The 1,153,433-nt window shown below is 43.6% G+C and overlaps 2 protein-coding genes across 3 annotated transcripts; one reads left to right on the top strand and one right to left on the bottom strand.

Moving 5' to 3' along the window:
• Positions 1-97,849: 97,849 nt before the first annotated feature.
• On the top strand, positions 97,850-393,808 carry TSPAN5 (tetraspanin 5). Its single transcript, XM_069238298.1, has 8 exons — positions 97,850-98,185; positions 285,818-285,868; positions 331,670-331,816; positions 350,051-350,221; positions 382,656-382,781; positions 383,636-383,683; positions 383,773-383,889; positions 391,639-393,808. Exons 1-8 carry the CDS (start codon positions 98,105-98,107, stop codon positions 391,702-391,704), a joined length of 807 nt encoding a protein of 268 aa, XP_069094399.1. The 5' UTR covers positions 97,850-98,104; the 3' UTR covers positions 391,705-393,808.
• A 92,303-nt stretch (positions 393,809-486,111) lies between these two features.
• RAP1GDS1 (Rap1 GTPase-GDP dissociation stimulator 1) lies at positions 486,112-1,111,442 on the bottom strand. Of its 2 annotated transcripts, XM_069238277.1 has the most exons (15): positions 1,111,238-1,111,442; positions 932,937-933,044; positions 868,981-869,103; positions 817,284-817,409; positions 711,873-712,019; positions 697,900-698,028; positions 657,303-657,428; positions 626,079-626,222; positions 564,329-564,460; positions 560,584-560,718; positions 557,145-557,270; positions 546,163-546,302; positions 522,403-522,529; positions 513,244-513,372; positions 486,112-486,786 (listed from the first exon to the last, which is right to left on the bottom strand). In XM_069238277.1, exons 1-15 carry the CDS (start codon positions 1,111,239-1,111,241, stop codon positions 486,659-486,661), a joined length of 1,824 nt encoding a protein of 607 aa, XP_069094378.1. In that variant the 5' UTR covers positions 1,111,242-1,111,442; the 3' UTR covers positions 486,112-486,658. The 2 variants fall into 2 exon arrangements, with proteins under 2 accessions (XP_069094378.1, XP_069094387.1); XM_069238286.1 differs by lacking the exon at positions 711,873-712,019 and having other exon boundaries at positions 1,111,238-1,111,372.
• Positions 1,111,443-1,153,433: the final 41,991 nt, after the last annotated feature.

The raw sequence follows: 1,153,433 nt of genomic DNA, 5'->3' as shown, positions 1-1,153,433 counted from the left end.
CTGTCTATCTATCTATCTATCATGTAGAAAGGGTGCCAGTGGCCCTAGTGCAAGCAGGGAAAACAAACTCCCTGCATCACATTTGTTTTTAACAGAGACAGATATATTTGCAGTGCAGTGCAAATAGATCTGTCCTCATTACCCAAATGTGAGACAGTGAGTACATTTCGTGCTAGATACTGAGACAGACAAGTAGAGCCAGACTGAGATAATAGATAGGCATAGATAGGTAGAATGCTGGGTGGATATTCAGAGTCAGACAGCTGGGACTAAGGTATTAACCCCTTCGCTGTCAGGCCTTTTCCCCTCCTGTGCCAGCCTTTTTTTGGCTATTTGGGGCAGTTCGCGCTTAGGCCCTCATAACTTTTTGATCACATAAGCTACCCACGGAAAATTTGCGTCCTTTTTTCCAACATCCTAGGGATTCTAGAGGTACCCAGACTTTGTGGGTTCCCCTGAAGAAGACCAAGAAATTAGCCAAAATGCAGTGAATTATTATTATTATTTTTTTAAATGGGAAAAACAATGGCTGCAGAAGGCGGCTCGTGGTTTTTCCCCTGAAAGTGGCATCAACATAGGGTTTGCGGGGCAAGATCACCATCTTCCCAGCTTCCAGGAACAGGCAGACTTGAATTAGAAAACTACATTTTTCAATACATATTTTGACATTTTACTGGGACATACCCCATTTTTACTATTTTTTGTGCTTTCAGCCTCCTTCCAGTTAGTGACCGAAATGGGTGAGAAACCAATGCTGGATCCCAGAAAGATAAAATTTCTGAAAAGTAGAAAAAATTCTGAACTCAGCAAGGGGTCATTTGTGTAGATCCTACAAGTGTTTCCTACAGAAAATAACAGCTGAAATAAAAAAATATTGAAATTGAGGTGAAAAAAACAGCAATTTTTCTCCACGTTTTACTCTGTAACTTTTTCCTGCGATGTCAGTTGTTTGAAAGCAATATACCGTTACATCAGCTGGACTCTTCTGGTTGCAGAGATATATAGGGCTTGTAGGTTCATCAAGAATCCTAGGTACCCAGAGCTAATAAATGAGCTGCACCTTGCAATGGGTTTTTATTCTATACCGGGTATACAGCAATTAATTTGCTGAAATATAAAAAGTGAAAAATAGGTATCAAGAAAACCTTTGTATTTCCAAAATGGCCACAAGATAAGGTGTTGAGAAGCAGTGGTTAGTTGCACATCTCTGAATTCCGGGGTGCCCATACTAGCATGTGAATTACAGGGTGTTTCTCAAATACATGTCTTTTTTACACACTGTCTTACATTTGGAAGGAAAAAATGTAGAGAAAGACAAGGGGCAATAACACTTGTTTTGCTATTCTGCATTCCCCCACATCTCCCGATAAAAATTGTACCTCACTTGCGTGGATAGGCCTAGCACCCGCGTCAGGAAATGCCCCAAAACACAACGTGGACACATCACATTTTCACAAAGAAAACAGAGCTGTTTTTTGCAAAGTGCCTAGCTGTGGATTTCGGCCTCTAGCTCAGCCGGCACCTAGGGAAACCTAGCAAACCTGCGCAGTTTTGAAAATTAGAGACCTTGGGGAATCCAAGATGGGGGTGACTTGTGGGGCTCTGATCAGGTTCTGTTACCCAGAATCCTTTGCAAACCTCAAAATTTGGCCAAAAAAACACTTTTTCCTCTCATTCAGGTGACAGAAAGTTCTGGAATCTGAGAGGAGCCACAAATTTCCTTCGAGCCAGCGTTCCCCCAAGTCTCCCGATAAAAATGGTACCTCACTTGTGGGGGTATGCCTAGCGCCCACGAAAGGAAATGCCCCAAAACACAACGTGTACACATCAAATATTTCCACAGAAAACAGAGGTGTTTTTTTACAAACTGCCTACCTGTGGATTTTGGCCTCTAGCTCAGCCGGCACCTGGGGAAACCTAGCAAACCAGCGCAGTTTTGAAAACTAGACACCTAGGGGAATCCAAGATGGGGTGATTTGTGGGGTTTTGACCAGGTTCTATTACCCAGAATCCTTTGCAAACCTCAAAATGTGGCCCAAAAAACACTTTTTCCTCTCATTTCGGTGACAGAAAGTTCTGGAATCTGAGAGGAGCCACGAATTTCCTTCCTCCCAGCGTTCCCCCAAGTCTCCCGATAAAAATGGTACCTCACTTGTGTGGGTAGGCCTAGCGCCCATGAAAGGAAATGGCCCAAAACACAACGTGGACACATCTCATCTTTTCACAGTAAACAGAGGTGTTTTTTACAAAGTGCCTACCTGTGGATTTTGGCCTGTAGCTCAGCCGGAACCTGGGGAAACCTAGCAAACCAGCGCATTTTGAAAACTAGACACCTAGGGGAATCCAAGATGGGGTGACTTGTGGGGCTCTGACCAGGTTCTGTTACCCAGAATCCTTTGCAAACCTCACAATTTGGCCGAAAAAACACTTTTTCCTCTCACTTCGGTGACAGAAAGTTCTGGCATCTGAGAGGAGCCACAAATTTTCTTCCATCCAGCGTTCCCCCAAGTCTCCCGATAAAAATGGTACCTCACTTGTGTGGGTAGGCCTAGTGCCCGCAAAAGGAAATGCCCCAAAACACAACGTGGACACATACCATTTTCACAAAGAAAACAGAGCTGTTTTTTACAAAGTGCCTAGCTGTGGATTTTGGCCTGTAGCTCAGCCGGCACCTAGGGAAACCTAGCAAACCTGCGCAGTTTTGAAAACTAGACACCTAGGGGAATCCAAGATGGGGTGACTTGTGGGGCTCTGATCAGGTTCTGTTACCCAGAATCCTTTGCAAACCTCAAAATGTGGCCCAAGAACACTTTTTCTTCTCATTTCGGTGACAGAAAGTTCTGGAATCAGAGAAGAGCCACAAATTTCCTCCCACCCAGCGTTTCCCCAAGTCTCCCGATAAAAATGGTACCTCACTTTTGTGGGTAGGCCTACTGCCCGCAAAAGAAAATGCCCCAAAACACTATCTGGACACATCAAAATTATCAAAAACAAAACTACCTTTTTTTGCAGGGGCACCTGCATTTTTGGTCCTGGGCTCAGCAGCCATCTAGGGAAACCTACCAAACCCAGACATTTCTGAAAACAAGACACCCGAGGGAGTCCAGGGAGGTATGACTTGTGTGGATTACCCAGAATCCCCAGCAAACCTCAAATTTAGCTAAAAATTCAAATTTTTCCAAACTTTCTGTGTGGGATTACCGCACTGGGACAAATTTCATACCACTCAAAGCTCCCCTCAGTCTCCCGGTAAAAATGATACCTCACTTGTGTAGGTGGGCCAAGTGCTTGTGAAAGGGAGAGCCAAAAACATGTTGATATTGAGGGGGAACCAAAGTGGGTCCAAAAAGGGAAGTTTGCAAAAAAACATTTTTAGGCTGACAAGTGCAGCCGAATTATTATCAGTATAGATGAGACAATGCTGGGTGGTAGGAATTTTGTGGATTCCTGCAGATTCCAGAAGGTTCCATCACAAAAACGTGGGAAAAATGTGTGATTTCCCGCCAAGTTGGAGGTTTGCAGGGCATTGTGGGTATGAAAATGGTGCGGGTGCATGTGAAACACACAACCCTGGAATCATCCAGATGTTTAGTTTTCAGATGTGTCTTGTGGATTCATCTACATGGCAGCGTCCCAAAGTCCATAAAGTGCAGCCCTCACCATTCCAAGTGGGACGATTTTGAGAGTTAGCCAGGCTCTCATGGGCCAAATGTAAAACCAAAACCCAAAATAATCAAATGTCTTCTTGCTTGCTGTGGGATAAGATGTTTTAGAGTGTGGGGGATAGCTGAAAGACTGTTACCCCCTTCAGTTGGGATACTGGTTGGTAGCCACCACCCCAATATTTTTTGTTTTTTAAAATTCCCTGGCATCTAGTATACTTTCTGCCCCCCCGGGTGTGGATCAGGGGTAACTGCCCCATCTGCCCACTGGTGGGCAGAATAACTTTGCCCCCATTTATTTGGGGTGGGGGTATGGCCATACTCCCAACCCTCTTATTTTGGAAAAAAAAAGCTTCCCTGGCCTCTGGTGGGCTTTCTACCCACCCTTGGGGGCCGATGGGCCTTCAAAAAATAGACCCATCCAACAGTAATGTGCCCCCATGGGGAGCGATCCTTACCCAAGGGGCTGCCCCCCTAAAGAAAACACACGCATACACAGACCAATCCCTGGTGCCTAAGTGGTTTGGCCTAAAAAAAAAAAACGCCCAATCTGCCGTCAAGGGGGGCAGAAATGGTCTAAATATAAAATTGGCCCCACAGGGGAGCGACCCTTGCCTAAGGGGTCGCTCCCCACCACTAAAAGACAAAAACAAAAACAAAACTAAAAAAAATAGCCCTGGCGCCAAGAGGTTTCTGCCCCCCCTGGGGGCAGATCGGCCTAATAACAATAGGCCGATCTGCACCCGGGGGGGCAGAAATGGCCTAAAATAAAATTGCCCCCCCAACCCCCGGGGAGCGACCCTTGCCTAAGGGGTCACTCCCCTTGCGTGACATTGGTGCAGAAAAAAAGATCCCTGGTGCCTAGTGGTTTCTGCCCCCCTTGGGGGCAGATTGACCTAACAAAAATCGGCCGAGCTCCCCCTGAGGTCAGCAACCCCCAATCCAGGTCAGCACCCGGTGCGGCCGCAACATACACACCACCTTAAAGCCTGCCCTATGTACACCAATCCGTATGAGGCTTTTCTCACCACCGACCTATCCCAGCGTGGACCAAATTACATCACTCTCTCCACTCGACAGCTGCGACTCACTTCAGAGCCTCTAAATGCAAATATTGTGAGCACAAAATCAAACTTGTCTGCTCACTGCAGGTAGGGCTCAACGCTTTGAAACGTGTATGTAACTTTCAACTGTGGCCTTTCGCACAAAAAGCTACTTTTCTGGCTATTGCCTTCTCACAAACGCAAGTAAGACTTGACCCACCAATCTCACTCCGATTGATACGGATTCTCCCTGTGCACTCAGGATTCACCCAATATTAACCAACAACTCATACACTTAGGGAATCTACAGGTATTGTCAACGGAGCTCAATTGACCAACATCTCACTGCAAACAATAAATTAATCAAGTGTATCCATACACTCCGGAGTCTTAGGCCTTGCAGGATCCGTAAACAACGACAACCACCTGGGCAATTTTTAGCACCAAGCGCAACATTCACTTGGAGCACACTAACTCCCCAGTCTCATACTTGGAGTTTGCAAACTCCCTATTCAATTACCTGAGTACACAAACTCCATACTCACTTCATACACTACACTTCACCGCAGTTGAGCCAACAGCATTGCAAGCACAAACCCTACTCAAAACTCATACTGTACACTTGTAATGCAACGCTGGCATTTCTTCAATCCCTACACTTCTCCAAGAACAACTCTAAATGTGGGCAAAATCCAATTCCCCCCTCATAGGGCAAAACCATGACTCTGCTACCAAAAACTGCTGGAGTGCAAGCAGAGGTCTTCTCACCTCGTGTTGAGAAACCACAAGTGCTCTGGTGAGACACCATGCCTTATCCCACCATTAGAATTCAACTGGACCTTGGGACCTAGTGAGGAGTGTGGTAACTGGATTCATTCAATTTACACCAACAACGTGAAATGCATAAACAATTAAAACACCATGACCAACTTAACTATAAACAAAACTCCAAACTGAATTAAGTTTCAAAGCTTTATTACAATCCCAAAGTCAATGTAACTTATTTGGTGCGTAAGACTAAGGGCCTGCTGGTACACCCTGCGCACTACAGCATATCTGCCAGCTCTATTATGTGCCGGAGATAATGTTTTAGGCTGTTTCCTGCTGGGTCAGCGGGCCTGGCGGGGAGGCTGCCACACTGGCAACAAACCTACCCGTTGGAAATTTAGCCTACAGGCTTTTCCATCCGCCGAAGTCATAATAAGCCCCTACGTTATAAACATACATAAAAACCATAGGCTGACCAAAATGACTAAAGAGATTAAGGCCCTCATTATGACACTGGCGGTAAATCCCGCTTACTGCCACGCTGACGGCTGCCAACTTATCACTGCGGTGGCAGATATCCATTCACCATATTATGACACACACATACACCAATCTGACAGACTTCAGCCGCATACACAAATCCGCCAGCCCAAAGGACAGTGAAAAACAGGTGGTCTCAAAACCCACACCATTATGCCAACAGAACAAAGCCCACCACATTATTAGTGGCAAACCACTGGCGGTACAAACCGCCGCACTCACAATGGACACCCACAAAGAAAACAACATCACATTGGACAATTCCAACAACACACACCTGACACCCATACACACACCACACCCACACACCCACACCACTATAAAACATACACCCACAGTACCCACAACCCTTTACGAATACCAATAAGTGCCACCAAACTGACACCAAGACCACTGCGTAAACTAGACACACACACCACATATACCCATACATCCCTCACGTACCCCAATTCACACATTCCAACACATTACCCAACACACCCTCACCAACACACATCACAGAACACCCATGGCACCACAAAGGCACCCCCGTTTCACTGAGGAGGAATTAAGGGACGACATCAGGAAGAGGTGGAATGACCTATGGGGGAAGGTATGGTCCATAGCTGCAAGACGCCAGCTCGCTATCCAGAGGACTGGCGGTGGACCCCCATCTCCTCCCCCACAACTCACAGCATGGGAGGAGCAAGTCTTGGCAATACTGCATCCTCAACAGTCGGAGGAGGACTGGGCTCTGGTAAGTCAAATTACATCAATTATCACCCCCCATACCTGCATGCCATCACATACCCTCACCCTCACTCCCATCACTCCACTCCATCCTACACACTCCAACCTCACATCCCACTAATCCCTATGCCAAGCCCTGCATGCTGTACCAATGCATGGACACCCCTCACAGCCCTTCATGGACACTCATCACTAAAGCATGCACAGTACAGGGAAACTAATAATCCCAACATACGCAAGTAAAAGCTGGCAGGGCAACACCAACCATAAAAGGGAAGCCAGGGATGTACAATATGTCATACACATTAACCATAAGACATCATTTATAGAAGTGGCCCACAGTGATGACAGTAACTCTGGTCTTCAGGATCTGGATGATCTACCTGGCCCATCAGGGACCACTGGACAGTCGGTTACCCAAGCCCAGTCACAGACCACCACAGAGCCTCCCCCATCAGGAAACAACACCACAGCACCCACCCAGCGTACCCAAACCTATGTCCCCAGGACACGTCAATCAGCAGTGTACAGGGACCCCAGGCCACACCTTGCACCCAAGACAATCAGGGACCCGGGGTCAGTGGCAGTGGGCACACGGTTCAGGGGACAGAGGCACAGGCCAACAGGGAAACTGGGAGGAGTGCTGTGCGCCAGGGGGAGGACAGGACCATGGAACCTACTCTCCAGGAGGTGCTCTCTGAGATCCTGGGAGCCTATCAACATTCCCAGGACACGATGGGTCAGATCCTAGACAACATGCAGGAGAACAGGCAGCTGCGGAAGGGACAGTATCAGGGGATCAGAGACGGCTTGCAGGCCATCAACAACACCCTGATCTCCATAGCAGGGGTGCTGGCAGACATGGGCAACATTATGAGGCAGGCAGTGTCACACCAGCGGGCCCTGCAACTAGCCAGTCATCTGAACAGCCTTCCACTTCTGCTGCCGCTAGTGGCCAGGAGGCCCCGCCACAGGACCCACAGGCCACCAACACCCCTCCCCCTGCAGAAGGTGAACCACCCTGCAAACGTTCCCTGCGATCCAAACAGAAGCCAGAGACACGTGCCAAGACCCCCGCCAGGAAAGTAGACTCTCCTGATTGTCCCCCTTGTGTCCCACTCAGTCACCCTGTCCACCTTGAACTGCCATTGCTCCCCTTCCTATGTCCCCTTGAAAAATGCACCTGTGCTACGAACAGACTGGAACAATACCCTGGACTTTCCTCCATCATCACCCCATCCCATTGCACTTTCCCCAATATATATTAGCACTACAATAAACACCCTTTTATATTAAGCGATTTCGGGTATGTCATGTATTTCAAATATGTATTGATTGAAACAGGTACAACCATTGCAAATGAACTGTACATAGTGTAAATGGGTTCTAGGTCTATACAGGATTGATATTGGAATAACTATATAGGCACTGTGTTTGTTTGGTAATTTCTTTATTATTAACTTTGTTGCAGGTTCTTTCTTATCTCTTTCCTGGGTTTTCTTGTATGGTTCCTAGTGAGTTCACCAGTGTGATGTGATGTTTTTACTTCCTCTTGGCGTTCTGGTGGATGTCTGAACCTGGTACGTCCGATGGTGGAATAGGCTCTGGTCTTCGTCCCCGTGAAGATGGACCGGTTTCCTCAAAATAAAAAGAACGGGACAACAGGTAAGTGTAGATGTTGGTTTCAGGGGTTTTAAGTGGTTAGTAGGGGTGCAGGACTGTGGATGGGAATCTTTATCTGTAGTGGGTTCACCTCCCCGTGTATATTCTCTCTCTCTTTATAATTTTTTATAGCTGTATGGCTCTTTAAACCAGCTTGTCCGTGCGTTAATTGGTTTCTGTTTTCTCACAACACCTCTCCTTCCTTACAGCTTCTCTCCCCAGTCCTCCCTTCAGCCCCACTAGACTTTCTCCCTCCCGGTAGGAAATTTAACTTGAGGTACAATCGTACCTGAGAATGCCACGCCACTCCTGGGACGTGGCGGCTCCCTCCGTGTTTCCCTGCCGGCTCCCTGGAGCTCTTCGGCGCTCCGTACAGCTCTACTCCGGTCTCCCGTTTCCTCCGGTTCTCGTTGTCGGCTTCCTTTCCTCTGGATTCTCCGTCTCGCGACTCTTGTTGTTCTCCTTGCGTCTCCCTCTCCGCGGTCCTCGATCGCAGGACTGCTTCCGGCTTCTCGGACGCCTCAGCACTTAGTCCTGCTTCTATTTCAACCTCTCCTCTCTGGAACTCCTCGTCTGACATCAGTTCCTCTATGCCGGTCCTCTCCTGAGTACCCCGGGGGTATGTGCTTGTCGGCTCAGGAAGACGATGTGTAACCGTGGCAATAGACGCCAGGTTACACATAGAATGACCATAGAATCAATTACCTATAGCTGGCTGTTGTGATCACACCAGGAGTATTTGTCAAATCACCAACATCTGCAAAATGAATAGCCAGAGGTAACAGTAAGTGGGCATAGAAGTGGTAAATACTAGCATGCCAATGTTACATAGAATACAACCAAAGTCATGGAAATGTAAAGTTGCACTCTCTCACCTGTGTGTCATTTGAAGTACTGAGGGATCACAGATGTTCTGTTGTCCACATCCTCATCCTCTGCCTCCTCACCTTCACTGTCCACAGGGTCCACTGCTGCCACAGGGGCATCTCCAGTCTCCTCCTCCTGCAGAAAAGGCACATGTCATCTGAGGGCCAGGTTGTGCAGCATGCAGCATGCCACTACTATCTGGCAGACCTTCTTGGGTGAGTAGCACAGGGATCCACCTGTTAGATGGAGGCACCAGAACCTGGCCTTCAGGAGGCCAAAGGTCCTTTCAATGATCCTTCTGGTTCGCCCATGTGCCTCAATATAACATTCTTCTGCTCTTGTCCTGGCATTCCTCACAGGGGTCAGCAGCCATGATAGGTTTGGGTAACCAGAGTCAACTACAAATATTGAGGGACAACATTCAGCCTCACACTATCCTATATGGCCCACACTATAGGCATACACCAACATATGCTGGGTGGGAATCAAGGCTCACCTATTAGCCACACCCTGTGCCTCTGTATTTGGAACATCACATTTGGGATGCTGCTATTCTGTAGGACAAAGACATCATGCACCGGCCCACTAACTTAGCATTGACGTGGGAGATGTACTGGTCCGCCAAGCACACCATCTGCACATTCATGGAGTGGAAACTCTTACGATTCCAGAACACCTGTTCATTCTGGCGGGTGGGGACAAATGCTATATGTGTTCCGTCAATTGCCCCAGTTATATTGGGGATATGTCCCATTGCATGGAACCCGGCCTTCACAGTGGCCAAATCCTCAACCTGGGGAAATGCAATGTAGCTGCACATGTGTTTTATCAGGGCAGACAACACTCTTGTCAGCACTATTGAGAACATTGGCTGTGACATTCCTGCTGCCAAGCCCACTGTCACTTGGAATGAACCAGTTGCCAGGAAATGGAGCACTGATAGCACTTGCACAAGAGGGGGGATCCCAGTGGGATGGCGGATATCAAATATCAGATCAGGCTCCAATTGGGCACACAGCTCTGTGATTGTGGCCCTGTCTAGTCTATAGGTGAGGATAATGTGCCTGTCCTCCAGTGTAGCCAAGTCCACCAGAGGTCTGTACACGGGGTAGGTATCTAACGGACACAAGAGTGAGGAGTCTTTCACAAACTGAACAATGGAGCCACAACAGTAGTCTGAAAACTGTATACATGTAATGGGACAGTGCAATTTGTGATGTATGTGGTTATTTATCCTGTGACGCAGCATTATTCCATAAGCCTGTTCCCCCCGAAATGGTGTCCGCCTGTCCTGTGTGGAGGGACAGGTGGAAGTCAGGTAATGCCGCTGATGTGGTGCGCCGTGGCTGTAGGCTGTCGGGAACCGCCGTGCAACTTCTCATTGGTTATAATTGGGCCCTATGGGATACAGTGGCCAATGGTGATCTATGCCGGTGGTGACAGTATACACTGCCGCGGACGTGACCGCCATTTTCTACCATATTCCTCACTTGTTTCCTGACCTTCCATAGGAGAGGACCTACACTGCATGTGCTGCTGTGACCTGTGTCTGGAACCTACCAGGGCCCCTGTGACTGGGGAAAGGGCCCTAGCCTTCACTTCGGAGAAGTTAGAGAGACTGGTGGATGGGGTCCTACCCCAGTACGGGCTACTGTATGGGCCTCCAGACCAACAGGTGAGTACACTGTGGGCACAATGCATGCGGCATGAATGCATGGAGTTGTGTGTGAAGTAATCGTGTAACGGGGAGGAGTGTCCTCTTGGCTGGCTACACGTTGTGTGCTGGGCCTTGTGTGTGCCAGTGATTTTGGAAACGGGCATGGTGGGCCATGTGTTACTGGCTGGACTGTTTCTCTAATGGTGTTCTCCTGTCTGTATTGCCTCTGCAGGTCAGCGCCCATTAAAAGAAGGGGTATATGGTGTGCCATCGCCAAGGAGGTGCAGACCCTAGGGGTCTATGGCAGGCGGAGCACCCACTGTCACAAACGGTGGGAGGACCTGAGACACTGGGCACGGAAGACTGCGGAGGCCCAGCTGGGGATGGCCTACCAATGAGGAAGGGGTGCCCGTCGGACCCTGACCCCCTGATGGCCTGCATACTAGCGGTGGCCTATCCAGAGCTGGATGGGCGCTTGAAGGAATCACTGCAGCCACAAGGGGGTGAGTACAGTGGCCATCATTGAAGCTCATGACTGGAGGGGTGGTATCCGGTGGTGGTTGTGTGTCAGTGGGTGCCCCTAGGCCAGGCCAGACATAGCAGCATAGGTCCTCTTGTGGCTATGGGGCTGAAGGGGAAATACTGCCTACCTAGCTTGTTAGCATCCACTACTGGTCAGGGTTGCGTGGGTCCCAGGTGTGCTGCAGTTGGCGGTGTGTGCTCCTTCTCATGCCTTGGTGGCTAGCAATATCACTGGTAGTGCAATGCATAGTGCGCAGACCTGTACCCTCTGTGTGAGGGTGCTGTGTACATCAACGGTGGTGTTGGGGCAGTCATTGACTCAGTATATCCTTTGTCTCTCTCCCCCCTTTCTTGTTTTGTCATTCTGTCCTTATGTGCATTAGCATCATCTGGCAGAGGAGCAGAGGCACCAGTGACAGAGGGAGCTGCATCCCACAGGACCCTGGTGGCAGAGTCCACCGACGCTGAGGGTACCAGTGGGACGGAGGGCGAAAGGAGTACCACGGCGGAGACTGGAGGGGACAACACAGACTGATACCTCCTCTGATGGGAGCTCCCTGGTTGTGACGGATACTTCTGTCACCACCCCAGCTACAGGTACAGCCGCCACCCCCGTACCAGCACCACCCTCCCAGCAGCCCCTCAGAGAGTTGCACATGCCTGCTCACCCAGGAGGGTGGGCATCTCCTTTGCGCCAGGCACCTCAGGCCCTGCCCCAGTGAGCCCTGCTGCCCTGAGTGATGAGGCTATTGACCTCATGAGATCCATCTCTGTAGGGCAGTCAACCATTGTGAATGCCATCCAGGGGCTGGCAGCCCAGATGCAGCAATCTAATGCATTCCTGGAGGGCATTCACAGTGGATTGGCGGCCCAACAGAGATCGATTCAGGCTCTGGCCTTCTCTCTGATGGCAGCCATTGTTCCTCTTTCTACCGTCCCCCCTCCAACTACCACTTCCAAGTCCCATTCTCCTCAACCCCAACCCAACCCAAGCACACAGGCAGACGAGCATGCACACAAGACAACACCCAAGAGTGTCACAGGCAAACTCAAGCACCATACTTCTTCCCACAGGCACTTACAAAAACACCATGTAGTTGCACACACAACAACATCCACTATTTCCACTGTCTCCCCCTCCTCCTACTCCTCCACCTCCCACCCAGTTACGTCCACACTCACACATGCATGCACTACATCATCATCCACTACCAGCATCATCACCACACCAGGCAGAACACACACCTCACTTGCAGACACCGCCACAATCCATGCACATGTGCCCTGTGTCCTCTCCCACCATGTTGGTCCCCCCTCCTAAAGTACACAAACGCAAGCACTCAGACACCAAACAGCCATCCAGCTCACAACAGCATACAACCCATGCACCTGCACCAAAATCCAGCAGACAAACACCTCCAACAACCACTCCCTCATCCTCCACTCCCATTACTTCTCCCTCTTCCTGCCCCATTGTCCCTAAAAAGCTCTTCCTTTCCACCACTGACCTCTTCCCTACCCCTCCCTCCCGTCCTGCACGTATGGCCAGGGTATCAAGGACCCAGCCAAGCACCTCAGCCAAACAGTCAACGGGCCCAGTTTTAGCAGCACTTACTTGTGGTGGAAAGGATTCCAGGCCACAAATACTGAAGTGGAAGGAGCCTGCACCATCCACCAGGAAGGAGAAGGAGCCTTCACCAGCCACCCAGAAGGGAAAGGAGCCTGCAACAACCACCAAGAAGGGGAAGGAGCCTGCACCAGCCACCAGGAAGGGGAAAGAGCCTGCACCAGCCACCAGGAAGTGGAAAGAGCCTGCACCAGCCCCCAAGAAGGGGAAGGAGCCTGCACCAGCCACCAGGAAGGGGAAGGAGCCTGCACCAGCCAGCAAGAAGGGGAAGGAGCATGCGCCAACAGCTGTCACAGAGCCCCCACCTCCAGCCCTGGTTATGCAGCCATCAGAGAATGCAGGGGCTGAGAACGAGCCTCCCACAACCACCACCACAGTGCAGCCATAGGAGGGTGCAGGGGTTGAACAGGAGCCTCCCACAACCACTACCACAGTGCAGCCATCGGAGGGCGCAGGGGCTGAGCAGGAGCCTTCCACAACCACCACCACAGTGCAGCCATCGGAGGGTGCAGGGGCTGAGCAGGAGCCTTCCACAACCACCAACACAGTGCAGCCGTCACCGCCGGCGGATGCCATATAGTCCACCGTCCATGGGCTGCTGTGCAGCCTGCCACCACCAGAACAAGTGAGCAAGTCACCCACCTGAGAAACTGTGGCCTTGCACTCCCCAGGACAAAGAGCACAGGGCATGTTGCCCCCTCCAGAACCATTGGGCAAGTCACCGACTCAAGAAACTGTGGCCTTGCACTCCCCAGGACAAAGAGCACAGGGCATGTTGTCCCCTCCGGAACCAGTGGGCAAGTCACCCACTAGAGAAACTGTGGCCTTGCACTCCCCAGGACAAAGAGCACAGGGCATGTTGCCCCTTCCAGAACCAGTGGGCAAGTCACCCACTAGAGAAACTGTGTCCTTGCACTCCCCAGGATAAAGAGCACAGGGCATGTTGCCCCCTCCAGAACCCGTGGGCAAGTCACCCACTAGAGAAAATGTGGCCTTTCCCCCACCAGGACAAAGAGCACAGGGCATGTTGCCCCCTCCAGAAGCAGTGGTCTTGTTTCCACCTCCAGCTGAGGTGCCCCCCCCAGGTGCCTTCCTATTTGACAGCTGATGCCCCTGCAGTGTCCCTTTTTTGTACATTTGTACATATCTGTAGCATTGCCACATCAACTTATAATTTTTGAGGTTGATCTTTTTACAATCACCGTAGTCATTTCCTGTTGTCCTTGCATTATTTTGCCGATTATCGTGGACAAATTGATTATCTTGTGCAGCTGGCTGTGTGCATGGTGTGTGTGTGTGGGGTGTGTGTTGTGCGTGTGTGTGTCACTCTCTTTTTCCTCCCCCTCCCTTGTGTGCTAGGCGGTTGTACTCACCATCGTCTTCTTCACCGGCGTTGGTGTTCGTGGTGGAGCATGATGTAGAAGATCATCAGGAAAACATGCAGATCTGGTTCCATGGCGGTGTGGTTCTTCTCTGTGTCTCCAATGGTGAGTCCTTTGACTTTTGTGTTCTGTTTCGCCAGGCTTTTGATGGCATTGGTATTGCCCCGTAAAAGGTGGCGGTTTCCTGTGTCTTTATATGGTGGGCGGTACTTTGTCTTCCACCTGGCTGTAGACGGCTACCGCCTTGGTGCCTGTTGTTTCTGCCCTGGCGTTCGGTGTGGTACATTGGCTGTCTTTCGGAGATATCACCGCCATGGTCATAATTTGGTTGTAGTTACCACCAGCCTGTTGGTGGTATTACCGCCACTTTATCACCCACCGCCAGGGTCATAATGAGGGCCTACGTCTACTAAACATCAATACAGAGAAGCACACCTAAAGAATAACATAAATTAGCAAAACTACAGTATGCACATTTATTTCAGATTTAAATGCAGATGATGGTGACATCAGTAAATTATCAAAATTCAATTAATAGCATTCAGTTTCAGAGCTGGGCCACACTTAACTCAAACACAAATTTGGACCTGCATGTATGGGAATGGGCCACACATGAGGGCAAAACAAAAGAAGAGACAATATGAAAAATCATCTAACTATTGCAGCTCTCTATAAAAAATATGCTGGAGTAATTATCTAAGCTGAAAAAGAAACAAAAAACACCAAATGTAATTTATCCCTCTCCTCATGGGACAGCAGACAGGAAAGTTTTGCCAAGTAGAATGTTCACCATTCCACATCATCAGTAGACAGTCGCATCAGGACAGTGCAGAACATGGGCTGCACATAGGACAGGTCAGCACTTCAGAATTGATTGGACTTATTAGTAGTGAACAGCATAAACAAGTGGAGTAATTAGAATTGAAGGAAACTCATAATATGAAGATCAAATATGGCAGAAGGCTTAGAGAGGGACAGGAGGTGGAGATGACAGCAGGAGACGGGCAGATTGTAGTAGACTGACACACTCTCAGACTGACCAAAAGTTTCAAAGTCTCTCCCAAATATAAAATGGCCAAAGGCTTGTGATTGGTCTTCCAGGTGTGCTCATTGTACACACAAGGTTCAGCATCCAATGGTAGTCGCTGACACCATCAAGTTTGCAACTATTCCATATTTACTCAGAGAATATTAGATGATCATTTCAATGAATCCATACCGTTCCACCAAAATATTATTTTTCTAATTGATTGCAACAGCAGGATCTTCTCTCACGGTACATAAGATGAGCTAAACAATTTTCACATTAGATTATTTTTTCTTGTCTTGCTGGGGAGCTAGAACAAATATTGTTACTTTATAAACGTTGAAACATGTTCTCAGTCTTTAATACAATGTGACATTCAACATCACATCAGTAACCTACAAAATAATTCAGGTTAGAAGGAAACAGAACAATCAAGTAATTTACCTCTACTGCTGTAGAAAAATAACTTCAAGCCTAGTCAAACTAGGAAAGCTTACATACATTCTAATTCAGTTTAATACATACAAAACCTATTGCGCACCTTACAATTTAAATCAGAAATACAAAGCAAATTATTTTACTGTAGGATTATTTACGACATATTAGAACAGTTTCAACACAAATTTATTTTTCTGCACACATATAACTTCACGTCAATACATTCACTTAGATCAGTATAAGTACGATAAATTAATTTTCAGTTAATATTCCAAATTCTAATATTCCTCTAATAAAAATACTTATAATGTTAACTCATGTCAATACTTCATTTAATATAAATGCAAAATATCTCTCATGTTAAAACGCAATGTCAAATATTAATGGCGGCTACATTGTCCACCATAATTCAAACATGCACATTTTACATTTCCAGTTAGGTGTTTTAAATGAAGGTTAATCAGTCACCATATGCTAACTTCTATGCCACTAACATATTAATAAAATTTGATCTCTCTCAGTAACATAGATATGGGAACGAGGAAGCCGCCAGGTCTTGCTTGCCACATTAACTCCTGGTTGCAGCAGGAGGACTGGCCATCCCGACATCGGATGCTACTACTTAGCTGCAGAACTCCAGTGGGTAGCTCAATGGCTCTCTGGGCATTCCCCGTATGAGGCAGGACTCTCTCTCTATAGTGGATTTTCAGACCGGTCTTGTGAACTATCTTCCACTCACCTGGACTCTCGGGCTACTGGTCTAATTTGAGTGGCGAGGGCCTGTTTAGCCAGAACTAATAGAATAACGAGCCTGACGACACCCTTTGCTGCTGCAATCCCCTTATTGGGACTACAGACCATGACAGGGCAACTGAGAGTAGGGCACCTCTGTCTCTGTCATGCACCTAATATCTCCACCATTGGAGACTGGTCCTTAACACCTAATGTTATTGAGTAACCCAAGTATTATCCAACACAACTGGTCTTCCTGTGACTAGTGGCCCCGATTCTGTGCTCCTAGGACTATTCTCTGCCCCAAACTGGAGCGACCAGCACTTACGTTCCTAGATCTTGGTCTACTATTGGCAAAACTAACCATCTCTATACTCTGGAAACAATCATCTACCCTCATCTTGGTAGCCTGGCACAAGTGGGTTGTTTTATGGATCCCATTGGAAAGTACATTGTTACACAGAAAGGAGCGGACAGGCCAAAGAAAGTATTGTATTGCACTGATATGGGACATGATACTAGAGAAGTTCAAAGAAAATACCAAAGCCGATATTTACCCACCATGATACTTCCCTGACTCACAAATACAGACCTACGTACACAACAAGTAGATTGCTCTGGCCATTGACTGGATGGGAAGGGAAACAACATGAGGGGAACCCAAACCGGACCACTGCTAATCAATGTAGCACTCCAGTGCCTCACACGGTGACATCCTTGGATGATAGACTAACTGCAAATCATTCTAATAACTTAGATAGAGGGGGGAAAGGGGTGGGGGTTCTACAGAAGTTCACAATGTTTATTCTGCTATTGTTTATACAGAAAACTGTATAAGAGGAAAACTGCAGCCTTTACTAACTTAACCCAAGCAGACAATGGAATCCTAGTGTTAAAATTAGAATTTACACTCTGTCTATGGCCCTCATAATGACCCTGGCGGTCGGCGGAGAAGTGGCGGTATTACTGGCAACAGGCTGGCGGGAAACAAATTGGAATTATGACCATGGCAGTCACCGCCATGGTCATCCGCCACTTCTCCGATCCGACCGCCAGGGCGGAGACGACTGCTGGGTTGGAGACTTGGGTCTCCAGCCCGGCGGCCGTCACAAGACCGCCGGCAGTATCACAGACCGCTGGCGGTATCACGACCCAGCTGACCGCCATGGATTTCATGGGTTTGGGAACCGCCATGAATTCCATTGCGGTAAGCACTATCAGTGCCAGGGAATTCCTTCCCTGGCACTGATAGGGGTCTCCCCCACCCCCAAGTCCTCCCCCCACACCCCAACCCCCCTGGCACCCCCCAATGGTGGCAGGACCCCCCTCCCCACCCCTATCCCCAACATTGCTACACAGACACACACCGTGAACGCATGCATACACCACCAACACACATACCCGCACACATACCAACAAACATGCCTACAGAAACACACACAGTCATACACGCACACCCACATACAGACATACACGCACACATCCATACAGACATGCATACAGACAGACAGGCACACATTTCCGTACACACTACACCCCCGCATGCATTCACACACTCACACTCCCCCTCTACATACTCACGCAAACACCTCCATGCACGCACACAACACACAACACCCCTCCACCCCCCTCCCCTAACGGATGATCAACTTACCTGGTCCGTTGATCCTCCGGGAGGGGACGGGATCCATGGGGGCTGCTCTGCCGTCAGCACCCCGACCCCAGAACACCGCCACGCCGAATCACGAAACGTGATTCAGTGGGCGGTGTTCTGATGATGGGGAGGTGGAGGTGGAGCAACCTCCACTTCCCCGCCGACTGCCAGTATGGCTGCTGGCGGCTCTCCGTCCGAAAAAGGACGGAGGGCTGCCAGCAGTCATAATTCGCCGAGCGGAAAACCGCCTGCACTGGCAGTCTTCAGCACGGCGGTCTTTCAAAAAGACCGCCGAGGTTGTAATGACCACCTATGTCTGTCATTCATTTATGCCTACATGTACTCTATTGAAAACATTTTTTAAATGAGGACACTTGCAAGAATCCCCATGTCACTGCGTTATGAGCTAAACAGCTTCCCAACTTAACATGCAAGGTTTGCACATGAAAAAAGCAAAAACATATAAGTAATCATGATTCCCTTGCAAACAGCATCCCTTAGCCTTTTGACTATCATCTCATCATGTGCAGCTTTAAATGCTGCTTATGGGCCTAACTAGAAAGTGCCAACACCACTTTTGCCTGCAGTCTGGTGAAGCTAGTTGAAAAGGGTAACAGATGTTTTTTGGGTACCAGACGGGCCTAGGTTCTGCCTTACAGGGATCAAGGAGGTGATCAGTTTCCTAATAGGAACCTAACTGTATTGTTCACTGTTGCTTCTAGGTATTTCAAGACATATGCCAGGTTGCATATAGGCCAATAGTCTGCAAACTCATGTAATCAGCCTTAGGTTGTGCAGTGGCAAGGTGTAAGTGCTTATAGACATTCATTAAAGGCGCACACAGTGTTATACCAGCCTCATATATGTGCAATCGTTCTTCGTGCACAAAACTAAGGGTGCCTTGAAGGCAGACACTGCATTCCAAAACACTGCACATAGAGAAGAGAACCTGCTACTAGCCAGTTTCCCAAGTAAAGACACATGAAAAAGTGACGTCTGACATCAGTAATCTGTATAATAATTTATTTATAACACTTTGTAACCAACTTCAGTGGCATCTTCCATAACAGAAAATACAAAGTTGTCTTTTGTCAGCTAAGACATGAAGAATTTCATCTATGTCATCTATGATATCACATATGAAGTCATGAGCATTGCTCTTCAGGCACTTCTCTACTACAGGGATAGTTTCAATCACTGCCGAGATGAGAACTGTGAGGAAAGGAGTTTAATATAGGGTGTGATTTTGTGACCTGTAAAAGCTGACAAACCCATAATGGGTTCAGTTAGGTTTGTTTAAAAAAACCTTAGCTCAGCTCTAGGTAGTTGTGGCTCTGAGTGGTCAGGCTTTATCAAAGGAACAAGTGTAAAGGAGCAAATAGTTCAAAACAGTTGAATATGAAGAAAATGAAACACAATAAAAATCCTACAGCTTTTTATAAAAATAGGTTCTATTTTTATCTTTAAGGACACCTCAATGACTAGAATCCACTGGATGGTTTTGGAGATATGATCTTTTGAAATTAACAATAAATCAGAGCTTTTCTCAGCAAAGCAATAAATCATTGTACTGGACCATTATAGTGATAAACCTTCCAAACTTTTAAAAAGTTGCAAACAACTATTTTGGCACTCTAGGGATGACCAGCTCCGGGAGGGAGCTAGTCACAGGGACCAATAAGATTCAACTAAACAGTTATCGCTCAGTCAAAGCAGTCTCCAATCCAGTTCCATGCTCTGTGGCCGAACCACTGGAGACTTTAACAAAGTGGTCCTGATGCAAAGGATACAGGATGCTGAAGATGCTCAAGGATACTGAGAATGCCAAGCCAGTAACAAGGGTCTTCCTGGGGCAACCCCTCAGTCCACAAACACGGTGAGGTGACTTTGGACACAGGGGTTGATGTCCTCAAAGTCCAGGTGAAGTCCAGACAAAAACTTGTTTCCACTAGTCTCCAGTTACAGTAAAACCAGTGGTCCCCTTTAACTGGTGGTAACGTCTTTGCTGGGTGACCAAACTGCACTCTGGTGAGTCTCCTGGGTCCAGCAGATTTGAGTGCAACATTTCAGGGTTGGGACTCTGTCTTGCAAGCTGCACTCCGGTGGTCCATGGCATTCAGAAGTTCTTGGATACCAACTCGACATGGCAGGCTTTTTCAGTTTTTGTGGCAGTGTAGCTTTAACAGGAACTCAACCAATTGACTCTTAAAGTCACTTTCATCTAAGGCTTCGAAACGACTTTTCCTTGAACAGGGCACAACAGGGAAAGTCCTCTGTTTGCTAGCCCAAGACGCAGCAGGTGCATTCTAGACTTTGGTGCAGCCTCTCTTTGCTGAGAACTGGGAATATGCAGGCGAGGACCTTGTCAGTCCTCTCTCCAGTACAGATGTAATCTGAGGTCTGGTTGCCAAGGTAGCCACGTTTATGCCAAGGTTGAGCCCCCAGGTGATGCAGCAACTACTATCTAATGGGCTACCAGTTCCTGCCCTACTAATGACGACTTCCTGAAAAGTGTATCATCTAGATAGCCCAGAATGCACCATTCCACTCACTCCTAACGTGGCAGAACCCTTTTCTTACTGTGAGGGCTTTCCTAACCAATCCCAGAGTTGTGGCTAGCTAGGAGCAACATGCTCACGGAAAAAACAGTTTTGCAGCATCTTCCTGCTCTCTGTCTCTGATGCCAGTCTCAAAAACAAAAGAGCAGCCCCTCTCATGTGTGTGTCCACTGTTTCCCCTTCAAATGAGGCTTCCCCTTTGAGGTTCTTATTTTAGGGCCACACCCTGTTTGGCCTTCCTGCCAGGGAAAAGTCACCCCTCTACCAACAGTAGGCCCTTTGTGTTCCCTCCTGAGAGTCGTTCATATCTACCCAAAGAGGGCAGAAGGCTGTCTCTTGGCCAGAAAACATGAATGGTCACTGGAAAACTTTGGGCAATAAAAAGGTAACTTTCAAAAGTTACCATGTGTACATAAATTACATAAAAGTCGGGTTTAAAGCAAGGTTTATTTTAATACCTTGAAGTATCATGTTTAGTAGCCCCATTCAGAAGTTAGCACTGTAGAGTTGTCTGCATGAAACCCTGTACTCACCAATGGGGCTACTAGCCTTTCTACAGTAAAAACGATAATGTGTTTTTTTTACTGTGAGGACATCCTATTTTTTAATATACCGGACTCACCTTTGGGGCAAGTAAGGCCTACCTTTGAGGTGGCTTATATAAATTATACAGGAAGATTTGGGGTTTTCCACTACTTTAAATGGCAAAGTCAAATTAGCAGTGTAAAAAATCCCTACCAGTCTGCAGTGGCAGGCTGGGTGACATGCTTGGCTTTGTCACACTCGTGGTGGCACAATAAGTGCTACAGTCCACGAGGGACATTTTAACTTACTGGCCCAGGGTACCACTGGTACCATACACTAGGGGCTTATATGTAAGTTAACTAATGCCAATAGTAGGTGAGCAATTCAGACCCCATTTAAGGGTCAGAGCAATGGCACTGAAGCCTGTTTGGCGGGACTCAGTGCACCATCAGAGCCACAAAACTAACAGCATCAGTCCAAAACCTTTTGGGTGATCATGAAAAAGAGGCATTTTCTTACAAAAACATTCTTTACAATTGAGGAGAGAAGGAATAGGCATATTGAGTACACCATTCCTAATCAGGGAGGAGATATTGGCCCAAGGCGTTAGAAATCTTGGTGAACAACATACCTAATTGAGACGGTAATGACCGGATACGTGGGATACCCTTTGTCAACAACATTTCTAATCAATGAGGAGAGAAGGGAAGATGCTTTGAATTTCACAGTCAAGAACATTCCTAATTTGTAAAGAGATAAGGACCAGCCAAAATGGATACCCCCAACAAGAACATTCCTAATCAGTGAGGAGAGAAGGGCCCGATGTTTCAGCTACCCCAACAGAGAGCACAGATACATCGTGAGAAGAAAAAGAACAGGCTGCACAACTTATCTGGCAGTAGGAAAATGCTTAACAAAATGTAACCACAGTATGCACATTTTTAATGTGTTATTGAATATATAGTGACAAGAACAAAACCTTTGGGACATTGAGTCTCAATAGTCTTGGAGTGTAATCACATGTTTAAACAATGAAAAGTGGAGAGCTCCATTCATGTTTCTTGGTTTGGTAGCAATGTAATGCATAAAAGGAGTACCTTATACATTTATATGTGAACACTTATGTTGCTCATGAAAATGAAATAAATACATCTAATAACAACATAAACAACCAGTGTAACACCGGTTTACACTCAAAATGTATAATATGCCACTGTCTTCTCCATCATCATATGTTTAAGTGCCCCCATATACAATAAAATAGTTTATGTCAATGTTGTCTAAGACCTGATGTGTCAAATCCTCCCATTCGTGCTCCTGTCCAACCGCCTTCCAACATGTACACCATGTCCATGAGGGCGATGTGTTAAAACTGCTAGTTGGTGATTCTTTCAAATAATTCTGATTACATTTATGTAATACACACACTATTTTTGTGATTCGTCCTGGGAACAGGCCTATTGTAGTGGATCCTATTTAGTTTTATTGGGAACCAGGAGATAGCTTAGCATTCTGGCTTGCAGGCCTGTGCCCCCATCACCTAATGATTTTTAACCTACTTAGCCTGCTCTGTTTTAGCGCATTTATTTATTTATTCCAAAATGGCTGCTATGTTTATAGTTAGGAAGATGTTTTGATTACACGTTATCAGTGCCACTCTGTGAAGGCATCACTACAGCATCAAAGACAAGTTATATACATAGGTATTCACATCATGTCCCTTTCCCACTCACGTGTGACAGGAACCTAATGTACTTTTGAAGAGAATTGTTTATATGATTGCCGCCCCAAGCATGCCTTCTTATCTATTGTTTGGGTATCTCTGTCTCACACACAACAGGTACCCTAAGTACCATTATACACAGACATCCGTGGTCTTGGGGAAGATCCTCCTCACCTGAACAGGGAGCACCTAACTAGGATGTAGGTTGTTCGACATCAAACTCTTAAAAGGACTTTCTCCCCATTTGAAGTCCCATCTCTTTACCCATTTCAGAGAATGTCAGACATACATTAACACTACATCTGGTAGGGCATGGCTTAACAGATGAGGGCAGGGATGTCACATTCATTGTAGAAGCTCATGAAGCTTACCAAACAGAAACATTTAATTCCTGGGTCACCTTTTGGAGGAAGACCCTAGAACACACACCTACCTCACATACAGAATTGCAAACATACCACAACGGTACCAAGCATACCAGTATCTTGAAATACTGATTACTTATCAAGAACATCAGAACTGGTTTCCTAGTGCTCTGCCACATGTAGTACAACTGGTGGGATTAGGTCCTTTAGGTAATGATGGACTAACGAGGGCAGTATTTGCCACATATACACCATACCCTGGTGTACAAAACATGCAGGCAGCTGATCTGCGCAATCTTTACAATGAGCTAGTAACACTATATAGACAACTTGTTCAGTTCATAATGCGAACTTTGAACACAACTCCAGCGCATCCAGCACCACCTGCACCCACTGGATATCAATTGGCCACTACTGGGATTAATTCACAAACAGTGCATTCTATCATGGGCAAGGTGCCCAAGGACCCAGAGAAAATTCTGTTCTGGATAGCCCAGAAAACTAATCAGCTGGAAGCTGTGTTTCCCCATAGGATACCACAGGAAAAACACAGAGGTCTCTTAATGTCTTTGCCATTTGAAATGGTTCCATCAGTGGATAACTGTGCCACATGGAGTACAGTCTTCGCTGCAATTTACACTACCATACATGGTACTCCAACACTTGCCAATTTACCAGAAGTGTTAAAACAAATTGAGAACGAACACAGGGCTGCTCCAGCCCTAGATTTGGGGATGAAACTGATGTAACTTTGACAAAGACTCTTCAATAATACTCAGTAACATTAAAGGGGAAGCGGTAGCGTTGGCTATACACCAGTGGCTCTGAGAGGTTCCACACTTGGAACAGGGGAAACTCCTACCAAAAATGATTTCCGACACCTATACCAATATAGGACGGGATAGTATGGGAACCAAGCTAAAGAAGCCTGAAATATAGAGTACCACCCCTAAGGAAGGTACGAAACAAGCACAGGAGAGTTCTAAAAAGTGCTTGGATAAACAAAAGCAAATTAAAGACAGACGAAGCCAGGGAGCAGACTCTCCACACCCGGAAAGCTCAGAAAGGAGATATAGGCCCTCATTGCAACCCTGGCGGTCGGTGATAAAGTGGCGGTAATACCGCAAAAAGGCCGGCAGTAAAAAAATTGGAATCATGACCACGGCGGAAACCGCCAGCACAAACAGCCACTTTAACACTCCGACCGCCACAGCGGTAGCAACAAACACCGCAGCGGTAATCGCCAACAGCCAGGCAGAAGACAATGTACCACCCACTGCATTACAACACACCTATCCGTCAGCTTTTCCGGGGCGGTACCAACACCATCAAAAGCACAGCGGAAACAGAACACAGAAGGAAAACGACTCACCTCTCGACACTCAAGGAAGAACCACAACGCCATGGAGCCCGAAACTGCAGGTGTTCCACATGCTGGTGTACCTTCTCATACACCAGGAACATAAACGCCGGCGAAGACGACCACGGTGAGTACTGCACCTAGCACACAGGGGAGGGGGGAGGAAAAAGAGTGACACACACACGCAACACGCAACACCCCCACCCCCACACTCACCACCAACACCATACACACAAACACATGAAACAACATTACATATACACCCCGTAACCCTGAGGAATAACGTAAGGACAAAAGGAATGGAGTAAAATGAGTGTAATAGTACAGTTTTAGAAAAATACGTACTTAAATCAATAAACAATATGTACAATATATACAATCAGAGGGACAATGTCCACTCCAAAATGCCCGTGGCCCACTGGGCCAAAACACAGAGGCCAAGGCCACACTTGCCTCCTGCCTCAATACGTAGAGAACACTGCAGGGGCATCAGGCCGAAAACACACAGGCACCTCAGGGGGATGGGGAATGGTGGGCACCTCAGCCGGAAGATGGTACTACCCAGTGGCCTGGAGGGGGCTCCATGCCCACTGCTTTGTCTTGGGAAGTGCAAAGCCACAGTCTCTCAAGTGGGTGGTTTGCCCACTGCCTGATCCTGTGGAGTGCGAGGCCACAGTCTCTCAAGTGGGTGGTTTGCCCACTGCTTGGTCCTGGAGAGTGCAAGGCCACAGTCTCTCAAGTGGGTGGCTTGCCCACTGCTTTGTCCTGAAGAGTGCAAGGCCACAGTCTCTTAAGTGTGTGCCTGTTTTCCACTGGTTCTGGAGGGGGCCTTGTGCCCAGTGTGCTTCATCCTGGCAAGGAGGGGTTGAGTGGATGCCTTCTTCCACTGGTTCTGGAGGGGGCCGTGTGCCCAGTGTGCTTCATCCTGGCAAGGAGGGGCTGAGTGGATGGCTTCTTCCTTTGGTTCTGGAGGGGGCCTTGTGCCCAGTGTGCTTCATCCTGGCAAGGAGGGGCTGACTGGATGCCTTCTTCCACTGGTTCTGGAGGGGGCCCTGTGCCCAGGGTGCTTCATCCTGGCAAGGAGGGGCTGAGTGGATGCTTTCTTCCACTGGTTCTGGAGGGGGCCTTGTGCCCAGTGTGCTTCATCGTGGATGGGGCAAGGTCACAGTCTCTCACCTGTGTGTCACACCGACAGGTGTTGCAGGGTCCAGGATGCACTGCAGCCCATGTAGTCACCACTACACACTGCTCTCCGGCAGTGACGGCTGCTCAGTGGATGCCAGTTGCGCTGCAGGTGGTGGTGCAGGCAGTGGTGGTGGTAGCCTCCATGCCTTCACCTTCAGCCTCGGACGGCTGCCCACTGGGGTTGCTGCTGCTGGCAGTGGTGCTGCTGGCAGCGGGGCAGGTGGCGGTGCTGGCCGCTGTGCAGGTGGCGGTGCTGGCCCCGGCGCAGGTGGCAATGCTAGCTGCGGTGCAGGTGGCGGTGGTGGTAGCCTCCAGGCCTTCACATGCAGCCTCGGGCGGCTGCCCACTGGGGCTGCTGCTGCTGGCAGTGGTGCTGCTGGCGGCGGGGCAGGTGGCGGTGCTGCCCGCGGTGCAGGTGACAGTGCTGCCAGTGGTGGTGGTAGCCTCCAGGCCTTCACCTGCAGCCACGGACGGCTGCCCACTGGGGCTGCTGCTGATGGCAGTGGTGCTGCTGGCGGCGGGGCAGGTGGCGGTGCTGGCTGCAGTGCAGGTGGTGGTGCTGGCCGGGGTGAAGGTGGTGGTGCTGCCAGTGGTGGCGGTAGCCTCCAGGCCTTCGCCTGCAGCTTCGGACAGCTGAAGTGCCATTGCTGGTGTTCTGTGCCCCTTCCTGCCCTTGGCAGATGGTGGTGCCTCCTTGCTTCTGCGAGCTGGAGTATTTGTCTTGCCCTTGCTGGCTGGTTGTGCCTCCTTCCCTTGCTGGCTGGTGTCCCCTTCTTGCCCTTGACAGGTGTTGCTGGCACACTGGCTGGGCTGACGGGTGCCTCCTTGGAGCCTCTCAAAACCTGCAGTAGCTGCAGAAACCACAGTGGCCGTGGACTAGGTGGCTGAGGTGCTGGGCTGGGTTCTGGCCACCCTGGCCCAAGGTGAAGGACGGGGGTGGGAGAGGGGTAGAGAATAGGTCAATGTTGGCGAGGAAAAGCTTCTTAGGGACACTGAGGAGGAAAGAGGGTGAAGGTTTGGGAGTGGAGGAAGAGGGAGTGGTTGTAGGAGGTGTCAGTCTGCTGTGTTTGGGTGCAGGTTCATGGGCTGGTTGCTGTTGTGAGGTGGATGGCTGTTGGGTGTGTGTATGCTTGCGTTTGTGTACTTTGGGAGGAGGGGTCACAGACACAGTGGGAGAGGACACAGGGGACGTGTGCATGGATGTGGGGGTGGTGACTGCCAGTGAGGGGCGTGTAGTGATAGGCGTGATGGTGATGAAGGTAGTGGATGAGGATGTAGTGCATGCAGGTGTGAGTGGAGACGCTACTGGGAGGGAGGTGGACAAGCAGGAGGAGGGGGACACAGTGGAGGCAGTGGATCTTGGTGTGTCTGCATGTGGATGGTGCTTGGGTGAGTGCCTGTGAGATGCAGTGTGGTGCTTATGGTTGCCAGAACCGCTTCTGTGTGTTGATTTGGGTGATTGCTGATCTGAAGGTGTGCTTGGGATAGGCTGGGGTTGAGGGTATTGGGACTGGGTAGAAGAAGTTGGAGGGGGAGGCTGGAGACAGGGACAATGGCTGAAATCAGTGGGGCGGCCAGACCCTGGAATGCTCTCTGTTGGGCTGCCACGCCAGAGTAAATGCCCTTCAGGTATGCATTTGTTTGTTGCAAATGCCCTGCTATACACTGGATGGCATTCAGTATGGTTGACTGCCCAACAGAGAGGGATCTCAGGACGTCAGTAGCCTCCTCACTGAGGGCAGCAGGGCTGACTGGAACAGGGCCTGAGGTGCCTGGGGCGGAGGAGATGCCCACCCTCCTGGGTGAGCGGGCACGGGAAACACGCTGAGGGGCAGCTGGGAGGGTGGTGCTGGTACGGGGATGGCAGCTGTACCTGTTGTTGGGGTGGGCACAGAGGTGTCCGCCACCATCAGGGAGCTTTCATCGGAGAAGGAGTCACTGTCGGTAGTGTCCCCTCCTGTCTCCGTCGTGGTGCTCCCCTCGCCCTCTGTCCCACTGGTGCCCTCACCGTTGGTGGATTCGGCCTCCAGGCCCATGTGGGATGCAGCTCCCTCCATCGCCGGTGCCTCTGCTCCTCCACCAGATGATGCTAATGCACAAAAGGACAGGGTGACAAAACAAAAAGGGGGAGGAGAGACAGAGGATACACTTGGTCACTGCCAGCAACAACACTACCATTGGCGTACACAACACACAGGGAACAGCCCTATGCACTAGGCCATGCACTAACAGTTAGAATGCTAGTCACCAGCCCATGGGGTCAAGCCTAACGCCATTAGCTGCACACCTGAAACCCACAGGACCCAGACCAGTAGTAGATGACCACTATCACTATTGGGGTTGGAGTGCATCTGATCTTGTCCATCATTGAACATACCATGCCATGTTCGCCCTAGCCTATGGGCACCCAGAGCCCACATCCCCCACCCAGGTAATACCTTAACGCGCCCAAAGTCATGAGTCTGAATCTGTACTCACCCCCTTGTGGCTGTTGTGATACCTTTAAGCGCCCATCCTCATTGGGAGGCCAGCCCCAGCTGGGCCCCCTCCGTCTTCCTAGCCCAGCGGCGCAGGTCCTCCCACCGTTTGCGGCAGTGGGTGCTCCGCCTGTCAAAGACCCCCAGGGTCCGCACCTCCTTGGCGATGGCACGCCAAATACCCTTTTTCTGATGGGCGCTGACCTGCAGAAAAAATACAGCAGAAAAGGGATTAGTCATACCGCCCGGACTGTCATACTCATGGGCCACCATATCCCCCCCATCCACTTACGCACATACATTGTCCACCATATATGCCCAGGACCCCTGAGACCCCCCTACACAGGCCTTACACACACACATCAATCCCTACATTCATGGCCCACACATCATGCTCACAGTGTATTCACCTGTTTGTTTGGAGGACCATAGAGTAATTTGTACTGGGGTAGGACCCAATCCACTAGTCTTTCCAACTCCTTGGAAGTGAAGGCAGGGGCCCTTTCCCCAGACACTCGAGCCATTGTCGCTCCCAGACACAGGTCACAGCAGCACTTGCAGTATAGCTCCTCTCCTGTTGAAGGTCAGGTAGCAAGTGAGTGCACAGAAATAAAATAGCGGTCACGTCCGCGGTGGTGCGTACCGTCACCGCTGGCGTACATCGCCATTGGCTCCTGGAACCCATAGGGCTCACTGATAACCAATGCGATGTTGTGTGGTGGTCCTCGACCACCGACCGCAACGGCGCACAACGCCAGCGGAATTACCTCATTTCCACTTGTCTCTCCTCACAGGTCAGGCAGCCGCCATTTCAGGGGGGCACAGGCCATGGCACCTAACTGCATCACAGCAGACATAGGCACATCAACTGACTTACAGGTTCACATACTGTTTCTGTAAAACAAACATAGCATATTAATCTGAGTATATGTTTGAATATGACCTTCTGCTCACCGTTTTTCACCCTAGAGTTCAACCGCTGAGGATGAATAGGAGATGGAGACATCCCCTGTGTATAGACCCCTGGTGGACCTGGCGACAATGGAGGACAGGCACATTATCCTGACCTACAGACTTGATAGGGCCACAATCCAAGAACTGTGTACCCAATTGGAGCCAGACCTGATTTCAGCTATCTACCACCCCATAGGTATCCCCCCTCTAGTGCAGGTCCTGTCAGTGCTCCATTTCCTGGCAAGTGTTTCTTTCCAAGCGACAGTGGCCATGGCATCAGGGATGTCACAGCCTATGTACTCAAACGTGCCGAGTAGAGTATTGTCTGCCCTGCTGAAACACATGTGCAGCTACATCGTATTTCCTCAGGTGGAGGATTTTGCCACAGTGAAGGCTGACTTCTATGTACTGGGACATATTCCCAACATCATTGGTGCCATTGATGGTACACATATTGCATTTGTTCCCCCCCCCAGAGAAATGAACAAATGTTCAGAAATAGGAAAAGCTTTCAGTCTCTGAATGTGCAAATGGTGTGTTTGGCAGACCAGTACATCTCCCATGTCAATGGCAAGTATCCTGGCTCTGTGCATGATGCCTTTATCTTGAGGAATAGCAGCATCCCATATGTGATGTCTCCACTCCAGAGGCTCTGGGTGTGGCTAATAGGTGAGTCCATGGTCCCCACCCAGTTGATGTAGGTATATGGGTGTGGGGTTGGCCCTAAGGGTGAGTGTGTGGCTAGCAGGTATCCCTTGAATATTTGCAGGTGACTCTGGTTACCCCAACCTCTCATGGCTACTGACCCCAGTGAGGAATGCCAGGACAAGGGCAGAGGAACTTTACAATGAGGCACATGGGGGAACAAGGAGTATCATTGAGAGAACCTTTGTCCTCCCGAAGGCCAGATTTCTGTGCCTCCATCTGACAGGTGGATCCCTGTACTACTCACCCAAGAAGGTGTGCCCGATCATTGTTGCATGTTGCATGTTGCACAACCTGGCCTTGAGACGCCGGGTGCCTTTTCTGCAAGAGGATGAGCCTGGGGATGGTCGTGTGGCAGCGTTGGAGCCTGGGGACAGTGATGAAGAGGAGGCAGAGGAAGAAGATGTGGACAACAGAAGTACACTAATTCAACAGTACTTCCAGTGACACACAGGTAAGACAGTGTAACTTCACCTTCCATTGCAGTTTAGTGTTTGACATTGAACATGGCAGCCTGATTTCCCTATTTCTATGACTACTTACTGTACCCTTTGGCATCTGTATTTTCAGATCTCTGTGTCCCACTCTGACTCCTGGTGGGTTTACTGCTGCCTACTACAGGTCATACCTATGTAAATATTACAGTACATTTGAATTGCAATGTTTACAGTTTGTGAAACTAATACATTTGTCAAAGAATTCACAGACTCCATACTTGAATTTGTTCCAAGGGTGTTTATTTAGGTGCTAATAAGTGGAGGGGGTATTGCAATGGGCTGGGTTACTGATGGAGGAAAGTCCAGGGTAGAGTCCAGTCTATTTGTATCACAGGTACATTGTCCAAGGGGGCATAGGAAGTGGAACAATGGCAGTTCAAAGTGGACAGGGTGACAAAGTGGGACAGAAGGGTGACAATCAGGAGAGTCTTATTTCCTGGTGGGGGTCTTGGCAATATTCTCTGGCTTCTGCCTGGATCGCAGGGACCATTTGCGGGGTGGCTCTCCTTCTGCAGGGGGTGGGGTGCTGGTGGCCTGTTGGTCCTGTGGCAGAGCCTCCTGTCCACTAGCGCCGGCGGCGGTGGAGGGCTGTTTTTTGGTTTGGCTAGTGTCAGGGGCCCGTTGGTGTGCCACTGCCTCCCTCATGGTGTCGGCCATGTCTGCCAGCACCCTTGTAATGGTGACCAGGGTGGTGTGGATGTCCCTCAGGGCCTCCCTGATCCCCAGGTACTGTCCCTCCTGCAGCCGCAAGGTCTCCTGCAGCTTGGCCAGTATCTGGCCCATGATCTCCTGGGAACGGTGGCATGCTCCCAGGATGTTGGTGAGTCGGTTCCCTGGGCCTGTCCTCCCCCTGTCTCACAGCAGTCCTCCCAGCTTCCCTGTTGTCCTGTGCCTCTGTCCCCTGAACCGTGTGCTCACTGCCACTGACCCCAGGTCCCTGATCGTCCTGTGTTTGTGGGGTTGCCTGGGGTCCCTGTAGTGGTGGACACACTGTTGAATGAGGTGTTCTGGGGACAGAGGGATGGGCACGCTGGGTGGGTGCTGTGGTGGTGTTTCCTGAGGGGGAGGCTCTGTGGTGGGTTGGGACTGTGGCTGGGTCACCGACTGTCCAGAGGTCCCTGATGCGCCAGGTTGGTCATCGTAATCCAGGCATGCAGAGCTGCTGTCATCACTGTGGGCCTCTTCTGGGGGGACTGGATGTGGCTGGCACCTCCTCTCCGGTGACGTTGAGTGGGGGTCCTGTGGGGATGTAAATGCAGTGTTATTGTATCTGCGTGTGCCATCTTGCGCATGGATATGTTTCCCTCTATGGTTGTTATTAGCAAGGCAGCTTTGGCTTGTGTGAGTTGTGCTTGGTTTGGCTCAGTGATTGTCACTAGTGTGCATGCTGTGGTGATGCGTGTCCATGCAGGTCTGTGATGAGGGTCCATGCATTGGTGTTGCATGCAGGGCTTGGTATTGGGATGGGTGGGTTGTGATGGTGGGGTGTATGTGAGGTGGTGGGGTGATGGGGGTGAGGGTAGGGGTTGTTGTTTGTGATGGCATGCAGATCGGGTGGGGTGTAAAGTAGTAAAGATTTGACTTACCAGAGTCCAGTCCTCCTGCTACTCCTGCGAGGCCCTCAGGATGCATGATCACCAAGATTTGCTCCTCCCATGTTGTTAGTTGTGAGGGAGGAGGTGGGGGTCCACCGCCAGTCCTCTGTACAGCTACCTGGTGTCTTGCTACCACAGAACACACCTTCCCCCGTAGGTCATTCCATCTCTTCCTGATGTTCACCCTTGTTTTGGGTGCTGTCCCACGGCGTTGAACCTGTCCACGACTCTCAGCCATAGCTCCATCTTCTTTGCAATAGATGTCTGCTGCACCTGTGATCCAAATAGCTGTGGCTCTACCCGGATGATTTCCTCCACCATGATCCTTAGCTCCTCCTCTGAGAACCTGGGGTGTCTTTGTGGTGCCATGGTTGTAGTGTGAGTGGTTTGTGTGAGGGTGTGTGGGGTGATGTGTTGGGGTGTGTGCTGTGAGGTGCATGGATGGTGTATGGGTGATGGTGTTTTGTGGTTCTGATTCAGTGGGTGCTCCTGGCTTGTCTCTTTCTCTCACTAGCCAAAATGTTTGGGTCGTAAAGGGTTGTGGGTATTGTGGGTGAGTGTTTTATAGTGTTGTGGGTGTGGTGTGTGTATGTGTGTCAGGTGTGTATAGTTTGAATTGTCCAATGTGGTGTAGTTTTGTTAATGTGTGTGTATTTTGAGCGCTGCGGTCTGTACCGCCAATGGTTTACCGCGGTTGAATGTCCGCCGCAGTGATTTGTGGGTCATGATGCTGTGGGCGTATTTCTGTTGACGTATCGGTGTGGGTTTTGCTACCGCCAGTTTATCACTGACCTTTGGGCTGTCGGACTTGTGTGGGTGTCTGTATAGTGGCAGATTTCTATGTGTGGGTCATAATACCCGTAGCGGTATACCGCTGTGGTCAAGGTATGTTGGCTGCAGTCAGCATGGCGGATTAGCGGCATTTACCGCCAATGTTGTAATGAGGGCCATAATCTCAGAAATAGAGAAAATATGAAAGCTCCTGACAGATATACTTATTCAAGTCCTTCCTGTTCCTTTCAGGATGCACCGGATAGACGTAAAGAGAGAGTGGACCTGTCAGAGCAACGTCCTGCCTACGTGAAACAGAAGAAAGACTTACCAGACAAAAAAGAAAAGAAGTCCCCACAACAAAAGTCACAGTTTAAAAAGAAAAAGGTGGCAGCACTTTCAATTAAAAATGCCAGTAAACTTCAGAACATTGCTGAAGAACAAGATGTGGGCAGTGACACTGCTGGACAGCCCGGCAGAAGTCACGATATGCCGCCAAAGTCTGAGAGATCAACTGGATGCGACAGCAACTAGCGACTTTATTGAAGATGAGACTGCAGATGGGTGCGTTCTCCCTCCCGACAGGCTTTATGATTTCAATATCCAAATTGAGGGAGACATAGAGCGCACCATTAGTGTACTATTCTGGGATGAACTTAGCTGTGATATCTTACTGGTCGAAAGAGACCGGCCACCTGAGCACAAACGTAAGCTCCCACACTGGGAAGATGTCATTTTGTCTTCCTTTTCTGATCTTGTTCCAGAAGCGGTCAAACATGCCTACGCTGTCAATTGGGCTTTAGTGCAGGCACCTGCGCTATACTGCAACCATGATGGTTGGGATAAGGATTCTCCTTACTGTGTAATACCAATTAGGTCTACACCCCAGTCTCAGCCCTAATATCCTGTTAAACACAAAGCCAAAGCTCCAGTGAGGGAAATTCTCTCTAAGCTCGAGTACCAGGGTGTAATTCAGCCCTGTGTCTCAGCAATGGATAACCTTTATTTCCCATTGCAAAACCCGACCATTGATATAGAATAGTCTTAGACTACAGACAATTAAACAGTCACATATGCAATACAAAATTTACACAGGACAGCACTACTTAACAACATAGTACATAAAAGATACAAAACAACCTTGGATAAACTGTTTTTTTCTGCCAAAACTGAGCGCACGAAAGCCGGGACCTGAGTGCATTATCATTCTGCTCAAAAAAACTTTTCTGTCATTTGCCCTAGGGCTACAAGAACAGCCCAGGGCTGTTCTCAGTCCCTGTAGCATCAATATCGCATGATATTGATCCTGAGGCGTTGTCCTATGTGGATGACATCTATCTCACAGATGACGATCTCAACATTCATCTTGCCAGGGTCAATCGGATCGTTCTGGGATTCACAGCCCTTGGTTATAAACTTAATTTTAAGAAAACTAAAATAGCCTTTCTCAGTGTATTGTTCAAGCTATCAAACGAGGGCAAGAGCCTGGCCCGCACTTTTTTAGAAAAATGTTCTCGACTCCAGCCACCAAATACTATCAAGAAACTAGTCTTTATTTGGTTTCTTTAACTTTGGCAGAACATACATTCCTGACTATGCACAATGCATCAAGCCACTTGATGACTTGATACACCCAGTTTTTTCCAGCAGACACTGGACAGTTGAACATACGCGCATCCTTAGAGGATTGCAGCAAGATATGCTATAAGCAAAACACTTACATACCTGTGACAATAAAGAAAATGTGGTCATTAGAATAATTGCTGGTGCCATTGGGTTAACATATGTCACCTTTAATGAGGGCGACTCGGTGTCCATAGGATGTAAATCACATTTATACTCCAATGCAGAACAACGCTTTGCCCCAAAAGAAAAAAATTCTAACTGTAGTTCAGATGTCTGTCATCAAGGAGAGGCCACTTGCCCAAGGGAAACACATTATTGTTGTTATCCTGGTGCCAGCCTTAGAGGCTGTCACCAAAGCTAGTGTTCCTAGCGCTAAAGCATTAACATTGGATTCAGTGGGCAACCTCCCTGACTATCACCAATGTTGATTATATCTTTGACCAAAAACTTCAAACAAAAGAATTTCTCTAATACAAACAGGAGTACCTCACACCTCTTAACATCTTGCTGCTTGACAGATACCATACTGTCATTTACACTGATGGTTCAGCACAACCAGCTGTAGGTACTAAACATCAATACTCAGCCACTTGTGCAGGCATGAGCGGGGGGATGAAGTATGGTATATTCCACTCTCACAATACCTACACGCAGACCCTGGGGGAATGCACAGTTCATCTGGCTGAACTTAAAGCCCTTATCCTAGCACTAGAACATACAGGTCCAGGACAACTCACATCGACTGTCTGTAATTCGTACTACTGTGTCCAGTCTTACAATGATTACCTTAATCATTGGCGATTGAATGGATTCAGAGACTCAAAAGGGAGCACCATATAACACAGAACTCTGTGGGGGAGGGTAGCTGATCTTAGGGATAAGCTACCTAATGTTCATGTAGTCCATACATTGAGCCACCAACGTGTAGGAGTACACATTATTGGCAACACTTTGGCTGATGAAGCGGAGAGAGACACAGTATCTATGGCTTCTGTTGCTGCAGTGGCTCGTTCCCAGACGAGATTAGATAATTAAATACTGGCTGCTGTGAAAGCTTCGGCTGAAGGCAAGCCTCTCCCAAAAGCCTACCCTACAAAATATTCATACCACATCAGTGCACACAATGTTGCCTTTGCAGCAATTCCTGGGATTGGAGATCGAGTGATCCTCAACCAAGACCAGACATTAGATCTGTTAGACCTGGCAGCTTTTTGGCGTGTCTCACCTGTCTTTTTTGCCTTCTGACCTAATGTTTTTATGGTTTACTGGACTCTGTTTTTGCTGGTTTATTGTCTCTGAGCTCTTTACCACTGCTGATCAGTGCTATAGTGCAAGTGCTCCCTATGTAAATTGTACTGTTGATTGGTTTATCTGTGATTTGATTTAATGGTAAGTCCCTAGTAAAGTGCTCTAGAGGTGCCCAGGGCCTGTAAATCAAATGCTACTAGTGGGCCTGCAGCACTTGTTGCGCCACTCACAGTAGTAGCCCTGTAAACATAGCTCAGACACTGCCACTGCAGTGTCTGTGTGTGCAGTTTTAAACAGCTCATTGGACTTGATAAATGTACTCACTTGCCGGGCCCAAACCTTCCCTTTTGGTACATGTAAGGCACCTCTAAGAAAGGCCCTAGGTAGCTTTATGGGCAGGATGCAGTGTATTTAAAAGGTAGGACATGTACTGGTGTGTTTTACATGTCCTAACAGTGAAATACTGTGAAATTCGGGTTTCACTGTTGCAAGGCCTATCTCTCTCATTCGTTAACATGGGGCTGTCTTTAAATAACTTTAAAGCGCAGATTCTTTTTGAGAGCAGATAGAATTATGGAGTTTAGGGTCTCTGGACTCACAATTTAAAAATACATCTTTTAGTGAAGTTGTTTTTTGGGTTGTGAGTTTGAAAATGCCACTTTTAGAAAGTAGGCATTTTCTTGCTTAAACCATTCTGTGACTCTGCCTGTTTGAGGATTCCCCGTCTGGGTCAGAGCTGGGGTGTAGCCTGCATATCCAGATAAGCCATCTGAGCTAGAATGGAGGTAGGAGTGGTCACTTACAGCCGAAAGGACTGTACCTATCCTCACACAGTACAGTCTCCAACCCCCTGGTGTGTGTCTGGGGCCTGGCCTGGACAAGGAAGGATCTTGCAAACACTTGAGAATTTGCTTTGACGTTTGCCAACTTCAAAAGCAAAAAGGGGTATAAGTATTGGACCCAAAACCCCAGACTTTTAGAACATTTCTGGAATCAAGAGGAACCTCTGCCCAGGAGAAGAGCTGAAAGAGGAGTACTGTCCCTTGGCTGTGTTCCTTTGCTGAACTGGCCTGTAGTTGCTGCGTCTGCCTGAAAAGAGTGCAAAGGGTGACTTTTGCTGTGTGTCCTGCGTGAGAAAGTTCTCCAAGGGTTTGGAGTAGAGCTTGCCTCCTGTTGGAAGTCTCAGGGACACCAAAGACTTCAGTTTCCTTGACCTGCAGCACTGGGAACTGTCTCTTTTGTGCCGTTCAAGAGGAGAAACCACTGCAACACCGCCAACAACAACGCTGGCCTGCACCATGACCTGCCAATGCCGCACGGAGCTGCATGCCCCACTTCGCACTGCGACCCTGGTCTCTCCAACGCCCTTACCGGACAACTTCACTAAGCCACTGCTTGCACCGTGACCTGTGGGCCCCACACTCCGGCACCACCTTGCTCACACCGGAGCCTGGGCATCCCCGCCGCTCCTGCTGACACCGCTCATGAGGAGCACGAAGCACCGTCCCATCCCGCACCGCATCCAGGTCCACTGACGCTAGCACCATTGACTCCAGTGTCATCACCAGGAATCCCTACCTGCACCGTGGCTTGTGGACACCGCTTGTGAGGGTCACAAATCACCATCCCGTCCCGCAGAGCTGGCTTAGCCCTACCGGCAATAGTGCTTCAGCAATGACGATGCTGCTGCCTGCACGGTGACCTGGTGACACCGCACATCCCACCACTCGACCCGCCCCGCTTCACACCGTAGCCCTGGTCTCAACGTCGCCACTGGACGCCATCATGGAGCCGCTGCCTGCACCGTGGCCTGTGGGCATCGCACGTTGCATAGTCCTACTCCACACCGCAGCCCCGACGCCATCCACACCAGTGCTCCTGACTTCATCAGCCTGGAGTTCGATCTGCAACATGTGTGACTTCAAGGGCCCGACGACTCCCGCACCAATTCTGGAACCGACACCCTGATGTCGCTCTCCAGAGCTCAACGCGAGGATCATGACACCCTGCAATTCCAAAGATACTGTTTGCGGGTCTTCCCGACACCGTAGCTGGCCCACGACGCCGCAGCCGGCCTGAATTGTTGGTTTTGTTGATCATGACGCCGTGATAGCCCCTGGTCGAGCTGTCAACTTGTCGGGGTTCATAATACCCGGTAATGGAAGACAAATTTACGTGTTGGTCACTATACAGGTTTTATTCAGTTTTCTTTCTGGGTTGTCAGGGCAATCAAATGTGCTCAGTCTTTATGTGTGTTTTCCCTCTTGATCCTCTTTTCTTCTTTCGTCTGTGTTTCCTTTTCCTTACAGTTGAGTAATATTCTTTCTTCTCTTCTCTATTTTAGGCTTATCTTCCGTAGAAGTAGTCCACCGTCGTGGGGCCCAAGCAGAAGAACGAAACCGAAAAATAAAGGTAAGTGAACTTTTCCTTTTCTCTCTCTCTATATATATCATAAAGGGGTAGGGTGTGCGGGAAGGAAACACCAAGCGAGTGAAGATAGCTCCCGGTAACAGAAGGTGCAATAGAAAATCATAGGTAAGTAAGCCCTCCTGTGCATAACATAGAACGAGACAAAAAAAGAGAAAAAATATATAATTGTTCAAGAAAGTTTCATTTCTTTCATTAGGAGGTTCAATAGTCTTTTGTGGAGCCCAAGTGTCTTCACCGATATAATAAACCCGCTTTGCCCCTTCTTGATTTATTACTTTAGGAGAATGACCCCTCTCCTGTGGTGTTTGTTCCGCTTTCACCTCTCCTCCCTACCACCAGTACCCTAAGGGATTCAGTAAGCAGGCATGTACCTGCGTAAGGATGTGGCTGGCTCTATCATCCGTTCGGACCTTCCGCAGTGATGTTTCCCGAGGTAGCGACTGTAATGCTTCTGCTCCTTTCCTTTCCGGTGCCCCGCTGCCACTCTCTGTCACGTCGGCTCTCCTCCTCTCTGCTGTCCAGGACGCCCTATCTTCCTCGCGCTCCGCTTATTTAACCCCGATATCCAGGTTTTCGTCACTAGATGATACTTCCAGGTGTCTGATGGCACCCCTGGGGCACCGTTCCACGGGTCCCGGGGCATCGTTGCAGAACAGGGTTGTGCCGACCCTGTTACACGACTTCAAGGAACTGTATTTTTTTATAAATCTTGCAGAATTCATATTTTTACTACTGTATGTTAGATTTTTATCGTATGTGTTTTTGTTTTATAAAGGTAAATATTGGCTATTTTTCTAAAACTGGTGTGGTGTCCTTTTGTAGTGTTTTCACGTATTACTGTGTGTTATGTGCAAATGTTTTACACATTGCTTCTGAGATAAGCCTGACTGCTCGTGCCAAGCTACCAAGTGGGTGAGCAGGGGTTATCTGAGTGGGTATCTCCCTTATCCTGACTAGAGTGAGGGTACCTACATGGACCTGGTGCAAACTGACTGCCAGCTAGAGACCCCACTTCCAACAAGATCTAATCAAACAAGATCTAATCAAAGCAGCACATGAGGGTGTAGCCTCTGCACATGCTGTTGTTGCGGCAACAATAACGCTCTCACCGAAATGCTTTTGGTGGCCGTTTCTATACAAACAAACCAACCAATGTGTTCTTTGCTGTGACATTTGCCAGCAAATAAAGGGCTCAAACATCAAACGCCTTCTACAGACATCCTTCTGAGTGTCCAACAGGCCACTACAATGTGTGTACCTGGACCATTGTGGTCCCCTTCACCCTGATGGTGCATACAAATACATCTTAGTCGCTGTAGATTCTTGTTCTAGATTACTGTGGGTATGGCCTCAGCAGTTGACTGACGCTCGAACTGTTGTAAAAGACTTTCTGTACATATGTGGTTGCAGCATTCCATTTGGACCAGGGCCCTGCCTTTGCCTCTAAGGCACTCAGGGACACCATGAAGACGATGGGTTTTGAACTCCATTGTCCCTCACCCTACCATCTCGAGTGCAATTCGGTCATGGAGAGGAGGAATCGAGATCTAAAGCAGTCCTTAACAGCTAGAGTATTAGGCCGAGGCCGCAGTTGGCTTCATCACCAATATGGGGTCCAGAGAGCACTGAATAATCTGCCAAGACGGTCCTTGGGAGGACGCACTCCTTACAAGGTTCTCTTTGGGTTACCTATGTATGTCCCAGATCTAGATGGCCCTGGTTTGGTGGCAGTAGATACACTTTTTGACATATATGAATGTTTCATTATCTTACAGGATCTCCAGCAATTTGGTGATGATAATTCCTCTGTCAGTGCTGCCACCTTAGGAATAAGGGATTAGCCAACAACTTCTACAGGCTGGATTCCCAAAGTCGGGATAAGGTTTGTGAGACGATTGCTGTGAAGAAGGAATCCGGCCCATTCTACAGAGCACCGGTTCACGTCCTGGGACTACAAGGTACCAGAACTGTCATCCTACCACTGCTGCCTGGTTCCAAAGCAAACAGATTTGTCACCATTGACAACATCACACTACACCATGTGGCCTATCCTGCACAGTAGGCCCGGAGGTCCCTTGGGTAGTTCCCGGTCCCCTCTCACTACCCAACAGGACCTACCTCTTCGAAGAAGAAACAACAAGTCTTCTGACCACACCAGCATGTACAACGATTCTACATATGCCTCCTTGAGCATGGGAGAAGGCGGAAAATGAGCTTTTGCTTTTTCTTGTTACCACTTCACCGACCACAACTGTTCAAGATGTGGCTGTTTTCTACTCTAACTCAACACAAACAGATGACATTGTCTACTATGAACCTCCACCCAAAGTGGATCCATCCACCAGTAATGCACTGGCATTGCATTGCAGAGACTGCTTCTGGTTATTTAATCGACCTTCATGACTTTTCTTCAACTTTATCTGCACCTACAACTGAAACTGTTTCAAAGACACGTAAGCTGTACAGAAGGCTTAAAAATAACTATTCAGTTTATCCATGGAATTATCTGTGGATAATTCTGACATTGCTTGCCTTTCTATTATGGATAGGTTTTGTGACTGTTTTCTTTCTCTTGATAAATGGTCATTATCTTCCTGAACGCTCTTCTGTCGAGCCAGTGGATGAAGTCCTAACCCCATATCTATCCTCACATAAGGTCTGAAGAGACGTGTCTTTTGTGAACATTTCAGCAGTACCTATACCCGATGGGATTGTGTGGGATAAAGTTCCATTTGATATATAAAGGTCTTCTGAGGTCATTCAAATTCCATATGTATTCAAAATTTCAATGACTGCATTTTTCTGATGCCTGGGATGTTCAAACAGTTGACTCAATGCTTGCTGAACTCCAGGATTATACTGTATTAAACTGTATTTGAAATTTCAAAGAATTATGGGGAAATGTTCTGTTATAACAATTGGGGACGTTACTACCTGCACTGAGCAACTAGACACAGATCAGTATTTAATTACACACAGTGGGAACACTGCTCAACTCTGCCTCTGGGGAGCCTAAAGCATTATTCAGATAAATTCACATATTTCTCTTGGCATGACATTAAGAATGCAGAATCATACTACTTTAAGTTACCACCTCCTAAAAATAGGAAAATTTTCCTAACAAACACAAAATTGATTTATTCAGATTCATTTGTTTCTCGACTTGCAGTTGAAGGATACGTACACTGGAAGGACACTATTGATGTAAAAAGTGTATGGGGAACACAAGATTGGCAAAATCAGGGTAGGGAAGCTTTATCTAGAGTGTGCCTTATTCCTGTTCAAATGATCTTTTTGAATGACACAGTTCAACAGATATTCCGTCTGGGGTTAGCAAAAATAAAGGAAATGAATGCGTCCAGTATGCCCACACCAGCAAAATTAACCAATTGGCAGTCCTTCATCAACGTCACAGAGGAAGAATTAGATGCAAAGGTTCAGGCTGGTATCTATAATGCTTCACTTTCTAGTCCCGGCCGGTGGTTATTGTGGGCAATAGACACAAATGAGTGTCAGGCATGTTTTGTTAATTCCTCAGGGGGTTTCAAGATTAGCCAGTCGGACCCTGGCTTTGTCTCGGGTCAACACTTGGGTATAGTAACTACATAAAGTGTGGGTAAACTGTGCCAACAATGGTTACAGACTAACACCTTAGCAGCAGTTAGAGAACATCTTAAGACACTATCTGAAGACATAAACTTACCAGATTTATTGTTAGGTCCTAGAAAGACTCGTTCTAGAAGAATAATCTATGCCATATACAATAAGATGTGGAAGTTTCTCAAGTGGAAGCAGCTGCGCGTTTAAGGCAGATTGATAAGGAAAATTTGGAAAAGGCTTTAGCTGTTGTCGATAATGGCATGAACACTTTGTCCAACAGAATATACTCCCTTATTAACATAGTGTCATTTGTGATAGACATCAATCAGATTGGCATGTCCCTTGTACACCATGGACAAACTCAACTGCGTTCTACCATGCAGTTAGGTTGAACACTACAGATTCTGAAAAATGGCTGCGTTCCATGGAAATACATTGACACTAGTGATCTGTCTGTAGCTTTTAATTTATCCAGGGAACAATAGACAATGGCTAAGAGGGAAGCGAGTTTCACCATGCATCATATAGAAAAGTTAGAAAAGCTGCCTTTCACGGTAGCAGAAAGTCCATCAACAGAATTTATAAATCTGCCCATTTCCACCTTTCGTTTTTCAAAATGCTTGGAATATCTTGCCGTGGGCAGATACGAGTGGCTAGGCAATGGCTATATTAAAGAAGAGTGGGTGTTGCCCTTTGAATATAAATGTTTGAACGACGAAATAGAGGTGTTTCTCAGCAGAAGCGAATGTGAGACTACTGTTAGTCATTCAATGATTTGCAGACAGGTGTCTCTTCATGGCCTTTGCAATGCAGGGGTCGCAAACTTGGCCTGTTTTCTGAAGGGTACTCCCGTCCCTTTGATTCGTCCAGCATTTCGTATAATTTCCAATGGAAGTTATGTGGTCCTGAACGAACAAAGCTGTTGTGGTATGAGACTAGGAATTGCCTACGCAATTTCAGTCTCTAAGATTGCAACTTGTTGCGGACATGTTTTATTCCCCCCCAACACAAGAGATAAGAGTAGCAGAAATGAGGCCTCCATTGATACTACTAATGTAAATTATGACAAGCTGAGCCGACTAAACACGCTACTGTTCCAGAAACAAGTTGCATTGACATTGGCCAGAGAGATGTATGCTCTCCAGATTGCAAGATCATCAGCCGAGATACAATCCCTGTTAAATACCAACTTCCCCAAGCACTTTGGAGAGCTGGTATCCAGACTATTCAACGCTTCAAGCACTACAGGGATTGTGCACTTCTTTAAGGCTTTTGGCTCTGTATTCATGTCCATCTTCCAGAGTGTCCATCTTTCAGAGTGTCTTCTGAGTCATTCCTTCAGCCATCCATTCACTCTTTTTAAGTGTGTTTGGTGGATTTCCTGTGACTTTGGCATTGATCGGCGGGATACTGTTGCTGTTGTTCCTGATACGCAGTGGTTGTGCCTTCCCAGCTAAGGGGAGTAATGGAGTTACTACTACCAGCCCATCTGCCCCACGATTGCACGGTGCAGTTCTTTGGTGCTTCGTTGCTGGAAGAATTGGAGCATTATTGGTCACTGTCATTCCGACCAGTCTTATGGTGTGTGCAACCAGTCTTTCATTGCATCTGGTGCCTTTTCGAACATATACCATTGATGTGCCTCGCTGTTCCGCCAGTGCCTCCTGTGGACCAATAACTGCTAATGCTCCAGATGAGGGATCATTCACGGTCGTGCCCCATGAGAATCAGGCTAATTTGTGAGGCCACTTATGAGCCACCCTTGGTGGTCTATCTGGCTCTCTTAGTCACTTTGGTTGGTGCTGCTCTTGCGGGTAATTCTGCGCTTGAGGCTTCTGCGCACTACTGCTCTGTGGATATGTTTGCCAATCCTGTCATCGATCTAACATCTGACAATGTGGTTTCCTTCCTGGATGCCCTTCCTTTCGATGGCTTTGAAGACTTTCTTCAAGATCATGATTACTGTTAAATAAATTTGACCATTGGCTTGTTCTGAAGTTTTACCAAAATTGCCTTGAACTTTTGCCTGCTGTGATTGTCATGGCTGACATTTTGTCTCTGTATGTTTTAGCTATTTTTAACTCATTTTAATTAGGTTTTAGCTATATGTTTATGTGATTTTAGGTTGTTCTAGTCCAGAGCATTTAGCTTGGGTTCATGCACATTCTCTGGCATCAACATTATGGAGTCATACTTGTTCCTTCTGCCGGGACCAGGACAATGTATAACTTGAAACATAACATTCCCTCAGCTGGGAAGAAAGCACTGTAAACCAGTGCTTTGAATGGAAATATAGAAGTGTGTAGTGTATCCTATTTGGTTTTATTGGGAATCATGCGATAGCCTAGCCTTCTGGCTTCCAGGCCTGTGCCCTCAGCACCTAGTGACTTTTAACCTACTTAGCCTGCTCTGTTTTAGCACATTTATTTAATTATTTCTTCCAAAATGGCTGCTATGTTTATAATTAGGAAGATGTTTTGATTTCACATTATTAGTGCCACTCTGTGAAGGTGTCACTATCAGTATCAAAGACAAGTGATATACGTATGTTCCCACGTACATGTGACAGGAACATAGGCCCTCATTATTACATTGGCGGTAAGTCCCTCTTACCGTCATGGCGACCGCTGCCAACATACCGGCGCCGCGGCGGATTACCACTACCCATATTATAACACACACATACCAATCCGTCACTATACAGACACACACACAAGTCCACCAGCCCAAAGGTCAGTGATAAATTGGCAGTCCCAAACCCATACCGTTAAGCCAACAGAACTACGCCCACAGCATTTTGACCCACGAATCACCGCAGCGGACGTTCAACTGCGGTAAACCATTGGCGGTACATACCGCTGCGCTCAAAATACACACACACATACAAAACTACACCACATTGGACAATTCAAACTACACATACACCACACCCACACACCTACACCAATATGAAACACACAGCCACAATACCCACAACCCCTTACGATGAAAAAATATTGCCAACTGAGAGAGACAGACCAAGAGCACCCACAGAATCAGAGCCACAAAACACCATCACCCATACACCATCCACGCACCTTACAGCACACACCCCAACACATCACCCCACACATCCTCACACACACCATGCACACTACACCCATGGCACCAAAAAGACACCCCAGGTTCTCAGAGGAGGAGCTAAGGGTCATGGTGGAGGAAATCATCCGGGTAGAGCCACAGCTATTCGTATCACAGGTGCAGCAGACATCCATTGCTAGGAAGACGGAGCTATGGCGGAGAATCGTGGACAGGGTCAACGCCATGGGACAGTACCCAGGAACAAGGGATGAAATCAGGAAGAGGTGGAACAACCTACGGGGGAAGGTGCATTCCGTGGCAGCAAGACACCAGATAGCAGCACAGAGGACTGGCGGTGGACCCGCACCTCCTCCCCCACAACTAACAACATGGGAGGAGCAAGTCTTGGCAATCATGCATCCTGAGGGCCTGGCAGGAGTCGTAGGAGGACTGGACTCTGGTAAGTCAACTCTCTATTACTATCACCCCCCTACCTGCATGCCATCACATACCCCCGCCCTGCCCCTGCCCTCACCCCCATCACCCCACCACCACACATACACCGCTGCCAACATACCGGCGCCGCGGCGGATTACCACTACCTATATTATGACACACACATACCAATCCGTCACTATACAGACACACACACACAAGTCCGCCAGCCCAAAGGTCAGTGATAAAATGGCAGTACCAAAACCCATACAGTTACGCCAACAGAACTATGCCCACAGCATTATGACCCACGAATGACCGCGGCGGACGTTCAACTGCGTTAAACCATTGGCTGTACATACCGCTGCGCTCAAAATACACACACACATACAAAACTACACCACATTGGACAATTCAAACTACACACACCTGACACACATACACACACCACACCCACACACCTACACCAATATGAAACACACAGCCACAATACCCACAACCCCTTACGATGAAAAAATATTGCCAACTGAGAGAGACAGACCAAGAGCAGCCACAGAACCAGAGCCACAAAACACCATCACCCATACACCATCCACGCACCTTACAGACACACCACACACACTACACCCATGGCACCACAAAGACACCCCAGGTTCTCAGAGGAGGAGCTAAGGGTCATGTGGAGGAAATCATCCGGGTAGAGCCACAGCTATTCGGATCACAGGTGCAGCAGACATCCATTGCTAGGAAGATGGAGCTATGACGGAGAATCGTGGACAGGGTCAACGCCGTGGGACAGTACCCAAGAACAAGGGATGACATCAGGAAGAGGTGGAACGACCTACGGGGGAAGGTGCATTCCATGGCAGCAAGACACTAGATAGCAGTACAGAGGACTGGTGGTGGACTCCCACCTCCTCCCCCACAACTAACAACATGGGAGGAGCAAGTCTTGGCAATCATGCATCCTGAGGGTCTGGCAGGAGTCGTAGGAGGACTGGACTCTGGTAAGGCAACTCTCTATTACTATCACCCCCCTACCTGCATGCCATCACATACCCCCGCCCCTGCCCTCACCCCCATCACCCCACCACCACACATACACCGCACCATCACAACCCAGTCATCCCAATGCCAAACCCTGCATGTAACACCAATTCACTGACCCCCATCACAGACCTGCATGGACACACATCACTAAAGCATGCACACTTGAGACAATCACCTAGCCCACCAAATCACTACTCACACAAGGCTAAGCTGCCAGGGCAATAACAATAGAGGGCAACACGCCCATGCACAAGATGGCACACACAGAAACAATAGCACTGCATTTACATCCCCACTGCTCCCCCATCCAACGTCACCGGAGAGGAGGTGCCAGCAACATCCAGTCCCCCCTCAGAAGATGCCCACAGTGATGACAGCAGCTCTGGGCGCCAGGATCTGGATGACCAACCTGGCCCATCAGGGACCTCCTGACAGTCGGTTACCCAGGCACAGTCACACACCACCAAAGAGCCTTCCCTTCAGGAAACACCACCACAGCACCCACCCAGCGGGCCCATACCACTGTCCCCAGGACAAGTCAATCTGCAGTGTGTCCACCACTACAGGGACCCCAGGCCAACCCACAAACACAGGACGATCAGGGACCTGGGGTCAGTGGGCACAGGACAACAGGGAAGCTCAGAGGACCGCTGTGCAACAGGGGGAGGACAGGCCCAGGGAACTGACTCTCCAGGAGGCCAACATCCTGGGAGCATACCACCATTCCCAGGAGACGATGGGCCAGATACTGGACAAGTTGCAGGAGACCTAGCGGCTGCAGGAGGGACAGTACTTAGGGACCAGGGAGGACCAGAGGGACATCCACACCACCCTGGTCACCATTGCAGGCGTGATGGCAGACATGGGCAACATCTATATATATATATATATATATTATAAAGGAAAGCATGCAATTGAAGAAAGACGTATTAGCATTGCACTGAAAGAAAGTGATGTGATTGGAAACAGAAGTTGTGACTGTACAGGAAAAAATAAACAACATACCATTTTTAGTAAGTTGTGTTCCGGTAGCCAAAAACAGTCGATTATTTAAGTACTAGTTCAGCAGTTAGCCTGAAACATAAGTATATACATATAACACCATGTAGCTGTATAATTAAGTTAAACAAAAGTTGACAATCCTCTTTTTCTTTTTCTTTTTGAGCCAAGACTGCAACTTTAAATTGGTATGTTGTTTCTTTTTTCCTGTACAGTCACAACCTCTGTTTCCAATCACATCACTTTCTTTCAGTGCAATGCAATTACGTCTTTCTTCAATTGCATGCTTTCCTTTATAATTAGTCAGTCTTGGTAACTTTACAACTGTCTCTTGATCATCTTTATTCATTCTTAAAGACACTTGTAATAGTCGCTACTAACTAATATTCATTCATTAGCTTCTGTCCATCCCTATTCTACCACTTGCTTTTTCATCATCCGGCACAGGCCTCTTTCTGGCCTTTTTTGGATTTGATAACCATGTTTTTGGATTGCATGACCTTTTCCATGGACCTTTGGGTCCCTATTCTTTGGAATCTCTTGGGATTTCTCTGCATTTTTTGGCTTCTCTTCACCCTTTTTAACATAACTACACTTTATCTTACTATGTTCTCTAGTCTTATGACATCTCTTTTTCTTTCCCAGCCTTGAGAAAGCCCTGGCCTACGCGCCTGTGGGGGAAACACTTGTTTGGCTGGCCTAATTTTCATACACTCCTTCGAGCCTATGAGTGTCTACATTTCTACTGCGAGTCGTATGCTTTTCTAAAATAAAAAACTGGAATTGGAGCAACACTGACATTGATTATAGCCTTTTTGATGAATGCTACACGTCTTAAGACAAATTGACTTTGAGAAACAAAACTGTATTTACACAGTGGGACCTCACCATTTTTTGAATCACCCTTGGAACAAATACAAGTATGGAGTCTGTCAACTGATTGATTGAAATATGTATTTGTTTAACAAGCTGTAAACATTGCAAATCAACTGTACAGTAATGTATACATAGGTATGACCTGTAGTTGGCAACAGCCAACACACCAGGCGCCAGAGTGGGGCACAGATATCTGAAAATAGAGATGCCAAAGGGTACAGTAAGTGGCCATAGTAGTGGGAAAATCAGCCTGCCATGTACAATGTCCAACACAAAACTGTCAATGGAAGGTGAAGTTACAGTGTCTTACCTGTGTGTCACTGGAAGCACTGGCGTATGATTGCTATTCTGTTGTCCTCATCCTCATCCTCTGCCTCCTCTTCGTCACTGTCCACAGGGTCCACTACTGCCACACGCCCATCTCCAGCCTCATCCTCCTGCAGAAAAGGCACATGGCGTCTCAAGGCATGGTTATGCAACATACAGCAGGCCATGATGATCTGGCAGACCTTCTTGGGTGAGTAGCACAGGGAACAACCTGTTAGATGGAGGCAACGAAATCTGACCTTCAGGAGGCCGAATGCCCTCTCGATTATTCTTATTGTTCGCCCATGTGCCTCATTGTAACGTTCCTCTGCCCTTGTCCTGGGATTCCTCTCTGGGGTCAGTAGCCATGAGAGGTTGGGGTAACCAGAGTCACCTGCAAATATCAATGGATACCTGTTAGCCAAACACAAACCCTTATGGCCAACACCATACCCATACACCAACATATACTGCATTGGAATCATGGGCTCACCTATTAGCCACACCTGGCGCCTCTGGAGTTGAGCCATCACATATGGGATGCTGCTATTCCTCAGGATAAAGGCATCATGCACAGACCCATGATACTTTGCATTGATATGGGAGATGTACTGGTCTGTCAGGCACACTATCTGCACATTCATCGAGTGAAATCTCTTTTGATTTCTGAACACCTGTTCATTTCTCCAGGGAGGGACAAATGCAATATGTGTACCATCAGTAGCCCCAATAATGTTGGGCATATATCCCATTGCATAGAAGTCAGCTTTCACCGTGGCCAAATCCTCAACCTGGGGGAAAACAATGTAGCTGCGCATGTGTTTAATCGGGGAAGACAACACTCTGGTCAGCACTATTGAGAACATTGGCTGAGACATTCCGGCTGCCAAGCCCACTGACACTTGGAAAGAACAAGCTGCTAAGAAATGGAGCACAGATAGGACTTGCACAAGAGGGGTGATCCCAGTGGGGTGACGGATAGCAGATATCAGGTCTGGCTCCAATTGGGCACACAGCTCTGTGATTGTGGCCCTGTCAAGTCTGTAGGTGAGGATAATGTGCCTGTCCTCCATTGTTGCCAAGTCCACCAGGGGTCTGTACACGGGGGATGTCTCTATCTCCTATTCATCTGCAGCGGGGCAAAAGAGTGAGCAGCTGGTCAGTATTCCACTATTCTAAACTGTACACTGTATTGCATATTGTGACAGAAACAGTATGTTTTTGGATAGGCCCAAATGGTGCCTATGTGTACTGTGATGCAAATAGGTGCCATGCCTGCCCCTCCAGAAATGGCGCCCGCTTGTCCTGTGTGGATGGACATGTGAAAATGAGGTAATGCAACTGACGTTGTACGCCATTGCGGGAGGCGGTCAAGTACCACCGTACAACTCCTCATTGGCTGTCATTGGGCCCCATGGGTTACAGTGGCCAATGGTGAAGTACGCCAGTGGTGATGGTATGCACCGCCGCGGACGTGACCGCCATTTTCTATCTGTTCTCTCACTTGCTACCTGACATGCTGTGACCTGTGTCTGAAACCAACCATGGCTCGAGTCACTGGGGAAAGGGCCACTGCTTTCACCGCTGCTGAGTTGGAGAGGCTGGTGGATGGGGTCCTACCCCAGTACCGAATGCTGTATGGGCCTCCAGACCAACAGGTGAGTACACTGTGAACACGATGCATGGGGCATGAATGAATGTAGTGCTGTGTGTGAGGGCCTCGTGTAAGGGGGGAGTTGATGGAAGGGTCCTGGGCAGCGTGCTGCATGTATGGTGAGCAATGTCTGTGTGTCAGGGGATGTGAGGGCTATGGTGGGCCATAAGTGTAAGAGGCCAGATGGTATGGCTTATACATTTTTCTATGTTTTGTTGTCTGCAGGTAAGCGCCCATCAGAAAAAGGACTATCGCCAAAGACGTGCGGACCCTGGTGGTCTACGGCAGGCAGAGCACCCACTGTTGCATACGGTGGGAGGACCTGAGACGCTGGGCATGGAAGACGGCGGAGGCCCACCTGGGGATGGCCTCCCAGTGAGGAGGGGGTGCCTGTCAAACACTGACCCCCCCTGATGTTCTGCATACTGGCGGTGGCCTATCCGAAGCTGAATGGGCGCTTGAGGGCATCACAGCAGCCACAAGGGGGTGAGTACAGTTTCCAAATCTACTACTTGCGCATGGTGGGGTGGTCTACGGGTGGGGGATGTGGGACTGTGGGTGCCCCTAGGTCAGACCGGACATTGCAGGGTAGGTCCCATGTTGGGCAGGGGCTGATGAACACCACCTCCTACACAGCTAGTAGGCATCCACTACTGGGCAGGGGTCTGTGGGTGTCAGGTATGCTGTTATTGGCGTTAGGTATTCCTGTCCTTGGGCTGGTGACTAGCGTTGTGACTGGTAGTGCATAGGCCTGTTCCCTGTGTGAGGGTGCTGTGTACGCCAGCGGTGGTGGCGGGGCAGCCTTTGACCAAGTGTATCCTTCGTCTCCCCCCCCTTTTTGTTTTGTTACCCTGTCCTTATGTGCATTAGTATCATCTGGCGGAGGAGCTGAGGCACCGGCCACTGAGGGAGCTGCATCCCACATGGCCCATGAGGCCGAATCCACTGACAGTGAGAGGACCATTGGGACGGAGGGCGAAGGGAGCACCACGGCGGAGACAGGAGGAGACAGTTCGGACAGTGATACCTCCTCCGATGGAAGCTCCCTGAAGGTACAGCCCCCACCCCCTGTACCAGCACTGCCCTCCCAGCAGCCCCTCAGCAAGTTTCCTGTGCCCGCTCACCCAGGAGGGTGGGCATCTCCTTCGCCCCAGGCACCTCAAGCCCTGCCGCAGTCAGCCCTGCTGTGTCTGTGCCCCCTCCTCCCAAAGTACACAAACGCAAGCACTCAGACACCCAACAGCCATCCACCTCACAACATCATCCAGCCCATGCACCTACACCCAAACACAGCAGACAGACACCTCCTACAACCACTCCCTCTTCCTCCACTCCCAAACCTTCACCCTCTTCCCGCCCCAGTGTCCCTAAGAAGCTTTTCCTCTCTGCTGTTGACCTCTTTCCTACCCCTCCCCCCCCCGTCCTTCACTTTGGGCCAGGGCGGTCAGAACCCAGCCGAGCTCCTCAGCCACCCAGTCCACGGCTACAGTAGTGTTGGCAGCTACTGCAGGTGTGAGGGGCTCCAGGGAACCAGCCATCAGCACTGACAGAGTGCCTGCACCAGCTGCCAAGGGAAAAGGCAAGGAGGCACCACCAGCTGCCAAGGGGAAAGGGAAGGAGGCACCACCAGCTGCCAAAGGGAAGAGCAGGGAAGCACCACCAGCTGCCAAGGGGAAAGGCAAGGAGGCACCACCCGCTGCCAATGGGAAGGGCAAAGAGGCACCACCAGCTGCCAAGGGCAAGGAGGCACCACCAGCTGGGAAGGACAGGAGGCCTGGTGCTGGGACTGATTCTGAGCCCCCAACACCAACCATGGCGGTTCAGCTGTCCAAGGCTGCAGGGGAAGGGCTGGAGCCTCCCCCCACCACTGGCATTCCCAACACCAGCACCACTGCCTGCAGCACTGCCAGCAGCAGCCCCAGTGGGCAGCCGTCCGAGGCTGCAGGGGATGGGCTGGAGCCTCCCCCCACCACTGCCAGCACCGCCACCAGCACCACTGCCTGCAGCACTGCCAGCAGCAGCAGCCCCAGTGGGCAGCTGTCCGAGGCTGCAGGGGATGGGCTGGAGCCTCCCCCACCACTGCCAGCACCCACACCAGCACCGCCACTGCCACCACTGAGCAGCCGTCACCGCCGGCGGGCAGTGTGTAGTCTTGCCTCCATGGACTGTAGTGCGTCCTGGATCCTGCAAATCCTGTGGGTGTGACACCCAGGTGAGAGACTGTGACCTTGCAGTCCCCAAGTGCTGCATCAAAGGGCACAAAGCCCCCTCCAGAACCAGTGGAAGAAGCCATCCACTCACCCCATCCTTGCCAGGATGAAGCACACTGGGCACTATGCCCCCTCCAGAACCAGTGGAAGAAGCCATCCACTCACCCCCTCCTTGCCAGGATGAAGCACACTGGCCACAATGCCCCCTCCAGAACCAGTGGAGAAGCCATCCACTTAAGAGACTGTGGCTTTGCACTCCCTAGGACCAAGCGATGGGCAGACTACCCACTAGAGAGACTGTGGCTTTGCACTTCCCAGGACCAAGCAGTGGGCAGACCACCCACTTGAGAGACTGTGGCCTTGCACTCCCCAGGACATTGCACAGGGCATGTAGCCCCCTCCAGGACCAGTGGGGTTGTACCGGCTGAGGTGAGTGCCCCCCTGTTCCCTGTCCCCCTGAGGTGCCTGTGTATTTTCGACCTGATGCCCCTGCGGTGTTTTCTCCGTGTTGTTGCAGAAGTCAAGTGGGGCCTTGGCCTATGTGGTGTGGCCCTGTGGCCCACGGACATTGTGGACTGGGCTGTGTCCCTCCACTTGTATATATGTATATACTGTTTTGATTTTGAGGCACGCTTTTCTACAATTTTATATTATTACTCTCACTTTAAACAGTTCCTTTTGTCCTTGCATTGTTCCTGAGGGGTACTGGGTGAATATTTTTTATTGTTGCATCAGTTTATATGTATGGTGTTGGGAGTGGGGGTGTTGCGTGTTGTGTGTGTGTCAACCTCTTTTTCCTCTCCCCGCCCCTGTGTGCTAGGCAGAAGTACTCACTGTGGTCGTCATCGCCGGCGTTGGTGTTCATAGTGAAGAAGGAGATAGATGAGCATGGGGAACACCTGCAACTTTGGCTCCATGGCGGCGTAGTTCTTCCTTGTGTCTCCAGGAGTGAGTCCTTTGCCTTCTGTGTACTGTTTCAGCCATGCTTTTGATGTCATTGGTACCACCCCGGAAAAGGTGGCGGATAGGCCTTCCGCCTGGCTGTTGGCGGTTACTGCCATGGTGCTTGTTGCTACTGCCATGGTGGCCGGTGTGTTAAAGTGGCTGTCTGTCTGAGCGGTTTCTGCCGTGATCATAATTCCATTTTTGTTACCGCTGGCCTGTTGGCGGTATTACCGCCACTTTATCACCGACCACCAGGGTTGTAATGAGGGCCATAATGTACTTTTGGAGAGTATTGTTTATATAATTGCTGCCCAAGCATGCCTTCTTATCTATTGTTTGTGAACATACCTGCGTTAGGGGTCCTACAAGATCTGTATAAATACATCTCACGCAGACAAGGTAATCAGAGGGAGTCCTACCAGATGCAATCAATGCTATCTATGCTCCACGTCACCTTGATGCAGATCCAGCCTTCGGGTCCCCACGGAGTCTAATCTTGAGACCTCATTCCAAGGTAACAAGGGTTGGGGGGCTCTTCTCATGGACATGGTACTGGCAGATTAGGTGTACCACACCTAGCTCTCTTTAGGTTAGAGATTAGGTTAATCATGCTAGGACATGGTACTGGCAGATTAGGTGTACCACACCTAGCTCTCATTAGGTTAGAGATTAGGTTCATCATGCTAGGGTATTAGGGACTATTTCACATCTCATGTTATTGCAAGATGGTGGGGGTCTTCATATTCACGACTCTCGTTTTCACAGTCCTGTTTCTTGCATTGTTCATTATCCTAATCATTGCAGCCCATGTATTTTACAGTAGATTGCAGTCATGTTAATAAAACCTATTGAAAACTTTACTGCATCTCCTTCATTGCCTGTGTGTGACTGAGATTTGTTGCTCATGTGAGAAAAGGGTAATCTCCTTTTAACCACGACTCCCCTGAGATGTCGCACTCTTGAGTCCATGCGTAAAGGCTGCCAGAAATCACCTTTTACTATTTGGGTTTTTGGTGAGGTACTGTTATCGCTAAAACCAGCAGTCTTGCCTAGAGCCCTTGAGCAAGAGTCCAACTATGACGCTATTCTACCATAACCAAAAGAGGTTATCTTCCTCCGAAAGGGATGTGATAAAAAGAAATATGAAAAACTGGAAAACACTGTGCCTTCAAAATAGGAGGACTTTGCTCACAAGAGGCTTGGAACGAAAGCATGTGCATGTGCTAAACCTTGGCAGCCATGCTGGAAGGTGTTGATCTGCATTTTCAGCCAATCCTTGATCTTCAGGGAGATCTGGAAGGAATTGTCTAGAGACTCTGGATTGCCCTCTGCTGAATCCAAGCAGGAGACAGCTCAAACTCTGAGGATGCTACTCAAGGTCTTTGAAAACAAATCCGCAACAAAATACTCTCAATGTTCACAGACCATCTTCAAGACTGCTTCCCTATCAAAATGTATTAATTCAAAGCAGCATCAGAAAACTCAGATGGGCAAGAGCCATTTTTTCTGACACACTCCCCGCTAGCAAATTTTCAATGGGCTTTTTTTGTCACTTGCAAGACAATCACCACAGCAGAGTTTAGATACATACATTGAAACATTTGACATTCTTACAGCCAACCTCTCAGAGGAAACACGTGACTCTAGAACAATGAGTTGCAATACCAGAGATAGGCCAGTGCTTTGAGTTTTTCCAGAAGAAGAAATTGCATTTAGGAGTTAAAAAAGCATTTATTTAGCACCGAGGCATCTCCAGAACTAGCATTCTCTGACACTGCTAATGTTATATTCTTAAAATGTTTAGATGATCTCTGTCAACTTAATGAAGGATTCTCCTGAAGAACAAATTACCTGCCTTCAGTAATGCGGTTTGTGGTGGAAATTCCATCTAACAGCAAATTCTCATCTTTAGAATATCCCTAGATGCTGGGCTGGATTCGAAGCACTCTTCCTGCAATGGTCCTGTATGATGGTAAGTAGTGCTGTAGCCCCAGAAGTGACATAGCAGAGTCACATATAAGCACCACCCCTGTGCATTGACATTAATTTCTGTGACTTTCTCCTTTCCCAACCAGAGATGTGGAACGCAGAACAAACTGTCCATGACATTATGCTGATTCCTATTGTGGGGAACCTTTTTAGAAGGTAAAGAAGCCACGTGGGGGGAACCTTTTAGATGGTAAAGAGGCCACTCCACACGGTAAGGGGGTGGGTAGGCAGGGAGGAATTTGCAGAAAGAGGTTTACCAGAGGTAAGTAACTTGTACTTGTAATGGATACTTCAAACACAGAATCTCTACCTTTAGAATAGGCACCAAAGAAGTACCTTCCAAAAGTGAAGGGTGTAGGCAATGGAATCAGGTCAAAACATCCTGCAGAATGTAAGAGTTGAGATTTTCTTGATAAAATGTTTAGTCTTTACGTAATTATACTTACAGATTAATGTGTGAATTAATTTAATGATAATATTGTTTTTACGAGAATTCTTAACTATAACAAATGGTATAATTAAATGTGTATTTAGTGGCCTCTGCTGGTCTGAAATAGAAGCAGATGCAAGGTCACTGTGCAATGCAAGCTGTATAAAATGTTTCTAGTGTGTTCCGTAGTTTGACTGACTTCATTGTTTGAAGATATGTTTCTAACTTTTATGTCTTTCCTCAAGGGTAAAGAAATGTTGTAGTAACATATTTTGTAATTGTTCTTCCTGTGACTTTGTATTTCTGTGGAGTGAAAACAAAGGATCCACAGATGAGGCTGAAGAAGAGGAAGTACAGGATGCTAATGTACTAGTTTAGATTTCATCAATGGAATAATGGCAAATAGAAGAGCTTGGAGTAAACTAATTGGATAATTTTGATATCTGTTAATGTTCTGATTGGTCATAACATTCTCACCTCGTACTTTAGCTAATCATCTTCATTTAACAAGTTTAATATAATGTTCAGTCACCATTGTTTGTGAGTCATTGTCATTCTTCTTTGGGATTTTCGTGTATCCTGAGTCCTAAAAATTCTATTGCTTTATGATCCGTGACGTTGACATTTTACATTTTCCAGATAGTCTGTTGACATTCTGGTACATTATTAGTTTATGTCTGTTCAATACTGAACTTATGCTAGATGGTTTAGTGTATCTTATAGTCCAATTTATAAATCATTACCCTTACCCTTATTCCTGTTCCTGTCCTAATGTTCGTGCCTGATGATGCTGTCCTACTGACAAAGTAGACGTTGTTGCTGATTTTCGTAGCAATTTGGTAAATGTGTGAATGTAACTTGATATTTGTCTTTTGTTTTTCAGGTACCAGCTGCAATTGCTTATTTACTGCTGCTTATTTTTTAAAGTGCCATAGCTAAACGTTTTCTAAATTTGAGTTACTACAACTTTTACATGAAACCCAACATGTTAATGCTAAATAGTGGTTAGTGAGGTGTTACTCACATGCTCGTGAATTGTTGTCAATATTTTCTGTCTTATCATTATTCAGATGTATTCAATTTCACCTGCTCAGATTCTCTTGGTATAGTTTTGTATTATAACCATTGAGATAATTTGTCTTTTTGCATTGATTAAACTTAGATATATCCGGCGTTCAAATCAGCCTTTGTTGTTTCTCTATATGTATCATTTGTGTTTGAGAATTGTTTTGTGACTTTAGCGTTGTTAATATAGGGAAATAAATCATTAACTTCTTAATAAACTGGTGTGGTTATTGAGGTAGAATTGCTGATCATATGTTATATGTGATGTTTATGACGTATTTTGAACGACATTTATTAAAAACAGATTTGGTTCGGTTCATCGACCTAGTGTGTGAAATCCACTATCTAGTCTTTTGTGACTACAATTTAGCTGGGGTTTCTCCACGTTAACAGTTTTGGTAGCAGAGGATGGTTACATTTTTTTTTTTATGATGTCATTGCTTGCGTCATAGATTGTGAACATTAATTTGTGTGTTTTGATTATTTATTTTTGAAGATGTTGTTCAAATATGACAAAAGGAGTTGCTAAATGCTTAAAGTGACTTTCCCCAGTTTTTGGAGGTTCCCTAGGTGGATAGAACATATCCTATCAACATATTGTTTGATATGTTTTCAGTGTTCTGTTGTTAAATTGAGTGAGTACAATATGCGCTTGCACAGCTTTAACTAATTTGCAGTTCATTGAGTTGCTTGTGAGTTTTTTAGGAAGTTGGCGTACTCCAGAAGAAGAAAATAGTGTTAAAAAGAGAGTTGGCGTACTCTGAAGTATGTGAGTAGGGAAGTTGGCGAACTCCTCATGTGCGTGCCGCTTGGTGCTCGGGAAAAATTGTCCATGTGGTTGTTGATAAGATGGACCTGATGGAAGCGGTCTAAGACTCCAGAGTATATTGGAAAATGTAATGAGACACTTGTTTTTTGTTGTTGTAATTTGTCTATTTAGTAGACCAATCGGCGTGGTTGGTAAGTCAAGTTTGCATGTTAAATTGAGTGTCTGGGAATTTTCGACTGAGATTTGGTGAGTTCTATGTGCACCAGACAGTATCCATTGATAAATTGAGGGTGAAATTTGCAGGTCGAATTTTGTTTGCGAATCTGAGGAACTGTGAAAACGAATACGTGCAAGAGCGAAAGCCGACAGTGAAATTTAGAAGGTTCCTGAAGCGATTGTGTTACCCTACCTATAGCAAACAGACAATTATTTTTTCTTTGGTTTTGAAGAAGTGCGTGCAATTAATTTTGCATTAGGGTTTGAGGGTTTGAGTGTTTGAGTGTAGGAGGATAAGCCACAAGACTTTGTCAGCCGCTGTGTATAAGTGTGACGTCAGTTTTTGCCACCCTGGAATAGGTTGGTTAGTAAGAAGTGTTGCGCATGGATTGGTGGACAATGGTGAAGTGCGATTGGATGAGAAAGGTGTTCAAGAGGATTGTGGGATTGTAGTCACTTCCTGATCATTGATTTTTAATAGATTTTGTGAAAATTAGGTTTTTCAAAGCTTTAAAAAGTGTATATTCCGGCAAGGGAAGGAGAAATTTGGCCGCCAGAAGGTACTCCAGCATATATAGTAATCGAGGAGAAAGGTACCCGATCATGTCTTTGGTTAAAACACTGGATTAAGATCACAAAAAAGGAAGGTCGTTTAGCTTTTCCTGAAAATGGTACATTTAATTTGAGAATTTTGGAGAATTTGAGACAGAAGATATTTGGTCTGAGACCTCCACCAAAACCAGTTCAATTTAAAGACTAAGCGATTTGGGAGCTAGTAGCTAGACAGCAACAGTCTTGGAAATTTGGGAGAAGAAAAGTTGCTAGCGGAGGCTAGATGGGACAGTGAGCAGAGAGTGGAGACTCAATACCTTATGAGATGTTAGATTGTTTCCAGCAATGTCGAAAGACAATGAGAAAGAGACAAATAAGGTTTTAAAGAAGTCTAAAAAGAGTTCTTCAGCAGTCGAAGAGCAGACATTGAAAAGAGCCTAAAAGGGTTTTGTTCGATGACGATGAATCAGACGATGATGAGTTTATTACACAGATTTTGAGAAAGCGTCCACCACCATATGTGGCTCAAGAAGGTTCTGGTATTAGTGATATAAACCCTACTACACCAATACCAGCTGTAGTGTCACAGAGTTCAGTTCAGAGTGATCATAACACGACTGAGAGTTCTGTACAGGTTAATCTTAACTTGAACCAGAGTTCAGGACAGAGTTCACAGAACTCAGGACAGGCTAGTCCTTTAGGGCAAATACCGATGCAGAGTTGTTTCAATCATTCAACAGACAATAGACAGCTACCAGAGATGAATGTTCCTGAGATTTATCCAGATGTTCAGATTGTGAAGACAACTAGTAATTTAGTGTTATCTTCAAGTCAGAATCCACAAGAGCTGAGATTGATTCAGAAAGAGCCTACTCCTATATGATTACCACAGATGTTTAATATGGGAATAATGCAGCCTCGGAATTTAGAAACCAGAAGTCCAGATGTGATTTCAGTACCAATTACATTTGGTCCACCATGCCTTTATATGCCAGGGCAACAGGGGTGCTGCGAATCAAGGAGCTCAAAGTCAGATTGGAAACATTGGGTTAATGTCATCTATAGGACAGACCCTAAACAAGACAAGATCTTTAATAGATCTGTCTCCTGCTAGAAATACTGAAATAATTGGATCATGCAGTGGCCAGGAGAGGATATTATTGACTCCCCAATGTGTGAATCAAATGCAGCAGTTACCGAGTGTTCAGCCTGATAATGTTTCTTTAAAGGGTCTGACTGCACAAGAAATAACAAAATGGTTAGAAGATGTGAGTGTTTCAAAAGTCTCAGAGGATCAAAATAAGGAAAATTAAGTCATTAACAAAACAAGATTATCAATGGAAGCAGGTGAACATCTTGAAGGGACAATGGGAGTAAATAGACTTGAATCATATACTGAAGCCCAGTTGAGATACTTGTGTTGATGAATTATAGAGGGAGCAGCTGAAGTACATCAGCAATTACAGGAATTAGCAGACAAATATGATATAGATCTTACAAAAATGAAGAACCTGAAGAGAATTTATAGATTAAACTTCGAGGCTGAAGATTTTGAACACATGAGGTCTGCAGGGATGAAAACACATCTTAGAGAATTACTTGAAAGAGTACAAATTTGGAGAGCATTAGAAAAATGGGAAGGCAGATGGTTCAAGAAAAGAGAAAGGCCAAAGAAAGATTTAGATACTCTTCTTGTAGATATAACGCAGACAAGAGAACCAGTAAACATTTTGCCAATGATAGAAACTCCAGGAGGGAATTTTGTACACATACCTTGGAGCAGGAGTGATATTTTGTATTTTACAAATGATTACCCCAAGTTGAGAGAGAAACCAGTGGAATAGTATCAGCAGACAGATAGGTTTGTGAAACTTGCAAAGTGCCTGTGGGAGGACTTGGATACTCTCTCTGAGATTGTTGTTTCAGCAGATTTGTGGTCTGAGTGTAAAAGGATTGTGGATTTGCCTACAAGTGAACCGCAAAGAGAACAGAAAACAGGTGCACCATCTCCTGAAGTAATGAAATATTACTATAAGGTCAGTGAGTTCTTGAAGATGAGAATTTCACCGAAAACATTGATTGGTAACACATAGATAGAATAGCTCAAGAAGGGAAAGAATCAATTCATGCGTACTATGAAACGTTGTTAAAAGTGTTTAAACATTACAGTGGCACAGAAACAATCGAGCAGAAAGGCATGATTCATTTTGTGTTCAGGTTTGTTGAAGGACTGAGATCAGAGATTAGCCAGATGATTAAGAGTCATTTGATTTGTTGGCCGGCAAAACCAATTGATGAGGTGTTACAGTATGCAAAATACTGTAGTGATGAGAATTAATTCAAACAGATGAAGAATAAAGAGAAAGCAATGGTGATGCAGATTAAAGCTGCACAGACAGGGATTCAAGAAAATTTTCAGCAACAGCAGCAGGGAAATGGTATGTTTCAAAATCAAGGCAGAGATAGAGGATGTGCTGGAATGACACTTCCGGTTGTTAATCGAAGTGTCGATTTGAATTCTGTGATGATGCAAGGAGAGCAGCAGGGAAACATTATGTTACCTTGTCATGTTTGCGGGGCAATTGGACATTGGAAATGGCAGTGCCCAATGCTAAATCAAGGGGATATTACTCAGCAGACAAATGGTATTAATACTTTTCAGAGCATGAGAGGACCAAGAATGAGAGGTCAAATTCAAAATTTCCAGAATTATGTAAATCCGATGCAGGGTTTCCAAACTTTACAACCAATGCAGCATGTGCAAAATGTACAACCACAGGTACAACTACTACAAATGCCCCAAGTCCAGCAGATACAGCGACAAGTGCAGATGGTGGCTGCACAACAAATTCAAATGCCTAGACAATTGCAAGTACCACATAGTCCTACGGATCAGCAACAGGTGATGCTTTCTCAGGTGGTCACAAGTCAGAAATGAAACCAGAGTGACAATATAGTACATCAATTTCCTTTACATAGTGAGAATGAAATAAACGATATATGGATGTTGGATAGTTCAGATGAGTAGGAGTATGTGATGGCTGCATCATTAGAAGTGGATCAGAAGAGTCCCTATGTTTAAGGAAAAGTGCATTGTCACAAAGTTTCTTTTCTGATTAATACTGGAGCTACACACTCAACAGTAAGATCTGTAGAGGTTCCAGATTTACCCCTATCAGGGAAAAAAGTTCAGATTGTGGGAGTTGCAAACAAACATTTGACAAATCCTATTACGGAACCAGTTATTGTTAAAATTGGTAATTTTAAGGGTTTGCACAAGTTTGTGGTTTGTGGCCCAAGTCCAGTGTCACTCCTGGATCGAGATCTGTTGTGTAAAACAAGATGTTCAATTACTTGCACGGATAAGGGAACTGAAATTCAGACAAACAGTGATGATGTAGACACAACACTTACTGTCAACAATGAGTCGGTGTCTGGAGAATTTACTTTGATTATTTTCGATGAGCCAGAGGTCAAAGCAGCACCTTTGATAAGTTTCTTCGCAGTTTTTGAAATAAAAGATCTTCCAGTTGATTTGCAGAAGACTGTAAAATCTAGAGTTTGGGATCTTTCGGGAAAGGATATTGGGTTGATCAAAGGAGTAGAACCAGTCAGAATAGCAGTGAAACCGAATGTGGTTTTCCCTCAGATTCCACAATATCCAATGACAATTGAAGCAATTGAGGGTGTAAGACCTTTGATAGAGCAGTTCGTGGAGAAAGGAATTTTGAGAGAGGTGTTGCGTAGCCCATGCAATTAACCAATTATGGGTTTGAGAAAACCATGTGGGAAAATTCGTCTTGTACTGAATCTGAGGAAAATAAATTACATTATGATTAAGTGTTGTCCAATCCTTCCAAATCCAGCTTTGATTATGTTACAGATCCCATGTGATGCTGAATGGTTTACTGTGCTAGACCTGTGTCAAGCATTTTTCTCCATGCCTCTTCATGAGGACATTAGGTATTTCTTTTGTTTTAAATTCTTGAGTAAAGTCTACCGTTGGTGTAGAATGCCACAGGGGTTTTCAGAGTCATCATCTATTTTCAACCAGATCTTGAAAAAGAATCTAAAGTCATTGGTGATGCCTTACCAATCGACATTAGTGCAATACATTGATGATTTATTAATTGCATTGAAGACATAAGAAGGGTGTAAATATGATACAATTGCATTGTTGAATTTCCTGGGAGACAATGGTCATAAAGTGTCCCCTACTAAATTACGGTATTGTCAGAGAGAGGTGAAATATTTGGGTTATCTAATTGTGAAAGGAACTAGGAGAATTTCGAGGGAAAGAGTTGTGATAATTTTGCAAATGAAAGTACCAAGTACACAAAAAGATGTGAAAATGTTTTTGGGAATGGTTGGTTGTTGTCGCCAGTGGATTCTGAATTTCTCAGTTATTTCAAAGCCTTTACAGAGACTGACTGTTAAAGATGTTTCCGATCCTATAATAATGGGTGCAACTTGTATGAAAGCGTTCACTGATCTGAAAGAGTGTTTGTGTCAAGCTCCAGCTTTAGGTATGCCTGATTACACCAACAGTTTTCTGTTGTTTTGTCATGAACGTGATGCATGTTCTTTGTCTGTTTTGACTCAGACACATGGTGGTGTCAATCGTCCAGCAGCATATTTTTCAGCTACTTTGGATCCGGTTGCAGCAGCTTTACCAGGATGCTTGCTGTCTGTTGCAGCAGTAGGGGTGTGGAATTGAATACAATATCTACTTGTCCATGGGACAGGTTGCTTCTTAGAACTACTTGTCCTGTAAAACAATCTACTTGTCCCTTTGGTGCCATGTAGTGCGGCAACAAATTATGGCAGCACTCTCATTATGTAAGAGCTCTGATACCTCTCTGGTCATGCTAAGGCTAATTCTATAGTAGAGATTGAATACTTGCAATTTCAGACCCCACCACAACAATTTCCTTATTCTGCTACCTTTCCGCAGATATACGCACAGGTGCTGGAGAAAGCAGGAAGCAGTAGTTTCAGGGCTGGAATGCCTTTCAGTCTGCAAACCTACTAACTTGCATGTTTTAAGGATGCTCACTAGCTCTTCTCTAAACTTTTCTATAAACTGAGAAAGGTTGGAATTTCCTCCTGACAATGGCAGAAGTAAAGGTTCTTCCAGGATCAGGCAAAAAGTGGTTGGAGTCAACATGAACTTGTAAACGCTCAATAGATTTTCACAGGAGCAAATATACACATGCAAATATTTTCTAGGAGTACGATTTCCTGGTCTACTTCTATAAATTCTTGTGAATTCATGAAAGCCACTAATTCAAAGACATATAACATGGGTGCCCTTTTGTGACTTTTTTAAGAATTGGGTCCCTAATTAGGTCTGGTGTTAAACAAGACATTTTGGGCCTGATTACAACTTTGGCAGAGGACGTTAATCCGTCCCAAATGTGACGGATATCCCGCCCACTGTATTACGACTTCCATAGGATATAATGGACTCGTAATACGGCGGGCGGGATGTCCGCCACATTTGGGACAGATTAACCCTCTCCGCCAAGTTTGTAATCGGGCCCTTTGTTTTTATTAAAAATGCTATTTCGCTCTCTATCTATCGGCTGGCTTTAATGTGAGTGATCGCATTCTGCTGTTCTGCAAGGAGCATATTGGCACACAAAGTAGTTTTTTCTGTGCAAAGAGAACTACTGTGGCAATCAGTGGAGTAACAAAACTGGAGGGGGCCTCTGTGCAAAGGACATGGGGGGGGCTCCCCTCTCCAGACTCACTCATGGCAGCTGCTGTGCTGAGGGGGGCCCTTGAGGGATTCCCCACTTCAGGGGCTGTGAGGCCTTTGTTAAACCACTTGTGGCAATGTGTACTGTTTGAGACCAAACCTTTTTTTTGCTTTTTGCTTGTGTTCATTACAGTGTTGAGGGTTTGGCAGCTCCCACAACAGTAAAGTGTTACAAAAGTCATGTCAAAACAAGGCATGCATTGAGGAAACCAAAAGAGTCACATCAAATGTCGGATTAGTTGGCTTTGCCAGTGCTTGTTTATTTTCATGCTTCCATTAATCTTGTTGAAAATGGTTACACTGATTTTCCATTAGGAATATTTTTTGAAAATACTAGCATGCATCAACACATTTTACTGAATGACGCTTCAAAGAAATAGCACCTATTTACATAAAGTGAAACATTTATTTCCTACTTGCATTTTCTTTCTGAACATTTTCTTTTGAAAGCAAAGAATCATCACTATTGCTTACGAGCTTCTGCAAACATTTGCTTCTAATCAGAGAGCATTCTGGGAGCATTATACTTAGCCTCAAATTGCTAATCTTTTAAAATGTGTGTACACTTTTCTTTTTTATACTGGAACCACAGTCAGTAGTGCAGTGTAACCTTAAACTGTTTATTTACAGCGCTCACCTTAAGAATAAAGGCTTTTCAATAATGAACCGTAACTACAAGTTTGAACACCATTAACAATTGAACACACATATTACCTCAACTACAGATAGTCCCTTCTCTGTAAATTGGCAGCCAAAGGGCTTGTGCTACAGGGGTTGGCCCTACTTATCCCAAGTACAAAGTAAACATGAAAACTTGATGCCCTTGACCCCAAACAATATGTCGCGGGCAATAGGATTTCCACATCCCTGAGAGTATTGCCCAAAGTGAGAATATTGTTATGGGTCACCCTCTTACTGTGATGGTTCCCCATTTAATACAAATCCTGTTGACTCTTCAAAGACACAGTATCTGACCATTTCTAGACTGATAAATATGAGATCGCAATCTTGGGATCTCCAAACGTGACGATCAAGAGATGTACAGTGCTTAACCCAGCAACTTTACTTCCAATTGAAAATGTTGGTTCAGATAAATTGGATGATACTGAACATGACTGTTTGGAAATTACAGAGTTATGCACAAAACCCAGGCAGATAATAGAGACACCTGCCTGGAAGATAAGGATCAAATTATCTTTGTTGATGGTTCCTGCTTGAGAGATAATGTGGGCACTTTCAGAGCAGTATATGCAGTATGTACTATTACTGGCAGACTGGAAACTTCATGGCTTCAAGGAGTGCTTTCTGCACAAGTAGCAGAATTGGTGGCTCTTACTACAGCATGACAAATTTCGAGTCAGATGCAAGTGGCAATCTACACAAATAGTCAATATGGATTCAGCATTGTACATGAGTTTGGCCAGATATGGTCACAGAGAGGTTTCTTAACTTCATCTGGTTCACCAGTAAGGAATTGTAAGAAAATTCATGAGTTGTTACAAGCTGTTCAAAAACAAGAACAAATTGCTGTAGTGAAATGCAGTGCACATCAGAGATTGCAAGATTACGGGGGTCATTCTGACCCCGGCCAGCGGCGGTAGCCGCCGGCCTGGCTGGGACCGCTAGAAGACCGTCCCGCGGTCAAAAGACCGCGGCGGTCATTCTGGGTTTCCCACTGGGCTGGCGGGCGACCGCCAAAAGGCCGCCCACCAGCCCAGTGGGAAACACCCTTCCACGAGGAAGCCGGCTCCGAATGGAGCCGGCGGAGTGGAAGGTGTGCGACGGGTGCAGTAGCACCTGTCGCGAATTTCAGTGTCTGCTAAGCAGACACTGAAATTGAAAGTGGGGCCCTCTTACGGGGGCCCCTGCAGTGCCCATGCCATTGGCCATGCCATTGGCATGCCATTGGCATGGGCACTGCAGGGGCCCCCAGGGGCCCCACGACACCCCTCACCGCCATCCTGTTCCTGGCGGTCGAAACCGCCAGGAACAGGATGGCGGTGAGGGGGTCGGAATCCCCCATGGCGGCGCAGCAAGCTGCGCCGCCATGGGGGATTCCTCAGGGCAGCGGAAAACCGGCGGGACACCGCCGGTTTTCCCGTTCTGACCGCGGCCATACCGCCGCCGTCAGAATGCCCTCAGGAGCACCGCCAGCCTGTTGGCGGTGCTCCCGCCGACCCTGGCCCCGGCGGTCAAGGACCGCCGGGGTCGGAATGACCCCCTACGTGTCTTTGGAAAATGTATATGCACATCAGGTTGCAAAGTTTTGTGCCCTCAATGCCATATCTTTCAAAGGAAATTGGGAACTGTTACCTGAAAATGATGAAGTGTATGCAATTTTTACTATGCAAATTATTGATACTTTGGAAGAGCTGAAGGCTCCACAAGACAATGTTTCTAAAGAAGAGCGCAAGGACTGGATCAAACTTAAATGTGTTCAGAGGGAGGATGATGTCTGGGTGACAGCAGAAGGGGAGGTAGTACTGCCGAATAGTCTGCTGACTCAAATGGCTAGATACTATCATAGTCAAGCACACATAGAGAGAGATGCAATGGTTCGAAGTTTTAAGCATCACTGGTTTAATCCAAAGTTTAGACAAGTTGCCGAAGCAGTTTGCCATAGATGCATCGTTTGTCAGCAAATGAATGTTCGCAAAGGGACAGTAGTCAATATGGGGCATATTGGCATGGCAAGAGGACCATTTAGCAAATGGATTTAATTGAGATGCCTGCATGTGGTGGTTTGAAGTATGTGTTGGTGATTGTGTGCATTTTCAGTCACTCGGTCGAGGCATACCCTACAAGGAGAAATTATAGTCTCACAGTAGCAAATTACTGCTTAGAGAGTTAATTCTACGTTTCGGTTTCCCGGTCTCTTTGGAATCAGCTAGAGGTAGCAACTTCAACAATTAAGTGATGAAGTTGATATGTTCAGCTTTAAACATTGAGCAGAAACTCCATTGTAGTTACCGTCCAGAAGCTTCAGGACTCGTAGAGCAGATGAATGGAACTCTAAAGTCCAGACTGGCAAAGATGTGTGCATCCACAAACTTGAAATGGCCAGATGCTTTGCCGTTGGTTCTAATGTCAATGAGAAGTACTCCTGACAAGAAAACAGGATTGTCACCCAATGAAATTCTCGTGGGTACAGCTATGAAACTACCAGCAGTACCCGCAAATGCTCTTATAAATATTACAGAAAACATCGTGTTAGACTATTGCAAAGGCCTAGTTGATGTGGTTCGATCTTTTTCTCATCAGGTGGAAGCAACCACATTTCAACAATCTCAACCCCAAGGACACAACCTGAAGGCTGGTGATTGGGTCATAATTCGTAAGCATGTGAAGAAGTCGTGCTTAGAGCCAAGGTGGAAAGGTCCCTACCAGGTGATATTAATCACAAATACAGCCGTGAAGTGTGCAGGACTTTCGAACTGGATACATGCAAGCCACACTAGGAAAGTGAACAATCCAACAGAGCAAGAAGAAGAGCTGTTAAGATTACCTGCATCTTAACATATTCCAGGGCAAGAGACAGAAAAAAAGAGCTGGATATCGTACCTGGAACCGTTCCAATTGATTTACCCACTCCTGCATCAGACAAAGTGGCGAGTATCCTGGAAGAGGAGGGTAAATCATCTGCAAATTAAGTGGCAAAAGAACCAGTCCAAGGAGAACAAGAGAGAGTACCGGTCGAGAAAAATACTGCTCAGAGGAGGGTGTCTTCAGAAGTGGGTGGTCTGACGAACCAGACTGAACAGGTGACTAACCCCAATGGAAAGGGAGTTGAGACAGATCCAAGCCAAGAGGGTTTCACTCCTCCTGAAACAGTTGCAGGAACGTAGAAGGAGAAGAGTTCAATTCTAAAAAGTGTTAACAAGAAGACCTTTGAAAGGTGAAAACTGGCCAGAGAAAAGCTCAGAATCAGGAAAGATAAACGAGGTTCCACCAATTCTAGAAAACAAATTAAACAAAGGAGAAGAACTCAGTGAAGAAGAAGCTGGTAGTAGTCAAAGAGTAAAAAGAAAGAGAGTTGCAAATCGAAAATATTCTTGTCTTGAATGGGCATATATAACTACTAATAAATGGCAAGAAGAGTTTTTGAATTTTTGTTTCGACAGAGACATTCTGAGTTTATAATATGGCACATGAAGGAAGAAGAGAGAACAATTTATGCTGAATTTTTGAGAAATTAAATGAAAAGACTTTGATGAAGTCGTACCTAAAGAGACTTTGATAACCGGACTTGACCAACTGCTAAACTGATTTTACAAATTTTTGTCGAATTTTGACCAGAGCGAGAATCCTGATGGTGTGAATGAACTTTATAAAAAATAAAAAAATTAAAAAAAATTGGGAGGGATTGAAGATTGAAGTTGAAAGTTTTTTGTTTTTTTTTGTTTTTGTCTTTTTTTGGTTTAGATTTTTGCTGCATAGCAATAATTTTGTTTACTTCTACTTTTTAATTCTTTACAGACCATGGGAAACTTTAGCAATCAACACACTAAAAATAGTCATTGTAAATGTATAGGTATTGGTTTGGCAATTGTTTGTGTGATAGTGTGTTTGTTAATAATTGTGAGTGTGATTGTTTTTTTAGACGAATGGAACCAACCACACTGTAGAAACACTCACAACTGTTAGTCCTTTAGAGTCTACTACTACTCTTTCAGCTATAGATAGGTTTAAAATAGATGATAAATACTTACACCAAGAGAAAGAACTTTCTTCTAATGTTTTCTATCGCGTATTGTGAGTATGTTGATGTAATGGATGCGAAAGATTGTTATGTCTGTACGCAGATTCCAGCCTTTGTTGAGGAGGGGATTGCTTATCATAGTCTACTGCTTTCTTATTCTATATGTTGTAGTCTTTTACTAACACGATTCTATACCCAGGAATATATTCAATATTTCTTTTCAAATTATGATGTAGTGTTTTCTTGTGTACCTATGATTAGATATTTAAGTGGAGTAGCAAAGGAAAATTGTATAGTTTTAGTAAGGTTTTTTTTTTAGCCTACATTAACCTTTTGAACTACTTTTGCACACCGCAACAACCTCACCTGTTTACTTTCACCTGTAGAAAAGAAGTTTCTAGATAACACAGAAGACAGGAGAAGAGCAATCAAAGATAAAATAGATAAGGGAGTAGTTCACCGTAGACCTGGGATTGATCATGCTTACACTGACATCACAAAGCAAGGGAAGTTAGCATTAGATGCACAACATGTAGGAAAGCTTTGAATGTACAGGCCGCAAAGTTACTTTGACCAAGTATATGTGGGTACGAGTGAATGTAGACATGTGTTTTTGTTTCAGAGTACATGGAATTTTATTCTGAATGGGCAAAACCCTCCAGTGCCTGGAGTATATTATATTTGTGGGAAGAATGCTTATTATTCTCTTCCTAGAGAATGGTATGGCACATGTTATCTTTCTGAAAATATACCAGATGGAGGACTTGAGTAAGCTTCCCAAATTTACTGAAATTAAAGCGAGAATCAGTTTCTAGCATTGTGTGAGACATATTTGGAGCAATAATTCCTTCAGTGAGAGTTGGTCTGAATTCTATAAAAATACAGAAGTTGTCTACAGTTGTGGATAACATGTTTACGGATTATTCAGGAGCTATTCTCCTTTTAGATACCGGAGTGGCTGCTACAAGAGATATGGCTCTTCAGAACCACCTTGGGTTAGATATTCTTTTAGCAAAAGAGGGCAGAGTTTGCAAATTACTTGGTCCACCTCACTGTTGTTCATACATACCTGACAATACTAAGTTAGTTAGAGGTCTGATTACCAATTTAACAAAAGATAAAACCGAACTAAAAGAATGAACTAAACCTACTGTCTGGGAAAAAGCTTGCAAAGGAAACGCTTTAGTGTGAAATTGGCTTGGCAACTTGGGAGAAGATTCTATTAAAATTTTCAAATGGTTTTTGATTATTGTGTTTTGTCTAACTGAATTTTGGGGAATATATAAATTATTTCAAATAATTAAAAGAAAAAGATTTGAAAAGAATCAGAGGAGGGTAGATGTTCAAATGGAAATATTTTATGGGAGAAATTGAAGGAGAAAGAAAATTTATAAAAAGGTGAAAGAATAAAGATTCTAAATTTTGAAATGAAATAAATACATTTATTTGGGGTTTTTGTGTGATGACATATATAGTCATCAGAGGAGGGATTGTGAGAGCTGAGATTTAGTCTTTACATAGTTATACTTATAAATTAATGTGTGAATTAATTTAATGACAATATTTGGTTTACGAGAATTGTGACTAACTTAATGGCCACCATATTATGTAAGGTCTATATCGTGTCCATGCTAACTTAAGCTGATGAAATTACTCTGTTCTTACAAGAGAATGTGGTGGTCATTTTGACTTTGTTGGTAAAAAACGCATACCGCTGCGGTGACGGCCACCAACAAACCGCCACCGCAACTACCATCCGTCCACCATATTATGAGCACTGCCGGACTTCCGCCACAAGAAGAGCGGAAATACCAGTACCACTTTTGCTGGAAAGGAAATGTGGGGAGTTTGTACAGAGAGCACCTATAGGTCACTCTAATGGCATGTTGATGTAGCGAATGTATGTCGGAACAACGCAAGCCTGAGCAACGCGGTCGGAACAACAACCGCGTAGTTACCACTAATGCCTTTACCACGAATACCTTAACAACGATTTTTCGTTGTAAAGATATTCCTGGTAAAGGCATGCATGAAATGGCATGCATGGTTCCAGCATGCGACCACCCTGACCCCACTCCCCCACCCCTATAACTAACGGGACCCCCCACCACAGCCCCTAAAACCTAAAACTACCCGAACCCCACCCATAAAACCACCCCATACCCCACCCCATCCCTAAAACCTAAACTACCCCAAACCCCCACCCTTGCCCCTAAAACTACAGCAACCCCCCACCCCGCTCCTAAAACCTAAGAACCACACCAACACCGCCCCTAAAATTACTGCGTAAAACCTAAAAGTACCCCGACCCCCACCCTCGCCACCAAAACCACCCCAACCGCCCACCCCTGCCCCTAAAACTACTGTGACCCCCACCGCACCCCTAAAACAACGCTGCCCCCCCACAGCCATCCCTGTCTCTAAAATCTAAAATTACTCCTCTCATCCCTAAAACTACCCCCAACCCTACTCCAGCCCCACTTGCCTGACCACGTCCTCTCCGATTCGGAGTCTGTTTTCCTCTGCCTACACCACTCATGTGTATAGTCAGCGAGGCGCAGTAATTAGATGCTAAAACTGAAGTGAGGTTTACATACTATATTTATTGTTATAACCGATCAGTCTCGGTGTATGCAGCTAATACCCCGCTCCCGCCATTCTGTGTCCCTTTTAATATCTCTCCTTCTACGTCAAGCTGCCCCCACCATTTACCTGACATGGTGAGGGGTGTGACCTTAGCCGCCCCTGTCCAGGAGGGTACTTTTGGGTTCACCCAGAAATGGCGAACATTATATTCCTCCCTAAAGCAAAACAAACAAAAGAAAAACTCAAACATCAAATTTCTAGTGAGAAGAAAACACCATTGGAAATTGAGCGGCAGGGGAACTGCAGCGGGATAAAGATAAGTCTAGCTCAGTCTGTCACAAAGTCAGAGTACCTCCTGGATGGGTCCGGGTCGGACCTTAAGTGATAACGCCCGGCCCCTGCATGTCCAGGCAGCGGTAGGGAGTCACTGTTCTCGATGACACCCTCACTCGAGGGACATGCGTTCTCCCCGATGGTTGATGATCTGGGCTCTGACGGCGTCAACAGTCCTGCTGTCCTGCTGTTTCTCTGTGAGTGTCGACCTTGGATCAATGACTCCCATGACAAGGCGACATCTTCTGGGTCGCTTTGGATACCATCACTCAGAGAGTTGTTTTCTCCGCAGCCGTCGGGGAAGATTGGGTAAACTTCTTAAAGTGGGACACATTCCTCTTCACTTCTCACTGCCGTGATCATGGTCCCTTTTATGGCGGTCACTGTCCATGGGACAGCTTCGAATGGCAGCCTAAACTTCCCTCCTGGGTGGCGGTCCCGAATGAGCACAATGTTCCCCACCTGGATCGAGGCTTTTTGCCTCTGTGATGCGTAGCTGTCGTTGTGGGATCTTCGCTCCATAGATTGGTTCGGTGGATTTGACTGGGCAGCCCATTGAGGGTGGTGTGGGATGGCGTCAGTCACCACTCTTCTGAAACACAACCGGCTCGGGCAACCCCACTGGATGATTGGGTGTAACTCTGTATTCACGAAGGAACGTATACAGGGCGATTTCAATATTCTGTGACTCTGCGGTGGCACTGCGGATGGTCTTCTTCAGTGTCTTTACGAATCTGTCCATTTCCCCATTCGCTTGGGCCAGCGGGGAGTGATCTGGCGGTGTTTGGTGTTCCTTGATGCCAAGAAGTCAGAACACTCACGGCTGTTGAACGGGGGCCCGTTGTCTGTGCGGACCTCACAGAAGAGGCCGTAGGTGGCCATCATCTTCTCAACTTTGGGGATAAACACAGCTGCCGAGGTGGTCGGTACGACCTCCACCTCAGGGTATTGGGTGTAATCATCCATTATTATCAGCATGTATGATCCATTGGGTAGGCTCCCGAAGTCAGCGCTGACCCTCTGCCAATGGGTAGTAGGGCCGTCTTCAGTGATAACTGGCGCTGGAGGGTCCAGTGCCCCCTCACGCCTGACAGGCAATGCACCCTTTCAACACCTCCTCTACTAGTTGGTCCAGGCCAGGGAACCAGATTTTACTTCAGAGCCTGTTTTTGGACTTTACAATGCCTTGGTGGGTGCCTTGAGCCAGCAGTACGGCCGAGTCCTCAGGCAGGCAGGGATCACTAGCCAGGGGCCTCGCAGCAGGCATCCTTCCGCACTCACTGAAAGTTCCTGGCGGACGTGGAACTGGGCCTGTAGAGTGGTTTTGGCTTTGGGTGTCTGAAACATTGCCGGATATTGCAGTTGGCGCCAGTCACCAGATCGAGCCGCCTGCACAGCCATTTGTAGAGAGTCATCCTGGTTAGTGGCTTCCACCACTTCACAGAGTGGTATGGGTATTGGTCTAGCCCGGTCTACGACCAACCTGACGTACTCTTCTGTCTCAATGGCTTCCTTGGCCTCCTGGTGGGTGGTAGGCAGTGCATGATGAGAGAGAAAATCAGCAGGATTGCGGGTTCCTTGTTGGTACTCCACGGTGAAGTCGTATTCTTGAAGCTGCAGTATCCACTTCTCAGTCCGTGGCGGAGGCTTGATTGACGACCCTTTAAAAAGAGGGAGGAGTGGTTTGTGATCTGTAACTATGGTGAACGCCTTGCCGTAAAGGTACAGGTGAAAGTGTCGACACCCCCAGTGAATGGCCATAGCTTCTCGCTCGATCTGGGAGTAGCGTTTCTCTGCAGGTGTCAGAATCCGGCTGGCAAACGTGAATGGGGCACATTCAACGCAATCTTGCCTCTGGGTAAGGACTGCACCCAGGCCAGTGGGGCTGGCATCGACGGCCAACTGGGATTCCTGCTAGGGGTGGAAATACACCAGGGTGGTGTCTGCCAAGAGCGCTTTCTTGGTGTCTTGGAACGTGGTCTCTTGTTCACTGCCCCACACCCAGGGATGGTCAGTCTTGGTTATGTTCCTCAGGAGGCCAGTTATGTCTGATAGGTTTCTCATAAATGGCCCGCAGTACATGACCATTCCGAGGAAGCTTCTAACCCCAGAAACAGAGGTCGGTGCGGGTGTTTCTTAGATGTCTCTTACTTTTGCAGGATCTGGGCCAATGCCTTGCTCTGAGAATCTATACCCAAAGAAAGAAATGTCACTTTTCCGGAACTCAGAGTCTGTGTTCTTGCAGTCCCACAAACACTGCTTGGAGGCAGCCATGTGGCACACCCTGGCATCCAGGTAAGTCCCTTGTAACTGGTACCAAGGGCCCTGATGCCAGGGAAGGTCTCTAAGGGCTGCAGCATGTCTTATGCCACCCTAGGGACCCCTCACTCAGCACAGACACACTGCTTGCCAGCTTGTGTATGCTGGTGGGGAGAAAATGACTAAGTCGACATGGCACTCCCCTCAGGGTGCCATGCCAACCTCACACTGCCTATGGCATAGGTAAGTCACCCCTCTAAAAGGCCTTACAGCCCTAAGGCAGGGTGCACTATACCACAGGTGAGGGCATAGGTGCATGAGCACTATGCCCCTACAGTGTCTAAGCAAAGCCTTAGACATTGTAAGTGCAGGGTAGTCATAAGAGTATATGGTCTGGGAATCTGTCAAAAACGAACTCCACAGCTCCATAATGGCTACACTGAATACTGGGAAGTTTGGTACCAAACTTCTCAGAATAATAAACCCACACTGATGCCAGTGTTGGTTTTATTAAAAAATGCACACAGAGGGCATCTTAGAGATACCCCCTGTATTTTACCCAATTGTTCAGTGCAGGACTGACTGGTCTGTGCCAGCCTGCTGCTGAGAGACGAGTTTCTGACCCCATGCGGTGAGAGCCTTTGTGCTCTCTGAGGACAGAAACAAAGCATGCTCTGGGTGGAGGTGCTTCACACCTCCCCCTGCAGGAACTGTAACACCTAGCAGTGAGCTTCAAAGGCTCAAGCTTCGTGTTACAATGCCCCAGGGCACTCCAGCTAGTGGAGATGCCCGCCCCCTGGACACAGCCCCCACTTTTGGCAGCAAGTCCAGGAGAGATAATGAGAAAAACAAGGAGGAGTCACTGGCCAGTCAGGACAGCCCCTAAGGTGTCCTGAGCTGAGGTGACTCTGACTTTTAGAAATCCTCCATCTTGCAGATGGAGGATTCCCCCAATAGGGATAGAAATGTGACCCCCTCCCCTTGGGAGGAGGCACAAAGAGGGTGTACCCACCCTCAGGGCTAGTAGCCATTGGCTACTAACCCCCCAGACCTAAACATGCCCTTAAATTTAGTATTTAGGGGCTCCCCTGAACCTAGGAACTCAGATTCCTGCAATCTAAAGAAGAAGAGGACTGCTGAGCTGAAAAACCCTGCAGAGAAGACGGAGACACCAACTGCTTTGGCCCCAGCCCTACCGGCCTGTCTCCCCCCTTCGGAAGAAAACTGCTCCAGCGACGCTTTCCCCAGGACCAGCGACCTCTGAATCCTCAGAGGACTGCCCTGCTCTAAAAGGACCAAGAAACTCCAGAGAACAGCGGCCCTGTTCAACAAAGACTGCAACTTTGTTTCCAGAGGAGCAACTTTAAAGACCCCCCGCAATTCCCGCCAGAAGCGTGAGACTTGCAACCCTGCACCCGGCGACCCCGACTCGACTGGTGGAGGAACAACACTTCAGGGAGGACCCTCCGGCGACTCCGAGACTGTGAGTAACCAAAGTTGTCCCCCCTGAGCCCCCACAGCGACGCCTGCAGAGGGAATTGCGAGGCTCCCCCTGACCGCGACTGCCTGACTCCCAGATCCAGGCGCCTGGAAAAGACCCTGCACCCGCAGCCCCCAGGACCTGAAGGATCGGAACTCCAGTGCAGGAGTGACCCCCAGGAGGCCCTCTCCCTTGCCCAGGTGGTGGCTACCCCGAGGAGCCCCCCCCTTGCCTGCCTGCATCGCTGAAGAGACCCCTTGGTCTCCCATTGATTTACATTGGAAACCCGACGTGTGTTTGCACACTGCACCCGGCTGCCCCCGTGCTGCTGAGGGTGTACTTTCTGTGCTAACTTGTGTCCCCCCCGGTGCCCTACAAAACCCCCTGGTCTGCCCTCCGAAGACGCGGGTACTTACCTGCTGGCAGACTGAAACCGGGGCACTCCCTTCTCCATTGAAGTCTATGCGTTTTGGGCACCACTTTGAACTCTGCACCTGACCGGCCCTGAGCTGCTGGTGTGGTAACTTTGGGGTTGCTCTGAACCTCCAACGGTGGGCTACCTTGGACCCAAATCTGAACCCCGTAGGTGGTTTACTTACCTGCAAGAACTAACAATTACTTACCTCACCTAGGAACTGTGAAAATTGCACTAAGTGTCTAGTTTTAAAATAGCTATATGTGTTTTATTTGAAAAGTATATATGCTATTGTGATTATTCAAAGTTCCTAAAGTACTTACCTGCAATACCTTTCATGCAAAGTAATACATGTAGAATTTGAACCTGTGGTTCTTAAAATAAACTAAGAAAAGATATTTTTCTATACAAAAACCTATTGGCCTGGAATTGTCTCTGAGTGTGTGTTCCTCATTTATTGCCTGTGTGTATGTACAACAAATGCTTAACACTACTCCTTTGATAAGCCTACTGCTCGACCACACTACCACAAAATAGAGCATTAGTATTATCTCTTTTTGCCACTATCTTACCTCTAAGGGGAACCCTTGGACTCTGTGCATACTATTCCTTACTTTGAAATAGTGCATACAGAGCCAACTTCCTACAAACATTTTTTTTTTTTAATATATTTTTATTGCTTTATCAGCCAACTGGCAACATTCGAGAAAATATACAGGTGATTACATTATATTCCAGTGTACATATACAATGTAATTGTCTTTTTAGCCACCTCTTCGAGTCCTGTGAGGGCGCCCCATCTCCCAACGGGGGCATGAGAGAATGTACCTTTGAGATGCATAATTGGTTCACCATGTACAAAGAAGTTAGAGAAACTGAAAAATATAGAGGAAAGACCTAAAGAAAAGAGCTAGAGCGGGTCGAGCAAGCGCAGCCAGGGAGGGAGGGGAGGGGAAGGAGAGCAGACGGGGAGAACCGGGCGCAGGGAGGGGGGCCACCTCCATCCCCAGCACCAAAGCAAGCCCACATCTCAATCAGAGTAGCACCGCCACCCCCGCGCCCCAACGGGATTTCGTGGAAAGGGCAGGGCTCCAGCCCCCATTCGAGGAGAAGGTGACGATGCAGAGACTCCGGACCGAGAGGGGGAGACCAGTGGCCCCCAGACCCACCAGGATCCACCACATGGTTGCGCATTCCAGCCCCCCAGCGGTGCACCCGGGCCATACCCATAGGTCGTATTACAATGCTTACGTTAGTTTACAACCTGTCATGTTTATGTCAGTGAGTAGCTGTGTTGATGTCTTAGAGTTCCTACTCGAATATCAGGTATTATCTATTTCTTGCTGTTTTTAGGGAGGGCGCTCATCATCCTTGTTTTCTACAGCTGTCACAAACGAGTTCCAAGTATCTAGGCCTTTGACCAGGATACCTTTGTCCAATAAGTTCTGTAGAGTCTGTGCTTCCGCTTTAGCCCACCGTATCAGTTCTGTCCGCCATTGGGCAACGCTGGGGGCACACGGTGCTTTCCACTGCATGGCTATGAGGCGCCTGTACAGCACTAATGCTAGGGCAATACATTGAAATGTGTGCTTGCGTTTTTTGGGACAGGGTCCTATGCCCAATAGGCATAATTCAGGGTTGGGGGTTAGTGTAGTGTCTGTCCAGTCAGCTAGTAAAGTTATTATGTCGATCTATGCGTTTCGGATTGGGGGACAGTCCCATCTCATATGATAGAAAGTGGCCTCCTCTGTTCCACATCTGGGGCATGTCTGTGGCGACCGGGGAAACATGTGCGTTATGCGGTGCAGCGATAAGTATGTTTGATGCACGTAATTGAACTGCGTGTACCGGAAGCGAGGATTGCGGGATACTTTGTAAACCATATTCATAGCTTGTTCCCATGAGTGTAGTGTCAGTGGTTCAGGTAATACACAATCCCATCTATTTTTTGCTTGTTCCTGTTTGTGTTCGGTCTGAGTAGTGAGGGTGTTGTATATATTCGATATGCGTGTTGGAACGGTTATGCTCCCTAACAGCTCATGAAGCAAGGGGGAGATATCAGGTTCTGAGTTGCCACTCCTCCACCATGCTCGTATCGCCTGACGCACTGCTCCGTAAGCTATGAAGCCACCTTTACCCAGCGCATATTTGTCAGCCAGTGCCTCATATGTTTGGAGTTGGCCGTCATTATAAATGTCCCCAATTGTGTGTATGCCTCTGCTTCCCCATGTATTCAGACCCACCTTAGTCGCTATTTTTGCCAGTGTCGGTTGAGCCAACAGTGGAATCCTAGGGGAGTATTGTGGGTTTTTATCACCTAGTAGTGCAAATCGGCCCCAGGCCCAGTGCGCAGTAGTCAGTAGGATGTTGCGTGCGTGTGTAGGACCGACACGGTTCATGAGATAATGTAATACCTCGGTACCACTGAGATCCAATGACACCCTCTGTGCTTCTGCGCTGGTGGGATTCCCGATCCAAGTAGATATCCATTGTAACTGGGCGGCTGCGTAGTATAATTCAAATCTGGGGGCCCCTAGTCCCCCCAGTTTGAGCGGTTGGTATACTTTAGTTAGCGCAACGCATCTCCGGCCATTGCCCCATATTAGATCCGTTAGTAAACTGTTCAAGGGTTTGAAGAAGGAACCAGGCAGTACCAACGGCAGTACCATGAAGAAATAAAGGAGGCGTGGTAATACTATCATCTTTGCTACAGCCACTCTGCCCATTGGCGACAGTGGGAGTGAGCACCAGAAGGGCAGGGAGCCCCTTGTGGATCTGATCACTTGGCCAAGGTTGCCGTCTCTTAAATCACGACTATCGTGATATATATTTATACCTAGGTACTTAAATGTGGTGTGAGGAAAATCAACGCATCATCTGCATATAAAGATACTATCCGATGTGTTCGGCCGTCTAGGACGCCCCAGGCAGGAGCCATTGTGCGGAGACCGGCGGCCAGTGGCTCGATGGCTAGTGCGAACAAGAGCGGGGATAATGGGCATCCCTGCCTGGTACCTCTTTCTATGTTAAATGCCTCAGAAATCGTGTCACCTGTCCTGACCCTAGCCGTTGGATTAGAGTATAATACTTTCACCCAGCCAATATAAGTCTGTCCAAAGCCCATGCGACTAAGTGTTTCTGTCAGGAAAGGCCACCCTAGTGTATCAAACGTTTTTTCTATGTCTAGTGATACTGCTACACTGTGCCATTCACCTTCAGGGGAATTTTCCATCAGGCGCAGTAAATTCCTAATGTTACTGAAAGTATTGCGACCAGGGATGAAGCCCGATTGGTCTGGATGGACCAACTCTGATATGTATGGGAGCAGGCGGTTGGCTAGTATTTTGCCAAGTAGTTTGCAGTCTGTGTTTAGCAACTATAATGGCCTGTATGAGCGAACGTCTAATGGGTCGCAGCCTGCTTTAGGTAGTACTGCTATCAGTGCCTCGCGGCACGTATCAGGGAGCTGGCCCCGTTTTAGAGCTTCCATTAGCATTGCTAAGTATGGGGCTAGAGTCTGGGATGGGAACGTGCAATAGTATTCAATGGGTATACCATCACTGCCGGGTGCCTTGCCATGTGTTAATTGTTGCAGTGCTTGTTGGATTTCCGTGATATCTATCGGCCTGTCTAGGTCTATCATCTGTGTGGCCGTTAGGCGATTCAGAGTGATGCCACGGAAGAAATCGCTTAGTTGTGTATCAGTAGGTAGAGGTCACGCCTTGTATAGTGAGCTATAGTACTCTCTAAAGGCACTATTTATCTCTGCCTGTGTATTAACTATCACTCCTGTATCTAGACGAATGGCACCTATGGGGGGGTTCCGACGTTCATTATTTGTGAGCCATGCTAATAATTTACCGGATCTGTCGCCTTTTGCATGTGTACGGGCCATGTAATGTCGGTAGTCAAAGTGTCTGAGTCGGTTGTCTGTCTCGGTCCATTTAGAGCGTATACTGGAGAGCTTTGCTTGTGTTATCGTGCCTTTTGCGAATTCACGCTCGGAAGAGTGAATCTCTTGTTCGAACTTACGGAGCTCACACGTGAGTGTTTGATGTACCCCTACTGTCGTTGATATACATACCCCCCTTATAACTGTCTTGTGTGCATCCCACTTGATAGCTCTGGAGCTTGTTGTCCCATCATTTAGAGTGAAATATGATGGGGGGCGTGGCCACGGAGCCGAGCATGGCGCACGCTTAGCTGATCGACTCCGGAGGGGCCGACTTTAAATCGGTGCCTGGACGCGCTGAAGCGGGCGGTCCGGTGCCCAGAGTGGAGTGGGACGACTGCTGTGGACAGGGGAACCGCGGAGGTGCGGTCTCGCCCCCCTGGAGCGAGCCCCGAGTGACTGGGGCTGCTCGGAGCTGCGGGGAGGTCGCGGCCCGGCCGGCGGGCGGGGCCAAGACGCGCTGTGCCGGGGCGCTCCCCGTGTTGGAGCATTGCAGGTGAGCGGCCGACGCTGCCGGGGCGGCTTGAGTGCGGCCGCGGCCCCGGGGGCGGCCTCCGGCTGACTCGTGCGCCCCGGTGCGGGCCTGGACCCACGTGGGTCGCCGCCGGATTGCGGCCGCGGCCCCGGACCGAGCGGTACGCTGCGCCCGGCGCTGGCCTTGAATGCGGGCCCGCCCTGAAGGAGGGGTGCAGACCGGAGCGCCTGGTGGGGGCACCTGCCGGTGGCGAGTCGGCCTCCTGCTCGGGAGGCGGAGCCTGATGCTCCCTGACTGAGGGACTACGCACAGCGGAAAGACACGGAGGCGGGGGGCCCCCCGGGGCTTCCCGGTGAGGGGTCCGCTTTGGGTGCGCCCCCCTGGTGAACGCACGACCGGAGCTCTGGTGTTTGCTGCCCTGGAGCCCCCGAAAGCCGACGACGGGACTTACTACACCCAGAGCCGCACAAGATGAGTTCTGACTGTCCTTTGTGGGGCGAGACAGCGTGGAATCGCCTTGTGCCATCTGCCGTCATCTACCAGTGTTGGGGGCCGGATGCCCTTGTTCCCAGGTGCGGAGCCCCCTTTGATTGACCGGACCAACCCAGACCGGAAGGCCTTGCTACACCAATCGCTTATACGCACAACAACGCAAAGCTACGAAAGCATGCTATCCCCGGTTTAGCCCAAAACTGGTTTCTTGCCTATGGAGTAGATGTGACGAGACCGGGGGACGGAGCACGGCGTACTCACGATCGTTCGGTCCGCGGGGGGCCACTGGTGGACCTGAGCGCACTGGGCGCTAGCCTCATTGAGTCGCCCCTACCTGCCGAGCCAATGCCCCCCAAGGGCAAACATAAGAGTAAAACCATGGACCCTCTGGCACATACACTATTGGGGGAAAATGAATCGACCACGCAAAGCCAGTCGCAAAGCAAAGTGCAAGACACTCTAGACAAAATACTGGGTGCCATTGAGGACACCAAATCCACATTACAGCGCGATATCAATCAGGTGGCGATAGAGGTGGGCCTCCTTAGAGCTGATCATCACAAATTGGCTGACAGAGTAAAAGAAGCGGAGGCAACGCTAGCGGAAGTAGTCCCAAAACAAGATGATGTATCGGCGGAGGTGACCTCCTTGGCTGGCAGAGTGGCGAAGCTTGAACAGCGAGCTGAAGATGCAGAAGGCAGAAATAGGAGGAATAACATTCGCGTGGTGGGCCTCCCTGAAGGGGCCGAGGGGCCGAATATGGTGGAGTTTCTGGAGAAATGGCTAAGCACAGCTGTCGCACCAGGATGTCTGACCCCCTTCTACTCACTGGAGCGAGCTCACCGTGTACCGGCTAGACCACTAGCTCCTGGCAGGCCACCGCGGGCAGTAATAGCTAGACTCCTGCACTACAGGGACAGAGACATCCTCTTGCAGAAAGCCAGGGAAATGGGCCCATTTAAAGTAGCCAATGGCGAAGCGACATTGTTCCCTGACTTCACCTTAGAGGTCCAAAACAAGCGCGCCTCCTTCCTAGCCGTTAAAAGAACCTTGCGAGTAGAGGGGATACAGTACTCGCTGCTCTACCCAGCAAGACTACGAGTGATTGCGGAGGGGAAAACCACGTTCTTCCAAACCCCAGAGGAGGCATGGGAATGGCTTGAAAGATCGGGGACACGGCCGACGCGACCAGTACCGGAAAACCGCGGGGTGAGCGGGACCCGGCGGGCCTCGAAGGGGAAAAGACTCAGAGACCGCCAGAGATTAGCACCAACGCGGACACAGAGGGAAACTGGCAAGAGAGAGGCCCTGGAGGCTGCGGCCAAGGTGGGTGGAGAGTCGCCGCCCCGGGAGATCTCCGAAGAAGAATCGGACGATACGGTGGTGTCCTCGCCCGATGGCTCTGGGGACTCGACTTACGCACCAAGAGTGACCCTGCAGACCGCTGACGAACTTGCATAGATTGTACCCGCACCAGCGCTGAAAGGCAAGACAAGAAGCAAAATGGCCCCTCCGGACCTGGCCGCTCCCCCGGACCTGACTCTTGCCTGTCAGTCCTGACTGGCGAGTATTGCGGTGATGTGTTTGAATAATTTGCAGTGTTGCAGAACTTATTGGGCAGCCTACAGTTCCGGAGGTGCCCTGGGGATGGGGAGTTGGGGTTTGCGGTTACTAGTTATGTCGGCTACACGTGCGAAATGGTACGAGCATGAGGAAGGTACAAACTTGTGGGGGAATCGATCTGGGCCTTGGGCGTGCGGTTCCTTCATACAACAGGCCTTGAGAATAGGATGGCGGACTACAATATCATAACTTGGAATGTCAGGGGGATGGGTACTCCTGCTAAGAGACATAGAATCCTTTCCTTTCTAAAAAGGAGAGGGGTGCAGATAGCTATGCTACAGGAAACCCATCTCGCACCCGGAGAGGGAGAGAAACTAAGGCGGAGATGGAGGGGACAGGTGTTTGCCACAGAATATTCAGCTTTCGCAAGGGGAGTCCTGATTTGGATTAGGGCGGGGGTCCCCTTCACGATCGATTCCTCCAACATAGACAATGAGGGGAGGTTTGTCATATTGGAAGGGAAATTACAGGGACTCCAGTTGACCCTGAGTTGTATATACGCCCCCAACCAGGACCAAACAACATTTATGATGAACCTGTCTAGGCACCTTACACGGCAACGCACGGGGGAATTACTAGTAGGTGGAGACTTCAACGCAGTGCTCGACACTGACCTAGATAGATCTACCCCCCCACTACAGGGAGCCACATCAACCAAAACAGCAAAAAAATTAGTTGGGTGGCTAGACGCCTGGGGGCTGGTAGATGCTTGGCGGTTACAACACCCAGCGACCAGGGATTATTTGTTTTATTCGGGTCTTCACCAGGTACACACCAGAATCGATAGGATAGTTTGCACTGCGGGACTGGCTCGTAGAGTGACCCATGCTGAATACCTTGCCCGCACAATATCAGATCACAACCCTCTATTACTGACATTGAGAGTATCACAGGAAAGACCCCCCATACCGTCATGGAGAATGCTCCCGACAGCGCTTGAAGATCAGGCATACAGGGAGGAATTAAGATGCTTCCTAACAGAACATATAGAAACTAACCAGGGATCCACTTCCGCCAGAGGCATAGAGTGGGAGACTCTCAAAGTGGGGACGCGGGGTCACTGCCTTGGACAGTCAGTGGGGATAAAACGTACGCTTGAGAGAGAATTAAACGCGCTGGAGAGGGTCATACATGAGGGGGAGCTGAGACAGGGCCCTGCAGGGCAAGTGGATGAAGAGTACGATCGTGCACGTAGAGAGCACTCCCAAGCTGAAGAGCGACTTAGATGCCATAGTATGCAAAGATACTGGGCATCCATACAGTCAGAGGAGGGAAGATCTGGTTGACTATTGGCATGGTTGGTGCGACCGAACAGAGATAGTGACCCTATTGCAAGTGTACTAGACAGGGGGGGAACACGCAGACTTAGCCCAGAATCCATTAACGACGCATTTAGAGATTACTATACACACCTATATAGGAGGCCCACAGGCATGGAGAGGGGGACCCTTGACAATTTCCTAACTCGGATACCTTTACCGGTATTGAGCCCAGAGGACAGGGTCGGCTTGGGGGGCCCAGTGACTGCGGATGAGACGGTTGAGGCAATAGCACAGTTGGCCCCTGGGAAGACCCCCGGAACAGATGGTCTTCCTATGGACTTTTATAAAAAGTATAAAACCTTACTAGTCCCCAGGCTGATAGAAATGTATACGGAATCGGCAAAGAACGGAGAACTCCCACATACATTGCGTGAAGCACTGGTAGTGCCACTTCCTAAAACAAACAGCAAGGAGGCATCAGTGACAGACTATCGCCCACTATCAATGCTAAATAGTGACTTTAAGATCCTCAGTAAGATCCTGGCCAACCGGCTGTTGCCTCTTATGCCCACCTTGATACATCCTGACCAGAACGGCTTCATACCTGGTCGCAGTACCTCCCTAAACCTTAGGCGTATTTTCTCTATCATACATATGCCCAGTGAATCGAAGCCACCAACCGGGGCCCTGCTAGCAGTGGACTTTGAAAAGGCCTTCGACTCAATTAGGTGGGACTACCTGAGGGCGACAATGCTAAAGATGGGCCTGGGTGAGGGCTGGGTCGAATGGGTGGACCTGTTATATTCATCCCCACTGGCAAGGGTCAAGACAGGCAGGACAGTCTCTGGTGCCTACCCAGTACACCGAGGAACCAGACAGGGAAGCCCCCTATCCCCATTGTTGTTCGCTCTGGCGATGGAGCCCCTGGCGGCCTGGGTGCGAGGGGAGGGAGCAGACAGAGGGATTCAGTGGGGACCAACTGATCACATTATATCGCTATATGCAGATGACATCTTGATCTATCTTAGAGATGGGGCGAGTGGTCTCCCCTGGGCCCTGAACGCCCTGGAGGAATTTGGAGAAGTGTCAGGATTACGACTTAACCGCAATAAAACATATGTGTTCCCCCTGGTGCCTGGATATAGTTGTCCTGCAACATGCCCAACAGACCTGAAATGGGCCCCACGGACATTTAGATACCTGGGGATCCAGATCTATCATGACGTGGGAGACTTAAGAGAGGGCAACCTTGGTAACGCGCTCCGATCCCTGAGATCCTCTGTAGAATTTTGGCGCTCTCTGAGGCTGTCGGTGATGGCCAGGGTGGCGCTCTCCAAGATGATCATGCTCCCCCGACTTCTCTACTACTTTGCCAACTTGCCACTGCTAATACCCCGAACCTGGTTCCGCGATGTGAACGCATTACTCAGAGAACTAATATGGGACAATGGGCGCAGGCGAACTACACTTGCAACTATCTGCAGACCACCCAACGCGGGTGGCCTGGGAGCCCCCGACTTTGAGGCATACTATTTGGCATCCCAATTACAGTGGATACCTAGCTGGCTTGCGGGCCAGGGCCAACTGGATTTACATACAGCCCAAGGAGCAATAGACACGGCGTGGATTGCGACATGCATGACAAACAGAAAGATAACCCCCCCTGGGAACAATATAATGATAAAAGTGGTACTGGCATGCTGGAAAAGATGCATGAAGAGGGTGGGAGTGGGCCCTCCATATTCCCCAGCTTTGCCACTGGCGGTGCTTGCCATAGAACCCAGGGGGAAAGGGCCGGGAAATACCGGACTTGGCCCATGGTTGTCATCCGGAATAGAAGTAGTGGGAGGACTCTTCAAGGAGGGAGTGTTGAGGGAATTTACTGAATTAACTGAAGGGGGGGTTCCCGGGGGGCAGTTCCTGCTTTATGGGAAGCTAGTACATACTCTTAAGACCCACTGGGGCACGGTGAACGCGGAGCCTACCACACACGAGGTCCTGCACTCGCTGTTGACATTAGGGGAGGAATCACATCTGATCACTAAAATATATCGGGCCCAAGTTGAGGCAGCCTTGGATCCATTACGGCCGCTGAGAGGACGGTGGGAGGGCACAATTGGGCGGGAACTAACTGACTCAGAATGGAGGAGAACACTAGTCTACCCCCGAAAAATATCACGTAATACACGGTTAAGATACATTCAGTATAATTATTTGCACAGAACCTACCTCACGCCTCACAGACTGTTCCGTATATATGGAGGGGCTTTGGGGAATTGCCCGAGATGTGGAGGAGGAGGGGCAGATTTTGACCACATGGTTTGGACTTGCTCGGCGATCCAGACGGGCTGGAGGGAAATATTGCCCACCCTGTCTGAATTGTTTGAGTCTGAGTTGAGACCCACCCCTGAGCTGTGCCTGCTGGGCCTCAGACCAGCTGCGCTCTGCGGAAAAGTGGAGGGGCGCTTTCTGGACCTTTCCCTGGCTCTTTATAAGAGACTAATCTCGAGGGGCTGGAAGACCACAGATCACCCCCTACTGTCTGACTGGAAAAGGGATATATCGACATGGTCTAGAGCTGAACTACAGGTCCTAAAAGCAGAAGAAGCCAGAAATATTCGCCAGGTTCCTATAGCCCCGGGGTGGGAGAATTTAATGACGAGCTGGGAGAGTATAAATAAGAGGCTGGCAAGCCCAGTAGGAGAAACCAGTGCAACTCAATCCACACCGAGGATGGAACCAAATGGTGGAAGCACATAGACAGGCACCCAAAAACAGACCCTAACCACACATAGATCGCACCAAGATTAAAGGTGGGAGGACAGTTGGACCTCTGACTCCCGATCCACTGACAATAATAGTAAGCAACGTGAGTGACCCGCCACCTCCGCGGTGCGCCGGTGCGACCTGGATTGCCATCTTCCCTCACTCAAAAACGGGCACATTATAGTACCTTCAAGCTAGCAATCACAAAAGCCATTCGCACGAAGCCGTAAAGTTGACCGTTTGAGGTCCCTTGATTTTCTTTTTTCTCCCCTTCCTCCTTTCCCTACCTCCAACTAACTCAATACTATTGTCAATAGAAATTGTACATTGCATACCTCGGGTTCTCCCTCCCCCTCACCTTCCTCTTCCACCACCCTTACCTTCCTGTACCTAACCCCGAGCACCACTCTCCCAAGTTACAAGGAAGAAGGGGTCCAAGTTTGTTGTTTGATTGTTGATTACACAGAACAGCAAATTGCAGAAAGGAAATATACCTTAACAAGTAAATGTGCACAATTTATTGAATAATAAATGTTAAGACCAACGATAATAAAGAGTGCAAACAATGAGCAAAAAGAAGAATATAACAGCATAAGCAAAAAAATGCATGTAAAATGAACAAATATGAAACTGTGTAAAAACAAAATGTTAATAAAAATATATTTAAAAAAAAAAAATAGAGTGAAATATGATGAGATGTGCGTGGCTATCTCTTTTCTGAAAGGGGGGTCATGTAATAGTTTAGTTTGCAATCGCCAGGTTGGGATACAGGAGCGGAGCCTACCCCATCTGATTTGCGCTATAAGTGGGCAGTGATCTGAGATTACTTTGGCAGTGTAGTCTGCGCTCATTATTTTATGTGTTAGATTCTGTGAGGTAAGGATGAGGTCAATTTGGGTATGTAGAAGGTGTACTGGAGAGTAGTAGGAGTATTCTCTTTCATGTGGGTGTAAATGCCTCCATATATCAATCAGACGCCGTTCCTCTATCCATAAGCGTAACGACTGGGAGTTTTTCGCTATTGGGGCGGCCACCAATGGGGGGTGTGATCTATCCATATCTATTTGAGGGACACAATTCATGTCTCCGCCCCATACACAGGGTGTAGTTAGGTCATTTGTTAGTTGCGATATCGTTTTCTGTAGAAATTCGCCTTGTCTAATGTTCGGGAGATATAACCCATTTATCATAAGCTCCTCCCCATCTAACAGTCTCTTCAGTTGTATGAACCTGCAATCCTTATCTTTTATGCTGTGCTGCACTGTGTAAGGGACCCCCGGGGCTATCCAAATCAGCACGCCTCTGGCGAAGGACGAGTCGCCAGAGCTATGTATTGATCCAGCCCAGAACTTTTCTAGTCGAGCAATGTCTGCCGGTGTGATGTGTGTTTCCTGTAGTATTGCTATATGAATATGGTGGCGTTTTAGTTATGCATGTATCCTACTGCGTTTATTTATTCCGGCCATACCCTTCACATTCCAAGTTATTATATGATATATGGGTTCCTTCTTCATTGTATTGAGTGGCGTCATAAGGAACTATCTGATCCGTTCCCGAGTTACCATTTTTGTGTGCTTCCACTCGCCGCCGCCACGCCCCCGCGAGACCACCCCAGCCACCCGCCCACACACAACCAGCATTCTAAAGGAGGAAAAGAAAGCCCAGAGTGGGTATGAGGAGGAAAAGGAAAAGCAAAAATACAACAACCGAAAGGATATTCCGGACAATGTCTGATTTTTAAACAAAGTGGCACAACCGGTGCCTAGAGTAGCATCCAGGGAAATCAGTTCCATTCAGATACCGTTCGGGTGGTGGGGGACGTGGATTGATTGAGGTCGGGCCCTTGGTTGGCCCACCTCCAGGATGTTTTGTTGCCTGTGTGATCCCGTGTGAGCCGGTGTTATATTCAAAGAGACAGTTAATGCTTCCAATGCAGTTGGCGACTTCTTCCCCTCCGATAGCCACCACAGGTCTTGGAAAGGAGCCACCGAGGAGGGGGAACGCTCCGCCCCGGCCGCCGTAGCGCCCAGAGGAGGCGCAGCAGGCTTAAGCTACAAGCACCTAGAGTTTGTCTGCCGATCGCGGAGTGAGGTCCGGTCCCGCCAGCAGCGGGGAGGGGAATGGGCTGGAGTCTCCCCCATGTGAGGCGGTGTCATTGGTATCTGTTTCGCTTCTGGTGTCTAGTAATGAACGGGTGAATGAGTTGGTGTCCTTTAAGATTTGTGCTTGGTCCGCTGCCATTTGTGACTTTGTAGGTCAGGAGGAAGCTTTAGCTTTTTTCTTCTTTCTGGAGCTAGGGGTAGTCCATTCTTCGGTCACTGTGTCTTCTTTGGCTGGGTCTGTCAATCCTTTAGCATGGATCCATGTCCATGCATCTTCAGGTGTGGGAAACATTAGGGTTTTTTCATCCATGACTATGCGCAGGTGTGCCGGGAACATGAGAGAGTATGTGATGCCATGTTCTCGTAGTAGTTGTTTGATCTTAACATATGCGACTCTCTTGCACTGTACCTCCATCGTATAATCTGGGTAGGACGTTACCTTGCTATTTTCCAGAGTGATTTGGTTAGAGGTTCTAAAGTGTTGGAGGACCAGGTCTCTACCCTTGTAGTTTAGGAAACGTGCTATCAGCAGGCGGGGTGGCGCTCCGGGCCGCGGAGGTCTGCCCGGAATTCTGTGGGCTCTCTCTATCACTGGAGCTGAAACGGGATCCTGTACGTTAAGTGTATTTTTCAGCCAACGCTCTGTGAACTCCTCTGCTTTTGGGGTCTCAATTCGCTCTGGAATGCCGAGGAATCTGATGTTATTGCATCTGGATCGACCTTCAGCATCTTCGGCCCTGCGTTGCAGTTGAGCTATGTCCAATTCCATTCGTTGTATTTTGGTTCTCATGTCTGCTACTTCTGGTTGGACCGTTTTTAGTGACGTTTCTGTATTGTGCACCCTTTCTGTTAATTTGCGATGGTCAGCACGCAGCAGTGAAACTTCCAGTACCGCAGCGTCAATTTTCCCTTCCAGTGAGGATTTAGTGTCCATTATTGCTTGCATGATTTTGTCGAACTGGAGGGAATGCGCACGTAGTGTTTCATTCAGTTGAAGGAGTGTAGTTGATTGCATGTCCACCTGGCCAGTTGACGAGGGGGGGTCTCTATCCCTTAGAGTCCCCGTTCTGGGGTGTTTTGGTTTGACCATGCTTCTTCTCGGAGTCCGCTCCATAAGGGTAACAAGCCGGGGTTATTGTGGGGGTCTCCGCCCTGCAGGGAAGTTACACGGTGTAATCAGATAGGCCAATGCTTACTGCACAGATGATGCTGGTGGGTGCACTGTGTGATTGTGGGCCGAGAGTGTTGTCCCAGCAGTGTATTCGCCCAGAGCAGCGATCAGGCCTGTGTCCACTAACGCTGCAAGTTAAACAGCCCTAAGCCTAGCCCATCGCATTATACGCAAGTCAGCCCTTCTTGCTTCTTGTTGCCCGTTTCACGACTTTTCCGGGAGTAGAACCCTTTTGTCCCTTTTTTCAAACTGTGGTCTCCCCCTTTAAATGTTTTGCTCCTGGTGTTGGTATTCATACTACCGCTTAGTTAGGTGAAATATGAGGAGACCCGTTAATATGTCGAGCTGTGTCATTGTCGCCATTGTTTTTATTCATTTAAAATCTTTGATTTTTTTTTTTTTTTTCACCCTTCCTCTCCCTGTCCCTTTTGTTGTTGTCCCCTGTTGAGATTAGACCACTTTTGTGCCTGGTAATGAGGTAGTTCTATAGCTCGATTGTTCCATTATTACTGCTCATTTATTCCGTGTAACAGGGGGGCCTGTCTCCTTCCAGACCCCCCGCGTCCGGTCCAGCGTGTCTTCAAGCTCTCACCAGATGTGGGCCAGGGGGGCCACGTCTCATTCCGGCAGCGAGACCCGCACAGCTCCTCCAGGGTCGCACCGATCCAGCGGGCAGGGTCAGTATCCGGCTCCCAGGGGTCACTCACGCCGGCCGGACCGTCCCCCGGCCCGCTCAGCAGGGCCCGGTCGGGTTGGAGCGCAGCGCGCGGCACGGCTCACCGGGAGGGACACCCCCGGCGTTGCGGCCCGCACTCCCGTTCACCGCCCGGTGCACGGTGCAAGCAGGTAAAGGCCCGCCGCTCCAGGCACAGGCCGCGATATCGCCTTCTCGTCCTAGGCAATTCAATGGGCACCGCCTCCACCGGATCAAGGATTCTCTAGTGCGTGCTTCTGGATCTCGCCGATCCAGCGGGCGGGGTAGGCAGCCGGCTCCCAGGCGCCGCACACGCCCGCCCGCCCGCATCAGTCAGGCGCTCTCTCGGGTCGCCCAGCAGGGCTCGGCCGGGACGGAGCGCAGCGCGCAACTCACCTCCCCGGGGGGGAAAGCCTCCAGCACTGCGGCCCACGCACCCGGGTGCCCCAGTCACATCGGTCGGGAGGAGCTCCGGTGGGGGTCCAAGGGGACTGGGCAATCCCCGTGCTCCTTCTACCGCCCAGTGCGCGGTACGATCAAATAATGCCCACGGCCCCAGGCAAAGGCCGAGACGCCGCCTCCTAGTTCTTGGCTCCTCTGCGGGCGCCGTCTCCACCGGATCGAAGATCCTCCAATGCGTGTTCGGGTGGGAGCGAGATCTTTGCACTCGTCCATCACATTTTGGGATGAGGCATGGCACAGGATCTTGAATTATTGGTGGGCCGTGAGCGAAGCTCCTCGATTAAGCGTCCGCTCCGGCAGCCATCTTGGCCACGCCCCCCCTAGCTTCTCGCAGTTGAACATAAGTCATCAACTTGCAGGCAGGAGAAAGATGACGAGCAGTGATAGGCCCTACGGTGATGAATTTTGACTTTTATTCTTTGCTTTGAAGTTATGCTATAATATAATCACATGTGTTTGCTGTGTACATTGCAATTGAGAAGTACTTTGATATATTTTGCTTTCATTGCTGTGACTACTTTTAAACGTGTGCTTCCAACCTACTAATCTCGTCTTGCAGGAACCTCGTGGTGAAGTAATAATAAATGTCTTCTTTAAACTAAGAAGTGCATTCCAGAGAAGTTTTGTCAGCTCGGTCATAAGATAAGGAAAGCAAAATATTTTGGCGTGAGTCGGCAGTCTGGGAGTCGAATTAGAGATTGGAGGTGCACGATTTTAAAGTGTAATTGTGTAATTGTTTTTGTTGTTTAGAGAATTAAAGAAGCACGGCAGACCATGTTTGAAAATGCATGTGAAGTTAAACTGCCTTATAATGCTGTGAGAAACATGTTTTCTTGTTTATCAGGACTTTCTGAGTCTTGGGATGAATGCTTGGATAAAGCAAAAGTGTTTTCATATTTAGAAAATGTGCTTTTTGAAAGAAATGGTGTCCCTTTTGTTCTTGACAGAAGGGTTTGGATACTTTTGTCTGCATACAGAAAAATGCACGAGAGATGCAGGCAGTTAGAACATGAGAATAAGAATTTACGTGAGCAAATTAGCCAGAACAAATTGTTGCAAGATAAAACTGAAATCTATAAAGCTGTTGCAGGAGAATCTGCCTTTTTCCCATTCCAGTAATGAGGAGGTTAAAAAAGGTGGGTGCCAGTGTGAGCCTCTTGAGCAAAGCGTAGATCTCTGTGCGCAGAGCAGCCCACGGTTTTTGGCAGGAGTTCACTGCATTCCTTAAAAGATTACACTGAGCACGAAGTTGAGAATGTTATATTCAGACCGCTTTTGCAAAGTACGATGTGTAAAATTAATTCAGACAAGACAGAGATACTGTCGCAAAATGTGCAGTTTTTGGGAATTCAGTGGAATCCAGAAAATAGACAGATGTTGTCACAGGTACAACAAAAGATTGTAGAGTTTCTTACTATTTGCACTAAGCAAGAGACCCTGAGTTTCACAAGCTTGTTTGATTTTTGGTAACAGTATAGCCCTCATATGAGTAAAATCTTAACACTTTGGTACAAAGTAACTAGGAAAAACATGAGTTTAAATGGAGTGAGAAGCAGCTGTGTGCTTTTGATTTGGCAAATGAAATAATTCAACAGACTTTAGATTTGTGCGCAGTGCAAGAGGGAAACACTAATTTACATGTAAATCAGGAACAGGGGAGGACATGGGTGCCCCTGGAACTTTGGATTAGAAAACTATCTGACTTTGTGGAGCGATGTACTCCTTTTGAAAAACAGCTTTTGACTTGTTATTGGGCTATAGTGAATACTGAGCAAATTACATTAAATTATAATGTAATTCTGAAACATGAACTTTCAAACATGCAGTGGGTGATGAGTTCACCTAAATCTCACAGTATAGGACAGGCACAGGAGGCTAGTATCATACACTGGATCTGGTACATACAAAACAGGGCTCGAGTCACTGCAGCCCTACATGAACAGGTGTCACAAGCCCCTTTACAGGATGAGGAGAGGGTGCAAAAGGTACCACAGGTAAAAGAGTCACCAGTGAAATTGAGTGCACCATTTGAATTGTTGTCCCCTGAGGATAAAAAGCGTGTTTGTTTGACTAATGATTCATTGAAATGCATGAGTACTAAAAGACAATGGAAAGCAGTGTCATACAATCCAGTTACTGAAAAGTTGTGGTCTACCACGGGAGAAGGAAAAAGTAACCAATATGCAGAGTTGTACAATGTGTGTCAGACTTTAAAGCAAGAGCTGCTTGAGACGTGTCATTTTTACACTGATTCTTGGTTCACTGCCAACGGATTAGCCGTTTGGTTTTCCACATGGCTTGTACATAACTGGTTCAATTCCCTTGCAGGTGTTAAAGAGAAAAGTGCAGAGACAGAAGTGTCAACCCAGAATTCTGACTTGGTGGGGATGGCTAAGTGGGTGCACCAGAAATGTGGACCACAGGGAGAAAAAGACACTTAGAGGTGGGCAGAGATTAGAGAGATGTACATTCCCCTAGATTTGATAAAAACTGTGAATTTGCAATGTCCTATTTGTCAGCACACACAACGGAGAGCTGTCCCACAAACAGTCAAAGATCAGTTGGGGAGAGGAAAGTTACCAGGACAGATATGGCAAACTGATCAGGTTTTAGGGGGAGTGATTGCTGCAGATTACCAAGGAGAAATCCAAATGATGCTGATAACTGGAAGAAAATCTGATTCATTCATACAGATTGGAGACAGAATTGCCCAACTTGTCATAAGTGCAGTGAATGGACGTTTGGTAAGGACGGAGTCTGCCCCAGCCCTTCTGACAGTGCACGAAAAGGGAAGCTGTGGTGCAGCAGATAAAAACCTCAGTGCTAAGGTGTGGGTTGAATCCCCAAATGACCCTCCAGAACCTGCAAAAATCATAACAAAGGGCCCCAATAACGTCCTGCTGATTATAAAACCAGGACAGGAAAAACTGGAACATATTCCAGATGACAAAATGTTATTTGCAAGAAAAGTCATACTTTTTTCTTTTGCAGATCCTACTACGAGTCGCCACTGACTTTCGGTGTTTGCATGTGGGGTCGGGGGAGGGACCGCACCCCCAACCTGAACCTGATTGATTAAAGTACAAACCTCATGGATCCATTTTGCGCAACTGCCGCCTTCAGTTCAAGTTCTACATGGGATCAATATAAAGTTTGTCAACTTGTTTGATTACATTCTTCCACTGGGACTAAGTAACATTGCCAGTTAACTGTCTTTTTTTTCGTGTGGAAACCTGACATTCACTTACATTCCAGCAAACCTTTCAGGTGGACCGTGTACCTTTACATGAGTAGAACTCATGCTACATCAACTTGCTGTTTTAGAGAAACTATTCAATCAGTTATTATCCCAATCAGAGTATATAGGTTTCAGTCTTTTCAGTGTAGGTGTTTCTGATTTGAAAGGTTATGAGATCAATATGTTAATCCACTTCCATTGCTTTACAGTGATTGCTTTTATCATTCAAATCTGATTTGCTTATAATGTTTTTTTGTTTTTTTGTTTGTTTGAAATAAGAGGAATGTAAACAAAAGTCATTGGTCATAGGGTGGATATGTTATGCCGTTAATTGTGTTTGACCAATTACTTTGTGTTTCACCACTGTGCATATTAGTTGTTCAATGTTCATCAGTAGCACATTACATGTTGTATTCAGTTTAGCTGCCTATTGGCTTTAACGTGGCATTAGACATAACATTTGGTATTCAGTTTAGCTGCCTATTGGCTTTATCGTGGAGTTCGACATTGCAGTTTAGACATTGCAAATGAGCTGTGTTTTTCCACATGGTAGACCAAGCTGTGTTTTTTGTATTGTGTTCACACCGAACCCTAGCGTGATAAGAGAGCGTATATTTTGTGTTTTCATCTCTATCCAGCCTGGGAACTAGCGAGGTTTGGAGACTTGGCCACTCTCCAACACTTGTTCTGTTCCCACTCTGATGTACAGTTGACAGCATGTTTTGACTAAGGGGCCTGTTAGCAGGCTTTTTCATTATAAGACGGTGTCCATGGGCAGCAGCTAGGGGGAATTTTCCAAGAATTCAGTTAGGAGCGGATGTCAGCTGCCTGACCTCCCGTTTGGGGGGAAAATCTCTTTCTTACAGTTAAACAGGAGTCATCAACTTGCAGGCATGAGAAAGATGACGAGCAGTGATAGGCCCTACGGTGATGAATTTTGAATTTTATTCTTTGCTTTGAAGTTATGCTATAATATAATCACATGTATTTGCTGTGTACATTGCAATTGAGAAGTACTTTGATATATTTTGCTTTCATTGCTGTGACTACTTTTAAACGTGTGCTTCCAACCTACTAATCTCGTCTTTCAGGAACCTTGTGGTGAAGTAATAATAAATGTCTTCTTTAAACTAAGAAGTGCATTCCAGAGAAGTTTTGTCAGCTCGGTCATAAGATAAGGAAAGCAAAACAGCACTGCAAGTCTTTCCTCTGGCCGAGCAGCCGCCAGGGTGTGGCAAGGTGCCCCTGCACCATCTGCAGGCTTTGTCTCTCAGTTTCAACCTTGGGATCCCAGTCTTGGTCTTGGCAGCGTCTCTGCAAGTATCCCGTTGACGGGCTCTGACTTTACCTGGGCAGTTGGCAGGAGTTCCATATGCGCACCTTTGAGAGTTCCTTTGAGCGTCCTAGTGTAAGGGTGACCCTCATGCGCATGTTGGATTCTTGTAAGATGCGTTCGCTGAGCTTGGATGATGCACATCCTTGGATGAACTGAGCTCTGATTTTGTCATCCTCATCTGGTAAGGTGCAGGTGCTGGCCAAGTCCTTTAGGCGTGCGTAGAACACATCCACCAATTCATCGGAGCTCTGATGCGCTTGCTGCAGCAGGAACCGCACGAAGTCTAGGTTTGCCTAGGGCTCGAAGTGCGTGGTAATCGAGTTCTTCAGTGTGTCGTATGAGTGTGGGGTTGCTTCTGCCACTGACTTAAAGAATTTTTTGAATGTCTGCCCTCTCACCCCCCCCAGATGAAGCAGCAGCGGACGTCTTCTCTCCTCCTTAGCTTCAAGGGCCTTGAAGTAGGTTTCAAGGAGCTCCACCCATATCTTCCAGCGTGTGGCCTGAGTGGGAGGGTTCCCTGTGACTGTGAACGGCTCAAATGCAGAACCACAGAGGAGTAGAGGGGCCCGCAGTACCTTCAGAGATGCAGTCCTGGGAGCTGGCACAGCGGTGGGCACGTCGATGCTGGAGGCAGATCAAGGCAGCTGCTGAGAGCACGTGGTGTTGAGCACTGAACTGCAGCGCTTGGAGGAGACATGCGTGCGCCGAGCAGCGAGCGCAACATGTGGTGTGCAGATGGACGTCGGACCTGCAGAGATTTCTCTCTGCGCGGCCTCAGGAGACCACGTGTGTGCGTCGGAGCAGGGAGGACCTGCGGCATGCAGCGAGGCGTCGGGCTGCTGTGGCCTGTCCTTCCGTGGCCTCGGGCAGGGAGACTGTGCTGGGCACCATGGCGGCCTCTGGCATCCTTGGGGCTGTGCGCACGGGCGGTGCCGTGCAGGCAGAAACACGCACTCAGCTGTGAAGTGGGATGGCCCCTTTGTCGCCAATGGGAAGTTGGTAAGGGGCAGTAATGAGATGCTGAGACTGAGGTGACGTTTAATTACTATATTTATTGTTATAACCTCTCAGTGTTGGCCTATGCAGCTAATACCCTGCTCCTGCTGTTCTGTGGCCCTTTAATTAACTCTCCTTCTATGTCAAGATGCCCCACCATTTACCTGACATGGTGATGGGTGTGACCTAAGCCGCCCCTGTCCAGGAGTGTACTTTTGGGTTCGCCCAGAAATGGCGAACACTACATCATGTTCGTTGTTCCAGACATGAGTGGTTAAGGCAGAGGAAAACAGAGTCCTTGTTCAAGAACGCGTTGTTCCGCTTTCGTGGACAACGACCCTCGTTCTTCCCGCGTCCTTCTTCAGGCTGCTTCCCTGACGTAACTGCATCGAGTAATACGGCTTACCACATGGCGTCAAAAAGGACTGCTGTGCATGGGCTCGTAAGAGGTGCGTGCAAATTAGAAATGTGAAAACCAAGTTCAGGTCCCATTGAAACATAACAAACACACTCTGTTCCCATGTCTGTGGGGACAGAAGAGCGCACTAGGCACATTCTGGCCCCGCGGTGTCAGCCTTTCCCAAAACTTTCTAATGGCACCGAGAGTTCTGCAGGAATTTAAAGCCCCTACTTTGATGAACTCGTAAAATGTGCCACGACCGAAGTGAGCAAACTATTGCAGTTCGGTAGTTTTTTTTAGTTTCGTGTTTTTTTTTTGGGGGGGGGGGCTCTTGTACCAATATCCGCCGTTTAATGCAAAGAATAATACGTGTTCGTCATCTCTCACGTTTCACATCATTGCTAACGATTGTCTCCATGTCTTCAGAAAACAACATTCACGGTCCTGGTGTTTCTTAAGGGAAATAATTGTTTCCATGTGAATTAGCCCAGCTGATTAAATTCAGACTTACGTTTATAATTACCACAATGCATTGGTCTCTAGTACAAGAAATCCCGATCTGGAAACTAGGTGACTTGGAGTAATCCGTTGACGTGGTTGGATAGCTTGACATCGCTGCATTTTTTTTTGTTCCACGATCTATACCGACTGTTTCGTGGCTTTTCAGATGTGTCCCTGAAAACCCACACGTTTACTCAGAAAAGTATTTAGCAAATAATATTTTATAAGTGCTTCTCTCATCCCACTGCAGGTGGCAAGCCAGCGTCCCCGGATTGACCCCCTTTGAGGAGCTCGCCTGCTTTCCTCCCCCGTCCGTGACGAGCCCGCTCCTCCTTCGGCTCCTCCTGCCTCCGCTCGCCCTATCCCGGAGGAGGAGCGAGTTGTGAGCCGGGAGAATCCCGCCTCTGTGTGTCAGCAGCCGGATGGAGGAGTCGGGAGCTTCTCCGCTGTGATCACCCCTTCTCTCGTCATCTAGCGCCTCTGCCCCCACCCCCCGCCGGTCGCCCGGTGTGTGCGGGCGGGTCTGGGCCGGATGACCCGCCGCAAGGCCTCGACACCCCTTTCCCTCTCAGCCATTGATGCCAGCCCGGGGGCGGGAGCCCCCTGAGCCCGCAGCATGTCGGGCAAGCACTACAAGGGGCCCGAGGTTAGCTGCTGCATTAAGTATTTCATCTTTGGCTTCAACGTCATTTTTTGGGTAAGTTCGGTTTTCGGGGTGTTCACCCCCTGGTGTGCTGCAAGCATTCTATTTGGCCTCGTTAGTACCCCGGGGGTTCCAGACCCTGCCCTTCTCGAGGCTCAGCGGCTGCCTAGCAGTCAGAAGCAGTTCCCATCCTTTCCTCGTCCCCATTGCCCCTCCGGCTTTTATTGTGTCCCCGCAATGCGAATTCATTGTTTGCTGCTGGGCAGCCCTGTTTCAAAACGGTGACTCCGTTCATCATCTCGGGGGCCTGTGGGGGGCGCAGGAGGGGTCGGGCGGGGAGCGTGGAGAGTGGAAACAGCCAGGTGATACTAGCGCCAATCTAAAACTCCAGAGAACACCCAATTGCGTGAATTGTATGATGCTGTAGGTCTTAGAAATGACCTAAATGCTCAGCAGGCACAGTGAAATCAAGAACGGTCAAGTAGGTGGTGCTTTGGTGTAGGGCGCTGTGCTCGATGCTGTGGGGATGATGGGTCAGAGATTGCAATTCAGTTGTGTTATGTCCACAGGAACAACGGTTTAAAAGTTCTTAAAGCGCATGTAGCTGGTGTTATTAGCTTACTCAGGCCTTGTTTTTGTTTTTTGGGGGTCTTCCTTGACAGTCCATTTGTCTGGAATCAATTACTGCCAACCTTTAAACATGTACGTAGAGTGGGCTTTGGCTCCGCCCCAAGAGAGTACCACCCTCTCACCTCAGTGTTGTTCTTGTGTATTTCATTCCTCATCCTTGCTTGCGCTGTATTGCAGGAGAGATTATATTACATTTGAAAAGCACCCTTTTATCGTCACACATTACATTATTTATCTCCTAGATGCATTTAGTGGTGAGGGCAATCGTTTTTGTCTGTTCCTTGCAGCATTTAAAAAAAAAAACAATTTAGTCAGGATTCAAAATAAAAACCAGACGGTTCCTTTTCACGTTAAAATGCAGTTCAGTACCGACCAAGAAAAAAAAGATACAACTGGGAGAGCGGCTTACTCCAGAGATGGGTCATCCCAAGGACTCTGTTATTCTAGCACCCCCCACTTTTATGCACTGGCATGAGCTCTGTGCCCTAAACTCAAAGAGCTGACTGCTGGGGTGTCTTTGCAAAATCCATCCTCTCATCAACTTTTATTTGCAGCTCCCTTATGTTTGTTTACATGCAGACTAGATTTTTATTAAAACAAAAGCTTGTAATTTGGTAGAATAGAAAACCTATTTTATGATTTACGTAAAAAACGGAATAATAGAGCCTGTGTGTCGTGAGGAATTGCTCAGTAGTGGTGGTAGGGGCCTATGTGTGCCCTCAAGTGTTTGGATTACCACAGCTTAATCTGTGGTAGAGGAATGTATTCTTGCACGGTTACAGGGCCAAGGGAAACTGACAGCTCTAATTGGCAAGTTGTATACAGGAGACCTGATTGGGCGATTCCTCCATGTTGATTTGTGCTGTGGGGATGCTGCGTGTGCCAGCCTTTAATTAGCTCATATGGTGTGGAGAAGGGAGTTCATGACAGAGATAGGGCACACTGTAGGTGTCAGCTTTTAACTGGCACACTGTGCATGGGTGGCAGTCTTCTTGCGCTTTTCACCAACGCAAGGGCCCTCAGGTCTTGGAGAACCATATTTAAGACAGCAGCCACCTTGTCTTCTGCTTCGCACTGCATCACATAATACCTGTTAGAAACACTTGAACATTTCAGTTAAACAATAAAAGTCCAAACTTCATGCCTAAAAAGTTCATTGCAGCTCTTATTAATTGGGAAATTTATATTTTCTTTCCATTGTGGGGAATGCCTTATGTCTGTAATTTTAACATTGATATTTTCCAATTATGAACATAGTTCCATCTTCATATTTTTTATAGTTAAGCAGAATATCATCTCATTTAGTATATCACCGAGCAGATCTAATTACATAAGCGATCAGGATATCTTAACTTATTTCCCTCATTAATGATTTTATAGTCTGTGGGGGCATTTTCTACTGCCCCATAATTTTATCATGTAGAAATTATTCATTATTTGTTTAAGTCAAACGTTAATTCAAGAAAAAAAATCAATAAAAGTAGAACAAATATTGATGTCTCTTTTGTCCACGTTAAATTGCCTACACCGGTACTTTCGTCGTGTGTAGGCCACACTCAAAAGGGTTTAGAAAGGCTGAGCATTGAAAACAGTGTACGACATACAGCATCTCCAGGGGCGACCTTGCAAATTCCATAAAAAATGCACAGCTCGTGCATGGAAAGAAGATCACCACCAAGAAAATTTGAAAAGTTGTTCCCCGAGTAGCTCAACTGCAGAATCCACACAAGCTTCCAGCAAACATTCCTACAAATATATAATCCACTTTAGTTGAAATAGTGTTTTCCCACAAATTTTTAATTTTGGGGTGTCAGAAGAGCAGTTTGCCATCCAACGAGGGTACCAATGTAAGAAAATTTGATTTGACTTTATAATAATATCCTGTTTTTTCAGATATCCTCATTGGCTTTTGATATTTCTATTTCACAGCCCATCATTGACTGCAACGTTTACAAGCCCATGGACCTGCTTTTCGTTAGTTAATGAAGGGGTATCCCTAATAATATTGCTGTTCATGTGTTCCTCGGTGTAGTAATCTTCTGCAGCTTTCTAATCCTCTGAGCATACTCTAAGTCCAGTTGCAATAACCTTTGAGGTTAACATGACCGACTACATATCTCTACTTTTAGCGCCTACTTGGACGTGCATGCCAAAGAACTGGTGCTTGCAAAGCCTATGTTATACAGATGATAAATAAATAGTTTGGTTATATTAGACTACTACTACATGAGCACAATCAAGATGTGGGCCTGTTTTTTTCGTACGAGAGAGAACTAGGCGTAAGAATTGTAGGTCCAGCTTGGCAGAACCTCCACATTAAAGCTCTAGATTCTGAAACCTTTTCGATGTGCTTTCCGTGCTGCCAACATGTCTCTTAATCAGTGGAAGTAATCTGTTGGAAAGCTCATCTTAGTGTTTCTATTAGGACACACTGGCCCTTTTGAATGTGATCTCCCGTCTGCGTGCAGAGTAGGGGTGAACAAAAAAAAAGTTCATTCCTTTAGCAAAGATCAGCAGAGGATTTAAGTAGAGAAGCCTCTTTTACAGTGTTTGAAAGCATAATGTGTGTTTATATGTATATATATTTGTATATGTATTTATTTTTTAAAATACTTGCAAAGTGTATGTGTACATTAGCATTGCATGAAAAACAGTGTGCAGGTTTAGTGTTTTGGTGAAAGAGGTTTATACACTCTAAATTGGTGCAGATGACACATTTACCTGTTATTGATTGATCCTCAGCCAAGTTCTAAATATCACCCTAAGTAATCTTCTATCACATTTACCATTGATTAGGCTTTTCCCTTATGAAGCCGCCGCACGGGGGTTTTTCGAATAGTAAAAAGGAAAGAGAGACATGTTTACACAGTGATTTTCACTTTTTGCTCCATATATCTGAGGTTCATGTCCTCCATCCTCCCCATCATCTGTGTGTACAGAGCAATACTCTGTGAAACACCACGCACCAGTACACCCGTCAGCAAGTGGACATGTCTTATTAGTTAAAGATACTTAAGCAGCTGGCAAAGCCTTAAATTAAGGCCATAACCTTTAAGTGACAAAATCATGCACTGAATATTTAACGAACGAGTCATACCTTAGGGAGGAAATTACCAAAAGACAATACATTTAGCACAACATTAGAAGCTGAGACAGTCTCCAGTGGGTGATGCTAACCCAGAGTAAAGAGATGTACATTCTCATCATATGTTACTTTCATCTTGGCTGAATAACTAACTGAAGCCTCCATATTTCAATTTCATAACATTCTTATGTTTTGGAGCTTCTGCCTTTTCTGTCGGCTTTCTCCGCTCTGGTCGAGAAAGAAAACCCCTCTGACGATCTGTAGCTATAGGCTTCCTTTTTAGCTGTAATCTGTAATGTAGACTTTTTAACATGTTTTTTCACTTCCACATCGATGTACTGGTAGGGGTATGAAATTGAGATGAGTCTGCTTGCCATCAAACTTTGCGCTCATACAGTTGTTTGGCAAGAACATGACAACTGCTAAATTGTTGAACCTTCTCGATACATGTCTTGCCATCTATAGCTGTGGCCATTCCAACATTCTGATGTATGAGCTCTGACAGACTTTTCAGTCCTCTATGCATCTACATCTAAGTGTGCACAATGGTTGTCAACGGCACACTTCTGAAATTGCGAACCTCTGCTTTCATGCCTTCACTCCTTTGACTTTTAAAATTGTGGCCTCAGTCTTGTCACTGAATCACAGAAAACTCTGCTTCTACTGTTGCGATTTTGTCTTCCATGGTCTATGGGTGACAACTCTCACTTGACATGTCTTTTCCCACTATATGTTGCATTTTTTTTTTTTTAGATCTATAATTATGACTTTGGGCAACAATTCCTCTGACTTCATCTCACTTTCACCAAATGTTGACTCGCTTCTCAAATTTTAGAATCATCTGGCACACCAACCCAAGAAACTATCAGTCAAATCCGAATAGATGTGGCGCATCCCTCTGTACTGCATCAACTAAGTGATCATGCAGGTCTCTGAGATCCAACTCAAGTTGCACACAACCTTTGTCCAGCCTCACTGCAACAGCCGTCGCTGAGATGAATCCCTTTCATGTCTCAAGCACACTCTTTCTTGAGTACATTTCCCAGACTGTGGGTACAACTGTTTTTTTCCAGTTACAAACTTTTTTTTTTCCAGTCTTATGAGTGATCTATCTTCTCAACATCAGTTTTCCTCCTCAATGCCTCTCTGTCCTATTATTGGTCCACACCAGGGAAGTTCGCTGCTTCAGTTGCTGTGGTGGAGGGTGCGCCTCTCTCTCCAGGAGAGGATGTAGAAAAGCGGCCAACCAGGACATGCTGTAACCCTTCCTCTGTCTCTTGAGACCTAGAAACACTGAAAATTAAAAGTTCTAGGTTAATTCGGGACTGGCCCTGCCTTAAAATAGGCAGGACCTTTCTCTGAGCAACACATTTTCATCCACAATGGAGTTTACCTAAACGTTTATTCGCCCTTTTGGTATTTGCCCAAAAAGTGAGAAAGGGTGACTGGTATTTCTTTTCCAAAACATGCCACAAATATGACCCCACTTCAGAAGATGTATCTCTGCTTAATAATTATAATGACCTTAACTTAAGAAAACCCCTCCTCACTGAAAACGAACAAAGATTCTTGAAAAATACATGCTGTCAGTTTTTATTGTGGCCTGTTTGCCAGCAGAAATGCACTTCATGGTTAAACACTGGTTCTGGGGACCTCTCCCGTCTTTGCCCACTCCTCGGCCTCATTCCTGTTTTTTTGTTGAAACAACAACCTCTCCCTTTCTCATAAAAACATCTTATTTACAAAAAAAATGCTTTTTAATCTCTACAGAAACGAATGTCACCCCTAGTGTTAGCCAATAATAAACTAGGTCTCTGGGGCCTTTGGCACGGTGCTTTTCTTGTGACAAGTATTGCCAGCGTCCCTAGAAGAGAAAAGGGAAGCGTGGGCAAATCTTGAACTTAATTGTGTATGGCTGACTGTCCAAAGTCAGGTGCTTCCGAGAGGGAGTAAAGCAAAAGACTTCCACTCTAAATGATCATTTGCGACATTACTTTGCTTGATGTCTAATAAGTGGCAAGCAGAAGGCATTTATTAATTTCCTCTTCTGGCCCAAACAGCTGCCCTAACCTAAATTGTAGTACATTCGAAAGGATTCTTTGCCCTTGTCAATCGGTCTTGGTTCCAGCTCCCAGAACGTGTAGGATGCTCAGTGTGCCATTAGTAACTGTTAGGCTAGGGTCAATCCCTATGGCAGTGTCCACAGATCTGAGATAACTACCACCACAGCCGCAATGGGTCTCTTCTCAGTACTTAAAGGGAGCCTAGTTAAGCTGTTTGTTTCATGTGTGCCACTAGAAGAAACTGCTTGAAACCATTGTTATGCACCCAGTTTTCACTGCAGCATGCAGCAGTTTGGCTCATAAAGATTATTAGTTTCACGTCTGGCCCTCACATGCATAGCAAAGTGGACTCACTATTTTCCTTTCTGTCGGATTTGACAAAATAATCACCACTGTTTAATAGGATTTAATGTGAGGCAACAACATCACTTCAATTGTCATTTTTTTTAGAACAATTTCTGATCAAACGGTTTAGTTAAGTACTTTGCCCGCTTCTTCTCAGTGACAGGATGCCGCCAAGAGGGTAGCAGACAAGGTTTACTAATATGATATAACTTGATTGTGCTAAAACATTATACTAACATTATGTATGTAAACTGGCCCTGTGATCTGATCAGATGTTCACCACATAGACGGGAAACAATTACTTAATACTCAACAGTGACAAGACTGAGATCCTCTTTTTTAGCTGCTAGATTTCCATGTGGACTTCCTCCTGGTGGCTTGCTGATCTTGGCTTTCTTCCTTTACTCACTAACATGTACAAAACTTGGGCGTTTTCTTTGACTGAACTTTTTTTAAGCCGACAGGTTAACCATATTGCAGCATTCGTTTTTCTAACCCAGAGGAAAGGAAGCTTATTGCAATTCTCTTTTTTTACCTGTATCCTCACACACATCATTAGTCCTGACCTCATTTCTTTAGATGGGACTCTGGCAACTCCATTTGTTTGGCCTTGCTTGACTATATGGTACATTGGCTTCACGTCATTCAAAATGTCGCTGCTTGTCTGATTCTGCATCTACCTCTCCGTCAATCGGTCTCCCTGTTTTTGAAACAACTTCCCTGGCTTCCTATCGGGAAACAGGTTATTTTTAAAAGTCTCACTTATAAAGCTTACCATAAAACGGCTCCCAAGTATCTTAGTCTGAGATTTAAATTTCACCCTGCATCCTCTCAGCTTTCCTTCTTCAGATACCCAGCGTCAGAAGAAGCCTTCTAGGCAGTCGACGTTTTTTCTCTTTTTACAGACAAATCCTGGCATTCTCTTCCCATCTTTATTTGTGCTATTCCTGTACTTACTTTTCAGGAAACCGCTTAAGACTTGGCTGTTTCAGAAGCTCTAGCCTCGGCCTTCCTCATGATGACCCCCCCATTTTAGTGCCAAGAAGCCCTCCTGGGTGACCGTGCTCTATACACACACATTCTTTGATTTCATCCAAATGCTCAGATGGCTCTCTAGCTCCACAAGCTGCCAATTGTTCTCTTCTCCCACTGGCTATTATTTTGTAGTGCCACCCCGCCCCCCACCGGGGGAAGTATTAAACAGTGCTTCAATACCTCACTCCAAACTTAATATTGTGTTCTATCCTGAACGGAAGATTTTTGTAACCTTTGCCAGAACCTGGCTGATTTATTTTATTTTATTTTTTATATATTTTATTTTTTAGGTACTCACAATGTAGCAGAGACTGCAAATGGTTGTTTGTTCCCTCTTCCTGGTGAGGCATGGATGAAGACCCACCAATTCCCTACATATGTGGCAGTACTCGCTCAGGCAGATGTGCCCAAATGTCTGCATAATTAGATACTTCTAGAAGCAGGCACATGTGGCCAGAATCATTCACAGGCACAGCTGTAGGAGCTTGGGCAGCCGCACCTGTGGTGGCATGTGCAATTCATTCTGAGCCCAAAGGGAGGAGGGCTAAGGGTGGTGGTAGTGGTGAGCCAGTCAGCTCAAGATCGGGGGGGAAATAGACACTTTAAACATGGTCGCGAATAAGAGATGTTTGCAGCAAAATTCAGATTATAATCTCAAAATTCAACCTGCACCAAAATTCAGAGACCTCGGTGACAAAATCTTAAATTTACGCACACGTTTGTGTCTACTAAGTGAGTAGTAAAGTGTCTTTCTATGGGCTACTTTTGAGTACAGTGAAATAGCATTGATCATAAGGTAAAAGGCAGGAGTTTCTCTTGATTTAAGTGACATCATCTGTGACATGTTAGAGATTCTCATATCATCTCAGCAACTCTGTGTCCGGCCCCCCAAAAGCCCTCACAAGGCCTATTTAAAAGGCATTTAAGCAGTAGTTATCCGCGGGTGTATTTTCTTTTTTTAATTGGTTGAGCACAATATTGCGCGTACCGTTTGCTTCTTGATATGTAAACGTTAGTGCACCAAGGATATTAATCGAAATAGCATCCGTTTTATGGCTGTTCTTACTGGTTATTTCGTGATGACGTTGGCTTATTGTCAGTCCAGAGCCGTAGGATTTCAAGAGAAAGACAGTGTTTGTGGTTCAGAAGTTTAAAGGCAGATTCGTAAAACTCACATATTGTGTTACTTGGCCTTATTCTGAATACAACATGCTTGGCGTGAAGGCCCGGCAAGGAACCCCTCCCCCAGGCTAACGCACCATGTAATGAAAGGGCTGCGAGCAGTGTTCTTGTGCCTGGAGGCGAACAATGAACGGCTGCGGTTATTATTCTCCCTCCCTTCAATGGGATTTGGCCAGCGCTCTGCATACATTCAAAAGGCATTGTGTCCTTAGCCCCTGATGTCATGGCGCAGAGGATTGAAGACAAATGCCCCTATTCAGATTCGCAGAGGTGCAAATGTTCAAAACACAAAAGTAGTGCTTTATGCATAAATCAAGTGGGTATGTCTCAGTTGTTGTACACCTATAAAAAGTGACTGATAACAGAAAGCTACTGTATGTTCAGCTTGTTGCGGCGGCCTTTAAATGTGAAAACTTTTTCTAAGCGCCTTGTATACCAAATTGAAGGAAAGACGTGAGCGCGTTATCAAAGCCTAGGCTTTGTCTGGGATTCGTTCAAAATGATGGAATATTTGGCGGCGTCCAGTGATGTGTGCCTGGCTCTTCGATGGCATCTGCTTATTGGAGGCGAAGGCAGCCATCTGGCGCATGCCATTGTCCCGTGAATGAGGAAGATGTGACGTGAAATGAGATGCAGGGCGCGCGGAGACGTGGACGGCGGGCACTGGAGTGCCTGGGCCTCTGCCGAGGAGCGGTCGCTTTAGCTCGGTGACTTTGGCTCACTTTAACAGGAGCACGGGGGCGAGGGGGCGCCTAAAGACAGCGATGCTAGCTTCTCGCCCGCCCCTGTCGCGTGCCACTGCCCTCTGCACACCGAGGTGAAAAGAGGAAGGGAGGGGAGGCAGGGAAATCTATCCCACTCACGTGCTCACAATAATGTATGTCTGTATTCCTGTAGTCCCCATCATATGAAAATTGACTTTTTTTTTTTAAAAACAGTTTTATTAAGCATTCATAAATCATGGAACATTAACACATGCAGCACTCATGTAGGGTTATGGGATTTATTTTACACTGGGATGAACAGCTCGGTATGTCATAGGTGCTAGGGAATTGACGATGAAAACGGACTTTAATGCGTTTTCTCTACAAATGCATGGTTCTGTTGGCACACTTGCATGTACATGGTAATTGACTAGTTTGGTAGTTTATCTGTACATGGTCCCCATCAAAACTACCCTTTTATATTTTTTGGCTCACATTCGGTCCTCAGTTGCGATTCGTTATTTTCAGGAGGGTGGGTTGATGCAGATGTTTTTCACAATCACAAAATGTCAGTTTTGCTAGTACACAAAACAAGGAACATGAAATGAATAACTTAATACATTTGTGAGGGCTTGTGGTTTCCAAAATTAAACGAGAAACAATGGTAATTCAGTGCTAAAGTATTGTGGAGCTTATTTTTAGCATTTTAATGTGTGGTATTTTTGCGAGACTTTGTTTGCTTCCAAGAGATTGATAGCTATTTAGGACTTCCAGCAGATAATACTAGTTTTCTAAAACCTGTTGGTAAGGGTACATTTAAATCTAACAACCTCTATAGCTTGTTTAATGGTGAATTGCTGCAACATTTCCAAGTATCTTCTGAGGCATGCATATACCCCTAACACTAGTATGGTATGGACAGCTTCATTGTTCTGTATAATTTGTGTTTAACTTCTCTTTCTCCTTCAAATTAGGGTCAAAATTGTTTTCGAAGGGAACCGTGTGTGCTGCTTTAAAATCTTTCCCAAATGTTTGCAGGTTTGTTTCATGTCTTGCTCGTTAGTTAATAATACAAACCAACCAGTGCCCATTTTTTGACAGAATCCAAAATAAAAATGGAAGCATTGAGGTTGGTATTAACCCATATTTCGTATTCAATACAAATCGATCACAATAAAAATGTTGAAATTAAAGTAAAATAATACAGGAAAAGAACACATAGAAATGCGATTTTAAAGGCTTACAATGATGTCTCCCTTCACATAAATGTCTCAACAGCTGAGAATATATTTAAGGAATTGTTTGCACTTGAAAACAATACATTTCTAGTTGTCACTAAGAACACAACCCAAAGAAGAGTGCCGTTTCTTTGTTTCTAGTGTTAAAAATATCAGAGGCATAATCTTGGCTGGCAATACTGTCACATAGAACCGGGTTTAGTTTGATAATCATCAACACTGAAATTCGAATCTTGTACTGTAAGTTTTTTCCGTTGTCCCATTTTCTTCTTGTGGACATCATGGAGGTTGTGTTGAACTAGAACCCGACTTCATGGCTGTGTAATGCACTTTCTCCATCATAATTCTGTGAATTTATTTATTTATTATTATTTTTTTTTCTTTTGCCTTTGCGCTGTTCCAAGCGTCCCCCCCACCCACAGTAATAAAAACTACAGGTATCTTAAACATCTGCACAGATACAGTCCATTGCTAATATTTAGTCTTATTGACCTTGTTAAGAAGATATTTCCTTGAGGTGATAGACGTTTCATGGAGTTTATCCAGCCTAGAGAGCTGATTTCGAACCAGAAGCTACAGATACAGCCCTCATGGTTTGCCCTAGATTTGAATCTGCTTCTGTCGTCATTTATGTTGTCGCTAGTGCCATCTATGATGGAATCAAATTGATGCTGGGCAGGTCTTAAGCAGACTTTCTCCTGATCCCTCCCTCTATTGTTCAGCAGTCAGTATACACAACTATTCCATAATCGATAATGCTAGATGCAATCACATTTTTAGGTCCTTGACTTCCGTTAACTACAACGAGTATGAGCCAGATATGTCCTGTCTGAGTCATAATAACCGAATTTATAATCCTATCAAAGAAAAATTACTAGATGAACAGGGACCTTGGCCGATTATTCCAGTATCTGATTATTTGGCTGTACTGAACCATCTCAATTGTAAGACACATTATAGTGACTTTCTGAGCTTCTTGTTATCTAAAATGAATCCGAAGGTTTACCCTTTTCCTCACATATCATGATTCATTCAATATCACCAGAGCCTGCATAGGCTCAAAGTTTTATCACAGCAGTGCCCTTCATTGGGAACCTCCCACTACCGCATTACAGACTATGCGCAAAAACAACTAAGACAACTCTTGGAAAGGTGCCTAATTCAAATGTTTTGCACTGATGACCTTGGTTTCCTTTGTCAGAGATCAAATGTAATATTTTCTTCCTCTCACAGGAGAGTTTATAGCATTTTCAGAACGCTCTCACTTTAAAATGCAACCTACCAGAGCAGGAGAGGCATACGTTTTCTTTGTCCATGTGACTGCAAGATGGAGGAGCATCTTTCGATCTGCAGTAGGAAAAATAGGCAACTATTAAGACATTAAAGGATGAAGAAAACCCTTCAATCTAGCAGTATTTACTTGAGAAAACAGACTTTCTCAAAGTGGTTAATTGCCTTGTCTGGGTATGTATTGTGTCTAACGCCAGGGATACTTTGGCAAATATATTAAGTCGCTGAGACTGAGGAATAATAAGGGCTGTTCTGTTTCTTCTAAGCTTTTCATCAAATGTCTGTTTCAGTTGGGCAGCATTGAGGTCTTTCCTGAGCTTTCTGTAAAGTGGTGGGTACCACAGGGCTGTGCAGGTTCTTTTAGACTAGGTGCTTTTGTGGTCAGAGGCATATCGTTTCATGCTTGTTCAGCCTTATTTCATCACAGCAGGTCGATGTCTTGTTCCTTGTAGATCTGACATAGTGACAGCATGGGGAGTCCTGATCCTCGGATAGATTTTTAAGGTGGGAGACTACTTGATCATATTTGTTTTGATTAAGGCGCAACCTGGGTACCTTGGTCTGTATCTCCTCTAGCTTTTGAATCTAATGGTTTAGCTGGCACACATGTAGGCTGTTGCAGTAGTCTAATCTTAATATTATCAAGGACATGCTGGACTTCATGCAGTTGTTTGCCTGGAGCAGCAAACATGGTAACTGTGAAGTGAGTCTCTTTTATCTATTTACTGTATCTGAGTGCCAAGGATATCATTGCATCAAGCATGGCAACCAGAATTTAAGCTTGCTTAGGTATTGGAGCTTTGTCCAGGGAGCGGGGCTCCCTACAACTAACATCTTACTTTTTACTAGATTTATTCTTTCACTCATCCGGAAAAATGTCTTCTAGTAACTGAAACAAAGTATGCAATCCAATAAAAAGTGAATCTTGATGTCTTCTGCATGCATCTGGACAGAAGTTGCGTGTTAGGCAAATAGTGCATAAATGCATCAAATAGCTACAGTGGCTCCAGCAGGTGACCATTTTATATTGTTAGAGCAGTACAGGCCTACTTGTCAGCTTGATGTTTGGGAGTAGCAATGTGATCCACCCTACAGTGTATAGCTTGACAATTAAAAAATAATAGTTCATTGCAAGATTTGGTGATCCACTGTTATGTTCTGGAGACAAATTGAAGACCAATTTGGTTGGTTGCTGATACTCCTCCATCACAACGTAAGTGTGTTCACAAAGGTCTTGGGCATACATTCTGCTTGTTTTACATGTTTGGTGACTACTGATGGTTTCGGGTAGCAAGTTGGTCCCGGAAGTTGCTTTATGACTCGTACAGTGATAATTCTAGAGCAGAGAAGGTTCTGAATAGTGCCTTAGATGAACTCCTATTGGCCTGTAGTTGGTACTTTTCAAGACCATGTTGATTGTTCCTGGATTAGTGGAGTTTAACACTGCCCTAAAACAGGCGAGTGTTAACAAGGCCTGTGATGTCTGGTGCAAGGGTAGAGATGAATTGTTTTGAGCCTTGGCACAAAGCAATTTTCCACAAATAGTTAAGAACCTGTGATATTGGAAGCTGACACTGTGCTTTAATCTGGTTTGTTGGATTGAAAGTTGAACTGGAGACATGGGGCTGGGGCTTCTGGTGGTGGGTAGATAGCAGGTGGAACAGAGATGGTTTGGGGTTTATAATTTGGGGTTTTCCACCCCATTGGTCTTTTGGCTGTTGGCCTTGTGTGATGACTCTTAAGACCATCCCTCAGACTCGTACACGGTTTTTACTTGCCAAATTCAGATTAGCGAGATCTTGACTGAATTATTTGGTGGCTGATTCAGTGTTGATTAATGTTTTCAGCTTTTCACACTCTAAAAGGGTTTTGTCTCTTGGTGTTTACCCACCTTTTTTGTACATCCATGCCACCTAAGAGTTAAAAGTAATCAGTACAATTGCTGAGACTACAGGGTGGTGTGAATTTTGTATATTCGCTAAATACTCTTGAGAATCGCATAAACTTGAACAGTCTAAGGATTGTTTGCAGCCTATGGAGTTTTTTTTTTAGTGAAGATGTTATCATGACATTCATGGTAAAAGCTCTGTTCTCCAGAATCCCCTCGGTTCAGGTCTGGACATAACTACATCACGCAAGCCACAAGGCCTGCTGTTGTACTTCATGCAAACTTGTGGGTCCCAGTTCTCCACAAGGAAAGTTGTTGTAAATGCTTCTACTACACATGGTGACTACAACAAGCGGGCCAGTCCTAAGCTGATGCGTTAGCTGACCTTCCAGTGCTTTAATGCAGGTTCAAGGCAGCGCCTGTCACTAGGTTCTGCAGTTTGTTCCAGGTCAGGCGGAAAAAAATGGCTGTGCTCTTTTTAGATCTCTGATACACAGTAGACTAAATAGACAACAGAGACAAATCAAACGGGAGCTGTGGGTGGTAGAACACTTGTTTTTCTATTAAATCCTCATCTGTCAACAAGATTATTTTTTTCTTTGTGCTCGGTCTGGCACATTTGTTCAGATGAGCAAGCGGCTGCCATGTGCAGCCATGCTCTTCACGCACGCTTAAAATTGAGACCGAGGCATTACCTGTAACTAGTAAGAGGTTGTGGTGTAGGACTGAGCAGTGAGGTATCTGTCTGTTCCTGGTTCTTCATTGAGAGGGAACTTTGAGGGCAGATGTTCAGAAATCACCCCCTAAATTCTCTTCATTCTGCTAATGTCAATAAGTACCTATCCCTGTAAATCAGACCACACGTCTTCTGTCAGACTTGAAGGTTAGCAGTGTCTTGATTACTTTTTGTGACTCTTTCTTCCACCGCCCTTTTCATTCCTACTTTCTCCATTTGCCACTGTTTTAATAATTTTCTCTTCATCCTCCCTTTTTAGCCTTTCTCACTCCCTTTTTAGCCTTTCTCACTCGTGCTCTGGATCAGAAACTTGTGATGAAGAAGCGTGAGTTGGTCCCAAGAGCGAGTGCCCTTGCTCACCACCTGCAACCACTAACACATGAAGCACTAAAGCAGGCAACACCTTAGTCTAACTGTAGGTAACAGAACTATTTTGCCAATCTCTACCGCGTGGGCGTGCTCGCCAAAACCTTAATTCCTAGAAATGTAACTAGAAAAGCGAAGATGTCTTTTCCCATGTTAAACATATGTCCCTGATCTAGCTGGAGCCTGTTCCTGTTGTATTTCTTGGGGCACAAATCGTGCTGCACAGAGGCCCTCTCCTGATTCCAGTACAAGCATTAAAGGATATTGTCTCACAAAAGCACTGAGATGAAAACGCTCAATGTTGTGATTTTTTTTTTTCTTTTTTAATCAGGGACTGTGAAATCTTCTGCTGTGGCGAACTTTATCCCTGAGGTCTGAGTGGTAAGGCGAGACGTGGAATGTAACTGACACCCTTGAAGCGCTAGCAGGGAATAGAAAAGAGGGCTTTCCGTCTGAAAAGAGTGCCAGCTGTAATGGAACCCTGGCCGCCCCACCCTAGCCACTTCAGTGGGCCCGCAGAGGCTGCCGCAGAACCCTTGGATCCTTGTGACATTAACTTATTTGTTCCGAACGAGTATGCTGCACAATCTGCAGATGCATGTAGGAAACAAGGAATCTGACGTGGTTGTAATTCGCTACAACACACAGCAAAAAATCGCCCACGCCGAATTCCTTCTCCTCTCCCAAGATGGCCTCCACGGACCTTCATTGATGTTTATCAAGCCACAGGGAAAATACATTTTGTGCTTTAAGATTTAACTGGATATACAACTTGGATGATCCTGTTTTTCTGCTGTAAATTAGGCATGTGAAGTAAATGTTCACGAAACTTAGGTTTCTAGTCCGTAGTAGTGCTTCGCGTGGAAAACAAATAGTGCAGGTATTAACCAAATTTAGTCGAGTGGCCAGTTGAGGCGTTTAATTTGATATTTTTTTTGCTGTGCATGTGTGCACAATAATACAGGATCAGTTCTGCTATCTGACGAGCATTCTTTTTGTCTATATGTGTACAGAAGGGTACTTTTAAAAGTAATTTTCATGTGTGCTCTGAACATACGGCACACGAAAAATATTTGTTTTCACATTATGCCCAATTGTGTGTGTGATTTGTGAAAGAAACCTGCAAAATGATAAACCAAGAACCTTTTCTAGTTACTAAACGGGAAGATCTTACTCCGCAGACAAGTTGCCTCACTTCGAGTTTGTAGGAGTGATAGTTCAGAAGATGGAGAGAGGGAATACATACACGATTGTGAGGTTGGAGAATGTTTAGATAAATTTACTTTTTTATGCCATTCTGAAAGAGGTTAAGTAATTCTACCTAAGTGGGGCACGCTAAACAGGTCTTGTGAGACTCGGAAGCTCTCGACTGTTGAGGGTGGCCAATAGATTTAACTATCCTTGTTGACAGATTTGGATCTGGCCTCAAGCCGAAGCCCTACTCACCAGCGCAGTTATGTGCACAGTCATGAGCATGGAGACAGAGGCACAACGTAGAAGGAGTATGTATACTGAAGGGGCAGGCCAGTGTGCCATTGAAAGGCTCATGGCACAGGACTAGCTGTTGTGAAGGTTAAAAGCTCTGTCAGAGTTATTGACGAGAATAAGAATCCCTGAAAAAGTATGTCTTCCATTGCAACATATTTTATACTAACATTCATATCCTTTATATTTGTGCATAGAGCAACAATTCTCTAGGAGTATAATGTGCTTAGAATAGAATAGGTTGCTTGCATCCTTCCAACATTTTTGCAGGACTCCTATTCCAACAATGAATCGCTTAGCTGATATATTAAAGTAGTCAGAAGATCAAGCAAACAAAAAGAGCCTTTCTGACAGACTCCCCTTGTGACGCATTGCTACATGGTGTCTGCACATTTCCCCTCACTTTCTCCCTACCCTTAAAGCCCTCTCCTGCTGTTTCACCTCTCCCTACCCATGAAACTCCTCTTTTCTTTGCCCATTTATTCCCCCCTTCCGTCTCATGTCTTGCACCTGTTTATCCACAGTCCTAGTCAGAGGTGGGCAAGCCAACAAATTAACTGGAAGAGCAGAGCCAAAGTCAAGCTTAAGGTCTGGCTCAGATTGTCGAGCCCATGCTCGAGCCGAGCCCTGAAAATGTTTGCAATGTAAATCATACAACAAACATCATGTAAAATACAGAATATGGTGAAGAAAGGGAATGAAACAATAAAAGCGCAGAGGAAAAGCTAATTGACACGAGCCTGCCCAACGAGAAGACTGGTGTAAACCCTTGCATTTTGGGCGGCGGCATGGGTCTTTTCAACATCAGTGGGAAATCTTTTAAATAACTCATTAATTACATGCATTCTTCTTAAAGCAAGGGGGTGTTCGCCTTATGTCCTTTTAATATTGAAGACCAAACCCCACAATAACTAGCCACAATAACAATTAAGGAGGACTTTCTGGGAGGGAGATTAATGAAATCTATGTGAAGTGAAAGTAATAATGGCCTGTTGTAATCCAACAAATTACTTGATCCCGGATTGACTGATGGCTCATAGTCAGCGAACCGGATTGATTTCTTAGACCTGATGGCATGGAATTGGATCAAGAAAGATTGATGTGATCAGTGTGCTTTTACTGTTGTCCCTTCGAGCCTCTTCCAGACAAGACGAATGTAAACGCCTGCTGTACAGATCAGGCCAGGAGCTGGGTATTCGTCTGACTAAGTAATGCAAGCACTATTTGTTTTCAGTGTGTGTACCATTGTCATTTAGAAACTCCAAGTTAATCATTTTGTCTGATTGAAGTATGCTAGCCTATCAGCACTGGGAACCTGTGGGACGCTCTTGAACAGTTGTGGCACGATTGTCAATATGTAGTTCAGGATGGTGGGTTTGACTTTTACCTATCGGTTGTCAAAAAACCTCTTGTGGACCATATCAAAAACCTACAGTGGGCTTGGAGCCATCCTGTTGCTTACTATTTATTGGTTGGCTTTCTTGTCTCTCTTATTTGCTTGCTTATGTAATGGCTATCATTCCTCTTGTGTTTCTCTCTCCTCTGGAACATAACTTCTCCATCTTTTTGATTGGATGACTTATCCTTCCACTGCTCACATTCATTTAAGTATTTTTCATTTTTTTCTGCTCCCCATGAGAGTGCATGTGTGTTCTAGTTTTCTTCCTCATGTGCTACTTTCTTCCTTAAATACCAGCCACCCCAGGTTGCTCCATCCTCCTGCCTATTCCCAGCTTGTCAGTTTAACCTCCCACTCCACCTTTAGAACCTCACTTGCTTCCTCACCCACTGGCCATTGATTCCCCCAGCATTCACTTATTTACCAAACGATCCTCCTCTGATCATCACCCACTTCTCCTACAGTAGTATTTGCTGGCCCACTCCTTTTTAAGGTTGAGCCCGTGAGTGCATGCGCTAGAACTTGCGTCTCGCTTGCGAGACTCAGCTGTGTTCAGTAAAGGGCTTAGACCCCGCCTATTGCTCATCATGTTGTTGGTTTGCGTGGCACTCTTCTTTACAGCCTCGAAATTTGTCCGGGCATGTCTGGCATCATTTCAGTTTGTGTGGAGCAGGGATCAAGCACTAATTGATTCAACCTAATTAGTGCCTGTCTGCTGCTCTTGACGTGATTGAGGTACTATTTGTTTTTTCTTTTTAACTTCTAATGCCCCGCAAACAGAAGGGTTGTGACTGGCAAGAACGTGCCCAGTAGGACAAATAAAATTGCAAAGTTTAGTTTTTGAAGCTAACTTTCTTTTATTTTGCCAAGTCGTCTTTTCTCAGTTTCCATTCATGTTCTTTTATTTTTGCTCGTGGGCTCTGTTGTCAAAAGCTGACAACTTGATCTAAATACGCGAGACCTATCGCAAATGCTTACTTGAAATGCATACACTTTAGCTTAGGCTTAAATGCATTTATTTATTTATACTTATCTGTGATTTGTGGCTGCCATCTTGAAACTGTAACAAAAAAATGGCAGCTATGTTATGCGGTATTTACATGTACGTGCGTAGATTGTGTGCGCATAAGTGATCGCACTGGGCTGTCGTAGCTTTGTGATGCATACGTGCCCATGCAACATGCTGCATTGAGCGCGTTCGTCATCACAAATTTTTCTTACCACCCGCTTTTTAAATGCTGTACAGCATCTGCAGATAGCATGGACCAAGTCGATAGCTCAAAAAGAAAAGATCTATCGGCTTTATCACTTTTGGTCATTTAGCCGCTCCACACAGCTAGCAGCCATATACAAATCTGTCTCGGTTCTCGTCCAGTAGAAAGAGATGAGCCCGAAATGCCAGACTGTGTCCTTTCTAGATAAGCACGTAAGTCAATTTTGACCTGTTTCAGCCTTATTAGTGATATGCACCGTGGTGTGTCTGGCACATTGACATGGCACACTTTTCCCACTTAAGAGCGACAAAGTGATGTGTGCAATATTTTAAATAATCTCAGGCCAGTCCATCGTATTTTTCTTTGTTATTTTTGGTCACTGCGCCACCCTGGACAGGAAGCAACCATGAGCAAATCTGCTTTGGTCCTGTTTTGGAAGGGTTTTCTCGTGTTCCTGCTTGGAGGGCGTTCGGACTGGGTATTTCCCAATAGAGTAAGACCTGCACTTTTTCTGGATTGCCACTGTGGGCAGAAAAAACGGTGGACTGAAATGCAGCCCAAAGTAATTCCTAGCGACTGAGATTAATGAAGCATTCCGCCGTCTTTTTAGGGTCGAGCCTGTGTTCCATGCGCTCGCGCATGCGTATCGCAGCGAGACGCTTTAGTTATTAGTAAAGGGCTTAGACCCCTGTCAATGTCACGTCGGTGTGATTCATTGGTTCGTGGGCTTGCCTAGTAAAATCTGCTTGCTTTCATTAGTGGAAGGCATGTACACGTCATGCCTTTTCCGGTTGTTAGCCCTCCTCGAGCGCAGCGACCAAGTACAGAAAACATGCGAGGCTCGCTGTTTTCTGTCTGATCGTGGACTACTTTTCCCTATTTTCCTAGCGCACTTTCGCTTAGCAGAAGTCGAGCGCTTTACACAATTAATTTCACTTTTTCAGGTTACCTACATAAAAGCCCTTTTGCCAATAGATGAAAAGTCGGGTTAGGAGTTTACAACGCGATCAGCTCTAACATGAGCAAACGTGAGACCCGTTGCATTGTAAATGCTGGTTCTTATTTGTTACCTTGCTGCTTTCAGCAGTCGAAGACTGCAGCATAATTGAAGCTCTAGGAAGTTGTGCAGAATTCATGGTTCTCTATCTGGGGAAGGTTTACTGTTTGATACAGAACCACGTGGCAGATACCAGTGGGAATATTGCGAAGGAAAGCCTGTTACTGTTTCTCTTTGAATGTCACCAGCATGAGGTGTTGTGTTAAACGTTTTTCAACTGGAAAACATGAGTAAAGCTGAAATAATTACCCATGATTAAAAGTACTGCTGCCGACCTTGTACGATTCCGCTGTGGGCGTCTATTCTGTACATTTAGAGTTGTTGCATCTGAAATGCAGGTAGTTTCTGGGTATTCAAACTGTATTAATGTAGTATGCAAAAATTGGATTCGTTTGCTTTCCTGAACAGGTTACAGAATTTTCCTGTTTAAAAAAAAAAAAAAAAAAAATTGAGCCTTTTTACTGGAGAACTATAAAGCTGTGGCTGTTGCATATAGTCTAGGACACATACGAGAACCAGTTTGTGTGCCCCACAACAGAGATTGTAGAAGACCAATTAACTTCTGCTCAGCCGCATTTCTTGAGGGAAAAGGGTTATCACTTCTGCTGAATCCAAGTGAATACTTTTGCAGTGAAATTATGGAGAGAGCGCTTCAAACCCCTGAAATGTCCACTGTCGGAACAGGGACATCTAAATAAGTGTGTCCTGGCGCGGTTTTTGAGTTAACTTTTTTCCTTTTGCTGATTCTTGGCGACATACATCAGTTACCTCTGCATCAGCACACAACAGCTCCAAAGGAGATGTGAGGATGAGTAGCGCCTTGTAGGATACAATGAAGGGACCCGTGCTTATAAGGGGCCTGGTATGGCGCATGCATGGATCCCCTTCAATATATCTGTCAGGCTTCTGCAACGATTAGCTCAGGCACTTTAGGATCTTATCTGCTTATAGAGACGAGTGGAAATCTCAAGTCGTTTTTTCCAGGGAAGATATTTGGAGCACATTGAAAGTAAAGTAGAAAGTACATTTAGTAACCCTACTTCTGCCGAAAGATATTGCAGTATAGAGACATGAATGGGTTTGGTGCAAATGTTTTGAGGAAACTTAACTTCTGTGTATCCAACACTGTATTTCGCTCATGGAAATAGCCCGCGAGATGTTTTTCAAACACATTATCTAATTTGTGGATAATGGAATACACTACTATTAGGGAAACCTCACTAACAATGTGGTCAATGCAACACTATGCATTGACCACGCAGCCATTGCCGCGCATATGCGTTGAGCACGTATGGCTTTAACGCACATATGCGTTGTAACGGCAGAGAGCAGTCCGGGTGGAACAGGAAGTAGTAGCAACCAAAGGGGAGAGAGGTAAGTTGGGCCGGGATGGGAGGAGGACAGGGTGGGAGGTTGGGGTCGTTTTTAGGACAGGGTTGGGCTAGGTTTTAGGCTTCAGGGTGGGGCGTCTGAGTAGTTTATAGGACAGGATAGGTTTTAGGGCAGGGTGGTGGGGGGGCAGGTTAGTTTTTAGGACAGGGCGGGCTAGGTTTTAGGACAGTAGCTTTTTTAGGGTTTAGGGCAGGGGCGGAGGAGTTTTTAGGGTAGGGTTTGGGGCAGGGTTCGGGGTATTTTGTAGGGCAGGGTAGGTTTTATGACAGGGCAGAGTAGGTTTTAGGGTTCAGGGTGAGGGCAGGAGTTTGGGCTAGCTTTTAGGACAGGGTGGGGTAGTTTTTAGGGTTTTTAGAGCGGGGTTTCGACTTAGGTTTTAGGACTGGGCAGGGTAGATTTTAGGGCGGGGTAGTTTTTAGGGTTTAGAGCGGGGGTCGCAGTAGTTTTTAGGACAGGGTAGGCTTTAGAGTTTGTGGTCGGTCGTTGGTGTAGTGTTTAGGACAGGGTGGGGTAGCTTTTAGGGTTAAGGGTGAGGGCAGGGGTTTGGGCTAGTTTTTAGGACAGGGTAGGGTAGTTTTTAGAACCGGGTATTTTTTAGGGTTTAGAGTGGGGGTTCGAGGTAGGTTTTAGGACAGGGCAGGGAGGGTTTTAGGGCAGGGTCGTTTTTAGGGTTTAAAGCGGTGTCGTGGTAGTTTTTAGGACATGGTAGTTTTTAGGGTTTGGGGCATGGGTCGGTGTAGTGTTTAGGTCAGGGTGGGGTAGCTTTTAGGGTTAAGGGCAGGGGATTAGGGTAGTTTTTAGGACAGGGCATTGTATGTTTTAAGTTTCAGGGTGGGGGCCGGGGTAGTTTTTTAGGACGGGGGTAATATTAAGGACATGGTAGGGTTTAGGGTGGGGGTCTGGTAGTTTTTAGGACAGGGTGAGGTAATCTTTTGGGACAGTGTAGCTTTTAGGGTTTGGGGTGTGGGGGATCTGGATATTTTTTAGGAAAGGGCAGGGAAGGTTTTTGGACAGGGTAGATTTTAGAGTTTAGGGTGGGGTTTGGGGTAGTTTTTAAGGAAAGGGCGGGTTGGTTTTAGGACGGCATGGTAGCTTTTAGGATTTAGGGTGCGGGGCTGGGGGTCGGGAGGTTTTTAGGGCAGGGTGGGATAGTTTTCAGTGCAGGATATGTTTTAGGGTTTGGGGTGGAGGTAGGGTAGTTTATAGGAAAGGGGGGGTAGATTTTAGGGCAGGGCAGGGAGCTTTTAGGGTGGGGACAGAGGGTCATGGTAGTTTTTAGAAGAGGGCGGGATAGGTTTTAGGACAGGGCGGGGTCGCTTTTAGGGTTTAGGGTGGGAGCGGGGAGCCGGGCAGATTTTAGGATAGGGCAGTATAGGTTTTAGGGTGGGGAGTTGGGTTCGTTTTTAGGACAGGGTGGGTTCGTTTTTAGAACAGGGTAGGTTTTAGCGCTTAGGGCGGGGTAGTTTTTAGGGCAGGGTGAAATAGGTTTTAGGACAGGGCGGGTGGGGTTAGGGTTCAGGACAAGGGTGGAAGGGGCAGTTTTAAGGGCTTGGGCAGGTGCATTATGGTGTCGGGGAAGGGCTGGGGAGAATTTACCATGCGTGCTCCTTTACCAAACATGCTGTCACAACAAAATTTGTTGTAAAGGCATGCGTGGTAAAGACGCGGTCATTGTTGACACTGCGTTGTAAAGGCATGCGTGATATACGCATGCGTTCTTCCACCATGCATCCACACTATTCTGATTGGTTCACAAAAAGCATCAGCCTAGAGATATCTTTTGGGAAGTAACACTTGATGATCTTTACATTTCACCAAAGCCTCATTACAAGGCCATGGACATACGAACACTTCAGAATTACTTGCATAACACACACAGGCCTTGATAACTGTGATTCACTTTGTGTACAGACTTGATGTTAAATTTGTAACAGGCCTGTACCGCTTAAAACATGTTGTCACATTAGAGTATTGCTTGATTCTTACACATGCTGGCTCATTTGATAGTGTTTTTTTTTATTTAAGGCCCATACAAAAGAAGGGCCTGGTACATTATTGAGCATGCAAGTATTTTGATACTCTGCGTCAAAGCAGCGAGAGTGATTTAGTATTGTAGGTTGCTTCCCAGACGAAAATCATAGTTGTAAGTTCTGATTACCAAGTATTATTATACTCACAACGTAAGCCCGAAGAGGTTCCTCTGACTACCCAGTTGTATTTGGTGGTTTTAAGTTTTGAGTCCCACATCTTCCCATTTGTTATGCTCATCCTGTAACCAATCATTTGCCTGAAATCCAAGAGGAAGTGATTTGTCATTCCTGTGACGAGCTTTGCCTGTGCGTCCAAGCCACACCTCACCTATGTTTTTCTATCCTTTGAACTTTTTCATGAAAGTCAAAATGTAACTCCTTTAGGGTTCCGACCACTAAGCTCGATTTTCCTATTTTGACTAAGGAGAACACCCAATGTTTAGCCTTTATTAAAGGCTACTAGGGCAGACTGACTTTCTATGCCATTGAAGGTACAGTCTCTTACCCCTCCGGTTTTCTGTGTTATTGGAGCCGGTCACATATAATTTTTACGTCTCACCCGCAGCCAGTGTGCATGCAATTTCGCTTGGCGAGGATCTGTTGTTATAAAAAAAAATACCACACTCACAAACACTTATAAAGGGACTTTTAGCCCGTCCATTACTTACCATTGGTTGTCTTCATTGTCCTCTCATTGGTCAGCAGCAGTGTTGTTCTTTTGCTATAATTATGCACCCCTCTTTTCTAAGTAAAGTGCTGTAATAAGAGTCCCAGGTCTGGGACGGGCTGTAAAAACATACGCCGAATAACCAGCGATGGTGCCACATTGGAAATTAAGCGAAATCAAACCTACACTATGCCCTTATATTTCACTTTACAGATCAATTCATTTCTTGGAGCGCAGTTCGCACAAGCTTTTTTCTGTCCCTACACTACTTCTCTTTTGGGTGTGAATTACTCATGATTTTCCCGGAGGAATACAAGTGCATGAGTAAGAAGACTAACTTCTAGAAATCGATGAAAAAGTCACTCAGAGGTCAAGACTGAGCTATTCCCAAACAACGCTAGAGGAATCAGACCGGAGCTGTCAGAATGTATTCACACGAGTAAGGCACACCCATATAAAGAAAACGTCTTGTTAATCAGCCGCCGTGCTTCTGACAGATGAAAAACAATGACCGCGTTTGTCACACAGGTTGGTATTTCTGAATCCTGGATTAATAAATACTCTCGGTGTTTATTTTTTTATTTTTTATTTTTTTCATGGGCATCTCTCATCTGCAAGTGGACATCCTGCAAGTAAACTGAGGGAATTCTCTGCTTGGCCCAGTGCATGTTGGAAAAAATGAAGGATGGCCGACCATGAACACTCCGAAAAGCAGGGTTGGGCTTCAGTAAAGTCTCAACTCCTAGTTATGCTATACAGTAGTGCAGCAGCTATGGTGCATTCAGCACTGGCTGCATTATAGCGCTTTTTTCTTTACTTTCAGTTGTGCTGCTGTACAACATGGCTAAGCATAGCATTGACAAAGCCAGTATCTCTTGTGTAGGCGAGACCTATTGGTTTTGTCAATTCTTGTTTTGCTTCTAGTGTTTTCATACTCCTGAGATTTGGTAATGGTCTTGGGAAGGGTGTCGGCCCGTTTTAGGTCTTGCCTACACAGCGCTTGTGCGGCGCTGCGAGACACATCGTTTACTGTTCAGCCGGCGTATAACCCGCCAACAGCATACTGTTCATTTCGTTGTCACTCTTATATCCAATCTTTTGATTGCTTAGCTCCATTAGGCTTCCCTTCCTTTCTTGTGTAAGCTTCCCCTCTGGAACATGGACAAAGTGCACGTTTTCTTATTTCTGGACGTACAGTGTGCTTTTTTTGTACTTTTGAAACTTGTATATGGCTTCTTATTTATGTTGCGTCCACCCTCTTTGCTGTCTCTATTGATGCTTTAGTTATGTACACCCACAACTGTACTGCTTGATGCCTCTCTACTCCACTCTTAGCCAATTTGCTCCACTCCACTCCACACCACTGCTCGCCATGCCACTGTACTCCATTCCACTATGGATACATCGCCACTCTTTGCCACTCTACTCCATTCCACTGTGGTACACCACTCCAGTCTTTGCCACTCCACTCTCTGCCACTCTGCTTTACGCCATGTCTCACCATTCTGTGGCGCTCTACTCCATGACGCTTTAATCCACCCCACTCTAATCCACCCTGCTCCACCAAATGCTCCTCCACTCTGTGCCACTGTACTCTATGTAATTCTGCTTTATGCCACTCTACGCCACTGTACTCCAAACCACTCTACGCCTCGCTGCTCCAGGCCACTCTGTTCTACTGTACTCCATGTCACTCCTCGTACTCAATGCTGCTCCACTTTACGCCACTCTCCTCTTCTCTGTGCTGCTCTCCTCTGTGCCGCTCTCCTCTATTCCACACCACTAGCTTTTAGCCATGCTGAACGGCAGCAACGCTGCTGTAGAACATGGTTAAAAGACATTGGCATAGCCAATCACTTTTAGATGGCAAGACCTATTGGCTTTGCCAGTGCTTGTTTTGATTAGTTGTTCTAACCCTACCTCCCTATCCGTATGGTATGCTAATTTATGTCAGACTGAGCCACACAGTTTTGTTTTTTAACTCTGATTGCCCTAGTAGTCTACTTTCGACTTCCAGACAAAAGATTAATAAATTATCAAGGATCTCCTTAATGAAAACTACAAGTAGATCTAGATCTTGCTCATTGCAGAGATCTATATCCTTCTGTACAACTTATAGTCATAACAGTCATGACGTCTATAAAATCTTGTGTAAACACTGGAAGGTTTTACACACTGACCCAACCCTTTCTAAGATTTTACCTTCTAGACCGAAAATGATTCATAAAAGGGGAAGAACCATCAGAGATTTGGTATGCAGACACTTTTTACCTCCGATTAAGGATGAGATTGGACACAGTAATATGTGTGTTATAGCATCTAATAAAACAGAATTTAGCTTTAATGGGAGCAAACATTACAAGATTAAGACTTTCATAAATTGTAATACTAAATATGTTGTATACCTATTAGTATGTACATGCGGTGAAATATATGTGGGCAGTACCATCAGACCACTTAAAGAAAGGATACAGGAGCATATGCGGTCAACACGAAATAATGATCCAACGTCGCCCTTACTACGCCATATAAGCCACAAACATGACGCATTGGAAATCCCTGCTTTTAAGTATATGGGTATCAGTCATACTCCGGTACATCCCAGGGGAGGCAACAGAGTTTTGGATCTTAGGAGAAACAAAGCTAAATGGATTATTAGATTGCAATCTATTCAAAAGGGTATCAATACGGATGATGAAATGCATTACTTCTTATGAATACTGTATCTTAGTCTGTATGTTAGTGATGATGTGTATTTGGATATATAACTTAAAATAAACACCTGATAATTGATGATGTACTCTCTGAACAGAAATAGTGAAATTGTACCCTGTTCTTATCTCACTTAGCCTTACTTATACACCTTGGTGTTGGAGCACTAAAATACTAACTTAAGTTGCACTTATTATTAAATATATGATTATGCGCCATTTTTATTTTTGTTTATTTCCTTGGTTCGTTTCTTATCATCACTTTTGGTCTATCATCACTTAACACATTGCTATCTGTTTAAATTAAGGAAGTAAAAATGTATCGTTTCTTGAATACAAATATGATTATCTAGGTTTTAGGATACTGGATCCATAAACATTGCGCTAGTTTTCAATTTTACCATTACAAAATGGTTGCTGTGATATATGGTGTCTTTTTAAATGCACCCTTCATATTTCATAATTTATAACTATAGCCTAATGTTTAGCGCCTCCCTAATTCTGTACTGAACAACCATTTTATGATTTATTCCAAACTTTTAACTTAATGGTTGTTCCAGCTCATGGTGACTCAATCTTCTGAGAGTAGGCATCGCAATGGTTTGCCATTACAAAATGGCCACCGTAATAACAAAGACATCTTATGGTCTCTTCTTTTCACTAATTCTGTACTTAACAACTACTTTATGGTTTAGTCTAATTTTCTAACTCAATGGTTGTTCCAGTTCATGATATCTCACTAGTTTGAGGGTAGGCACTGCTATCGTTTGCCATTACAAAATGGCCGTCGTATTAGTAAAGATATCTTAGTCTTTTTTCCACACCTGGCAACCTCCAGACCGCTCATTGGATTAGCGTTTTTTAAATCTGCTCGTGTCTAGCAATAGTTTTTTGTTTACACACGAGTAACTTTCCATACAACACGGATTTGGCTGACTGAGCATACATGGGATAATTCTTACCCAGCCGTGGAAACACTGGGACGAAGAGGTAACGTTATCTGATCCACTATCACTTACCTTGTAGTCTTTTGTTTGTTACATATGTTCTCCTTTTCAAATACTAATTAATCATACAATGGGGTATTCATGCCCTATTTATATTAAATTGGTATAAAATCGTAGGCAGTTTGTTTTTAGTATTATATAACTCTTGTCAACAAATAGTTACTTAAATCTGGAATAGGTGTCGCATATTAAATAAATAGGCCATAGTTTTATCAGGTCTTACAATTTGACCGGGTAGCGAGTTTATTTATATAAAATATGTCCTTTTTTAAAAATATATAATATTCAGGATGCATATTATACTCAATTTCGGATCGCTTTGCAGAATCATTAAACAAGAAAAGTGGACTCTGGATCCATAATAAGTAATATATTGAAGCAAACAATCAGCGTCTTCCTTGGTACGTTTAATCATATATATATAATAACTCACCTTTCAATTATTCTCTATCTCCATTCGACAAGCATGCAGTTTACTCAATGAACTATGGATTTGTTGCCTTGTAGTCACTTATTTTCATGGTGAACTTAGGGGTGTTTATTTATGTCTAATGATTACTTCCTATTATGGTGATATGGTCTTACTCTTGGGGTCTCTGTTTCTGGACACCGCTTTTGGGATATACTGGACTACAGGGTGTTTGTTTAATGGTTATCACTTGTTAAGCACTAATTCCGTAGTGCTAATGCATGAGTCGAACTAACTAACATATATGGTTACCAGCCTTGATAATGTCCGGGTGAGGGGACGAAACACGTGTCGGCTGTAAGCATCATTTGATTTGAAGTTTATTACCCTTTATGGACAAAGGATTACAGATTGGACTATAAGAAGCGCACTCAAGAGGATTTGGAGTTACATCAATTGACTTACACTGTACAGATTGTGGACTTTGGGAGTCCCACTTTTGAATGGAGCTTTATAGGAATTGACACTAGTTTTTTGTATGTGAAGGAATTGAACAACCAATTTTTCTGAATATCCCATATTGTGTTTTCCTTTGGATGTTATAATGTAATTTTTGTTGAATCTTTATACATTTTCCAACTGTATTAAAGTTATTAATTTGATTGAATTGAACTTGGAACACCCGTATGTTTACGTATAACTGATGACATAGTTTTCCCTCCAATTTATTACTGTTTTTTTAAATATGTTTCTCAGAATGGTCCTATAAGGTACTACATTTGAACTTTGTAAATTTAATTTTTGAGTGCTCCACTATTTCCTAATGTTCATATTTACTGGGATTTCCAGTTCACACATGATGGCAATGGGTGTGTTAAAGTGTATTGAGCACCTCTGAATAGATTTTTTGGGTAGCTTGGATGTGTGGCCAGCTTATAGTCACTGTTGCCAAGTTATGTTTTCTTTACCCTATAACTAGAATCAACTACTCCATAAAACCAACATTTTCTTTAGTTTGGTAGGTGATTTTTTGGGAGAGAACCTATTTTGACAGCAGCCCTTTTCTTGTTGGCTCTTGATTCCTTTGCAGATAGGTCATCATACAAATGTGGCAGAGATTTATTGTGTGAATGAACATGATGGTAAACATTTAGCCATCATTTTGCCTTTTTATGAGACAGAGATCATGTCAGTGATTGTTATTATTGCTAGTTGGTCTTGTGGCTTTGGATCTGCTGGAAAGTCAGATGGATGTGTGCTCATAATTGTTCTCCGTATTACACCATTCCGTCACGCAGAAGGAAACCGGTTTGTGTCTGTGAGTCGACCTCTCTGACACAAAACTGGGTTGATTTGTTTTTAGGGTAAATTCCCTTCCCTATTTAACACCTACATATTACCCCTATCGTTTATGACTGTGGATACCATTGTCTACTATAAAGCAACAATACAGAGATATGGTTGATCCTCCGTAGGAGGCTGTCAAAGGCTGAGATTGCACTGTATCAGTTTTGAAAGCAACTTACTTAGTTATGCATTAATGGCAGAAAAGCAGAAGCGTTCTTTTGGTTCTGACATCAGAAGGTGACCTGGCGTTTACCTGGACATTCACAATGTGATGGTCACATGCCTCTGTGGTGGCAAAGGATAAGGACTTTGGGATTTTGTTGGTATGGTAGCCTTGTTTGAATCTCGGGTTATGCTGTGGTGAAGTAATTCGCTTTTTAGGTCAAGCCTACCAGACAGCTCAAGATGTCTGTGTGACAAAGACCTTTGTGGGCTTACGAAGGGCATGCAGAAAGAAGCTCGTGGTATTCTATTGCTCTTGTTTGGGTAACTATTTTTTACTTTTTGCTTGAACACTTCCTGAAAGTGCATTTGTTTTCCAGCTCTCTGTGTCCCTCTTCATTCATGTGCTTCCCCCTTCACCAAATACTTGCCCCCTCAGCACTCCATGCTGCTGTCACCCTCATGTTTCTTCACCCATTTTGCTCTCCCTTGTGTGCGGTTTCCCCCTTGCCCACTGTTTTTTTTTTTTCTTTACATTTTCCTTTTTATTGGTGAAGACCAGGCAGCATATTGCTCCTATACACTTCACTGTAAAAAAAAAAAAAAAAAAGAAAAGAAAAACATTGGCAAAGCCAATAGGTCGAGCCTATGCAAGAGCTATTGGCCATGCCAATATCTTTAGCCATATTGTACACCAATGTGACTGCTGTTCAGCATGGCTAAACGTTAATGGGGTAAAGGAGAGTGGATTGAAGTGGCATGGATTGGGGCCTCGTAATAGGAGTGGCCTAAAGTGGTATGGAATGGAGTGGCATAGAAAGGAGTGTGGTGGAGAGTGTTGTGGAGGTAGTAGAGTGTCATGGTGTGGAATGGTGTAGAGTGTTGTGGAGTGTCGGAGTGGAGTAGTGTGTCGTAGAAAGGAGTGGAGTGGCGTAGAAAGGAGTGGAGTGAGTGGAGTTAGAGCATTATAGAGTGAAATTGTGACGTGGAGTAGAGTTTAATGGAGCGGAGTTTCATAGAGTGGACAATAGTGAAGTAGCATAAAGCACACTATTGCAGAGTAGACTGCATTGGCTTTGAGAAAAGTGGCGAAGAGTGCAGTGACGTAGAGTGGTGCAGTGTAGACTGCAGTGGTGTAGAGGGTAATGGCGTAGAGTGGAGTGGTGCAGAGTGGAATAAAGTAGCATAGATTGTTTCAAAGTAAAATTAAGTGGCATGGAGTTGTGCAGGGTAGAGTGCAGAGGTGTAGAGTATACTGCAGTAACTTAGAGTAGAATGATGTAGAGTGCAGTGGAGCAGAATACATTAGAGTGGCTTAGAGTAGAATGATGCAGAGAAGAGTGATGTAAAGTGTAGTGTCATAGAGTGTAGTATTGAGTGGTGCAGAGTAAAGTGCAGTGTCAGAGTAGAGTGGTGTTGAGTTCAGTGGCAGGAATTGCAGTCTTGCATAGTAGAGAGTCATAGAGTTCAGTGACGGAGAGTGCACTGGCATAGATAGGTGTGTATCAGTGAGGGAGAGTGCACTGGTGCAGAGTAGAGCGGCAGAGTGCAGTGGTATAGAGTGCACTGGTGTAAAGTGCTAAGGAGTAGAGCAGTGTAAAGTGATGTAGTGCGCACTGGTGCAGAGGAGAGAGCAGTGGCATAGTGTGAAGTGTTGTAGAGTATAGAAGTGTACAATGCAGTGGTGCAGAGTACATTGACAGTACAGTGGGGTGGCGCAGCGTAGATTGCAGGGGCATAGAGTGGAGTGAAGAGAGGTAAGCCACAGAGTAGAATAGAGCAGCGTAGAGTAGGTTATTTCAGAGTAGAGTAATGTGGTGTAGAATGCAGTGGTGTAGAGTGGTGTAAAGTAGAGAGTAGAGTGCAGTGACAGTAGGAAGTGGTGCATAGTAGAGTGGTGTAGATTGGCATAGTGTGTTGTGGTGCAGAGTAGAGTGCAGTGTCTTGGAGTGGTGCATAGTAGAGAAGTTTGGTTAAGTGGAGTATGCATGGTATGGTAGCACACTGCAATTACAGACAACACATCTTAAATTGAAACAAACATTACATTTGCATAGGCATACAGTTTTACTGATGAAAGTCTACAGCACACAAATGATAATGTGTGGAAATGTCATCACATATTGTGTTGATTTGTTTTGATCATTTTAAAATAGTTGTTTCCATCACACTTCAGAATTACTAATAAATGTGCTTCATTTGTGCTTTCCATATTCTGAAATATCTGCACAGTTCATTAATAGACATTTATATTTCCTTTTGTGCAAAAAAAAATACCGTACAACACACCCTGATTAGACAGCTAAGACAAGAATTGCCAAAGCCAAAAGGTCTCGCCTTTGGGACCTATTGCCTTTGCCAATGGTTCTAAGCATTGTGTACAGCATCCCCAATACTGTGCAGTCTGGTTTAAAAAAAACAAACACAACATAATCAGCCTCCATGTTTTTTTTTTTTGTGTAGGCGCACACACTCCAAGAATACACCCACCTGGAAAATGATGCGAGTGCCGTTTTTTAGGTCTAGTGTAAGCGTTCAACCTCATGTATACTTTTAGTATACTTCTTAAAGCAATTTCATTTGTTGGTCGCAGTGTCCTTTAAAAATTCTTGCTCGCTAGTTGTCAGTTCTGCCTTTTTTCCCCTCCTTTTTCTGTTTCAGAGCAGTGACCAACTACTGTATTATTTCACTTTGGTTTCTTTTTCTGTTGCTGTGACGGACTACTTTTGTCATTTCTTGGTTGCTCACTTTTCACTGTGGGTGTTTTAGGCTGTTAGCTGCCTGCGTTTTATTGTCACATTCCGTTCCTCCCACCTCTTCCCATATCTGACATTTGTTTTAGCTATATTCCAGTGCTGTCCATGTTTACCTCTGGTTCCTAAAATAAGCTTAACAAAAGAAGAAAAGAAACGCCTACTGCCTAAACATTTAGCTCACTGCTCACGAAAGTCACAGTATGCCCTTTCTGATAGAATGTAGCTAAACCTAGAAGCACTGATGTGAACCTTGCAGAGCCTCATCTGGAGCCTCTCTCCAGGCCCCCTCCCGGTCAGCCCTCAAAGACATCCGCACACAGGGCATCTCCTTTATTGGGGCCATAAATCTTCTCAGGCTTAAATGCTTGCAAGACTTTTCATTCTTTTAACAGTAGCTGCCAGTGACCACCAAAACAAGGCAGATAAAGATGAAATTATGAGGCAGGGTTGAGCAATTTATATGGCAACAAAAGTCAAGTTCTGAATTTACATTGCCAATAGCTCTAACTCAAGAAAATGCGAGACCTGTTGCATTGCAAATGCTTGGTCTGTTTGTCGGTCCAACTCGTAAAGACTGCATACCATGAAATATATGACAGACAGTAGCACAAAGCCCAGCTGTAATTGCGCCCTGTCTACAAGCAATATTGACCTTACTCAATTCCTGAAAACAAATTTAAACTTGAAAAAGTTATTGAAACATGTTTAACAGCTGTAGTATAGTATTTAATAGAAGTAAAGAATATAGTCTTGTTTCAGTATGTTTGCTTTTTGTGTGAAAGTGATTTTATAGCCTTTTTCAAAGAATGCTTATCAGTCAGATTGTGAGGCTGTATGCAGAGTTATTCATTCATGCGGCTTAATCTGAAAATAATGTTGTTCTGTAGCCCATTGTAAATGAACTGCTAGAGACGCAGACAATTACTATACAAAAAGTGTTATTCTTGCCCCCACTCTTACATACATATTTATTGACATAACTAGCACGGTGACTTGCACAGCCCTCCCTGGCTTCAAACCTGTGGGCTGCTGCTGACAGGATCTTGAAGGCATGCGTAGCGAGAACTTACAGTGCTTCTGTATCAACCTGTTTATTTTACTCATGTTACTGTGTGAGAGGCAACATTTGCAAAGATGCTCTCTGTTAAGTAAAGGCTGTTTTGCTGTTAGTATCTAGCTGCTGAGACAGTACAGAGATGTTCTGCGTGAGATAATACTGCTTCCCCAAGAACTGGAGTTGTAACTTGACCATTTACAAGACTATGCTTTATTTTGTATCCTGAGTGGGGACAGACAGATTCATCTTAGGCTGAATTGACTGTAGGAAAAGAGAGTGGGGGGGGGAGAAATGAAGATGGGGGAGGGGAGGCAGCTAGAGTATTTAGTTGAAGCAAAGCAGAGGGAAGTGCCTGGGTGGGAGGGTCGGGTGTGGTTAGGGGTTAGCACAAGGGGATCAAAGTGGGGAGTCGCAACATGGAGGTCGGATGACAGAAGCTATCACAACAGATAGGGAAACGTAAACGAGGAAGACAATAGGAAAACACGTGCACTCTGAGTGCTTAAACAGAAAAATAACAAAGTAGTGCCTTGGAAACAGAGCAGTGGAAGGACACAAGTAATGGGTCAGTGCTCCAACCTAAGTAGAGTAAGTAAAGCCCTCAAGCGCTGCCAAATTAGAAGCAAGCAAATTAGTGCAACAGTGATGGCAATGTATGGTAAGTAATGGGTGGGCTTTAAGCCCACTGTAAGTATACAAAGTATCCGTAGAGATAGCACTTCCTCTGTCTTTGTGAGTCCTAAAAACAATCCTACAGCCTCTCTATCTCGCATGGGTACCTAGCAGGATTGCCATATATATCATCTCCCTGAAGTCAGAGAGCAAAAAGGAGCTCTCTGGAAGACACAGCCTGACATTTGATCTGTCTTTGAATACACAGCAAATGTGACCGGATAAGAACAATATTTTAAAGGCCTGCTTACAGAAATTCGGTACTGGTGCAAGATTACAGTAAGTAGAGTTTGGACAAGAGAAAGGACTAACTCAAGCTGGTCAGCCTAAAACAAATAAAGCCAGAACACAGAAAACAAACAAATGTGAGTTATAAACCCAGGGCAGAATGCACTCCCTGAGCAGTTTTCCAGATGTCCCCAAGATGCTATTAGAAAAACCAGACACCTGTGCTGTCTGGTAAGCTTCAACCGAAAAAAGGACTTTCATGGGCTAGCTACATGCTACTTTCACTTCTTAACATATCACAGTGACAGTAAGATTTGCATGATATTAATAGAGACCTTTCCAGTAGATCTCTCCACCACTTCTCCTTTTAACCTATGCCTGCTCAGGACCATAAACTCAAATAAATATCAGAATGGACAACATAGTGCAGTAACTAGCTAAGTGGAGTATGAACGTAAGAAATAACAAAAAAGAGACCCGCAGATCTGCTCAAAGCCACCAGCATACTAAAAACCATAAAGTGCATGCTGATGTCTCACTCTTCAGCCATTACACTGTTAAGTGCTGCATCCCATAACATGATAACTGCACCTCAGTGGTCCTCGTGCATAACATGGAAACACTTGCCCATAAAATCAAAACAAAGACAGCATGCTTCCAAACTCACATCATTCACAGTATAGCGTGCTGCTCATGTAAGCAAGTGCTTCAGTGTCACACATAGGGGTAGTAAGCACTATCTTAATCTTAAAATATAATACAATACTAGTTTTTCATTTTTTGTTTACTGATACGTCCTGGATCAGTAAATAAAAGAAATGTCTCCCGCACCATTTTGCAGGCACGCCTGTGTAATGGGGAAAATGTGTACCTACATAATGAAGCTGCCCCTTCATGAGGCTTTTTTAAATTAAATAAATAAATATTTATTTTAAAACTTTCAGCCATGCAGTGTTGCATCTTGCTGATGTTGTACAGCATCGCGAAAAGGAATTGAAAAAAGTTGTAGGTCCCAAAGGTCGCTTTGCCAATGCTTGTTCCCTTGGTTTGGCAGGAATGTTGCTTCAGCTTAGTCTCAGATTTTTTTTTTTTGTGCTGGTGATTATACATTTCAGCTTTATTTGTTGTAAATCTTGTTATGTTAAACAGCTCCGCCTCGCTTATCTGGAAAAAAGCTGTAACATTCTCCAGGACAATGTCCACGCTGTAGAAAAAAACAATACAACTAAGTACAAGGAAAGCTTACACTATGAAGATCTTAATCTGCTTTCAGAGGGTCGAATCTTGGAAGGCTAAGAAATGTTACTACTTGACCCTCAAATAGACGAGGTTGAAAATGGCTGACTGCTCAGCAAGCCTTTGGGTTTAAGGTATTGTGGCTGATGCAGAAACCAGCTTTTTATATTTTCCAAAACACGCAAAGATAGTAAAATGCATTAGCCCGCTGAGAGATCCAGCACATGTGGATTCCTTCGGCACTCTAGATTTAAAAACTAAAGCGACAGAGAGAAGTTTATTTGGACTTGTGAAGTTCAGTAGTTAAGTGCACAGAAATCCCCACCATTTAACTTTAACTGCTCAACGATATTTATTATGCCATTAAGTGCACGAAGAATACTCGGCCGCTTATGAACATACGTTTTTGACATTAAAATGCTATTATTATGGGCTGCGTTTTGTAATTTTGCTGTGTATTGCGTGCCTTCAATTAGTATTACTTATTACTCTTAGCGCCCTTCTTCTCAGTGTGGCATTGGCTGCAACTGTGCAAACAAACCAGAAACCAGTTCATGATAGTAGGTGGTCTGTTGTGTGTGTGTTTTTTTTTTTTTTTTTTTTTTTTTTTAGAGCATTCGAAAAGGAATTGGATTGATTATGCCTTTGTCGGAAACCTCTCATATCTTTCAGTGACATTGGTTTTTAGTACTGTTTGGCATGGCCTGCATCAGTTGGTGGTAGTTCAAACAAATTTGTTTTGTTTGTGTGTGTTTTGACCTTCTTTAAACTTGGACTTTCTGAAAAGGTATCAAAGTCAGTTACCCTAATCACTGGCATTGGTGGTGATTGGAAACGAGATTATATTTTTTCCACGTCTCAGCTCTTTTTAGGTCTGAGGAGACAGTGCATTCGCTGTCAACTGTAAGAGATTTTGTTAGCTGAAAAGTGGCTTAGAGCCCCCACCCATTGCTTACCATGGGTCGCTTCTGTTTATGTGCTTTTGTTTGGTTAGCATGTGCTGGTTTTATACATTATTTGTGCTTCCTGTGGTGCATGGCCAAAGTACTGCTTTCGTTTCCCCTGTGTGTCCTCCAACTGCTTGCGCTTTGACGGCTGCCATATATTTTTTGGGTCGAGCCTGCAAGTGCTTGTGCTAGCTCATGCATCTTGCTTGCGAGAGTATTGTGTACAGTAAAAGGCTTGTAGCCAGTCTGTCGTTTACCCTTTGTTGGCTTGCGTGGCACTCTGCTTTACAGCCTTGTAATTAGTCACTACAGACCTGGCATCATTTCTGCTCCTGTGTGTGGAGCAGGGACCAAGCACTGATTGATTCAACTTAATCAGTGCCCGTCTGCTACTCCCATCGTGATTGAGGTACGATTTTGTTCTTTTTAACTTCTAGTGCCCTGCAAACAGAACGCTAGTGACTATTAAAAACGCACCCAGCAGGACGAATAAAATTGCAAATTTTTTCTTTTTTATAACTAAGTTTATTTTGCCAAATCGTCTATTCTCACTTTGCACTCATTAGGTTGAGCGCGCAAGTGCTTTGACATGTTGTAAGTATTGTGGACTTTTCACCATGCCCACCTTATGCCCATCACTTTCACTTGTTTGTGGGCTTGCCTCCCAAATATTCCTTGATGTCATTGGTAATTGCTTTACATTTGTCTCACCTGGGGCGGTGGGGGGTTCATTACTGCCCCTGTTAAATGGATAATTGCCCAATTGCTGATATACTTCAGTGTGAGCAAAGCATTTTTTTTCTTTTCTTTTGTCTCTCCCCTTCGTACTGCATGGTGACCATGGCGCTCACAGCCACAACAGCGTGAACTCGATCGGCAGTGTTGAAGTGCTGGTCACATTTTTCACAGTTACCTAATCAGAGTAATTTCTTGTGGCTCTTCCCTTAAAATATTGGAAATTGTTAAATGCTTTACGTAAAATAGAAATCCTCAAAGCTAACGGGGCTCTCCTTGCACAGCGGGAGAGCAGATACTGCAATATTCACTGCACTCAAGAAATTCGCCCTATAATGCTTTGCAGGGCATTACTTTTACAAAGCATTTTTGCTCATAACTCAGCCTGTGGTGGCCCTAGGACAATGTGACCACCTTCAAAACATTGACCACAATGTGTTCTGTATGTCTACACCATCTCTGGGTCTCCACACTAATTTAGTGGGGACCCCAAAACAATAACCCCTCCCACCATTCTGTGTCTTTTTAAGCGTACTCATGGCTGGAAGTGTTGTTTTACAGCTGGGAGCAGTTTGTGTTTTAAGGCCCTTGTTTGTAATATCATTGCTATAGTTCTGCTACCCCTGAAAATGTGTAATGCACTATGCTCTCTAGAGGCTAAATACATGGTTACACTGCATTGTTTATTGCAATTTTCTTTTGGTTTGGATATGCCATCTAGAGGCTAACTGTATAGTTACATGACCATGTCTCTTCTGATGCTATTCTGATTGTGGTGTCCTCTAAGGGCTGTTCTAAGCATTACAATCATATCAACATACTAAAATATTTGTGGCACGGAAACTTGCCCCATAATGCTTTGCAGGGCATTACTTTTATAAAACATTTTGCTTATAACTCAGCCTGTGGTGGCCCTAGGACAATGTGACCACCTTCAAAACATTGACCACAATGTGCTCTTTATGTCTACATCATCTCTGGGACCCCACACTATGTTAATGGGGACTGCAAAATAATAACCCCTACCACAATTCAGTGTTTTTTCAAGCAGTCTTGTGGCTGGAACTTTTGTTTTGTACCTGAGAATATCTTGTGTTTTAAGGGCCTTGTTTGTAATATCAGTGCTATAGGTCTGCTACCCCTGAAAATGTGTAATGGACTATGCTCTCTAGGGGCTAAATACATGGTTACACTGCATTATTTATTGCCATTTTCTTTTTGTTTGGTTATCCCCTCTAGGGGCTAACTATATAGTTACATGACCCTCTTTTTTTTTTTTTTTTAAATACTATTTTCATTGTGGTGTCCTATGGTGGCTGTTGTAAACATTAGTCATATCAACATACTAAAATATTTGTGGTATGGAAACTTGCCCCATGATGCTTTGCAGGGCGTTACTCTTACAAAACATTTTGCTCATAACTCAGCCTGTGGTGGTCCTAGGATAATGGGACCACCACCAAAACGTTTACAACAACGTGCTCTTTCTGTCTACATACTCTCTGGGTCTGCACACTGTTAGTGGAGACCTCAAAATAATAACCCCTACCACCATTTATTGTCTTTAAGCTTTTGTCGTGGCTAGAACTTTTGTTTTACAGATGGGAGAAGTTTGTTTTAAATACCTCGTTTGCAATAGCATTCCAGTAGGCTTGCTAGTCCTAAAAAAACTTTTTTAGGGGCTTAGTGTATAGTTAAACTGCATTAATTTCTCCTGTTTTTCTCATGTGGTTATGTCATGTAGGGGCTAACAATATGATTACATGGCCATGTTTCCTACAAATTATATTTTAGTTATGGTGCCCTCCAGGGGCTGTTTTGAGCATCAAAGTCTAATGCCAAAAGTTTATTTCAGATAAAGTTTTATTTGATAATTGTATACATTTTAATACTCTCTTTATTAAAATTATAACCATGAATCAGGCCAACTAAACATCCTTATTACACTAAGACTGTTTAAACACTCTTGATATGTTCGGGTGACCCTCCTAGTTTATTTCTCTTGTTACTCCTCCGTGGCTGTCTTGTTTTGGGAACTGTTTTAGTCAGCCAACAACTCTAAATGCTAAATGGCAACATTTTTATTTTTGGCTGCAGATAGAGGAAGGCGATAAATGGAAGTACTTTAGTTATACGTCAAAAATATATAATACACTGTTCCAAATGTGTGAGAGAAGACTAGAGGATACCGTAGAGGGGGTCCTAAATTTTAGGAGCAAGGCACCTCACACATCCCAAGGGATGTCATGCTTAATCATCGGAGCTGCTCCTCGTCAGACCGGCTTTAGTTATATTCTGGGCCACTGGAATTATGTGGCAGAAAAAGACCAAATTATGAGACCGTGTTTACCAATTTATGTGGCAAGAAAAGTCCAGTTATGAATTTACAACACCAATAGCTGTAATTTAAGCTAATGCAAGACCCATTGCATTGCAAATGCTTGTGTTTTCTTTTGTTTTTGCTTGAGGGTGCTGTTTTCAAAAGATGACGATTATCTTGTTCTAAATATTGCAAAACAACAGTGTTTCTTTATTATGTGTAATTTTGGAAATTATGCTTTAACACATAATTTGTGCAATACACGCCAATCTACCCCACTCTGCCTACAGCAATCCACCCCATTTAATCTGCCCCACGCCAGTTCATCCGTCTACAATACAACAAATTGTATAGTTCTCCAAAACATTCTGCTGTACTCCAGTCTAAAACGATATGCTCTACTTCAATCCAAAACAGTATGCCCTGCTCCCATCTACTCCACTCCAATTCAAACCAGTCTGCCCCACTCCAGTCTGCTCAGTCCAAAACAATCTTGCCCATTGCAATCTGCTGCACTCAATCCAAAACAACCTGCCTCACTGCAATCCAAAACACTCTGCCTCACTCCAAATCAAAACAATATTTGTCACTGCAAACCGCCTTACTCCAATCCAAAACAATCTGTCCTACTCTAATCCGCCCCAATCCAACTCACCCCAATCTGACCCACCCCAATCCAATCTGCCCCACTCTCATCCAGTCCAGCATACTCCAATCCAATCCACCCCCTTCCAATCCATCCTAATGGAGTTGCCCCAGTCCAATCCAAAACAATCTTCCTCACTCAAATCCACAACAGTCTGTCCCACTCCCAACCGCCCACTCCAATCTGCCCCACTCCAACCTACCTCTCTACACCGTGGACTACTCCAGTCCTAAACAACCCACTCCAATCAAAACAATCTGCCCTACTGGAATTCGTCCCAATCCAATCCAGCCCACTCCATCCCAATTCACCCCACTCCAAAGCAGCACACTACAGTCTAGTCCAACCCACCCGAATCCAATCCAGCCTAATCCAATCTACCCCACTCAAATCCAGTACCTCTCACCCCACTCCGATCTACTCCACCCCATCCAATCTGACCAATCCACCCACTCCAATCAAGTCCACTGCTACCCAATCCACCTCACTCCATTCCAATCCACCTACACCACCCCAATACACCCCATTCCAATACAATCCACTTTAATCCACCCCTTCAATCCACTTTAATCCATCCTACTCCAGTCCAATCCACACCAATCCAAACCACCTTAATCTACTGCACTCCAATCCAGTCCACCCAACTCCAATCCTTCCCACTCCAGTCTAATCCACTCCACCCCACCCCAATCCAGTCCATCCCACCCCATCCAATCCACTTCAGTCCACCACACTCTATCCAGTCCACCACACTCTATCCAATCCACCCTACTCAATTCAGTCGGATCCACCCCAGTGTGATCCACCACACTCCAGTCCAATTCACCCCACACCATCCAATCCACTCTAATCCACCACCTCCAGTTCACCCCATTTAAATCCACACCACCACACACTAATCTATCCCAATCCACCGACTCTACTCCCATCCACCTGACTCTACTCCAATCCGCCCCACTCTACTCCAGTCCTCCCCAATCCATACCACTCCATCCCTATACAGTCTGCTGCACTCCAATCTGCCCCACACCAATCCAGTCCACTCCACGTTAATACATCCTACCCCAGTCCAATCCACCCCAATCAAAATCACCTTAATCTACCGCACACCAATCCAGTTCACCCCACTCCAATGAATCCACCCCACCCCAATCCACCCCAATCTATTCCAATCCAACCTACTCCAATCCTATCTACCATAACCCACCCCTCACCAATCCAATCCTCCCTATCCCAATTCAATCCATCTCACCCCTGTCCAGTCCACCCCAGTCCAATCCTCCACTCTCAATCCAATCCACCTCACTCAAATCCACCTCACCCCACCCTAATTCACCCAACTCCATCCAATCCGATGCATCCTGCTCATTCCAATTCACGCCATCCCACCCCAATCAAATTCATCCCCTCCAACGCACCCTACGCCTAATCCATCCAACCCCATTTAAATCCACTGCACCCCACTCCAATCCATCCCACTGTACCACAATCCATCCCACCCCCAGTTCACCGCACTCCAATCCACACCGTACCAATCCACCCCACTTCAATCTAAACCACAGCAATCCAATCCACCCAATGCCAGTCTGATCCGCTCCACTCCAATGCACCCCACTACCATCCACCCCACCCCATCCCAGTTCAGTTCATCCCTCTCCAGTCCAAACCATCCACCTCACCCCTCTCCAATTCACTCCACCTCAGTTCAAGCCACCCCAATCCAGTCCACCCAAATCCAGTCCAGCACACTCGAATCCACCCACCCCACTACAATCCAGTTGATCCCACTGCAGCCCACCACACCCCAATCCACTCCACCCCACTCTGCTCCCATCCACCCCACTCTGCTCCCATCCACCCCACTCTGCTCCCATCCACCCCACTCTGCTCCCATCCACCCCACTCTGCTCCCATCCACCCCACTCTGCTCCCATCCACCCCACTCTGCTCCCATCCACCACACTCTATCCCAGTCCAATCGACCCTACCCCAATTCAGTCCACTCCAATCCAATCCATCCAGCCCACCCCACCTCACTCCAGTCCACTAGTCCAGTCCAATCCACCTCACTCCAATCTAATCCACCCCACTTGAATCCATCCCAATCAAATCTACCCCACTCTACTCAATCCACCCCATTCTACTCAACCCACTCACTCTACCCCAGTCCAAACCACCCCACTCTACTCCAATCCAGTTCACCCCACTACCTCAATCTACTCCACTCTATTCCACCTCACTCTGAACACTGCCTCTGAGCCACCAAACTCTACTCTTACCTACTCAACCCTGACACACTACTCCCCCACTCCACTCTGACACTCCACACCACTGAATTTTAGACGTGCTGTACAGCAGCCTTACTGGTGTACAACATGGCAAAGCACATTGCCAAAGCCTATAGCTCTTGTATAGGTAAGATCTATTGCCTTTGCCAAAGCCTGTTTTTCTTTTGGAGATAGCACTACATAGTGTCTCACTTGTGAGGAAGCACTCCATAATACTTGCCTTGGTTTGTTGGCTGTCTATTTCTATCGCACCCCACCCCTGCTTAAAACAAGCTCCACAGTGGCAGAGAAAGTTTTTCAGACAGAGTGCATTGATTATGTTGTTCTGAATTTTGTTTTTTGTTTTATGACATATATCCCCTTCCATATAGCTCTTGTATCCTCATTGACTTCTTCCTGCTGTCCCTGTTGCCTTTGTACCCCTTCCCTCCTTCCCTGTGGCTTTTTACCCCTCTCTCTGTGTCTCCTTCTTTGTTACTGCTTCAAACATAAACACAGTACACCATGATTGAGAACATTTATTTTCGAAGTGCATGTGACTAATGTTGTTTTAATTGTATTGCAGACATGCTATTCCTTTGTGTTGCCCTCTCTCCCATATCAGTCCGTGTTGCATTTACCATCTTTCTTACTCCCACCCTTTGTCTGTGTGCCTTTGCCTCACTCCCCCCCATCACTGTGGTTTTTGACCCCTCTCCTCATTAGCATACCATAGCTTATGGTACCATATAATATCTTACTATACTATACAATGATCATACCATACTATACAATGATCATACCATATAATGACAGGTCATACCATACTATGACAGACTATTCCATGCTATAGTATGCCAGAACATGCCATACCATATTATACAATGACATGCCGTACCATAGCATACAATACCATAACAGGCGGCTATACGACACTATACAATGACAGCCTATAATATTTTATACAGTGACAGACCATACTATACATTGACATAACATACTTACCATAGCATACCATGCAATGAAAGACCATACAGTAACAGGCCATACCAACCCATACCGTATGATACATTGACGAGCCATACCATACAACAACTGGTCATACCATACTGTAATATGACAGGCCATACCATATCACACTACACAATTACAGATTTACACAAGAATTTACAGTAGTAGACCAGGAAATTGTACTCCTAAATAATATTTGTGAACTGTATTTTAGCATGAGCAAATAAGCATGTGTAGATTTTCTCATGCAAAAATATGTTGAGTGTTTACAAGTTCACTTTCCCTCCAACCACTTTTTTCCCCAACCCTGAAATAAGTTTTACTTCTCCCCTTGTCATGAATAAATATCCAACCTTCACCAGAATGGGAAAAGATTAGAGAAGAGCTGGTGAAAACTCAAAAAAACATGCAAGTTAGTAGGTTTGCACAGACTCAAAAGGGCATTCCAACAGTGGAACCTTTGTTTACCGCTATCTCTAGTCCCAGTATGTAGATCTGCGGAAAGGTGGCAAAATAAGGAATAAAACGATTTCTGCTAGAGTGACCCTTCGCGGGGAATGACGGATAATGCAGCGTTGGTCCTATGAGGGCCAGCCCGATAATGAAGCATGAAATCTCTTCTTGAGATGTGTGAGGGCACCAAAAATCAAGGGAGTAATTCCCATACTGCTTGATCTGTGTGGGTGTGTAGCCTTCTAGTATCTTCTCTGTTAGGAACAGTAGCCCTGTAGTTTTGATTTTCTAGCTCTACCCCTTGTGTCTGCTTCAGCCCTCGAATACCATGTTATTTATAGAGATTGAAAACACTGGATTGACTATAACTTTATAAGATACCATAAGATTTGTGTTTGCTTTGGCTCCACTATTTAGAAATGTTTTTTGTTTTACCTTTTTTAAGCAATACTTTACAGGAAAACCTTGTCAAAGCCAGTCGCTTGGCACACACTTATAAAGGTGAGGCATGTTGGCTTTGCCAGTGGTTATTTGTTTTTCTTTAAACACTTCATGGGAGTTTGTTTTTTCTTACTCTCTACCCTGTGTGTGCTGCCTTGCCCATTATATTACCCTGTGCTCTCTGTGTTAAACACCATAGCTCTGCCTCTTCCCTCCCTATCACTTGGCGTTAGGCATTCTTTTAATGTGTTTTTAGTTTTTATTTGCTGCTTCTTGCAAGCCGTTCACTTAACCTTGCGGCTACCCTTCTCTCACATTTTTCACTCCTTACCCTTTTCACCTGCACCACAATTGCTCCCCTGCCCATTGCATCAAATCTTTCAAATTTTTTTGGGTGGTTACCATGTTGTTGTGTTATTAAACCCTACCAGACCGTTCGTGCTACAATCATGAACACACTTTTTCATGACCTGCTTTTATGGACATTGAACTTTTTTTTTTTTTTTTAACTGCTCCAAGATTGGTGGCTCCCATTCTTGAAACAGTAAATAAAAATAAATAAAAAAGAATTGTGGTTTTTATAATGTACAAGCACACGTCTGGTGACACTTGTGCACATGTTTCTTCTTCATGACACATGGGCCGGTACACATTATTGCACTTGTTTATCTTTTTTTTGTTAGTTTTTGGCCGATGATGAGCAGCAGTGACAAAAACCACTGGCAAAAACTGGGTCTCCATTTGCAGCTAAAGAACAAGACATTTGTGCTTTGCTAGTGCTTGTTGTATCTGCATTGTGGCCCCTCAAAGGGGTGTGGAATTTATGAAAATATCTACTGTTCATGGGATAGGTTGATTTATAAATCTACTTGTCCTGTAACAAAAGTCACTTGTCTCTTTGGTGCCATGTAGTGCAGAGACAAATTATGGCACCAATCTCATCATATAAGGGCTCTGATAACAGCCTCTCTTATTATGTCAGGGCTCATACTATAGTAGGGTTTGAATACTAGCAAATTCCTTATTTTGTCACCTCTCCACAGATGTACATACTGGGGCTGTAGGTAGTAGCAAGCAATAGATTCAGGGTTGGAATGTCCTTTTGAGTCTGTGCAAACCTATGAGCTTGCATGTTTAGAGGTTTTTGCCAGTTCGTCTCTAATTTTTTCCCATACTGAGAAAGCAAAATGTATTCCTCACAGTTAAGAAAAAAGTAATTGGAGGGAAAGTGAACTTGTCAGTGTTCAACAGATTTCCGCACGAGCAAATCTACACATACATATTTGCTTGAGCGAAAATGCAGTTAACTAATATTTTCTAGAAATTTCCTGGCCTACTTCTGTAAATCTGCACTAATGCAAGAATATATAATACAAGTGCACTTTTGTGAGTTCCTTTAAGAATCGGGCCCCTAATTAGGGATGGCTTTAACCAAGACATCTTGTTTTTTATTAAAATTCTGTCTCGATCTGTCTATTTGCTGGCTTCAATATGAGTGACAGCATTGTGCTGTTTCACAAGGAGCATATTGGCGTACAAAGTAGTTTTGGTCAACTTTAGGAACTACTGTGGCAATGTGTGCTTTCCGAGACCATAAATATTTTAGCTTTTTGCTGGTGTTTGCTATAATAGTGAGGGCCCAGCAACTCCCACAGCAATAAAGTTTTACATAAAACATGACAAAATGAGATGCACATTGACAATACCAAAATGCTGACGACCAAGGTTGAACCTACTGGCTTTGCCAATGCTTGTTTATTTTCATGTTTCCCGTAATATTGTTGAAACTCGTTACACTGATTTTTCCCTTATGGATATATTTTTTGGAAATGCTAGCACCCATCAACACATTTTAATAAATGATACTTTAAAGAAATGGTACCTGAAATTTCACAGTCGTTTAGCAAAACTTTTCTTTCCTAGTGGCATTTTTTTTATTTTTATAAACATTAGTCTTTTGAATGCAAAGCAACCTCAATATTGCTTTCAAGCTTCAACAAATATTTGCATCTAATTAAAGAGCATTCTGGGAGCATTATACATAGCCGCATATTGGTAAAGTTTGCAAAGGTGTGTACACATTTTTATACTGGAACTACCTTAAGTAGTGCAGTCCGAGCTTACAGCATTTCCTTAGTCTACTCACCCTAATAATACAGGGAGTGCAGAATTATTAGGCAAATGAGTATTTTGACCACATCATCCTCTTTATGCATGTTGTCTTACTCCAAGCTGTATAGTCTCGAAAGCCTACTACCAATTAAGCATATTAGGTGATGTGCATCTCTGTAATGAGAAGGGGTGTGGTCTAATGACATCAACACCCTATATCAGGTGTGCATAATTATTAGGCAACTTCCTTTCCTTTGGCAAAATGGGTCAAAAGAAGGACTTGACAGGCTCAGAAAAGTCAAAAATAGTGAGATATCTTGCAGAGGGATGCAGCACTCTTAAAATTGCAAAGCTTCTGAAGCGTGATCATCGAACAATCAAGCGTTTCATTCAAAATAGTCAACAGGGTCGCAAGAAGCGTGTGGAAAAACAAAGGCGCAAAATAACTGCCCATGAACTGAGAAAAGTCAAGCGTGCAGCTGCCACGATGCCACTTGCCACCAGTTTGGCCATATTTCAGAGCTGCAACATCACTGGAGTGCCCAAAAGCACAAGGTGTGCAATACTCAGAGACATGGCCAAGGTAAGAAAGGCTGAAAGACGACCACCACTGAACAAGACACACAAGCTGAAACGTCAAGACTGGGCCAAGAAATATCTCAAGACTGATTTTTCTAAGGTTTTATGGACTGATGAAATGAGAGTGAGTCTTGATGGGCCAGATGGATGGGCCCGTGGCTGGATTGGTAAAGGGCAGAGAGCTCCAGTGCGACTCAGACGCCAGCAAGGTGGAGGTGGAGTACTGGTTTGGGCTGGTATCATCAAAGATGAGCTTGTGGGGCATTTTCGGGTTGAGGATGGAGTCAAGCTAAACTCCCAGTCCTACTGCCAGTTCCTGGAAGACACCTTCTTCAAGCAGTGGTACAGGAAGAAGTCTGCATCCTTCAAGAAAAACATGATTTTCATGCAGGACAATGCTCCATCACACGCGTCCAAGTACTCCACAGCGTGGCTGGCAAGAAAGGGTATAAAAGAAGGAAATCTAATGACATGGCCTCCTTGTTCACCTGATCTGAACCCCATTGAGAACCTGTGGTCCATCATCAAATGTGAGATTTACAAGGAGGGAAAACAGTACACCTCTCTGAACAGTGTCTGGGAGGCTGTGGTTGCTGCTGCACGCAATGTTGATGGTGAACAGATCAAAACACTGACAGAATCCATGGATGGCAGGCTTTTGAGTGTCCTTGCAAAGAAAGGTGGCTATATTGGTCACTGATTTTTTTTTGTTTTGTTTTTGAATGTCAGAAATGTATATTTGTGAATGTTGAGATGTTATATTGGTTTCACTGGTAATAATAAATAATTGAAATGGGTATATATATTTTTTTGTTGAGTTGCCTAATAATTATGCACAGTAATAGTCACCTGCACACACAGATATCCCCCTAACATAGCTAAAACTAAAAACAAACTAAAAACTACTTCCAAAAATATTCAGCTTTGATATTAATGAGTTTTTGGGGTTCATTGAGAACATGGTTGTTGTTCAATAATAAAATTAATCCTCAAAAATACAACTTGCCTAATAATTCTGCACTCCCTGTAAAGGCTTTACATTAATGAACCATAAATACAAATTCAAGCAGCATTAACATACAGACACAAATGTTACCTTTACTGTAGACAATGTCCTTCCCTGATCCATAATGTGGTACTCTAAACTGGCAGAAAAAGGGTTTGTCCTGCAGGGAGTTGGGTCTATTTGTCACAAGGACACAATAAATATGGAAACTAGTGGCCCTTGGCCTCAAACAATATGTCCTGGTATCAGGCTATAGGAATTCCACATCCTCGCTCTCAAGTCAACGAGTTGGGTAACTATGGTTATTGGATGATACGTTTTCATGCAATAGGTTAAAGTCACACATACATTTCAAGTCAGCTATTCAGATAAAACACATAGGATATGTCTCTCATACAGTTTTTTCACCTTGCTAATTTAAAGTAATTAAGTCATATTACAATAAAAGAAAATGTAATCATTGCAACTTACTCAGACCAGTGATTCACTATCGCAGCATACCTTCTTAACATTGGTTCATATCACAACTACATGTTGTGTTATCATGAATCAGGAGGAGCAATTTTGGCCCATCAGCAGTGTTGTCTGGAGTTGGAGGTAATTGATGGAGTCTTTAGTTACAGAGAACCTACCCCATGCTCGCATCCCACACTCCGATAGTACCCCATATCTTAAACTGAATTCCTTTGAATTGATGGTCTCTCTATGGTTTGTTCAGTGTTAGTTACATTTACACACATCTGTACCAGTTCCTCCCCCCACCAGAATAACTTCAGTTTTAACATTCCCTTTACATTTCTTTAACTTTGAGTACTGTTGCTACTGTCGCAGCTCCGTATGTGACCCCCTGTTAACCTATTATGTAAGTTCTGTGGAAATGGCTGATTTCCAAGCCATTGCTCTGCATCTCTTAGCAACAACTAATACCAGATCCATGAATCTGTTAGCCATTTCTTCTTTCTTAATCCAAGAATTAAGCCCAGGGGGCACACTTCTGGTTTAAGGCACTTGATTCTACCTGTCACTTCTTCCAGGTTTGTTTTCCAGAACTAAACACTAAACGGCCACACTAGCCCACATGATAGAAGTCTGCCTTGATTACTCCCTATCTAGTGCAAAAGCAGATGAGTCCAAGCATAGTTTGGTAGGCATCCAGGAAAAACATATGTCCAATGCAAGAAGCTGAAGTATAGGAGCTTGAACCTTGCATTTTAAGAAAGTTTAGGCATGTAACTCAAAATCATATGCCAGTCACCTTGACTTATTTCTGTATCTAAATCATCCCTGTCCTTTCTCCTGCACTTTGGACTGATCAGTTTTAGTCTTCTCAGTAACTGCTCCTTATCACTGCTTTCCTCCCATTACCCATAGATAGTAGTACCTTTAATAAATTCTGTGTTGGTGGCTCTGATGAAACTCCAACTTCCCACATGTAGAATCCCAGTTACTTTACCATACATCAAGAAAGACCCTTTGATAGCCCATAATCCTGTTTCATGTCCGAAAATGTTTGGATGGCTTATAGATTGTGAAGGTCGGCCACTGTGAAGACCAGAAACATAACCCAGTTCTCTAGGATATCACCCAGAACACTCTGTGGAACATGAACAGGGCTTGAAAAAATCTACTGACTCAGTGTTATTTTATGAGGTGGAGATATTTTTAGATTCCACTTTGGAGCAGACAAAGAACAGGTGTTATGTTCAGTCAAAAACTGAATTAGCAATTAAGATGCCTTTAAACCTTGTTCTTGTCACATTTGCTCCATGTTCAGGGACAGAGGGTCAAAAGTGAGTTTGTCTTCTTACAATGCAAATACTTTTCCTTGTGACTGCAGAGTTCCAGGAATTTGTAAGGTGAACTGTCTGACCTATGTGAAATGAAAGGCTTTTGGTATCAGGTTTTTCCTAACACATTTATATAACTTACTCAACTTTACAAACATTTCAAAATATATTTCAGTAGCTGGGAAAGGCCATTTTTTCTACTTGTGTGATGAAAAAAATATTTTGATAGAATGGAAAGAAAAAGTAATAACACTTGGTGATGTGCAAATGATAAATGTTTTCTTAAACCCAATTTTCACAGATTATTGTTAATACACTATATAGTTGTATCAGTAAAGCCACAAGTTAGTGTGAAGGTTTTTGGACATTTCTTGGAAATGTACTGTCTGTAAATGACAGTGAGCTACCACATCATGCTTTAGTAATATATTTATTAAGAGTGTGTTTAAACATAAACTGAGAAACACTCCTGGCCTGATGGCAAAGCTGTTAGTAAACGAAGAGGCAAGTCATGCATGGATCATGTGTACCCTATATGTGGGCTAGATTTATTATACATGGAGCAAATGTTTAGTGTATTTAGTCAAACAGAAGAGGATTTTTTTACAGCAGAAATGATGAACTCAAATATTTGAAGGTGCACTCATATATGAGAATGAAGAAAAAGGTGACTGTAAAATACAATATTTGCCTGGAATCACACAATTTGAGACCCGTTTCCGGGTCAAGTACATTACAGTTAGGTTGAGTAGATTATTCAAGCTACTCGACCTGCAGGTCTAGTTATATTTTTATTTTTATGATTTTTCGAGGCCTGGGGCATTTGGAGCATATGCTAACTTGCATTGTAGCGTCTATTGAGGTTTCTGCAATATCCGACTTCAGTATGGAGTTGGAGAGTGGATGCAGTGGCTGCCAGCTACTTGGCCCTCCTTTGTAGCTGTGCTGGTAGTAATAGATTTCAAAAACAGGAACTCCTGAGTCTCTTACTGAGGTTGGAAGCTGGAGACACTGCAAACACTACTGGGTTAAGGGCCAAAGACTGTGTCATCTTAGGAGCATGGAATAGCTGTATGATTTAGAGGAGATGTTACGGCCTTAAACAAGAGTGTCTGACATGAGTGATTAGGGGTAATAGTTTTTAAATAGGTGATTTGTAAGAAGAATTGTATAATATATGTTAAGCATTGATTCCAGTCTAAATAATGTTTGGTCATTGAGCCTCTGTCCAGTTTCGGAAACCAAGACTCTGAAGACCTGCTTTGTTGTAGCCAGGACTATCCCATCTCGTATGTGAGTGATTTTAAAATTATGCTGGGAATCCATCTGCCTCTGGCGTTTTCCCATGGCAAACCAGTGATTGCTTTCTTTAGCTGTTGTAATGTATGTTGGGGTCTCCATCTCTTCTACCTGACACAGCCTCGCCTTATCGAGTAACATTTCATAAATGCCTACTTGTGTTTACACCTCTAGACTTGCAACATCCTAGACATTGGGCTTTCCACAGTTCCTGTTCAAGACCAGGCCAATAATTCTCTAGCCTAATTGACCCTCATGATGCATGTTAGACATGAAATGTTTATAGTCTGGGTATCGTGCCCATTCCAGTAAATGAGTTAATGCGCACCTTCTGCAATTTAATTCTCACCACATCTCTGGAGGGAGAGGAGAACCTTTCTCTAGTTTACTGATGTTTTGTTCTAGGAATCCCATCTCATTCCATAGTGTCTTTCTATATCTCTACCACGTCCTAATGTGGTGTTGATAACCATTTTGAAAGCTTCCCGCCCTACGAAAAAAGCTGTGTGCAGTACCTTTGTGCTCCTCTAAATGGTGTCCAGATTATTTTTGTATGTTTGAATGTTGGATCCTCCTTTGCTGCTACCTTTGCTTTCTTGTATGAGATTGTGCTCAAACCTAATATATTATAATATGAAAGGGTTTGTTGGGGACGAGGCTGCCATTGTGATTCCAGTAACTTGGACCATAAGTCGTCCAGGCTGCGATTGAGTGATTTATTTATTTTTTTGCTTTGTTGTAAGCCTTTCAAGCAAATTTTGTTTTAAATAATAAAAAGCAGGATCCAGATTTTTCAAAAGCTATTTCGAAAGCATGGACCTTGAGCTTTCCTATGCACCCAGGTATTTACATCTGTCAATTTGAGCGGCTGAGAGGCACTGGAAACGAGTTACTGAATTGTGCAAGGTCTTCTAAATATGAAGTGGACGAGGGTAGTGTTTCACCATAAAAGTTTTGAACCAATTGAATATAGGCAGGTCCACTTGAATTATGCAGCGGGGGCACCAAATTATGTGGCAGGGTTAACTAAATTATGCAACAAGAAAAGGCAAATTTTGTGTCATAATGTGGTGCTTTTTTTATTGTGTTCATTAGGTTATCATTTTTAGACATGGTCATAGCGTCTGGGCACGGATTAAGCCTCATTAGTACCAGTTTAACAACATATACAGAAATAAGCAACTGAAAGATGACCTGTTAACCATTCCAAAGGGCTTTTCACTGCATGTGAACATTTTGCAACATTTTTAGTAACTTTTGGTTCATTTGAGGTAGAAAAAATATTTTTGTGTTAAAATATGCAGATTTTGTGGCAAATGTGGCAAAACCATAACTATGCGAAAAAAGCCACAGCTGCAAATTAGCATAATTCCAGTGGCTCTGGATATAGTGTGCCATCTTTGAAAGGATGTCATCAATAATGGCGGTGATGCTAGGTGTTCATTGTGGATGTGACATAATGCTGTCACAGTAACTATCGAGTGCGTTATGAGAGAACCTTGGTTTAGAGTTGTATTCATCTCTGATGTAGCTATATTCAAAGGTGTAGCTTAAGTTGTCTGGGGGAAGAATGACTAATGCTAGTGCAAGGAAGTAAAAGCAGTGTCTGGGCAGAGTGCGGTTATGTTGTTTTCCCTGCTACGAAATGTGGTCTTTTTTGACTTGCTGTGACTGCTGCAGTACAGGCTGGAGGTTGAATGTTTTTGTGCATACACTAACTCAGCTAGTGGTTAATGGACATAGTGTGTTAGAAATGGGGTCTCTAGTTGGCAGTGGTGTGCACCCTGTCCAAGTAGAGACCCTCACCCTACTCTTGGTAAGGAAGTCACACAGCTCAGATAACCCCTGCTCACTCGCTTGGTAGCTTGGCACAAGCAGTCAGGCTCATGTCAGAGGCAATATGTAAAGTATTTGTGTACACACACACACCACACACATGCACCACACGTGCGCACACACACACACACACACCACACACGTGAAAACACCACATAAGTACTCCGCATCAGTTTAGAAAAATAGCCAATATTTATCTGAGTAAAACAAGATCAAAACAACAGAAAATTCAACATACACAGGTGAAGATACACATTTTCAAAGATTAAATCTTAGTAAAGCTCATAGAAACACAATAGCTCCAACTTGGGCTATCGTGTTGTCTTGAGGAGTCTATCTAACAGCCTAACGCCACTCACGAGGGGGTGTGGGCCCGTCACCGAGTTGCATGGACCCCAGATACAGTACCTTGGAAAATGATAATGAAACAAAGCTTTTGCACGAAGTTAGGGAGGTGCTAGGCAGGAGAGGTGAGGCGTTGGTTCCTTAATGCTAGGCAGGAGAGGTGAGGGGTTTGTTCCTTGCGGTTATAGAGGGGGCAATACTGTATTAGTTCCTTACGACAAGGTGGGGGTCGAGGAATCCAGCAGGTCAAGATCTGAGGTGTCAAGTTTGTGGTGTTGTGATCACACCACGGGTCCACAGGTGATGCAGTGCAGTCTGAGCCTGGTGCCATGGACATCGGTGCCGCAGCTCTCCAGGCTTGTGCTGTGCAGGACTTCGGAGGCACTGCAGCAGCATCAGGCCTACAGTTTCTGTCGCGGTCATTGCACTCAGCGGGGACCATGGCTTCGGTGCAGGCTGCACGGAGTTGAACAGCGGTCCTGGTTTTGAAGTCGTTCTGGAGACGATGTGCTTGATTTCTTCTTGATTGCAGTAGAACTCACTCCCAAGAACTGGATTTGGCTTCACTTGGCAAGTCAAGGCTCTAAGCACGAGAACCCAGGTGCTGGCAGATTAAGTCTTTGATGTCCCTGAGACTTCTTACCAAGAGACAAGCTGAGTCCAAGCCTTTGGAGAACCTTTGGAAGCAGAATGCAGAGAGCTAAGTCCAGTCCTTTCACTCCCAGGAAAGAAGTAACAAGCAGCAGGCCAGTACAGCAAAGCAACAGACAGAGTAGCCGCCCCTCCTACAGCATTCAGCTCTTCTTCCTGGCAGAATGTCCTGAGTCCAGAAGGATTTATACTTTGTGGGGTTAGAAGTATACCCATTTCTGTTTTTGAAGTAGGCACACTTCAAAGAGAAGTCTTTGTAAGGCACAAGACATTGTCTTTCCCTTACCTGGCCCCAGACACACACACGGGGGTTGGAGATTGCTTTGTGTGAGAGCAGACACAGCCCTATTCAGCTGCAAGTGTCTACTCCTCCCACCACTCTAGCTCATATGCAAGGCACACTTAAGCTTTATTTTGTTACTGTATAGAGTGAATACACAAGCAGCCCAACTGTCATCCTGACCCAGGAGTGTATTCCACAGCCAAGCCGAGACACAGAATGGTTAAGCAAGAAAACGCCCACCTCCAAAAAGTGGCATTTTCAAACTTACAATTTAAAAACCAGCTTCACCAAAAGATGTATTTTTAAATTGTGAGTTCAGAGACCCCAAACTCCACATCTCTATCTGCTCCCAATGGAAAACTACACTTAAAAGATATTTCAAGGCAATCCCTGTATTACCCTATGGAAGACATAGGCCTTTCAGTAGTGAAAAGTGAAATTAGCAGTATTTCACTATCAGGACATGTAAAACACACCAGTACATGTCCTACCTTTGAAATACACTGTACCCTACCCATGGGGCTACCTTGGGCATACTGCAGGGGTGACTTACAGGTAATAAAAGGGAAGGTTTGGGCCTGGCAAGTGGGTACACTTGCCAGGTTGAAATGGTGATTTGAAACTGCACGCAGACACCGCAGTGGCAGGTCTGAGACATGTTTACATGGCTACTCATGTGGGTGGCACAATCAGTGATGCTGGCCCACTTGTAGCATTTGATTTACAGGCCCTGGGCACACACTGTGCACTGTACTAGGGACTTAATAGTAAATCAAATATGCCAATCATGGAGAAACCAATCACCAATACATTTTAGACAGAGAGCATATGCACTTTAGCACTGGTTAGCAGTGGTTAAGTGTCCAGAGTTCTAAAGCCACCAAAAACTGGAAACAAATAGGAGGAGGAAGGCAAAAGGTTTGGGGATAACCATGCAAAAAGGGCCAGGTCCAACATTCCTAAATTTACATTAGGAAACGCACATTACTTTTTATTAATGTATTGTGCACAGATACACATGGTACTGAACTGGCAGTAAATAACGTTTAATTGTAAGAGTAAAGGTATACCCTGGTGGACTAGAGAGCTGACGCTTGCTACTGTTGCTAGGGTGAGAAGGCCAGACACCTATGTGGGGAGTGTCCCCTATGCATATTCTGCACTACAAGGCTTTTTGTCCACAATACGTAACCCATTACGTGCCTAAATGTGTGGTTTACACTCTCTAGCATATGCGGGAAAAAGGGCTCACAGGTGCTTGAGCTCAAAGTATATGTACATGATTTGCATGCTATCCATATGCCATGCCAAACAACCAGTGCAGCTCATGAATGTGTATATTTTTGCCTCCATCTTGGTTACCTTATCCCGGAACTACAAGTATTTCAAAGAATAAATGCTTTCACTCATCTGCCTAGGCTTTGGCTCCCATCCATCCTTCTTTCAGAGAAACATGCTAGGCTGAGACTGCCTGCCTCTGTCAAGGGATTGCAAGTTGAAACTCAGCACCTCCAGTCTGCCCTCCCTGTTCTCACACACTTAAATATTTCCGCAAAGTGGCAGACACAGCTACACCTCAGAAAGTTTTCACCTAATCAAACCTATACAAGTGCAGTCCTTACACTAAACCCAGCTCACACACAATGTGCAGTGCTTACTCATGCGCTTACCACACTCATGCGGTCATGTAAACTTGAAACGTCGACCCAGAGTGTTCATATGCCTATAACAAGTGGGAACAACTTCCTACACAAAAGACAGATCTTCACTGTTTTTCCAGGTTGCTAAAAGGCTCAGTTGATATCTTTGCCTGGTTGAAAGAACCGGTTGGATAGCTCTCTAAGTAAGGTCTTAGACTCTACGTAGCTGGCTCCATTGTCTGAATGGCTGAAGTTTTGAGATGTAATTTGTAGTGGGCGTAGACCTCCTCCTCATTTGCTTTGACCAGGCTTCTTCCCATTCACACCACAAAGCCTTTGAGATCTTTAGAGGTGCGGATAACCTGATGTCAGGGTCCACTTATTTTCAGATAAAGGAGTGTTGTCGGTGTGTGCATGGAAGTAGAGGCCATAGTATCCAAGCATGGCCATAGAAAGAGGAGCATGTACATTTTACGTGGGATGAGGGAGAATGGGGCATTCTTGGGAGACTCGATCTGGGACTGGCATAGGCTTAAAAGGGGAGTGATTGAGATGTTGGTCAGGCAGCAGTGCTGAACCATAGGATTCTGAAGAAGAGTTATGGTCTCGGGAGAAGTCAGGGAGGAGGACCATGGTAACTAAGTTGGGTTTGGAACTGACAAGGACTTGGCCCCACCCTTGTTTAAGGGGGCATTTTTTTCAGGCGTGGCTAGTCCAGACGTCTGATTGGCATGGAGCTGAGGTGGGCTGCTAGCATCTGTTGTTGCTTGCCGAACCTAGCGTGTTTGTAAGTATTGTCAGGTGGTTGGCTTTGTGTGCCGAGCCTGACAAGAATGAGCCGTCGTTAGTGTTTGACTCTAGGGGTGAGTGGGGCTTGGGCGATTGGGGGTGGTGTAATTTAGATGCCGTAGTTAATCAGACGACTTGACGCGAGACTTTTAAAGACGCGAGAAGTGCTTCAGTCGCATATCGGGCAGCATAAGTGAACAAAATGTGGGTGTTATTGTCTTGTGTTTTGGGGATAGATGGCATGCGAATTGGTTAGTTGAGAGGCAGAGTTTTTGGACTATCAAGATATTTGCTACAAAGACACCGAGGTTATAGTATCTCGCTGCTTGGCAGACATGAATTTGATACTTATTTGGCATAGGATCGTCAAATGAATTGGCTCTGCCAGTGCTTGTTTATAAGTGAAATTTATCAGACCGTTCGATGTTGCACAATGTACTTCTAACATGTTCAGCTGCAGAGCTGAGTTAGGTGTCCAACGTTGGTACATATAGAGTTTGCAGATCTTCATCCAGTTATTGAAATTACCTTCGCCTTCACAGAAGGTTGTTACATCTCCACAGGTGTTGCTTCCGGTTTTCTTTGGTCTGAATGCGGTGTGTTTTACCCCTCTGTTTTGGGGTGGAACCGCCTGTCAGGGATGGAGGTAATGGCATGCACTTGATACACGTGTGAGACAGCTATTAAAACTGACAGCGGGCGACTCTATACTTCCTGGTCCTGTCACTTTGGATAACATCAAACAAGGCCGGGTTTTATGCCATCCTTGAATGTTTTACTTTAATATTGTTAGTCGTTATAGCAAAAATTGTTAATATATTGTGAAAGCAGAAGAAAATTCAACAGAGTACACGATTATAACTTAACACTTTGCGTCAATTAACGAGTTTGCCGTGCCGTAAGTGGATCACGTGGCTAGTAAAACAGTTTCTTCATTAGAAAGTATGGTTCAGTGATTGGGTGTCCGGATTCCTGACTTGGATAGTATAGTTTAGTATTGTGGAAATGTTACGTTGATTTGCAGCAGTTTAAAGGGAGCATCCACGGTATAGGGGGAAAAAGTCTTCCCCCAGCCTTGCATCTGTAATAATGGCCTCTAATTGACATTCTTGAATGTTCCTCTGATGTCAGTCGAGGTTTTGGGATGTATTGTGCAATTACCTTGCATCACCTAGCCCCTAATATTCTCATTCTGATTGACCCGTTATGTTTTCCTGTGTAGATGACCCATATTGGGCGTTTCCTCACCGGACATGCAAATGTTTTGAATCTTGCTCCCTGACCGAGTTTTACACTTTTAAATGATAAAAGCCCGCTCAAAATGTTACATTTTAGGTCTTCCCTAACAGGCAGCTGAAGCTGTATTTAACAGTGAGCTTTCGGACCTATCGTTACTTACCATTGATTGGCTTTATTCTCACTATAATTTCTTTGGTTCTTGTTCGATGGCTTGCCTTCTTCATTTGTTTGTCCCATACCGAAGCATGGTCTCTTGACCATTCTTTTGCTTGCCTAAATTGTATCCTTCCACGGCTAACTTTTAGGGAACTATTGCCTTTCTAGTTAAGCACTCTGTAAGAGTGCATGTGTTTTCCAGCTCTCTCCCTCCTGTGGTCACCCCCACACTAGGCATCTGCCCCCGTTTTGCTCTCTCACTTGCTTGCTTTTTCCCATGTTGCTCTTTGCTTCGTATGCTGCTCACCTCTGTGTTTATCCCCTGCCTAACTTCTCCTTACCTGGGCATCAAGTTCTCGCCTTGTGTACTTCTCTTCCTTCTCCTCTTTTGTGCTGTTTATTCTTTTGCCCTCCTATCCTCCATTTCCCCCACTTCTTAAGATTTTTATTTTTTAATTTACAGATCCAAATAGTGACTGCCAAGTACAGCAACTGGTACCCATGTCATTCAAATGGTGTGCCTATATGTCATCATACATGTGCATGCCTGAGGAATGAGAGGAAAAGCATTTTGCTTTTCCACAAAGCTTCACAGCATGGGCAAAAAGTATTGCTAATGCTAATAGTTCAGCAAGGCGAGACCTATTGGCTTTGCCATTACTTGTTTCATCATGGATGATTACTGTCCCCATGACCAGGTAACAACACAACTAATTGTGGGCAGCAGATGAGTCACATTTAGGGGTTAAAGGTTTTTTACCTTAGGCTCAAAATGGGTGGTACTTCCTTCTTGGCTCTCCCTGTTTCAGTTGGAGTAGTCTGTCAAACTGGTCCACATATCTCCCCGCTGGATGTAAGAGGTGTGCATGAGAGAGCGCTTGGACACATGGACCCCCATGCACTACATGCCCCGCCAACCACATCGCGTTGCTGCTATAACCCTCTCACCCCATCCCAGCCCTTGTAACCCAAGTGTTTGTGGTTTTGAATTGGGAATTGGGACCTTCTTCAGTGGAATAGAAGGTTTCTTTGTGTCAATCTCCACTGGACCAAGCCAGTTGCTGTCAGCCAACCTGGGGGATGAGACACCTGAATAAAGGACCGTGACCAAGGGCCTGGCCTCTGCAACATACCCTTCCAATTGACATGGACGGTCTGTGGCTGCATTTTGTGTCTTGATACTGTCAAGAACCAGAAGGCCAGTAAGAAATTCCTATTGATTGGAGGTCGTTTGGATCTGATACACATAGCAGTAGATATTGTAGGATGGCGTCCACCCCACGGGAAACCAAGTTAGCTGACCATGCACCCATTGGTTGGTGGGTTCTGTAGCATCTTCTTACTTGGACGTATTCTGCATGTACTTTTTTTTTTTTTTTTAAGTATCTACACATAGAGGAACTCCCCAAGAGGCTGAGAATTATACAGATACCAGCTACTCTTAAACCAGTGGAATCTGCGGCAGTTTAGAATATGTACATCTCTTCACATTGCATTCCACTATACAGCATGCCACCATCTCTGCCTCGCAGGCTTTCATTGAAATTCAGGTAGTCTGCGTCCATCGTTGTGCTTTAATTGGTTTCTCCAGTCACAAAGTCAGTTTTACATAGATTTACCTGCCACAACTTTCTCCTCTTCATAGCATGCTTCTTTAGTTTATGAAATATAGTGAATTTTAAGGCACACAGCTGTTTATTTTAAAAGTTGTTCTTTTAATAATTATCAAACTCTTCAGTACCAGCTGCCTCTTCCAGTCTAAAAACACACTTGCTGATTCGTCAGCGGTGTTTTTTTGATGGAGCTGAAATGTACAGTTTGATCCGTACATAAATACTCAAACTGGGTGGGATGATCTGGGCTCAAATGGATTAATCGGTTTATGCCTTTTTTGTGTGAAATTACAGTAAAATGCGTGTCCTGTTTTTATACACCTTGGTGTTTGCGACGTAATTTTCCGGTTTGGATTTAACCAAGTCCCTTGTGACTGATTCACCAGGCCCTTTTTGGAATGCTAAACTTGTCTGATCTTTGCACACCGCAAAATCAGCTTTAATGCAAGGATGCAGTTTTCCGAGGTATACTATTAAAAAGTGTGTTTGTGTCTGTCTTTGCCAAAATGCGTCTTGAGGATTCACTGAATAAAGAAGCACATTTTCACCCTCCCAGAGTGTGACTGCTTTTGTTGTTGAGATATATGTATATGTATATGTGTGTGTGTGTGTGTGTGTGTGTGTGTGTGTGTCTTGTCCGACATTTCTCCAGTCCTAACTGTGCCCCTTTCTCAACCGTCCTCTGTCTTTCCCTCAACAATCCAGCTTCCCTGTCTCTTAACCAACATGTATTTTTTCCCCTATCCCTAACCAACCCCCATCATCTCATTTTGTTGACTCTACTATGCTTTGCTGCTGTTTTTCTTTGTATTTAGCAATAAATAGTTCAATAATAGGCTGTGCATTTCCAAGCGATACCAGTATTTAATCTGATGAAACAGTGTTCAAGTTGTCACATTAGTCATCCTTTTTAGTTCCCAGTACAAGGTGCGAGGCATGTTCCTTATGATTTGAACCCAACCCAGTTAAACTCCCCATCCCCAGAGTAGATTGTTTAACCTCGAAAATACGTTTTTGCCCTCAAAACGTATTGATGGTTCCATGGACTAGGGGTATTCTTGAATACATACAATTTGGACATACTGCTACTATTGATCTCTTCACCTACAGCGATTCAAGTCAAACTACCTTAATGGCAACAGTATAAAGAATGGGAAAATGCATTAGCGAAGGCTAGAGGCTGGCGGCCAACACCAGAGTGATTGGCTTTTTTAGTGCAGGTGTTAATTTGACCTTCTGATTTCACATAAATTATGTGTAGAACATAGTCATATATAGGGAGGTTTCAGCCGGACATCATCCATAAGTAAGTCTGTTATTGTGTCATTCACAATTTTCTTCCACTGACTTCAGCCATTGTCTGACTTTACTGTGAGTTACAACGTGCTTCACCTTCACAAGGAGCACATCCACAAAGTATTTCCCTTTAGGGCCTGGGACTAGTATTGTAATGTGAGCTTCTTTTAGACAAAAAATATGTTTTCCATTGCTCAGTGGTTTTCAGATTGCCGAGAGACATGCAGCTTCCAAAACACTAACGTTTTGCAAAAACCATAACAGAACAAAACTAGGATTGCCAAAGGCGTAAAGTTAGTGGTTAGCACCAGACCTCTTGGCTTGGCCAATGCTCTTTTTCCTTCTTTTTATTTTTCTGCCATATACTGGCAATAAAAATATTAAAAGTAGCCATCACATATTCTTGCTGAGGGCAGACCTGTTGCCTTCTCCAGTGCTTGTTTATTCTTTTGTTTTAGATTCAAAATTGTAAAACGTTTTGCTATTGTCAAATGCTGATTCTCACATCTGAAATGCAGCCAGAACCTATCAGTATTGTTTTGTTTACAAGGATTTTGTTGTTACCAAGGTTGTTGTATTTCAGAATAACCGGAGATTGTTTGGAGAAGATTTTTATACACTGGTTTTTTAACCTATTCAAATTGCATAGGCGTAATTGTTCTTTTCCGTGCAGTACTGGTTGAATGCAGGAGTTGGTAACATTCCTATTGTTAAAACACCTCTAGGATATTTCCGGCCTGGCATGGATTTATTGCTCATGAAGGTGGAACATATAAATGCGGCCAGGAAAACTTTGGTTGTGCGTAACAAGACTAGCAGTTGAAAAAATGATTTAATTTAGCGTACGTTCTGGGCACTGCCATTATACTTCTATTAACACATAATTACTTGATTGCGAAAAAAATATGCCCCATCGCCTTGAAATGGTGTGTACCATTTTCCGATGAAAGTGGAATGTATTTTCATTTTTTTTGTGGGGAGTGGGGTTACAGACTTTTATTGAAAGTTGAACAACATAAGCTATATAATAACTGAGTTGTCAAAACTATTATTTAGCAGAAAAGCAGAGTGACAAATGTATCATGGTATCATCTAGGATGTTTTTTTTTTTTTTTTTTAACCATTTACACTCAAATCATCCCTCCCATCCTGCCTTTTACCCCTTGGGGTAATGTATACTATACTTCCAGTGAAATTTCTTGATTGAAAACTGACTTTTAAAATTTCTCTGCAACTGTTTTTCTGTGCCACCTCCTATTTTTTGTCTACTCTGTTGTGGAAAAAAAGAGAACTTTCAAACGTTAGGGACCTTCAGCAAGCCTGATATATTGACTTTGCCTATCCAAAGAGCTAACTTAATTATTTCCTAAGAATCTGGTTTGTTGTGAATGGAAGGAAGAATGGAAAGCTTTGGTATGTTCACTAAAGATACCCTTATGTTAGGAGTGAAATTGTAATTTCAAAAGAGCAACCTTATTAAGATTAATGAGCATTAGGAAAGTAATAAAAATGTTGGTCTGTTAATAAACCAGCACTATCCTACGTTTGATAGTTTCCAGGTGTGAATAGTGCTTGGATGTCTGTTCTTTGTTTTTTGGGGGTGGGGGGTGCAGCGATATTAATGAGTTAATGTCATCCCTCGCCTCAAAAAGGTAAATGTCGACTCTGACTCTTAAACAGATGTTAGACCTGTCTCCTTATTGCCTTATATGGTCTTGGAAAGATTGCTGAAACAGCTTGCCACTTTCTTGGACGAGAATAACCTGCTTCACCCCTCGCAATCGGGGTTTAGAGCCAGACACAGCACCGAGGCAGCTTTACTTGAGATCTCCTAGTCCATCAGATTCAGTCTGGACTCGGGCCATGTTGTCCTGGTTCTATGAGACCTATAGCCAGCATTTGACATGGTCGAACATAACATCCTACTGCACAGGCTTGAGCACTTGGGTGTGACTGACATGGCTCTTGGCTGGCTGAGCTCTTTTTTGGCTCAACGGGAACAGGTAGTTTGGATTAAGCCATTCGCATCTGAGGCGAAGGGTTTTAGGTGGGGAGTGCTGCAGGATTCCTCCCTTAGCCCCACTTTTTTAAATATCTATTTGGCACTCTTGGCAGTGTTGGTGGAATCTTTTAATATTAGAGTCACTTGTATGTGGATGACACCCAACGTCTGCTTACATACGATGGTGACTCTGCTGAGGCTAAAGAAGCTGTTGGAGGCTGCATGGTGGCGGTGTTAGATTGGCTGAAATCTAATAAACCACAATGCAATCCAGATAAGACGGAAGTTCTATTTGGTCGTGATGCTTCACCTGGATGGGTGGGAGCTTGGCCCAAGATGGCTCTCATCCCATCGTCTCCCACGTGGTGACCAGAAATTTAGGGGTCATTTTTGACACACAGTTCTCATTTGGGATTAAGGTAGCAGCTGTAGTGAAAGCCTGCTGCTGGATTCTGAGGATATTGAAAAAAATCCTATATTATCTCCTACATGTAGTCCAGGTGACAGTTGTGCGATCATTAATTCTCTCTAGACTGGACTGTGCCAATGCTTTGTGTTTGGGTTTGTCATATTACCTGATGAACCAATTGCAGAATACGGCGGTTTTGCTTTTTGTTTAAAATCCTTAAGTGCGCGAGAGTGTCATTTTCAAGAAAACATTAGTTGGCTGCCTGTGCGGCAATGCATTATCTTTAAGGCTTTAACGTTGGCTCATCAAGGTCTGTATAAGTGGGGGGCAAATTATCTGAATGAGATGATGATTGATTGCTGCCCCACACAAATGCTTTGTTCCAGTTATACTGGTTTACTGGTGTCCCTCGCTTTAAAAGACATCACCTTGGTGGTTCTTCCTTCACAGTTTTAGCCGCCAACGCATGGAACCAGCTTCCTGCTCATATTAGATCTATTAACTCTATTGTGAAATTTAGGAAAGAAGTGAAGACATTCCTGTTTAAGCAAGAGTATGCTGGGCCCTGGCTGTTATGCCTCTCCGTTACTCTTACCTTAAGCGCTGGGACACTCTTTCAGTAGCTGTGCACTGTATGAGCAAACCTCATTCATTCATTCTTTCATATACTGTAATATTTGAACTCGATCCTCATTTGGGAAAGAGAGTTCTAGATTGTCCTGTTCAAGTTAGTATATGATTGTAGTTTTTCTGTTGATTACAGAGCTAAACGTACTGCACAGTTTGATTTGCTGCTTATGTGGCTAGATGGATAGACCTTGTTTGGTCAATGCTGATACAGTGAATATGTTTCAGTGGGTGGGGTGAAGGGATTGTTCCTGCCCTTGACAAGAAACTATGAGCGAGTCGCTGATTGAATGCGAATGAACATTCTTACCAATTGTGTAAATTACCTTTGAATTTTTTGAATGTTTGTCCCTTGATGAACTCTCAAATATGGTCATCTGTAGATCTCAGTAAGTTCTTATGTGTAAATATCAGTGACAACTTATATTTTACACACAGTCCCACAGCTCCTAATGCATTGTGTGTTGTAAACTTTTACCACTTGGTGAACTCAGCGTCTTTTTTTTTTTTTTTTTTTTTTTTTTTACAGAAAGTTATGCCAGCTTGCCTTCAGTGAAGACTTTCCCTGCGTGATTAATCACTGACATTTTAATTCTTGAATTTGTTTAAAAATAAAGCTGCATTTCTGACCTTCCACTATCCCAGGAGTTATGTGAGGAACGCAGTATTCTGTAGGATGGGACGATATTTGTTATTACTTCGTTTTCTGCGGCAAATATGAGAAAACACGAGTTATTACATTGTGTGGTGCAGGTCCTTGTGCATTATGGTTATGGAAAGCTTGGAGCACAAGTACGAGTGACTACGCCTTAGATTCACAGTGATGTCTGCGTTTTAGAAATGCCTTGAGTTCAGCTTAACGTGGTAAAGGGCATGAACGTGCTTCTTATTACCAATCCGTGGTATGGTAGGAGACTGATGGAAGGATTGATGTTCTGTGTAATTAGTTGATTTCAGCAGTGTCAATTATCTTATTTCATGGGATGCAATAAACAATATGACTCATAAAAATGTAGCTAAGTTTTAGTGTTACTTCCCTTTCTGAATTATAGATAGGCCATTTATTAGTGTTTTTCTTTTTTTTTGCCACATTTTTTCGTGAGTTTTTAGGCTATAATTAAAGTCATTGACCACTGTTCTTTCTCCTCTCTCCTTGCGACCATTGATCGCTGTGAGGTGAAACAGGGAACTGGATGGGGAAAAGAAAATGTTCTGATGGATACTTCGCAGATTCCTCACTTTGTGACTATTCCCCAGGGGTCAGACTAGATCTGGAAACTTTAAAGCAGTACTCTTGTTTACCGTTAAGGAGTGTTGTGTGGCTCTGCACCAACTTCGTTCTAGTCCTGTAGTGACAAGTGGAGACCCTTATAAGGGCCAGCCATGCCAATGGATGCTGGGTCCTTCTTTTCCATGCCCACAGCTTCAGGTGGGGAGCTTCTTCTTCGTCTTGTAGACTCTTATTTTCATCTACATTTTCCAGTGTGCAAGGGACAGTATCACCTGATTTAGGGTTCAAGCCATGTATGGACTGTCTTAAGCAGATGTCTGTGACAGACCCTATTGAATTATGTCTTTGGTGCCTGGGTTGGAGTCCTATGCCAGGACTTGTAATGACTGCACCTAGATGAATATGAAGGCAGTATGATACTGTAAGGAAAAAATGTACATCATCAAACACCAGAAAACTCCATGCCGTGATTGGTCGGAGACAGAAGGCAGGTGCTGTTTCAGCGACATATGATCGCTGTTGATGTATTCTTGTACATCAGGCTTTTCCAATGAGTAGCTTATGAGCTACTGGTAGCTCTCTAGCTTACTGTGAGTAGCTCACGTGCGTGCAGCCAAGCTTACTAAATTAGAAGCTTTTGCTTCGTGGAATTAATGTGTATACCAAAATTAAAAAAGTGTGTATTTGAGGCAAAAATGAGTGTATTTTCAGAACACAAATTTCAAAAAATATATTTGAATTGTAAATCATGGAGCATTAGGTGACTTATTGCTGAAATTATTTCTCTTGTGCTGGGGGCATTGCAGCTGTGGCTCTTATGTATTACTCTTTAAGAGGTATTTCAAACTGATTCAACCTTTTTTTCATTAATGCCAACAATCCTGCACTGAGGTGATCATGGTTGGTAAACTTGCGTACTGTGGCCATTAATGTACTCTTGTCTGAAGTGTACAGGACTGTTAATTATGGTAGCTCGGCTAACTTCCGTTGAACAAAAGTAGCTCTCATTAGTCAAAAGGTTGGAGATCCCTGGAGTACATCCAAGAACAATTATGTCTTAGAAGGGGGACTTGGTCCCCTCCCGCCTCTTTCGGACACCCTTCGAAAGGGTGTCAGCGTGCCTCCGGATCTCCCTCCCAATCTCCATCAGATCAAATTGAGAGTCTAATCTCCATGAACTCTGAATTTCTAGCTCCGTCTGTGACAGGCGCAGCATGTTTAAACCTTTAAAGAGGCCATTCTGCAAATTTGTGAAACTTTACCATCTCCTTCTGGTGCAACTGCAGGCCCAAGGATATGCAGGGCCCTTCAGTCGGACTTCCACCAGTGAGTGTGCCCTTGGAGCCAGCTGTGCTCCTCAAACTTGCACCGGGTTCAGCTCCGGTGACACCTTTGGTCCAGCACCACCTTATGCGTGGATCCCTTTCCATCAACGCTTTCCACGATACTTATTCAGATGCTAGCCTTACTTCTTATCCTGGCCCTGCCACTGTGGAAAGCATCTCCTTCCCTTTGGTTATGCTTGAGACCTGGGTGGCAAAAGTATTAGACTTACAGCTTCCAACTATGGAAATGAAGAGTAATATTCTGAATGAGATACTCCAGTCTGGTCAAGCACATACACATTTAAAGAGGACCTTAAAGATTCTCTCTTGGGCACTTAGACAAAACCATGTTCAGTTCAGGACCACCAGTTAATAGGTAGTTATCTTGCCACCAGTGGCCAGCGCCAGGAGGGCGAGCCATTCTTACACAATACCCTACGCCGGCTTGGTGGTGCAGGTGTCTACCGGTAAGGTAAATCCCAGTGCTTTCCCTACCATCCCACCAATCACAAAACATAGAAACTTTTGGCAACCAGATTTTCTCCTCGAAGAGTCTTGCTCGGAGGTCAGTTAACAACAGATGTGTTCTCCACTGCTTCTCCCATGCCCTTTGGGACAAAGAGGCACAAGTTTTGCCAGCAGTTCTGGATGACCTTCGGGCATCCCTCACTTAAGCTATCCAAGATGGCAGTGATGCAGCAAAATTCATAATACATTCTGGCCTGGACTTGACCAACTGCTTAGGTTGTGCAGTGGGTACAGGTTTGACACTTTGGCTCCAAGCCTGGACGACCAAGCATCCCTACTGAGCAGGCCATTTGATGGCTTACAACTTTTTAGCAACAGGGTAGATTGGGTCCCCGAAAGTTTCAAAGAAAGCATGGCCACAGCACGTTATTTGTGTCTTTCTGCTCCTACCAGACAATTTCCCCTTGGTAACTATCGGTGGGGTTTTGAGTTTTCAGTTTTGCGACCAACAGACCCCTACAACTGGTCAGCAGGCATTTCAGCCTTTCAGGCTGGGGTTTCACAAAGACCAGGACAGCAGAGGCAACATGCAGCTTCGCCAAAAACAGCTTTAGTGTGTCCTTGCCAGCACACAGTCACCCTATTTGAGGGGAAAATCTGATCATTGCCTCCAATGGTTGCAGGTCATCACTTCAGACAAGTGGGTCCTCCAAACTGTATGTAAGAGCTATGCCTTCTTACTTTTTTCCAACCCTCCACACCTTCCACCACCACCAGGGCGGCTGATAGAGGATCATCTGTCCACCTTGCAGCCAGGAAATGCAGGGTATTTTGCCCAAAGGGTCCATAGAGTTTTAGACTCAGAAGTAGGAACTGGATCTTTTATCCTATTATTTTTTGTGCTGATCGAGTTTGGAGGCTTATATCCTAATTTAGATCATCATCTTCTCAACACATTCCTGTGGAAGGGCAAATTGAAGATGCCTACACTAGCACAGTTCCCCTGAACCCAGGAGATGGGATGCTGGTGTTGAAACTGCTGGATGCTTATTTCAATATCCCGGTCCAGTATGCACTGCCTGCGGTTCATGGTGGGCCAGCAGCATTTTCAGTTCACAATGCTCCCTTTTGGTCTCATCAGTGCCCCTTGTGTATTCACGAAAGAGATGGCAGAGTTTGCAGCACACCTTTGGAAGATGGTGGTAGCAGTCTTCTCGTACCTCTACAACTGGCTGCTGAACACAGATTTCCCATGCAGTCGTCAACCAAGTCCAGTTAGTGGGAATCCTCCTAGCATCATTGGGGTTAACTATCAACATGCCAGTAGTCATATCTGACTTCACAGACATTCCTATTTATGGGAGGAATTCTGGATAAGGTGTGGTTTTGTGCTGTCATCCCAAAAGCAGAGAGTCCACGACATTAACGTTGGAATCCCGATGTTTCAGCCTCTTTCCTTTGTTCTGATGACTCTGAGGCTCTGGGCTTGTTGGCCTACTGGATCCTGCTGGTAAAACATGCCAGATGGCTTAAGCGGGCTCTGCAGTAGGACCACAAGTTCTACTGAGCACAGCATCAGGGTAGCCAGTGGTATTGTATCCAGGTTTCAGAGGATAATGTAAAAGGTCTGCATGGGCGGCTCCTGTACTGCATTTTGGCTTGCTGCCCCACCCAGATTGGCAGTGGTGACATATTTGCCGCTTGTGGATTGGAAATGCCATTTGGAAGAGATGGAGATCAAATCAATCAATCAATCAATCAAATAATTTCTTAAGCGCACTACTCACCCGGTAGGGTCTCAAGGCGCTGGGAGGGGGGGTGGTTATTGCTCAAAAAGCCATGTTTTTAGGTGCTTTCTGAAGGATAGGAAGACCTGGGTCTTGCGTAGGTTGGTGGTGAGGGAGTTCCAGGTCTTGCCGGTGAGGTGGGAGAAGGATCTGCCACCGGAGGTGGTGCGTTGGATGTGGGGGACTTTAACGAGGTCGGCGGAGCAGAGCTGTCGAGTCGGTATGTAGAAGTTTACTCGTTTGTTGAGGTAGGCCGGTCCAGTGTCGTGGAGGGCATTGTAAGTGTGGACGAGGACTTTGAAAATTATCCTTTTGTTGATGGGCAACCAGTGTAGGGATCTGAGGTGGGTGGATATGTATTTGTGGCGAGGGAGGTTGAGGATGAGACGTGCGGCTGCGTTCTGGATTCGCTGGAGTTTTCTTTGAAGCTTTGCTGTGGTCCCTGCGTAGAGGGTGTTGCCGTAGTCCAGTCTGCTGCTAATGAGGGCGTGGGTGACTGTTCTTGTTTCTAAAGGAATCCATTTGAAAGTCTTGCGTAGCATGCTGAAGCAGGAGGGTGATATGGTGTGGATTTGCTGGGTCATGGTGATCAAAGGCCTCAGGTCTTCAGCTGTATCTCAAGTTCACATCAGTCTGTTGGAGTAGAGGGTGATTTGGTTGGCATTGAAGGCCTTCCTGCCCAGCATCGGAGAAAGGCTGGTGCATGCTGACAAAACCACTGCATGTGGTACTGCAACAAGCAGGATGCGTTGGAGTTCAAGGACCTGCCCCAGGAGGCTTTGCGCTTCTGGGAGAGGCTGGGCCACCAGGGAACTTCTTTGGTGTTGAAACTCCTGGTGAGATCTCTAAATGCCAGGGCAGACAAACTTGGCCGCCGATGCCTAGTGGCTCACAAATGGCAGCTGCATTCTGAGGTGGCATAGGGTGTTTTTTTTTTTTTAATCAGTGGGGAGAGCCCTGCCTAGATCTGTTTGTCACCACCAACAGCGCTCCGTTTCAATTCACTCATTCCGTCTAGAGTGGTGCTCAGATCTGCTGTATGCCTTTCTGTTGCTGCCTCTTCTGCCCAGAGTTTTGAAGAAGATCAGGAACAAATTGGCCTAAGTCATCTTTGTGTCACTAGATTGGGCCAGGAGATTGTGGTACCTGGAACTTCTGGGTGTGGGCATCCGTCCTCCTTCCGAAGCTGCAGCTTGGTTGGATTTTCTTTTGCTGCAGCAAGGTAGGGTACTGCACCCAGGCCTGCACATTTTGCATCACCATGCTTTGAGATTGAGTGGTGCTAGATGTCCTCCTTTGACGTTTCTCCTGAGGTCATAAGCATGATCTTAGCAGTGAGGCGTTCCTCAATAAAATTGTTGTACACCGGTTGTTGGTACAAATTTGTGGCTTGGTCAGGTAGCCTGACATATTGACCCACTACTTGTCAAGCTTACTGAAGTATTGTTTGTTTTATGTCTGGCCCAGCAAGAACTTGCTCTGGGCACTGTTAACTGATATTTATCAGCTCTTTCAGCGTATCTACAGTTGCCAGATCAGCCTTCTTTATTTAAATCAGCTGTTGTGATGAGATTTTAAAAAGTTTTAAAACCTCTGTTACCTCAGACACCCTTTGTGATGCAACAGTGGATCTTTAATTCAGTTTTCATCTTTTTGATGTGCATCCCTTTTTATCTGTTGCTCAGTTGTCCTCTGAGACTTTTTTCACCTCGAAAGCTGACTTTCTCATCGCCATAACATGGACTGAATGTGTGAGCAAGCTGCAGGAACTTTCTGTCAGCACGCCTTATACAACTTTATTCCCAAATAAGTTGCTATTGAGAACTTGTTTGTTTTCTGTTGCTAGAAGTCACTCCAAATCATGATGGGTAGGCTATTGCCTATCTGACTTTCTTTACTCCGCTTCCTCCCTCTAAGGAGGAGGAGAAACTCCATCTTTTGAACCCTAAAAAGGCATAACGCTTTTATATAGACAACACCAAAGAACATGTGAACAATCAGCTCTTTGCAGGCATTTCCGGGGCAAACAAGGGCAAGGCAGTGTAAAAACAGACAATATTCCAATGGATTGTTCTCTGCAGAAAGGTCTGTTACGTCCTGGCAAAGAAGCTGCCTCCATAGGGCTCATGGGCTTATTCCACCAGAGTGAAGTGCCTGTCTTGGACATTTATCAATTGGCTATGTGGGTGTCAGTTCAATATTTTATAAAGCACTATTGCCTTGACAGACAAGTTCATTAAGAGGGGCATTTTACTTGCTTTGTCCAGGAGGACATTTTAGTCTGAGCCAGTTCATAGATCCAGCACCTGGGGAGGTACTGGTATGGTATCCATTCATAAAATTAGGAATCTGTGAATAGAAGTATCTATCAGAAGAACAAGTAACTTACCTTTGGTAATGCTCTTTCTGGTCGATACTACAGATTCCACACTGACCCTCCCATCTCCCCTTCTGAGAACTGGACTCTTTCTGAACAAAAAGCTGTCACCCTGGAAATCTGCACACTGGCCATCCCAGTTTGCTGGTGGGCTCTGCGTCTGAGGGCGCAGACAGCCTAAGAAAGCAGCTGATGTCCGCCTGCATGGGTGTGAATACATGCGGCTCTGCTCATCACTTCTGGAGCTGAACGGCGTCAACATGATGCATCCTACTGCCGGGTGGGAGCACTGCTTTAAAGTTTCTGTTATCCAGTCTGATGCCTTGCACATAACAAGGTGGGGAATCTGCGCTTAGGTGGAATTTCCACCTGAAAGAGTGTTACCAAGAGTAAGTGACTTTTTCACTACAACTAGGTCTTAGTTCAGCAAGTGTGCTATAAGGTCTAACCCCACTCCTTGTGGAAGAGTTATGTAATCGATCAGCTGAGGAGGTTTTCTGATGATTCTGTAAGATCTTTCCTGTAACATCATGAGTTCCTCTTACAAGAGTTCCTCTCCAGACACTGGTGCACATGTAGCATGTTCAGTGTGATGTTTTCGGAAGTGCAATATGTTTTACATTATGATGCTACTGATGCCATACTTCCATTGATCTGTTACTTGTGTGGCTTGGAGTGAAGAGTTGTATGTTATCTGGTTTCTCTTATACCCCCACTGCAAAAGGTATGTTGGAATGTTGATAGTGCCTTTTTTCTGCATTCTACATCCGCTTTGTTTTGGTATTCTAATGTAGTTGTCGAAATCAAGTGGATATGATTATCTCCAACAGTTCTGAAAGGCTCTGCCTCATGGAGCTATTGGCATTAGTATTTGACAAAGTATCAACATCAGTTATCAGTGATCAGAACGTTCTTGCTGAGTAAATCACATGCTTAGTACATTTTGGAACTTCAAGTACTCGTGACTGTTGAGACCGAACCGATTATCTGTTTTATATGTCCCAGGTTGAGGGCATTTTGTCAATTCTGTTGCAACGGCTGAGCTTGCTAGTGAGGCCACTTCCACTTGTACTAGAAATGTATAACACTTGTCCATTAATACTTGTATGTATTTCCTGAAACCTGTGTCCCGTATACTTCCCTGGTCATCAAGTTACTTTTCCTTCCTGGTGCTTCGGACATTAGTAATGTGTGAAGATGATCATGGCTTGCACGTTGTTTAATTTAAGATTTTTTGCAAGTACGCAAGAAGCATCTTTATATATCAAGTCCCTTTGTGGTCTGACAAGAATCTTCCTCTTTTATCTCCACCTCCAGCTTTGGAAACCCCAGTTGACAACATTGTAGCAAGTCAGCAAACCTCTGGTTAGGGTGGGTAAGGCGGGAATAAAAAAGGGAAACTGAAACGAAAAAACAAAAGTAGTTAAAAAAAGAGATGCATCATAATGCATAACATAACATCCCTGGATGAGGTAACTTCTTGGTAGTCTAACAAAAGTGACGTGTTCCTAGATCCCTCTTGAGCGTGTTAGTTATAAAAGGAAGCCCAATCTTCTCCTCTGAGCATCTGTTTTGGTGATATGAATCATTAAATGAATTTAAGAAGATATAGAAATGATCTGCCTCAGTGTTGTGGGAACAACAGTTTACTATCCCCTTAGAGGCTATTCATCATTACAGCAAGGTAAAATTCTAAGAAATCTTAGGCATGTTTGGCAAAATTATGAAAATTGCAGGGTGCAATTTGCTTTCCCAATCTTGTGGCAAAATCATCCATTCATCCATTTATTCATTTTATGCCTGGTTATACCCATATTGTTTATAATCCGTGTTTTTGTAAATTTCAAACTGTTCCCTAATGCATTTCACCAAATCTTCATTTGTGGCACTATCATGGGGTGAGTGGGTCAAAATGTAACCGGCCAATTCTCACCATCTTCTGACAGCTTTTTGGCCTATTTCTTTTTGTCAGTGTTACTGTTCCATGTGGCGTGAAGGTAGCTGTGAAAGATCCTCATCCACTCCTCCCATCTCTAACCCACCTTTTGGAAGTCAGCCATTGCAGTGGGCCGGGTCGGCCAGCCCTTTTCATCTGTATGTTGTTGTTAGGGCCGTACCTTTAGGAGGGTATTTGGGGTGTTACATTGTCCCAATAAATGTATTTCCTAGTAAATAGTTGGGCACAGGTGCTTTTATTCGAGCATAGTAAGGTGTCTCGGATTTCACGAGGTTTAAATAAACATAGACAAAAATGCACACACACTCTCTCCCTTTCTGCTTAAAAGGTCTTTAAAAATGTTGGTTACTTTACAAATCATTGTGTTTTCTCTCACGTAGTACCCCTACTAATCCGCATTTTTCTCTTTCCACTGCCTCTTTAGCCTGTCTCATGTGCCCTGCTTTGTCGTATAACGTATTTTGACATTTTAGGCCAGCGTGTTGTTGGAAAAGCTGAAGCTCACACACCCCCAGTTGTACTGACCGAACTATGCCCTGGGCTGTCGTCATTTTATTCTAACCTCTACAGCAGACAGCATGGGGCAGTGCATCAGCCCACTTTAGCCATGGGCTAAATTTACTGTGAGTGATGCCATTCTAGTCTTTCACAGGGAGAGCATACACATAGAACATAGTTCCCTTCAGTGCCATAGAATGCTATGACGATGTGTCCTGTGACAAAAACATTTGCTTTTAGCAAATTATTATTTTATTTTGGTAGGGCTTGGCACTCCATTAACAACAAAGTTTTATAAAACCATGTCAACATAAACGAAGCACTGACAAAGTTAAAAGAACTCCATACCTATTGGCTTTGCCATTTTGTTATTTCTTATGCTGTCTACGGAACTGAACTTTTTTCTTCCTTTTCAGCTACTGGATGCTGAAAGAGGGGAAACCTGAAACTGAGAGGGATTAGAAAAAACGAGAACTAAGTTCAGCAAATGTGTTGCAGAGTGGGACAAGTATATTAACATGCACAGGAGGGATCGGTGTGTGTGAGTAGAACTAGAATGGAGATTAATAGCCTGATTTTAAGGTCACTGGTGACCGGCCTCTTACATTGACATCTTGCGCATGCTGCCAAGACTGGGGCCACCTACATCTGGACTGGCCCCTTCAAGCGCTGGGGTCAGTACTATACTATGATAGAGTTGGACATATGCATTCACCAGCAATGCCACCGCTAGTCGCTTATACCATATTCTACACATTTGGCCCCGTAAAAGGCAGGGCTTTTTTAGGACGTGCAATTTATGTATGACCTCCTTCCCCGTCCCGTCATTCAATCCCACCTGCAGTCCAAGGAACTACTAAACTAACAGTACTGTTTGCCTGTCGGGCTGCTGGCAGTGGGGCTCTGCCAGTAGTACAGTCGAGGGCAGTAATAAATGTTCACCTTCCAACTTCAGTGGTGCCACCACCTGGCAGTAGCCCCAAGTCTGGAGGGATCGCCCCGTTTTCTTGCTAGCTTGAAAGTGAACTCAAACAGACTGTGTTGCAGCAGGCAGGGAACTGGGCAGAACAGTTGGTCGTTTCTGTGAACACGCTATTTTTTTTTTTTTTTTTTTTTTTTAGAGTTCTCTAATATCATATATAGTAAATTCTTGTACCAACAATGCAAGTTACCCCTTTAGCTTGCTTCCCAAGATGCCTGCATTTCAGAAATATACAGTTACTCGATTGCCTTTGCCTTCAGGCTTCCCGCGGGCACGAATGTATTATATTATTCCACGTTTGGAATTTGTAGCAGCATGTTTTGTTGGGTATCATGTTTACCCTGTCTGTGATTTGGCCCTTCCCAAGAAATGTAATCTTTGTAAAGCCCTGTCCACTCCCAGCTTGGTACTGGGATCACAAACTTGCAAGGACGTACTTGCTAATCCTCGATTCTCAGAAATACTGGAGGTACTTTTGTTAGAAACTTTAAACGGAAGCGCTTTTTTCAATACAATGTAGCAAAACGGCGCGAACGTTTTGGCACTTCTAGTATTCGTGAACAATTTATGTGACATTAGTGGTATCAGTGTATGGTTTTAAGAGATGGTGTTGGATTCCCACGTATCTGTTTTTTCTTTGAGCCCAACAAAGAAGGAAGCTTTTTACAATTTTATGTGTGAATTATTTTGAGCATTTCTGATTTGTGAGAAATGGAAACACTTCCCAGTCTATAATGATATCTCACTTAAAAAAACAAAAACCTTTCTGTTTGAATTCTTGTTCCTATGTAGATGCGTGAAAACCTATACAAAGACGTAAAGGAGAGAAAAGGAGCACGCGACTGTTAAAAATAAAAAACTCAAGGGTGAGAATACACCTGTAAGCACTATGTTGTGACCGTTTTAAAATAGGTAAATTTGCATTAGAAAAAACTGTTTTCACAACAGCTTTAAAGATTTTTCTGATACTATGTACGACACACATTTTTTCACGACTCTGGTATAGTTCTTTTTTATTTTGTTAATGAGCGCACACTGTCTATTTTTTTAAACCGGTAAAGAAAGAGGTGCACCAGACACCAAATCTTAAATTCTCAAAATAATTCACACACACAATTGTAAAAAGCTTACTTACTTCTTTGTTTGGCACAGAGAAAATACAGATACGTGGGAATCCAATATCACCTCTTAAAAATATGCACCGAGATTAATAATGTTGCATGCTTTTGTCATTTTTTTAAACCAATTAAGAAAGAGGTGCAGCCGCTCAATATACTTAGTCAATGACTGTGGGGAAAAAAATTACTTTCTATATGGATTTTCCATGTAATAAACAGAATAAGATGTCGATATAATCAAAGGGAATAATAACAATTGACAAAGCCATTAGGCCCCACCTATGAGGTGGGACCACCTATTGGCTTAGCTAGTGTGGTTTTGTTATGTTGTATACCAGCGTGGCTGCTGTTTAGCATGGTTAAATGTTGGCGTCATGGAGTGGATTGCCGTGGAGTGTCGTAGATTGAAGTAGTGTAGAATGGAGTGGAATATCATAGATTGAAGTGATGTACAATGGAGTAAAGTAGCCTGGAGAGGTGTAGAGTGGAATAAATTAGGGTGGCATGGAGAAGAGTGACGTAGAGTGGAGTGGTGTAGAGTGGTATGGAGTGGCATAGCAAGGAATACAGTACCATGAACTAGAATGGCATGAAGTGGAGTAGAATGTCTTCAAGTGGAGTGGCATGGCGTGGAGCAAAGTAGTGTGGCGTTGTGTAGAGTGGAATGGCAGAGTGGAGGAGAGTATTATGGAGTTGAGTGAATAGAGTGTCCATTGAGTGACTTGGAGTGGCGTGCGTCTTAAAGCAGAGTAGTATGTCTTAGAGTAAAGTGGCACAGGGTGAGGTAGAGTGGCATGGAATAGTGTTGTTGAGTGTAGTAAAGTGGCATAGAGTAGTAGTGTGTGGAGTGATTCATGTGATATGTGCTAGCTCGAACTTGCTGTCTCTTTGTGTGTAATTGTAGTTGTATTTATATAGCGCTTACTACCCCAGATGAGGTGTCACAGCATGTTTCTGGTGAGTAGCACAGTACTCCAAAACCCAAAAGAATTAGTGGTGGATTAGTATAGGGAAATATGAGTTAATTTGAGTGGCGGTCTGTTAGTTGGATTGAATAGGATAATCGAGGGAGGGAAGAGAGTTTAAAGTGTTATTATGGTGATCATAGTAGTAAGATGAGGTTTGTGATGTGTAGAAGGAGAGATGGAGGAGGGAAGAGTCTGTAGAAAGGGATTAGGGAGATCATAGTAAAATAAGGTTTGGGATGAATCAAAGGAGGGATACATGAGGGATGAATTTAGAGAGGGTTGTTTGTGAGGTCCTAGTAAAAACTGGGGATTGAGGTGAGTCAGGAGGAATAGAGAAGGGAAGAGTCTAGAAAGGGTTATTTTGGAGATCAAAGTAGTAGAATGAGGTTTGGGATGAGTTGAGAGTGGGGATAGAGAATATATTGAGCGAGATATGGAGTGAGACAGTAGTGCAGTAGTTTTTTCTCTTTTCTACTGTAGGAATAAAGTAATAAATATAACAATACATGATTACATTGAAAGGGTATATATGTATAAGGAAGGTAATGGAACAGATTGCACTGTATAAAGAGTTTCAATTGGGGGTGGTCAGGCATCGAAAAGGAGAAAGGGGTTCTTAGAAATAATGGTGGCAGGAATGAAAGAAACAGAAAAGAAACCAGGATGCCCCTCAGATGGGGTAGTGACTGACAAGACGGACCAGGAAGACGCATGTGACCCCACAGGCCCAGGAGAGAAGCACTTGAAAAAGGGGGCACACCTGGGGTCACCAAGAGAGGCTGTTAGAAATGGGGTCTCTAGTTGGCAGTCGGTTTGCACCCTGCCCAAGTAGGGACCCTCACTCTAGTCAGGATAAAGGACATACCCGCTCAGAAAACCCCTGTGCCCTCGCTTGGTAGCTTGGCACAAGCAGTCAGGCTTATCTCAGAAACAATGTGTAAAGCATTTGCACATAACACACAGTAACATGGTGAACACACTTCAAAAGGACACCACACCAGTTTTAGAAGAAGAGCCAATATTTATCTGTGTAAAACCAGCCAAAACGAGACAATTCCAACATACAGTGCTAAAGATATAGATTTTGTAAGATTTAACGTAAAAATATAGTTCCTTGAAGTTGATAGCTCCACCTGGGGCTATCACTGATTTGTGATCAACAAAACCAACAGTTCAGACCGGCAGCGGCGTTGCAGCCAGCTACGGTGTCGAGAAGACCTGCAAACAGTACCCTTAGATTTGTAGGGCATCATGAGCCTTGCAGCGAGTTCCGTAGAGCGGCGTCGCTGGCGTCAGTTCTGGAGTCAGTGTGGGCGTAGCCGGACTCTTGAAGTCACACACGTTGCAGATCGAACTCCGGGCTGATGACGTCAGGAGCGCTGTCGTCGGGGCTGTGGTGCGAAGCCAGACAATGTGATGTGTGGTGCCCACAGGTCACGGTGCATACAGCGGCTCGGAGACGGTGTCCAACAGCCTCGGTGAGACCAGGGCTGCGGTGTGAAGCACGGTGGTGCAGTTTCACCAGGTCACGGCGCAGGCAGCGGCGTTGTTGTTCCTGAAGTGATGTCGTCGGTAGGCCCAAGTCGGCGTTGCGGTGCTGGACGGGCTCCTACGGCGTCCACTGGTCATGGTGCAAACAGGGATGTTTGTTGACGACACTGGAGTCTATGGTGCTGGTGTCGGTGGACCGGGGCTGTGGTACGGGACGGAGCTTCCTGTACCTCAAAAGCTGTGTACACAGGCCACGGTGCAGGCAGCGGCGCCGGTGTCCGCAGGAGCGTCGTCGTCGAGATGCTCAGCCTGCGGTGTGAGCAAGGCGATGCCGGAGTGTGGGGCCCACAGGTCGCTGTAAGCGAGGAGAGGCTCAGTAAAGTCGACGGATGACGACGTCGGTGAGACCAGGGTTGCGGTGCGAAGCGGGGCAGTGCAGCTCCGTGCATCGTCAGCAGGTCACGGTGCAGGCCAGCGGTGTCATTGATGGGGTCGCAGTGGGTTTTCTTCTTGAACAGCACAAAACACACAGTTTCCAGTGCTGTAGGCAGATGAAAGTCTTGGGCATCCGTGAGACTTCCATCAGGAGGCAAGCTCTACTCCAAGCCCTTGGAGAACTTTTTCCAGCAGGATACACAGCAAAGTTCACCCTTTGCTCTCATTTAAGGCAGAAGCAGCAACTGCAGGCACCACAAAATAACAGTATTCCTCCTCTAGCTCTTCAGCTCTTCTCCTTGGCAGACGTTCCTCTTGCTTCCAGAAAGATTCTAAAAGTCTGGGGTTTTGAGTCCAATTATTATACCTCTTTCTTCCTTTGAAATTGGTAAACTTCAAAGGAAAATCTCAGTTGGTGGCAAGATCCTTCCTTGGCCAGGCCAGGCCCCAGACACACACCATGGGTTGGAGACTGCATTGTGTGAAGGCAGGCACAGCCCACTCAGGTGTCAGTGACCACTCCTCCCTCCACTCTAGCTCAGATGGCTCATCAGGATATGCAGGCTACACCCCAGCTCCCTTTGTGTCACTGTCTAGAGGGAATTCACAACAGCCCAACTGTCAAACTGACCCAGATCGGTAATCCACAAACAGGCTGAGTCATAGAATGGTCTAAGCAAGAAAATGTCTACTTTCTAAAAGTGGGATTTGCAAACTAACAATCTAAAAATAAACTCCACTGAAAGATGTATTTTTAAATTGTGAGTCCAGAGACCCTAAACTCCAAGTTCTATCTGCTCTCAAGGGGAAGTTGCACTTTAAGAATATTAAAAGGCTGCCTCGATGTTAACCTATGAGAGAAATAGGCCTTGCAACAGTGAAAACCAAATTTGGCAGTAGTTAACTGTTAGTGCATGTAAAACACACTAGTACATGTCCCACCTTTAGCTACCTAGGGCCTACCTTAGGGGGTGCCTTACATGTATAAAAAGGGACAGTTAAGGCCTGGCAATTGGGTACACTTGCCAAGTCGAACTGGCAGCTTAAAACTGCACACACCGACACTGCAGTGGCAGGTCTGAGCCATGTTTACAAGGCTACTCATGTGGGTGGCACAATCAGTGCTGCAGGCGCACTAGTAGCATTTGATTTACAGGCCCTAAGCACCTCTAGTGCACTTTACTAGGGACATACCAGTAACTCAGATATGCCAATCATGGATGAACCAATCAACAGTACGATTTAGATAGGGAGCACTTGCACTTTAGCACAGATTAGCAGTGGTAAAGTGCGCAGAGACAATAAACCAGCAAGAACGGACCTCAAAAAATAGCAGGAAGAAGGCGAAGAGTTTGTGGTTAACCCTGCAAAAAGGGCCATTTGCAAAAGAGGCCCTGATAAAAGAAGACCTATCAAGGGCCACGGAGAGACGTTCACTGGAGGCCCAAGGCAGGCCCTAATAAAAGGAGATACACCAGGGGCTACTGGCAGATGGACACTGGGCGAAGAGAGGCCCTGATAAAAGGAGATGCACCAGATAAAAGAAGACGCTCCAGGGCCCATGAGAGAGACCCTGATAAAAGGAGACGCACCAGGGGACACTGAGAGACAGGCACCTTGCCCAATAGAGGAGTCCTGATAAAAGGAGACACACCAGGGACCACGGGGAGGCGGACACAGGGCCGAAAAGAGAAGACCTGATTAAAAGGAGACACACCTGGGGCCACTGAGAGACTGACATCGGACCCAGAAGGTCCTGATGAAAGCAAGACACCAGGGGCCACCTAGTTGTGTTGCAGTTTAGCACATTGCCGTTCTTTTTTTTTACCAGGAGCCAAAACAAATTAACAAGGTCTAGGTATCTCTTGAGACAGCAGCACACCCAATTTCCATTTTGTGTGTGTGTCAAATAAAAAAAAAGTAAAAGAGAAGAGTGTATGTGTGTGTGTATGTGTACACACCTGTACCTGAAGCTAGACCGAATGGCAAAATGAAACCGTCCTAGCTACCAATGAAGATGCAAAGTAATGAGTGGGCTCTAAGCTCTTTTTTTTAGGTTTGTTTAAGATGCACTATATCTCAAAGGAACAGCCCATGCTCACTGCCTTATGAGAGACCTAAAAATGGCAGGCAAGTTGCTATGTGGCTTCAGCTGGGACAATTTAATTAGAAGAGGATTCCGGGTAAGGTGAGAAATCACCTTGGACAGTTCTCTTCTAATCCCAGGACTTCTGCACATTTTTGTAGTCTCCAGGAGTTCATCCCTTCCAAACTCTGGATTGGCACAGCCTACCCTTGGACACGGAGCAGAGAATGTATGGGTGTGTTACCAAGGGGAAGGGACGAGATGACACACTGTAGGAGCATTTTCACTGCTAACCATCCCGCCATCTCTATGACCTCTTTGGGGGTGCCTTCTCCATTCAGGCAGAGGTGAGTTTACAAGAGAACTGTGTGGTTTTCATCCTTGTTTTCAGTAGTGAGCACATACGTGTGAGGTCATCCACTGCAATTCAAATATGTTTTTCATTTGCTTCTCACTCTCAGAACTGGGGACCATTTTAGTTGCTTGCTTGATGGCCCAGGGCACCCTTCCTGCACCACAGGTGCTTCCCCTGACCTAGGTGGTTTTAGTCCTGGCCTATAAACTACTATAGCTGTTTTACCAACATCATGTAATCAAAAAAGTAATAAATAAAAATGCATACACACTTACATAAAGTGTAGGCCTTTCAATCAGCCCTCTTCATCCATTGGTCTGTTACTTTCATTGACATTTTGCTTCTGCCTACTACAGCATGGGGCAATGGTGCAGCCCACTTTAGTCACTGCGGGTAATGGTATTTTGGCTGATGACGTATGCACATCTGCTTAAAAATGTGTACTTCATTGCTATTGTGCCAATAAGAGCCTTCGCCAATGCTTTTTTCTTTCCATCCTTTACCCTTTTTATGGACAGACTTGACAACACAGCTGTCGCCAGACAAATATGTGAACATTACTAAAGAGGTGCTTTGCGTCTGCCCACATGTTTGAAGTCAGGAAATTGGGAGGAAGATGTGTGCTATCCCCAAAAAATTGTATCCCCTCCACAGCTATTATCACTGTGTTGTTTTATCCATTTGCCTTACCTCGAAATTTCAGGGGCACAGACATGATATGGTAATGCTATTAGAGTGTCTTAGATAACTAGACAGTTTATGGTGTTTTTCCTCATGCAGCAGCACAGATAGGAGGAGGGCGGTCATTAACCTTTATGGATGTTTGGGTCTAGTTTGACAGGCAACTGTCACCTGATCGTTTAACCTACACTTTATTATTCTACAGTGCTTCCATAAAAAATAAATATCCATTCCCATGCTATTTAATGGTAATGCTTTACATCAGCATGCAACATTATTTTAAAGGCAGATCTATTAGCATACAGCATTCCATTAAAGCCAGACCCATTGGCATTGCCAGTCCTGGTTAACATTTTGTATTCATCCTTGTGCATGTTTTTAAATTATGGTGCCATGTTGCCGTGATTTAAAGCTGTTTATAATGTTTGTTTCTGTTTAGTACATTATATCTTAAAAGGAATTCTATACCTGTTTTAAGTCTGTATAGCAGCCTTAAAGGAAGCACTCACACTGTTATAATAAACTATATGTAATTTCCTTTTAAAGGCAAACACATGACCACAACATTTATACATCGAACTTTACTTTTTATTTTTATTGTATATTCTTTGCTATAAGAAATGTTAAAAAAATAAAATAAAATAAAAACTGTCTCAGCAGCTTGACAATGTCAGACCTGTTGAATTTACCATTGCTTCTTTTAAGGTCCTGTAGAGTTCACTTTTTGGCTGGGATCACCGTTTTTTTTAGTAGTAGTATGTGAAAGGGATGTGTTGAGCTAGTTAAAGCAGGTGCCTGTACTCGAACAGTGTTCTTTTGCAACATTTTTTCTTAAATGTATTGACTTTACCTGCGACCGTTCTTGGAATGCGAGAGTAATTTCATAATTTTATAGTCTGCATGCCACTCAAATGTGGAATAAATCTAAGGTACCGAGCGTGTGTTCTTCTGGCAGAGGTTGCTTGACCTCCTTTGGCTGCTGCACAGATGGTCGGGATGGGGTGGGGAGTACATCTGGTCTGAAGTCACGCAGGGCACATTTTCCGCGGCTTGCTCTTATTGTTAAAAAAAAAAAAAAAAAAAAACAGTTACAGTATTGTGCAGCTGTGAGCAGTTAGCACATTGAGGTGACTAGTGGTATGCAAACCCGTGTTGCATTGTTGCGTGTTCTGTGAAAGTGCAGTGCTTGTAACACAGGTTAACAGTACATTGCATGAGGAGAGTGGCAGCTCAGTGGTTTGATACTGTGTGACCGTTGAGTTGTTGCCAGTGTACCCGTTGTTTGAGGTCGAGTATAGGCAGCACGTAAGCGCTGTCTCTCAACATGTTGTAATCTACATCTGTGGGCTAGCAACAAGCGTATCTCACGCCCATCACTTTAATTTGTTCCTATGCCTGCCTTTCATAATTACCTTGATTTCGTAGGTAAATGCTTTAGATTTGTCCCGCCTTAAGGCTGTTTTGTTACCGCTTTGGAGACTGACCCTGTTACATGGATTATTGCACGATCGGCCATATAACTTTAATGTTGGACACTACTGTTTTCTTTTGCCTTGCTGGTTTGCGCTGCATGGCCGAACGATGTTTCTTCCCCTTCCTTGTTTTGGGCATGCCGCTGTGTCTTTCTGGTGTCTGCGCACAAAGGCTGCAAGCTGGAGAAGGGTTATTTTTAATTTATTATTAATTTCTTGTTAAAAAGGTTCATATAGCAGGACCTCGATCTGAGGAGCGCTTTACATAAGTACCACTTAACAAGTTTAGCAGTTGAAAAATATACAAACTGGAGCATTTAACACAAAAAAAACACAGAAATCCTCAAAGTGGCTCCTGGCACAGCGGGAGAGCTGATAACTGCAATTTTCACTGCACTCTGGAAACTCGCCCCATAATCCTTTAGGGGGCATTTCTTTTTCTAACCCTTTTTGGCCATAACTCAGGCTGTGGTGGTCCTACGACACTGAGACCGCCACCAAACCGTTCAGCACAACACGCTCTTTCTGTCTCTGGGTCCACGCACAGGTTTGTTTTGGGGGGGGGGGGCAAAATAGTAACCTCTACTATCATTCTATGTCTTTTTGAGCTCTCTCATGGCTGGAACTTTTTTTTTTTTATACAGCTGGTAGTAGTTTGTGTTGCAAGGGCCTTTTTGGTAATAGTATTGCAGTAGGCCTGAAAATGTCTAAGGAACTACACCTTCTAGGGGTTACATATATGGTTACACTGCATTACTTTCTGCCATTCTGTTTTTATGTTGTTATGCCCTCTAGGGCTAACTATATGGTTGCTAGACCATATTTCTTCCAAATGCTATTTTTATGATGGTGTCCTCTTGGGGCTGTTCTGATAATTAAAATCAAGATACTGCAATATTCGCTGCACTCAGAAACTTGCCCCATAATGCTTTCCAGTGTATTTCTTTTTCAAAACATGTTTGCCCATAACTCACCATGTGGTGGTCTTAGGACAATGGGACCACCATCAAAACGTTCAGCATGACACGCTCTTTCGGTCTAGGGTATCTCTGGGTCCCCCACACTAGGTTGGGGGAACCACAAAATAGTACACCTATCCCACCATTCATTGTCTTTTTAAACTCTCATGGCTTGGACCTTTATTTTACAGCTGGGAGTGTTTTTTTTATTTTTTTTAAACGCCTTGTTTGTAATACACTTTCATGCCTAGCGGGCCTGTTAAAAGAATAATGTGCTATGCCCTATAGGGGCTAAATCTATGGTTACACTGCATTAGGTTTTGCCATTCTATTTTCATGTGGTTATGCTTTGTTAGAGGCTGACTGTATGCTTACATGACCATGTTTCTTTCAAATGTTATTTTTATAGTGGTGCCTTCTAGGGGCTGTTCTCAGCATTACAATCAAGATAATAAAATATTCCCTGCACTAAAATAAAACATTTTTCCCATAACTCACCATGTGGTGGTCCTAGGACAATGGGACCACCATCAAAATGTTCAGTACGATGCACTCTTTCGGTCTATGTCATCTTTGGGTCTCCACACCAAGTTGGAGGGGACCAAAATAATAACCACCCCCACCATTCAGTGTCTTTTTAAGTTCTCTCATGGCTGGAACTTTTGTTTTACAGCTGGGAGTAGCTTGTGTTTTAAGGGCCTTGTTTGTAATAATATACTAGCAGGCCTGCTAGGCCTGAAAATGTGTAATGTACCACACCCTCTACAGGCTAAATATAGGGTTACTTTGCATAACATTCTGCCATTCTGTTTTCATGTGGCTATGCTCTCTAGCGGCTGACTATGTGCTTAGATGACCATGTTTCTTACAAATGCTATTTTTATAGTGGTGCCCTCTAGGGGTTGTTCTGAACATTACAGTCAATATATTACAGTATTCGCTGCACCTGGAAACTCACCCCATAATGCTTTGCGGGGTATTCATTTACAAAACATTTTTGCCCATAACTCACTTGGGACCTCAAAATAATAATAATAAAAAATATATAATAAAAATGGCAATATTTTGATTTTATGCTGCAGATAGAGGAGGAGGGTAAATCGAAGTGCTTTAGTTATGTGCAGGGCCACTGGAATTATATGGCAGACAGGCCCCAAATTATGCAGCAGGGTTGACCAATTTATGTGGCAAGAAAAGACCAATTCTGTATTTACAACACCAGTAGCTCTACCTCAAGCAAAGGCGAGATCTATTGCATTGGAAATGCTTGTTTTTTATACTGTACACCTATTCTCCAGACTTCACGACTTCGACACAATACCCAGAGAAGAATACTTAACGTATCGTAAAGGCAACCATGTAAATGAGGATTGTAACTGAGTCTATCCAGGCAGATCTTTTCCTCACTCTTACTCTACACCCCAGATCCATGAGATCTCCGAGTGGATGACCTCCTGCCACAGACCGCATTGAAAATCGGATTGAAAACATATAAGAGAATTTACCAACAAAATATAGGAACCTGCAGAGCTAATCGGAGATTTCAGCGTGCAGCAAACTGTCAAAATGTCTGCATCTCACACTTCCTCATCCATCAAGTACCGTGTCTCTTAACTTGATAACTGCACCTTCATGTCCATCACACATGACCTAGAAACACTTCCCACATAGGCTCAGAGCAGACAGCACACTTCCTACCACACACCCAAATGGTGTTACTTGCTATCCGTGTGGATAAGCGCTTCAGTGTCTCCTATAATGTTAATAAACACTATACAAATACCACAGTACAGTACCCTACACAAAAACTATGAAGCTGTTCTCTCCCTCACAATGACCCACCATACATCTTTGTTTATACTGCATTGATTGCTTTGATTGAACTGTGGGGTGCGAGTTTCTCAAAGCAGCAGCCATTATGGCTCAGTTTGATGTCAGGACTTCAGTGACTTTTGAGAGCGTTTAGTGTCATTGGTGGCTTTATCTATACTAACTATACAATTTCTAGGAGGGAGTTTACGGTATCTTGTTTGCAGTGAATATTTTGCTTTAGGCTTGCAAAAGGATGCTGCTTGCTTTTTATTTAGCCGTGGCTTGCTTGCAGAGGCAGGCAGTTTGTGTTGATTGTGGCATACCTTTTAATCGCACACAATGCAGCAGAACACCTTCATTACTTAGAGGCTGTTGGTTTGGGTTTCCCCAAATGAGGGACTGGTGCTCTCAGTTGGTCTTGATCGCCACAAAATAAGAACCCTTGTGTAACTGTTGGATGCCAAGGTCAGCATAGACTTTATTTAGCCTGATTGGGATGGAGCCACTTTCGAACCTTTCTTTGTGATGTTTGCAAATGCAAAGAACAGAGCTGATGCTACTTGGGCAGTATTGATCTATTCTGTGGGACAGGTGAGCCCGTGTTAGAGCAGACAGTTCTGATGCTATAAAGATCTGCAGATTGCTCACTTCAAGGAGTAAGAAAGGCAACTGAGAAACTAGAGCTGGTTTCAGGGTTCGAAGTCATTGCATGTGGAAAAATAATCCAATTCTGATAGACTAGGACTGTTAGCAGGCATACCAGTGCAGATCGCACAATTATTTTGGGGATCTCCCATTAAGATATTGGCATCTAGTGTACCAGGGTTTCCTGAAGAATTGAACTGAATATAATTAACAAGACTCAAGACTAGATTCTGGCTGTAGTGGGCAGCTAGTGCAGCATGATCAAAGAAAGAGAAAGGAATACTTTTGATGTACTCCTGGCTGCATGGAACTGTAGTCTCCATACAAGTCCCTCTGTCCTTATAAAAGTCTATAAATGCATGTAACTAAAACCACCCAATTATTTATCCTCCGATGAACTGTATACTTTAATAAATTCTTCATTTGCTCAAACTAAGACGACGGTATCAGTCCCAAGCTAACTACTTAGAATGACCATGTTTTTGCCGTCTCACAACGACAACCATGTATGGGATGATAGAAACAAAGTCCACCCCAACAGCTCTTCCCTCCCACCAAAATGTGCCTGCTCAGAACCATAAACATTCAATCTCAGGATGAACAACCCAGTTTAGTAACCAACCTAGTGGGCTGTGATAAGAAATACCGTAAGAATAAGGAGACACCACTGTGGGACAGTGACTTACTGCAAGAGGTCTGGTATCTACCTGGGTTCTGAAACTGGGACCTAACTAAGATAATCAAGCTGGGAGACATTTGGGTTGATAACAGACTAATCCATTTTGACACCCTTAAAGTGGCGTATGAATTAGCTGACATGCAGAAGTACAGCTATTCACAGCACTGGCATGCTCTAGCAACTCATTTCCCAAAGGGCATAAAGATATAATACTATTCCCCATTGGAAACTGGCTTCTCTCAGAACCGATTTTCAGAAAGGCAATATCCTGAACATATTAGAAAAGAATAAATAACTCACCTGACCCCTGGGACAAGTAGGGTGTGATGGACTAAAGGCCCGTAAGATCTACAGGATGTTAAATAGGAGGAAGCACTTCGAACCCCAAGAGAGCTAGCAATCAAGTCTGGTTTTAGAATTATACAATTTAGGATCCTCCACATGTCATATTATACTGGAGACTACCTATCTAGTAAATTGCATGGGATCAGATTGATCTAAAAGGGCATCAAGGCACTTTTATCACACTATATGGTTTTGCTCCCAACTAACATCTTTCTTGAAGGGAGTTTGAGTGTTTGGTGCCATCTCCTGGTGATTTCTTTAGAGCCCAAAGTGAATATATTACAGTTCGATATTTGGAATGAAGTGATAGCGTTGACAGAAGTGCACATTTTTGATAGGCGACTGCATGACGAAACATAGTCAGACTTTGAGGGAAAGTACTACTCCGGGATTAGAGAATGGTAAAACATATCTTGACTGGTGTATGGTTGTGAAAAAACAGATCTATGAACGGAGGGAATGCCCCAAGAAATTGTCAAATGTATTTTTTTTTTATTGTTTATTGGCATTTTGATACAAAAAACGACTGAAGCACTACTCATAATAGTGCACTCAAACATTGCCGCATAGGACATACCGTAAAATTAAACTTGTAATTTATGGAACAATTTGCAGCATTGGAGTATTATTGATGATAGCACCCTGCCCTGCTTGAGCATCTGTGTGTGTGTGTGTCTTGGGGGGGGGGGTTGGTATTCAGTCTATCAGCTGAGGAAGGCAGAGGGTCACAGGGTTATCCAGTCCAACCCGGTCTACTCCGTCTCACCCACATCCAATGGAGACTCATCATGTAATCCCCAGGGAGGATTGGCTACCACCACCTACCCATCCACACCAGGCAAGTCCACTATGGCACCCCAAATTTCCAAGTCTCTTTCTGCATTATCATCCGTTCGCACCTTGTGGAGCCTGCACTCCTCAGCCACTGCCCACTCAAACATATCCACCTTCCAATTGTCTTGTGTCGGTAGCAAGGGTGGGGGACTTGGCCAGTAAATGGCGATACGACTTCTGGCCAGGACTACCCCCAACTGAGAACCTGTATTTCATTTTACTGCCTTTCATATGAAGCGGCAGCAATCCCAACAGGCAATGCCTCACTGTTTAGTCAACTGTCACTGGTGTCACCCTACCAGTCTCTCGATTCATTTCCCCCCCAGAAGGGCCTTACCTTACTGCAAGTCCATACAACGTGCTTGAGATCGGCAGAGGACATCTCACATCTCACACATTCAGCTGATCTAGTTTGGTAAACGCTGTGTAGGTGTTGTGGTGTTAGGTATTCTCTGTGTAAATAGTTGAACTGTGTCAGCTCGATCCTGGCATTGCTGGCCACCTCCTGCATCTGTTCCCTGGCACATTTCCACTCTCCCTCTATAAGGGGGGGGGATTCCAAGTTCTTGTTCCAGCAATCACGAGCAAGAGTGATATTCTTCTGTGTATCGGACTTGAGGGCAGCGTATAGTCGTGAAATGGTGCCTCTAGTAGACTCTGGGTCTAGCATCACCTGTAGAACTTGCGATTCGCTCGGCTCGTTGGCAAAGGACGTCCATATTTTGCGTGACATCCTGGACCTCAACCTCTCCCAGTGACGTGAAGGTGTCATTCAGGGATAGATTTCCTGCCTTCTGGCAGCTGCCTTTCACCCATCTTGAAATGTCCATTAAGACACATATGTGTGCAAATGGGCTAGGCCACCAGATAGGAAGAAGCTTAGTGTAGGGAGCTCGCCTAAGAACCCGGACCACAGCTTTTTCCCATGCTAGAGGGGAGAAAATATGGTTGCCATGGAGAGACTATTCACCAGTGTTCCCCCAAAGATGCAAGCAGATTTTTGGTAGGTCAAAAATTCCAGCAAGAAAGATGCCTTAAAATTCTGTATTTATCATGTTACATTTGCTGCACTTCAGAGACAGAGGTCAAATGTTAGGCTATGTGTTCTGACAAGTTGCTGCTTATTTGTTTAACATGGGGCTTGGCATTTACAAACTCCTTTTGCTGTGCAGTCAGAAAAGTAAAGTGAATTATGTGACAATCTTGCTGGGTACAGGGATTGTGAAAGAAAAGGCTGTAGAATGACATTTTTTTGTAATACACAGCAAATTTCAAATACCTGTAAATGAACGGTGCACATTCAGCAGTTAGCAAAGTAAGAATGGAACCCATTTTTTATATTTTTGAAATGTGATGAAAACAAAGAATTTAATAGGATCAAAACAAATTCAGATACTTTACTTGGTGATGCACAAATGATAAATATGTACTGAAAGCTGATTTTCGCAAATTACCATTTGTGTGCAGTATAGTTTATTAGTAAAACTGTATGTATGTTCAAATTTATTGCCCATTTCAGTTGAAAATATGCTGTCTGTAAATGTCAGTGCGCTGACACCCAAAGCTTTAGTTGAATTTAAAAAAATTGCCCTCCTGTTAGGTGGGTCACGGATGTTTGTCATTCTAAAAAGTGGGCTGTGGTTCTAAGAAGATTGGAAATCTCTGCTATAGAGGACTGCTGTAAAATCGCCAATATGGAGAAATAAACATTGGGCTTACATTAATGTGAAATGTATAATGCTACCAACTACAGGAAATGTATTGGAAATATGCCTGGATCTGCTCACTATATTGGTTTAGAATTGTAAACTGTTTCCTGTATGTTTAAATATTTTCAGAAAAATTGAATAAAAAGGTTTAAAAGACGAGGAATACTGTAAAACGTCCTGCAGAGCTGCTTAAAGCTCCCAGTGTACTGAAAACCATAATACAATAACACACAACACTTTGGTGGACATCACACATGACATGGAAATACTTTCCACGTAGGATCAAAACAAAGACAACACCCATCCAGCCACACACCCTGCAATATGTAGCATACTACCTGGGCAGGCCAGAGCTTTCATGCCCTACATCCGAGTAGTGAGCAGAGCACTATATAAATGTTACAGCAGATTACAAATTAAGGGGACTGTAGATATGGTAGTTGTTTAGGCATAAGTTGTTGAGTTAGTCAACTCAAGTTTATCTTCGGTCGAGTCAACCTTGAGCTTTTTTAAGGAGGTATAAAAAGGTTACATTTTTTGTTGTACTTATAAAGTACATGTGAACAGTTAATCAAATAGTTGTGAAAGCATTGTCACTGTGATTCAAGTGATGCAGTTGTGCAGTGCTTAGCAGTCAAAGCTACGTGGCTCATGTAGTCATGGCTGCTTAAGGACCACACATGAACCGCAGTGACGCCACTTCCAAAAATAAAAAATGAACTTAAACTTATGGGCGAACAACTACCATAGCTACAGTAGTTTTAATCTGAGCAAATACACACACTGTTGACTAACTTGTTTTCCCCACAGTAAGCCATAAACTAAAGCAAAAAAAACAAGATTTTGACTTACAAGGACAGTTTGAGCACGACCACTCTGATGGCCATATGTTCTTATACTTCCCAAAATTCAACTATAACTCTTAGAACCAAAACCTGCACCATTTTTGTTTTTTTTCATATTCGAGTTGAAACAAACTATCTCTTCAAAAAAATTCTTGTACGTTGTCAGACTGCCTCCAGTCGCTGGGTATGTCCACACCCTCTTAGCTCAAATATCTAGAGGGGGTTGCAGTGTGTTATTTTCAACCCCACAGTCCACCCAAAGCAAGCATTTGCAATGCCATAGGTCTCACATTTGTGAGTTTTAGAGCTGTTAGCATTGTAAATGACAATGTCTTTTACCTGTGTGTTTAATTTTGGAGTGTAGTGGATGTATGAACAGAGACACAGCTGCAGCACTGTCTTGAGGACTAAGAATGAGGATTTTCCACTGTGACCAGAGACACAGCTGCAGCACTCCTCAGAGGACTTAGAATGAGGAATTGCCACTGGGACTACAGAAGCAGCTACAGCACTGTCTACAGGACTTGGAATGAGGAATTGCCACTGGGAACAGAGACACAGTTGCAGCACTGCCTAGAGGCCCTTAGAATGAAGGAGTTACTGACGGGAACAGAGAAGAAGCTGCAGCATTGTCTAGAGGACGTAGAATGAGGATTTTCCACAGTGACCAGAGACACAGCTGCAGTACTCCTGAGAGGACTTAGAACGAGGAAATAACACTGGGACCAGAGAAGCAGCTGCAGCACTGTCTCAGGGTGTAGAATGAGGAACTACCACTGAGGCCAGAGAAGTGCTAGCAATATTGCCTAGAGTACTTTGAATGTGGAATTACCGACGGGACCAGGGACGCAGCTTTCAGCATTATCTGGAGGAGTTAGAATGAGGAATTAGACGGACCTAGAGAAGCAACTAGCAGCACTTCCTAGAAGACTGAAAATTAGGAATTACCACTGGGACCAGAGAATCAGCTGCTGCACTGTCTGGAGAGCTTAGAATGAGGAATTGCCTCTGGGAACAGAGAGGCACAAGAACAAACAAAACCTGAAAACTTTGGTGCCTTTCTAAACACAGTGTTTTCACTGGTGTGGTGTGAACACATTGCTATGGACTACCAAAATAACACTAAGGGAGGAATAAGGAGGGGCCACTCTAACACCAGCGCTCTAACAGTAGGAAGTGTGAACGTACTGTGATGGCCAACAAAAATGTTCTCTTAGTGAAATTGTTTGGGAGGGAACTAAGCACACAGAGGAAGGACATTTAGAAAACTGCAACAAATAAAAAGGAAGCATTTTAAGACGAGCACAACTAAGAATGAATGGCAATAGTGGCCGTGGTTAAAGCTCATAGACTGAATATAGCATGTCTTTCAGGCAGCGCATGTGCACCGCATGGCTCTATCTAAAAGGAAACACTCCGGCTATCAAGTTTGTTGTAGTTCTTGAATTCAAAATCAGGCTTGATTTGAGCTGTTGCTGCAGAGATGTATAAAGTCTCCACTCTAAATTCTTTCTTTAGACAGCTGGTGCTTTAATAAAGTGGATCTGGACAACAGCCTTCTTTGATTTCAAAGTTTAAATGTTTCAGCTTTGTGTCGATATCGCTGAGGGCCTATTTCCATCTTTTTTTTTTTTAATTTGATCTAGTTTCATTCCAGAAGGTAACCCTAACCAACGAGGTGTAACACTGCCCACGCAAATCAGTAAAACAAAAATGCTTATGCTTTTGCCATTGGAATGCTTCTGTTTTTTTTTTTTTTTTTGATATTCTGAGAGATGAGAATTTGTCCTTAAATTTAACAGACCTCAAACTTGAACTGTCAAGGTTGTATTTTATTCCAGGCTGTAACTAACCCTTATCAAAATTTGTGATACTGCTGTATTGCTCCTTACACCATTGCAAGTTTACACCTCAAAATCCATTTTACTTATGTACTAGAATTTTCTGTGCACTGATATTGAGGTGATCATCACTGTTCCTACTCTTGCTTCTAGCAAATGCAGTTCAAGAGTAAGATGATTGTGAGTACGATTCACTCTGTAGCAGGAAGGTTATGGGAACAATACAGGCTCCATGCTTGAAAGGGGAAACATTTGATCAAAGTGATAGAACATAATAGAAACCTTTTCTCTATAGGAACCCAACAGTGCTCCTCTCATATACTTGGTCACTGTTTTTAGTGATTCAGCTGTACGTCAAGATCTGGCTGTTAAGTAGCCCAGACCTCCAAGCCAGAACTCAATTATAATCTTCTTTAAGATACGAATATGAATCTACTTGAAACCTTCACTAAATGTGCTGCTGTAATAAATGGTGCATGTTTTTATTACATTTAAAATATTGCAGAATTTACATTTCAGCATTTTTATGAAATAGCTGGTAATTTACAGCACTGTGTTAGATGGTGTCTTCAAAGCAATATGTTGATACGATTATTTTTCTTCTTTTTTTTCTTCTTTTTTTCTCCTTGGACACATTCACAACACAAGTTCCATCACTTCTTGTTTCTGGGCTGATTTTGGAAAACATTGAGCTACAAAGCTGGTTTGAAAGTGTTTCATGCAGGTTGTTCTGTTCCTGCGCATTCAGTAGCATTGGAACATGAAAATCAGGGGGTGGCAGGACTGCTGTAGTATGGCAGTAAGTACTAAAGGCTGCCCTCACATTGGAGGTTAGTGAATCCTGGCCTGTTGTAATTATCTAATTCATTTTTAGATCAAACCCACTTCACTCTTTCACCTACCGCCTTCAGCTGTGCTTTACTGCGGCCTTGGATGTATTCTGGGTGATGGTTTACCCACCTCCTATCATACCAATGTTTCTCAATCGACCCTCTTGCATTCCGGCCCTGTAAAAAACAAACACTTTTGCTAAAGCTTCAGTAATATTAGCCTCGTACGAACAGTGAAATGTTTATACATCCTTCTTTTACGTTTTTTTTTGTTTGTTTTTTTCATATTAGATGTACTCAAATGTTAAAAACATATTATTTCCTCTTTCCGTTGTTGTAAACGTATTTGAATGGGTAGATGCGGTTTCAGGCTGAAAACTAAGCAAAGAAACAGTTTTCTAGAGCCCAATCTGGAGCTAGGGCAAACACATTAACACCATCTGGGAAAGATTCTCACCTCTATAAAGTCTGAACGTAGCACTTAAAAGGTGGCCGGGGGGGGTAGCTAACCTGTTGAGCTTTCGCGTTCTCGTACCGCCTTGGCATTCTGAACTTTTGAGCTTTTATAGTAGATACACACTGGTCGCTGAATCCCGTAGAACCTGTGGCAGAAAACGTACTATGGGGCAAAAGTGGCAAATTCATAATTATGCAGCTGTTTACACAACTGCAAGTAGGCATTACCTTTTGGATAGACCCTGAACTTTGTTACCCGATTCCAAGTGATTCTGGAAGAATTACAAATGGGTCAATATGCCATAGAGATAGGCGATACTGCACATACATCCTTGGTATAGATGAGAGGTACTAAAAATTACTTTGTGACAATTCCTAACCAAATGTATGCTGTTTGCTAATTAATAAAGTACATGGATGGATTGGCATACAGTTGCAGAACAAGAGTGGGAGATCACAGGCGACAGAGGGTCTACACCTGCCCTAGGAAATCTAGTGCAAACAGTTCGTTTGGAAGACGCTCCTAGCATATGTGCTTTTTGGTACTTCCATCTTTAATGGCTACTGGGTTTTGATTGATAAAATTAGGGCTTTAAAGCCAGGATCATTGACTGCCTGAATCCGACCTTATTTAAGGGTGCTGGATTTTTTTTTCACTTAAAGCCTTTGAAAATAGAGATTTTGTGAGTATCCTGCAATACTACCATTTGAGTGGCCGCTAAATGCCTTGTTCTGCTTCAGCGCACAGTTAAAAGCCTGTTCATCCTCTTAAACACTGACCTATACTAAAAATCACAACCTAATGAGCTGGCCAAAAATGGCCAAAAATGTCACCTTTCAGCAATCGCTACTGAGAAATACTCAACTTCTCTTGAAAATGAATTTGTGCGTAAAAGTAGGGATGTCTTAATTGAATTATTACAACATAATGTACACTGGTGCACCTCAGTACTTTTAACCACAAGTCTGATATGCTGAGCCTTTATCTTTTAAAAATGAGAACACCAGAACTAAATTCCTTCCGAGGGTTCTCTGTGAGATTCAGAAATAACATCAAACTCTGTGCATTGGCCTAGGGTGTATTTGACCCAACGACATGGTTATCTTAGAAGAATAGCATCTCACAATATAACATCTGTAGCTCTCCATTAAAAAGATTCTCACACCAGAAAATGAGATGTGGCAGAGCATTGGGAATCCGGGTACTTTGGAATGCCCTCAACTCAGTGCAACCTGTGAGGAAAACCGTTGAAAAGGACCCGTTAGGAAAAGCTAGCAACTTAATGGAAACAATCTAGTCAAGATCAAATTGTGGCAGACAAACTCTGAGAAACCCCATAGGGCCTACAACAATTAAACAAGCATTTGCAATGCAATAGGTTTTGCATTTGTGAGAGTTGGAAATGACATGGTCTTTTACCTATGTATTTTGTTTTGGTGTGTAGTGGATGTATGCTAGGTGCCACAGCAACCTTCCCAGGTCTCATGAGAGCGGACACAACAAGGCTGCCATCTTGGAAGTGTTTTTGCCTCATTCCTACAAACTAGCTGTAATATTATACGCAGGAGTCCAGAGGGTGATGGGCAAGGGCCAGTGCTGCCAACTTTGGAGCTGGGGAACACGGTTCAAGTCTCGGCGCTGGCTCAACATCCTGTGAGTCTGGGCAAATCACTTAAATCTACCCTTGCTACCAAAATGAATGTGTTCTTGTGTAATGTAACCTGTGCTCATGGAAAATGCTGTAATACCTTTGTTTCGAGTTGCGCTATAGAAATATGCAAAAAAATAAAGCGCTCCAGTACCTTCATGTCCAGTTCTTCCTACATGAAACTACAACAAAAAAAAAAGGCAATACAAAATAAAATAGACCCTGCAGACATTGCACAGAAACAGCAAGATGCCCAAAAACAATGAAAAGGAAGAAACAACATATGGTCATGCTGTGTGAAGCAGTGATGCAAAAGAGAAAAATAGTGCTCCTCACTAAGTCACATGGTCTACCGTGCAATAATCCATGTAACTGGGTCAGTCTCCGAGGTGGTGAAAACCAGCCACAAGGCAGGACAAACATATAGCATTTACCAATTAAATTGAGGGATTTTTGAAAGGCAGTGAAAGTGAAGGGCGTGAGATGGTTGTGGTGAAAGCCCACAGAATAGATTACAACGTCAAGAAGAGCAGCGCTTGCGCGCTGCTATGCTCAACCTATTGATTACCCAAAAGTGTACACACATTACCCAGCCCTTAATGGGGAAAAAAAACATTTCTGAATAGATCATCAATCTCTTTGAAGCTATACCATATTCATAAGCTTTTGACCTGTACTGACTGAGAAACGCCAATTCGAACGTCCGCTTTTTTTCTTTAACTTTACTGGCCGCTTTGCATACTTAGGGGCATGACAGAAAACAGAAGTTTACAGCTGGTGACTGTTCCATGGTGCCATAACTCTGAAATGTCACACCTTCTATAATAGTGATGCAGCCAAAGAGCTTTTAAACTGTTGTATAGTGCTTCCAGAGATGATTTTCGAACTGGCTGCTTCTTCCATGTTTGGCTACTCCTGGAAAAGGGTAACTTTATTACTTGCCCTGGTGCTAGAGGGGGTTACAAACTTCTAATGAGGAAGTGAAAACAAGGGTGAGAATGTTAGATTAAAAGGGAGGTGGGCAAATTAAAAGGGGTGGGAGAGACAACCAAGAAAGATGGACTAGAGAGTGCCCAAAACAAAGTTGTGATGTGTCTATGGGCCAGAGCCTCAATGTGATGACAGTAGGAAGGTGGGAAAAGGAGAAAGTGGATGGGGGCAAAAATACGGATGTAAATAATTTTCGAGAGATGCCCCCCGTCCCATTGATTTATTTGCCACAATCACATGTGCCTCCATTATTTACTCTCTTTATGTCACCTTGCAGTTTGGTTCGATCTTGCAGTCTATCAGTTTGGTTGGTGCAGAGGAATACCTCCTCTGCTTCACAAGCCTCCTCCTGCCACAATCTTCCAGTGGGCCAGAATACCTTCATGACTGCTGAGGTCCCTCAAAAGAGGGTGCATAACCCTACTGTTCCGTAGTCAGGGTGCTTACATTTCTTCTTTTTAATTTGTTGTCTCTGAGGGCCCCTTTTGTGTCCCCCCCCCCTCCCCCCCAATTTATTCATTTTTATATATTTTTTTTATTTATTCCGTGCTCAGCACCAGCCACTCTCTTTCCTGGGCACGTTTCAATGGCGTGTGCAGTACCGATTGCTGTCTCGTGTGGATGCATTTCAAGTTTAGAAGGACAATTTCTCCCACTCCTTTTGGTGACAGCGTCATTTTTCCTTGATGGTCATGCACTGCCTCAAAGTTTGACAGTGATGCTGTGTTGTTGCATTTCCACATGCTGGATCCATTTTCCCTCTAGTTTGTTAAAAAACACTAACCTCTGGATGTTTGAACTTTGTGATCAGGTGGATAGTCCTTAAAGCTGTCAAGACTCTTCCAGTAAAGGTCAATTTCGACCACCTTCCCCATAACCATTAATACTAACCACATCCCACACTTACCCAGCCCCCACTCCCTATAGCTCTCTTCTTTTTTTAAAATAAGAGACCCATTATTAGGACCAGCAGGGGGTGTTCCCTGACAGGAATGTACTAACAGCATGGAAACTGATCCATCTGCAACAAATGCTCTGAAATGACAGGAAAGTGACATGTCAGCACCAAACAAAACCTGTGAAATTAATAAATACTGACTTTTAGAGTAACCTAATTACATAAGTGATGCCTTCCTTTTCTTTTAAAAAGAAATCGATTGTGATTAGTTAAGATTGGTTTTCAGTACTTTATTTTTTTTACCTTTTTGTATGGATCCCCACTAGAAAATATCCCACACAATGGCATTTAAAAGGACATTTGTTAGATTGACTACCTTGTTTTGAATTGGAGAACTACTTTTTCTCTCCAAAGTCATCCTTCCCGCCCATACAACTACCTCTCCACAATGTAATACAAGGACTTTTGGAGATACTTCCTTTGACAAGGTTCCTGTCTCATTTTCTTAGTCTTCTTTCTATTGTTGCTGTGTCCTTTCAGAACTTCGAATTGGCTGGAGAATGGCATAGAGCCCTTCACAAACAATCTGCACGGCACACTAGACGCGAGAGACATGCACACAACTCTAAAACTCAGACCGTTCTCACAAGCCCTCGGTAGCGTGCATATTCATGCTTTCTTGATGCATAGGTTTAATTCTTAGTGTGTATTCTGCTGGCTGCCTTCGAGCCAGATTATGGTCTACAGAGTGTTTTCTGTACAATAGCTGTTTTATTTTTACCTCCGGTATACTTATAGATCTCCTCCCGGCCTCCACCCTCCCACAGCCTGCACAGCGATTCTAGAGCTAAAAATACCTGTCCTTAATCTCTAAGAGCTTATAGAAGCGATCACCTCCTTCGTTGTACGTGTATACAGGAGTTGAAAGCTTACCCCTTAGTACGGGAAATGCACATAATCAGCACTTTTCCCATAGTAGATAGGTTAGTCGATTTATTGTGCCCCACCTAACCTAAAATAAATGAGATGTGTGCTTTCTTCTGCCAAAACATACTCCAGCTGGTGCATATCTGTGAGTAAGGAGTGACTGAGTTATAGATGACTAACCATTCAATCCAGGTGCTCCCTCAGATAATGATATAGACCTGCAAGCACCTTGTCTAGATGGGCCCATTCAGGGTTCTGAGGCCCAGTACTCCCAACCCCAATTTCACAGCAGCTTCTTACCCACCCACAGCATTCAACCTCAGTCATTCCGTGAAACACTGGACACTAGTGGCAGTTGCTAAGTATGTGTTGTACAGAACAGGCTTCATGCCAGATAGTGGTCACTTGGACTGATATGCCGCATTGTTGTTCCCTTGGAGCCACCCATCCAGTTAACCTATCCCCAGATGTCCTCCTTATCAACCCGATTCATCTATATTGGTCCCATGAATGCACATTGAGAGAGTCTTGTACAGAGTGTTGGTTTCCATCTAGCTCTGCAAGTTTTGATGTCTGGTAATGATACAACTCCAGCCTGTTCTCCGGTTGGAGTTGCTATTTTAGTGTGGCTGTATCTGATTCTTGCAATATCTTTGACCGTCATATCTTTCCAGCCCATCCCTCCACTTTATAACCCACAGTGCATTTTCTGTAGTTTGCAGTTCTACAAACTCTTCTTACTGGATAAAATCAAACTCTTTTCAGACGATTCTGATTTCAGAACCACGATCCAGGCCATTGTTCTCGGAGACCTGGAAGGTGGAAATGTAATTTCTGTTGGTTTACTTACTGTTGCGCCTTTGTTGAACTGGTTTTGTACGCTGTTTCTTATTTTGACGCCTGGCGCTAGCACATTTGATCATGTTACCCCCAAACCGTTTCATTTGAACTGGTTGCGCTCGCACTTCAGAATGTAGTTAAAGCTTTGCTGTGCAGTTTTCAAGGCCCTTCCTCGGAGTCAGCCTGCTCATCTTGCTGGTGTCTTAAATATTGCAGCAGTCTGCCAAAAAGTCTGAGTAAGGCGGTTTGCCCTTCAGAAATGTTTCAGGTTTCAATGTACCACTTTCTCAGGCGTTTAGTGCATCATCTTTACCTGCGGGATAATATCTTCCATTAAATATTTACCTTGAGAAGACTTTTTAAACCGGCTTCCTCAAACCGTGTTATCTACTACTGAAGTTTTTTTTTTTCTTCTATTAATTGTTTTTTTCTTTTTTTTAACTGATGTTTTTTATTGATGGTCTTGTGTCCTAATAATAATCTTATTATTATTATTATTATTATTATTATTATTATTTTTGGACAGAGCCTCGTCATCTTATGGCTATGGTGTGTTTAAATATTTAAAGGGAAAAAAGTAAGAACGCCATATAAAAAGGGATAGCCATTTATGTAACTGCAAACCCTTGCTCTTTGTGCTTTAGTTGTCGAAAACATTGGGTCTTAGAATATAATGAACTGGCTGTAGTTAATTGGTTGATGAGGCCTGGCCATCTTCCTGCCTGCAGAGGACTACCTCGGGACGTATAGGAGATCACTGTCCGCAGGTCACCCTCACTGAAGCACCGTTCAGGTATGCGTACAACAGAGTCAATTATTAAAGAACCTTACCCAAGACCAGAGGAAGTGGCAACCTCATTTTACGGTCCAGAATAATTCCACTTAGATGTAACTTTTCTTTTATTAATCATTTGCATTCCACTTTTAGCAGTTCCCTTGTTGACTTCCTGCCCTACATTACTGGCCGGTACCCATACAGGACGCCTTTATGACTTTTCCTGATGCCTGACCATTATGCCTTCAATTACTCTATGTCCTGCAGGGCCCGTAATTGTTACCTGACAGTGTACGGGGAATGGCAGACCCGCCATCACCACGTGTCCGAGTGTAGCCTGAGGGTCCACGCCCAAAGTTTCATCTAGAGTTTGATATCTGCATTAACTTGCCTCCCTGGATAAACTGCCCAAGGTCCTACAGCCTATTCCTCATTTCTTGTACATTACTTGTTCCCTTTTGCATAGTTAATTATGTAAAAACAACCACTCTACAATAACGTTATCCATCTTGGCTCAAGGGGGGGGGGGGGGGGGGGGGGGGGGGGGTTCTACACGCCCCCTCTGAAAACCCTGAATGAAAGTGAATAAGCAGCTGGGATCTTCATGGACCAGTCCCTGAATCTTCAGAACACTATCCAGAGAGGGTTGTTCACTTTTCTGACACTGCAAAATGTGAATTTGAGCGCTTTCCTATTGGGGCCCTTTTTAGGTCTTGCCTGCAGGCAGCGGGTATGTGCTGTTGCTTTGCGACAATCTAGTGTTCAGAGTTTTTTATTTTTTTATTTAAACAGGGGCTTTTAGCTCGTCCATTACTTACGAGGGCTATCCTCAAACTGTTCTCCTCAGACCTCCTGTTTTTGACTCTACTGCATTTTTTTTTGCTGGTTTTAGGACTCTTGGCACTTTACCACTGCTGACCATTGCTAAAGTGGAAGTGCTCCCTGTCTAAATTGCATTGGTGATTGGTTTATTCATGTTTGGCCAATTTGATTTACTTGTAAGTCACCAGTAAAGTGCATTCTGTGTGCACAGGGCCTGTAAATCAAATGCTACTATTGGGCCTGCAGCACTAATTGTGCCACCCACATGAGTAGCCCTGTGAATATGTCTCTGGCTTGCCACTGCAGTGTCTGTGCAGTTTTAAACTGCCATTACGTCCTGGCAAGTGCACCCACTTGTCAGGCCAAAACCTTCCCTTTTATTACCTGTAAGGTACCTCTAAGGTGGGCCTAAGGTAATCCCATGGGCAGGATACAGGTTATATAAGAGGTAGAACATGTAATGGTGTGTTTTACGTCTCCTGATAGTGAAATACTGTTAATTTCGGTTATCACTATTGCAAGGCCCATCTCTTTTAGAGGGTAACATGAGAATTACCTTGAAATATATTTTAAGTGTAGTTTGCCATTGGGAGCAGATAGAGGTTTGGAGTTTGGGGTCTCTGAACTCACAATTTAAAAAGACATCTTTTGGTTAAGTTGATTTTTGAATTGTAAGTTTGAAAATGCCATTTTTAGAAAGTGGGAATTTTCTTTAATAACCAATCTGTGCCTCGGCCTGCCCGTGGAATGCACGTCTAGGTCAGGATGACAGTTGGGCTGTTTGTGCATTCACTCTAGACAGTCACACAAAAAGAACTGAGGTGTGCCCTGCATATCCCGATGGCTCATCACCAGGTTGGTGGGTCTCCCTGAGCTACAGTGTTTGGAGGAGCTGACACCTGAACAGGGCTTTGCCTGTCCTCACACAGAGCAGTCTCCAACCCACTGTAGTGTGCCTGGGGCCAGGACATTGAAAGGCAGGGTCTTGTGCACTAAAAAGACTTGTCTTTGAAGTTTACCTACTTTAAGGACAGAAATGAGTATAAGTACTGGAACTCTGACACCACATAGGTGGAACACTTCTGGACTGAGGACATTCTGCGAGGATGAAGAGCTGAATGCTGTAGGAGGGACTGGTACTCTGCATGCTGCTTTGCTGTGCTGTCCTGCTGCTGCTGTCCTGGGAGTGAAAGGACTGAAAGTTGCTTTCTATGTCCTGTTTCCAAGGTTCTCCAAGGGCTGAAACCTAAACTTGCCACCTGTTAAGAAGTCTCAGGGCCATCAAAGACTTCACCTGCCAGCGCCTGGGCTCTCTTGCTGAGAGTCCTGACTTGCCAAGTGGCAGCAAATCCAGTTCTTGGACCCTTGGAAGTGAGCCCTGGTGCAACCAAGAAGAAACTAAGCACATCGCCTCCAGCATAACTTCGGAATTGGTGCTACTCTCTGACACAGCGCCTGCACCGGAGCCGTGGTCCCCGCTGAGTGCAACAGCTGTGATCTGCAACACAGGCCCGATGCCGCGGCAGCACCTCCAAAGTCCTGTCACAGCGTGAGTCCCAAGTGCCTCGTCACAAACGTCTGTGACATCCGACTCCGCCGCAGCACTTGTGGTCCCCGTTGTGTTATCATACCACAAAGTCAATGCCTGGCATCTTGACCTGCTGGATTTATCGACCCCTGCCTTGTTGTAAGGAACCATGCCTTGCCACCGACATCCCATCACCTCCCCTGCAACATTAAGAAACCGATGCAGCACTGGCTCCAGCGACGCCTCGACTCCGTGCAATGTCTTTGTTTCCTCATCGTTTTCCAAGGTACTGTACCCAGGGTCTGTGTGACTCAGTGACCGGCCCGCACTCCCTTGAGAGTGATGTCAGACTGTTGGAAGCGACTCCGTCAAGACACCGTGATAGCCCCAGTTGGAACTATTGTATTTCTAAGCACTATACCAGGATTTGATCTTTTAAAATTCTTACCTCTACTTGTGTATGTTGGATTTTTGTTGTTTAGGTCTTGTTTTACTCCGATAAATATTGGCTCTTATGCTAAACTGGTGTGGAGTACTTTTGTGGTGTGTTCACTGTGTTACTGTGTTTGTGTGCAATTACTTTACACATTGCCTCTGAGATAAGCCTAACTGCTTCAGCCAAGCTATCAAGGAGGTGAGCAGGGGTTATCTTAGCTGTGTGGCTCCCTTAACCTGACTAGAGTGAGGGTCCCTACTTTGACAGTGTGCAAACCACTGCCAACCCCATTTCTAACACTTACCATTGGTTGTCTTCAACATCACTCTCATTTTCTTGCTTCTTTTTGATCAATGCGTGCAGACCTCACTTACTGTTTGTGTGTTCGACCCTTCAGTGGAGCATGGACCATGATAAATGTCTTATTGGTGCCCTTAGCTGCTCGCGCTCAGATGGAGATTCTTTGTGGTTGCTTCTGTCACCTTTCTTCTTCTTTAATTCTTTGTTGCCTCGTCTCTTCCTCCTGTTTTGGTTTTGTTGTCCATCCTGCCCCTCTCCCCTTGTTGCTTGCTACAGTCTGCTTCAGTGGAACTTCTGAATTTTTGCTTTTATCCTTGAGTAGCCAGGAAAGGGCTGGTATTCATTAAAGGTATTTCGTTGTAATTAATATTGGTATCGGTCTCAAAATAAGCTTACTGCTGGGGTGGGGTAGCTTATCTAAAAGGGCAGCTATGTAAAGTCGCAGTTTGGGGATAATACCAGACCGTACTAGCTGGGTGTCAAGCTATCCAAACAACTTTTACTTTTCTCTCTTTATAATTGCTCTATTTCCATCCCTCTTGTCCCCCTTCCTCTCTTGAAACCCCTTGTACCTTCTGTAATTAATCTTGTGGCACTGGGGCACAGTCACCAGACTCAATCTTAGACTTTTAAAACCAGCTTCCATTCCCTTCAATCAATCAGTCAATCAGGAATTTGTAAAGCGCACTACTCACCCATGAGGGTCTCAAGGCGCTGAGGAGGGGGGGAGGTGCTGCTGCTGCTTGAACAGCCAGGTCTTGAGAAGTTTCCTGAAGGTAAGGAGGTCTTTGGTCTGGTGCAGGTGGGTGGGAAGAGTGTTCCATGTTTTGGTGGCGAGGTGCGAGAATGATCTACATCCGGTTGTAGTTCTGCGGATGCGTGGGACGGTTGCAAGGGCGAGGTCGGCGGAGCTTTGGCCCACCAGGACAATGCCAATGGAATAAAAGGCGATTTAGGCCCTGGCTGCCACGGACTCTCAAGGACACTTGCATACACACTGCGTGACAGGAATTTTTGGGTACACCTTCGGAAGTTGTGAGTGAAGGGAGCACCAAGCGGAGTGACTGTGATCCTTTCCTTTCAGCACGACTTTGGCTTAACGCAATAACAGAAGTGGTTCTGGTGGAGCGAGGGTACCTATAGACCAAAAGAGGAGTCCCTGCCCTGCCCGTGGCAAGCATTGTGACTTTTGCCTGCTTTTTAGGGGTATACACCCTGCTAGTCACTGCCTCTTCCTGGTAGGTTTTTTCTGGTTCAAGAGCAAACACGCATAATATTAATTCTTAACAGAGGTGTTCTGTTTTAGGCAGTGCTTTAAATGTATAGATATGCGGGTACTCACTTTTAGGAGTGCCTGCCCTGAGAAGTGCTATACTCTCCTATTAAATGTAGTACAGCAGCGGTGAGAAGTGCTCTCCCTTTCAAATTAATGAAGTGCGGGTACTTAGTACCGGGCAGTACCTGCCCATTTAAAGCACTAGTTTTCGGTGCACATGGCTCATTGAGAGCATCCTAAAATGCTCGTCAGCGTGCTGCGATTCTTTGTCAAAACCTCGTCTTGGCTCGGCTGCCTCGTCCTACTCCTCATCTCGCCTCCTGTTTTTGTTTTGAATTCCTTTTCCTATTAGCCGGGAGGGCCTTCAGGTCGCCACATTGTTGTCTTTTTGCCCAGTGCAAAGGTTAAACAGATCGCTCTCGAAAGCCCTCTCAAACGGGAGGGGCTCAAGGCGAAAATAAGTGCTCTGTACATAAGCGAATTAATGGTGCGTTGAAATTACTTGAAAAATTGGCGCAAATTTAGTGTAGCGCCTTTAGTGCTGGTGCGGTGCGTGCGTTGGTTCACGATGAAAAGTCACATAATTGCAACTCTGTGAATGTAGAGTGCTTCCCACGTTGAAGTTGATTGTGGCCTCATCGAAAGGTACCAAGTTGTCACCCCGACATGTCACCGTTTAGAAGGGCGCGAATAAGGGACTGGTGATGAAGTGTTGAGGTGCATTTCTGCTGTGCACATGCTTTCTCAACACGAGGCTTTAGAGCTTCACCTTGGAAGTAGGAGAAATCAGGCGATGAATTTGCTGAAAGGAAAAAAAAAACTACGAGATATTTCTTATGTCTTCAATATAGTGCGGGGTGATCATTCCCTTTGAGGGTGACGAGGCGCTACAACTCTGTGTGACTGAGGGACCCGGTGCCAATAGCTTTACCGATTTTGGTGCTCCCTGCTTAACCTGCGTCTCAATTTAAACCTTACTAGATGAGATTTCAGTTTAACACGTAGAACCCATTTGGTCCTACGAGAGGGGCAGACCGAGACGTCTTCAACCTTAAAGGATTTACTTTCAGGATTTGTTATGCAAATACGTTGAAATAGTCCACATCAGTTAGATCACTACATTAAGTGAGCAAAGCTTAGTTAAAGTACAGCAATGAATCAAACAACTTAGTCAAGTTCAGGCCAGTGAATTTCAGTGTCTAAAATAGGAGTGAAGTCTGGCATGGTTTCTTCTCCAAGGATCACTACGGGAAAGGCTCTCTCGCATGCAAAGAACACTGCTTTAAAGAGTTCTGAGCAAAGGATTTCATATATTTAACTACAGTTGTACATGGTTCTCAGAAACTAAACCAATCCGAATTGAATAGTGTGACACAGTCACAAATGAACACACATGGAAAATCTCTCATAATTCTCATATATGGAGTTTTCCACAAACTCCACCTGTGCTGGAACAAATGTGGTTACCTCATGTGGTAAGACAGCTAGGTGTACAACCTTGAATTAGTACACTTTCATCCAGACAACTTGTGAATGTTGCTGCCCTTAGCGATGTGTCACATTTAAACTTTACTCTACTGAGGCATGAATTACAAGTTTTATCCACATGGTGGAATTAAATGTTGGAAACCAGAGTTACAATTTTTCGTTTGTGCAAAATATTACATTTCAGAAAAGCTTCTTCAACAGTCAAGCTTGTATCATATGTTAAGATTTTAAGCAGAGTGTCACTGCAGGGGCGCACTTGGGTGAGCCAATGAAAGTTAAAAAAGAAAGCTCTCTCCGAGAGGTCAGTAGATAAGAGGTGTGGCAGGAGTGCGATCCTTCCAGATAGTGTGCATGAAATGCAACACAGAAGCTGGCAGATTTACCTGTGTGAAATGCATTGTATGCAGCAGTCATTGTACAGGGGAAGATCTCCCACACTCAGATCTTCTCCTCTGCTCAGTAGCTGAGGCTGCTTCCAAGTCTTAGCTGTAAGTAGAAGAGGGGGCGACCTGGGTGGGATATCAATAGCTGTCAACTGTGAGTTCCTCCTGCTTCTGCGCTGCCCCCTCTGTCCTCAACCAGAGCTGTGAGTGGAGGAGGACTTCCTTCAGCACCACCACTGTTAGAAGAGGAGCACAGAGACAGGAGATGTGAAGAGCCTATGTGTGTTTGTGTTCCTTTTTTGTGGTTGCACATCTCCAAGCATATGCATGGCTTTCAGTGAACGGTTGTTTGAACAATGTGTATGTTGGGATGGGAGCTGTCCTGTTCTTTACATATCATAGCCTTTCTCGACATTAATGTGGCCATCCCTGGCACAATGGTAAATAGAGCATTTTTCAATCTAATTTTGGCTATCATTCTCACAATGGTGGGCTGTCAGTGGTGTATTATCTCTTCCCTGCTGTTATGTTGGTGGGCTTCCGTGGCAAAATGGTGGGTTTGAGAAGGACGGAATGCTTGAATTATTCTCAGCCAGTTATGGTATTAGCATAATAGCACTTGTCTATTACGTATTGTGGGCATTTGTGATATAATTGTAATCCTTTGACATATTGTTGGTTTTCTTGGTAAACCGTAGCTATGCCTGGTATAACTGTGCCTTTGAGCTACAAGTGATATCTTTGATATAAGGTAGTCTTCACTGGCATATATGTGGCTATCCTCACCACGTTAATAAACATGTTTTTTTATAAGGCAGCTGCACCACATGGTATGAATGCACTTTACTTACTCAGTACAACAAAGCATGTGAACATTTATTGCATAAAATTCCAAGAAATTGATGAGTAACAGTTTGATGTCATATAAAAAAGAGTTGAACATACTGTTGTTGCTGGGAAAGTGTGACATAGGAAATTCCGACATAGCATGCAGAGGTGAATTTTTAATAAATTCCTGAAAGAAAGGAGGGTTGGCCGAGTTGTTTAATCTGTTGGGCGAGAGTTTCAAAATTAGGTAGATACATCTGAAATGGTTTGCTGTTGTGCTTAGGGGTGTTTGAACTTTTGCACTGCTAGGAGAAGTTACTCCTTACCTGTATGACTTCCTTGAGTTCTCGAGACAATGTGCAAATAAATTAGGTAGGACGGGTCATTTGGGTGAATGGCTTTGTGTGCCAGGCAGCCAGTCATAACTTTTAGTCTGTTTTTCAAGGCATTATGCTGCAGGTGGCTTAATGTTGCCACCCATTTTCATGTTGTGAGCGTTATCAACGATTTTTTGCCACCCCTGTCATAATGGAGAATATCCTTAGCATATTGGGGAAATTCAGAACATTAGTGTGCCTATCCCTTGACTAATGGTGTCCATCCTTGGCATATTGTTGTCCTTTGTGGCATAATTATGTCCATCCTTTTAATATGAATAACATGTTTTTTAGCCCTGCCTACAGTACTTATGATTTTTCTAAGCACTGTAAATAACATGTTACTGTTACCCAGTTTAATGGTACTCATGTTAACACTTTAAGATGAATGAAAGGCTGGGCTAGCATTGCTGGTTTTTGAAATTGTGGTCTGCAGACCACTGTGTATTTCAGGATTGAGTGTTTAATTCCGAGACAGTGTGTAAATGTTTAGATTGGGGCAGAATACACTCACCTTTCTTTAAATCTGGGAACACTCAAAGACCTGTTGGTAGCCTTCTTGGAGAGTTACTGGGGGCCTCAATACCTGTATGATTGGCAGGGTCTTAAAAATATATCCTTTTCGATACTTGTAGCACAAGTGCAACTGCCAAGTGATTGTTAGTGTTACTAAATTTTGGGTTCTGTGAAGGTGTATGTCTTCACACTAGTATTTGACTCTTAGAATGGTGGTGGTAGTCTTGTGCAGTGTTAGGGGTGGGTGAAGGTGGACATGGGTTGGGGTTGCCCTCTCACTGTTATTTTTTCTGTTGCTTAGTGGGAGCAATACACTTGTTGCCACAGATGTCCTCCTGGCTTCTCTTAACTTTACTTCTGGAATCCATCACCTCAAAAGCTGTCATTCCCTGCACAGATTCTTCTGCAGGTCCTTAAAGATGAGCCCTGTGGCTGCTCCCAGCACCTTCACTTCTATTGTCACAGGCGCTCTACATGCATTCCACCACCATCAGTCGTGCTCCTTGGGGCCCTCGCCACGAATGCAGATTCATTAAAATCTCTAACAGAATAGAGGGATGGAAGATGTGGTCTCAGAGTGGATGAGTTTTCTGGAAGCCCAACTTCACTTATGGACATCCCCTAGAGAACATATGGTTGGCTTGGCTAAATCTCAACAACATAATGGAATTGCAGACTGAGAGTCTGATCAGTACAGTGGAACTTCTGCCATGAGCTTAAAGAATCACACCCATATCCCAAATAGTTAAGCCCACAATCTTCATGCTGGAAGGAGCTTAACAGTAGCCAGGATTTTTTTTAAATAAACCGTTCACATAGGGAAAACCATGATTAATTGATTATTTTTTTAAGTCTGAAAACTTAGTTCATTTATGGCAACAATGATTTTGTTGAAATAAATATTTTCCAGTTTTTTAAATGCATGGTTAATTGAAATAAAAAATGACCAGTATGCTATCAAGGGTGTCTCAAAAATAAGAGGGGACATTTAATCTTACACACAAGGTTTGACATTTAGTTTCTGAAGAACTAAGTCAACACATTAAAGTGACATCCATTTTACAGGGAGTGTTGAAATATAAAATACGTTCTTTGTTACTGCCTGATTTCCATATGAATTTAATGTAATTTCGTGCAATATTCGTAAAAAATTTTATAAACTGCTTTCAAATGGTTTAACGTTCCAGGCATTCTCAAATTTGTAGAGGAAGACTAAATATTTAGTCCTAAATATGCAATATTTTCTATGAATTACCTTAATTGGATATCTATATTTGTTACCTTTTTGTGCAATCGAAGGTGGAAATAGGGTTGTATTCAGACCCAATTCGGTAAAAGATTTTGAGTACTGCTAATTTCTCATATTTTGTATGAAGATGGGATGCACCAGTATTTAAACGAGTCCGTTGGTTAATACTGATGTTCTCCTTCATAAATCTACATTGTTGTGTGAGGGAAATATGTGTGCACAATATTTTGTGTTTGTGTCATTTTCCCACATACTTTGTTTCAATTGTAATTGTGTGTATGGACAATGCTGGCAAACGATACAAAGGACCTCTTTGTGGATTTAGAACTTGGTGACTTTTGAGTTTAGTTTTCCAGGCTGCTGTATTTTTTAGTTCTTGCCTTAATACAGCTTTATCTGCTTGTTGTTGATTACTTGTTGTGGACAATGTAATATAGAGAATGGACTTTGGGTCAGCCCCTTGCTCATGATTTGGTGGCTTTCCTCCCAGTACTCGTATTTCTGCTGCTCGAGTATTATTTAGGTCTCACCATATTTTGATTTGTTAGCAAGTATCCTTCGATTGCTGTCAGAACATGTACAGCAGTGCCTGTGAAGGTCTACTCTAGCTCGCTCTCCTTGCGCTCTCCCTCCGTGCCCACCTCCCCAACCCACTCTTTTTAATAAACCCTTTCTCTACTGAAGTTTGCTTGCCCAGCCTCCTCGTGCTTGGAGCACCCTCTGCTTCTATATAGGCAAGCAGATACTGAAGCATGGCCCAAGCATTGCTTCCCTTTTGTGTCTGGTGTCCTTCCACTGCTCGCATGATTTTAGAGGTACATGCTGTGCAAAAAGTTAAAAAAAAAAAAAAAAAAAAAATCACTCTATTTATGAAAGCACCCAAGATTGCTATTTTGAACATTGAGATCTCATGCTACTGGAATTTAAGGAAAGGCACACTTTTTACACTGCTGCGTACCGGGAATACCACGGCTACTTCTGTCCTAGTTTTCGCCTTATTGAGGTTTGAAGATGAATATGAAACAACGTCTTTATCCGGCAGGTGGACCTGAAAAAACATTTAGCACGTTTAGGGGTTAAGAATCTTTGTTGGAAATCGATTTTAAGGCCGTTCCTCGGGTCATTTGTGTCAAGAAATGGAATGTTCATGGGAAAGGCGACCAAACACATAAAACAGAACTTTCTATTGAACATTTTCTTTTCCCCCCTCCCGAAAGGGCTTTGCGTGGGAGCACTTGAATGCATTCCTGATTCGTAATGCATCTGGAATTGTTTCGATACTCCAGACCTCGAATACTGTAAATAGCAGAAAAGTTTGTAAAAAGAAGCATGGAAGGATTTAACTGCGAATCTCCGCAATATGTCAACAGCAGCAACTTGCGTTACTCACACAGCCCTGGAGTAGCCGGGCTCCATCAGACTCCACGTGATATATATTTATTATTGGTTTGGCCAATGCGCCTTCGTTACTGTAATATGACAGCGACTTGAATGCGTTTCTGCCGGTTGCCTTAGAAACGGAAAAGTGCTATTAAGTGGTATGTAGCTGCCGGTGCACTATTGGAGAGGACAGCGGTGTTGATTTCCCCCCCCCCACAATCTTCACAGACTGAGATTTTCCTACACCGACTGAAAAGAACATTCTGCGTGTGTGCGCCCTCGCGCGCGTGTGTTTACATAATTTCAGTTGAAAGGACATTATGGTCAGAGTCCAAAACCTAGAAACCACTGTAGTTCCCTAGTGATGGTACGTTGTGAAACCCTATCAACCCTCTGCTCATTTCTGGGGGTGTGTGAAAATTGCATAATTTTCTTTTGCGTGATATTGCTTCAAATTTTTACGAAATTGTACAAAATTACCCTTTTGCGCAAAATGCAAAACTAGCACCTCGTACTGAATTTTAGCGCAAAATGCGTCCTTGCTTCAAAAATATATATATATTTTTAAACAGTCTGCAAACCACCGCTCACATTCTTTCATTCACGTTTTTCCTGTGGACGGCGTACTTGCAGTAAATTGTTTACCTCGAATGGCGTGTAATTACACAGTGTTTCGTAATAACTCAATTTCGGGAACATTGAAGTAACAAGAATAAAGCGAAATTACTTTAATTATGATGGCGTAACACTGAGTTTTCCCTGTCCTACTCATTACCTCAAACATGACATTGTAGATGACATTTGACATATCTGATGAGTTGATATATGATGGGCCCCTTAGCATCATCACATATACTTGGATGGCTGCAACTTCCCCAGGCTTTAGGGGTGTCCTCACAAAGATTAAATCGAGAAGGTGGTATACTGTCTCTTGTCGGTCAAGATTATTAAGTTTGCAAATTGGCTTTCAAGGTTCTTGAATATTATAATGGTTGGAGGTAATTTTTTGGGTCTATCAAATTTGGGCAATCTGATCTTGAGAAAGAAACCTTTGGCAGTATGTGAAGGTTGCAGTGTTCTGTGTAAGAGGCAACTCTGCAACCCTAAATCTGTAGCACATATGGCTCGATTTATTTGTTTGTCAGTTTTAAATGAATTAGTATTGTGAAAGCAAATTAACTGTTTTGGACTTAAAAAGCACACATTGCCACAGTACTACCTGGCTCTTAAGTGAACTACTTTGTGTGTGGATGTGCTCCTTGTGAGCAGTCAGAAAGCTTCCACTTACAATGAAGTAGGCCAATGGCTGAAGTGGGCAGATACATTTCCATATGCTGTGTGCTGTAGTGGGTGGAATAAAAATGTGAATGACACAATAGCGAACCAGTGGATGAAGAAGGCTGACAGAAACCCCCTACAAGTAAGTATAGTAAACATATAATTTTAGTAAAATCAAAAAGCCGTGGCTAATGCCAGAACTAAAAAGGTGAATCATTTAATAAATGCTTGCATAGGACACTCAAATTCTCGGCACTTACTTGAAAGATTGACTTCTCAAGGTGCCAATAGCTTGTGTGCATGAGTGCATGGGAAAGGTAGGAAAGTTTGACTACATAAAAAAATAAAAATATATATACACACACACACACTCGCACACACTCTCTCTCTTTGGTTGTTAATGATGACCGGAAAAACAGTGATATATTTTCGAGTCAAAACTTGGGGGTGAATAGTATTTTTTCCCCATCGAAAATATTGACTTGTTTATCAAGAATCTTGGAAAAGTGATTCTAAATAAAAGGTTCATATTATATGCCTGTTGGAGGAAATAAATGGCCCCAATTCATTTGTGCATTACATTCCATCCATCAATTTTCAACAGGCAAAGCCAGCCAACACGTGTTTCAGGGACCACCCCTTCATCAAAACAAACAAAATATTTAACTTCCTTTTGTAATTCATCCTTCCATATTCGACAACAAATGTGTATTTTAATGGCAATAAATTACCCTACGTTCAGCTGCATCAGGATTACAAGGTTTTCCCTCACAGCTTCTAGCGGCCATTAGTGGAGAATGAACCTTGAAAGTGGGGGGGATTTATTGCCTGCACGAATCACAGAAGGAAGTTAAAGGTTTGGCTTGCCTTGAAGGGGTGGGCCCTGAAACAGGTGTGGCCTGGTTGCACCTGTTGAAAAGTTATGGTTGCAATGTAATGCACGAAGGCAGGAGAAATGGAACAATACAAATAAAGCTCAAACATTGTCACCTATGAGTGGAGTACGCTTGAATACATGGATCTTGGTATATCATTACTTGACCTCCTGTGGAACATTTATGTAGGAGAGGGCATCTCTAGGGTTTTGGTGCTCTAGGTTGAGACGCTGGTAACTTTCTACTTCTGACCATGGCCTTTGGATAAGTATGAAGATATTTATGTTAGTTGTTTTATTTTTCCAAAATGAGGTACTACTCACTTGGGTTCTTTGACATATCTCATGGCTCTAAAATTATGGAAATATACAGCTGCGACTCAGAAATAATTGCCATTCAAGAACAAAGTTTTATATGATATTTCAAAAGCAGTACAAAAATATAATGTATGTTGGATTTAACATTAAAAACTAAAATTGCCGCTTTTGCTTGGAGTTTTGCATGAGACGTAAAACTTTGTGTTGTGATGTCTTCTATAGATAAGTGTCTTAATATAATGCCCAGCGTGAACTGTATTATCCTGAAAGGTGATCCAGATTTGAATGCTTAACATTAAATATAGCGGAGAGCCTTGCATTGTAAGTGACGCGCAGTGGTTCGAGCAATGCCTAGCGAAGACCTTCTACCTTCACAAGTCTTTTTATTTAGATTTATATTGCTCGATTTACATGCCACATTAATAGCTTTTTATAAGCTTTACCCAAACGAAGCAACCTTTTTATTTGTGTTTTGTAATGTATCAGTCGTTTAGCACTTCATGCACCTGTGTTGGGTACTGAAGCGCATGTTTGGCAAGCAACATTGTGGAGGAGTGCGTGGTTCATGGAGTGCTGCGGTTGTTGGAAACTTCTTTGGTGTTGTACGTGAGGACTGGTGCCCAGCGGCTAGCAGTGTGATGGAGAAGGAGAAATTAGAAATATGGGTAAGATTGCAGAATGCAGGCATTTACACAGCACAATCCCAGCTAGAGGGGCAAGGAAGTGTTGAGACCAAACTGGTGGGTGATCAGACAAGATCCAGTAATCCATATGACCTATGTAAGAACGAGATGTTGTTAAACAGGTAAAATCATGCCGAGTGGTAGTGGTTGACCTGAGCAGTCAACGTGCGCACCTATAGCAAAGATGGCGATACTGCCTACTGCTGTAGAAAAATCGGTCACGAACGTAGAAAGAAGTGAGTTGGCAATCAAGATTGCCACTTTGGGGAAAAAAACTACAGTTTCTAAAAAGTCCACAGTCCACCTACTCCTGTTAGATCAAAGGATGTCAGATGTTTAAGCATGGGTCTCTACCTCATGCCCCTCATTAATGACAACAGACTTAGGTTCATACAGTGCTTCATGCTGCATTTGTGCAGTTTCTAAACGCTGTGAATAGCATGTTACTATTGCCCAGTTATTGGCCTGTTCAGGCTGTTTTTTAAATAACTGAGACGTCACTTGCTGAACTGCCACTAAAAAGTCTTACTTTCTTAATCTTACAAATGTATTTCTGATCCTATCTAGGCATAAATATGTGAGTGGTTAACGTTACCACCCCTGACTTCACTTGGCCCTCTACCTACCACCCCTAGTTTCGAGTGTCCCCAAACAGCAGCACAAATAATAGGTGAACTGTGGCCTAGCTGCGGTGCTTATTTCCAGCATTTGCCTCATCTTGCCCATCCTGTAGCTCCTCAACAGCGTTTCTCATACAGACGAGCGGCTAATGGTGAGGCAAACACATTAAATGAACTTGTGATCTCATCTATGGGTGTGTGACGTCATTTTGCCACCCCCTGACATTCTGGTGATTATGCATCTACCATCTGTCTGTCTTAGTGGAGGTGGTTTCCTAAACTGTGGTGCCATCCGCCTTGGGCTATGTCATGGATTCTCAATGGACACATACTGCCAGAAGGGGTAACATGCCCATCATCAGTTCTTTAAGAGTGCAGGTGCTCTCTGGTACGGAGTACCTGCACTTCTTTTATTTGAAAGGGAGAGTACCTGCACTTCCCGGCACTGTTTCAATACATTTAATAGGAGAGTACTAGCACTTCTACAGACCGGTACTGTGCACAGTGGGTACAGTGGGCACTTCTATATTACCATTTGAAGCGCTGCCAATCATTACCTTGAATGTAAAATAAAATGGCTGCTTCTAATTTCTATATAAATCATTCTTCAGTACTCCGGGTGCCTTGGCACATTGTTGATGCAGTGCGCGGTGGTCCAGATTTTTACAACTGCTTTGAGGACTGTTTTCCAGGCGAGAGCGCGCGTTGTTGTAGAAAGTGGGAAAGTCAACGATGTGTATACGATTTTTGTTTCTGCCTATTGCTTCCATTGCTTTCATTTTTATTTAAGAACTTTCCCATTATTCACAGAGCATTTGGGAAACCAGCACTAGTTGAGCCAGCAAGTCCGGCCTTGATAAGCCAGTGTAATGGTTATTTTTATTTGTTTATTGCGAACACATCCTGCAAAAATAGTAAGGGGAAACAAACAAGAAAACATGCGGCTGCCTAAACGTGAATATGTACTTTACCGTTTTAAATTTGAAAAAAATTGCAAATAATTTTAGTTAACAGTACCAGTGCTTTTAAGCATGCAGGTGAAGTTAAAAGTGATGATGAAAATACTTTTTCAGAAATTATCTAAACCTAACGTGCTTCTCTATATCGGTCAACATGTTTCTGCATTCAAAATAACCCTTATCTAAGGTATCAGGCATTCTTCAAGATCTAATTAATTCACTACTGCTATCTAAAAAATAATGCCACTAAGTGCACACAAATAAAAACGTAGTTGTAAAGTGGTAATCAAAATCTCACCAGGAGATCCACGTCATCAGGACCCGCAAAAAGTGAGGCGTTATGTCCTAGCTCGAAGTGTCCCTGGCGAGAGTCTCGGGTGCACACTGTGTTGTGGCCGCCGTGAGAATCTGTGGCCCACCGAGTTCGAGGTCTTTTTGTCCTCGAACCTGGTGAGTCATGGATTCCTTAGATCCTGTTGAATGCCCTGACACCTTAAATAAGCGTTATTTGAGGGCATAAACATGTTGAGCGATCATCTGTTTTGGTACCTTGTTGCACCTTAGCACTTATTACACTCTGCATGACTCACCGCACGCTTTTCTCCACAGGGGCACATCAAGATATTCTGAAATATCCGAAGAGCTCCTTCCAATTAGTGTGGAAGTTGTAGCCCACACCGTGACTTGTTGTGAGGAGAAACCCCTATGACGAAGAATGCCGTCTTTGGTGGGTGAGGGTTTTCGTCCTAATAAGAGAATATCCCTTTTCATTTTACGATTCATTTGATCCCTTGTTCCTTTAGACCTGGGCATTTTGTTGTGTTTAGTATTTTGGGTGGGGAGTGAATACCTGCTCCTCTGGCCCGTTCTTTTGTGATTGGAATAGTGTTTTTGTTGCCAGTTCATAGCGCACTGCCTGGCCTTGAGGGAAGAAGGTTGGCTCTCTCAGTACTCATCTGTTTACAGTTAACTGTGTGCCCATTCTGTAGAGTTAGCATCAGTAAAATACTTGAAGCAAATCTGCCACTGTAGCCTGGGAGGGATGTTGGCTTCCCTGTGCCTGATGTGCTCTGCCCTCCTCAGTAATACATAAATAATATCCTTGACTGCTTTCATGGGTGTTGTTCCGATGAAGGGCATTGCAAGGATATGTTTACAACCCTTAACTGAACTACTATTGCAAATATTTTTTTTAAAACGTTTTATTAACTTTTCTTCATCAAATACATCGGGGCTTCGCAGCCTTCCACTGGCACAGGAAGCAACAGTATATGTAGCAGCATAAGCAATCCATGTCTGAATGTAGCATATATTAAAGATATACAGTAACACAAGAAGCACTTGAAGGGCCAAAGTCTTTTCCCATCCTCCCACCGAATAGGAAGTTCCTCTCGTCTCAGACACCATCCAGGGGAGGCCCACCATGGACATTAGTCGTCCAAGGTCTATCTGGAATCGGCTCCAGGAGAATCCCCCGTGCCTCAACCCTTCCGGTCCATATTTTGTTTATACTTCTTGGGACATCCCCTCGCTATATTTATATGGACCTTTCCACCCCCATGCAGAAATCCATACCTCGAGCCCATCCTTCGACCGAAGGAGACTACATCTTCCCAGGCCTTTGCGATAGCCCTTTTGGCGAGTGCCAGGCCCAACTACAAAAGCGTTTTTTGATATCTTGTGCCTTCTCACCCCTGGGAGACGTGTAAAAGGATCAGTTTGGGGTCCCCTGGGATATCCCTGCCCAAAACCTCCCCCAACCTGCCTAGAACTCCTTCCCAGAATCCAGAGAGAACAGAGCAGTACCAGAACGTATGTGTCAAATTCCCTGGTGCATTGCCAGAGCGCAAACAGGCACGATTAGTCAAATAGCCCATGCAATGTAGTCGCGCTCTGGTGTAATAAGTGCAATGTAGCAATTTCAGCCGAATGTACCTGAACGGGGAAGCTATGGCTGTCTCTTTGGGTGCTTCCAGTGCCTCCCTCCGTTCATCATTATCCAGGGCTCCCAAGTCTGCCTCTCAGGCCCTACACACCTCCTCCATAGGATCAGGCAAATTCCGGAGGAGCATTTTATATGTCAGTGATAGCTTATGTTCTGTCATGTTTGTCAACAGTAGCGTGGACTCCAGAGGCAAAAACTCCGGTATCTCTTGAAGCTTGGGTGTCAATGCGTGTTGAAGCTGTAGGTACCTATAGAACTTTGTGCGGGGAAGTGCCAATTCCTTTTGCAAGTCCTGAAAGGATTTCAGTATTCCATTCTTAAGTACGTCCCTTAAGTTCAAGATCCCAAGCAACAAAACCCCATAGCGACGCCATCCGCGGGAGGTAAGTCCCTTGCCATAGTGGTGTTTCTGAGTTCGTCTGTTTTTCCATCCTGTAGCCTTTTTTGCCTCCCCCCACATCACCAGCACCACCCTGGTCACTGGCGGCAGTTCCTCCCTGGAGACTCCTCCATAGAGCATGTGCGAAAACCCTTTTGGTCCTATAATCGATCCCTCGATCGCGTATGCTGAGAGCCCTGGTAAGGACAACGGGAGAGCCCTCCAGAACAATACATTCTTGGACATCCTCTCTAATTGGGGAGCCAAATTCCTCTCAAAGCAGAATTCTGCACGTCCTGTAACATACAGCCCTAGATACTTAAATACTCCAGGTTGAATTGATAGGCCAGATGTCCAAGGCATATCTGGCGGGCACAGATTTATCGGGTACATCACTGATTTTCGCCAGTTAATACAGAGTTCAGAGTATTCACCAAAGATCTCCAGGATTTGCAGTGCCCTTGGTCCAGACCTCTTGGGGTCTCCTAGACATAGAAGCACGTCATTGGTATATAGTGATATCCTGTCACTCACTGCATCCTCCTACTGTAATCCCCTATATAGTGGGTCCTCTCGCACCCAAGCGGCCAGCAGCTCTTTTACAACCGCAAACAGCAGGAGAGATGGTGGGCACCCCTGACGTGTGCCCTTTTCCACCGAGAACCAATCCAAGACCTGTCCCGCCATGTGCACTCTGACTCTGAGATCAGTATACAGGAGTCTTACATAGCTAATGAACCAGGGGCTGCAACCAGTCTTCTCCAGAAGGGCGAACGTGTATGCTCAGTCAACTGAATCAAAGGCCTTCTGAAAGTCTATAGATAATAAGGCCCTATGCTCATACCCCGACGCACTCGGGGCAATAGTACTATGCACACGCCTCAAATTGTGTCTTGTAGCTCGCGTTGGCATAAACCCGGACTTGTCTGGGTGGACTAGATGGCCAATAACTTTCCCCAGATGACTGGCCAGCACCTTCGCCCACTCCTTGACCTCCGTGTTCAACAGCAAATAGGTCGAAAGCCCTCACAGCGATGGCCAGGAGTGCCCGGTTTGGGTAGTACTACAATATCTGCCGCCCAGAGACAGTGCACCCTTTTCTAAGGCCTCCTGGAACATTTCCAGCATAGGCCGACCTGCATGCTGCCATACCCGATGCCAGTATTCGGGTTGGAAACCATTCGGTCCAGGCGCCTTCCCGGGGTTTAGCTGTCCTAACACTGTTCTCAATTATTCCACTGAAACGCCCATCTCTAAGGAGGCTCTGTCTTCTGCTGAGAGGCTCGGAACTGGCAGATCCTGTATAAACTGGAGGAGGTACAGACGTGGACCCTTTGGGTCTGCATGATAATAGTTGGCAAAAGCCTGAGCCATTGGCCCATGATCCATCACCCCTGACTCATCCCCCGTCTGTAAGTATGGGATGACGCCAGCCCCATCCTGGGAGTGCATAGCCAATGCAAGATTTTACTGGCCTTGTCTCCACATTGGTAGATTCTGCTATGAGTGGCCTTCCAGGCTGCTCGTTCATCTTGTGTTAGCTCCTGCCGCAACAGAGTCTGCGTGTATATTAAATCTTGCAGGAGGTCCTCCTGGACCTCTGATGCAAGGCGGCCCTCCAAATCTAAAAGACGCCCCTCTAGTTCCTGGGTCATCTGCTTACTTTTCTCTCTTTGACCTTTTACATAGCTGATGATCTCATCCCTTAAATAGGCCTTCTGCGCCTCCCAGACCACCTCCCTCGAGGCCACTGAGCCCCAATTTTCAGGGAAGTATTTCTCACTTCGTTGGTAGCACGTCTCTGAAATCATCTCATTGAAGGTGCCACCCGTCCAGTCTCCATGCCACCCTCGTCCCTTCCTCCCCCCAGGTCATGGTCGTCTCTGAGAGTGGTCAGCTAGGCCCCTCGTCAAGTGCCTTACCTCCATCACCCTATGGCACTCCTCTGAGGGCAAGAGGAAATTGTCCAGTGTAGAAAAGGTTTGGTGCACCCCAGAATAAAAGGTATATCTTCTCTCTTTCGGGTGGTGCACTCTCCAAACATCTGCTAAATTCAGGTTTTGCATAAATGTTGCCAGCGGTGTTGACCCACTGCCACTCACCCCAACTGAGGATCAGTCCAGCTGTAGATTGCACACCCCATTCATGTCACCCCCTATTATCCACGGGGCCTCAGGTAATTCCTTAAGTATTCCTCCCAGCTGAGCCAGGAACACCATCATGAGTGCCGGAGGAGGGTAGAAACTCAAGATCGATATGGGCCTACCCTGAAGAGTCCCAGTGACAACTACATACTGTCCCAGGTCATATGTCCATGTGTGTGACGACCAGCGGAGTGCGCTTTCTGATTAATATAGTGCCATAGCCCCCTTCCCTGCCTCCCCCGGAGCCCCTGTGAAATCCTGCATGATAAGCCTGTGAATGTCCCCTACGGACCAGGAGAGGGCACTTATTTCCCAGTGGAAGTGTCTTGTGAAGAAGCACAATGACCACCTTTGTTCTCAGTGTGGCTCTGAGAACTGCCCCACGTTTGATTTTGTCTAGAATTCCATTCACGTTCCAGGACAGTAGTTTGAGCGTTCCCGCTCCAGAGGGGGCCAGGTGTCTTCCTCCCATCCTGGTAATATCTGTCATAGAAAGGTGCATCGGGGCCCAGTGCTCGCCGTCCTTTGATAGATAATACTTTGACATGTTGCCATGATCTCAATAACCTACAACAATTTTACAAAAAGCCCTCTTCCCTCTCACCCCACCTTCCTAACTTCCACCCCATAGTTCCCAGTCCAGAAGTACCTGTTGTGTTGTGTCTAGGGACCTAGCCAACCGGGATAAACTGTGACCTGTAGCACTCCCTCCAACAACCCCCCCCCTCCCCTCTCTAACATGGGTAGACACGCTCCCCCTAGAAAAAAAAATAAAAAAAATGTTTATAGATCCCCGCCCATCCCCCCCCCCCCCCCCCCCCTTGTTCATACATACTGAACATATTTGGCCATTCACTAAAAATCAGTCTGCCTGTCACGCAGTCAACAGCGACCTCTGCATCAACTTCGCATCGTCCGCTGAAGTCCCGGGACTTGTCGGCGAAGTGGCAATGTCCTTTGTTTCTTGAGCCGTCCCATGTTGAAGGGAGCGGGTGCGACACCCCTTCCTCAGAACCCTCTGCTGCAGGACCGTGTGCCACTCTCGACCTGCTGTCTTAACACCTTCACTGTACAGACCAGTCTGGGAATTTATTGTCACAAGTTGTCGTTCCTCACTCCAGTTCCAGGCTGTCTCTGGTGTGTCGAAGAATAGGGATTTCCCTTGATGGATCACCTTTAGGTGGGCCGGGAATAAAAGCATATATGTGGGCCCCATCGCTCTCAGTTTAGACTTGGCTTCCAGGAACGATTGGCATGGCTGCTGCACCTTTAATGTATAGTTCGGAAGGATCATTACTGTGGCAGATTGAAATGTCAGGGGCTCCGCTCGTCTCGCTGCCCAGAGGATATAATCTGTCTGCATAGTTAAGAACCCGCACTATGAACGGCCGCAGCTGGGCCCCCATCAGGGGTCACGCTGTCAATGATCTGTGAGCGCTTTCCACAATAAACCATTGCGAGACCTCATCTTTGGGGACCCAACTTTGCAGCTAATCCCACATGAATTTAGTAGGGGTGGTACCTTCCACACCCTCAGGAAGTCCCACCACTCAGAGGTTATTCCGTCTAGACCTGCTGTCCGTGTCTTCTGCCCTGGCCTCAAGTTGAGTTACTAAATATTGCAGCTTCGTCAGGCGTGCTTCGTGCGTCTTGACTGCATTTTCTGTTTCCGAGAGTCGCTCCTCCACCTCCGTGACTGTGTGGTGTTGCAAAGGTCTTGCTTGATGAGGGCCAGATCAACCTTGAGTTCCCCAATTTTGCCTTCCATATTTACTTTCAGATTATTGACAGTCAGCAAGATAGCTGTTGCAGGAGCCACATTCCCAGGCTTTGGGGGTTCCACCAACTGCTTCTACTTTGCTCCCAGGGGGTACTCTGCTTGGCATATTTGTCTTTTTTTAGGGTCGAGCCTGCGTTGCATGCGTTCCCGCATGCGTATCGCAGCAAGACACTTTTGTATTTAGAAAAGGGCTCGGAGCCCTGTCCACTTCACGTCAGTGTTTTTTATTGGTTTGTGGGCTTGCCTAATAAAATCTGCTTGCTTTCATTAGTCGAAGGCATGCATAAGTCATGCCTTTTCCGGTGGCTAGCCCTCCTCGAGCGCAGCGACCAAGTACAGAAAACATGCGAGGCTCGCTGTTTTCCATCGGGCTCATGGACTTCTTTTTCTCTAATTTACAAGCGCGATCTCGCTTGGCAGAAGTCGAGTGCTTTACATAGTTAATTTCACTTTTCGGGTTATGTACATAAATGCACTTTTGCCCGATAGGTGAAAAGTCGGGTTAGGAGTTTACAACGTAATCAGCTCTAACATGAGCAAACGCGAGACCCGTTGCATTGTAAATGCTTGTTTTTTGTGTTGTTGTGCCGGTGTACTCACTGTTTTATTGCACTCCATCTTGGCAGCATCCTGGCCCCAATTTTCTCCATTCACTGTGTCCCACTGCGTCCCAATAAGGGGGAGCTCCCGGTCCGTCCTCAGGCCCCCCTCTGCGGCATTACCAGTTGTGCAAGTAGGGTTTTGTTCTACCCCCTGGCATTAAACAGACTCCCAAGAAGCTTGCCACTGGACCTCAAGTGTTCGCCGCGCCCACCCGCTGCAGCCTCTCTCCTGGGGCCCGCGAGCCCTCTAGAGATGGACCGATGCACCAAGTTTATGGGCGCCTCTGCTCCCGACTCTGTCCTAGGTCCTTCTCACGGTCCATTGGCCTACCAGGCCCCACTTGTCCTTCCACTATTTCACTTCCCAGCCGGTCCGCCGAGACGCCCCCTTCTCCTTCGTCTGACAGGGCTTCCCGGGCCTCATAACTTAATATAGGCCATGCGTGTTGCAGCCAATGCCCGCCGCCACATCCCTCTGTGGCCCGCAGAATGGTCCGCTCGTACAGGCCAGCCACGATAGGAGTGTTCTCCTGGCCCGCTCCCCTGCAGCCACCCGAGGCCCACCTCCCATGCTCGGTGCACCTCAGGTCCTCCGACGCGTAAGTTGGGGTGGAGGCCCCTGCGGCCAAGCACCACCGCAGGCTCACCTCAGCCGTTCTCGCTGCTCCCGACTAGGTCTCCGCTGTCTGCATTTGTCGTCCTCAGCAACTGCTACACAGCGCGGGGCGCGGCTCTGTGTACCTCCGGTTCCATCCACCACAGCGATCCTTCATTCCTCGGTAACCGCGTTAGGCCTCACCGCTTTCCTCCGTTTCCGCCCTCTCTCTCTGTCCGCGCTCGGCTGGTTCCCCGTCTTCCAGGGGGTCTGCCCGTTGCTGGGGCCTGCCATTCTGTGTCGGTGCGCGGATAGTTGAGCGGATAACGGGAGAGAGGGTGAGAAGGAGCACGGAGCGGCGCTAGGCTGTGGCCATCTTTGCTGGCTTCTAGCCATGCCCCCAAAAATATTTTACTTTTATAACTGTACATTTATGATATAACCTTATCTAGCTAGAGAAGTAAATTCTGAGACACACTTAGGATAACATCACCGTTTTCTCTACATATTGTTCAGCTTTAATTCCCTGTCACCCTCACCAGGAAATACTTTCATGTGTCTTGTGTGAAAATACTTGAGGTTCTTCTCACTGTAAATGTATGGGGAAGGATATCTTCTTCTATTGAGTTATTTTAGAGGGTATTGTAAACTTTTTCTGTATTCATGAAAGAACTTACTGGGCAGCATTACTGCGTATATGTTGCCAAGCCTTACTACGGACTAGTACCCGCCAGGTGCTTACCGAGCATTGGCAGAGAGCCAGCCTCGTAGCTTTGGGTAGAAGTGGTTGTGTACTTTGGAAATGTAGAGTCTTCTGGTGGCAAGATTTATGACAATTTCCAGAGGGGCAAATGTTTACCTATTGAGGCACATGAGCAAATAGAATGATCCTGTTTGCTGAGAACATGAAAATCAATAATTTGGCTTTGTGGAGTAGAATGTGTAGGATCCTATGCTTTTCTATATTTGGTATCGAACTGCTTTAGTAGTGGTGAATGATCCGAGTGGTACGGTAGGATTGAAAAGAACACCAAGATTTCTCAGTGTGCTGATGTGATTGTTGTGCAACTCTAGGGTGAATATCTGTGATTTAATATAATATGCATGATTGTAGAAGAGGTGTGACGATCATAAAATATATGGGTGTCATTAGTGTTAAGATGATAGGAGAATCCTAAGGAGGATAAGTCCGCAATTGAGAATGCCCACCCTTTAGCCTAGATGAACACAGATTGGTAGAGCAGTGGGTGAGGATAACTGGATTCCCAGGTTACTAAGAAAGATCTATGAGAAAAATACCAGGAGAACCAGTTGACGGCAGAGCAGGTGTCAGTGATGCTATGGAGTAGAGGAAAGCAAGTTAGGTAGAATGATCAACTATGTCAACTGCTGCAGAAAGATCAAGGTTTGTGAGGATGGATGACAGATGATGTGACTGCCTGCTCTGATGATGTTGCTATTATGAGTGTCTTAGTAGAATGGAGTGCAGGGAAACTGACTTTCTTCTGATACCTTATACAGTCCACTTCAGTCTAAAGAGTAAGGCCGTTAAAAAGAATATTATAGAGAACAGCTAAGTAGAGATAGTGGGCTGTAGTCGTGAAAGGTCTGCATAGTACATGGGCTGAAAGAATTGAACGGCATGCAAGAGGAAGTGGCTCATTTGTTTACTGTCATGATCATCAGTTCACCTGCAGAGCTCGAATCCAAGAGCAGACTTAGTGCGATGAGTGTAAAAGCGTTGTGGTGGTGATGCAACTTGAGTACCAAGTATTTCAGCAATAGGAATGATTTTAGTTAATGCAACTTCATCGGCCAAGAATGGAATTTGAGATTGCTAGATCAGTGTACATGAAGGGGAGAATTAGCTTTTCACTCTATGTGCAATTCGCTGTGGGTGTGGTTGAAATGAATTGAGGCTTTGGGAGTAGTTTGATATGCACGTTTTAGGGCCAAAGATAATTAGTGTAATGTGTGTTTAGAAGTCACTAAATTTTAAGTGAATTTTTTGAGCCATTTAAAGAAGGTTGGTTTTAACTGAGTGGATACTGTGGGTGGGAGGCTGTGGTGACGAATATGTGTAAGACGTTGTGCTTTTTATATTATTATTTCAGGGCACCATTAAATATTTCAAGACTGCAGAGTTGAGTGTTTATTGAAGAAATGCTGGGAGGGAGTCTGAAAAATGTTTCCCTTTAGTTATTTGGAAAAGGACATTGGAGGAGTGGGCGGATGGAATATTAACCAGAATATTCAAGGTGCAGTGGTCAGATGAGGATGGGATAATATTGGATGAGAAATTAATGTTTCACATTTCAAAGCTAAAACCAGTAGAATACCATGGGAATATGTGGATGAGGAGTATGTATTGAATTATTGGTCACATAGTAGCTGAGAGAACAAGTTGCTCTAAAGTTATTGCCTATTGACATGCATAGGTGGAGACCTAACCTTGATAAGTTTGGACATGAGACACTGTGCCTAAGGAATCCATTTCAGACCTTTCCAGTACCTACCTGCAGGATTGTCTTAGTCTCCCTCTTCTCACCCTCCATTTTCCCCTTTCTGTGGTCTTCATTATCCTTCTTGAGTTAACAAGGTGTTTACAATTTATTGCCATGATGAAGTTAAAATTCCAGAGTATGATGGTGGGAGTGTTTATGGGAACATATTTAAGGACATTATCAAGGTGTTCAAAAAATGTGCTGATGAAACATGGAGGACCACAGACCCCCATAGAGTTTGCTTTGAACAGGGCATAACTGATGGGGAGTGGTATCCAGGAAGAAATGGGTAGGATGATGTAGTAGCAAGGGTTATCAAGTCGGAGAACGTGTTGCACCCCGTGCAGAGCTGTTGGTGTGGCAGTTGTTCGGATCAACTGAGATGTGTGATAGCTAAGAAGTGAAGGCTTTACTTAAGTGCGGTGTATCAGTGCATCTATTTATTTGATTAATTCAGTTTTTTTAATTTATTCATTCTCCTTTGTTGCAGGGGACATGGGGGTATTTACAGTGCCTAAAAGTATTTTGTACGTAGTAATTATCAATATAATACATAAGATTGCAGGTTGCGGAAGTTGCAGGTGTAATATTACAGATTTTATAAAATGGAAGTTCTCTTATGGAAAATGACCTATTGTATAAGAGATGACGGGGAAGATACTTGAGGTCTATGAAGGGAAGAAATGGAAGTGAAAGGTTTTGTGGATGTAACCATGATTTGTAGTATTTATTCTTACAAATTGGAGCTGTATGAAGAGTCTTTTAGAGAATTCGTATTTATCATAATGAATGAAAAATGTAATTAGATTAGGCCTGTTGTGTCGAAGTCATCAAAGTAGGGAAAAGCTTATGCAACATAATTATTGACTTTAAATGCTAGTGAGTCTTGGGTTTGTTTTCACCACTAATAAGTGGTGCTCTCTCAACATATTTATGTTGTGCAAAAGGTTATGTCATATTTTCATTTCAGTCAGGTTATTGTTGTGCTGTTTTTATTTCTTAAGGCTACACACATACTCTTGAATGGCAACTCCATAAGCTGGGTGGATACATGGCTTAGAGCCAGTGTATTGTTATAAATAAAATCACAAGACTGCAGTCTGAATAGTGCAACAAGTCCCATACTTAAAGCAGTGTTTTTTTGTGAAAAAATAAGTGCTGGGCCCTTGTCACTATAACACTGCAGCTTGCACCACCCATTCCCCCTGCCAGCACCCCATTGACAATACCACACAGCTCCTAAACACCATACTCCTCCAAATTTGACAATTCAGACTATTGAAGCTAAAAGAATTGCTTGCAAGGCAGATATTAGACATTTTAGGGTATATTGAATTAACAATCAACTGTTGTAGTGCTGTCTGTAAATGAGACAGAGTGCCACCATGTGGAAGACTATCATAAATGCCGGGGTTGAGAAGTAATTGCTGGCGCTGAGCACTGGAAACCACTGGCTCAAATTAAGCACTGACTTAAAGTGAATTGTTCAGTGTTATTTGATTTATTCTTACACCGCTTGATTGTAGGCTTAAATCGAAAATGTTCTTCATGTGCAATCTACTCTGTGTATCTTTTTCACGTGGAACTAGCTGTGGTGATCGTAGAGAGTACAATAGACTGCGTGCCAGTACTGTAATATCTTCTTGATACAGACAGCCACCAGGGTCTGGTTTTAAAGGCAGATCTTTTTGATACAATTGATTAACCGTGCGTTACTCCTTCAAACTTACGATGCAACATTTACCTCGTAAAATAGTAAAATGTTGGTGTTCCTGAACCGTCCTGTAAGTTGCTGGCACGTGTGTTCTTCTAGTTCAGTGCAGAAAATGACTTCAACGAACTTGCATTTAGCACAGGGAGCCTGGCCGTTCTATGCGTCCTCAAACTATTTTCAAGCAAAACTTTTCTTAGCCTATTTAAAAAGTGTTCAGCTGTAGTAGCAACAGGCAGCTGTGGCAGTTTATTTTAGAATCCGCCTGTGTATGCCCTATGTTGGAAACGTGACATCTTAGTAGAGCACAAACACAAAAGACACAATAAAACGTGTGTACTTTTGCTTAAGGCAGCTGTGCACAGCATAGGCTTCTGTTACACAGGGGCTGTTATCAAATTAGTTTACCCCTTTTACAGCTGTTTGTCAGACCCAGGCCCAGAGCAATCACTGAGGAGGAGCAAGCAGAAATAACCATTTGTGGTGGAGTGAAAGGGGTTCATGGGAAAGAGCCTGTCTGTGGCAGGTAGCAGTGTGGGATTTACACACCATGGAAATGCATTCGGTGACGGACAGGCCTGTTGGTGCGCAGAGAGGACAAAGAGCGACGGCATGTTTCTAGAAGCTCCCCGGTCCTCTGCCCACACTCACACTTTTGTTGGATTTCGCATTTGCTTTTCCGATAAATATTCTGAAGTCGAAATCTGGTTTGATCACCATGTGTTTCAGTCCATGCGTGTCTCGTTCATGACGTGATGAATGAAACAAAGTAAAACGGAATTCGTTATTTCTCTATTACAAACAGATGTATTGAGAGCAAGTGTGGGACCGCATACGGTGAGAGATTGTGCTGGTAGGAGACTTCCCTTGGTATTTTATGGTGTAATGTGCTCGGCCTATGCTGATGGCTCTATAGACATTTACTCTGAATAGCAGACTTTTTGCGAAGGAAACCGTTTATAGATTGCATTTTGTTTTTACTTGTATTTTCTGAGTTGGTTGATATGTTGCGCATGCCACTCTTAGGGAAAGCTCACTGACAACGTTCAGGAGCGCCACTTCACATGCTTAGAAGCCTCAACTTCCAAGTTGTTAATTCTAAAACCAATAGAAAGGGTAAAAGAAAAACTAACATTGGCTTAGCCAGTGGTCCTACGCAAGAGCTATTGACTTTGTCAATGTGTTTTAGCCATGTTGTACACCAGCGTGGCTGCTGTCCATCCTGGCTAAATGAGAGTGGCGTGGAGTGTCGTGGAATAAAGTATTGTAGAGTGCTGTGGAGTGGCGTGGAGTGTCCTAGAATGGAGTAGAGTGGCATGGAGTGGAGTAGTGTTGCGGAGTGGATAAGGTGGAGTAGAATGTCAGAGTGGAGGTGAGTGGAGAAGTGTGTAGTGGAGTGGAGTGGAGTGGAGGGGCGTAGGCTACAGTGGAGTTAAGTGTCATGAAGTGAAGTAGAGTGGCCAAGTGCAAAGTGGTGTGGTGTGTCGTAGAGTGGAGGGGCTTGGAGTAGAGTGATGTATAGTGGAGTGGCGTAGGTTGGAGAATGCATGGTATGGTAGTGTACTGCTATTACAGACAACACATTTTTCAGTTGAAATGACAATTACATTTGCTCAAAAAATTTCACTGACAAAACTGTTAAGGGCACAAATGATAATGTGTGGCAATGGCATCGCCTAGTGTACTGATTTTGTTTTGATCATATTAAAATATTTGTTTCTGCCACACTTCCGAATTACAAAAAAAAGTGCCTAATTTGCTCTTTTGTAATTCTGATATATTCTGAAATATTTGCACAGTTCATTTATAGACATTTAAATTTAGTTGTGTGCTAGAGAAATCCTTTTCTTTCCTAGTGCTCGACAAGATTGTCACATAAATCCTCTCACTTTGAAGTCTGAGAAAGACAAGTAAATATGAAGCTCCCTCCGAAGACAGAGCCTGACATTTGACCTCTGCCTTTGAATGTACAGCAAATGTGACACGAGAAGTACAAAACTTAAAGACCTCATTACAGAAATTGAGGACTTGTAGAAGATTACAAGGAGCAATGGTGAACAAGGTTTGCCCCATGGGAGTGATGAAGAAATGCTGGGCAGCCTAAAACAAATAAAACCAGAAAATAGAAAGCCAGCAAATGTAAATTACAACCCCTAAATCCAAAAGTAAGCAAGGGGTGGAATGCATTCCTTGGGAAAGCTTTCAGAATGACCAGAAGATATATTTTTGCAGCCAAACAGCTGTGCTGTCTGGTAGGCTTTGAACTGTTCATGCCATTGCATAACAAGCATAGTTTCCGCCTTTGTTTTTTCTTTCTAACTGGATTCTAAAATATTAGAAAAATGTTATAATAATATTTGTTGGATAGAAAGAAGAAACAAAGGCGAAACCTATTGGCATGACGGCATCCAGCGAAGAAGAAAGAATATGGCAGTGAAGAAAGAAGTCAGAAAGAAAGAAGACAGCAATAAAGAAAAAAGACGAAGAAAGAAGATGGCTGTAAAGAAAGAAGACAATGCGGTGAAGAAGAAAGAAGACGGCTGTGAGGAAAGAAGACAAAGATGGCATGCAGTGAAAAAGAAGAAAGACTGCAGTGAAGAAAGAAGACAGAAGACAGCATGCGGTGAAGAAGATGGCAGTGAAGAAAAGATGGCATGCGGTGAAGAAGAAAGAAGACGGCATGCAGTGAAGAAGAAAGAAGATGGCAGTGTAGAAACAATACAGAAGACTGCATGCAGTGAAGAAGAAAGAAGGCATGTGGTGAATAAGAAAAGACGTTAGCGAAGAAAAAAGACAGAGAAGATGGTCGCAAAGAAAGAAGAAGGGCAGTGAAGAAAGAAGACAGAAAAGATGGCAGTGAAGAAAGACGACGTCCGAGAAGAAAGAAGACGGCATGCGGAAAAAAAAGAAGTTCCTTCAGTGTCCAAGCCAGAGGAAGGACACTGGCCAGTGTCCAATGGGAAGTGGCCAGAAAGAATACTTGGTCCAGAGGCAACCCAACAGCAAGAATGGCAAAGAAAATGAAGAAGACAACAGGAAGTAAAGCAGAACGGCATACAAACAATGTGCTGGCCAATCAGAAGCATGTAAATCAGAGTGATGTTGGACTAAACCAATGGTAAGTTCAGGCAAGTAAGGAGCTAGTTATAAGTCCCCCCCCCCCCCCCCCACTTTTTTTTTCTTTTTTTCCAGTAACAATAGATTTCGCAAGCACTTGTGAGTGGTTTTGTAATCACTGTGTTTACTACATTTTCAGTAAACTGTGCAGAGATTTAAATACTGACTCGCTCATTAGGTATTTGCAGGCAGTATGCACTAGTGCACTGACTCATAATCACAAACAACTTGCTAATTTAAACACAACTCTTCACTGTTATACTTCAGGTTGATTGTTCCTCCCCTCAGCACCTACTAGGAGTCTGGTTCACCTTTGTTCTCAGCCCGTGGACGTTAATATGAGGCCCGATCCCCCGATTTTATCTACTGCAGCACTTTTGTGGGAGTGCGGTTCCATCTGGTGGCGGTGTGTCACTGCCCACGTAATGTCAGCCAGGATCCGACTGGGCTGTAAGGTAATTGGTCAGTGCCCAATGGGCTGGTCTGACAGGTCTGTGTTTGGGCCGTTATCAGGTTGTTTGTGGGCCTGTTTTATGTTCTGGTGGGCTGGTTTTTATTGGCGATTTCCCTGATGTTAAAATAAGCATTGCCTGCAACAATATCAAATCCATACAGTGCTCCATACCTTGCCAAAAACACACACAGTGTGTCTTTATATGTTAAAAGCTGTCCAATTTGCAAACGATGGCCACTTTTTAGCTACTTCATTAACAAAAGCCACCTTTATTTTGGGGCATGGGCCTATTTTCTGTCCCAGTCTGACTCTGTGTCCAGCTCAAATGGTAGATGTACCCCCTCCTGCTTCTAAGTACAGAACTGTGTGTTTTGCTTGGCGTTGAAAGGCATGTGCAGCCACTCACTTTCAGCACAGAAGTGTCCACAGACTTAAATGTGCCTACTCTGATTGGGGTGCAGTAGACAGTACACTGTTGTGCATTCCTTTAGGCAAAAAGGTTTCATGAATAACATTAACAAGCATTTGCAATATAATAGGTCTCGCATATTTCAAACAAGTTGTCCTCTTTTGACAACAGCGTCCACGAACAAAAACAATAGAAAACATGAGAAGAAACTGAGAAAAGTTGACTTGGCAAAATAAAATAAAGTTGGCCTTAAAAAACAAAACTTTGCAATTTTGACCCTGCTGGGCATGTTTTTGGCAGTCCCAGCTTACTGTTTGCAGGACACTCGCAGTTAAAAACAACAAATAGTACCTCAGTCCCGTCTGATGCAGCGAACGGGCACTAATTAAGTTGCATCTATTTGTGCTTGATCCCTGCTCCACACAGAGAAATAGAAGTGACGCCAGACATGTCTTTGACGAATTACGAGGCTGTAAAGGAGAGTGCCACCCAAACCAACAAATGGTGAGTGACAGGCGGGCTCCAAGACCTGTACTGAACGCTGCAGAGTCTCGCAAGCAAGTGGCATGCGCTAGCACACCCATGCTCTAAGTTAATTGTACCTTTGAACATAAGGGCTTTAAATGGGATGAATAAAGTGGGTGGGTGTTCCTTTGTAAATAAGTATGTGACATAAATATGTAACCAAATTTCTGTGATTCCCATAGTTTTCCATCCGACCAGTATTTTGGTTCCTCTCTGAGCTTTGTTATTGATCCAGATTTATTTACACAACAACTGACATATACCCAAAACCAGCCAGGACTATTGGCTTTGTCAGTCGTTAGCTGTTAAGAGAAATGAGTAACCACAAAGATTTTGTTGTAAATAATTAATATTACAAAAATTTCAATTCTGAAATTGTGAGACTGAATTAAACCTTACCTGAGGCTTGTGAAAGGGGTAGTGGTCTTCAGTGTCTCAGTAACTCCTGTTATGTTCAATCTCTGTTAGACATGCTTGCTTTGTTTCTCTCCACACCTTGTTCATCTGTGTACAACTCGCGTGTTTCCTCTTCAGAACCCTCTTTGCTCTCTACCGATTGCACTTCACCAAGATTGCGAATCTGAATGGTGAACAGAAGTAAATGTGGGCTCCTAGCACCATAAAAGAAGCCGGAGAGCATTCCCAGGACTCTGTTAGTAGGAGCTGGAGGCCCTTGTCAACTCATTGGTAGGAGCCTAAGGTAAGCTTAAGGCTACTGCTGACACCTCGTTGTGTGCTCCACCCAAATGCTTAGGGACAAATATCTGGTATCCCTGGTGAGGGTGAGTCAACTGGTAATCCTGGCCAAAGTACCTACTTTGTCTGGCTAGGCTTAAGGGTTAAATTCAGAGTGAACTATCTTGGACATAAGACTGAATCTTAATGTCAAAAATAGAAGTTGGTTACTGAGGTGCAGAGGTTTTTAAAGAGATGTCATCCACTGAAAACAGAAATAATGCTGAGGACTGCTAAGCTCAAAGGCAGCCTTGGCAATAAATTAAGAATGTCTACGGTACCCTCCTGAATGGTACTGCAAATTTTATTTCATTTCTTCCTGCATCTGCGAGTCACAAGAGACAACTTCACCCTCCCTTAATTAGAAATTGTTGTGTTCTTGGGGGGGGGGGGGGGGGGGGGGGGGGGGGGGGGGGGGAGTGAATAACGTTTACGATTTGGAAAACGGGTGCTACAAAGCAGCTTGTGCCACAAGTTTATAGTAAATTAGTGGGAGGGAAAAGACTATTCCACCTGACACCCGTGGCACAGTTTGTGCTCTTGTTGGCAGGAATAAACTTTGAAATACCAGGCCACATATCTGAAGATGGGCACTCTTCAGATACAACAAAGACCAGTAGCATGTAGTTAATGTGCATCACATGGTTTCAGCTGAGAGGGAGATGCAGGCAAAAGTCTTAAAATGAAATACACTGTTTTGTGAGCTAAGGAAGCTGTGCTCCTGTTCGAATGACGTTTTGAAGTACTGTGAATGATGCGAGCGTAGTTATTGTTGAATATAGAAGCAAATACGGCAAGAGGGAATTTGAAACTGGAAAATAAATTGTCATACGTGTTGGTTTATTCAACAACGGACTCAAGCTTGGCAAATCATAAAATTTGGGAGAATGTCAAGTGCTGGAGGTAGTGCACGGGGAGGAGGGTCCACATTGATCTAAGAAGGATGCTTGTTCTCTAGTGATGGTCTCTGAGCGTAACTTTAGCTCCTGCACCCTGTTTTCCCCTTGGTAAATCCGGCAGACAACAACTAACAGCTGTGCACCACAGTGGGTTTCTTGAGCACCTCCCTAAACTACCCCCCCCCCCCCCAAGTCCTGCTCCAGTGTTGCTCTCATCCCTTACCCTAAAGTCAGCTTCCTCTGTGAGCACCCTCTCGGTTCTCTTCAGCCAGGCCTTAGTGTTTGGAGCCGCCCTGGTGTGCTAACATAGAAGGTGCACAACAACACAATGGCTGCTTTTGTGCTATGAGTCTGCTGCAGCTCTACATTCTGCAGTTGTTTCTATCACTATATCAGTGTCAATACTGACTGTGTTTCTGGCCCACAGATTAAGAAGTATATTCAAACTACGTGCAACCTTTCACAAAATGCTGTACAAAAACTCCTCTAAGTGTGTTCCGACTTTAAATCCTGTGGCGCAAGCCAACAAAACGTGTATGTCTTTTGTAAGACAATTAAACCTGTGCCTCTTCACCCTGGCTCCCAGGGCTCATGCCCTTTTCCAGGCTTTGTCATCGTGCTGGGGACATCCAGCGAGCATTGCCCAATGCTGAGGGGTGGTTGACTGGACCTCTACCACCAGTTTCTGGCATAAGCACTGTATTGCAGCTTGCTGCTCCCTCTCTAGGGACCCATATCCCAAAGTAGCCTGAGATCACCACAGAGTTGTCAGTAGGATTTTACGAAAATATCAAATAAAATGAAATTACTCAAATTATGTACCACACAAAATTGATGGACGAAGACAGAATTTTCCCGTGCCCAAAGTAATGAATTGCAGTACTGTGAAGCTGTGGCAGTCGAAAGTGCGGTTTCGTTTGCTACTGCACTGCTGAGCACCGAGCTCACCCTAACATATCGGCGAGCTAGTTGCAGCAGTCACTCTCCGCCCCACCCTATTGGTGGCCCGCTATCCGAGTGCCTTGAGGCTGTCTGCATATCTTGCCTAAGACATCATGCGTATGCGTCCCCGACAGCTTTTTGTGGTGGGTGGAGTAGAGCGTTGAGATAGGTGTGCAACCCAGATAAGCAGATCCTATGTATTGATCCCACTTAAATGAAGAGCCATGTTGCTTATTTGCGTATGTCTCTCCCACAGGCAAGCGGAACAGTAACCAGATTTAGGAATAGTGCGCCGTTTCTTCTACGCAAATCCGTTTTGTGGCTGGGTCGCCATTAAACTGTTTTAAATGTTCTACAATTTAAAAGTAGTAAATGTTTTCATTTTGTTACCTGCCGTGGATTAAACTACTTTATAAAATCGGACAACGAAGCAGTGGCCACAGGGCGGATCTCTGTTCATTGTAGAGAATTTTGCAATTACAGGTGACATCACTGGGGCAACGTTTGACAGATAAACTTGGCGGTGCGGTCAGTATGGGCTCATTTTGGATGCATCTCCTGCAAGTGCAGCACCAGAGACATCCATCTGTCAAGGTATCTTACATACAATCTGCCTGCCACAGGCACATGTGCAAAGTGTGACTGGAAAGTCTCTGTACTGCTTAGTGGGCACAACCTTTTAGAACTCATTGGCGAAGTGCTCTGGGATTCTCAAAAGGATAAAGAGGTTGTTACTTTTTATTCAAAGGGCAGTGGGATATGACTTAGTATTATTGGGTAGACGGTCAAAAGCAACAACTGTATTATAAGACAGACGGGGGATAACACAGCACCAGAGGCAGGAGTCAGCCTGCCTACGTGGAAGAAGAGGTGGCACAGGAAATATTTGGCCTAGCAAACGTAGCCGCGCATTGCATCCTCAAAATACCTTTCATTCCTTTGCCGCTTGTGCAACACATTCTGGTAATAAGCCTGAAGATATTAATGTGTGCTAGAAAGTAACGGGAATCAGTAACAAGAGACTGGGGCAAAAGTCGGATCTGTGGGTTCGAGCAGGCTGGTAATAAACCGAGAGGAAGGCCTGCGGCCATAGCCCGGGCAGTGAGTGAACAAACGCGGTGACCAGCTCAGCGCTGAAAAGACGCCCACCTGAGCCCAACGCCTCATGGGCGTAGGAAGTGTGTGGGAGGCGGGGGATGTATCCCCCCCCAGCTTTTGGAGGGTGGTGGACACAGGGGATGAGGGGGGGGGGGGGGAGGTGTCAAGGTGACAAAATAATTTACCCTCTCACTTCTATTATTCACAGGGCCATTAGCGTACAAAAGTGCCACTTCTAATGGCCCTGCACTTGAACTGCTGGCCTGCCTCCAGTCTGATGTTCACAGAATGAAGGTGAGTCAGAAAGCCCCCTGCGCCCTCTGCCCTTATGTTTGTCCTGTCTACAGCTGTGGGTATTAAGGGCCCATGAGAGCAAAGGGAGCGAGGAGGAGAAAAGAGTTTTTGATGATTGCTGTCTGCATCACCTGCAGCTTGAAGAGGAGCGCTGCAGGACGCCCTGAAGAGGAGCAATGCAGGACACCCTGAAGAGGAGCAATGCAGGACACCCTGAAGAGGAGCACTGCAGGACAATGAGGAAGATCTAAAGAGGAAACAGAGTCCCACTCAGCCTGACGCCTGCGACTAGAAAGAAGACTCTGTGAAACACACTATTTGTATTTGCCTAAGATCACACCAGTTGGTGAAACAGGGAAGTCGAGATTGAGCCCAGATTTTACCTTTTCACACTACACAATTTAGCTATTAAAAGGATATCTTTTTATAACATTTATGCTTAATGTTTTTTTTTTTTATCTAGGTAATGAAGAGTTTGATTACAGCGTGGCTAACCGGGAGAAGCCATATTTCATTTTGGGTCTATCGTTGTTAAAGTCGTTATTGTTACATACTTAAGTATAATGAATTATATTATCTTTTCTCTATCTTCACTCTACTCTGAAACAATCTACCCTATGCCACTGCACCCTACACCACTTTTTTCCACCTTGTGCTACTCTACGCAACTGCAATCTATGCTGTACCACTCCACTCTACACCACTCTACTCTTCAGCACTCTACACTATGCCACTGCAATCTATGTTATGCTGTTCTACTCTAACCAATGTACACTACAAACCTGCACTCTGTGCCAGTGCATTCTTAACCACTTTACTCAAAACAATGCACTCTATGCCACTGCACTCTATGCCCATCTACTCTGCACCACAGCACTCTAGGCCACTACTTTCTATGCCACTGTACTCTGCACCACAGCTCTTTAAGCCAATGCACTCTACAAAACACCACTGTACTATATGACCCTCTAATCTGCAAAATTGCACTCTCCCCCACCTAACTCTATACCACTCTACTCTGCAACACTGCACTCAGTGCCACTCTTCTCTGCCCCACTGCAGCACTCTATTCTGTACCACTACAATCCAATCTACTCTACACCACTCCACTCTAGGACACTTCACTCTACTTTGAAATCATCTACTCTACTCAACTCCACTCTATGCTATGCCAGTCCTATTTGCCCTGCACCACTCGAGTCTGCTCTTCACCACTCTGTGCTACTGCACTCTACATCACTATGCTGTATTCTGCAACACTCTACTCTTCACCGCTACACTCTGCTCTGCAGCAATCTACTCTGTGCCAGTGAACTCTATGCCATTCTATTCTACTCTGTACCACTGTACTCTGCCACTCTTCTCTACTCAGCATCACTCTGCGTCCCTGCACTCTACACCAGTGCATTCTATGCCACTTTCTTCTACAGCACCGCCCTTTATGACACACTACTCTGTAACACTGCACTCTGCCACTGAACTATACTCCTCTCTACTCTGTACCACAGCACTCCACTCTGCACCGCTCAACTTTATGCCACTCTGCTGCACTCTACACCAATGCTCTCAATGCCACTCTACTCTGCATCACTGCACTCCACTACTGCACTCTACACCAGTCTACTCTACCTTGCACCACTCCACTCTACCATGCACCGTATCATTCTGACACAGCACTCCGCACCACTGCAGTCTATGATATGCCACTCCACTCTGCGCCCTTCTACTCTTCACCACTGGACGGTACTGCACTCTACCCTAAACCAGTGCACTCTACACCACTTCAATCTACTCTGCACCACTGTACTCTGCCACTTCACTCTAGACTACTCATCTCCACTCTGACACTTCACTCTGACATTACACTCCATGATACTAGACTCTGACACTCTATTCCATTAAACTCTACTCTTCTCCATTCTGTAACTCCCTACACAACTCCCTATATGCCACTCCATTCCACTTTACTCCACTCCATGTCACACCACACCACTCTATGCCACTTCAATGTAAGATATTCTACTCCATGCCACTCCACAACCTTCTAGGCCACTCCACTATACAACAGTGTACTATGCTCAACAACACTACCCAACTCTCTATGCCACTTCACTCTTCTTTATGCCTTTCCTCTCTACGACACTCTACTGCACTCTGACACTACTCCACTCTACTACTACTTTATGGTATTGGCGCTTGGTTAGAGATTCAGATCTCCATTGATTGCCTTCTCACGCATGTGAGACTTGAGTCAGATTTATGTTGGCCTTTTTGATTACAAGCATTTGGTAACCCTGTTATCTCAGGCTTAATTAATGCTGTGGATGATCCTGATACTTGCCTAGGGGATGGAAACATAGTTGGCCAAAGTATGCTGACTTGAATTTGTGATATTGTATATAAGTTGGCATAAGCGTAGGTACTATGAGCTAATGACTTCTTGATTCACTATTTGAGTCATTCATGTAAAAGCCGGTGTATGAAACCTTGTAAATCATTATTGTGGATGCTAACCACTGTGCTACATGGGTTATTGTTTACATTTTTCTTGTAATTGGTGACATTGGGTCATCCAGATAACTTGTGTAAGTCTCCAAAGTCTTTCTCGATTTCCCACTATATTTGATCTTTTATATTTTGATTGAATAAATGCACAAAACCTTCCATTTGGATATTACTTTAATATCATTGTTTATTGGAGTGCATTTTACTCAAGGGACCACTGTTATTTTGATTTAGTTTACTACATTCTAGGACAGTCTACTTACTCCATGACACTATGCCACACCAATCAATGACGTTATTCCCCTTTTTGCCATTAACATTTAGCCATCCTGAAGACTAGTCTAACTAGTGTACAGCATGGCTAAAACACATTGGCAAAGGCAATATATCCTGCATAGGTGGGACCTATTGGCTTTGCCAATGCTTGTTTATAAGCTATGAACTTCAAGGTGACTTGCAATAGCTTTATGTACACAGGGGGTATTTTGCCCCATATAATACATGGTCACACCATCAACTTTCCCACAAACCACTTAAAACCTCAGTGCATAGCTTCTGTCACTGAAAGCTATTAAAATAGAGCAGAAGAAAGAAGAGCAACATTCCATTTGTTGCTTTAAACAGCTGCATTAATTATGCTATGTGACCTGATCTGCCTTTCACCTTGGCTGCTATCTCTGGCAGAAGGCAATGTGATGTCAGAACTTGACTGTAATAACCTTATAATAGTCATTTTCTGATGTCTTTTATTTATAATCAGTGAATGTCTTTTCTTTATACTCAGTGACGTGGTGCATCACAAATAGCCGATTCTAAAGAAATTAGTGACTGCAGTTTATACAGGGATGAAATAATCCCATGTTTATATAGCCTGTAAGTCCAAGAGCTTCTTCAGTTGAAATGCTTCTAGTTACGACTGACGTGGAGCTGAGCTGCCCAAGATCACACACAGGAGTAGAAGTGTTATCAGAACTATGGTTTCTGAGCACAGTTTACACTGTTGTACCTAATCACTTTTGATATCTCCATTGCTGTTCTAATTGGCATGAGGCATGATGGGTGTGGGGCGCAAAGGGTATGTTCTTCCTCTTTCCCCTCCGACCTTTATTTGCTTGGTCCACGTAGATGCAAGGTTAATCAACATGTTATTTTCACATTTGAGCTGATTACTTTGTGAATGTAAATAACAATAAAAGATACTTTCTGACACTGACAATATGCCTTCCTTTCTCCCTATTTCACTTCCAATATATATGATTGTTTACATTTATCAGAGCCTGCAGTTCGCAAACAATGAGCAATTTATAAAGGGTTGATTGAAAAGTCCCAAAGGCTGTCCCTGCTCCCCCAATTTTGAGGCAAGGAATGAATCACTGCTAGAGCAACAGGTCGATGTACTTAACTGAACAATTTAAGTGTGGCAGGATAATAAAACATTCACGCCCAGTTTTAACAAACCCAAGCATTACCAAAGTCAGTAGGCTTGATTTTAATTTGGCTTGCACAGGTATGCCTAATGCGGTATGATATTGAAACCAGATCCAAAGTTTGGTAGTGGCATTTGGTAGTGGCGATGGCAATAGCGTTGCTGGTGTGTGGAATTGACGGTGTCAGTATTAGTGGTTGTGCTGGGTCTCTACTGGTCTGGCGATATCGGTAGTGGTGATTGTGTGACGGCGGTGTCATTAATTTTTATGGTATTGCTACTGGTGTGTCATTGATGATGATGTTGGTTGTAGTGCTATTGGTTGTTCTTATAAAGTGCCCACATATTAACATATACATCCCATACACACAAGTCCTTTTTGTTTGTTCGAAGCAGCGCAAACCCAGAGTGGCCTTTAAAATCATTAGGGAAAAAACACAAGATACCGTGTTATGGCCAGGTTTATACTCTAACAAATACAACAAAGTACACTGTTCCAAAAATTCAACATTAGAAAGAGGAGGACCTTAATCCACAGAAGTCAGAGCCCTCAAGCATCACAATGGATGTCTGGTATCATCATCGGGACAGACTCCTCGCTAGGCCGGTGCTGCAATGCCTAACGGGCTCCCCGTGGGGGGCTCTTAGCCGTATTGCCGGTGGAATTAAGTATAGGTACTTATGCAATAATGGAGAGAGAATAATAAAATTGGTTATCCATCTAGTTTATTATAATCATGAATTTTAATCAATTATGCAAAGATGGAGACCAAGGTTAAAAACAAAGGGAGAGACCAAGGTGAGAAATAATGCTCACGTGCTCTCAATCTTTTAGACAAGAGGAACTAACTATTGTTGTCCTACTTGTTAGAAGGTCTACATGTTTCGCGTCTGTTGGCCCGACAGGGTCCACTGACGCTTCCTCAGGACCAAAAGTAACAAAAACTTCTCCAACAAAAATTAATATACCCTACTCGGGAAAAGGATAATAGAACAGTCACTTACTTTAGTGCGTCTGTTTAAGTCAAAAAAGGTCGCCCTACAAATAGAATCAATCATAAAGAATATAAACATAAATAAAGATAATACATCAAACTTGGTGAATAAAGTGATATAGTGCACCACTCGTGTCAAGACAAATTAAAAGAATTGAGCTTACCATCCCTAATTTTAGGAGAGAGCTCCTTAGGATCGCTAGTCAGAACCTGGAACTGACGTTCTAAACAGTGGTAGTCATAAATAACAGAAATAATCAATTAGACATTAGTTGAGAAAACATGTCGATGACGGATTCACATGTAAGTATTAAATAAGTCCATCAACAGAGTGGATTCAACAACAAAAAGGCATTCATTAATACAACTGTCGTAGGATGTTACATTGTATGTTCAAAGGACCATTGAATAAGTGGGAAGTATCCCTTAATTCAAAAACACGTTTAAAACGGCGAAATGGCCGAAAAAATCATTCAATTGATTAGTAGTGGTAAGGAATTGATAACCCCAAACGTCTAGCTCAATTTGCAAAGTAATGGAAATTGCCAGTGTGCGTTCGCTTATCTTTTCGGACAAATCATGTAAGAGCAATGTTATCTAAACGCTGCCCTATTCAGCCGAAATGGCTGCATCTAAGAGTCTTAGCAATGGTATAGCGTAAAATCGGATCGTAAGTGAACTGTTATTAGTCTGATTCGTAAGCAATCACTAGGGGATATGTTCCTGTGAACGGCTTTTACCGTTAAGTGGCGTCGTAGCCGCTCGTAATGTAAGGTGGAAGTAACAAGTTATGTTACAAAGAGACGAGTGGAAAAACGAGCGGAAAATGCTCGCGACAGGACCTACTCACGTGTGTGCGTCGTTATTAGGTATTAGTCCTACCCTTCTGACTGCGTCCTGGAAAACGGCATGTCCCGTCCGGGCAGCTCTTATCTAGCAGCGCGAGGCTATGCGCGTCTGGGAAGGGTAAAGGAAAGTGAGGAAGGACTAATCAGTGTTGCTAGTGTAAACACTGAAAACAGACTTCACTCCACATTTGTGGAGAGAGGGAGTCGTCCAAACCAAAAAGTATGATGTGATATATTAAAAGTAACGCGAAAACAGTGAAAAAAAGTGAAAAAAATGTATACTCGGTCCGCTGATTCGGTAGGCATTTAAAAATATGCATATCAAAAGGCTATAGTGATCTTTACAAAAAGGTCATATGGAAAGGAAAGTGAGGAGCCTGACTGCTTGTCGGCAAACCACATTTAATAGTACTAAAAAAGTCTCGAAATTACTGATTACAACGAGAGTGTAGTCCAGGGTATGTCATCGTTCAGTCCCCGTATAGAAGTGCCTAATCTAAAAATCCAACGTTGTTCCAATCTGAAGAGGTATTTTGTGTCATTAGGTCTCACTAAGGGGGCTTCCAATATCACCCACCATAGTTCATCTGGAGTATGGGGAGTGTCTATAAAGTGTGTTGATAATTTCGTGGTCAGTCTATGGCATCTAATGTTGCTCCTGTGTTCGTTAATTCTGATTTTTACTGGGCGTGTTGTCATCCCGACATAACGTAGTCCACAAGGGCATGTTATCATGTATATACAGTTCTTTGAGTTACAATTTGTGTGTTTTTTCAGATGCCAAATCCCTATAGGGTCTAGATCCAGTGATTTTATTTGTCTGGTTAGTGTGCATACGTTGCAATTACCACAGGGATAGTGTCCTTCGATTGGGGGGAGATCCCATAAGGTTCGTTGTGTGTGCTTTACAGGCACATCCCGGGGGCGTGTGTGTATCACTATATCTTTAATATTAGAGGTGCGTTTGAAGGCAAAAAGAGGTTTTGATATCCTGATACCTCCGCTCTCTAATATTGGCCATCGCCTATTAATCAATTTTTTAATATCGTTGGATAACGGAGTGAAAATGGAAACACAAGTAATCCTAGACTGTGGTACTTTATCTTTTGTCGATAAAAGCCATTCTCTCGGATTATTTTTTGCTCTTTTACGAGCTATGTTCACAATTTTTGATGGATAGTGGCGATCACACAATTTTTCTTGTAAAGTACTAGCTTGTTGGTCAAAGTCTCGGAGGGTACTACAGTTTCTTCTTAAGCGTAGAAACTGACCTACAGGAAGATTGTCTCTGAGAGCCTTTGGGTGATGGCTTTCATACAATAACAAGCTGTTTCGATCAGTGGGTTTGTGATATGTACTGGTCACTAGTCGGCCATTCTCATTGATTGAAATCATCAAATCTAAAAAGGGTAACTGGATCGATGATGCAGTGGATGTGAATTTCAGAAAGGGGTCTAAGGAGTTAACCCAAGTGGTGAATGGATCTACTCTAGTCAGAGGTCCTTGCCATATGACCAAAATATCGTCAATATAGCGTTTCCATAATTTGATTTCATTATGAAAAGGATTCGAAGGAGGTAAGATGTATTTTTTCTGAAAGTCAAACATGTATAAGCATGCTAAGCTAGGCGCAAATGTACTCCCCATCGATGTGCCTCGTATCTGGTGGAAAAATTGTTCTTCAAATTTGAAGTAGTTTTCGGTCAAGGCTAACGTCGCACATTGCATAATGAAAGATATAGGTGTAGTTATGGGCATGGCATCATTTAAAAGAGCCGATTCCACCACCTCTAGGGTAGCCTCTTGGGGGATATTTGTGTAGAGTGCTTCCACATCTAAAGTGATGATGCCTTGTACACTACCAGAGTTGTTAATGGAGTCAATCAAATTAAGGACATCTTTAGTGTCCTGTAAGTAGGTGGAAGAGTGTTTACTGTATACTCTAGTCAATGCAGTAGCAGTCAAGAATGCCTGCTACTGTTTAAAAAAAAAAAAAAAAAAAAAACTGAAATCAAAACTCTCCTTTCTGCTGAGTGTATTTCTGAGATAAATGTTTGAATGTAACAAAAAGTTGAGCTTGCTCTTTATATTTAAAATGGTCCTTCGTCCATGCGAGGCAGAATAATTCTACTGTATGACTCAGATGGAAATGCTTCTCTGGACTGAACTAAGATAAAATTCACAACATCTCAAGCTATAGCAGAAACAGGCTGTTCACAAAGATAAATGGCTTCCATGGCTTATGCTTTTTAAATGCTGATTGTTAGAAATGGGATCTTTGGTTGGCAGTCAGGTTGCCCCCTGTCCAAGCAAGGACCCTCACTCTAGTCAGGGTAAAAGAAAATTACCCTCAGCTAACCCCCCGCTCACCCTCTTGGTAGCTTGGCACGAGCAGGCATGCTTAACTGCAGAGTGCTAGGTGTAAAGTATTTGTACGAACACACACAGTAACTTAATGAAAACACTACAGAATGACACAACACAGGTTACAGGTTTAGAAAAATAGAGAATATTTATCTAAACAAAACAAGACCAAAACAATAAAAATCCACAATACACAAGTCAAGTTGTCAATTAAAAACCAAAAAGAGTCTTCAGGTGAATTTAAACACAATGCTAACGCTGTTAGCGTGGAAATTTACCTGGGTGTGTCAAAAATAACCCGCACGGGCGAGTGGGCATCAAAAAGGGCTTGCGATGTGTCGATTTCACTCACGAGCAAGACCGTGCATCGTTTCTCCTTCAGTCGAGCCGGCTTGCGTTGTTTCTTCTCTCCGCAGGATGCGATGCATCGATTCGAACCGCACTCTCGGGTCCCGGCAGGCCTTGCGTTGTTTTTACATGCCCAGCGATGATGTTTGTGTCGGAAATCCTGCTGCACGATGATTCGAAATCCATGCAGCTCGGGTTGTGATCTCACCAACCTCCGTCAGCGATGCTGCGCGTCGTTTCTACAGCCGCAGGTGTCGATCTTCCGGTCACGTTGCAGGCGAGCGTTGATTTTCAGCCGCGAAGCTGGCGGCATGTCGATTTTTCAGCCGCAGACCGGAGTTGCGTCGATATTTTTCCTGCACGGTGGCCAGTGCGTGGATTTCTCACTCTTGGCCTGCCAGCTTCTCCTTCCAGGGTCCCAGGAACTGGATTGGCACCACTTGGCAGAGTAGGAGTCTCAGCAGAGGCTCCAAGTCCTGGCAGAGAGAAGTCTTTGCTGTCCCTTACACTTCAAACAACAGGAGTTCTTCACAAGAAGGAAGGCAACACAAAGTCCAGTCTTTGTCCTCTAGCACAGGCAGAAGCAGCAACTGCTGGAGGGCTCCACAAAGCACAGACACAGGCAGGGCAGCTCTTCTTCCTCAGTTCTTCAGCTCTTCTCCAGGCAGAGGTTCCTCTTGATTTCCAGAAATGTTCCCAAGTCTGTGGTTTTGGGTCACCTTCTTATACCCATTTTGCCCTTTGAAGTAGGCTTACTTCAAAGGAAAGTCTCTCTTGTTTGTGAAATCCTGCCTTACCCAGGCCAGACCCCAGACACACACCAAGGGGTTGGAGACTGCATTGTGTGAGGGCAGGCACAGCCCTTTCAGGTGTGAGTGACCACTCTTCCCTCCCTCCTCACACAGATAGCTTATCAGGAAATGCAGACTACACCCCAGCTCCCTTTGTGTCACTGTTCAGTTAGAGGTGCAACCAGCTCAACTGTCAAAATGGCCCAGACAGGGAATCCACAAACAAGCAGAGTCACAGAAATGGTTTAAGCAAGAAAATGCTCACTTTCTAAAAGTGACATTTTCAAACACACAATCTTAAAATCAACTTTACTAAAAGATGTATTTTTAAATTGTGAGCTCAGAGACCCTAAACTCCACATGTCTATTCACTCCCAAAGGGAATCTTCACTTTAATCAGATTTAAAGGTAGCCCCCATGTTAACCTATGAGAGAGGCAGGCCTTGCAACAGTGAAAAACGAATTTAGCAGTATTTCACTGTCAGGACATATACGTCACATTACTATATGTCCTACCTTAACCATAAACTGCACCCTGCTCTTGGGGCTACCTAGGGCCTACCTTAGGGGTACCTTACATATAAGAAAAGGGTAGGTTTAGGCCTGACAAGTGGGTACACTTGCCAAGTTGAATTTACAGTTAAAACTGCACACATAGACACTGCAGTGGCAGGTCTGAGACATGGGCACCTCGAAGTGCACTGTACTAGGGACTTACTAGTAAATCAAATATGCCAATCATGGATGAACCAATTACATATATATTTTGTATAGGAGCACTTGCACTTTAGCACTGGTTAGCAGTGGTAAAGTGCGCAGAGTAACAAAATCAGAGTCCAGCACACATAAACAACCTGGGAAATAGAGGCAAAAAGTTAAGGGAGACCACGCCAAGGATGAAAAGTCTAACACTGATGATTTGGTAATAATGGGCATGACAGAGATAGATATGTAAAGGACATTGAATGTGTTTTATGATTACTACACCTGCATGAAGCTTCTTGTCAATATGGATTAAACCAAAGTACAAGTGTTTGGGGAATACCAATCGTTAAAAAGTATAAATATTTAGGGATGTGGTTTAGTGAGAACTTGAATTGGAAGGACCCTATAGAATCCCTAAAAGCAACTGCATTGTCCTCAGTTTGTGGATTAAGAAAGTTCAATAGAAACTATGCTGGTCCCTCTCTAGGTCCCATTCTTTCAGAGTCCCTTGCTCTGATACACCCCTAACTCCAATAAGGAGCAGAATTGCTGTGCTTAAATGAAAAATTAAATTGTAATGACGATTAATGAAGGTGTGTAAAGAGATTGTTATCCCTTCCCACGTTAACAATAGTATAGGTCTTAAGAGTGGAAACTCCTCTCCCAGCCTGGAGGTAATTAGCACATACTGTAGTGGTACAATTTTGCTCAAGAAGGATGAGGGAGGGAGAAGTAAAAATATCTGCCCTTCGTAAAAATGAAGTTAGAAACAGCAAATTGAGTTGGGCAAAATAGGCTAGAAAATGGTTAGGTGAAATATGTAGAAGATTAACCTTAAACCTAGTGTTTGGTACCTTTGTAATAAATCTCTGTAAAATTGAGCTACATATTTCGTCTAAAAGCTGTGCCAGAGAAGAAGAAATGTGGTACCTTAACTGCAGGATTTCAGTACAGTTTATGTAAAAGGCAAGGGAAAGGGATGATGGGTTTCCAAATGTCGAAGAATTGCCAAAACCTTCCTTAAAACATGCTCTACTGAAGTTTGGATCTGGCTTAAACCTTTTTTTTTTAAAGTTAATCTGGGAGGACTGTAGCCCTAGATGACAATGGAAAATAATATAAAATGTGATTAGTTGCATGTTTTAATAGATTGCTTAAGGTTTTTAGCAGCATGAAAAAAATAACAGTTTGAAAACAATATTTCTTAAATATGTGATTCCTGAACATAAATGAGCAGGGAGATTTAGACAGACATGGAATATTTAGATGTGACTTGTGCCGTTGGAAGGTTTTTGATCATGGTCATGAAAATTGTAAAGGAGAGAGATTCTAGTTAAACTCTTACAGCCCATGCAAACAGCATAATTCGGGAGCTGATTTTTAGATTTTTTTATGAACGGTGTTATTACATTTTCTGACATCTATTGGAAAATGTTTATTTCTATGAATGTTTGTTGTTTTACTCTTTTAAAGACTGACTACCTGTAGGCATAGAAAGGTTACTTGTGTGGGTGAGTGACATATTAGAAGATATATACAATTGTATTACTCTCAAATCCAGCACAACAAATCTAAGTGCTGCCAAGTATCCCCCTTACTCCGTGGACTGTGTCCAACATTGATCCACAACTGCGAGATCCCCTCAGAATCTCAGGATCTTTTTATTTAAAGTTAGTTTTATAGAAACACATCAAATAATTTTTCATCAAACCCCTGTATCAAAATATAAAATCCAAAACATAAAACATCAGTATCGTAATTTTAATTAATAACACCCCAAAATCTGAACTAAACCTATCCCTAAAACCTTCACAGTAATCAATGTTCCTATTTAATATCCGTCCATATGATTCATTACCTCCGTCATTGGTGATCTAGTATCACTAAAATCAAAGAGCAGAACATTTTTATAATATTTAGCCCCCAAAGTGTTTACAATTGAATGAAGGATGCACACTTGTTAATTGACCTCCTATACACAATATGCATGTCCTATCATGCAGTGCCACCTTATACCAGGGCACCCCAGCCTCGAAGAGGACTTTATGACCATATTTTAAATTACAGAATCTTTCTTGTCTTCTTTAATACTGTAGTCTTATGATCTTTAGTTAGGGGGTACTCCTATAAAATGAAAAGCATATGCCAAGTATGAAGATCTAAAAATTTACTTTCTATCAGCTTTGTTTTTAAACAGTATAATAGAGAGTTACATTTATTTTTACACTCAGTAAATGGAACCACTACTCCCAAAAACTGGTGTTTCTCCCCTCCCTTATTCAACAGGTCTCCCAGATCCAAAAGTCCCCTCAAAATATATTTACATGCACTGAATGTAAATGGCAATCATGAAGATAGTGGTTATACTTTTTTATAAGATCTTATTATTTGAAACATGTTAAGTTCATGGAAAACACAGAAGTCACATACCATCAAAGATTGATCTAGTATCAGTAGGGGACTCACAATATTGCTCAACATGCAAGCTGTGCTCACCCCTCCCACCTACCCCATCTGCCATAACAATCAGCCTTAATTGCCACCTGGACAGTTCGAAATGAGGGTGGTACAAGGATTCTTCCATCTTCCCCATATCTTCATTCATTATTGGGGGCAACCCCGGCTTTCATAAGTCACCTCCTCTGCTGTCATGCACCAATCAGTCGCGTTTCCAGTCTCCCATTTGCGGTGCTTGTGCCATCCACATAGACTTGCTGTGTTGCATTTGGCCACAGCCAGTCCTAGGATCATCCAGATTTTCTCCATTCTGTTGAGGTCTGCTGCATCCAATATATTCAGCAGACACCATTTTGCCGAGGTCTACATACCACTCCCACATACATCATTCATGCAAGCAACCACCGATTTCCAGTACTGCTGCACTGCCGGGCAGTTCGCTATTATGTGCATGAAGGATCCTTCTTGGCCACATTGTCTTAAGCAATCTGCTTTGGCTGTCTTATCCATTTTCACCCTGATGGTGCATGTAAAATAGGACCTATGAAGTGTTTAGGTTGCACCAGGCAGAACCCAGATTTAATTGACACTTCTTAAGATATATAGGGTTTCAAGTCATTTATCGTCTTCAAATCCCCCAGGTCATGTTCCCAGTGCGCCCCTAAGTGTTTCAGAATATCTGGTGAGTTGTTGCAGGAGGCTGGCCAGGTTTGTAGTGGGTAATAGTGTTCTAGCAGGTTACGCTGATAGAGGTAGCTATAGGAGAGCAGCTTAGGCTGAACTAGGAGACATGCAAAGCTCATGCAATACAACTTCTAGTTACACAGTACTTATACACAAGTAAAGACAATACTCAGTGTTACCAAAAATAAAGGTATTTATTTGGGTGACACAGTACCAAAAATATCTTAGAGACAATACTCCTTCTGGAGGTAAGTATTATACACAATATATACAATAGACACCAAAATTAGACAAGTAAATAGTCATAGAACAATGCAAACAGTAGGAAATCCTATAGAATGCAATGGGAGAAAATAGGTCTAGGGACAACACAAACCATATACTAAAAGTGGAATGCGAATCACCAGTTCCCCCCTAGACAAGTGTAGTGTGTGCAGAATCATTTGGAGAGTAAGAATACAGTAAAGTTAAGTAAATTACCCCACCCCAGAGCCCAGAAAAGCAGGAGTAAAGTACTGCACGTTTCCTTAGGACACATTACACCTCGTTTTTGGGATTTTGCAGCAGCCAACCAAGTCTGCAAAGAACAACTGCTGGATTATTAGACCTGAAGGCCTGCAAAGGAAGGGGACCAAGTCCAGAAGTCGAAAGAAGTTCAAGGAAGGACAGGAGCCCATGCCAACCCAGAAGAGGGTGCAAAAGAACAGTCCACAGTTAGTGGAAGGCTGAAGAAATGCACCCTAGGAAGATGCCAGCGGGTTCCTGTGTGATGCAAAAGATGCCCCACGGTGTGAAGATTGTTGCAGATGAGATTTCATGTTGGAAGGCACCAACAAGCCTTGGCTACGACAAAAGTGCACACTGCATCAAAATGGTGCTGGATGGGCCCAGGAGGGACCTGGGGGCCTCAACTCTGTGTGAGGAGGAAGAGGGGGCTCTCAGCAATTTAGAGAGCCCTCAGGATACCAGCCAGCACCCCCAGGAGTAGCAGGATCTGGGTTCAAAGGAGGTGCAAAATGTAGTTAATGCAGCACAACAAAAGAAGGTCCCATGCTGCCGGAGAACAACTCAGCGAGTTGTGCGTCGCAGGATGGAGTGCTGGGGACCTGGGCCAGGCTGTGCACGAGGGAATTTTGCAAAGAGTGCACAGAGGCCTCAGGAGGCGAGGAAGACGCAGTACACAGACGTACTGTTGCTCTCAGGGAAGGCAAGGTCTTACCTCCTCCAAATTGCATCAGCAGGACCTCAGGACAGTCTGTCGATGATGCCCCCCCCTCTGTGTCCTTAGGAGCACGCTCGTTGCTGTGAGGGGAGTCCCAGGGTACCGGTCGTCGTCTTCGAAGGTGCCTGCTTGGAGCAGGGGAGTGACTCCATCACTCCACTGGAGAGTTCTTCAGTCCTTCTGGTGCAGGATGAAGATAGGGAGTCCCCAGAGCGTGCACACCGTGGTAACTGTTGAAGTTGCTGACTTGGAGCTGAGGTTGCTGAAGAAATGTGCCTCTTGTAGACACTTTGTTGCAGTTACAGTGTTTCTTGGAGCAGGCTGCGGTTGATCCGAGGTCAGAAGAGTCTGAAGTTGTTGCAGAGGATTCCTGAAGGAAACGTGCAAGCAGAATCTGAAGAGAACCCAGAAGAGAGACCCTAAATAGCCCTGAGAGGGGGATTAGCTACCTTATCAGGTATGGACTTATCAGGAGGATTCTCTCACGTCATCTTCTGGCACTGGCCACTCAGAGCCCTCCAGAGTGCCCCCACACGTTGCAAAGCAAGATGGCTGAAGTCTGGGACACACTGGAGGAGCTCTGGGCACTGCCCCTGGGGTGGTGATAGACATGGGAGTGGTCACTCCCCTTTCCTTTGTCTAGTTTCCCGCCAGAACAGAAGAGAAGGGGTCCCTGAACCGGTGTAGACTGGTTTATGCAAGGAGGGCACCATCTGTGCCCTTCAAAGCATTTCCAGAGGCTGGAGAGGCTACCCCTCCCCAGCCTGTAACACCTATTTCCAAAGGGAGAGGGTGTAACACCCTGCTCTCAGACAAAATGCTTTGTTCTGCCTTCCTGGGACTGGGCTGCCCAGACCCCAGGAGGGTAGAACCCTGTCTGTGAGGTGGCAGCAGCTGTAGCTGCAGTGCAAGCCTCAGATCTTGTTTAGGGGTACTGGGGGTCCATGGTGGAGCTCCCAGGATGCATGGAATTGGATCCCCAATACCAGATTTGGAATGGGGGGGACAATTCCATGATCTTAGACATGTTACATGGCCATATTCGGAGTTACCATTGTGAAGCTAAATATAGGTATTGACCTATATGTAGTGCACGCGTGTAATGGCGTTCCCGCACTCTCAAATTCCGGGGAAATGGCCCTGAACTATGTGGGGCACCTTTGCTAGTCCAAGGGTGCCCTCACACTTAGTAACTTTGCACCTAAACTTCAGCAAGTGAAGGTTAGACATATAGGTGACTTATAAGTTACATAAGTGCAGTGAAAATGGCTGTGAAATAGTGCACACACTATTTCAGACAGGCTGCAATGGCAGTCCTGTGTAAGGCTTTGTCTGAGCTCCCTATGGGTGGCGAAAAATGCTGCAGCCCATATGGATCTCCTGGAACCCATATACTAGGGACTTATAAGGGGAGTCCAGTATGCCAATTGAAATTGGTAAATGAAGTCACTGGCCTACAGTGACAAATTTAAAAGCAGAGAGAGCATAAGCACTGAGGTTCTGATTAGCAGAGCCTCACTGACACAGGCATACACATTAGGCCACAAACTATGAGCACTGGGGTCCTGACTAGTAGGATCCCACTGAGACAGGCAAAACACACTGACATAGGTTTTTATCTGAGCAGTGGGGTCCTGGCTAGCAGGATCCCACTGAGACAGGCAAAACACACTGACATAGGTTTTTATCTGAGCAGTGGGGTCCTGGCTAGCAGGATCCCAGTGACACAGTAAAAACACACTGACACGCGCTCACAAACAGGCCAAAAGTGGGGTTAACCATGCTAGAAAGAGGCTACTTTCCTACAGTTGTTGATACATTTCTTATGGATAGTAGTTATAATTAGAGGTGTGTGAAGTTTATGTAATTTGCCTTTGCATAGTCACAAAAATTGTGTAGAATAGGTATGCAAAATGCAAATATTGTGTTTAGCATGGAATGTGCCCTCGTGCTCATGTTGTACTGGAAGATACATTTACCGTTTAAATATATGGGGAGCAAGAGCTGCTTGTGTTCTGGTCAGTCATATTGTACCTGCGCCCCCACACACTTCAATTTTGTTGTGAATGTGGTGAAATGACACAACGAGGTGTAATGATTTCATTTAAGAAAACAGGCCTAACACGAAATCCCCGAAATTAAACCAATTACAACAAAGTAATTGAAATTTGTCCTGGGCGTAGTTATATTGAAAACCTGTTATGGGTCCAGCCCCCAAGCACCAAGGTTGAACACTTTTGACCTTCACAATAAGCTCTTATGTCAATGGGGGCCCCTGCACGTCAACATCCCTCTTGTACTATACCCCGAGTCAACTAGAACTCTGTATCCTGAGCTGCCCACGCTGCTTATCCAACTATTTATTTCATTATATGCTGCTATGAAAAAAATCTCCATGGCGAACTGAGCTGCAATTAAACCCCTCAGATAGAAGCCTTATTGAAAAGGTATATGAGACTTGTTCGTGTTGTCGAGAAAGGACAAGATAGCGATGGAACAATATGTTGCCGCTTGCACACCGCGTCATCTGTCCTTCAGATTATTTTGCGTTGAAGGGAAGCGTGCAACCTGGGCTGCATTGTGAGGAGAACAGAAAGCCATTTCAGCAGGGGCGAACTTGTTTCAATTCCCCCAGCTCAAGAACGGTCGCTTTTCATTTTGCCTTGTGCTTTGCCCCCTTTCAGGTTAAAGCGGTGCACTCGCTCGTATGCTCTAGCTGCCGATACAATAAAGTGAAATTGTAATATTGTGTTTTATGTTGCAGGGCACAGAGCCACCTCGCCGTTCACTCCTTTGTAACTTGGATGAATACATCCTTTCAAATGTGTCCTGGGTGAAGGGGGTCACAACATCAGGCAGATTTCTACAGGAGAATCCAACTGCTGCTAATGTTATTTGAGTGAAAAAAATAAAAACCTGAGAGAAGAAAGCTCTGCGGGGTTGAAATTCACCGCCATTGCAGGTCATTAATTCTTTACGGTCCCGAGCGTATTCTGTGACCTCTGTTTTTATGTGCGCGTTGGTGTGCCCCGCCGAGGCACCCCCGGCAATGGCGGCGCGCTGAGGCCTAGAGCCCCGGAAGTCAACGCTTTTACCTGACGCTCTGGTTTAGCCAGCCTTATTTCCCCCCAAAAATACTGGATCCCGTAGTTAGTTATTACTGCTCCTCACAGATTTACTCGTTGTAGTAATAACCCTTTCCTCAGTTTTCTCCTGTATATTGCCGACTGTTGGGGTGACCTGGAAGAGAACCAGAAATTGCATCGATTTATTAACTCTTTATTGGTGGGCATCAAAATAAGCACCAACTTATTTGTGTTCACAAAGGTTTCACCACCGGCGTTCTTGTATAACTCATACATTTTTATACCACAGCGTGGAATAATCACAGGGTTCTCAAGCTTCTTGGGTCCAGACATTATTTATTTCTAAGCGCAGACAGGGCCTTCGTTATTATCTAGTGGAAGCTGGATGGCTTCACCACGCACCCCACACTTTATCACATTTCCATGGGCATCTGCTGCTTTTACAACTCACTTTTTCTCCCTCTGTAAGCTTGTCGAGATCCCAGCATCATTCCTCAATGGCTGGGCACACGGAACTACCCCATCTTTGAGCAACATTTCGTTAGGCTACCACTAAAGCAAAATCAGCCGTTTTTTGTTTTTAAATGTCTTATAGTCAAGGCCACTGGAATAATGCAGCAGTTACGGTCCAAATTATGTGGTAGGGCTAGATAAATTATGCCAGAGGAAAAGGCAAATCATGCAACCTAATGCAGCACATTTTGTGATGGTACGTCTTCATAAGTTTGTCATTCTTTCACATGTTAATACGGTCTCACCCCACTTGTACCAGTTTAGTACCCAAATACAGTAAAAAGCCACTGAAATATGCCCAGCCAATCTTTGCATATGGCCTTCAACTGTGCGGCAACCCAGATTGCCAAGATTTGCCACAATTTTAATAACTTCATTTGTTTGAACTCAAAAGAAATGTTGTTGTTAAATTCTGCAGATTATGCAGCAGGTGATAGGTTGTGTGGCTAAGGCTGATGCAGCCAATCCATAATGATGTGGAAATCCATGGCCATAGAATCTCTCTCATAATTCCACTGGCCCTGCTTCTAGTTTACCATATTGCCCTCAGTAGGAGATCATACACACCGTTTGTCTTCTGTGTTATTCATCCTGTCAGTTACTTTCTTCCCGAAGGTCTGCACTGGAGAGAATAACCAAAGAATGTGGTGAAAACTTACCTCTTCTGCACTTCATCCTGAAAGTGTAGTTAAGTTAATGTACCCAAACACCAGCATCTAAGATGTTGAGTAGTATGTTCTGTGCATGATCTTTAGTTGGATTAGGGAGAACCCAGCCATTTTGCCAGCTCCCTGAGATGCCCCAAACCTTCACTCTTGTCCTGTTATACAACTTGCCCCACATCTTTTCCTCAATTTAATTTCAGCCTGTCTAATGGGTGTAATCCATTGTTGGTTAACATTTGCGGTGTGATAAAGACTGCCTTCAATTTTAGTATTTATTTAAGAAGTCGGTTCTCCATTGGTGCATAATCAGCCATTTCCATCCTTGTTGACACAAGCATTTGTGGAGGCACCTAAAACAATGCAATATTTAGCTAGCTCATGTTCCTGCTTATATTGGCTGGTAGATGATACCATATCCACTCTCTAAATCTCCCTTCTTTCTCTGGAAACCTTCCCTCTCCAATCGGTCTCCTGATTTGCAATCTTCCACGCACTGGCCAACACCATTGTAGGCAATAGCAGATAGATTATATCTCCTCCCCCTGCCCCATACAATTACTGAAGATTTTTCATATTCCCGGTCTTGCATCTGTCCAGACTCAAAAGCGGTTCATCTCGTTGCCTAAACATCTATTATTTTATCACTACTAGTTGTTCCACCAGATAGTAACTCCATACATTTGAGAGTGTTGTGCCGTCTTTGTATTCCCCTATACAGAATGTAGATTGATGTTCTGAAGCTCCTTTGTCCCCACACGAACCTGTGCAAAATAGTCACTTGTGCCGAAAAACGACAGAAGGATCGAGAATGGTTTGTTTTGAAATACATATAATAATCTGTGAAATTTGATTTTTTTTTTTTTTTTTTTTTTTTTTTTTTTTTATAATGAGTGCTGCTCTGCCCAACAGTGCAACACTGACAACAGACGTTTACCTCAGTGGCGGTCTTACCTTCGAAGCCTGTTAATCAAAACAGCACCAAACCTCATTGATTTTTAGGTACCATGAAACTGCCCTTGCCAAACTTCCTTTCTCATATCCATTGACCCGCTTTTGATCTCACTTAAGCTAGGACAGTTGTAGCCATCCAGTGAACATAAATAAAATTTACCAGTGCAGCGTGAAGGAGAGAATCAGTTAGTTACTGCATGTAGTTAATTTACTCTTTCTTAACGCCGCTCTGGTTCATTAACCTCTCCATGATCATGCATGAAAGAGTTTTGGGAGTGGTGACTTTGTAGGTCACTGCTGGCTTCCAAGCAGACTGTTTACAAAAAAGACCCTTGCCCAAATGCACAGAGAGTTCTGGCTGGAACTCCTATCCAGGAGAAATGGAGTGTAGCCCACAATGCTGCCTGCAAGATCTCCCCTAAAGGATATAGGATGATTTGGTAAGGTACTATAGTCCTTTTAGAATATGAAAGGCCTTGTAAGCTGAATTGATGGGAGTTGCACAGAATCACCAAGCGGGCAAGGACTCTTGTTTGCATTTACCAAGATTATTGGGCATGCCAAACAGTCTGTAGAATTGTTTAAACCCCCACGGGGCCTTCGTAATCTGGAACCCTCCCTACAAAGTGATGGAGGGAAGATATGTATCAGAAGTATTGGTGGGAATGCCAGACATTCAGATCCGAAAGAACAGTAACTGTCTGGTGTAATATGGGTCACACTGCGTTTATGAACCACCCTAGTCTTTGAACTCCCAGCTGTCATCTGAGGTAGAGTTGAAGTTGCTTCTGGGGACCATTCATCTTTTTTGGGCAGGTATGCAGTGAAATCGGCATTGTAAAGTCCACATTGATGCCTCATGTTTCATGAGTTTTTAAAGCGTGACAAATGCCTGTGGGTGTCTTTACGCTAGCCCTGACAAAGGAATAAGGAAGGAAGCTCAGAGGAGCTTAGAATGGGGGAGAGGTGAAGAAATGAGTTGCTTCTTTTGTGTCAAACAGAGAGTTGAGACACCCACCTAAGGGCATATTTTCAGTAAAAACTAAAGAAAGATGTTCTTCTGGTGCATGATTGAAAGGAAAAACATTTTAGCATACAAAGGGAAGAGTTGGCTCCACGGCTTCAGGTAAGATCTTGAACTGCAATTGTTTTCACGGAGAAAGTGGATTTTGAATTATGTTGTGTTATTTAAAGTGTTGAGTCTAGTGCAACGAGTAGAAGACAACAGTGTTATATTAATGCATGGGTAATTGTGTTGTAAGCATGAACTCTCTGCAGCTAGTAATAAAGGAAATTACAAACACTTGTGCATCCCTTATAATGAATACCGTGGGTTGATAGTGTTTAGGAATGACGCTTGGGACAGTGGCCTGAACTGGGTAAGATGTGGTACCCAGAGATTACTAAATTGTAAGCATCATGACTAGTTAAGGATAAGGCACCCACCAGATGTTTTGGCTCCTGATTCTGTTGGTCTCAAGATGACGAACTTATAACATCTCTGACTTTTGCTCTGACTTGGAGGAGGAAGATGCTGGACAAGTGCAAGTAGCTATTTTTTATGATCTGGAGTGGACGTTTGGATGAAACAATCCAAACCAGTTTATTAAAGTAGCTCTTAAATTTTTCTACCATGCTCAATGGCAACAATATGACTGTGCATGATGGCTTCTGATCAAGTTATGTCTCCTGAACTACCCTTTTTATTTCCTATAAAATGGACCAGTAGAGCATATAATATTGACATTCCGTTGATTTACCTGAGGGTTAATTGCTGCAGGACTTTGGTTCTCCAAAAGCTACATTGTTTTTTGGGAGGAACGGGAAGAGTAAATAACTGTAGGAAGTTGGCTCTGTATGTGCTATTTCAAAGTAAGGAATAGCATGCACAGAGTCCAAGGGTTCCCCTTAGAGGTAAAATAGTGGTAAAAAGAGATAATACTAATGCTCTATTTTGTGGTAGTGTGGTCGAGCAGTAGGCTTATCCAAGGAGTAGTGTTAAGCATTTGTTGTACATACACATAGACAATAAATGAGGTACACACACTCAGAGACAAATCCAACCAATAGGTTTTGTTATAGAAAAATATCTTTTCTTAGTTTATTTTAAGAACCACAGGTTCAAATTTAACATGTAATATCTTGTTTGAAAGGTATTGCAGGTAAGTACATTAGGAACTTTGAATCATTTCAATTGCATGTATACTTTTCAAGTTATTGACAAATAGCTACTTTAAAAGTGGACACTTAGTGCAATTTTCACAGTTCCTGGGGGAGGTAAGTTTTTGTTAGTTTTACCAGGTAAGTAAGACACTTACAGGGTTCAGTTCTTGGTCCAAGGTAGCCCACCGTTGGGGGTTCAGAGCAACCCCAAAGTCACCACACCAGCAGCTCAGGGCCGGTCAGGTGCAGAGTTCAAAGTGGTGCCCAAAACGCATAGGCTAGAATGGAGAGAAGGGGGTGCCCCGGTTCCGGTCTGCTTGCAGGTAAGTACCCGCGTCTTCGGAGGGCAGACTAGGGGGGTTTTGTAGGGCACCGGGGGGGACACAAGCCCACACAGAAATTTCACCCTCAGCAGCGCGGGGGCGGCCGGGTGCAGTGTAGAAACAAGCGTCGGGTTTTCAATGTTAGTCTATGAGAGATCAAGGGATCTCTTCAGCGCTGCAGGCAGGCAAGGGGGGGCTTCCTCGGGGAAACCTCCACTTGGGCAAGGGAGAGGGACTCCTGGGGGTCACTTCTGCAGTGAAAGTCCGGTCCTTCAGGTCCTGGGGGCTGCGGGTGCAGGGTCTTTTCCAGGCGTCGGGACTTAGGTTTCAGAGAGTCGCGGTCAGGGGAAGCCTCGGGATTCCCTCTGCAGGCGGCGCTGTGGGGGCTCAGGGGGGACAGGTTTTGGTACTCACAGTCGTAGAGTAGTCCGGGGGTCCTCCCTGAGGTGTTGGTTCTCCACCAGCCGAGTCGGGGTCGCCGGGTGCAGTGTTGCAAGTCTCACGCTTCTTGCGGGGAGTTGCAGGGTTCTTTAAAGCTGCTTCTTGAAACAAAGTTGCAGTCTTTTTGGAGCAGGTCCGCTGTCCTCGGGAGTTTCTTGTCGTCGTCGAAGCAGGGCAGTCCTCAGAGGATTCAGAGGTCGCTGGTCCCTTTGGAAGGCGTCGCTGGAACAGAGTTCTTTGGAAGGCAGGAGACAGGCCGGTGAGTTTCTGGAGCCAAGGCAGTTGTTGTCTTCTGGTCTTCCTCTGCAGGGGTTTTCAGCTAGGCAGTCCTTCTTCTTGTTGTTGCAGGAATCTAATTTTCTAGGGTTCAGGGTAGCCCTTAAATACTAAATTTAAGGGCGTGTTTAGGTCTGGGGGGTTAGTAGCCAATGGCCACTAGCCCTGAGGGTGGGTACACCCTCTTTGTGCCTCCTCCCAAGGGGAGGGGGTCACATCCCTAATCCTATTGGGGGAATCCTCCATCTGCAAGATGGAGGATTTCTAAAAGTTAGTCACCTCAGCTCAGGACACCTTAGGGGCTGTCCTGACTGGCCAGTGACTCCTCCTTGTTGCTTTCTTTGTTCCCTCCAGCCTTGCCGCCAAAAGTGGGGGCCGTGGCCGGAGGGGGCGGGCAACTCCACTAAGCTGGAGTGCCCTGCTGGGCTGTGACAAAGGGGTGAGCCTTTGAGGCTCACCGCCAGGTGTTACAGCTCCTGCCTGGGGGAGGTGTTAGCATCTCCACCCAGTGCAGGCTTTGTTACTGGCCTCAGAGTGACAAAGGCACTCTCCCCATGGGGCCAGCAACATGTCTCTAGTGTGGCAGGCTGCTGGAACCAGTCAGCCTACACAGACAGTCGGTTAAGTTTCAGGGGGCACCTCTAAGGTGCCCTCTGGGGTGTATTTTGCAATAAAATGTACACTGCCATCAGTGTGCATTTATTGTGCTGAGAAGTTTGATACCAAACTTCCCAGTTTTCAGTGTAGCCATTATGGTGCTGTGGGGTTCGTGTAAAACAGACTCCCAGACCATATACTCTTATGGCTACCCTGCACTTACAATGTCTAAGGTTTGGCTTAGACACTGTAGGGGCACAGTGCTCATGCACTGGTGCCCTCACCTATGGTATAGTGCACCCTGCCTTAGGGCTGTAAGGCCTGCTAGAGGGGTGTCTTACCTATCCTGCATAGGCAGTGAGAGGCTGGCATGGCACCCTGAGGGGAGTGCCATGTCGACTCACTCATTTTGTTCTCACTAGCACACACAAGCTGGCAAGCAGTGTGTCTGTGCTGAGTGAGGGGTCCCTAGGGTGGCATAAGACATGCTGCCGCCCTTAGAGACCTTCCTTCGCATCAGGGCCCTTGGTACTAGAAGTACCAGTTACAAGGGACTTATCTGAATGCCAGGGTGTGCCAATTGTGGATACAATGGTACATTTTAGGTGAAAGAACACTGGTGCTGGGGCCTGGTTAGCAGGGTCCCAGCACACTTCTCAGTCAAGTCAGCATCAGTATCAGGCAAAAAGTGGGGGGTAACTGCAACAGGGAGCCATTTCTTTACAATAACCTTAATAAAAGTTGATAATTATTGAACCTGGAGCAAGATTGTTTTCTCAGGTTGTGACCAAATAGGGTGTTACACCCTCATTTTGGCCCCTGAAAAGGTACAAGTCCTGACAGACTAGACTAGTTCCCCAAGAAATGAGCTACAGCTGGAACACCAACACTAGACTGATCATCGTACCATCACTTAGAGAAGGAACACATTTTGTGAAAGAGCAGTTGCAGTACAAACATGGATTCATAATTTGTAGCCTTTCTTGGAATATCCTTTCTAAATGCTGAGCAGAAGCCTCTTGATTCCAGTTCCAAGAGGGACAGTGTGGGAGGAAAACTCCTTTTTGTTTCCTTAGTGTTTGGGAAGTACGCACACAGTCCCATGGCCGAGGCATGTCACCATGGTACAGCCAGAAGCATATTTTTAATTTTAGGTTGTGTCTAGTTATACATGTTTTTGTCCAGCCTGCCCCTGTTCTTTGATGCTGACCAAAATATCTTCTTTCTTATATCACAAATGTTCCATCCACCACTACCTCCTTGTTCTGCTCAGTTGAATTCATAACATGTGGTTACCCACAGATCATACCTAGAAGGCTGTGGGCATTGCCATGGCTGCAGACAGAACAGCAGAAACACCCAAAGTGTATACCATCAGGGAGCCAAAATAAAACCCTGTCAACTGTTTCAGTTGTCTCTAGTTGGTGGTCAAAGAGAGATGAAGAGGGACACTGACAAAATTGGCAGAAGAGCTGTGCAAACACATGTTTCCAGGTGCCTCTAAATGCAGAGCATCATGTGTGAGACTCTTTAAACTTGCGTTCGCCAGTGATTAGTTCTACCAAGTTAAGTTTTAGATCACCGCATGAGGTCTAGTAGCTATTCCTCGGACTATTACATTTTAACAGTAAATATATTTTCTTTAAAGATTTTTGCTGTACCATTATTAGCTACTGTTAGGTATCAAATAGGATTTATGAACTTGTTTACCATTTCTCGTTGTTGTACTCAACTAATGATGCAAATTGAACTAATTCATCCTTTGGAAAAGATGTCTTGGTTCTACCCAGTTTGAGCAGAATTCGACATCATAAGAATGCCACATTCTGAGCAGTCTTATTGGTGTGGACTTACACCACTGGAAATAGAACAGAACTGCAACTACGAGACATTATGATCTTTGCGTTTAAAATGAAAGCGTCGTCCTCATTTTGAATTTGTGTGATGTCGAGCAGCAGACTAAGAAAACTAACCCTCTGTATTAAACGCGGCATGTCGACGATCATGCAGCAATCTTGGACCTGTAATTAATTGCCACAAATCAATTTAACTGTTTAAATAGCAAAGCATTCTGTGATAAACCCATTTAACTCCAGTTTAATCCCGTTCGATTGAGTTGCTCCTGGGACACGTTTGTCAGTCTGTGTAGTGACTTTATACCTCGGTTGTCGGCCACTAGTGTACAAAGCCTGCTCTTCTAGGTTTTTTTTCTCACGCAGCACTTCACAAAAGAGCTCTGCTATATTTGGTGACACTAGTGTCTTGTTATAGTAGTTCAGTCTTGAACATGTGCAGGTAGTGACTGTGCGTTGATCTAATTTTTGAGACTGTTAATTTATTTTTTCGTCAGCGCATGCTGACCCAGAGCAAGAGAAGAAAAATTACAGGAGAAAAAAATGAGGTAGTGAATACAAGGAAAACCATTACAGAGGAAAAAAGCAGGGTTAAGTAAGTACCCGCAGAAGTGAAATAAAGTAACAGGAAGAGTAGGGTAGTGGTCTAAAAAAGTATTAGGGGAAATCAAGGTTGGAGAGCATTGGTATTCTACAAACATGCATTTGACAGCATTTATGGTGGCTGCTTTTGGGGGCCCCTGCCACTTAGTTTATATTTATATATATATATATATATATATATATATATATATATATATATATTTTGAGCATTTTGGATTCATAAATCACACGTTTTTCTTATGCCAACGTATGCTCTTAATTGTATTGGAACTTTTCACAAACCAACACCTGCCACCCCCTCCTCACACAGTTGGATTCAGAAAGTTGTTGATCACATATTTACTAATATAAGTTGGACATCTGTACTTTTCTAGTATTTATGCACTTTTACCTGAAGTATAATTATCGCTCAACAGGTGTGTTTTTAAGGCAGTTTTGTGAAAACCCTAATTATAGGAGATCATGTGTGACTTCCCTAAATGTTCTTAGCCAGTGATACAGGAGTAGACACACAATTACCCAAGCAAGGAGTTTGATAAACGTGGTCAGCAGTGTTTTATTTATTCTGATTTGTTCATGTAATGTGTAATCTAGACACTACGTAACCTGTTCTTTGAACGTACACTGTGCCAGTCTCATATGAGATCTAGACTCTTTAAAGACCACTTCCAGGAACACTCTGGTATAACTGGGAAGTCCTAGCCACTGTAATGTTCACCACTACTGACTAATTGTCATTGGATTGCAACTTGAAGAATCCTCTCCGGAAATCACTTTTGAGCAACACATAACACTTACCCTCTTCCAAGACACAATTTTCTTTGCTTCACAGTTCACAACCCCTGCACACATGGATCTTCAAGCCGCCAAATGAGAATTCCCCTCAATCTTAGTTCTACTTTGCCGCCTCTTGAGTTGCTGCTGCCTTTTATGTCACTCACTAGTCCTGGTCTTGAGCTAAACACTTTTGCTCTGATTCGTGGTAGATAATTCTGTTGATTACACAAGCAGCGGTAGCTTGATTGCTTAAGTGTAGTTTACATATTTATCCTATGAATTCATGTTGTGCTGTTCCTACTACTTCACTCGAGACCACAGCTCTGCAAGCTATCCTTGTTATTGCAAAGACGATGTGTTTAAGTGAGCAAGTGGGTCTAGTCTATTTCCACAGTGTGTGCATCTCCGTCACCAATGGCAGCTTGAGGTAGTCCATTCTGGATAGTTTAGAAATTCTCCTTCGTGTAAGGAACAACACCGGAGTCCTCTTTTCTGTCTCTGTCTGTCTAGAATCAAGGGTCTCATTTGAAAACAAAGCACCTGATGATAGTGTGGTGCACATCTCGAGCTTAGCAAGCCCAGCTGTTCAAAGCAATGGAGACCATTATTCTTAAAAGACCGCATTCTACACTTCAGCTTTTACTTACACCTTGAAGTTTTAGAGGCTGTACTCACATTTGTACTCAAGCACTGCAACAATGGCTACAGCACATCACTTGTGTACTCAAACTCGATGTCCTAAAGAAGGGAAACAGAAAGCGGTCCATATTTCTAGTGTTAGAAAAAACATTTGTTCACGTCTGTAATTCCTTGTATGGGTGTGGTCTGTGTTCGCTTTCATTTCTTAGCCCCTCTGGTTTTGGCTTCTGCAGCTGTGCAGGAGGAATGGGCTTTTTTACGTTGTCTTTCTTCACACCACGCAAAAAATGACAAGGTAATTTCTCGGGCTATTTTGATGAATGAGTACTTCACAATAGTCACCCCACGGTCCAACAAGCAAGTGCTTTCTGTGCGCCTTTGAAACCTGATGCGAATAGTGGAAGGGGATGTCCAAGTTTGTGGGTTTTCGTTGTTGGCCCCCGTCTGTCACAATGACCTTCACTAAGCTTTATAATAGTTTTACAAGATTCTTTATCATTCACCAGATAAAGATCTTTGTGAGTTATACTGCTCTCGCGTGTTCTCTTTCTCCCCATGCATAGCACCAGTTTACTGTCTGTGGAGGGCAACGTTAGTCTTGGTAAATTTAAGTTGGTAGGACTCCATGGGAACAGCTATATGTGTGACCTTTTTGGGGCTTGCACTAATTTATTAGTGAGTTAAGAGCAACTTTGTCCTAAGAGTTAGAATCCAGAACGGGTGCTCATCAATTTATTTATTTGATACTAGAGTAGTTGTGAAGCAATGAGGTAGCCTTTTTTGCTCCTTTGCTCCTTTTAAGGAATAGTGTGTGTGTATATATATATATATCTCATCGGGAAACACTGGTGTGTAAATAAAAATGTATATATTATTTAAATATTGCAATCGTACTGAAAAGTATAGAGTAACAATGGACACTGGAGCAAATAATTGCAGATATTAGAACTTGCACTGTCAAAATATTTTTCTAATGATTCCTTTAACATATTAATTAACTTGCTAGAAATAGCACTTATTTACGAGCTGCAATATTTTTACTGCGTTTTGACAACACAGAAGCTAATGTGTTACCTGCTTTTGTATAAGGATTTGTGTTTTAGAAAACAAGAGCTAACATGACTTATTAGAGTTACCTGGAGTTGGCTCAAATGATAAATTTAGAGTGAAGGAATAAGGGGTTGCAGAGATTCAGATCTGAAAATAAAAAATTTACTACAATCGTGGTCGTCCTGTGTGTGCACACACATTGTCATTACAGCTCTTTTGGCTGCTGCCGTTAGAGAATTCAGCAAGTTATTTCTGCTCGTTGAGCACACTTTTGGCCCAAATAAAGTTGTACAGTGAGATGAAGCAATGAGTGCATTCAAGCTCCTTGGTCGATTGACTTGTCCATATGTGTAGTGAATACTGGTTTGTGCTCCTTCTAAGAGTGCATAGATCTCCAGTACTCAATAGCTTTACAGGGAGGTGGTTCCAGTAGGGAGGTACAGAGAATCTAGCGATTGTTAAACCAATTATAAAAAAAAATTGAAAAATTACAAAAAAAGTCCAAATACATAGCATACCCCTATTCCTTAAATGATGATTTGAGAACAAGTGTGAACATTTAATATCAAGCATGCAACACAACAAATAACACTGTCAACTCTTTGTGGATACAGTTGTCACAAGTTTACTGATTGCACAGGTTGAGTTAGCCTAGGGACAATACAGGTGTCAGAACTAAGCTTATTGAACAGCTTTCAGCCTTCCTGAGAAAGCTAGAGCTGTCTTGTTGGCAATATCAATACCAATATGCTTAGAATATTTACATTTCATTTTCTTAAAGTGGTTTCCACTTTGTTTTTTCCTTTTGTCATGCTCGTGGCAAGACAGCGCAAGCCCATAAGCCAGTCTCCACAGTTACTTAGTATTCCAACTGTCTCCTAAGGGTTTAGGGAGAACTGTTACGTCATCCCAAGGCCCACCATAATGGCTCCAGGTGACCCGAGGAATTCCCCTTTTGGCTCTAAAAGCTTCTATCTCGGGGCCCTTTTTAGTTGTTTAAAACTGTAGAATTGCCCTGTAACTGCCAAGACTCGGAACTTGCACCTTGGGATACTCGAGGCCCCTTATCACAAATTAACAATTATCTGCCTCTGTTGTTGACATATAGAATATATGATGTGAAGGATTTCTAAACTGAATAACCAACATGTATGTGTTTAGCTAGCATACATGGACACACAAACCACCTCCACACCATTGCAGACGTCCTGCTAGCCCGCTCTTCATGATGTGTGACCAGTGACTCCATTTAACTGATTATATACTGCTTTAGGCTGTGCAAGAGCATTGTCTTGTAATGTATACATTGAGGACTTGTGCTCACTTTTAACGAACAATTGGAATTTTACCGATATAATCTTATGAGTCCGCTAGATCTGTGCAAGAACTTCACTTCTAAATGGGAAAGGTCTCCTGTCCAAGGCTAGTCTGTGGGAAATAACGGTCTGCCTGTTGATGGAAATGGCTGATGTGTAGTAGTCACGCTAATGTGATCGCTGCCTTTTCAAAGAGTCAGAATATTTGAACATTGTCTTTTCTATTTAAAAATATATTTCCAGCTTGTACTAGGTTTTTAGTGTGCATATATGGACTACAACCCAACAATGTTTTCAGCAGAGATACTCCAGAGGTTTGAATAAATACAACACCAACTTTATATTGAATTCTTTCTGCACAAACTTTTATATATTGAGCCCTGACCTCACAGGTCATCATACTCTCCAGTGAATATTTAACACCGACACCCCCATAGCTCTTGCAGTTTTAAGAACCTTGCATGTTTTGTTCCCCTGACACTTTTTAATTAATGAAGGGATTTGTACAGCTCAGCACCACTTACAGAACAACTAGATTTTTGTTTTTCTGAAGAGAAGGTAGATTTGAGGCTAAATATTTTGGCTGGATGGTGTTCCGTGGTTTAATCACCGATTATCTTGCCCTCTTATTTTGGTGGCAGCCGTCATTCGCGAATATAATGTGAATCTAAGAGTTGCTGTTTGGTGCTTGGTACTTGGTGATGGGGTGGCTGTCGTCAGTTGTTAACAGTAGTGAGGATAACGAGGAAGCCAGACCTGAATTTTCTGTTAAGGATCAACCATCAAGTACTGAAGTGACTGAGATTCAGCAAGGTCCTTCCCAGCTGTGATTTGACAGCACACAGGCTGTTTTAATCTGCCTGGATTCGTGTGTTGATATTGTGGCGGCAGAGTTGTGTAAGAGTGGTAAAGAGTGTTGTGACTGCTGCTGATTTCTAGGTGGCACTGAAAGCACAAGTTTAATATTAAAGACAGTCCTCAAAGGAGCTGTGCTTGTAACCGGTCATGAGGTTGAAACCCAATTTGTGCTGAGCAGTGAATTAGGAAGACTGTGGTCTCAGGTGCCCTGAGGGCTTCACCCCACTGGTGAAACTAGACTGCAGTGGACAGTTTTCTTTCTTCAGAAAAGCGCATCATGCGCTGAGAGCAATGCAAGATGCACTGTAGCTCATTTAAGAGGAGACTTTGGACCACAAAGAAGGGACAAACAATTTTCTATGTGAGCATTTCTGATTTATTGGAGCAGCAGTTGGCTCCCCACTCAAACCAGCCAAACCTGGGCCTCTGGGGTGTACAGGGAGTGCAGAATTATTAGGCAAGTTGTATTTTTGAGGATTAATTTTATTATTGAACAACAACCATGTTCTCAATGAACCCAAAAAACTCATTAATATCAAAGCTGAATATTTTTGGAAGTAGTTTTTAGTTTGTTTTTAGTTTTAGCTATGTTAGGGGGATATCTGTGTGTGCAGGTGACTATTACTGTGCATAATTATTAGGCAACTTAACAAAAAAATATATATACCCATTTCAATTATTTATTATTACCAGTGAAACCAATATAACATCTCAACATTCACAAATATACATTTCTGACATTCAAAAACAAAACAAAAACAAATCAGTGACCAATATAGCCACCTTTCTTTGCAAGGACACTCAAAAGCCTGCCATCCATGGATTCTGTCAGTGTTTTGATCTGTTCACCATCAACATTGCGTGCAGCAGCAACCACAGCCTCCCAGACACTGTTCAGAGAGGTGTACTGTTTTCCCTCCTTGTAAATCTCACATTTGATGATGGACCACAGGTTCTCAATGGGGTTCAGATCAGGTGAACAAGGAGGCCATGTCATTAGATTTCCTTCTTTTATACCCTTTCTTGCCAGCCACGCTGTGGAGTACTGGGACGCGTGTGATGGAGCATTGTCCTGCATGAAAATCATGTTTTTCTTGAAGGATGCAGACTTCTTCCTGTACCACTGCTTGAAGAAGGTGTCTTCCAGGAACTGGCAGTAGGACTGGGAGTTGAGCTTGACTCCATCCTCAACCCGAAAAGGCCCCACAAGCTCATCTTTGATGATACCAGCCCAAACCAGTACTCCACCTCCACCTTGCTGGCGTCTGAGTCGGACTGGAGCTCTCTGCCCTTTACCAATCCAGCCACGGGCCCATCCATCTGGCCCATCAAGACTCACTCTCATTTCATCAGTCCATAAAACCTTAGAAAAATCAGTCTTGAGATATTTCTTGGCCCAGTCTTGACGTTTCAGCTTGTGTGTCTTGTTCAGTGGTGGTCGTCTCTCAGCCTTTCTTACCTTGGCCATGTCTCTGAGTATTGCACACCTTGTGCTTTTGGGCACTCCAGTGATGTTGCAGCTCTGAAATATGGCCAAACTGGTGGCAAGTGGCATTGTGGCAGCTGCACGCTTGACTTTTCTCAGTTCATGGGCAGTTATTTTGCGCCTTGGTTTTTCCACACGCTTCTTGCGACCCTGTTGACTATTTTGAATGAAACGCTTGATTGTTCGATGATCACACTTCAGAAGCTTTGCAATTTTAAGAGTGCTGCATCCCTCTGCAAGATATCTCACTATTTTTGACTTTTCGGAGCCTGTCAAGTCCTTCTTTTGACCCATTTTGCCAAAGGAAAGGAAGTTGCCTAATAATTATGCACACCTGATATAGGGTGTTGATGTCATTAGACCACACCCCTTCTCATTACAGAGATGCACATCACCTAATATGCTTAATTGGTAGTAGGCTTTCGAGCCTATACAGCTTGGAGTAAGACAACATGCATAAAGAGGATGATGTGGTCAAAATACTCATTTGCCTAATAATTCTGCACTCCCTGTATGTTATATACTGGGGTAGACGTCAGTGTTTATAGTGAGATGGAAGAAGACTGGAAACAGACTGTTTCTACTCACTGAGCAAGGTGCTGCTTAAATCTGTCCACCTCGATTGGGTATTGGGCAGATCCCTCTGAGCGCGTTTGTCTCAGTCTCCCCCTTCACCATAGATTATTTTATCAATGTTCAGTTGCTTAGCAAGGGCCACATGGGCCCTAATATAATTAAATAAATTGCCCAGTTCCCCCCGGTTTGGTAGCGAGTAACAGCCACTAACTGGTTTGACGAGGGCTCCCTCACGCCTCTAGGTCCCCGGTGCCACTGCAGAGCTAGGCCCTTGTCAGGGCTTTATTATATTGTCATCAGACATGTTTTTTGTTTGCCAGTTATTTGACCGTTATTAAGGTTTAGATCTGGGGAACAACATATTCCTCTTAGGAAAGAGACCCAACTGCCGGGTTAAGTGTTACATATGTAAACTTATGTTGCCTTGAGTGCCGTCTATTGTATATCATTAGCATGTAGTCATGTAATGTTTTGCACAAAAAGGTGAGTTTGAGGTAACATTTTTTTTACCAACCGTACAGCATCAAATTACGTTAAATTAGATGTGCGTGAACAAGCAGCAATTATTCTCTCAAGTAACTGTCTTGGGGAAATGTCCTCTTGAATGGTAGCTAGCCACTTAAGTTTTGAGAAAACTGAGATCCCTTTTTTTCAGGCCATTTCACACTTTGGGTCGGGTGGTGGCCAGAGTGGCTAGGCACACCCGCGGCCCAGTGACTCGTGCAAGAAATCTTGGTATTTGGTGACACCTCACTTTCATTCAAAATGTAGCATCCAAGCTTGCAGGAAGGATCCTGGTATCTGGATCTGAACTTGCTGAGAGAAATCCTTACCATTTTACAATTTTTTTCTGTGGAGAAATATCATACAAGCACTTTAAACCTCAAAAATGTGTGACCGACCTAAGTCATTCCTTCACTCACCCCATATCTGTTTCACTCAAGGCAATTAATTCAGAATTGTGCTGCTGGCACGGATCTCAGATTTTCAAGAAGGGTCCGTTTCGTAACTTCCATTCGAAATCTTCTCTGGTTACCGGAAAAGAATACTTTTTAAAACTCTTTGTATCTGTCACAAGGCACACACTAACAAGAGCCCTTCTTTTGGAAATCCTCAGATATTATTTCCCCTCCAAACTCTTTGAGCTATATTGACACCAACCTCCTTGTGGTTCCTGGGACCAGGCGACCAGTTTGGGCGAGAGCTTCTTTTCTTTTCTGATTCCCAAAATATGAAACAGTCTACCTCCATCAATTAGGAAAAAGTCCGAAAAGAGTTGAAAAATTGGCTGCTTGTTCACCCGTAGCTTTAGAACTTTCATATGGTATCCTACCATCTAACTCAGTAGTAGGAACAACATTTGTTATGCTAGCATCAGGACTCCTCGGTTGAGGTCACCAGAGTGTGTAGAAGTACAACAAACAACGTATCGGATGTTGCCTACTTTGTATTCTCATAACGTTCTTTTGAGAGTAGGTTGCCTGTAGCTATATTTTGCAGCAGGTGGATGTATTATTTTGGCTTAAGCTCCCGCAAAGCCACATGTGCTTCACTGAATAAATTAAATATGGATGAACAATAAGACATGAATGAACGAGCACCGAGGTGCGTGAATGAACATGATGGTGAAATGGATGGCTGTGCTTCACGTTAGAGCCCTGAAGTGACAGGAGAGACAGTTTTTCGCCTCAAACCTTTGCACACTTTGACATGAACACAAACATCTTCCAGGCTGTTGACAGAAAAAAAAAACAGTTTCCAGCTTCCACCAATAAGCTGCTTTTCTCCTTGTTGCGGTCTTGGTGAGTAGCACCACATCATCCAGCAAATTGCAGAGCTCTTTAGCCCCTGCCTTACTTTATGCGATCATCAGAGCAAAAAGCTTTAATTACCACTACCGAGAGAGAGGATCTGTGGGTTCACCCACCCGTTCATTACTTACAGTACAACATTTGATTGTGGAGAAGTTGTGTGCTTCCAATGAAAGGGTATGTATGTTTGTTGTATTCCTATAGTGCAAACCTAGCCATAAGACTGTGAAGCACTGCAGTGATCAAACACAAGGATAAAATCTATGATTAAGAGGAAGATGGCTTGTGAATGGTTAATGCATTGTGAAGTAGTGTTTTTTTAAGGACTAGAGTCTTCAACACTTTCCTGAACTGGAGCAGCGTACCGTGGTCCTGATGGGTACAGGGATGTTTTCACATCTTGAGTGCACAGATGGAAAAGGCCTACTGCGTTGGGTTTTCTTTTTTCACACTTCTTAGTCTGCAGTATGATTGTGTCTTGGCTACGGGTGTGCCCAAAATCCATGATAGATGATGAGCTTGTCTGTAGGATAAGCAGAGGCACTGGTCGTGATGGCTTTGTAAATGATTCGCTGGCTTTGAAGATGGTGCGGGCCAACAAGGAGATCCAGTGTAGTTCCATCAGTATGGGGGATGATGTGATCATAATTCTTGAGGCCCTGGATGAAATGTGCTGCGTCTTGTAGGATGCCCTCAAGGCCTGCCAGTGTGGAAGGGCATGGAGCATGACATTCCCATCATCCAGATGCAACACTGTGAGGGTTTGAACAGCAGTTCTAAAGTCTCTTACTGAAAGAAATTACTTGACATTCTTTAAAAGAGAAAGTTAGTTCTAAGCCATCTTTGTTTTTTTAAACTTGTTCCTTGAGGGTCAGGTTGGTGTCCGGGGAGAATCCAAGTGATTGTACTGTCACTGAAAATTGGGGTCGAAGCTATCAAGGTTCAGGTAATTGAGCCAGTTTTCTCTTTTTGTTCTTGGCAAAGTTGTTTTTGTATTGCACTTTCTTGCGTACGGGAAAACCTGTGCTCACTATAGCAGGACTGAGTTGCCTATTATAACAAACCAGGGATCAAAGCTAAAGTCGTGATATGTTTATTGTGAAATGTTATGCCAAATCCCTTGTTGAAAACCTTTGTCAAAACCATTAGGCACTTATGGGTCCAATGGTATTTGTTATGCGTTAGGTTTCACGAAATCTCACAGAAAACTGTTAATGGAAAAGATTTTTTTATTGATCACCTTCGTACAAACCCTGTGTAGACAAGGTTTTTTTTGTGCGAAACTTTTAGAAAATGTAGACAATTTTTGAAGATCCAGTTTTTGGATTTATAAGAATATGAGCCTGTGTTTAAAAAACACAAAAAAAAAAAAACGTTGTCTCATCATCTTGTACCATTGGGAAATGTACTACCTGATTCAAACAATTTCTAGAGAGACTGAGTTTCTTTTTAATAGTGCACCAGCTTGTCGAAATAGCCGGACTTCTTTTCTGAAAACGTTTCTCTCATTCAACCATTCGCAAAGCCAGCGATTCCACATAGCGCACCTCAGTCCTTATTTTCTCCGAAATTACTTGAAATAATAATGTTTCGAGTTACACCTGTAAAGCCAGAGCTAAATGTGAAATGGAAGATTGTTAAGAGCTAAAAGTGCAGCCTGAGCGAGCGTGACCGTAGTTGCTTACCTGGCAAAAGCATAATAGCTATAATACCCGGTTATCAGAGCTAAATGGCGCCCATGTTTATCTCACTGCTGGCGTTGCTCCTGTAAGTACCAAGAAGGCTGTGTTGAAAAGGCCCAGTGATTGTCTGTAATGTACAGTTACTAGCCAGTCTCGCATTTTTCTGCATAGTCTTTCACCAAAGGTGTAATAAAAAGGGATTTGTGCACCACTGCAAGCAATTACACTACCTGGAAAAGGTGACAGTAGCCTCAGTAGGCAGAAATGCTTACCTCGGTAATGGCAGACTTATACAACAAGCATGAATGCTGAACGGTGACTCAGTTTCATGTTTTGTGAACCAAAAAGTTGCTCCCTTTAGGTACCTTGATAGTTACAATTTCACAAATTAAAGAAAAAACATGGACTATTTTGCCTCTTCTTTTTTGACTGCACAAGAGGATGCTGCCTACTTTACCTTTTAGAACAAAAAAGGTACACTGTCCAAAAAGGCACAAAAAGACCACTAGGCACTTCTATGAATAGAAGCAAGAGCCCTCACACATCTATTAGATGTCATGCTTCATAGGGCTTGCTCCTATTCAGACCTGCGCTGCAATGTCTGACGGGCCCCACAAGGGGGCTCTTTGCCGGTGATCTTTAATGGTAGTCTGTGCCGTGGTTTAGAGCAAATAGGAATACGTTTTAAACCTATAGGCAAAAAACAAAAAGCAGAAGAGAGAAAAAGGATTTTAAAATTGGCTTGGGAACCTCCAAAAAATGTACTTTAATGATCGAGGCAGGGTCCCTTTTTATTACACCTTTTTGCGCCTTTTTGGAACAGTGTACATTTTTTGTTCTGAGATTACTACCAGGGAGACTGTACTGGGCCATTTAACCTCCCTGTCCCTCATATGATTATATTACTTTACCTTTTAACCACTCTTCCACATTGTATGCAGGAATGGCATTACCTTAAGTTCAATCTTATTTGTTCATTTTTGCTGTAAACCCATTTGTCAACTCATTCCTTCTTCACTGCTTAATTCCACTCGAACTGCACATACTTTAAAAAAAATAAATAGATTTATTTATTAGTTTGAATAGAAGTAACTTAAGAATCACAAGCCACATATTGAATAAGTGAGTCTGCATTCATATACACATTTACTCATTTGCAAGTTGAAACAAAATGTAGACTTGTGGCACATTTAGCAATGCATTAATAAGAATGAGGACTCCAAAAGGATTGTCTGTACAGGGAGTGCAGAATTATTAGGCAAATGAGTATTTTGACCACATCATCCTCTTTATGCATGTTGTCTTACTCCAAGCTGTATAGGCTCGAAAGCCTACTACCAATTAAGCATATTAGGTGATGTGCATCTCTGTAATGAGAAGGGGTGTGGTCTAATGACATCAACACCCTATATCAGGTGTGCATAATTATTAGGCAACTTCCTTTCCTTTGGCAAAATGGGTCAAAAGAAGGACTTGACAGGCTCAGAAAAGTCAAAAATAGTGAGATATCTTGCAGAGGGATGCAGCACTCTTAAAATTGCAAAGCTTCTGAAGCGTGATCATCAAACAATCAAGCGTTTCATTCAAAATAGTCAACAGGGTCGCCAGAAGCGTGTGGAAAAACCAAGGCGCAAAATAACTGCCCATGAACTGAGAAAAGTCAAGCGTGCAGCTGCCACGATGACACTTGCCACCAGTTTGGCCATATTTCAGAGCTGCAACATCACTGGAGTGCCCAAAAGCACAAGGTGTGCAATACTCAGAGACATGGCCAAGGTAAGAAAGGCTGAAAGACGACCACCACTGAACAAGACACACAAGCTGAAACGTCAAGACTGGGCCAAGAAATATCTCAAGACTGATTTTTCTAAGGTTTTATGGACTGATGAAATGAGAGTGAGTCTTGATGGGCCAGATGGATGGGCCCGTGGCTGGATTGGTAAAGGGCAGAGAGCTCCAGTCCGACTCATGCGCCAGCAAGGTGGAGGTGGAGTACTGGTTTGGGCTGGTATCATCAAAGATGAGCTTGTGGGGCCTTTTTGGGTTGAGGATGGAGTCAAGCTCAACTCCCAGTCCTACTGCCAGTTCCTGGAAGACACCTTCTTCAAGCAGTGGTACAGGAAGAAGTCTGCATCCTTCAAGAAAAACATGATTTTCATGCAGGACAATGCTCCATCACACGCGTCCAAGTACTCCACAGCGTGGCTGGCAAGAAAGGGTATAAAAGAAGGAAATCTAATGACATGGCCTCCTTGTTCACCTGATCTGAACCCCATTGAGAACCTGTGGTCCATCATCAAATGTGAGATTTACAAGGAGGGAAAACAGTACACTTCTCTGAACAGTGTCTGGGAGGCTGTGGTTGCTGCTGCACGCAATGTTGATGATGAACAGATCAAAACACTGACAGAATCCATGGATGGCAGGCTTTTGAGTGTCCTTGCAAAGAAAGGTGGCTATATTGGTCACTGATTTGTTTTTGTTTTGTTTTTGAATGTCAGAAATGTATATTTGTGAATGTTGAGATGTTATATTGGTTTCACTGGTAATAATAAATAATTGAAATGGGTATATATTTTTTTTTGTTAAGTTGCCTAATAATTATGCACAGTAATAGTCACCTGCACACACAGATATCCCCCTAACATAGCTAAAACTAAAAACAAACTAAAAACTACTTCCAAAAATATTCAGCTTTGATATTAATGAGTTTTTTGGGTTCATTGAGAACATGGTTGTTGTTCAATAATAAAATTAATCCTCAAAAATACAACTTGCCTAATAATTCTGCACTCCCTGTATATATGGCATTGTATATTCAAAATCCTGCAAACACATTAATCTACAAAGAGAGAACTGAACAGATGTGTGTATTCGCTTGTATGTGGGCAGAAAGTATGTTGGGGGAGAGGAAGTAGGGATGTAAGGAGAGAGGATCACCTGACGACAGCTAAGGAGGGTCCACTGCCCATCACGGCAGGGATTTGATCTTCAGTGTCGCCGGGGGCTGTATCCAGCAGCATATAGCGACTTTGTTGAAAGAAGAAAGTAATCATGTGTTATGCATCTCCAGGATCAAGAGCAATACAGTAGATTTTCAGGGTGGCCTTTCATCTGATTTAACTTCTACCATCTCCAAATATTTTTACCAATCGGGAGGTCTGGTGGTGCCGAGTGCCCTGATATGCCACTACGCAGTGTCTGTTGCCCCGCCATTATACCAGAGTTTAGGTCTGAGAGCCACAGATGGATGGGGAGAGCAGACTTCCAACACGTGGCTGTCCTGCATTTAGCTAGCTAAGGCTAAATTGATACATTTATTAACAGGTTTACCTGCAGCAGAATTAACACCCAGTAAATAATGTAGTCCCTCTCTCTGAAGCGGGGAGTCCTCACACTGCACATATTTGACTCTTCCAACTTCCATTTTACTAATTTTTAACTTCTTTACCTAGGTTCTCCATCTTTTCAGACGTCTTAAGCCATCCATAGGCCCATTCGATATCTTATCTGTATGTCTTAGAAAAATGCAAAAGTATAAATAGACATTATTTTACCCTCTTTCCTTGACCCAATATTCAACTAGTTTAAAATAGCAGTTATTCTTTCATCGTTAAAAGTGCACATCCTCTGTAATTGTCTAATTCTTCTTCATTCCTATTTCTTTCTTACTTCTCTCTGGGATCATAGAAAGTAATTTTACTGACATCTGTCAGCATTCCTCCACACTCTTTGCAGTTAGTTATTTTCCCTCGCCAATAAATAGACCCTTCTCTGTTTCTTTGAACGTGCATTCAGCATGTCAGCCATCAGAAGTGGTCTTCTGACTTTGTAATTTATGCTGAGACTTTGAAAATAATTGTAAGCTAGTAGAACACTTTGACAACATTGTGTTAATAAACCTGGAGTCAGACATTTATTATTACATTGTTAGCATTTAATCTTAATTTATCACATTACGACTTGAGACATGTCGTATTACTGTCCTACAGATTCGATGTGTGTACCGAGACCTTTTCTCATTGCATGAATTATATCCTGTGCTCTTTGGTTCTGGCTAAATACCTGTGTTTCAAATTCATACACCGGGAAAGAATCGTTGTTGAGGGCGGACATGGGCATCATGGCCCCCTGTCCCCCTTTGATACTCAAGGCACCTCCCCAAATATCATTAGTGCTGAATGTCAAATTACTTGTGGTGTATACATATGTCTTAAAGTCCCCAATGGCGATACTGTTTTTTTTTAAAACATCTGTTTATTGAGTTTTATTCCACAGTCAAATAACAGGAGCCCACGAGTCCCACCTTCCCCTGAGCGCCACAGAACCGTCAGTTACAGACACTGTCGTTAAGGTTGAGATTTTTACTTCATTGGAAATGCATTCTTTGATTCTTTAATATTTATGCTGCATCTGCGTAAAAGTTGTCCACTCACCTGATACTGTTTAACATTTCTAATGCGAGGCCGTGAGTATTGACATTACACTAACACTCACTCACAGCTTCCCCACTAACATGCCCGCCCCTCATGCACCCAGCACCCTCCCTACACACTTCCTACACCCTTCACACACCCACACAAACTTACTTAAACACACAAACCAGTGATCTTCACAGAACACTATGGAGGAACTGAGTAAACTGCACCGAAGCACTCTTTACATAGAGAACATTGTATGTCTTACATCAGCTTGGAATGTTATATTTTCAGTATTGTTACTTTAATAGTGCACTGATTTGGGGCTTGCATTCTTGAGGTGCAAGGTCACCATGTTTTTCACCCATCACGTGGCATAGCAAGCAGTGAAGCACCAGAGCCTGCATAAACGTCTAGAAGAGCAAATAAAACCAAAAGAAGAAGGCAATGTAAATATTGACTTTTCACGATAAGACAATTTGCTCAGTGGTGAGATAACTGCTTACATAGTAGAGTATGGTCTTGTCTTGAAAACAGTGCAATAAGTGATGTTACATGAAAGAGCTTAACAGCGCTATTTCTTTCTACTTTTTAGCACTTAGACTTTAAGACTGCAGTAAGATTCAAAACATTTTGTGACAGATAGTTGGATAAATGGAGTCTAGGCCAAAGGTTCATGCACAGGTTTTCCACCATGTATTGAAATCCTGGGGAAAGTCTCTTTGACTTAAAATGTAGTTCTTCTCTCTGTTAAGCATTTAGAAATTGATCAAGGTATGCCCACCAAAACAGAAGAGGTGTGAGTATGCTTCCTGCAGGCATGATTTGTTAGATCAACTCTGACTTAGAGGGATGCATGTTAAAGGATTGTCTCTCGGTCATCACAGCACATGTGGATATCGTACTTGGGTGATGCTGGGTTACTTCATATGCTCCAGATCAAACTTTTTATGATATTGCAGTATACAGTGGTTGTGTACCATTGCTAGTGGGCCTGAACTCAACATATCCGTATCAGTGGGTGTAGTACTATGAAACAAGAAAAAGTTCAAATGATCATTCTTATTAATGGCTACTATTGTTAAACTGAGTTGCTGAATTTTTAAGATTTTGTGAATCTGAGGCAAAGGCGTAGCAAAGCATTAAAAGACACTGATTTGGGAAAAATTCTCTTTCATCTCCTGAACCGGTGCCAACTGCATCTTTTAACATGAAGGAACGAAATGAATTCAGCTGTTAATCTCAAGCGGGAAGCACTACATACCAGCAGATTTGCCATGTAAAAGCCAGCTCTGTGCTTCCTTGAATCACTGTTGTGCTTACAAATTTCACAGGTGGTGGTGCACCTATATGTTACAGTCCACACAAACAAGAGTCCAAAACGTCTCTATTATTTTTGATGACAACACCAGACAGCCAACTTCCTCAGGACTGTAAGTAGGCATTTAAAATCACATGTATATATGTGCTAATATTAAAAACATGCAATAACATACAACAGATAAAAATACACCTTCATAAGATGCACATAACTATTTCACATAAACTTAACACACGGCTAACACCCATGTCCTTACCCAACAAGTACAGAAGGGACCATTACCCAGGGCCCCTGAAAGAGCCCCTCTACATTGTTAAATGCACCTATTAATTAACAAACTCAATTAAAACAAATTCGAAACCCAAGACTTTTTTTCTTGTCTCATTTCTAGATTTTTATTTGCTGAAACAGTATCTCTTGCGTTCTAACTCCTGTTCTTCACCTAGGTGCCGACCCTCCATCGTATAGTACATTAGGAATTACTTAGTTAAAGGAAATAATCTCCCCTTTCATTTGAGGAAAGAGACAGCAACACAGCATCTCAAGAAGGTCTTTGGTTACTGAATCTCAAAAAGGAGAAAAAATATTTAGTAAAAATAACTTGCAAAAACGAGTAGATTAGTGATTTGAGATTTTGCCAAAAATATTTAGATTCTGAATTGCTACATTTGAATTGTAATGATTTCTTTGAAGGTCTGGATACAGCCAATTTTAGTTTTTCTGTGACTTCATTTCATTGATTATTCAGAAAAGTAGAATAAGATGTATGTGTTTGGAGTCACTGTTTAGCAGTTGTTTTTCATTTATTACTTGGATGTGCTGTTCATCAAGGCATGTGCAATTTAGAGCATAGTTGTTTGTGTTATTGTAAGTTTTGGTAACTGGACTCATCTGGGGATAATTTAGTCCACAACATTTTACTTGCTGGTTATCTTTCTTTAGGTGAACAGGTTTTGATGCTTTTCTCATGATATAAAGATAGAAGCTATCACCAGTCACCCTTGCTTATTTACTTGTCTTACTTTGCTGGCATTGTAACGTTTGATTTATAGATTTTTTATAAATCACAAAATAAATATGTGCCCGCCCATGTGCTTGTTTTAATGAGCAATGAAAATACTGGCCCTTTGTCAAAATTATTTACCATGAAGTATTTTGCATTCTATGCCTTTTGAGTCGCCACACTTACAATGCAATCCTCAACTTCCGGCTGCTTTTCATAAAACTCTTTGTGGTAGAGTGTAAATCTGCCAATGCAGTCTGTTCAGAAGAGGGTCTTACTCCCAACTTTCGTTAGTTTTGCAGCCCCAGATAGAGCTTCATTGTGGGATTTTCTTACTAGGAGAGCTGGGTGCGACATACAAAATCGGGCAATGGCTGCCAAACCACTTCCCCTACCAAAAACTCCGACCTCTTTACTTTTCTAATGCTTGTTTTTAATTCGACCTTACTAGTAGTTTTCAAGGAATGAGCTCAGTATGTTTCCTGCCTCTAAATCTCGCTCCACTGAGAGTACATGCAGGGACAGTTAAAGAACTGGACACGCTCCCACCTTTATGAATATTTACATTTTCTGTAGTCCATCCCTTCCCCTTAAATCGGACCGGTGAGGAGGGATTTTGTTTTTTTTCATTTCTGGTATTTTGAAACCAGGCGTACCGAGGCCTTGCTGTTGTTTGTTTGTATACAGCCTGCATTATCTACATTATGTATTAACAGACCGACAAGGGGTATCTTCATGCTGTTAAAGCACGTTTCTCTTTCCTGGACCTGCCACAGGGCGAACGTCGGATTTAAGCTCTAATGTGGTTATTCTGTTCTGCATGCAGAAACAGTTCTTATGAGATAATGGATGTAGGCTCTGCATTGAAATTGCACCGCGCTCTCTTGTGTATTTTTTCCTCTGCCCATGTTTTTGCTTGTTTTGGGCACATTTATGTGTGTTTTGTGCTGCCCAGTTTATTGCTTCCTTTGTTCACCACGAGGCATGGAGTACAGCGCTATTTTACTCTTCATCCATATTTTCAGTTTTGTTTTAAAAATGCACGTAAATCACGAACATAAGCACGGTTGCTAAGCGCCCACCGGGAACCGTTTCCTGTTTTTTGTACATGTTTAAAGGTAATAGCTTTTTAATGTATCAATTTAAGGGTTAAAACGCTCCCTCGGTTGGTGTCGCCATTCATCCGAATATTGAACTGAATTACAGGCAAGCATGACTTGTCTGTAAATTGCAACTTACATGTATTGTGACGTTTCTCGCGTATTCAGGTTTTTATACAGAATGTCTGACATAATTGCCACTAGCATGATAAATAAAACGAGCATTTGTGTTATTTATCAACTGGAGCCTAACTATGAGTCTCGTTTAATCTAAGTCAGTGGAACGAAAGTTTCAGGTAGATCAAAGAAGATTCAAAATGATGGTGTACTGGTTGCATACAAGCACCCTGTGTCTCAAGCGTGCATTAAAGGTGACATCATCACGCCACACATCGTAGAGGAACTTCACTGTGCCCTAATACAACCTTAAGGCAACATAAAATTACCTTTGTCATGCAGAATAAAGAGTTGGCTATACAGAAGACGGGTCTGAACTGGCCTATAGAAGAAGAAAATCGAGCAAATGGAACGAGTAGTGCATTTCTACTCTGAAAAATACATTCAGGGCCGGATTTACAAGGCACTAGCGCCTCCTTGCGCCATAATAGCGTCTTTTTTTTAATGCTAATGTGGCTCAATGAGGCAATTTTTGCTGCGCCATATTTACAAAGTGGCGCAATGCATGCATTGTGACACTTTGCGACCCCTTGTGCCACATTATGCCCGCGCCAGGCATAATGTATGCAAGGAGGGGTGCGTTCTGGCATTAGGAGGCCTGCAAAAATGGCGCTGTGAAATCTGCAAATTTTCAGGGCATCATTTTTGGCATCATTATTAACGCATGCTCAAAGCAAGCGTTAAAGTGATGCACCCATTTTAATCAATGGGCCTCCTTGAACTTTGCTGCTCTAGAGTCACAATTTTTGACGCTAGTGCAGCAAAGCGTCACAATAGTGTCAAATATTTTGACGCTATTGGCCTAAGGTGCGCCATGGTGGTGTTAGGTGGAACTGGGGGCGAGGCAAGAAAACTGGCACTTCAGCACTGATGTGCCCGTTTCTTGTAAATAGGCTCATTAGTTCCTAATTTTCTGTCGCATAGAAATTGACTTGTGCTCAACGATTGGTTGACAAGGAGAATCCCACACATATCCATCTGTACAGAGAAAGTGCAGTGTATGAACACATAGGAGAATAAACTGGTAGAAGTGTACCGTGCATAGAGTTGCGCTCTAAGCCTGAATGTGCAGGTTTCCAGCTATTGTGCATTGGTGACTGCGAGGTTTCCCAACTGTATGTGAAGTCCCGGACGAGGATGAGGAATGTTCATGGTGTCGGAAAAACAATAAAGAGGCATCGCACATCTTCTCTGCCCCTCCAGCTGGGCCAGTGACAAAACACAGCTCCTCTAATTACACTGGCCATGATGGATGGATCCTGGAAGTGCTTTGTACATTTCACAGCCATGTTTGCCTCCCCACACCTCGCAACAGTCAGCCTACTAAAATGTCAAAAACACTTGCGGTTTAGCACAGATCAAACTGACGTTCCTTGTGGTTTTCAGTCTTTAAAAAGCCTATAAAATATACTGCCACATTTTGTAAGCATGCATAGTCTTGAACCCCTGGTAATAGGAAAGTTGTACAGCAATGACATTCAAGAAGTAATAAGGACAAGCACTGGTAAATGCCAACAGGTCTATTTTAAAGAATGTTTTATTGTAATGTGAAGTGTTACAAGTAAATAGCATGGGATAGATACATATTTGGGTGGAAGCAAAGAATGGTAGCATAATATTGGTGTAGGTTAAAAGGTTAGATGGCATTTGAACTGTCAAGGCTGACCTAAACATCAATGTAGGTTAATGACTGTCCTTCTCACATCTGTGCTGCTGCCAGAGGAAAACACCATAAATTATCTTGTTTGCTAAGACACTTCAGTAGCATTAGGATGTCATATGTATGCTTCTAAAAGTTCAAATTTGGGCAGCTGGGCAAATAAACATAATTATCACAGCTGCTAGAGGGCAAGCACTTTTTTTGTTGAAGCGTAAACTTCTGCCCATTCCAAACATGTACTCCATAGTCCCAACATAGGAGCGAAGCCAAAGCCCCTCGCTAGTGATGTTCACGTAATTGTCTGGTGACCGCTGGGCTGTCAAACCAGACCATGGAAGGGTAGATTGACTCCATTTTGTATCCTCATTGACATTGTCTTTTGGTAAGGTTCCGGCTCCTGGAGAAATCCAGGGGAATGTGAAGTTTCAGGGAAAAAACTAGCAGTTCAAATAAGTTTCACTGATGATATTAAATAAGTTTCACTGATGATATTATGTTTGTTTTTGTGCATGTGAAATGGTGGTTGTGGAACCATCATTTATGTTCCCCTACAATTTTTCAGTGTATTTTCACAACTTTTTAGTTTATATTGTCACCTAATAGACATGTAAGTCTATTATGAACTAAAGAAACATTTCCGTCCAGGTAAGTTTGTTTTCGCAGAAGTACAGAAACACTTGGTGCTTCCACCTGTGAACCATTTTGCTTGCTGCGTTGGCTCAGGCTCTTGAATCCTCTGCTCCTGAATGAGTAGTGGGACCAAGGATGGGGATGTTCTAAGTTGTGCTGATTCTCTTTTATGGAGCCTTGTCAAAATTCACATGCTGTATGTGCATATTTATGATTATTCCTTATTATTAATGTAACATTGACACTGATTGTTTTGCTGTGAATCATTTAGTGTTTTACATTTTGTGGATACTTTGTTTGTAAAAGACCAGGCAGACATTTTAATGCTTCAAAAGAGCTTAATGTTTCCATATTGTATGACCTTACATTCTTTGTACCTGGCTATGGCAGTGCTTGGGTAGCTCAATGCCGGCATAAGCTGTTTTTTTCCTTCTCCCACCAGGCGTTCTATGGTATGGAAGCCTTTCTTTGTTTAGAAAATGTCTAACATGACTGCAAGACGGTGCCTTTTCTGGAGCTTTTGTCAGGGCACCCGTGCCTGGTTGATGTCAGTGTCTATTAAGATCACTTACAAATAGCTACAAACTAGTTAAGCAACCTCTTACAAATGTTACCACAACCTCAATTGTGTTTTTAGTCAAGACCATAGCCACTGCTTTCTCTACAAAAAAATTGACTTGTTACAGTACTGTACTGGTATATATATCTATAGCTTTCCAATTACACTTGGTTTCTGGCGCGCTTTACAGTCCATGTTTGGAAAGGGTGTTGATTATGGTTGGTCTATTTAGGAGTTGCTTGATAAGCAGAGATTTAAGTAGTTTAAGTTCTAGGAGTCTCAAACCCAGTAGTAATTATAAACAGACAATGAAACACATCCTTATTGGGCCTTATATTCATGTCCTTAACTTTACTAGCAAATAACACTGGTAAAGATCTGAACAATTCATGCCAATACATTAGTGTAATCCATGTAAGTGATATAGTTCCTATTTGTTTCTCATGTTTTACTTAATCTTTCATTCCCTAAAGTATTAGCCAATTGCAGATTGTTTTTTGTATTTTCTTCAGTGTAGCATCTTATTCTTGTATAGTGCAGACTTTGAGTTAAGTCGCTTCCAGGTGTTTATAAATCTGCCATTATTGGAAGCTCTGGTTCCAATCATGGAACCAGAAACTCTGGTTCCAATCATGGTTGAAGACTGTGGGAGTTTCTCAAAGTGCCTGTCACTGAGTCATCAAGTTGTTCAGAATACATGGTCATCCAATCCTTTACTTATCTTCACAGCGCAGAGAGCAGTAGTCAAATATTCTAGTTGCAATTGTGATTTTGTGCAAATGTATGTGAAGGAAGTATAGGGAGAAAGTAAAAAACAAAGCACAGTTCTTACAGATGAGTGAGTGTGTTATGTGTTCGGGGGGTTGGTGAACTGAAGCAGATGTGGGGAAATGCATTGATGGGAGTGAATCAATAATCAATGTTGTTACTCCATCTTAAACCGCTAATGACCATTGACAATGCCAGTTGTCCTAATTTTAGGTGTTTGTCAGTTGTTGTGTTGTATAGCTGGATGCAATATTTCTCAGAGAGGAACCAGAATACTGGTCGAGGTGAACACGATGGAACTCGCATAAAATTAGTTTGGGGTTAAGCCACACCCCTTTAGAAGACTACCCAGTTTTAGCATCAAGCTTAACAATAGTTTTATAGGTGGTGTAATCATTGTCTGTTGAGTGTTGCTCGGCAAATGCGTTGAGACAAAGCCATGTTCCAGTGAGGTAATATGAGAGAAATGTAGTGAAAGGAGTGTGAGAAATAGGACTTCGGCATGCGCGCAGAGATCCATGGTTCTTGTGATTCCATCCAGTTACCCTTAAATATTCATGTTTGTTTTGGATTAGCCTTATTTTCTGCAGGTGGACCACCCAGAGATTGCAAGTGTGCACAGAGAACCGTTGACCTCTGAGGGTTTTTTCTTTTTTTTAAAGTGGGGGATGATTAAGAGTGCAGTTATTCAGGATTTGGGAGTCCTCCGCTAGAAAGAGGGCATGAGTTTTGATTGTAGGAGCACGGGTCCTGTGACATTTATTGCCCAGTGATTAGGGCAAGGAACTTTAAATTCCTGCAGCAGTATAGATCCATTTTAATATGCTGAATACCCATTTCAGGAATCTGATAACCCACTGGCATAAAAAAGACGTGATAACCTTAGAGCCATGTGAGAGAGTCTGAGGTGAGATATGTTCCTGTCTGGGATTCTTATGCTGAAAAATGCATTTTTGTTCACTTGGTTGACCTGTAATCGGAGTAATGTATTGGAGTCCAAGTTCACATCTAAGCTGTTTAATTGTGTAGAAGTGTTTGGTGTGTGATCCAGGTACTTAATGCTAAAGAGACCTATGATCGTTATACTGAGGCACTCCAAAAGTGAGGATCTTTGTTTTTGGGGACTTGAATTTAAGGGGATCCAAGTGTCTATTAGCCTCAAACATTGAGTACGTCCTCATGTATGTTGGTGTGAAGGTTATTAAGCTTTCTAATGAAGTGGGTTATGTCAGGGAGGGCCATTTGTTGAGTGTTGGGCATAACACAGCTGGTTAGTGAATGATGTTGTGCAAAACAGAGGGTGCTAGCAGAAAGAACTCTTTGCAAGGTGTATGCCTTAATCCAAGTATAAACTGTGCCTTGGAATCTATTATCGATCAGCCTCTTCCTGATTATCCTAGTGCCCAATAGTGTGAAATACCGCCACTTTATTGAAAACTGCTGTATTTTTTTATGTTATCCAAGATATTTATTGATGTCTTTTGGGGTCTCTTGCAATATGGAAAACAGCTTGTTTTTCAGAGAAGATGTTGTTTTATCAGATGAAGGTTGTTTGTCAGACTAGCTCATAGATTTGAAGGAAGGCTGCTTTTCTCATCAGTTTTTCCAGGAATGGTCCATTCGTCCGTTGCTTTCCTTTGGCTTTGTAGTTTGTAGCTCACATTTTATGGCTTTCTATTTGCTGGCTTTATTTGCTTTCTGCTAGCCAGCTTGAGTTTGTCCCTCCCGTTGCCCAAACCTTGTTTACTGGATTCTTCCATGAACTCGTTTTCAGTAAATAGTCATTTAAATCTTGCTCCTATCTTGTCACATTTGCTGTGCATTTAAAGTTAGATGTCAAATGCCAGCTGCTGTTTTCCAGGTAGCTTAATGTTTATTTTTAGTTGTCTGACTTCAGAGAGAGAATTTATGTGACAGTCCTGCTGAATACCCATATGAGGCAAGTTGTATTTTTTCAATCACCCAACAAAAAAATAACGAACTGTGCACATGTTTCAGAATGTACCCGAATTAGTACATTTGAAGTGCTTTTTTTGTAATTCTGAAGTGTGGTGACAAAACATATTTGAATACGATCAAAACACATCAGTACACTGGGTGATGACATTTACACACATTGTGTGCAGTAAACTGTATTTCGGGGAAAATGTAATGGTAATTTTAATTGAAATGCTTCAGTCTACCCCACTCCACTCTTTCCCAATCTTTCAATCCTCTCAAGTGTACCCCACTCCAATCCGCCCGCTCCAGTTCACCCAATCTACCTCAATCCACTTAACCCTAAACTACTGCACTAAATTCCACTCTAACCAGTCTGCCCCACTCCACTCTACTCTAATACTCTCTACATAATCTACCCCACTCCACTTCACCCTACCACATGACACTCAATTCTACCCGCTCCAGTTAATCCTAACCCACTCCACCCTAATGCATCCCATTCCCATCTACCCTACTCCTCCCCAAACTACCCAGTGCCAATCTACCCCATCCAATCATCCCCACTCCATTCTACCCACTCCAAAATACACCAATCTACTCCACTCCAATATACTCACTCTCCTCTACCCCACTCTACCCCACCCCATTCCACTATAATTACTCCACTACGTTCCAGTCTACCCCACTGTACTCCACTCTGCTGCTTTCGACTCTACATCGCTCCACTCATCGCTCCACTCCAATCCTCTCAACTTAAATCTACCCCCCTTCAGTCTACTTCTCTCCACACCAGTCTACCTCACTCGCTCCTGTATACACCACTCAGGTCCACACCACTGCGCTCCAATCTACCCTACTCTACTCTACCCTACTCTACTCTACCCTACCTCAATCCACTGCACTCCACTCTACCCGCCTACTTCATTCCAATCTACCCTACTTTTATCCACTCCACCCTAATCTTTCACACTACACTCGCTACATTCTTCCCCAATCTATCTCACTTCATTCCAGTCTTGACTCCACTTCAGTCTATCCAACTCCACTCCAATCTACCCCATTCCACCCTACCCCAATCCAATTTACCCACTACAATACATCCCACTCCACTTTACCCCAATCTACCACTACCCGATTCCAGGCCAACCCAACCCACTTCACCTAAATCCACCCCACCCCATTCCACCGTAGTCTAATCTACCCTAGCCAATCCTCCCCAAACTACCTTACTCCAATCTACCCCATCCAATCCACCACACTCTAGTCTACTCCACTCCACTCCAGTGTACCTAACCCAGTCTACCCCACCCAATCTACTCCACCCCAATCCAGTTTACCCCAGATCACTCTTTCCAACCCTACTCCAACCTTCTCCACTCCAATCTACCCCACTCCACCCTACTGCAGCCTACTCCACTACACCCTAATCTACCCTATTCCACTCCAGCCTACCACACACCACTGTACTCCACTCTCATCTACCCCATTCTACTGTTCCCCAATACCCTCCATTCAACCCCAATACATTCTACTCCAGTCTACTCCACTCCAATCTACCCCAATACACCCCACTCCATTCTACCCCACTGTACGTCCACTCTTCTTCAACCTCCCCCACTCCACTCTACCCCAGTTTACCCTATTCCCCTCTACCCCAGTGTACCCCACTCCAATCTACCCAACCCAATTTTATCTGTGCAAGGCACAGCTCCCATATGATGTATTTAAGTTCGCAGATTGCCGAAATGTGTGACTTTAAAATCTTCAGGCACTGTGTTTTGTGTTGTAATTGCATTTCCATAGCTGTTCGTGGCGTTCACCTGATCTGAAAGCAGATATTTGAGCAGACATGCAGTAACATAGGCCATGTTTTTCGGTACAATTATTTATTTTACTTTTTACGCAGAGTTTTCTCTATATATTCCATGTTGGGAACTGCTGCTAGCTAGCGAAGCAAACAGAAATATCCCTTAAGGCTTCTTCCTAGTTGTCATCATGCCTGGACAGGGTGTCAGTTAGCTATTCAAATAGATCAGATAACAGGTGGCTGATAGATCAGCTCTGTTGGCCACTGCACACACAGATGATGAAATCCAACCTCTCAAAGGCGCTGGTACTGGGACGTATGTACAGCCTTCGGGTTAGAATTCACGGCCCCGCTTCGGGTGCACTTGTTAGACCCCGCAGCCCCCGATCACTTCAGCCCCCTCCCAGACTCAGTGTAATTAACTCCTCTGACCTAGTGGCCAGGTGCAAGCTGTGATTTTCAATATTATGTACAATGCGACCTATTCCCGAGGAAGTCGTTGTATCTTATTGAATAATGAAATGTAAACCTATTGAGCCCTTTCCTTGAACTTTATCTTTGCTCTGTTGTGTCTTAACTGTTACCGTTAATTAGCCTTAATGCGAGTGGATGGTCTCAGATGTAGGTTTAATCTACTGTTATGTTACATGTTTTGCGATAATAAGATTGCATACTTAAGTTTTCTTCTTTTATTTCAGTTTCTGGGAATTGCATTTCTCGGTATCGCACTGTGGGCGTGGAATGAAAAAGTGAGTTTTCATATTATCCACTGTTTATGCAAAAATATGTTTAAAAAAAATAGAAAATGTTAACAATATTATTAAACATTTAAACATAGTCTATTGGTGAAGATCAGCTGAAATGTTTGACAGCGTTCTATCTCTGCATTAGAAATGAATTGTTGCCTTGGCATCTGCACACCAGCCTCCAAGATCACTGTTGGATTCTGGTATGATCCACAAGAGACTTTCCCCTACGAAAGGCTGTCTGAGACCTAAAAAGCTGCAAAGGAGCAGGGATATCTTAAGGATTTTGGGGACCCTAAGCCAAAATTATTTTGGAGCCCCCTTTTCGGAACAGATGTGAGTTTCTGATCCAATTTCAGCTTTTTCACGCCCCCTTGGCCAGGTCACTGACAGTGCACAGGCACATTGGTCCAAATTTTGTTGGGCCTGATTCACAAAGGTAAATTTAAACTTTTGTGTAAGTTTGATTGTTTGGTGTTCACAAAGGGATTTACGAGTGGTGTCTTTATGAGTGCGAGTCTCCGCACATAAAGTGATAGGGCAGTCCCATCATTTTGTGTGTGGAGACTCTGCACTCGTAAAGATACTGCTGTCTAAAAGCCCTACTACAGGTGTATATTATTTATTTATTGTTTTAAACAAGAGTCTGACGACTGCTAAAGCTGTCTCAAAGGTCAGATCTAAAGAACTTGCCTGTGGCAGTCTGTCCTCACCTTGCTGACATGGTATTAGTTATTTAAAATAAAAAAAGGCCTGCTCACCTGCTTGATGCTTATAAAATTAGACTTGGATGCATATACTTTGTGTGTGTGGTACCTGGATGCCATATCAGCCCCATCCCCAAATTTCAAATACACTGAGGTGGACCTTGTGAGTATACACATTTTAATACAGAAAGTGAACATGCTCACTTTTTTCGCTCATTTGTTCTAAGTAAAAACTCACAATACCATTGGTAGCAAATACAGTATCACTCCCATCCCTCAAAGATGTTGTTAATAACGGGCACATTTTATTTAATTGAGTCCTTTAGAGTAGTATAATAGACATAATTTAAGAGTAAAAAGCTTAAGGACCGTCTAAGGTAGTGTGCCAACAAAGGGCAAAAGAAAAAGGGACAATTACCCTTTTATGTGCAGTAGAAACCTTATTCAGTGAAAATATATAATTTACTGTCCTCGCCTAACCCGCAGTTCTGAGGCTGAAAAATTGACTTTCACTGAAAATATGGCATGTAAAAGGTGACCGTTTACTCAAAATCGAGATTGAAAAGGTCTGAAAATCGCCTTTGCTCCTAAGATGTCTCTTTAAGCTCTGAGTTTGCAGAACAGGTGAGTCTATTTTCAAGATTCTGTTAAAAAACATCTGGTTTACATTGACATGCGTATACCCAGAAATTGCTACACCTAATCCTGCCCCAGCCTCACACTTTGATCCCCTGTGTTCTCTTCTCCACTTTCATTCCCGTACTCTTCTCTTTAACTCTGAAGTTTCATGAACCTTCAGTTCTTCTCAATCTGTCATATACTTTCTCTGTTCTCTGTCCCCGTAAACAAGTGTAAGAGAATTGCTTGAATACACACCACCATACCACAACCATAGTTTGGTAGCTCAGGAAAATATTGAACAAAAATGCATGGAGACAGGACACATTTTATTTTACTGTCTATAAGTAGCTTATATTAATTTCGATACTTGTTGCACAAACCATCTATTCATGAACAATCAGAAAATGGTCATATAGAGACTATCATTCGGACATCATGTCTCAATTTGTGCACTCTCTGATTTACTGTGGTACTGACCAGTTCTACTAATAAATATAAATTGGCGTTACCCAGAAAAAGACCACAAGAAGTAGTCTGGACTAGATTACTCTTGCAAAACCTATGCAGACAATGCAGTACAGCTCTACCACTGGGCTGGTGAGCATTCTATGGTGGTTAAAAAAAAAAACCCAAGAAAACCATGTCCTACATGTTCCAAAAACCCTTCACTTTTTAGTAACACAATCTCAAAGCTTTTCTCACTTTGGGCTTTTAAGGTAATAAATTGACAAACTGATTTCTGGTTTCAGCTGATAAACCTGATTTGTGCAGCGGATCATCTTTGTGGTGAAGTCAGATCCTAGTAGGCAATGATAGTTGGTAGCTAACTGATTCTCCTGATACAAGACAGCCAAAACGAAATGGTGTTGAGTGGAGTGTGTCATTGTGCTCTTAGTTCTGAAGTCTGATTTGATGGGCCTGTATTGACATGTGAAGGTTACAGGCACTCTTATGAATATTCCCTCCAGCAGCAGTGAGAGACTCTTTCTTTTCTTTAAGCTCATGAATTTTCTTTCTATGGCCAGTCATTGCATTTACCTGTCTTCGATGCATCTCTAATCTCATTCCATAGGACTGAGCAGTTCAGTCCTTTCTCTGTTTCTCATAAAGATCACAAGGACGCAAACTGTCTTTGGAGAACCAGACATATTAATAGAGTGACACAGTATCAGAGGCAACCTGTTCAACAAGATGCGCAGATCTTAACAAGCATCGAGCAGGCCCATTGGTGCGAAATAATTTCAATTTTTGAACCATGGGAAAAACTAAGTAGTGTTTGTTTGAATAAAGACTGAAAAGTTTGGTTGCACATTTTATATTAAGATTATTGTTTCTCTAGCATTTCCATTTACAAAACGAATACTAAAATGAGTAGTACTTGAATAACTCATCTGGATGTGGATAAAGTGACCTTACCTTAACTGCACCAAAGTTTAAGCTATTCCTGGCTTCAGTGGAACATCCTTATCAATGGTACTATCTTCAGAACCCTTCGTAAATCCACCTGCCAAGCCAGTTGCTTAAAGGAAAATGGGGATGTTTGATGCTATGATCTATTGGGGGGGGGGGGAGGGATGGCAGGAGGAGAGAGGGTGAGATTTGCAGGGGGTTGTTAAGATGTATGTAGAGAATGCGCAGCATGTATATGTAGTGGCTGAATTGCACAATGTAAAACCTGGTATCAATCCTGTCTTCCCCACTTGACCAAATTGTGTGATTGTAGGCAATTGCTTTTTCACTTTTCCTCCTTTTTCGTAGTTGTCGTATGTGAGGACCTCGACATACGACCCTAGGATGTGTGTTGTACAAAACCTTCTCTTGTGTTTGATTTAATGAGTACAATGTTGTTCATGTATAATAGCAACCCAGAGAGTGCCCGCATCAACTTATTTGCCTCTTTGATCGTTATTAGCATAGTTGAGAGGGTGGAGGGAAGAATAAATGTTTTTCAATTCATGTTTCAAAACTATCACTGTAAAATAAATACTTCTCAATAGACTGATATAATCTGATATAATAAGGTGAAACGGCTCTGCATTTTAATGAAATACACTTTTTAAATTTTGAAGAGACTTTAACATACGTTTGCACCTTTGTGTAGGGTACTGGGTTCTTTGTTGCATGACCCCCGTTTTTTTGCCTGGTATTTGATGCTACTTTGAATGAAGTGCACTGGGACCCTGCCAACCAGACAGCCAGTGGTCTTTCCCCAAAACTGTACAATTGGCAAAACCTTCAGCACCCTCTTTAAGTCCCTAGTAAATGGTACCCCTGGTACCTTGGGCCTGAGGTGGTAAAGAGGGTCCCTAACCACTGCAGCACAAAATGTGCCAGGGCAAGGGACCCCTCACCAAGCACATGACAGGTTTCCATTTCAGACTTCATGTCTTGGTGCAGACAAAAGTGAAAACACAACATGGCACACATCCTGTGTGCCATGTCCCCTAACACTGCATGCAGTATATGTAAGTAACCCCTACAGCAGGCCTTACAGCCCTAAGACAAGGTGCATTATATTCCATGTGAGGGCATATTTGCTCTTGACCGCTGTCTAGCACATGCATTTAAAATGGCTTCCCTGACCATTTATTATGTCTGAGAATTGACAAAGATATAGTAAGTGGCCAGGGAAGCCATTTTAAATGCAAGTGCCGGACACAAGTCAATACAAGTTCCCCAGCTACATGATGGCTTCACTAAAGATAGGGATGTTTGATATGAAACCTCTTGTATTCATGAACTCACACTGATGCCAGTGTTGGATTTACCACTACATACACCCAGAGGGCACCTTAGAGGTGCCCCCTGAAAATCTACCAGCGTCTGGTGTGCTTGCCGACTGGTTTCTGCCAGCCTGCCACCCATGACGCTGCTCTGGCCCCTTAGGGTGAGAGCCTTCTGATCTCTGGAGGCCCAGAACAAAAGCCTGTCCGGGAAGAGGGTTTAACACACCCACCCACAGGATGACTTGCTGATTAGCCTTCCTAAGGTGACAACTCAAAGGGCTGCTGCATATGAAATGCGATTCTGGAAGCTCCATATCACAGGAGAGGAAGCCACCACCCCCTCCCCCTGTCCAGAGCCCTCTTGGCACCTGGACAGGTGGGAAAATTAGCTAGTTAGATAGGTGTGCCATCTCCAGGCAAGTACCACCCTTAAGGTGGGCTACTACGAGGTGGACACAAACTTTCAGAGGTAGCCATCTTTGTGATGGCATACCTATGAATTCTGTGACAGGGTTATGCCTGCTTCCCACAGGAAGTGGTCATATAGGGGGCATAGTGACCCCAGGGGTCAGTAGCCCACAGGCTACTGCCCTACAAATCCCTAATGCCTCTAAATTCGGATTTAGGGGAGCCAGTGGCACCAGAGAAACAGATGCTGATGACCTACGACGACCAAGGACCCTGAAGAGCCCCAAAAGCAGAAGAAGCAGTTTGTTTGGTACCAACCCCATGGACCTGTCTGCATCTCCTTTCAATAATCTGCACAAAGTCGAATCGTCCTGCAGCTATGTCTCCAGAAACTTGAGAGGGCTTCCTTTCCTTCACAAAAGACTCAAGACCTCCTGTGAACGGCAGACCTATTCTCCAGCAAACTCCAAAGAAGCCTATTGAACAACCAAAACCCAACACCTGAAGTCACCACTGCACCCGCGCCTCCGACCTGAGTTGAAGTGGACCATCAGTTATGTTCCCCAGCCCTCCATAGTCTGAGTCCATCATGGTTTCATCCCTCCTGGACTCCCTGACAACGCCTGCTGCCTCTGCACGCAGCCCCCCTCTCTACTACAACTGCTCCAGTTAGGAAAACCCGACACCTAAAGACACCTCTGCACCTGTAGCCCCTTAGCTGTGGAGAAGAGGACAAAAGGTTCCTACCTATGCCCGAGCATCATGAGGCCTGAGCCCTACTGTTGGGTCAGCCTGACTCGCCTCCTGGCAAGAGCCTGCAACCTCTTTTCGCAGTGACAGATCTTCATTGAAACACATTGGCCACTCACTGTTTTGCATCCTGCACTTGGCCGTTGTCAATGCTGCCTTGGACCTTGCCTCCTACTCAGGTTAACTCCTGGACATTGGTCTTGTAAATCACTGTACTCTACCTGCTTGCAGAACTTGTTTTTCCTCCTACAAGGTAACATTGCAGAACTCTGAAATAGCACTGTGTCGCTTTTTAAAGTGAAAAGAATTTCTATTTAAAAACGTACTTATCTGAGCAGTTTTTCTCTGATGCCTAAACATATATAAAGGTACTTGCTATTTTTATAAATTGGTGTGAATCTCCTGTTTGAGTTGTCACATTCATTGGTTCCTGTGTGTATTTGTAGATGTCTTGCACTCCTCTGTGCTAAGCCTAAGGCTGCTCGACCACACAAACTCCAAATAGAGCTCTTTGGGATTGCATAGCAAGGCCTGTCAACTCATTGGGGAACCCCTGGACCCTTTACACAATATGGACATACCACATAAAGGGCCCACTTCCTGCTACCTCTGCTTCACAATATTTTTTTAAATGAAGGTGTTACTGAAGTTAAGAGTGGCGGGACAGCCTAGTTACTTAATTTCTTTAGCTTTTATTAACCTTTAAATAAATGCTTGCCTGTTTATTTAACATTGTTTAACGGTAGTGCTGAGTTGAGTAAACAGCAGTCCACTGCTGCTGTTGACCAGAAGACCGTATGTAAAGGTCAGGAGGGCTACATGTGTGGCCTCCACACCGCTATTACACCCCCCCCCCCCCCTCCACCTCCCCTCACCGGCCTGTACTTTGAGTATCATCGATCTAATGCCAAGACAAATTATATGGCTGCCTCCACTGTGCTTAATTTAAACACACTTTTCTCCTGTTCCTGTCTCACAAGTGAGCTGTACTAATACCTGCAGGGTGTCTATCATAACTCCGCTATTCCAACCACCAGTCGATGGTTCTTTTCGTACAGCATATAAGCACTCTGCTGTCTCACCTCTAGATTTCACCCAAATGTTTAGTCTGGGTAGTGTCTAAACAGGTCTTACTTACAATAAAAGGCCTCCACTGTGTTCCATTTGCACTGGGATAGTAATTAAATGTATGTTGCCCACAAGAAAGTTTGGCGCTTGATGACTTCAAACAGATGTACTACTGGACCATGCCAGCTGCGAGATCTCAGAAACAGACGACGTTTATCCAGAGAGGAGTCCCTCACATCCACACTGCATATTTCGGAGCTATACAGTGAATTTGGAAGGGGCCATGTAGAGGGGCCCAACAGATTAAATGTAGTCACCTGATTTCAGTACCACCACTGCATCCTTCCTGAGAAAATCATGTAAAACCATGATTTATTTATTGTTTAATAATGCATTCCCTAAGATGTGGTTTGTTTATTTTGCATCCCAAAGCTGGTGAAAATGATGAATAAATGTGCACTGTATGAAAACTGTCACAATCCAGTTTTCACCAAGATTGCACTTTCTAAAAATTGATTGTGATTTTACTCGCCTTCACAATAAGTAATGTGTACGTCCTGGTTGTCATGCAACCGATTTTGAGTAATTTGTTCAAGGAGCCTCTTGTTAAATGGGTGGTTGTGATGGATTAGTGAAAAAAAAGACTAGTATTCTTCTGAAAGCTACATAGTTTGCTTGTTTATAACTCTGCAAAATATAGTTCCATAGCTGAAGTCCTTGAACTGTAAAATTAATGCCTTCCCTTGATCTTCAAGAGAGGTTAGGAGAATGTGTAGAAGGCTTTTTTGAGTGAATTCGAGGAGCATCTATAGATTTACTTAGTATATTCTGTTGTTAAGTAAAGAATTGTTTGGTCAGTGGGAGTTGTCATTGATAGCATATGTTGGATAAGTAGAAGATCTTGTAGTTGAATCAGGTGTTGATGGGTTAACCAGTGAAACAATTTGACTGTCTTCATAGAGTCGCAGGGTTACTAGTTTTGTCATAGCTTTCTAGATTACTTGGAGCTGAAGCCGTTATGGTAGATTTCACTATAGCTGGGGATGAGAGGAATGATGCGTCACAGGTGGTGGAGGAGCAGAGGGCTCAATGACCATGGTCCATTCAGTGGTTTTGGGTGAGTGTATGACACCTTGCTTTTTCCCCTCCGCTAAGATTCAAATAGCTCTTTGCCATTAAAACTAGAGGGCAGTCCGGCTGGTTTTCAGGATAGAATATCTGTGTGGATTATTAGTGATGTGATGTAGTGATGAAGGTATATCAGAGCTGCTGATCAGCCACTACTGTTTCACAAGGTTTTTGGAAGCTGTGAGGAGGGACCCGTATGGTTAAGTGTTGGTTAACATTTCTGTATATAGATGGCTTGTTTTGAATGCAACAGAAACGATTCTTAGTTGAAGTACTGGCTTATTAAATGATTGAGTGGCAGGGCCATAATGCCTTTGTGTTGTTTGAGGATTTTGGTGGAGAAGATATAGTTGAGAATGAAGGTTTCTCTAGAGGATTCCGATGGTTTATCAGTAGTAGTGAATGAGATCGGGATGTGTGACAGAAAGTAGCTATCAGTGACTTACGTATGTTCTATAGGCCCATTTTGTTGTTGTTTTGTGGTTGGGTACTTTTCTGCTGAATGTCCTCACAGATCATGAGTAATTTATTGATGAAGATCACTTATAGTGTTTTTAATTGAATTATTGGGTCTTGGTAGGTTTTAGCCTGGTGGACCTTACTACCTTTCAGATTATTTAAATAGTTTGCAGTGGAGGATGGGATAATAGTTAGTTTGCAGGTCTAGCTGGCATTTCTTTGTGTGAAAATGCTTTAAGATTTTCTTAAGTGGATTGTATTGTCAGGATATGCCTGGTTGGTGATGTCCCTGTGATAATCGGATCATTTCGCCTTTCGGGTGCCTGTTTCTCCATGACTCATAAACCCATATGAGTTATTTTGTTATTGTCTGCTTTGTGTCTCGGGCTAACTAAGCCTGGAGCTTGAAGGGTGATCATGTTGAGAGAGTTTATCCTCGAAAGGTGTTGGTAGCATTGATATATATATATATAGACATAAAAAGGGAGGTTGGAAAAATGCAGAGATTTTTTTCTTAGGCATATAGTCTAACATGGTTGGGTGTATGTGTTGCTTTTTATTGTGAGTTGGTGACCTTGGACAGTGGATTCTGATGATGCCCCAAGTAATTGCCAGTGGGTGAGATTAATTTAAACAATGCACCCATCACATTTTGTTTTCCTTAATGCTGTGCCCTGTCTGTAATAGGTATGCCCAGATATGGCCCTGTCCTCACAGTGCAGCAGGACTCAAGCTATACTTCTCTGATGAGGACTAACTATGCTGAAACCGGTGGGTGGTCTGTTCAGAGGGGGGCCTGGACAGGCAGTTTGGGCTGGACTGTTCGTATTGGGGGCACGACAAAAACTGATAGTTGATTTCTGTCTGAGGTTTCATGTCGGCCAAAAAGATGGGCTGTGGTGCAGCCTTGCGTAAATGTGAGTGGCAGGGATTAGTTGAAGCCTTACAACCATCACTTTGTGTTTTCGTCAGAGGCATAGTGATGGGTCTCTGGGTATGGGTTTGGTTTCTGGCTAGTTGAAGTCCCAAGGCTTGATAAGTGGTCTGTGCAAGATAAGGCATTGTGGTCTATGAGAGAATGTACCTCTAGAATGAAGCAGAAAAGCCAGTAGGGAGGTTGCTACTTAAGGCTATTTACCTTGGAGAGGAAATAATTGAATGTAGTTAAGATGTGCCACTTAATGGATTGGAAACAAATTAGTTTGGGGTGAATTCTTATATTTTTGGGTAGAGAAGTTCCTGCAAAATACTTTTGCTTGCTGTGAATGAAGTTGATGTGTGATTTGTACGTTACAGATAGGCCACTTCCTCTCTGGTCCCCTCTTTACTCTATCAGTTTGGAAAGTCTTCCGGCACTATATCTTCAAAGAATGAGTTAGTCTATAGGTGTGTGTCAAGATTACTATATTTGAAATCATGAATCTCACAATATTTATGACTCCTGTTGTTGCCTTCAAGATTGGGGTTTATGATATGTACAAGTGTGAGTGTGGTATTTGTGTTGAATACACGCATCCTTTCCATGAGCCTTGTTATGGGGAACCTAGAATGTCCTTAGACTTGAAAGACATGCTGTAAAGTAGCCTAGGATGCTTGAGCATGTCAAATTGAGTGGGATTGAAAATTTTAAGATAGTGTTAGGGAGAGTTTGATTGAGTTTCAGCTTCCTTTAGAGATTACGGCGGTCATTCTGACCCCCGCCGGCGGCGGATGCCGGCGGTCATTCTGACCCCCGCCGGCGGCGGCTGCCGCCGGTCATTCTGACCCCCGCCGCCGGCGGCTGCCGCCGGCCTGGCGGGAACCGCCAGAAGACCGTACCGCGGTCGAAAGACCGCGGCGGTCATTCTGAGTTTCCCGCTGGGCTGGCGGGCGACCGCCAGTAGGCCGCCCGCCCGCCCATCGGGAAACCCCCTTCCACGAGGATGCCGGATCCGAATGGAGCCGGCGGAGTGGAAAGGGTGCGACGGGTGCAGTTGCACCCGTCACGATTTTCAGTGTCTGCTATGCAGACACTGAAAATCTTTGTGGGGCCCTGTTAGGGGGCCCCACGACACCCGTTCCCGCCAGCAAGGTTCTGGCGGTCAAAACCGCTAGAACCAGGCTGGCGGGAAGGGGGTCGGAATCCCCATGGCGGCACTGCCTGCAGCACCGCCATGGAGGATTCCTCAGGCCAGGGGAAAACCGGCAGGAAACCGCCGGTTTCCCTTTTCTGACCGCGGCTTTACCGCCGCGGTCAGAATTGGCCTGAATGCACCGCCAGCCTGTTGGCGGTGCATCCGCGGTCCAGACCGCCAGGGTCTGAATGACCCCCTACATGCTCTAGAGGTAAAAGAAGAAAACCTCTGAAGAAAGCAGTGAGTGTTTGGGACAGCAGCATTTAAATTAGGAGTCTTCTTAAAGATTATACAAGGGCAAAGTAGAGGATCTTGAAGGTGAAGAGGGTGCTTATTAGGGGTCAGTTTGCAAAACCTACTGCCTGAGATAGTCTCACGTCTACTTCCATGTTGCTAGATTTGCGATAGGATTCCGAAACACATTTGTTCAGGAGGTTTACTTTTTGGCTAAACTGTTCATGATGTTTAAGCCCAAAGTGATAATAGCCACACTACCACTGAATAGTCCCTCGTGTTAAGAGGAGGATGAATCTTGGTGGTGGCGTGTGATGTTTTAGCTATTTGGACTGCACAACAAGGTTAATTTTGTGATTGAGGATTACGGATGACAACGTGAATTTTAAAATAATCACTTGTTTACTAACATGAACAGGTCGGAAATGAAATGACTGCACTGTGTTTAGCATGATAGAGTTTTAAAGTCGACATGAGTGGGCTTAGACGTGCTTCAAATTCACTAGCACATTCCATATTATTTTAAAGGTAGCATGTTTTCTCGTTTCTCAGTGTTGTAGGGTCAGGAATAAAAGTACGACATGACTCTGTTTGGCAAATAATATGAGCATTTATGAATAACGTCCGGGAGGGCAGCACAGCACTGTGACTGATACCGCAGTCAACTTTGTCAGTTCAAATAGCCCTTTTTATATGTTCACCAAACCTTGAATGCGTCTGATCACTTGTCATGCATTTTGATTTATGCTCCTGCTTGGTACATTGTATCTCTACCTACGTTAGCATAAAGCCACATTTCTCTTTGAGAAAGCACCTAATTACGCATTTACAGAAAACTGAAGGTTACACATCTGTCATGAGCACATTTGTTAATAAACCGCAATGTCTTATCTCACGTTCTGAAGCCTATCAGTACTTTCTCTTTCAACTAACTCCAGACTTGGAAGCATTTCTGTCTGGCCTCCCTTGCACAGCTGCTGGCCTTCAAGCATCAAAGCTTATTGTGTTCCCTTTCTAAAACCACCATGGTGTATCCTTCCCTTGTGAACGTGGATTGGAATGTGTGCCATCCCTGCGTGTGTGTGTTATCAAGTTATGACTCAAGCTTTCTATGGCCTTCTACTTGCAGCTGCATTATGAATAAATGTTTCTGCTTGTCCTTGTCTTGCCTCCATGCTTTCTGTTCTGAGCTCTCTATTTGGACACCATGAGCATTCTGGGCCTGTATTCTTCTCTGATCATGTACGACTCTGCACATCTTCCTCTTAACTCATGCATTAGCAAAAGTGGGCCTTCTCCCTTTTCCATATTTTCAGTAACATCCCCCCCTTTAGTTGAACTTTCAACTACTTTTTCACCTTCCCTGCTACATACATTCATTAGTGTGTATATGTTGTCCTCGTCCTCCTGCACTTTCCTGGCTACCCTAATAGTGAACATCCCTCCCAACGTCTCGCTAACTCTCTTTCAGCATGCTACCACTCTTTGAAAGATACAAAACATCAATAAGATCACCACAAGTATCAGGAATAACCCCTTAACCAGTCCTAACAACCAGGATGGCATCCATACAAACCACCCTGAAAACCATTCGTCGGTGGCACCCCCCCTCGTCTGCCATCTTCTCCCGTAGGTTATGTAGAGTCTGTATGGCCTCCGTTATTGTTCCGTTGTCTGCATCATTAGCTGGCACGTATGTGCAACAGGCAGTTCCATTTTTGGCACAAACCCCCACCCTCCATGGCCGTCATCAAATCTAGCACATAACTATGTTGCATAAGCATCACCCTCACAGCCCGCATTTCTTCCTTGACTGCATTGAACCCATCTTCAGTCGCATTAATGGTCTTCATCAGTTCCCATTAGGTTATTTGCAGCCAGTAGGCAGTTGCTTTGACAAATGGGAAGATGCTTCCAAAGAACAATTGGGCATCATTGAACAACCTGCGCTTTCGTGGAACGTCTTCCCAGGTTGTAGTACCCATATAATCTGCATATCTCTTCTTCCGATGGTGTAGCAAGGTGGTTGGACGGCTCATGGGGTGGTCATGTAACTTTGAAATGTCCACCCCTGGAATCACCAAGGAGGGGGTGCGCACAGTAACTAAGGAACAAAGACCTCTCCATCCGTAAGGAAGTCGCGAGTACAACCATTCTCCGCATTGCCAATAGTAGTCCATCAGACTGGAGGTGCCCCATTGCATGTCAGCATTGTACCTTGTGGTGATGCAATTGATGTTTCGTCCTACCGAGACAGTTCCATTCCCTCTGAAACATAAAAAGAAAACAATTGGTGTTCTACCTGCTCGAAGAGTGGATGGCGTTTCTACCCAAGTTAATCTGGATATGTTTTCGTCCCATATAGCCTGACATTTCTGCTGTGTGCTATTATCACTCTGATTTCCCATCCATAAAGAGAGAGCTCTACATCCAAATGTTGCGCCATGGTACCACTGACCATGGACGTATTCTGATCCATTTACTCAAATATGGCCTCTCCTGACAATCTTGGGCATAGGTGTGGTTGAATAGTTTTTACAGAAAAGTGTAGGTCGTGATTCTCCCAGGAATCCCTGCTGTAATATTTTATTTTTCCATTTTTTACTCTTGTACCTCATTACCCCGGTCTCAGCCATTTTCTCTAACTTCACTATTAACTGCTTGTGGCCTGTCAGGACATTTGTTATATCGGCTAACTCCTCCTCATATTGTGTGGTGTTTACTAGGAATGCTCTCTGTCTTATCTGTAAGGGTTGCATCTGTGCTCTCATTTTGCAAAGATACAAATGTAATAAACATTGAGTAACATTCGCAGATACCTCCTTTTGACGATTGCAGCCTGTCTGTGCCACTAGCATGTGGAATCGGGGAACAAACAAAACATGATTCATTAGTAGTCTGCATGCCTATCTCTGTCGTGCTGATACCATATGTTGTTTAGTAAACGACCATGAATTTTATGGGATACATTTTCATACTTATATACTTCTCTCTGCAAGCGCTTAACATACTGACACATTGCCATATGTGGGCTAAAATACCATTGAAATGTAATTGCTAGCATAACAAAACATGAACAGAAAAACAAAATTGAAATTCATAACTGTCCACCAGCAGTGTCGAATAGGAGCTCCGCTGGCCTCTGTAGGACAGACACTGTCCTTCGTCTTTTTTCTTTGCCCTCCTCTAAAAGTTCCTGTGAAGGTGAAGATGGTGATGTGTGACATGAAGAAGGGGCCAATCAAACGTCTGACAGATGTATCCATGGATTCCTGCCCTTCACCTTCACTGCTGTGAGGGTGCTCTGGGTAACTAAGTAGGGGCCCTCGAACTTGCTGTCTCTCCATCGTCGTACTAAATTACGGATGTACACTTGCTGGCCCATGGAAATTGGACTGGTCTGCTGGCCTGCGGTGGTGCACTTCTCCTGTCGTGACACCGATTTAGAGAAGAACTTGACAGACTTCAATAACTGAGATAAATAACTACTCATCTCCTGTCCTAAATCCTCAGCTGTCTTTTGAGCATCTGTCCTCTGTCGCGCTATTGTTAAAGGAGTTGGCATAGGACGCCCTGTCACTATCTGGTGTGGGGTCAAGTGATGATCACTTCCTAGTTGGTTCCTGCAGTCATATAAGGCTAGTGGAAGGCAATACAGCCAGTTTTTCTGCAGTGTGCAGTCCTTCCCGTGAACGTGGATTGGAATGTGTGCCCTCCCTGTGTGTGTGTTATCAAGTTATGACTCAAGCTTTCTATGGCCTTCTACTTGCAGCTGCATTATGAATAAATGTTTCTGCTTGTCCTTGTCTTGCCTCCTTGCTTTCTGTTCTGAGCTCTCTATTTGGACGCCATGATCCTTCTTGGCCTATATTCTTATCTGTTCATGTAAAACTCTGCACATCTTCCTCCTAACTCATGCATTAGCAAAAATGGGCCTTCTCCTTTTTCCATCTTTTCAGTAACATCAGTAACATCACAAGTGTCATTCAGTAATCAATTTTGTTTTTTTATGACTCTTTTTATTGTTTTCATCATAAACAGTACAGTAAACACCCCAAGCTCAAACTACGGGGCCACATCTATAGCAGCAACATTTTGCATGTAGATTTATACAACAAGTCATAGGTGGCAAAGTATATGGTTACATTTGTTCAAATAATCATGGCCACTACATGCTGGTACATACACTATGAATCAGATTTTAGTATGTAATGTTAATACATTCTGATGGTTTTTCGATGCTGTGCTGCAACAACATGAGAATGTATTTCTTCTGTTGCACAATGTTCCGGAGGGCGGGAATTAACTCAGTTTATCATTTGAAGGCCAATTCCCCATGCCGAACGGAGGCTGTTTGTACTGTTTGAATATGATTTTGTTTTCTCTTTTAGGACGTGATGCATGGCTATTCATAAGAAGTCGAGCAAACAACATTTTCCATGTTGTGTTTTCTGTTTTATCAATGGATGACCAGATGTATTGCATGCTTGACACCACAATGACAATTTATTTGTCTGAAAACCTATAAAAATGATGTATTTGGGATGTGAGCCAAGTTCATTCCTCTAGGTTCTTTGGACGTAGACCTTAAGTTGGTCCAGCGGTTCATTCTGAACATAGTTTGTATTCCTGTTCCTGCTTTTAAACCGAACAGTCCTTGTGTGTGTTAGTTCTTTGATTCATTATTTGATTTGGACTGGACAGTAGTTAGTTCTTTCTATTGACGAAGATAGGGCACAATTTACACTGCCTCCAGAGTCATTTATATGCAGTTTTGAATATTTTGATTTGACATACCATTGCTGTTTTGCCTTCTGTTTACATTTTAAATAAACCTTCATGGTTTGTACTAGACCTTCTGTGTGGTTTTTCCAGTGTGGATTACTTGTTTGGATTTTCCTACGAGGGTCCTCTGGCTTTAAACTGTAATTTTATGCATGGGTCTATCGTCTTTTGGGACCACACATAGCCTGATCCATTACATCGATCTTTTTAATGTAAAAGGTGCCATCACATCTGAATGGTTAATTTAGTGCTGGGTTAAGGTGAATATTTTAGGATAAGTGGCAGACTTTGAGTTAGGGAACATATGTTATGAGCTTAAAATTAAGAAGCGGAATTTAAGCATCTTTGCATACAGAAAGTCATTATAGTAAATGTTGCCTATGTTGTGAAATTGTTTTTGCATGGTCTTTATTTGAAAAATGAGTTGTACGATATAAACGTTAAAGTGATTGATTAGGCTACTTTCATTTACAATATTCAGAACAGATAACGTGCTGGAGTCGAACATGAGGTGGTGAATATTGGGTATTCTAATTATTTAGGTGAACATAGGCTTCAATGGACCTTGCCAAGAGTGCAAATCATTTGGAGGCAGGAAAAACTTTTTGGTTGAAAGAAGTACCTTTGTCCCATCAGGGTTGGAAAAGTCTGACAGTGAAGAAGGCTAGTATTTGAGGCACCACCTCTGGGTTTTATGGGAGATATGAGAAGGCATGCCACGGTGTTAATACCTGTCTTTTCTTGTCATACTCACGTTCACAACATTGGAACATGTGAGTTGTGTGTTAGATCCGCATGAACAAGTCATGAAAACTGAATGAGGGAAGTTCCAGGGGAAACCAGACTTCTTTTCTACTTTGGGGCAGGTGTTCCTGGGACAAGGGGGCGGCATTATGTCAACCACAGAAAAGAGTTCTGAAATCCAGAACGGCATTCTAAAGAAATAGACTTGTTGTTGACCCTTTAGGGTGTGAGGCATGCTAGTGCATCTGTCCTTATTTGTTTTTTTTATTATTAATTTATAAGGGGACGCTTTAGAGGTTAGATGGACCTTTTGACTACGCTTAGAGTGATTCCACCATAAATCTCAATTACGACACAATATCTTCAACAACATCAATAAACAACATCACATACCTTTTGGAGCCAGAAATCTTCACGCACCATTACCCATTTGGTTATAAATAACCATGCCTTTGTGTAAATTTTGAATGTTTATTTCCCTATGTTAACAATGCTAATATTACATAAATTAATCTCAAAACCAAATGGTATACATACAAGAAAAACACTAGTTGACTAAATCTTCTAAAGAATTTCAATTTAACTAACACATTCATCACTCAACATTCGAGAGACACAGTACAAATCAATTGCAAAAATAACTGCAATAGAAATAGCATACATCTAGATTCAGCACCTGAGCAACATCAATCGTCTATTAATAGCAACCTGTTAACATTTTAGGGTCTCCCTAACTAACATTCCTATTAGAATAGCATGTTTGGACTTCATGCAAAACAATTTAGTCAACATAAATTTGGAAAACATCTAGCTATGGCTCTATCAAAATAGTGGTTGGTACAAAATACATGATCTGTAACCAGCACAATAGCATTTTGCTGAACCGCTCCTCTTATGGATCAGCAAGCTGCGATTATCTCCGTCAGTTGGACATCAGTACGGGCAGTGAAAGGGGAATGGTTCAGAAACAGGGGACTTTAAGCTATCTGAACCATTTAACATGAAAGTTAAGCAATAAAGTTAAAGACAGAAATATATCATCAGGAACTGGTTCAGCTCCTCAGACAGAATAGAATAGAATAAGAACACCTTTCAGGAGGAAATAAAAAAATAAAAAGAAAAAGAAATGAGCTTGCTTCTCTCTGTAGTCTGTCTTAAGTCAAAATCATTTAAAGAACTTTCCACATTACCACTGGTCAGGCAATCACACGTTTACTATTAGTCCAATAAGGATTACACTTCAAATCTAAGATATAACTAAACTGTCCTTCACATGTTGTTGATTTGCTCCTCTTCTCCTGTTCCCACCGTCGGGCAACCTTTTTGTATCCATCCGTGCTCCAGTCAGTGCATCCATTGTTAGCTCCTAGGAACATCGCTGTCTCATGCATCAAACTATACAATGTATTGACATCTAACACGAGACATTCCAGCAAGCAATTCTCATGAGATTGTTAGACATCTGCTAATGTTTGGTCAACACAGTCAAAATAATATATACATTGGTTTCTCTTGACATACATTCCCACGATTTTATTAAACAGGGCAGCTTAACCTGAGGCCATGCAATACTAGGCCCAACAATTTGCTAACTTGAGGCCTATAATTAATAAAGCAAATACATAATGCAAAATAATGAATATAACACATTGCTACAATAACCTGAACATAGGCACTTCAATTAATATTAATATGCATTTAATAATGACACTTCGTGATTGATGACGGCCAGTGAAGTGGTCACATTTTCCAAGTCGCACATTATTTTCTGTGAGACAAATTCTATACAGATTCATGATCCAAATTACATAAAAATTCATTTGTAATAAATTTAGCATTCACAATCCCTCCTCTGATGACTAAATATGTCATCATACTTTACATCTTCCAAGTTTTTGTTTATCTAAAATTTGTCCTCCCTATAACCTTTATTTCTTCTTTCCCTTTTGAATTTTCCCTGAACTGTTTTTTCCATTCTAATTTCTTTCCTCCTCTGATCATTTTTAAATTTCTTCAGTTTAAGTACATGATACATATTACAATATACATATTCCCCATACTCTATTTATATAAATTACAATAATCAATATTCCTTGTATTATTTTCAATAGTATCCCTTTTACTAAGTTGCCAAGCCAGTTTCCCACGGAAGCAAAAGCTTTGCCAACATTTTCCCAAACTCCAGGTTTTTTTCAGCTCTTTCAAATCAGCGCTATCATTAGTCAAATTGTAAATAAAGCTCCTAATTTCTTTACTATTTTATAGGTATGTATGAGCATTTTACAAACTCCTCCCTCCTTGGCTAAAATTATGTCTAACGCAAGGCGGTTCTGAAGAGTCAAAGATCTTGCTGCAGCCATTTCTTTATCCATTAGGATCACAATTTACAATTTATCAGCACGTTATCCACAATAGTAGACAACTTTCGAATTTTTAAAGAATACAGAATAACTCATACTGAAGGAATTATTGCTCCAAATAGGTCTCCAACTATTCCAGAATATGATTCTCACTTTTGTCTAACGTGATGTAATTCAGTCATTTATGGTATCTTATTCAGATTCTCAAGTTGATTAATCTTTGGATCTGCGGGAAAACTATCCCCAAGTAACATGTGCCATACCATTCTCTAGGAAGTTGATAATACGCATTTGGTCCACAGATGTAATAAACTCCTGGAATTGCTGCGTCTTGTCCATTTACACTGGAACAAAAACACATGCCTGCATTCACTCGTTCCCATAAACAATGCTTCCGTTCTAGACTTAGGTCTATATACACACAGCTTTCCTATGTGTTGTGCATCTGAAGCTAACCTCCCTTGTGTCTTTGTCACTAAAGGCATGATCATTTCTAAATGTCCTTTTCTCTAAGCCCTTTTCTGACCTTTCGTCCAATACCTTTCTCCTATCACCTGTCTGATCTAAGAAGCTCTTTTCTACAGGTGTGAGCAAGCATGTCAGGTTTTTGCGGTGTGACTAAGCAGTGCCAAATGTCAATGTTGGTTCGAAGAATCGTCTCACTAACTCTATAGTGTTTTCCTTAGCTACTCTAATCAGGTACTTAATTATTGGACCAAACGAAAACACCACATCATGGGTAGAGTAGAAGTCCTGAATGTACTCCTGGTTATAAATTCTGGTTAGGAAAAGACTACAACTTATTCCATAAGTAAGGGGCAAACTATGGTAAGTAACTCCTTCCCCACTGATGAAGGAATCTGCGTGCAGTTACAACAATCTCTTGCATCCATCGTCTCAACATACTCACGCAATAAGTGATAGAAAACATTAGAAGAAAGTTCTCCTCGGGTACTGTCTACGTGCAAATATTTCTTATCTATCCTAAACGTATTTACTTCTGTGAGTGCAGTAGTTGTCTCTAAAGTTGAGGTATGTTTGGCCACACTCTTGTCAAGAAAAGTCATGCTCACAATCCACACCAGACACAATATCATACATAAAATCGCCAAACCAGTACCCATGTGTTTAGAGCACCTATTCTTCCTAACTTGCTGGCTGTGGTTATTCATAATCTGTAAAGAATCAGAAAGTAGAGGAGAAAATTATAACTGTGCAGCAAAAATCCCCCCCAAAAAACTTCTCTCTTCTTTAGCACTTATTTACAGCTTTCAGTCTTTCTTTCAGGACCCTTTGTGAAAAATAGCTAGCTTGTCAAAATCTGTTTATCAGCTTGTCAAATCAGGTTATTTGAAAAGTCTCTTCCGGTTACTTTAAATAGTCTCTTTTGTACTTATCTTAGATTTACAGTTTTGCAAGGTGCGGTTCAATATTCTTTTTCATGTGCCAAAATATTGACCTGGAATGTCTCGATCAAAACAAAAAGACAAAAATTCACTCTGCCATTCACTTGTCGCTGCATACATCCACTCAGGACCTGCGTACCTTCGATTTGAAATCCTCTTTCTTTTCAATCTTCGATTTCCATTTAACTCCCCATCACTCAGATCTTCTTTTCTAGTTGTCTACTTCTTCCTCAATTGTTGTCACTGTGATTGCTTCTTTTCTCTTTGCTTGTGACTTCAGCCACTTTTCTCTTTTCAGTGGATCTTTTGCCAATGCTCTTTTCAGTGCTGGATTTGGAACTCCTGCAGGATTTTCTCTTGACATACCTGTAACTGGTTCAGGAGGAGTCAGATAATTTTGGCTTTGATCTGCCCCAACTCCTTCCCCCTCGGGGTTTGTAGTTTGTTCTGTTTGTCTTTCCTGACCATCTGCTTCTGGGAGAGCCCTCCTCTGAGTAGACTCTCCTGCCACCTCAGTTGAGGTTGGTTTGCTTTCACTCTGCTGTATTTCTTCTGCTTTGTCTCTCACAGGAGTGTTTTCACAGGCTTCAGTCTGCTCAGATTCAGTCTCTAATTCTCCTTCTCCCCTCTCCAATTCTGGAGTTGGTGTGGACGTTGTTGGTACTCTCAACAACCCCTCTTCATCATTCAAAGGACACGGTGCTTTCGGAGTATGGCTGGCATGGATCCAGTTCGGAACTCCAGCACACTTCACAGCTGTAGTAGTAATCAGTACTACTTGGTAAGGGCCTTTCCACAGAGGCTCCAAACAAGTTTTCCTCATGTGCTTTCTGATCACAACCCAGTCTCCTGCTCTCAGGTTGTGGCTTTGATCTTGAGACGACCTTGAGACGGTTGCAGTGTGGTAACTTCCACCTGATGAGAGAGAGCGAACCACATCAGCCAGACCTTTTGCAGTAGTCCAACACCATAGATCTGTCATGTTCACAAGAGCACTGGCAGGAACCGCTGCCAACCTCATTGCTCTGCCCATGAGGATTTCATGTGGTGACAATCCTGTTTTCCTGTTTGGTGTATTTCTCATAATCATCAGAACTAACGGTAGTGCATCGGGCCATTTCAGATTCGTGGATGCACACATTTTCGCCATTCTTGATTTCAAGGTACCATTCATCTGCTCTTCAAGTCCTGAGGCTTCAGGGTGGTAACTACAATGCAACTTCTGCTCAATGTTTAAAGCTGAGCATAGTAATTTATTTACTTCATTGTTGAAGTGACTTCCTCTATCTGATTCTAAAGAGACCGGAAACCCAAAACGTATCAGTTCCCTGAGCAGTAACTTCACTTCTCTAAGGCTGTCATTTCTTTGTGTAGGGTAAGCTTCGATCCATGACTAAAGATACAGACAATCACCAACACATACCTCAAATCTCCACACAAAGGCATCTCAATGAAATCCATCTGCATTCTGCTAAATGGACTTCCCGCTCTTCCAATGTGGCTCAAATTGACCACTGTCCCTTTACCAACATTCATTTGCTGACAGACGATGCATCGATGGCAAACTGCTTCAGCAACCTGTCTAAACTTTGGATTGAACCAAGATTGTTTAAAGGTACAGACCATTGCATCCCTCCCGATAAACTATTAGGCGGAACCTCTTGTCCCTCCCCGGACATCCAGATGGTATCTTCATGTCGAACACATTTTAACTTTATGCAATATTTTTTTTATCTTTGTCAATATTATCCTGTAACTCTTTCAATTATTCAAAGGTATCTATAACATGCAATGCATAACTTGGGCACATTTCTTCTGCAGGTAACAATTCCCATTTATCTCTGAACTAAATACAGTTCAATGCAAACTTGATCCACGTATCCATTTCCAATTGACACAAAACCTTGTGATTTCAGATGTGCATTGCATTTCACCACAACAATCTTCTCAGGCATTTGAATAGCTTGTAACAACTCATGAATTCTCTCACCATTCCTGGCTAGTGAACTTGAAGAGGTCAGGAAACCTCTCTGTGACCACAGTTTGCCAAAATCGTGGACTCCAAATCTGTACTGGCTGTCTGTAAAAATGGTAACTTTAAGCTGCACCGAAACATTGCACGCTCTCGTAAGGGTTACCTATTCTGCCACTTGCACAGAGTACACTCCTCAAAGCCAGGGCGCTTTGAGTATACCAGAAATAGTGCACACAGCATATCCTGCTCTCAATGTTCCCATGTTGTCTCTTAAACGGGAACCATTAAAAAAAAAAAAAATGTGGTCATTTACTTCCATTTGAGTGTCTTAAATATCAGGTCTCTGTTTGTGCACAAGTCAGTCACTTCCAGACAGTCATGTTCAACTTCTTTTAATCTGTCAGCTTCATTTTTTTCCATTGGAAGCAAGGTTGCTGGGTTAAGCACTGTAACGTCACATTAGGGGAACCCAGGGTGATAGTTTCATAGCGTGTCAGCCTGGCATTTGTCAAATGCTGTATCTTGGTTCTAGTGAGTAAAACTTTAATGGAGTGAGGGACCATGACAGTTAAAGGATGTCCCATCACAGTGCGCTCACTCTGATTGAGGTTCAAGTCCAACCGCAGCAACTATTCGCAGACAGCCAGGTAAAGCTGCTGCAACTGGGCCCAAAGTAGCTGAAAAATATGCTGCTGGTCAGTTTATGCAACCATGGACTTGAATCAAGACAGACAAAGAATGTGAATCACGCTCATGGCAAAACAACTTGAAGGGTTTTGTGTAGTCAGGCATTCCCAATGCTGGGGCTTTGCTAAAGCTTTCTCTCAACTCAGTAAATGTTTCATACAGGTTTGATCTAGCGCTAGGGGATCACTGACTTCTTTATGAATCAGCTTCTGGAGTGACTTTGAAATGACTGAAAAGTTGGGAGTCCACTGGCGAGAATAGCTCACAATTCCCCAAAACATCCTGACATCTCTCTATGTTGCTGGGGGATTCATCTGCAATGTGGCTGTGACCCTTTCTCTGGAGATTTTCCTAATTCCCTTCTCAATCAGGTGTCCCAAATATTTCACTTCTTTCTGACTGCACTGTAATTTAGCTGGGGACACTTTATACAATAATATCATACTTGCATGCCTCTCATGTCTTTGATGCAATTAACAAATCATCAGTGTACTGTACCAATGTCGATTGAAAAGGCATTCTCCAGGTTCTTCTTCAGGATCTGGTTAAAAATGGACGGTGACTCCGAAAACCCTTGTGGAATCATGCACCAACAGTAAACTTGATCCAGAAATTTAAAACAGCAGAGAAATTGACTATCCTCATGAAGAGGTAAAGTAAAGAATGCTTGTGACAGGTCTACTATGGTGAAGCATTCAGCATTCCATGGGATCTGAAACAATATCACTGCTGGATTTGGCACCACGGGGCAACATTTAATCACAATGCCATTTACTTTCCTCAAATCCTGAACAATCCGGAATTTCCCACATGGCTTTCGCAATCTCATTATCGGTGAATCACATGGGCTGCTCAACACCTCTTTCAAAACACCTTGGTCTACAAATGCTGCAGTTATGTGTGCAATCCCTTCAGTTGTCTCTTGTGTCATATGGTACTGAAGAATCTGGGGAAAAATCATGTTTGGCTTGACTGGGACCTTAACTGACTCAACTCCTTTTATTAGCCCAATGTCTTTTCCTGTAAAATCCCACACTTTCATTTTAACCATTCCCTGTAAGTCAGAAGGAAGATCTCTCACTGTAAAAATTGGAAAGAAACTAATCAAAGGGTACGCCTCATTCACTGTATCATCATTAGGTTCTGGGCACAAGTCATCTTCATCATCACTGTTTGTCTGAATGGCAGTTTCATCATTTGAGAAAGTAATTGAACATCTCGTTTTACATAGCAAGTCCTTTCCCAGTAAGGATACCGGACTCGAGTCACAAACTTCGAATTTGTGTAATCTCTTAAAGTTGTCAATTTTAACCTGCACTGGATCTGTAATTGGGTTGGTCAAATATTGGTGTGCAACTCCTACAATCTGGACTGTTTTGCCTGAAAGGGGCAGGTTTGGAACTTCTTCAGTTTTCACTGTAGAGCGTGTAGCTCCTGTGTCAACTAAAAATGAGGCTTTGTGACCCATTACCTTTCCCTTCACGTATAGATCTTCTGATCTACCTCTAATGAATCTGCTAACACGCATTCTTCTTCATGCGAACTCTTGCTCACCCAATCATTGTTTATTCCATCCTCACTGTGTAACAGGAGTTGGTGTACTGTGTTATTACTCTGGTTAAACCTTTCACCTGTGACCTGCTGAGAAAGCATCACATGCCCCTGCTCCATCGGGGATTGAGGCATCTGAATTTGCTGTCCAGGTACCATTTGAACTTGCGGTTGAATTTGCTGCCACTAGGGTATCTGTAAACGTGGCATTTACATTTGTAGCATGGGCTGAAAACCTTGCCACTGATCCATATTGCTTTGAAAATCTGGATTGTAACCTCTCTTTCTCCATACTGTCCTATTTGGGAAAGAATTGATTTTGCTTGTTTGCTGAACAACACCTTCCTGTACCATCATCGGACACTCCTGTTTCCAATGTCCGAGGTCTCAGCAAGCGTGAAATGGCAACAATCCATTCATTCCTTGCACATCATTCTGAATGACCATAGTATTCAAATTAAGTCTACGGATCACATTTCCAATTCCACCACGACCTCTACCGCTTGCTTGGTTCTACAACCACATGTTTCCTTGCGGCTGCGGAAAACTTCCCTGCATTCCTGTCTGTGCCACTTTAATCTGTACCACAGTTGCCTTCTCTTTCAACTTTCTTTGTTCAGTTCAGTCTCGTCACTACAGTATTTGGCATACTGCAGTACTTCATCAGTCGGTTTCGCTTGCCAACAAATCAAATGACTCTTAATCATCTGTCTGATTTCAGGTCTCAATTGTTCAACAAATCTGAACACAAAATGAATCATGTCTTTCGGCTAGATTTTTTTTTGTGCCACTGTAATGTTTGAATGCCTGTAATAGTCTCTCATAGTATGCTTGTATTGACTCCTTCGTTTCCTGAGCTGTCCTGTCTATTCTCTGCCAGTCAGTGTCCTTGGCGCAATTCTCGTTTTCAAGAATCCAATCACCTTATAGTAATCTTTAATTACATCAGGAGATGCACCTGTTGCTGGATCTCCCTGAGGTTCTCTTGTTGGTCAATCTACACTTCTCTTGCACTCAGCCCACAAGTCTGCTGGAACCACTATTTCTAACAGGTTATTCAAATCCTCCCACAGGCATTTTGTGAGTTTCACAAACCTATCTGTTTGTTGCTAACACTCTACTGGCTTCTCTCTCAACCTGGGATAAACTTTTGTAAATGACAGTATGTCACTTCTGCTCCAAGGGACATGGAAAAAATTCCTTCCCTGAATCTCTCTCATTGGTAGGATTTTAACTCGGTCCTCAACCTGCTGCACATTTGCTGTAAGATTTGCGGAGTCCCTTTTTCTCTTGTCCTTTCTTCACCCATCTGCCTTCCCATTTGTCTAAGGCTCCCCATGTTTGAATGCTCTAAATTAATTCTCTAACGTGGATTTTCATTCCCGGAGCACTCATGTTTTCAAAATCCTTTGAGTCAAAATGTAATCTGTAACTCCTCTTCAGGTGCTTAGTTTTCTCAATGTCTACGTCATATTTCTCTGCCAAGTCTGCTAATTTCTGATGTACTATTTCTGCTTTGTTGGTAACCAGTTTGCACAAGTAACGCAGCTCATCTTCTCGGTATTTGTCAATTCTGTCTAACACCTTTGTTCCCTCAATCAAGTCTTCTGCCTGTAGACTAAGAATAATCACATTCAGGGCTCTTCCTCCACTAGAATCTCCTTGACTGCTACTCAACTTCTGTAACCATTCGGTCAACTGCTGAGCTGTCAAACCTTGTAAGGTGACATTAGTATGGCTCCCCCCTGGCATGTGCTGTAATGTTAGGCTCAGTGTCATCATGCTTAGATTAGGACCTATGTACGATCTCATCATATTATTTGGAGGAGTCCTGAAGGGGCTTAAATCAATTAACAGACCTGTTCCATCGAATGTCTGTCTCATGGGTGTTATCATTCTCACGTTTGCATTCTATCTCTCCCTTTCTACACTCAGGTTCAGGGTTTTCTGGTCCTTGTTCCTGTTATTTCCCTGGGCGAATAATGGTATAACTGGACCTATGGTAACTGGTACTAACACTGCATGTAAACTGAATCAGGCATTTGGGTCTTGTGGGTGTATTGCTCCTGTATTGTGACTCATTAATGAAGAACTTATGCCTGAGATCCTGTTATGGGAGTGTATCTTGGAATCGTCTGGGTTTGTGTCAGGGACATCAAGTTCAGGGTTGACTGTATTTTGACCAATGTCGGCATCTGCTAAACTCGTCCTGTCAGCACTACTAGGTTTGTTGCAGTATTTACAATAGGTACATCTGGATAAATTCTGGGAATACCCATCTGCGGCCTGGGCCTTGGAATCACTGAAGTAGCTGGAATACTATGGCTAACCTGAATCTGGCTCTGAGCAGAGTCGATTGGTATCGGGGCTGTAGGGTCTATACTGGTATTTGAGATTCTCCCAGGTGCTGCATATGGTGGGGGACGATTTATCAATAACTGTAAAATAAACTAGTCATCATCTGACTCTTCATTACATGTTAAAGATTTCCTACTCTCGGTGGATTTCTGCTCTCTGTTGTCTGAAGGGTAAAAAAATCCACTACCTTCTTATTCTTCCTAGCTTCATTCCCATTCTCTTATGTAATAGATAGAAACATCTTAATTCCCTGTATCAGTTCTCCAAAATGTCTGCTCACTATCCCATCTAACCTCTGCTAGTGTCCTCGCAGCTTTTCTCATTCTTTTCTCAAATTTCAGTTGCTGTTGTTGTTTAGCTACCAGTTTCCAAATCGATAATGCTTCGAACTGTGCTGGTCTATGAGGAGGTTTCAAATCATACAGTACTATCCTCAAATTCTCTAAAATCCTCAAATTGAATGTTCTCTGGGCAGGAAATGCTAAGCTCCCATCTTTCCCTGTCTCTTTGCACCACTGTTTTAGCCAAAGACATGGCACAGCACCTTGTTACTCAAGTACAATATTGGCGGGTGTACCTTCTTGTGGTGTAATCTCTCCTGTTCTAGTTGGAATAAACATATCTCCCCTTAGGGCACTCTTTCAAACTTAGAAAAATTTCATATTTGTTAATTTACACTACTTTTAATCAAATCAGGAAGTAACTTTCAATCCCATAATCCTTTTTGCCGATCTTCTCAACCAATTACGCTTCACTGTTGTCCACCAATCCGTTTGCGACCCTTCACACTAACTGACCTAAGCCAGTGCGGCTCCAATGACGTCACACTCACACGTACAGCACCTGACTAAGTCTTTCAGCTTGCCCACCTCAACTCAAATTCACACAACTGATGCAAAATATTGCGAGGACTTAACAAAATCAAAACCCAGTTTATCTGTAGGGTAACACAATCACTTCAGAAACCTTATTGATTTTTCACTGTGGCATTTTGCTCTAAAAGAAACTCTTTCTATCTCAGTTTCTCTCAACTGATCAGTGGGTCTGTCCTCGTGCACATACGCCTCATCAATTCTCAGACGAAAAACTTTCACTCACTTTCACACGCAGTCTCGAGTTTGTCAACCACGCCTGATTGACTTATTAAACAGACAAATTACAACATAAACCAAGTGTCTCATACACTTATCCAATACTCCGGAGTCTTAGACCTCGCAGGGTCAGTATACCAACAACCACGTGGACAATTTTTGAATACAAAGCGCCACACACTTGTGAAGTTCGACTTCACTACTCTCACACTTTGGAACACGCAAACTCCTTCAACAACTTCATTTGGAGTATGCAAACTCTCTAACCCCTCATAAACATCACAATTCACCTACGATTTACTTAAGCTGTGCAAGCGCAAAACCTGTTTCATTCACACTGTCACTAGAATGCCGAGAACACCCTCAAACGAGCATTGGCAAGCTCCAAGGTTCTGGGAAAGTCATTGTAGGCTCTTAGTGCGACATTTTCTCTCCACTTTGTATCATTGAATCTGAAATTGTAACCATTACCAATTTCTCCTCCTAAATCGACAAATTATTTTTATCTCTTAAGGAGACTACCCATCCAACTCTTATCGGTTTCATAAGGGTAAATCTTGTGGCGGCCTCTTAAGGAGACGTAACCATTCTACTCTGTTATTTCTTGAGAGCAAAAAGACTTGCCTTTCTTTATGATGGCCTCTTAAGGAGAAGTAGGTGAAAATCTTTATGATGGCACTCCAAGGAGGCAAACCGTCCTACTCTGCTACCATTTCTGCTGGCGCGTCTGTCCTTATTTGGTCTTTTATTATTAATTTATAAGGGAACGCGTTAGAGGTTCGATGGACCTTTTGACTATGCTTAGAGTGATTCCACCATCCAGTCCATCGAACCTCTAATGCGTCCCCTTTATGATGGAATCACTCTAAGCGTAGTCAAAAGGTCCATCGAACCTCTAACAAGTCCCTTTATAAATTAATTTTAAAAGACAAAATAAGGACAGATGCTCTAGCAGGCATTTGTCACCACTGTGCATATGAACAGTTATTGGACTTAAACATCTAAGTAGAAGAGTACTCTCTTGGGATCCCTAGATCTGTTATACTAATGAAGCCATACATGACTTTTCACGTATACTTCCTATTTTTATTTATGTGGCAAAAAAAACTCTAACTCAAGCAAAAGCGAGACTCATTGCATTGCAAATGCTTGTTACATCTTACTGAGAATCCGCAGGGAGGGTCATCCAGTGATCACTAGATGCTTTTCACAGCTCAAACCACCCCATGTAGTGATCAAGATAATGTTTCAATCCTTTGTTTGTCTTTTTAAAACATTATGGAATGAAAAAGGTATTTCTAAATTGCAGCTATACCCGAAGGTGTCAAGGCTCTAAAACCATCCAGAAACATCAGCACAACAAGGGGAGTCAAAGTATGCAGAACCATGTGTTGAGATGTAAAAAAAACAAAAAAAAAAAAAGCCATGTTTTCAGATGTTTACAAAAAGCCAGAAGCTTTTCAGATCTAGTAATATGAATGGATTTCAGAGTTTGGCGACAGCATAGGAAAAAGACCACCCTCCTCATCTGGCTCTGCAAATCTGAAGCATCACCACCCTTCTACTGTAGGTGGAACGGAGTGGCCTATTGGGCATATGCCACTGATAAATCGACTGGAAAAACCTCTTACCCATTTTTACCGTGCCATCAAGGCCATGCATAGAACTTTGAATTTCACTTGTTTCCTGACAGGAAGCCAATGAATGGTTGAAGACCTTTGCCTGCCAAGAACAAGCTACACTGCTGCGTTTTTAATGACATGTTTGTTAAGGGAGGCTTTGTTACTGTTCAGGTAGAGAGTGTTAAAATAATCCAGGCGGGATTATTCTAACACTCTCTACCTCAGGGAAGAAACCAATGCTGCAGACACAGATTTGCGAAACTTTGCCAGACTAAATGGAAAAACCTTTTTCAGTGATATGAAAGTATGTGCAGGTTGTGCAGTTAACCAGTAGGCTTCATGTCAGAGTTGTAAAAAAAAAACACCCCTACGTTCTTGCCTGACTAGGCCGGATTAGGGAACAGGGCTAAAAGGCTCCAGCCACCACAGCTCAGACCATTTGGAACACTCTGCATCAAAAACCAGAACCTCTGTTTTTTCAGCTTAATAACATTTTAATTCATCCATTTACTAATTCCGGACATACAGTTCTTAAACATGTCTGCCACCAAAAGTTTACTGTCTGTTATCAGCACAATAATATGGGTGTCATCTACATAGGACAGCACCGGCAAGCCAGAAGATCTAATCATAGTTGCCAGCGAGGAAACAAAGATTAAAAGAGAAGACTACCTAGAAGCCCTGTGGCACACCCACATGGGAGACTGGAAGCCATAGCCCTGAACTGTCCACAACTTCCAACTTGCACCATATTCACTAGGAAAGAATGCACTAGACTGAGCACCTTGCCCCCACGCCCAGATGCTGTAAAACGACTGACCTTAAGATTCGGGGAAACTGTATTGAAAGCTCCAGACAAGTCAAGCATGACCAGAACTGCTGCTCCGCCTCGATCGACCTGACCTCTTATATAGTCAGTCGCCACCACTATTGTGGTCTCCGTGATGTGCGGTGTCTGTGTTGTCACGACTTCTGAAACCATTCTGTGATGGATCAAGGAGATCATGAGTATCAACAAATGCAGTCAATTTCTGGTTCAAACGCTTCTCCAGATTTTAGCAGGGGTGTGCAGTAGTGAAACTGAAAGATAGTTTTTAAAATCCTCAGAAATAAGGCCAGGTTTCTTGAGCAAAGGAATTACAATTGCTTCTTTCCATAGAATAGGGCATTTTCTAGCCTACAAGACCTTATTAATGGCCTATACCAGATGTTCTGCAACTTATAAGTGTGTCGTCTGCTGGGTAGATTGACTGAGAGCTTTTTCTTGTTTTCAGAGTGCTTTTTCTACTGAAGATGTTCAGGTCAAAACAGTCTGTTGAAGTGCAACTTTTGCTCATTTTTCTCCCACAGAGGACAGTGGCAGACAAGTTAAGCACTATTGTTAATTGCATGATTTTGTCTTTCCCCTCAATTTGGACTTTTTTCACTTCAGCAACTGAATGACTCTTTTCAACACAGAAAGGTGGCATCTGCATGCAGCAGGAGTCGGTCTTGTTTCCTGCTCAGATTGGGTCACCAAATAGTATCCTGATTAGTTACCAAAGCCCAGTAATTAAGGTTTCCATTGTCCTCACCCACATGGATTTGGAAGAAAGGCTTTGAAGCAATTTGACCTCCATTCTTCAATCACCAGAACGGGCCTGTTCAAAGTTTCAATTACTCTAGTGATGTTTGGATTAGTCTCTGATTTGTGGCACCATTTATGAACATTAGACAACTGAAAAGATCTCATTTAAAGGCAAAAATGATTCTACAGTGTGCACTGAGATTGATTAGCCAGTGGAACCAACAGTTTTTACAGTACCTACCTTCTGAAATCAAGCATATGTGCTTAGAACAAATTGTCCCATCTCCGGATGGAATGTTAAAACAATTGTCAAACGTGTCTCTCTTATACTTACATACTTCCAGGGAAAACATATTTTCGCAGAATAATTTTTGCCCGACCTGGTGCTAATTCCTTTACTACTACATGAAGGGCAAGTTGTCACACCAGCAACAGATCACTCAAAAAATCTTGGGCTCAAGGATGCTTCTATTTTTTCCCTACAGCAGTGAAACCACCAGTCTAGAGGTAATAAGGTACAAGCAAGAAGATGTCTTGTGGCTTGCTGCAGTTCCACTTGAGTGTGCGTGTGTTCTCTGAGGCCTCCTGCTGCAAGACCCAAGTAGAGGCTGGTATTGGATCGAAATATGTTCTTTAATCTAAACAGCGGCCTTGGCAGTGCCACAGTATGGTTGTTTCTACTGTATTTTTGGTGTATTTTATCTAGTCTCCTACCAATCCCCATAACAAGAGATCAGACCAGAGAAAGCAAATTATCACTACAGTTGATTTAAGCACAACAAATCTTGTCAGAACTCTTTCCTTCCACACAGGAGAGATTGTGTCCTTGCTTTGATACTCTCACAGCAGTTTATCATTTGGAGATCTGACCTTGGTGCACCAAGTCAGTATCAGCCTTCTCGGACCACATACATTTTAGGTCTTTCTATGAACACTTTCAGACTACAAGGGTATGGTCGGATTAAACAGCTTTTTTCATCAGCATCCTGTACTCTGGAAGCAGAACGTAAGGGGATGCCAGCCAAATTCATGAAAGGGCTGCAATCTACGGGTGCCCACACTGCAGCTGAAACCTCGCCAAATGTGTCCCCGAAGGTTCTACCGAAGTATGCTCAAACAAACTTGCTGTTCTGTCTCATTTTATAGTGTCTTGACTATATTGTGCAAGTGTGGGTTCCTCTGTACTATCCAGAGCTGGGCCAAAAGCGACAGCCGGGGCAAGACCAAAACAGCTCACTGAGTTTCACTTGGTGTGCTGTCATTCAGGTAAAAAATTAGATGTAGCCAAGGAGACCTTAACTCTCTGCCTCCTAACATCACTTTATGCTGCGAACCAGTCAAAGAGAGAAGTGTGCTGTTAGTGGAGCACAGGTCAAAACGATATATGTGGCTTCTCCAGGTTTCACCGTGACATCACTTCATAAAATGGGATAGTTTGTTTCACATGTAGACAAATAATTGACAGTTGGATAATGTAAATTTTCCTAGTAGATTATGAAGGAAAGTCTTAATTTTATTAAAGACACGGAGGGGAGTATTATGCTTTTAGTCTTTTCTTTATTTCAAATAGCAGCTGCAGTCAAGAGTAAAACTACTGATCCCATGAGGTGAACAAAAGTAGCCAATGGGAAACAAAAGATAGTTCAAAGCAATGCACTAATCACTGTCAAGCAGCCCCAATAATACCTAGCTTGACTGAGAACAGCCTTCTTTTCTTGTGCGAGGTTAATAAGAAACAAATAATGGAACAACAAATAAAAATTGCCATGCAGATCGATTAAAATCTCTTGGAGAATAAACAACAGTCCAGAAACAAAGTCCGGAAGAGTCTGTGGATCTGAAAACTGAATGTTCACGGGAGCAGGTAAAGCTGGCATTCTTGTAGGTGGACGAAAGAAGAAAGGATCTCTAGGAAGAGGTCTGTTGAGTCGTTGAGGTTGCTGGAAGTGGGGGAAAACAAAACAAGAGCATCAGCATTTGTGGAGGCGGGATAATACTTGCCTCCGTTTCTTTAATAAAATTTAGACTTTCCTTCATAAGCTACCAGGAAAATCTACATTTTATAACAAGACCGGAGGCTCCTATTATGCTATATTAAAGCGCATCAATAACATTTAAAGAGGCATGCTGTATTGGTTTACAAGTAAAAAACTCTAAAGACATTCTCATTAGACCAGTCAGCCGATCTGAGAATATCCTCAAGGCGAGAACCAGCCCAAAAAGCCTTGGACGCCATGGCCCCTCTAGCTGAATGTGCTCCGAAGACAGAGGTATCCATACCAGCAAGAGACATAATCCAACAGACCCAGCAAGCCAAAGTGGGAGAGGACACAGGTTTAAAAGGTTTTCTGAAAGAAATGAGGAGTTGGGATGCAGAGGAATTTCTCAAACCGGCTGTCTGTTGTTTGTAAACTTTCAAACATTGACCTACACATAACTTAGGGTGTTCAGGAAAAAAGGGCTAGAAAACTGGAGAGATTAGTCTTAGGACGTCTATACACATTAAAAAGAACACCAGATGGTGTAAATTGACGAGCTGTAATATCTAAAGCTCTAACATCAGATAAACGTTTAAAAGAGACAAGGCATAAAAGCATGGTGAGTTTAGCAGATAATTGTTTTAAAGAGAACATTGAATTGTCCGACCAGGAAGCAAACCGGTTCAATACAACATTAACATCCCACAATGAACTGTATTTAGGTTTTGGAGGATTGGAAAATTATACTCCCTTTAAAAGGCGGCAAATCAAGGGATGCTCTCCAACCGGTTTACCTTGGATGTAAGCGTGGGAAGATGAGATCGCAGATCTGTACAAGTTGATAGTGCGGAAGGACTTACCTTTACCGACCTCTGCAGCCAGGAAATTGACAATGAGTTACATCGGTTGTAAAGGGATTAACGTGTTTTCCCACACACCAGCTATGCCAGAGAGACCAAGCTGATCTATATGCTTTCTTTGTTCTTGGAGCGCGTGCCAAGTCGATGAAGTTTGAAGCTTCTGCCTAAATAGGTAGGAGGGATTGGTATTCCCTGATATTTTCCAAACTGAAAGGGACATGACATTCTGAAGTATCCGACTGTGGTTGAGGCCGAGGGGGTTGGTCAAGTGATCTGGGAACCTGGGAATTAGAAGTGGAGAGTCGATTGACAATTCCAAGAGAGTAGGAAACCACACCTGGAAATGCCAGAAAGGGGCTATGAGTACTAAAGTGGCTTGTTGACGTCTGACCTGTGCCAGTACTCTGGAAATCATGATGAAAGGAGGGAAGGCGCAATTGATGGAAGGTGACCAATCCTGGGAAAATCCATCGAAGGCAAGAGTCAATGGATCTGGGCGCCAGCTGAAGAACTGTGGAAGTTGTGCATTGAGACGGGACGCAAAAAGATCTATATGGAAAGGACCTAATTTGCGGGATATGGTGTTGAATACCTGTGCGTCGAGCTTCCAGTCGCTGGAGTCCCGGAAGTGGCGAGAATGCCAATCTGCTACTAAATTTAGGTTGCCCGGCAGAATCTCTGCCTAGACTGAGATCCTGTTTTGCAGACAAAACTCCCAAAACCCTTTTGCTAATTCCACTAAAGGATTGGATTTTGTGCCTCCTAGATGGCTGAAGTAACGCACAGTGGAAATGTTGTCCATTCTGAGGAGTACGGAACAACAAACTCTGTCTCTTGCGAGGCTCTAGATTGTAAAGGAGCCGGCAAGCATCTGTAAACAGTTGATGTGCAACTTTGACTCCTCTAGTGACTATGTGCCTCCAGTCGAGATTGGACCACAACGGGCTCCCCAACTCAGCAGGCTTTCATCTGATTCTAATACAAGATCTGGGGCTGATGCAAATATAGTCCTGCCGTTCCAGGCGTCTAAATGGTCTATCCACCATTGAAGTTTCGAACAAGAATCCTGGTCTAGTACGATGGAATCTGAGTAAGCGAGACCTTTTTGGAGATGACACATTTTTTGTCTTTGTAATGCCCGGTAATGTAACGGACCTGGAAAGATGGCCTGAATTGAAGGAGAGGAGACCTACAATCCTTGCCAGAGATCTGAGGGATAGACGGGAACTGCATAAGATTAACAGGATTTCCGATTTTATGGACTTTATCTTTGATGACGGAAGAAGAAGAGTGGCCGAAACAGAATCCACTATGAAACCTAGGAACTCGATCCTTTGAACTGGAACCAAGGAAGATTTTTCATAATTGACGATAAAACTGAGGTCTGCTAGAAGAGTGCAAGTAAGGTGCACGTGAGAGAGAAGGGATGTACAATTCTGATTCATGATCAGGATATCATCTAAATAAATGATCAATCTGATGCCTCGAGCTCTGAGAAAGGCCACTACCGGTTTCATTAATTTTGTGAAACACCATGGAGCGGGTGACAGGCCAAAAGGTAGAGATGCGAAATGGAAGGTTTGATTGAACCATTGAAACTGAAGAAATTTCTGTGAATCCGGGTGCATGGGAACCGTGAGGTATGCATCCTGAAGATCTAGCCGCGCCATCCAGTCTCCCTAGAGCAGTGAGTCCCTGAGATGTAGAATAGTTTCCATCTTGAAGTGACAGTATACTACAAATTGATTGAATTGTTTCAGATTGATAACCAGATGCATCTTTTTGTTCTTTTTCTGAACTAGAAATTCTGAGCTGAGAAAACCTGAAGGATCTAAAGAACAAGGGACTATTGCCTGTTTGTGAAAAAGAGATTGGATTTCTAAATCGACTAATCTTGTCATTTGGACAGAAAACTGTGGAGGGTGAGGGAAACTTGACTGAAAACGCTCTGAGAAGAGTTCAATAGCATAACCTTGAACTGTACTTAAAACCCAAGGGTCTGCTGTGAGCTCTCTCCATTTTGGAAGGCACAGAGAAATACGACCCCCCACAATAGGCAGATAAGAAAGATGACTTACTGGGTTGTGCAGAGAATCTGGAATTGCGATTTCTTTTGTTTTTGAAGCCCCTGTTCCTTTGGAGATAGAATTGCAGTCTGTACTCCTGGTATGTGTTGTTATTGTAGAAACTGCAGGAACCTTGGTTGGGATAGGAACGGCCGGCAAAGCGGTTCCTGCCTCTGCCGGCCCTGGTGAAAACCCAAGCTGAAAACATATTTTTTAGAGACTGTTGAGCCTTGTTGAGGGAGGCAAACGTTGCAACGCACTTATTTAGCTCTTTGATAAGAGTCACCAGACAGTAAACCTTCAGCCTTAACACCAGGGTCTGAGCCAGCTAGGTTAACCAATTTGGGGTCAAGTTTAAGCAGGAGACCCTTCCTGCATTCATGGGTAATGGAAGAATTTGCATTCCTGAGCAAACATAGGGCCCGCTGAGCCCCCAAAGATAGTTCCACTAGATCGACTGTAGAATGTTCTAGACGGGCTGCTTCAGCCATATCGAAAATGCGGGTGAGGGGGTCCCACAGTGTCTAAGAGTTTATCTTGGCACGTAGACCAAGCTTTGTCTACTCCTTTGCGCGGGTCTTTGCTGAATTTGGTAAAGAAAGTAATTAGGGACGAGTCAATGCTAGGAGTTGTCGTGATATTGGAAGGTAGGGCGGGGGCATTCAGACTTAAGTTTCGACCGTACCTGTTTGCCCAATGGAGTACGTAGCCTGGACGTTACATAATCTGCCACATGGTTGTCGGGAAACCACTCATTAGAGTGCGGATGTCGTTGGGATCAAATATTGGAACCCCTTGAGCGTCCATTATTTTGCATAACCCTGAAAATTCTTGAGCTCCAGATTTGAATTTTTTGTGCGGAGGAGGGGAGAAAGTATCTCCAATGTCCTTGTTGGAAATATCCGAATCTGAATGATGGTCATGCATCTCGTCATCCGTGTCCAATATTTTAGAAATAATGATAGGGGAAGATATGTTTTGATTTAACCATGCATTTTTTAGAAGGTTTAGATAATAACCCCTCCTTAGAAGGAAGCCTTTGAGGAGCCACGTCCTCTGTCCTTTGTGAGACATTCTCACCAACCAACAGTGTCGCTTTAGAATGTTTTGAAGGAGCAGGACGCTTTCTGCTATCCCCTGCAGACTGGGCCAGCATGGATTTTGAGACCAACTTGAAGATGGAATTTTCAAAATTTTTGGCCAATTTTTCCCATGAGGCTGAAACAGCCTGTTCCACAGACAATTGGATAAAATCATTTAAATTTTCTTTAAGGACCTCTTCCTCCTGAATTAAATGAGAAATAGGGGAGCTGTCCATGGTGGCAGCAAAATAGAGTGTGACAGCTTGGAAACAAAAAAGAGGTAGGAAAGGGTTACATTTCTCACAGCAGTGAGAAAAAAGACCAGGCTCTGCCTATGGGCGGTGACCAAATTCGGCAAAACGAAAGCAGGGAGCTCCGGGCAAGGAGCAGAGGAGTCAGACAGTGAAAGGAGCAGTATATGGGCAGGAACAGAAGCAATACCGGTAAGCGTGCAGCAAAAAGGTTCCTCTCCCCCCCCCCCCCCCCCCCCCCCTCAGCGACCGGTAAAATACGGTGACCGCACGCTGAGGGGAGAACAAACCAGCAGTTGTAGAATGCACGTGCACCACGAGGCGCAAATGAATAATGCGGCTACAAGCCAACTGAACTGAACGCGGGTTCTAAAGCAGTAATATGCAAAAGAAACAAGCGGCAGAAATACAACACGGTGCACAATTACAATAGAATGATATAAATGTGAGGAAAATAATACTTATCTTGGCTGCGAGCAGCAAGAAAAGAGGGCTGTTCTCAGTCAAAATAGTTATTATTGGGGCTGCTTGTCAGTGATTGCTGCATTGCATTGAAATACCTTTTGTTTCCCATTGGCTACTTTTGTTCGCCTTATGGGATCGGTAGTTTTACTCTTGACTGCTGCTGCTATTTGAAATAAAGAAAACACTAAAAGCATAATAGGAGCCTCCGGTCTTGTCATAAAATTACTCAGCACTGTGGAATAATGGTGTGTGAGGGATCAGACAGTCACAGTATCCATTCCGTTCCTAAAAATAATTAACATTGGCTCCCGGGTTTTGCTGCTTAGCAGTAACTGCAAAATTGTGATTCTTCTGTGGAAAGTACATTGTAAGAGTAAACCTTGAAATGTGTACTTTTTATAGTAAAACATGTGAAGCCATTGTGTTTAATATTCCACAAGATGATCATCACATTTGCTGCTTATGCTGCATGTTTCATCTAGTACACTGCTACCATCACAATATCGGTATACCATCTTTAATGCATAACTGCAATGAAGATGCTTTTTCACATATCCTTTGTTGCTTTGAGCTTTGGCTTTAACGTTTAACCAGGTATTGATGAATATTCCCTAATCGAAAGAGTATTGCTAATTGATTCAAGCTCTAATCGGGAAAACAAACGTATCACCCAAAAACAAAGTGTCATATGTTCACCATGGTCAGCGCCGAAAGATATTGTCAGTGAGTGTCTCCGTCCATTATGTTCATAATATACAAAAGGTTAAGAAACAAACAGAAGCACATAAACAACCAAACTGAAAAATAGCCATATGTATTGTAAAGTAAAGCAGGTTAGGTCTAGCACCAGGGTCGTACATCGTTAACAAGAAGTTACTGTCTTTGTCCTGAAGTACACTAACAACCTTGGCTATTAACACCAGGGGTCTTCCGTATGCATTTCAATGCCAGATCTGGGGGAACAGGAAGGAGATGTCAAGGCAAAGTGAATTGAACAAGCGTCAGTTGCCAGCATCTGGCCCAGGCTGTGGGAGCTTTTCTGCAAATTCAGCAGTACACTGAAATGTTAGTATTAGTTTCCACAACTGTGCTGGGCTCTGCAACACTGTTCCTCCACTGTCTTTATTCCTTGTTGAAGGATCTCCACACACTTTGGCTTGTTGGCTTGAAAGTTGAGAGTGGCAGCCTTTCCTATAACAATTGCTAAAATAATCCCAACTGTATCCAGGCAGTTAAGCATTCTAGTGGCCTTGTTGGGCATGACGTGTGCATGTTCAACTAGAAAATGAGTGGAAAGATCAGCCTTGCCTCTAACAAAAGAGCTCAGTCTCACAGATTCTGGCAGATAGGTCTTCGAGTTTCAGTTGTATGCCATCCATCTTATCAGCTGTGGCTACATGTGTTGTAATGATAAGCAGGACATAGCGACCTTCAGATAATGTTTATTAAAAATCAAACCACAGGAGCAGAAAGATGCTACATGCCCAGTTGCTGCTCCGTCTTGCCCTCCTCTGCTGTTCGCCCTTGAATACCCACTCCTGGATTCCACCATTCCAGTTTTAATTGCACACTCATGTTCACCACATTTCATGTCCAACTCACATTACCTAACACACCCTATATGTACATACACACATGTCCCCATCTATAACTTACTACATTATGGTTGGCCTTTATTCCATGGTGACCCGTTGCTCGCCAGCCTCTCCACTGAAAGATGGATAATACTGTTGGGCTTGCATTGATAAAGTAATTGTGGGGATCTCCATGCTCATTCATAATCTCTAGGTGACACACAACTCCTGATCATTAAGCCCTCTCCTTACTTTTTGGGAGTTTGAGACTTTATACTCAATCTCGAGCTTCAACACCTCTTTAGTTATAGATGTTAGCATATACCTCCATCATCTTCATAAACGTACTGACATGAAATTACATTAAAGACCTCCTTGATGAAAATGGGACACTTTAAACTGAAACGCCAGGGTGGTGAATTATTATACTACAACAAAGAAGATTTACTTCTATGGCTGTTGCGTTAACTGTAGGTTGCAAGAGGAGCTTTATTTTTGAGTGAGGATGGTGCAGGTTGCTTAAGGGTAAGACGGAATATTGGGTATCGACTCAGACCACATAAAAAGTAAAGATGGGCTGCTCTTGCTAGTTGTTTGTGTGGGAGAGGGGGGAGGGAGGGTGTGGTGGGAGTTTATACCACAACGACAGGAAGTGAATATGTAAGGACCAGGTGCCAATTCGTAGCCACATCCTATGATATTGTATACTGAGTTATGATGAATGTCAGTGCTTCATGTGCTTATGTATAGTTGCTATTGTTAAAAAAAAAAAAAAAGTAGTATTCAAATTTGTCTGAAGAATTTTCTTTAGGGTAAGTCGGAAAAAAATCATTTGAAATTGATATTTTTATCTGGGGTGGGAGCTGGATTGACAAGGACAGCAAAGGTTGTGTTTATGTGGGAGGGGAGTTACTTTCTCCTATAGATTCTTTTTTTCTTTGGGAAGAATGCGACCAGAGAAGTATTTTTATTTATTTTTGAACAAGTTGGAACACAGTTATCCACAGAAAACTGCTTCCAGGAGTATTCACAGAGGATCATGGAGATACATTTTTCGAGATTGTGTTCGGTTTATGGACACAAAGTTTTATGTGGAAGGAGTTCTGGGGCACTTTTGATATGAAGAGTGGGAATAGAGAAAACAGGAAGTACTTTTGATAGGAGGCACACAAACCTGTACATAGAGACTAGAAGGTAGGAAAGCATGGGCTATTAAATGTTAAGTAGAGTTTCAGATACAACTGCATAAAGGATATCTTATAAATGATTAGACTAGAAGAACTGCTTGTATTGGACTGTTAGATCCGTCATGGTAATATGGGTTCTGTCAATAAAATTGCAGTGTCAACCAATATCCTAAGACTACATAACCTATATTGGCCACCTGGAAATGAAACTAGTCATTGGGAGAGCACGGAAAACCCAGAGTATCAAGAAAAATATGGGTTTTCATTGCTTTTCGAAAGGCTTGATGATTGGAAAAATGGCATGATATAGTAGGCTTTTAGGCAGTAGTCAGTCTCTGTGTCAAACACACTCTCCTTGCTTACAGAGACGTTTAAGCTAATGCAGATCTTGATTAAACCAGGGCGCGGAATGTGGGCGATGATGGTTTGAAAATAATCCTAATATCACAATAAATGTGAGATCCTAGAATTACTGTGCTTTTCAGTCTCTCATCCAGGTAGAGAAAGAGAATGTCGAGTTCTGCAGAGATGATCCTCAGGTTCTGGAAAATTACGTTTGGCTCAAGGCCATTTTTAAATTGGGCTTGTGGTGGAGGAGGCCAGAATGATTAAGTTGGAAGGAAGTATCCAATTTAAATTGACAGTATAGTTGATCTGTCCAGATCAAATAGAGGATTTAAGAAAATTAACCTGATCAGGTGGAGCAAACATTAGGTCCAAGGTATGTTGTTTATGCATGGGCCCCACAACATATTCGAGGAAAACTAAGTCTGAGCGAGATTCAAAGAAATTAGTTGTATTATGATAAGAAATGTTGTCCACCCACATATTGATATCACCCAGTAATAAAGAATTGGAACAGCCAATTTGTAGAGGAGCTTAAAAGTGAAGAAATTCAAATTTGAACAGAGCCACAGGACCAGGTGGGCGGTAAACTAGGATTGGGGCACAAGTCGGGGGTGGGCGCTGGTGTACAGAGTCTCGGCCCTCACCCCCAACTGTTCTGATAAACGGGACTCCGTTCCCCTTAGCCTGAACATGAGAGATGTGACCTTGACCCTAGCACTTAAAGCGTGTAACCTGACCTTGGGATATTGTAAACCTCCGGCCCACGTGCAGCATTCCCATTACTTTTGGGAATGTCCCCGTTGGGGGTTATGTTTAATCTCTTAGCTGAGAATCAGAGACCTTGACACGAATACCCCTCTGTTGTTCAATGAACTGCAAGTTTGAAGCATTTTGTGCTCTAGAGATAGACAAAGAACACGAGCAGGAAGCAAATATGCCTTAACTGCAAGTTCAATGTTTAAAAAAATATGTGCATCACATTTTGTTTGCTTACTAAAAGCAGTATTATAATTGTGATTTAAAAGTTCCACACGTCTCTATAAAACATATTGTCACTTTTAAAATTTCCAAGCTGTTGGGCCTTTGATATGTGCAAAATGTGTGATTTATAAAAGGTAAAACCAAACAATTTATTTTTCATATTTCTGTATGATTATGTTAATATGGTTTCTTATTTCTGTAAAACAGGTCCTGGGTCTTTTCAGTAAAACTTATTGTAAGGGCGTGACACCACTACTTGTGACTCTGCTTCCTCTGGTATTATTTATGAATTGGATATAATTAGTCCCCCACACTATTTTCCTTTGTACTTGTGCCATGACTAGAAAGCTAATCAAGATGCAAGTAGGAGAAAGAATACAGTTGAGCTCAAACAGCTCCCCAGGGGAAAACTGATCAAATTCAGTAGGCGACGCTACAAGAGAGTTACTGAAAATACGCTCATTGTCACCTCCTAGCCTGAGAATAGTGCATAAGCTGTCACTTGTGAGACAATTTGTTTGCTAACAGGCAGCTTGGAGCCCATCTATTGCTTACCATTCATGGCTTCATTGTCACACTCGTTTGCTTACTTGTTTTTGGTCAGTATGTGATGGCTTGGCTTCGTTTGTCTTTATTTGTGCCTCCTTGGACCATGGTTCAAATACTGCTTCCTTGCCCAGTGTCCTTCACTGCTCGCACTTAAAGAGCTACTTTTTAGATTTCACCTGTGCTTGCGAAGTCTCTTGTATTCAACAAAAGAAAAACAAAATTCTTAACACGTGCTTAAAACCTGTACACCAGTGGTTCCCAACCTTTTGACTTCTGTGGACCCCCATTTTATCAATACTGGTGCCCGGGGACCCCCACTGACTCATTATTGGAATCCGGGGACCCCCACTGAGTCATTACTGATAGTTGGAACCCAATCTTATTAAATTTTCTAAGCAGTCGCGGACCCCCTGAGGATGCTTCGCGGACCCCCAGGGGTCCCAGGCCCACAGGTTGGGAACCACTGCTGTACACTACTTAACTAAATTTGACATTTGTTTAGTCCAACATCGCTCTAATTTACTTGCTTCTCTTTGGCCAGCATGTCCTCTCTATGTTGTTTGCCCTCACTTCTTGCTCTGCTTTGCCGTCCATGCCTTGGCACAGAGCTTGGACCAAGTACAGCTTCCAGTTACTGGCTACTGGCCAGTGTCCTTCCACTGGATACTTCACTCTACTTGTCTTTTTTTTTTTTTTTTTTTTTAAATTAACGAACAAGCACTCCCTCTACACCCCCATACTAGGTGTTTTTTTTCCCACCCGCAGTGCTATCTCTCAACCTCCCACCTTCCTCACATTTCGGTTGTTTACTTGATCTGTCCCCCGCCCCCATGTCTGTTGTGAAGGCTGTTTGAAAGAAAGACGGTGTGGTTTGTGACAGAGGGTGGGTGAAGTCTCTGACCCTCGTGCAAGACACTCATAGTTAATTTCTGTCAAGCATCTACAGTGACAGCCCAAGGTTGTGGAGTGCGTTTGTATGATTCGGGGTTCAAACTTGAATGGTCCACTAATACACATGCAAATGTCTTGTGGTGGTGTTGATCTGCCGCTCTTTGCTTCTAGTGAAATCACATAGCAGCTTGCTTGTAGGCGAGGAGAGGCAAGGTACATCAGCAGGCACAGAGGTATTCGGGGAGTGTTCCATTCTGCTCACGCTCAGTGGGTTGTGGACTATAAAGCCCAGTGGAAGCCGGCATTCGCACCAAGTTTTTCACAGAGACGGGATGTTAAGGGAAACTCTCCCTGTGACAGGCAACGTGTCAATGGTAAACTGGAGAAGTAGCCGAAACAGTCACAACAAAGTGACCATTACTGAGTGCATCATTTTGTAGGCTCTCTTATCTGCCCTCTCATCCCATCTATCGTTGTTGCTTCTTGCCCTGTCCTCCCTCCATACTCCCTCCCGTCACAGCTGGCTGCATCTACAGATACCATCTCCCCGACCCCCCCCCCCCCCCCACCCCCCATCACTGCTTTTTCCTTTGTTAATTGCATCATCTGTAGCTGACTCCAGTGTCTGGTTGTTTCTTGTTTTTCTCCCACAGTCTGTTTTAATTTTAGAGTAACCCACCCGCCTGGGGTCCATTTCTCCTCCCGAGACCTACATGGCCCCATTTGTTTTTTCTCCACATACCCCTCCCTCCCCCGTAACCACCCCCATCAGCTCTACCACTTATGTATTTGGTGAGCCGTGGCCATACTGTGTGCAAATGGCAGTCACTGTATTTATTTTTAACATACTTAGATGATTTAAAATCTCTCTGAAATATGTACTGTATGAAAAGACTCCACTTTCTGCATCCTTTTGTCAGTTTCTGTTTTGTCACACCTGGTCAGTCCACTCCCATGTCTTGGTGTCCCATCTGTGTGCGTTTGTGACCCTAAAAACAGACAATTGCTTGTCACATTCAGGCACAGAAAAAATGTAGAAATAAAACTGCACTCTAGAAGTGGACATTGTGGACATCTGTGTATAGACTACAGAGGAGCTCAGTGCAGCTCCTCTCCATCCAGCTTCAGCACAGCCCTGCTGTGGCCCTCACATGGGGTTTCATTCAGTTTGGGATTTTTTGGCCACCCTCGTAGATGTATCTCCACCTTCCTAGTTTCTGCAATCCAACTGAAGCAGCTGTAAACTTGCCAAAGACAATACATTGTGCACTCCGTCCGACGATGTCATTAGGAACTAAATAGCAGAGGTTTGGGAGCAGACAAGAAAACATCTTCATGTAAGGCTAGAGGAATGTCGCCACTGGAGGCCACCTCACCTATGCTGTGCTCTGATTGAGTTGGGGGACACTTCTGCATCCGAGAGCACCATCACTCAGCCTGCCCCATGCCAGGCATCCACCCAGCTATTTCTTTTATATATCACCTTCAAACTCCAAAAGTGCCTTTTCGGAATAATATAATTTTCAAAGATCTCTATTACGATCTTTAACATTTTGTGTATTAGAGATCTAGAAAGGATGAGGGGAAAGTTACCAAACACAGAGGTGCTTAGCTTCTGAGCTGTTTACCTGCATCTGTGTATTTATACCTACCTTTATACAGTGTCTGTCTTCCTTCTTTCATTCAGCAATCTGTTTAGACCTTAGAAATACATCTGTTCATCCATCCACCCATGCATCCATCCAGCCATCCACCCACATAGCCATCCATCCTAAAACAAAATCACGAAATCATCCATACAGCTATGCAGCCACACAAAATGAATTCATACATCCTTTTATCCGCCCAAACCTCGTGGATCAATCATCCCATATATCCATCTATCCATGCACCCACCCACTCATGCATGAGTCCATCCATGTGCTTTCTTCACATCCATACATCTGCTGCCCCATCTTTCTCTCTTGCCTCGAATCATTCAAGGCCTGCCTATAGTTGTTCCCTCTGCTTAGCTTTTTCCCCCATCTATCACTTGCACATGTCTACCTGTTGCACAGATAAACATTGTTTTCCCCACTCTCCTGCCAATATTGTTACTGTTCAGATTTGTTTAAAACTTGTTTTTATTACGATGTTTCTGTGCTTGTGTGCATGTTCTTCAAGTGTGCGTGAAGTTTTTGCATGTCTGTGTGTGTATTTCCCAGTTTGTGCCCTGGCCCTGGTGTGATTTAATCGATGCACGCTTGCGGTAGTATCCTGCTGCTCATGAAGTCTAGATTACTATATAGCTGTTTTTATTTTGCATGTTTTACAGCCAACATGGCGTAAAGGGGAAAAAAAGAGCTATGATGCGGCCAGCATTGACTGTGCTTTCCTTTTTATTTATTTTTTGTTTTTACACTGTAGGCCGTGTTGCACGGCAGCTTGTGTAACATGTTAACAAAAAATTGACAAAGCCAAAAGATGTCACATAAGCAAATCTTACTGGCTTTTGCCAAAGTTTGTTTATTCTTGTGGAAGCAATCTATAAGAGTGCTTGTATTTGCTCCTGCTACCTATCCTGTCGCTTGACCCTCCTGTCCCTCGTGTTGCTTGCCCCGTCTATCCCCATCCCTCGTGTTGCTTGCTCTTCCCAACCATATCTTGTCTGACGTTTTTTCTAGCCCCTCCTCCTGTTGTCAGTCTTGGCCGTTTCTTTCCGCTATTACAAAAAAGCACTATTATGCGTCATCGCTGGCTGTTTTCAGATCTTGAATAGGCGTGACCTATTGGCTTGTTGTTTGGGCGAGGAAATCCAGTGACTTATAATGACATGGGGAAGAAAGAGTTAACTCTAGAGAGGATGCTTCACAAGTCTATAATTCGACAACAAAAATAATGTTGATCTTGCTACAGCTATTAAATAAATTCGGAATTTCAGCAGTGAGGTGTTTAAGCTATATTTGTCACACAGTTTCTCCTTTATCTTTATGCACTATACCAAAATTACAATCTTTCTAAAAGACCTTGTGTCTATGTCAGAGATAAGATAGTTGGGGTTGTGATTGTCTAGAACGCTAGCTAGGTAAGAACTACACTGTAATTAGTCATAGCAAGAGCTGTTTATAGATAAGATGTGCACCAATTATTCAGATTACTGAAAATCGATGTGTACATTGCATTTGAAGGGAAACAAGGCAGGTATAATTATTTTTATGTTTCCCCCTTTAGGGAGTTCTTTCCAACATCTCTTCGATCACAGACCTCGGTGGCTTTGATCCTGTATGGCTTTTCCTGGTTGTAGGCGGAGTTATGTTTATCCTGGGATTTGCAGGATGCATTGGAGCTCTACGGGAGAACACCTACCTTTTGAAGTTTGTAAGTAGTGAAACATGTCAGATGTTTGTATTCACTGTAAGTTTTTGCTTAATAATTCCACTCTATTTGCATCTTCAGAAGTCTTTTGCTGCATGAATATATGAATTCGTTTATTACGTATTAATTTCTTACCTTTGGTCTCCAGAAAAGGAAAACCCTTCTCTTAGATTCTTGAAGAAAGAAATGTACTTTTATTTATTTTTTAATTTTAGGATCTTCCATGGCTGGTTACAAAAAGGCCTCTTTGTCCACAGTCCTGTTTTTTCTGCCCCCCATCAGTGAGCAGGTCATTTTCTCCTTAAATACTGCTAGGTCTGGAAGGTAATTGGTTGCTGTTTTATTATACAAACTATTATATTCCTTGGACCCTTACAGTCCAAGGCCAAGCTGTTTAGCAGCCCTAAAAATACACCCAGTTGCTGTACCCGAGCAGTGTGGCTCATTGAAGTCTTATCCAGAGAGTATGTTGCAATAATAGTGATTTGTAAAGTGTATCTACATGTGGCTAGGTCAATTAGTGATGGCTCGCCAATTGCAACATCTTCTTGTTCTCTAACTCATGTGTTTGAATCCTGATGAAGTAAACTCTGCAATTTGTTCTTCCAACTGAGAATCAATCCATTTGTCCAGACGTTAAGGCATCACTCTCCTAATATCAAGTGTCAGGCCTCATTTTCTTTGACCATCATGGAGGCTGTTTTTTCAAGCATATGTTCACCACAAGGCACAGATATTTAAGCTTTTAATTAAAAAAAAAAATTTGATTGGGTGAGAGTGTGCAAAGGTAGTTTTATGTCAAAAGCATTCTATGTAACAGCAGTTGGGCAGGTCAGACAATCAATGGTCATTTGAGAAAATGGCATGCAAAGCTGAGCTGATGGTGGGGTTCCTTTCCTCCTGCCTCACACAGGCAGTTGAAATACACACCAGATGGGAAGTAAAGCTTTTGTCTCAAGGGTTTTCTTTGGGGAAATGAAATACAAATATATAGTTTTACAGCATTAATCTTTTATGAATTCACGTGCTGTGCATTATTCCACCATCTAGAGGTTGGGTCTGGAATTGTCTCCAAAAACTGTCCTTCCTCTGTTTTGGTGTTTTCTTGTTGGACGTCCACATACCTCCTAGTGATTTAGTCACACTTCCTCCGGAAGCTCCCACCTTTGGTGGCCATCTTCAGATTCTATTTTTTCCACTGTTGGGTCTGGACGGTTGCTGAAGTATCTCCAACACTGGGAAGAAAAATTTCACACAGATCAGAGCATATCGCTGAAAGCTGAAGGAATATACAGTGGAAAACCAAGGTATCTGGATGGGAGTTCGAAGAAAAAGAGGGAGAGGTTTTTTTTAATTTTTCTGGAGAATGCCTGTGCAGGGGGCTCCCAGGGCACTTAATTGAGAACACACCTTTTAAGTTCTGCAAAAATGGCCACCATATGTTCTCTCAGAAGGACAATCTACCAGTCTGCAATCTGTGCTTGCCTGTGGACCATCTAAGTGAGGACTGCAACGCCTTTGCTGCATTCACACTGAAGAGGCTGAGGATAAGAGAGAGGCAGAGGATAGCTCATCATACCATGCAAGGACAGCATATACCCCCTCCTCTGCGTGATTTGGACCTGGAGAGTGACGAGGAGGAGAATGTTGCCAAAAGAGCAGAAGGGAAAGCTGAGGAGATCGACTTGGAAATCATTGACGTAGAAGCCCAGGGATTCAAAGACTCACAGACACGAGGTAAGAGAACCATCCACCTCAAAATATATGCCTGAGACATGTAAAACTGACTTGAGAGCATTAAATGGAGCCTTGGCGTCGAAGAAAACAATGTCTGCAGCCGGGACCTGAAACAAGGATCCCCTTGGCACCTGTGATCGGGAGACGGAAGAAGGAAAAACCCCAGAAAAATCAAGATAATCAAAAGACATACAGGGGAAAGAGGCTTCGATGCCCAGGCACAAGAGGTCACGTTTGTAGCAGTGAAGCTCAATGACCAATAAGTTGAAAAAAGACTCTTCAACGATTAAGAGGAAGACGCCCAACAATCTCGACACCAAACAACCGGTGGCCAAGAGAGACAAGAAAAGAAGGCCAGAGGAAGAAATGGCAGTTCTTCTTCAAAAATACAAACAATCTGACGAAAGTATAAAGGAATTTAGAATTCCAAAAGTACCCTTGACGCAAAAAGGACAGGGAGAGTTACGTGTAGAGGAAATCGAGCAGCCTCTAACGCCAGAACCACAAGAAGAAGAGGCGGAGGAAGAACTCTTTTTATGAAGAGGAAAAGGAATAACTATCCAACCTGCACCAAGGTTTAGTGGGATCTGAACACTCAGAGGCTGAGTGGCAGGACTTGGAAGCGGATTCACAAGAAGAGGGGTGGAGTGCTACCCTCGCAAACAGTTATCACCAGATAACATAAGCATCTACAATTGGGTGATGAAGAAAGCAGCAGATAAATACCGGCTTCAGTTAGAGGAGGAGAAGCCACAGCCATGTTTCTTATCAGAGACTCTTTTACCCATGCAATCTAGGAGTCAGTATCTGCCCATGCTCCCAAGTATTTTAGACCAGGGAAGGGAGGCCTTCAAGGAAACCACCACATGCAAAGATATTACTCTGAGGACAGAAAAGAAAAATCATTTTTCATCTAGAGATCCTGCATACCAAAGGTTGTTCTGTGTCAGCTGATTCAATTATTACAGCTACAGCCAGAAAAAGATTTGGCATCCTGTCAACTTCAGGCCCTCCTCCAGACAAGGAGAGCAAACGGCTGGATCTCATGGGCCATAAATTTGAGAGAAGTGCAGCAAATCAATGGCGCATTGCAAATTCAAACGCTCTACTATGAGATGGTGGCGTTAGTGAAACATTTACAGGAACAGTATTGGAAGAGAACTGCACATTTGGCGGAAGAGGGCAAATATATTGGCAACACGTGCCTAAAGTTGGCAACAAATGTGCCAGATACATCCAGCAGACAGCTGATGACAGCGATTGCACTACGTCGTCACTCGTGGCTTAGAATTTTAAGGTTCAAACCAGAAGTTTAGGTGAACATTCTTAATGCCCCATTCAACGGCGAACAGCTATTTGGAAGTGCAGTTGATGAGACACTAAATCAACCGAAAAAGGAAAATGAGACTGCTAGGTTCATTTCAGCACTCCAATTGAGGGGGGGCATATGAAAGGAGACAACACCTTCAAGAAGACCTGTAGGAAGGGGTAACTTCCAATCAAGCACTTCACATCAAACATACCAGAGAGGCAGTCAATCAACAAAAACGCACCAAAGTTGTCAGTGCATCCGGAGCAGACAGTACTTTCGGGGCCAAGCATGTGGAAATGGACTTCCGCAAAGAGGTGGTACAACAGCCTTAAATAAGTAACTCACCAGCACTTCCACTACATCCTCAAATAACATCAGTGAGGGAGGAAAGCAAAAAATATGTTGTTCTTCACAAAACCCCTGTAAGAGGAAGAATGAAAAACTTTCTTCAGGATTGGATTAAGATCACATCAGACAAGTAGATTCTAAATATAATACAATTCGGATATTGCATAAAACATTTTGGAAAACCACGACCAAAAAGACAAAAAAAACAGAGCTCTTTCATAGGAGGAAACAGCAAGGCTACTCAAGGAGGTAGACGAGCTACTGGAGAAAGATGCTATTTGACTGGTTCCAAAGTTAGCAATCAACAAAGGAACCTACTCAAATTATTTCCTAATTCCAAAAGTAGACTGATCTCTTCAACCTGTTCTAAACCGGAGCTTTATATAAATTTTTTTTTTTTTTTAAAATACAAAAATTAAAAATTATAATTTTACAATAAGTTATACCACAACTACAAATGGGAGACTACACTGCAAAAATAGACTTAAAAGACACCTATTACGAATTCCAATGAACGCAAAACACAAGACGTATCTCAGATTTGTGGTAGACAAAAAGCACTACCAATTCAAAGTTCTAGTCTTTCAAATAAAATCAGCACTTGGCTCATCTGTCTGCTCTGCACCTGCCCCCTGGGACCTACACTCCAAGGGGACCATCTGTCTGCTCTACACCTGCCTCCTGGGACCTGCACCGGAGAACACGCTGTGCTCTAAGGGTCCCCCACACCTTGCGACCTCTACACTCCAAGGGGACCCACCGGTTTCACCTGAAAGTCCACCTGTGCATTGCTTTTCCAAGTGGTCTCCTGCAATGGTCTTGTACCAGCTCCAAGGACTTTTCAGCAGCTCTTTCTGCCAAAATCAGGAACCGCCCGAACTCCTCCGGCTGGCCCACAGGACTTCTCAACCGCCTTAACCTAAGAACAAAAGGACACACTGGTAAACGCACTGCTTGATTTTATATGCATTTTTGAAAATGTCTTCCATTGATTCCTATGGTGTGTAATTATGCACAAAAAGACTATTTTTGCTAAACTTTGAAAAATCATAACTTAAGAAGTACCCAATTTTGATAATCTTGGTTATAATTTTTTTTATAAAAATCTGAAGTATTTTTGTTGATTGGTCTGGAGTTATTCCTTTGTGTGTGTCTTGCTTTATTTACACTGTGAGTACAACAAATGCTTTGCACGTATCCAAGATTGGCCTAACTGCTTGACCAAGTTACCATAAACATTAGAGCATTAGGTGATCTATTTGTTGCCTCTGTAAACCAACGTGTGTGCCCAGCTTTGCATACTACATAGAGATCCAGCCTCCTACAAAAGGTATTCACAGAGTGGCTTGCTGCAGTGGCGGCACATCTGCAAAGACTAGGCATCCGTGTCTACCCTTATCTGGATGGCTGGCTAATAAGGCCAAACTTGTATACAAGATGCAAGGAACACATACAGCAAGTGATGAAAACACTATTCACCTTTTGGATTCTAAATAAACATGGAGACATCATCCATAGAGGTGAGCAAGAGAAGATGTTTCTATGATCAAGGATCAACTCTATCCAAGGGAAAGTGTATCCCAGTGGGAAGAGAACCAATGCCCTATTGAAGGCAAAGGAAAGAAAACTCAGTGCTACCAGAAGGGCAAGCTCTGACAGTGAGGACCGTGGGGAAGTTGCTGGGAAATATGCAGGACTACACATGAGACCGTTACAAGAATGGCTGTAAAATCAATGGTCACAGGCAACAGTGAGTTTGGAAGATCTAGTAGTTGTCACGCAGATGGCGGAAGCCGAGATAGCGTGGTGGAAAAGAGCACATATAACTCAAGGATAAACATTTGTACAGCCAACTCCTACTGTGACCATTACAACAGACCCTTCACATATGGGATGGGGCGAACACATGAACAGTCTCTGAGTACGAGGAGTGTGGAAGGATCAGCAGGCGGTACAACATATCAACCATTTAGAACCAAGAACAGTGTTCGTAGCCATTTAAAGCATTTCAGAAAGAGCTTTGGGTAAGGTCAATATTGATCCAAACAGACAAGTCAACCACCATGTTCTATATTAACAGAGTGGGGAAACACAATTCCTGCCTTTATCCAAATTAGCACAAGAAATTTGGAGATGGACAACCCAACAGAAGATGGATCTTTTAGCAATACATCTACCAGGAAAGAACAATCTCGAGGTTGACAGATTGAGCAGACAAGCTTAATGCTCCCACGAATGGGAACCCAATAAGACAGTTCTTCGAAGGATCTTTCAGGAATGCGGCACTCCAGAAATAGATTTATTTGGCATTTTGCATTTCAAAGGAATTGCAAAGTTTTGCCTCCAGATGACCATACCACCATTCCATGCGGAATGCACTGTCGATTAACTGGTTAGGGAGATTTGCATACTCTTTTCCCTGCAATACTTGCAAGATCAGCAAGATAATATTAATTCTAATTGCACCACAATAGGCAAGACAGACATGCTTCTCAGAGCTGACCAAAATGGCATAATGGAAAATAATTAAACTAGCAAAGAGAAAGACCTATTGTCAATAGAAAAAGAAAAGGTTCTACATCCAGGGCCAGAATCTTTGAACCTGGCACCATGGTTCCTGAGGACTTAGAATTTGGACATCTAAAGCTGCCAGAAAAACAATGACTATCCTTGGAGAAGCAAGGAAACCAACGACTAGAACATGCTATACCACTAAATGGAAGAGATACTCATTATGGTGTTATAAACAAGGACATCTACGAAAGAATACAAAGGAAAAGACTGTGTTAAAATATCTAACACATTTTCCAGAATGCAGTCTAATCTGTGCTTCTTTAAAGGTACACTTTGCTGTTGTAGTGGCTTAGACAAGAGGATACATAAAAACAAGTACAGCACCAGTAGTGAAAAGGGTTTTGGATGGAGCAAGAAAAATTGCACCACCAAAGAAGATACCACCTCTTAATTGGAAACTAAATGTAGTTCTCACACAGTTAATGTAGAAGTTTTTTTAACCTTTACACAGAGCAACTTTAAAAATGCTCACTCTGACTGCCTTTCTACTTGTGATAACTTCCCAATGCGGGGTAAGCGAATTGCAAGCGCTCACATTACAAGAACCATATTTTCAAATCCACTAGGACAGGATTGTTTTGATAACTGATCCCCAGTTCTTACCATAGGTGATTTCACAATTCCACTGAAACCAAAGTATACAAAAATCAGGTTTACAAGACATTTGTAGGACTGCAACATGGTAATCAGTACACACGTTCCCTCACACACTACTTCAAAGAGGTAAAAATGAATAAAGAAGCACAAGTGGGACAAAAAGTTTTACAACATATATTTAATAATCAGTTTTCATCTTCAACCCAACAGCCTCAATAATAGCAAACCACTACTAAGCCATTGCACTGCATCTGTATCCAGAAAATTCTTCAAGCTGCAAAACTACACCAACAGGTGTTGCGTTTCTCCCAAAAAGGACGTGTAATAACTCATTTTCAGTTCTCTTTGGAGCTGGCAAACTATCTCAAGCCTGTAGCAGAATTGTGAGTAACTTCATTTTTTTGTTCCTTTTGATTCGCCCACCCTAAAGACAGCTGCTGGAAATGTTTGAGGCTCAGTTCATCATGGCAGCGGGTCAGCAAGCTTAGTTTTATGAATAATTGATGATGCTGATAAAAGGGATAATACAGGTCCATTGGAGAACCCCGTGCTCTCCTGTGTCTCTATACAGCCTTTAGAAGCCAAGTTTTCCATTTTCCTAGTGGTTCCACATCCAAGAGTTTTATGGTACTTTCAGAAGGATCCTACATATTGGGACATGATTTGACCAACAGTCAATACAGTTGTCTACTTTGCATCAAATGTCATGTGGAAAACATTTGGATCTCAAAACTTGATTGTTCTAGTGACCTCAGGAAGTTCAGGCAGAATGACGGTGCCTACTTCTGCTTGCTCCTACAAATTCATTAATGTGAATCCTTCTGGTGTTAGGCAACAAGTTGCAGCTGCTATCAAATATCCAAAAGTTGATCTAAACTGCTGGGACCTGCTATGATGATACTTGAGTCAGTATTTATTAGTCTCTGAATCACTGATAGTTTGGAGATTTCTACCCATCTCGCCAGGTTGTTTGATATTTCTTTGTTTTGACAGGAAATATTTGGATTGGATCTCTGTTTGGACTTCAAAATAGACCAGCAGGTGTTTAGAAGAACATATAAAGCATCATGTAACAACCTCTGGTTTAACACTTAGCAGTGTTTGTGCATTGATACACCTCTACAGGTGTTTGTTCAATTTGTGTATGGCTGTTTATTTATTTTGTGTAATACTTAGACATCAGATTACCATTGTCTTCTCCTGGTAAGAATTCATCAAGGCGTTTCCAGGGCACAGTGCAGTCTTAGTGTCTGGGACATTGCACATTGACGAGATTCCCTGTGGCAGAGCAAGCGTCAGTATCCAAGGCCATTGGTATTCTGGTTCTGCAAGGCTAGTGCCTGGATGATGGGCCAGTTTGCAGTGACTCCATTCCTAACCCTGGGGGGTAATCATTGTATAACCCAAAGAAATGTTGGACTTCTTGTCTGCCTCAATGTATGTGTATGTGTGTGTGTGTGTGGGGGGGGGGGAGTGGGGGAGAACAGGTTTTTTTCTTTGATTTACTGGCAAGTATATCAGTTGTTTTGGATGCCATCCAACACCTTTGAGTGGCCCCGGAGAGGCCTCCCCAGCATCAGGGCTCTGCTGGATTCCCACGTGCTGGATGTACATGATTTTCTGTGGTGGGCGTGGAAATAAGTTTGTTCTTGTGGTCTGTGCTTCTAAGGTAATGTCACCTGTTGGTTTAAGTTTACTTTGACAGAATGCTTCCCTTTTCATGAGAGACTGCAGATTATTCATTCATTGATCAAGCCACTTATTTGGGACATCTAGGGTTTCCGATCCTTCAAATCCGGTGGGCAAGGTACCATCTGCTCTGCCAGTTGGGGAAGTCTGCACTGGGAATGTAGTCCCAGGTTGTACTTTCACAACTTCTTCCTCATTAAAGGGAATAATTTGGCTGGAGTTCTGCTGGCGTGTGGCAAAGAGTAGGGAATTTCCAAAGACCCAATTTTTGGATAAATTGAAGGAGATCCAGTTAAGAATGTTCCTTCAGTGTCCGTACATTGTGATTTTTTGGTAGCGTTTTATTGGAATTTGCACTTTCTTGTTGAAATACACACACGCTAGCATTTCTTCCTTTATAGCACTATATTGCTTTAGAATTTAATTTATATAGCGCTTCTTATTCCCGATGAGGCCCTAACGGATTAATGGAAGTGTGTGTATGTTATTACATTAATGGGTGTTGTAGATTTCGTGCGTGAGGACAGTGTTAGGCTCTACTCTTTTCATGCAAAAAGGACAATTGATGGACGGAATGCAGAACAATTCAAACATTCACCCCTAGTCACAGATCTGGGTTTAGTCCATCCGTTTTTTTGCTCACCATGCCATTCCAGTTTAGACCCAGCCATATGCAAATCAGTCTTGACCCTATTCCCTATGGGAACAGTTCAGCCCGAACTGCCAGACCAGGTGCTCCCTGGACCAGAAACAAGCATCCTGGGACCGGTTTCGGGGTTTCACCCCTCTTCAGCCAGGCTAGCTTGAATCTGGTGGCATAATGAGCATGGGACCCACGTCTGGGCATACCCTTCCCACTTGGGGCGACAAACGCAAAAAGAACAATTGATGGACGGAATGCAGAAAAAATCGAACATTCACCCCCAGTCACAGATCTGGGTTTAATCCATCAGTTTTTTTGCTCACCATGCCATTCCATTTTGGACCGTTCTTTTTTCTACTCTTTTTATTGCCTGTGCATGAGCTTGAAACTAAAAGCAACTTCAGAAGAAAAGTGCAAAGAAAAACGCGAACAAGTGAATAAACGAAGATCCCACATTACAGAGGGTGTGTCCATTGCTTGTTGCTAAAAGCTTGGCATGTTTTAACTCAACAGGAAGCCAAAAATAAACATGTTACCCGCCTATGCTGTGCATAGAAATGCGTTTTAAGATCATTCCGTTTTTGAACCACAGTCACGTTGGCTGGCGCCTCCCCTAGTAATGCAGGCGGGCCATTAGCACTTATGCTGCCATTTATCAAAATTACAGTAATCACCAGCCTCACATTTGTTCACTGTAGTGTGGATATTTATGTAAGTAGCGGTTCTGTGTGAATGTCACAGTTATGCCATTTGAATCCTAGCCCGTTTTTTGCAGGCTGTTGCCAGGGGCAGGGCCTGTGCCGTGCGCCGTGTATCGGCGGGCAACTGTTTTCTGAAGGCCATAGCATAGTTAATGTATGCACGTTTTCTTCTGTGTGAGATTTATGCACATACATCCTATTTAAGGCTAAATGTGTTCTTCAGTAGGTAGAAAAGAAAAGGATCACACTTGCTTTTAGTCGACGTCCATTTTTCGTAGTCTGTCTTCCACCAATACAAATGAACGGCTACACAATATTAACTGCTTTGGACAAAACATAAATTATTATTTCTTAATTGAATGCCAAATAACAATCTGCACTTGATTTTTTTTTTTTTTTTTACTTGCTGAATATTTAGAAAGAAACTATTTGAAATATTTTCCTTTAGAATGTTAGTTTTATGTGACGCCATTAGTGCACGAGTTTTCAACATTGGCAAACGAATGCTTGATAATGCAGGGTATCTTCTCGATTTAGGGCATAGGAGCCACCTCGGCTCATTTTAGTGACTTGGGCTTTGTGCCTTCCGCAGAAAGACTAATTGTACATGCAAATTATGCTTCGCCTTCCTTGCAAGTTAGCTGACTTTACATTGCAATAAGTAAGTTGGTGTCACTAGTATTTCAGGCTTCATTCGGTGGCCACCTTTACTGTGCTGCCGCCAGGTCCCAGCCCACTGCTTTTTAGGTTGAGCCTTGGTAGCACACTTGCTATATCTCGACTTGCCGTAATCTACTTCTCTGGGCTTTCACCACACCTATCACACACCCATCACTGTCCTTCGTTCCTTGGGCTGCCTTTCAAAATTCCTTTATCTTTTTTTGTAAATACTTTACTTTTGTCCTGCTTTTTGGGTGTTTTATGCCTGCCCTGAAGACTGACCCTTATACATGGATTATTGCACGATTACCCATACATGTTAGTGTCCATGCATTACTTTTTTCTTTTGCCTGTGCTTGTTTTGTTAGTTTCCTGCTCATAGTCTACTCCGTTTCCGCAATGGTTCATTTCGGGGTACTAAGTTTGTATCTGGGGACACGTGTTTAGCTGAGGCCATTTGCCAACCTGATACACCTTTGGAGCCCACGTGGCTTGGCGACATGCTTCATGCTTCATGTTTCATAGTATTGTACATTTTCAGTTAACTGCTCCTTGGATTTAAACTTAAGTTGTCTAGGTTTTTTTTTTTTTTTACGCACGGGGAGAGCTGATGCCAAGACTTGAACCAGGCTTCTCAGTTCCAAAGTCGGCAGCTCTAAATGTTATGCCACATCCTCTATCCAAGACAATTGAATTTTTTTTAGGGTTGTGTGTAACAATTGTAAAAATCTTCAATCCCTGGCAGCACAGCACCCGGGATGATGTGCTCTATGGTTAAACACTTATAAGTTCCCAATGAGACCCAATGGCTATGCCAATGCTTGTTTATGGTCTGGTTTGACAGTGCAGCTGTCGCCAGACAATTATGTGAGGACCCACGTTTTGGGGTTCAGGCATACATATTTTGGTTGGGCAGAAGTTGTCTACTTCCACAAAAAGTGCTTGCTCTCCATGCAGTTGTGATCATTTGTTTATAAGTCTGCCTGAGGTTAAACTTTCACATATTACGTTGTAATTCTATGGTAATTCTCACACTTCATGAGAGTCAGTGTTTTTCTCACCCTCCTGCCCTGCTCTCTCTTGCCCCCCCACCCCCCATTATTCTCTCTGTGTTGCTCTCTTCTATCTGCTTCTTTTCTATCCCCTGCACTTCATGTTGCTAACTTTACCTAGTGTGCTGCTTTTGCCCTCCTTCCTCGACCTGGCTTTACTTTTATTTTGACTGCCTGCCAAGCTGCTTTGCCCCATCCGTACTTCCATTGCTCTCCCACCCTCGATCGCTGACATATTTTTTGCATTATATTGTAAAAGCCTGGAAGCTGCCATTTGCTGCTGGGAGTCCCACATCAAAGAAAGGGCATTCATATGCTTAATTTTTTTTTATTGACTGATCTAAGAGGAGACCGCTACCTTAGCTCGGTCGATAAAAAAAGTAAAATAACTCCTGTCATTCTGTCATGAGGATGCATATTTGCACCTATAGAACGATGTGACAGCCAACAAGCAGCTCTGTCATCATGCGTTTTTTTTAAATTTATTTGTTGAGGATGCTGAACAGCATCTCCAAAGAGCTTTGGTAAAGCCAATAAGTCCCAAAGGCAAGAGCTGTTGTCTTTTCCAATACTTGTTTTACATTTTGGTCTTTATTAGAGCAATTATTAGATGGCTCAATATACTGCAGTGACTTTAAAGGCAGTGTTGGGTACAGAGGCGAGCCAAGGGCTTTATCCTTCCTCCAGGCCCTCCTGTGAAACACTCCTGCGAAACACCTCCTCCTGCGTAATTGCCCTGCAATTGACGTCATTGCAACTGTGTAATGCAGCCTGGCACAGTGAGTTATTTTAAGCTAGTGCACACAATCTTGGACTGCTGTGGGCGTGATTGGAGCAGCTCCTCAATATCCTCTTGAAACGAGTAATCCCCCACCTCCTAGTGGAGAGTATTGCAGTGTCATCCTTGGACACCCCACCATATCTCTATATACACCTTTCAGACTTTATCTCTTTCTCTGTTGTCTGCCACCTTCCCCATCTGCTCCCTAGCACTGACTTCCCACCGGGGCCTATGCCACATTCTGAGCCACTGCCAACACACAGCTCTTTGCAGCCCTTGACTGGGGGGCTGTCTCTCTTGCAACCCCACCGCAGGCCAACATTAACTCATGGAATCGCTGCAGCTGTGGTGTGGGTGTACCTCCCTGGAGAAACCTCCCACAACTGCACTAGTACTCATTTTTCTGTTAATTTTTGAGGTGTGTAGGAATTCTTGTACTGATAATGTACAGACTGTATCTGAGAGAGACTTGTAACTGCAGATTCCTTACCTTAGAATTATCTCAGGCGTAAGCCTGGATCCAGAAGGTTTTTCATGAGCAGTACCCCTGTGCGCCGGTAGGTGGCGTCGTTCAGACCCGCATGCGTTGTCGGCTTTGGCTATTGTGTATGTGCCACCATTATAGGTGCCACCCAGGCACGCCAACGTCCATTCTTTTCTTTCCTCACTGAATAGCGCCGATCTGGGAAGAGCTAACCCTTCAGTCCTTTTTCAGTGAGTTTTTTTTAGATGTTTCGTCAAAGCTAGTTGGCAGGATGTCATCTAGGTAGGCCGGCTTCAAGCCCTGCGGTGCCTGTCATTGGCCGATGTTGGTGACGGACCAGCACCTTGTTTGCCTGTAGGGCATCCAGCGTGATCATGACCTAAAGTCCGTGCTCAGACTGCCACACAGTGAAACCAAAGGCTCTGAGGGAGTACTTGCTGAAGCTTATGTTGCCTGTTGGTTGAGGTCCCGGTCAAGAGGAAGGTCCCGGGAGTGGTTGTGAAGTCTGAGGTCGCCGTCCCATTCAAAATCTTCAGGACACTCAGGTAAGTGGAAATACAAAAAGAAGTCGTCGAAGTGTGCTTCGACTTCTACGTGCCTGCTGGCCTACGAGACGCAGAAGCGTCCACATTCTAGGCCTCACTCCCTGGTAGAGCCTGTGCCGACTCTACGCATCCCTGAGTTTCCGGGAACTGGAGCAAACCCCGACCCAACAAAAGAATTTCATGATGCCATGTGCGCCATATTTGCGCTGTCCGACCGCTCTGGTGTGCCTTCGGGTCCAATGGGGTCTGCAGGGGCCCCTGCTGTCTCTGCTCCAGCCCTGGCGCCAGTGGGTCCCCAAGGATTTACTTCTGAATTTTGACTGATGCTGGTCATGCCACCGCCACCTTCTTCAGCGCTGGTCCTCATGCTGACGCCCTGTCACTGCCGGCACCCACAGGCAGTGCCACCCTCATTTTTACCCCCCCCATATGGCGCCGGAGTGGTGTCTATCAATGCCGTATTCAGCGCTATCGAGAGCCTTGCCTCCCAGATTAGTTCCTGAGCCCTATGGGCTTGGTCTCGTGGAGGAATGGGAGGGGTTATGGACTCTTTAGAAGTCCAGCATTATGACTAAGACATGGACTGGTGTGAGGAACTGGGTGAGGCAAGTGGTCTGGATACTTGTCCAGATGCTGGCATGCTTTCTCCCCCTACTATGGCTAGAGAGGAGGGAGCATCTCTTGCGATGGTTGTGCAGAGGGCTGCGGAGGTCCTCGACCTTCAGTAGCCCTTGGTGGTGGTCAAGAATAATTTCTTGACAGAGATGCTTCAGCCAGAAGTCTTCCCGTCTGAACCACTTCTCCCTTTGAATGAAGCCCTCACTGATGTCCTTTTGGGTACCTGGTCTAAACCCAACACACAGGCTCCTGTGTACAGGAAAATTTCCAGTCGCCACCTCCCTGCTCCAGGGGGCCCAAGTTTCCTCACAAAACATCCCACCCCTGAGAGTTTGGTGGTCCAGGCTTCCACCTCCCATGTCAGCCCTGGCACATTCCCTACTGCGTCTCCAGATAGGAAATTCGAGAGGCTTGGAGACACTTGGGAAGAAGTTGTTTTCTTCCGCCAGCCTAGCATTGCTGTCTGTGAACACCTCAACCCTTTTGGGCCACAACTTCCACATTCTGTGGGATGCAGTTGTGCAAGTGCTGCCTACAGTCCCAGAAGAGGCCTGGGCCGTGCCCCTCCAAGCTGTAGCAGATGGGAGAGATGCAACAAAATTCTCAATTTGATGTGGACTCGACTTTCTAGGCAGAGCGGTTTCATCAATGGTAGTCCTAAGGCGCCACGCCTCGCTACGTACTACTGGCTTTTCGGGGGATGTCACGTCGTCTTTGATGGACACGCTCTTTAATGGCTTCCGTGTTTTTGGAGACAAAGCGGACTCTATCCTGGAGAAACTTCAGGACAGTCAAGCTAAGGCCCAATCGTAGGGGTTATCTTCCATCCCAGTCTGCTTTTTGCCCCTTTCATCGGTATGGGAGGGGCTACCAGGCATGCCAGATCCTGCCCAACAACAGTTCACACGTGCTTCCCAGTCCCTGCACGGCCAAGTGCGCGGTATCCACAAACCACGTGGATCAGACAACCTGAGGTCCGGTCATTCTACTGCCCCTCCCACAGCTGCAGCATCCAAACACTCCTAATCTGTCCCATAGCATCAAAAGCAACTATTTTATGGCAGGATCTGTCGTCACCTGTCCCACTGACAGTCCATAACATTGGACATGTTGGTTATGCAGGTAGTTCCTTACTATACCTCCCCCCATTCTAGCAGCTCTAGACCATCTGATGGAGGATCATCTTTCTCTTCTCTGCAGGGACGTTGCGGCCTTTTCTTGGCCAAGGGAGCCATAGAGAGGGTCCCGACACCAGAAGTAGGTGGTGGTTTTTATTCCTGCAGTTTTCTGGTGCCGAAGGACAGGGGACTTTGTCCTGTCCTAGACCCTTGCCCCTCAACTCCTTCCTTGAGAAGGAGATATTAAAAATGATCACATTGGTTCAGGTTCTGTCTGCCTGGATCCAGGAAACTGGATGGTGGCGTTGGACTTGCAGGATGCATATTTTCATATTCCTGTTCTGCATGCCCACAGGCGTTGCCTGTGGTTCACGGTAGGCCATGAGCATTTCAAGTTTGCCGTACTTCCTTTTGGCCTGACCAGTGCCCCTCTGGTGTTCACCAAGGTGATGGTGGTAGTTGCAGCTCATCTAGGGAGATCAGGGGTGTCATTCTCACCTCCACCCCCATCTTGACAACTGGCTGTTGTAGACATGCTCGCCTCAGGCTGTCTCCCACCTCCAGACTGTGGCAAACCTCCTTCACTCGCTGGGTTTGACCATAAATGTGCCAGAGTCGCACCTACCGGCCCCCCCCCCCCCCCCCCCCGGACACTCCCTTTAATCATATCCTTTCTGAACATGGTGCAATTTTGGGCTTATCCTCCCAAGCAGCAAGTCCAGGATATTCGAGCTATGATACGGATGTTTCAGCCTCTATCCTGGATTTCAGTTAGATGAATTCTGAGGCTGTTGGGATTCATGGCCTCCTGTATCCTGCTGGTGACATTCATGTTGGCATATGCAGGCTCTACAGTGGGACCCCTCTCTCTTCCCCAACCAGATCTCAAAGTAGTGACAGATGCATGACTCCTAGGATGGGGCGGCCATCTGGGACAGGTGGAGATCAAATGATTCTGGTCTCTGGTGGAATCCAGACTCCACATCAGCTTGCTGGAGCTCAGAACGATATGACTGACATGGGAAGCCTTTCTAACTTCCATCAAGACAAGGTTTGTTCAGGTGTTCACGGACAACACCACCATGGGGTCATGGACTCTTTGGACATGGCTGGAACATCAGGGCATTTCCCTAGTGGCTCAACTCTTGGCAAGTTCTCTGAACACCAGGGCAGACCCACTCGGTCGAAGATGCCAAGTGGATCATGAATGGTGTCTCCATCGGGGGTGGTGGAAGGCCTGTTTCAGCAGTGGAGATAGCCTTGGTTAGATCTGTTCAACACTGCTGGAAAATAGCAATGTTAACAGTTTTGTGTGCTGGAGTTTTCAAAGCAGCTCGTGCTCAGAGATGCTTTTTGTCTCGAGTGTAGCTCAGGCCTCCTGTATGCCTTTTCATCCATACCATTTCTGCCCAGAGTTCTCAAGAAGATCAAGAACAACCAGCACCAAGTTATTCTTGTTTCCAGACTTGGCATGAAGAGTCTGGTATCCCGAGCATGGTAATCGATTCTCCCATCAGTCTGCCCCTTTTCGAGGATCTTCTGTCACAGTAGCAGGGGAGGGTTCTCTTCCTGAACCTCTCTAGTCTCTGCCTTCTTGCGTAGAGTTTGAGCGACAGCAGTTGACCCCTTTCGACCTTCCTCCTGGAGTCTGAGATGCTATTTTGGCAGCCAGGCCTTTGTCCACTAAGACACTATACGCCTGGCATTGGAAGAAATGTGTGGCATGATGTTCCAACAGAAAGGCTAACCCCCTTTATGTCCCTCTTTCACAGGTTCTTTATTCTGTCTCTTGCCCAGCAGTAATCTGCTCCGGGCATTCTCATGGGCTACATTTCTGCTTTCCTCAGATTGCCTGATCAAGCCTCTCTTTGCAAATCACTTTTGTGCATAGATTCTTAAAAAGTTTGGTTAATCTTTTCCTACTTTCTCCTTTCATTATGCCTTAGTGAAACTTGTATCTGGTTCTTACATAATTAATGTGCACTTCTTATGACCCATTTCACTACTGTCCTCTGTGGTTGTTTACCAGCTAAAAGGCTTTCCTCGTGTCTATAACAGCTGCTCGACAAGCTAGTGAGCTGCAAGCGTTGTCATCAAAGTCGCCCTATTAATCCATCCATCGTGACACAGTGATGCTACGCACGCAGGCCTCCTTTCTTCCAAAAGTGGTCATGCCATTTTATGTAGATCAGTCCATCACCGTACATACATTCTGTGCTCCACCTCACCCTTCCAAGTATGAGGAGCGTCTCCATTGACTGGACGCCTAACAAACATTATTGTTCTACCTTGACCACACACCAGAGTTCCGGGTGGACGATCACCTCTTCGTGGGGTATGTCAAATCTAAAAAGGGTCATGCTGTGTAGAAAAGGACCATCTCCAGATGGGCCACGCTCTGCATTAAAATCCTCTGCACATTGGCCAAGAAGCAACCCCCTGAGGGTTGTCACGCTCATTTCACCAGAGCCAAAGCTGCGACCACTGCGCTAGCAGATGGAGTTCTGATCCTGAATATCTGTCAGCAGCAACCTGGGCCTCTCTGCACACGTTTACCAAACATTACTGCCTCAACAGTCAGGTCCACCGTGATGGGCATTTTGCCCGTTCGGTCCTGCAGGACTTTCTGGTCTGAAATTGGTCTGCAGACCCACCTCCGGGAATGATATTGCTTCAAGATCTATTCTAAGGTAGGGAATCTGCAGCTAGGAGTCTCTATCAGATGAATAAGTTACTTACCTTAACTCCTTCTTTGGTAGAGACTGTATCTAGCTGCAGATTCCTTACCAGCCCACCCATCCTCTCCGCAGTGCAAACAGATTTGTAAGTTCAGGGCTATATCCCTTTCAGAGCCCTAGTTTCCCACACCAGTGGTCAGTGTTCTCCATGGCTCCGTGCTTCTGGCATGGACAGTCGTGAAAAGAAACTGATGTAAGCGGGCTTGGATGACACCTATGTAGGTGCCAGGGACATCATATCTGGTGCGGCCGATGCTGCCAATTTAGGCAAAGGTGAACGATGCCACCTACCAATGCCCAGGGGTACTGCTCACAAAAAATCTTGCGGATCAAGTCTGACACCTGGGATAATTCTAAGGTAAGAAATCTGCAGCTGGATATAGTCTCTACCAGATAAGGCATTACTGGATGTAGGTAACTTGTTCTTCTATACTCTTTGTATATATCTTGTTTTGCCATTGTCTACCCTATAACCTGTTGTGTGTGTGTGTGTGTGTACTCGCACACAATGGAAGCTTGTTCTGAGATGCCCTTGTAGTACTTGTTGTTTGCCGATTACTGGTGCTGTAAAATTAGTCAGTGCTTGTTAAGCGTTGCTCCTAAAACTAACCATTGTCATGCCATCTTGCTTTCCTTTCAGTTTTCAGTTTTTCTAGGGATTATTTTTTTCCTGGAGCTTACAGCGGGGGTTCTAGCCTTCGTCTTCAAAGACTGGATCAAAGATCAGCTGCAGTCCTTTATCAACAGCAACATCCGGGCTTATCGAGATGACATTGATTTACAAAACCTCATAGACTTCACGCAGGAATATGTAAGTACTGTTCTTCGTTTCCTTCTGATCTGTAATTCCCACACACCACTTTTTCATGCATCTTAACCTACATTCTGAGCTGATGCTGGCAGAAGATGTATCCAGAGGAAAAGCCTGGTACCCGTGATGACTGCTGCTTTTGCTCGCCAGCTATTTAAATTGCTTTATGTACTAGATTTGCGATGTCCGCACATCTTTTGGAGCAATATGTTGTTGTCACTAAAAATTGTTTAAGACAATCCCAACAATGTTTCACTGCTTCATTTAGGTCTTTCATGCCACAGGGCATCTTTGAGCTGTTAGTGCTTGTTATGTTTTTTACTACATTCATATTTGCCATTTGTAAATAAGATCAAAACTGCCAGTTAATACAATGAAGGGGGGTGGACTACACTGCTACTTTTTGTAGCATGGGCACAAGTGTGAATACAGTATATTCTAAAGTAAGAAATGGCGTAACGTAATGTCACCAAACAGATACATGTAAATACTTTAAAAATAGCATGCATTTAGCCTGTTTATGAAATCTTTTCGACCACAGTAGCTGGATGGAAAAGCCAACTTTTGAAAACTTTCTTTATTGAAAATGAACATGGAATAGATTAGTTTTCAAGGAAACCAGGCCAAAGTAGGACCCATTAAAGGTTTATGTGCAAGGAGCAAAAGGGCCCATTATTCTTATAATCTACAAAGTGTAATTAACTTTTATTTGACTAATATCTAGAAGTTAAATGGTGTGGATATTAAAAACACAGAGAGGGAGAAACTAGGGCTGCTGAAGTTGTAGGGGGTATAACACATTGTTCCACCACAATCAAATGGTTCTCTACTTCAGCCTGAATGAATTAATCATTATTCTACATTTTGTTCAGTCACATGAACAAAGATAGTTTGTTCAGATCTGCTTGAAAAGTTGATCTTTTCTGATTATGTTGCATCATATTTCAATACAGCTTGCTTTATGAATCCATTGGTTCAGTCATTATGCAAAATTGCGTGGCTAGTAATCAATTTAATCCATCTCACTTTTTCTTCCTACTTTGAATTTAAAGGATGAGTACTCCTTCATTGCAAACGTGTCAAAATAAGCTAGCTTCACAAATAGAAATGCGAAATTGGTAACTTTTTTAATACAATGAATAACATCAAGGTTAGCCATAATGCACCTTTTTTTATAATGATCTAATACAATTTACATCAGTCACAAAAGATGCAATGCATTGACACTTTTCACTGTAGATTTCAATAATCACAATCCATACATCATCTCTAAGGACATGTGCCATATAACATTGCCCTTTTTGTAGAGTTACCTAAATTACCTTGAGGATAATACTAAGGATTGTAGTACCAATTAAAAGTGACCTGAAACTATACTAGGATCACAAACACTCCTTAAGCGTAAAGAAAAAAAATCATCTACATCACCCAAAACTTACTTACTCAGTATAAATACCCTCTCACTCGAATTTGGTTAGACGTATGGAAATTTGAGCCAAGAAGACATTTCAGTATTTAATGACTTAATAAGTCACAAATAACTCTAATTTACTGCAAAATAATTTTCTCCGTGGTTCCCAAGGGGACTCTATTTAAAAAAAAAATAATCATCACCTTGATAACTTGTTAAAGGTTGGTCTTTGTGTCCAGAACTTCATTATAAGGTGATAGGCTTCTAGATATATTTGTCTATGCAACCATGCACACATGAAGTGAACAGTAATGTACACATGAAGTGAACAGTGAGATCATCCAAATTAGTTATGACTCTGTTCCTAAAACTGATGTAATCTTGGTCCAAGCAAAAGTATGTGCCATATGTCACTTCAGTCCATTCTGCATTTAGGGCATATTCCTTATCAATACGAATATATCAGTTTAAGATGCACTAGTAAAAAGAAAACGGATGATGTATAATCTTGTGTAAGAAATATTGTATTACTATCTATGAAATAGGTTTCTGTGGTGAAGTAGGCAGATAGCTGACAATTTATTGAACTTATTTAGCATCATCTTGTAACCATCCTTAATGTGTGAGTTTCATTCAGTAATTTACATGAGGCAGATTTAGGGTGAATACATTCTGGGAAAAGCATCTTTTGGTGTTTTTTTGATATCTTAACAAAAAGCATATCTTATATTTTGATGAAATCATATTATGAAACCTTTCCATATTGTTGTGTCTTCCCGAGACTGGGGATCCGCCAATGACTACGCCACACACGGAGCTGTGTGTAACCGTGAAGTCAACATTCTAAACCTGCATTCACTTCAGCACGCACTTATGTCACAGTTCCGTGGAGTCCATCAGGAGCCAAAAAGGGTTCTGTCATTAAAAATTCACACAACTCTTCATCTTCCCCCCCCCCCTCTGTTACATAAAACATTACTATGTGTTTTACAAACATATACACAATCATAGTACTTCGATGAGCATTCATGATGCTGAGATTACTCGCTCCAATCGTGTCTTTAAAAAGTGGGAACCAGCAAGAGGAGTGTCCATGATCTGCATTAGCGATGAGGGAGCAACAGCAGTCAGGGGGTTTTCAATTGTCCTTTCAGAACCAGTCTCTACATTGATATCCGTATATGACGAGTGATGTGTTACATGTCAGAAACATGAGGAATCTCGCTTGGTGACTGTCCAACATCCTGGAAAGTCCATCAGGTGTCATTTGCTGGTTATGACATGGAATGGCTTGGCATTGAATGGCGCATTAGACTTGTGTTTTCTTGGCTGACAGACCAGCACTCCATCTCCTCTAGTGAAAATGTCTTCTGCATGTTGTCGCTTGTCTGCATAGGCCTTCATTTTCCTTTGACGATCCAAGTCTTTGCTACAGGTTTCATCCTTCGTACTTGATCTTGTGTTGGTCCATTGAGGTAACTTGCTCTTTATTGCTCTCCCGATCATGAAAATAACAGGGCTTTGACCTGTGGTAGAGTGAGGAGTCGAACCGTAAGCTCGCAGGGTACAATACAAGATAGTTTTAAGGTCGAGCTTTTCCAATACAGCATGCTGAACAGCTTTCTTTAATGTACTAATGAAACATTCGACAAGGCCATTGGCCTTCGGCCAAAGAGGTGTGCTTTTATGATCCTTCACATTAAGATGACTGAGAAAGTCTCTACATTTTAAAATTACAGAAATATCCCATGTCACAAAGATGCTGTCTAATCTCTCGACGACTCTCTTAAGTGATAGAAGATCTCTCATCTGTCAATGTAAAACGGCAGTATTCATCAACTGTCACCATCAGGTGATGTCCATTGTCAAGAGGACGGAAAAAGTTAATTCCTTCTCTTTGGCGACTCTGACATGCTTAAGGTGTGTTTAGTAGTTTTGGGTGATGGGCAGTTGAATAGATGACAGGCCTTCAACTCTTTCATCAGGCTTAGGAAACAAGACTCATTCCAACGATTCCACGATGTCCCTCAGGGGCCACTTCAATTATCTGTTGTCACAGACACTCTGGAATAACAATTCTCAAACCCATCCGGATAATTCCTTCTTGAGTACCAGACAGTTTATCTTTGACAATTTTAAACTTCTGTTATTCACTGTCACTGGCAAGAGGTTGAGTGTGCTGGTTCCAAGACTGATGTGTCATAATAACTTTCATTTTTAACATGTTATTGTCTTGACTGGTGTCAGTGATAATTTGCTCCAACGAAGTGGCAGCTGGTGTGTTTGATTTCACAATGAAGTTTATGTAGGCTTCAGCCATCTTGGAAGGGGTACCATGACACTGCAAATGCCCTCTGGAGAAGTAGTTGCCAGGGTTTTGATCTTTCCTTGGATGGTGCACAATTGTACAGCTGTATTCCTGGAATTGTAGACTCAAATCATTCAATGCGAGGAGGCATCTTACCTTTGTATTGCCAAAGAATTTCAACAATACTTCATGAGCTGTTCCCAGCATAAAAGGGCTTCTGTATAAAAACACGTAGAAATGTTCACAAGCCCACACCACTTCTAAACTTTCTTTCACAGGTTGTGAATAAGCATGTTCAGTTTGAGACAAACTTTTGCTTCCATATGCCACATTATGTATTAGAGCATTTGGGTGTTCACTTTGTTGTGCAAGGGTTGCACCTAACCCGACTGGGCTAGTGTCAACAACAACTTCTGTATGGAGCTTTGGATTGAATTATGCCATTTCAGTAGCGTTCTCAATAGCTTGTTTGATTCTCTTAAAGCTTTGCTCGCATTCCATTGACCAATTAAATGAAACATTCTTTTTGTCAAGTCTCTTGCAGGAGCATTCACAGTCGCAAACTCTCATATCTATCTGGAACAGTAACTGGCCATTTCTAGGAATGACCCTAACATGGAAACATCTTGTGAGGGACTGGCAGTTGACAACAATTGCACTTTGGATGGATTGGGTGTCACACCCACGTCAGAAAAGATATGGCCTAAGAACTTTAGCTTTGTCTTATTGAATTCACATTTCTCAGCATTCAAAGTTAATCCTACATCAACCCGTAAACAACACACTTGCTTTAGAGCTTTATCGTGCTCCTTTTGTATAGCTCCAAAAATTAATAGGCTTTCACACCATTCAATTGTATAATCATGTCAGCAGCGTGTGGACCTGGATGTCGTTCTCATTCAATGGTCTTGTTTGCTTAACACACATCCACACACATGCGTACAGGTGCTTCATTCTAGTTTTTGAGTAGTACCACAATGGAAGAAGCCCATGGCGTTGGACCAGTAGAACGCTCAATTATGTCATGTTTAAGTAATGATTCAAGCTCCTTTTCAACAGCTTCTTGTAAATGAAATGCAGTTTCTGTGTCTTTGAGCAACAGGACGGATGTCCTCATTAATATGCAACTGTACTTTCATAGTCTTAGGTTTTCCTAACCCATGAAACAACGAAGTGAACTTACTTACTTTTTCATGATAAGCATTCATGTTGTAGTTCACTGAGGTCAGTCCCATATCAGCAGCTGTGCATAATCTGAGTAAATAGGCACTAGATGTTGTATCTTGAAGCACATAAATGGGTGTGTATACTTTTGTCGTTTTGTATTTCATTGTGGCTACAAATGAATCTTGACTTTTTAATGGCGTCGAAGGCGCACTTGTATATACTTTAGTTTTCGTTAGTGTCAGTCATTGCAATAGAGATATTTAATTATATTTCTCCTCAAGCATAATGTTTGAGGCACCACTGTCAATAAAGAAAGGTACTGAACACCTGTTTACTTGTGTTGTAATCTTTAGACAATGTTTGAATGACTTTGATACTTTTTCATGGTGACTTTTCTTTGACTGGTATTTTTCTTTACATGTGGCCAGTTCAACATGTGCACATTTTCCTGAGGTAAATCTCAACATTGCACAATCATCTTCATTTACAGTTGATATTGATACTGAAGAGTTTTTTTGATGATGAGTTAGATGACGATCAACTTAGTTTGGTGCCGATTTGTCTCAAATGGTCTTGTAGCTTGGCCTTGTGGGTGTGGTTCAAACGTTGCTTCTTGAACGTTCCAGCAGCCATTTTGTCGTCTCGTCGCGACACACTTTTTCCTTCACCTTGGAAACCATTACAGTATGGTTCTCCTTCCCACAGCCTTTGCATATCTGCCCAAAGGCAGGACATTTACCTTTGTGTGGAAAGGACAATCCACACCTGAAACATAACTTCTTTTTCTGTGGAAACATCCAGCCTTGTGCTTCTGCTTGATTTTCATGTTAATGACTGACTCACTTTGGGCACCTCCCACCTTCCATGTCAGCAGCTTGTTGATCAGCATGCTCTTTATCTCTGGCAGCTATGAGAACACGCTCCAGACTGAGCTTCTCTCATTATTCGTCATCTGAATGAATCTGGCAGGCATCCGAAAATAACTCTGAGACTCATTGCTTCCTCATCATTAAATTCATTGAACTTAAAGTATTTGAGTATCCGGTCTCTCAACATATTTGTCTATGGTTTCACCAGCTTTGTTATTCTTGACTGAAAATGTACCTTTCATAATCTACATTTGGCATTGGATTGAATTTGAGATTGAAGGCTTCTTTAATTTGACAGTATGTAACTTCCTCAGCTTGCTGCATTTTCTTTATGACTTTTTACACCCCCACTAGCAAGATTCCTAAGGTATTTGATAATCTTCTTGTTATCTGTTTCTTCTAGTGAATTAATTAAATATCTCTGTCCAAGCAGGCCATCTATTGCCAATGTTCTCCTTTTTGGCAGTATCGAATGGTGGTTGTGGTTTCAGGCAGGTGGCAGCATTATAATTGTTTACAGAATGGAGTTTTCTCTAATACTGTCTGCTGCCCACTAGGACCCACTTCCTCCATGTCATGTTTAAGGCCCTGTGATGTGCTGACCTTTGGGTCATCTTGGGCAGACGTGGAACTGTCACCTCTTTCTGGGTCTCCAGTGGAGGTTTCCCCTTTTATGAAGACCTCTGGAGTTGTTCTGCGCTGCCAATTTGCAGCTTTGGTGGTGTGGTGTTTCAGGTATTGGACAGCTCAATAAGCACAACCCCTGTGCTGCTTTTTAGGTCTCTTCGCCCTGCTGCTGAGGGCCTAGAGCTCTGATTGTTAAGGCTCTGCTAAGTGTAACAACAGTATGCTTCGTTATCAATTATTCTGTCAGCTAGCTCTTTTATGTATTCTGCTCTCATTTGACTATGGTAGTTTTCAGCGCTTCTTTTCTGTATCTGTTTGTGTCCGAATTTGGTGTTATCACTCCTTATGATATGTTGCGTAGTAGCCCAGTACCTCTCTATGTCCTTGCCAGCAGGTTTTCGGCCAACGATATGTAGCCTTCTCAGTGAAGCTTTCTTTATTTTCAAGTGCTTCACACCGGCTGAAGTAGCACTTTGACTCCACATGCACCAAACATTGATTCCGCACTTGGACAGAGGCACATGTGGCACTCACGAGCAGTTTGCTTGGACCATTGCAAACTCTCTGGGAGAACATTGTCAATCTTTGGTTTACTTATCCCCTTTCTCTTCTATAGCTTTTTGCGTCTTCTCCAGCCTGGGTCCCCACCAATGACTATGCCACTCACAGATCTGGGTGTTAGACGTCTTTATTCATCTGTATGTAACTGCAAACTCGACATTCTAAACCTGCAGTCACTTCACCACACTCTAACAATTACGTCACAATTCTGCAAAGCCCATCAGGAGCCAAAAGTGTTGCATCAATAATAACTCACACAACACTACACACACATTTAACCCCTTAGCTGCTGAAGGATTTCTCACCTCGGTGCTGATCCTTATTGTTTTTGTTTTTGTTTGGGGCACTTCAAATGTAAGACTTCATAACTTGTTTCCACAACACTTATTCAGGCCAAATTTGCATTTCCCACCCATTTGCTGTGGATTTTGAAGGGGCCTGGTGTTTGTATATTACTCTACAGGGAACTGAGAAAATATCTAAAATCTATAAAATTTGCTTTTTATTTTTGAAAAATTGAAAAAGTGCTATGCAGAAAACATGTGCTTTTTATTCCAAAATTTGCATCAACAATTGTTTTGCAAGTGCTAAGATCATCTTTCCAGTTTTCAGGGTCAAGCAGAGTTGTAGAAGACAATCAGTTTTTTTTTAACCGCAGATTTCTGTTTTTTTTTGGTGGTCTACCTACTGACAGTTTTGAGTGGAAACAGGTGTGAAATACATTGGCGAATTTGGGAAGGGTAACATTTCTGAATAGTAGACATAATTCAGAGTTCTTCACGGGGTCATTTGAATAGATCGCTCATAGTTTTCCGAAAGAACCTAATCGTTGAAATGATAAAATAATGAAAGTAAGTAGGAACAAATAGTAGAACAAAATTCAGAACATGAAGGAAGCTCTTCTCCCACTTTCTAAATGTCTTTTTTTCAAAAGACTTTCCTTTATGATTGCGCCAGCAGGATTTTCTCACAGTGTGGTTGATGAACCGTTTCATGTCCACCATGTTGTTTAATTTGTATGTATAATTTGCCTTAAAGCCAAAGTGAAGCAGGAGCTCCCAATTAGTCACTGGAGTTGAAATCCGATAATATTGAATTACAGTAACTTGGGTCCAAAATGTATTTGCCCACAACACAGAAAAGTGTTATCGCCAATCTTGGGCTGTATGAGAAACTACCTTTTCTTTGAAGAGCTGCCAAGTTTTATTATAAACCGAGCCTGAGGTGGAAGTGCAGTGCAGTACTTTTAGCGTTTTGTAAATATCGAGTCTGTACTAATAAATAATATGCCGCAAAATGTATAGCTATCCCATAATGTCTGCCCAGTCTAATTGGTACTTGTGATGAACTGAGGTTTACAATCCCAAAGACTCTTGATTTGAATTATTCAATAATTTAATTAACTCCACTGTAATTTTGGCAGGAATATGCATGAGTTTATGAACAAAGAATGTCTAATTTAATAGTTAATCTTCGCAGTTCATGGCAGTTTCCTAATAGACCAGAATATAATTTTATTACAAAGTCTCTAAATCAAGCACTGATGAATTGCCACAGTTAATCCTGCTAATAAGCGGTTATTGTGTTACTTCTTACACTCCCTATCTAGAGATGTGTAATTAAAATGTAGTAGTATTCTGTTTTATATCAGTAGTCCTCTAAAGTCTAAGCTTTTATTTATGCAGTTGGTAAAGTTCCACTTTCACTGGGGTAATCTTCTGACATAACATTTCACTTTCTTTGAAGCTCTTTTTTGGGAGCTAAACCTTACTGGGCTACTGCAGGGGACTACAGTAGAGAGGGCAGGAAGGAGGTATTTAAGTTTTTACCATTTGAATTGTTCTGCTTCATTCAGAGTTAGCACCACCTAACAAGGTTTAGTTCATCTGAAGAGCTTTACCCAAAGCTCTTGACTCCCGTTGATGACAGGAGTAGGTGGTGTAAAAGTAGGCACATCTGAATCATCCTTCCAAATTGCATCCACAATATTCAGTAAGAACTTTACGATGTATCTTAGGGTGGTCCTCTGCTATTTTAGAAGTGGAGCTGTGAGCTGGGGAGAAATTAATATCAAGGCGCCTTCTATGGGAATGAGGAACAGATGTACTAGGGCTGGCATCTGCCGCTTCACAGTAAGTGTGGCGCTTTGTCTCAATATGGGGAAATTAACTATATTGATACTCATTTATATAACATGGGAATTTTGGTATCAGGTGCCCGTAGTTTGTCCATTAGAAGTTGATAGAAGGAAAGCGGATTTACTAGAGGAACTGTTTTTTTCCATGTGCTCGTTTCGCCTATGGCCAGCTATAGCAAGTACCAATATTTACAGTGTGCTTTGAGCATCCCACTGCTTATCATTGGTTGACTTCCTTGTCAATGTTTTTTCCTTGCTTCTTGTTTGGTGGCTTTACTTCCTCTTTTTTTGTTTGTCCCTCCCTGGAATACAGCTTATGTACTATCCTTTTTTTTTTTTTTTTTGATAACTTGCAGCCTTCCAGTGTTTGTGTTCAAGCGACTACTTTTTCTTTTACTTTCAGCACCCCATTGGAGTGCGTGTGTTTTCTTACTTTCTATCCCCTCCCGTGCATGCTGCTTCCCCATTACATTCTCACCTCCCCATGCTCTCTGTGTTGCTCTAAGCCCCCAGCTCATTCGTCCTTGTTTACCCCCACAACCTTTTCCCAACCTGTTTTCTTTTTTTCACCACCTTCTTCATTTTGTACCAAGGCTCTCATGTTGCTCCCTTCCCTCTCTTTGCCACTGGTTGGCTGAGTTGACTTGCTCCCCCGCGTCTCCATTGCTCCTCTGCCTGTGTTATTTTGTATTTCAACTTATTTATACTTAATTATTTATGTATTTATTAATTTATTTGAACTGCTTACGAGTTCGATACTAGGTTGCACCTTCTTTGCATGTTCTTTTGCTCACCTTTGTTTTGTGTTTTTGATTTTCTGCTGCATGATCGAATGGGTTGTTTTGGAGCAATAAGTAAAAAAAGAAAAGAAAAAAAAAGGCAAATTAGCCACTGCCTCATGACTGATGAACTCCTGTGCATGGTGACATGTACACTCATACATCATGATGGAACAGGACCCACTTATGTTGTTCTTTCTGTTCTTTCTGCTGATACTGTTCAACAGCAAGCACTGGCAAAGCCAAAATGTCAGCTAACATCTTTTAAAGGCAAGACCTATTGCCACTGCTAGTTCAGAATTGCGGATTCTTTTACTTCCTTCTCACCCACAAGTCAAATCACCTTTGAGCAATTATGCAGCATTGAATTCCCAGTTTCTGCCAGTTTAGGAATCAAATGTGTCACAGTTTAGTATCACGTCTCAAATCAACAGCTGATTTGTTGGAAGAATGCTTTGCGTTGAGGTTTGCAACCTTGGAGCATGCTGCCCTATGCTGCACAAGTGCTAGTTTTCCTTCAGAAGTTCCTGAAGTTCAGTGAATTCCTGTGGCACTAGACTATAACTTAGAAAACAAAAAGGCAGCAGTACAATCATAAAACTCAAAAGAGGGGCGCAAGAGGTTTTTAAAGACCAGAAGTAGCTCTTCCTAGACATATTGGTGAGAATCCCTAAAGTACGGTAAACCTAAAAACAAACCAAGAATACTCAACTGTTTGTTAGTTCTGGAGTCTGAAAAGGTAATGCCATTTAGAATGGACTTATCGTAATAAGAACCCTGGAGCCTCACGCAAACAAGATGACATTCATCAAAGAGTCCTGCTGTTAAAGATGAGTGTCCAAGATGGCCTTATCATGAGATGTTTGGTTTGTAGGGATGTAGTGTGGAAAGTTGGAATCAAAGTGTAAACATTATTCTAAAAAGTGGTGATTGTAACTTTAGTTTGAACCAACAGCTAAATCTGTGTAGGTATTAAACAAATTAATTTAAACTTTCCTAACAACAGGTTAAGAAGTAAGGGGGATTATTAAGACCCTTGTATGTTATTGGCTACCTGTTTTGTCCATTATCCTGCTACTAATGGTCATGGGTCTTCCTTACGACAAGACCACCTTAGAAAGCTCAACCCACAATAACACCTACCTTTGGAAAGGATGTGGTATAACGAAGAAAGAAAGAGAATACACATGTTTCCAGTAAGAGAAGCACGTAGTAGGCTTGGTGGTTGCAAATCTTTGATACTCATTCTTGAAGAAGAGCAGAATCTTTTGATGAAGCATTCCATGTTGTGTGGGTCAGTGTCTGTCAGACCACGTTCTTTTGGGCACAGGGCAAACTGGTAATTGGAATACAACAGAGGTGGTTAAGGTTGTTTGGCACTAGTGCCTGGGTTCCGTCCCACTATGGCTGTGCAAGCATAATCAGTTATAACTCTTCCCCCCCCTGCCCCCGAGATGTGACCAAACATTGTGGTGGGCTAAGCCCGGCTCTTACCTGCGGGATGACCTTGCAGTTTTAGTGGAACAGTGGGTGCTGTTAGCATATCTGACCTCGCAGCTGCAGATTGTGATAAGCTGGGGTTGTGATGGTGACCTCACTTTAGTTTAGGATCCATGGATGGAATCAGTGTTGCAGGGTCTGAACAGCAGCCTTAGTCTTCAGTGGTGGTGGCTCCCATGGCCTGGTGCAGACAGGTGTGCAACTACGGCTTCTGCTGGGCCGAGTCATGATTGATGCTCTATACCAATTGAGTTGTGGCCTCTGGGTTGATCAGATTCTTTCAAGTTGAGTGGCAGTGCAGATCGTCTTCTTGATGATGGCAGTGGCAGCACCTATCTCTCTGGCTTATTGACCAGACAAGAGTGATGCTTTTTATTGCAAAGTCTTGCCAGAGTTATGTTATGTTATGTCAATTTATAGAGGGCATGGCCACCCGAAGGCCTCCCAGCACTCAGGGTGAAACTCTGAAACGTAGACTGAAGGGTTATGATTTGAACAACCAAGTTTTTAGTGCTTTCCAAAAGGAGAGTTCATGGCTGGTAAGGTGAAGGCTGAGAGGTAGGGAATTCCATAGCTTGGCTCCACGATAAGCCAGAGAACTTGCACCCCATCTAGACGTTTTTACTCTAGGAATAAGAGCCAGGGCAGCTGTTGAGGACATAAGCTGTCTAGCAGGTATGTAGAAAGAAGCCAGTGTCCCAAGCAAGGAAGGACCTCTACTACACAGGGCTCTGTGAACACTGCATAAGGTTTTAAACTCTATGCGATGTTCAACAGGGAGCCAGTGGAGTGAGGAAATTGCTTATTTGGCTGAGTCGTTCCTCAGTATATTTAGAAGCAAACGGGCTGAGGCATTCTGCACCACCTGCAGCTTTCTGATCACAAATTTGGGGGATCCAATGTACAAAGCATTACCATAATCTAGGCGCAAGATAAGGGCCTGTGTAAGGAAATGCCTCCTTTGCATGGTTACCCCCTGACTTTTTGCCTTTGCTGATGCTAAGTTTTGATTTGAAAGTGTGCCGAGGCCTGCTAACCAGGCGCCAGCACCAGTGTTCTTTCCCTAACCTGTACTTTTGTTTCCACAATTGGCACACCCTGGCATCCAGGTAAGTCCCTTGTAACTGGTACCCCTGGTACCAAGGGCCCTGATGCCAGGGAAGGTCTCTAAGGGCTGCAGCATATCTTATGCCACCCTGGGGACCCCTCACTCAGCACAGACACACTGCTTGCCAGCTTGTGTGTGCTGGGGAGGACAAAACGAGTAAGTCGACATGGCACTCCCCTCAGGGTGCCATGCCAACCTCACACTGCCTATGTAGTATAGATAAGTCACCCCTCTAGCAGGCCTTACAGCCCTAAGGCAGGGTGCACTATACCATAGGTGAGGGCACCAGTGCATGAGCACTGTGCCCCTACAGTGTCTAAGCAAAACCTTAGACATTGTAAGTGCAGGGTAGCCATAAGAGTATATGGTCTGGGAGTCTGTCATGCACGAACTCCACAGCACCATAATGGCTACACTGAAAACTGGGAAGTTTGGTATCAAACTTCTCAGCACAATAAATGCACACTGATGCCAGTGTACATTTTTTTGTAACATACACCCCAGAGGGCACCTTAGAGGTGCCCCCTGAAACCTTAAACGACTATCCGTGTAGGCTGACTGGTTTTAGCAGCCTGCCACACTAGAGACATGTTGCTGGCCACATGGGGAGAGTGCCATTGTGGCTAGTAACAAAGCCTGTACTGGGTGGAGGTGCTTCACACCTCCCCCTGCAGGAACTGTAACACAAAGCCTCAAAGGCTCACCCCCTTTGTTACAGCACCAAAGGGCACTCCAGCTAGTGGAGTTGCCCGCCCCCTCCGGCCACGGCCCCACTTTTGGCGGCAAGGCCGGAGGAGATAATGAGAAAAACAAGGAGTCGTCACTGGCCAGTCAGGACAGCCCCTAAGGTGTCCTGAGCTGAGGTGACTCTGACTTTTAGAAATCGTCCATCTTGCAGATGGAAGATTCCCCCAATAGGGATAGGAATGTGACCCCCTCCCCTTGGGAGGAGGCACAAAGAGGGTGTACCCACCCTCAGGGCTAGTAGCCATTGGCTACTAAACCCCCAGACCTAAACACGCCCTTAAATTTAGTATTTAAGGGCTCCCCAGAACCTAGGAACTCAGATTCCTGCAACCTAAGAAGAGGACTGCTAAGCTGAAAACCCCTGCAGAGAAGACAGACACACCAACTGCTTTGGCCCCAGCTCTACCGGCCTGTCTCCCCACTTCTAAAGACACTGCTCCAGCGACGCTCTCCCCAGGGACCAGCAACCTCTGAATCCTCAGAGGACTGCCCTGCATCTAGAAGGACCAAGAACTCCCGAGGACAGCGGCTCTATTCACCCAAGACTGCAACTTTGTAACAAAGGAGCAACTTTAAAACAACTTGCGTTTCCCACCGGAAGCGTGAGACTTGCCACTCTGCACCCGGCGCCCCCGGCTCGACTTGTGGAGAACAAACACTTCAGGGAGGACTCCCCGGCGACTGCGAGACCGTGAGTAGCCAGAGTTGCCCCCCTGAGCCCCCACAGCGACGCCTGCAGAGGGAATCCCGAGGCTCCCCCTGACCGCGACTGCCTGCTTCTCAGATCCCGACGCCTGGTAAAGACTCTGCACCCGCAGCCCCCAGGACCTGAAGGATCCGAATTCCAGTGCAGGAGTGACCCCCAGGAGGCCCTCTCCCTTGCCCAGGTAGTAGCTGCTCCCCCCTTGCCTGCCTGCATCACTGAAGAGACCCCTTGGTCTCCCATTGAAACCCAACGCGGGTTTGCACACTGCACCCGGCCGCCCCCGTGCTGCTGAAGGTGTACTTTCTGTGTGGACTTGTCCCCCCCGGTGCCCTACAAAACCCCCCTAGTCTGCCCTCCGAAGACGCGGGTACTTACCTGCTGGCAGACTGGAACCGGGGCACCCCCTTCTCCATTGAAGCCTTTGCGTTTTGGGCACTACTTTGACCTCTGCACCTGACCGGCCCTGAGCTGCTGGTGTGGTAACTTTGGGGTTGCTCTGAACCCCCAACGGTGGGCTACCTTGGACCCAAACTTGAACCCCGTAGGTGGTTTACTTACCTGCAAAAACTAACAAACTCTTACTCCCCCCAGGAACTGTTGAAAATTGCACTTTGTCTAGTTTTAAAATAGCTATATGTGATTTATGTGAAAAGTGTATATGCTATTTTGCTAATTCAAAGTTCCTGAAGAACCTACCTGCAATACCTTTCATTTAAAGTATTACATGTAAATCTTGAACCTGTGGTTCTTAAAATAAACTAAGAAAATATATTTTTCTATACAAAAACCTATTGGCCTGGAATTGTCTTTGAGTGTGTGTTCCTCATTTATTGCTTGTGTATGTACAACAAATGCTTAACACTACTCCTTTGATAAGCCTACTGCTCGACCACACTACCATAAAATAGAGCATTAGTATTATCTCTTTTTGCCACTGTCTTACCTCTAAGGACTCTGTGCATACTATTCCTTGCTTTGAAATAGTGCATACAGAGCCAACTTCCTACAGCCTGGATGATAAGTTTTTTGGCAACAAATGGAATGATTTTAAAAACCTTCCTCAAAAGCCTAAGCAAACCAAAAGAGGTAGAAGAGACCTTGTAGGAAGTTGGCTCTGTATGTGCTATTTCAAAGTAAGGAATAGCATGCACAGAGTCCAAGGGTTCCCCTTAGAGGTAAAATAGTGGTAAAAATAGATAATACTAATGCTCTATTTTGTGGTAGTGTGGTCGAGCAGTAGGCTTATCCAAGGAGTAGTGTTAAGCATTTGTTGTACATACACATAGACAATAAATGAGATACACACACTCAGAGACAAATCCAGCCAATAGGTTTTGTATAGAAAAATATCTTTTCTTAGTTTATTTTAAGAACCACAGGTTCAAATTCTACATGTAATATCTCATTCGAAAGGTATTGCAGGTAAGTACTTTAGGAACTTCAAATCATCAAAATTGCATGTATACTTTTCAAGTTATTCACAAATAGCTGTTTTAAAAGTGGACACTTAGTGCAATTTTCACAGTTCCTAGGGGAGGTAAGTATTTGTTAGATTAACCAGGTAAGTAAGACACTTACAGGGCTCAGTTCTTGGTCCAAGGTAGCCCACCGTTGGGGGTTCAGAGCAACCCCAAAGTCACCACACCAGCAGCTCAGGGCCGGTCAGGTGCAGAGTTCAAAGTGGTTCTCAAAACACACAGGCTAGAATGGAGAGGAGGGGGTGCCCCGGTTCCGGTCTGCTTGCAGGTAAGTACCCGCGTCTTCGGAGGGCAGACCAGGGGGGTTTTGTAGGGCACCGGGGGGGACACAAGTCCACACAGAAATTTCACCCTCAGCGGCGCGGGGGCGGCCGGGTGCAGTGTAGAAACAAGCGTCGGGTTCGCAATGTTAGTCTATGAGAGATCTCGGGATCCCTTCAGCGCTGCAGGCAGGTAAGGGGGGGGTTCCTCGGGGAAACCTCCACTTGGGCAAGGGAGAGGGACTCCTGGGGGTCACTTCTCCAGTGAAAGTCCGGTCCGTCAGGTCCTGGGGGCTGCGGGTGCAGGGTCTCTCCCAGGCGTCGGGACTTTAGGTTCAAAGAGTCGCGGTCAGGGGAAGCCTCGGGATTCCCTCTGCAGGCGGCGCTGTGGGGGCTCAGGGGGGACAGGTTTTGGTACTCACAGTATCAGAGTAGTCCTGGGGTCCCTCCTGAGGTGTTGGATCGCCACCAGCCGAGTCGGGGTCGCCGGGTGCAGTGTTGCAAGTCTCACGCTTCTTGCGGGGAGCTTGCAGGGATCTTTAAAGCTGCTGGAAACAAAGTTGCAGCTTTTCTTGGAGCAGGTCCGCTGTCCTCGGGAGTTTCTTGTCTTTTCGAAGCAGGGGCAGTCCTCAGAGGATGTCGAGGTCGCTGGTCCCTTCGGAAGGCGTCGCTGGAGCAGGATCTTTGGAAGGCAGGAGACAGGCCGGTGAGTTTCTGGAGCCAAGGCAGTTGTCGTCTTCTGGTCTTCCGCTGCAGGGGTTTTCAGCTGGGCAGTCCTTCTTCTTGTTGCAGGAATCTAATTTTCTAGGGTTCAGGGTAGCCCTTAAATACTAAATTTAAGGGCGTGTTTAGGTCTGGGGGGTTAGTAGCCAATGGCTACTAGCCCTGAGGGTGGGTACACCCTCTTTGTGCCTCCTCCCAAGGGGAGGGGGTCACAATCCTAACCCTATTGGGGGAATCCTCCATCTGCAAGATGGAGGATTTCTAAAAGTTAGAGTCACTTCAGCTCAGGACACCTTAGGGGCTGTCCTGACTGGCCAGTGACTCCTCCTTGTTTTTCTCATTATTTTCTCCGGCCTTGCCGCCAAAAGTGGGGCCTGGCCGGAGGGGGCGGGCAACTCCACTAGCTGGAGTGTCCTGCTGGGTTGGCACAAAGGAGGTGAGCCTTTGAGGCTCACCGCCAGGTGTGACAATTCCTGCCTGGGGGAGGTGTTAGCATCTCCACCCAGTGCAGGCTTTGTTACTGGCCTCAGAGTGACAAAGGCACTCTCCCCATGGGGCCAGCAACATGTCTCGGTTTGTGGCAGGCTGCTAAAACTAGTCAGCCTACACAGATAGTCGGTTAAGTTTCAGGGGGCACCTCTAAGGTGCCCTCTGGGGTGTTTTTTACAATAAAATGTACACTGGCATCAGTGTGCATTTATTGTGCTGAGAAGTTTGATACCAAACTTCCCAGTTTCCAGTGTAGCCATTATGGTGCTGTGGAGTTCGTGTTTGACAGACTCCCAGACCATATACTCTTATGGCTACCCTGCACTTACAATGTCTAAGGTTTTGTTTAGACACTGTAGGGGTACCATGCTCATGCACTGGTACCCTCACCTATGGTATAGTGCACCCTGCCTTAGGGCTGTAAGGCCTGCTAGAGGGGTGTCTTACCTATACTGCATAGGCAGTGAGAGGCTGGCATGGCACCCTGAGGGGAGTGCCATGTCGACTTACTCGTTTTGTCCTCACTAGCACACACAAGCTGGTAAGCAGGGTGTCTGTGCTGAGTGAGAGGTCTCCAGGGTGGCATAAGGCATGCTGCAGCCCTTAGAGACCTTCCTTGGCATCAGGGCCCTTGGTACTAGAAGTACCAGTTACAAGGGACTTATCTGGATGCCAGGGTCTGCCAATTGTGGATACAAAAGTACAGGTTAGGGAAAGAACACTGGTGCTGGGGCCTGGTTAGCAGGCCTCAGCACCCTTTCAATTGTAAACATAGCATCAGCAAAGGCAAAAAGTCAGGGGGCAACCATGCCAAGGAGGCATTTCCTTACACAACCCCCCCCCAAACGAAAGAGGATGAGACTAACCTTTCCCAAGAGAGTCTTCATTTTCTAAGTGGAAGAACCTGGAAAGGCCATCTGCATTGGCATGGGCAGTCCCAGGTCTGTGTTCCACTATAAAGTCCATTCCCTGTAGGGAGATGGACCACCTCAACAGTTTAGGATTTTCACCTTTCATTTGCATCAGCCATTTGAGAGGTCTGTGGTCAGTTTGAACTAGGAAGTGAGTCCCAAAGAGGTATGGTCTCAGCTTCTTCAGGGACCAAACCACAGCAAAGGCCTCCCTCTCAATGGCACTCCAACGCTGCTCCCTGGGGAGTAACCTCCTGCTAATGAAAGCAACAGGCTGGTCAAGGCCATCATCATTTGTTTGGGACAAAACTGCCCCTATCCCATGTTCAGAGGCATCTGTCTGCACAATGAACTGCTTAGAATAATCTGGAGCTTTGAGAACTGGTGCTGAGCACATTGCCTGTTTCAGGGTGTCAAAGGCCTGTTGGCAGTCCACAGTCCAGTTCACTTTCTTGGGCATTTTCTTGGAGGTGAGTTCAGTGAGGGCTGTCACAATGGATCCATATCCCTTCACAAACCTCCTGTAATACCCAGTCAAACCAAGGAATGCCCTGACTTGAGTCTGGGTTTTTGGAGCTACCCAGTCCAGAATAGTCTGGATCTTGGGTTGGAGTGGCTGAACTTGGCCTCCACCTACAAGGTGTCCCAAGTAAACCACAGTTCCCTGCCCTATCTGGCATTTGGATGCCTTGATAGAGAGGCCTGCAGATTGCAGAGCCTTCAAAACCTTCCTCAGGTGGACCAGGTGATCCTGCCAGGTGGAGCTAAAGACAGCAATATCATCAAGATAAGCTGTGCTAAAGGACTCCAAGCCAGCAAGGACTTGATTCACCAACCTTTGGAAGGTGGCAGGGGCATTCTTTAAACCAAAGGGCATAACAGTAAACTGATAATGCCCATCAGGTGTGGAGAATGCTGTCTTTTCTTTTGCTCCAGGTGCCATTTTTATTTGCCAGTACCCTGCTGTCAAGTCAAAGGTACTTAGAAATTTGGCAGCACCTAATTTATCAATGAGCTCATCAGCTCTTGGAATTGGATGGGCATCTGTCTTGGTGACAGAGTTGAGCCCTCTGTAGTCCACACAAAACCTCATCTCTTTCTTTCCATCTGTGGTGTGAGGTTTGGGGACTAAGACCACTGGGCTAGCCCAGGGGCTGTCAGAGCGCTCAATTACTCCCAATTCCAGCATCTTGTGGACTTCCACCTTGATGCTTTCCTTAACATGGTCAGACTGTCTGAAGATTTTGTTCTTGACAGGCATGCTGTCTCCTGTGTCCACCTCATGGGTACACAGGTGTGTCTGACCAGGGGTTAGGGAGAAAAGCTCAGGAAACTGTTGTAGGACTCTCCTACAATCAGCCTGCTGTTGGCCAGAGAGGGTGTCTGAGTAGATCACTCCATCTACTGTGCCATCTTTTGGGTCTGATGACAGAAGATCAGGGAGAGGTTCACTCTCTGCCTCCTGATCCTCATCTGTTACCATTAACAGATTCACATCAGCCCTGTCATGGAAGAGCTTAAGGCGGTTCACATGGATCACCCTCTTGGGGCTCCTGCTTGTGCCCAGGTCCACCAGGTAGGTGACCTGACTCTTCCTCTCTAGCACTGGGTAAGGGCCACTCCATTTGTCCTGGAGTGCCCTGGGAGCCACAGGCTCCAGAACCCAGACTTTCTGCCCTGGTTGGAACTCAACCAGTGCAGCCTTTTGGTCATACCAAAACTTCTGGAGTTGTTGGCTGGCCTCAAGGTTTTTGGTTGCCTTTTCCATGTACTCTGCCATTCTAGAGCGAAGGCCAAGGACATAGTCCACTATGTCCTGTTTAGGCTCATGGAGAGGTCTCTCCCAGCCTTCTTTAACAAGGGCAAGTGGTCCCCTTACAGGATGACCAAACAGAAGTTCAAAGGGTGAGAATCCTACTCCCTTCTGTGGTACCTCCCTGTAAGCGAAAAGCAGACATGGCAGGAGGACATCCCATCTCCTTTTGAGTTTTTCTGGGAGCCCCATGATCATGCCTTTTAATGTCTTGTTGAATCTCTCAACTAAGCCATTAGTTTGTGGATGGTAGGGTGTAGTGAATTTATAAGTCACTCCACACTCATTCCACATGTGCTTTAGGTATGCTGACATGAAGTTGGTACCTCTGTCAGACACCACCTCCTTAGGGAAACCCACTCTGGTAAAGATACCAATGAGGGCCTTGGCTACTGCAGGGGCAGTAGTCGACCTAAGGGGAATAGCTTCAGGATACCTGGTAGCATGATCCACTACTACCAGGATGTACATATTTCCTGAGGCTGTGGGAGGTTCTAGTGGACCAACTATGTCCACACCCACTCTTTCAAAGGGCACCCCCACCACAGGAAGTGGAATGAGGGGGGCCTTTGGGTGCCCACCTGTCTTACCACTGGCTTGACAGGTGGGGCAGGAGAGGCAAAACTCCTTAACCATGTTGGACATGTTGGGCCAGTAGAAGTGGTTGACTAACCTCTCCCACGTCTTGGTTTGTCCCAAATGTCCAGCAAGGGGAATGTCATGGGCCAATGTTAGGATGAACTCTCTGAACAGCTGAGGCACTACCACTCTCCTAGTGGCACCAGGTTTGGGGTCTCTGGCCTCAGTGTACAGGAGCCCATCTTCCCAATAGACCCTATGTGTTCCATTTTTCTTGCCTTTGGACTCTTCAGCAGCTTGCTGCCTAAGGCCTTCAAGAGAGGGACAGGTTTCTTGTCCCTTACACAGCTCTTCCCTTGAGGGTCCCCCTGGGCCTAAGAGCTCAACCTGATAAGGTTCAAGCTCCAAAGGCTCAGTTCCCTCAGAGGGCAGAACTTCTTCCTGGGAAGAGAGGTTCCCTTTCTTTGGCTGTGTTGCAGTTGGTTTCCCAACTGACTTTCCTTTCCTCTTGGTAGGCTGGGCCATTCTTCCAGACTCCAGCTCTACTTGTTCACCCTGTGCCTTGCATTGTGCTCTTGTTTTCACACACACCAGTTCAGGGATACCCAGCATTGCTGCATGGGTTTTTAGTTCTACCTCAGCCCATGCTGAGGACTCCAGGTCATTTCCAAGCAGACAGTCCACTGGGATATTTGAGGAGACCACCACCTGTTTCAGGCCATTGACCCCTCCCCATTCTAAAGTAACCATTGCCATGGGATGTACTTTTCTCTGATTGTCAGCGTTGGTGACTGTGTAAGTTTTTCCAGTCAGGTATTGGCCAGGGGAAACCAGTTTCTCTGTCACCATGGTGACACTGGCACCTGTATCCCTCAGGCCCTCTATTCTAGTCCCATTAATTAAGAGTTGCTGTCTGTATTTTTGCATGTTAGGCGGCCAGACAGCTAGTGTGGCTAAATCCACCCCACCCTCAGAAACTAGAGTAGCTTCAGTGTGGACCCTGATTTGCTCTGGGCACACTGTTGATCCCACTTGGAGACTAGCCATACCAGTGTTACCTGGATGGGAGTTTGGAGTGGAACCTTTCTTGGGACAGGCCTTGTCTCCAGTTTGGTGTCCATGCTGTTTACAGCTATGACACCAGGCCTTTTTGGGATCAAAGTTTTTACCCTTGTACCCATTGTTTTGTGAAGAGGCTCTGGGCCCACCCTCCTGTGCAGGTTTTTGGGGGCCTGTAGAAGACTCTTTACTATTTTTAGTTTTGGTTGTCTCATCACCCTTCTGCTGGGGAGTCTTTGTGACCCCTTTCTTTTGGTCACCCCCTGTTGAAGTCTTGGACACCCTTGTCTTGACCCAATGGTCCGCCTTCTTTCCCAATTCTTGGGGAGAAATTGGTCCTAGGTCTACCAGATGCTGATGCAGTTTATCATTGAAACAATTACTTAACAGGTGTTCTTTCACAAATAAATTGTACAGCCCATCATAATTACTTACACCACTGCCTTGAATCCAACCATCTAGTGTTTTCACTGAGTAGTCAACAAAGTCAACCCAGGTCTGGCTCGAGGATTTTTGAGCCCCCCTGAACCTAATCCTGTACTCCTCAGTGGAGAATCCAAAGCCCTCAATCAGGGTACCCTTCATGAGGTCATAAGATTCTGCATCTTGTCCAGAGAGTGTGAGGAGTCTATCCCTACACTTTCCTGTGAACATTTCCCAAAGGAGAGCACCCCAGTGAGATCTGTTCACTTTTCTGGTTACACAAGCCCTCTCAAAAGCTGTGAACCATTTGGTGATGTCATCACCATCTTCATATTTAGTTACAATCCCTTTAGGGATTTTCAACATGTCAGGAGAATCTCTGACCCTATTTATGTTGCTGCCACCATTGATGGGTCCTAGGCCCATCTCTTGTCTTTCCCTCTCTATGGCTAGGATCTGTCTTTCCAAAGCCAATCTTTTGGCCATCCTGGCTAACTGGATGTCCTCTTCACTGGGGCTATCCTCAGTGATTTCAGAGGTGTTGGTCTCTCCTGTGAGGGAACCAGCATCTCTGACTATTATTTTTGGAGTCAGGGTTTGAGGGACCCTGTTCTCCCTAGATAGGACTGGTAGGGGGGAATTGTCCTCCAAGTCACTATCCTCTTCCTCTGAGTTGCCACCCTCAGAGGGGTTGGCCTTTTCAAACTCTGCCAAAAGCTCCTGGAGCTGTATTTTGGTAGGTTTGGGGCCCATTGTTATTTTCTTTATTTTACAGAGTGACCTTAACTCCCTCATCTTAAGATGGAGGTAAGGTGTGGTGTCGAGTTCCACCACAGTCACATCTGTGCTAGACATTTTGCTTCTAAAAGTTGGAATACTTTTTAAGAATCTACAACTGGTTCTAGAATCTAATTCAAACTTTTACAAACTTTTAAACTCTAAAAAGAAATGCTAAACAGGATCTAACACAAGGCCCTAGCAGGTCTTTTAAGAATTTAGAAAACTTTTCAAATTGCAAAAATCAATTTCTAATGACAATTTTGGAATTTGTCGTGTGATCAGGTATTGGCTGAGTAGTCCAGCAAATGCAAAGTCTTGTACCCCACCGCTGATCCACCAATGTAGGAAGTTGGCTCTGTATGTGCTATTTCAAAGTAAGGAATAGCATGCACAGAGTCCAAGGGTTCCCCTTAGAGGTAAAATAGTGGTAAAAATAGATAATACTAATGCTCTATTTTGTGGTAGTGTGGTCGAGCAGTAGGCTTATCCAAGGAGTAGTGTTAAGCATTTGTTGTACATACACATAGACAATAAATGAGATACACACACTCAGAGACAAATCCAGCCAATAGGTTTTGTATAGAAAAATATCTTTTCTTAGTTTATTTTAAGAACCACAGGTTCAAATTCTACATGTAATATCTCATTCGAAAGGTATTGCAGGTAAGTACTTTAGGAACTTCAAATCATCAAAATTGCATGTATACTTTTCAAGTTATTCACAAATAGCTGTTTTAAAAGTGGACACTTAGTGCAATTTTCACAGTTCCTAGGGGAGGTAAGTATTTGTTAGATTAACCAGGTAAGTAAGACACTTACAGGGCTCAGTTCTTGGTCCAAGGTAGCCCACCGTTGGGGGTTCAGAGCAACCCCAAAGTCACCACACCAGCAGCTCAGGGCCGGTCAGGTGCAGAGTTCAAAGTGGTTCTCAAAACACACAGGCTAGAATGGAGAGGAGGGGGTGCCCCGGTTCCGGTCTGCTTGCAGGTAAGTACCCGCGTCTTCGGAGGGCAGACCAGGGGGGTTTTGTAGGGCACCGGGGGGGACACAAGTCCACACAGAAATTTCACCCTCAGCGGCGCGGGGGCGGCCGGGTGCAGTGTAGAAACAAGCGTCGGGTTCGCAATGTTAGTCTATGAGAGATCTCGGGATCCCTTCAGCGCTGCAGGCAGGTAAGGGGGGGGTTCCTCGGGGAAACCTCCACTTGGGCAAGGGAGAGGGACTCCTGGGGGTCACTTCTCCAGTGAAAGTCCGGTCCGTCAGGTCCTGGGGGCTGCGGGTGCAGGGTCTCTCCCAGGCGTCGGGACTTTAGGTTCAAAGAGTCGCGGTCAGGGGAAGCCTCGGGATTCCCTCTGCAGGCGGCGCTGTGGGGGCTCAGGGGGGACAGGTTTTGGTACTCACAGTATCAGAGTAGTCCTGGGGTCCCTCCTGAGGTGTTGGATCGCCACCAGCCGAGTCGGGGTCGCCGGGTGCAGTGTTGCAAGTCTCACGCTTCTTGCGGGGAGCTTGCAGGGATCTTTAAAGCTGCTGGAAACAAAGTTGCAGCTTTTCTTGGAGCAGGTCCGCTGTCCTCGGGAGTTTCTTGTCTTTTCGAAGCAGGGGCAGTCCTCAGAGGATGTCGAGGTCGCTGGTCCCTTCGGAAGGCGTCGCTGGAGCAGGATCTTTGGAAGGCAGGAGACAGGCCGGTGAGTTTCTGGAGCCAAGGCAGTTGTCGTCTTCTGGTCTTCCGCTGCAGGGGTTTTCAGCTGGGCAGTCCTTCTTCTTGTTGCAGGAATCTAATTTTCTAGGGTTCAGGGTAGCCCTTAAATACTAAATTTAAGGGCGTGTTTAGGTCTGGGGGGTTAGTAGCCAATGGCTACTAGCCCTGAGGGTGGGTACACCCTCTTTGTGCCTCCTCCCAAGGGGAGGGGGTCACAATCCTAACCCTATTGGGGGAATCCTCCATCTGCAAGATGGAGGATTTCTAAAAGTTAGAGTCACTTCAGCTCAGGACACCTTAGGGGCTGTCCTGACTGGCCAGTGACTCCTCCTTGTTTTTCTCATTATTTTCTCCGGCCTTGCCGCCAAAAGTGGGGCCTGGCCGGAGGGGGCGGGCAACTCCACTAGCTGGAGTGTCCTGCTGGGTTGGCACAAAGGAGGTGAGCCTTTGAGGCTCACCGCCAGGTGTGACAATTCCTGCCTGGGGGAGGTGTTAGCATCTCCACCCAGTGCAGGCTTTGTTACTGGCCTCAGAGTGACAAAGGCACTCTCCCCATGGGGCCAGCAACATGTCTCGGTTTGTGGCAGGCTGCTAAAACTAGTCAGCCTACACAGATAGTCGGTTAAGTTTCAGGGGGCACCTCTAAGGTGCCCTCTGGGGTGTTTTTTACAATAAAATGTACACTGGCATCAGTGTGCATTTATTGTGCTGAGAAGTTTGATACCAAACTTCCCAGTTTCCAGTGTAGCCATTATGGTGCTGTGGAGTTCGTGTTTGACAGACTCCCAGACCATATACTCTTATGGCTACCCTGCACTTACAATGTCTAAGGTTTTGTTTAGACACTGTAGGGGTACCATGCTCATGCACTGGTACCCTCACCTATGGTATAGTGCACCCTGCCTTAGGGCTGTAAGGCCTGCTAGAGGGGTGTCTTACCTATACTGCATAGGCAGTGAGAGGCTGGCATGGCACCCTGAGGGGAGTGCCATGTCGACTTACTCGTTTTGTCCTCACTAGCACACACAAGCTGGTAAGCAGGGTGTCTGTGCTGAGTGAGAGGTCTCCAGGGTGGCATAAGGCATGCTGCAGCCCTTAGAGACCTTCCTTGGCATCAGGGCCCTTGGTACTAGAAGTACCAGTTACAAGGGACTTATCTGGATGCCAGGGTCTGCCAATTGTGGATACAAAAGTACAGGTTAGGGAAAGAACACTGGTGCTGGGGCCTGGTTAGCAGGCCTCAGCACCCTTTCAATTGTAAACATAGCATCAGCAAAGGCAAAAAGTCAGGGGGCAACCATGCCAAGGAGGCATTTCCTTACAGACCTTATTGGCATGGTGTGCCATAGTAAGCTGAGGATCAAGCCAAACTCCCAGACTCTTAATGAGTTCGTTAGGGGGAGGAAGATTTCCCAAACCTTCCAAGATAGAAGGATTAGATCTTAGATGTGGGTGATGTCCAAGTATCATTACCTCAGTCTTATCGTCGTTAAGCTTAAGCATACTTTGGGTTATCCTTCCAGCCACTGCTTGAAGGCAGGGAGCGAGTAATGAACAGTTTGCGCTGGTGTTTGTAGATAATGAAACTACCAACTGAGTGTCCTAAGCATACGACACCAGGGACAGCCCAAACTGCTTGACAAGCTCTGCCAAAGGTAACATATAAATGTTAAAGTAGAGCTAAGAGAGGATGCCTGTGATACTCCACAACTGCTCTTAAAAAAGGTCAGAGAGAAAGGACCGGTCCAGGACCTGAAACAATCTACAGTCCATAAAAGATTAGATCCAGCCCAGGGCAAAACCCGAGATTCCGACCTCTCTTATTCTACGAAGTAATATGTCAGAATCAACAGTGTCAAACACAGCACTTAGATCTAGCAAAATAATTGCTGTCACAATACCCTGGTCAAGACGCCTTCTAACCTCTTGAAGGGGTCTGAAGCCCATCTGAGTAGAATGAAGGATATTGTTATCTTCCAAGAAGCAGGATAATTGAGTATTGACATGCCTTTCAGTTATTTTGGATAAAGCAGGCAACAGAGAGATAGGTCTGTAGTTACTAATCAGGTTGGCATCTAGGTTAGACTTTTACAACAGGGGTTTGACAATGGCATGTTTTCACTGTTCCGGTACTACGCTCATGGACAGTGTAAATTCAGAAGATTAGTAATAACAGGTACAATGATAGGGGCACCTAATGCCAGCACATAAGGGGGTGGGGTGGATCGAGGGTGGACCCTGACTTAAGAGTAGCAAATGATTTCATGAATGAGTCTTCGGAAATGGGAGAATATTCCGAAAAGGAGATAGGGTATAAGGTCTGCTTACCTATTAACTCAGAAGACTGAGCGGCAACTGCCGGGAAGGTCAAATTGATGTCTACAACATTTTGTTGGAAAAACCGTGCGCGGTTGTTGCTGTGTTCTTGAAAGGCCTCCATTAGATCAGGATAATGGTGTGGCTGGATAATTTCTTTAAGTACATGAAAAATCTCCTTAGGGGAGATCGACGCCTGATCAGTTCTAGAGGCATAGTAAGTAAATTGGGCTAATTTATTTTCTAAACAGAAAAACCTGATAGCTCTTCTGTATTCCTGTTTTAAGGAATCATCATAGGATTTTTGCCATCTTCTTTCCAGTCTCCTACATTCTCTTTTAAGGTGGTGAAGGTGGGAAGAAAACCGTGGGGCGCCTTTCCTACAACATCCTGCAACTTGAGTAAAATAGGGAAGCAGCACATCTAGACTATTAGTAATCCAACCATTAAAAGTTCCTATCAGACTCGCCATATTATCCCTGGGAGAGGGTTTCAGCTTCTCCAAGGTGTTACTCCAGGCGCCGGCTTTGAGATTATGCCAGCATCGGAAGGGTTGAATTGTAGTCTGAGGAGATCTGCTACTAATGGGGATAACTAGTTTAAGAGTAATTAGAAAGTGGTCAGTCCAAGAAAGAAGGAGTAGAGGCATAGGAGTCAGACCCTCAATATTTTTAAAACCTAAATCGATGGTGTGCCCCTTCACATGCGTGGGACCCTTAATTAATTGGACTAACTCTAGTGCATCCATATCCAAGGGTAGGGATCTGGTGGCACAATGTTTTGGGTCCTCAGCATGAATGTTGATATCACCCAACACAGTAAAGTTGGGGTTTGTACAAATTAATTCAGCAATGTGTTCTGAGAGTGAGTGTAAAAAAGTTTCAGGGGGACGATATACCAAAGCTCCTGAAAAAGTAAACGGAGAATTCCTTGTAATGGAAAAATACATACTTTCACAGCCCACTAGTTGCAAAGGATATGAAGTAACCTTTAATGTGTCTCTATAAATAATCGCAATTCCCCCACCTCTTGGGGCATCTCTGTCAAGCCTATTTATCAGATAACCATGAGGGAGAGCTAAAGCGACACCAGGGGCAGAACCCTCATGGAGCCAAGACTCAGTGAGAAAAAAGGCTGTGGGTGAGAGCTCACCTTGAAGCAGATTTATATCCAATTTATGAGCTGCCAGGGAACGACAATTTGCCAGGAGGAAGGTACTCGTTTTTCCATCCTGGAGCAGAGATCCAGAACCAGATTCATGCCAGGGGGGGACCGGAAGCATGTAGTGCCGAGACCTGTGGCATTAGTGGGGTCAAAACTACGAAGGCATGTTCCCAGGGAGGCAGGCCTAGGAGTACGGAGGAAGTTGGAAGAGTACGTAATTACTTTCCTCCTAGAAAGGACTGGGGTACTGGCTCCTGGGCCCATCCAGATGCAGATGGGCTTGCCTTTGGTGCACACGCTGCGCTCGTCTGCTGAGCTTCAGCTGCATCCGGACTAAATATAGGCCGAGAGGCAAAAAAGCGGCAACTAGACCGCTAACTAAACAAAATGGTGGCCGGAGGTGTGCTAGTGGAGAGCAGGAAAAATGTCTGCCTCAGTGGCCGAAACATCAACCGAGGTGCCCCACTAGCCATCAGCAGCAACCAATAAACAAGTGCAGGCCAAGAGGAACAAAAGAAAATAGAACTATCTGCCCCCGAAGCCACTGAACATGGCCAGGGGAGAGAAAGGAGGAAGAGGTTAGAACCTAAGAAGGCCCAAGAGGAAAGCACCAAGCAGTACAAAACGCAAGCAAAACTAAGGTAATATATATATGTATAATAAAAATTAAGAACGAGTTAAAAAGACAAAACTTATTAAGAACTATAAAAAGCGCTAATAAAGTGGGCCAGCTGTTAACTCAGAGTATTCCACAAGACCTTCCCAGAGAAACCGGGGTGACCACCAATTCACTCCTGACTTCGCTTTCTGTGTAGGTAACTTAATCTGGGAGCTTTGCACGGCAGAAATATGCAGGATTTCTACTCCTGATAGTCTCTCTGCAGGACCTGGCATACTCCTTTCACTTTTTCTCTCTTATTTCCTCTCTCTTTTCTCCCTCCCACCTCAGGCAGGCGTTTTGTGCTCTAAGCAGGGCCTCTGACAGGAAGTGCAGACTTCAGGCGATGTCTTGGAAACTGCCTGTCAGGCAGGAACAAGCCCTAGTCACAGTGACATTAAGAACTTGGAACTGGAACCAAATGTGGGTGGCCTGGATCCCACGTTTATACACTTTTTCTAGACACCTGTTGCGGCTTCACAGCCGGTTTGAGTAAGTTCTCTTTCAAATGTGATTTTCTGTCCATTTCCCAGACACAGCCTCTGTGTGTAGATCCAAGAAAAACATGCGCTCAATGAAGTATGAAACCCTTTCACCATTTTTCTGACACGTCTGTAAGCAGCAATAAAAGGCAGACAAAATGGCAGGACCTGTTTACAATTGCCTCACCTTGAACAGAAATTGCAGTCCCACTCCTCACTCCGACCATCTACTAAATGGCAATATTCAGAAAAATCCTAACAGCAGCTTTTTGCTAACAAAGGCCCTCATCGGGTTTCTAAGGAAGACGTTTCACCTGCAGCAATACAGGAAAAACACTCAACTGTTTGGGGAAGCTGTCATAATCCTTCAGCCTGTGCGAGGCTGGTCAGCGGCTTCCAAAATAAGTACTAATGGCCCAGATCCTCCGACTACTGCCACCCACAAGTTTATACTACCTCAAAAATGATACAAACTCACTGCGCACACACACTCTCTTGCTATGCCCAAAGATATCAGCACAAGTTACTGGTAGACTTCACAAAACCTGGCCCTGGTCACCCTGATGATTTAGAAAAACTCTGTACCCTGCCGCCATTGCAATGTGTCTCCCCGGGCAGGGCCCGTGATCCTAGTTCCACAGTGAGGGCGCGCTTTATGCACCTCTGGAGGTCACAAAATAGCGTCTGGGCCTCTCATTACCAGGGATGGGTTGATGCTTCTGCATAAATGCTAGATTAGCATGACGATAGGGCCACACAAAAACTCAGTTTCACCAGAGACTCAGTGCAGGTCTGCTTGTCCGTTTACCACGCAGCGGACATTCCTGCCTCGAAGTCAAGCTTCCTTTTCAAGAGAAGTCCGTCCCAAACCACATTAACTTTTAAGATTCCAAAAGTAAAAGCAGCAGAATATTTCTTGTTTGCTTCTACGTTTACAGTACTCTGAGGTATTCTCGGGAAATACATCAAGCCTGGGATAGAAAATGAATATCAAAATGATCACTAAAGAGTGACAGCATTGCACTTAGAACGTAAAACAAATTAGTTTGATAGCATTTAAAAGACGTAAACGAAGCATCAGAGGGAGGCATCTTAGAAAACTACATATGAATATAAGTTTGACAGCAGCAGCTAATGCCACCTTCATTATTAGTGACGGAATACGCAATTAACTGTTGTAATAGGAGGAAATAACGAGGCATCGCTACTGAAGCTGTAATGCAGAAATATGTAGCAGTGAAACAATACTACAGTTCATTGTCAGCGCTACATTTGCTAAAATTGGGGTTACTCAACAGAGCTTATAGTGTAAAAGAATAAAAAGGTGCAGTGCCACCACTTACCACAAACTAGAGTTGCATCACACATTTCCACCACTTCAGCTTTGTGCTGTTTCAACTCTTCACTTCTTCACCACTTAGGCAGGCATCTGTTAGAAGTAAGAATTGTTCAGCTGATCTTCCCTGGGACAGAACTTATCAGGAGCTTGCCAGGATCTGGCACAAAGCCGACCCCACGCAAAGGTAGAAAAGACAAGTGAAGGTCTGTTGAGGGACCACACACTGCACCAGTCGGCATCTAGCTCCTGTGAGGCAACTATCTTCTGCTCACGCCAGTGTCCCCTTGAGCCAGCCACACTCAACCCATCCCAGGTCACAAACGGCTTCAAACTCAAACCTGCAACTGCTGGTCCTCCTGATCTACATTCAGATCAGAGCTGGGTGGGCAAAGCCGTGAGTGGCGAAACAGTGGAAACAAATGTGGGTGAACCACAAAATCGCAATACAGCAGCAGAGAAACATAAAAACTCAGACCAAAGCAGACAGACCAGATGTGATTGAGCACAGCAGGAGAATTACCAGATTCTTTACAGAGCAACAGAATAAGTAACTCCTTAATGGATTTGCCTTAAGTGTTTATACTTTTTAGCACTAAAAAAATTGTTGGAACCTTTTTCTAGTGCGTTTCGACAAAAAAACTGCTTTACTGCTGCTTGTTTGTGTGTGTGTGTGAGAAACATGGCCACTGTAGTAGTGTGTGTCACAAGATTTATGGTTTGTTGTGATTTGCCTTAGGAAGTTGAAATGCTTTACAATTGCGACTAATGATTTAGTACTAAGATTAGTTTAACATTACCAGATTAGCAGTTTTCTCTGTGCTCTTTGCCTATTTGTGGAACATCAGAAATAGATAAATTCCATTGGTCAACATAGGGTGCATTTTCTACAGTTGTTTGGAACCTGCATGGCAAGGAACAACTATACCATGGGATAGTTTAGGGTCTTAACTGAAATCTTACGAAGTGTGAAATCGTGGGTCACTGGACCCCGGAGGTAGGTAAAGACAGTCCCATCCAAACAGTGCCTTTAGAAAAATCCTCTCTCTACCTGGAAGTGATTACAAGTCAACAAGGGACAGCTAGAACAGATTAGTTCTGCTCTTTTCTTTCTGAACCACACAAAAGCGAGGCGGTGGCTTTGTGAATTTGCTGTTACCAATGCAGGAGGTAGCTGCCACGCCAAAAAGTAGATTGACAGTAACGGACTGGGCAGAGACAACAATCAAACTTGGAATGCCTTAGGCAGAAAGAAAAGTACCTTCTTCAGTGTTTTCAAGAGACATAGCATTGATAATTGGCTTCCTAGAGGCACTCCATGTTTCGCAGTGTGAGAGCAGGTATTGACACATACAGTTGAGCCAGAATTGGGGCTTCTACTTCTACAGGTCAGTGCAGGGCCCATTCATCCCCATCTTACCTGCACCATTAGAAAATTGAAACCATCTTCTCACATATCCTTCCAGACCATTGAAAGGGACCTTTTCCAAATACCGACAACAGTGAATTTCTCTCAGAATGTGGTGAGTGCCTCCTTGTCGCCTGTGGAATGTTACTTGAATGAAGGCAAGAACACAGAAATCCCCAGCTCCTGGGAGGAAAGATAAGCTGCCTGAGAACTTCAGGGGATCGGCTCTCAGTAGATCGGATGTGGGGCCCCCAGGATGAACACTGCTGGACACATCCGTAGGAACTGGTCTGGGCCAGTGGTGTAAAATTGTCTCAGAGTCAGCCGGCAAGAGCGAGAGTATAAGACAGTTGTGTGGGCAGTGGTCTAAGTCTTGCTATATAGAGATCCTGAATAATTTAACTCAGACGAGCCAAACTTCCTAAAGATATTTACAATTTTATTTGATTTTTATTTCCAAAACTATTAATTAAAACCATAGAACATTTTAGAGGGCTGCCTGCTCTCTGAATTTCATAGTGTTTGCAGCAGGGCCTTGGTGAGGTTTACTTTGGGGGGATCACAGCTGGTGTGGTTTTGCAAGGTTTAACAATCTTGCAGACAGATTTTTCGTAACCTGGTTTTGCTTTCAGCACAGAACACATTTGCCACATGACTTTGTGCGCTTGTCATTTTACGATTGATTAATCATATGCTCCCCTGTGGTGACAAAGCAGTGGAACTACCTTGGAAGTCTGCATTGTAGGTTTTATTGGATATTGGATTATGGTTTGGTTGTTGTTTTACTGACTTTTTCGGTTTACCCCGTTCAGACACCCTATCCTTACAGTTGCTTCAGATTGAAGTAATGTATATTCTCTGTGTAGCGTGCTCAGCTCTGGTCTGTCCGCATAGTAATGTTTTTTTTTTAATCTCATGTTATGTTCCCTGCTATAGTGGCAGTGCTGTGGGGCTTTTGGAGCAGATGACTGGAATTTAAACATTTACTTCAACTGCACAGATGCCAATGCAAGTCGAGAAAGATGTGGCGTGCCTTTCTCCTGCTGCACTAAGGATCCTGCTGTAAGTTGACACAGGTGCAACTTTAATTTTGTGTCTTTTTTGTAGCGCTTGTCATGCTGTCCGCCTCTTTTGCATCACTGTGTTGTACACACTGCCAGGTTTGCATGGGTTAACAAGAGTCCCTTAATGAGTAAGTGTGCTCAACGTACTGAAGCACTGAGACCTGCAGCTGGCATCTCTGCTGTGAGAACCAATTTAGATGGCGCGTTCTCAGTCCAGACTCCCCTATGCTTTTTTTGTTATACTTGTGTAGCGCGGCTGCACCTTTCAGCACTGGTGCTCTTTACGATTTAACAACTGGACAGGGAACCTATTCTTAATGTATAACAACGAAGCAGTTGAGTCTCCCCGTCCCTTATAATCCTTGGCCAGAGTGACTTTAAGTTTATCGAAATTGCTGGTTTATACGTGAATGAAAAGTGACTTGCTCGCTGGTCGTTGTCGTTGAAGATTGGAAGGGAGACGTGATAAGTAGTGCGGAATGGATACACTTTGTCTGCTATCTGCGCAAACCGAACTTGTGCATATAACATAGCGCCTTAAAACTGCACTCTCCATTCCCAAACATACAGTTTTTGCAAGGTTCTGTCCAAGCATCACTTAAAATAACAGGGGCCAGTCCTCTCATTCAGTTCTCCGTACTCAACTCCACGTATGCTAAGAGGTATTTGACGGCGGAGGGGGTCTCACTTAAGTATGTCTTATTTCAAGAAGGAGCCTCGTGAGGAAGCCTGATCCAGTCTCGGTCGTGCAGAATTGTCTGTGGCTAGCTGTACAGTGCGTATGTTCAGTTCGCCACCGTGCAGCACTGTAAACTGTTGCATGTAACATTGAATTCTTCTTCTCATCTCTAGGAGGATGTCATAAATACACAGTGCGGCTACGATGTCAGGCAAAAATCGGTGAGTAGGTTTGATGTCTTGTAGTGTCTGTATTTCACTTGTGCGGCAGGTTTCATCAGTTGCCTTTTGCTGTCTCTTGTCGCGTGTAGGAAATGGACCAGCAGGCCACCATACACACCAAAGGTTGCGTGCCTCAGTTTGAGAAGTGGCTACAGGATAATCTAACGATTGTGGCTGGCGTTTTTATTGGCATTGCATTACTACAGGTATGGTGGTATGCTTCCATTTTGGGGAGAAGCAACAGCATTGTGAAAAAAACTATCCTTTTTCTCATACTTGAGTTTCGTGTTATCCAACAGATGCAAGGTTGGCATGCACAGCTGGCCCATGTATTGCTAGAGATACTCCGTGTACCCACAGGTCTGGTTCCTAAAGCAAGGCAATACAAAGTGCTTGATTGTGGTGCTGACAGTAGATTGCCCCTACACGTTGCAATTTTGACAACGTCGCCTGTGGATGAGATGCATGGGGTTAAGATGTTGCTTTTCTTAGGATGTTAAATCGAACACGCTAAATTTGATTGGAGGAATACTTGCAAATATTTTAAATCGCTGCCAAAAGCTCTAGGTAGCAGTCCCACCATTGTTTGGCACCCCTGTGCCAGTCTACATAGGGGGCCGCATTGTGTGTGCAACAAAAATCTTGCCCCCAGCCATGATGTATAAATAATAAAATTGAGTATGAGAGGGTCAGGTTTAATCCCCAGCCAAGGTTATGCTAAACATTAACAACATTTGAACTTTAAACCTTAGTGGGGCGTCAGAAATATAATTAGATATACAAATTGTATGGTATAACTAGATTTCTTAAACCAAGTCCATATGTAAATGGTTATATGGTATCTCCGTATCATACTTATTTGCAGCTCCTCTTTCCTTCTAATCTCTAAACGCAGAATTTGCATCCCTGCACATGACGAGTAGGATCTGGGGTGCCACATTGGGCTAAAGTATGGAAGGAACAACAAGGGCGGATCTATATACTAAGAACCTGGGCCATTCAATATATATATATATATATATATATATATATATATATATATATATATATATATATATATATATTTAGAAACAATGGTTCTTCTCAAAACAATATGTGTATACTCAATGAAAAACAGCACAACCGCGTTCCTGATAAACTATGGTATGACTAAAAGGGAAGCACCCTTTTGATTAAGAAGGCACAACCCCTTTGACAGTTCATTAAGAATTATATTTATATGACAAAACATCAAAACATTAAAGTGAGAGCAAAGTTATCCAAAGCAATGCAAAACCTACCAAAAAGTAGCTCAGAACTTTCGAGCATTCAGTATATTCCCAAACCAGGTTTCCTACATTTTAAACAAAAGTGATTCAAATTAAACAATTGTCAATATATATATATAACTCAATTAATTACAAAGGTTTACAATATTAGGGTCACTTAAACACAGTTGACTGCGGTTCAAACCTCTAAGGGATGAGGGGTCTCATCAGGACCAACGAATAGTTAGGACACCTGTAACAAAAAGCACACGTTATAAGGGGTTCAATGTACACCTCATCAATTATGGAACCACAGGAGAGTCCTTGTGAACAGAGCTGTGAAAGACACCCCCACCTGATGGAAAAAGGACCAACACCCATGTGAAATCCCCACTTGGTGTCCAATCAAATACGTACTCACAAGGGGCCTTGACACTGCTTTTAGTGCAAAACAATAGATTAGTGAGTGCGGAGACCAAGGTGCAGATTATGAAACACAATGGAATGTAGGTGCCTTACCCCCAAATAAGTAAGGCGAAAATCGCCGGATAAAGGGACCATCCAGTTGCTGTGTAACCAACAACAAACAATAATAATGACTGACCAGGGAGGAAGAATGAGAAGGAATTAAAATAGATAAAAGCGGCTTACCGCTACTTAAAGTAGATAACCAGCATATAATATTGATGATTTAAGCAGCTTCATATGTACAAAATATAACCAGGGTCAGGTTGAAGTCAAAATATAATCAAAACTAGGTTCGACCCATGGAATATCCAATGTACAAGAATGATTGTCAGGGCTTACCTATGGATGAGAGCCGCTCTAACTAAAGAATGAGCCTCGAAACGGACGAATGCAATAAGCACAGTACACCTGTGACAGTATGCACAATGGCAGGATGTATCGATAGACCCGGATGCAGAATTGAGGACGTTCGCAGACATGTAGCGTCCATTAAAGGAGAGATGAGGACGGGCATTCAAGCCAAAGCTTGCAATGCACCTCCCGAGTACGGAAGCCAAAACAGTGGGTCACGGTCTGCTGATCGATAGAGTGCACGCTAACCTCAGAGAACCGAAAACGGGCAAGGAGGTCAGGAGAGAAGGGGTAATCAGATGAACCATGTAGTAGAAAAAAGGTGGGGGTAGAGAAAGGCGAGTGCAACAACAGGCAATTAGTGAAGCTATAAGTAAGGTGCCTGGCAGGGGAATGAAAAGAGGACCCAAAAGTTGCAAAACTCAGAATCCCGCATAAAAAGCATCATAATAATACTATTATTACATTCCAATTTAGGAATAATGACGATACAGGTATTACATTCCAGATTTTCAACAATATACACTGCAAGTTATAGGATGTGTAAATGTGTACCAGATATGGATATAATGACTGGCAATCAGGATTACTAGGTCTGCACATAAAGGTCAATGAATAAGTGCAACTACTGAACACAGTAGAGTCAAAGTCACTTGGAAATGGGCTTCTGCAAAATCAAATTGCACCATTGTCCATGTAATCCAGAATATACATCCATTGCTCTTTAGTCTGTATGCAAGACAGGCCCTTGCTAGTCATCCAAACAGGCCACGTTTGTGACATATTGAGGATGTGGCGTAGCGGGCGGAGCTGCTGACTTTGGAGTTGGAAAACCAGGTTCGAGCATCTGCCCAACATCCTGTGATAATGGACAAATCACGTAATCTTCCGTGCGTACCAAAAATGAATTTGTTCTTGTGTAACATAACTGGTGCCCGTGTAAAGCGCTCCAATACCTTCAGGTCGAGTTTGCACAATATAAAACTTCAGAAACCAAAAAATAAATGTTTGCCACCTCTTTGCAGTATTCAGTCCATTATTAATGGAGTCACACCGTTCAATCCACTTCAGCTTCATGTTCTTAAGGATTAGTGAAAGATCGTCGCCTCTCAATGGAATTGATAAAATATCGATTACTTGACGTGTCAGCTTATCCGCTTATCCACTGAGTGATTATTCTCTTGGAAGTGTGAAACCATTAGGCCCAATCCAGCTGCAGTCTTGACAAATGCATGTTTTCACAGGTTTGGAGGTCTGCCCTATATAAATTAATGTACAGCGACAGCATATGACATAGACAAAAATGTTTATATTGCGATTAGAAACAAATTTCAGATCTATTGTCACTGATGTATGCTCAAACTTATTAGTATCAAATGTAAAGTTACATGTTACATATTTACCACATCGATAGTGACCCAGCACAGGAGGCAGTCCCTAAATTGTATCTAGTCTCAAATCACCTTTTGGTGTTGCATGTTGGTTAGCCGAATGAACAAGATGAACTTTGATACTTTTGCCTTTTTTGAAAACAAACATTGGAAGTTGTAATGTATCATCAATATTCTGTAGGATATGCCAATTCCTGTTCTCCAGTTTTCGAATTGTATTAGCTTTTGGACAGAAAGTAGTTATGCAAACCATTCTTTCTAAGGGTGTTTTTGTTTTGGTGAATAGAAGCTCCTCCCTAGGGCAGTCCCAGGTCCGTTTTGTAGCCCTCCTTAAAACTCTTAGGGTATCCTCTGTGCATCAGTCTGTCTTGTAATATGTAGGCTTCTCTGAAGTAATCTTCTTTCAAGGAGCAGTTCCTGCTGGGACATGGGAATTAACCAAAGGGTAGACCATCCCTAAGTGCTCTGGGTGGAAAGCTGTTTTATGAAAGCGAGGGATTTCTCTTTGAGGGTTTACAGTACAAACTGAAGTACAATCTTCCCTCCCCATGTTTGATAATAAGATCCCAAAAAACAATTTCAGAGTTACTTATGGAAAACGTAAAACAACTGTTTTCTTGAACCTGATGCAAATATTCAACTAAATCCTACGTTTTTTTATTGAGTATACACATATTGTTTGATAAGAACCATTGTTTTAAAAAAAAAAAAAATAATAATAAATGGGGTAAAGGACATAAAGTAGTGATAAGCAAGTGGGTAGGGAAATATTGGTCAATCTCCTGATGTGGCAAGTAGTGTATCAGTTCCTAATAAATACAAAAGATATATATATATATATTTGTACATCTATTTTATATGTGTAATGTGCTGCTTGATGATGGCTTATGTTTAAATTATGTTCATATTTGTAAGACACTGTGTACCACAGATGCAGTTTTCACAGCTCTTGCCAGGTGCGCCTGTTGGCTCAAATTTGCCATGCAGCAACATGATCATACCTGCATAGGTTTGTTAAATATTACTGCCTCACAGTCCAAGCACACAGTGATGGATACTTTGCTAGGGCTGTGCTGCATGTTTTCCTTGGTTAATCAGCATTGCTCATTCGCAACCCCTGGAGGGTATTGCTTTGGACTCTTAAAGTGAGAAATCTGTGAGCAGAATGTAGCCATCCCAAGTAAAAGTTATTTACCTTCAGTAATGTTATGTTTGGTGGTGTAGCTGTAGATACACATGCTGTGTAGAAGCTCGCCATCTAGTTGTGTGTTCAGAGAAGTACAACTTGTTCTTCATAAAAAAAAAAAAAAAACTTTTCGAGTCATGGTATCGAGTGACTCCTTTCGGTAATACTGCGCATGGGCATAGAGTCCTTTCTTAGATTGTTTCTCTCCGCCATCGGGTTCCGACGTATATTCCTCTCATTCAGAGTTCTCTGCTCCATACAGTCTAAAATGGTATTCTTTTGTCTGTCTATCATCGTCTTTATTTTTTTTCGTTTGTGTATTCTTTAATACTTTTTAACTTTTGGTTCCATTTCTAGACTCGGAATTAATTTGTTTCAGCCCTTCGGAGCAAAAATAGGCCCTCTTGGGCCTTCTTCAGGCCTACCTCTTCCACGTGACATCAAACTATGCAGCCCTAATGGAACATACTCCATTTCAGCTCTGCCCTCGATGCCCCTCAAAATTTCCACACACCGACCACCACCAGGTGTGTAATTTGTTTCTTTGTCCTGACCACAACGAGCAGATCCGTAAATTGTGCCGCTCTTTTCGATCAAAGAAGACACTTTGAGATCAAAGAGCTTGTTGGATGGAAATGGTGTCTCGACACCCAAGTGACACACATGACATCTTTGGCGATGAGCATGTGCAAGAAGAGTTGGAACAGGAGGGGGCCTTCTCCGTTCAAGATTTGGACTCTGATGTGCAGTCGGACATTGAGAGTCAACCATTACAGGTAGTTCAAACTGTGAGGAAAAAGCCCCTTTTTCCATAGATCAAAACAGCATCAAAAGAGGTCACTGGTCCCCCCCCTGCCTTCCAGCCGTTGTCAGAGCCGAGAGACTTATTTGGATGCCCCGCATTCCAGCTCAGCACTAAAAAGAGTTGTAGATAAATCTTCGCTATCAGCCTTTTCACAACCTCAGTTTCAGGTCTGACAAGACTACAGATACATGGTTCTTCAGTGTAGACAACTTCTGTACTGTCCACTTCGGCTACAGTTTTGGCACCAAAAAGTTTCCATCCACAAAAAACTTCTGAACTGAAAATATTAGAAAAGACTCAGTGATTTTGGACAGTCTGTAACCACCACTCCATCACAGGTGGAACCAATTTTAGAAGTTATGGATGCTCTGTAGCGCCGACTTCAAATTCAAGAAGGAACAGGGTGGATTATAGCATCACCTCAGCCACCTTTGAAGAGGATAATGGGAACATTTTGTTTGCTACTGTCAAACAAAAAACAATGACCTCATACCAACAGTGCAAGACATTCTACAGTATTCGTTACACTTACAAAAAACAAATCTAGCTGACACATCTATTTGTTTACATTTAGCAGCTATAACTGCATATCTTCAAAACAGACAGCATGTTTCTTTTGTTCAAATTCCAGTTATCAAAGCATTTAGGGAAGGACTAAAAAGAATGATTCCACCAAGAATTCCTCCAGCTCCATCTTGGAATCTTAACATTGTTCTCACAAGGCTTATGGCTCCACAGTTTGAGCCACTTCATTCCTGTTCCCTACGATTCCTTTCATAGAAGGTAGCTTTTTTGATCGCTGTCACTTCCCTTAGACATGTCAGTGAGCTCCAAGCTTTAACTTTGGAAGAGCCTTTCTTTTAAGTTCATAAAGGAAAAATTGTGTTAAGAACAAATCAAAAATTCCTTCCAAAGGTAATCTCACAATTGCATATTAATCAAACAATAGAAATACCAGCTTTCTTTCCACAACCAGATCCAGTAGTAGAAAGAGCTCTACATACTCTGGATGTTAAAAGGGCTCTTATGTATTATATAGATAGAACAAAAAAAATTAGGAAAACAAAACAACTTTGTGTCTTTCTCCTCACCACACAAAGGAGAGCCTATATCTAAACCAATTATAGCTAGATGGATAGTCAAATGTATTCGAACTTGCCATTGTAAAGCTAAACAAAAATTACCTGCACCACCTAGAGCACACTCCACTAGGAAAAAAGATGCATCTATGGCATTTTTAGGTACCATACCTATAGCAGATAATTGTAAAGCAGCAACATGGTCTACGCCACACATTTACAAAACATTACTGTGTAGACTTCTTTGTACGATAACAGAGCAAATGTTGGACAAGCTGTACTCAAAACACTATTTCAAACTATTGCAACTCCTGCACGCAAGGCACCGCTTTGTGGAGTGACTGCTTTACAGTCTAGGCACAGCATGTTTATCTGCAGCTACACATGCCATTGAACGGAAAATGTCACTTACCAGTAGATATCTGTTTGTGGCATGTAGGGCTGCAGATTCACGTGCCCTTCCCTCCTCCCCGGAAGTGTGTGGACGTTGAAACTTAGCAATATGTAAATAATGTACATATGTAAATACATAGCATGGACATCTTTTGTATTCTACTCTCTATTTTTCACTACTTCACTCTCCCGCCTGCAGAGGAACAATCTAAGAAAGGACTTGATGCCAATGCGTAGTATTACTGAGAGGTGGAGTCACTCAATCCTGTGACTCGAAAAGCTTCTTCAAAGAAAAACAAGTTGTAATACTCCGAACCCAGCACTAAATGGCGAGCTCATGCACAGCATGTGAATCTACAGCACTACATGCCACAAACAAATGTCTACTGGTAAGTAACATTTTCCTTCTAATAGATACAGAATGATATTGCAAATTTCCCCTGCCACACTTCCCTCCCTGCCCCCCCCACCAATCAGAGTGTTGATGTGTACAGTAAGAGCCTAAGGTATTCAAACATGGTATGTGCTGTAGTTGCTGCTACTGAAGCTTTCTCAGTTCCTCTTCTGCTCTCTTCCATCTGGTGCATGAAAAAAGTGTCAGGAATTGTTTAAGCGTGCAGACTGGCCCCTGTTATGTTGTTGTACCATAATGTCCAGTGGGCAGACTCCAGGCAGAAGCTCCAGTGCACCACCTGGTGGCACAGGAGAGTTGCTGCTGGAGAAGAAGGGTTTCCAGATCGGTCTGACGCCTGGGGAGGCAAGTCTTAAGGTGAGGGAATGTGCAGAAAGATTATCCACCAGAAATATTACCGAGTGGCTTTTAGAACCCACCAAAAACAAAACAAGTGCAGCAACTCGACTAGCAACATACAAAAGAAGAGAGGTTCTAGGTCATTGGCCAAACATTCCCCCTGTTGAAAATACTTTCACTTGCAGGCTTGAAATAGATGATTGGTTGTTTCTCACCAATAAAGCATGAATGCTGCTTCACCAACTACGAGCCAATAACTTGTCTCTTGTCTGTTTGCTTTTCAGATATTTGGCATATGTTTATCCCAGAACTTGGTCAGCGACATTGAAGCAGTGCGAGCTAGCTGGTAAAGCAACTCACCGGACTTACTGAGGTCAAGCTACAAAAAACACTGGACAGTTTCAGTCCCATGGCAACTCTGGCCTGCCATACAGACATTGAGCCCTAGGGACAAGAGTACCAATCTGCTGGGAGCAGCACTCCACTCTGGATGCTGGGGTCACCCTGAACTATTAAATACTTTTTGGGGAATGGTGGGGTTGGGCTAAGAGGAAAGCCAGGTGCCTGCTGCTCACTCATGTATTTTTTTGAAAATCACCAATATTTAAGATGGTGAGATGTGAATGTCTACTGTAGCTGTGGTCTTACGTGCGGTTGTAAACAAAGCCACACCATCATTTTTGGATAATACTGTTTATTCTTAATGTGACACATTTTTTGATGCCCGCTACCCATCTCTCCGAGGATACTTGCGAAAGAGAAGATCAGGTACCCCTTTATGCTATCAGCTGTGTGAGCAGAGCTGTTGAACGCGCATTGTTATTTGGGTGCGCAGTGGATAATGTAGGTATGCTTAGTTTTTGTGGCTCCCCTAATATTCAAGCTATTTAGTAGCCATTTTATTGCATTCCTTTGCAGGTCGAATACTTCAACAAATCACTATTTCGTATCTTTACTAAACTGTTAAAAAAAAATCAGGACAGCACAAAAAATTAACAAATGACACAATCAACTAATTGAACACAATCACTCTTTATTGTACCTCCTCAGACAAAAGGCACAAGTACAGCTAATTTCTCGTAGAAGACTGGTATCCTTTACCTGCTCAAACAGGAGAAAGGTGAGGTACCAGGCACCAAAGAGTGTGTGCGCAGTTTTAACGCTGCTGCCCTGTGTCCCTTGGGTAGTGGTACAACACTCAGGAAAGCTTCTCTCTCTTGGCACAATGCAAAAATTACCCCGCCGCACGCGCCCGCTTAGCCTATCTATGCATCGCAGCAGCATGCTAACAAAGGACATCGATCACGCCACCCTGTCCAGTAGTTTGCATCAGAAGTTGTTTTAACGCTCGTACAACAACGGTTTCTGACAGTAAATGTTTTGTCGTCATGAGGACAGACCAGTTGCATTCAAAACCGAATCACCGGAAGGAAGGGTTATTTTTGATGTGGGGTGACAAGGATTACTGCTGATGTGTGAGGAGCCCCACACATATAAGGGTATCTCGAAAAGCTGGTATTGAGTGGCTGGAAGGTACTTGGAGTCTGTAGTAGGCCCAGCGAACTTCACTTAGTAAATGAAAAGGCATTCATTGTGGATCAAGATAATTTACTCCTGGCTGCAGCGTATTTGCTGGACCTTGGGTGCTTTGGCCTAATGGGTGGTGTCAGGAGCCATAAAAATCATGTTCCTCGCTTCAGAGAACTTCTGCATGTCAGTTTCACTAAAAGTACTTCTTTCACTCAAAAACCATGAATTTGGGGGTGAAGGGACCCCTTTGCATGGAATACTAACACTCTGCTTCTACATGATGTCATTTTGTTGATTGAGGCGTTGTACAACTGCTAGCTAGACTATGGCCCACCTTCAGTGGAAGGGACATTGTAGAGGGATATCCTTAACGCTGGCTAAGTCCACACTCAGACTGAGTTCTGCACTCGAGCCATGCTACAAGAGAATCTCCAAGTCACCTTCTACATGTGGGCCGGTGCTGCCGTGCATCAGGGGCATGCACAGGTAGTGTGTTGTGCAATGCAGTGTCACTAATGTGTGCCTCATTCCTTTGTTCTGTGAAATTGTGTCCTTGAAGTTGCGTTTTATAATTAAATCTTTTGTTTGGTACAGCACAACTCCTTACTGGCTTGAAGAAAAACCCAAAGCGGCAACATTCTAAGATGATTTTGGGCAAGTTAAGTGGCTTATAAGCTGTCCCTTTTAAAAAATTGAACTTTAGTTGCTCACCGCACTCTCACAGGCAACCCACTTGTGTGTTCACCTTTGTGCTTGCAGAGCAATCCCGTAGAAGTGTTGCCCTGACCACAGTGGGACTGAGAAAATGACCCATTCCCATCAGCGAGAAGAAAGTGTTAAAGACCAACGGCAATGTGCAAAGTTCCATTTTTACTGGCAGAAGTGTTCAAAATAAAAATTTTCAATAAACGTTGTTTACTCTTACTTGCCATGTTAAGTTTTTCTTCGTCCCTTAAGCGATCTGTGTCCTATATTGGATGTTGAGTAAGATGTTAAAGTTTTTCATGTAGCGAAAATATTGTATTTTCCAAAACTGTGCACGTTGCCATTATTCTGTTTAGGGGAGGAGTTCACAGTAGCGTCACAGCCTGAGCTTTCAACGAAAAATATGCATTGTCATAGAAATTAGTAAAAAACTCTGTTACGCTACGCGCAGTTTTTCATAACTGCGCTGTGAGCGGAGCGCGTAGTGGGAAAAACTCTGCAAACTCATTGAGCGGAGTTCACCATCCAAACGTCTGCGCTCAAATTTATAATCTACAGCTAGTCTATCATCAAAGTTTGTGTTCTTTTTTTCCCCCTGTGTTGCTGTTGTACTTTAATGAACTGCTTTTGTGGAATTATTTCATTTCTTGAAGTGTATGAGATTCGGTTGTCCCCCCGATCTTTACGTGTTGATGTCCATATAGTTACAAATTCAAACTGGTGATATTTACAGAAACATGAACGCATGCTTTTGTTCATGATTAAACACACAAAAAGTTTCCATGGGTACTTGCTTCTAAGCACGTAGGTCAGGGTGCTCAAACTCTTTTTATGAAATCAACTTGTGTACCTCTGTAGTAAAAACTTGCCCTTTACTACCGAAGTGCCCTAAAACTTTGAAGGTGTCGTCCCTGCTAAATATTAGTTTGTTCAACTGTCTATTTCCTACTTATTTTTTGGTGTAGAAAGCCAGGACTATTCATTTGCATGTTACAAGAAATTGATTTGTTAGTGGTCTTCTGTTAAGGAGAGAGTGATCCAACTTCCAGGAACACTTCAGCTGCCCCTGCAAGCATCAAGGCTTGCACGAGAGGAGGACTACTTGTTAATTCCTACAGCGATTGGTGAACATTTCATCTGTACGTTACCCATTGTTCTGGACCATCGATGGTAAAATGTTGGGATGTTTTATTTTCTTACTGTGCACATAATCAATTTGTACTTTGTTAATCTTACCAGACTTTCTAGGGTAACGTGAAGTGGCTCTCCAGTGCACAACTCCTGGAAATAGGACTATGGACTAGTTGTGTAAATCTCTTATTCATGATTTAGCCTCCTCAGCTCAAGCACTATCTTCCCAGATGGTCTGTTTATTGTAGATATCTCTAAAGAGTGGACCTAGCCACTTGGGCAGTAGAGCACTTTACAGTTATCAATACTAAGAATTATCAATATACAAGGGATAGAGAGAAGGAAGTAGTGTACAGGTGGACTCTGAAGTGGTGAGTTCTTTTTGGAAGTGATAACGCGTCCCAATCTAGATAATTTATTCACTCTGGGACTCGTTTTAGGCCGATTAATCTTTTGACTCTGATTGAAGACACCTTAGGATGAGACAACTAATCAACATGTCAATCAATAAGCCAGTAACCTCATCAATATTCACAATAGAAAGTCAATCAAAGTAATCAATGGCATCAATAAGACTGAAACCACCATGACCTTTCAGCCATGAATAACCACACAAAATTGAGTAAGACTTATGATATTTATTCCCTATTGATTACAATTCTACTAGCAAGTTTATTAGTCGCAAAACCAGAAAACACATCAACATTGTCATAATATGGCAACTCAAAAAAGATTTCATCAAAGCAAAGATCATAAACATTAGAACATAGCACAATGTCAACATGGGTTAACTTTAGCAGATTATCATTAGCGCATTATTCAACAAAGCATAGATTCAGTAATTTTGTCTATTTGCGTCCGTTTAGTGAATTCCTTAACTAACCTCGAATCAGCATTAGCATGTTGGGCTTCATGCAAAACAATTTAGCAACACAAATTTAGAAAACATCTATCTATGGTCTCTATCAAAAGAAGCAGTTGGTACCTAGAAAGTAAAGGCAAACAGACAATTACAATTTCATCATCATATAGTTACCCTCCGTAATGGGTCAGCATACAGAGTTCGTCTTCGTCCTCAGGACTTCAGTTAATTCGCCATCAGCCAGGAAACACAGCAAAGTTCAGTAAGACCGGGCAAAAGGGAATACCTCCCTCATAAGGAGGAAAAGTATGAATCGGGCAAGGCAAAGTAAGTGAGGATGGTTTGTAAAGTTCAAACAGCAAAGTCTTTGGGCAGAGTAACAAAGTGGCTGGGCAATAGCAAAAGGCACGCAATGGCTGATTTCTCCTCGTGTCCAAGAATTTTATATCGATCTTGTCATACAGTCCCCTAATTTCCAATTGGGCAAGTTTTGGCGCACCATCACCGCCATCCAATGGTTTACTTGTCGTCTCCTTACGATTGTCACCCCATAGCAGTTCTCACGTAGTTTATTGGCTCCTGTAATTGACGTCTCCAATGGGTAGAATGTCAGGTACAAACTTATAGTTTCTCAGACTCAGTCAGTAGTTCCATTGTCTATACCAGTTCAGGCGACCTTGTACCTGTTGCAAGTTTACACTGTTGCATTCGGCAAGAATGTCTCCTTGAGCAAGTCGAGTCTCATGAAAAAGATTTTACTACGGTTACACTCATCTTCTAGCTTCTTGAAAAGTACGACTACGTGTCCTTCAGCAAGTCAGCACATTTCACATTAGAAAAACACATTTAATATGAAACCGGGCAGCTAGGCCCCGACTCGTGCTAACTAAGGCCTAGTGATTAATTAGCAAAACGTTTACATATAACTTTTAATACTAGTACAAAATCCTACATTAGTACATTAATATCTCATTATTAGTCAGTTTCATTAATCATCGTGTACATTGGTGGCCACTCCCCGTGGGCACATTTCAAACACACGTTTAGTAAAACACAACGAAACATTTTCTACGTGGCATTATTATGCATTAATTCATAAACATTTCATGTTAATTTTGATTATAAAACTACACTCCAGCAGAAGGAAGTTAGGTTATGATTGAGTCATATATTATGAAGTTATTCGGAGAGCTTCTCAAAACGTTTAGCCCCAGCTTCACCAGGTTATAATCCAGGAAGTCCAGAAATTAAAAGGCTAGATATATAAAAATCTCCAACAGTGCTCTTAGGGTGTGAAACTCCAACCCAGGTGAAATCCACCTGGCACCACTGCTGCACTATTGCAGAAAAGCACTCAGTACTCTCCTCTTCAAACAATACTGCATTACAGTGTAATCCGGTTAGAGGATTATTCTAAAGTGTGTCCTAATAGGTCCCCTGCTCTTACCTTCTCTCAGGTGAGCTTCCCCATGCACCTCACACAGTTTATCACCTCTTGTTAGCTCTCCATTCACAGATGCGCATTCTGGTATACACCACTGTTCCTCCTTTTTTTCTGATTCTCCAGCACATTCCTACCCCCAACATGTGATGTTGTATCCCCCTTCTTCTGTATAGCACCCGGTTGTTTTGTTGCAAGGTTTGTGCTACACAAGTCCTCAAATATACTTCAAGCAAGTCCCTTTAATGAAAGCTACTTAGACATTATAATCTATTTCCTAACTGCTAGAAAAGGACAATTACCCAAAATACATTTATTCATCATAAACAACTTTACTTAACCCTGCTCGGAACGTTACAACTTGTTTATTTAGAGATTTAAGTTTTGGATTTGTGAATGACTTGAAACCCACAGTTCATGAGCAAAATTAATCCCCCTTGGACAATTATTTGTTCCCCACTATCTGGTCCAGAGCTAAAGTTGAGTGGTCCATCTTTGAAGCTGCATCACAACCAAAAAACCTGGCCTTGGAGTGCTGCAACAAAGAATAGACTCCATCACTGAACACCATTGATTACTTCTTCAGTGTGTCTGGTATGAAAAGATTGATTAATTAATGTAGAAAATTACATACTGTCATTCTCAATCATGTGAGTATCACTCCTTTGAGGTGTGGGAATGGACAATATTCCACTCAGTCGTTCAGCGGTATCAAATTTAGAGGAGAAAGCGCAATTCTTTGTCAACGAGATTTGTGACCTAGAAATTGTATTGAAGTTGAAACAAAACAGCAGCCATATTGAGACTCCTTCTAGGATTTTGAAACGGTCCCCAGTGAGTGAGATGGGACTGAGCAGACTCACCTGAAGTCTTGATTCCTACAACCTGTGGATTCCTGAAACCCTGATTCAAAAAGAAGAAATTGGGTCATAAAATATACCTTCGACACTGACGGAAGATCTCCCTTGAAAGGATTTTGACAAAGAAAGACAGGCCGTAATCAGATGTTTGCTCAACACTATAAACATAATTGGCAGTGAAAAGAATCACACGACACAACAGCGGATGCCTCACCACTTAACACATGAACATCCATCCGCTTGACCTTCTGGATTCAAGACTAAAAGCATTTCCATCAACCCTGACACAGGCCATACTGTAGCAGACTGTCCGAAGGATTTGTTTAGGGCTGTAAGCTTGTCCAAATCAAGCAGACCTTCATTACCAAGTCAACCATATGACTAGAAGGGCTCACATACAGAGGGAGGTGGTGGTCTACAGGCTTGCATGCCTAACACTCAGCCACAGAACAGAGTGCTTTGCGGAGTCTGCATTCATGACTGGCGGGGTCCTTCATTAGAGTTTCCACCATGGTTTTCTACAGGATAGAGGTAAATGAGAAGCAGCTTTTTAACCCTGAAGCTTAGTTTTCCTACTTACACGCAATTTTCTATTTGGTAGGCACCATCTTGTTGGCATTTCATATTTGCTAGCATTCACTAATTTTTTGCTTTCTTCAGTTTTTTATAGCCACCTGGACTGCTTTAGCTAATGAGGAGTTGGCAGAGTTGGTGTGTGTATTGTGAGAGAAGTTTGGTGTGTGTGTAATCTCCCTGGTTTAAGAGCAAGCCTTCAGTGTAACAAAGGGAAACAGGAGGAAATAAAGGAGCAGAATCTGAAACAGTTTTCACAAATCCTTCAAGAAAATTGGAGTCTAAAAGTGGTACAACAATCCACTGGATAATGCAAGAGCCACAAAAGCCGCAGGTCAAACCTTAGGACAGTGCAGGCCAACAATGAAGATACCAGAGTTGTTTACAAGCTGTCCCAAAGGTCAGAAGTTGAAACAGAAAAAAAGCAAAATATATGATGGAAAGAGACATTAAATGTATCCACCTAATGTGTTCAAACAAACAAAGCAGAAGACACATACATGTCAGAAGATGGTCAACACCATCATGAGAGATTTGACCATCCACTTTTATTTGAACCACTTGAACCCTCGGAGTTCTTGAAGTTGATAGTAAATTTAAACTTTTAACAAATAAAAAGTGATGAGCTGATTCTATCATGACTACTGGTATAGCACAAACCCCCGAAGAATTGCTATTTAATAGTGACAACAGTGCAATGAACTTATGACAGGAAAATGAAGACCCCATCAGAAAGTTTGAAACTGCCAGATTGATTCAGCCAGCTGGTCCTGTGGCATTGTACTTTGACCACCTGCGACAATGGAAAGCCTCCTTGTAAATGCACCATAGTGACAACCTATTCTGCTGGAGGAAGCACATATCTTATTTGTGTAGGAGCCAATTACCCAGCTGTCCAGGCCAGTACACTAGAGGGCTTGGTAGAAACAAAGCACATGTGATTAATGTGATTAAGAGAAGAGATCCCCACTCAGAACAATTGCCAAATTTTGCAAACCCAGACAAATAGAGGTCTACCTGAAATCAGAAGCCACGGTGTGATGCAAACCTTGTTGCAGGAAACCAACAAGATATAAACTCCTCATCACATGGCACAGAAGGACCACATGGAGGTAGGTCCCAGAGCCCTTGAACGAAGTAACACAGCATCTGTGGATTTGGGTATCAAATGAATTACACTTGTTGAAGTAGGAGTGATGAAGTCAGATAAAAATTGTCAAAATTGCACAACCAGAAAACAGTATCACAAGTAAAATTCTGGACCACCAAGTATCAATTCAACTACAGGAACCTTGGTTATAAAGAGCAACGCAACCTATCACAGCCAAATTACATGGTTAGGAGAAACATTTGACAGCCACAAAACATCTTCCTAGGGAAGCCTTTAAAATAGCAGTATATTAATAGAATAATATCTGCTGGCTCTTGATATTTATGGCACCAGTATGCAACGATCAGTAGGCACGGTACCTGGTGTTAACGCGTCCCTTTATGACTAATTTACTCACTTTGGGGCTCGTTTTAGGCCAATTAATCTTTTGACCCTGATTGAAGATACCTTAGGACGAGATAGCTAATCAGCATGTCAATCAATATGTCAATAATGTCATCAAAGTTTACAGTAATGCGACAATTCAAATTAATCAGACATTTAATAGAACTCGCAAACCACCATGACCTTTCAGTCATGAATAACCACACCAGTTTAATATGATTTTGTGAAGTTTATTCCCTATTGATTACAATTCTACTAGCAAGTTTATTAATCTCAAAACCAAGAAACACATTAGCATAGTCACAATATGGCAACTCTGATAAGATTTCATCAAAGCAAGAATCACGAATATTAGAATATAACACAGCGTCAACTTAGATTTTCTTTAGCAGAGTATCATCACGTTATTCAACAAAGCATAGATTCAGTCATTTGTCTATTTGCGTCCGTATAGTGAATCCCTCTTCTAACCTCAAATTAGCATTGGCATGTTGGGCTTCATGCAAAACAATTTAGTACCACCAATTTGGAAAACATCTAGCTATGGTCTCTGTCAAAAGAAGCAGTTGGTACCTAGAAAGGAAAAGCAAACAGACAATCACAATATCATTGTCATATAGTTACCCTCTGTATTGGGTCAGCACTCGGGTTCGGTCTTCGTCCTCAGGACATCAGTTGATTCGCCATCAGGAATTCAGCAATCGGGTAAAAGGGGGCACTTCCCTCATAAGGAGGTAAAGTGTAAATGGGCAATATAAAGGCAAGAATGGTTTTAAGAACCAAACAGCAAAGTCTCTATGCAGAGTGACAAGTGTCTGGGTCATAGCAAATTGCATCCGCATCTCCCTAATTCTCTCTCCCCTATTCTCTCCTGTTCTGATTTACTTCCTGGTGTCAAGGGTTTTTATCCCATTTTTGTTGTACATTCCCATAAAATTTGGTTGGATAAGGGGTTACACCCCACTGTCTCCCTCCAATAGAGTTCCGATTACTTCATCAAATTTGTCACCCCATAACAGTTCTCACGTATTTTATTGATCGTTATGATTGGCGTCTTTAGCGGGTGGAATGTCCGGTATGATTTCATACTCTCGTGGTCCTTTGCACATCTTCAGTCAGTGGTTCCATTGTCTGTACCGGTTCAGGCGACCTTGTACCTGCAAGTGGTTTACACTGTTGCATTCAGCTAAATTGTTTCTACAAGCAAGTCGAATTTCATGAGAACGGATCTACTACAGTTACATTCATCTTCTAGTTTGGAAAAACAAGTGTTCATGCCCTTCAGCAAGTCGGCACACTGCACGTTAGAAATACACATTTTATATGAAAGCCAGGCAGCTAGGCCTCGACTCATGCTAACTAAGGCCTAATGATTTATTAGCAAAACTTCTACATATACCTATTATTATTAGTGCAGAATAATATCATAATATAATATTTCAACATTATTAGTCAGTTTCATTCGTCCCCGTATATATTGGCGGCCACTCCCCACGGGCACATCAAGCGCATGTTTTAGCAAAACATGTTAATACATTTTCTATGCGATATTATTACACATTAGTTAATAAACATTTCATGTTAATATTGATTATATAAGCTACGCTCTCTCAGTCCCTCCTCTGATGACACTTGTCATCACACAAAACCTTTCCCTTCTCAACCTTTCATTTTTCTCAATATACGCATTTCAACATCATCCCCCGTGTGATTTTTCCCAAATGTCTTTGAACATCTTCTCCTTTTCTTTTTCTTCATTTCTTTTGTTATGTTTTGCCAAATTTCTTTTACATTTTTCATTAACTCTACATGATAACCATAATCCCAATAAACATATCAGGACAATCAATAGACCCCCTAATATTTTTGCAAGAACCCTGTTCCAAATACTACTAAACCAATTCCCTACTTTTGTAATTCCTTTCCCAACTCTTTCCCAAACTCCAGGTTCCTTCAATTCCTTCAAATCTGCACTCTCTCTCTTTGGGTTATTAAGCATACTTCTAATCTTTTTGCTATTATCAGGAATGAACGCACAGCAATGGAGCTCATTAAGCATCTTACAGACTCCGCCACTCTTTGATAAAAGAATGTCTAAAGCAAGCCGGTTTTGAAGAGTCATAGCTCTTTCCGCAGCAAGTTCAGCATCCGTGAGGAGTATTGCCCCTGTGAAGTTTGTCAGCATGTTATCCACAATAGTAGACAACTTTCGAATCTTTATGGAGTTTAAAATAACCCCTACTGAAGGAATTATGGCTCCAAAGATGTCACAAACGACAGCAGCTGCTGTCTCTCTCTTTTGTCTAGCATGTTGTAATTCAGACATTTTAGGAATTTGCTTTAAGTCATCAATCTGGTAGATCTTTGGGAAGACTATTCCCAAATAACATGTCCCATATCATCCCTTTGGAAGACGGTAATAAGCATTAAGCCCACATATATAATAGATCCCAGGGATCGCTGGATCCTGTCCATTTAACATGAACGTCCATTTACTCTGAAACAAAAACACATGCCTGCATTCACTTGTTCCCACAAATAAAGTGTCATGCTCAGATTTTGGCCTATATATACAAAGCCTACCTACATGTAATGCATCTATAGCTAATTTACCCTTTGTATTGCAGTGTAAGCATAGTCATTTGCAAGCGTGCATTTTTCTAATCTCTTTTCTAGCCTTTCCTTTAATGCCTTTCGTCTATCATTAGTGTGATCTAAGAAGCTCTTTTCTACAGGTGTTAGTAAGCAGGTTAGATTATTGCGGTGCGCATAAGCTGTCCCAAATGTCAGTGTTGGCTCAAAGAAACCCCTAACTAATTTTATGCTATGTTCTTTAGCTAATTTGTTTAGAAACTCAATCACAGGCACGAAGGAGAATACTACATCTAAGTTAGAGTAGAAGTATTGCACATGTTCCTGATCATAGAATCTTGTTAACAGCAAACTACAACTTATCCCATATGTTAATGGCAGACTATAATAAGTAACCCCTTCTTGTACTGATGAAGGAATCTTTGTGCACACATACTCATTCAGCAAGCGGTAGAAGACATTAGTAGATAGTTCCCTTTTTGGATTAGTTCCCTCATGCAAGTATTTTGCATCCTGCTCAAACTTCTCCCATGGTGTTAATGCTTCAAATCCTGAGACTGCTACATTGTTAGTCACTTTCTTATCCACCAATGGCATTCCCACAATCACACCTATAATTATTATTGCACACACAAAAGCTAAAACAGCGCTCAACCAACCACACATCCTACCCTTATTACTATTACCTCATGATCTGTAAAGAATCAGATAGCAGAATAATACAAAACAATCAACTTGAGGACGATAAAAAGCTCTTTTTTTTTTCTTTTCTGTGCAAAGGTCTCTCTCTCTAATATTTACAGCGCTCCACTCACTCCAGGACCCCTTTGTCAAATCAGGTTAACAGCTTGTCATAATCGTTTTTTCAGAGTCAATTCAGGTTATCAGTGTCACATCCGGTAATTTATCAGTCTCTTTTCTCAGCTTTCAATTTTAATTTCAACTTAACACAGTCTCTTTCTAGAGTTGAATTCAGGTGCCGTAGTTTTGACCTGGAACCTCCCGATCAAAACAGAACACCAAGAATTCTTGTTGCCATTCAGCTGATGTTGCATACGCCCATTCAGGACCTGCGTACCTTCTGTTTGCAACTCTTTCTTTTCAGTTTACGTTCACTTTGCAACTCTCCTTCACTGAGATCCTCCTGTCTGGTTGTGTCAACTTCTTCCTCTATTGTTTCACTAGAGACCACTTTTTCTCTTGCAGCTTGTGGCTTCAGCCAGTTATCTCCTTTATGTGTTTTCTTCCTGCTTGGCCTTTCAGAACGTTGAACTGCACCATCCTCTTGTCCTATGGTGTATTCTCTTGATGGCCCTGCAAGCGGCTCAGGAGGAGTCGAAACAATTTGACCTCCTTCTGCCTCTTCTCCCTCGCCTTCAGGGTCTGTTACGGGCTCAACTTCAAACCTGTATCCGTCTGCTTCTGGGGGAACCTCTTTGCGTCAGTTCCCCTGTTACCTCAGCTGAGATAGGCTCACTGTCACCCCTCTGGAACTCGTTTTGAGTGACTAAGCCGTCCTCAGCAGGCTCTCCTTCAGTCTCAGTTCCCCTTTGAATACTCTCCGGCCCTGAGACTTCCTTCTCTGCAGCTGCGGTTGTGGATACTTCGAGTTCCTCATCAGTTGGACACGTCACCTTCTTTGTGTGACTGGCATGTATACAATTCGGAAGGCCTGCACATTTCACAGCAGTAGTTGTCAGTATTACTTGATATGGCCCCTTCTAACGCGGCTCCAAACACGATTTCCTCACGTGTTTCTTGACAACCACCCAGTCACCGGCTTTCAGGGTGTGACCTGGATCACTTATCATTGGCAATGTGGTAGCCTCCACCTGGTGAGAGAAAGAGCGGACAACATCAGCCAGACTCTTGCAGTAGTCCAACACCATATCATCTGTGATATTTACAAGAGCATTTGCAGGCACTGCAGGCAATCGCATAGCTCGACACATTAGAATTTTGTGTGGAGTTAGTCCTGTCTTCTTATCGGGTGTGTTTCTCATTGATATCAGTACTAGGGGTAATGCATCTGGCCACTTCAAATTGGTAGCTGCGCACATTTTTGCCATTCTCGACTTCAAGGTACCATTCATCTGCTCCACTAGTCCTAATGCTTCAGGGCGATAACTACAATGCAGCTTCTGCTCAATGTTTAATGCGGCACACAAGAGCTTAATCACCTCATTGTCGAAGTATCTGCCCCTATCTGATTCTAAAGAGATCGGGAATCCGAAATGTGGTATTAACTCCTTAAGCAGCAGCTTTGCTACTGTGAGGCTGTCATTTCTACGTGTAGGGTAAGCTTCAATCCAGTGACTGAAAATGCACACAATCACCAATACATACCTCAGTCCTCTACACACAGGCATTTCAATGAAGTCCATCTGCATCCTGCTAAAAGGACCACCAGCTCTCCCAACGTGGCTCATATTCACCACAGTCCCTATCCTTGCATTCATCTGGTGACAGATGATGCACCTGTGACAGATAACCTCTGCAGCTTGTCTGAATTTTGGATTGAACCAATCGATTTTGAACAACCTGATCATTGCGTCTCTCCCTACATGAGCTTGGCCATGATAAAACCTCGCAAACTGTGACAGAAGACTGTTTGGCAAAACCATTTTCCTCTCCTCTGAGACCCATAAGTCGTCAACTCTCTGTACACATTGCATTCTCTGCCAGGAACGTTTCTCCTCCCTCTTTGCTGGCACTTCCCTGCAGTGATTTTAGCTCATCTAATGTGCCAACCACTCTCAATGCAAAGTTTAAACACGTCTCATTTTCAGTTTCAGGTAACAACTCCCACTGATCTCGAAACGATATACAGTTCAATGCACAAAACCTTGCGACTTGATCTGCATAGCCGTTTCCCCGTGACACAAAGGCCCTCATTCTAACCGCGGCGGGCGGCGGTAGCCGCCCGCCATGCGGTAACCGCCATATGGCCGCTCCGCGGTCAAAAGACCGCTGGGGCCATTTCAACTTTCCCGCTGGGCCGGCGGGCGCTAGCCAAGTTAGCACCCGCCGGCCCAGCGGGAAAGGGGCCTGCAACACTGAAGCCGGCTCTGAATGGACAGGCAGACAGTGAAAACCGCCAGAAACAGGGTGGCGGGAAGGGGGTCAGAATCCCCATGGGTAGATGAAGATGACTCAGATGATGAAGAGTTTCTTAATCAGTTGTAACATGATCTCCCGCCTCCATATGCCATAAATGATAACGCACAGAGCACTAGTGCGAGTTCTGAAGAACCAGCACAGAGTAAGGGCGTCTCAAGTACAGCGCAGACAAGTGATACAGTTCTGATACAGAATGGTGTCAGTGTACCCACTGCGCCAGAGACACAGATACAGTTGCAGCCACCACAGATTCAAAGGATTTATCCAGACGTCCCAGTATTAGAGACAAATACGAGTCTGATGGTGCCGCCTGATTCGATATATACGAGATATATTTCGGCTCAATGACCTCAGTGCCACTGTAATGTTTGAACGCTTTCAACAATCTCTCATAGTAAGCATGAATCGACTCTTTGGCCTCCTGTGATGTTCGATCGATTTTCTGCCAATCAGTCACTTTCGGCGACACTTTCTGCTTCAAAAACTCAATTACTTTATGATAATATTTCATCACCTCTTCAGACGGTGCCCCAGGAACCTTATCCCATGCCGGCTCCTCTGTCGGCCAGTCTACGCCCCTCTTGCACTCAAGCCATAAGTCAGGTGGAACTATAATCTCAAACAGGGTATTCAAGTCCTCCCAGAGACATTTCGCAAGCTTCACAAACCTGTCCATCCGCTGATAGCACTCTATCGGCTTCTCCCTCAACCTGGGATAATCATTTGTAAATGACAGAGTGTCACCTCTAGACCACGGTACATGGACTAGAACCCCTCCTGCTGTTTCTCTCATTGGTAACATTTTTATTGTCCCCGTGTCTGGTGCGGCTTTAGCCTGCTTTGGTTCCAGACCATCACCTTTCTCTTTATCTCTTTTCTTTGCCCATCTGCCTTCCCATTTCTCTAAGGCTCCCCAAATTTGAGCACTCTGCAGTATTTCTTTAAGATGCGCTTTCATCCCAGTAGATCTCATGTGCTCGAAGTCTTTAGACTCAAAATCTAATCTGTAGCTTCTCTTCAAATGTTTAGTATTTTCAATGTCTATGCCGTATTTATCTGCCAGGTTTGCCAACCTCTGATGCACCTTGCCCACTTCTTTTCGTGATTTTGGGGCACAAATACCTCAATTCTGCTTCTGTGTATGACTCTAGTCTGTTCACCCCATTGTTCCTTCTACTAGTTCCATGGCTTTCACACCCAGTCTCACAAAATTCAGGTATTCATCCCTCTCTGCAGTTAATGCAGTAGTCTGCGGAGTGTTGAGTTTATCCAACCACTCGTTCAACTGTTGCGCTGTTAAGCCTTGCAACAAGATATTTCCAGACTGCACCACTGGTGTCTGTGTTGTATTTGTACTCATTACCTGTGGGGTTAGCGTTCCCAACCCTGCTTGCCTCATCGTCTCCAAAGGAACCCCAATCGGACTAAAGTCTAACAAGGATCTAGGTCTTTCCGCTGCCTGTGTCATTCCTTGGGAAGTTCCTGCGAACCCTCCACTTTTCGCCTCTTGGGTCATTACTCCCTGATCGTATACGCCAGGCTTACCTTGCACATACAGTGGTACTGGTAGACCAACAGTAATTGGCAATGATATGGCAGCTGGTGACTGTCCAAGTCCCAAACCCTGTGTAGCATTAACTCCTGTAACTGGATTCATCATAGGTGCTGTAGCTACAGACTGTGGTCCTGCGACTGCATTGTAACTCCGAACCAGCTGTTGCTGCGGCTGAGGTAGCAATTGCGGAATTGGCTCAATCTGCACTAGCTTTGATCTCGTATATAGCTACCCAATCTGAGTCTCCTTTGGCTTACTAGAGCCCTTGTCTGTCTTAAAGGGTTGCTTTCTTTCCCTGTGTCTCATCTTCTTGTGTTATTGCCAGGAACAATTTAAGTCCGTCAACTATTCCCCTTCTCCACATTTTGGTCTCATTATCCCATCTAGCCTCAGCTAAAGTCTTTTCTGCTCTTTTCATTCTCCTTTCAAATTTCTGCTGTCTCTGTCATATGGCCATCAATTCCCAGATTGCCAATGCCTCATACTGAGCTGGTCTCGGAGGCAGTTTTTGCACACTTAACATCCACCTCAAGTTCTCTAAAATTCTTGTATTAAATGTTCCGTACTCTGGAAACGCCAAACATCTCTCCTCTGTTAATTTGCGCCACTCTTTCATCCAAAGACATGTCGCGACTCCCTTTTCCTCCATTACAATATAAGCTGGAGTACCCTCAGGCGGTGTAGGCTCTCCCACACTCTGTAATATATGCGTCTCCCTTCAAAGCACTCTTTAGAGCCATGAAAAACTTCATTTTTGCATCTATTATTTTGTTTAGAATCTGATCCGAAAGTGACTTTAATTCCCAGAACACTCTTCACCCACCTTTCTCAACCAATTGCCTCTCACGGACGGCTGCCAATCCGTGCGCGACCCCTCTCAGCAACTGACCTATCCCAGCGCGGCACCACTGAAGTCACACTCACACACACTGCAGCTGACAAAGTCTTGCGGCTTGTCCTCCTCACACAAAACGAATGCAATATATTGCGAGCACCATTAACAACAAAACCCCAAATTTGCCGGTTTACTACAGGAAGGGGAACGCAATCGCTTCAGAACTTTACAGAGATTTCACTTGAAGCCTCGGCCGCTACACTCTCTTTCTCAGCTCCTGCACTCGCAAGCAGAATTCGACCCGCAAATCCTACTCTCGACTTGTCAATGGTTCGTTCTAGTGCCCTTTAGAACTTGCCAAATCTCCATCGAAGGTTTCATTGACACAATTTGACCCAAACTCGACTTGTCAATCACGCCCGATTGACCTATTAAACCGCACAAATTACAACATAAACCCTAGTGTCTCCTACACTTGTCAATATACTCCGGAGTGTTAGACCACGACGGGTCCGTACATCACCAACAACCACGTGGATAATTGTTTAGCACAAAGCGCCACACTCAAATGAAGTTCGCCGACTTCCCTACTCTCATACTGCGGAGTACGCCCACTCCTACTAAAACAACATTACCTGGCCTAAATCCACACACAATTCACAAATCACCTGCAATATGCATAAGCTGAGCAAGCGCAAATTCTATACCACACATGCTAAAATGCCGAGAACATGCCCAACTCACTTCAGTTGAACTCACATTTTGTGTCTGATTTAGAGTTTGGCAGAGGGGGTTACTCTGTCGTAAATGTGACAGAAATACTCCGAGATTCTGGGAAAGTCATGGGGAATTTAGAAACACATCATATCTCCAATTTGCATTATCTCGAAAAACAATTTAAACAATAGTCCTCCGTCCTAGGGCCCCAAAGGGCCTAAACCGTCTCTCTGCTACCAGAACTGTTAACGCGTCCCTTTATGACTAATTTACTCATTTTGGGACTCGTTTTAGGCCAGTGAATCTTTTGACCCTGATTGAAGACACCTTAGGACGAGATAGCTAATCAGCATGTCAATCAATATGTCAATAATGTCATCAAAGTTCACAGTAATGCGACAATTCAAATTAATCAGACATTTAATAGAACTCGCAAACCACCATGACCTTTCAGTCATGAATAACCACACCAGTTTAATATGATTTTGTGAAGTTTATTCCCTATTGATTACAATTCTACTAGCAAGTTTATTAATCTCAAAACCAAGAAACACATTAGCATAGTCACAATATGGCAACTCTGATAAGATTTCATCAAAGCAAGAATCACGAATATTAGAACATAACACGGCGTCAACATAGATTTTCTTTATCGGAGTATCATCACGTTATTCAACAAAGCATAGATTCAGTCATTTGTCTATTTGCGTCAGTATAGTGAACCCCTCTCCTAACCTCGAATTAGCATTGGCATGTTGGGCTTCATGCAAAACAACTTAGTACCACCAATTTGGAAAACATCTAGCTATGGTCTCTGTCAAAAGAAGCAGTTGGTACCTAGAAAGGAAAAGCAAACAGACAATCACAATATCATTGTCATATAGTTACCCTCCATATTGGGTCAGCACTCAGTTCGGTCTTCGTCCTTAGGACATCAGTTGATTCGCCATCAGGAATTCAGCAATCGGGTAAAAGGGGGCACTTCCCTCATAAGGAGGTAAAGTGTAAATGGGCAATATAAAGGCAAGAATGGTTTTAAGAAGCAAAGTCTCTATGCAGAGTGACAAGTGTCTGGGTCATAGCAAATCGCATCCGCATCTCCCTAATTCTCTCTCCCCTATTCTCTCCTTTTCTGATTTACTTCCTGGTGTCAAGGGTTTTTATCCCATTTTTGTTGCACATTCCCCTAAAATGTGGTTGGATAAGGAGTTGCTCCCCACTATCTCCCTCCAATAGAGTTCCGATTACTTCATCAAATTTGTCACCCCATAACAGTTCTCACGTATTTTATTGGTCCTTATGATTGACGTCTTTAGCGGGTGGAATGTCCGGTATGATTTCATACTCTCGTGGTCCTCTGCACATCTTCAGTCAGTGGCTCCATTGTCTGTACCGGTTCAGGCGACCTTGTACCTGCAAGTGGTTTACACTGTTGCATTCAGCTAAATTGTTTCTACAAGCAAGTTGAATTTCATGAGAACGGACTTCTACAGTTACATTCATCTTCTAGTTTGGAAAAACAAGAGTTCATGTCCTTCAGCAAGTCAGCACACTGCACGTTAGAAAAACACATTTTATATGAAAGCCAGGCAGCTAGGCCTCGACTCGTGCTAACTAAGGACTAATGATTTATTAGCAAAACTTTTACATATACCTATTATTATTAGTGCAGGATCATATCATAATATAATATTTCAACATTATTAGTCAGTTTCATTAGTCCCCATATATATTGACGGCCACTCCCCACGGGCACATTTCAAGCGCACGTTTTAGCAAAACATGTTAATACATTTTCTATGCGATATTATTACACATTAGTTCATAAACATTTCATGTTAATATTGATTATATAAGCTACGCTCTCTCACAGGGAAGAAAGACTATGAATGTACAGAAAACTTGACAACAACCACCCTATGGACAAAGAGGCTAGAGACAAGGTGACCCATTGAAATGAACCAAGACTGGCAGACGTGGGGACTGATAACACTATCACAAAGGAAATAAAACAAATGGTCTGATCGATCATAAACAGCGAGAATAAGGAGGTCCTGGCATGAATTAGCCATTGCTATTCGTCTTTTCAAAGACCACAGAAATGTAATTCCCCGGGACATACAGTATTAATATGTGGAAGAAGTCGGAGGCACATTCAGAAATGAAACCTTTGAGGAGCTTATGCAGCACTTTAATAATGCAACCTTAAGAAGGTGCGAATTCAAGCTAGTAAAATTAATGCCCCAGGAGAGATAAGGAAGGCGTCTCCGTGATCGGCGTGAAGGGTTGCTTATTAATCTCGTATCCCAGGAAGGCTGGTATGAATTTTCAAACAGCTCTATCAAAGTAGCACTAAACAAAGAACCATACCTACTAGGTAGAAATGCGTTGTTGTGCATACTTATCGGAAAGCATCTTACCCAAGGGGCCAAGGAGGTCTAGCCTTCTGATAAAGTAAGCACTTTCATCCAAAGGACTAAGGAGTAGCAATGGGCACCACTTCCTTGTGGCATATTGCCAACTCTCGAGCACTCTTCAGCTGGTTTTACCAATTCCAATGGGTAGAAATATAAGAACTCCTCTAACACCTTCCTGAAAAATACTTTGAGAGCAGAGGATTACATAATACTAAATGGAAAATGATTTCCAAGAGCAGAAAATGTTGTTCTCTAGATGCAGCTGATATGGCATGCCACAACATCGGCACCAGCGTCATCATGCATTTTAAGCATTTCCAGGTTCCCCACTGAGATACAATTCTTGTTGGATTCAATGTTTGATGGTACACATATTTGGTCATCATGTTGAGGAGGCCTTAGAGTTACAATTTACAAGGGGGTGGTAGGTTTTATTTCATAACTATACCTACACCTAATTGTTCATTCCTAGAATTTCAGAGTTTTTTTATAACCGCATGTTGGCATGCTCTTAGCAGAAAAAAACAATTTCCCTTTAACATTTTTTTCAGTGAATTTCCTGTTAATGATACACTACACCCCTCTTCTTTGAAAGCAGCCCTTGCTGCATAAGGAGTTCGACCAGGCCTTGCCCCATGGGTTGCTCAAAGGACATGGCTTTTAGCCATGACCAAATCGTATGCAACAGGGATTGGCTGTAGGGCTTGGCTTAAAGCTAGGACAGATGATCAACCTACTACCTGTGGCCCAGCCCGGTTCCTGTCCTGGGCTCGGCATTGCGCTCTTTGCATGGTTGTTTTCTTGTAGAAATGCATTGTGAATTTAACTTTATTCAGGATTTGCAAACAGTCATTTTCTTTCCTTACTTATGAATACAGAATCCGCCTCTGTTGGAAATCCCCACCACTTCTACTTTGCATCCTCACTAAGGATACTTTTTTAAGAGCACAGGCTAAAGTGTCTCGATTATGTAGTGACTGCTGCAATCAAAAATTGTATTTGCTGTCATCCAATCATATTGCTCAGATTTTCGAGTCATCCCGATCATCAAATTCTCCCTCTTCCAGTGGGATTTGTAGAGAATTTGAGTATCCGTATTTTTGAACTAACCATCTGGACAGCTCTAAAATGAACCCATCAAAGCCAATCCAACTCGTTAGGGGAGGGCAAGTTTACCCATTGCACTTGTAATAAACTTGACAAGTCAGATTGTAGCTAATATTGTTATTTGATAAAGTTTGATATGGTCTCATAAATGGTACCAAAGTTACAGCAAAGCAAAAATGCATTTTCAGTAGAATGTTAGACTAAACCATATCCACACTCTACCCATAGTGTGTAGTAATTATACAGATTCTAATAACATGATTTCAATAAAGACGCATGGCTATTACATTTCTTTTAACAACCCTCCACTCCCGCAGCATTACAAGGCATCAAAAAACAAGTGTCTTTATAACTGCATACAAAAAAACTGTAAAAAAAAGTATCCGATAGATCGTAGCTCCTTCACCTTTCTGCTAACCGGGAATGCCACTGATTTGTCATGGTTTTGTGTTGCCCTTGCCCCTCGCAAGGGCGTGGCAAAACCTAAGGGAGATCTATCAAGCCATGCAAGGCTACCTTGCGTGGCCCTGCATTGCTCGATATAGCTGAAGTAACGCTTGTTGTCTTGCATTACTGTGCCCCAGGGAGGCGTTTCATGAGTGTAACGTGGATGTTCCCACAAATCCACCCACGGATTTTGGAGCATTCTCAGGTTTACTATTAAGATCATGGGTGTGAAATTCCTATACCTGGCTCCCAGTACATATTGTTTGAGGTCAAGGACAAGACATTTTAATGTTTATTTTGTCCTTGGTACAAGTAGGAACAACCCCCTGCGGCACAAACGCTTTGGCTGCCAGTTCACACTACAACATTATGTACCAGAGAAGGGCATTGCCTGCAGTTAAGATAATATTTGTGTTTATATGTTAATGTGTTCCAGCTTGTATTTATGGTTCATTAATGCAACACCTTTATTATTTGGGTGAGTGCTCCAAAGAATTGTTGGATGCTCCGACTGTACTGCTGACATTGGTCCAAGTATAAAAATGTGTACACATGTTAGCAAAGTTTAACAATATGAGGCTATGTATAATGCTCTAAGAATGCTCTCTGTTTAGATGCAAACATTTGCAGACGATTGAAAGTAAGATTGATGAGTCTTTGCTTTCAAATTAAATGTTAAAAAAATGCAACTAGGACAGACATGATTTGCTAAACTACTGTAAAATCTTAGGTAATATTTCTTTGAAGCATCATGTACTAAAATGTCTTGATGCATGATAGTATTCCCAAAAATATTCTTAATGGAAAATCATTGCAACCAGTTTCAACAAGATTATGGGAAACATGAAATAAAACTTTATCATTGGCAAAACCAGTAGGTCTGACATTGGTGGTCAGCCTTTTGGTTTTGTCAGTGCATGTCTTGTTTTGACATGGTTTTTGTAAAACTTTGTTGTAAGAGCTGCCGGGCCCTCACCATTATAACAAACATTTGCAAAAAGCAATATGATTTGGTCTCAAAAAGCACATATTGCCACAGTAGTCTCTGGCACTGAAAAAAAACTACTTGGTGTGTCAATATGCTCCTTGTGAAAGAGCAAGAATGCTGTCGCTCACAGTGAAGCCAGTCGATAGATAGAGAGAAAGAGACAGAATTTTAATAAAAACAAAAGATCTTGGTTAACTCAAGACCTGATTAGGGGCCCAGTTCTTAAGTAAATTCACAAAAGTGCATCCATGACATATGCCCTTGCATTAGTGCAGATTTACAGCTTTTATGAATTCACAATAATTTACAGAAGAAGGCCAGAAAATTGTACTCCTAAAAACTATTTATGAACTGCATTTCAGCACATGCAAATATGCATGTGTAGATTTGCCCATGTAAAAATCTGTTGAGCGTTTACAAGTTCATTTTCCCACCAACCACTTTTTTCCAAACTGTGGAAGATTTATTTCTGCCCTTGTCAGGAGTACATACCCAACAGTATGGAAAAAGATTAGAGAAGAGCTAGTGAAAACCCTTAAAACATACAAGTTAGCAAGTTTGCACAGACTCCAACCCGCAGTCCAACCTTGGAACTATTGCTTAACGCTACCTCCAGCGCCAGTATGTAGATCTGGGGAAAAGTGGCAAAATGCGGGAATTGCTAGAATTCAAACCCTGCTATAGTATGGGCCCTGTTAATCAGAGAGGCTATTATACCAGCTCTTATATAATATTGAAAATTCTTCAATTCAGAAATGATGAGTTACAACAAAGGCCAGTGAAGGTTAGTAGTGCTGTGAGTTAAGCCTTTTTTTCCACTCTGATAGTGAGGCCATAAATGGAGAGCCATATAGGAACCGGTCTCAGCACCTGCTTACTAGAGCTGTCCGTGATGACCACCAACAGGCCCCAGCCCTCTTAAAGCCCTGGGAGTTCCCCTTGCTATGATCTTGGGTTGTTTGTGTCTTTCCAAACAACCCTGTGCTCAGAAGAAGCCTGATACAGGGCAGGTCGTGAGGAGCATAGGGTGGCTGCAGGGACAGAATAACTGATGAGGTGTCAACCCAAGAAGTTGCAGGCAGTTTCCAGGCTTGTGTAGGGACTGTGAGCAGACTGGAGGAAACAAGGCCTTGAACTCATCAGCCAGAGGAGGATGATGCAGCTGACAGACTCTGCAAAACAAGATGGCAGCTACTGTTCCCTGATGCTGCAATGTTTAGCCACAATGACTGAAGGTGGGCATGCACCTTAGGCCGCTTTCAGGCCCTTATCTTGAGAGGCATTTTAAATGCGTCATGCTGCTGCAAGCTGAAGCTGTGGCTTTTGGCTCTTCTGATTTCTTCCCCTGCACCTCACCTTGCTAGGAGATTGCCAGGGAATCTATGACGCGTCTCTCTTGGAAGACAGGTTACTTCAGCCCCCCCAAGATGTACTTGAGAAGGTTGTGGTTGGGAGATGGATTGAGACCTGTCAGGAGAGGATAAGTTGCTGTCTAGCTGCTGAGGCTGCTCCCTGCCACCAGCTTGCCCACTCTTCATCGGCACTGCGGACATTGTTACTTGCAGCGTGGGCAGGTTAGGGGTATGAGCATCACAGTACTTATTACACCTCTGACAGGCTTTGAGAATGAGTACAGACATCTGAAAGAGACTTATTGTTGAAGATTCCTTACCTTTGAATTTCTCCCAGGTGTCACTGGATTTTTCTTGAGGTTCACCCGTACGTGCCATTAGGCTCTGTTGCGATTCCTGTATAGACGCAACCCTGTGCTCTGATGTCAGTTCTTTTCTTTCTGCGCCAGCCAGCACTGATCTGAAGAGAGCAACCCCTAAATCATTTTTGACTGGCCTTTTTTCAAATAATTTTTTGAGTTTTCAACACCTGATGCGTCAAGGATATCATAAAGGAAAACCTGGTTCAAGCCCTGCGGTTCTTGTCATCGTGCGATGTCCTTCATGGATCCGCACCTCATGTGTCTTTGGTGCCTGGAGCGCAACCAAGATCTGAAATCATGCTCCAAGTGTCTGGCCTTGCATCCAAAGGTTTTGAGGGAGTGGTCCCTGAAGCTGATGGCGGCCCAACACTCGACTCCACAAGTTGAGATCTTGGTTGAGAGGAAGGCCCCAGGATTGTTCGCAGAGTCCACCATCATCGTCGTCCCACTCCAAGTCCTTGGGCGATCTGGTAGGTCAAGACAGAAGAAAAAAAATCTAAGAAGTTAAAGTGTCCTTCGACTTCTCCTCATCCGTTGGTCGACGAGGGAGCATTGATGTTCTAGGCCTCGTGCTGCAGAGTCTCTGCCTCAGCTGACTCTGTGCCTCCCTTAGTTTCTAGGAGCCAGCGTGACCCCCTACCCAATTGAAAAAGTTATTTGAGGCCATGTGACTTATTTTTGGGCAGTACAAAATCGACGGAGCACCTTTGGGCTCCATAGAGTTAGAATGGGGCCCCTTCGGGTTCCACATCAGCGGCTTCAACCTTGGTGCTGAAGGGCACCCATGAATCCTGGATCTGGACTGATGTGGATCATACCACTCCAACCTACCTTGATGCCGGTCCCGATGCCAAGGTTCCCAGAGCCACCCACGGCCATGGATATCACCATCCCCATTCTTATTCCTGACTCCGGCACGGAGGCAGATGAGCATCGTATAACGCCGGCAGGAGCTTTGCCTCCTTTATCAGATCTTGAGCCCCTTTCTTATGGGCCAGGTTACCGTGAGGAATGGGGGGGGTTGCTAGACCCTTTAGAATACCAGCTCCAAGACCTTGCAGAAAGGCGCACAGACTAGGGTGAAGCCAGAGGACTGGATACTTCTCCAGACACTGACATGCTTTTTCTCCCTACCGAGGCTATGGAGGAGGGAGCTTCCTATTCCATGGTGGTGAGATGAGCAGCTGAATTCCTGGACCTTGAGTTGCTTTCGGTGGCCTTCGGGACTAACCTCCAGACAGAGGTGCTTCAAACTGTAGCTTCCTCTTCAGAATCCATGCTCCCCTTTAATGAAGCTCTCACAGATGTCCTACTGGGTACCTGGTCCAAACCCAGCACAGAGGCTCCTGCGAACCGGAAAATTGCCCGCTGCCATTGTGCAACTGCATGGGACCCAAGTTTTCTGACGCAACACCCCTGAGAGCTTGGTTATCAAAACCTCCACTTTCCAGAGTTCGTTCCCATCACATTCCCCCGTCTCCCCCCCCCCCCCCCAGCCCCTTACCCACCAATAGGGATTCCAAAAGGCTTAATACATTGGAAGAAGATTGTTTTCTTCCACCAGCTTAGCACTGCGGTCAATGAACGCTGCATGGCTTTTGGACTGTATCGCTCACACACTGTGGAATATGGTTGCACGTACTCTCTCAGGCAGTTGCTGATGTAAGAATCGCAGCAAAGTTCACCATTCGTTGTGGACTGGACACAGCCAACTCACTGGGCAGAGCAGTTACATCGACAGTGTCCCTGAGGCTACTCTGATGGACTTGCCTTTTGATGGCACCTGTCTCTTCAGAGACGAGGCAGACTTTGTGATCCAAGGATTCTCAAGCTAAGGCTAGATCCTTGGGCCTCGCAGTGGCCCCTCATCACCTTTCATGGCTACGGAAGGGGCTTCCAACCACATCAATCCTAAGCCAGCCACCTAGCTGTGCATGTTGCTCAGCCCCTGCATGGTCAAAAACGTGGGATCCACTGACTTCATGGATCAGGGAGCCAGCGGTGTGCCCCCCCCTCAGCAGCAGCCTGTAAGCTTTCCTCATCTTACTCTCCACCTAGGGCCAGTTGGAGGCAGGATCCCCCATCACCTGCTCTGCTGGCAGTCCACCATGTCAGACAGGTGGGTTTTGCAGATAGTCTGAATAGGCTACTCCCTCCCCATTGTAACTACCCCTCCATCCATGCCACCATCCTACGACTGGATAACTGAGTATCACTTATCCCTTGTCCGCAAGGAAGTTACAGCTCTCCTGCCCCAGGGAGCCACAGAGATGGTTCCTGTGCCAGAAGTAGGTTGTGGTTGTTATCCCTGCTTCTTTCTGGTAGCCAGAAAGGACCAGGGCCTCAACCTCATCCTAGGCATTCGGTGCCTCAATCTCTTCCTCAAAAAGGAGACGTTTATAATGCCCACTCTGGCTCAGGTTCTCTGTGCACTGTACACAGGAGACTGAATGGTAGCACTGGACTTGCATGACACATATTTGCATATTCTTGTCCTGCCTGCCCACAGACGTGGGCCACAAGCACTTTCAGTGCACCATGTTCCCCTTTGACCTTTCCATTGCCCAGCCAGTGTTCACCAAGGGGATGGCAGTGGTCGCAGCTCATCTGTGCAGATCAGGGATTTCAGTCTTCCCTTATCTCGATGACTGGGTATTAAAGGTGGACTTGCCGCAGGCTGTCATCCCCAACCTCCAGACCACAGCGGACCTCCTACATACGCTGGGGTTCACTAGAAATGTGCCAAAGTAACACCTGACCCAGTCTCCCTTGTCCAATAGGGAGTCCTGATGTGATGGCTCTCTGTTCGAGGTTTGAGGACTTCTCTCCCGTACTTATTGGGCCATAGCCCGTGTGTTGGACTGAGTCGGTGACCCTGTTTGCCAGGAGGGGCCACCATGGACTGAACTAAGGAGCACAGTTGACAAAATCCGCTCCTGCACTGATCTGGCCTTTGCCCATGTGCCGGATTATTTCATGACCCCATATACTCGGAGGGGTCACTGTGGACACCAGCATCAGGTCAGCTTGACCAGACTTGTGATTAGTAGAATAGCAACCCCTTATGCTAAGAGGGGCCGGCAGAGATGCTAAGGCCAAGGGTCCTAGCTGTCGTCCGAGACTGCAAAACTGTTGCTGTGACCAAGGCGGAACCATCCTGCAATCTGTGGACTGCACCAAAGGAGGCCGGAGCCCTTCTGTAACACGGAGACCACCCCCCTTCCATGTGCAGGGAAAAGTGGCTTAATATGCAATCGCCAGATCAGGAGTCACTCCAAGGGGCATATTCATACTCTGTTTGCGCCGGATTTGCGTCGGTTTTTTTTACGCAAATCCGACGCAAAACTAACTCCATATTTATACTTTGGCGTTAGACCCGTCTAGAGCCAAAGAGCTTGGAGTTTGCGTCATTTTTTTGCGTGGACACCTACCTTGCGTTAATGATATGCAAGGTAGGCGTTCCCTTCTAAAAAATGACTCCGAGGCATGTGCGCCGTATTTACACTCCCGGGCAAAAATGACGCCCGGGAGTGGGCGGGTAAAAAAAAATGACGTCCAGATGCTTTTGCGTCATTTTTTTAACGCCTGGTCAGGGCAGGCGTTAAGGGACCTGTGGGCTCGGAAGGAGCCCAGAGGTGCCCTCCCACGCCCCCAGGGACACCCCTTGCCCACCCCAGGAGGACGCCCAAGGATGGAGGGACTCATCCCAGGGAACTTAAGGTAAGTTCAGGTAAGGATTTTTTTTTTTTTTGGGGTGGCATAGGGGGGCCTGATTTGTGCCCCCCTACATGCCACTATGCCCAATGACCATGCCCAGGGGACAGAAGTCCCCTGGGCATGGCCATTGGGCAAGGGGGCATGACTCCTGTCTTTGCTAAGACAGGAGTCATTTAAATGGGGGTTGGGAGTCAAAAGTAAAAAAAAAATGGCGCAAATCGGGTTGAGGCAAAAATTGTGCCTCAGCCTGACTTGCCCCATTTTTTGACGCCCAAGCTCCATTTTCCCTTACGCCGGCGCTGCCTGGTGTAAGTCATTTTTTTTGACGCACACCAGGCAGCTCCGCCGGCTAACGTCATGCCATAAATAAGGCGCCCGCATGGCGCTTTGGAATGGCGTTAACTTTTTTGACGCACAACTGCGTTGGCGCAGTTGTGCGCCAAAAAGTATAAATACGGCCCCAAATGTTTGAACCAGCCGGCAGGGTGGCTCGAGGGAAAGACCCTGCGCCTGTCAGGTGCTGCTGCATGTGACTGCATGCAGCCCGCCTTTGCCGATCTGGAGCAGGAATGCACTGCACTGCCAAAGTGTTCTAGGGTGTGGTCGAAGAGGTGGTCACAAGTGGCAGCTGTTCAACCGAAGTAGACTTTTGACAGATTGAGCATTAATAGGGCTGTTGAGTTGACTTGTATGGAAATTATTGGATGTTGTCTTCTTTCTAACTTTATGAATAAGAGGTTATTGGACTAAGAAGTAGTTCAAGATCCCTTGATAGACAAAAGATTGTTTTGTCTGCTAAGGTGAAGTGTAAATCGTGAGACATAGTTGATTACACAAAATTAGGGAATTAATGTCCTTGTGTGATTGTACTAACAAAAATTGGTGATTGGGGAACGTGATGTGCAAAGGTAACTCGTCGCTAATTTGGGTGTTTCCCGCAGGTCAGTCATTCACTTGAATGAAGTTTGGAATAAAATCTCTGCAGATTCTTTTGAAAGATCTTACTCTGACAGGTTGAGAGACTATCTTATGATTTCTTTAGGAGAAGCAGACAGAGATTTAGTAAATCTTACATTTGTGATTTTTTTTATTGCGAGCAGAGAGAATTGTAAAGGAGGGGAAGCTGCCGCAGAGAGCAAGTTGTGGCAGAATAGTGAGCCGCGCTGTTATTGTTCGGTTGGTGAAGGTTTGGGTTGTGATGGTTAGACGTTTGGCGAAGGAGCCGTTCCGTTTTTTTAAATCATTGTAAATTAACCAGACTTTCAATAATAATGAAAATCTTTAAAGCAATAAGAAGGTTAGTTAAGAAGGGATGTGGTAATTCTAGCCCGGGAGGGAGATAAGAGCTCTCCAGAAGGAACACCAGCATACCATATGTTGGAGGAGAGATGATTATATACATGTCTTTGGCTCTGAGAATGGAGTAGAATTACAGAAAAGGAGGGTGATTTGAGTTTTTTAAGATGGGGAATATTTAATTTGGCAGTAAGTAGACAATTGAGGGGCATGCTGTGTTATTTGAAGCCACCTGCTAGACCCACCCAGTTTGAAGCATTGCGTGAATGGGAGAGAATGGCTTTAAAGCATGAAAGAGAGAGATGACAGACAAACTAAAAAGTGGAGTAAGGAATTATGTGGATGCAGTTTGGGATCAAAAGGGATAAGTACGGAGGAAGGCCATATATGAAGGGGCAAGATTATATCTTATGTGTTTAAAGGAAGAACACCACTTAAAAAGAAGTTTAGGGAGAAAGTAATGTACAGGAAAGACAAAAGATGGATACGGACACTGATTCAGGGGATGATATATTGAAAGAAATGTTATCAATGCGTCCTCCACTTTATGTTGAATCTTCTCTAGAGAATGCTGGAAGTATTCCGACAAATGCCCCTACTCCTGTAGATCCTGCAATTTCACAGCTTACTAGCCAAATGCAAGCACTGTGGCTTGTGAATATACCATCTGTAATGAGACAGCAAATGCCTTCACAAGTAATCATAGTCCAACTGATTGCTCCACCCACAGCCTGTTGTCACGTAACCCTTGATACAGCAAGCTATTATTAGCACTCCTGCTCAAATTAGGACTTCCCAATTTATACCCCCAGCTGAGGTGCCAGTTGACAGGTCACGGTTACCCAGACTAATAGACCAGTGACACAGCAGGCAGGATCTACTCAGGTCATATCGATTGAAGAAACTCAGCAAGTTTCAGGGGACACTTCAGTGAACAGGTTTGTCCCGACTAATTCACAAATTATGGTCTGGATACCACCACAAAATGTAACGGCTTTGGGAGAAGGAATTTGGTTTGTCTTTAAGACACAACCTACACAAACAGAGGAAATATCAAGAGAAGGATGGGTCCCAGATTGGATACAAGAAGTCATCAAAAGATATGGAAAGACAGAAGAAGGAGAAAATCCAAGCACTGGTTTATTTAGTGCCGAGACCAGTACAGAAAATGAAAATTAAAGATTAATAAATATTCAACAATTGAAAATAAAATTAGAGGAAATCTTGAGATGGTGCTTAAATATTGAACAATATCAAGAAAAAGAATTGGTCTATTTATGTAAGTAACTTATGAGAAGAGCAGCAATAGTGCAGGACCCGTTAACTGAATTAGCAATTAAATATGATATAGAGATTTCAAAGAGCGTATCTATTCAGAGCAACTTTAGGGTGCAGGTAGATGATACATCCATTGAAAATATGCACATGCCAGGTTTACTGACCTGGTGAAATATATATGCAAATGGAGTGGGATGGAAAAGTACAGAAATAAGCGGGCACCATAACAGGAAAGGAAAAAGAAGCGAGCTGAGGAGAAGCAGCAAAATAAAGAGCAGTCTGAAAAGAAAGAAACAACCACTGCAGCATTTCCCTTGAGAGAAACACCAAGTGGAAAATACATTCATGTGCCATGGAGCAGAGGGGATCTTTTGTCATTTCCTAACAATTTTCCTAAATTGAGAGAGAGTCCAATGCAATGGTATACCCAGGTTGAAAAGTTTGCGAAATTGGCAAACGTTTTGTGGGTTGATTTAGAAACATTTTTGACATTGTGGGGCTGTGTATTTTGTGGGCTGAATGTAAGGCAGCAGTTCAACCTCAGAGCATCAAAGGGAAGTTGGCAAAAATGTGCCAACTCCTGTAGTGATGATTAAATATAATAAAGCAATCAAGTTGTTAAAAAGAAGAATTTCTCCTAAAGATCTGAATTACTTAAAGTTAAACAGAATACAGCACGAGGTTAAAGAGACAGTGCATGGGTTTTATGACAGACTGATGAAGACTTTTCAGCAGCATATGGGACAGACATATTTAGATCCAGGAGATATGGGTTTCTTTATTATGACATTTGTACTTGGATTGCGACATGAGATTTGTCAGCATATACAACAGAATGTCATGTGTTGGCAGACAGAGTATTTAGATGAGATTTTGAAGTATGCGCAATATGGTAGTGATTAATAGGAAATAAAACAGTGAAAGATTAAGGAGAAATTGGTGTTAGCCTAGACTAAGTTGGCACAAAAAGGTGTTGATAATGTGTCAGCTATTCAGGGAATGAGAGGAGTGATGAAGACAGGAATTCAGACTTTACTAGGAAGAGGATTTCCCATTGATTCAAGTACAGGTGTTGATATTGCGACGCTAAAAAGACAACTGCTTGTCACGTGCAATCAGGTCGGGCATTGGAAGTGGGAATGTCTATTTAATCCTGATTCTAGTCAAGGTAATCAAATGCAAGCGATGAATCAGGTTCAATTATCAAATGCCCCCATGAGACAGATTCAAGCCCCAATACAGAACCAGAATCAAATTATACCCTTGCCACAACCCCCTATAATTCAGCCTAATGTGAATGGAGCCCAATTTAATCAACATCAATTGCCAAAAATGAACCTAAATGTGTCTCAGAATTTTAAATTACTATTACAATTCCTGATGTTTGATGAGAATGAGGCATTGAATTTTAGCACTGCCCAATGACGCTGCCTGAGAGAGGAGGAAGATTGCATGCTTGGTGCAATCTTTGCGGTAGATCAGAGTGGACCATAGTTACTTGGAATCGTAAATGGCCATTAGGCAGTGTTTTTAATAGACACTGGAGCTACCCATTCCACTGTGAGAACGGCAGAAGTGCCGAACCTACCCCTCTCTGCAAAAATAATGCAAGTAGTGGTGTTGCAAATAAAATGGTTACTAATCCAATTTCAGATTATGTTCGTTAAGGGTAGGATCTTACAGAGACAAACGTCAGTTTGTGGTTTGTAATTCAAGTCCTGTTAACCTGTAAGGAAGGGACTTATTGTGCAAGTTAAGTTGCACCATCGGTTGTACTCTGGACAGAGTCATGTCTCCAAGTATATGATGACAAATATGTGGTAATCAGACCAGCATTGAGAGAAACTGCTGAATTTTTCCCAATGTTAGTATTAAAACATTTGCCCAACAAGTTGATTGAAAAGGTAAAGGCCGATGTCTAGGACTTTAACAGACATTGGATTAATAAAAGTAGTTGAGCCAGTTATAGTAAAGGTCCAGCCAAATGCAATTTTCCCAAGAATACTCTCTTATCCAATGGTGCCAGAAACAATAGCAGGAATTTCACCTCTGATAAACAAAATGTTAGAAAAAGGAATTATTGAAGGAATTGAGTGGGAGTCCATGTAACTCGCCAATCTTGGGTTTATGGAAACCAAATGGCAAATACACAATAGTGTAGGATTTTAGAAAAATCTATGAAATGGCAATCCCATGTTGTCCTGTGGTACCAAATCCAGCCTCCATATTTTATCAGATACCTTGAACAGCTAAATGGTTCACAGTGATTGGCTTCTGTCATGCATTGTTTTCTATACCTTTACACATAGTCAATTGTTATTTTCCTTCATGTTCCAAGAGAAGGTAATCACGTGGTGTCATGTCCCCCAGAGGTATACTGAGAGCCTGTCACTTTTTAATCAGATTTTTAAAGAGATATATAGAATCATTGAAATTGCCAGGAGATTCAGTTCTAATCCAGTATGTCAATGGCGTACTGATCACATCCAGTACTGAAGTAAAATGTCAGGAAGATTCCATAGCATCGTTAAACGATCTGGCTGAGAATGGGCACAAGGTGTCACCACAGAAACTGCAATATTGTCAGAAAGAAGTACAATACATAGGACATATAAATGAGAAAGGGACAAGGAAGGTGTCCAAAGACAGGATTGAAATGATTTTAAAAATGAATACCCTGAGAAGACAAAAAGAGGTCAGAATGTTTCTTGGAATGGTTGGCTCCGGTAGACAGTGGATACCCAACTTTTCCCTGGTGGCAAAACCTTTACTCAGAATGACTCATAAGGACATTTCTGATCTAATCCAATTGGATTGGACAATGAATGCATGAAAGCATTCCTGGAGTTGAGAGAAAGTCTCTGCCACACATCTGCATTGGGAATGCCAGAATATACAAAAAAAATGTATTCTGTTCTGCAGCGAGAGAGAAGGGTGCACTCTCTGTGCTAACCAAAATTCATGGAAGTTACAAAAGACCATGGGGCATATTTATACTCTGTTTGCGCCGTTTTTTTTTTTTACGCAAATCTGACGCAAAGCTAACTCCATATTTATACTTTGGCATTAGACCCGTCTAGCGCCAAAGATCTTGGAGTTAGCGTCATTTTTTAGCGTGGACACCTACCTTGCGTTAATGATATGCAAGGTAGGCGTTCCCGTCTAAAAAATGACTCCAAGGCATGTGCGCCTTATTTAAACTCCCGTGCAAAAATGGCGCACGGGAGTGGGCGGGTAAAAAAAAATGACGTCCAGCCGCTTTTGCGTCATTTTTTAGCACCTGGTCAGGGCAGGCGTTAAGGGACCTGTGGGCTCGGAAGGAGCCCAGAGGTGCCCTCCCATGCCCCCAGGGACACCCCCTGCCACCCTTGCCCACCCCAGGAGGACACCCAAGGATGGAGGGACCCATCCCAGGGAACTTAAGGTAAGTTCAGGTAAGTAATTTTTTTGTGATTTTTTTGTGGCATAGGGGGGCCTGATTTGTGCCCCCCTACATGCCACTATGCCCAATGACCATGCCCAGGGGACATAAGTCCCCCGGGCATGGCCATTGGGCAAGGGGGCATGACTCCTGTCTTTGCTAAGACAGGAGTCATGTCAATGGAGGGTGGGAGTAAAAAAAAAATGCTGCTAATCGGGTTGAGGCAGATTTTTTGCCTCAGACCGACTTGCCCCATTTTTTGACGCCCGAGCTCCATTTTCCCCTACGCCGGCGCTGCTTGGTGTGGGTCATTTTTTTTTACGCACACCAGTCAGCTCCGCCGGCTAACGTCATTCCATAAATAAGGCGCCCGCATGGCACTTTGGAATGGCGTTAACATTTTTGGCGCACAACTGCTTTGGCGCAGTTGTGCGTCAAAAAGTATAAATATGGCCCCATATTTCTCTGTGACGTTTGATCCTGCAGCAGCCACTTTGCCTGGATGTCAAAGAGGTGGCCGCAGTGAGTCTCGAGGAATGTGAAAACATTGTGATGGGATTTCCCTTGACTGTTATGGTCCCACATTCTGTTTAGTTATTACTAACCAACACTAAAAATCAGCACCTCATGAATTCGAAACTTGCCCAACATGAGCAACAGATATTGTCAGGGAACAGTGTGGTACTAAAAAGATGTCATGTTTTAAATCCCAGTACTCTGTTGCCAGTATCTAAAAGAAAGTGAATCTGATCATTATGAACATGATTGCCTTGATATCACGGATTTATGCATCAAACTGAGACCAGACATGAAAGATAAGCCCTTAATTAATCCAGATTATGTGCTCTTGCGGATGGCTCATGTTTAAGAACAAACTAGGGATGTTTAAGAGCAGCATATGTGGTCTGCACTATTCAAGAAGTAGTTGAAAAATCACGGTTGCAAGGAATTAGATTGGCTCAAGTTGCAGAGCTAATTGGTCTTACTAGAGCCTGCAAACGAACCAATGGAGTAAGAGTGACAGTTTTCACAGATAGTACGGATTTGGCGTTGTCTATGATTATGGGCAATTGTGATCACAGCAAGGTTTTATGACCTCTGCTTGAACGCCTATTCGAAATGGGCAACAAGTGTAAGATCTATTGCAGGCTTTACAAGAGCCCACTGAATTAGCTGTGAAATATGTGCTGCATAGGAGTGACTGCAGCTATGTCACAGTGGGCAGCAGGTTTGCTGACGAAGTGACACGTTACTGTGCAACTATGTCATGCACTTACAGTAGATCATACATGACTGGAAGTCAGGAAGAGAGCCTTCTTGCAATGATTCTGAAAGCTGCAGACAATTGGGATTAATTGAGACGCATGAAAGAGAATGCACTGATTGAAGAAAAACAAGGTTGGATCAAGGCAAGATGTGGGATTGATGACAATGTTTGGGTTTCATTGGAAGGACAACCAATATTACCAGACAGCCTACTTATCCCATGATGCACTAATTATATGGACAGGCACATTTGGGTAGGAATACCATGATTTGAGCATTCAAACAGTATTGGTACAATCCAAAGTTTAGAGTACAAGTAGAAGAGATGTGCAACAGGTGTGTTGTGTGTCAGCAAATTAATGTGGGTAAAAGAACAAATTACACGGAGTCATATAGGCAGATCAGGAGGACCTTTCAACAGAAAGCAGATGGGTTTAATTGAAATGCCATCTTGAAGTGGTCTAAGGTACATTTTGGTGATTGCATTTTCTCCCTGCTGATTAACGAGTTAATGAGGGGGGATAATCATCATCTTGATAGATTCTATTCTACCCCACCAAGTAATGATTAACCTGGTTGACCATTTGTCTAAGCTATCTTTGATCTATCTTAAAGTCTTTTTCTCGCTGAGATCGATGGAGTCTTTAAGGTTATGGGTGAACCATACACCCAGGTATTTTATCTTATCGGAGATCCATAGGGGCTGATGTGTGAACTGTTGCAGTACACATTGAGAGGAAGAACTTCTGTCTTTTCCTTGTTGAGGCAGTAGCCTGACATCTTAGAGTAGTCATTGATGGTGGATATGATGTGCGGCAAGGCTGAGTCTGCCTGGGCGGTAAAGAGGAGAATGCTATCCATCTAGGAAGCTAGTTTTTGTGGGCCTGAAGAGAAAAAGATACAGGGATGAATAGATTTTCTCTGGTCAATGTAAGTAGGGGTTCTAGCTTTAGTAGAATTAGGAGGGGAGAGAGAGAGCATCTTTATCAAGTTCCTTGTTGGAGGTAAAAGGAATTAGACAATTTTCCATTGATGTTTATTCTAGCTTTTGGTTCTTTGTATAGAGTAAGGATCATTTTTGAGAGAGCAGGAACAAAGTTGAAGGAGGTGAGTGAGGCTTGGAGGAAGGTTCACTATACCTTATCAAAGGCCTTCTCTGCATCTAATGCTATTGCGCCGGTTGGTTGATGCAGGAATATGTCTATTTTAATTGCATGGCTAAAAAGTCTGATACTATCCGCACTGAATCTTCCTTTGCTAAATCCTGATTGAGAGGGATGTATTATGTTTTTGAGAATGGGCTCTATTCTAAGGGCTAGGATCTTTGTGTACATTTTGCAGTCTGTGTTTATGAGGGATATGGGTTGGTAGTACTTGGGATTGGATGGGTCTTTCCCTTCTTTGGGTATAACAATTATGGTTGCCTCCACAGCGCGGCCCTCAACAGAGCCAGTGGATGAGAAGTGGGTGAATAGGTCTTCTAAGGGAGTGATTAGGGAGGCACCCCAAGTTTGATAGAATGATGCCGAAAGGTGTCTGGGCCATGAGCCTTCCTTACTTTCATTGTTTTGATAGTGTTTATGATTTCTTTGCAAGTAATTGGTTGTTCTAGTGATTCTTTTGTTGATTAATCCATCTTAGTTACATTAATTTTGTTGAGGTCGTTTAAGCGTATGTCATAAGATGTGTTAGTACTTTTGGAGTAGAGGGTATGGTAATATTTTTCAAAGGAATTTAGGATGTCCTTCTCATTTGTCGATGTGATGTCATGTTTGTTGGTTATAAAGGTTATTCTTGTCTTCTGACAGGTCTGTTTCAAATAAGGCGCAAGTATTTTCCAGCTTTATTACATCCACAGACGTTGAGGCCTTTATATATTTTTTGACTATTAGGTGGGCTTTGTTACTCAGAATCTTGTTGAATGCATACTTGAGTTTAATTAGATTGTTTAATTGAGTTTTGTCTTTGGTGTGTTTGAGGTCTTTCTCTACTTCTTTTATTTTTAGTTCTAGTTGGTCTAAAGTTTTGTTGTCTAGTTTGTTTATCTCTGACATACGTTTAATCATGTGCCTGCAGATAGTGCATTTGAGGGCCTCCCAGATGATGTGTGCTTTTGGACAGAAGTCCTATTGAGTTCTATGCATTCATCAATCTTTTTTTGATTATTTTCTCAAAGGAGGGTTCCTCCGTGAGGAGGTTGTTCATTCTCCATATTTTTGTTCCTGATGTTTTGCAAGCGATATCGTAGAGAAATGAAATACAGCCATGGTCTGAGGCTAGGATTGGTTCAATGGTTGGGGAAGAGGTGGCTTGGATGTGAATTTGGTCAATTAACATATAATCGATGCAAGAGAATGTATTGTGCGGATGGGAGGAAAATTAGTAATCTTTCCCTGTGGGATTGAATACTCTCCAAATTAAGTTTAACAGAATTACACGTTTAGCTTTTTTTATGGGATTTGGTGGGTTTAAATTGACATGCAGAATTCCTGTCAAGAGTGGCTTCCCAGGGTAATTTAAAATCTCCTCTGCAGTTGGGAGGTAAAGTTGAGAGTTTAATTGAGATTAATCCAAAAGGTAGGGTTGTCGTTATTGGGGTCATAGATGTTCATGACTATAATTTCAGTGTTGTCCCTCTTTAATTTAGTAAGAAGCCCTCTTCCTTTGGTGTATGCTCCTGAGGACAGGATAGTGAGGCGAGATAAGGGTGATCATCCCATTTTTTTGTTGTTCATGTCTGGGGCGCATGATAAGTCACTAACCAGTGTTTCTTTTTTTTTTAGGGGTTTGCCTCTTTCATGGCCACTTTGGTTTCTTGAAGAAGAATGAGGTCCCCTTAAGTCTGTGTGTATAGTTCAGGATTTTCTGTCATTTTTGACAGGTGATTCAAACCCATGACATTAAGGGAGAGTATTGTTATGTTCTGCATTTTTATGGGAGGTTAGTCTTCTCGTCGATGTTATTGTTTGCCTGTGAGATGGGGATAGGAGGGGCAGTGGGTGGGTGGTTTTGAAGGCATGGGTGAGGGGAAACTGAATGGGTGAGAGGAAGGGGAGGGGGAGTAGGGAGGAAGGAAAGAAGATAGTAGAGTAGCACACAACAGGAGGAAGGATGTGAAAGGTAAATTTAAAATGGAAAGAAAACGATAGTATAGCAATTGATTAAATATTTGTGATGAGAATCTAGATACCTCGAGAGGTATCTGACAAAATCGACCTCAGGAGAGACAATGGAGGCCACGAGTGGTCAAGCCTGGGTCCGAAGTGCAGTCTTGCCGTGCTCTGTATAGAATGGGGTGTGTATTAAGATTCATAGCACTGTCTAAGTATTGTATGTTTACCTGTCTTGTATGGTGGCTGGAGTACCCGGCGTTGTTTCGATAGTGGTGCCTAGTGAGTTAGTTGCCATTTGGTGGGAATGGATAATAATGTGTATTCTGTTCTTTATAATAATGTATTTGCAAGTATAGCAGTAGTAATTATAGTATATATAGCAAGTGTAATATGTGTAGTGAGTAAGGTAGCTATTTGTGGGATGGGTGTTAGTTGGTGACACATCATTATTTCTGCTGAGTTAAGTTTTTATGTCAACAGTTAGGGTTGTGAAAAATGGTGCACAATGTATTTCATAATTGTGGAGTACAATGTACAGTTTGGAGTAAATTCTCCACTTACTGTCATTATAGTGTTAATATAATATCAACGTAGAGTCAACGTAGAGCCAACAGAGTTTCAATGAGTTATCAGTAAGGTGTCTACCTAGAACCAACATATTATCAACCTAGTACAAGCATAATGTTCACATAGTGCCAGCATATTCTCAACATAGATTCAACAGATATCAAAGTGAGTCACTCACGTGACTCCAGGTTACTGTTTTGCAGGTATTGTGGGCAAACATTAGTGATTTATGTATTGTCCAACTTGTGAGTAAAAACACGGTTTCAATAACAATTGGACAACAGCTAAGTACCCATTGGATGGCACTAGATTTGTAAGATATTATCAATGTGAGGCTGGTATGAATATTAATTAATCTCAGTATGAGATTTGATAAATCTGAATTATGTTGAAAGTGAGATGAAACATTGCAATACATTTTTCAGTCATCAGGTTGAAGACAATTCTAAAACATCCGATTTAACCAGAGCAGGTTGAAGGTCGTTGTATAGACAGTACCAGTCACTGGAGAAGAGAAATCTTACCATTGGGTAGGGTTTATTGTTAGGTCATTAGTAGGTGCTAGTTAATTAGTTTAGTAAAGGTTTTGTAGGTTGCTGACCACTTTATTTATTCTGTCTTGGCTTGAAGAAGTGGAAGCAACTCAAACAAATTCTTTGGCCTGTTGTAGTTATTATGGAAAAATGAGCTTGTATGCCCATAGGTTGATCAGAGTTCTGCAGCATTACGGGAAGAACGTGAATTGGGTTTTGTTTAGGCCATTTGTGGGCAGTCTTGATTATCGTATTTTACTAAGTGAGTGGAAAGTTAGTAGGAAGGATTTGTGTTAAGTGTTAGCCATTTCTTCTGAGTTTTTAAGTAGTCATTTTCAGGTCTTGAATTTCTGCCACATAGTAGTCTACTTCCTTGGGGTCTTCAAAAATTATGTTTTTGCCGTTGTAAGACGTTTTTATTCGAGCAATACAACAAAAATTGTATTGACAGATTTGTCAGAGTTTGCCTTTAAGAAAGGAAAGCCTTTCATTTCTTGACAGTGTCTTTGGTGTAATCTTGGGAGATCCCAGTGGAGGTTATTTTCTTCATCTGAGTGAGGATGGCTTCATTATGTGAGTAGCGGAGGGGTCTGGAAATGAGGGCTCTTGGAGCTTTGCTGTTTGCATACTTATGTGTGAACACCATGCGTTCAGATTATTTCAAAGTCCTTATCTAAATTTATATTGAGTACCTTGAAGGTTGCACAGGAAGGAGCTTGGTTTTCGCTACCTTCTTGAAGTCCAAATTGATAGAGTTGCCCCTTCTATTTCTGTCTTCGAGTTCGGTGATGTTCCTTTCCAGACGGACAGTGGTGGTTGATAAAGTTTTGCAGGAGTTGTGTTTGGGAACTTCCAGGAGGTTTATCCGTGAGTCTATATCGGAAACTCTGCCATCCTGTTGTATCATTTCTTGTTTCAAAAATGCATGGTTGTTCTGTACAGTTTCTGTGATAGGTTTTGTCGATTGAGCAAGCATGTGGAGCACATTGAGTTTCTGCATAGTTAGGATTAGAGTTGCGGAGTTCTCGGATTTAGATGTCATAGGTGGAGTCTGGGGCTGGAGGGTCCTGCTTGTTTCTTTTGTGTTGGTTTGGTGTCTTTGGTGTCTTTCAGACCTCCCCTTACTTCTTTCGGCTCGTGCAGTTTGGAGTCTGCCATTTTGAGAGCGGTCCTAACTGTATACGTCGCCTGGGGGTGTATCTAGTGGGATGTCAGTGTTCCTTGAGATGCTTGACTGAGGCATCAAATGTTAGGAGGTTGGGTGAGGTACAGAAGTCGGTATCCTTCCTGGGTTAGTAACACTTAAATAATTGTATATGATGCAGCAATGCAGATTGTTGAATAATAAGGTACAGCACTTCGGAGAGAGAGCTGTATTAAATGGAGGTGGCCATCTTAGGGTCCGGCATAGGATTGGGAGTACCCATGCCATATTTGCTCTGGTCGGTAGGATAGTTTTATATATTATAGGTTCCTACCCTTATAGAGAGTTGTAGAGTAGTGCCATTAAGTGCTCACCTCTAGGGGTTGGATGTTTGTAGTGCCGCTGGGGTAGTAGAGTAGAGATTCATCCACGTGGAGTCATGGTGTCAGCCATTTTAAGGTCAGGTGCTGTGAGGCAGCTTCTGGAGCACTTGGTTATAAGTGGTGTTTCTCTTGAAGTTTTTTTTGCCAGAAGTGGGTCGCTGAAAGCACTGCACCTACCTATATGCTGGCCAATGTTTAAAGTGTCCGTGGAGGCGGTGTATCAGCAGAGCAGGCCGTTTTTGTCTGTCAGCACGACAGAGCTCTCCCATATGTGATAGCCTTAAGCAAATGAGACAGATTACCAGGAGAATCTTAGTTAATGTAACAGATTGAATGTTCTTTTTTTTAACTTTCCCAGACTATGAGACAGTATTATTCCTACTTACCGCATTTTTGTGAGACAGAGATAAACAGAGTAGGGACAGAGGCAGGACACTTTTCATGCATGTTTCTTTAACCTTATGATTGATTAATACAATTAACTCATTTAAATAAATGCTTTAAAACTTCTAAAACTCTTTATTGCCTCTAAGAAAACTGATTTATTAAATAAGGTGATATTTTGAAATTATTGATTGCATTTTACTAAATTTCTTCATCCTCCCTCAGATAAAAATCCATACTGAGGGTCCAGCTAAAGAGTAAGTGGTAGCAGGGAAAAAGTATAATTTATTAATCAAACTGTGATGGTGTACTTGGTAAGGGAGCAGTGCACCCAGCACATACAACACACAATATCAACGGTGGTACAGTGCCCTGTTGACCTTACTCTAAAGGTATCACTCCTGTGGATCTAGGATGGTGGAGTTAGCTCACAGGGCTCCAGATAGGAAGGGGCTTCCTCCTAGGCAAAAGACACATTGCACAACTAGAGGTCAAACAGGATGTCCATTTAAAGGGCGTCCTAAGAAGCATGAAAAACATATAGGACTTGGATGGATCATGTTCATGATGTTAAAGCGTAAGTAGCTTCTACCTCTGTTCATAATTGTGAAGACTACATAGCTAAGGGGTTTTCTTCGGAAAATTTTATTGTTATACATTTAACTTTTACAAAGCAGTTCATCAGGAATGATGATTGCACTTCTGAACAGTCTTCTCCGAACTGTCCAGTCTTTCAGCTTGTCTTGCGTCAAAAAGTATAAATATGGGCCTTCATCCCACAGAGGTCTCATATATGGTACAAGAGGTAGATGATATTCCTGTAGTATATTTAGTTGCTGAAATCCTTGGCCTTTGGAGTTCCACATTCCCGCTGGATTCAGTTAAGTTGCCTCTTTCATTAGAAACGGTATGTCCATCATATTAGATCAAGCTGCCTTCACTGTGTGAAGCAACATGAAGGCTCCATCAAGTAGAGCAGTTTTGCTGAAGAGCAACAAGTGTGTAACATTATTAAAGGAACTGTGTCCTACCCAGTCGTGATCTGGTAACAATTCACATGGGAGTGGTCAGATTGAGGCAACATTACAAGGGAAAGGATGACTGTGCTTTTGTAGTAAGACAGTCAAAAGCTCTTTCTTCTAAAAGCTTGGGGCCATATTTATACTTTTCGACGCACAACTGCGCCAACGCAGTTGTGCGTCAAAAAATCTAACGCCGGCTAACGCCATTCTGAAGCGCCATGCGGGCGCCGTATTTATTCAATGACGTTAGCCGGCGTTAGCCGGCGGTGCTGCCTGGTGTGCGTCAAAATAAATGACGTACACCAGGCAGCGCCGGCGTAGGGAAATATGGAGCTTGGGCGCCAAAAAATGGGGCAAGTCAGGCTGAGGCAAAATTATCGCCTTAACCCGATTTGCGCCATTTGTTTCGACTCCCAACCCCCATTGAAATGACTCCTGTCTTAGCAAAGACAGGAGTCATGCCCCCTTGCCCAATGGCCATGCCCAGGGGACTTCTGTCCCCTGGGCATGGTCATTGGGCATAGTGGCATGTAGGGGGGCACAAATCAGGCCCCCCTATGCCACAAAAAAAAAATATATATATACTTACCTAAACTTACCTTATGTTCCCTGGGATGGGTCCCTCCATCCTTAGGCGTCCTCCTGGGGTGGGCAAGGGTGACAGGGGGGGGTCCCTGGGGGCATGGGAGGGCACCTCTGGGCTCCTTCCGAGCCCACAGGTCCCTTAACGCCTGCCCTGACCAGGCGCTAAAAAATTACGCAAAAGCGGCTGGACGTCATTTTTTTTGACCCGCCCACTCCCGGGCGACATTTTTGCCCGGGAGTGTAAATACGGCGCACATGCCTCGGAGTCACTTTTTTTTAGACGGGAACGCCTACCTTGCATATCATTAACGCAAAGTAGGTGTCCACGCTAAAAAATGACGCAAACTCCATGGACTTTGGCGCTAGACGCGTCTAACGCCAAAGTATAAATATGGAGTTAGTTTTGCGTTGGAATTGCGTAAAAAAAAACGACGCAATTCCGGCGCAAACAGAGTATAAATATGCCCCTTGGTGTCTCCAAAATGTAATGATTCAAGTCTTTCTTATTTTTCTTCTCTGTCTTTTTCTAGCTCTATAACAGATTTACTAACTCACACGTTGCTACCAGGTGCTCCAGATATTGGCTCCCTTTATACAGTCATCAGGTGAGGAGCCAATATTGCATGTTGACAGGGAAAACAAGCTATAAACCACTACAAAGAGTGGATGTTTACCTTTGTTTTCGAGGCTTTGAACAACCAGTGTCCAATAAGGGTGTGAAAACACTCCAGAACATCGGCACCAGCCTCTGCAAGCTTTTTGTTTTTGGAGGACGGAGTTTGCTGCAAGGGACGGGGCAAAAGTGCCTCCTAAGTACTTATCAGCACAAGGCCTCACCATCACCCGACATGTCAATAATTCAAATTGGCTTTAATGTGGTCCCCAATTTTTCAAAATAATTATGCACAAAGCCAGTCTTTCATCATGCACTGGGGGGACCAAAAAGTCTAAGGTTCATATTTATACTTTTTTAGCACTGCATTTGCGTCATTTTATGATGCAAAAGTGGTGCCAACTTGCAAAATACAATTGTATTTTGTAAGTTTACTCCGTTGTTGCCTCAAAAAGCAGCGCAAACGCGGCACTTAAAAAGTGTAAATATTGGCCTAAATGTTGTGGACTTATAGGTCGGGTCGAATAGGAATCCAGATTGTTGCATCAAGGGTGGGTGGGGAAAGTCCACTAGACACAGTTGCTTGTTGGCTGTTGATGGAGAAGGTGTTTTAGCATGTGGTTATGTTATAGAAACTTTAGGGTTACTAGCAGAATATAGATGTCCTAGATTTAATGTGAAAGATAACTATGGAATCTAACTACGAGATGTAGAAATTTGGACTCAATGGAAAGAGGGGGAGGTGCATCTTGACATCTTTGGAAATGGTTTATGGAGCCAATATTAAATGAACTTGGCTACACAAGATGGATGGGGACATTTTCGGGAAAGGTGATGTCAAACTACAAGCACTTGAACCCATGGGCACGAAAGGAGTGTCCGTGTGGAAAAAAGGATGAATGCTCAAGACTACAGGTAAGAGTGGGGCGATGGGGGTGTCAGAAAAGGTAACCAGTTTTTTTCACCTGTGGACTTCGAAAATCAACACAAAGAATTGATACTTTCTTATTAAAGTAGTGGGGACTGGAATCACTTGTAGATTCTAGGCCCAGTCCTAGTTAATAGCCTCCTTTGAGTTACTTTAAAAAAAAAAAAAAAATGTTTACTTCCTCAGAGTATTAAGGGCCATATTTATACTTTTCGACGCACAACTGCGCCAACGCAGTTGTGCGTCAAAAAAGTTAACGCGGCTAACGCCATTCTGAAGCGCCATGCGGGTGCCGTATTTATTCAATGACGTTAGCCGGCGGAGCTGCCTGGTGTGCGTGAAAAAAAATGACTTACACCAGGCAGCGCCGGCGTAGGGGAAAATGGAGCTTGGGCGTCAAAAAATGGGGCAAGTCAGGCTGAGGCAAAATTTTCGCCTCAACCCGATTTGCGCCATTTGTTTGGATTCCCAACCCCCATTGAAATGACTCCTGTCTTAGCAAAGACAGGAGTCATGCTCCCTTGCCCAATGGCCATGCCCAGGGGACTTATGTCCCCTGGGCATGGTCATTGGGCATAGTGGCATGTAGGGGGGCACAAATCAGGCCCCCCTATGCCACACAAAAAAATAATATATATATTTACCAGCACTTACCGTAATGTCCCAGGGGTGGGTCCCTCCATCCTTGGGCGTCCTCCTGGGGTGGGCAAGGGTGGCAGGGGGTGTCCCTGGGGGCATGGGAGGGCACCTCTGGGCTCCTTCCGAGCCCACAGGTCCCTTAACGCCTGCCCTGACCAGTCGCTAAAAAATGACGCAAAAGCGGCTGGACGTCATTTTTTTGACCCACCCACTCCCGGGCGTCAGTTTTGCCCGGGAGTATAAATACGGCGCACATGCCTCGGAGTCATTTTTTAGACGGGAACGCCTACCTTGCATATCATTAACGCAAGGAAGGTGTCCACGCTAAAAAATGACGCAAACTTCATGAACTTTGGCGCTAGATGCGTCTAACACCAAAGTATAAATATGGAGTTCGTTTTGCGTCGAATTTGCGTTAAAAAAAACGATGCAAATCTGGCGCAAACAGAGTATAAATATGGCCCTAAGTATTCATCAGTACTTCCCCTGTGTGGGTCTATGAGAAAGACTGGCCAGGTGACCTGCAAACTGAGCATCGCATATGTTGCCTGGGCAAAGGACCGTTTACCCCAGTAAGTAAGCTTCCAGTGAGCTGGCCTGCTTAGACGTTGGTCTTCTTTTTCAACTCAACGAGGATGCAAGCTGGTGTGCATTTATGTGTAATGCATAGCGGAGAATAAGGGACCAGGCATGCTGTCTAAGGTCCCCGGGCCTGCCCGGAGAAGCACAGCCTTTTTATGCTATTCTGAGACAGCCACAACCAAGTGTTCAAAAACAAACCAATACACTAGAGGTTCAAAGAGAGTCTCGTGGAAAATACAGCCGGGGGAGCAAAGAGAAAGTGAAGATGAAATAAAGGGAATGAAATTGCAACACACGGAGCAGGATGTAAGAGTAACCTTAGACTAAAGGCAATGTGATCATATGATAAAGAAGAACAAGTCAAGGGAAAAGAACAAAGCAAGTGCCGGCGTGCAGTAGGTACCCAGCTAAGTGGTGACCAGGAAAAAGAAAACTGTGCGGGCTGACTGTCCTTGTATTGCTGTATATTTCTTTGTTACGATGCCGATGGTATTGTATGGTGCTGTTAGTGGAGCAGTATTAAGGAATCTTTGCAGACACTGGCTTTTGTGCCTTGTACAATAACATTTCCAGCAAATGGTAACATAAACTTCTTGATTATGCTAGATGTGTATTTACACAATTATTGAGGAAACTGAGATCTGTGAAAACATGAGGCCTGTTTCACGTAGGTAAGTGTGCATGTATAGGTCTACTTGTGTGTAAATCTCCACTTTCTTTACTATTCAGCATTTGCAAGTGGAGAAGTAAAATGTTCTACACACTCAAATGAGGAAGATGCCTACGCCTGAATTTACAAGTGTAAAGTCACTGTTAGTAACTTTTCACTTGTTTGTGGCTATCTCCACATTTCACTCTAGGAAAATGTAATCCAGTTGTGTTTTTTTTAAAACATGAATACAATTTATTTAATTTGAAATAAAAATGTATACTATTTTTTAAATAGTTAACGTAAAAGTACTTAAAGAAAAAAGATACAAGACACTACCTCCTAAAATTAACTGGGCATGAAATTGTAAAGGCATTGCAATACTTTATTTAAATATTTTTTTTTTAACAATACGTTAAAATGATCACATACCCTTACTAAATTTTTTATTTAATTTAACATGGTTATAAGAAGTTTTAGTGCTGTTAAATATTAAACATAGGACCATATTTAACAGAAAATAACGGAGCGTGACGCTGCGCCAAAATTGACAGCATTGCAGTCCGTCATTTTCACAATGCAGGGATGCACCGTATTTAAATGAATGCAGCCAAGCGCCAATGCAGCCACCCTTGTGCCATGGTGCAAGGATGGCTGCGTTGAGGGAGAGATTGTTTTTGTGCAGAAAGGGACACCTTCCTACCCAAAGACAATCTTAAATGTCGATTTGCTCTTTCTATGTGTGCTGCAAAATGCAGCACACATAGAAAGAGCAAAAAATGAGAAGAAATAAAAGTATCTTTCCTTGTAGCTCCATGCTAATGCCACCCCTGGGGTGGCGTTATATTTTGGCGTTGCCTCAGGTTTACGAAAACTCATAAATCTGGGGCACTGTCAAAATGCAATGGGTGTTGCTGTGGCATAGCCACAGCAACACCCATTGCATACCCCTTATATGCAAAGTGCTGCGTGTGAAGGGGCTGTATTTGCAAAGTGGCGTTAAGCCATAAAAAGTGGCTTAACGCCACCTTGTAAATACAGGGCAGGGCATAGCGCCACCGGAGAGTCACAAAAAGTGGTGCTAGGAACTGTTAAAAATGCCCCATTGTTTATAAAATCTAATTCAATTTATTTTAACTTTATTAGATTCAAACAATAAAATGTAGCATTATCAGTGCTTAATTTGTGCTTGTTGTTTCAGGTGCTGAGCACCGGCACTTACTTTTGAGGGCCGGTGCTTATTCTTCTGCCTCAAGCATTTGCTGAGAGCAAAAGACACACATGGGAAAGACGGAGGAAGGGAAAAACGAAAAAGCGTCACAAAGGGAGAAAGTAGAAAGCTATTAGAGTGAGTTGAAGGGGCAGGGAGTGGCTGTGAATGGATTGAAGAGGCCCGAAATGGCTTCAGGATTAGGATGTTTTAGTATTCTGTGCTCGCATATTCGCATATTTAATTGCAGCAGCCAGGTGTTTAAGAGGAGCACTTTGGGCACCGGCACGTTTTTATTTATAAATTAAGCACTGAGCATTATTTATACTTTAACCTAATTTTATATATCTATGTAGAGCTATATTTATCTACAGCTATATAAAATGTAGAATTAATTTCTTTACTTTATTTCCTATGGAGTATCAGTGCCTTTGGTTGGCTATGCTTTGTGCTTGACTTACTCCAAAGCTGGGCATGAGTACATTTATGCTTTTGTAACTATCCTGTTAGTAGTACGTTTAGAAATGCGTTTTGTAACTAGCCATTCTCTTACTCTCATCTGGGTGTGTGTTTTATAATACTGCGCCTCTTCCTAAACATCCCCTTAAATTTACACTAACACCACTCTTTTTGTAGAATTGATTCTACTTTTTTCCACCACTCCTCTTGACCTTCCCACATTTACCACTAAACCCTATATCCCAGCGTGGAGAACTCAGTACAGAAAAGATAGGAGGTGGATATCTCTAGTCTTAGGTTTGTGAATTGCATTTTTGCAGTAAGTGAAGTAGTACTCCTGGAGTGCTGCTTCTCGTACTCCAAAATGCTTTTTGTGAATCGAGTTCATGATTTAATAGATACCATACCGCTGGATAAACTTCAGTTAAAATAACCCATCCTTAGGTCTTGGATCTTGGAGATATCTTTCACAAAGATGCACAAACAGTAAGTGATGACACACAAAGGAATAGACGGCCTTATCATTTCTGTGCAATATGTGTCTGGGCTCTTCAACATTCTGGAGGCCATTTAATGGCGCCAACAGTCACACAAGTTCACTTTTCTATTTTCGCTCGTTTTTAACGAGATAATGGGATGTGTAAGTCAAAAATTGACTCCTGGGTCTGGCATGACAGCAGGAATGGCGAAAGCTGTCTGAAAAGACTAGTGCTTCACGGCGTGCACTAAATCTATGGCGGTGATCAGCTTCCTCTTCGTGTGCTTGGAGTGGGTGATGGAATCTAGGATCACAGTCTCCAGAAAGGTCTTGAGCACATCACAGGTCTCTGCCGGAGATGCGCTTGACTTCTCCGTGGCATGCTAGGTGGTGAATAGCAGGATGGGTGATGTCCTGAATCCTGTCCCAAAGCACATTCCTGTGCCTGTTGGTGGCCCTTTTGCCTCAATCTTTTTCTGTTTGTTCATCCAGACACAGCCTTCTCTTGCTCAGAACACAACTGAGAATCCTTAAGTGTTCCCTAAGGCCCTGGATGCACCCTCCCAGGCAATGTAGTTTAGGGTCTTTACCCTTGATGTGCAGGGTATAAGTACGCAGAAGGAGCACTGGTCATGCTCAGTGTTGATGAGATGGTTTCTAATTTGGCCAATACCCCAGTGTATCATCGAGCAGTTGGACAGTGACATCAGGGTTGCTAAATAGGAAGCCATAAAGTGTTGGCATGGTGTCAGAGAGGGTGTCACTCAGTGTTTGAAGGAAAAGCAAATATTTAAAGAGAGGCTATGATACTTATTTCTGTATAGCAAAGAAAAAACAAGGTTGCTGATGCTGAAACTCTTCTTCACTTACAGGTTGCAATTAGTATGCAATCGTTCCCAAAAATGTTTTAAATTAGAGGTTCCGACTGCACTATGCGACTGCTGATCATATATGTTCTTATTGAAGAAAGATTCCACCAATTTGTAAATAAAACTTTCAGTGACTGAGGAAGTAGGTACTTTGGACAAAGTAACTGGCATGTTCCAATCAGTGTAAAAGGGCGTGTGTGAGATTTCCAGAGGTTCTTTAAGGATCTAATCCTTGACATCTGGGAAAAGCCTGTTCAGCCCCAGCTATGTCAAGGCCTTTTCGCAAGGCTTACATCCCTTTGATCTCGGAACCTGCTTGCACCGTCAGTTCTGCTTCAAATAAGGAGGCTGCCAGTAATCTGGCGAGGTACTAGTACTTTGAAGGCAATCACTGCAGAAGGCTATTAATCGTTTACCAGCTGGCATTAAAGCAAGTATCTTGTGATTTTGAGTGTCGAAAGCGCATTATCCAACCAGGAGAGGACTAGCTAGCCTGACTTACGGCGATTGACATCTGTCACAAGAAAACAGAGGTTCTGGCTGACGGGCCCTTATCCTGATATATGTACCCAGCTTCTAGATATGGCGTTTGCTTGCGACCAGCTACTTGGGTATGAAGGAGGACACCTTGGTGGAATGGTTGTAACCAAAAAAAAAGCCCTTCTTGCTCCCTTCAGTGACACGTACTGTAAAGAACAGCAGTGCAGACCCCTCCAATGGTACAAGCGAAACCAAGATTTGGTACAAGAAGTCCTTTTCAGAGCCTGCTGCACCGGCCACAATTAAAGCAACACAGGAGCACTTTGCATGTGCACAAGGAGACTGGAGCATCCAGAGATGGGTCTCCCCTCATGTTCCACTCCTCGCACAGGGCAGATGAGAAAAGGCAGTTCTTGGGTCGCACGTCACTCAATCAGCATCTCAGTGTTCAAATAATACCTATAACCCTTGTCCTATCATTTTCTTTCCTTACTGCTTGACTTGTTTTTATGTCAATCATGGCTCATACACATCAACCAAAAGTGGAATTAAAAAAAAATTCTAGCTTTTGCGTCAAGAATTTTCAATTCTATTAAGGACACGGAGGCGAGGAATAAGCTATCTCTTTCTTTACTGAGCCAAACACAGCAGCCAAATAAACATTAGTAAACAAAAAACTTCACATCCCAAGATGCTCTGTACCCCAGTCACGTGCTCCAATCACCTATCGTGACCACAGTCCATATCAAGCATGACCCCCAACGTCATATCCTCTTTCTTTGTCCAAACAGATAACAACAATAATTATTTTCCAAACTTCTCTGTAGATGTTGTTTCACCGAATCTTCTCATCCAAACCAGATGAGTGAAGATAACTCAACCGGAGTAGCAAGACGAATCCAACATCTTGAGAGCTGAACCAAAAGGTTTCTTCCATCAATATATTTATGATAACCATCATGAATTCTTCTGATCGGATCCTAGGATAAACAATAATAAAAAATAATACCACCTACTGACAGGTTATTACTTATACCCTTCTTTAAACATTTCACTATGTATAAAACAGGGAGGGAATAAAAGGTATGTTTAACAACTGAATACATCAAAATATAATATTGATAAATAATATATGGGAGGGATAATCCTCGCCTCTGTGTCCTTAATAGAATTGAAAATTCTTGACGCGAAAGCTAGATTTTTTTTTATTCTATGTCAGGACCGAAGGCTCAGATTATGCTAGTTCAAAGCTGATCAATAACAACAGAGGCCACATCAACAACAGGTTTAAAATAAAACTTACGAAAAGTACATTCCGAAGAGCAATCTGCTGAAATCATGATATCTTCCAAACTTGATCCTAGAGTATAAGATTTCGAGGCCATAGCTCCCTTAACAGAATGAGCTCCAAAATGACTGGTATCAATACCAGCTTCACTCATTAACCATTTAATCCATCTCAAGAGAGTGGCTGATGAAACTGGTTTAAATGGTTTCTGTAAAGAAATCAATTGACCATCCATGGTCTGTCTAAACTCTTCCGTAACCAGTTCATAATCTTTCAAACATTGTACTACACATAATTTTGAGTTATCTGGGTACCAAGGATAAGTTACTGACCTGCAATTGGTTTTAGTCCTTCTAGTAATATTAAAAGTAACACCATTAGGAGAATAAATTCTACCAGATAAATCTAAAGCCTTGACATCTGAAACTCGCTTACATGAAATTAAGCATAATAACAGTCAATTTTGCTGAAATCTGTTTACGGGATAAAAATCTATTACAGGGCCAAGAATCTGAAAATTTTAACACAATGTTCACATCCCATAGCACCGAATATTTGGCTTGAGGAGACTTAGAAAAACGAATACCTCTCAATAATTTACAGACAATGGGATGTTCACCTACTGGTTTACCGTCAATGTGTTAATGTCCAGCCGAAATAGCTGATCTAAAATTATTAATAGTTCTATATGCCAAACCTGAAGAAGCTAATTCTGCCAGAAAATTGAGAATTAATTCAATATTTGACTCCAAGGGATTGATACTCCTTCCATTACACCAACTATCCCATCTATGCCATGCGGATGTATATCTCTTGTGAGTGCTAGAGGCCCAGGCTTGTTTGATAAAGCTTTCAGCTTGCTGTGAAAGGCCTGGGGTTTTCCATTTCGCTCTGAAACCATCCATGCCATCAACATAAGAGTCCCCAATAGAATCAGCGGATGTTGACGGCCCTCCGGACTCAATAGTAAATTCTGCCGCGGAGGAATGAACAACGGACGGGCACAGGCTAACTGTAGTGCAACAGGGAACCAGGGTTGAGACCTCCAAAATGGAGTTATCAAGACTAGGTCCGACTTCTGTCTCCGAACCTGAGACAGTACCCTGGGAATCAAAAGGAATGGAGGGAACGCATAACCCTGAAACTGAGACCAATTCTGTAAAAAGGCATCTGTCGCTAATGCTAGAGGGTCCGGTCTCCAACTGAAGAATTTCGGAATCTGGCTATTGAGACGAGATGCAAAGAGATCTATCTCGCAAGTGCCCCATTCTTGAACTATCTGTTAGAAAATAATTGGATCCAGTCTCCAATCGCTGGTGTCTGTCAGAAATCTGGAATTCCAGTCTGCAATGGTGTTCTGAACACCCGGGAGATACTCGGCCAGAATTACCAACCTGCGGCTTAAGCAATAATGCCAAAACTCCTTGGCTATCTCTGTAAGAAGCCTGGATTTTGTCCCCCCCCCCCAGCTTGTTGACGTATCGAACTGCTGAGATGTTGTCCATTCTCAGAAGGATGCAACAATCTGTCTTGAGAGGGGATAAGCTCTTTATTGCAAACGACCCGCAAGGAGTTCCAAGCAATTGATACTGAGATTTTGCTCCGTCATTGACCATCGACCCCCAGTCACTACAGACCCGCAGCGGGCTCCCCATCCCCACTGACTGGCGTCTGATTCTATCACTACCTCTGGATGGGACCCGAAAATGACTCTGCCGTTCCACGCCTCCATGTGATGAAGCCACCACTGGATTTCCTCTTTGACCTCTGTGGTTAACGGAATCAAGGCCGAGTAACTCAGACCCTGTATCAAGTACTTGATCTTCAATCTCTGTAGTGCTCGATAGTGTAGGGGGGCAGGAAAAATTGCCTGAATGGAGGATGCTAACAGCCCCACCAGTCGGGCAATGCTCCTTAGAGAAATGGTTGGACTGACTACAGCTGAGCGTAATTCCCTCTTGATATTGCGGATCTTGGACAAGGGGAGAATCAATAGTGCTTGAAGAGAGTCGATCTTGAAACCCAGAAACTCTATCACTTGTGTCGGATTCAACAATGATTTCTGTGCATTGATCAGGAAACCCACATCCTGCAACAGACTGATTGCCCAGTTCAAGTGTATCTGCAATGTCTGTGGAGCCTGTGCCATCAACAAGATGTCGTCTAAATAAATAATTAGACGTACTCCCTTCGATCTCAACCTTTCCATCACTGGTCTCAACAACTTTGTGAAGCACCAGGGTGCTGAGGACAGGCCGAATGGGAGAGCTGTGAATTCCAAGCACTGCTCTTTCCACAGAAACTGGAGAAATCTCCTGTGAGGGGGAAAAATTGGAATTGACAGGTATGCGTCCTTCAGATCCAGTCTCACCATCCAGTCTCTTTCCAGAAGGATATCTCTTAACATGTGAATCCCCTCCATCTTGAAGTGCCTGTACACAATCCAAGAATTGAAGTCTTTTAGATTCAGGACTAACCGATGACCCCCCTCCTTTTTTGTCCACTACAAAAATGGGACTGCAAAATCCGGAGGGGTTAGGTGTTGATAAAACTACTGCCCCTTTGTCTAATAGGGCTTGCACTTCTGTATCTATAAACCTCTGACTTTCTTGGGGAAAAAATCATTTGCACTGGGGGAGCTAACTGAAAAGGAGCGCTGATAAACTCCAGATGAAAATCTGACACTGTCTGAAGAATCCAAGGGTCCCCAGAAATTTTTCTCCAGTTGTCTATACACAAGCCCACTCTTACCCCAAGAATAACTTGAGAAGGTTGAATGAGACTTACCAGAGTAGGAGGAGTCCTGGATCGCTCCTTGTTGCCCTCTGCGATGCCCACGTCGGAATCTAGGTCTACCACCTCTGGAACGAGTGGGGTAAAAGGTGGCGTCTGATTGGTCTCCAGACCAATTACCTCGACCTCTGGGATAGTAGTGTTGGGGACTTCCAAAAGAGCCCCGGCCAGGCATTTGTCCACCATAACGCCCGGCCCTGACAAAAAGGCCTCGCTTAAAGACTTTTTTTCAGGGACATTTGTGCTTTGTCGAGGGTGGAAAAGGTTGAACAAAATTTTGCCAATTCCTTAATAAAGGAGGATCCAAACAGAAGCCCTTCCGCTGCTGGTCCTGCTTCTGAAGAGGCTAAGTCGACTAGTTTAGGGTCCATACGCATTAGAATGGACTTTGTGCGTTCAGCAGAAAAGGCACAGTTGGTGTTACCTAACTGACAGACAGCTCTCTGCGCCCAACCTAAAAGAATATCGGTATCCACAGGGGTGCCCGACTCTTTGGATACGACAGCCAAGTCTAGAATTTTAGTCAGGGGGCCTGACATATCTAGCAGTTTGTCCTGACACAAACGCCATGATCTATCTAATCCTTTTTTCGGATCCTTTGAAAAAAAATTCAGGAAGGTGACCATAGTAGGATCAATCTCAGGAGTGTCAGCCACGCTATTATCTAAATCTGGTCCAGGGCATTTTGCTCTGAGACGGGAGCGTACCTCTTTATCAAAATTTCTCCTTAAATTAGCATGTACATACTGTGCTACTTCCGGAAATGGGAGCCAATTAGAAGATCTAGGATGCATAATCTCCGAAGGATCAAAATCTAACAACTGGGAAGGGGTCTGTTTCTTCGCCTTCTTACTAGGGTTAGAAATATCAAGCTCATCTGAATCCTGATCTGAAGAGTCTCTTGAAGATGAGGAATTATCTAAAGTGCTGTAGTTATGCTCCAAAATGCGTTTTTTGCGCAGTCTCTCAAACACGTCTGCATGCAAGTCGCCAGAGGAATCATCCTTTTCCAGGTTCTTTGTCTTAGCCTTGGACTTAGAGGCTTCCTTAGGGATTTTCCCCTCAGGGATAGGAGGTAACTTATCAGGCATCCAACCTTGAGAGTGAGCGTATTCTAATAACTGTCCAGAAAAAGGACCTAACGCTCTCACCAAGGCATCATTAACTGACTGTTGCACTCTATTGTCAAGTGCTTCTACTAGGTTTACCTCAAGTTGGTTGTCAGTATCTTCAGGGTAATACCCTGTGTCCTGGTCACTCCATTGAGCCATAACACTAGAAGTGTATACAGACAAAAAAAAAAAAAACAATCTTAAAGGGGGAGTGAATAACCCCTTACAGGCACCAAGATGCAATAGAGCCTTTAATGTAGTGAGTGGAGGGAGCTGCCTGTTATCACTCTAGGCAGAGACTTATATACATTTTACAACCCAGATCTAAGAGATCTGGCGTCAGGGAGGCACTTTGTGAGTCTCTGTTAAAGGAATAACTTGTCTGCCAAAAGACGCACGTCCAAATACGAGCCGATCTCTATAAAAGCTAAGGGATAAGAGATCGGCTCGTAAAACACGCGCACGCTCAGCAGAGCGTGTTAAAACAAACAAAAGACTACGTGCTACACGCGTACAGCGCTCCCGCTCCACAAGACAGGCTCAAAACGGGCCTTAAATGCCGCAAATTGTGACACAACAAAGTACAATAACAAAGCAGAGCGCGCGAAATCGCGTCGCTATAGTTTACACATTCAAATCGAATTTTTTAAGGTACAACAAACAATAAGCATGAAGAGTAAAAATAGAAGTTACTTATCTGATGCGAAGCAGCAAAGAAAGAGGATATGACGTTGGGGGTCATGCTTGATATAGACTAGGGTCACGATAGGTGATTGGAGCACGTGACTGGGGTACAGAGCATCTTGAGATGTGAAGTTTTTTGTTTACTAATGTTTAATTGGCTGCTGTGTTTGGCTCAGTAAAGAAAGAGATAGCTTAATCTGAGCCTCCGGTCCTGACATAGAATTCTGTATTTGGCCTGACTTGTATCAGTTGCTCATTTAGCTTTCAGCAGACATTCCCAGTGGAGTTCAGATGCTTGTTCAGGCGCTGACACACTTGTGGTCACGCTGATGACTTGATTTCTACCCACTCAGTTTTCACACGTTACAGAAATATTTCTGTTTTATAGGGTCACATCAGTTCTTTTTCCATAACCACAGCTTAGTGTGTGTGACATGTATTCTCCAGCATCTACAACGGACCCCAAACTCTATTTTATTACTTATTTTATCCAACTACTACTTTTATCTTCGCTTTTGAGAATCTTTTCTCAGCAGACCGTTCTATCTGTTTCATTTTTTGTGTCCCACAGACTCTTTCCTTTTGCAGAGTTCTTGAGGCCGTTCTTGCATGTCCTTTTCCAACTGTGATGCCACTTAGCCTACTTGGCAACTGACCTCTACTTTCCTCAAATGCACAATTTGGCCTCGTGATACTCTGTCGCTCTGCTGTCATCTATTCAAGTCATTGCACATCTCGGTTTTATCTATTTTTAATGTCCTCTGAAATTAGTTCATCTGCTTCTTCTTCCTCTAGTCCTAAATCTGTCATATCCATAGTGTGATCTACCACATGCATCCCCCAGCTACAAGCTTTTCTGCTTCTATTCTGTAAATGTGTTTTATGCTTTTTAAAAAGAAAAAACAAACACAAATCTTTAATGTTTTTGGCTTTCAATTCTTTGAAGCCCTCATCCAAACCCAGTCAGCTATGATGTGCCAAAATACTCCTCCTGCTTTGTGCCTTGTTTTCATTGTGTATGGAATAATAATACATTACTTTTGTCTGTACCATTTTGCACAGCTCCTACACCCTCAAACTCAAATCTGCCAAGGTAGCTTTCCATTAGTCTCTGATTAACCATTAGCCTTTGTCTCATTTTCTTGTTTGCTTGCGCCATTCCTCCCTGTGTCCTTCTTACTGACCGCTAATGTCTTTGCCGCACTGTCCACGTCTAACATCGACTTGTTGCATGTCTTTTTAGCCCCATGGATTCCCATCCTGTCAGTAAATGCAATGCAGTTCTTCATCTTTGTTGAACTCTTTCTAAAATCAATCTGTTGCCATCCCAAATCATCAATCTGCTTCTCTGCTACAGACTTTTCACACTTTTCTTCTCTTAATACTCCTTTTGGCTCAAATCCTTACTGCTTTACCCATCTAAAATACTGTAAGGTATTGGTAACATACATATAAAAAAAATCCAGCTTTTTTTTTTTTTTTTTAAACCTCTTTTTTGTTCTTATCAGATTGAGTTCTCTCTGGGGATTGCTTCATCATCGGGCTTTCCACGCCCTGGACCCTGCCCAGTGCAAGGCGGCCTCTATCACTAGTAGTGGGAGTGAGTTTTTTTTCTTGTTTAATTGTGTAGTGTGCACTTTCCACAATCAAACCAGAGATTAAAAAAAGTGAACTGTCAAAACTATCTAGAGCTATCCTTTACCAATTTTATTATTGGATGCCCCGATAGAATTACAAAACAAAGGCGAATGATGTGAAAGGAATACCAAATTACCCTATCATCCTATATGACGATCAACATGTTCCAGCCGACTGTTGACCGGCTTTAGTAAATATGGGTTTGCTTCAAAATAAATGGGTGGATGCACTAGAACACCTATGTTCCACCCATGTAACCCCTTCCCTGAGCCAGGGTAATGCAAGGCTCCTCTATGCGTGGCATGGCATTACTTTATTTTTTGCAATGCAGTGCAAATTGTCCTTTTGCATGGCTTTGTAAACCTCAAAATAGATTTTGCACTGGAGCAGTGTCAAAGAAGTAATGCAACCACAAAGCAAAATCTTAGTAAATCTGTGCCTGATTTACAACACTTATCTTTATAACTTATGCAATATTATTGTTGACTATGGGTGTTTCTAGCCTTTAGCACCACAACACTTTTCACAGTAGGCACAAGAAGTCCAATTGGCAGATGACTTTTGTGCTTTCCAATTGCACCCCTTCTGCCACAATCTGGTTGTCATCATCTTAGGGCCAGATTTACAAACCTTTCACGCAACATAGTGCAGCAAGGCAACTTGCCGAGATGTGTGGAAGGGAGAGCGCAGACATGTGCCATATGTACTGAGGTATGGCACACTTCTCTCATGTAGTGCTGGTGCGTGCCAGGCACAAGTTTGCCTGTGTTACAAGGAGCATTGTTTTAGTGCAGGGAGGGATACCTTATTGCACAAAAAACAATCTGTCGAGGGATTCTCCTTTCTGTGTGAGCAGGAATGCTCATACTCCACGCATGGAACGCCCCCTGAAGGAAATGTAACGCACTGCAGCACAAGCTGCTGCATTACTTTACAAAGCCACAAAAGGCTTAGTCTCAGTCATACATGACCCCAGTGACCTCTCTTCGTCTTCAAGCTCTAGAGAGATGGCTCCTGAGATGGTGCCTTGTGACCTGGAGTAGCATTTCTGGTTGCCGTTATTTCTGCAAGTCGCTGCAGTGACCTACAAGTCCTACGAGCTGCCAGATCGTACACTGTTTTCCACCCAGCAAATGTGGTGCACACGAAACCTCATCCTTTATCTTATGTGTGGAATTTTACCTGGATGATGAGATTTGTCCCCAAGTCGTCTTTCTGAAGATACATTCCTCTTCAGTGGAAAACGTGGATGTCAGGGGAGCTCTTACGTTATATCTGGACAAGACATGAACTGTAATCCAAGTCCTAAAGCTTTTTTCCACCCATGGTGATATAAATATGGGAAGGCAGCAAATAAACTCCCTATTGTTACATCGATCACTTCTTGCTTCCCTCATTGCAATGGGCTTCTGGAGGTGGGAAAGCCACGAAAAGCTCCAGGCAGGCTCGAGCCTGAAGCCTGGCTCTGGCTCAGCTCAATGCCCTGTTGGAGACTGACGCTGAGCTTTCGTGTGGCTTCCGCCTGCCATCCTCCCTTCACCAAGAATGTGGAGTTACAGACAGACCTGCAGACTTTGGAACTGTGGACCCAGGTTTGAGTCTCACGTCCCATCAACATCCTGTGATTCTGGGCAAATCACTTAATTTCACCTATGTCTCAGAAAATAGAATATGATCTTGTGCAGTGTAAGTGGTGCTCATGTAAAGTGCTCCTATTCCTTCAGGTTGAGTTTGCGCTATATTAAAACCTATGGCGAAATGCACAAAAAGGTAAAAAAAAAAGAGCCTTAACATAAGGAAAGACAAATAGATACCCATTTACTGGTTGACTTATATACAGTGAAACCAGGTAAACTGGATAAATCGCAGCTTCCCCACTTACGTTGTGTGATCTTACGCAAATAGTTAATTTCACTAAAACTCTTTTTTCTTCATTATTGCCTATGAAAGCACTTTCAAATATGTGAGTTCAGAATACCAGTTGCACAAACATTTAGGCCCATATTTATACTTTTTTAGCACCGCATTTGTGCTGCTTTTTGACGCAAAAGCGGCGCAATCTTACAAAATACAATTATATATTGTAAGTTTGCGCCACTTTTGCATAAAAAAATGATGCAAATGCGGCTCTAAAAAGTATAAAATGGGCCTTACTCTGTTTGATTTAATATACTATAATGTTGCTCCATAGTAATCTGCCTCATGTTCAAGGCTTACATAACTGATGGTTCATGTTTAAAAACTATCACTTTCAAGAAGCACTTCTCATTTGAGTACTATAATGTGACGTATTGATGCCAAAGCTTCTACATGTTAAAGTAGTACATTTTTGGGAATTTTGAAGAGACTATCATATTTTATGTGATGTTTGCTGTACAATTTACGTGGCAAACTTTTTCAGGGCTTCGCTCCTGCACGAGTTTTAAGAACTGATCCAGACCCTTGGCTCGGCTCTGTTCCAGCTCGCCCTATTTGTTGGCTTGCCCAACTCCATAGGCTTCTGTGCATATTCCATAGAGGCCATTAGGGGCCTTCTCCGAGATTTGCAGAACGTTACATGGGATGCCCCACATGTATTCTGATAGCACTGCCCTTTTTGTGCTTTGTCCATGCATGATGATGCACTGTTCGGCCAAGAAGTCTCTGGCTATCCGATGCTCCTAATAAGCTCTCCCATTGTTGTTTGCTGGTTTAATCTTTTTAAAGAGACTCAGAACACCAAAGTCAGATAGAGACCTTCAATGTGAGAATCTATTACTCCATGAACATAGCATCCCTCCCATACTAATCATCATCGTCCAAAATCCTAACACCAAATGGCTGCACCTTAAAAATAAAAAAAAATAAAAAAAAGAAATGGTGAGGGGACGCGCCTGTGCAGGGGAAAGGAGCACAGCTATGCAGGTACTGAGATGCATGCATGCATGCATGCATGGAAAGCTCTAATGAACAGCTTTGAGAAGTGCATTACTTTCTGCCACTAGGTACTGAACGGTTCAGAATAGTCGAGCCTCTATGGATTAGAATGGGTCTCATCAAGCTGTTGGGGCAGCCTTTGCTCGATTTAGTTTCCTCCAACCTGACAGGGACCATTTGCTAAAGTACTCCAGCCTACACAGCAGGAAAACTTTCAAAGACATTGCAGTACCACTCTGGTTGTCATGTCCTGTCGTCATTTTTAAAACTAAATACTCAAATCAGGGATTTGTTTTTCAAAAACAAAACAGTAGTATCCCTTATGTGCTGGGAGTTCTCAGAGTGAGTAGTTAGTTATTTTACTTAACTGGGAACTCCATGCTTTGTGTAAAAATAACGAGTGGGGGAAAACCAGCGTTGGAAGGCTAGCCTTAAACATGGTAGGCAGCAGAGCCTGATTGTGAGGTAGCTGTTTCACTTGCAGGATGTTTACAAGAGCAGAGCCGGCCTAGGCTGAGCTGATGGAAACTAAGCTTGAAGCTGTTTCCTCACTTCCAAATAAAATGGAGAAATGGAGAGTGGGGCAGCCCGGTAGTCTTCCAATTTTTGCCAGGTTTCTCATTATCTCCCATCTCTAAATGAGCCCTTAAGTGACCTTAAAGGTGCCTTTCATCACCAAATAAATTGGATCCGGTAGTCCTGAATTCAATTTCCATCCATATTACACATCTGACAGGACAGAGACGCGAAGATGGATACCCTTAGACAACTTCATTCAACCTAACAGAATTAGTTTGCATAAAGATGTACATTTCCAACTCTAGGTTGTAGGGGTACCCACAGATAGATTTATTTGCTATTCGCCAAAACATGGAGGGCCTGATTACGACTCTGGTGGTCACTAGACCGCTAGACTTGTGGTGACGGTCGACGGTCAGGACCCCCAGTGCTGTGGCGGTTCGACCGTCACATTATGGGCCCTGGCGGTCACACTGCCAGTGTACTGCCGTCTCCGCTGGGATCAGTGATCCGAGGGGTTGAAAGTGGGTGCGGGTCACAATCATTCAGGGCGGCGCTGCATGCAGCGCTGCCCTGCTGACTATGACCTGGTTCTCCACCAGCCTTTTCATGGCAGTATCACAGGTTGGCGGAGAACAGGTGCAGGGTCCCCCTGCCCAGCATTCTCGCAATGCTTACTGAGTGCTGTGCAGACAGTAAGCATTGCGAGGGTTCTGGTGCGACGTGCGGCGCCAGCTTTGCCGATGGCTCAGTTATGAGCCGGCGACAATGCTGCCGCCACTTTCTCAACCTCCCCGTCGGAAGTGTGGTAGACGGGTCTTTCCATCCGCCGAACTCGTAATAAGGCCTGAAGTATGTTATGTTCTTCTCCCTAGAATTTCCACCCTCGTGAGCTGCAACAATGATCACTTGTATATTCAGTCTGATTTATACTATTTCACATATGGACATTTTAAACATGAATAGCATCAAATGTCACAGCACTTCAGCTTAAATATTTAAACTAAAGAGATTTGCGTTATAATAATGTTCAAACAATTTTAAAAAATCTCACCCGATTGGCATTTTTACTTTCAATTTTAAATAAAAGTTGACTTTGTTTTTTTAACTAGTGTGACTTTTAAAATAAAATAATCATATATTGTGAAGAGAAGTTCATGGTACGTAGTTCTACGTTACTTACTACAAAATGGAATTTGTTCATGGGACCCTTTGTTTTGCTCAGGGTTGTTGTGGAGCATTGCTGATGAAGGATAGAGTTGAATGAAAGGGACTTTCAAGAGCCTGTGGTCGGTGGGAGGAGTGACACTGGTGATGCCACTGTTGCTACCAGGGTGGATGGTTTGATTCATGTATGCCAGGAGAGCAACCAACAGCATTTGAAGAGCTCGTCTTAGGCTAGAAGAATGTGATGTCCCTATTCTCCAATTATTTTTTTTAATGCATTGTTTCTGTTTCGAAGATTGTGTTGTCATAATTCTTCAGTTTTGCATTGTATTGTTTCAGTGTTGGGTAACTTTGCACCCATCTTGTGCTTTTCATCTTAGAGTCCTAGAATTTGTTCCTGTTCCTTTAGGTGGTTTTCCATAAGGTACTTTGTTATTGGTTTTTGTTAATACAAAACATTGATATATATATAGTATTTCTTCTCTTGGTCATAATCAGGCAGGTCTTTCACTATAGCCACTGAATGAGGCCCTCATGCACCTCAAACATTCCAACCAGCAGGGCTATCTCAAATCATCAGTATTTAGCAATACCCTTACAAGGGGTAAAATCCTGTACCCCACTAATGCCTCCTGGCCCACACAAAGCCCTACAGATCCTCCATCACTCCAAGGAACTCCACTTTAACAGTGGGATCGATGTCAGAACTAACACTTTGGCGAAGGTCTGTGCAATCCTGTATCAGTACTCCTGAATCCCCTGGCAACCCCGGATGATCTGGAGAAAGTCACCAGTTGTCAAGTAGTGCTACAGGAGATAAAGCCCTGTCAATCTTCCTATATCTGCAGATATTTTCTTTATCTCCTACCTCATTTTTCAAATATTCCAAGTTCCAGAGGAGTTGCTAAAATCTGGACACTGCCGGTTATGAATAATCAACGCCCTGGAACATTAGGCGGTTTTCCACTAGAATGTAACTTCGGGAACAAGGTTTGCAGGCTCCAAGCATGGCTGGTGAGTTATTTCTAAGTCACAGAATCTGCAGAGGACACACATGACCCATCGCAACCACTGTTTCTGAAGGTGCTTAGATTTGTTTTCTTTTACTATTTTATTGCACTCTGAATGGCTGAATAGAAGATATGCATGTGTCTGTTAGAGCAAGGTTGCCTTTTATGTCTGCCACCAAATGTACTCTCTCTCTCTCCGTTGCTTGCTGTGCATCTGGAATAATGGGCTTCGGGCCTGGCAACTGCAAATGCTTTACAAAAGAATTGCAGAGTTGATGGTTGCCGTGGTAACAGGCAAGACTATCCTTTCACTACCGTAAATTCTGTCCTTTTACTGATAATGTACTCAAAAATATACTGGTCCGACTCAACGTGGCTTGGACAATATATTGTCATTCCAAACCCCTTAAAGAATTAACAAGCGATGCCACTATAAGTCCAGTTCTGGTCATAAAAAAGCGAATTTTATTTGAAGAAAACATGTAATTGTTGGTAGCGGAACTATTTTAACGATACTGAATAAACAGTGATGCTTTAAACAGCTGGCACCCAAGGTGTGGGAGAAAAAGAACAATGTCATGCTTATAAGAAAAAAAGGGTCTGTTCTGTAAAAGTTGAATTGTGGCCTGAACAATATAACACATTGGACCTTTGCCTGCTCAAGAGTATCGCACACCCCTATGTCCATTGTCTTTGTATGACCAGAAAGCTTAACTGTAGTTTGGAGAACACCGGACACTGGTAAAAAAAAAAAAAAGTCCTCTCAAAACACTGAGGTCCAGACGTACCAATATCTGATGTAATACAGAGCAGCAACCAAGGTTTCTGAGCTGCCTTGCGTCAAACGGAAAACAATAGGCACTATGTGCTAAAATAGGCTGCATTTTTCTCTCTCCCAGGGCTGGCACACACTTGCTGCTATGAGCCAATGCATGAACCCTTATGCCACAGTGCAAGGGTGCATTTGTTCTCTACAGAATAGCTGTTGTACTGAAAGCGGACCCTTTCAGTACAAAAACTATCCTTTTAGACTTTTCCCCACTTTGCATGGGTGCTGAGCAATGGGGAAACAGCCTTTATAATGCAGCAATGCATTCACCACACATTTTTTTACCACACAAATGTTTACCATGCATATGCCTTTACCACACATGGGAAGTCTATTTAAGGTAAGTACAAATATATGTGTGTGTGTGTGTGTGTATTTATGTCAAAGCAATACTCTTTCAGGCTTGGAGTGCTGAATAAATTATGCAAAAAAGAAGCATAGATCTCTGGCTTGTTCCCAAGTTTAGGTGGCGACCAGCTCCTATAAAGAGCACCCTACAACACTTTCAGGGCCTCATTTACGAAGCCCTAGTGCCACCGGAGCCTCACTTTTAGCAGTGCCACAGTGTTAAGCCATGTTTTGTGGCTTAACGTTGCCTTGTAAATATGGGTCCTTCACACACATGACTTAGCGTGGTAGGGGAGTGCAATGGGTGTCGCTGTGGGTGTTCCACTGCAACACACATTGCATTTTGATGCTTCCCAGATTTATGAGGAATCGTAAACCTGAGGCAGCGCCAAAAACGAGTGCCACACCATGGGTAGCGTTAGCATGGCGCAACAAAAAGAAATACATTTATTTCTTCTTGCTTTTGCTTTTTCTATGTGTGCCGCAGAATGCAGCACACACAGAACTAGCAAATCACCATTATTGTTTACGTGCAGGACGGCACACCTTCCTGCACATAAAGAATCATTGCTTGCAATGCAGGCACCCTTGCACTTCGGTGCAAGGGTGCTTACGTTAGCACTGGGCAGCTACATTTAGCGCCAGTGCTATGGAAACACAGGGGTGTGCCATATTTTTTGTAAATATGGTGCATCCCTGGATTTCTGAAGTGATGCCGCGCAGCACTGGCAATTTTCGTGCAGCGCCACGCCTTTCCTCGTAAATGAGACCCTCAGTTTCCTCATCTCAAATGTCTGTTTTTCTAGCAACGTTTTTAAGCATTGCATTAGCATAGTGCCATCCACGCAGAGCTAGAAAGAGACAAGGTATTTTGCTACTTATACAGCAAAGTTTTTAAGCATAGGATTAGCACAGTGCAATCCACGCCGTGTTGTAAAACGACAAAAGCCTTTTACCACTTCAGGCACAGTATTACTGCTTTGGCTTGGTAAAATATCATCCAACCACCCTGAAATTAATAAAAGCAACCCCTGATAGGTTTTCTGCAATCACAATAGCTCTTCATAGAGATTTAGCTTTGTCTGGACACAACGGAGCACCCAGTATAAGGCAAAACAATACCCTCAAGGCTTAGAGTGCTGGATAAATTATGCAAAAAATAAGCAGAGAACCCTGAGTAGTTCCCAAGTTCAGGTGGAGAGCAGCTCCTGTTTAAAGCACCCTACAACACCAATGACACTCTAAATTTGTTCACCCCAAATGTCTGCTTTGGCACTTTGATAGAAAAGCAGACATTTGAGATAAGAAAATGCAGTGTTGCTGGTCTTGTGTTACCCAGTGTTCTCTGCGGGTAAGGATATTTTAAGGGTAGGTATTGGTATTGGGTAGTAAAAGTGTTTTTAGAGTTTAGGGTGGGTAGGGGTATTAGGTGGTAAGAGTGTATTTAGGGGTGTGTGAGAGTATTGGAAGGTAAGGGTGTTTTTAGTGTTTGGGGTGGGTAGGGGTATTGGGTGGTAAGGAGTGTTATTAAGGTTTAGGGGTGGACGAGTATTGTGGTAAGGGTGGTTTTAGCGTTTAGGGGCGTGTAGGAGTAATAGGTGGTAAGAGTGTTTTTAGGGTTTAGGTGTGGGTAAGGTATTGGGTGGTAAGGGTGTGTTTAGGATTTAGGGGTAGGTAAGGGTATTGGGTAATTGGAAAAAAAAGGATGTTGGGGTGTCTCCCACCAATAAAATAAATTTACATATATCTATATATACATATATATGTATATAGATATATGTAATTTACCTTATATAATATAAATATATATATTTTTTTTCAAACACCAAAGCTCCATTTAAAAGGATTACCAACCCTCACAGGGTCGCCTCGGCGAGCGGGAAAAGACACCTGCTGTAATCTTCTATACACTGTCACACTCCTAGCAGACAAAAGTGATGTACACTCGATCTTGGTGCCAGCCAGTAAAGTACTTTATTTTCAATATGGCAGGCTGCCACAGATCCAATAAATTTCAGCTCCTGTCCATGAGCCTTGATTAAGGATATATTATAAAAAGAAGAAAAACACTTACCTTAATAATACTTACCTTAAATAGACTTTTCATGTGTGGTAAAGGCATGTGTGTGATTAAAAAAAAACCAGGTAGTTAAAAAAAAAACCAAAAAAAACACAGTGGTAAAGGCATGCGTGTTTTTTGGCCGTGTTGTAATGTCATAGAACCATACAATGCAGTACACAAAGTTGGAAAAAATAAGGAGAAATTAAAATAGCCTTACTCGTGAAGGTGTAAGAGGTTGGCGCAAACCCCTGTCTACTAATGCTAGTAGACAGGGATTTGCATCAAGCCCATGGGTGGCTGCATGGCAATGTCCTTTTACCACTTATGGAACCTCCCTTTGACAGCCTGCTTTAGATTTCGGTGGATGGGTTACTCTGTCACCGTTGTGACGGAGTAACCCGTCCGTCAAAATCTAAATAAGGCCCAAAGTAGCACAGACTACAAATTTGCAGGACATTCGAGAACTTTCCAATGCAAATCCTGTTTTATATTGGACATCACAATCCCACCCCATAGCATTAGTAAATCTGGGTCTAAGACCCTCAGTACAAACTGGTAATTAGTGTGGTATTTTTCACTTATGGGAAAGTCTGACTCCACCAAGTTGGAGTTTATTGGGTGCGATAAATAGTACCAAATTATGAGTTTTGGGGAAGTAATATACAGATTTTGCCGCTTCCTGCACTAAAATATTGATGTTCTGGTAAATACCTGGAATTTCCCCCTGATAAACACTGGCAGGTTAGACCTGCAAATATTTATCACAAAACGCATAAGTACGATATGTGAGGTAACATCAATCGCGGTTAACCAGGCTGATCCTAGGGGGGCAAATCAACCCAGGATTTTGTGCCGGACTAAAAGAACAAATTGATGGTAACTGGTGCATAGTCTTAGTTAACTATTTAATTTCTATCACAATTTTTTTTTTTGCACTGGAAAGTTGTCTAAAAGTAACATAAATAGGTTTCTGCTCTACTTTGCGTCAAGGAGGCATTCCTATGCAACCACATGATCTTTAATTAACATTTGAAGCCAGAATGTGGTGCCAAAAAAAACTAAGGGCTTGATTTAGATATTGGCAGATGTGTTACTCTGTCACAACTGTGACAGATATCCCATCTGCTGAAATCTAAATCCCATAGGATATAATGAAATTTAGATTTCGGCAGATGGGATATGCTTCACCATTGTAATGAAGAAACCCGTCCACCAATATCTAAATCAGGCCCTAAGCTTCCTTGAGGCAGGAGCAAAGACGGAGAAAACTTCTTTTTTTTCCTGCAAACCTTTGCATGTGTGTCGCACTGTACAGCACACATACAAAGTTGGAAAAGTTTTAAACTATAACCCAGCATAGCCTCTTGGACTGGAATGGTACACAGCAAATGCTAGACATCATACACCTCACTGCTGTGCAAGGTGTGTTTGTCGCACTATACAGCCTGAAGGTGCACTCGCGCTGGGATGAAAGGAGCAGCACCATTTCTTATTAGATATGGCAATGTGCTGCTCATCTCCTCTCATGCAACACAGTGCAGCAGCTGTAGTTGGTGTATTGCATTGTGTGAATTATTATTAAATCTGCGCCTGAATATTTTCTTTAAAGGTAATAATTGGTTTCTTTATGACACGTTTAGTGTTGGAGTCTTAGACTTAGATGTAAGACCTGGCCTGGCAGTTCAGGCTGGACTGTTCCCATGGGGAACAGGGTCAAGACTGATTTGCATATGGCTGGGTCCAAACTGGAATGGCATGAGCAGCAAACAAATGATGGATTTAGGCCCAGATCTCTGTACTGGGGGTGAATGTTTGACATTGTTCAGCATTCCGTCCATCACTTGTTCTTTTTGCATTTGTCATCCTGCGTGCTTCCCATGCCACTGGATTCAAGCTAGCCTGGCTGATGAGGGGTGAAACCCAGAAACCGGTCCCAGGATGCTTGTTTTCAGTCCAGGGAAGACCTGGCCTGGCAGTTCGGGCTGGACTGTTCACATGGGGAACAGGGTCAAGACTGATTTGCATATGGCTGGGTCAAAACTGGAATGGCATGGGCAGCAAAAAAACTATGGATTTAGGCCCAGATCTCTGTACTGGGGGTGAATGTTTGACATTGTTCAGCATTCCGTCCATCACTTGTTCTTTTTGCATTAGATGTAAGTTTGCCAGATTATGGCTCCTATTACCATGATATTTATCATTTAGCATCGGAGTGTACACTGACAAAAAGTTTCTGCAATTTACAAAACGATTTTATAAATCACATAGGAATGTGCTGCTTTAAACAAAAAAGACATTTGTAGCACCTGTTGTCACAAAATGTCTGTGTAAAATCAGATTACCTTTTTTCAGTATTTCAAAGAACATTTCGGTTGGGAACATTTTACTGATCGCAGGTAACAATATTTCTGGCGGTACATAAACGTCCTACATATTCCTCCCCATAGGAATATCTTCCGAATCTTCTGACTGGTTTGGAAAACTTTTTCCCCAAGCAGTAGCTCTCTTGCACCTCCAGATGATGTCATGAGGTTAGAGAAGTGACTTCACCCAGTGAACATGACATAACCACTGTATTAAACACATCAGCCTACATGCTGACATCAGTTCCTGATATGTTCCCCAAGTGGTGTGGAGCAGAACAGAGAGAGCATCAAAAGCAGCACACCTTGTGATCATATTGCAAACAGCACGGTCTCATGAAGAGGGCGATGAGGAAACTACAGGAATCGAAAGGAACACTATGTATTATTTTCACCAAAATATTGTTACCAAAGATAAATAACTTTTACTTTTGATGGATCCATTTTTGGGCAGACTCCTCACCTTAAGAATGAGTTCCAAAGCAATACCCTCATGGTGGTGGAAATTAATAGTGAAAATTCACCAGAGAGGTCATGCAGTACAGCCATGGCAAAGTATCTGTAACTTCTTGCTTGTGAGGCAGTAATGTTTAGCAAAAGTATGTAGGGATGACCACGTAACTGCTAGACAGATGTAAGCCACACACACGCTTCTGGTGAAAGCCTTAGTGGAATGAGCACAAATGCACCCCCACCGAAGGTCTTTTCTTCATACAAAAGTTGAGCTAACATGAAATTGTGCATTTGGTTACCATCTTGATTTTCTTGGCTCCAGCATTGCCCACAGAGAAATGGTGATCCAAGCTGTCCTGTCCAGTGGAGCTGATATAGTAGGAGAATGGGTGGCTGGGTTCCGGTTATTGCAGCTGCTCCTCCTTGGTGGGATGAGGAGCGGATGACAATGGAAACGTAATAGACTGGGCTAAATGAAAGACTGAGACCACCTTTGACAAGGATTACGGGCAGATGTAGAAGAGCAACTTGTTCGGGTAGAAAGGGGGATGATCTGCTACCAGCAACACTACCTTCAAAGTAAGAAGTTGAACAGGACAGCTCTGCTTCATCTCAAAAATAAAATCTCATTAAGAAAGAGAAAACAAGATTCAGATTCCTCTGAGGAATAATGAATGGAGTGGGAGGGAACAAGTAAAGCAAACCAAAACGTACCATTAAGAGTGACCTAACAATGATGTCTGATCAAAGTTACATATGAAAGGCAATGGGGTAACCAAATAACCACTGCTTTCACTTTTTGTATGAGAGAGAGAGAGAGCGCGCTCAGGTCAGAAAGGCTTGATTTAACGGAGTTTCATTTTTCTGACTTGCACCGCTGCACAAGCTCTTACCGGTGACCTACATATCTAAATTTTGCAATGGGATATCTGGTGGCCAAGATTACATCTGCTATGTTGAGAGACAAAAGAACTCTAGCTGGCAACATGCAATTTCTAGGCATGCTCTGCGACAGCTTTTTGGGATTAACTAAAGGACCTAACCATCCTGCTATAAGAGCTGGTCCACCCTGTGCAGTGACAGGAAGAGGTGGTGGAATGCGGAATGGCAGTAGATTGGCATACCAGAACCTTCTTGCTAAGTCTGTGACAATCAGGCTCAGATGTGATTGATCATCTTTCAACTTCCAAAGTTCATTCGAGAGAAGCAGAATCTGTCGAAACGCAGAAAGCAGACCTTGAGACGAGCTGACTCTGACGACATCCACCAGCCAACCATTCAGATGGAAGTGCATGGCACAAAACCGATTACACCCCTTATCCTGGCCATTGGTAAAGAGCTCCATGGATGGACACCCCAATCTGGCGATCTCTACTGTCTCTTTGGGGTTTAAGTCCCACTGGTGATCCTCCAGGTTGAGATAATCAAGAGCATGTGCTCTCAATGCTGAGGGATCCTGGCAAATGATCAGCTACCAGGAAAATCCCTCACTACCAGAAGCACTGCCACGCAAGATTGCATGGGTATATCCATCAGTGCAGTTCCTGTTTGCAGGAAGCTCCTCACTGTACCAAAAAAAAGGAGGCTACAGATAAATTACCTAACAAGTCTAAGGTTGAAAGAGTGTTAAGGTTGACACATACAGACAGCGGCCTGGGCATAGATTAAAGGAATTCCCAAGTTAGTGTTACCATCACCTTATGTACCAACCCCACTGTACTAACTCAGCCTTAACTCCCACCCATTATTACTAGAGAAAACATGAAATAAGATGTATTCTACACGTTAATGCTTTTTATTTTTAGGGTTGTTAAAGGTTTTAGACTAGTCTAATTGTTTAAAGTAACACCCTGCTGAGCGCTGTAAAATGGTGGCTCTGTGGATTGTAAGGCGTAGGTATTTTTATACGGTGATTGCTTTCCCTGACGAGGGCCTGAAGTGTTTTGCAAATGGGTAGCAAGGTACTTAGAATGAACTACATGTTGGTGAATAATCAAGTATAAGCATTTTAGTTGGTCGTGCTATTTCCATTTGGTCATTTAGTATGAGCGTGTGCATATGATGCTTGACTAATCTACGCGAGGTAATGGGATGCTTCACACTTTCAGCAACATTAATAACAGATAGTCATGTTTGGTGTCATGCATATGGATAATACATTCTCATGCCATCTGTGCAGTTCTCACATTATTATTTTAGATCTGAAATCTGTTAAATAGAGTAGTAAAACATGCCATTTAGGGCCAGATGTACCAAAAAAGCAATTTGCGACTCGCAATTTGCAAGTCGCAAATTGCTATGCAGTACTGTGTCTCAGACACCGACTGCAACTCGCAATGGGGTCGCAATGACCCACCTCATGAATATTCATGAGGTGGGTCGCAAATTGCGGCCCCATTGCGAGTATGGGCACTCGCTAACATGGAGGCCTGCTGACGTCAGCAGGCCTCCATGTTAGCGACCTGCTTGTCAATAGAGCAGGTTTTTTTTTTTTTAAGGGTAGCCCGTTTTCCCTAAGGGAAAACGAGCTGCACTACAAAAAAAAACCGAAACCTTTAGTTTCGGATTTTTCAGGGCAGGGAGTGGTCCCTTGGACCACTCCCTGCCCTGAAAAAATATTTTGGGGTGCAATCACAAACTGGAAGGGGTCCCATGGGGACCCCTTCCAATTTGCGATTGGGTTACCATCCACTTGAAGTGGATGGTAACTGCGATGCCATTTGCGACCGCATATGCGGTCGCAAATGGTATTGCATCCCAATGCGACTCGCAAATAGGAAGGGAACACCCCTTCCTATTTGCGAGTCTGAAATGCATTTTGCGAGTCGGTAACGTCAAATTTTGCCGTTTGCGAGTCGCAAAACGTTTGCTACATCTGGCCCTTAGTCCGTTTTAAAGCGGTAGTATGGAAATGTTTATGACTGCACAACAAAACCATGATGGGAGTAAGATTCATGAATATTTTGTAGCCTAGGCATACGTTGTATAGTAATTCTTGTTATGTAGCACTTTCTCCACTCCTGGTGAGGTCCAAAGCTTTTTCCTGCGTGGTCCCTTTTCATAATTTATATATCGTTTCATATCCCTGGTAAGGTAGTGAAGTGCTTCGATTTGCATTGTGTTTTTGGAAGCCCTTTTAGAGTGCATAGTTCAAATAGTGTTTTTTGTAGTTGGCCTATGCGGGACATGTTGGTAAGGGGCATGAGGTTTGATGACATGGTACATGCACAGTGCGCTCCATGTTGATGTGCATAAGCATGGGTATTACAGTGTGTGAGAGAAGATTAAGCTGCTCATGCAAGTACTTACTTTCTTTTGGGATGGACAGGTTCATACGTAGGAATCATTTTTGATTCGAGGGGACAAACCATTGAAGGTACTGTTAAATCATCTTGAGTATTATATGGTGTCTAGGCAGAGGTTACAGAGTGTCAACCCTTTGAAGGCAGCGTTATGCATCAAACGAACAATTTTTGGTGTTCACTCTGGATTGTTATGTATTACGCACTACTCAGCCGTGAGGTTATCCAGGCGCTTCAGCAGGTGTCTGGTCCCAGCAGAGTATTTAAAGAGCCAGGTCTTCAGGCTCTTGTGGAACACAGTAAGTGGGGAGGCGGCTCTGATGTGGGGGGAGGAATTTGATAGGGATAGGAGAGAGGAGGATATAGGGGTTCTGGAGGTAGCTTCATTCTGGCTGTATCTGACCCAAAGTGGAGAGACTCCACTAGGAAACATGCCTTATTCAATCTCCCTTGACCTGGACACCAAGGCTGGATGCCTAACAAGAAGGATCAAATAGCACAGTAAGAGTGGTCACATACTTGCAAATACAGCTCTAGACAGGCTATTTGGACAACTGGATAGTGGAGCAGGGAGGAAAGGAGGGGTGGAATTCGGAGCTCTAGCCATAAAAATGGGAGAAATTTGTACAGGGTGATAGTATCTGGTTGTAATTACTAAAGACAAAGCTTTACACTAAACAGACCTCCAGCTTTTAGCGACTTTGCAAATCGCTAATTTGCACACAGTTGTCAAAGGCCTGCAATTTCCACCCAATTCACAGCAATAAAAAATAAACTGTCACCACCTTGGCATTTGTTTTTTTTTTTCATCAAAATGTTGCCTGCCTATTGGCTCTGCGACCCCACAACGCATTTGCGTTTTAGGGGGGAAAAATAAACGAAAAAGAAAAAAAAACAAACACCAAATGGAGACTTTAATTTTCTGTGGTCTCGCTACAGAAAGCTCTAGCTTTCTTTTGGAAGAACATAGCATACCATACTTCACAGAGTCAATCCTTGCTCAAGATTGAATGGCTGACGTGTCAATCTCAGTCGCCTTGTTCCTATTGGTTTCTCTCCTCTTTTCTGTTTGACCCTGCCACAGAACCTTTTTGATTTCACCATGCGTACGTCATTAGTTTTGCTCTGACCGTAGCCTTGCAAACACAGACACGTCTTAAAATCAGGCTGCTGCCTTTCACTGCCACCTAGTGGTCAATAGAAAAACAGCAGCAAAAATGAGGAAGATGCAATATCAATAATACTGATCTTTGCAGGCTGTTATAAACGAGCTTTAGCAATCCCAATTTGCCTCGTTCACTTGTCAATGCCATTGCTATGCTTGAATTTTCTGTTCCCCCTGTTGAGCACCTTGAGGTAAGCCGCCTCCCTGACCGGTTTGACTGGACTGCCACAGAATCACCAGTATTTCCATCCGCCTTCCCACCATCCCTGCTGTGGCAATAGTTTTGGAAAAGGGGCCATTATCGGTACTCCACAGATCTTTAAAGTGCTTTAACATTCGGCTTCATAATGCTCTCAGTCTATAATGGGAGCAATCCGATAATCCGTTACCTCCTTATCTGAAGCGGAAAGCGGGTTTGGGAAAAAGCACAGGACAAAGGTCAAGATTCTAACTGGGGAAGTCAGGGCTATGTCAACCACTTAGGTAAAAAAGGCTCATAAAGGGCACATATAGAACAAGCATTAACAATTCAACGGGTCTCGCGTTTGCTCATGTTAGAGCTGATCGCGTTGTAAACTCCTAACCCGACTTTTCACCTATCGGGCAAAAGAGCATTTATGTACGTAACCCAAAAAAGTGAAATTAACTATGTAAAGCGCTCGACTTCAGCCAAGCGAAATTGCGCTCGTAAATTAGAGAAAAAGAAATCCACGAGCCCGTTGGAAAACAGCGAGCCTCGCATGTTTTCTGTACTTGGTCGCTGCGCCTGAGGAGGGCTAGCCCCCGGAAAAGGCATGACATATGCGTGCCTTCGACTAATGAAAGCAAGCAGATTTTATTAGGCAAGCCCACGAACCAATAAAAAACACTGACGTGAAGTTGACAGTGCTCCGAGCCCTTTTCTAAATACTAAAGCGTCTCGCTGCAATACGCATGCGCGAGCACCATGCAACGCAGGCTCGACCCTAAAAATGGCAGAAAATCTCACTGCAACCAGTGAGGAACGGAAATTGTCGTGAAAATTTGCATTATCATCCTCTGGTTTACAGTGCTGCTGTGAAACATAAACCTGGCCCAGTAGAGTCAATACTAGAAAAAAAATATTTAAATAAATGGACAACAGTGATTAATAACAGTCAAGTTAGTAGTAAAAAGTATGTGACTGTTTGATAAGGAATGCACATTTTACGAAATATCACAAAATTTAACTGATTTCAGTGGTTTGCAGGCCTGGACACTCCCGTTTCATGACAGACTTATTTTTCATCGTAAGAGAAAGGCAAAATAAGAAAAAGAAGAGGAAGATGAGAAAGATAGTGTTGGACTTTTTTGCTTATGCAGGGTCATCCCCAATCTTTTTGCCTCCTGCCTCCTATTTTTTTCTGACCTGTTGCTGTTGGCTTTTGAACTTTGAGCACTTTACCACTGCTAACCAGTGCTAAAGTGCATATGCTCTCTGTGTAAATTGTATGGTTGATTGGTTTATCCATGATTGGCATATTTGATTTACTAGTAAGTCCCTAGTAAGGTGCACTAGAGGTTCCAGGGCGTGTAAATCAAATGCTACTTGTGGGCCTGCATCACTGGTTGTGCCACCCACATAAGTAGCTCTGTAATCATGTCTCAGACCTGCTATTACAGTGTCTGTGTGTGCAGTTTTAACTGTAAATTCAACTTGGCAAGTGTACCCACTTGCCAGGCCTAAACCTTCTCTTTTCTTACATGTCAAACACCCCTAAGGTAGGCCCTAGGTATCCCCAAGGGCAGGGTGCAGTGTATGGTTAAGTTAGGACATATAGTAATGTGTTTTATATGTCCTGACAGTGAAATATTGCTAAATTCGTTTTTCACTGTTGCAAGGCCTGTCCATCTCATAGGTTAACATGGGGGCTACCTTTAAAAAGGATTTTAGTGTAGATTCCCTTTGTGAGCGGATGGACATGTGGAGTTTGGGGTCTCTGAGCTCACAATTTAAAAATACATCTTTTAGTAAAGTTGATTTTAAGATTGTGCGTTTGAAAATGCCACTTTTAGAAAGTGAGCATTTTCTTGCTTATACCATTTCTGTGACTCTGCCTGTTTGTGGAGTCCCTGTCTGGGTCAGTTTGACAGTTGGGCTGGTTGCACCTCACCCTAGACAGTGACACAAAGGGAGCTGGGGTGCAGTCTGCATTTCCTGATGAGCCATCTGTGCTAGGAGGGAGGGGAGGAATGGTCACTTACACCTGAAAGGGCTGTGCCTGTCCTCACTCAATGCAGTCTCCGACCCCCTGGTGAGTGTCTGGGGCCTGACCTGGGCAAGGCAGGATTTCACATTCCAAAGAGACTTTACTTTGAAGTAGGCCTACTTCAAAGGAGAAATTGGGTATAAGAAGGGCACCCAAAACCACAGACTTTAGATCACTTCTGGACATCAAGAGGAACCTCTGCCTGGAGAAGAGCTGAAGAGAAGTGCTGCCCTGCCTGTGACTGTGCTTTGTGGAGCTATCCTGCAGTTGCTGCTTTGGCCAGAGTAAGAGGGCAAAGACTGGACTTTGTGTGCCTTCCATCTTGTGAAGAAATCTCCAAGGGCTTGATTTAGAGCTTGCCTCCTGTTGTTTGAAGTCTCAGGGACAGTAAAGAATTCTCTCTGCCAGCACCTGCAGTCTTTGGAGAGACTCCTGCTCTGACAAGTGGTGCCCTATCCAGTCCCGGGGCCCTTGAAAGGAAAGCTGGTGGAAATCCAAGGAAATCTACTTTGGACGACTTCGGACCGCCTCCGCTGCTGAATCCGGTGACGCCGCCTGCAACCGACTCCGTGATCTTCGCTGGAACGCAATGACCTTCGCAGGCCCGAAGCCGCTGCAGCCCCACTGAAGTCCGCGACTCCGTGAATGTCGCCGCATCACGTCGTGACCAACGCCTCAATGTTTCGCACAGACGCCTCAATCCCCGACTTTGCGCATCGACTTGTTTTCACTCTTCACCAAAAGTACTGTACTTGGGGGTCTACGCGACTCAGTGTCCGGCGCCGCTGGTATCCGCTTGTTGGGAACAACTCCGTCACAACGCCGTGTTAACACCTCATCGAAGCATTTTGTGTTTGTAAGAGCTATTTTTTAGTATAATCTTTAAAAATTCATAAATTGACTTGTGTATGTGGTATTTTTGACGTTTTGGTCTTGTTTTGTTTTGAAAAATATTTCCTATTTTTCTAAACTGGTGTTGTGTCATTTTGTAGTGTTTTCATTGAGTTACTGTGTGTGTTGGTACAAATACTTTACACCTAACACTCTGAAGTTAAGCCTCCTGCTCTGCCGCCAAGCTACCAAGGGGGTAAGCAGGGGTTAGCTGAGGGTGATTCTCTTTTACCCTGACTAGAGTGAGGGTCCTTGCTTGAACAGGGGGTAACCTGACTGTCAACCAAAGACCCCATTTCTAACATTGGTGATCAGCGGTTGGGATTTTGACTTGTATTTGTACTTCACATACAGTGATTAAGTGTACACTACTGTTTGAGTTCAGACCACTACGTGACCACATACTACTTGTTTGGTGATCTTTTGCTTTTTCTCTTAAGCACTCCTTTTTGTTCTACTTCCATGATTTTGCAGACCCCTTGACGGATTCTTTTTACTTCTTTGGGAACCTATTTTCTGCCTTTGGAACTTTGCACTTTTGATCATCATGTCTCAATCTGGAGATGCAACAGCTGGAGCTGTCTTTGAAATAGAGGAACTGAAGGAGTACTCAGTTGCTCAATTGAAACAGTTCCTTAAAGATCTTGACTGTCCCACTGAGAGTTCTACCAGGGAGGAGGAGCTGCAAAAGGCACAGAGGGCATGGGTGACAGTCAAGGAGGCTAGAGGGCACACAGAGGTGGAGGATGTGGGTGGGGAAGTGCAGAGGATACACAGTGGTGTAGTGGAGGTACCTGTTATGCCTGGGGGAAGGGTCCCCAGGAGGGGTAGCAGGGTGTCACCCAAGGGTCTGACTCCCGAAGAGTTACAGGACAGACAGGCAGGGAGGGCTCACCGGTTGAAGTTCAAGGAGTTGAGGATGCAAAGGTAGAAGGAGTTGGAAGAAAAGAGGAGGGACTGAGATCAAAAAGAGGATTTAGGCTTTTGAGCTCAAAATGAAGGAGCTGGAAGTCATAAGGGCTGAGTCCAGCTGGAATGGTGGCAGCAACAATTTTATATCCAGTGCTGCTGAAGAAGTGCACATGCCCAGAGATGTGGTGCCCTACTTGAAGGAGGGAGTTAACACACGCCAGGAGGTTCAGGGGTATGAGGTAGCTCCAGTGATGCACAGGGTCCTTGAGGTGGGTTGGGGAACTGGCATGGGGAGTCATATTCCTACTGGTGGGAGGGACACTCTATTGACTGTAGGAGAGAGTGACAGGGAGAGGGGTTCCCCCCAGGTAAACGTTCTGGTTATGGAGTGTGAAGACATCCCAGAAGAGTGTGGGTTGAGTGTCAGGGACAGACAGGTACTGTCTCACCAGTCTCAGGAGGGTGATGTGGGGTGCTTTTTCAAAGCAGAGTCACTGGATGGTTGGGTGAAGGGTACTTTGGTTAATTCATGTGAGGGGCTGAGTGATGTAATTGCTGGAGAGCATATGTCTAATCCATATTTTCCAGAGCTACGCCAACACCAGGTGGAGTGTGAGTTCTCTGACTCCAGGGAACTTACACTGGAGGCAGACCTCTGGGTGAGTACCAGAGATTCTGAAGAGGCATTTGGGGGTGCTCCTGAGAGGAGTGGTCTAGGTATTTCCCAACCAGGTGAGGTAGGGAAGGATTGTAGTGTCTCAGGTAGGTCCCATAGTGGGATGGGTGAGGGACCCCATGTCCAGTCTCAGAGGAGAGGGAATGGGGATGGGTTGAGGCCCAAGGTGCACAAGATCCAGTCCCAGGTCCTGGAGGGTTCCATGAGGGAACACCAGGAGGGGAGTCTAGCCTGTACCCTAGGGCCAATTTGTTGAGGGAGACCCCACAGTGTCAGGAGAACTTGGAGGGGCGGCTGTAGCCAGCGTCCCACTAGTTCTGCTGTCTGGCAGTACCACTCCTAGTGAGGGGGTGCAGAAGTCCATACAGAGGGTTGAGAGGGGGTTGCAGACCCCAGTGGAGAACCTGGAGGGTCAGCTCTGAGAGCAGAGCGCCCCCAGTAATGACTTTGGTGAGACCATTTCTGGGTTGGGGGGAATCCAGACTCTGCCACAGGGGCAGGGGTCAGGAGACCTGAGCCAGCCAGACTCTTGTGTGGCCCTTGGGGACGGTGTGTCCCCTGAGGGGGGTAAGTGTGCCCCCCTGGAAGTCCTGGTGTGCCAGGCAATAGTTCAACCTCAGGTTGGTGACTCTGGGTTGAATGATCAGGTTCAGGGGGTAAACTCTGACCTGATGGGGGGTAGGTGTGCTCCAAAGGAAGTCCTGGTGCGCCAGGCAGTGGTTCAACCGCAGGGTGACGACTCTGGGTTGGATGACTAGGTTCAGAGGGTAAACTCTGGTGGGGGGTAGGTATGCCCCCCAGGAAGTCCTGGGTTGCCAGGCGGTGGTCCAGTCTGTGGGTACAGACCCTGGATTGGAAGGCCAGGTTCAGGGTGTCCCCCCTAACCTGGCGGAAGGGGCTACTGCTAATAGTGCCCCTACCATGTTGTCTTCTGTGGGGGGGGGGGGGCACTCCTAGTTGGGGAGTTCAGGACCCCAGAAGGGAGGGCAGGGGGAGGGAAGCCTCACCCCTGGCCCTGGTCCAACCTGAAGGTTCAGACCCCAGGTTGGAGGACCAGTTGCAGGCTAACAGCCCTGCACTGGTGGAAGAATTGTGTAGGACTGCTTATACAAGCACCCTGACAGTTTTTGACTCTGGGGGTGCCGCTCCTGGAGGGAGGGTACAGAGCCCCAGAGGGGAGGACCAGGGTCAGGTTGTCATCCCTGACCTGGTGGAAGGGAGAGTGGTCAAAGGGTGCCAGACACCTGGGGCTACCGCCCCCCCACTCTCTACAGTCACAGTGGTTGGAGAGGCCTGAGGTCGGGCTCTCATCCCTGACAGTTGTCAGGGGTCACTGTAGCTTGCTGTCCTGGTGGACAGAGTTGCCCCTGGGAGGGGGACGAGAGTCACAACCCGGGGGTGGAGTGGGAAACACCACTGTGTTGGCCCTGGAGGTAGTATCTGCCCATTGGTATACATCTGTGAGCAAAGTAAAGTTAGGTGCTGCACAGATGGTGTCTGCAGATGTGGAGAAGTGTTCCCCATGGGTTAGCTTAGTGGGCCCGGAGAGTATAGACAGAGGGATCCAACTGGAGTCAGAAAGGCGTAGAACTGGAACATGTCCCTGCTGTTGTGGGCCTGGGTCCTTGTTCTATCGCCCCAATTAGGGAAGTACATCAAGGTATTGATTATTCTCCCCTGGCTGTAGGCTGGTAGGGGGTCGTGTTGGACTTTTTTGCTTATGATAACACCTCATCGAAGCATTTTGTGTTTCTAAGAGCTATTTTTGAGTTTAATCTTTAAAAATTCATAACTTGACTTGTGTATGTCGGATTTTTGACGTTTTGGTCTTGTTTTGTTTAGATAAATATTTCCTATTTTTCTAAACTGGTGTTGTGTCATTTTGTAGTGTTTTCATTGAGTTACTGTGTGTGTTGGTACAAATGCTTTACACCTAACACTCTGAAGTTAAGCCTACTGCTCTGCCAAGCTACCAAGGGGGTAAGTAGGGGTTAGCTGAGGGTGATTCTCTTTTATCCTGACTAGAGTGAGGGTCCTTGCTTGAACAGGGGGTAACCTGACTGTCAACCAAAGACCCCATTTTTAACAGATAGTAAAACAGTGACAGAGAAAGCAAGAACGAAAAAAATGGAATAGTAAGGCAGGAGTTGTAGGGTGGTGGAAAATACAGGGGTGAAGGAAAATCATAATTACGCCACACTGGTAGTGGCCAAAGTTGCCATTTGGTGGTGGGCTTCTAAGAAAAGTGTAAGTTATAAAGTCATAGTAGCTCAGACGTGTAAGGAAATGCCTCCTTGGCATGGTTGCCCCCTGACTTTTTGCCTTTGCTGATGCTATGTTTACAATTGAAAGTGTGCTGAGGCCTGCTAACCAGGCCCCAGCACCAGTGTTCTTTCCCTAACCTGTACTTTTGTATCCACAATTGACAGACCCTGGCATCCAGATAAGTCCCTTGTAACTGGTACTTCTAGTACCAAGGGCCCTGATGCCAAGGAAGGTCTCTAAGGGCTGCAGCATGTCTTATGCCACCCTGGAGACCTCTCACTCAGAACAGACACACTGCTTGCCAGCTTGTGTGTGCTAGTGAGAACAAAACGAGTAAGTCGACATGGCACTCCCCTCAGGGTGCCATGCCAGCCTCTCACTGCCTATACAAGTATAGGTCAGTCACCCCTCTAGCAGGCCTTACAGCCCTAAGGCAGGGTGCACTATACCATAGGTGAGGGTACCAGTGCATGAGCATGGTACCCCTACAGTGTCTAAACAAAACCTTAGACATTGTAAGTGCAGGGTAGCCATAAGAGTATATGGTCTGGGAGTTTGTCAAACACGAACTCCACAGCACCATAATGGCTACACTGAAAACTGGGAAGTTTGGTATCAAACTTCTCAGCACAATAAATGCACACTGATGCCAGTGTACATTTTATTGCAAAATACACCCCAGAGGGCACCTTAGAGGTGCCCCCTGAAACTTAACCGACTGTCTGTGTAGGCTGACTGGTTCCAGCAGCCTGCCACACTAGAGACATGTTGCTGGCCCCATGGGGAGAGTGCCTTCGTCACTCTGAGGCCAGTAACAAAGCCTGCACTGGGTGGAGATGCTAACACCTCCCCCAGGCAGGAGCTGTAACACCTGGCGGTGAGCCTCAAAGGCTCACCCCTTTGTCACAGCCCAGCAGGGCACTCCAGCTTAGTGGAGTTGCCCGCCCCCTCCGGCCACGGCCCCCACTTTTGGCGGCAAGGCTGGAGGGAACAAAGAAAGCAACAAGGAGGAGTCACTGGCCAGTCAGGACAGCCCCTAAGGTGTCCTGAGCTGAGGTGACTCTGACTGCGACAAGAAGAAGAAGGACTGCCCAGCTGAAAACCCCTGCAGAGGAAGACCAGAAGACAACAACTGCCTTGGCTCCAGAAACTCACCGGCCTGTCTCCTGCCTTCCAAAGAACTCTGCTCCAGCGACGCCTTCCAAAGGGACCAGCGACCTCTGAATCCTCTGAGGACTGCCCTGCTTCGAAAAAGACAAGAAACTCCCGAGGACAGCGGACCTGCTCCAAAAAGACTGCAACTTTGTTTCAAGGAGCAGCTTTAAAGACCCTGCAATCTCCCCGCAAGAAGCGTGAGACTTGCAACACTGCACCCGGCGACCCCGACTCGGCTGGTGGAGAACCAACACCTCAGGGAGGACCCCCGGACTACTCTCCGACTGAGTACCAAAACCTGTCCCCCCTGAGCCCCCACAGCGCCGCCTGCAGAGGGAATCCCGAGGCTTCCCCTGACCGCGACTCTCTGAAACCTAAGTCCTGACGCCTGGAAAGGACCCTGCACCCGCAGCCCCCAGGACCTGAAGGACCGGACTTTCACTGGAGAAGTGACCCCCAGGAGTCCCTCTCCTTGCCCAAGTGGAGGTTTCCCCGAGGAAGCCCCCCCCTTGTCTGCCTGCAGCGCTGAAGAGATCCGTTGATCTCTCATAGACTAACATTGCAAACCCGACGCTTGTTTCTACACTGCACCCGGCCGCCCCCGCGCTGCTGAGGGTGAAATTTCTGTGTGGGCTTGTGTCCCCCCCGGTGCCCTACAAAACCCCCCTGGTCTGACCTCCGAAGACGCGGGTACTTACCTGCAAGCAGACCGGAACCGGGGCACCCCCTTCTCTCCATTCTAGCCTATGCGTTTTGGGCACCACTTTGAACTCTGCACCTGACCGGCCCTGAGCTGCTGGTGTGGTGACTTTGGGGTTGCTCTGAACCCCCAACGGTGGGCTACCTTGGACCAAGAACTGAACCCTGTAAGTGTCTTACTTACCTGGTAAAACTAACAAAAACTTACCTCCCTCAGGAACTGTGAAAATTGCACTAAGTGTCCACTTTTAAAGTAGCTATTTGTCAATAACTTGAAAAGTATACATGCAATTGAAATGATTCAAAGTTCCTAATGTACTTACCTGCAATACCTTTCAAACAAGATATTACATGTTAAATTTGAACCTGTGGTTCTTAAAATAAACTAAGAAAAGATATTTTTCTATACAAAACCTATTGGCTGGATTTGTCTCTGAGTGTGTGTACCTCATTTATTGTCTATGTGTATGTACAACAACTGCTTAACACTACTCCTTGGATAAGCCTACTGCTCGACCACACTACCACAAAATAGAGCATTAGTATTATCTATTTTTACCACTATTTTACCTCTAAGGGGAACCCTTGGACTCTGTGCATGCTCTTCCTTACTTTGAAATAGCACATACAGAGCCAACTTCCTACATTGGTGGATCAGCGGTGGGGTACAAGACTTTGCATTTGCTGGACTACTCAGCCAATACCTGATCACACGACAAATTCCAAAATTGTCATTAGAAATTGATTTTTGCAATTTGAAAAGTTTTCTAAATTCTTAAAAGACCTGCTAGGGCCTTGTGTTAGATCCTGTTTAGCATTTCTTTTAGAGTTTAAAAGTTTGTAAAAGTTTGAATTAGATTCTAGAACCAGTTGTAGATTCTTAAAAAGTATTCCAACTTTTAGAAGCAAAATGTCTAGCACAGATGTGACTGTGGTGGAACTCGACACCACACCTTACCCCCATCTTAAGATGAGGGAGCTAAGGTCACTCTGTAAAATAAAGAAAATAACAATGGGCCCCAAACCTACCAAAATACAGCTCCAGGAGCTTTTGGCAGAGTTTGAAAAGGCCAACCCCTCTGAGGGTGGCAACTCAGAGGAAGAGGATAGTGACTTGGAGGAAAATTCCCCCCTACCAGTCCTATCTAGGGAGAACAGGGTCTCTCAAACCCTGACTCCAAAAATAATAGTCAGAGATGCTGGTTCCCTCACAGGAGAGACCAACACCTCTGAAATCACTGAGGATAACTCCAGTGAAGAGGACATCCAGTTAGCCAGGATGGCCAAAAGATTGGCTTTGGATAGACAGATCCTAGCCATAGAGAGGGAAAGACAAGAGATGGGCCTAGGACCCATCAATGGTGGCAGCAACATAAATAGGGTCAGAGATTCTCCTGACATGTTGAAGATCCCTAAAGGGATTGTAACTAAATATGAAGATGGTGATGACATCACCAAATGGTTCACAGCTTTTGAGAGGGCTTGTGTAACCAGAAAAGTGAACAGATCTCACTGGGGTGCTCTCCTTTGGGAAATGTTCACAGGAAAGTGTAGGGATAGACTCCTCACACTCTCTGGACAGGATGCAGAATCTTATGACCTCATGAAGGGTACCCTGATTGAGGGCTTTGGATTCTCCACTGAGGAGTATAGGATTAGATTCAGGGGGGCTCAAAAATCCTCGAGCCAGACCTGGGTTGACTTTGTAGACTACTCAGTAAAAACACTAGATGGTTGGATTCAAGGCAGTGGTGTAAGTAATTATGATGGGCTGTACAATTTATTTGTGAAAGAACACCTGTTAAGTAATTGTTTCAATGATAAACTGCATCAGCATCTGGTAGACCTAGGACCAATTTCTCCCCAAGAATTGGGAAAGAAGGCGGACCATTGGGTCAAGACTAGGGTGTCCAAAACTTCCACAGGGGGTGACCAAAAGAAAGGGGTCACAAAACCTCCCCAGGGGAAAGGTGGTGAGACAGCCAAAAATAAAAATAGTCAAGAGTCTTCTAAAGGCCCCCAAAAACCTGCACAGGAGGGTGGGCCCAGAGCCTCTTCACAAAACAATCCTGGGTACAAGGGTAAAAACTTTGATCCCAAAAAGGCCTGGTGTCGAAACTGTAGTCAGTTTGGACACCAAACTGGAGACAAGGCCTGTCCCAAGAAAGGTTCCACTCCAAACTCCAATCCAGGTAACACTGGAATGGCTAGTCTCCAAGTGGGATCAACAGTGTGCTCAGAGCAAATCAGGGTCCACACTGAAGCTACTCTAGTCTCTGAGGGTGGGGTGGATTTAGCCACACTAGCTGCCTGGCCCCCTAACATGCAAAAATACAGGCAGCAGCTCTTTATTAATGGGACAAGTGTAGAGGGCCTGAGGGATACAGGTGCCAGTGTCACCATGGTGACAGAGAAACTGGTTTCCCCTGGCCAATACCTGACTGGAAAAACTTATACAGTCACCAATGCTGACAATCAAACTAAAGCACATCCCATGGCAATGGTAACTTTAGAATGGGGAGGGGTCAATGGCCTGAAACAGGTGGTGGTCTCCTCAAACATCCCAGTAGACTGTCTGCTTGGAAATGACCTGGAGTCCTCAGCATGGGCTGAGGTAGAACTAAAAACCCATGCAGCCATGCTGGGTATCCCTGAACTGGTGTGTGTAAAAACAAGAGCACAGTGCAAGGCACAGGGTGAAAAAGTAGAGCTGGAGTCTGGAAAAATGGCCCAGCCTACCAAGAGAAAAGGAAAGTCAGTTGGGAAACCAACTGCAACACAGTCAGAAAAAGAGAACCTCTCTTCTCAGGAAGAAGTTCTGCCCTCTGAGGGAACTGAGCCTTTGGAGCTTGAACCTTATCAGGTTGAGCTCTTAGGCCCAGGGGGACCCTCAAGGGAGGAGCTGTGTAAGGGACAAGAAACCTGTCCCTCTCTTGAAGGCCTTAGGCAGCAAGCTGCTGAAGAGTCCAAGGGCAAGAAAAATGGAACACATAGGGTCTATTGGGAAGATGGACTCCTGTACACTGAGGCCAGAGACCCCAAACCTGGTGCCACTAGGAGAGTGGTAGTGCCTCAGTCGTTCAGAGAGTTTATTCTGACCTTAGCCCATGATATTCCCCTTGCTGGGCATTTGGGGCAAACCAAGACGTGGGAGAGGTTAGTCAACCACTTCTACTGGCCCAATATGTCCCAGAAGGTTAAGGAGTTTTGCCTCTCCTGCCCCACCTGTCAATCCAGTGGTAAGACAGGTGGGCACCCAAAGGCCCCCCTCATTCCACTTCCAGTGGTGGGGGTCCCCTTTGAAAGAGTGGGTGTGGACATAGTTGGTCCACTGGAACCTCCCACAGCCTCAGGAAATATGTACATCCTAGTAGTAGTGGATCATGCTACTAGGTATCCTGAAGCTATTCCCCTTAGGTCGACTACTGCCCCTGCAGTAGCCAAGGCCCTCATTGGTATCTTTACCAGAGTGGGTTTCCCTAAGGAGGTGGTGTCTGACAGAGGTACCAACTTCATGTCAGCATACCTAAAACACATGTGGAATGAGTGTGGAGTGACTTACAAATTCACTACACCCTACCATCCACAAACTAATGGCTTAGTTGAGAGATTCAACAAGACATTAAAAGGCATGATCATGGGGCTCCCAGAAAAACTCAAAAGGAGATGGGATGTCCTCTTGCCATGTCTGCTTTTTGCTTACAGAGAGGTGCCACAGAAGGGAGTAGGATTCTCACCCTTTGAACTTCTGTTTGGCCACCCTGTAAGGGGACCACTTGCTCTTGTTAAAGAAGGCTGGGAGAGACCTCTTCATGAGCCTAAACAAGACATAGTGGACTATGTACTTGGCCTTCGCTCTAGAATGGCAGAGTACATGGAAAAGGCAACCAAAAACCTTGAGGCCAGCCAACAGCTCCAGAAGTTTTGGTATGACCAAAAGGCTGCACTGGTTGAGTTCCAACCAGGGCAGAAAGTCTGGGTTCTGGAGCCTGTGGCTCCCAGGGCACTCCAGGACAAATGGAGTGGCCCTTACCCAGTGCTAGAAAGGAAGAGTCAGGTCACCTACCTGGTGGACCTGGGCACAAGCAGGAGCCCCAAGAGGGTGATCCATGTGAACCGCCTTAAGCTCTTCCATGACAGGGCTGATGTGAATCTGTTGATGGTAACAGATGAGGATCAGGAGGCAGAGAGTGAACCTCTCCCTGATCTTCTGTCATCAGACCCAAAAGATGGCTCAGTAGATGGAGTGATCTACTCAGACACCCTCTCTGGCCAACAGCAAGCTGATTGTAGGAGAGTCCTACAACAGTTTCCTGAACTCTTCTCCTTAACCCCTGGTCAGACACACCTGTGTACCCATGATGTGGACACAGGAGACAGCATGCCTGTCAAAAACAAAATTTTTAGACAGTCTGACCATGTTAAGGAAAGCATCAAGGTGGAAGTCCACAAGATGCTAGAATTGGGAGTAATTGAGCGCTCTGACAGCCCCTGGGCTAGCCCAGTGGTCTTAGTCCCCAAACCTCACACCAAAGATGGAAAGAAAGAGATGAGGTTTTGTGTGGACTACAGAGGGCTCAATTCTGTCACCAAGACAGATGCTCATCCAATTCCTAGAGCTGATGAGCTCATAGATAAATTAGGTGCTGCCGAATTCTTAAGTACCTTTGACTTGACAGCAGGGTACTGGCAAATAAAAATGGCACCTGGAGCAAAAGAGAAAACAGCATTCTCCACACCTGATGGGCATTATCAGTTTACTGTTATGCCCTTTGGTTTAAAGAATGCCCCTGCCACCTTCCAAAGGTTGGTGAATCAAGTCCTTGCTGGCTTGGAGTCCTTTAGCACAGCTTATCTTGATGATATTGCTGTCTTTAGCTCCACCTGGCAGGATCACCTGGTCCACCTGAAGAAGGTTTTGAAGGCTCTGCAATCTGCAGGCCTCTCTATCAAGGCATCCAAATGCCAGATAGGGCAGGGAACTGTGGTTTACTTGGGACACCTTGTAGGTGGAGGCCAAGTTCAGCCACTCCAACCCAAGATCCAGACTATTCTGGACTGGGTAGCTCCAAAAACCCAGACTCAAGTCAGGGCATTCCTTGGCTTGACTGGGTATTACAGGAGGTTTGTGAAGGGATATGGATCCATTGTGAAAGCCCTCACTGAACTCACCTCCAAGAAAATGCCCAAGAAAGTGAACTGGACTGTGGAATGCCAACAGGCCTTTGACACCCTGAAACAAGCAATGTGCTCAGCACCAGTTCTAAAAGCTCCAGATTATTCTAAGCAGTTCATTGTGCAGACAGATGCCTCTGAACATGGGATAGGGGCAGTTTTGTCCCAAACAAATGATGATGGCCTTGACCAGCCTGTTGCTTTCATTAGCAGGAGGTTACTCCCCAGGGAGCAGCGTTGGAGTGCCATTGAGAGGGAGGCCTTTGCTGTGGTTTGGTCCCTGAAGAAGCTGAGACCATACCTCTTTGGGACTCACTTCCTAGTTCAAACTGACCACAGACCTCTCAAATGGCTGATGCAAATGAAAGGTGAAAATCCTAAACTGTTGAGGTGGTCCATCTCCCTACAGGGAATGGACTTTATAGTGGAACACAGACCTGGGACTGCCCATGCCAATGCAGATGGCCTTTCCAGGTTCTTCCACTTAGAAAATGAAGACTCTCTTGGGAAAGGTTAGTCTCATCCTCTTTCGTTTGGGGGGGGGTTGTGTAAGGAAATGCCTCCTTGGCATGGTTGCCCCCTGACTTTTTGCCTTTGCTGATGCTATGTTTACAATTGAAAGTGTGCTGAGGCCTGCTAACCAGGCCCCAGCACCAGTGTTCTTTCCCTAACCTGTACTTTTGTATCCACAATTGGCAGACCCTGGCATCCAGATAAGTCCCTTGTAACTGGTACTTCTAGTACCAAGGGCCCTGATGCCAAGGAAGGTCTCTAAGGGCTGCAGCATGTCTTATGCCACCCTGGAGACCTCTCACTCAGCACAGACACACTGCTTGCCAGCTTGTGTGTGCTAGTGAGAACAAAACGAGTAAGTCGACATGGCACTCCCCTCAGGGTGCCATGCCAGCCTCTCACTGCCTATACAAGTATAGGTCAGTCACCCCTCTAGCAGGCCTTACAGCCCTAAGGCAGGGTGCACTATACCATAGGTGAGGGTACCAGTGCATGAGCATGGTACCCCTACAGTGTCTAAACAAAACCTTAGACATTGTAAGTGCAGGGTAGCCATAAGAGTATATGGTCTGGGAGTTTGTCAAACACGAACTCCACAGCACCATAATGGCTACACTGAAAACTGGGAAGTTTGGTATCAAACTTCTCAGCACAATAAATGCACACTGATGCCAGTGTACATTTTATTGCAAAATACACCCCAGAGGGCACCTTAGAGGTGCCCCCTGAAACTTAACCGACTGTCTGTGTAGGCTGACTAGTTCCAGCAGCCTGCCACACTAGAGACATGTTGCTGGCCCCATGGGGAGAGTGCCTTCGTCACTCTGAGGCCAGTAACAAAGCCTGCACTGGGTGGAGATGCTAACACCTCCCCCAGGCAGGAGCTGTAACACCTGGCGGTGAGCCTCAAAGGCTCACCCCTTTGTCACAGCCCAGCAGGGCACTCCAGCTTAGTGGAGTTGCCCGCCCCCTCCGGCCACGGCCCCCACTTTTGGCGGCAAGGCTGGAGGGAACAAAGAAAGCAACAAGGAGGAGTCACTGGCCAGTCAGGACAGCCCCTAAGGTGTCCTGAGCTGAGGTGACTCTGACTTTTAGAAATCCTCCATCTTGCAGATGGAGGATTCCCCCAATAGGGTTAGGATTGTGACCCCCTCCCCTTGGGAGGAGGCACAAAGAGGGTGTACCCACCCTCAGGGCTAGTAGCCATTGGCTACTAACCCCCCAGACCTAAACACGCCCTTAAATTTAGTATTTAAGGGCTACCCTGAACCCTAGAAAATTAGATTCCTGCGACAAGAAGAAGAAGGACTGCCCAGCTGAAAACCCCTGCAGAGGAAGACCAGAAGACAACAACTGCCTTGGCTCCAGAAACTCACCGGCCTGTCTCCTGCCTTCCAAAGAACTCTGCTCCAGCGACGCCTTCCAAAGGGACCAGCGACCTCTGAATCCTCTGAGGACTGCCCTGCTTCGAAAAAGACAAGAAACTCCAGAGGACAGCGAACCTGCTCCAAAAAGACTGCAACTTTGTTTCAAGGAGCAGCTTTAAAGACCCTGCAATCTCCCCGCAAGAAGCGTGAGACTTGCAACACTGCACCCGGCGACCCCGACTCGGCTGGTGGAGAACCAACACCTCAGGGAGGACCCCCGGACTACTCTCCGACTGTGAGTACCAAAACCTGTCCCCCCTGAGCCCCCACAGCGCCGCCTGCAGAGGGAATCCCGAGGCTTCCCCTGACCGCGACTCTCTGAAACCTAAGTCCCGACGCCTGGAAAGGACCCTGCACCCGCAGCCCCCAGGACCTGACTTTCACTGGAGAAGTGACCCCCAGGAGTCCCTCTCCCTTGCCCAAGTGGAGGTTTCCCCGAGGAAGCCCCCCCCTTGCCTGCCTGCAGCGCTGAAGAGATCCGTTGATCTCTCATAGACTAACATTGCAAACCCGACGCTTGTTTCTACACTGCACCCGGCCGCCCCCGCGCTGCTGAGGGTGAAATTTCTGTGTGGGCTTGTGTCCCCCCCGGTGCCCTACAAAACCCCCCTGGTCTGCCCTCCGAAGACGCGGGTACTTACCTGCAAGCAGACCGGAACCGGGGCACCCCCTTCTCTCCATTCTAGCCTATGCGTTTTGGGCACCACTTTGAACTCTGCACCTGACCGGCCCTGAGCTGCTGGTGTGGTGACTTTGGGGTTGCTCTGAACCCCCAACGGTGGGCTACCTTGGACCAAGAACTGAACCCTGTAAGTGTCTTACTTACCTGGTAAAACTAACAAAAACTTACCTCCCCCAGGAACTGTGAAAATTGCACTAAGTGTCCACTTTTAAAGTAGCTATTTGTCAATAACTTGAAAAGTATACATGCAATTGAAATGATTCAAAGTTCCTAATGTACTTACCTGCAATACCTTTCAAACAAGATATTACATGTTAAATTTGAACCTGTGGTTCTTAAAATAAACTAAGAAAAGATATTTTTCTATACAAAACCTATTGGCTGGATTTGTCTCTGAGTGTGTGTACCTCATTTATTGTCTATGTGTATGTACAACAAATGCTTAACACTACTCCTTGGATAAGCCTACTGCTCGACCACACTACCACAAAATAGAGCATTAGTATTATCTATTTTTACCACTATTTTACCTCTAAGGGGAACCCTTGGACTCTGTGCATGCTCTTCCTTACTTTGAAATAGCACATACAGAGCCAACTTCCTACAAGACGTTACTGTGAATGCCACGCTAACATGGGTTTAGAAACATTAACAGACACCTTATCAATTCTTTCAGTTCCAGCATAGCAAGGAGCTGCGGTCTGCTGTAAACAACTACACTGGAACTAGGGTGCCCACCCATCCGTAAATTTCACAGACAGACCGTAATTTCGCCCTTCCGTCCGTTGTCCGTGATGAAAGGCTTAATGGATGGCATTTGTCCGTAATTTTAGCCTTTCACCAAAAGGACAATGGAGGTAGGGTGAAATTACGGGCAGATCGGTTTCCCCAGCTGGATTGAAGGGCAGGGAGTCTCGTGTGCTCTGAGGGAGGGAGGGCCAGACATAAGAAAAGGCCGTCTTCCCAGGGTGTCTCCCTCCCTAAATAAATGCAAATGTGGGTAAATGGTGTTCCAAGGTGAGCAGCGGAGTGTGTTGTTTTAATGGAGGGTTATAAAAAATTTTAGTACTACGTATAGACTATATATTATTCCAATCTGTATTTGAGAATCACTTTTTTTATTTAACCGAAATGTATTTGTGCATTTTGTAGCAGCCTATATTATGATGTAATTGTACTTATATAGCGCATACTACCCCTGATGAGGCGTCAAATGCATGTTTAAAATAAGGACTTACACATTCACAGTTCTTTCAGGGACCTCGGTACCTCCAAGTACTAAAAAACATTGGCAAAGCCAATAGGTCTCGTCTACGCAAGAGTTATTGGCTTTGCACAGTGGCTGCTGTTCATGGCTATAAGTTAGTGGCATAGTGGTGGTGGAGTGGAGTAGAGTGGTGTAGTAGTAGAGGCGTAGTGGTGCAGAGTACAGTGCAGTGGGGTACAGTGCAGTTGTTGCATTGGAGTAGAATGCAGTGGTTTAGAGTGCAGTGGCATGGAGTGGCGTGGGGCAGAGTTGAGTGGCATGGAGTAGAGTGGCATAGAGTGGCATGGGGTAGAGTAGCATAGAGTGCAGTGGAGTAGAGTGGCATACAATAGAGTGGCAGAGAGTGCAGTAATGCAGAGCGGTGCAGTGTCAGAGTGACAGATTGAAATGACCATTACATTTGCACAGACATACAGTTTTTCAAATCAAACTATGCAGTACACAGACGATATGTGTGGAAATTGCATCACCTAATGCAATGATTTGTTTTAATCATATAAAAGTATTTGATTCCAGCACAGTTCAGAATTAACACAAATGTGCTTCATTTGTACTCCTAATTCTGAAATATTCTGAAGTTTATTTAAATGTTGTCATGGGATAGAAAAAAAACTCTTTCCTAACCCCAGTATCCAGAAAGATGGTCACATAAATCCTCTCACTTTGAAGTCAGAGAAAGAAAAGTAAACACTAAGTTCCCACTGAATACAGAGCCTGACATTTGACTTTGAATGCACAGCAAATGTGATGAGATAAGAACAAGATTTACAGGCCTGTTTACAGAAAGGGAGCCCTTGGAAGGATACTGTAAATAAGGTTTGGGCAAGGGAAGAGACACACTCAAGCTGCATAGCCTAAAAAAATAAAGCCAGCAAATTGAAAGCAACAAAATGTGAGTTACAAATCACAAGGCCAATGGCAAGCAACTGTCGGAATTCATTCCCAAGTAAGCTCTATGAATGTACTTAAAGTAACAGCCATGGTATACTTTGTGGGGAAAGTCCAGTATTTTAGTCCAGTCCTTATCTTGCAGAGGTTTGGCCACATCAATCACCCAGGTAGTGTGACAAAAAGACCTGGAGCAGTTTCCATGTTGCAGGAAAGGTCTGTACACCCATTCTATCAGTTTGCCACCAGTTCCTAAGGTGTAGAGCTTCTGGCACACCTTGTGTAAGGTTAGTGCTATGTGACAGACATGAAATAGGGCATTTAATGATTTTTTTAAGGTGGTTGTAAGTAAGGAGTTGACCAGGGTGAAGATGGTAGTCTGCCACAAAGGTTTGGAATTTCAGTAGCTCGCTGTCCAGAGACAAATCCCCCAATTTTAAGACACCTGCAGCATGCCACTGATAGAGTTGCTCTGAGCACAGCCGTCCTGTGGGAGTGAGAAGGCTTAGCATAGATAAAGCAGGAGCACAGGGTTTCTTCGTGTCAGTGAGTTTACAGGTTCTAGCAAGGCAAGAGAAAGCTGTGCATGATGATCCGTAAACTGGTCAGTACGAAACAATGAGTAGTACATTAGGCCTTCCTTAAAAGTCTTTAGTGATGAACCCCATCTCATGCAGGGAGGTGGGCAAAAAGCCAGCGAGCCACCCATTGGACTGGTGCAGCTAAATAATAGCATTCTAAGTCCAGAATACCTAATCCACCCGCAGTCACTGGTAGCTTTTACAGTGGACAGAGCTACCTGACGGCACCGCAGCAACCAAATCAGATGTGTGGCATGTCTGAAGAAGGAATGAAGGCCGAGCACGAGAAGGTTTGCAAAATAATACTATCATTGGGGTAGCACACCATCTTCACTAGTGCCATGTGGCCCACTACAGAAAGCAGAAGAGAAGACCAAAAAGCAGACTAGGTTTGGAGGGACCGTGACGCTCTGCTAAGATCTCCATCCTGCAAATCAGTGGGAGACTGGTAGATATTAATCACTAGGTATCAAAGGTATATAAAGGAGAAAACAGTGACATATGTTAAAGAAACACTAATTACATTTTAACATTTTTACTTTTTGTTTGTGTAATTTGAATCCCAAATATTTTCAAGATACTATATGTACTTGACACTTAGGGATAACCCAGATCACTAGTTTGGCTTTTGCTCAATTTCAAAACCATGTAAAGGCATGGACAAAGCAGGCAATTGCCTTGCACAACCTTGCAAGAGGTCTGCCCCCGCTCACCCTTCACAAGCTTGAACAGCGGACCATTGCACCAGAAGAGTTTGCCAATGTGGATGGGTGTTGCTTGTTCAACAACTTGAGAGTGCCTCTTCTTTTTCTCTCCTGTGTGCAGAGACAACTCCCCAGGTACCCAATTCATTCCAATAGTCTTGGTGGACCCATCTTGTCCGATTTTAGGAATTGTCCCACCTTGATCTACTCTTCCTTATTTACCCAGTTCTTAGCAACAACGCTTTGAATCACTTGCCATGGATCTCCCATTTGATCTTGATTTCATCCTCCTCTTACTATCTTTGATTGGTAGTCCCGGCTCCCATTTCTGAGATAAATGTAGAGTCCCAGACATACAGTCCAGTTCTGTGAAACTACAGACAAATGGTGGGTATCTCACATACTGACATTAGATGTGAGACTGTCGCCCACAACATCTGCCCTGCCTCATTAAAAAATGTTTAGGTTGAAAGCCTGTGGGCGGTTGGGGTGAGCCAGATATTTTTGTTCAATTTGATTAAACTAGCATAAGGTTAATTACCTTAATGTTTCCCAAACTGTTTGCCAGGGGTTTCAAAATATTCGGAAACAATCAAAACGTTGCTGTTTCTCTTCAAGAAAGATTGGGTAGATTTGGGTAGGGGTGATGGCCTTGACACAGTGCTGAAGGGCATTAATTTACTACTGAACAAATATGTAATGTGACACCTGAATGTAGCATACCAGGAGGCGATCACAAAAAGACCACAGTGAATAAATAGTGCTATGTTAAAAAGAGTAAATAAATGCACTGACAACATAGTGAGGCATGGCCTCTCTTGGGTGTGTCTGTAAAACTGACGTTTGTTCTTGAATTTTTGTCCTGAATTTTGCCCCTTTGTCCTGTATGTTTTTACAGTCCTGTCTAGAATTTGCATCAGTGCCAGGTGGTCACCCTAACTGGAACACATGTTTTAATAACAGCAATGTCATTTAACCGAAATGGTGTCATTCTAAGCAAATCACTATCTATATCACTCTCAAATGTGATAATTATGTATTGCTGTGAAATGTCAAAATATTGCCAGAGTTAAACTTCAAATGCATATATTGTTCAATGATATGTAACAGATCTTACATAATCTCTTCGTTTCTGTCATTTGGTTTCGAGTAGACATCACAAACACAATACTGTTCTATGTACAGCGCATGTTCAAGTTGAAAGTGCGGCAATGAATGTTCTGTTCTGGGAGCTAGAGCCTCACAGTGTCATTATATCTGTGTTCCCCCCGCCTCTCAGACTCCTGCCTGACACATCAAAAAATACTTGTCAAAGAAAGTATTACAAAACACCAAGCAAATTGTAAAATATGAGCAGTGGATGTTTTATTTTTTTGTATTATCCTCTAGGTACTACAAGTTTGACGTAAGGAGGCAGGACCAGAGGATGAGCAGCTGTGCATCACCTCCATAACTGGGATCCAAAGCACCAAAAATGGAGCTCTTGACTATTTAACTTTATAACCAAAACACTAGGCTAGTCTTGCTGCATCCCGCAGTTAACCTAGGTCAGCATTACGTTATTTACGGGGGTGAGGAGAAAGCCATAATGTAATTGTAGTACGACATTTACATCATTTTAGGACTACAACATGCACATTCCACAATGTGGCTCAAGCAACAAGAGTACACATAGAACAGAAATGGATGGAGCCTTCGTTCGGACTGCTTAAAGGTGACCACAACTAAGAAACCTTGTCTGACGGGTAGCTATGGCGGATTGTCAATTTCTTGGAGAACATTGCACGCATGCACAGGTGACAGAGTGTGTCAAAACATAGCATGATCAGCAGTAGACAGGACAAAAATGGAACCAGTGATGAGACACTATGTCAGTGACAGGCACCCTCAGCTTGTTACAGTCAGTTTTTGCTCTGTAAGCGAGGCCTGCTGGGCAACAGTTTTGTTCTCATGGCTTCGAAGTTTTGATACGATGTCCAGGAATGCCAAATTCTGCACCTCCTTGTTTAGGGGCTCTAGAAGGAAAAGTGAAGCAAGTCACAACTATAGCCTATACGATGAAAAAATACAATTTTTACAATGTTTTTCGTCTATGAAACTGTGGCATATAAAAGGTCAATTTTGTTTGATTGGTATGACCATACTGCAAAATACACTCGGTGAGGCAAACATTTTATAACAAGTGAACGAAAACACAAGGACAAGCTCCTTACCTGCAACAGTGCATGTTTCTTTGATTAAAGCCATCTCAGTACTCTGTCCAACCAAAGATATCTTTGTAAGAACTGAAGCATTTGCAGGTGTTCTCATGCCTGACGCACCCTTTCAGTGAGACCAGGCGAATTCAGCATACATTTTGTGCCAAATGCACCGCAGTTTCAAGATTTCACTTCACTGAGTATTTAGGTAAGGATACAGAGACCCTAAGGTGGTGACTGATGATTTAGCCAACAGTGAGGGGTACAGGGAGTCTTGCAGACATCAAGTACCTGCATTACAAGTGTCCTTTACACCTCATGCAGGACAAACAAAATTGCTAAGTTTTCTTTTTTATAGCTAACTTTCATTTATTTTACCAAGTCATCTTTTCTCATGTTATACTCCTGTTTTATTTTGTTTTTGCTTGTGGGCGCTCTTCTCAAAAGATTATCTCGTTTGAAATATTGCAATGCGACGTTTCTTTATCATGTGTAATTTATTAAATGATGCTCTAAGAAATAACCGTGCAGTACACTCCAATCCACCCCACTCAAATCCAAACCACTCACCGCTATTCAGTCCAACCCCCAGTCCAATCCTCCCAACCCACTCCAATCTAATCTGCCCCCCCTCCAATTCGCCCCACTCTAATCCAAAACAATCTGCCCCACTCCAACCCAAAACAATCTGCCCCACTCCAACCCAAAACAATCTGCCCTACTCCAACCCAAAAGAAGCTGTCCCACTCAAGTCTGCCCTAATCCAAAACAGTCTGTCCTACTGAAATTTGCTGCAATCTAAAACAATCTGCCCCAGTTCAATCTGCCCCACTACAAACCAAAACAATCTGCCCCACTGCAATCCATATCAATCTGTCCCACTGCAATCCATATCAATCTGTCCCACTGCAATCCATATCAATATGTCCCACTCCAGTCCACCTCACTCCAATCTGCCCACTTTAATCCAAAACAATCTGCCCACTCCAGTCTGCCCCCACTGCATTTCAAATTAATCTGCACCACTCCAATCCAAAACAATCTGCCCAGCCAATCTGCCTCACTCCAGTCCAAAACAATCTGCCTTACTTCAATCCACAACCTACCCCACTTCCATCCACAACAACCTGCCCCACTCCAATCCATTTCAATCTGCTTCACTCTAATTCTAAACAACCTACCCGACTCCAACTTGCACCACTCCACCCTGCCCACCCCAATCCCAAACAACCCACTCCAATCCAAAACAATCTGCCCCACTCCAATCCAATCCACCGCACCCCAATCCACCTCACTCGTACCCAATTGAACCCACTCCAATCCACCACAATCTACCCCACTACAGTCCAGTCCATGCTATACCATCCAGTCCATTCCACACCAATCCAACCCAATTCAGCCCAGTCCAATCCAATCTACCCCACTCCAATCCAATACACCTCACCCCAATCCAATTCAGTCTAATCCAATCCAATCCAATCCAGCCCTATCCACCCTACCCCAGAATGATCCACCCCATTCCATCCCACCCCAATCAAATCCCACCATACTCCAAACCCACCATACTCCAATCCAACCAACTCCAGTCCATCTGACCCCACTCCATCAAACACACTTTACTCCAATCCACCCACACCACTCGTCCATCCCATTCCAATGCACTCCACCATACTCCAGTCCAATCCACCCCACTTTAAACCACCTTAATCTACACCACTTCAGTCCATCAATCCACCCCAATCTACCCCATTTCAGCCCAATCCCTCACACTCCTCTCCAATCCACCCACTCCACCCCAATTTAATCCAACCCACCCCATCCAATCCACCAATCCACATCACTCAAATCCACTCCACACCACTCCAATCCAACCCACCCCAGTCCATTCCAGTCCACCTCACCCCCATTTCAATCTAATCCATCCCATTCTAATCTAGCCCATCCCAGTTCAATCCACCGCACTCCAATCCAATCCAGCCAACTTCACTCCAATCCACCCCACCCCACCCCAATCCAATCCACTCCAATGCACCCCACCCCAGTTCACCAAACCCTAATTCATCCACCCCACCACACTCCAATCCACCTCAATGCAATCCACCCAACTCCAGTCCACTCTAATCCACCCCAATCCAATACCCCACCCCATTTCAATCCACCTCATGCCAACCCACCTCACCCCACTCCATTCTACCCCACTCACTCCAACCCACCACACTCTACTCCATCCAATCCACACTATCCCAATCCACCCCACTTTCGTCCATCCAGCCCACCCCACCCCAATCCATCCACCCCATCCAGTCCACCCCACTTCAATTGAGTAAATCCAATCCACCCCACTCCAGTCCAATCTAATCCAACCCACCCAAATACACCCAATCCCATCCACCTAATCCCATTTAATTCCACCTCACTCAATCCCAATCCACCCCACCCTACTCCAATCCACCCCACTACCTCAAGCCACTCCAACTCACTCCACCCTATTCCACTACATGACACACTCTGCCACTGAACTCTATTGCCCTCTACGAAGCTGTACTTCACTATGAGATTTCAACAAATCCACTCTGTGTCACACTACCCCCATGCCACTAACTTTTAGTCATGCTGAGCACCAGCCATGCTGGTGTACAACATGGCAAAACACATTGCCAAAGCCAATAGCTCTTGTATAGGTGAAACCTATTGGGCTTTGCCACTGCTTGTTATCAACTGTTGCCACATGATGATAATGAGTTACTAGATTCAAAACCGACTTCTCATCCAACGTCATGTGAGCTGTTAACCACTGTAGTTTTGCAAACCTCGATTTCAAGTGTTGGTATACTTTATCTCCAAGGTGTAACCTAAGTGGCAAGCAATTCTGGTGTTTTATATGCAAGATAATCAACACCGAAGAGAATCTGAAATTGGTATTCTGGTTTTAGTTACTGTTCCAAACCACCTATGGCACCGAATATGCACTGAGGTGGTGAAGAAACAGGCATAAGTGCATTCCAGTAAGTTAACAAAGAGCGAGTGATTCCTTTACTGAAAATTATTTTATCACTTTAGATCCTACAATCCAATCTTACATAATTAGAAACCAAGCACTAATTTCCCAGACTCAGCCAACATTTTTCGAAAAACCGTTATTGCTTAATTGCTGAGTCATGTGGATGCCGTCAGCTGCCTCTCCCCTCCTTAATCGAGTTCAGTCAACGCTTGGGACAGAAAGTGCGCTATTTGGTTTGTGGAACAAAGTCCAGAGATAGGCACATAAAGGAGTGGGATGTTTTCTCGTCATGCTGGATTAGTCTGTGGCCTCTGACACAGTGAACAGGCTCACAACTGCGGCCCATGCAGACTTACAATGATCCCCTGGTTTGAATACTTCTTGAAGGACTGAGTACGTCAGGTAACCACTGACTTGTCTTTTCTCGGGCAGGCCAACCCTCTAATGCGTTCACACGTGCTGCGCTCTCTCTCCTGCGTTCGCCTCCCCGCACCCTCCCGGTCGGCATTCAGTCCTGCTCTGACAACAATCACTTAAATATTAGATGGTCACAGGACGGTGCCCCGGTTAACCAACTACAGAAACAGCTAATCATGGTGTAGACGTGGATAAGTTATTTCAGTACAAAAACTGAACTTAACTGGGACTAAACGGCACTACATCAGTCTCCCTTACTTTTCCATGACTATGTGCCTAATCCTTTCTTCTCTCCAACAAGGTAAATAAAACCCCAGTCATTCAATGTGATGGCGACATGCCTCTGAGCAGACTGGCCATGAAAGTAGGAGCTTGTTTCTCAGCTCAGCAAACAGCAACCTATTCTCCCTTCACGTTCAACCAATCACAAAGCTTTGGTCATCGGAGCATGTGGTAACCCGTATATAATTCACTATATTCAATTGTAAGCTGAGCTATTGTTAAACCAAATCAGATGTCTTCAACAGGCCCAAAACTCATCTGTTAAGTTGATATTGGAGTTGGAAGGAGGGGACAAAGGCCAGGCATAGTCTTCACTGCCTGCCAGTACACGACTGAATTTTGTCCAGAGTAGGCGGTCTCATTTTCAAGCACATCAACAATTTGGACCTTAGCTATCAGGAGAATAAAACTACTCTGCCTCAGTCAGGTAGAAGTTTGACAAGACAGATCCACTCACTGCTGGCCGTTCGCAGTTCATGGACACCTTCTGTGGTATTCCCTATCAAACACCACCAGCGAGATTCCTGAAGTGACCGCCTCCACACTTACTTTTCTAGAGGACTTGACGACCTATGCTAGGAGAGCCCGCAGCAGTGAACCTGTTACAAGTGTAGTGAGCTGTTCATTCATTTATTCATTCATTCACAATAACACTTAATGTATCACACTCTTTGGACTGAGCATTTGAGCTCCCTAAGTGCTAGCTCAGCTTCAGCTCCTTTAGTATGCAGCCGCAATGCCATTTTGCTAATCTACTAATCACACTGTCTCAAAGATCTGGGTCTCTTCCAATAGCAGGTCCTACATTTTGTGTTCTGGGTAGGGGGATCTCACTCAATGTAACTATAAAGTTAACTGATGCTATGGCTGATGCTACAACACGAATGTACTAAACAAGTGCGGACCGCAAGAGCAACAAGAAAGTGGGTTGCATAAAAAGAATCAAATATCGCTCCAACAGCTAGGGAACATGGGCTGCTTTTTGTTAATTCGCCTAAAGAAAAAACAGTTGTTGCACCACCCTGTGATGTTGAGTTGCCCCATCTCCTGCTAACTTCATATTGAATCACTTTCTTGTATTTAATATCTTTATTTTTGACATTTAATGCATCACCAAGGAGCAATGGAGCGCTTTATGGATAGCCTTTGTATTGTTTCAGCGACAACTTGAACAAAACGTACTGTACACTTTACAGTAAGTACAGGTGTGGGAGTGTTGAGTTAGGATTACTGGGTCCAGGACATAATGGGGAGAGCGGATGGAATATGTAAAAATAACGTAAATATGGAATATGTACTGGGAGTCCCTCTCCTGTACTACATGACCTTCCTACCAGAAAATAAGAGGGACATCGCCTAACTCGCATCTGGATTTTTGTGATCCCCACTATAAATAACTCAATTACTCGTTTCACATTCTCAGCACAACCACCAAGTAGGCAGCAGACTCATGGGGTTAAGGCAGAAGAAAAGAAAGATAATGGGACTTCCTAGATAGCTAATTCGCTTTCCACTTGCTGGGCACACTGCTAAAACCAGATACAACCAGTAAATACACTTTCAGTCTCACTAAGGGAGGAATCTAAGTACAAGGCTGCGCCAAAGTCCATCATTTATATAGTGGGGACTTGCAGAGCCAGATATTGTGACAACAGCAAGAAGTCACTCCTAGCCACCGAACTTATCTTCTGTCGATTTGCCAGGAAGCATTGGGCAGGTATGAAATAGTGTATAAATAATGACGATTTCCAAAACACGCACTGAGGCAGCGCCCTCCCTGGCAGGCCCCACAGCAAACAACCAACTGAAAATGGGTCTCAAGATTCAGGGCATTTGGTTTCAGCCTAGGGGTGCAGGACCAAGTTATGAAGATGTGTTTTTTTATTGTAGCAATTTATCAGGAAAATAAGTGGGCAAGGCACTTGCATTGATTAAAAAAAGATATGGTCATGTAGGTTTCACAACAATAGTCTCGATTGCACAGAGGTACTTCACAAACAAGTTACTCCAAGATGCTGCTTGTCTAAATGATGGCTTTCTTTTAAACATTTTGGTCTCACATTTGTAATAAGTTTGGCACAAATTCGGGTATTAGTGACCCAAATTAATGATTGTCCCAGTACAAATGAGTGACATGCTCGCCAAGCGAGGGGGGAGGTGATGGAAGAAGGTTGCGAGGGGACGACATTGACAAGAGGAGAGAGAGGTATGAGGGGAGTGAAAGAAACGGAGGAAGTGCATTGGAGAAGAGAGGGGTAGACAAAAGGACTTTGCAGTGGAGTGCGAGATGTGGAGCGAGACCGAGAAAAGTGTGTGATTGGATTGAAAGTGTGTGCGAAAACCACAGAGGAGTGGAAGGGTAGGATAAAGGGGGGGAAGGTGGGGATAAGGGAGGGAAGGGGTGGATAAAGGGTGGAAGGGGAGGATAAAGGGTGGAAGGGGAGGAGACAGGGGAGGAGAGAGAACTGATTTTTCAAACTTTTGGAGAACAAAAAACGAAATCAGCAAGAAATATTGAACTTCACTACAGGCTAATAGGGTATTTGTGAATACAGAGTATCTGCCACATACAAGTGAAAGATGATACTTTAAATACTAAAAAAAATGACGAGAGTGAATTAAGTTGCAAACCAACATGTAATTTGCAAATTCACAGAAAAATACCACTATAAAAGCATTGTTTGGCCGCATTTTTTCTTCATTGGAAACCCCTCTAAATCCATCTGGAGGGTCAAAATCAATAAGCAAATCCTGCATTTTTGGGTTATTTCTTCAGCGCCCCTCAGAGAATGCCTGTAATACATGTAGCCTTTTGGCCAATTTCTTTAATTACTGCAGTGCAAAGTGCACTCTTCGGTCCCAATTAAAAGAAAAACATTCTCGGAGGGACAGCCATTCTGAACCCCCGTACAGGCAGACTCACTTACAGCCATTCTCATTGTGGGTGAAAGTGGGGGATATTTATTTTCCTCTGGCAATTTCAAGGTGCTGAGTTGTGGGGCAATGTATAGGCAAGGTTAGTTTTATGGTGCTCATTTTCAGCATGCCTGAGACCATTCCGAGTTTTGCACAACCTATACATATGTATATAACTTGCAAAACTAAATGGGTTCTTACCTGCAGGAGTAGTTTTGCAGTTTGAAGAATGTTATGGATTCACTTTCTGTGCATTATTCTGCCATCTAGTGGTTGGGTCTGGAATTTTCCAAGATACTAGTAGTCCTCTTTTTTGTGTGTGTTTTTTTGTTTTGTTATTGGAGCATCGATTATCCCACCATTTGGTGTCTTATCCAGCCTCCTCTTGATGTCATAAGCCTTTCCCCGGGTGCTCCCACTTGTGACTTGCATCTTCAGATTCTTTTTCTCGCTCATCTTCTCAGGGAGGCAGATGGGCCGCCTGTGAATCCAGAAAAATCTTCAAGCTGCAAAATTATTCCTACAGGTAAGAAACCATTTCGTTTTGCAGAGTGAAACTTTTCTGGAATTACATTCTACGCATTGATTTTGTAGCTTTAAAAAAAAATGTTTGGGGGTTGGGATGAAGATGACCTTAACTTTCTATGTAGATGCTTTAATACTCTTTGTCCGACTTGAGCTTCCTTGTTCATTTGAATATCTATGCAATAATATTTTGTAAATGTGTGGGCTGATTACCAAGTAACTGTCATGCAAATGTCCTACAAAGATATATTTGCTACAAAAGCATTGGTTGCTCCTTTTTTGTGTTGAATGTGCTTTTGGTTTAGAATATAACTGTATTCCTGCACTTGAGTGACAGAACTGAATGGTTTGTGAGAACCACTTAGCAGTGGTACCTTTAGTCACTGGTTTACCCATGTTGTTGTCTGCAAATTACACAAATAATTGCTTTGATTTCCTATTTGTATTTGTTCTTTCCAAATAGTACATGATCGCTCTTCTTGCGTCTAGCGTGTGTACTGCTCTTTCTGCTTGGATTTTTGGATCTTTGAATAAACACGGAAGTTGAATTGATTGGTTTACGTGGAATTGTGAAATTACTATGGGTAAACATTGTGGGGATCAGTCCTCATGAGTACTCTATGTGGATTTGTAGGTATGGCTCCTGAATTGTAAGTGCTGCAGTTCACTCACCCGACGAAGCAATGCCATTGCCACCAGAAATGCTGTTGTCATCGTGACCATCTTTAATGAGGTGTTCTGTAAAGGCTCAAAAGCTTTCCTCATTAGTTGTGTTAGTGCTAGGTTTAGGTTCCAAGTGGGGACTGGCACCCGTCTGGGTGGTGCTGTCCTTTTTGCTCCCTCTAAGAATAGTTTTATTACCAGTGTCCTGTATGATCTCTTGTGTAGACCACAAGGGCTGCAGGATGTACGTTTAATGAAGTATAAGTCAGTTGTGCAGTCTATTAGAAACATAAGATATTTAAGGACTGTTATATCCTTGGTATTGCCCTGCAACAGGCCCATTCTTTGGTACCAGGACTACATTCAGTATCTTTCTCATTTGGCCTTGTAACATTTTCTTGTTTTTGGCCTTCCTGCTTCTCTTAGAATGGCCATTGGGTTTTCTGGTAAGCCTAAGGGTCCAAATTGTAAGTTTTTAGGAGCCATGCCAAACTGAAATTTTCTGGTTCTAGATGGAGAACTCTCTCCCTTTCTATTGACAGAAGGTCTTGTTGTCTTGGTAATTTCTGAATGTTGCCAGGCACAATTTCTATTAGATCCACGTACCACATTTGTCGCAATAAGTATCAGCGTCACCTTAGCCTGTTCACATTTGCTGATTACACTGTTTAACAGTGGTATTTGGGGGAGGGGAAAGCATAAGGAAATATCCCTGGCCAGTTAATAAACAGAGCACTCCTCAGGGATTGGTGGTGTGGATGTGTGGAAGCAAAGTATTCATAATTGGCTTTGTTGGCATTGCAACTAGATCTATTTCTGGTGTTCCCCTTACTTGTATCTCTAAGTACTGCCTGATGAGTTCAAATTGGTGGGAGATTGATGCTTGCCTGCTTAGCTTGTCCGCTTCAACATTGTCCTTCCCTGGAAGATAAATTGCTGTTAGGTCTATTTGGCTCTGAATGGCTCACTTCCAGATTTCGATTTCCTGAGCTTGTATTGATAGAACAAAGTATTGTGTTCATCCTGTTTGTTGACATAAAACATAGTACTGTCTGTTTGAATGAATATGGACTTTCCCCACAGCTGTTTCTGAAAGGCTTTTAAGGCTAGAAACACTGTTCTTAGTTCCAGGACAATGATACGGTGGACCACTTCTTGTTCCTTCCATACACCTCTGACCACGAGTAAGCACAAATGAGCTCCCTTGTGTGAAGCATCTGAGGTAATGGTAACTGTTGTGTAAATTATCTTCTCGTTGTTAAAAGTGATCTGTTCCACCATGCCATTTCTTTATGTTTTTTTCTATGTGACAACCAATATATCTTCCAAACTTCCTATAGCTTGCGACCTTTGGTTTTGTAGCCATTCCTGTATTGGTCTCATATGGAATAAAAGGGATGCATGAGGCCACCTTCCCCAGAATTTTCCCCATAGTCCTCACTGACAGACACTGCCCCTTCTTGTAAAGGGGAGTTTTTGAAGTACTGATGCAATTCTCCTCTCGCAGAGATTTGCCTTTGTGTTTACTGAGTTGGTTCCTGCTTCCAGAAAGATTGTTTCTTGTCTCAATTTTGGAGTTGATTTTTCTATATTTATTGAGAATCCCAGTCTGAAAAGTTATACCTTTTTGTATGTCTTCTTTGCATCTGTTTAACAATGCTGCTCTTACTAGACAGTCGCCTAGGTAAGGATAAATATGTATGCCCTGCCTTCTCAAATGTGCAGCACCTGCTGCTAGGCACTTTGTAAACAATCTTGGTGAATAATTTTTCCTGAAGACCAGCATTCTGAATTGATATTGTGTATTATGCACCACAAATAGCAAGTATTTTTTGTGTCTGTGATTTATTAGGATGTGCAAGTAAGCATCTTTTAGGTATACAATTCCCATGTAATCCCCTTTTTGTAACTGTTGCATTACTTCGTGTAGTGTTGTTGAATTCTTGCCTGTTTATAACCTTCTTTGTAGGTCTAGTATAGGAAGTTCAGTTCTGTCTGGTTTTGGGATTAAGAAATATGCTGACTACTTTCTCTGCCCGATCTCTTTCCTGGGCACCCTTTCCACTGCCTTCTTTCCCAGCAACTCTTGTACTTTGAGTAGACCTTTTTCTGTGGTCCCATTGCTGATGGTGAATTGGTAAGTTCTATGCAGTACCCACATTTTATGATGTTTAGTATCGAGTTTTCAGTTGTCACCTTCCTCCGCTCCTGAAGGAAGCTTTTAATTCTGCCTCCCACTGGTGTTCTGTGTGAAAGGTTCTGGTGAGGTGATAAGTCACTTAATGGTGGGGGCTGCACCTCTCCTGTGAGGCTGTGCTCTTCCTTATGCACGTCCCCAAATGGATTGGCATCCTTGCGTCTGATACTGCCCGTGTTGTGGAGGTGCTTGTGATTTACTTGCACCCTGAAACCCTTGATGTGATGTTATACTAGGAAAGCTATATCTTTCTGCTGGTCTCCATGCTGGTGCCTTTCCTCTCTGCATGCTTCCTTTGAATTGCAGTGCTCCCATTGATTTGGCGGTCTCATTATCCTTCTGGAGCTGCTGCAGGGTTTCGTCCATCGTGCTGCCAAACAGTTGTTCTCCATTAAATGGTGTATTTATGATGTTTGCTGGTACTTCCTATTTGAAAACAGATACTCTTGACCAAGCGTGATCGCGCCATCATTTGGCGACTTGCAGTGTCTGCTGCATCTAGGGCAGACGTGACGCACGCATTGACTGTATTCTTGCCCTCTTCTGCCAGGCTTGCCATTCTTTTTTCTCTACTTGTCTGGTAAGTGCTTCATTAGCTCTGCCATTTCTTCCCATTCTTGGTAAGCATATCTATTTATGAGAGACTGAGTTGGTTCTCCTTTATGGATTTGCTGCACTTCTCTCAAATGTTCTGCCCATTAAATCCATCTTTTTGCTTTCCTTGTCTGGCAGGGTGCCAGACGTTATAGGAATGTTTGACCTTTTCCTTGCCGCGGTTGCAATGATGGAATCAGCTGTTACTGTTCCCCTTATATACATGGTTTTTTTTGACGAACGTTTGTACTTACTTTCTGCCCTCGTTGCCAAGGTTTCTCCTGGCTGAGAGGGACATTCCTAGGTCCCACCTCGGATACTTCCTCTAACTAAAGGGTAATGTACCATGAAGATGCTTACATCCTTCTCAACAGCCTGGAAATGGAATATTTACATAAAGGACATCCCAATTTTGCTGATTATTGACAACTGCTACCTCAGCAGGAGATGTGAAGATGGAAACCTTTACTTCTGACAGACCTAGTGCTATTAAGTCTCTCCTTGTCACAAACCAATGTTAAACAATTTAATAAAATAAAATAGTCACATGTACGATATTACAACAATAAGTTACAAACGTATCGGATGCAGTGGAGGAAGTTGAAAGCAGTTACCGAAGAAGAAGGTTTCAACCCTGGAGCTTCTTGCTCCTTTTTAACTTTTAAATAATAGTATTGTATTTTATGATTTTTTTGTTTTGTTAGCAAGACACTGATGAATTATGGAAGTTTGTGAACGTGACAGATATATTAATAGGAGAAGGTCAAACTTGATTTATATACGAAATAATACTAATGACAAAAAGTGCAGAAAGTACCCACAATTGGTGGACTGGAGTTTAAGTATGGATTTACCACATGTATAAACGTTTGCACTGACCGGACTTTATTGTTGTGACTAAGAAGGAACTGCCCATTTCGGCTCGAGTTCACAAACTGGATTTACCAGTTACCATATGATGATGATGCTCTATACAGAATTGTAATAAATGGTTTACAAACTAATGTACTAAATTGTGATAATTAGTAATAATGAAGCCTTTCATCAACTGATGAAAAACAAACTTCTGCGTCTTCTGATGAGTCACACTGCACAGCATATGATGTTTCACAGCCCTTACCTTACTACTGTGACTACTGAAGGGTTTGCCCACTTAGGCTTGAATTAATGCATATGGATTTACTGGTCACCATTACACTGATCCAGGTTTCAAAATAAACAAAGGAAATATCTTTGAAAGCTGAATATACACTGTCATGGTATTTATAACTCTATCCCATTTCTATGGTCATTTGGATTGGGTGATGGGACAGAGTGAAGCCTGGGAGATTTGCACAAAGGGGTGACTCCCAAGACACAGGCCTGACACTCATGCGAAGTGGAGAAGTGGTATGATATGATTAGACCTCTTCATGCCACCTAATGAAGCAGCAGAAGGTGAAGCCAGCTAGTATGCCCCTGAGCTCAGAACCATCAAGTGCAATTGTCTTCTACTTGAGAAGTGATGGGGTATCTCTAAGGACCTCTCCGACAGAGCCACACACAACAGCTCTCAGCAACTACCATCGGCACATCAAGGAGGGCAAAAGAACAGCCATTACTGACTGCATCAATTCCACAACCAACCACATCAATGAACTCTTCAAGATCATCAAGGAATTTCCCAACCCAACCCAACTGCCACAGAAAACACAGTATAGTCCTCCTAACAACACTATGACTTACTGTCTGACTACTTCCACAGCAAGATTGCCAATATCTACAACTTCAACTCCCAACCCACTTCATTCAGACACAACAACCCAATCCAGCCTGTGAACCCCAGCCCAGCCATAACCATCTAGTCCTCACTCGACGTCCAGAGCACTGCTATCATCATGTCCTTCATCCCTTCTGGGGCACCCACCAACCCATGCCTCCACCATCTTTTCAACCTTGGATCCAACATAATCAGCACTGAACTAACCAACCTCCTCAACATTTCCATCTCCACAACATCCTTCCCAGACGGATGGAAGCACGCAGACATCGGACCCCTCCTAAAGAAGCCCTCAGCTGACCCCAGCAACCTCCAAACTACTGGCCAATCTCACTGCTCTCATACCCAGCCAAAGTATTCGACACAGCCATCAGCCAACAGCTCAACCACTACCTAGAACGGAACCACTTACTCGAAGCATCACAATCAGGTTTCTGAGGCAACCATAGCCCCGAGATCGTGCTCATCGCCACAACAGACAACATCAGAACCCTCTTCTACCAAGGAGAGAGTGGCTCTGATTGTCCTCGACCTGTCTGCAGCATTCAACACCGTCGCTCACTACATCCTCAACAACAGACTCCACAACATTGTAACTCAACAACATGCCCTTCAAGCGGATCACCTCATTCTTCTCAGGACGCACCCAGAGCGTCCGCCAACCTCCATTATCCTCCGATCCTAAGAACATCATATGCTGCATGCCCCAAGGATTATCCATCAGCTCCATGCTGTTCAACATCTACATGACCCCCCTTCACAGCATCATCAGAGCCAACGGACTCAACCTCATCTACTTCGCCGATGACATCCACTTGTCCTCTCACTCACCAAAGACCCCTCTAACACCAAAACCGACTTCCGCAACGCCATGACCGACGTAGCTGACTGGATGAGAGACAACTGCCTCAAACTGAACTCAGACAAAACTGAGGTACTGCGTTTTGGAAAGAACACCTCCGTTTAGGACAACAGCTGGTAGCCAGAAGAACCCAGACCCACTCCCACACCGACTGACCACGCTCGCAACCTCGGCATAATCTTGGACAGCCAACTGGCCATGAAACAACAAGTCAACGCAGTCATCTCCTACTGTTTCCACACCCTAAGCATGATCCGCAAGATCTTCATATGAATTTCAGTTAACACCAGAAGATCGTCACACAAGTCCTCGTTACCAGTTGCCTCGAAAAAGGCAACACACTCTACACTGCCAACCCATCCCAGATGATCAGAAGACTCCAGACAATACAGAACACAGCAGACAGTCTCATCCTGGATCTCCCCAAGTGTACCCACATCACTCCTCACGTCAGGAAACTCCACTGGCACCCTATTTAGAAAATATGTCATTTCAAGATGGTCCATGTGCCTACTAAGCCTTCCACAAACTGGGACCGTCCTACATCAACCATTGGCTGAACTTCCATCTTCCCTTGTGACACCTGCGCTCCTCCTCACTCGCCCTCGCATAAGTACCCCGCATCCATCCCACCAGCAGCGGGGACTGGGCATTCTCCTACATTGCCACCAAAGCCTGTAATGACCTCCACCTCCGAATGGCACCCTCCCTGGCAGACTTCAGAAAGCAACTCAGGACCGGGTTCTTTGACGCAGACACCTCAGCACCCAGATACCCTTATGGGTGATAGTGTTGCGCTCTATAAATGATAGACTGATTGAGCAGTGCTACCAATTCGACAACAAAGCCACAGAAGGTGGAGAAAACTCATCACTCCCTTCGTCCACACTTAACCAGTGTGCAATGGAGAAGCAGAAAATGTTGAGGAATTCCAAACCCCTTTAAACCTTAGGTGGGCTCTAAATGGGAGCAACAGAATGGCAGGAGAGAGGTGGTAGAGACAATATGCATGCCAGTGTGCCATGAGAGAGAACATAGGAAATGAACAACTGTAGTGTAAGCATGCTTGTGTGAATGTTGGGGGATAGAGGGTTCCTGTCTGTGCATGTAGAGATCAGGTGAGTACTCAAATCCCATGTATGGTGGGAGTTGAGGTCCTGTAGGTTTGCAGGTTGTAGGTGTTACTTTTTTTTTGGAGGATCTAAGGTGTGTGTTTGTATCAGAGTATCCGTACATAGGCATATGAATATAATGGTCAGCGTAAAAACAAAGTACCAAAATGTGCACACACTGCCAACATCAGGCATATTATGAAACTACCTCTCGGGCACGATGCCAATAACTGGCATGTGGTTGTAAGTGGACGTACTACTGCAATGTTTGGCACACTGTAGAGGTGATTTACTAGGCATATGTTGACTTTATGTGTCATCCTGCAGGATTGCTAGTTAAACATGTGATGACAATACCTAGAATCTGATTATGCAATTGTGTGGGTGTAGGAAGTTGGCTCTCTATGTGCTATTTCAAAGTAAGGAATAGCATGCACAGAGTCCAAGGGTTCCCCTTAGAGGTAAAATAGTGGTAAAAAGAGATAATACTAATGCTCTATTTTGTGGTAGTGTGGTCGAGCAGTAGGCTTATCCAAGGAGTAGTGTTAAGCATTTGTTGTACATACACATAGACAATAAATGAGGTACACACACTCAGAGACAAATCCAGCCAATAGGTTTTGTATAGAAAAATATATTTTCTTAGTTTATTTTAAGAACCACAGGTTCAAATTTAACATGTAATATCTTGTTTGAAAGGTATTGCAGGTAAGTACATTAGGAACTTTGAATTATTTCAATTGCATGTATACTTTTCAAGTTATTCACAAATAGCTATTTTAAAAGTGGACACTGTGCAATTTTCACAGTTCCTGGGGGAGGTAAGTTTTTGTTAGTTTTACCAGGTAAGTACGACACTTACAGGGTTCAGTTCTTGGTCCAAGGTAGCCCACCGTTGGGGGTTCAGAGCAACCCCAAAGTTACCACACCAGCAGCTCAGGGCCGGTCAGGTGCAGAGTTCAAAGTGGTGCCCAAAACGCAAAGGCTTCAATGGAGAGAAGGGGGTGCCCCGGTTCCAGTCTGCCAGCAGGTAAGTACCCGCGTCTTCGGAGGGCAGACCAGGGGGGTTTTGTAGGGCACCGGGGGGGACACAAGCCCACACAGAAATTTCACCCTCAGCGGCGCGGGGGCGGCCGGGTGCAGTGTTAGAACAAGCGTCGGGTTCGCAATGGAAGTCAATGAGAGATCAAGGGATCTCTTCAGCGCTGCAGGCAGGCAAGGGGGGGCTTCCTCGGGGAAACCTCCACTTGGGCAAGGGAGAGGGACTCCTGGGTGTCACTTCTGCAGTGAAAGTCTGGTCCTTCAGGTCCTGGGGGCTGCGGGTGCAGGGTCTTTTCCAGGCGTCGGGACTTAGGTTTCAGAGAGTCGCGGTCAGGGGAAGCCTCGGGATTCCCTCTGCAGGCGGCGCTGTGGGGGCTCAGGGGGGACAGGTTTTGGTACTCACAGTCGTAGAGTAGTCCGGGGGTCCTCCCTGAGGTGTTGGTTCTCCACCAGCCGAGTCGGGGTCGCCGGGTGCAGTGTTGCAAGTCTCACGCTTCTTGCGGGGAGATTGCAGGGTTCTTTAAAGCTGCTCCTTTGGATAAAGTTGCAGTCTTTTTAGAGCAGGTCCGCTGTCCTCGGGAGTTTCTTGTCGTCGTCGAAGCAGGGCAGTCCTCAGAGGATTCAGAGGTCGCTGGTCCCTTTGGAAGGCATCGCTGGAGCAGAGTTCTTTGGAAGGCAGGAGACAGGCCGGTGAGTTTCTGGAGCCAAGGCAGTTGTTGTCTTCTGGTCTTCCTCTGCAGGGGTTTTCAGCTGGGCAGTCCTTCTTCTTGTTGTTGCAGGAATCTAATTTCTTTAGGTTCAGGGAAGCCCTTAAATACTAAATTTAAGGGCGTGTTTAGGTCTGGGGGTTAGTAGCCAATGGCTACTAGCCCTGAGGGTGAGTACACCCTCTTTGTGCCTCCTCCCAAGGGGAGGGGGTCACATCCCTAATCCTATTGGGGGAATCCTCCATCTGCAAGATGGAGGATTTCTAAAAGTTAGAGTCACCTCAGCTCAGGACACCTTAGGGGCTGTCCTGACTGGCCAGTGACTCCTCCTTGTTATTCTCATTATTTTCTCCGGCCTTGCTGCCAAAAGTGGGGGCCGGGGCCGGAGGGGGCGGGCAACTCCACTAGCTGGAGTGTCCTGCGGTGCTGTGACAAAGGGGTGAGCCTTTGAGGCTCACCGCCAGGTGTTACAGCTCCTGCCTGGGGGAGGTGTTAGCATCTCCACCCAGTGCAGGCTTTGTTACTGGCCTCAGAGTGACAAAGGCACTCTCCCCATGAGGCCAGCAACATGTCTCTAGTGTGGCAGGCTGCTGGAACCAGTCAGCCTACACAGATAGTCGGTTAGGTTTCAGGGGGCACCTCTAAGGTGCCCTCTGTGGTGTATTTTGCAATAAAATGTACACTGGCATCAGTGTGCATTTATTGTGCTGAGAAGTTTGATACCAAACTTCCCAGTTTTCAGTGTAGCCATCATGGTGCTGTGGAGTTCGTGTAAAACAGACTCACAGACCATATACTCTTATGGCTACCCTGCACTTACAATGTCTAAGGTTTTGCTTAGACACTGTAGGGGCACAGTGCTCATGCACTGGTACCCTCACCTATGGTATAGTGCACCCTGCCTTAGGGCTGTAAGGCCTGCTAGAGGGGTGTCTTACCTATACTGCATAGGCAGTGAGAGGCTGGCATGGCACCCTGAGGGGAGTGCCATGTCGACTTACCCATTTTGTTCTCACTAGCACACACAAGCTGGTAAGCAGTGGGTCTGTGCTGAGTGAGGGGTCTCTAGGGTGGCATAATACATGCTGCAGCCCTTAGAGACCTTCCCTGGCATCAGGGCCCTTGGTACCAGGGGTACCAGTTACAAGGGACTTATCTGGATGCCAGGGTGTGCCAATTGTGGAATCAAAAGTACAGGTTAGGGAAAGAACACTGGTGCTGGGGCCTGGTTAGCAGGCCTCAGCACACTTTCAATTCAAAGCATAGCATCAGCAAAGGCAAAAAGTCAGGGGGTAACCATGCCAAGGAGGCATTTCCTTACACAACCCCCTCCCAAACGAAAGAGGATGAGATTAACCTTTCCCAAGAGAGTCTTCATTTTCTAAGTGGAAGAACCTGGAAAGGCCATCTGCATTGGCATGGGCAGTCCCAGGTCTGTGTTCCACTATAAAGTCCATTCCCTGTAGGGAGATGGACCACCTCAACAGTTTTGGATTTTCACCTTTCATTTGCATCAGCCATCTGAGAGGTCTGTGGTCAGTCTGAACTAGGAAGTGAGTACCAAAGAGGTATGGTCTCAGCTTCTTCAGGGACCAAACCACAGCAAAGGCCTCCCTCTCAATGGCACTCCAACGCTGCTCCCTGGGGAGTAACCTCCTGCTAATGAAAGCAACAGGCTGGTCAAGGCCATCATCATTTGTTTGGGACAAAACTGCCCCTATCCCATGTTCAGAGGCATCTGTTTGCACAATGAACTGCTTGGAGTAATCTGGAGCTTTTAGAACTGGTGCTGTGCACATAGCTTGTTTCAGGGTGTCAAAGGCCTGTTGGCATTCTACAGTCCAGTTTACTTTCTTGGGCATTTTCTTGGAGGTGAGTTCTGTGAGGGCTGTCACAATGGATCCATATCCCTTCACAAACCTCCTGTAGTACCCAGTCAAGCCAAGGAATGCCCTGACTTGAGTCTGGGTTTTTGGAGCTGCCCAGTCCAGAATAGTCTGGATCTTAGGCTGGAGTGGCTGAACTTGGCCTCCACCTACAAGGTGTCCCAAGTAAACCACAGTTCCCTGCCCTATCTGGCATTTGGATGCCTTGATAGAGAGGCCTGCAGATTGCAGGGCCTTCAAAACCTTCTTCAGGTGGACCAGGTGATCCTGCCAGGTGGAGCTGAAGACAGCAATATCATCAAGATAAGCTGCACTAAAGGATTCCAGCCCAGCAAGGACTTGATTCACCAACCTTTGGAAGGTGGCAGGGGCATTCTTTAAACCAAAGGGCATAACAGTGAACTGATAATGCCCATCAGGTGTGGAGAATGCTGTCTTTTCTTTTGCTCCAGGGGCCATTTTGATTTGCCAGTACCCTGCTGTTAAGTCAAAGGTACTTAAGAATTTGGCAGCCCCTAATTTGTCTATTAGCTTATCAGCTCTAGGAATGGGATGAGCATCTGTCTTGGTGACAGAGTTGAGACCTCTGTAGTCCACACAAAACCTCATCTCTCTCTTTCCTTCTTTGGTGTGAGGTTTGGGGACTAAGACCACTGGGCTAGCCCAGGGGCTGTCAGAGTACTCAATTACTCCTAATTCCAGCATCTTGTGGACTTCCACCTTGATGCTTTCCTTAACTTGGTCAGACTGTCTAAATATTTTGTTTTTGACAGGCATGCTGTCTCCTGTGTCCACATCATGGGTACACAGGTGGGTCTGACCAGGAGTTAGGGAAAAGAGTTCAGCGAACTGCTGCAGGACCTTCCTGCAGTCAGACTGCTGTTGGCTAGAGAGGGTGTCTGAGTAGATCACTCCATCTACTGAGCCATCTTTAGGGTCTGATGAGAGGAGATCAGGGAGAGGTTCACTCTCAGCTTCCTGGTCCTCATCTGTTACCATCAACAGATTTACATCAGCCCTGTCATGGAACAGCTTAAGGCGGTTCAAATGGATCACCCTCTCGGGGCTCCTGCTTGTGCCCAGGTCTACCAGGTAGGTGACCTGACTCTTCCTTTCAAGTACTGGGTAAGGGCCACTCCACTTGTCCTGGAGTGCCCTGGGAGCCACAGGCTCCAGAACCCAGACTTTCTGCCCTGGTTGGAATTCAACCAGTGCAGCCTTTTGGTCATACCACAACTTCTGGAGTTGTTGGCTGGCCTCAAGGTTTTTACTTGCCTTTTCCATGTACTCTGCCATCCTTGAGCGAAGGCCAAGTACATAGTCCACTATGTCTTGTTTAGGCTCATGAAGAGGTCTCTCCCAGCCTTCTTTAACAAGAGCAAGTGGTCCCCTTACAGGGTGGCCAAACAGAAGTTCAAAGGGTGAGAATCCTACTCCCTTCTGAGGCACCTCTCTGTAAGCGAAAAGCAGACATGGCAGGAGGACATCCCATCTCCTTTTGAGTTTTTCTGGGAGCCCCATGATCATGCCCTTTAATGTCTTGTTGAATCTCTCAACAAGGCCATTAGTTTGTGGATGATATGGTGTAGTGAATTTGTAAGTCACTCCACACTCATTCCACATGTGTTTTAGGTATGCTGACATGAAGTTGGTACCTCTGTCAGACACCACCTCCTTAGGAAAACCCACTCTGGTAAAGATACCAATGAGGGCCTTGGCTACTGCAGGGGCAGTAGTCGACCTAAGGGGAATAGCTTCAGGATACCTAGTAGCATGATCCACTACTACTAGGATGTACATATTTCCTGAGGCTGTGGGAGGTTCTAGTGGACCAACTATGTCCACACCCACTCTTTCAAAGGGGACCCCCACCACTGGAAGTGGAATGAGGGGGGCCTTTGGGTGCCCACCTGTCTTACCACTGGATTGACAGGTGGGGCAGGAGAGGCAAAACTCCTTAACCTTCTGGGACATATTGGGCCAGTAGAAGTGGTTGACTAACCTCTCCCACGTCTTGGTTTGTCCCAAATGCCCAGCAAGGGGAATATCATGGGCTAAGGTCAGAATAAACTCTCTGAAACCCTGAGGCACTACCACTCTCCTAGTGGCACCAGGTTTGGGATCTCTTGCCTCAGTGTACAGGAGTCCATCTTCCCAATAGACCCTATGTGTTCCATTTTTCTTGCCTTTGGACTCTTCAGCAGCTTGCTGCCTAAGGCCTTCAAGAGAGGGACAGGTTTCTTGTCCCTTACACAACTCTTCCCTTGAGGGTCCCCCTGGGCCCAAGAGCTCAACCTGATAAGGTTCCAGCTCCATAGGCTCAGTTCCCTCAGAGGGCAGAACTTCTTCCTGAGAAGAGAGGTTCTCTTTTTGGTGTTGTGTTGTGTTGCAGCTGGTTTCCCAGCTGACTTTCCTTGTCTCTTGGTAGGCTGGGCCATTTTTCCAGACTCCAGCTCTACTTTTTCACCCTGTGCCTTGCACTGTGCCCTAGTCTTGACACACACCAGTTCAGGGATACCCAGCATGGCTGCATGGGTTTTTAGTTCTACCTCAGCCCATGCTGAGGACTCCAGGTCATTTCCAAGCAAACAGTCTACTGGGATATTCGAGGAGACCACCACCTGTTTCAGGCCATTGACCCCTCCCCACTCTAAAGTTACCATAGCCATGGGATGTACTTTAGTTTGATTGTCAGCATTGGTGACTGGATAGGTTTGTCCAGTCAGGTATTGGCCAGGGGAAACCAGTTTCTCTGTCACCATGGTGACACTGGCACCTGTATCCCTCAGGCCCTCTACACTTATCCCATTAATTAAGAGCTGCTGCCTGTATTTTTGCATGTTAGGGGGCCAGGCAGCCAGTGTGGCTAAATCCACCCCACCCTCAGACTAATGTAGCTTCAGTGTGACACCTGATTTGCTCTGGGCACACTGTTGATCCCACTTGGAGACTGGCCATTCCAGTTTTAGCTGGATGGGAGTTAGAAGTGGTATCTTTCTTGGGACAGGCCTTGTCTCCAGTTTGGTGTCCAGACTGACTACAGTTTCGACACCAGGCCTTTTTGGGATCAAAGTTTTTACCCTTGTACCCAGGATTGTTTTGTGAAGAGGCTCTGGGCCCACCCTCCTGTGCAGGTTTTTGGGGGCCTGTAGAAGACTCTTTACTATTTTTATTTTTGGCTGTCTCACCACCTTTCCCCTGGGGAGGTTTTGTGACCCCTTTCTTTTGGTCACCCCCTGTGGAAGTTTTGGACACCCTAGTCTTGACCCAATGGTCCGCCTTCTTTCCCAATTCTTGGGGAGAAATTGGTCCTAGGTCCACCAGATGCTGATGCAGTTTGTCATTGAAACAATTACTTAACAGGTGTTCTTTCACAAATAAATTGTACAGCCCATCATAATTACTTACACCACTGCCTTGAATCCAACCATCTAGTGTTTTTACTGAGTAGTCTACAAAGTCAACCCAGGTCTGGCTCGAGGATTTTTGAGCCCCCTGAATCTAATCCTATACTCCTCAGTGGAGAATCCAAAGCCCTCAATCAGGGTACCCTTCATGAGGTCATAAGATTCTGCATCTTTTCCAGAGAGTGTGAGGAGTCTATCCCTACACTTTCCTGTGAACATTTCCCAAAGAAGAGCACCCCAGTGAGATTTGTTCACTTTTCTGGTTACACAAGCCCTCTCAAAAGCTGTGAACCATTTGGTGATGTCATCACCATCTTCATATTTAGTTACAATCCCTTTAGGGATTTTCAACATGTCAGGAGAATCTCTGACCCTATTTATGTTGCTGCCACCATTGATGGGTCCTAGGCCCATCTCTTGCCTTTCCCTTTCTATGGCTAGGATCTGTCTTTCCAAAGCCAATCTTTTGGCCATCCTGGCTAACTGGATGTCCTCTTCACTGGAGTTATCCTCAGTGATTTCAGAGTTGTTGGCCCCTCCTGTGAGGGAACCAGCATCTCTGACTATTATTTGTGGAGTCAGGGCTTGAGAGGCCCTGTTCTCCCTAAATAGGACTGGTAGGGGGGAATTTTCCTCCAAGTCACTATCTTCATCCTCTGTGTTGCCATCCTCAGAGGGGTTGGCCTTTTCAAACTCTGCCAACAGCTCCTGGAGCTGTAGTTTGGAAGGTCTGGGGCCCATTACTATTTTCTTTATTTTACAGAGTGACCTTAGCTCCCTCATCTTAAGATGGAGGTAAGGTGTGGTGTCGAGTTCCACCACATTCATCTCTGCACTAGACATTATGCTTCTAAAAGTTGGAATACTTTTTAAGAATCTAAAACTAGTTCTAGGTTCTAATTCAAACTTTTACCAAACTTTTAAACTCTAAAAGAAATGCTAACAGGGACTAACACAAGGCCCTAGCAGGTCTTTTAAGAATTTAGAAAACTTTTCAAATTGCAAAAATCAATTTCTAATGACAATTTTGGAATTTGTCGTGTGATCAGGTATTGGCTGAGTAGTCCAGCAAATGCAAAGTCTTGTACCCCACCGCTGATCCACCAATGTAGGAAGTTGGCTCTGTATGTGCTATTTCAAAGTAAGGAATAGCATGCACAGAGTCCAAGGGTTCCCCTTAGAGGTAAAATAGTGGTAAAAAGAGATAATACTAATGCTCTATTTTGTGGTAGTGTGGTCGAGCAGTAGGCTTATCCAAGGAGTAGTGTTAAGCATTTGTTGTACATACACATAGACAATAAATGAGGTACACACACTCAGAGACAAATCCAGCCAATAGGTTTTGTATAGAAAAATATATTTTCTTAGTTTATTTTAAGAACCACAGGTTCAAATTTAACATGTAATATCTTGTTTGAAAGGTATTGCAGGTAAGTACATTAGGAACTTTGAATTATTTCAATTGCATGTATACTTTTCAAGTTATTCACAAATAGCTATTTTAAAAGTGGACACAGTGCAATTTTCACAGTTCCTGGGGGAGGTAAGTTTTTGTTAGTTTTACCAGATAAGTACGACACTTACAGGGTTCAGTTCTTGGTCCAAGGTAGCCCACCGTTGGGGGTTCAGAGCAACCCCAAAGTTACCACACCAGCAGCTCAGGGCCGGTCAGGTGCAGAGTTCAAAGTGGTGCCCAAAACGCATAGGCTTCAATGGAGAGAAGGGGGTGCCCCGGTTCCAGTCTGCCAGCAGGTAAGTACCCGCGTCTTCGGAGGGCAGACCAGGGGGGTTTTGTAGGGCACCGGGGGGGACACAAGCCCACACAGAAATTTCACCCTCAGCGGCGCGGGGGCGGCCGGGTGCAGTGTTAGAACAAGCGTCGGGTTCGCAATGGAAGTCAATGAGAGATCAAGGGATCTCTTCAGCGCTGCAGGCAGGCAAGGGGGGGCTTCCTCGGGGAAACCTCCACTTGGGCAAGGGAGAGGGACTCCTGGGGGTCACTTCTGCAGTGAAAGTCCGGTCCTTCAGGTCCTGGGGGCTGCGGGTGCAGGGTCTTTTCCAGGCGTCGGGACTTAGGTTTCAGAGAGTCGCGGTCAGGGGAAGCCTCGGGATTCCCTCTGCAGGCGGCGCTGTGGGGGCTCAGGGGGGACAGGTTTTGGTACTCTCAGTCGTAGAGTAGTCCGGGGGTCCTCCCTGAGGTGTTGGTTCTCCACCAGCCGAGTCGGGGTCGCCGGGTGCAGTGTTGCAATTCTCACGCTTCTTGCGGGTAGATTGCAGGGTTCTTTAAAGCTGCTCCTTTGGATAAAGTTGCAGTCTTTTTGGAGCAGGTCCGCTGTCCTCGGGAGTTTCTTGTCGTCGTCGAAGCAGGGCAGTCCTCAGAGGATTCAGAGGTCGCTGGTCCCTTTGGAAGGCGTCGCTGGAGCAGAGTTCTTTGGAAGGCAGGAGACAGGCCGGTGAGTTTCTGGAGCCAAGGCAGTTGTTGTCTTCTGGTCTTCCTCTGCAGGGGTTTTCAGCTGGGCAGTCCTTCTTCTTGTTGTTGCAGGAATCTAATTTCTTTAGGTTCAGGGAAGCCCTTAAATACTAAATTTAAGGGCGTGTTTAGGTCTGGGGGTTAGTAGCCAATGGCTACTAGCCCTGAGGGTGAGTACACCCTCTTTGTGCCTCCTCCCAAGGGGAGGGGGTCACATCCCTAATCCTATTGGGGGAATCCTCCATCTGCAAGATGGAGGATTTCTAAAAGTTAGAGTCACCTCAGCTCAGGACACCTTAGGGGCTGTCCTGACTGGCCAGTGACTCCTCCTTGTTATTCTCATTATTTTCTCCGGCCTTGCCGCCAAAAGTGGGGGCCGGGGCCGGAGGGGGCGGGCAACTCCACTAGCTGGAGTGTCCTGCGGTGCTGTGACAAAGGGGTGAGCCTTTGAGGCTCACCGCCAGGTGTTACAGCTCCTGCCTGGGGGAGGTGTTAGCATCTCCACCCAGTGCAGGCTTTGTTACTGGCCTCAGAGTGACAAAGGCACTCTCCCCATGAGGCCAGCAACATGTCTCTAGTGTGGCAGGCTGCTGGAACCAGTCAGCCTACACAGATAGTCGGTTAGGTTTCAGGGGGCACCTCTAAGGTGCCCTCTGTGGTGTATTTTGCAATAAAATGTACACTGGCATCAGTGTGCATTTATTGTGCTGAGAAGTTTGATACCAAACTTCCCAGTTTTCAGTGTAGCCATCATGGTGCTGTGGAGTTCGTGTAAAACAGACTCCCAGACCATATACTCTTATGGCTACCCTGCACTTACAATGTCTAAGGTTTTGCTTAGACACTGTAGGGGCACAGTGCTCATGCACTGGTACCCTCACCTATGGTATAGTGCACCCTGCCTTAGGGCTGTAAGGCCTGCTAGAGGGGTGTCTTACCTATACTGCATAGGCAGTGAGAGGCTGGCATGGCACCCTGAGGGGAGTGCCATGTCGACTTACCCATTTTGTTCTCACTAGCACACACAAGCTGGTAAGCAATGGGTCTGTGCTGAGTGAGGGGTCTCTAGGGTGGCATAATACATGCTGCAGCCCTTAGAGACCTTCCCTGGCATCAGGGCCCTTGGTACCAGGGGTACCAGTTACAAGGGACTTATCTGGATGCCAGGGTGTGCCAATTGTGGAATCAAAAGTACAGGTTAGGGAAAGAACACTGGTGCTGGGGCCTGGTTAGCAGGCCTCAGCACACTTTCAATTCAAAACATAGCATCAGCAAAGGCAAAAAGTCAGGGGGTAACCATGCCAAGGAGGCATTTCCTTACAGTGGGTGATTAATATAGTTTCACTGCGCTCACCCCATATAAATCCTATTTTGACTATTAAGAAGCCATTTCAGCTCTGAATATGGTGGTTTGGGGTCATAGGGTTAAGGGACTACTGGTTGCCAGCATCACCACTACATTCTATTAACCTATTTGAGCGATTTTCACGAGATGTCATTCTGAATTTATTACTGCTCCCTCTGAGGCTTTCATGCATTACCCAGCCAATTCTGAAATTAATTGTTTTCATACAATCTAGGCTTATTTGATTTGCTAATCGCATAATATAGTCCTGTAGTTCTCTTTCTGAATATCCTTCCCTGATTTTCCTTTGGCTGTGTTATTCAAATAAAAAAATAATTCCCCACCTCCGCACCCCCGAAGACCTTTTGAAACTTTCTCAAAAGTATGAGATAAAGTCTCCTTTTCTTTACCAATGTTATTTGAGAGTAAATGAACGCCTATTGTTCTGTTAGCTCACTTCTGCCCCAGGGCAGCAAGATTTGCAGTGAGCAATTGAAAAAAAGCTTCAAACGTTGCATGATCGAGTGAACTGATTTTAGAATCAAATCCCTTTTAAGGTTAATATGAAATAAAAAAATTAGGGTGGGAGACTTGGACAAAAAAAACTAACAATAATAGGCTAGATTTTAATTATTCAAAATCAGTCTGATTCGAAACTATTTGGAAGCACTCTGATCAAAAGGGTTTAATTGAGATTCTAAACTTTTACATAGGTTTCATGTGTTCTTCACTCTGGAACGTGTATGAAAGCCCCAAAGTAAGGTTTCAAATGTTAACCCCTACTGAAATCAAAGACGAACTGAGTTTACCTCAACATGTGGGTACTTTGCTCCAGCTGCGGGGACCCAATTGTTATAAGAGTCGGAATGGTAACCTCATTCAGGGCAAGGCTTCTGGCCTTATATCATTCACATACTACTGTAATAATTAAAACTACAATTCAAATGTACTTTAAAAGGACTGTCAAGTTTAGGAGGCTTGTCCCAGTCTTTCCTGCTTAACTCTGCTTGTGAAGTGATTTGGGTATCAGTAGCCACTGGTTTCTTAGTGCACTGACTTTTCTGGTTTGAAAATGTAAGGACATTCTCACCTGAACCCATGACTGCACAGATCAGCACCATAGAGTTGTACTTGATTTCGGGGGCACTTGACTCGTCTGATAACAGTCGATGGAGAACTTCAACCAGTTTGGCATTCTCTAAATCCTTCTCAGCAGAGCCTGAAATACACAATATCGAAAAAACCAACTATTTGCACCAGATTTATAGTTGTGTAACATTAGCTGTTTGCTCCAATTTGCGCAGAAAATTATGACACAACCCAATGATCTCCTCTTTGTTTTTTTGTAAATAAAATTATAACCCTGCACCTGAGTTTCATTATAGAGAAATGGTATGCTCTAAATGACAAAGTAACGAATAAAAATGTGTATTTTTGGTACAGACAATAGGAGGCGAAGTAGTTAATGAAGAAACATGTTTAAATATTAAACAGGCCGTTCCTGGGAATGTTGAAGAGGTCTAGGACGACAATGATTGGTCCAAGTATGCACAACACCCTTCTCATTTCCTTATATCCCACTACATGTGTCGTATATATAAGTCCTCCCATATCAATCAAGTATCGTAATTTGCAGAACAATAACAGGTAGGGTCACTTCTAAGATTATGCACGACTCTGGTGATTCTGTGTAGACACCGTTTGATGCTAAATGGTAGGTAATAATAAAAATAAACTACTGGAGACCACTATGTCTTCCCATTGTATTTTTTAAAACCAAAGAAGGATTCCAAACTCATTTAATGAGAAAAAGCGTACCTGCCTCAAAATGAGCTATTTTTGTTCCGCTTTGCATCAGTCCTCACCATAGCCAATCTTAAGGGCTAGTAGGCTTTCCTACATTTGGGGTCAAGGGCTTCCTTGCCACTAACAGACTACTGAAAAGCACCATGGCAGTGAGGTCATTTGTTTAAATAACAGGTCATAAGAGGACAATGATGCCATCTTTTGAGGTCTGGGCAGTCCTCCTTTGACATATACTAGCGCAGAGTGCAGTACAATAAAAACTGTAATAATAATTATAACAATAATGCTGTTCTTTCATGAATTAGAATCTTGGTAGACGATTTCACGTAGATTAAGTACACATTGCTAACCATAAAAATTATTTATCCTCTCTGCCTTAAATTTTACCGACTGAACAATTCTTCCATAGTATAAAATTATAATGCAACTACAAAGCACAACATTGTGCTTAACTTTACCACTAGCGTACTCACAGGTTTTATTTATCCTTAATTTCATTTCTCTCTATCCAGACGAGAGATATTTCTCTCAATAGAAACTGTGTGGGGATGGTGGGTGGGTCAACTACGTGGAAAGGAATGAAAGAATCGGAGTACAAGAGCTTCTATAATGAGTAACTTGTGTCCATTTCGATGACCATTCATTGCCCATTCACCTTGTGCTAACAGGAAGATTACAAATCATTCGACGAGCTGGAGGAGACAGGAATAAATTAAGTCCACACATTTTGTGGCTGATATTATCAACGTAAATGCGTTCTTAAATGTCACCAATTTAAAGATAGGGGGTTGTGGTCTCAATAGGCTGATGACCAAAACCGAAAAACATTGAAATCCCAACCTGCATGCTCTAAGAAACAGTGGGAGCTGACAAATCAAAGAGGACAAAAAACAATTCGCTTTTTACATAGCACACTGGCAGACCCAATGCAATTTACTTTAATATTGGTCCAAGTCGATTGTTTTCAACCTACCTAGATCATCTTCACATTTTACAGAGACAAAAAAAGGTTGTGCTTTATGCTTAGCAACTTTCATCAATGTAGGTGACAGAGGACAAGAATGGGGAACTAACTTTCTCAACATTTACAGTCAGGATCGAAGAAAGCGTGGACCAAGAAACACATTATAGAGGAAAACAGGTCATGAGTGATGTAATTTGGGGTTTCATCAGTGATGTCATCAATGTAAATTGAGATGTCATGAGTGATATAATAAGTGAGGTGATAAGCAGTGCATGGTGGGGGTGTGTGTTACAATTAGCTCAGCAAACTGGTGAATTTCAGTGTTTTTCTTGTTTTAAAATTTTGTGGTATTTTAACACCTAACTATAATGTCATTTTGACCTTTGTTTTTTCAGTGAACTTCTAGTTTTTTTTGTTGTTTTTAAAAAAACTTAAGCTCAGATCTTATTACCATACCTGAAAAAAATTAATGAAGACAAGTGCCATGATAGTGGGTGTTAGACATGATAGTCTTAGGGTGGACTTCCCCCAACATTTTGCCTCCCTCCCTCCGTTTCTCTGATCTAGTTTGTGCTGGTTTTAGAACTCTGCACACTTTACCACTGCTGACCAGTGCTAAAGTGCTTGTGCTCCTTAAACACGGTAACACTGGTTTCTACCCAATTGGCACATTTAAATTACTTTTAAGTCCCTAGTAAAGTGCACTAGATGTGCCCAGAAGAGCCTGTAAATTAAATGGTACTACTGGGCTTGCAGCACTGATTGAGTCACCCACATACATAGGTCCTTAATCATGTCTCAGGCCAGCCATTGCAAGGCCTGTATGTGCAGTGTCACTGCCACTTCGACTTGGCATTTAAAACTACTGGCCAAGCCTTAAACTCTCCTTTTATTACATATAGGTCACCCCTAAGGTATGCCCTTAGAAGCTCATGGTGCAGGGTGCTAGGTAAGTAAAAGGTATGACATGTCCTTGTGAGTTTTACATGTCCTGGTAGTGAAAAACTCCCAAAGTCGTTTATCACTATTGTAAAGCCTGCTACTCTCATAGGCCAGCATTGGAAATTCTCTTACATACTTTAATGAAGTAATTTCCGCTCTGAAAGGAGTAGCATTGTCATGTTTGGTATGGTTGAATGATAGTGAGAAATCCTGCTCATTTGTCAAGTTGGATTTAATATTACTATTTAGAAATGTCACTTTTATGAAGCAGGCATTTCTCTGCACTTACTGCTGTCTGTGCCTTACAACCTTTCTCCAATCCACATCTGGTCTGTGCTGGTTGACAGCTCCCCTTGTGCATTCCACCCAGACAGCCATAAACACAGGACACTCAGCTCCATCTACATTCATAGCATACTAACAGATCTTTCTTGGCAGGAAGGGTGAAGGGGCTCTCACTCACACTTCAAAAGCTAGTGACCTGACCTCACACACAGAGTGCTGGTAACCCCACATATCTCCTGGCAGACAGGGCTGGGCTGAAAGGGGAACTGATGCACTCCAAAACCACTCTTTGAAGTCTCCTCCACTCCATAGGCACATTTGGGTATATATACTGGGTCTGTAACCCCCTAAAATCAGACACTTCTGGACCTACAACTGGAAGGGCTGCTCTCCTGCTTGTTGCTTTGCTGCCTGCTGCTCCCTGACAACCTGGAAGGAATTTGCCTTCTCCCAAAAGTGGTCTCCAAGGGCTTGGACTAAGTTTGCCTCCTGGTATGAAGTCTCAGAGCCATCAAAGACTTCATCAGAGGGAGAAACTAAACTGTGCCCGAAAACTGACGCAATGTGTGCAAAAATCGATGCATAGCCTGCAGAATCAAGGCAGCGCCTGCCTCCCGGCTGAAAAATCACCACAGGGCCTCCCGAATCAATGCAGTGCCTGTTTCATCATTGCAGCACATTTTGGATTTTTGATGCATCATCCCTGGGTGTCAAAATATCCCCTGCACCGCAGTAAGTAGCCCAGTCTGCGCACCTGGAAATCGATTCATCATCTTGCCCATGAGAAAAGAACCGAAGCATCACCTCCGTCACGCCGGAAATATTGATGCATCGCTTTACTTTCCAACACATCATCTCCTCTGCAGACCTCTGTGTCATTATTTCTGATGCATTCCCAGGTACTTTGTTCTAAAAAGATACAACAGTTGATTTCTATGGATTAAGACTTATCTAAACCTCTAAAAAGTGGTAGCTTGACTTGTGCATATTGGATTCTTGTCGTTTTGGTCTTATTTTATTCAGATAGATTATATCTATTTTCCTAAACTGGTGTGGAGTACTTTTTGTGATGTTTTCACTGTCTAACTGTGTGAGTTATTACACTAATACTTAACGCATTGCCTTCTTAGTTAAGCCTGCCTGCTCTGTGCCAAGCTACTGGAGGTTGAGCACAGGGTAATTTAGGTTATGTTGTGACTTACCCTTACTAGGATTGTGGTCCCCTCTTGGACACGGTGCATACCTCTGCCAACTAGAGACCCAATTTCTATCAGTGGTCATTACAACTTGATAAGATATTTAAATATACCACTTGCACCAACAGCACTATGCTTAAAGATCAATAGCCCACTTATTAAGTCATGCCTGCGTTCTACAAAATGCTTGTTAGTTACATTATGTTTGCACGTTAGACCATTTATCTTTTTTACATTATGCTGGTTACTTGAATTAAGCCTGTTTGATATGATATGCCCTCTTTAAATGTCATGCCTTCTATTTATGAACTGCCCACTAGTCTATTGTGTGCAGATTGGCATCACATTCTCTGGGTCCACCTGGTTAACTAGCCAAAGATGCTTTTTGCTGTGCTAAAGTACTGGACGAAGCACAGATTGCAGTTATGGCAGATGCTCAGTTGAGCTCAAGAACTGCCACATGTAAATTTTGAATAGCAAGAGTAAAAGAGAACCTGGGAAATTCCCAGAGAAGGGTGGATTTGGATGGGAAATTGCTTGTTTCCTTCTTGACAACTAATTTAAGGGCTCCCAGCACCCACTGCAAATGACTATGCAGAAAAAGATGCAACCATGATGACTTTGAATTGTGGCATTAGAATGGAACAGATTCGTAGTTGATGCACAATGGAAAGAATCACAAAGAAAATCCTAAATCTAAATATGCATAAACAGATTTATACCTCTTAAATTATCCACTTTCTTAAAATGTACCATGTTGTTTCTTGACAAACAAATTGTAAAAATGGCCAACACTAATAGATTTTTAGGAGTACACTTGGAAGCCTAACCCTGTACCGGGTGGATTTCCTACCATGTAGAGTTTACCTGCTAAAGGTGAGGTGTGACAGTACATACACCAGTATGATGGCTAAATGGGCTGATGCATCCTTTGAGGTTGTATGTCGGAACCACACATGCCATTATCATGCAGGCTTTTACAACATGAACATTATAAAGCAGGTACCACTGAAACACACAACCATTACAATGCATAACCTTTGCCGCACAGATTTTTACAACGATTATGCCTTTACCACGCATGCCTTTACAACTAATTTTGTTGTAAAATCATGAATGGTAAAGGCATATGCATGTTAAAGATTTTGCAAGTAAATGTAAGTATTTGAGTGGTAAGTGTAAACCTTTTTAATATATAAAGTATTTATAGTTTCCTGTAAACTACGTACATTCTCGCAGTAAAAGCATATGCTTTGTAAAAACAAATTGTAGGTACAAACCATGTGTGTGTGTGTGTGTATATATATATATGTATATATATATATACACACACACACATATATCAACACATATAATAATGTATATAAATATATATATATATGAATAAATATTTATGGAATAAGTATATATGAATGTGTGTGTGTATATATATATGTGTGTGTATATATATATATATATACACATACATACACACCCAATAATTACCCTTGTCACTTAAAAACACATACCCACCCTAAACCCTACAAAATCCCTTGCCCCCTAAAAATGCGCACCCACCCTAAATACAAAAATAAATCCCTTGCCACCCAAAAACGCAAACCTACCCTAAATCTTAAAAAAGTCCCTTATCACCCCAAAACCCAAAACCACCCTAAACCCTAGCCTCCAAAAAACCCATACCCACCCTAAATCCTAAAAAAATCCCTTGTCACTCAAAAAAAACATACCCACCCTAAATCCTCAAATTACCCTTGCTACCCAAAAACCCATATCCACCCTAAACCCTAAATTTACCACTGCCACCCAAAACCTATACAGACCTAAAATTACTCTTGCCACTCAAAACCCATACCCACACTAAACATTCCCTTACCACCTAAAAACCTGTACCCACCATAAATCCTAAAAATACCCTTGTCACCCAAAAACCCATACCCATCCTAAACCCTAAAATTACCCTTGCCACCCAAAACCTATATGGACCTAAAATTACTCTTGCCACCCCAAACCCATACCCACACTAAACATTCCCTTGTCACCCAAAAACCCATACCCATCCTAAACCTTAAAAATTTCCTTGCTAACCCAAAACCACTCTACACCCTAAACACCCTAAAAAAACCTTTCCCTAGTATATCTATCTATATCAGGGACTTTATAGTTAGGTTCTGAATTTACTTGCATAAAACCAGAGAAATTCAGCAGTTATAATGAGAGTTCTTTCAAATAGCTATAACTCACGACCTAAGGTAACAATAACTCACACCCCCTGCCCTGCACAGTTTTTTCTTCAATAATTTGACTACTGATATTTCATTCATATTTTTATTGATGGTATCAAAGTTGCCATGAGTGCTGTAATATCTGGGGTAATTAATTAGCAGTGAATGAAGAGAGCACGAGTTATTGTTACCTTAGGCCGCAAGTTATAGTTAGTTGAAATAACCCCATCGCCCAGGTCCCAAAACTGTCCAGCCCCCACCTCGCCCAGCCAATATCTGCCCAGGGGACCCCGTCCTCCGGGGCCCACCACTATTCAATAGGGAAAGGGGGCCACGCTGCCCCCCTTCCCCTGCCGATTTGGGCCCTGGGGAACCCATCACCTGGGCTGGGGCTCACCACTATTCAATGGGTGAGGGGTCCACATGGCCCATCTCCCCTGGCTGAATGAGTCCCCAGGCACCTAACCCCCAGGGCCCAGCCATGTCATCTGGGTGCCCTGTGCACCCTGTGTGCACGACTGGGACCGCGGGGGGAGTCTCAAGGCTCCTGCGGTCCCAGCTGTCTCCACCCCTCCTGTGGGAACCGGCATTGCTCTTGCACACAGGGAGCTGCTAAACATGCAGCTCCCTGTGTCCAAGAGCAATTGTTCATCTCTTTCCCTGCCCGCATCTCTGTGGGCAGGGAAAGAGATGAAACCTCCATTTCCAGCAGGCGAGAGAACTTTGACAGCTCTTGCCTGCTGGAAGCAGAGTGTTTGCTGTTATGTTGCAGGATCTGTCAAAGCTCCCGCAAAGTCAGAGCAAACAGCTATGTCCCGGGGGTGGGCACTCCAGGCCATAGCAGGAGCAGGCCACAGTGCCCCACTCCCTCAAACATTTCAATTTAGCCCCGGGGAGGTGGTGGTCCCCAGGGCCGGGGGTCTGCGATGACCCCCTTCATTATTTTACTTCAGCCGCCCCCTTATTTTCTATGAATTGGCCCAGGGAGTTGGCGGTCTCCAAGGCTGCGGGGAGGCTGCTGCCCCGACTTGCATTTATTGGTAATAGCCCTGGGGTGGTGGCGGTCCCAGTGTACAGGCCTCCCCATTAAAAATAAATATTTTGCCCAGGGGAGGTGGTGTTTCCCAGGGCTTTGAAAAGCTCTAAGAGGGGGGCCATGTATGCCCCCCTTCTTTTTTCACCCCCCCCCCATGCCCTTCCCAGGGGCAAAAAATAAAAATAAAAATAAATATATATATATATATATATATTTTTTTTTAAATCACAGCGAAATTTGCTGATCTGCCACAATATTCGCTGTGATTTAAAACTAAATACTTTTAAGCTGAGGAGTTGGGGGGGGGGGGGCTAGACCCCTGCACCAAGGCTAAAGGGGTAGGGTGGGAGTACCCTAACCCTTTTTCAAAAAATGTCCCTTTTTTTTTTTTTTTTTAAAGACTCTGCTGAAGACGAGCCTCAAAATGACTGCCAACACTTCACGGTTGAAGTATTAGCAGCAAATCAGAACTCTGCATGAAATTGGGAGTTTTTGGGAGTCTTCGCATCACCAGATATCTATATTTAGTTTTCTCTTAACTCTAAAAAAAACTACTGAATAGAGTTCTAGCAAACAACAAAAAGGTTTCTTTCTGGACCAAAACCTATCTTTCTGCCAACTTTGGTGTAATTCTATCCAGCAGTTCAGGCTGTAGTTGTGTTCAAAATCCCTATGGAAATTATAATGGGAAACCCACTTTTTTTTACCCCCTCCTCTATTTCTCGGCCCCCGCTTGATGGATCATCCCGAATCTTCCCATGTACAACAAGATTCTCAGGAACACTTTTTTTGAGACATTTCTGATGATATGTCAAACTGAGCCAAAGATCTAGGCAAATCAAAAAAAAACACACACACATATATATACACACACACACACATATATACACACACACACTTAATACTTACCTACAAAATACTTACATTTACTAGTAAATCCTTTGTCACGTATATGCCTTTACCAATCATGTGTTTATAATGAAATCCGTTGTAAAGGCAGACATGGTAAAGGCATATTCTTTGTAAAACTATGCGTGGTACAGGTTGTGTGTTGTAATAGCTGCTTTGCAATGGCATCGCGTTCTAAGGGTCTTGTTGTAAAGGCTGTTTCCCTCCTCTAAAGTGACCTTATCAGTACTTAATGTGGCTTGTGGTAGCAGGTGGTAGGCACTGGCACTCATTTTTGGGGACTGGAACTTATAAATTATTATGTGAATGATGTAAAGCCAGAGAAAGAAAAGCATAAAAAGAAGAAATAAAGACGAATAGAAAGACAGGAAAACTGTGAAAAAAGGAGAAAGCATGGAGGTGCAAGAACCCCCAAGAGTGAGATGAAGAGACAGAAGTATACGGCGGTGGAAGAAAAAAAAAAAACAGGAGTTGTGATCAAGGCAAGACACCAAGGTATTCATCAACTCCAGCATTCAGCAGTTTTGGTGGCTGACTCACAAGAAAAACTTTGGGCTCCTGTGCTTATGTTTCATTTTACATATTATGTACTTGCATTGTTTAGAGCTGGGTAGTCTAAGGTTCAAATTTCATCCTCTCAAGCGCAGCATGAGCATTGTTCAGATGGGTTACAATAAACATATTTTACCAGTGGGGAAAGGAAATCAAGAATATAAAACTGATTATATGAGAGTCACATAAGAATTCTTCACCATGTTATAGCTCCCCTGTGCCTTGCAAACAATTTATAACTAAGTGAGCTAGTATATGATGAATACCCACAGGCAGCTGTCACAAATGTCCAACAGTATCAAAAGCAAACTGAAAAAGGAATGTGCCGAATACCTACCTAGTTCTAAAGATGCCATCAATCCCAACGCGACAAGGGCTTCATTTTGCATTATTACATGCTCGCTAGTTGCCATAGTAACTAAGTGCACGATGCCACCACTCTGAACAATTGTTCTAATTACATCCTGAAATAAACAAATAGGTAGATGCAAAGTCTGTTTCCATTAAAGCTGAAGAAAAACAACTTAAGTAACAGCAACACAATTTTTCCTCAGTCACTTATTATCTTCCTCCTAAATTGCTACACACTTAATTTGTTCAGTGTCATGTAAGGTCACTTTAACTTTTACAATTTTTACCAATAGCTCTTCTGCAGTAAATTAAGCATTAGGAGTTATCTATACATTTGAATGCTTGAAACCATGAACTTTATCCCTTTATAAATAAAAACTAATCACAGGCTAAAATGTTCATAGGTTGTGAAATAGCTTTTGTGTGTTTAAATCAAAATGTACTTTATTAATGGAGTACAGGGCAATTTATCTACACTTCAGTTCATGAAGGGAAAACTTACATGACGCTATTTCAATTGAAACAAATATTTTACGACATGTTAAAATGTGTTTTTCTGGCTTAGGCTAACTATTCCTCAACCCATTCTTGTCCAAAATGGATACTGCATTATAATGTTTATTTATATTTTTACCTTACACAATGAACAGCAAGATATGGGTAGTTTATTTCTGAATGTCAATGTTCTTCAAGAGAGCCTGCTAGAAGAGGCTTTCTGTAACATTTTCCAAGGACGTTCAGGCTACATGCCATCTTACATTAAATCACAATGGTTTGCTTCTGTTTATGTAACTTGTTTGTTCCGACATCTCCTGATATTAGGTCTGTTGGCGCGTCAGACCTTAGTAAGTAAACTTACAATGGGACGGGAATAGGTCAAACGTTTTGACTCGCAATTAAGATGTTCCCACCATAACTCCAGTACATGCAGATCAATAATCAATCAATAATCAATGATAATCAATAGCATTAGTAATCAATGGTGTCAGTAATTGTCACACACCATGACCTTTGAGTCATGAATAACTACACCTTTAGTAAAAGTTAGAATATTTATTTCCCTATACTAACAATGCTAATGTCACGTAAAATAATCTCAAAATCAAATGATACACATACAGAAACAACACTGGCTGTCCAAAGCGACGGAAGAAACGCAATGTAATCAAAGCTTGAACTGTTACACATTCTAAGGATACAGTGCAAATCAATTATAATAACAATTGCGCAAACGATATCACATACATTTAGATTCAGCAAAGAAAGACATCAAACGTTATTTCCCATAGCAGACTTTCATTAGTAAGAATCCCTCAGTTAACACCAGATTAGCATCAGCATGTTGGGCTTCATGCAAAACAATTTAGTAAACACAAATTTGGAAAACATCTAACTATGGCTCTATCAAAACAGTGCGGTTGGTACCTTGAAAGAAAAAGCAAACATACACTGCAAGTCACATTTAGTAATTTTTATACCTCTCCTCAATTGGATCGACAAGCTAAGATAGTCTTCGTCATCAGGGCATTAGTTCGGTCAGAAAGGCATCAGGATTCAGCATCAAAGTTCAGAAAATGCAAAGACTTTAAGCAGTAAAGTTAAGCATGTCTCTTGTCAAGACGCTCAAGAAATTATGACAGTGGCAAAAGGCAAATACGCAATGCTGATTTCTTCTCAGTGCAGTCCGGCTAAGTTAGAGTCCCTAAAACTACTTCCCAGTCCCTATTGGTCAAGGGATCGCATGTTCACACTTTGTTCAATAAAACTAAAACTTCAAATCTATTAATTCTACCACTACTCTCTTCTCATGTCTCTGATTGGCTTCTCTTGTAATGTCCTCATCATCCGGCTCGTCAGGTAACAATATTGTTGCAGTTATACTCCAGTCAGTGTCTTCATTGTTCTCCTCCTGAGAAAGTCAGTCTTACACACATTACATTCATAATGTTACATTTAGCAAGAACAGCATCTCCTAGCAATCGGTTCTCATGAGAAAATTAGCTTCGAGCACATTTAGAGAGTACAGTGGATAATCACAGTTTAATTCTCTGAGCAGCCATTTTATTTAGCGTTAATAAATACAGCTTGACATAAGGCCGTGCAACTAGGCCAAGACCTCCCCTAAGTTAAGGCCTACAATCAATAAAGCTAATACACAATGCATAACCCTTACTATGACATAATACTACATTAATCAAACATATGCTCAGCATTTCATATTAACAAGTATACTTTGTGAACACTGGCAGCCAGTTAGTCAGTCAAAGAACTTTATTCGGCAAATGCCATAAAAGTACATACAAAGACACGTATTCGAAACTGTAAATAATATAAAACACAAAAACCGTAAAAACAATTCCTAAAAACACCATGTAAACATCCGATCTAAAAAACCCTTAACATGTAACAAATAAGTATACTAAAACATAATTAAGAATCGCTAAAAACAAAATTTACAGATATTATCTCAAAATAGAAAGCTCTCACAAACATATAGAGATTAAAATGGAGTAGACCTTTTCCTAATACTTAGAGAAGCTGTAACAAAATTTAGTACGTGGTGACAAGTTTGGGTATCTGGCAATCTCTGAAAATATAAGAGAGCTTCCTTATAATGGATAGGTCTAAGACGACATAAAATAGGTAAAATAAAAGCCTTTCTAGGAGCAGCATAAAGAGAACAAAACAGAAAAAAATGTGTGGTACTCTGCTTTGATTTAGAATCACAGGGGCAGGGTGGTAAATCCTTTTTCCAGAAACATGGTTTGGGAAAGGCTACCTTAAAATGAATCAAATTAAACCTAAAAAATGTTAAAAGAGAGGTTATTTTAGAACTTGAAAACCAGATCAAATAAGGTTCAAGACATGAAACAGTTACAATCCGGATATAGGGATCAAAAGTTTTGAGTTTCAGGGAGCTATAAAGTCTCGACTCTGATATGTGCTCAAAATAAGTTGACTTCAAGACAGACCTAGAGTTTGTAGTTAACAATTGGGGTTCTTCAAACATGCATCTGAGCCCTAGCTTCTCAAAGGAGTTTCGCAGGAACACAAGCCAGGGAATCCTGTTTGAGTTGTCCAATTCTAAGCAATCAGAAATGCAGTCTTGAACAAGTTTTGCCGCAGGGTTCAACCAGCATCTGATCCAGAGCAGTAAAGGAGCGATAGAAACCCTGTCCTCCAAAAAACGTTGGCCAATTTCCTCATGACTGATGATGTTTGCTATACATTTTGGAACCGTCAGTAATCTACGCAGGAATTTATTTTCAGCACTTTGGAGAGAGGGTATTTTGTTGTAGCCCCAAACTCCTGCCCGGTATAGGACTGCTGCGGCACACTTGGAGTTATAAAGTGTTTTCATCTGTGCGAGGGGTCTGTGACCTAATTTACTAGTAAAGCGAAAGATCGCTTCATTATTCCTTATCAGCTGTTGGAACTTGAAATTGATATGAGTCTTCCATGACAAAGAGGAACTCATATACATACCTAAATAACAACATTTTTTTACCTTATTTAAAATATGTCCTCCCATAATAAATTGTTTAGACTTTGTATTACGTGGGCCACGTCATAACAAAAGTCTTAGGGTAATTTACTTTCAAATCAAGGTCCAACATAAAATTGTAAAATAGGTCCAAGAGTCCCTGTAAACCATTGGCGGTACGAGCAATTAAAACTGCATATAATAAAATCAGCATCAGCATATAATAAAACTGGAATCGGTCTCTGGCCCATCTTTGGTACATCCTTTCCAGGTTTTACCAACGAATCATAAAGCCCATTTATATATATCAAGAAAAGACAAGGCGCTAGGATACATCCCTGTCTTACGCCCCTTATTGACGGAATAGGAGAAGTTCTCTCTCCATATAAACCAGTCTGAACTGAAACCGTTAAATCTGTATTTAGGCGTTTAATAAGTTCCAAAAGGGACATGTCGCAACCAAAAGCTCCCAGAATTTGCCATAACTTTGACCTATTAACCATATCAAAAGCACTAGTTAAATCAATAAATGCCATATGAATAGACTCTTTTTTGGCTGTCACATATTTACTGAGTACCAGATGCAGGTTTAAAACCTGCTCAACTGTGCCTACACAGGGTCTAAAACCAAATTGAATTGGAGATAAAATCTGAGCCTCAGTCACCCAATCTTCTAAACGGGATAAGATCACACTTCCTAAAATCTTTGCCGTTGAGTCAATAAGAGAAATTGGTCTATAGCAGGAAGGATCTTGTCCGTTTCCTTTTTTGAAGATGGGAACAATAATAGCCGATTTCCATGAAATAGGTACGTTACTATTTACCACGCTATTCAACACATTTGTAACTAAAGGACCCCAAAGGTCAATTTCAGATTTAAGAAGATCAGCGGGGACCCCGTCAGGGCCAGGAGCCTTTCCCTGCCTTAGTCGATAAATGGCGCTTAGGACCTCATGGAGATCAAAGGTAATATCTAGGGTCTTGATATTAGAGTCTGAAATAGAATGTGCAGTAAGGTTATCTTCTATATACAGGTTCTCATTATCATCGTTTCCTGGGCAGAATACTTTCCTAAAATGGGTCACCCATACGTCCTCTACGATGAGACAATCATCGGCCTTAGAGTTGTTATCTGAAAAGTAAGGATGATTTATCACCTTCCAAAATTTAGAAGTGTCCTTCAGCTCAGAGGCAGCCAAAAGTTCATCCCAAGCCTTAGACCTAATTTCTGATTTCCTTTTTTCAAGAGCAGCCAGTCATTGTGATCACATTTTGAAATGCGTGCATTATTTTTCTATGTTATTACATTTTCTATGCAAATGTCTACTCAGAATACATGAACACTCAAATCTCTTTTTTAAAAACATCTGCGCTAGCAATCCCTCCTCTGATGACTAAATAGGTCATCACACTAAACTATCAGCTAAAACTTTGTCATTTCAATCCCTTCATATTTTTGTTCCCTTTTTGAATTTTCCCTAAACAATTTTCCCTTTTCTTTTCTTCCCTCCTCTGATTATTCTTTGACCTCTTCAATTGTATTCTTTTACACAATTTACATATTCCCCATATTCCAATTAGGCAAACCATGACAATTAATAGCCCTGTATAATTTTCAGTAAGATTCCTTTTCCAATGTTGCTGAGCCAATTTCCGACTGAAGCAAAACCTGTGCCAACCTTTTCCCAAACACCTGGTTCTTTCAATTCGTTTAAATCAGCACTTTCATTAGTGAGGTTAGTAAGTAAGCCTCTTATTTCTTCACTATTATCAGGAATGAATGAACAACAATGCCTAGAATTACGCATCCTAAAAACTCTGCATCCTTTGCTAAACAAATGTCTAAAGCAAGGCAATTCTAAAGAGCCATAGCTCTTTCAGCAGCTAATTCAGTATCTATGAGGAGTATGGCTCCTGACAAATCTGTCAGCATGTAATCCACAATAGTAGACAACTTTGGAATCTTTATCAAATTCAGAACACTACCCACTGAAGGAATCATTTCTCCAAATATATCCCCAACTATACCAGAAGGAGACTCCCTAGTCTGTCTCATATGATGTAATTCAGTCACTTTTGGAAACTTCTTTAAGTCATCCATTTGAAAAATCTTTGGGAGAACCATCCGCAAATAACATGTCCCATAACATCCTCTTGGAAGACAGTATTAAGCATTTGGACCACAGATGTAATATATCCCAGGAATTGCCGGGTCCTGTCCAATCAGCATAAATGTCCATTTCTCTGAAACAAAAACATATGTCTACATTCACTCATTCCCGCAAAGTGTCAGTACGTGATTTAGGCCTATAAGTTTCCCTACGTGTGGCACATCCAGAGCTAATTTCCTTTGTGTTTTAATTGCACCATAAGCATAATCATTCTTGTAAGTCCTTTTCTCTAAGCCTTTTTCTAACTTCTCCTTCAATGCCTTTCTCCTGTCATCTGTGTTATCTAAGAAGCTTTTTTCTAAAGGTGTGAGCAAGCATGTCAGGTTATTGCGGTGTGCATAAGCCGTGCCAAAGGTCAACACAGGGTCAAAGAAACCTCTAATACTATGTCATTATCCTTAGCTACTTTACTCAAATAACTAATTATAGGGACAAATGAAAACACAGCATCACAATTGGAGTAGAAATAATGAGTGTACTCCTGGGTATAGAATCTTGTTAGTAACATACTACAATTTATCCCATAAGTTAGTGGAAGACTATGGTAAGTAACTCCTTCCTCAACTGATGAAGGAATCTGCATACACACAACAATTCTTTACATCCATTGTCTCAACATATTCATTCAATAAGGGATAGAAGACATTAAAAGAAAGTTCTCCTTACGCATTAGTACCCTCATGTAAATACTTCTCATCTAGCCTAAACTTCTCTATTGCTGTTAGTGCAGTAGCCGCCTCAAAAGCAGAAGTATGGTTGGCTTTTCTCTTATCAAGAACAGACATTCACACAATCAATACCACAAACAATTTCCCACATACAATCACCAAACTAATACTCATATTTTTACAGCGCCTATTATTCCTACTCTGCTGGCTAATGTTACTCATGATCTGTTAAGAATCAGAAAGCAGAAGAGAAATTTAGAAAACAGCATTTAACTACAGCTTTCAGTCTTGCTTCCAGGATCCCTTGTCAAAATTGGTAACCAGCTTGTCAAAATCAAGTTTCAAAAGTCAAATCAGGTTATCAAAGTCTTTTCTGGTTACTTTCAACAGTCTCTTTCTCAAAAATGTTCTCAGATTGTTTCAACGGTTCAGTTCATCAGCTTCCTTCAAGTGCCAAAATATTGACCTGTAATGTCTCTATCAAAACAAAAAGACAAAAACTATTTCTGCCATTTACTTGTAGTTGCATATGCCATTCAGGACCTGCATATCTTCGATTTGCCAGTTTCTTTTTTTCAACTTTCGATCACCATTCAATTCTCCTTCACTTAGATCTTCTCTCCTTTTTGTATCCACTTCTTCTTCAATTGTTGTGTCAACAACCACTTCCTTTCTCTTTGCTTGTGACTCCGGCCACTTATCTCATTTCAGTGGACCCGTGGTCAATGTTCTTTTCAGTGTTGAACTTGTAACTTATCCTTGTTCTATGGTGTTTTCTCTTGACGGACTTGCAACTGGTTCAGAAGGAGTCCGATCACAGTGACTTTGAGCCGCCTCAACTCCTTCCCCCTCGGGGTCTGGCAATTGCTCTGTTTGTCTCTCAAAATCATCTGCTTCTGGGAAAGCCCTCCTCTGACTAGGCTCTCCTGCTGCCTCAATGGAGATAGGCTCTCGGTCACCCTCCTGGAGGTCGTCTTCTTTGTCTCTCACAGGAGTGACTGAACCGTCCTCAACGGGCTCAGATCAGGTCTCAGTTCCCCTTTGTTCTCCTTCCGGCCCTGAGACTGGTTCTATCATTGTTGATACTCTCAGCAACTCATTTTCATTGTCCAGAGGACATGCCACTTTCTTCGTGTGGCTGGCATGGATCCAGTTAGGAACTCTAATGCACTTCACAGCTGTGGTAGTTGTCAGAACTACTTGGAAAGGTCCTTTCCAACAAGGCACCAAACACGTTTTCCTCATGTGTTTCCAGATCAAAACCTAGTCACAGGCTCTCAGGTTGCACCCTGGGTCATGGATCGGTGGCAGTGTGGTGGCTTCCACCTGCTGAGAGAAAGAGCGAACCACATCAGCCAGACCTTTGCAGTAGTCCAACACCATATCATCTGTAATGTTGACAAGTGCATATGCAGGCACCGCTGGCAACCTCCTGGCTCGGCCCATAAGGATCTCATGTGGCGACAATCCTGTCTTCCTGTCGGGTGTATTTCTCATTGTCATCAGAACTTAAAGCAGTGCATCAGGCCATTTCAGATTCATGGACGCACACATCTTTGCAACTCTTGACTTCAAGGTACCATTCATTTGCTCCACTAGTCCTGATGCTTCAGGGTGGTAACTACAATCTAACTTCTGCTCAATGTTCAACGCTGCACACAGTAATTTAATTATTTCATTGTTGAAGTGACTTCCCCTATCTGATTCTAAACAGATCGGAAATCCGAAACGTGGTATCAGTTCCCTAAGCAGTAGTTTTGCTACTGTGAGACTGTAATTTCTCCGTGTAGGGTAAGCTTCAATCCAGTGACTAAAGATACAAACAAAACACCAACACATATCTAAAACCTCCACACACAGGCATCTCAATAAAATCCATCTGCATTCTGCTGAATGGACCTCCTGCTTTTCCAATGTGGTTCAAATTAACCACTGTCCCTTTCCCTGTGTTAATTTGCTTGCAAATGACAACAATGGAAAACTGCTTCAGGAACCTGTCAAACCTTGGGTTGAACCAATCATGCTTGAACAAACAAATCATGGCATCCCTCCCAACATGTGCTTGACCATGATAATACCTAGCCATTTGAGACAATAGACTATTTGGCAAAACTAATTAACTCTCTTCTGAAACCCACAATTTATCTTGCCTTTGCACACATTTCATTTTACTCCATGAACATTTTTCCTCCCTGTCAACATTATTCTGCAACATTTTCAATTCTTCCAAGGTGTCAGTTACTTTTAATGCAAAACTTGGACATGTTTCATCTTCTTCAGGTAACAGTTCTCACTTATCTTTGAACAATATACAGTTCAATGCGCAAAACCTTGCGCCTTCATCTGCATATCCATTTCCCAATGACACAAAGTCCTGCGACTTCAGATGTGCACTACATTTCACCATGGCAATCTTTTCAGGCAATAGTCTTACCATATTCTCACTGGTGAACAGAAGAGGTCAGGAAACCTCTCTGTGACCATAACTGGCCTAAATCATGCACTATTCCAATTTCATACTGGCTATCAGTATAGGTGGTAACTTTCAGTTGGGCAGAAACATGGCATGCTCTAGAAAGGGCTACCAATTCTGCTACTTGGAAAGAATACACTCCTCGAAGCCAAGAAACTACCAGGATACCAGTAATTGTGCACATGGCATATCCTGCTCTCAGTGTCCCCGTATTGTATCTTAGACAAGAACCATCAACAAAGATAATTTGGTCATTCTCTTCCAATCGAGTGTCTCTAATATCAGGTTTTGATTTTGTGCAAAAGTCAGTTACTTCAAGGCAATCATGCTCAACATCTTCCAATTTTTCAATTTCAACAGTTTTATTAGGGAGTAAGGGTGCCGGGCTCAGCACTGTACATCTTTCCAGTGACACATTTGGTGACCCTAGAATGCTCGTTTCATATCTAGTCAATCTCGCCCCAGTCAAATATTGGGTTTTCGTCCTTGTAAGAATCTCAATAGAGTGAGGGACCATTATAGTCAGGGGATATCCCATCACAATGCCCTCACACTGTATAAGGCTTTGTCCAACCGCTGCAAATGCGCTCAAACAATCTGGTAAGGCTGTTGCAACTGGGTCCCAAGTAGCTGAAAAATATGCAACTGGACGGTGTACACCTCCACGGACCTGCGTCAAGACCAAGAACATACCTCACGCTCATGGCTAAACAATGTGAAAGGTTTCGTGTAGTCAGGCATACCATAAAAGCTGGAGCTATGCACAGACTCTCTCTCAATTCAGTGAACGCTTTCATTCCAGCCTGGTCTAACACTATGGGATCAGTGACTTCCTTACGATTCAGCTTCTGCAATGGTATTGAAATGACTGAAAAATTGAGACTCCACTGGCGACAGTAGCCCACCATCCCTAGAAACATCCTGTCATCTCTCTGTGTGGTCGGGAGAATTCATCTGCATTATGGTTGCAACCCTTTCTCTGGATATCTTTCTCGATCCCTTCTCAATTTGATGACCCAAGTATTTCACTTTTCTGACAGTATTGCAATTTAAGCGGGGACACCTTATGACCTTTCTTTCCCAAATGGTTCAGCAAAGTTATCGTGTCATACTTGCACTCGTCCCTTGTTTTGTACACAATCAGCTAGTCATAAATGTACTGGACTAAGGTCGAATTCTTTTTCAAGATCTGATTGAATATGGAAGGTGATTCTGAAAACCCTTGAGGAATTCTGCACCAGCAGTAAACTCAGTCAAAAAGTTGAAACAAAAGAGAAATTGGCTGTCCTCACAGAAAAGAAGGCTTTTGATAAATCAATGTCAGTGACCACTCAGTATCACATGGAATCTGAAATATTATCACTGCCAGATTTGGCACCATGGGGCAACATTTGACCATAATCTCATTTATCTTTCTCAAATTCTGGACAATTGGAACTTTCCCACAGGTCTTTTGCAAACCCATTATCGGTGAATTAAATGAGCTGCTCAATACTTCCTTCAAAACCCCTTTTTCACAAAGTCTGCAATTATCTGGGCGACCTTCATAAGAACATCTTGCGGCATGTGGTACTGGGGAATCTGAAGAAAAACTGCATTCGGCTTTACAGTAACTTTAACTGGCTCAACTACCTTTATCAGACCTATCTCCTTTCCTGTCAGATCCCACACCTTCTCTTTAACCATTCCCTGCAGGTCAGGATGAAGCTCCTTCACTGTAAACATTGGGAAATAATCAATCACAGGGTATCCTTCATTTGTAGTCTCATATTGTTCCTCTGGGGCCTGGTCATCTTCCTCATCACTATTCATCTGGATTTCAATTCCATCATTTGAAAAGTAATCGAGCATTTTGTTTTACACAGGAAGTCCCTGTAGGGATACTGGACTTGAATCACAGACTATGAATTTGTGCAATCCCTGGAAGTTGCCAATTTCATCCTTAACTGGATCTGTAATCAGGTTGGTCAAGTACTGATTTGCTACTCCTACAATCTGAACTGTTTTACCTGAAAGAGGCAAGTTTGGAACTTCTGCACTCCTCACTGTAAAGCGTGTAGCTCCTGTGTCAACCAAGAATGAAACTCTGTGACCCATAACTTTGCAATTCATGTAGAGACCTCTCTGATCTACTTCTAAGGAGGCTGCAAGCACACATGGCTCCTCATCTGAACTTTCACTCACCCACTCATCATTTATTCCATTCTCACTATGTAACAGGAATTGATGCACTGTGTTATTACTTTGGTTAAGCTTCCGACCTGTGACCTGTTGAAAAAGCATCTTTTTCTGCTGTTTCATTGGGGCTTGAGGTATTTGAATTTGCTGTTTAGGTACCATGGGAACCTGCTGCTGCATTGTCTGCAACTGCGTCATTTGTACACGTGGCATTTGTAACTGCTGCATTGGTTGAAAATTCTGCACTTGATTCATATCATTTTGAAAATTTGGGTTAGGACCTCTCATTCTCGGTCCCCTCATGTTCTGGAATGAATTGATGTCATTGGTTTGTGAACAACACCTTCCTGCACCACCATTGGACACTCCTGTTTCCAATGTCCGACGGCTCCGCAAACGTGACAAGGCAACAGTTTCTTCATCCCCTGCACATCATTCTGAGCCACTACAGTACCCAAGTCTGGACCACGATTCACATTACCTTCGTGACTTCTGCCTCTCATCTGGGGCTGAAACACCATGTTTCTCTACTGCTGTTGTGGTAGCTGTTGTGGAAAATTCCCTTGCATACCTGTCTGAGCAGCTTTAATCTACATCACCATCGCCTTTCCTTTCAGCTTTCTCTGCTTCAACTCAATTTCATCACTGCAGTACTTTGCAAACTGCAACACCTCATCAATTGGCTTTGCTTGCCAGCAAATCAAATGGCTCTTAATCATCTGGCTAATTTCAGGTCTCAATCCTTCCACAAATCTGAACACAAAATGAATCATGTCCTTCACCTCAAATGTCTCTGTACCACTGTAATGCTTGAACGCCTGTAACAAGCTGTCATAATACACATGTATCGACTCCTTTGCTTCCTTAGCTGTCCTGTCAATTCTCTGGCAATCAATATTTTTGGGCAAAATTCTCGTTTTCAAAAATTCAATCACCTTATAGTTTCATTACCTCGGGAGACAGTGCACCTGTATTTTTATCTCTCTCTGGTTTGCTTGTTGGCCAATCTACACTCCTCTTGCATTCTATCCACAGATCAGCTGGGACTGCTATCCCTAGTAACGTGTTCAAGTCTCCCCACAGGCACTTTGCAAGTTTCACAAACCTGTCTGTCTCCTGCTACCATTCCATTGGCTTATCTCTCAATTTTGGATAAGCATTTGTAAATGATAGAATATCACTTCTGCTCTAAGGGACATGAATAAAATTCCCTCCTTGAGCCTCTCTCATTGGTAAAATCGTCACTGGATCTTGACCTTGCTGCTCATTTGCAGTCAGCTCCACAGAATCCCGTCTCCTTTTGTCTGTTTTCTTTACCCATCTGCCTTCCCATTTGTCTAATGCTCCCCAAGTCTGGGCTCTTTGAAGCAATTCCCTAAGGTGTGCCTTCATTCCGGCAGATCTCATGTGTTCAAAACCCTTGTCTCTAAATCTAATCTGTAACTCCTTTTTTAAATGCTTTGTTTTCTCCATTTCTATGTAGTACTTCTCTGCCAGGTCTGATAGCTTCCGATGCATATTGCTCACCTCCCTTGTAATCTTCGAGCACAAATATCTCAACTCTGCTTCTGTGTAGGATTCTAAACTGTTCATACCCATTATTCCCTCGATGAGCTCATCCGCTTCCACGCTTAGCCAAGCATAATTCAAATACTCCTCTCCCCCCTTAGTAGCACTCTGCTAAGTATTCAGCTTTTCTAACCATTCATTCAACTGCAGAGCTGTTAATCCTTGCAACAAAATATTGCTGGCTTGGGCTGGTGTCACCTGCTGTGCAACTGCATTCGGATTCTGCGGTGTCAACAATTTCAAGCTCTAACTAATGTTTGACCCAATCGTAGTATCTGGAAGTACTCCAAATGGACTAAGGTCCAACAATGATCTTGATCCATCAAAAGTGTGTCCCACAGGTAAAACTACTTGAGTATTTTCATTATGTCCTCCCCCTATTATGGTCTGTGTCATTACATCCTGTTCACCTACACTAGGTTTCTTCTGTACAAACAAGGGTACGGCTAGACCTACAGTAGCAGGTAAGGATATAGCATCTGGGGGCTGGTCTGGTACCTAAGTTCTATGGGAGAGTTACTGATTCATCATCGAAGATATTTCTGACTGTGTCCCTGTTACTGGAGTGAATCTCTGCATAACTTGCAGCTGCACTTGGGGCAGTAAAGTTGGAGTTGGCTCAGTCTGAACCAACATTAGTCTCGGGAAACCTGTTCCGTATGCATTGTTAAGTTCGAAATTGTTTTCATAATGGGCACATCAGGGTAAATTCTCTGAACCTGTGGCGGTTGCACCTGATTTTGTACAACAGGAGTATTAGGCGCATTAAGAATACCCTGCATCGTATTTTGTGTCAGTCTAGTATTAACCTGCACCAGATTCACTGTCCCATTAACCTGTGTCGGAGCTGAAGAATCAGCACTGGTGCTCGGATCACTCATGTGCTGCATATGGTGGTGGGCGATTTCTCAATAACTGTAAAATAAAGTCATCATCTGATTCTTCCTCCACTGCTGAAGACTTTCAGAAGGGCTTCTGTTTTTCTAGTAGTCTTCCTTCCTTTTCACTGTCCTGCGTAATTGCCGAAAACAATTTAATTCCATGCAAAGTCTAATTTCTCCAAATTCTCTGAACACTGTCCCACCTAGCCTCTGTTAAAGTATTTTCTGCCCTTCTCATTCTCCTCTCGAATTTCTGGTGCTTTTGCTGTTTGACTACTAGCTCCCAGATCGCTAATGCCTCAAACTGTGCCGGTCTCGGAAGGGGCTTCGATTCATATAGCACCATCCTTAAATGCTCTAAAACCCTCAAATCGAATGTCTCATTTGTAGGAAATGCTTAGTTCCCATCTTTCTCCGTTACCTTGCACCGCTGCTTTGGCCAAAGACATGGTGCAACACCCATCTCTTCCATTACAATGTAAGCTGGTGTACCTTCTGGCGGGGTAGCCTCACCTATACTCCTGGTAATGTATGTATCCCCCCTTAAAGCACTCTTTAAAGCTTTAAAAATGTCATCTTTTTGACCTTTTTGTTATTCAAAATCAAATCAGGAAGTGACTTTTAATCCCAGAATTCTCTTCACCCACGTTCTCAACCAATTGCCTCTTGCAGACGGCTGCCAATCCATGCATGATCCTTCTCACTAACCGACCTATCCCAGCGCAGCTCCAATGATGTCACTCTCACACGTAGTGTGACTGACAAAGTCTTACGGCTGGTCCTCCCAAACTCCGATTCACACAAAACGAATGCAAAAAATTGTGAGCACTAATCCCAAAATCAAAAACCAAATCTGCCATTTTACTTCAGGAAAGGTAACACAATCGCTTCAGAAACTTTACCGATTTTTCACTGATGGCTCTTCTCGCAATTACAGCTACTCCTTTTTTCTCAGTCTCCCAGATTCGCAAGCAAAATTCGACCCACAAATTTTACTCTCAACTGATCAGTGGGCCAGTCCTGGTGCACATAGGACTCACCAGATCTCAGTCTAAATTATTTCGCTCACACTCTGACTTGTCGACCACGCCCGCTCAACCTATTAAACCAGACAAATTACAACATAAAACCGAGTGTCTCATACACTTTTCAATATACTCTGGAGTCTTAGACCACGCAATGCCCGTAACATCAACAACCACGTGGACAATTTTTTCAGCACAAAGCGCCACACACCTGTGAAGTTCGACGACTTCCCTACTCTCACACTGCAGAGTACGAACACTCCTTCTACAACTTCATTTGAAGTACAATAACTCCCTAAACCCTCACAAACATCACAATTCACCTGCGATTTGTATAAACTGTGCAAGCGTAAAATCCTACTTCATTCACACTGTCATTGGAACGCTGAGAACATCCTCAAACAACCATAGGGCAGGCTCCAAGATTCTGGGAAAGTCACTTCAGGACTTAGGGGAACATTTTCTCTCCAGTTAGCATCACTGAAAAATAAAATCCAAATCTCAGTAAAAAAAAAAAAATCATCAAACTACTACCACCTCTGTTAATCTCTATGTCTTTCTGCTACCGTCTCTGTGACCATCAATCCTACTACTATCTCAGTCAATACCTGTTATTCTATACTACACGTCTATGATGGGCTCTTAAGGAGACAAACCATCCGTCTCTGCTACCATCTCTGTTGGCGCGTCAGACCTTAATAAGTAAACTTACAAGGGGCCGCGAATAGATCGATGAACCTTTTGACTCGCAATTAAGATGTTGCCACCATAACTCCAGTATATGCAGATCAGTAATCAATCAATAATCAAAGATAATCAATAGCATTAGTAACCAATGGCATCAATAATTGTCACACACAATGACCTTTCAGTCATGAATAACCACATCTTTAGCATAAGTTAGAAGATTTCTTTCCCTATATTAACAATGCTAATGTCACGTAAAATAATCTCAAAATCAAATGATACACATATAGAAGAACTGGCTGTCCAAAGCGATGAAGAAATGCAATCTAATCAAAGCTTGAACTGTTACACATTCTAAGGTTACAGTGCCAATCAATAATAATAATAATTGCGCAAACGGTATCCCATACTTTTAGATTCAGCAAAGAAAGATATCAAACGTTATTCCCCATAGCAGACTTATTAGTAAGAATCCCTCAACTAACACCAGATTAGCATCAGCATGTTAGGCTTCATGTAAAACAATTTAGTAAACACAAATTTGGAAAACATCTAACTATGGCTCTATCAAAACAGTGCAGTTTGTACCTAGAAAGAAAAACCAAACATACATTGCAAGTCACATTTAGTAATTCATATACCTCTCCTCAATTGGATCGGCAAGCTAAGATAGTCTTCGTCATCAGGACATCAGTTCAGTGAGCAATGCATCAGGATTCAGCATCAAAGTTCAGAAATATCAAAGACTTTAAGCAGTAAAGTCAAGCATGTCTCTGGTCAAGACGCTCAAGAAATTATGACCGTGGCAAAAGGCAAATGCGCAATGCTGTTTTCTTCTCAGTGCAGTCTGGCTAAATTAGATTCCCTAAAACTACTTCCCAAGTCCCTCCTGGCCAAGGGATCGCATGTTCACACTTTGTCCAATAAAATTAAAACTTCAAATCTATTAATTCTACCACTACTCTGTTCACATGTCACTGATTAGCTTCTCTTGTAATGTCCTCATCATCAGGCTCGTCGGGTAATAATATTGTTGCAGCTTATACTCGAGTCAGTGTCTTCATTGTTCTCCTCCTGAGAAAGTCAGTCTTACACACATTACATTCATAATGTTACATTTAGCAAGAACAGCAGCTTCTAGCAATCAGTTCTCATGAGAAAAACTTTTAGTCACAAGCACATTTAGGCAGTACAGTGGAAAATCACAGTTTAATTATTAGAACAGCCATTTTATTAAACGTTAAGAAATACACCTTGACGTGAGGCCGTGCAACTCAACTAGGCCAAGACCTCTGCTAAGTTAAGGCCTACAATTAATAAGGCTGATACATAATGTCTAACCCTTAATATGAAATAGTACTACATTAATCAAATATATGCTCAACATTTCATATTAATAAACCATTGATAAGTATACTTCGTGAACACTGGCGGACCCTCATTGTGATCACATTTTCAAATGTGTGCATTATTTTTCTATGTTATTAAATTTTCTATGCAAATCCATTACTCAGAATACATGAACACTCATCAATATTTTTGTTAAAATGCCTGCGCTAGCAGGTCAGATGGGCCAAATCAATACTCATGTAGTGGGTTAGTGCTAAGGGCATATGGCTATGTAATATTTTCATTGTAAAACAGTGATTTGTTGGAAACATGTTATGTTAAGTGTATTTGTAAAGAGTACCATCAACTACTATCAGCGCCGAGCAGGTGTGTGTTCCTAAGACTGCCTATGGTGGTTGATTAGTTGATAAGCCATATCTACAGTTTGTTGCAGAATTCAAGAAGAGAGGAGCAGGCTCTATTGTAAAGTGGAAAGTTGTTCCATGCTTTAGGAGCAATGCAGGCAGTGAACTTTTTTCTTGTGTCAGGGGTCTTGTCCGAGAGGGAGAGTATTAGTTGCATGTCATCCGCGTAGGAGAGGATGTTGAGGTATCATGTATGTGCTGAAGAGGATGGGGGTTAGTGATGAACCTTGAGGCACTCTGCAGATGAGTTTTCAGGCTTCAAAGGAATAAGGCGACAGGGTAACAACTTGTGTTATACCTGTTGAGAAAGAGCAGATCTGTCAGAAAGCATTCTTCAGATGCCAATCTTGTGTAGGCACTTGATGGTTATACCTTGCTGACTGCAGATTCTGTACTTTCATATGCAAGAAAACTGTATATAAACGCTTGAATTTAGGGGTGAGTCAGATCTTTTTGGTCTCTATTAGGGATGCTGCCTGATTCCTTACTGATTTTGTTGTCCGATTTCTTACTGATTTTCTTGCACATTTGAGTCTTGGCCTATTTCTGATTTTGCCTATTATTCTGCATTGTTCCTATTACTGAGAGACTTTACGGCACTGACTCTGCAGTCAAATTAGAATATTGCTGCATCTGCATTTTCTATTTCTGTTTTGTACCTCTATTTTTTTTTTTAATTAACTGCAAGGAAAGGCCTCCAGTTAGGTTACTGTTGGCAGTCCTCCCCCAATGCCATTGGTCCCCTTGGGACCTGCTACCAGGCTGCTACACACCAGCCACACCATCCACGCTGGTTCCTACCATGCTCACACTGGTGGCAGTGCAGGAGTATGGCCCTGTGCCGACACCTATTAGCCACAGCCCACAAGCTTGACCAATTTTTATAACTATAAAATTACAAAAGTGCAACCGGTCCTCTTACAGCCCTATTCTAATCCTGTGCCTCTACTACATCACAGCTATCAACAGTGGCTCTGTTATCTTGGTTCTGACTGATCCTGTGCCAGAGCAAGGTGCATTCCAGGATATTGACAAGGGTGATGGAGAGTGGAGGGATGGTTTGCTTCACCTCTCATTACACTGATGATACCTTATACCTTGATGTACAAAACACCAGTGGGCTTGACACCTCCCGCAAGATTGGTATGGTATGAAAATTAATGAGAGTACTTAATTTGCAGTGGTGGTTTGAAGAGCAGCTGATGTGCTAGAGGTATAGCTGCCCTCCTCTGAGACTAAAATATATGTCTGATGGAAATCCTACAACCCGAGCCATCAACTTCTGATCCCTTCCTTCCCTCCTTTCAATGATGCTCTTATAGATACTCTGATGGCTACTTTGTCAAAACTAGACCTTATAGACCAGCGTCTGGTGAACAGATTTTCTCACCAAGGGTTCCACTCCATATAGCTTAATTGGGCAGGCCTCGACCAGTAAAGGGTGTCTCAATTAATTCCTCACCACTCCTCTGAATAGGGAATCTAAGAGAATTGCTTCCTTTGGCAAACTCATGTTTCCGTGAGCTAGTTTGGCGTTGCTGTCAACGTAGTCTATCTCTTGTGCTGTTACACCCATGACCTATGGACCTGGCCAGCAAAATCTCGCTGACTGTCCCAGAACGTGTGTGGGCTCTTTAGTACAGGATAGACAAGAAACAACAAAATATGTTATCCAGTGCTGGTTTGGACAACACAAATTGCCTTAGCAGGGTGGTTATTTCCAGTGTGGTAGTTCATCGACATGCATGGAGGAGGTCCACTGGGCTCCGATGATGTGCAGGCTTTGCTGACTGACATGTCCTTTGTTGGGCCGCACTTTATGGAGATGGCAGACTATGCTTTGGAACTCTTTACAGCACATTCCTTCGGGCTGTTGGCTCCAGTAAAGCAAGGTCCACACTACTTTAAAAAATACAAAGACCACACTGGGGGTTAGCCTATAGACAAAGATAGCCTTCACAACTGATAATGCAGCAGACAGCCCAGCCCTTTTCATGGCTGCAGATGAGGATCAGGCAGGCCAGCGTGGGCACCAATCTTCCAACTCTTCCTCGTGCTACACTGGTCAACAAACAACTTTAGTTTGCGCTTAGTAGCTAATGCCACCAAGTGGGAGGCAGAATCCAACATTTCCTGTCTAGTTGGCGATCCATCACGTTCAACAGATGGATCTTGCAAATTATCCAACTTGGCTATGCCCTCCCTTTCTTTCCTCCCCACCCGATAGCCCTCTCACACCTCAATGGATTTCAGCAGTGCACATCCTGCAAACGAAGAGTGCCTGTTGCTCTCCCAGGGAGCCATAAAGAAAGTACTGAACTCTGAAAAAGGCAGAGATGTTACTCTTGCCATTTATTCATTCCAAAGAACAATAGTCCCCTCAGGCCTACCTTGCACCTCCATCCTCTTAATGCCTTACTAGAGTAGGACAGATTTAAAATGCTTTCATTGGACCAGATTTTCTCTGATTTGGATCAAGGCAACTATATGAGGTCTTTGTACTTGTAGGACACATATATTGATATACCATTCTTGCAGTCCCACAGGCGTTAATTGCGGTTCAAAGACGGCCAGGAGCATTTTACTGACTCTCTAGCATCCCTCTGGTGTTCCCAAAAGTTATGGCAGTGATCACAGCCCATCTTCATAGATTGTGAATTGCTGTGTTCTGTACCTTGATCACTGGCTTCTGTCAGTGGGCTCGCCGCAGTCAGTCATGCACCACCTCCAAATAAGGGCAAAACTTGAGACATCACTGAGGTTCTTCATAAAGGATCATTGTCCCACTTGGCTCCCTCTCAGAGGTTTCCATTCTTTGGGGAAATCCTAAACACAGTAGTGTTCAGCTATTTCCCTCTGCAGCAAAGAGTCCAGGGTATCCAGACTAAGATCCCCATGTTTCAGGCTTGGTCCTTTTTCTAGTTGAGGTGGTTCTGAGTCCTTTAGCCTCATACATCATCCTTGGTAACAATGCCGGGTGTCACATGTGGGCCCTTCATTGGAACTTGAAATCCCTGTGGACCAAGTGCCAAGGGTACCTTCCAGACACTGTCCACATCTCTGAGAACATCTCAGAGGTGTCAGCTACAGGATCTACAAATGTTTACCCTTTAGCAGGCCACTCTCTCTTCCCCACCCGAAGCAGAGTGTGTGATGGATGCATCACTGCTGGGATAATTGGGGTCACCTGGGGGAGGTGGAGATCAGAGGACTGTGTTTTTTTTAGTAGAGTTCTGGTTTCACATCAGTCTCCTGGATCTGCATGCGGTTCGACTTGAGCTGAAGGTCTTCCTGCTGTCCATCAAAGGTTTTTTCTTTGATAATTACTCAGTAATATGTGATTTGCATATCTGGCCATGCAATAAATATAGACGCTACCTCTAAATCTGGTGCGACAAGCTCCTTATTAATTGGCCTTAACTGAAGATCACATGCTCTGGATTCTTGTCATGTTTCATTATCATGACAGCGCATTTTTTCATGTGTTAGTGATCTATCAATAAAATCTGGTAACATCAGGCTCGATTGACACTTTCCACCTGTAGGCACGCTGTTCCTAGAAAATCTGCATCTTAATGATGCACCCAGTTGTAGGGTAGATTGGGAATGGTGTTAACCACAAATCATGATGCAATGTGTCCCACAGACAAGGTTCAAAACAGCATTTAAAAAATGCAGTCACTAAAGAAAGGACTGCTTCAAAAGATTAGTTCTAGAGCATAATTTAGAAACAAAAAACGTGATGGAGCCAGAAACACACTGAATATCTGAAGTATACCCTCTATGAAGGCCCAATCTGCTAAAGTGTTGATGACAATGCAGGAAACTCAAGGCATATCTGGATCAGCTGAGCAACTGACTGAGTGTGACCTCAATGGAGTGCAACTTGCATCATGACATCCCTTCACCTTCTTCTTGGAGTTGGAGTGGCGGGATGGGAAGGAGCCCCTCTTCACTTCTTTATGCTTGTGTATGGCCTTGAACGTACCAGAAGACTTCAAGTGGGAAGTGGAATGATCACAGGAATGGCCTTGAGACTGGAACAGAGTCTGAGTCAGAGACTTAAAACAAGGTGGATTTGAAGGCTGCAGCTTCTACTTGTGGCTGATGATGTACAGCTTCACACTGAATCACCACCAGATGCACAAGGGCGCACTTATGACACAATCTGAGCCAAGATACACCTTGTTCGGATCCATTACTATCATTTTCCAGCAGTTGTGGCCTGACTTGCTTCCTGTCATTTTCGGTTGGGGCATTGTTTCCAAGCACACTGTATGGATTTGAAAAATTGTCAGAAAACCGACCAATTTAGGAGTGGAGCTTCAGAAGCACATCAAAAGTTGTGGAGATGAAGTAACGTCAGATGATGACGCAAGTATCCACATTAGTAAAACCTGAGAAAAATATCTGAAACCTCCTACATCAGGTTTGGACCAACTTTCTGACATTCCGAGGTGTACCTTAATGCAAAACTGGTTATACATACCGAAATGTAACACAGGTACTATTTTGCATGAAAAAATGTGATGCTTAAGCAGGTTTTTTTTTTTTAGTTTCACCACAAGGAAACTAATTTTCACCATGAGGAAAGCCCTTTCTCAACTGACCAAATAATAAGGGGCATTTCAGCCTAAAAAAAGTATTTACTCCTTTTCTAAAGTTAATCTATGACCTTGTTTATGGTGAACAAACGTTGCTGAAAACCCATACACCAGCAATACTGAGGCTATTCAGCATCTTAACCATAGGGAAAATATTTTGCGCATGGAAAAGTTCCTTTCCTCTACCACCACATTCCCGGACAACATATGAAATGATTCCTCTAATTGACGAGAGTAAATCCATGAGCACATTTGGGATGGGAAACCAAATGCAACAAAAAAGTCAATTAATACAATGAAAACTTACAACTCTGTTGACATTCACCAAATTTGACAGGCTACCGCGCCCAAGAATGCCCCCAAACCTACTCCATTATGCTTTCATTGAATTCCAAAAGACAGACATTTATCTGCAAGTAAATCTAATTCTAAATAGGAAAATCTCATTGTTCAGGATTCTCTGATTCAGGTAAGGGACACTGCTCTGGCAAGTAATGTCTTCTGCACACCTACATTTCACTAGACTGCAGAACATCTTGGACAAATCAGGTCCTCGAAGAGGTAAGTCCAAATTTGTTCCCGCAGAGCTCGATCAAGTTTGTACTAGCTTTTGTAGATTACAACGATTTCCTAAGAATTTATGATTAACCTTTTGGTATCGAGTTAATACGTTTACAAAAAGGATTACTTTTCCTTTACTCTATTCATGCTTATTAAAAGAGGAAAACAGAAGCGTTTTGTTGTGGGGGAGGGGCCCCACTTTCAAGAAATGCTGTTCTTCATAAATGCCAAAGGGAGCTACCTCTTGCAGCGTAGTGCCCCAAACTTTTGTAGAAGGTTATCTTTTCATTGAACAAGTATCCAAGGATGTAAGTTGTAGCAAGTCTGCCACCACAATCGTTCCTCAGAATCCATCCAGTAAATACTCATGCGATATGTGGAAGTGATGAGAGGCTGCAATCAGCTTGCTCTTATAGGACTTTTCTTATAAAGAGTTTATTTATTTATGTAGGCAGGTGTTTTGTGAGGGGGTGAATGCCAGTTTGCTTTAACTTCGAAACGCTGATAAATACATAATGAAAAAGGAAATAAACAAACAGGAAACAATAAACAGCAGGAATTTGAGACTTGCTGAACCAGGCGAGTCCTCTACCCTGATATTGTTCAATCACATGCCCATAGTAAAGTCTCAATAAAAAGAATTTCTGAAACGTTCAGTTGAAGGAGTCTGCAGAACAATCACTGTTTCACTCCTAGCTGGATTGGATCCAGTGTATTCCACTGGATTGTCATGTCTTTCAGTTGACTGTACAGGTGTTGCGGGATTAGGTATAAACTGATCAGAGTGGATGTGATTTGTGGTGTCACGCATTTGTAGGTATGACAGGTTTTTGTTCTATCAGGAGCCACGCCTAAGGTCAAAGTCTACTGATGGAAGTGAGAATATTTACATATTTATTCAAATATTATTGTAAACATAGCAAGTCTGCATTTACTTTCCTTATGTTCTATAAAATCATTGATCCGTGCAGGTAATTTTAGATCTGCTATTCATGTGAAGGACTCCTCAAGATCATTTTAGTATCAAATCCGTTCCCCCTTTGCAGCTGACTGATATCTGATGCCAGGAGGTCTGATCACATCACTCCTGTCCTTAGACAGTCACACTGGTTTCCTTTAAGAATGTTCACTTTATTTCTCATAAGTGGCATCTAAAACACTCCAAATTAAAAAATAAAATGTTGATTCAAGCCTTTCATGAAAACGCAGTTTCACAGACCCCCTAAAGCGTCATCACTGTCTTATGTTTTGAGTACACACCAACTGCATTGCCGCAAACAAAGATGAAAGACATCAAGGTTCCGGTACAGTCCTGTGGAGCTGCACTCTGCAGCTGAGCGACGATGACGTAACTATAGGACAGCCCTTCCACCGCACAGATCTTTAGGAGTGGTTAAATAGCATGGAGGCTCTTCTAGTGTCCCGCTAGTGCTGGTGGTGGCCAATCACGCGGGTCGGCGGCACCATAACTTTAACCATAAAGGGCGGAGAAACTGCCATGCAAACAAATGTAAACAAGTAACAAACAGGAACATCGAAACCCTTTTTTGTTTGTGATTGCAAGAATATACGACCCGTGGTTAGAAAAGACCTTATTTGACAATATAAAATAATCAAGTAAATTTCCATTGAAATAGACTACAATCACTTTTGTTACTAAATTAATTGGACTTGTTTTTTGAAGTACCAACCTTTGATTTACTGTGTCGGATAAGAGCAGACAGCAGTCTGTTTGATTCGCCAATAACACCCACGTGATCCTTGGCTTCGCACCACTCCACCAAGCGTTCAACGAGCTTTGCATTTTTCCCCAACTGTTCCGCAGCTTCTGCTACATAACAAAATTGGAGAAAAAAAATGGTTTCGAGGGCTTAATGTACACAAATTAACATCCATAGACTGTAACCGGAAGGAAGGGCGAACGTTCGAGAGGAAACTAGGTGTTCCAATGTAAACCAAGTAAACAATACGCTGCAAACAAAGCGGTGCATCGCAAGATATCTTCTTTACCTAGAGCATTCAATCTATACAGTTCAAGCTTCATTTAACGATTTCCGTGATGCTTCGAAAAGCAGAAAGCTAGCAATGGGGCACACAAGCAAGTTTAATATCTTATACTTTAAAAACGAGTACTAATAATAATTTAGACTGAAGTTTCTTGCAGTGCTCTGTAAAAAATACATATTGCTCCCTTTTTGTCTTGTTATTTTAAGCCCTCATCACAAGTGGCAAGAAAAACAGCCTGGGCTTTCCTCAGCCCAGGAGTCAGGTGGGGAAAATCCAGGCCATAACAAGTTGGACCCTGAGAATCCCACCTGAAATGAGGAATTACCAGGAGTAATCAGTAATTCCTTGTCAGACTCCTTCAATAAGTCCTCATTTTCCCTCAGATTTTCACGAGGAGAGTTTGTCTGCTTCCACCAGCCAGTATCTCACTGTAAAAACAAATAGATCCATGGAAACACGGCGGATCTCATAATTTCGATGAAGCCAGTAACCTCATCGGAAATAGGAGGCAACTATTAAATGAGGGCATAAGTGGCAATATGGCCCCTCTTTCATTACCTCTACTCTGACAGTAAATCGCAGGGATTTTGGTGCAGGGGACATTCGTGTTACATAGTCAGGGAACCCATACTACAGACTGGTTTTAAGTGATCATTTAAAAAATAATTCTAATGCTCTTCCACAGGGCAGGAGGAAGCACAATTTAATAATGAAGCTTGGACAGATTTTTTTTTTTTTTTTTTAAAAGGACAGGAACACCAGTTTTGACACTTTTTAAGAAAAATATTACTCTGTTTATGAAAAACTGAACAGTCAACTCTGATGCTGGAAGAACGTAGTTAGATTGATATTAACCTAATGGTGACAATTCATAAACCAAGTGTAGGCAAACATATATTTGGCAATTTTATTTTCGGGCACTAACATATGAGTTCCACATTATATTAGAGCATTTGAATGTTGCAAGCTCCATTGCAGACAACTGAGTGCTCTGGGCTTTTACTGGCTGGTAAAAGCCCGGAGCCAACATTCCAATGTTCTCTTTGTTCACAGCAGCAGCTGTGAACAAAGACTCACGGAGCACGAAAGGATTTGAATCCCCTCATTTCCCCGCAAGGACTTTGTTTTATTTATTAGAACATTCTGCCCTTTAGTGGCAGAATGCTCTAATCGCCTATAGCCCTTCGTGGTTGGGCTATACCGGCAATTAAAGTCCTGCTCCCTTGTTAAAGGCCCTTGACTTCGGATAGGGCCTTTAATGCTGGAGCGGGCCTTTAATGGCTGGTAGAGCCTGATACGGTGTGCTCTAAGGCTATGGAAGAGCTGTCTATTCCTTAAATATTTCCAGTCTATATTGTCCTGATATTTTTCAAGTTGCATAGGCTGCACGATTGGGGTAGCTATGGAAGTGTAGAGCTCCACAGTGTGAGCAGTAAACATTGATTTCATCAATTATTTTGGAGTTTTATAAAGCGCTGCTTTCTACGTTTTACATAATTCAGAGACCTGCAACCGTTCAAAGTACTGGATTATTGATTTGACGGAGGAAGTTAGGACTCCAACTGGCAGATGGGGGCTGATCATATATTCTTCAGCTGCTTCCCACGTGTTGTGACAAGTTGAAGTGAAGGCTGTCTGGAACAGCCCGGGGGTGATGAGGTTTGCGATTCTTGAGCTCAGGTTTCTTTGTGGAACGGCATTGGAAGCATTCAGTCCTTTGCCTCACTGGGCCTTATTGATTGTATGGGACATTTTTAAACGTGATCCCTTTTCTCTTCAGACGCTGTCACCTTCTGTCCAGTGCTTTATTTAAGTCATGTTGGCACTTAATTCCCAATAACGGTTCGTATGAAACTCCACAGCATGGTTGCAATGTATTTCTATTTCTGAGGTGAGCAATTCACCATATATTCTAAAATTATTAATAATACAAGGGTGCCCAGGCCATTTTCTGAATGATCTGGAATAGTCCAAATTATTACTCTTTTAAGAGTGTAATGATTAGTAGCAGAGTTGGTGCAAGCATCTGGCAGCAATGCCAGGGGTAATAAGTGATACAGCTTTAGTGGTCTCCTAAGAATTACCTTTGGCCCAGCCACATACTTTTTTAATACACAAATAAAGAATTGCTTCTGGCTCATGGTGCAGACTAAACAGGAACCCATGCTTCATTTGGACATCACTGGCATTACTCTGGTGTAGATGTCCTGGACTGGTTTATCTGTCTTCAGAGACTTGCTGCAAAGATATATATACCTCCATTTTAGTGTTGTCCAAAATAACTAACAGATAGAATCATTGCCTTCTTTGACAATAATACTGAAGTTTGCTTCATGTTCAAACGTTTGTCAGAGTAAGTGATCTCTAAATGGTAGAGTTGGAACCTGAGTGCCCCACTAATCCAGAACATTCTCTTGTTATGGACGCTCTCAGTTTTTGAGTGGGCCTGGTGCCGGAAGCCAATGAGGTGAAGACTTGCAAAAGTAACAAGTATACAGAAATGTATCGTGGATACGATGATACATCAAATTACACTTTAAATAATTTTCTATTTGTGCTCACAAGCAGTGTGGTACCAAATGTTCCAAGGCAGTCATTTCTCAAGATTTAATTAGCTACGGATTCTTGGTAACATATTAGGTGCGGCTTCAGTGGCATCACCAAGATGGACAGCATGTTATGGCCTCTGTATCAAAACTATAAATAAACCCAAATAAATAACTGGCAATTATGAATAGGAAAGGGGAAGAAAATGTATAACTAAAAAAAAATGACTTCGAAAAAATGTTGTACAAACTTTGAACACAATCAGACTTAGCGGTATGGCCTAGGGGCTGGAGCACCACTCTGGTACTGAAAATGTGAAATGCGATACAGATGTACCGGAAAACGAACAATGAGTCTTCCAGCATCCGTATACACAGGCACAAAGGGAGATGTGGGCAGAACCCAGAGTGAGGGATTGGAGAAGATTTGAGTTGCCTTTGGACTCCAGATATTGAATAATGTATCGTCAGGCATCAGAAGAAGGATCTGCAGACATCAGGTGGCAGAGTAGGGTAAGGAGGGGGCAAGTAAATGAAAAGCCTGCGTTTGAGGGACTGCCACTCACAAAACAGACTGACAAGAAAAAAACATCAGTGAAAATCTGTATGCCAAGAGTCTATTGCCAGCATTTAGACGTTGTCTTCATATAGATCTGGTGAAAGTAACTAAGGTTATAAAAATTACACACATTTCTTCAAACTTCTGCAGTTGAGAGAACTTCAAGATTACATGAACACATGTAAATACTAATGCATGTATCAATTATGGTAAGCTATACAACAGTAACTCCTCCAAAACACTGTTTATGACCTCGCACATTGTGTAACATGACATTACAAGTATCAAACAGGACCTCGTGATTTGAAAGTTATGTTTAGACTCTACATAAAGACATTTTTTTAAATACTCACAGCTGTAAGGTGTGTGGAGGAGCATGCAAAGGACTGAAGGAAGATTCCTAAAGGACTATGCTGATGGAGGAGAAGTAGAGGGTATATTTCTAACATGTATATCTGGGATTACAGGCCAACATTTGCCCCGCTATGAGGTGGATAAGGGACAATGAGTTGAAGAAGCTGACCTACATAATAATGCAAATGGCTGTAAATAGATCCAATTTGACACAAATTCAATGTTTTCGAAGATACTAATTACATTGGATCCCCTACACAATTCAAATGGCTTGGTCAAAGTCCCAAGAAAGATGCTCTCAATATCAAATTTCCAAGACACACTTAGGGCGGCACACTAAAGTGTACAAAAAAGTGAGTGTCGCCCTAAGTGGGACAGGTATGTCCAGACGTGGGTCCCATGCACACTGTCACTGGAACCAAGCTGTACATGGCTGATGAGCCCATAATTAGGGCAAAACCGATGCTGGGCTACTTGTGTTTTAGTTCAGGGAGGACCTGGCTTGGCAGTTTGGGCTGGACCGTTCCTACTGGAGCAGGGTCAAGACTGATTGATGTACAGCTGGGTCCAAACTGATGTGGCATGGTGTGCAAAATAAAGATGGACTGGAATGCAGCCCGATTACCAGTGGTTGAGATTAATTTAAGCATTACATCTATCACTGTTTTGTATACTTATTGTGTCACCCTAAGTGGGACGGGTATGCCCAGACATGGATCCTGTCCACACTGTCACTAGAACCAAGCTGTGCCTGGTTGATGAACCCAAACTAAACCTTAACAGCTCCTGGGTTGCTTGTGTTCCAGTTCAGGGAGGAACTGCCTTTGCAGTTCGGGCTGGACTGTTCCTACTGGAGTCTGACCAAAACTGATTTCTATACAGCTGCAGCCAAACTGATGTGGCATGGTGTGCTAAACAACGATGGAGTGGGATGGAGCCCAAGTAATTACCAGTGGCTGGGATTAATTCAAGCGTTCCACCCAGCACAGTTTTGTATACTTACTGCAAGAATGGAGTCCTACTGTCAGCAACTAGATGCACTTGTAAAGAATGTGTGGAGAAGAAAGGCAGCTGCTCACTAGCAATGCCTATCCTCACTGACAATAATTAGAGCCAGATGGCTGCAGCTCATCTTTCTCACTAGTAACATCTTCAGATTTTTTACATTTTTAAGTAGATTTTGTATTGCCATTTTCAGCACAAGAGATACGCAAAAGACCATCTGTGTGCATCTTCAGTAATGTCATCCACGATTTCCATAGTTTTCTAATATTTCTGATGGACTTTGTGGCGTCAAGCAAGACTTCACCTGTGAGACTGTAATTTGTTCTTGTGGGGGGTCTCTTTGATGTCCTTTTAACTAGAGTATTTTAGGGAAACTGGTATTTTTACAACACATTTTGTGTAATTAAAAAAAAAAATTGTTATGATATACTTTGTACTCTTGTCCAGTGCTAACTGGACACTGACCACAGCCATTACAGTCATCACAGGTTTAGCTGCTGGCCATATCGGAAATCCCTGTGCCCCAAACCTGCTCGGCAAAGCCATTACTGTATCATGTGCCCAGTCCCCATTTTCCAGAAGCCACAGAGCATTGTCTCCATTTGCACCCTGTGCCCATTTTCACCTGTGTGGAGAGACTGCAGTACAGGTCATTTGACCATGACCATTGCTGTTTAGGGAGCAGGACGTGCCTTTGACCATGTTTTTTGTGCAGTCACTCCTTCCCCAGAATGCACAGAGCATGAATTTCATGTATGTCCAGTAGGTGCTGGGCATACAAGACTTGACTATGTCCTGTCCCCAATACCCAAAGACTCAGAAGTGGCAGGACATCATCTGCTGGATGTAATGCCAAGACGTTCCTACCTCCTGAGCCCACAGTCCACCCCACCGATGCATTTCTCAATTTTCAAATAACTTTTTTTCTTCATTATTTTCATCCCATTTTGTTTAGTTTTTTCGTTCTCAAACCAAATAAATTGATTCTCTAACTACTTTTCACTTTATCCCTGCTTTTTTAATCACATAACCCCTTTTAAAACCCTTCTTGGGTCTCCATGAGGTCAGTATTTAAACAGATGAGATGGCTTATCAATAGGATCTGCAGGAAGGGGCAGGGAATAGAGAGGAAACAGACTACTCACATCAGCCTCTGGACTAATGTGGAACTAACAACTCCTACACTTTGACATTACCCCTTACAGAACTAAAAACTGTTTTAATATGATATGAAGGCTCCTTAGATACTCTTTTAACTGGTAAACTTAGAAATTATGCTGGATACAGAGTCATATTTTTCAAAACTCAAATGTCCCTGAATCTATGGGACAGCTGTACAGGGAGTGCAGAATTATTAGGCAAGTTGTATTTTTGAGGATTAATTTTATTATTGAACAACCACCATGTTCTCAATGAACCCAAAAAACTCATTAATATCAAAGCTGAATATTTTTGGAAGTAGTTTTTAGTTTGTTTTTAGTTTTAGCTATGTTAGGGGGATATCTGTGTGTGCAGGTGACTATTACTGTGCATAATTATTAGGCAACTTAACAAAAAAAATATATATACCCATTTCAATTATTTATTATTACCAGTGAAACCAATATAACATCTCAACATTCACAAATATACATTTCTGACATTCAAAAACAAAACAAAAACAAATCAGTGACCAATATAGCCACCTTTCTTTGCAAGGACACTCAAAAGCCTGCCATCCATGGATTCTGTCAGTGTTTTGATCTGTTCACCATCAACATTGCGTGCAGCAGCAACCACAGCCTCCCAGACACTGTTCAGAGAGGTGTACTGTTTTCCCTCCTTGTAAATCTCACATTTGATGATGGACCACAGGTTCTCAATGGGGTTCAGATCAGGTGAACAAGGAGGCCATGTCATTAGATTTCCTTCTTTTATACCCTTTCTTGCCAGCCACGCTGTGGAGTACTTGGACGTGTGTGATGGAGCATTGTCCTGCATGAAAATCATGTTTTTCTTGAAGGATGCAGACTTCTTCCTGTACCACTGCTTGAAGAAGGTGTCTTCCAGGAACTGGCAGTAGGACTGGGAGTTGAGCTTGACTCCATCCTCAACCCGAAAAGGCCCCACAAGCTCATCTTTGATGATACCAGCCCAAACCAGTACTCCACCTCCACCTTGCTGGCGTCTGAGTCGGACTGGAGCTCTCTGCCCTTTACCAATCCAGCCATGGGCCCATCCATCTGGCCCATCAAGACTCACTCTCATTTAATCAGTCCATAAAACCTTAGAAAAATCAGTCTTGAGATATTTATTGGCCCAGTCTTGACGTTTCAGCTTGTGTGTCTTGTTCAGTGGTGGTCGTCTTTCAGCCTTTCTTACCTTGGCCATGTCTCTGAGTATTGCACACCTTGTGCTTTTGGGCACTCCAGTGATGTTGCAGCTCTGAAATATGGCCAAACTGGTGGCAAGTGGCATCGTGGCAGCTGCACGCTTGACTTTTCTCAGTTCATGGGCAGTTATTTTGCGCCTTGGTTTTTCCACACGCTTCTTGCGACCCTGTTGACTATTTTGAATGAAACGCTTGATTGTTCGATGATCACGCTTCAGAAGCTTTGCAATTTTAAGAGTGCTGCATCCCTCTGCAAGATATCTCACTATTTTTGACTTTTCTGAGCCTGTCAAGTCCTTCTTTAGACCCATTTTGCCAAAGGAAAGGAAGTTGCCTAATAATTATGCACACCTGATATAGGGTGTTGATGTCATTAGACCACACCCCTTCTCATTACAGAGATGCACATCACCTAATATGCTTAATTGGTAGTAGGCTTTCGAGCCTATACAGCTTGGAGTAAGACAACATGCATAAAGAGGATGATGTGGTCAAAATACTCATTTGCCTAATAATTCTGCACTCCCTGTATGTTTTCAGTGGTTGAGACAGTCGCAATTAAAAAAAACATTCCCTATTAACTGCATTAACACTGTCTTTTTACACGATACATACCGTGAATCTGGTTCCTCGCAGTGTAGTTGCATTGGTGACCTAATGACAAGTTCTATTCAATTTAGAAATGTAATTTACATGTATAGTGAACAAAGTTTTGTAATGAAGCGGGAGCTGCGAAAAACAGAGGTCTCACATGCAGCTACAGCGTTAACAGCAAATTGTGTTAGAAGTTCACACCCATTATATTTTCTTTTCTTAAAAGTGGATAATGAATCTATTTCTGGAGGATCTGTTACAGCAGCGGAGTACTCCCAGAAGAGATTCTACTGTGGAACAACATCAAAGAGCAGGTGGTTAAACTTCTTTCTTTCAAACTAATGCCACTCTATTTTGGTCATTATTCTAATATCACTTATTGAAAAGACCAAGGGATCAATTTAACAAGTGTGTGTACGTTCACTTAAGTTGCTATAAAAATAAGAGCCGTAATTTCTACTGCATAAACCTATCTATGTGCAGCATGAATGGTTTTAGGCATGAACCCCGCCCATTGCCCTTGCGTGCCTGTTGCTGCAGCAAAGTGTAAATAGGCTTCACCTATTCTTCAAAATGGCACTATATATATTCTATAATTGTAACAAATTAGTGATAATCATTTAAACACTGGCGTGGATGTCAATATTGTGAACGTTGGAGACCTTCCTAAGAAGCCTTCAGCTCTCATCCACCCTCTGCTGACTTTAGGTTGCAGGATGTGTCAAGATTCAGAAATATTCCCCTCTCCGTCGTCAGGCCTGGAGTAAAAAGAAGGCTATGTCTCTGTTTTTCTGGCAACAATATGTGCGACCGGGGGAGTGTAGTGGGGTTGGAGGATACGTAGGTGAAGTACCGTCTATGGTCGGCACTGAGCACTTCGTAAAAGCTCCAAAGAAAGGTACTGTCTTACAGACAATAGCCAAAAGGTAAAAAGACCGATTAGAGGTGTGACGTAACTGCTAGTTGGGTAGAAGCAGGGAGCCTGTACGCTACGACTGGGACTTTTTTTTAATGGAGAGCAAGAATCAAGGGATGGTAAGAGGAGACTTTTTTCTGAATTGCTAAAAAACAAATCTACATGGAATCAAACACAGTTTAGATTCTGTTATTACTGACAAACCCTGGCTGATTTCCTAGGAGGAACATGCCAATTGGACACGGCTGATGCTTCAAGCAAATTATTCAAATAACAATCACAATTTTCAAGTAGCCCAAAAGGTTTATTTTATTAATATATTCAACACAATCACGTGCAACCCAGTAGCAGTCTTTGGGATGCTAACAAGTGATCCCAGCCAACAGGTGGTAAGTGCTGATGGTTGTAGGTTTTTAGAAAATAGAAAGTATTGAATGCCATACACAATTGGAATCTTACAGAGGTGGTATGTATTATGCATGACAAGGGTATGCATGACTAGGGCATATATGACGCCATACAGAGCTAGAACAGAAACAATGCACTAGCAGAGCTCCTCAACTATCGGTGATATATTTTACAAGAATGCTAAATGCTTACAAAACAATGTACAGCTTACAATTTACAGGTATTCTTGACAAAATCCAGTTTATTTATAGGGGTGTATGAAGCAGGAATGGGTGCCTAAAAACAGACCGCCAAAAATCAAATCAGGGACGTCTCTAACCCTTAGCAAGGAAACCAGGGGCAGGGGTTGATAGAGGCGACTACCTCGGGTAACAAAACCAGGACACGAAGACATTCACATGACCTCCAAAATCCTTGTAAAGGGCCCACATGGAGAAAGAATAACTGAAGCAATCAAAATTCCTTTTCTTGCTCCCCAGCTTCCTGGTGGGAAACATCATAGTGCTGCAGGAACCTGAACTCTAAATCAGAGCGGGACATATTTGAATAACATACGGAACCACATGGAAATCTCAGCATGACTGCAGCATACATGATTTGCAATATGCTGGCACTAATTTAGCCTGTCATTAAAGTCGCCATAGTAAACAAGCAATTGCATAGCCAAAAGGTCTAGCCTTTGCAAACTGGTGCTATAGTTATGTTTTATTACAAGGGTATGGCACAATAATAAAAATCAAAAAAGTGAATATGCCTTCATCTGAGTGTGGTCACCTTATGCTTGAAATAAAAATGTAAACTTAATGAAAACATTCAGAATTGAGGATGGTTTACTAGTGCTGTTTTTAAACGATAAGCTTTTTTCAACTGACCCATACATTTATAATTTCTGAAGGAGAAAATGATAAATCACCACTTAACCAAGCAATCAAATAACAGGAAGCTACAATGTTATAACGCCACTAAAACACACGATTCAAACTTAAAAAGCAGGGGAAAAATAAAAAGCTGCTATTTAAAGCGAAAATAAACAAAACCCAAAGCACACTTTGAAGCAGCTTTGCCGAAGAGAAAGGAACTATTTTTAAGTGCACTCAAAGTGGATTGACCAATAGGTAAAGGGGGCTGACCTATGTAGTATGCTGTGGTGGAAGTTCCGAAAATGTGAATGGCAATTTAATAGACGATGAATGAAGCCAGCTAATAACTCCCCTTGTGTATGTTTTTTTGGGGAAATCAATAGTCTGACAAAAATAGACCTACAAAAAACATTAAATTAACAAAAAGTTCATTACAATCAGTAAACAAACATATGAACTAGATTTTTCCCTATAAATCTCTTTTCACGTTTGTGCTTTTATTGATGCCTATAGTTATTCACCAGGAATTATTAATTTTAGTGTTATTTCTCTTTTTACTCTTAAAACGTTTAAATCACATCTTCGGTGTCTTTTTGTTTATAGGCTAACAGCCTTTTATAAGTGTGTTTTCGCTAATCCTCCGCTGAAACGCTGGATGCCATTTACTGGTTAGGAATGGCATGTTTCTCATTAAAAAGCCGTTCACAAAGAATATTCGTGATGCAATCATCACAAGTCTCATCTGCTTATGCTACGTTTTCTGTGCAAATTGCACTTTGGGAATCATAAATATTCTAAATTAAGATGTGGCCTCTGCTCAAGTGGACCCAAATGTATTTTACTCCATGCACGTCAGCCGTGTTCTCTCTTCGAAGACTGTATACAAGTACAGACACTGGAACTAACTGTTAATATATATATATAAAAAAAATAAAACTATGGTGATTGCTGAATAAGGAAACACCAATGCTAACAGCAAGGGTTACCACCAGATCTTTAGGGATGCATTAAATTAGCCATAAGCTACAATTACCCAGAAAAACAAGGTGTTACCTTGTGCATCTATTAACATCCTGAGTGTTCCCAATAGTTTGAACTGCACCGGAGGCATCTCAGACCGCAGAAATTTGAGTACTTCTTCCGCTACACCTGCTGACAACATCTTTGCCTTATTTATTACTGAAAACGAAACCATAATAAGAAATGTTATTCATCATCTTGAACAAAGTGTATTTATGTTAAAATACTTTGAATAAATAAACACAAGCTGATGCATTAATAGACTTTTGAGTAAATATTCCATTACCATCACCATGATCCTCTTAAGAGCCTGGTTAAGGACTTCCCTTAATCCAGGACCACCATGTGACTGGCCACGAGTTAGCGGAAGCATCACTCTGGGTGCAAGACCAGAGATTCCTTTCACTGAAATCTCAACATGGTTTCGGTGAGTGCAGCACTCTTCATCCTCCTGCATGTAACAAGCATATATACCTCAGGTTGCCTCACAAAAGATCACCATAAAGTACTGCCATTTTCATAAGTACAGATATAAATGAGGATAAACCGTGGTCCATCCATGGTCGTCCACATACGTCAAATGACGATGGTTTGTATATGAACATTTAAATAGGGCAGCCTAGCAGCAAAGTTAGGTTGCTGGAAAGGTCATTTGTCTTTAGGTTCCAAATAGTTTTTATTGGTTTTGTGGGATATAAAAGACATGGGAGTAAGGAGGTGGGATACTGGTCAGTCATAACGAAGATAGTTCTTGTGAACATACATACATCCATGAATAAGGCAAATCAGATGGTTATATATCGGATAGATTTATCACAAAATCAAAGCAGTATATATTTGAATCACATACAGATGTTCAGCAGAAATATGAACGTAAAGACAAACTCCAGGGAACGAGGGTATGGGTAGGTAATTTGTCTTTCATTATATCCGGTCACTGTCTTAATTGCAATTCGCTACAAGGAATATGGTACACATACCGCAAAATAATGATGGTCTTCAGAGTTCTAGTGCAACACGTTTAAGTCTTTACCTGAGGACAAAAGAAAACTTGGCGCTTTTCAAGAATATGCTGTGATGGGTGTTCTCTAGTCACACCTTCATAGAATTCTCCCATGATGAAGACATCTTTTTAGGATTGGATACTTGGAAATGCTGCACCATTATCTTGTTCTCGAAAGACACAGTAACCAAGACGTGGATGGAAATCTTCTTTTCAGGTACCTAGGCCATGAACCGCTGCGAGACCATCTTGGCAATGCTCAACTATGCTCAAAACATCACAACTAGTCAGGGCAAAGGATTAGGTGTTATATGATTGAAGTGGTGAGGCTGATACAATTCCAGTGGACTATTGCTCTGCACTAGCTGACGTCTTCAAATAAGCTAGAGGAATCTCTGCCTAAAGGGGGTCTACACTGTCATACCCTATTAATATGAATAGAAGTTCTTCTGTGCACACAAGGCACACCCAGACTCCTTCAGGTCACATTTTCCATTTGCGCGAGGGATCTTAATCTTTTCAGTTTCATGAAAATGAGTGTCAACGTCCTTGGTATAGAATGATACCGATTATTCAAACAGCAAGAATAAATTAGATGTTTGTCTCGTTGATCAACTGAGCATTGTACCACAACAGGTATGCTGCAGTTGCCGTAGTGGGCGACTATGTTAGCTTTCAATTTGTTTTGTTATTTCCCTTCAAACAAAGCAGAACAAATTACACTCGGCTGTGTAGTGAAAATGACATACACTGTTGAGTCACAAGTACACATCTTCGATATGTCTTAATTTGCACTAAAAGTTAACCCCAATAGTAATTTTCTTCTGTGAAGCTTGTGATGGTGAAAGCCCAAAAGAAAAATAACATAGCATATGTTCGCTCACTGGAGCCAGAGGTTAGATGGTAGGATTAGCTGCCACATCTCAAAAAGAAAGAAAGTCTGCAACTGACACTGCAATCATAGGGAAAAACATGGTTTTGATGTTATAGATCTGATCAACAAAAAAACAAACCTTTATATAGCCTCATGCCGAAAGAACTAGCTTGACACCAGTTGCAAAACAGCATGTAGCAGAGTATCAACCAGCAAAAGGATGGATATTGGGCTGTTGTTAACTTGACTGGTTCCTAAAGGACATGATTTGATTAAATGTATTTCTTATAAAGTGCTCCTCCAGAGATATATTCAAATCATTGTAAATAAAACTGTTTCCTAATAAAAAGCTTAAAGAACATAAAGGGAACTAACAGAGTACACAGCCGCAGGACTAAGCAGCAGCAGGATACCTCCAGTGTGATACGACAGGCGCTCCCCTGTTGGACTGTACCACTGAGATTCTACCAACAGCATTGGTTTTCAGTGGAGTAAACTTCTGCACAGAGGCCTAAGCAACGAGCCAGGAACATTCACACAAACCAAACTAATTCTGACAGCAAACAGCGTCCAATAATTAGTCGGTAAATAAGTGCAAAAAACATAATAACAAATAATATAAAAGCCAAACAGTAAACCGCGCTAACTTTTGAGACTGCAAACAGGTCACAGGTTCAATTCCTACTGACAATGGACGGCAGTATAAGCATTCTATTCGAAGGGGAGTCAGATCCTTCCTCATTTTTAGGATAGTAGAATAGATTGTAACTCAAGTAGAAAACTATTTTATCTTTAAACACAAACGTATCTTTGCAGCGAAGCATATATTCGTTTTATTACTGCTCGTAAGGCACATTGATACATTTTTTAGTGTAAGGACCAGTCTGTTATCGGTACCGTTGATGCCCAGAAAGCTGAGCAGACTGAGGAAGCAAAGAGGGCAACAGCTGAGACAGACCGCTGAAACCTTTCCCTCCTCATTTTATTAGGACCTATGCCCACCACATTTTCGGAAGTGAATTGTATTAACCCCACCTTACCTGAAACCCGGAATTTGTGAGTCAATAAATAAATCTGCTTCAGAGGGAAAATGACACCTAAAATAGCAAGAACTTGAGAGCAGCCTTGGAGGCTACAAACAATTTGTGTGTACTTGAACAAAACAGATAGGCCCTAACAGCAAGCAGGTCGAATTTTTCTGATCCACGCATAAAGAAAGTCCTGTTTGTGCAGAGATTAGAATTCTGTGCTAGTTGGTAATTATTGAGTGTGTTAAATATCTCACCCTTCCTTAAAACATGGAAGAATGTAACAGAAAGAGGGATTAGTATTTACCATACCATGCATACCATGCAGATGTGTGCGTGTTAATTGCAAAAATCAGCATTTTATTCCCCAAAAATGAACAAGTGCTGTTTATCACACCTGATAAAAAGCGCACGTCGGATTATTATTGTTTATCAGGTGCGATAAATAACACCTTCATTCTGACAAACTCTGTTGTGATATCAGTTTATAAGATCACAGGACTACCTTATTCTTGAGGGGGGGGGACATGATCATACAGCACGTATTTACTCAAATATTTTTCTTACCGGGAATGGCTAGGTTTCGGAGTGCACTGAGAGCTGCATGCTGAACTGTTACATTTCCTTGTTCTACGTGCCTGTCAAGTAGATTCATCAGCTTCTGAACTATACCATTGTCAACCATATGTATACAGTTTCCATCTGAAAAATAACAAAAAAATCAAATGTGTTTTCAATACCATATGGCCATATTAACAATATATTCCAGGTCAAACGACGCTCCACCAATAATATTATGTTTGGACCTAAAGAGCAGGCGCAGAGCTTGGTCAGTATGATTTGAAGATGGGGGTCGGTGTGGGAGGGGGGGATGTAGTAAGCTTCCCATTGCCCAACAATCACATTGGAACATCTTGTTAAAAACACATTACATGAGCAGCAGGGCATGAGGTGGGCTGACAGACTGGTGTGTGAGTGTGCGGATTATTACGGTACTTAAAACTTAATATTTTTCAAACTAATCAACATTTTTAAGGCCTTCAAGGCATACACGAGAGAGAGGGAGTGCATTTTTGTCACTATAGGTATGTAAAAATCCCGGGTGAAATCCAAAAGACAGTTCTCATTACCCGACTGAAAGCCCTTCTATAAAACTTTTTACTATATAATACATTTGTTAGGGTAGTTTAACGCACCAAACACCCTCCTGGTGCTACACCCCTGCATAATAATATATTTTTGAGAATCAATTCTGGGGAACAGCTTTCTACTGTGCATATTCACTCCTGCGTGAAAAGAGTTCCATTAGTTTTCACACTACTAATAACAATTACCCCCCTCTCTGACATCTGCTGCTCTTAATGATGTGGTTTGATTTTCCGCGCGACCAGAGGTGTGTGGTATCCGATTGTTTTTCGTGAGAAAACTTCCCAGCTCAGCGGCAGCACGAGGGTTTCAGAGAGTAAGGGTTTCACTGTAAGGCAGCTGGAAGTGTCACTGGGAGACACACCGGGATCAGGGAGGATGAGGAAGACCAGCTGCTCCCAGTGGGGTCTAGTTAATGGCGACTTAATGTAAAATTAGCTGTACATTAGCAGAAGAGTGGCACTGTGAAAAAAGTTCATTCTAAGTATCTGCATGTGTGTGAGCGCCACGTCAGGGTTATGTGTGCAATTGCGTATTGTGGTCCTGAGTCAACAGCCATCTTGCTAATATTGATGTTTTTGATTATTATTGATGTTTTTGAAACAGTACAAGATTCATTTTGTTTTTATTCCAGTGTACTAATCAGGGATGATGATCCCTGTGCTCTACTGTGAACATTTTATAGATGAGGGGTGTGGGTACAGCAACTAAGGTGTCAAAACTGGTTTGGGTTGGTTCTTTTTCAAATGTAATTCTCAAGCTGGTCTCTGGACACAGCCTTTATTTGAAGTGATGGCTGTCACAGCTGCAGCAATGGGGTTGGCTCCAAGCAGCAGTACCAAAAACATAGGCACAAATAAATTCTCACTAAGGCCTGTTTTAGTTCTGTTGGCGCCCAGTGTGACAATGTTTGTTAGTGCCCGCCCCCAACCCATCCATCCTTCTCCACAGACTCCCTCACTACCACCCACCAACGGCGTTACTCCTTTACCCATAGCCCCTCTTGCAGAGGTACCTTATTTTATAGTACTACTCATCCCAATGTAGTGTGTCAGAGGTTTATACATCACATACACATATTATAAAGAAAGGTTGACAAATACAAGTTTGTGTATCGATGTATGAGAAACATTACATAAGGTAAGGGGAGATAAGGTGCAGAGGCATACATTATCCATACTGGTAGGCAGTAAATATTAAGAGTACAATGTATGGAGAAACACTAAATCCAGATTTAAAATATGATGCAGTGGTTAAAATTGTCTGCACCAAAAATAATGTATTTACTACACAACGGAATTATTTTACCAACCTCAGAATAAAAGAAGGCTGAGGGGAAAAAAATAGGTGGCTCTAAAACTATACCTTGCAGTTTGAATGAAGCTCTTTGATGCTGGTCATAGCTCACTGTCCTATTTTAGGAGGATTGCAATTTATAAAAGCAGCATAGTGATCTGTGACAAAAGCAGTAACCCACTGAACTCTTTGTGTGGTATAGGTTGTACTTTGCAAACACACACATTAAACCTTTATGCAACTTAATGATAAGTCAAACTGCGACTATACACAACACAGATCTCTCCAGCAAGTATTCGTCTCCAGAGTTATCTTGGTATTATCATTCCCTGATAACTGATGGGTACACAAAGACCTGTGTAGCTGGTGTCTTTAACGCCATAAGATACATTAAAATACAGCGCTGCCTGGCCTTCTCACCCAGTGCAGTGGCACCAGTTGCAGCACCCTAAAGTGGGCACCACTCTTCACACAGCTGTCATCAGCCTTCTTGAAGCAATAGTCAAGGACAGACAAGAGCAGACTTTACCCAGAAACAACTTCATCTTGCACAACAGAAACTCCAGTTCAGCTCCACGCCTCAAGCGTACAATTTGTCAAATGCCAGTATTTAGAACGAAATAATTAGCAGCCATTTGCTAACAAGGTTTTCAGTGAATTTTTAAAGGTAGACCTGCCTTCAACCTCCCTTACCTTAGGGACAGGTCTCCACCTTTAAGCTACAGAAATTCAGGCAATACAGTGGTCCTCAACCTCCGAATAGTGGATTTTTGAAACCAAGGCACCCAAAACGGATCTTACTAGTCTTAGTACTCAGACTCATACTACAGAGTCCTACTACCATCAAAGTGCGACCCACTCAGTGCGCATACACACACTTAACAAGCGCAGGGGATGCCAGCACAAGGTTCTAAGTTTCCTAAAATAGAATTTTACACAGGAGGAGCTGGTAGATTTGCCTCTCCTTAACCAGAGAAGGAAGTCTGGTCACAGTATAGATTCAAAGAATACCGTATACGGTCACCAAAGCTTTGAGTGATGCGCCCAGAGCATAGTCATTAGTTCAATGTCAAGTATGAGGGTGTGTTTTCTACACTTTTCCAGGTCACAGAACAGGTTCTGAACCACATACTATCTGGGACAGGCCTCGGCCTCTCTACACTTGCAAGATTAGTGTGATGCAATGGGCAAAATAATAGCCAGGATATCAATTTCATATGCATTCAGGACTCAGGGGAGGGGTAAATGCATTCTGATCATAAAGGGAACTTTTGCATGTCAAAATGGAGATAAGGCCCTGATATAGAAAAGACACTACGCGTTTCAGGTGTAATTCCTTAAATAAGTTGTTGGTCCATGGAACCCATTCGGATGTGTATTCTTGGTGGCATCTGCATTGGCTATAGTCACTATAGCAATATGGAGAAACCACTGGTGTTTACTAGTGCTTTTCACGTAACTGTTGCATGTGATTTCTCACTCTCATGTAAAGATACATCCTACACACACTCCTTGACTTAAGGTGTCCTCCATCCTTAGTAAGACGGCCTGATTGCCTCCTTTGCTAGAGAAGAGCGCCTCATAATAGCAGCGGTATGTGGTGGAAGAACTAAACTTTACTTAAAACTTGGACCATAATTACAAGACAAAAACACACCTTTTCTTATTTTTTACTTTTTATTTATATTTTTCCCAAAAATAATCCCATCCCACAAAAAATGTCAACAAATAAGAGTCATGTCATCAAAATTACAAATGAAGTTATATTCGAATATAACCCGACTCTCAAATGTACTGTACTTTTTAACTGTGACAAATAACGATCAAACACAAATAAATAAAAACAAGTAAAAGTCTAGAGTGTTCTTACCATTTCTGGCAAAATTTGCAATAGCCAATGCCCCTGCTAGCTGTAACTGATGGTTATTAGATGGAAGCCATGATAGCACCCTTTGAAAGACACTACCTTTCCCGCCATCAAACAACTTCTGCATCGATTCATCTAGAAGAAAAGCAGGAAAGGTACATCAATGTATCATGTGCACGTAGAGTGATTTTTACATGAACAGCAACACCATAAAAATTACTGAAGGCCTTAACGAGAGAAGAAAAAGTCAGTATTCACAAATAAAACATATTTTTAAATTCTAGGTTTACCGAGCCTAAAATGTACTATGTACTTATACAAAATGGGCCTTAATACAGAGTAAGGAAAAATGAAGTGAAGTGGTAGCTCAATGCAGCAATGATACGAGAAGCTTGATATGTATGAGCATTAACCAAGATACTCTGGCAGCCGGAAAAGGAAAATGTTACTTACCCAGTAGCCATTTGTTCACGGCACGTAGCGCTGCAGATTCACATACTTTGCATAAGTCCACCATCTAGTGTTGGGTCCAGAGTGCTGCAAGTTGTTTTTGTTTGAAGCATCTTTTTTTTCTCACAAGATCGAGGGCCTTTCTCCTCTTGGCGATAGTGCGCAAGGGCATCGAGTCCTTTGTTGGATTGTTTTCCCGCAGATAGGTGAGGTAAGGAGTATATATATATACATATATATTTAGAGTAAGAAAAGAGATGTCCATGCAATGTATTTACATATACAAAACATATATAAGAATGCTACTACAATAGCCACAGGCTTCCAGGGAGGATGCATGTGAATCTACAGCCCTACATGCCACAAACAGATTTCTACTGGGTAAGTAACATCTTCAGTTCAATGGCATGTGTAGCTATTTATACACATGCTTTGCATAGACTGTAAACGGAGTCCCCTCCAATAAAGCTGTGGCTAGTCTGTAGGAGTTAGAGTGGCCTGAAACAGTGTCCTAAGCACAGCTTGACCAACATAAGCTTGTTGCCATGCTAAAACACCTACACAATAGTGTTTAGTAAATGTATGTGGTGCAGACCAAGCAGCAGCTTTGCAAATTTCAGCTATTAGAATGTTAACTAAATAAGCCATAGAGGCGCCCTTTTTTCTAGTGGAATGTGCCCTAGGAGTACTAGGCAAATTTATTTTAGCTTTAAGATAACAAGTTTGAATACACTTGACTATCCAACTAGCTATTTCATTTTTTGAAATGGAAATGCCTTTGTGAGGCGTGGAGAACGCTACAAAAAGCTGCTTGGATTTCCTCCATTATTTAGTTCTGTTAATATAATACATAAGAGCTCTCAACGTCAAGTGCGTGAAGATCTCTCTCTGCAACTGAGTTTGGTTGTGGGGAAAAAGGGTAACTCAATTGACTGATTTATATGAAATGGGGAAACTACTTTTGGAAGGAATTTTGGATTTGTCCAAAAAATTACTTTATCTTTACTTATCTGAAAAAATGGTTCTTTATAAGTTAGAGCCTGTATTTCATTTACACGCCTTAAAGAAGTGATAGCTACCAAGAAGGGTACCTTCTGTGAAAGGAACTGCAAAGAACAGGAACGCAAAGGCTCAAAAGGTGGACCCATGGGTCTAGTGAGGACAAAATTTAAGTTCCATGTTGGGGCTGGAGGAATCCTGGGTGGGATGACTCCTTTGAGACCTTCCATGAAGGCTTTATTAAATGGAATCCTGAATAAAGAGGTGTGTTGTCTGTTCTGGAAGTAAGTAGCTGTAGCTGCCAAAGGAAGTCTAATAGATGAATATGCTGTTTGCTTTTTGTAAATGTAACACATAAAAAACAATGACCTGAACTGAGGCTTTGAGTGGGTCAATGTGTTTAGGTTGACAGTAGCAAAAAAAAAAAGCTTCCATTTTGCAGCATACCACTGTCTAGTTGTAGGTTTCTGTGCTTCCCTAAGAATTTCCATACATTTGGAGGGGAGATTCAAGTAACCAGATTCTATGACCTCAGGAGCCATATCGCAAAATTGAGTGTTTTGGGATCTGGATGTATGATTTGACTGTGACTTTGAGTGAAAAGGTCCGGCCTGTAGGGGAGTTTCTTGTGAGAAACCACCGACAGATCCAGAAGATCCAAGGTTGACGTGCCAATGTGGGAGCTACAGGGATCATGTTGAGTGATGTTTGAATAATTTTGTGAACAAGAAATGGTATGAGTGGGAGAGGTGGAAAAGCGTAAGCAAATATTCTGACCAATTCTTCCCTAGAGCATTGCCCTTGGACTGAGGGTGTGTGTATCTTGACACAAAGATTCTGCATTTTGAATTTTCTGCAGTGGCAAAGAGGGCTATTTCTGGTGTCCCCCACCTTTGAAAGTACTGATGAAGTACTTGAGAGTGGAGTTCCCATTTGTGGACTTGTTGCTGCATCCTGCTGAGCAGATCTGCAAATTGGTTGTACATCCCTGGGAAATACCCTGCCACTAAGTGAATGTGGTGGTGAATTGCCCATTTCCAAATTGTTGGAGCAACTAGGGACAGCTGAGAAGACAGTGTCTCCCCATTTCTGCAAATAATACATGGCTGTCATGTTGTCGGTGCAGACTAGAACCGCTTTGTCGGAGAGTTGATGTAGAAAATCCTTGAGTGCTAGAAAGACTGCCTCTAACTCCTAATAGTTGATGTGCGAAGTTTGTTGAACTGGATTCCATATCCTTGAATTATAAGGTTGTTGAGATGCGATCCCCAACCTGTCTGTGATGCATCTGTAGTCAAAGTGATCTGAGGCAAAGGGTCTTGAAAGGGCCACCCCTTGGAAATGATGGTGGGATTCCACCATTGTAGAGAGCAGCCAGTCTTGCTGTCCAGCAACACTAGATACAGAAGATTACCCTGTCCCTGAGACCACTGACGATATAGACACTGCTGCAATGGGTGCATGTGTAGTCTGGCATGGGGAACAATGGCAATACATGACGCCATCATCCCTAATAACTGTATCATTGTTCTCACTGTGTAAGAGTGGTTTTGTTGTAGCTGTAAAAAGAAAAATCTGAAAGGTTTTAATTTGAGCAGGGTTTGGATATGCCAAAATAGTCTGAGTATTGAGGTCTACTCCCAAATAGGGTTGTATCTGTAGAGGTTGGAGGTGGGATTCGAGAAAGTTGATTGTGAACCCCAGATTGTCAAGAAGATCTACTGTGGATTGGGTATGACTTTGACAGTGTTGGATGGTACTGGCTTTGATGAGCCAATTAACCAAGTAGGGGAATGCATGTATGAGTTGTCTTCTTAGAAATGCTGCAGCCACTGCAAGACCTTTTGTGAAAACTCTCGGAGCGGTTGTCACCCCAAATGGCAAGACCTTGAATTCGTAGTGTTTGCCCGCAATTACAAATCTTAGATATTTGAGGTGTGCTGGGTGAATGGGAATGTAATTGTAATCGTATTTATATAGCTCTTACTACCCCTGACGAGGCGTCGAAGCGCTTTTCGATGAGTAGCACGCTACTCCGGAACCCAACAAGAATTAGTGATGGATTAGTATTGTTAAATAATGAGTACAGTTTTAGTATTATTATGAGTTAATTTGAGCCGTGGATATGAGAGTTTGTTAGTTAGACTGGAGTAATGGAGGGGTGGAGGAGGAAATAAATCCAGAGGTGTTAATTGGGAGTATATCCTTCATTTACTCAACCCAAAGGCTTGGGATGAGTAAAGGGGGTGGAGGGGGAAGAGTATGTGGAAGGGTTAGGGAGAGCATAGTAGCAGGGTGAGCTGAATGCAGGAGAATTTAGTTGGGTTGTGTGGGAGGTCACAGAGGTAGAGTGAGGTTTGGTGAGTTAGATGTGGAGGGAAGAGCTTAGGCAGAGATATTTAGGAGATGAACGTGGTAGAAGGGATTTGGGATGAGTCAGAGTGAGAATGGAGGATAGTTTGATAGAGACATGACATAAGAGTGATGAGTAGATAAGTGTGATAAGATGAGAGCAGGAATTCATAGATATCTAGTATAACAACCCAAAAAAACCAGGAGCCATGCAATGATCCACGAACATGCCAAGCACAGAAACAACATATACACATATATATATATATATATATAAACACACACACATATGCACATACAATACATAATTAGAATCATGGGTAAAAAAATACTTAGTCAGACAGGTTTAAAGAGTGTATGTGTATTTTATTGTTATGACATAGTAGCAATACATATTTTCCAAAGAAACTATAAATAAATAGAAATATACATATAATCTGAAAAAAATATTTATCCACATAGGCATATGCAGTTCATAGTTGTTTGAAAAAGGTGGTTATGAAGGAAAGAGCCAACTCTTGAGTTGTTTTCTGAAGACAAGAAAGTTATCTGTGGCTCCTATAGTTGGGGGTAATGAATTCCATAGTTTGGCTGCTTGGACGGAGAAGGATGTACCACCTATAGTCTTTTTCTTGTATGGTGGTGTTCTAAGGCGGGGTGCCAGTCTTGAGCGGAGGGTTCTTTGTTGGATGTATTAGGTCATTTTCTTTCTGATAAAAAAGCGGTCCTGTTCCATGTATACCTTTGTGGGTGATACAAAGCAGCTTGAAAGTGCATCTTCTGGCAATGGGTAACCAGTGTAGTGCTCTCAAGGCAGGGGAGATGTGGGCTTGCAGCTTTATATGCAGTAGTAGCCTGGCTGTGGAATTCTGGATACGTTGTAGTTTTTTCATAACAGATAGAGATGATCAATGGTAGAGGCTATTGGCATAATCCAGTTTGGATAGTACAAGTGAGATGGTAGCTTGCACCTTGTGTGGAAATCCGAGGTGGGGAAGATGCGTTGTAAAGTCTTTAAGGTGATGAAGCTTGTGCGTGCTAATTTGTCTACTTGGGCATTCATAGTTAACTTGGAATCCATGGTGATTCCTAGGTTTTTAACTTCCTTGGATAATTGAGGAGGTGGTCCGAGATCATCAGGCCAGACGCACAGAGGGTCATAACTTTTCCAGTCACCACATATGAGTATTTCTGTTTTGGAGGTATTTTAGTTTGAGATGGCTCCAGGTCATCCACTGATCAACGGCTCTGGGGCAACTGAAGATTTGTGAGTTTTCAATGTTTTTGGGGTCTTCTAATTTAAGTAGTATTTGTGTGTCATCTGCATAGTTGTAGCATGTGAGATGGAAATCATTGATCAGTTCTGGTAAAGATATCATGTAGATGTTTGTAACGGGAGTGCCGCCGAACGCAGCTCCCAAACACCTGTCGGGGGAGGAACACAATGGCCCGGGGGCACGAGAGGAAACCTCCCTGCCATGACGTATGACGCTGAGGGCGTCATAAACATCAGAAGAGAAGACGGACGAGAGAGATCGGGAGAAAAGAAGGAGGAGCCGAGAACGCGGGGAAGCCGGAGTGAGGAGATCGCCATCGGAGCATCGGAAGAAGAGAAAGAGACCGCCGTGACTGGAGAGCCGACAACGGAAAGGGAAACCGCCATCACCAGGGGGCCGGAGGAAGAGAAGGACACCGTCGAGGTCGGAGAGTCGGTTGCAGCGAGGGGAAGCACCGCCATCCGAGTGCCCAGGACGGAGGAAGAGACCCAGAAGTCAGGACGCCTCGAAGGAAGGAGGAACCACTGGGCAACTCCCGGCCCAGACGAAGAGAAATCGGGAGATCACCCACGTGCCGGCCGCGCCCCGGGAGGGACGTGGCCCTCCCAGGTACGTCTATACCCTGCCTGGCAGACTCTGTCAGGCTGGCTGACAGGGAAAAGAGGGAGGGGGGGGGAAGAAAGGGAGGACGGGAAGACCTCGTGAAAGAAGGGGACTTACCAGAAAAGGAGAGGGGGACCTAAACTGCTTTAACCCACGGACAGGGACACCACCCGAGAAACCCTAAGAAAAGGAAGAGAAAGGGGTTTTTTTTTTAGAGTAAAAAGGAAATAAGGGCACAATACCACAGAGTGATACCCACCACCAGCACCAGCCCTACCTAGTCCACACCACCCTACTAACCCTGTTTGAACCCTTGTCTTACCCCTACTTTATTCACTTACCTGATTACTTTTATTTTTATTTTTCTTTTGGGAATACGGGAGATCGGAGGACGGAAAAACCAGACCGCCTCAAGACGGAACCAAGACACCACCAGAGACTGTAAAACCCAAGCAGGGTTTTGGGGAAATAGAAAATAGGGCTAATCTTGTGGAAAGAAACAAGAGAGAATTGGCCAACTTTAAATAAAACAGTTATTATTCCCTCAAATAGTGGTGCCAGTCGCATTCTTCCAATATCTTACATCATTCCGATAACGAACCCATTTACAGTGGTGTCAGAAGTGGGATATTGGAACAGGCGACAGGAGAACCCTAGAAAATGGAGGGGGTGCCCACAATGGCGGATATGATGCAGCAACTAGCTGAGGGGCAACGCCATCTGCAAATTGTATGGGAGGAGCAACAGAAGGCAGCCAAGGTGGAAAGGGAGGCTCTGCAAAACGCGCTTAAAAGTCAGGCTACTATCATGGCCAACAATCAGTTGGTACATGACAACGCGATAAAGACTTTGACGGATACCATTGCAGCAACTCGGGTACATCCAAATGTACCTAGTTCCGTTTTGCAGAGATATCAGGAAGGCGAAGACCCCGACGCCTTCTTTACTAACTTTGAACGCGTCGCCATTTCAGCCACCTGGCCGCAGGACAGATGGGGTCAATATATCGCTCCCTTATTAACCGGGACCCTCCAAGCAGCATATCAAGCGGTTAACCCGGGTGGGACAACACCCTATCCGGACATCAAGAAGAGCATCCTAGAAAGGGTCGGCTTTGATACAGAACACTATCGGGTTCGCTTCAGGAAGGCCAGGTGGGGCCCCTCTGAGAACCCTCGAGCTTTATATTTTAGGGTCAAAGATTTAGGTCTCAAATGGCTTGGACCCATAGGGACGAATAGGGAAGATGTTATTGAGGCCGTTCTCCTAGAACAATATCTAGACGCCCTACCCGCCAATACTCGCCATTGGATCAAGCAACACCCGAACCCCGACACGAATACTACCATTGAGCTGGCCTGTGCTTTCCACCGCTCCCTCGAATTCAAAACACCCCTTCCGCGGTTGTTACCTCAACCAGTTAGGCAAAACACGGGACAATCCGCAGCCTCGGGGAAAAGGCCGATAGAGGAACCGGGAAGGTTACGAGGGATAGAGAAGCCCTCTGGACAGCAGCCCCAGTGTTTTAGTTGTGGGGAATGGGGACACATTGCCCGATTTTGCCCGCTGAAGTCCGGCAAACCCGAACCCATGGAAATAGGGGTTACGAGAGGCCGGGTTTTCTACACGGGGGGGAAAGATACCCAATACAAAAAGATACTGTCTATTAATGGGAGGGACACACTAGCGCTCATCGACTCCGGATGTAGTCAGTCCGTAATCAGAGCGGATCTGATTGCCGAGCATACACTTGACCCAGGTTTCACAGTATCCATATGTTGTATTCACGGGGAAACAAGAGAATATCCCCTAATATGGACTACCCTTTTTTGGGAAGGAACAAATACCCCCATACGGCTGGGGGTAGTTGAACGGTTGGTGGAAGAGGCCATCATAGGAACAGACTTTAAAGACTTTCCGATCCTTTTGGACAGCACACAGAGCAAGAAAGACCTGGATGCCTGGTTGGGAAGCGCCCCTTTTTCTGAATTACCCATAACAGCCCCGGTGACCCGCTATAAACCCACTAAAAGAGAAAAACGAGAAGCCAGGAAGTCCTATAGAAGAGAGGATACAAACCACGACAGAGATAACGCACAGGTATTCGCCCTCGTTGGTCTTCCGCCCTTCCGATGTAGTCAAAGGGACGATCCCAGTTTGATCCACGCCTGGAGAAGTGCCAAACCTCGAACCATAGATGATAAGGGTCCCTCCTTTGTGATCAATAAAAATCTGTTATATCGAATCACCAGTAACGAGAGAGGGGAAAAGAAACAGTTACTGATTCCCGAACCCTATAGGCAGCAGGTGTTGCATCTAGCCCATAATCAGCCGGGGGGGGGGTCATTACGGGAGAGAAAAAACAGAGGAATACCTATTAAGGAAATTCTACTGGCCTGGGTTTTTTTCCCATATCAGAAAGTTCTGTCAGCAATGTCCTAGATGTCAGTTGATAGATCCCGGACCCAGGAAAAAAAAACCCCTACATCCTCTTCCCATTATTGACGTACCGTTCTCTAGAGTAGGAATGGATCTAGTCGGGCCCCTCCTACCGTCTTCCAAGGGATACCGTTACATTCTAGTATTGGTCGATTACGCCTCTAGGTATCCGGAAGCTATCCCCCTAACTAGTATTAGCACTAAAAGTGTCGCCAACGCCATGATAGGTTTCTTCTCACGAATAGGGTTTCCCCGAGAAATATTGACGGACCAAGGGACCCAGTTTATGTCCAACTTGATGGCTCAGATTTGCCAATTATTAGGGATACGACAGATAAGGACAGCGGTTTATCATCCCCAGACAGACGGACTAGTAGAAAGGTATAATCGCACCCTGAAAACCCTTCTGAGGAAAGCGATCTCCGAGTCAGGTAAAGATTGGGACAAGAAACTTCCCCTAGTGTTATATGCCGTCAGAACCCATGAACAAGCATCTACAGGACATAGTCCATTCGAACTGCTGTTTGGGCGACAGCCTAGGACCCTATTAGACATGGCAGCCGAGTTATGGGAGGAAGACGAAAGCGGGGAAAAACCTCTCCTAGAGTACACCAGTGAGTTAAAGTCCCGACTACAAACGATATGGGAAGATGTGAGAGGGCACATGGAAAAAGCTCAGGAGAAACAAAAGCGTTATTACGATAGGAACACTCAAATGAGATCTTTTGTAGAGGGAGACCAAGTATTAGTGCTTTTACCCAGTTCAGACAATAAACTTTTGGCAAAATGGCAAGGCCCATATAAAATAATAAAAGCAGTAACTCCGGTTACCTATAAACTACAACTCGCGACTAATCCCAACCGATTTCAAATCTTTCATGTTAACTTACTAAAAAGATGGGAGGAATCTCAAGTAGACCAAAATATAAACTGTTTAGTTAACACAGTAAAAGAGCTAGAAATAGGGTGGTGCCCCACAGACCCCCCCTCAAAGGGCGATATACCCCTCCGAAATGCGGAGTTAACAGTGCAACAGAACCAACAACTAAACCAACTCCTTAATGCGCACCCCCACGTGTTTTCCCCTGTTCCAGGTAAAACAGAGCTAATCCACCACCAGATTATAACCCAACCGGGTAAAATAATCCGGTTACGTCCCTATCGCATTCCCGAAGCGAGGAAGGTCATAGTTGAAGAGGAGGTAAAAAGGATGTTAGATTTGGATATTATAGAGCCGTCCCAAAGCCCCTGGTGCTCCCCGGTGGTGTTAGTGCCAAAACCGGACGGATCCATACGCTTTTGTATCGACTTTAGACAAATCAATGCCGTGTCACAATTTGATACGTATCCTCTTCCCAGGGTAGACGAACTTATAGAACGGCTCGGTAAAGCCAAATACATGTCTACCCTAGACCTAACAAAAGGATACTGGCAGATTCCTTTAGCTAAAGCCGATAAAGAAAAAACGGCGTTCTCCACCTCTTCCGGTCTATATCACTTTAAGGTACTCCCTTTTGGACTGCATGGAGCCCCCGCCACTTTTCAGAGACTCATCGATACTATATTACGACCACATACCAGATACGCGGCCGCCTATCTGGATGACATCGTTATTCATAGCGAAACCTGGGAAGACCATTTAAACCATGTAGGACAGATCTTTAAAGCACTGTCGGCGGCCGGATTGACCGCCAATCCTTCCAAGAGCCGACTGGCTTTCAATGAAATTCCCTATCTGGGTTATCATATTGGGAAGGGGAATATCAGGCCCCAAATGAGTAAAATAGAAGCCATTTTACGTATAAGCGCACCCACCACAAAGAAAGAGATCCGATCCTTCCTCGGACTAGTGGGGTATTATCGAAGATTCATACCCCACTACTCTACAGTGGCCGCCCCCCTCACTGACCTCTTGAGGAAGGGGCAACCCAAGAACATCACAAGTCTAACCATTCCACAATCACATAGCTACCGTACCTTGCAACGGTGCCTAACCACGCAACCCGTATTAAAATGCCCTGAATTCAGTCGTCCCTTCCATCTCCAAACGGATGCCTCGGACGTAGGCCTGGGTGCAGTACTGTTCCAAAAAGATGAAAATGAGATAAGCCATCCGGTGGTCTTCATTAGTCGTAAGCTATTTCCACGGGAACAGAACTATCCCATAATAGAGCGTGAGTGCCTGGCCATTAAATGGGCTGTTGAAAGCCTTCAATATTATCTCCTAGGGAGGTCCTTCCTTTTATATACCGACCACGCCCCTCTTACCTGGCTCTCGAGGTATAAGGACACCAACGTTCGCATTTTAAGATGGTTTATGGAGCTACAACCTTTCTCCTTCCAGGTTTGCCATCTCCCTGGAGACCTTATGGGACAAGCAGACTATTTGTCTCGATTTCCGGGACCTGGGGGGCTCGAACAGCCCCATCCAAGGGAGGGGATGTGTAACGGGAGTGCCGCCGAACGCAGCTCCCAAACACCTGTCGGGGGAGGAACACAATGGCCCGGGGGCACGAGAGGAAACCTCCCTGCCATGACGTATGACGCTGAGGGCGTCATAAACATCAGAAGAGAAGACGGACGAGAGAGATCGGGAGAAAAGAAGGAGGAGCCGAGAACGCGGGGAAGCCGGAGTGAGGAGATCGCCATCGGAGCATCGGAAGAAGAGAAAGAGACCGCCGTGACCGGAGAGCCGACAACGGAAAGGGAAACCGCCATCACCAGGGGGCCGGAGGAAGAGAAGGACACCGTCGAGGTCGGAGAGTCGGTTGCAGCGAGGGGAAGCACCGCCATCCGAGTGCCCAGGACGGAGGAAGAGACCCAGAAGTCAGGACGCCTCGAAGGAAGGAGGAACCACTGGGCAACTCCCGGCCCAGACGAAGAGAAATCGGGAGATCACCCACGTGCCGGCCGCGCCCCGGGAGGGACGTGGCCCTCCCAGGTACGTCTATACCCTGCCTGGCAGACTCTGTCAGGCTGGCTGACAGGGAAAAGAGGGAGGGGGGGGGAAGAAAGGGAGGACGGGAAGACCTCGTGAAAGAAGGGGACTTACCAGAAAAGGAGAGGGGGACCTAAACTGCTTTAACCCACGGACAGGGACACCACCCGAGAAACCCTAAGAAAAGGAAGAGAAAGGGGTTTTTTTTTGGAGTAAAAAGGAAATAAGGGCACAATACCACAGAGTGATACCCACCACCAGCACCAGCCCTACCTAGTCCACACCACCCTACTAACCCTGTTTGAACCCTTGTCTTACCCGTACTTTATTCACTTACCTGATTACTTTTATTTTTCTTTTTCTTTTGGGAATACGGGAGATCGGAGGACGGAAAAACCAGACCGCCTCAAGACGGAACCAAGACACCACCAGAGACTGTAAAACCCAAGCAGGGTTTTGGGGAAATAGAAAATAGGGCTAATCTTGTGGAAAGAAACAAGAGAGAATTGGCCAACTTTAAATAAAACAGTTATTATTCCCTCAAATAGTGGTGCCAGTCGCATTCTTCCAATATCTTACATCATTCCGATAACGAACCCATTTACAATGTTGAAAAGCAAAGGTGAGATGATTGACCCTTGGGGGACCTCTGCTTTTGTGAGGTAGGGTTCGGACGAGAAGGGGGGCGAGTGGATGATATTTGCTCTGTAGCAAATGTGGAAGTATGCATCCTTCAGATCTAGAGCTGTCATGAAGTCACCCTGTTCTAATAGGGGAGTGACATCTTGGAGAGAGACCATATGGAAATGCTCTGAGATAATGTATAGATTGAGTAGACTGAAATCTAGAATTGGCCTTAGTTACCCATCCTTCTTTGGTATGAGGAAGTATTGGGAATATACTCTTAGACCTTGTTGTGAGAGAAGAACTGGCTCTACAGCCCCTTTGAGAAAAAGGGATTGTACTGCTTCCTTTAGAAGAGCCAGTTGGTCTTATGAAGTCGGTGAGGGCGAGGGGGGGATATGTGGAGGGGTAGAAATGAGTTCTAGGCAGTGACCATGTCAGATAATTGATAGAACCCACTTGTCTGTGGTGATATTGGATCCTTGTTGGTAAAATTTTATTAATCTTCCCCCTACTGGGGCGGTGTCAGCCTGTGGAAGGTGTAAGTAGTCACTGGCGTGTATTAGAGGCGGATCCTCAAGAAGTAGATGCCTTACCTCTGCCTTTATTGTTTGCACCTCTATATGATCCTCTAAAGAAACCCCTATGGTAGAAATGGGTGCTTTGTTTAGTTTGTGAGGAGGAGGGTTCGTTAGATGAGGGTTTGAAACCTCCCCTGAATTGTTGGCGATGAAAATTACCCCTTTGTGGTGTAGTGAGTAGGGCCCCTTTTGCCTTTTCTGTTTCTGAATCCTTTTTGAGTTGCTCTATAGTGATGTCCACCTCCTGGCCAAACAGATGTTCTTTGTCAAAGGGCATATTTAGAACTGCATGTTTGATTTCAGGTTTAAAACCTGAATATCTGAGCCAAGCATGCCTTCTAAAGATGATACTGGTATTAATACCACGAGCACTGGTATCAGCTGCATCAGTGGCACATCTAATGGCATTATTTGAAATAGTTTGGCCCTCAGAAATAATTTCTTATCCTTTTGCAATGCTCCTAAGGAAGATATTGGAGGAGGTCTTCCACTTCATCCCAGTGAGGCCTATCATAGTGTGCCAGAAGTGCTTGTGAATTGGCAATACACCAATGATTGGCTGCTTGTGCAGCTACTCGTTTTCCTGTTGCATCTATTTTTTTTACTTTCTTGGTCACGGGGAGGTGCGTCTTCAGCTGATTGACTATTAGCACGTTTCTGTGCTGTAATGACAACAACAGTCAGGGGATATTTGTGACCAAATATATATAGGTCTGTAGTAGCTGCTTCATATTTTTTGTCAACTCTTGGAGTAAGGATTCTAGATCTAAACGTCTGTGGCATGTCTGAGCATCCCTGGTAGCATGGGCAGAAACTGACTTTCTTTATGGGTGGTAGTTAGTGTATTAAAAATAAAATCTTCCTCTATTGGGTCAGAATGCTTTTGTACATTACGATATGCAGCTGCCCTTGCTATGACCTGCAGATATGATGTTGTGTCTTCAGGAGGTGAAGGATGTGATTGGGGATTTGGTGGAGGAGTAAGAGGAAGGACATGAAAGTGTGGTGTAGAAGGCGGAGGGTGAATTGGAGCCTTGTCCTTGTCTCTGTAGACCTTTTTAGGCGGAGGAGCAGTGTCCAAAGCCTCCTGAAAAGTCAGGTTCCTCTCAATTGGGACAGGAGGAGAAGCAATAATTCGTCCTGTTCCCTTTTGAATATAGAGCTGGCACTGACGAGTGTCAATTATTTCAAGGACTGGCTCCACAGGTAATGCTGCTTCCAAAGAAAAACTCGAGTCTTTGGAAGGCAGGATTTTTGGTTCCGAAGCTTTTGGAGTGAAAGTCTTGTGTCAACTGGAAGTTGTCCGCTCCGAAGCAGATGTAGATGGTTTCTTGGTCGGAGCTGAAGAACTCAGATCGAAGATTTGGCTCGATCTCAAGGCTGATTGTGATGGTGTCGAGCCAGAAGTCGATGCCTAAGATGCTTTATTCTTGGCTACTTTCGGTGCCCAGCCCGAAGGTGGGGCACCCAAATGTAATTTTCTGATCCGACCATGGCCCAGAGGCAGTGGTGGACCAACAACCTGTTTTTGTGGCTTCTTTAGAGTCTTTGTGTCAGAGGTTGGGGCTGGTGTACTCACAAGGTGCGCTGAGGTGAGAGGCTGGCTTTCAATGTCTGATTTAACATCCAACTCCGAATCTTCTATGGAGAAAGCCTCTTTGTTGGCTATCTCCTCCTGCATGTGTTCTTCCCCAAAGTTATCAGGGGTGTCGTCCAGTGTCCTCAACGCCATCTCCAAACAACACTCTCTTTGCCCTGATCCAGGGACAAAAACAAGTTACACACCAAGTGTTGATTTGTGTGTGGGAATTTTGAATGGCATTGAGGGCAAAACCAAAATGGAGTGTGCTCCATCAGCCCTGCATTTCCGACACCACGTGGAGTATTAGGCCAGAAGTGGGCACTGGCACCCCCAAAGGGCAGTTAACTGCCCCGACATTGAAATTCGGGTTGAGTGCGCTAGAGAGTGAAAGTGCGATCGAAATACAATACAGTCGCTGAAAGAAAGACGGAAAAGAAGAGTTCGGAATAGATTGAGCTGAGGTATACCGGAGCAAGAAGCACACACGACTGAACCCAAAGATGGAGAGAAAACAATCTTACAAAGGACTCAATGTCCATGAGCACTATCACCGAGAGGCGGAGTCACTCAATCTTGTGACTCAAAACGATTCTTTGAACAAAAACAACTTGCAATGCTTCCGACCCAACACTAGATGGCAGACTTATGCAAAGCATGTGTATCAACAGCGACACATGCCATCGAACGTCAGGATTACAGACCTTTCCTCGTGCAAATAATAATACAAATGGTTTAGAAATTAGTCATGGTGTAAAATCTGTTTTATATTTAGGAATAATAATACAGCTATGATTTTTTTTTTTTTTTTTTTTTTTAAAGTGCACACTTTGGCTACTGGAAAATCAAAATAATCTATATTGACAATATTCATGTTCAACAACCTGCAGATTTCAAACAACCAGATACAAAACCAAACCCTATTGTAGAATCTAAGAAAAATAATAAAAGTACTAGAGATAAAGGCAAAAGTTTGAATGAACACACCTGAAAATGCATGGGAAGTGAAAAACAAATCTGAAGTACCCAAATTAGTCTATTTTAATAATTTGATACGTAAGCACATTATCGAAATGGAATGTCTAATAGATAACATCCATTTAAAATGCAAAGGGTTTCCACAGCTCCTTGCACTAGCCCCTAACCAGTGGCATAATGAAACTTAAGGGGCCCCCCTCTGCAAAATACCTGTAGGGGGGGCCCTCACCCCTGGACCTAGTCAACTCAGGGTCCTCCTCCGCATCAAAGAGGCCTTTTTACGCTACTGCCCCTAATGCTGGACACGTCTGATCTGCAATAACTAACGCTCTATCTTTTAAAAGCCTACAATAAATGCTGAACATTATAGTGGAACCCTCTAAGCATCATATCAGTCACTAACCCATGGTTCTCAAAAATATTTGTACCCTATTTTATACTGAACAGATGGACGGCTTCAAATCTCTCCCTGGCTCGCCCCTCACTATGATACCAAACACCACTTTCTATTCAAACACAGACACAAACACACACACATCACTTGTGCCTGCAAACCACCCCTGGCTTCAGTCTCTAATCCCACCCACCCATTGACCCACAAATGTTTTTAAACAAAAAAACGGTTAATTATTCTTAACTTTTTATTTTTTTAGCTAATTCATTAAAACTTCAAAAATCATTGGCAAAGACAGTAGGTCTTGTCTTAACTGACATTATGCTTTCTGCCCATTCTGAAGAGCACTGGGGAAAAAAGAGAGAACGGGAAAGGAGCAGTCTTGAAGCATTTGCATTTTTTTTTATGGGGCAGCAAGTGGCGGGTTTGGAGAACAGTGTAGTAGCAGGGTGTAGGAGAACTAGTCACTGCTACTAATGGGGAGGTAAGCAGGAAAAGAAGGGGAGCAACAGAGGAACCTGGGGGATAACACAGCAGAGCAGGACACAAAGAGATGGGCGAAGCAATGATCAGCTGGAAGTCTGTACGAATAAAACGGGGAGCGCTGGGGGCGGCAGTATGAAAGGGGAAGCAGCTCTCAGGGGGGAGGCAGACAGCAGGAAAACATATGCATGGAGAGCTGAAGGCTAACAAAAAAAAGTACTGGTATTGTGCACAACAGGTCTTTCAGCAAATTACGGTCAAAAGGGTCTGTAGGTAAGATCTAAAAATGGCATTTTATACATTAATATTTGTTCCATTGAATGCATTTCTACCTTTCTAGTTTTAAAATAGAGCATTTCTCATTTTCCTTTCAAGGAGAAGGACCCACTGCACAAACTTCTACTTTAAAGACAGCATTAAGACAGAAACCTCTAAAATATACAGAAGTAGGAACAAAGAGTTTTTGTGTACGGTTTCAAATTTGAAGCCATTTGCGCATTGGTTCTGAAATCTGTTTTTTCAATAATGAGGCAATGAAGCAGGAAAAACCAAAAAGATTATGTAATTATGTTTCACTGTGATGGTATTATGAGAAGCATGAACCCCTCCTTGCCATCTTCGACCTCATCTGTATCTTCAGAGCAGTGGAACAGTGAACAGTGATTTGTTACCTACCCAGGTCTCCAGAGACCCACAGGTGGTTCGAATGGTGGATGATAAACAATCTCCCTCGCCTCTCTTCAACCCCCAGAGACCTATAGGAGTTCGTGGGCTCCAAACCGACCTTTTCCTTCCCTGCCTTAAGTCAATGCAAACCCAAGGAAGAAGAGGATTTTCTCTCCTTCCTGGCAGCAGCTTTGAACTTAGCTGCCTCCAGCCCAGTGGCTGCTTTTGGCTCTCTCACCCAGAGTGTAGGTACAAGCTCAAAAGAAAGTAGGCGAATGGGTAGCAAGACACCACAGAGCTATAATTCTAGGTTACGAATGGGAAACAATTCTTCTTTATTGTCAACTACACACAAAATCGAGTTTCTTACAGCTCTGACATCACAGCAGGGAAAACCAGGAATCTGCCCTATTTATATAGATCACCCCACGCACGGATGCGACTGCTTATCAGCAGTTTCCTACCTGCAGCTTCACACATAACTGGGACCATGTTCTGGTGATAAAGAGGTATGTCCAGCGAGGATATCAACCGCTTACCCACCCGGTTTACTAACTTAAGCCAAGTCACTTGTGTACATGGCACCGAGGAGACCTGGGGGGGAGGTGACTCCTAACCCGTGACCCAGATAAGCAGAGGGGGGGGGAGTCGGAGTCATCGATCCCTGCTCAATTGGCAGATGTGGCATGTATGGAGGTGGATACCAGTAGTACGCGGAGTGTGCCTGCGTGCAAATAGAGTAAAGTTCCAAATCAGGGGCTTTGAAGCCCCCTTGGGCAAACAGCTGGGTCAAACTGTCCCATTTTAGCCATGGCTCCTTACCAGCCCACTCTAATCGATCAATTGCATTTTTAGCAAATGGAAGTACTGTCTGCTCGGTGGGAAAAGGAATGTTTAGGAATAAGTCGAGTAATTTAGGTAGTATGACCATTTTCATTAGGGAGATTTGGCCTGCCAATCATAAGGGTAGGGAGATCCAGCAAGTGATTACGGACTGGATATTTTCCAGTGCCGTACCGCAATTTACGTGCATGGGTTTGACTCTGGTCTCGGGATATCTCAATACCCACTACCGAAGGCTTGTGTTGCACCACTGGAGGGGATAATCTGGGCTGAATTGGTGCGTATTAGCCGTCGGAGAGTAAATGTGCAATATTCCCCAGTTAATTTGAATACCGGGGATATGTCCAAACTGGATCAACTTCTGCAGCTCTGGGTTGAGGCTTTCCGCGGGGTTTCTAAGATAGTGTTACATCATCCACACATAGTGAAATTAAGATGTGCCTGCTGGTTACCCGGGATCGCAAATGCATTATGATGCTGGTGCAGTTTGGTAGCAAGGGTGAAAAGCAGGGGTGACAAGAGGCAACCCTGCCTAGTCCCCCAAGCAAGGTGGAAGGGCGCAGACTGCATGCCGTGCGGTGATTTGTACTTGTGCTGAGGGATTAGAATAGAGCAATGTGACCCAGGCCAAGAGTGCCGGTGGGAAGCCCATGCTTCTTAGTATAACCATTAGGCAGTCCTAAGCAAGAAAATCAAAGGCCTTAGTGCATCTAAGAAGACGGTTGTCGCCCAGAGTTCGGGGTCTATACTTTGCTGCATTGCCAAGAATGTACACAGATTATGTGAAGTAGCCCTACCAGGAATGAAACCCGATTGATCTGGCCTGGTCAGAAAAGTCATTAACAGGCTTAGCCGAACGGCCAATAGTTTTGCAAGTGTCTTTATGTCACAATTATTGAATGATAATGGCCTGTAGGATTCGCAGCTGGAGGCTGGTTTAAGCAGTGCAATGAGAAGGGCTTCCCTCATGGAGGGTGGGAGCAGCCCATCCTGTGTGGCCTCAGTGTAGACCTCCTTTAACAGAGGGACGAGTGTGTCAGCAAATTATTTATAGAAATCAGCAGGTAGGCCATCAGGGCCCGGGGGCCTTCCCCGATTGCAGCTGCATTATGGCCTCTTGTATTTCATTGTGCTTGATGTCGGCTGCTAAGAATTTGCACAGCGAATCGCTGGCTCAACCCAGAGCAACCTCTTCTAGGTAGCTGTCTGTGTCTGGTGGCATTTCCCTAGCCGAGGAGTAAAGGTGCTCATAATAAGTCACAAACATTTTAAGAATATCAGGGGTATCTCTGAGGAGGCGGCTGGAAGAGTCACGAACCTCCAGAATAATGTTTTCCGAGCGTGTAGCGCGAATTGTGGTGGCCAGGGCACAGCCAGGTCTTTCACCCTTGCCGTAAGATCAGGCATGTGCATATTTCCCCCTGAAAAGTACCTCCCGTTCAGCAGTCTGTCAGTGCCGCCCGGAGTCGCTGAACTATGCCATTAGTGTATGATGTTGCCAATGGGGTCTCTAGATCCCTAGTATCGGTTTCCAGGCAGGCCTGGGTGGTCTGTATATACTGCAGCACGCTGCCGCTCTTTGCCAAGCAGAGGCCTCGCATCATGACCTTTAAGGCCTCCCATGGTGTGCCGACTTTGTACACCGTGTTTCAGTTCCTGTCAACAAATTCCACTATTTTGCTCCTCTGTTCGTTTCAGAAGAGGATGTCAAAGAGAAGAGTTGGGGGACAGTCACCAGTTAGTGAGAGGGGAAACAATGGCCGGCAACCCAAGTTTTAAGATGACTGGAGAGTGATCAGAGTACGTGTAAACCAAATTTGTGACATTCTTTATGCAGGTCACTAGCGTTCGGGATAATAGTCAGTAATCCAATCTGGACCAGCTAGAATGGACACTAGAGTAAAAGGTGCCATCTCTGTCAGGCGGGTGCAGCCAGTGCCAGCCATCCGTATAGCATGCAGGCGATCCGCAGCCCTGGTACAGGAGGTAGCAGAGCTAGTTTGTCTGTCCAGGGAGGGGTTGAGGGACAATTAAAATCACCCCCCCACAGTATATGCTTGGATCCAGTGTCCGCAACATGATTCCAGATAGCATTGAAAAAAGAGGGGTCGTCCATCTGTGATGACCACAGCAGTTGACTATGGTAACGGACTGTTGTGCTAGTTTGCCCCACAAAATTGTACACCTGCCCTGCGAGTCGTTTCTAATGCCCAGGTGTATAGAGTGCCCTTATGGACTAGAATTACGGTACCTTGTGAGTAAGAGGAGTATGTAGCAAACTGGATGTAACAGGCCCAAGCATGCTGTAAATGATGTGTGAGTGCCAGGCGTGAAATGTGTCTCCTACAATAGTGCCAGTTTGAGGGATGATCATCCATCATGTCTTGCGACATTTAAAGTGAGTGTGAATTCACAGCAACAGTGAAGAGGGGCGCAGCGCCTATCTGTGTCTTGTATGTGCAGATACAGTGTGTGGGCATGCAACATTTAATAACCAGTACACTATCCCACCATCCTTCCTCCCACACTGAGGGCCCAAATCCGCCAGGTAAGTCCCAGCCCTTGAAATCCCAACCCAACTCAGACTTAATAAACAGTAGAATTTCAGAGAGTAGAGGGGTATTCCCCAGTGGGGTCATCCAAAGACCCATGTGGGTACCTCTCTATAGAGGAAAGGTGCCGAGGTGGACAATAATTGCCCCAGGTAGTGTGAAACATTGTCATGCCTTCTCATATCACAGGTGCAGGGCCGGGCAACCCCGTGCAGGCAGTTCTTGAGCTCCATCTGTATGCCCCTATTGTCACGTGGGTGGGCTAGATCACCATGGCACTACACCTTCTCCCCAGCTGCGGAGTAGGGGCATTCTGCGCCCTGGACATGTCAAGTTGTGTCACATGCCGCCTGGTAATTTAGTCTTGATCAGACATGACTGAAGATGAGCCAGGACTAGAGCTGCGCCACACAAGTGGTGATTCCCGCCTCCAGTTGCATTTCAAATATTAAATGGTGGGGTACTGAAAATGTGATCCTTTCTCTTGTGGGTGATCTTCAGTCGTGCTGGGTATAACACTGCATAGGGAATGTTCGCTTGCCTCATTTTCTACTTGATGTTGGAGTATTTTTTGAGGGCCTCCTGGACTGCCATTATAAAATCCGGATAGAAAGACAGTTCATTTCCCTCAAATTTCAGGGGATGTTGCTCACGAGCCATCCTTAGCGCAACATCCCTGACTCTGTAATTCAAGAGACGTCCAATAATTGGGCGAGGTAGTGCTCCCGGTGGCAGCTGTGCGCCCACTCAGCCAGAATCTTCGAGAAAGTGTCTGTGTATAACAGCTTGGTGATAGGTGCTCAACATAATGTTCCATGAGGCCAGGGTCTGTGGATTCCGGGATACCCAGTATTCACAAGTTGTTCCTCCTAGACCTTGCTTCAAGATCTTCATTTTTGGCCGCTATGATCTTTAAAACGTTTTCCACTTGCAACAGCTGCTCGCTTCTGGTGTGCACAGTGTCTTCAACTACCGAAATCCGCTGCTCAGCCTCAGTCAATTGCCAAGCCCGACTTTCCAGTTTATTGGTGAGTGAGTCCAGCCTGGCACACATTTTGGCTATTGTGCTGTCAACTGAGGACAGGCTAGACTGCATTGCTAGCAGAAGAGTTTTCAATCCAGTGTCTGAGGCCTCCTCCATAGCTTGTTGATTCAGTGTGCCATTCTCTAGACCTGGCATCTCCAACAAATAGCTTGCGAGCTACCAGTAGCTGCCCAGGTCCCTGTGAGTAGCTCTCCTGTGTGCTGCCCAGACTACTAGGACTAAAAGCTTTTGCTTTGTTAAAATATTATATGAAGGCCAAAATTAAAATTCATATATTTGAAATGAACATATTTAGTACTCAGAAGGTGGTGTTTGGAGAATAATGGTTGAATTTTCATTTTCTGTTTGAGAGATGCATTAGTCACATTATTACTTTTAGTGTTTCAGCTACGGTTCTTATGTATTACCTAGTTAGAGGCATTCCAATTGATAACACTTTTTAGGGTCGAACCTGTGAGTGCATGCGTCTTGATTGCGAGAGACTGTTGATTTCAGCACAGGGCATGGAGCCCGTCTGTCGCTCACCATTTGTTGGTTTGCGTGGCACTCTTCTTTACAGCTTCGTAATTTGTCACAGCAATGCTTGGCATCACTTTTGTTTCTCTGTGTGGAACAGGGATCAAGCAATAATTGATGCAACTTGATTAGTGCCCTTCCGTTGCTCTTGATGTTATCAAGGTACTATTTGTTGTTTTTTTAACATCGAGTGCCCCGCAAACAGGTGGATTGTGACTGGCAAAACCGTGCCCAGCAGGTACAAAATTGCAAAGTTTTATTTTTTGAAGCTAAGTATATTTTATTTTGCCAAGTCGTCTTTTGTTGGTTTCTTCTCATGTTTTCTTTAGTTTTTGCTCATTGGCACTGTTGTCAAAAGATGACAATTAACTTGTTTGAAATATGCAAGACCTATTGCATTGCAAATGCTTGTTTATTTTACTGCTGGCAACCCTAATAAACTGATGTGATCACTGCCGACAATCTTGGATGCGGTTTTCACTATATCATTACTAATATTAGTAGCTCAATATGATTTTTATTGAACATAAGTAGCTCTTGTAACCAAAAAGGTTGAAGAACCCTTCTCCAGACTGTCACTTTACAATCTGGCTGATTTCCTGGCCTCAAACTGCAGTTCAGTGTATTTTACATCTGATTTTCCCATTACAGTTTACCTCCACAACGTGCAACCCGCGCACAGGCTCCACAGTTGGAAAGCAGCTCCCCATTCACCAGAGCCAGCCCACACCCAGGTGGGAGAGAATGGGAGGGGCCGAGATCACAGCGACCAAGTCCAGACCGCGAGGCCTCCAACACCCCCGGTGTCCGGATCATCAGCACTGTGTGCCTCTTCCTGTAGCCTCCAGGCCAGGCACCAGACCAATCAGTCCAAGGCATGGTACGGGGACTGACCCAGTCCCCTGCAAGCCACGAGAACATCCCCCTTTACCCCCCCCCCGGAAGGAATTCCACACCCAGCGACATCCAGCCCCAAGCTGCACCACTCCACGAGCAAAACCGCTATGCAGCCGGTGTGCCTATACTGCAGCGGGCATTAGCAAGTCCTGGGGTGCCCGCAGTTCAGTCGGTAGGCAATGATCACTCCTAAAGCGCCCACGGACGGATCTGGCCTATTCCGTACCCCCCCAGTGGAAAGTCAACTCTCCCGGGCAGCGAGCGCAGCTATCTATGACCAGTCGCACAATGCGTTGGGCAGGCAAATATAAATCAGTCTTCACCCACGCCTCCCGTTATCCTCAGGTGCCAGGCCGGCTCGAGTAGCCGCTCCCCAGTTTCTGCAGTTAGATGGGCTGATGCACCCTGTCCCAGCCCGCATGGCCCATCCCGGCAGGCCGTAGGCAGCCTAATGGTCTCAGGCGCGGCTGCCTTTGCTCCCTCTTCGCCTGAGTACGGGCCCAGCGCCCCCTGAGTCCGGGTCAAGCGCCCTCTCAGAGCCGGGCCCAGCACTGCCTCCCCCTTCACCCAGCTCCAGCAGTGTCCCTTGGGGTCCTCACAGGGTCCTCCAAAGCCTCACCTCTCTCTGGGCCCTGCCACGCTGGTCTTTTGCATCTTCATTTTGGCCAGCCTCACCAGCCTCTGGATCTTCGCGGGCACCCGTACTGCCTCAACGCTCCCTGATATCCGATCGGGTTTTTCAGAGCTCTCCTGTCAGCCAGCCGGCGCCAGTTCAGCAGTTAAGCCAGGCTGCCTCCGCTCACCTCACCGTCTCTTGCAGGCCAACTGCACCCTGGTTAGGCCTCACTGCCAATCAACGCCTCTATGCGCTATTGCACTGGTTTTCAAATCAGCAGCGAGTCTCCTCTTTTTCAGGATAGCACAGAGGCGCAAGTAGCGTTGTAGTTGTTCAGTCCCTGGGCAGGATTATGCTGGATAAGAAATCCAGGCCGCGAGAGCCTCACAGAGGTGCAGCCATCTTACTCGCCGGTTTTGTAGTGCCCCCCCCCCTCAAAAACAAAAGGCTCGGAATCTTAATGGAAAAAATGATTTCCGTAAAGGACCTGAACAAAATGAGAAATATGTCATTTCTGATTATGGAAAAGACACTCCAAGATAGAGGACACAAACTAAATGATTTGGCAATAAAGAAATGTTAAGTATCAAAACAGCATCGCAAACAGTAAATAATGATCAAAATACTGCAAATCATGGCAATTAATATCAACGTACCTCGCTTCATTTATAAACTCTACACTATTGTTAGCTTTAACAACAATAGAAAAGTCTGTAGATGATAACCATGTATGGGGCCCACTTACGAAGCACCTTGTCAGTTCTGAGTGACAACACAGGAGCTCTGTGCTTTTACTATTCATAAACCACACAAAACAACGGTCCTTCATGATGTACGTTTCTATGTGTTGCAGATCTGTTTGAAAACGTAGTCGCACACCGGGGGAAAGTGATGGCAGGCGTCCTCTTTGGAATCAAGTGAATGTGTTCCGGTACGTGTGAGTCAGGGGGACACAACTACTGACTTGTAATTCCCGATTCATAACTCTCGGTAGTCCCCTAACCAGAAGTTATCCTCAGCAACGCCTTAAGTCTTTAAGAACACAAAATGCGGGCTGAATTTTTATTATAATAAATATGTGTCTGTTTTAGCCTTCACAGAAGGCCTTTAAATGGTGTAAATAAATGAGCAAGATCCTCGCATCTGTGGCGCTTAGTGGAGGCCTCACCAGCAGCGAGTCTATGAGCAATAATGCCTAAAAAGACACACAGTTGTTCAATTTAAGCTATATATGTATGAATTGAACTTATTGAGGTCTGGCATTAGCCAAACCCTTTTGATTTCACTAAGAATATATATATATAATAATGCACATACAGACAGGAGCTTTTAGCTAGCCCTCTTAATTCACTGGTGTGCTGTGTAATACACATTTTTTTTTGGCCAGCTCATTTCACTCGTTGGCTAACGTCGTGTTAGTGACGGTATTCTGCTCTTTCACAAAGTAGTTTTCTTCTGTGCTAGGGACTGCTATGGCAAAATGTGTTTTATAAGGCCAAAAATACTTTTCCTTGGGGGGGGGGGGGGGGGCAGCAAATAAAAGTGTTGGTTCTTGCTTATTTTATATAAATCTTTTGAGAATATCTAATTTTCTCACTTGTTCTCTCTCACGCATCACCTCACGAGTTAAAACTCTCTTAGGAGAACACTAGCAGTGGATGAACACATTCAGGTTCCACAAAGCCCAACACAGCCATAACTCTAAACCACAACTGTATTGTACTGTAGGATTGAAACAGTGCTTACAACCCCTTTGTGGGGCACTGAAGAACTTGTCTTCTTGGGCAGTAAATTTGGAATGGGGTTGCCTTTATTTTTGATCCTATGAGGAAAGTGTTAACATACTGTATTTGATGACCACCAAGAAGCAGTTATTGAATGCAGTGCTTAGAAGTGTGGTGGGTGAGAAGGTGTGAGAAACAGATGTGCAGTTTGTGATTTGCAGTAAGCTGGCAGTTTCGAGCAGCTCTGCAGGTCCCCTTAAGGTATTTCTTATGATTATAGTCCACTTATTGCACTCGGTTGCCCAACCTGATATTTTGTTTTTAAATCTTTTATTTCACCATTTTACAACACTGAAAGTGTTGAGTACACACAATATGGACACATTAAAGCACAACCATATGCAAAAAGAACACCAAAATACAAATAAGACCTCTTTAATGATAAAATACATCACTCATGAGCAGAGATATAACCTGAATGGCAAAAGAGATTGAAAGATTACCACAATTCCAAAGTACAAAAATAATCTACACCTCTGAACCAGGCTGAGCCACCTCCAATGACACTACACCTACCAATGTTACATGTCCCAAAAGACCATAGGGCCTGATTATGAGTTTGGCGGTTGCACCACGGTACAGCCACAGTGGCAGTCCCAAGAAGACCGCTGAGCCGGTGGTCTTCCACCCACTGTATTACAATGTTACCGCTGGCCCAGCTACGGTGTTCATGATGATGGCAGATGAGGTTTGCAATGCAAAGCATATTTTTCCATATGTATTGATGCAGGTGTATAGATTCTGCGCAAACAATTCCAAAACATACCCATTGCATTGCTGGAGTTTGGGCCACCTATGCCCAGTCCAGTCCAGTCAATGGCAGAAAATGCAAAGGGCACTTGGATCACTTGGATTTTTTGTTGTTCTTTTTGGGGGTAGCGTTGCTGATGTGAAGGGGGGGCCCAGGACAAAGGGGTCCACTCAGGGACTCAAAGGAAAAGAAGGGAATGTGGGAGCTAGCTCCCGATTTCCTTCAATTCCGCCATCTCAAAGCAGGCGGTCTCCCCGCCACAGTCAGCTCGACGGGAAAGCACATCGTGATCTGGATGGTGGTCCCCTTGTAGTCTGCACCACCCTCTTACAGCTGCTATTATCCAGCCGCCATCATAGCAGTTGGCAAATGGCTGGCGGTGTTGGCGGGACTCCGACAGTCTCTAGTTCAGCCATCTGTCAATATCACAATTTGGCTAGCAGACTGTGTAATCGGCAGTCGGGGTTTGGTCATTGAGTTTATAAATTAGTTTCTCATGACTTGCCATCATCCACATTTGCTTGAACCCCTCACCTTTCTTTAGTGGCGTATCAGATTTCCATTTCTGAAGCATACATCATTTTGCCACTCCAAGGGTCATAGCAAATCACTTTTGTCAATGTGTAGTCAAGCCTCTTACCCCTGCAAAATCAACTAATGATATTTTGTTTAAAGTTTATGGTCCTGGCCAGGCATGGTTGGAGAGAGAAGTGATGTGTGAGATGTGAAGAAGCAGTCTCATATGTAGATAGTTGGGACATGCAGTGATGAACTAAGTTAGAGTCCTCTTGTTGGCTCTTTAGTTAATCCATGCCAGTTCAGTTGATGACGGCTGGTACAGTACTGGGTGACGAGGGAGAACTATAGCAAATATGTCATATGTAGGAGTATTAAGCAGTAAAGTGGCATTATTGTGCAGGCTGTATGATCTACAGTTGGCTGCCTACCCCTGAGTGCTAATGTATTACTATTAGTGTCGGCCAGAAGGGTTATATATTAATTGACATAAATATATAACACCCAAGTCAGTCCTCCTTATTGTATATGTATATTTAATGTAGTGAGCTGGTTGGACAGTTTCACATCTGAGGCCTGTAAATTGCAGATTGCACTTAAAGGTGCAATTATCTATTATCCAGGTTATATCCCAGGGTTGTGGGATGATGATGTTATCTTGGAAAATCCCATGCTTCCAACTGTCTTCTGAGATGTATATGCTCCAGAATGCTTCAAGTATGGGCTGGAAGTGAGTGGCGGCGTGTATTGAGAAAGCAGGGACTCTTATAGATTCCTTATAGTAAGGTGGTGTGATGGCCTGTGGTGCAAGGTGCAAGCCTGGAATGCGGTGTCCAGTTGTATTCGTTTTGGTTGCGTTTAACTTGTACTACTTGCCTCTACATTTCTACTTATGGAGCCAATTTGATGGCTCTACTTTTCTATTTATGGAAACATAGAGCTATGAAATTGTCTGTGTTAGGAGGTCATAGAGCTCCAATGTCTTAGAGTTCCAAATGACAATCAATCTGTGGAGTCAAGAGATCATGTGAATTGTTATCTTTGACTACTGAAAATGTAGACGAGAATACCTCTACAGTATAGGGCACAAAGCGTTTTAGGGCTGCTTTGCTGATATGTGTAAAACAGGATCCAGACAAACGCATCATTCAAACGGCAATATTTCCACTAGATGGCGCTATAACCTTAAACAGCGCACCCGTTAATGTTTTCTGAGGTAAACGGGGACGCTTAATTGCCAAGTCTTTAGCAAACGGATACATTAAAGCAGAAAACAGATAAAGTATCGACGCGCATGGTCACAGATAATCATCGTGAGCCGCTACTAATTCTATACAGAATTTGTCGCAGAGAAAAAAAAATAACTGCTGCTCAAAAGAAAACGACAATCTGGCAAAATCTCATACGCCTGTTCATTAAAGGTACGTACTTCACACACATTACATGCTCTGGTATAGTTCGAACCACAAAAACAGCATTTACTTTTGACTGTTTTTTTCTACACTATTAGTATACAGGTGGCCTCACGTTACCAGTTCATGGTTATATCGCGATTCACAATCGCAACAGTTTATCACAACTGGTGTCCAGGGCACCAGCCATGCGTGTGCGTTTCTCTCAAGCTTGGTCTCTGATCTGTTCGCACACACCACAGTTTAATTCAGAGAGCTTGCGTGTAAACCACATAACCAGAAGACAATCTGCCACACATTTAAGATTACCTCCTTTTTCAAATTCTCCTATTTTGCGGCCCTTATGGACTGGGTTCTTAACAAAAGCAAAATGTTATGTATTGTGAACGCACGCCTATAGCGTTAGACTATTAATTTTATGCGATACCGAAACTCCCATTAAGTGCATTCAAAACGCTACTAACAAAATCATGGTTTTCTACTGAGCGTACTCCAGGGATTGTCTGTTACTTCGGGTCAATCTGGAGGTTGTGGGTCAGGGGAAAATAGGGTCCACGCCCACCGCAGGCACATGAGTTTGGTTGGTTTCTGGGCTTGCCTTTCAAAATTCCCTTGCTTTCATTAGTGGAAGGCATGCACACGTCATGCCTTTTCTGGTGTTTAGCCCTCCTCGAGCGCACCGACCAACTACTGAAAACATACGAGGCTCTATGTTTTCCGTATGGTTTCTGGACTACTTTTTTCTTTTTCCTACGCAGCGCGACCTCACTGGACAGTAGTCAAGCGCTTTGCATCACATTGACCCTGTTACATGGATAATTCAATTTTTTCTGATAATACGTTTGACTGCGAGCTAACTTATGTTTTACTTTTTATTTTCAATTTATGTGCAAGAAACATCTAGCTCGGAATTTACAACGCAAATAGCTCTTACTCAAGCAAAGGAGAGACCCATTGCAAATAATTGTTCCTCCTGCACTTTTTCAATGTGGAAACGTTGTGGGGAGCTATTCCACCCCAAATGCAGGATTAGCCAGCCATTTTTTAATTAACTCTAGAGACGGGTTTACGTTTTTAGTAGCTTGTTGTCTAGGAATGCTGGGGGTGACAAATACAAAGGTTGCCCAATGCGGATTCTAATTCATGCCTTTTCCCACCAAAACCACTGTATCCTCTATCTCTCTCTGTCTGTCTTGTAGGTTGATTCCGTCCCAGTTCTAGGCTTGAGCACTGTTTTGCAAACATTCTCTTCCTTCCTGTAAAGGGTTTCTACCTGCTGCTGTGGGCCAAAGCCTGATGATAAAAAATAAATCCTGGTTCCCAAAATCAAGGGCAGTGCCAACCGCCTCTAACTGCCACCGTAAATTAAGCACTGCCCTAACGGAGCCACGGCCATGGATACCAATTTCTCACCTCTTTCCCATATTTGGAAGTGAAAATCCAGCCACCCTGTGAATTTATTTATCACAGTTCATTCTGTGCATATGCTACAATTTGCAGCGGTAAAGGACAGATAGGAAACACCAGGAGATGGGCCAAGAGATGCTGTTGACCTGTAAGAGCACGACCACCTTCTTCAGTAGTGACCGGTACTGCCTAATTCACAGATAATCCTGTAAGAAGTACCATGAGCTTCAATTACCACTTGTGCCTGCAACAATGAACCTCTGAGCCACCATGCACCCAGTGAGCCCCCTGCCTAAAGAAAACTCCCCTTCTCCTGTTCTCGCTGCCCCCATTGCTTGGCAAAATCAGACAATCCCTACCCGGCTTGGGTTACATGGGTTTTCATCTTAAGTACATATTCACCAGATCCTTACACTTATCCCCCTCTCACTAAGCAGTGCAAGTGCTACATAATGGTGGGGACGAGTACAGCAGCTGGAGACCAGGGTGTTATTTCTCAACTTCAGGCACAGGTTTTTCTACTTTGCTGTTTCCGTCCTTTCCACCGCTGACCGCCCAACTGCTTACACAGATCCACAGGAATCGGGCACAAGGGTCTACCATGCATGGTGGACATAGGTAGGGCTCAGCTTGATAAACAGGTAAAAAAACAAAACACCAACCAAGTAAATGGTAAGTTTGCTGCTTCCCTAGCACAAGATGAATGACAATGCAGCACAGAACTAAGTCAATGATTGGACCTCTCAGCATCAGCATCTGTCGTCCATCGGCTCAGCTTAACTCAGGTTAGCCCTTCTACGTTTGCACTGCCAACTCCAACTCTAAAATCTAGCTATCTGGCTTTATTATTGTTCTGTTTCGCTGCCCTCGCAGCCATACCATTTGTCATGGAAGGGAGGAGTACTTCATCGAAATCTTGTGCAGTGTGTTATTCTTTCTAATGCCTTGATGTTCCGCCTCTCTTATAGCACAATGTTGTCAACATAAACCTAAATTTAAAAAATGCTTAATTTTGTATTCGTGGGCTACAAATGAAAGCCGACTGTCCCAGTGGCCCAGTAGCACCAGACTTTCTCCTATGGTACATAAGAATACTCTTGAAAATAGTAGGGAAGGCAGGCTACTTAGACTAAGAAGGCAGCATGTTTCTCTAGAGCTCACTAATCTATTGCATTTGAGGCATAAAAAAAAAAAAAAAAAAGCAGATGAACCCTATAAAACATCCTTAAAACCATTCCTAATCCACTCCTTTACCCATCCCGAGCCCTGAAAAATCTTGTACTCTTTCCTCCCCATGAGCCCTCAAAAGTCCTTTAAAGCTCTTACCATCCTGAACACTTACTCATCCCATACCCTTCAAATCCCACTTTTAAATGACATAATAATTATGTAATTTTAAAACAGTACTATTTAAAAACAGTACTTACCTTCATGGTGAAGTACTAAAACAGGATTGTGTGGTGACATCCTACAGGGTAAACAATGAAGTGCAAAGGCGGTATGCCCTCCTTACCTCGTGATCCAATAAAAGTTTTTACCCCATACCAATTTTCCTATTCAGCGAGGAGTTCCTAACAAACCTCTAAGTGTATAGTAAATACTGACTGAATACAGTGTAATTTCATCCGAAGGGATGAAATAAAATCATGTTTCTTCAGCTGAGGCACAATCCTACATACCCTATCTTTTTATCTATTGATCAGCCTCTGAACCTTAGGGTGCACCCTCTGTTCTGCAAGGTCGTCCTCATTAAAACTGCTGCCATCTTTGACTCCTCTTGTGTTGAAGTAAACTAAATAGGCTGTCCTTTCGAGAAGTGGCTCATCCCCCATCTTATCTCTCAGAAACACTAAAGCATCATGAAGGTAGCAAAGCTTCAATCCATGTTCATCTCTCCAACATAATCCCATCTGCACAGCTACTTTTAACAGCTATGCCGTATATAACAAGAATGATAATACTGTTCCCATTACACTTTGCAGAGTCTCACAATGTCTATCCTCACTTCGCTTGGCTCCTCAGTTCCCAGTGTCTCTCATGCCCCCATCTATTTTCTCAGAGAGAAGCACCAAGCCACATAGTAGTGGAGCATGGGGCACCATTTTGTAATATCTCCAGCAGCCATGGATGGGAGCAGGCATCTCAGTCATACTCTATGTAGCGTCTTCCCCAGCCTGTGTACCATTAATGACTACCACACATGGAGCTGTAAATCACGTCTTTATTCCTCTCTGTGTACCTAAGAGCTCCAAACATTCTAAATCAGGTTTCTCCAACCCATTGATCGGGAGCTACCAGTAGCTCGCAGAAACCTTTAGAGTAGCTCACAGCCTGGAGTTCACTTTTAACTAAGAAGTGCAATAAATACGTTTTGTGATTTTCTTTTAAAGTTAAGGAAACAGTGCTTATTTTAGATTATCAGCTTGCAGATAGCAGAGCCTGATAGTCCGATTTATGACCCATATGGGTCACAGAGGGTCAGAACTTAAGCACTAAGGCATCTAACCTTTCAATAAACATAATTCTCAACTCAATATTAGAGCATGAGAAAAAAATGATATTTGTGAATGCTTTTAAATGAGAAAATTGAAATGAAGAGTTAACAATGATTACGTCAGTTCTCCATTTTATTATTCTCCCTTTTCAAAGTGTTGCATTTACAAACAGCAGGCATCTTGCTCCCAGTGGCTGGAAGAGACTGACATATTTTAAACTGAAAAAATACAGTTATTTTCTTTTAAATGGGAGGAATTTAAAGTGCAGAAAAATGTTCCATCAAGTGCAGAAAAGCTTTCTTCATGAACATTTTTGAAGAACATTTTTCTGCACTTTAAATGTTTTCTCATTAAAAATGGTTCTATGTTTGATGTTTGTGGTTTGCATGTAACGGTGCCACTTACGGCAAAAGGTATGTCTTGTTCCACAAGTACGTATGACACATGCTCTCAGTCACCCATACACATATCTCATTCATTCACACGTGTTCATACATCCCCACAGATCATGCACACACTGATGCATGGGGCAGCCCTATCATAGTACTCATAGTCTGTATCTTCTTCAAACCATAGGATCAGGCTCCATTGACATTAGGTTTAAAGTCAATGAAGCTGGACAAGGATGTGTTCGGTAACAATGCGCAAGTTACTTGGCATTCAGTAGCCTACGGCGATTTGCACTGATCAGAAGTAGCTCTCATTACAGAAAAGGTTGTAGGCCCCTATTCTAAACCAATCTTTAATTACATTCGTTCTCGCGATTATGTCACACTGATACAGAGTCCACTGCGAGCCAGAAAGGTTCAGTTCTAAATCATACAAGACACTACATCTCCCCTTTTGTTAAATTATTATTTTTGTTTTTATTTTGAGTTTAAGACCGATGAAACACAGGCCTAAAGTGAGAAGTCTCTGGTAATAGACTTCCCAGGCTGCTGGGTAGTCACCATGTGTCCCTTGGAAGACTCCACTCTGCAAGTTCAGCATCATAAGGAGCATCAGATTTTCTTTCGCACATCCGTCAGGCGATCATCAAATCTTCTTTGCCAAATGAGATGTATTTTGCATATCGCCTCGTTTGCCTAACCTTTCATTTTCTGCTTGCTAACCAAGTCCCTTGTATAAATTATGTTTTCACTTTTATCTCTCTTGGTGGTTCATGGAGGTAACTTGGTTGTCATTGCTCTCCCGAACATCAAGGTCACAGGAATTTCACCTGTAGTTGATTAGGATCTCAAACAGTAAGCTCATAGAGCAGAATTCAATACTGTTTTCAAATTGAGCTTCTCAAGAGTTGCACGATGGACTGTTTTTTTAGTGTACTCATAAAATACTCAACAAGTCCATTGGCCTGTGGCCATAAAGATGATCTTTTGATGCTTTATGTTCAGATGCTCCAGGAGTTCTTTACATTCTTTACTGTTGAAGGGTGGGCCATTGTCAGACTTTACAGTGGCTGGTACACCCCATGTCACAGCGATGTCATCAAGTTTTTCAATTATTTGTTTGTGCGTCGTAGATGAGAGATCTTCAGCCAAAGGAAAATGTGAGTTTCTTCTATAAAGACCATTAGATGTCTATTAACAAGTGCACCAAAGAAATCAATGGCTACTCTCTCCCGGGCATGGCTGGGAAGTCGTGACATGTTCAGAATATGCTGAGTAACACTGGTTGACAGGCAATTGCATATGTGATAGGCCTTGAGTTCCTTTTCAACTCTTTCATCCAACTTTGGAAACCAAATTCAGTCTTGAAGAGCTCTCTTAGTAGCAGCTACACAACAATGTCCTTAGTGAGCCACTCAATTTTCGTCTCAGGCTCTCCGAAATCAGGATTCTTGACCCCTGCATGATAATACCTTCCTGAGTTGTGGATAATTCATCTTTGAATTTTTTTTGCACTTTTGATATCCACCAATATTACTGAGAGGATGAGTGTGTTTGTTCCATGACAGATGTGTGATTATATCTTAACTTCAGCAGGTCACTATCATGGCTCATCGCAGTGACAATCTGGGCTAACAACATAGTGGGTGCACTTGATTTGACTATGAAATTAATGTGGGCCTCAGCCGCCTTGGATGAAAAACTGTGACCTTGTATAGGCACTCTTGAAAAGTAGTCAGCAGGATTCTGATCCTTTCCTGCATGATGCACAATTGTAAAATCGTGCTCTCGTTGACCCCATCATTCAATGTGTGGCGGCATCTCAGCTTTTGGATTGCCAAAGAGGGTCAGGAAAGCTTGATGATCAGTTACCAGGGTAAAAGGCTTTCTATTCAGTAATATTTGGAAATGTTCAGAAGTCCATACCACAGCCAAACATTCTTTCTCAGGTTGTGAGTAAGCATGTTCTGTTTGGGAGAAACTTCTACTAGCAAAGGCCACAATGTGCCATCAAGTATTTGGGCATCCACTACGCTGTGCAAGTAAAACACCTAACCTGACCGGGCTAGCGTCGACCACAACCTCTGTATGACGCTTTGGATCAAAGAATGCTAGTCCTGTGGCATTTTCAATGGTGTGTTTGATTCTCTTGAAACTTTTCTCTCATTCTTGTGACCATTGAAAATAAACATTTTTCTTTGACAACTCTCGCAATGGAGCACTAACAGTGCAACAGTGGCAAAGTCTTATATGTATCTTGAAAAGTAACTGGCCATGCTAAGAAAAGAACATACCATTGAAACATCTTGAGGTGATCAGCATTTGACAGAGCTTGTACTTTTGCAGGATCAGGCATCACACACCCATAGGAAAAGATATGGCCAAATGATTTCAGTTTTGTCTTGTTGAACTCACACTTGTCTGTATTTAAAGTCAAACCTGCATCACTGAGTAATTTACATACTTGTGTGAGAGCTCTATCATGGTTCTTCTGTGTAGACCTAAAAACTAATGTCATTGCTATAACTGAATGCATTCACAGCTGGGCTGTATGATGTGTTGAATGACGTCTTGGAAAGGTTCTGCAGCTGATGACACACCAAAACAACGTCTCTTGTATCTGAACAAGCCAACATGTGTAGAAAAAGTTGTAATGTACCTGCAGGTTTTTTCAAATTCTAAACTGAGGATAACCTTTATTTAAATTAAGTCGAGAAAAGACCTTAGCACCATTCAATTGTGTTATTATGTCAGCAATGTGTGGACCTGGATGTCATTCTAATTCAATTGCTTTTTTCCTGACACGTCAACACATTTGCAGACAGTTCCCTCCTGTCTACTTTAGGCACTACTACTATGTGAGAAACTCATGATGTTGGGCCAGTGGAAAGCTCAATAATATCATGCTTAAGTAATAATTCAAGTTCTTTTTCAACATCTTCTTGTAAATGAAAAGCAATTTGTCTATGTCTCTGAGCAACAGGACAGACATCCTCATTAATATGCTGCTTTACTTTCACAATCTTTAATTTTCCTAAACCATGAAAATTCGTAGGGAACTGACTTACTATTTTGTGATGAGCATTCATGTTGTAATTCACAGAAATCAGTCCCATATCAGCAGCTATTTGGAAACTGAGCAAACAGGTACTTGATGATGTACCTAGAAGCACATGGATAGGTGCTTGTACCTTCATTTTTGTGTGTTTCATTGTCACTGCAAATGAACCTTGACTCTTTATGGGCGTCGATGAAGCCCAAGTATACACTTTGGTCTTCGAAGGCATACCCCGAATTAATGGAGACTGTTCACTGTATTTCTCATTAGGCATTACATTTATTGATGCATCATTGTCGTAATGAAAGGTAATGAACATCCATTTATTTTCAATGTAATCTTTGGACAGCGTTTTATGATTCTGCTGCTTTGGCATATCGACGTTTCCTTGACTGACAATTTTCTTCATGTGACCAGTCCAACATGTGCACGTTTTTATGAGGTAAAAATCGACTTGGCACAATCACTTTCTTCACGTTCGCTTATTATTGAGGCAGAAGAACTGTTTGACAATGATAAAGATGTTGATCGGCATTGTTTACTATCTATTTGCCTTAACTGATGCCTCCGCTTGGCCTTGTGGGCATGCACTGAACGTTGCTTCTGGAACGTTCTATCAGCCATTTTGTCTTTACACCGTGATCGCTTACTTTTACTTCGCTTTATACATCGTCAAAAATAGTTCTCTTTCCCACAGTGTAGGGAACTGGGTTTTCTGTTGCAGTACCTCTACACACTTTTTTGCCTGTTTTTTGATGCAACATTGACTGAAGTGCACTGGGTCCTTCCAATCTGGTCCCAAGTGCTAGTGTTCTTTCCCCCAAACCTGCACAACTGAAAAACCTTTAGCACCCTCTGTAAGGCCCGAGTATATGATACCCCTTGTACCTAGGGCCTGAGGCACTAAAGAGAGTACCTAAGGGCTGCAGCACAAATTGTGCCACACTAAGGGACCCCTCACCAAGCACATGCATGACTGTCATTGCAGGCTGCGTATCTTGGTGCAGATAATAGTGAAAACACAACATGCCACACATCCTTGTGTGCCATGTCCCCTACCACTGCATATGATGCTTGTAAGTCACCTCCACAGCAGGCATGACAACCCTAATGCAGGGAGCTTAATATTATATGTGTTGGCATATCCACATGAGCAAATATGCCCCTCTGTGAGTCAGTCCTATGAATGCCAGTACAAGTGACTAGGAAAGCCATCTTAAGACGTGGGCTGGACATTGGGAAAAAAGTTTTCCCCAGTTACATGATGACTTCATTGAAAGTAAGGATGTTTGGTATCAAACATCTCGTATTGGTGAACCCACACTGATGCTAGTGTTGGATTTTCCAATGCATGCACCCAGAGGTGCCCCCTGAAAACGTACCAGCCTCTGATGTGCTTGATGACTGGCTTCTGCCAGCCTGCCATCGAGACTCTGTTCTGCCCACTTAGGGTGAGGACCTTCTGCTCTCAGGAGGCCCAGAAAAAAAAGCCTGTCTGGGAAGAGGGTTTAACACCCCCTCCCACAGGATGACCTGCTGATTAGCCCTCCTAATGCGGCAAGCCTCAAAGGGCTGCTCCCTTTGAAATTCAAATCTAGGCTCCCTCTAACAGGGGAGGAAGCCAAGGGGCTCTGCCTTGGCACCTGGACAGGCATGAAAATTAGCTATAGTCAGATAAGGGGCGTAATGACCCCAAGGGTCAGTAGCCCATTGGCTACTACCCTACACACCCCAATATGCCCCTACATTCAGTATTAAGAGGAGCCCCTGGCACCAGCGAAGCTGATCCTGATGTATTAAGAAGACCAAGGACCCTGAAGAGTCACAAAAGCAGAAGAGGAGATAAGAAGGAGCTGCACCAACCCGACTGGCCTGTTTGCACCGCTTGTCGAAAACCTGCACCAAAGTCGACTCATCCTGCAGATGTGTCTCCAGAAACCTGGGAGGACTGTCTGCCTTTGAAAAAGACTCAAGACCTCCCTTGAACAGCAGCCCTGTTCTCCAGCAAACTATGAAAAAAAGGTCTCTGAAGCCTCCGGAACCACCAAAACCGGACACCTGAAGTCACCACTGCACTCGCTGTCTCTGACCCGAGTTGAAGTGGACCACCAGTGCCAACAAGGTTCCTCAGCACTCCACAGTCCGAGTCCATTGTGGCTTCATCCTTTCTGGACTCCCCAACAGCGCCGCTGCCTCTGCACACAGCCCCCTCTAACCTGATCGCTGCGGTAAGGAAAATCCGACACCTCAAGGCACCAAAGGTGTCTACCTGAGAATCGTGAGGCCCGAGACCTGCTGTTGGTTCAGCCCAACTGGCCTCCTGGCCAGAGCCTGCAGCCTCTTTTCGCTGTGACCAATCTCGATTGAAAAGCATTGGGCACCCAATGCTGTCTTGCACCCTGCACCCAGCCGCCCCCGTGCTGCTGGTGATGTACTGCTGTTGCTGCCTTGGATCTTGTCCATCAGTCACCTTAACTCCTGGAGATTGGTCTTATAAGTCACTGTACTCTACCTGTTTGCAGAACTTGTTTTTCCTCCTATAGGATAACACTGCAGAACTCAGAAATTGCATGGTGTCCACTTTTTAAAGTGAAAAGAATTCCTATTTAAAAACGTACTTACCTGAACGATTTCTCTCCGATGCCTAAACATACATTAAGATACTTGCTATTTTTATAAATTGGTGTGGGTCTCCTTTTGTAGTCGTGTGTCTCATTTATTGACTAATGTGTGTATATGCGGATATCTTGCACTCCTCTGTGTTAAACTAAGGCAGGTCCACCACACCACCTCCAAATAGAGCACTTTGGGATTGCGTAGCGAAGCCCCTGTCCACTCAATGGGGAACTCCTTGGCAAACCACATAAAGGGCCAGCTTCCTACAGTCTTTGTATATCTGTCCAATGGGAGGACACGTTCCTTTGCGTGGAAAGAAAATCCACATCTTAAACACAACTTCTTTTAAGTGTAGACATCACTTTGGGTCCTTCAGTCTTTTGTTTCGGATTAATTTTCACACTCATGACTGACTCGCTCTGGGCACCTCCAGCCTCCATGTCAGCAACTTGTCTACCTGCACATTCCTCAGCACTGGCAGCAAACAACACTTGCTCCAGAGTAAGAGTTTTTCTCAGCATTGGTCGTCTGAGTGAATCGGAAAAGCATCCATCAATACCTCTATTCAGCACGGCTACTTCATTGTTAAATTCACTGAATTTACAGTGCTTAATGAGTGTATTGAGTCTTTCCACAAATCCATCAATTGTTTCACTAAATCTTTGATGTTCGTGACTGAAAACATATCATTCATAATCAATGTTTGGTACTGGATTGAACTTGAGATTCAACACATTTTTAATCTGACGGTATGCAACTTCTTCGTCAGTTGTTGGCATATTCTTTATGAATCTTTCACACCATCACCAGTAAGATTTTTTAGATATTTCTGTTATCAGTTTCTTCAAGCGCATTAATGAAATCTTCAAATGTCTCTATTGAAGCAGTCCATCTATCGCCAATATTCTGCTTTTTGGTGGCATCAAAAGTTGGTGGTGGTGGTTTCAGGAAGGTAGTATCCTTACATACCAGTGAGGTACTTACTGACGTTGAGAGTAGTGTGCTCCCTGATGCTGTAGAATGATAATGTTTGTGCAAACTTACTTTAAAGTCTTTTGATGTGTGAAACTCAGGATCATCTTTAACATTAATTAGAATGGTATCTTCTCTTTTAGCTGCTGTGTTCAAATTTCACAAATCCAACAGTTGGTTCAACTCTCTGCGCTTTGAAGACCTATGAAGCTGCTTCAGGTATAGCCAGATATGCTAGGACACCCCTGAACATTTCTCCGTGAACCACTTCATTGACTGCTGTGGCAGGATGACTCCATTTACTTGGTTAAGGTAAGTAAATAACCCTTTTATGTTGGATTGATCTTATTCTCAGCCTCTTTTCTATACTTGGTTAATCTCTGCCTTGCAGTGCTTCTGTTTTCAGCGTTATTTATTGTATTACGATTGTCTTTAACTGCGCTTTGTAAATCTAGTTGAATCTGCCTTCAGCGTTAATGCTCCATACAATTATAGCTTTATTTTGCGTGGCAGCGAGATTACCTTTTTTTGTATGATCTCGGTCATAGCTACCTGGCCAATGATGCGTAGACTGTAGTGAAGCTTTCTTTTCAATCAAACGCTTCACACCGACTGGAGCTGCATTTTGACTCCACATACGCTAACCGTCAACTCGGTACTTTGACCAAGGCACACGTGGTATGCACAAGCAGTTTGCTTGGACCCCAACAAACTTTTCAGGAGAGCACTTTCTTCTTCAGGCTACTTATCCACTATCTCGTCACCAGCTGTAGCGTCTTCCCCAGCCTGGGCATCCACCACTGAATATGCCACACACAGAGCTGTAAACTACACGTCTTTATTCCTCTACGTGTACTTGTGAACTCCAACATTCTAAACCAAGCTTTCATTACATTCTCTTCTAGCGATTAAGTCACACTGATACGGAGTCCGCTGGAAGCCAAAAAGGTTCAGTTCAAAAGCATGCAAGACACTACAGTATAGGTGTCCAACTATATGGTAAGATGAGAACTTTTTTCTTCTGTTCCGTTCTAAAAAAAACACTCACCTAGTTATTTAGAGTCGCTGATGCGAGACATACACCAAAAATAAACAGATGCACCCTTCCATTCCATTTAGAGCACAGACAGATATACACTCTAAATGTGGTAAATGTTTGCACACATTTGTAGTGAAATATGTCTTTTTGACCACTGACTTTGTGTTGCACCACTTTGCACCTGGATTAGCTGTCTAGTGTTCACCAGTTGCAGATTACATTTTGTATTCAGTTTAGCTGCCTATTGACTTTATCGTAGCGTTAGACACTGCCATGTTAAAGGCTGACCATATTTTTTTTTGCACATTGTAAACTGTGCTTGTTTTTGTATTCTTTCTCACCGAAGAGCCAGGACATATTATGGAGGAGGGTAGGCAGTCAGCACGTTAAGAATGTACTAGGCTGATGTTTTTTAGTGCAAGCAGGGAACGGTTTGGCCTTGAGAGAGACATTTTGGGATACTGGCCAGTTCCAACCTGTTTCTTTGAAATCTGACCTACATTAGCCAGCATGTTTGAATATTTCTTTTTTATGGGAGGGGTTTTTCCAGAAAGCCCTTCTTTGGTTCTTTAAGATATAAAAAGGTGGCCCTGCTCAGTAGCGGTGAAATTTCCAAGACCTCGGTCAGGATTAGAAGTCAAATGCCTGACATTTGTCCCGTGAGGGTGGATATCTCTTTCTCGCAGTTGAACGGGGTCTTCTTCTTGCTGGCATGAGAAAGATAAAGAGCTTGGCAAGCCCTACGGTGATTAATTTTTACTTCATTATTTGCTTTGCAATTATAATATAATGTAACTACATATATTTGCTGTGTACATTGCAGTTGAGAATCATTTTGGTATATTTTCCTTTCATTACTGTGACTATTTTTAAACGTGTGCTTTAAATCTACTAAACTCCTTTTTTAGGAACCTTGTGGTGAAATAATAATAAATGTCTTCTTTGAACTGAGAAGTGCATTCCAGAGATTTTTGTCAGCTTTGTCATTAGTGAAAGTAAAACAACATTCTACTCCTATATTTATCAAACAAAATAACTTGCTCAGGGTTTTAAGTACTTCACAAAGGATAAGAGGCTGAGAGTACCCCCAAGATTAACACCTTGTAGGACCACTAACAACATATAGAAGCTGGAGGCTGGATCGCTGAGACAGTGAGAGGGTTTAGAGAGATGTCTCAAGATCAGCAGTTGAAGCCAGACTGCCTCTCTCCCAGAGTTACAGATACGTTTTCTAGCTGATCTAGGAAGACTTGGAGACTCAACAAAGAAGGTCAAGAATGCCACGAATCAGGATACCCCTAGAGTGGCGACTATAAATTTGAGAGAGAATGGAAGGTAACTACTTACATGGGCCCACAGAGAGTAAACATGGTCAATCAGAAGTGCCTTCATTGTGAGCAATGGAAAAGGGAATGTTCAGAAAACATGTTGGGTCAAAGTAAGAAATGGCACTTTTAAAATCTACACAGACACATCTCATTTCGGAGAAGCCTTCAAACAAATTCAGCGAAGACCACATCTTTCTGTTATGTCTAATATTTGTAGTTACTGGTTGTGCCTAATTTCTTTCACTATGTCTACTCCCACCTTCGCCACTCATTTCTCATGTATTCTTCTCAATGATGTTGATGAACTCAACCACCTCTTGATCACTGCAACATCTTGACGATTCTTAATTAAATCTATTCATCTGGAAGCAAAATTATCTCAGGTTACTTGCTTCAATGATTTCCCACCCATATATACAAGATTCCCACAAACAACAAGACTTTTTAAACCTGCCAATGCAAGTCATTCAACCCTCTTAAAATGTCCTTGAACCCACAACCCACTCAACATCCTCAAAATGACTTTTCAAATTACCCTAACAAACTATGAAATGTGCCTACACTCAGGCAACCACCCTACTCCTATTATACAGTCCTTCTAACTTTGCCCCTAAAAGTTATTACTCCAAACATTCCAAAACATATGACCTCACAAAATCAAACATATGCATGCCCTCATGAATTCTTGTCCGAGCACCGACCTCTATCTAATTTCCATCCTACTAAATTCTAGGTGAAGCAGCGTTCAAAATTCTAAAATCTCCATCATCATTTCCAGCCAATATTTTGACATTACATGCACCATCAATTCCTGGCATAATGCACATCACATTACCAATATGACACTGTTATATTTAGATACTCAAGGGCACAAAATCTCCAATGCTGACAAAAACCGTGAATTGGGAGGTAGGAGAGCAGTCATTCACCGGGAAATATTCAAATGCTGATCTATACCCATTACCATTTGCAGCACTTTCAAATGTCTAAAAAATCCAGTCTCACCATCCACATTCAGCACTACCTATCTGACTCAATCTGTTACCCACTCAAACAAAGAACCACTTTCAATAACTACTATTGAAGCCATTCTAGATAATGTTATGTTACTGCACAACTTATATCATCATTCCTCCCAACCTACAAAAAAAAGGCAGAATAGTCTTGCCATCACACCCGTTCTGGGAACCACCAATGATGGCACAGGGAGTAAAGTGCCTGTTTCTGTGTCTGAGAGGCGAATATGCAGGTAGGCACCACAAGTTCCAGCACTGCTTCTGTTACTCTATGGAGAAGTCTGCCACTTCCATATTACCATGGGAACCCTATGGTCCTTCATGGCAAGTCAATCCCTGTCTCTTCCCACTGCCAATGTCCAGTTGACATTAGGGAAATCCTCTGGGTTTTTTCTTTTGAGGAGGTCAGTAGCACTCCTACTGCACTAGGCCGCCATCGCCCATGCCACAGCAGCAACATGCAGCTGCCGTGTTGACCTGCTCCTGCTTAAAGGCAAGACCATTGTCCTTCAGGTTCCTTTCCTCAGTGGCTCCAGTTAGTCTGCAGAGGTACAATACTGAAGTTAGCCACCGCTTCTACTTTCCAGAAACTTCAAACAGGACCTCATTGAGCCAAAGTGTCTCGTAAGAGCCTTGGAAAGGCAGCTGTGCTAGAGCATGTAAAAAGGTGGCCAGCTTGCTTCTCGTGGAATACCACTTTAACAACTAAATGTGTTGCAGAAGCTGTACAGTGATATAAAATCTGCTTAGTACCTTGTGTTAGCACCCAGGACATTTGCCAGGGGGGGCATGCAGTGGCCAAAGCTATAGAGACACAATATTCAATGCCCAAATTTGATAAAATTAGCTGCTGAGCCAGGTGATGTGCCTTTGACATACAGCCTACACTTGTCTTCTCCATGGCTGTAAAAGCAGGTTTAACCGAACTACAAGATGGGTGTTAAACTGTCTTACAACTATCATAACAATTGTCTCGTACACCTCATCTGGAAGATTTCCTAACCTACATTTTGAAATTCATATCTGCTGACTGAAGCAGTTTATCTGAGCCAGTGACTAGAGGTTTTTTAAACATCTAGTGCAACACTACCCCTCCTTCTGTGTCTTCCCTATAGTGTCACAAAGGTAATGCTCTTTCTCAAACCTCATGGCAGCAGGAAATGGAAAGTGAAATTTGCTTTCACACCTGGTCATTGCTCCAGCTTGTTAACTCCTTCACCTTGTTTATGCTGGTGAAGCAAGCCCAAACTACACGCAGCAAATGGTATGTGGAAAACCTTTATTTACTACACATTACAATGAGAGTGCAAGCAACTTCATTTCCATGAATCTTAAGTCTTTCAGTTGAAAGAAACTTCCCTCATAGGCATCAACTGAAATCTCCTTCTAAACAAATCTGCCTCAGTCCACAGGAATAACTTTCCTTTATGGTCATCAATAAGTTCACCCTCTGAACAGGCGTACCACTTTTCAGCTCTTGCATTTCCTGTCATTGAGGGGTGTGCGGTATTGTGAAAGACCAGAATCAGTCAATTATTTTACACATGTTACCGATTAAAAACATCACATTTGTGTTCCAGACACCTTCTAGAGCAGATTAAAGGTCTGAGGTCCAAATACACTAATGCACCCCCACCAGTGCCTCTGTGTTTGACCACATGGTCACAGGTACAAATCTCTGCAGGTCTACTCAGCCTTTCATCCATCCTTCGGAGGATGCTAAAATGAGGATCACTAAGAGGGGTAAAAATAAAAATGAACATCAAGATGTCCTAAGGGGTGAATGTGCTCTTCACGAACACACGTTATGTTTATTTCATTTGCATTTTAAAAAATCTTTTTACTGCAATTAGTACAATTAATACAACCAAGAACCAACTCAGCAATAACCATAAAATTGTGTAGCTTCAACACTTCATCATATAGCTGCAACTGTCCCACAAATTTAAAGTCCCCTCCCTCCTCCCGTCCCAATACCAGTGACACTCAGTTGTGAAAAGTTCCATGGGTCAAGCGTCAGGACCATCGTTCACTAATGGGGCACAGAGTTCGTCCTAGTAGTCGTTCCACCCATTCCGTATTTTAGCCCATTTTTTTGGGACAACCTCTACTTTCATAGACCACCCTCTCTTGATTTGCCTTTTTAACATTTATTTGGTTTTTGGTGGGCATAACATGTTACTGTAGGTTGTGTCATTTGATTGTCTAATGTGTATAACCATGCCACATTTGTCAGAACAAAACAAAGATGAGAAATATTCATGATGCTTTGTATATCAGGCGTCATTTTAGCTATGGCAATGATTGTGGCAAGAAAAGGGCATTGTGTGACCTTGTACATGTGAAGGGTCTGTCCTTGTGCAGATGCAGGGTTTGGTATTCTGACTCGTGTGTCAGGTAAACAATTTGATGATGTCTGCCGGCAGGGTCTTCTCGTGTCCATGCCGTTGTGCAGATGGAGTGACCACACTGGACTTCTCCAGGGTCTACTCTACCCATTGAGAAGCTTCTTTAATTTGGGTGCATAATGTTGCTACAGTTCAGTCTATCCATTTATTGTGGCTCAAGAATGCCCTGCTGCACTGACTAAGGTGGTATATTTTCATCTGCATACAGACTTGATCCTTCATTTAATTTTTGTACAAATCTAACAGTTTCCATAGCCAGACATGTGTAACAACAGAGGAGCTAGACTGTTATGCCTCCAGGTCTTTTTTTCCAGAGAAGGAATTGGAGCTGGTCTAAGTAATATCTACCAAAATCTATGAACATTGTAAATGTTCATACGTCCTCCTTCTGTCCTATGTTTACACTGTGCATAGTCTGTTTCATGAGCAAGGTCTGGGTTCTTGATTGGTGTAAATTGCATTAGTGATATTGATCATTTTGGACAACTTATAGAGGAGTCCTTCTGTGCTACGCTCACTTGGTTGGACTAGTCCTTCGTGAATATAAAGGGGCTGGTCTGTAAAAAGATTTCCTGGTTAAAGTTTTTTGTTATAAAGTGCAGTCTGCAAATCTGTTTTGAGTCTGAGGTTATTTGTTTGGATTTGTGGTCCTTGTCCCATTTTTGCTCTTCATGGGTTCTCAAGTGCTCTTCTACTATGTTTTGTGTGACATGCCATTTGTTGGCTGTTTAGAGAAGCTTTACTCGTTTTTGAAGCCTTGATTCGGACAAAGTGGTGAATTGCTTTCTGAAGATGTGCAAAAGGCCTGTGCAGAAGCCTTTATGGTACATTTTAGTTAACACAGTCACAAAATTATCTGAAGAAAATACACCTGCAATGATCATCCTTTGAAAACTCAGGGCAACAGTGTAGTTGCTCAGCACAGAGCTCACAATCTGTGCAGTCAGTCAAAAGGCAATAATATACAGAGTGCTCTGCAGGCAGGGCTCAGGTAATCACAAGCTAATGTTGGTCAAATTCAGTGTCGGAGCAAATTTGACACTTTTGTTTATAAACTACTTATTGTTTAATAGTAGTCCTTTTTAACCGGAATTACTTATTCTGTACAACATCAATCCATTCTTCTCTGCACACCTATACATGCAATTATCCACCTGACTACTTATTTTTCTCTACCCATGTATTCATCTAATTATCCTTCCATCCATTCAGCCATGTCTTCACACACAGCCAGGACCTATGTATCCATCACTCATATTCATGCATCTACTATCTACCCTCACTCTAGCATGTAGCCATCCACCCATACTCAAGCATTCATCTAGGTTTTGACACATGCCTCAATTCACCTACACATTCTCCTTTATTTAAAACACTGGCAACATGACCTTCTCCAACTGTAAGACTGATTAGCTGATTCAGTGAATGTTACTTAGTGCATGAGTTTGGAGGACAGGTTACTCAACCACAAACGTGATGGATATTCTGTCCGCCATCTTACAATTCTGTGGGATATAATGGAACTGTAATACGGCGGACAGGCATTCATCAGTAACTCCATCCACCAAACTCTAAATCCAGCCCTTAGTTACTTTGGTTAAGTTTTACCTTCCCCTTTTTCATTCAGGCATTGCTAAACCATACTGCCTACCACCACATTTTGTACCTGTAGTGGCGGCCAGCAACCTTCCAATTCTTGGGCATTAGATCTATCACAGTGAAAAGGATGCTTATGATGGTAACTCAATGAGACCTGTTATGGCACTACAAAGAAGCATGTCCTTCTAACATCAGTGGCATTGGCCTCAATGATTATGCCACCACAAGTTTTACACTATTTTGTTAATTTATTGAGGCTTCTCCAATGGTGTTTCTTTGAAATCTTCCATTCTTTACTATTAGAATTAGTGTATTGTGATAGGAGGAGAATTGTTGCCCAGAACAAAGTAATGCTAGTGCTTTCTGAGGGCAGTCTGGCAGTTCCTGATTTTGAACATTACTAACTAGCAATATAGTTTAGTGGGGTTCCCGTTACTTGCACAAGACAGTGTGTGACAATAGAGATCTATGAAATAGACCTTGTTTCTATTTACCATAACTGAAGCTATCTGATGTGAGCTCCCCAAGACATACTGACTTCCTCTGTTTGTTATCACTGCTTGTACCTGTTGGCAAACTGTTTTTTTAAAGCCCTGCTGGGCGGCAGAAAAAGGGCTGATACCATCCCTATGGTGTCTACCTTGGTTCGGCTGGCCTGGGCAGGAGGTCAGCAAAGAAGTTTGGTCGATGGAAGGAATGAAATACGATGGGGATCTGCACAAAAGTGTCTCCTTTCAACGAAGGAGCCGACACCGATGTGCCTTGCACCAGGACAGCTTCTAAGGTGCAGCTAGCAGGTTGCTATGCACCTGGGAGTACACAAAATAACGAGCCACCAGATCAAAAGATGCTGCAATTGCTTCGGATACCGTAGGAGAGTGATATTGCGATTGTATGCTGCAATGAGGGTTGCTGGTGATTCTGATGGGACTGACCTGAAAACAGAATGGGAAAGTGACTTTGGATTAGAGCACTCCAACGACAATAGGAACCGAGCTAGATGATGTACATCACAAGGATTCAAGAAAGCTCGTTTCACATTCTTATAGTTTAACTGTCCACCGACTCCTGACCCCGTGCAACTCAAAAGGATGCACCATAATGTACCTGATCAATGCCCAGATGTTATGCAGACATTGCTTAATTCTACCACATGGTTTGGGCCTGGTCCAGTGAACCAGGCCTTTTGGAGGGAAGCGACTAAATAATAATGCTTATCACTGGTAGACATCACGTCTTTAAGCTCGAACCCTGTTCTGGGCACCATATTAAGACCAAAAAGTCACAGGCAGAATAGAAATTCATTGGCTGTCCCTAGTTGCTGCTAAAAGTAAAGTCGAAGTGGCTTGGAGGTCCACTACTGTATGGAACATGTTGGAAAAATGATATGTCCAATAGGCGCAAGCCAAGTGGAAAGAAGTCTAGTCATAGGCCATGTATGAGAGCTGCAGCTTTCTATGGAATTACTTTTTGCTTTGTTTGACTGATAATGAGAATAGACTGCCGTAGATCACGTACTTATATGCAGCAATTGTTACTCACTTAGAGACAAGGAAAATTACATCCATCTGCAGATCCCTGTACCTGTGCTACCTCACAACTTTAGTATCTGCGTAAGTGTTTGCGTGCATATGTGCGTATGCGCACCAGGGTATTTTCTGTGTGCATATGGGTGCCCGTATGGCTGTTTTATGATTGTGCATCCAAACAGATCACACAACAACATACGACCATTGCAATAAAGAAATGCATGCTATAAAATGTGTTCTCTTTTTAGCTGGAAGGTTACTTTAAGGGTACTGTTCTACATTGCTTTTGGTGATTGGTCAGTGACCTCTAACCAACAAATAATACGAATAATTATTCAAGGATTCCAAATAGGTTTACGTTTCTCATTTTTTTTAACACTGATTCAAGTTCAGATTCTATTCCAACACCATCTTGAAATCAACACAAAAAAATGGGCTTGCAAGGCTAAAGCCAGCACTAGAATCATTTGATATAAGAGGTGACTAACAGGGCACAAATAAGAAACTATTTGTAATTTGAATTTAGCCTTTCAGGTCACACTAGTCGAAGTGTGAAGTTAGCATTTGAGTATTCACAATTTTCGTTGCCAAGCAATAGCAAACGTTGTTCTTTTCGTATGTACACACAAACATGTAGAAACAAACATTAGCAAAACCAATAGATCTGGCACTGGCTTCCTAACTACTGGCTTTGCCAATAATTCATTAATCTCCTTTAGTTGAAAACTTTTTCACAAAAACATTAAAACAAAAGCACACATGCGTGTGCACTTGTGCACATACACAGGCCAATGTCATTGAATGTTTCTGCAAATAACTAACAAAAAAACATTCAGAGATGGTCGCCCATGCTTGTGTTGTGCATGTGTGTGCATGCACATGAAAGGTCAGCCATTTTGGAATGTGTTGAAAGCCCATTCAGAAATGGCCACTCATGCATGTCATGTGCAGGCCTTTTGGAATGGGTAAATGCCCATTTTACCACATGGCCACCACAAGCTGTGAGTGTTTCGATGCAAAATACTGCAAGTGACCATCCACTACCATTTTCTGAGGAGGTGCTGAGCCCTCTATAATGTTGAAATAATTAAAATAAATACATATATGTAGTCTTTTTTAAACATAAAAAGAAAACACAGGTCTTCAAGACCCTTGCACTAAAAGAAACTACTTTCTCTGTGAGTGATGACACTGTGCTTGGGAAAATGCCATGATTCATGGTGTAAAGAATGAATGTCTCAAGTGGGCCCACCCACTATCTATGTTGTAACCTGTGGTGGTTGGAAGCAAAATATGAATGACAAACATACCAATGGATGAAGAAGGCTGACTGTAAGCCCCTCTCGGTAAGTAAACTGTTTATAAAAATGTTACCTTAGCAAACACTAGACCTTAAAAAAACAACACACACACAAAACAGACACATACAAACAAAAAATAATTTCCAGAATGTTCTGGCTGACACAAGGGAAGGACAAAAAAGGAAAAAAACACAGTTCCTCTTTCTTTTTAAGTCTGCTTCAACTTATATGTTAATGGTGGTTATTTGCAAGGTTTCAGAGATCTGGCACTTTTTCTGTTGTCTTCACAGCTGTTATTTAAGGGTAAATGATAACGTGGTTGTCTGACGAGATGTGTGATCTCCTAATTATGACACTTCTAGACAGATACTGACTGGGTAGGAGGAAGTCAAAATGCAGTGTTTTGATAATACACAGCTGTCTACGTTGATTAAAGGTTGAAACTGGTCTACAGAAGTAATTTATCATAACCTGCTAGTCTCAAAAGAGGCAAGCTTCCCTGTTCCTCTATTGCCCTAGCAAAAAACAGCTGCCCCCTTTTACTGGTCCATCGATTTCCATTTTCATGTCTAGTGGAGCAATCACTAGCGAGTGCTGATGTCCCTGTGGGGGTGCTTGAAGAACGATAGTAGAAGGTTAATTAATTACAAGTTATATTTCCAAAGCCTTTCCTGCCTCTTCCGCCACTGTCAAAAGAGTTCTTCCACTACAATGCATCTTTATGCAACTCTATGCATCATCATAGTCTTGGGTGACAAGCCAGCTCCTATTTTGTGTGGTTTGGGTATGTAGGCAATGTATGAACTCTTTTTAACCTAGTTCCTCCAGCTCTGTTGAGGGACTTTATAGGGAAGAGAAAAATACAGTTCCACTACACTCGTGGGTACTGCGGTAGGAAGAGGCCAACTGCTCACAGATGTCGTGTGGCAAACTTCAGCTATATAAGTACCCACTGATGACAGAACCCCTTAGGGAGCATGAGGGTTCTCTGGGGCCTGCAGAATTTTCTAGTATATGATGTGGACTGTCAACGACACCACTAGCAAGATGAATCTTGTCTTGCCAGCCAATTTCTCCACCCCCCAGTCCATTGTTAATATGCTTCCCCACCCATTCAAACATGCTGTCGTTCCTGGCTCAGTTCCAGATCTTGACTGCATTTGACCTCATCCTGTACAGGACTGCATAGACTACACAAAGTCCTAATCTAGTCAGAGACCCTTTGCTGATATTCCTTCACTAGAGCTTATGTTTGATCTATACAAGCCTGCCAGAGCAGCATGGGAAGTCATACACTCCAGAGAAGAGCGATGGTGCCTCTTGTTCTTGTCATTGTTATGCTCTTCTACAGTGAAGCTTTAGTGTTTGCAAAGCTGTTACCTGTCAAGGGGGCGTGGCTAAGATGCCTTTCAAGATGGCCACCTAGCTGTGGGGCACCGTACGTCACTGGAATTGCTGATGCTTCTAAGTGTGTTTTTTTTCTCATTTTGTGCCCCATAACAGGATGTTTCCAAGAGGCGTAGTAATTCGGGACCAGAGTGTGCTTTGCCAGACTGCTTTATACACAATTTTCAGCGGAAACAGGCAGATGGCATCATTTCAATTGTTGCGCCCTCCAGCTTGATTTCTACTGCGTCAAGTAGATTTGTGCAGCTTGCTCAAGCCAGTCATGAGGTATTCCTGCAGTAGGTGCACCAGTGAGTTTCCCTTCGTGTTTTTCCAAGTGAGAACATGTGACTGAATATAATAAGCAATAGTTTTCATTCTTCCTTGGTGCAGATGTTCCTTTGGCGACCTCCATATGGCAGCATATATTTGAGGTGTCACCTCACAGACATAAATTAATAGGGTCACCCTACTATATTTACACAGAGGTCATCATTGGGTCTACTGACTATAATCCTGTCCACTAGTTATCCACCTGCTTTTATGCAGCTAATTTCTGGGCAGGTTTAAGAAAACATTAGATTCCAGTAAAGGTCACCCTAAGAATATTTTGGACTCAGGTTTATCCTATGTAGTACCCTTAATGGATGGTCCGAGTTCCTCTTTCGACATGGCTCAGTCTGGCAACTCTCGTTCTACAGTTTCACCTCTGACAAGATAAAAAATGAACTTGCACTCCTCTACTAACAAACGGCTCAAATAAGACCCTCCCTCTTCTCCAAAATCAACTTCTACAATATCTCTAGAGACTGTCCTACAGAAAATGTTAGCCTTAAAACTATATATTAAAGAAACTAACACTCACATTCAAACCCTTAATGATAAATGGTAAACAATAGAGTCTAGAATGACATTGGTAGTGCCACGTGTGAGTAGTATACAGGGCTTTTCTACCAAAATTGCAGGTTTAGAGAAGGATGTCATATACTGTTGGAAAAGTACACATAAGACATAGAAAATAGAGATAGGCCCAATAACCCCCATGTGTATTGTCTTCCTGATGGTATTGAAGGTGAAGATCCTGCATCTTTTTTCACTTAATTTCTACCAAAACTTCTATACTCACTTTCATCCACTATTTTAAATATCCAGCATTCTCACTGACTGGGTTCTCACATTTCTGCTTCGGCAGCTCCGACCATACGCCGTAGAGTGATTGTTTTGTTTTTGGCGTTCACTGACCTTTTAAATATTCTAAATGCAGCAAAGCAAAAAAACGAGTTATGCGGTCTGGTGCAAACATTTTCCTGTCATAAGATGTTTCCACGACTACAGCTAAATGACAGAAGGACTTACTCCGACTCCACCGCTGCAAGCTTTAGGTACATGTTACTAATTATTTCATCCATGCACTTTTTCAAAGTTACATATGAAAATCATACTACCACCTTTGACGATCCAGTTGACCTCATGAAATTTATTCTCAATGGATACTGCTGGCCCCTCCTCCTCCTCTTGACTTTTATCCAATGATTAATTGTGTTTCCAACCTTCTTTTATTCCTTTTTAGGTTGTTAAATGCAGATTGCTTACTGGTTGTTCAGGTTACATCCTTTTTACTTCCCATGCTAGTCATCAATGTTCTTCCCATGCCTGCTGCATACCTGTTCCACGCAGAGTTCGGGTGTAGTGCACTGTCCCTTGTTGGTTGTGCCACCTTCATCTTTTTGTCACCGCCCCATTTTCCGTCTTGTTCCTTATTAAGGTACGTATCTCAGTCACCAGTTTTGACATGTACTGCCTAACCTTTTATCTATTATCCTTCCTTTTCTCTCTCTCTCCCTTCTGTATCTATCTTTCTCTTTGGTTGTCATTTGATTTTTCGACTGTCCTCTTACTTTTTCACCTTTCTTTATCTTCTCTATTTTCAATTTTACTGCTCGTATAGTTTATTTCTTTGCTGATTATTCCATTCAGGGTTATGTCTTGGAATGTAAAAAGTTTTGTTAATCCTATAAATAAGCAGAGAATCAAATCTCATTTAGCTTCCTATAATCCTGACATAGTTCTCCTAAAAGAAACTCACCTCACAGAGGCCTTAAAGCTTAAACGTAATTGATTTGTTTTTTGTCTCTTCTACATCTAACAAGAAAAATGTAGTTATCATTTAATGTCATAAAAGTTAAACTGTTCTGTTCTCTCTCAAGAAACAGACCCCGAAGGCAGGTGTTTGATTGTTAAATTGTTGATTAATGATATTCTGCTGTTTTAAATTTAAATGTCTATGGGCTAACTCAGCCAGACTACTCATTCTCGCCTAATATTACTAAAAAGATTTTCAATACAAAGAGGATTTTTTTATTCTAGGTGGTGACTGTAATCAGATGATAGATCGATTTATAGACTGACAATCTCAGGTTCACTTGATTTCCCACAAAACACAAACAATGGCAATCTGTTATTTCCCAGAATCACCTAATAGATGCTTGAAGAATATGTAATCCTAATGCAAAAGAGTTTTCTTTTTATTTCGCCACTGCCCTATGGTTCTTTCTCTCGTTTAGATAATATTTTTCTCAGTAAATCGGTAGCACAAAATCTCATATTCAATAAATATTGAATCTATTCACATTATTGATCATGCCCCCGTTGTTGCTGACTTGGATATACTCCCAGCACATCCTAAATCGAATAAATGGAGTTTTAATAATTCTCTTTTACTTAACCCTTTTTTCGTTACCTCATTCAAATCCTCTGTGGATTAATTTTTCATACTCAATGCAGGTTCGGAGACAACTTCCCAATTATTATGGGATTGCTTAAAAGCTAAAGCCAGAGGTTTTATTTTTGACTTTGTTTAAAAAAAGAATTAAATACTTTGTTTACAATACAAGTCCTTATTAGAGAATATTAAACGTCTCGAAAATCAATTCTATACTTCATCCTCCTACTTCATTCTGCAAGAACTTGTTTGCGCTAAACTTAACTTTAATAAAATATTTACAGATAATGAATGCTTCATTCATTTTATTACATGGCAGTGGCAGTTATTATAAAGGTTGTGAAACTTCTAGCTGATTATCTAAAGATTCAAAACAACATATTTCTTTTGAATCTATTCAATCATCTGTTGGAAAGTGTTTATTTAAAGATCAGGATATGTTAAAGGGGTTTATGAAATTTTATAAATACTTGCGTACTCCTGATCTCCAGCACATTCTTCTCTTATAGACTTATCTCGATCGCGGGTCTCCTCCTGCCCATGCTAAGCTTAATTTCACACCCCTGGAAAACGACTTATCGATTTCAGAAATTCTCAGAGCGCTACATGCACTTAAAAAAGGCAAACCTCCAGGCCCAGATGGCTTCACTGTGGAATTCTATTTGTATTTTTCAAATATACTTTTTCCTACACTTTTACAGCTTTTTCAATTTTTGTACCATTCTGCAACAGGAAGGGGTACTTTTCAGGAGACAATAATTTGTCTAATCCACAAGGATGGCCGTGATCCTTCACAATGTAAAAACTATCAGCGTATTTCTCTAAGTGTTGATTATAACATTTTTGCAAAACTACTTGCCTTGAGGCTTAAACATTTTTTTTGCCCGCCTTGATTGGCAAGGAGCAGTCTGGATTTGTTAAGTGACAATTAACTTCGGCTAACTATAGATTGTTTTTAAAGTATTAAATAAAGCTCCTTCTATGTCATATTCATTAGTTGCCGTACCTATAGTTGATGAAAAGGCATTTTATAAAGTAGAATGGACCTTTTTACTTAATTCTCTTACCAATGGCTTCTGTTTTGATCAATGGATGTGTTTCCCAATCTTTCCCTTTACACCAGGGGGTTCATCAAGGTTGTCCTTTATCTCCCCTTTTGTTTTCGGCCCTTCAACCCTTTTTAACTCAAATTAGAAAGTAGGATCTTATAATATCAGATTTTTAATCTGGTGATAAACATCTGAAGCTTTCTGCTTATGCAGACGACATTCTTCTTTTCCTTTCCAATCTGGATGTTACAATTCATGCTTTGCTTCATGAAATCTCTAAATTCTCTTCCGTTTCAGGATATAAAACTACTTCGGACAAAACAGAAGTTTTGCCCTTTATCAAATTTTGAATTAAACAATCTTATGACTCTACTGGTTTCTACTTCAATAATTCTAAGATTAAATATTTAGGTATCTGGTTTACCCATCCTATCTCAGATACGATTACTTTAAATATGAAAGAGGGACTAACCAGAATTGATAAGCTTCTCTCCTCTTGGAACCTGCTTTTCCTATCTTGGTGGGGTCGTCTTGATTCTATCAAAATTATGATTATGCCTAAACATATTATACATTTTGTTTATAACCCCAACTCACATACCACTTACATATTTTAAAAAATACGTTTCTCTGGAAAAAATCTAGAGTTTCCCTACTGTATCTAAACAAATCAAAGATGAAAGGAGGTGCTAATTTTCTAAGTTTTTAGACATATCATAAAGCTCTCTATTTAAGACAGGTCTCTAAATAGCTTCATCTAGTTTCTTTCCCACTTATAGCTGTATGGCATGATACTGAACACCCCCTACTCGTGCCATTCTTTTCAAAAGGAGTACTTTCCTTCTCTTTAAAAATATCACTACTTCCACAATCATATTTTAAATGCACGTCTTTTTTCGAAACCTTATTACCAATCTCTGACTTTACCTAGGGATTCCTTTTTGCCTAGTCCCTTATAGTACTATCACCTTATCACTATAAACAATAGACCACTTTACCGGAAATCTTGAGACAAAGGGTATAATAAGGGTCCAAGACTTCATCATCATCAAAACAATCTTTATCTTTTATGTTTTTTTAAAAACTGAATAAATACATTACAATCAAATAAAAACAAGCATTAAAACCGGAAAAAAAACAGCTCCTAATTACAATACAAAATCTACGGTTGCCACTATAATGCCATCCGATTTCTGTTGTTACTATAATTGTAGCCTATCTCTAAATGTATTTCTAATTTGAATTATAAAATGTTGTTTACATTATGAACAGGCTTTCCCTGAATGCTACTCTGGTCATAAAGTGTTGCGTGCAATGGCAAGAGTGAAGACGGGTAGAACTATATCCAGAGCATACCCGGTATTTCGTGGGACCAGACAGGGATGCCCCCTCTCCCCGCTGCTGTTTGCCCTGGCGATTGAGCCCCTCGCGAACCGACTGCGGGAGGAGGGAGCGGGACGGGGGGTAGTATGTGGACCAACTGAACATATTGTCTCCCTGTATGCTGACGACATACTAATATACCTCAGGGACGGCAACAGCAGCCTCCCCTGGGCCCTTAGGGTCTTGGAGAACTTTGGTGAGGTTTCCGGACTTCGCCTAAACCGTGGCAAAACGTATGTGTTCCCTCTGACTCCTGGTAGCGAGCGTCCTGCAACATGCCCGACAGACGTGAACTGGGCCCCCAAACCTTCAGGTATCTGGGTATCCAGATATTCCACGAGCTGGGAGATCTCAGGGAGGGTAATCTGGGCAGGGCACTGCGATCACTGAGGTCCTCGGTAGGATTCTGGCGTTCTCTGAAGCTTACAGTAATGGCCAGAGTGGCACTGTCCAAAATGATTATGCTTCCCCGACTCCTCTATTACTTCGTAAACCTACTGTTGCTGATCCCCCCATCATGGTTTCGCGACCTGAACATGCTGCTAAGAGAACTAATCTGGGACGATGGTCGTAGGCGCACCGCACTTACAACCCTCTGCAGACCGACTCATTTGGGAGGACTGGGCGCCCCCGACTTTGAGGCTTATTACCTGGCATCCCAACTACAATGGGTGTCTGGTTGGATGACGGGCAGAGGACTACTGGACTTGTGCACACCTCAGGGGACAATAGAAGCAACATGGATTGTGGCACGCATGATAGGTAGGAAGATAGCCCTACCAGGTAGCAACATAATGATGAGTGTTGCATTGGCATGCTGGGAGAGGTGCATGAAAAGAGTGGGAGTGGGTCACCCCTATTCTCCAGCACTGCCGATTTCGACGCTGGTTCTATGAACTGGGGGGCTGGGCCCGGGAAGCCTCGGACTTGGCCCATGGACAAGAGCAGGGATCGAGACCGTGAGCGGCCTCTTTAACGGGGGGGTACTGAGGGAATTCTCTGCTCTAACGGAAGTGGGTGTTCCCCGGGGCCAGTTCCTACTCTTCGGGAGGCTGGTTCACACCCTGAAAGACCATTGGTGCACTATAAATGCAGAGCCTGCAGTCCATGGGGTGCTGCACCTCCTGTTGACATCGGGGGATGAATCCCACCTGATAGCTAAAATTTACCGGGCCCTGGCCCACGTTGTATTAGACCCATTACAATCCCTGAGGGAGCGATGGGGAGGCACCATTGGGAGGGAAATGACTGAATCAGAATGGAACAAAGTACTAGCATACCCCCGGGTGGTCTCACGTAACATGCGATTACGATACATCCAATATAATTACCTACACAGAACGTACCTCACACCACACCGACTATTCCGAATATATGGAGGGACCCCCAGGACATGCCCAAGATGCCGGGGGGGCGAAGCGGATTTTGACCATATGGTGTGGGGGTGCCCGGTGCTCCAAATCGGTTGGAGGGAGGCACTGGCTGCCCTCTCTCGGCTACTCGGAGTGGAGCTACGGCCCACTCCGGACCTGTGCTTGCTGGGACTGTGGCCGACTGAGTTAAAGGGGAAAGTAAGAGGGCGTTTTCTATACCAAACGCTGGCCCTTTATAAAAGGCTGATCACAAAAGGCTGGAGGGCCCTGGTCTGCCCCTCGCTTGCAGATTGGAAAAGGGATGTCACGAAATGGTCCAGGGCCGAACTACAGGTCCTGAAGACCGAGGAAGCCAAGGGCATCCGACAGGTTCCTACCGCCCCGACCTGGGAAGAACTGGTGACGACATGGGACGAACTAACCAAGAGAACAACAAACACCGATGTAGGGGTGGCGGGGGGACGGCATGCCTCAGGGGGTGGTCCAGAGCAGGAAGTTACCCAGGAGATGCACTGAGGTCCCTGTACGGACAGTCGGACCGCATGGAGAAACGGTAAAAAAGCCACACGAATCGCCACCAGCCACAATGCCTCAGGAGCAAGGGGGTGGAAGGGGTGAAAAGAGTAGACTCCTGCCCCACTCACACACTGGTGCGTCCCGGACATGGCCCTCACATTTGTGTCACTGCGCCACAGCTCCTTAAAGATCATTAACCACAAGTCTCACCCACACAATGCTGTAAAGTTGACCTTTTGTTTAGTTTAGCTACCCTTCCTACCCCCTCCTAGTCTCCCTTTTCTCCCTTCTCCCTTTCCCTCCCCTTATTTCTGATCTTCACTCCCTATGATCTCTCCTCCAAGTTGCAAATAGGAACGGGCTTTTTCTTCATAAATTTCTTACGTATAAAAATGACATAAAACCAATACTTTAAGATCAACGGTGAGCTCGGCGCAGATGGTCAAGGGGCTTAAAGCACTAGTCAGGACTCGATAAATGCACAAATAATACTATGGGCGCCACAGGAATACACAGTGTAACAAGAGTAATGTATGCTACAATTGGGACCAGTTTATATGTTCAAGTATAACTAGCGCAAGTGATTACTTTGAACAGACATACAAATGCATAATAACAAAATGTTAATCAAATATATTAAAAAAACAAAAAAAGAAAAAAAGTGTTGCGTGCAATAGCACAACTTTTACCCAAAACTATTAACTAATACAGTAATTGTAAAACTATGCAAAGTCAAAAACATGTTATATCTATAATCTTAGAAAAATCTAAAATTATATATAAATACAATAAAAAACATGTGTTTTCTAGAGGAGTAGACATCTATATCCTAGCTTTTCTTCAATCTCATCCACAAGAGGGTTAAGTGACAGTAAGGTGTAACAATCTCCAATTGCTAATCAACTTTTTTCTAGTTCTAATTGCACCCGCCAAAAATCTAGCAACACCAAAGCAAACCAGGGGGTACAATAGCAATTACAAGTATACCAATGCTGGTCCAGGACTTATTTGACAGTACTGATCCTTGCTCTTTCCCTCAATTTCAAAAGTCATTTAATTGTCCTCATTCGTTTTGGCAAACATGTTCTATTCTCATTCAAATCATTTTAGACATTCACCACTCTCGCCTAATAAACCCTACGAGTTCTACATCAGATACCTCCCTTTTAAAAATGCTTACACTTACTTCCAAAGCCTCCCTTGTTAATTAATATTTTTTCATTCCAGATCCTTCTCAATCTAAAACCAAGATAGAACTTAAGTTGGGAAACAGACTTGGGATGTGCTTGGACCGTTTCCTTTTGTAACAAAATTTGGTCTAGGACATTTAAATTATCCAGATCAGCATCCACTACTCAATCTATATTCTTTTTATATTGGAGATTATATTATACACCTGCATCCATAGCCACCTTTGCTGACACAAATAATAAAGCATTTTGTACTCATCCCCATGCTGATTTGATGCACCTTCTATTTTTATGTCCTTCCACTGCTCATTTGTGGATGAAAGTCTGGCCTCAACTTACTCTAATTTTTAACTTATGTCATTTTCTAGAAAGCTTGTCAGATGTGGTTACATTAAACTCACATGAATATGGATTATTTGACCTGATGTTGGCTTTAGCCTTTCAGAAATTAATTAGAAGTGTTCCACAATTACTTCATTCAAAGCTCGGTGGTATAATGTTTGCTATTATCATAGATTAGATTAGATGTAGCATTTACCACTTCGTACAGATCACATGTTAATAAAGACTTATATTGGTTGTCATTAACAAATTTCTTAGATAGTGCTGCGGAGCGACATGTTCTTTCTACCTGCTCTAAAAATGTTAAACCTTCGTGAAGTATAACCTTCTCCACTTTCCCTCAATTATATTTTATTTATTTTTTCAACCATGTACTTAACTATTCATAGTGTATTAATTACTATACTCTGCTATACAAGCTTTAATTGTTGGTTTACACTCCCCACCCTCCTTTCCCTCTTTTCTGTCCTCCTTATTTCCCTTTGGAAAAATATACTATTGTAAACAGCTTTAGTTCCTGTTACACTGTTAATAATTTTATTGATACAAGATATATATTTGTTATGTTCGCTGCTCCTTTGTGTTGTAATTACATTCTTAATAAAGCTGATTAAACACAAAAAGCTGTTACCTGTCAACTCATGCCTGCACCAGCTGTTAATAGTTGCTATTTCTTCAAATGAGAAGCCTGCTCAATGCAAACTAAACAAACAAAATGCCTGGAAATACTGTAGACTGACCTTGTGGGTTTTCGTACTTGCCAGTGTGTCTTAGTTATTGACAATCAGGCCGTTACATCTTAATTTCAAATTTTGTAAAGGTATTATGTTGTGCATTCAAGTAGCTGTAAGCTTTACACATATCACAAATGGGTATTGAACAACACCAATTTCAGGGTAACAAAGTATTCCAAGCGAAAATACATCAGTAGGTATATTTGACAGAGATAGCAAATCAAGTCAATCTAGCAAGTCAAATAGAGGAAAAGAAGTGTATTCATTGGGATCCAACACACGCCTCTTACTATTGTGTGCATTAGCAAATAGTTTGCTGACAGGAAAAGCATGGCATAGTAATGTACCTGACATCTAGAGAGAGAGTTGCCCTCCGACTAAGCAGTGTACAAAGGAGGCTGGCAGACTCGCTCTCTAAATGCAGTACTCTAAAGTTTGTATAACTTTCAATTGCACAGCTCTCAAGTATCTCATCCAGACATGGTTTTATTCTTTTTATTTTGTTACTTCAAGTTTTCCCTTTTCCGTTATGAATGTAAGACTACAAAGTATCAAAAGGCAGAGAGATAAACAGGGCATGAAGCCTGATACTTGACACCTTGAGAGACCTGTAAGAATTTAAAACTATGGACCTAGCAGAAACATGTGCCATTGAGAGGCTCTAAAGCCTCCTCTCTGTCAACACTTGAAAGCTTGGACATGGTCTTCCTCAGTCTTGTCATTATCATTAGCCTGCTACCATATACAACTTATTCTGTTTTGCTGCGTATAAGCCTTGCCACATGCTAAAAAGCGCATTACATTCTTTTTAATGAAACTACACAAATTTGGCTCAATCAAATCCTGTACTCAGGAACACCAACATTTGGGAGGAGCCTAAGCTCCTCTTTTAGTGGTGCTCTCAAAGCTCTTTTTTGTTGATAACATAAGATCTAGCAACAGCGCTGCCAAGCACACCTAAAAATGCACGTGAATTAATGTAGCCTTAGACATCCCATCTTGCTCTCAAACACACAACTGCACTCTGAAGTCTGAAGTTAATGATGGAAAGTGAAGGAGTGGGTGCTAGGACAGGAAAACATATTCCTTGTGACTGCCCTCCGCTCATTTTATCTAAGGCACTTTAACAGCATTACAGTGACAAGTGTGCATCCCAAAAGGTCAAGCTTGATAAGCTGGTCACTTCATGTGTGTTGAGTGAGACTTCTTTAAGCTGCCATACTGGTGTGAGCTCAGGCAGCTGGCAAAAACAAACCAAACAATCACGGTTACATGGAGAGGAAGCAATTTTTTATGTGGAAGTAAAAAAGTTCTACCCAATTAAAACATCTACTCCTGTCCACCAACAGGTGGACAGAGCCAAAGCCCCTTTCTGCAATAATCCTGAAAGCTCCTATTTTTGATTGGTTACATGTGATCTAGAGAGCTGCACTGGTAAGGTAGGTAGAAAAAAAGAGAATAGGTGAGGATGGGCAGCAGATTTAGCTGAACAAGAGTAATGTTTTTTCAACCTGAAGCCCTGTTGTACCACTTTCCGCTGTCAACCCCCTCTGCTTTCTGGACCCAAAATCAGTCCACAAAATGCTTTGTACCAGTTACTACGTTTCTACCTATTTTGCATTTCCCTCTTACAGGTGTAATGTTGCCGCAACATGTAGGACACAAAAACAATTCTGTAGTTTTGAGGGTTCCTGGGCACAACTGGGGTAAATGAAAGCAGACAGTGAATAATCTGACTACCAATTATCACCTATTACTTTCTACCTGTAGCGAGGCAGATGTATCCAAATATTGGCTGGGATAGCTAACACTGGGAAGACTGGTGTCTTTCCAGTGACCATTTAATGAGATCCGGAAATCTGGTAGCAACTGGTACTGTGAAAGACATAAAAAAAATGAAGGGGAGGTACCAGCACGACGCAAACAGTTTTGGTAGGTCCCTAATAATGCTTTGGGAGGGATATGTTGGAAGCTTCATCAATCTGAGAAACCATAGACCCTATTATGGCTTCAATGACCAGGACCTTAGCAGGAAATCTCATAACAATATCAGATAATAGAAACTTTGTTTGACCACAGTGTTTCGCCACCCAAGACAGCACTCTTCCATATAATGGAAATAAAAGATTACGAGCTGGGAGGCAAAATACCATTATAAAAGAACAAAATAAATCAATATGTCACAGAAGATGTGGCAACTGTAAAATAAGAAACCACACCTTACAACCAACTTAATTACCAGCTTGGGAAAAAGACAAACATTAAAATGAAGAAATAGTTCAATACATTCTTTGGAAGGTGTAAAATTTGAAGCTTTAAAAATTTGACAATGAGCAGTGTAACTAAATGTAACGACAGTCCCTGCTCCACAAAATGAGGCAAAGGTGAAACCAGTAAGCAAAGTTATTGGAAAACTTGCATCACAATACTGTAGATGCTCCTAAAAACGAGTTACTAGCTTCGGAAATCGTGATTATAAATACAGTAACTGATACAAATGTAAATTAAATAACTTTAAAGTGAAAAGGGCATTAAACAGATAAAACAACTTAAAACATCAACAGACTGTTATTTAATAATTGTTGCCCTTCTTAGTTTCCACTTACCACCGAGAAGTAGCAAGACCATCAGATCAGAGGCTGTTTTGAGCTCTGCAATATCTTCTTCTTTGTCGCTGTTCACAGTTTGGTGGACAATATCCAGTAAGCATTCTACCAAGCCAGCATCAACCAACTGTAGCTTAATAATATCTATGATAGACACACAGAGGGCAACAGCATTATCTCAAGATTAGAGCGAGATCTCATACCCTTTTTACAACAGATTTTAATAAGTTTTCCACATTAATTGACAAAATACAAAAAGGAAACAATTAAAATAGTAAGTTCTACTGAGTAATTTGCATTAACAGACTCATTGATACTACTTAACTAATATTACAAAATCATGAATCAGATTACAAGTTGCTCTTTCACACTATGGTAGCTGAATGCCAATCACATTCCACACATAAAGCCTAATCTCATGTGTAACTATAAATGGGCACATTACTTATGGGATCACCAGCCTCCCACACATTATAACGGCAGGACCGGACCTCTATGCATTAACAGATATGGCCCAAAGTCTGTATCACCCATGTGTGGTCCGTTCCAGTGTACCATCATCCAATGTCAATCGGGTAGCTTGAGTCAGGTGTCCATAATTTATTAACTGTTTAGCTAGAACATCACAGGACTGAATGATTTCTTTAAATGTGATTTCTTTAAAACGGTCAACAATGCCTGTAAGGGATCACACTGCACTATCTTTGTTTTGAGTCAACTATGCACACCTTTGTAAATTCTAAATGTGGAATTAAGATACACTTGCTCTTCTTAGGCATCTAATCCAACAGTGGCAAGTCACTTTGCTCAGGAATACAAACTCATGGGCAGGCTCACCTGACTTATCCAAGACACATATTTCAACTGTGCATCTTGATAGTACAACCCCAAATCAGGTAAACCTGGTCAACCTTCAATCATTTTCAGCTGCAGTTTAACTAACACCAACCACAGTTCTCCCACAATCATTCCACAAGACAGTGAGAAAGTGTTCTGTCCACTAAAAAGAATCGGAGTGAGAATCGCCAGGAAATTCTGGAAGTGATAAATAAGGTGAGAGAGTGGGGGCTCGTTCTCAAAGTGCCATAAATCTGTGCAGGGCATCCAAAGATCAAATTCTGTTCCCTGAGACGGCTCATATATCCCATATTTATTTCTGTTGTGGGACAGGTAGCCAGAACGGTTCACTTTCCTGAGCCCAAAAAAGAATTTCATTTATGACAACCAGGGCTCTTTGCATCACTTGACCCTTAATTCTAAAACCTGTGTACCTGCACCAGTCATATAACATAACCTGATCTTGAATACAAATAATGATGCAGATTATCCTGCAAGTCTTCCACCTTTGAGTAAATTGCACATCCATGTTTTTGTCCTTGTTACCAACTAGAACTAGAATTGTTGGTCTTAACAACAGACCTATCTATGTGCAAGCCTTAGCTATGTGCATCAATCATCATTTGGAAACATTCTTCAAAATAAAGTCAAAGATCAGGGACCTGCTTGAGGAAGGATTAGGTGGTTCTAGACAACACAGTTGGATCAGCTGCGAATATTACTATACAAGCAAAATTAGCTGCTGTCAACACTCAAGGCACATTCAGAGCGATTTATAAGTATATTTTTATAAAGCTGAGCAAAAATCTATACTTGTCTGCATTTGTATATTTAATCTGTTTAACTTCCATCTAGATCTTAAGGATACTTGGAAGATCAAAACTCCACAATTTTACTTTTTAAATTACCTCAACTACGCTTTTAAGATCTAGAAAAAAGATTTATAAAAACACGGATATATAAGCATGTGTACTTATAAACAATGATATTATTAAATCTTATTAATCTAGTCTGGAAAGGAGTGATTACAGTTTCTTCTTTGATATAAGGTTTCTTTATTTATTTGAAAAGCATTTTGAGTATACTTTGATATAGTTTTCTCTATCATTATTTGGCTTTAGATTGTATGTAACAGTCTTGCTATCTGTCCAACTTTAAGGAAGTTAACATTAGACAACAATGGAAGGAAGAAAACAAGCAAAATCAAGTTTTTTTTAATCATCCCTGTGTAGGTATAAAGTTAATTCATCCAGCCAAAAAATAAAATAAATCCAAATTTATAAACCCTAAAAAGAGGGCAGCGTGGACAAGACAGACACAAAATCAATTTGATGACATTACTCGAAAATAGAACGTGTTTTTGTTAGTGCTCATGTGTATGAAATTACTTAATTATCTTTCACAAGTTTCTAAATATAGTAGGTGAAGTAAAAGAGAAGATCTACACCCTGTATGCTGTCCGCGATTAAATGAATAAGTCAAAAGAATTACAAAAGTAGATTTTTAAGTAAAAACATCTAAATGCATGTTAAAAAAGTGCTTACAAGTTCAATAATGACACCATAATTTAAATACATCTTTTATTATTTTTATGCCTATGTAAATATAAAGCAAGCAGTCTCAGTTAGAGCAATTTTTCGTACTATGCAACACAGATGGTACGAAACATTTCTAGTGTCAACTCCTGGGTAACCCTCAGGTCCACCTACTTATGTCTTTTTGTTGCATATCTCAAATTGCCATCTCCCATAGAGATGCTCAATTTTTATGAAACAGGAATTCCTTTTCAGGCTACATAGAATGCAGGGGTAGCACTCAACCATCAGCCCATTATGATTGCGCTAGTAGCCTAATCCATACAAAACATAATATAAAATGCGTTGTGGGCACAAAGATACATTTAATTATTTGCAAAATGAGTACGATTTTGGTGGGTCCAAGTTACTGATCTGAAAATGTAAACAATCTTTGCAAATACTGCTCCCTACCTTCTAAAAGCTAGAGGCAATAAAAATATACACTGTTGATCTACAGGAACAACCCTGTGCAGGGAAAGCATTTAATTTAAATATGTTTCATTAAACCGGTTAATCTATTGCAATTTAAAGTTTACAAGACAAATTGTGAAGATATGGTGGCAAACTGATAGTAGACTATGATGTGCAAATTACATTATAAAGATTGGAACTCAATTGTTGTTGGCATGAAAATATATCAGTCTTCGTTCAGGAATTACCTTTCAAAGCTACAAATAATTATAAACATTGTAAATCACATACACACATCCATATATCACTATATTTCTGTAACATATATTTATTCTTTTTAAATAGAATCAGCAATAACAGTTTTGGTTATCATAATGCACAAATGAAATGAACTTTGTTTTTGTTAGTAGTCTTTGATGTTGTAAATAACATGTACACATTTTCACAGGTCCTTTGTCTGTCCAGCTGAGGTTCTTCATTTCAAATCTCGTGCAGATTGGTCAAAGGGTGCTCACGTTATTTGGGGTCACCTGAAAGTGACATTTCACCTATAGTATTTTTCTTCCCCACTGCAGTAAAAAAAAAAAAATGCTCAAAAGAATCACACCCTAGAGCTGTTTTCTCCTTCAGTAGTGTTCTAAATAATTGCATTAGAAAAAGGGGTCAGTAGGGCTTCAAGTTAGGTGCATTTGGACCATTTGGCCTGGAAACCATTTTCAGACTTGTGGGTCACAACCTGTAAGCTAATGTTAAACAAATCTGCAGCATGAGCCAATTTTGATCATGTTTGGGTTCAGTGACTTCTAGCAGGCCTCTGTCTTTCCTTATAAACTAACTGTCACAACATGAAAAATGTTGCTACTGCCATTTCACAAGGCGAGCATCTGCGAACTTCAAAGAAAAAACACGATGAGCAATGTAAGGGGTACAGACCCAGAAAGGATGTGTTAAAAAAGAAAATATGTGTAGTGTGGTTCACAGATGGCTGCATGCAGTCCCGGAACGTTGCTATGCACTTGCATGACCATCTTTGGATGACGGATGCTCATTCCAAGGTAGTAGTGCTTCCTTACCATCTTAAAATTATTGTGTGTAGTCCGAGAACGGTTTGCAAAAATAACATTCACTGAAGAAACCTAGGAAAGAGAAGTTATGGTATTGTATTCATCAGAAATGAAAGTATGTTGGCAGAAAATGATGTGATGGTCCAAAATCTAACTAACACAATCTGTGAGATAAGCCAAGCTATGCTTGTCAGTCACTTTTTTCAGTTTTTTGAACTGAACTAAAGGAAAACAATGCATAGCATTTGGTGCCAAAATTGTTCGTGTTCAATACCTTTGCTTTGAGAAATCAGGGTGCACTGATCAGTTGAGTCAAAGTTTTGCCTGCAGCCAGCCAGTTTCGCTGGAACAGTCTTGGTTTTGTCTTGTTTTATGAATATGCGGATCTTAAAAGAGATCTCACTGATTTGAGATGAAGGGTGTGGGTAAATGCCATATTTGGATTCTCTGGGCTCAGTCAGCTCCCGAGGACTCACAGATTTGGTTTCCATGGCCAGAATACCTTTCTCCTGCTGTGATTCTATCTCTTTCACCTGGAAATCAGAGCCTCCTTTACCAGCCCCAATACACCTCCTTTGAACATTATATTTTCAACTGTGGCAAGATGGGCTGCTATTATGTAAAGTGGCAGCAGCCGTAACTGCAAGTAACGCATGACAATCCACAGATAAACATGGAAACTGAGGTTATTTTGGTGCTTTTGAGGACAGTATCAGTCTCTCTATAGTGCTTGCTCATGTTCTCTGGGATCAAGGGATGCCCTCACTCATCATTATATCATACAATTTCTTCACCTTGACACTGGACCAGCGGCTGCACAAAATCTCTCAGCTATGGCTAGTCAATAAAATTGCTCAGATGATATTGAAATGACTGAGGTGAAAAATGTTTGATTAACCAAGCAGGTGTGAATATTCTATATTTTAACACTCAATTATAGATCAGAAAATGATCTAAGAATAAACCGTCATGCATAAAATTAGCCCACCTTTTTAAATGTAAATATTTTAGAAACTACTATGCGGATTTACATTCAACAACTAAGGGGCTGTTCGGAATTATTTCTCTTATTATCCCTAGTTTTGATTTAATCAGTTTGCGTTATAATGGAATGCAAATGTTGCTATACGTAGATAAATGGAAAATGTACTATTACTCTGCTTTGATTAACTCCCATGCCTTTGACTAATTAGAACTAAATATGAAATTAAGAACCTAAGCTGGAAATGTCAGGCAACCTTTAAACATTGTGCAGATTTTTTAAACTGGGACAAAATTATTTGCAAATCAAAAATGAATTTACAAAGGAAACTGCAACTTAATCATAGTTACGTTTTTTGCAAACATGTGGGTACGTGTGCAAGTGTGTGTATGCATGTTTGTTTGTCCATTCACTCCTTTGGAAAAATGTAGTTAAGGTTGGCTGAAAGTTAGTAAAGCATACAGGTCATTACTCCCCCTCCCAAAAGAATATAGGAACTTTCCTACCTGCCTTCTTGTAAACATTCATTTTTTTTTTTTTTCTGGGCTTCTGCCCGCTATTCAGTGCTCCATTCCCAGACATTACATCAGCACAAAAAATACCAACACAAGATCTGACATCAACCTTTTAAGGTAGTAGGTTAGTGTCAATTTTTACTTGATGTTTTTCATTGTGTTTAGCAAATTAGCAGTGTGCCCCATGAGGTGGTGTGTTGTATTTCTGCATAATACAAGTGTGTTAACGCATTGTTTGTCTCCTGGTAGTTTGTGGTGATAGAACCAGACAAGCATCTAGTTGTAAGAGTATATTTCTCGGATAAACAAACTTATCAATGAAACAGTTCTTTCTTTCCTCACTAAACACAAAATACAGATCAATAAATATCTACTAAATAAGAGTAAAATAACAAGGAATCAACTGAAATCTCAAAAGAAATGCTACGACACAGGGGGCCCTGTTTATGAAAAAACACTGGATAAAGCCACAACTATACATAAAAGATAAAAACGCACATCTTTTGATTTTTGAAATAGTAATGCAGTGGTTTGTATATTGACTGTAAATCATGCTTGCAAAAAAGATATATGTGGGTTAAATCATAAGATCACTAAAGGAAGGGAACAAAAACATGCTACGGTTAGAAGAAATATGCATGTCATTAAAAATTTTAGGAATGGGGGGGTCGGGCTGTGGCTAGTGCCTGAGGAAAATGAACACCTATTAGGAGAGCTCTGCCGTGCTGAGGGTAAAAAACAGCCTGCTCTGCTGATACACCGCCTCCACGGACACTTTAACCTGTGCTCAGTATATAGAAAGTTGTGGTGCTTTTAGCGACCCACTTTTGGTGAAAGAACTTAGAGGGAAATAATTCTTATAACCAAGTGCTTCAGAAGCTACCTCACAAAGCCTGGCCCTGGCCAACACCAGGACTTCACATGGATGAATCTCTACTCCACCACCCCAGAGTCACTAAGAACATCCTAATCCTAGAGGTGAGCACTTAGTGGCACTACTATACTACGCTCTATAAGGGTAGGAACCTATAATATATAAAACTAACCTACCAACCAGAGAAAATATGGCACGGGCCCGCCCATCCTATGCCTGACCCTAGGATCGCCACCTCCATTTAATACAGCTCAGTCTAAAGCATGCTCGAGACCTTTCTTACGTCTAAAGTTCACACATTGGGATCCTGAATTTCTCCACCTCAACAGCAACCCAAGTTGCAGACAGGAGAGGACTGAGAATAATCCCTTACATTCTAAAGTGCTCCAGAAGCTGCTTCACAATGCCTGGCCCTAAAATGGCCAACACCAGGACTCCACGTAGTTGAATCTCTACTCGACTACCCCAGCATCTTGATGAACAACCTACCCCTAGAGGTGAGCACTTATTGGCACTACTCTACAATGCTCTATAAGGGTGGGAACCTATAATATATAAAACTAACCTACCGACCTGAGCAAATACGGCACAGGCCCTCCCATCCTGTGCCTGAAACTAAGATGGCCATCTCCACTTAATACAACGCTCTCTAAAGCAAGCTACAGAACTATCTTAATTCTAAACTACACACTGTTGGATCCTGAATTTCTCCACCTCAACAGCAACTCAAACTGCAGGCAGGAGGGGGCTGAGAATAATCCCTTACACTCCACAGTGATATACCTTGCTATTCAACAATTTGCATTGCGGCACCATATGCAATTATTTAAGAGTTACTAACCCAGGAAGCATACTGACTTTTGCACCTCACCCACACTTCCAACATTCAGCACCTCCGTCAAACATCTCAAGGACTACTGAAACCCCAGTAGGTGCACCCAACCTGAAGTATACAGCAAGGTTGGCTCTCAAAATGGCAGACTCCAACCTGCACGGACCCAAGGAAGCGAGGGGAGGTCTGAAAGACACTAAACTAGCAAAAAAGAGACACAAGCAGGACCTCCTGGCCCCAGACTCCCCTATAAAATCTAAATCTGATAACTCTGCAATTCCAGACCTAATTATGCAGAAACTCGACATGCTACACATACGTGCTCAAATCGACAGAATCCACCACAGAAACTATACAGAGCGACCTTGCATCTTTGAAACAATAAATGATACAACTGGGTGGAAGAGTCTCTGAAACAGAATCACAGATAAACCTCCTGGAAGACCACAAACACAACTCTTCTAAAACTTTATCAACCACCACTGCGAGACTGGGAAGGAACATCACAGAGTTCGAAGACAGAAATGGAACGGGCAACCAGCGCATTTTTGCACTTCCTGAAGGTAGCGAAAACTACACTCATTCCTGTACAACCTTCATTGAAAAATGGATCCCCCAAGTAGTCAATATAAACTTAGACAAGGACTTTGAAATAACCTGAGCACACAGAGTGCCCACACAAAAGCCCACAAACAGCAAAGCTCCAAGAGCCCTCATTTGCAGACACCTGCGCCATTCATATACTGAAGCCATCCTCACACATGAAAAAATACAGATAATTAAGTGGCAAGGTGCCTCTATTGGGATCGCTCAAGATTACTCCAAAGAATCAGTCAAGAAACGAAAGGTACTCCTTTCCTAAAGGGAAACTCTGAAAGATGTCTCAATACAATTTTCATTTATTAGTCCTGCACAAATACTTACAACGGCAAAACCATCATTTTGAAGACCCTAAGGAACTGGACTCCTACATTGCGGAAATCCAAGACCTGAAAATGACTTCTTAAAAACTTGGAAAGAATGGCTAACACTTAACACAAATCCTTCCTACTTTCATTAACTTTCCACTCATTTAATAACATACAGTAATCAGGCTGCTCACAAACGGCCTAAAGAAAACCCAATTATCTTTCTTTCAATAACACTGCAGAACTCTGATCGAGCCATGGGATCGACAAATGGGGTTGGATGCTCATTCTTCCATAATAACTAAGCAGGCCGAAATATTTGTTTGAGTTGCTTCCACTCTTCAAACCAAGACAGAATAAAGTGGTCAGCAACCTACAAAACCTTAACTAAATTAACTAACTAGCACCTACTAATAACCTACCAATAAACCTAACAACCATATGTTAACCCTAACCAATGGTAAGATTTCTCTTGTTCATTGACCTTCAACCCAATGACGGATTTATTGAAACGTTTCATCTTCTCACTTTCAACATAATTTACATTTATCAAATCTCATATTGGCATTAATTAATATTGATACCAGCCTTACATTGATAATAATATCATACAAATCTAGTGCCATCCAATGGGTACTTAACTGTTATCCAATTGCTATTGAAACTGCATTTTGACCCACAGAATGGACAATACAAAAATCACTAACGTTTGCCCATGCTACCTGCAATACCGTAACCTGGGTTGACATAAAAATTTAACTCAGCAGAAATAATTACACATGCGCCAACTTTCATCCACCCCACAAATAGCCACCTCACTCACTACAAATATTACACTTTCTCTATATACTACGATTACTATACCATGTCAGTACATTAATATGAGCAAAAGAATACACATTATTATCCACTCCCACTAAACGGCAACTAACTCACTAGGCACCACTACCACTAAGAAAATATACCTTCCTCCGAACCTCACTCATCTCCTTAAACTTTGGCCCTGTTCTCTCAAAAATGATATTTGCTCTATACAAAGAACCGAAAGCTACAATAATCATCAATGGAAGTTGTCTAATCCCTTTTACCTCCAACAAGCAACCAGACAAGGATGCCCTCTTTCCCCCTACTATTTCTACTAACTCTAGAAACCCTACTTACATTGATCAGATAAAACCCAATCAACAACGGTTTCCCGTTCTCATCAGGACCATAAAAATTAGCTACCTACGCGAATGACACTCTCCTTTTTACCATCCAAGCTGACTCAACCTTGCCGCACATCATATCCACATCAATGATACTCTAAGACATCAGGCTACTGCCTCAACAAGTACAAGACAGAGGTTCTTCCTCTCAATGTGTACAGCATCAGTTCACACAACAGCCCCTATGGACTCAAATTGGCCCCAGATAAGATAAGATACCTGGGTATATGGATCACCCATAACCTTGAAGACACCATTGATCTCAACAAGACAAAAACGTTAGATAACATCAAAGTTAGATTAGACAAATGGTCAACCAGGTTCATTACTTAGTGGGGTAGAATAGACTATCAAAATTATGTTTATCCCCCCTCATTAACTTTTTAATCAACATGTCCCCTATTTACCTCTCAGACACCTTCTTTCCTAAAATAGACGTGTTACTTGCCAAATTCTTCTGGAAGTCTAAAAAGCCCATAATTGCCCTAGAGGAACTGAGACTTCCTAAAGAACTTGTCAGCCTAAACTTACCGGACTACCGGAGATACCAACATGCCTTCCTAGCGAAACAGTGGAGCCACTGGCACCTAACTCTCACCAACCCCTCGCCGCCATGGCTTGCTAATTAAATCACCCTTGCTAAATCCCTTATCCCTCACTCATTTCTAACCGTCAAAAAATGTAGCACAGCACAGGCTCGCCTGAAAAACTTACAAGAAACTTCCCAACAAAATTAAAGACTCATGTGTAGCCTCGCTATGGAACAATGAAAACTTAAAACTAGAGGGGAGAATGCTGTATATCGGGAAATGGGCAGGAAAAGATAGTCTCCTGGTGAGAGATATCAGCACCCCCTGAGAACCCACACTATTCTCTCAAAGTAAAGACATATATGACTTAAACAACTTAGACTTTTACTATTTCCTTCACTTAACAGCCAAACATAAACCTCCAACCCGACATACCCAACACACTAGAAAAATGTACCAAAGGCGGTCACCTAGCTTTCAAACTGTGTTCCCTCTTAACTACCACAAAAACCTCATTAAATAAACCAACACAAGAAAAGTGGTAAGCTCTACTATAAGACTCCAACAACACTACAAAGGTCTCATCGGACTGGCCATCTACCTGTAGTAACCTCACTTCCAACATAATAAGTCCATCACTAGCACAAAACAGATACTGGATTGCTAATATGGCCCACTAGACTCCAGCCAAACTTTATAAACTAGCCTTGGATCCTCTGCCAGATGCTGGAGCTGTGGGAAGGAAACAGGAGACTTAAAACATATGCTAATGGAGTGCACCTCCAGCAAAAAGATCTGGCAGGACATCAGTAATACAATATCTCAAATTCTTCTTAAAAAAATGACTTCTACTTTAGCCTCTATTTACACTGGGCATCCTGCCCACTGACATTAAACAGACATTAAACAAAGAGGACCATCTCCTATGGGACATTCTAGTCACAACTGGCTTAAAAGTTATCCTGAATGAATGGAAAGACTCATCCAAACTATCCCCCAACACATGGTGGGAATGAGACCAATTCACCAGAACTGCCTGTAACTCACTAAACTTATACCCGATGACAACACCAATTAAGAATAGTAACCTCTGGTACAAATTAGACAACTATATGCCTCACTTGTCTATGTAACCACGATCATCCGATCATCCGATCATTCATGCATTCACTAACTCATTCTCCCACCTCCTCTACTCCCTAACCACCCCTTCCCCATGTACTCCCTACCTTTCACCCCATCGCCGCCTTCTTCTTTTCTCTCGTCTCCGCTCTTTTACTCAAACTCATTCACCTACAACTAAGGTACCTTAATCATTCAACAGAACATCAAAACAGCTCTGTCACAATACATACACTGATTAACCTCACTTCACTACTGCAAACAAATACACTTATATGCCCTCTACTTTCGTAAATGTGGACTCCTCATGCTATACCCTAAACAAAATGTTCACCTTGATTTGATGGTACCATACAAAGTATTATTTCTTTTCATTTCTGTTATTTTCTTACTGTGTAAAATCCCAATAAAACACTCTTGAAAAAAAAAAAAGAAAATTGGGAAAGGACTTCCCAGTTTTCAGAATTGGTCAGGTTAAAATTGTATTAGATTGTATCATTGTGCTCACCTCAACTTAGTACTGCTAGCGCACCTGGTCATTAATAAGTCAGCTTACAAGGGGGCGCATATAGGTCGATGAACCTTTTGATTCACATGGAGTATCCTAGTCATGTAATAACCAATGCCATGAACAATCAATATTCTTTACAATAATCAAACAGGACATTAATCAATAGACAATAATATCAACATTCATGAATAATCACAACTCAATATACGTTTTAGTAATTTTATTTCCCTATTAGTTACAATACTAATTCATGGTGTTAATTCAAACTTTATTCAAATCAACTCAATAACATAATCTAATCAGAACTTGAGAAAACATGCGTTCTAATGCTTCAACGTAAGCCAATAATGATGAATATGCCAACATGAGTAGTTCAGCAAATCAGTCCATCAATCATTTGTCACCGTTTGTCAACGTCTCAGAATAGGAACCCTACCTAGCCCTGATTAGCATTAGCATGTGGGACTTCATGCGAAAAACAGTTTAGAACATGAATTTGGAGAAAACATCCAGCTTAGGTGAAAACTATTTAGACAGCGCAGTTGGTACCTAGAAAGAAAAGGCACAATGTAATTCAGTCACATTGTCATAGCTACCTATCTTCGGTATGGATCAGCAACAAACGCAGTCTTGGTCTTCAGGTCATCAATTGATCAGCATCTCATCAGGCTCTCAAGAATTTGAGCCCAATGACAATCTCGAATCTCTTCTGCCCCAATATCACATCAATTTCGGAATAAGGTCTGAAGACTTTTCCCTCTGTCACAGCATTATATCAAAGTCGCCCACACTATCCCCCAATTCCTAACTGGTCAGCTAATCACCAGTTATGACTCTATCCAATCTTAGTTTTTCAAATCTATGAATTATAATATTACACAGTTCTCAGAGTGTCGATTGGTTCACTGTACGATAGCCTCATCATCCGGCTCGTCAGATATCGAAAATATTGCATCTTCTTCTCCAGTCAGTGTCTCCATTGTTCGAGTCCTGCGAAAGTACACCCTGTGTGCTTTGCACCGGGTTGGATACAAACTTTAATTCCGTCATCGCCTGTTAATTGGTTCATTGCAGAGAATTTTAACTAAGCAGATTTATTAAACAACGAGCAGTTCATGGTCAGTTCAGCACATTAGCTTCTCTACATTGCGTTAAATAATTCAGCTTCTGCATGAGGCCAATTTCTTCAGTATTTTGTCTCCTTCTCAAATCTTCTCTTTATATTCTTTCCCCGTTTCATTCTTTCCTCCTCTGATTATTTTTAGACCTTTTCAATTTAATCTTTTGACACAATTTATTTGAACTCCATAATCCTAATATGCAAGCAATCACAATTAATATTCCCTGTCTAATTTTTAATAATACCCCATTCCAAATGTTACTAAGCCAATTTCCCACTGACGCAAATCCCTTTCCAACCTTTTCCCAAACACCTGGTTCTTTCAATTCCTTTAAATCCTTACTTGAGTTAGTCAGGTTAGTAAGTAAGTCTCTTATCTCCTTACTATTGTTAGGTATGTGAGAACAACAATGCCTAGAGTTAATCATTTTACAGACTCCGCCATCCTTCGCTAGAAGGAGGTCTAAAGCAAGACAATTTTGAAGAGTCATAGCTCTAGCCGCAGCCAATTCAGTATCTATCAGGGGTATTGCCCATGTAAAATTTGTCAGCATGTTATCCACAATAGCAGACAACTTTCATATCTTGATCGAATTCAGGATGACTCCCAGTGAAGGAATCACCACACCAAAAATATCTCCCACAACTGCAGAAGAGGATTCACTCCTCTGTCGCTTATGATGTAATTCAGTCAATTTCGGAAACTTCTTTAAGTCATCTATCTGGTAAATCTTTGGAAGAACTATTCCCAAATAATATGTACCATACCATCCTCTTGGAAGACGGTAATATGCATTAAGTCCACAAACATAACAGATACCAGGAATCGCAGGGTCCTGACCATTCAGCATAAAGGTCCATTTACTCTGAAACCAAAACACATGCCTACATTCACTCGTACCCACAAATAAAGTATCAGTGTGTGTTTTTGGCCTATATATACAAAGCTTCCCTACATGTAATGCATCTAAAGCTAATTTCCCTTGAGTCTTAATTGCAGTAGAAGCATAATCATTCTTGTAATTTCTTTTCTCTAAACCTTTTTCTAATTTCTCCTTTAATGCCTTTCTCCGGTCATCAGTATGCTCTATAAAGCTCTTCTCTAAAGGTGTAAGCAAGCTTGTGAGGTTATATCTATGTGCGTAAGCAGTTCCAAATGTTAGTGTAGGCTCAAAGAATCCTCTAACTAATACTATATCATGATCTTTAGCTACTCTACTCAAATACCTAATAATAGGAACAAACGAAAACACCAAGTCGTAGTTAGAATAAAAATACTGTATATACTCTTGATTATAGAACCTTGTTAGTAGCAGACTACAGCTTATTCCGTAGGTTAATGGAAGACTGTGGTACGTAACTCCTTCCTCTACTGATGAAGGAATTTGCGCACACACAAGACAATCCCTTGCATCCATCGTCTCAACATATTCACTCAACAGGCGATAGAAGACATTAGAAGAAAGCTCTCCTTGAGCATTAGTATAGTCATGAAAATATTTTTCATCTAACTTAAACCTCTCTAAAGCCGTTAGTGTACTAGTTTCAAGAGCGGAAGTACGCTTGGCTCCTTTCACATCAAGAACAGACATTCCCACAATCACTACTATAAACAAAATCCCTCACATGATCACCAATCCAACGCTCATATATTTACAGCGCCTAGAATTCCTAACTTGGTTAATCAACTCAGCCATAATCTGTAAAGAATCAGAGAGCAGAAGTAATTTCTTATGAAGTGCAGTAAAATCAAAAATCAGGAAAATAATTATTCTCTTACAGTTCAGTCTCACTTTCAGGAACCCTTTTCCTTTGTCAAAATCGATTAGCAGCTTGTCACATCCGGGTTTATGTCAAAGCAGGTTATCAATGTCTTCTTCGGGTTATTTTCAACAGTCTCTAAGGTTTTTCAGATTGGTTCAACAATTCAGCTCCTTGTTCCCTTGTCAGGTTACATCAAAATACTGACTCAGAACCTCTCTATCAAAGCAAAAGGACATAAACTCGTATTTCCATTCATTAGTAGTTGCGTACGCCCATTCAGGACCTGCGTATCGCTGATTTGCTATTCTCTTTCTTTTCAACTTTCGATCACCACTTAGTCCTCCTTTACTCAATTCTTCCTTTCTCGTAGTATCTACTTCTTCCTCTATTGTTTCATTTATGATCACTTCCTTTCCTTTTCTCTACTTGCGATTCAGGCCAATTATCTCCTTTTCTCAATCCTTCTGTTAATATTCTTTTCAGAATTGGACTCTTTTCCTTCTCTATGGTGTTTTCTCTTGATGGACCTGCAACAGGCTCAGGAGGAGTCGGATCACTTTAACTTTGATCTGCCTCAACTCCCTCCCTTACTTGGTCTTGCACTTGTTCTGTCTGCTTTTCAGCATAGTCTGCCTCTGGGAGAACCCCTGCTGAGCTAGATTCTCCTGCTGTATCCGTGGAGATTGTTTCTTCCACTCCCTCCTGTAATTCTTCACTTTCATCTCTTAAAGGGGTAACAGAACCATCTTCCACAAGCTCTTGTTCAATTTCAGGCTCTCTTGGTTCTTTTTCTGGTTCAGGTGTGGCAACCTGTTTCACTGTTGTTGGTGCTCTCAACAATGCTTCTTCATGATCCAGTGGACATGCCACTTCCTTTGTATGACTCGTGTGAATCCAGTTCGGGAGTCCTGCCTCTTCACAGCTGTCATAGTCGTTAGGACCACCTGGTAAGGCCCTCTCCAGCGTGGCTCTAAACACATCTTGCGAACATGTTTTTGGACAATGACCCAGTCGCCGACTCTCAGATTGTACCCTGGATTGTGGATGGGTGGCAGGGTACTGGCTTACACCTGCTGAGAGAAATGGCGAACCACATCAGCCAGACCATTGCAGTAGTCCAACACAATATCATCTGTAATATTGACAAGTGCATTGGCCGGAACTGCTGGTAATCTCATTGCTCTGCCCATGAGGATCTCGTGGGGCGACAGCCCGGTCTTCCTCTCAGGTGTATTTCTCATTGACATCAACACCAAAGGCAATGCATCTGGCCATTTCAAATTCGTGGCTGCACACATCTTAGCAATTCTCGATTTCAAGGTACCATTCATCTGCTCCACTAGTCCTGATGCTTCAGACCGATAGCTACAATGCAACTTCTGTTCATTGTTTAGTGCTGCACACAAGAGTTTAATCACTTTGTTTTTTAAATGAGTTCCCCTATCTGATTCTAAAGAGATCGGAAACCTGAAGCGTGGTATTAACTACCTAAGCAACAACGTTGGTACTGTGAGACTGTCATTCCTTCTTGTGGGGTATGGTTCAATCCAGAGACTAAAAATGGACACAATCACCAACACATACTTCAAACCTCCACACGCAGGCATCTCAATGAAATCCAATTGCATTCTGCTGAATGGACCTCCTGCTCTTCGAATGTGGCTCAGATTCACCACTGTTCCTTTTCCCACATTTAGCTGTTGACAGATTATAAAGCGATGGCATACCGCTTCTGCTGCCTGCCTAAATTTAGGATTGAACCAGTCAATTTTAAACAGACGCACCATGGCATCCCTTCCAATGTGTGCCTGACCATGGTAATACCTGGCCATTTGCGACAAACTATTTGGTAGGACCATCTGACCTTCCTAAGAAACCCATATCTCATCAGACATTTGAACACATTTTAGTTTGGACCAAAGTCATTTCTCTTCATTGTCAACATTATTTTATAGTGTTTTCAACTCTTCTAAAGTATCGATCCCTCTCAATGCAAAACTTGTACATGTATGATCTTCTTCTGACATCAGTTCCCACTTGTCTTTGAATGATATACAGTTCAATGCGCAGAACCTTGCGACTTGATCTGCATTTTTCCAGTGACACGTAATCCTGTGTTTTTAGATGTGCACTGCATTTCACCACGGCAATTTCTTCAGGTAACTGTATTGCATACAGCAGCTCCTTTATCTCGTCACCATTTCTTACTGGTGTACCAGTAGAGGTTATGAAACCTCTTTGCAACCACAGCTGACCAAAATCATGGACAAATCCATATTGGCTATCTGTGTAGATGGTAACTCTCAATCTTGCAGATACATGGCACACTCTAGTAAGAGCTACCAATTCTGCTACTTTTGCAGAATATACACCTCGAAGCCAAATTGTGCACACAGCATATCCTGCTCTCAATGTTCCTGTACCATCTCTGAGACATGAGCCATGAACAAAGACAATTTGATAATTTTCTTCTAAACGTGTATCTCTGATATTAGGTCTGGGTTTTGTGCACAACTCAGTTGCCTCAAGACAATCATGCTCAATGTCTTCTTCTTTTTCAGTCTCAACAGTACCACTTGGAACTAATGTTGCTGGGTTCAGCACTGTACATCTTTTCTATGTTACATTTGGAGCACCTAGAATGCTCGTCTCATACCTTGTTAGTCTTGCACCAGTCAAATACTGTCTTTTTGTCCTTGTCAGTAACATCTCAACAGAGTGAGGTACCATTACCATCAGAGGGTATCCCATAACTACTCCCTCACACTGTGAAAGGCTTTGACCAACTGCAGCAACTGCACGCAAACAACCCGTTAAGGCTGCTGCAACTGGGTCCAAGGTAGCTGAAAAGTATGCTACTGGGCGATAAGCACCTCCATGGACATGTGTCAAGACCCCAAAGAACAAGCATTACGTTCATGACAAAACAATGTGAATGGCTTTGTGCAATCAGGTATTCCGAATGCTCGAGCCCTGCACAAACTCTCTTTCATCTGATCTAAAGTAATGGGATCTGTGACATCCTTATGTGTCAACTGTTGTAATGGTTTGGCAATCTCAGCAAAATTTGGAATCCACTGACGACAATAACCTACCATTCCCAGAAACATCCTGACATCTCCCTGTGAAGTCGGGGGACTTCTCTGCAATATCACTGTAATCCTTTCTCTGGAAATTCTCCTTGACCCCTTTTCAGTTTGGTGTCCCAGGTATGTCAATGACTTCTGACAATACTGCAATTTTAAAGGTGCCACTTTATGTCTGAATTCTCCCAAATGATTCAACAGGGCAATCGAGTCGTACTTACACTTGTCCCTTGTTTTGGATGCAATCAATAAGTCATCAAGGTACTGCACCAAAGTCGATTGGTATGGCAATTCCAATGACTCCAGATTATTTTTCAAAATCTGATTGAACAGAGAAGGTGACTCCGTGTAACCTTGAGGAAGCCTGCACCAGCTGTAGACTCTGTCTAGGAAATTGAAACTAAAAAGAAACTGACTATCCTCATGAAGAGGCACAGAAAAGAACGCTTGTGACAAATCAACCACTGTGAACCATTCTGCATCGCATGGAATCTGAAACAATATTACCGCTGGGTTTGGCACCACAGGGAAACACTTGACTACCATGTCATTCACTTTTCGCAAGACTTGCACTATTCATACTTTCCCACAAGGCTTCTTCAAGCCCATTATCGGTGAATTACATGAACTGCTCAACACTTCTTTCAAAACCCCTTGTTTCAGGAAATCTCCAATTATCTGTGCCACTTTCATCAGAACATCTTGTGCCATGTTATACTGTGGAAGCTGCGGGAACACTACATTTGGCTTTAGAGTGATGTTAATCAGCTCCACTCCCTTGATCAAACCCACATCTTTACCTGTCAGGTCCCACACATTTTCCTGCACTGTTCCCTGCAAGTCTGCATGTAATCCTTTCACAGTAAACATCGGGAAAAACTCAATCAGTGGATACTCTTCATTAGTGGTTTCATTTTCAGGAGTTTGTTCTTCCTCGTCATCACTATTCATTTGAACCTCTATTCCAGCAGTTGAACAATTAATCGAACATCTGGTCTTGGACAATAAGTCCCTTCCCAGTAGGGATACTGGACTTGAATCACAGACTACAAACTTTTGCAGTCTCTGAAAGTTGCCAATTTCAACCTGTACAGGATCTGTGATCGGATTTATCAACTGTCTATTCGCTACCCCCACAACCTGAACTGTTCTGCCTGAAAGAGGTAAGTTCGGGACTTCAGAACTTCTCACCATAGAACATGTAGCTCCTGTGTTCACTAGAAATCAGACCCCATGACCCATCACCTCACAAAGGGTCCTCTCTGATCTACCTCTAGGGACGCTGCAAGCATGCATGGCTCCTCATCCGAACTGTCACACATCCATTTGTCGTTTATTTCATTCTCACTATGTACTGGGAATTGGTGCACTGTGCCACTACTTCTGTCTTGTCTCTGACCTGTGACCTGCTGAGTAAGCATCATTTGTTGCTGCTTCATCGGGGCTTGAGGTATCCGCATTTGCTATCTAGGTACCATAGGAACCGGTTGCTGCATTGGTTGCAACTGTCATTTGTGCACAAGGCATTTGCACCTGCTGCATGGGTTGAAAATTGTGCACTTGATTCATATTATTCTGGAAATTTGAATTAAGTCCTCTCATTCTTGGAACTTTGACAGTTTGAAACGTATTGACATCACCAGTTTGCTGAACAACACCATTCTGCACCATCATCGGACACTTCAGTTTCCAGTGTCCCACGTTTCCTCAAAGATTACACAGTAACATCTTTTTCATCCCTTGCACATCATTTTGAAGCACTACTGTATTCAAATCTGGACCACGATTCATTTTAGCTCCACGACCTCTACCTCTACCTCTCACCTGGGGTTGAAACATAACAGTTCCCTGCTGCTGCGATATCTGCAATATCTGCTGAACAAAAGCTCCCTGCACTCCTGTTTGAGCTGCCTTAATCTGCATCACCATCACTTTCTCCTTCAGCTTTTTCTGCTTCAACTCAATCTCGTCACTACAGTATTTTGCATACTGTAACACCTCATCAATCAGCTTCGCTTGCCAACAAATCAAACAACTCTTTATCATCTGACCTACTTCAGGTCTCAATCCTTCCACAAACCTGAACACAAAGTGTAGTATGTCTTTCGGTTCAATCGCTTCCTTGCCACTGTACTCCTTGAACGCCTTCAACAACCTCTTATAGTACGCATGTATCGACTCTTACCTCTTGCACTGTTCTGTCAATTCTCTGCCAGTCAATATTTTAAGGTGAGATTCTTGTCTTCAGGAACTCAATCACTTCATAATAATGTTTCATCACTTCGGGTGATGGTGCACCTGTAACTCTATCTCTTTCTGGTTCATTCATTGGCCAATCCACTGCTCTATTGCACTCAACCCACAAATCGGCTGGAACCACTATCTCCAACCGAGTATCCAGGTCTTCCCACAGACATTTCGAACGCTTCACAAATCTGTCTGCTGGTACCACTCAACTGGTTTCTCCCTCAACTTTGGATAATCATTTGTAAATGACAGAATATCACTTCTGTGCCACGGAACATGAACAACCTGCCCTCCTGGAATTTCCCTCATTGGTAATATTTTTACTGGATCTTTTCCTTTCTGAACACTTTCAGACCCTTCTTGTGAATCTCGTTTCCGTTTATCCTTCTTCTTTGCCCATCTGCCTTCCAATTTTTCTAATGCTCCCCAGATCTGAGCACTCTGCAATAATTCTTTGAGATGCGCTTTCATCCCAGCTGATCTCATATGTTCAAAATCTTTTGCTCAAAATCTAACCTGTAACTTCTTTTCAAGTGCTTTGTTTTCTCAATTTATCTGTCATGTTTACCTGCCAAATCTGCCAATTTCTGATGTATCTTGTCCACTTCTTTTGTAATTCTCGGACACAAGTACCTCAGCTCTTCTTCAGTATAGGATTCTAACCTGTTCACTCCAATTGACCCCTCAACTAATTCAGTTATTTCTGTAGCCAGCCTTACGCGATCAATCTTCTCTTCATCCTGGGATGTTTTTCGTGGGTTATTCAGATTATTTAACCACTCATTTAACTGCTGTGCTGTCAATCACTGTAATGAAACATTACTTGCATTCGGTAGTGGCACCTGTTGTACCACTGCACCTGGAGTTTGCGGTGTCAAAAGCTTTAAGCTCTGACTTACACTCGGGCCATTTACGGCATCTGGAAACGCAACAAGGGGACTAAGGTCCATTAATGGCCTAGATCCACGAAAGGTCTGCCCCATAGATGATATTACCTGCACATGGTCTCTCACCCCTCTCCTCACGAGGCTTTGTGACATTTCACCCTGTTCTCCTGCAATCGGCTTCTTCTGCACAAATAATGGTACTGCTGGACCAACATTAATTGGCTGCGATATTGCATCTGGTGCTGCCCTGACACCCGCATTTTGTGGAGGGACTACTCCCATGCTCTGATTCATCACTGGTGTCACATCCCACTGTGTCCCTGTCATTGGTTCGCACTTCGGCAAGCCCTGTGGATGTGCCTGACGCATCAACATTGGAGTCAGTTCAGTCTGAATTAACATCGGCCTCGGAACCACTTGCTCTGTAGGCACCACTAAGTATGAGGTTGTCTTGAGAATCGGTATCTCTGGATAAATTCTCTGTATCGGTGGTGGGTGCATCTGCGCTTGGACTACCAAAGTAGTTACTGCATTAGGAGTACTCTGTACTACCCCCTGTACCTGTCCATTATCTGTTTGCACTGGTCCCGCTGTCCCCAACACTTGAGCTGCGGCAGTTGGAGCAGAACTAGTACTTGGACCCCCCCTCATGCACCGCATATGGTGGAGGTCGGTCCCTCAACATCTGAGTAATAAGATCCTCGACATCCAAGTCTTCTTCCACTATGTAAGACTTTTTCTTCTTTTTACTCCCTGACAAACTCTTATCACTTTTGCTAGTCTCCTCTTTCCCTTCCGACTCATCTTCCTCTGTGATAGCAGGAAACAACTTAACATCCTGCAATGTAGCTGTTCTCCATCTCTTCTGTTCCCAATCCCATCTCGCCTTTGCTAGGGACTTCTCTACCTTCCTTGTTCTTCTCTGGAATTTGATTTCTTGCTGCTGTCTTGCTATGAGCTCCCAAACCGCTAATGTCTCAAACTTTGCTAGTCTCGGAAGAGGCTTTGTCTCATACAGTGTCATTCGCAACTGATCTAAGATTCTTAAATTAAACGTTCGATGCTCTGGAAACGCTAAAGCTCCCTGTTTCTTGGTCAATTTGCACCACTGCTTTAACCAAAGACATGGCACGGCACCTCGCTCCTCCATCACAATATATGCCAGAGAATTTTCCGGTGGGGTAGGCTTCCCTACTGTCGCCTTAATGTATGTATCACCCTTCAAGTTACTCCTAAACCCTTTGAAAAACTTCATCTTTCTCTGTTGTATTTATTCGACTCAATAAGGAAATGACTTTTACTCCCAGGATTCCCTTCACTCGCTTTCTCAACCAATTGTCTCTCACGGACGGCTGCCAATCCGTTTGCGACTCTTCTCACTAACCAACCTATCCCAGCGTAGCTCACTTTGACGTCACACTCACACACTGTGGCTGACAAAGTCTTGCGGCTTGTCCTCCGAAACTCCAACTCACACAAAACTAATGCAGATTATTGCGAGCACTAACCAAAAAACCAATAACCAAAACAAACCAGCTGGTTTACTACAGGAAGGTACACAATCGCTTCAGAGACCTTACGGATTTTCACTGATGGCCCTTTCGCTCATGCAGCTATTCCTCTTTCTAAGTCTCCCACATCCGTAAGCAAAATTCAACCCGCAAATTTTACTCTCAACTGGTCAATGGGTCTGTCCTGGTGCACATAAGACTCGCCAAATCTCAGTCGAAAACTTCTCCTACTCACTTAACTTACACACCGACTTGTTCACAATGCCCGATCAACCTACTAAACCAGACATTACAACATATAACCAAGTGTCTCCTACACTTGTCAATATACTCCGTAGTCTTAGACCACGCAGGGTCCGTACATCACCAACAACCATGTGGACAATTTTTTAGCACAAAATGCCACACACATATGAAGTGAAGTTATAAAGAATAACTAACCCTAACTCACCCTACCACCATAACCATGGTCACTACATAACTAGTTCTCCAAGGAAACAAACCATCAAGCTGCTACCAAAAACTGCTAGCGCGCCTGGTCCTTAATAAGTAAACTTACAAGGGGGCGCATGTAGGTCGATGAACCTTTTGATTCGCATGGAGTATCCTAGTCATGTAATAACCAATGCCATCAACAATTAATATTCAATACAATAATCAACAAACAGGACATTAATCAAGAAAACATGCGTTCTAATGCTTCAACGTAAGCCAATAATGATGAATATGTCAAAATGAGTAGTTCAGCAAATCAGTCCATCAATTATTTGTCACTGTTTATGTCAACGTCTCAGAATAGGAACCCTACCTAACCCAGATTAGCATAAGCATGTGGGACTTCATGTGAAAAACTGTTTAGAACATGAATTTGGAAAAAACATCTAGCTTAGGAGAAAACTACATAGACAGCGCAGTTGGTACCTAGAAAAAAAAGGCACAAGGTAATTCAGTCACATTGTCATAGCTACCTATCCTCGGTATGGATCAACAACAAAGGCAGTCTTCGTCTTCAGGTCATCAATCGATCAGCATTTCATCAGGCTCTCAAGAACTTGAGCCCAATGACAGAATCTTGAATCTCTTCCGCCCCAATATCACATCAATTTCAGAATAAGGTCTGAAGATTTTTCCCTCTGTCACATCGTTATATCAAAGTCACCCACACTATCCCCCAATTCCTAATTTTTCCGCTAATCACCAGTTATGACTATCCAATAATCTTAGTTTTTCAAATCTATGAATTCTAATATTACACAGTTCTCAAGGTGTCGATTGGTTCACTGTACGATGTCCTCATCATCCGGCTCGTCAGGTATCAAAAATGTTGCATCTTCTTCTCCAGTCAGTGACTCCATTGTTAGAGTCCTGGGAAAGTACATCCCATCTGCTTTACACCGGGTTGGATACAAACTATAATTCCGTCATCTCATGTTCGTCGGTTCATTGCAGAGAATTTTGACTAATTAGATTTATTAAACAACGAGCGGTTCATGGACAGTTCAGCACATTAGCTTCTCTACATTGTGTTAATATTTCAGCTTCTGCATGAGGCCTGGCAAAACTAGGCCACAACTTCAGCTGAGTTAGCTCTATAATATAATGCAAAACATACATTATATATCTCAATATGACATACTGCTACATTTTAATACATTTTCAATATTACATATATTAGTTGCTTTTTTAATATAATTTGTGACTCTTCGTGACCACTCTCCATGGGCCCATTTTCAAACGTGCATATTAATTACCTACGTTATTTATTTCTACATTTTTTTATTATTCAAAATGTATAAACACTCATTAATATTTCTAATTAACGTATCTGCTTTAGCAGTACCGAGGTCTTGGAGTGCTTTCAGTTAGACGAGCAAGACCCTACTCCATTTGTATATTCATAGAGTATTTGTTTGTGGTATGGTCTGGGAAGGATTGTGTTGTCATGAATGAGGATTCTTAAGGAGGTATGCAGTTCATGTTGCTTCAAACCTTGAAAGGTGTTTACACGTGAAGTAAGAGGTAAGGCCTGTTTTCCATATCCTTGTCATTCTTGTGTATAGCTAACCCATTCCTTTTAAGGCTTGCAATGGCAAGGGTGTGTGTATAGTGCTTAGACTGAGAAGCATTTGGGCTCATGCACAAGACCCTCCCACCCTGCTACAAATGTGGCTAGGTCCAAAAGACAAAGAAGTAATAGATCAACTCTTAGGTAATGAAAATCAATATGACCTGACATCCAAAAATTATAAATAAAAAAATTCTACATTTTATGGCAACTAATACACTGCAAAGCTGGATGGGTACGTCAAATTAAATAAAAATGGTAAAGAAAATATATCCAAAAGAATGGTGATAAAAGCATACTATAAATATGAATGGCAAATGTAGGAAATGTACTAACATAATGTGAAAAAACAAGTTGAATTAAACTATGACTAGAGTGCCAACAACATTTTTAGCTAAAAACTGAATAGAGGCAAAAACACAACTTCTTACAGTTTCTTTAGACTTAAGATTGCAATCAAATGACAATATGAAAACAACCTAATGCCTCTCAGAAAATTGTGCTATGAAAACATTGACAACCAAGAGACAAACAAGAGACATTTACAAAGATAACTTACTCTTAAGAGTAATTTACACATGTAATTAACTTTTACACCTTTGAGTAACTTCACTACTTTTGGCTTTTTACAAAATCAGAGTGCTGCTACTCAAATGTGTATACTAGTACGTCTCCAACCCCCTGAAAATAACTTTATTTAATTTAGTTCAAAATATAAATATAGTTTAATGGTAACATTATTTAAAAAATAGTACATATATATATTATATAAAATATTAACATTTTAAATGTAAAGGTTAATGTAACAATTATTTACAAATATAATTACATCACTTTTCTTAATTAATGGATGATAAAAATATTCCTTTAGATTTTTTGTAATTTAAACTTCCCAAAAATATTGATTTAATTTAATGGTTTAAAGTCAAATATTTAATTCAAAATTATGTGATTAGTGCAGTGACTTATTCAGTTCTGCATTAAAAATAAGCATACAAATTATTTGACAATAAATAGATGATGCACTTTTTTAAATGTTTCCTATATTTTACCATCGGGAGACCCCCATTCCAACTGTGGAGTCTCCTTGTGGTAAGGCATAGGAAAAAGTAAAAGTGTTTCTTTACTTTAAATTAGTAAAAACATGTTTATGTGAAACAGGAATGTAAATAAATGTATACATATTTATTTGAAATGTCAAATAAAAAATAAATAAATGCAACGGCACTATTAACGTCATTTTGAATTAAATCTTTACTTGCATGAAATTCCATTTTATAAATAATATTTTTGCAAGTTAAAAGTAAAAAAATAAATTCCCACCTAAAAAAAAAAGTGTTTACTATTTATTAATATTTATTAAAAGTTATGTATACAATTAAACACAATGTAATGAATTTTAATAAAGGTTAATAGATTAATTTAAACTTTCATAAACTGTTTACTATTTTATATTCAAACAATAGATATTGTTAATTTTTTGATTTTAACCTCAAATTATATTTATTTATATTCATATTTTAAACCCTGTAATTTAACATCTTTTCCTATTGGGTTATATTTTAAGCCCCTACTTCCATCACTTTCTATAAAACAGTGCTGCAGCACCAGTGGTTGGCTTTGTATGGTGCTGGATGCACTCCAGCTTTGAGATGGAACAATTTACTACTGTTCTGGGTTAATTCATGGCTGTAGTAACTTTAGAAGTGCAGTTTGAAAATAGCAATTGGCTTTGGGGCTGAATACGAGTCAGAGGGTTGAACCACCCAAACTCCACTACGGCGGTGGTGAGGCAGCCATCAAGCCGACTGATTCACCACCATTGTATTATGATGTTTCTACCAGGCTGACCGGTGGAAACATTATATTACGACATTCCCGTCGGCCAGCCCAGCGTGTTGAGGAATTGGAATCGGCTCTACCCTGATCTCGGCCGAGATCGCCTGGTGGTCCAACTGCCAGGATTGTAATCTGGTAGTCAGACTATCAGGATTGGGGCGGTCTGACCACCACCCTGAGTTTGGTGGTCCTAGGATCACCAAACTCATAATCAGGCTCTTACTCTTTTGTGGGTGGGTATATTTCCCTCACTACACTCCTCGTGACTCCTCCCTAGACCCCTTTCTCCAAACTCTCCTCCTCACCCCTCCCATGTTTACTATGTAGGAAAGTTACAGGGATATTCACGGGTAGGTTTGTGAATATCTATTTATAGTTATCTACTACTTAAAGTACTACAAAATGTAGTTTGTAAAACTACCACCCAGGATTAAATGTATGTGTTCTGTTTGGGCTTTTAAAGAGCATAAACTGAAATACAAGTCAAGGAGAAATGAAGGCTAATAACATTGGCTTCAACCTTCCTTATTTACATGTTGAATTTTCAATAGTCAAAAACTTTAACTGAAGGTATGAAATTGTATGTTAGAGCAACCACTTCTGCAGACCTGCAAGTGTTCAAACATCAATATGTTGGCTGTAGCACTACATAAATATTTGTATCTGTTTTTGCATTTCATACAGCCTTTAGAAAACACAAAGTACGATACCTCCTGTAGTTGTGCACCAATAACAGGAACAGCAGCATTAAAAAAGCTGTATGCTTTTATATGTAGAAACATATCACAATATTACAAAAATACTGAAACTAGGGATTATTTGTAAGTGTGTTCTTTATTTTAAAGAGTATTTCATATGTTTTCCCAAATGATGCATCACAGGTGGAAATAGCGTCAGACAACTAAGATAAACCATAAGAAACGTTGTGAGACACATTTTACATGCAGTCTCTATTTAATGAAAAAGTACTGGTCCAGATGGTGACTGCCTCGAGGGAAAGACTAGTCTCTAAGTCCACAAAGGGAACCCCTTGTTGATCTCCAACTCCGATCATAAACAGCTTCAGAGAGAAAACATCTTGGTTTACAATCATAATTAACCAATTTAAGGAACAAGCGGAAAAAAAGTGAATGCATGATGGCTTAATGGCTAGTCATCTTACTCATTTTCCTTTTTTATTTTATTTATAGCTTAAGTCCCTCTGCAAGGTGTACACATCCAAAAAGAAAGCTGTCTATATGAAGGACAGATGAGCATATAAGATCTAAAAGAGAGCTGTTGTTCTGTGTGTGTGTCTGCAGCAGAATAAAGCAGCAACTCAGACGTGTCACTAGACCGGTTACTAGACAGCATTCCCCGCTGGAGTCAGTGTCAAACTTCTTTTAGTAAACTGATATTACTGTTGTCACTGAGGTGGTGACCCTCTACCCTTCCTCTCTTTTTATTGTTAAGTCAGTGAGATAAACATACAAATAGTTCACAGCTTTCTCTTATGCTAAGCTTTGCTCTTTTTTCAAGACCGACATAGTGACATTAATATGTAACATAAAATATCTGTATTAATTGTTTTACAGTTTATTACCTTTTTAGAATAATTCTCTATACTTTACCATACAGAGAACTCCATCCTAGTGGCAGAGGCCTCCACCTAACTCTGCTAACATGTAAAAAGTTACTAGTAACTTTACACTTCAAAATAGGCTGCACACCCTGAATTCAGGAGGTGGAGGCATGTAAGTCCATACTTTGTTGCACATTTACTCTTGGAAATGAAGAATAATAAAAAAGTAAAGTCAGTACAAAGTAAAAAAGTAAATAAATTTAAACGTGTAAATGTATTCATGTGTAAGTTTACCTCAGTGAACAGGCCCCAAACCAATGAGTTACTATACTCAAATCCCTTTACTTCACTGAGCCCAATTCTGAATGAGAATGGATTCTGAGAGCATCTTCCATCAGTTCAGAACGTTTGGAATAAAACTTGTGTGTATGGTTTACTAAACAACTTTTCTACACTTACAGTGACAATGCTGGCAATTTATACAGTAACACGACAAACTAACATCGTTTGGTTCATTGAAGGCTGTGTTTTCAGAGCACTGGGGGTGTGAAAAAGCTTGCATTTGGAAACTGTTTTAAAGCATGTTTTTTTAAAGTGACTTAATTTAATGCATAACAAACATAGGTGTTCATGAAATAACTAAATTTGATTTGATTAAGTATTTATCATATTGTTACATGGTGTTTGCGGTGAAATTTGAATGCCAAATTGTTTAATGACTTGGCCCATGATTTGGCTTTTAAAGCGTGACTAGACTTTTGTTTTGGATCTCTCTCTAAATTTGTGGCCTTATCCAGCTCTAGGTACAGCATAACGCTAAACCTCAGCTTGTTAATTGTAATGGAATGAGGTTACTGGTGTCCATCTGGAGAAGGTCTGGTCTGCTGGAGCAGGATCGAGGATGACTTGCATTTTGCTGGATTCTCTCTAGAGTGGCACAGCGGACAAAATAGAGTGGACTGAGATGCGTTCCGAGTAATTGAGAATAATTCAACTTTTTCATCTGCCACTTTCATATTTTCTATACGGTTTACTTCCCCCACCCCAACCAACCTGGTCTGGGCTGGTCCAAATAAACATTTCAGGCAAATACATGTTGGTTTCACCTCAGTGTTGGTGAGACGCATTTAGGAAAGCTTTCCTTTTCAATGTTATGTAACTGATAGTACGCTTGAATAGAGAAGCTAAAGTAGCTTCAAACTGATATGTTTACCATTCAAGTTAAGGGAAATGGATTTAGGAAAAATCAGCATAGAAGGGGGATTCATACCGCTTCCAGAGTCCGCTAAATCCAGTCAGGCAAGTTAAAGAAAGTGGTCTGAGTCTTTCCACTCTACAGTACTTCAACAACAGAGAGGTTTACATTACACAATACCACTTTTAACACCAAACCGAAACCCAACTATGTAGACCATAAATTGTATTCAGGTTTCAAGGCCCTCGCCTAATACAAACAAAGCAAAACACATATTCAACTTTGTGAGAAAACAGGGCTGTTTGCAGAAACCCTCTAACTTTTTGCCCCCATTTTTCACTTTTTGCTGGTGTTTTCCTGACTCTAAGGGTGCCCTGGGTACTGCAAACCAGTCCCAGCGCCTGTGCTCTGTGTAAAATGAATATGCAAATTAGGCTAATTATAATTGGCTATGTCAACCTACATATAAGTCCTTATTATATGTAGGGCATGTAGGTTTAGGGACCCCAGCATAGGTAGAGCACCCATAGGTGCACTGCTGAGGTGCCCAGTGTCATTTTAAAGGCAGGCTTGCCTTGCTGGCTGCTCTTAAACTCAAGGTGTATGCAAATTCGACTCTGAATTAAAAGTAATTCCAAAAGTCTTAAACTACCTTATTTTTACATATACGTTACCCCTAGGGTGTGCCCTAGGAGCCCCTAGGGTTGGGTTCCGTGTAACTATAAGCAGGGACCTTATAAAAATTGTTTTATAAGCTATGGTGAGGTAAAATAGCCAAATGTGTTTTCTCTCACTGTAGTGAATGGGCTCCATATGCTAAAATGGGGAAACTTTATTTTAATTAATAAAGTCCCCATAGGAGCCAGATACTTTGAGTTAGGTATCAAATTAATTGGTATTATGAATCACACAACTTGTCATTGTTGGATTTAATATAACTAGTTCAGGTAAAGAGTTTAAAAAATCTACCTGGAAGCTGCCAACTTCTGCTCTTCAGTGCCCTTCTCTGAATGGCCAGTCTCTGGCAGCCTGGCCAGGTTGCCTTGAAGAGGTGTGAAGTGGCCTGAGCTGAACACAAAGGATGTGTCTGGGGGATATCATCCACCTCAGCAGATGGTGAAAAAGGATGGGGGGGGGGGGGGGGAGCAGCCAAACTGGTCTTCAAAGGAGGGAAGGGCATTTAGAGCAGCTCAGGACCCCTCCACCACAATTCCTGCGACCCCAGACAATTCGGTGCCCTCTTGATTAGATAAAGAGAGAGCAGGAGAGGGGTGTGTTAAGGAATTGTAGCCACACCAGTGAATGGAGTCAGCCACACGTAACCTCCAAAAATCAATTTCAGCCATGTTGGATTTTTAAAGAATGTTGTTCCCTGGGATTGATTTTTGCCACACTTCCCAGGAAGTGGTCATCCATGGGGGTAGTGGCCTGCCTGCGATTGGACAGTCACCCCCCTGCTTTTTACCCCAGAAGCAAGGATAAATATGGCAGAGCTGCACCAACACCTCAGATCCCGGCTGGAAGAAGATACTGGAGAAGGACTGCCCTGCTGGACCCCTGACCTGCACCTGGACACTGAACTCACAAGGACTGGAACGGCTGCAGACTTTGGGCTTCAACAAGAAAAGGGCTTTGCCTTGTTTCTGCAACTCCAGAAGTGGACTCCCTGTAAGCTAAAGGTACAAAGGAGGTGCTCAGAGTCCCCTGCATCAGGTCCTGCAAGAAGAGCTGAGCTGACCAGTGTCCAGTGGCCATTTGAGGATTCTTAGCAGGTGCATTCTGGGAACTGTAGTCCTAACTCCCAAGGAGCAACTCACAACTTCAGGAACCTTGGATCACGTTGTGGACACCTCAAGGACCCTAAAAGGACCCTTGGAAGAAGATCCAGAAGTTTGAAGACATTTGGAGCAACTGTTGTAAAAAGCTCCATAAGCTGAAGATGTGCATTGTGGGAGTTGTAGTCCCAGATCCCAAGAGGCAAACCAGCGTCTCTGAACCCTTGGCTGGTGTTGTGGACCACTTTCCCGAATCAAGAAACACTTCTGAAAGTAAGTGTAACAGTGTAACCTCATGGATGGCCAGAACTCTGCCGTTTGTCCCTGTCCAGTGTGACCTTTTTGTTTTTTTTAACCCTTTGAGCACTAGTTGCTTCTAAGCGCTAGATATACTTTAAATCTTTGAAAAATCATATCTCTAGTTCCCTACATTGGATTTTTGTGCTTTTAGTGTCATTTTGAAGATAAAAATATAATCTCTGTTTATAAATTGGTGTTGGATTTTTATTGTTTTACTTATTTACTGTTTTGTGATTTTTTAATACTTTACACACTTGCCTCCTACGTTAAGCCTTGTCGCTCATTGCCAAGCAACCAAGGGCTGAGCTGGGTTTAATTTATTGAGGCCCAACTGGACCTACGTGGGGGTTAGTGGCCTATTGCTAGGTGTAGGTACTTACCTGCCCTTACCAATAGTCCACTTTCCAACAAGCATTATGCAAATATGATGTAAATCTTTCCATGATGCAAGCAGGATGTACATAAGACACAAACATTCATCTGTACATCAGTGAAGATCTCACCATTTTCTGCCAGCGGTGCCAATACTTCGAAAATCATCTCTTTCTTTTCATGCTCTGCTTGTTTTTTGAATAATTTGACAAGCTCTTCTGCAATATTTGTGGCTGCAAACTGCTCTTTGCTGGATTCTGAGGAAAGAAAGAAATCAAAAACATCAAAGGACTGACTTGGAATAGTAGTTAATTTAGTGTCATGACAAACAGTTTTAAAAGCAGCAAAAAGCACAATGTCTCTCTATGCTTTCTATCAATATCTTGTGACCCCCTCGGGAGCCACGCCAGCAGCGAAAGATTCCCAAGATCATTTCCATCCCTAAAACAGAGGATATTACTTCTGTTTTTAATCAAGCACACAAGCTGGTCAATTGGTCCATGTACGGATCAACTGGAGCCCTTTAAAGATCTGCCTTGGTAGCACAGTTGTCCTCAAGACACATTAATAAAAATTCTTTAAAATATATAGAGTTATTTTTGGCTCCACTCAGAGGAGTATTTCTCTCTCACCTCATGCTTCTGGGTGTTTTGTACATCACGCTACCTCCTATGGAATGCCTGTATTGCAGTATATGAGGGTTTATTTTACATCTTTTATGCATTAAATTAATTACCCCAGAGATGCACTGTAGGCAGAAAACAATCCGTTTTTTTTCAATTCAACCAGCTTTTTATTTTTTTTATTTTTTTTAAACAAAGTATTTTACTCAGGTCTCAAAAGTTAAGCCAGACCCATTTGCTTGGTCAGTGCAATGCTTTTTATTCTAATGTAGGCGCTTTCCCATCATGCACAGCACTGGTAGATGCTTACTTACAACTCACGCTTGTACACTTAATATCATGAACGATACAAATTGCAAGATGCGTCCCCTATAGAGCCATGAAATATCGACCCAGGCAAACAATTTCTGCATGACTGTTCTACCTCATGCCCATGCATTACAAACGAGACATTACACACCGTGATATCAAATAACACACACAAATTCCAAAACATTGATCTAAATACAGTAATGATGCTACCTGGCAAACTTAATGGACAGAGAAAAACGATGGCAAAATATTTTTACCTACACAGCCCAGTCTTATTTTAATACCATCGTAGCCAGTGCATGCGTGCTGGTGAACTAATGTAAGTTTAAGGGAGGTGCCCTGAAGCCATATAACTATTCCGTTGGGTGCCCTAATCTGTGTCTTCTATTGCGCAAACAGTCAGAAATTAAGGGCCAGAGTAAGTCAGGCGCCGGGGAGTAAGAAAGATGGAAGAGGCACTGCTTCTTGATTTATAGTAGGATCTACTTTTGCCCAATGTGATCTTGGGAAAATAAGCTCGCAAATATCCTTGGACTTACAGCAGGTTCATCTAGGCTGGTGATTCAACTGGTTTCGACCATAGTGAAAATGCTCAGGACCCAGTCTACGGAGAGTCTGCGCCCTTGAAAGGTGAAATATTTTGCCCTCATGACCTTTACCAAGCAGTCTCCGATAGTGATTTGCTTCTACATCACGGACACGCAATATGCTACAAAAAGCATCTTTTTACCAGATGCAGGGCGCTCAGAATTTCACCATGTGCCTAATCGGTGGAAGGGAATCCACTTCAATGGAACACTTTCGCTTTATTCCCGTTCACCAGCATATTCAGTGGAACTGATAACGCGTCCCAACTTTGATCATTTACTTACAAGGGGACTCGTTTTAGGCCAATGAACCTTTTGACCCCGATTGGAGACTCCTCAGGACGAGATATCTATTTAACATCTCAACTGATAGATCAATAATCAAATCGATATTCACAATAACTAATCAATAAAACTAATCATTAACATCTAATAAGAAAGGAACGCACCATGTCCTTTGGCCATGAATAACCACACAAATCTAGTAAGATTTTGGATATTTATTCCCTATTAGTTACAACCTACTAGCATATTCATTAGTCTCAATATCAATAAGCACATCAACAAAACTACAATATGGCAACTTGAATAAGACTTGATCAGAGCAAAGATCATGAAAATTAGAACAAAGCATGACATCAACATGAATCAACTTTAGCAGAGTATCATTAGTACATTATTCAACAAAGCAAAGATTCAGTCATTTGTCTATTTGCACCCGACATTAGCATGTTGGGCTTCATGCAAAACAATTTAGTAACACAAATTTAGAAAACATCTAACTATGGCCTCTATCAAATGAGCAGTTGGTACCTAGAAAGAAAGGCAAACAGACAATTACAATTCATCAGCAGATAGTTACCCATCCAAATGGGACGGCATACAGTGACAGTCTTCGTCCTCAGGACAGCAGTCGATTGGCCATCAGCCAGGATAAGCAGGTAAAGATCAGCAAGGCATAGCAAAGGGCTCTTCCCTCATAAGGAGGAGAAGTGCATCTCAGGAAAAGGGCAAGGCGAGGATGGTTAAGAGTAAAAGACAAGGTCTTTTCAGAAGGGCAAAGACGGCAAGGTAACGGGTCGGTGGAATGTCCAGTAATGGCGGATTTCTCCTTGTGTCACGTCGTTATATCAAAGTTGCCGGACAAGTCCCTAATTTCCCATTGGGCAATATTTGGTGCATTGTTATCTTTGTCCAATAATCCGTCGCTCACCTTACTAGAATTTTCACTTAAGACAGTTCTCATGCAGTTTATTGGCTCCTGTGATTGACATCTTCAACGGGTAGAATGTCAGGTAAGAAAAGTTACACTAGTCACTCCAGTCAGTAGTTCCATTGTCTTCCCTTGGTTTAGGCGACCTTGTACCTGTTGCGAATTACACTGTTGCATTTGGCAAGAATGTCTCCTTGAGCAAGTCGGGTCCCATGAGAAAGAATTTACTACGGCTACACAAATCTCTCTACCTTCTGGAAAAGTACAGCGTCGTGTCCTTAAGGAAAGCAGCACATTGCACGTTAGAAAACCCGGTTAATATGAGAACAAACAGCTAGGCCCAGACCCTTGCTAACTAAGGCCTAGTGAGTAATTTAGCAAAACCTTAATACATACCTCTTAATACTAATACAAAGTCATACATTAGTACATTGTTAATTCATTATTAGTCAGTTTCATTAGTCATCGTATACATTGGTGGCCACTCCCTGTGGGCACATTTCAAACATGTGCATTAATACTATTCTAAACACATTTTCTATGCAGCTTCGTTATACATTATTTTGCAAGCTTTTCAGGTTAATATTGATTATAAAAGGTCCCACTCCAACAATGCTGACCCTTAAAAACCATTAACAAAAATTGGAAAGTAATGTGAAGACAAATGCATCCTGCTACATAACACAAACCAAGCTTTTTTGTTACCCATTTAGACAAAAAAAAAAAACGTTTTCTTCACGTTTTGGCGCTCGTATACAAGCTATTGCAAGTAATCAATATAGAACACGTGGCGATAGACTCATATTTCATCACATTCTGTTAACCGTCTACACGCAGTGCGATTCCATAGGTAGCAGCATGTAGTTAAGAGTACTAACTCTGGGTTAGGGACAGGCCACTATAAAACAAGGGATGTTTTCAATGACATCCACATTAAGTCAAGTAAGTGTGATTATTATGCCCGGATCGACCACAATATGTCAGCTTCACCATTCACTTCTCATCCGGAGACATGCTGTGTAGCCACATGGACAACACACGTACGCACACCCACACATGGAGAGGCCTGATAAATAAGTTAAATGTTTCCACCTCCCCGGCATGTCAAGAAAGGGCGCCATCTATATACGGGATAGCCACAATGTCTCTAGCAAGTGACAATTTATCAAGCATGGGACATAATTAGGCAAGGGAAACAAGCATTTCACTATTGTGCTAGAGATCGTCAGAACGTAAGCAAAATGCCAGATATAGGAATATATGTCTGATTTTATACAACCATAATACCCTGGATAGTCGGCCAGTTTCCATAAATGTACATTATATAGGAAGAATAGGTCATTCTAGCCCCTTCGCTGCCAGGCCTTTTCCCCTCCTGTGCAGAGATTGGCTATTTGGGGCAGTTAGCGTGTAGTCCCTCATAACATTTTGTTCACAAAAGCTACCCACGCCAAATTTGCGTCCTTTTTTTCCAACATCCTAGGGATTCTAGAGGTACCGAGACTTTGTGGGTTCCCCTGAAGGAGACCAAGAAATTAGCCAAAATACAGTGAAAAGTTTTTTGTTTTTTTTTTTAAATGGGAAAAAAGGGCTGCAGAAGGCAGCTCGTGTTTTTTTCCTGAAAATGGCCCCAACAAAGGGTTTGCGATGGCAAGATCATCTTCCCAGCTTTCAGGAACAGCCAGACTTGAATTGGAAAACCCAATTTTTCAATAAAATGTTGACATTTTACTGGGACATACCCCATTTTTACTTTTTTTTTTTGCTTTCAGCCTCCTTCCAGTTAGTGACCAAAATGTGTGAGAAACCAATGCTGGATCCCAGAAAGCTAAACATTTCTGAAAAGAAGACAGAATTCTGAATTCAGCAAGGGGTCATTTGTGTAGATCCTACAAGTGTTTCCTACAGAAAATAACAGCTGAAATAAACAAATATAGAAATTGAAGTGAAAAAAACAGCCATTTTTCTCCACATTTTACTCTGTAACTTTTTCCTGCAATGTCAGATTTTTGAAAGCAATATACTGTTACGTCAGCTGGACTCTTCTGGTTGCGGGGATATATAGGGCTTGTAGGTTCATCAAGAACTCTAGGTACGCAGAGCCAATAAATCAGCTGCACCTTGCAATGGGTTTTTATTCTATACCGGGTATACAGCAATTCATTTGCTGAAATATAAAAAGTGAAAAACAGGTATCAAGAAAACCTTTGTATTTCCAAAATGGCCACAAGATAAGGTGTTGAGAAGCAGTGGTTATTTGCACATCTCTGAATTCCGGGGTGCCCATACTAGCATGTGAATTACAGGGCATTTCTCAAATAGACGTCTTCTTTACACACTGCCTTACATTTGGAAGGAACAAATGTAGAGAAAGACAAGGGGCAGTAACACTTGTTTTAATATTCTGTGTTCCCCCAAGTCTCCTGATAAAAATGGTACCTCACTTGTGTGGGTAGGCCTAGCGCCCACGAAAGGAAATGGCTCAAAACACAACGTGGACACATCACATCTTTTCACAGAAAACAGAGGTGTTTTTTGCAAAGTGCCTACCTGTGGATTTTGGCCTCTAGCTCAGCCGGCACCTGGGGAAACCTAGCAAACAGCACATTTTTGAAAACTAGACACCTAGGGGAATCCAAGATGGGGTGACTTGTGGGGCTCTGACCAGGTTCTGTTACCCAGAATCCTTTGCAAACCTCAAAATTTGACCAACAAAAACTTTTTCCTCTCATTTCGGTGACAGAAAGTTCTGAAATCTGAGAGGAGCCACAAATTTCCTTCCACCCAGCATTCCTCCAAGCCTCCCGATACAAATGGTACCTCACTTGTGTGGGTAGCCCTAGCGCCCACGAAAGGAAATGGCCCAAAACACAACGTGCACACATCACATTTTTTCACAGAAAACAGAGGTGTTTTTTACAAAGTGCCTACCTGTGGATTTTTGCCTCTAGCTCAGCCGGCACCTGGGGAAACCTAGCAAACCAGCGCATTTTTAAAAACTAGACACCTAGGGCAATCCAAGATGGGGTGACATGTGGGGCTCTGACCAGGTTCTGTTACCCAGAATCCTTTGCAAACCTCAAAATTTGACCAAAAAAAACACTTTTTCCTCTCATTTCGGTGACAGAAAGTTCTGGAATCTGAGAGGAGCCACAAATTTCCTTCCACCCACCGTTCCCCCAAGTCTCCCGATAAAAATGTTACCTCACTTGTGTGGGTAGGCCTAGTGCCCACGAAAGGAAATGGCCCAAAACACAACGTGGACACATCACATTTTTTCACAGAAAACAGTGCCTACCTGTGGATTTTGGCCTCTAGCTCAGCCGGCACCTGGGGAAACCTAGCAAACCAGTGCATTTGTTAGAACTAGACACCTAGGGGAATCCAAGATGGGGTGACTTGTGGGGCTCTGACCAGGTTCTGTTACCCAGAATCCTTTGCAAACCTCAAAATTTGACCAAAAAACACTTTTTCCTCTAATTTCGGTGACAGAAAGTTCTGGAATCTGAGAGGAGCCACAAATTTCCTTCCACCCAGCGTTCCCCCAAGTCTCCCGATAAAAATGTGGGTAGGCCTAGCACCCACAAAAGGAAACGGCCCAAAACACAACGTGGACACATCACATTTTTTCCACAGAAAACAGAGGTGTTTTTGCAAAGTGCCTACCTGTAGATTTTGGCCTCTAGCTCCTGGGGAAACCTAGCAAACCAGCACATTTTTGAAAACTAGACACCTAGGGGAATCCAAGATGCGGTGACTTGTGGGGCTCTGACCAGGTTCTGTTACCCAGAATACTTTGCAAACCTCAAAATTTGACCAAAAAAACACTTTTTCCTCTCATTTCGGTGACAGAAAGTTCTGGAATCTGAGAGGAGCCACAAATTCCCTTCCACCCAGCGTTCCCCCCAAGTCTCCCGATAAAAATGGTACCTCACTTGTGTGGGTAGCCCTAGCGCCCACGAAAGGAAATGGCCCAAAACACAACGTGCACACATCACATTTTTTCACAGAAAACAGAGGTGTTTTTTTTACAAAGTGCCTACCTGTGGATTTTTGCCTCTAGCTCAGCCGGCACCTGGGGAAACCTAGCACACCAGCACATTTTTGAAAACTAGACACCTAGGGCAATCCAAGATGGGGTGACTTCTGGGGCTCTGACCAGGTTCTGTTACCCAGAATCCTTTGCAAACCTCAACATTTGACCAAAAAAACACTTTTTCCTCTCATTTCGGTGACAGAAAGTTCTGGAATCTGAGAGGAGCCACAAATTCCCTTCCACCCAGCGTTCCCCCCAAGTCTCCCGATAAAAATGGTACCTCACTTGTGTGGGTAGCCCTAGCGCCCACGAAAGGAAATGGCCCAAAACACAACGTGCACACATCACATTTTTTCACAGAAAACAGAGGTGTTTTTTTTACAAAGTGCCTACCTGTGGATTTTTGCCTCTAGCTCAGCCGGCACCTGGGGAAACCTAGCACACCAGCACATTTTTGAAAACTAGACACCTAGGGCAATCCAAGATGGGGTGACTTCTGGGGCTCTGACCAGTTTCTGTTACCCAGAATCCTTTGCAAACCTCAAAATTTGACCAAAAAAACACTTTTTCCTCTCATTTCGGTGACAGAAAGTTCTGGAATCTGAGAGGAGCCACAAATTCCCTTCCACCCAGCGTTCCCCCCCAAGTCTCCCGATAAAAATGGTACCTCACTTGTGTGGGTAGGCCTAGCGCCCACGAAAGGAAATGGCCCAAAACACAACATGGACACATCACATTTTTTAAAAGAAAACAGAGGTGTTTTTTTTTACAAAGTGCCTACCTATGGATTTTGGCCTCTAGCTCAGACGGCCCCAGGGGGGGCAGAAATGGCCTAAAATAAATTTGCCCCCCCCCCCCCAAGGAGCGACCCTTGCCTACGGGGTCGCTCCCCCTGTGTGACATTGGTGCAAAAAAAAAAAAGAAAGATCCCCGGTGCCTAGTTGTTTTTGCCCCCCTTGGGGGCAGATTGACCTAAAATCGGCTGATTTGCCCCCAAGGGGGGGGCAGAAATGGTCTAAATACAATTTGCCCCCCAGGGGAGCGACCCTTGCCTAATGGGTCGCTCCCCCTCTCTAAAAAAAAAGAAAGAGAGGTTTCTGTCCCCCCTGGGGGCAGATCGGCCTAATAACAATAGGCCGATCTGACCCCAGGGGGGCAGAAATGGACTAAAATTAATTCCCCAGCACCCCCCCAAACATCCCCGGGTAACGACCCTTGCCTACGGGGTCACTCCCCTTGCGTGACATTGGCGCAAAAAGAAAATACCCAGTGCCTAGTTGTTTCTGCCCCCCAAGGGGGGCAGAAATGGTCTAAATACAATTTGCCCACCAGGGGAGCGACCCTTGCCTAATGGGGGGGTCGCTCCCCATCTCTAAAAAAAAATCAAACAAAAAAAACAAAAAAACACACAAAACAAAATTAGCCCTGGCGCCTAGAGGTTTCTGCCCCCCGGAGCAGAAATGGCCTAACATAAATTTTCTCCCCCCCCCCCCCCCGGGGAGCGACCCTTGCCTAAGGGGTCGCTCCCTTTGCGTGACGGCACAAAAAAGAGATCCCTGGTGCCTAGTGGTTTCTGCCCCCCCGGGGGCAGATTGACCTAAAATCGGCTGATCTGCCCCCAAAGCGGGCAGAAATGGCCTAAATACAATTTGCCCCTCCAGGTGAGCGACCCTTGCCTAATGGGTCGCTCCCCATCTGTAAAACAACAACAACAACAAAATCCCCAGTGCCTAGTGGTTTTTGCCCCCTTTGGGAGCGACCCTTGCCCAAGGGGTCGCTCCCTCATGCCAGTTTCATTTTCTAAAATAAATCCCTGGTGTCTAGTGGGCGTTTCAAAAGCCGGATTGCTTTACAATCCGGCTTCTGAAACGCTCAGAGAGACTTCAAAGGGAAGGAAATTCCTTTCCTTCCCTTTGAAGCCTCTCTGGGCCTCCCCCACGTGATGCTTTGCATTTCTCTTCCGATCGCGCTGGAAGCTGAGCTTCCAGCGAGATGGAAGGAGGCCCTGTGACAATCAGCGCGCAATCGCATGCTGACGTCACATGGGGGGTGGGGGTGGAAGGGGAAGGGCTTCCCCTTCCATCCCTGCCTTGGGAGGGTGGGGGGGACCCCACAGAGGGAGCGCTAGCACTCCCTCTGGGCTCTGTGCCCAGGACGTAATGGTTACGTCCTGGGCACACAAGCACTGTGCCTCAGGACGTAACCATTACGTCCTGGGCACAGAAGGGGATAAACAACGAACAGCCAACTGCCTCCTGCAGCTTCCTGCCTGCTGACCCCCTGAGGAGAACTAGCATCCCCAGCTGGAGAGCATGGGGATACAGGAGAGATGCCTCCGCCTTGACAAGCTGGGATGCCGGGGGCTGGTAGGGCACAGTGAGAAAGGAGCCAGCAGGCTGTGTCGAGGTAGTGACATGTACTCTGTCCCTCCACGATGCACACTTCCACTCTGTCGCTCGAAGATCCCTTCTCCTCTTCTCAGAAGCTGAACCACACAAGGGCGATCAATGAAAGCAGGAGAGCATTTCAGCTTACATCATGGATTAATTAGTTAGAGTTAACTACCCACCATGAGCCTGGAAAAAATGCTGCTTTTGGCTCTTACCAATGCCAGACACATACTGGTAAAGCAAGTGTTAGCGCGCATGGTCCTTAGTAAGTAAACTTACAAGGCGACGCGTATAGGTCGATGAAACTTTTGGATCGCATGGAGTATCCTAGTCAAGCGGTAGACCAATGAACCATTAAGATCACTATAATCAATATCAAACATTAATTTGAAACCTATCTAATAAGAAATACCATCACTCACGAGAAAAGATTTGTTGTTTTTATTCCCTATTAGTTACAATTCTAATCAAACCTTTATTCAACTTTATTGTTAATCAAGCTTTATTAATCATCACAAAACAAACGTTCATCAAAGAAAATATCGAGAAATCAAATCACCACATAAGTCTACAAATCTTTAACAAATATGGAATAATTCAGCAATGCAATTTAGTCAGTCAGTTGTCACCATTAAAGTCACCCTTGTCAGCCTACCTAACCCAGATTAGCATCAGCATGTGGGTCTTCATGCAAAAACAATTTAGACAAAAACGTTCATTTGGAAAAATCTATCAAAAAGAGGAAAAAATATATATTTAAAACAGCGCAGGTGGTATCTAGAAGAAAAAGCACGCATTAGTCAGTCACATTGTTATAGCTACCTATCCAAGATAGATCAGCAATGAGTCAGTATTCGTCTCCAGGTCATTAGTCATCAGCAGAGTATCAGGCTCACAGAGAGTAAGCCCAACTATCAGCACTTCGGACAGCGTCTCCTGACGTCATCAACTTTCGCCTCTCCGCTCTAAATTTCCTTCTTTGTCATGATTTTTTATTAGGGTCTCTCAGTCTTTCCCACTAATTGCTAATTGGTCAACCTTATGATAAGTTATGACTCTAACCTATAGTTTTTGTTTACCATATGTTCACGTCAATTCAGGATTCAAGTTCTATTAGTTTGATTAGTTCTTCTGTCGATGAGAACATTATCCGGCTCTTCAGGGAACAAAATTGTAGCTCACCGTTTTTCAGTCAGTGCTTCCACTGTTCAAGTCCTGGGAAAGTACGTATAGCCTACACTACACATAATTGTATCAATTTGTCCTCATCATCTCCTGTCCACTGGTACATTTACAGAATTTTCTAGCAGAGTTCTCTGAACTCTGTACAGTTGAAGGTCCTTTTCTCCAGTTCCAGTCCTCAGCAGCTTTGTCGTGTCTCCACGTTAAAGCAAGCAAGGCCCAGCGAAAACCAGGCCTCTAGTTTGGCTAAGTTAAGAACACAAATTAACATAAAACATAGGTTATACATTCAAATATGACATATGAATACATATTCAATATATATATTTCATTATTTAGCATCTTGTTAATACATATGGTGACCACTCCCCGTGGGCACATTTTACCCATACACGTTATTTTCAAATATTAGTTTCTTTATCGATTTTTCTCATTAGTATTCATTCGCAAATCATTCGAAATTTCTCATATTAGCATATCTGCTCCAACAGAAGCATAGGGCAAAGTTGAAGGAATCCACCCATAGGTGCTCAGTGTGTGTCTGTTCAACACTTTTTTTGGACCTTGACTACCAGACTTGGCACTCAGAGTGCGGCCGCCCAGTCTGCCAATATCCTGCATCACCCCGCCCTCATTCCCTCCTCCTGTACTGGCGGGGTCTTGATTTTTGTAAAAAAAAAAATCCCTCTCCTATATATTCAACAAACAAACACTAATAACAAATAGAACAAAATAGAAAAAAATATATATTTTTTTATTCCTGATAACATATACATCAATAATAAAGAACCTAAAACAAATGCTACTAACACAAAGACATAAAGACACTTAATTACTTATAACCATCACAAACAGACTCCAGACTCACACACAAGACAACAAATTAGACAATTCTGATTACCAACATATATATATACAAATATCAATACAAAAAAATACATATACATTTCAATAAATTGTCTAATCTCAACATAGATGATATATACCCAAAATGTATTCAACATATACAGTTAAGCAATTCTAAATCATTTTATATAATTCTTTGCTTTCTGTTATGTAATGTAATTACAGATATTCTTTTCACAGTTCATCAAACATATACTATCACTCTATTTGTGGGAGTCTTTATATACTCATTTTGTTTCTCCGCAAAGGTAGACATCTAATCAATCCATAGCAGATACACTATAGGCATTACTCGCTCAAATTCCAGCGTTCTTCACATGTATCTTAATCGGCCACCCTTGGTGTTACTTTTTTTTTTTTTTTTTGTGGGTATTCCAAGCTTCACTTCCCAGATGCCATTGCAGATGTGGTGGAAATTCACTAAGCCAGCCTTAGTATTGAATCCCAAAGTCTCTAAGCCAGCCTTAATAATAATTGCTGCGCGTTTCGGTGGATTCCGTAATATATTAATCCTTTAAACCACCTTCCTCAGGGCCACAAATAGAAATGCCCCAACAAGCTGGAAAATACCTACTTTCCTTTAACTGCGCGCCATATCTCAAGGCGTAAATCTAATTCACATTCAACGTCATGAATGACTTCTACGATGGAGCTAATCCACATCACAGGCACTGCTCAATCATCCCAACAAACGAAACCGCTTCTGTGGCGCCCGATGGCGGGGTCTTGACCCAAACACTGCTATTGGCCAGCCACACACAAAATCTAGAATTGGCAAGAACTCCTGAAGAATCACTCCTGAAATCGCATCAGGCACTGTCAAATTAATCTGTGGGTTTTGACTGCACAGTTTCTTTTTTTAATTACATCTTTTTATTTTCGTTTTTTAAAATTTATACCACATAAAAAGTAAGTCACAACTTTTATCCAGCAGTGGAGCATCTCACTTTAAAAGAACAGGCCATTCAACATTTTTAATACTTCAGTGTACCCACCGTGTATACATAGTAATCCAAGATTAAGATGCCAGTGGTTCAGGGTCTTCCTGAAATGACCAGGTACAGATATTTATCTGCCATTTGGCATTCCCTCTTTTTCATCACCCAAATCGACATACATTTCTGGTGTCTCACCCAGTCCATGATAGTTCAATCATCCTCCCCATATCTTGAGAAATGTGAAGAGGCACTCTCTAGCTTCATACGTCACCCTTTCAACCTCCGTATATAGATTCCATTTCATGCTGCCCGACTCGTTTTGTTGCTTTTAATCATATGGTGGCAACCACTAGAGGGCAGAGGACACTGAACAGGGACCTCATTCTGTATCCAGATCTAGTATTCTGGATTAGTGTTAGGGAAATGTTTTTGAGGCTAGGTCTCAGTTGCCCATTTGCCCCTCCAGACAAAACATTTGTTGCAAGTCAAAGCTCAGTGACAGAACCACCTACATGTACAATGAGGACCTGGAATTGAATGATGAAAGTCCAGCATTAAAAGCAATAGATAAGAGCACCATACAGCCTAGATTCATTGTTCGCAGCTGAAATAAAGCACCACCAGGATCTAGCAACTGTGATTTTTTTTTCAGTTTTATACAGCATGAACTCGACCGGTGGCATGGGAGCATTTTACATGCGCACCAATTACATTACACAAAGACACATTCAGTTTCTGTAAAACAGGGTGATTAAGTGATTTGCCCAGAATCACTGGATGTTGAGCTGACAACCAGACTCCAACCTGGTTTCCCACCTCCAAAGTCAGTGGTTCTGCCCTTTCCGTCACATACTATTCAACAGTAACATAAGTCAAGGGTGAGGTCAAGCTATCTGCTACTAAATTATATTTTTAAAGGTTTTCTGTATGCACAGAGTCGGCTTTAGCACCGGTGGCGCCTTGTGCTACAGACTTTTTTGGCGCTCTCCCTCATGACCTTCTTGGATTCCTGCTCTGTAATCTGGCAAACGTGCCCCTCATCTCTCCATAGCTCCTCTCTTACATACATTTCATTTGTTTTAAAGGGCTGGTAAAGGCGATCTTTACTAATCCACTCAGCTATCCACATAAAATAAAGATTTGTACTTTGCAACAGGCATATTAACTTTCTGCGCTACTTTATGGAGAGTCAAAACTGCCACTGGCCAATACTCCAATCTCTATCAGGAAAATTAATCACAAGAGTTATCTTGACATTTTTATTGTTGCCTGAGAGCTGGAGCACTTCAGCTGCTTCTAAATTGTAAGTTATTGCTAAACAAAGCGCACCCCACCCGAGATCAGCACCCCCTCCAGGTCAGCGCTCAGTGTGGCCACACCGGTTGCACCGCCTCCCTAAAGCCGGCCCTGTGTGCACACAGAGACATAGGAAATAGACACAAATATTGATTATAAGTGCTGCTTAACAAATTCATTAAAAACACAAATTTTCTTTAAATGTGTTGCTTTTTCCTTTACAATACAAAACAAGCATACATTTTCAAATATGATCATTCAAACTGATTTAATGTTCTCACATTGCTTTAAAAGTTTTCTTCCAGTTGATTTTATATTAGTGCTTGGCATCTGAATGGAGAGCTGCAGACTGTGTCGCATGCCTTGAGCTAATATACACTGATTTTCATTTACATTGATGCAAGAATTAACACGTATTTGGAAAAACTGACATTTCTGAATGCAAATTAACATGCTGAAACGGTTCCAAACTAAAAAGGATATCATTTTTTTATCAAGAAAGGACTACAACCCTGATTATTCAGCTCACGAGAGGCAAGTCTCAGGATGCGTGCACATATAGGTTATGTCCCCTATGCTGGCTGCTACCATACTTGCATGGGGTAACCAACTCTGTTCCTTTTACCTTTAGTCTCTGCTTGTTACTAGGATTCTTCTGCATGAATAGATGATATATTTGAGGGTCCTATAATCCCATGTTTCCGCTAGAATATTATAAATAATATTTATGTACATATTTTACCATTTCTGGTATGAAAAGGGTGGGGTCTGACTAAAATAGGATTATTGGCAAAGAATGACAGTTTGCAATATGGCCCAGAATAATTACCAGTGACTTAAATTTTTTTCAAGCATTCCAACTATCATCTTTTGTTTTACTAGAAGTGTTTTCTTGTCAGCATTTAACCCTAAACAACTGAATACATCTACAAAGTCTCTGCATCATGCACAATCAATAGCTTCATATTCCTATGTCCAGGCTCATACTGCCCTCATATACCCTTATTTGTGATCTGGGGATGTTGGTGTTACCTTCTAGAGGGAGGCTTGCCAAGCAATTTAGGATGAATTGTTCCCATGAGGAGCAGGGTCACTACTGATTTGCATAAAGCAAGTCTCTGTCTAGGGTGGCATAGTGGCTGAAAAGCAAGTGAATGGAATGCAGCCGGAGAGATCACCAGTGGCTGGGATTAATTCAGGCATTCCATCCATCACCCAAATGTGAAAGGTATGCCTAAGTATGGCTAACAAACACGAAAGATGGACAGAATGCGTAACCAATCAAACATTCACCCAGAGTCACAGATCTGGGTTCAATCCATCATTTATTTCACTCACCACAACACCCCAGTTTGGACCCAGCCATATGCAAATCAGTAGTGACCCTGTTCCCCAGGGGAACAGTCCAGCCCGAACCTTAAGGCCAGGTCCTCCCTGGACTGGAAACAAGCATCCTGGGACCGGTTTCAGGGTATCACTCTTCATCAGCCAGGCTAGTGTGAATTCAGTAGCATAGTTAGCCTGGGACCCAGTGCACACAAAAGCAAATAAACACAAATGATGGATGGAATGTTGAACCATGGGTTCCATGCTCACTGTGCAATAAGACTCAAGCTGCACCCTACAGAAGTGGCCCAGAAAAAAACAAAAACTGCCTAGGGTTGCTTGTGTTCCTCGCCTGGCAGCTTGAGATGGACAGTTTCCATGAAGAGCAGTGTCATTACTGATTTGCATAAGGCGGCCTTTGTATAATGTGCCATGGAGGGCAAAAAGCAATGGGGTGGAATACGACATTGAGCAATCACCAGTGGGAGAGTTTAATTCAAGCATTCTATCCATCACCTTGCTGTCTTTATTGTTTGTGTAGGAGCTGCCAAATATGGGTCAAAAGGTGCCCCATGAGATGTGCTGGTTCTCATAGGTAGGGAATTGCTATGATGCACAGGTATCACATAATAACGTCCTCCGTTTCCAAATACTTTGCTATGTCTAGGTAAGAACCCCAAATCAGACCAGGGCATTCACATGGTATTTAAACAATTGTACCCAAGTAGGTACCCCATAATAAGAGAAAAATACAGCAACTCCCATTGCCCAGCAAACGTGCATGCATATATGTACACAAAGACATGCATATGTTTCTCAGTGAATGGGAAGGAGCAAAGTTGTACAAGGCTACCATCTTTTGAGGAAGACCAGGTCAATTAATACTGAGGGTGCAGTAAAAAAATATTTTTGTGCAACTATGTGTTACTTGGCCTTGCAAAAACAATAAAACCCAAAGAACTGTGTGATAATAGATTCTGCATCCCGAATTACAAAATAAGTTGTGGAATTTTAGGATAGCAAATTGCATTTATTATGGCATGAAATCTAGGAATGTGCTGCTTTTTCCAGCACTGTAAATTTAAGTTCAGGGCTAGAAAGGGTGTGTGAAAGGGGTGGTGACCTATACAATGCAGTGAACACCTGTTGCAGCCTGGATACCTCATTGTGCTTGCCTCTTACATTTCCTCATTGTCAAGTTCCTGGAGTCAGACATTATGTGCTGGCACCAGCACAGGCAGTGTGCATGGTTAGTGTTGTGATGTAGAACTAGAATGCCGAGCCGCGCTTGGCATTCCAAGATGCTGTGAGCGTTCTCTCTCCAGTCAGTTGGCCGTTGGCTGGAGAGGGAGCACTGACAGTCAACACGAACTTTAATAAATACGGCTGTTCAACTTACGACCAGCGAGGAGTTTCTTTTGTTCATAACACTGGCGACGAGCTCTAGCCGCTCAAGCATTGACGCAGTCAGTTTTAAGTACCTACGGATTTCAATTGGGGCACACGTCTTACAGGCAAGTGCCGCTTGGCCTTACCGAATAAAGATATAATAAGGATTGCTGACCTGTATCGGATAAGGATGTAATAAGGATTGCTGACCAGTGCGAGCTGAGCGCATGAGAGGAAAATCCTGGGCTCAATCTTTTGTGTGGAGTCAAGGAATTCTGGGCGCAAAAGTGCCCCACTTCCTATAAAAGTAAAAACACATGGCAGCCATTTTGGATAAAATAAGCCCCAAATTCTGTAGAAACAGGGCCGATTGTGATATGCTGGCAGCCATTTTAGTGGATTGGGATGGTTTGCATTAATATGTATTGAGGCAATGCTGTTCAGTGGTACAATGGTGAAGGAAACAATGGATCAATAGAACAATAAATTGTTACTATGTATAATAATATTTTTTCTTTTTTTTTTTTTTTTTAAACGGATGCTTACTATAAAAAAAAAACAAAAAAACAACGGGAAACAGACAAAGGAAAGAGAAAGGAAAATGAAGAAAAGTGACAATTGTCAATGGTGACCAAAAAGGAAGAGCGTATTGAGTACTGTCTTGACACAGTAATACAAGGAAAGGAAGAGTGTGTTTTGAAACAATATTACAAGTTGATTGGACTAATTATGGAAGGGACTGTCATTCTCCTGCCTGTATTCTTGGCACAACCAGGAACTCCACAGATTGAATGGGAGGAATGGTTGGAGATTTTTGAGAATTATATTGAAGCTCTAAATGGTTGAGAGTTTCAACCAGCGAGGAAAAAAGCATTATTATTGAGTACGCTAGGCAAGAAAGGTCAACACATATTTAAGTACCTACCTACAGAGTTGGGCGAAGATGGCCAGCCACTGACTGACGTATATCGGGAGGCTAAAGCACGTTTGGAGAAGCATTTCGTGAAGGACAAGAATGTAGTGATGTGTCAGTATAAATTTTATACCCAGCCGCAGAGGAGTGAAGAAACTATTGATCAATTTGTAACGAGACTACGAGAATTGTCATTAAAATGTCAATTTGGGTATATGAGGGATGAAATGATACGTGACCAGCTGATAGTTCAGTGTGAAAATAAGAGGATGCAAGAGAGGCTGTAGGCTGCTAAAAATCCTTCGCTACAAGATGCTATTGAAATTGCAAGGGTGGTTAAACAGTCAGAGCAATGTATGAAGAAAATGGAACGAAAAACAACTGATGATAATGTGTCATATGTGGATAAGGACAAGAAGGAAAGTTCAGGCACCAATAAAGGATATGCTATGAGCCAGAAAATGGTGCTTATAGGAAAGGAAACCATGTTAATTTGAAGATGGAAAAAATTTGCACAAGGTGTGGCAGTAGTTAACATACCTCAGAGCTGAAGAGTTGTTTTGCTGTGGGCAAAGATTGTAGGAAGTGTGGAAAAATTGGTCATTTCGCACGCATGTACAAGTCAAATAACAGATTCAAAGTTGCAACAATTGATGATGACGGAGAGTAGTAGGAGGAGAATGAAAACAGAATTTTGTGTATAATGGATGGTCTGGTGGAGGAAGGGAGACACAATAGACCAAAAGCTATGTTTACAGTGAGGAACAAAATAATTCAGGATCATTATATACTATTGTACCCAGAGACTTGTTTAGTCTGCATTGGCCTGAAGTATATTTACTTCCCAAGGATATTAATCTGGGAGGTTATCAAAGAGAGAAAATAGAAATAATAGGTTATATGTTAGCCAAGATCGAGTTTCAAGACTGATGTGTACTAGGAAAGGTATATGTGGCAGAAAGTGGACCTCCGATACTGAGATGGGAACATCAGTATGATTTGCATTTGATAATCAATCCCAGGTCACCAAGTCAAGTCATGGCGGTGGATGAGATTACAGTAATACGGGTACTGGAAGGGGCAAGTGCAGCGTTTTCAGAGAAAATTGGAGAGCTCCGGGGTTATGCAAATAGTTCTGCAACTCCAATTCAACAAAGTTAGGAGAGTTCCAATAGCAGCCAGACGGGATGCTTCAGGAGATGGAGGACCAAGGCATCAATGAACCAATGGAGATGTTGAGTTGGATTTCTCCAATTGTCATCACGAAAAAAATCAGATTGTACCTTCAGATTTTGTGTGGACTTGCGCATTTTGAATCAGAATATAGTAACGGATCACTTTCCACTTCCCAATATCAATGAACTAATTTTAATGCTTAGAGGGGGGAAGTATTTCTCCAAGTTAGACTTAAGGAGTGCTTATCACCAGATAAGGCTACATGATGATTCTAAACAACTTACAGCATTTTTAACAGAAGTGGTATTCCAATTTAGTAGAATGCCTTTAGGATTAGCATCTGCTGCAGAAATATTTCAAAGGATGATTGGCCAAATTTTGAAGGGGATTGAGGGTGTTGTATATTTTCAAGATGACATTGTGACTTTTTCAGATATTATTGAAAATCATAACATACTTCTCAAAAGGGTGTTGGATAGGATAATTGAAGCAGAACTAACACTTAAGAAAGAAAACTGTATATCTGGTTTTGAAGAAGTGGAGTATCAGGGGTACACATTCTCTTTGTCTGGAGTGAGGCTGAAGCAAAACTTATTTGAAGTGATAAGGAAGGCGCCACGTCCTTCAGATAAAGATCAGTTAATATATTTTCTAGGTTTTATTGAATTCTATTCGAAATTTGTGAAAGACTTTGCAGAGAAAACTGAGAGTATGAAGAAGTTGTTAAGGAAAGGATGGAAGTTCGAGTGGATGGATGGCCAACAGAAGGCTTTTGAAGGTTTAAAGAATGAAATATGTTCAGCAGGAACTTTGGCTCCATTTGATACTAAATGCACGCCCATAAAAAAGGCTGGATGCTAGTGCAGTGGGGTTGGGAGCTGTATTGATGCAGAAGCATGGGGATGGTGAGAAAACTGTAGCGTTTGCTTCATTCTCATTGACATATAGTGAACGCAACTATGCCGTCCTAGAAGGGAAGGCATTGGTGGCGGCATGGGCAGTGGAATATTTCAGGATGTATGTATGGGGGTCACCGATAATTTGCACAGTTCACAAGCCGCTAGTAAGAGTTTTGGTGCCAGGTGGAACTGAGAAGGTGTCGGCAAGATTGGCTAGGTTGGCAGCACGCTTGAAGGAATTCCAGTATACAGTGGAGTATATCCCGGGGTGGAGAAATATCTAAGCGGATGGGTTGTCAAGGTCACCTTTGCCATGGTGTGAGGTAGACAAGGATATGGTTGAAGCAAGTGAAGGCGAGGGTGCGGTCGCCAGTATAGAGGATGTTACGCGTTGGGTCCAGGGAGTGGTGAAGGAAATAACGTGGTGTGATTGCATGGACAGAGATGCAGTGTTGCAACAAGTCATGGGATTATTGATCAAGGGGAGAAGGAGAGAGAGTACGGTGCTATCTTCAGTGAGGCCATATTTGAAGGTAATAGATGAGTTAGTGGTGTGTGACAAAGTAATGGTAAGAGAAGATAGGATAATGCCACCTGAAGAATTGAGATATGTATTATTTAAAATTGCACATGAAGGACATTTGGGTCAGACTTTAACAAAGAAAAGATTGAGAGAACATTTTTGGTGGCGGGGTATGGATCAGAATGTGAATGAGTGGATGGAACGGTGTGATGACTGCAAGGAAGGGGAAAAAAGATCGAGAGTGGGAGAGCAAGCCATGATGGGTGCTATAGGTGAGCCAGGCATCCCATGGCACAAGGTTTGCTTAGATTTTATAGGACCTATGGGGAAAGTGAGTTGTGATTTGAGATATGCCTTAGTGATGATTGATGTCCATAGCAGTTAGTTAGTGGTGAAGTTCATGCGTGATATCACTACTCAGAGTACAATCAGGATACTAGAAGAAGTGTTCAAGGAGGAGGGATACCCATGTAATATGGTTACTGACAATGGAACTCAGTTGGTGTATGAGGAAATGACTAGATATCTGAAACATAGTTGGATTTATCAGACGTGCACCTCATTGTATAATCCACAAGCAAATGGTATGGTGGAAAGGGCTAACCTCATGGTAAAAGGGGTGGTCCAAATGGCCATAGCAAAAAGGGGAAATGTAAGGAAGATGGTGTGCGACTTGGTATGGGCATATTTTACGACCAGTAATGGTTCTGTAGGAAAAGTACCTTTTGAGGTGATGAGAGGGAGGAAAGTGAACACGAAAATGTGTCCAGGCTGGATGAAGAAGGTGATGGATCAAGGAGATACAACTAAGGTACAAATAGAGAAGGGAGACAGAGGAGATAGGAGACAAAGAGAGAATGGAAGCAAAATTGAAATTGGGGACTGGGTGAAAGTGAAACCTGGTAGGATTAGTGGGGGGCTAACCAAATTTTGAGGCCCATACAGGATGGAAGAGGTACATGAGTCATTCATAGTTTTGGAGAATGGAAAAAAGTGGAATATGCGTAGGGTAGTGCTGTATGAGAAAGGGAAGGATGGAAGTTTGGTAAGAGGAGAGGATGCAGGCAGGCTAAAGTGCAGTGGGTTTATGTTGATGGATGATAGAGTTGTTATGCAGGGAGGAGAAGGAACGAGGTACATTGTCTAGCGCTGCAGAACAACCGAATAGAATAAGAAGTGTTAGACCGAGAGTGCCACCCAAGTATTTGGCGGACTATGTGTGTTGATACATCAAGTGTTTATAGTTGATATTCATTGTGTGAAGATACATCAAGTGTTTATAGTTGATATTAATTTTCTGTAAGGGAAATGGACTTATTGATTGTAAAGGGAGAGGTTGTGTAGTGATTTAGAACTTAAATGCCGTGAGCATTCGCTCTCCGGTCAGTTGGCCGTTGGTTGGAGATGGAGCACTGACAGCGTCGACACTAACCCTAATAAATATGGCTGTTCAACTTACGACCAGTGAGGAGTTTCTTTTGTTCATAACAGTTAGCCAAGCTGGCCTCTCCACGCCTCCCTCTCAAGGATTAAGTAGCCTGTGACTATGCCTCTCCTACGCCAAGCATCTTGAGATGTACACAATTTACTTCAGTGTTTTTGGACTCGACAAATTGTCCTGTTTTGACTTTTCACAGGGCAGCAGGCAAGGAATGGAGTGCGCTGGTAATGCCTGTTTTGATACATGTTCACTTAAGCCTTGGGCCTGCTGAGTCCATCACGGAAATAAATTGTTCATATGTTATAAAGAAACACAAAAATATCCCCAACAAGTTTATGTCCAGACAGCCATGCAAGTGCCATTGATACACCAGTCACTATGCCGTCGTCAGTGGCAACCTCTTTACGAGGGCTGACATCCTTCCCTCTGATTGTCAGGCAAGGTGGGATGAAGCTCCTCAACCTTGATAAACCAGCTGTCATAAATGATTAAGAACCGAGCAGAATTCATTTGGGAATTCTACGATTTCCTAGGACTACATCACATCATGCAAAAGTGCTGCGCTTAGTAAGAAACACACGTCAATCCTGCTGAGAAGGACGTCTGCTGATCAGAGTATCTAGGCATTTGATAGCATTTGTACTGCGAAGTATACATCTAGACTCGAGAGTCATTCTCTCATTGGCAACCCGCAACTCGGTCTGATGACAAGGCAGAATTAGCATCCTAAGAGGGGGCCACCATCTGATTGTAGACATTAATGTGTTGGTTTGTGCCACTTAGTTTAAAGATAGCTCCTTGAATGGTAGAGCTCACGATCACTGTTCAGTTGGCATCCTGCCAAACAGAACACATGGCTTTGTCGTCCACAGGGAACAGGTCAAATTGTGTAAAGTTCCTTTCTTTATATGGGAAACATTTAACCATTCTTTTAAAGAAGTGGCTATTTTGGATGTGAACTAAAGAGCGTAAACGTCTTAAAGGAGGAAGGAACCTGGGCAGCTTGGATATTGACATAATTGACAATGTTTTGCACAAATTAATCAGTTCCTGCAGCAAACTAAGCAGTGTATACTGCCTGTATCCCCTGAATGAGCAATAACAATCCAAGGACCTTGGCGCATTTGTCCAGGTCTTTCCAGGAATCCGTTAAACCTGTTGCTGATGCCGAACGCAATGGGGGAGATGATCTCATGATTTTCTAGAAACACGGTAAAAAAGTGCCACTGAGAAAACCACACATCACATTCTCCATGTAGAGCTTTGACAAACAGTAGTAGATATTGAAAGGAAACATTTTGCTGTGGGGTGCTTTGATTAAATGATGCACAAACAGATATCTGGTCCTCTGTCAGAGGCTGTGGGACAATAATTGACATTAAGCTCCAAAAATTGATCTTCTCGAATTAAAGGAAGCATTAAATGATGCGAGTGGAATTAAAATATTTACTTAGTGTTAGACGTGACATACTTGGCGTAGTATTTCCCCCCCCCAACCATTTGCCTTCACCTCTGTTTTGCTGGTACTCATTGAGTCACCCACTTAAGTAACCTTTTAAAACACGGCTAGGGCTTGCCACTGCTGCCTATAGTGCAGATTTAAAATGTAATTTCGACCTGAAAAAACAAATCTTTTGCCAGGTATAACCCTTCCTTTTCGATACATATAAGTCACCCCTAAAATAGGCGCTAAAGATTCACAGGGCAAGATGCATTGTGTAAAAAAAAAGTAGGACATGTGTACTTGAAGTTTACATGCCTTAGCAGTGAATAACTCAGTCATTTTTCACTGTTGTGAGGCATATCTCGTTCACCGACTAACACTGGGTTACCTTTTTTTTTTTTCTACGTGAATAGGCTTTATTGGGAGCAGAGAGAGATATGGTGTTTTCACTCAAAGAAATTGTAATTCATAACCCTCTTTGATGGTGAAGACTGATTTTAAGTCACGATTCCTAAAATACCACTTTTAGAAAGTTGGCATTTTCTTGTCCTGACCTTGTGTGCTTTCTGCCAGTGTCCCGGGCCACATAACTGTGACTGGCTCTGCTGTTGGGGCTTGTGTATTCCCTCTAGACAGTGACACAAAAGGAGCTTAAGTGTGGACAGGAGGGGCCATCCTGGCAAGATGCTGGACAGGATGGGCCATCCTGGTGGGGCCAGCTGGCACATTCTGCACCTAGCCCCACTTGCACTTCAAAGGACTATGCCATGCATGCATGCACAAATGCATGAATGCATGAATGAATGTATGCTCACTCGGCCACCCCAGGGATCTGACACCATGCCTGTGCTGTATTTTGTCACTCCAGACTTCTAGGAGCCTGTGGTGGGCTGCGTTACGAGCGGATCAAAGAGAGTCAAAAGAGTGGATTAATTTAAGTTTTTATTTTCTGTTTAGTCACAGCCTATTTCTTTTAACGGTAGGGTTAAGGGTCTAAGTCTCTGGGTTTCTGTTTCCCTTGACTTCTTTCTTTTCTTCTAGGGTTTTCCTCGTTTCGCGGTCGCCTTCGGTCTGTGTAGGATGGACGTCTCTCCCGGACCCCGGCCGAAATGAAAGAAACAAAATAAAGAATCGGTAAGTACTTCTGGGATAGTGGGTGGGGTACGGTGCTCGTGAGGGTTTAAGGCAACATGCGGGCAAGTTCGTGAAGGGGTGATCAGGGTGGGGTTTTAGGGTTGCGGGGGTCCACACTGTGCCTATTTCCCTTCTTGCCCCTTCCCTTGTCTCTCGTTCACCCTCCCCGTCCTTCCTCCCACTTCCCCGGTGCCTTTCCCCGTAACCGACCTTCCCCGTGACCCTCCCGTCCCTAGGAGGGACCGTACCTTGTGAAGCCACGACCCTCCTGGGTCGTGGCGGCTTTCTCGTTTCTCCGGTGTCTCTTCCTTTTCCCGCTCTCGCGCTTCGGTGGTTCCTCTGGGCGTCTCTTCCTGGTTCTTCGTCGGGGTGGTTAACCGGTTCGTCCTCTTCTCCCCAGCCAGGATTTCCCTTCCGCTCGCCTCCTCTCCGCTACGCACTCGTGTCGCTCTCCACTCTTCTCCTCCTTGGGCTCCGACGCGCCCCCTCTCCGGATCTGTCTCCCTTTTTAGTCCGCGAAACCGGAAGTCCTCGATGCTGTGACGACATGGCGTTTCCCCGTTGCCAGGGGAACGCCGCGTCGTTTCCGTGGATTCGGCCGAAAGATGGCGGACTCGAGGTGAGTGTGTCGGGTCCTCCGGGACCCGTCTACAATCCCCTACCCTAGATCGGGGCTGTTTGAGATCCGATGACGGAGGGAACCGGGAGAGGTAGTCGGTGGGGCCTTGTAGGGAACCAGGGATATGGCGAACCTGGAATGTAAAGGGTTGCAGTTCTAAGAACCATCTCAAGATTCTGGAGTTGGAGTCTTTGTGAGCAGCAAGCCAGGTGAGAGGGGCATGGTCAGTGAATAAAACGAAGGACCTCCCCAAGAGATAATATTGCAAGGAGTCTATGGCCCATTTAATGGCGAGACATTCTTTTTCAATCGTGGGGTAATGGGTCTCACGCGGAAATAATTTCCTACTTAGAAAAACCACTGGGTGGTCAAACCCCTCCTCATCGGGCTGAGTAAGTACGGCTCCCAGGCCTACGTCCGATGCATCCGTATATAGGTGGAAAGTGTTTAAGAAATCCGGGCATTTTAGTATTGGGTCTGTGACAAGAGACCGTTTCAAGCGTTCAAAGCTACGTTGTTGGAAATCGGTGAATGGGGCCAATCTGGTGGGGTTTTGTTTGGTCAGGAGGTCAGTCAGAGGGGCAGCTATGGTGGAATAATTGGGGATAAACCGGCGGTAGTATCCTACTAAACCTAGGGACGACCGTAGATCTTTCTTTGTTTTAGGTTCAGCCGTTCGTAATATAGCCTCAACTTTGTTTTGTTGGGGTTGTAGGGTGCCATTTCCTATGACATACCCCAAATAGGAAATTTCAGTGTTTCCCAGTAAACACTTCTTAGGGTTGGCAGTTAAACCGGCTTCCGTTAAGGTGGAAAAGATTGTATCCAGATGGACTAAGTGTTCTTGCCAGGTTTCGCTAAAAATGACTAGGTCATCGAGGTAGGCAGCTGAGAAAGTTTGGAATGGTTTTAAGATTTGATCCATCAGACGCTGGAAGGTCGCGGGAGCGCCGTGAAGACCAAAAGGTAAAACCGTAAATTGGTAAAGACCGGAAGGGGTTGAAAAGGCCGTCTTTTCCTTAGCTTCGGGATAGAGGGGAATCTGCCAATACCCCTTGGTTAAGTCCAGGGTGGACAAATAACAAGCCTTGCCTAACTTTTCTAAGATGTCATCCACCCTTGGAATGGGGTAGGTGTCAAAAAGGGAAATCTCATTAAGTTTGCGAAAATCAATGCAAAATCTTATCGATCCGTCCGGTTTAGGAACCAACACTACGGGGGAATTCCAAGGACTATTAGAGGGTTCAATGACCCCTAAGGCTAACATTGCTTCGATTTCGGCTTCAATGACAGGCTTTCGGGCTTCGGGGATGCGATATGGACGAAGACGCACTACTTGTCCTAGAGGTGTGTTAATGTGATGGTAGGTTAATGTAGTATTTCCCGGTGTTTTGGAGAAAAATTGGGGATGTTGCTCGATTAGGGTATCTAGCTGTTTTTTTTTAGCATCAGTTAGCTTTCTGTTAATATAGGGTTTTTCTTCAGGAGGGGTTTCTCTCATAGGGCATAACTCCAGTTCTCGTTCTTGGGCATAAGAGACCGAACACCCAATATCCGTCTTGTCGGTAGTCTCTTCTGTCGATTTCCATTGTTTTAACAGATTTATGTGGTAAATTTGTGTTTTTCTTGGGTGGGTGCTTATCTCTAATAGATAAGTGACCGGGGAGACTGATTTAATAACCCTATAGGGTCCTTGCCATTTGGCGATCAACTTATGGTCAGATGTAGGTCGCATAATAAGGACCTGTTCATTAGGGAGGAAGGAACGAATTTTGCTTCCCTTATCATAGTAGGCCTTTTGCTGTTTTTGAGCCATGATTAGGTGGCTATGAACGTCTTCCCAGAGGGTTTGTAACTGCCCTCTGAGCTGATGGACATAATCCATCAGGGGTTTCCCTTCTTCCTGTTCTTCCTCCCAGGTTTCAGCAGCCATATCCAGAAGGCTGCGAGGTTGCCTTCCAAAAACCAATTCAAAGGGGCTATGTCCCGTAGAGGACTGTTCGTGGGTCCGTATAGCATATAGAACCAAGGGAAGCTTCTGATCCCAGTTGCGACCGGATTCATCTACAGTTTTCCTTAACAGTGTCTTTATTGTGCGATTATACCGTTCTACCAGTCCATCTGTCTGTGGGTGATAGACTTAGGTGCGTAGCTGGGTAATCCCTAATAACTGACATATTTGCTTCATGAGTCTCGACATAAAGGGGGTGCCTTGATCCGTCAATATTTCCTGGGGAAAACCTATGCGGGAAAATACGGTTATCATGGCTTGGGCTATGGTTTTGGTGGTCATACTGGCGAGGGGTATGGCCTCTGGGTATCTAGTCGCATAGTCAACTATGACTAATATGTAGGTATGACCTTTAGAAGAGGGAAGGAGGGGTCCCACCAGGTCCATGCCGACCCGTTTGAAGGGGATATCAATAATGGGTAAGGGGTATAACGGTGCTTTCCGGGGCATCCCTGGTTCAGTTAATTGGCATCTAGGACATTGGGAACAATATCTGCGTATCTGAGCATATATTCCTGGCCAATAGAATTTTCGCATCAGGTATTCTTCTGTTTTCTCCCGACCAAAGTGACCACCCCCAGGTTGATTGTGGGCTAAAAACAGTACGTGAGCTCTAAATGGTCCTGGAACAACTAACTGTTGTTTGGTATCCCCTTTACCCGTCCTAGTTATCCGGTATAGGAGGTGTTTCTTGATAAGAAAATAAGGACCCACCTCATTAGTAATCTCTGTTCTGGCCGAGTTCCAAGCATGGGAAAGGGTAGGATCTTCTCTCTGGCTCGTTTGGAAAGAGATGGGTCGGCTACTAATCTCTGCTACTAATGTAGGAACCTCCTTCGCCTTTTGGGTTTCCTGATATTGTCTTTTTTCCCGTCTTTTTTCCTTTCGCGTAAGTTTCTTTCGGTATGGAGGTACTTCTATAGGGACATGGGAAAAAGGGGCTTCGGTCCACCACTCGGGAGTCCCAGCAGGCTTACGAACTTGATCTAATAGGTCGTAGAACCGACTATAATCAGTCCCGATAATACAGTCCTCGATTAGTTGCTCCATAACCCCTATCGAAAGCATATCCCGAAAGGGGCCCCATTCTATTTTAACCGTGGTAAGGGGATAAGTTCCCTTGTCTCCATGTATACAACATATGGATACCCAGCGGTTGGTGACCGAAGTACCCAGAGGGATTATATCCTTCCTGATTACAGATTGTCCACATCCTGAATAGATTAGAGCTGAAATGACCTGTCCATTTATGGTGACCAGGTATCTAAATTTCTCATTCCCCTTTCCTGTACACAATACTCTACGTCATGTGACCCCAATTTCCATAGGCTCCGGTCCTTCGGATTTCCTGGGACATATTCTGGCAATGTGCCCCCACTCACCACAGTGGAAACACTGTGGGGACTGCATAGGGGGATGTTCTGCGGGTATAGGGAACCGCGTTTCCTCGGGAAAATACCTGGGAGTTGGTTTTAGTGGAGGGATGTTTTTGTTTTGGAAAGGTTTCGGGGTGACGGGTTTACTTTCTGTGGAGCGATGGAAAGCACAAGCCAAGTCAATAGCAACCTCAGTGTTCATGTTTGGGTGTTGTCGGATCCAGTTCTTGGTGTTAAGGGGTACGGAATCCAAATACTGTTCTAAAGTAATTGTCTTAATGACATCCTCCCGAGTTGTCCCTATGGGACCCAACCATTTTTGAGCTAGGTCTTTCACCCTAAAATAGAAGGAGCGAGGGTCCTCGTTCGCGCTCCATTTTATTTTTCTAAATCGTAAACGATAATATTCCGTATCATGTCCAACCCGCCCCAGGATACTTTTTTTTATCTCTTGATAGGAGGTCGTACCATCAGGATTGGCTGATTGGTAGGCAGCCTGCAGGAGTCCCGTAAGCAAGGGGGCCACGTACTGACCCCAGCGTTCCTCTGGCCATTGAGCAGATGAGGCTACCCTCTCGAAATTCGTAAAAAATGAATCTGGGTCTTCCCCTTACTGGTATTTTTGGAGGACCGAACTGGGAACGTTTGGGTGTACCTTACTAGCCGCGATTGTATTGGTTAGCTTTTGAATTGCAGTCTCATGTACTAGTTGATTATTGGCTAGTATTGTAGCCTGACTTTTTAACGCGGATTGCAAGACCTCCCGGTCCTCCTTGGCTTCGCGTTGGTGTGCTTCCCACACCAACTGCAGATGTCTCTGCCCTTCTGCGAGTTGTTTAATTATGTCCTCCAGGGAAGGGGCTTCGCTCATGATGAAACGCTCGTAAGCCCACCTGAGAAGGGGTATCCCACTTCTGACACCACTGTGGTGGGCTGCGTTACGAGCAGATCAAAGAGAGTCAAAAGAGTGGATTAATTTAAGTTTTTAATTTTTTATTTTCTGTTTAGTCACAGCCTATTTCTTTTAACGGTAGGGTTAAGGGTCTAAGTCTCTGGGTTTCTGTTTCCCTTGACTGCTTTCTTTTCTTCTAGGGTTTTCCTCGTTTCGCGGTCGCCTTCGGTCTGTGTAGGATGGATGTCTCTCCCGGACCCCGGCCGAAATGAAAGAAACAAAATAAAGAATCGGTAAGTACTTCTGGGATAGTGGGTGGGGTACGGTGCTCGTGAGGGTTTAAGGCAACATGCGGGCAAGTTCGTGAAGGGGTGATCAGGGTGGGGTTTTAGGGTTGCGGGGGTCCACACTGTGCCTATTTCCCTTCTTGCCCCTTCCCTTGTCTCTCGTTCACCCTCCCCGTCCTTCCTCCCACTTCCCCGGTGCCTTTCCCCGTAACCGACCTTCCCCGTGACCCTCCCGTCCCTAGGAGGGACCGTACCTTGTGAAGCCACGACCCTCCTGGGTCGTGGCGGCTTTCTAGTTTCTCCGGTGTCTCTTCCTTTTCCCGCTCTCGCGCTTCGGTGGTTCCTCTGGGCGTCTCTTCCTGGTTCTTCGTCGGGGTGGTTAACCGGTTCGTCCTCTTCTCCCCGGCCGGGATTTCCCTTCCGCTCGCCTCCTCTCCGCTACGCACTCGTGTCGCTCTCCACTCTTCTCCTCCTTGGGCTCCGACGCGCCCCCTCTCCGGATCTGTCTCCCTTTTTAGTCCGTGAAACCGGAAGTCCTCGATGCTGTGACGACGTGGCGTTTCCCCGTTGCCAGGGGAACGCCGCGTCGTTTCCGTGGATTCGGCCGAAAGATGGCAGACTCGAGGTGAGTGTGTCGGGTCCTCCGGGACCCGTCTACAGAGCCTTGACAGGGAAAGGTAAGAACTGTCCAGAACTAGATGTGGGGGGTATTATAAGGCATCCCCCCACTTCAAAGGCTTGCACCAGGTATACACATTGGGCCTCCAGAGCCACTCATCAGAACACTTCTGGACCAGTGACCATTACAGGAGAAGGACTGCCCTACTGCTTGAGGACTGCCTTGGTGTCAGGTAGGTAAGCAGGCCCAGTCCTTCTCCTCAGAGTGACTCCAAGGGTCAGTTGGGTGACCTCCTGTTTGAGCTACAGGGAAATAACAAGCTCCAGAAGCCTCTCTGCAACTGCTCAGCTGATCTTCTGCAACTGTACCTTCAGGCCTACGCAGGAGTGAGTTCCTGATCCCTAATAGGTGTCCTCCAGGTTCTGGAACCTTGGCTGGTATCAGTCTGAGGTCATCCCAAGAAGAAAAGGTGAAATCCTAAGTTTGAGCCCTTTGCAGCTACGAATGGATGCTGCCGCCTGTGACAACCACAACGCAGATGTCCAGTAAACTTGACTCTCCGTGCTACAGTGACTACCATTGACAACCAGCAATGCAAGATATGCATTTCGCACTACAGCAACAACAGCTTGCAGTGACTTCCAAAGCAAAGCTCCAGCAATGACCACCTAAAACGACCTACCGGCTCTTGGTGCTACAGCAATGACAGCCCACGTCGCGCGGCTTGCTCTGTGCACTACGCCCACGACTATCTGGAATGCTCTCCCTGCTCCTCCCGGCCTATTCAACTGTGAACAGAACTCTTTCAGCAGGACTAACCTGGTTCCTTTATCGGACCTGCACTTCAAAGCGATCGAACTGAATTTGTAACTTCCCCAATATAGCACAACTAGATGAGAGCAAGTAGCGCTGTGTGGTTTAGGTGCTATTTCTACCTAAAAGTTTTAAATTGCTTATCTTCAGTTCTACTGATTGGAATTTTTTTGTTCTGGTGTCATTTTATTTATTAAAATTTACTCTATTTTTCTAAAATGGTTTTGGATTTTTCTTGTGTTGTAATTTCACATTATTACTGTTTGTGTACTGCATAAATACTTTACACCTTGCCTCTAAGTTAAGTCTGATTGCTTTGTGCCAAGCTACCAGAGGATTAAGGAAAGGTTAATTTAGTAACTTTTGTGGGTCAACCCTGAAAAGGATTGTGGTTGTTGCCTGACTGAGGCTTCCACTCCCCTCAACCAATAACCCAATTTCTTAGTAGGGCTTGATCATAGCCAAGAGGGGTGTTATCAAAAACTAGAAAATAAAAATGAAGCGACAGCTAATATTACTGAATGACAAAGTGGTATGGATAGGTTTATGTTGATAGAAGCCCCTATTTATCCAGACTCCAGGGAATCCTTTAGAAAAACTAATTGATATTTTTTTTAGGATAGGTATACAGACGGGTCAACGTACCACACTTTCCTGGATTGACAGTAATGGGATTCTGTTTGTCATTCTTTCACAGATGTGTCCTAATTTGTTTTCAAGATACTGCACATGCAAACATGTCATGATTGCTGGCATTATGATTTGGAGGATGCCTTTATCCTCCCTTTCTGACATCCCCTGTTGGTCTGTTCCAGGGTGTCTGCTCCTCTGGAAGTCTTCCTGTTAGGCAGAAGGCTAAACAGAATCTCAACTTTCGTTCACAATGGCTAGGAAACATTTAACCCTCTTGAGAATATTCTTATGAAGTTAAACACATCAAAATACTTTTCAAGAACCAGAAAGAATCTGTGTGAGAGTTTCAATATTAACACCAACATAAGGTTACTCAACAAAATAGGAATTTGTAAAACATATGTAAATGGCTATCAACAAATCTCCAGAGGAAGTATGATCAAAATCCTGAGGTTTGCACCAACAATCTTTAGTCTCACTTAGGATAAGAAGTATGGGAGGCACCATTAACATAAGCTGAAAAGTTAAACGCAAGGACAAGGAGGACACACAGGGACGTGATAAAGCAGCCATTTCAGTGTCAGACAGAGAATCTCAAATACGACTACGGTATGAAAGGTCAATGAATTGACCTTCAAAGCAAAGATACTGCATTTGTTTTCTTCAAACAGTCTAATGTTGGTGTAATGCTATGGTGGTAACTCTTAGGCCGGAAGTCCATAGTCCAAACATTTAACGTAATCAAGCTTCGAATCAATGAGGAAGAGACCAATATCAAATGCTGGTCCATAGAGATGAAGGGTAAAACTGCACAGCGATAACATAGCTAAGAAATGTTCTCTGGACTACAGCAACAATCAAAACAAATACATTTTAAGAATGTAATGTAGCCAGGCTAGGACAGTCCTAATGGCCTTTCATAGGCAAGCTTAATATGCGACTCACTGCTTCAGCCTTCATGGTTCTTTGAAGGCTAGATGGACAATGATTGTTTCTGCCACTGCCTGTGCGGCATTTCTGAGAAGATTTCAAAATATGTCTGAAAATGCCCCAGCATCATCAGCCTTTTTTAAATCAGCCTGTCATTGAAAAGTGCATTTCTACCCTAACAGCCTTCACAATGACTCTTTAAAATGTAACCGACTTTGTCCCAGCAGTATCAACCTTCCAGAAGCGAGGTTTACATGTGTGTGGCTTATAGCTAAGCCCTACTCGCCTTTCAGAGTGATCAGACTGTTTGGATGCCCCTACAAGCCAGTTCACCTCTATTTTTCATAACAGATATTGTAGATAGGTCAGTATGCGATTTTTCCCAGGTAACTGGTATCAAGACCCTGTGTTAAGTCAAGTCTGGTTCAAGAAGAGAGTGGGGTAATGGAGAGGCAAGTTGGCACTACTGATGGACTCTCACAGAGCCTATTCTAATGTAAAAATAAGCAGGTCTAGTTACAGATGGGCAATTACACCCTATTTTTACAATGTTTGTGAACAGATTCTCAAGAACTTTCTCTGCTACTCCTGTGCACAAATCAATTCTTACAAACTAGTATGGCAAAGTAGTTTCAGTTGCATTATAGGTAGTAAGTCCTACAAGGAGTCTGCCTCAAAACATGGAGGCCAAGTGCAGCCAAGGACAACTCAAGATGGCTCTCCACAGAGAGCATGTAGATACGGCAACACTTAGCGTAAAGCGCCCCCTCTAAAGTGCGGGGGTGCGGCCCGTTAGGGGCCGGGAGCTCCGAGGCCCAGTACCTCCCCTCGAGCACGCACCTGAGGTGCACAGGGGGCCGGACGGACTTCCGCCCCCGGGCCTTGTGAGGCCCGGGGGCGGAAGTGCTTCCCTGGATCGGACATAGCGTCTGCGTCGGGCCCTGACTGGATCCAGTCGTCGCAGACTGGTGGGGGGCTATTTAAGGGCCCCCCCAAGAAGGCTAGCCCTTCTTTACCATTTTGCGGCGGCTGGACGTGAGCGGGGACCTGGCTCTTCGGCAGCGCGTTCAAGGTTTGCGCTTTCCAGGAGCCATCGATGGTGGAGTGGATGTCCTCGGTCTCTGCAGGATTTCTGGATCTTCTGCGTCGCGTCCAAGGTTCCCAAGTTACAGGATCCATCGGTGGCTGGCTGGTCGGAGTGGACTTGTAAGTATATCCCGCCGCGTGGGGCTAGCCGGTTTGGGTTTAATTCAGCGTATTTCGCTCAGCGTGCAGCGCGTAGCGGGCGCAATTATTTTCTGCATTAATCGACATTCGGGGCAGCGCCTAACAGGCGCTATATTCGGTCCTGGCTCTGGGGTGCCTCTGGAGGTTCTTGGAGCGCTGCACTGAGGCAGGAGGAGGACGGCACTGCTGTGCCAGGAGCAGTGCCAGGTTCTGATTGGTCAAACAACCCAGCAGCACGTAGGAGGCACATTTTTAAGGGGGACCAGTCTTTCCCCTGCTACAGGGCGGCATTGTGTTGGTGTGTCCAAGTGGGGGCAAAAAAGAAATGGGAATGATCCGGAATTATCGCAGTTGCTGAGATTGGTCCTAAAAAAATTGGGGAGAGAGGAGGCAGGCGAGGTCATGGGGTCACCCGTTCGGGATGTTGGTGGGGATAGGAGGAGTCGCCCTAAGCAGTCACATGTAGCTCCAAGCACGGCTTTTCCCCCAGTCAAGCGCACGAGGAAGGGAAAAACGCCGGCTCCAGTCTCCTCCACGCAGCCCCCCACTACAGCAGCCCCCACGGCAGTAGCCAGTCCACCTGTTCATATTGACCTACCAGAACCTCCCGCCCCAGTTGCAGCCCCTTCCCCCGTGACCCAGGGCATAGCGGTAACCACCTTTGCATCACTAGTACCGGGGTTAGAAGGGGTCTTAGCGGATACCTGGAAATCCTTGGCCTCCTTGGCACCCGCAGCACAGTCAGGGGCCCCACCCGGCCCCTTAACAGGGGTAGCTTTGCCCGCAACAGTACCTGCAGCGCTGCCTGTACCCCTCCCTACTCCTAAGGCTCCTGAGCATCAGACACAGGTACAGGACCCATCCAGGCAAACATTGCTTGAAGTATCCAGGTTGTTAGCCAGTATTAGTACACCACCTGTTAACTCGCCCCCTCCTACAACGCCGTGGGGGGCGGATGATTCTTTGCAGAACACACTAAATGAACTAAAAACGCCAGGTGGACGCGCTATCGGCTGCACATACATCAAACCCGCAGGCATCTGTTCACAGCCCGAGTGTCACCCTATGGGGGTGAGGCTGTTATCGCCTCACCCCCCCCATAGTTTTAAATGTCCAGCCTGGTGCCAGCAAGGTTCCGGTTCAGGATAACTCTACAAAGGAAGGGACAACAGATGCGCTGCTATCCAGACCAGGTAAGCTGACAGCACACATTGCTGCAGAGGTTAAGGAGAAGATCTGGAAAGGGGAATTTGTGGACATCTTTTCCTTGATAAGGGCAAAAAGGAGGGAGGCCGAGTCTAAAGATAAAGAACCCAAGTCTTCATTCTTTGAGGATAGGAAACCCAAGGTGGAAGAGAATATTACAAATTGGTTATTGGCTTTTTAACGTATTCATGTCAGTCTTGTTGGAGAAAAAACCTGAGTTGGGCTCCTCTTTGATTTACTACGCAAATAAAATATTGAAGGCCCAGCACACTTATGGGGGGTATGCTTGGATAGAATACGACAGGGATTTCCGCTGGGCTAAGGTAGAGGATCCATCCATTGGATGGGATCAAACTGAGGTTAATGTCTGGCTGGAATGCGTCAACAACAAGGTCTCTGGGAGGCAGCCCTTTCGGCCACAGGCGCCTAGTGAGAGGAAGGGCTTTTGCTGGGCATTCAACCGAAAGGTGTGTTCACGCCCGCAGGTTCATGCAAGTTCAGGCATAACTGTTCCTTTTGCGGGCACCCCTCCCACCCCGAATCTAAGTGTATCCAGAAGTCTAAAGAGAGGGGCAGGGATCCAGGTAAGCCAGCAAATTGACCCCCCTCTGCCTACCCCTATTAGACGAAACACATTGCTTCCATGGTTACAGGCTTACCCAGCCTTAGATTCCGCAAAGTTACTTTTTCACGGGTGTTCCTATGGTTTCAGGATCCCCGCCACAAATGTCGCACCAGTAAATCACTGTAAGAACTTAATCTCAGCGTCACAGAACTCTTGTGTAGTGGCCAGGAAGCTGGCAAAAGAGCAGGCCCTGGGCAGGCTGGCGGGCCCCTTTGAAAGACCACCTTTATCCGGCTTTGTGTGCTCCCCTTTGGGAGTGGTGCCCAAGAGGGAACCAGGGCAGTTCAGGCTGATTCACAATTTGTCTGCCCCCCGGGGGTCATCAGTTAACGATGCCATTGACCGCCAGCTTTGCTCAGTCCGCTATGCATCAGCTGACAACGCAGTGGAAAAGGTAAGGGCGCTGGGCCAAGGGGCCCTGTTAGCAAAGACCGACATTGAGTCAGCGTTCTATCCAACCCGACGATTATCATCTCTTGGGTTTTCAGTTCCATGGGGAATACTTCTATGATAAATGCATGCCCATGGGTTGTAGTATATCATGTAGTTATTTTGAACAATTCAGCACTTTTCTCCAGTGGGCTTTCTCACTTCGCACTGGTCACCGCAATGTCATTCATTATTTGGATGATTTCCTAATCCTGGGCCCCCCGGGGTCTGACAAATGCGGGTGGACTCTCCAGACCTTGATTGCAATGTTTGAGGAATTCGGGGTTCCTTTGGCCCCCGAGAAAACGGCTGGTCCCACTATGTGCATCACTTTCCTGGGGACTGAAATTGATTCGCTGGCCGGGGAGTGTCGCTTACCTCAGGAGAAGTTGCTGGCTTTCAAGGAATCCATTCATGTAATGTCTCAGAAGAGAGTTACCCTCCACCAGCTACAGGTGCTGGTAGGCCAACTAAATTTTGCACTGAGAATCATCCCCATGGCCCGCCCCTTTTCTAGATCTATCGCTCGTTCAATGTCCGGGCTGTCTCAAAAGCATCACCACACCCGGCTATCTGTGGAGGTTAAGGGAGACTTAAGGTTGTGGGATCTTTTTCTGCAAGATTTCAATGGTGCGGTCATTTGGCCCAAGAAGGCAATCTCCAGCCCAACGCTAGGTTTGTACACCGACTCGGCTGGTAGCATAGGTTTTGGAGCAATATTGGGCCCCCGGTGGTGCAGAGCTGACTGGCCCGAAGTTTGGGAAAGCAAGGGTTGGACCAAGAACATATCCTTTTTGGAATTATTCCCTATTGTGGTAGCGGTAAATATCTGGGCGGAGATATTGAAGAATAGGGTGGTTACCTTTTGGTCTGACAACATGGCGGTAGTAGAAGTCATTAACCGCCAAGGGGCTTCATGCCCGCTGGTCCTACGCCTGTTAAAGCACCTGATTTTGACTTGCTTGCAACACAACATTACTTTCAGGGCTAAACAACGCAGCTGACGTTCTGTCTCGCTCATTAATGCAGGAATTTCTGCGGTATCACCCTCAGGCCATGGAAAAGATGTCGGAGTTCCCAGAGTCTCTGTGGAGAATTGGTGCCCGCCCTCCCCGATTTAGTAGCAACGTCTCTAGCACCACGCACTAAGAAAGCTTACGAGAACGATTTTTATAATTACAGAAGGTTCTTACAATCACAGCATATTTCCGAACTATTCACTGAGTTTGCGGTTTGTGCTTTCCTGCAGCATTTAAAACTCATGGGGCGCCCAGTATCTTGTGCAAAGGCTTATTTGGCGGCGATACGTTTTTTCGCAAAGATCAGAAAACTTGAGGCACCGTTGAATACTTTTATTATAAAAAGGGCCTTAGCAGGTTGGGCCAGGGTGGCTCATGTTAAAGCAGATGCTAGGCGGCCCGTTACCGCACCCCTGCTTGAGAACATCCAGGGCGCACTTCGAGGCATCTGCTCGTCCCCCGCTGAGGCAGCCTTATTCTTCGCAGCTTTTGCTGTGGCCTTTTACGGGGCCTTCCGAATCAGTGAATTGGTGGGCGCATCCAAGGGCGATCATGCGGGTGGGTTACAGTGGGGCGACGTTACCACTGGCGCAGGGTTCCTTTCTATAGTCTTGCGCAAATCAAAAACGGACCAGCTTCAGAAGGGGGCGCGTATCACACTCAGGGCCACGCCCGGATCACCGTTATGCCCAGTACTGCTTACGAATAATTACCTCAAGGTCCGCCCTCGGGCTGGCTCGTCCGCTTTGTTCATACACCTTAACGGGGATTGCCTATTGCGATACCAATTCTTGATGATCTTCAAGTTGGCCCTGAAGGCATTAGGGGTGGAGCAAATAGGTTACTCCTCCCATTCATTTAGAATAGGGGCAGCCACACTAGCGGCAGGTGCTGGCTTGACGGCCACCGCAGTGAAAGGCATCGGGCGGTGGTCATCTGAGTGTTACAGACGTTACATCAGGCCCAAATTGTTATAAAGGTAGCACAGTGCTAGTATATGATCTCCTCACGCTCTTTTCTTTTCATTTCAGTACAATGTCTCAACGTGTAGTTTGGGTTCTGGGGCATTCATTTGTTCGACGGGCGGCGTACCGGGTGCAACAGCTCCGTGGGTCGAATCCGGCGATGGTTCAAGGTGTGGCGTTCCGCTGATGTGGAATTGGCGGAGTGGGCATCACTCAGCTACAGCATTTGGTCAATATGGCGAAGGGATGTGAGGGGCTACAGTCCCCGGATCTTATCATTATTCACTTAGGAGGCAACGACTTGGTGCGATTGGGCCGCAAGACTCTAAGAGAAACAGTATTTTTAGAGATTACTAAATTGTCAAAGCAATTTCCAAATGCTGCAATTGCGTGGTCCCACAAGGTGCCACGGCGAAAATGGGGCGCAGGGATCAGGTCAAGGACTATCAATGTTTCGGTACGACGGCTTAACGCTGAGATGGCAAAACTTTGCCCTGGCCCGGGGCAGCTATGGAACATCCCCCACAAACTATTAAAGGGCTCACACATGTTCCACAAGGACCAGGTGCACCTATCTGATACAGGGACTGATCAAATCATTCATGACATATGGTCCTTTGCGCATAGTTTGTTTTTAGGTGGGGAGGGCGAAGGACCTTTTGGGCCCTGATTGCCCTCGTGGCGGAAATTGAGATATAACTGTGACTAGAAGCAACAGGGGGGGGTCCCCAAGGTGGGGGCCCCGGGAGGACACCTGGGATAGGATCCTGAAGTTCTGAGCCAACCAACGGATGTACACACCAGATCAAGGGGTAAGGGAGCTCAGATCGCTGGGGGGAACATGGGGCTCCAGCTCTTGGCCACCCCGTTACACCCCGAGTCTGATTGGTGTTTGGAGGAGGGGGCGGAACCCGAAGCATGAGGACAGGGTACAGTGCAGTCAGGGTAACCGCCCCTCCTAGGGATACAGGTGATAGATGGGTCACCTGTGTGGTCCAATGGTGGTTCAGGACAGGAAGGGATCCTGTCAGAATTGATTTATGGTCACAAAAATGCTCATGACATGTAGATATGAAAATGTAAATATGTTGAGTGTTTGGTAAAAGGATACCCATTACTCTTGTGAATATCTAGTATGCTTAAAAAGGCATAAGATGTTTAATGTTTGAATAAACCACTTCCAACGATTAAAAGTTGTCGGTTTGTGTATTTCTGGTGGGGAGTGGGGGTTGTATGGAGGCCTCCGGGTCCTAAAGTCACAGGCAATGCATAGTTACTGTTGACTTGAACAGGTAAAGAAAAAAGGTTGCAAGTAAAATTTAAGAGCCCAGGGTTGTGAAAAGAAAGGTACAAAGATGAACTCTTGTTTGAAAAAAAAAGATACAAGCAGTCAGAAACACTAGTTTTATTGGTCTTTGAGGGGCATATCTGCTCTTTAAAATCCTCATGAGTGGTGTTTTATCAAAAGAAATCTATAAATCCTATCTAAAGTAGGCGTGCATTGCTCAAGTCAATGGATGTGAAGAGAATGCACATCAGTTTAGACAGAAATAGAAACTGTATACTTAGGAACATATGATCATGCAAAACTCCTTACTGAGGTTCATGGGTCTCAACATATTAGTAATGCGGATTCGGTATGCTTAAAAATCAGGGCAATCTGCAGTCCTCCATTTATTTTTATTGGGGGCATTTATGAAGTGTAATCTAGCCCTGAGGAATCAAGAGTTAAATTAAGTGTTAAATCCTGCTTGAATGTCAAATTCCACTTGACAGGTCTTATGGGTTTACAGATAACACTTTGGGGTGCACTTGAAACTAAGGAAAACCAGATGCCAAAACAATTCTTGTGTATCTACTGTTTGATTGCTGGAAAAACCCTACTTTTTTTCTACCAGACTTCTGTCTCTGGGTTTATTATGAAAAGAGTGGTTGCCCCAACTTGGAGTTTAGTTTTGGATGTAGCACTGAGATTACCATACTGCACTCACCCCACCTACACACATAGCCAACGGAGCCCAAATAATGTGTGGCAGAAGACTTTCGCCATCTTTAAAATGCCCAAAGTGAGCAGGGTTGGTCCTGGGAACCTTTACCCCATTGCTTAGGGTGTGCACAGTAGTTATTCTAGTCTATGCCAAGCATAAATGTGGCATCTCCAGGCACCCACTTCAGAACACTACTGGACCTGGACTGGCCCTCTGTGATCTGAGAGGTGCCTTAAAGTACTGGACCTCTCTCTTGTACCCAGGAAAAAGAAGTTAAAGTTAGCGGTCTTAAGGCTGACCATCTTTTAAAGCTATAGGGACACAACAAGCTACAAAAGGCATTTTCCTAAAACTGCCCAGCTGACCAATAGCAACTATCTCTGGACTGCACATTGCTGTTGACCTCTGCCTGCAACCCTATGAGTCTCTAAATGCCTCCCTGAGGTCCTGGGGGCTTTAGAAGTGTTTTCCTGTGGTGGATTGCAATTGAAAGGACAAAATTCAGAAGGTAATTTTTTTTTTTTTTTACCAGGACTAACCTGGTTGGTGTATCCAACCTGTGCGCCATCGCCGTCAGAGTCAAGTTGTGCGTAGGTCCCAGTTCATTGTGATCCTTGATTATCATTGGCACTTCGTGTTTCTTGGTGGTATTCCCACCACAACATTTAAGAATTCATATCTCCAGTACCCTTTCAGCATTTATATCATTTACATGTCATTTTATTCATCACATTTTACAATTTGTTTCTTGCATTTTGGCTCTATTATTGCTTTGGTAATGCACACATAATTTACAGACTGACCTAAGTCACATCCTGTCTGCTTTATGCCAGAGCTACCAAGGGGTTGCGTTCAGGTTAATTTAGTGATTTTGAGGGTTCACCCTGATAAAGGTTGTGAATATTCCTTGAGGTGGGTAGTCATCCCCAAATTAATAATCCAATTCTTACACTTTGTGAGCGCTTCAGGAATACTGGCATCAAGGGCCAAACTGTTTGTGCTTGATCATTTAAACCTTTATATGCACACCTGCACTTTTTCCCCTTTTCATATTTTACCAGCTTAACAATTGGGACATTTTGCAAAAGGAAAACAGGTCTAAACAAGGGAAAATCCCAGGAATTTGAAAGCAACAACTCAGACTCCCTCCCATTGTCCCTCACTGGGTGATGGAAAACTTTGAATGGGGCAGTGAGGTGCAGTAGCGGATTTAACAGCGGATAGTTTTAACTCCCAGTCAGTCAGTGGAACTCAGAATCTGGACTCAATCTAAAACACAATTATTTACAAAGATTACCACACTAAAAAGCCACACAGAATGAGCCTATATGGCTTAATACAAAAAAAAAAAAAATACTTACCAAGTTCAGCTAAATTGCCGAATGCAACAAGGCACATTTCTGTCAATGCTGTGTTTTGGCAGTGAATGCCCAGCAGTTTCACTAGTGTAGGGATTACATCCATATTAATAAGCTGAGCTTGCAGGATATCTAGATATAAAAGGAAAATCAAAAAAGTGTCAATGTTCTTTAGGACCAAATGGAGAACAAAGAGCAATTCCTCAGGAAACAAGTTAACAATCTCAAATGTCAGAAAACAACCAGAATGCAAAAAAAGAAAAAAAAAATCACTCGCACCCTCTTTTAATTGAAAATGAGTTAGAATCTGACTGTAGGAGAACACGCCGTTATCCAATTATTGAATTAAAAACACAGAAAATTGGGGAAAAAGAATGCAGAAAGTCTCGGAAGATAAAATCAGTGGGAAAGGTAGAAACAAGAAAAGGTTAGTTAAGTGAAGCATTCAGAGTCCTGAGGAAGGTAGTTGCAGGCCACCGTTAAGTGTGTTTTGCCAAAAAAAGAAATACGTTAAACATTCAGAAATGGACATTCGTTTTAAAGATTGCAGAATGAAAGATGTATCATCACCGTTTGGGATTAGGAATACAAATTGTCTGCTACAAGGGAAACAGCACAGCGAGGATTTCACCACTCAAAAGTGTGGCGCAAAGATCGTAAACAACTTACAATGTAATAAAAAAACACAACTTTCATACAACAAAGCATATTTCATTAAAGGAATACAAACATCAGAGCAAAACATAAAAACAGATGGAAAAAATCAAAACAAAGTTTTTCTAAAAGCTATATTGCATATTGTGAATTAAGTAAAAATTTCGTAGAAGAATTTGAAAGATGAAATAAAATCCTCTCAAGATAGCATCTGCGCACTGGCACTTAGCAGGAATAACATGTATCAAGCTGTGCAATACTAATTCTAGAATGTGATCAAATTAAAAAGTGAAGGTTGAAAAACGAAGATGCAACAGGTTTTTCATTGATAATAAGGGCATGTGTACAATGCAGAACAAAGAATTGGAATTACAGTCAAACATGTAGATTTAAAATCTACAAAAGGCACAACTGCCAAATAAAAGGAGTCAAACAAACCAAAAACAGAAGAACACTCGAGTTCAAATTAAACATATAGCAGTAATGTGAACCGGACTTGTGGAACAAATGTTTAAAAAGGCCAGCAATGCATTTTGAATACAAGTCCCATTAAAAGGATGAGGTTGTGAATGGGGACTGGGGGCAACATTTTGGGTTTTCATTCCCGGGCTCTTCAGGTTCGTGGTATGGTCTAAGAGCCAATTTGTAACGGATTGGAGACGTCCTGGGTGGGTGGGTTTAGAGATTTACTATGAGATAGGCTTCCAGGGGTCCTCTTTCCAGGTAGGTGTGGCATGAGTGTTACTTACACTTGTGGAATTTGTGCGATTAGAAACGGGTTGAGACCTAGTAGGAAAATTGGGAGTATTGCTACTGAGAAAGTTAAAGCAGTGGGGAAGGCTGTGCTTGCTAGACAGGCTGGGCAGAAGGATCTTTTCATAACTGGTGTACTACAACAGGCCAGGATCCCTAGTCAAGGGAGGCCCACCAGGAGGTCAGCCAAAGAGGATAGCTGCAGCTATTTTTGCATTTTTCTTCACACCGTTCAAGGCAGAAAAAGCAGGTGGGCGTGAGGCAAGAGATGTGTAAAGTAATCCTTGTTAGGTGGCTAGCCGCAACAAAGCAAGAGTGCCTGGCTCAACTGAAGCAAGCCAGAGTGATGGTGAGTTTTAGGCAGATGCGGTGAGGCCTCTGAAAGGCCTACAGGAGGTCAGGACATCAGCATAAGACACATAAGTGGGTGTGTTGATCATGCTGCACTGGTGGACACTGTGCTAGACAGGCGGGTGCAGTTACTATTCTAGGCCAGCAGGAGGCACCCACACAGAAAGCAAGTCCTGCCACCATCAGCATCATTGCTACAGAAAAGAGGGGCGGGTGGACCACATTGATGAAGGCCCAAACTCCTCTTAAAGGAGCCCGAGGCACGGGAAAAGCAAGTCAGGAGACATCCTTGGCAACTGACATTGTTGGGTCCCTGTGCGACATAGAAGAGGAAGGGCGAAGCAATTGGTGCTGGGTGGGGTTGGGCAGAGATATGTGACTGACCACGAAGATTCTCTAACAGGAGGCCATAAGAGCAGAATGGAGGCAGGATACATCGCACCCAGGTCACAAAATTCTTGCATTTAAAGGGGCCACTTTGTTGGTTTTCAAAATGACTAGGTTGGCATAGGGCAAAGAGGAGCACCATCAGGTGACAGACAGCAATTTATGGGCTGAAAAATGGTGCGTGCTGGACCAGTTGTTGTCAGTACTGCAGAGGTACAGAAGGCAGGGTCGTGTAGACAGCCAGGTGCACATGGAAAATGGGTTTGAATCATGACAGCCAGGGAAGGTGAGGCAGACAGCATGGGGGGAGCATTAGTGGCCCTTACCCTCCTGCACATAACCGAGCACCAACGATGGGTGGGCAGCGATGAGCCGATTGCTCACAGGTCTTGTGCAGCCCACATTCCACTACTGACACGAAAGCACTGTCTGGTATGTCTGGCAAGGTGACAGTGACTGACAACAATGAACAGAGTCTGGAAGAGTATGAGTGGTGTGGCTGCTGTGAGTGTAGAGGCTGCTGTGAATACTGAATTGGATTGTGAAAAAGAGGCCAAGTTGGAGGAGAGGGAGGTTGTAGGTGATGCACAAGAGTCTAGAGTAAGGGAGGCAGGAGGAATGGCACTGGTGGAGAGAACGTTTGAAGGGCTGGCAGAGGCCCACTTTATACAGCACAGTGGGTGAACCTGGTGTTCTAAAGGTACATAGGAACTCAAAATACATAGTTCAGGAAGAAGATCGAACCATTGAAGATGGTTGCAGAACAGCGGTCTTCAGTGTGAGCCCTGATCTCAAAACCAGGTATGTCAGAGTATGGAAAAAAAAGTATGAATCATGTTTTCACTCCATTGGAGTTGGGGAAGGGAGAAGACGGAGAAGGAAGTGAAAGGCTGATTACAAAGAGCAAGGTCATAATTGACAGAGGCAAATATACACCAAGGAAAACTCTGGACCAATGGTGGAGGAAGAAACATCTGTAAAAAGTCAGGGTAGGTTAGTAAAGAGATAGAACACAAGAAGCTCCCTTACATGGGTATGATGAAGTACTTGGAAGCAGATTTAATGGCAGCAACAAAGGACAAAATGTGGATGGGCGAGCATGTGGACGTTTTTAAACTGCTGATTGGAAAGCTCAGGGCAAAAGAAACATCGAGAGGAGTGTGAGCTGTCACAGCTGTCTGAGATGCAAGTCACCATGAGAATTGCACACCAGCTTCCCTCATTTATAGTAAGAGTTTATTGTCAGAGGTGTGTAGCTCTCAGTGCTGTGTAACACCTTTAAAGTATATGGGTGTTGGGCACATGGCACAAACTGCATTTGGAGGGTGGACCTGGTCCGGCTATGATAAGGCGTTCAGACCAAGGTCGGTTAAGGATGTTGAGGCTATGTGGGGTGTGCTGGAACCAGCACTATAAAAACTTCATATACAATAAGAGGGCTGCCACTAGTGTATTGAAACTTTTAATGGGGGCCCACCCAAGGGGGGTGGCAGTTGTTGTGGACAAGCCTTTCAAATTGGAGCAATTTGGGCCTTTAAGAAAAACACTTGTAATGGGAAATATTGCCAATTTAGGTGGAAGTGCTCAAAATGTGGGGGGGGATGCCCAGTCACACACTGTTTTAGTCAAGGAGTCAGGGTGCTTGGGTCACAGGTGTGAAAATGGGGTTCAGGCTAGGTTATGATGATTCTCAGGGTAGATGATGGGCTCAGACTTTGAAAACAGTGAGGGAATACCCAGATGTAGCTTGGGAGAAGTTGTAGATGGAGGGACACTTTGATGACTGGCCAGTAGAGAAATTAAAAGAGAAGGCATAATTCCCAGAAAAAGAGAAGGCATAATTCAGGTTGATTCATCAATCTTTCAGGGCAGGCAGTTAGGTGGTGAACAATTATATAGCTGACACGCTTTCATCTGTTCATTACGTGCCTCTGGATGTTGCTACTGGACTGTTCAAGAGAGCAGGGGTTAAGGCACTGATAGCTAAGTGTGAAATTGAACTGGCTTTTCAGCTGTTGCTCATTCAATCTGAGGACCATGAGTTATTGTATATTTAAGTTTCACGTAAAAATTATGTAGATAAGGCAGCACAAATGGGTTGCTTAAGCTCTTTCTCCCTTTTTGAAGAGTTCAGTTCATTCCTTCATTTGTGTTTTACTGAAGTGTACAGGTGTGTGCATGTGAAGCATTATCTGGATGATTTTTTCATAGTGGGATCCCAGAATGTGAAGCCATGTCGGGGCACCTTGGACAAGTTTTGGTTGCTGATGGCAGATTTCAGGGTCTGGGGTGCCACAGAAACAGTTGGCCAGGGGGATGTGTTAACATTTGTGAACACTGGGGGAAAGATTATTGTTTTGCTTGACAACAGGTTGGTGAGGAAGGAAATTGAGATGAGGTCAATTCAAGTTCTTCTAGGCCACTTGAACTTCACCTTTCAGATAGTGATGACAGATACAACGTTTTGTACATTGTTAGGATTGATTTTGGCAGATTAGTCATTGCCACATCATAGAATTCATTTGCCAGCTGCGGTGAAAGCAGATCTGCAATGGGATTAGTCTTTTTGCCAAATTTCAGTGGTGTGCTATTTGAGAACCTGGGTGCCAAAACGATGTGGAGAATCCACATTTTTTGGACACGGCTGGTGGCTGTGTTCTCGGATTATTTTAGGAAGGAAACTGGTGTGTGGACCTCTGGCCTGAGTAGAAGAGGGAAGAGCGGTGCAGTATTGCCTTTTTGGATTTTTTCATTTGGTGGTGGCACTGGTTTTGTATAGTAAGTACTTTTGGGATAAGAATGTTTTATTCAATTTGGTGTACAATGCAGTGGTTTACTTTTTAAGGAGACAGCCTGCAAAAAATGTCAAGATTTACAGCTGCTGAGTTTTTATTTTAGGTTGCATAGAGTTTAACATTGTTTTTAGGAGCCACACATGTTCTGGGAGTGAAAAAATAAACTGTGACTGCTTTGTTGCATTCACAGTGGAAGACATTCAATCGCTTGGCACAGGAGGTGGAGTTACACAGATTGGAAATACCGAAGAAGGTGTGGCAGATAAGTTGCTGAGGATAATCCAGTTAATTGGGAAGACACTGGCACCTTCAACAAAGAAATCATTTTGGCAGGTGTATTTAGACTTGGTAGCTTATGTGCATTTTGTCCAAAAGTGGAGGCTATATTTTTTTGTACAGCGATGGGAGGAGATGGTGAATTTAACAATGAACCTTATCAGATCAAGTTTATCAGCAGTCTTGATTGCAGGTAAACTAGCCAGGGTAGTGTTTAAGGGGAAACTATTTTGGGGATATGAACGGTCAGCAGGAAACATGGGAAGGAGAAACTGGAGGGACGGTCAAGGTAGGTCTCTGGTGCAAAAAGGGTAAGGAGACCTATCACTCTTTGTTGACTAGTGCATCGGGTGGGGTGTTACCTGACTTCTATAATACCAGTTCAGAAGTGGCATTGTTTGTACTAGTTGGGGGTTTTTCAGTGTTCAGTGTCAGAGAACCTGAGGCAGATTGATATGGTTAAGCAGTTACCCATTTGTAGTGGGTTGCCCTATGGTTCAATGGCAGGCACATGTGGGAGCGAGTTCGGGAAGAGGTGGCAGGATATTTGTTCATGAGAATGGAACAATCTTGTGGAGTTTTCGTTTACAAAAGGTGCTATGGATGGCATCTGAATTTGTGACCCATTCCTTTTGTATTGGGGCGGCAACGGAAACCAGCACTAGCGACTTTTTGAGCTGCATGATTAGTAATTTGGGCCTGTTGAGATCGAACTGCTATAAAAGGTATGTGCAGTCTGAGCGGTTGCTTCCCTAATGTCTCTTAGTAGCAATCAACCATAATTGTGTTGATTTCCCCTTAGGTTGTGTTTGTGGCCCTATTTTAGCAGCAGTGTTGAGTAGACTCATGGGCCTACAATTCCCATGAGTCTCAGTTCAGCACACGCCTCTTTGACTATAAAAGCGGCTACGGGGCTCATGGGACTACAATCCCCATGAGTCCGGGCCTTGGAAACAGGCATTCAGGACGCGTTCGGCGAGCACGTGAGACGCACTGCGTGCAGGACGTGCCCTACGTTTACCGACCGTTTTATCCAATCAGCTATGTTTAGGTCCTCCTTGCCCCGGCCCACTAGTGCAGGCGGCTTGGACAGGGACCCTTTTAGGTTGCAAAACGGATTGCCACCTTTGGAGTAGTAAGTCCACTGACCTCACTACGGGGGGCCACGTCAATCAGACATTCTGGAACCTCTTCCCATCACAAGATAAGATTTATGTCGTTTATTATGTTTTTCTATGTATTCTGTCACTCGTCTCTGTTGTCTTTTTTTTTTCTACTTTGTTGTTTTTTTGTGTGTTTTTTTAAGTTCTGGGCAATTCCCTGCGTTTCCTTTCTCCAGTGTTGACTTATGCCTGAAATCATATTGTTAATAACTAGTCATCTGTGACATCTGTGTGCTAGACAGATATTCTTTTGGTTTTTGCAATTTGTCCTTCATTCAGAGTCCTGAACTTTATGCATTTCTGAACTAATGTTATGACACCCTACTTGAATTCGTCCCTGATTCGGACCTTTATTCCTTCACAGAGTGTGGCTACAAGGGGCATCCCCCCCCCATTTTCCCAGACCAAGGGGTAATTGCCCTTCCCTTAAAGGGTAAGCGATCGAGTCCCTATGTGTAATATTTAGGGCCCTAACATGACACTTGTGCAGCATTATCTCTACAGCAATAGCAGTTGCATGGTTGTGTGTGTCACCCTTAGCATGGTTTTTCACAATTTATGTGCAGTGGTTTGCAGTGATTACCCACACGCACTGTGTGCATGCCACGTTCTTAAATTATCCCACTATTTTCTTTCCCTTACAGGCCTTCCTAACAGAGTTTCCCTCAGGTAGGCCCAGTGTGCATTTTCTAGCTTAGCCAGCCACCCCCGTATATAGAAGGGATTCAAGGACCTGATGAATGCCCCAGACCAGTTTGGCTATAGGAGAGGGCAGAAACATGTTGGCCATATAGACATAGACGACACCTTGAACCATTATATTCAAGAGTGTCCCAATTGTTTTTAATCTTATCAACAAACACCATCATTAAAGGTGATTTGTTAGGTAATTTTAGCTTATATTCTCACTCAACTGGATCCCCGCTTTATCCAGAAAGATATCATTCTAGCACTCCCTCAGAGTTCCTTTACCGATGAGGTTGAGTCCGCTCAGGTGGTATCATCCTACCTGGGTGCTGATAGGTGGTCAAATGATGCAGCATGACACTATAATGTGTGTGAGACCACCTATTCCGTAAAGCAAACACTCCCACCCCTCATAGAACACACAGCCACCACCACCACACCCCATGCCGATAATTAGATCGGCAAGTTCGTGATCTGATCACTAGTTGAACGGGCCAGACTAGCCTGTTCACTAAATTCCCCATACGCGTTGTGTTGTTGATTCTTGTGTCAGGGAGGTAGTGTAGGGATGAGACACTCCCAGATCTCTCTTTGTGTGTAATACATACATAGGTGTGGATCTGTGACCATTCCACCGTAAAAAGGGCAGCAAAAAAAGCGGAGGCTAGGAGATGTGGAAGACACCTCAGTTTTTACTGCGTAGACAGCAGATATGCTTCTGTGATGTGTTGGTTGTGCACTTAGACGAAAAAGGTTTTGCTTTATTGAAGAACATGAGAGAGATTAAGAGTTTAAGGGCAGAAACCTCTATCTTATGGACTAAGTTGTTGCCCAGGAGAGTGTGGCAGGAAGCCTTTTTGCAAGGAGCTTTTGATGGAGCCCAAGGAAAGTTAGCAGAGAGATGAGAAATTTTTGGAGTGAGGCATGGTAAATTTGCTTTGAGAATTAGCATTATTTAAGGGACAGCAGAGTCCTTTGTGGTCATGAAACTCTACCTTATGGAACAGCTTGACACTTTAGTGGCTTTGTTGGGAGAAAATTGTTGGGTTTTGGGAGAAGAGCAGACAACATCTTTATTGGATTTTACAGATTGGCAAGTTAGTAGGTTTCAGGTATATGTTACAAGCATAAGTTGGGCTTGCTACTGGCCGGGCTTTCTGGCTCAATGGAGAGAAAGGGTTGTGGGGTTGAGAAGCATTGTGATGCTGTCATGAAGTTAAGCACAATTTTTTTTAAAAGGCTTTGGGCAGGGGCCCCGATATACAGAGGGCTGATTAAAAGGATTGTTAAAGATGTTCAGCTAGGATATGTATTCCTTGGGTGTTTAATGGCGAGTTTGGACAAGATTAACTTGATGTATAGTAAGGTTATTAGTCTGTAAAACATTTACCAGGGAAAATGTGTGTGTTTCATTGAAGAGGCTTCTTTTACACTGAAGATAGTGTGGTTGTTTGCATAAAGCCACCTTTCCCGAATTGTGCTTTGTGAAAAACTGCAAAACATTAACACTCAGCACAATTACTATCACATGGTGGTGTTGCATGAGGAACTGTTCTTGCAATAATGATGCATAACACAATATGCTTACCCAATTTCAATATTTATAGTCTTATTTTAATTGTGCACACAACTTTTTCCATTGAACTGATTTTATAAACTACAGTAACTATGGTGTTTCATTGTGTTTGTGATTTTGTTGGTTTATTCCTTCGATTTTGTTTGAACAAATATACTCTTTATCCTCCTGTTATTCCACATAGCTTTTTATAGATAAAGATGAATCCTTTATACACTGGTTCAACAAGTCTTGCTTTGAAAGACCCAGCAAGACAGGTAAATTATCAAATGCTTTGTATGTTTTTTTTCTACACTCCAATGTCAATTGCCTTTAAAGAGCTAAGATTCATAGCCACTGAAATGTACTATTTACAATTTCTAAACCAATAGTCTTATTTATTATTTGGTATACCTACTGTTTATGTCAATGGAACCAAGCAGATTAGCTGCTCACACAACGCAATGATTCTTTCAACTGTGCTGTATCAACGTTGTATTTCAAAACATAGGGAAATTATTACACCTTGTTAAGGAAAACACTATCTTGCGGAGGAGAACGTAACTGCAAGCTACATCAAAATTAGAATTCAGTGTCGCTCCTCTGACCAATATTTTGCAAAAAGTTATAATTTGGTCTGTTCTCCAAGATGGAGAAGAGACAAATAAGTGGCTGGGTGTGGCCATGCAAAACCACAGCAGCAAGGGCTGGAGGACTTAGGTAATGCTTCTAAAGCAAGAGTTTAGCAACAAATGCTGTCCCTTACACTATGCATTTGATGACACTTTACTATAATTAAAGCAATTTTTTCATATTGGGAGTTTCATTTGAATAGAATACTCCTTTTTGTTTTTACACCAAATTCTCACCCCTTTGGGATTTAAAAGACTTACATTCAATCCCTCTAGTTTTCAGACTACATTACATTGTGTGTACACTCACTCTCTCACACACACATATTTTCAGTAATATTGCTATTGTTAACTTTGTCAAATTAGAACTATTTCTAAATTTGCCTCCTTTTACGCATACAGTTGCAAACTGGTGTATTTTCATAAACTGTTAAGCCTTATCTTTAATTTTTAATCCAAGGCGTCTGTTTTGCAAAAGGCTTTAGTCCTTGTCTTTCAGAGATTCCCAGAAAAAAATACTTTGATTTATGTCCGAGAGTGACCTCATTTACGCTCAACAATCACAGAAGTATTTTGCCATTTTTGGGCCTCATCGATGTGATGTGGGGGCATGGATATCATTTTTAAAGTGATAATGCCTTAAGATGATATAATATTAAGATATCTGTCTATAGCTCTCCCTCACCCCTGCCAAACATAGGTGCTTTTACCTCAACCTCAATACGGTGCCGTTTTTGTGGCACTCTTGTGCTGAATTAAATACTTCCTCATTTAGACAGACCACAATGCTCACCGTGGAGGAGGTCAAAGAGCAGAAATTACAGACCGCAAACACTACTAAAAAACAAGAAAAATATGCATTTGCACTGGAAAGCCCGCCATCAGTTTAAATCAACTTTTTCTCATGGTGGCAGTGCAGAGAAAAAAACAAAAACAGCTCTAGATTAAGGAACAGAAATATGAGGCATGGCCCAGAGAAAGTCACCAAAGTACAGAGAGCAATAATTGGGAACATAAAGGGACAAAGAAACATGATACCAACTGCATTTGTTGATGTATAAAGCTCCGAGTTCTAGGTGTACAAAAACCCGCCTCTCTTCAGAGAATATTGTTAGTGCATGCCAGTTGCTCAACAACATAATGTGCTACATACTGCATAATAACCTTGTACACTTACTCGATGAAAATGAAAGAAATGCGAAAAATACACTATAGCACTTGACAATAGCAATAGATGAATGTAAAATCAAAGCACGTACACAAACAGACTGTGCTACACTTTGGGAACACAAAACTGGTGGAGTTACTCCAAAAGCTAGCAGAACATCACACTGCTAATCTTCGATGTTGGAGCTATTCCTGGGCGTGAAGGAAAGCCAACTTAAGCAAGAAAGAAAGCCAAATTAAGCAAGAAGGAAAACAGGAAATGATGACAAGGTTGTCAAGGTGAGAATATAGCTGGTAGCGGATACTTACATAACAAGGAGCGTGTGGTGTTCTCTAGGTTAACTGGGAACTCTGGGTCAAGATATAGTTGTCTAATTTAGAGTTCATCTCCTAATGCAAATGTCTCTAGGACATTTAGTTTTTGGAGCCACAAGGGAGGGGCTTATCAACCTATGTCGCAGTTCCTAATATTAAACTGAGTAGCCACATTATTTTTCATTTGAAATCTCTGGTCCATGCACTGCAATGTTTCTTCTTCTCCAGTGTTCAGAATATTGTTAATGCCCTGAGGATCCTGGGGATTCTCCTGCCTTCATAAGCAATGTTAAGGCAGACTTGAAAGGAGTGTCCCCCACTGCAGGCACAGGCAGCAAACTCATGTAAATTCTAAGTGGATGAGGGGAGAGTGGAGTGGAAATGTAGGACGTGCCCGTACACCATCAGTATACTGTCTTCTAACTTCAGTGCACTGACTTTCCCACGGAGAATGCTGCTCCATGGCTACCGGTATTTACTTGTACTAACAACTGCAACCTGATCATTCTAGTCGGGCAACCTTGGCATGCTTGCTGACAACCAACCTTCCAGCCTCTAAACTGTACTTGTAGTGGTAGTAGATGGCTGACAAGTAAATAGTTATATTGTTTGTGGTGACCAGTGGAGTGGGTCACTAGTTGAGGAGGTTATCAGCTGGATCACACAGCAGTCCTAGCTATTTTTGGGATGTGTCTAGGTTATCTATGGCCTCATATTTGGAGAATTTATAAGACAGAATATCTGTACTGGTGAGAGCTTCCTAGTTCCCAACCCTCAAGGTCAGTGGGCTGAGCCTGCAGTGGTGGACAAAGATGCTATCAATTCTACTGTGGCCCTGGTTTCCAATCATCTCCTTCCATGGTTTGATGTGTGTTTCGCTCTATTTGGCAGCTCAGCTAGTCAGTTTTAAAAATAAAAATAATGAAAAGTATGCTGAACCTATAAAATGATCAACTAATGCACTGGTCCATAAAAATATCAAATTGCTTGTATCGCTAGGTAATATGTACCAGGCAAATCTAATCTTTGTGGTTATTTTGGTTCTATGTCAAACTGTTTGAGCTTCTCTTCTTATGGATCCGTGTGTGTAAAAGTGCTGTTCCAGGTTTTAGGTTGGTGGACTTCAACTGCTGGAGTGTTCCCCCATAATGTTACAAAGGTAAGAGGATCTGCCTGTCACTTGAGACACTGATCCCTACCAGGGTTCTTTCTTTGACCACAACTGGATAATTTTATTTTTGCTTTAAAAGATGTACTTCTTCTAGTCTGACTCAGCAGCTGGTAAATGGTGTCTACCATACATCACACAGCCTACTGGGAGGTTATCTGTTTTATCGTTTGTTTCTTAGAAATTACCAATTCACACTCAAGTTGTCACCTAAGCAAATTCTGTTTGTTTGCAGGCTCTAAGGTAGCAATACAAACGACCCCCTGGATGGCACCATGGGCCACAGACAGATCGGGAAGCAATGGTGCATCCAAAATATGGGACTGTCCCTTCGCCAAAGTAGATGATCAGCTCAAAGGAGGTTACTACTTTTTGCTCAATACAAAATTAGTATAGCACCAGTTAAAGTTTAACTGTGTTCAGTAAATATGTATGAAGGTGTTTAGTTTGGATGGTTTGCCTCTTGTAAAGAATTACTTTACATTTACTGTCAAATTAAAAATTCCTATATGAAAAAAAAGGAAAAAAGCACCAAGATGCTACCAGTGGGCCCTGCAGTCCTGTATGTGGAACAGCAGTCCAAAGAGTGGCCACGGTGGGTGAAAGCTTGTACCTCTTCTAGGTGGATTTTAACCAATCAATGGAATAGTTCCAAGAGGAATTGCATGCATCAAGAAAATACTTTGGGCATTCACAGGCAAAAAAGGCACCAAGAGAAACTCGAGCTCAGCCTTTCCTAAAGGCTTAAAGTCAGCCAAACACAGCACCCTCGGTTTGAGTCCTTCGCAAGTGTTAGATGGCACTGTTAGATCCAAGGTCACTGGTTTCCTGACTTCATATGGACTTATCTGGCAATGTGAGCAATGCCTCAGCCAATAAGAGTTCAGCAAGCCAGATCTGGATGAGAAAGACTACAGTGACCAAGGGAGTATTAGCACAGTGTATAATGCTATACACTGTGAGTAGCATGGGAAAGTGTGTTGCAATGAGCACAGAGAATCTCACTTAAAGTCCAGATATTAATGTTTTATGGACCAATGCGAGATACTGGTCAAGAACTTTGACCCTGAATTCCTCACAAACAAAATATATTAAATTCTACTGTAACTAAACTTTTCTTGAATGTAAATAGACAAGTTTCAAACACCCTATCGGCAAAAGATTAGAATTTACTGCTCTCATGGGAGGTAGCTCTTCTTTGGCTTACGTTGTCCATACCTAGCCTGGTACCCTTGATCTTTCACAAACACAAAACTATCCTCACCGATGAAGTGAAAAATCAACAGTACTATTATCAGCATCGTAAATAAATAATATACCAATAAATATATTGGTTTCAGAAGACAATTGCACATTATGCTGCAGGCTTCAAGGTTCACATGAAGCCATCTCCTGTGCTATTATGATTACGTTTTAACAAAATGTTCCTAAAATAATAAAATCTCAGTATACCGTACAAAACCTCTCTACTAATAAAGGCTGACCCACATAATGTGCTATCCTACAAAACGACCTGAGTGTCAGAAACAGAGAGAAAGTGATAGAGCTTAGTAAAGTTGAAAGGACGGATAGATCTCCAAACATGAGATGTTTAGACTAGCAAAATGTGTATAAAATGTCAGCAAGACATTACACAAGAGGTAGGCATAAGAATGATTAAGAGAAATAACATATCTCAGAACACTATCAGAATATATAATTGTATGTTTTTACTCTGCAACAACACCTACATTGTTGATTTTCTTTGATAGTCAATAAAGGAAAGGTTTTATTAGGTGATTAAGAAACATGTAGACATGCAGATATTAACACAGTAGCAAATCCTACTAGTGCAATGCATGGCTACCACTATGTAGGATTAACAGATATGACTAGTCCCTTTGGAAGCCACTTAACTGTCAAACATTTAGGGTTTATCATTTTTAGTCAGAGTAATTTTATGTGATCAACTTTGATTAGTTATTTTTTTTTGATTGACACTTTATTTTAAAATCTTTAAGCTCAAATAATTTGGACTTCAAGAATGTAGATTTTCTTGTGTAAAATATAAAGCAAGTGTTCAGTCTTGTTTACCATTGTCATTGCTATAGTTCATCAGCATGCCACAAAAGACAGTCATGAGCTTCTGATTGGCTGGATCTGTTATTGTGCACTGTGACCTCAAGAGATCAACTACAATCTGTGCACCACCCGCTTGTTCAACTGCAATCCTGCCCTCATCTGGAAAAAAAAGAGTTAAGGTAAACAAAATATCCAACAAACAAATACCCCCCTACAACAACAATCAATGTAAATTCTTTCCAAACTCATGGGAGAAACATTAAAATCAAGAAGACTTGTGGCACTGTGCTCCTAATTAGGAATGCTGGTGAAACACATTCCTGGCCTTTTAGTAGGTAATCCTACAAGGTGGCCTATAAGCATGTGCAAATGGTGGGGTGAACAGTGACTATTAACCCCATGATATTGATGGGACTGACACCCACAGTATTAAAGAACTTAATCACAGCATTAGGCTGTCTTATCTTGCATCGCAGTTGCACATATTGAAGGTGTAAAGAAAATTGGAAGGTGATCCTACTCTGAGTGTCTCCTTAAACAGCAAAGGATGAAGTACGGCATGGCAGCATTTAAAGGGCTTTTGTTCTAACTGCCATTTTATACAGATTATTATGTACACTAAACAGGCCAACCATTCAAATGATTGGAAAGAGGTAAACTGCACCCACACCTGTTTCATACACTTAACAAATTGTAATATGTGGTAGGTCCGAGTGAAAGGCACTCATGCAACCTGAATTTCTTTACCTATTACTTGGGTTCCCATTAGTAACTAACAGGCATAACAAATGTACAAGAGCCCCACCGAGCCCAATAATTGTTGATCCCATCTACTTAACTATACCTAGAAGTTGAAATGGCATCAAAATTCTTATTTCAGTTTAATAAAACAATCAATGTAGTTAAGGAAATGAGTAAAGAGATGTGGTGGTGATGTCAGAAAAACATTTTAACCCTAGAGACGTACAAAAGCTTGCTGGGCAACAAGCTAACAGATCCATTCCTTAACATCTTGACCTACAATACAGTATTTCTAATATTTTTAAATTTCATGTGGTCTCTAATGTTGACAGCCTTTAAGTGTGTTAGCTAGGTGGTGTCTGTGTGTGTGTATGCATGTTAGGGACAATGTGACTGCTGTGGTGACACCATATCTAGACTAGTTATTCTATTATTAGGTGTATCATACATGGGGTGGAATGTGCATGGTATTCTAGGTCAGTTAAGACCTGCCTGTTCTTCACTTTGCACTCTCTGCTTTGGAACTGAGACTATTTCTTCTTGAAAGGTCTACAAAGCTATTCATTAAATTGACCCTGTAAAGCACTCATTATTTAAGTTCTGCTTCTTTACTATCATCTTTTCTGGGCTTGTTACGTTTTGGTATCCCAGCTACTTAGTGTACTTATCACAGCCCAGGACTTAAATTAATACCTTCACAAGCTGTCTCGTCATTTAGTTTTTGAATAATGTTACTATCACAGTGAGATTTGGATACTCTGAGGTAAATCAACAACTTGTCATCCAACTTTCTGTCATGCATTATATTCAAGTGCCATTTGCTGGTGCAACCCTTGAAAACTGAGTTAGTGAGGTACGTTCTTGGCAGACCAGTGCATTGTAAGCAGTCTTCCAATTACTCAGCCTCCATAGGGACAGCTGAGTGAGTGATGCTTCTACTCAGGGTTCAGTATAATTTGCAAACAGACTTCTAACATAGCTTAGATTGATCTTGCTTGTCAAGTGAAGGAATATACTGCCAATAAGCACTCCAAGCTGCAACATTATAACCCCTACCTCTGGAAACTGCAATGTACCTCAAACACAGTAATTATGATTCAGAGTTTAGAGTTAGCTAAAGGCATTATATACACTAATCTGAACACGTTTCTGTGAGTTTGCTGCTGAAGCTGCAAAATGAATTTAAAGGCTAAGGATCACAAAATAAATAAAATTGAGGATATTTAATTGTGTTTAATGAAACAGGATTTTTTTTTTTAAACGTTTGCACATCAACTGACGTCACCAGAGACTTAGATGGAATGAAGTGGGGGGTATGGTTAGTAACTATTGCAGGTTCAGCACACTTCAACTATAAATGTGTGACTATTTAAGTATGCATCAAGAAAGCACTTACACCTAAAGGTACTTCAAGACTCCTATTGCTGTGTCATAGTTTGGAAATGTTTTAAATACATCTCACTCTTGGATTCCATTTACCACATTGAACTGGGAAAATGAATGATCCTCTTGAGGCTGGATGACCAGTGCACCCAAAATCCAAGCCACAGGTTACAGAAGCTGAATAACAAAGCAGTGAAGCTGGGCCTCAGCCCAAAGGAACAAATAGACATACCCCAAAATTTGGAATTGCAACACTGGTTTCCAGTTGTGCAACAAAGAAATTCAAGATCTTGTACACCAAACTCGTCACTGTGTAGTGGGGCAATGTAAATGTGCACTAACTGTTAATCAACACCCCCTTCCCCTGATCCCCCACGCCATGACAAGCTGGGAATCTCTGCTAATCTGCAGCATTCTTTTTCTGCCCAAAGAGGTCCAAGAGTAAGAAAAATGCAGGAACAAACCTTGGTGTACTGGGGCCTGAACATTGGAACAGCTTATCCAAACATTCTAACCAACCATCAACTATTCCTGAAAACATGAAGACTTATTTTTACAGAAATATATTCAAGCGGCGAGCTAGCACGACTGAGACGGACTAAGGAACCCCCATCAACCATTACGTTGATTGCACATATCTGTAACTCACCACAATCCAGAGTGCACCTATCTGTTGTAAAGGGGCAGAAAGTATGCATGGGACAAATAATTGAAGGGGTGGAGGGATCAATAGTAGTGCTGCTAACATCTGCAGCATTAAGTTCCACAACTGCTCTTTACTGCAGGAATCTACAGAGACTTAGTTGCTTCATCCTTCATCACAAAGTAACAACTGAAGGAGTATGCCAGAGCCACAAGGCAGCCTTTTTAACATATATAATGTAATCCAAAGACACGATCAGAAGTCTTCAAGTAACCTGTGGCGTAGTTGTGGCACACTTAATCAAAAGCAGTGTGAAATGCTTTGTCTAGCTGTTTGGAGGGGGGGGGGGGGTTCTATATACATCTCATCCTGTTTTGAAGGGGTGATATTTCCTTTCACAGTGGCTGAGAGTTGGGGACCAAATTGCTAGTATCCAGACTAGAAACGGTCTACTCATAGCTAAGTGACAGACAAAATGGTGTACAACACAGCGCTTGTTATGTCGGATCATTCAACTCTGTACATAAGCAATTTGTTTGGATTACATTTAGTTCTAACTAATTATTCAGATGACAAGTGTGGATATATAAGGTTTTTTATGGTTTTCAGCTCTAGCCAATACAAGGCCCTCCTGCTTTTAAGTACACAACCTACTATATAATATGAGCACATATTACTAAATTGTGCAGGATCACGGTTTATGGTACAATGTCTATTTTGATGACAAATACAAATTCAGGAATATGGGGAAAGTATAAAAACTATACATTTTTTAAATTTTGTACAAACTAAGAAATGTATTGCTGCAAACCCGAGCTCCTCTGACCTCACTGACTGGTCAGTAGAACACTGAACATGTTTGTCAGATTTTTTAGCAATTATTTTCATAAAACATGGCAACTACCCCCCAGTGGCCCTTGCACATCAACATATCCTTGACAAGGCTTGACATGTCCCACCTTTGTTCCTTTGGAGCATGAGGTTACCAGAAATGTATGGGTTTTCTATGGATTCATGGTAACTAAATGCAATAAACTGGGGATTGTGTATTATGGAAAACTGGAAAGCAGATGCAAGAATACCCTGGTTTATGGTAATTGTCTTTTGGTCACTGAGATATCCCATGGGCTGTATATAAATGTATTACAGCCATATATTTTAACATTTACACATTCTAAAGATTCTATATCTATGTGCCAGACCTACCCCACCCTGACTGGCTGGCTAGGAGATTGCAGTTAACATGACGTGTCATTTTTTCCAGGAAACATTGCCAGAAGATGCACTTTCAAGCTGCTTTGTATCACCCACAAAGCTATACATGGAACAGGACCACTTTTATCAGAAACAAAATAACCAAATACATCCAACAAAGAAACCTCTGCTCAAGATTGCCACCCCGCCTTAGAACAACACCATACAGCAAAAAGACTATAGGCGGTACATCCTTCTCCATTCAAGCAGCCAAACTATGGAATTCATTACCCCCAACTATAAGAGCCACAGATAACTTTCTTGTCTTCAGAAAACTACTCAAGAGTTGGCTCTTTCCTTCATAACCACCATATTCAAACAACTATGGACTGCATATGCCTACGTTGATAAATATTTTTTTCTGATTATGTGTATATTTCTAGTTATGTATAGTTCTTTAGAAAATATGTATTGCTACTATGTCATAACGAAATACACACACACTCTTTAAACCTGTTTGACTAAGTATATTTATCCATGGTTCTAATTATGTATTGTATGTGCATATGTGTGTGTATTCATGTGTGTTTGTATGAGTGTGTATATGTGTGTATGTATATATGTATATATATATATATATATATATATGTATGTGTATATATTGTTTCTGTGCTTGGCATGTTCGTGGGTCATTGCATGGCTCCTGGATGGGTTGTTATACTAGATATCTATGAATTCCTGCTCTCATCTTATCACACTTATCTACCCATCATCATATGTCATGTCTCTATCAAACTATCCTCCATTCCCACTCTGACTCATCCTAAATCCTTTCTACTACTTTCATCTCCTAATTAACTTTGCCTAAGCTCTTCCCTCCGCTTCCACATCTAACTCACCAAACCTCACTCTACTACCATGACCTCCCACACAACCCTACTAAATTCTCCCTCATTTATCTCACCCTGCTACTATGCTCTCCCTAACCCTTCCACAGACTCTTCCCTCCTCCATCCCCCTTTACTCATCCCAAGCCTTTGGGTTGAGTAAATGAAGGATATACTCCCAATTAACACTACTGGATTTCTTTCCTCCTCCACCCCTCCATTACTCCAGTCAATCTAACTAACAAACTCTCATATCCGCGGCTCAAATTAACTCATAATAATACTAAAACTGTACTCATTATTTCCCGATACTAATCCATCACTAATTCTTGATGGGTTCCAGAGTAGCGTGCTACTCACCGAAAAGCGTTTCAACGCCTCATCAGGGGTAGTAAGCGCTATATAAATACTATTACAATACAATACAGTACAATTACAATATTGACCTCAAATTGTCACATATTTGGCCTGTTCCTGCTGGTTACTATTAATACCTATACCTGTGAGGTATTGTTCTTTATTACTAAACGGTTGGGCATGCTAAGTGGTATGTGTGCATATTGCAACCTTTCTGTCACAGAAATATGAGAAATGTTTTTTTTCATCAAAGTTTGACTTGTACAGGGAATTCCGAGTGAGAAAAAGCAATGCTTGAGAGGTCTTCTTTTTTTATCCAGTGAGGAATAATATCTTTCACTGCCTGACGGTGGAAGGTGCTTGCTGGTGAATCAGCTTCCTCCACTGCAATACTAGTCCTACTAACCTAAACCAAATCCTACCCAGCTCCCTTACAAGTTCTTATGGATTTGTCTTCTGAAGGATCTCTCTTCGCTGGTTTGAGTCCTTTTCGTACATAGGCTGAAAGAGGAAAAGGGTTTTAGACAGCACAGTTTGTTGCACACCAGTGCCCATGGCATGCTGGGTAAACATCTTAGTACGGAGGGCTAACTGGCCCATATGAAAAAAATAAAGTCAGTCCTTTGAAAAGAGGACCTAAAAAGATTGGTGTGACTGGCACAGAAAAACCCAAACTGACAGTAAGAGGCAACGATTATGGAGATGCTGGCAGGATAAGCAGCCTGGCATCTCATAGTTTGTCTCTGGAACCAGCAGCAACTTCTGCTTGACACATGGAAGTGTGCGATATCAAGGACATTCCAAAGCATTAAAGCAGCCTAGCACCACAGAAGTCACTTGAAGTGGTACAGTCATAGCCATCAGCTTCAATGCAAAAAAAAAAGCACAACCCTAGCATAATCACAGTTGTGTTGCGAAGGATGGACCTGGTCCATTGATACAAAGGTAAAATGGACAAAATTACAGCAACTGAGTTCTTCTTTTCTTCTCCTTTTCTTCGGGTAGATGTATTAGGATTGCTGGAATTTATAGCAGGCTCAAGTAAAAATAGAAGGTTCCCAGGCAGAACTATTTTTCAACTATCACTGTGCCACAGCTGCACTGTGAACTAGTGGGACTGGATGCAAAGGTAATGAAGGAGAGCACTTTGCAATGAGTCCATCTCACTTCAGACATGTGAAGCAGTTGTCAAGCTACAATCTAGTTGTCCATAACTGCACACTGGGTCTACTGCGTGGGGTATAACAAAATGCTGATACTCAGTACTGTTGCTTTTAAAGGTATTCATCAGCATGCAAGAGCTGCAATGTTGTTTGTGGAGAAATCACACACAGCTCCCAACTTTCTGGAAGATTTCAGGACCAGAGTCTACAATTTGCTTCAGCCGAGGGGACTTAGGACTGGATTTGTTGCCACTGTCAAGGGCAGTAACATGATCAAAGCAAATACAGAAGAATACTTCAGAGTGCTCTGTTCAAATGATATCTAAATGATTGTGCAGGGCTTCCTCAAATAGCAAGAAGTAGTCCACTATTTACTGGTCAACATTTGAAGTATTTGCATACATTTTATCCATTCCTTTAAAGACCAGAAGCGCTTGAGGATTATTCAGCTAATAAAGTCCTTGTAAAAGCTCTTATACTGGAGGTTCTGACCCACTGGAACTCAGTGTATACATGCTGCAGTGTCTGTTTGAAAAGTACAAGTTTATAAACGATTATGTGCAACAAAAGGGAGGCAATTCTATTGATAAAGCCACAGTCAATGGATGTTGAGAAATAGAGCATAATAAATTGGCTGATAGTAATGGTCACAGCCTTGGGGATTTTGACATGGGAAGTCAGCAAGGACGCAGAGACACTCACTATGAGCAAAATAAATATGCATTTCATCCCTAAAAATGTTCAGCCTCACAAGACACGAGAGAGTGAGGGTAATATCTCAGACCTTAGAAGTGTGGCAAGTGATCATCCTCCAGAGTAAGTACTTGAATATGAACAATAGATACAGGATTAAAATGAAAACGTAAAAAAACAATGTATGCTGTAAAAACGATTAACATAGCTCATTTGTGTTGTAATTGGTGTGCCAAGGGATTTAAAGAAACACAAATGGACTAGTGTGCTCAGTTTGAAAGCCAAATACAGATAATCAAGGACTCAGTCTGTTGAGTTCCTTTAATCCAGAGACACTAAGTATGTGTATAATGGGTTTGTTAAAAACTCTTCCCAGGGCAGGCCCAGGGCATTTGTAGTGTTCGGTGTTATACTACTTAAGAATCATGGGGTTCTCAACCATTGGAAGGTTAGTAGTTGAAATAGGAATTGTGAGGCATTTGCATTCCTGCCACTGTACTGATGGCCACTGTACTGATGGCCGGTACAGTGGCAGGAATGCAAATGCCTCAGAATTCCGGTCACATCAGGTCCCCTTGATGACATACTAACCTTCCAATGGTTGAGAACCCCAATGATTCTTAAGTAGTATAACACCGAACACTACAAATCCCCCTGCTGTACATGACAGAGAAGAAAAGTAAGTAATACACAGTCACGATTTACAAAAATGGATCAACTAAGGAAACCGTAAACTAGGTACAATGTTTACAGAAACACAGAAAGAAAATATGCAATGCTGTTCACATCACACTTGTACTTCATGCTATTTAGAGGAAAAGGTTGGGTGACAGCCACAAACAACATTAACTTTTGATTAATTGCAACATATCTTTAATTTTGTCTCTTTTTTCACACATGATCACTCATGTCTGTTCATACCCATCTTCACCAATCACATTTAATCTTTCATTCATCACAAATCATCCCTTATTCCATATTGTTGCATCCTCCAAGTCAATGTATTTCTTGGCCACGTGCTTAACCAGTTTAGGATTAGAATATATAAATTTTTGTTTCCAACCGCTCCAGGTTAATTTGACTTTAACATACTGACATTCTTTCACTCCTAATCTTTCACCTTCAATGTGTTATCAAATTTCTTTTCAAACAGTTCTTTTTTGCCTGCACTCTTCTTTCAACTTCTTCACCCCAAGCACCTTTGGATAGGTCAACCTTTCTATGGTATAAGCCAACCAAGGTCTCCTCCCACGTAACAATTCAAATAGAGAATAACCTGTTGTACTACACTAAATGGTTCTGTAGGACCATAACATTTGCTTTTCATGTTAAAACTGGTCTAAAATTGGCAACAGCTAAATGCACATTCTCTCTATTTAATATAATCACTTTTTCAATGAGACAAAAGGTCTGGGATTTTAAACAGCTGAGTGCTGATTTACGACGTTCCTGTTAGATAAGTAATTCTGTAGCTCAGTAAAAGTAAATTGTGGCCCATTATCAGTCATCACTTCTTCTAGATAGTCTTCACTCAAAAAACATTTCTCCATGAATATTACGGCACTCCTATTCATTACTTCCCAAACAAGTTCATCCTCAAATCTTATGTAATAATAATTGGTTAATAAAAGGATGAACCCATTTTGCACACCAACGGTATCCATTATGCCCACTGCTATCTTGGTCCATAGTTTAATTGAACACTTCACTGGTTGTGTATTAGTTTTATGTCTTTTCTCATAATTTGCACACAATTCATTCCTTTACCACCCTTTCTATTTTTGTCCATATACAGCCAACATCAAGATTCTCTGAATCTATTCTTAGCCCAGATTGGGGCTATTCTATCACTTTACCCCTTAGACTCACAGTTTGTATCAATTTTGCACCCCTTATGAATTCCCGCTCATATTCTTTCTGTACATCCTTCACAGAGATGTTTCCCATCCTTACAGTCACAATGGCCAACCTTCTTCTGAGAGCTGATAATTCTACATTACCTTTAGTAGCCTGTTTCCATTCTTCTACATGTATAGTTTTCATATGTATACATTCAATGGCTACCACTCATTCATATTCTCTTGCATGCCGGTCAGAACTGTTATAAACTACCTTTGATTTGAATTCTTGACAGACCATCTGCAAATCACTTTTTTTGAACCAGCTATGAAATTAATAGTAAAATTAATTTTTTGTAAATTTGCCCACCACCTTTCAATTCTTGGAGATGCTATGCCTGACCCTTGATAGGAGATGAACTAAAGGTTTGTGATCCATATGTATCACAAATATTACTCCCCATACAAATGTTTGAAAGTGTTTTAAAGCCCAAACTAGAGCCTGAGTTTCCCTTTCTATAGCCTAGTAGTGGTTTTCAATGTCTGATGAAGGACATGGGGGAAATACAATAACTTCTTCATTTTGAATCTGGCTTAATACAACCCTGAGACCATAAGAACCAGCATAAATGGTTATTACGGTTTTATTAGCTGCCCTAAAACTACTCAGAAGTGGTGCTACTCTCATTTATTGATCTTAGCCAACAAACCCAGGTTGGCAAGTTTTATTCCACTCCAATTTCTTATTAATAAGCAACTCCCTCATCTTTAATGTTTTATCCGAAAAGTTTGGTTTATTAATTTAGAGTAAAATTCAATGACGTCAAAGAACAACCTTAGTTGATGATCGTTTTCTGGCACAAGTGCTTTTACTATGCTGGCCAAGAATTTGTCTTTAGGTTCCATTCCTTCGTCGTCAATCTTATGTCCTAAGTACCTTATGCGACATTTCAATTTTTCTGATTTTACTGTCAAGCCATTTGAATGCAAAATTTCCAGTGCTTCATCCAACCTATAATAATGTTGTCATGCTTGGCAAAAACTAGGATATATCCTGAAAACAGCATACTTCTTGTTCATCTGTAAACAATTTCTGCATTAACCTCTGAAACACTGAGGACGTAGATGCCAGTCTAAAAAGTATGCATGTCCGAAGGTCCCAAATGGTGAGATAAAAGATGTAATATATAATGATGCCGGAAGAGTTCTTTAAACTAACACACAAATAATAAAAGTAGTCATTGTTGTCCTGTTTAGCAACAAAACAACTATTAAATTACAGTGAAACAGTCATTGTACAATATTGTTTCCAAAACAGAAACTGATAGAAATACAATGTCAGCTTATAGTGGGATTTCCAATACAATGGTTTGTTATTGCTAATGGCTTGACACACTGTTCACATATCCTGTTTTGAACATGCCCGTATAGGCTGTGTAAGCTGCTAGTCATGTGGGATGTAAGATGAAGCAAGTGATTTTAGTAATGACCCTTCCATGCATATACAGTAGGGAGCAGTGTTTTCACAAAGATTTGTGCATGCACATTTATCCCTAGTTATTGTCCATGAAAGTGTATGCAGCTTGAGTAATATATGACATGACGTGGTGTGGTATTTTAATGAAAAGTTTAGGCACATGTTTGTGTTTCTTTAGCTGTTGTCCAGGCAACAGTGCAATTATAGATTGCAGAGTGGAGTATTTGGAAGAAGTTAGGCACACATGTAACTTGAAGGATAACAAATGTATATTAATTATAACTGCTGACATCAATATGTCTTAAGGGCAAAGTTAATTGTATTAAGATGTGACCAAACCCGGAATCTTAATAATTCAAGCACTGACCCTGCAATCAGAAAATACCTACGTTTCATGCAGATGTTGGATTCAGATCTCTGGGATTAATGTGGCACACATGGCATACATAGCTAACCACGCTTATTGATGATTGCGTTATCAGTCATTCAGTGTACAGGCAGCTTGGTTTCTGAGTGTGGTACTAGATTATCCTTTGGTTAACAGTACTTACGCCAGCTTTTACTCCCGACACTAAGATCTTGCACATCATATTTACCTCGACTCTCAAATACTGGCTTTTTCCTTTCTCATTTAACAGGTCTTCCCTTCTGTTAAGAACTTCCATGGTGTTTCTGCTCTGCAATTCTATCCTACTCCCAATATGGGCAGCGCCAAAATAGATACAATTGTTTATTTTTTTGCAATTTTACCTTACTAATACTCTTCCCCCAACTGTGTACTTTATTGTGCTGTGATCTATTTCCACCATCCACAGATCTCACATTTGGTGGGGCAGATGTGCTGTAATTATTGCTAAACTGCCACAGAAGGAGAGTAAAAAATGCAAATTTGCCCACACTGTTCATCCTACCCAGCCTATGGAACAGCCTGGTGCTGAAAATAATGGTCAGGGCAAGCTATGCACTTTTTTTTTAATAACCTATGCTTCACAGAGACTCAGAAATCTTGACTCGTCTGTGTGTTTATAATAATGTACATTTTGCTTATAACATATGTGAGTTATAATACTTGAACTACTTTTGTATTAAAAAAAGAGGTTACATGATTTAATAAATTACTTTGTACTTGGAGCACTGTTTTGATTTATTTTGACCTCTATTTGGATTTGCCACTGAATCTACCTTCTTTCATGCTGTAGAACACTTTTGCTGGCTCACCTGCTCCACTTGAAATAGGAAACATGGGCAACAGCCAGCGGTGGCTCCTCCGCTAAGATGGTAGAGCGTCGCCCCACTGGATTTTAGCAAAAGGAAAAATAAAATTATATTAACACTATGCTATAATCATTTTATTTTTCCGGGGAGTAAGAGGGCTGGGCTGGGCTAGAGAGGGCCTGAGCAGGACTGGAAGAGCACAATAAAGTGCACGTCTGTTTGGCCGGCCGTGTTGGGCTAGCCAACAAGACGTGTAACATCAGAGGCACTCGCTGTAACAAATAACAGTATAGGTCTAACAAAATCAATAGCAAAATTTATATAAACATTTTTTGATCAAATGGAAAATACACCAGCACAGTCCAAGAACACACTAACAATAAAAAGTCCAATCAGAAAAAGAGAGGTGTCTTAGTTCTTCAGTGTGGTTCACCAGTCTGTAGTTTATTGTTTTCAAATCAACATCTTGCTCTTCAATATATGCAGATGTAGGGTTTCAAATAAATCGTAGCTTCCAGGTGTAAAGATGTTGCATTTCAATTGTACCTCAGCCAAGACGTGTTTCGTCTTAGGGAATAAACCAACGACTTCCTCAGGGCTGGAACTTTATCAGAAGAACTTAATATAAATGAGATAAATCACAACTACAATAAGCACAAACCCTTCACCGTAATATACTGGGAGTGGAAACCAATTGTTAAGTTCACCTCAAAGTGCAATAAACACAAAATAAAGACAATAATATAATATTATTCCATGGATCCTTAGTATCTCTAATTAGTAAACAACAACTTATTACTGACTCCGAGTATTACATTAAAATGCATAGCCCCATATCGTGCAATACACAAAACCCAAAACAAAGGTGTAAAATGTAACATACAATGCACACACATGTGCAACTGGGCCTCGTGAATAACCCAAATGTTTCTACTTAAAATTTCTACCTGATATGTTGTCAAATCCTGTATCTCCTTAGAGTTAAGATGTCACATCGGACGAGTATCAACAAATTTCATCACACTGTGTTAGCTGCCAAAACTACTAAACTAGGACACACCCAAACTTTCAAATGTGAAGTATGGATCTGTTAAACGGAATGAGAGCATAATTCTTTGTAATAAATCAGTGTCCAGCGTCAAACGAACAATAGCGATGAATCATCCTTTAGACATTCTCAGAGTAAAAAAACAGAATATACCACAATTTAGCTGGAAACAACAGAGATATATCGAAAAGCTCACCTGATAATAAGTAAAAGCAATATCGAGTAGTGGGGAGTTAAACTGCGTGTACGGGTCGCGAGTACGCTAACAAGTAGCAACGCCGGAAATGCCTCTATTAAGAGCATCGTGGATATAAAGGACTGCAATATTTACCCTTTCATTGGCCGCCATCTTGAAACTATAACTACATAACAGTTCCTCAAAGAAAAATCCAAATTAGCATTGACCAAGTCCTGTTATCAAAAGGGGGTATGATATGACCATATTAGCATAAATTGATTTTTAAGCACTCAACCTCATTTTCCATTCATAGTATAGCAACGAAAACGGAATATGCATATAGGCCATAGTTAATAACTGCTAATCAGATCACCCACTCATTATTGACGTGATATCTAAAATTGAAAATAGTACCGCCGGTGCTGGTCATAAACACCCTAATATAGTTATGCTGAAATTACCTCCTACGAAGAAACCGCGAGGAAAGACAAAAGGCCCTATTGTTAAATCCTCTCCAAAGATCCTCTTGAGGGTATTACTAATCATTTCAAATCACAGAAGACTATGCACAGCGAATATTCAAAAATGATCATAACTGTTATATAAAATATGTCAAATATGTAATAGTAATCATGGTTATACATCAATCAGTCTGTTATCAATCATATGTGTGTATGGACTAAAGTGATACACAGAAAATAATATTGACTGTACATATATAATATGATTTCATCTCAATAAAGTAACATATCAGAACAGTAATGGTATTTGTGAAAAACACATTCATGCCACTGATGATGTAAATTATGAAATAAATTAAAATCAGACGAATGATAATATACATTTCTGCTAAACAAAACAAAATGCATATATCAGAGTCTTTTGATGAGAATTCGCAATCATAGATTACAGATAAGTTCAGTCACCCAAAAAGTACTCCAGTTCATGATCCGTGTTAAGACCATCCTCCACTGCTCTGGGGCGCATAATCCATAGTGCCTCCTTCCTTCTCAGGGAAAGTTCCCTGTTGCTTCCTGTAATATCTTTTGGTATATGATCAATACCATAAAACTTAAATGTCTTGTTGGTATCTTGCGCCTGGCAAGTTTTCATGTGTGCCACTATCGGATATCTTTCGTCCTCATGCATAAGTGCTCTTGCATGTTCACTGATCCTAATCTTAAGAGGACGAATAGTACTTCCCACATAAATACGGTCACATTTACAAGTTATAATATAAATAACAAAGGTCATATTACAGTTTATAGCTGACTCAATCTTGAAGGTTCAATTAACAGTATTGGTAAATTCCTTTTTGCCATGACAGGCCCATCTACACATCCCACATTGTCCGCATTTAAAGAAACCTTCCCTGTGGGCAGACAACCAGTCACCCTGTGATCTGAGTATTGGAAAACTGGGGCTGAGAATGCTTTTTAAAGATCTGCCTTTCCGGTATGTAATCTCAGGTCTGTTTGGGATGAAGTCCCTAAGACATGTTCACTTTGCATGTTCTCTACCCGGCTGTATTGCACAGCCGAGTGGAGAACATGCACAGGCTACCACTCCCAATCTGAGTGCTGGAGCAGACCAATCACAACCCTGCTGTCACAATTGTGACAGCAGCGTTGTGATTGGCTGGGAGCCCATGTGCTGCCAAGAAGAGAACAAGGACAGATGGGAAACTAACCAAGTCTCCCAAAGGAGAAATTAAGTGTTTTTTTAATGAATAAATATTTTTTTTAAAACCCCCACCCCCTTTCAGTGGCAGCCGCCACTGGTATCAACAGAATCTTCCTTATTTGGGACAGAAACAGCTAGTCAACACCCCCACCCACTACGCCGGACACACGCTCGACCCCATCTTCTCCTCCAGCAAACACATCACCTTCAGCCACGCCACCGAACTCACCTGGTCGGACCACAGCTGTGTCCACTTCAGCTTCAAGAAGACCACCATGCATCACCACACCCAGCAACCACCAAGAAGACACTGGAATCGTATCACCACTGAACAGCTCGCATCAACCCTCTCCCAGAACGAACCCACCAACACCACCGACCCCAACGAAGCCGCCAACAACCTCACAAGCTGGATCTCCGACTGCGCCAACCTCCTGGCCCCCCTGAAGACCCAAGCTAACACCAACAACCACAAGAAAAACTCCTGGTTCACCCCCGACCTCAAGGACTCCAAGAAAGAATGCCGCGCCCGCGAGAAGAAGTGGCGCCTCAACCAGACCGAGGAGAACATGTCAGCTCTCAAGGATGCCACCCGCCAACACCACCAACACCTCCGCGCTGCACGAAAAACAGCCTACCGGAACAAACTTGACAACAACGCCCACAACAGCAAGGAACTATTTGGCATCGTCAAAGAGCTCTCCAACCCGGACGCAGAAAACAACTCCATCCCTCCCTCACAAGACCTCTGCGACTCCCTCGCAACCTTCTTCCACCACAAGATCACCGATATATACAACAGCTTCACGACCGCCAACGCGAACCCCCCCCCGGAACCCGCCACCGACATCACCACCATCCTCACCTGGAGCCCAACCACCACCGAGGAGACCACCCGCGTCATGAACTCTATCCACTCCGGATCCCCATCGGACCCCTGCCCGCACCACATCTACAACAAGGCCGACAACATCATCGCACCGCACCTCCGAGACGTCATCAACGCGTCCCTCACCACCGCCACCTTCCCGGTCCCGGAGAGCTGGAAACACGCAGAGCTCAACGCCCTCTTAAAGAAACCCACAGCAGACCCCACCGAACTCAAAAACTTCCGACCCATCTCTCTCCTACCGCTCCCCGCCAAAGTGATTGAGAAAATCGTCAACGCTCAACTCACCACCGCCCTGGAAACCAACGACTCCCTCGACCCCACACAGTTCGGTTTCAGGGCCAACCACAGCACCAAAACCGCCCTCATCGCAGCCACGGACGACATCAGAGCCCTGACCGACAAGGGAGAAACCGTGGCCCTCATACTCCTGGACCTCTCTGCAGCCTTCGACACGGTCTGCCACCGCACCCTGATACGCCGCCTCAGCAACGCCGGCATCAGAGGCAAGGCCCTGGAATGGATCGTCTCCTTCCTCTCCGGAAGGACTCAGAGAATCCGCCTACCCCCCTTCAGATCCACAGCCACGGAGATCATCTGCGGCGTACCCCAAGGATCCTCCCTCAGCCCCACTCTCTTCAACGTCTATATGACCCCCCTGGCGAACATCGCACGCAAACACGGACTCGACCTCATATCCTACGCCGACGACACCCAGCTCATCATATCCCTCACCAACAACCCCACCTCAGCAAGGACCAGACTACATGACGGCATGAAGGAAGTAGCGAACTGGATGACACACAGCCGGCTGAAACTGAACACAGATAAGACGGAGGTCCTCATCCTCGGCCCTACTCCCACTGCATGGGACGACTCCTGGTGGCCCCCCGCCCTAGGCAGCACTCCCCAACCCACCGACCACGCACGCAACCTCGGCTTCATCCTGGACTCATCCCTCTCCATGACCAGACAGGTTAACTCGGTGACCTCGGCATGCTTCAACACCCTCCGCATGCTCCGCAAAATCTTCCGCTGGATCCCCACTGACACCAGGAAGACCGTCACCCACGCCCTCGTCACCAGCCGCTTGGACTACGGGAACACTCTGTACGCCAGCATCACCACCAAGCTGCAGAGGAAACTCCAACGGATCCAGAACGCTGCCGCACGACTCATCCTGGACATACCCTGCCACCACCACATCTCCGTACACCTAAAGAGACTCCATTGGCTCCCAGTCAACAAGAGGATCACCTTCAGACTCCTCACCCACGCACACAAAGCCCTTCACAACCTCGGACCCAAACTCATCAACAACCGCGTCTCCTTCTACACTCCTCCACGCACTCTACGCTCGACCGGACAGGCCCTGGCAGCCGTACCCCGCATCCGCAAAGCCACCGCCGGAGGAAGATCCTTCTCTTTCCTGGCAGCGAAGACCTGGAACTCTCTGCCCAGCCACCTTCGCGCCATACCTGATCACCTCTCCTTCAGAAAGCAGCTCAAGACCTGGCTCTTCGAGCACTGACCCCCCCCCCACCAGCGCCTTGAGACCCTTTATGGGTGAGTAGCGCGCTTTATAAATACGAATGATTGATTGATTGATTGATTGAGTATTGGCTACTCACACATACTGAGGGAGTTGACTGCCATCTCTGCCCAGGAGAGAGGAGGAAACAGTTTGGTTGCATGGCAGAATGTGGCATCTATTCTATAGGTACCATCAACTTAGTGACATTTATTACTAATGGGATCTCAAATGATAAGCGGCGAATGGGAGCATGGTCACATTTCTGACATTGATTCCAAGATTGTAGGGGCCTGCAATGGGGGTGGTATTGCAAGGGAGCGCATGCACACAGAGGATCATGGAAAGTCTGTCTTCTATAGGGGCTACTGATTAACAAACAGTAAATCCAACCACTAACCGAATAAACCATTAGGCATAACATAATAATATATATTTTTTTTAAAGCTACACATATCACATACCCCAGACCCACCCTCTCCCTGAATATTCCCCCCCAAAAAATCAAACAACACTATCCATTCCCCACCTGATTCCATTCTCACCACTCGCAACAGATTCACCCCTCCCTAAACCCCAAAAAACATTACACTCAGTTCTCCATCCCTCACTCATCCCACTGACTTCACCAACGACAAGTAACCCATCGCTTTCCACAAACCCTTCCCAACAACAAACTACAAGATAGACTGTGTCGAATATTGTACAGCCCAGCTGCTGTGATCTCCGGTTTTTCAAGAACCTTCCACAGAAGGACCTCTGTAGTTGGGTAGATTTAGCTGGCTGCTGTGTGACTAACAGAGTGTTACTCCTGCTTGGCTGTTTGCGGACATCTGATGTTGTTGCCAACTGGTTTACTTCAGGCAGCTGATGTCTTCAGGACTCTGCATTCTCCTGCTCTAAATCTCCCAGCTGACTAGACAGACTCAATGACCTTGATTTTGTGGCCACACACCCATGCAGATATCTCCAGTTAGGCCAGGAGTAGTGCAGCTTCGGCCTCTGATAAGGCCTGGCCCCTAATGGGAGCAGCAGGCTCTTTAAAGGAGAAAACAAAAAGACAAATTGTAGTAGTCGTTGCACATGTTAACTACACAAACATGTGGGTTCTTATGCCTGTGGATACTCGAATTATGCGACTCTAAGCCACTGAGATTCTTATGCATAATTACTATTTACAGTATGTGCCTTCAATGAATTGATGTGTAACTTTTTCCAGTGTGCTTTAAAAAAATGACCAACCTGCACAGTTATACTGCCTCACAAAAATGTGGGGCCTTTTGTAACCTAAATTCGACTTTCCATGCAACTCAATTATTTGAGTTAATCCATCCACATTATTTTTTAACAGTGTTTGCCAAATAATAATTTCAGTATCCCTGCCCTTCCCGTACACAACTCCACATCCCACACCCTACCACTAATTTACCACAGGTACAAAAAGTATTGTTCTTTCAGCACCTGAGAGCAATTAATAAGGATACCACGTGTACAGTGGCAAGACACATTTATGATGTACATACAGGCAGGTTTAATGGTTTGAGATACTGTGTAGTTGATGGAGTAAAGAAAGATGTGAGGAACTAGAGAAAAGACGTTAAAAATATTGGAATCTAAATACATCATAGCCTTCGATAGCAAAGAACCAAATGGAATGAATTGTGGGGAAGAATTCTATGTACATCTGTAATGGAGGGAGTGTAGTTTATATCTCTTTGAAGGGGGACTACAAAGGTTAAATGTTGATAAAATGATAAATAGTTATGAGAATAACTCATGAGTAGCTCTCTGCTTAATATGACCCTATATGGGAAGTTGTTTTGTCAGGTTTTAATATGTTTTTAATTTTTCTTTCAGAGCTGAAGGTAGAAGTACTCCAGAACGGAGAAGCGAAGGAGCTATGATATCTACCCACAACTCATGTTGTTTGTGGTTAGAGTATGGTAGTGGATCTGCCCACTTGGACTTTATAAGAGCTTATTGTCAGCATGACTTGAAAGACACTAATAATACATAGTTGCAAATTGCTGATATTGGAACATCTTTTAGAGGAAATACATGTATCATATTAGAATTAAGGTGGAAAATGCAAGGGTTTAATGTAATCAATCACAGTCATGGGTGTTCGGGTCAAATTACGAAGGTCTCCTGCTGTATTTATATATTTTATATAATGTGTTGAATTATTAAATCTTCACTCCTCCAGGCACGTAATATTACTCTTCTCAGTTTGGATAAGTAGTGATGGAAAAAGTTGTTGTATACTCTTACTGTTGTGCGTTACCGGACGGTGTGTTGTCACGTGATGGGTTTAAATACAATAACAAAATGGAGCTTTGCAACTTTAGAAAGGCACCAGTTGCTGAAACATGTTCCGTTCTCATAACGGCATATTAAAACCTTTTTCACACACACAAAGTGCCTGTCTTCTCTTAATGCGAGGAGGGAGTGCGAAATACATACATACATACATACACACAGACACACAACATAAAAAGAATAGTGTAGATTTATAATTATATCCGAGTTTATGCATTTGCTGGATAAACCATGTATATATATATTCTCCATATACTGTTGCACGTAAATCTGCGCCCGTACAGCAGACTGGGAAGGGGTCGCAAGTCCCTTAATATAAAATCCAAATGTTTCCTCCCGTATGGAAAGAAATCCCAGTCACTCGATGTCTCCTGTTCAAAATTGTTTTAATCAGCAAACACAATAAATGACCCAATGCGTTTCAGGAGTCACAGCTCCCTTGTTCACGAGTAATTTAAGTCCATCTTTCTATTTCTATATATTCCCTTCACCAAATCATTACCAGTAATAACGACCAAAGAAATCTCCTATTTCTATGGCGGCCATCTTAAACACGTCTTTCACTCTTGAGCAGTCTTATTACTAAACTTAATATCATATTTCCTAATCCCTAATTCTTTCATATAGCCTGCATCTGATTATATTCATTATATGTTTGTATTCATTTTCGATCAATACGAATTGTTATATGTTCAAAATTATTTTTTAAATTATTTTTTACATTATTTAAAATACTTTCAGTATATTCTTAATGTTTATAAATACATTAAATATTAATATATATTCAATAAATTATTTCCTATCTCTTCATTATTCTATTAAATAAAAAAATGTAATGTACTATTTAAACATCCCATTCATTGTTTTACTTCAAATTCAAATTAAATTTTTTCATCATTTCATATTTCTTATAACAAGCGTTTTCCAAATTCACCATTTACTCAGATGGCTGCCGTAGAAATAGGAGATTTCTTTGTCCGTTACTACTGGTAATTATTTGGTTTTATATTTAGGGACTTGCGACCCCTTCCCAGTCTGCACTACGGGCGCAGATTTACGCGCAACAGTATATGGAGCATTATAGAAGGAAAGAGAGTCAGCATCCACCCCATCATGAATGCAAGGCGCATATGACTTGCGACTCCGGATTGGAATAGGAAGGTAATTCGGAAACTGACACTGAAATAATCTGTGTGTGACTTCGAAACATTTTAAACTTTTTAAATTGCAGTTGTAGGCCGAAACTGGCATGGATGTAAACAGCCAGTGTTAAGATCTTAACGAACGGGAACAAGGAAGTCCGAAAGTCAATCAATTCCTAAATAGCCCGTAAAGACTATGCAGCAAAAGGAACACCGGTCGGAGGACTGATGTGACCTCAGCTGAGTTAAAACGGGTAAAATGAATTGAATAACAAATTAACAAACTTTTGAAAATCAATAACTTAATGGGAGCAACGGAGCACTAAGACATTAATTTGTCTTAATGCAGATGTCTTGGAAGTAAAGGAGAGTTAATATGGCAACTGATAAGGAAACACTACGTTGTGCAGCAGCAGAACAGTTTTTTGATAAAATAAGTGATAATGAAAGTGAGAAAAATTAGATTACAGAGATAAATCCTGGAAGGTCAGGGAAAAGACTTAAAACATTGTGGGATATGATGTGGAAATATTCGAAAAAAGAGCAATCAAAATGGTGGGAAGCAGTAACATTACAAAAGTAAATCGACTGTGGAAGAATTCCTAGAGGTTTAAGAATTTTTACTATCCCCACCCTTGAAAATCCAGATCCAGAAATGATAGTAGAGTGAATGGAGAATAATCATCAGTGTAGTACTAATATGTTTAATTTTGGTGAAATATGGATGGAAAGATCAAGAAAAGTTGAATAAGGAGATTGATGAAATCACTAAAGAATTAAAGGAAAGGATGTCAAAGGAAAAATTTGATAAAGAAATGGAAAAAGTAAATGAGAAATTACAAAATCTGAAGAAACTCTGAAAGTTAAAAAAAACAACAGAAATTTTTGAGAGATTTGAGAGACTATGAGAAAGGCCAGATTCTTATGTTTAGGAGAAAATATTACACTTTTAGAAATAAGTCTAGAGAAAGATCTATTACTATCAATTTGTCAAGGGAAAATGTAATAAGACCAATGGAGGTACAGAGAAAGTACAAATGGTTGGAAGAAAAGAAATAAGAGAAAGTGAGGATAGTCAAAGTGATATATCTACTCAATCTGACGGTGGAGGAGTAAAAGACAACATTTTAAAGGAATTCGACCTGATAGCCCAAAGAAGATCAATGGGACAAGCAGGGAGAGGAAGAGAACCTCATCGAGGACGAGGCAGAGGAAGAGGAGCAAAAAGAGGATTAGGAGAGCCAAAGGAAAGTCTGACGGGAATGCAAACAAGAGGTCAGACAATTACAAAATAACAGAGAAGATGACGGTAATTAATCTCTCGGACAGATTTATATCTGATTCTGAGAAAGAAGTATTATCATTGGGATTATCCTTTTGTCCAGTTACACAGTTTAATTATGCTCAAAGTCGAATAGATTTATTTCAATTTACTAGAAAGTTGAAATTGAAGAAATGGTTTGGAACTAAAGTAAATAATCAAAATATGAAGACAAAATGTTTGCCCTCTAACTTAGAGATAAACAATATAGAAATGTTACATACCTTGTGTGAATTAGATGAAAACATAGAAGCAAATCCGGACCCTTTCTTGAATTTATTGGAATTAGGGATTGGTATAGATGACAGCTGCCCTAGTAAATTTAAACCAAAGTCAACACTTCTTCCACCAGTCAACTGTGATGCAATTAATGTATTTGAAAAAGGTATAATTAAAGAAATAAAAAGATTGAGATATGTAAAGAAGTCAAAACATGACAATTTACAGATAAAACATAGGAAAGCGATTGAAACACTACGTAGTGATAAGAAAATTGTAATTAAAACATCTGATAAAGGTGGGAATGTAGTGATTCTATCTAAAGAAAAATACATTAATGAAGGACTAAGACAGTTACAGGATAGGAATAATTATGTAATTGCGAGTAGAGAGGAAATTAAGGAAGTGAAAGCTAAGTTATTTGAGAAATTGGATAAATGGCAATATCAGGGACTTATAGAATGTGAAGAATACCAATTTCTGAAGGTAGAATTTCCGAAGACAGCAGCAATTTACTTTTTACCAAAAATAAGGATGACCCTCCTGGGAGACCGACAGTTTCATCAATAAGGAGTCTTTTTGAAAACATCTCTAAATATGTAGATTATTTCTTACGTCCCTTTGTTGAAGTATTACTCTCATACATTAAAGATACTAGAGACTTTTTGAGAATAATTGATGGAATTACATGGGAAGAAGACTATCTTCTAATGGGTCTTGATGTTACAAGCTTGTATACGTGTATACCTCATGAAAAGGGAATCAGAGCATTAAGGCACTTTCTAAGAGCAAGATCTCTGACAATGTTATTGGAAATGGTCTATATGTGTCTCACAAATATTTTTTTTATTTTTGAAAATACGCTATACCGTCAATGTCAAGGGACTGCAATGGGCACATGTTTTGCTCCCAGCTATGCAGGTTTGTACCTGGGCTGGTGGGAGGAACAGGTGATCAGAGAGATTAATAGTTTTGAAGAACAGGTTGTTCTCTGGGTGAGATACATAGACAATATTTTCTGTATTTGGAAAGGCAAAATAGAAATTGCCATTAAATTTGTGACAACATTGATTGACAATTCTCAAAATCTAAAATTTTGTATTGAAATCCATCATTCGGAGTTAGTATTTCTGGATGTGAAAGTAAGCGTGATTGATAAAAAACTGGAATGTGAGTTAATTAAGAAAGATACTTCAGGTAATTGCTTGCTTCACGCTATGAGTAATTACCCCAAAAATCTGATCCAAAATATTCCGTGTGGTGAATTATTTAGGGCTCGGAGAAACTGTAGCTTAGATGTAACTTTTGAAAAAGAAGCCAATTTGATGACTAAAAGATTTAGGGATAGATGGTACTCTTGTAGTAGTATAGAAAGAGCCTTGAAGAAAGTTAAGCAAGTTAATAGAGAGGATTTATTAGTAACTAAACTTAAAGTTGATAAACAGGATGATAAAGTAATTAGATTTATCACTACATATCACAAGATGAGAAATTAAAAGGATGTTTAACCAGTTTTGTAGTACTGAAAACGGATGTTAACATAGCAATGATGATTAATGATTATCCCACATTTACTTTTAGAAAGAGGAGATCTTTAAAGGATGCACTGAGTCAATCTTTGGTAGCAGTGGTAGAAAAGTCAAAACCCATTGAGGGTTTCTTTACGTGTGGGAAATGTAAAGCTTGTAGATATAGTGAAAACTGTAAAGAGATATATTTTCCTGGCACAAGAAGATCTTTTAAAATTAGGAAACATGTAACATGCCATTCAGATTATTGCATATATGCCTTGAAATGCCCCTGTAATAAACTTTATATAGGGAGCACTATACATATGGCCAAAAAAAGAGTATTTGAACATATGAGAGCAATCAAAAATGAAAATAAGTCATATCCGGTAGCTAGGCATTTCAAAGAACATCATGAGAATAATGTGAAAAATTACAATTTATGGTATTGGATAGAATTGTGATGAACATACGAGATGGAAATAGAGTATTAGAGTTAAGAAAATTGGAATCCTGTCTAATCATTGATTGTAATACCATGGAACCTGAAGGATTAAATAAGGATGAAGAGTTGGCTGTAAATTTGATAAATTAAATTATATGAGTAATAATGCTGTCTGTAGACTATGTTGAAGGAAGTAGTGATATGGTATGAAGGTCCATTTAAGAAGAGTTGATGTATTTTAAATGAATATTTGTTACTTAAGTGATTTTAATGCACGGGCGCTTTTTTTGTTTGTGATTTTATGTTTTATAGATAAGAAGAAATATGACGGCCACTTAAAAGCAAAGGAGCTACTATATCATATTTAAACTTTTTGAAGATAGAACTATTGAAGAGTGTATTTTTACACTTTTTTTCATTGACTGTATTAATACAGTAGGATGAATCTAGCATGTGCTATGTATAGAGTGTATTCTGAATATTAATGACATGTTTAAAACAGGTCTAAAATATGTTCAAGAATATGTTTGTGCAAAATGAGATTTAATATTCGCCCACTAGGGCTATGGAGTTTAAATGGTGAATTTGGAAAACGATTATTATAAGAAATATGAAATGATGAAAAAATAGAATTTGAAGTGAAACAATGAATGGGATGTTTAAATAATACATTAGAAAATTGTACTTAATACAATAATGAAGAGATAGGAAATAATTTATTGAATATATATTAATATGTAATGTATTTATAAACATTAAGAATATATGGAAAGTATTTTAAATAATAATTTAAAAAATAATTTAAAAAATAATTTTGAACATATAACAATTCGTATTGATCGAAAATGAATACAAACATATAATGAATATAATCAGATGCAGGCTATATGAAAGAATTGGTGATTAGGAAATATGATATTAAGTTTAATAATAAGACTGCTCAAGAGTGAAAGACGTGTTTAAGATGGCCACCGTAGAAATAGGAGATTTCTTTGTCCGCTATTACTGGTAATGATTTGGTGAAGGGAATATATAGAAATAGAAAGGTGGACTTAAATTACTCGTGAACAAGGGATCTGTGACTCCCGAAACGCGCTGGGTGATTTATTGTGTTTGCTGATTAAAACAATTTTGAACAGGAGACATCGAGTGACTGGGATTTCTTTCCGTACGGGAGGAAACATTTGTATTATATATCTCACACACACACACACACATACATATGTACATATATATATATTTCACCTACTGTCGATCGCCACTAAGTAGTTAGAGTTAGGACCATTATTTTTTTTTACTTGCCTTTACCTTTGGCACCGTTTGACGAATCTCCACAAAATTTTCTAAAAAAAGGGCCACGGTAATTCTTGCTGTGCACAAAACGTTTCGGGGTGATCTGTCAAACAGGGGCTGAGAAAAAGGGGGGGGGGGCAAAAAAGTTGCATTTCCTATGTTAGTTCCCTTAGGGCCTTTAGACACGACTACAGCCCGAACAAGTGGATGGAATTACACCAAGTTTGACAGAAAGCTAGCCTTCGGTATGCAGATTACGCTTTCGCTTATTTGGTCTAAATCCGTTCAGTAGTTTTTGAGATATTTAAGATAATCCAAATTTGTATATCTGAGATCGCAAAACCTTTGTGAACAATGACGAGCTTGTGCACAGGAATGCACAGCTCTGATTGGCAGCCAACACTTCAAACCAGGAAGTGTTGGCAGCCATCTTAGGACTCGGCTTGAGTCCCACAACCAAAGTGTTAAAAAAAAGACAGGGGGCAAGGGTAGAGTCACCCTGACCCATTAGCTGTGGTGCTGGGTCCCAGCAGGACCACCCCATAGGGAAAAAAAATATATTTTTTTTTTACAGCAGAACAGCAATGATGTGCATAATTTGTTTTTTAAAAAGCGTGAGCCCCCACATTTGTTTTTTAATAGGCCCCCAGGTGGGCCAGGTCCCCCACAGCCCCAGGGACCACCACTCTCTCTGGGGCATTTACTAAATTTGGTGTGGGCTGCATGGCCCCCTGAGCCCCAAGGACCACCACCTCCCTGGGGCGAAGTGATTTTCTGATGTGGGGGAGGCCCGACGATCTTCCCCACAGCTCCAAGGACCACCACCTCCCCAAGCATTTTAACTAATATGGCGCGAGGGCTACGCTACCCACCAACACAGCCCTAGGGACCAAGATCTACCCGGGGCTTTTAACTAACAAGGAGGGGTGCACCCCCAACCGCAGCCCCAGTGACCACCACATCGCTAGGGCATTGAAGAAATTGGGTGCAGGCACGTTGTGTGGCCAAACCGCAGCCTCAGGGACCACCACCTCCCCTAGCCAAAAAGTTTAAAAAAATGGACAAGGGTCAGTTTCAGACCCCCAAGCCTCAGGGAATACCAACTCCCCGGGACATAGCTGTTTGCTTTTGCTTAGTGTGAGCTGACCACACCCACCAAGCAAAAGCAAACATAACACCACTTTCTGACAGCGGGATCTGTCAAACAGGTCCCGCTGTTAGAAAGCAGAGTTTTCATCTGTCTTCCCTACACTGAAGACAGACGGATACATTGCTCCAGCAAGCAGGGGGTTGCAATTAAAAGCAGCTCCTTGCTTACTGGAGCAAAGCTGGCTCACAGAGGTGGCGGGAACTGGCTGGGACTGCTGGGGAGGCCTTGAGGTTCCTCCTGTGGTCCTAGATAGTCCACAAGGACACAAAATAAAAATAAAAAAACAATCAGCGGGTACCAAGGGGGAGGCCTTGAGGCTACCCCTCGGTCCCAGATAGCCCATAAAGGGCACAAGATGAAGATATATAAAAAAGAAAAAATCTATGGCCTAATGGTCAAGGTCTCAGACCATCACACTGGATGTTGAGAGTTCTACTCCAAGCGTGTTCTTGATCATCTCCCTCCTTTCATTCTTTTTAAACTTCAAAAGTTTAAGACTCATACTGAAAGGTGATCTCACTATTTTTAATAGACAAATACATATTTTTTTTCTATTTGGCCAGAAATAACTCATTCTAAGTATACCATCATCAAAGCCTAAAAAATCTCTGTATCTCTCTCACTCTCTTTCTCTCGCTCTCTTTCAATTTCTTTATCCCACTCATACACCCACTCAGACCCTTATGCACCCATTCACAGACCCACTCAGGCTCTAACACACCCACTCAGAGACCCACTGACACCCTCATGCACTCACTGATAGACCTACACTTATGCACCCACTAAGACACTGATGCACGCACACTCACACCCAGAGACTCTCACAGTCACTCTCACCCCCAGATACACCCTATTACACCTATTCTCACACCCGAGGAGAGATAGGGTGCGGCCAACTCCCACTGTGCATGGCCAAAGGGCCATGTGCAGAGTAGGGATGGATGGTTAGGGCGGTTGGATGCAAGGGCTGGCTGCAGGCCAGGCCTTGCGGGCAACCCCTACTGCACACGGGTGAAGGCCGTGCAAGGTTGGGTGCTTATCGAGAGATGGCCCTGTGCCCAACCGCCAGTGGTTCGATTAACGTATAGTATTGAAAATTACTATACGTTAAAAAACACAGACATTCACTGAAAAAAACAAAGGTTACAGCGATGTTATAGTTACAAAATCACCTGTTATAGTTACCTCAAGTAACTATAACTTGTGCCCTATGGTAACTGTAACTCACACTCTCGCCATGCACTAATTACCCCACAAATTACAGCACTCATGACATCTTTGATACCATCACTGGTAATATTAATATAATATTTGCAGTAACATTTTTTATGAAAAAACTGTCAACGGTCGGGGTGCGAGTTATAGATACCTTAGGGCGCGAGTAATAGTTACTTGAGATAACTATAATAGGTGAATTTCTATAGTTTTATGTTAGTAAAGTCAGAACCTAACTATAAGGTCGCTGTAACCCTTGCTTTTTTCCAGTGAATTTCTATGTTTGTTTAAAATTCTATTTCCTAACTATAACGTCCCTGTAACATTTGTTTTTTAGTGAATATGTATATATGCCAGGTGGCCTGTAGAAGTATATATATATCCCATTAAGGGCTAAAAAAATCCTTTTCAAAACATGTAGCTCAATGAAGGAGTTCGAGTCCAGCTGGACTCATTACAATTTTTCTTTATAAAAAAAAAATATATATTTAACCTTTTAGGTGCGGGCGTCGGCCAGGGAGGGGGTTAAAAATCCTCCAGTGCAATCCGGAGGATTTATTTATTTATTTTTTTCCGTGGGAGACGCGGAAGAGCTTCTGCGTCTCCATCCCGCTCCCCTCCCGCCCCCTTATGACGTCAGCGCGCCGCGAGGCGCGCTGACGTCACAGTTTTTCCCCACCGGAGAAGGAGAGAAGCAGGTAAGCGTTCTCTTTTTCTCCGGTGGGGAAAAAAAGGCCAAAACGGCATCCCCAGATGCCAGGGAGGCATCGATGGAAAGGGGAGGCTCTCCCCTTTCCATCGATGCCTCCCTGGCACCGTTTCCTGGCCATGGATCGCAGCGCGGCTGCGATCCATGGCCAGGAAACGCCCCTAGGCACCAGGGATCTTCTTTGGGGGGGTTGGCCCCCTTGTAAAAGGGCCCCCCACCCCCCAGGGGCAATATTTATTTATTTCCACGGTTTTGGGGGGCGATCGCGCCCCCCACATTATAAAAAAAAGTTTAAAAAAAATAAAAATTGAAAACAAAATGGCGGGGTCGGCCCTTGGAACACGGGCCAACCCCAGGGGGAAAAAAAAAACGTGTAATTTTGCCTTGGGGGGCCGATCGCCCCCCCAGGGTAAAAAACAGAAAACAAAAACAAATTGTTGGTGGTCAGCCCTTAGGGTGACCATCAATGGGGCCATTTTGTTTTTTATACATGTGTGCTTTGCCAAGGGCAAGCACACATGTATAAAAAAAAAAAGGTTTGTGACATGAGTGTCTTGTTTTCTCTCTCTCTCTCTCATATATATATATGTATATGTATACACACACATATATATATATATATATATATATATATATATATATATATATATCTATATATATATATATATTTTTTTTCAGGACAAGCATTGCAGCGCCCATGTGCTGCTTTTCTGACTTGTTGGTGTGTATCTGGGCCTCTAACAACGTCCACCTCACGCCCATCACTACCACTCGTTCGTGGGCTTGCCCTTCAAAAATCCTTTGATTACATTGGAAAATGATTTACCTTTGTCCCTCCTTGGGGAGGTTTTGTTACCGCCTTGGCCATCGCCCCTGGTACATGGCTAATTGCACTTTTGCTGTTACGTTTAACTGCGAGCGAACTTCTTTTCCTTTTGTGTATCTCTTCACATGATGCTCATGGTGGCCGTGGCGCTGTGAATCGTCTCTCTTATGTGAAAGACTTGAACTTTCAATTATCAATTTATGTGGCAAGAAAAGTTGGGTTAGGAGTTTATAACGCTAATAGCTCTAACTCGAGCAGATGCGAGACCCATTGCATTGTAAATGCTTGTTATTCTTGTGTGTGTTGTTTTATAATGGTGAACAATTTCACCGCACTCCACGAGGACCGTGATCAAGACTCCTTGGTGAGTTGAAACACGTTGGTGGTTATTGACTGCAATAAAATACACGTTTATTTGTACCTCGTGGAGTGCGGTGAAATTTTTCGGCATTAGATAATTTCTAGATTGGTCTTCTCTGTCACTGGGCAGTGGAGTGTGCCGCCCAGCAACCCTTCAACCACTTTGTTTCTAAACATATATATATATATATATATATATATATATATATATATATATATATATGCAACACAAATTGGTTAAAAAGATTGTTGCACAGCGCACTCCACTGCCGGTGCTCAGTGATGGAGGAGAGCAACCTCGAAAATATTTTGTGAACAAGAATCTCACCGCACTCCACGAGGTTCAAATTGACATGTTTTATTGCAAGTATAAACAATGAAAGAAAAGAGGGACTCATTTACTGTGATCAAGACTCCTTGAGAGTCGAAACGCGTACGTGGCTGTTGCTTGCAATAAAAGATGCCAATTTGAACCTCGTGGAGTGGGGTGAGAATCTTGTTCACACTATATATATATATATATATGCATGTCTTTTCTGTAGTGGCAGTTGCCATAAAGTAGCTGAGTGGATTAGTAAAGACAAGCGTTACCTGCGCTTTAAAATAAATGTAATGCCAGGGGGACTATGGAGATATGAGTGGCACTTTTGCTGGGTAGTACTGAGGGAATTAGAAGAGGAGGTAATGGGAGGCAGAGCACCAAAAATGACTGTTGCACAGGGTGTGTGGTAAGGTGAAGTAATACATTCTTTTTTTGTTTTTTTCAGTGTTTTCAGAGAATCTGCAGAATTGGAGAAGAAGCGAAGGTAAGGTGACGACATTTCCTGTTGTACACAACAAACATACCCACAAGCAATTTTGTGACTATCTGCCTTCTACGTAGGCTAGTAATTTAGAGGGACAGTTTAGCCAGTTGCAGAGATGGCGTCTTGTTGGATGACTGCTGATCAAGCCCTAGCTCGGGTTATGGAGGACAGTTCTGATGTAGGCTCAGAGACTGAGACAGCAGACACTGAGACAGCATCTGAGGGAGAGGACAATGGGGCAGATTCTGGGAGTGATTTTTCAGTGAGTCTGAAGGAGACAATGACGACATCCGTGCTGTCCCTTCGCAAGCACATTCTGGGCAGCGGGACCACATTGGGTTAGCTGAACCCAGAGAGCACGTGCTTGCTGCCGCAAGCACAGGGAGAGTGCTCTCTTGGCAGCCCCCCTGTTTGGTTCAGCCCCAAATTCCACCTTTTACTGGTGAAGCTGGATGTAAAGTCGATACAGCTAACTTTTTGCCAGTCGACTACATCTATCTGTTTTTGGATGTTGACTTTCTTCAGAAAGTTGTGCAGCAAACAAATTTGCGTGCAGACCAATTTCTGAGGGAGTGCGGAGGCACTCTAGGGCCCCGTTCTAGGGCACGCCAGTGGACTCCCACTTCGCTGGCGGAGTTGAAGATATTTTTGGACCTTACGCTCAAAATGGGCTTAGTGCAGAAACCCACCTTGCAGTCCTACTGGACGACTCGCACGGTTTGGGTAACTCCCATCTTTGCACCATACATGAGCAGAGATCGTTTTTTGCTACTGCAGCGCCTGCTGCATTTCAATGACAATTCTGCTGCATTGCCCCAGGACCATCCAGATCATGACAGGTTGTTCAAAATTCGGTCTGTCGTGGAACATTTGTCTGCCAGGTTTCCAGAAATCTATACTCCTGGAAAGAATATAGCAGTCGATGAGTCCTTGATCCTGTACAAAGGACGGCCGCTTTTCAGGCAGTACATTGCGAGCAAAAGAGCTCGCTATGGCATAAAGCTGTACATGCTGTGTGAGAGCTCTACTGGCTATGTGTACAGCCTGAGAGTGTATACAGGGAAGGATTCTACCCTAAACCCTGTAGGTTGCCCTCCCGCGTTAGGGGTCACAGGTAAGATTGTATCGGAACTTGTCCAGCCACTTCTTCACAAAGGTTATAACCTTTATGTGGACAATTTCTATACAGGAGTAGAGCTGTTCAGTGAGCTCTACAAAGCTGGCACTGTGGCCTGTGGTACAGTTCGTTGTAACCGCAAAGGATTCCCGCGGGAGCTTGTTTGCAAGAAGCTCCATAAATCACAGAGTACTGCATTGCGTTCTAACGAACTGCTCGCAGTCAAGTTCCTAGATAGGCGTGATGTATACGTGCTCACTACAATTCATGATGAGAGCACTTCTCCCATCACGGTTTGGGGTCAGATGGCCGAAGTCCACAAGCCCATCTGTATACTCGATTACAATAAGTACATGGGTGGAGTGGACAAGAACGACCAGGTTCTTCAACCATACAATGCGTGTCGTAAAACTCGCACTTGGTACAAGAAACTGTTTACCCACCTGATTCAGATGGCAACATATAATGCGTATGTTGTTTACCGTCAGACAACAACAGGAAGACTCATGACTTTCCTTGACTTCCAGTTGTCTGTAATTGAAAGCCTCACTGCTGTTACAGAAGAAGCAGCAGCCTCCACCTCATATGTTCTGGAGGATGTGGCAAGGCTGCAGGAGCGACACTTTGCTGATCGCATACCTAAAACACCCAAAAAGGATCGTCCATGTCGTCGCTGTAAAGTGTGCTCAAAGCATGGAAAGCAGCAGGAGAGTCGGTATTACTGTCCATCACAACCAGGCCTCTGTATCCCTACTTGCTTTACGTTGTATCATACTAAAGCAAAGTTCTGGGAAATCGACTGAGGTTGAGCTGCTGTTGGGTAATCCTTTCAGTGGCAGTGCATGGATACCGAACGTCCATGGGCCACTGCTTCGTTAGGCAAGGAGCCACAGAATTTTACTTCATCATGGACTTCCTTTTGGCGTGGTCGGTGTTCTGTTCAATTAACATGCATTTTCTTCCCCCTACTGCATATACTAGTGGACAGAACATATGCCACATTGCCACGGAGTACCCTTTCTTCACCTGCATGTCTACCTTACTTTCAACGGTAGATATGCTCTCTCAGTTCGAGGAATCACTTTGTACGGCATACTTGGAAACCCCCAACTTGCTTCCACAAACTAGTATAGGTTCACTTGGCTATTATACAGGATTAGCCAGGACTCTGATGAGAACAGAGACATGGATGGGTAAGGAAAGCTTATGGTAGGAGTGCCTTCACAGGGTAATTGCACAGGTAGAAGGCAGATAGTAAAGGTAGTACAGATGTACATCATTTACACCTATGGATTCAAACCCATTGGTGCGATCCCAGCACTGAAGGAGAATGACTTGTATAGGTCAGTGTTTGACACTCGGACACCCCCAACTTGCATCCACAAACTGGAAGGAGTTGGATTTAGCACAGAGAGTGTGTTAAAGGCGCATGAAAAACATGTCTTCCTGAGCTTCAGGTGGCTGTCACAGGAGTCATTAGTAAAGGTTTGTTACGCATGCATTTGGTAATGTTAAGGAAGAAGGAGGCAGTTAGCCTATGACCTTCTCTTTAGGTAACAGCATGAGAAATCCCCAGCATGTCTCCCTTAGTTTCAAAGGTAGATATGCTCACTCAGTTCGAGGAATCGCTTTGTACGGCATACTCGGACACCCCCAACTTGCATCCACAAACTGGAAGGAGTTGGATTTAGCACAGAGAGTGCGTTAAAGGCGCATGAAAAACATGTCTTCCTGAGCCTCAGGTGGCTGTCACAGGAGTCATTAGTAAAGATTCGTTACGCATGCATTTGGTAATGTTAAGGAAGAAGGAGGCAGTTACTTGACAGGTGGTAAAATGTAGTTAAACTTATTCCGTTCTGTGGCGTGTGAATGTGATGGGCCCTTGTCTGGCAGCAGTAAGTTAATGTGAGTGGAGTGATTGGTTGGATTGGGCCCGTGGCTGGCGATATGAAAGGGTTGTTTGTTGTGCGTGAATGGCGTGTGAATGGACCATAAAGAGGTTGGTGCCTGGACGCGGCTTTATGGCCCACCTTCAGAAGGCTTGGTTTCAATATTCAGATACTTTGATAAGTAATCATGCTTTGAAACCATAATTTCTGGAGGTGCTAAAACCAACCAGTGTGAGTGGTGGGTTAACTTTAACAAACTAGTACAAGGGGAGTCCAAGGGTGCAGGACTTGCATGGCTCTGACCAGTTTTCCTTCACCCAGAATCCCCTTGAAATTACATGATGTGCTTAAAAAACACATTTTCCTTGCATTCCAATGAGCAGAAGTCCAGGGATCTGCAGGGATCCGCAGGGATCCTCAAAATTCCTACCACCCAGTGTTTCCCCACTTGTCCTGATAAAAACACAACCCCGCTTGTGTGCCTGCGCCTAGTGCATGCTTCAGGAATGAATCACTCCAGGGTTAACAGTAGACCTCAAGCAAGGACTACCATTGACCCTTGTGTGATCCATTCCGGTCGCGGGCGCTAGGCCTACCCACACAAGTGAGGTATCATTTTTATCGGGAGACTTGGGGGAATGCTGGGCGGAAGGAAATTTGTGGCTCCTCTCAGATTCCAGAACTTTCTGTCACCGAAATGTGAGGAAAACCTGTTTTTTTAGCCACTTTTTGAGGTTTGCAAAGGATTCTGGGTAACAGAACCTGGTCAGAGCCCCGCAAGTCACCCCATCTTGGATTCCCCTAGGTCTCTAGTTTTCAAAAACGCACAGGTTTGGTAGGTTTCCCAAGGTGCCGGCTGAGCTAGAGGCCAAAATCTACAGGTAGGCACTTTGCAAAAAACACCTCTGTTTTCTTTCAAAATATTTGATGTGTCCATGTTGCGTTTTGGGGCATTTCCTGTCACAGGCACTAGGCCTACCCACACAAGTGAGGTATCATTTTTATCGGGAGACTTGGGGGAACGCTGGGTGGAAGGAAATTTGTGGCTCCTCTCAGATTCCAGAACTTTCTGTCACCGAAATGTGAGTAAAACCTGTTTTTTTTGCCACTTTTTGAGGTTTGCAAAGGATTCTGGGTAACAGAACCTGGTCAGAGCCCCGCAAGTCACCCCATCTTGGATTCCCCTAGGTCTCTAGTTTTAAAAAATGCACAGGTTTGGTAGGTTTCCCTAGGTGCCGGCTGAGCTAGAGGCCAAAATATACAGGCAGGCACTTTGCAAAAAACAGCTGTGTTTTCTGTCAAAAAATGGGATGTGTCCACGTTGTGTTTTGGGGCATTTCCTGTCGCAGGCGCTAGGCCTACCCACACAAGTGAGGTATCATTTTTATCGGGAGACCTGGGGGAACATAGAATAGCAAAACAATTGTTATTGCCCCTTATCTTTCTCTGCATTTTTTCATTCCAAATATAAGAGAGTGTGTAAAAAAATGTCTATTTGAGAAATGCCCTGCAATTCACATGCTAGTATGGGCACCCCGGAATTCAGAGATGTGCAAAAAAACACTGCTCCTCAAAACCTTATCTTGAGCCAATTTTGGAAATGCAAAGGTTTTCTTGATACCTATTTTTCACTCTTCATATTTCAGCAAATGAATTGCTGTATACCCTGTATAGAATGAAAACCAACTGCAGGGTGCAGCTAATTTATTGGCTCTGGGTACCTAGGGTTCTTGATGAACCTACAAGCCCTTTATATCCCCGCAACCAGAAGAGTCCAGTAGACATAACGGTATATTGCTTTCAAAAATCTGACATCGCAGGACAAAATTACAGAGTAAAACAGAAAGAAAAATGGCTGTTGTTTTCAGCTCAATTTCAATATTCTTTTATTTCAGATGTTATTTTCTGTAGGAAAACCTTGTAGGATCTACACAAATGACCCCTTGCTGAATTCAGAATTTTGTCTAGTTTTCAGAAATGTTTAGCTTTCTGGGATCCAGCATTGGTTTCATACCCATTCCTGTCACTAACTGGAAGGAGGCTGAAAGCACCAAAAATAGTAAAAATGGGGTATGTCCCAGTAAAATGCCAAATTTGTGTTGAAAAATGTGGTTTTCTGATTCAAGTCTGCCCGTTCCTGAAAGGTGGGAAGATGGTGAGTTTAGCACCAGAAACCCTTTGTTGATGGCATTTTCAGGGAAAAAAACACAAGCCTTCTTCGGCGGCACTTTCTTCCCACTTTCTTTTGGAAAAAACGAAATTTTCACTGTATTTTGGCTAATTTCTTGGTCTCCTCCAGGGGAAACCACAAACTCTGGGTACCATTAGAATCCCTAGGATGTTGTAAAAAAAGGACGCAAATTTGGCATGGATAGCTTATGTGCACAAAAAGTTATGAAGGCCTAAGCGCGAACTACCCCAAATAGCCAAAAAAGGGCTCAGCACGGGGGGGCGGGGGAGGGGGGTTTTAACGGCCCAGCAGCTAAGGGGTTAAAAAAAATATATATATCGTTTTTATTTTTAATTGGTTACAAATATCTCATTCTAAGTATATCAGACATCAAAGCCTAAAAAACTCAAACTCTCTCCCTCTCACTTGTCTGTCTGTCTCTGTTTCAATCAATTCTCCCACTCACACACCCAGACACTTATGCACCCACTAATAGTCCCACTCAGACCCTCATGCACTCACTCATAGCCCCAGTCAGACCCTCACACACCCACTAAGTTATGCACCCACTCACACATGCACTCAGACCATCACACACCCAACTAAGAGACCCACTGACACCATGATGCACCCTCTCACAGACCCGCGCACATAATGACGCACCCACCACAACACTGATGTATGCACTCTCACACCCAGACAGACACTCTGACAGACACTCTTACTCCCAGATACCGCCTCTCACACCTATTCTCACACCCAGAGGCCACGGACAACTTTCCCAGTGCACACGGAAAGGGCTGTGGCACAGCATCGGGTTGGTTAGCAGCAGGGACTGGTTGCAGTCCAGTCCCTGTGGGCAACCTCTATTGTGTGGGAGAAGGCTGTGCATGGTGCAAAGTTGGGTGCTTATAGGGGGTTAGTCTCAGGCAGGCCCTGTGACAACCGCTGCCATGCATGGCCAAAGGCCATGTGTGGTGGCGGTTGGTCTAACAAATAGTAATGAAAATGACTATACATTAAAAAAAAAAAAAACAGAGACTCACTGAAAAAAACAAAGGTTACAAGGGACGTTGTAGTAAGGCTCAGATTTTAACTGTATAAACCATAGAAAATCACCAGTTATAATTAAATCAAGTAACTGTAACTCGTTTCCTAAGGTAACTATAACTCATGCCCTCGCCATGCACTGCCAATTACCCCTCAAATTATGGCAATCGTGCCATCTTTCATAACATCATTGATAATATCAATGTAATATTTGCTGTAAATATCTTGACGAAAAAATTGTGCTTGGGTTTGGGGTGCGAGTTATGGTTAACTTAGGGAACAAGCTATAGTTACTTGAGGTAACTAACTATAACTGGTGAATTTCGATGGTTTTGTACGGGTAAAATCTGAGCCCAACTATACCCTTTGGGTTTTTTCAGTGAACAATATATATATATATATATATATATATATTTATTGAATCCCCAAAATAAACATTTGAAACAAGTAGGAATACATTTTGTTGTATTTTTGCCATCTTGCTTTTCCACAAAAGAGTCAAGCAGCATCACTGATCTTCTCAAAAGATGATTATTCAAGTTCACTCTTATGGGATTCCGGCCTCCCCTGGCGACAATTCACTAGAATATCTTCATTCAAACTACTCCATTTCTCAGAAGCCAATAAGAGATAAAGGTTCAGAATTCCTCCAGATGAAAATCCCCACTTCCAATCCAGCAATTTTCGTCCAAGGCTAGAACTGAAACTAACCAGTCAATCTTACAAAAGATACATTGTCAGCAGTAATACTTTCTTCCTACAAGCTGCCAAATTCCAGAATTCACTCTGAGCAAAAATAAGGGCCACTGACAATCATATAGATTTGAGAAAAATTGTGAAGAACTGGCAACTACTAACCTAATCATTGTGGATACCTTAAAGTGCTAACTCCAAAACATTTCAATACAAAATAGAAAGAGCAAATACCTCGCCTGGATGTTCTCTCACACTTATGTAAGTTCTCAAGCTGCATGTCATTATTGCGCAAAAGGTTCAACTCGAGTTGGATGGGTTGCAAAACAGCTGTTAAAATCCACTCTCCATAGTTCAAAATGGCTGCTTGTATGTTACCTTTGATCTTGTGCTTTTGTTTTTGCATGAACTGCATCGTCAAGTCTATTTTAGGACTCGAGGTGTCAAACACGTTACCTAATTCCATGCAATTTTTCATATTTTTTCAAAAGATTTTGCATAGTTTCCCAAAAGAATTCGACTGTCCCTTAACATAAAGCTTAACACTTCAAACAGAATATGGTTATGTGTCCAGTATGCTGATGAGCTAGGCTTTTCAGAGTAAACACACGCAATGTGTTAGTAAGAAATACTTCGTCTAAGTTTGGAATCACCATCTCAAAATTTTTTGTTTTACCGATGACCCTCAAAACCTTAAGAAATAAGCACTTATAAGTGTATCTGACTTCCAAGACAAGAATATAACGCTCACTGTGTGGTGGTTCTACTGAATGATTTGAGTGGGAAATTGTACATTATGGTCTCTAATCATACTAATACTAGAATCACACATTTACAGCACTGCATGGAGTGTCTCAGACATGCGTTCTATCATACAATGTCACAGATCCATGGCACTTTATGCTGGACAAACAACGTATGTTAAAACAGATTAAAAAAACATAAGGAGTGCTCGTACAATAATATTCTCAGCAGGTACTTTATTTAGGTCACATGCAAATTCGGGATTTAAATTTAAATCATTTTCTCTCTATAACCCTGTCTCTGCTCTATTTCTATCAGGCAGGAAGGACAAATCCTCTAGAAGGGATAAAGATTATGTGTGTTTATCTTCTGCCGAGAATTTTTAAGCAATATGGTTAAATTACCAAATAACGTTTTTAAAATCCGACTAAAAGCTGCATAACAGTACGTAAAACATAGCTCAGAGCCTCTGATCATGTGTGGCTGACACACAACAGAACATGTGCAGCTCTTGTAACGCGTACTGGGACAATTCAAGCAAGCCAAGAAGATCGGAAAGATGCACGTGCAGAATTGTAAATTCTAAAGGATTCACAAAGAATACCCGAATCCCTCCAGGATCTCTACAACGGTCTTGGGTCTACTGTAGTATTCAACTATGCATAATTTACACACAAAATTTCCACCAGTTGGAAAAGTCTGCATGCAAAAATGGCATACAGATGTGCAGGAGCACAATTTAATTTTGTGTTCCAAGTGGAAAATATTTCCCTGCATTATCATTAAATCATTAAATATAGAGATGTTCCCTTCCTCTATGCACCCTGAAAAAAAACGTACTCCTGCATTTACAAGAGCAAATTTACACACAAGAGCAAAGTTATGTTTGCTTCCAGGGTGAAAAAAAACATCTGCAAGAGATAAGTAAATACCCATAAACGCATGAGAGGAGGTTGTTTAGCTAATACAGCATGGTACCATCGCCAGAAATTATCAAAAACCCGCCCATAACCATAAACTTGAGAATGCAGTAATTCTATTGGAGTCCCATCTGCACCTTCCAAATGTAAAATTCGTGAAATATGCTACTTAGGAGTCGTATCAAGAATAATGCGTGTTCGTGCTAAAATCGACTTGCATACCTCGTTTGCACAGGTGCAGCCACAATTTCTGTGGTCTATACACCAAATCGCCAGCCCTTTGTTGTGATTGGCACAGATTACATATTTCAGTATATAGAATACATTTTATTAAGATGTTTTCTAACATATTCGCAGTTAGGAACAAGTCCATAACATGTGCATTACCAGCTCAACACTGCAACATGAAAATCTAAGAGAATCACAGCAGAAGGCACGTGCACACGCTGATCATTCGGCGCACAAACCACAGCAACGCCCCTGCCACCGTGCAAACGAAAATGCGATGTGCATGTATTGTATTTAACAGCCCACCGATTTGAAATGTATGTCCACAAAGGGTTTTTGTGCATCTACGTGACACTTAGGCGCGAAAACTAGGCTGTGAATAGGACCCTTGATCAGGTGTTATCTTCCTCCGAGGGAAACCGTTTGGATCAGAATCACAATACCAGAGTGTGAAGCTGTAAAGGCGGATCCGATGAACAAAACCCGCAAAAGGTATTTCTCCAAGGTTAAAAAAAAAAAAAAAAAGTAGCTTTATGAGTTGAATTCGCTTTTCCGACATATAAAGGGGCTTTTGTAACATTATCCCGCTCACAAATACAAGGGGGCATGCATTTCTCCTATTTGTGATTGCAAGCGAACTGTGACTGGATCTGCAGTTCCAACCATTTGATCAGTAACTGGACCCGGAGCTGGGTGGTATCTGTAAATTTTCCTCTTTGGAAATCGTGTAGGCGGCCCTGGGGGAAGATGTCAGTACTCTGGAGGTCTGCTTGCCCCACAGAAGCACCAGTGTGCTTTAATTGTTTGGAAAAGCAAATGCAAGGATAGAGGTGACCTATGCCTACTATGCCTCCACCCATGCATTTGCAGTCAATCATATGAGGTTGCAAATTGTGACTTGCCTAATTCATATGCATTAGGCAGGTCGTTCGACGAAACACTGCAAGTGGACAATTTGTTGTGCGAATATTAAATAGGTTGCATTGCAAATTGCATTCCCATTTGTAAAACAGTTGTGTGCAAATTGCACATCCTTGCTTTGCGAATCAGACTGGTACATCTGGTTTATAGTTTCTTAAGCAAAATAATGTTTTTGGCCAGATTCCCAAATAATGAGCAGAAAAAAAGCATGCACAACGGCACACTCCTCTAGAGCAGACGACTTCCAGGAAGCAAAATAGGACTATAGACAACTCCATTTTATAAATCAATATATGGGGATGGAGAACTGTGCCCCTAGGGAGTAATAAACAAGGAAAATCTTTGTTTGCGGTTTACTATTGATTCCACGGAAGTATCTGAAGTCGACATAATGTGCATACAACATACATTTTATTCACAGAAAAATCTTAGAACTATATTATTACGTTACAAAGTAAACACAGAGTAATGTAGGTACGGTTTCGACAAATACAGCACTTCTACTCAATCAACCTTTCCCATAGCATTCATGATGCCAGCAACCACTGACAAACATTTGTGTTATGCCAATGTCAATTTATAAACCAAATATTAATTTGTGAGAGTTAAACAAACAAAATACACAACAGGAGCTGTCAAGCTTCCCAGAGCAACGCGTGAAGTGTTGCTTCAGTCCAGATTTTTGCCTTTAAATTCCCGGACTTGAATATTCCATTATAGGACAGAACTACAAGACTTTAAGTCCCAGAATTCAAAGGTGAAAATTCGGACTGGGTTAGCACATCTCGCATGGACCTGAGAAACATGGCAGCTATAGCAAACATGCCAGTGGTTTCATCAAATAAATTTCACACACCAAATGCGCCAACTGAGGATTTGAACATCCAACATTTTACCCGGAGCCTACAGTCCGCAGCTTATCTTTTAAAACAATGGAATAATATACTAAAAGACCAGTAATATAAGGCCATATATACGAACACATTTTCCCATAGACACAGAATGGGTAAAACCTTTCGATACATCTGGCCCTTAGTCTCTCACAAACATTGCTTCAAATGACCACAAGTGCGTCATAACACGTGCAGCAAATTTTCGACCAAACGTTCGATAATTTCGGTCTGGTTTAGATTAAAGAACTCTTAGACAGCAGAATCTATTATGCAACTGTACTTCTTGTTAAGATCTGCCCACTTGCGCACGAACCACCGTTCACAAAGCAGATCCTTCCGCAAGTAAGGAGGGTCTGGCTTTGGCATGCAACAATGAAAAGCCAGGGCTCAAATACATGAAGAACCAGACAACTGTTTTGCATTTCTGAGAGGCGGAACTTGTTTTGCAAATCTGTGCTCCTGTGGTCTTAATCCTTTGTGCATCAGCAAGTAAAAGCTACAAGTGGGTTTGGCAATTGCACTGCATTCTTTTGAGAACTAGGATATGCTGCTATCCTTAGGCCGCCTGGACTAAATTCACATTTCATAACTATTTTAGGATTCGTTTTTTTCCGACAATTTTCATTTATATTGATTGTTTGCAAATCAGTTATCTACAGATTGAGACTCCCAACAGCTGCAACATATAAATAACATGACTGAACATATCAGGACCCTCACCCGCTGCAAACATAAAAATGGGCTTCCAATGCATATTTTCTACTACAGAGCCTCCCTTTCAGACAAAAGCCATCTGGGCCTCCACTGCAGCTACAGTGCTAATTGGGCCTCTACTGCACCAGAAATGTTACTTGGGCCTCTATTGCTGCCACAGTGTTAATTGAGCTCCTACTGTAGCGACAAATTGTTAGCTGAGTATCCACTGCAGACACAGTGTTAACTGGGCCTCCACTGCAAACTTTGTCCTAACAATGTTAAATGGATATTCCCAACAGAGGTTCCAATATAGACCTGGTCTCTATCGCTGATATGATCCCTTCTGGCCTCCGCTGCAGACATCACCATAACAGGATCTCAACTATGGAGATGATGCGCTGAGCCATTTTTGCACACACATGATCCAGGGTCCTGGATACACACCTAGATTGAGAGTGTTATACCACATGTAGGAGTGGTATCAAAGGTTTTGAATACTTCCTTGAGCATTTAAACTGAATGCTTTGAAACCCCATCCTTACTTACCCGGGTACAGGCCCTTTTTCTGAATACTCCTTGACATTTCTCAGCTAGGGTAGTTCCTTTTTGACAACCTTCTCACCTCCTTACCAACACCCTAGCCTAAATCTGTTGTCACCATTCATCCTGCCTTATATTAATGTACATTTACAGCATGCCAAGCCATTTATCACTATATAATAACGGACACATCCAATCCAAATCAACAGCCAGACTCAGTGGTCTGTGGGCCAGTTTTTCTGTTTGTAATTCTCTAAATGCTTCAAGGACCACGTTAAAACCCACTCACTCCATGAGCCGAGAATCTAAGGAATCCTCTGGCACCATGTAGGGCTAGGTGAGCGTGAACTCTGTTTTACCAGCAAGAAGTCCACTTTAAGCATAATATTTCTGAAATTTAGGATAGCAAATGTAGAAAAAGCCCTTTAGGATTGTGATTCTGCTGGTGCAATGGTATTTCACATCAGACTTTGGAACTATGGCTTCTCTAACAATGATCCCCGGAACCTCAACTTCAGAAGCTGTTTGGTTCCTCGACAGGGAGGATAGTGCAGATGCGAGAGAAGGTGAGGTGCAGATAGAGACTGGAAGCTGATTGTATTTTCTCAATCAACATGATGTAATAGTAACAGAACAAATTAAATAGTAAGGCTCGGTGAAATGTCGTTCTACCACTGTAATGTCAATTAATGCCAAAATTACGGGATATTATTGCAAACTTTTCTCCATTTAGATAATGCAAAGTTTTGACTGTGGGCTCTCCAGTGGGTAGAAAATGTCTAGCACACCACTACCGCACATAGACTTGTGAAAGTGACAAATACATTTCAGTACAATATCCATGGATTCTAGTACAGAGTATAATGAGAAACAGTATTGTGTAAGGGCACATTCTACACATTCCAAAACATAAAAAGCCCATCCCAGGAGACTATCAAGAAATTGCTTGGGTCAAAATAGCAACGTTTTTCAGCTAATTTATGAAATTATTTAGTGCCCCATAGGGTGGTTCCTTCAGCATCTAGCCTGAGAGGTATATCTCCTAACCAGGCCTCTCCAGTGGGGCCAAAAAAAGTGTGCTTCGTTTTCCTTTCTAAGTCTGGTCTAAAGAATGCTGTAGTTGTCTCATCAGTATCATGTTTAACAAAAAAATCTAAGTAAAAAATACGCACATTTGCAGTGTCATTCACATTTTGCTTCCGCCCATCAAAGCATACAACATAGGGCAATGGATCGGCCTGCATTATCCACATGCAATTTTCCAATTTGAGTGATGACATTTTGATTATTTCATATGAACAGTGGCCAAAAAAGAGTCCACCCTTTTATTTTTAACTTTTTAAAGATTTTTGGTGTCTTTTTTGGCAAATTGCGTATGTTTACCAAAAAACTTTTCAAGCCTGCTGAGGCACACCTATTAGCTTTGTCCATGCTTGCTTTTGGTTCAGGTATGTGCCCCAACAGACATGATTTATGGTTGTCTAGGATGGTTTGGCCAGAGGCTGGAAAAAAAGTCAATATTTCCTGCATAGGATCTCTCAGTATGAGGGCCTTAATAAATTAAAAAAGTAGCCCTTGGTGAAAATCATTTCAGGCCATTTTCTCTCTTCTATGATTAACCATGTGGTGCAGGCCTAAGTCAAATGTCTTTAATAAGAAATCGTAGGAACATTCCCCCCAAGTGTCCCTAAAGCCACTTAAAGAGTCTTTAATATAGTACAAATTGACTGCTGGTTATTCCTGAATTTTATTGGGCCTTTTGAAACATAAAAATGCCATTAATGTAGAGACAGAGGTGGCTCCTCCATTAGGGTGGAGGAGCCTCCCCCACCCCTTACCCCCCCCCACCAGAAGCTGCAATCCTTTCACCACGAAGGGATAATAAACTAGGTTTATTATCCCTTCGTGGTGAAAGGGGCGAAGCATTTGGAATGACAGCCACGGAGGGGAGTGCACAGAGCGCACATGTTTTTGTCCGGCCGTCTTGGGCCGGCCAAACACACATGCCAGTAGGCTCTCTGGATAGAGCCTGCACAGGCTCCCAGTCTGCCTGGGAGTGCCCTGGCTGGGCACTCCCAGCCAATCCTGACGCTGCTCAGAGCAGGCTGGGAGCCTGTGCTTGCAGCTGGAGCGACAAGGGACAGAGGAGTGGCGGCTACGGAGAAGGTAAGTATTTTTTCTTTATTTCTTTTAATTAAATGCCCCTTGCACGCCGCACCCGCCACACAACTTTAAATAGCAGCAAGCCGCAACTGTGTTGAGACACAATAGGTTTTTACATTCACTATCAACCCTTTTTAGGTCGAGCCTAGCAGCGCGCATAAGATGCTCTCTCGACATACTGTAATCTACTCTGTGGGCTTTAACCATGCCCAGCTCACGGCCATCACTTCCATTCGTTCCTTGGCCTGCCTTTCAAAATTCCCTTGATTTCATAGGTAAATGCTTTACGTTTGTCCCGCCTTGAGGCTGTTTTGGCCCTGGAGACCAACCCTGTTACATGGATCATTGCACCATCGGCCGTATACTTTAGTGGGGCACACTGCTTTTTATGCTCCGTCCATTCTGTAATCTCTCTTTGGGCTTCAAACCACGCCCATGCCACGTCAGACACTTACATTGGTTCGTGGGCTTGCCTTTTAAAATCCGCTTGCTTTCATTTGTGAAAGGCATGCATAAGTCATGCCTTTTCCGGTGTTTAGCCCACCTACACAGCACCGGTAAAGTACCAAAAACATATGAGGCTCGATGTTTTCAGCCTGGAGTCCGGACTACTTTATCTGTTTATTTTCCATGCAGCGCAATCACGCTGTGTGTTTTTTTTTTGCTTTAGAACTCTAATAGCTCTAACTCGAACAAATGCGAGACCCTTTGCATTGAAAATGCTTGTTTCTTTTGCCTCTCTGCTTTGAGCTCCGTGGCCTATGTTGCTTCTTCCTTGTTTTTGGGCCTCCCACTGTTTCTTTGTGGTGTCTGCCTCCAAAGACTGCAAGCTGGAGGGAATTCTTCTTTATTTATTTATTTTTGTTTGCATTTCATATAACGCAAACTCAATCAGAGCAGCGCTTAACACGAGTACCACTTAGGTACTAGTTTAGCAGTTGTAAAATATACAAACTGACACATTTTTTATGGAAATCCTCAACATGGCTCTCCCGGCACAGCGGGAGAGCCAGTACTTCAATATTCACTGCACCCGGGAAACTCGGCCCATAATGCTTTGAAGGGCATTTCTTTTACAAAACATTTTTGCCCAGAACTCACCCTGTGGTGGCCCTACGACAATGGGACCAAAACGTTCAGCACAATGAGCTCTTTCTGTCTAGGTCATCTCTGGGTCCCCACACTAGGTTGCGGGGATCCCCAAATAATAACCTCTCCCACCATTCAGTGTCTTTTTAAACTCTGTCATGGCTGGAACTTTTGTTTTACACCTGGGAGTAGTTATTGTTTTAAGGGCCTTGTTTGTAATATTATTGCAGAAGGCCTACTAGGCCTGAAAATGTGTGAGGCACTACATCCACTAAGGGGGTAAATATATGGCTACACTGCATTACATTCGGTCATTCTGTTTTATAGTTATTACGCTCTCTAGTGGCTGACTACATAATTAAATAAGCATGTTCATTACAAATACTATTTTTATTGTGGTGCCCTCTCGGGGCGGTTCTGACCATTCCAGTCATGATACTACAATATTTGCTGCACAACATGCTTTTTCTGGCTAGGTCATCTCTGGGACCCACTCTACGTTGGGGGGGGCGGTCCCAAAATAACCTCTTCCACCACTGTCTTTTTATGCTGTCTCATGGCTGGAACTTTTTTTTTTTCTTTTTTTTTTTATAGCTGGGAGTAGTTCGTGTTTTAAGGGCCTTGTTTGTAATAATATTCCAGTAGGCCTGAAAATGTGTAATGCACTACGCTTTCTATGGGCTGAATATATGGTTACACTGCATTGCTTTCTGCCATTCTCTTGTCATGTGGTTATGCCTTCTAGGGACTGACTATATTGTTACATGACCATGTTTCTTACAAATGCTATTTTTATTGTGGTGCCCTCTTGGGGCTCTTCTGAGCATTGCAGCCTAATGCCAAATGTATGAAGGAATGCACAAACACCAAGGTTATTTCTGATAAAGGTTTTCATTGGGTTTACATAATTTTATATGTTTTATTGATCTCTCCTTATTGCACTTATGACCATAATTCATGCCAACATAACATTTGTATTACACTACGAACACTCAATATGTTTGGGTGACCCTTCTATGGGGTCACGCGTGGTTGCACAATGTCAGGCTATGGCACATTCCATCTTCCAATGTAATGTACTGCATGGCTAATTACTTACAAGTTTCGAAAGGTGAGAACTATTGGCTATGCCAATGCTCATTTAATAAATTGTTTGTAGCTTTTCTGAGGATGACGAGACTCCATAAGGAACCCTACTGTGGAAAGAGGGGCTTTCAAGTGATCATTTCTGTAATGCACTGCCAGCCGATAAAATAGACAGAGGCCCTCTCGTCCACAGATTACCCCCTAAGTACCAGTCACTAATGCTTTTGCAGCATTGTGTCCACCTTCAAATAATTTGGCCATGCACTACAATTAGAAACACATTTAATACAGTTCAAAGGCAGGTGATCGCAGCCTTTGAACGAAAGCTTGAAGAGGGTCGGTGTCTTACTTACCCTGCTACAGACCCTGTCCACAGAAGTCTTGCGAATAGACCTGTGAGCATCAACCTCCCAAACTACAAGCTGGAGAAGATACACATACATCTAGAGTGCCTTAATGCAGTATCAACTGTGGGCACCAGACAGTGAAACCATGTCTCTCACTAGTGTAGTCTGCAAATGTCTTCCTCCTTCACACCTGCCAAGCAGCAAGGTGGAGGCAGCTATGTAGGCGTTAATGTCTGGTGAAATGAAGATGCTGCTTCGGTAGGTCCAACCTCAATGGCATCTCACTTTGGTAGAGGGTGGTCATATCAGTCTGAAGGAACCAATTCAAGGATGATATCTTCACCCACGCTAGAGGGTTCCGCAAGTTCAGTGACCTCTCAAGATACTCTAAAGGTGGAGGTCTGACTGGTTTTGTGTAGGGGGGCATGAATATTTAAGGTAATTGATGCTGCCATTTTAGGTATGACTAATTACTGGGTTTAAGACAGCAATTTTGAGGATGAAAAATTGGGGGAAGTTAATGTAAACATTTTGAAGTACGAACATAAAGTAAACTTGCGGAGGCAATTCACTAACATGAACATTTCACAGAGTTGTTGCTAGAAATTTGGGACATACAAGTTAGAGATAGTTAATGCTCCCATTTTTTGGGACTTGAACATTTATTGTAATTGTATTTATATGGTGCTTACTACCCCTGACAAGGCATCAAAGTGCTTTTCGGCGAGTAGCACGCTACTCTGGAATCCAAAAGGATTAGTGGTGGATTAATATAAGGAAATAGGCGTACACTATTAGTATAAGTATAGGGAGGTATGAGTTTATTTGAGCAGAGGACATGTGAGTCTGTTAGTTAGGTTGAAAAGAATAATGGAGAGACAGAGGAGGTAAGAATCCAGAAGGGTTAATTGGGAGATCATAGTACTAAGATGAGGTTTGGGATGAGTAAAGGAGAGGTGGGGGATAGGAGAGTCTGTAGAAAGGGATTAGGGAGATCATAGTAGCTAAATGGGCTTTGGGATGAGTCAAAGGAGAGATAAATGAGGGATAATTTAGTAGGGTTGTTTGGGAGATCATAGTCGTAAACTGAGGTTTGGGGTGAGCCGGTAGAGGAGGTAAGAGTGTGTAAATGGTTATTTTGGATCATTGTAGTAGAATGAGTGGGATGAGTCAGAGTGGAGATAGAGGATATATTGATAGAGGTATAGTGTGATGGTCTGACAAAGTAACATTTTCGAGAGAGTAAAATTTGTTTTCCCCTTTTGTACAGTAGGATTAGAGTAGTAAATATATAGATTCATGATTACATAATTAAGACAATTAATGTGCAAGGAATATAATATATTGAGATTTAAAGTTGTATCATATAAACACAGGCTTTAAAGAGTTACGGTATTTAAAGTTAATTAATTTGCATACTTTCATAACATTATTTTACTTTTCCTCAATATTTCAGTAGTGAAATGCATGTAGATAAATAAGTAAGATAATATTTACCTATTGTGATAGATAAAATAAAAACAGAGACTTATAAAAGCATGTAATCAAGCAACTTATATAGAAACTATGCAATGACCTATGAATGTATCAAGTGTAGAGTATATATATACACACACACACATTCACCTACACATACATACATTTAACTGAAGTAAAATATACATTTGTTAAACAGGCCTGAAGAGTATGTATCTATTTTAAGACAGAATAGTTATCATACATAGTTGCACAAAGAGATACACATATGAATATATATATATATATATATATATACACACACACACACACACACACACACACACAATCAAATTATAACATGTTTATATACACGAGGATGTGCAGCAGTGCATTGTTCTTTGAGGATGATCATTTATGTAGGAAAGAGACAACTCTTGAGAATTCTTTTAAAGATATGATAGTTATCTGTGTATCTTATACTTAGGGTAATGAATTCCATAGTTTGAACAGAGAAAGACGTACCACCTATTGTTTTTTTCTTGTATGGTGGTGTTTTGAGGCAGGGTGCCAATCTTAAGCAGAGGTTTCTTTGTTGAATGTACTTGTTGATTTTATTCCTGATGAAAAACGGCCTTGTTCCATGTATTGCTTTGTGGGTGATACAAAGAAGCTTGAAGGTGGATCTTCTGGCAAACAGTAACCAATGTAGGGCCCTCAAGGCAGGGGAGATGTGGGCTAGTGGCCATACATGTAGGAGTAGCGTGGCAGCAGAGTTCTGAATGTGTTGTAGTTTTTTCACAGTAGATAGAGATGATCCTTGGCAGAGGCCATTAGCGTAATCCAGTTTAGATAGTACAACAGAGAGAGAGTAGCCTGCACCTTGTGTGGAAAACAGAGGTGGGTAAAGATGCGTCACAGAGTTTTTATGGCGAAGAAGCTTGAACTTGCTAATTTTTCCACTTGAGCATTCATTGGTAATTTGGAGTCCATGGTAATTCCAAGCTTTCTTACTTCCTTCGATAGTTTAGGAAGTGGCCCCAGATCGTCAGGGCAGGTGCAGAATGGGTCATAATTTTTCCAGTCACACCATGGGAGTATTTCTGTTAAGGAAGTATTCAGTTTGAGATGGCTCTATGTCATCCACTGATCAACGGCTTTGAGGCAACTGAAGATTTATGAGATTTAAATGTCTTTGGGACATTCCAGTCTAAGGAATATTTGTGTCAACTGCATAGTTGTATCATGTGAATTGAAATTCATTGGTCATTGTCGGTAATGACATCATGTAGATGTTGAAAAGCATGGGTGAGATGATTAAGCCTTGAGGGACCCTGCTTTTGTGAAGTAGGGTTTGGACGAGAAAGGAGGACTAGGGATGACATTAGTTCTGTTTTGAAGGTATGATGTGATCCTGGCAAGAGCAGTCCCCTCTCTGCCAGCTTCGCAGAGTCTTTGTATTAGACTCCATTGCGGTCTATTGTGTTTTTAAGACCATCCCAGATGGCGATGAGGGCAGACTCAGTGCCTCTTCTGGGGCGGAATCCAGTTAGGTAGTTTGAAAGTATGGAGGTATCTTCAATGAATTATGCCATCCGGGCGATAGCTGCTCTTTCTATGAGTTTGCCCAGGCAAGGACCATTTGTAATTGGTCTGTAGTTGTTGGGGTCATGTGGGTCCAGGTTTGTTTTCTTTACAACAGGCATATGCATGCCTTTTTAAGATCTTCAGGAAAGATTCAGTTGATTAAAGAATTATTGATGATTCTTCTTACTGGTGTGGCAGCAGAGGTAGATGGAAGAATATTCTTGAAGATTTGTGGGGGACAAGGGTCAGAATGGCAGCCGGAAGGCCTGCTTGCTTTGACCAGTTCCATAAATTCACTGTGATATTTGTTTGAAGGAGTGCAGAGGCTAGGTTGTCTTACTCTTGGAGGGGATTATGGGAAATGGGCTGGTGCTGGTGGTTTAAAAAAGAGTTTAATGTGTCTGCCTTGGTTGTGTAATTATTTGCCATTTTGTCTATAAAATCTTGAGTAATGGGATGAGTTCCTTTCATGCATTTGTTTTTTTTGTTTTTAATTCGCTGAGAACTTTTTTTAATTCTTTATTTGCAGACATAGCATTTTGGATCCTGACTGTATAGTACTTTTTTTTTATTTATTTTTTAGCTTTTTTGTTTGCTGATTTGTATATTGCGTTAAGTTTGCATAGCTGAAGTTTGGCTTGAATGTTGTCTGATTTGAGCCAGGTTCATTGCAGTCTTCTGATTTGTTGTTTTATCTTTTTTAGTTCTGTATTTCTCCAATGGTCTTGTTTTCTTTTGTCCTGTGTTGTTGTTTTTAGTGGTATTAGGATATCGAAAGCTTCCTGTAGCCACTTGTAAAGTTTTTAACAGAATTTATTGAATCTAGATCTGTGTTGGATGATAATTGTGTTTCCAAGTGTTCAAAATTGAGTTTGTTCCATGGTCGATAGGTGTATGTATGCAAGGGGGTGTTGGGTGTGTTGATGTGTAGTGTTTTATGCTGGAACGTTACCAAAGGGTGGTCTGACCATTTGACTGGTTTATGCTTTGAACGGTAACTAGTTCTGGGTTTGCAAAAATGACATCTAGGATGTGTCCGGCAATGTGCGTGGGATTGTGTACAATCTGATGCGGGTTCAATTTGACTAGGCCAGTGAAGATAGCTTTTGGATGAGGCATATTGCATTTGTCAAGCCAAATGTTTCGGTCTCCAATAATGCATACGTTGGGGTATAGGTTTGAAACTGTCTAGAAATGTGCCTGGGAATGTAGAATTGCTAGGTGGTGGTCTGTAAAGGCGGGGGAAGTTACAGGAGAAAGTTGTTGTAGGATTGCATCTGGTGAGGAGGGCCTCATATGCTTGTTTGAATATATCAGCTAGTCCACCTTTTCTTTTGCCTATACGGTTTTGTGTTACGGTTTGATAGCTTGGAGGAACGGCTTCATACAACACTGGGGCCATGTCATCTCCCAACCACGATTCAGTTATGAAGAGTAAGTCAGGTTGTGTGTCAGTGAGTAGGTCGTAAATGTGGTTCTTGTTTTTAAAGAGCGATTAAGCATTTGGGAGTAGGCAGTTTAGAGATTGTGTTTTGGTGGTGGTGTGATTTTATTTTGTGAAGGAGTTATCAGTATATTGTAAACTTGTAGCAGGTGTGTCATTAGTGTTGATATTAACTGTATGAGGGTCACAATAGTGTTGTTTTTTTATTTCATGTCCCTCATCCAGCAGGCTTAGAAGGCATTTTGTTGGGTCTGTGTGTGTCAGTGGTGGAGATGGTGGTTGAGAGTGAGATGCTGAGTTGTGTTGTTTTTGTAGAGTAGCCTTGTTGTGTAATAGACATGGGGATGCGAAATTGTGAAAAGTGCCACGTGGTATATTTTGTTTTCGTCTGTTTAGGGTGGAAGGAGTATGGGTTGGGGTGTTGGTGAAACATGTGGGTCATACTCTAAGGCACTAAATTGTGCAATGGATGAAAGGCAGGTGAATGACTGGAGTGTTGGGGTGTTTGTGGTAGATGTTGGTGAAGAATGTGAAATTTGGAGTAAAGTTGGTTCAGGATTTGTATAATTTGTGTAATCAGGAGGGTGGGAGTGAGTGTTACGGAAAGTATTTTGAAAGTTTGTGTCATTTTGATGTGCATGTTGTTTTGTTTTTGTAGAGTAGTGAAAGGAGATATAGATGCAGAGTTTTTTGTTAAGGATTTGTATGCGAGTTACTACTGATGAGTGGTGTTTGAAAAGTACAGGGTGCGGTGATGTGTTTTGGAGAAGAGTGTATGTTGTGCGCAAGAGGGGATGGACAAGAGCTCTGATTGTGTTAGATTTGATCACTGAAAGAGGTAATGTGTTGTGGACTAGTATGTAAGGAATCTATAGTTGTGTTTAACTGGTAAAAAGAGGAGGAGGCTATTTGTGGATGTTGTGTTGGAAGGCTGAGTATATATTTCGTCATGATAAAAAGGGGTCTGTTATAAGTAAATAGAGGATAGAGCTGGCGTTTTATATGAATAGGGAGCATATTTCTGGATGCATTAAAGTTTTGTATAATGTGGCCTTTGTGTTGTGTTTGTAATGTGTGGATATATTAGTGGTATAGGACAGAGTTGTGTTTTGTGTGAGAATGAAGGAGCCATAGTGTTGTTGTTGGGCTATAATGATGTATAGGTGTGGTTTGTTTGTTATTTTGTAGTGGTTGTTGAGACATTGAGATCTGTGTGAGGTTTGTTTGTGATGTATGCGTAGAATGCCTTCACTGATAATGTGGCTGGATGTAGGAGGATGTGGATGGATTAAGGTCCTTTGTGAAAAATGGAGAATTGGGCAGCATCTCTGGCCCTAGTCCCAAACAGACAACTGCCCTTGTCCTTTCCGCCCTTAGCCTCGAAGCCCGGGCTGAGAAGCTCTGAACCCCATGCTTAAATAGCCCTATTGGCCAATGGAATCCTAGACCTAACCAATCAGAATCCTAGCCCTAAACCCTAGAGCCAATGGGAGACCTGTCCCTATTAACCAATCACACCCCTAGCCCTAAGAGCCAATCTAAGCCAAAGCCCTAAGTTCAACAGGAACACAAGCCCCACTAAACAATCCAAACCATTCGCCCTGACAATCAGAACAGTAACCCTAAATCCTTAGTTCATTAGGAACCCTAGCCCTAGTACTAATTAGAACCCTAGCTCTGACAGCCAATCAGAACTGTAGCCCTAAACCCATAGTTCAAAAGGAACCCTAGCCCTAGTACCAATCAGAACCTTAGCCCTAACAGCCAATCAGAACAGTAACCCTAAACCCTTAGTCCAATGGGAACCCTAGCCCTGGTACCAATTAGAATGTAAACCCTAGGCTCTTACTCCAGTAGGAAACCCTAGCCCTAGAGGCAATCAGAACACAAGCCCTAAACCCTTAAGCCAATAGAAATACTAGCCCTAGCAACCAATCACAGCAACAGATGCAACAACCAATAGAAACTTATATAGGAGAAGTTACCTTAAGCCCAGCTCCTGTGGCAGGGAGGAGAGAGGTGCTCCTCCATTCAGAATCTCCTTGGATACAGACAGGCACAATCCACACTTCCAAGCTAACAGATTCTACTTTTTAGGCAAAGGACAACATTGAAAACACTGAAATACTGCTTGTCCCGCACTCAAATATATTCATTTTTTCAGCCAAAAACAAGAGGTGCACACATTTTCCTGACACAGTTTAAACCACAGAGCAGACCAAGCAGTCTCCCAAACACACTTTGGTTAGCCACTAAGGTGTATGTAGCCTTTTGTGAACCAGGGGGGTAGCTTAATGCAGTCTTTGTGAAAAACTAGGAGGGAAAATTCAAACAGTCACAGGTATTAAAAACAGCAGTTTAAAGGTGCCAAGTTTGCAGAAAAACAGGGAGCCAAATGTAAACAGACCTGGATAGGGAAAAACAGACTTTTCTTTTTTTTTTCCAAATAAGAAAGCACAGAAAGTTTGTGACCTTATCACTTACTTTGACTATTGTTCACTGGGCTGTTTAGGGTGCAGAGACGCTGGGCCAACAAAATGGAGGTGGTTGTCCTGGGGTTCCCTCCACAAACCAAAAGGGCCTGTGCAGGTGTGAGAGGAGGGCCCAGGCTGCCTGGAGCCGGAGAGCTGACCACCAAGCCAAGACTCCTGTGGCAGGTAGGAGGGAGGTGCCCCTCCACTCAGAATCACCCCGGACACAGACGGGTACAATCCACACCTCCAAACCAGCAGACTCTACCCTTCAGGTAAGGGACAACTCCGAAACCACTGAAATACTGCCTGTTGCACACCCAAATACATCACTCCCTCAAGTCAAAAACAAGTGGTGCACACATCCTCCAAATACAGCCCAAACCACAGAGCAGACCAAGCAAGCTCCCAAACACATTTCGACCAGCCACTGAGGTGCATGCAGCCTCTAGCAAGTCTTATGGAACAGTTGATGCTGCTTTATTTTGTACGAGTTCAGGCAGATATTTTTAAACTATTTTATGAAGATGTGTGGACAGTAGAAACTGCCAATTTGTGATATTTGGTGTGGAGCTAGATAAATCTGGAGTTTTTGGCGCATTCTTTCCCAGTGGATGGCAACTGATAACACTTTTGGGAGAGGAAATGTTGCTCTTCGATGGCAAATGATGCTGGCATAATTTTCAAGATGGTGGCCTTGCCAATGCTGGCTTGTTTAGGGTATTTAAGTGAAGATTTTTGTGGTATGCAAGCATAATGTAATGCTGATGTGGGGAGGATTGAGGGGTTCAGGACCCATCTGGGGAAATTGCCCGTCTATTTTTGCACGTTTAGTAGGCCAAATGCGAGTTACAGTCATTATATGGTACAAAGTAAATGTTCATATTTTGCTCACTTTATTGGGCCAAAGGTTCCATTACTTTAATTGCCTCCAACTTGTGCACTATTAACGGAATCACCTCTTGGCTCGACCCTCAAGATAAGAAGCAGTCAGTGGGAGGTGAAGTACTAGATTCAGGCTCTAACAGTAAGTACCAAACCAAGATTAGCAGCAAGTAAGGGAAAGGGGCCAGTGGGAGAAAAATGACTGAGGTTGGACAGCACACGTAGCGGGCGCTTAAAAAGGGCTAATAATATGGCATCCCCTCAGGTGCAAAGTTTTTTCCCTGTCCTCCATCACAAAAGTGAGATAAAAGGACTGTTTAATCTTCCTTCATTATCCTGGTGGGCTTCCCATCCATATGTAGACTCGAGTGTCCCCATGGCATTCGCTAATGGTTTGAGGATAACAAGCACAGCATAAGTGGACCTACACTGGCTTCTAAGACGCTCTTCGGTACCTCAGACTTCTACTGTAAAACCACACTCAGCTTGTCTCTCCAGCAAGAGGGAGGTGTGGCGTCTTACTATAGCCCCAAACTTGTGCTCAAGGGACAAGCTCGTTAAAGCCATTGTCCTTGATAATGACAGCCCTGCCTGTTACTGAAATGCACATCTTCCTAGGCGGATGTGAACATTTCATCAGGATAAATTCTGTCATTCACAGTGCAAGAGGACCAATGGCTGAAGTAGGTTGACCCACTATGCGAAGTATGTTGTGAGCAGAAAACAAATGTCACTGACCGTTCAACAGACCATTAACTGAGGGCTGACCCAAAGCTCCTGCAGGTATGTTGTATACATGTATCTATTTGTATTTATTAATTTTCTCAATTATGTGAGGCTGCAGAAAAACGAAATCTCTGTCTAGGCTTGACCTAAAAAAGACCCAACGTCAGAGGTGCTAGTGCAGGGGCACACAGAGAGGTATATGAGGCTCCCATAACTCCGAGGGCTAGGTTATAACCTCTGTACATCCTCAAAATGAATCATTACAAATAATGAGACATCTACTTAGTCTCCTAAATTCCAGATTAGTGTTTTCAAAATACATAGGTATGTCCACTGTAATCTAAAGTGTGTTCTTGCAGCCGGCTCTCTGAAATTGACAGCTTGCTCTACAGCTGAAGACTTAGAATCAAACGCTTCACTCTGCACTACTTTAGCCTCATAAATCAATTCTCATGGGTTAAAAGGAGAAAGGGATCCTGATTTATTGAGATCCGTGGTGTGTAAAGTTTCGATTTAATGTTCCCCATACAGTGGCATTGGAAGTGTTGTATATTCCAATTTGTTGGTCTGCTGAGCATCCGGGACGCACGAGGAACATTTGTCAAAGTCATTATCACAGAAATGTCCTTGCTACTGCACAATTTATTAGTCATGAGTCATCAATCAAACACTTCCCCAATGAGATACGACAGGCAGTATCACAGTGATATGGGTCGAGCAGGGTTGCTCAGCATAGGTCCAAAATGGATGGATGGATCCATCCCAGATTTTGCATATGCCCTTATAAGACACAGTCACATAAAATAAAAATTGAATCTATTTAAAAAGACAGTAGTTGACCTGAAAATCGTGCAACTGTCTGGCTATTCTGGACCTATGCTGGACATCCCAAGAATGGAGACACTGTGTAATTTGTATTTGTAAAGCAATTTAAGAGTCATATGCTTAATCTCAGCTTCAGTTATCGCTGTAAGCGCAAAATGCTGAAACGCTCGCTAGCTGGTAGAACGTGGGAAGATGAAATCTGCTTCAAAAATGGAGTATAAGATCAAATCTAGTTTCTGATATTACGATCAACAGATAAGGCAAAATGGCAGAGGTTTTGAGGTTAGTAATTCTTTTTAATGAGATACGTGATGCATAGCCAACATGAGCTTGGGTACAATCACCCGAGCCTTTTCAGAGCTTTTCTTTCAACCAGTCTCCCATTTCCTGGACCCCAGGGTGTAATACAAGGGTAAGAACCACTCACTTATGAGATCAGTAAGTGAAGGATCCCAAGACTGACATCGCAAAGCATGTAAAAGTAACAGCCAGTAGATGAGACTAAGAATCCTTGAGGAGTTAAAAAAAAAACATGTCTGGAAAACACTTAAGAAACCTGCCAGTTTACAAACATTATGCATTTTTTGTTACTTGTTTTGCCCATGCTGTACAATATCTTGCCAAAGTCAAAAGGTCCCTCAGGCGAGAGCCACTGGCTTTGCCATGTATTGAGTTTTTGAGTCTAGGAGTAGATGCCAGCGTACTGGCTGATGTCAGCTCAGTATTCGTCACAGGTCCCCAAGGGCTTTAGCAGTTACGACGAAATCTGGCTGAGTTGCAGAATCCAGATATTTTACAAGTGGCATTTGCGGTGGTTACATATAATTAAACATGCACTTTATTATGGAGGCAGCTGACAAGAAAAACCGGAAGAAAAAAAAAAAGTATACAATCATCCAATTGTGGGTCACTGCACGTTTTGGCTAAGACTGATACAAAACACACTGAAACCACATCTCAGCCCACAGTTGCTCACTGCTGCAAACTAACAAAACTGCTTCCTTGTTGAACAATACAGAGCAGAAAACATTGTTGCTCCTATATTCTGCATACCACGTGCCATGACTGCTAATTACGCCAGAGAGTAGATATTATTTTTGCAGCTTGACATTTCGACTTGCAGCGGTTTCATCGGTTTTCGAAGGATAATGCATGACTTACTTTGTAATGAGAGTAAAGTAGCATACTTCCAAAACGACATCATGATTTACGCCAGTGACAGAGGGTACACGAGTAAACAGCGTGCGAATAATAATGCGAAAGCAGAGTCTACTGTTGCATGTACAAAAAACGTGTTAAATAACAAGGACACATTTGACTATGGGGGCAATATTGTTTTAAGACAAAGAAAACGTCCAAAAATGAGTGAGGTCAAAGCATTTTAAGAGACACGACATCCAGTGAGCTGAAAATTACTTCTGACAGTCCGCGGACTACATGAGTACTGCACGCCTCACTACATTTACCTAAAAAAAAATGACTCGTGACAACGTTAAGAAAGCAGTCACGTCCACCCATTAGGGGTATATTTAGGAGTCAACAGCAGCCTTTGAAAGAGAGGGAAATAGCACAACATTCTAAATGATAATGTGTAGTTAGAAAAAGACTGAACTATCATTCCATGCATTGAAGTCATGGGTACTTTTTGTACGCAGATGTAAAGCCAATGCATTCAGCAAAGAACACTTCAAAAATGTAAATGGAAACCAATTATAGCAGAAACTATTGTTTTTATTTACAACGCTCCAAACCACCACCAGCGGTTGTACAATAAAGAAGATCCGAACTACTGCTAAGCTCCTGGGTGGCCAGGCACGTGCATATGACATTTATATATCTAAGCACAACAGACCATCAGGATCATGCCCCTCAAAGGGTGCTCCTGTGGATCAGCGAGAGAGGCGGTTATCTGCTGAGTGGCAAAAGCCAGACCTGAAAGCAAAACAAACTAGAGAGGCAGCAATAACACGAAAAGCAGCACAAAGGGAGGAGTAACTGCTTCCAGCTACCAAAAGTCCTGCCTTCCACCTCTAGCAGTAATTTTAACATGTGCCGCAAAGGATACTGATTTGTTGGCGATCCATCTTTTTGTTTTATTTCTTGTTATGCATACACAATCTGATAGATGATGAGAAAGGAGTAATGACACTCAAATCTCCTTAAGAAGTATGTATGAACCAAAGTTGAGACATGCTGCAGATCACATTCCCCTAAGACACATCCTTGCTGTTTTGCTGCTGTGAGAAGCTTGCATTAGCAAATAACAACCAGGCATTCTATTTTTTGCAGCCCAGAGTTGGCGTTTATAATCTTCGCAAGGGCGCTGGGTGTGGTAAAGATACCAGCCCATAGGCATTGTTGTGCAGTTTGCCTCCTGCAGCAGTCAACGGTCTCACGATGGTAACCAAAATGGGCTCCTCATCTTCTAAAGCGCAGGCTTGGGTTTCAGACTTATAGCCACGTCGCAAACGTTGTTCATTATCTCAAGGGTCTACATATTTTTGAAAGAACCAGCCCACGCTTCTGCTTTGTCGTTTATTGCAATCAGGCACAGTTGAAACATAAGGTTTTTGAACACGCGGATTCTTAGCAAGCCACTAAGTACAGAAGGTGTCCAGTTATTTCACAGACTTACTGTCCGTCTGTCCACCCGTATGAATTCTACAAATGCCAGGGGCTGGTTCTACAGCAAAACCCTGCATTGTGAAACCGAATATTTAAAACACAAGTGCGGGCAAAGACAGTGAGTTGGGCCTTGATAAGGTGATGCAATACGTATTTTATATACTTTTTACACATTTTATTGCGAGCATGTACCAGCATATGCCACAAAAGTAAAACGAAGAGAAAAAAACGTAACATGCTGCCTATATATGGAGGGTATACGCTTGCAATAACAAATGTAAATTAAAAGAAATAACAACAGTGGCACGTATTTTTAATCCAATAATATTTCTGCTTCATAGTAGGCAGTTAGATATACTTAGAAAATATATAGAAACCGTTTTAGTTTAAACATAAGATAAAATAATCATTGTTGGTGGAAAGAAAATTTACAAGTGGCTTTCAATTACTGTATCATGTAGGTATAATTTAAACAAACAAGCATCACTACAAAATGTAAAGAATAGGAAGGAAAAGTTATTGGCAGGCTACATTATGTGCCCCCTGGCTTTGCAACTGAAGTACTCTTCTATTTAGGTTGATGTGCACATATTTTCAAGCAAAGTGCTGTCTTTGACTTTTGCAAGAGCCACAGGTGGGCGGCCGGATTAGGCTCAATACTAGCTATCGTCCCCTCCCATGGGGAAACCAGACACAGTATTACCTCCCCTGTTTAACAAAGAAGTAATGCATCAGGGAATTCCTGCATTTAGAGATTTCCTACATTCTTAGGCCGTATTTATTTATCATCATAAATATGACAAAAAGACATAACAGTGTAAATAAAACATAGAGGTCATAATCACATTTTTGGTGAACACAGTATTTACAGTCTATCAATAAAATTCAAGGAATACTTAGGAATTAAAAATTGCAGCCATTAAAATAATCTCTTGGCAGAGTTATGTTTGACCACCCACTTTTGGTTCCTTTGCCCGGGGCTTCATGAATTGCTTTGGATTTGCAAGGCCATATCAGACAAACCCAACTGTTCCCTCAGAATATAGGTAATCTGGGCCAGCAACTTGCTGGTCCCCCAGTCTAATAAACCACGCAAGAGTCACCCAACTGGGTAGCCTCCTGGCTAACCATTCAGGATGGGCCAAACCTGGACTTTTAAATCCCCGAAATATTCCTCAGGGCAGAGGCCCCTACCCCTTCTCTCGAGTTGCGTATGTCTGCCCCGAGTGGGACATCAGATTACGGCCAATTCCCTCTTGGGTTTGCCTGCACTCATCCATGATGCCAGGGTTGTCCCTGTGTTTTGAAGCCAAACATAATGCTCGCCCAGTACTACTAACAAGGGGATGGGTGGGTGGGAAAAAGCAGCTCTGGGCGGTAAGGCAGGCAATGTTGAAGGTCTGTCGGGGGCGACCAAGGGGAGCACGTTGATCACTTGCAGGGCTGCCCCTGCTTTTATTCTCCCAGGTTGCACCCGGCAGACTCCCAGCAGCCTGTGGGTGGTCAATAAGGACGCAGGACTAGCCTGCAAAAACTCAAAGTTGCAGCCACCTTTGGCCGCAGGTACGGACTGGTGCAATCCGACCCGAACCTGTCCTGGGGATCTGCCAGCCTGCGACGTTGGCCCCCGATTTCAATGGCTGAAGTGGGTGACTGACTTCCAGATGTCCTATGTTGTAGTGAGCAGAAGCAAAATGTGAAAGACAGTGAAACAGACCAGCATATGAAGGATGGTCCAACGCCTCTCTAAGTATATAGGCATGTTCTATGTATTAATTGTTTTCCCTACATGAGGTTGGGGAGACAGCTGCACATTTCTTTTGAAGAAAGTCATTATTTTTTTGTTGATTACATTAGTGTGTACTTGAAAGAGGAAAAGCACGGGCTTTTCACAATTTTATCTCCTTTGACATACAAATGCTGCCCAAGGGGAAACCATAAAACACAAACATATTTGAGAGTGAAATGTATAGGATCTGTTGCAAGAATAAAAGACTCTCATATCTTTGAGGTTGACAAACCTGAAACTGGGTTGCAGGGGTCACTCCAGCTCTTATAGCACTGTAAAATAATAGTGCATTACTTCCCAAACGTAATTTGCCAACTAGTCTATATTCAGTTTTGTTTTGATAAGAAAGAGTACAGACCTGATGCTGATATTCCCCACCTCCCATTCATTTACAGAAATATGTTTTAGTGGCTACAGATGCTGCGGGTCTGTCTTTCACTATGCAACCCCCCCCCCGCCTCATGAACTCCGAAAACTGGTGCGAGTTGCTGTTTGTTTTGCAAGTGACTACGCAGCACAGGAAAGTTAAACTTCCTTCAGAGCAATTTTCCATCAGAGGGGTATAGGATGCATGCAAAATGACAAGCGAGTGCTATTAAACAGCCAGACCACAACTCTAGATTCTTATTGCCCCAAGTTTGCCTCCACCTGCTATCTCCACATAGGACATTGAATAAAGGAACTTCCATTAAAGGTGATCTTTAGGTGAGGTTGCTAGGCAGTCCATGGAATGGCACATCCTAAAGGATTTGCAGGTGAAAGTATGGATTGTGAAGTTCATACATCTTTTTACACCACTGGACAATGTAAGGAGGAGCACATAGACACTTCGAAATAGCAGGAAAAATAAAGATTGGAATGAGATCAAGAGGAGTGGGCCATTAAGAACATCACAAATTGGTTGATGGCATCACCATTGAGTAATGCTTTAAATTCCAAAACATGGTCTCTCCATCCTGTGATACATCAAAGCATCAGTCATAAGTTTAGATGGGAAGGATGCCCTGGTTACAGTATGACCTGGGTTACACACAGTACATGGAATAGGTAGCACATCTTTCTTGGGACCACTGGCATCCAGGAGACCATACATTCATTTTCTGTTTCAGAGCAATAATACATCTGAGGGCATTGGCAGATCGTTAAGTACTAGACTATTTCATGTCTCACACCACCTCAGCTAGAACCTTGCCTTAGACCGATTGCCAATGTAGTTGAGATAATATTTTAAAAGAACATTTAGCCCGTTTATTTTAAAAATGAAAGTTGTTGTCTCTTGATAACTCTTAAAGGAGTCAGCACGTTTACTTGTATAGTGAACCCTGTTATATCTCAGTCGTGCACACAGAGCAGAAAAGTGTGCACACAAGCACTGCATTACCGCCTGTCAAGAAAAATAGTTAGAGGGAGGATTGGTCATAATTGTCTATTTGGTGGCATGGCTTTCCTCTTAGGAGTCCCATGCTCTGCCTTCGCTATTCCTTTCATTTTATACTGGGCTACTTGCAGTGGCATGTTCAACTCAACAGTCCGCCACCCCCCACACCATGGGTACAGTGGGTTGCGCATCTACTTTCCTTTTCTCTCCTCGCCCCCGTCCTTCACATTGAGCTCCGCATACACACCCGACGTGCTATATGGGCACAAATATTTATTACAGTATGAGATAAAACACCATTCCTTGAACTCTCAGATAAATTATATTTATCACGATAAGGACACATAAAATTAGCTTTTTGAGGAAATGTATGCCAAGAATATTCAATGATTCAGTCTCAAACAGATTTAGCTTAACATTCTCAAGCGCTCTTGGTGAAGGCATGGCTCTTCAGGGCTGGCATATCCTCCAAGTCATTGGGATGCTGGGATTTACTTGCAATATTTGCTCAACCCGTAACGTCACAGAACTTACTTGTGAATTAATTTCTACTGAGCAGAAACGCCGAGCTACAGTGACAAGTTTTCAGTTTTTCCTGACAGAGTTTGTTATAAAGAAGATTTTGACATTAAAAAAGGGTGTACAATTTAAGTGGTGGAAAATATATCAGAATATTTAAGAAGCTTGGGGAAATAACATGTTAATTCTGAGTCGACAACTGCAAGACAACGAGTAGATGCAACGATTTAGGGATCGGGGAAGGGGCTTGTGGAGCAGCACTGTGGAAAGCAAGGTAGGCTCGTGCTGGCTTTAAAGGCGAGGGGGACTTCTGTACACTATACTGCGACAGACGAGGAAGCGGTTGGCTATGCATGGGCTGCACATCACTCTCCAAACTACACATGCGGCACACATTCTGCCCCCTACATGAGCCACTATATCGTGGGCAGAGCGGAGGGGATCACAGCTCCATTGCAAGGTCACCAGTTTAAACGTGCACGCCTCCAAACAAAAAGAGATCCAGGGACAGAGGATGCAGGATTCCTCTATGTCCTCATTTGTTAGCTTTGCTAGGAACTGGAGTCAGCACAGGGTAACTGCTTTAATGACTGCCAGAAGCTCTTCAGCCCGTGCAGCACTGACATGACCATTTCTGTGTGAACCTGGACTTGTACACTGTGGGGGCGGCTCCTTCGCAATGGAGGAGGAGCGTCGCCCCACTGGCTGAGCCAGCAGATGAAAATTAAACAATAGTTGCCCTATGGTTTTATTTTTCACCTGCTGGCTCATCCAGCAGTACAGAGAGGGGTAGGTCAGGGCCACAGGAGGGGAGAGTGCACCTAAGTGCATATGTTTGTTTGTTTGGCCGTCTCAGGCTGGCCAAACATACATCTGCATTTAGGTTTCTCCAGCCCGGCTGCGTTTAACAGCTGGGCTGGAGAAACTGCACAGAGCCCAGGGCTGTGTCTGAGCGCCAGTCACTGCCACTCAGACCAATCCTGATGCTGCTTCCAGGTCAGGTTTAACATGAAAGCAGCACCAGGATTGCTGGGGAGCCTGTGCTGGTGTCCCAGCGAATGCTGGGACACCACATGAGGAGCGAGGCGGCAGGAGACAGGCGGCACAATGAAAACGGTAAGTGTTTAAAAAAAAAGTAGTTTCCCCCATCTTCCTGCTCTCATTCCCCTCCTTGACTTGTGCGGCAGCCACCGCTGCAGAGCAAGAAAGAGTGCAAAGCATGGAGGAAGGTGTTGTCTGTGTGGAGAATGTACAGTGTGTGACTACAAAAATGCAGTGTAGCTGCAGATTTGTACAACAGGGTTCAGTTTTAACAAACACATAGGGGTTAACAGTGCATACTAGATCCTTTGTCACATGGTTGGCAATTGTCACTCTCTGTTCAATTAGTGAAGGTTTTGGAATACCCAAATACAGTTTGGGGGCATAACATATGGGATAGCGTACCCTGTAGTGTACATTATAAGAATACTGCACACCCCTGAGAGATTCTACGAACATGCAAACATGCAGCCACAGGCCAATATTTCTTTTATATGTTCAGTTGGTGATAAGTGATACAATACTTTAAATGGGCCCTCAACAGCCAAATCAGTTATGGATTTGCACTGTGGCATACAAAATCTTTTATTTCAAGCCCCAGCCATTGTTTAATTTGTAGCCTTTGAAAGAAAGGGCATTGTTTAGAAGGCAGACGCAGGTTTGTAGAGGAAGAATAGGGAGACGGTATGTGATGTTGGGCTGATTTTGTTTTGTTAGGATCTCTGGCTTGCGTGTGGAGTAATGGGAGTGAGGCATGAATGCTGCTATTTCAAGTTCCAGGTGGAACCAGGGACCATGGCCGGCTCTTCAAATTCACTGTTGCAGCACCAGTGAAGGTGGTTGTCTGCTGCCCTCACACAGCCTCTACTCTCTCAGTATATCACTAACAAGAGCACACCAGAATCCACCCTCTCTGGAACCGAATTTGTCCACCTGTGAAAGGACTCGAATTATGCTCACGCAAAGGTATGGATGCCAGAGGCTGTCCACGCAGCCCCATGTCCATGTTTGCATCAAACTAAGCTGCCAGCACCTGTCTACCTCACCTCCATTGCGTCAAGGTGTGAAATGACTAGGATCTTATGGAACCAGACACAGGCTGAAGGTACAGCAAAAGGCAGCAGCCCTTTGACTGCCATACACAAAGAAAATGAACCACCTTGACATCACACTCGCCTCTAATAGGTTTTAAGTGACTAGTGACTAATTTTTATTATTAATGGCATTCTCGCACCATGACTACATTTTAAGAAGAAAACAAAACAAAGGAGCTTTGATACAAGGATGATGCTCTCTCATGTATTATAAAAGCAATTGTTGCATTAAAATTGTAAATTTTAAAGCATAAGAAAAAAACATATTATGGAGGAAAATGCACCACCATGGTGAGTTTTCTACTAATGTACACAAGCAAAGAGTTTCTGGTAAACAATTTGAAGGTAGTTTCCCATCCTAGAAAAGCAATGCGTAGAACACTAACCACTGTATAACAATTACAATGTAACCATCAAGAAATCTTTTCTTATTGCTTCTCATACTGCCTTTTAGATCCATTCCATAATTTATCCCCTTTTTCCTTCATCCCTTCTTTCATATTTTTATCGCCTCATACCTTAATACCTACTTAACCTTTTTGCGTTTATTCCCTTTCTTAGTTCATTCTCATTTACATGTACCTGACTCATCTATACCTTTCCTTTTCTGTTCACTCATGATCCTCCTAGCTTATGTTGCACATATCCTTTTATCCACTGCCATTGATTCCACATCTTCTTTTGTTTGTGCTTAAACTAAATATCAAAAATGCTTAAAGGAATTAAATGCCACTTTCCCTTTCTAAAGCTCCCGCCTCTTCCTCATTTCGGCCACCTTAGTCATATAGTCCTGCACTGTCCGCTCAAGATCTCTGTTCTCATTGTTTCTCATGTGCTTTTCTTCACATTTCCTCTCATCCCTGTCTAACACTTCTTCCTGGTTCTTAGACCTCTCGGATTCTACAGATTCCATTTCTGCCTACTGTCAGGCTCCTTCTTCTCCCTATGTTTTACTCCCAGTTTATGCCTGTCACAGTGTTCACAAACAATTTACTATGAATATCGGTTCCAGAGGTTACTCATTGTCTTAGTCCTCATTATACCACATTCTTCAGTGTAAGGGAAATCTATCTTAACTCTTAATACCAGTAAAGCATGCTGACACCATTTTGGCTATGCTGCGCTAAATAAGAATGTAAAATAGCGATATACAAAAAGTCTCTACAATTTTCAAGCACTCCTTTCTCTCTTTTTATCCTTGTTCCCTTTCCTAATTTATTCGTCCATCAAACTCTACTTTATTCTTTACTACACATTTTCATTCATCCCTCATTATTATTATTTACTCCATCCATTGGTTCCCTCTTTGATGACTTCCTTTTGCTATCCCTGCCTCTCTACATTGTAACACCAGAACCTTAATTTCTACAGTAACTTGTTATCTATTTTGTCTCCATTCTTCACTAGTTTTCTTAAATCCTGCCTTGTCTATTTTATTCATCCATTAATTCATACACTCCCTTGTTTTCATTATTAATTTGTTGCTTCATTCATCTATTATTTTCTTTATCCCTTCAACCTTCCCCTTTCAGCTCCTTTCTTTCATCCTAGCTCCTCCTCTTCTTTCATCCATTGCTTCCTTTAACCTATACTTTAATCATCTCATCTTTCATCTCTTCTTTCTTATAATCCCTATTCCTCCACCCTGCATCCTCCATTTTTCGCCTCCATAATTTCTATTGCCGCTCTTCTTCTCTGTCTCTCACAAAGGAGCGCCAAATTACATTACCAAGGTCTGTGTGAGTGACAGATTTGTTTTAAAACAGTTCTTGCAAACTAGATTGCTCACAAGTATTGCATTCGCAGCAGAGATTTGTTTATACACAGTGTTTCATGGGATAGAAATTCTGAAGGGTTCTAATGAACCTTTCATCTTTTCTTGGTTGTTTAACCGTCCATGACAATCGATAAAATGAGACACACCTTAGCTAAAGGTAAGTACTATATTCTATCTAAGCCTTCTTCATATGTTTTACACCAACTGCACCATATGTTGGTAACATATGCTCATTGCCGCAATTAGCAGTACATTTTAAAATAAAATTAAAATGTTTATGGGAATGACAGATTTCATAAACAAGAAAAGAAGCGCCCAGTTAGAAAGGGCAGACTGAAGTCTGAGGCTGCCCAGAACTTCAAGCCATTCAGGATGGAAGACTAAGTATGGACTACAGGGAAGAGGAGGAGTGTCAATGTTTTTAAAGAGTATGGCTGGGGGTGCTGCATGCCCATCTTAAGTTCATTGCACAGCTGGCAGTAGTTTTTTAAAATGAGGCCCTGGAGAAGACAAGTATCTGCTTGATGTTGCGCTACCACTGTTTGAACATATAGGCATAGGAGAGGGCGTGGAGGGGCAGAGCTACTTTTAGCATTTACTATGCGTTGCTACATTTCCTAATTACTGATCACTTGAACGCAGCTCATCATTGCAGGAGGGCGAGGGTTGTAAACAGCACACTCAACCTCAATTATAGATCTCTTTTACTATCCAGTTTGGGGAAAAAAAAGGCCCATTTTCCTTGCTTGAGGTCCTCGGCACCCTTTATACACTACTGGGTATCCAAGAAAGGGGAGGTGGAAAGGTGCTTGTGGGTTCTTACCAGCATCAGCATCTTCTGAAAGCTTTCCTAAACCAGGATTGCCTACTACCTCTTCTGCTCGTCCACCTTTCAGTCACCCTCGATCAACTGTATCAGTCCTTGTGAGGTGTAATTTGCTTCCCGCCAAGCTGCTGTTTATCCTTCAGACTGAGGTGAGATCGCTCTGTTACAATAACATTTGCTGCACATCGCACAAAATTCTTAAATGGCAAGAACCAGAAGTCACATGAATGTTTCTGGCGAGGTGCGTTTTTATGTTATGCTAGATTACTGAAATGAATATGATGCACTTCAGATACAAGTCTGACATGTTCGAACATGAGGGCTGTGAGTGTGCATGTCACAAAACTTTTCCAGGCTGTCTGAATTGTACACAACTGCATAAACTGAGTTACAGGCACAGCTCTGTGAGCAAAAGATGGCTTGGAATATCTGGTAGGCACGTGTGGAGTAGGGCATTGAAGATAAGTTGTTATAAGTGATTTACAAGTAGGTATGCCAAACATGCTGGCAATAGTAAGTGAAGGTTTCGATGGGGGCGAGGCAGGCATTGTGATGCAAGGTGTTTAAGTGGTGTTGCGAATGACACACTGTGATTGCAACAAAGAAAGAGTTGGCACTCTGCACTGCGTTGAGTACATCCAGACAGTGTGGATGAGAGGGAAGGCTAGAGGGTAATCTAAGTGTGGTTTTGTAGGCAATACATTATCAGTTTGCTTCCCTGTGGTATTTTGGGGACTGTGTAGAAAATGGCACAGTATATGAGATAGGTGGGTACACAAAACTTTATTCACAAGTTAATTGTCTTTTCTTCGTCTCCCCTCCTCATAACTCTGTTCTTCATAGACTATCTTTTGGATAAAAGTAAATCTTGGCTTTTGACTTTTCCAAAGAAACATTTTCCCCAGAAATAACATCTTTCATTGAAATTGGTGACTAACTATTTTCGTTTTGCTTAACATATATTAATTTGCACCGCATACACAAATATATAAAGTGTGATGTTCATGTTGTTAGCCACCAGTAATGTAGGCCTCTGTTTAAATGACTAATGCTAACATGAAAATGTACTTTGCCTGCTGTGTTCTTTCTCTCCTTTCAGGAGCAAAGCTGAAGTAGTTTATGTGTTAATTAGATTGTTATTTATGTTTTGGTGTCTGTGACAATGGTTTATTGGTATGCATTCCATAGAGTGTGAATACTTAATTCCCATGCCTGGGACAAGCTGACCTTGATGATTTGTTAAAGCATTTCTCAGGTTATACTTCAAACTAGGTCAATTAGTTATTTCACCCAGCATGAAGGGGTGTAGAAATAGACAATCAAAACTTCAAACAGCACAATTTAAATTGACATTATGACCCATTTGGCCATACAAGGAAAAATCCAGTCTGAAGTAAGGTTAAGGGATTTATTAAAAATTCAGACTCAATTTTATGTAAATGATTCCTAAAACAAGATGATAAAGATACAGAATCACCATGAGTTGACCAAGAGGACGAAAAAGATTCACACAAACTGACATCAAAAGGACTAAACACTCGACAACAGCAATATAAAACATCAAAAGAATGATCTGATGGATAGAAAACGAGCACTGTTCAGTTCTCTTAATTAAGACAATTTAAAATCATCTAGGTTCAGCTAGCTAGGGCAAGGGTAATCCCTACAGGTAAGCAAGTTACAAGTTTTTTTTTTTAACTCTTTTTTATTGAAGTTTCTAGTATATTGAATTTCAACAAGGAAAAAACATACAGTTACATCCGCATCACTGTTATAGCAGTTTAGGGCATCAGTGCCCGCAATACTTTTGCTTCAGCTTGTGACGACTGTAGCAGTGTGTGTAGCCATCTGGTAGTATCTGGGATTGAAGGTGCCTTTCAATGCATGGCGATAAGGCGCTTAAAGGTGGTAAACGCCATGTCTATACATTTATGATGGGGTTTGTCCCCTTGGTTTCTGTGGCGTAGTCCCAGTAAACAGGATTCAGGTGTGGGTGTTAGGGCGTGGTCTCTGTCACCTGATGCCAGGTTGCTTGCAGCAGGGGGCAATCCCATACCACATGATAAAAGCTAGCCTCGCTCAGACCGCATCTTGGGCATTTAGGGTCAGTTGTCGGGAACATACGTTTAATGCGGGAATGGGATAAATGAACTTGATGCAAGTAGCTGAACTGTGTGAAATGGAGCCTAGCGTTGCGTGATACCCCTTTAATTCCGGATACGACCATGAGCCTCTGGGAAAGGGATGAGGGAGTACCGCATCCCACCAGCCACGGGCGTTCTCCACCCCCGGACAGTTTGTTGTGTTCAAGGCAGTGTATAGTGCGAAAATTGCTTTACTAGTCCCTAAAGGGGTGATTCTGACCGCGGCGGACGGCGGTCGCCGCCCGCCAAGCGGTTCTCGCCAAAAGACCGCGGCGGTCATTCTGGCTTTCCCACTGGGCCGGCGGGCGACCGCCGAAAGTCCGCCCGCCAGCCCAGCGGGAAACCCCCTTCCCACGAGGACGCCGGCTCAGAATGGTGCCGGCGGAGTGGGAAGGTGCGACGGGTGCAGTTGCACCCGTCGCGAATTTCAGTGTCTGCAAAGCAGACACTGAAATTCTCCGTGAAGCCCTCTTACGGGGGCCCCTGCAGTGCCCATGCCATTGGCACCGCGGCACCCCCTACCGCCATCCTGTTCCTGGCGGAAGAACCGCCAGGAACCGGATGGCGGTAGGGGGTGTCAGAATCCACATGGCGGCGGAGCGCGCTCCGTCGCCATGGAGGATTCTCAAGGGCAGCGGGAAGTCGGCGGTACACCGCCGACTTTCCGTTTCTGGCCACGGCTGAACCGCCGCGGTCAGAATGCCCAGCGGTGCACCGCCAGCCTGTTGGCGGTGCTACCGCCGACCTCCGCCATGGCGGTAATTACCGCCAGGGTCAGAATGACCCCCTAGGTCAGATAACATCAGTGTAAGTAATTGTGATGTTACTGGTTCCGTGTCGCCATTTCTCCATGTGTTGTGTATGAGTCGTCTGATCACACAGTATGATAGAGACTCCCACGGCCTACATACAGGATTATTTCTAACTTCATCAAACGTCTGTAGTGTACCTTCTGTAAAAAAGTCACCCACCAATGTGAGCCTAGCTGCCGTCCACGGGGCCATGTCGTGGTGGCGTAGCATGATCGAGCAGCCGGACCACAGATATTAATGGTGAGCACGGTATGTTTGCAGATGTGCTGTGTATATATCTACGCCAGCAGGCTGTGCCCATCAATAGAGAGCCACGCATGGGGAGGCATGACCTATACGTCAACCAAGTATTTACTGGGATCGCATCAAGAGAGTTAGTTACATTTGTTTTGTATGGACTCTGGGACTCGCTCAGCCACCATAATGGCCATTGTAGCTGTGCCGCAGCATAGTAGAGCTCAAGGTTGGGCATACTGAGGCCTCCCTTGTCAAGGGGGCGCTGTGTCGTGGTCAGGGCTACACGGCGTCGATCCTTCCCCCCAAAGTAGTTCAGCTAGTAAGCTATTTAGTGTTCGCAAAATGAGTTTCGGGAGAGTGATTGGTAATGCCATGAAATAATATAGCAGTCTAAGGAGAACAAGCATATTGGCTATGGCTACTCTGCCATCGGCGAGAGCGGGAGCAAGCACCAGAAGGGGAGCGAGCCTCATATGCTTGTACTGCCCGATCAAAATTGCTCTCTTTCAAGTCTTGCAGAGAGTGATATACCTGTACTCCAAGATATTTAAACGTCTTGTGATACCACCGTAGTCGATAGTGTGGGAGAGTCGGTTGTTCATCGGGTGGGACAGGTGACATGGGGAAAATGCATTATTTTGACCAGTTGACCTCTAGTCCCGATATAATTCTGAAAGAGTCTAATAAGGACATTACTTTGGGGACAGCCGCTACGTGGTCACGTAGGTAAATTAAGGCACCATCTGCATATAGTGATATGATGTGAAAAATGTGTGACTCCCGTATTCCCCCAACATCCCGCTTTCTGTCTCAAGCGAACCACCAGTGGTCCCATCGCTATCGCAAACTATACTGGGGAAAGGGCATCACTGTTGAGTGCCCCGACGGATAGGGAAACTGTCTGAAATACTGTTGCCTGTTTTGACTCAGGCTGTCGAGTCAGAGTACAGGATACTCACCCACCTCAAGAAACCGGTCCTAAAACCCATACGACTGAGTTGTAAAGAGGTAATCCCAACTAAGCATGTCAAACGCTATGTCGAGCCAAACAGCCACCTCCTTGCTACCATTGTGGGCACTGATGTGAAGAAGTCGGAGCAGTCTGCTGATATTTAAGAAAGTACTGCATCCGGGAATAAAGCCCGATTGATCCTCATGTATCAGGCCAGGCATTAACGGGAGGAGTCTGTTTGTCAGAAGTTTCCCCAAGATTTTACAATCCAAGTTTAGTAAGGAAAGAGGTCTGTAGGACCACACGCTGAGGGGGTCACTGCCGGGTTTTGATAAGACTACTATGAGGGCTTCACGCAGTGACTGCGGCAGTTTTCCTGTTGATCGCGCTTCAGTAAACATCTCAAGCATAAGTGGTTGGAGAAGAGATGTGTATGCAGAGTAATATTCAAATGGTAAGCCATCAGTGCCAGGGGCCTTGTTATGGCTAATTGGGTTAGCGCAGCGCGAATTTCCTAACCTAATTGGTTCATCCAACTCATCTTTTTGTTGCATGTGTAGTTGGGGTAGGAGGAGAGTGTCGAAGAAAGTGGATACCTGTGTAGGTGTCGGTGGTTTGGCCGCCGCATATAGTGATTGGTAATAATTTTTGAATGCTTAGTTACTATCAGCCTGTGTGTTGTGCATGTCACCAGAATCCATTCGGATTACCCCGATGGGAGTGTGCTGAGGAGACTCCTGAACTAGCCACGCCAAAAGGCGGCCCGAACGGTTGCCCTCAGCATATTGTTGTGTCATGTAGTGTCGATAGTCATGCCTACACAGTCTCACATCAGCCTCTTTTTGCTTCAGGCGCAAGTCTCGGAGGAGGTCTAGATTAGCTGTTTGATTGTCAATGGATATCTCAGCTTCACGAAGCTTAACCTCCAGTGCGGTCACCTCACAACATGATACACTGCCCTTGCACCACCACTTTATGTGCATCCCATTTGGTAGCCCGAAGAAGTGTGGATTTATGATTATGTGTAAAATATGTGGAAATACATGTAGCTATTTCTTGGTGAAAAGGGGGATCCGTCAATGCCTCGACCTGCAATCGCCAGGTCGGCACCTTTGTTAGTGGTCTGCCCCATTGTAGAGTCACCCTCAGGGGACAGTGATCAGACATGGTGTGAGATAGATATTCAGAGCCCACCGTTCTCTGCGATAAATCCATAGGTCCTAGGAGCAGATCTATTCTAGTGTGTAATTCGTGGACAAGAGGATAGAAGGAGTACTTGCGATTCAATGGGTGGCCCACCCGCCTTAAGTCGTGGAGTCCCCTCTCCAATCTCCAAGATTTGAACCCTTGGGAGGTCTTTCTGCACAGAGCCCCCATGTAAAAGGTGGGTGCGATCTATCAGCAACTATTTCAAAAAAACAGTTGAAATCCCCCCGCCCAAGAGAGTGGCCACTGATGGATCCCAAAACAAACCAGGTGTAATCTTATTCAGGAAGTTCCCATGGTTGGAGTTGAGGGCGTATATTCCCACTAGGGTCAGTGGCATTCCATTCACTAGACCTTCTGTGATCACATATCTACCACAAGAGTCCCTTTTAGTGCGCTCCAACATGTACGGGAGTCCCGGTGCCACCCATTTTAGTACTCCCCTGGCAAATGTAGAGACTGTAGTGCAGTATACCTGCCTTCTCCAACTGCTGTGAAGCTCTGTGAGTTCAGTCTCTGCGAGATGTGTTTCCCGGAGCATGACTACATGTGCCTTCTGGTGCTTTAGATATGCCTGTATGCAATGTGTCTTGGACGAAGATGCCATACCTCGTACATTCCATGTGATGATGTTATAATTAAGGAGAAATGGTGCAGTTTGGGTACTCATGGAGGTTCGGGCCACTGAAATGGAGAAATAACTGAATTCCCTACCCTACTGTGTGTGTCTGTGTTGAATGTGTGTGTTCGGTGTAACATGAACCCCGCCCTGTGTGTCATCCCTCTGTCCCGCCCCCTGCCCCTCAGCATTGTGACGACTTGTACATACATCAACGGTAACAAAGACAAACAAGAGTGGCAACTTGCCTAAACAGAATACAGTATGACAACCTGCATTCACCGACCCATAGCGGCGATATGAACAATTAATACGTGAGGTGCAACAGGTCCATGCTGTGAGTTTCGCGTGGGGGCACCAAGATCTGGTTCGAATCTCACGTCCGGTCTGTAGGATATGGCATAATTTCAGCAGTCTTCACCAACAATAAAGGTGTTATATGTTCGATCCTGGCCCCCATTTACTGACATGGACTACTAGAGGGAGGCCGGGCCATCAGGCAGCAGGCTCGTTATTGAGGCAAACTAACACAGAGTAGGTAGTTCTCTTGACGATAAGCAAAAAACTCTGTCCACGTTCCGTCATCACTTCCGAGCATTATGGATTATGCGAGGCACATTATAGGTGTAGTACGCTACCCTGGATATCTGCTCCCCAATCATAGTTGATCCCTCGTTACTGTTGGACGTGGTCAAATCTATAAGTCGTCAGCCGAACGGAGGGTAATAACTGGGTTACTGCAGGAGTCAGCTGAATCACTGTAATCCCCCCACTCAGAGTTAGAGTCTGATGGCATGTGAAGCGCAGCAAAAGGATTTGACGTGAGCTGTGTGGTCTAGAGCAGTACCTTTGCTCGTTCTTCCGTGGCTTGCGCCCTGGTGGGACCGGGCCTGGAGCCCTATGGCGCTTACGTTTGGGCCGAGGAGATAACCATTGCGTCACTGTTTCTTCCTCATTAGAGGGCTGGGCTAGGCCCTTAGCGTGAAGCCACATCCAAACATCTTCAGGGGTAGAAAAGATGTGGGTTTTCACATCATCTATCACACAAAGTCTCACTGGGAAGAGCAGTACATATTTTATGTTGTGATCCCAGAGCCGTTGTTTCACCGCAAAAAAGGAGTTTAGTTTTTTCTGAACCTCCGCTGTAAAGACGGTGATGTTCACATCCTCAAATTTCCATGGCCCATGAGTGCGAAAGCATTGAAGCACTAAATCTCTATCATGATTGAGAAGGCGGGCTATCACTGGCCGGGGTGGGAGGGGTGCCCGGTGGTGGTGGCTTTCCTGGGATTCTGTGGGCTCGCTCTTTTGAAAATAATTTTGGGATTTTATCTTGGAGCACTGCAGTCGTTAGCCATTGTTCCAGAAACAGTATTGCACTGGGCCTTCTGCTCTCTCTGGAAACACCATAAAGCAGGCGTTGTTGCTCTTCGAGCGCCCTTCTGCATCTTCCGCCCTCCGTTGTAATGCTGCTACTTCTGTAGTTAGCTTTCATCTGAGATTGGAGGTCTTGGACAGATGGACGCAGTGCTGCTATGTCAGATTCTGTTTCCCCCCCTCTTTCTGATAATTTATGATGATCCGCCTGGAGTAAAATAACATCCTGCGCTACTGCGTCGATCTTGGATTCCAGAGACGTTTTGGAGTCTATTATGGCCTGCAGTTCTTTCTCGAACTGGGAAGAGTGGCTGTAAAGGGTTCCCTCCAGTTGTTGCAAGGTGTAAGCAGTGCCATTTGATGTTGACGACCGAGTTGTTGAATTGTCTGCCACCAGTGCGGTCAGCCTCGTGGTTTTAGGCTTCCCTATCTGACCTCATACGTGCGTGGTGCTCACGCAGGTCTTGAGGAGAGACATCCACTACTGTAACTCTAGCAGGAGGACAAGGGCTCAGGTTCCAAAATTCTGCCAAACGCACTATCTCGAAGGCAACGCAGTGCCACATATGCCCAAAATGTCAACCGCTTGTCTTTCAGGAGGTGTATGCCAGTAAAAATATCTCCCAGTAGCAGTAGAAGTGTGGCCCTCTCATATATGACACAGAGCAGCGGTAATGCGGTATCCTAGAGTGGGCACGAGTGGCTCGCTGTGAGACTGACTTTTGATGCTAGGCAACGTACTGTACTGCTGAACACCATGGGCTCGGGCATTTACTTAACAGTTTAGAGAGATCTGAGGCCGCGGCAATGGCGGTGTCCCCAGAGTAAACAAACCATCACATCGTCATGCGGTCGCCTTATTTCCATGGAATAGCCCTTGAGGCTGTTGTCCCCTCCTCCCCCGGCTCACAGTTCACAAGCGGACCCCATGTGGTGTTGTCTGCACGTGTATTAAATTGTGCTCCCCTCCTTCCCCGCGCTAAATTCAGCTCCTGTTTTGCAGCTCCAACTTACCTGCTGTCTCTCTGGCTTAGCTCTGCGGAGGTCCCTGATCACTGGTGTTGGGACCCTTATGGGATCCCATCCGCTCCACAGGAGTACAGGAGAAGGGTCTCTACAGCTCCACAGTGCTCCCCCGAGTAGGCTGAGTCTCCACTCGCGGCTGCGGGTGCGTCTCGTAGGGCCGGGCCGCCGTTTACCAACTCAGTTGCTCAGTCACGTTATCTCCTCCTCTCCGTCTGCACTCAGACCCCCTGTGGGCCCCTGCTGGGCCCACAGAAAGCAGGAAAGGCAGGCCCAGTGTTGGGGACCTCACAGGATCCCTTTAGTTGCGCAGTGGCACAGGCGGGGGCCTACACCGCCTGCCGCGCTTCTCCGCGACTGCAGAGTCTTCATGCGGACGGGGCCAGGGATCATGCTCTTGGGAGACAGGCCACCAACTCCCTCTCTGGCAGCCTCGCGGCGTCGACGCCCCTCCTCCGCTCACCCTTGGATCTTCTGCAGGAACTCTCTGGGGACCGCATGAAGCAGTCAGGGCAGGCCCACTGTGTCAGCCTTGTGCTGTGACCACATACCTCCTACTGGGCCTGGTCGGGCGCAGGCGATCTGCCGCACCCCGCGAGCCCGCAGTGGCAGCCCCCACCCACAGCACTCGATGGCCACCGCATCTCAGAGCCGCACAGGCTGCAGGGAATGGATCAGAGATGCCGTTTACTGCATCAAAGAAAGATAATCGGCCAGCCAGGGGCTGAGCTCCAATCTAGGCTGCCGTTCCGGTCACCATCTTAGACACGCCCCCCAGCAAGTTACAAGTTAACATGTGCTGTGCTAACACACATTAGAACAAAATGTAAAAAGAAAAAGGGCAAAAAGAATTTGAAAAAATGATATTTGGGGCTAAAGATGACTTACTAAAGTTGGCAAAAAGTGGGTAAAAAGGGAAGGAACCAGCATTTCAGAAGCACAGTCAAGAGTCTTCTTCTCAGTCAGGGAAAATATGTCACAAAGCATTAAAAATAAAGGCTAAGTGTAGAGATGCCTGTACAGCTCAGATTCCAAGGAAAGCCAAGTGGAAAGTGTGAAGGCAAGAGGGGCAAGCAGAATGCTACTAATTCGACTGGGGAACGGCATATTAAAGTCTAAAGTGAAAGATGATTCGCTCATCCATCAGTCCACATGAATCCGAAGGTGAAACCTTCCAATCAAAGTTCATCATCCGACATGGAACTGTAATATAGTGACATATTCCTAAGTCCATCATGGGAAAGGCATCAATCTTAGCTCATCTGTACAGGTTGAAACAATTGTATAAAAGTCTAATTCTACAGCTCCTCAATATACTGGGCTCAAGGTTACCTTCTCAGGCTCACTATGTGTAAAACAATAGGACATCTATTTCCAAGCTAGCATTTCATGGGAGCGAAATCTGAAAAGAATAACACGTTACGAAGAATGACTAAACATTTTTCTTCACTATCAGGAAACAGGGCCTTGCAGGCTTCAATTAGGCTAAGTAAAGTGAATTCAAATTGGACATTTATTTATATCAAACAAGGCACATAACATTCAAAATTATAAATTCATCATTAATAGGCTGCCAGTGTTCATGTTACAGTAAACTTAAAACAAAATAACTGTGAATACATTCCATCAACTATAATGCAGGACTGTATTTTAGACATTTGCATGTAACATTCATATTTCATCTTAAAAAGTCATTAGTTTTAGAGAAAACTATTCTTTAAAATGATAAAGAAACATGTGAAATCAATTAATTGCCTATACATGAAATTTTAGGGCTATATCACATCGTCTCAAACTGCTATTGTACAGTTAATGCACTTTAAAACAGGCTTTCAGTGCACACATTTTCAGTTAATCTATGTTTCGAATAACAAAATGCAAAAATTGTCACATATAAATGATTACTGTGATGCCATAAGTAGAAATAACATTTCTGCTAAATCAGTATCATCTTGCTACGAGACAACTCTTGAAGGCTGTGCAACAGAAACCTTTTGTGCCATGGAGAAATCTTGGTGGAGGAACATGGCGGCCGGCTGAGTGTACAGTCGTGGATCGCGGCAGTGGAGGGAGATGCTTAAGGGGGCATCTGTGAGGTTTGATGTACCTTTTGCCTTTATGACAGCTCAGTTTTAGGTTGCACTGTTGGGGGCAGTAATTTGGAGACAGAGGGTGTTCCAGCAAGTATCAGGAAAAAACAGTGTGTATAATGGCAGACAGCTCACGGCGCAGCATGTGGCCAATATGGAGATGGAGAGGTGGGGCTAGAATGCCGCAGCACTGAGACCTTGAAGCAGAGGCGGTTGGTCAGTCCAGGGGATTTCATGTTTGCCTTGTGCTGTGGACCGCGCTGATTAGGGCCAGCATAGGTTTTGTGGATGCTGCTGGTTGGGTGTCCTGGACCACAGCCGCCACAGCTTTGCCTGAATCCTAGCTGTTTCCGCTAGACTTGAGGAAAACTCCATTAAACAGCAGTGAGGGACAACAGAAGTTTTTAAAGAATGTTACCACTTGGAAAGAGCTTGCACAGACAAATAAGGTGGTCTCCTACCTTCATGTTGGTTGGAGATAATATGCAATAGGAGAAGATGTACTCTCTGGGGATTCTGGGACGAGGTTAATCTTGCAATACCTTTAAGATAGTAGTGCACAGATTTTTATATTACAGGAGACCCATCTACCTTAGGTGGGAGCAAGATCTTGTTCAGAAGGCAGAGGTGGAAGAGCACATGTTAGATACTGACCAATTAATTTATTCAGAGAATCACCCTTATAGTAAGAAAGAATTCAGGAGTGGCTGTCTTGTATCAAGTAGATAGGATGCTCCAAAACGTAAGTGTGATGCACGTCTGTTTACTTGTGTGTGGTTTTATGGGGCGAACTCTGATGGTAAAGGGTTTGTTATTGTGAAATTTTCTAACCTATTGATTATGGGAGGTGATCTTAATGCCCTTTTGAATAAAGAGCTGAACACCACATGCAGCCAGGAAAGAAGTCTGTATTGTTAAGGTTGTTAAAACAGGAAGAGGCTTGATGTGCAACAATGGCTTGGAGCAGAGAGAGGCTATTTTTTTCTATAGCAAGAATTATCAGTCACATTCTAGAACAAATTTGGTTCTAGAGGATAACACCCTTAGAGGTAAGATCAGGGATTTAGCTCACATACCAGCTCACTGCTCTGACCATTCTGCTGTTTTGAAAACCATGCAGCTATCAGGGGCTACACTGTATGGGAGATGGACAGGGGACAGAACATTGTTAATAGATCAAGGGATTGTGCAAGAATTTAGACAGCACACAAGGCACTTTTTAAAGGAGAATGAAGGTATTGCTGCAACTGCTATGGTGTGGGATGCCCTGAAGGAAAACATGTGAGGGATCTTGCATAAAACAGGGGTTATTAAGTGAAGATCAAAAGAAGAGGTAAAGAGAAGACAATATTGGGTATGTATAGAAAGTGATGTTAAAGGTGAGTTCTGAGGCGTAGTTTCAAATTATAAGTAACTAATTGGTAAAGAAACAAAATGCTTTGAGGAAATTAATTTATGAGCGGATAAGAGCTAAGTGCCAGACTTCTCAGCAACTGAATATGGAGAGATGAGTGGATGGATGCTTGAATGAAAAGCAAGAGCAGACAGAGTAAGGAATTATATTAGCAAATTGATGACTGATGAGAGTGGAATTGTTCTGAGAATCCTAGAGGTTAAAGAAGGTATTTGAGTTATTATACATTGAGGCTTGTGACTTGAGTGAGGGGTTGATGAAACAGTGGGTGTGAAAACAACAATTATTAGGCCTAGAGAATGATGATAGGAAGATACTGAGTGCAGAAATAACAGCAGAAGAATTATTGAAAAAGCTGAACAGTTCAAGAAACAGGTAAGCAGCAGGGACAGATGCTCTCCTGAGAGAGTTCTATAAGCTGCTGAAAGAATGGATAGTTCTGGTGTGGGTAGGAATGTTTAACCAGATAATTTGGAACAAAGGAGGAATACTGCCTAGCTGGAACGAGGCTATAATAAACTTGAGTTTAAAACCTAATAAAGTCCCCCAGAGGACAGAGTCAAACCGGCCTATATCATTGCTTAATACCAACTATAAAGCATACTCAGGAATATTAGAAAGAAAGTTGGCAAAGATAGTGGGGAAGGTTATCCATGTACATCAAAGGGTTTACTCCCAGGAAAGCAAGTGCATGACCTTGCACAAAAGCTAATTTCCACAATAGATTTTGTGTAACTACTAGGATGAGCCGTTAGCCTTAGTGACAATTGACACAGCTAAGAAATTCATAATGGTATGTTGGGAATATTTATGGGAAGTTCTGGAAGTATTTGGGGCTTCCCTCAATCATGATTGAATGTATTAAAATGCTGTATAGGGTTCCTCAGCATGGATTTTAGTTAAGAACTCCTAGCTGTATTAGTAGTGGTACACATCAGGGATGCACCCTCCCCCCCAGTTCTTTTCAGTCTATATATAGAACCCCTTCCACAGGGTTTTAGGAGGGATAAGGGGATTATTCAATTTTGGTCCTTAAACTATAAAAATAAAATAGCCCTGTGTGTCGGTGACATCATATTATACAGAAAACCAGTCCCAGTATCAGCTATTCCAAAGGATGGAGAAAATAACAGAGGAGTTTGGTGCCTTGTGTGGTTATCAGATGAATAGATCCAAAACTGAGGCCAGGAGTTGGAACCTGGCAAAATACCAGGGTAAAACACAACATTCTTTAAGATATTTGGGCATTCCAATTGTAACTTAATTAGAGAATTTGCCAACGGTTAACTTTAAAAAGGTGATTCCAGTTTTGGTAGTTTTGGTGGTATTTGCAGATCTTGAAGCAGTGAGAGTATACTGAACAGACCTCTCACTGTCTATGCAGCAGCCCTAAAAGCTTATGTGCCCACATGTGGGATGCAAAGTGGCAAATGGGCTAACCGACAGCCTTGTAAAACTACAGATAAATACTGAAGTGTTAACATGTCACACCAACCTGTTTTGACATTTTTATGCCAACCCTGGGTATTCAAAACAAGTCAACTGTAAGCATAGGTTAAAGCCTACAAGGCCCTACTGAATAATGATCAGGTTCACCAAATGGAAAAAAAATGCTAGTTTGCACATTATAGGTGGTAACGGGGGTACCAAAGTGCTGTTACTACATAGGTCTGTGAGCACTGGAAAAGCCTGCTTGTGTTGAGACATTCCATCCGTGTTAGCTCAAGCTAAGGATGAGCTTAAAATTCGATTCAAATTCTTCCATCAGTTTACTACTTTGTGAAAATCTAATTAGTTGGCAAACTTATTTAGCATAGTCATAAGAATGATTTTTCAGAAACGTTGATAAACTCGGTCTTTCCATACACTGAAATCAAAACCAGTCAGCCCAAGCAGACCTACTTGCAATAACGTTTTAAGTAGGCTTCTCTCCAGCTGAAAGCATTAAGATGCAGTGTTAACAACGATTTAAATTACACATGAGCTGAAAATAGACAATGGGGCTTTTTGGTTAATTCGGCCCTGTGCAGGGTATCGAAAGGACAAGAGAACTGGATTACAAAATTCGGCATTGAAAGGGCAGCCACAAATGTGTGAAGACGGGGTGTCACCTTGGAAAGTTTGGCCATACAAATACATCTCCGTTTTGTTCCAAGCAAACATGTCACAAGAGAAACACTTCAAGGAATTGTTTTGGCTTCGAAAATCCCATAGGCAGTTTGGCATCTTTCTCCAAACGGAGGCAACATTGGAGTGACTTGCAGGAGTGTGTTCTCTTTGATCGGGAGGGGACAGGACAAGGGAAGTATGCATGAGTGAGCTAAAAGAAGCAAATCTACGGAAGGCTCACAACTGCTGACTCAGACCACCAAAGTATACTGCATCTAGCAGGGGACAGCATGGGATTGGTTGGATAAATCATGCCACCATGACTAGTGTATGACCAACATAAACTAAAACATCCTCCTAGTACCAAATCAGAATGCACCTGGAAAGATAATTAGAGACTACAGACAGTATTCTTCTGCCACATAAGAAAATACTGAGAAAGGAATCCTTCGTAGTTTTAAGTTCCTAGTTTACAAAAAATCTTCAGGTTCAGGGAACCTTAACACCAGCTAACTCACAGGAAGAAGAGGTTTTGGGACTCATCCAGCAAAGCCACTAATGTGCAGTAGTTCACCAGGGCTGGGAATAAGGAAGAAGGCCCAGGAACTGAGTGCACTGTGCTATCTTGGAGAAAACCAGCTGGGCAAGTAAGACCTGGATATTTGTCAGTGATCCTGAAAGGAGTGGTTTGAGAAACGCATCTCCTATAGAGCAATGAACTTGTACCAAAGAAAAGTTCCTGAAAGAAAGGGAACAACTGGAGCACCCTGGAGGTTTATATTAAACTTTTCGTAAAGTTGGGAATTAAAACCTCTTCGATTTTCAGAGGACTGGCACAAAGAATAATGCCTACCAAAGACAAATCACTCAGACAACCACTTCTTCGCTGTCTGCCCAAAATTGAGATTCTGAGAAGAAAAATCAAGGGGATTGAGGGTACACAAGAAGATGGCACTTACTCTTGGGCAGGAGTGTTTAGTTACAGCATTTACCTTTGCACCTCTGCATAATTTTGAGCTCCAGAAACTTTGTAATCCAAAAGGTAGCACCCATTAAGATGTATCCAACACTCAACTGCCTAGGTACCAATCACGGTGTTCCATAGGATAACACTGACTTTTAGGTTTTCACCAGACACTGTTTGCTTTTTCTTCAAAAACAGAATAACCCCGGATCCCCAGAACCACTTTTTTGGTTGTTTTATCGTATTCATTAAATTGTATTAATATTTACTGAACTGGTTTGGCACAAGCCAGATTCATGTGTCAATCTATCAAAGATAAGTCCATGATCACTCAAAGAAACCTCATTTTAGTTTAAAAAAATGTATGATTCAATATATGACACTTCTTGACCCTCCTTTTATTTGTGCATTTGAGAACTGTTTTATAATAAATTACTTAAGACATCCTTCAAAGATTTATGATTCTATGTCAGAACCGGAGGCGAGGATTATGCTCATCTTTCTCCACTTTAATGAATAGCAGCCAAGAAAGATTAATAATAACAAACTACTGATCCCATGAACACTAGGGATCAGGAAGTAAAAACAAGCATATTCAATAGCATGGAGCAAAATAGTAACAGCCAATCAGCACAAATGAGTCCCAATGTAATCCATCATCAGTGTCTGCAACTCCTCTTTCTTCGCTGCTCGCGGCCGAGATAAGTGTCATGTTTTAAATTTGCTTATATTTACACCTGTTTTCTCCATATATTTCTACTGTTTTTGTATATTTATTGCCTTGTGTCTATCTTGGGAACTGAATTCCCTATTGCAGTCACAGGAACGTTTCTCTCTGCACTTTAGCGACTGCTTCACTTTTAGTGTGACTCGCCGTTCTGTGCTGGCTCCATAGGGGACGTTTATCAGCTGATCGAGCATAGGCGCTCAGCATAGAACGCTCTCCTCACATCTGAGCTGGTCACGCAGTAACGGAGTTCTGTGTTGCCTGCAGTGATGCCCCTTTTTAGGAGTCTGTATCTGACATTTCCTTATTATTCACACGCCCTGTACCTCAGGGTCAGTAGCCAATTATCTATTTCTCTTACGCCCTTCTGCAGGGTCTGTATTTCCATCACTTCCTTTGGGAATTGGGACATTTTTTTCTCAGGCAATTTTCCCCAGTTAAATTACTTCACCAGGGGTGTTAATGTCTCATTAATAAAATCTATTATAGCTACTGCTGCTTTTAATACAGACACCCAGTCTTCCCATATTAAAGCCTCCTCACTGTTATATTTATAAATATTTAAAGAATATTTTCCATAATGGAATTAAATGAGGAGGAGGAATTTTTTGATGCGGTAGATGCTTCTATTTACCATGCAGTATCGGAGGCCATTGCTCCTTTGGAGGAACGTTTGTCCTTACAAGTTTCACAAGAGTATGCCAAGATATCTATTTCTTCACCTCTCCCTTCAACCCCTGTTTTACAAAACCTCCCTGAGGGGCCAACCCCTGCGAAGCGCTGTCCTGCAGCAGGGGTCAATCAAGATATGTTTGAGAAAATCAAACAAGCTTTCATGTCTAATGATAATAACCCAGCTATGGATTCTTCCTCATCCCTTACTTATGACCAGTATTCTAATAATTATTTTGATCCTGATAAAGAACCTGGCCCCTCCAGACCCTGGCTTCCTTCTCCGGTTCCCCCTGATTCCATCCCTGAGCCTTCTGACATGCTAGACCCCGATGACATTCTTCACCCTTGGTCTTCGGATTGGGCCCCGCCTGACAAAGTTGCCACATATGTAGCGGGTTGCATTCGGAAACCATTGGAAAAAGAGTCACGCAATTGCCTCAAAGCAGACTGTCCTCACCCTTCTTTGTCTGACAAGGATGCCCAAACCCATGAACCTGATCACAGAATGTCTACCTTTTTGCAGAAATTCATCAAAGACCCTAAAAAAGGTATTGACAGGTCCTGACGGGCATGCCAGGACAAACTTTTGGATATCTTCGGCACTTTGACAAAGATCTTAGATATGGCTGAGGACGCAAAGACTTCAGGGTCTGTTATTTCCCCAGAAGTTCTCTCTGGTTGGGCACAGCGTGCTGTCATTTTCCTGGGTAACGCTAACTGTGCTCTTTCTACTGAGCGCTTCCGGTCTCTTTTAATTAAGGTGGAACCTAAGTTCTGAGGCAGAACCCGTAGCTCAGGGTGGTCTTTTAGTGAGCCTTTTATTAAGGAACATGGAAAATTAATAAATACCTTCACATCCCTAGACAAGGCTCAGCCTTCAATTAAAAAAGTTTTTCCTTCCCGTGTTTTTGATGGGGTCGGTTGAGGCATGGGCCGCTCGTACTCTCAAAACTCCTTCAGAGGACACGGGCCCCGGTCAGGACAACCCTCAAGACCAAACCCGATTTGCAATTTTCTACCCGACCAGAGGCCGGCATTTCAGAAACCGAGGGAACAGAGGATCCTCCACTCCCGCTTATTCAGGTAAAAGTTCTCCCTTCCTCCCTTCTAAAAGTAGGGGCCATCTGGCGAATTTTATCCAGGCTTGGGAGTCAATCCCAGCAGATGCATGGGTTTTACAAACTGTCAGAGGCTTTCACAACAGAATTTCATGGAAACCCCACACAGATTGTTTCTCCTCGACCTATTTAATTTTCTTCTCAAGATCTCACTTTGGTGGACGCGGAGGTTGCAGCTCTGCTGGAAAAAGAAGCTATATGTCAAACACTTCCTCATCCTTGTGGCTTCATAAGCAACCTTTTCTTGGTCAACAAGGCAAATGGAGTCCAACGGCCTGTCATAAACCTTCGCGACTTCAACGATTGGCTTGTATATTGACACTTCAAAACGGAAGGAATTCACCTCCTTCACGATGTCCTGCGCCCTCTAGACTGGTTAGCACGTTTAGATTTAAAAGATGCTTACCTGATCATTCCAATTTTCCCTCCTCACAGACGTTTTCTGCAGTTTGTTTGGTGTCAACAAACTTACGAATTCACCACCCTTCCGTTCGGTCTTTCCTCAGCTCCTTCGTCTTTCACCAAGGTTCTCAAACCAGTGGTGGAACACCTCAGGGTTCAGGGTATACACCTAATCGTCTACTTAGTCGACATTCTTCTTTTGTCCCAATTCCCTCAGAAGTTGGCTCTTCATCTGCAAATCACCATCGATCTCTTACAACACCTAGGTTTTGTTATAAACTAATCCAGATCTCTTCTGGTTACTTCTCAAAAAGCTGTTTTTCTAGGCTTCGTAATAGATTCAGTCTCAGCCACTATGAGTCTTCCATCTCGGAAAATTAAAAAAAATTGCCACAAGCTTCAACGATCCATAACCACACAGCGGATTTCTCTGCGCCAAATTGCCTGTTTGGTAGGTCTTCTCTCTTCCTCCATCCAGGCGATTTTTCCTGTTCCCCTCCATTATCGAGCTCTCCAAAGTCTCAAAGCTGCGCACCAACGCAGGGGTTATTCTTACGCTCAAATGATTTCCCTTTCAGAAGAGGCTCGGGAGGAAATTCGTTGGTGGCTCTCCCAAATGGAGGCCTGGAACGGCAGGGCAATTTTCGGGTCAGCACCAGATCTAATTATAGAATCTGACGCCAGCAGATCAGGCTAGGGGTGCTCATTGTGGAGATTTTTCCATGGGCAGATTCTGGTCTACAGAGGAAAAGAATTTACACATAACTTGTCTGGAACTCTTAGCTAGCTCGTTGCAGTCAAGTGCTGGACAAAAGACTCTATTCAGACATGTATCCTCCTGAAGATGAACAATATTTCTGCCGTCCGATATATCAATCATCTCAGTGGCACTCGATCCAAAACTTTCAGTCCTCGCAACCAGTTTTTGGCAATATTGCCTAGACCATCAAATCTCTGACAGCGGAGTACCTCCTGGGCTACTTCAACCAGGTGGAAGATTTTCAATTCAGACACCTTTGAGACTCCGGTCTCTGGAAGCTCCATCCAGATGTTTTTTTTCCAATCTCAACGACCATTGGGGTCCCTTTTCGGTGGATCTTTTGGCTTCCAGACTAGACCATCAACTTCCCAAGTTTTACAGCTAGAGGCCAGACCATTAAGTGGCTACCACAGATGCTTTTCTCCAGAACTGGAATCAAAAGAATGGTTACGCCTTTCCTCCTTTCATGATGATCACTCGCACTTCCACTCAGATTCATCGCCAGCAGGCAAACGTAGTCCTGATTACTCCCATTTGGAGAGCTCAAGTTTGGTTTCCAGTTCTTCCGGAACTTTCTTGGGATTTTCCAATCCCACTCCCCCTATTTCCTTTCATTCTCCTCAATCCGGATCATATGCCTCACCAATTGGTGCTTCAAGGCTCTCTGTCTCTGATGACGTGGTGACTTTCAGGGAACAATGGTCGATCCCAGGTCTTTCGGGCCACGCTCAGGACCTCTATTTCAAGGCCCAGGCCCCCATCACTTCCAAACGATACAAATCAGCTGGGTCTCGCTGGTTTCTCTGGTGTTTGCAACGGAATCTTGATCTTGTGGACTATGCTGTAGTACATATAATCAATTTTTAGCCAGTCTAGCTCCGGAGGGCTTAGCCTACCGCTCTATAAATACCTTCAGATCTGCCATCTCAGCTGGGCACTCTCCCTTGAACGGGTCCCCATCGGGAGAACACCCTCGTGTGTCATAGCGGTCTTGGTATCAGACTTTCCCTTCCTCCTGAACCACTTTATTCTTCCCTTTGCGATATCAATCATGTTTTAAATCTATTTTTGTCTTGAGGTCATAACCGTTACTTATCCAGGAAAGAACTCACAGTGAAGCTGGTAATGCTCCTCTGTTTAGTGTCTTGTAGAAGGGTCTCAGATGTCCGTGCTTTGGATATTTCCGCCAGACCTTTTTCTTCTTTGGGAGTTACTTTCACGGTAAGTAGAAGTATGTCCTTAATAGAATTGAAACTTTCTGTTCCAATAGCTAGGACATTTGTCACTATTTATCCTGGTAACTTTCAGCTCACCTTTAAGGGGTTTTAAGTCATTTAAATTATTTAATTATTGCAACTTATCTCTAACTTTGTTTGAGTGTAAGTTGTTTAGGTTGCTTACAGTTGTAACTTAACCTTGACCATACTATATACATTGCCTATTTATTCTTAAAGTTTTCTTAACAGGTTTTTTTTTATTTCTATTGTTTCCTTAATGCATGTGTTCAGAATATCTCAGTGGAAACCCCACTAACCCTGATTCCCCTTATCTTGAATTATTACTTTCTTTCAAATTGTTACATTTTAGGTAATTTTATTTTCTTTAATATCCTTGATATTCGTCATTGTACTGGGGTGATGATGCTCAGGCAATGTAGTGGTCCTATACCTTTCCCGCTAGTGTTCACGTTGGTGGCCTCAGTGCTGCAAAATGGCTTAAACGTAACATGTCAGCACTGTTCAAAACACTCAAATTAAATTTTCAGCTCTCAGAGTGCTCTACAATAATTTAAAAGAATAAAATAAATAAATTAATAATAGATACTCTATACCATAACATTGAAACTGTCCAGGTAACCTTAGAACGTGCCAAGATACATCCGAACACACTTCTAAAGCATAGTTCTGCCATTTTGCGGCTTCTAATTAAACTGCAAATGCCGAAAGGTAAACATCTGAAATAGTTCACTAATTTTCAGAAAACCACGACACTGAAGATAACCTGATTTTAGAAGGATAAAATCAAATTGGATCTTGGGCTGAAATTCCCCACAAACAATTGTACCTAATGCATCATTAAGTCATTAAAATGTGCCCTTTCAATAAAACATTTAGCTAAGCAATCACTTAAAAGAATTACTTTGGGCGATTTGTGAGTTAGATAAACGGCAATGTGTCAATAAACCGTTAGCTCCCTTGAGATCACTTCACAGAAAGGATAATGATGAGGAAAGGACAGCTACCAGGACAGACCAATGCCTAGAACAGAAACCTGACAGAAAGTGATCGAAGGACTTGCAATCTTTGTATTCTGGAAAGATAAAAAGGGGTGGAGGGATTTTCAGAGAAGAAGTGGCTACAGAACAAAGTTATTATTGGTGAAAGTGCCATAAAACAAAATCAAGAACGAAACGCAAAACGGTTTGGGAGATTACACACGTTTTTTGTACATGATTGTGTGTGTACATTTTACATGCCTGTGTGCTTTTACTGCAGAAAATGCAGTGGTTTAACACCCATATTTCACCAGGAACAATGAAATATGGAAATGATATCACAATACTCTGTGAAATAAGGCGTTCATCCTCGTAAAGGCGACCCCCTTCACCCCCCCAACCCCCAAAATCAATCTGCAGAGCTCCATCATTATCAAGGTTACTTTGAATATTGCACAGGTTTACCAAAATATGTGGCAAATAGGGCAATTTACGTTACACTTTCTCTGGCAGTATTACTTTCATCCATTTGAGTGAGAAACATTTTTTGTAAAATCTGTAAATTGTGCCAATTAAGTGGTATGTGTGGGCAATACAAAATTATGCAGAAACACTTTAACCACAACTGCAAAACTCCTCTGGGTCCTCACTCCTGTCCATTGTTTAATAAAATTGTATTCGTTAACAGTAAAGCCACTCGTAACTGAACTTCGAAGATAAACCATTTTATCTAATACCCCCAAAATAAGCATGTAACAAAGAAAACGTACATAATGATCATCTCGAGGTTCTGGTGACATTTACAAACCATTTGGCTTTCGGCTCATGTTGTCACCAGAATCAGTCAATGGAAATATTGGACCATATCAAACACTGTTATGACAGATCAAATCACTATGTGGAGCTTCAACATTGTCAGAGCCACAATGACTATGCAGCAATGGAGAATCAAATTACGATTTAGAGGTATTTAAATTATTTGTTAGGAAAGGCCAAATTAAGGGATATTTTATAGCATAATCTCTGACAGTGCTATTTTGGTCGATTTTTGTTAGAAACCTTCGTTTAAATTAGCAAATTATGTGACAAGTGTAGCAAATCTATTATTCTGTGCAAATGTGGTAAAACCATAATTATGAGGTAAACACATAGCATCCGAAAATTCCACGGGCCCGGACCACTGTCTTCTGTTTATCAGCAAACTATTTATGAAGGTCAACAAAACCTAAACATTTTATTGTAATCAGTGCTGATTGATAGCTAATTGTGAGGTGCACCTTGAACAGAATGGTGTCAACAATCTGTTAGTTCTTCTGTAGACACAATGCATTATTTTAACAACACAAACATGTTCTTTATAAATTTCTACATTCCTAATTATAAATGTATGAACTGTCCTCTCCTTATTACCACAGACAACCAAAGAATGTAGTCCAGTTTTTTACCATTTTCAATAAACCTTTCACAGTTTGGAACAAACACCCGTTGAAGCTAACTATCCCAAATTAAACATGTAATACAAACAATACATAAAGTATATCTTGTAATATTGCTATCTTGTGACTCTGTTGACATGTACAAACTACTCAGCCATGTAGTTTGTGCTGCCACCACAACCAGTCCTGGAAATACTGGTTGCCTCTATGCACTTATAGTTAGGTCATAGTTTCCTTAGGAAGTAGAGTCTTTTTCTGCGCTGGCGCCTGTTGACGAATCTTCACTAAACTTTTCAAAATGAAATCATCCACCTAAGCTTCTTTCTGGAAAGTTTCTGGGGGATATTCTAACAGGGGGCTAGTAAAAAAAAAAGTTGGGGACCATAAAGCTGATTCCCAATGTTCAAATCAAATCAAATCATTAACATTTATAAAGCGCGCTACTCACCCGTGCGGATCTCGAGGCGCTAGGGGAAAAAGGGGGGGGTTATCGCTGTTCGAACAGCCAGGTCTTTAGGAGTCTCCGGAAAGCGGAGTGGTCCTGGGTGGTCCTGAGGCTGGTGGGGAGGGAGTTCCAGGTCTTGGCCGCCAGGAAGGAGAAAGATCTCCCACCCGCCGTGGAGCGGCAGATGCGAGGGACAGCAGCGAGTGCGAGGCCAGAGGAGCGGAGGAGGCGGGTGGGGATGTAGAAGCTGAGGCGTCTGTTGAGGTATTCCGGTCCCTTGTCGTAGAGGGCTTTGTGTGCGTGGGTGAGAAGTCGGAAGGTGATCCTTTTGCTGATAGGGAGCCAATGCAGGTGTCTCAGGTGTGCGGAGATGTGGCTGCTGCGGGGTATGTCGAGGATGAGGCGTGCCGAGGCGTTTTGAATGCGTTGCAGGCGATTTTGGAGTTTGGCTGTGGTCCCGGCGTAGAGGGTGTTGCCGTAGTCCAGGCGGCTCGTGACGAGGGCGTGGGTCACGGTTTTTCTGGTGTCGGCGGGGATCCAGCGGAAGATCTTGCGGAGCATGCGGAGGGTGAGGAAACAGGCGGAGGACACGGCGTTGACTTGCTTGGTCATGGTGAGAAGAGGGTCCAAGATGAAGCCGAGGTTGCGGGCGTGGTCTGTGGGGGCCGGTGCGGTGCCGAGGGCCACCAGGAGTCGTCCCAGGCGGACGGGGTGTTGCCGAGGATGAGGACTTCCGTTTTTTCAGAGTTCAGCTTTAGGCGGCTGAGCCTCATCCAATCTGATGTTAAATCCCATAGGACTTTTTGGGAAGTGTTACAGAAAAACAGACAAATGAAATTACACCAGTTTTCACAGACAGAACTTTACTCAGAAAGTATGCTTTTCATTGTTTGGTGTAAATCTGTTCCGCAGTTTGAGACATTCATGTTTAGAGATGTGCTCGGTGGTCACGAATAGGTTAAAAAGTTAGATATATCTATTGTTGCTCTTGCAGGAGTCCCATGCTACCGACAATCCAAAAAACGGGGCCCTCTGACTATCTGAGGGAACTTTTACTCCTGTTGGCCTTAGCAGTACTGTGTGACTGGTACTGGTCACATGGTGCCAAGAGATCTGACTGGCTGGCCGCAACTCAAAGAAAAATGTTGAGGCTACTATTAGAGTACTGTCGGACTCGGTCCCTATGTCCTGAAGTTGAAAGAAAAAAAAATATATGAAGGCAGAGTAGGCATTCTCAGCTCCCCGACACTGGTGGGGAGGGACCCAGAAGAACTCCCCACCAAAGGCTAAAAAAATAGCAAACAATTTGCCACATACTTCCACGGTACCCCACTTAAGCTTCATCATCAATGATATCATGAACCATGTCTGCTTTATTGGGAGAAGCTTGCATGGTTGCTGTGGTAGAAGTAAGATGTAGCTTCAGAGACAGTACTGCAAAATAAATAAAACGTAGGGTCTGGTTCCGGTGGACGATTGCCATCCACCGGGGGTTGGGTGCAGAGTATGGTCTTAGGCCAAGCCCTATGGGTAACCCCGTGCTGTGCATGGACAAAGGTTGTGTGAAGCAGGGGACTGGACCTCCTGTTGCATGGGGCTGGGTTCAGGGCCTGCAGCCAAAAAACAAAGAACCTTGCACAGCATGCAAGGGCGGTTGACTGTCTGCGGGGGGCCAGACCCTGCATCCAACCTGCTGCTGTGCATGGCTATAGATTGTGCACAGAAGGGGCTGCCCACCCACACAGTGTAGGACACAAGGCTTGGATAGAGGCCTGACCTGCTGCGAGCCCTAGTTTGCATACAGCCAAACACCATGCACACAGAGGGTTGGCCTCCTGCAAGATGTAAGGTGGAGGGCCTGGCCGCTGACCAATCCCAGCTTACAATGCTCCACTGCGCAAAGAGTTGGCTGAATATGAATAATAATAAAAAACTAAAATTCATTGAAAAAACAAATGTTGAAGTGATGTTAGTTATGTATGGTGATAACATCTTACCTTACGTTAAAAAAACCTAGGAAATTACTGAGCTAACTAAGTAGCACCCCCCACCCCGCCAGGTGCTCTTATTACCTCACCTATTAAATCACTCATGACATGCTAAATGACATGACTGATGACATCTCAAGTAACACTGATCACATCGAAGATGACAGCACTGATTCCATCATCCAATTAATGTGACAGTTTGCTATCTCTTTCTCAGACTGGAAGGTATTCAGCATGCTGAACCTAGACACAATTTCTATCACATCTGTAGTGCTAATGGGCATAACCTTTAGCAACATGCAGGATATAAAGCATATTTGTGAAATCACCCACATTGAGTAGATATGGTGTGTTTTTAGTGGTACACAGGTTTGTAAGGAACAAAATGGCTCTGTAGACATTTATGCGATATGCAACTTCTAAGTTTATTCATTTTGAATACTGTTTAAAAAAGTGTTTGTACATTGTTTACCATACTGAGATGTTCACGTTAATTACTTTAGACATAGAATTTGAATGGCTTAACATCTATACATTAGCCAATGATAAAGCTTGCATATCCAGGCCCTAGTGACAACCCTCTGTAGTTTGTAAAATTACGGTGAACACATTCCTGAAATGAGCACAATGAGGTATACCATTTTACCCATGCTTACAATCATACTGTGACTTGAACGGTCTGTGAGTGACCCACACATTATACATTTTACAACAAGGTATAATGTCTCAGAATTTTCACTGATCTTAAGGAAATTGTTGACAGCACTAAACAAGAACTCACTATATGAGCACAAAAAACTCCACAGTAAATAATGTATTGTAAGGATAAGCTGTAGTTTTTTGTACGTTTTGGCAACAGACATTTGATTTAAGCCAAAATCTATTTTAAATGTACATCTGCAACTCACACTAAATGTGTTCAGTCTCTACCTTGTTTAAGTGAAATACTGCTCGCACTAAAACCTTCACTGGTAGTTATGGTGTGCACCATATATATCTGTCAGCATACTGAATCAGACTTTTCTCCAGTGCTACAATGTTTTGATTTCGTATATGTACATATAGTAAATCTGTGATGTATATGTTCAGGGGCCCTTTACTGCCTCCTTTGTTTTGTTTTTTTAAATGATCTGGCAGTTTATAGAATAATTTGATGTGCAGTAGGTTGATATAATCAATAATGTTATCAATGAAGCCTTTTAACATGTCATTAGTGATGCAATACATGAGGCCATAAGCTGAGCACGGCAGGGGCACAAATTATAGTTAGCACCCTAAACTATGACAGGTGAATTTTTGTGTATTTTGTTTTTTTAAATGTTAGTTTTTGTGTTATTTCAATAACCAATTAAAACAGCACTTTGACCTTTGTTTCTTTCAGTGAAGATATATTTTAAAGCTGAAGCACCTAAAACAGTTTAGTAGACTGAAAATCCTACATGTGACATCAGAAGCTATTTCAAGTATGCTACTGCAGAAGATGCCATGCTTGCAAATGGTGGCCAGGTAGTGACACGGAGGTTGTAGGTAACTGTTAGTGTGCCCTACTATGCATCAATGTTATCCATTATTGACTACAGGAAAAGTTTCCCGGAACAATATAAAAAGGACTGCATGCAATTAAATGTCACATTTGACCGTGGTTATCAGAGTTAATTGAAAACAAGAATTGAGGGGAATCTGCCGATCCACTCTCACCTAATTGGCTGGGTGACTTGTCTTATTTCTCAGGAATTTGTGACCAGCAAACGCGAAGCAATGGAGGGAGCATAGGGATATTTCTTTAATGACCACTCACATAGATTTAAGCTTGATATTTTTATGAACAATAAATTGGATACATCGGAAAAAAATATGTGAGATCGCGAAACAAGAAGAATTGAAAGAGACTAAGGGCAGTATCGAAATCTGCTATCAACACAGACATTAAGGAACGGATAACAAGATGGGGAAAACAATTTATTTTTTAGATAGAAGTGCAATCACAGCTCTCAAGGCCGGCCGAATATTCAGCTGTGAACATCTTAAACCCATCCAGGTGGAATCTAAGAGGGTGCTCACAGTGGAGGATAGGAGGGGCGAGACCCAGCATACATTAAAAGGCAAAATAGATAGTAGAAAATAAAGTATGGCGACAACACATAAAGCCGTAGACTGATGGTCACAAGCGGAAAAAACCGTTAATAACTGCAATAAGGCTTTTTTTTAAATAATTTTACAATTGTACTTCTTTTAAGAACAAGGTGATATCTAGTATGACGTTTACACCGATAGGACTGTCCTTTCGGCAACATAATTCTCAGATTCAGATATCCTGTTGTATTATCAACATTCTAAATCCATCTAGGTGATATCAAAGAGAGACAGAGTATTTTTTGGGGGGGTGGGCACAGTGTGGGGTGAGGAGGCGGTAACTCAGCATACAATAAAAGGCAAAATAAATACGAGGAATTAATATATGGCAACAATAATATATAACAAAAACGCAGGCTGACTGTGACAGGTGGAAAATAATTATGTAGCTGCAATACTTTTTTTGTAAGAATTCTACCACTGTACTTCCATGAGAACAAGGAGATGTCTATTATGTCATTGCGCCAATAGCATTCCCCTTTGGGAAACAATCCTCAAATGTCCTATTTACAATGAATAATGACTACACATCGTTAAGGTAACACATTCGCTAGAGATTTGCAATGTTAGCGTACATAATATCCAACACTTCATCGCAAACACCTTTGCGGAGAATACACACCAACCCTACAAACGACATCAGTATATTTTTTAAATAAAGCATGTAATTTAGCGCAAATAAAAATGTGTTTTACTTTTAATGCAAACACGGTTTCCTGTTGTAGAAGAGAATTGTCTGCTACCATTTTAACTGTCATCAGTAGAAGCAATTAACATTGACAACAGGCAGTGTTCTGAACGCCAAGCAGTTTTGAGCAGCTCTAATCTTCCTAAACGCTAAATTTAATTACAGTACACCTTTCAGAAGTGCGTCTGGAAGCTATAGTGCTCTTGCCACATTTCACCTGTTGGTCAACATTAAAACAGCCATGGCACTTGAAACCAAGTGCCTAAATTTAGCTGGTGGTTGCAGCTGCACTGATTTCTGGAGACCAGGACTTATTTTTCATCATTAGGCTGACTCACGACAAGAGTGAAAGACCCAAAAGAGGTAACGAAGGAGTGTGTGAAAGATGTAAAAACAGTGACAGAGGCAGGGTTGTACTGGGGCAGAAAACAGGCTCAGGCATCAATTTAAAGTGGCCACATTAGCGCATCAGATAACTAAGGAAAAGCTGCCCGCATTTACAAACCAGGGCGATACTAAAACGTACAAGGTGTATACTTGTATACTTGTTTTGCAAGGTACATGCTTACTGCAAGCAATCTTTGTATTAATATCCGAGAACTCAACAGTAAATAAAAAAAGGCCTCCCAGACCATAAAAGCCAGCCCACAAACAGCCAAAAAACTAGCAAACACACAACCTGCAAGACCAGCCCGTCGGGCACTCCATAATTGCGCTATAGGCCAGTCCGACCCTGGACAAAGAGGAAAAGCAGTGATAAAAAGAATATGCAAACGTGAGATAAAAATGGAGGGAGTGTTGTGTGGTAATTGACAGAAGTATGAGGCAGAATCAAGACTACGCAGCTTTGGTATCCAGAACCCGAGACATTTTTTAGCGTTGGCTGCAGGATTCTGAGCAAATTTCGGCCGGGAACGTATTCCTAAACAAATGAAATTGGTACTTTAAACATGAGTGAGATTATTAAAACGCCTCTGCAATCTGTGAAGTTTTTTTGTTTTTTACTTTTCTGTAATGTTTATGGATTTTACTAAGTTAAAAAGCACGAACTTACTTGAGTGGCAAAAGATTTAGAGTTTTTTGGCTACCAACTGTGAAATAAGCTCCCAGCGGAGTTGAACAAATCAGCAAAGCATACATCAAATTAGAAAACTGCTTAAAACATGGCTTAGAGAATGTTCATTTTTGTACGCATTTTGGTCTGTCTGGTTTTTTTTCGGCAGCATCTGTGGGCTGGAGCCAGGGAAGCTGGTTTTAAAAGCCCACGGCCGCTTGCTGGTGACTGTAACTTTCCACAGCTCCCTGGGGGATAATCGCAACAAGCACATGCAGGCCGAAAGAGCGGGAGGGAGAGTACAGATGGAGAGAGAGGCTGCATAGCAGAGCTAAAATGGAGTCAGGTTTGAACATTTGTGCCATGACAACAAGGGTGATTGCCGGGGTTTTAAGGTGGTCATAGTAGCCAGCAGCGGAAATAAACGTCACTCTATGAAGAAATGGTCTGATGGCAGAAGACCGAGATTAATTTCAGAACTACACTTGCATCATTGTAAGGATTCAGATGTACACCACACCCCCGATATGATAATGGGGTAATGAATCTGAAGTAACATCATTGCACGAAACAGCCATAGGTTCAATGAACATTGTTTTGAATAACTATGAGAGAGTGACTTTGAGGATGTTTGCACACATTCAATACAAAACTGCTGCTAAAAGGCATACCATCTAGAATATAAAGTGATTATTTTAAAAGATAAAATGTTGGTCTTTACACATGACTGCAACAGATTGATCATCTGAAATGATGTTGAATTGTTGCCTTTAAGGATAACAAGTAGCATTTTTAATTGATCACACCAGAAATATCTCAACGTGCCCTCTTTTCTGATTAAATGCAGCATATTTGTGCTGGATGAATACTCCAGGCCAATGAATACAGAAGAAGATTTTTATTCCAAGTAACGAAATTATTTCATAGTGTATTTTAAACGTAATTAAAGAATTATATTATCATAGCACATTGTGTCAGCACACAGGGTATTGCTAAATTTCCACGTTTACCTTACTAGTTTATAAAGAGCATTTGCTGCTCTATACGGTTATTGTGCTCAGAAACCCCTTAACTGTACCTGTAAGGGATCTTCTTGGTTTTGGCGAATGAATATGAAATAAGTCAGGCGATAATATGAGCTGCACTTAGCTTGATTGTGGAATGTGCACTAACCAGGACACATTACACAGCAACATTGCAAGAAGAGTAGAGCTGGTCGGCTGCTCGCGTGGCTCCTGAGAGCTGAGCAAAGGAAAACGCCTAGCTGCTTGACCCGGATTATGAGGGATCATTGTGACACAGCCAGACTGAAATAAATTACAACTATTACCTGCTTTACACCACCCCCGCCCACCTAAGGCCCACTACAACTCAGACATTACCGAGTAACTTGAGGCCTCAGAACCTCCCAAGACTTCGACAATCCAAGAGGATGGCTCTCAGGGAGCCCATAACGCTAGAGAAACTCGTGACATTGATCAAACAACTTCCAACGGGGGAAGGCAATAGGCCCAGGTGGCCTACCGGGAGAGTTTTACTTGGCATATAAGACCAGACTAGCCCCTCCACCCCCATCCACTCAGTATGTTTATGGAGACGTTTGAGATGGGGGTCCTTCCACAATCTCATAGAGGCCCTGATTGTAGTGCTACTCAAGCAGAACCACGACGCTAGGGATGTTCAGTCGCACCATCCTCTTTCAAAGATTAATACCGAAAGGAAGATCCAGAGGAAACTCCTAGCTTTATGCATACAATATCGGCCTACGCTGGTCCATCTAGACCCAGTGCAGCTTTATACCTGGCTGAAGTACTACATACAGTTTCCGGAGACTGTTCCATGTAATGGACCAAGCATTCTTCGGTATGTCTTTCAACGGATATCAAAAAAGCATTCAAATCAAGTTTGTGGCCATATCTACAGTGCTGCGGACATTCAGGTTCAGACCCAATATTCTACAGTAGATCAAAATACTATATTAGCACCCTTCGGCGATGGCCCACATAGGCACTGGGAGTCCGAAGCATGGTCCATCGGGAGGAGGACCAGGCAAGGCTGCCCCCAACCTCTTTGCCCTAGTGATGGAACAGTTATCTCGCACACTGTGCACAAAGGTGTCTGACTGGGGCATATGATTACCCCATGCCACTCAAATTGTGCTATAAATGCAGATGACACATTAGGATATCTCCCCAATCCAGAACAGTCACTACCCCCCAAGTGATGATACTTTTGACACAATTCAGCCGAATATCAGGACTGTCCATTAACTGGAATAAGTCCTGTTTGTTCTCGACAGACACGGCAACTGGACCGACTTCACAACCAGGGCAGGCAACAATGATACAATAGGAGGCAGATACATTCCAGTACCTTGGAGTGCAAGCCTACTGGGACAAGATCAGTTAAAATGCCAACTTGAGTTGGGTCCTGTCTACTGCCCGAAAATCCATGGCCTTCTGATATTCGCTACAGCTGTAGCGAATGGGCAGAGTAGCAATCACTAAAATATTATTGCTGTCCATTAACGCATTGTTCCGACAGCTGGTCTGGGGCTCGGGTAGATGCAGTGTCACTGACCATGCTGCACCATCTGATCAACGATCGAGGCCTAGAGGCCCCACATTATGAGGCATACTACATCGTAGCCCAGCTGCAATAGGCAATGAGGTTGCTGGCTCCGGGTAAACTCCAGAAAGCACTAACCCAACTATCCTTTATGAAGCACACTTGGGCGGGGTTTCCCTACATCCGAATGCCCATAGGGAAGTGACAGTGAACAGAACTGCTGGCAGGATTTCCTGAGATGTGTTAAACTGGATGTGGTGTACACCCCAGAGATCCTGCTTTAGTTCACCCCCCCCCCCGATTCAAGGCACTGATGGCACACCATAACCACAGAGTGTGGACGGAAGCCGGAGTACTGACAGTTTGTGATCTTTTCTACAGTGGAACCCTTCACACCTACAACTTCCTTGTTGACCACCTGCAGCGGGGGCAGGGCCACTTACTCAAGCACTGTGCACTAATGAGCGCGATAGCGGATTCACAGAGGTGAGGTGGAGCCACAAACTGACAGCACACTACATAGGCTACTTACTTAAGAGCCTGACGACCATGCCATAAAACTTCTTTATGGGTCGATTTTGACTTCACTGCACAAGTCCCTTGACTCACTCAAACACAAATGGGAAGAGTGCTCTGGATGGCGAGGTCAACAATACCAGTTGGGACACGATTTTAAGATATACCAAGAGTGTAACAAAAACTTGCATTTTAAATAAACCCAGTTTAATTATTTGAATTAAACTTATTTAACACCAAGCCGTTAAGAGAAAATGTATATCGAGTAGATGGACATGTGACCGCGGTATCAGGGACCTGGAGCATACTTCATTCACATGGCATGGGCCTACGACTTGATCACACGCTACTGAAAGCTTATTGTGGCAAATCTATGAGACCTTATGGGCAGACAGTTGGCCCAAGACATAGGGACATGCTTACTAGGCCCAAAGCCGCTCTCAACAAAACAAACACACTCCCAGATTTATTGATTTAGAACTGGTACTGGCCAAATGTGCCAACACTATTTCATTGAAGGTTCAAAAACCCTCCAACATGGCTGAGGCATGTAGAAAAACGGACAAAGGCGGAAACTGCAACTCTTAAAAAGTACAATTGGGGGCAGACAGTAAGAGGGATGGGAAGAAATATGCCTTCGGAGGCTTGGTTGATTTTTTTAATCTTGAAGTTTTATTAGACTATAACACCAAAAATGAAATTTTGATCAGTTTCTCTTGGGTGGAGCGGATCTTTATGGGCATACGCCTAATGTCTCTGTTTTTATTCTGTTCTTCAGGACTGGAATGATGAGGTCATTTCTCTTTCTTCTCTTTTCCAGGAGCTTCTTCCACTGGGTGTTGCCACCAACTCCTCGAAGACAGCACACAAATTGCGGTAAATATGCAGAATATGAGCCAAAGGGGTTACCTACACCATAACACCCGGAGTGCTTTGTGAGGGTTGGGTGTCACTGAGTCGACAGAATAGTGTTGAGGATCATAGGAAAGAGGTGTAGGTTTATAGCTGGGATGCTCCAGGCACTTAGGGCTGTGCAAAGAAAGACTAAACATAAGGATATGCCTCTTTATATACAGTAAGTGACAAACTCAACTAAAAGGTCCTTGAGTTCAGGTCTTCCCCCGCCTTTATATCAATCAAGAAGAAGGGAAAAAAAAAAAATATATATATATCAAGGCTCTGAGAAAACACAAAAACAAAAAAGTAACAGGAGAGAACCATAAGAGGAGAGAGAAACCAAAAACAAAACTCTCAGGTGCCCAGCCGATCCCCACTCACCACACTAGCCCCAACTCTCCTGAGTTATGGGGAGCTCTGGGGCTTCAATTGGCAGCGTCCACCAGTCTTTGTACCGGGTTTCTGGTAATTCCTCGTTTTCAGTCCTACTCTCTTTCCTTGCTCAGGCAGCTAGGCTGGCTACTTGTCTCTTCTCCCTCCTGCTCGAGGTCCGCTTCTGTCTGGGCTTCTGCATGTCTCTCCCTGTTGGCTTCTCAGTGCTTTCCCTCGTGTCTTCCTCCTGTGTCTGTTTCCCTGCACAGCATCTCTGATGCCATTCCCCCAGGCGTGGTTCCCCTTTTCAGCTGATGAGTTCCTCTTTGTAGTTCTCGGACTCTGCCCTGCGTGTCCTGCAAGGGGGCAAGTCCTTCATTAGTTTCCGAGACCTGTCCCAAATTGTTTTCCTGTCCTATAACATTTTGTCCTTTTTCCCTTTTAATTGTTTCTGGCTGCACTTCGTGAGGAAATGGAGATGGGGACTCAGGGCCAGATTATCAGGTAAGGAGGGGGCGCAGGAGAGGGCCTCTTCACAGACAAGAAAACACAGGACTAGCTTCATGTGAGACCTTACTGGTAGTAAAGGCAAAGACAAGTGGAGAGGCCTACTAGAATGCTCTCATTCTGCTGAACAAACCGGAGCGGACTCACTGTTAATACCAGGTCTTGAGACCAAGTCGCCTTCTGCAAATGTGTACTAACAATGGTGCACTGCACAATGTTAAGGCACTGGGAGGCAAGCTCGCACAGTAAGTCCCATGTTGTTCATTTCTAGTGCCCTCTCCAGACACACGGTCAGTACGACAGCCCCTAACCCACTCACCTGCTCTCAGATTGTCCCTCCACCCTTCCCTCACCCCCCTCTCCCCTCACCTTTCCCACGCCAAAATCGACCACACCAAGACTCACACAATGCAGATCTGTGGACAGCTGTAGTTGTTTAATGTTTCCTGGCCAAAAACTGGGGCACCAATTACCCACTGTAAATACCAACTGACCCAATGTCCTTAAACAATTTATTCTGTATTGTATCAGGAAATGTAAATGCTGTACGATGCTGAGGAATTATCCTGGAATGTTATGTGTATCTACTGTTAATATAAAATGGTCAATAAAAATATTAAAAAACAATAAAGAAAATGAAAAAAGTCCTTCTAGCTTTGGATCCATACACTTGTTTTACAAGATGGGTGGTAGATTGGTGTTAGAAACTGGGTCTCTAGTTGGCCGTGGAATGCGTCCTGTCCAAGAAGGCACCACAATCCTAGTCAGGGTAAGTCAATTAAACAACATAAATTAGCCTGTGCTCACCCTCTGGTAACTTGGCGCAGAGCGGACAGGCTTAACTTAGAAGTCAATGTGTAAAGTATATGAGCAACACATGTTCAACAAATACAGTGAAGCACCACAAAAATACCCCACATCGGGTTTATATAAAAAGGAGATTCTTTATCCTAACAAATCAAGATTATCACAATACAGATCTGATCAATGAATCAAGCAGGGTGCAACTGGAAGAATCCAGGTCAGAAAACAATATTTAGCAAAACCTAACAAGACATCCTTTAGAGCTGCCGCTCCCCTTCTGATCTATACTCCAGTCACCTCCTGCACAGAGACAGAGGGGCTGGAATGTCTAAAATATCTTCCTTGCTGAGTGCATTGACTGCTTTTAGGTCCAGGAGTCCACTGGGCAGTTGGAAGTGCTGGTGAGCTTCTACACACAGTCTTACGGTAGCAGCTCACCTCAAGCTGTGTCTCGGCTGAGCTGCACTGCGGTAGAGCTCTCTCCCTGCAGCTGGGTTGACAAGCCTTTGTCACTCGGCTTGGCACGAGATTCCCTCTGAAGGAAGCGAGCAGGCTGCCGGGTGATATCGAGCAGGGCGCACAGCCCCTCAGTACGTGGGGGATAGCCCTCTAGCTCCTGATCTCCACAACACTGGGGAGGGGAAACTCTGACATAACACACGGCCTCACAGCAGGATCCTAGAATCAGGGACCACATCAAGGGCACCACACTCGGTATCTCAGTGAAATTAAGCCCCAGTGATGTCCTAATGGGGTGACGGGGTCTTTGATTTCACGGAGACCCTCAATTAAACCAGAGGTAAGTCAGCAACCACTTGGAGACACTCTGGAGAGATTAGTCCTTGGGGTGCAGGGCAGAGATCAGCAAGGCAGCACAACAGGACAGAACAGCAGTTCCTGGGAACAGTCGGGTCTAGCAGAGTGCTGATCCTGGCACACAGCAGTCTTTACTCTAGCAGAGTTTCCTTGAGTCTGGAACTGTACTACTTTGAGTGGCTCAGGGACACAGTACATATACTAGAAAGTGCCTTTGATGTGGGAGATGACTACAAAGAGTTTCTGTGAAGTGCAAAGGTCCCCCATTCAGCTCAGCCTCTGCTCCAGGCTATCAGTGGAGGGTAATCAGCCCCTTTGCGTGGACTCTGGTCACTATCCTTTGAACTGTAAGTATAAGCCCTTCTCAACCTCCTCCCCAGGAAGACTCATCAGTATTCAGATGAATGCAAATGCAGTTGTGTATCCTGTGTTGTGGGTGTCTGGAGGGAATGCACAAGTGTATCTGTCACCCAGCCCAGAGCAGATGTGTATTGGAGGATGGCTGTAGGAACACAGGGCAGTGAGTGCAGAGAAATACCAACTTTCTAAAAGTGGTATTTCTAAAATAGTATTAACAAATCCAACTTCACCAACAAAGAGGATTTATTATTACCATTCCAATGCTGCTAAACATGATGCAGTTACCCCGCTCAGATCAGGAATTACAGCTTAAGTGTATTGTAAGGAATTTCCAATGCAGGCCTATCAGAGGGGCAGGCCTCACTGTACTGAAAGACTCCAAGTGCATATCCAGCCTTTTGCTTACATGGCACCCTGCCCTATCAGCTACCTAAGGCCTTCACAAGGGATGACACATGTATGAAAAGGGGAGTTTAGGGCTTGGCATGATGTTTTAGATGCCTAGTTGGGGTGGCAGAGCGACTGCACAAACAGGCTCTGCAGTGGCAGGCCTGAGACATGTTTACAGAGCTACGTAAGTGGGTGGCATAATCAGTGCTGAAGGCCCACTAGTAGCATTCAATTTACAGGCCCTGGTTATATGGTATACCCCTTTACAAGGAACTTACAAGTAAATTAAATATGCATATTGTGGATACACCAAAAATACCATGTTTTAGGGGAGAAGCGCATGCACTTTAACACTGGTTGGCAGTGGTAAAGTGCTCAGAGTCCAAAGGCCAACAAAAAGATACAGCAACAAAACAGGAGATAAAGGCAAAATGTCTGGGTAAGACCACCCTAAGGTTGCCAGGTTTAACAGTTGGAAATACAACTGACAGTATTACAATACAAGGCAAATCAGCGGTGCAGAATGAGATCAATGCAACTTCACTGCAGAACTAACACAATGGTGTTTGGGAAACAGAAGGAACAGCAATGAAAGAAAAGTAAGAGGTGAAGTGCCTACTTGTGCATTTTCGAATCTGTAGCCCTAAGTATTAAGATACTGATTGAGAAGTTATTTATGACAATCGCATCAATCCACATTACTTCAGTCATAACCCATAGGTGTTTTGCATAACAGGCACATGCACAGCATCCAATCCGCAGTGCTGGTAATAAGCAACACCAAGGGGGGTGTCACCAGACGAGGGACATCTGTTCTGAGGCTCTGCCAGCGTTTCAATTACCCTAGGTCAATTCCACCCAGAAGAAAAAAAAATACAGCAGTATGCAATGTCAGATTCAACAGGTGGTCATTTTGACAAATGTAACATTGATTCAAAAAGGTGTGCGATAACCGGACTGCAACTTCCGGAAAACACCACCTGTAGTACAAGGAGTACCTGGTATAAAAAAAGAAACCCAGAGTGAAACACACTGGAATAGTCCCAGCTGCATCTAGTGCTGGATGAACAGCCTCTGTGTCTCCGGCGAGTTGCGGAGGTCAGTTCTAGTTTCCACATCAGCAGCCAGCCTCTCTGCTGAAACTAGCACCTAATGGGGGCACAGCATGGTATTTATTGAAAGTGCATGATGAAAGGAATCACTTTGAGCCTGCCACAACACCCATCCCCATCTCCGTGCCTTTGAAGCAAAGCGTGCAATATAATGCAGCAAAGTGCTTTCAATAGAAGTCCTCTGACTGAACCTCCGCAACAAGTATTTTGATAAATGACTAATCTGAATAAGGAACTCCAGGCTTTTCAGTTAATCCACTGAATTGAAAATATCATGAAAAATGGTATGCAGTAAGACCTTCTAAGGTGTGCATGTGTTCTTCAATACCATATCACTCCGGCCAGGGTCAACTTATTTAGGTTTGAGTGTTCTTGTGATAGTGATCACAGGACACTGGTTCATACTCCATACAAGGTAACAGAAGATATATTAAGACAACATTTAAAAAAGACTGCAAGAGGAGTCAAAGATCACCTATAGCCCAGGTTGCATCAAGTACACGATGGCCAAATGGAATAATGAAGAGTCAGAAAGCTACTCCAAACATAGACTGGCAAACTCTCGCCACCCTTGTCAATCAAGAAAACACCACTTTCACAAGCCAATGATCTTATCCATTCAATGAAAATAGCATGATCAATATGTTCTATATCTGCATTTTCAGAAAAATAATCAAGACAATTTGCAACCAGAGGTCAATCAATATTCAATTATCACAAATATAAAACATTCTTAATGTCTTAGTTTGAATAACAATGGCATAATTAAACAGCATGTTTGCAAAAGATGAAGATCCTGAGGAAGTAGTGATTTCAGGACGGTTTAAAAAAATATTCCATAGAACAAGTAATTACGTTTGATCCGCCTAGTCTGATTACTGTGGTCAGTTGACAAGTTTTAGTAATGGGGACTGGGAATTCTGGAAATAATAATTGCAGAGGGGGAGAAGGAACCTTTCCTTTCCTTTCATAACTCAAAAAGGAACAAAGAGCTCTTGCCATGTAACCTGCTGCTTTTGTTTCACTTTCTTACAAATGTGTTCTGAAGCAGGATTTCCAGCATACTATCACATAAATTAGTTTTTCTCCCATAAAACAGTTCATAGTTTATGCCACTTCATGATACCATGTTTAGTTAAAAAAAATAAAAATAAAAAAAATATATATATATATAAAAAGAGAGAGAGAGAGAGAGAAATAAGGTCAACGGAAGAGTGGCTGAAAGCTGGGAAGCGGATTTTAAACATCATTGCTTGTTATTTTTACACTTACGGCTATCATAGCATATATTTCCAAGGGCACGTCCGGTTTGTAGCAACACCTCCTGGTCTCTGGAGTTTAGCAGCTGCACCAGCGGAGGAATCAAGCCTGCATCCACACATGGATTTCTCATAAATTCTAGGAAAAAAATTACGTCATTAGCATCTAGTTCACTTGGCTGTGAAGCATTTATTTTGTTTCCCCAGTGTTTACTCTTTGGCCTAGATTACAAGGGGGAGTGGGGTGTTAAATTCTGGGATTTGGGATACATTCTATTTGTGCAGTGATCGGAATTACAAGATTTATGGTAAATCCGCCCTAACTGTTCCCTGTGGAAGTCTCTGTAGGTCCAACCAGCTTAAGTCTACTAGGGGGGGAAACGTGGTAAATTTGACACGGGAGAAATTCACAAGGAAGCACCAATTCCCTATGTAATTCCTCATTTTACAGGGGCAAACACAGAACCAGAAAGTTTGATCTCTCCCAGTAAATACTGCAATGTGAGAAAAAGGGTTGTGGTTGACTAGGGTGTGAGCCCTGCTCAAGCAACATTCACAATCCTTTGCAGAATTAACCACAAAAAGTAACTAAATTAACTTGTGCTTAACCCTGGGTAGCTTGACACAAACAGTCAACCTTAGCTTACAGGCACTGTGTAAAGTATTTGTGCAGTACACAAACAGCAATAAAGTGGAAAAAAACACAAGAAGAATCCCATACCATTTTAGTAAAATAGAGTACATTTTATTCAATTATTTGACACCAAAACAACAACAATCTTATCAGTAGAACTGGACTCATGATTTAAAAAAAAAAAAAAGTTTTTAGGAAAAACTAGCACCTTAAAGATCAATACCTCAACTATAGACATCTAGTTGTGCAAGACAGAGCCAAAGTGAAAAAAAAAACATGTCTGACCTGGATGGCGTGCGGGTCGGATATAAGAAGTGGATTGGGCTCTGTCAGGACTTACTTCGGACTTAGAAAAACTATTGAGAAAAATGTTCTGAGGAAGTAAAGTTTTGTGGGGCAAGGCTGCAGGAGGTGTCCGAGAATGGAACATCAACATCGGATAGCCTGACATCAAAGCTGCGGTGAACATTTCTACGTTCCGACTTAGTCTTTGAAATGGAAGTTGAAAATCTCCAGTGGGACAAGGCAGAGGGCTATAGCCAAAAACAGTAAGGAGGTCAGATACCCCTTTGATGAAGGACAGCTGAAAATAATTTGCTGCTGCAGAGAAAAATGTAGCAAGAGCAGCAGCAAAGTCAATCAGACAAGCAATGCACCTCAGGCGGATAGGCGAGCAGGTTGGTTCCTGTCTCCTCCTGGTTCACAGACCAGTCTTTGTCCACAATGTTTAAAAGGCCTCAGTTTTGGGATTCGGCCACCTGGGCAATTTTAGCACCACAAACAAGTGTCCAGGACTTGTGGGGCTTCTTGGGTGTTCAGGACTCAGGCAGAGTCCAGGTGCAGGGTCAAAGAACCGTTTATGTACCTGTGGCTCTGAACAGGAGGCCAGCAAACTCGCCCTTCGAGTCACTCTAGTAGTCATGGGTTCAGGTACGAATGCAGGGCTCGAGGGCGTGGCTTCGGGCGTCAAGATGGCGGTCGCACTCTGAGAGTGCTCTGGACCCCTCCGTCATCCGCCCGTAGTTAGAGTGACCTGACCGAGCCGGAGACGTCGTTTTGACAGTCCTTGTGACCCCTGGGCCCCTGAGAGGCTCCGGCGAGGAACTCCTGGCGAAAGCAGCCCCCGTTGTCGAGCCGCGACCGTCCCGTCCCCGAAAACAAAATGGCGGCCGGGACTGACTTCCGCGGCTGAGCTGGGGCTGGACCGGCGATCCCCCGGGACGCGGCCGCGCTGGAACAGAGGTGCGACGGGGTAAGAAGGGGACCCTGGATAGGGTTGAGGCTACGACCCTAGCGCGGCTCTCGCGGCGTGTGGGGGCGGCGCCGCTGCGTCTGGAGGAAGAGAGCGCCGTGTGGATGAGGCTGCGGCCGTGCGCAAACTTGGGGACTGCGGCGGAGGGAGCTAAGCGGCTGCGCTGTACCCAGGACCCCGCTGGCCGGAGCTGGAGCGGCGGAGGGGCGGTTGCAGAGAGGGACTCCCTGGTGCCCTGAGTGACGGCGGAGGCATGCCGGGGGTCCACGGAGCGCGGCGGAGACATCAAGGCAGGATGAGGCTGTGCTAAAGTTACCGATACGGCCGAAAAATCAGCACCGCGATCCGAACTAACGGAAGGGCAATGGCCCTGAGTGACCTCAAGGCGTCACTGGAGCACGTAATTAACACCGGGGCCGGTCGAGGCTTTACTGAAGGTACCGGCTCGAAGTGAAAACGGGGTGCGGGAGGGGAAAGGAGTCAGGGAAGAAAGATGCCCTACCCCCCCCCCTTAGCACTTAATACCTAATGGCAATTGGCAACTGGGCCAAGATGAAACTGGACTCATCAGATCTCAAAGGTGAAGAAGATCACAGCTTGGGCCTGAATGCCTCTCCCCACACACTCATAATCGCAGTAACAGCAAACGTGCAAGGGATCTAGACTTGATTGGAAAACTACCCGACTCCTGTCTCCGATGCCGTGATGGGGAGAGACAAGGCGAACAAGCAACCTCCATCTTCCCAGCAAAAGATTGACCAGTTCACGACACCGGCTGGCCAGTGAGGAGAGGGAGACACAGCTAGCGGAGGCCCCGCACCGGACGGAGTGAGTGCCATCCTTCAAGCCATTCAAGCATCACAGTCTGCTGTGGAGACCAAGATCGGGGAAGTACGAGAAGACGTGGGTCTGGTTCGGCAAGACCTCAGAAACGCAGTGAGCCGGATCACCGAGGTTGAAACTAGAGTCTCCCAGACTGAAAACGACCTAGCTGACCTTAGAAGTAAAGTGGCCCAGCTGCAGACTCGAACTGGCGAGCTGCACCGTCGTGCGGAAGATGCAGAGAACCGATCAAGACGCAACAACCTGCGTTTCATCGGATTTCCGGAGGGCGTGGAGGATGGTGGGGCATCTGAGTTCCTAGAAAGGTGGATTAAAGCATGGATGCCGGACCAGTCCCTTTCGCCCTGGTTTGCGATTGAAAGAGCCCACAGGGCATTGGCCCCGCGCCCCCCACCAGGCGGCCCAATGATTGCGTGCTTCTTTAACTTTAAGGATAGAGACAATATCCTTAAAGAGGCTAGGAGGTCGGAAGATCTTCAATGAGAGAACCATAAAATCTTAATTTTCCCAGACTATACCCGTGAGGTCCAGATCCGCCGCCGGTCGTATGAACACGTTAAGCAGAAACTTAGAGTGATGCAACTTTCATACATGCTCCTCTTCCCCGCGCGGCTCAAGGTCCTCTTGGCCGGGCGAGCACATTTTTTTGAAATACCTGAAGAGGCTTGGGACTGGCTGACGGAGGAGGGCATCGGTGCCCGGAGGGGGCCCCTGGAGCACACGGAGGGGGCCCCTCGGGTCGGACCCCTCACCCCGGGAGGCCCCCGGAGGAGCCGGAGGCGCACCAGATCCCGGAGAGGGAGACCGAAAGACACAAACAATTTGGACAACAATGAGGAAATCCGAGATTCTGGCTCACAAACAAAGAAGAAACCCACGGACCCTTCTGGGCCTCAGATCCCAGGCCAAACGGCAGATGATAACGGCCTGAGTCAGTCCCCGGTCCTTGTTTAATATGACACACTTGACACCTGCTGATGGGAGTCCAAAATGACTTGAGATGTCCGTTTCACCTATGCAGACCTTACAAGGGTCACTACAGAAGGCGTCATGCCTTTCTACTATAAGATACCTGAGACTTGGCAGGTCACCACTAATTGTAATTGATCCGACTATATGGAGGGGTCCACCACTCCACCCCAAGGACAGTCCTGCTGGCTGTCTGGTTTTGGTTGGGTATTTGGGCGACAGATGCTTCCGGGGTGGGAGTATGGGGAGGAGGGTGGTTGGGGGGAGGGGTTTTTGAAGTTAGCCTAGATAGGAAGAAGTTGCTTAGCTTCCTTATTATCTTACTGTTTTGTTTGAAATGGTCATCCCTGGGTCCACAGCCTGACACTCAGCCCTATGCACCACCTATACAATTCACGCCTGGCACTCATTAACTCAGGTTCTTTCTTGGAACGTAAATGGTCTGTTGGATAAGATTAAGAGGTCAGCAGTATTTAACACTCTCCGCAGATACTCCCCCTTAGTGGTCCTTCTGCAGGAAACCCACCTCCTTGGGACTAGGTGCCCCATGCTCATACGGGGAGGGTATGACAGAGTATACCACGCAGGCTTCTCCAGGGGCTCTAGAGGGGTAGCCATTTTACTTCACCGCTCTCTGCCTGTGGTGATCACAGCAACACAGGCCGACCCACAGGGCAGATTTGTAGTGGCTACGGGGACTCTTCATGGAACTCCGATAAATTTTATATGTGCGTATGCCCCCCCGACGAGACTTGATGCCTTCTTGCACTCGCTTCGCCGAGTGGTTGTGGGATTGCCCCAGGGGGCCACCCTGCTGGGGGGGGGACTTCAACGCGGTTCTCGATCCGGATTTGGATGTATCCGGCGAGATTACGGCCAGTAGATTAGCCAGGGCTTCGGCTCTTACTAGTTGGACCGAGAGCCTTGGCCTCTGCGAGGTATGGAGAACTTGGCACCCTAGGGATCGCCGGTACACCCACACGTCGGCCACCCACCGGACGCAATCCAGAATTGATCTGGTATTCATGTCTGCTCTGGACCTCTCGAGTGTCACAGGGGCAGAGATACTCCCCCGGGGAGTCTCGGACCACGCACCAGTGCGGGTCCGACTGGGTGGAGCGGATCCCTCCAAACGCCCAGTATGGCGCCTAAACGCATGGTATTTACAAGACAAAGACTACACCCAAGAGATCAGAAATCAACTAACTCAATACTTCGATCTGAATCTGGGGTCGGTCCGCTCCCCAGGATCATTATGGGCCGCCTGTAAGGCTACCCTCAGAGGGCATGCCAAGTACCTTCTCCGTACCCGCGAGCGGGACAGGAACTCCCAGATCTCTGACCTGGAGGCCAGGGCTCTGAGACTGGAACGCCAACAAATGACTTCTTCGTCTGCCGCTGCCCTGAGACAGCTGACTATGGTTAGAGAAGAAATTAAACACATAATGCTAGATTCAGCCAGGTGCATTTGGAGAGCTTCGGTGGCCCGTATATATGGCTGGGGGGACAAAAATGGGAAGCTCCTACATTGGCTGGCCGCGCGTCCTCTGGCCAGCAGGGTTATACCTGAGATTTTGGAGCCCTCGGGCGCCCTCTCTAGGACACCAGCTGAAATCGCACAGTTTCGCGTCCTACTATGCCCACCTCTGTGCAATGCACCCCCGCCCCGCTATTGAGAAAGAGACTCCCCTCCTGAATGAGATCACTCTCCCCAGGATCTCCCTGGAGGCAAGAGACAGGCTAGATGAAACTATTAGCCTTGCAGAGATCACCAGTGCAATCTCCACCTTGGCATCGGGCAAGACCCCCGGCCCTGACGGATTCCCGGCAGAGCTATATAGCAAATGCAGTGATATACTGGGTCCCCACTTACTCAACATGTATGGGGAAGCCGAGAAACTAGGCCGATTTCCCACCGAGATTGACCAGGCGACAATAGTAGTGATTCCCAAAACTCAGCCCCCATCGAGACATTGTTCGGCATACCGACCCATCTCACTTCTAAACATTGAGATCAAAGTGCTTTCCTCGACCCTGGCCTCTAGACTGAAAGAGATAATGCCTACACTAGTGCACCCTGACCAGTGTGGCTTTATGCCCACTCGTAGCACCAGGCACTGCATTAGGCGGTTGCATCTGGCTCTGGCACATCGCAATACTCTGTCGCACGCACACTTGGCATTACTCTTGCTGGACTTTGAAAAAGCCTTTGACACAGTGGATTGGTCGTACCTTGAACTGGTCTTGCAGAAAAATGGACTCGGTCCCAGATTCCGAGGCCTGGTGAGACTCCTGTACTCCAAACCGACAGCTCGAGTCCGGGTGAATGGAGTGGTCTCTGACCCATTCCCTATTGGCCGCGGAACCCGGCAGGGTTGCCCGCTATCCCCGTTGCTCTTCGCATTAATGATAGAGCCTCTTGCGATACTGCTGCGAGGAGATCCCCTGATCGAGGGCTGGTCCTGGCCTGCCTGTGCAGAAGACCGTGTGGCGCTATACGCAGACGATGTCCTCCTATACCTATCCAACCCGGCTAAAAGTGGCCCCCGCGTGCTAGAGATCTTGGGCCTCTTCGCGGAAGCCTCGGGGCTGATCCTGAACCCCGTCAAGTCCCTACTGGTCCCCCTACACCGCTCCGGGGATTGTGTGGACTGGCAGCGAAACATTCCAGTACGAAGAAATAGCTTCAAATATCTGGGAATGTATATTTCACTTCTCCCTGAGTTGACATGGGAACTTAACATTACACCGTTAACCAGAAAAATCAGAAGTGATCTCCTACACTGGAGGACACTCCCCCTTAACCTGCTCGGTAGAATCGCGCTCTATAAGATGATGATCCTTCCTAGGCTCCTCTACCTCCTGCAAAATTTTCCCCATCCCATCCCTAGGAAATGGTTTGGGGAAATGGACTCATTGGTGCGCCAATTTATATGGAGCGGAGCCCGCCCACGATTAGCGCTCAAGACCTGCCAGAGGGATGTATATGATGGAGGTTTGGGCATGTCCAATATCCACTCCTACCACCTCGCGACACAAGTACTTGTGATTAATGACTGGATGGGGGGTGGGTGGACAGACCCGGCGTACCGACTGGAGCTCCAAACGATGGGTTACCCACGGATTTTGGACACCCTCTATGGAGGTCCGATCTCTCGAGATGTCCCAGATGTGACCAGGGTGGTTCTACAGGGATGGCGGACGGCTCAAAAGTCGACGGGGTGGTGGGGACGACTTACCCAGCAGACCCCACTGTGGCATGGGAGGCAATTGGTGGAGGTGGCGGGCTTGGAGGGGTTTCGGAACTGGGACAACATAGGCATCTCCACACTAGGCGATGTCTGGAACGGGTCACACATACGGTCCTTTGAAGATCTCCAGAAAAACTTTTCATTAAACAAGACACAGTTCCACAGATACCTCCAGCTCCGACATGCCTTATCAGTACACATCCGAGAGGGGGAAAACATACCTGAATGCAGCCTCATGGAGGCCAAGGCATTGATGGGGAGCCTAGGTAGGGGAGGTGTTTCCCAGATATATCGCACCCTGGTCTCCGGCACCTCGGGCTCCCTGGGGGTACTTCGCCAGAGATGGGAGGGGTGGGTGGGCCCCATGGAAGAGATGGAATGGGGTGAGGCGCTAATGGCCCCGCGGGCCCTGGCAATCGCCACCCGTTTCAGATTGATACAAACTTACTTTTTGCACACAGCATACCTCACAACCGACAAACTACACAGAGCGGGCCTCCGCCCCAACGCGGAGTGCCCTCGCTGCAGAAACCTTACAGCTGACTTCTTCCACATGGTGTGGACCTGCCCGGCCATGGTAGCCTATTGGGGAGCGGTCCTGAGGGAGATTTCTGAGGTGTTGCAGGAGAATATAGAGAGAGAGCCTCTACCCCTCCTCCTCGGGATCATGGGTGACATCGAGCTAAGGAGACCAGATCGAATTTTCCTTGGGGTGGCGTGCTTAGTGGCTAAGAGGGACATAGTGGCAAACTGGAAGGCCAAGAATGCCCCACCATTGGCTAAATGGAGACAGGGAGTGGATTGGTGTGCGCAGAGTGAAAAACTTGTATATGAGGCTAGAGGATGTCCGAATAAATATAATAGGATATGGGGGAAATGGGAGGCCGCACTAGGCTCCTGAATACTATGTTATCTGTTACCTTTAATATTAGTGCTATCTGGGATCACAGGTTCGACCACTGTTGGATGCCCGTTGGCATCGTGCTATGACGTTTGTATCATGGTTATTTTTTCTTTTGCAAAAATCAATAAAAATTCTTTATAAAAAAAAAAACGAATGCAGGGCTCAACAGCAGGGCTGGCCTCTGGGGGTTCAAGACAGGCTCCAGACAGTAAAGCAGCCCTTCCAGGTACAGCTTAATTCTTGCAGAGTCCAGCAGGTCACAGCAGCAGGCAGACCTCCAAGAGTCCTTCCGCAGGTCCAGTAGTGAACTGACGAGAGTATCAGAAGGTCCTATTTTTTTAATACCTTGGTGCCCTTCTGGTAGGTGGGAGAAGCTTCTGCAAGGGTTCTTTGAAATGCATTGAATTTCCTGACTCCCCTGCCTTGACTCCAGCTTGGCTGTAGTAACAATGTGGGGTCGTTAGGCACTTTGTGTGAAGGCAGAGCACAGGCTATTCAGTTGCAAGTGGGGCTGTGCTCAGCTCCGCCCCACCATCCACCCAGCAGATGGCCCGTTGAGGTATGCCTAATTCCTCCATTGTGTAACTGTCTGGGATAAATTCACAAAGTTCAACTGTCAGCTATACCCAGTCATGTGACCTAAGGTAGGCTGTGAGCAAAAACGGGCTAAGGGCAGAAAAATGCCAACTTTGCAAAAGTGGGATTTTCAAATCTGTAATGAAAAATCCATATTCACCATTAGAGAGGGTTTATCATTACTGTTTCATAGATACAAAACACAATATAGCTACTTGCTCCCAATTATGAATTACAGCATATTAAATGTAATAAGGAATCTCCAATGTTATCCAGTAAGAAGGGTAGCCGCACAGTAGTGAAACATGAATTTAGGTGTTTTTCACTACCAGGTTATGTAAAACTTAAATGTTCATGTCCAACCTTTTACTTACACATCACCCAGCCCTACAGGCTACCTAGGGACTACATTAGGGGTGACATATGTAATTAAAGGGGAGTTTAAGGCGTGGCAAGGGTGTTTAAATGCCAAGTGAACATGGACGTTTGAACTGCTTTCAGGCTGCTGTGGCAGGCCTGGGACATGTTTTAAAGTGCTTCTTAAGTGGGTGACACAATAAGTCCTGCAAGCCCACTGGTAGCATTTAATTTACAGGCCCTGGGTATGTGGTATACCACGCTAAAAAGGACTTATACGTCAATTAAATATGCCAATAGGGTATAAACCAATTTAACCATGTTTTAGGGAGAGAGCACAAGCACTTTAGCACTGTTTAGCAATGGCAAACTGCACAGAGTCTAAGGGCAGCAAAAACAAATTCTGCAAAAAAGTGAAGGATAAAAGCCAAAAAGTTTGGAGGCGACGACCCTGTGGAGAGGGCCAGGTCCAATACGCACCTTGTGGTATCAGTCTTAACTGGGTGTGGTAAATACCTCACCCTTTCACAGCCCACTATTAGTCAGGGCTTTAGCTGTAGCATTTATCCTAAGTACACAAGTTTACACCCACAAGAAGCCATTGTATGGTAGCAGATTCTACTCAATAACGAAATTCTATAATAAAACGGATTAGTACATACAATAAATATAGCCAAAGATTAACGTTTTGTGCATCTAGAACGGCAACAAGGTAATATCAAAATTAAGAAGAGAAACCACGCACACAAATGCAGCGTTGAAAAACTACCCTACGGGGAAAACTCTCCTTGAGGTAATGGAATTTAGCTGGCTTTGCAAACCTGGTTAACAGCCAATGATCAGATTGAGTTTGACGAACGTTATTGTATTATCTCACTCCGAGAGACAGAGGTTCTGGGGAAGACAGAGATAGATGTGCTGTTTACTGCGACGTGAGAAAGCAAACTCGATACTTTAGGAAGGCGCAGTAAGGAGATTTGACAATTGCAGCATCAACAAGTTGACCCTCCATTCTGCTAAATGTATGACCCAATTACTGATATGAAAATTATTGTCATAACTTTTCTGAAGACATGGGCGTGTGCTACTCTGGCATGTAGGTGGTTTATTTAACAATATTCAAATTACAGATGGAAACTTGAATAAGTGGCACCTGAGCAACAGTTTGAGAGCATGATTCTGGTACAGCACTTCTGAAATGTAGTTATCAACAAGGCTGCAGGGAACATGCACAGGCCCCAAATCTTGCACCTCAAGTAGGTACAATCACTAAAGTTTAAGAAATGCCCACGGTCACTTTAAACTACAGAAAATGAGCTGAATTAATAATGTCTATGAACCAGTGGCTGTTATGTGACATTATGTCGCTGAAAGTAAACGTCATTTGAGTGTATTCCATTTACACATTGCAGAGCACTTACAATTAGAATCTAACACTGACAATACATTTCCATCTGCTTCGGTAACAAAGACTCCTGTTCCTAAACACTCTATAATCTGATGCGCATTCCCAAATTTGCTACAAACGTATGAAATAGAGGATACAAGTGCAACTCTTTTTATGCAGAACTGTATTCAGAAAACACAAAATCCAAAGTCTGAACTACTTTGAAACACTATAAAAACGCACTGGCTAGTAATTTACCGTTTCGTCCAGCAAGATCCTCAAATGACAGACTTGGGTGCTTCATTGTCTCTGTTTTGATTTTATTCTGAATTTTATACATCAAACTTGCAAAGCATTTCTTTAAGAAAAGTATATAATATTGATCTGATTTATGCATAACTAATCTCACAAACGAGGGCTTGCTTGAATTGACAGGTATTCACTCTTTCAGATTAATAGTTATTAATAATAATGTGATCATGCCTTACTCGCTGCGTGCCTGTGTTTTTCCATTTCAGTAAAAACACTGAAAACAGTGATGTCTGTAATGTAAAATTTGTGCTCACTCGAGGAAGACATTTCCTGGATGTTTCTCTATTCTGTATCTTTTCAAAGCTTTCTGCTAATGTTCTGGTGTATCATTCATTAGCTATAAAAACCATTATAGTGCCGAGTTGCATAAAAACGACAATTAATTTACTTAATTATTTATGCATAGTTTAGCCAATGAGATAACTTGGGAACTAGGTGTCTCTAAAAGTAGCTTATTTACAGGAACATTGATTGTGAGTATGGCACAGCAGGAGGCTAACAGTCATTAATGACATTTATTTACTAGTGCTAAACCACACATCAGCTGGGGACATCAAAACCTGTTATTAAAGACTGATTAGATGTCTCCCAGATTGCGTTACAGATATGTCATGTCACACAAGATGGAATGTGCTATAAATATAAACAAAACATACAACATGCATTGGCAAAGCCCACAGGTCTGACTCTTTTAACCTATTAACTTAGCCTATAGCGTTTGCCTTTGCTCTGCAAAGTCGGCAAAAACACTTTTTTGCTGATGCTATGTAGCACCATACGCATGAGCATTCATCACCATACAAGCATGCTCCTATAAAATGATGCAGTTGCCTTTTAAAAAAAAAACAAATATCCATCTAAGAAGGCAGACTCCACTTGAAGAGGTAAATAGAAAAAAAAAAAAAGAAAATTCTGACTTGAGCGGAAAGTGCTATTTGAGGGCACAGCAGGCCGGCATCAAATGCAAGCAGATGGGCTCGCAAAAAATAAGATGAAACAGGCCCATGGTGAGTGGAGAGAACGGATGAGCCGGTGAAGGAATGAGTGGGCAAGAGAGCAATGGAGGTGCTTGAGAGTGGACCTGGTGAAGAACAGAGAACATTTAAAAAAGAAGTCATGTAGGGGGTTAAAGCAATGGATGAGCTGGGGGTGGGATGAGGGCGCAACAGGGATTATGCCCAGGATGCAGGTTGTTGAAGAGTGAATTCAGTACACATAGGGGAGGGCACTAAACAACACACTCTTGGAGTGCTGAAAGAAAAAATAGTTCCCTAAATGTGAGCAGTGGAATAATACAAGTCATCCAATCAAAAGGACAGTAAAGAGGCCAACACAAGAGGAAGGTAATGCATCCAAAAAAGAGCAAGTAAATGAGGGTGACAATTAAGCCAACCAATGGTAATCAATGGGTGGGCTATAAGACCACAGTACGTTTTTGTTTGGTCCACAAGAGGCTTCTGCCTACAAACACCTTCATTCTCATAGGCAAAACCTTAAAAGGACTTGTTCTCAATGCATCTATTCCTCAAGAAAAATAAATATTGAAAAACACAAGTATATTGTATACACTATTATATGACAGAATTATGGGACTGAGGCTGAACACAGTAGATAGACAAACAATTTCAAGAACTCCAGACTACACTGATAGACATCATGGCATTTACCATGCAAGAGAGTAAGTAAACTACTATGTGCCATTGAAGAAGGACAAATATAGTATGAAGGGTGGTCATTGTGAGCAATATCCGGTATTCAAGGAGGTTTAGATTTTTTACAGGTATAAATACGGTTTATTTCAAAGAGATCTTACTATTCAGAAAGTAAAAGGATTTTAGTGTGTTAAGTGTCTGCACCCCACAGCCCATGCTCACCAGGTGACTATGGATAAATTATCCACACTCTCCAATTGGAGCGGATAGTTTTAAACTCAAATACTAAGAATGGATCCATGAGTGATAGTTCACTCTGATTGGAATGTAACAGGGTTGGGACAGAATGTATATCCCGGGGCACAACTGCTGGATTCAGATACAGACAACATTAAAACTATATGAAAACATACATATATATACACACACACACATATATATATATATATATATATATACACATACACATATATATATATATAAAAAATACAAAGGTTACCAGGACGTTAAAGTGAGGTTCTGAATTTACTCGCACAAAACCATAGAAATTCAGCAGTTATCATTAGTTATTTCAAGAAACTACAACTCGCACCCTAAGGTAACTATAATTAGCACCCTCGCCATGCACAGTTGTATTTAATAATCTAACTGCTAATGTTTAATTCATATTTTTATTGACGTTATAAAAATTGTCATGAGTGATGTTATATCTGTGGTTATTAGCAGTGTATGGCGAGGACGTGAGTTATAGTTACCACCAGCCAATTTTGGCCCTGGGTACCCAATCCCACAGGGCCTGGTCATTTCTCCTGCCTGGGTGCCCTTTGCACCCAGAGTGCAGGATCGGGACCACAGGGGAGCCTCAAGGCCCCCATGGACCCAGCGGCTCCACAAATCCTGCAGGAGCCGGCATTGCTATTGCACATAGGGAGCTGCTGGAAATGCAACAACCTGTGTGCAAGAGCAATAGTTTCATCTCTTTCCCTGCCTGCATCTCTGTGGGCAGGAAAAGAGATGAAACCTTCTCTTCCATTGGGCGGGAGCACTTAGACTGCTTATGCCAGCTGGAACTGGAGTGTTTCCTTTTGCTTGGAGGAAGCTGTCAAAGCTCCCACCAAGCTAAAGCAAACAGTTATGTCCGGGGGTGGGCACCCTGGGATATAGCAGGAGCGGATAGTGCATGACTTTAGTCCATAATTAGTAAGCACCTTTGTTTAATTTTCCATAGTAATATACCACTCGTACATACTACAGATTGAGACTTTTTCAGACAGAAAGTCAGTCCATGCACCACTGCTACCTTTGTAAGTTTCCAGTCAAACTATCTGTTGATTTCTCAAGGGATTTGGAGATGATTACTTTAAAATTCTTTTGATGCTTTTTTTTCTTTCTATTTAGAAGCTCAAAGTAAATAAGTATCTAGGTAGTGTTTGTCTGGCCAATCTTAATGAATATCAAATGGCATACCTAATTAGAAGGGATGCCCTGTTTACAGTCCCCTTCACCTAATCCACTCTCGAGGCTAATGATTTGAAGGGAATTATTGACACCTACCAATATAATAGCTCTACTAATAACAAGATCTATGAAAACTGCTCATTGTCACTATATACCCAGGAATATAACTCAAGCCTTGCATAAACTAGTCAAACACTGACTTCCAAAAATAAATAGATCTTTACTGTCTTTATGATATATAAGTTAAAAATAAAGTTGATATTAAAAGTGTTTTGGGGAGGAATAGGCTAAACCTAGAATGAACACAATTGGTGATTTATTTCATCTTAGTGAAGCTTTGTCTTTTGCAGAAATATAGGACAAATTCAAACTTGCAAATTTATACTTTTATAAAAAATCTTAAACAAAAGTTGGCCGTATCTAAATTTGGATCCCTTAACCAGCCTGAAATAGTAAGTCTCAACAGTATTCTCAAGCTATGGCCATTCGGTAGCCATAATTTGTGAGCAACTGGCAACATAATCATCAAAACTGACTGGTAAAACAATGAAAATGGGAAAAACTCTTGAATAATACTGTGGGACCACATCAGAACAGGATACAGTTTTTCCAAATTTGGAACTCGTCATTCACTGCAGACTTCTTAAGGCTAATCTTCTTGAAGCAGACTTATGCTGGCATTACGTCTCAGTGTCTTGGAATATATATATATATATATATACACACACACACACACACACACACACACACACACGTGTATTTATTTCTTAGAGGCAGTCGCCACTAGGTAGTTATAGTTAGGACCTAGTTTCCATAAAAAAAGAAAAAGTGTTTTTTGGCTTGCCTTTATCTTTGGCGCAGGTTGATGAATCTTAATGAAATTTTCCACAAACAAATTGACGCTCACTTCAATCAGTGTATTTGTAGAGCGCACTACCACCCGTGAGGGTCTGAAGGCGCTGAGGTGGGGGAGGGTGCTGCTACTGCTCAAATAGCCAGGTTTTGAGCCGCTTCCTGAAAGTCAGCAGGTCTTCGGTCTGTCATAGGGGCAAGGGAAGGGTGTTCCAGGTCTTGGCGGCGAGGTGGGAGAAGGATCTGCCTCCGGTAGTCGCTCTTCGGATGCGGGGGACGGTGGCGAGGTCGGCTGAGCAGAGTTGGCGGGACGGGGTGTAGAAGGCGAGTCGTCTGTTGAGGTAGGCTGGACCGGTGTTGTGGAGCGGCTTGTGTGCGTGGGTGAGGAGCTGTTGTCTGGAAAGTTTCGGGATGATCTATCAAGCGGGGGCAGAGAAAAAGTGGGATTCCCAAAACTTGTTTTCCCCATGTTAACTCCCATCGGGTTTTTGAACACAGCTACAGCCCAAACCGCTGGACGGAATTACAGCAAATTTGGCAGAAAGGTAGCTGTTGGTCTAGAAAGAGCCTTTTTTGTTATGTGGCCCAAATCCATTCTGTAGTTTTTAAGATATTAAAGAAAAATCTAATGTGTACACATATGGTTGCGAAGGCTCCGTAAACCCTCCAGATGTCGTGCTGAGATCTGATTGGCTGCCACCACTTCAACCAGGAAGTGTTAGCAGCCATCTTGGGGCTCTGTGTCAGCAGAAAAAAAGAGGCCAGGGTAGGGAACACCCTGACCCCTTACCTCTGGTGTTGGGGTACCACAGAGACCCCTCCAGGGCATAATTATTTTTTTTTTTTCAATTTTCGCTGAAAATCACGTTGGATCTGCAACCGAGGCAAAAAAAAAAAAAAGGCGCATCCTCCCGTGCTCATTTTGGAAAAAAAAGTCCCCAGGTGGGGCAGGTTCCAGGGGCAATATTTAAGAAAAGGAAGGGGGCACTCGTGAGCCCCCTCCTGAAGCTCTTGGAGCTCTGGGGACCACCACCTTCCCGGGGCCTTTAAAAAAAGAAGTGGGCACACGGGTGCCCCCTCCTGAGGCTCTAAGAGCCCCAGGGACCACCACCTCCCTGGGGTTAAATCAGCATTAATGGGGTGGGTTACGTCGAGCACCACCGAGCCCCGGTACCACCACCTCCCCAGGGATAAATAACATGTAATCAGGAGGGCCTTGCGGACCCCCTCCCACCCAGGTCCTGGGACAACCACCTCCCTGGGGCCAAATGCTTTTAAAACAATGAGAGGGACTGCACAGCCCCCCTCCTGGGCCACAGGTGGTGGTCCCCAGGGCCGGCCCTGAAGAGTAAATGAGGGTGGCCAATAATGCCCCTGGGGATGCCACCTCATGGCTAATCATCCTGTGGCATATCCAGACACCTGCAGGTCCCGGAGTCATATTCTAACAGGTCTTGAAGAGGTGCGTGGGGAGGCTGTTCAGGATTTTTTTCTGCGATGTGAGAGAAGGAGCTTCCTCCACTTCTGCTTCGGTAGATGCACAAAGTATGGGCAAGTGAAAGGGAGGTAGAGTATGCGGCCCTTTTGTAAGCTTAGGTATTCAAGCAAACACTTCCTAAAGACTGAATGGCTCCGACAGAGGTGTCACTATTGCCTACAGAATTAAGAGAGGAGAAAGAAGATAATCATGTCTCCTTCTCTGTTTTAGTAGGTCACTCTGACAGTAAGCTATTGACACATATTGTGGCTCTGTGGACATTATAAAGCTAAATCTTTATTAACTGCTGATAAAACTTAATTTTGATAGCTCTAACTAAAGAACTGCCTGGCTTTCTAAAGTCATCTTAGGGACATTCAGAAAGCTGACCAAGGAATGCATTCTGCCCGTTGCTTACCACTGGCTTTCTGGTTTCTAACTGATATTTTCTAGCTTTCTATCTCCTGGCTTTATTTACTTTAGGTTGACCAGCTTGAGTTTGTTCCTCCCATTCCACAAACTTGTTTACTGTATTCTTCCGCAAACTCGCTTGCTGTAAACAGGCCTTTAAGTCTTGTACGTATCTTGTGACATTTGCTGTGCATTTAAAGACAGAGGTCAGATTTCAAGCTCTCTCTTCCGAGGGAGTTTAGGGATTACTTTTCTTTCTCCGACTGCATAGTGAGATAAGTTATTTGACAAACCTGCTGAGTATCCATGTAAGAGGAGAGGGTGTAGGATGTTTTTTTCCTTTCACACAACAAAAACAATGAATTGTGCTGATGTTTCAGAATATATCAGAATTACTACAAATGAAGCACATTTTTTAAAATTCTGAAGTGTGGTAGACACAAAAATCTGAATACGATCAAAACACATCAATACTCTAGATGAGGACATTTGCACACATTATCATTTGTGCTCAGTAACCCAATATTTCGGTGCAAATGTAATGGTCATGTCAATTGAAAATGTGTTGTCTGTAGTGACATTGTACTACCACACCAGGCATACTCCACACTACGTCACTCCAGTCCACTAAATGCCCATCCACTCTAGGCCACACCACTCCACTCTACACCCCTCCACTCTAAGACACTCAACGACATGTCATGCTACTCTACTCCACAACACTTTAATCTACACCACTCAATACCCACCACTTACTCCACGCCACTATACCCCACACTCCAATCTACCCCAATTCACTTCACTAAGAACCAATCTACCCCACTCCACTCAATCTAACCCAATTAACCCCAATACACCCCAATCTACCCCATTCAACCACACTCCACTCAAAGCTACCCCACTCTGCTCCAATCTACCCCAGTCTACCCCACCACACTCCAAACCAGTTCAATCTACCTCAATTCAATCCACTCCACTTTACCCTACCCCACTCCAATCTACCCCAATCCAATTTACACCACTCCATTCTATTTTACCCCACTCCAAACTCCACTGCAATCTACCCAATTTCTCTCCACCCCAATCTACCATATTTTACCACAACCCAATATACCCAACTCCAACCTACCACAATCTCCCCTATTCCAATGTGCCACACTTCAGTCTACCCCAATCCACTCTAACACACTCCACTCCACCCAAATCTACCCCACTCAACTACACTCCAATCTACCCCTCTCCAATCCAATCTACCACACTCCAATCCAATCAACGTCACTCCAATCCAATCCATTCCGCTCTAACCAAACCCACTTCACCCCTCTTCCTCCAATCTACCTTACTCCAATCTACCCCTCTCAAATCTATCTACCCAACCTACTTCTCCCCAACCTACCAGTCTCCCCATTCTACCCCATCTACTCCACTCCACCCCACTGCAATCCATCACACCCAACTCTATCCCACCCCACTGCACTACAATCCACCCCACCCCACCCCACTAACCTCTAGCTATGCTGAACAGTAGCCACATTGGTGTACATGATGGCTAAAACACATTGCCAATGCTGTTTGAATTTTCAGTTATGTGACAGTATAATGTTGTATTATGACAGGAGTATATTTACTTAAGAAAACCAGTTAACTATTTTGTTCTCTAATAAATTTGGTAGAGGAAAGGTACAGTGGTCGCCAGTTGTCAGTAAGCCACTCTTAACCTCCCATCAGTGGAGGACAGCGTTGGATACCACTTCTATTCTATGTGAAACAAAGACAGGCCCATCCTTTCAACAAGCCTCAGAGAACAAGGAGGGCCAATCGTTTTTTCCAAACGGGGGACGGGGGAAGAAAAGATTCTGCTTCCTCTCTTGCAGTGCACTGGACTCAGTGGGAGAGCGATGCTGCCAGCAGTCAGAGCAGATGTTCCACTTCATTTTTATCCAGAGAAAGCTAGCTTCCGAGGTAGGTTAGGAAAGAGATGGTGTGCAAGAGGCAGGAAATTTAAGAGGTTTCTTTGTATGCTTAATTAGATTATCTTATGCCCCTCTCTTGATTGCACCACTTCCATGACCAAAGACATATTTCTGAGTGGTTATTTAAGTGTGTGTATTATAGAGGGTCACCCATTCTAAATACTCAACTCTTGTTGGGTAATCATCCATATTATAGAAAAATTGTTGTTCAAATCGTCTCTGCTCTCTCTTTAATTGAGTCACCTCATGTCCTCGGCGGACAGCATTGATTCTCTAGATGGTAAGATATTGACGGTCCTATCTACATTTGAAAACATTGTTGTGACTGAGTGTTCAGTGGGCTGTTTGCTCAAGATGTATGTGGAAAAGCATTTGAACTTCAACAAGTGTGAAAACTGTTCTAAAAAAGAATTGCAAACAATGTAAAAATTAATACAGACATGATCCCACCCATTAATCAAATTGTTTAATGCCATGCACTATTCTCCCACAGAGCAGCAACCACTGCCTCCATCTTTATTATCTGAGATAAGAATTATTCAGTCTACCTTGTGCCCATCATCCATGTGATTTATACTACCCAAAAATAATGTCAAGTTACTACGGTGTAATTTACAGGCATGGTGAGACCTGATGCAGACTTTATTCTAGATATCGAGGAATGTTTTCGTTTGGACATGTGGATTTTGAGAATGTTAAAATCTATATTCTCAGGCACCTAAATACACAAACACAGGAATCAGATCAATAGTTATAAAAAGTAATATACTTAACTGAATTACCAAACTGTCTCGAATAGCTGCGTATCTGGTAGGATCATTTTTCTTAACAAGGTAAAAATCACTCCAAATTGTATAGGGTACAGATTACAGGTTAATGAGTGATATGTTTCATGTCAAACTAAGGCGGTTTGAGGCAGGATGATATCATTGCTCCACTTCCTTCAAATGGTTTTGTAAATTATTGTTATAACACATTTTATTAGGTTTAACACAGACATAAACGGATATGTAAATGATATGACTGCATAATTGACATGCTGTAGGAATAAATCCCCAAAACAGCATCCAAGTACCATTGCTGCTAGATCAACTGTGGGTACTTACCTCAGCACACCTTTGAGGACATCTTCTGACCTCGTATTGAGAGATCAGGCTTAAGTCATCATCATTCATTTTCTCATATCTTCCCAGCTATCTCATGGTTTTCTACATCCAACCTATACACAGAAAGCAATTCCTCGACCCCTCAGTCTCAAAGACTTCAGACTGTGGGCAGATGTACTCTTGCAGGCTAGTTAAATGAGAGAGCAGCCATCAAGCAACTTTGCCAGCTGTGACCAAAATATACTTTCAGACTACCATCAATGCAAAATCGTATTTGTTTCACATTTGGTACGACTTCCAATAATAAGATGATCAAAATTGACTTGTCACTCCCCTACTCTTGGACCTCTGATACAGTACACCTTGCTACCATACCACACAGACTCAACAATTTCAGGATACATGGGTATTTGCTTTAGTGAATGTCCTATTTTACAAAGAAATTAAAAAAAATCTCCCTTTCTTTCCCCCGTCCATTCCTTTCCCCTCCTCTGCAGATGCTGCCTAATACTCCATGACCACATGGCTACCTCAGCCCTCTAATGGAGGTCATCCAGTCTCTCAGCCTCTTCTGCAGCACCTCAATGCTCATGATGCCTATATAATCCTTAAAATGGAAGGGCTTTTAGAAGGAGACAGACTTATGCTTGCCTTTTAGCAGTGGATTAATAAAATGTCACAACCATCTAAACCTCAGTGCTTCAAAAACATAGATACTCACGTTTGGAAACTAGGCAGTGCACCTCTCCATTTCCCAATGATTCCTAGTACTGGGACCCCCCTCTCATGCAGCTCTGAATTCCTGTCAGCAAAATGAAGAACATACATATACATATATATATATATATATATATATACATATATATATATATATATATATATATATATATATATATATATATATATATATATCTCTCTCTCTCTCTCTCTCTCTCTCTCTCTCTCTCCCCCTCCCCCCCTCCCCCCCCTACTTCAGGAATCCTAAGTTACCAAGTATGCCTTCACCGTGAGGACCTTGCATTGTATCTTCCCAGAGAGAAAGTTCCCTCCAGTGTACAGATTACCATTGTCACAGTTCTCTCAGACTTAGATTACACAATTAGATTGGCCAAATGTGCAGGTCAAGCCACAGGATTTAGCTTATGCATAACACAGCATCAGAATGCTTCTGCAAGACTGCTATTACATCTTCACAACCGTGTTCACATCACTCACCCCTTCCCTTCAAGCCCTTCACGGAGTCCAAATACCCATGCTTATCTTCAGAGCCTTCAGAATTCATGGTGCAAGGCTGATTTGATTTACTACGGAATTTCTGTACCTAACAACCAAGACAGACCCTTCTGTTCAACAATGGCACTGCTCTTGACCACACCCCGGCTCAAAACCCAGGGTTCTGTCTTTGTGAACTCTCTTTTGCAGTTCAGCTTGCTGTGCTCTGCAGTGCTCCCGCATACAGAATCAGAAAATTCCCTACCCACCTATTGATCGATGGAGCTGGTTGTGACCAGATTACTGACCTTCCACCCAAACACAGATAACTTTATAACATGGGCATCGCCACTGAACCACAACTCTATGCACCAACGAAAGACCCACCTAGAAATGGTAAGAACCAACTGAATCCCCATCCATTCCAGTCCTCAAGTACAATACCAACACCTCACACATAGAAAGCACTATAAACATGCACTCTCTTGACCATACCTATCAGATCGGGTTGGCATAAACAAGGCAAGCAGTTGACCGTGGTTCAGGGCCACAGCAGTGATTTGAATGTGCTGCAGAGAAAAGCTACAAACATAATACAAATAAATGTAATACAATACACACACAGCCAGCTGCCCTTCAAAACTCTACATCACCCTTCTCCTTCATTCTGAGCAAGACCTCCCATATTTGGGGAAACAAGTTATTTTGTTTATACAGCTTCTTGGCCTAAACATTGAACTACTCACCCGACTGAAAGAGTACATGCCATTTTGTCACCAAATAAATGAGGGTACACATCAAAGTTCTACAAAACCTTGTCAAACTATGTTACCTGACCCTAAATGTTATTGCTATCTCCTCTCACTAAAAAAAGATAAGTATGTGTTTTTCCGTAGTCTATGAAAGATTTGTCTGGCCAGTGATTATTGAACACAGGATGCAGCCAGTCTAGGACTGACCCACTGAAAGAAAAAGCGAAAGACTGTCGATTTCTCTTTACTCGTGACATCTCCATTTTCATGTTGTTTATTCACATTATATTTCATATGTCAGCTCAAGATGGCACCTGATTAAAGCGGTGCATGCCGGCACATCATTGATATGTCATGCTGAGCACATGTGCCTGAACATTCTACCAAATAACTCACATTTTTATCAGTCCTCAGAGTGAGCATTATAGGTTGCAAACTGCTTTATAGCTGCATTAGAAAGTTTACTGTTCAAGTCACATACCAGAATTGTGTCTTGTGTATATTATTCAGTCAACTCATGCCAGGTTTAATCATAGGATCGTTGGGAACTGTTGGTGGAAAACACACATTCAGTAATGTGCTATTTGGCACAGAATCCATTCAATCGTTCAATTTAACGATCAACACTTAAAAATCATCACAGATGATAAACTACTCAGTTAAAAAATGGAATCTCTGCTCAGTGTTGCCAAGCTTTCGTTGCCCTCTCTGTGTTTTGCATTTTTTTCAGGCTTCATGAAGATTATTAAATATATAAACTCTCAACCTCTGGCCAACTAAGCCAATTTGAAATAAGCCATATTGCAAAGGCAATTGACACCATCCTAGTTTGTTCTGCTCTCTTCTTGGTCGGCCTAGATACTTTCCAACTCTGCAGCAATGCATTAGCTTTTTCTTAAGGTGTGGTGGAAATGGTTGTAGCCTAAGGTTACATATCTGTGAGACCTGGTTCCAATGGCTTAAGCACTAAGTGCCTGATTTTCTTTAACTTTAAAGTCTATGGGCAATGTTATTTAATACTGCTTGCGACCACAGGGTCTGTGGTCTCAGAACACATTTCTTGATACTAGAAGACAAAAGTAGGTAAATAAATCACAGTTTCTCACTCAATATATTCCATGTCACATCAACTCCAGTTGCTACCTTAAATAGAGACTTATTAGAGTGTTGCAATGGGTGCACCTTCTCAAGGACATGGTATGGGGTTTCAAGTTTTCACTACCAGCAAATCCACTCGGGCACAAACCAATTTCTACCTCTCAAAATGTCCAAAATGGCTTACTCAAAACTTGGCGAAGCCAAGCAAACACAAAGGGGTTAAGTTGGGTGCCTTTTGGGGTTTCCTGCTCCTCGAAAGAAGCTGGGCAACTTTATATGCTGATGCAGTACACACCACGCGACCACTCCCAAAAGCTCTCAGGGAGTAGGGCTGATGAGCACCTATTTCAAGCAGGCTATTCTCTACATGATGCAGTCCAGCACCTCCTATCACAGTAGACAGGATGCTTCTTCTTGTAGGGCAGTCCGGTAGTGCTTTCAAGCAGGATTCTCGTCACAAACGTATTAAAAGTGAAGCAGACTCTGTCCCTGGGACTCAGTCATCTTCTGCTGTACTGGTGCACAGTTTCTTGCATGGTCATAATGGATACTGAGACAAAGTACTGGTCAAGCTGGTTAGGTTTTACTCTTGAAGGTGTCCAATCGCCCCTCGTGCATGTTTTTAAAATTTGTGGGGCTAATCCAATCAAATCCTGCATGACCACCACATGGTCAACACATGCCCCGGCCATGGGCAACATGCCTTTCTCCGGGCTGGTTCCTGCTGGCCAAGGTACAGGCAAGGATTTGCCCCACAGCTTGTGAATGTCGATCAAGCAAGAAGAGGCAGAACTGATAGCGCACGGACAGATGCAGAGTGACAAGCTTCAGATCAAAGATGCATTACAAAGCCCCATCTGCAAGAATACATTATCTTTTACTTACAGCCGATTAGCTGGGAGGGAATAGAAATGGTGAGCACCCAGGTGAGCAGTGACCTGACACAGGCAGTCTCACACAAAGCTCCAAAATTCAAAGTTGCTTCACTCATTACCCTGTACTCCAACCAATGGGAGCAAAGAACTTAGACTCAGCCCACAACCCAAAACGCATATTATGGGAAAATGGCAGAACATGTAATTGTCCCCTTTACTAACAATCACTCTTCCATCAAAGCCAATGCCATGAAGTCCAGATAGAAAGGGATGGAGACACTGTCTTGCTTGGTTATCGGGCTCACTGGGTCCACGGGAACAGTAGAGAGAAATGACATAAGGGAAGGAAGAACACTCCAGAGCCACGCAGTTGCTTTTCCATCCCAACAACAGCTAAAGGCTCACTGTTCATTGGCCTCCTGTAGGTGGCTACAGTAATCTTATAATCTTAACTCCTTCCTTAATGCTGTATTAAAGTTTATACATTCTGAGATCAATCTGAAAGTTTGTTAGCCCATGACCATCCATCTTTGTTGGCTCGGAACATGATGTAAACAGCTGGACAAGTGTATTTCTAGCTCCTGTCAAATCTGCCGGGCTGGGTGCTTCCTACACAGTATATGATGTATCCAAGGCGTGAGTTCTCATGAGTCACTACGCCAGTCTCAGTTAGAGCGTTAAGATTTTCCACAATAACATCTCTGATCGATAGCCTCTGAAAATTCAAGGAAACCACAAAGTAGTTTAGAGAGAACTAGGGATCTAACTGAGGGTCCTTTTGTTGGTGTTTACTACCTTTAGAGCATGCCTTGAATGCACAATTATTTTGCTTCCACCAACCATTAAGGGAGCTCAGCTCCTGAGATCATGTACCATGGGTGCTTGTGATTTGAGAGCTCTTTTTACAATACCAGCTTGACCTCTCTTCCCTGGTCAGGCCTTGCAATTAAATCCATCAGCTAGCACATCTTGTTGGTAGGGTAGGTGGGGGATGGCAGAAATTGTCATAGCTTCTAGTCAGTCTGCCTATGTTGAGCTTGTGGTAACTAAGCATTATGATCGCCAGAAGTGAGACATTTTCACTGATGTATAAAGCCATATGATCACAAACATGGACCACTGCTGTTCTGGCGGTTTTGGTGAGGTAAAGTTCCACTACGGCTACATTGTTGGCTAATTTTTTCTCCTAAGCAGGTCTAATGTATTGTCCTTCTGGATTTTAAAGCCTGTTCTATTCATCTAATCAATGTATGTTTTTAACTTATGTGCTTTTATAGTAGATTTAATAGTTGATGATTGTTTAAGACTGCTACACTCCCAGCACTAGAGCAGTAGATTTAGGACAATGTAAAAGTGCCTTACACTTGTCAAGCTGCTTATTGCCAATGTACATTTGGAATTCCAACAGAGCTACACGACCACATGGACAGAGGCTGCATTTACTGTGCAATGGAAAGCCAAACTTGGATCTTTTGGGCAAATTAACTTAATTCTATTGCCAAAATATATAGATTATAATTCTTTCAAAATGGCAATGGACAGTACCTGAGATCACATTAATCATTGTATGTACTGTTTAGCACTCATGTCTGTATTCTGGTTCTGTTTAATAGTTCAGCCATTTTGGAAAGGCTCTGAGAAGCTTTATTCCAATGAGATCACCTTATCCTGTTCAGTGACAACCTTTCCCTGCTCAGTGCCTCCTTCCTTTTATGCCCACCAAGCATTTTTTCTTCAGCTAAGACATAACTAAAACCGTGCTTTGATAGAAAGGAAAACAATGACTGCTCAGAAGAAATAACTTTAGCCTGAAATGACAAGCATATTGGGTTACATGCCAGATGGATAGCTGTAGCTCTGTGAGATGTAGGAGAACTTTTTAAACAGACAACTGGTGTGCCAAAGATCATACTGTCTTAATTAACTGTACAGTTGAATAGCTTCCTATGCTGTGGCATTCAGTTTTAAGACACATTTGCCACTATTACTGGTACACCTTGAAAAAATATTCTATTTTATGGATATGGACTATGTCATGCTACAATTATGCACTGAGAATGGTACCAGTCCGCAAGAAAAAAAAGTTACACGGGAAGTTTATCCTACTTGGATTGGTACAAAGAGGAGAACAACTATCAGGTGATTGTCTCCTATGGTCCCGAAGGTGTCTGCATGGTTGAGAGATATGACGGAATGGGAGGTGGCAGAGGAAAGTCATATGCAAAGCAGGCCTAGACACAACAAACTTGCAGACCTGCAGGCAAGCGTGGCAATGCTGGCTGAACTACAGGAGACCTCAGATGCCCTAGCCCCATAATTAAGAAGTACAAGATTGAGAGGTGTGGTGTAAGTGCTGCTTTTCAAATGGATGCCACTCTTTTTTCACTTCTACATGGACCTATATATACGTGCACCCCCCGTATCGACCATACGGATGTACTGAAGTCACTCCTGTTTTACTTACATACCATTACTAGGGGGTTGATGTAAAGTTCTGTGTGTGTGGAATATTAAGATGTATAATCTTGTTTTGCTTAAATGCCAATAAAAATGTATATAACAAAAATAAACAATTATTTACTCTTTCTTCAGGTTACTGTCCTCTGCCCTCCCTTTTTACCTGCCATTGCTTGCTCAATTTCAGTTTCTATGCTCAATTTCCTTCTTGTAACGCTGATGTTTCCCCATTCCTTATCACTTCCAAAAAAAAGTAATCTCTACATGTATATTACAGCACGTTAAGTCTACTGCAAGCAAGTTTGTTTAGATTAACATTTGATAAAATAGGCGACAAACAGTTTACACGCCAACATGTAATCTGGTGAACTGATGATCCGCTGATACAATAAAATTATAAGAATGGCAACACTAAAGCATTTTGAAATAAATTCTGATGTAGGTCAATGCAAGACCAAGCATAGATTTCGAGACTGACATGTTTACGATTTCCCCAAGAGGACTAAGATCTACCTTAGCCGGACACCCAGGATCAACTAATCTAACATTCTAGAAATTCCACTATATACCACCTTTTTAAAGCCACCCACAAAATCACTAAAGCCACTACAAATTCACTCCAAAGAAGGTCTACGAGTCTCACTTGTATCCCTAGGTGAGAGGTGACAAGAAAACATATCCAATTCAAGATGACAAATCTACACAAAGGTTCCAATAGATAGTACTCTGAGACATATTACCAACTGAAAAAGAGAATATTAAGAGTTCTGAAACACCTGTTTAGTTATCGACCTCGTGGGTTTATTAAACTGGCCTCATAGGGGCAGACTGCAGTGTTCCTGAAATTGATCTCATAAGAGTAGAATGCAGGCAGATGGCCACAATACATATTTACTGGCCCCATGAAGATAGTTTCAGCACAACAACATGGGGTGTTATTAAACCACTGTGGAAGGAGGAATAGCTCAGACATATTAAGTCAATGACATTGAGGACTGACATAGATCTGTATCCTGTGTCAGGAACTACTAAATATGGGATTCAGTACTCATGGCATCGAGCACAAAAAGTAATACAAGGATGGGCATTCAGCAGCACCAAATTTACCATTCCTGGCCAGTCTGCAGGGATGCTCCCTTATGCATTACATATGGGACATTTATGAAAGGAGAAGACATGCCCTCACCAAACCTCCTTCATCGTGAAGTCTGAGAAATCAGCATTTATGTATTTACAAATTGCCTTCTCTGGAAACCAGGAGGTGTGCTTTTTAGAGACAGCTCGGGGTTACGGTCTCTTAAAAGACATTCTAAAAATGAGCAGTAATCATATATAAGGATATGGGTGAAAACTGTAAGCTAGTAAATTCCCCCAAAATTAAGATATGCACATTAAGCACTGGGATGCCACACTTGTCAGTTACTGAAAAATAAACAGTGCAGTGAACATTAATTATGCTGAATATAATTTCTGAATAGGGTAAAAGTGGATGAAAACACCACAAACCACATACAACAGCACGTCTGGTAACAAGAGGCAGCTGAGATTGCGTTGTCAAGTTCACAATCCCCCTGGGCAACAAACTCAATTATGGCCCATGTCATTTTGACAGGGGGTGGGAATTCCACCCAGCAGGATGTGTCAAGGGCATCTGACAGAATATAGATTGACTGGGACCACAGTGCAGGGGTTTAGTGGGACATAAGAGTTAAAAGTATGGTGGGACCATTCCTGAAGCAGACGTTCACTCATACCTCCATTGGAAAAACGGGAACATAGGTCTCCAGCTTCCTCCACAGCCCAAAAGGATTTCTGGAACAATAGAGAAGCACACAACTGAAGGGTGTGCAGGCATCCTGAGCGGAATTATAAAATAATCAAGTTTCACTAAACTAGTCTTTGGCGGAGTGAATGTACCCCGAGATGCCATGGTAAAGTAAACTTGAAATCATAACTGGGTACACTCAGGACTGCTTTGATTGTAGTATTATCACCTATTTAGATTTCAATAATTAAGGAGTAGGGCTGACAACTGAATGGAAATTCACAAAATGCTCTATGATACTGGGTCTTGTAACACATTGGAGCGAAGAAGCTTGACAGCTGTGGGCCAATTTGTACCACACACAGGAATAGTTGTTTCCATATATGATCTGGATACTGAGGCCTCCCACTGGCTCTATCTACTATTATACAGCAGAGTTCACTAAAGCAATCATTAGGAGAATGGCTCTACCGATCTAGGCAGGGGATGAAAGGCCTTCGAGTCAAACAGGAGTGTATGTGCATGGAAAAGCGCAGGGTTCTAGGAGTAGCAAAAATAGGAAACTTCAAAACTGCTGAAAAACAATCCTTCCTTCTAAGGAAAAGGAGGACTACTCCTCTAGTCTAGACACATGCCTGTACACCATTTATTGATGGGGTTGTACTCAAGGATGCTTATAATTAAGACTCTTCACAAATCGGCATTCACAGCACAGCTGTGAGTTATTGGACCGCCACTGCCCACGGTAGCTCCATCCACTTGCAGGTTTAAGATGAAGTATAGTTCTACAGGCAGCCTACCCGCTTCTGAGACAAGGGACAAGTCCAGAATGATTTAGAAAAGGATGGTATGCTCAATCCTCCAAAAAGCAGTGGTTTCCTACACAGTGAAATGTCTGACTGAGGATTCTCTGCTGAAAGAACTCTACATGGTGATTGTAATTCCTCTGGTATAGAATTCTCAACTGGAACTCATGTTTATGGAGAAAATTACGTTAGCATTGCTTTCTGGAGGACAGAAGGTTACAAACATTCTCAAAATCAGACCCATACAAGAAGCAAGAGGTGTGGGTTACTTGGGTGCATGAAAAATCGTTCCCCAGAGGATGGTGTTTAATTTTGCCTTGACCTAACTGCAAGGGTACCAATGCCATCCACGGGAGTAAGGTGACAAAAACGCCAATCAGGGAAACCAACAGGCAGTGGGGGTCTCTGAAGTCAGTTTGACCAATTAGGCTCATAATTTGTATTCAAAAGCCATTTCATCTCCTTATAGGTAGGCTTTGTCTGATCAAGGTTAAAGTATAGCGGCCTTTCAGCATTCAAGTTGTAGATGATTTTCAGCACCCCAAGACAGATTCAGAATAAAAAATGAAATGGCGATTGCCTGACGTGTATGAAAATTTGAAAGTCTTCCATGGATATGCCAATTTAAAGAGCAAGAGGGGCTTGTGCAAATACAATAAGCTCTGGGGAAAGAGTCAAATCACTTTCATGTATGTTTAGGATAAATCTTATAACAGTGTTTGACCCGAGTTGTTTTTTGTTACTCCTCTGTATTATTTTGTCTTGATATTATACACTACCATCGCTAAAGCTTTTCATCGTTTTTGGCCTATGTTTTATGTGCCAAATGCCAATTAAATGGATAATTAAAAAAAAAACTCAGGCAAAAAAGAACAATTACATTTTAGAACTACTTTACACCTCTGTCAAACTAGATAGTGTTTGTGGAAGAAGAAACATCGCAGTATGTCTGCTCTTCTACTGGGTATTCAGAATCCTAACTCTTGCTCCCATGTGGCCTACTGTGGACCCATTTTTCATCCTTCGCAGTAATCAAATGCACAACAAGGTCGACGGACCTTTGGTCCCAGAAAGCAGTGTGGTGAACCATCAACAATACCAAACAATTTAGACACCATGACCAATGTGGCAATGGAAGGAAAACTCTAATCAGGAATAAAATTAAAGATTTATTACAAACACAAGCCATGTAGTCAAAGCGCAAAACCAAATTATAAAGATACATAATCACCAAGGGTTTCCCAAGGCGTCAAAATGAATTCGAAATTTACATTCATTAATCACTTCAAATTTAGCAGAGTCAATAGTCTTTGACTGGACACAGGTCAACCCTACAGCTAAGCAAATCAGGGGAATACATGTTTTGGGAGGAACACACGCGGGCAAAATACAAAAAGTACAACAATAATAAAAATAAAAATAATTTGAAAAAGATAATCTTGGACTGCAGAATACTAACTAAATTTGGCAAAGGGGACGTAAAAAGAGAAAGCGTCAGCATATCAGAAGCTCAGACACAACTCTTCTGAAAGGGCAAAATAAGGGGTGAATAAATCTAACAAGCATTTGCAATACAATACATCTCACATTTGCTTGAGTTAGAGCTATTGGCATTGTAAAATCTTAACTGGACTTTTCTTGCCACAAAAATTGGTCACTCCTGCCTCATAATTTCGTCTTTTCCTGACATATAATTCCAGTTGCCCTGCACATAACTAAAGAACTTCCATTTAACTTCTTCCTCTATGTATAGCAAAAATAAATTGAAAATGATGCCACTTAGCATTTTAAATTAATTCTGCCATGCTAATTTCAATAGAATATCACTTTCACCACCCCTCCATCAGAGTTGCTGGCTGGCTAACACAATTCCTCCAAAACGAAACAAGACAGTCACAGAGGAGAAATAAGTTTGAAGGGTCATCCAAACATATCAAGAGTGTTCAAGTAGTCTTAGTGTAATAAGGATGTTAAATTGGCTTGAATTGCGGTCATAATTGTAATAAAGAGAGATTATAATCCTCTTGGCATTAGACTGTAATGCTCAAAACAGCCCCTAGAGGGCACCATAACAAAAGATCATTTGTAAGACACAAGGTCATGTTACCATATTATTAGCCCCTAGAGAGCATAACCCCATGAAAAAAACAGGAGAAAGTAACCATACATTTAGCTGACATTTTAGGGCTAGCAGGGCTACTAAAATGATATTACAAACAAGGCCTTTAAAACACAACCTCTCCCAGCTGTAAAACAAAAGTTCTAGCCATAAGAAAGCTTAAAAGACACTGGATGGTGGGAGAGGTTATTATTTTGGGGTTCCCATTAACCTAGCATGGGGACCCAGAGATGATGCAGACAGAAAGAGTACACTGTGGTCAGTGTTTTGAAGGTGGTCCCATTGTCCTAGGACCACCACAGGTGGAGATATGAGCAAAAATGTTTTGTAAACGTAATGCCCTCCAAAGCATTACGGGGAAAGTTTACAAATATTTGAATATGCCGATATGACTTTAATGCTTAGAACAGCCCCAAAAGGACACCACTATTAAAATAGCATTTGTAAGAAACATGGAAATGTAACTATATAGTTAGCCCCTAGAGGGCATAACCACATAAATAGAAAATGGCAATAAATAATGCAATGTAACCATACATTTAGACTCTAGAGGGTCTAGTGCATTACACATTTTCAAGGTTAGCAGGCCTATTGCTATGATATTATGAACAAGGCCCATGAAACAACAACTCCCAGCTATAAAACAAAAGTTCCAGCCATGAGAGAGCTTACAAAAATAATGAATGGTGGTAGGTGTTATTAGTGTGGGGACCCAGAGATGACCTAGACAGAAAGAGTGTGTCAAGGTGAAAGTTTTGGTGGTGGTCCAATGGTCCGAGGACCATCATAGGCTGAGACAAGAGCAAACACGTTTTGTAAAAGTAATACCCTGCAGAGCATCATGGGAAAGTTTCCTGAGTGCAGTGACTATTGTACTATCGGCCCTCCCACTGTGCCGGGAGAGCCACTTTGGCTTTAAGGATTTCTGTTTTGAGTAAAGCATGTACCAATTTCAAGTGTTCTAATGGGAGAGGTACAAGAAATGATTGATTAGGTAACTGTGAACAATATGACCAGCGCTTCAATACCGCAGATAGAGTTCAGGCGGTTGTGCTTGTTCGTGCTGTGAGTACCATGGCCGCCATGCAGCATGAAGGGGAGAGATAAAAGAAATAGTTCGCCAACGTTGAAGTATATCAGCAATCATGCAATAATGCAGGTAACAGGGACAGTCTGAAAGGTGTGACAAAAACAGCCTTAAGGAGGGACAAGCATAAAGCATTTACCAATGACATCAAGTGATTTTTAAAAGGCAAGCCCACGAACAAGTGAAAGTGGTAGGCGTGGTTAAAAGCCCACAATACTGACAACAGGTCAAAGCGCTTTTCCCGCTCAATCTAAAAAGGGCATTTCAGGGGTAAGGGCAAATGGCAGAGAGGAAGATACATCTCCAAGGAATACAGTATTCAGAGAATCTTAGTCCGCAAGACATCAGGATCAGCAAGGCATCCACAAACATCAGGAGTGACTAAAGTTCAAATGTCCATTGATATTTCAAATTACAGAAATTGTTCAGATTCGCCAAAGGTGTCAGTTCATGTTACGGTGAACAGGCATCAACCAATCAAGAACAATTGGAAGACTCCAAGTTGCAACAAGAGTATCACTTTCCATGTGGCACCAAGCAAGTTTGAAACAAATGTGTAAGATTTCTGTCCATGTTCCTGCAATGTAATGTTTCCAAGGACAAATTGGTCCAACTCTTCATGTTTAAACAATGAATGTATTACAAAAGGACTTTCCTTCTCATGGGAATGAAATCTGGAGAAAACTTCACATTATAAACAAAACAATTCAATACTTTTACATGACTGCAAAATGAAAGTTCAGTAGGTCACACTTATGCTAACACCAAAATAACATTACATTCATATTAATATGTTTTAATAAAAACACATATAAAACAAACTAATTCATTTAGCATTAAGGCCTAAGGTATAAATAGTACATTTCAAGTTAAACAAAAAGCTTTGTCACTGTAGTTCATTAAATACAAAAGGGAAGTGAATTTTTCTCACTGTGCACACATTTGCAAACTCATTAATCTTTCATTAATCACAAAAAAACAATATTGGTTCTATATGTACTGTTAGTTTAGAGTATAAATTACTTTTTCACATCAATTTTAACCGTCTAACATATGATTAAATTCCCAGGCGCCTAAGTCGAACTTTAAAATACAAGCAATTGCACATTTAAAATGCATCAGTGCAGCTTTCTACGTTAGTTTTTCCACTCCTGTATGTCCAACTAAAGGTCAATGGGTGCTGCAGGTTTAAAAGGCCCATGAGACAAAAAAAGAAAGAGAAAATTTGAATTCAAAGTAGGGTGGAGTTTCTAAACGGGGTGTTTAGGGTTAAGGGTACTAGTTGATCAGCCTACCCAAGCGTCTTAAAACAAAATATGCTATTTAAAAAAAATATGTCTGAATGAAAATGATTCAACTTGCATGCCTGACTAGACAATGTCAGGAAATAAGGGTTGGAGACTCTCCTACCACTTGGGATGGCATAATCATAGGTAAGACATACTCTAAGTTATTTTTAACTAAAGGAAAAGCTGTAGGTCATAAAGGAGTGCCTGTGCTTCCTCGACAGAGACTACATGCGCATGGACAACGTGCTACATGGCAGTCTTCTGACAATGAACTACAATTCCCAGCAAACCATGAGCTCTAGGAAGTTACTGGATATAACTTCTATGTTTTACTGCATCACTGCTCAGCAATTGTGGTGCAATACTGCTGCTGCCAGGGCCTCTTCACACAACTCAGATTTTCCTTTCCAAGACCTGTTGCTTCCTAAATATTGCCATTGATGGATAATGGGAATACAGAGATGTAGTTAGAAAAGTTGTGATATTGATGAAAATTAACTTTGAATTATATCTATGAACCTTTATCTGAACTCTTCATGACTACAGCTTGTTGCATTTTGTTAGGAATTATTCTGTAAAGGGACAAGAAGGAGTCTTAAAGGGGCCTATGCTACACATCTATAAATGAATGTCATATGCAGAAGACATTACAGTTCTCGTATACACATACCAAATGCTGGGAATAGGGAACAACAGAAAATTAACAGTGTTGTTTTTTTGCAGTTCTACAGAAGTCAAGTAGAAACTATTGCTCGTTTGTCATAAAAGAGTGCATACTGACAAAGCCTGATGTAGTTATCAGAACCATAGGCTCAAGTGTGAATGTATATATATTTGCAGTATTGCTTGTGCATTGGGTTTACGGAATTACCATTATCATGTTTATGTACAGAGAATTGGTTACACATAGATGTTAAGATTTATTCATAAAAATCTTAATGACAAGTTACTGAAGTTGTTTCCTTCCCTTGCAGATATCCATTACATCTGCAGGAGGTATACATGATAAGCTTAAGTAATGAATCAGGGTGGTGAAATCCTAAGTCTCTATTTTCTCTCTTATCCCATTTTGCTTTACTGATTTGATCATTGACTTTCATATTCCTGTGTATTTGGTCTCTAGTGGGTGGTGAGAAATGGAAAAGCGCATTGCTCCCATTTGATTCCAAGCATGAACGATACTGCATATGCATTTAGACTCAGGTGACCACCCAGCTATTACACGAAGTGCCAGTGATCAAGCTTCGATAAATATTACCGATTGTAATACGCGGTACACAAGATTGGGAAATCAATACATTATCCTTATGTAATTGATGTATCTGCACGAACCACTGCCGAAGAGATTCGCAAGTTTTCAAAATGTACAACAGATGTACCTATCTATTGTGTCAAGATCAATACTGTATCAATCTGTCACTATTCATGAAATCTAAGCAACCCTCTGTCTGACTGGCATCCTATAACTTGTTTCCAGGCAGAAGTAGGTGGCTTGGGTTTGTAAGAGAGAGTAGAAACAGTGCACTAAGCATCTTTGGCCATCATTAGCACTGCCAGATTTTGGTCATCAAGTAGGCTAAAATTCCATGGCGTTTATGACAACTCTAGGTTCAGAAATGAATGATCTTTTCATCTTTTTCTGTGCAGCTACCACTAATGAAAGCTACCTGTAAATCCTGCTAAACCTCTCTGCCAACACAAGGTGTATGAAGTAGAGAAAAAACGATTTTCAGTCAGAAGGTGAGTTCTTAAAGGGTTTGTTTAATGCTTGTAGATTAAGTAGGTAAAGCAAGCTCATCAGCTTGCATCCATGCAGTCCATCTCCAACTGTCAACTCCTTGTCAGTTGAACTCAAGTTGGAATGCCTGCATGCAATCGGATCTAAGAACTCTCCTAACAGAACATTCTTACCCAGATATAAAGAGCACACCATATTATTAAAGAGCATTTTTAAGGATACAAAAGTGTACTCCAGTCAGGTGAGTGGCAGATGGATGAATCTGAACTAAACCCAACATGCACATGCACATTTCAGAAATTACAGACGCTTGTGGTATGCATTTCCTTATTGCTAGATAAAACATAGTGGAACTGGAAGTATAAATCAATGAGCTTCTACTAAATGCCACTGGACGAAAGGAATTGGAAACAGGAATTTTAAAAGGGGAGGCCCTTTTCACCTGTTAAATAGCTCAAACAATGCCAGTGAATAGAGACAAAGAGGGAGTTCTGAGGTTATTGCCAATTTTCTTGGCAACAAAAGCAAAATTGTTCCATTCTTGGTACAGCATAACGGGCTTATTGAAGATGTTGCTAGTCATTAATCTAGACTAAGCGAGGTTAGATCAGTTAGCAGAACAAAACCAAAACCCCTTTCTAGTTGGTGAAGGGACCTAGTACTGTAAAAAAAAAAAAAAAAAAAAAACCCAATCATTTTGAAATACATTTTACATGGAACATACTCATTTTGAACACATTTCTTCAAACTAGATTACGGGATTAAATGATGTGCCCATGTCTATACCTATGATTGAGGAGAAATGTACTAAAAGACATCACAAAAATTAGGCTTTCAGTATATAGCAAAGTTTGTGCAGGAAAAAGTGAGATAAGGTGCTCGGGGGAAGGGGGTAGCTAGCTTAACAACTATACCAGCCATGAGCATCTAGATGAAAAGTTCCAAAAAAGAGCAACCTCAATAAGCTGAACATTCTCATCAAATCATCATCTTGCAGGGCTACTATAGAGATCTGCTGAGTAATGGGATTTCCAGCATCAGTCTGCGAAGAATTTTCAGGAATCCAGGCAGGAAGCATACGCACATTGGCCATGCAGAAGGCATGTTGCACATTGACCACTGGCAAGTTTCTGATTGTGGGGTTAGGAAGCAAAAAAGCCACCATTAAAGTTAGGAACTGATATGGCACCACCATGAACACTTTGCCTCAAAAAGGTATTTGAGGGAGCCATAGCTTAATCCAGAAACCAGTATCCATCTTGGAACTGGAATGTCTATCTGCAACTTCCAGTAAGAAGGGGTGGTTATCTTCAAGGAGGAATAAACATCTAGGAAGTGAAAAACTTAAGGTGGAAAAGTATTACAGGGTCTTCTGCCAGAGGTGGCAATATCACCAGACCACAGGGAGCCATAAATGCAGACTCCCTGACCTCTTTGGAAAACTGGTGAGTAGAGCTTGAGACACAGTTAGGCTTCTAACAAATACCTTGTCCTGTACTAAAGAAGAGAACCTGCATGGGCTAAGGTAAGGGCCACTTAGTTTAAGGAGGGGTCAGAGGGATGAGACCTGGGAATAGTTAAGGCCCCATAATTCTGGATGCAACCTTTGACACAAGGTAGCACAGCAGTAGAACATGACTTGCCTTTTAGGTCGAGCGTGCAAGCACTTTGACCTGTTGTAAGTGTTGTTGGCTTTTAGCGATGCCCATCCCACGACCATCCCTTTAACTCGTTCGTGGGCTTGCCTTTCAAAAATCACTTGACATCCTTGGTTTGTCCCGCCTTGAGGCTGGTTTTGTCACACCTTTCAGACTGCCCCTGTTACATAGATTATTGCACGATTGCCGATATACTTCAACGCAGGGGAGCTATTTTTTTTAACTTGTATCTCTCCTCTTCCTGCTGCATGGTGCTCACAGTGCGAACAGGCATAACAGCATGAACTTGATCAGCGGTATTGAAGCGCTGGTCACATTGTTCACAGTTACCTAATCAGAGTAATTTCTTGTGGCTCTCCCCTTAAAACACTTTAAATTGGTAAATGCTTTACAAAAACAGAAATCCTCAAAGCGTAAGCTGCTTTACTGGCACAGGGGGAGAGGCAATACTACAATATTCACAGCACTTGGGAAACTCGCTTGCAGGGCATTACATTTGTTTTTGCACATAACTGAACCTGTGGTGGTCCTAGGACAATGGGGCCACCACCAAAACGCTCAGCAATGACGTGCTCTTTCTGTCTACATCATCTATTGGTTCCCACACTACAATAGTGTGGTCCACAAAATAATAACCCCTCCTACCACTGAGTGTCTTTTCAAGTGCTATCATGGCTAGAACTTTTGTTTTAAAGCTGAGAATAGTTTGTTTTAGGGGCAATGTTTTCACTGTGGTGTCCTCTAGGGGCTGTTCTAAGCATTACAGTCATATCAACATACTAAAATAGAGCCATCACCAAACATTTAGCATAATGTGTACTTTCTGTCTACATCTCCTGGTCCCCACGCTATGTTCGTGGGGACTCAAAAATAATACCCCCTACCACCAGTCATTATCTTTTTAAGCTCTCTTGTGGTTGGAACTTTTATTTTAAAGTTGAGAGAAATTATGTTTTATGGGCCTTGTTTAAAATATCATTGCAACAGACCTACTACCCTTGAAAATGTGCAATGCACTATGCTCTGTAGAAGCTAAATATATGGCTACACTGCATTACTTTTACCTGTTTGTTTCATGAAGTTATACCCTTCAGGGGCTAACAATATGGCTACATTACCATGTTTCTTACTAATTATATTTTTGTTATGGTGTTTTAAGCATTACAGTCTAATGCCAAAAGTTAATTTCTGATGAAGGTTTACATGATAATTGTATATGTTTTAATAATATCTCTTTATTACAATTATGACCACGATTCGGGCCAACTTAACATCCTTATTACACTGTGACTGTTTGAACACTCTTGATACGTTTGGGTGGCCCTTCTACTTTATACCTCCTCTGTGGCTCTCTTGTGTCTTCTTTGGAGAATTGTGTTAGCCAGCCAGCAACTCTGATGGTGGGGTGCTGAAAGTTGTATTTCATTGGATTTAGCATGGCAGATTTAAATTAGGATGATAAATAGCAACATTTTCATTTTCTGCTGCAGATAGGGGAAGAAGGTAAATGGTGCTTTAGTTATATGCAGGGCCACTGGAATTATATGGCAGGAAAAGACAAAATTATGAGGCAGGTTTGACCAATTTATGTAGCAAGAAAAGTCCAGTTTTTAGTCTACAATGCCAATAGCTCTAACTCAGTGAAATGCGAGACCTATTGCATTGCAAATGCTTGTTTCCTCAAAGTGCCTCTAGAAAGCACTGATTTCGAAGTCTAGCTAGGTCTAAAATGCAATCTTCTAGCTTAGATGCGCTACAAAGGGCCCTCAGCAACCCACTGCAAGGGAGTCCCCGCTGCATTACTTTTGGGGCGACTCTGTCAATGCGCTCAATGGGACCCCAGAGGATTAAAGTGTCCAGCGGTCAACATGCCAGGGGTGTGTCAACAGAGTCTATTGGCGAGGGGGCGTGGTCCAGCATAGACATGCTGCAAAGCGCCCTCATTACCCCCCCCCCCCGCTGCGCGGGCCATGCTCGGACCACGTCCAGGCAAAGCCCAGGCACAGGGCAGGCCCACCCATGCCTGTCAGAGCCCAGAGGAGGGTGGGCTTGATCACCCCTCTAAAGTCTTTTGTCTGGGCTTACAAAGGTACTGTTTACTGTCTTTCTCTTCGGTGCCCAATGCTAGACACATTTTACTTTGCACTGAACTGATGAAGGACTGTGTTGCTAGGTTGTTAGGAACGTAATTATTTTTTAAATGGGGAAGACGAAGGCTGTAGAGGGTGGCATGAGGCTAGCTAAAAAGACAACTAGAAAGCAGTTGAAGCATGCAGGAGACAACAGTTTGATGGATAGAATTGATAATATTTTAGTAGAGTGTGAGGAACTGTTTGCATCGTCCGCTACCACCCATATGGTTTGCCCCCATACCTCTCCTTACCCTGGACAGGAAGTGAGCAAGGCCAAAAAAATTACAAGAATGTTTAATGAATGGAAAAAAACGGGGTTGGAAACATTGGGGGACAAAAGAGTGGCTTTTGTTAGTGTGGAAGAGCAACCTGCCCCTGTGAATACAGTGCATGTAGGTTATGGGCCCACCGACTTAGTCTGTAGTAATCGCTATGTTCCCCTAAGTGACATGCTGGAGGACCAAGGTCATGCCATCACACAGTTCCAGACTGTTGAGCTGATTACATTAAATGCAGCCTCGCATCCTGAACATCTTGAGTGTGCCTCCCTCATTTTAGAGGTGAAGGCAGAGATGAGAGAATTAAAATGTATGTAAGTTTCTCTGACCTCTACACTATAACAATTGATTGCCTACAAGGGGGAGAAGCCAGAAAGGTTGGTGCAGGTGGCAGCTGACTGCTCCAATAGACGGCTGCAATCACTTACTGAATCCCTGCAGCTAACTCCAGTAAAGCTTTCTTCTGGTTCTTTTAGGCACTCAGTTATTTTTTACCCTCCCCCTCCTATTGTTTGCTGGAATGATGTGAAAAACATGGGGTTAAACAGTCAAGAATTGAATGGTCTTGACCTTATTTCTAGGCGGGTGCCAAGAGGCCAACATAGAACATAGTGCCCCTCCTTCAGGTCTAGTAGCGAGAGGGGGGTTTAAGCATTCTCAACATCTAACTACTAATAGGCAATACAATTCAAACAGTGTATGGTTAATTAATGTTCCCAAGTGTACTGCTTTGAGAAGTATTGAAGATGAATAGTCTGTCAAAGTCACACACTGGATAGACCACATTAGAGCCTGTTATTCTGTAATTACTGATAATATAGTTGGGGCCCACATGTTATCAGATGCTCAGTTACTGCATGATACGATAGAGGTGACACAGAGAGAGGAACATGGTGGATAAGTTGGTAGCCCTTGATACTAAATCATGCCCGCCCCTAAACAAGTGTATTCAGTTTAAGTATCCAAAACCTTTGTACAGACATGAGTGGTGATCCAACCATAGTACTGCCACTCGTCTTGCACAACTACATGATACTGATCGACACTGGGGCAGAGGTGAGGTGGCTTTGGGTCCTTTTGTTTTCTTTTTATCTATCACTTCTGTTCCCCTGCTCTCTCTAAGTTGACAGGATGGGGATGGGCCACTTAAGGAGTGTGTACAAGAAGCTCAAGTGGGACCAAGTTTCAAGACCATCCCTGGGTGTCCCTCCCCCTATGGTGGTGTGGCTGCCTCAAATGGATTGTCGGTGGAAAACAATATAAATGTTGCAGAGGTTCACCCTAGGTCCCCAACCATGATAATACAGAAACTAGTTCGTAGGGTATCATCTCTTGTTTCGTAGAATGTAGCAGAGTTGAAGTTTAAGGTTTTTTTACCTCTCCACGTGCAATTTGTGGATGGATACAACATTTGTTTTTTTCAAGTGATGTGGGCTTTGAAAGACATTTATAAAACAGGTTTCCTGAACTTCTCTACCCCAGCATTAACCACCAAGAAGGGTAGGCCATCGGACGGTCTAGGTATATGGGGGAAAACTACATTGAAATGTTGCATTCGACAGCTTTACGTGGGCTCGACGGACTTCCTGGCCATTCAATTGAACTTCGCCCCTCACTTTGGACTGATTGTAGTTAACATGTATACACAAAGGGTTAGGAGAGGAGTGACTTTCGTACTCTCCATTATGGAGGGTTTTCTTAGACGTGCCTCTGACATCATTATTTTATGATCGCAGGGGATTTCCACATTACTTCTGAGCCCCTAGACTTTGACGATCTTGAATACACTCATCAAAAGGACTCAGTATGATCAGTCCCAGCCCTGGAGCTCCAGCCAATCGGCAGATGGTCTCAAATGACCATCCAGTTAAAAGCTTTAACCATGGAATTTGGGTTGTGGGTTCTTAATGGGAGGACTAACCTGATCTGGAGGGCTGCCACACATACAATGGGGTTAACCAAACTAATAGAATAGACTACTGTCTTGTTGATTTAAGACTGTGGTTGGTTCTTATTGATATGAAGGTAGTGGAATATAGTGAGAGTGACCATAATCCTTTGTCGGTGGAATTCCAAATATTGCGGCCCATGATTCTTTTGGATTTAGGTGCCACAATGTCTGCTAAAGATGTATTTTTGACATATGATAAACGCCATCTTAAGTGTCAGCAGGTGGCTGCAAACCTAGAAATACTAAACGATGTGAACGTGGACTTTCAGGCTGTCTTTACATATGTTAAGGAGGACTTTGTTGTTAAGTGTACTTCTGAGCAATTGATTAAGGTTCATGTTGATTTCTTCAAGAGAGTGGTGGGGCTTTTCTCTGCTCCCACTAAAATGAGAGGTAATAGAGTGAGTGGGAATCACTCTTGGTTTAATAAGGATTGTCGAACTTTAAACTCCTTATAGATTAAAGCGATTAAACCCAAGAAAGTTACCGTAATTGCTACACTGAGGAAGGTGCATAAGGCTGCTATTCTAAAAGCAAAGCAAAGCTGGGACGACCAGAGGTGGGGAGCATTAAATGAGCAGCCCTGGCTAATGACTACTTTAAATTTTGGTCCATAGTTGCTAGAGGGCCAGACTTGAGTGCCCTGGAGCTTTCTACAAATATTTGCCCGGCTGCCTGAGTTGAGCATTTTAGTGCTTTATATTCTTGTGACATGACTGGTGAAGAGCAAGTGCAGATCTGTGCTCCCTCTGGTTTGTCGGGATTTTGTGATACCCAAATGGTTGTGTTATCTGATATTGTGCTATCACTTGAGGTGACCAAGCGTGGCAGGGCCTCAGGTCTTGATGGTGTACCAGCGGACCTTTTTTGTTAGATAAGGAGCCATGGTCTAGATATATGCTTGTTATAGGCAATGCAATCGCTGCGGGGGCATTTCCTCAAAACATGGAGGGGCATGATTGTGGTTCCAATATACAATAAAGAGGACAGGTCCCTGCCAACTGGTCTTTTAGACTGTCTGCAGACTTTTTTTGTAGATGCATTCTGCGGAAGACCCAGGAATGGATAATAGATCAGGGAATTCTTATTATATTTTTTTAAAGTTTCAATAGGAGGTGATCTTGCAGGATGCATCACTGTGACTAAACGGTGAATGGGTGTACTAATTACAAGTGGCAATTGGGAAAACATTTTAAAAAACGTTTGGAGTTGATAGAAGCAAAACAGAGGTAAATGAGGTGCAAGCCACACTCCTTACATTCCTCTATAGCAGTGGTTCCCAACCTTTTGACTTCCGTGGACCCCCATTTTATCAATACTGGAGCCCGGGGACCCCCACTGAATCATTATTGGAACACGGGGAACCCCGAGGAGTCATTACTGATAGCTGGGACCTAATATTATTAAATGTTTTAAGCAGCCGCGGACCCCCTGTGTCCCCGGCCCACAGGTTGGGAACCACTGCTCTATAGGAAAAGAAAAAAGGGGAAACTGGTAAGACTGCAGAGGATAGCTCTGATGTAGGATCAGAGACTGAGACCGCAGATACTGAGACAGCATCTGAAGGACAGGACAATGGCGCAGACTGTGGGAGTGATTTTTCGGCCGGAGGATTCCCATTCGACAACTCCTCTTCCAGTAATTATGAGGGAGGTGATGGGGACAGTCCTACTGTCCCTTTGCAAGCACAGTTTGAGCAACGGAACAAAAGCGGGTTAGCCCAACCCAGAGAGCAGGTGCAAGCACAGAGAGAGAGAGTGCTCTCTTGGGAGCTCCCCAATTTATTTCAGCCCCAAATTCCACCACCCATATCGTACAGTGGAGACACGCCAACATTATCTATCACAAAACAAACTGGTTTTGTAAGGCAGGCACCCGGGTTTTTGGTCCTGGGCTTGGCGGCCATATAGGAAAACATACTTCACCCAGACATTTCTAAAAACTAGACATCCGGGGGACTTGTGTGGATTCCTCAAAGTTTTCTTACCCAGAACACCCTGCAAAGCTGAAATGTTGAATAAAAACTCTATTTTTTCTTGTATTTCTGTCACACAAACTACAGGAAAATGCTGGGATCCACAAAAGTCCAGCCACTCAGTGTTTCCCCACCTGTCCTGACAAAAACACTGCCCCACTTGAGTGCATGTACCTAGTGCCTGCATCAGGAATGGATCACCCCAGGTTCAACAGTTGCCCTCATGTATGGACCAACATTGACCGTTGTGTGATCTATTTCTGTCGCGGGCGCTAGGCCTACCCTCACAAGTGAGGTACCATTTTTATCGGGAGACTTGGAGGAACGCTGGGTGGAAGGAAGTTTGTGGCTCCACTCAGATTCCAGAACTTTCGATCACCGAAATGTGAGGAAAAAGTGTTTTTTTGGCCAAATTTTGAGGTTTAAAAACGGTTCTGGGTAACAGAACCTGGTGAGAGCCCCATAAGTCACCCCATATTTGATTCCCCTAGAGGTCAAGTTTTCAAAAATGCACAGGTTTGGTAGGTTTCCTTAGGTGCCGGCTGAGCTAGAGGCCAAAATCAACAGCTAGGCACTTTGCAAAAAACAGATCTGCTGTCTTTGGGACAATGTGGTGTGTCCGTGTTGTGTTTTGAGGCATTTCCTGTCGCAGGCACTAGGCCTACCCACACATGTGAGGTACCATTTGTATTGGGAGACTTGGGGGGATGCTGGGTGGAAGGAAATTTGTGGCTCCTCTCAGATTCCAGAACTTTCTGTCACCGAAATGTGAAGAAAAAGTGTCTTTTTGGCCACATTGTGAGGTTTGCAAAGGATTCTGGGTAACATAACCTGGTGAGAGCGACACAAATCACCCCATCTTGGATTTCCCTAGGTGGCTAGTTCCCAAAAATGCACAGGTTTGGTAGGTTTCCTTAGGTGTCGGCTGAGCTAGAGGCCAAAATCCACAGCTAGGCACTTTCCAAAAAACACTTCAGTTTTCAATGTAAAAATGTGATGTGTCCATGTTGTGTTTCCTGTCGTGGGCATTAGGCCTACCCACGCAAGTGAGGTACCATTTTTATCAGGAGACTTGGGGGAACACAGAATAGCATAACAAGTGTTATTGCCCCTTGTCTTTCTCTACATTTTTGTCATTCCAAATGCAAACCAGTGTGTAAAAAAGACGTCTATTTGAGAAATGCCCTGTAATTCACATGCTAGTTTGGGAACCCCAGAATTCAGAGATGTGCAAATAACCACTGCTTCTCAACACCCTTATCTTGTGCCCATTTTGGAAATACAAAGGTTTTCTTGATACCTATTTTTCACTCTCTATATTTCAGCAAATGAATTGCTGTATACCCGGTATAGAATGAAAACCCAATGCAAGGTGCAGCTCATTTTTTCAGCTCCGGGTACCTAGGGATCTTGATGAACCTACAAGCCCTATATATCCCCACAATCAGAAGAGTCCAGGAGACGTAATGGTATATTGCTTTAAAAAAATCTGACATTGCAGGAAAAAGTTACGGAGCAAAACAGAGAAAAATAGCTGTTATTTTCAGCTCAATTTCAATACTTTTTTATTTCATCTGTTATTTCCTGTAGGAAAACCTTGTAGGATGTACACAAATGACCCCTCGCTGTACTCAGAATTTTGTCTACTTTTTAGAAATGTTTAGCTTTCTGGGTTCCATCATTGGTTTCATACCCATTCCTGTCACTAACTGGAAGGAGGCTGAAAGAACAAACACATTTTAAAATGGGGTATGACCCAGTAAAATGCCAAAATTGTGTTGAAGCATTTGGTTTTCTGATTCAAGTCTGCCTGTTCCTAAAAGCTGGGAAGATGGTGATTGTAGCACTGCAAACCCTTTGTTGATGCCATTTTCAGGGAAAAAAACCACAAGCCTTCTGCGGCTGCCCTTTTTTCCATTTTTTTTTAAAAAACAAAATGTTCACTGTATTTTGGCTAATTTCTTGGTCTCCTCCAGGGGAACCCACAAACCCTGGGTACCTTTAGAATCCCTAGGATGTGCAAAAAAAGGACACAAATTTGGAGCGCATAGTTTATGTGGACAAAAGTTATGAAGGCCTGAGTGCAAACTACCCCAAATAGCCAGAAAAGGGCTCAGCACATGGGAGGAAGGCCGAGCAGCTAAGGGGTTAAGACTATTTCCGCTAAGGAAGCCAAAGCAACTACAAGGTCAGCTAGTAAGCAGTGAAACAGTTTAGCAGAGAAGGTTCAGGGGCTTTTGACTATGGCAACAGGAACGCAATCACCCTTCTCCTCCCTGAACCTTTCGTTACGCTCATACACAGGGCAAGAAAAAGAGGACCTGCAAGCACAACTAAAGATGAAGCTTGGCACAACAGATTTAATGGAAAAGGTCAAGGTATCCCAGGTTTCTGATGCAAGACCCCCAGATCCCAGCCCTGCTCTTAAGACTACTGCAGAGGCAACCATTAATAATATCACCGCTCCAAGAGGGATGAAAAAATCTGTATTTAAGGCCTTCGGAAGCCCAGACTTATCCTCTATTTGTGAGATCTGGGATAAAGGAACCTCTTAAGGAGGGAGTCCCTTTGAGGCCGACTAATAATTTTGCAATATCAGATCAGATGGAGAGTAACTTAGCTTCTTATAAAATAGGGAGCAATCTTAACTTTCAGCAGACTTTGCTTACGGATTCTATTCTAGAGCCACCAAAAGGGCTGAAGAGTCGACTGGAATAGAACAAGGATTTTCCAAAGGATAAGATGAGTATATCCAATCTTGAGTGTCACCAGACAGAAATGCAAGCAGATAAAAAAGGAAAAGATAATACTTCACCAATAGAATCTCTTCTTCAAATTCTAGCCGAATTAAGGACAATAAAGGTCTTGCAGGATAAGGCTAGTAAAAAGACTGAACAACAGCTCAACCTCATTAATCAGAGTATGCAGAATTTAACTACGCGTTTATCAGAGATTGAACAGCAGCAATCAGGTTTAGAGGATGCAAGAGTGCAGCAGGACACCTCTACTGTTAAACTTCAAGCTTAACTGATGGATCTGCAGTCTAAGATTGATGATGCAGAGAATAGATCTCGCCACACGAACTTAAGATTTACTGGTATTCCAGAAGAACGAGAAAATGGACAAACCGTAGTCAACCTGATTTAGCAAAAAAATACGTCTATCCAGACGCCAAGGCTTAAAAACTGGATGTAACTATTATGCAAGCACATCGTGTTCCCAATGTACAACCTTCAAATGCCAAGTATCCTCGCCCAATACTAGCAAAGTTTGGGAACTATTGGATTAAGGAACTGATCCTTTCTAAAGCTATAAAAGATAAATTATATCAGATACCAGGCAACTTTTCTTCCAAGTTTTTATCTGGTATGTCCACTTTTGACAGCACGCCATAAAAAAGAATTTAGGAACTTAATTAGCAGTTTTCAGCAAGTAGGGATGCCCGCTGGTATTGTCCAGCAATCTAGGCTGAAAGTTCTTTTTAAAGGCCAGAGTCTCATTCCGTACAGCAAGCACTGGATTTTCAATTGTCAATTCAGCAGTCAGGATGGAAAGAGGGTGGGGGTATGAGCACTAGATCTGGCAACGGGGGTGGTAATGAATGAAATGTCAGTTGGCACAACAATGTGAATCAAATTCCTTAAATATTGCTTTGCTACTCTGGGACAACAGGTGGGGGAAAGAATGGTATCCTTTAGGCTGTTTCCCTCTTGGAGAGGTATTCTTTTTTTCTTTTTTCATGTGCCTTTGGCATCCTCAGAGGACCCTTTGGTACTATGTCAATGCACCAAACTAAGGGTAGGGAGTGGGGGCTTGTGGCACTGGGGGTCAAATGGGAGGAGGTGGAGGGAGAGGAGAGAGCTTGGGATGGGTCGGGCTCCCTTGTTCAATGGGGTAAGGCCGAGGTGGTGGGTCACAGCTGTGGAAGGTCAGGGGTGGAAGTAACAGGAAAATTTGCAGTAGACAAATAGAAAGATATTTTGCAATGTCTTGCTATAAGTTGAGAATAGTGTCATGCAATGTAAAGGGCTTAAAAGACAAAGTGAAATGTAAAGGTATGCTAGCTTGGTTCAGAACTTTAAAGGCAGACATAATATTTCTACAGGAGACACACCTAAAGGATAGCGGTCACTTCACTCATGTGTCTTCGAATATACAACAGACATTGTTTGCCTCCTCACAGTCCTCACATCGTGGGGTGGCAATTTTAATTGAGCACACCGCTGAATCAGAAATTCTTAAGGTAGTTCGGGATCTGAGGGCTAGATGGATTTTGGTTAAAATTTGTATGGGAAATGAATTATATAACCTTATAGAACTATTATGGCCCAATAGAGGATGTCTCTCTCCGCTGTATGAACTTTGTTCTCTTTTATGACATGAGACGGGACATTTAATAATAGGTGGGGACATTCATTTAATCCAGGATTTGCTGTTAGACATTTCACGTCGAATACACATCATAAGTCCAAATCTGCTCGCGAGTTGCAAATTCTTATATGCAACTTTGCTCTTATCGATCTGTGGTGGGCCCAAAATTAGCTGCCCTGTCAATTTACGTGTCACTCGAAACGGTTTGGCACAGCTTCACTGTTAGATTTCTTTTTAATATCACATTTGGTTCCACTGCTATTTTTAATAATGCATTTTCAGATCACTCACTGATCAGCTTAGCTGTAATGTTAGTAGCAACACCCGCACAAAAAGCAAGATGGTGCTATAACAAAACACTCCTAACAGAAGATATCTGGATTACACAGATAAAAATAAATTTGGACGAATTACTAAGGGTTAACAGACACAGATGGCTTCTGACTATTCAGTATGGGAGGCTCTTAAGGTGTGTTTTAGAGGTCTGGCAATTTCTTTCTTGGCAGCCCATAGATAGTAGATGGGCAGCTCTTGGCGGTTGAGAGATTTTTGTCACAACAATTATTTAGTCTCCTGGCAAAGGATTACTCAGGAGAACCAAGAAGTGACCCCAAAATCTGTATTTTAGCTTCATTCAAATATAGCATCTATATAGGAGTTATCTGGCGTAGGTGCCAGAAATGGCTTAGAAAATAGGTCGGCCTTTTTCATCTCTAGCCTGTCCAGTATTGGAAATTGGTATAGGGTTTTAAGTCAGAATTTAGAACTAAAGGTGGTGCTGGACCATTTGAACAAACCACAGGTTGTGCAGTAACTAGAGCCCAATGTACATATTATAATCAGATTACAGGAAAAGCCATTTGCACAGCTAATTTTAAGCGCATGGCCTTTTATGGAAAATGGATGCTTTATTATAAACCAGAAAAAATCAAACGAATGTACGACGGACCCAGACGACCCCAAGAACTACCGTCCGATCTCCCTCCTCCCCTTCCCAGCGAAGGTCATCGAAAAAATCGTGAACAGCCAATTATCCCGGTTCCTGGAAGACAGCAAGGCGCTCGACACCTCCCAATCCGGATTCCGCAAAAACCACAGCACCGAGACCACACTCATTGCTGCCACAGATGACATCAGGACCATGCTCGACGAAGGAGAAACAGCAGCACTCATCCTCCTGGACCTCTCTGCAGCTTTCAACACGGTATGCCATCACACACTCCGCACACGCCTCCACAACGCTGGAATCTGCGACAAGGCACTCAACTGGATCTCGTCATTTCTCTCAGGCAGAACCCAGAGAGTTCGCCTCCCACCGTTCCTGTCAGAAGCTTCCAGAATCATCTGTGGCGACCCCCAAGGATCATCTCTCAGCCCCACGCTCTTCAACGTTTACATGGCGCCACTCGCCAACATCGCACAAACCCACCACATCAACATAGTTTCCTACGCAGACGACACTCAGCTCATCCTCTCCCTCACGAAAGACCCTACAACTGAAAAGAACAACCTCCACAACGGACTTCACGCCATCGCCAGCTGGATGGAATCAAGCCGCCTCAAGTTAAACACAGACAAGACAGAAATCCTCATCTTTGGCACCAACCCTTCAGCATGGAACGACTCCTGGTGGCCCACCTCCCTAGGATCCGCATCCTCACCCACCACCCACGCACGCAACCTGGGATTCGTCTTGTACTCCACACTCAGTATGACTCAGCAGGTCAACGCCATCTCCTCTTCCTGCTACAACACTCTCTGCATGCTCCGCAAGATCTTCAAGTGGATCCCTGTCGAAACCAGGAAAACTGTCACCCACGCCCTGGTCAGCTGCCGGTTGGACTACGGAAATGCCCTATATGCAGGAAAAACAACCAAACTCCAAACAAAGCTGCAAAGAATCTAGAACGCATCCGCCCGCCTCATTCTTGATGTCCCATGCCACAACCACATATCCCCCCACCTCAGAGACCTACATTGGCTACCAGTATCAAAGAGGATCACCTTCAAACTCCTCATGCACGCACACAAAGCCCTCCATGACACAGGCCCAGCCTACCTCAACGACAGACTCACCTTCCACACCACCACTCGCAATCTTCGCTCCGCCAGCCTCGCACTCGCCTCCGTCCCCCGCATCCGCCGCACCACCCCCAGAGGAAGATCCTTCTCTCACCTAGCCACCAAGACCTGGAACTCCCTACCGCTCCACCTTAGCCAGACCGAAGACCTCTTGACATTCAGGAAACGCCTCAAGACATGGCTTAACGACCAGTAGCTACCCACCCAGCGCATTGAGACCCTAACGGGTGAGTAGTGCGCTTTATAAATCCTTTGATTGATTGATAGATGTTTTAGATGTGGGTCTGATTCTGGGGGCTAGCTGCATATGATCTTCATCTGCCCTGAACAGAGCACATTTTGGACCAACATCTTTAATGCAATAGGGGTTTGGCTTGGACAGGTAATCGTTCCTGATCCTTTAGGGGCTCTTTTCGGTATCCCATCTGAGACATATAATCTCCCAACTGAGTTTATCCAGTGTTGCTTTATTGCTACTTTAGTAGCCAAGTTCTTAATTTTAGCCAACTGAAAATCAAGAGGCATACCTACTATTGTTCAATGGTATACAAAAATGGCAAAAGTAATGAGTTATGAGAACTTGTATGCGAAGAAGATTGGAGATAACAAGTGCTTAGATAGAATTTGGTCAAATTGGGAAGGAAAAGGAGATTCAATTAATTAATGCATATCTAATGCCATTCACTAACAGTACACAGTTATGTGTGTCTGGGTACTTTCTAATGTTTCAGATTAATGTATCGATTTTTATGTATAGTTAACTTATGATGTGAAAAGTTATTCAAGGATGGCATGATACTCTGTCTCCTGCATTATGATAAAGAAAAACTAAAAAAAAAAAAAAAGAAGGCAATCTATCTACAAGAGTTTTCATCTTTTGATCTACTGATAACCAATCTGATTTCTCTTAAAGGGCAGACTCAATTAAAAGGAACACAAACAGCAACAGCAAGTGTCCGTCTGTATATCTGTTTTATGTAATACTGTCCTACATACAGCACACAGTCAGGGTTGTTGGCGACTTGGAATAAGTCCTGAAGATGGCCACTGACTAGTGAGGGTTTTATCATTGAGTGAAACATGCAACTTTTCTTTAGATGCCGGGATAACTGTCAGTCCTGTGCATCTTAAGACATTTGACTTTGAATTTATTGTAAGTGCCCCAATAAAACTAGATTAGTAACCCACTAGATATTTTTATATCTATCCTTTTCATTCAGGATTTACAAACACAAAGTATATAAGAGCTCTCATAAGCGACTGAGCCCACCCAAGAGAGATCTGAGCTTGAGTGAAGATAGGAGCAAATGGTGAAGTACGTCATGAAATGTGGGTGAGAGTCCCCGTCCAATAAATACATATTTACATGAACACAGGGTGGTTATAATCACACCCCATGTTTTACTGTGTTAGTAAGGCTATACCTTGTTGTGACTGATATCACACAATGTCTTGTATGTTGCAGTCTATGTTTATTAGTAAAAATACATTTTTACAATGTAAAAGGGATATAGTCAGAATGTAACAGAAGGAGAAAATTGTTGTTACCTGTAACAACATTGTAATACTTTGTTATAACAGGGTTTGAGCAATGTGCTAATAAATTGAGTTTGAGAATTGCTGTTTAGTATGTTTATAAACATTAGTGTTAGTGGAAAATGCAAGGGGTATGTGCAAATTGGGTCGGACGGAAAATTCAAAATTAGTATTTAGCAGTTTCTTTTAGCAATATTGTGTGGGTTGTTTAATAACAATATGGCAATAGCACTGGAATATAAGACATAAGGTATGTATTTATACTTTATTTTTCAGAACACTTAAGTGCAAGCACAACTTTAATTTGTGAACAAAAAAACAATTCGCCCAAGCAATCAAGGCAGCAAAAAACATGCAAGGACAATTAGGGATAACACATTGGCTTTTTGACAATCTAAGGCATTCAAATATTCAATTAGCACCCTCCTCATAAAAAAATGCCATAAATGAACAATTAAACTATTGTCATGCAAACAAAGTAAACCCATGTTGAATCGGATTCTAAATAACGGAGTAATTGATGCCTCATCACCAAAACCTAATGGGAACACAAATAGGTTAATGTAACTATTCACTAAATGCCAATGCAAACTATGAAACCCAAAAGCAGAAATAGCCCCACACTATCTCTGTGACTTTGTACTTTTTGGAAAATTTATGACATGAGGTAATTCAAGTCTAAATCTGTTGGTGGTTAGACCTAAAATGTGTTCACAAGTGCACCCTGCATATTGCAATAACACAGTAACCTGGGAATTCCAACTTTTCATGATCAGCTGCACTAATTTCAGAGTAAGAAAACATTGAAAATTATTTATGAAGCCCAGCACCAGCATTATCTTACTTTCTTATGGCACAGCACAAATTTGCTTGTAAATAAGGCTTGTAAATGGTAGTGATTGACAGTAGGGGCGAAGTATGGATGGTAGCTAGGCATGCATTCAATATATTACGCACTACATGAAAAATCAATGGATTCACACAAGGGACTTAAGGTGAGAGATGGATAAAGTCTAGTCTACAAAATGAAAGCTAAAATGAAGTAAAACATACTGACAGGTCAGGTGAAAAACTGAAGATGTTCCTGCAGAAAAAGTTCTCGTAGAAAACCTCACCATTTTTGGCTACTTCTGCTATGATGTGAGCTACTTTTGCCGTACAGTTAGACTGTGGAGTTAAGAGATTTGCAAACACCTGAAGAGTGCCACTTTCTTGGATTTTTTCGCTTGTCTTAGCATCTGTAAAAAGAAAAAAAATATTTTGTTTGCTCAATTTAAGTTATTAAATCAAGGCAAAACAATCATTCCTTTGTATTGTTAATAATCATTGTCTATAAAACATAATCACCAGTTGGTGGTTTAAAGAAGCATGAAATGTACATATTCCAAATTCTCTGGACTGCCATTTTAGATTTGCAAACTAGCAGACAAAACTGTTTCTGTGAATCAACAAGCTATCTGAAATGTAAATTGGCAGTGCGCCATTATTCTTCTCATCCGTTCAACATTATGTTTCAGAATCGAACATCACTTAAAAGTAGATAATATAAAAAGTACTAGAATCCCCGCAGATTTAAACACCGGATCCTAGCAGACATAGCCTAAGCAGCTTTATTAACAATTCCATGTTCCCCAGACTGGGCGGGTAGACAGTGGGGAACCACTTTGTATGTACAAAGGTGAAGTTTACCAGAAGTCAGTCTGTGTAGTTTATACATCCAGTTATTTTATCTGCATACAAGGAATTGCTGTCCTGTTTATCCCTTTATCAATTAAGGATTACAAGACTGCAGAAAAATTATCTTGCATGAATGAACTGCTCAGGCATGGAATCAGCATACTTGACAGCCGTGATCATGTAAGCAAGATTAATACAATTTGAGTTTACAATGATTGAAGCTGCTTTGGTGTAACAAAAGGTTTTAGTACTGGAATGGCATTTTCACAGTAGAGACCGTCTACGAGTATGACTAGATGCCCAAGTCATGTAGAGAAATTGCACCCTCTGAACCAGTTTTACTCACAGCAGGGAACTGTATTAAAAAATGTCTGAAAAAGGGAGCTATGGAATACCCTCAGAAAAATATCACTTCAAAACATTAAATTTGCCATGGTACAAAGTATATTGATTTGTAGTCACTTTCTTTTTTCGGAAAGTTTTATTGAGATTAACAAACATAACACTACAGTACACAATGGCAAATGCTATTTTTGGGAATAATCAATTTGAGATAACAATTCAAGAGATAATCTGATGGGAATACAACCATTACTAAATATATGTATCTAAGGTTAGCACATTTTTGGATGACTGTATCACACTTGCTATACTGCTAGATAATCACACTTTCCATGTATAATTATTGAGGCTATCAAAGCTATATTAGCTACATATGCAAGCAGGCACGACTTTCGGAGTAACGCTATCTGCACAAATGTCTGTGTTTTTGTCACAGTAGAGCATGTCAGAACTTTAGCTTTTGACCTTCAGTGATATGCTTTTTCCACAACGAATTTCCACCGGCCACTTGGCCAGCACGTGGCCAATGATGGTGATCCTCCAAATCTTTTGGTATGTTCTTGACGTAGCCAAGCAGTGAAATCAATGTTGTGGGTAGCAAAGTGTGATGTGGCATATCTGAAGATTTACCCATTACTGCTATCCTAGGTCATTTACCAGCAGGCAATACTAGGCCCTACATTTGAAACTTGCAATAGGGTGTTGGTAACGTGCACAACTTTCACCTATTCTGAGGCCCATTCTATACAGGTTCACATGTGTATAGGACGTTCGGTGGTGAAATTTAAATTGCATTAATCTGTCTGTTGTTGAATGATATTTTACGTGTTTGCATGCAGAAATATTTCCACAGTTCATCTGACAAGGCCTCTCCTTTATTTGTGTCCCACCCTCGGTGTGCCCCTGCAATAGGAATGTGTTTCTCCACACTCACTGAACTATATATTTTTGTGATTTAGCCCCTTGGGGATTCAGCTGTGAAGCACGGCTAAAAGATTAGTAATGTACAGTGGAGTGGCATGGAGTAGAGGGGAGCGGCAATGCATAAAGCGGACTGGCATGGCATAGAGCAGCGAAGAGCAGAATATCGCAGTAAAAAGCAGAGTAGCGAAAAGCTGATTAGAGCGATGAAAAGCAGAGTAGAGCAGCAAAAAGCAGAGCGGAGAAGAGCAAGTGGCGAAAACCAGAGAAGAGTGGCGAAAAGCAGAGCGTTTTAGAAGGATGCCAAGTGGAGGGTCAGGGACGTAGAGTGGAGGGACGCAGAGTGGAGGGACGCAGAGTGGAGGGACAGGGACATGGAGTGAGGGGACAGAGCAGAAAAACAGAGTGGAGGGACATAGAGCGGAATTAAGTGTCAGAGTAGAGTGTAGTAGAGTAGGGTGGCATAGAGTGGTGTGTCAGTGTTGTAGAGTCATGGAGTGATATAGAGTGGTGTGGAGTAGAGTCAGAGTGGAGTGGTGCTGAGTGATGTGAAGTGGTGTACAGTGGAGTGGCGCCTAGAGTAGCATAGTGTCTTAGAGTGTAGTGTAGTAGAGTGGAGTGGAGTAGAGTAGAGTGTGAGAGTGGAATGGCAAAAAGTGAAGTGGTGTAGAGTGGAGTAAAGTACAGTTTCATAGGGTGGAAGGGCATAGAATTAAGGGGTGCAAGTAGAGTGGAGTGGCATAGAATGGAATGTCAAGCATATCGTAGTATGAAGGAATAAAGTGTCAGAGTGGAGTGGAGTGTCGTAGAGTGGAGTAGAATGCCCTGGTGTGAAGCGGCATAAAGTGGAGTTTTGTGCCAAATGGAGTGGCTTGGAGTGGAGTGTCATAGAATGGGGCAGAGTGTGGTAGAGTGGAGTGGGATAGAGTGGAGTGGCAAAGTTTGGAGTATGCATGGCGTGGGAGCACACTGCCACTACAAGCAACACATTTTCAACAGAAATGACAATTACATTTGCACATACAGTTTTTATGATAAGACTATGTGCTTCATTTGTGCCTTCTTAATTATGATATATTCAGAAATATTTGCAAAATTAATTTACAGACATTTACATTTTGTTGTGTGCTAGAAAAAAAACACCTTTTCTTTCCCAGTACCCAAAGAGATTGTCACATACATTCTCTCACTTTGAAGTCAGAGAAAAAAAAGTAAATACCAAGCTCCCTTGGAAGACAGAGCCTGACATTTGACCTCTGTCTTTGATCGCACAGCAAATGTGACAAGAGAATAACAAAATGTAAAGGCCTATTTACAGAAAGGGAGGATTTATAGAAGAATATAAGGGGCAAAGGAAATAAGTTTTGTTTCACGAGAGCAACAAAAACATGCAGGACGCCTAACCAAATGAAGACAGCATACAGAAAGCCAGAACATGTGAGCTACACACTACCAAGCCAATGGTAAGCAATGCTGGGAATGCATTCCCTAGGAAGCTTCCAGAATGCCCACAAGAAGTCTTTTCACAATCAGCCACTGCGCTGTCTGGTATATGCTTCAACCTAAAAAGATATCTTGAAACAAAGTTTCTCGTTCGTCCTTAAACTAATATGAGAAGAACACTTATCTATAAATATATCACCTAACACTATGACATTCAATTTAATGCAGCGAGTTGTACTGTTTAAAGGCTCAGTAGTAACAGATAGGAGTTGTTTAGTAAGCAAGGAGTTTAGAGTAATTTCTCTGCTTTGTTCTAGCCAATTTTGTCAGTTTGTGCCATGCGTATACAGTATTTGCTACAATGTTGCATTACATTCTGGGTCTTGTCATGTCTGCTTCTATTGTGAGGGAAGACATTCTGTACATTGCATTATACCAGCTACAAGTATGCTTAGCTTGAGCTGCCGAGCGGTAATGTTTGTCATTCCAAATCACAAAGCATTCTCTATTATATGGGATAATTGTGATATCCTTGGCTGTTTATTAGCCCAGAAGAACTTTGACAGAATTGAGCGGATCTGGTGGAAGAAGGCTTTCAAAAGGAAGATTGGTATACTTATATCGAGGTGCACAGGCAAAAATACCATTTGGATGATTGCTCCTCATGCTGCCATTGAGGGGGGATGCATATGCCCTGCTTTACTCTGTCTTGAACTTTGAACATCACTGGTCCATAGTTCTCTCTCAACACAAGATTCATAAGGATCAATCTTGATCCTAAGATAGCGGACTGGTTCCAGCTGCCATCTCAAAGGGAACTCACAATGTGCCTGAAATGTGTTATATGTAATGAGTATGATGTATGAATATCCCAATTAATATGTGGCCCAAACATTGCCTAAAGAGAACAAAACTGGAGTATGGAAGGTGTATTTTTAGCAGAGAATTATGTCATCTGCATACACTTGTATAGTACATTTGCCCCTCTTTGTGAGCTTTTTGTCTTAAATGATGCTAATTAGGGGCTCCGTTTCCAGTGCCGACAACAAAAAGTAGCAGCTGCAACGAGCACCCGATCTTGCTCTCTTTTGTATCGGTATAGGTTGAGATATCATTTATCCTGACACAGGCCATTGGTTCTTTACATAAAATCAGCAGGAGAGAGCCATAGTGATCCTTCCCATTGGCATATACAGACAGAAAAGTTTGAATCTACTAGACCAGGAAAGTAACTACAAGAGACTATCAAGAGATCCCATCAATGAAGTAATGGAAGAAATTTAATTTTTGATGGAAAAAGGCCTGGAAAATGGTTGGATCACTGAAAAGGAAGCATGGTTTCTAGCCAACATGAAACCCAGGAACATCATACTTTTATATTCTTCCAGAGATTAACAAAGGAGTCACTCCACCAGCTGGTCGCCCCATTGTCTCAGGCATTGAGTCAGCATTGGAGCCTCTTTTGAACTTCTGTGATTGGTTCTTGAGACCAAAAGTTGAAAGAACCCCTACAAATGTATTTTAAGAATACCAAAGAAATACAAAATCTCCTGGAAGGGATAATCTTTAACCCTGCGAATGAACTACGTATTGGCTTGTATGTAGAGGCACTCTACATGAGCATCCCTCAATAAGAGACACTGAGGGTTGACAAAGCTATCCTCTCAGAGGCACCCTGGGATTACATTACACCAAAAGATTAAATTACGGACTGCGCACATTTGGCACTTACACACAATTATTTTGAATTTGAGGGTGATTTCTTTCTCCAAATACATGGGACATCATTGGGCAGCACTTTTGCACCCAATCTAGCCCGTCTGTGTGTATACAACCTGGAACGAACATCCATCCTGGAACAAAACAATCCATATTACGAGAGAATCAAATTATGTAAACTGTATATTGACAACGTCTTCATAATCTGGCATGGAGCAACAGATGAAGCCATGGGGTTTGTGAACTGGCTTAATAATGTGGATCCTTTTTTAAGATTTAATTGTATGATGAACAAAACAGAGTTGAACTTCCTGGATCTAAGGCTTTTTGTATTCAAAGGCTCTCTAATGACAGAGGTATATTATAAACCAACAGAAAGGAACAATCTGTTGATGCTAAGCAGCTTCCACCCAAGAAGCTTGTGGGAAAATCTTCTGGGCCAGTCTCTACATCTCCTTAGAAGTGCCATTCTGTGCCATTAAGAAGCACTACAAAAACATTCAAACTTACTTACTATGAAGCTGACTGAATGGGGCTACCCGCACAAGATCATCACCAGAGCAGAGAAAATGGCTCGAAACAGTAACTGTGATCTACTACTAGAGACACGAGTGACAGAACATAAGAGTAGTTTGATGCATGTCAATATATATAGCCCACTCTCTAATGAAATGAAGAAAGTGATAAAGAAGCACCGGAAATTCCTGACCACAGGTCCTCTAGACCTTAAAAAAACATTTTTTTCTTTTAAAAGAGCTATCAGTTTTTGAGATCAGCTTGTGCACACATGGGTTACACCAGATGTCCCGAGTCAAATTATCCACTGGGATATGCCTTGGGTGACAGGGAACTTTCCCTGTTGGCACTGTAACATATGCCACCTAACCAAAAAAAGAGGAATTGGCTCTGGGGACTCGCAACACCTTGGGTCCTACAGAGCTTCAGCAACTGCAACACTAGGAATGTGGTATATATTATATGCAGATGCAGGTTAAAGTTAGTATTCATGACCACTAGACCAATGAAGGCATGTATTAATGAACACAGGAGCACCTTAAGATGCAGAAAAACTACAACCAAAATGATGCACCACTTTGTAGAAGCCGGACACAGTACAAAGGATTTTCTCTAGTTTATTATAGAACACCTTGACCTGAGGGAAGCAGAGCCATCACATGCACTATTCAGAATGGAACAATAGTGGGTGTATCGCCTCCAGGCAGACACAAGAGGATTGAATGATGACATCCGATTGTCCCATTGAACTCAAGAAAAAAACATGTTCATGATTCCCGGGTTGTGTACCCATGATCCTTTCTTGCTTTCATATACAGCCGGGTAGGTGCGCTAAACAGAATCATGGCCACATAGGGGTGACTCATTGTGACTTAACATAATTATTTGAGAAATGTGTCACACAGTTTGTTTCACCAGTACACCATGAAACAAACTGTGTGACACTCCTCGATCTTTTCTTCGAAAGGTGTGCATGTGGGATTTGGAAATGTCTCAACGGGATGCCCATGTTTTCTGGTATCCTAAGGGACAACCACAACACATAAAATATATGTAGTAAGGTCAAGGTCCTTGTACTTCTACATAAATATGAGTGATTTCTTTTTTTATAGAGGGCAACCCCACCGCCCGCAGGTTTGATCATAATAAGGACTTGGCAAGGTAATATTATGACCCTAACATTTGGCGGGGATCCTGGACATGTAATATTAAAGCACCTCATGAAAGAACACAAATATCCACACAGTAGATAATCATATCTGGTTGAGGCCTGCATTGCTGTAGTTTCTAGTTTTTTTTTTTTCCCAGAACGAACGAATAACCAGAGTGACTGGAAGCTATGCACTGAAAATGTGTGTTGTGAGGATAAGGTATCAATAGGATCCCTAATGTATAAAAACCTATTTTGTCTATTTTTCTATTGTGCCCACCAGCATTTCAATCATAAGACTATGCATACCGTGTCCCCAAGGCAGGTACAACTGAATAGACCTGAATGTACCCAGAAATGAAGCAACCAATCATTTAAACTTTTTAGTGTGCGACTACAGGTGAGGTCCCCCTGCATAGTGACGGATGAGGCAGAACCCTGAAGGCTGCAGGGTAAGTGATATAGACACGAGTGTTATGTGGTCACACTAAGTTTGATACACAAAGAATGCGAACAAATGTGTGTACAGTAGTGATTCACACCATAGAAATTGTTTAAAAACCTTTAGTTGTTTTTATAATTCAATTTTTTTTGTTCTTTATTCACCATATTGGACTGATGTTTTCATCTTGTTTTTTTTTTTATCCAGAGATACACTGACAAGGACTAGGCAGTATGTAAAACTTGTTCTCAGCACTATGCATGATTTAGGCATGCTTTACAGACAGTAGGGACCTTTTGATTGACATGTCCTGATAAAGGCCCAGGACCCTTCATCTGGAAGTAAATCTTTCTCCAGGTGGGTATCTTTTTGTTTGGCCGAAACATGTTGGCACTAGTGGACGTTGGGGTGCAGGGAGTCTTTATCACTTCCAGACACCCCTCTATGTTTGTTCCTGATTGAGGAGCAAATAATTGTAATCCCATCCTGTGAGATCCTAATAGTAAAGGAGATATCCAGGCTATGCAGAGAGGCAGTTGTACGGTTTTAGGATCTGGTCATCTACATATACTACAGCATACTTTATGCTGAGCTCCCTTCTCCCATAGTTATTTTTTTGGATCAAGGTAGTGACTGCCCGGTCGGTACCATCCTAACCCGACAGGTCAGACTGGTCTAGGATGAAGCAAGCGGCAATTACGTGGGTGAGGCCTTTCTGTCGATAAAGGGATTTTTTGATTCTTCTTTTTTTTTTTATAAAAGTAGAAAATAGGACTATGGAAGGTTGCAACTCAATTATTAGAGTGTGTGGAGCACAGGCTTGCCCTACGTTTGTGTGGTATTGGTAACAGAAATGCAGACTGTCGGGCAGGGGTTAGTTCTCCTACCTCTCTTTTTGTGACTTCATAAAATCTCTACCCAGCTCAGAAAATAGGCTCTGAGTTTCATTCGGTGCACTGTCTCGCACATGTAAGTCCATCTGTTAGAGTCAAACATTTTTTGACCAATGAGAAGTACTGCTGCTCCTGAACCACCTGATAAGTAGGGGAGAAAATTGACTAGAATGGCATCTCTGCTTGGAATGAATAACAATTGTTCAGAAGACACCAGGCCTCTCATATATTAATAAAAGCAATTGGCTGTGGACTTTGCCAATATCATAGCATCTAGATTAAGAAAGGATAGCGGTCTATACAAATTACATGTAGTTTAGGATTTCTCTGGCTTTGGTAAGATAACAATTAACACTTCTCTTGAGGAAGGAGGAAAGGAACCATCCTCCCAAGCTTCATTACATTGTCAGTAAATGTTCTTTTGGAATGACGGGCATACTTGAAGGTTGCCTTTTGTGCTGCCTCTAGCCATGCAGGTGTGGAATCTGCCAAGTATTCTTGTAAACAGGAGACTGGACGCATATGGGTCTGCATACAATTCATTATAATGTGTCGCTATTTGCCCGGCGGTGAGGCATCCGGGGCTTCTATCTCTATTATACACACTGATGCCCATGTAGAGGCTATCAACCAGGCTAATGTCATACTGGACCAGTCACTCTCACCATATTGGCGGGCCCTTGCCTCCTTTCTTAAATATTTGATTTCCCTATCCAACTGCTAAAAGTTATGTCAGGTTCTTTCATTCCTTGACTTGGGGCACATTGTGTCTCTAAAAGTTTAAGGTTGGTCTCCATTCGATTCAGCATAGATCTTATTGTACTGAGTATGCCTTCTTGTTTGGACATGCCGACTCCTCTGATATAGAAATTGAATGTTTCCCACATTTCTGAGATCTCTGACATTGGGATTATGTTGTGCTCAATAACTCACGTATTGCCTGCCTGACCCCTGATTTAAACACTATAACTCTATATCGTAAGCGGTGCCGAAGGGATTATCCAAGGCCCGGTTGTGTGTATTAAAGGAGGCAATTGTATTGTTGCTACTACTGGGGAATGGTATTATAATGTCTACAACTACTATGTGTGTTTGCATGTCTTTGGATTCTATGGAACCTGAGGTTTGGGTTTTCTATGGCTGGGGTAGTGCACTAGAGGGCTTCCGTGTGTATGATGGGGATCCCTTCGCCTGGCTTGTTGATGAGGTCGTGTCAGGGATCTTGTATCCTTCGGGTACCGTGGTGGCAATGTTGGGCATGGATGTTGGGTTGAGCCAGATATTTCAGAGGAAGATGACGACTGGTGCCAGGGTGACGATGAGATTCCACAGCTCAGTGGCATGTTTGCACAGTGAGTGTGTGTTGAGGAGGGCGCGTGTGAGCTGGTGTTCTGCTGGTGCTGTATGTTGTGTGGTTTGTTTGAGGCTGGGCAACATGTTTGCTGTAGCTGGTGAGAAGGATGCATGCGACCACTATTAAGTGGGTCCTGGAAGGTGAGGAGGGTGAGGATGGAGTTGGAAAAGGCACGAGGGCAACGGGAGGGGCTATAGAAGGCGGGAAGGAGGCAGGAAGATGCACGCAGGAGCAGGTAAGGAGTGGGGAAGGCTGGAGGGAGAAGCGGGTGAAAAGCAGTGGGAGCAGACAAAGATAAAAGCGAAGGAGCAAAAGTGGAGAAAAGGAGAATAGAAGAGTCCAAGAACAGGAGCAGCAGTTGTAGGCACAGAGGAGTGCTGGATCCGAAAGGGCCTTGACTTACCAGAGGACCAGTCCAGGTAGGTAGGGAGCCTGGGCATCTGCTCAATGTGGTCACGCTACAGCCATCATTAAGTAGGTCTTGGGAGGATGGAGAGGTACGGGGTGGTGGACGAAGCTAAGGAAGGCAAGAAGAAGAGGCAGGAAGACACACAGGAGAGCAGAGGGAAAGGGAATGCAGGTGAATGGAGATGGGAGCAGCAAAAGGAGATAAGGGGCAGAAAAGCAGTGAAAGACTGGAAAAAATAAATCAAAATGCCACCCTCTGTTTACTGATCAATAAATAGCAAAAAATATTTGAGTCAGATATCACAGAGTAGGAACATCAGATCTTGCTTAGATATCTTCTTAAGCCCTTTCTGGAAAGACAGGATGTCAGAAGTCACTCTTAGTTTGGAGTTCTATAAGGCAAGTATAAAACTGAGACGGTGTGTTGTTGGGCTACCTTAAATCTGAATTTGGGGGAGTCAAGCGAGAAAGAGTCCTTGCTTTGGGGGGGGGTCTAGAGCCCCCTACGAATTGTCATTAGGGCACACAAGTGGCTCAGCTTGCAAAGCACTTTATACATCAGGATACATAGCTTGAACTGGCCATAGTTACCAATGGGAGTTGGTGGAGGACCTTTAGAATCTGGGTGATGTGGATACATTTACTCTTCTCTGTGATGGGCAGGGGAATGAAGAACTGCTTTTAGGGAAGATAGAACTGGAAGACCGATTACGATGGCATTACCAGTTCCAATTCTTGAAATGAGCACATTTGGGCTGATTTCAGTTGACTAGAAGATAGTAAAGTTACAGAAAGTGCATCCCTAGGCAAACCCCACAACAGAAGTGAGAGGATTTGGGGTGTACTCTATGGTATGGCTGGGTAGCCCTACCATGGAGTACACTCACAAATACCGTCTTGGGTCCAGTCAGGTAGAGTTACTCAAACTTAAGCTAAACCCTGGGTAGCTGTGTCTATGAGCAGTAAGGGTTAGCAAAATAACAGTGAGTGAGAGTGAGCTTCAAAATCCACCAAAGGCTTTCAGAAATATAGATTTTTAAAGGATTAAAAAACTTTAGCAGCAACCGCAAGCATGCATTGGTCAACAAAAACTTTGGAAATTTTTCAAAGTTTGGAAAAGTTGGTTAGACAAGCCCAGCCGGAGTTGGGCAACCAAGTCCTGCAGGACTAAGGTCCAGAGAGGATACTTTGGACAGTTACCTGGGAGTGTTTTTAGAGCAAGAACCAAACTTTACAGGATGACCGCCATATACTATAATAGAGTGGTCCTGTTGCTGAGGGATGCAGGCTCTAAGATGTTCACGGAAGGTCCAGAAGCTGTGCGGTCCAAGGGGATGAAGTCTGGTTCGGTCCTCGGTCCACAGGTGAGTTGGGGGGGGGGGGGGGGGGGGGGAAGGGGCAATTCTGGCCTGAGAATTTGGGGTCCCACAAAGTCCTCTTTGCAGGGTCCCAAGGACTGCCGGTGCAGACCTTGAGTTTTTGAAACACAGCAGTCACAGTGCTTATCTTTGGAGGAGGCTGGTGTCCCTCTTGGGTAAGAAATTCTGTCACAACCAACACTCAAGAGTCCAGCAGACACAGATGCACCTTTTGCCTATCTGTCAACACCAGGGCAGTGCGCGCTCTATTGGCGACTAGAATGCAAAAACCAAGCACTCTCAAAACAACGTAATTTATGCATTGTGCTGATATGTTGTTGTTTAACCTTTTGCGTTGCAGAGTTCAATCCTGAAGACTTATTTTTAATGTGCTTACAAATGCTGTTCATTTGCAATGTATTGCTGCAGGCTTTCAGAGTGTGTTAGGGTGTGGTCCTTTCCAGGGCCTTCTAGAGACTTTCCCTGCAACATGCCTGGGTGTGGTTGTGGGCTGGGCCAAGACTCTATAAAAAGGAGCCAGCCCAGCTCCAAGTGCTCACTATTCAGAGGTCCCGGTGCAGAGCAGCAGCTACTTCCTGAGCTCCTGTCCCGGTGGCCTATTTGACCTTCCAGACATCTGACTTTCATTCTTCATTTGGAGATCCTTGTTCTGGGCGGTAAAACGGTGGTTGGGCTGGCCTCCGGACGCCGTTATCGAGAACTCTCATGTTCTTGGGCCTAATTCTTTTAGGATTTGACAGAGTACTTTGCGCGTGTGAAATATGCGCTTGAGTGTTTGTGACATTTGCAGGGTGACTTGCGAATCGGCAAGACGCACGATTCGTTTCAAGATAATTTAATTTTGTTATTCATTGCACGCTACCATTTCTTGACATTTGCATGATGGCTTAAGAATCGGCAAAAGACGCGCGATTCGTTTCACTGTACTTTGATCTTGTTATTCATTGTGAGCTGTTATTTCTTGGCATTTACATCGTAGTTTACGAATCGGCAAGACGCGCGATTCGTTTAATGATGATTTGACTTTGATATTCATTGCGTACTACCATTTCTTGGCATTTTACATGGTGACACTCGAAACGGCAAAACGCACGATTCTCTCCTCGAGTTTAATTCAGGTTATTTACTGTATGCCACTATTCTAAGATATTTATCATGTAATATTCGAGTTGACAAGTTATGTAATTTGTTTTCCTGAATCCATATTGTGTTATTCATGGTGCACAATCCTTTTATGGTGTTTACTATATATATATATATATATATATATATATATATATATATATATACACACATACATATATATATAAATCTACAATATGCGCAATTTGTGTTGAAACATTTTAAGAGTACACAGAAGATCAGAGTTTCTAGATGCAATATTGTATGGTCCTAGTATGCATTCTCAAAAAAGGATTTGTATGACTGGTTTAAAATTTAGTCAGAATGTTTTTCTGATTCTCATGTAAAGGAAAGTACTTGAATAAGAAAGTTTTCATTTAATCCATCTTGATTCCCTTACAGGTATCCGGCCATCTTGAAACTTAGTCATTTTAAATTTAATTCTTACATTGTTCATGTTTTCAGAATGACTATGCTTAGAATCATAGTCTAGTATTGATTTCAGGAGATATAATTTTCATATTGTGTGTTCTAACCTTTTTCTTACTACAGGTCTCCTTCCCAGCTGTTTCCCTTCCTAATCCCCTCTTCCCCTCTTGAACTCTCTTAGCCTCTGTGATTTATCTATCAGAGTCTTGGAGCTGTTCAGTGGTGGACTTGTTGGGAACGTGCGCAGACCCCGAGGATCTGGTGACTCTGACAGAATAGTGAGCCCACAAATTATTATCCTCCTGGTTTGTGTAGGTTCTCAGCATGGCCACACTGGACGAGTTAGTCAAGGCTATCACCCAGCTCCAGGCAGAGGTGGTATCATCCAAAGAATTGACAACTAGCTTAGCTGAGAGAGTGAGTCAGTTGCAAGATAAGGTAGAGAAGAAGGAACAAAGTCCCACAGGTGTGTCCTGGCCAGGTACTTCTTCTCAGGCTTCTGGAAGTAATCCAAGAAACATTTCCCTAAATGTTCCTTCCGCAATTCCTTTAGCTCCCCCAGAACGTTTCTCAGGTGACCCTTTGAAATCGCAGTCTTTCCTGGTTCAAGTGGGACTACACTTCACCTGCAGACCACATACCTTCCCCGATGCCCAGTCCAAAGTAGCTTTCTTGTTATCATATTTGGCTGGGGATGCAGCTACTTGGGCAATTCCTGTTGTGCGTAAAAATAGTCCCTTGTTGTACAACTGGAGAAATTTTGTTCGTGAGTTTGAGAGAGTTTTTGATCGTAGAACTGTAACACAGCCAGCAGATCGTGAATTATTAGATTTACGCTAAGGGAATCAAGACCTAGTGTCGTATTTAGCCAACTTTAACCGGCTGGTTGCTGAGACATCCTGGCCTGATGAAAAACAAGCGGTCTTGTTTTACAAGGGACTCAAAGAGGAACTAAGAGATATCTTAGCGCAAATCGACCCACAACCTATAGACTGTCAAGACTTAATAAACCTTGTCTTGAGGCTTGATCATCGTTTAGCAGAACGTAAAGGAACGCGCAACAAGATTGAAAAATATTCATGGCGTGTTCATGATAACAGAGACTCAAGAACTCCGAAAGAGAGAACGCCAGAACCGATGGAAATTGGAACCATCAGAAGACCTTTGACCAAAGATGAAAAGGACCTACGCAGAAAAAATGGACAATGTCTTTATTGTGGGCGGAAGGGTAATTTTGCCAAAGATTGTCCAATCAAACCAAAGAACAAGCAAAGGTCCAGTTCAGAAGGTCGCAGCCAATGCACCAGCCGAGTTGGAAAACTAAAACACCCGAGATGCAGAGAAGGGTTGCTCTTGGGTGTCACCGTGGACCCTTCACAATCTAGACATCTTAAACTGGAAATAGGAGTTCAGGTCAAGAAAAAGATCTATTTCAAAAAAGCTCTAGTCGATTCTGGGGCTACTGGGAACTTTGTTGATGTCCAATTGGTTTGTGCATGGGGGATCCCATGTATTGAAAAGAAGACCCCAGAAATCATCCAGGCAGTCGATGGAAAACTCTTGACTGGAGGTCCAGTAACTCTTCAGACTATCCCCTTGTCGGTGATTTGTGAAGATAAGAATCAAAGAAAGAAACATAAAGAGAAAATCATTCTTGACGTGATCCATGCTCCCCACTATGGGATTATCCTCGGCTTGCCATGGTTAACTCATCACAATCCAGAGATACAATTGGGCAGAACAAAAAATCGTGTTCTCATCTGCGCTATGTAACGAACAACGTCTCCAAAAGATTCAAGTACCAAAAGTTTGTAACTCTTACATAGCTACTGCCGCGGAGAAAGAAATTCAGCTGCCCAAACAGTATTCATCTTACAAAGATGTATTTGAGGAGAAAGGAGCAGAGACTCTACCTCCTCATAGATCTTATAACTGTTAAATTTATCTAGCCCCAGGTGCAATACTTCCCAACTGTCGTGTATATGCCCTGTCAGAACATGAAAATCAACATTTACGAAAATACCTAGATCAATTTTTGGAGAATGGCTTAATTCGCCCCTCTAAGTCTCCTGCAGCTTCGCCTTTGTTTTTTGTTCCAAAAGCTAATGGAGAACTTCGAACTTGCATCGACTATAGGGGTTTGAACAAAGTCACCATCAAGAATAAATATCCTTTACCCCTAATTCCGGTATTATTGGAACAAGTAAAGAGAGCAAAAATCTACACGAAGCTTGACCTTCGAGGTGCTTATCACTTGGTCAGAATGAGAGAGGGTAACGAATGGAAAACAGCGTTCAAGACAAGATATGGCCTTTTTTAATACACCGTCATGCCTTTTGGTCTGTGTAATGCTCCAGCAGCATTTCAATTTTTCTTGAATGACGTTCTTAGAGAGTACCTCGACATATTTGCCATAGTCTACATCGATGACATTTTGATCTACTCGACAATAAAAACGAACATGTCAAACATGTCAAGAAAATTCTTGCAGCCCTTCGAAAGCACCATTTATATTGCAAACTAACCAAGTCTGAGTTTCATGTTACCACAGTTGAGTTTTTAAGGGGTTATTCTTACCCCTCAAGGTATGGTGATGGCAGAAAAGAAAGTGAAAGCCGTATCTGATTGGCCCACCCCAAAGACTGTTCGTGATGCACAATGTTTCCTGGGGATTGCAAATTTTTACCGGAGATTCATAAATCATTTCTCCCAGACAGTGGCTCCAATCACTAAGCTACAAAGAAAGAAAAGTTTGTATGGTCCCCAGAAGCTGATCAAGCCTTCTCGACTTTGAAGAAAGCTTTCTCCACTGCCCCAGTCTTGACTCATCCTGATGCCAATCGACCTTTCATAGTGGAAGCTGATGCTTCAGATGTAGCAATAGGAGCCGTCTTATCACAACGAAATAAAGACACAGGTCAACTTCATCCTGTAGCTTATATGTCTCGGAAGTTGAACGAAGCCGAACAGAACTATGTCATTGCTGAAAAAGAGCTTCTGGCGATTCGTGACGCCTTTAAAGAATGGAGACATCATTTGTTGGGTGCCAAATACACTGTCACAGTATTTACTGATCATCGTAATCTTCAATTCATGAGTTCCGCCAGACTTTTGACCCCTCGGCAATTACGCTGGATGCTGTTTTTTGCCTAATTTGATTTTGTAGTAACCTTCCGGCCTGGTAAAGATAATCGCAAAGCTGACGCCTTGTCCCGTCAAGTGTCTACCACGTTGCCTGCATTTCAAGCCTCCAGAGCTATCATTGCTCCTGACAAGGTTCTATGTATCATAAAACTGAAGATTTGTTTGAAGAAATTTGCAACTCTTTCACTGTTGAAAAATGGCAAACATGGGCCCAAGCAGATCCCAAAAGTTCAATCAAGCAAGGACTACCCTTTCATGGCGCTCGTTTCTTCGTACCCATTACCAAACTTCGCAAGATAGTGTTTCATTGGTTGCATGTTATACCGACGGCAGGTCATCCAGGTACTCCTAAAACTCTTGAACTGATCCAACGCTATTTTTGGTGGCCTACCCTAACAAAAGATGTAAAAGCAATGGTAAACAACTGGCAAGTTTGTGCTCGCATTAAAACAAGTCTTTCAAAACCAAAAGGGTTGTTACATCCACTTCCAACCCCAAGTCGTCCATGGGAGCACATTTCTTTAGACTTTATTACCGATCTGCCAGTGGTTCAACAACATTCAGTAATTCTGGTGGTAGTAGATAGTCTCACGAAATATGGACATTTCATTGCCTGTAAAAAATTGCCCACTTCTAGTGAACTGGCAACTATTTTACTGAACAGAATGGTTCGTTATCATGGACTGCCAAAAGTTATCCTCTCCGATCGGGGGTCGCAATTTGCCTCAAATTTCTGGAAGACATGGTGTAAAACAGTCCAAGTGACATCTACGCTATCTACTAGTCACCATCCTCAAACAGATGGTCAAATGGAGAGACTAAATCAGACTTTGAAACAATACCTACGTGCCTACGCTGAAAAGGCACTTCATTCTTGGACATCTATGCTCTGGTTAGCTGAGTTAGCTTACAATAACTCATTCCACACTTCTATTGGCCTTACACCCTTTTTTGGTTTATTTGGCTATCATCCTGACACCCTGCCCATCACAATTCCTCAAGAAAGTTCTCTTACTCCAGCTGTGTCAGAAACCATTCAGCATTTGCATCAAACCCAGAAACTGATTCAACAGCATTTAGAAAAAGCCAAACAGAAATACAAAAGGCATAATGACAACGAACATTGTGAGGGACCGCAATATCAACCAGGTGACAAAGTGTGGCTTTCCACAAAACATATAGACTTCAAGAAGAAGCACATGTTTAATCCCAAATGTATAGGTCCTTACACAGTCCTTCAGCAAATCAATCCGGTAACCTATAAACTACAATTGCCCAGATCCTTACGGATTCATCCAGTGTTCCACACTTCCCTATTGAAAAGGGCAGTCCAAAAGGTCCACCCTCATCCAGCTCCTGTTCTAGTACAGGGAGAAGAAGAATATGAAGTTAAGAAAGTGTTGGATTCTAAACTACGAGGGCGTAATCTATGGTACTTAATCTCATGGAAAGGTTATGGTCCTGAAAGTAACTCATGGGTTTCCGCATTTGATGTTCATGCTCCAGTACTTGTGAGACGCTTTCATCGTCTTAATCCAGGCAAACCAGGCCCTAGAGCGCGTCTGGGAGAGGGGAGTACTGTCAACACCAGGGCAGTACGCGCTCTATTAGCGACTAGAATGCAAAAACCCAGCACTCTCAAAACAACGTAATTTATGCATTGTGCTGATATGTTGTTGTTTAACCTTTTGCATTGCAGAGTTCAATCCTGAAGACTTATTTTTAATGTGCTTACAAATGCTGTTCATTTGCAATGTATTGCTGCAGGCTTTCAGAGTGTGTTAGGGTGTGGTCCCTTTCCAGGGCCTTCTAGAGACTTTCCCAGCAACATGCCTGGGTGTGGTTGTGGGCTGGGCCAAGACTCTATAAAAAGGAGCCAGCCCAGCTCCAAGTGCTCACTATTCAGAGGTCCCGGTGCAGAGCAGCAGCTACTTCCTGAGCTCCAGTCCCGGTGAACTATTTGATCTTCCAGACATCTGACTTTCATTCTTCATTTGGAGATCCTTGTTCTGGGCGGTAAGACAGTGGTTGGGCTGGCCTCCCGACGCCGTTATCGAGAACTCATATGTTCTTGGGCCTAATTCTTTTAGGATTTGACAGAGTACTTTGCGCGTGTGAAATATGCGCTTGAGTGTTTGTGACATTTGCAGGGTGACTTGCGAATCGGCAAGACGCGCGATTCATTTCATGATAATTTAATCTTGTTATTCCTTGCACGCTACCATTTCTTGACATTTGCATGGTGGCTTAAGAATTGGCAAGACGCGCGATTCGTTTTATGGTGTTTTAACTTTGTTGTTCATTGCGCGTTACCATTTCTTGACATTTACATGGTGGCTTAAGAAGCGGCAGAAGACACGCAATTCGTTTTATTGTACTCTGATCTTGTTATTTATTGTGAGCTGTTATTTCTTGGCATTTACATCGTGGTTTACGAATCGGCAAGACGCGAGATTCGTTTAATGATAATTTGACCTTGATATTCATTGCGTACTACCATTTCTTGGCATTTTACATGGTGACACTCGAATCGGCAAGACGCACGATTCTCTCCTCGAGTTTAATTCATGTTGTTTATTGTATGCCACTATTCTAAGATATTTATCATGTAATATTCGAGTTGACAATTTATGTGATTTCTTTTCCTGTATCCATATTGTGATATTCATGGTGCACAATCCTTTTATGGTGTTTACTATATATATTTATATAAATCTACAATATGCGCAATTTGTGTTGAAACATTTTAAGAGTACACAGAAGATCAGAGTTTCTAGATGCAATATTGTATGGTCCTAGTATGCATTCTCAAAAAAGGATTTATATGACTGGTTTAAAATTTAGTCAGAATGTTTTTCTGATTCTCATGTAAAGCAAAGTACTTGAATAAGAAAGTTTTCATTTAATCCATCTGGATTCCCTTACAGGTATCCGGCCATCTTGAAACTCAGTCATTTTAAATTTAATTCTTAGATTGGTCATGTTTTCAGAATGACTACGCTTAGAATCATAGTCTATTATTGATTTCAGGAGATATAATTTTCATATTGTGTGTTCTAACCTTTTTCTTACTACAGGTCTCCTTCCCAGCTGTTTCCCTTCCTAATCCCCTCTTCCCCTCTTGAAATCTCTTAGCCTCTGTGATTTATCTATCAGAGTCTTGGAGCTGTTCAGTGGTGGGCTTGTTGGGAACGTGCGCAGATCCGAGGATCTGGTGACTCTGACACTATCTTCGAATTATCCTTGGGGGTGGCCGGCGTATGGTAGCAGCAAGACTTCTGTGGGCTATCAGGGATGCTTTGGTGTCCTCAGTGATGTTCTGGTGGGTGGGGGTTTGAGGTTACAGTGAACTGATTCTTGGTGTCTCTGCTTCGGTCTGGGGCCAGGGATCAGCATTTCCCTGAGCTACGCACACAGAACGAGGTCTAAACTCTACAAGAGAAAAAGTGCAACAGATGCAGTCGCTCTGGTGTTGCAGCCTCTCTTTGTGGGCTTCCAAAAGGTGCAGAGTGGTCTTCTTCTCATCCTCTTCCCAGATACAGTGAGTACTGAAGTATGCGGTGCCAGGGATGCCCATTATATCCCATCAAAGTGCTTTGAGGGGACAACACGGTCACTAGCCAGGGAGCTAGTAGGGCCCCTCCTCTCTGGTGACAGTTATGGTGATGAGCGGCATCTGGCTATTTCTGAATGCAACATTCCTCTCACAACCAAAATGAAAGAACCCTTCCTCAGCTGTAAGGACCTTGGTAGTCCACCCTCCAGAAGTGTGGCTACCATGGGGCTGCACATCCTGGACAACAGGTTTGTGAACTGGTTCTCCCTCTTCTATCCCTGGCTCTACTCTGTCTGCAAGAAATAAAGGGAATCCTGCCAGAGGGAGTTGACACTGCGGCCTTTCAAAGGCAGCTTAACCTTTGTAGCTCACCTTTTGGGCCAGCACCCCAGGCAGTCATCCTGTGTGAGGAGGTCACACATTACAATGCGGCAGCAGCCTTTGTTCCTGGCCTGAGAGTCGTTCACATATCTCCTCAGGCAGGCGGAAGGCTGTCTGTAAGCTAGTCCCTTTGTGAGGTCACTGAACTGGCTGGGGCAGAGAGGCAAATTCGTAAAAGTTGCTTACCTTTAAAAGTTACATGAATTTGGTCTTGGCCATTAAGTCACATTTAATGCCACGATTAATTTGATACCTTACGTGACCCACTTTGGTAGTCCCATTCAAAGGTTAGCCGGGTTGGGATGCCATCCGGCAACTCTGTATTAGCCAACGGACCTACAAACTTTACCCACAGCAAAACGACAATTTGGAAGTATTGCTGGTAAGACATATTGCAAAATATATGTCTTATCAAAATACAGCTCCCTGCCTTAGGACTCTATAGGCCTTCCCTAGGGGAGACTTTATATATAATGTTAACAGATAGAGTGGCTTTGCCATAGGTTTAAATGGCAAAGTCAAACTGACAGTGCCACCACTGTCCTTCAAGTCTGCAGTGGCAGACTGGGGGTCATTTTGTGTCTTGTCACACAAAGGATGGCACAAATAGTGCTGAAGCCCTGATTGGACACTCTACCTTACATACCCTGGGTACCATATACTACGACTTATAAGCAAGTCATGCCTTCCCAATTGGGTGTATCCCATGCAATTGGTATGGGGTTAAAACATTGGCACTGAGGTCTGATTAGTAGGCTTAAGTGCACTCAGAGTCGAAAACCAGCAGCTAATAGTAGAATCGGAGTAAAAGGTAGGGAGAACCCGCAAAAAGCCGGTTTCCTTACAAGGAGCTGTGTTAATACATCTAATGAAACTGTAACTGTCACTAGAGAAATACCCTGAGCACAACGTTCTCCAACATCATTAATTTGAGCAAGACATCACAGCACATCTTTAACGGACTGAAGAAGACAGGACACAACAGTTCCTCTTAATGCTATCATCCAAAGGGGATATGGAGAAAGAAAAATGCTGCCAAGTATGGTCTGTATTTCATTAACTGTAAGGAGATTAACTTCGAGGTACTTCAACTTTGCACTAGTCTCCCAAAGTGGGCCTCCTAGCATGGCATAGTGACAGGTCCCAGTGTCCCAGTGTGGTTGCAGGATGGATTCGTCAGAGGTCAAGGAAGGGCTGAGCCGACTGGGGAATGAGCTGACAATGGGGGACATCGATGAAACGCTTCAGTTTGTTAGTAAACAGGTGGATGACTTCCAGGACCTTTTTGAAGAGCAGCTGTGCCCCACATTCTCAGCTACTGATGGAACTAAGATGGGTCTCACACAGATTTATAGCCAGGGGCACCAACAGGAGTCCTACCCTGCCCTTTCCCTGAAGCCACTGATTACACAGCCTGCATCCAAAGTTCCACCAGCAGCCACCCTGCCCCTGTATTCAACACTGGCTCTCCAGCCTCGACCACATCTCCAACAGACTATGATGATCATGCTTGCCTGCAGCACCCCCACCCAGACTCATATAATGCAGCAGCCCGTTATCTACCAGAAGTCCTTGGGCAGTTTCTCAGTGCCCCAGGTGCAGAACCTGATTACGCTATCCCAGGTGTAGTCAGTTGCCCTTCAACAGCCGATGCACGATCAGTGTCTTTTAATACAGAACAATGGCACCATCCAGACTTCTGCCCCAGTTCTGAAAGTTCACAGACAGGGAATAGCACCAAAAATCTGATCACTGCAAGAAACAAGCTCTTCAGAGCGATGCAGCAGTAAAGTAGAGTCTATAGTTTTATGAACCAATGTGCTAGGTGCAGTTACTAGAAGCTCAGAAAAGAGAACATTTGCTTAAAATTTTAATTATTATTAAAGATTGGTGGAGTTTCAATTTTCAATAGGTCGGGGAAATAAATTATGTTCTTGTTATGCTACTGGAGCACAACACGTAAGCTATAAAAACATAACAGAGATACTTTAAATACACAATTTAAAAAACTATAGGCACATTGTTTGTTTTTCCATTCTCATGGAAGAGAAATACCTCCTGAAGGCTGTTTTTTGGTTAGCCTTTAGAATGATCTGACGAATACCAATTAGTCCAAATGCATCTCAAATTATATGACATTCAGAAGGGCACAAAATAACACCATCTCATTCTCTAGTATGCCCCACCTGCTCATTCTCATTTGTATTCTGTATCTTAGACATACCTATATATACTCTTACTCTAATAAATATTACTTTTACAGAAATGTTAATGTTCTGAGACCACACTGCTTACCATGACACTTTAATATGACAAAGGAACAAGCCCCTTCAATATCCTCCCTTTGTTAAACTGGGTAACAGTAACAAATAGTAGTCGGGATTTAGAAATGGAAAAAAGTGTTTTTCCACTATCATTTTGCAATTTACCATTAGAAGATGAATTGTAAATAAATTGTAAATTCCATACACAGGTGTGGAATTCCTACAGCCCGACACCAAGGACATATTGTTTGGTGTCAAGGACAAGTAGGCCAAACCCCTCACATCACAAACCCTTTGGCTGCCAGTTTATATTATGCAGCAGGGAAGGGAATTGTCTGGACATTAGATAATATTGGTGTCTACCTGTTCATGCTGTTCGAACTTGTGTTCATGGCTTATTAATGCAAACATTGGCTATAAATAAATGGTTTAATCTCGGACTACACTACTGTTGTGGTTCCAGGAAAAACAAAATAATAATAATAATAATATTAATTTGTACACAAGCTTGAAACGTTTAACTATATGAGACAATGTAAAATGCTCCCAGAATGCTCTCTGATTAGATGCAAATATTTGCAGAAGCTTGAAAGCAAGTTTGACGATTCTCTGCCATTTTGTGGCAACATCATTTAGTAAAATATGTTGATGCATGGCAGTAATTCCCAAAAATATTCATAACGGAAAATCAGTGTAACCAGTTTCCACAAGATTATGGGAAACATGAAAATAAACAAGCATTGGCAAAACCAATAGGTATGACATTGGTGGTCAATCTTATGGCTAGGGCCACTGGAATAATGCGATTGTGCAGCTACTGTGATTTTTGCATAATTCTAGATTTGCCAGCTTTGCCTCAATCTGTCCTCTGTTGCATAATCTGCAGATTTTAACAAAACAAATTTGTTTTAGCTACAACGTTCAAAAGTTACTAAACATGCAAAGACGTGTTGTCACTCAGTGGAAGACCCTTTGCAAAGCCCAGAGAATGTTACCAAGTTTAAAGACGATGAAATAATGAAGTAATACTATTACAAAATGTGCCACAATATGCGGCATCATTTGCCCTTTCTTACCACACAATTTACTCAACCCTGCTGCATAATTTGGCTCTTCTGTCACGTAATTCCAGTGGCCTTGCCTATGGCTTTGTCAATGCATGTCTTGTTTTGACATGGCTTTTGTAAAACTTTGTTGTTGTGGGAGCTGTCTGGCCCTCACAATTGTAACAAACATTGGCACAAAGCAAAAGCACACACTGTCACATTAATTCCTGGCACTAAATAAAACTACTTTGTGTGCTGATATGCTCCTTGTGAAAGAGCAGGTTGCTATCACTCACAGTGAGAGACAGAATTTTAATAAAAACTAAAAGTCTTTGTAGTGATAGGCTTGCAGGAGGTGAATGGAATGTAGAGGAATGAGCATTCTAGGTTGATGGGAGAGAAGAGACTGGAGGCTGGAGTGAGGCAGGAAGCAGGAGAGCTGGGAGTTTTTATGTTATTACTACTACTGCTCGAGAATCTACTGCTTGAATAAAGGACTTTCAAATTTATTGGCTGCGCAATTACTACATAATTGGCGACGAGGGACTCTGTGCAGGGGGGAGAGAAAACTCAACTCCTAACCCCTGGATGAAACGTGAGTAACCAAAGAAACTAGAAAAAGGAAAGGGAAAAAGGGAAAGAAGGAGACCAGGAAAACCTAAGGAGAAGAGAAGAAAACTGGTAGAAGTATTGATATTAAAGACCCTGAACAAGGACCCTGATGCTTGAAAAGCAGTGTTATGAAGGACTGCGGAGTGCGGTAACCGTGATTCAACAGTATGAATCTGTTGCCAAATTGGGTAGACATTTTTATATTCTAAAGGAGCGTTATTCCTTGAAATAGACTTTAGTTTTTTATTATTTATTTTAGCCTGCACGTCAACGGTAAATGCGTGTGACGTGTTTTTGAAGATACACAGTTGTTGGACGCGCACTACACGGATAAAGGCAGTTCTCGGTTCACGCAGATCACACACTGAGAATAATTAAGGAATAGCCCATCACGTGTACTAGTACGAATGCGAAGGCGCGTGTCAAAAAGGAGCAAAGAAAGCTGTTCTTGGCTCAACTCCAACCCGCGAAGCGTGCGTTGAACGAAAATAAAGGAAGATCGTGAAACCACCTGTGACTTGGGAACTTTGAAAGCAGCAATAAGAAAAAAAAAAAAGAAAAGGAATAATTACTTACATCTTCGAAGAAGATGGTTCTAGCCTGACTGAGCATTCACGTAGTAGTTCACCGTCGATGTTACAAGAAATTGAAAAAGAAGAAGGACTATTGTACACTAACTACAATAGAAACAAAAAGAAGACTATATGTGATTATATAACACAGTGTGAATTATAGGCAACCACAGAGGATTATTATTGGTTTAGACAGTTATTTTATTTTGTTGTTTTAGTTGTTTATTTTAGATTTTTAATTTTCCTTTTTTTTGGTAGTTAGTTATTTAATTTTTTTATTACAGGTATGGCTGAACAAAGCATTTCAGCACCACCATGCTTCCTACCATTACCTGGAGAACCAACAATCACTTGGAAAAGATAGAAGAACATTTTTATCACATATTTATTAGCAATTGGAGACGACAAGTATAGTCCTGTTAGAAAACAGGCAATTTTATTACATCATTTAGGAACTGAAGGCCGGAGGATATATGATGATTTACCTGAAGTGTCCTTGGGCCTGGGAGAGGGACAACCCATGAACCTGTATGAGATGTACCGGCAAATATTGGAGAGACATTTTACACCGAAAATAAATATAGATGATTTACCTGAAGTGTCCTTGGGCCTGGGAGAGGGACAACCCATGAACCTGTATGAGATGTACCTGCAAATATTGGAGAGACATTTTGACACCTAAAATAAATATAGTGTTTGAACGACATAAGTTATTTTCTAGAGTCCAAGGTTATGATGAGGATGTAATGACTTATGTTGCGGCATTAAGGGGATTTGCGGTAACGTGTGATTTCCGTGAACTAAGAGACTCTCTCATATGTGATCAGATTGTACGCTGCACGAACAAGAAAGTGAAGGAGAAATTGTTATCTCTTGATCCTTCATTGGAAGAGTCCATACAAACAGCGAGGAGTATGGAGCCTACTGAAACATGGATGAAAGAAATTGAGGCCAAGGGTTATATGAAGGAATCGGACAAGGAAAATACAGTTGAGGTGAAAAAATGTAAAGCGAAGAAACAAGAAAAGACTGTTGGAAATAAAGGAGTGAAGGTCATGGAAAAGAAAAATCCAAACATTCTGTGTTATAGGTGTGGGTGTCCGGGACATTTCGCTTCAAGTCCCATGTGTACAGCACGTACTCTAACATGTAGGATGCGTGGAAGAAGTCATTTGGCCAAGGTATGTAGGTCAAAAGGGAAAATGCTAAATAAGGGTGTTAAGTCTGTGGACAATGCACAAGAAGAGCATGAGGAGATTGTGCTAACTATTAATGGCGTGTTGGAAACTAACCAGCAAAATGAGGAATCCAAAAATGATAGAAACTTGAAGATGGAGAGCTCGACTAAATTGGGGAAACCCCATTGTGACATAATGATAGAGTCCAAGTTTGGAAGGGTACTAGTAGATTCTGGTAGCTTATTTACTTTAATATCCAAGGACATATATGTGGAGGTTTTGAAAGGGAAGATTGAGGATTTGCAGTGTGCAGATGTGAAAGCAGTTGTGTATGGAGGGAAGAGAATCAACATTTTAGGAATGAAATGGATGGACATTTTGTTCAAAGGCAATGGTGTACATGGGAAAGTATGCGTACCTCGTGAAGGAGCAAATCTCTTAGGATGGTGACACCAGAAGGACTTAAAGATAGTGCTGGACCCTAATGCAGTTGAACCAGTCATGATTGTGGAAAGAATGAATGTGGAATCCATGGAGACTCAAGAAACAGAAGTAGAATGGTCTGAGAGATTGATGGAAAAATGTCCGAACGTTTTTACTGACAAGCTAGGTAAATTGAAGAAATTTACACACCGCATAATTTTAAAGGAAAATGTGATACCTATAGTTCACAAGGTAAGGCCAATACCATTTTTGATGAGGGAGCCACTCCAGCAGGAGCTTAACAGATTATTGGAGGAGAAGATTATTATCGAACCAATAGAATCTTCGGAATGGTTGGCGCCTATTGTCGTGGCACCTAAGGATGGAAACAAGATTCGTCTGTGCATTGACTTAAGAGAACTTAATAAAAACATTTGGGTGGATAGGCAACCCTTGCCAAACATCTCGGAGATGCTGAGCATGGTGGGGGGGGGGGGGGGGGGTGGTAAGGTATTTAGTGTACTAGACATGTCTGCAGCTTAACATCAAGTTAACCTGCATCCGGACTCGCGTCCATTGACTTCTTTTGTCACTCCTTTCGGTGTGTATCGTTACTGTAGAATGCCTTTTGGGGTAGCCTCTGGATCAGCTGTATTTCAACGGATAATGCAAAATGTTTTTAATGGGCTAGAAAATGTGTTATGTTTCCAAGATGACATCATAGTGGTGGGGAAGTCTTTGAAGGAACATGATGAGCTAATAGAAAGAGTCTTAGAGAGAATTGAGGCTCATGGCTTGACTGTGAAGAGAGAGAAGTGTCAACTGAGGAAAGATCCAGTGAATTATTTAGGTCATGAAGTGTCTGCTGAGGGGATAAAACCAAAAAAAAAGCACTGAGAGCGATTAGTGAAGCGCCAAGACCATGTAACAAGGACCAGCTAAAATCATTCCTGGGATTAGCAGAATACTGTTCGAAGTTTGTGCATGATTTTGCTGAGGTTATTGAACCTATGAGATTGTTTTAAAAAAAAAAAAAAGGGAAAGGTGTTTGAGTGGGGAACGGAGTGTGAGACAGCATTTATGAAGATTAAGAGTTCCAGTATCAGTGCTCCTACACTAGGACATTTTGATGTGAGCAAGAAAACAACTTTAATGACTGATGCTAGTAGTGTAAGGTTAGGAGCAGTTTTTATACAGATGGTGGATAATGAGGAAAAGGTCATTAGATTTGCGGACCGTAGATTACAGTGGGCAGAACGATCGTACTCTGCCATTGAGAAAGAGGCATTGGCCTGTTGTTGGGGTATTAATCATTACAGATACTATTTATGGGGATTGTCTCTTGTACTTCGTACACACCATAAACCACTGCTGCAGGTTTTCAAATGTGGTCGGGGTTTGTAAGGAAGCATGAGACATCGGATATCTAGATGGTTGATTATTATTATAGACTTCGACTTTGTCGTGAAATTTGTAAGAGGCAAGACAAACAATGTGGCTGACTGACTGTCATGTTTGCCGATTGATGAGTGTCCTGAGGAGGTCTCAGTTATGTGTGAAATGGAAGTATAGGCGTTTTCAATAGATGGGGAATTGGCTTTAGGACAAGAAGAATGGGAGGATGCCATGGTGGGTGATGAGTAATATGATGAATTAAAAAGGTTCATATGTGGTCCAGATCAAGATGAAGTCACTTACATGAAAGTTTGAAACAATATTTAGAAGTAAAAAATTAACTGAGTGTTCAAGGAGAGAAAGTACTAAGACGTGGGAGAGTCGTTCCTCCTAAGGAGTTGAGTGAGGTTGATAAAAATAGTACATGAAGGTCATCTAGGGAGGAGTTTGACTAAGAGGAGACTAAGACAATTTTATTGGTGGCCTGGGATTAATAAAGATGTGGAGTGGATGGTGAGTGAATGTGTAGCGTGCGGAAATAGTGATAAGGCTAGGACCATCAGGCAGCCACCTTTGGAATGTGTATAGTTTCCAGCACAACCATGGTAGAAGTTGGCTTTGGACTTTATAGGACCGGTGGATAAACTGGGTAGGAGGAATCGATTTCTTGTAGTTTTGGTAGATTACCATAGTAAATGGTTTGTAATTAAGACTCTGGAACAAATTACAACTAGCAATGTTATAGAGTATCTCAAGGAGGTGTTTTTGGAGGAAGGTGTGCTGAAAGTTTTAGTTACTGACAATGGCGCGCAATAAGTGTCAGCAAATATGAAGGAGTTCCTCACTGGATTGGGAGTTAAGCATGAGAAAGTTGCGTTGTTCCGTCCGCAAGCTAATGGATTGGTGGAGAGAGTGAATCGAATTATTATCAAAAATATCCAACTCTCCTTAGCTAGTGGACTAAATTGGAGAGTGGAATTGAACAGAATGTTGTGGGAACATAATGTGACACCGCATTCGGTAACAGGAGTGTCACCATTTGTTGCTCTTAAAGGTAGGGAACCAGCGACGAAGGAATCCCCTTGGTGGTTAAGTGAAAAGAAACAGGTGTAGGTAGATCGGGGAAGAATGAGAGCGAAAGTATTAGATTTTCAGGAGAGTAACAAGTTAAGTTATGATACTAGGAAAAAGGTGAAAAAGATTGGTGTGGAAGTAGGTGATTGTGTGGCAGTAAAAAGATCTGGTATAGTAAAGAAAGGTGAGAGCAAGTATTCTAAACCACAAAAAGTAGTAAGGGTGTCTAATACGGTGGTTAAGTTGGATGATGGAAGAGAATGGAGTATGGGAAATTTGTGCAAAATTAACTAAGTGGATGAAATTGATTATTGAAGAATTTGCAAATTGTAAATAGTATTGTTTTGGATTTGTATGCGTATATTATTTGTGAGGATGTGTGAAGGGGGAGATGTGTAGTGATAGGCTTGTAGGAGGTGAATGGAATGTAGAGAAATGAGCATTCTAGGTTGATGAGAGAGAAGAGACTGGAGGCTGGAGAGAGGGAGCAAGCTGGAGAGTTGGGAGTTGTTATGTTATACTTCTGTTCAAGAACCTACTGCTGGAATAAAGGACTTTCAACTTTATTGGCTGCGCAATTACTACATAATTGCTTAATGTCCGGCCTAATTAGGGGGCCAAAATAGCTTTTCAGTAATTTTGCCCATGAAAGGGAAGTGAGGAGACTGGTCAGACGTATTGGAAGTTTGTAAGGTCAAAGCTTCATTATTTTTAAGAGGTAGGTGATGAAGTCGGACTTCAAAGCAGAGGAAAATCACCTTACTCAAGGGAGAAATTCATGATTTTGAGATTATAATAGGGTGCATCTTGGAAAAATGCTTTTAACAGGTTACCTGTCATAGGCTCGTCTGTGTATGTAAAAGGTATGGTAGAGGTAATGATTTGTAGAAGAGACTGAGTGCTGAGTCATTTGAAGAAGTTCCTAGGCTTTATAAGTCGCAAAATAAATAACCCCCGATTCCCTGTATTTATGTGGGGCCTTGCATATCTTTGGAAATCTAATTAGAAAAAGGGTTAGGGGCTACACAATCTTTTAAGTAACGCAGGCAGTGGTACCTCTCATTGCATTTTTTGAATTAAATGTGCATTGTTGAAGGACTGCAAGAGGTGTAGCTAACATCTGAACCTCATACGGTGTATGTAACATCTTCCTCCATATTTGACCCCAAAACGTGAGTTTTAGCTTAGCTGTTGGATAATAGCTTTGTGACATAAATCCATCGATGCGAAGACTCGTTTTTTTGTCAATTAACATTTATATCCCATTTTAAGGGTATTTGGAGCTCACCAAAGGAGATTTCGAGTCAGCATCGATAGAAGTTTCCATTTATGAGAATGCCAGTGTGTTGGAATGTAATTAAAGACATAAAAATAGACCACTGGCAATTTATTTGAAAGATAAAACTGTTCTCTGTTGAAACCGCTGTGTTTTGAACTCAATACCTGTCTGCAAGTTGGTCAGGACCTATTCAAAACAATATATTTCTTAAAGTCGGATGACTCTGGTAAATATATTATTTTTTGGTCCACTTTAGTGGAATTTATGATAAGTACTCTTTTAAGGTACGCTTTCAAACGTACGAACTAAAATAAATGAGTAATGTATCCAGAGTTTTGACCAAACTGCCTCATCAAATTTAGCTGGTGTGGAGCTTTTGGCTCCAATTCTTAAAGACCCTATTACGCTATCCTCTGGCTGAACTCCTGTCACCTAACATTACTTTAAAAACACATTACATTGTCTAACAAACACTCCACATAAAAGACCCTAGCTTACCTTGCCTCCATCTCTCTCGAAAGGCCACATCGCAAGATTTGGAAACCAAGAGGTGCAAGGAGAAATCTGCAGTGCTTCTGGTATAACCTTCCAGTTCAGGATTGACAAGCATCCCCTGCTTCTCCTCCTCTTACACAAACAAGTGAAATAATTTCTCTTCACGTTACGTCTTGTCACAGGCTTATATCTCCCCACTGAACGCTATTTTTTCATGGTTTTTTGAACACCCCACTCTAGAATCCCCTTGTTGCATGTACAGCTTTTTCTCTTGTTTTGTCTGTTTTGAAACCCCTCTCTTTGTACAGCACCCGCTTCTCTTTAGGTAAGTTTGCATTATATACATCTCATACATGTTTACATAAATACAAACTCCAAACGAGGGACTGGTTGAGGTATCCCTGCTACCTATGCTTAGGCATGCTAAGACATACGTAGTGTTTTTGGCACTGCACGTCATTGCATCCCGTCACATTTTGTTGCATCCTGTCGTAGAATACTTTGGTGAAAACCTGCCCCTGTTTACATACAGTGTGCCTCTCTGTGCATGAAGAGGAAGCAATGCTCCTTTGCATAACCCCTTAGTGCATCACAATTGCACAGAAGTTGTTATGAGGGGAAGCTGCTTCACTGATCCTTTGCTAGTGCACACAATGCATACATGCAGCCTTTTTGTAATGAAATGTTTGTATATTTTCCCCATAAAGGACAGCTTTAAACCTCATATACATTCATAGCAATGTCTGATGTGTATGTTGGGTAGTTTACGCTTGCAAAGTTGATTTGTGGCTGATGAGTACTGCTCTTGTATGAAATTAAAGGTGTCTGCCCATGCTGTGCGTGGAGAGGAATGGATTAATGAAATTGATTTAGAAGGCATGTTATCTGCCCAAGGGTCACATAGCGCTAAAGGAAGGGCCAGAGAGACATGACTGAAGACACAGATTGAGAAAAGTCAAAGCTCAGAGAAGAGCTAATTCTAGCTTTTTTTGAAAGAACGAGAAGTGGGATTATCACCTTAAGTCAAAAGGAAGAAAATTTCATTAAAAAAGGCCCAAGTAGAATGAACAACCTCCCTTCCCATTATGATGCATGGACAGTCTTCAACAGAACATTTGAAGACCTGGGAGGGTACTGTGGACAGTAGGAGACAATCTGGACTGAAAAAAACAGCCCTTTTGTAAAATATAGGATGACATAAGCACAATATCTTAAACTGTACTTTATGCATAGATGTACATGTGACCAGTGCAACATCTTTAAGTGAGACAAGGTTGAATGGGGTGTGAGCGGAAAATACAAAGTAATTGCACTGCACCATTTTGGATCTGTTGAATTTCCAAGATGGACTTTTTGGGAAGGTCAAGGTAGAGCACACTGCAGTAATCAGTGTACAGATTATGGAAGTAGAGGGAAAACCTTGTGCAGTAATTTAAGATATTGGAAGAAAGATGACATGATAGAATTGGTTTGGTTGACAAAAGATAACGATGTATCCATCTTTACCTAAAGATATTTTTAACAGCATCCTCATGAGCAGGCACAGGTACCAGCTCCTGGGGCCACCTGTCAGGAGTCCGGGACATTCAGGCACTTCCAATAAAAAGTAACTCTGTTTTGTCTCTCTCTAGTTAGAGTGAATGACCACTCATCAAATCTGCCACAGCAGACATGCAACTGATAAACGTTTGCCAGGACGAGGTCAAGTCTATAGCAAAAGACACCATCATTTGGTTATCATCAGTATAAGACATCAGCACAAAGCCAAAACTATGGATAAGCTTGGCAATATGAACCCTACAGACTTTGAAAAGTGTGGGACTCAAGATCGAGCCCTGCCTTACACAGATCTAAGTTAATGGCCCACTAAAGTACAAATATGGGTTTTATCCTAAAGTCAATATAAAAACAGTAACCCTCCGAATACTCAACAATCACAAACTTTCTCAGAGAGGGTGATATCTACTTCCTTATGTTACTGGAATTTTCAGTCACACTGAACAAAATTAACTATGAGATCCACCTTAACATCTTTTCTTCCAGAGTGACGACTGTAAGACAAGCTCTCAAATGGTTCTATTCCATCCTGTCATCTAGATCTCAAATCATAAAAATTGGCTCTTCAGGTGGTTCTCCTTTGGGCTCTTCAGGTGGTTCTCCTTACCAACTAGCTGTGGTGTATCCCAAGAATATATCATTTCATCCTCCCTCTTCAACCTATAGCAGGATACGCACAGGCTGAATGCCTCAAGATACAAAGCTTGCCAAAATGCAGACCATACCCAACTGTATCTAAAAATCCCAACTCCCAGAAATATATTAAGTCTAAATATTTACTGGCAAACCTCACAAATAGGGTGTTCTCATTTGCCCTCAAATTACACCCATCAAAAACTGAGTATCTCTTCCTGCGCTCAAAAGATTCCATACCTTCTGTTCAAGAATGACTAGAAATGATCACAGCACTTGACATCCCAGACACGATGGCTCACTTGACAAATTGTTTGGGTTTACTATTGGCCAAAAACTAACCATGACTCTTCATATCTCTAAAATTAACAAACCTAACTCATTTCAGCTCCTACTAAGAAAGTTGAAACTATCCACTCCTTTAACTTACTTCAAAACAATTGTATAAGCAATGATTCTTTCCCACTTAGAAGGCATTCATTCAATGTTACCGGGCCTGCCCACACCATACATTTCTCCTCCATTGACGCATTTCACAAAGCTGTATGCCTTAAGGCGCTAAGGAATCTAATTGCATCACAGAGACACTGAAACATTTTCACCGCACACCCGTGGAAAATTGCATGCATCAGTCACAAAGCCTTACACATTGGTCTTTCAAGCTATAAATTAAACCTCACAGGAAGGCAAAGAAATACCAGAAGGAAAGCCTACCCCATCCTTTAGATTCAGAAAATGAGAAAAATCCAGGACACTGAACCAGTTGTTCTGAAAAGCACCCAGACTCTGGAATCTTATATCGGGTAATATAAAAGTGAACCCTTAAATGTTATCTTCCCTAAAAAAAGTTAAAGAACATCTGCTCGGGATGAACTTTAATGTCTAACTCCTTTTTCTTTATAAATAACACCTGCTTGTGATTTATTGTACTGCCTAATCCTCCAGCTCCCTCTCAAGCTCTTTACATATACTATTTGTTTCATACGAGTACTCAGTTGCATTTATGGCTAGGACTGTGCTATGCAGATACCTTAAATGATTGAATAAATAATTAAATAAATACATAATCTGCTCCACAAAGGCATTTGATACAAACATGGTGGGATATGCAGCTGGCCAAGGCATGACGATACTGGCCCTGTTATGCGGAAACTGACAAGCTGGCATGTTAAGACATTTTGGAATAATACACTCATATTTGGCACATTGATTAACGTATTATTAGCATAATTCTGAAGTGTTTTACAACCCAGATACATACTAGATGTACCGTGGCACGTGTTAACAAGCAGCACCCTGGCATAAAATGGCAATTTTGAACTTTTTTTGCTTTCTACGATACTAAATCAATGATGTGTATCTTTCGGCACGGTGCTAAAATATGGGCTACTTCACCTTGCATGACAACGAGGTTCTGGTTTTCTTAGGGCAAGGAAATTAGATATTAGGTACTGTTTTAGTGGCACTGCACAGCATGTGTCTGTTGTGCAACCTGTGTTTCCATTAGGTGGACGATTTCCTGAGGGGCTCGTAAACAATCTGTTTCTACAGATAAATAATCATCCTATGTACTGAGGCAGATCGTTAAGTATTCAAATATTTATTAAGTGTCCAATGAAACTCCTTGGAAAACCTGCAGCTCTCGACTGATGTATTTGGAATACCATAATGTAAAATGCAGCAGCTGGCCCCTTTTGTTAAAATGTTCTTGGTTTAAGTGTCCTCACGTTCCCATGAGATTGAACTGCGCTTACTCGCTATGTTCTTTGCTTGGTACAAAATGGGTATGCTTTTTACAACAGAACCATTTCATAGTAACCGGCCACCACCCGTGCTCATTTATTTTTTTAAAGGAAGAGCAAGGACGCAAAGATTTTAGGAGCTTAAGCAGCAATGACAAATTCTAGGGTTGCCAGTCTAAGGCTCCCTAGTCTTAATTGCACCTCTCTCTTGCAACGTTCTACGCTTCCTGTCGATTTAGCTCATTCATGCAGATTCTTAATTCACCCTTCCTTTCTCACTCTTTTCCTGTCCTTCAATTTCTCCTTTTTCTGATTTTCTGCCTTTTGATTTCTTGCTCTGAGTCAAAGTCTAAGTATCAGGGGTGGCTGGAGACGTTTATAAGTGGTGGAGCATTGATGCCTGTCCTGAATGCCATGCATCGTTCTTCCAAATGAAGAGGTCAAACTATGATCTTTACAGCAGGGACAATAACCCACTGAACGACCTTAACAAAAATGCAACAAGACTTTAATACAAACCTTTCTGAAATAAAGGACTGGGAGTTAGAAATGGCGTCGCTAGTTGGCAGTGGTTTGCACTGCTAAGATAACCCCTGCTCACCACCTTGATAACTTGGCTCAAGCAGTCAGGCTTATCTCAGAGGTAATGTATAAAGTATTTGTACACTCCCACACCCACACACAGTTCCACAGTGAAAACACCACAAAAGCACTCCAACCCAGTTTAGAAAAATAGCCAATATTTATCTGAGTAAATTAAGACCAAAACAACAAAAATCTAACCTACACAAGTAAAGCTACGCATTTTCATGGATTAACTGTAGTATAGTGTTTAGAAACACAATAGCTCCAACTGGGGCTATCACAGCGTCTTCACTGAGTCACTTCTAACAGTCCAACGCCACTAGCGAGGAAGTGCCAGCCACGTAGTCGGGTAGACCCCGGTTACAGTACCTTGGAAAATGATGAGGAAACAAAGACCTTGCACAGAGTCAGGGAGGTGAGCCGTCGCTGAAGCCGGTGCATCGTTGGTTCCTTTACTGCACCGGAAAGGTGAGGCATCCGTTCCTCACTGCTAGGCTGGGGAGGTCAGGCACAGGTTCCTTACAGTTGCAGAGGAGGTGATGCACCATTGGCGGTGAGGCGTCGGTTCCTTACGGTGGGGTAAATTAATCCAGCAGATCAAGAGGCAAGGGGTCGCCTTTGTGGTGTTGCAATCACACCATGGGGCTACAGGTGCTGCAGTGGAATCGGGTGTCCTGGACGTCAGTTACATGGCACTCTGGACTTACACTGTAGCGGGACTTTGGAGGAACTGGGCGGCATCAGACCTGCGGTGTACGTTGCGGTCGTTGCACTCAGTGGGGACCATGACTCTGGTGTAGGCAGTAGAGTTGCACCGGTTCTTAAGTTGTTCTGGACGTCAATGCACTAGTTTCTTCCTTGTTGCACCAGAACTCTCTCCCAAGGGACCGGAAACTGGATTTGGCATCACTTGACAAGTGAGGACTCTCAGCAAGAGAGCCCAGGCGCTGGCAGGCGAAGTCTTTGATGTCTCCCAGACTTAACAGGAGGCAAGGTCTGTCCAAGCCCTTGGATAACCTTTAAAAGGAGGATGTAGAAAGCCAAGTACAGTCCTTTCACTCCTATGGCAGAAGCAGCAAGCTGGCACAAAAAAAGCAACAGGCAGAGTGGCAGTCGATCCTACAGCATCCAGCTCATCTTCCTGGCAGAATTTCCTCAGTCCATGAGGATTCTAACTCTGTGGTGTCAGAGGCCTGGTACTTACACCCATTTCTGTCTTTGAATAGGCAAACTTCAAAGAAAAGTCTTTGTAGTGCACAAGACCGTGCCTTTCCCTGCCCTGGCCCCAGACACACTCGAGGGGGTCGGAGACTGCTTGCTTTGTGTGAGGAAAGGCACAGTCCTATTTAGGTGCAAGTGTGAGCTCCTCCCACCACTCTAGCTCCGGAAGGCCAATCAGCCTGGTAAAAATATAAATGTAAATGTAGAGTTATATAGCGCAGCTTATCACCCTTGAGGGTCTCAAGGCGCTGTCCATGGGCACGGGGAGATTAAGTGCTTTGCCCAGAATCCCAGGACGTTATGCCAAAACCAAAGCTCAAACCTGTATCTCCAGCTCCCGAGGCAGTCGTTCTGACCACTGCGCTACATCCTCTCCCTGGTTATGGGCCATCAGGATATGCAGGGCACACCTCAGCTCCATTTGTGTGACTGTCTAGAGTGAATACACACCCAGACAGGTATTAAGCAGACAGATAGAGGCACTGAATGGTTAAGCAAGAAAATACCCACTTTCTAAATGGGGCTTTTTAAAACTGCCCATGGGGCTTCCTTGGGCCTACCTTAGGGATGACTTACACTTAGGGGTGGGCAGAGCTCACTAAGTTCTACTCCATGCAGTTTCACAGAGTTGGCTAAAAACTTAGTGAAATTATGCAGAGTTCCGCATGCGGTGGAGCACTGCCTGCCCTACCACCCTGGCCTGAATGTGCCAGATCTTGGAAGTACCAAGCAGGATCGGGCAGCCCGACCCTGCTTAGTGCTTCCAAGATTGGGCACATTCAGGCCAGGGTGGTATGCCATAGGCAGGGCAAGCTGCAGTTTCAGGCCTCTTGTGCTGACACAGCCCACTGGCCTGGAGCCTGCTGCTCTCTACACCTGCACACTTCCCTTCACCAAATGCCCTCCTTCTCAAACTTGCAACAGAGGGCCAAGCACACCCCGTCTTGCACCAGCCGTGCAATTGCTTCCTCTGCATTTAAAAAAACAGCCTCAGACTGCCCTTTCTTTAGGGCCCAGCACTAGCAGCAGCAAACCAGATCACCACCAGCAGCCTGCTCTTTTCACAAAGTACCTAGCCTGGCTTGCCACCGGGCTCTAACGCAGTCTTTCAGGTAACACACATCTTTATCTGGCGGGGGCTGCCGGGCTACCACTCAGCAGCTGATGTTCTCCCATCTCCAGCTCTACCACATGGCCTCAGCACCGCACCCCATAACACCACTTCCTTTTCCAGGGACTCTGAGGAGACAGGTTCTTTTCAAGTGGAGCTGTGACTGCACGTTTCTCTTTATCCAAGCACAGACTGCCCTCATATGCAAATACTGACCATTCCCAGTGCCGGCCCCCATGTGCAAATAGAAGAGAAAGCGAAACGAGGGTCTGACTTGGGGTCCAGGAGGGTCCCCGTTGCCAGCAGTATGGCTGTCTGCCTCCTTCTGCCCCCCCCCTTGCTCCTGGGCTGCTGAGGACAGTGAAAGGAGGGAGGCCTTGATCCAGAGCTGGCGCCAGTGCAGCCTCTCAGCAGCAGCTCCACACTGACTGGCAGAATAAAGTGCAGCCCAGTTATGGGCCACACAGCACAAGCGCAGACTGTCTGCGCTTGCGCTGTGTGGCCCACAACTTGGCTGCAGACTATCGCACAGACCCGCCCTTGAGTGCTGCTCCGCTGCCTGGGCTAGCAGAGGTTTTGGCCGAACTCCAAGCGGAGCGCAGAGTGCCAAAAACTTGGTTAACTGTGCCAGCAAAGCAGAGCTCACCGCCCACCCTTACTTACATGCAGCAAAAGGGAAGGCTTGTGCCTGGCAAGTGGATGTAATTGCCAAGTTGAAATGGCAGTCTAAAACTGCTCACACAGACACTGCAGTGGCAGGTCTGAGACATGTTTACAGGACTAATCATGTGGGTGGCACAATGAGTGCTGCAGGGTCACTAGTAGCATCTGATTTACAGGCCCAGGGCACACATGGTGCAGCATACTAGGGACTTACTTGTAAATCAAATATGCCAATCATTGATAAACCAGTCACCAATACATTTTAGACAGAGAGCACTTGTACTTTAGCACTGCTCAGCAGTGGTAGAGTGCCCACTGTCCTAAAGCCAGTAAAAACGAAATGCAGTACACAGTCAAAAAAAGGAGGTCAGAGGCACAAATTCTGGGGATAACCCTGCAAAAAGAGCCATTTTCAACACAGGGCATTTTTCTTTTTTTGTCTTCTGAATACAAATAACAAGGTCTCCTCTCAACCATCAACCAATATGAGTGGCGGACAGCACAAAACAGACTGAAACCTTCAGAAGTCCTTATCTAGCTTTAAGCAACGGTAACTTTCCCTTTTTTTTTCTTTTTTTTTTTTAAAGGGTACCAAAAAATAACTGCAAAAGTTGTGCAGCGTGTTTTGGCACTTCCCACTTACAAGATGGTCCATCACAAAACTGGTTGGATTTAAAGCTAAATTAGAGCTCCTGTTAATAGACATGCAACTGTAAATAACAAATGCAGGGGCTGATGCTTCAAAAATGGAAGAAACAAATTGTAAAATATATCAAAGTCAACCACAATATGGCAGGGTGGATTCTAGTACAGCCACTCCACAGCGTGGCCTGTTCACCATTGCTACCTTTCTTCTACTTAAGATTCAGAAACGGCTCAATGCATCTACAGCTACCCTTTGCACAGCTTACCCAAATCCTCCTGTGATGCCCATGTCACATTGCTGAAGCCTTGGTTCCCCTTCTCCAATCCCTGAGAGCGACATGTTTTTCAGCTGGCCTATGAGCTGCACGTCACTTAATTTGGTGCAGTTTACTTCCAGTCTGCCCGGCACATCCTAACACTGCCCTTAAAACCACAAAGCTAATGGTAAGGAATAGGTGGAATGCATTTACGAATGTCGCCAAGATGTCTTTAGCAAACCAGACTGCTGCACTGTCTGGTAAACTTCAACCTAAAAAGTGGTCTCGTTGGTACCAAACATCATTCAATGTATCGGGATTTGCGGATTTCTACTTTGGCAAATCTCACTTAATATAGAGGAAATTATGTATAATTTGATGCACTGAGTTCAGGGATTGGGTGTTTGTAGGTGCAGGCACTCAAACTTTCACCTTTACAAAACATAAGCTTTCCGTGTATTCATAAACCTTTCTGGAAGTGTGGCAAACCTAATATATGCACATACATTCATGCCAACAAATTACGGTATTTACGGTGAAGGAACCCCAGAACCTCCTACATTGGGAGACAGTATAAATGAAGGGCTTTCTCCACTGTACAAAATGCTGTCCAGGTGAAGATGAAAACAGAAAAAAAATTAATTCAATTTGTACATTGGCATTGATCCTAAAACGGCAGAATTTCCGCTGCCGGGAATTAAATCAGTTTAGATTTTGGCACAGAGGTGTGAATCTACAGTTTTTGTAGCTTTCTGTTGAAAGGCTAGACATTTTTGTTTATTCCTTGGCATCAACAACTTATAAGAAAAATAGCCTTAAAGTTACAAACTTCCATGTGAATTTGCCACTTGGCAGTACAACCCATTCTACTGGGTCTCAACCATATTTACACTGGCAGCTCCCTCACCATAGCTAGACTGGCTAATGAAAGGATCATCTCCTCAGCTAAACCTGGCACACCGACATCTACAGCTGTAATACTATTGATTAGATTTATATAAGGAAAAACATGAAAGCACATAAATAGACAACCAGTACGTCTAAGCTTCAGCCCACACTAAGTACACAATTTCTTTTCGACTAATGAGCCTTGCGTGTTCCCACCGTCTGCATGTGGTAGGTGACTATAGTTAACTACAGTCTTCATAAAACATGAACCTGCAACAAATAATGCCGAAAGAAGATGTGTGCTCTTGGCAGACATCCTCCAGGAAGCTTCCAGCGGTTGCATCTTCTCTCGGAAACGAAGGGCCAATTACAATATGATAAACACTTATTCAGCCTTTTTTCTAGGCAGTGCTCTGGATGCCACTAACCGGCTGAAAAACAAGAAAACCCCTGCCACACGGTCATATGAATCTGCATTCAATTCTCCTAAGTGCACCTTTTTTGACATTTTCCTAGCCTCTCAGGAAGTTTTCTGCTTCTGCACCACAGAACTCTCCAACTATGCTACATCTGCTACTGTGGTACCAGAACACCAAGCGTCTGATTTAAATTTTGGGAGACAGATATAACACTACCCTTATTTGAAGTGTCACACAATATAATGCATTTACAATAATGTAGGCGGATATCACTCATTTGTGGCAGAGTAACCCATCTGCTAAACTCTAAATCGGTAAGAATAGTTGCATTAGCCAGATTATTTTGTGAGGTCATTGTACGCTATTCTGTTTTTTAGCCCTATGTTGGCAACAATAATAGGAGCATTACAACACAGATTACCAGGTTGTGCAGGATTGACTCCACTTGTGTGAAAAGACTCATCTTGTAGGAATCCAGTTACATGTTTACCAATCAATCAATCAGGCGTTAGTTGTATAGCACAGCTTGTTAACCCAGTGGGTATTCAGGCATGTGGTGCAGGTGTTTAGGCGTGGGTCAGTAGCTTAAAGTGCCATCTTTTCTGGATCAGGAGCTAATGGAGGTGCTTCAGGTGCTGGGTGATGTGGGTTCTCTTGGGCAGGTTGTGGATCAGTCTGGCAGCTGCATTCTGGATCACCTGGAGTCTATACATGACTTCGGTTGTAGACTTGACCAGCTGCACACTACCCTCACATCCACTTCATTTTTAGGTCGAGCGCACAAGCGCTTCCGACCTGTTATCTCTCTGTTGGGCTTTTAACCATGTCACGCCCATCACTTTCATTGGTTCGTGGCCTTGCCTTTTCAAATTCCCTTGACTTCATTTGTGAAAGGCATGCATACGTCATGCCTTTTCAGGTGTTTAGCCCTCTTTGAGCGCACTGGCCAACTACTGAAAACATCTGAGGCTCCATGTTTTCCGCATGGTTTCTGGACTACTTTTTCTTTTTATTTCCTACACAGCACAATCTCCCTGAGCAGTAATTGAGCACTTTGCATTGACTAACAGTTTACGGCAATTGTTTATCCATGCGCTCATTGGCGAATGCAAGGTTTTACGCAGTGCGATCACGCTAGTTTAAAAACAAATATATATATTTTGCCCTTGCCTCTTGTTCCCCTGCAAGAAACTTTGTACTCTGCGACTGTTGTTCAGTCATGCTTCTCTGGAGTGCTGTAGTTCTAGAAGTTGTTCAACTTCCTTTTATTCACGGTTAGTCCCTCTTCCGTTTAACTTTGAATGCATAGTTCTAATTTTTCTGAGTGAGTTTCCCTGTTACTTATTCAACCACTTGATTTGAGTTTTAGTGTTGCTGGCACACACCGGGGCGCAGTGGACACCTGACAGGCCTTGTCGTCTTTGTTAACTGCAAGCCTGCGCATGAGTCACTCTTGATTGTACCGGGCCTATAGCATATCTCATGATATTGGGACCAAACGAAACACGAAAGGTGGCAGGGGTCTATACAAGTCTATTGGTTTTATAGCACACGTTTGCTTAATTTGCAATAAATTCGTAATACCCAAATGGGAGTTTTATGTGGTCTAGATGCAGTCATTATTTAAGGGAGCTGAGAAACTTGGGGCATAGCCAAGATGCCATTCACTTCAAGGTCACAATATCCAGTGCGCAAAATGGAAATATAGAAGTGCCAGTACTCAGAACTCCAGGCTACCTGTTTGATAACGAGAAGTACTGCTATTCTACCAATAAAAGGATTTGAACTATGCTGAGTGCTCGATTTTAAATTAAATAAATGCGGGTGCACTGTATCCCAGGGTATCTATTTTATAATAAGTACTAGTACTCTCCAATTAAAAATATTAGAAGTCTGTTGTGAAGTGCCGATACACTCACTTTCAAACTAAAGAAATACAGGTGTGCTTAGTGGATGATACTACTTACCCATTTTAAGCACTTGTAGTATGTAATAATGGATAACTACCCCTCTATGCAATGATGACGCTATATGACATTCCTAGAAGCAGAAAAACATCACCATTTGCTTTTCGAGGTGGGACAAATGCACAGAAATAGTTTTTTTTGTATGTTAATGTTTGCTTTTTTGTATAACGCACAATCAGGTGTAGGGGTCGGCTGCTTCTGAGCGCTTTAGGAGAGCTTAAAGACGACAGAGAGCTTCAAGCCCACTGAGTCACTGCATACATTTATATATAGACCAAAAACAAGTGTTATTGTGAGTAAAATAGAAACAGAGAGCATCGGATGTTTCTTCTGTCAGCTTAGTGAAATATTTTACTAATTGGCCAACTTCATACTGTTGTCCACATAATTAAATTAACTAGCAGATGTTAGTAAACATAGGCCAAAAATGTAGTTTGGAAGAAGAAAAAAACTTGCAACTCTTGATTGAATTTTGCAGAACCCACTTCGAAATAACGGTTTTGCTACGAAGAAGGATGCAGGAGTTTTGAAGAGCTGGCAATGCCCTAAACGTCCACGAGTTGTGAAGTTCATTAATTGGCAAACTTAACAGCATTTTAAATTCACACCCCTAGGAAAAAACACACATATTTTTCAAGAACACGTGATAAAGCTAACAAATACAGTCGGGCTTGAAGAAAGGTAAGCGTGCGTGTCTTTACTTGTGCCTGCAAGAGTGGCGTTAAAATGGTGAAAATTGGCTATTTGTTTTGTGGGGGTATTTAAAAAAAGGGGAATGATTTAACGTTTTTTTTAAATTAATTTGAAACTGTTTTTTGGTGTTAATTTGTGATTATAAGTGTAAATGATTTACGATTTGCACAACGTTCAACTGGTGCTTGTTTGGCCGATTACACACTGCTTCAGTCGTGCGGTGGCAAACGTGATGCTGTGCCTCTGCCTGTAAGTGACAGGAGTTGGAAGGAGCAGTTGTGCTATGCTGATGGGTGGAAAGATTGATCGATGGAGGTGTCTCATACTGAAAGAGTTGGGTGTCATGCACAAGAAGCAGAGTTGTCCTTCAGTTGCACCCGTAAAAACCTTCTGAAGCATTACAGATACATCATTCTTAAGTAAATAAACGAGTGTTTGAAGGAGGAAACAAAACACGGGGTTTAATGTTGTTTTAACTTTAGTTTTGATGCAGTCATGTCTAATAGCCTAACGGAATATGAGGTCTTCCTCGATTTTTAGGTCTCTCCCATCAGATAGCGCAAGCTGTGCAGTTTGTGAAAACACAGACTGTCAGCTAATAGTGGGCTTAGAACTCATACATTGATTACCATTGGTTAGCTTAATTGTCATTCTCATTTGCCTGTTTTTTATTTGTTAGACGGCGTGGTCTTTCCTTCCTCTTCTTGTGTTTGGCCTTCTCCCGAAGCATAGCCTTATCAGTTGGTTCCTTCCACTGCTTACATTTTAGGCAGTACTTTTTAGGTCGAGCACGCAAGCGCTTCCGACCTGTTGTCTCTCTGTTGGGCTTTTAACCACGCCCATGTCACAGCCATCACTTTCTTTGGTTCGTGGGCTTGCCTTTTAAAATTCCCTTGATTTTATTTGTGAAAAGCATATATATGTCATGCTTTTTCCGGTGTTTAGCCCTCCTTGAGCGCACCAGCCAACTACTGAAAACAAACGATGCTCCAAGTTTTCCGCATGGTTTCTGAACTACCTTTTCTTCTTATTTCCTAAACAGCACGATCTTGCTGGGATGTAATCGAATGATTTGCATGACTATCAGTTTACTTCTATTATTTTCGCTCCTTGGCAAATTAAAAGTTTTACACAGCGTGATCGCACTCGTTTTTTAAAATTATTTTTTTAAATTATCCCCATCCCCACCCCCACCCACCCCTCGCCTTGAGATTTGCGGCGGCCGCTGCTGCACATACGCATTGCCACGCATCCTCCATTGTAATCATTCTTTGTTTCTTGTGTGCATACAATGTTCCTAGTTTTTATTTGAGTTGGTTCTCAGATAAAGAAGGTAAATGGAAGTGCTTTAGTTATATGAAGGGCCACTGGAATTATAGGGAAGGAAATTATGAAATTATGAGGCAGGGTTGACCAATTTATGCAGCAAGAAAGTCCTGTTACAAATTTAAAATGCCAGTAGCTCTAACTCTAGTTAAATGTGAGACGTATTGCACTACAAATGCCTGTTTTCAAGTTGTTTAATGACGAGACATGTATGCAAACTGTTTCGCAACCCCTACTGTATTGTCTAATGTCAAATATTTGGCAACAAAAAAGTCTGTTGTCTAATTTTACTAGATTTTTTCTACACACAACATTTTACCAAGGGATTGACTTATAGTTACAAGTTGCTGCCAAACCTGCAAAAAAACAACTTAGCCGCCCATAGATTGTTGATAGAGATAAAATTGATGTCAATTTACGCCATGATACGTGTGAGCATAGCAACGAACTAGCATTACCATTGTCGATTCCATCCGATGTGACCTCCTCATCAAACCCAAGTCAGAGATACGTGGTCAGGCAAGCCTTGCGACCTTGGTCTGAATCAACTGATTGACAGATGACAGGTGGGGTGACATGCAGTCCATAGACAAACACTCATACAAGAAAAATCCAGATCGATCCCTTAGATAGGCAGCGACACCACAGTAGTCGTAGGATATTGGCCCCCAATAAAACACTTTTGACCAACGGGCAGAGAGTTGCCAAAACACCATAAAAGTCCACGTAAGCTGAGGTATTGGCTTAAAGATACGTATTTTGTTTTTCCATTGAATTATCTGTGGCTCTTATTGACAATGCTAGCATTTTTTCTTTGGATTGGGTTTGTGATTACCTTTTTTCTGCTGATACATGGTCATTTTCTTCCTGAGAGATCAGCGGTTGAACAGGTGGAGGAGGTGTTGAAGCGACATTTTTCATCACATAGGGTTCGAAGAGACTTGTCCTTTGTGAACATTTCTGCTGTGCCAATTCCGGATGGGATTGTGTGGGATAAAGTACTGTTTGATATACACGGTCCGACTGAGATAATTCAAATACCGTATGTCCTAAAGTTATCTATCAATGATATAGTAATACCAGGCATTGTATCTGATGATTGGGATGTGATGACAGTTGATTCCATGATGACTGAATTACAATATTATACTGTCTATGAAAATGAAGATGTTTACCAGTTTAAAGACAATTATGGTGACATGTTTTGCTATAATTATTATGGGCATCATTTTATACACAAAGCAAGTAGTCCAAAAAAGATATTTGACTATATGCAATGGGAGCATTGCCCAACTCCCCCGCAGGGGAGTTCCAAAACCTATTCTGACAAATTCACGCATTTTTCTGGGCATCATCAAATGAATGCTAAGTCATATTATTTTAAGTTAACTCCGTCTAAAGATAAGCAAATGTTGTTGACTAATACGAAATTCATATACTCAGATTCTTTTGTTTCCCGACTGTCGATTGAAGGTTATGAATATTGGTCAAATAATGTTGATTTGAAAAGTGTTTGGGGAACAAAACATTGGCAGACAAAGGGTAGAGAAACGTTGTTTAGAGCATGTCTCATTCCCGTCCAAATGATTTTTTTTTAATGGAACAGTACAACAGACTAGCTGTTTGGGCTTAGCAACAATTGGAGAATTGAACATGCCTAGTATACCTGTCCCTGCAAAAATTAATAACTGGCAGAAATACATAAATGCCACTTTTTGTGAGCTTACAGACTGGGTCCAGAATGGTACATTTAACACTTCATTGACACGTCCGGGCGGGTGGTTATTGTGGCTATAGACACCAACGGGTGTCATCAACGTTTTGTCACCTCCTCGGGGGGGGGGTTTCCGGACGAGTCGGGCAGACCCTCGCTATATATCACCAGAACATGCTGAAATAATTACTACCTATAGTGTGGGAAAATTGTGCCAACAATGGTTAAAATCATCCTCGCTAGATGAAGTTAAGACACATCTCCCTCTCCTGTCTAATAACACTGACTTAAAAGATTTTTTGTCAGGCCCGAAGACACCACAAGTATTTCTTGTATGAAGTATACAATGAAATATAGAAACTTTCCCAGCAGGAGGCTGCAGCCCGGTTGAGGCAGATAGATCAGGAAAACTTGAAAAAGGCATTAGCTGTTGTGGATAATGGAATTCACACCTTGTCCGACCGCATATATACGATTAACAGCATTGTTTCTTCTGCTATAGATATTATGTGATCTGATATGTCTTCTTTATATCATGGACAAAGTTAGACCAGGTCCATTATGCAGTCGAGTTGGACACTGCAGACTTTGAAGGCGGGTCGCGTTCCTTGGCAGCACATCAGTGCCAGGGAAATATTTTTTTCCTTTAATTTGACGCGACAACTAATGGCTAAGAAGGAGGCGACTTACGTCGTGCTCAACATTGAAAAATTTGAAAGATTGCCTTTTACCGTGGCCGAGATCCCCTCTGCAGAGTGGTTGATACACGGGGTTATTAATCTGCCTATTTCTACGTTACAGTTCACTTCTTGTTTGAAACATGTTCCGGTAGGCAGATATGAGAAGTTGGGAGATAGTTATATCCATGAGGTGTGGGAGCACCATTTGTACAAATGCCTCAATGGCATGAAAGAGGTCTTTCTTAGTGGTAGTGAATGCAAGACTTCAGTCAGCCATTCGATGATTTGTAAGCAGCTGTCCTTGCATGGGGCATGTAATGCCTCAGTTGCGAACTTGGCTTGCTATCTGAAGGGAGTACCAGTCCCCTTGATTAAACGCACATTTCAGGTGCTTTCAAATGGCAGCTACGTCCTCCTCAATAGTGAAGACTGTTGTGGCTTGCGGGCCGGAATAATTTACGTTGTTTCGGTCACTAAGGTCGTTACTTGCTGCGGGAGTGTGTTGTTTGCCCCCACTAAATTAAGGGAGGTAGCAGATATCTGGCCTCACATTGCTTCTTCCAAGGTGAATTTTGACAAGTTAAGTAGACTAAAGGCTTTATTGTTTCAGAAGCATGTGGCCCTTACACCTGCACGCGAGACCTACGCACTTCAGGTGGCAAGGTCATCAGTGGAAATACAGTCCCTGTTAAATACCAACTTTCCGAGCCACTTTGGTGAACTCGTGGGACGTATATTTAATGCGTCCAGCACGGCTGGAGTAGCAAATTTTTTCAAAACCGTTTGTATTGGTTTAGTTCCCACCTTCTCTTCCATATTCGGTTTAATACCTTTGGCTATTCATTCAATTTTCGGAAGCATTTTTGGGGGATTTCCAATAACTTTGGCTTTATTAGCTGGCATTTTGCTGTTTTTCCGAAATGGCTGTCCCGCCGCAACAAGGACGAATGTGGGCGCTCCCATCAGCGCAGCTGTGTTGTGAACGCATGATGCAGCACTTTGGAGCAACACTCCTGGAACATTTGGAGTGTGACTGGTCTCTGTCATTCAGACCGGTTCCGGATTGTGTGCAGCCCGTGTTTCGGTGCCGTTGGTGCGATTTGGAACATGCACTGAACGTCTGTCTCTTACAGCAATGCCCCCCAGTGGTTGATGCTGATCTGCTGATGTTCCCGATGAGGGCTCATTACCAGACGTGCACGCTGCGGCTGCGTTTGCTTCGTGAGGCTGATTACGAGATACCCTTCCTGGAGGAAGTTGGTATCAACTCGTTCACAGGCTCTATACGGGATGCCACCTTGGTTGACACTGGGGCTTTGGAACACACCTGCTCCTTGATAGTCTTTGGTGTGGATTTTCCAGTTTTGTCATCTGCCGAAGTGGAGAACCTCCTGCTTTCCATGACGACTGTTTGAATTGAATATAGTCTAAATTTACACTGTTATATGAATTCAGCATTTAGCCGCATGCTTCAGCTTAAATTGAGGATTCATGTGCTTTGGTGTCCTCTTGACTTGTTGAAATTCTATAGGGTTTTAATAACGTTTTAGCTTAGGGCATTTTTAGCTTCGGCTTAAACCACTTTCTACCGACAAGGGGAGGGTGTAGTGTAGCTATTTTTAATGTAGCTTTTTGCGCGTTTGCTTAAAGTATTAGGCCTCTGTGCACTTCGCCCTAGATGCATTTTATTTAGCCTTGCACTGTTATTTTACAATAACCAGTTCCACTGTCTTTTTTAAATTTCTTCTATCACACTGTTTAGCTTCCTTCAGCACTGAAGTTCTCAAACAATACATTCTTGCTCGCTCTGTGCTTCAGTCAAGGATAAAGTCTGGTACATTGCCAATAGACGTGGTAGAAGTTTAGTCTTTAGGGTTCGTAGAAAGTACACATTCTTACGTAGGGACGTTTCTTAGAACACCGGCGTGTTAATTATAAAAACACTTTCTAGTCCTGGTACACGTAAGAGGGAGATTCCGACCAGGAACCCACAACTAGATGCTGACTGCCCTGTTGCAGATGCTGATCCAGATCACAGGCTTTTGCTCAGGTATGAGGGTTGATGTCCTCCCGGGGGAACCTGAAAGGCAGGCTTAGAGCTTCACATGCTGTGCTCAAAATATAACTTAGAGAGAGAACGTAATCTGGTTGCACTATGATAGCATTATTCTTATGTTTCACTCTCCTTGTTACTATTCCAATCCTACTGTGTTGTATGGTTCTGGTTATTGCGGCTCATGCCTTGTTATCTAAAATGCAGTCGTTTTATTAAACCAATCTTTAAAACTCAAACTGCCTTTGTCAATTATGTATGAGACCACACCGTGTATGAGAGAACTGGTTGTGACCTGAGTGACCACGACTTCCCTGGGAAGCACTAAGATGTCATGCGCTCAGCTGCCCAATTGTCTCTTCCTTTTGGGAGAGATAAGGCACTGCTAGTTAGCCGGAGCTCAACCCGGATTTGGGGTGACAAGGGTCCTTCGCCGTGGGTCAGACTTAGTCCCCCACACTGTGAACAATCTTGCCGCCCAAAAATCCAGTAGTCTCATTAGGATAATGAGAGCCTACGCGACAAAGGTAGGCAGCTAGAGCTGCCACATCAGGGATGATAGATGCACGGTATAGCTGGGACTAGAACCAAGTCATGGTCTGGATTAAGTCATCAGGTTGTGAATGACTCACTTGCTGGTCATCCAAGAGCTCTTTGACATAGGCGTTTGCCCATGGCTTACGGAGCAAATTTTCCAGAGTCTTGCCACATTAGGGGCCTTCACCATAGCACCTTGTGACTGCCTCCTTGTGGAGGTAGTGGACTTCCCGGTAAGCCTCCTTGTCATATGCCAATATCTTCTCCCTAAGAGCACCAAGGGTTATCAATTTACGTGTTGAGAAGAAATCAAGCTCAAGCGCACAGATCTCTCTAGTGTGGCAAGTTGCATTTGTATGGCCATGAGTATCCCTGATTTTTGTGCTCTACAGGTGCAGCATATGACCACTTTAAAGGCTTCCCACAGAAGGGAAGGGGAAGTGACCAAGCCCTTGTTATGGGCATTGAATCACTGATTGCCATCTGGATTTTGTGCCGTAAGACAGAATCGCAGAGCGCATTGGGAGCTAACCTCCAAGTAAAGGTCTGAGAGGAAGCAAGCAGGCGGAGTATCTCGAGCAGAACGGGGGCGTGGTCAGATAGGGAATGAGGTAAGTGAGCAACACTCGTGGTCCAGGTAAGAACATTGTGGGTGAGCAGCCAGTAGTCAACTGTGGACCATGTGCAATGAGTAGATGTAATGCAAGTGCCCTCCACACTGTTAGCATGTTTTAGAAGCCAGACGTCCGACAGGTAATTATCATGCATTGAAGCTGAGTAGCAGGGGTCGCCTGGAGGTGCTGAAGATGTCTGCAGTGTGATCAAGAATGACAGTAAAGTCCTCTACCCAAAGTATTGCAACGGAGCCTATGGTGTTGATCACTGTCAGACTTCCACAAGGAAATCCAGATTGTCCATGTTGGGGTCTCAGATGGAGGATGACTGGATGTGTGGGCAGGGATCTGCCAACAATTACATATTGTCCATCTCTGCCACATAGCATGTGCTGTGTATGCCAAGGCAGATCCTTACGGATGAGTATGGAAGTGCCATGAGCATAAGTGGAGTACAAGGACGCGTGGGTCTCTACGATCTGCCCACCCCGAAATGAGGAAGCAGTCAGTTAAATGGAGCTACTGTAGGAAGCAGATGTCAATGTGGTGTCTATCAATGTAGGCCTGTACTAGGCAGGCTTTCCGATTATCAGTGAGTCTGTGAATATTCCAGGTCAAGCAGCGTACAGCAGTCATCCTGTGTCTAGTGGAAGAGTAAGAGTTGTGCCAGTAGCAAGTGGGGTGCTGAGTGCGTGTCTGGGGTTATAGCGAGGAACATGGTGTCTCGCCAAGTGTAGGGCATGTAAGTTGAAACCAGAGAAAAAAGTCATAACAACAAATCTACCCTCCACCCACTTTATCCTCCCAAAATAGATGAAAGTCCCAATCCCTCCCTCCCCCTCGAGTAACATGCCCTAAAAAAAGCAGAATACACTGGAAACTATCTGTTGAGGCGACAGAGAGCTAGGCGTACTACCCAGTCATAGACCACCTGGGCGGCCAAAGATCTGGAGAAGGACCCCTTCAAGGGTCAGTGTGGGCACATTATAAGGATATCAGAAGGTTTAGCTAGTGCGAGTCGTCAGTTATTTGTTGTGTGGATCTGATCCTTAAGTTTAGTGTTGTGGCTAGGGCGATATCTCCACTCAGAATAAGACACTAAGGCAACTAGTCATTCTCACTTAGGGGGCAGTCTTCATTCATTGTGGGCTCCTATCAAAGGGCCTCCTTGGAGCAGGACAACTGGCAGATAAATTTCATTGCTGCTTCAGGATCTGGGAAGTAGTGCGGTCTACCAGAGTGCTGGATTCACAGCTTTGCTGGGTACAGTAAAGGGTAGATGAGCTCAGATTTTTGAAGGAGACACATGACAGGCAGAAATTACCAGTGGGCAGCCTGTACCACAAGTGAAAGTCTGCGTAGCACGAAATGTTATTTCCATTGTACTGAACCTTGCAGTGTTTTCTGGCAAGTCTTAGGACTGTATAGCAGGCTCTATAATTGATAAGCTGAGCGACTATATGTTGGGCCAGCTCACCAGGGGAGGACGTGGGCCAAGTGCATGGTGAGCTCGCTCCACAATGAAAACTGTCAAGAGAGCATCAAACAGATACTGCAACATGCGCTCAACGTAATCTTCCATTTTGTCAATATCCGTAGTTGTAGAGGTAATTGCACCTGCAGCACACTTCTAAGTCCTTGTTTTTAGCTTAACAACCTCCAAAATCTAATCCATGTGAAGAAGATGCTCTCCTGCAGCCACTTTCGTGTCCTCCATGTTGGAAGTAAAGCTCTCTAGGTGGTCCAAGCAGCCGTCATGTTTATCCACCCTCTCTTTTATGTGGTTGAGGTGGTTAGTTAGTAGATCAGTTTTGGCATCAATAGTGCAGTGGATATTCTTGACGTCAACCAATATTTCCTTTATGTCTAAGTCTTGTGTGTTGACATTTCAAACCGGCTTGGCACCTTTGTCTTGATGTGCATGGCGCGTTTGCCATTTCCCCTTGAACGTCAACTCAGACCTCCAGTTTCCCCAAATTGTATGGATGTAAAAGCAGAGCGCACATTGAGTCCTGCAACACCCCGCGCTCCACACAGCTGGGGCTCAGGGGGTGTGAGCAGACAGCAGCAAGAGCCCACCTAAGAGGTAGTCAGTAATTGGGGCAGCAAGTGTCTCCAGGGCCCAGCACAGATTTCACGTAAGTTACAGACCTAAGTCAGTTAGCCTGCAGGGGTGAGGGGGAGGTCCCAGGGCCCCACCTGTTCCCACTAGGTCTGGGGGGCACGAGCAGGCCATGGTGCTGGTGGGGTAGTTGGGGAGGGTCATGGCCTGTCCCCAACCAGAAGCAGGAATTTAAAGGGGTAGGCACCAGTGAAGAACCCCTCAAGGTGCTGTATGGGGCTCCCAGTATTCAGCGGGGAGTGGAAGGGCCTTGAATGTCTGCCCGGTCAGCGGAAGTGTATTCAGGTTGCACTCATCGTCACCGGTAACTTTCCTCTGCTCTTGCCCACTCGTGTCCTGGCAGGTTATGTAGCTTAGACTCCTGTCAGGATCTGAGGCTGCAGAGCTCCTTGAGGGCCCCCCTCTGTCAGCCTGAATGCCCAGGGGAGCCAGAAGCCCCACACTCACTGCAACAAAAGGTGAGGCGCTACAGTCGTGGAATACAGGGTGCAAGGCTGCCTTCAAGCACAGTGCAGACCGCAGTAGATCAAGCGCAGATTGGCCTCCTCTGTTTGCCCAGCCTGGCACGGCGTGCACAGGTCACACGTCGCTCCTCCATTAAGTTCCTGCCATCTCCACCCACATTTGTCCTGTCGGGTGGTAGCAGATTAGGCGCCCACCAGGATATGGGACTGCAGAACTCCGCTGAGGCTCCATTTCTGGTCTCCTTTATGCCCAAGGAAGCCAGGAGATCTGCAGGCACAGCTAAGGGTGAGCCACAATAACCAGGGATAACAGGCCACAAAGCTGACCCAGAGCGTGGCACAGGATTCAAAAGAGGCAGTCTGGCGCTCACGTGGTCCAAAATTGAAAAAAGGGTGGCTTCAATAGTGTCTACAGGAGACAGGGCACAGCCCCATGCCCAAATGATGTTAACAGGTGCCCGAGCACTGCAGATTGCTGTTGGATAAGTTTATTGGCGGGCAGACCCTCGATACGCAGCAGCCATCTGGCTGCCGGGCTCTCTGGTGCCCCCTGAGGTTTAATAATTACCATTTAAATTTTGACTTGCTTGAAGCAAAAGTCATTTGAAATGCAGTAAATATCCATAATTCCATGGGTATAGAAGCTTTAACAGTCTGAACTGGGCTTACATTCATTGAGAAACAAGGCTGAAATCTCTGCTATAAAATTTAACAGACAAACTATGAAATCCATAGCAGAGGCAAGCTTAAGAGATTTATGCTTAAGCGGGCAAGACTTTGCCAAATGTGAAAAGCAGAGGTTTAGTAGTTTATTTGGTAAATATGATTTGGAATTTAACTGCCAATTAGCAGTGTTAGGTGAGCCCATAAGTATCCTGAAAATATATTTAAGGAATAAGTAATTTTAGCTTTCATTTAATGCTGATAAAAGTATGTTAAATCCAAACAATCACTAATGTACTTCACTAAATTGAAGGAAGAACATCTAACATCTAACATGCTGAATGCGAAAGCCCTTCATTGCGGAGGTTAAAATTTATACGGAGGTGTGAGAATTTTATGTTTGATCCTCCACACTTAAATTACAATTATTTCTGTAGCCATCTTGTAAATATTATGGTATTCTGTCCATCTAATGGAGGGAAATTATATATAAAATCCTTACTAAGAGCAGCTGGGATGCATAAAGTGAACGACGTATTTGAATAATTCTAGTAAGAAAGAAGTGCCATTTTTTTAAAGCGATGTGAAGAGTAAGAAGCGAATGTGAATAAAGGTGCCTCTTACTTTTCCCCGATATTGGTTAGAACGTTACATTAAAAAAACTTCGAGTTTGTGGTAATCAACCATGTGATTACTGAATTTGTTTCTAGCCTATGTAGTTAAGGCCATGGTCTAATTACCTTTTATCAAGTAGAAATAATTTGTTTCATGCTCATATGATTGTATGACCTAAGCAATGATATAATTGTAACGGAACGTTTTGTCTGGAGGAGTCAACGAATGCTGCATTAACTCTGGTGGAATGAGCATGCATATTCAAAATAATTGCCACAATAAAGCCCATTTTCTCAGCAAGCATTGGTAAAGCCAATAGGGCTCACCTATTGAAGAGCTATTGGCTTTGGCAATGTGTTTTGCCATGTTGTGCACCAGTGTGGCTGCTGTTCAACATGGCTAAAAGTTAGTGGCATGGAGTGTCCTAGAGTGGAGTGGGAAGAGTGGAATGCCATAGACTTAATTTGTTAGAGTAGAGTGTCGCAGTGTGGAGTAAGGGGAGAAGAGTGCTGTAGAGGGGAGTAGAGTTCTGTGGCAGACCGTGTCATACAGTGCAGTGTTGCAAAGTGGAGTGCGGTGGAGTAGAGTGGGGTGGAATATGGTAGAGTGGGTTGGAGTGGATTAAGCTAGTGGGTGGATTGGAGTAGATTGGGGTGGTTTGAAGTCGGTGAACTGGATGGGGTGAACTGGAGTGGAGTGGATAGAAATGGGGTGAGGTTGACTGGATTTGGGTGGATTGGAGTGGGGTGGATTAGACTAGTTTGGGGTGGATTGAATTGGATAGGGGTGGACTGGATTAGAGTAGGGTGGTTTGGAGTGGGGTGAATGAGAGTGGAATGAAGGGGCCAGGAATAAATTGGACTGGGGGGTGGAGTGGGGAGGATTGGACTGGACTGGAGATGATTGGACTGGAGTGAGGATGGACTGGATTGGGAATGGATTAGAGTGTGGTGTGCTGGATAGATTGGTTTGAGTAGGGAGGACTGAATTGGGGTGAATTGAATTGAAGTAAAGTGGAGTGAATTGGACTACAGTGGAGTGGGGTAGATTGGAATGGGGTGGACCGGATTAGATAGGAGTAGGGTGGACTGAAATGGGATGGATTGGACTGGAGTGGGCTGGGGTGGAATGCAGTGTGGTGGATTGGACTGGCATGGGGTGGACTGGAGTGGGTTAGATTGGACTGGTGTGAGGTGGATTGAATCGGGTGGGGTGAACTGGATTGGGGTGAACTGGACTGGGGTGGACTGGACTGGGGTAGATTTAACTGAGGTGGATTGGGGTAGATTGGATTGCAGAGGGGTGTAATGGATTGGGGTGTAATGGATTGCATTGGGGTGAGGTGGATTGGAGTGGGGTGGATTGGATTGTAGTTGGGGAGATTGTTTAGGATTGGAGTGGGGGAGATTGTTTTTGGATTGGAGTGAGGCAGACTGGAATGAGGCAGATTGTTGTGGAGTGGGGCAGATTATTTTGGACTGGATCTGATTGGAGTGGGGCAGATTATTTTGGACTGGATCTGATTGGAGTGGGGCCGATTAAAGTGAGGCAGATTGTTTTGGATTGCAGCGGAGCAGAATGTTTTGGATTGGAATTAGGCGGATTGTTTTGGATTGGAGTGAGGCAGACTGGAATGAGGCAGATTGTTGTGGAGCAGATTATTTTGTACTGGATCTGATTGGAGTGGGGCCGATTAAAGTGGGGCAGATTGTTTTGGATTGGAGCGGAGCAGAATGTTTTGGATTGGAATTAGGCAGATTGCTTTGGATTGGAGTGGGGCAGACTGGAATGAGGCAGATTGTTGTGGAGTGGGGCAGATTGGAAGAGGGCAGATTGTTTTGGGTTGATTGTGGACGATTGTTTTGAATTGGAGTGGGGCAGATGGGAGTGGGTGGATTGCGGATGGAGTTGGGTGGATTGTGGTGAGGTGGATTGGAATGGAGTACAATAGATTGGATTGTGCTGGTTTGGGGTGGATTGGATTGGTGTAGGGTGAACTGGATTGGAGTGGGGTGGACTGGGGTGGGGTGAATTGGGTTAGGGTGACGTGGAGTGGATTGGGGCGGATTGGAGTGGGGCAGAGTTTGGAGTAGGGCAGATTGGAGTGGATCGGAGTAGGGCAGGTTGGAGTGAGGCAGACTGGAGTTGGGGAGACTGTTTTTGGCTGGAGTAGGGCAGATTGTTTTAAATTGGAGTAGGGCAGATTCTTTTGGATTGGAGTGGGGCAGGATGAAGTGGGGCATATTATTTTGAACTGGAGCTGATTGGAGTGGGGCAGATTGAAGTGGGGCACATTGTTTTGGATTGGAGTGGAGCAGATTGCTTTGGATTGGAGTTGGGCAGATTATTTTGGATTTGAGTTAGGCAGATTGAAATGAGGCAGATTGTTGTGGAGTGGGGCAGATTGTTTTGGGTTGAGTGTGGACGATTGTTCTGAATTGGAGTGGGGCAGATGGGAGTGAGTGGATTGCAGAGGGAATGGGGTGGATTGGGGTGAGGTGGATTGGAGTGGAATGGACTGGATTGTGCTGGTTTGGGGTGGATTGGAGTGGTGTCGGGTGGACTGGATTGGAGTGGGGTGGATTGTGGTGGACTGGAGTGGGGTGAATTGGGATGGTGTGAGGTGGATTGGAGCAGAGTTTGGGGTGGGGCAGATTGGAGTAGGGGTAGGTTGGAGTGAGGCGGAATGGAGCTGGGGAGATTGTTTTAAATTGGACGGGGCAGATTGTTTTGGATCAGAGTGGAGCAAACTGGAGTCTGGAGATTGTTTTGGATTGGAATGGGGGAGACTGTTTTGGATTAGAGTGGGGCAGATTGTTTTAAATTGGAGGTGAGGGAGATTGTTTTGGTTTGGAGTGAGGCAGACTGGAGTTGGAGAGATTGTTTTGGATTGAAGATGGGCAGATTGTTTTGCACTGGAGTGTGGCAGGTTGGTTTGAGGAGGAGCAGGGCAGATTGTTTTGGATTGGAGTTGGGAAGATTGTTTTGAATCGGAGTGGGGCAGATTGGAGTCAGGGAGATTGTTTTGAATTGGAGTGGGGCAGAGTGTTTTGGATTGGAGTAGGGCACAGTGTTTTGGATTGGAGTGGGGCAAACTGTTTTGGATTAGAGTGAGGAAGATTGTCTTGGCGTGGAGGGTGGCAGATTGTTATGGATTGGAGTGGGGCGAATTGGAGTGGGTTGGTTTGGGAGGACTGGAGAATGGTTGACTGGAGTGAATTGGCGTGAGGAGTTTGGACTGGACTGAAGTGGACTGGATAGGTCTGGGGTGGATTGGAATGAGTGGGGCAAATTGGTGTGGGGTGAGGTGTAGTGGATTGGCCTAGATTGGAGTGGGGTGGATTGGGGTATACTGCATGATTATGTGTCAAAGCATCATTTCAGAAATTACACATAAGAAAGAAACAGCGTCGCTTTGCAATGAAATAATCCTCTTCTATGGAGGACAGCGACCAGGAGCAAAAATAAAAGAAAACGTGATTCCAAAGTGAGAAAAGAAGACTTAACAAAATAAAAGCAACTTAACTATGGAAAATAAATCTTTGCAATTTTTTTTGTCCTGCTGGGCACATGTTTGGTAGTCACAGGCCTTCTGTTTGTAAGGCACTAAAAGTTAAACAGAACAAAAGAGTACCTAAATCATGTCAGGAGCACAGGATGGGCACTGATTAAGTTGAATCAATCAGTGCTTGGTCCCTACTCTACAAAAAGGAACAGAAATGCTGTTAGGCCTATCTTGACAAATTACAAGGGTATAAAGAAGAGTGCCACACAAGCCAACTAATGGTAAGCAACGGGCAGGCTCAAGGCCCTTTTATGTATACAACAATGTCTCACAAGCAAGACATATGCGCTAGTGCATGCTGGGGGTAGAATTAAGCGAGGGCATGGAGAGCTAGGAAGGTGTGGGTGTATGGGCGACTGCCCGTGCCATCGCGCTGCAACGACACAGCGCCTCCCGCTAATTGTTAGGGTGCGAGGCAGGCAATCAATGGGTAGACACCAGCACTGTGGCACCTCACTAATGGAGAGTTGAGAGGACAGCTGATGCAATTTACAAAACAAGTGCCGGAAGTGACATTTCAGCTGGCAGGAAAAAAATAGTCGCTGAATCGCGTCAGGAACAGCGGACAGGCACTGATTAAATGGAATCAATCTGTACTCGGTCCCTGCTCCACAGCAAGCAGCGGAAGTGACGTTTCAGCTGCACTCGCGAATTAAGACGGCTGCACAGAAGAGTCAGGCGAAGCAGAAGCAGGCAGAGGCAAGGGTGAGCTATAGGCCACATTTTGGATACAATAGTTTCTCACAAGCGAGACGTATCGGCTAGCACATGCACTCCCAGCCTCAACCCTAAAAAGCAACCAAGGTTCACAGTAATCATGTATGAGATTTAGAAGACCCAAATTAGGATTGCACTGGACCATGGTTTTCCAATCAAGGGTAACGACATAGGGCACCAAGAAAGTGGCCTTGTTAAAACAAAAAAAATTCCCTAGATGATTACTGAAGCACCGATTTCCACTAAATATCTTTTATAAATGTTAAACTTGATGCTAGATTTGGGCAGATATTTAGAAAATTATATCACATCATCCACCAGAAAGTAATAGGGCTGATGTCTTTACTCCAAATTATAACCACTTGTTCCAATACTGAAACCATCAGAATATATTATAATACTGATAGCTCAAGAGTCTCAAATGAGCAAGTTTATTTTTTTCTGTACTTTATCTTTCCAATGCATCCAACAGCTGGGATGGATTTATATTTCTCCTTCCATCCAGGGACAAACACTGCTTGGGGACACATGGGAACATTGTGGAAAATGGTGAAACTGATGCACTACTATACTCAATATAATACTTTCCATCAAACAATTTAAAAAAATCTGATGGAATATCCACTGTCGGAGCTCAATTGCCATTAGATAAAGAAAAAGGTCTGTGTAACCACCTTTGCCCATTTACTAGAAGAAAAATCCTGAGGTGCAGAAAACTGCCCCTATGCCACTAGCAATTTGACTTGCTGGAAAGACAGCTTTAGGTGAAGAGTTCCACAACCATGCATACAGTCAAAGTTGTAGGCAGTGGTTGTAATGAAAAGTTGTCACTTAGTTGACTGAAATGAAGCCCTTCAGCAAGAGGGGAAAAAAGTCTACCACTGTAGAGTGTATAGGAAACACTGATCGAGTCTGAAAGATTTTGGGCTACTAGACCTACTTTTGGATCGAATGATCTTCTACAGAGAGTTTAATGGGCTTCATCCTGCGCTTAACTTGTAGGGTGACTCCAATGCAGGATGCCTTCGAGATTCATCTTTGAAAACCACCATCTTTCACTTGTAACCAAGACAAGACATGCTTCACTGTTTCCCTTCCTGTAGGGGAAACGTTATGACCAAAGTGAACTCAGGTATGGCCTCCTAAAACACTGGAAGCTTCAGGTTAGAGTTAGAGGTGATATGGGTAAGCTCACCCCAAGTCAAATAAAAGTACAAACAACCAGAGTCACTTGGAAGTAGCTATTTCTTAAAAGACAACAACCAATTACCAACTGCATAAGGGCAGTGGCCCTTATTGAACCAAAAAGGAAGCAACAAGGGCCATGAATTTGATTATTAATCTAAATTAACACCAATATTTCCAAGGGAAGATTTTTTTTTAATAACAATGTATTGAAACCTTTCAACAACCGCGTTCTGCACTGCATCAACCCAGTACTCTATGTGGAACATCATACACATAACAATTGACTGCAAAACATCATCACCATCCCTCCTGGTCGCATCAGAGCACACAGGCCCAAGAACACCTCAGACATTAACATCCATGGCTGCCAGATCTTTTCCCATTTTTTTGCCACCCTCTGCTTTCAAAGACCAGCTTTTCAGTCAGTTTGTAAAAATCCAGGCCCGCGGTCCAGTGTTCTAGGTCTGGTTGAGACATGGTGCCCCATCCATCGCTGGACAACATTATTTCTAACCATCAAGCGATCTAGTCTATACAAAATGTTGTGGTATCTCTGCAGGAATACATCTTCCCCATATGTCAAGTACTGCTAGCTTAGCTGGGGGAGGATGGATGGGATAGGAAAGGAGTTGTGTACTGGTAATGTCCGCTAGGCCTCTCTCTACTCTGGACCAAAAAACCATTGCCGCTGGGCTGTCCCATTCCCAAAGTCTATGCAGGAGAGTTACCTTCTGCTCACATCCACTTAGGCAGTAATTGTTCAGAACACAGCCCATCCTAGTCATCGGTTTATAGCCTCCCGTGTTGAGCATTTTGCAAATATTTCCACAAGATCTGTCTCTTGGAGGAAAACTATTCCCAAATTGTGTGCCCTTAAGTATCCCATGACCACACCTTTTTTAATTGTAATGTCAAATTGTGGGAAATGGCACTCTCTACAGAGTCACCCCCAAAGTTTTTGCCTTTCCCCTCCTACTTTTTGCTGGATTTTTGCTTGTTGGCCTTAGGACTCTGTGCACTTTACCACTGTTTATCAGTGCTAAAGTACTTGTGCTCGCTCCCTTAAACATGGTTTGATTGGCATAACATGACTGGCATATTTAATTTACATATAAGTCCCTTGTAGAGTAATATAACATATACCCAGGGCCTGTAAATTAAATGCTACCAGTGAGCCTGCAGCTCTTATTGTGCCTCTCACTTAAGTCATGCCTAAAAACTTGTCCCAGGCCTGCCATTGCAGCCTGGAGGCAGTGGGCCGCTGCCATGTTGACTTGGCATTTAAAACCCCTTACCAAGCCTTTAACCACCCCCCCTCTTTTATTACATATAAGCCATCCCTAAGGTAGGCCCTGAGTAGCACAGAGGGCAGGGTGGTGTGCAATTAAAAGGTAGGACATATGCTTGTTCGTTTTGCATTTCCTAGTAGTGAACAACTACCAAATTAATTTTCTCACTACTAAGAGGCCTACCCTCCCCCCAATAAGTTAACACTGGGGATTCTTTATTAAGATTAATAAATTGTAATTCCTAAACCAGAGGCGGTAGATATGTAATGTTTGGTACCAATAAACTTGTAATGATAAACCCTTTTTAATGGTAAAGTCAATAATCATCACAAGTTTAAAAATGCCACTTTTAAAAAGTTGTCATTTTCCTGCCTTTAGCACTCTGTGCCTGTAGCCTTTTTTAGGTCGCATGACTGGGTGCAACTGACAGTTGGGACTTTGTGAATTCACCCCAGACAGTCACATAATAGGGGGATTAGCAGAGCCTGAATGGGACATTAACTGACTTGATGGGGGCGGAGTTAAGCACAGCCCCACTTGCAACTACATAGGCTGGGCTCTGCCACCGCACAATAAGACTTAACAACCCTGTATTGTCAGTGCAGTCAGCTGGGCGCCAGGGCAAGAGAGGCAGGAAATTCCTGTAATTTCAGAGAACCTGTCTGGAAACGTCTCCCAACTCTAGGAACAGGGCAACAGGGTATAAAAATAGAGCTCTCAGACCTACTTCTCACTTCACTAATGGCCTCAGAAGGACTCTGAGGACTGCTTGCTGTGCACTTACTTTGCCAGACTGCAGATGTTCCTGGAAGGACTGCTTTGCTGCCCAGGACTTCAGAAGCAACTCCAAAGGCTAGTTTAGCTGGTCTCCTGTTCTGAGCAACAGGGACATAACAGGCTGTTGCCATCTTAAACCTGCACCTGGACCAAGCCTGAGTGAGTCTTGCACCCCCAAAAGGACTCCATCCACTTCTGGACCCTTGGTTGTGGTGCTAAAGGTGGTCATTTTCTAAAACTGAGGGCTTTCTATTTTGAACCTTAAACTTTAAAAATTCATACCCCCAGTTCTACTAATTTTATTTTGAGGGTTTGGTGTCAAATAATTTATTACAATTTTCCCTATTTTTCTAAGTTTGTTTGGAATATTTATTGTGTTGTGTTTTCACTGTGCTGCTGTTTTTGTAATGCATACATACTTAACACATTGCCTCTAAGTTTAGCCTGACTGCTTTTTATGCCAAACTACCCAGGGTTAAGCAAATTAGTAACTTTTTGTGGTTCACCCTACATGGGATTGTGGCTGTTGTTTGACCAGCGCTCACACCCCAATCAAACAACAACCCATTTTCTCACACCAATCGGTTTACATTCTACAAGAGAACACTCAGCTTCAATGTATTGGGTGACGTCCTATGTGATTCCACAATACTATCCTTGTATACTTCAGTGTCATAGAGGCAGACCTGTTAGGGACTAGTGAGACCACTGGCCAGTGCCTACAGTGTAGCTGTGCATTTAATATCATACTCAGGGATGACTGATACCCAAAAGGATTTGAGTCAGTCAGTCACTTCTATTCAATCGAATTCTATTGGTCAGATTCATACTTTTTTTTATTCGACGCATCGTAAAAATAGGAAACATTTGTGTAGACCTTCAACTCTTCGAGATTCACAAAGAATTCCTATAGAGTACACAAGTAGCCTACGTAAAGTCTAGATTATAACTATACTCATCTTCAACCATACATAATCCTACATTTTATATGCTGGGTAGACTACTCATTGGAGTAATGTTTATTTGTAAAAAATTTTTAAACCGCTTTCGCACCCACACCCCTCCCTGGAAAACATGTTTTCTCAATGGGTCCCAAGATTTCCCCCATAATCCATGTAATATATCTAGGTTTATCCCCCCTTAATCGAGGCAAGCAGCTACTACTGTCTTTAGCAGGAGGAGTTTTATGTGTGCTTCCCACTGTTGGAAACACCTTGCACTATGCTGGTGAATGCCTAGTAATGAGTTTGTGGTTTTTCACTGCATGTTAGTTGTCCATCCTCCTTTTGAAATGCTTCCTCCCCTGCCTTTCACACATTCTTAATATTAGTACCTTCATCAATCCGCCGTACTGGTGTATTGTCTACAGTAATAAACTCAAAATGTGGATGTACAGTATATGTCCACGGATCAATGCATCTGGCTTGCGCTTTGCTGTTCGGAACGTAGGTCAGATATTTTCCACCTAGGTGCGCAAGCATCGCTGGTGTCTCTCCTGTGCCAGTATGGCAACATTTGCTGCCACCAGCATGCCTGCTCCTGTTTTCCTGATGTGCCAGGTAGCCAATACAAAAGTAAGGCAAAGTCAAGCATCCTCTACCTTTTCTTTTTTCTCTCTCATGCACCTCTCTGCTGTTCCCTTTCTGTTCTTCTCTGCTGCTGTTCTCTCCATCTGATTGTCTGACCTTTATTTCTCTATCTCTTTCCTCACACAAACTTTATCCTCGTCAACCTTTCTCGCACACACACACACCGATTCTCTTACTTCCTTTCCCTGAATCTCGCCATGTATTTCAGTTTCACACAGTTTCTCTCACTTTTCTTGCACTCTTCTCCTCTCCCCTTCTCTCATGTATCCTCTCGTTCCCACTCACTTTCTTTCGCTGTCACTCAGTTCTCTCACTTTCACTCTTTTGACATCACTCTCTGCCCTTCTGCCTCTTTCAATAGTCCTTGCTTAGCATGTCACATTATCTCTCTCTCTCAATATCTCATGAAACATTACAATGGTGTAAACATAGAAGAGAGGTTTATACAAAAGATAAAAATATCGTTAACTTCAAAACTCTAAATCCCTGTACTAAACGATGGTTGTGAGCTGCAGTAGCTTAAACATACAAATATAAATACTCGTGAGTGGGCTTTCAACCAGTTGGGCCTAGATCGTCTGCACTCTAAGTCTGTCAAAGTAGTAATTACACACCATCATTAAAAACAGCCAATAGGGACAACAAACTTAGAGAAAAACTTAAAAAAAACATAATTGTTTGCATTTCAAGTGCCTCACTAATCCACATGCGGGGCTCGGGAGAGGGGACACACTGTTCAGATTAATACAGGTGAGCAGGGCAGATGTCTTCCAGCCTGACTCGTGAGGGTGCATCTTTCCATGAAAGTTGCATTTCTGATATATTTTACAGATTAATGATATGTGCTGGCCTAAAAGGAACAGGTTTTCAGTACAGGTGGAAGGTAACAATAGCACTTCAAAAAACAAAAGTGGCTTCAGAAACAGACTCCTAGAAAAATTGCACCTCACGACGGTCTCTGCTAGACATCTTCATAGTCTGATTTCTCACCCTGGTCAAGAGAATGTCTCCTGCAAAACAGTCGGTGAAAGGGACTACGACAAATCTGTTTCTACAATGACAGGTTTCTTAGTTAGGACTAACCCCTAGATTTTCAGATGAACCCATGTCAACCAGGAAGCAGCGATTCTCTCCTGTGGTTTAACTTAAGAACCTAATGCATTCTGTACTCCTATTTCACTTGCAAGGAGTCAGTTGAATCAATACATCTGAAAACAATAAGCTGAGCTCATCTCATCAGCCGTTTAGGAAGGGACTTTAGCAAGGTTTACTCAGACACTCAATGAGCTTGGACATAGCTACATGTGATACACAGAACTCGCTACTCATCTTAAAATAGTCAGCCCCCCCCTCTCATTTTATGACCAGGCCTCGGTGTTGCCTCTGTTCTAATTGTGGAAAGCCCCTCCTGTTTGTGAAATGGGTTCCCTTCAGATTTAAACATCTGAATGATAAAAGATCCATTAATACTATGGTTTATCTAAGGGATTCACGAACAACAACTACTTAAAGACTAAATAAAAGTAGGGTCATAAAACTCAAAGGTGTACTCAAAGAACTCACTGTTTTGAACTAGAGCTTGAAGAAGGCAGTCCAGGCATCCTTCCACTCTATCCACCGTGGTCTCGCTCGCTGTGAGCTTCAGCTTCGTCAAGGCGTCACTCAGATTATCTGCATCAACAGGAACGAAAAAAACAGTTACTGATAAAGCCACAGACGAATTACACAAAGTTTGTATCTCACTCAAGGGACCATCTTGAATGGTAAAAAGTTGATTCACATACCACTTTGTTTTCCCTTTCTTGTGCTTGTTTTTATAATTCTGAAAGGATGTTGTGTATTTGCATTAGTTGTAAATATAATGGTATCTTCTCAATCAAGTCAATTGCCCACAACAGTTTCGATCTCTCATTATTGACTTTCTGAATAGTACCGCCCTGGTGATCCACAATCATAGCGCAGAGCTCACAATTAGCTGCAAAGCTACAAATGGCCAGACTACATGCAAGTGCAAAGAATGGTTAGATCAGCTTCATGATAAACATTACACACATCGGACTCAATAGGCTCTCAATTAACACGAATGCAAGCACACAGTGTGCCTGACAGCTTGTAAGAGATCAGAGAGCAACTGTCACAATAAAACTTAGTTAAGAATTTGTGTTACTATTTAACGTGGTGACCACATATATTTAGGAATCTTCAACTTCTTTATATGAAACAAACACTAACGAAGGCCAACTTCACTAACGGGTAAACAATTCTAGCTTGTGCTGCTAGAACCAAAGATACACAGTGTGACATAACTGCAATGTCCCTTCTTCGAGGCAAAAAAAAAAAAAAGATGCATACGAACTATTGGCTTGGAACGCAAAAATGACCAAGGTAAATAATGGTCCGCAGATTCAACAGCACACAACAATTGTTTGTGCCACTGGTAATAGATTCACCCTCAGAACTGATGACCCTTTTTTTTTTTTGACTGTCCATGACGTTCAATCAATCAATCATTTATTTGTTAAGCGCGCTACCCACCCGGTAGGGTCTCAAGGCGTTGAGGGGCAAGTGATACTGCTCTAAGAGCCATGTTTTGAGGCGCTTTCTGAAGGCTAGGAGGTCCTGGGTCTTGCATAGGTTGGTGGGGAGGGAGTTCCAGGTTTTGGCGGCGAGGTGGAAGAAGGATCTGCCGCCGGAGGTGGTGCGTTGGATGCGAGGTCGGCGGAGCAGAGCTGGCGGGTCAGGATGTGGAAGTTAAGTCGTTCGTTGAGGTAGGCCGGTCCGGTGTCGTGAAGGGCTTTGTGGGCGTGGATTAGGATTTTGAAGATGATCCTTTTGTTGATGGGCAGCCAGTGTAGGGATCTGAGGTGGGCAGAGATGTGCTTGTGGCGAGGGAGGTTGAGGATGAGACGTGCAGCGGCGTTCTGGATGTGCTGGAGTTTTCTCTGAAGCTTGGCTGTGGTCCCCGCGTAGAGGGCGTTACCGTAGTCCAGTCTGCTGCTGACGAGGGCGTGGGTGACCGTTCTTCTGGTTTCTATTGGAATCCACTTGAAGGTCTTGCGTAGCATACGGAGGGTGTTGAAGCATGAGGATGATATGGCATGGACTTGCTGAGTCATGGAAAGAGACGAGTCTAGTATGACGTTAGGTGGGAGTGCCACTTACTTTTGCTTCTGCAAAGCAGAGCAGCCCAAAGCACTATGTTGTGTCTTGCATAAGACAATTACTTCAAAAGCCTAATGGTGTTCTTTGATCTAGTTGCAGCTTGTCAGAAAGGTACATCTTTATCACACTGCCAAAGACTGAAAGGTATGTCTGCTTCCTAAAATATTCCAATACCATGAGAGCAAATAAGGAATGCGCTCAGATCTATTCCTAGTCAATTCAACATTTCTTCTACAATATCTGTTTTGTTTTACCTTTATATTTGACAGCCTCCCTCTATTTCACAACAGTGTCAGCTCTCAAAAACAGTCCAGATGGCATTTTGTTACAACTTCCCACTTTCCTTCAAAGAAAGGTAATGTTGCCAGCCAGCTAATTCAACCTCTTCCGCAAAACTTGAAGTCCCGTGATGTCACAGTCAAAGTCCAAGGGATGGGAAAAAGTAGCCAGAGTCTCCAGTCTCTCCAAGAATACGTAAACATTGAAGCTTCTACTCTGCAAAACTTTATCCAAATATGTATGGGTTACTAAATGGAAATGGTATAAAAATAGCCCTTTGATCGAGCATGGCGAACTTCCTAAAAGACTACCTTAGTTAAATATCAAGAATTTACAAGTTTATGACAATCAATTATTGTTAATCGAACAGTATTTTGCATAGTATTGGATGCTGTAAAGCTCAATCATCCTCAGTCTCAGAGAAGCAAATCATTAAAGTCAGAATTTGTAGAAAGAAAAAAAATATTTAGAGCTTACAATTGTGCTTTTTGGTTTCCATGCCAACCCAGAAAGTGAATATGCAATGCTTCATTCAACCTCGCAATCAAGGTTCATTGCTTTTATACATCATGTTTTTTTTTTTGTAAATCCCTAACTTTTCACACTTTAACGGTACCAAAAAAATAAATACATTTGAAAACACGTATGGTTGCGGTGACATCTATTGAGATATCGTAGTTTAGTGATGAATTGTAATGGTAAATCGCCTGTCTGTGTTGCATTAGCCTCATCACTTTACCTCACAGAGCGGAATCAGTCTGCAGGCTTTTCAGTATGAGAGAGGGAAATAGGGGAGCAAGATTTAAAACAGTATGATTCTATTATGTTGGAAAGTAATGAAAACATTAGACATGAAAATAATGTTCCAGTACGAACTTCCTATTTCTAAAAGAGCAAGTTTGTGAAGGTTACGGTCTTCGACAGCAAGGTAGGAGCCGCACAAAGATGGCAGACCAATGGAAGGCACAAACTTGCCCCACCAAGAGCTAAACAGAATGACACATCAGTGAGGCCCTTGGGTATGCCTCTTTTGAAAATGCACACATTTTAAAAGTTGCAAGATCTCTTTGAACTCGATTTCAATATTAAGAACGCCACCTTTTCACAAAAAAATTAATAAAATAGTTTGCAATTATAAGAACTGACTGATGTTAATTATCTTGGAGAATCTTCAGCAGGTGGTTTGATCACGTGAGCGGGTAAACTTACCGAACATCTTAACAAGAATGATGATCCTTAAAAGCAAAGCTCCAAGATTTTCTATCAGAGTGAATGAGAGAGAGATATTGCGCACGTTAAGCTGAAGAATGGTGTGTAGGGTCAGAATCCCAATTTCTCATTTCGGTGGTACTGCTTGATCAAGAATGTGTCAGGTTAATTCTTTGCCAGTAAGATCCTTAAGGGGCAATCTTTTGCATTTATAGTAAATTCGAAGATTGTCTCTCAGTTATCTACTTACAACTTTATTTTTCCCCAGGAGCTCCCCTTTAAGGTAAATCAAAGGTTCGATTTCTTCATTGAATAAAATAACTTCCTGTGGTATGTAAAGCCTTACAGAGTAACACAGCACTAGAATATCTGCTTTCACCAAGTGGAGAATTTGAAAAACCCTTTACGATGTCCAGCCTTGAACAGCCGATGCACACGTTGTAGAGTTACTTACGGACCAGAACGGAGTATAATATTCTGAGGAACAAATGGCTGCTAAATACCACTAAGGAGATCCATCCTGGAGTTACACATAAGTAATTTGTATGTTCCCAGATTTATGCTGTGCTGTGTTGTTAAGTAGACTGCCACGCAAATGCAGGTTCAGTAGAAAGTAGTTTAATCAGCAGCCACCAACCGAAACAGGCCACAGGTTTCCAGGTCCACACCAACTGACCCAGAACTCTGGCAGGCATAGTTCCCATCACATTGCAGGAGAACCTTACAGTTGACAGAGTTCTCTGTGAAAAAGCAAGGACTCTGTCAACTTATTACAAGGTAGAACACAACACATCCCCCTTGCCCACACCATTATAACAAATAAAAACCAGAACAAAACAAAAGACAACAAAAACGAAAATGTTGGTCTCCTAAAATACAAAGACATTAGACATCTCAAGACACAGGGGGTTATTACAACTTTGGAGGAGGTGTTAATCCGTCCCAAAAGTGACGGATATACCACAAGCCGTATTACGAGTTCCATAGGATATAATGGACTAGTAATACGGCTGGTGGTATATCCGTCACTTTACTGTCACTTTTGGGACGGATTAACACCTCCTCCAAAGTTGTAATAACCCCCACAGTCTTTTAACCATCGTGGCTTGCAACGAGGTCTGGAGTTCCCCTCCAACTTAGTTGAGACTTTAGACATGTCGGAGTGATGCATTTCCCCATTGAGTCCATCGGGCAAATGAGATCCAGATGAATTCAGACTGCCGTCTGGACTCTTCCATTTTATAATCCTGGACATGCTCCATATGTCATTATTGTCTAAAACCACCACATTCAGTCTTACTTCTTTGATGCGGAAAGGGCCCATGTATCCTGACCTCCCTTTCCTCCCATGTCCAGGTTTTTTCACCAACACCATTTCACCCACAACCCATTCAACTTCGGAGACATTATGTTTAGAATCATATCTAACCTTATATCTTTGCTGATACATTTTCCTGAGTTCAATTCCCCTGTTCAACTTCTCAATCAATTGTTCCGACTGCAACCACATTCTTCTCATCCATGCTGGATTCGTTTTGGTGCAACCAATTCTGCCTCTCAAATATTCAAAGGGGTAAATCGCCCACCACATTTCTCTAAGCAAATCAGACAATGGTGTCCTAGTTTCGCCAGGCTCTTGAACACAAAATTTCACCATTCTACTCATTCTTTCAGCAAGGCCATTAGCTTGGGGTAAATACAAGGCCGTTCTTAAATGCACTACAGCGGACGATTTCAGAAAATCCTGCAATTCCTGAAAAGTCAGTTGCACTCCATTGTCAGTCACCAACAGACTAGGTATACCCTCACGGGAGAACTCCTCTTTAAGAAACTCAATTACAGTCCTGGTTTCCAGCGTGCCCACACATTTCGTTACTACCCACTTCGAGGTATAATCAACTAAAAGTAAGATATAACGTTCATTAGCAGGTAGTAGGTGAAACGGGCCCATAGAGTCAAGCCCCAACTTCATCCAAGGTTTTTTCAGTACCTCAATGGGGGAAAGTGGAGCCTTAACCACAGACTTGCACGTATCACTGTGTGCACAGGATACACAGTCCTTCACCACAACTTCCACTTCACGATCTAGGCCTGGCCACCAGTACACCTCTCTCAACCTGGATTTGGTCAAATTCCTGCCCATGTGGCCCTCATGGGCCAAGTTGACAATCTTGTTCCTCGCATCCATTGGTGGAATAGTCTTGGTTCCTCTACATAGCTCATCTTTATTACAACAAAATTCATCTCACACATTTCAGAACCCCTTCAAAGAATCAGGAATGTCCTTAAAACTCGGCCATCCCCTTATGATAAATTCTACAAGTGTCTTCCTATCAACATCTTTCTCTTTCGCACACTCTCACTCCTCCTCAGAAATGGCCACTTCTCTCACCCAACTAATCACAGCAACATCATCCCCGTTATCCTCACGATCAATAGAGGCTTGTGACAAGAAATCTGGCACACTACTCCTCGTGCAAGGTATGTATTCTACCTGGAAATTATACTCCATCAAACCTTTCACCCACCTTTTTATTCTGGGTGTTAAATCTTCACCTTTCCTTGAGGGGAAAATCTGAATAAGAAGGTTATGATCTGTCCTCACCACAAAAGGCAAACACCACAAGTAAAACTTGAAATGCCTGATGGCTCAGGCGCATGCAAGAGCCTCCCTTTCAATAACAGAATAGTTCTGTTCTGCATACTTAAGAGAACGGGAAGCAAAAGCAATTACTTTTCTTCACCCTTCACCATCTGGGTCAAAACAGATCCTAACCCATTAATACTCGCAAATACATAAAAATGCCCCAAAGTGGGCATTTTGCTAATACTGTCTTTAACAAAGGGTTGGTGATCCACCCATATGTGTCTATTGAGGTCCCTAAGGTCCACACACATACGAATCTATTTCCCACCCTCCTTGGGTGCCAGAACAATTGGGGCCAACCACTCAGAAGATTCAATTTCTTCAAATACTCGTAAATTTAACAATCTATTGAGTTTTTTTTTGAGAGGTTCCAACATTAATCTAAGAACTTTCCTTACTTTGTGTACAGAAGGAATCGCTTTGCTCTTGAGAACTATCTTGTGCTCAAAATTATTCAGACACCCCAGTTCATCATTAAAAACTGAGGGAAATTCTTTAAAGAATATCAAGATTTGCATCTTGGTCGCTTAAAGCCATGACCTGACAAGTGGAGTGTGGATCTAATTTAATACCCATGTCTCGCTGATGTCGCCAACCCAACAAATTATCCCCACGCTTCGCCACATAAACCTTGCCTACAGTCATCCTGTCTTGAAATTGAACAGTCATAACCTTATAACCCACAACAACGATTTTAGTACCCCCATAACTCACTGGATTGATGTCAGGCTCTACTAAAGGACCATACTCATCACCAAGTATCATTTGCCAGTTTTTATCGCCCATCATGGTGTAGGGAGATCCTGAATCGGCTAGCACTTTGACAACTTTGTTGTCTATCTTGACTGCACATTCAGGCATAATAATCGGTCCTTCATTCACAGCCTCAACATTGCTCACAAAATGGTTATCATCTGACCTCACACAGAACACAATTTTGTTTCCACTCTCCGTAACAAAATCCACACTCCCTTGTTTGTCACCCTTGCAAACCCTCGCATAATGACCCCTATTTCCACACTTCCTACATGTAGCGTTTTTAGCATAGCAATTTGGACTATTAGCAGTATGTCCAGGGTTACCACAACGGTAACACCACGCTCTAATTTCCTTGCTTTCCTTCCCTTCCTCCCTTACAGAGGCAGACTTATTGTCAGGGCTCACTTTCAACATTTCATCACGATCATGGGTCACTTTTATAATGTCAGTAGCAGAAACACTGTGTGTTTCAGAAACATTCATCTTCTTGATCTAGTTAATAGTACTTTCCATACCCTCCACTATAGCAATTGCCTCCTTTAAGTCAGGATTTTTTGTTAACAATTTTTCTTGAACACGTCTACTGTTGGTACAGCGTACTAGTTGAACTCTGATGAGAGACTCAGTGATGTCACCAAAATCACAGGTGCGTGCCAATGTTCGCAGGGAAGCAACAAAATTCCCCACACTTTGTTTTCCCTTGAGTTCTCGCAAAAAATGTATGCCTTTCTAAAACTACATTAAGTTTGGATTCAAAGTGTTCTGCCAACATTCTGATCGACATTTCATAAACATCCCTCGGTTCACCTTCTGCTCCACCAATCGGTAATGTCTCCAAACTGTCATAGATGTTCCTGCCTTCCAATCCCAAATTATGTAAGAGCACACCTTGTTTCCTTGCAGGCGAGAACTTTTCACCCCCAATGGCTATCAAATATGAATTAAATAAATTCTTCCATGGCAAGATTGGTTCACCTTTATCTGACAAAAATGCAGGTAGCTGTGACATTGTGGTAGTTGCCATAGCGAAAAGAGACAAAAGCAGGAAAATACATGAAAAGAAAAAAACAATAATAGTTATTCCTTTGGAATAGTGAATTAGATTGTACCTCCAAAATGGCTGCCAGAAAATGCCAAAAGATTGCCCATAAACATGCTGAGCTCGCATCTGACCAAACTGCACTCCTAAAATGGCCGCCAAGAGATTACAGATAAGTGTCTTCAACTTGAAAAATGGCCGCTAGAAAGTGCAGCCCGATACCTACAAAACGCGCAGAACTGACGCGTGTACGACCAAACTGTACTCCTAAAATGGCCCCAGAAGATATAGACGAATGTCTACACACGTGCTGCACTCGCGGCCAAACTGTACTCCTAAGATGGCCGCCAGAAGATACAGACAAATATCGAAACGCGCGTTGCACTCGCGCACGCGTCTCGAGGAAACACCATCAGAAGTTACAGATGCTTTGCACATGCACATGTTAAAACTGGTGACCAAACACCCTTTTTACCTCCTGCAGGTGTCCAACTTGGCTCTGCTGTGCAACAGACAGTGCCCTCGGCAGACAGTGTCCTCGGCTGACTGCCGTCTCCTCCCGTCACAAAGGCTAACGTAATGGACACTAAGCTTCACGATATCTTGGGGTGGCAGCCTGGATGGAGAAGAGGGGCTAGGGCTAAAAGCAACACAACACTGCTCCACTTGTCACAAAAACAGAACTACAGCAGCGGGAATACTGGCCTGCAGGGAACACCACAGGACAGTCAGCTTGCTTCCGCCTTCAACGTGAGGAACCAGTAAGAACGGTAAATCCGTGGGTCCAAGGAGAGGTTGGTGGTAACGCCTGTCTCCTCCCAGGCAACTCGTCGCCAGTGTTAAGTAGACTGCCTCACAAATGCAGGTTCAGTAGAAAGGAGTTTAATCAGCAGCCACCAACCGAAACAGGCCACAGGTTCCCAGGTCCACACCAACTGACCCAGAACGCTGGCAGGCAGAGTTCCCATCACATTCCAAAAGAACCTTACAGTTGACAGAGTTCTCAGTGAAAAAGCAAGGACTATGTCAACTTATTACAAGGTAGAACACAACATGTGTATACCATGGAAACCCAATAAAACTGTTTATTAAAATAATATAAATTACTATGGTGAACTCAAAGGAGGAGTGGCACCCAAATGTATCATTGTTGACAGACTGCACTTCGTAAGCAACTGCTGTCCCTTTGGCTACACTATGTGCCGGGAAAGGGCTGCCAGGAAACATTGTATAGTTCAGTTGCACTGCAAGCAAACCTATGCGATGAGCTGTAAATGGGAGATGATTGCAGGAGTGCAGCTGCATCACCATTTCATTTGAAGGCAGAATACAGTTAGTGAACATTCTTCTGCAGGTTGTAGTTGTACAAAAAGTAATAATGTGAGCAGGATCTACTAATGTTGAGTGTGTCTTGAGCATGTAGCAGACGGTGTGAAGGGTGGTGGATACTAAAGGTCCATGCCTTGAACAATAGCAAAGGAAGCCACGCTGACACGAGGTCACGCTCAAACATTCTCCCCTGAGGCTCCTACCATAACACCACCCTGCACATTGGGCAGGCTGAAGAGTATCAAATACTCCTTGTGTGCATGTACTATAGCACATATACACATTCTTTGTTTCAAGAGCATGGTTTTCAGCTTCTTGGCCCAGTAGGCCACAGAAGGAATAAAAACTCAGTCACTCCATTCTATAGTGCAAAGTCTGTTCAGAGGAGAATGCTTCCTCGGCACCCTAGCATACGTACAATTACAGAGTACACTTCTACATTCGCTTGCGCTTCAAACTTGCTACTTTGAGCAGAGTACAGAATGTTCTTCTGAGTTTTTCTGAATAGCAAGAATAAGTGTGTGGTTGGCATTTCCTTTGGCTGTCGCTGTATCTAATAAACACCTCTCCATCTTCTACCTGGAACAGATATCTGATGAACATCCCATCCAAGCTGGCAGCAATTTGATGATTAGCACTGCCTACCCAATGGCATGGTAGCAGTAGTGAATTCCCTCCTGGCAGGTACATTGTCCGATGACTATTTACTCTGTGCTGGCATGGTATCTGGTTCTTCATTACTGGAAAACGAATGCAAGGACCAGTGAATTAAATTATTTACAGACAATTATACGAAATTTCAAATATAACCCAAAGGGTAATAATTTAGCGAGCGGGACAATAAGTGTGTAAATGGAAATAATTGTTATTGGAATTTGCTTGGGCGCCTACTTTTGTAGCAAGAATGATTTCAAATGTTTTAATGATGATGGTATATTAATCGTCGTGTTGGGTTTGTTCATTTGAGAGCGCACAAAATTACAGCTCAAAGCAGGTATACTGAATAAGATCTACAGACGTACACATTCCATAAATATCAAAGTTTTCAGTGTACTTTCAGAAAGTCTACCACCACAGTGTCCACTGGAAAGTGCGGGACAGCTGTGGGACCATAGCCTGTCCTTCCTGACTGCAGCAAACTGTTTCCAGCAATATACGCAGATTTTAAAAAAAGCACATAACCTGAAAGATAGAGATTTTCTTTTTTATCTACACAATGTCTTTGTAAACTTCACACAATTGTTTTTTTTCCAGAGCGGCTGTTTAATTTTCCATGCTGTCAAAGAGATATTCTGTTCTGAAATTCCTGGCTTATACGGAAGTGCTGCTTGCTCTAGGCTGCTGTTACAACTGGTTCACCATCTGTAACAGCGTTCTAGTCTTCCAAAATCTCTGTGGATGTTATTGTATTGTGGAAGGAGTGTGTCCCATTTCCTGGAGCCGTTTCATCCTTTGCAAGTCAAGGCTCAACGAGGTCAACGGATCACTGGACCCTGCACAGGATGTGATACAACCATACAATACAACTTCTATACTAACCAATTAAGTTAGGCAGTAATACCAATGTGGCCCTACAAGGAAAACTCCAGTCTAGAATAAAGTTAAGGGATTTATTACAAACTCAAGCTTAGTGTCATGTAGACAGCTCATAAAACAAAGTTATAAAGATACAGAATCTCCAAGGGTTGCCAAGGCAACGGAATAAATTCAAATGAACTAACATTAATAAAACTAAGCATTCTACAAGGATACAAAACATTAACAAGAAAATCTGAGCTACATAAATTAAACATTGTTTGGATTTGACAAGCATTCATGCTATTAAAATCACCAAGGTCAATTCAGCTGAGCCCAGGGTAACCCTACTGTTAGTCAAATTAAGGGATAATGTGCGGGCGGAACATGTGGGCAAAATACAAAAAGGACAGAAAAGGCAAAAATAATTTAGAAAAACGTAAAACCTGGCAACAGGGTACTAACTAAGGTGGGCAAAAGATAAGTTAAAAGGGAAAGTGTCAGCATGTCAGAAGCTTGGTCAAAAGTCTGGGTTAGGGAAAATGTCTAAGTTTCAGTAAGGTATTTCAAAGGGGGCAAAGTAGAGAGGAAGATACCTCTGCAAGGGCTCAGCACTTCGGGTTCTTCTTCAGCTGGGTTCTGTCTGGATTCTGACCAAACTCTAACTAGTCATCACTATATCAAAATTCATACGACAATCTGATTCGTTCAGGACAACAATTTATTTGACCCTGAAGTGGCATCATTCAATAGCAGTCAATCACACGACTTCAAGTTTAAACAATCCTATTTCTTCACGTCTGTCATGAGAACGGCATTCATCCATGTGGCGCCACATGAGATTGAAACAAATATTTAATTTGCTAGTTCACAGTCCAAGATGTTCCACATCCAAGGCTAAATAACTACATCTCTCTATGTGTAACACAATAGAAGTCTATTATCAAACTGGTCTTCTCATGGGAACGGAGTCTGAAAGAAAAGTTCATGGTAATGGAATGATTTATCATTCTTAACACAGTCACGGAGATCAAGGCCTAGCAGGCCTCACTTAGGCTAATGCAAGTGAGTTAATACAGCACAATTTAATATGTTCTAATAAACACATTTTAATATGCAAACTTAGAAATTCAACATTAATAATTCTTCATTAATGCTGAACTACATTTCTTTATTTTTGCACACGTATTTAAAACAATCATTAAAAATTCAAGATTATTTCAATACACAGTCACTATTAGTTTAGAGGCTAAATTATAACATGATATATCTTTTAAATCCTTCAAATGTCTAATTAACTCCTGGTACCACCAGGGGTCTAATATTAGTCTAAATGAATGCACATTTAAAATGACTTCTTCTCAGTGCATCACTCTACAATGAAACTACTAATACTTTAACTTAATTCTGAATTGTCACATATGGATGATTTCTGTGACATGAGGGCCAGCACCAAGGTTTCGGCTACATCACATTTTTGACCACCTTCACCTCCGCCTTCATATGCTGCATTAGGAGGGGAGACGTTCAACCTTAAAAGTACCCCCAGTGTTTGAAAGCATGTACTGCGATAAGTGAAGGACACAGTAAGTTCACTAGTAATGTCAAAGCTAACAATCTCTTCTACAGCGGTCCAGGAAAAGTAAAATACATGTTCTATTAAATGTCACGTGCGATTTGATATTTTGTTTTTTGCAAACAATGAAAATGGTTAATTTAAAAGGTCCTCTATATCCCAAGTGAGCTATGATAGGTTTAATTTTTAAAAAGTGCTGGCTAAATGTATTTCCCAATGAAGGTCCCAGCCCACTTCCATCAGGGTTGAGGCCTGGCTACTTCTAGAACTGGTGCTGTCCCCCTCTCCATCTCTCCTCGACCCTGCTTTATTGTATATATTTACTCAGCTCTATCACTTTTCCTTTTCTTTGACAGCTCTCTTCCTCTATTCTGGATTTGCCATCTCTACACCTTCTCTTTTATTCCTTCAGTTCTATCCGCGCTCTTTTCTCTCCGCTTCATACTGGCCCTTGTCAACTCCAAAAATAAGTGGGGTTCAATTTTTCTCTTAAAATGGTACTGCATGCCACCAAAATTTCGGCAACCCACTTGCATCACTTGCGCTACCCCCAATCTTCAGTCTAAAAGCTAATGGCAGCTCAAAATTTCTATAAAACGTGAAATAAACGATACGTAATGCAATGGCGGCACGCATTCATCATCACAACAGGAGTACCAATTTCAGGTTGCTTTTTTTTCTTTTCAAATGTCGCCTTTGAAATAGCACACATCTTTTGAAACAGCACACAGCTCTTAACTTTGCAGGGTGTATGATAAAATATGTGACATTTAAGGTTGATAAAGTGTCTGTTTAAAAATATATTTTCTCCAGAAAGTAATAGACTAGATAGAATAACTGCAAATAACATACTGCACAATAAAATGTAACCTGGTGACCATAGCAGAGGCATCACCTGTAACAGTGTCTACAATTCACAAGAAAACATATACCTCCCCTTAGTCAAGTGTTAGTGACTTACTATTCACAAGACACATGTTAATTACTTACTATCCACAAGACACAATATGAACTCCTTCGTGGCATTAGAAGAATACACACAGACATAGAACAATAACGACTCCCAAGGAAAGAAAACACCCAATTCCTAACAAATCTGCAGTAGGATGACAAACAAATATCCTAAAGCACCCAAATGTACTTCCTAATCAATATTTTCAGCACGACAGACTCTTCCCGTTGTTTAAATGCGCTTTCCTGGGTTCCGGCACATACCACACACAGCAAACAATATGCTTGCGGTACTCTACGCTGCTCTTTTTGTATACTGTTCCACATCGCATTATGGCCATTTTCTTAAAAATAAGCACATTTAATTGATCCAGACATGTTGTATTCCAAGCTAGCAAATTAACAATCAATTGACTAAGCCACGTCACGCTCCAACTTCACAACGTGGTGCCCATTTTTAGGAAACACATAATCCTATGCCCCACAAATGCCAAAGGTATTGCTTGTAAAACTACCGAGGCACAGCATTTTGCTATGCTGATACTGTGCAGCAGGTCAGAAACCGGATTAAAAAAAATACACCGTAATGTCTCAATGTCGGCAGATATTGCCCGATGGAAACAAAGCTTATTTATGCAATGCCAGGAGCACAGGTCTTTGGACAACTGTAACAGGCTTTTTTACAATGTTCTGTAAAAAAAATCATAAACCGTTGTTAACAAAAAAAGCCACATTAGGTTGTGAAATGCTCCAACACGCTTTACTACTTATTTCACTTTAAAAAATCCTACGCACACCTCAACCAGTAAAAGAGTTCCCCGTACTTAGTGGAAGAGCCCATTAGTTCCGCATTCCATTGTTGGTAAACGCGTGCTTTTGTCTCTCCCCAATGCTGATGTCGGCGCTTGCAACCTGCTGTGGTTTGCCTCTGCCAGTGTCTGGCGGGATAACTGGAATCCATTGTCTGACTTGGATCTAATCAAGTGCTTCCTATGCAGAGATCAGGTCACACTTGATGGCCCACAGCTGCCTGAGGCTTCAACAAGCCTTCTCCACGCCAAGACCCTGGCAGTGCGGACACGTCAGCCACAGATGGACCTCTATAAGCATTACAGCCTTCTGTTTCAACAAACACCTTGTGAAACTCCTCCCATCTAAGTAAGAAGTGTGGATCTCGCTGCCCTTCTCTCTGGCTGTGTCACTCAGTAAGTACTACTGACTCTTCAGTGTGGACCGTTAATGACGTTCCACATCAGGAGAGGTGAATGAGTGACCAGGCCTTATGCGGCCAGTCCACCAAAGAGTGAGGAAGAAAGACTTTCTACTTCTCGCTGCCTGCACGTACCTAACAGGATAGGCAGCTGGGACCTGGGCACCCTCAATACAGTGCACACTGACTTTATGGAACTGGTGTGTCATTGCCAAACAGTACCATTGATTTTGGCACAGTCAGGCAGGAAGAAAAATGTATGCAACTCCTCCCGAGATGTCTCGAGGACCAGCTGGGCCGTGCTGCTCTATATTCACAATCGACAGCAGTCTGCCACTAGTCTCAACCCTGGACGGCCCCAGTTACATATTGTGTCACTGCTAGCCTGCCATGCTGTGTTGCTAGCAATGGCTGTCTGCGCAACACAGAGAGGATGGAGTCACATCAGCTGCTGAACGCAGTCGGGCTGGCACACAGTCCGATTCCCAGGCTTCCATTAGTCAGTCACTATGGAATTGAGTCTTGTCCAGTGTCCAGCAAAGACAGACAGCAGCAATTTCAGATGCAGTGCTGTTTTCACATTTGGTGGCAAAAGGTTGCAAATAAAGGGTCGGGCAGTACTGTTCCTGCGCCACGGTATTCAATGTGAAGGGCTCTTGGAAGTAAAGCAGGCGAGGATACGATGTGTCACCAGTGCTTAATTTGTGCTTGTTGTTTCCGGTGCTGAGCACCAGCACTTATTTTTGAGGGCCGGCTCTTAGTCTTCTGCCTCAATCATTTGCTGCGAGCAAAAGACACATATGGCAAGGACGGAGGAAGAGAAAAATGAAAAAGTGTCACAAAGGGAGAAAGCAGAAACCTGCCAGCGTGAGCGGAAGGGGCAGGGAGTGGCTTTAAATGGCTTGAAGAGGCCCGAGATGGCTTCAGGAATACGTTGCCTCAGTATTATGTGCTCGCACATTTAAATGCAGAAGCCTTGTGTTTAAGAGGGGGGCTTTCACACCGGTTTATTTACAAATTAAGCACTATGTGTCACACATCTCTTGTACAGCTGCAAGTGCGCATGGCAGTGGCAAAGCCTAGGCCAGCAGACAGAACATTTTGGAACAACCAAAGATGGCTGGGTCAAAAGCAGAGAGTAATGGCACTGCATGATTCATCCAATGAGGAAGCATAGCCCTATCCCATTACTGCATTCTACCTCAAGTAAGGGGTTAGTCAGTAAAAAAAATAATCATGGTAAGATTTGGGCTGCTGCCCGCCGGACGATAAGAGTCCTGATTTCCAAAAATAGGTGCCATTATGGCCACTGGCACCCACTAGCACAAAACTGAACAGACTTAATTCATCACAAACTCATGTGACATAGTCATAATACAATTTGAAATTGTTTAAAATCTAACTGTCAACAGATATCACTTACCACTTCTAAACTGCACATGGTCATCATGAAGATATCACAGGGGACAGTTTTTGGGGCAAAGCCCTCCAGAGAGAACAGATGGCTTGCTAACATCTTGAGGACATTCAGAAAGCTGACTTCAGAATGCCCACTATGTCACTACACTCTACGCCACTACATGCTTGCAATCTACTTCACCACATTCTACACCACTCTACTCTACACCACTGCTCTCTATGCCATCGTACTCTTCTTCACTCTACTCCATGCCAGTGCACACTATCCCATTCTACTATGCACCACTGCACTCAACACCACTCTAGTCTACGCCACTCCACTCTACACCATTCCACTCTGCACCACTTTATGCCACTTTACTCTGCAACACTGCACTCTACCCTGCACCACTCCATGCCACCTCACTCTACTCTGAAACAATCTACTTTACATCATTGCACCTTATGCCACTGCACCACTCTACACCCCCCTCTAATCTGCTCCACTGCGCTCTATGGCAGTACACTATACACCATTTTACTAAAAACCAATGCACTCTATGTCACTACACTCTATGCAAACTATTCTGCACCACTGCACTTTATGCCACTTCACTCTAGACCACTCTATGACACTAGACTCTAGGAAACTCTAATCCACAACACTACAGTCTAGGAAACTCTAATCCATTAATCTTTACTCCACTCCATGCCACTCCACAAGACTCCACTCTATGCCACTCTAGAATCTACCAAACTATAATCTACACAACTCCCTCAATGCCACTCCATCCCATTTTACTCCACTCTACTCTACAACACTCTACTCCACTCCATGCTATTCCCCTCTATGACGACTGCTCTACTCCACTCTGCCATCCCACTCTCTTACACTATTCCACTATACAACACTACTCTATGACGCTGTACTCCATTAAACTTTACTCGTTATGCCTCTCCACTCTACAACACTCCCTCTGTAATGCTCTACACAACTCCCTCTATAACACCCCATTCCCCATTTGACTCCACTCTAATATATGCCACACTACTCCACTCTACTTCACTCTATGCCAGTCCCACTCTCCTACACCACTCGAAAACACTACACTCTGACGCTTTACTCCATTAAACTCTACTCCACTGTGACACACTATGCCACTTCACTTTAAGTCACTAGACTCTACTACGTTCTACTCCACTCTATGCCATACCACTCTTCTACACTCCTCCCCTCTATGCCACTCCACTCTACAAAATCTACTCTGGTCTACTTCACTCTCCTTTATAACACTCTACTCCACCCAAGACCCTCTATGTCATTCCATTCTATTCTACTGCTACACCACACCACTCTATGGCACTCTACTCCACTCTACAATATCCTACTCCCTCCACGACATTCCACAACACTACGCCACTCCAGGACGCTCCACTTCACTCACACTCCATCACACTGCACTTTACTCTACATTACGACACTCCACTTCACGCCACTCTCCTTTACCCCACTCACTTTTACTCATGCTGAACAGCAGTCACATTGGTGTAGATAATGGCTAAAACATAATGGCTAAGGTAATACCTCTTGCATAGGCAAGACCTATTTGCTTTGTCAATGCTTGTTATAACTTTAAACTAGGCTCACAGGTACAGGAAACATTGATTCAGCCCCGATTGCAAAGAAAACATATTAAAACATTCTGTATTTGCTCTCAATTCACACATCAAACTCAAAGTACTTGGAACTCAAGAAACAAAATAATATTGAAAATACATGAACTTTTTTTTATTCTGCTGGGTCTGGAATAAGAAGTGGATTGCCGTATTCTAGTACCAGCGATACCTGACATCACAATGTTGACAAGATATGTTAAAAGCTACTTCTTGGCACAATGGAAATTAACACTAAGAACCCTTTGAAAGACAGACCTTTCTCTTTTTCAGATTCCTGCCTTGAAGCTTTCTCTCAAATTGCATAATTATCCTAACAAAAGAGAAAGATTAACACCTCCCCAAAGGTTGTGGACAGTGAGGGGCTGGATCGCAGGGACTGGCCCGTGGCCCAAACCCCCACTGGAGCCCGCATCCGTAGAAGCGGCCAATCAGCCACAGAGCCTCCTCACCCCATATTTTATTTGTATTTATTTTTGGTCCCGCAGGACTCCTTTGGGGATCCCTAGGGACCACACAGGGTGTGCTGGCTCCTGTAGGACACCTGCAACAAAGCTACTTTTACCCCATTTTGGCTCCAGGGTGTTTGGGGGGGGGGGCTCCGGGAGCCCTTTAACAACTGCTAGGGGGCAAGGATATCCAGCCCCGGGCCCCTTATATGATTTATTTTGGTTTTCATTACTCCGGGACCGATTCCATAAGTCCTGTAATGGCAGCTGCTTTATTTTTGTTCATGTTGGGCTACCAATCACATCTCTTGGTCCAATAGGACTCGAGCAATGAGAATTCTTTTTTCCCCTCCATTTTTCCCTGCAGGAGTCCAGCGACTCTAGATACTGCTATGTTTGTAACCTTTATTTCTCTAAAACGGCTTAACAGAATTACACAAATCACAAAAAGCACTCTTTCCTGATAAATATTTAGTTTTCTGCCAAATCTGGTGTAATTCTGTCCAGGTGATTTTTTTCTCTGTATACTTTTTTCTATGAAATTGCATGGGGAAAAAGTGTTTTGGGACCCTCATTTTTTTTGAATAAGAATATTTTTATTCAGATTTTGTAAACACAGCAGTTACGTTCAATGGTTACATCACGCATTAGACGCACATTATACTGCACTATCATAGGCAAGCACGGCATCCGATCCCTTTGTGAAATATATGACTCTCTCCACCCTATGAACAGTGACACATTATATTTCTGCTATGTCCAGTTAGGTTACATTCTCTGGTTTGTTTTCTGTAGTTATTCAGGTGTTCTCAATTGCTCGGTGTGAATCCCAGTGACCCCAAATATTTTTCTATTTGTTCAAGCAACCTCTTCCTTACTATACTTCTTTCTCAGCATTTAGGAACCCATCCATAGCCCTTCTGCAGTCCTGGATCGTAAGGGGTTGTGGTGCTTCCCACACCCTTGCTATTCTCCCTTTGGCTACAATGGCCCCAATCAACTGCCAAATTGCCTTATATCGAGGCCATGTATGTTTGCCCTTTACATTAAGGAGAAGACATTTGGCATCTAAAGTAATTGGTAATGTTGTCACTCGTGCCATCAAACTAGTGACTCCTTCCCAATAAGGTTGTATTACAAGACAGGAGCACAGTGTATGTGTAAATGTGCCCTCTTGGTCACACCCTCTGAGGCAGTCCTTGGCTGGGGCCCTCCTTATTTTATGAAGCAGAGTCTAGGCATAATATGCTTGATTTAATAAATGTAATTGAATTAGACAGAATATTGCTCAAATGGCTATTTCTCTGGGGCTTTGTAGTGCCTCTATCCATTCCTCATCATCTAGTTGTTCTAATTGTGCTTCCATTGTGCTCCACGTGGCCCCAGAACCTCTGGGACATTGTTCATGATCTTCTTATATGTTAGAGAGGTGGCCTTTGTGGACATGGGGTCGAGTAGGAGTCTGTCCTCCGGGGGCCCCATTTTCTTGGCCCGGTTGATGGATAACCCTAAAACTCTATCTATCTATCTATCTATCTATCTATCTATCTATCTATCCACATACATTATGCACACGCACACTCACCAAGATTAAAGCGACATTATAGTTATGTGAAAATGTCAGTTGAAACTTAATTGTTTAAACTAAAAAAGACACTGAAATTCTGAAATACACCAGTTATATTGTTATAGTTAATTGAATAAACTATAACTAGCGTCCCCACCATGCACAGTGTTGTCACCAATAATATCAATTCAGATTTCATCAGTGATGTTTTCAATTATGTCACAGAATATTTAAATCGGTGATGCAATATGTGAGGTCATAGGCAGTGCATGATGAGGTGGCAAATTATTGTTACTTCAGGTAACTACAACTCTTGAATTTCAGTGGATTTTTTAGGTTAAAATATTATGTTTTCATTCACATTTTCACCCATATATGCCAAATTCACCTGTGTTTTTTCACTGTATATCTAAGATTTTTTAATGTAGAGTAAGAAATTGTCATACAGAAGTAGAGCATCACTTAACTTAGGTTTTTTCAGTTCATTTCTAATTTAAAAACAAAAAACATAAAAACTTGAAGTTTTATTACCATACATAAAAATGTCAACCCCAATGCATGGCCATTATCACCCACCCCAACAGCCTCAAGCAGCTACAACCCCTGCTTTTTTGTTTGTTTAAAAAAAAAAAAAAATTCAACCCCACTGGACTCTTGCAAGAGAGTCTCTGGAGGCAGCATGTTGCATGTGCTCCAGCAAGACTCTCAGCAGCACCAGGTTGCTGTGCAGGCTCCCAAGAGTCTTCCACAGTATCACAGTTCCTTATAAAAACAATTTTTCACATTTCACCTCAGAGAGGTCCCTCATAGACCTCCTCTACAGGTCCTTTTTTTTGGGGGGGGGGGGGGGGTCAAGATAGCCCTACCCTCATTCTTATAGTTTAATATTTTTTTAATTTTCAGGACACAAGTCCAGTCTTGAGTCCCGTAATGGTAGTCGCAACATTTCCATTTGTGTTACACAATTCTTGTATACCCAACCGTTGAGATACCTATTCATTTAGAACTTTAATTTCTCAAAAACTATTTAACAGATGTACACCAAATCACATTAAGCATGCCTTCTGAATAAAGATGTGTCCTTCTGCCTTGCTGAAGACTGTCTAAAATTCCCTATGGAAATTACATGGAAAAAAAAATGTGTTTTGTGACTCCCCTCCCCCCCACATTTTCTTGGCCCCTCCTCGTGGCTCACCCCAGAACTTTCTAGGAAGGGGGGAAAGCATGACAACTCAAAACAAGTTGCTACCCATCAATCACATGGCTAACCACACCCAAATATCTATACATTTTGAACCTTAATTTGTCCAACAAAAAAAAAAAAAAACAACTGAATGGATTTACACTAAATCACAAAAAGCACACTTTTTGAGAAAAGATCTAGCTTTCTGTGAAATTAGGAATAATTTCGCTCAGCCACTTCTTTTGTGTCACAGTTTAATGTTCCTATGGAACCTGCATGGTGAAAAGTTTTGAGACCGCCCCTTTTTTTTTTGGTCCCAACTTGATGGACCATGGAAACTTTCCTAGAAATAGCAGAGGTGAATGAGGATTCTTTTTTTGTTGCAAATTTCATGAAGATTTGTCCAACAGCAGCAAAGTTATTTGCAAACCAAAAAAACTAGTTAATATGGAAATGTGACCCTAACTATAACCACCCAGGGGCATGTGTATATGTGTGTGTGTATATATATATATATATATATATATATATATATATATATATATATATATTCACTTTAAAACAACAAAGGTTACAGGGACGTTATAGGAAGGCTCACATTTTAAACATACATAACCATAGAAATTCACCAGTTATAGTTACTTGAGGCAATTCTAACTATAACTTGTGTTCCAAGGTAACTATTACTTTTGCCCCAGCTACATACAGTCTTTTCATCAAAAATCATTTCGTACAAATATTACATTGATATTCTCAATGACGTTATCAAAGATGTCATGAGTGCCCAAATGTATGGGGAAATTAGCAGCGCACTGCGAGGGTGCGAGTTCTAGTTATAATTATGCGTCACCCGCAAATAAATTGTATTTTGCCCCGGGGGAGTGGTGGTCCCCAGGGCGCAGATGGTGGGCTGGTGCTCCCCACATATTAGAACACAGCTGTGGGGAAGTGCCAGTCACCAAGGAACGGGGCCCCCGCATACAAATAATAAGCCTCAGGGAGGTGGCGGTCACGTAAAATTCAAAAATATATATATATATTTTTTAGCCTGGTAGTCCACCACGGAGGTAAGGGGTCAGGGTGTTCATACGCTAGTATTTATTTTAAACTTTTGTTTCGACTTCAGCATGTGGAGGGTCCGAGCTATAGTTACCTTAGGGCACGAGTTATAGTTACTTGAGATAACTCCACCAGGTGAATTCCTATGGTTTTGTACATTTAAAGTGTGAGCCTAACTTCAACATTCCTGTAACCTTTGTTTTTTTTTAAGTGAACTTTACATATAAATATAAACACACATATATATATATATATATATATATATATATATATATATATTTTTTTTTTTTTCACAGAAAAAAAAAAAGATTACAGGGGCATTATAGTTAGATTCTGAATTTACTTGCACAAAACCTTAGGTATTCAGCAGTTATATAGTTATTTCAAGTAACTAAACCTCGCCCTAGGGTAACTATAGCTCGCGCCCCCCCACGCACAGTTTTTTCTTCAATAACTTGACTGCTAATGTCTCATTTATATTTATTATAATAATAATGACATTATAGAAGTTGTCATGAGTGCTGTAATATCTGGGGTAAACGCAGTGCATGGCGAGGGCACGAGTTATAGTTACTTAAAATAACTAACTATAACTGCTGAATTTCAAAGGTTTTGTGCGAGTAAATTCAGAACCTAACTATATTGTCCCTATGGTTTTTTAGCACGCAGAAACATAAATATAAGCAGCACCCATGCGCAACGGGGTTGGATGCAGGGCCTAGCCTATGGCCAGGTCCAGCGGCCAACCCGAAGGCATGCACCCAAACCCAAGCTGCGCACAGCCTTTTGCCCTGCCCAACATAAATTTGGATGCAGTGGATGTTTTTTTTTTTAAATCAATTTTTCTCTGGATTTGCGAATCCCGCCTCGGATTCATGAATCCACGTACGTGCGGATCAGACCAAAAAAATAATAATTATGCAATTTTGTGCCCACGAGGGGTCCCTCTATGTATCCTATGGGATCAGCATACCTGTATCCTGACCCCATATTTGTTTTTTTCACTCATCTTCTCCAACCGCAAGCTGATGCTACAAACAAAATGGCAGCTACAAGTTTTCTGTCATGTTGCGGCCAGGCAATCAGGGCCTTGCTCTTACCCCGAATCTGAACCTGCAGCGTTAGCTATTTATATTTTTTAAACTATAACATCGCAGAAACAACTGGATGGATTTACACCAAAAAACAAAATGTGTATCTAACTTCGTGCCAAATCTGGTGTAATTCCGTTCAGTGGTTCGGGCTGTAGGTGTGTCTTAGGGCACGAGTTATAGTTACTTGAAATAACTAACTATAATAGCTCAATTTCTATGGTGTTGTACGTTTAAAGTGTGAGCCTAACTGTTACACGTTCCTGAAAGCTTTGGTTTTCTTAAGTGAATTTCTCTGTTTTGAAAAATTCTATTTCCTAACTACAACGTCCTCGTACCCTTGTTTTTTTCAGTGAATTTCTATGCTTTTTAACATAAAGTAATTGTAATTATTATATGTTAATCCAACCACCACCCATACCCACCCTAAACCCTAAAAACACCTTACCACCCAGACATTCTCTTGCCACCCACAAACCCATACCTACTCTAAAAAAAACTTTACCAACTAAAAATCCATACCCACCCTAAACCCTAATATTACCCTTGCTACCCAAAAACCCATACCCAATATATATATATATATATATATATATATATATATATATATATATATATATATATATATATATATATATACACACACACTTACCTGTAAAACCTTTACCACAAATATGCCTTTACCATTCATTCATTTACAACAAAATGCATTGTAAAGGCATGCGTGGTAAAGGCATATTTATTGTAAAGGCATGTGTGGTAATGTTGAATGCATGGTTAAACCTCTATGGTAATGGCATGCAGGGTTCAGTCTTCGTTGTAAAGGCTCTTTCACCTACAGCACTTATACTTTCTATGACAAAATGAACAGCCGCATTTGGTTTCTTTCTAAATTAAATGTTTTACCAGTTTGGCTTAATTAAGATGGCTTCAGGCATGCCACACTTTTGTCATAGGTAAGACTGTTAGCGCTCCAGTTGTTCTTTAGAACAATCTGGGAGACTGCAGTAGAACACACATGAATCAACTGACACCCTGCTACTGTTGGAAGTACATTTTTTACTGAGAATGCCAGACTTCATTCTCGTATGGCTAAGAAAGATAAAATGGAGAAGAGGGTGCATGGCCCTTCTCCCCTGGCCTATTTCGGCCCCGGGGACCCTGTCCTCCAAGACCCGGCACTCCCCTCCCCAGACAATTTTGGCCCCAGGGAACCCATACCCTGGGCCCAGGCCATCTGTCCTGGGTGCCACGCATGGCACCCAGTGTGAAATTGGACCGCAGGGGAGCCTGAAGGCCCCCACAATTTCCGCTTGACAGATCCAGACAGCAGCTGAAGTGAAAGTGAGCGGGAAAATTCCATTTAGATTCATAATCGTGCCGTTTTTTGCCCCGGGGACCACCGTCCCCCACGGCCCACATTATTTCAAGGTGGGTGCCCTGGCGCCAATACTAGGCACCCATCATGTTAAACATTAGAGGCCACACGGGGGAGCCCCAGGCCCCCTGCTACTGCCCGCATGCTCCTCCCTCTGGGCAGGCCGGATTCCTTGATCTGCTTCCCTGCGCCACATCAGTGCTGGAAGGGAAACCGATCAGGTTTTTCTCCTAGCCAGCAGGAGCATTTTCAAAGCTACCCCGCTGGCAGCAGACTTAATTTTAGCCCTGGGGGAGGTCCCTCTGGGTCCAAAGGTACCTCTATCCTCCCCCTTTATATTATTTGTCATTCTATTTACTTCAGGGCAGGGGACTATGTCCTGAAGTTCCTATTCCTAGATATGCGTCCTCAACTGAGATCAATGAATGCCAGATGTGGTTTAATACATCCCTGCTTGTTCATGGTGACTTACAAAGACATAACTACTACATCTGAGGAGCCTGCAGCACTTAAGAAATTTCTTCAGCAACACGAAGGAGAAGGCATGGACACTTCAAGCATTACTTGATATTAGCTTATTCTCTTACATACCTTCTTTTCAACTATTAGACTATTATGGTTTCTTTCAGATCTTGTTAGTTTTTTTCTCACATTATAACAAAATTTAACATTTATATTATATTCTCTTTAATGTTACAGGTGTCTGTTTTCACGTCTCGTTCCTTTATGGTCCCATTCTCATGTGATGTCTTCATCCACATCAAAGCTGCACTTGCGTCCTCTGCCTTCGTTTTCCAGTGTTGCCTCTCTCCCTCGTCTTATTTGTATCTTAGGTATGTTCTTCAGTCGTCATTTGTATGACTTGTGAAGTCTATGTTTTCTGTTCCACTATATTCTTTTCGATTTCTTTTTAATTTTTCTGTTCTGTCCTATTTTCTTCCTTACTTTTCCTCTTACTGTACCCATCTCCTTCCCCTTTCTTACTAAGCATTACTTTTTTTTCCTCAATATATTTTATTTTTTTACCAATTTTGTCACTGCAAACTTACTATTTGTACATACGTTTGTTTTAGTATTATATTCCGAGTTACTACAAGGATAATCAAGGGTCTAGACAACCCTATTAAAAGGAAGAGTATTATCTCATCTAGCCAAACTCAAAACAGATGTGGCACTCCTCCAGAAATCACATATCTTTGAGTTAGAGGCCGCCAAGCTAAAAAGATGTTGGGTAGGAAATGTTTTTGCTTCCCCGCTAAGGGGAAGAAGAATGGAGTATTCATTATTTGTCATAAAAAATTTACATATTACAGTTATACATCAAGAACACGACTCTGATGACAGATGTTTAGTTTAGTTTATACATTTTTATAGAGCGTGTAGCTACCCTAGGGCATCCCAGCACTAAAGGCACAAAGAGATCTAGAAAAACATGAAGACACACTAATGACTAAAGGATGGTTTTCAATTTCTTCCTAAAAAAAGATTCAGAAGGTTCATGGCGAAGCTCAGAGGGTAAGGTATTCCAGAGATGGGCAGCCTTGATAGTGAAGGAGTTTCCACCCCATGATCTATGGACGCGGGGTATATGAATCTGCCGGGCTAAAGAAGATCTAAGGTGTCTTCGAGGGGCGTAAATAGAAATGTGTTTCCTAAGAAAAAAAGGTCCTTTGTTATGTAAGGCTCTGTGAGTGATGCACATGGATTTAAAATGTATACGATGTTTGACCGGCAACCAGTGGAGAGCCACAAGAGACGGCTTGGCAGATAGATATCTAGGGCAGTTCGTAAGGAGCCTAGCTGCAGTGTTCTGAACAATCTGCAGCTTCCTTATCACGTATTCCGGGGAGCTGAGGTAGAGGGAATTTCCATAGTCCAGACGGGAGAGAATCAATGCCTGAACTAAGATCCTTCTGGACAAGGCGGGAAGAAGATTGAGGATCTTCCTAAGCGATCTGATAAGGCCAAAACAAACCGAGGAGATTTTCTTAGCTTGTGATTCCATCGTAAGACGGGAGTCCAATATAAATCCTAGGCTTTTTACCGGTCCTTTAGGGGACGGGAGACTAGTAAAGGCCTCTGAGTAACATGATAAAGGGGAGGCAGGGGAACCATTGCCTAAAATGAGTACTTCAGATTTGCTGTCATTAAATTTGAGTTTGGATTGAATCATCCAGTCGCCTATGTCCTTCATACAGCCAGATAGATTTGCAGAGGGAGACTTCGCAGTAGCGGAGAGAGAGACTACCAATTGAGTATCATCAGCGTAGGTGATCACTGAAAGATTGTAGGGAGCAACCACTTTAGCCAAGGAAGATAAGTAGATATTAAAGAGAGTAGGGCTTAAGAAGGATCCCTGAGGGACTCCACAGACTGAGGGAACGACATTTGACAGGAAAGAGCGGTCCAGAACTTGGAAGGATCTTCCAGTAAGAAAAGAGAACAACCAAGAGAGCGCAGGGCCTCCCACGCCTATCTTGCGAAGTCTGTCACTAAGAAGAGAGTGGTCAACCGTATCAAAAGCTGCACTAAGATCCAGGAGAATAATGGCTACATGTCCTCCCTTATCTAATAGATGACGGGCAGATTCGGTCACCGTCAGAAGCGCAGACTCAGTACTGTGTTATGCTCTGAAACCCATTTGAGTGGGGTGAAGAAGCATATTAGTTTCCAAATAGTTCATCAGTTGTAGATTTATATGCTTCTCGAGTATCTTAGCTAGAATGGGGAGAAGAGCAATGGGTCTGTAGTTATCCAGGACCGAAGGGTCAAGTTTGGACTATTTAGGAAGAGGTTTTACAATGGCGTGTTTGAGCGATTGGGGGAAGAGGCCCAAGGTAAGGGAAGCATTGAGAATTCTCGTCAAAGGAGGAATAACAACATCTGCGGCTTTTATAAGAATGGACGGAGGGGCAGGATCCAAAAGGGAGCCAGATTTAATAGCACTGAGTAGTTTAAGGGCTTGCTCATCTGTGAGCGGTAAGAACGCAGTTAGTGAGGGTCCGGCGGGTAGGGGATTACCTGCTAGCTCATCAGATGACTTCTGGGGGAAGGACAATGAGAAATCAGCATAGATCTTCTTAATCTTGTCCTGGAAATGGGCCGCTAGAGAGTTGCTATGAATAACAGACGCTTCAATCGGGGAGGCCGGCGTAGGATTAGTGGTAAGCTCTTTAAAGATCTGGAATATTTCTTTCTGGGAATTGGAGGGGTCCTCTATTCTCCTGCTATAGTAGCTGGCTTGAGCTGTGTTAATGTTCTGATGATAATTTCTAATAGCTTGTTTATACTTTTCTTTAGCTAAAGAGCTATAGTCCTTTCTCCAAATTTTTTCAAATTTTTTACAATTAGTTCTAAGTTCTAATAGTAAGGGGGAGTACCATGGCTTAGATTTGAGGTGGGGTTTTTGTGATCTTAGTTTGATGGGCAGTACTAGATCCAGAGTGGTAGAGATCCAGCTGTGAAAATGTTCAGGGGTAATCAAAGGGGAGTCACCGCTGAACCTAGTGGAGGCACAGAGTGCGGTATGCCAAAGATTAGGTGACAATTTAGACCAAGTACAACTCGAGGTGGTTAGCTTAGGTTGAGGGTCTCTGGGGAAATCATAGGGAAAATTAAATGAAAGGAGAAAATGATCAGTCCATGGTAAAGGCACTGATAGAGAGATGGCAAAATCTGAAATATTGCTGAAAAGCAGATCCAGAGTACGGCCTTTCACGTGAGTCGGAGCCCACGACAAATTGAGTCATGTCTAGCGCATTAAAAGAGGCCAGCAGGGATTTTGCCAAAGGGCAGTCCAGATTATACAAATGAATATTCAAATCCCCGAGTACAGTTAGATTCGGGGTCTTACCTATGAGGCCAGCCACAGACTCGGGAAGTGCTTCTAAAAAAGAGGCACAAGGGCCAGGTGGGCGGTAAAGAAGAATACCAGGGAAAGTAAAGGTGGCTGATAGATGTAGGGAAAAGGTCATACCTTCACAGTCAGGGAGCTTAAGAGGCGATGTCCGACACTTAATGGTCGTTTTGTGAATAATTGCTATCCCACCACCTCTATTTTGAGATCTATCTAAATGGGTAATAGAATAGGAGGGGGGCAGGGACTCACAAATATCAACTGATGAGTCCTCATTGAGCCAAGTTTCCATTAGGAACAAGGCATTGGGTATAGATTGTTCCAAAAGTGTATATATGTGTAAGGCATGCGCTGGTAGAGAGCGGCAGTTGAGAAGTAACATATTACACAACTGTCGGTGGGGGGGAATCAGAGGAACAGTGGGAGGAGTCCAGAGGCAATCAGGACATGAAAAACCAGTGAAGTAATGAAGCATGTTTATCCTAGCGGGGCATGGCGAGTGACTTCTAAAGGCAAGCAGTTGAGAAGAGGAATAGCACAGCCTATTAATAGGGATAGGGGCAGCATCCCTGGGCCCTGGGCGCGTCAGGGCGCGGACGGGTGCAGATGGGCTTGCCTTTGCAGCGTCTTCGGCGCGCCCGCTGCGCGGCCGGCAGCCACCCGTGCTTAAATGAGTCATGTGGGCGTGACAACCAAGCTCCACACAAGAACAACTAGAGCGGAGACCAAAATGGCTGCCGCAAAGCGTCCAAGTAATGGCCGCCGAATAGGGAAGTGAGATGCCTAAAAAGCCTCAAATTAAAATAGTCCAAGTTATAAAGTAAAATAGATTAAATAGATAAAATGGTTTAAAATGAGTTACAACCCCCCATGATTCCCATATATTAAAAACTGCCCAAAGGTACACGATAAAAACGGTACAACAAGAAAAACGAGGCACAGCAGCAAGTGCTGATTCAACAAAATGATATGCAGCCCCGGTGAATTGAAAACCAATTTCTAAAACTCGTAGGTGAATACGATATAGTACAACGGTAAAATAAAACAAATAGAGCCAAAATTCGGGAAGATCTATACCTTAAGGAGCCGGCGGCCGCCCGTGCTTAAACGAGTCATGTGGGCGTGACGACCAAGCTCCACACAAGAACAATTAGAGCGGAGACCAAAATGGCCGCCGCAAAGCGTCCAAGTAATGGCCGCGAATAGGGAAGTGAGATGCCTAAAAAGCCTCAAATTAAAATAGTCCAAGTTATAAAGTAAAATAGATTAAATAGATAAAATGGTTTAAAATGAGTTACAACCCCCCATGATTCCCATATATTAAAAACTGCCCAAAAGGTACACAATAAAAACGGTACAACAAGAAAAACGAGGCACAGCAGCAAGTGCTGATTCAACAAAATGATATGCAGCCCCGATGAATTGAAAACCAATTTGAAAAACTCATAGGTGAATACGATATAGTACAACGGTAAAATAAAACAAATAGAGCCAAAATTCGGGAAGATCTATACCTTGGATTGATTTTACCAGATGGATTGATGTTAAACTCCTTGTTGATAACAAACCCATAATCTTTAATGTTTATGGCCCAGTTTAAGAATACATTTTGGAGCACAATTTCTGACAATCCTATTCAATGTAATGATTATTGGTGCTGTTAATATCAAATTCATGAAACCATATTGGATAGAAACTCAACTGTCAATTTTGTACATGCTAAAATGCACTCTCAATTTAAATACACCATTCACCATAAATCTTAAGTTGATATCTGGAGACTATGGGGCTCGGACCGCCAGCCTCGCGGTGACGATCAGACCGCCTTAACTGTGGCGGTCTAACCTCCACATTAAAACCCTGGTGGGCAGACCTACCAGAGGACGGCCGTCCCAGCCAGTAACATGGTTCCCAATGGGGTGACAGCAGTCAGAGTTGTACTCAGCAAGGGCGGTGCTGAACTCAGTACAGCAGAAACACTGTAATATGCTTGGGGGTGATGCCACCAGTATGACAGTGGCATCCTCCCCACGAGTTTGGCGGTTGGCTCATCTGGTTGCCAAACTCATAATGAAGCTCTATGTCATCTGGATCGTCGGGAATTCACTTTCTATTCAGCACCACATCATTCGCAATCCAGAATAGTTTACCTTTTCCTTAGTAAATCCTTGGTGCAACATGCCCTTTATTCAGACATAGGAACAATTTTAAAACCATATCATGCACCAATATACACTGATCTCAATCTATTCTGTTTTCATCACATCCAGGTAGATGGTGTTTTAACAGTTTACTAATTTTAGAAACTACATTTTTTGCTCTTAACACTACACCTGATACCTCCTTTGTAATGATTTGGGTTTTCTTTAAAGCAGCTGCACAAGGCTTTATAACAAATTTTGTATCGCAAAAGAAAAAACTTATAGAAGCCAAATCAAATCAATTACTTGACAAAATCAAAAAACTGGAATACACTTATTATCATTCAAGAAACGAGGTTTCCCTACAATATCTCAGAAATGCAATGCTCACGTTCAACAGATTAACTATAAATGCTGCAACCTCATATTTATTAAAAAGCAATGCACAATACAATGGAGGTCAAAACAAAAATGGGAAAATTGCTTGCAAAATATATGAAAATGAAATGAGATAGCTCTAGAATAGAATTTTTAAAAGAGGCTACTTATTTTCAGGCCAAAGATATTTTAAAAGAATTTGTTAAATTTTATACAAGTCTATACTTCCAGAGACACAATACTAGCAATGGTATTTGCCCAATTACTTTCAATCTATTACATCCCTTCAATCTCAAAATATTGATTTTGATCTGCTGGGCGTGGATATTTTACTTGCAGCAATTACCCATGAAGTCTCTATACTACGAAGAGGGAAAACCCCTGGACCGGATGAGTTTACCAAATAATTTTACAGTCACATTGCTCCTCACCAACCTTGTACTTTTGTTTAATTTTCCCATCACAAATGGACCCTCTCAGTTCCAAGACACCATGATTTGTTTAATTCCAAAAGATAATGAAGACCTCATACAATGTAAAAAATTATCACCCCATCTCTTCAGTTAATACTGATTACAAAATGTTTGCAAAAATCTTGGCATTGCGCACTGACACTATTTTCTAGGTCTCATAGGCCCAGAACAATCTGGGTTTGTTAATGGCTGATTAACATCTGATAATGCCCATGTCTTTTAATATTTTAAGTAAGGCTACCACATTGGACTATCCCTATTGCTGCTATTGCTTTAGATGCAGAAAAAGCTTTCAATGGGATCAGTTGGGACTTTATGTTTCATGAATTAAAATGGATTGGTTTTCCACCTAAACTGATTGCTGTAATTTCCGTTATACACAGGCCCTAAAGCTGTGTTTTCTATTAACGGTATGCCTTCTGATTATTTTTCTTTGTTTAGAGGAGTACGCCAAGGTTGTCCACTGCCTCCTCTTATGTTTATTATTGCACTCAAACCCTTTTTCTAAAAAATTAGACAAGAGCCACACATTTCCAGATTTCAGTTTCACACACAACAAATTAAAATGTTATCTTATGCTGATGACATCCTCTTATATTGTTCCAATCCTACCACTTCCTTTCCTCCTTTCCTTAACAATTTACTATTTTATCCCATTTATAGGGATGTCGGCTCAACACTGATAAATCTGAAACATTACCTTTAAATCTCTTGTGCAACAGGCAGCTCTTTGCTCATGCTGGATGTACATAGCAACCCACAAAAATGAAATATCTAGGATTATGGTTTTCAAAGAGCATTAAAGACACTTTTAAACTGAATTTTGATCATATTAATAAAACTCTCAATAATAATATTACACAGTGGTATCCACTATTCTTTCTCCCATGATATTATATATCATCTCTATGATGCTGATTCATACTCCTGATTACTATTTAAAAATAATAGACTCCCTTTTATCAACATTTCTTTGGCAAATCACCAGTTATCAACTCTAGAAAGAGTTAAATCCGGAGGTGCCCTTAAATTTTCAAATTTTAAAAAATAGCATGATGCTTTCTCTTTAAAACAATCCACCCAATAGCTTTTTCTAGACATCGCCTTACAGCCTCCTTTATGGATTTTGTTAGAAAATCTCCTATCTCTCCTTTTGATTTTAAAGAAATGGTGGCTTTCACAACAAATATCCCTCCATTACGTATTCCAGTTATTACTCAGCCTCAGAGCTTTTTGATACCTCTCTTACCATCTACCTATCCCTTTGTTACTACTGTTCAGATCTTATTCTTTCTGACCTCCAAACTAAATTCTCCTTGCCATCTACCTTTAGAACACACTATGAACTTCTCCGCACATCCCTCATTCTTCTACAGTACCTCATACACCTTCTTTCTCCTCCATATCTGCTACACTTTCCTCATTATTAGGGACTAACCTCTCGGCCTCTACTATTTATAGATCACTGCATATTATCTCTGACAGAAACAAATCAAAGACTAAGTTAATTTGGGAAAAGGATTTGATGGAATGTTGGTTTACTGCTTCATGGGTTAAAATCAGCTTCAAACTTCATAAATCTAATCAGGCTGCGAACACTACACAGACTTCTTACTTTGATTATTATTGTTTATTACTTACTCCAATAACCCTAAAATCCTTCTCTCCAACCGCAAGCTCATCTTTCTGGTCCTGTTCATGCTCAAATGCAGATTTGAAACATATGTTGTTTGAATGCCATTCTGTTCCCCAGTTTTGGAAACTGGTTAGGCAACAAACCAATAAGATTTTCAAGGCTGCTATCTCATTTTCTTTTACCGATATTTTCTTGGGCAGTTTGGCCCCCTTCTGGTCTCACTTAGCTCCAAGTCATAAATTTATAGATTTATTGTTCGCGGTTGCTTTTCCTCTAATAACATCCAATTGGAAACAAGCTCACAACTTTACTTTTAGATCTTGGTGGAATGCGGTCTGCTTTCATAGTAGATTAGATAAAAATTATGTAACTCCCAAAATTCTGAGCCATAAAGAAACACCTCTTATGGCTCCCAAAGGCTACTTACTTATCACACTCTAGTTTACTTGCAAATGAAACCATTATTCTGTCTGATGAAGTAAGGAAACCACCTTGAATTCATTCTTCTGCCTTTCTATCTTATTAAACCTTCATACACTTTTTAAAAGAAATATGTCCCTCCAATACTCTTTCTTGTGCATTTTGAAAATGTCCACAGTTTCTATTACTTATTAATCTATATTGCATAGCTGCATTTTTATTCCCTTACCCCTCATACACCTTTTGTCGTTTCACAGCTTTTTACATCATATGTTGTATACTTTCCCACATTTATATCAACTTCCGTAGGTTTATTGTGTACCAACTACTGCACTTTATATTAATACTTTTGCTGCATTTTACTATCTCTGCTATAGTAATTATTGAGTGCTGTTTATTGTTTTTAATAAACTCAAACATAAAAGATTAAACAAATCAATACACTTTAATTGGTTGGTGATACATAAATGATAAATATTCACGAAAACCCGATTTCAACATATCACTTGAGTGCTGTTTAACCTTTTGGGTAAAACTGTATGTTTGTGCAAACTTAGTGGAAATTTCAATAGAAAATTTGCTGTCCGTAAATGAGAATGCACTACCACATGATGTTTAAGCTGCATTAAAAAATGTACATTCTCTTGCCCATTAAAAGGTCGATGGATTGCGAAAGTGTTACTCTAAAAAGGTGGTTGTGTTTTTAAAAAGTTTGGGAACCAGTGACAAAGAGAAAACACTGCTCTGATATGCCTGAAGCCTGCTAAGCATGTACGCCTTAGCAGCACCAACCACCAAGAAGCAAAACACACAAATATACAACAGAACACATCAAATTGGAAACCTTCCGAAAACTCTATTTGGCCATGTATGCAATATCGCCACCTATCACACGCTCCTCAATACCACGACATGTTCCACACAAAAGATTCAACATAACACAATAGACAGAACACCTGGAATACACCCAACACAACCCAGGTGGTCTACGTCATACTCAATAGCACAAAATACAACAAACTGCTTTTGTTAATAAGCAGACATTTCTCCATGCCAGGAAACTGAGAAGTCTACAAACCTGGAAACTGCATAGGTAATCCAAAGCCACGATACACCAAAATCACACCCCACAAATAGAACGCAGAACAATTTACAAAATACATCACAAGTCAAATCAAACACAGGTTTATGATGGAGATCTCACCAGAATGTTGGAAAAGCATGCGGAGTGTAGAAATCAGTTATGCAAATATCAAAGCAAAATACAGTGTATATTGTATGTGCTAGAAAATTAAATTAAACTGGCAATTTTCCAATATCTGAGAAGTAAATTCCAACTGATCTGATGCAAATATATCAGCAGAGGGGAGACGGAAAAAGTACAAAACTGTGGTTTGTGGGTTTAATTTACCAATAGTAAGGAACAAAGTACCCCTTTACTACAAAAGAAAAGAACACTACAAATCACGAAGTTCTGTAATCCTATTAACAAAGCTTCATTTTTACTTCAGTGTTTTAGCTAGCAATGGAACTCCTTGCTAAGTTGCAATATTCAGATCACGTATGACTGGTCACTATTTGATTTATAAATTAGAAATGAACATGCATGTGTCAAACTCTACACAATGTATCATAGCTTGATATTAACTAGCAAGTTTTAATAACCCATACAATGCTCCTTATTTTTACCACCCTTAGGAGGATGAAAGGCTCCTCGATGGAAATCAAATTTATGAACTTAGCCTAAATGAAGATTTCAGGAGCTTTAACACACCAGACCACCTAACTGCCTGCATACTCTTGCCATTGCATAAAAATCAGCTAACCATATCTGGAGGACCAACAACTCCATTTAATCAACATCTGAAATACAAAAACCGATGACAAACTAATGATGCGATTTAACCCAGCTGTGGTTTCCAGTTCCATTTCAAAGGGCTGTATAAGGATGAAAAATACCATTGTTTAGTAAACATGTCTGCCGAAATCCCTCCAGTCAACCACAGTGGAATGCCAAATGAAAATCTGGTTTTCGTTTGCTATTTTTAAATGCCGTCTCATCAGCTACTCAGTTTAAATAGGCGTTCACTATAATGATACATTATAATGCATGAATGGGAGCACCATGCCCCAGTAGACCAAAATGCGTAGATCATTGTTAAACTGAGGGCGGCAGTAAGGGCAAAAAAAAAAAAAAGGCATAAGACCACTATGGATAAATACCAAGGTCTAAAGAGACTAAGGTCTTAATAGGTCTCACCTTTGGGACCCATTGGCTGTGTCAATGGTTGTAGCAATATGTTAGTGTAGGTAAATGCATATTTTATTTAAGTAAATGCTTTGAATATGTTAGCATTTGTAAACTCTTTAAGTGCAATTGTGTATTGTAATTGACTTTACAAAGTATAGGAAAAGCCTGGAGGTCCTGTCTCTAAAAGGATGAGCTTTTGCTTTAAAGCTCTTTACATCTTTGCTTTAAAGCCTTTTAAAGGACAGAAAGAATTGCCACTGCACATAGGAGCCTTCTCCTCACGTCTTGAATGATACAAGAAGCTGAAGACCTGGCTTTTTCAGTAGTCCAACTAGACCCTAGGTGTGGCTAGACACGCACCTGCTCAACAACTATTTACCCTCGCTGGTGATAAAACATGCTACACATCTGCATAACATAACGGAGAGAACAACGCTGAGCATGGAGGACTAGGGAAAACTACATTTGGGAGACAGCTGGAAAACACATGCACTCTTGTTGAGGGCTTAAACAAAAAGAAATAAATAACATCTGTACAAGTGAGATGAGCCGCATTTAGGTGACTGGTTGAGTTCTGGTTGTGGGAGGGTATCCATAATAGGACATGACATAGTTCTGGTGCCGAGACTGAAGGCAGTATGAATATGTGGGCCATAATAGTGCTTATATTTCATGCTACTTCAATCCTTGGCTTCTGTCCAGTGAACAACATGATGGTCACATACGTATCATTTGTCATTACCAATTTTAACTTCCACAACAATCATTGTTGGTATTCATGTATACCAAACTGCTAACAAGCACTCACAAATCGAATAGGTCTGGCTTATGTTTGTTGTTAAGAAGCACCTAAATGATGGTTAGGAAGCATGTAAAGCACAGGACTATACTTCATGTTTTATAACAAGCCCTTAGATACCTAAGCCATGCCCTTTTAAAGACCCCCCTCCTCACCACCACCTTTTTCAAACCACTTGATGCATTCTGATCCAGGATAATATTTTACCTACAGACAGCTAGAAGCTATTTGCAGGTAAGACCTAAAAATTGTGATGTAAAACTGTAGAGTCCAATCTAAAACTTGTGAAGCAGAAAGGAGAGATCACTTTGCTCTTCTGTAGCACTACCTCTACAGCATCTTTTGGAGGGTGGGAGCACAGCTGGTGTTACATGTAACAGGCGGGAATGGTGCAATTCAGTGAAAGAAATCTGGGGGCCTAACCTCTATTGAGAGACCCCTGGCAGTGAATGTATGGCCGGGGGTCAACGGCAAGCCTTTAGAAGAGAAGCTGTAGTATTTCTTTCACAGCAAAGGTGATCCAAAAGTCATGCAGACTATTTGTTTTCTAGTGGAGCAGAAGCAAATATCCTCAACTTCTCTTGGAGTCAAGTAACAGGGACAGCAGACAGAATTAGTGCAAAGCTGGGAACAGATCTCAGGGTCCTGAAAAACCCAAGTACATTCTTTGCCACCACACTACTTGTTCTGCACGAAGCTCATTCTCTCAAAGGATATCCTTGAAGTGCAAAAAAAGTACTGCATGAATTTCACAGAATGTGAAAGGAAGATATCCTTTAGCGCTGGTGTGTGTGGTGGGGGCGCAGCTGGGTTAGGATTTGCTCGCTGTCAGTCATGGGAGTGAAGCAAGATGGCAAGAAGAGGAAGAAGCACAATAAGAGAAAATGGAGAGAAAAAGATGAAACAGCATTGAGAGAAAGCAACATGGAGTGCAGTATTGAAGCAATATGGAAGGCACAAAGAGGGGAAAAAACTAACCAGGAGAGAGAGCGAAGGGAAGCATGGAGGAGAAAAAGTAAATGAGTGAAAGACCAATGTGTAGCTGGGGAGAAACCCACGCTGATGACAAAGCATCTAGAGGGGAGAAGCACACAAGGATGAGTGCATCAGAGAGAGGGGTGGAGGAGAAACATACTGTGAAGTTGACACATCAATGACTTACAACTCATTTTCTCCCTCACAGAGAAGACACCCAGTACGCAGACCAAGGTCAGTGACAGAAATCACCCAATGGATGATAACTAACTCTCTAAAGCTGAACACTGACAATACCAAAATTGTGATCTCTGTGAACAGCAAATCACTGTGGGACTCCACCTGGTGGGAGGCAGAGCTAGGACCGACATCAACCCCCACCACCTTTGCCAGGGACCCAGGGAGCATCATCAATAGCAAACTCCGGACCACCCAAGTCAATACCATTACAGCCAAATGCTTTCATACCCTGAAGATGGAGAGGAAGATTTTCAAATGGCCACAGCCAGACTGAAACACAGTCACACACCCTGGTCAAAAGCAAACTAGACTATGAAAACACCCTCTGTGCCAGGATCAACAAAAACGCACCAGAAGGCTGCAAACCATTCAGAACTCAGCAGACAATATCACTCTCAGACTCCCATACAGCAATCACATCAAACCACACCTGAGGGAACTCCACTGGCTTCCCATTCACACATGAGCACAATTCAAGCTCCTCGCCCATGCTTTCAAGGAACTACATAACACTAGCCCCGCATACCAATCATTCAACTGCATCTGCTTTCACAAACCTTCCAGTAACTCAGCTTGTCTGGATTTCTACTAGCGCACATCCCCCACATACGGAAAACCAGATCGGGTGGTCAAGCATTCTCCTACATCGCTACTACAACATGGAACGACCAGCCACTTCACATAGGAGCCGCCACTTCACATAGGAGCCTCCACCTCACATCTTGAATTCTGCAAGAAGCTGAAGGCCTTTTATTTTTAATATTCCCACTAGGCCCTAGGTGTGGCCACTCACACACCAGCTCAGCGCCCTGGTACCCTCCCAAATTACAATGTGCTCTACAAATCTGCATAACATAAAACTGAGAACACTGAGCATGGTGGAGGAGGGAGTCATACATGAAGGAGATAGTTGGAAAACACATGCACTCTTGTAGGGGGCTTAAACAAAATGAAACAATTAGCGCCTGAAAAATGAGCCATGCTTCACAGTAGAGGCAAACACAAGAATGAAAGTAAAGCTAACAAATAAGAAGCACGCAAATGACTGACAATAAAGGTAACCAATGGTAAGCAATAGGCAGGCTCTAAGTCCACTGCAAGCTAATAACATGTCTCGCAAGACAGCACTGTCTAGCAGGCAGTACCTAAAAAACATGTAATAAAAAAGACAGCTAGTCTAAAAGTGTACCTTAAAGTATCCTCCCATCCAAAGGCCTTTAAAACGTGATATAATGGGACTTAATATAACATACTTTGTTGATTTTTTCATACATAAAGTATTTTTTGGTAGAACATTGTAAAGTGACGGTAGCAATTTATATAAGACATGCTGTTGGTCAGACAAAATTCTTCCCCAGCAATCAGACGTGTATCTATAGAGAAATTAGACCAAGAGAGATCTGCACTTTTACACAAATGCTTCTTGTGGCGGAGCTTACTAGCCATGACTAACAGCTCCTACCCTGGCAGTCTCTCGTAAACAGGAGCGTGTTTAGTTTAATGTGGAAGAAAGTCTAGTAGGGGTCTGCTGGAGAAAAAGACAGCAGCTATTCCATTAAAATGCGGCTCACAGTGTAATCAGTTGACCACATATCATATGTTTATCATACGTGAGATGAACAAGGTGGCTGTTATCAAATCTAAAGTTCCTGCAGGTGAATACAGAGGGCAATTTTCATTCCAGAATGCTGGTGAGGATCCCAAAAGACAATTAGGAGCTGTGCACAAGACTTTAAATGTCACAATTTTTCGAAAGGAAGCCAGAGTAGAATGGCCTATATTGAAGTAACTGCGACTCCTAATAAAGTTTTGCTGTGAGCATATGAATGGCTATATTTTCCAAACGTTAAATATTGTGGGTTTTATATTTAGGAAAGAAAAGCAGTAAATATTAGCATAGTAAAAACATGTCTCTGTATTTACTATGCTAAGCCAGGGTGGTTAAAGTAATAGTCTTTTTGATTATCTTACTGTAGAAAAGGTCACAATTGTATTATTTAGCAGAATGAGCCTGGAGAGCAAGACGACCAGAAGAATATGCAAACTTGTTAACCACTTTTGCAAGGGATAGGGAAAAGCCTACTTCCTTAAAACAGTGTCAACCTTTAGAGGATTTGAAGGTTGACATTATTTTCCAAGTCTGCCAATAGAATTTCTGTCTTAGATGGATTGAGTTTCAAATTCTTTTGTCTACCACTGCTGGATTTTGGGGGTGGGGGGGGTGCATCCCCTAGTGTGTTTTTATCTGCAATTTAGAAAACAAAAAGGCAAAGACGCAGCTTCAGATTTAAAAAGGCACAGACCTTAGACATCAGCTTCAACCTGGCTCAAGGCTTCTCACTGGTGCGCATCAGTAATCAAATGGCCTCAAAAGATAACAAATCCGTGCAACTCCTAAAGGTCCTCCCGTGGCTTACCTCCAACTAGCACCAATTACAACAAGCTTTGACAATGGTATTTAGAAATGCTGTACAGCATCTCTGATACTGATACTGTGCATCTTGGATAAAGAAGAATGAAAACAAAAACCTACGACGGGCCACCCATTCCATTTTGTAGGTATGTGCACCAAGCAGTTGCATGCCTAAACAAGCATTTGAAACTCAAGAGGTCTCGCATTTGCTTGAGTTAGAGCTATTGGCATTGTAAATTCATAACTGGATTTCTCTTGCCACATAAATTGGTCAACCCTGCCTCAAGATTTTGTCTTTTCCTGCCATATAATTCCAGTGGCCATGCATATAACTAAAGCACTTCCATTTACCTTCTTCCTATATCTGCAGCAAAAAATAAAAATGTTGCCATTTAGCATCCTAATTTAAATCTGCCATGCTAATTCCAATAAAATACCACTTTCACCACCCCACCATCAGAGTTGCTGGCTGATCAACACAATTCCCCCGAAAAAAGAAACAAGACAGCAACTGAGAAGAAATAAACTCGTCCAAACATATCAAGAATGCTCAAACAGTCATATTGTAATAATGATGTTAAGTTGGACTGAATCATGGTCATAATTGTATTAAGAAGAGATTATTAAAAAATACACAATCATATAAACTGTTATCAGTAATAAACGTTTGGCGTTAGACTGTAATGCTCAAAACAGCTCACAGAGGGCACTGTAACAAAAACATAATTTGAACAAAACATCGTCATGTAACCATATTGTTAGCCCCTACAGGGCATAAGCCCATGAAACAAACAGGAGAAAGTAATGTCGTGTAACCACATACTTAGCCCCAGAGGCGTCTTATGGCTGGCAGGCCTTCAGCAATGATATTACAAACCAGGGATTTAAAAAAACTTCTCCCAGCTGTAAAACAAAAGTTCTAGCCATGAGAAAGCCTAAAAGACACTGAATGGTTAGAGGGATTATTATTTTGGGGTCCCCGTCAACCTAGTGTGAGGACCTAGAGATGGTGTAGACAGAAAGAACATTTAGAAGTTGGTCCCTTCATCCTAGGACCACCACAGGCTGAGTTATGAGCAAAAATGTTATGTGAAAGTAATGCCCTGCAAAGCATTATGGGGCGACTTTCCAGAGTGCGGTGAATATTGTAGCATCGGCTCTCCCACTGAGCCACAAGAGATGCTTTGGCTGTGAGGGATTCTGTTTTATGTAAAGCATTTACGAATTTTAAGTGTTTTAAGGGGAGAGCCACAAGAAATGACTCTGATTAGGTAACTGTGAACAATGTAACTAGCGCTCCAATACCGCTGTTAGAGTTCAGACTGTTGTGCCTGTTCGTGCTGTGAGCACCAAGGTCGCCATGCAGCACAAAGGGGACAGACAAAAGAAAGAAAAAAAGAATAGTTTGCTCACGCTGAAGTATATCGGCAATCATGCAATAATCCATTTAACAGGGTCAGTCTGCAAGGCATGACAAAAACAGCCTAAAGAGGGGACAAACGTAAAGCATTTACCAATGACATCAAGTGATTTTTGAAAGGCAAGCCCAGGAAAGAATGAAAGTGATGGCCGTGGTTAAAAGCCCACAATACTTACAACAGGTCAAAGCGCTTATGCGCTCAACCTAAAAAATGACACATGATTTTTTCAGTTTTATTTACTGATCAGCCCAGTTTGCGTCCCCAGACAGAACAGGAAACTTGTAGGCCAAGAGCAAATAAACGTAAGAAACAAACAGAGGACAAATGCACAGTTTTTCCTGATGTGTCTGTGAATTGCATCCATACCTGCCCTCCTCCCGTAAGGCCCAAAGGTAACCCCACTCGCAGCAGGATACGTGTTGCTTCTGTTTCGACTTTATCTCTAACTCGATTCCCTATGCATTTACTGCTTGTGTAATCTTCTCCACACTCTCTTATCCTCCTTTGAGGCAACCTTCAAATAGCCACCCTACCTACAACCACACTCAGATCCCTACTTTGAACTCCTCGAGTTTCCTAACAACAATGACCAGTCTTGCTAGTGACAGCATAGTCTTAGTTGTTCCGTAACCGCTGCAATACCTCCTTGCTTAAATGCATGTTATTTACATACAATTCTGGAGTGCAGGGGTGTAAACATGCTTATTGCTAGGAAGAACATTTTAAAAATTCTCTTTCTGCATTGTCATTCCCACCAGAAATGGTTCTCTGTAGGTGTGGAGTAATTGCAACATGTACAGGAGACACCTCCACAAGCAAACATGGCTTTGAGAATCCCTGTCGGGGTTAATTACTGAACATATAGCTATCCATGCTTAAATTGGATTTAAATATGCGGAAATCTTTGTGAGACATGTGCAAAGTAGATCGCAGAATCCACTTATTCCTCTATGTTCTTTTATGATTTTACAATTACATTGTATCAAATAACGGAGTAACATTTACTTACGAACAGATTCATTTCGAAAACACATCTTCAACCAAATGATTAACTAAAATTTTAATGGAGCAGTCTATGTGTAGGATTGCCAGACTTTGCAAATAAATTCCAGCTGAGTCAGCAACAAATCCTTATTTTTGCATTTTCGTATGGGAAATTTCCAAAGAAACAGGGATTACTACCTTCTCTGTTTCCCTTTTCCTATTCCTGGATATCTGATTTTTGTAAACTACCCACTGAATCAACACTAACCGTTTTCCTTCTTGCTCCTCCCCACCCCCAGCAATAATTTTCACATTACCTGTGTTACACAGGTGCGTCTCCTCATCTTACAAAAGTCTTCTTCCCTAAAAAGGCCTGTTCTTCTGTCTCTATCCAGAGGAAGGCCTATACATCCCAACAAGACGCTTCAATAAAGTGTTTGTTTTTGTTTTTAAACAATGATCTATAAAATGTGTACACACTATTTTGCCATGAAAGTTGGCAGTGTTGAGCAATTTTAAGGTTCCGTAGTGAACCTGGCTAAACAGTCTAGAAACAACAGGCATACCCCCTGCCGTCCCCAATTGCTGTTTCGGATGGCTCCCTCTAGCACAGCTTCCCATTCTCACTGTAGACCTTCTGTCCTGTCTCTTGCCCCTTAACTCCTTCAGCGTGACTGAAGATAACCATGTGCTCCACTAAGGACACATGGACAAGGCTGCAGAAGGTTTTGGCATGGGAAAGGAGGAACACCCCTCCCCCCCAAAAGCAGTCAAGGGTCCACATGCTAGTTCAGCCATTGTCTACTTTAAATAGACTGTATCAACAGATCAATTACTTGGAATGATGATGGGCTGGCCATATCGGAGGTTTGCACACAGTGGTGGTTGCTATTGTGACCACTGATGTTGGAATTTGCCACACAGTTGAGTTTTTCCTTACCGAAAGTCCTACTGCCCAGTAGCTTACAGAAGGGAGAAATATGCATCTGCAAGTGAAACATCCTACCCTCCAAGGAGGACTCAGGCTGAAGACCTTCCTCAACAACACAACTTCAAAAACAGGAAACATCAGGATGTGGCTTAGGAACTACTGAAGCTAATAATCAATCATGCAGTGGTCTGTATCCTCAAACAGCCTTGCTCACAAGGATACAATTTAGACCTGGTGCAAGCAGGACAAGCAGAGCAGGCAGGCCCATATAGAACACATTAGTCTTGTAGCTGGCAGACAATTAAGTTTCCCCTTCACTTTATATTCTACAGCATCTACAGAGGATGTCATCCTGACGGACTAAAAAGTCCAGGTCTGGTGTGCCTTCTACTTTATAAGGTGGTCTGAAAATGCCTTACCTATGAGTGAAAGAGGGTGGAATGTACTGTGTGCCCTTGGTTTATTGCAAGACACTTATCAATTGGAGGAGTTTGATGAAGAATTCACGTTACGTTATGTGTAGTTGCCTAGTGCACAACTCACACTGGAGGGTATCTTGGGGCGGACGCAGAAGCTGTATGGGTGGAGCCAGGGTATGTTATGTGTACAGCACACAATTCACCCATGAGGGTGTCCTAGGGGGCTCTCGGATGGTTGGTCTAATGTTGCCAAGACTCTGTCTTATCAGAAGAAGCAATCCCATCTGTTCTTTCTCACTCAGGAGGAATGTGTATGCAGCAATCAAAAAAACTATCCTTCTCTGCCATTAATGCTTCCTTCCATTCCATTACCTGCACCACGTATATGGTACAAAGCCTGTTGGCTCTGGCAGAACTAATGGAAAAAATTGGGAAAAAAGCATTGATAAAGCTAATGAGCCTAGCACTACCTGACAGCTTTTGGTTTTGTCAAGACTTGGTGTGTCTTGGTTTTTGCACAACTATATTACTGATTAAGTTGCAGGACCCTCTGCAATCTAAAAATAAGGCTAAAAGGAAAAATGTATTTTTAATCTAAAAGAAATGCACACTGCCATAACAATCCTTGACATGGAAGGGAACTAATATGTGTGTGGATGTGGCCCTAGTGAAAGGGCAGAGTGTATTCACTCACAGTGAAGTTAGCTAGCAGCTGAAGTGAACTGAGTCACTGTCACATGCTATATGCTGTAGTGAGAGACAGAACAAGCATTGAAAAAGCCAATGGGTCATGTCTTTGTGACCTATTAGTATTGCTAATGTTTTTTAGCCACACTGCACAGCGTCTCTGATGTGGTACAGTGAGGCTACAGCTACAAAAGAGCCTTTGATGTGGCCACTCATGTCATTTGTTGGCACACGCGATTTGCACGCCTACAAAATGACAAAGGTACTTTTCTATTTAGTTACCAACCTGAGTTGGATCCGCAACTAAAAGAAAACAAAATGTACAAAAGCATGTTTTTTTAAAAGGGACAGGGGACAGGGGACTGGAAACAACAGAGGAGAGGGAGGGTGTAATGGCAAAGCAAGACAGAGGGGAGACAGTCTGGCAAAAGAAAACAACAGAGTGCCAGGGCATAGATGTATGCAAGGGAGACAGCTCGAAAACACATGCACCTCAATAGAGTGCTTCAAGCAAAAGCAAAAAGTAGCGCTTGGAATGCAAGCAGTGGGAGAAGCGATGCCAACCAAACAAAAGAGATTGTAAAGAGGCAATGCTCCGTTGGGGGGGACAAACAAAAGGCTGCAAGCTGGGACACAAATAAAAAGCAGGAAAATGAGAATGACAAGAAAAGCCAACATATAGTACGCAATGGGCAGGCTCCAAACCCCTCTATGCTTTTGGTAAACTAGGACATGCCTCGCAACAGCCGCTGCATGTGCTGCCTAGTAGGCTCGACCTAAAACTGTGAATGACACAATAGCAATGGAAGAAGAGTGTAGCTGAAAACCCCTACAATTATATGATCACTCATATACATTTAGTAAAATCACACGATCTTGGCTAATGCAAGTTCTAAAAAGCAAGCTTTCTACTTCTGAAGTCTCGAGCACCTGGAAGAACATTTTGAGTACATTATATCCTTTGACAGAATTTGCATATCCGAGGCAGCATCAATATCAGACTAACCTAGCAAAGCCTTACAAACAAACTTGCAATTAATGTCAGTGTAAAGAAAAAAAGATTGTTTAGAGAGTTATATCCCAAACGCTACAAATAATAATATTGGAAGCTGTCGCAAAAGTGAATAATAAAAGAAATGCACCTATTAATTGTGAAACGTTGGCGGATGGAACATTTATGATTCAACCCGCACCAAAGAAGGAAAAAGTGATGGTCGAGCCTTTGCAGAGATTCACCAAGACAAAGGAAGAAATCTAATAGTGTAATATTAAGGAAACAGAAGGATGCTCTTGAAGAATCATGCGTGAGCCTTCTTCAGCCCATGCTGGCTGACAATTTCTGGCTTTTCCTTCCATTTTTTTAATTAAAGGCTGGCATAAATGTAGGCCTCTGAGACATTTTAGTTTCAAAATCATTCCGTAATCTTCTCAGCACAACTAACGAGACGCTCTACTTATTTTTTAATTTGTCCTGCTTCTCAGCATGGATATTACTTCATGATGGTGTGTCACGCTTGAAGAGTTGCAGTTTCACAGAACTCCAGGACAGAGCTGCTTACCCCCATCAAAGAGGTGCATTTATGAGGATGGCCCGATGCTCAACTCGACGGGCAGTGGACTCCTCGCACGCAGCACTGCCCATGTGTAGAAAGCTGCAACATATTTACAAGGGGAACCGAGCCAAAGCTGAGCTAAGGGTTGGCTCTGGCTGTAGGAGCCTGTGCACTAGCCGAGTCATGAAAATATTTGGCATGTAAATCGAGAAAAAAAAGAGTGTCAGAAAAATATAAGATCTCTCTATAACATCGCAAAATTCAAGAACGTGTTTTTCTTTAACACGCAGAAGCTCTTCCCCTAGGTAAATGAAGCAGCTATTGGAATGAAGAATCTTAATACATGAACTGAGAATCATTCCTGCCCCACCCTGAAGACAATACTATTACTGAACTAAGGGGCAAGTAAGTGTCATGCGTACCCCATATGTGGGCTAGATTCTTATTATAGAAGAAGCAACATAAGGGGCTATTAAATCAAACACAAAAGGTTTTAGTACAGCACAGGTTCCAAATCCACCTAATTCAAGGTGGTCGCTTATGTGATACTGAATAAAAGGAGGCTTGATTAAATAAAGTAGTAGCCTAAGATCACACAACTGGTCAAGCAGGCAAGTCAAGATTGATCACACATTTACCACTTTCACACTGTACAAATCAGACACTACCTCTCTTTCTGACATCAAAGGGTAATGAGTATTCTTTAATTGCTGGCCTGTGAGGTTAGAGCATGGATGACAGGAAAATCCACGTTTAGGAGATTTACATACCGCAAACCTTGTCTTAGGAAATAAAAGCACTTCACAGACAGACTAGTTCTACACTTTATTTTCAGCACAGAAAGTTTTGTAGGGATTCACAGGATGCTGAGCTGAGGCCAGGATTTGAACCTGGTTTCACATTTGACATGGTTGAGTCGGCAGCTGTAGCCACTACACCACAATGCCTCCAAGAAAGCTCGGATCATTTTGGACTTGAGGTTCCAATAGGACTTCGAACTGAGCTAGACCCAAGTATTTGGCTCATGCTTTCAATAACTCATACATAGTGGCATAGGGAACCCCCCACTTGAGAAAGTAAAGCAAGGGCCAGTGATCTGCGTCCCACTAGAACATTATTACTTGTAGGCCTCTTCTGCCTGTAGAAACAATTCTCATGAGTATCACATGTAGGGAGAACCACAACAGACAAAAGTGGCCTGTGGGCTGCTGTACAGTGAAAGAAACTAGAGGAATGGTGAAAATAGGGGAAAAAACACATAGCAGGGATCGAAAGAAAAAGTAAGCATAAGAGACAAAGATACGAGGAAAGCGTATGGCACAAAGATCTGTTGACAGCGGTAAACAACAATAGGGGGAGTAATGAAGGGAGAAAGGAAGGAAGGAAATGTGAAAGGGAAGAAGGGAGAAAATGAGAAAGTTCTAATTGAACTGTGTAAGAATGGGTAGGATGGATGATGGAAAAGTGAATGGATGAACAGAACAGTGAACGCATTCCTAAGTGAAAGGGTGAATGAATGGAAGGATTGGCAGTTAAACGATGGACAAAAGGGCAATTAAAGGACGGGTGGGGGAATGAATAACTATATTAATTGTTGGATTGTTAAAATGAATGATGTTTATTCGGATGTGTATGGAAGACAATATGGTTAGATGGATGAATAAAAAGGGGAAGGATGAACAGATGGATGACTAGATGGAAATTAACAGATGGTAGGCTGGAAGGATGGATGGATAGAAGGCTGAAGGGAACTCTTCCTGGGAGAACCGGGTTTGCCCATTTCATATGCTGTGTGTTTAGAAGTATGGATCATGGTTCAAGTGGTGGTTATTTTATTTTTTTGGCTAGTGCTGTGCTCCTACACTTCTAGTTACGAACATTCCCGGTCCAGAGAAAAAACAGGAAAGTATGGCCCCCAAGGATGAATCGGTACATTTCTGGACTACAAGTGTTGGTGGCAAAAAGCTCTTGGCTGCTAACAAAAACAATACTTTCTAATTCCTGGAATGGAGGAAAAGTATGATTGAAAGAGTACACGTCTCATTGTTCAAAATCAGCATCAAGCTGGTTTAAGTTCTCACCACTGTAGAGGTGTATTTTCAATGTAACACATAATTACAATTTATTATTTACAGCAATCAATTCTACATCAATCACACAATACTCAAATAATGGATATCCCAAGATATGCACTCTTCTGGCAGTGCCTGGAAGAGTACCTGGTGGCCACATTTACTTTATTAACCTCTATAGCAACCCAATTTTAGCGTTGAAGAGCACCCGCACCCGTAGTTATCCAGCGATATAAAAAGGGTGTGAGTGATAAAGCCTAGCAACACCCAGGCGGCAATGTTTTTAATTTCAACATGCCTCATACACACATGCACTGTGAAAGCACGTATGGCTATTTCTCAGTTGACAGCAGACCACTGCACACATTATTTCCTGTGCAAGATTCTGAACGGAATATGGTCTCATCGCTTCTGAATACTATAAAAAATGAAATGGTGATGAATGAGTGTTTGCTGGTTGTCCCTCCCTTCTGGTCTGCCAGCAGCTGTTGGGTTGGATTCCCCTCAGAGGAATGCACTTCAAGAACTTTGTGGTCTGTGGTCACCACTGCCACGGCAGTAACTATAAAAAGAAAGCAGGAATTGGGACCCCGTGAGACAGAAGCCTGTTTAAAAATTGTCCCAAACCCCCCACCCCCAGCGCGCACACCCATCACCCTCATTCATTCTTGCCTACCGTAATAAGAGACGTAACAGCAGGCAGGGGAATGAGGAAGCAAAAGTATTCACATAGCAGCTGTAGAAAAAGCCCATCATTGATTTTGTATTTTCAATGTTGACGCATCATGACTGCGTAAGTTATTTATTAATGTAGCTGAGATTTGTAGGGAGGAAAAAAAAGTGGTTACTGTTGATTTGGGTAGTTGGTGGAAATTACCTCACATGTAGCTGGAACTAACAGGAGGGAGCCATTGGCTCCTCTGCAAGGTATACTATGGCCTCTCATTAGAAGCTTACTGTAGTGCTTAATTTGAGCCAGTGTTTGCCTAGTTCCTGGCACGGCACTTGATGCTCTTATGACAGATCACCACATAATCGCGCTGTTAATCTATGTTTCAAGTGAGCATATCAGCAGAGTGTTTATCAATAAGGATACGTGGAAAACTAATAATATGAGCACATCTGGGCCGAGTTGTTGCTCTGTAGGAGTGTGATGTGTGATGATTAGTAGTTGCACTGGTACGGGCGGCTGTCAATGACAGTGGGTAATATAGGGTTAGACAAGTTGCAATGGCTTCTTGAGAAATAACTTTGCCCCTGGCACTTAATTTGTTTAATAAAAAAAATAAGCACTGCTGTCCAGCATAGAGGCACTACAACAGGTATCCTTATCAGTTTTCGACAACTCCACTCAATGGTGGCCATTGTAGGTCAGGATTATCCTCAGTCGCTAAATCTTCAAAGTAGCAATCAGGCAACCATTTAGGGTAGGGCTAGAATTTCTTTCCAGCACTGCACCTCCTGTCTCATTTGCTTCATAACTTAGTGCCCCAGGGCATCCTCGCCAGAGTGCTCAGCCAGGCAAGGGCTCTTTAGGTGCGATGTGGCCAAGCCACTGCACCAAATCACATATATACTTCCTTTCTGGCCTTAAATGCATGCACTAGGTCTTTCAACCATGCCACCACCCACATTCCTTGTCCTCCTACATCTATGGGAGGTGAGATGGTATAAAAACCAGAACTGCTGTCTTTGGAACTGGGGAACCAGGTTCGAGTCTTGGCAACAGCTCAAAATCCTAGGATTCTGGACAAATCACTTAATCTCCCCATGCCTAAAAGTGAGTAACGTAGTTTGGTTGTCGTGCAAAGCACCCTAATGCTCATGTGGCACGTTTGTGCTATATAAAACTGCAAAAAATAGCTTGCATTCCCGAAAACCTACAGTTTATGTGGCCAACCACTAACAACCACCATACATCATCCCTTAACATCATCTACACCTAACCATTGTCCTTATTCACCCACAACGATTCATCCTCAGTGTGTTCTGGAACTGTAAATCAAAAGTGATTATTTCTCTATTGCTGTTGTGAATATATGCACAATTCTTGCCTGTAATATCCTGTAAGATACAGGTTGTAGCATTAATAGAGTGTGGCAACAGAAATCAAGCAACTGGTGTAACTAATCCCTACAGAAACTACAACTGGTACAAACTATGTGAGCAGGCAAGTACTGCAACTGAGCAAATTTGACCACAGAGCAAAGAAGGTATTCTATTTAAAACTTGAAGATGATAAAATGAAGGGCAAATAATATATTTTCCAAGCAATTGTAGAAAGAAAAGGGAAAACAGAAATGTTAACATATTTACAAAGATTTGGTAATGAGCAATGGTTTCGGAGGTTAAGCTTCTAGATGTTCACTGTACCCTTAGAAGAGTTCAGTGGAAATGTTAAAAGACCATGGTACATGTGGACAAGGAAATGGGTGGTGGATGAAGGGAGAGTCTGACCGAAACCCAGTGCCTTCCTTCAAAAGATTCAGGGTAAGCTTGAAACTGTAATTAGGTGTTAGTGAAAAATGAGAGTTGGGCTGTGTGCCGGTCAAGAAAAACTAGTGTGGAGAGGATTTTTAAAGAATACCCTTGAGACAGCGGAGTTATTTTGGAAGGAAATGTACTGGATATGATCAATAAGTTGCAATAGTTTCACACTTCAGCAAGACTCTACTACTAGCCTCATCTATCACTGCCTTGACGAATCATTGCTTCAACAAAACTCTTTTGCCCCCTGAAAATATCTAGTGAAACATACAGCAGTGTGCATATTGTATGGTCACAATTCATTTGGGTATACAGACTCACACAACGGCGACACTTAACAGTCTAATGATAATGAGACGCGGGTGCAGCAAAAAATAACACAGTAGAAAGGTAAGAGGGTTTCTACGAGGTAGACACGACGGACCAGTGTTCTGTTGTGCTCATAGGAGGAGATACACAAACATGTTCAAACAAACATGGAAAATTAATGAAAGACAAATGACTGCTGTTCTGGCACAGAGGAGTGTACGGTCATAGACGGAAATCTACGCCTAAAAAATGGAGAAAGACCACAAAGTACTGTGAAATAAATTCCTGATATTCTCTATCCTTCTATGCAAGTACAAATACGTCTTCTCAAGTCTGCATATTTCTAAAATGCTAGTAAACCTTTGACTTTCAGTTCCTCCACCCACCCAAAGATGTCCTAGGCACCTCCCCTGTCCGAATAGGAGATGGGTTGGGGTGTAGCAGGTAATATTTTGGAGGGTTTTGAAGTTAGGAAATTAAGGTTTCAGAAAAGTATGTTCAGAAAAAGTCAGAAGGCTGAGATTGTGGGGTGTAAATTATGAAATGGTACGAGGGGAGAGAAAAGGAGAGAACTGAATAATGGACTTCACCTGATACCTGATCCCGCAACAGATTTTATATCAGGGCAGTGTTCAGCCTGAATCAGAAATGATACAAGATGGTTTGAATGTAAAAATACTGAGCAAAGAGATGCCAATGCAATAAAACTGTCTATAATCAGAATCAGATAGGGTTTTCTAAGCCAAGGATATTTCGTTTGTATTATTTTACTGAGATCCAGCATAATAACATTGCCAATTCCGAATACACAGCTTACCTCACATTGGTGAAGCAATATAATTACAAAACATTTCCATAGTCATTACAACCACTCAACTTAAGGACCATCAAATATTTTTTACCCATACCTAGGTGTAGTTACTTTCAATCATCTAAAAACATCTGCACCAGGTTAGGGAGAACTTCTTCAGTCTGCCCGTTCTCATTGCATATTTCCATTCCTGTTTTCTTACAAGAGCCATTTTATTCAACCATTCTGCAGCAGTTGGGATCTGCGCAGAACGACAATTTTTCAATAAAAGAGACTTAGTGACTGCGGTGGCAATAAAAACTAATTTTACCCACCTTGGTGGGAGCTTTGCCCCTGGGTCATAACCCAAGGCTAACAACCAAATACTGGGGGTTATATAAATCTGCAGGGTGGTTGTTAAAAACTTAAACAACCTGTCCCAGTATATTTGAATAAGTCGACACGTGCCGATCACATGCGTCCAATTTGCTGTGCCCTTCACTTTGAAGCGAAAGCAGAGGTCAGGGTAGCTAGAGTTAATCTGGGACAAGGCTTGAGGTATGATAAAGCAGCCATTTATTGAAAAATATAATTCAATGCCAATTTGCGCCTCTAAGTACCATGAAATTTAATATATTTACTTTCTCCCAGCTATCCATAGACACTTTCAAACCCTCATCCCGCTCTCATTTCCTCCCAGCTTTTGCCCAGAGGTCGGGTTTTTTCCCCCCCATGAGTAACCTTTTCCATTTGCCCATTCGTCTATCCCCCTAGGGGTCTACCAACTCTTTCACTATTTTCTGAGTGTTCGAATTAGATCAGTATCCACATTAGTAAAGCTATGAAGCATATTACTATATGATCCCAGCATAAGAAAATCATTTTGCACCGCTACCCTAATGTTTGAGAGCATTTCCCATCCGTCGCTAGCAAAATAAATCTCTAATTTTCCTAAAACCAGCATGTTCCCACTTCCTAACAGTCTCAGAGTTAAGCTTGGAGCCGGACCGCATTGTTAACTGCAAGAGAGCGGTAAAGAAGTTCAGATATGGAATTGATAATCGTTGAAAGAAATCTGACCTCTTTTTGAAGTACTACTTAAAAATCTTATAGCAAACTTTTTTGGGAGATTTCACCAATAATGCAAGATCCCTTATATCATATTCCCTGCAAATTAGTTCACGGAAATCCTGGAAAAACAGGCTAGCTTAAGACAGTGTGGTTTTAAAATTAGTCATATATTGTGCAAAGAATACAAAATAGTAATCTTTCAGGTCAGGTAGTGCCAGCCCACCCTTTTCTCTATCTACAAATAGCGTGCTTATTACAATACGCGCCTTTTTATTGTGCCAAATAAATGAGCCGAACATTGAGTCCAGTTTCTTAAAGAATGCAGACGTTAGCACGCAAGTAATGGCGGAGAACAAAATGGCGGAGAACAAAATGTTAAACAGTGGAAAAATTGAAATTTTAATCAGCGCAACTCTACATAGAATAGATAAGGGAAATGACCCCCACCGAGCAAGGAGCGCCTGGGTTTCAAGGAGTAAGGGAGCGTAATTGAGGTCAGACAGATCTCCTATACCGGATGAAAAACGAATCCCAAGATATCGCTTAAGCCCAGAGTTCACACAGGGCGCCAATTCAGAAATTAATCTATCGGGAGTGCTGCCACAAAGTATGATTTCAGTTTTATCCCTATTAACCTTATACCTGGCGATTTGCTAAAATTCGGCAAAAACCTCCTCCTGGGAGCTTCGATCATCAACTAGGAACATGATAATATCATCTGCATACAGTTTAATCTTCCCCATCTACTTGAATGGAGGGTGGAGCCACTTATTTTGTCTGTGATAGCTAGAGGTTCGATGAAAGGGGCAAACAGACTAGGTGAGAAGGGGCACCCTTGACGGGTCCCCCGCCGAACTTGTAGCTTACCTACACTTACACAGTACATTGTGATATTGGCTTCAGTATTTTGATACATCCTTTGAATTAGCCCCGACACCTGCGGGGGAATCACAGATCTAGATAATATTTCAAACAGCGTATCCCATACCACTAAATCAAAGGCTTTTTCCGCATCCAATAAGAGGATGATGGCTGGAATTTATTGGAGGCAAAATAATCCTACTTCTCAGCTAAAAAATGTATGTTAGTTGAGAGTTGTCACCAGGCGATGAACCCATTTTGATCGAGATAAACCAAAGTGTTGACAACCGTGTTGAATCGGTTGGCGAAGAGTTTCATAATAATTTTATAATCCGTATTTAAAAGTGTGATTGGGTGGTAGGAATCTGGGTCTTTTTATCCTTATTTTTTGGGGAAAACTAACAACATTCCCCATATGACAAGAGTTTGGGATCATACCGCTCATTAAAATATTATTAATCCAAGGATATGTTTTAGATCAATACACAATTAAGATCCTAGAAAGTCAAATGAAAGTCAAACAGGAGTGGGAAGAGGCACATGAAGGTCTTGGAACTCAAAAGAAATAAAGCAGAAATAGAATACATTTGAGAGGCAGTATGTACTAAAATTAGAGAACTTAAGTAAAAGAGCCATTAAAGAAGAATCACAGGTAGTCAACGAAGCAGAGCAAGTTAATGGAGAGCTGTAAGCATGACTGGTATGAGAGTAAAAGGACCAATACAGGAGTTCTGGGGAATGTGCAGTGGAGCAAAGATACATTAGAGGAGGCCAACATAAACAGACGAGCAGATGAGGCAGAACAAGAGCTTCAGCAAAAGATTCGAAAAAGAGAAAATGAAGAAGCAATCTGATTTTACGAATTATATATAGATGAAGCATAAGGTTGTGTATACAGTTGAAAAATAGAAAGAAATTCCATAATTTGGATGCAAGATTAACTCCTCAATTAAACTTAAATCCAAAATAACTGAGCATAGGCTGTAAAGGGCAGTTGGGAAGAAGGTAAGAAAATGACACGAGTAGGCCAAATACTTGAAGAGGGAAGAAAATTGTTTGCTTTTTTGGTATTATGAAAATGATGAACTTCCAGGGCTCAACAGCAGAGGAAGTTGATCATGTAGTTCAACAGAAAAAGATGAAAAAGTAAAGAAAATGTAAACCAAAAAAAGGAATATACAGTTAGTACAAAATAACATATTTAAAAAAAATCATTCATGGAAGTCTGATACACAGATAATGTCTAACAAGCTAAACACAAGCAGAAAAGAGGATATATGAACATTGATAAAATAGCATGGCAATAAGTGTAAACTTTTATTTAAATTTAACATAACTGTCGTGACAAAAGTGTTGTTCATCTTTGACACAAGTGTACTTAGCAGGAATTCAATACATAGCACACAGTGTTATTTTGCAATAGACAGTAAACGAGTTGCAGAGATAAACGAACTCTGGCAAGGGAAAACAAAAAGCTATTGAACACCTTTAGTAGGCAAATTAGGAACAGGTCAATTTATTTGAAATCCCATTTGTAATGAGCTGTTATGTCCATGCTAACAAACGGTAACAAAATAATTTGCTAGTCTGCAAAGGCATATGAAAATGTGTTCAGTGAAGGAGTAAATCAGGGAGTATGTTGCACATGCATTTGGCACAATGTTGCGAGTAAGTTTAAATAATTGCTACTCAGATGAAGGAATCTTGGAAGATAAATGGCAGTCCCTGCAAATACAAAGTGATAGTCCTGGTTAGAAAATGCACAACAGGACTAATTGGTGGAAGGGGAACAGAACTCTAGTGTCACTGAAATCCCTGACGTCCAGGTGAATAAGGATACAAGGACTGTCAACTGTGCGATTTACAGCAAGACAGCAAAAGTAATGTCAAGACAGAATCGGAGGCACTGCTCTGAAACTTTGCTGGTCATGGCCAAATGCTGTGTCAGGATTTGAGGCAGAACAGGATGCAGATCCCATTAAAAGCAGGTTTTATACCAATCGTCTGCAAGCATATGCCAATGCTGCTTGTTAACAGTGAGCACTGAGGCAGAAGATAGCATCTACCTGAGATCAGGCCTAATCTCCAGACAACGGCTGGTCTTGGCAACAGACGGCTGCTGTGGTGTAAAACAAAATGATTGGGTTGAAGAAAAGCACACTGAAAAGTCATGTTTCGTTCCATTTTGGGAAAGATCTTTCATCCCCTACGTAAGAATAAACCATGACATTGCCCCTAACTCAAATTCAGTTTAAGGCATTCAACAGAAAAAGAAACAATTTGTGGTAAGAAATGCCAAAATGTCAAATCCAACTAGGCTCATTCAACAGACATTAAGGAGATGGGTGGCCATGCCTCCAGATAAGCAACAATTCTTGCAGCGTCAGAGAAAGACAGGAATTTCTAATTGATGTCTAATTTACCACCCATTATTAAGCACAAAACATATTGTGTTGGTAGAAAGATCTGCATAGGGAATTGACTGATGAAATATGGTCGAAGTTTAGGGTAGGGCTGCCACGTCAAATCTATATTTTCCCAACAAAAGACTAATACAATAGAATAAAATAATGGCAAGATGGTATACTTCCCCAATTAGATTGCAGGCAAAATCTGGAGGCTCAGACATTTGTTGGAAGGGTTGTGGGCTTCCGGGTCACTATTTAAATATGGTGGTCGTACATACATTCATACATAATGCTATTGGATTTTTGCCATCCAATAGGAGGAGGTCTTAGCCATTATCAAAGGGAACACCAACATTAAGCTGCTAAACAACCCTATAGGCTTAATGTTAGGTGATTTAGGGGATTACAGTGAGTACCCACTCACAAAACTGACTGATAAGCTGCTGACATAGTTTCTTATATTAAGCAGACTTACTATATCTCCTACATGGAAGACCCATACCACACCAATGATATCTCTATGGTGGACAAAGTTTTGGAATGCCTTGCCTTGGAGAATCTATCAGCAATGGAAAATGACAGATTTAAACAAGTTTGAAAAAATCTGGGTGGCATTCAAAACATTTGTAAAAAAATATATATATATATCTAGGTTTGAGAGACAAGTGCAAATGCCTGTTACTTGATGCTATGGCGTTTTAATTGTTCCTGTCAGGATGTTCCTTTTCAATCTGCTCTACTGTACCCTTTCAATGTTGGAAAACTAGAATTGTGTGTTTTGTTTTTGATCCTTATATTGTCCATGTACCTTTGTGTGCAACCGAATCTGAGAATATGTTGCCCCTATATTCTCATAAAAATCGGATAGTTTTAGGACATAATCACCAAGATCAAGTTAAACTCTACTTCATCCTGCAAGCTTTGAGGAATACACAGCACTTGGGGCACATATTTTCTATAAATCACACTGACCTATGTTTCTGAAATCAATAAAATAATCTCTTCTTTGAAGGCGTTACTACACAAGTAGGCATCCTCAATGCTAGGGTGTCCAACCTAGTCCTTCCTTTTGACCCACCTTCACTACCAAGGTCATTAATCTCTCTAACACTAGGGAGTAATTGTTTATTTTATTTTTAAATCACTGCCAAAGACGGTAATCTCTTTAGCAGTAGTGAACCATTGTAAAAAATAATAATAAAAAAATAAAATAAAAAATCTAAAAAAGTAATCCCTCCGATCCTTAAACAAATGAATGGTGAGCCTGAGCTTTAGTCTAATTGAAGGGGGAAATTGGAACTACCCTGCATGGAGAAACCATTAGAAAAGGTGGTCAACTTCGAAGTTTCAGCCCTTCCTGTGAGACAGAAACAACTATTTAACATCCCAGAAGAGCTCTTTACCGGCAGAAAGGAATCATGCATTTTACAGGATCTTTCACCAGCTTTTGACAACAGTGGCAACAACACTCTTTGGCCAGTTCCCACAGGCCACAGGGCAAATGATTCACTTTATTTACGTTGTTTCTGGGAATCAACATCACATAACCGATTTACTTTAAGAAAACATGTTAACAGTACTAATCTTGTTAACAGGCCCAGTTTAACAGACACTTTTTTCCCCATCAACTTTTACATGCAGCGACCATTTCACCTGCCTGACCAATACCCAAGTGTCATGGGAGTCTTTCCTGACAGGTATCCAGTCATATGCACCTGCTCCTGTGGATCCTCCCACCACTGGAACGATGTCCTTAAATTGCCAATATCCTTGCAATAATAATGTTATCACTACATTACCGAAATTCCATGCTAATACAATTACCAAATCCCAGAGTACAGAACCATGATGCAGTCTTGTTTTCGGCCTACAACACAATGACCATGTTATACCCCCAATTAAAGTGCCTTTTCTGGTTGCCAATAAAACTACTAAGAAAGATCACAAATTCAGACTTGCTTTGCACCACATAAGGCACTTTGTTGAGGTAAATCAGACTATTTCACACAAATCGTCCTAACCTGTTAACTGGCCTGCGATCTGAAGTCTGCCTCTTTCAACTCTCATTTCTGTTCACACGTTCAGACACAAATCATTTGGAGGCAGATCACTTTGTGTCCACAGCTCACTGTTCTTGAATTCCCTCATGCCATCTAAGACCCAAAGACTACTACTAATGTAGTCATAAAGCTCTTAAGATATGCCTCTTCAGAGCTGCCTGAGGTTCCAATATGGGCAAACCCGCCTATGGCCTCATTTATAAGTCATGTGCAAAATAATCCATCATCATTATTCTACAGGCCGATCAGACACATAATACCGGTTATTTAGCTACATAAATCTGGGCATGATCACTGATCTGGTGGGGTACACCAAAGGGTTTTCAATATAAAGTCTTAACATATTTAGGAACTGGCTACTCAAAGCACTGGCAAAGCACTGCTGACACATACTACGGAGTAAGACTGTCCTACTGTTTATTCTCACTTGGCTGAAGAAGTAAATACACGCAGCTGAGAAGCAGCAATCCTTTACAAAAAACAATAGATGATAAAAAAAGGAGATACAAAGCCACCCTCCCCTCCCCCCCCCCCCCAAAAAAAAAAAGAGAATAGCCTTAGCCGGTAAAAGCCTAGAGATGGGAAAATTCCTGTAAGCTAAGGCCACCCTAACAGAGAAGCACCCTTCCTTATCCCCATTGATTAAAATAAGGTTCTGGTTTGTATGTCTGAGTGACAATCATCCTTTTGAGTTACTGTTTCTCTGACTGGGCCTTACACTATGGCAGTCGGGCAGGGATCAATGACCAATGAACATATGAAACAGTCAACCTCCAAAAAAAAAAAAAGCAGCCTTGAAACTAGGAATGGAAAGAATATAGTTTGCCTTTGTCAGATGTGACAAGGGGTCAAAAGCAAAAGTGTAGAGGGTTATGAATTTAGAGTGCTCGGATATGTGGATGAACTCAAACAGGACTATATATAGCACTGATCTATGCGTTACAGAAGATTCTGACTAGTAAATTAAAATTATTTGAACAACTTGGACAGGAGTAGAGGCACGCTGAGCAGAGCAGCTAAATTGGAACACAGAAACCCAAACTTGAAAAGGCGTATATGGGCTCAATGTTGTCGGGCTCACCCAGAAATGTACAGAAGAAAATGTCAGGTAAAGACCTCTCTAGGTAATGTGTACCCTTCTCCCCCAAAGGCTTCATGTGCTTCTGCCAAACCATCACAAAGTGTGCTGGAAGAAGAAGGGCAGGAAAAGAAGGTGTAATGTTCCGTATTTCTTTGGTAGTTTCTCAAGAAGGTGCCCTTTTCGGGCGAAGTTCTAGCAGTCATTAAAGTATTTTCAGGCTAATGCAGACCTTTAAATTGATTTATGACACTAATGATTTTGTTATGCACTTCGTTATTAAACGTAAATCTTGGCTCTGTAATTTCTTCTTGTGAACCTTTTTTTTGGCACTTTGCTAACATTTCCATTATGGTACAAAACATGCACAACAGAAAGTTGAGCATAGGATACGCATATCCAAAATAAATATGCATATACAGTACATGTTACAATATGGTTAAGAAAGACAGTGAGCCTGGATGTTAGACAGGTGAACCGAATCAACGGCAGTAGTGACGGTAGCGCTTGCAATGCAGAATACACGTAAGTGAAAACCGTTGCACAACAGAGATACCAAAGAATATGGGTGTGAACAATTACATAACACCAACAAAACACTTAAAATATTGAACTAGAGAAGGCCTGCACTCTATCAGTAGAATGAGAAAATTATCAAAAGAAATCATGAATCTGAAAGATACCACGTAAGCGCACAGAATAGTGTCAAGTGTCAGGAGAAACTAAGGTGTCAGCACGTACAAACAGTGAAAGGGAAGAGGGCACACACCTCACGAGTCTTCAAGAAAGTGAGCATTAGGACCACCCTCCCGGAGCTTCCCTATCAGATACGGGGTATTTACGGAGACCTTTCACGTCTTCTCTGCGCAGCAATATATTCTCTGCCTGAGCCCAGGCTCGCATAGAGAGAACCCACGCAGAGGCTGCCGGGGGATTCGCTGCCTTCCATTTATGGGTGACTAGCTGTTTCACCAAGAGGAGTGCTGGGTCTGCAAACTGGGTCGGGGCTTTAGGTTTCTTGGCTCCCCAGTAGAGCCCCAAGAAGCAAACCTCCCATGTGTAGTTCAGTCGTGCAAAGCGTCAAGTATGTAATGACGTCTCTCCAGTAAGCAGTTAATGAGAGGCAAGACCAAAGCAAGACTAATAATTCTACTTTGTGGGTTAGGCAATAGGGACAAGCAGTGCCAGTACGAGGGATATAATGATTAATTTTGCTGGGAGTTAAGATGGCGTGATGGAAGATGTAGAGTTGTAGTAATTTTAATTGGGCGTTGCGGGATACTAAGGAAAGCTAGAATAGTTTGCCATTCACTGTCAGTACAAGCACGGCCCAGACCCATGTCCCAACTTCCAGGCAAAGAGGTAAGAGGAACGCCCGTATGTGTGCGTACGGCGCCGGCCAGTCAGCAGATCTGATGACTTCCGGCACCCAGAACCTGTAAATATTGAATGATAAAGGTGCTCTGGAGGTTCCAGTTGTATTTCGCTCTCAGCGTATCAACAAAAGAAGTGTGCAATATGAATTTTCCTGGTGGGAGTTCAATGTCAGGTAATAAGTCCTCTATGGAAAGGAGGGTGCTTTTACAATATAATTTGCCTTTAGTGTGTAAGCCCACCGCATGCCACAGTATTAATTCCCAAAGGGAGGTGAACACATGTCCACGCGGTATTCCAAGTAGTGGTGATGCTGGAGCGTAGGCTGGGTCGAGTAAGTAAGAAACATAGCCCTACGAAAGCATCGATAAGCAACCTGGAGAAGAGGAGTACCCGGCAGCAAAGCCTTAGTGTGGGGACTGAAGGTGGCGAGTAACCTCTCCAAGTCCCAAAGAGGGAGAAGGAATGAGAAGCGTTGCTGTGTCCCCTAGATTACCCACTGCAAAGTGTCATGACACCAATTGGAGTGGATAGGCCAAATAGTAATGCTCTAGGTTGGGAACACTGAGCCTGCTACTGTCTGTTGGGAGATAGAGTTTGGTGAACGCTACCCTACGATTTGTATTGTGCCAGATAAGATCACCTATCGTATACTCCAAATTAGAGGAGGATTGGCAAAATAATATAGGAGCCTTGGCAAGACCACCATTTTCTTTAGAGCCAATCTTCCCACCACCAACAGTGGCAGAGTTTGCTAAAACAACATATGGACAGGCAGAGCAGAGACAGCACAAGTCAAATTACCGTCCCGGAGGTCCATAGGTCTGTCACAAATACATATCGCCAGATATAAAAATGTGGATAGCTGCAGGGTAAGTAGGGTGCCATGTACATCATACAGTGGGTTTGGAGTGTCAGTGCTAAAAGGGAAGAGACATGATTTGGGCCAGTTAACTTGGAGGCCAGAAACGTAGAAAAAGTCAGTCAGGGATCTTGCAATAGTGGGAGGTATGGACTGAACATAGTTGAGATCGAGTAGCACGTCACCTGCTTAAAAGGAGACTGTGTACCATCTCCTGGGGGACCCCCCGTACCAGGCCTGAGCACAACAATGATGCGCTGAAGGTTCCAGTGCCAGAAAAACCATAAGAGAAACAACAGACACTCCTGGCAAGTACTCCTTTGTATTGCGATGGTGACAAACAATTTTAACTCTGGCTGTGAAATACAATAGTTTAATCAGTCGGAGGAGGCGCGGTCCCAGCTCATAACAGGCAAGTACATCAATAAAAAAAGGCTACTCAAGAAAATCAAAGGCTTAGAGCAAGTCCAGAACTAGACCTCCCAAATGGATATAGTTCTGCAAAACATGTATAAATACCCCCCCCCCCCCCCCAAAAAAAATGGCGGAGATTCAAGATAGTGTTTCTAGCAGGTACAAAACCATTTTGGTCAGAGTGGATCAGCTGCAGAACCAGGGGGGCCAGACAATCCGCCAAAATCTTTGCCAGCATTTTGTAGGTGGTATTTAGTAGTGGAAAAGGCCTATTTGATTCCACGTCAAGCACATTTAGGCAGTGAAATAGGTAGGGTGGTGCACAGTGAGGGCGGTAAGGACGCTGTAGTGAGTGCAGTGTCATCCAGCGTTTTCAGACAGGGCACCAGTAATGATGCACACTTTTTAAAATTCAGACATAGCCCATCAGGCCCCGGGCCCTTGTTCGTGGCAAGCGGACAAATAGCTACATGCACCTCAAATTCAGTGATATCCCTGTTGAGGTCCTCCTGGTTTTCTGGTGAGATACGTGGCAAGACCACGTCGGCCAAGAAGTTGCTTATAGCTCACACGGGCCTCGCACTCGCGGAAGTATACAACTTGGGGTAATGACAAGTTAAAGCGTAATGTATATCCCTCTGCTTGTGGAGTAAGTGCCCCTCATCTGAACAAACAGATCTGATAGGACATCTGTCCACTTCCTGGCAGCTCAGCCATGCCAACAGTGTACCTGGATGATCAGCATCGGCATGGGTTCATTTAGTATGTTTAGCATAACTAAGGCAGAGTAACCCTTCCAATAGTGCAAGGTGCTCACACCGAGAAAGCTGTAGTTGTTCCCAGGCAGTGTTAGAAGACCAAACTATTCCTCAAGGTTCAGCTGGCAGCCCTCCAAACAAGAAATGTCATTAGCGAGATGACAGCTCATATTAAATGCATTACGAATAGAGTGACCTCAAATAGAGACTTTGAATGCGTCCCACTCTACCAAGAGAGGTGAGGTTGAACCAGTGTTAATGTCAAAGTACTCCACAATATTATCAGTGGTGGACGCACAAAACTGAGGGTCTTTCAGTGTGGAGGCTTGTAGTCTACAGGTGGGTCTAGGTGGTGGGATGTATTCCCAGCATAACTGAAATGGAGTGGGCTGTGGTCAGAGCGTGTATGGCCGAGATATTCTGTACATGTAATATGTGGGCCAATTCAGGTGCTAACAAATAGGTCAAGGGGGACATGAAACCTATGTGCATGAGAGTAGTAGGCACACGTCCTAGTATTAGGATTGCAATGTAACTCCCAGTGCTGTAACCATTTATTGAGCATATGGGCCTTAGAAGTGGACACAGTGTGGGGTAAGGGCGAGAAGGAGTGGTCTAGTCCAGTGGTTCCCAACCTGTGGGCCGGGGACCCCTGGGGGTCCGCGAAGCCTCCTCAGGGGGTCCGTGACTGCTTAGAAAATTTAATAATATTAGGTTCCAACTATCAGTAATGACTCAGTGGGGGTCCCCGGTTTCCAATAATGAGTCAGTGGGGGTCCCCGGGCTCCATTATTGATAAAATGTGGGTCCACAGAAGTCAAAAGGTTGGGCACCACTGGTCTAGTCCCATGTCAAGGACGCTGTTAAAGTTTACTCCAAGTCGTGTTGAAGCGCAGTAGTTAAGGAGGGGTGTTTGCAGCTGCACACTTCCCGGGGTCGGCAATGCAGAGAAGCAGATCGAGTGGTACCACCAAGCAGCCACTCAGTAAGTCACACCAGTCCCAACAGGGTATGTCCCCCCACCCCCTGCATCAGAGCCAGTGAAGAACCCCAGACAGCCAGTATCTCACCACTTTGCTGCCAAAGTGCTCGTCAATATAGGGCACCTCACAGGGCACAGAGGTCCGGTTGGCAGGACCCCAAGCTTACCACCTCCAGTCAGGGCCAATCACAGTGGGGCCTGAGGACTCGGCACAGAGAAAGCTGTAAGTCTGACACAGTCACCACGCAGCCAAGCACCCAGAGTGGAGCGTCATTGGAGGTAGGTCCCCTGGGGGCCCAGCAAGCTCCACAATCAACTGAGGTGGCAATCAGCAAAGTCTTGGGTAATAGTGAAAGGCAAGGCCTCGGGCACAGTGATTTCTTGATGTGATGCAGCGAGCAGGGCCTCATTGTCGAGCAATGTCGCAGCACAGTGGCCAAAGTGGTCTGATCATGAGAGACACCTCTTGGGCCCGGTGTTGTATTGAAGCCGGGTGGGCAGCATCACAGATTTACCGTGACTATCGTGTGCAATCATGATGGGGTCCAAAAGCTCCACTCAGCAACAGAGGTAGGCCAACTGCAAGCACCGCGCAGCCTGTCACCCAGCATGGGGCGCCAATGAGAATACGGCTCTTGGGGCTCAGTGGCACCCAGAAACAGCTGAGACAGCTTCACAGTAATGTCCCCAGTTGCGGTGGGAAGTTGGGAGCCTGGATAAAGGCCAGCCATTAAGTGCTGGTCGGGATGACGGGAAGACGGCGAGGAGCTCACTCAGCTAGCACCAGCTATCTATGCTCCTAAGCTACGCCCCAAGTCTTGGCTCTCCAATGCCTCAGTTATGACTGGTGACAAGAAGGACAATTTTGCCTCAGCAGAGGAAAGAGGAAAGCCCTAGAGATCTTCAGGAGCTCTCAACATCTTTGGACTTTATGGTGTACAAAATTTAGAAACCGCAAGGGAAGCCTGTAAAATGTACATTTATTTTTAGATCCATTTGTTAATAATTTTTGATGAGATAATCAGTGAAGCAATTTATTGGAGGAAGAACATCCAAGTATAGCTGATGTACAATAACTAGCATAAGAACACACAGTGTACAAAAAATGGCACTATTAAGCCCCTGCGCGGAACAACACGAGTATGTATCTTTTCACGTGACAAAGGAACATTTTCTGTAGTCTTAGCTGGCGTCAGGTGAATTAACACACTTGGTTGGCAACCCTATTGATCTAATACAATAGTGCTAGTGAGGCACAGGGAATCCGCTGCAGTGCGGCATGAGTAAGATTGCACCAAGAGGCCAGTAACGTAAGCATGAAGAGAACACTGCATGTTTTACCTAAAGGTGATCTTTCTAAAAAGGGCAATGGGTTTATTGGCATGAAAACTACAATCAGTGATTTCTCCGAGATAAAGACAAGGATTTATTTTTGCCCTCTCTTCTCCTTCTTGAATCCAAATTCGTTCATGGAGGGGTTGAAGATTTAGGCTATCGATATATCTGGTCTAGAAAGTCGGCCTGATGTTCCCCATCCACTGAGTTACTGATAACAGTGGTACCAATAACTGCATGGGTGGAGAAAATCTAACCTTTTATGAGTTGGGCCTCGAAGGTGCACTAAAGAAATGAGGAATTACTGGGGGAATGAACAGTTCAGAGTCTGGTTTGCCTGGTAATTCTTCATTTTCCCCCTAAACTGTCACACAGAGATTTCAGTTGTTTTCAGCAGCAGCCAAAATCTCTAGGTGAAACTATAAACATACACGTTTGATTAGGGTTGTAACTGTTGATATCAGCCCCACTGGGATTAAGAGACGACTCTCAATGAGGGACTTAGTGGGCAGGAGAAAAGGTTTAGCCATCAATCTTTCCATTCATGTGCTCACCAGTCTAACTGCACTCTGTGAGACTGTGTTTTAGTCTGTACGGGTGTTTTCTTTGTAAGTCTTGGCCTCTGTGTATATTTACAATGGATGCACTGCTTTGTTTGGACGGGTGACTGCATATTTGATGATCTCTGCATATGAATCTGGTGGACTGTGTGCATCGATAACTCTATGCATGGTGATCGAATGTGTTGGGACCATCTATGTATAGGTGACTCTAGATGCATTGCTGTCCCTCCACACGTACATGTAAGTGTGATCTGAGCCAATGTGTGTACATTGCTTGCAATATAAAAGTGATTGGTACTTGAAAAACAAAATAAATAAACCCTCTCGGACTTGGCAATGCTTGGTCCCGCATGGAAACAAGTTTTTTTTTTTTATTAGGTTTGAAGGAGGTCCATGCTTAGAGAATGGTGAAAGCTGAACATCAAGATCACGATATGTTGAAAAGATTCAATCCCGAAAACTGTAACAGATTACTAAAAACGTACCAAATGCAATGGTTGCTTTATATTTTAATTCTCACGAAATCTCCGGAGATGCACCATAAAATAGGCGAACATTGTGCAAGACTCTTTAGAAGCTGAGGCACACTGGTGAAATGTGATGTGAACATTTGTGACAAACATTTATCATCAGCGATACGATTTCCCTATTAACAGCACGCTTATCTGTTCTCGGACGCGAGAGACAAAGTAGTGCGGGGAAGAAAGCGCTGCGCTGATAAGATCGGCGCCGAGGCTCTCCTGAGGACTGTACTCTTCGGAGCTTTCACACATGGCTACCTCATAGCTAAGGCTTAATGCGGTGATGGAAATTAAACGTTCGTCACAATCGTCAAGAGTTGCGCGGTCTTTTCACACACCCTATTATGCTCTTATAACAAGCCTGCTCCCAGGCGCTTGACAACATTTAACACACACTGCAACAATTAAATAAATCGAACACAAGATTCTCGGTTTTATTTACAAGGAATGCATAATTCGTGGTGAGGCCAAAAATATAAAAAGGCAAACAAACTAGAGTTGTTCACCTACTATAAATGCAACTTGTAATGCCCCCCCAAAATGGATTTTTTGTAATCCTAGTGGAGTGCTCCCCACACCACATAACATACAGACTGCAATTAGATTTGTCCCTACCGGCCCCCAGAGCTCAAGATAGGACTGAGACAGAAAATAGGCCAGAATAACAAAATATAAGTGACCCCTACCTACACCCTCCCCCCCCCCACACCCTGCGCATTAGCGAATTAGATAGCTCACAAAGTGGATAATGTCTGCAAATTGAGACCGTTTTTAACCTACAGGACAGGCTATATAAATATTTAGCAAAGTATGTAATATCTAACACTGCATGGATTTGAGCTTGCTACAGGGAATGTTACTTTTAATGTCAGGGAAAGCAACGGTAAAACCAGGCCCACCAGGCTATAAAATAGGCCCACAAGCAACCAAAAAGTCAGCCCACACTGACCTATCAGACCAGCCAATCTGGCACTGCCTGATTGCCCTACAGTCCAGTCAGACACTGCCTGAGTTCGTCTCCATTGCTTTTGCACCATATGTGACCCCCTCAGATGTGGGAGCCTGACGGGCAGTGCTGCTATTTCAATCTACAAACAGCATCAACTTCGCCAGAAGTCATGAGGGTTGATGGGGATGGGGGGCTGAGGAGGGAGGGACATGGCTGCTGTTCAGCATGGCTAACAGTGGGGTAAATCAGAGCAGAGTGGGGTGTCGTAAAGTGGAGTGTTATGGAGTGGCGGTAGAGAGCTGTGGAGCAGCATACAGTAGAGCTGAGTGGAGTGTCACAGAGTGGTATACAGTGGAGTGGTGTAGAATGTTGTGGAGGGAGTAAAGTGTCAAAGTGGAAGGGCATAGAGTTTTGCACAGTATAGTGGCACAGAGTTATATGGAGTGGTGCAGAGTGGAGTGGCTTAGAAGGCAGTGGCCTAACAAAGGACCCCCCCCCCCCAGAGCTCCAGGCATCCCCCTCAGCACAGGATCCTGGCATAAGACTCCTTGGGTGAGTCCGAAGGGGGGTCCCTCCATGTCCTTTGCATGGGGGCCTACTCAAGTTTCATTATGCCACTGGTAAGAGATGTGGAGTAGAGTGTTGTAGATTGGAGTAGCGTTGAAGAGTGATTTAGAGCAGAGTAGATTGTTGTAGGTTAGAGTGGCATAGAGTTGAGAAGTGTAGAAGAGCGGAATGGCAGAGTGGAGTACAGTGCTGTGGAGTGGCTTAGAGTGGAGTGACGGTGAGTGACAGTAGGGAGGCGTGGAGTGGCGTAGAGTGGAACAGTGGAGAGTGGAGTAGAGTGTGGTAGAATGGAGTGAAGTATCGTGGCATAGAGGGAGTTGCAGAGAGCATCAGGGTGGAGTATTCTTGTAGAGTGGCAAAAAGTAGAATAGAATTTGTAGAGTGGCAAGGCATAAAATGGAGTAGAGTTTAATGGAGTAGAGTTTAATGGACTAGAGCATCAGAGTAGAGTATCATGGAGTAGAATATCATGGAGTGTAGTCTCGTACAGTAAAGTATCAGAGTGGACTATACTGAAGTGGCATAAAGTACAGTGGTGCAGAGTCCATATGGGTACAGTGCATTAGCTTGGAATAAAGTGGTGTAGAGTCCACTGGTGTGGATGCAGTGATGTAAAGTAAAGTTGTGCACAGCAGATTGCAGAGGCGTAGAGTGCAATGTCATAGAGTGGACTGATGTAGTAGAGCAAATTGTTTCAGAGTAGAGAGGGGTGGTGTAGAGTGGTGTGGTGTGGTGCAGGATTGAGTGGAGTGGTGCAGGCTAGAGTGGAGTGTTTCAGAGGTGTAGAGTGCAGTGACACAGAGTGGTGTAGAGCAGAGTGCCGTGAAGTATAGTGGTGCAGAATAGATTAGAGTGGCGTAGAGTGGAGTGATGCAGAGTAGAGTGGCATGGAGTGTAGTGGAATAGATTGCAACTGCAAAGTAGTGTGATGTAGAGTAGAAAGGCATGCAGGGTACAGAGGAAAGTGCAGCGTCATGGATGGTTAAGAGTAGAATGGAGTGGGGTAAAGTGGAGTATGCATGGCGTATTAGCACACTGCCATTACAGACAACACATCATCACTTGAAATTACAAAAAAAAAATGCACAGACATACAGTTTTACTGATAAAAATATAAATCAACGAACAATGTTTAGAAATGTCATCACCTAGTGCAGTGATTTGTTTTGGTCGTATTAAAATATTTGCTTCCACCATACTTCAGAATTACCAAAAATGCACTTCATTTGTGCTTTCCATATTCTGAAATATTTGCACAGTTCATTTACAGATATTTAAATTTTGTTTTGTGCTAGAAAACATTAACATCGTACAGCACACACTGGGTAGCCAGCAAGAAAAAAGTAACATCCTACAGCAGTGGTTTCCAACCTGTGGTTTGCGGATCCCCGGGGAGGTCCTGGATATATTCCTGGGGGCCTGCAGGCATCTCGAGGCCTGGGCCGGCAGGAAGGCCCTTCTATAGTGGGGTCCTCTGGACAGAAACACTTGAGAGTTTTGTATTTGTTACTTCATTTGTGCATCAGTTTTAAAAGCGCTGCAAATTTCCTCATATATCCAGCAGTTTTCAGGCACAAATAAAAGTGTCAAGATAAATCTGGCGATTAATGTACCTGCTAGAGATCCGAGTTTTGTCTAGTGGCAGTTTTGACTCATCTAAGAGCGCAGATGAATAAATGCCTGCTTTAAAGGACGTGTATTGTGCATATCAAAGAACAATATTTTATGTGCACAGCACAGTGGGTTACATTTTACTTGCTTTTGTCACAGAGATTCTTTTGTTACTGTGCAGCTCATAAGTTACAAGCATAATCGAGCATAGTGAGCTATGAACTGCCATCAGAGAGCTGCATGCAAACTGCATGGTTCTTGTGTTTTCCCAGCCTTTCATTATCCTGATGCTGCTAAAAAGGTTTGTTTGCATAGAAATACATTCTTATTATTAAAGTCAATGCTAACCACTGTGTTATGTTCTGAACCCTGAGTTTGTGCTTCTCCAGACTAAGCCCTCTTAGAAAATGCCCGCCAGTGTGGATGACCTGTGAATGCTACATCTTGTAGTCCCCATTGCTTGTACAACATTTTGTATACACTGATTTACACACGTATGATTAATTGTCTCTGTATTTGTGAGATGTAAAGTGCTCCGACACACTACACTGGTATGAGAGATGCTATAAAAAAATTAAATACATGTAATAGAGGGGCTATGGAGAGATGAGAGGCACTTAAGGTTATACTTCCTTTCCTCAACGCATATTTATGCAAAAAACCTTTCTCAGATCTTATGTACCTAACAAATACATACAGAAATTGCTTGGGAAATGTAGAATCTGACCTAAGGATTAAACTTTCTGAAATAAAACCAAACACTGAAAAGTTAGCACTGAAATGCAGCACCAAGCGTCCCATTATTATGTTCTGATTTTCTGCATATTTTTCTAATATAAAATTATAAAATCTTTAGTAATTTGAGTATTTGTTTGGTGGTGCTTGTTTGTGTATTTTTTTGCAAATTACTGTGTTAATGTTTGAAATTGAAATTATACAAATATCTTGGGGGTCCCCGGCTTCCAGTAGTGATTCAGTGGAACCTCAGGAGTCATAAGGTTGGGAACCACTGTTTATCTCCCAGGGTTACACAGTGGAGTGCCACATAAGTCCTCTCACTTTGAAGTCAGAGAAAGAAAAGTAAACACCAAGCTCCCTGAAAGAAAGACAGAGCCTGACATTTGACCTCTGTCATTGAATGCACAGAACATTTGACAAGATAAGAACAAGATTTAAAGGTCTCTCTACATAAATTCAGTACTGAAGGAAGAACACAGTAAAGGGATTCAGACAAGAGAAGGAACAAACTCAAGCTAGACAGCCTAAAACAAATACAGCCAGCTAACATAAAGTAAGTAAATCTGAGTTACAAACCACAAAGCTAATGGTAAGCAATGGGTGGAATGTATTGCCAGGGAAGCTTTCAGAATGTCCCCAAGATGTCACTAGCAAACTAGACAGCTGAACTATCTGGTAGGCTTCGACCTAACAAGGGAACATTGTTCTCTGTTGCTAACATTTGAGTGAGGGGCATAGAACAGACACCTGAGTCAAACTGAAGACCACATGTTCCTCTGGAATGAGGCGGTGCATGGAGGAAAAAGGGTGACTTTTTCTCCCTTCCCCTTTCTCTCTCCGGTCTTGTGGATAAGGAACCTCAGTGAAAATATAGCAGCACAGCTATGCTGTCACTTCCATCAATAGTACAGGCTGCCCATGTGACCCTTGGAAACAGGGGTGGGGGAAATGGGCAAGCTTTTACATAATATTGTCTCTACCCCCATAAGAGCCAGATAACGAGACAATTTAATATGTGTGAATTATTTACTTTCTTTTTGGGAAAATTTCTGTGCTGTTTCACGATTTAATTATTATATTTAATGCAAAGCCTTTTGAAAGCTAGAACCAAGCATTTAATAGTTTTTCTTGTACCCAAAACTCTTTCGTGAGTTTTTTGTTCACTTGAAGCAGAAACAAGTGAATAATAAAACTAGAGACTTTTGGGCTTCGTTGTCTTTTGTTCAGCAGTGTCTAACCATTGCTTAGACTATTATGCACATTTTTTTACCCAGAAAATATGTTTATTTTTAAACATTTGTAGGTCCGGGGACAGGTAGATATTGGAGGGACACAATTTAAATCTCATGGACACTGAAAGATATTCCTTATTAAATAAATACTTTTAAGGTTAGAGATTCAACTGACTTGGACTATCACCAATGCACCTTTCAGGAAGTCAATACATTTCATCCCTTATAATTCGTAGGGCCACCGCCATGACAAGCCTAATGCACTCACCTCAAGAATCTCATGAACTTCCTGCAGAAAATTGCCATATTCCTGACTGTCTTGATGCAGTAAGTGTATCTCAGTAGTTAGTCTATTCCTACTGTACGCTTCTTTTATGGAAATAATGATGAACACGTATCTGGAGAGCACATCCTTTGTGGAAGCACTGAGAATACTGTACACAACTCAGTCCAATGGCACTCTTTTTAAATGACATCAATGGCATAGACAAATTCCTCAATAGCAAGAGGAATTTGACAAATTGTAACAATTAAGTGTAGTGTATAATTCACTTTTATGAAACAGACTGTAGTTTGGGTACAAGGGCACTACAAAAAGAAGGGGTCGCTACTATAGTATCATTTTATACTAGAACGGGTCTCTCCTTGATAATGCCAAGTCTTGGAGAAGACCCAATAATTGTAAGCATCATCAAAATGTATTTAAACTTTCAGACTTGTATTTCTGTTACCTAAATGATAATTCCAAGAATAATAGCAAGATGTCTGGATATTATATACAGTTATGTGTTTATTATGTGGATCAAATGTATATATTATCAATACCTTGTTGTGATAAATATATGTACACCATGAATCAGATATTTGCGTGCGATCAAAAGTTTATGGTAAAAAAATACATGACAGACTTTATTTTTCTCATTTGGTCGTTCTTTAGCTCCTTTTTTTATGTGCCATTAATCTAGTCCCAGGAAAGCTCTGCTCACAAGTATCATATTATTGTGATTGTACTTCAAATTTCGAGTTGGTTGATACTCAATTTAGAGATTACCCGGGGGGCACTTCAACATTTTTTTCAATATCTATTCCCTAATAGTAAAAGAATATACTTGTCCTTTACAGGAAATTATGGTTTAGTAAAATAGAATGATAGGAAACAGATCATGTATGTCTGTAAATCAATGAGGAGGCAGCATTGCCATGTCCATTCTGGGCATCCCCTATCCCACACTACCAAAAAAAAAAAAAACCTGGTGCCTAGTGGATATTCCTGCCCCCCTGTGGGAAGGGGTGGGGGACTGCAATGTCCCCACTTTAGATGAATACAGATTGTGGACTATTGGCCCCATCATCCACTGGGGACAGGAGGTAATAGGGGGGGGCAGAAAGACTGTGCTGATTTTTAGGGGGAAGGGGTGGGGGTATTGCAATGGCCATATGACCATCCTGGGCAGTCCCCACCCAGACTGAATATGTCACGTTATTAAGAGGGGGAACAAAAGCCCTTGTCCCTCCCTGGTGTTTAGTGGGTGGATCCCTGCCCGTGGCGATCCGCAAGCAGGGATCCCCTAGGGAGGTGTACCATTGGAAAGGGGACCGTCTCCCCTTTTCAGTGATACCTCAACCATCTGCCTCGGTGCTCATGGGGCTGAGATAGCCCCCTGAGCACCAAGCAATAAGGCAGTAAAAACGGGCCGATTGGCTCATTTCACTTTCGGTTTCAGTTAAATGGACGTCAGCGCACCACACACACTGATCGCCATTTCACTGAAACAAAAGAAACAGCCGAATGAGATAATGAGCTAGGGAAACTTTTCCTCTTCTCCCTAGGCTGTTTTCACTGCCCGCACAAGAAGGATTTCCAGTGGCATGTGCGCGGATGGCCGGGAGTCTTCCGACTGACATGAGCACTATAGCGTCGGACGGCTCCCGGCTGTCCGATGCATGGAAGTGTTTATTCATGCTGGATACATACTAATTCTGTGGAGTACAATACATTCCCTTAAGAAAAGTTTTGTTAGTGAATTATTGGGAATATATTATTATATACTTGAACTAGTGCCTAGAATATGCAACTAGCAATGACATCTTAGCAAAGGGCATGGTTTGCACTGTCTTGGATTCTGGGTTGTAGGCATGGCTTTTGGCCATGCCCTTTAACAGGTCATCAATCCACTAGATCCTACAAGGCGCTGTATTTGCTATGCTCAGTGGGTTTAAATTGCAGCAACGATTTTGATCTCAGTCAAACTGCTGCCTGACCTCCCAATGAATGGTCATCAGAGACTGCCAATTTTTCTTCCAAACGGGGCAATATTTGTTTTTCAAGAGATTTGAGGGTTGTATAACCTTACTTGCTTGCCCAGCTAATTTTGCATATTTTTTGGTTTTAAGGTTCACAAAACCTGAGTGCCTCTTTGCGAACTACAAAATGCCCAACCGGAGCAGAAGAAACTGGCTCAACCACCATTTCTCTTTTATTTGAATTTCAGCTCATGAACTGGTCCATACACAAACTGTCAATATATTGCCATAACATTCTATTATTATATCTCAAAAATACTAAGGTTTTAAACCAAGTCCCACTTTCCATTCAGTTTGGATGTAGTAACCTTAATTGCGTTTAGCTGTATGCTACTGCGTTTATACCTTTGAACTGGAAACACCAATTTTGGGAAACCTCCCCCATAACTTTTGCCCTCCTTGACTTACCTCACATAAAACATTCTAGATACAATTGGAGGGAGAGGAATGCCTTTTCTGGAACAGTCTGTACAGATTCAGTAATCTTGGCCAAAGCTATTTGCAAACAAGAATGGGCTTTGCCCATTCCAGGAGAGTCATTAACACAGACTTTGTATGACAGAGGTGAGCTGGGATGTGCGCTGGGAAGGTGGATGAAGTATAGGGGGTAGTCTTCCAAAAAGATCATTTGTTATTAAAAATCTTATTCGAAATATGTCTTTCTTCTACAGAAAAACTGGACTGAACTGCACCAATCTTGGCATGGAGCTAAACTTTATGCCAGGCAAATGACTTTATTTGACTTATGGTGAATCAATTTAGCAGTTTTTGTGAAAGTGAATTTAAAACAATCTATAGACTCATGAACACAGTTCACCAGTCGAAATTCGATTCTTAATTTGCAATCTTAACTGGCTACAAAAAGCCGACCACTAAGCTATTTTGGACATTTCCTAGTGCTGGATCTGGCCAACTGTTTACAAATCTTGCAATGAGCGTATGGGGCAGGAAACATTATCTCAGCACAGCAGAAACCATGGAGCATGCCACAGATGTGGAAACTGGCAGTACGGATGCATAAGTGCATCCACTTTCTATGTTTCCACCTTGGTGGGCCACTCTGCCAGTAAAATAGCTTATTTATTCTTTGACTTTCACCTGATAGGGTGAAGGTATCAAAAGGTCTTATTCCTATATGTGCATGAAGTGAGTAGAGTATTGTTCACCACAATCACTGCCTCCAGAAGGAAAGCTGAAAGGAGTCTCCTAGTATGAACCTTGTTGTCTCTCGTCTTCTAATTGGAGAGGGTACCCTTGTTGCCTTCCAAGAATCTGGCTCTTTCAGCATTACATCACAGGCAGTCGTGAAACACATGCTGAAGGTCTTCTATACGTCAGCAATGGCACAAACATTTTCTTGTGGGGGATTCTCCACATCCGTTGTTCTACACCCAGTGATTAATTTGAGCCAGTGGTTGCAGAGAGGGCCCAGCAGCACTCATTTTTCAAAAACAGACTTTCACAGAGAGCAAGAGAGAGACAGACTTAAAAGCTGGAAAAAGAAGAAGCGAAAGAAGAAACCCAGTGCCAAATGGAGAAAGCGGGGATGAACAAATCTGAAAGGGTGAGATAAGCAGGCACGTAGTGTGCGGTGGTGATCAAAGAGGAATAGGGTGGAATCAAGGCCACAGAAGCATTCGTATTTGGCAGCCCTGACATTGGGTAGCACAGGTAGTAGGATTCTGAGCAGAACTTTGGCCCCTAGCACTTATTCTTTTACAGATCAGGCACCTTTTTGCTAGCACATATTCCATGGTTAGTTACAATAAGCACTTCACATCCAGGGAGTACAAAAACAATCAAAAGAAATAATGAGACGCTGGAGTTCAAATAAATGAATAAATAAAATTTTTTTAAAATATTAAAAAAATCAACGATGGATGATTTTCCATTTGCTAATTAATTCCTGCCATTCTTTAAATGTTGCTTGTACCAAAGGCAAAGCATCCTTGTATGCTATGTTTTTTCTCTGCTATTAGAGTATGCTTAGTGGTAACGTCAATCCCTGACTACATCCACCTATCCAGAGGTTTCTTTCTACCAGGTTTTGCTTTGGCGGTTTCTGAAAATCACCTTTCAAACATTGTGTTCTATATTTTAAAGCACACATTCGCTTTCCACTATTGCTGGAAATACACATGGACTTGGTGAGAAACCCTCTTCCAGGCTTTTATTTGCAGAGCTCAAGTTAATTTGAGTTTTTGAATTGCTTCTGTTTTAGCTCTATACAAGGTTCCCTGAGTCAACGCTGGTTTGCACTATTCCTATAAAATGTACACACAGACCAATCCTAACCAGTTCGAGAATCTCTAAATTACATTCACTTCCATCTCTGTATTTTCAGTACTTTTCCTGAGGTGTACGTTACGGCTCAGCAGTGATGAAAACCATAAGCCTAAGTATGGGAAATGGGAGATTCTGTCCAACTGTTCTTCATTCAAGCAAAATGTTTTGTTTCCCTCAGTTTTTTCCTCTCTTAACTGAAGATTTTACATTGCTCGCAGTTTATCTGCTTCTGCTTTACTTTACAAAAATCATAGGATTAGTAACATTTGACGGGTATCAGCAGTGCAAGCTATTAGTACAGAGTTTCAAGGCATCCTAAGAATGCTCTTTTCCCTAGAACTTATCTTCAGAGTGTCATCTGAGACAGCAGGGGACATTATGGGCAGATTATTACAGAGTCAGCAACAATGACTTCAATGTGATGGTTGAAATGGCAAGCTCATTGGCAATCAGTATCTTGAATCATGATAAACTTTGGCACAGTAACAAATAAGTGCAAAATTTGCCAGTAATCCAAACCGAGGTTACACGTTTAAAATTTCACAGAGACTGGTCAAGAGGCAGGAAAGGTATTTTGGGCATGGCAATCTATAAGTAGCATTTCCCATTTTAAATTCTCATTATAGGAACTTTTGCTCTCTAGTCCTTCAAAAAAAAAAACAGTGAATGGAATTAAATCAAAATTGATTAGGTAAAATAAAGATCTAATTCCACCAGTAGATTTGTTGATCATTGTACAGGTTAGACAGAACCACATTACAATGTGAAAGAAAATGTACAGGTCTGTGAGTAAAGCTTAGGGGCTCTGAGTATATCACTCATAAAGACAAACTATGGCTAACCTCTTGTCATTGTCTTTGCAGACTCAGGTGTTTGAAGCACCAAGCTACAGTTTCAAGGGCTTTATTGATCGCCCAAGCATTCTCAGTGGACTTGGTCCAGAACATCTCGCTAACAGAATCCTAAATGACACCTATTAGCAGTGTTGGTATTGGCAGTGATGTATTGTTGTGTCGTGGTGGTGGAGATGGTGTGGTACTGGCTTTATACAATGCATGCATCAGAAAAATAACTTAATGTGACAAAAGGTGTGCTGGCTGAGTGTGCTTTTTAGATGCAAACTCACTTACGCATTGCAATATAAAAACTTCACCGGATGTGTAATAGTACCCCGTCTGTGCTGATCAACGATGTGATTAACAATGTCTAACGTTGATAGCTTTTTTCAGCAATTACAAATAAACCAAAGATTGAAGAAGCCAAACACACAAAGCTCTTTCAATGTATATTGTAAGCAATAGGCCCTGCATACAGTAGCGCTGACAATCCAGACCTAAAAACAAGTGACTGTTACTATTCCATCAATCAGAGTATTGGTAAAGCTCACTACTATTTGCAGTAATCATGAAATCTGTAGTGATGAATAATATGGGTCTGTACCAGTGCTTAATTTGTGCTTGTTGTTTCCGGTGCTGAGCACCGGCACTTATTTTTGAGGGCCGGGGCTTATTCTTCTGTCGCAAGCATTTGATGTGAGAAAAAGACACATATGGGAAAGACGGAAGAAGGGAAAAACGAAAAAGCGTCACAAAGGGAGATATCAGAAAGCTGCAAGAGTAAGCTGAAGGGGCAAGGAGTGGCTATATATGGATAGAGGAGGCCCGAGATGGCTTCAGAATTACACCGCCTCAGTATTCTGTGTTCCCAAATTTAATTGCAGCAGCCGCATGTTTAAGAGGAGGGCTTTGGGCACCGGCACGTTTTTACTTACAAATTAAGCACTGGTCTGTACTTTTCTTACCTACTATGCAACTCGTCCTTTTGAGCATTTCAATGAGAGCAAGCCCAAAAATTAAAAAATGTGGATTAAAAAAAATAGTCCATACAGGTTGAATAAACTCCAACCAGCACTATGTGGTACTCTTGTGAATTAGGAATTTAAAAACATGAAGATGCACGTGCATTTCTATAACTTGAATGCTGGATATTTAATTTTTTTGCTGTAAACTGAATAGTATATTACTGTTGGTAGTTTGCAGCTTATCGCTCTGATCTAATCAGGTGACATTCACTTTTAAGGAAAGATTTTAACAAATAAAACAGCCTAGAATGGCAAGAGCTCACCCATCCAGATTACGAAAAAATAAATTAACCAGTGTATGCAGGGTTATTGTGCGGTACTACACACTCTTTTCCTCTTCCTACCTGGATGTGCGAAACCGGACACCTACAGCGAGATGGAGAACAGATGACCTACCAACAACCAGCAGACAGAGCGCACTGTCGAGCACGCTCTGACTCAGCATCAATGCATGCACCTTGGAAAAGGCAACCTAGGCCGGTGACTCTCGATTAATACGGTATCTATTTCAGTTTTGTGTACAGCCATTAAAACATCTCAAACCAGCGAGTATTGGATTGCAGGGTATGGATTTGCCATGTTTCCAATGATAATGTGAACTAACCCACATTTGGAGGGCTCGCCTTCATGTTCAAGGGACGACCTGTGGATGTCATGTTTAGATAATCAGTTGGAAAATACCCAATTCTTTATTTTAATTACATCATGCTGACGGATTCCCACTTTTGGTAAAGTCATAGGGGAGGGAAAATGTCAAGGTAAACTCCCACGAACAATGACAAATTAAAGTTCCTCCCCACCCGAAAGCGTTCTTTGTTTAAATCTGCATTGTGTGTTTGAGTTTCTTCCTGCCAGCCACAAGACAAACACACACACTCGCTTCGTAAACTTCTAGCAAACACAACCTTTCAGCACCCATGTTTGGCGCAACCTCCCTCCGGAACCCACAGTTGATGAATCTCTTAAGAAGTTTGGGGAGCTGAACATTTCTGAGCGCTGCCGGAGGAAGAGAGCAACCATTCCAACTCTTCCCACCCAAGACATCTACATAGGGGAGATCCCTGTACCCATGGCTGTCACCAGTGGGAAGGAAGTAGAAGGGCATTATGCCCTAAGTCCCGAGCTTCCCAGGGCCCCGCACTGGTTCAACAGAAATGTATTTGGGATTTCCAAATGAAAGCAAGCCTGCCATCTTCATTACTAGAGGCAGCTTAGGTAGCCCCACCACTAGATGGCGAAGGAAGCCATATTGTCTCTTTCTGTGGAGTATATTTTATTACCTAGAAACAGGTACTTCTGGTACCTATTTAAAGCGGAAGAAGCGTTCAGAAGGCCACCCATTATGTTTTTTCGCCAAGCCTCACAAACACTTTCTACATGCGTACCTGCAACTGAAGTTATATTCGTCAGTCTGCAGGAAGTGCTTCTTGACTAGCAAACACAACTGCCTGAAGGGTAAGTCTGTCTGCTGCAGGCCAAAACATCACCACTAAAATGCTTAAAAATTATATTGACAAAAAAATACTGAAATTTAAATATAGAATACATAATTGCAATACGTTTTAATATTATTTTGCAAATCTAATCCTAAAATACAGTAAAACTAAAACATGTCTAATGAACCAACATAAACCTGAGCTTAACACCCACATTGAATTTCAGCCTGAAAATGCATTAAACTTAAATCTATCCGTAGCGCTTTGCAAGAGGCCAACACCACAACTAAAGTTAAAGATGGCGCTGTACCTTTACCCTAAGGTTATTACAGCTAAGCTTTTGCACTAAATCCAAACTTAATCGGCAACCTAACTCTAAATCTAAGGCTACAGTTTAAATTATTCCTAATGCTAATTTGTTGGCCTAACTCGAGCCGTTACCTCCAGCTGAATGTTCAACTTAAAATTATTCCTGGTTGTCTCACTCTGCAACGGACATCAACGTGATACCCTTAACATAGGTTTAACTCTAACATTTGTTTTAAAGTTTCATAAATAAAAAAATGACAACCATTTTCAACACAGAGCATTTCAAAATTTAAACAAAGACATCTGCGTTGTCGCTATTTCTATTTTAGTTTTCTCTGATAAATTCAACAGCAATTTCAAAGGTTAATTTCTCCTCCCGGGAAAGCCCACGACTAAATGGGAGGGGTGGGATGCTAGACAATGCAGTTGTCTGCAAGGCAGTTTTTTTTTTTTTTTTTTTTACCAATTCCTTACAATATATACTTAGAGTAGGCTTAGGCCTAGTCTAGTGGAATATTTCTCACTTCATGCTAGTAGTTATTTGGTGCATCATTCTGCCTCCTATGAAAATCACATCATATGATGGATACAATACTTTGATTTTTTTTTTCATTTGGAAAAGTACTAGTATCAGACTCAAAGAGTTCCACTTCTGGCTAAGTGCCCGATCATATGTTCAATTTACTATCAATTCTGATTAGATAGCGCTTTCTTTTTTGGATTTATGGCTCAAAATAAAAGATGGCCTGATATATATATAGGAAACCCACGGAAAGGAACTCACTGCTGCAGTACCACAGTCATCATTCAAGGAGCCTAATAGATAATCTGGCTTTTTAGTCAGTTTCTGCGTATCCACAGGAGCTGTACCAGAAGAGAAGACTATTTGAGAGAATCTGACACATGTATAACAAGACAATTAGAAAGTGGCTACCCCAAAAGGATGTTTAACTAAGCACATAAGAGGTGTAATCTGAGAGAAGAACTCATGGAACCACATACACGTGAGGAAGATACTGAACACTTGATGTGTGTTAATACCTTTAGCACTGCGAGTAACAAACTTAAAAGGTTTGTACTGAGGCACTGGGATCTGATTAAAAATCACATGCCCACTTCAGACAAACCATTACTCTCGTTCAAAAGAGGCCTTAACATAAAAGGCTGAATTGTCAGAGCTCTATTACCTAAACCAGCCATATCTACACTTAATGCAAGGTGATGTGCCAATTTGCTAGGTCGCTATAAGTATGATCGTTGTTTGGCTTGCAAATATTGTCTTGATACCAAAGTATTTCATTATGGTAATGTGAAAATTGATTTGAAGGGTTTTACAAACTGTATTTCCAAAAGCTGTTATGACGCCAAATAGGGCCCGTGTGACATGATAAACGTTGGCCAAAAAACACAAAAGATCAAGAGTCGAATTCTCGAACAAAGGAGCAGAATCAAATGTGCAGTAAGTGGAGCACCTTTGGTTGAACATTTTGAACTCTTTAAACAGACAGCAGAAGGTATTCGATGCCAGATTGTAGAAAAAGTGCGGCTTGGTTCAAAAGGAGGAGACAAAACCAATGCAATGAAGAGAAAACAAATAAAAGGGAATGTTGAAGTTGATTCAATATTGAAGACTCAACAGTGTAGCGAACTAGAGAAAAGCTGCATTTTGTTAACATACACAAGAGTCTTGTTACATATGTCTGTGTTTGACTCAAAATTCCAGATGTTTGTATCCACATGGAAAAGCATGATCTGAGGGTACTAGCAATGCTGCTTACAGTCTTTTCAGGTTTATGTACTTCTCCTAGAGAACGTGTGCATCCTGAAACACGTCTAGAGAGACAAAGCACTCATAATGGTGAACACTAAGAACTCAACTACAGTTAGTGCTATTATGCACTGCTTTTACAACACTGCATCTAGGAAAAGTGTGTGCTGGTATATCAAGCAGTCTGCTCCCTCCGTCTTTTGTTAGTATTTTTCAATCCTTTGAGTAGGTGAGTCTCCTGTTAGTCTTGTTATGTTTCATCCTCATAGATGTAATAATGTCATACCATTCTTTAGCACAAGTCAGCTACCACACGGTGGCTGATGGATTGTTCACCTATCCGACAACTGCTGTGTCTTGGCACAATGTGAGGTGCAACATTATTTTTTTCCAATGAGTGGTTCACACTTTTTTTTTTAAATACAAACAGGGGAATAACATATTGTTGGTGTGCTTGTAATAGGAAGGTCATGAGGGTGACATGGTAAGGGTGTTGTCACCATTGTTTGAGCTGGTTGATCACATGAAACAGAATCACGGTTTTCTAACTGGGGTGCATGGTCTAAGTGAGATATATGTTCTACGGACATCATTTTATTCTATTTATAATATACAACAAATAAATACCACTGTATTTTCATATCTCTATGTGGATATATTTGTGAGGCCAACAAAGTACAGGTTTAAGCTGCCTCAGAGGGAACCATTGTTGTTCTAGATAACAAATTGCACAAGAATCCAGGGATGTCCCATATTAATTGCCAGTATTATGAAAACCATGCATTACAACGTGTAAAGCTCAAAGGTACACAGGATCATCTAAAATTATATTCTTTATCTCATAGATGCACTGTATGAAGACATAAATTGCTTGTATTTTGTTTTTTTCCACACCAGCGGATTTCTTTTTAATACTTTACTCAGGACTCAAAATACAGGCTGGACCCTTTGGCATTGCCAATGCTTGTTCTTAGTTTGTGGAAGTCCCCCATTAAAGTGTGGTTTAGATTGAAGCCACAACATGAGCAACTGGCTGGCATCAAAGAACCAACAAACAAATGAGTGCTCCTCGTGAGAACAAGCATACTCGAGCACTTTAATCTAGCACCCAACATAGGAGAAAAGCTCAATGACTCAGGGGTGTCAAGGAGCAATATACTATGAAAAGATGAGCATCATCCCTGAAAGTATTATTTACCTTCCCTATTCCCCAGTAAAAGAGTCACCCTGCTGCCACTGTGCCTAGTATTCGAGATGTTTTCATCACATAAGCCGGCTATCCGAGCACAGTGCGGCTCTGTTGTCAAATGACTGAGCCTGTGACATTAGTAAAGTGAAAGAAGGCCCATCTGTCGGGACCATGCAGCATCTGTTCAACAAACTGCAACTGTGCATATTACAGTTGGGAGTAATAACAGCGAAGCATGTTTCACTGGTATGATGATGGAATAAATATCACCAGGGATAACAATTCTGTCATAAGCATGGGCCTCTATACGTCCGAAAACAACCGATGCAACCTTGATGTGTAGGGTGTGAGGTTACAAGCTTAATATGAAGAGGGATTGCTCTGCTGTCAAAGCTGTGAACTGTCAATATGCTGTGCTCAGCCACCACAGGTATGCACCACAGGTATGCACCACAGGTCTGCAAACTCAGTGCACTGAGAAATAACTCTCAGTAGCCTTCATCGTCAGCTTCGGGTCATAGGAGTGACTCTGCAGCGCAAGATGAGGCGAGACAGGTCTGCACTCATATGTGCAGGCCTTTGCATCACACTGATATCTCCACTGCCCCAGGTATTTGCATGTAACTTCAAAGCAACCACTAGATCTGTTGTACTTCCAGATCAGTGCAACAAGACGCCTCCGCTAGAACTAGGGAGTCTGCAGCACCAGCGTAATGACAGATAGCTCTTCTGTAACAGAGGTGAGCCTACTCTGTCGGAGCAGAGACAGCTCTAGTCTCAATGATGCGTCTCCAACCACAAACTCCGGTTGTCACCTGTGTGAATACACACGATCAAAGCAAGGAGAGATCTGTGGCCGCAAAATCAAATATGAGGAAGCCTTCCAGTTTTCCATTTTTACTGTTCTTTTACAGATAAATACACACAGAAAACATTGTGTTTCCTTTCTGCAATTATTGTTTAAAAGGGAAAAATACAGAACATTGGGCTTATTTTGAGGCAATCAGTCGAGCAGAGCAGCAAGGGGAGTTAAAAAAAAAAAAAAAAAAACACAGGATGAGATTTCCTTAAGTAACGGCTATTATCACCATACCTTTGTAGTAGAATGCTAATATTTACTTGTGAGAGTATTGTTTTGTTATATCTTCCATTTAATTTTTCTAAAACACAACGGGCATCAAATAACGAGTGCACATTTATCAGTTAAATAAATGTGAAATATATACATTTTACAACATCATTTATTTACAAAACACAAAAATATGGATAAATACGGATGATATGGACAAAAAATAAATATGGATAAATACAGACAGAAATGTAAAAAAAAAAAAAAAAAAAAAAAAAAAAAAAAAAAACCAGGAGTCCCAATTATGGGGAGCACACCGAATTAGCCACCTAAGCCTTCTAATGCTGCACAATCAGCATGCAAACAAAAATCACCTGCCCTTGGGGTACACAGTTGCAGAAGGCATGGAAAAAATATAAAAGCAATTGATAAGAACTGAAGGACATAACCTGCTTCCTATGTTTTCGTAATCAAAAAGGAGAGGTTAGTCCCCTAACTGAAGAAGCTGTAATTACACCTTAACTTCTACTGTCTGTCTTGCTAGTGCTATTCAAAAGTAATCATCATGGGGTATTGTTATAGCATCAACTCTGGCTGGCAGCTGTCGGGACACCTTTCTGTATTGAGCTACCTTGCATCAGAAAATCAGGACCAACACGCTGACAATGGTCTCTTTTTTAAAGGCCCGTGTTTGTATTCATCACATTAGAGTTGGGTGCTAAAACCAAGACACTATGAAGTGCCACTAAAAGATGACGTCCGGAGTTCATTTCAAGTCAGCAATGAGGCATCCTAATAGACCCTGGGAAAGTGTTTGATGAAGTGAGTGGACTAACACGTCACCAAATCTATACCCAGTGGTTTATAATGAATTCACAGATCCACTTTAGTTTTGTTCAAGGTAGGAGAGTGTGGACTACGTTTAATGGTGTACAAACATTACTCAGGCCTCAAAGTCATGTCTGAGCACAGTCTGAGTAGACTGTGGGCTAATACAGACTTTCAATTCAGTGACACTTAGGACACCTAAGGACTCTCACCAGACCTAGCTTCGGTACGCCTCGACAGTGTATGTATGTGTCTGGGCTGATCAAGCCCCTGGTGTTTAGAGCTATCCTTTAGTCTGCTTTGTCGGAATGTATCTGGACTGATCGAGCCCCCAGTGTATAGAGGTATCCTTTAGTCTGATGTGAAGGCTCCGGACAAAGCTGATGGCGCACCTGTGATGATACAAAGAAAGGTGCCTGCTTCAAGCATTAGGCCTCTATTTTGCATGACCTGTAATTGCCCCTTGTAATCTCCCACATCCATTAGACAATTATGGCCACTGAAGCTGTGTAGCATACTAGGCCCAGCTCCTGTGGTCTCGGTTTGTGTGTACTGTTTTACAGAAAAACCTTTAAGAATTAATTGATGGACACTAATATAGCATTATAGTGTGTCGCTGAAGGCTGTAACAGTTGTTAAAGGCCCACAACTGGTCTTATAGGTCTGAGCAACATTCAAGGGCCTATTACGAGCGTGAGGACCTTTAGCAACCGTTATAGCCGGAGGCAGTAGGTCAAAATAGTATTAGACCATTCAATCAACTGGGGTAGAAAGTTCAGAAGGAGAAGCAGAAAGGTGAACAGTGGAATACTGGAGCTGAAGGTATAAACTAGGCATTTTCGATCCCGAGCCACCCTATTGTCTTCCATGGAGCTCTCAACATTCCAATGCTCTAATATTAGTTTTAGCCAAGGGCGTTGCAAGGGAGGAACAGTTTTTTAACGAATAATAAAGTTACAAACTATAACTGGCAATTGTTTTGTAAACCTTAATATGAAGGCATATTAAAAGACTCTTATGAATAGACTTATTGAAGACATATTAATTGATTATGAAAGCATCAGACTTTTTTTCTTGCATGAAGTGAAAGCACCAATGATCTCTGCAAGAATACTGAAACGAACTGATACGGTTTGAGAGAGTTATGGTAGGTTAACATGCAGGGAAATGCCCCAAAATAAGTTTATATATATTTAGCAAAATTTGAATTCACACACTAGAAAGGAGCAAAGAGGTGTGAAAAGATTTGCACGGCTTTCATTATGCCTGGTCAAGACGGCATAACCTGTTATCATTTGGACCATATGATACATCATTGTCTCTTTATATTGTAGCCAGTTAGTACACACCAGGCCCAGTTTTTAGTTATCCCAAGAAGTTCATCATTGATAGTTCCCCCTTAATGCATAATTTTCATTATGCACTGTAAAGGTATCACAGTAAATTTTCACAGTGACCAGTCGAAATTGTATCCACTGAGCATACCTTCCCTGGTTGACATCTTTCTCACTCCCCTAAAGAATTCAGAGAGGGAAGGCCAAGTGACATATCCACTGCTTCCGAGTGCAGGCTGCAAGGGAGGAGGGGGTTGCCTAAAGCCCAGGAGCAACTATCACAAGACACATAAATAATCTATCTCCTGCCCCAAAAGAAGACTTTAGACAGACCTCGTCAGTGCACCCCGACCTTGAAGTGTTTTTTGCAACGGCTGCTGTCAAGCAAGGCCACCCCTTAAAACCGCATGCCTCATCCTGACAGCAATGCTGCTGGTCTTCTGTGAGACACCTGGGCAAAGAAAAGATGATCCCATCAAAGAGGACTGGTGATGACAGCAAAGAAGCAGGCCACCTTCGAGCGGCCATCTTGGAGTGATCATGCTCTCAATTTCCTGAAGAAGAACAAGTAAACAGTTGTGAAAATGAGTTCACGACTGCTATTTAAAGATCCACACTCACCCAGTGATCTGTATCGCAGGCATGAACCAATTTTCATTGCTCTGAACTTGTAGATCTTGAGGATGTGCATAACATCACTGATGCTCCATATGCAGACTGAACGTTATGATTCACATCTAATAAAACACTCTTTGCTGAGGCAGGACAAGATGTAAAGCATTTGTAAATTCTTGCCCCAGCCCCCAGTCTTGCAATGCCAATGTAATACTTCGCCCCTAAAAAGCCACTAGGGAAATTGTTTTTCAAATGAAGGCCAAAGCTACATATTTTTTGGGGAAGATTAATGATATGTAGTTCTACAGCAAAGTGGAGAAGGAGATTTGAAATATTCTCTTTAGACAAAGGCATTAAGGGATGAGAGAATGGGCAAGCATTCTTCTCCTGCATGCTCCATTAGGGCATGCTTTGTTATGACCTATCGTCTGACATGCACCTGACAAAGTCGGAGAAGCATGTTTCAAATTCATATTATGCACAAGATCTTTTTGACAATTTGCAATATGGTATGAGGGAAATAACTTGATCTGTCAGACAGTAGCCTATTTAATTGTACATCCACTGTTGATGATTGTCAGGGAGTGCATATTCTACATTTGAAGAGTAAGCCACCTATTTAACATGATTTCTCGCCACATGTAGCATGGCAAAGCCCTGGAGGGGATTTCAAAAGCAAATTAAACGGAATAGAAGTCAGTTTCAATCTTCTCTGTATCCAACCCCACCTGCCTCCCCTAACAGTTATTTCTCTTTCTCAAAATGCCCCAATACAGCCCCTGCATCTTGGACCATTTAAAAAAAATATCCTAAGGCAAATACTCGCACACTAACCCAATAACTGATATCAGAGGGGTTGAATTAGAGTTGGGATTTTATTTTTAAATATAGCTTAACACCCACATGTTGGCAGTTAGCTTAAATATATTACTTCATGATAATTCTGAAGTGTTCGAATCAGAAGCAATTTATTTAGTAGTTTTGGACATTGCAGTGTGCTCCTTTGGCATTTATCATGTTTCAGCATATTCGGCTACGGTTCTTGGAGGGCTCTTATTCGTAATCTGTGGTTTTGAGACATCAGAGAAATAACTTCTATTAGTCACTGTATTTTACTATCACCATTTGTCACAATCAGCAGGAATTATATTAATGACAAGGTAGATTTACCTCAATACCTTCCAGCGTATTCCTGAAAATCGGCAGTCCAAGAACCATTTTTCTCGCTACGTATTGCCACACCTCCCTCAGAAAATTGAGGAAAATGCACTTCTATTCACCATGATCTTAATGTCCATGCCAAATAGTTCACTCTTAAGGTTAGCAAATATACAAACTGAGCTAAGTAGAAGATCACACAAACGTTTATCAAGCAGAATAAATCGTTATCACATTTCCCCTGCACAAAGGGTAACAGCTTAACGTTGTTGTTTTCAATGGAATTAAATGGATTCCTTTTTGACAAAGTTACCTGCACCTGTGTAACGGAATTTAATCATCATTTTCCTAGTATGTTTGAGCATTAAAGACCTTTATAGCCCCAAACATCACACTTTATAGAATATTTAAAAAAATGAAAATAAACTAACCATATATTAGGCTAGGAAATGGAACCACGAAAATGATCCGTCCAAGCATATTTAACTAGGTATCGGAAACAAAAGGGCTGTTGGCCTGTTCCAGGTACACTTATTTCACTTTGAAGTATCTTCACGGGTAGAATTAAGATGCAGATGCGCTAAAGCTTCCCGCAGTGCTTTAAAACAATCATAAGCAACAAACCCTGTGAGCAATTCCCGGTCTAATTTATTTTTTATATCACATGCATTATGCATGATCGCAAATTGCACTCAAGAAAAACCTGTGCAATCCTCATTTCTGGATGTAAAGTGCCATGAAGATTATTTCAAATGCTTCTCAAGTGGAGAGCTCTGATATGACCTGTTTCGGGCGATGCCCATGTAGGCCAATACACAGTTTGGTATATGTAAGATTTCTCTACCTGCCCATTTCCATCCTAGAAAAGAATTGAAAACTAAGTAAAAGAATAATGTGTGATCTAGAGGTGGGGACATTTAGAAAAGACACACATTTAAACTGTAGTTACAGAGCGGAGTTCTTTCAGCTCCCCCAATCAACTGAATATTCATGCACCAGGTAACCAGGAAATCATATGAACGTCATGCGCTCTTCCCCATTTGGTCTTTATTGTGTCCAGAGATGAAAGAAGCAAGTAGTTAACCAATCCACACAAGAATGTGGAATAACGTCACGGTTTTAAAAAGTCACTTTATACACTACCCAAGCACATACTTAACACGGTTTTTGACAATCTTGCAAGAACGTCTACCTTCAACCATGTGATTAGACACTGGAAATGGGACCATAATTCTTTTCAAAATGACATGCAGTATTAAAGAGGTAGCTACAATAAGCGGACCTATGCAGAAAACAAGATTTCCTCCTACTTACGCCAATTAACAGTGCATTATGAAGAGTACAATTACATGGGAACGTCTAATGAAGTGCTCAAAAAATGGCGGCTTGCCCAAAGGGTACAACACCAGACAGTGTACAGCCATCATATGGACTGCAAAGTGTGTTATCTTTCTCTCTCAATTATGTTAATCAAATCTGTCCAGTACCAATACCATTCTTCCCCTTTTGGCGAGCTTTCACTAGGGGTGGGTAAAGAATTCTGCTACACCAGCGGAGTTCGCCCACTTCGAACGGAGTTCCGAAAGACTCTGACACAGAGTGGAGTTTTCTCTCTCACGCAGCTTGCCAACATTAAGTTATTCCCTAAGTTGGCAAGCAAGATTTCTGAACAATGGCAATCGCAGCGTTGAGAAAGCTGCTGCTCACATTGTAGAAGCTGCATTTCGAGTAAAAAAATCTACTCGAGCAGCAGGAAGAAATTAGCACCCTCTGGCTTTCCTCGGGATGCTGCTGGCACTGATTTTACAGAGCAGGAGAAACTCCTGGCACTCCTGAAAATCAGCACGAACACCACAACTTACCCAAATTCTGCTGCTCGCAGAACTCCATGTAATGTGGTGGAGTTCTATCAAAACTTTGCAGAGTTCCGCATAGCAGAACTCCGTGAACTCCGCCCAGGCCTAGCTTTTACTCATTAAACAGCACCTCTCTCTCGGTCTGCTACATATCGCCAAATGGGATATTGGGCTCTCTTTTAACAGTGCCGGGCTGGCCGTATTGAACATCAGGCATTTCCCCGGGAGACTGGAATGGTGGAAGCCGGTTTTGTTCCTGGGGGCTGGTTTTGCAACGTGCTGCAATATCAGCCCCCAGTATCAAAAACAGCAAGCCAGCATAATCCCCTCATTCTTGTTTCCAGCCTCCGTGAGGGGGCTGGTCTGACAAAATTGCCAGGGCTGCTTTGGATTCCCAGCCAGGACCTGTCTTTTATTTTTCTTTCCTGGTGTATAGGCGCACAACATCACACTCCCCTTGTGGCTATGCTGGTTAGTCCTTATAACAATTATAGTTTGCACATCTATCTCATGCATACTCTCATCACTTATGTTCTAAATACCATAACACAAAAGCTGCAACTCGGTGGTCATCACCCACAACATAAAAACACTTCTCACATAGACTCAACAAAACACCATCCTCCCAACCACACACCCTTCATAGATTTTTAGTCTGTTGTCCATGTGGGTAAATTCTTCAACACCCAACACAGGGGAAGTAAGTGCTATACAAATACTACAGTGCAACACAAAACAATGCAAATATGCTAGGAAATTATTTTTATAAAAGGAGCATAAGGACATCATGACAAGACTTCAAAGATAGGAATGTTTTAAGAACTTATATTTATTTCTCACTTAGGGAAGTTACCTTGATTAATCTAAATACGTTATTGCTTACTCACCTACAGATGGGTTAGAGATTCTTGTCGGTAAGCAGAAAAGCAAGAACAGGCATGAGGCTATTGAGGAGTCTAGGACTATTGATTATCGTCAAGTAGAGTGGAGGCGTATTCTGTGCAGACAACAACCAATAAAGCCTAGACTACAAGCCTAGACTACAGGAATCACAAACCAGAGGATGACAGTCCACTTCTCCATCACATGCCCAGAAAATGCCTAAGGAAGACTGCTTTTGTTGGCTAACCTTTTCTTAGAACTTGCCCAGATGTAACTGGCTGCAGGATGAACCGCAGGGGATTTGCGCAGCTAGTCTGTATCCTGGATATGGCGGAAAGCAGGAAGGTACCGATCCATTTAAGGTGGGAAGAGGGAGGTGTATCTTACTGGCATGGGGTTGCTGCCATGCCGATTAGGGTTCCTTTTTATGGGCGAGCACAAAGTGCTCCGTCCATTCTGTAATCTCTCTTTGGGCTTGAAACCACACCCATGCCACGTCAGTCACTTACATTGGTTCCTCGGACTTGCCTTTTAAAATCTGCTTGCTTTCATTTGTGAAAGGCATGCATATGTCATGCCTTTTCCGGTGTTTAGCCCACCTTCACAGCACCGGTAAAGTACCAAAAACATACGAGGCTCGATGTTTTCAGCCTGGAGTCTGGACTACTTTATCTGTTTATTTTCCACGCAGCGCGATCGCGCTGTGTTTTTTTTGTTGCTTTACAACGCTAATAGCTCTAACTCGAACAAATGCGAGACCCGTTGCATTGAAAATGCTTGTTTTAAAGTCTACTGGTGATGGTGGGGGGGCACTGCTGCCTTTGGATGTCTGTTGCCTCTTCCATTAAGGATCAGAGTTTCTGGCCAGAGTCAGCCCATCCCAGTACTGGCCAGGTGCTGCCATCGGCCTAAAGATGGCTCCTGTAGAATGCAGAAACATAAACTTTTAAAAAAAAGTTACTAAAACAGAGAATGCTTCCTAACACGTTTTTTTGCCCTTTGTTAACACCTCACCCTAGCACCTCCACATTTTAACAGAGTAAGGCTCTTTTCTGAAGGTTTTGTTTAACTGCTTCCTGAAATAAAAATAGCTCCTTTGTAAATTTAGATTAACCTAGTTTACAAAAAGAGTTCTCAAATGATCCATGTTAAAACGATTGTTTCCAATAGTTTTCTTGTATTAAACCGTTGCATCGCAAGTCGCGAATATCTGCGTTCTCTTGCACTTTCAAATAAAATATATCAATAGGAGCTAATATTTTACAAGAGCTCTGGTCGAAGCAATTAAAGGAAGAAGGGCACGTTACATCCCTGTAAGCTTGGCAGGCCATTGCACTGCTGCGATTGAAGTTCAGGAGGCGCCACAGTAAGGTCAATACGGTGTCTGAACATAGTGTTCGGTGAGAGCAAGAGAGACTTCCATCTAAACGTTTCTGTATGAATGGTCTTACAGTATAGAATAATGCCGAGGTTGTTTATTTCTCAGTTCTAAAAGAACTCCTCCACAGTTTTACAGCTTGTACAACAGAAAACATTAGCAATAATGGGTAGAAGGAGGGTTAGACAAATATTACTTTGAGAGTTTGCAAGAAACGTTAGCCACGTACGAATACAAAAGATTGGAGCAACAAGCTACTTTTTTAGATGTTTTAAAATATTTTTACTCAAGTTTTAATCAATTTAAATTTTGTTGTATGCTAATTTGCAGTGTTAAGAGATTCATTTGTAGGTCTCTGTGAAGACCAAGATCGAAAACAAATTATATAAAAATGTAACTATAAAGTGTCATTAGTGAAAAAAAACACTTAGAAAAAGTCTAGTGAGATATGGTGTGTGCATCAACGGAATTTGCAGTTTACCAAGTCCCAAAATATTTCTCTAAACATCATACGGTTCAACCTTACAATGCCTACGTAAAGGAACATTTGTAATGTCAAGCAGTTGTAAACTTATTTGCACGTAAAGATTGACACATTGTGAGATAGGCCACAAGCAATAATGCCCTTGACAGTGAACCATATCACCCTAATTTCCTTCCCTTAAGTCCACAGCCATTTTCAGGTCGAGCAAAGCAGCGCACAAGCGCTGCTTTTCCGACATGTTGGTATGTATCTGGACTTTTAACTATGCCCCTCGCACGCCCATCACTATCTCTCGTTAGTGGACTTGCCTTTCAAAATCCTTTGTTTTCGTTGGTAAATGCTTTACGTTTGTCCCTTCTTGGGGCAGTTTTGTTACCGCCTTGGCCATCGTCCCTGTTAACTGCAGTTTTGCCAATAACTTTGACAGCGAACAAACTTCTTTTTCCTTTTGTGTCCCTCCTTTGTGCGCACACTCATGGCGGCAGTGGCGCTTTGAATCGGCTCGCTTATGTCAACTGTTTTACTTTTTTATTTTCAGTTTGTATGGCAAGAAAAGTCCAGTTGGGAATTTACAATGCTAATAGCTCTAACTTGAGCAAATGCGAGACCCGTTGCATTGGAAATGCTTGTTAGGTCTGGAGTTCACCCAAGACCCCTTGAGTTTACTAAAAGTACGCATATAATACACTTTTTGTGGCTTTCACTCAGTTTTCTACATCCATTGGTCTATTGTTGTGCCTGAAATTGCTATTGCAATGTGTTCCTTTCGAGACCTAAAAAATATTTTTGCTTTCAGCTCATGGTTTTTTCTATACTGGTGAGGATCAAGAAGCTACCCGAAAAATAGAGTTTTACAAAAACAAAACAGGCACTGACAAAGCCAGAAGGATGCCATCCAACCAAGACCTTTTGACTTTGCCAATACTTGTTTTTCAGCATTTTCACAATAAGAGGAAACCCCAGTTTAAATGTAACAGATTATTAAATTGGGCAAAAAACATAACCAAGGTGATTTTTATTACCAACAATGTGCATTTGGAAGCATGTACACAAGGGGGACTCTTAGGTAATGTAGTTTTCGATTAAGGTAATCAATACTTCATTCCAGAGAATATGTCTCACGTTATAGAGTGATGAAGGGCAGATTGGAAGATCTGAAGACTGTGGGAGTAACCTCATTTTAAATTTCAAGCCACATGAAGCCGCAATGAGAGTGGCCTTTCCTTCAATGAGCTCAACCTCCCCTTGCCTCCTTTCAGTTCATTGTTGGTGCCAGAATCTCAGCTGATCAATCAAAATACTGAGGTCCAAAATGCAGTAAAGCTATAATGATTCTTTAAACAGGATCTGCAAAAATGTTAGTCTGGTAATTATCAGTTAAAATAAACCCTCTACAAGTATGAGCATTATTAAACGATTAAACCACCTAAGCAAAAACAATCCTATCAGATGGTCCTTACCAAAACGAGTAATTGAATCTGAAGAGGTTGTACCTTTTCGCACAGTCTACCTGGCTGCCTGCCCCTGATGTAAGTGTTGCTGCGAGGGAACCAGGAAAGCAGATATCCTCTACATATACATCCGTGTCAAGTCAACCTTCACAGTTTGTATGCATCATACACACCTGCAAAAATGCCACATCAGATATTTGGATGACCTTGGGCTAGAAAGGCAGGTCAGAGATGGCAACAGCAACGACTACTGGATGTTGGCATTCTACAACTCTTGTGATTACCTCCTTGAGCTTTCACTTGTTAGATTCCCAGAAGTAAGAAGACCCAGCCCTTGGAACCAGGGACGTAAGTGCCACCCACTGTTTAAGTTCATGAGAAGAGCCAGATAGGCTTCAGAATCGCGAGCAGTGGTTCTCCATTCTAAGCTAAGCAATTGCAAGAAAGCTTTCACTGAGGGTTGGAGGCTTCATGCCACATCTTTAACATTTAGATCCCAGAGCCTCCCTGCTATAAAGCTGAGCTCTGTCCAGCGGTACACTCTGTACTTCGTTATGGGTAGCAGAGAACTCTGGACCTGAAAGAACTAGGGCATCCCTGGAACACCACTTCAATTACACTTCTCCTTTCTCTGTGCCACCCTCCTCAGGGCCTGCCATCAATGCGCAATCAACATGAAATAATTGAGGCTTATGTATTAAGGGTTTAACAAAAATTATCAAATCGACAAAAACAAAGTAGCACTGGCTCTGTATGTCTCATTAAGCAGGCCAAGCCTCTTACAATATTCTGAGCCAGAATGAATATCCACGGACTGAAAAAAAAAGCTTCAAAAAAGCTGACACATATAACTAAAACATCTCTGTGGATCAACTGTACAAAAAAATAATTCGTATTGAAAATATTACTGGACTTAAAAAGCAATGCATGGAATAAAACACGCAATCCATTGAGTCCTACGTGCAGCCAAATAATCAATATCAATAAATAACAGTCTTTTACTTTTCAATCTCTAGGAGATTGGCTATTGTGGATTAAGCAAAATTATCACAGATGTTAACAGACATTAAATGAAATAAATAAAATGGATGAAATGTGAAAGAAGAAAAAAAATAAAAGAACGAGGAAGCACATGTGCTTTTACATCTATGAAACACGTATTAATGTAATGCTTATCATCTTGGGCTGTGAGCCAATCAGGCAGACTTGCAGAGAACACAGACAGGAGCCCAAAGTCTGACTACATTTTCTTCCCCCAGAAAAGCTCTAATTGAAAGTATGGTGCTATAGGTCGTAGACAATGAGTGGTACATATGCTATCCTTGTCACGTGCAGAAAATGTCTAAGTTATTCAGACAATAAAACAAGTTATGCACCACAGTTAAAATACACATGTATCTTTACCCACATTTACTATTATACATAGACGTCTACACTTTTTTGTTCTTCGCTATCTCAAGAGGAGGAGCCTCCAACAACAGGATTTACAAGGGTACATTTAATACTATTAACTCTATTAACTTTGCACACACAGGTGGAGTCCTCTGCCACCATAGGAAGACACCCTTATAGAAAAGTATATGGAAAATATTAAAAGTTACTCTTTTTTAAAAATATATATAGATATTTAAATGTAAAATATATATATAAATTAATTTTATATATTCATTTTTAGCATAATACAAATAAAATGTTACAGCACATTAATTCATCAACATAAATGTGAACTAAATAAATGTAAATATAAATGTAATTTATAACAAATACATTTAAACAATTTGAAAAAAGTTCCACTCTAACATTTTATTTTTTGTGCATTTTATTTTTTTATTTTATTATATATTCAATTATCAACCAATAGGTATTTAACTAGTTGAAATTATTTTACATTTTTAAATAAGTTCAGTTAATAAATGTTTAATTACTTTTGTAATGTAAATCTATGATTTACCTTTTAAAACAAAATAATGTATATATTTATAAATGTATAGTTTTTTAATAATGTAAATTAGACTGAGGTGTCAGAGAAATCTCTACTTCAATACTTCCAGCTGAGGCAGCGGGTCCTTCACTTAAAAAACACAGGTGGCTGTGAGGCCCTTCACAGCCTTTGAGAATTTTGTGACTTCATACGCGGGCACGAAAGGTTTAATTTCTAGAACGCATCAGGGTCAAAGCCTAGCCCTTCGCATACATACCAAACACGATGGTCCAGAGATTTGAGAAAGGACTCCACTATCAAGGAATGAGAAGCACTATGGTGGTTCATACCCAAAACATTACGCAGTGTCTCTCAAAGGCTACTGACATAAAGTTATGTGCCAGTGGTGTTTCATCCTCTTAGAGTATGCAACATGATTGCTAATGCCTTGTCCCTATGTTAATGCTGCAAACTGGAAGAGGGCACATTCCTACACGTCTGGTGGGCTTGTGCGATTATTCAAGTATGTTGGAAAGAGATCCTGGGCAACATCAAAGGAACCCTACTACTGTATCCAGTCCCAGCAGACCCAGCTACTATGCTTTTAGTCAGAAATACCAGGAGTGACCAGCTCGGACTGGACATTAACCAATCATGTCTGGAGCTGGTAAACAACTAATAACTTTGTATTGGAAGAAAGAAAAAAAAAAAAGACACCCCACCTGTGGCACGTTGGTTCCATAGCCTCTGGCATGTCTTCGCTATGAAACGGATCACACACAAGCTAGCCTACACTGAAAAAAATGTCTACAAATGGCAACCCCTGATCAATTGTGTCCCCCGTTTGGAATAGTAACGCTTCACATCCCAGAGAATATGGGCACTACAACTCCTCGACTGACATAACTCACACAACAACAAGCCTAAAAGAAATGGAAGGGTTCCATCCCCAAAACCGTCCTCTCACATCAGCTCACACGTTTTAGATGCTATTCATGTCCCCTCAACAGAGAATACAGTGCACAGAGTCCTCTCTCACACTGAGGTTTCCATAGATCAAAGAGAGCACTATAGGTACTTCCACACTCTCAACCAGCAACTCAAAATGCATAAGTTTAGGAGACCCTCAAAAATAGAGTTGGAGGGCTCCACACGTAGGTCTGTGAACAACATTTTGTAGTACTCAAGTAGTACTGCTGTAGTAATACATTATGTGCTATAAAAATGTAATTTGTGAATAGGCCCCAATGAGTGTACTGAAGAATGGGCAGTTGCTTCTTTCCTACCAACAGGTGCACCTTGACTTTATTGAAGGAATACAGCGGCCTCTCTGGCAACAGTATAGGCCCATGGCCATAAAATCCAATATACTCCATTACCTTTCTAACAAATATTCATCACTATATCACCCACACAAATCAAAACCTCATCCTTGATGGCTTCACAGCCATTCCACCTTTTTATTCACCCTTGAGAAATCTCTAATCCTACTGCCCTCCTTTAACCACGTTTGGACCTTGTAGTGTCCTTCAGCCTTTGAGTCGCCCTTCCTTTGTTGCATTCATAGGCATGCACAGTTCAACAGGACACACTGTCCAGTGCCGGCTTTAGGGTTGTGTGACCGGAACTGACGCACTGGGCACCAAGGTCAAGGGGCTGTCCTCTGCATGACAGGTTAAACCGAGATAAGAACACACTGTAGAGATCTTTGCATGTGCAGCTAATTAGAACAGCATAATAACTCTGGTGGTTAATTTACTTGCGAGAGAGGTCTGTGATTTGTCTAGTCACTGTTTTGACTGTGATATAGTAAGAGAGGGTTAAGGTTCCAGCTGCAAAGCACAAGAATAACATGCAGATCATAGATTTATATTTTATTCAGCTAGCTTAGCTGGGTATAGCTTTTAACACAGAGATCCATTTGATACTTGGACACACACTTTCATCAAATTGCTGCATGTAAATTGAAAGACATGGTTTTCCCTCTGAATCTTTCGTTATTCTGAGGCTGCTAAAAACGGTTCCTTTGGTTAGCAATACAATTTCATTAGTATGACATGCTAATCCTTGTGTTATGTTTAAAAGCGTTTTTTTTTAAAAACAATTACCACCTTGTTTGCTATTACAAAAGTGATGTAAACCTGGTACAAAGCATTGTTTTGTGGCTTCCTTTCCAGTGCAAAACCTGGATTGTGCTTGATAGTAGCCCTAAAGTAACACAAAGTAGCACTATGCGCTACTTTACATCAAGGAGGCATATCATGGGTGGTACATGGGTGTTGTTGTGCAGCTACAAACCTTGTTAGAAAGGGACTGGCATCAAACATGTATGCCTCCTTGAGGTAAGCGTGAAGTTGGAGAAAATATTTATTAATTTTTCCAAAGCTTTCCAACTTTACATCACATTTACAAGTGGTAAACTGTTCAACTTTGTCAAAGGATATAATTTTTTGGATGAAGGGTACCACTGCAGTATTAAAACTAAGCTTACCATCACTCAAACACCATTGCTTTGTGGTGCAAGTGTGTGTACACTGGCACGGAGCAGGCTAAGGTATGCCACCAGAGTAGATATGGGACTGTTCTGCTCTCTCTTTTTCACGCAATGCTTCGCAGCAACTTTGGTTATTACGCATTGTAAAAACTTACTTAATCTTCCTTTTTGTTTCTCCAGACAAAGCACTCTTAACATATAATGCATACCTGTGTGGATGGCATGTTGCTTGTGCACACTGTAATCCTCATTGCCTTCAATAACAACATTTCCTATACACAAATTTGAATGATTGATTTCTCTATATAAAATGTTGGTCATGTAAAGTGCTCTGACAGTCTATATTGGGATGAGGAGCACCATAAAATAAATTAATGTGAGAGAGGGGCTAAGAAGAGATTCAGGGCTCCATTGGAGAGTAGCAGTGAGGGACTCCAAGAAGAAGGAGTTAACTGGGGGATACAACAAAGATTGTTGCACTAGGCGCCACTAAAGCTAAAGCCGGCCCTGACCTGGCCGGCCAAAGGGCAGCAGTGACACCTATTTCCCATTGAACATCTCCTCAACTTCAGCTGCTTATTCCAACTTGGCCAGCTGCTGCAAGGTTTTGGGCACCATAAAGAACCTGTCCCAACATTGTGTAACTTTATGTTCTCACAGCAATTGCCACCTATTTCTCTTAGGAACTACCACCAGACTGCCTGGATTTTTAAAAATATAAATTCTGTTCAAATAATACAGATGTACTCCACCCTGCCTTAACAATTCTGGACATTAGCACATGCATACCAGTAACGTACTACTTGAAGAATGCTAAACCTGCGTGTTCAGCTCCGTCCTAGCCCTACCACTCTCACTTACTTTCTATACCACTTGCACACTCTTCATGGCAACAAACTAGACCAATACCCTCACCATACCTTGAAATCCCACTCTGTATATTTTTCCCAAAGATAAAAAAAAAAGCCTGTAGTCTGTGCCAATTTGTTCGCTCCAGGGAGATGATTAATACAAAATTAAGGGAACCCCTAAGTGACATAGCAAAGATTCCCAAGGCCCTAATGGCAAGCAGAGTCACCTTGCCTATTGTTTGGTTATTAGGGGGAAAAAAAACAGCTGTATATGGGGTGCCGCAGGCTCGTCACTACCCTGGAGTTGAACTCTGTTTATTAACAGGGGCGATGTTGTATTCTGACGTTTCTCCTTTTTGTTATTTAATGATCTGTCAAGTGTAAGCGCGTGCTTGGTTATTTGGCTTACTTACTGCTAGGCAAGCATCCAGGTTCCAGAGTCAGATCTTGTACTGTTTGGCAATCCGATACTCCTTGCAGCATTAAACCTTGTTCTTGATTAGAACCAACCAAAATTGATTACACATCCAAAGAAACAGCATTTGGATTATTATCCTCGCCTGTAGTACCTCTTGCAGCATCGCCCAGCTAATAATCAGAATGCAACACATTGGCGCTGGTGCCTCAGTAGGTGCTGAAGGATTGCTAGTTATGCCACTGAGATGCCTTCATAACCACACTTCTGAAAATATTTGCAGCTACTGAACCCGCTGCATCTCCCTCACTCATATGCTGGTGGCAAACCACACCACCCTATTCACTCTATGCACCCCAGCTTCTTTCAGTGATCTTCCCTCAGTCTAGAAAGAGCACAGGTCACTATCTAGTTACCACAAATCTATACTTCCTACCGCCTCCTGAGCAAGTAGGGACTGGTTCTACAACTGTCAGAAAATCACATGTACTACAATCTCTTATACAAAGGTAACGCTGGTGCACAATCTCAGAATTATTTGATCTCCACTGGCCACTGTCATCTTCTTGCTCTGCCTGAAGCTGCCACTATTCTGAATTAATGTATCTTGAATTTCATAGGTGTTACTCCGTTTGTCCAATCTTTTTATCAAAACCTCCAAAACCCAGTAGTTTGTCATCTTTGACCCATTCCTAGGTTCATTCAAAGAAATCAGGGCTCAACCTTTTAACATCCTCTTACCGATCTCAGCTTTAGAGAACTGGTGATGCCAAACCCATCTGCTGAAAAAGTCCTCCCTCTGTCCACCAAGCTGAGCAATGGCTTCTCTGCATTCCTCATACGTCACCCGAGGCAGAAGCCTGCACATTATTCGACTGCTATGGAATTCAGTAGCACTTTCAGAGCTAACATTTCATTTAGCCAGCCCCTCTTTTGGAGCAGCAGACTTTGAACAAGAGTGTGTTCAGAGTACCTGTTGCTGCACACTATAGTCTTGCAAGCTGTTCCTTTGTGCACCTTTCTGAACCTTCTTTCCTACTGTTCAGAGTTCTTCCATCAGGAGCACCATAATTTTGGGTCCGCCCTTACACGTTTCATATACGCAATATATATGCATTTAGCACAACATACTTTGTGTGTTCTCATATAAAGTGTTGCATTTGAACTCAGTATTGGAATGAATTCACTGTAGGACTAGAAAATCAAATACTCTCTGTGCCTTAACCTTATTAAATGAAATGTAGTCTTTTGAAATGAGATATAAGCCATCCTTGCATTACTGAATTGGATTTACATTAGAAACGAGAAGAGTTCATGTTAACATGTACCCTTATGTTTTCACATTTGCATTTAAAATATAGTTCATAGTTGCATATGTACTTGTGTATTCAACGTTGCATTGCTTTATCTAAACTGCAATAGGACTTTCATTTGAATTCATGTACTGAAATTCTCATATATATGTAGTAATAATATGTGCACAACTGACGTATTAAATGTGCACCATCAAATTATAACTTTAAACTTGACATGATTAGGTCGAATTTCTTTCGACATGAAATGTTATTTTACATTTCTTCTTGCATATCTTTTTCTTTGCAGGAACCTTCATGTAAGAATAACTGCTACATTGTACTTGTGACAGAGAGCCTGAGAATGAGACCTTGATGAGGTACATGGAGAAACGGAGTGTTAAATGACAGTCTCTATTCAGTAATGTAGCACAGAGTCACGGGTGACGAAGACTAGCAGCGTTTTCAGAACTGGTCTGGGAGAATCCACAAATGTAGTTCACAACATGACAATGGAAAGGACGATGGAACCCCTAAAGGCGTGAACGAGGGGTGTTGCGTAGAAGATTTGTGTGGTATTAACTAGTGCCCTCAGAAGCTGGTGTAGGAGACTATTCCTTTTCCCCCTTAAGCTAACACTTAATTTTTCTCTAGAAGACTCTTGACTGAGCGTCTGAATTGCTGAGACCTTCCCTGATACAGAAGCACCTATAAATGTTCTTTTTTCAAACAATTTCCCGACTTTCTGAGATTTTCCCCGATTTACTGAATTTTATTTACCTAGGCCCTAAGCTAGATGACTTTAGACATTAACCTGACTGTTAACTTGTAATAAAAATCTTTAACTTTATTCTTGACTCCTGGTCCTCGTTGTGTAGCCTAATGTGTTAAACTGTTAGAAATTGTTTTGACTAACGCAAACTACTTCTACCTTACGACTTGGCAAAAAAGGTCCACCAGGGAACCGAATTTTGAGAGAATGGCCCAGAGCTCCAAAAAATCCCCTTCCTTGGTCTTTCCAGTCATGAGCTCGCACTCAAGTTTGAACAAGGCTTACATTATCAGCCTCAGTCCTTTCCATTAGAATTTTGAGCACTGTAGGTCCTATGTGACGGGTGGACAAGGCATAGCTGAAGAGGCACACAACATCTATGGATGAGAGGCCCTTGCAATGTCCGTTTTTATAACAAGTATTATACTTCAGGCACTGGATTTGAGTCTTCCTTTCTACACTCAGTAAAGAGTACCCCAGACTGACGACTTAATGCCGTATTCTTTATTCCAATCCCCTGCAGACCAGCAGACATTCAAAGTAAAATAGATAGGGATGAACAGGCCTGCTTTTCTGAAGTTGATTTTGTGTCAAGTGCTGATGAGTTCTCGTCGGCAAAGTAGCAGAGCTGCAGGCTCTCACCAGCGTTCCAAGTCTTACATCATGTCTCAGTGGTCATTACGACTGGCCATTAACTGCAATGCTATCTTGCATTCCAGTGTGATTGTAGTGCGTTTCATCTGTGATGGGCACACACTAAAACTGTGTCATTTGCTGTGTGCACGCACTAAATTCAGCTTGTACTGCCTAACACACTGCTAGTGAGCTTCATTCTAAGATGCACGTGACTTCTATATACGTAATAGAGTAATGTTTACATTTCATCCATCATGTGTACACGTCATAATCAGCTTTATTTACCGGACACATAATTCAGTGTGCTTTATTCTGCAATGCACACACATTCTATATCACCTGTATGAACTTTGGTTAGTCACAGCTCCATTTTGATGCCCACTATCGCCTCTATGACAGTATTACTCAAATTTGAAGCATTACTGCTTTAAACAAATATTCAAGTAAACCCAAATAAATGAATCTGTAACTTTTCTTACACTGTATTGTTTGATTTAATATGCTTCTGATAGTCCTAGCCTCTGAAGATGTAATTTGAGGCTCCATTAAAATTCCTGCAACACAAGGGAAAGCCGGCTATCCCATGCAACAGGTGGAGAGGGAAAATTGCGACTTACCTAGTTGCAGGCGAAGTTGACAAGATGCCTGTAGGACACTAAGTGTATTCTTTACTGTATTGGCTTAGAAGAGCAAAAACGTTGGGGATTTTTCTAGGTCAGCTGCTGCCGCAGGAGGAGGAGGAGGAGGAGGAGACTAGAATGATTTTGAGGAAATTCTAGATTAGAAAAGTCCTTCAACCTTTGCTGTCTCCCTAGAGATGCCACAGTAATACTCTTGGAAAAAGAGAAATGTATGCTTTTGATGAATTTCTAATGGCTTTGAAAGGTTTAACGAATACTTGCAATTCTGGATCAGAATGCTCGGGGATCAACTACCTAATAGTTGACACAAAGTAAAAAAAAAACGTTAAAAATGTTTTTAAAAAATCAGGAACTTTGTGTATCATGGGTGACCCTGCTTTGGATGAGGTCATCACTTCTGCTAGTGCTACTGAGCAGTCAGGTGGCTAAGAGAAGTAAAAGAGGGCCAGAATGACAAGAGAATTAGGGAAATGTCGGAATGACAAAATAATTAGGCAAGTGTGTGGTATAAACAACAAAACCCATTTATCTGAAACTTTCATTGTCGTACTTTGCATCATACAAATAATGTGCAGCTTCAAGAGAATTTAAAATATGCACTAGTAAGGGACATTTTGCAAAGGTAGGCAAGAGCATGGTGAAAGCACAGTAGAGTATGACAATAGTCATAAGTAAGGAAAATACATTTCAAAGGAGGTCAAAAATATGCTACTGGTCACCAGAATAATAATATTTGTTGGCAAAAATGAGGTTTACCACCCTCTCTGCTCTTTAGAATTCCTTGGTAAGGAACTTCAAATCATGACAGATTTGGGGTCACCCTTGGCCATCATTACTAAGTAGGGATTTTATTAAATTCTGAGTGAGTAAGTAACTCCAGTATGTGACCTCCAATGTACTGGCTGTCTATTTTGAAGGGAAGATTCATTGCATGGGGTATATATCCAACATGGGTGATTTCAAAGGAAGATCCAAATAATTTATAAGTGTTGCCCTGAAACGATGTCTTCATACTGTCCTGCGGAGACCAAAGGCTATTTCAGATTATTCTGAGCCCGTGTGTGACAGAAGAATTATGATGGTAAACGAGATAGACTGAGCAATAGTTCAGTTCCTCCCCTCAAGTCTTCGCGAGAAGGTTGGCAAGTGTAAAGGCCTTAAGCACAACATTCAACATAAACAGATTGCTTCTCCCAAGACACAGAAATTCAGGGGTCCTGCGATTTGCTTGGGAAAATAATTATACTGAACACTGGAAGATTTGGTCAAGCTAGAAATCATTCAATAAATTGAATAACCAGGATGAGTATCTCCCAAAGAGTTAGCAAAAAATAAACCAATGGGAATCACCATCTTTGTGGAAATTTAAGAGAGTTAAATTCTGGTGAAGCTGAACACAGACTTTCTAAGATAAATGAACTGATCTTTTGCAACATAGTTTTAGCCTGGACCTCATACTGCCATATTATCATACTGAATTGGCTCCGGAGTCAGGAGCATTAACTTCCTATATCATTCCACGTGGCCTTTCGTGCTACAAGAGAATGCCATTTAGACTTCCTTCAGCAGCACTAGTCCTCCAAAGGGCACCCTTTTGTCTATTCAAAGACTTAAATGATTCTATTAAGTGTTATTTCGATTACCTTTTGATTTTCAAGAAGAAGAACGGATTTCATCATACCATGCTTGTTAAGGTTTGCTACTATCTGAAAATGATTTGTTACTAAGTCCTGAGAGATGCACTTTTTCCAAACTAAAGTGGTCTATTTGTGATTAGTCATATCAGGGTAGGCCAATGGTTTCAAATGTAGATGCAATCAAGAATGCCCTTGCAGCCAATTCCGGAGAAAAGTTGATATTTTTCACAGGGCTACGTGGGTAGTATTGTAAGTTTGTTACAAGTTTTACTGAAGTTGTGGCGCCACTTTGGAAATTACTTCATAAGGGACAAGATTTCATGTGGGAAAGAAGAGCCACATGTGTTTTCACTCACCAAGGAATCAACTGTGTCTGCTCTCACCCTGAAGCCTTTCTGTGTAAACAAGATATAAAGCATTGGAGCAGATGCTGGCACCTATCATTGGGGGCAGCCCAGACTTAAAACGGTGGTAAAGAAGAATGGGATGTGGCTTTTGTCTTCTGAAACATTTACCAAACCGAGGTCAAGTGTGCAATAAGTGGGAAAGAAGTGATTGAATGTGGAAAATCAATCACTTTGGGCAATATACATAGGGCAACAGATTTTTGGTAAGTACTCACCACAAACTATTAGTCAATATTTTACCATCATGTGGGGACAGGAGAGTTGAACTTAGCAGGTAGAATTGCCATGCTAAGTTTTAAACTTCAATCAATCAATCACTTGTAAAGTTCAACTTATCACCCGTGGGGTCTCAAGGCACTGTTGCGGGTGTGCTGATCACTCGAAAACCCAGGTCTGCTGGGAGATAAAAGAAGGATCTACCTCCAGCTGTGCTCTTTCTGATTCTGGGGATGGCGGTGAAGGCAAGTTGGGAGGATCGGAGCTGCCTGGAGGGGGGTGTAGAAGGTCAGGCAGTGGTTGATGTAGGCTGGTCCTATGTTGTATCAGTAGTCCAGTATGGCACGCGGATGTCAGTGGCTGCAAGGAGGGCTGTTTCGGTGCTGTGGTTGCTCTTGAATCAGGACTGGGAGGGAATCTAGGACTTGGTTTTCTTCTAGGAGCTCTGTGAGTTGCATGTTAATGGCTTTTACAGTTACCCTGGCTGGGAAGGGGAGCAGAGAGATGGGTCTGTAATTCTTGCAATCTCTTGGGTCGGTGGAGGGTTTCTTTAGGAGTGGGTTGATTTCTGCGTGCTTCCAGTCAGGTGGGAAGGTGGCTGTTTTGATGTAGCGGTTGATAGTCTGTGTTAGACTTTTCATCCTTGGCGTGGTCTCCCTTAACTTTTTGCCCCTGTTTTCCAGGTTGTGGATGTGTGCTGGACACTGATTTTGCTGTTTTTGTTACTCTGGGCACTTTACCACTGCTGACCAGTGCTAAAGCGCAAGTGCTCCTTTACAAAATGTATGTAATTGGTTTATTCGGCTTCGTGGCAGAAAAATCGATGCTCGCCTGTAACGCGACCAAAGAATCGACGCACGGAGCTGGAGAAATGACGCGCAGCATCGTTGACAGAGGCTGGTGAATTCACAACATGCACTGCTTGGTTTTCAGATCATCGTATGGCTGGATTTCCGACGCAAGCACCGCGGGGCGTGTAAAAAACGCAAGGCCTGCCCGGACCCGAGAGTGCTGACCGGATCGACGCATTGCTCTCTTTCGGAGACCAGAAACGACGTTCCCGACCCAATGAGGAATGACGCAAGGTCTCGCTCGTGAGTGAAATCGATGCATCGCAAGCTCTTTTTGACGCACACTTGCCAGTGCAGGGTTATTTTTGACGCACCCAATGTACATTTTCACGCTAACAGTGTTAGTGTGTGTTTAAAACTACATGAAGACTCTTTTTGCTTTTTAATTGATAACTTGACTTGTGTATTGTGGATTTTTGTCATTTTGGTCTTGGTTTGTTTAGATAAATATTCTCTATTTTTCTAAACCTGTGTTGTGTCATTTTGTAGTGTTTTCATTGAGTTACTGTGTGTGTTGGTACAAATACTTTACACCTAGCAGTCTGAATTTAAGACTACTGCTCTGCCAAGCTACCAAGGGGGTAAGCAGGGGTTAGCTGAGGGTGATTCTCTTTTACCCTGACTAGAGTGAGGGTCCTTGCTTGGATAGGGGGTAACCTGACTGCCAACCAAATACCCCATTTCTAACAGTCTGGCAGAGCTCTGGTGCAATGGTGGCACTGGCCAGGTTGAAAATGTGATGTGGGCACAGGTATGAGGGTGCCCCAGAGTGGATGGAGCTAATGAGTTTCCGGGTGTCTTGTGGCAATAGGGGCCCAATGGTTGAGGATCTGGTGCAGCGTGGGGTCCGTGGTGTGTGGGTGCGGTCCTTGGTTCTTGAATTCTTCATATATGTCCTGGATTTCCCAGTGAAAAAGGGTGGAGAGGTTGTCGCAGAGGTCTTGAGAGGGGGGATGACGTCTGAGGTGTCACTTCTGGGCTTCATAAATTCCATGACTATGGTGAAGAGCTCCTTGCTGTTGGGTGCATTGGTGCTGATGCATTCTTGAATGGCAGCTTTCTTGAAGGCTCTGATGAGCTGGCAGTGTGTGGTGACTGCGATTTTGTAGGCTGTGTGGTCTTCAGTTGTTTTGCTGTTTCTCCACTTTTGTTCCAGTCTTCTGCAGGTGCATTTAGACTCTTAGAGTTCTGTCCTGAACCAGCTTGATTTCTTGCGGTGCTGGTTTCAGGCGGGTTTTCTGAGAGGGGCTGTGCTGTTGGAGCAGTCTGTGATACAGCAGTGCAGGTTGTGCGCTATGTCGTTTGTGGCATCCAGTGGGATGTGGGGGGAGTGGTGAAGTGATTCAGTGAGATGCGCTTCTGTGACTTTGCCCCAGCTTCTACCCGGGGGACAGGGGACATGGCGGCGTGCGGTGGTCTTCGTGAAGGCGAAAAAGATGCATTGGTGGTCGGTCAACTGGTTTTCGGAGATGTGAGAGATGGTGATGTTGTTTCCTGGTAAGAAAACGAGGTCTAGGGTGTGACCTGCTGCATGAGTGGGGAGGTGGACTAGTTGCTTGAGACTGAGGGTTGCGTGGTTGTCCAAGACAGTTGTGGTCTTTGAGTCATCGTGGTTGTTAAGCTGAAAGTCGAGGTCACTGATTAGTATATAGTCGGTGGAGGAGAGCATGTTGGGCATTGGGGGCGACAAGATCGCCGATGGTTTTGCTGAACTGGAGTTGGGGCCCAGGTTGTCTACATGTAAGTGTGCCATGGAGGGAGGTGTTCGGATCAGTCTGGATCTGGAAGTGTGGGTTCTGAGTCTCAAAAGTGGTTGACAGACAGAGGGTGTTCCTGTATACTATGGCAATGCCTCCTCCTGACCGACTGGCTTTGTGGATGATTTTTGGGTCAGCTAGGAGACAGGCTAAGGATCTTCCTGGGTTGAGGGCCTGTAGAGCTTCACCGTTGTACCAACAGGTGGCGCAGGATCCAGGGTCCGTGGCACTAGGTTCGGTCGAGCTTGCCTTGGGCACAACAGCGGTGCGTCCGCTGTGCAGCTGCGCAGCAGCCACCATTAAGAAGTGGAGGGAGGTGCTTGTCTTCTGGGAGGCAGGAGGGCGGAAAACCGCTTCGCAGGGATGGGGCGCTGGGATGCCGGGTTGGCAGCAGAAGGGAGGGAGCACGGGGAACGACGCAGCACATGAGTGCAAAAGGGAGAGGAGAAAAACAGACAAGCAGATAAAAAGAGTGAAAAAAGAGGAAAAAGCACAGAAGACAGAGACAGACAGAAGCAGATGGCCACCAGGCATGAGGCACAGGTGGGTGCCTGCAGCTGGAGGCGGGCGTTGATCTCAGAGATCAGACGCAGAGGCAGGAGCAGGTGGAGCTGGGCAGTAAGGAGTCAACAGATGCTGATGAGGTCAGTGGAGTCGCCCTTCAATGCGCAGCAGCCACTTTTAAGAAGGGGAGGGAGGAGGGAGGGACTGGTCAGCTGGGAGGCAGGAGGGCGGGAAAGCACTTCGTAGGGAGGGGATGGGGCCGCAGGGGCAGAAGCGGCAGGGAGAAAGCGTGGGGAATGGCACAACACGAGAGTGCAAAAGAGAGAAGAGAAATGAAAACAAACAAGCAAACAAAAAGAGTGAAAAAGAGTGAAAAAAGATGAAAAATCAGAAAAGACAGAGACTAGAAGCAGATAGCCACTAAGCCACCAGGGATGAGGTGCAGGCAGATGCCTGTGGGCTCAAAAGACTGGTTCTGAGGTCTCCTTTACACCAGAGACAAACAATTGCGTGATGGACTGCCTTTTTTGAATACCATGTGCTCGGTCTCCAAGTTTAGGAGACTATGGGGATATTGATATACTGGCTCCATGACATGAAATTCGAGCCTCAACCTTAGAGATATTCTCTGAACGAGTTTGAAGATGCTAAATGTGTGCACACCGCAATGAGTCTGGTTAAGGAGTATGATATTGGTGGGTGTGCTACAGTCGAGTGCCTGGAGGATGTAGCACATTAAGAGAGAAAATAAATGTGCCCCTCTTGACTATATCCATAAGACAAATGGATACATGACACTTGAAAAAATTGCTATGTGTTTCTGATGGCCAAGGAAGCATGGATAAGCTATCTTGTAAAGTTTTGCAAGCACGGATAAGTATCTCAGAACTAGCTTGCAACACATATCTGTTTCCGGTAGCCAGAACATGCTTGAGAGAAATTACCTTTTGATATGACTAACACATTCAACAGCCTTCCCTCATGGAAACATTTCACTCTTGTCCTTATCAATTACCATTTGTAGGGACCTGAAGTTAAGTTTGTTGAGACAGTCACTACTGATTCAGATACTGAATTCCTTTCTGAGGTTCTCTGTAAATACAAGTTCCCCGAAACTTTAGTTGTCAATAGCAATGTCTAGTTCACATATGATAGCATACAAAGTTTTATGAACACCACATTATACATGCCACATCTGCCCTGCATGACCTGCAGTGAAGCAGTCAAATGAAATATTTCAATCACTATATGAAGAAAATCATCCGTACTTCAAGTTGTAGTATGATACCATGGCAAGCAAAAGCTAGGGATAGGTGTGGTCCTATAGGACTTCACCTCATACTGTGACAGGGGCTCCCTTTTCAAAATATTCAATGGGAGGTTCCCTTAATTCCAGTTGTACCCATTGTAGCTAATGAAATAACTTCCCTTCAACCCAAGGGTTGCAGGTGAAAAAGGAACTGAGATCAGAAATAGAGTACTGGCTAAAAATGTCCGTCTACACTCAGGTATGATGTTATAAGTAAAATTATTAAATTCCTGTTGATAAACCTTTCAAAGCATGTCTCAACCTTGCCATTGCAGCTTGTGTGCAGTTTAAAAAAAACTGCCAATTTTTCACTACTGTGAGGCCTACTTCTCCTGTAGGAGAACATTTGGTTACTTAGTTAAATTTAATGAGTGATAAATTTTGTTTGGGAACAGGTGGAAATGTCATGTTTGGTCTCTACAGAATTGTAATGTAAAATCCTCTTTAATGGTAAAGTCAGATTTTCAGTCCCAATTCTGAAAATGCAACTTTTAGAAAGTTTCAATTTTCTTGTCCTAACCATTTTGGTGCCTGCAGTCTGAATACTAAGTCCCATGACTATGATTAGAATGAACGTTGGTCTTTGTGTATTCCTCCCAGAAAAAGGTGAGGTAGGTGACTGCGGGATGGGTGAACCTGCCAGGATGGGAAGTGTGGAAGTGTGGAACAGTTCCCCCTCCCACTTACATTTCAAAGAAGCTGCCTCAGCACACTCACAAAGAACTTCATACCAGTCCTTTGTCAGCCCAGACCCCTTGGAGGCTGGGGAGGAAGGAAGGAAATTCCAAAACCACCTATGGGGAGAAAACTCCAGAAGTTTCTTCCACTTTAAAGCTGGAACCAGGTATAAACACTGGACCCTCAGACTCATGCTTCAGTACACTCCTCGACCTTTGGACATTTACATAAGAGGTACTGCCCTATAGCTTGAGGGCCTCCCTGCTCTCTGAGAAAGAAGGCTTGCCCTGCTCCCTTCACCCTAGGCTAACCTGAGTAACTACGGCTCAGTTGGGTGACCTCCTATTTTAAGCTACAGGGAGTCCATGATTAACAAGAGGTGCCTCACCAGGTCCAGGACACTTGACTGGCATCAGAGTGCACTTCTCTGAAGAGAAGGAGAAATCCTGAAGATTTTACTTCTTTGCATTGATGTATTTCTGCCCACGATGACTGCCAATGCGATGCTCTGCTGAATCCAACTTTTTGCACTATAGCGGACCTGCAACACGAGATCTGCTCTTCATGGTATAACCACAGCCCGCACTGACCATCAACGGAAAGCTTCTGTGATGACCAACCACAATGTCCAACAGGATCTTCACACTATAGCAACCATATGCAACACCAGGCCTGCTCTTTGCACCACAGCTACGACCGGCTGAGACCCTCTCCTCGTGGTCTCTTCCACCATGAACTGGACTCTTTGCAGCATACTTTGAGAAGAGAACAATTTCGGCAGGACTAGCCTAGTTCCTCGATCTGGCCTCTGCTCCATCGCAGTCACCTTAACTCGTCTCTTTCCCCTGGTCTCGCATGGCTAGATGACCGCGAGTGGAGCTTTGTGCTTTTAGGTGCTATAATTACCTGAATCATTGAAACTGCATATATGTGGTTCCACTGATTCTATTTTTGTCATTTTGGTCTCCAATTATTAAATGTTAATCCATTTTTCTTAATTGATGTGAGATTTTTCTTGTGTAATGTTTTCACTTTATTACTGTGTGGGTGCTGCATAAATAACGAACACATTGTCTAACTTAAGCCTGACTGATTTTCTGTCAAACCACCAGACGGTTTAGCACGGGTTAAATTAGTGACTTTCGTGGTTTATCCTGACAAGGATTGTGGCTGTTGCTTGAGTAGGATTTTCACCCTTCTCAGTCAAAAACACATTTCCCTAATGCGTCTGTAGAATCTAGCAAGTGGTTCCACAGTATGACTTTCTACACCTTATTTCCTATTATTCTTTCTTCCTTTGCCTTACATTTTTTCATATTGAGCTCGTGCTCGAGCTTTGACAGGGACTACACTAACCATCTCAGGCTCTTAGAATGTTGAACGCCATAGGTTTTATGTGATAGTTGGTTTAGTCGGAAAACAGATCCCAACCCTTATGGATGAGTTTTCTTTGAGCTTCCCCTTTTTTTTTTTTTTTTTTTTTACAATAACAGCATCACTTGTCTTTAGAAACTGCATTTCAGTAATTGCTTTTAAAAAAATCTCATCCCCAAATCAATAAAATGCTCAGTTACAAACTGGAGTAACATCAGCACTGATGCATCAATTGTCTACGACTGTCAATATGGAAGAGATCTTCTTTCGTTTACACGACTGCATCCCAATCATATGGCACATCAAACACCACCAGAATTACAAAAAAGGCAAACATGTGTCCTTTACCATCCATTCACCAGACACACCTGCTCCCTTACAAAAACAGTCCAAAATCAGTGCTGCAATTGTTATGGTTGGCAAAACACAGTAATTGAACATCATGTAGCTCACATTTGATAGCCTGTCTTTCTCCAAAAAAACAGCTCTGTACCTTTAGGTCCTCCCATACGTCTTTGTATTCCATAAGTGAATGCATCGCTTTATTCATAAAAATCTGTTTTTGGAACAGCATCCAGAGCAGATGAAGTCCTCCAGGTGCTTAAACAAAGACCTAAAAGCAGACTTTTACTGTTGGTCAATGTCATTCTTGTCTCTCAGCTGCAAACAAACCAGATCCAAATGAATGTTGGACTATATCACATCACTCTACTTAGTCTATACAATCACACCAAGAACACACTTTTTGGCAAGATAAATGCTAAATTACACTAAATTCACCTTTACCTTTCTTTCTGGGACCAATTTGCAGCGAAGAAACAAATGTACGCTCTATCCATTCAGATCTTTCCTCAACTCTGTTGCAATCACATCTATATGCTCTGTTGCAAGTGACAAACTTACTGCTCAGTTGAAATCCTGGAAGAAATCCAGAAATCTCTCAAACATGGTCATTCCTTTTATCACTTGTTCAGACTACCTAGCAAGGGAGCGTGCTAAGTCGTCAAGTATCCTATCCAGTGAAGTCTTACTAGAAGCCTTCTCCGAAAGATCACTTTGCCAAACTCCTGCCCTTCCATTGTGCACTACTGTCTCAATAAGCAATTAAGTGGAATTCTACCACCACATTCTGGACATTCGTACTAGAATTTTTGCACTAGTCTGGAGTGCATACATTTTAGCAGGATTACCATGTGCTTCTCCCCATTGAACCTACTAACCCTGTAACCCAATACCGTCCCTGACAGTGATGGAAAGCCCACTAGCCTTGTGCACCACTCCTGTGGGTGTGATTGATGCTTTCTGCTTCAAGCGGAGATCCACATCCAGTTCTGCAAATCTCTATAAAAGTATCCTACACATTTCAGGGCCCAAGATAATCAACATAACTTAGGCAAGCCATGAAAACAAAGTTAGAATTAATCTTTTTGTGGACAATCAAAAATTAAAGAAAACAAACCACACTGATCAGTCAACGTATCATACATGCATTAAGCATCAACTACAAATGTGGATTGCCAAGGGAGCTCAAAGGCCTTTGCCAAACTTTCTATTTTGAGCCCTCCAACCATCTCCCTGGCCTATGCAGGAATTGGAAGACCTGCACTCAATCCTCTGTCATAGCTTGAGTTGTACTGTCGACATCAAATCTCAGCAACATCACAAAACAAAATAAAATGATGGACGAAGTGTTGAAACTTTTCAAACACTCACCCCAGTCACAGATCTGGGTTTAATCCATCGTTATTTTGCTCGCAACGTTACCCCAGTTTGGACCCAGCCATATGCAAATCAGTCTTGACCCTGTTCCCCATGGGAGCAGTCCAGCCCGAACTGCCAGGCCAGGTCTTCCCTGGAATTTCTGTACCCTCTGGAAGGGAAACCTCTGGCCCGGTGAGGATAGAATTGAGGCCTGTAATCTTGTTGGGATGCACTGTGGTAACCTCTGGAACCTTGGTTGGCGTAGGTCCGGCAGGCAAAGCTGTTCCTTCCTCTGCCAGCCCTGCCAAAAACACGTTGCGAAACATTTTCTTCAAGGATTGCTGTGCTTTATCCAGGGAAGTGAACGTAGCCACATATTTGCTGATTTCTTTAATAAATGTTCCCTCAAAAAGTAAACCATCAGTCTTTATATGTGGTTGAACTGTTGCTAGATTGACCAATTTAGGATCCAATTTTAACAAGAGACCTTCTCTTCTTTCATGAATGAGCACCGAGTTGGCATTGCCGAGGAGACAAAAGCTGGGCTGAAACCCATAAGGTAAGTTCCTCAGGATCAATGAAAGTGCCCTCAATTCTGGCCACTTCTGCTATGTCAAATATGTGTGTAAGAGGGCCGAGCATATCTAGCAACTTGTCTTGACAAGAAGACCATGCCTTGTCAACTCCTTTCCGTGGGTCCTTACCAAGTTTGGTAAAAAAAGTCAAGAGAGGTTGATCTATAGAGGGTGTAATGGAAGATTTGTTAGGAAGTGAAGTACAAGGACATTCGGACCTAAGTTTGGCCGTGGTTTGTTTATCTAGAGGACAAAAATGCTTGGAGGAGACATACTCAGCCACATGGTCTGCAGGGACCCACTATGTAGAACTGGGATGGAGAATATGACAAGGGTCAAACATAGGAAAACCCTCGGAGTCCATGAGAACCGGGTTTTTGGTATTATCAACTGAAGTAAGCCTGGGTTTCTTAGGTGGAGGAGGGGATAGAGAAGAAAAGTCATCCATATCAGATATATTGATGTCAAGGTCTAAATCAGGCAAATCATCATCAGTATCGGGAATCGATGTAATAATTGTAGTAGGTAAGGTATTTTTGGATTTATATTTATGTTTTAGCGATGAATGCCCATTATCCGAATTTTTATACTTTTTGGAAGGAGCCTTGTGAGGAACTGTGTCCTCTGCCATGTGTGAGGAAGCCTCACTTGTCCTTAGCGCCAGTTTGTGTGATTTTTTAGATTGCTTAGTGGGGGAGAGGCGCTGACTGCATTCCCCCGCAGCCTGGGCCAAAATGGATTTTGGCATTTTAAAAGCAAATGATGACTCCAAATTTTTGAGAGTTTTTGAATGGAAGAAGATACAGCTTGCTGTACTGAAGTCTTGATAAAGGCATTAATTTCTTGCCTGATGGAATTAATATCATCAGGGATATTGTGTTCTGAAGTAGAGCTCTCCATTTGTAAAAAAAAAGTTAACAGGTACTCAACTGTAGTGATGAATGTGAGCAGAAACCAGGAGACAAAGGGTTAAATCTGGCAGGGGAGGAGAGAGGAACCAAACTCCTCCTGTGGGTGTTGCCTGAAGAATCAGAAAGAAGCTGAGGCAGAGGAAGGACAATGTGTAATCCGGTAAGGGGTCAGGAAAAACAACACTTGTTGGGTCGCGTGTAAATTAATGGAAGCGCTGACCCAAACAAGCTAAAATTAGCTGTCCAAAGCGACAAACACTCAAACAAGCGTTAGCGATGTGAGCAGAAAGGGGAAAAAAATTACGTTTCTCTCAGACGCAGCAAAATGGCAGCCGCCGTCAGAGGAAAAATGTTCTAACGAACGAATAGGTGTAAATAAGGAGCACGAGGCATAGCGCTCACAGAAAGGACGTGGGGTAACATGCAGACTGGAAAGAAATGGATTAAAATGTAAGCGCTGCAAAAGGCATGAAAATAACCATGAAGTAATGATACTATAAGAATATAAAAAACACCACAGAAATATAGAGAGAATATTAAATGTACTTAACTTGACTGCGAGCAGCAAGAAAAGAGGGCTGTTCGCAGTCAAGTGATGTCATAATACCCTATATGCATGCTTATTGGTTCGTATGTTATGGACACTTTTTTGTTCCCATTGGCTATTTTTCTTTGCCTCGTGGGAACTGTAGTTTGTTACTTGCTGATGCTATTCATTAAAGTAAGAAAAGAAACGCATAATATGAGCCTCCGGTCTTGTCATAAAATTCCATTTAAGTACAGTCAAAGATAGAATGGCTGGTTTAACTACTTACCGTATTTGGCCTTAACGAATACATTTTCCAAACTCCGAAGTTTAAAACCATATGAAACTGGCAAATCGGAGAACGGCGGGTGGCTAAGACTTCTGTGCTGCACAGCAAAAGAATCCAGACCCCGTATGGTTAATGAGCAGCAGAACAGACATCTAGCACCTTTCAAAGGGTGCCTGTTGTAGCAGGAAGTGGGAGCATATTTACAGGTTACAATGTGTGAATGGCGAGTCTAAGTCTGGCATTACAGATGTCAATTCCTCACAGAACCCAAAGGGTAGATGCACGCTTCTGACGAGCGTCGCAGTTCATGCTTCACCTGTGTGGGAGTAAAATCTCGCACTTAGCAGGCGTCATAAACAAGTTGCAAGCACCCAGCGGAAAATGTATTCTCATAGTCTTTGAATTAAATGCCACTCGGACGGGGCGGGGGAAACATTTAATTACTAGTTAATCTTTAACAGAAGCCACGGGCCCCTGTCACTTTCAATAAGATAGTCAAAGATACAGGACAGAGCGTTTTCTCAGACTCCGAGTCAAGTGTTTTATTTTGCAACATGCTTCTTCAATAAAAAGAGAAAAGAAACATACGACTCGGATTCCTACTAAGGTAAAGGATCACAAATATAATATATACCCAGATGTAAACGAAATTCAAAAAATGAAAACAACGAATACAAATGTATTTGGAAAAACGTGTATTTTCAGTTACATCAAGGACTCGAACAGAAACCTTGGAAGGAGGAAAGGTGAGTCAGTCTCTTGAGCATTCGAACATTTGACCTTGTGGCACGGACACGCGTGACGTAGCAGGCGAATTAGTCACCCTACCAAGCTGTTCCTGGGCGCCAAACCCGTTTTCCATAATAGTGCCAACTTGAAACATCCTGTACCGCTCACAGAGCCTGACTCAGTCACATGTTGGTACATATACGGACACCAGGGAGCCAAGACATGAACATGAGCAGCAATATTTGATCACAACACCGCGTACTATCACTCCAGCTCAACAAACTGTATAGTGAGAAACAGAAAAAAAGCTCCAATCTATACCGGTAAAGAATATTTTATTCTATGTATTATATTATTTAGAAACATACAACTATGTCAGAAAATCGCAAACGTATCTTGTAAGCGTGTTCCTCCGTTGAGTAGATTATAAACGGTGACCCTACGGATAGCAACCTTGAAGACGCCTGGAAGCCTTTAAGCAAGCTAACGCCCCTGGCGTAACAAGTGGGCTATAGACTAACTGAAGTGAGTGCAAGCACTGACAAAGCCAATCGCGATGATACTGGTTTCAAGCCTTATGGCTTGGTCAGTGCTCTTTTTGTCAAGTTTTGTTTTTAAACGATATTGGTGGGGGGACTGATAGGCACGCGCCAATTTCCATGAATATTGGCCACAGCAAACTTTTTTGCTTCTAAAAAAACACATTGCCATAGCGGTGTCTGTGGCTAAAATGAATTACTTTGCACGTGGATGTGCTCCTTGTGAAAGAGCAGAATGCCACCACCATTCAAAGTGAAGTTAACCTATGGCTGAAGAGGGCTCACCCTCTGCTCAATACTGCAGGGGACGGAAGAAATATGAATGACACAGCAACTGTCCACTGGATTAAGAGGGCAGCTGAAAGCCTCAACACATAAGTACAGTTTTAATATTACACCGTGGCAGTAGCCACTATGTAGTTATAATAAGGTCAGAATTTCCAAAAAGAACGCGTTTTTGATTTTGCTAATAACTTTGGTGCCATCCATCCACCTCAGCTCCCTCCTGGAAAGTTTCAGGGTGACAAGGGGTAGCCAAGAAAAATGTCCCATGTTAGTTTCCACAGAAAACCTGTTGTTGCTACAGGAAAAAAAAGGCTGAAAGGAATTACACCAAATTTAGCAAAAAGTTAGAAAGCATGCTTTTTGGGATTTGGGAATGGGTAGTCATGAAGGGGTTTAAAAAGAAAGATATATCTAGACTGTTGGCCTGGTTGGGGGTGGGGGGGGGGGGTGATCCAACAGTACAGATAATAAAAAATAGGGCCCTCTGAGTATCAAAGAAAGATATTCCTTTCTTCCTCCACTACGGCACCGAAGGGCCGGTACAAGCCCTTCGGTACCAAGAGATTCGATTGGCTGTCTGCAACCCAGGGAAAACCTTGCAGCTGCTATGACCGGACTCGGAGAGTTGATTACCATGTCCTGAATTTGTGCAAAGAAAAGTAGTATGAGAGGCAGGGTAGAGACACCCTGATCCCCTGGCACTTGTGGGACGGGACCCAGTGGGACTCCTCCAGGGTTCTATAACAAAAAGGTTTTTTGTGCCTCAGTACCCAGCACAGCTCTCCTTTGAAGTATCACGGTACTACTGCAAAAGCCATCATGCAAGCTTTGTGCTCATGGTACTGTGGGGCTGAGCAACCGTTTCTTGGGGAAATTTACACTGTACCACAGTACCATGATGGATGAAGATTGAGCTCCTGTACCACAGAAGTACAGTGGTACCCAAAAAAATGAAAAAATATAGTAAATGAAATGTGGATTGGGTGTATGAGGGGGTTGGCCGTTTGTGGGGTGTTGGGTGGAAGGCCTGGGCAGACACCAGGCCCTGTGGCCAACACCTCATTGTACTTCATGGCTGAAAGCTCTGCGCAGTGGAAAGTTATCATCCGTAGTGATGATGTTGGCCACAGGACCTAGCTGGAGGCCGGGCCCTGCAGACTACCCCATGTTGCACATGGCTGAGGGCATGCACAGCTGGGTGTGGGCCACTTGCACTGAGTTAGCTGCTCAGCCTAGCTGGGGGCCAAGTTCTGCGACTAATAACCCTTTGCTGTACATGGCGGAAACCCATGTTCAGTGCGGGAGTTGGCTTCATATGACAGAAAAACCCAGAAATTCACAGAAAAAAACAAAGGTGAAAGTAAGATCTTCCTGTATGTTGAAAACACCCCAGAAATTCATTGAAAAAACAAAAGAAAAGTGATTTTATAATTAGGCGCTGAAACAACACAAAAACGAATGTTTGAAAACAAAAAGAACCACTGAAATTTACCAGTTATAGTTTACTGAGATAACTAGAACTTTGCCCCTGCCATGCATTGCTTATGACCTCACATATCACATCACTGATGACACATTATAGGACATCATGAATGACATCACTGACAATTATTTAATTTGCAATGCCACAAAATCTACAGTGAAGTTCTGAAAATAAAGACCCACACTTTATAAATGTCCTGACTGTATAGAATTTGTCTGTAGCAATGTAATTCAACTATTAAAAAATGGGCACACACCCAGTTATCCACTAGAGGATAATCTATTGTCAACAGAAACTTTGGCCATGCACAGATTTTATGGAACAGGATCTAGTTTTAAGCCACACCTTTCCTTGATACATAGCCATACAGCCTCCATCAGACGGGCTTTGCCTTTAAAGTTTGGTGTGCAAGTATTCCTCCACTCTAAATACACTTGTTAATTGTAAACAATGCATAGTTTAACCTTCATTATGCACAACCACACTCGTCTCCAGTACTGCTGACACAGTGATGGCAGATGCTTACTGTTAGCCAAGATCCCTTCCCTCTAACACCAGAGGTCTTCCTATAATTCTTTATTCTACTTATGCAGTATTCTATAGCACAAACCTAGCCCAAAAGAATCAGAACACTTTACAAGAAAGCCAGACTTTAAGGCATGAGGGAGGTTAACTGATTTGCCCAGAATCACAGAATGTTTAGTTGAGACCAGGATTCAAACCTGGTTCTCTAGTTCCAAGTTGGCAGCTCTTTCTGTGAAGCCACATCTCATCCAATTATAGCAAGTAGTAGAAATGTCTCCAGTAATTCAGAGGGGGTTGGAATGGAAGACGCAAGTGTATTTATTTCTATATTAAACCAACCCTGAAAACCTCTGAAAAAGATTTCCAAACAAATGGTCTGTATCTCTTTCGGCTCCAGTAGCTATGTGCCCCAAGCCCCAGTGAACCAAGAATACACCCTAGATGTATGATTGCTACATCCTCTCAAACTAGAGAAGTATTTAAGGGATATCTCTAACATTCTGTGGCGACTCCTCTCATCTTTGCCCTCCTTCAAATAGTAACAGGGGGGCAACACATTTATTTCTTAGCATTTGTACTGAAGCAATTTTCATGTTTTAGAATAGGGGCTTAGGGGATAGCGGACTAAGGAGATGTGCCCCCTTGGAGTTTTTGAAAGGGTGGTAGAGTCCAGAGACTGTTCATGAGTTTTAGGCTATTTGGTAAGCGGTGGGGGGTCGGGGTAGAGTATAAGTAGGCTAATACTGGGCTATAGGTCACCATTCTGTAGTGTTGCAATATAGTGGCTGGTAGCGTTTATCAGGCGAGGCTACTTATTTTTGTGTGGCAGCTTCGGATCGATTAGAAGAGCATGGAGAATAATGTGGAACTGGCACCCCTCCTCCTTATTCACTGAGAAGTTGGGGAGCCTTGTACTTAACTCGCTTCGTGAGTAGCTTATCAGTTATTTGAGTAACTGATTTCTTGTCCTCTATGATTCACAGCAGTTCTGGAAAGAGCTGTGGCCCGAGCAATGGAGGTATGGCGGGAAGAGTATAGCCTTTTTCACATTTTTCCATTTAGTGGTGGCTTTGTCTTGATGGGGTTACAATTGTGCCAGCAAGATGTGAACAACCATGGCAGTGATGCACATAGTAAAGCCAGCTAGGGATTTTCATGTACTGTGGCTATGGAGGGTGTTTGTATTGGGCTGCCTACATCACAACATTATTTTCAGAGTGTGACACACCCCATGTGTTGACAAAAATATTGCAGACGTTCTGTCTCATTCACAGTGACAAAGGTTTCGTGGGCTTGCTTGGGGGTAGATGCAGACAAAACACTGATGCCACAGGACCAGTGGCGGATGGGCACCAAAGGATTCTGCAGTTGGCAGCAGGTTCACTGGCACGTTCTACAAGACAAATGTATGCAGAGGCTTGGAATTAGTGCATGAAGAATGGGGCATGACAGAGCCGTGGAGGAGGTGTGAAGAAGCAGTACAATTTATCATGGATATGATAGGAAAAGGCTAGTCGTGGGTTACGATAGAGGGGAAGTTGGCAGACATTGCATGTGTGGGTAAGTTACTCTGGGATACTCATCTTCGTTGGGAAGGAGTTGACTGCAGTGGTGGGCAGGAGAAACAGGTAATGGTGGGAAGAAAAGGTGACAGTAGGCTTGGTGGTCGTTGTGGAAGGTGATGGAAGAGCTGAACGCGATTTGTCATAATGTGCATGAGACAGAGGTGTTCTCCTTGTTGAAGATCTGGATGTTTTTTGGCACATTTTGGATGTCAGAATTGTTGGGGGGCTGAGGCATGGGTGGAGTTTGGTAGAAAGACGTAGACATATGAGACAAAATGATTACATTAGGCTGGTGAGGTTGAAAAGAGGCCAAAAGGCAGTAAGCAAGACAGTGATGTTGTGGGCTTACCTGGTGCAGCACCTTTGCCTGGTGTATTTGTGCAAGAGATTCAGAAGGAGAAACAGTGAGGGACAGTGACAACGTCTTTCAGCAGAGAGCCAGGGCAGGAGTATCTTCTTTTCAATTGTTATCTCATGCTGTGGAGAGTGGTGGCTCAAAAGAGGCTGCCACCAGCAGAGTTTGTGACTTCTCCCTTTCACATAGGAGACGTCACCAAGAGCAGTTGCTGAGAAGACATGATACAGGAAATGGAAAGGTGGTCATCAAACTGTTATAAGAAAGACATGAGAGTGGGAAGGGAGGTTGCTCAAAAGGCGGATGTTGAATAGGGGGATGCTAGTAACAAATGTTTTCCTGCTTTTTTAGGGTTCTGTCCCAGGCCCAGAGCAAGAGGACCTATCTGTTTGAATAGTGTGCCATTTTGTTTGTTAAATGGGCAGAGTCACAGGCTTACAATAGAAGACATGGGACCAAGTTGGGTTTTGTGGTGGAGACAACTAAGTTTCAGTGGTATAGGAGAGGGGAAATGTTGCAGCAGGAGCTGCTGCCATCACTAAACACGTTGCTGGACAGCCGTATATGTCCTCATGCATTAACAATACACTTGGGAGAGAAGGATCTGGTGCATGTGAAAGGTTTGACATTCATAAAGGTCATGAAACAATGTTTTAAAAGAGATTTAAGGATAATTGGAGAGGTACATTCTTCTTATGGAGTTAACTGATACAGAGGAGGGAACGGCGATGGGAGGAGAGGTCGGCCGCCATTGCTAAGGATAGGAGAAAAATAAATACGGAACTGTGCCTTTCAATAAAAGTATAGAAAGGATTGTGTACCTGTAACTAAGGTACAAGTATGTGGGCTTCTTTTGTGGTTATGGGGTACCTCTGCCTACATGTGAAGGAGGCTGGCCTTGTTTGTAGTGGGTACCTTGGGTACTTACACCAGGTCCAGTTATCCCTTATTAGTGAAATGTAGTAGTGTTCTAGCAGCTTAGGCTGATACAGGTAGCTATGGCAGAGCAGCTTAGGCTGAAGTAGGAGACATGCAAAGCTCATATAATACCACTTATAGTCACACAGTACTTATACTCAAGTAAAGATAATACTCAGTGTTACCAAAAATAAAGGTAGTTTATTTGGGTGACACAGTACCGAAAATATCTTAGAGGCAATACTCCTTCTGTAGATAAGTGTTATACACAATATATACACTAGACACCAAAATAAGGTAAGTAATTAGACATAGGATAGTGCAAACAATAGGAAATGCTATAGAATGCAATGGGAGAAAATAGGTCTAGGGGCAACACAAACCATATATTAATAAAGTGGAATCCAAATCAATTATTCTCCCCTAGACAAGTGTAGTGTGTGCAGAATCGCTAGGATAGTAAGAATACAGTAAAGATAAGTAAATTACCCCACCCCAGAGCCCAGAAAAGCAGGAGTAAAGTACTGCAAGTTTCCTTAGGACACACTACAAGTTGTGATTAGAGTTATTGCAAGAACCAACCAAGTCTGCAAACAACAAATGGTGGATTCCTGGAACCGAAGACCTGCAAAGGAAAGAGACCAAGTCCAGAAGTCAAAAGAAGTTCCAGGAAAGACAGGCGCCCCTGCCAACCCAGAAGAGGGTGCAAAAGAAGAGTCCCCAGGTGGACAAAGACTGCAGAAATGCACCCTAGGAAGATGTCAGCGGGTTCCTGCATGATGCACTGGATGTCCCATGTCGTGAAGTTGGATGCAGGCGAGGTTTGGCGCTGGATTCCTCCAACAAGCCTTGGTTCCGGCAAAGCTGTGTTTTGCGTCAAATAGGCGCTATCTGGACCCAGGAGGGACCTGGGGGCATCAACTCTGTATGAGTAAGAAGAGGGGGCTCTCAGCACTTCAGAGAGCCCTCAGAGCACCAGATAACACCCACGGGGGTCCCAGGACACAAGGACAAAGGAGGTACAAAATGTGGTTGGTGCAGCACTACAAAGGAAGGTCCCACGACACTGGAGAACAACTCAGAAAGTTGAGCGTCACAGGATAGAGTGCTGGGAACCTGGGCCAGGCTGTGCACAAAGGAATTTTGCAAATAGTGCAAAGAGGCCTCAGGATGTGAAGAAGACGCGGTGCACAGAAGTACTGTCATTGTCGGGGAAGGCAAGGGCTTACCTCCTCCAAATTGGGACAGCAGGACCTCAGGACAGTCTGTGTCGATAGGGTCCACCGTCTGTGTTCCAAGGAGCACGCTCATCGCCAGGAGAGGAGTCCAAGAGAACCGGTTGTCGACTTAGAAGGTGCCTGCTTCAGCAGGGGAGTGACTCCGTCACCCCACTGGAGACTTCTTCGGTCCTTCGGGTGCAGGGTGAAGACAGGGAGTCCTCAGAGCGTGCACATCATGGAAACTGTTGCAGTTGCGGGCTGGAGCCGAAGTTGCAGAGGAAAAGTATCCCTTCTGGATACTTGTTTGCTGTTACAGCAGTTCCTGGAGCAGGCTGCGCTTGATCCAAGGTCAGAGGATGAAGTAGTAGTTGCAGAGGATTCCTGCTGGAAACTTGCAAGTAGAATCTGAAGAGAACCCACAGGAGAAACCCTAAATAGCCCTGAGAGGGGGATTGGCTACCTTATCAGATATGGACCTATCAGGAGGGGTCTCTGATGTCACCTGCTGGCACTGGGCACTCAGAGGCGTCCAGAGTGCCCCCCCTCCACCTTGCAAAGCAAGATGGCTGAAGTCTGGGACACACTGGAGGAGCTCTGGGCACCACCCCTGGGGTGATGATGGACAGGGGAGTGGTCACTCTCCTTTCCTTTGTACAGTTTCGCGCCAGAGCAGGGATAAGAGGTTCCTGAACCGGTGTAGACTGGCTTATACTAGGAGGGCACCATCTGTGCCCTTCAAAGCATTTCCCGAGGCTGGGGGAGGCTACACCTCCCCAGCCTGTAACACCTATTTCCAAAGAGAGAGGGTGTAACTCCCTGCTCCCAAAAGGAAATGCTTTGTTCTGCCTTCCTGGGACTGAGCTACTCAGACCCCAGGAGGGCAGAACCCTGTCTGTGAGGTGGCAGCAGCTGTAGCTGCATTGCAAGCCTCAGAGAGCTGCTTTGGCAGTACTGGGGGTCCATGGTGGAGCCCCCAGGATGCCTGGAATTGGCTCCCCAATACCAGATTTGGAATGGGGGAGACAATTCCATGATCTTAGACACCTTACATGGCCATATTCGGGGTTACCATTGTGAAGCTACACATAGGTATTGACCTATTTGTAGTGCACGCATGTAATGGCGTCCCCACACTCACAAAGTTCCAGGAATTGGCCCTGAACTATGTGGGGGCCCCTTGCTAGTGCACGGGTGTCCTCACACTTAGCAACTTTGCACCTAGCCTTCATTAAATTAAGGTTAGACATATAGGTGACTTATAAGTTACTTAAGTGCAGGGTAAAATGGCTGTGAAATAATGTGTGCACTATTTCATGCAGGCTGCAGTGGCAGTCCTGTGAAAGGGTTTGTCTGAGCTACTTATGGGTGGCAAAAGATTGGAACCCCAATGCCCTGGGTACCTAGGGCCATATACTAGGGACTTATAAGGGGGGGTCCAGTGTGCCAATTGAAATTGGTAAATGAAGTCACTAGCCTATAGTGACAAATTTAAAAGCAGAGAGAGCATAAGCACTGAGGTTCTGATTAGCAGAACCTCAGTGACACAGTTAAGTACTATACAGACACACACATTAGGCCATAAACTATGAACAATGGGGTCCTGACCAGCAGGATCCCAGTGAGACAGGCAAAATCATACTGACATACAGGTAAAAATGGGGGTAACATGCCAAGAAAGATGGTCCTTTCCTACAACATGGACATTAATTTGTATTTGATGCAGAACCTTGTCTGAGGCACTGGGTATGAAGTTATGGTGGTCCATCTAGAGGGAGGTTGGCTGGCAGTGCACATAGACCAGCATGGGGTGGAGGGTGATATGTGGGGCAGAGAAAGCCTATGGAGGGTTTTTCTGGGTGGTAATTTGAAGAGATGCTTGCATGGTTGAATCAGTTTTATTGTTGCAGGGGGTAGATGAAGCAATTTGGATGCGATGGTGGGAGTTTGTAGTAACTGATAGGTGACTATTGATGTATGGTGGGGACATTTGTTTCTTAAATGTTTGTGATGTGCACCTGCTTCAATAAAGCAGTCTTTTTCTTTCTAGAACGGGTTAGTTGCCTTTTCTGTACCCCCTCTTCCAAAGTGTGGTAACATGCCCGATGCTTGAACTCAGAGGCTAGGATCAGAGTTGTGCAGCTTTGCCTTCTCAAACACTGCTTCCATTTAGAATAAAGAACTAACTGCAAGGCTTTGTGAAATAAGTATAAAATCCAAGTTTGATACTTGTTAGTGATAAGTTTATTCACTGCACTAGCAATCGCCACTTAAGGTCACGCATACACCATTTACTGGTGGCACCTACATACGATGTAACATGTGTCTGTTCCATCACACACCTGGCAATAAAAGTGTGAAACTCCATAACAACTGACCTGATAACATTAGACAAAAGATTATGACAGCTGTTTTCACAGTCATATTCCAGTTACACTAGACACATTTCCCTTAAGCATGAAGACACAGTTCTGGTGAAAACAAATAAAATAGCATACAGTCATCATAAGAGAAAACAAGCAGAAAGTTCTCCGATTACTAGGGCAGGGTATGCCCTCCTTGACCAGGTCTGGAAAGTGGTGCTATGAGTTGGACAGATGTGTGTGAGGTGTATTGGTGTCTTTTGACCTGAAGGGATAGAGATTAGGCCTCCAAAAACACATCTCTCACTTCCCCCTCCCCAACTCTGCGCTCACTGTTTACCTGAATCTAGGGTGAAAACTAAGAGCAAATTGTATTTTGCATGGGCCACCTTACAAAACCAGATGATCGCCCATAAACTCATCAGATTCAGAATACATATATATATATATATATATGTTATATATATGTAATATATATATATATATGTATATATATATATATATATATACACACACTCACTAAAAAAACAAAGGTTACAGGGACGTTATAGGCAGGAAATAGAATTTAAAAAAAAAAAAAAACAACTTACAAATACACTGAAAAAAGCAAAGGTTAAAAGGACATTATAGTTAGGCTGAGATTTCACAGGCAAAAAGCCACTGAAATTCATCAGTTATAGTTACCTAACTGAGTTAACTATAACTTACGCCCCAGCAATGCACTGCTTATGACTTCACATATAACATCACTTATGACATGGTCAGTGACATCACTGATGACAGCACTGAGGACATCAATGATGATATCATCCAGTGAGTGTGTTTCGTAAACATTTCTGAGACTTGACTTAATAGATACTAAGCTACTGCACAAGTTAAATTACTACTCTTCATGTACTATTGAGTAATACTACTTGTAACATATTTCAACTGAGTGGCTGTGTGACTATCCATGTGTGAATGACAGTGGCTGTATGGATGTGTGAGTGGCTGTATGGATGTGTGAGTGGCTGTATGGATCTCTCAGTGGGTGAGTGGCTGTATAGGTCTGTTAGTGGGTATGTGAGTGGCTGTATGGGTCTGTGAATGGGTTAGTGAATTTCTTTCTAGGTGTGTGAGTGGCTATGTGAGTGGTTGTATGGATGTGTGAGTTGTATATGGGTGTGTGAATGATGTATGGAACTGTCAGTGTGAGAGGCTCTAAGGATCTGTCAGTGGGTGTCTGAGTGGCGGAAAAGGTCTGTCAGTGGGTATGTGAGTGGCTGTATTGGTCTGAACGGGTTAGTGAGTTTTTTTCTGGGTGTGTGAGTGGCTGTGTGAGTAGTTGTATGGATCTGTGAGCGGGTGTGAGTGATTGTGTGGGTGTGTGAGTGGTTAGGTTGTATGGGTGTGTGAGTGGTTGTGAGAGGTTCTGTGGCCAATGTCATCAGTGATGTCACTGACCAAGTCATCAGTGATGCAATATGTGAGGTAATAAGCAATGCATTGAGGGTGCGCAAGTTATAGTTAGCTCGGGTAACTATAACTGCTGAACCTCAATGGTTTTGTGAGTGTGAAATCTCAGCCTAAATATGAAGTCCCTGTAACCTTTGTTTTTTCAGTGAATTTATATGGTTTTATTTAATGTTATCACCAAAGTATACTGTCCCTGAAGCCATTGTTTTTTGTGTGAATTTCAAAGGTTTTTAAATTTTTATTTCCTAACAGTAACCTGTAACCTTTCAGAGTGGCTGTGTGAGTGGCTGTATAGGTCGGTGAGTGGTTGCGAGTGGCTGTATGGTTCTGTGAGTTGGTGTGTGAGTGAATATGTGGGTGTGTGAGTGGGTTTGTGAGCAGCAGTGTGGGTGTGTGAGTGGCTGTATGAGTCTGAGTGGCTTTGTGAGTGGCTGTATGGTGGGTGGAGAAAAGAGGTGAGCTCTCAGCAATCCCGCTGTATGAGACTTACTGGTGGTAACAGGAGGGGTTCCTGGCCCCCAACGACCCTCAGCATCCAAGGGGACTTCATCCCCCAAGGAGAAGTGCACCAGGAGGGGCGTTTTCAGAGTTGTAAAGAAAGGGGGAGGGGGTTCAGGTGAGCTCTCAGCAATCCCGCTGTGTGTGAATTACAGGTGGTAACAGGAGGGGTTCTTGGCCCCAATGACCCTCAGAAGCCAAGGGGACTTCATCCCCCAACAAGTAGTGCACCATGATGTGCGTTTGCAGACTGGTTGAGAAAGGTGGTCGGCCTCTGACGAGCTCTCAGCAATCCTGCTGTGTGAGACTTACTGGTGGTAACAGGAGGTTTTCTTCAACAACCCTCAGCAGCCAAGGGGACTTAATCCCCCAATCAGCAGTGTGCCCGGAGGCATGCTTGCAGAGAGGTGGCAAAAGAGGGCGGGTCCTCCAACGAGCTCTTGGCAATACCATTGGGTGCGATTTACTGGTGGTAACAGGAGGGGTTCTTGGCCCCAAACGACCCTCGGCAGCCAAGGGGACTTCATCCCCCAATGAGCAGTGCACCAGGAGGCGTGTTTGCGGAGTGGTGGAGAAAGGGGGTGGAGCCTCCGAAAAACTCTCAGTTAAGCATGTCATCTATTCCTCTTTTGAAGGGTCCCGGGGGGGCCTCAGGACAAAGGTTAGAGGGTTAGGTTATTCGTACCCTGCCCCTTTTCTTTTTTGTTCCATTTATTTTTGGGACTCAGCTGAGGTAGAGTCCGAAAAGGGCTGCCTGCACTTCCTGGGTAAGTATGGGCCACCCTCTTGGGTTTGCTTAAGCCCCGGGGACCACAACCTGCCCAGGGCAATTATTACATGGGGCACAAGTCATACTTACCTTAGGGCGCGAGTTATAGTTACTTGAGATAACTCGAATTATAACACGAGAATTTCTATGATTTTGTATGTTTAAAATGTGAGCCTAACTACAACATCCCTGTAACCTTTGTTTTTTAAGTCACACACACACACACAACCATCTCCTTACTTCGATGCTCCTTCATAACGGCAATATCAGGCACAGACCGCAATTCTTCCAGATAAATATTTATTTGTTCTTTATATACAAATCTATATATATATTAGAGAAAAAAAAACAGAGACTAAAAGCTGTAACCCCCCCAACAATTATATGTCAGCCCCAGTGGGGCCCAAGGCATGGGGAGGGGCTCACACACCCCCTCCCCTTTACGTGCAGCCCCTCTCCAAAATATATAAAATGTGCCACACTCCTGGGCTCTGGCCCACCCTGAGGGGGCAGGAGGCTTGTTTTTTCAGGTGCGGAAGCCGAAGTTTTCTTTTTCCATTAATTTTATTGTGGATTCATTAATATGTTGTGCATTTTCGGCAACATTTAAAAAAAAATCTTTTTTCACCCCAGGTGGGTCTCTCTTGAATCCACCCCCCACCCTCATGCCTACGTGGGCAGGGTGTCACTAATCTGTCCCCTTATATATATATATATATATTTCAACAACGACCTCCAGACAGGGGCCCCCAACCCTGCAGGGCAGCTTTAGCTTTCAAGGGCGGAGAAACCCATATTTAAAGTCCAAACAAAATTGCCAAAGCCTCAGTTTCAGAAACATCCGAGCATTTATTCCCAGTTGAAATATATATATACTTTTAACCTTTCTCACTAGGACTTGGGACTGAGTTCCAAGTCCTAAGATCGCTGCTGCCTCATCGTTGTTGATGTGGCAGCACCAAATCAGATCACATTTTGAGATCTGTTGGCTTTGCTGAGCCCCCCCGGTGTGAAATATCCAATGTTTTTGAGGTTTAATTTCTCAAGAAAACCTGAACTGATTTACACCAAATCACAAAAAGCTAACTTTTTGGACAAAGATCTAGCTTTCTGCCAAATTTGGTTTACAGCCGTTCAGTTGTTTGGGCTGTAGCTGTATTTAAGTTTACTATGAGAAAATGGATAGGGAAAATCGTTTTGGGATCCCCTCCCATTTTCCCCTCAATCCCCACTTGGCGGATCACTCCTAGGAAGGAGCAAAGGTGGAAGAACATTTTTTTTGGTAAAGTTTCATTAAGATTCGTCAAGCACTGCTAAAAATTATTAGGAAAACAAAAAATGCTTTTCCTATGTAAACACAATCCTAACTATAACTACCCAGTGGCATCTTTAAAAAAAATATATATATATTTTTTTTTAATAGAAATGGGGTTTCTAATTGGCAGTGGTTTGCTTCCTTTCCAAATAGGGACCCTTACTCTAGTCAGGGTAAGGGAGCCACACAGGTAAGATAACCCCTGCTTACCCACTTGGTAGCTTGGCTCAGGCAATCCGGCTTATCTCAGAGGCAATGTGTAAAGTAATTGTGCAAACACAAAGTAATACAATGAAGATATCACAAAGGTACTCCACATAGGTTTAGAAAAATAGCCAATATTTATCTGAGCAAAATAAGACCGCAATGAAAAAAAAAAAAGAAAAACATACACTGGTGAAGATATTACTTTTTAAAAGTTTAAGCGAGTCTTAATCCATAGGAGTCAATGATCTCTTTAGCACAAAGTATGTGAGATGCGTCAAAAACAAAGACGATACTGGTCACAGGGGAGGTGAGGCACTGATTTTTTCCTTGTAGGAAAGGTGATGAGTCAATTTCCAGACATGTAGCCTCGGTTCCTTACTGCAGTGCGAGGTTGATGACAGATTAATGCCTAGGGATGATGCATAGAAAATCCAGATGTGCTGTGATGATGTAACCGAGGTGAAACAGGCACTGTGTCGATTCTGCAGCTGTGGGACAGTGCTGCATCGATTTTTCAGTCACAAGACAGGCGCTGTATGGAATCTTATGGTGCAGCGCATTGATGTCTGGATTTTCTCCTTCAGATCACAAGCTTGCACTTCCAAGGGCCCAGGTCTGGCGCTGGCACCACTTGGCAAGTCAGGACTCTCAGCAGGAGAGTGCAGGTACTGGTTGATGAAGTCTTTGATGTCCCTGAGACTTAACAAGAGGCAAGTTCACTCCAAGCCCTTGGAGAGCCTAGGAAAGCAGGATACAGAAATAAAATTCCAGTCTTTTCACTCCCAGGACAGAAGGAGAATACCAGCACAACAAAGCAACAGCCAGAGTGTCGGCCCCTCCTACAGCATCCAGCTCTTCTTCCTGGCAAGATGTCCTCAGTCCAGAAATGTTTTTACTATGTGGTGTCCGAGGTCTAGTACTTATACCCATTTCTGTCTCTGTTATAGGCAAACTTCAAAGGGAAGTCTTTGCAGTGGTTGGAGAATGCTTTGTGTGAGGACAGGCAGAGCCCTGTCCAGGTGCAAGTGCTAGCTCCTCCCACTCCTCTAGCTTAGGAAGACCCATAGGCCTGGTAGCGGGCCATCAAGATATGCAGAGCACACCTCAGCTCCCTTTTTGTGACTGTGTAGAATGAAAACAATACCAGCCCAACTGTCATCATGACCCAGACCTGTATTCAGCAGACAGGCAGAGACACAGAATGGTTAAGCAAGAAAATGCCCACTTTCTAAAAGTAGCATTTTCAAACTTACAAATCAAAAACCAAGGTAACCCAATGTATTTTTAAATTGTGAGTTCAGAGACCCCAAACTCCAAATCTCTATCTGCTCCTAAAGGCAAATGACACTAAAAATATATTTCAATGCAACTCTCATGTTACCCTAAGGGAGAGAGCGAGTCCTTGCAATAGTGATAGCCGGATTTAGAAGTATTTCACTATCAGGACATCTAACCACACCAGTACATGTCCTACTTTTTAAATATATTGCACCCTACCCATGGGGCTGCCTTGGGTCTACTTTGGGGTGATGTACATGTAGAAAAAAGGGAAGGTTTGGGCCTGGCAAATAGATGACCTTGCCAGGTCAAAGTGGCTGTTTGAAACTGCCCACACAGACATTGCAGTGGCAGGTCTGAGACGTTTATAGGGCTACTTATGTGGGTGGCACAATCAGTGCTGCAGGCCCACTAGTAGCATTTGACTTACAGGCCCAGGGCACACATAGTGCACTTTACTAAGGACTTACTAGTAAATCAAATAGGCCAATCATAAATAATCCAATCACCAATACAATTTAATCAGGGAGCATGTGCACTTTAGCACAGGCCAGCAGTTGTAGAGTGCCCAAATTCCCACAAGCCAGCTAAAACTAAATTCAACACAGGATCAAAAATAGGAGATCAGAAGCAAACAGCTGAGAGGCCTAACAATATATATATATATTTATTTTTTTACATACAATTATATATATATATATATATCCAAGAAAGAAGTGACTCAAACAGATGATCTCACTAAAGAACAAAAACTACCTGAGGAAGGCGGAAGCTGAAACGTTTTAGTAGAAATATATTTTTGTTCTTTAGTGAGATCATCTGTTTGAGTCACTTCTTTCTTGGATATTACATTTTCTTGCGGCTCTTTGTATCCTTTGGGATCCAGATTTTTGCCCTGGCTGGCTGTTATCTTGTGATCCTGCATCTTCCAGTATATATATATATATATATATATATATACATACACACACACACACACAAACACACACACACAAACACACACATATATATATATGCGCGCGCACACACACAAACACACACACGCACACACACAGAAACACTGCCTGGAAACTAAAAAAAAAGGCACTTTGCAAAGGTAGGCTTAATTTCACTTCCCGGATAGGAGCAGGCAGGAACTGGTCCTTTTCATATCATTAGAGTGCAATGTGTTTCTCCATGGCGGCAGGGGGGACAACACTTTAAATTACAGGGGTAAATATGAACAATTTATTAAGTAATATAAAAATGTGATAATCTCTAAAAATGTTCAGTATTGTACTGAAAAAAATCCTCGAGCAAAAAACTCAGAGCTTTTCAAAATAGTTAAAATGCTTTCTAGTCTAAATTCACACATCACAAGGACACCAAGTCAGCTTCTATGCGATAAGCTAGCCACCTATTTCAAGAATAAAGTAGAGTTGTTGTATACAGATTTGGATGCCAGCACCAACTCAAATATTACTGCATGAGAAGATGCACCACTGGTCTATGGCAAGACAGAATTGGAAGAGTTCACTCTTCTCATGGAAGGAGTGCTGGAGCTAATTGCTTGCACTAAATCAGGAGGCCCATCTGATCCCTGTACACCAAGAATTTTCTATGATATAGCAGAAATAGTGGTAGCCTCTTTGACTGCACGCCTGAATAGTATCATCACCTCTGCCAATTTTCTCTCTGAATGGAAAAAAGGTGTCCATAGCTCACCTGCCTATGTCAGCAAACATTTTAGGAAAACATCACAGTACCACTCTATTGAAATATTCAAATGAGAATAGGAATCTTGACGCGGCTCAACACAGATTAAGGAAAAATTACAGTGCAGAAATCAGCCCTGATAGTGACCACAGAGGAGATAAGCAAAACAAGAAAAGTACACTGTTCCAGCTAGGGAGAAAGACAGCACCTACGGGAGGGTCCTATTTTAGGAGCAGAAACCTCACACACCCAAATAGGTGTCATGCTTCATCATCGGAGTTGCTCCTCGTCAGACTGGCGCTGCAATGTCTGACGGGCACCACCCCAGATGGGGGGGCTCTTTGCCGGAGTTCTTGTCTGAGATGATGCCAAGACCCTAAGTGTGTGCATAAAGTAAGGAGATCAAGAAAAAGAAATCTAAAATTGACTCACTGAACATCAAAGAAGAATCTATTTAATAAGAATGTATAGGTCAGAGGCCAAGGTTAAAACTAATCACAAGAGTGAAACAGAGTTAATGGTCAATCACTCTAGGGCAGGGGTGGGGAATTTCCACACCATCCCCCATAAAGGTCAACATGTTTCGAGTCTCCCAGAGGCCCAAACGGGTCCAGTGACGCTTCTTCAGGACCAAAAATAGACTAGATGTATCTCCTATTTGTGTAAAGTACAAAGAAACTTATACCTGAAATTGTCAGGACAAACTGTATCCAGTCACTCACACTAATATGGGATTGCTAATCCTGTCTGTCGCCCTCTGAAATGAGATAAACATAATTGAGCAATGATATGTAATATTGACATAAATACCCATAATGACACATTCTTCAACATGGGAGAGGGAAATAGTAGTGTCAAACAAAGTGGTCAGGCTCAGTGAGAGTGTCAAACAAGTGACCCCAGAAACAAAGGTGTAAAGACATAAAAAAAAAAGGCTTACCGTCCCCATTAAGGAGCGTGCTACATGGGACAGAGCGGACCAATGGTCAGGTATATACCTCCTCTGGAGTGGGAGAGTAATGGTACATAAAATAGTTAATGTAACAAATGAGGCTGTGCTTATATTGAGCGAAGAGAGTTTGTAAAATTCTCAGAAAGGCACGATACTACAACACTATTTATATGAAGCAAGAAGACATCGAAAACAAAACAAAATACATCAAAGCAGAATCAACTAATTGGTAGTGCAACGAAAATTATTGGTATTCAGATCGTCATTATAAAAAATGCAGTGTTTTTAATATAATTCATCCATTAATGGAGGCCATTGAATTGTAAAAGTCAGTATACAGAAAAATGAAATCTGAGAAAAATCAGATATTATCTCTCACCCCGACATGTCATAAAAAAGAAATAGATCGCCATAGTGGGTGCCAAAGTAAACCATAGCGAGCCGTACTAGACCCTGCTGCGGTCTAAAGCGCAAAGTACACAAAATGGAATCCTCGTAATGAGGGTCCAATTAGTGTCTTCAAAGTAATGCTGTTAATATTGAAGTGCCCACGGAGCCCTGTAAGGTCCCGGACAGATCCTTCATCCAAAGCACCTAGCGATTAAAGAAATCAGCATAGGGAAGAATAACAGTAACTTACTGATTTAGGATCCTCCTGCCGGTGGGTAACCTACCCGGGTCCACGTCTCCCGAATAAATGGAGGAGCACGGAGGGACCCGGTTGAAGAGTAGTCTGATGCGGAAGTCACCGCCATTCCAAACCGGAACTACACTGGTTACGACGTCTGATCAGGGAGGTCATGGAAAGAGAAAAAGGACTTCCAAATTGCGGGCCCAACACAGTAAACACAAAAAAAGGACTAGTACTAGTGGAAGAACTTCGGAAAATTAGTTTAAGTAGAGCGACTCCAATATAAGTGTCTATCATTTTAAACTACAACGAGCTATTGAAATGTAAGGCATCTGGAACTCAGTATAAAAGACATACTAAAAGTGGCACAAGAGTATTGGGTATGGCATAGCTTTTATGAAACAAAAGATGGTCAGTCTTATACTCTGATATGAAAAAGAAAGCACAAGAGACTAATGGTCAAGGTAAGTTCTATCGGACTAAAGTTGACCAAGGTATATCATCGTTGAGTCCAGTTAAATGAGTGCGGAGTTTATACACCCACCGTTGTTCTAATTCAAAAAGGGCACTAGTATTGTTGGATGTGTTAGTCTGGAGATAAGACAGACAAGGAAGGCCCCGCCCGATCTTAAGAGAGATTGAGTCTGTCCTCACTAGTTTTATTTGGGGGGGGGGGGGCAGTCGTCACAGATTAGCCTTACATAAACTCCAAAGATCTACAACAGAGAGGGGCTGGCAGCCCCAGACATGGAGTTGTATTATTTAGCAGGACAGCTTCAATGTTTAGCCAGGGAATGGCACGCAGCCTTCATGGGTAGACTGGAGGTACACAGGGGAGAGCACTCCACGGCAGCTCTAGCAGCGATGCTCCTCACACCCGGGGGGAGGCGTGGGACGGGCTCGCTGGAGACTCATGTACTGACCCACTGCTGGAAACGCAGCTTGCAGCGTACCGAACCCCGCTCCCATACTCTCCGAACCTCCCTTTGGCCTGCCTGACAGCACTTCCTGGGGGCAGCAACATCGTGGAAATTCCAAAACTAGGGAAGTCAGGCGTCACTTCGATAGGGGACCTTTTCAAGGACAGAGAACTGATGACATATGAAGACCTAATGGCTCGCCATGGGGCTCCGGAGGGGCTGTTCCTCGCACATAGGGCACTCACAGCACTAATACAAAGACACTGGAAACAGGGCTCAGAGGAACATTCCCCCCCCAAACATGCTGGCTGCCATACCATCTGCACAATCGTGGGTGACAAGAAAATGATATCAACAATTTATAAAGCATTACAAAGAGATACATTACACCCGCTAGACAAGCAGAGGACTCAATGGCAAGCTGATACCGGGGAACAAATAGATGATTCACAGTGAGGAAAAATCACAACACATGTTTATAAAGTTTCCAGACATGCCTGTTTCAAGCTGATTAATTTGTACATCTATCACAGAGCATACCTCAGCCCTGCTAAAATAGCATCAATGTATAATAATACAAACAGTGCATGCCCTCGGTGCGCAGAGCAAGGAGCTGACTTAATACATATGCTCTGGACATGTGGAGTAGTGAGGCGTTATTGGGGGGAGATATTAAACGACATCACAGTGGTGACGGGCAGGAAGCTCCAGTCCCCCCCAATAGGGACATTATTAGGGGGATTTCCCAGACCCCACTCGAAAAGAACCACAACTAAATATATAGACTTGGCAGTGATATTGGCGAAAAAGGAGATCACAATGCACTGGAAAGATCCTAGAGGCCCACAGGTACCGAGATGGAGGGACACACTAGTCAAATGGGCTGAAGCAGAGGGCAGGGTCCTGCATTTGGAAGTGGCAAAAAGGGCAGGGAATGTGGATGGTGCCCAGCAATGGGACCGCCTGTTTGATCGTTTGGAGAACCCACAATCTGACTCCAACGAACAGAGCGCATCTTCAGAGGAGTCAGACACAACAGAGTAGCAGCATCAGTGACACATACAAGGACGCAAACAGAGTCATGCAACCAGTGGGTGGGATTGGAAGTAACTGTGGCCAGAGGGGAAGAAAACACAAAAGAGGACATAGAGCGGTCTTAGGGGTATGGGCAAGGGGAGGGTACTGCATGATAAGCTGTTTATTGTTTGATCGTTGACAAAATATCAATAAATATATTAAAAAAATAAATTTAAAAAAAAGACAGACAGACAAGGAAGGGGAGGGCGCTTTGGTCTTTTTACACCTATCTGAGTCACTATCCTTATTGATCACCTAGCAAAGATCGGGATTTGTGGAACAGTATTGTCTCTAATCTGATCATTCCTTACGAAATGAGAGCAGTCAGTTCCCCTCTGAAACTTTAGATATAAGTTGTTTACATTCCCATGCAGAGTCCATCAGGGGTCATCCTTGAGCCCCACGCTTTTTAAAATTTAGGTAGCCCCTCTGGCTTAATTGATTCAGACTTTTGTTTTTTCCACGATATCCTATGCTGATGACATTCAAATCACAGTGTCCGTTCCTACTGCCGTTGAGGATACCTCTCTGCTTCAATAGCTGTATGTGCAAAATCATCAGCTGGTTGAAACAAAACAGTCTCAAATTAAATTCTGAGGTTCTCCTTTTTAGCAAGGACACATCATTTTGATATGCAGCTTGGTGGCCCCAGTTCCTGGGCCCCCAATTCCAGTACAACAAGTTAAAAACCTGAGAATGGTCTTTGATGCTAATCCAATTTTTAGAGATCAAAATAATAAACCCATTTCCACTAGTTGCTTCTTATTAAGGACCTTGAGGAAAATTCTTCCTTTTATTCCCTTCGATCTTCAGAAGTCATTTTTCATTGCAATGATACTTCCAGGTTGGATTATTGTAATGTCCTATACCAGGGCATTCTCCAACAATCAATATACATACCTAAACTTCAATCTGTATCACAAGCTCTAGTGGAGCTTCTTTGGCTTCCTGTTAAGAAACAGGTAGCCTTTAAAGCACTCTGCTTGGCGTACAGATCCCTTCACGTACTGGGTCCAGACTATTTAAGGAAGAAATGTAGGTGGTACACACAAAGTAGATCTCTACGCTCAACGGCCAACACAGCAGTCATAGTTCCCAGGTGGAACAAGACATCCTGGGGTGGCAGATGTTTTGTTTGGTCCACTTGCAAACTCTTGAGCCAACTTTCTGGACCTCTGTTAAAAACAAAAAAAAAAGAAAAAAAAAAAGAAGAATTTGGCCAGTTGCAGGAAACAACTTAAATCATAACTTTTCCGACGTTCCCACTAGCTTCAACCACTCACAAGTTAGCACCAAGACGCCTTCGGAAATTTGTGCACTTCATAAATATTATCAATATCAATGTGCAAATGCACATTTGCATCACATTTATGCATACAAAATATTACATCTCTTGGAAAATCTGAGTTGAGACAGCAATGTCCCTTGCATGGTGTATAGTTATATTCCACTGCCTTGAGTGTCAAACTACAAATATTTTGTTTCCAGGTTTTTAAGTCTAGCCTGACAGACAGCATAGCCGTCTGGCTACAAAAGACCTATAGTCAGCTTACCTGATATTGAGGTCAGCTTGAGGCCCAACAATTGATTTCCATTGCCCACCATTATCACCACTCATTTCCTTGGTTCTTTTTCAATGGCTTACCTTCCCTGTCCTGTGACGGTCCTTCCCTTGGTGCATAGTCCCTTTACTTATTTATGTTCTTTGACTACTCACTTTTAGAGAACTACTTTGAATTTTTGATTACACACTCTATGAAAGTGCATTAGTTTTTCTGCTGTCTGCTTAATTTTCTTCTCTCCCCCCTTCACCAACACCCGAGATACCCTCTCTCTCTCTCTCTCACCCCAATCCTCCTTGTTGCTTCCACCACCAGGACCCTCCATGTTGCTTCTTTCACCCACTTCTGAATGAAAAAGATGCACTCAAGCTACTTTTTTTTATATACATGAGAGAATGGCAATTTTGTTGAGCACACATGCACACTTGGAGATTCATGTGCTCACCCTCAAAATGAAACAGCCGCCACAATATAGCACATTTTATACTCTTTACCCGTGCTGCTTGAGGATTACAGCAACCCTAAAAACCATTGGCAAAGCCAATGCTTGTTGATGTTGACCTCAGGCTCCCAAGAATCCAATATTGCATGTAGACCTAGATCTGTCCCTTAAAATGAGTAAGGTCCTGTACCTGGAGTGGCAAAGCAAGTGTTCCCTTATTTGTCCGACAATGGGTTACCATGCCGGGAATGGTTTGGCATGTACAGTAGTGGTGTGGGTGTACCATCTTTTGTGAATCAGTAGTTGCTACTTGACCCTCCTTATCTGTGTCACCGCAGTGGAGGGTTCATAGGTTAGTATTAAACAAAAACAGAGAAGGCGACGAGCCCAGAGGCACATGCATGTCACATTGCTGTATTTAGCCCAAAAGTGGTGCATAAGAGAAACTAGCTGCCGTTTGAAAGAAAGGAAGGGCACAAGAAAGGCACAGTGTGGCTGTTGACAGCCAGATGCAGAAATATCACAACTCTGTGTCTCTGCTACAGGTACTCCAGGCTGGAGACTACCCTGCTACGAGGATCATCACTCTACACAAAGGCTGTGTCTTGAGAACAGCCTGGAGAAGTTACATGAAACAAGAACTACCCCAAACAGAAGTGCAGACAGAGAATTCACATCCCCGGTCTGCTTTAGGTGTCTCAACTAAAGTACCTTTGACCAGGAAAGGGAGTACCCCACAGAGTACATAGAGGACTACTGTGCAACCACAGCTGGTGTCTTGATTGACAGACAGCTTCCTGGGGGTTAAGGAACCTCAGCTGGGGTCTTATCTTGGAGAAAGAATCTGTTCCCCTGTCCTTAAGTGCCTGAAAGCCAACCTGTCTGCTGAAATAAGGAAGGAGCCTGACAACTCTGCAAAAAGTGTGACTGTCTCTGGAAAGCCAGACCCAGCTTGACCCTGGAAGCACAAGGGTCCACCTACACTGGGGCAGAGCAATCTGCATGATCTAAGGTGAGGGCAGTCTCTCCCGCCAAAGGTATTCCAGTCAGGCGATCGGCGCAGCATCTCAATCAAAATGTCCATTTATCCTTACGACCAGTCCAACCATTATCAAACCCATGCATAGTGCTCTTTCTACTATGCCGAAACTAAGTCACACATTTAAGTCATGTGTGGCCAGTCAACCACATCAATCTCTTTTTTGCTTTTCAAGATTCTTAGTATTGTTTTTGTCCACCCGTTCAACCCCTGCAACATATTTTCTCTCTCCTTTTGTAAGAATGGTAATATGTCCATTAAAGCAAGATGGAGGCAATTCCACTGCACTCATTTGCTTCTTTCCAAACCAGATTTATTTTTAGGTTTAAGATCTCTTTTATTAGAAATATAAGCAAAGAGTACAACAATCTCCCGCCTACATCCACTGGCTGGTGGGGAAAAACAATAACAGGGGAGAAAGAATAGGTAACAATGAAGATTGGGGGGCAGGTCACAAGGGTAAATGTGCAGCGACGACTGTCTAGGTGAAGAGCGCATCCAAAGTAGGCTGGGAAAGGGAAGACACAAAAGGGTGTTGTGGCATGTAAAGTCAACTCATGGGTAGTCACTCAGCTCTGGACTAAACCTGGTCTGAGGCATTTTGAGTTAGACGAATAATTATTAAGTATGTTGGACATGTCAATTCTCTGAACTCGTCTGAGAGATAATGAAAGCAATGTATTATCAAATAAGGGAAGTATATGAGTGGCAACCACTGTGAGTTTCTCCAGCCCCATAAATCCCATAGTTTATGAAGCCAATCTGTAAAAGTTGGAACAGATTCCAAACCCCACAGAGAGCAACAGTTGTTTTGTCACTCCCATGGACAAGGTGATGGCCCGTCCCAAGTTGATTTTAAGGGGTACCTCAGTAGGTTCAGGAGACCTAATAAGACCTAACTGGGAAATCTGGGAACTTGTGTTTCACATATTTCATCTATCGTAGCTAAAATGTCATGCCAAATAGCTTATGTTGGGGCACTGCCATAGAATATGGGTAAATGTACCAGTCTGTCCGCATCGTCGCCAGCATGTGTGGTTCATGCCCACTCTCCAATGTGCAATTTGTGCTGGGGTGTAGTACCAGTAATGGGCTAGCTTGAGAAATATTTCTTTACTAGACGTGTTGTGCATGGAGGCACGGGCATGGTGGAGAATATCTTGCCATGTAAAAGTGTGTTCGCACTCTCCCTCCCATTTATGTTGTGCAGGAGTTCTGGGTAGCTTCTGCGGAGTAACTAAGAAAGTGTATATATCAGAAAGAAGACTTATCGGAGGAGCGGGTAAGGATCCACTTCTCAAACGGCGTAACAGGTCTGCCCACATCCGGGCAGAACGAGGTCTGCGACACCCAATGGCAAATGAGGGTGTACTGCCAATGGGCCAGTGATGGGAGACCATAAGCAACCCTAAGTTGGAAAAAATCCATAAAGCCGTCAGCATCACAAAGGTCTCCTATCCTTTTCTAATTGGCCTCTTGCCACGTACCATAGGAGGGGTCAGATAGCGCAGGAGGAAGACCAGGTTTCCCAGTATTGATGTCTGAGGGGAAATGGGAGTGGATAGACGTTTTCGTACTTGTACGATGCCCCACACCTGCATGGTTGCACGCATCACCGGTGAAATACAGACCTCGGGTGGTCAATGAGCTTTTGGCAGCCATGTGATCTTTCAGATCTGTATGCCCCCTACTGATTGGTCAATAAAACACCAATGCTTTTCAGTCCTAGGATGGGACCAGTCCACCAAATAGAGCAACTGTGCTGCCAGATAATAGCTCATTGTGTGAGGGACCCCCTCTGCCTGGGGCAGCTAGGCCCATGCCTTTGCCATTACCACTTTCTTCCCATCCCAGAAAAATTCCCCAAAAAAGACTCTAATTTATGCAAAGCTTGTTGGGATGGGGTTTGATATACAGCACCTTTGGTAGGAGTGTCATCTTGACTGCGGCCAAGCGGCCTAGTCAAGAGAGGTAATATCCTTCCCATTTAGACAAGTTTGATTGTGCAATCGATAGAAGTGTATTATATTTGTGGAATGCCATCAGAGTAGGGGTGGGATGTATCCGCAGGCCCAGATATGTCACCCCCTGTACAACCCAGGTGAATGGGAAGCTGGCCTCTAAGAGAGCCCTCTATGTTGTGGAAATGAAGTTCAATATGGATGATTTGTGAAAACTTTTTTTGAAAGCCTGAGATGACCCAATAAGTCTAAAGCTCCTTCACAGCCAGAGGTACATGGATTCGACAAAAGAAGTAAACGTCGTCCACATAAAGTGCTATTTTATGGGCTCTGCACCCCATGGAGATGCCCGGCATGATCTGTGAGTGACTGCATATCCATTCAGCAAAGGGTTCCATAAATAAAGCAAACAACGAGGGGATGGGGGCAGCCCTGCCTTGTGCCTCCTGCAATAGAAAAGGCCCGCGACAAGAGTCCACTGACCCTCACCGTCGCCTTGGAGAAGGCATAGCTGCATTGGATCCATCAGCAAAACCAGGGACCCAGACCAAAGCGTGTCAGCACCACACAGAAATATCGCCAGTGAGCCATGTCAAAGGCCTTGTCTGAGATAAACAGACAGGAGAAGGGCATGTGTGCAGGAGCGTTTAGCCTTATCTAAAAGGTAGCATATGTGTTTGTTATTGTCACCCAACTCCCCTCTAGTATGAACCGGGTCTGATCAGGGTCCACTAGTCCCTGCATATAGGCAGCTAGTCTATGTTCCAGGATACTTGTGAAGAGTTTTGCATCCACATTTAACAATGAGACGGGGCAGTATGAGTAGTAGTACCAAGGGTTCTTCTGCGGTTTAGGGATAACAGTTATCGTTGCCAGTTGCATCGTGGGAGTCCGAGAACTGGTAGTTCTATGGAATTGTACAGCCTTGTTAATATATGAGCTAAGAGTGTCCTGAACATTTTATAGAACTCCGCACTGTATTGGTGATGTCCAGTGGGCATATCAACTTGGAGGTACTGTACTGCCATAAAGACTTCATGGGGGGTAATAGCCTTATCTAAACTATCAACATCTGCCTGGGGGATACAAGACAAGGGGACCGAGTCCAAGTAAGCCCCCGCAACATCAGCGTCAAGATTCTCCACAGAATAAAGGTAGCATAAAAAGAAGCTAAAACCCGGAGGATCATCTCATCTCGATGAATCGGAGTACCATTCGACTTAATCAATTCATCTACCCTTTGATGTACGGCCTGGGAACGAAGCTGTTGAGCTAATAGGCATCCCGTCCTGCTCCCTCCAGAGTAATATGTTTGCATGACTAGCATCAAGGCATACTCCACCTTGTCCAAATATATAGCTTTTAGTTGTTTGCGTTCCGCAGTGAGTTGCCTCCGGATTGTCAACAATCCAGATCACTTGTGCATGGCTTCAAGATCACTAACTGTAGTCTCTAGCTGCGTTTGCTTATTATGTCTGATTACGGTAAGGTGTACGGCTATGGTAATAAACGATCCCGGTACCACTGCCTTTTAAGTATCCCACAATGGCATAATGGGGGTGGTTGCTGTATCATTTGTAGCTAGAAAGGTCTTTATAGTGGTCGTAAATCGCCATAAGCGTGCTGTCATAGGTGAGGAGTTTACTGTTAAGACAACATAATCAGGGAGGTGGGGTGGAATTAGGCAATGCACCACGTAAAGTAACAGTGGAATGGTCCAATAGGGCTGCTACCCCTATGTCTATTGTGGGTGCTGCTCTAGTGATAAGCGTAGAGGTAAAAAAAAAAAAGTCTATAGGAGAATAGGTTTGGTGAGTCACAGATAAAAAGGTGTAGTCTGGGATTCTCTGTGTGCATGTCTCCATATATCTGTCAACCAACCTCGTCCAACCAACGTTTAAAGGCCGGGGACAATGCGCCAATCTGTCCTTGTCTTTGATTAGATCTAACTGTAGGGCAACAACTATGCTGAAGTCCCCGCGTACAATAAAATCCATGTCAGGGGTAGTGAGAACTTGGCCTAGTGCCTCTCTCAGAAATGGTTCTTGGTGTTCATTGGGGCCATATAGGTTAGCCAGTGTGACCCTTTGTCCTTTTAAGTCAATACGCAGCTAGAGGAGTCTGCCTGGTATTTCTGTGTGTCACCTTCCCCGGAAAGAGTGTTGACAGAGGTACTGCCACCCCTGCTTTTTTGCCAGGACCAGATGAATTGTATTGGCAGTCAAACCACCAGGAACGTAGCTGCTTCCAATCGGCTTTGAAGAGATGTCTTTCCTGAATAAGACAGATATCACACTGAGCCTCTCTAAGCAGGAGGGCCTGCTAGATTTTGAGGAAACCTGCGTGTAGGTATGGGATCTCTGGCAGTGTTGTCAATGGCAGTTGTCTGCAAAGAAAGGGAGCATATACAAGTCATCACAAAGAAGGGGAGAGGAATAACAAAAGAACATAGAAACAATGTGATTCCCCGCCTGGGAACCCATGTAGCGAAGGTTTGAGGGTCCATGTCGATTGTCCAGGATCTGCCTATCGCTATCACTAACTCGGGGGGGGGGGGACTGCGCCACACAGAGATCAGCTACTGATGAAGCGTCACAGACTGGAACTTAATACCATCACCAGAGGAGAGATCAGGAACTTCAAACTGAGGTAATTCTGAAGTGCTTGGACAGCCACATGTTAACTCCGAAGTGCTGTTACATCAGTGTTCACCCTCTCCCTCCAAGGTATTATCAGGACACTGTAATTGTCCTAGCAGTGCTGTACGTTCCTTGCGAGTCTCAGTTTCTGAGAGTTTGCATAGTTTTCTTTTCTTCTGTTGTGTTGAACAGCATGAGCCCACTGTAAGGACGTTGGGTCTTTTGATTGTGAGTGGGCTAGTGGGGACCCCAGAGAGCAATGGCATTGCCAGCAACAAGTGGGCCTCCTCTAGTGTTCGGATAGACTGTGTCTCATTGTTCCATATGAATTGTAGACAAAAAGAGTGTCCCCATTTGTACTTCATCCCCTTTTTGCGGAGGAAGTCTATTAGGGGTCGAATGATTTGGTGGCATTCTAATGACAGAGGAAAGAGGTCCTATGAGGCCCTCGAAGGCTATGGTATTTTTGTCACGCATCACAGACATTATGACCTCTTTGTGTCTATAGTAGTTAAATACCATAGCCTTCGAGGGCCTCATAGGACCTCTTTCCTCTGTCATTAGAATGCCACCAAATCATTCGACCCCTAATAGACTTCCTCCGCAAAAAGGGGATGAAGTACAAATGGGGACACTCTTTTTGTCTACAATTCATATGGAACAATGAGACACAGTCTTTCCGGAGGCAAGTGAGAAAGTCTTATGCGTTATCCGAGAGAGCGAGCGGGACAGCCTACCCTGTGAATGCATTTGAGGATAATGTCTTGATCCACAAGCTCTAGCACCACATGACAGAAGAGGCGGACAGCAAAGACTTCCAGGTTCCCCGGTACCGCTTGTAAAGGGACCCCCATGATCTGGATATTGGAACGGCAAGATCTGTTTTCTAAGTCTTCAAGCTGGTAGTGCAGTTCCTGAATCTTATCACTTAGTTCAAGGTGCTCTCGGCTATGGTTATCCAGTTCCTCCTCACAGAAGTCACAGGTTTGCTCAAACAAATCCACTTTTTGGCCCAGGTCTCCAACATCCCTTCTGAAGTCCTTTACCTCTCACGCTATTTCTTGTTTAAGGGTTGCAAAATCTTCCTGAAAGACTCTAAACAGTTGCTCCAAAAAGGACTGTATCACAGGGGACCTGTCCCCCGCCGTCACCTCGTCAGTCAGGGCTGGAGCGGGAGGTGCTTCATGAGACTGTTACATTTTCTCTGCAGGGGTTTTTGCAAAGAGATCCTTAAGGGAGTTGGCTCTCTTAGTGTTGCACTGGGAAGGCATTGTGAGACAAGTGTCTGACCCTCTATATCGCCAATAAGCTACAGGCTGGAGCCTGGGGGCTGTGTGATTGTACCCCACTGTCGTGTAGTCAGGCAGAATAGATATTCCTTCGGGAATCAGCATTATGTCAGTTTCTGGCACTTAAGGACGAAAAGCTGTGGTTCAGGAGCCCAGTTAAGATTCCACCACCAGGTTCAGTCCAGTATCCCACTGGGCATCAGTGGTGATGAGGCTACCATTCATCCGTTCGACCCCTCCTAGTTGCGGGTACATGCGGCTGTAAGTGGCGGCAACAAAAGGGTCCAGGTTCCCAGGTGTGAGCATGGGGCAGTAGCCTCTGGGAGTTTTGGAGGGACCTCATCATAGCAAACCAGGTCCCAGACTGGGCTGTGTAGGCCTCCTGCAGCTAACCCTCGATTTTAGCGGCTGTTATACTGCTTCAGAGTGCCTTACGTAGCGCAATGTCTCTCTCCCCATCCCTAATCATTATGCAGCAACATAGGTGTCAGCCAGTTTCACGGGGCCGTCAGCGTTCCCCGGTATTTCTCTCACGGCGACCAGCTGGGTGCGTCAGCAACAAGCTCTGCACTGGGCCTACATGTAGCCACTATACTGGTCCCCCACCAGCAATGGCAGTCCACACTCTTATGGCCTCCAAAATGGGTCGCAGGCCCTCGGGTATGCATGGGGGGGGGGAGAATTAACAAGGAACTCTGGTCACCTCTTGCAGTTGGAGCACTACTGCCCGAGAGGGCCTCTGCTCCAAGCAGCACACCAGCCTACCTTTATTCGCTCTTAGTCGGGCCAAGTGTTTGGATCAGGGCCCGGGTGGTTGGCGATCGTCTGTGACAGCAGGAGGAGGCCGCTGGGCGCTGCGGTGCACCAGCAATCACCGCCAACCCCAGTCCGCTGGTAAGACGCAGCCGACTCTATTCAGGGAGCTGCGGGAGATAAGGCGCGGCAGTCATCTTGTGAGTAGAACCTCTTATCACCAGCCTCTGAGAGACGTACTGCACCTCCGTTAGCAGAATGACGTCCCAGTGTAAGGGTTGCAATTAGGGAGGCAAACACACAGCGCTCTGGGTTCAGAGGTGTCCAGGGAGCAACCAGATCCACTCCTACTCAATATACGGGCAGAGGAGCTCCAGGAAGGCGCTCCTACATTGGCGCCATCTTGGACATGACCCTCGGTTTATTTTTTGACAAAACTTCTTTATAAAATTCAGATTCCCTGTTGCAGTATCGAAGCAAGTCTTAGGTTTTGGTTTACATAGCTTTATAAGCTTGGCTACTGTTTTCACATAGTCTGGTTCAGATTTTGGTGATTTACACCAGCATGAACTATTTTCAAGAACAGATCCATTTCTACTCATTATTCAAAAGTGAATAGCCAGCATTGTCACTCAGATTTGAGACTTACATCTGTATGCGAAGCCCGGCAGAACACAAATTACACCATTTCTGGTTATTAGCTCAGGCTATTGATTTCACTATGAGTCTATACATGCCTGATGCCAAGATTACTGTGAATTTCATTGAAGAGAGCAATTCTCGCTTCTGTAACAAACAAATTCTAGATTACACACAAAAACTAGATATCCTTCACCTTTCACAGCTGCAATCTTAGAATTAAATTTTAGCAAATCAATTTTTCCAGATCTGATTCACGGCTAGAATACCATCCTTCGTCCGCGACATGCATCATAAATATCATCCATGCTGTATTCATCAGAAGCAGCACAGAATCACAGATGTCATGCACAGATTCAGGGCACCAGGGGCCTGATTCGCAAAGCTGCTTGTGAATGTCTGATTACTATGCACGTGCTTCTCTTCACAGGCATGAAACCAATGTTGCAATCCCCAAAAGTTATATTTGCATTTCTAAAAGGATGTAGTCCCTCCAAAATGTTCCTGTAAGTAATGTACTATGCAGACGGAAGGGTAAAGGGAGAAGTAGTTGGCATTACAGAGGAATAATACTCATTAAAGTTTGAACACCCCACTCGCATACATTTTTTGTGGCGATATAAATGCTTTTTCCATCCCATTACTATCCTGGAAAAAGTCAGATTTACTTTTGCCAAGGGGAGGAGTAAACCAGTCTCAGCAGTAGAAAACGAAAGAGAACACCCACAAAATTGATGAAGATGTAGGGGAAGAGGTGTGGTCATATGGAAAATATTTTACAAATGAAGGGCCTAAAAAGAATGGGGAAAAAAGGTACAATGGTGTACACCGAAACATATCTCCCCCCATGGGCACATTATGTACAAACATGTAGGCCGAAATGCCTCAGCAAGGTTGTATATATGCACACACGTGTTTCAGGAGTAAATCTACAATAGAACGTTAGCATGATTATGCAATTATCTATGGTATTTGCAAAAAAAAATACTTGAAATTACATCTTGTGTAGGAAAAAGGAGCGGAAGTTGTAGTAGACCAATTGGTCGCGGAAGCAACTCAGGCATCATATTGCAGCACGTTCAAAAATAAAAATAAGCTTTAATTAGCATAGTCAGTCCCTCTCTTAACACTTTACTGCAAACAACCATTAAAACAACTGTGAATGACAACTTTCCTTTAACAACTGAAGCTAGATGTAAAAGCACCACCTTCGAAAATTTCAGTCTGAATGACTACTTTGGATGTTTTAACAATATTATTTGGCTAAGAATTAAAAGGTTTGCAAGGAGTCGGCAGAGGAGAAATCTCTTTGATCATGTGTGTCCATGTGCATTATCTCGCCCTAACCAGGAGAAAACGCACCATGCATTAGACACACAACAGGCATTCCAGATGGGGCTAAAAGTTTACTGAATTATAGTTATGACAGGCATCCTCAATGCTTAATATGCAAAAGATAAAGGGTGTCATATGACCCCGGCGATCGGTGTAATAGTGGCGGGTAGTACCGCCAACAGGCTGGCGGTACATACCTCCACTATGACGACATAGGCGGTTTGGCTTTGGCCAAACCGCCAAGTTAACACACCGACCGCCACGCGGTAAAGAACCCCGGGCTGGAGACTATGGTCTCCAGCCCGGCAGCCATCACTAGGCCGCCCATAGCATTTTGACCCGACCACTGCCATGGTTTCCATGGTTTCTGTACCGCCACGGAAACCATGGCGGTAGGCACTATCAGTGCCAGGGAATTATTTCCCTGGCACTGATAGGGGTATCCCTCGCCGCCCTCCCCAGAGTCCTCCCCCACCCTCCCCCTCCCAACCTCCCCACATATACATACATACACGCACATACATACACAACCATACACACACGCATACACACATTCACCCATGCATGCATACTTTCATACACACTCTCAGCAACACTCATGAACATAGATCCAGGGACACACGCAATCACACGACAACATGCATGTACACACACACCTACTCATGCACACACACATTACACACACATGCACGCATTCAAACAGTCTCACACACACCCCCACACACAACACCCCCCTCTCCTGTTGGAGAACCCGACTTACCTTCTTGCAGGGGGTCCTCCGGCAGGAGATAGGACACGGCGCTGCTGCCAGCAGCAGCGTCCGCCAGCAAAACACCGTCAGGCCGTATCATGGGACATGATACAGTAGGTGGCGTGGCGCTGCTGCCAGCAGCAGCGCAACCTTACCGCCGTCATGACCGTAGCCGGTATTCCGACAGCCTTCTGAAGAATTCCGGCTACAGTCATAATTCGATGGACGGTCAGTAGCCACGGTTACGGTATGTTGGTGGCCACTGCCGTGGCGGTAGGCGGACATGATACGGTAGGTGGCGTGGCACTGGCATTCGGGCGCTGCTGCCGGCAGCAGCGCAACCTTACCGCCGTCATGACCGTAGCCGGTATTCCACCAGCCTTCTGGAGAATTCCGGCTACAATCATAATTCGATGGACGGTCGGTAGCCACGGTTACGGTATGTTGGTGGCCATTGCCGTGGCGGTAGGCGCCATTTGCCGCCAATCTTGTAATGAGGGCCTAAGAGCTGTGGCCCCACATTTTGCTCAGAAGACCGCAGCCGATGCTATCACACATTGGTGTGCAGAATACAAGGGGTGCTTAGTCTTTAAACCGCCACCAGATATTCTGTCCCTCTTTATCTCACTCTTGTGGGTTATTTTTCATCACTGATTTCTGCCATTGTCACTGTTTTTCCACCTTCCTATTAATCCTTCTTTCTCATTTTTTGTTGGTGTTTTTTTTGCTTTTCATCAAAGCCGTTAGTGCAAATACAGGCGTTGGTCCCCAAAAATTAGTGCTGGTGGGTCCTACCCGTAACCATCAGCTCACAGTAAGCACTGGGTAGCCTTGAAATGTACAGTACGTTTCTTGTGGATGTTGTATTGGAATGCTGAATGTTAATGCCTAACAGGAATGCACTGTTTATAAAGTAGGGCAATAAATAATAGCACCCCTGATCCACCTTGGCAAGGGAGGGAGGTTGAAAAGCACACTATCCTTCTACCACTTTGATCATTTAGTGCCCATATCTCGCTGGTCGATCTCTATTATTGGAATGACGAATTAACCAACACCAGGACGGAAAATAGCTTGATAATAAAGTAGTAGCGTGGGAATCCTTACCCGGGCCCTAGTGATATAGAAATTCACCCCATTCCAGGTCAACGGGGAGCTTTGCAGGTGAGATCCTGGTTTTCGTGTCCCTAAACAGGAAAAGGGAGGATTAAGGGTACACATCCTTGAGCACGAGAACACTCCCTGGAAAGATGTTTGCAGGGCCTCATTATCCCGTTTGATCATCAATGCTGTACTCTTACGATTCCCCCAGATCCAAAGTGATCTAATAAACATGAATGAATGGAGAGAAATTGTGAGCATACACTGTTTTACTCTATTCTTGGGAGAACAACACGTTCCTGACTCGTTAGATTATAAATGGTTGTTTGGTAGTTTCTACTTGTCACATATTTTTTGGGCACCATCACTGGACCACCATATGCACAACATACAATGTGCTGCGATTTGCTTCCAAATGGCAGCCAACAAAGATCATCCAGAGGCAGAGATGTTTACGTCACCATGCACAATTTTACTGACATCCAATACCTTCAAAGCCTAGTCTGACAAGCAAGATGAACATGGACAATGCACAAGAGTGGTACATGGAGTTGTGCAGAAACCACTGGGAATCATCCATTTTTAATTAAGGACAAGCAGCCCCAGCAAAACACCATCACAACAAAGATGGCGCAGGCACATGCGCAGCTGTAAAGATGACTCAACTGTGAGTAATGTTAGAAATACGCATGAGTCACAAAGACAGATTTTTCACGCACAACTTTGCTCAGACATATCCGAGGCTGAAATACAATGAGAAAAAGGCATGCTCTTTCACAAACTTTTCTACAATTCAAGCTCAGCTAGGCAGCATCTAGCCCTAACCTAAGTTAATGGCGGGCAGGCAAGAAGAATAATCTAACTTCAAATACACACTCCCATCGTTAAGGTATTGTCAGCAGAAATGATCCAAGTGCCTTAAAATACTATTTTGGGTATCCCCTTGTGTTACATTCCATAAAGCGCCTACTGATCGCGACTGAGATATACATTACAAAAAAACATCACAAAAAGGTACCTAGATCTTGACCACTGCACAATATGAAGAAGTGGCAGAGAGCATACTGGCAGAGATTGTTTACTTGCTCTGGGGCTCTGCAATACTATTCTGGGCCGAGTGTAGGTTAACAGGAGAGGGACTGGGAGCCTCACCAAGGTGATTTGCCTTTGGCAGGGAGCTAAAGAAACCTACAGGGAACAGTATGTGTGCAAAAAAGATGTGTACACATCGAAACCCTGAGATGGAAGGTCAGAGAAAATTACTGTTAACGCTTCTTTAAAAAATAAAAATAAAAAAAAAGGGAAATTGTTGGGCAGCATTGTTAACAAGGGTACCTTTCTTGAATGCAACAACATCAGTATACAAAACCCAAAGGTACTAAACTCAAAGCCAATCAGTTTGGTTCCCGCTCATTTTCAGAAAACGGCTGAGATTGGGGGTATGGCAGGGACACCATTCTCTCATCCTACAAGTCCCTTAACATTTGAGATAATCCTCTGATGTTAGTAAAGCAATGCCAGAGTTTAACTATTGGCCTGAACTTCAAATATGTATTTTCTATTGTGGAACGGTCCGATCACAGATAAGTGAAGTACCTGAATAGGTAGGTAGGAGAGAGGGGAGGAGGGGAGGAGGGGAGGAGGGGGGGGAGGGTGGAGGGGTGTGTGTGTCTGTCTGTCTGTCTGTCTGTCTGAACACAAAAAAAAGATGGACGGAGTGCTGAACAGTGCAAACACTCACCCCCGTCACAGATCTGGGTTAAATCCATTGTTCTTTTGCTCACCATGCCACCCCAGTTTGGACCCAACCATATGCAAATCAGTCTTGACCCTGTTCCTCATGGGAACAGTCCAGCCTGACCTGCCAAGCCAGGTCCTCCCTGGACCAGAAACAAGCATCCTGGGACCAGTTTCAGGGTACCACCCGCCATTAGCCAGGCTAGCTTGAATCCAGTGGCACAGTGAGCAAGGGACCCACGTCTGGGCATACCCTTCCCACTTAGGGCAACTTTAGCAACACTAAAGGATGATGGACAGTGTGCTGAACAATGCAAACACTCAACCCCAGTCACAGATCTGGCTTTAATCCATCGTTCTTTGCTCGCTGTGCCACTGGATTCAAGCTATGCCACCCCAGTTTTGACCCAGCCATATGCAAATCAGTCTTCACCCTGTTCCTCATGGGAACAGTCCAGCCGGAACTGCCAAGCCTCGCCCTAAGTGGGAAGGGTATGCCCAGACCTGGGTCCCGTGCTCCCCATGCCACTGGATTCAAGCTAGCCTGGCTAAAGAGGGGTGATACCCTGAAACCGGTCCCAGGATGCTTGTTTCCAGTCCAGGGAAGACCTGGCCTGGCAGTTTGGGTTGGACTGTTTCCATGGGGAACAGGGTCAAGACTGATTTGCATATGGCTGGGTCCTAACTGGAATGGCATGGGCAGCAAATAAACAATGGATTTAGGTCCAGATCGCTGTACTGAGGAGTGAATGTTTGACATTGTTCAGCTTTCCGTCCATCACTTGTTTATCTATCTATCAATCTATCTATCTAGACACACACACACACACACACATCTTAATATATATAAATATATATATACACATTATATATATATTTTCACCAAAGGTTACTGGGGCGTTCTAGTTAGGCTCACATTTTAAAAACGCACAAAACTATAGAAATTTACTTGTTATAGTTAGAGTTATCTCAAGTAACTATAACGCGTGTCCTAAGGTAACTATAACTCACACCCACGCCATGCACAGCTTTGGCATCTAGAACTTTACTGAAAATATTACATTGATGTTATCAAAGATGTCATGAGTGTCGTAATTTGAGGGGTAATTAGCAGTGCATGGCGAGAGCGCGAGTTATAGTTACCTTAGGGCAGGAGTTATAGATACTTGAGATAACTAACTAAAACAGGTGAATTTCTATGTTTTTGTACGTTTAAAATATAGGCCTAACTATAAAAACCTTGTAATCTTTGTTTTTTCAAGTAAATTTCTATTTTTAAAAAAATCTATTTCGTAACTATAACGCCCCTATAAACTTTTGTTTTTTTCAGTGAATTTCTATGTTTTTTTTAACGCATAGTAATTTTCATTAATCCAACTGCCGCGATACAGGCCTTTGGTCATGTTCACAACTCAACCCTGCACTGCGCAAAGCCTTCGACCATGCGCAGCAGGGGTTGGCCGCAGGCATGAGTGGCTGTGAGAGTGTTTGAGTATGAAAGGGGATGAGTCAATGTCTTAGTGGGTCTGTGCGTGGGTGCGTCAGTGTCTGTGTGAGTCTGTGAGTGGGTGCACAAGGGTTTCTATGGGTCTGTGAGGGGGTGTGTGAGAGTCTTAGGGGGTCTGTGAGAGGGTGCCTAAGGGTCTGAGTGGGAAAAAGACTGGAAGAGAGGAGGAGAGAAATAGAGTTTTTTAGGCTCTGATGAATGATATACTTAGAATTATATATTTCTGGACAAATTGAAAAGAAAAATGTATTTGTCAATTAAAAAGGGAGATCACCTTTCAGTATGAACCTTAAACTTTTGAAGTTTAAAAGAAATTAAAGCAGGAAAACGACCACGGGCACATCTGCAGTAGAACCTTCAACTTTCAGTGTGAGGGTCTGTGACCTTAAACTTTAGGCCATAGGTGACTCCTTACTATGATGCTTACAGACATATCTATGACAGTCAAGACACACATGTGATTGGAAAGAAACATAAATGTTTCATAACTATGAAAGTTTAACACTCAAGACACTTGTAAATAAACAAACACACTGCCAAGCGATACTTTGAACCTTCAGCCTACGGGGGGGGGGGGGGGAGAAGGGGGAAAAAAAAAAAAATGTAGCGAGCCTGAAGGCCCCCGCGGGCGGCTCCCTGCTTGCGGGAGCAATGTTTTCATCTGTTTCCCCGCATGCATATTTACGTGCAGGGAAACAGATGAAACTTCACTTTCTGCAAGTGAGAGCTGTCAAACAGCTCTCACTTGCAGAAAGTTAAATGTTTTCTCTGACTTGGTGGGAGCTGTCAAAGCTGTCCCCAAGTCACAGCAAACAGCTATGTTACGGGACACAGCAGGAGCCACGTGTTCCTCCCCTCCAATGTAATCTGGCCCTAGGGAGGTGGTGGTCCCCAAGGCTGTGGGTGGGAGGCCCGCGTTTAATTTAATTAAGCCCTGGGGAGGTGGCGGCCCTGGGGCTGCGGTGGGGCAACATGGCCCCCCCAGCATTCATTTTTTTTAAAGCCCCGGGGAGGTGGCAGTCCCCAGAGCTGTGTGTGGGGGCAGCCCCCCCATTTAATTTCATTAAGCCCCGGGGAGGTGAAGGTCCCTGGGGCTGCGGTGGGGGTGGCCCCCCCTCATTTAATTTCATTAAAGCCAGGGGAGGTGGCGGTCCCCAGGCTGCGGGGAGGGTCATGAGCCCCCCCTCATAATTTTAATGCCCCAGGGAGATGGCGGTCCCTGTGGCTGGTTCTGCCCCCTTCATTTAATTTCAGTAAGCCTCAGGGCGGTAGCGATACCTGGGGCCGTGCCGGAGATGCACAGCCCCACCACATTCTTTCAAAATGCCCCCAGACCCTGGCCCATAACGGGGCTTCTTAAAAACTAGCGCGGGAGCCCACACTTTTGTTTTTTTTAGTTTTTTATTTTATTTTCCCCACAAATTTGTGATCTCGTCATAAAATTGCCGCAATTGTTTTTTAAGAACGTGTTTTTTTAGCTCTGGCATTAGGCCTAAGGGGCTAGGCTGTCCCTAGCCTGGCCCCTTCTCTTTTTTTTTTTTCTTTTGACTCGGTTGAAGCAGAGTCCCAAGAGGGCTGCCAACACTTCCAGGTTTGAAGAGTTGGCAGCCAATCAGAGCTCTGCAGCTCCATGCTCAAGCTCTTATTATTCACAAAGTCATCCAGGAGGATCCGGGGCCCTAGATATACAAAATTTATTTTCCCTTCAATATCTCAAAAACTACTGAATGTATTTAAACCAAATAACTAAAAGCGTAACCTGTGTACCAAAAGCTACCTTCTGCCACATTTGTTGTAATTCCGTCCAGCAGTTTGGGCTGTAATCATGTTCAAAACTCCCACTTTTCCTCAGCCCACACTTGACGAATCACCACAAAACTTCCCATGCAAAAAAGAATCACCGGCATGCTATTTTTTGGGAACATTTCATGTAGAATCTTCAAACGGTGTCAAAGATACAGGCAATTTGAAAAACGCTATTTCTATGGAAACCTGGTCCTAACCATTACTACGTAGTGGCTGCTGCCACTATGTAATATAAGGCCTACTTTTCCATTGCAAGTTTTTTGGTTTGCTAATAACTTTGGTCCAGTTTCATGAATCTTCTCCAAATGTTCCAGGAAAAAACAAAAAAAAAACAACAAAAAAAAGAAAAAAAGTCATCCACCTCGTCTCCTTCCTGGAAAGTTTTGGGATGATCTGTCAATCAATCAATCATTCGCATTTATAAAGCGCGCTACTCACCCATAAAGGGTCTCAAGGCGCTGGGGGGGTGGGGGGGGGGGTCAGTGCTCGAAGAGCCAGGTCTTGAGCTGCCTTCTGAAGGAGAGGTGGTCAGGTATGGCGCGAAGGTGGCTGGGCAGCGAGTTGCAGGTCTTCGCTGCCAAGAAGGAGAAGGATCTTCCTCCGGCGGTGGCTTTGCGGATGCGGGGTACAGCTGCCAGGGCCTGACCGGCGGAACGTAGAGTGCGCGGGGGGGTGTAGAAGGAGACGCGGCTGTTGATCAGTTTGGGTCAGAGGTTGTGGAGGGCTTTGTGTGCGTGGGTCAGGAGTCGGAAGGTAATCCTCTTGTTGATGGGGAGCCAGTGGAGTTTTCTCAGGTGTCCGGAGATGTGGTGGTGGCGAGGGATGTCCAGGATGAGTCTCGCGGCGGCGTTCTGGATTCGTTGGAGTTTTCTCATCAGTTTGTTAGTGATGCCGGCGTACAGGGTGTTCCCGTAGTCCAGGCGACTGGCTACGAGGGCGTGGGTGACGGTCTTCCTGGTGTCGGTGGGGATCCAGCGGAAGATCTTGCGGAGCATGCGGAGGGTGTTGAAGCATGCCGAGGTCACCGCGTTCACCTGCCTGGTCATGGAGAGTGATGAGTCCAAGATGAAGCCGAGGTTGCGTGCGTGGTCGGTGGGTTGGGGAGTGCTGCCTAGGGCGGGGGGCCACCAGGAGTCGTCCCATGCGGTGGGAGTGGGGCCGATAGGCGGGAAAAGCGGCAAAAGGCAAAGGCGGAAAAAAGCGGCGCAGAGAGGCCTAAAGGACGAGGCGGCCTCAAAAAAGCAGGAAAAACGGACGGCGAGGGGGGGGAAAAACGGCGAGTGGGACAGAAGGCACAGTCTTACAGGGGTACAGAAGGCAATAAATGGGGGGGGGGCGCAATCATACGAGGATACAAAATGCAAAAAGGGGGGAGAGGGGAGCACAAGCACGCAAGGATACAGGAAGCAAAAGGGGGGGGCGCGATCACACTGGGGTACAGAATGCAAACAGAGGATCACAAGCACACAGGATACAGAAGGCAGAGGGGGTAACAGGCGGATCAGCAAGCAGAAGGAGGAGAAGGCAACACACAAGAGCTGGTGGCGCTGCGGGGACAGGGGGGGCGACCTACCCTGAGGTCAAGGGTCACCACCTCTGCCTCGCAGCGGCCGCCATTTAAGGGGGTAGCCGGGGTGAGCTGGGAGGCGGGAGGAGGGCGGGTAGGCGGGAAAAGCGGCAAAAGGCGAAGGCGGAAAAAAGCGGCGCAGAGAGGCCTAAAGGACGAGGCGGCCTCAAAAAAGCGGGAAAAACGGACGGCGAGGGGGGGGGAAAACGGCGAGTGGGACAGAAGGCACAGTCTTACAGGGGTACAGAAGGCAATAAACGGGGGGGCGCAATCATACGAGGATACAAAATGCAAAAAGGGGGGAAGAGGGGAGCACAAGCACGCAAGGATACAGGAAGCAAAGGGGGGGCGCGATCACACTGGGGTACAGAATGCAAACAGGGGATCACAAGCACACAGGTTACAGAAGGCAGAGGGGGTAACAGGCGGATCAGCAAGCAGAAGGAGGAGAAGGCAACACACAAGAGCTGGTGGCGCTGCGGGGACAGGGGGGCGACCTACCCTGAGGTCAAGGATCTGTCAAGCGGGAGCTGAGAAAAAAGGAGGTCCTAAAATATAAAATCCCTATGCATTTTCCATAGACTTCTTTACAAAGAGCTACAGAAAAAACTGCTAAATGGAATTACACCAAATTCGTCAGGAAGCCAGATCTTTGTCCATAGATTGTGCTTTGTGTGACTTACTAAATCAGTTCAGTAGTTTTTGAGAAATTAATTGTATATTTTGGTAGTGGGGCTCGTAAGAGTCTTAGAGACACTTGCAGGAGTGCCAATTTAAAAAATAGTGATCTGACTGGCCCAGGGAGCTTTATATCCCTTGGGCAATCTTGCTCCTATGCAAGTCAGACTCCCACAAGAATGTACGCTCTGATTGGCTGCCAGCAACATGAGAGAAATGTTGCTGGAAGCCAATACAGGATTCGGGGACTCAGTCTCCAGGCCTGAAGTTATAAAAAATTAACAAAAAATAGTACAAGGGGGCATGGAGGATACCCTGACCCTCTAGGTACCGAGAAGGACCAAGAGGGAACCCCCGTGGGCCATAAAAAATAATTTGGCAACAAATGTGACGATCCCACAAGACTCATGTGGGTTTGGGGGAAAAGAAATGACAGCCGGGCTGTATTTATTTAGATTATGCCTCGGGAGCCCACCCTTGGTAGTGTTCTTATGAATGGGAAGGGGCTGAGTGATCCCGCCCTCCCAGAGCCTCAAAAGGTCCCAGGGAGCCCACCAGGGGGTGGGGGGGTTGAAAGTTTATAAAATGGGGACGGAGGCTGCGCAGCCCCTTTCCCCAAGCCTCAAAAGGCCCCGGGGAGCTTACCCCAGGCCCAAAAATGTAACTCAAAATGGTGTGAGGCACAGTGATGTGGGCAAGGAAACAGGTCTAAATATTGCTCTCTCACACACGGGCAGCATTATTAGCTGCTCCCTGCAGGCGGGAGCGATGCCAGCTCCTGCTGGATACAGTGAGCCGGTTGAGGCCATTGGGGCCCTAAGGCTCACCTCGCGGCCCTCAACGGTACTATAGTGGGTGTAAAGAGATGGGGGCCATGTGCCCCTCGCTCTCCTTAAAAACTGCGGCAGGCCCTAGGGGTGGGGCTCCAAGAGCCACAATCGGCCTGGGGAGGGTGGACGCATGCCCCCACCTCATAAGAATTCTGATAGGCCCTGGGGATGTGGTCCCCATGGCCTAAAATGGCCTGGGGGGGCACATGCACCTCTCCCCCAAACAAGCACATCAGGCCCTAGGACAGTGGTGTCTCGGTGGACGCGTTCTCCCTCCCTCTGTTAATTAAGCAGTAGCCTAAATCGGCCCGGGGAGGGGGTGCATGTCCCTCTCTGCCTGTAAGACAACGACTCTGGGCGGTGGGGAACATGGGACTGAAATCAGCCTGGGGAGGGGGTTGCGTGCCCACCTCCCCCTGAAAAGCAGGTCAGACCGCGAGGATGAGGTACCCTGGGGCGAAATCGCCCCGGGAGAGGGGTCTCCTATAAAAATCTTGCCGGGCCCGAGGGTTGGGCTCCCCAGGGACAAAATTGGTCATGCGCGCCCCCTCCCCTCTATGTAAAAGGGTTCTCCTGGGGGTGGGATCCCTAGTGCCTGACAAGCTTGGGAGGGAGGCACACAGCCCTCCTCACCCTTTAACTAAAAAAAAATAATAAACCGGCCCTGGGGATGTGGGTCCTCATGACCCGGCCCTATGACCAACCTCCACTGCACATGGCCTTCAATCGTACGCAATGTGGGGTCGGCTGTTTAGGGATTGTTGGCTGTTCTAATGAGCAACTAGAGTGCTAACATTCTGAATTTGTGCCAAAAGTGTGGCACATCCGATCACTATCCTTGATGGAATCAAAATGGAAAACTGAGAGCATTTTGTACTGAGGATACAGCAGTAAATGAGGAGATTAGGGAGCTTAGATAAGTCTCCCAAGATGGCCACCAGCGGAAAAAAGGAGACCAAATGTAGCACAAATATCACCCAAATGTAGCCCAATGACAGAAGTGTGCAAAACACTTATTTTGGTTTTTTTCTGCAGTTGTATATAGTACAGACTTGACCAGAAGGTGTTAGAGTGCTTTACATGAGCATCAGTTACTTTACACAAGGACCCATTCATTTTGGGATTTCAGTATGTGGCGATTAACTGATTTGCCCAGATTTACAAGATGTCGATCTGATGCTGAAACTCGATCCTGGTTACCCAGCTACAAAGTCTGCAGCTCTGGCCGTAACACCACATTCTCTCCTCTATTTGTAACATATAAGCAAGTGATCAACTGCATAAAAAAACATCAAGATAGCAAATAATTTAAAAGTGCTTTGTCGCTATTTGAGAACTCAGAAAATATGCCCTTATTTTATTTTTTTGGTGCACTAACCATAATTTCTATTGGAATAAGACTAATTTTTATAATTTCTAAAGGAAATGCTTTAGGTATTACAGTTTTGATTACATCAAGATGACATCAGGCGTGACACACTTTTGTAATAAATATAAAATGTTAGCAATCTAGTGATTCATTATAATAATGGCTGGAGGCAGATGTCAGGGGTACGGACACGGATAATTGGGGGCAGGGAGGAGGGTGCAGAGGTAACAAGTTGACCATGCTGGGCAGATGAGAGGAGCAGTGACAGCACAACGACCATGGAGTGGGAGAAAAGGGACAGGCAAGAGAGGTTGTGGGAATATAACAGACCACTGAGGGCAGAAGGAAGAGGCAGTGGCAGTACAATCATATATGCCAATAGACCTGATTCAGGCAGAAGAGTCCCTATGTTTTTAAGCCCAAAAGGCCTTTATTCAATCTGTTGCCTGCCTAAAATCTCCTCTTATTTAATCTAAGTCAATGGGGAAAATCGATATCCCAGCTTTTTTTCCCCCCCCAAAATCTCCCTCTTACCAAGTTCAAAATGGTGGCACATATGGTACACTGGATCACGGAGGGGATGAGGAATGGGGTAGGGACCTCGACTTGGATAACAGAGGGCAGGAGGGAGATGGGCAGGGGCGCCAAAGTGACCTTACAGGTCAGGGGTTGCAGCAGCACAATACACCTCACAGGGCAAGCGGAACGGCAGTGCAGCACAACGGATCATGGAAAGCAATTGGGAAGGGACAGGGCTGTGCACAAGGACAACAGAGAGCAGACGGGAAAGAGGCAAGGGCAGCAAGCTGACCATACCGGTCAGACAGGAGGGATAGATGCATCATAACGGACCATGAAGGCCAGGAGGGAGGGGGCAGGGGCACGACAACTGACCAGACAAGGCAGAGGGAGGGGATAAGGCCTGCACATGGAAAACAGAGGGCAGGGGACAAGGGGGCAGGGCTGGAGCAGCAAACTGACCATGGAGGGTAGGCGGGTTGGGCACTGGAAGTACAACATACCCCGTGGGTTAACAGTGAGACTACAATTGCATACACACAGACAATGGAGGGAAAGTGGGAGGGGGTCAGGGGCAGCAAGCTGACCACACAGGGAAGATGGGAGGGGCTGTGGTAGCACAGAAGACCATGCATGGCAAGCAGGAGGGTTAGTGGCAACCCAACGGCCATGGTGGGCAAGAGGGAGGGGCACGGGCATGCACAAAGGACCATGGAGGGCAAAAGGGATAGGTAGATGAACACTGACAAGAAAGCGCAGGAGAAGGGGCTTCACAAAAGACGCGGGTTAGGCAGGAGGAGCAGTTGCAGCACAACAGATCATTGAGGGTAGAATGGAGTGGCAGCAAAATAGACCATGGAGGACAGGTTGAAGGGGACAGGGGCATGGAACTAGGACATGTAGGCTGGAGGTGGCAGTCATCTTACCATGCTAGACAGGTAGGAGGGGCAATGGCAGCTCAACAGAACACTCAGAGAAGATAGGAGTGGCAGTACCAGGTTCATGGAACATGGTGGGTAAAAAGGAGGGAGCAGGGGCAAGCACACAGACATCAAAGGGCAGGAGGAAGGAGGCTAAGGACAGCAAGTAAAGCACCGAAGCTAAGCAGAAGGGCAATGATGAGGCACAGAATTGGGCAACGGAGGGCAGAAGAAGTGGGCAGGGACATCAAGCTAAATGGAGGGCGGTGGAAGAACATCGGACCGTGCAGGGCAGGAAGGAGGGGGCTGGTGCATGGACTTGGACTACAGAGGGTAGTGAGGAGGTGGATGAGGCAGCACACTAACTGTTCAGGCCGGGAAGGGCAGCAGCAGAACAACACAGAACTGTAATGAGAGCAGGGGCATGGATGTGGACAATGGGTGGGAAGGAGGAGGTATGGGCATGAGCAGCAAGCTTGGGTGGGTGAGAACAATGCCAGCCCATGTCCTGCAATCCTCCCTCACACACACACACACAGTGCTTTCCAATGGACATTTTATTTTACATTTTTTTTAAACTCTAGAATTTCACTGAAAAAAAAAAACTAAGATCACAGGGACTTTATAATTGGGAAATAGATTTTTTTTTTAAACCCTTAGAAATTCACTAAAAACTAAAGGTTACAAGAACGTTAGAGTTAGTTTCAGATTTTACACACACAAAACCATAAAAATTCACCTGTTAGATTTAAAGTTATTTCAAGTAACTATAACTCCATACCGTAAGGTAACTATAACTCTAGCCCTCACCATGCACTGCTTATTACCCCATATAGTACATCACTCATTACATCTTCTATGACATCATTGATAATATCACTGTAACATTTCTAGTAAAATTATTGATGAGGAAAAGTGCACATGGCGAGGGTGCAAGTTATAGTTACCTTATGGCACGAGTTTATTACTTATATTATGGAGAAGCGCCAAAGCCAATATGGCAATAATCTCAGACTTGGTCATTCCTGGTGTCACCCTGGGGATCATTGGAGGGTTTTGTGCCTCCCAGAGGAGCTCTGAAATGAGTGGTTTATAGTTCTGCAAGAGACACTGTAGCTAAGAAGGAATGGTACTAAGTGCTCAGAACCAGGTTTATCCCAAAGAGCACACACTGCATGGACACATTTGAGTCAGCTCTGAACTGTGTATGACAGGCGTCCCTCATAAAGCTGCAAAGTGAATATTCGTAATTTGCCAGACAACTTGGCATGCTGTACAGGTAATAAACTCTTACTTTAAGGAGCACCTTAGTTCGCCCACCAACTTGCATCCTTTCCTCGCTGAGGTGCTTATCTAGTTTATTACAAGCTTTTACCCTTCCCCGTTACTGGAACCAGCCTGGTGTCTTGATGCTCCAGCAACACTTATGGCCAAACACCAGGTAATTTGTACCCTATTTTGGAACAAAATCAACTTACAAGGGAGAGCCGCAGGTTTCCACGTTTTATATTATTTTGTCATGTCGTTCCAGTCTCATTCACTTTCACCAAGTTGTTTCCGCATTTGTGGCATCATTAGTCCAACATCTTCATAAAAGAACATAGTCAAAAATTAGGAAAATTAAAAACTGTGCTCCATGCTTATATTTTCGGAGCTGTATGAATCAAGCATTCACTAAACAATATAATTTTTCTAAACAATCTTGATAGTTATCACCACAGTAACGAACTTTGATGTATTTAGAAAATCCTATCCCCACTACCAAAACAGTCCTATTGGCATCTCTGTAACCAAGGCTACACTACTTCATCATCGCATACGCACACACACCAACAGAAGACCTGAAAAACTACAGGCTATCTTTAATGGTGTAACAATGCTAGCTTAGGGTCTAAAGACAGCAGACAACACAAATCCAATCGAAAAAAGAGCAGCATACGATCTTTGCAGTAAACTCAATCCTGAAAAAAATTCTAAGCAACAGTTCGACCAACCACGAGAACTACTTCCAACACTAAGTAGCAACAGGATCTTTATGATCCAAAAATCAGTTCTGCTAAGTCCATTAAAACTCTAAAATACCACGGGGGCTGGCGGGCTGTTACTAAGCAATACCCTCATAACGGTAGGGCTCAAGGAAAAACGTCTGATACTTAGAACCCGAAAAAACTGTTCAGAGAGGGTTTCCCTACACAGTCCAGCCTACTACAGAAAAAACGACGAATAGAGCTATATAGTAGTTCTACATGTATGAGTCCCTATGGTTTCAACCTTAAGTGTTCTGGAGCAGCTTTTCAAATGCGCCTAGCATAAGACACAGTAAGAGAAAAACAATACATAAAAAATCAGACACAAGCAAAGATGCTACATCAAAGCTCTGAAAAAATAAAAGTGGGAGGGGGGGGAGGTGCTGTGTCGCAGCCAAGGGCTTATCCCTTTCCTCAAGCGGAAAGAAGAAACCAAGTATGCCTCAAAACTCTGAAAGACGCCACTTAGTAGTTTCTCTTCAAAACGAACAGAACCTATTTTTGTATTTGAGTTTTGATAACAGCATTCTTAATCTTAACAGAAGGAACACCGAAAGAGAGACACGTAGTACACTAATCTTACTAATGTTATGCAAAGCCTGGATAGCAACCTAAAAGAAAATCAAAGATTTTTTTTCCAAATCGGTTTTTGTTTAATTTGGTTCTAACTACGGGGATACTTAAGTAGGAGGGAGCAATAGCATAAGACAGAGACAGCATTCTCATACTTAGTAAGACATGCGAGCGGAAATATTGCATAAAGAAACTGGATTTGATTCTCGTATTTTTCTGCAACTAACTGTGTTTTACTCCTGACTTTACAGGTGAAAAATACAGGAATGAATGGGAAAAAAATCTTCTGGTATCAAGTGCTTTAAAACGCTCCCCATACAATTTGATAAAGTTAGGTTATTTCTGCACACAAGCATGCTATTAAGCCCAGAATTGTTCAGCCTTGTGGAAGAGTTCAATCTGGTCTTAATCCCCTTTTTCAGCATCACTGCCTCCTGCCAACCACTTCACGCGTGTTCGTCAGCTCTTCTTAGCATACTCGCCATGGGTCTAGGTAACCATGGGCCTAAGCATAGCCAGTTTATCACATTTGTAGTAACGGACTGTTATGATGGCTGTACTTAAAGAGGGTAATCTGTTTATCAAGTAATTGGTAAACACATTGGGCTTCAGCACGCAATAACTGGCTGGAGGCGGAAAGAAACATGCTACATCAAGGTGCTTTTTTTTTATTTTTATTAATTGAAGACTAACATGCATTCATTCCTAGTGACAGTGGTCTGAGGCAGTGCCTTTACTATAACCGTCAGTGATGGCACTGGGTGACAATCAGCCGTATTCTGGTTCACACAGCTATTTCAATTGCTATTTGAGAATTATCAGATCTGCCAGAAACCTTGCTGGAGTATACCAGCCGATATCCCGTCCCGGCAAAGTGAGTAATCAAAATATTGCAGAAACAAATTTTTCTCAAAACACAACTATCTGGTAGCCAACTATTCTTCCTGGCTTTTTGATTAGCATCATAGTAGTATCAATGTTGAAGAAATTCAGCCATCCAACCATAGGAATGATGGAGCCATAAACAACAACCCACGCTGACTAAGCAGTCACTGCTCAACAATTTTTGGCACACCCTTTCTTAGGAGCAAAACACCAAAAACCGTTTCCTCAATGTGAGGCACAAAAAAAAGAAACCAAAACAACACAAAATTCACATCAACGATCTAATAACAGACTTGCAATTAGACAGATTACTCCCTACTGAGGCATGGCCAGCTGAAAAGATAACACACAACCTGCAGCAAGCAACACCTCCAAGACATAAAATCCGTATGAAAAAATACCTGACTGAGTGGGCTGGAAGAAATACAACTGTGCATAAGGAATCTCTACATGTCTGGGGCTTACACAGCCCCTTAGAAAGGGAAAACAAAGACCAAGTTAAATAAAACCCATCCACAATTACAAATGTTTTTATCATCTAGACATCATTTCAATGGCGACAACATTTTGAGACCTAGGGCGTGATTTGGAGTTTGGTGCATGGGGTTACTCCGACCACAAACGTGACAGATATCCCATACATTGTATTACGATTCCACAATATCCTATGGAAATCGTAATAGGACGGATGGGATATCTGTCACGTTTGCTACGAAGTAACCTGTCCGCCAAACTCTGGATCAGGTTTTTAGTCACTACTCTCACCATAAATCATCCTAGTCTGATTATTCTGGGTGACTTCAGCACCTGCCCTGAAAAAAACTGGATTGATCATCAACTAGAGGAATAATCTCAAGGCTCACTAATCACTAATTTACAGGATATACCCAGAACAGATTCTTACTTAAAAAGAAAAACAAAAAAAACTAAAAAAAATAATAATAACTTCATAGCCACCTTGAAATACCTATCCATAAGATGGAGTGACCACACTGCCATTCCCTTCAACATCATGTTATAGAAATGTTACAACACTTAAAATAATTTTGCTCCAAGAATACAATATCAACGTGAATGGAATATTTTCTTGATTCCCTGGAAACTATTGTTTCCAGTTCATGACCACAATTAGTGAACTTTGGCTGCCTAGCATCACCAATTCCAAAATTCAATGACTGGCTATCAAAAGTATTCATCACTACCACAATTCGTGATCTGTGGCTGCCTAGCATCACCAATTCCAAAATTCAATGACTGGCTATCAAAAGTATTCAACACTACAACAAAATGTCAGCACCTAAAAATACCAAGTCAGGTGAATTGTTCACGGAGTAGTTCATATTACTCATAGTTCATTCTGTTAATGAATAGACCATTGTCATGTACTGTAAATCAAATAAGCAATGAACAGACTATGTTGCTGCATACTTTGAGGCAGCTGCAAAAAATAAACCATAAATTAAGAATCAGATTTAGCAAGCAGGCCCTGCCTTACCAAGAATAACCATCCAACCAGTTAGTCCAGGCTTCCCCAAATATGTGTGAACTTGGAAGCAGTCTGACAAGCACAGCTTTGAATTACCCCTAAAGGTTATAGAGTTTACAGTTGGGTGGAACTAATTCTTCAACTAGATCTGCGACAAACCATCTCTACCTTTTCAACTACACAGTTTGGTAGCATCTGAATTTTTTCCCTACTTTCAGTGACTAAGCCTTCTTTCTTTATGCCATTAGTAATTTGGGTACACAGAAGTGACAACTGTCCAGTAAGGCCTTACAGAAAATCAAGGCCCAAAATACTTGCAGTTAAACTACTGGACAGTGTCACATTTATGAATTAGTTGTACTCTTTCAGACCTGGTAACTCCGACTCACCTTAACTCATAAAAAAGACTTTAGATGGTATGCTGAACATCTGTTACATGCCATGGTTAGTATTTGGCTGCAGACAGACTTAGCAGCATGTTGCTTACAAACCTTATGTTACCAATATACTCACAGAGGGCTTGTGTGTCAGCCCTCTTCAACCAATGGTTTATATGCGTCTGCTTCTTACAGACAATGGCTTCAGACATTGTGAATCACATCTTACATCAGCCCACAGACAGCAAGCTATCTCACCAATTGCTATTGGCTGTTTTTCTTTGTCCCCTATTGCTCCAATGGGGTGCAGGATTACAGTGCATGTGGGGCTGTGTCATTTCTCTGCCTCACTTCCTTTATGGTGCGCTCCTATCCGAGCACCCCCATCCTCTCTCTCGCTCTGTTTCACACTATCCCCTAGCTGTTGCTTGTTTGTGGTTCTCCCACCCTTCTCCTTCCTCTCCCGTCCCCCACCCACTGATATTGGCTTTGCAAAGTCAAGAGCAGCATACAGCCATCTTGGAATGGTATTTTTTCTTTTTGTTATCTTAAACCATAACAAATAAATATTGAAAGACTACCGCCTGTGCACGAACACACATGCATTCTCATGGGATGGCTATCTTGGAATGATTTTTGTTATACTTATGGTAAAAAAACAATCCAAGATGGTCACCTGTGGAGGCGCACTCACGGATAGCCATCTTTGAATGGCTTTTATCCTACATGCCAAAGCAAACAAGCAGTGGCAAAAAATAGTTTGGTAGCCACTTATTAAAGGCAGGACCATATGACTTTGCCTATGCTTGTTTTTTTGTTTTGGAAGAGAAACCAACAAAGCAATTCACATGCTGAAGAAGCATACTGCGGGCACAGAGCTAAGCAACCTAACTTTGGGCTGGTCACCTTTGGCAGGTCAATGTTTTTTTATAAAAAGCTCAGGGGCAAATCTTGGGAGCAGGTCAATGCATGACCAGCTGCCATACAACTAGCCCTAAGGAGCAAAGGCAGTGCCTTCACGGAAAGAGAAGCTAGACAAAATACAGTTGGCTGAAAGCTGCGGTTTTATTTACAACGCAGCAAATGCCCTCTAGGTCTGAACTCTAGCTGCTGCAGCCATGACACACCGCATAATTTATGAGGTGATTTATCCCTGCAGATGGTAGACTCTACAGTTAATTAAGCAACCAGCTCTGATGGATGAGGCACTGATTGTAGGAGTGACTGCAGGGATTTCGCAGTCCAGTCTTGCTAACGACAGATTCAGCTCTATGCTGCCATGGGCCATTTATTACTTTAAAAAAAAAAAAAAAAAAAAAAAGACACATGCATACACCAGAGGAACTCTGGACAACCACGCCTACTATTCTTTGCATTCATTTTCTGGCTATCAGTGGTGCGTCACTACTTGTTATAGGTTATTTTCCTCCGCAAGAAAAGAGTGCATGGTTTTGGCTTGCAAAAGTTGAAATAGAAAATAATACGTTTAAAGACGGCAAACAGCAGCTGCTTTTGCAAGAGAAAGAAGTAAACAAAAAATTGCGGGCAGTGACAGTGTAGTAATATGTATCTATAAATATTAAAAACGTGTATAAAAGCTTTGAAAGGCATGATTGCTAGGAAGTTCGCACCAAAACGGTTGCATATTACTGTACACAGGGAAACATACGTTGACAGAATTCGAGTGCCAACCCTGCTGTATGAGAGACTGTACTTATTCACCATCCACGTTTTTAGGTCAAGTACTCAAGCGCTCTGGCCTGTTGTAATCTATCTGTGGGCTTTTAACCACGCCCACCGCACGCCCATCACTATCACTCGTAATAGGCTTGCCTTTCAAAAATCCTTTGTTATCAGTGGTAAATGCTTTACGTTTGTCCCTCCTTGGGGCAGTTTTGGTACCGCCTTGGCCATTGACCCTGTTACACGGATAACTGCACGTTTGCTTATAATTAGACTGCAAGCAAACTTCTTTTTCCTTTTGTGCCTCTCCTTTGCGCTCATGTTTATGGCGGTTGTGGTGCTTTGAATTAGCTTGCTTATGTCAACTGTTTTACTTTTCATTTTCAATTTATATGGCAAGAAAAGTCTAGTCAGAATTGACAAAACTAATAGCTAGCTCTAACTCGAGCAAACACGAGACCTAAGTTGTTCTTCCAGCATTAAAGCTGACATCTGTTTAAAAAAAAAAAAAAAAAAAAAAAACGGTCGTAGTTTTCATTGCAGAATGTCTCATGGCTCAAATTTTACGAGACATATGCTACTATTCATTCTGCCTCACGTACACAGTGCTTCTTAAGCTTTTAACTTCTGTGGACATCTACTAAATCCCTACTGGAAGCTGCAGACCCCCGTTTAAGCAAACATCTACAATTTGAATTTCAAACCAATACACAATAATACATAAACAAATACAAAAGTTACTAAATATTTGATTTATTTAATAAACGTTATTGGGCACAGAGGAGCTTTTCAAAATTCGTTTTTATTTTTAACAGACGAGGTGATAGGCCAGACTCTAGATCTTTATCTTTACTCTTAACGCATGCTCTCTTTTTGTCGGTGCTTGCAAGTGCTTTGAGGCCATCAATAATTCATATGCGATCCTGTTTGCTGTACTTGCTATTACTAAGAATCAAGCCTCCAACTACAAATTCCTCCACTTTTACAGAGTGTTCTAAAATGTTCCATTTTGCTTTTTTATGTATACTTTGTTAAACTGCTACTTTTTGATTATTTGAACAGTCATGGACCTCAAAGTGGGCGCTGTGGACCCTCACGGGTCTGCAAATTTAAGTTAAGACACACTGTCCTAAACAATACTGTTGTTTACAAACAACCTCAATTAATATTTTTCTTGGCAAAAACCTAACATGAACTAATTCAAACACACTTTCATGCTCACAAAATATTTTTAAAATAAATACAAAGATAGACTGCAAGATGTTGTGGGATGTTCCATGTAGCTGAGACACGTGACCCTTGCCAGAATGCAAAATACTCTGACAATCAGGAGTATTAAGGAACAGAAAAATACCCTCCACTGTCTGCAATTCTTATACACACTTTGAACATTTCACCAGCTTATGGGCTATATTTTGGGTATTATGTGTTACAAACTTGTATGATCCAGACATATAAATTAAAACCTGCCTTCCAAGTAAACATTTGTCAGGATACAGCCATCTTGAAAAAGTTGCTCTCCCGGACCAGGAATTAGTACTCAGGATGTGCACAGATATTGCCAATGAGTGGTGTGCAGAACTACAAAGGAATATGGATTGGCTCCAGAAAGGGAAGGCATGAGGTGAGAGGGGCACAAAGGTCACTTCCAGTTGTTGATCCCAGGGAGTCAGCAAGACTGTTCCGGCGCATTACGTGGTGCCTGAAGAAATATCCTTAAATGTTTGGTAGACTCAGCCTACTTCCTTCAAACAAATGTTCCTGCTTAAAAAAGCATCCACATATTTGGGCAATCAAGGAAAATGAACTGGCTCGTACCCTGGTTGGCTAAGGAATACTGAAGCGGGTAAAGTAGTAAAGGATCTCACTCACTTGAACAGAAGCCGCCCCATTTCATGTCATCTGAATTCAACAAAGTAGGGTAAGGATGCATGGATTCAGAGATTCACTTGTCAATGCAACTGAAAATGTGATTAAAACGTACAATTTCTAGGAAGACGTTCGTTCTCACCTTCTGGCTCTTTTCCAATGAACACAAAATTCCCTTTTATGTTAATGAAAGACAACTGTCATTGACACTATTCACATGGTTTAATACCCATAATTCTAAATCTAAGTCTTATATATCATCACTAATTTTTGGTTAAACAAAAAACCATTGAAGTTACTAACTTTACTGATTTTTGATAAACACAGAACAACTATGTGGTGTCAGATTAATATGTACCATTCGTAGAAAAACCTATTTCTGGAAAGTGGACAGTCAAGTATACCAAACTGGATGCAGTCCTTACTAATTTGTTGTTTCACAAAGGCAGTTATGCAACCAACAGAGATACTGTCTAAGTAGGGAAATCATCACGGGGGTACAGCAATGCATTGACCTTCCATTCTTCCGCATTCTCCCTTACCTTGATGTGTGTGCACCTTCACATGTTGAGCATCTCTGACATAGACCAAATTGAGATATAAGGATTAATCATTTGTTGCCATTGTACTGCAATTCTCCTGCGTGCCAAGAAGCAGCAAAAGCTGCAGATTTATGGTTCATCATCCCCTTGCAATGGCATGCAGGTAGGTCCAGCATACAGTATCTCAGTCAGCTAGACTATGGCCCCAAACATCAGCCTCAGTTTTTCTAAGTTTGCTTTATAGTCAGTCGTTATGACATTTTCTTCGATCATATTTAGAAACCCTGCATGTAGATGTTATCTAGAACAGAAGTATGGTCCAAAATTATTTAGAGCGGCCAGTGAGAGATTACTAAATGACATATCCTTGCCACACTCTCTGCCCTATTTGCCCTTCACTCTCAGCTGAGGTCTGACATTCTCCATATGGAGCCTTATACAATGTAGAAACTCCAATCTGGCTTGTGTTCAACAGTCTTCAATTGCACAAAACCCCTCTGTACGCCCTCATTACCCCCGCCCACACACTCCCATAACCACCCCAAGACCCAATACCTCACACTGTAGGCCTGGCCAGGTACTCGGCCCATGCTCATGCTAATGTAGCAGCATAGGGCAATTCAGCAAGGAGTTAAGAGCTCCCTCCTCTGTCAATCAAATCAGATTCAATCTTTAGCAAAGTGCAAAAAGGTAACTTCCTTGTACACATTACTCACATTCAAACATCCACCCTGGATTCATTAAGTGGCCATGATGCCCTCAAAATACATCTGACCCTATAATGTTGCCTGAGCACAGAATGGTTGCACTCTTTATGTAGCATCAGTTGCTATAAGATTAACAGAAATATACCATTCCACGTGTCCAGTGTACACATGAGATAAAATGGATTAAGCGGTGTCTAAACTCAAGAGAAGGAAACAGTTTGGAAAAATCCACTTGACCAAATAACATTTTCACTAAACAAAAGCTACATAAAAACTAAACTTATTCTTTCTTCTACTAATGGCTTTTGCCCGAAAAGGTGAACCACATCAGTTGGTGGCAGTGTACAGGTCAACAAAAAGAAATGTAAATGAGAGTCAATCTCACTCAACACGAACATATGATCTACCTGGTGGAGTTTGCTCCTCGAGAGATCATCGTGCTGGTCATATGTCCTGGATCCTGCTGATACTGTTAGCAAGTTGTTCCCTACCAGTTTGGTATCCTTGTGGGTTCCCCTGTGGATTACGTTTTTTAAACCATGTGAACTTGTAGAGTGAGAAAGCATAGCTTCATTTAGCTATATCCATGTGTTAGTCCTTCATTTTGGACTACAAATTTGAAGTTGGAGAGTGTTTAATCCAGCCTGTAAGGGATAACTAAGTTATTTCATATCTAAGATTACAAGATGTACGTATGCCAATTATACTGAATCATAAAGTCCTGATGAAGGTGTATTTATATTTTTCTTCACTCACCGAAACGTGCGTCGGCTTGTAAATTTACATGTCTTGAACATTGGCATGAAGTGTTTGAAATTGGCAAATTTGAAGCCCTGACCAGGATTGGCTACCATCAGGCCTGTAATACGAGAATTTGAATCAGGAAATTATAACCTAGAATTGGCTGTTATTATGTTGAATTTTATACAATCCAAACTACAACGCATAATTGTAGCATCAAAGCAGTAACTTTATTGTGCTGTTTAAATATCCTCTCGTGTATGAGGCAGTTGTAAATTTGTATGTATACTATTTTGTGATTTTGTTGGTTCTGTGTTATTTGTTTATTTTTGCGTATTTACTGTTATGTTATTTATGTTTTCATATATGTATGTTTCATTTAGGGTAGGGGGTTGTATTATATATTTTTTTGGTTGATTCTATGTTGATTATATTATGTGCGAACTGAATGTTTAATTAGCTACAATAAATATCTAAATTGAAATATATTGTATGTTGTATATTTGAATTTAAGATTTCCATTCCTATGTTTGCTATGTTAATGGAGAGTAAACTACCTTATACTCATACTACCTGGTGGAGTTAACAGTTCATTCGTTTTTCAACAGAAAACATTTCAGGAACACAAGTCACTTTGGTCTACCAGCAAAGTCTAAGCATTGATAACTATGGCCCGTCAAATCAACAAACTCTAAATCTCAGCCCTAACTCTCTTTAAGGGAAATAATGGGACCTGTACAACTAACAGCATGACAGATTTGTTGTAAGATGCAACCTAAATTATTTTCTGAAATCCAAAAGAACACCACCCGGTCACATGCTGTCTTTTTTGCTTTTAACAACATGGAACCTTCCATTTTAGCTTTGGTGTGTTAGGGAAGTTTAACTTATTGTTTATTGAGTGACTGCCCTCATTAGGCTCACATCTCATTGCGTTAAAGCACTACCCCACTCATTGCCTTCCAGTTTCTCACTTCTTTAGGATAAAGACAAAGTGTAAAGCACTACAGCGTCTACCATTATGGAGAAAAAAAAAGAAATTAAGAGTGGACCCTTGCACGGTTGCTCCAGGATCATAATGGACTAAATTATCCACTGCTCAACACTTAAGGTTAACAAAAAATACAACTCTTTGTCATAAAAGTTTTACAGGGAGTTATCTAAATGGTATGGATCAGCAACTCACAGACACACACCATTCGGAAAGCAGGATTAAGTCACTGCAAAGGTCCAAAGACCTCTAGCAATCACAAACTGATGTGCTTCCTATGTGCTAACCTCTCCAGACTTTTCCACATACTGACAAGAACCTATTTCCAAAGCACCTCACAGAGGGCAAACCACCATCAAGTGGCGAAAATTGGGAAAACCACTCAAAGAATTCAGTCCTTCACAGGCACTTAAGAAAAATGACAGCAGTACTACAAACACCAAATGACATCCATTTCTCACGGAGCTCGCACTATTGTTTTGCATAGGACTTAGCAATTTTCTGCTCCCATCAATGAGCTTGTGCTAATTAGCTCCTTACACGATTGTGGGAAATGTTTCAAAATATTTAGAGTGCGGTTGATGTAAGCTTTGTCTCAACATATAAAATTATCCAAATACAAGGTTTGTGCTTTTGACCTGCATTATGGACACCTTCAAGAAGTCCATTTACTGTCCATTTCTACAAAGAACCGGCAATTGGATTAGTACTGTGGAGAAGGTTGAGACATGCACTGCCAGAGGGATGACTACTATTTAGTGTGGGCCCAAATTAAAAAATGTGTAGGTACTTAAGATTAAAGTTAAAGTGGCGAACATTCTGCCAGCATGACAGATTTTTCAAAATCATAACTTTAGGGGAAGGGGTAGAAAAGGATGCTACAAGAAAGAGGTAGAGACGTAAAAAGCAAAGAACTATTTTTAGGGTCGAGCCTGCGTCGCATGCGCTTGCGGATGCGTATCGCTTGCGAGACGCTTTAGGAGTTAGAAAAGGGCTCGGAGCCCCGTCCACGTCACTTGAGTGTCTCATTGGTTCGTGGGCTTGCCTGTTAAAATCAGCTTGCTTTCATTAGTAGGAGGCACGCTTATGCCATGCCTTTTCTGGTGGTTAGCCCTCCTCCAGCGCAGCGACCAAGTACTGGAAACATGCGAGGCTCACTGTTTCCCGTCAGGTTTGTAGACTTATTTTTATCTTTTGTTCGCAGCGCGATCTCGCTTGGCAGAAGTCGAGCGCTTTGCATAATATTGACCCCGTTACATAGTTGATTGCACTTTTGCCGGTTACGTACATAATTGCACTTTTGCAGATAGGTTTCATTACGAGTGAACTGTAGCAGCACTAAATAACAGGTTAAAACTTGTAGCACAAGGAGTTCAGGACATCCTGTCATACCCATCTCATATAAGGGGTCAACTTAAACAAAGATCAAGGTGATGAAAAGCATGCTAGAATGTATCTTCACCATTGGTGATTGCTCTGGATCTCATTCCAGTCTATTGTTTTGAACCTTTCCATCAGTTCAAACTTTAACAGAGCAAACAAGAATAAATACTGTGTTGCACCCTAGCACAATGCTTTCCTTTGACTTCTAAGTAGCCATCTTGCAAGGAGGAGGTGTTATTTATTTTGACAATTATAAAGTTAGCTCAGATTCAGTATTTTACAGGGGCATAGGGTTTTTTTAAAATAAAAAACCGTGAAATCAATGTAGATCATTTACATATAACATTTACCAATACTTTGTTACTGTTTAGACTAACTCAATCTGCTTTTCTTTTTTGACATATAAATCAATATTTGCATAAATGTGCTTTTCTAACAACAAAAATGGAATGTTAAAAGTGTGTGTGTGTCTGTGTCTCTCTAGACCAGGATGCAATTGTTAAAGACTTACCTTGAAGAATTTAGAAAACAGACCTCACAATTAGGAATGGTTTGGTCAGTGTGTCCTTTCTGCTTTTGCGAGCAGTTAGATCACTGTATACCCTCACTAAAGGACACAGCTAATGATGTAAGAAATCTCACCATGCAACTCCCTACTGACCAATACCCACATCAAACATGTGACATCATCTCAGCTCCGAGAGGGATTTTTTCCTTTAGATCCATAGGAGTCAGTACATGAAGAAGTAGCCACATTCCCAAAGCAAAATGATTACTTATAATGTGTGTACGTAGTCAGGAATTCGCGGTTATGGTACCCGCTTCACACCACTGCTGCTTAGCTATTGTTTCCATCTTGCCTTACTTGCTTAAGCAGTATCCATTTCTGAAAATGATCAACAATTGTTAGAAAACTGTTACTTTGGGTTAACCCTGCTCCCGTATTTCCCAAAAAATCCTCTTAGTGGCACACAAGCAAAAAACAAGCTGAAAATGTAATTTGTTATTGTATATGGCCCGTACATAACCAATTCCAGCTTCCCATGGTAACCTAAAAGTTGGTGTGCCAAATGTCAATTAACATAAAATAAATGATAGGGCAATGTGATGAGGAGGGTCTGTCCCCATCAAGTTTTGTGAGCAGAAAAGCACCTTCAATAAAGGCGCTTTTACAGGAAATAGAAAGCTGGACAGTGTCTATATGACCCAATAGTGCATGACTTCCGGATCTCAACAACAGTCTTATCGCTATGGCTGAAATCAATAGCAACATGGTAACAAGTTGCAAGATACAATGGAAGCCTTCAAGACAAATATTGGGGGCCACAAACTGTAAAGCAATCCTGATTTATTTCAAACCTGTTAGCAATACATTACTATCTTTATGCAGTCTAAACCAGTGGCACTACATGAACTCTAATAGGAGGTCACATTTGCAAACGTGAAGAGGGCTTGCCATTAGGTAGGAACGCATTAATACCTATTTTTATGCCAACTTGCTCTGACTTGAGAATTAGGTCAATAATGGTCATGGCCTGCATGCTAAATAAGAGTTGAACTTTGAGACTCCAACTGTGCCAGAGGTGCTATAGACGGAGATCCTTTAAAGTAAGTAAAGAACATACTTTCCACCACTCTCATATTCAACTTATATGTATCTAGTGTGGATCTCTGCTCAAGGGTAGTACCCATTTCATCATCCAATGCGCAGAAAACATTTAACAGTGGGACCAATTCATAAAAGGCAGGGAAGAAAGTCTGAACAGGATTACTCCCATGTCTGGAGAGAAATTTTCAACGTTCACAAGACTCTAGAAGAATACCATCCCAGAAGTATTCACATGTATTAACAGTTACAGAAGAAGAACTTCCACTCTGTGGCAAATTCTACACACAGAAACCTGATGCGTATGGTAATTGCACATTTACTTATTTTTTGGTTTCTCCACATGGAAATTTATTTACCCCATCCCTTAACCCCCAACCCCATGAAATACAAGGCTGCCCCCCACCCCCCATTCTCACGCCCACCTTGGAAACACGCTTTCTCCAATTACAGAAATACATTTAGAAAAGTGTTGAGGATTAAATCTGCAATGAGTATGAGGGTAAGTAGGAGTTCACTGACGTTTGCAGGCTTGCCATTAAGCTTACATATTTCTAATGTGGAAATGTCACCTTAACTGTCCAATTTCCATGTTACAAATCCCATCTCAAAGTGGTAAATTTCCATCTTCATTATTCTAAGACTCTGGATTGGAATATTCCCCTGTAAATGTGTTTAAGTACACACTCAAGTTCAACTTGTATGTATAAAAAGCTTTACAAATTGGGTTATGCATTCTATAATCAATGTTAACATAACTTGTATAGATACTGTGCAAAGGTCTAACACACATTAAAAAATAGGTGTCTGCCAACTGATAATATCTTAATAACAACAACGAAACTCCATGCCTGACAATACGTTTAAAGGAGGAAATCTTCAACGCCAAGCCTACAAATATCACAAACTGCACCATATTAACCGACATTCCTGAAAACAGCACCGGTGCTAAGATCAAAACTCAAGACTATGGTCCCGTTTAGAGCCTACATCAGAAAAGGTTTTGGGAGCAGATTTCAACAACGCGTAGATAGTGAACAAGTTCAAGTACCCTTCCACTTTTCTCCACTGGCTAAACACTGCCTACACTACTGAGAACTGCCTCCTAAACCTTTGGCCTTCTCCCACGGTTATTAACGAAGGGCAATCATTCTTAAAAATCCATGGAGTGACTGGGGTGCACTCATGCTCCTTGGAAACACTGTTGTAAGGTTCACAGAATGCTTTGGATTATTCGGACACATGGATGTTACAGTGCACACTCCCCACTGACTGCAAATCACTTCCTGAGTGACATCGCTGTATTAGCACATCTGGTACTGAGCGATGAACACAGAAATGTTCACAAGCAGTCTACAAATTGACAGCCGAAACAGCAATGAAAATATAAATTCAAAAGCTAAATTAGGCACAGTCCAAAGCCATGGCTTCGTGGTAGCAACCCAAGACCTGTCAAAATTAAATACACTCCCAAACCGGACTCCTTTTACACTAGCAACTGGAAAGCAACAAAAAATATCTTCGACTAATCAACCTTCAACCTGACAACCCCTCAACCTGACTTCAAATCTCAGTGTACACACGCCCCCTCCCCTTTGCCACTATTTAATCCAATGTATTTGCCAATAACCCACAGATTGTATTCAACAGATACTTGTGCGGTGTCTCTACACAGCGCCATTAAAAGCAAAACTGAACAAATTAAGTGTCTTTGTTTTGAAGTGCTGATGCACAAATCGCCAAAATACAAATTGCTTTCATGCTATCTCCAGTCACGGCTCTAGGCTGACACTATATCCTCTCCTGATTTCTCTAAATCTGATGCTTCATTGCTAACAGTTTGGATAGAAGCGAAAACTCACAGCTGTTGTACTTTGCCCTCGAGCTGACATAAAACATCCAGATGCGGGCGGTAAGGGCCTTCCTATCACATAGGTGGAGAAGAAACATCCAGCATTAGAGAAGGAGAGGGTCTGCTTACTATACAGTAGGTCCGAGGTAGTCCGTGACGGCAGAGGAGGGAGCTCGCTGCACAACCCAGCAAAGGAAACGACACCGGAGGTAATGGATGTTATGTGTGTTATCACACACGTAGGAGTTCAAACTAGTGCCCCATATGCTACAAAACCATCGTGGTGCAAACCCCATCTTAAATGTTCCTGTGGTACATCCACTAAAGCAGAAACTGTTAAGAACTTAACTGCTATCAAACTGAATGAGACTCATCAATGCAACCTCAAAAAGGGATTATAGAGTACAAATTAAGAACATAAGATAATTAGAGCCTTCCCTGACATTAAGAGAATAAAAAAGGCAGTATCCCAAATTGTAAGGGGCTGTTAATGGGGAGAAATGTTATGAATGGTGATTACAGTGGGGTTTGATGAAAAGGCGTTTCAGTCTCCATATCAAACTCAATGAAAATGTGACAGAAGTGTGTGTGTCGTTGTTACAAAAACGCGTTCAGTCGGCCTGTGGAAGGAGCTGCTCCATGATATGTCACCCTGATTCACCCACCATCCAGCAACAGCACGTACGTGCGACCAACATGAAAAAGAAACGATTCCTGACACGACCTGATTCGCTGCTGGCTCTCCCTAGTGGGAAGGATGTAGGAGCATCGCATGCACAGTACAAGTCCCTCTCTTGGGATGCGCGTGGGATAGGAGGAGGGTGAATGGACCGGAGGAGGAAGTTTCAGGTCATCATTAACTGACAAGACGACGAAAGAGAAAGAACATCCATGCAGGGCCGGGGGGGGGGCTGCTCCACCCTATGAGGGGTTCAGGCAGCAGCTGAGGGAATGAAGACAGGATGGGCAGGCAGAGAGACAGCACCATGTACCTGTTTACAGTACGCTGCATCACATGGGGGAGTGTGTGGTGTGCACTGCAAAAAGGGTGGGGGTGCCCAAGATATCTTGCTTGGGACTGTATGAGAAGGAACACATTAAAGCAAGGGCTTGCAATATACAAGGCGAGATGATCCAAAGAGAGGTACGGCCCAGACCAAAGGGGGAGAAGCATTTTGGTGTCACTGCACAGGGAGGAGTGGCGCACATTCAACGTGTGCATTAATAGAGTGTGGTTGTGTGTAGGGACAGAGCCACTGGGAGGTGCACTGGGGACAGAAACACAGGGGAGAATAACGACCTGGGACTGTAAAGAGGTAAATGCACAGAGGGAGTACAGTACACGGGGAGAAGAAACAATACACTGGCAATGGCACGGAACAGCGAAGAGGCAATGCTCAGGGTGGGGACATGCAGTTTGAGTGGGTACAGGGAAGTGGAAGGGATAAGAGGGCATAGGCTGGGGGTGATGAGTAGCAAAGGAGGTCAGTGAAGAGGGAAAGATAATGGTCTGAAAGGAAAGGCAGTGGAAGATAAACGGGGACAGTGCACTAAGGAAGTGGATGTTAAACGCACAACAGAAGGAAGAGGATGTGCAGTGCATGAGGAAGTGGATGTGGAGAGGCAAAGGATGTGCATGTGAGGTCCACTCACATACAGTAACAGGAGCACTTACGAGATGCCGCAAAACACTCACCGCTCCTTAGGAATATTTACAACGCTGAGCTCTAGCCGACCTTAATAATACAGCCCACAACAACTTGTGATGGATGGGGAAGGGAACGATTGCACGCAGAAATAATATCGTAAAATGACTGTCTCCATCCCCTTCCTGCTTTCCCGTGCCACTGGGTGTGTACTTACCCATGGTGTCCCCCCGGGTGGAGGGCGGTGGTTCCCGGTTAACAGAGAGGGCAGCAGAGAATGGCAGCGGCTGGAAGAGGAGGCGGTGTGATTACACCAGGCTGTGCTTCTGCCTCTGCTGCGGGGGCGCGCGCGCAGCCGTGAACAGCGACTGCTTGCGAGCATTAGTACGCGCTCCCATCAGCTGAGGGCGAGGAACTCTAGTGACAGGGCGAGGAGAGCGCGCACGTAAGGACGCGTGAGAGACAGGGGCGGATCCTCTAGGGAAAGCCTGGTGCGTTGTGCTTAGCGAGTGAGCCCCTCCTTGGACGCTTGCTGACTTGTTGGGGGCCGGTAGACAAGTGTGCACCTGCTCCCCTTGTGCAGGACTGTCAACTCACCCTCATTTGGTCGACGTGTTTTTAATAATATACAATCTCACAAAAAGCAATGTACCTTCTTAAACTGCCATTAGGTCACAATGTTTTTAGTTTAGGCCAATGTCTCATCCGATGCCACGTGCAATTCCAAGCCTGCTACAAAATGTTCTTCAGTTTTATGCCCCGATGTAAACCAATGTAGTAAAGTTAGAGGAAATGTATCTAAGCATACAAGCAACAAAGTTTTAATTTAGGGTAGAATCTTTCAAATTGTCAGATTTCCATCTCAAAGGACCCAGGCTCCTCCCCTCGCACCACTCTTGTCTAGAGCAGGCGTTCTTAACCTTTGGACTACTGATCACCCACGCCTTCCAATACCTTTCTTACTCTTGCATTATGTTCATGATCATCTTTCCCATAAACCTGGATATTGTTATGTCCGACCCCGGACGATACCACCAGTCCCGGGGGGGGAAGTGGTGACCCTCACTAAATGTGAGAAAAGAATAATGGTGACCCTCTGGCGTCCGGCCAATGTGGTATGGTCCGGACGTCAGGGACCAAGGTAATAAAAGACACTGCAGTGAGGGGCGGAGGCAGTGAATGTTTACTAGTACTTGGTGTGGTGTGCTCTGTTCAGCGCGTATGCTACCGCGCGTCCGCGCATGCTGCCGCGTGTCCCCAGGCCCCCAAAGCGAGTGTTCTCCTGACATCGGAGAACACAACAAACTGGCGACGAGACGGGATACGATAACTGACATCCCTCCGGAGGAGCGACAGCGCTGTATGCAGCCGCGCGGGTCGGAGCGGCCTGGCGGAGACACGTGGTCGGGAGCGGTCTCGTGGAGACACGTCTCCTAGCGCAGCTCCGAAGCGGCAGAGACGGCCGGCTGGGGAGCGAGGAGGTGGAGCCACGGGGAGCCGGCACTCCGACAAGCCCACAGAAGGAAATAAACGATACCACGAGGCGGCAGAGCACACGGTGAGAAAAGGGGGCGTGGCAGTGGCAAAAGGAGGCATAAAACAGGAGGAAAGGCGGCGCGAGCCTTAGCTCACAGCACCCGATACAAAAAAAAAAAAAAAAAAAAACCTCAGCAAGCACAAAGGGAACAGCAACTGGGTCCCAGTGGCAGGGCATACACTGCAAGCACAGGAGAAAACGCTAATACAGGGGAATCTGAAGAGAGGACAGTAGAAAAAAAAAAAAAAAAAAAAACACGGCTCGGCAGCACAATGGCCACGTTCCCAGCATTGGAGCCGTTCGTAGTAGAAGGGCCTCCGTCAGCTCAGGCGGCTAAGTGGAAAATGTGGGTAGAGCGCCTAGAAAATTATTTTGCGGCAATGGCGCTGGACCCAGACAGACAGAGACCAATGCTCCTGCACATGGGAGGAGCAATGATACACAAAATAAGCAAAACAGTAGTGGAGGAGGGGCCCCCGTTCAACTATCGAACGCTAAAAAGGGCAATTACAGCCTATTTTGAGCCAATGGCAAATCCAGATTATGAACGATTTTTACTCCGCCAAGCCAGACAGCAAGCGGAAGAATCCGTAGACACCTACTATGCAAGACTAAGGGAATTGGCGAGTACATGCACTCTACAAGATCCGGAAGACGAAATTAGAGCCCAGTTTATACAAGGCTGCTTCTCCACTAAACTGAGGGAACACATATTGCAAATCCCTGGCATGGCAATGGCTGACATGTTAACAATGGGCAGATCAAAAGAACTTTCCAAAGTGAGAGCGGCACACATGGAGTCAGCGCTCACGCAAGTGATCAAAACGGAGCCAGTAAACACAATCAACTCGGGACCTATTACAAAAAGGAAAGACAAACCAAGGTTGGCGATCAACCATCGGCAATGCTACATGTGTGGAGGGACGTTCCCACATCAAGGAAGATGTCCCGCGTTAGGAAAACAGTGCTCGAACTGTCAAAAGCTAAATCACTTTGCGAAGGTATGTCGCTCCGGGACGAAACCCAAGGCAGAGAGACAAAGAGGAAATCACTCGGCCAAAACCATTCAACAGCCAGACGTAATTCCGGACATGGATGATGACGATGATGAGCCGGAGGGAACAGTGTATGTAATACATGCCACAGAGCCAGGCAGCCGAGCACGAAAGAGGGCCCCGAAATGCCAAGTGAAAATAGCTGACCATCAAGTGACGGCTCTAATCGACACAGGGGCCTCCATCAATATACTGGCTCAATCAGCATTCAGACAATTACAACAACCTCCTCCACTTCGTCGAACGGCTGTACAAGTGTTCGCGTATGGATCAACTACGCCGATTCCGCTGGCGGGAGTATTTACAACAAAGATCAGTCATGAAGAACACACAGTCCAAGCCAAGGTCTATGTCGCCAAGATAGGTACAGGGATGCTACTCAGTTGCCGCACAGCGGAAGAACTAAAACTGGTAACATTTGCATTCAGCATACATATAGGAACGCTGGATAACATCCTGGAAGAATATAGCGAGATATTCAGAGGGATTGGCTGTCTGAAGGGGAGGCAAGTGAGATTGCACATTGACAAATCGATAGAGCCAGTGGCGCTGAAACACAGGAGAATAGCGTTTCACCTCCGACCGCGAGTGGAGGCTGAACTCAAGAAACTGGAAGATGCAGACATTATCGAAAAAGTGGAGGGGCCCACACCCTGGGTGTCTCCCATTGTGGTTACCACCAAACCGAGACAGCCAGGAGAGGTGCGTATATGCGTGGACATGCGCCTACCAAATGTGGCCATTAGGAGAGAACGCCACCTCACGCCTACAGTAGATGATATCGTGACGGAAGTCAGTGGTTCAAAGTGGTTTTCAAAAATGGATTTGCGGGCTGGCTATCATCAGATTATGTTAGCCCCGGAGTCTCGGGCAATAACAACATTTTCCACACATGTAGGGCTGAGGCGGTACAAACGCCTCAGTTTTGGAGTTGCCAGTGCGGCGGAAGTGTTCCAGGACACAATAAGGGGGGTACTCGCGGGGCTGGAAGGAGTGATCAATGTAAGTGATGACATTTTGGTACATGCCCCCACCATAGAAGCACATTTAAAGAGACTCAGGGCGGTGTTTCAAAGACTAAAAATAAGTGGGCTGACTTTGCACAGAGAAAAATGCGAGTTCCTAAGACAGGACATTGCGTTTTTCGGGTACCATTTTTCAGAACAGGGTGTTCGACCTGACCCGGAGAAAGTAGCAGACATAAAATCGGCGCCTGCCCCCACCTCTGTCACGGGAGTCCGAAGCTTTCTGGGGATGGCGACTTACTGTGGAAGATTCATGAAGAGCTTAGCCTCTCTCACAGCCCCGCTAAGAGAGCTCACAAAGACAAACGTCCCCTGGGAATGGAATCAGACACAGGAGGCAGCGTTTCAAGCGACAAAACAAGCACTGTCCTCAGAAACAACGCTAGTGTATTTTGACCCGGCAAGAGACACTGAGCTGTCAGTAGATGCCAGCCCCGTCGGGCTGGGGGCGGTGTTATCCCAAAAGGGCAAAGACGGAGAATGGGCCCCAGTAGCCTATGCTAGCAGAGCACTAACGATGACTGAACAAAGATACTCCCACATAGAGAAAGAGGCCCTAGCAGTGAGTTGGGGGTGCCGCCATTATCATTTATACCTATACGGTCATCCATTCCTGGTATACACTGATCACAAACCTCTGATCCCTCTGTTCAACAAAACAGCATCCCAACCCCCTCCACGAATAGAGAAGTGGATTTTACAACTCCAAGGGTATCAGTTCTCAGTGGTGTATCGGCCGGGCGCTCAAAACCCTGCTGACTACCTATCACGTCATGCCAGACCAGCCTCAGAGGAAGAGAAGGAGGAAGCAGAAGAGATTGAGGAATATGTGCGACTGGTGATAGAACGATCCAAACCACTGCCCATGTCGCTGAAAGAAATTCAGGAAGCCACCCAACGAGATGAGGTGTTATGCTTGGCCATGTCATGTGTCCAAAACGGGAAGTGGTATCTGCTGAAACAAAACTTGGCACTCAGGACGGAGGAGGCAGGTCTAGCCTTACAGGCGTTGTTTCGCGTTCGACATGAGCTGGCTGTATCTTCGGAGGACTGCCTTTTACGAGGAAATCGTCTGGTCATTCCGGAGGCACTCCAACAGCGTACGATTGACCTAGCTCATGCTGCTCATCAAGGCATGGTAAAAACCAAAGCCAGACTGCGAAGTAAAGTGTGGTTTCCGGAAATGGATTCCAGAGTGGAACAGACAATACAGAAGTGTCATGTTTGCCAAATGGTGGGGCCGGCGGATCCCCCGTCCCCCATAATCACAGAACCGATTCCATCCACCCCGTGGTACAGAGCAAGTGCGGATTTAGGGAGCTTACCAGACGGTAGACACATGGTAGTGGTCATTGATGATTTTTCGAAGTATCCGGAGGTTGAGGTGGTGGAATCTACTACCACGGAGAAGGTGATACCATGTTTGGAAAAAGTAATGGCCACCCATGGAATTATGCAAGAGTTGAGGACTGACAATGGTCCCCCATTCTCGAGCAGTGAGTTTTCCAAATATCTGGCGTCTCACTCGATTCATCACCGAAAGATCACCCCTCGATGGCCTCAAGCCAATGGGGAAGCAGAAAGGTTCATGAGAACCCTAAACAAAGTGATACGAATCGCCGTGGCCCAAGGAAAGAATATAGACTGTGCGATATTTGGATTTCTGCGAGAATATCGATTGACACCACACAGCACCACGGGAATGTCCCCGAGCTCGGTATGTATAAGACGAAATGTCAGAGACACAATACCCCAGATCAGCCCTGATACCAGGATATACGAACAAGTGCAAATAAAGTTAGGAGAGAGACAAGCCAAAAATTATAAAATGTCCAAGAAAAGACGAGCGTGTGTGAAAGATCTGCAAGTAGGCGACAGAGTATTAATAAAGAATCGACATCCGGGAGGAAAATTTAAGACTCCTTTTGAGTCTGATCCCTGGGCCGTGGTGAGAATAAAAGGGACTCTAGTAACTGCAAAGAAGGATGAGGAAACGGTCACTCGAAATGTATCGTGGTTCAAACGATACAACTATGATGAGACCGCCCTCGAAAAGACGGTTTCAAGGGAGGAGGTTAAGGAAGAGCCGGAGGAATGGGTAAGGCCAGAATCACCGGGAAGCCTACGTCTCCCGGTAACCGTCTTCTGCAGCCCCGAGACTCAGCAAGAAGAGGGAACACAGGACGCTGGTGAGGTAAACCGAGAGTTCAGGATGAGAGCGTCGGAAGAAATGCCGGAAGCGGAGGTACCTGAGACCGTGACAAAAAGAGGGGGGAACAGGTACAATTTGCGACCCCGTATCACGACCCCTCGGAACCTCCAAGACTATGACTGTGAGTAGCGGAGCCACAGAACGAGGGAAGTGGATCCTTCCGTTTAACAATTGTGTTTTTTACCTTGATAACTTTTTCAGGCCTGGGAACCTGAGTTTGCAGTTTGTGTTCGTTTGACATTATCATGTTTGGTCTTATTTTAAGGTGATGAGGAATGTTATGTCCGACCCCGGACGATACCACCAGTCCCGGGGGGGGGAAGTGGTGACCCTCACTAAATGTGAGAAAAGAATAATGGTGACCCTCTGGCGTCCGGCCAATGTGGTATGGTCCGGACGTCAGGGACCAAGGTAATAAAAGACACTGCAGTGAGGGGCGGAGGCAGTGAATGTTTACTAGTACTTGGTGTGGTGTGCTCTGTTCAGCGCGTATGCTACCGCGCGTCCGCGCATGCTGCCGCGTGTCCCCAGGCCCCCAAAGCGAGTGTTCTCCTGACATCGGAGAACACAACAGATATCATCCTGGAAGTACAAAACCCCTTACATGTCCCTAAACAAACTTTTCCTCAACTTCTGAAATACAGAGGAAGCTGACGCTAAGCCAAATGGCATGCGGACAAAGCAAAAGGCTCCTTCGGGCGTCACAAATGAGGTCAGATGCATAGAATCTTTACATAGTTTTACTTGGTGGTAAGCAGTGGACATACGAAGGGAAGTAAAAAAAATGTCTCCCTTAACTGTTGCCAACATCTCATTGATGTTAGGGAGAGGTTGGCGATCAACCCAAAATTTGATTTTAGGTCGTACAAGTCAACAAAGTCTCAAGGGTTTGTACAATTTGTGTGCCAGAACTACTGGGGTAAGCCACTCTGAACGCTCAACGGGTTAAATGATTTCAAAATTACATAATTTATCCAGGTCCAATTTCAACTCCTTCCTTAAACTCATTGGAACCTTGCAAACTTTGTGCACCTTAGTTTGAGCATCATATTTCAACAATATATGATGTTGAAAGACTTTCAACTTTCCCAGTTTATCACTGAATACATGTTGGAACTCAGCCACCCATCCCTTATCATTCACATGACAGACCTTTTTAATTGCAGACTTCAAAAATTTGTGCCAGGCCTCCACTACCTCGGGATAATTGGGATCTAAAATGATTTCAAGTTCCCCTTTGTCGTTCCATCTTTGTAAGTTTGACCCATTCTTTACAATGTAAACCTAAGTAGTTACGGTACGAATGTCAAATCGTTACTTGGAATCCATTTTCCCAACTACTTCTATTTGTTTACCATCATACTGAAAGATTTTGAAACACAAGTCATGCAACTGTACTTCTTGAAGATGTTGTAGCTCACAGTGTGAATGGGGAACCCAAATCTGCCATAAGCCAAACATCCTTTCAATTGATGGATACAATGCAAAAAGGCAGATTTCATTTTCTGACCTTGTCAACAGTGGCTAACTCAAATACACCTTCCTCCTCACACCCCTTTGAGGATAAAATTAATACAATGTTCTCATCGTTACTTAACATACCTTCACCAAGGGCTTTGACACTTGGGATAGGTCATATATTTTGACTCGCTGAAGCTTTGCATACCCTCTCAAAGTGACCCATTCCCCACATCTAAAGCAAACAGAATTGAAAGCACTACAAAATTTTGCATTTCTCAAGTAAGACTTACTACCACATCGAAAACAGAAATGATTATTCCTTTCACTTGCATTATCACCATGACAATTTGCATTCCTAGGTTTATCAGTCTCAGATACTACATTTCATTTTTCATTTTGTCTCGTGACTAATTGAACTTCGCTCAGCTTTTCACTAGTATTCATTTCCCTCATGCACATTTCATAGTACACAATGCTCCTGACAATATGAAAAGCTGGTTCAAGGGTAGGATCTTCTGTCAATTACTTCTCCTGAATTTTCCTATTTTTAGTCCTTTCTATTAGCTGATCACAAATTATTTTGTCCTTAAATTCACAAAAGTTACAGGTAACTGCCAATATTCTCAATGCAGCCCCAAATCATCTATCTTTTTGCCAGGGAACTGAGCTCACTTATGTATTTCCAAAGCAATGTTTTCACGTGGATTATATCTCTTACCCCGTGTTTTAATGATAGATGCATATTCATCCTGTGGCACTGCTGTACTGCCATCTTCACCAAAACTTACATGCACATTGACTACCTCCAATGGAAGTGTCTTTAAGATACTTCTACATTCCGATCCTTAATTGTACACCAAAAGGACATTTTTATATTTAGAAGTAAATGTACCTCCCTCAATGGCTTCAAGACATGACTCAAACGCTTTACTCCATAGTTCCCAATTGAGTGGAGAAGTACCAGGAGACTGATGAAGTGGAGGTGGTGCTGCAATTTTATCCATTATAATGATGTTACTGAGTGTGGGTTGTTGCTGCCTACACACAAACAGTATTATGTTGATCTTATGTATTAATAGTTTTATGTCCCTGGATATAGTAGTGAAATCTTGAGTATCAGGAATGTTTGGTTCTTGTTGTAGGGATGATAGTCTTTGATTTTATGATGGAATGCTATGTATAGAATTAATTTATGGCCCCTCGATATATTTTTGTGCTCAGATTCCACTGGGAAGTGATGTGCTTTTTCAGGACTGATGACTTGAGGGAATGTAGGGAATTTGTTCATACATTAAATGCTCATGGATTGAAGAAGTGAGTTTTTTATTGTATGTGATATACATTTTTTGGTATGAATGCTCTAGAAAATATTTTTTGTCAATAGGTATATAGGATGGTTATACAATCTGTATTCAGCTTGTGATCAAATATTCCTATCCTTATTAGATTAACCTATGTTGAAGGGATGTGATTGTGAAATATATTCTTCCATTCTTATTCGGAAGATGTGTAATTAATTTGGGACGAAGTATGTTCTGATGATTTATGTGCAAGAAAATTGGCCTTGCTATTATCTAAAACTCTGAGATTAGGAATTGGGGTTTCTCTTTCTTTTTGTTTGTTTAAGGAGTCATTATGTATAATGTATATTTTCTCTTTGGGTTAATGCTTGACTTGATGCTATTGTATTGTTTGTTAAAATATATTTTTTTCTATGTGTTTTAATTTCAGCCCTGTTGAAGTCCTTATAGGATGAAACACATTGGCTGGGCTGTATTTTGTTACCAATACTGTTGATTTTTGATACTGAAATATGGCTCCCATCTAATGATGATTTAAAAGAAGATTTATTTTCTTCAGCTTCGATGGTTATCACCCTTTGGACAATTCATTTAGTTAACTATGATGTTTCCTTTTTTTTGTTGTGCGGCTGACAAATTGAGCATCAAATTGAAATCACCTGCCAGGTGAATAGGGCCCCTTTGTGCCAAGGGACCTCATCAGTCTACAGCTGAGTGCACACTGTGTTGGCGCGAACTGATGCATGTTTCGGATTCTGGCGACCGGTGCCATCAATCTGCTGGCGGAGAGCAGGAAGCCCCAGTGAACACAGAAAACGCTATGGCTTCGCGGCCTAGACTTTAAACCTGGCCTAGATGCAGCAATGAAAGAATGTCAGAGGACAGCATAAGAGATACAGGGCCCTGCGAGAAGGGCTACTGCAGATACCACGGAGTACAGGGCATCTGACCCCTGTGACTTCAGAAGAGCCCTGTGCTGGACATCCATTCCCGGACCTGGCCCTTTAGACCCCGGCGAGATGCCTGAATAATTATCTGGTGGCCCCGCACATGGTGCGGGGGACTTGTGCATTCATTGCCAGAAGTGATAGAATGTGGGCAGAGGATGACCGGGTCCACAGTGTAAGGTGCGTCCTGCCTGAGATCTCATAGACTCAGCCGAGTTAGCTTGCCCATGCTCGGCTGCTCAGTGGACAGCCAGGTGCCCAATGAGTGGTCTAAGGGCCCTTTAGGTGCTGCCCTTCCATCCAGGGATTGCAGTATGGCACTGGGCACCCCTATGCCTCATCAGTACTCCACAAGACAGTTAGCCCTGGCAGTGGGTGATAATGATTCAACCTTTGCCATGGATGGTGCCCCATCGGACTAAGTCTTTCTCGTCATGCCTCATTTTCCACCATACACGGCCTGACAACTGTGACAGACTGTTGCCTTCAGGCATAGAAGCCGCAAAGTCACCGCAGGTATATCTTTCAGACTGCCGTCTTTGCCCCGGTCTAGCCTGGAGGAGTCTGTGTCTATACTCTGCGAGGTTACTTAGCATCATGGGCAAAACAGATAATCACAACACAAGCTGCACTTCAACTTGCGAAAAAACCCAAAGGCTCGCAATGATGGAGGAGCCATGTCAGAGTCCGGACGAGAAGAAGCTGACCCGGAGGTGGGCATCAAATTGCAGCAGATCCTGGCTGTTATGCAACACAGTCTTACAAAAATCGATGGCAAAATTGATGTATTGCCCTTCTAGATTGACTGAATGTCAGAACACCTGGACAAGCATACCGAGTGCCTAGATATGGTTGAACGACATGTCTCGGAGGTAGAAGGCAAATAGGTCACATCATCGGTGGCCCAAAAAAAGATAGACATTGTGTTTCTCATGTTGCAGATGAAGACAGAGGTCTTTGAGGCGTGCTCATGCTGAAACAACTTAAAAAGAGTGGGGGGGGAAGCAGAGTCCACTAACAATGGCAACATGGAACGATTTGTGGAACGTCTCACTGATCTTTTAGGGCGGGAGTCTTTCTCAGACATCTTAATGGTTGAGCATGACCATCGCTCTATTGCGCCGTGCCAAGGGCAAATCCTCGTCCAATTATAGGAAGGCTGTTGAATTATAGAGACCGTTATGGAGCACTTTGCAGGCCACAAGAAGTTAAGGTCCTTCGACATGAGGGCCACGAAATATCTCTATACCCGAATTTCACACAGCAGATCCAGGAGGCCTGATGGCAGTTCATCCGGGTCAACCACAAGTTACAGAAACTTCAAATGGAGTACAGCATGCTTTAGCCCCCGTGGCTTCGGGTAATGGTGAACGGGAAAATGAAAATATTCAGGGACCCAAAGAAGCTACAGCAGTTACTCAAGCAGCAAAAGACAGCAAGAGCGCAACAACATTCTCCCAGGTCAGTGGATGGTGATTTTGGAGCTTTGCAGGATTGGGAGAAGCAGGACTAGTGCTTATTGAACTCTAAAAAGTGATTCCCGACGCTGGGGCTGCATCACTGTATAAGTAAGATTGATGTCCTTTGAATTAGCTCTGATAATACTGGGGAAATAATACCCTATATGCAATAAGTCATCCCTGGTGCTTCAGTGTTCTAGAGAGATACACTCATTGACTCACACCAGACGCTTTGGTGGTCATTATGAACATGGCGGCAAACGCGGCACTGCCGGCGGTGGCGGTAAATACTGCCAAAAAGCTGGCGGTCCGGACCGCCAAATAAAGAACCACATGAGAAACACACCGCCACACACCGCCATCATTGGAGTGGCGACGAGGACGGAGGAGGCTGCCCACAGGCCGGCAGAAAGGCCCTACCCACCCACCAAATAATGAAGCACAAGACCGCTGTCAGTTGCGTGGCGGAAACAAACTAAATAAAAGGAAACACTCACCGAAGGTACACAAAACACGCCAACGCAGACATGGAGAGACAGTTAGAAATAATGCCAGTGCTGCTCCTTTCCATATATCTCCACGACCGTGCCCGCTGACGAAGACGACGACGGTAAGTACCGCAACCTAGTACACATGGGAAGAAAGGGTACAATTACACAATGCAAACCCCACCCACCCTGCAATGCACTCCCAACCCATCACACCATCCCACACCATACACACCAGAATAAGATGTACGTACCCGACACAAGGCAACAAAGACCTGCACCAAAGTACACACATGTGCACACCACACCCCCACAATGAAATGATAAACCACGTCACCATACTGTGCCAATAGCACCACTGGGCACTCAAAGTTTAATAAAACTAGAGAAATGTAATGTCCAAATAAGGCCTTTGGCCAGTCCATTCTAAATACCCTGAATGGCCTAAGTAGGCTGGACTTGACTCCCACATGTGCACTGGGTACTCCACTGTAAAGGGACATCAATGGGGCAGCCAGGCACCTCAGGGAACGGGGCAGGGGACTTTGGTCTGGAAAGTGGGGGCTTGGGCTTAGGTTTGGGAGGTGGCTTGGGATTGCCCTTGGAAGGTGGGGGAGTGGGCTTGGACCTAGGGGTGGCAGAGGGACCTGGGGCAACACAGGGCTTCTTCCTCCCTGGGGGAGGGGCACGGTAATGGGAAGGGTAGACTGGGGCAGACTTGGATGTGGAAGGAGTGGACTGGGCAAGGAGATGGGCATGTTTAGGGATGAGATGGGGTGGGCCAGTGGGTTCAAACAGACTCAACAGGGGATAGGAAAAGCTTCTTAGGGGCAGTTGGGGGGATTTGGAGAAAGGTATGGGAGTGGAGGTTGAGGGAGTGCTTGTACCAGGTGTAGGTGTGCCGGACATGGATGCAGGTGCCTTTAAAGTGTGCTGATGTGTGGTGGATGTGTGTTGTGTGGGTGGCTGCAAGTGTTTTGGGAGGAGGGGGTTGGACAAAGTGGGACAAGACAGGCTGCCAGTGTAGATGGATGTTCTCTGGGTGTCTGCAGGTCTGGTGAGTGTGCTGCAGTGACTGAGGGTGCAGTGCTTGTGGGTGTGCATGTTGAGGTGACAGACAGGGAGGCGGGAAAGGTGGACACAGTGGGGGAAGTGGATGTTGTTGTGTGTGCCTTTGTATGTTGGGTGTGTGTATGCCTGTGGTGGGAAGTGTGGTGCTTGTGTTTGTCTGTGTGCTTCTTGTGTGTTGAGGTGTGTGCATGGCTATCTGGATGGGTGAAGGTGGGGTGCTGGAAGGGGTAGAGGTGGAGGGAGGGGAGACGGAAAGACCAGGGACACTGGCTGCTGTCAAAGAGGAGGTCAGAGCCTGAAAAGATCTCTGTAGGTCAGACATGGCACAGTGAATGCCTTCTAGGTATGCATTGCATTGCTACATCTGGGATGCTAGCCCCTGGATGGCATTTGTGATGGTTGTCCGCCCTACAGAGATGGTCCTCAGGAGGTCAATAGCCCCCTCTGTGAGGGCAGCAGGGCTGAATGGGGTAGGGGATGAGGTGCCTGGGGCAAAAGAGACGCCCACCCTCCTGGGTGAGCGGGCACGGGTGTCAGGTGTAAGGGACTGCGCGGTCTAGGGCCCACCCCTACCATTGCTTCCACCAGTACTTCTTTGGGGTTTTGCAGTACCGTTTTGGTGCCTCGCTTAATTGTTCCCTCATGCGCTAAGGTAAGTTCTGGGCATCGCCCTTGTGGCAGAGCTCATGTGGCTGCAGGGTCAGGTCGATGGTGGTTAGGCTGTCATTATCATTGTCATACACTGAGTTCTATGCAGTTTCATGAGGAAACTACAAATTCCAGTGTCTCTTGGGCGGCAGCCATCTTGGGGTGTGGCAGGCCTATAAATACCAGCCACACCCTGCCACACGTGCTCACTAATTTGAGGACTTTGACCAAGAAGCAGCTGAAGCGTCTTGAACTCTCCGTGATACAAATATTTGCGAGTAGGTCGTACTCGCAGCGGTAAGGTTAAAAGACGGGGTCTTTCCTCATGAATTCAGAGACCGGCATTTATACTCGGATACAATTGTATCCACACTTTGTCTGCTATCGGGAACTTCGACGAAGTAATGGCTACAATTGACAGTTTTGATATTGTAACATAGCCTAATTCTACAAAATCATTGAACATTGTATTGGAGATCTTTTCTATTCCCCTTTTGAAACATTGTTGCGCATAACTACAAAAAACTCAACATTACGGGAAAGAGACATCATGCGTTTAACAATTTCACTTTGAGAACTGTTTAATGATATAAGTAAACGTGCGTTTAACAATTTCACTTTGAGAACTGTTTAATGATATAAGTAAGCATGCAAAACACATGAGTAAGACATATGTATAGATTTATGACATCTTGTGTTGGCTCTCTTGTTTAGGAGTCTCAATAGACTTATTTTTTGGTGATACCGAATGAATCTTTGTTGGCGCATTCCAAGGCTTCAGTCCTTTGCCTTTTGAGCGGTTTGATATTGTGTTTGCTCAAATCGATCTGCGCCATTGAGACCTTGGAATCTCATGTCTCTTGAAAGGTTTACTCTCCGCAGCTATTAAGACATTTTGGGGGTCATTACGACCCTGGCGGCCGGCGGTATGTTGGCGGTAACACCGGCAACAGGCTGGCGGTGTTCCGTCAGCAATTATGACCGTGGCGGAATTGCCACGGCCATACCCCCGGCACCTCCATTTTCCCGCCAGGATTCCGCCTGGCGGTCATAATCCCTTATGAGTCCCCAACCGCTGGCCTGTCCATGGCGGTACACACCGCCATTGAAAGGCCGGCGGTAAGGGGACTTGGGGTGCCCCTGGGGGCCCCTGCACTGCCCTTGCACTTGGCATGGGCAGTGCAGGGGCCCCCAGGCATAGCCCCGTTGCGCATTTCACTGCCCGAATTTCGGGCAGTGAAATGTGTGACGGGTGCTACTGCACCCGCTGCACAGCAGCATTGCCGCCGGCTCTATTACAAGCCGGCTGCAATGTTGATGTGACATTTCCGCTGGGCCAGCGGACAGTAACACTGTTACCGTCCGCTGGCCCAGCGGAAATGTCATAATAGGGAGACAGGAATACCGCCGGCAATGCCTTTGCAATGTCTTTTCAAAAGACCGCCGAGGTCGTAATGACCGCCTTTGTCTTGGATTGTGGCAGTTATTATTCAAACGTGGTTAAATGTGAATTGTCTTATCCTTTTTGTTTTTCAGAACTCCTTCCCAGCAGTTCCCCTTTCTAATTTCCCTTCCCCTCACCTGGCGCCTCCAAAACTCAGCGATATACCAGCATTCTGAGTTGGGGTTGCCGGGAGGTGGGCCCCTTGTTCAGCGACGTGCAGATCCCGAGGAAAGGGTGTTGTGACAACGGGCAACTGGGTGGGGAGCAACTGGGAGGGCCGAGATGGCATGGGGTTTGGCGGAAGATGACATTGAAAGGGTGGGCCCAGTAGGGTCCGCCACCACCAGGGAGCTCCCATTGGAGGAGGTATCCGAGTCACTACCGCTGGTGGTAGTTGCCTCCCCATGGTACTCCCCTCACCCTCCAACCCACTGGTTCCCTTGGCCTCCGCCGACTCTGCCTCCTTGGAACTGTGGGCGGCTGCATCCCCACTCGCCGGTGCCACTGCTCCCTCGCCAGAGGATGCTGATGTACACAAAGGACACAAGAGCACAGGGGTGGAGAGACAAAACATGGGAGAAATCTGTAAATACCTGAATGAATGTACATCCCTGCCTCACACACACTCCCATCCAGGTCACACACCTATACCCAGCACCAACAACAATAGTCATGACTGTGCCCCTGACTAGTGGCCAGTACCCCAGGATACACCCCATTACCCACAGGACACACGGACCTGAGAAACTGTGTGAAGTACACACATGGGTGCCCATGCCCAGCCAATGCACCCACTAGTCAATGAACCCACAAAGCATCCAAGATTACAGGAAGGTGAACCCCCATGTGCCTGTTGGGACAGCCCACACCTGCCCCACACCATTCCCGGGTCTATGAGTGGGCAGGACTGCAGGAACACACCTGTCCGAGTGCCTGGCACTAGACAGCATACATACCACAGCACCCAAACACATACATCAAAGTAGTATTACAATAGTGTTGGTACTCACCCCCTTGTGGCTGCTGTGCTGCCTTCAAGCGCCTATCCAAATCCGGATAGGCCACCACCATAATGCAGACCATTAGGGGGGTCAGGGTCTGACGGGCACCCCTTCCTCACCGGGAGGCCTTCCCCAGCTGGGCCTCGCCAGTCTTCCTGGCCCAGCACCTCAGGTCCTCCCACCACTTCCTGCAGTGGGTGCTCTGCCAGTTGTAGACCCCCAGGGTCCGCACTTCCTTGGCGATGGCTTGCCACAGACCTCTCTTCTGATGGGCGCTGACCTGCATGGGACACACAGAGCAGAAAAACAGACGTCAATATGTGTGCTCCTAATACAGATGATTTGTCGTCCCATACGGAACTGACATTTTCAAAGAGTCATGTTACCAACTCACAAACAGTACATGCCACACAGTCCACGGCTGTGCAGTTACAAATCGACAACATATGCATACAAGCGTCCACCACCATCACACACATCCAAGGGAGACAACCGCCAACTCACCTGCTCCTCTGGCCACCCATATAACTTGGTATACAGGAGTAGGACCCGTGCACCATCTTCTCGAGCTCCTCGGTGGTGAAGGCGGGAACCCGTTCACCTGTGACTTGCGCCATTTCAGGGGCCAGAGTCAGGACACAGCAGCACACTCAGTGGAGTACTGCCCTGCACGGGAATCAGGAGTCAAGTGTCAAGGGTATGACGACGTGTCGTACGTTCCGCAGTGATGCGCACCATCACCGCCGGCGGCGATCATGATAGGCCCAGGGTCCCCATTGACAACCATGTAATCCATTGATTGGGTGCACAGCGGTGAACACCGCCTTCCGCCATGACGACTACCGCCAGCGGAATGATGTCACTTCCACTACCTCAAACCTGGATGGAAGGAGGCTGCCATCTTGTTACCACGACTTAAAAATACCCTGGCCAGGGGCCCCATTCCGGGCCTCCAAGTCTCCGACCTTAGACGCTTGCTTACATGAGTGTCTGATCCTCACATGCACCCTGTAAGGAAATGCCTCTTTGGCATTGTTACCCCCTAACTTTTTGCCTTTGCTGATGCTAAGTTTTGATTGAAAGTTCTGCTAACCAGACCCCAGCACCAGTGTTCTTTCCCTAAACTCTACCTTTGCTTCCACAATTGGCACAGCTCTGGCACTCAGATAAGTTTCTTATAACTGGTGCCCCTGGTACCAAGGGCCCTGATGCCAGGGAAGGTCTCTAAGGGCTGCAGCATGTCTTATGCCACCCTGGGGACCCCTCACTCAGCACATGCACACTGCCTCACAGCTTGTGTGTGCTGGTGGGGAGAAAATGACTAAGTCGACATGGCACTACCCTCAGAGTGCCATGCCAACCTCACACTGCCTGTGGCATAGGTAAGTCACCCCTCTAGCAGGCCTTACAGCCCTAAGGCAGGGTGCACTATGCCACAGGCGAGGGCATATGTGCATGAGCACTATGCCCCTACAGTGTCTAAGAAAAACCATAGACATTGTAAGTGCAGGGTAGCCATAATAGTATATAGTCTGGGAGTTTGTCAAACACGAACTCCACAGTTCCAGAATGGCTACACTGAAATCTGGGAAGTTTGGTATCAAACTTCCCAGCACAATAAATGCACACTGATGCCAGTGTGCAATTTATTGTAACATACACCCAGAGGGCATCTTAGAGATGCCCCCTGAATACCAATTCGACTTCTAGTGTAGGCTGACCAGTTTCTGCCAGCCTGCCACACACCAGAGAAGTTGCTGGCCACATGGGGAGAGTGCCTTTGTCACTCTGTGGCCAGGAACAAAGCATGTACTGGGTGGTGGTGTTTCACACCTCCCCCTGCAGGAACTGTAACACCGGGCAGTGAGCCTCAAAGGCTCACCCCTTTTGTTACAGCACTCCAGGGAATCCCAGCTAGTGGAGATGCCCTCCCCTCCGGCCACAGCTGCCACTTTTGGCAGCGAGGCTGGAGGAGATAATGAGAAAAACAGGGAGGAGTCACCCACCAGTCAGGACAGCCCCTAAGGTGTCTGAGCTGAGGTGATCCCTGCCTTTAGAAATCCTCCATCTTAGTTTTGGAGGATCCCCCAATAGGATTAGGGATGTGCCACCCTCCCTACAGGGAAGAGGCACAAAGAGGGTGTAGCCAACCTCCAGAACAGTAGCTATTGGCTACTGCCCTCCCAGACCCAAACACACCCCTAAATATAGTATTTGGGGGCACCCCAGAACCCAGGAAATCAGATTCCTGCAACCTGAAGAAGGACTGCTGACCTACAAGCCTGCAGAGAAGATGGAAGACGAAACTGCTTTGGCCCCACACCTACCGGCCTGTCTCCTGACTCAAAAACCTGCAACCGGCGACGCATCCGACAGGGACCAGTGACCTCTGAAGCCTCAGAGGACTGCCCTGGACTAAAGGACCAAGAAACTCCCGTGAGCAGCGGCTCTGCTCAGCAACAGCAACTTCTTTGCAACAAAGAAGCAAGTTTTAAAGAATTCACGTTTCTCGCCGGAAGCGTGAGACTTTAAACTCTGCACCCGACGCCCCCGGCTCGAGATCCAGAGAACAAACACCACAGGGAGGACTCCCCGGTGACTGCGAGCCCGTAAGTAGCCCGAGACGTCCCCGTGAGCCCCCACAGCGATGCCTGCAGAGAGAATCCAGAGGCTCCCCCTGACCGCGACTGCCTGTAACAAGGGACCCGACGCCTGGAACCAGCACTGCACCCGCAGCCCCCAGGACCTGAAGGAACCGAACCTCAGCGCAGGAGTGACCCCCAGGTGACCCTCTGCTTAGCCCAGTTGGTGGCTGTCCTGAGAAGCCCCCCCCTGTGCCTGCCTGCATCGCTAGAGTGACCCCTGTGTACATAAAATCTGACGCATGCTTTGCACACTGCACCCGGCCGCCCCTGTGTCGCTGGGGTTGTGTTTTGTGTGCCTACTTGTGTCCCCCTCAGTGCTCTACAAAACCCCCTTGGTCTGCCCCCGAGGATGTGAGTACTTACCTGCTGGCAGACTGGAACCGGAGCACCCCTGTTCTCAATAGGCACCTATGTGTTTTGGGCACCTCTTTGACCTCTGCACCTGACCAGCCCTGAGCTGCTGGTGTGGTAACTTTGGGGTTGCCTTGAACCCCCAACAGTGGGCTGCCTATGCCCAGGAACTGAGACTTGTAAGTGTTTTACTTACCTGACAAACTAACCATTACTTACCTCCCCCAGGAACTGTTGATTTTTGCAGTGTCCACTTTTAAAATAGCTTATTGCTATTTTAACAAAGACTGTACATGATATTGTGTTCATTCAAAGTTCCTAACTTACCTGTGTGAAGTACCTTGCATTTTATGTGTTGACTTCAAAACTTGAACCTTTGGTTCTTAAAATAAACTAAGAAAATATATTTTTCTATATAAGAACCTATTGGCCTGGAGTAAGTCTTTGAGTGTGTTCCTCATTTATTGCCTGTGTGTGTACAACAAATGCTTAACACTACCCTCTGATAAGTCTACTGCTCGACCACACTACCACAAAATAGAGCATTAGAATGATCTAATGTTGCCACTATCTTACCTCTAAGGGGAACCCTTAGACTCTGTGCACACTATTTCTTACTTTGAAATAGTATATACAGAGCCAACTTCCTACACACCCATCTTAGGAAATGTGTCCACATTGGGATGCCATTACAACAAAGCTGACTCAGCACACATGTGCCTAACGTTGTACGTATTACATAGTGTCTGTGTGTGTGTGTAACCTACGTTTTGCACATCCATTAATACAGTAACAACATGTGTTGCACGTGTATGTGTGCCCCTCATATGTGTTATTTCCTCCCCCATAGGTACAGACCCGTGTGGTGAGGGAGGGCCCCATCTGTGTACAGACCTCTTGTTGATTTGGAAACCATGGATGAACGTCACATCATTGTCACCTACAGACTCAATTGTGCAACAATCCAAGACCTATGTGCTTTACTGGATCCTGTACTGAGACCGGCTAATCGGAATCAGCATGCCATCCCTACTGAAGTGCAAGTGCTAGCTGAACTCCATTTTTTGTCTACGGGCTCATTTCAGGTGACAGTGGGCATGGGTGCAGGGTTCTCACAGCCGATGTTTAGCCTCATCCTGTCTAAATTCCTAGATGCATTTGTCTAACACCTGCAGACATATGTTAAGTTCCCCCAAAGAGCTGAAATTCCTGCCATGAAGTCTGGATTTTACACCTTTGCTAACATCCCCCTTGTGATAGGTGCCATTGATGGAACCCACATTGCTCGTGTACCCCCAAGAGTGAATGAACAGGTGTACAGGAATCGAAAGAATTTCCACTCCATGAGCATACAATTGGTGTGTATTGTTGACCAGTACATAACACATGTCAATGACAGGTTCCCAGGATCAGTCCATGATTCCTTTGTCCTGAGAAACAGCAGTGTCCCACACTTGATGGGACAACTACAAGGGGACAGAGTATGGCTCATAGGTGAGTGTATATGATACTGGATCAATACATACCTGACAACCAGGTAGTATGCAATTAATGGCAGTTTGTTAAAGTGCTCTTTCGGCAACTTTTGCAGGTAATTCTGGCTACCCCAACTTGCAATGGCTCCTGACACCGGTGAGGAATCCCAGGACAGATGCAGAGATATAATAAGGCCTATGGACGTACTAGGAGTGTGATTGAGCGCACTATAGGTCTTCTGAAGGCTAGATTTCGTGGCCTCCATCTCTCTGGGGGATCCCTGTGCTATGGTCCTGAGAAGGTGTGTAGAATAGTGGTGGCCTGCTGCACAACTTGGCTGTGAAGAAAGCTATCCCCCTTCTAGAGGAGGAGGGTGCTGTCCAACCAGACCTGCACCTCACAAAGGGGATGAGAGCAATGGTGAGGAAGAAAAGGGGGAAAATATCAACTCCAGGAACCAGCTGATCCGCCTATACTTCCAGTGACTATGAGGTACTGTTCACTGATGCTGTTGTCTTCACTGCATAGTGTCAGTCTGACTAAATGTGATTGCAAAGGATTGTTGGGGTGTGTATGTGAGTGTTGTATACTGTTGTGGATGTGTGTCAGGTGTGTGGGTTTTAAACTTGCCAATGTGTGCATTTGTTGTTAGGTCCCATTGCTGGCCGTGGCGGTCCGTACCGCCAATGGTCGTTCAAATTCCACTATCCACCACAGTGATTTGTGCATCATTAGTTGGTGGGCGGAGGATTTGTCTGCCTGGCGGAGACTGGGTGAGGTGTACAGCCTTTCCGCCAACATAGGCCCTGGCGGTGGCTGGAGGTGGCAGGATTTTTGGAGGTTTGACTGTTTGGCATTATTCTACGGTGCTGTGCTGTTCACTGCCACTGGCGATCTTCTGTTCACCATCATCACTGCGGTTGGCGATGATTGCTGCCATGTTCGTAATGAGGGCCTTGGTCTCCATCCACTGGGGCAAAGTGACTGGGTTCCTTGCTGATAATACATAGGTGTTGGACCTAGCCCTTTTTGCAAGGTCATCCCCAAACTTTTTCTCTTCCTCCTCCTTTTTTTCTGATGTGTTTTTGTCAGCTTTAAGACTCTGGGCACTTTAACACTGCTATCCAGTTCTAAAGTGCATATGCTCTCTGGCTAAAATGTATTGGTAATTGGTTTATCCATGATTGGCATATCTGATTTATTAGTAAGTCCCTAGTAAAGAGCACTATGGGGGTCATTTCAACCCTGGCGGACGGTGTTAAAGCGGCGGTAAGACCGCAAACAGGCCGGCGGTAAAAAAATTGGAATTATGACCGTGGTGGAAACCGCCAACAAAAACAGTCACTTTAACACTCCGACCGCCACGGCGGTACAGACAAACAGCTTGCGGTCACCGCCAACAGACAGGCGGAAGACAATGTACCGCCCACAGTATCGCAACCTACCAATCTGCCACCTTTTCCGGGGCGGATTCACCGTGGATAAAAACACATCAGAAACAGCCATTTCAAAGGGAAAACGCTCACCTCTACACACTCCACGAGGAAGGAGGACACCATGGAACCGGAACTCCAAATACTCCCTGCAATAGTCTTCCTGCTCCTATACGACCATCATCATCACCGGTGCCGAAGACAACGGTGAGTACTGCACCTACGACATAGGGGAGGGGGAGGCAAAAGTCAGGGACACATACACGCAACACCCCCACCCCCACCCCGACCCTCACCCACTACAAGACACACACCAATGCATATCCAAACATTACAGTAACAACCCCCAACCCCCCAGGAAGAATGCAAAGACAAAAGGAAATGAGTTTAACCATTGTAATATATCAAAATGCAGTAACCAAATATATACAGTTATATATATACATATTCAACAAAATATATATCACGATTAGTAGTGCAGGTAATGCACCATTCAATGTCCGTGGACCACTGGGCCCAAAATGCATGGGCGAGACCTGATCAAAACGGAGAGAACACTGCCAGGGCATCAGATAGAAATACAACAGGCACCTCAGGGGGAAGGGAAAGGGGGGGCACCTCAGCCGGATGAGTGCACCACACCAGATCCACGAGGGGGCTCCATGCCCATTGATGTATCCTGGGGAGTGCAAAGCCACAGTCTCTCAAGTCTCTACAGTAGGTGGTTTGCCCACTGTACCATCCTGGGGAGTGCAAAGCCACAGTCTCTCAAGTCTCACAAGTGGGTGGGTTGCCCACTGTTCAATCCTGGGGAGTGCAAAGCCACAGTCTCTCTAGTCTCTACAGTGGGTGGTTTGCCCACTGTACCATCCTGGGGAGTGCAAAAACACAGTCTCTCAAGTCTCTACAGTGGGTGGTTTGCCCACTGTTCCATCCTGGGGAGTGGAAAGCCTCTCAAGTGGATAACAGTCTCCACTGGTTCTGGAGGGGGACTGGTGCCCAGAGGGCATCACTCTCCCCGTGACGGTCCCAGTACCATCACTGCCCCTGCCGCACATGGGCTAGCGGTGCTTGAGTTGGCGGTCCTTGCCCTGTTCAGCGGTCTTTGCCCTGTTCAGCGGTGCTTGCCATGGCGGTCTTTGCGAATGTCCTCCCATCTTTTACGGTAGTGGGTGCTCCATCTTTGGTGGACCCCCAGGGTCCGGACGTCCTTGGCGATGGCACGCCAAATATCCTTCTTCTGGTGGGCGCTGGCCTACATGACATGTACAGGGGAAGAAGAGAAGTCATTACCAACTGCACCGTCAAAGTGAGTGGCCCCCATCCCTACCCTTGCCATGTGGCACATGCATTCACACTCCTTCATGCACGCAGAACTGTGGCCCCTTCCTTCTTACAACCAGCCCTCTCGACACAGGCATATCCCATACAACTTGCTCTCTGTGTACTCACCTGTTGGTCTGGAGGACCGTAGAGTAGCGTGTACTGGGGGAGGACCCCGTCCACGAGCTTCTCCAACTCCTGTGCAGTGAAGGCAGGGGCCCTTTCCCCAGACGCACAAGCCATTGTCTCTTCCAGACCGAGGTCACAGCATCACTTGCAGTGTAGGTCCTCTCCTGTCGAAGATCAGGTATCGAGTGATTGAACAGATAGAAAATGGCGGTCACGTCCGCATCCGTGATGTCCGCGGCAGTGCGTATCCTCACCGCCGGCGCACTTCGTCATTAGCTCTTGGGACCCATAGGGTCCAATGTTAACCAATGCAGCGTTGCGCCACGGTCTTCGACCGCCTACCGCGACGGTGTACAACGCCAGCGCAGTTACCTCACATCCCATTGTCCCAGTTTAGAGGTCAGGCAGCTGCCATTTCAGGGGCCCACATGGCTTATTTTTCAACTGCGTCACACATACCTAGGCCTAGACTCAACACTCATACAGACAACGTTTTGGATTATGTTTCGTGTTCTGTGTAGAGTGTGGGTACATACCTCTGAGTTGTTTGACTCTGTGGTCGCTGTTGTCCTTCCTAGGCACCGTCCGCTGGGACATGTGAGGAGATGGCGGAATCCTCCGGTGTACCGACCGCTGGTGGACCTGTTGACAATGGAGGAGCGACATTTAATCATCACCTACAGGTTTGACCGTGCCACAATCCAGGAACTGTGTACCCAGTTGGAGCCTCACCTGATGTCAGCAATCCGCCATCCCACAGGAATCCCCCCTCAAGTGCAGGTGCTCTCAGTGCTCCATTTCCTTGCAAGTGGGTCATTTCAAACAACAGTGGCCATGGCATCAGGGATGTCCCAGCCTATGTTTTCCAACGTGTTGTCCAGAGTGTTGTCTGCCCTACTGAAACACATGCGGAGCTACATCGTTTTCCCTCAGGTGTAGGATTTGGCTACAGTTAAAGGTCACTTCTATGCCCTTGGACATATCCCTAACATCATAGGTGCCATTGATGGGACCCATGTAGCTCTGGTCCCCCGCCGCAGGAGTGAACAGGTGTACAGGAACCGGAAGAGTTATCATTCCATGAGTGTACAGATGGTATGTTTGGCAGACGAGTACATCTCCCAGGTAAATGCTATGTTCCCTGGCTCTGTGCACGACGCCTACATCCTGCAGAATAGAAGCATCCCTTATGTGATGGGTCAACTCCAGAGGCACCGGGTGTGGCTATTAGGGGACTCTGGTTACCCCAACCTGTCATGGCTACTGACCCCAGTGAGGAATCCCAGGACCAGGGCAGAGGAACGCTACAATGAGGCCCATGTGGACTAGGAGGGTGATCGAACGCACCTTCGGGCTCCTGAAGGCCAGGTTCAGGTGCCTCCATGTGACAGGTGGTTCCCTATTCTACTCACCAAGGAAGGTGTGCCAGATCATCATCGCCTGCTGTATGCTTCACAATCTGGCTTTGCGACGCCAGGTGCCTTTTCTGCAGGAGGATGGTCCAGATGATGGTGTTGTGGCAGCTGTGGAGCCTGTGGACAGTGATGAGGAGGAAGCAGAGGAAGAAGCCATTGACAACAGGGACTCAGTTATCCAGCAATATTTCCAGTGACACACAGGTGAGAACACATTCCTGCCTACTACAAGTACTTTCACAATTCTACCTCTATCCTGTCTGTCGATTTCAACCAGTACATGGAAACTGAGTTGTACATTTCCATTACGGTTTCACAGGTGTGGTTACCAATGTGTGTCATCTGCTTACATTCCTCATGGACGTGAGATGTGTGACATAGGTATGTTGACATTACATTTGAGAACGGATTTTGTCACTGTCATTGCTAATACACATTTTCAAAATCACAGACTGACTCCAGATTGTTTTGTGCTTCAAGGGTGTTTATTGAAGTGCTAAATATTGGAGGGGGGTGGTAAAATGGTGAGGGGTGATGGTGGAGGAATGTCCATGGCAGAGTACAGTCTATTAGTCTCATAGGTGCACTGCCCTTATGGGCATAGGAAGTGGAGCTGGGGTAGTTCCAATATGGACAGGGTTACAAAGTGGGACAGTGGTATGACAATCAGGGTGGTCTCATTTCTTGGCGGGGGTCTTGCCATCGTGCTCTGTCCTGTTCCTGGCTCTCAGGGACCGCTTGCGGGGTGGTTCTCCGTCTGCAGGGGGTGGGGTGCTGGTGTGGTGGTCCTGTGGCAGTGCCTCCTGTCCACTAGCGCCGGCAGAGGTGGTGGGCAGTTCTTCGTCCATGCTAGGGTCAGGGGCCCCTTGGAGTGCCACGGTGTCCCTCCTGGTGTTCAGTATCTCCTTCAGCACCCCTACGATGGTGCCCAGGGCGGTGCTGATGGTTCTGAGTTCCTCCCTGAAGCCCAAATACTGTTCCTCCTGCAGGCGCTGGGTCTCCTGAAACTTGGCCAGGACCGTTGCCATCGTCTCCTGGGAGTGGTGGTAGGCTCCCATGATGGAGGAGAGGGCCTCGTGGAGAGTGAGTTCCCTAGGCCTGTCCGACCCCTGTCGCACAGCAGCCCTCCCAGTTCCCCTGTGTTCCTGGGCCTCCGTCCCCTGGACCGTGTGCCCACTACCACTGCCCCCAGGTCCCTGTTGTTGTTGGGGTGGCGGGTTATCCTGGGTTCCCTGTAGTGGTGGACACACAGCTGATTGACGTGTCCTGGGTACGGAGGTATGGGCCCGCTGGGTGGGTGCTGTGCTGGTGTTACCAGAGGGTGGAAGGTCTGTGGTGGCCTGTGACTGGGTGTGGGGAACCGACTGTCCCGAGGCCCACGATGGCCCGGGCTGGTCATCTGGATCCAGTTGGACAGAGCTGCTGTCATCACTGTGGGCCTCTTCTGTGGGTGGGGTAGAGATGTCTGGACCCTCCTGTCTGGTGACGTTGGGTAGTGGTCCTGCAGGGGTGTAAAAGCATGATTATTGCATCTGTGTGTGTCATGGTGTGCAATGGGTGGGTGAGCGTGCACCCCAGTGCTATCATTCCTGTGTGGGGGCTTGTGTGATGATGGTTGGGGGGGTGTAATGGGTATGTGCAGTGGGCATGCTTTAGTGAGGGGTGTCCATGCTTTGTTGTGTCATGCAGGGCTTGGTGTTGGGATGTGTGGTTTGTGTTAGTAGTACATATGTGAGGAGTTGGAGTGATAGGGGAGGGGGTGAGGGTGGGGGTCTGTGATAGCATGCAGGTAGGGTGGGGGATATGATAGTTAAGATTTGACTTACCAGAGTCCATTCCTCCACCGACTCCTCCGAGGCCCTCAGGATGCATAATGGTCAAGACCTGCTCCTCCCATGTTGTTAGTTGTGGGGGAGGAGGTGGGGGTCCGCCGCCAGTCCGCTGTACTGCGATGTTGTGCCTGGAGACCACGGAACGCATCTTCCCCCGTAGGTCGTTCCACCTCTTCCTGATGTCGTCCCGATTTCTTGGGTGCGGTCCCACTGCGTTGACCCTGTCGACTATTCTTCGCCATAGCTCCATCTTCCTAGCTATGGAGGTGTGCTGCACCTGTGATCTAAATAGCAAGGTGTGGATTTCCTCCACCATGACCCTGAGCTCCTCCTCCGAGAACCTGGGGTGTCTTTGCCGTGCCATGGGGTGGTGTAGGTGATGTGTGGGGTGGTGTATGTGGTGATGAGTGTGGTGATGTGTAGTGGTGTGTGGTGTTTTGTGCGTGGATGTTGGGTGGGTGATGGTGTTGTGTGCCTCTGTGTGGTGGGATTGTCTATGCTGTGCTTTCTCTCTGGCCTTCGTCAAAATTTTTGGTCGTAGGGGTTTGTGGGTGATGTGGGTGTGTGTTTTATATAGTATTGATTGTGTGGGAGTGGTGTTTGTATGTATATCAGGTGTGTGTATTTCGAATTGTCCAATGTGGCGGTGTTTTGGAGATGTGTGTGTATTTTGAGCGCAGTGGTGTGTACCGCCAATGGAATACCGCAGTTGAAAGACCGCCGCATGGATTCGTGGGTCGTGATAGCATGGGCGTGTTTCTGTTGGCGTGACGGTGGAGGTTTTTTTTCCGCCAGTTTATCAATGACCTTTGGTGTGGCGGACTTGTGTGGGTGTTTGAATTTTGGCGGATTCCGAGATGTGGGTCATAATAGCTGTGGCGGAATTCCGCGGCCGCGGCGGTGTATTGGCAGTCTTCTGCACGGCGGTAAGCGGCTTTTACCGCCAATGTTGTAATGACCCCCTATGTGTTCCCAGGGTCTATCAATCAAATTCTACTAGTGGGCCTGCAGCATTGACTGTGCCACCCACATGAGTAGCCCTGTAAACATGTCTCAGACCTGCCACTGCAGTATCTGTGTGTGCAATTTTTAACTGCCATTTCAACCTGGCAAGTGCATCCACTTGCCAGGCCCAAACCTTCCCTTTTACTACATGTAAGGCTCCCTAAGGTAGGCCGAAACCAACCCTATGGCAGGGTGCAGTGTATTTAAAAGGTAAGACATGTAGTGGTGTGTTTTACATGAGCTAATAGTGAAATACTGCTAAATTTGCTTTTCACTATTCCAAGGACTCTCTCTCCCATAGAATAACATGGGGATTGCCTTGAAATATCTTTTAGGTGTAATTTCCCATTGGGAGCAGATAGAGATTTGGAGTTTGGGGTCTCTGAATTCACAATTTAAAAATACATATTTTAGCAAAGTTAGTTTTTGAATTGTGAGTTTGAAAATGCCACTTTTAAAAGGTGAGCATTTTGTTGCTAAACAATTCTGTGCCTCTGCCTGTCTGCTGAGTACACGTCTTTGTCAGGATGACAGTTGGGGTGTGTGTGCATTCACTCTAGACAGTCACACAAAGGGAGCTGAGGTGTGCCTTGCATATCTCGATGGCCTATCACCAGGCTGATGGGTCTTCCTGAGCTAGAATGGTGGGAGAAGCTGATATCTGCACTTGAATGGGGCTGTACCTGTTCACACACAAAGCAGTCTCCAACCCCCTGGAGTGTGTCTGGGGCCAGGGCAGGGAAAGGCATGTGCACTACAAAGACTTCCCTTTAAAGTCTGCCTACTTCAAAGACAGAAATGGGTATAAGTACTGGACCTCTGATCCCACATAGTTAGAACACTTCTGGACTGAGGACATTCTGCCAGTATGAAGAGCTGGATGCTATGGGAAGGACTTCCACTCTTCCTGTTGCTTTGTTGTGCTGACCTGTTGCTTGCTGCTTCTGTCCTGGGAGTGAAAGAACTGGACCTTGCTTTCAACATCCTGCTCTCCAAGGTTCTCCAAGGGCATGGGACATCAAAAACTTCACCTACCAGTGCTGAGAGTCCTGACTTGCCAAGTGGTGCCAAATCCAGTTCTTGGGCCTTTGGAAGTGAGCTCTGGTGTAACCAAGAAGAAACTGAGTATATCGACTCCAGAGTAACTTTGGAACCAGCACCACTCTCCTACTCCGCTCCACTGCCCGCACCGGAGCTGTGGTCCCCACTGAGTGCAAAGACCACGACTTGCAACGCAGTCCTGACATCGCCGCAGTGCCTCTGACGTCCCGCCACTGAGTGAATCTTGACCTCCTGGATTCACTGACCCCACGGGTCGTAAGGAAACAACACCTAGCTGGGGACACTGCATCACCTCCTCATAAACCATAAGGCATCAACGCCTCACCCCCCCCTGCCTAGCAGCAAGGAACTGACGCCTCACCTCCGCGGTAGCAGTGGGGGACCAATGCCACACCAGCTCCAGTGATCCTCACCTCCCCGAGTCCATGCAACACCTTTGTTTCCTCATCGTTTTCCAAAGTGCTGTACCTGGGGTCTGTGTGACTCCGTGACCGGCCCGAACTCCCTTGAGATGGGTATAGGGCTGTTGGGAACGACTCCGTCAAGACGCTGTGATAGCCCCAGTTGGAGCTATTATGTTTCTAAGTGCTTTACTAATTTTTAACCTTTGAAAAGTAGTATCTTTACTCTTATATTTTGGATTTTTGTTCTTTTAGTCTTGTTTTTCTCAGATAAATATTGTAACCGGACGTCTCCCGACGCCGGTTCTCCAGAGAGTACGGCGGCCGCAGAAGCATACCCCCGGGGCACCCGAGAGGGACTCGGGGGTATGACGTCAGACGCCTTCTGCGTCTGGAGGGATACAGAAAGAAAAGACGGACCCGGAGAAAGAAAAATGAGAGAGACGGAGAGAGAGACGGAGAGAGAGACGGAAACAAACGTTCGGGAAGCACGACCAAAAGAAAAAGAACCACGAACACCGAACACCGACAACGAGGGACCCGCAGTAGAGGAAGAGAGCCCACAGAGAACGGAAAAGCTCAGGGGACCTCCCGCCCCTGTCCCAGAGAAGTCGGGAGACCGCCAGAAAGCCGGCCGCGTCCCTGGAGGGGCGTGGCCACCACAGAACCTGGGCCGCTGACGTATGGGAAGATCGGACCCCTTCCCAAAGTTGGACCAGACCACACCCGGACTACCACGAGAACCCTGAAAGAGAAAAAGGGACTTTATTATTTTTTTGGGACTAAAAGCAGACTATCATTGTGAACAAGAAACAAGAGATAGAAATTCCGTCTTAAAACAGAATACAAATAAATTAGTTAACCCCTCACTTCCTACGCCTGTCACATTATTCCAATATCTCTTTTAATTGGGATAAAGAACCCACTACAGTGGTGTCAGAAGTGGGATATTGGAACGACGACAGGTAATCTAAGACCATGGAGGGTACGCCAACGATATCCGATATGATGCCGCAGTTAGCCGAGGGACAGAGGCATCTGCAAATTGTGTGGGAAGAGCAACAGAAGGAGGCTAAAGTGGAAAGGGAGGCCCTACAAAGCGCTCTTAAAAGTCAGGCCACTATCATCGCCAACAATCAATTGGTTCATGAGAATGCAATCAAAAATCTCACGGATACGATTGCAGCCACCCGGGTGCATCCAAATGTGCCCAGCTCGGTCCTACAGCGGTATCAGGAAGGCGAAGACCCGGATGCCTTTTTCACCAATTTTGAGTGGGTTGCCACTTCTGCCACCTGGCCCCAGGATAGATGGGGCCAATATATCACTACGTTATTAACAGGAACTCTCCAAGCGGCTTATCAAGCGGTAAACCCAGGCGGAACGACACCCTATCAGGACATTAAAAAGAGCATCCTGGAGCGGGTGGGTTTTGATACAGAACATTACCGGGTCCGGTTTAGAAAAGCCAAATGGGGACCCTCCGAGAACCCCCGGGCCCTATACTTCCGGATTAAAGATTTGGGTCTCAAATGGTTAGGCCCCATTGGGACTAATAGGGAAGATATCATTGAGGTTGTCCTCTTAGAACAATATCTAGACGCCCTACCCACCAACACGCGTAACTGGATCAAGCAACACCCAAGCCCAGATACTAACACCACCATTGAGTTAGCCTGTGCCTTTCACCGCTCCCTCGAGTTCAAAGTCCCTCCCTTACGGCCAACGCCTAACCCCATCCGACAGAACCCCGGACCATCCTCATCCCTGGGGCGAAGAACAACCGAGGACCCGGGAAAAACGCGAGGACTTGAAAGACCATATATGCAACAACCACAGTGTTTTAGCTGTGGAGAGTGGGGACATATAGCCCGGGTCTGCCCCCTGAAAACAGAAAAACCAGAACCATTGGAAATAGGAGTTACAAGGGGGCGAGTCTTCTATACAGGGGGAAAAGAAACCCGATATAAGAAGAGACTTGTTATCAATGGGAGAACAACTGTGGCCCTCATCGACTCAGGGTGCAGTCAGTCCGTAATCCGAGCTGATTTACTGGGTAGCCCTACCTTTACTTCAGGACTTACTGTATCCATTTGTTGTATTCATGGAGAAACAAGAGAATATCCCCTAATGTGGACAACCCTATCCTGGGAAGGAAAAGTGATCCCCATAAGGATGGGGGTGGTGGAACGACTAGTTGAAGAAGCTATTATAGGAACTGACTTCACAGACTTCTCGGAACTTCTTGATAGTACCAGAAATTCTGAGGATATGAGTACCTGGTGGAAAAGTGCTCCTTTCTCTAACGTACCTATACCACCTCCGGTGGTTCGATACAAACCCTCCCGAAAAGAAAAAAGAGAAACAAGAAAAGTATACGTGCAAGAAAACTTGAGCCCCGATAGGGTAATTACACAGGTCTTTACCCTTACTGACCTTCCCCCATTCCGTATTTGTCAAGGAGAAGATCCGAGTCTGATTCATGCCTGGAAGAGTGCACGACCCCGAACTCTCCAAGATAAGGGTCCATCTTTCACAATAATTAAAAATCTGTTATATCGAGTCACTGGCAATAACAGAGAAGAAAAGAAGCAGGTGTTAGTTCCCGAGCTTTATAGACAACAAGTCCTACACCTAGCCCACAGTCAGACAGGGGGGGTCACTATGGGAGGGAGAAAACGGAAGAGTATTTGTTGAGGAAGTTCTACTGGCTGGGGGTCTTTTCACAGATTAGGAGATTCTGTCAACAGTGTCCTAAGTGCCAAATGATTGATCCTGGTTCAAAGAGAAGAGCCCCCTTGCAGCCCCTTCCCATTATAGACATCCCTTTTTCAAGAATAGGAATGGACATTGTAGGCCCTCTCCTACCCTCTTCTAGAGGCTACCGTTATATACTCGTATTAGTAGACTACGCCACCAGATACCCCGAGGCCGTCCCCCTCACCAGTATTAACACCAAGAGTGTTGCCCATGCCATGATAGGGTTCTTCTCCCGAATAGGTTTTCCCTGAGAAATCTTAACAGACCAAGGTACCCAGTTCATGTCCAACTTGATGACACAGATATGTCAACTTCTGGGGATCAAACAGTTGCGGACGTCGGTTTATCATCCACAGACGGATGGCTTGGTGGAACGATATAACCGCACTCTGAAAACTCTTCTAAAGAAATCTATTTCAGAGTCAGGTAAAGACTGGGATAGGAAACTCCCGTTAGTATTATACGCTATCAGGACCCATGAACAAGCTTCTACGGGCCATAGTCCATTTGAATTATTGTTCGGACGGCAGCCCAGGACCTTATTAGACATGGCAGCAGAGTTATGGGGGAGGAGGATGGGGAAAAGTCCATCTTGGAGTATACCCGTGAATTAAAATCCCGCCTACAGACAGTGTGGGAAAACGTAAGGGAACATATGGAGAAGGCTCAAGATAAGCAGAAAAGATATTATGACAGGAATACTCAATTAAGGACTTTTTCCGTAGGAGATAAGGTGTTAGTGCTTCTCCCCAGTTCCGACAACAAACTGTTAGCAAAGTGGCAGGGACCATATAATGTGATAGGGGTAGTAACCCCCGTGACCTATAAGATTCAGCTCACAGATAGTCCCAATAGGTCGCAGATCCTTCATGTTAATTTGTTAAAAAGATGGGAAGAACCATTGGGAGACCAGAACAGGGGATGTCTAGTTAACACGGTCAAGGAATTGGAGATAGGGTGGTGCCCCACTGATCGTCCTAGCGGAAACGAGGTACCTCCAATAAATACAGAAATCTCGATTCAACAGAGTAGACAATTAACCCAACTCCTCAATGATCATACCCATGTGTTCTCCTCGATACCCGGTAGAACCAAGTTGGTACATCATCAAATCATAACACAACCTGGCAAGATAGTGCGGTTACGACCTTATCGTATCCCTGAAGCTAGAAAGGTTCTGGGAGAAAGTGAAATAGAAAAAATGTTAGATCTGGGCATTATAGAACCTTCCCAAAGTCCTTGGTGTTCACCGGTGGTCTTAGTACCAAAACCAGATGGGTCTATACTTTTTTGTATTGACTTCAGACGAGTCAATTCTGTATCCCAGTTTGACACGTATCCCCTTCCAAGGGTAGATGAACTCTTAGAAAAATTGGGAAAAGCTAAGTACATGTCTACCCTCGACTTGACCAAAGGATACTGGCAGATTCCTTTGGCACCAGAAGATAAAGAAAAAACGGCCTTCTCTACTCCCTCAGGACTATATCATTTTAATGTTCTCCCTTTCGGGTTACATGGGGCACCCGCCACCTTCCAACGTCTCATCGACACCATTCTACGACCTCATACCAGATACGCTGCCGCATATCTGGATGATATCGTTATTTATAGCGAGAATTGGGAGGACCATTTGACGCATTTAGACAAAATCTTTACAGCATTACGAAGGGCTGGACTAACAGCCAACGCCTCCAAAAGCCGACTGGCCTTTAATGATATCTCTTACCTAGGCTATCGCATAGGAAAAGGTATACTTAGAACACAAATGAATAAAGTTTAAGCCATCCTACGCATAAATACTCCCACCACGAAAAAGGAGGTCCGTTCCTTTTTAGGCCTAGTGGGATACTATCGAAGATTTATACCACATTATTCCAACTTGGCCGCCCCCCTGACCGACCTCCGAAGAAAAGGCCAGCCCAAAAATATCACGAATCTAAACCCGGCTCAATACCATAGTTACCATACCTTACAAAGATGTCTCACTACCCAACCGATTTTAAAATGCCCTGAGTTTGATATCCCCTTTCACCTTCAGACTGATGCCTCCGACGTAGGTCTGGGAGCCGTGCTTTTTCAGAAGGATGAAAACAATATAAGCCATCCAGTAGTCTTTATTAGTCGTAAGCTTTTTCCCAGGGAACAGAAATATCCCATTATAGAACGGGAATGCCTCGCCATTAAGTGGGCGATTGAAAGCCTTCAATATTACCTCTTAGGGAGATCCTTTCTATTATATACGGATCACGCTCCCCTTACCTGGCTCTCGAGGTATAAAGATACAAACAATCGCATTCTGAGATGGTTTATGGAGCTTCAACCTTTCTCCTTCCAGGTTTGCCATCTCCCTGGTGATCTTATGGGACAGGCTGACTATTTGTCCCGGTTCCCAGGACCTTTGGGTCTCGAACAACCCCATTCGAGGGAGGGGATGTGTAACCGGACGTCTCCCGACGCCGGTTCTCCAGAGAGTAAGGCGGCCGCAGAAGCATACCCACGGGGCACCCGAGAGGGACTCGGGGGTATGACGTCAGACGCCTTCTGCGTCTGGAGGGATACAGAAAGAAAAGACGGACCCGGAGAAAGAAAAATGAGAGAGACGGAGAGAGAGACGGAAACAAACGTTCGGGAAGCGCGACCAAAAGAAAAAGAACCACGAAAACCGAACACCGACAACGAGGGACCCGCAGTAGAGGAAGAGAGCACACAGAGAACGGAAAAGCTCAGGGGACCTCCCGCCCCTGTCCCAGAGAAGCCGGGAGACCGCCAGAAAGCCGGCCGCGTCCCTGGAGGGGCGTGGCCATCACAGAACCTGGGCCGCTGACGTATGGGAAGATCGGACCCCTTCCCAAAGTTGGACCAGACCACACCCGGACTACCACGAGAACCCTGAAAGAGAAAAAGGGACTTTATTATTTTTTTGGGACTAAAAGCGGACTATCATTGTGAACAAGAAACAAGAGATAGAAATTCCGTCTTAAAACAGAATACAAATAAATTAGTTAACCCCTCACTTCCTACGCCTGTCACATTATTCCAATATCTCTTTTAATTGGGATAAAGAACCCACTACAAATATATAGGCATTTTTTCTAAACTGGTGTGAAATACTTTTGTGGTGTTTTTACTATGTTACTGTTTGTGTGTACAAATAGTTTACACATTGCCTTTGAGATAAACCAGACTGCTCGTGCCAAACTACCAAGGGGGCGAGCAGGGGTTATTTTAGCTTTGTGACTCCATTACCCTGACTAGATTGAGGGTCCCTAAATGGACAGTGTGTAAATCACTGCCAAATAAAGACCCCATTTCTAACAATGAGGCTCTGTGATGGACCACAGCTGGGCAGAGAGGGGCAGTGGAGGTGATTGGGGCACATGGGACAAGTGAAGCTCCTAACCAATGATTGAAGCACACACTATGTTTAACAGCCCCCTTGTAACTTCTTGTAGCGGGGGAGACTAGCTGAGCAACAGCTGTGCCCATGTGTACACCACTTAGATTTATTTGGGGTTCTTTCAGTTGAGTCAAGGGGTGGTCTGGGGTTGGAGATGTATTGCTGTGTATGTTCTTGGGGTTGACAGTGTGGAGGGGGGACACATATTATCTTTTTCAACTGTTCATTGCATACTGGTATAGATTGCAGCTGAGTGGGTTATGTTTGCTGACTTGACTCAACAGATTTAGTTGCAAAACGATGGCGATGGAAGCCCCGAGCCTTATGCTGTAAACGTTCCTCTCTTGGAATGTCAGGGGTCTGAATGACTATAGAACAATATGCTAGGTGATAGCTTAGTTGCAGCGACACAAGGTTGACATAGCCATACTGCAGGTAACCCAACTGGCACCTGGGAATGGCATATTGTCGCAGTATCCTATGCAGGGACATTGCTACGCTGCTGGCTTCACTACACTTGCCAGGGGCATGCTGGTATGGGTTCAGAGAGACTTGGGGCTAAAAATACAGGAGGTGTGTGTGGCCACGGATGGCAGATATGTGGTAGCACACTGCTCTAAGGATCATTTAGTGACACTGGTGGTGGGGATGTATGGGCCTAACTACGATAATCTGCAGATTTGTTCATGCTTTGCACTCCCAATTGGTCCAGTAGGGGGACTTGCCCCAGATCTGGGGTGGAAACTTCAGTTGTGTGTTGTGCCCGGAACAGGGTAGCTCCAAGGGACTGCCTCGATGACCTACCATTGCGTCCCACACCCTCAATGAGATAGCAGCAGAGTGCAGCCTGCTGGACATCTGGCTGCCTAAGTTTCCCACAGCGGCAGGCTTCACCCATTATTCGCCCGTGCACAGCATCCACACTTGCATGGAATATTTTTTGTTGTCCCGAAGTCTGGTGCCACGCTTGAGGCACTGCGAACCATTACCGGGCACTTACTCTAACCACTCACCAGTGGTTTTAGAACTCGAATTGTGCAGCCCAAGACCGTCAGCATTCATATGGCGATTCCCACCATACTCCCTCTTAGATACTGTTTCCGGAGGACTTGGCCCTGGCTATCAGTGCCTACTTTCGCACTAACAATGGCTCCATAGAGGCCTTCAAAGTCTACAGCAAGGGAGGTCAATCTCTCTAAACATGCTGGGGTACTTCAATTGCTGCCCTTTTGGCTGGCACGGCTAGACGCAGAGATTGCGAATCTGGAGCGGGAGCACAAGATTATGGTGGAGCAGAGTTTTCTAGGGGATATACAGGCCTGGTTGGAGGAATACCATGATGTAGTGTGTGAGAAAAGGCCTCTTTTTGACATGGTTAGCCTCCACTTTTTGCCTGATGTTTGGTGTAACCTAGAAGGTGTAGTGCCCAGGGCCCCTGCTAAGCAGGTTCCCTTGGCCAGAGCTCTTTCCCCAAAACTGCTGTAATGCATTGGCACAATTGATACACCCTTAACTACCACCATAAGTCCCTAGTAAATGGGTACCTATGTGCCCAGGCATGGGGTACCATGGGTAAGCCCCTGAGGGCAGCAGCACTGATTGTGCCACCCTCTAGGACCATGTATCCAGATGCACCCAGCACTGCCATTGCAGGCTCAGTGTCCTGGTGCAAATCTAAAACACAAACTTGCATGGCACATTGCCTGTGTGCCCTGTCCACCATACACTGCATTTACAATGGGGAGGACACCCTTCTGGTAGGCCTTACAGCCCTAAGGCAGGGTGCTCCATATTATATGTGGGGACATAGCTGCCCCCACTATGTCCTTGCCAAACCTGGGACATAGTGAGTGAACAGAGCAGGCATTTATAATACATATGCTGGACACTGGTCAACACGGGCTTCCCAGCTACAAGATGACCACTTTGAACCCTGGGTTGTTTGGTATCAAACAACTCAGAAGGATAAATCCAAACTGGTATCAATATTGGATGTATCCCTAAATGTACCCAGGGGTCACCTTAGAGGTGACCCCTGCAAAAGCGAACTAACCTGGCATGGTTGCTGACTGGTTCTATCCAGCCTGCCACCTCCAGACTGCCAATATACAAACCTTGGGGGGGGAGCCCTGTCTCTCTGGTTTGTAAAACAATTATCTTCCTGGGTGGAGGAGCTAACAACCCCTCCCTCAGTAATGTGCACTACCCTGGCGGTAAGCTTCAAAGGGCTTACCGCCCTTGAAACTCAACCCCCAGGCCTGCTGCCAGCAGCAGATGGCCACCCCTTTGCAAACCCCAACTTTTAGCAGGAGCAAAGGTGGGAAACCACACAAAGGGTAGGAGGTGTGGCCTCACTTGGGATGCACCACCCTAATGTGTTGCCTGCAATGTGGACCCTCAATTTCATTTTCCTCCATCTTAGATGGAAGGAGAACAGCCAATTAGGTTTAGGGAAGTGACCCTTTCCAAAGGAAGTGGTCACTATAGTGGGTGTAGCCACCCAAAGGTTAGTGTCCCATTGGACACTACCAGGTTCCCCCTAAAACGTCCACTAAATTCAGTATTTAGTGGTCATCCCTAGACCAAGAAGTCAGATTCAAAGGACACAAAGAAGACCAGCACAAAGAAGATCCAGGGCAAGTGAAGTGTGTTCCTGCTGCACAAAGAAAAGGTGCCAAACCCTGCCTGCTGCACCCAGGACCTGACAATTGCCGCTGTGGAGAAGCTGGTCACAACACTGGACTGACCTCAAGAAACCCAGAGGACCCCCAGGCTTCTCCAATCACCTAAGAACTCCCTCCAGAGTGGAGGTACCACTCTGCAACAATTCAACAACCAACAACCCAGTGAGCGTCACTTCACTGACCGGCCAATATCTCCCGAACCTGAAGTCGCTGCTGGACCAGTAAACTCACCCATGACCATGCCGACAAACCCTGAAAGTATGGCAAGTTTGGAAGCACTGTTTCCTCCTCTGGCCGTATCATAACAATACCCTGGGTACTGGTCAGCTGACATCAGACACCCGGAAAACCAGCTCGCCCAGAGCTGAAAAAGGACCAGGAGGAAGCACTAGTCTAGGGACTTTAGGAACATCCCGGACTTAGAGGACTGCCCCCATTGTCCTGTAAGCAACCTTCAAAGAGACCTACCTCCAGATCCAAATGGCTTCTTTGCGCACAGCCTCTGGCTCACTGATTCGCTCTACACCCGGCCACCCTGTGCCCTGCAAATAAAAGAATCAGCTGTGCCCCAAGGGTCCCTCACCCCTTGCAACTTCGACACATCAAGGGGACCCCAAGGATCCACCTTTAAATCTGCAAGAACAGACCTTTTCCAAGTGGTCCCCCTCAGTGGCCCTGCACCAGTTTGAAGAGACTTTCCACCATTGCTCCTGCCGGAACCGGGAGCCACCTTTTCCAGGGCGGTACCAACGACATCAAAAGCACGGCGGAAACAGTACTTGGAACGGAAACCACTCACCTTTCGACACTTTACTAAAAAACCAGGACGCCATGGAGCCCGTGTTACAGGTCCTGCCCATGCTGGTCTATCTCCTCTTGTATCAGGAGCAGCAAAGATGCGGCAACGACCACAGTGAGTACTGCACCTAGCACATAGGGGAGGGAAAAGAGAGTGACACACACACACACAACACACAACACCATACACACAAATACATGCAGCAACATTAAATATACACCCCGTCACCCCCTGGAGGAACGCAAGGACAAAGGTGAAATGATTGTAACAAGTGTAATCATTGAAAAATCAGATAGGCCAAATTCAAATATCAGTATATACAAATATGTACACCAACCGGATATGAATGAAATCATTGTCCGTGGATCAGTGTCCCAAAAGGTATGGCTGAAGCCCACACATGATACCTGACTCGAAACGGAGAGAACACTGCAGGGGCATCAGATGGAAAATAAACAGGCACCTCAGGGGGGAGGGGGAGAGGAAGCACCTCAGACGGATGAACGGACGACGCCACTGCTCCACAAGGGCGCTCCATGCCCACTGATTGGTCCTGGGGAGTGCAAAAGCCACAGTCTCACAAGTCTCTCAAGTGGGTGGTTTGCCCACTGATTGGTCCTGGGGAGTGCAAAGCCACAGTCTCACAAGTCTCTCAAGTGGATGGTTTGCCCACTGATTGGTCCTGCGGAGTGCAAAGCCACAGTCTCACAAGTTTCTCAATTGGGTGGTTTGCCCACTGCTTTATCCTGGGGAGTGCAAAGCCACAGTCTCACAAGTCTCCCCAGTAGGTGGTTTGCCCACTGCTTTATCCTGGGGAGTGCAAAGCCACAGTCTCTCAAGTGGATGTCAGCCTCCACTGGTTCTGGAGGGGGCATTGTGCCCAGAGTGCTTCATCATGCCAAGGACTGGGGTAGTGGATGTGAATCTCCACTGGTTCTGGAGGGGGATTTGTGCCCAGAGTGCTTCACATGCAGTGTGGCAGGTCCCATTCCCTCACCTGGGTGTGTGTGCCTCGAAATTGCCTGGAACAGGTAGCATGATACTCCATGGAGGCAGAGACACTCTCCACCATGCTGCGGCTTCGCCTGCCACCTGCAGGTACAAACAGTGCTGGGTGTCGTGCCTCATGTAGGCTATGCAGGATCCAGGACGTCTCCTGCAACCTCGGACGGCTGCCCACTGGGGATGATTGCGATGTCAGCTGTGGTGGCACTGTCTGAGTCGCGGGGCTGGTGGCAGTGGTTTCGGCGGTGTCTGTGGCGGAGGTGCTGGTGGTGGTGCATGTGTCTGCACCTTTGGAGGGGCACAGCAGGACGTCTCCTGCAGCCTCGGATGGCTGCCCACTGGGGATGATGCTGGGGACTGTTGCTGAGGCAGCAGACGTGCAGGTGGCCGTGCAGGCGGCAGTGCAGGTGGCGGTGTCCACCGCCGTACAGGTTGATGTTCTGGTTGACAGAAGGGGTGACTCTGGTCCCTCAGCCGGAGCCTCCGTGCCCTGTCCTGACATGCTCTTCGCCTTGTGTCCCTTCCCCACCTTTGAAGTCGCTGCTGGTCCCTTGCCACTGTCCTCTTTTGGCTTGGAGAAGCCCTTGCTTGGTGGTGGGTGCGGCTTCTCCCTCCGGCATGTGGGCACCTTCTTCACCTTGGCAGGTGGCGGAATGGCCTGCTCCTTAGCCTCGCTAGGTGGCACACTGGCTGCCCTGATGGGTGCCGCCCGCGATGTGACCGGACTTGCTGAGACCACTGTGCTGGAGGATTTGGTGGTTGCGGTGCTGGGCTGGGACCTGGACAGCCTGGCCCTAAGGGAAGGATGGGTTGGGAGGTGCAGGGAAGAGGTCAATGTTAGCCAGGAAGAGTTTCTTAGACACACTGGGACGGAAAGATGGAGGGGATTTGGGATTGGAGGTAGTGGTTGTAGGAGGAGTACGTCTGCTGAATTTGGGTGAAGGTGCATGGGCCGCAGGCTGTTGTGAGGTGGATGGCTGTTGGGTGGGTGTGTGCCTGCGTTTGTGTACTTTGGGAGGAGGGCTCACAGACACACTGGGAGAGGACACAGGGGATGTGTGCATGGTAGTAGGGGTGGTGATTACACGTGAGCGGTGTGTGGTGATGGGCGTGCTGGAGATGGAGGTAGTGGATGAAGATGTAGTGCATGCAGGTGTGAGTGGAGACGAGAGAGGTAGAGGAAGTTGGAGGGGGGTGGCTGGACACAGGGACAATGGCTGCCATCAGTGCTGAGGCCAGAGCCTGAAATGCTCTCTGTTGGGCCGCCACGCCAGAATGAATGCCCTCCAGGTATGCATTTGTTTACTGCAAATGCCTCTCAACACCCTGGATGGCATTCAAAATGGTTGTTTGCCCAACAGTGAGGGATCTCAGGAGGTCAATAGCCTCCTCACTGAGGGCCGCAAGGCTGACTGGGGCAGGGCCTGAGGTGCCTGGGGCGAAGGAGATGCCCACCCTCCTGGGTGAGTGGGCACAGAAACGCGATGAGGGGCTGCTGGGAGGGTGGTGCTGGTAGGGGGGGTGGCAGCTGTACCTGTTGTTACAGTGGGCACAGAGGTACCCGCCACCGCAAGAGAGCTCCCATCAGAGAAGGAGTCGCTGGTGTCTCCTCCTGTCCCCGTCGTGGAGCTACACTCGCCCTCCGTCCCACTGGTGCCTTCGGACTCCGTTACTTCACCCTGCAGGGCCATGTGGGATGCAGCTTCCTCCTGCTCTGGTGCCACTGCTCCTCCGCGAGATGATGCTAATGCACACAAGGTTAAGGGTGACAAAACAAAAAGGGGGGGAAAGACACAAGAGACACATGGTCAGTGCCTGCAACACCACTACCGTTGGCGGACACAACACACAGGGAGCAGCCCTATGCACTAAGCCATGCACTAATAGGGCAGGGGAAAAGCACATGCCCATGGGGGACTCTGTCGAGAACCATTTCATACACAGCTGGAACCCATAGGAGCCTGACTAGGTGTAGAGAGCAAATACCACCTTTGGGGTTGGACTGGGAATGAGGCTGCAAATCAATGGATCTACCTTTGCGCGTCTGCCCTGGCCTAGGGGAACCCATAGCCTATCTCCCCCACCCAGACACCTTGTCAAGCGCGCAGTCAGCTGAATGAAAGTGTACTCACCCCCTTGTGGCTGCTGTGATGCCCTCAAGCGCCCATCCAACTCAGGGTATGCCACTGCCAGGATCCGGTACATCAGGGGGGTCATGGTGTGGCGGGCACCCCTTCCACATTGGGAGGCCATCCCCAGGTGGGCCTCCGCTGTCTTCTTGCTCCAGCGGCGCAGGTCCTCCCATCTTTTCTGGCAGTGGGTGCTCCATCTATGGTAGACCCCCAGGGTCCGCACTTCCTTGGCGATGGCACGCCAAATCCCCTTCTTCTGGTGGGCGCTGACCTAGAGGAAAAGTGAAGTAAGAATGGATGTTACTCCCCGTACATTTCTTCTCACACATTGGCCACAAACCTCCCACCCTGGCCCAGAAATACATACATACACCATCCTCACATGGTGGCCTGTCCCCCCCGTCTCTTCCATCCACGACACTCCATACAATCATGTGCCATCCACCATGCACACAGTTTACTCACCTGTTTGTCTGGAGGACCATCGGGTTGCGTGTACTGGGGGAGGACCCCATCCACCAGTTTCTCCAACTCCTCCGCAGTGAAGGCAGGGGCCCTTTCCCCAGACACTGTAGCCATTGTCGCTTCCAGACGCAGGTCACAGCAGCACTTACAGTGTAGGTCCTCTCCTGTTGAAGGTCAGATATCAAGTGAGTGAACAGATAGAAAATGGCGGTCACCTCCACGGCGGTGCATACCGTCACTGCCAGCGTACATCGTCATTGGCTCCTGGAACCCATAGGGCCCAATGATAGCCAATGATGAACTGCGCAACGGTCTACGAGCGCCTACCGCGACGCTGCACAACGCCAGGGCAGTTACCTCATTTCCCTTGTCCCACCTAACAGGTCAGGCAGCCGCCATTTCAGGGGGCCACATGGCAGGCCAACTAACTGCGTCACACCTATTTAGGA

The sequence above is a fragment of the Pleurodeles waltl genome, chromosome 1_2 (assembly GCF_031143425.1).
Source record: "Pleurodeles waltl isolate 20211129_DDA chromosome 1_2, aPleWal1.hap1.20221129, whole genome shotgun sequence".
Lineage (NCBI taxonomy): Eukaryota > Metazoa > Chordata > Amphibia > Caudata > Salamandridae > Pleurodeles > Pleurodeles waltl.
This window is presented reverse-complemented; position numbering and strand designations above follow the sequence as displayed.

Coding starts and splice junctions, on each gene's coding strand:
- TSPAN5 (XM_069238298.1), top strand. CDS start 98,105: ATGTCGGGCAAGCACTACAAGGGGCCCGAGGTTAGCTGCTGCATTAAG. Junction 98,186..285,817: donor GCTTCAACGTCATTTTTTGG/GTAAGTTCGGTT, acceptor CTTTTATTTCAG/TTTCTGGGAATTGCATTTCT. Junction 331,817..350,050: donor ACACCTACCTTTTGAAGTTT/GTAAGTAGTGAA, acceptor CTTTCCTTTCAG/TTTTCAGTTTTTCTAGGGAT.
- RAP1GDS1 (XM_069238277.1), bottom strand. Junction 712,020..817,283: donor AAATATATGCTATGATAGCC/GTAAGTGTAAAA, acceptor TTTTTTTTCCAG/ATGAGGGCAGGATTGCAGTT. Junction 698,029..711,872: donor GAACTATAGCAATGACAATG/GTAAACAAGACT, acceptor TTTTATATCTAG/ATATCCTGCAAGCTCAGCTT.